At 45.4% G+C, this 1,153,433-nt stretch overlaps 3 protein-coding genes across 4 annotated transcripts; 2 read left to right on the plus strand and 1 right to left on the minus strand.

The window, feature by feature from the left end:
- Positions 1-21,735: 21,735 nt before the first annotated feature.
- LOC146858913 (52 kDa repressor of the inhibitor of the protein kinase-like) lies at positions 21,736-22,767 on the minus strand. Its single transcript, XM_085647133.1, has one exon. It carries the CDS (start codon positions 22,765-22,767, stop codon positions 21,736-21,738), a length of 1,032 nt encoding a protein of 343 aa, XP_085503259.1.
- A 223,700-nt stretch (positions 22,768-246,467) lies between these two features.
- Positions 246,468-756,743, plus strand: KSR1 (kinase suppressor of ras 1). The gene is made up of 21 exons (XM_085649554.1): positions 246,468-246,869; positions 504,023-504,163; positions 576,036-576,183; positions 585,176-585,618; positions 604,389-604,399; positions 622,329-622,339; positions 624,046-624,103; positions 627,738-627,821; positions 637,311-637,381; positions 637,474-637,580; positions 642,023-642,191; positions 650,887-650,928; positions 656,040-656,094; positions 664,914-664,962; positions 675,446-675,831; positions 693,620-693,716; positions 704,379-704,512; positions 707,325-707,456; positions 716,830-716,965; positions 721,876-722,009; positions 756,529-756,743. Exons 1-21 carry the CDS (start codon positions 246,615-246,617, stop codon positions 756,605-756,607), a joined length of 2,742 nt encoding a protein of 913 aa, XP_085505680.1. The 5' UTR covers positions 246,468-246,614; the 3' UTR covers positions 756,608-756,743.
- A 153,985-nt stretch (positions 756,744-910,728) lies between these two features.
- LOC146858915 (galectin-9-like) lies at positions 910,729-961,131 on the plus strand. Of its 2 annotated transcripts, XM_085649556.1 has the most exons (10): positions 910,764-911,062; positions 919,670-919,844; positions 920,448-920,536; positions 927,464-927,671; positions 931,274-931,393; positions 935,929-935,982; positions 950,047-950,088; positions 952,693-952,781; positions 957,581-957,737; positions 959,654-961,131. In XM_085649556.1, the coding sequence occupies exons 2-10, from the start codon at positions 919,821-919,823 to the stop codon at positions 959,798-959,800; spliced, it is 930 nt and encodes a 309-aa protein (XP_085505682.1). In that variant the 5' UTR covers positions 910,764-911,062; positions 919,670-919,820; the 3' UTR covers positions 959,801-961,131. The 2 variants fall into 2 exon arrangements, with proteins under 2 accessions (XP_085505681.1, XP_085505682.1); XM_085649555.1 differs by lacking the exon at positions 919,670-919,844 and having other exon boundaries at positions 910,729-911,062.
- Positions 961,132-1,153,433: the final 192,302 nt, after the last annotated feature.

Here is a 1,153,433-nt window from a genome sequence, read left to right on the forward strand (position 1 = left end):
TGCTTGACTTGGGACTGAACAAGGCTCTTGTTAATCTCTTAGCAGATCTACATACTGATCTAACTGCTTCAGTTAGAGTTACCACCGCGGGGCGATGCACAAGCCACTTTAATTCAGAAAGGGGAGTTAGGCAGGGGTGCATTTTGGCACCCCTCCTTTTTACTATTTACATAAATGCTTTGGAACCCACACTAAAAGATGCCACCCATGACATTCCACGTATAGGAGAACTTGGTATCCCAGTCCTCCTATACGCGGACGATGCTGTCTTGCTTTCCCGTACTGGTGTTGGCCTCCAACGATTACTGGACGCTTTTGAGGTCTTTATGACTTCCTTGGACTTAAAGATCAATGTTAAAAAGTCTCAGGTAATGATTATGGGTAAGTGTAACAAAAATAAACTCTCCAAAACTTTCATTTGTGGGAAGCAAGAATTGTGTAGAGTTGCAACGTTTCCATATCTGGGGATAACTTTTGACGAGAAAGGTTCCTGGGGTCCCCAGATAAAAAATAGAAACGTTGCCCTTGTTAAATCATCCTCTGCTCTTCAGGGTTTTATGAATAAACTAGGAGCAAGGCCTATTGTAACTCTGTTAAAAATTTATAAAGCAAAATGTCTTGCTGTTGCCACATATGGAAGTGGGATATGGGGTAATTGCTCTATGGAAAGTATACAGGTCACGGAGAACAAATTTTTAAGATCTGTCCTTTCTCTCCCTCAGTCTACTTCCACACATATTGTTCATACTGAACTTGGTGTGGGTTACATTTCAGATTTGATTAGAATGGCCCCCGTTTTAGCCTGGCTAAAGACTTGGTTGAACCAAGAAATTCCCCTCAACCATATTATTTTAAAAGACTGCCTGCAGCTGGATAAAGTAAATAAAATAGCTTGGATAGTCTACATTAAAAATTGCCTTGTTAAAATAGGGAGACTAGATCTTTTCTATTCCCCGTAATTGATAACTGTTAAAGATATTGGCCTGATTAAAGGCATGATGAGAGATTTGTTATGTCTAGAAAGAGAACAAGTAGAATATGAGAAACTATCGGTGAGGGCTAGTATCATTTTGAGTACTCATGTTGGCCCTGAATTATACTTATCTACTGTAAATCAACCATTTCACCGGTTCAATCTGATTCATTTAACCCTTGGCCATTTTCCAACTTGGTGTATTCCCGAAAAAGGAATGCCGTGTAATTGTGACAATTTTTCGACCCAGAACACAATGCATTTTTTGATGTTCTGTGACCATTACGCGGCATTAAGAAAGAAATACTTGATCCCAATCTTAAAGGAGGCTGGGTTTATACAGGTTAAACCTGCCCTCTTGTATTTACAGTTACTGCAGACCCCTAGGATCATGTTCCATGTCGCTAGTTTTTTGGTGGGTGCTGTTAGGGTTAAGAAAAGGAAGTTTTCTATTAATCCGAATATTACAATGTTATGAATGGTTGAATACTTAACTTTTTATACGAAATGCCCCAACTGTGAAACTGAGAGAATATAAACTTAATGTGTTAAATTATGTTTTAAGGATGTTTTATTTAACTGACCTCTTTTTAAACATTTTAGAAAGTATGAGTTGTTGATTGCTTGTAATATTTATTGTACTGTTTCTATGCCTTTTTATGATATTTATTTATCGAAATAAAGTACTTTGACTGAGTCTAGATATATTGTTGATTTCGAAACAATGTTTCCTAAAGGGCTAAATTCAAGTGAAGAATTGTCTGTACACTTACACAATTGAGTCAAACTGTTATGTGTTGTACACATTGTTACTGTTGTGAATTAGACTTTGCACTAAAATTAGATTTTATTTTATCTTTCAGGGATTGGTATCGAGAAAAGGATTTTTTGAAGTGGCCATTGATGAACTTGATCAGTTGAGCTATGTGTAATCATATTATTTTGTTATAATTTTGTACAGTTTTGCATTATGCCCACTGGGGCAAAATTAGGGGCTTGCGGCGTTTCACATTCACATGTTCCAAGTCATGAAGATCGGACATTATCATGTTTGCCCACTGGGGCATGATCATGACACATTGTTTGTGTATCTTTTGTGTATTTTACACAAGTTTGTGAATTTTGTTCGATTACTATGATTGTGCACAGTGAATTTTCGCTGCTATACACCGCGCATACATAGCCTCGGCGAGTGTGCACATATACCGTATGCGAATATTTAAGCAGTATGGTACAAATTGAAATCACGTTATTTTGCTTTTATTTTGCCTTTATTCTAGGTTTACTAGTTATTTGCTGTTGATTACCATTCACTGCATTATAATTAGTACAGTGCTAAGATGGCCGGCACGTTACCAATCGCTTTCTCATTCATTTACGATTGAGTTTTGATGAGTCTGTTGTTTGTTTTGTGGACAATGAATTGTATTTAACTTTAACGAAAAAACTTTGCGGTAAGCGTGAACAAGGCGAAAGCTGAAACGCGTTGTGTTTGCAGTTCAATAAACCAACTCTAAACTGCAAATCTCCTTGGTGTCCGTGAATACTTTTGGAACTGAAAGTGTGGTGTATATATATACATATATATATATATATATATATATATATATATATATATATATATATATATATATATATATATATATATATATATATATATATATATATATATATATATATATACTCTTTAAAGTTGCCCTTTGCAGGTGGCCCTATATGTTTCATCTGTGATTCACCGTACGCCACCCTAAAAATCTATACATTTCCAGTATATGCTCAAAAACGTTCATTCCAGCATTAGCCATTATATGTCAAGATAAATGCTCCCACCATATGCCCAAGTACACACCCACATGCTCGTAAGCCTGCCATAATGTGTGCAGATAGGTATTTCAGGCTTACACCTTCTATCAAGTATCACAGTCATATGCCCAGGAATGCACTTATGTATGCATGTACATACATGTACACACCAACACACACACACTCGCTTCCTTCCCTAGCTGCCCACTTTCCCCCGTACTGCAGCATTCGATATTGAGCATCCCGCAGAATAGTTAATGAGCTGGCAGATAGGTGTGGTGGCCTAGTTGGGGTGAAGAGAGTCTGCATGCCATAGTCTATTTCCACAGTACTCAGCAAGCATGCCGTGTCACTCAAAATGATGAGTAGTCAAACATTCCCAGCTCCCAATTGGGTCAGGAAATATCAGGTAACTGAATACATGATGATTGACATGGGGCCACCGATCAGATCTCCAGAAGCCAGAGATACACCATGAAAGCCTTTGAGGCAGCTGGAGACCCTGCAGTGCATGACATAGGAGCAGGGGTGCCTTTCAAGAAATATTGACTTGTTTTCTTTTGGTCACGCACGCTCCCTCAAAAGTGAGGAAGAACAGATGATGAACTGATGATTATCCTTCTTTCTATCCCAAGTTATAGCTTCTCGCATGTTGAAATTGAAAAGAAGCATTTTTTCTCCATAGTACAAAGAAACTGTGCAAGTGCTTTTGGGGCAAAAGTGAATTCCATTCCTAAACACTTGTGCAATGAGTGACAACTCACTCTCTTGTTGGATTAGAACACAAGAGCACCAACAGAGTAACATACAATGTCATTGGTGTTTGTGTGACCATTGAAATGTCTAATTCTCAGATTAATCGCTACATTTGCTCACAAGCATTCTGTACTTTCGGAGAATTCTGATAGTGATAGCGATATCATTGCCGCATTGGATTTACTGTTGTGTGGGTTCTTGCAGTTGTACAACCTTAAATGGCAGAATAGAGAACCTATCACTGCAATATTGTAAACTCAATCAATTAGCTCCGGGTAGCAGTAGTGTCATGCTTCTTATTGAATAAAACAACAAACAAATATTGCATTTTCACTGATATGGTCCCATAGTTGTTGTTTCCTTTCATAGACGCATTACATTTGGTGCCTGATAGGGATTGTACGGCCCATTCTTTCTGCCCTTTAAGTGGCCTACTCGAGTTGACCTTCAGCTTTATCACTGCTTTGTCAGTACAATTGAACACGTGTGTCCAAGCTTTTTATTGAATTACTTTACAGCTGTGGTCTTTACCACAATTTCAACTACATTTGCTAGCATTTTCAACCATCCATTTTTGGGAGTAAGAATCCAAACTAGAATTAAGCCCTCACCTGAATCATAATAGAGTTTGGAAAGATTTTCTTGCTGTATAAATCAGCAGTGTGGGCAGTCTTGAACATGTAATGATTATTAAATGTGGGAGAAAATACCACCTACCATACACTGTAAGGATATTAATGCAAGTCACAGAGAAGTTCTGTGACCAGATAGAGGAACAAGGCCGAAGGCTGAATTCCTGTGGATGATCCCGGGACTTTGACGAGACTGGCAATATCCTTTCAATATTCCAGAAGGCATTTTACTCATAATAATACATGGTCCCACAGTCACTCTTCCCACACACCTCTTATGTTCTTTATGTCTTGCTCCATTACCTCACTCAAATAGTATGGTTGCAGACATGAAGAATAAAAGCTGAATCTATAGATCAAAATTAAGCACACCAAAAAGAAGTTTGTGAAAACATACCAGAATCAATTTATTGTAAATCAGATTTAAAAAGGCACTGTAGCTCAGAATGGGTAGAAACATTTAGAAACTATTTATTTCCTGTAATAAACTGTGTTAAAAAAATAAACATGTTGCCATAAATCTCTCCTTTTCTGATCACTGTTAATTTTAGAAAATTATATGAAGAATGATAGTTGTCCTGCCCTTCACCATGGCTGCTGGCACTGGCAGGCGGTATTATGATATCACAAATCAGCTGTTATAAATAGAGTTGAGCACCTACATCATTTTCTCAGTACAGGTGACTAGAGATGTCATAACCTGACAGCAGAGAAGAAATCAGACATGTTTTTGTTCTTTTTTTATTGCAAGATTTAATGTATTATATACAGAATAAAGTACCTGGTGCTGGTCATTATATGGATATTGCCCATCATCAAAAGGTTCCGTAACCATACAGAAGAACAAGGCCAAAGGCTGAATTCCTTTATATGGCCATGGAACTCCAAGGTGACTTGCAATATCCTTTTCATTTACTGTAGAGAGTATTTTATTCCATATAAGTAAAACAGAGTCACACTATCACCCTTCCCACAAACAGTTGTGATATGTTCATTCAAATGAGTGAGATAGCATTTTACAGACTTGAAAAATAGAAGTAGAATTTGTATGGTGAAATTAAATACACCAAAAGCAGTTAGTGATTAGTTGTATTGAAAAAGTGTTGTAAGTTAGAATGTGTAGAAACATGTAAATTCTTTCCTGCCATTGCCTATAGTTTACAAAAAATATAGTATTGCCATTAATATCTCCTTTCAGCTGATCACTACTCTGTTTTTTAGAAAAAATAAGATCAGAAGAGACAGGGGTATAATTAACCGTTACCCTACTCCGCCCCCAACCCGACTTTAGCAGCTAGAGTGGGGTGTGGGTGTCACTGAGCAGTTCTGTGTAACATAAAACATTTAAGTTGGTGATGAGACGTGGGTCTTCAAGAAGCTCATTAATATAAGCTCTTACAATGGAAGTAAATAAGAGAAGGAGGAGTGGAGATAAAGATGAAAAGGAGGATGCACTGATGAATTGTGAGAAGGATGAAGAGAGGAAGGATGAAAAGATTTATAGATAAATTAATAGAAAGGAATAGATGGAAAGAAGGATGGAAGAATATAAGGATGGATGCGGATTAGATAGATAGAAAAAGGACTGGAGAGATGGGTAAATGGATGGAGAGAAAACATAAAGGCATGGATGGATGGATATAAGGATAAATGGTTGGATGGATGCAAAAGGATGAACGGAAAAAGACAAAAAAGGGTGGAAAGAAGGAACAATTGATAAAAAGAAAAGAGATGGAGACAAGAATGAATGAATGCAAAAACACAAAAAGATAGATGGATGGAACAAAGTAAAGAATGGAAAGAACGAAAGCAAGATGGAAAAAGAAAGGATAGAGTGAAGGAAGGACAAAACAGTGAAAGGTGAATGGAGAAAAGAAAAGAACGAAATTTAAGAATTCCAAAATTCCCTCTGGTAAAGTCATGTCCAGAACGACTGCCAGATCCGCTTGCTGGTCCACTCTCTCACAGCTGTAGGAACATGGCTCAAAGTGGGGTAAGGAGCATTCTTTTTTTCTGGCTACTCTCTTGAGAAGAAGTAAATCTCTGTTCTTTAAACGGCAGCTATAATTGTACCTTATATCTCAGCTACCTGCTCTGGCAGCAGGCATTATGATGTCACAACTTAACTGTAAATAATTAATACAGCTGATCAGCTGTGCCGTTTTATTATTGCAGGTGACTAGAGGCACCAACCTGCCCGTTACCAAATTACCAAGTAACAGGTCTTGAAGAAGATGGCACCCAAAGAGGATTAAGCCATCGAAACGCGCGTCGACCAGTTTGTATGACACGCCTCACCGCTCAGCACCACATCAGAGGGTTGAGTCTCTCACCTCTGCTAGCCTGTATTTGTGCATGCGGCCCAGTTCTGGGGTGTGTAGGATGTATGTGATGGATGTTAGTGAAACGAATGTGAAGTGTGTAGATGTATAAATGGTATGGGGATTTTTTGGAATTCTTTTTGATAATTCTTTTGAAATTTTTGATCACTGTTTTCTTGATTAAGGTTAGTATTTGTATGCTTATTTATTTAGAATTATCTTGACCAAAGTCTAGTTTTTCTAAATGTGTGTATATATATGTATAAATTGTCATATTGGTGCAAAATGTGGATTGTTTTGTATAAATAGAGTACCTTTGGGATGTTCTTCCTTTTATATTTAAAAAAAATTGAAATGAATTGCATTTATATGCTAAAATGATGGAAAAAACCAAATAAATTTATAAACAGACACAATGAACATGTGTATATAAGGGTGTTTTTCGCTTGGTATATGTGAGCCCACATCATCTTTGATACAAAGAAATATAGGTCAAGAGGGATATTGTGTATTGTAGACTAGAGGCATCATACATCGAATGTAATCAGTAAATTACAAACAGGCTTTTATACCGGCATTGCAGGGTTTGACATTTAATAAGGGAGACTTATATCCTTCAGAAGGTGCTGCTGGCACATTTAATCTATCTATTTGGTGCCCTTGGGCAGCTTCTGTGAAAACAACACACAGCAGACATTGTAGAACAGGTATCTGCTCCCCTTGCCCTGCAATATTACCTTGTGGGTAGGATTGTAGAAAGAAACTGAATTAGAGTCTGCAGCTTAAAACTGAATGATGTCCCTACACCCAGATGACTATTTCAAACAATAACATGTTTGTGACATGGGAGAAAGAAACTGATCATGTTCAGATCACAGAAGACACTGTTTGGTGGCCCACGCCAGGGCCAGCTATGCAAACCTATTTGATATTTTTGATGACTCAAAAAGGGTGACAATCCCAAAAACATTACCATGTAGTCACCCTACTTTTGAAGAACAGGGCTACCTAAACTAGAAAACAAATTAGTTTCCATCACAATGTTAGTGTGTTTTCAAACTTGTTTATTTATTACATGTACCAAAATGTTGTTGGTACTGCAGATCTGAAAACGTGTATGAGATGTACTTTGATAGTTTGTTACTCCTGTCACTTCTAAGACCTTCAATTACTTAGCTGGCTTAATTAATACCCGGTGATGTGCCATTTTAATCCCTACTGAGAAAAGGGTGCATGGTGGTATCTCTATCATTTATCACCGGATTTTTGTAATAAAAGAAATATAGAGAAGTGTGCAATGAGGACACGTGTTACATGGAAACAGACATAGACAGGAATTACCTTTCTGGATGACATGTAACAAAATGACAGTGAGCACATTTGTGTTGTGCGAATTATAATCAAAAGGTAACAAATGTGGCGTGGCAAAGCAACCCATAGCAGAATTTTACAAAGCTGCTGGCATCATTTAACAAGGAATCCATTTTCCTCTAACACAAAGCTAATTCATGCAACATTCTTCCCAGGCCTCACTGCTAGTTAGTGTCATAGAGGTAGGTTATGTTATAAGTTTATATACTTTACATACAAATGCCCTCATTACTAGTGGGCTGTCAAGTCAAGTCAAATGGTCTTTATTCGGATAAAATATCCATAAAAGTACAAATCATCACCACCAATAAGATATAAAATACAACATAAAACAGCAATAAAAACAAAATCATTTTCCATGATGATATTACTGATGACATGGGTAAAAAGTGCAAATGTAGCAATAAAGTGCAAATATATTCAATGTGCATAACATGTGAACATCATCAACTATATCGTTTTGTACAAACCAGCAATCAAATGCATAGGATAAGAATGTTGATGCAAATAATCACCTCTAGATTAAGATGGATGAAATTTGGCCAAACATATTATCAATGTCATAGGAGTTTGTACAAACTGGCAATAAAGTGCTAACAATTTCAATAAATACACTGTGCATATAACAGCCTGACAACGACCATATGTAGGTGAGCAGATTTTAAGCGATAGGTGAGGTAAACAATAACGTCAGATGGAGGACAATCTATATAATATCCATTGTTTTCCGTGAACGTATCGCAGAATGCAAAAATGAGCTTACTCTGATGATCGTCTCATCACTTCCTAACCGCAATATTTCATTGTATGCCATTTTGTGATCCATGATAGCATGTGACTTAAAGTAAGGGATAAAATACTGTTTAGTGTAACTAATGTAAAAATTACAAAAAAGCAGAAAGTGTAAAGTTGTTTGTTTTTGACCATTTCCACATGGGCAGAGCAAATACTCTAAATTTTTGTTAAACCAAGTGGAAAGCAGAGAGAATATTTTATGCTCCCATCTCTGAGGCGAAAGAGCATGCTCCTATTCCATCTTCCAATGTTTCTCTTGAGATATTCCTGTGGTGTGACTTTGTTATAACCAGGGCAAGACGAGATGGAAATATATCTGATTATTGATGATTTGAGAAGCACTGAATGTTCTCTTTCCCTTCGGTATGAGTCATATAGTAACTCTCTCAGTGTCTTGATGTTCATGCCCTCTGCGTTTTGATGGTGGAAAAAGATATGTTCCAATTCCACACTAGCTAAACTTTCTTTTACAGCATTAAGCCATGGTATGGAAATGCCCCTATCACATTTGATGCAATCAATGATTATTTCCTGTGTTAGAATTGCGGCCGGGTTTTGCCACAACTTCAGCCAGAACAAGGCTGGCCGGGATTTGATAAAGTCCTCAACATAGTGCAGGTTTAACTCTTTATGACATATATAAGTGGGTGATGAGATTTGTGCCCCCAAAACCTTCCTACAGAATCTGTTTTCTTCTATTTGAATACCGCTACTATTTATGTACCCCCACACCTCGGCACCATATGTTGCGGTAGGTAAGCATTGTGATTTATAGATCTGTATTAGGGGCATCAAAACCTCAGCCCTCTTTGGCTGTTGTAAGCTAATAACAGAATTAACTGCCTTGGCAAATTTGTTTCTGCCATGTGCTACATGTGCAGACCATGAGCCGGTGTCTGAAAAGATCAAACCCAGATACGGGAAAGTGCTAGTGCTTTTTAGAATATTATCACCTGAGACTATGTGGTTAATACGGTATTTGTTAGGCCCGCAAGACATAATGTATGACTTCTTAAAATTGGTGCACAAGTCCAAACCATCCATAAAGGAGACAAAGCCCATAATTACTAGTGGGCTGTAATATCGCCCATTATTTACTTCCCTCCGAATTACCATTACTTCTAGGTTCCCATGTCCCTGACCAGAGTCCTATTAATTCCAGGGGCAGGGAAATAATAGGAATTATGAGTTTCTAGGGCATAACATGCACAAATTGCAATTACGGTGTTGATTTTCAAATATTTATGGCCAGGATTGGACCCGGAGAATTTAACTGTTTACAACATCAAAATGTCTGGCTGACACCACAGAGCGCCAGTGTTCCCTGAAAAAGTATAATTACAATGGGGATGGGACTCCTCTTGCCGGTCCTGGGGCCGTAATACATAAGGTGCCCCAGGGGTGCAATGGGCGTTAGCGCTCGCTTCGCGCACTACCAGGGCACTTTGGTATTCTAGAAGGGGAAGGAGATGCTTGTGCGTTCCCTTCTATAATACCGATAGCGCTGGCGCACTGAATGAGGGAATCCCTTTGACTCTGCGCCCACACCATATTACAGACACAGGTGTGGAGTGTAAGAAGCACTCAGCAGGTGCACTGACAGTGTGCCATTTAAAAGGTGCGCCCCCTAAAAGCAGCCCTCTGCATGGGGTAAAAGGGGTCCCATGGACCCCAGACGTCCACTTGCAGGTGGGTGCAGTCACTGACTGACTGCACCCGCCTGCAAGGGGATCTCTAAACCCCTTTTAAAGTGCAGGCTGCTCCGTGTTTCCACAGGAATGTGCTGCCCCAGGGCAGCGCGAGTTTGTGGCTGCCCTGGGGGCAGCACATTCACGATAATGGGGCGCATTGGCATTGTTGACGTCCGGCGCACCTTTTCAATGGTGCGCCGGGCGCAAACAATGCCAATACGTAATATGGCCTCTGGTGTAATTATCAGTCCACTATAAACGGGGATCAAAGTGTTAGGCATTTTTCAAGAATTCTGATGGTGTTTAGGATAAGTTTAATTTTAGGAACTTTTTGTTGGAGAATTATTTTTGAAGTTTAAGGCAATGCCCAGCAATTGACCTGAAAAGGCAAGCTGCAGATTGTATAATTTCACTTAAATCTCCCAGAACGGTCGCGAAAAACCTATGATAAATCTGAGGTAAATGATTACTTCGAGTTTCCAAAGCAAGCATCCCTGGATAAGATATGTTTGAAGACCATAGTTACTTTCTGGCTCAGTCTAATCAATGTTTTTATCCACCAAAATTACGTTTGAGGAAGCCTACTTTTGAGAAAGCAAAGTCAATTTACAAAAACTCTTCTGGCATACCTTGTCTCAGCAACTCCATCCTATCCGAGGAATTCAATTGCTGACAAAAATAATTGAAAAATTAATTGTTGCCCAACTATCAAACTTGGACATGAAGAACAAACTTCTAGGTGAAAATCACTCAGGCTTCCACCCAGACTCTCGAATGAAAGCTGCCACCTTTCATGTCATAGAAAACTCCCTGAGCATTGTGGAAAAAAGTCCAGTTTGCCCACTAATCCGTCAAAACTTTTCTGTAGCATTTGATACAACCAGTGCTTAATTTGAGCCGGAGGTTGCCAATAGGTTGCACCAGCACTTATTTTTGGGCACCTACACTAATTTCGTGCATCAGATACTTACCAAGCACAAGAGGGGGAAAACACACAGATCAGCAAGATGGAGAACGATGGCAAACCGTAACAAAGAGAGAATGCAGGGTCCTGCAAGAGTGAGAGAAAGGGACAGGGAGAGTCTGGAAGTAGATTAAAGACTGCCAGCCTTGGCATTCGATGCCCCAATGTTTAATTGCACTGGCCGCAGACTTTTGAGCAGAGCTTCAGGCACCAGCGCGCTTTCTTTCCCAAATTAAGTCATGGATACAATTGATCATAAGACTCTACTCAACACCATGTAGTTGCTATAGGTATCAGTAATTAGTCTTCAACGAGTTGTCCTCATTCCTACGAAATGGTGCCCAACTACACAAAATCAATAGATCAAAGATCATCCCCATACCACAGACCTCAGGAGATTCTGAAAACTCTTATGTCTTCTGCATTCTTTATATAGTCTCCTGGGGCTTTAATCAAAAGCATTGACATAGCCTCTTTCTGACCAAAACAGCTCAAATCACTGATATTCACGCAATATTGTTGGAAAATGGCTCTCTCTGAAGGGTCAGCCCAAACTTCTTGCCTTCCTCCACATATTTTTCTGACCTTGTTTTTGTTAGCTTTAGGACTCTGAGCAATTTACCACTGCTGACCAGTGCTAAAGTGCAAGTTTTCTCTCCTCTAAACATAGTTTAATTGGTTTACACCTGTTTGGCACGTTTGATTTACTTGTAAGTCCCTTATAAAGTGGTATACCATATACTCAGGGCCTGTGCTTCAAATGCTACTAGTAGGCATGCAGCATTGATTGTGCCACCCACTGAAATAGCCTTTTAAACCTGTCTCAGGCCTGCCATAACAAGACCTGTGTGTGCTGTTTATTGCCACTCAAACTTGGCATTTAAAACTACTTGCCAAGCATTAAACTCCCCTTTTATTACATGTAAGTCACCCCTAAGGCGGGCACTGGGTAGCCCTAAGGGCAGGGTGCTATGTAAGTAAAAGGTAGGACATGTACTTTTATGTTTTGCATGTCCTGGTAGTGATAAACTGCCTATTTCGTTTTTCACTACTGTGAGGCCTACCCCTATAATAGGCTAGCATTGGGAATTCCTTAATACACTTTTAAGCTGTAATTCCTGAGCTGAGAGGAGTAGCTTTTTCTGGTTTCATCTGTTTAGAATGGTCTTGATAAATCCTCTTTACTGGTGAAGTTGGATTTAACATTACTGATTTAGAAATGCCACTTTTAGAAAGTGGACATTTCTCTGTGCTATTACTATATGTGCTTTGCAATCTGTTTCCAGTAGATGGTTCGACTGAATCTTGAACCAAACCTCTGTCAGAAGGACTGCTGTGCTGCTAAAAAAGCTCAACTACACTGCTATTCTGGAAGGACTGCTGTTCCGCTTGTTGCCCTGCTGCCTGCTGCGCCCTGACTCTGCTGGAAGGAGAGGTGGACTCTGTCTTCCCTCCAAGCGATCTCCAATGCCTCGCTGGCTTGCCTTCTGTTTTCTGAACTCTCAGGGACACAAGAGATTTCCTGTAATTCTGCTGGACTCTGCTGTCTATGAGTCCTGCCTTTGCCTGAGGTACCCCTCCAAGTTCTGGGCCTCAGAAGTGGCTTCTGCCGCTGCTTTCTTCAAAACCGACGCATCGTCACCACTGCGCCGATCAGAACTGACTCATGCCCTTCGACTCTGATGCAGAGGATGTTCGACGACAGCGGTTCTACAGCCTGCGTGGCCTGACGACAACTCATTGCCTTCTGTTCAGCGAAGTTCAATGACAGTGAAGTGACACTACTGCGAGGAAAAGAGCGGCGCATCAATCCCTCTGTCGACACTTTGCTCCATCCAAGGTACTTTCTCAACTAGCTCTGTGTGGGTCTTGTAACTGGCCTGCCCTCCTTCACTTTCGGCCTGAACTTTGGATTTGCACCGTTGCGACCTCAAGTAACCTTTTGACTGCTAGTGACGTCTAAGTACTGTTTTTGCATTTAATCTTCAAAAATTCATATTTAGACTTCTACTGATTGTATTGTTGTCATTCTGGTTATATTTTGCTCGGATAAATGTTCTCTATTTTTCCAAACCTATGTGGAGTATTTCTGTGGTGTATTCATTGTGTTACTGTGAGTGGGTGTTGCATAAATACTTTACACATTGCCTGTTTAGAAAAGCCTGACTGCTCTTTGCCAAGCTACCTGAGGGTGAGCAAAGGTTATCTTTCAGTGTGTATTGAGCTTACCCTGACTAGAGTGGTGGTTCCTGCCTGGCCTGGTTGTATATCTCAGCCAACCAGGAAACCCATTTCTAACAGTTGTGTACAGTGCTTAATTTGTTTAAAAAAAGATAAAGTATCTCTGGAGGCCACTGCAGCCTGCACCACCCATTGTCCCTGCCTGCTCTGCCAATGACAGTACCAACACAACTATTAACCATTGTATTCCTACAAGTGTGACAATTCAGACTAATCTAGGCCACCCAAAGCTATAATAATGGTGGGATCTGCAGGTATTATTCTTTTTTTTTTTTAAATATATTTTTTATTATTTGACAAACAAAAACAAACATCAGCAGCTGCATGACCATACAGGAGGAACAGACCAATGGGCATCAGCGGAACAGAAGGCAATACACAAATTACAATCGTGCATGGTGGAAGGTCTAGGGCGAAGGGGGATCATCCCATGCAGGTGTTAAGGGGGGCAGACAAATATCACCACGGTAGGAGTTCCACAAGCCCCACACACGAGACCATTTCTGGGGACATCCACGTGATACATATACAGTCTTCTCTCTGAACATTGCCCAATCCATGTCTTTTTCCCAATCCCGTGCCGTGGGTGGATCCAATTCCCCTCACCGTTTAGCAATATTCCTCTTGGCAAACATTAGCCCCAGAGTCACCCACTGCGTCAAGCAGACATTCAAGTCAGTCGGCTCCCAAATGTTCAGGAGACACCTACGGGCCTCCACTCGAAGCTGTGCTGACAGAGCAGTATTGATAATGTTGTGAATGGCATGCCAGTAGGGTTGGATCTGCGCACATTCCCAGAGTATATGGAAAAAGGTCCCCAGCTGACCACAACCGCGCCTGCATGCTCCCTCTTCCACCCTTCCCATTTGCACCAGTTGGGGCCCTGTTACATAGACACGGTGGAGGAGTTTTAATTGGACGAGACGGAGATGAGCTGATATTGCTACAACCCTGGGAGAGGAGACTGCTTCTGCCATTCCTCATCATCCATTTCTATGCCATCCCTGGTCCACTTCTCTCGAAGCGCCAGGAGGGGATCCGAGACGTTATTTACCAGTTTTTTATATATCAGAGAGATAGTGTTGTCAGGGAGATGGCCATCTAGTACCCTATCTTCCAGTGGGGAGTATTCCGGCAGCCTGGTGCCGGCCAATAAATGTGTACGAAGCGCGTGTCGAACCTGTGAGTATCGAAAGCGCTCAGATTCAGCCAGGCTATATTGCTGCTGTAACGATCCAAAAGACTTAATATCAGATTTATCCCACAGATCCCCTATGCATGCAATACCTATGAGATCCCATTTGTCAAATCCCTTACTCTTCCATAAGTCACCCAGTTGCTTGGAATCCCATAGCGGTGTTGCGAGCGACAACTTCCGTCTCCAGTCTAAGCGATTGGTGGCCGCATGCCACACGTGTACTGAATGGTTAGTGGGGCCTGTAAGAGGATAGTGCATGGGCCGAGAATAAAGGGCTCTACTAAAGGTCCCCCCCCGGGAGGAGCCACCTATCCATGTTATATCCCGGGTCCCATGGCTGAACATATGTGCAATGATTAATGGCGGACAGATGGGACGCCCAATAATACAATCGTATGTCTGGGAGGCTGATGCCACCGTCATACCAATTTAGGGAAAGTTTACCGAGAGCAATGCGCGGTTTACCGTTCCATAGCAGATCCCGTTGGAGGCTCTCGACCTCTCGGAAATATGACGGGGGTATCAGATCCATGGAATTCTTAAGGGCATACAGGAATCGGGGTAGAGACATCATCTTAAAAAGGGCAGCTTTACCTAGCATCGAGAGAGGGAGCGCCTTCCACCTGGCGATGTCCTTGCGCAGCTGAAGCAGGGGGGGCTGAAGGTTTTGAGAATAACGGAGAGAGGAATCTAAACTGAGAAAGATACCTAGATAAATAAACCCCTCGGTGCAGATTTGCAGTGGGCACCCAGGCGGTAGAGTCAGGGGCTCACCCGCCACCACGTATAGGAGGGACTTGCTCCAATTTATGGAATAGCCTGAGTACCGTCCATAGGTCGTGAAAATATCCAAGACCACTATCAGTGATTTCCTTGGGGAGGACAGGTACAAGAGGATGTCGTCCGCATAGAGAGAGATCCGGTCTTCCCAGTCTGGGGACCAACGCATACCCCGTACACTCAGGTCCTGACGTATCCACGCTGCCAGTGGTTCCAAAGCTAGGGCAAACAGCAGCGGGGGGTATTATTCTTTTTTGATGTATATTGACTTATTCAACACTGTTGTTGGGCTAATCTCCAAATTAGATAGACAGACAGCGCCACCATGTGGTGGACTGCCACTAGAGCTAGTGCTGACAATTAAGGGTCGGTGCCGAACACTGGAAACCACAGGCTTAAATTATGCACCGGATGCATGATGATTAATTAGTCTAACAATGCCACAAAAGTAGCGAAGACATATTACCCAGCTGTTGACAATTAGAATCACATGTACTAAAGAGAAGGCAACCTGCAAACACAATTTCTGCAGAGCATCTACAATGGAAGAATATTCTTTTGCTGTGACTGATGTACTAGTCACTTTTTGCATAAATATTACAGTTGTAGGACTGAGAGAAACCCTTGCCAGTAATATTGATATGGCAGGATTACCTCTACACGTTACCCAATATCTGCAAAAGCAGGTATGATGCCCTGCAATGGACAGAAGACCTCATCCCTGCATTTACCTTTGTACAGTGCTGATTTTGCAACTCTTGTCCTTCAGATAAGCAGCAGCTGCAATTTTAGAATAAGAGGGCATGATGCTAAGTAAAATCAAAGGGAAATGTGATGGTCCCTTGAACCACTGTTTGCTGCATCTGATGCCCACCGTCCAAATTCTCAAATGAGGAGCTGCCCCACACTTCATGACAGCTTCAGCCTTGCCAATAGATACCAGATTCTTTGGTCTCCTTGGTCTGAAATCAATCAATGGTTTTGAGACCGCAATATCAAATAATTGATACATATCCATGTGGTTTGCAAGTAATTGCATCTTCTTTGCAAATTGGTAGGAGGAGAAATGTGGACGTTGTGATTTTCAAACTCGTTTGCATATTATAATGACCCTATGGTATATTGTGATTTAGAGTTCAGCATTTGCAAAGTCTACCATTTTGTACACTGGAGGCTTTGCAAGGGCTAACCCAAGCTCCAATGCTCACTTTCCCGTGGATCAGTTCACAGTGAATTTTCACAATTTCAGTCCAGGTTTATGAACAATGTAATCAAATATAACATACATGCATACAATTATCAGCTACCACTGTTGTAAATGTTTAATATCAAATATCCACATTCTCACATTCAATCAGCAATCCTAGCTTTATCACAAGGCAAATGTATTAGATATCGTCTTCCAAGACTGAATGTATGTAAATTGTTTGTTATATTTCATATAGGTACCCCAATATAGGTCTAGGTATCATCATAAGACTTCACCTACATTCTCTCCTATACTACATACATAACGGATTTGAAGGACTGACCTTTTCCCCAGTTACAATACTACACATAAGTACGTAGGGTTTTTCCCTAGACACTGGCCTCATAAATTATGCATGAGGATTCTTAGTTTCTTGGAATCACAGCAGGACCATCATCTCCTGCATAATAACTGTGTATAGAGTTCATTCCCGACGTCATCCTAAGTCCGACACTGGCACAGCCAGGTAGAACCCCAGGGGATACCAGCTCGCAGTGGTCTGACATACCTCGCGGGGTGTTCAGCTCGAGACCTGAACAGGGTCCCACAGTCTCACATCAGCTAATGGGGTTGGCTTTATCCTAGAGGGGTTCTTGGCTTTACACCTATTCACATGCTAGGTACACTTAGGTACATCTAGTTAGGGTGCATCGTAGGAGTTTGCATTGTATTGCCATGTTTTTTATATACTTGCCTATATTTATGGTTTTAGCAAAATGGTAGAAACCTACCATCTGTTTACTTTCCTAGTGCACCTACTCATTCATATATGCTACTGTCTAATAGTGATTTCAGTGCATTTATTTTACGCTAGAATAACAACTGTTCGATAAATGTCCTAACCGTTTATTCTGTGCATCACTCTGAGAACGAGTGGCTAAGTGAAAAGTAAGTTACTGTTTCCACGGTCCTGAGGGATCAGGGTTGTCATGTTCGATAGTTGGCAAGAACTATTGCCCCCTGGGTAAGAGGAGGTTATAGTGGCATTGCGAGCTAGCTGGTACACAGGCCAGCATACCCTGTGGGGGTGTCTGGAATCAGTCTGGACTCCAGTGCCACAGTGTATCCTGTCTGAACGCGCAGATCCTATATAGGTCTTATAGGAACTACACAACACGTTGACTTCCTCTTAGGTCCAATATCCAATAAGAATCCAGCTATTTTTCAAAGTAAGATAGTCCAGGTTGCAGACTGTTATGACCCCATTTGTTCGCAGAGGATCTCCCTCAACATTGTACAACTTAAACTCATTTGCCAAATGCATGCTGCATATTTTCCTAAGCAGAGTAAATGCACACATATTACTAACTTAAAACTCATCTTCATTGCAATGGACGATTCCCATTTCTGTAAAAATGTGTGCTCTGTACTGTGCATGAATGCGGCAACCAACCATGTGGAACATCTACGTGTAATGATCTTGAAGTGCAGCAGGGTTTGGATCCTACTTAAGAAAGTCACAAATTAGAGAAAGAAATAAATACATAGCCATACAGTAATATACTTGATATAATACATAGGAGCCTGAAATCCCTGTACAAAAGACCGTCTCTAATTTCCTTATTAAGGGGACTTGCGGTGCACATGGTTGCACAACTGTAATAACTTGTTACGGTTGAGTTCTGACGTCACAATGCCTGCTGACAGAGCCAGCAGCCCAGTTGAAAGGTATGTCACAAAGCATAATTAAAGCTTCAGTTTAAAACAGTAGGCAGTAGGAAGGAGATATTTATAGCAACATGTTTATTTTTTCCACGCTTTAGGTAATTAAAGGAAAAACGGAATCTCTCTGCATGTTTCTACACAATCTAGGCTGCAGCCTTTTTTTTTTTAAATCTGACTTGTATTAAAATGATTCTAATTTCTTTTGGTAGCAAATAGGTATCTGCTTTTTGTGTGTTTAATTTTGTGCTACAGAGTCTAATTGTATTTTTTATTTTTACAAACATGCCATCTTTTTTATTTGAAAGAGCACCACACCAAAGATTTAATGGTTTGTGGGAAGGGTTATGGTGTGGCCATATTATAAGAAATAAAGTACCCCTGTTGTAGAATATAAGGATATTGCAAGTCAATTTGGAATTCCATGATTTTATAAAGGAATCTGACTTCGGCCACGTTCCTCTAGATTGTCACAGAACTTTTCAGTGCCTCGCAAAATCATAATAAAATATGGTAGAGCGTACTTTATCCAATATATTAATGATGTTTAAAGGTGGCATAGCCAGAGTTTACCAAAATGTCACCAACTTCATCAACTTCACAAAGCAGGAGAAGTTTAATAAAAGCAATTGGCAAAAAGTCACACTAACAATTGTTTTTGTGGGAGAATACTCACACAAAAATCCTTTTTAGAGGCGATGTGCAGTGTTTCACCTTCCCCCAGAGGAGTTATTTCATACATCCTTCTGAAAATGTTTACTGGTAGGGCTCATCCTTGAAGGGGATTGTGGATCTGGTAACGATGTTAATGAACCAGATAAACAGGATTTGACATCGCTTCTGGGCTAAAGCTCTACTCTCCAGACAGCAAATGTGGCGCCCTTTGTGAAAATATATGTATATGTAGTCAGCTTTGAATCCAAACATACAAAGATTCAACATGAGATGCAATCTAACCAGAGAGGGCTTTACTGTAAAACGCCACTCTAATGTACTCCGCTATATGGCACTGCACTCTACATCACTTCACTGTATGCCATTACACTCAACGGTATTCCACTCTACACCACTCCTCTGTACGCTATACTACTTTATGCCACTCCACTCTATGGCACTCCATTCTGCGACACAACGGTCTATGCTATACCGCTCTACGCCAGTCCTCGGCACTCCATTTTATGACACCCAAGTGTATGCCACTCCATTGTATGACCATCATCTGAAAGCTACTCCACTCTATACTATTACATTCTACGCAACTCCTCTCTGCGACACTATACTCTACGCTATTTCATTCAGATAGTGGCATCCAGCTTGCCCATTTATCAAAATCCCCTAACTTCCCAAACGCAGCAGATATAAGACACATCAGGCTATTTCGGTTATATTTTTCCAATTGAAGGAAGAGTACGAGTTTACCTCCTTTCATCCCGAAATCCTGACGGCACATAGTAGTGAGATAGGTCTCCACATAAGTATAATCAAAATATATCAACTTGGAAGAAAGCGGTGCTACGTTGTTTTAGTGATTTCCTTGTTGAAGAGGTAATGAAATCTTGGGATCACCTAAAATCTACTAATCCGGGACTTCCATCCACACAACTGTTTTCTTTTTTTCCAATTCGCAACGTTATATGGAAGTTCCAATTCCCCAAAGATGCTTTATTGAATCTGATTAGTCTTAGTTACTGTGTAAAGGAGACTAGAGGGTACGTAATTGGTACCAGATCTTACAAGAGAAGTTACATGCAAAAGTTGTACCACAAGCACTACAAAAGATTGAAATGCTACAGGTTGCAGGCTAGGCTTGCAATCATAGAGAGTGTATACTGTTTGCGCGCATAAAGTTATGAGGGGAGCCACATTCAAACGCATGGCATTTTAATATAAGTGACTGGCAACTTTATTATACTCCATCTCGCCTTCATAAAATGTACTCTGCTATATTGGGGATATGTTTTAGATGTAGTTTCTCCAATGGGGATTGGCTCCATAACTGTTTTTCATGCTCGGCTCTAACTGAATTCTGGAAGGAAATCTTTAGTTGACTTAGCGAAAAGCTTCTCATAGTTTTAATCCCTGTACCCAAAACTGTCCTTTTTGGAATCGTTGATACACTTAACTCAACTACTAGACAGCAACAGTATATTTTTATTGCATCCCTAGTTGCCAAGTCTTTAATCCTCCAAAATGTAAAGTGGCAGAGCCACCAACCCTTTCCCAGTGGCGCTTTAGGATGACTCAAATTGAAGCAAAAGAAACATTATGCGCACAAAGAATAGGGGCTATAGAGGGGGGCATGGCTAGCAGCCACGTAAAATGGCCGCTTGTTAAGCGCACTGCGCTAGCAGCCAGCGTTTGAGCCCCCACATCCGTCATAATCTGGGACCCTGCAGGCAGATAACAGGCTTCAGGGTGTATGGGAGAGTAGCAGCGATGGTGAGGAGCGAGCAGACGCCGTGGAAAGGTGCAAAACGCGGCGCAACAGTGAGTCGTGGCCGGCGGCTCGCGGGGACCAGATGGCGTCCTCCCGAGAACTGTAGGAGGAAACCCTTTGCTCCACGGATATCCTGTGGGGGACCGCACCAGTGGTAACAGACAGGCTCCCGTGGCATTATTGGTGCTGTGTCTGGGGTGCTGTGGAGAACGGACACGCACGCATCAGCGTGCGGAAGGCCGAGTCGGTGAGCGACCCAGGAAGACTCGGCAGGTCAGTGGCGCTGGGGCCAGGAAATCCAGCTGGTCCCAGGACCCCAGCTGTGCATGCTGTGAGCCCGGCAATCGCGGGCTTGAATACTTTGTTTTCTGGGTCAGGAATATGTCGGGGCATCGCGACGATTGAGTGCCCTAGCGGGAGTGCGATGGTGTGATCCCCCTGCCCCATCTGCCACACGAGTGACTCCCGGAGCTGAATGAGGGCCGGATAAGCGTCCGGCTGTATCGGAGGGGCGTCAGTGGCCTTGATTCTGCAGTGGAAATACCTGGGACCAGGGGCGCAACTAGGTCTTAATTTCGGGGGGGGCTACCATGGCAAATGAAGGGGCGTGGCGAATGTTAATCAATAGGGGCGGGGCTAAAATGGCAGATAATCAGGATCGGATAATGCTCAGGTCATGCTGAGAAAAAAATGTGGTGAATTCTGCATTTGAAACTGGACAACAATTAGAGCACGCATTTTTGTTAATTTGATGCACTTATATGCTATTGTCTTATGAAAAAGGAACAGAATGTACTGAATTAAAAGGCCAATTTAATATAGTGTACTACAAAGCACTTTAGGAACACAATATAACCAATTTTCACAATGTCATTTCAAGGCGACGACCCTTTTTCGCCAGTTCATCAACAATTGCTTCTATAGGAGGACAATGTGCTCGTGAAATGTTTATCATTGCAAGTCCAGAGAGTCGTTCTTGCCCCATTGTTGACCGAAGATAGGTTTTCAGTCTGCGAAGACTACTGAAGCACCTTTCTGGGGATGCGGTTGTCACTGGCAAAGTGGCAAATAATTTTAGCAGGCAGTATATGTTGGGATAGAAGTCAATGTGAGCATGAGTTAAGGTATCCATTATATTCCCTGGCCTTTCTTCAATAGGTATCTTCAGCCATGTCATTACCCATATATCATATTCATTTTTGAGATCCTCACGTGTACCAGGTAAATCGTCCTCATATATGTCAAGAGCATCCTTCAAATTTTCAAAAGACTCTTGGGTGACAAATCTTGGTACCAGATACTGCATTGTACAGGCCTTTTTCACATGCTGGCTGAATCTTTCTGACAATTCATACAATGAATTGTCTATAAATGGTAAAAATATTGAAATCCTATAGTAAGCTTCAGGATCACTAGTCTTGTAATTGGCCCGTTGTGTCTGCCTGCCAGTAAGGCGTGGCATTGTCAGAGGTTCCCCTGCTGTGGTTTGGGCTTTAACAAAAATCTCATTAAATGCTTCTTCAGCTTTGTCTCTGCTTTCTTGAATCACCTGCTTGACTTTTTCAATCTGTCCTATGCACTCCAACATATCTGTGTTAGGGTTTTGGAGTGCAGCTGAAACAGGAAGCAGTAGCCCAGAAAATCGTGCCAGGATGTGTAATGCAACAATGAAGTTATGTGACTGAACAGCTGCGAGAAATTGCTCAGCCTTGGAAGATGCATTGTGATCTTGCCAGTCCGAGATCTCAAGCAAAGGGTCAACCACAGCTGGGTACATATCAACAAAACGAACAACCGATGCATTCCTTTCAACCCACCGTGTCTCACATAAACCACTTAACAGTTTCTTTTTTGTATCTGGCAAAGTAGCAAATTTCGCCTTTAGGATAGCCATCCTTTTTGCAGAGCCTCCTACAAAATTAGACACTTCTTTAAGTGTTGAAAGACAATTACGGATTTGACGTATATCACATGAATGTCCAATCACAAGGTTCAGTGAATGACTTCCACAATGTACATAAAATGCCTTTGGCACACGCTCTGAAACTAGCGCCTGTGCACCTTTAACAGAGCTTTTCATTGCAGCACAACCATCTTATGTTTGCCCACGTATACGATCTACATTCAGGCCATATGTTTCTAAAGAAGTGAGAATTTTCTTTCCAATTTCAACCTCTGTTCCATCCTGAAGCTGGGCGGTGCACCATTTGGAAGCATTCCCAGGTTTACTGGCCGAAGTAACTGTGGGGTTGTGTCAAAATCCATAGACGGATGTGTGGGAATGCCCTAGCTACACCCATGGAACGACTTCCCAATGCAAGGTAACTCAAGGCAGCTCAATGCTTTGCCTCTCATTACTCTAGAGTTGCTAAACAACACAAAGTGGCTTTGTGTGGGTTAGGTAAATCCCAATTAAATGGGTAAAATGAAATCAGAATGGACAGATACAAGGGTAAAAGGATAGCAGAGTACATGTAAATGTGAGAGGATGGATGCGTTGGTGAAGGGATTGTAGAGTAAATAGAAATCTGAGATGATGGCTAAAAGGGTGGGTGTAAGGTTGGCAGAGTAAATTGAAATCCGAAAGGATAGATGGTTGGATTGATGGATGAAAGGATAGCAGATAGGATAACACACACCTACCCGATTTACCAGCAGGTTACAGAGTTCATTGCAAATGTGGATATTATGCTCTCATAATTGCGATATTAGGGAGTGGTGTACATCAGCAAGCAACGTAAATACCCTCTAAATGGCTCAGTACCACAATATGATTGCATGTTTCAAGTCAGGATAGAGGATCACTCATGGAGCCCTTAAATGCCTGAGCTCTGCGCTCTCATGTTTAAGTCCAGCCCTAGTAACATCTGAGTAACCAAGATGGTGTTTTCAAAATACCCAGCAATCTACACCCCGTCTGCTTGACATGCATTTTTGATACACTGCATTACCTGCAAGAAAATCTCACCTTCGAAGAGCCAATCAACATACTTTGGACGTACTTAAAAAAAGTGTGTGTATTGGGCCTCATCAATAATCTGAAACGTATTGAAACCGAAGAGCACCTGCTAGCTGAAACTTCTTGACACCCGAAAATAAAGTTACTGAGAGGTATTTACATCTATTAAGGGCTGAAAAATTCATAACAAACTGGGCAAGCAATTTGAATCAATTTATTTTATTTTACAGAGTTTTCTATAGCGCGAACTTGACCTGAACTGGGTATCAGAGCACTTTACAAAGCACCAGTTGCATTACATGAGGACACATTCATTTTTGTTAGGCACTGGGAGATTAAGTAATTTGCCCAGAATCACAGGATAGTCAGAGTCATCGCCGAGACTCGAGTTCCCCATATTCGAGGTCGACCGCCCTAGATGTTCGGCCGTCTCCTCTCCCCTTTATGTATATCAGACTCATACACAGAAGTTTCTTGGGGTTTAGATACTGGTATTTTGACAGATTTGGCCATCAGATTACTTGGGAAACAAAGGTTTTCAGTTGCTGCCTAAATCACACAGGATGATACAGCGTGATACCTAGTGGTACCGAATTCCACATTTTTGCAACAGCAATTGAAAAGGACCGGTTGCTAAAAGTGGAACTTCTGGATATCATCAAAAGGAATTTATCATTGGAACTCCGGTTGAGAGATGTTTTATATCAGATAAATTTGTGGCTAAAGTCAAGTGACTGATGGTAATAATCATGCACCTATTTTTTTTAGAAAGGTATTCCGGAACTAAATTTAATTTTATAATATGACGTAATGTGCAGGTCTGTAGTACTAGATAAGAAGTTGCCAGACTATGACATGTATTAGTTCTACTAACTCTTGTGGATCCATAAGATCAGATTGAACGATCTACTAGTTCCCCAATCATAGGCAGGATCCAGAACACAAGAAATAAACCACCAGCATAATAAAGGGACCTGCAGGGCTAATGAGAGCTGCCAGCATAAAATATATTATAGAAATGCACTCCTATCTTGCACACTTCCTCATCAATCATACCACTAAGCGCTGAGTACCATAGCTCAATAACTGCACCTTGGTATTCATCAAGAACTGCATGGAGATGCTTTTCACACAGGCTGAAGTAAAGACAACACTCTTCCAACCAGACACCCACTAGGTGTAACCTGCTACTTGCATGGATAAGTGCTTCAGCATCGCACAAATGTATGACAGTACAACACATGCCAACACAATGCATGCCTTTACAACGCGGTTGTAACAACTGAACAACTCAAGTGCTGCTACAACACGTTACCAGTACAATGCAAACATTTACCATGCATATGCCTTTACAACAAAGGCATATGCGTGGTAAATGTTTCGTTTTAAAATCTAACTATTTTACAGTTAAGTATAAACGATATATATATATATATATATATTATCTACAGGCGGTCGCCAGTAGATAGTTATAGTTAGGACCGTGTTTCCATAGGAAATCCGCAACATTCTATTTTGAATAACTCTGGCGCCGATTGACGAATCCTCGCGAAATTTTCAAAATAGGTGGGGCGCTCCGCTCCGATCCTTCCCTGAAAGTCTCGGGGGGATTCGTCAAGCGGGGGCTGAGAAAAAGGGGGGGTCCCAAAATGCGTTTTCCCCATGCATTTTTCCATAGGACCTTTAGTCCAAGCTGCAGCCCGAACGGCTGAACAGAATTACTTGAAATTTGGCAGAGAGGTAGTCCTCAGGTCAGGGATGTGCCTTTTGCAGGTCTGGTGTAAATCTGTTCAGTATTTCCTGAGAAAATAGCATTTAAATCAATATATATATCTATAGGCGCGCTCCGAGCGCGTACCGTAAGCTTACCGTACGCGCACGCTGCCGTGCGCGAGCGCGATTCTGATTGGTTGTTAGATCTTAGTAAACATTCGAATCGGTCAAAACCAGGAAGTGTCGGCCGCCATTTTGTTTCTCGCAGTCTGAGGGGGTGAAAAACAAAGGGGGATAACGTGAAAAGGGGGCAGGCTGTACAGTTCCTGACCCCCTAGCCTTGGTCAGGGGGTCCCAGAAGGACCCCCAAGGGCAAAAATGTATTTTAATTTTTTTACGAAAAATCGCGGAGTGCGCGTAGCGTACGTGCACGGTAGAAACGGAAAAATTCCACGAACTACGTCACGTGGGCGCGCTGATGATGGCTAAAAGGGTGGGTGTAAGGTTGGCAGAGTAAATTGAAATCCGAAAGGATAGATGGTTGGATTGATGGATGAAAGGATAGCAGATAGGATAACACACACCTACCCGATTTACCAGCAGGTTACAGAGTTCATTGCAAATGTGGATATTATGCTCTCATAATTGCGATATTAGGGAGTGGTGTACATCAGCAAGCAACGTAAATACCCTCTAAATGGCTCAGTACCACAATATGATTGCATGTTTCAAGTCAGGATAGAGGATCACTCATGGAGCCCTTAAATGCCTGAGCTCTGCGCTCTCATGTTTAAGTCCAGCCCTAGTAACATCTGAGTAACCAAGATGGTGTTTTCAAAATACCCAGCAATCTACACCCCGTCTGCTTGACATGCATTTTTGATACACTGCATTACCTGCAAGAAAATCTCACCTTCGAAGAGCCAATCAACATACTTTGGACGTACTTAAAAAAAGTGTGTGTATTGGGCCTCGTCAATAATCTGAAACGTATTGAAACCGAAGAGCACCTGCTAGCTGAAACTTCTTGACACCCGAAAATAAAGTTACTGAGAGGTATTTACATCTATTAAGGGCTGAAAAATTCATAACAAACTGGGCAAGCAATTTGAATCAATTTATTTTATTTTACAGAGTTTTCTATAGCGCGAACTTGACCTGAACTGGGTATCAGAGCACTTTACAAAGCACCAGTTGCATTACATGAGGACACATTCATTTTTGTTAGGCGCGAGTTATAGTTATCTGACCTAACTATAACGGGGGAATTTCATTAGTTTTTCACGAGTGAAATGCCCAGCTGACTATAACATGTATGAAACCTATGGTTTTTTAAGTGAATATATATATAAATACATACATATATAAATACATACATATATAAATACATACACGCACATATACACACACACACACACACACACACACACATATATATATATATATATATATAGGTTTATATTTCCCTGTAAATGGGTTACTTTTTTTTAGTAACAACCAACAACCCTTCAACCCATACCAACCCTAAAATTGCCCCCCTGGTAGCCCAAAGCCCATACCCACCCTGAACCCTACAGTTAACCCAAAACCCATACCCACACTGAACCCTAAAATTACCCCTGGCACCCTAAAACCCATTACCTCCCTGAACTCTGAAATTATCCCCCTGTAACCCCAAAACCCATACCCACACTGAACCCCAAAATGACCCCCCATGGCACCCCAAAACCCATACCCGCCCTGAACCCTAAAATTGCCCCAGCACCCCAAAACCCAGGCCGATCCCTAAAATAACCCCCCCCTGGAACTCCAAACCACATACCCGCACCGATCCCTAAAATTACACCCAATGCCCCCAAAATCCATTACCATCCTGAACCCCCAAATTACACCCCTGGCACCCTAAAACCCATACCCACCCTGAACCCCAAAATGACCCCCCTGGCACCCCAAAACCCATACCCGCCCTGAACCCTAAAATTACCCCTGGCACCCCAAAACCCATACCCGCACTGATCCCTAAAATTACACCCTTGCCCCCAAAATCCATTACCACTCTGAACCCCAAAATTACCCCCTGGCACCCCAAAACCCATACCCACCCTGAACCCCAAAATGACCCCCCTGGCACCCCAAAACCCATACCCGCCCTGAACCCTAAAATTACCCCTGGCACCCCAAAACCCATACCCGCACTGATCCCTAAAATTACACCCTTGCCCCCCAAAATCCATTACCACCCTGAACCCCAAAATTACCCCCCTGGCACCCCAAAACCCATACCCACCCTGAACCTTAAAATTAACCCAAAACCCATACCCACACTGAACCCTAAAATTACCCCTGGCACCCTAAAACCCATTACCTCCCTGAACTCTGAAATTATCCCCCTGTAACCCCAAAACCCATACCCACACTGAACCCCAAAATGACCCCCCATGGCACCCCAAAACCCATACCCGCCCTGAACCCTAAAATTGCCCCGGCACCCCAAAACCCAGGCCGATCCCTAAAATAACCCCCCCCTGGAACTCCAAACCACATACCTGCACCGATCCCTAAAATTACACCCAATGCCCCCAAAATCCATTACCATCCTGAACCCCCAAATTACACCCCTGGCACCCTAAAACCCATACCCACCCTGAACCCCAAAATGACCCCCCTGGCACCCCAAAACCCATACCCGCCCTGAACCCTAAAATTACCCCTGGCACCCCAAAACCCATACCCGCACTGATCCCTAAAATTACACCCTTGCCCCCAAAATCCATTACCACTCTGAACCCCAAAATTACCCCCTGGCACCCCAAAACCCATACCCACCCTGAACCCCAAAATGACCCCCCTGGCACCCCAAAACCCATACCCGCCCTGAACCCTAAAATTACCCCTGGCACCCCAAAACCCATACCCGCACTGATCCCTAAAATTACACCCTTGCCCCCCAAAATCCATTACCACCCTGAACCCCAAAATTACCCCCCTGGCACCCCAAAACCCATACCCACCCTGAACCTTAAAATTACCCCTGGCACCCCAAAACCCATACCCACGCTGAACCATAAATTCCCCCCTGGCACCCCATAACCCACACCCACCCTGAACCCTAAAATTGCCCCTGACGCCCCAAAACCCACACCTGCCCTGAACCCTAAAATTACCCCTACACACCAACACCCATACCCATGCTGAACCCTAAAATGACCCCCTGGCACCCCAAAACCCATACCCACCCTGAACCCTAAAATTGCCCCCCTGACACCCCAAAACCCACACCCACCCAGAACCCTAAAAATTTCCCCCTTGCACCATAAACCTATACCTGACCTGAACACTAAAATTATCCCCCTGACACCCCAAAACTCATACCCACCCTGAACCCTAAAATTACCCCTGGCACCCCAAAACCCATACCCACGCTGAACCTTAATATTACCCCTGGCACTCCAAAACCCATACCCACCCTGAACCCTAAAATTACCCCTGGTACCCCAAAACCCATACCCACCCTGAACCCTAAAATTACCCCTGACACCCCAAAACCCACACCCACCCTGCACCCCTAAATTACCTCCCTGGCCCCCCAAAACCCATACCCATCCTGAACCCTAAAATGACCCCCTGGCACACCAAAACCAATTACCACCCTGAACCCTAAAATGACCACTGGCACCCCAAAACCCATACCCACCCTGAACCCTAAAATGACCCCTGGCACGCCAAAACCCATACCCGCCCTGATCCCTAAAATTACCCCCCTTGAACCCCAAAACCCTTACCCACTCAGAACCCTAAATTTACCCCCTGGCACCCCAAACCGTAACCCACCCTGAACCCTAAAATTACTCCCTGGCACCCTAAAACCCACACCCACCCTGAACCCTAAAGTTACCCACTAGCACTCCAAAAAATGAACACTACAAACTTACACTACATTTGCATATATGGTGGGGACTGTCCCCTTTGACGTTTCCATGTATGTAAGTCAAGAACAACATTCACTTATGCAGGCAGTACGTAATGCTGTGCTGAAAAATGCATTAAAGTCACTGGAACTTACATAAAAAACTGCTGCCTGCTCTTCTGATGCTATTCTGTGCAGTCGGGCTGATCAGCAGCACTGTGCCCTGGCATCCACCCCTCCCGAAGGTCTTACACTGTAGGTAGATGTGGGTCAAATGTCTCCTGGTTTCTCCTTGCCTGGGCCTCCTCTGCTTCTTCCTTGGTGCCCTTGGATGCAAAAAGAGAAAGATCCATGGCCCTGTTCACCATTTATCTGGTGAGCAGCGCTGTGGATGTGAATTCCTTACAAGTGCACAGACAGCAGGGGCAAAGGGATGGCAGTGCAGGTGACGCTTTTCCTTTGTAAATGAATTCCTGCTGGAGTCATAGCCCAGGGCTTGCTGTCTGTGCACTTGTATGGAATACACATCCATACAAGTGCACAGACAGCACACCCTGGGCTATGACGCCAGCAGAAAGGAAAAGCGTCACCTGCACTGGCCATCCCTTTCCCCCTGCTGTGCACATCTTCCCACCCCATCAAGTGCTTAGGTGAAATCCCTGCCTTCAGGCAAGGATTTCACCTCGGTGAAGCCAGTGTAAATGAAAACAAGAGGTGGGGGTGCTGGAGCAGAGTTTTCAGTTTGAAAATTCTGGGGCTTTTGAAGCTCTGGCATGTCTATTCGTTGTATTAATTTATTAATAATTAATAATTAATTATTTGTCTTGTGCAAGTGCGTTTATATTAATTAATCCGTTTGTCCTAACAAGAGAGAGTTACACGTGAGTGTGCATAAATGTGCTGTTTTAAAAAATAACGTGCGTGTTTTCATGTTTAAACGTTGCTATGTGCTGTTTATTTTTGAGCACAAAACGCTTTCCGAATTAATGCTTTTCCATGTTGCAAGTGCTAGATAAATGCATACACATAAGGGTATTAGTGGGGTTAACACTGTTTAATCACTATGCTGTAGTAATGTTGTTTTTGTCTCTTTTAATTAAGATGGTCTATTAAGGCCTATGTTGGCCTAAGAAAAGATGGCCGAATAGTGAGCCTGGCTGTGATTTATAATATGAAAACTGTGACGAGGGAGACCCCTGCTGGAAATGGTCCTGAAGCTAACTGACCATGGTCCTTGTTGAAAAACTTTCCATGAGGACAGCAGCAGTTTTTGGGAACTCTCCAAGAGAAGTGAAAGTGTCCTTGGCAGCCTTGGGAAACAAAGGAGCCTTAGAGAGAAGCTCTGAACTGTGGCTCGATGGCCGAGGAGAAGCAGGATTATTGTGATACATGTTTTATTTTCTTGGTTCCTGTTCCGTAGTTTTCGTTATGTGTACTTTTCCTGAGCGGAAATTCTCAAATGTAGCAATGTTACATCCTTTCCTTCTCGCTCTGCTCAGCAAGTCCGGCGGACATTATAGTTTTTTTCTATGTTCCCAATGTATCTTTCTATTGTTTAGAAACTATAAGAGATGTTAGCCTAGAGAGGGTTTTTGCCACTTGCCACTTGCCATTTTGCCTTTGCCGCGTACCGAATCTGCGTTGCTTAGGATTGATGCTGAAGGGACTTCGTCTTGAGAGACATTTACCGAGAGACTTGTCCTGACCCGTTCTGACATTTAGCTAGAATAGGTAACTATGAGAAATGATTTACTCTGATTGATTTCCTTTGACTAATTTTAGATAAAGCAATATAATTTTAAACATGGTGTTGGATATTCTTTCTTGTCAATTATTGGGTTTACGTTATTGATTATTGTTGTATATATTGTATAGATTATGCTTAGGGACAGTCACAAAAACCAGGTCTTATCGACCTCGGTATAGATGCAGGGTGTTTAGGAGTGTTTCCTTCCACAGGTTTATTGGTGGTAGAGTATTTGAGCGTATGTTAGTGAAATGGGCCCTAGCGTATGATGTATGCATGTGCGTGTAACTGTGAGATTACTCTATCCGTGGTAGTGGGAATATTGTACACACCCTGATCTCTATCAATTTCCTGGTAGCAGAGGATGGTTTCGATTCATCGTCAGCTGGATTACCGACCCAGCACGCTTCCGCTACGCCACTCTGCTACAGGGGAGGGAGGAAGAAATTGAATAAAGAAAAGAAAAACAAGAGGTTGAAGAGAGAACCTCAAGAAATTGAACTAGAAGAATTGAGGGAGAGTGTTTACTTAGAGACAAAAAGGGATGATGAAAGAGTGACTGGTGTTTAATGTTGTGTAAAGGGGAAAAGACATTTCCGATTTCTCCTAAAATGGGACTAAATTTTCACTAATTTTTTTTTTGGGGTTTATTTGGTGATAAAATCACCAAAGGGGGGATTGCTGGAGCAGAGTTTTCAGTTTGAAAATTCTGGGGCTTTTGAAGCTCTGGCATGTCTATTCGTTGTATTAATTTATTAATAATTAATAATTAATTATTTGTCTTGTGCAAGGATTGTTTATATTAATCAATCCGTTTGTCCTAACAAGAGAGAGTTACACGTGAGTGTGCATAAATGTGCTGTTTTAAAAAATAACGTGCGTGTTTTCATGTTTAAACGTTGCTATGTGCTGTTTATTTTTGAGCACAAAACGCTTTCCGAATTAATGCTTTTCCATGTTGCAAGTGCTAGATAAATGCATACACATAAGGGTATTAGTGGGGTTAACACTGTTTAATCACTATGCTGTAGTAATGTTGTTTTTGTCTCTTTTAATTAAGATGGTCTATTAAGGCCTATGTTGGCCTAAGAAAAGATGGCCGAATAGTGAGCCTGGCTGTGATTTATAATATGAAAACTGTGACGAGGGAGACCCCTGCTGGAAATGGTCCTGAAGCTAACTGACCATGGTCCTTGTTGAAAAACTTTCCATGAGGACAGCAGCAGTTTTTGGGAAGTCTCCAAGAGAAGTGAAAGTGTCCTTGGCAGCCTTGGGAAACAAAGGAGCCTTAGAGAGAAGCTCTGAACTGTGGCTCGATGGCCGAGGAGAAGCAGGATTATTGTGATACATGTTTTATTTTCTTGGTTCCTGTTCCGTAGTTTTCGTTATGTGTACTTTTCCTGAGCGGAGATTCTCAAATGTAGCAATGTTACATCCTTTCCTTCTCGCTCTGCTCAGCAAGTCCGGCGGACATTATAGTTTTTTTCTATGTTCCCAATGTATCTTTCTATTGTTTAGAAACTATAAGAGATGTTAGCCTAGAGAGGGTTTTTGCCACTTGCCACTTGCCATTTTGCCTTTGCCGCGTACCGAATCTGCGTTGCTGAGGATTGATGCTGAAGGGACTTCGTCTTGAGAGACATTTACCGAGAGACTTGTCCTGACCCGTTCTGACATTTAGCTAGAATAGGTAACTATGAGAAATGATTTACTCTGATTGATTTCCTTTGACTAATTTTAGATAAAGCAATATAATTTTAAACATGGTGTTGGATATTCTTTCTTGTCAATTATTGGGTTTACGTTATTGATTATTGTTGTATATATTGTATAGATTATGCTTAGGGACAGTCACAAAAACCAGGTCTTATCGACCTCGGTATAGATGCAGGGTGTTTAGGAGTGTTTCCTTCCACAGGTTTATTGGTGGTAGAGTATTTGAGCGTATGTTAGTGAAATGGGCCCTAGCGTATGATGTATGCATGTGCGTGTAACTGTGAGATTACTCTATCCGTGGTAGTGGGAATATTGTACACACCCTGATCTCTATCAGGGGCATGGGGCTTCACTGAAACTGTTCAGAGGCTGTTCAGAGGCAGGCTGCCTGGCCTCTCAGAAAGGATCCGATGCGCAGCCTTCGTTCATCATTTCAGCGTGTGTAATCTTAGCCCGGGCTGAAGAAGACGACGGGGGGGGCTGAAGCCCGGTGAGCCCAATGGGTGTTGCGCGCCTGCCTGGGACATATATGCGCACTCCCTGCTGCGTGGGAGGCACTGCGAGAGATCAGCAAGTGGAATCGCTGCGGGTTGATGGCGCCGCGATCGGCGTGATCACGCTGCTTCAGCGATCCCCCGGCTCCGCACCCGGGAGCCTGCCACATGCGGCTGCGAACAGTGGGTTAACTGCTCAGCTACCTGCAATTGGCTGTGGGCCCCAGGAGACACCGGTGCACGCATTGACATTGGCGGAAGTGGGCCCCTTTTTCCTACGGCTGCACTCGTGGGCAATACCTCGTGGTTGGTGCAGTGGGGCCCACTAACAGGAGCTCTGGTACTCCCCAGGCTTCTCTTCTGGGTGGATGCGTGGGATTCCTGGCTCGTTGTTTGGGACAGAGCATTGCTGGTTACATTGCTGGAGAGGGCCTCACTTCTGCTGACCCTTGTGCTGGTAGTGGCCTTGAAGATCCTGTGGAGGCTGTGATACATGGTGCACAACAAAGCATTGGAAAACAGACACTGGGGCACGCTCGTAGTCTTGCGCAATAGGTGGGGGCTGCCTCGGGTCCTGGTGGCGACTGAGTCATCCTTACTCTTCTAGTACCAACCTCGACAGCTTACGAACTTCGTCATGGGCCGAAATAAAGTGATGGCGCCGGGCTAGGCTAATCAAATCGATAAATATACGATAGCCATGGGACTCAAGGGGGGGGGCGACAGGTGGGGGCCCACGTAAAGACCCTGATGACGGTGCCCCGGACCCAACACTAAAGGACATTATGAAGGCCATCAGAAAATTGAAGGGAACCCTGGAGCGGAAACTGGACTCTGATACTGAGGAGGTGAATTTTCTACATGCCGACTTCTGGAAAATATCCGAGAAGGTCTCCACGGCAGAGGCGGGTATTGGGGCGTACAGTCTAAAACTAAACGTCTGGAAGACCAGGTTGCCACCCTCATGAAACATCAAACAGGCATATATGCCCGGTTGGAGGACCAGGAAGGAAGGGCTCGGTGCAACAACATCCGCGTAGTGGGAGTGTCGGAGGGAATAGAAGGACCATCAATGGACTTGTTCTTAGAAGACCTGATTTTAAATCACCTAAAGCCCGAACGCCTATCCAACTTTTTCTCAGTGGAACGTGCCCATAGAGCTCTGGGAGGCAGGCTCCGTCCTGGGGCACCTCCGCGCACAATCATCGCCCGCATCCTGAACTTCAGGGATAGGGATGAAATCCTGCAGGCTACATGTACACATGGCAATCTTCGGCATGAAAACGCAACCATCCGCTTCTTCCCAGACTTTACGCTTCAGGTCCAGCGTCAACGGCGATCCTTTGATGGGGTCAAGAAAGCCTTCCAGGACCAAGGTCCGAAATATATGATGCTCTTCCCGCCAGACTTAAAATCCTTGATGGAGGGAAAGCATATTTCTTTGATAAGCCGGCGGATGCGAGTGACTGGCTAGAGGGCTGGTGAACTGTCTGTTGCAAGGGAGGACAGCATCGACCCGGAACGGATCAAGGCCGCAAAGAGATCGAGCTCAAGGATGGGCGGTCAACCAGTAGCCAGATGCAAGGGCAGCGGACAGATAAGTGACTTTGGGACACTCCTCACATTGCTGAACTCGCACATTGTTTTTAAGTCCACACTTTCAGGGTGTCCTTGGGTCCTGGGAGGGGGGCTACCTGAAATGGTGCTTCCAGCCATGGGGGGGCTGTGACCTCTCAACTGTCTCCGGCAATATACGGCCTGTACATCCCTCCCTTTCTCTTATACCTATGTGTCGCTAGGTCGCCTTTGCGTCTTGCTAGTAGGGGTGCCTTTTGCCTGTTGCAGTGTGGGAATGTCATTTTCGTCTGCAGATATGTACTTCTTCATGCTGGCTGCGAGTCCACTGCTCCTCATCAAAGTTTTTTTCAAAATTGTTTGGGCGATAGGCACTCTGCATGTTTGGGCGGCGGGAGGTTGGGGACTCACCTAGCAGGGCTGCAGGGAGGCGGGAGTTGGGGTTACTGTATATTTTGTTTAGGGGGGATGGGACACACGCTCAAGACCTTGATATCTAACAGTTGATGGAGGTTGATCTTGTGGGTACAGAAATGGTGAGGGACTACTTCAATACTTTAGGACCTATCCACGATCATGGGTGACCCAGCTAGCATGCAGATTTGGACTTGGAACGTGAATGGTCTTGGAAACAAGATCAAACGCACACTAGTTATGCAGCACCTGAAGAGGCACTCCCCAGACGTGGTTATGATCCAAGAATCACACTTACGGGGGAATAGATGTAAGGCCCTAGATCGTTTTGGATATAAAATGGTGGCCCACTACGGGTTTACATCCGGGGTACGGGGAGTAGGGATCCCGGTACTCAACACACTACCCCTGGTTATAACTGATGTGTGGTCAGATGATGCAGGTTGTTTTGCTGCGGTGGCAGGTAAATGGCAGGGGCATTTGTTGGTATTCTGTTCTTGCTATATACCTCCGGGTCTACACTCGGTGATCCTTCCAAAGCTAAGTTCATTCTTAACAGACCTTCTCTTAGGTGTTCTCCTCATTGGCGGGGATACAAATGCAGTCATGAACCCGGAATTGGACCGCTCTGGCTCCCAGATAGGCAGGCAGGGGGAGCGAGGCCTGGCAGACTTCACCATGGCCCTAGGACTGATTGACTTGTGGCGGGCACATAACCCCTCATACAGACAATATACTTTTTATTCGGCATTTCATGGGTCCTTTTCTAGGATAGATCACTTCTTCACCCGCAATAAGATGGGGAATTTCCTCAACTCCAGACACATGGCACAGGGAATTTCAGATCACTTTCCAGTGTGCGTCACCCTCAGAGGCCCGGTTATCAACAGAGCTGCATTCCCGAGGATAGACCCTTGGCGCCTGCGAGACCCAACCATTGGGGAAAAGCTACGTGAGGGTTCTGAGTTATATTTTAAAGAAAACAAGGGGTCAGTGGATTCACATATTACAGTGTGGGAGGCGTACACGACAGTATTGAGGGGGTTAGCTCAGGCACTGATTGGAGCACAGAAAAAGGATGAATGCCTGCAAATTAGACAGCTAGAACAGGAAATTAGCCAGCTCGAGGGGGATAGTGCAACTGCCTCGTCTATGGACTTGCGCCATGGGCTGGCACTGAAACAGCGGGACCTTAGGGCCCTGGAAGATGGTGAGGTGAGGGCATATGCGCTAGCTACACAGCATCGCATGTACGATGTGGGAGACACGACACTGAAGCTCCTGGCATGGCTGGAACGCCGCAATCAGGCTTGATCATGGGTGACAGAACTGAGAGATGTATCTGGGTCACTTCACCCGACAAGTATGGATATAGCAGAGGCCTTTGCCACGCACTTCGAGAAGGTATATGCTCCAGTATGCACTAGGTCGGAAGAGACATCGCCTGGCCCAAGTTGTCCCCGGAGGTGTGTGAACGGCTCAAAGCGGACCTGATGGAGGAACAGCTCGGCAAAACTTTGGGCTCCCTCAATTCTGGGAAAGCAGCAGGATCCAATGGGCTCCCAATAGAGATTTACAAAAGACAGGCCTCGATTGTAATAGCTCCACTTCTTGAGATGTTGACGGAGGCGCACGAAATTGGGCTGCTTCCGCCAGATCAGAGGGCAGCGACAATTGTTATGATACATAAAGTTGGAAAGCCACCCGATCAGTGCAGTTCATACCGTTCTATCTCCCTCAGCAACGTAGAAGCCAAGGTCCTCGCCAAGGTATTGGCGGATAGACTGGTGTCCGTCATAGAAGAGCTAGTGCACGTAGATCAATCAGGGTTTGTGACCCGTCACAATCTACAGAGATTATATGGGGTGCTATACATGACCAAAGGCACTGAGACTCCACAAATGGCATTGATGGAGCTGGACGCTTCAATGGCCTTCGATAGTATCGAGTGGCCCTATCTGTTTATGGTTCTTCAGAGGCTGGGTTTCGGTCCGAACCTTTGTGGCTGGGTTAGACTTTTGTATGAGATGCCCATGGCCCGAGTGCGTGTCAACAGGGCGGTATCTAGATCCTTTCAGCTGCACAGGGGCACCAGGCAGGGATGCCCCCTTTCTCCACTCCTCTTCTCTGTCAGGTGCCCCACAATGCTTACCTCTGCCTGTGAAGCAAGTCCGCAGAGACGACAGGAGCGCCCGCCCCTGTACCCACCTGACCCGTGTGGACAGTAGAACCCAGCAGGGATGAGATGGACGCAGGGAAGGGAGCCAGAACGAAAGCAGGGGGTTGAGGTGAAGGGTGTCTGAGAGCCAACTGGAAGACAAATAGACCCAGATCAGTGAAGGACCCAAACTCCTGCGTAATGCAAGATACGCCAAACACACACAGAAAAGCCCTGTTCCCAACCTGGAACTCACCAGTGGCTGCAAACCACTGAACCCTGAATACAGCTTCAAGGAAGGTTCAGCTGAGACGTGGTGACAGCGTTAGGCTCTCTATGAACTCAAAGGATAGCGCTCCTGCGCGTATGTTTCACGAGTCTGGACCTAACAAATACTGGCATCCCTGGAAAGCAAATGTTGGAAAATCAAGGAGAACGAACAAGATCAAAATAACCCTAAGCGCTCCTGCGCGGATCTAACAAAATCATCATAAAGCGCTTCAGCGCGGAAAAAGTGCAAAATGAACCATAAAGCGCTCCTGCGCGGTCAAAATCAAAAAACTCTAAGCGCTCCTGCGCGGATCTAACAAAATCATCATAAAGCGCTTCAGCGCGGATATTACTCCTGACCACCCATAACGCAGCCGCGTTACGGTGACTCCACAGGAATTAGAACGAATGTACCTTAACTGTTCCCCAGAGAGACAACGAAGACCAACAGCGGGGCTCCAGTCCGGAAGGCACAGCCCGCTTCTGAAGTCTTCCGTTACAGCAGGAACAGCGTCTTGTGTCGTTCTGCACATCTAGCGAAATCCGAAGCACGGAGCCGGCGGGAAACGCGATGTTTAAGCGTTTCCCCCGGAAGTGCTTCCGTGAACCGCTACGCCTGTCCAAAGACTAGACCGTGACTCGCCTTCCAGCCGGAAGTGAGTCTCTCGGCCGTTTCTGTGTGTGTTGGCGGGGAAGCGGGGAAAACGGCAGGCGCCGTGAACATGACATTCGCTCTTGCGTTGGAGCAAATGGCGCATTGGATCTGGAGAGACCCCATGATCTGGGGTATAGCGGCGTCGGGGAGATGGGGAGAGCGTATTTCCCTTTACACTGATGATTTCGTTTTGTACCTGGCGCGACCATACTACTCAATAGCGCGAGTACTGCATATCTTCTAACTGTTCGGTAGCTACTCCGGCTATAATATTAACTGGTCGAAGTCAGTGATTTTTCCACTGTCGGGTCCCCCCCCCCCCCCCAGGATTCCGATGCGGTGTTCGGCCCTGGTGGTGACATAGGGCTTCAAATATTTAGGCGTTTATGTCATGCAAGACAGGATGGTGTTCCTAGATAAGAATCTCGAACCCCAAATAAGACGCCTGGGAGCGGATGTGAGTCATTGGTGTACCCTCCCACTATCCCTCATAGGTAGGGCGGCACTGTTTGAAATGATGTCACTACCGAGACTCCTCTATGTTTTACAGAATACACCTTATCCTGTCCCCCTGATTGTTTTTAAACGAATTGCACAGGCAGTTAGAACTTTGCTGTGGGAGGGAGGGTCCCCGAGAATTGCACTCCACAAGCTACAAAAGGGAGTGTATGATGGTGGCCTGGCTGTTCCAGATATCCGGATATATTACTGGGCCTTGCAACTTCAGGTGATAAATCATTGGGTATACGTAGACGTTGATGAACCAGCCTACAGAGTAGACAGAATGGTTATGCCTGGAGGAAACTGTGAATCCCTCCTATATGCTCGGAGGTTATGCGCGGAGTGGCCTGAACACACTAGGGTGGCGCTGCAGTGCTGGAGAGAGGCTAATAAACTCCTAGGATGGGCGGGACAACTGACCGGCAGAACTCCACTGTGGATGGGCGATCAGTTGCGTGAAGTGGACGCTCTGACTGGTTTCAAGGGGTGGAACCTGATAGGGATCGAATGTTTAGGAGACGTATGGAAAGGGGATTCCCCCCTCACGTTCGCAGATCTTCAGAGGGAATACAACCTTCATCAGTCACAGAGTTATCATCATATTCGACTCCTGCATGCTCTGCAAGCACACTTACGTAGTGGTACATCTATTCCCGACTACTTCCCGTTAGATGATAGGTTGTTACTAGACCCCATCACTGAGAAACCGACATCCACGATCTATCGTAAATTGATAAACAATGTACCAGACCCCGTGATCACCTTTCAGGAAGCCTGAACCAAACACCTTGGCAGCATAGATGATGAGGAATGGCAGGAGGCACTACAGAGCCCTAGGGAGATCGCAATACGCGCTAGATTTAGATTAGTACAGCTGAAAATTCTACACCACACCTACTATCCCCGCAAGGATAGTATGGGGCAGGATTCCGTCAGCTCTGTGTGTTAGGGGATGTCAGCAAGAGGGTACCTTCCTGCATATCCTATGGGAGGGCCCCGAGATAGTTCGTTTCTGGAAGAAAGTTACTGATATCATGTCTAGGGTGGTGGGGGAGACGGTCCCGATGGTTCCGAAGTGGCTTCTGCTGATGATTAAAGGTGAAACTGACTGGTCTCGATATATGGGAATTTGGTTGGCCCTTGCTGCGAGTATTGCGAAACGCAACATTGCTATGGGGTGGGGGACGCCGGCACCTCCGCAGCTGGAGGAATGGAAACATGATCTTGACTGGTGCCAACGGGCCGAAGAAACTGTGTATAAAAGCAGGGGATGTCCTAAAATATGGAACAGAGTGTGGGCGCCCTGGCGAAAATACAGAGAATTTGGTGTGGATACATAGATGCGTGCTGGATGGGTACCTTTTTACTGTCTTCGCTGTTCCCTCATGAATATATTGCAATTGATTTCTGTGGTCTCTTTATGTACTTATGGACTTATGGAACTGTCTTGAACTAAATGGTCTCTTGAGCATAGTTAATAAAAAGATTTAAAAAAAAAAAAAGAATAGGGGCTATAGTTAAATTATCCACAATTTGGGGAGGGAAGCAAGGTTAAGCCCATGTCTATATTCATATTTGATCTACATCTATTTTATATATGAATGTAACAAGTATTTTGATGAATTATATGATTTGTATTTTTTCTATTTCCTCTCTTACTAACTGCAATAAAAAAAATATATATATACTGTATTTGTACAATATAGTGCAGTACAGTATATTTTTATTTTTACCATATTTAGTAAATTCTTCTAAGTACCTAGGTACTTCCTAGAGAGTACAGTGATGCTCTCTACATTTTTGTAAACTATAAAGAAACTTATAAATATTTTTCCCTGACTATTACCACTTTAAAAAAGTGGTAATAGGTAGGGGAAAATATCAAACCTAATACTTACCTGTTACCCAGAACACATCCATAGTGTGCTTAAAAACAACATGGCTGCCTTTAACTTTTGAAAAGACAGTCATTAGCCAATCACATAATGCCATGTCATCGCTATGTACAGTGGTACTTCCGCAAAATACAAGAGAATTTCTCCAAAGTACAGGGACAACAGATATCACTAAATTAAAATGCCTTATAACTTAAAAAATACTTAGCCTACTTACCTTTAGTACACACAAGGATCATCTGCACACCAAAATGTGTAATCCTGCCAAATTTCAAAGGAAATCCAACTGGGTGTTTGCTGCTACACGTGAATACAAAGTCTATATAAAAGTGCATTGAAACGAATGCGTTTTGGGACCCCCCCTTTTATTTTTGAACCTCCTGGACGAATCACTGTGAAACTTCCCATCCTACACCAATGATGAAAAAGCAATAGGCCTTAAAACTCTTGTGGAGAATCGTAAAATGGGGTCAAAGTTATGAGCTAGCAACAATCACAGAAAGTCCTATACCTGGAAATCCTAACTAACTTGTGCCCCAGCCATGCAAAGTTTTGTCATCATTTTATATGTTGCAGTAATGTTGTCAATGATTTCATGAGTGATGTAATATGGGAGGTAATTACCATTGCATAGTGAGGACACGAGTTATAGTTACTGTACGGTGAGGGCTGTCCCGAGGGGCGAGAGGGACCACAGGACTCCATAGTATCATACACGTTCTCTTTATTTCTTTTCGATTTAGGGTCTATCCCTGGGATTGGTATAGCTCACAAGAGCCCCCGTGGTCAGTTCCTTACGTCAGGTCAAAAGTAGGAAAAAAAAACCAACAAAACAATGTTTGGAGAGGGTGTCTCCCTTCTTCTCCTCAGGAATCTCCTCCAGCTTTTCAGGGTCTTGTGAAATTCCCAGGTTTTGGGCTGCTCGCTTTCTCTCTCTCTTTTTCTCAGGCGAAGATGTAGGAAAGGAAAAGAAAATAGAGCAGGGTTAGAACCAGGCTCTCTTTTACTCTCGTGCTTTTAGTGCCACCGTCACCAGACATCGCGTAGTGGGGGGAAGGGAATCATGAGGGATTGCCGAGTACTTGGGTACACCTACCCTGTGTGCTCTAGCTCCCAGTGCCGCCCCACCACCCCACCAAAACAGCCCTCTAAGCGGTACTCGCCTCAGACCACGACACGTCTCCAGGGTCGTGGCGTAGTGACCCGTGGCGGGTTTGACCGCTGTATAACAGATGCTCCTCCGCTTCTCCATCTTCCCGTCTGGATCGTCTTTGTCTTCCTTCTTCTGGTCTTGCTCTTCCGTATTCTCCCTTCGCCTCCTTCCGTCCACACACACCTTTGCTTCCTCTTGTCCACCTTTTGGGCCCGCTGACGTAAGAGGCCCCTCCCTCTATGCCTCGGTCAAGACTAGACCGCTGTTCTCTTCCGGCTGCGGAGGTGTCGGCTCGCCCGTCAGCCACTTCCCGCCTGCGTCTATGCGATCCTCCTCACAGTTAGTTTAGGGGATAAGATATAGTTACTTGAGATAACTAGCTGGTGAAGTTCAGGGTTTTGTTTGTTTAAAACAGATATTTTCACCTAACTATAACGTCCATTTAACCTTTGGTTTTGTCTGTGAATTTCTACTTTTTTATTAATGTAAAGTAACATATTATTACAATTCCCAACTATAACATTACTCTAACCTTTGTTTTTTTCATTGAATTTAATATGTTTCATTAAGGGCCCTATTACGAATACAGCGGTCAGACCACCGCCACACTGCGGGTCCGCCTGCAGTATTCTGAGTGTGGCGGTTGGACCACCAAAAGACCGTCAGCTCGGCCAGGGTCAAGGATCCAAATGGGCCGGCGGTCTGCAATCGGCCTGAATATCTTGGCGATGCCGCTGTTGGCACCACCCAGCATATTATGTATTGCCTTTTCTCCGCCCTTTTCATGGCAGTGAGTCCGCCATGGAAAGGGTGGCGAAGAGGCAACTCCTACCGGATCTGGGCCTAAGAGTGCATGTGGGTGGGTGAACATGTTGTGCCCCCTCTAATTCCATCACCTTTCCTGAATGGTGAGGCGTAAATGCCACTCCGTACAGGAACGTGCTGCAGGCACTGTCACGGTGACGGGCTGCATGTTAGGCTCATAGGAGAGCCTAACAGCCCACTGCCATGAGACTGCCGTTGCACTGCAGGCTGCCATGGATTATGCTGGTAATCGGGCGGGTGCACTACGGGCTTGGCGGTCCTCCTGTTGGCACAGTGGTGGCAGGCTTGTAGGAAGACCGCCAAACTCTTGATAAGGCCCTTAATATAAAAAGCAGGCCTATCAGCTATATCAAATGGTCAGCATATCAACATATGCGAAGCAAACTTCTTGCCTCTGTCAAATAGTCACCAAAAACCATAATCAAATTTGTATTTTATAAATTCTCACATAGAAATGTTTAATGAAAGTGATTGTTATAAACTATTCTCAACAAAGGCTTTAGAAAAAAAAATAGCATATGGAGGTCCCCACACTCCAGATAAAAAATTAAGGCTTTCAGAGACCCAGGAGACGTGCGGTGTGTTTTTTTAATGTTGCTGGGGATGCCTGCAACCCCTGCAGCCTTCCACAGGTTTTTTTAAAAAAAACTTGTGGATGTCCCTTCCCCTATTAGGGAAATCACCAGGATCCAGAAACTTTTTTCAAAAAAGTCCCACATTTAACAGCGGTAGGGTGAGAAGTGCTGTAAAATCATCGCGAATGGCACCAAGGGCCATTCGAGTTGATTTTGCTGCCGCTCGAGTAGAAAATCTGCTGGAGCGGCATCAAATCTACTCTAGAGGCAGCCTTCTGAGCACGACCATCTGCGACCGTCAGCGACCACCCACGTTAGAAATTCGCGGTTGGGGACAGTAAATCTAGCTTGCGCTTACCAACTCACATTTCAGGAGCCTCGCAGGAAAAAATTCCACCACACTGAGATTAGTGGAATTTGGCCAGAATTCTGCATTACAAGAGCAACACGGAGTCACCAAATTCTACCAATCCCTTAGGTGGAACGAAACATTCTACCCACGCGTACTAATGCGTAAAAGGCAGGAAATTGTTTCTGCAAATGAAAATGGCATGATTTTACCTTGATCACCCTTCACGTGATACTATGGACCGTGATATTCTTCAGACTCATATGGCATGCATTCCAGTGTTTCAAATAATATATTATACATTGTACCCGGGAGGCACAACTCTGGTTCTTCCCCTCACATATTTTAAATGCAGTCCATGATATGCTGTGAGGTTTCTCTCTTTTGCTGGCACTTTTCAACTTATGTTACCCCTATGTTATTATTGAGGTGGTGTTAATTTGTAATATATGCATGTTTTATCGTCTGCTGGAGCTGTAAGCAGGACCCCTTCGATTTATTTCACATGACAAATACTTAACAAAACAAGACCTATGTGATCCTTCTAAAAACATTTGTAATTGATACAATAGTGGCTATTACCTGTACACCTATGTTACCATGATGTACACTGGGATCTGAAAAAACTCCATTCAATCAGGAAATGCCTCTCTCACATGCAACAATGAACAGCTCACAAAAGAATGAATACAATATGAATAAAATATGAGAAAGTGGGGGCCCAGGAGATTTTGTAATGTTTTTGTTGGCCTGGCCTTTCACCCTGACTACTACCCTCTTTGTTTCAAGTTCATTGAGAAATCCTAATGCCATCTTTGACTCAGATTTATCATTCGCCAGTCATGGGTACAATCTCCCAAGAACATGTTCTTTCAGTTCGGTTACTTCTGTGGGTTCTTCACATTATTACAAACTCAAGAATAAACCCTTCTTGTCATTGATGAGGCTCTGTCATGCATTGACAGCTGCAATCGACTGTAAGGAATTTGGCCTTCCTGCAAAAATGGGTATGAAACGTCACTGCCTGCCTTGTTCATGTTCTCAAAAGATCTGACCACATCACACAGTCCTTGATGCCCCTTCACTTGCTGCTAGTCATACAATGGGTTAAATTGCAAATTCTGTGCCTGGCACTAAAACCGCTGAGCAGCGTGGTCTTGGGAGACGATTACTGCCTTGTCATGGCTCCTCCTTTCAGAACTCCCCTGCTTTTTATCTTCCCCTTCATTCCACCTGCGATCGAGTGCTTCCTTTTCAATGTATGAGGTATTATTTTGCATCTGAAAAATACGCTAAGGGCCTAATTACAAGTTTGGGAGTCCATCGGACAGCAAAACTTGTGATGGAGGGTCGGTGGAGCTCGGGGACCGCCATACCAGTGGTCTGACTGCCGTATTACGAGTACTGCGGTGAACCCCTTTTTCCTGCACGGCATTGAATTCATAGTATATGCCGTACAGAAACGCGCTTTGACGTTTCCATTGCGCTGCATGTTTTGAACGGCACTGCCATGGGAACGCCAAAGGACTGCCCTCCAGATTATGAAGAAACTTGTAATCTGGCGGGCGGCCAGCAGTCGAGTTTACCTTTTGGGGCGGTGGCATGCCACCCAGCTCCCGCACCGCCAAACTCGTAATCAGGACCTGAATCAACACACATTTTTTTAAAGATACATTTTATACAGAAAGTAATCCTTTTCTGTTTTCTCTTTGTCACCTCAGCAGATTTTTTTTCTTTTCTTTAAATTTATCATATAGCCACAGATAGTGGCATAGCAAGGCATGACAACACTGTTTACATCATACAGTATATGTTCACACATTATTTTGTGTGTGAGTACTTCTATAGAAGAAATGCAGTCAGATCATTTGAATAATATTTTACTATACATGTTTATTGCCATTATCTGTAATATAATATAGAAATATATTTGAAATGTACTTTTTAGAATATTCCACTTTCAAAATGTATGCCACCATATGCCTGGGGTCTTGAGCGGTTGTAGTCAAATCCACTGCTGCTCACAGCCCTTCATCTGTGTCAGCGGTTGCAGGTATTAGGCAAGAGCAACAAAGTGCAAGTATTGGCAATGACAATAGGTCTGGCCTCTGTTGGTGGAATGGTTATATTTTTTCAATTTTAAACATATGCCACAAAATAAAATGAAAAAAATCAGTCACCAAAACGTGACTGCCACAGACTTTTCATTAAAAATGTTTAACTTAAAAACATTCACTCAGGTGGCCACTTTACTTGTGAAGGTATTAATAACAATACTTTCAGTTGTGCCATGCATTTTATTATTGCTAATATTGTTATATTGGTCCCCAAGGAAACAAGAATACATCACCCCCAAATCAAGCATTCAAACAACTGGCAGCTACAATGTTACAGTGTCACTGAAATACTTTACCGTAGCAACTTGAACAAGCATTTGCCATGCAATAGGTCTCGCAATTGTCAGATTTTGAGCTATTGGCATTGTCAATGCCTTTTATTAATGTGTTTAAAAAAACCTGCAATAATAAAAGGCATTGTCATTTACAATACCAATAGGTCAAAGTTTCAAATATGCAATTAGATTAGAGGCCATGCCCCTTTCTTTAGACGAGCCGTGTCTAAAGAAAGGTCCGTGGCCGCTAATAAAGTGAAAGCGCAGTATGGGGTGCTTTTACCAAAAAAGCATTTGTTTGTCAAGTTAACAAACAAATGCTTTTTTGGTAAAAGCGCCCCATGAAAGCGTGCATGGCGCGCTGAATGTTGCAGGAAAGCATGTCATGCCTGCAGTAGGAGAAACTCATTAAACATAATAGTGCTTTCAGACTAATTAAGACATGCCGTGTAACAACCAAAGTAAAAGGGCCAGTCCTCATGAGAGGTTAAAAATTAAGATAAGGCAGTACTAAGGAGGGACTAACAACCCTTTTAATGAATGAGAAGACAGCATTTACGAAGGACAATGACATAAGCCAATTACAAATATGGACTGAAGGTTGAAGGTCTAGCTCACTCCAGTTGATCCACATGAACTAATGAAACTTAAACATTGATTGGTATAGGAACATATTTTCATTTACAAGGCCAATAGCTCTAACTCTTGCAAATGCGAGTCGTGTTGTATTACAAATGCTTGTTCTGACAGTCGATGGCTTGGAGGCATTTCTTGCATGAAATATATACAAAAAAAAGAGCTTTTCATTTTTCACATTAAAAACAAAGTTTGAAGCAAAGAACATCTTTTAACTGGGGCTGCGAGCGAAAATCATAAAAGAAACGTCTAAATTGTATGTTTTGTGTTTTTTCCTAACAATAAATACAGTACGTACAATCAGAACCACTGCATACAAGCCATCCAAAACTTACAAGTGGTTTGGGGAGAGATGAATTGGTGAAGTTTGATGTTCTTTGTAACATTTCATTGCCTCAAAGTATGATGAATCTGACTTCAGTCTCTGCTGGAATTCTTTGTTTCCGCTCTAAAAAAATTACACTAATCACTTTGTTGGAATTTGGCTCGGAGGTCAAACTACTGTTTGTCCTTGCTCATAATGTATTGTTGTGGAAACATTAAGGTATATGTAAAGCTTTCTGATACCTCTAGGCTTAAGCACACTGTATATAAAATGTTACATATGTTATCCTACACTTATAAAGCAGATAGACACGGTCTATTGCCAGTTTTGTGTTTAGAATTGCTTGACGAAGTGGAGACATCACATCTTTTAATAATAATATATACAATCGAATGTGATTTTAGCTTTGGTAGTCATCTGCATGCATGGTAAGAGCATCACCAGGTACATTTTATACAAGGCTTAGGTAGACTTAGGCTGGAGAAACCGACCATTCTGATGCTGATTTAGACGAAGGCACACGCTTTGACACCTGAATGCAGACCACTCGTCAGTTTTCCACGTTGGCAAAGATAGCAGAACGCACCTCCCATACCGATATAGGACATCAGAGGTACATAATAGAAATGGTATGGCAACAGAGGTGCATTGGAACGAAACACTGCGGGGTTTGGGATTGAGAACTAGCATGACTACTCTGGGGGGGGGGGGGGCTCGGCATACCAGCCTTAGTGTAGGTAATATATATACACAGCCTCTCACCCTTAAACACCGTATTCCCAAAGAAAGCTGCAACCCTGCATCTCTCTCCTTCATACCGTGACCGGGAGACAAGATGGCGACAGGAAACTCCCAACATGCACTGCTGCGCCTGACGTTTAACCCTTCCATAACGCTTGTTTGTGCTGCTGCATGCAAGAAACGAGTCCGTGTTATTGGCACAGCAAGGAAGCTAAATGAAGCGCGCGGTGGGAGCATGTGAAAGCTAACATCCCTAGAGAGGAGACGCCATGAAGCACGCTGTGGGAGCGTATGAAAGCTAACATCCCTAGAGAGGAGACGCCATGCACGTGCACATCGCCTGTCTGGTCACGCACATGTCCTGTCTCACTTAGCGCACCAAACCGACAACAATAGTCTCGCCAAGGCGAGCAGCACGCATGCGCTGCTTCGCTAGGCGAGACCTAAAAAAGGAGACAAAAAGCAATCATCAACTAACTTTGGCACCCAAGTACAGACAAAATAAATAGCTGGCATCTAAAGTTAATATATAAACAATTAATAACGCACACTTTGAATCAGCTAAAATAAAAGGAGCTACTTTTAGACAAAGTTGAACAAGGTGAAGAGGCTTAGCACACTCACTTAAAGTGAAGGGACCCAGGGGGGTAAAGTGAGCTGACCCATTGCCCCATTCAGTATGCTGTGAATGGGCGTAAGGAAAATGTGACTGGCACTTTAACATTTCAATGGCTGAGGCACGCTGATCAAAAGCCCCCCTCTGTATATGATTTGTTTGGTAAAAATCGATTCTCAGGAGAGACAGGTAAAGCTGTCTCAAAGACCATCCCTAAAACGCAGAAAAGGGAGAAAGAAAGAGGAAGAGAAAAGGGTGGAAACGGAGACAAAAGAAGAAAGCAGAGATGAAAAGAACCTGCAAGAGGGAGATAATAACGAGAAAGGAAGTGGGGGAAGAAATAGGCATGAGGTGGCACCATGACTAGGAAGCCTTGGTATTTGGAAGCCTGGCAGTGCCAGAGGCTGGGTCCGAAGAAAAACTTTCAGCTTACGTCTTGTTTTTCACAAACTAAGTGGTTTCCACTAGAAGTACAGTTTTTAAAACTAGGAAACTGGGTGAACATAGAAAGCGGGCACTCCGGTGCAGGGGCAGCTGGAATCCAGAAATGAAGCGGCCGGCCCTGGTTCTCGCGTTTCCCGGTGGTTTGTTGGGTTTATTTTAAGCTCTCCCCGTCTGCAGTTTCTGCTTGAAGCCGGAATGGTTTGCATAATTATTTCTGCAGCGTTAACCTTCACTGTTGACTGCTTCTCACATTCAGCCGAGCCCAGACAAGTGAACCAGCGGGGCCCGTCCCGCCCTCGCGCCTACAATAACACTGTTGTTCCATGACACAGAGGCATGTGTATGGGGGCACGTTTTGGACATGCGTTTCCCAGGTCATGAAATGAACCCAGAGGGCTAAATGCTCACTGCTCCCCCACAGGCCCACAGTCGGAATAATACAGGGGCGAAGCTGAATGGAATGGAATGCAACTTTTCTGTCTCACAGCCTCAACCTTTCCCCTTCATTAGTAGCTTTCGCGCCCCTCATAAACAGCAAATCTTCTTTGTCAATAAAGGACAATCACATTTTGAAACAGCCATTGGCAAAGCCAATGGCCTGGGCAGGCTGGGCGATGTGTTATTTGTAGTTTAAAAAAAAATATATTGGAAGTATAGTCCACAAATATAAATAAGAAAAAATATGCCTTTAAATGTGGCTTCCAAATAATTACAATAAATGTAACATTTAAAAAAGTCACTAATGCGGCCATGTTATTAGTGATGTTTTTTAAACAGCAAACGTTTAGCTGTGCCATGTATTTTAATTTTATTTGTGAAGGAGACATGAATATATCATCATCTTACCAGCACTCACTTCATACACAGCTACAATTTTACAGTCTCACTGAAACACTTTATAACAGAAACTTTAAAAAGAAGACAAAATTAATAAAAAATTTAACTGGGCACCTAAAGTGCAGTCAAAACAAATAGCTGGTGTTTAAAGATAATATTATGGTTATGTTAAGTTATCTTATGTTATGTGTATTTATACAGCGTGTCCTGGCACTCAGCAGCTGTGTGTGCTTCGCCATGACAATGGTAGGTTGGTTAAAAGACAAGCCAGGTCTTCAGCTTCTTGCGTAATTCAAGTAGAGAGGAGGAGGCTCTGATGTGGTGCGGGAGGTCGCCCAACACTTTAGGAGCGATGTAAGAGAACATCTGTCCTCCTTCTCTGGTTCTGTGTATGTGTGGGATGTGCGTGAGTAGGAGTCCTGCAGAGCACAGGTATCTGGGTGGTTTGGTGGAAGGAGATGCGACAGTCAGGTAGGTGGGGCCTGAGCTGTGTAGTGCCTTGAATGTGTGTGTGAGGAGTTCCAATTGAGCGTATTTGTGTATCGAGAGCCACGGTAGTCCTCTGAGGGGTGGTATGATGAGAGTTCTATGTGGGAAATTAAGACCAAGCATTGGAGGTGAGTTCTGGATGGTTTGTAGTCTTTTAGTGAGTTACTCAGTGTGGATGGTTTCCCATTGTCCAATTTGCCGGTGGCTAGGGCGGGTGACAGTATTTCTAGTGTTGCTTGGGGGCCATTTGAAGAGCTTCCTCAACATCTTCAGGGCGTGAAAGCAGGATGCAGGGATAGCGTTGACTTGTGCAGTCATTTCCAGTTTGCTGTTGATGATTATTATGAGGTTCCTAATTGAAAAAACAGCCCCATGGCAACTAAAGGTCTATAACAGCTGTGCGATCTAACAGCACAGCATTATAATGCTAAGGACTCAGCGTCCACAGAAAGTCACAAAAAATTCATTTATTCAATACAAAATTCTTTAAACTCATTCTAATACGTACATCATCAGTTACCTAATGCATATATGAGACCGCATCTCAACATAACTGACAGAATAAAGAATACCAAATGCAGAAGACAGACATAAACATATTAACACAAATCACAGAAACGGTGGTGCTGATGTAGTTTCAAAAGACACTTTACATCTAAAAATTAGACATGTGGATCAGGTGGCTACGAGATGGTTCTTCTACGAGCGTTTCGGCGTACACGACGCCTTCATCAGGAAAGCCACAATGATTCCTATATACAAAAATGAAATAATGTACACTGAGTCCAGGATAAAATAAAATAACTTAACAATAACATGAACTGCATCATAGAAACCTTCGTCCACCAAGTGAAGAAAAATGGTAAGAGGTGATGGGCTTGCAAAATACTCTTTAAGCAGAGCAGATATTGATTGTGCCAAAAATATACATAGCACGTGTAATAGAATAGGAGAAGTACCCAGTGAGACATAAAAACCTCAAGGTGAAAGTATGTGCTCATAGTGGACCAAACACCATTTGATGAAAAGAGCAAAATGAAGATATTGGAAATGGATACCGTAAACTTACCAAATGCTGACGTAGGCAAGATACAATGAATGAAGAATAGATAGTTATCCAAATGTGGTGAAAGGCTAAACGTTCTGGAAATGGAATAAAGGAAATGGGAGTATGTGGGGAGGCATAGGTGGGCTCGGGAGTCTACTTGTACTTGTGGATTAAGGGTCTGGAAGTCGGGCCTACACAAGACTTTCAGCAGCTACCTGCTGCTCAGAATGGCACAAAAGCAGTCTTTTAAAGGAAACTGCTTGGCTAAAAAAACGAATTCTAGAGGTGTAAGTATAGAGACGTCGCAACTTTGCACACTCTTATCTTTCATTAGGGTCTTATCTTTGCAGGGTTTTGGTTTGAAATTACATTGCCATATATTTAGTATTCAGTAGCAAAACAAATTGTTACATTTAGGCAGGAACTCTCTCCTTGAGGATTCTAGAAAGACAAGGAACACTGACAATTGAGGAGATAGCCCCATGGGCATCCATTAGAGGAAGCGAAGAGTCGCAGCGGCTATTCTTGGCTCGTCCTAGGTCCTGACAGACTAACAGCTAATAGCACCAATTACTCACAATGGGACAGGAATGCTTTGTCCTTGGCCAGGGCACTGGGTAACTGTCTAATAGAATGTCAAACCCTCACTCACCTCACATGGCTTGCTCCATCATCCTATGTAGGTAAAGCGCCAGTATCTTGAGAAGAAATCTTGTCCCTGCTGGTGTTGCGTGTATGGCCTACAGCCAAGGAAGGTCTGCTATTCTGTCCTTGGAAGCCCTATTTGGATCACAAACCCTTCCCCTTTGCTGGTGCTGACACCTATACTATTAAATGTGCACTTGCTAGTATTTGGTCACCGGAATTCAGACCAAAACTGGGTCAGGGTGAGATAGAGGGTACTCTAACAGGTCCCCTCAGCCAGGAGGATAAAAGACATGAGAGGAGTAAATATGGCATAGTTACAAAGATAGGTCCAACCCCTTCTATTTGCACACAAGGGCCCAATGCACAATCAGGTATCAGGACTGTGTTAAGTGTAACGTGATCACAGAAGTCTGCTATGTAAGCAGGCTTGAGGCGTAAAGAACCTACTGCATTTTGAAAATTATATGCGAGTGTCAAAGGTTTGCTGTGGTAGCTACATCTGGACGTTCACTGCTCAAAATGCTTGTTAAAAGACACCAGCCTTCCTAGTTTTAATATTTTTAGAAAATCCATATTCTCTCATCATACCAATATTGCAGACTTGTTTCTTATTTTGTAATTAATGTATGTACACTCTACATTTGAATGCATTTCAAAGTCTTTATGTGTAAAACAGTTTACACTATGATCTTTCAATAACTTTACCACAAAACAGGAATAGCAAGTATGTTTTTTCGTTTCAGTAGTAGGGTTAGTAAGGGCATTCTCATGGGGGTGTACTTCAATAATCTGAAGGCTTGAGAATCACTGTCAGGCCTACCACAGTCCTCTAGGATCAAACATAGTATGCAACTGTGAGGTTGGTAGTTAGGCAGGTTCTATTACCAGCCAAGGGTGCATTACCTAGATTGGAGACCAGTGTCTTTGTTGGTCTATGATCTCCTCTATTCATTTCCACAATTTGGCCAGGCACTTGGAAAACCTACCCTGATAACATTTTCCCAGGAGCCCAGGCACCATATGGGCGTAGTGCTGTACTCACTGCACGTGCAGCGAGTCACCTCTGCTTTGGGGGACCAGCAACCATTAATACTCAAAATGGTTTTGAGACTGCCTACTTCAGGGTGATCCTTATGCCCAAAAACAAATGTCCTAAAGAAAATCATCCAGAGCCCCTCATGATGCAAATATTTCGCTGCATCTTCTTGTTGCAGATCCTCTAGTTTGTCCTCCTTTTTTGGGTTAGTGCAACAATCATTTTAAGCCTGTGGCTTACGAGCTCCCAAAACATGCACTATTATATAATTTGACACGAGTATAATATTGTGTGCACCTAAAGGTGAAAGTGAAATTATCACTTGTATACAGGGTGCCCACCTACCTGGCTACAACACTTCCATACAGCCTGTCAGATACAGAAATTGCTCTTAGCTCAAGTCGCGTAGATTGAAGGAGACATCTCAAGATACTCTGGTGTTTATATTTGTCCACATTCCACCTCCTCGTTGAGGCCAGCAATATGGGTCTTCATCCTAAAACAAATGTTTGCTTCTTTACATGGAGGGAAGGGGGTCTGTATCTGTTTTCCTGTTGATACTCACCTTTTTAATCACTTTCCAATCTCATCATGCGAGAGACTGTTTCTCTGTAATGAGGCACACTTTGTGTTGTTAAACAGGTATATATGTTTCTCTTATGCTCCAAAATGTGTGGTTCACTTTCATGGTGCCATATCTATGTATTGTAGGTCGCATGGACACCAAGTTGAATAAGCAACCAAAGGGGAACTGCAGTTTGTCGTGAACTTTTGTTCCCAAGGTGTGTGCAGGGCAAGTTTCAGTTTTTGTGTCCCTGTATTCTGTATGATCCGGGTACCCTTGTGAGCCCCCAAATGGTGCATAGGCTGGCTTCTGAAGGGTTTCTTAGACTCAGGAAAGGACCAGCTGGCACCTCAAATTCTCACTCAGTTTTTAAAGTGAAAAGAGGTTGCGCGTAGGATCTATTATTGCAATCCACCAAGAACTAGCTTGTTTTCAGAGGGAGTTGGTGCTTATGGCGTACGTAGTGAAAATGCTGGTCCTCCCTTTGATACTGCGAGGGCAGGCCAGTAAGCATCTATATTGTTTGTCTTCGAAGTGGCATATCAGATGTACTCTTGTACCATGAGTCACCTTGTCCTTACTCATATCATAATTGAAGGATCTGAAGCCTTTTTCTCAAGCTTCTGTACCTGGCTCTCAGACTGTGCTTCTAGCAGCCCCAACAACCATATTATTTGTCGTTGGTGGTGCTCCTTCTTGAGGCATCACAGCAACTAGAATCTTTTAAAAGATAGCCCGGGCAGGGTATTATAAGGGGGTCCCAGAAGGGAGCATTGATGATATCTGAAATCTACGGCAGTGCAAGCTATGCTTATGTCAGATACACATAACTAGTACTTTTCTGTGTTTTTTGGTTTTAAAATTGTATGTTGTATTATTAGAAGACCTATGTATAACCCAACTTTAACCTTTGTTTCTTTCAGTGAATTTCCAAGTTTTTATTTAATGCAAGGTAAAATCTTACTACCATATACTTATGTGTAACTTTACTTTAACCTTTGTTTTTTTCAGTGACTTTATATATATGTATCCATAAGCACCAATATATGCCGGAGACGTTCGTGCAGTGAAACAGAACGGGAGGGACGCAGCGGGGAGTTCAGGAGAGAATGTATTTACACTGAAAAGCCGTTGCATGATGCGTTTCGAACAATGTCTTCCTCAGATGCCGGCTTCAACAAGACACTCCCACCAGTTCATTGATATAGTCCCAGTTGCTCCGTCATTGGTGGCCATCCAGGTGGGCTGAATCATAATAAGTCACGTAGTTCAGCTGCTTGTGTCCCATTGGGGTACTGGAAGTGTTAAAGGAACGCTGTTCTGAACTGTGGTCGAACCTTGCTAGCAAATATTCAATTTCTCTTCCGGGTCCCCAGACGCCTGCAACCACAAAACACCACGATAGTAGCGGCCTGAAAAACAAGGAAACAGTGCTCCCAGATTCCTCCGTAAAATCACAGACTGCAATGCGCAGCGGCACATCAGTTAAGCGTGAGTGTGGTGGGTTCTGAGTCGTGCCATTACCTTGGTAAAAGAAAAAGTTGCCGAAGCTGCCCTGCTGACTCAGACCTCTTGTGTAGGCGGGTCTCCTCCAACGCGCTCGGGGCTAGCGCGAAATATATGCCAGAGACGTTCGTGCAGTGAAACAACGGGAGGGATACAGCGGGGAGTTCAGGAGAGAATTTATTTACACTGAAAAGCCATGGCATGACGCATTTCGAACAATGTCTTCCTCAGATGCCGGCTTCAACAAGACATTCCCACCAGTTCATTGATATAGTCCCAGTCGCTCCGCCATTGGTGGCCATCCAGGTGGACTGAACCATAGTTCCAAACAGACTTGTAGTTGCGTAGGCAGACTGCAAGTCCCAGTATGCACCTCTCACCGCACACCAGGTAAGTCACGTAGTTCAGCTGCTTGTGACCCATTGGGGTACTGGAAGTGTTAAAGGAATGCTGTTCTGAACTGTGCACACATATATACCTATATATGAATGAATGAACAAATCAAGCGTTGAAGCTATGCTATAGTTATACAATTTGTTGGAAACCAGAAAACCACTGAAATTCACGAGTTAGAGTTTATTGAACTAACTATAACTTGCACCCTTGTCATGCACTTTAATAACTTTACATATTACATCACTCACTGATGCGCCAGGAAATGTCAAAATGGTGGGAAGCAAAATCCCTGCAGAAATATCTGGATGCAGGACGTATCCCCAGGGGCTTGAGAATTATGATTGCCCCGAGTTACGAGACACCCAATCCAGCAATGTTAGCAGAATGGGTGCAATGCAACTTGGAGTCATCGCGCAAATTAGTAACCATATTAGTTAAATACGCTGAAGTTGACAGGGAAGATATCGAAGTAAAAATTGACAAATTAAATGAGGAAATCCTGACGCACAATGACCCACAACAAAAACAAAAATTCTATGAGGAAATGTCAGACAGACTTAAGAAGGAAGAGGATAAAATTAAAGCAAAGAAAAGTGTATAAACTCCAAAGAGATAAGGACGATTACGCCAATGGACAGATCTTTACCTTTGCACGGAAATTTGATACGTATAGAAAGGCAAAGGAAGATGGGCGAACGCAGGGGGCAAAAACAGACAATAGGGGACAATCCGTGGCAGGGGCTACCTCTATATCTGATTTAAGTTCGGCGGTTGAGAGTGAATCTGACACAGAAGGACAAAGAGAAAGAAACAGGGCAACTCAAAATACAGTTAAACCAACTTTGGGAGAGGAGCTCGAATATGTCAGACGGAGCCGCAGGGAGACCCTGCGCCCAAGGAATATATCGGCAAAAAACGCAGGACCCAAAACAGAAGGGAGAGGAGAAAGGCAAGACGAAGGCGCGAAATCCAAACATCCGGCAAGGGGACGGGGGGCTTGGAAGCGCAATTGAAAAATGTAACAGAGCCAAGTACAATTCCTAATAACATCAATACTATTATCAACTTATCGGATGTTGTACTGGATGTGGCGGAGGAACAACTCCTTTCCCTGGGTCTGTCATTCTGTCCTGAGACTAATTTTAATTATACACAAACTCGAGCAGACATCTACCGGTTCATTAGAAAGTTAAAATTGCGAAAATATCATCAACTGCAAACACTCAATAAAGACTATACAGTCAAAAAGATATCAGCAGATACAACGAATGTTTTCGGCCTTACAGTGGCGGATGTAGATGCATTGAGAGAGCTACAAAGTTTAGAAAAAGAAAACGCCAGTATAGGGGATGTTGACATAGACTATGATTATTCCAATGATTTGCAGAGCAGTGGGGCATTGGACAAAGAAAAAAGTGCTAGACCTAACACCAACTTCAAAGTAAAATCGACATTTACACCCATCATGCCGAGGGACTCAATCGATATCTTCAATGACCAGATCGTGGCCCGTATAAAAAAATTTAACATTGAGATCAACAAAAATAAACGCAAAGTTTCAGACCATGAAAGGAAATATGGTCAACTGATGTAAAGGCTATGCAAGGATAAAGAGGTGGTCATTAAAAACTCGGACAAAGGTGGCAATATTGTTCTTTGGCCCCTCATGGAATATATGACTGAGGCCATGGAGCAATTAGGTAATACAGAGTGCTATAGAAAAAGTTATTTTCTGAAATATAAAACCACTCTGGTCTGTTTTATGGCAAAATTACTGGCATGGAAGAATCTAGGAATGTTAAGCCCTGATGAATACAAATATCTTAGAAAGGAACATCTGATGATACCAAAAATCTATTTCATCCCAAAGGTTCATAAAGACATGCATAGACCACCTGGTAGACCTATTATTTCGGCCTGTGATGGGCCCTTTGAAAATATGTCACAGTATATTGATTATTTCCTACAGGAACATGTCCAGGGTCTTGAATCATATGTACAGGACACAAGTGATTTCCTGAGGAAAATTAACAATATAAAATGGCACAAAGGATACCGTATGATAGCATTAGATGTGTCTTCAATATATACCTGTATAAAAAATGGGGATGGAATCAGAGCAACGGAATACTTTTTATCACACAGATTAATGCAGTTTGTACAACATAACAGAATGATTATTGATTTGCTAACATTTTGTTTGAACAACAATTTGTTCCTTTTTAAGAACCAAATGTATCAACAGGTGCAAGGCGTAGCCATGGGGGCCAGCTTCTCCCCCAGCTATGCATGTTTATTCATGGGCTGGTGGGAGGAGTTGGTCCTCAGAAAACAATTTGGTAACGCCTGCAAGGAGAATATAATATGTTGGCTGAGATTCATTGACGATTTGTTTATAATTTGGCGAGGAACAGAGGAAAGCGCAGAACAATTTTTAGCTCAACTAAATGTGAATGACGTAAATCTAAAATTCACTTCACATATCAGTGAGGAAAGTGTCACCTTCTTGGATGTTGAAATTAAAATTAAAAATAATGTTATATGCACTGCACTGTACCGCAAAGATACGGCAGGCAATACGTTATTACATGCATCCAGCGCACATCCCCGCCATCTTATAGACAGCATTCCCTACGGGGAAATGCTGCGAATAAGAAGGATTTGTAGTAGCGAAGCAGAATGCCAAAAGAAAGAAAACAAGAGTAGACTGAGATTTTTAGAAAGAGGATATAATGAAAAGACAATAGAGGGAGCCATAAAAAAATCCAAGGAAAAACCTAGAGGGGAGTTATTAATTTATCGAAATAAATTAAAGAAATCAGTGGGATCACTGAATTAACCTATACGACTCATCATATCATTTTCAAAGCAGGAGAGACAGATTAGAGAAATAATGAGACGTAACTGGCCCATAATATTGGATGATCCAGTTATAGGACAGTATCTGCCTAGGAAACCGTCAATTTCGTATAGAAGGACTGCCTCTATGGCGGATGCTCTGCTTTGTAACAATCCAGAGGATCATAACACTGGATCATGGTTATCTGCTAGGAAGGGGTTCTTTAAATGCAGCAATTGAAAGGCATGCAAATTTGGTACCAACAAAACACAGTATTGCACAGCTTTTAACCAGGTTCCCCGATTTATTTCTCAGCACCTAACGTGTAAGACCGAGTGTGCGGTCTACATTTTAGAATGCAGCTGTGGCTTAAAATATATTGGAAGTACCAAATTAGCGGTCCATAAGAGAATTTTGCAACACACAAGAGCGATTATCAATAATGACCCAAGCTATCCTGTCGCTAGACATTTTAAAGAATGTCATTAGAGTAACCTCTCTCATTTGCAATATTATGTGGTGGATGCAATTCCACTGGATAAGAGAGGAGGCAACAGGGAAGCCAAATAAAGAAGGCTAGAAACACATTATATTTTGGAGTTCGATACAAAATATCTGGGGGGCCTAAATACGTCTGAGGACCTTTATACGTTTTTGTGAGGAACTCATACACAGTATCAAAACTAGCAACACAGGGTCAGTACATTTGTTACAAGAAACACCCTTCCGTAACATTGTTTACAAACGAATGAAATCACATTGAAACATAAGTGAACTTGTGGCACATATAAATTATACCCCTTCAACAAATTTATTATAAAAAAAGTATCTTTTTAATATATGAAAATCCAATCAGATCTTAAGTTTCACTTGTTTCTTATGAACCTAGCAAAAATATGGGACAAATATTAGCTTTTTAAGTAAAATTGACATTTTCAGTATAGTTTTTATGTACATGGTTTGTATATATAGCCAATTTTATGCAATAATTTTTTGATGGAAGAGATTTTATGATTGAGTTGTATTTAAGATATTGTATGTGTGTATTTATATATTTATGTATTTATATATTTATATGATTATTTAATTACATATTTATATCTATATTTACAACCATGGGAATCAATTATGGAATTAATTTGATCGATCCTACCATTCAATATTGCTCATTTGCACAGGCGAATATTTGCACTCAATGACCATACCCACAGTGATAATTTCCTAACATATTGATGAAGACATGTTGTCAATACAAATAGATAATATGGGTATGTGTCTAAGCAAACGAATGTTATAATGATAAGACATGTATATGCACTTTATTTTCAGGTAATTTTAAGGTTTCATTCACATTTTTTTGCACAAGTATTAGGTAAATTTGGTTTTGAAATCATGGTGATGTAATTATAGAAAAGCAATGGACTGGAAATAAGTACATTTCAACAAATGAATTTTATTGCATTTATGCCGTGAATTTCCAAATGGGAGTGAAAAGGATAATTAACTTCTGGATATAAAACTTTTGGAAATTTATAAATATTTTTGAAAATGGAATTACCAAAATTTATGGGAAAATATGCATTTACGCAATATATTATGCAAATGTTGAAAGGTACAGGAGGAGAAAAAACACAAGTTTGATTATTAGTATTTCATCTATGTCCATTGTAAATTGTAACAGCACTGGCACTTTAAATGTAGCACAGGAAATCCCAAACGCTGTCATGTGATCAAGGCAGGCGACTGCCGAAACGCGTTATGGCGAGACCTAGTTGCGGTCAATAAAATAGAATTTGCATTACTTTTGGGTCCGCTCTTGATTGTCGGCAGCAGACGACGAAGGATTCGAGTTGTGGCAATATATATAAATATATATAAATATATATATATATATATATATATATATATATATATATATGAATGAATGAATGAACAAATCAAGCGTTGAAGCTATGCTATAGTTATACAATTTGTTGGAAACCAGAAAACCACTGAAATTCACGAGTTAGAGTTTATTGAACTAACTATAACTTGCACCCTTGTCATGCACTTTAATAACTTTACATATTACATCACTCATGACATTAAATAACATAAATGATGACAATGGCAATGCCACAGGGTCAGACCCTTCTTTTTTTAAATGTATTCTATACCTCTGTACTGCATTTACTGGCATAGTTCCTCACTTAAACAGGAGGTAACTAGCTGGGTATTTTGACTTAAATGAGGTGACCCTTAGGGACTCTTCACATGGCTTTGGGTATCAGGGTGTGCCCAGCCTGCTCCTTATGTGGCTTTTTTTTTTTTCTTCAAGAGTCCAGAACCGAGTCTCCAACTTGGAAAGTTTTGTGCAGATTTGACAGACGACACCAACATGCCTTTCCTATGGCCACTGTGTAATACATATATATATGTATGGCCACTGTGTAATATATATATATATATATATATATATATATATATATATATATATATATATATATATATATATATATATATATATTATCTACTGGCGGTCGCCAGTAGATAGTTATAGTTAGGATCGTGTTTCCATAGGAAATCCACAACATTCTATTTGGAATAACTTTGGCGCCGATTGACGAATCCTCGCGAAATTTTCAAAGTAGGTGGGGCGCTCCGCTCCGCTCCTTCCCTGAAAGTCTCGGGGGAATTCGTCAAGCGGGGGCTGAGAAAAAGGGGGGGTCCCAAAACACGTTTTCCCCATGCATTTTTCCATAGGACCTTTAGTCCAAGCTACAGCCCGAATGGCTGAACAGAATTACTTGAAATTTGGCAGAGAGGTAGTCCTCAGGTCAGGGATGTGCCTTTTGCAGGTCTGGTGTAAATCTGTTCAGTATTTCCTGAGAAAATAGCATTTAAAAGCATATATATATCTATAAGCGCGCACCGTGCACGTACGGTAAAACTTACCGTACGCGCACGCTGCCGTGTGCGAGCGCGATTCTGATTGGTTGTTAGATCTTAGTAAACATTCGAATGGGTCGAAACCAGGAAGTGTCGGCCGCCATTTTGTCTCTCGCAGTCTGAGGGGGTGAAAAACAAAGGTGGAGAACGTGAAAAGGGGGCAGGGTGGACAGTTCCTGACCCCCTAGCCTTAGTCAGGGGGTCCCAGAAGGACCCCCAAGGGCCAAAATTTCCTTTAATTTATTTGCGAAAAATGGCGGAGTCCGCGTAGCGTGCGCGTACGGTGGAAACGGAAAAATTCCGTGAACTGCGTAACGTGGGCGAGCGGTGCGCGAAGCGCACCGTGCGCCCACAGCGCGCGTACGGTGCGCTAAGCGCACCGTGCGCGTACGGTACGCGCACGGTGAAAAACCTTAAAAAACAAAATAAAATAAATACATAACTTAGCATTTAAAAAACCGTACAAATTCACTGAAAAAACCATAGGTTTCACACACGTTATAGTTAGGAATTAGCATTTAAAAAACCTTGCAAATTCACTTAAAAAACCATAGGTTTCACACATGTTATAGTTAGCTGGACATTTCACTCGTGAAAAACCATTGAAATTCCCCCGTTATAGTTAGTGCAGGCAACTATAACTCACGCGACCGCAATCCTCTGCTGATGACGTCAGATATTACATCACTGATGACATATGTGTCTTTCTGAAAAAAAAATATTTGTAATATATGTATAGCTAAAAATTAATGGAAGAAGACATGGGTAAATAAGTGTCTAAATACAGTGATGTAATATCTGACGTCATCAGCAGAGGATTGCGGTCGCGTGAGTTGTAGTTGCCTGCACTAACTATAACGGGGGAATTTCAATGGTTTTTCACGAGTGAAATGTCCAGCTAACTATAACATGTGTGAAACCTATGGGGCCCGATTCACAGAACTAACTTAAGACAAAATCCTAAACTTACTACCATTTTCGTATTCACAGAAGGCACTTACTCATTTTGGTATTCACAGAAGACACTTACTCATTTCGGTATTCACAGAAGTTAGGAGTCCTAAGTTTAGGACTCCTAAATGCCTTCTGTGAATACCGAAAGTCTTAAAATTAGGATTTTTCTCAGTTTAGGAGTCCTAAAGTTAGGAGTCCTAACTTTACTACTACTAAATTGAGAAAAATCCTAATTTTAAGACTTTCGGTATTCACAGAAGGCATTTAGGAGTCCTAAAGTTAGGAGTCCTAACTATACTACTACTAAACTGAGAAAAATCCTAATTTTAAGACTTTGAGTATTCACAGAAGGCATTTAGGAGTCCTAAAGTTAGGAGTCCTAACTTCTGTGAATACCAAAATGAGTAAGTGCCTTCTGTGAATACCAAAATGGTAGTAAGTTTAGGATTTTGTCTTAAGTTAGTTCTGTGAATCGGGCCCATGGTTTTTTAAGTGAATTTGCAAGGTTTTTTAAATGCTAATTCCTAACTATAACGTGTGTGAAACCTATGGTTTTTTCAGTGAATATATATATATATATATATATATATATATATATATATATATATGAATATGAAAACAAATCCAGAATGTCACCACTCCTCCACGGCGCACAAACAGGTACCAGCCACTAAGGGGACGAAAAAATGATGAAGATGTGCTTTATTCAATTTTCATGACTCCAGCAACCAGACAATCCTGGCCAGTGCCCCAGCATGACACGTTTCGACCGAAGAACTCGGTCTTGTTCACACATGACGCGCTACACACCAGTAAGTCAATAAATAGTGGGAGTGATCAAACAAATTAAGTAGAAACAAAGCACCTGTGTAAAGTTCAAACATGGCCACATGACAAATGGTCATGGAAAACATACTGCGCACGGAGTTTAAAGGATACATTGTAATCACAGTCAATGTGGAATAAATATTTTTATAAACCATTTCATTCACTATAAATAGATATTGCAAAATAAAACAATAAATATTCAGTGCCACATTTCAATGAAAAAAGAGGAGGGAGGAAACAAATAGTTCCCTACATGTCCACAATTTAAAATGTGTCGTATTAATACCATATAAAATCACATCAATGGGAAATCTCCTGAAGAACTGTGCAATGTAATGCATGTAAACATAACTGTTGGGCAAATATCCTGTAGTGCTAAAAAAATTCATCAAGTCCAAAGGTTAAATTCATGATGGTGCTAGCTGCCTATTTAAAACAAAGTGCCAACAAGTGAAAGTACAAATGTGCTTATTGTGAGGAAAACTCTTAAATACTATGTTATTCACTCAGCAGGAAAAATCCCCTGGAGCCCCGGGGGAGCCCTGAGATGTTGAAAATAAAAAGTTTGGTTGGCTAGCAGCATATAAATATATATTACACAGTATATGTGGCCATAATTCTTTGGTGACGTCTGTCAAATTTGCACAAAACTTTCCAAGTTAAAGACTCGGTGTACCTATACACACACTCACACACACATATATATATCATGGGGCTAATTCTTCACTTCAGTGACAGCATTTTGCTTGTCGGGCCACATTACAGCAAATAGTGAGCTCTCTTTTTTTGCACCGGGTGCACCTTTCACTAGGTGCACCTTGACCAAACAAGGAGAGTGCACATATTATATTGAATGCACTGCCAGGGCAGCCATGAAGTTGTATTGTCCTGATGGCAGCACATACAAGTGAAATATGGAGCAGCTTTGAAGCAGCCGCTCCATGTTTCACTGTGCAGGCAGCAACCCTCCTGCACTTTTAAGGGGGATTAGAGAACCCCTTGCAGGTGGGTGCAGTGAGTGACTGCACCGCCTGCAAGGGATGTCTGTGAGATCTATAGGACCTCATTTCTCCCCTCATGAGGGCTGCTATTAAGGGGCGCACTGTTAGTGTGCCTCTGGACGGCTTCTTTGCCTCTGTGCTTGCATCTATAATATGGAATGGGTGCAGAGGTAAAGGGATTCCTTAATTTGCATGGGGTCACGCACCTAAGCAAATGAGGAAACACCCTCTGGTGAAAGTGCTGGCGCTATATGTGTGTCAGCGCTATCTGTATTAGAGAAAGGACCGCACAAGGAATATAGGACTTGACATCGCATGTGTTTACAATGCATGCAATTAAAAGGCAGTCGTTACAACAACCGCGTTGTTACATCACAGTACCATTACAACGCAAGTTGGTACAACAACATACTGTAGGGGGCGTGCTGGACTTAGGAATAGTATAATTTGCTATTCCAACTCCAGTGTGTGCAATAGTAGGGAAGGTGTTGGAATAGTAAGTTATACTATTCCTTAGTTCAGAGCGCCCCCTACAGCAAGTCGTTGTAACAACTTGCATTTTTAATTGTACTGCGATGTAACAATGTGTTCGTTGTAATGACTGTGTTGTAATCGCATGCGTTGTAACGCATACGATGTGATGGGTGTTTCCCCCAAACAAGCATCGGCGGCCCTTTCTGTAATACCAAAGTGCCCCGGTGGCGCGCAAAGTCGATGCAAATGCTGGTTGTACCTCAAGGGCACATTCCATAATACGGCCACAGGTAGGCAAATTTCTTCTTTCTCTTCTGCTTTCATTTCATATATTTTTTTAATTATATTTGCTATGGGTTTTTTTTTTTTTTCAAACATGAGCATGCTACATTTGAACAGTTTCGTTTTGAACTTTTTTGTACTTTTAAACGTTTAATGCCTTTTATAAAAGTCTGCAAAAAATGCACAGGCATGCCAAAGCTGGAGCGATTGTCTTGCCATTGCTTGTCATATTGCTAGGACCACCAGGACAAGTATACTGTCATCATATCCCAAGTGAGGAAAGTTAGCATGGCAAATGCCTGCAAAAATACACAAAAAGCAGGTAGACTTATTGGCTTTGTCAATGCTTGATAATGCTGCTTTTTCAATAAAAAGAAGAGAGAGCGACTCACCAGGATTGATTTTGCGCAGAGGTGTTGTGTCATCATAACTAGGCCTGGGCTAAAATTTCGTTCCGTTTGCGGAAATTGCGATAATTTGACATTTTCGCGTTCCGCGGAAAGCGCGAAAATGTCAAAATTTCCGCATTCCGCAGCTTTGCGATAATTTGGTTCTTGCTCGCGCTGTAAAATAATACATTCTCGCGCGCGCGATCGCCTTACCTGAATCCCTGCGTTCGCCGACAAGTTTTCTTGATCCGGTCGCGTTCTCCATGAGATGTTGTATTGTTTTTAGCCATTTGCGCTCACTCGCGACAGTTCGCGCCCGCAGTGACGTCATGCGTCGCGCGATCACGTCTTTCTTCTCGCGATCATGCACAGCGAGACAACTGAAAACAAGATGGCCGCGCCCGCGAGCAACCGCATGGGTAAGTTGGCAAGCCGCAACCATGCAGAAAATCTCGCGAACATGCAGGAAAAAAACTTCCGCATCTTCGCGATATTTCCGCGTGTTTGCGATAATTTTTAACATTTTCGCGATAATTTGTGAAAGTGGATTTCGCAAATTCCGCACACCCCTAATCATAACCCCAACGAGGGAAGTTCTAATGGATTCTTTTTCAGCACTGACAGGCCTTCCCTTTTGCTAACATAGTTGAGGACCTGTGTGATGTGTGTGTCTTCCAGCAGGATAGAGGAAGTTAGGTTCTAGGTCATCATTGTATGACAGGCAGCTTTTTTCCGTCATCATGAATACTCCATGGGAGCAAACCTCAGGGAGAGAGGGAAGAGATGGAGTAAGGGTCTCTGTAAGGGAGGGTGAGTGGAAAAGTATCCACTCCCACCGGATGTTATATCATCAGTGAGATCAAAGAACCCAGAACTGGCGCTATAGGAATGAGACCCCACAGCTATGCTGCTGCACTGCACACTACTGGAGAAGTGAGAGGAAACAGGCAGTGATAGTACAGCCCTCCACTTCTGCTTCTGGGTACACGTCTCTGCTTTTGCTGCTATTTGTTTCAAGGGTCATGAACATATTGACAAGAGCATGAAGTAAACAGGACTCTAACAGCTATGGGCCTTACGTACTAATACTGCATTCAGTAAAAGTGATCGCAATTTGCGCACCGACTTTTACCACATGCATTGGCATTTTTCAAACCAACAATATACTAATAGATTGGTTCACAGAATGCTGACTCATAGTGGGCCGCCATTCAACCTACCTTATGAATATTCATTAGGTAGGTCACTAATTGTGACCCACTATAATTCACTGCAATCACAGGAAGGGTGTGTCTGCTGGGGTCAGCAGTCCATCCTTTCTAAAATTGCTTTTAAATAAAGCAACCAATCATTGTTTAAATGCAGTTTGTTTTCATTAAAGCCATGATACTCAAAGTACGGCCCGAGGGCTGCATGTGGCCCGCCTGACCTTTGCATGCAGCCCCCTGGTCAACAGCAGCACTGGGCTGCTGTTAACTCAACCGGCACTAAAATTAAAAAAAATTGTTAGAGAAAAAGGGAAACATGTATTTGAAGGTTTATGAAAATGAAAGAAATTAATTAACTAGAGTGTCCTGCACCACTTAACTTTAGAAAGTCCTTCATTTTTAAATACATGGCAGCATAAGTGCAAAAGTATGATGAAGTCTCTTGCAAATTCCAAACGTGTATTACATTAAAATGCAGAACTGTTTCACCATTGTACATCAGATTATCAGTGCATTGCAGTTATTTTGGAAAGCGATGGATTTCAAACAAAATTGTGGTCCATTCATACTTCCACTCCCCTTTACCCCACCACCCTACAACAATGTCAACGAAGAGGTAAATCAGTTGTAATGTGCACTCTTTGGGTAGAATGTGTTCATATTATAAATGAACAACATCATAGTTTAATATATCAAACACTGGAGAAGGTTTTGTACAGCACACATTCTGAAGTCGTGTATTTAAAGGTTCTTTTATATATGTTTTTGAAGAAAGAGGAGCGAAAGTGAAATAAAAAATAATTGCCTAGGATCACACAACTTGGTCAAGTGGAGAAGCTGGGATCAATTCCACGTTTTCTGGTTTCACATTGTGCAGTTCAGCCATCAGATGTATATGCTTCGTTTCCCATACACCCACCGTACCAGCCAACCCCCTCCCCAATCCCCAACTGCTACCCTGCTGGCGTCAGGGCAGCCCTCGACCACATCACTGAATATACATTTTGGCCCCTGGGAATATGTTTGCGAGTATCCATGCTTTAAAGGAAAATGGGGTTCATTAAAAACAATTGTAGTGTTTCACAAACTCTATTTTATTTTTAGGACAAAAATGTTTTAGTCAACATTCCTAAAGGGGTCCCTTCACAACCCCTTCCCTTTACTGAACCCCAACTTCGGAGTCAGTAACTTTTCAATGTTTTGCGACCGGAATACGGTTGGTAAACATTGATACATCAGGCTCAGAACTGCTATTTGGAACAGTCTTCCAAAACATGCTGCTTCCAAACAGCAAATCTGAAACCATTTCTAAAATCACTTTTTTATTCGGAATATCTTTTCTGACTCGTTAAATGGGTTCAGTTCATATGAAAAAAGGGAAAGCATTCGCAAATCCTCTTATCACAGGTTTTGCGAATTTATCAACATTGAAACCCTTTGTACATGAGGCCCTGTGGTACTTTTTGTAGTTTACGCTTGTTGCCTTTCTCTTAGCCTTTCAACGACAAATAAGGGTGTACTGAAAGGTAAAGAATGGGGCCAGAGGTGAACCTTGTGAAGAGACTGGCTGTCAACAACTGCATGATGTAATTTTTTCCCCTACCACTGGTAACTTTGCCGCATCAATTTCCCCATGGCCTTTGGCAGCTGGACCACCAACCATGGAGGCAGCATAGTCACAGAGGAATGTATCCATCACTTCTGCTCGCCCAAGCCAGCTACCTTCCCCATCACTCGTTGACTGTACCCTTGCCTCTGACCATATACAGTCTCCGCTGCATTATGGGTAGGTTCACGCTATGCAAGTAACACATACATACTATAAACATTGTGGAGGCCTGTGCAGTAGAACTGGTGAGGCTGTCTTCCATATTGCTGTGTCATATAAAATAGCAATCGTAAGCATGTACAGCAAGACGTGAGATCGGTCTATATATGGCTGTTACAGCCAGGCAGCAATATGTTTATTTACATAGCTTGCTCGCTATGGAGACGCATTCAGAAATGAAATAAGGAAGCTCGCGGGCGCTGTCTCCATCCCTGCTCACGTGTCTTTTTCGAATCAACCGCAGTAGGCGCAGCTGTATGCAGGCTGTTCTAGGCGGGACAGTAGACGGTCTTTCATCGCTGCAAAGAGAATCTGCTCATTTTGATGACAGCAGCGCCATGACAATGGACGTTGTTTAGGGTTCGCCGGGGGTCGCAGCTGGAACTCCTGGCTTGCCCCCTGCGACCCCTGGCACTGCTTTTGCAACCCCTGGCCACAGAGGTGGCAAATAGTGCCTGGAACATAGGGGCAGCTCTTCCTAATGGACACAGGTTGGCACTCCACTTGCCTGGTTTCTTTCACATATTTTTAGTATTAAAATACTGAATAATATCATTCACTATAAGTGTAAAAAAAATGGAGTACATTAGCTGGAATATGACCCTATCTGGAAGCTAAGTTAAGTAAAAAATGCTGTTAAACGTATGTTGTATGCATGCTTGCGGGTGAGAGTGTGTTTATGTGCGTGAGAATGTGTGAATGTGTTAGTATGTGTAAGCATGTGTGTGTGAGTCAAAGTAAAGGTCAAATGGCATGCAACATTACTTCCGCTAACTGTGGCATTTTGGTGACTTGACCTCCAAGGCCATGACCAGGAGGAGCCGCAGAGTAGTATGAACTATCCTCTAGTTGGGCGTGCAACTGACCCAATGTGTGCACTAACAAAGAGTCAGCCCTTTTGTCTTCGATTAGCGCTGGTGTTTCCCTGTTTTGTGGCAGAGAGCATTGTTTTCACAATCCATCATAAGGTCAAGGGCCTACTCCACTGGTCTCAATTCTTGCTCTCTCATAGTAGAGATAATGTAATGAGCTGCTAATTATTTAACCTATCACAAAATCCAAAGCATGAACCATTGTTTGACCGTATAAGATATAGCTTCATTGTATTCGAGAAGATAAAATTGGGTGCAAAAGCCACCAGGGGCTAACAAGGTTGCTGATCGGTAATGGGGGGATCATAGTTGCACTCGATTCCGAAATTCCCTCCCGGTAATGGAGATTAACAGGCGGTAATGTTATTTGCATCTGGTTTTACCGCTTGGTGCTCTTCTCCGCCCCTTGTTTTGGTTGCACATATTCCAATTATTTCCTGGAGGGAGTGTGTCAGGTATTTGCTAGGTAAAAAAAGTTTTGCTGAGCAATTAGCATGAAACCGCTCCAGGTCCTGAAGGGCTTTCTGGTTGATTGATTAATTAGCTACTCTTTTTGTTGTGAATGGTTGAAGAAGACTGTTGGTAGCAGACAGTGTCACCTCCGAGTGGCGTGCTTTGGTGTAGTCAGGGACACTGGAATTATGTGGCAGGAGAGGGCCAAATTATGTGGCAGAGCGGAGTAGATTATGCAGAAAGAAAATGCTAATTATGCGGAGTAATGCAGCACATTTGTTAATATAATTTCGTTACTTTTTTTTTACTTTTTACACTTGTTAACACTATCTGGGCAATGGGTGCACCTCATTAGTACCAGTTTAATATCCAAATATAGCAATAAGCAACAGAAAGGTGACCAGACAACATTTACAAAAGGCCTTCCACCATGAGGCAACTTATGCCACTGCGCTTTTAGTGACCTTTGAATCATTTGAACTAGAAACAAACTATTTTTTTGTTATAATCTGCAGATTATGCAGCAGATGATGAATTGTGTGGCAAATGTGCAAATCTATAATTATGCTAAAATCGTCGCACAATCGTATAATTCCTGTGGCCCTGGGTATAGTGCACAAGGCCTGGATTGGTATTCCAGAATAGGTGGTGCAGAATGTGAAGGGAGTGCAGGAGATGGTTTTGAAGGCTGCATATACACACCAGTCCTTTAGAGTCCGAGAGACAGCCTCTGATTCTGAGGACAGCCCGGGCTATCACCAGCCTCTCTGAGCAGTAGGCAGCTGCTGATGATCCCCACCCTTTCCAGCATGGTGCTACCTATCCTGTCCATATGTCTAAAAGGAGCAGGAGCAGCCAGCAGCATGGGCTTGTGAGAGTCCATCTCGGGGTAAACAGCCCCATCCCCTGGAGGCACAGTTAAGCCACCAGTAACACTGTATTCAGCACACCCAAGAGCGATAGAAGCCCAGCACCTGGAACTACTGTTAAGTGACCTTAAATTCAAGATGGAGTCTACTCAGGATCAACATAACCTCAAGCACTGAAAGCAATGTTAGTACACTAGTAGATAACATAATGGGCAAACCCAAAGTAACAGATGTCTAACCCCAGGAAGCACTGTTAAGACACCAGAAACTCTATATAAAGTTTACCCACCAGCGACAGAAGTCAATGTGCAAGTGCAATAGACACCATGGCAAAGGGTCTGAAGGGTCAACGCAGTCATTATTTCGGTGCAAACCAAAAAATAATGTCAATGATATATCTATGAATGGTTAGGCAAACCAAGGGAAATAAAAGTAGTTGACCATGCTTTCTTTGCTGTGGAACTAGGCTGCTACTGTGGCATGGGTGGATACTTAGAGGTGAATAGTGTTAGTTTAATCAAAGACAGTGGTCTAGACAAAAAGTCATAGGTTGTGGCTTCTAACCTTTACTTTCGAAGCCATAAGTTGCCCAAAGTGGGAAACCGCCAAAGAACGTCATTGTTTAACTTTCTTACACTTACTACTGTACTTACAGCTCTCAGCACACACAACAACCAACTCCACCCAGGTATTAAACAATTTGATAAAAGAGAGCATTGAAAACAAAAGAAGAATCGATCAAGTTGTTGCTTTGATCAATTATCTGAACAAAATGTGGCAGAACTAGAATAAATTCAATATGTTCGAACCCATGAAGTGGACCATGATGTCAGCTCAAGATATAGCATTCCAATCCACATAATATATATATTTTTTAAACATGAGACATATGGGAATTTACCAAACTGCAATAAATGCAGTCCAGTTAGGGTGAGCTAAGCTCTCATCTCTGTTATGGAGAGGAGTCTTTCAGTGATGTTTTAGACTAGTTTTAGAAAGTTTATGCTCAATTCCTGAATATCTGCAAATGTGATGCTATGTTATGTTAGCGGATTTGTAGAGCAAGGCTTATTTCCTGTCAGGGTATCTAGGCATATCCAGGCACTAGGCAGGTGAAAACTGAGTCTAGCAGTGGTCAGTGGAGGGACTAGAGTGCTAGTCAAAGAGGCAGGTCTTCAGCTTCTTTCAGAATTTCAACAGCTATGTGGAGGTCTTAATGTGGAGAGGGAGGTTGTTTCAGGACTCCGCTATGTGGTGGGAGAAGGATCGGCCTCCAGCTCAGTTTCTGCACACGTGGGATTCTTGGGTGAGATGGAGGGAGAGGCAGAGCTAAGGTGTCTTGTGGGTTTATGGAAGTGGAGGCGGTGATTGAGGGAGGGGTGTCCAGTGTTGTTCAGAACCTTGAGTGCGTGTGTGAGTAGCTTGAACTACCAACATTTATGGATTGAGGGCCTGTGCAGCTCCCTTAGGCAGGGATTGATGTGGGAGGTCCAGGATGAGACTGGTGGTGGAGTTCTGTATGGTCTGGAGTCTATGGAGGAGGTGGGTTGGTATTACTACATAGAGTGCATTGCCATAAGTGATTTTAACGAGGGCCTGGGTGATAGTGTGCCTTGAGTTTTGGGGAGCCAGTTGAAGATCTGGCGCAGTATGAAGAAGCAGTTGGATATTGTGGCCTTGATTTGTGAGGCAATGGTAAGTTTGCTGACGAGGATGATTCTGAGGTTTATGGCACTCTCAGTCATGGTTGGTGTGGGGCTGTGCTCTGTGGACCATCATGAGGAGGAGTTCTTGTTTCAAAAGATCAGCACTTCCGTCTTCTCAGTGTTAAACTTTAGGCAGTTTTCTTCATCCAGTCTGAGACTTCCTTCATCTGGTCATGGTTGCGGAGGTTGTTCCTGGTGTTGGTGGGATCTTCCGAGAGGGAGAGGAGGAGTTGCGTGTCATCGGCATAAAAGATGATGTTGAGTCCATGGGGTCTGACAATGTTGGCCAGCGGTGTCATGTAAGTGTTGAAAAGGGTGGGGCTTAGAGAGGAGCCTTGTGGGATGTCACAGATTATTCCCCTGAGTTCAAAGGTAAAGGGTGGGAGGCATACTGTGATGACCTGCATGTCATGCTTTTATGTGACGCTTTCATGTGATGCATTGTTAGTTCTAAGGGTTCCTCATTCTAGAGTGTTTACTCAGTTTGTGTTACTCTAGAACACCCATGAGTCAGTTGCTGCTGACTCTGCGTGGGTAGGACGTTTCTTACCGTAGATGCTTAGCTACAAATAAAGAACTTCTTGTCAACCTCTTCAGGCGTGCTACGATCCTACTTTATTACACATACTCATTGGGTTCTTTTTGTGAGGAAGGGGGTGATCCACTTGAGTGCTGCTCCTGGATTCCAATGTGGTAGAGTCTGGCGATGAGTGGATGATGTGAGAAGATGTCGAATGCTGCAGAGGATGAGAGCAGCTCTCTCAGCTCAGTTGAGTATAGTGCAGATGTTGTACATGGCTGAGATGAGGGTTGTTGCGTTACTGTGGTTGCTGCGGAACTCAATTTTTTAGCTTTCCAGGAGTTGATGGTGTAATTTAATTATATAGTGCTGACAAGGTGTTGAATTTCATTCATTGATTTTTCTGTATTGGAGAACAAAGTTTCCCATAGGAAAACAAGGTTTTGGGACCCTTCCCCTTTTCCTTGGCCTCCACACATGATGGATCGGCCCAATACTTTCTGAAAAGGGGCTGAGGTGGATGAACTTTTTTGGGAAAGATTTTGTCAGGCTCACCAAATGGTGCCAAAGTTATTGGCAAAACAATTGTTCTTCCCATAAAAGCTCTGACCTAACTATAACTACACAGAATATATATATTCACTGAAACCCCTCCGTCAAGCACAGTGTTGTCATCAATAATATTATTTCAGGTGTTATGGGTGATGTTATCAATGATGTTATAGAATATGTCATGAGTGCTGTAATATGTGAGTTCATAAGCAGTGCATTACGAAGGCACAAGTCATAGAAACTTGAGTTAACTATAACTGGTAAATGTCAGTGTTGTTTTGTCTAAAACGTCCCATTTTAACATATATTTTCATTGTATTCATGGGAAAAACGTGCCTTGAGGCGCCCACTTTCTCTTAGCTCCCGCTTGGCAGATCACCCCAAAACTTTCCAGGAAGGAGCTGAGTTGGCTTTATCTTTTTTTGTGGAAAGTTTCATGAAGATTAGTCAAACAGTGCCAATGTGTCTTTGTGGGGTGGGGAGAGGCTACAAATAATACTCAATAACTTTGCTTGGATATAAATGCACTCCTGGTGTAGCATGCTATCATTTACACCAGGTGTACTTACTGCAGTGTAACAACTCTCAATGTAGGAGCATGCAAAGTAATAACTGATATTCTCCCCTACACCAGTCATCAACCTTGGGGACATCAACTTAAACTACTGCAAGAAGATTAGCATGTTTGCCCAATTACTAGTGATTCTTATTCTTGAAATACTAATTCACCCCTCACCTACCATTAACAAATATTAATCGGGCAATGCATTCTATTATAGATGTCATTATATCTATGTCACAAAGTATTCCCACTTCCACTACACACTTCCTCTAGCATGAATCCATATCACAAAACAAAAAGATTTCCCCAGAATATCTACCAGCATCCCTATATGAGATTCACTGTGATCTCACACCAATCCTAAATCCACTTTATTTGATGACATTTAGAAAGGTTTCTGGTTTTCAATTCATATTACACTTTCTAAACTTTGAGTATTCAGTCATTATCAGCATTACTGGATCGCTCCTAACATCCAATACTTGAATAAAATAATACATACACTCCAGTCTAAATGGTGGAAAACCCAGAACATCAGGAAACTTACAAACATTCCTAAATGTTCACTTAACTAACGTGGCTACAAAATCTACTTAACGTTTTTCAACATGTTAGCTCCTCATTATGGTCTCATTCTCAATGATATAAGTGGCTCACTCCTCCCTCTCAGCTAGACTTTGACTATTACCACCATGCTTTACATTTGCACTGGTTTCAAATCTAATAAAATTAAAACCATTCTTATCCTTCGTCTCCTGCCAACTATGAATTAACCTCCAAAATCCCTTTCTTCGCTAAAATTCTCCAATGTCTGGTCTTCAATGGCCACATCCTCTTCCTAACCACCTACAGCCTGTCTACTTACCTTCAGTGAGGCTTTCAATTATCACACTGCAGTAAAAAGCCCCTCTCACTTGCGAAGAAGTTCCTTACCTCTGCCTACCATATTCACCTACCACCCATGCTTATACATCTTTACATCTCCAAAGTGTTTGATACTGAGGTCCATTTCACCCTTCTGTCTACCACTACCTCGCTTGGCATTACTGGAACCATATGTACTAGTTTTCTTCATCTCTCTCCAATCACTCATTCTCAGTTTTCTGAGGCCCGAGCTCTCTATCGATATCCCTTACCTGGTCCCCTTCCTGGCCATAGGTCAGAGCATCTTGCATACTACGCAGAGCATCCACTCTCCGTGGGCTTTAAGTACTAGTAGAGGGCTCAGTTATTTGGACAAAATAACTATCAACCTTTTTAGTCGCGATTTGATTTCTTCAATTTTTATACATTTATTGATGTTCTGGTGCTGGTGGAATTTTGCAAATTGTTAAAAAGTCAATGCTTTTGACTAATAACAATAATTACTTCTTTAAATCAGAAGTTCATGATTGCAAGTTTTCTGCTGCAGAATCAATCAATCAATCAAAGACATTTCTAGAGCGCGCTACATACCCGTAGGGTCTCAAGGCGCTGGGGGGGGGGGTGCCGCTACTGCTCGAACAGCCAGGTCTTCAGCTTCTTCCTGAAGGAGAGGTGGTCTTGGGTCAGGCGCAGGTCGGTCGGGAGGGAGTTCCAGGTCTTGGCGGCCAGGTAGGAGAAGGACCTTCCTCCTGTAGTCGCTCTTCGGATGCGGGGGACGGCGGCGAGGGCGTGGCTGGCAGATCGGAGGTGGCGTTTGGGAGCGTAGAAGTTGATTCGGCTGTTGAGGTAGCTCGGGCCTTGATCGTGTAGGGCTTTGTGTGCGTGGGTGAGGAGGCGGAAGGTGACTCTCTTGCTGACGGGGAGCCAGTGGAGGTCTCTCAGATGTCCGGAGATGTGGCTGGTTCGTGGGATGTCGAGGATGAGTCTGGCTGAGGCGTTTTGGATCCGCTGGAGTCTCTTCTGGAGCTTGGCGGTGGTGCCGGCGTAGAGGGCGTTGCCGTAGTCCAGTCGGCTGGTGACGAGGGCCTGGGTGACGGTCTTCCTGGTCTCTGTGGGGATCCACCAGAAGATCTTTCGTAGCATGCGTAGGATGTTGAAGCATGACGAGGAGACGGCGTTGACTTGCCTGGTCATGGAGAGGGAGGAGTCCAGGATGAAGCCCAGGTTGCGTGCATGGTCTGTCGGTTTGGGTGCGGTGCCCAGGGCGGGAGGCCACCAGGAGTCGTCCCAGGCGGAGGGTGAGGAGCCCAGGATGAGGACCTCCGTCTTGTCTGAGTTCAGCTTCAGGCGGCTGGTCGTCATCCACTCGGCTACCTCTTTCATCCCTTCTTGTAGGTTGGCTTTGGCGGCGGCGGGGTCGTTGGTCAGGGAGAGGATCAGCTGGGTGTCGTCGGCGTAGGAGATTATGCTGAGGTTGTGTTTGCGTACGATGGCCGCGAGGGGGCTCATGTAGACGTTGAAGAGGGTGGGGCTCAGAGAAGATCCTTGGGGGACGCCGCAGATGACTTCGGAGGCCTCTGACTTGTATGGTGGTAGGCGGACTCTCTGTGTTCTACCGCCGAGGAAGGAGATGATCCATTCTAGCGCCTTGTCCTGGATTCCGACGTTGCTGAGGCGCCGTACTAGGGTGCGGTGGCAGACCGTGTCGAAAGCCGCGGAGAGGTCTAGGAGGATGAGGGCCGCTGTTTCTCCATTGTCCATCAGGGCTCGGATGTCATCGGTGGCGGCGATGAGGGCGGTCTCGGTGCTGTGATTGGCTCGGAAGCCGGACTGAGAGGGGTCGAGGGATCCGTTTGTCTCGAGGAAGGCGGCCATCTGCTTGTTGACGGTCTTCTCGATGACTTTGGCTGGAAACGGGAGAAGCGAGATGGGGCGGTAATTCTTGAGGTCGGTGGGGTCCGCTGTTGGTTTCTTGAGTAGGGCGCTGAGTTCGGCGTGCTTCCAGCTCTCCGGGAAGGTGGCGGTGTTGAAGGATGTGTTGATGATGTCTCGCAGGTGGGGTGCGATGACAGCGTCGGCCTTGTTGAAGACGTGGTGAGGGCAGGGGTCAGTCGGTGATCCGGAGTGGATGGAGTTCATCGTGCGGATGGTGTCTTCGGTACTGATCGGGGTCCAGGCGTGGAGGGTGGTGGTGGGGGGTGGTTGTTCGGTCATGCTGTGCGTTGGTTGGTTGTCGAAGCTGCTGTGTATGTCTGTGATCTTGTTGTGGAAGTATGAGGCGAGGGAGTTGCAGAGGTCTTGCGATGGGGTGATGTCGTTGTTTCCTGCGCTGGGGTTGGAAAGCTCTTTCACGATGTTGAAGAGTTCCTTGCAGTTGTGTGCGTTGTTGTCCAACCGGTCCTTGAATGCTGTTTTCTTGGCGGCACGGATCAGCTGGTGGTGCTTCCGGGTAGCAAGCTTGAAGGAGGTCCTGTTGTCCGGTGTCGGTTCCCTTTTCCAGACTTTCTCGAGGGCTCGGCAGTTCTTCTTGGAGCTCTTGAGTTCGTCGGTGAACCATGGGGCCTTCTTGCTGCCGGGTCTGCTGGGCGCGGTCCTCAGTGGGACCTCAGAAGAATCCACATTGCCCTGAACTAAAAATTGCACTTTTGTTACAGGTTGTCATTGCATTATTTTTAGGTAAACCAATCTTTGTTCATGCATCAGGTTGTCTTTTGAGCTCATAACCAGTAAATTACGTTTTTGGTGCCACTCTTGTGTACATGTTCCCCCAAATAAGAGTAGAATTGGTAACTAATTTTGAACAAATCGCGAGATAACCAAAATTTTGCAAGCCCTTAAAGCAACCAAATTTCCCAAATCGTCATGAAGTCTCAATTAGACTACATGCAAGCGAAGTTCCCCAACCAGTTATGGAGACTAGAGAGATACTGCTGTGAGTGGCATGCCCATACTAAGACACACACATTCCCCTGGCCTGAAGGGAGCATTTTCTATCCCATAACCATGGAACTCAACAAAACTTTCATTCAGACCAGACACAGGGGCCAAGAAAGAGACATGCAAATGACCCTGTTAAGAATGTGGGCCGACCGAGGGGTGGCCCCAACATGCACCATACACTACTGCAGAGCTAGCAGCAGCGAAGAGGAAAGCTCCAGCTCCTCTGAGTCCGACAGCAAAGGTAAAGCCTATGGAGGGGCCTGCCAACCCAGGAAGGAGATAGGTAGCGCTCACCAGATACCACCCAGGCACATAGGAACATGCTCAACCCCCTGGCAGCTTCAAACAGCCTTGAGGAGGCTCCCATGGTCACAATGTTCATACGTAAAACACAGTACAACTTTCTGGTGGAAACAGGGGCAGCTAGGTCATGCCTATGGCAAGGAGCACACCTTGTATCAAAGACCACCACCACGATACAGGAGATCTCAGGAGCCATTACCAAAGTCCCTCTCACTGAACACTTTGAGCTGGAAATAGGAGGCAGTATGAGCAGGAGACAGTTGTTATACTATTACTCCTTCATGATCAATATATTGGGACAGGACCTATTGTCCAAAGTCAGGGTGTCCATCCAGTTCACTGAGAATGGAACTATAGCCTGCTCCTCCCCTGGACTCTCTTCCCTAGAGTGCTAATCAACAACATCCGCCCACTCCTCTGGCATGCTAGCCAGAGCAGCCTCGGACCATCGAGCACTTATCAGAGGAGTAATCCGGGGTTATATGGAAAATCTCTTAAAATCGTATGGCCTAGAACTACAGTGTACCGGCCGGGCACACCATCGCTTGGTAGAAACTGTCAAAGCAGTAGCATGTAGGGAACGCAAGGAGTCCGTAACCCCAGATCACACATGCATAGGACCATCACATCCCCCGAGGTTAGGGGGGAGGGTGGCTCAGGACTACCTAATTCAGCCTAAGCCTCCACCCTGGTGCATCCTCAAAGGAGGAAGCAGCCCAGGCAATGCAACATCCTGACAAGGGTGGCGATTCCAGCGCTAGGCGCCCCGTCCTTCTTACCTAATACTGGTCCGAGACAAATTACCGCAGCAAGAAAGGTGACATGTCCACCCATCAAGACACCGCCTCATGAAATTGTGCCTGCCAGTCACATGAGAGAAATCCCTGGGCAGAGAGTGGAGAGGCTATCTCCTACATTCCCCACCCCTTGGTTCTGCTGGAGTGACCATGAAACTGGTGAAAGCACCCCCAAAGCGGTCAGGTGACCACCAACCTACCGCTGGCACCTGTTGGGGAGAGAACTCAGCCTCAGGAACCCAGGGGAATCCAACTGAGTGCTCGCACCAGAAAGACGAAAGGCGGGCAGCCTCAAACCACCATAGAGGGCCACTACTGCCTTTGAAGAAACCACAAGACCGCCCAATGTTGCCTTAAAGTATACCACAAACTAAATAAACTGTTATCAGGGCAACCCCCACAGAATCCCAACACACACAGAGCATTCCCCTAGAACCCCCCAAACATGTAGTGAATTCAGAATCTCAGCACACTCACTTCAGGTAAGTCACCACACACGTAACATTACAACAGTAGAGATAACTCAAAACCTTTTATTTAACAGTAACAGTAGGGAGAATTCAATACCTTTAATTTAACAGCAACAGTAGAGATAACGTCAAACCTTTAACACCAAAAAGTAGGGGAAATTCAAAACCTTTAAGTTGGAAAACCTCACACGGTTGTGCTATGTGGACCGAGAATCCACACTAGAGTTTCCACCTGGGTGCCCACAGGAGGCCAGGGCCACCTCAGCTGTTGATCGCCCAAGGCGGGTTAACTTACCACCCCCCTGGGGAGAAGAAAGTCTGACGAGGGAGCAGGATGGCCCCCACCGGTGAATGAAAGTGGGCTCCCAGATCCTTGTGCCTAAATGCCCATACCACCAGGGTGCGCTGCAGTTCAAAACGACCCCACTGTCCAATGTCTTTCAGGCCTTCTCCAAATGGAGGACCGTCTATAGTTCCAAAACTGGGAAAAATGCTCTGGTGGTGGAAGCCAGACCTTTCAGGTGTTTTGGGAAGGATGTTTGAAGGTTTGAAACGAACACTAGAGCTCCACGGGTCTCACACTACTCCAGAACGAGTCAGTAGATAGATCCACAAGCAAGCAACCGTTTCAGTTTGCTTACTTACCATGCAATATGCCGCAAGCTGCACTCCTGACTCTCCGCTGGAGGCCGAGCAGTAGGCTCTATCCTCCACTCCCCCCTCACTCCCCGTAAACACTTCAGAACCTTCTAAGGTCGACCCATTGGATTACACCTCACCAAACATCCAGGGTCTGGGGGAGAGGGGAGCGGTGGGAGGAAGAGGGTCTTCACAGTTGACCTTCTCGGCCCATGTCTGGAGTTCAAGTTGGGTACGCCAGCCATGCATAGCTGCTCAGAATGACACTCAAAGAAGTGGATGGCCTGATCCCAGCCATGGCCACGTTCAAGCCACAGGGTCCACAGAACAGCATCACAGCGACAAACTCTCAAAGCCCTGGAAAAATAACTCTGCTCACGGGCCCCAATCCATTGGAAAGTCCCACCAAGTTCATGTACACCACCTCAAGCAGGCCGGGCACCAAAAATCCCAGTGAGACCCTTGACTCATGCAGAGAAAACACTGCAAGCAAACATACTCCCGGCCATTTTTTCCTCCTCAGGTCCCCAATAAGGAATCCACATACGAACTTCCAACCCACTACACTATCTTTTCTTAGAAGTGGAAATGCCCAAGCACTGGGAACAGCCCTCCGGTACCCACGCAAAAGAGCCCAAAGGTTCTCGACTTTTCCAGAAGAAGGGCAGGACTCTGCCTAATTATAGAAACCCTGGTCCATGACACGTTCAAGACTCATGCGGCATGCATGTGTCAATAGAAACGTAACCCTAAAAAGGAAACTTCCATCTCTCCTCACAATTGCACGCAGTCCAGATAGGTCAAAAAGACACCTCAGCTCCTGCTAAAACATCGCGCTCTGAATGGAATAGCCTGCAGAGAAAATACTATTCCTGCTGAAGCTAGGAGAGGGGGGAGAAACCCATATTATAAGCCACCTTAAAATTAGATTAAAAAATCCCCGGTCAGCTCCAAAATTCTAACGCTCACTGAAATAAGTCTAAAAACCTTCAAACCTCACCAATGCCATAAAAAAGTCTATCACCTCCATCCAATCCCAATAGGAAAATTCGCTCCCCACCAAAACCATAAAGCAGGATCTTTTTACAGATGAATCAGTAATGTTTTAATAAATTGCCTAACAAATGTGTTTTTCCAGTTGATCTACGACCCACAGCTCTTGCTCCACAGGCCCGCGATCGAACTGTAAGTGAACGTTGCCATAACCTGCCATTCCTCTAATCTGGACTCTCAAAAGACTTTCAAAAGACTAGTTGCTCAAGTACTTCTAAATTCTATTTACTTTTGTGACTTTGTTTTTCCGAGACATTCTTTCTGCACTGCACCGAGACGAAAACACCCCTGGGCACCCAGACAGCAAACATCAGACACCAAAGCACAGACAACAGCCACCTGACACCAGACCTCAGACAATGAACAACTAAAGACATACCCAGATGACAGACATCTCTCCTGAAGACAATTCTACATCCTACAAATGCTTTGCTATGTACCCTTATATTTTTGTACACGCTTTCCGTTACCGGGGTGCTTTCTAGCCCCTCCGGAACCAAAAATCTAAATGATTTTGTAAGCTCTACCTCTACATTCTTGCAATGCATGTGCAGTGACCTTTCTCACCTCTCCTATACCTACACTGAACCAAACACTACTATTCCTCATGCACTACACTGCGCACTCCTACACAACACCTGGAATCAGCACATAAGCAGTATAGGTACACAATCTATGAATAGGTCGTGTTTTGTCTGTTCGCTGATACCTCACAACGTGGGCATAGACAGGCTTTGTTTATTGCAGGAGATAGCCCCTGAAAAAGTACAATGCCTTGTCCATCTGTCCCTATGTAGGATCAAAGCAAAAATCTAACCCAACCGAGAAGAACCTTGTAGAACTCTAGAAAACATCACCTGGAATGAGACGAACTCCACTGCACTATGGGTTATATGCATGAACACATTTTCCCATAGACACAAAATGTGTGAAACCCTTTGATACATATGGCCCTATATCTTTTCTTCGATCATAGCGACATCCATACCAAGCTAGACAAGATGTGCAGAAGACGCACAATAGGGGAGGACACTGTTGCGCCCTGGGACTTGTAGAAAAGAGGTTCCTAGAGGTAGCAAAACCACCACACCTGTGCACAAACACATCTGCTCCTGACTCCTTCTGCGGTCCCAAGGCGGCCTTAACTAGGCCTGGGCAGGGAACTCCACTCCACTCATCTCAATCATGCTGGGGGAATGAGTCTCATGGGAGGGGTCCAATGCCAGCATAGGCACCCCATGCAAGGAAATCTAGGATAGTGAGATCGATAGGTACACATGGTTGAAGGGGAAAGGGTAACCCCTAATTCTACAGAAACTTATGTTGTACTCTTTATGTTTCAAGGCACAGGTAACATGCCATTGGGCAGCAATGAGAATTGCTGGACTATAATGCATATACCGGACCTGTAATGGAGCACCTCCACGTTGATGGATCTGTATTGGCAGTGTGGGCACTTGCCTATACCCAGCTCATCCCCGGATAGCGCATACAGACCCCAACCCTGGTTATCCCTGGAGAAGATCTGTCTGAGTTGTCTCAATATCTGTTACAGAAGAAAACAACTCTGTTGCATCAGACTAGAAGGAGAAGAACTGCTGAGTATTTTGGCTGGGCTCAGTACAAGGACATTCCAGAAGAATTTAGACTGTTCACAGAATCTCAAGTAAATGCCAGAGGATCAATACCATTTTTTACCATGCAAACTAAAGCCAACGCCCGCTGGTTACAGATGACCTGATGGAAAATGATGAAACTCATAAACTGTACTGAGCTTGGACTTCACGCTATCAAGGAGGAGCTGCGAGCCATCCGCCTTATGGTATTGTATTGTATTGTAAATGCATTTATTTAGCACTTACTGACACTTTTTCGGCGAGTAGCACATTACTCCGGAATCCATTAAGGATTAGTAATGAATTAGTATAGTGAAATATGAAAGTAATTTGAGTGGTGAATATGTTAGTCAGTTATTTGGATTGAGAAGGATAGTGGAGGGATAGAAGAGGGAAAAAGGTTTGCATTTATATAGTGTTTGCTTCTCCTGATGAGGTGTTGAAGCGCTTTTTCGGCAAGTAGCACGCTACTCCGGAACCCATAAAGGATTAGTGGTGAATTAGTATAGTGAATTATGAAAGTAATTTGAGTGGTGGATATGTTAGTCAGTTATTTAGATTGAGAAGGATAGTGGAGGGATAGAAGAGGAAAAAAGGTTTACATTTATATGGCACTTGCTATCCCTGATGAGGTGTTGAAGCGCTTTTTCAGCAAGTAGCACGCTACCCCAGAACCCATAAAGGATTAGTGGTGAATTACTATAGTGAAATATGAAAGTAATTTGAGTGGTGAGTATGTTAGTCAATTATTTGAGAAGGTTAGTGGAGGGATAGAAGAGGGAAAAGGTTTGCATTTATAGAGCTCCTGATACCCCTGATGAGGTGTTGAAGCACTTTCTGATGAGTAGCATGGTACTCCGGAACCCAAATAGGGTTATTGGTAATTAGTATAGGGAAATATCAATTAATTTGAGTGGTGGACATGTTAGTCTGTTATTTGGATTGAAAAGGAATAGTGGAGGGATAAAAGAGGAAAGGGTTTGTTTTTTTTTGTAATTTATTTTTTAGTTTATAGCCGTAGGAGGAGGTTTAGGTTGAGTAAAGGGGAGGTGGAGGGGAGCTGGTATAGGGAAATATGAAATTAATTTGAGTGATGGACATGTTATTTTGTTGTTTGGATTAAAAAGGAATAGTGAAGAGATAGAAGAGGGAAGGAGGAATAGAATAAGGAAGAGTCTAGAATGTGTTTGTATTTTTAGTTCATTTGCAGTAGGAGGGTGTTGGGATGAATAAAAGGGAGTTGGAGGGGGAAGAGTCAGAGGTAAGGGTTTAGAAAGTCTTGTTTAGGAAATCTGAAAAGTAAACGAGGTATGAGATGATGCAAGATGGGGTAGAGGAGAGAAGAGTCTAGAAAGGGTTATTTTTTGGATCATAGTAGTGGTACGCAGTTTGGGATGAATGAGAAAGTTGAGGTAGAGGATATATTGATAGAGGTATAGGATGATAAATAGGGTAGTGCATTTGTAGAATGAGGTTTGAGATGAGTCAGAGTTTAGGTAGAGTATATATTGAGAGTGGTATAGGGTGAGGATAGTGTTGTGTATATGCTGAAAAAGAAGAAAAGTAATAAATATATAGATACATAAGTTCATATATATATATATATATATACATATATATATATATATATATATATATATATATATATATATATATATATATATATATATATATATATGCATAAGGAATGTAGTATATGTAGAGTAAAGATAAAGATACATTTAATAAACTCCTGCATTCAAGTGTTGTTTTGCTTGTTTAAAAAAAGAAAATTATTGGCATTTTCGCATGGTATCAAGACATTTTACATCTGTCATATCAGCTTTGATATACATTTCTCCAAACTTCTGAGACATCCGTATTTCTATATCGCAACCTTATATACTTTTTTTGCTTCCTTTATGAACATATAATACATCTCTTGCGTGTACCATCTTAACAAGAAGGATAAAAATAAACGTTTCCCCCAGCCCCCCTTCGTCGTGCCAATTCACATGAAATAGGAGAAACGTATCTTCCTTTTGTTAGTTACACATAAATAATTCTTGCAGTCTCTGTTTACAGATTATCTGGTCATTCCCTCCGTGCCTGTTTCCACTAGTCCAACCTCTATCAGCTCCTCATCTAGAGTAAGGGTGTTTTTTTGCATCCGCTATCATGAGGGTCAAGGCCCGCGCATCCTCTTCTATCTTATCCCTTCTGACTTTTTTCATTCTAACTAGTTCTGCAGTTGCCCATTCATTCAAGTCTTTCAACGATCCCTCAATTGTGGGGGCATCTGGACTAAGCCATCTGATCGCTATCCTTCTCTTTGACAGCACTAGCCCTAATAGTACAAGCTTTCTGCTGAGCTTTTTAGATTTTGGTGTGGGGAGCTGTCCCAGTATTACAACTTTTATAGTAGTTGGTATTTTCCACCCTGCGGCTGTTTATATACAGTCAATTACATTTCCCCAATATTGTGTCAGTGATGGCCAGTCCCATATCATATGAATGAAATGTGCGTCTTGATGTCTGCATCTAGGACATTGGTTTGTACGATCCAGGTATATTCTATGTAGTACTCGCTGGGTTAGATATGCCTGGTGCATATCGTTATATTGTATACATTTAAACCTCCCTGGTTAGTTTGACTCCCTCGTGTATTATCTACCACTCTTTCTCTGTTAAAGTTTCATCTATCGTTCCGTCCCATCTTGCCTGGACTGGAAGGAGTTTATTTGGAAGATCATCTCTTAGTGCTTTCTATATATGTGAAATCAATCTACGACTTCCCGCAAGGCTAAGTATCGCCTGAAAGACCGATGTGGTGGGTGGTTCTTGCAGGAATGCAGGCCATATTTCTCTGGCCACTGGAGATATTGTCACGTATTGCAGTTATTGCCCTTTCCCCAGCCCAAATATATTCTCGGCCTCTTCCTTTGGTTAGAATTTTTTTGTTACTGTATAAATCACCCAATGTTTGGCAGCCGCCGTCCACCCATTTTATAATGTACATTGTTTCAACTATCTTTTGCAAGGGTTTCACAACCTATAGCGGCATGTCAGGGGCATAGGGTGCATGTTTAACTACTGTCTGTATTGCTGTTTCCCAGACCGCCGCCACATGCTGAATGATGTATGGATAGGATTCGGGCACTCCCCGGCTTTCAAGTGTTGTTGTACTGTAAAGTAATTAATTTGTTTTTTTATTTTTTGTAATTCAATTTTGATGCAATGGGAGAGAAATAGTTATGATGAAAGATTTACTTATTTATGCAGTCACTTATATGCATGTTAAAAAAATAGAATAATGTAACTATCAGTAATATGTACATTTGTTTAGCAGAACTAACGAATATCTATATTTTTAAAAACAAAATTATTATAGATGTTTGTTCAAAGCAATACACATATATAGGTACATATCTATAGTCCAAATAAATGCTTATATACAGAGGGATATGCTGTATATTTCTGTTTGCGTATGGTGGTTATGTAGGGAAGAGCCAATTCTTGAGTAGTTTCCTGAAGATAAGGTGGTTATCCATGGATCTTATGTTGGGGGGTAAAGCGTTTCATAGTTTGGCTGCTTGAACAGAGAAGGATATGCCACCCATGGTTTTTTCTTGTACGTTGGGGTTTTGAGGCAAGGTGCCACTCTAGAGTGGAGGTTCCTTTTTTATGTTTAAATCTTTTATTGGCATTTCAAAACATTCCATGACAAATACCGCAGTCAGAAAAATGGATATCACTCTGTGCAATCTCAGGTTGAGGCTTAAGTCTCTCAGTTCTATAGTGCAAACTGCGGCAAGCACACAACCACTATGGGAGTGCCATAGGGCTCTCCAGAAGGGTGCCGTAGTACAAAAGTAAAACAGTAAGACCCCCCCCCACCCATTCCCCCCCTCCCCTCCCTCCGTTCCGCGTCTGCCAAACCAAGGCTCTCGTAGTTCCAGTAGTGCCCTGTCGTCATTCTTCCTTCTGTGTCTCAGATAGCCTCAGTAATCGAAGGTAGCGGGGACAGGTAACTTCCCTAAACTCGGTGACCAACAGGGACAAGAAGGGCCTCCACAATTCCCCCTCCGGCAAATCGTATTCTTGCCTGAATTGCTGGAACGGACGTACCCCCTCCGCATCATACATATGATATAGGCAGCGACACCCAGCCGGCTTCCATCTATGAAAGGCTGTCGAGACCATACCAGGGGAAAAATCCGGATTGTCCAACAGAGGGGTAAGCGGGGAAGGGAAAGTGTTGAGCTCGTGGGCCACACTAGTTCGATCCCAGATCTCCATCGGGACGCGCGTAATATGGGAGGCATAGAGATTGGGGGGCCTGTGTTGTCTCCGCAGGAAGGGGATTTCCTGCAAAGGTCTAGCCGCCACCGCCTAATACTGAAACAACCAATGCTTTTCTGACTCCCAACGACTCCACTCTACCAGGTAGCGTAGTTGCGTGGCTTGAAAATACAGTTGGATATCCGGGATCCCAAGTCCCCCGTTCTCGGGGGTCAGAGTGGACAATCGCCTCTTCATGCGGGGCTTCCGTCCGCTCCAAATAAATTGGGCTAGCTCCGACTGCGTCTGTTGAATCCAGCCCGCTGGCGGGTACAGGGGTATGGTGCGGAAAAGATATAGGATCTGCGGAAGGATGGTCATTTTGACCGCCGCAATCTTGCCCAGCCACGAGAGGGGATAGTGTTTCCACTGCCCAAGCTCTCTGCGGATCTTCTGACGCAGGGCAGCATAATTAAGGATCACCGTCCGAGAGAGCGTGGAGGCCAGCTGAATCCCCAGGTAGGGGATCGAGTCCGTAGCCCACTGAAAGGGGAGCGAAGCATCCAAATACTGACGCGTGGGAGGGTTCAACGAGAGGTCCAGCGCTATTGATTTGTCCGCATTAACCCTGAACCCCGCCACCCGTGCAAAGGCGTCAAGATCCGCGATACACGCCGGCAGCGTCTCCCTAGGGTTTGATAGTGAGAGTAACACATCGTCTGCGTATAGGCTGATGGTATGAGTGTATCCCCCGAACTTGATCCCGGAAATTCCCGGGTTTTGCCTGATCTTCTGGGCCAAAGGCTTCATGTAGGCCGCGAAGAGCAGCGGCGACAGCGGGCATCCCTGCCTCGTGCCCCGCGTGATGGGGAAACTAGCGGACGTGTGGCCGTTGACCCGGACCATGGCTGACGGGAATCTATAGCAATTGAAGATATGGGTGCGGAACTTCTCCCCCAACCCCATCCGCAACAGAACCTGCTCCAGGTAGGGCCAGTGGACCCGGTCAAACGCTTTTTCGGCGTCAATCGCCAGGAACATGTATTCCCCTGACGTGCGGGAGGCTTTCTCGACCAGATGCATAACCCGTTTCGTGTTGTCCGGGGCTTGCCGTTCCGGTATGAACCCCGCCTGATCCGGATCAATAAGATTTGGCATGCAGGGTGCCAATCGACTAGCCAGGATCCCCGAGTAGAGTTTAAGATCAACATTCAACAGGGAGATGGGGCGGTACGCTCCACAGTGGGTCCGGTCCTTCCCCGGTTTGGGGATCACCGCTATGTGGGCCCTCAAGAGGTCCGGGGGAATCACTCCCATAACCGAGAAGGAATTGAAAAGCCGAGTGAGCATGGGGACCAGGAGAGCACAGAATTTTTTATAAAAAATGGCGGTGAAGCCATCGGGCCCTGGGGCCTTCGCCAGCTTTAACCGGGAGATGGTGGCAATCACCTCCTCAGGGCGGATATCCCCGTCTAGTCGGTCCGCCTGGGCCCCCGTCAAAGTGGGTAGCTCGACGGAGTCCAGAAAGGCCGCCCCATCGTCTCCCACCGACCCCAACCCGTCGTACAGGGCTGCATAATAGGCCCGGAACGAGTCAGCTATTTCCCTATCGTCTGTTACTCTCGTGCCATCCTCCCTGCAGATCTCGCGTACCCCCTGCCGCCTCCGGACCTCCCGAAGTTTGTGTGCAAGTAAGCGACCGACCGATCGCCCCCGGTATAATAGGCATGTTTTAAACGGAGGGCAGCGTATTCCGCTCTATCCTGATCGAGAGCCGTCAACTGCTGCCGGATGGCCCGCAGTTGGCGCCACGTCCTGGGGGCACCTGTCCTCTGATGCATTTGTTCCAGCTCCTTGGTTTGCTGTGTGAGCTCCTCCCACTTTCCCCGCCGCTCAGCGTTATCGGCAGCCGCTATGGCAATAAACTCCCCCCTGAGAACCGCTTTCAACGCCGCCCACTGCGTCGCAAGGGTCGTGTCAGCGTTACCGTTATGCGTAAAAAAATCCTTGATCCTCCCGGTGATCTGCTGCAGCACAGCTTCCCGGTGCAGCAGGGAGTCCCGAAGACGCCATACCCTATCCGGCTGTACCAACGGCGGCAGTGACAATTCAACATGCACCGGTGCATGGTCTGAGAGAAAGATCGCTCCCATTTCGATTGCCACGGCCATTTCTCGAACCGCGGCCGACGCTAGAAGATAGTCCAGCCGTGCCTACGTCTTATGCGCGTGTGAGTAATAGGAATACTCCCGAACCTGCGGGTGAAAGCTATGCCATATATCCTCGAGCCCCAACTCACGCACTCTAGCAAGCCCAGCCGCGGAAATTGCCCCCGTTTGGTGTGTACGTTGGCAAGACCTGTCGCGCACGTTGTCGAAAACAAGATTGAGATCGCCCCCTAAAAGAATGAGCCTATCGCTCGTCGCCGTTATCTCCGTGAGTGCGGATTGCAAAAATCGCTCTTGCCCTTCGTTGGGAGCATAGAGGGAGCCTATGGTGAAGGTCAGGGCCCCCAAGGCAAACCTGTATATCAAAAGCCGTCCTCTAACTTCGGCTTCCTTCTGCAGGACCTCCCCTCGAAAACGCTGGGCTACCAAGATCGCGACTCCCGCAGTTTTAGTAAGACTAGAGGAAAGGAGTTGGACCGGGAACTTGCGGGAACGAAGCCGGTGACAGTCCCGAGCGAGCAGGTGGGTCTCCTGAAGGAGGCAGATGTCAGCCCGCGAGCTCTCAAGGCACGATAGTACCGCCTTGCGCTTAACAGGGTTGTTGAGGCCCCGAACATTGAGTGTTAGCACCTTAAGTGTAGGAGGCGCCATGTGATCCCACCCTGATTAGTAAGCTGTGTCCTGCTGGGGATGCCGCTTGTGCCCGGAAACTGCCCACCGATCGCCGCTCCCCCCGCCCCTCTCGCTGGCTGCCCGCTGCACTCCCCTCCCTGACAGACGCGGAACCCCCATCCCCTGAGCAAACCCCCCCCAACCCCCCTCTCCCCCAAACAGCTCAACATCATAACAACAAAAGTCCAGAACCAGTGTCCTCCACTTTCCAGTGGATGGTATCGGAAGGGCGTAAGGAACAGTAGTACCACCAAGAGGCCCCTCTCCCGCAGACAACCCTTTCAAGGATCCAGCAGAGTTGCCCGCAACAGACATTATACTGCCTCCCCAGGCAGTGAGCTGCACAAGCCGCCGGAGACAGTCTCTAATGCATCCTGCTGCCCTCTGAGGATCTCCGCCGCTGGGGGCTTCTTTGTACGTTTACGACGGCCCTGTTGACGCCAGCCGGGTCCCGCCTTTGCGGCCGCCGGCAGTTCTTCGTCCGCCTCACTGCTCTCCTGTGGTAAGGTCACCCCCAACAGCTGTGCTGCTTCCGACAAGGACTTCAGCTGATATAGAGTACTGTCAATGCGGAACACCAGTCGAAACGGGTGTCCCCAGCTGTATCGGATGTTGCGTTGTTGGAGGTGTGTTGTGATGGGCTTGAACAACCTGCGTTTATGGAGCGTAAGCGCCGACAAGTCTTAATATAGGACTGGCGCGTGGTCCCGAATCCTCACGGGATGCTGCCGGCGGGCATTACGCAGGATCTCTTCTTTGGTGCGGTAGTCCTGAACACACACCAGGATATCTGCCAGGCCAGCCGCCGCGGGCCGCGGGGGGCCCACTCTATGTGCTCGGTCAAGGCGCAGCTCCGTCTCCAGTGGGCGCTCCAAAATGTGATTGAAGGGTTCCCTCGTGAAGGTAAAGAGATCCTTCGCGTCCTCCGAGGTATGCACCCCTCGGATCCGTATATTATGGCGCCGGGACCGGTTTTCGAGGTCTTCCACATGTGCCTGTAAGTCCACCTGCTGGTCGTGTATCCGGAGGATTTCCTGTTGAAGTGCCGCCAGCTCCGATTCGCGGCCGTCTCCTTTATCTTCTAGCGCAGCTACCCGTTCCCCAATACTGTTCACATCTCTGCGCACTTCCTTAAGCTCCGCAGCGAATTCCTTTTGGAGGTTCTGGATGTCTGTCCGCAGACCGGTGAACATTGATTCCAAAAACGACTTGGTGATGGGCTCTGACCCCTCCGGCTGTCCGAGCGGGCTGCCCGCCGTGTTCGACGCCATGGCGCCCGTCGTGGGCCTTGCCTGGGGCTTCACGAATAACTCCTTCAGGGTCTTGTCACGGCGGCCCTTCGGGGGGACCATAACGAGCCTCGAATCCACCTTTCTCCCATCCGGGGGTCTCCGTACCTCCCGACCCCCAACCAGGGCCGGCCTCGTGCCCTCTCTCCTGGCTCCGCTGCCTCCAACGTCCGGTCAAGGCCGGCGCGCCCCACCGGTCCGGGACACCCCGGGTCCACTACTTCTTCAATCCTCCTCTCCGCCCCTGCGGCACTGGGCGGTGTCGCACGCGCTCGAAGGGCCACGCAATTCTGTCTCTCCCCCAGCAGCTCCGAGGCGCTCGGCCGCTGGTGTCTGGAGGAGTTCAAGCGCCCAGAACAGCTCACAGGCCCGCGCCCGGGCTCTCTTCCTCACGCCCGTCTCTGCCTGCGTCTCTTCCAGGGACTCTCCGGGGTGTCCCCGGCCGGAGGCCCCGCGCCCACCACGCACCGTTCCAATTTCACCTCCAGCACCGACCAGGGCCTTGCTCCACCCCGGTCGTATCGCGCCCCAGGCCACCACTCTGTCCCCGCGCGACGGGTATCTCGCTCTCAGGGGGGGGGGGGGGCGATCCGAAGGGCCCGCCACCTGCGGGGTCTCCGGCTCCGTTAGTCCACCGGGCCTGGCCCGTACCGCCTCCGTAGGCCCGCCGGCGCGCTAGTGGGAGTTCCTTAAAGTGTGTTCCTCGCCCCCGGGGCAGCTGCCGCTTTGCTGTGGGCCTCCCGCCCGCGCTGGATCCGCCGTGCGCCCCGCTGGCTCTCGAGGCTCCCCGGGCTTCCCTCTGTTTACTGCGCCCGGAGGCAGGCCTCTCGCCTTCCCCGGGGGGATGCCACAGTTCTGCCCCGGGCCCCCACCGGCAGCGCCAGCAGCGCGCTCACTTGCCTGCTTGGCGTCCGCCCGCCGGCAGGGGCCCCCGGGCTCCGCTTCGATCTAAGGACCGCCGCACCTCCGGCCCCTTCTTTCCCGCTGCCTGGGCTGTCGTGTTGGTTGCTCCCGGGTAGGCCGCTCTGTCCCGCCGGATCTTCTCGCCCCCAATCTCGTCCTCCGACGTCGCCGCCAGGGGTTAGACGCCGGTCGCGCTCACTTCAGGGCCGCCGAGACTCGGTGACCGCGGGGCCGCAGTCCGCCCTCCGTTTCTTCTGCCCAGAGTTCCTCAGGAGCCGTCCGTCCCCCTGCTCGGCAGGCCCCGCATGCGTCGGGCCGTACTCGGCTCCGCAGCGCGGGCTCAACTGTATTCCGCCGGTTTGCACTGACACTCCCCCCGTCTCTGTTCCGGCGGGCACCTTCTGGGCTATTTGCTTAGGTGCCGGCCAACTGGAAATGGCCGTACACCGTGCTTTCTGCGAGGTGCCCGCGGGAGAGGGGAAACCACACGTCCACCTAGTCCGCCATCTTGGCCACGCCCCCGGAGGTTCCTTTTTTGAATGTTTTTGGTTATTTTATTCCTGATGAAGAGCAGTCCCATTCCATGTATCGCTTTGTGGGTGGATCTTCTGGCAACTTGTAACTAATCCAGGGTTTTCAAGGTAGGGGAGATGTGGTCTTGAGGCTTTATATGTCAGATTAGTGTGGCAGCCGAGTTCTGAATCCATTGTAGTCTTTTCATAGTCGTTAAAGGTGATTTGTGGTAGAGGCTATTGGCGCAATCAAGTTTGGATAGAACAAGAGAGATGGTAGCCTGGACCTTGTGTGGAAATCCCAGATGGAGGAAGATTTGTCACAGAGTTTTAATAGTAACAAAGCTTGACATACTAGTATGTCAACTTGGACATTCTTTGATAGCTTGGAGACCATGGTCATTCCGAATTTTTCTTACTTCCTTTGATACTTTAGGCAGTGTTCCCAGATCATAAGGCCAGGCAGCGAGTGGGTCATAATTTTTCAAATCGCCAAACTTGAGTATTTCCATTCTGGAAGCATTCAATTTGAGGTGGGACCACGTCAACCATTAAACCACGGCTCCAAGACAACAGAAAATTGGTGAGTTTCCAGTGTCTTTGGGGCATTCCAGTTGAAGGATAGTGATGCAACATCGGTATGTGTTGGACTTGATGACCACTATAGACGGTGGGGTGTGTGCCAAGATTGGTGTTTCCTGTAAGGGTGGGTGGTTAACTACGCTCTGCCAGCAGAGTTTGCGGAGTTTTAGAACTCTGTACTCTGTTTGGAGTGCAACGTTTTCATAAACTCCGCACTCACAGCAGATGGAGTTTACCGGTGCCACTTAGGAGGAGTCTAGAACTTACCTCCCAAATAGTGGCTATCAACTGCGGTGCAGCCAGGCCGCCAGTCTGTTCTAGCCACCACTGCCTTCCTTCCTGCTCCTGCTGGCTGCACTCCGCTTAGAAGCCTGAACCTCCGCTGCTCGGGCTCGGAAGGAATTAAATGCGGGAGTCACCCTCAGCCAGCTTAGTGCAGCAGCTAAACCCCAACTCAAAAGGCAGCAGCAACTGTAGTGCGCATGTCATATTGAGTAAAGGCATGCCTGACTTGATGAAATCCCATGATAGGATCAGCAGCCAACAGCCACCGCTTAAATTAAATAAGGCAATTTCTCTTGTAGGAACTAAAACACACATACAGCGAAGCGCGCTGAGATCGGAATGCCAGTGAAGTATTTTCCAGTGAGCTCACTGCACTCTACCAGCTCTATGCTGGGTTTCCAAAGCTACGGATTGCCCTCAAGAAACGCTTCTCCCTGCTCCTTAATGCTTCTATCCATAACCCCGCATAACATACATGACTTGTAGCAGGCTGGTTTATGAATAAAAATTGTAGCAGTCACTCTGACCTCACCAGATTTACATTTAAGGCATACGATACACTGAATCTGCCATCACACCAGAGGCTCCTTACGCTGGATCAGGGTTGAGATCTTCCTCATCCCAGCCTGTCGCCAGTGTAGTATCAACTATCACTAAGTACGTTAGTGTAAAGGTGTAAATAAAGTAGGTACTTTATTAGGAGAGAAGATCCCATCCGACAGTCTCCCAGCATCACCACTCAGCCTCTACCTCCCCAATCCATTCCACATCATCAGGTTCCGTATAACAACTACAACATTCCATTGTAGCTACAACATCTTTCCAGCGGTTCTTTTGCAAGAGCACCCATAGGGAACAATCTAGATTTGTTCCAGTTGGTGGATAGCCCATTGACCTGTTTGAACTCCTCTGAGAGGTGTAGTACACAGGCAACTGAGTCAATCGGGTCTCTCATGTAGACCGGGGTGTCATTGGCGTACAGGCAGACCGCATTAATTCCATGGGCAATCTGAATGCCTATTTCCACCATCTCACCACGTAGCGTATTTGCCAGTAATTCAATGGCTAGGGTGAAGAGCAGGGACGACAATGGGCAACCCTGACACATATCCTGCTCTAGGTCCCATTTGGGCAACACCAGCCTCCCAGTCGTGACTCTAGCCTCAGTGTGAGTGTATAATAATCTGATGCCCTGAAGCAACTTTCGACTAAAGTTCATTTCCCGAAGTACCCCAAATATGTACTCCCACTGTATCAAAGACCTTTTCGAGGTCCATCGAAGCCACAGCACGGTGGGCCGCAGCAGAGCACAGGTAGTGCTCAACACATGTGCCATGTATTGCAAATTAAAGACCGGACTCCTCTAGGGTATAAAATTAGTCTGGTCTTTATGAACAAGTAGAGACATAGGTCTTGTCAGTCTATGGGCCAACAATTTACAAATAATGTTGGTGTCCATGTTGATCGTAGAAGCAGGTAAGATTCCAACTCAACGGGATCACTTCCTGCCTTAGGGATCGCAACAATTAGCGCCCCGCTCATTGTGAGGGGAAACTGTTCCCCACCTGACAGGCCTCCTTGACTACCTTTCTGAGTATGTCCATAAGGAGCGTAGGGGACAATTTTATTAATTCCAGTACTAGTCCATCTGATCTAGGGGTCCTCCCATTTTGCATATCGCTTCGAATTGTGCACAGGTCCTCACTCGTTATGAGATGGTCAAGTTCCTCCCGTATATCCATCCACAGGTGAGGCAGCGTCACAGCCCTCAAATAGATAGCGAATGTTTGTAGGTCAGGCATCTCCTCTTGGAGGAAGTGACCTGATTAGGACCACCTGGTTCACTCACGACCACTAATCAGTCTTCCATACAAATGAAGAGTCGGTCAGACAGTAGAAAATGCAAACAAAAGTTATTTATTAGTCTCTCAAGCGGAGTCCAGTCTGACCAGCCTTCTTGCATTGCTGCAGAGGGACTGGCCCCCTCCAACATGGTAATACACTATATACATTTCCAGCACCCCTAAAGACCCGCCCAGTCTGGAATTTTCCAGTCTGGGAGCCGATGAACAAAGGAGGTACAGAAGGATGGGCTACAATCCTGAGACTCGGTACATGCTATATTGCTTTCAAGGTTACTCTGCCCGTGCCCGACTCTCTGACAGTGGGAGCAGGCATACCTACTGGGAAAGGCATGCAGTAACAGAACGATCTATTCATTAGTGCAGCGAAACTCAACCTTGAATAATAAAGAGAAAACAATCGAGGCTGTTTTCTGCTGAGCCAAGCAGTATGAAACAGAAGCTTAATTTCGATCATGGTACAAAGTGGCGGCTGAATACAAAATGGTGCCGCAAATGCTAATTTAACTCGCACAATGCTAGAAGGTGTCGATTAGACGCATTTTTCAGTCCATCACTCTTGGGCATTAACCTGTTGCCGATGTATTTTTATTTGTATAAATCTTTATATTGCAATAAAACATGGACACTGAATCACAACCATAGTAGCATCACAGCACAACCAAGTATCCACTGAAATACAATAAGTCCTAAACCTCTTGCCCTCCCTCCACATGACCCAGTGGCAAGACATCAGAGCCCATCATCACTAAGCTGCATGAAGTAAAGAACACCAGAGTCAGTGGGAGCAGTCAATGTACAAATACCACCGAAGTAGTCGTTCCACTTCCCAATGTTGTGGCCCATTTTTTAGGGCAGCCCCTTCCTTCATAGACATACCTTTCTACCAACATGCACCAATCTGTGTCTTTTTTCCAGGAGGTAGCCCTCCATTCACGTGTGATGTTGCACTTCACCACTATCAACCCTACAGTCATGTAAATTTAGTCCATGCGGGGGAGATCTGTGGCCTCCCAGATGTTAAGTACCATTTTGCGGAGGCCTCCTCATTGCAACCGCTCACCTCATTCAAGCATGCAATCACAGAGCTACCGTAGTGTTGAATGGCAGGGCAATCCCAGATCATATGAAAAAATGTAACCTCTTGGTTGCAACCACCGTGATACATTGGCGATGGCACCCTGCCCATCTGTGTCATGGTGATACATGGAAAATAGCTGCGATATTGGATTTTTAACTGTAAAAGGCGGACCCTGGCTGTAATAGCCACTTCACATGGAGATGCCAATGCATCCAACCATACATCATCTTCTTTCCCCTCCAGATCTCAGTCCCACTTCTCTCATAGCCTAACTTGGGTATCGGGCTGATTGTTCAGCAATTTATGACACGTGAGGGACATTGCTTTCTTAGTCATGTATTTGTCAAGGAGTTGATCCGCCAACGCGGAGGATTCAGGGAGCTCCTCCCCTCTGGCCACTGCTGCCTGAAGTGCATGATGGATGTGCAGGTATCTATATTCCTCTGTGGATGCCATTTGATATACTTGCTGGAGCTCAGCGAATGGGATAACCTACTCCTATTTCAACAGGTTGCCCACTTTGCAGAGATCAATAAGGTCCCATTTGTCAAATCCCTGTTACTTTCTCAACATCTCGAGTTGTGCGTTACCCCAGAGGGGGTAGCCGATGTAAGTTTTCCTCTCCAGCCTAAGGCCTTGAGCGCCAAGTGCCAGAGTGTAGTTGCTGTAGGGATTGGAAAGGTTTTGGGGACTGAAGTGCCATACAGTGCCCTGAGATAACCCCCTTGGTGCATGGCCAGCCCGTCCAGATGACAAGCTAGTTCCCCCTCTGGGAGTTAGGCCCACTGATTAATTGTGATAGGCTGTGCTGCTCGGTACTACTTTTGTATGTCAGAGAGGGCAATGCTGCCATCGTGCCATCCCCTTGTCAATTTTTTGAGGACAATGCGAGCAGGTCTCACGTCCCAAAGTAGCATGCAGATTTCTTTAACAATTACCTGAAAATAGGATGGAGGGACCAGGTAGGTTGTGTTATGAAGTGTGGATGGAAAGTGGGACAGTGCCATCATTTTAAACAGGGCAGCTTTCCCCAAAAGGGTGGGGTCCTCCAATGTTGTATATCTCCTCAGAGGCGTCTCAGAGGTGGCTCCAGGTTTCTAGTGAATACAATCTCTCGATCAGCTGTAATGTAAATCCCTAAATATCGGACTCTCCCAGCTGTGACTTTATCCACGCAGTCCTGGGGCAATCGTGGGGCTTCTCCGTGAAGGAGGTAAATGAGGGTTTTATCCCAGTTGATGGTGTACCCCAAATAGAGACGGAATAGAGTGAGGATGTACATTACTCTATCAAGGGCGGGGAATGGGTCGGATGTATATAATAAGATGTTGTCTGCTGAAAGGGAGATGCGGTCCACCCAGTCCTCCATCCATTTTACTTTTTGGACCAGGGGTTCTTTCCTGATCCAAGCCGCAAGTGGCTCCAGAGCTACAGCAAATATGAGTGAAGAGATTGGGCAGCCCTGTCACATTCCGTGCTGCAGCTGGAATACTGAGGACGTACCCCCATTGACCATCACCTGAGCTAGAGGAGCAGTGTATAAAAGTCTTATTGACACTAATAACAGTGCTTTAAATGGGCCGGTACTCACCGGTACTGAGTACCGGCACTTCTTTGATTTATCACTCTGAGTACCGGCACTTCCACACTGCCCTGGAGAGTACCGGTACTCATGAAAAGGTCGGCTCATTGGCTGAGAGTGCTAATAAGCAGGAGTGGAACGTGTCTGGCAGCCAAGGCGCTGCTTCTGTAGCCCCGATCTGAGCCCCAGCTGAGCTATTCAGCAGGGCTCATTTGAATAATGGCGGGTGCTCACCATCACACTGTGTTTGACAGAGCAGGGTCCGTTCAGGCCCTGTGCTGTCAACCACATTCACACTATCCTGTGCGTTCGTGTAAGCACAGGAACCATGTCAGTCCCCTGGCAGTGGCAATCAGGCTATGGCCAGTCCGACCCTGAGGGCAATTAAAAAAGCCATGGTAGGTGAAGAGAAAAGATGGCTTTTATCATACCTAAGTCTTTTGTGTGTCTGCTATGTTTGTGTGTATGCCTGTTTGTGTAAGAAAAAAGTGAAAGAAAGAGAGAGAGAATCAAGACACTCTCAGGAGGTATTTTAAAGAAAATGTGTGGCACTTTGTTTAAGATTAATAAATAACGTAAAAGGGAGGGTTGTTGGGTAGATGGGTGAGTGGATGAGTGAGTGGGTGGATGAGTGAGCAAGGGTAGATGTATAGATGGATGGATGAGTAGTTGGATGGATGAGTGAAAGCATGCATGGGTGAAAGAGGGTGGATGATTGGATGAAAGTCGCAGATGATGGGTGGATAAGTGAAAGATTGGATGGATAAATGAAAGGCAAGGAGGATGGATGAAAGGGTGGATGATGGATGAGTGAAAGGAGGGATTGAGTGAAAGGGTGGATGGAATAAAGGAGTGAAAGGGTTGATGGATGGATGAGCGAAAAGATTAATGGATGAGCGAAAGGATTGATGGATGAGGGAAAGGGTGGATAAAGAGATGGATGAGTGAAAGGATGAATGGATAGGTTTAAAGATGGATTGATGGATGATGGATAGGTTTGAATATGAAGGGTGGATACACGAAATGGTGAAAAACGGCATGATTGATGAAAGACTGAATAGACAATAGAATGTAAAGGTTAAATGGTGGACATCAGCAGGTAAATGGTAGGATGAAAGGATGCATGGATACATTGTTGGAAGAGACAAGAAATATATTCTGGGGAGGGTCATGATGAGTTGCTTCATTTGCTTGGTGCCATAAGACCTTTGGTGCGACGTGGTGGTATTTTCAGTTTCTTCCTACTTGCGTGCTCAAAAATATATAGTATTGTGCCAAACAGCAATTAACAGTATGACATTAAGATGGTGCAACTATTGCAAAAAAAGGAAATGTTAAAATATTATCGCATTTCTCTTTCATTTTGTGTAATGAGTTAACCTGCTTTGTTTATATGAACACATTTCTTATGTGTTTTGGTATGTGCTGCATCTAATATAGAAGTTGTTAAGTATCATCATGTCTTGCCCTTAGCCCTGCCCCCTAGCCCTGCCCCCTCACTACACCTCTAGCTCATTTTAATGAGTACCTGCACTTATTTTTTCCCATTTAAAGCACTGACTAAAAAGCATGGGCCGAAGCCCAGGTTGGCCAAGGCCTTGAACATGTATAGCCACTCAACGGTGTTGAAGGCCATAAGCGCGTCAAGCGACATCACAAGGGCATCCTCTCGGAGCCTTCCAGCATGTCCCAAAATGCCGAGTAGGCGGTGCAGGTTAAGGGAGTTGTTAAGCCATGGCATAAAGCCAGATTGGTCAGGGTAAATTAGTGACATAATCACTTTTAACAACATGGAGGCCAGCAATTTTGCTAATATTTTCAATTCAACATTTAGTAGAAGATAGACCTATATGAGGCACAGTATTTGGGAGGTTTTCCCTCTATGTGTATCACAACAATGTTAGCTAATCGCTGGTTTCGGGGCATAAGCGCAGAGCCCCGGCTTTCTTTAAACATATGAAGCAAATGCAGTGCTACCATAGGGACTGTGAGCTTGTAGAGTTTGACTGGCAGCCCGTTAAGGCCTAAAGCCTTACCCAGGGTTAAATTCCAAACTGCTTGGACAATTTTGTCATCAGTGGGTTCCTGCTCCATGAGCGCCCTGTCTGTTGGTGCCAGCCCTGTTAATCGAATATCCGCCAGTAGCTCATGATACTCCTCGGCAGTGAGTGCCGGAGAGTAGAGACAGCAGTAATAGGCCTCAAAGGCATCTGCCAATCCGTGTTCTTATCAACTCGATCTCCTTTGTTCTTTAGTGTACTAGGGACTCATCTATTTATCTTTTCTTCTTGTCTAACCATGCTAGGAGTTTACCTGCCCTGTCTCCCACTTCATATAGGCGTCGTTGGGTGGCACAAAAGCTTGCCTGGGCAGCCTCCTCCGCACTGTCCCTATATTCCTTTTGTTTAAAACTGAGATCATGTTGAACGTTATCACAATTTATTTATTTATTTATTTGAAGGGTTTTATATAGCACTGGCTAGACCCGGAGGTATCAGAGCGCTTTACATAAGAACAAGTTGCACAAAGTTACATCAGTTACCATAGAATAAAATGAAAAACATATACGAGTTACCTGGAGCATGATGGAGGGTGGGAGGTGAGGGTTCGAGACAGGGGTGTAGGAAAAAAACAAACAAGGTCAGGTAGGGCTGGGAAGGGGAGTCGGCCACAAGGATCACGGAGGGAGGAGGTGGGGGAGGGAAAGGAAACACAGCAGAAAGACGAGGTAAAACAATGTCCAATGTCCACCTTAGTGACGGCTAAGGGGGTGAAACCAAAGTCAATCTCCTCTATAGCTGCCAAAACAGCTCCACCGGGCATCGGTCATGTTGCTCGGGCACCGTGGTCAGTATAACATATAAGGTTTCCGCCAGAGGGCATCATCATAGTTCCATCAGCCGCACTAGTCCCAGTGTTATTGGGAAATGCCGCCCGCCTCAACCTCCAGCTTTCGGGTACTCATCTCTCCTCAACTGGTCAAAGGTTCTCCACTTTCCTTCAGGATCCCCATTACTGGTTCAGGTGCAGCAAAGTGCCACCACCGACACGAGAGCATAAACAGCAGCTGCGTTGATATTCGATGTAGGATAGATCTAGTTCTGTCCCAAGAGGCCCTCTCAATACAGTGTGGAGATAGGGGTGGTGCCATCCCTCGTAGGTGCCTGCAATGCCTGAACTCCCTTGACCGCTATTAAAGGGTTAGGCTTCCTCCTGGCTTAGACCCTCAGGCTAGCGCATATAACTCCTCCACGGGCCCCTCTGAACAGTTCTTTGTCCTGCCGCCGCTGCTGTGCCCCTCTTGCAATCCGGCACACAGCACTCATCTGGCTGGGTGGCCTGGGGCTGCCGTTTTAGGGTCAGGCACTTTTCATACCCCACAATTCGTGAGGTCCGAGTCTACTAGTTTGTTCTCTAGATTTTGAATCTCCTCTGGCGCCTCCATGTGTGCCATCTTTTCTTTTTTATGTCCCACCATTAGGGAAAGGCTCTGACCTTTTATGACTGTCTTATATGCTTCCTATAGGGTCTGCACTGAGGTCACAGAGCCCTTGTTCTCAGCAAAGTATTGCCCCGTGGCCTCACAGAAGCCCTCCCGAATGTGGAGCATGCTGACAAACCAAGGATTAAGTACTCTCCTATTGCAGACGTGGCAAGGAGGCCCTCCATACACAGTCAACACAGGGGAATAGTTAGAAATACCTCTTGCCAAGTGTCGGGCCTCCGCAAAGCACAATAGCGGCAATGCCAAAGTGAGAATGTAGTCAATGTGCGATAGGCTGCCGTGCATCCATGAATAGAAAGTAAAGTGTTTGGTTGCAGAATAGGGATGTGCCAGGTGTCTATCAGGCTCAAAGCCGATAGGAAGTCGGCAAGTGGTCTATAAGAGAGTGTCATTGTCCTTGGGGACCAATTGTACCTACAGTCATCTAGGGCCAGGTTAAAATTACCACGAATAATCAGTCCAGCCTCCGTTAAGCGGAGCAGAATAGCACCCAGGTCTATGAACAGCGCATCGTGCAATCTCAGGGGAACATTGAACGAAAGGATTTTGATCACCTCTCCCTCCCAGCGTCCAGAGAGCGCAATATATCTACCGTCTGTGTCTGCCCAAGTGCTCTGTATGGTGAGTGGTAGAGATTGCGTAAAGGAATGCCCACTCCTCTTGAGCCAGATGTGTATCCCGCATGTGTCAACATTCGGTATCCCCATCTGTCTAGGGCGCGAATAGAGTGTCCATGAAGATGAGTCTCCTGGAGTAGCACTACATCAGGGGTGCATCTTGTGAGGTATTGGAGTACCACTTACTTTTACATTTTATCCCTCAGTCCATTTACGATCCAGGAGAACACCTTAAAATGAGGAGAGGCTAGTTCGGTGCTCATGACTGGGGGGCATGGGGTACTGAGTCAGGAGGAGACAGAGCCTCCACTGGGAGAGTCGCAACTTCATTCTTGGCAGTGTGCTACTAAGAATGAAACGAGAAGAAACGATAAAAAATTAAACTAACCCACAAGCCAACCATTCCCCCTGCCTGCTTACCTGCATGGCGAGCTTGAACGCACCCACCCTACCAACTCTGCAGAGTGCCTCTTGCCATAAGTCATTGGGCGTTGGTTCATTTATCAGCAGCTAATTGCTGTGCATTATTCCAGCTATACAAATCCGGGTCTGATTTTTAAAGCAAGTTTGCTAGATTCAGGCCCATCTATTGCTCGCTGGTAGCTGGCAAGCAGAATGAAAATACAACTAGTTAAGTGAACACTCCCTCGGGTCGCACCTTCTTGCTGCCTGGATATATCCGCTCCCCCACCCCAGCCACCAGATTGTGCCCCCGGGTGGGTCCTTTCCACCATTCTCCAGCCCTCCAGCCAGTCTCATGTTTCCTCGGGGGGTTAAAAAGCACCAAACCTTGTCTTCAGCCGCAACTCGGAGTGTCGCCGTGAAGTTCATGAAGTACTTAATCTCTCAGCCTCTAAGTGCTTTTTCACTTCCAGAAAGCTGCAGCACAATTTCTGAACCTTCACAGTAAAGTCCGGCAAAAAAGTGATGGTGGCATTTTCGTACTTGACCGAAGGGGGGGCTGCACCAGTTTTTCCAGGTTTTTCTTTCACCACAGTGCTGCTATAGGGGCCACTAACACCAACCTCAAGTATTTCCACCATCAGGGTTGTAAGTCCTCAGAGTTCACCGGAGGCCACAGCAACAGATCTCTCTCTCTCTCTCTCTCTCTCTCTCTCTCTCTCTCTCTCTCTCTCTCTCTCTAGGGAGAGAGAGATGGAGAAAGTGGCAGAGGTCCACTGGCTGCAGTCTCCTGGGGAAATGACCGATGAAATGCATGGGTAGTCCGTCCCCAGGGTTATGATAGACAGAGAATACAATGCTGATTCAGTAGCCTATGTAAGTCAATGGAAAACCACGTCCTCTAAAGTTAGGAATTAATAATGGCTCAATAAATAACAGTATTTAAGGTATCCAAAAGCTATATACATTTACCACCATCATTTCTAGGGCCATCTTGGACCAGGTGGAAGCTGTAGACTGGCTCCTGCTTTTAAGGCTGCAAGAATAACTGGAGAGAGCAAGTAATTACATGACTATCCGATAGAAGGCCCAAACATAAAATAAACACACGAAGAAAGGGGACCCGGTGAGTAAACTATCCACCAAGGAACCCATCTAACTGTGGATGTTGCCAGGTACTGACTAGAAGACAATATTGGCCTACATACTATCAGAACCCCTTCTAGCCCGGTAGTGAAAGATCATCAACCTGGAAGTCAATGAAGGCCATCTTGGATTGGGAAATCAGTCATTAGGGAAACAGGTAAAAAAAACGGAGGCACCTAGTTTGAATAAGGCAAAAATCTAGCCATGCTCAAGGCAGAGAGTGAAATGGGCCAGCTATCTCTATTGTAGTCCTGATTAGTATTGCTGCCATCCCCCCAAAACTGGCAAGCTGGGACCCCTAACACCCTGCGGTGAAAATAGAAAAGCAATCTGAAACATTCTTCCAACCCTGGAGTCCCGAGCAACTTCCCCCAAGTAAGTCCTGACAAATCACTATGTACTAAGACTAGTCGAAAAAAACCTGACAATGCTCCAAACTACCTACATGAGATAGAAGAAATGAAGCCAATCACAGGAAAAAGGGCTCCTTTAATCACCTGTGCAAATATTATCTTATTGGAAGGAGGAGCCAGGGTGCTTGATTCCAGCTCATCCTTAGATTGCTCAGGGCTTCTTAGGTTTTTCATGAAGGGGTATGTTGAGTTTAAACTTTAAAATATTTATTATGTGTGGACATCTACTGCTCACTCGGGGCTTATTGAATGTGAGACATTTCTGTCCCTGGCACACCCTATTGCCATAAAGAATTTGGTAATCTACTTACATATTTAATGCTAATAGAAAGAGGGGGCTGTATAGTATATCAAGGCGCAAACTGCACTATTACACAATTAAAACAGCAAAAAAAGTCTTACGTTGTGGTGCATCAAACACTGGGAGACACCCACTTCCCCACAAAAATAGCAATATACAGATATGTTGGTGCACACACTCAATAATAAAGCATAGTAGCAACTATTTCGGATTCAACATAAGAATTCTGGAGCTCCTTCTCATTTGTGTGCATCTTCCTTTATTCTTTTATTCTTAGATCTTCCAATCCCAACGCGTTTCGTCGCTTAGGTGGTCAACCGTGCGACTTCCTCAGGGCTGGAAGCAATAGATAACTTCCATTGTAATACATTTATTACACGTATATTTTAAACAAATTACATAAGTATGTATTAATTGGAGATGAGCCCCTGTAGAGCCTTATGCCTAAGGACTTCATATCTTATAATACATTAATATTTCCGTAAAACAAACTAGATAGAAGAAGAGCATATAAGGAAACACCACTTAGGTGTGTGACTGCACCAATTAAGTCACCTCAGTGATCATAAACTTATAAAATGTCCAAATATACGGAGACAAAGTATCCATTGAATAAAGTATCCTCCCTGTTTAGTTTAACATCTCCAGGTATAGTGATTATGAATCCAGAATACCTATATATACCAGCATGCCACCATAGTGCACCAATGTAAGTCGCCTGATGATATTGGCTGTTAAGTACCTTAAGGTTTCAGTCGTCGATATTAGATCTGAAATTAACCAAAGGTAACACCAGGGTGAGTTGCGGAACGCATGAGGCAAAATATCTCAACACGCTATGATAATTTTCATTTTTTCTTCTAAGGCGGAAAAGAGCATTAGTTGTCATACCTTGTTTTGTCCTAGCAGAATTATATTTTAAATTCAGCAAGGGAGCCTCCAACTTTGCGGTAGCTATATTATTCGGACCCGCCTAAGCCAGTTCTGTCAGTTCGTCGAGTCCTATCGCCCTGCGGGTGTGAAATAAACATCGTATGTAGAAGTCTATTCTCTACGCATATATTCTGAAACTGAGTTAGCTCATGCCACTCTAGGCATCAGTTGTCACATTTACCTATTAAGCATATATCTCGCTCTTACCTCGATTAATATCGTTCGGTCGTTGTATTTTTGGCCGCAAATTATCTCAATGTATCAGTAGTAGTAACGGTAGTGATAACAAAGTAGTTCATATCCCTCGAGTGTCGGGTTCTATAGAAAAGTAATAGTAGCAGTAAGAAACTATCCCATAAAATTATAATTAAGATTTAGATATTGCCTAAAGACTCTCATTTGAAACATACCTGTCAGTGCTATGCCATATTCCGTCTCTGATACAGCGGCGGTATGGTAATGTTCCAATCAGCGTTAAATACAGGCATTAGAAATCAACGATGCCTTACTTACGTTGGCGTTTTCAGTAAGCGCCATTTTGGAATGGGAATAAATACGGGTTGCATTACAATGCCGTAAATGCTCAATTAGGATATATTACTTCTGCAGATATGCGAGATGCTCCTCCGTCAGATTAAGTATGTGATTTCCACCATACTATTCAATTATTAGTGTATGTCCCTTATTAGAAACACGAGATGACGCCTGATCCTATTATCTCAGTACCACATGAGCGCCATCTTTAGATGGGAAGAAGTCCCAAATAACCACAATGTGTCCATTCCTCATATTAGGTTAGGAAACAATTCAAATTAAACAGATATCTTAAAGTTAGATATCAAGCGTTAGACGTACAATAACCAATACTAGCGTACCATGAATTGTGTGTACACAATCCACTGTCTACATCGTCCTCAACAAGGCAATATTAGGTTCATCCTAATTTAGCTCCAATCCTAGGTACATAAAACGGTATATTCAACTATGTTTACTGCTAAATTAAAATCTCAATCTCTAGATGATTTGCCTTGCTCCACAGAGTACGTCAGCTTAGTTTGTTCCGCATTTTAACCCTGAATATTACAGTATACCAAGTGCATCATAGTTTGATTTTCTTGAAAAACAGCAGCCTAAGGGTTCGACAGATCTCAGTATCTTAATCTCCTAAGAAATATTGGAGTTCATGATCAAAATTGAGACCATTTTCTACGGCCCGCAAGCGCATGATCCACCTCGCCTCATGCCTTCGCAACTGAAGTTCCCTGTTGCCACCACGTTGGTCCAGACAGATATGCTCAATATCGAAAAACTCAAAACTTTTCGTTTGGCCTTGTGCACTGCAATTATGTACATGTTCTGCTATCGGGTATCTCACATCATTATTTTTCACAGCCCTCATATGCTCACTAATGCGATCCTTGAGAGCCCTGATTGTACTGCCTATATATATTTTACTGCATTTACAGACAATAATATAGATAACATATTTAGTACAGCAGTTAATGTTTGTTAGTATATTATATATTTTACCATTATTATCAGAGAAACACTTCGTTTTATCTCTGGCATATCTGCATACACCACAGTGTCCACATCTGAAAAAGCCTTTTGCCAGTGTCGTTAACCAGGTATCTTGTCTTCTCGCTCGGGGATAACTAGGACTTAACAGTGTGCCTAATGTTTTGCCTCGTCGATATGTGATTTGAGGTATCTCAGTTATACAATCTCTTAGTGTGTTATCTGCTCGTAAGATGTGCCAGTGCTTATTCAGACTCTTCCGAAGGGACACATTAAGTAGTGTATAATTTGTTATCATCCGTATCGGTTGTGTAGTCATTGCAGCTTTTGCCTTTGATTGCAAGGTGGTCAGACGTTCAGTCTTTAGGGCCTTGACCTTAGATATTGCTATCTCATGTCGCGAATAACCCCTCTGTATAAACCTTTTTTCCATGTCTTCTATACATCGTTTGAACTGAGTATCATCACTACAATTCCGCCTCGCCCTTGTCATCTCTCCAAAGGGAATAGACTTGATTTGATGACGAGGGTGAGCACTACTAGCATGTAGTATCGCGTTACAAGATGTTGGTTTTCTGTACATGTTACTCTGAATCTTGTTGTCCTGCACATATAGTTCTACATCTAGAAACATCACGTTAGTCTTGCTGAAACATGTGGTAAATCTAATATTCATATCATTAGCATTCAGATATACAAAAAATTCCTCAAGTGAAGCCTCTGTACCTGTCCATATCATCACGCAGTCGTCTATGTAATGCCCCCAATACAATATATGTTCGTTCCATAGACTACCATTGGGGCCCCAGATCAGCATGTCTTCTAGCCAACCCATAAAAATATTCGCATATGATGGCGAAAATCTGGAGCCCATGGCTACTCCTTGTGTTTGTTTAAACCATTCATTTTTAAATAGAAAGAAGTTGTTACATAGTATCAGCTCGATCATCGCCAATATCATTTGAGTATGTTCCCGTTGGCTTGCAGGTTTTTTAGACAGAAATTGATGTATCGCTCGCAATCCCAAATCATTCCTTATACTGGTATAGAGTGATACTACATCCAGTGTTACTAAGATCATATCTGTGTCCCAAGTCATATCACTTAAGATGTTTAAAATGTGTCGTGTGTCTTTGATGTATGATGGCAAGTTACTAACTATTGGTTGCAAGAAGATATCTACAAATTGTGATAGTCGTTCTGTCGGTCCCCCTATCCCCGAAACTATGGGCCTCCCAGGTGGAAACGGGAGGGCTTTATGTATTTTAGGTAGTGTGTACAGGCAGGGGTACCGTGGACGATGGACGGTTAGATATAAATACTCATCATCGTCCAATAGGCATTCTTCGTGCCACTTCTTCAAGAGATTATTGATCTTGGTAGTCAAAGAGAACATAGGGTTATGCGCTATCTTTTCATAACATTCAGCATTGTTCAGCTGAGAGTATATTTCTTGATCATATTCATTTTTATTCATAACAACCAAATTACCCCCTTTATCCGCTCTTCTTATGATTAGATCAGAATTATCCTGTAATGTTTTCAATGCTCTACGCTCACCAACAGTCAGATTGTCATTATGAATTCCAGGAGGTTGCCTAGAGTTACTCATGGTTTTATCTAAATCTCTGGTCACCAGGGTATGAAAAATCTCGATGTTATTTCCGCTTGCTAGATTAGGAGACCATCGAGATTTAGGTTTCAGACCGCTCGTTATTGAGAAGTCCGGTCTGATGTCCAAGTCTTCTAAGACCCTACCAATCGTAACTGGGTCTTCTTCACATTCTGTAATTGAAAGTAGTGTCATAGTGTCATAAATATCTTCAATAGTTGGTACATTAGATGCAACAATACCAGGTAAGCTCGAAACCTTTTTTTGGGTCTGGGGTTCAGAGCAAAATGTTTCCTCAGCTTAAGACTTCTGATAAATCTAAATAGATCAATTTTAGTCTCACATAAATCCCCTTTATTTTGTGGACAGAATCGTAAACCTTTTTTGAGAAGCGTGATCATCTCATCGGTAAGCTCTTGATCAGATAGGTTTATAACCTCCACATCAGTCCCTCCCTGTGACTCTATTGTTCCTTGTTCCAAGAGCGGGTTTTCATTCCTGCCCTGTCCTCTTCTGCGGCCACTCCTCTTCCCCCTCCTGGTTTTCATATTGTACTTGCTCTTGAATTCTGTTCTCTGTTCACTCTCTTTATTCGGTTTACTTCTTGTAAAAAAGAAGAGCTTCCTAATGGGAGTGGTTGTTTAGCTACAGCTCCTGTACCTCCTTCTCTGTCACTGCTGCTCGTAGATATTGTGCTCAGTGATGCGTTACTGGAGCTTATTGGGGTTGAATCAGGAAGCGATTCGTTTTTATCTGATGTAACTAAATAATCATATTTTTTAGAAAATGTAAAAACTCTTCCATTGTTGTAATCAACCTCATCCCTTTTCAGCTTTCTTGCTTTTCTTTGCCTGATCTCATTTTGGTGATTTAATAGCACTTCTTTAAGGATGTCATAGTTTTTCGCTGTCGCTTCAGGTAAATTGAGAGATACTATCTCTTCCTCTAGCTGCTGTATTTCCAATTGTAGACTTTTCACTTTTCTTTCTGCATTTTCTATTAATATTTCCATGAGCTTTATAGAGCTAGATGTTAGTTCCTTTTCCCAAATCTCCAAGAGATCTTCGTCCAAATCATCATAGGTTGGTATGATTTGGGATCGAAGTCCCACCATTTGGACATCTCTGATCTTTTGAGTTTCCCAAGTCTAATAAACTTGGTGCGTAGGCCTTCATTTTTAGATTGCGTGTTTTCTTTCACTGCTTCAGTAACTTTATGTCCTTTGCATAAGTTCTCGAATAACTCTGCTGCCAGTCTATCTCTGTCTAGGTTATCACTCATGATGCCACTGTATATAAGTGTACTGTGTATGCAGTGCAGCCTTTACTAATTTAATCCTAATAGAAATAGGGGGGTGTATAGTATATCAAGGCGCAAACTGCACTATTACACAATTAAAACAGCAAAAAAAGTCTTACGTTGTGGTGCATCAAACACTGGGAGACACCCACTTCCCCACAAAAATAGCAATATACAGATATGTTGGTGCACACACTCAATAATAAAGCATAGTAGCAACTATTTAGGATTCAACATAAGAATTCTGGAGCTCCTTCTCACTTGTGTGTATCTTCCTTTATTCTTTGATTCTTAGATCTTCCAATCCCAACGCGTTTCGTCGCTTAGGTGGTCAACCGTGCGACTTCCTCAGGGCTGGAAGCAATAGATAACTTCCATTGTAATACATTTATTACACGTATATTTTAATCAAATTACATAAGTATGTATTAATTGGAGATGAGCCCCTGTAGAGCCTTATGCCTAAGGACTTCATATCTTATAATACATTAATATTTCCGTAAAACAAACTAGATAGAAGAAGAGTATATAAGGAAACACCACTTAGGTGTGTGACTACACCAATTAAGTCACCTCAGTGATCATAAACTTATAAAATGTCCAAATATACGGAGACAAAGTATCCATTGAATAAAGTATCCTCCCTGTTTAGTTTAACATCTCCAGGTATAGTGATTACGAATCCAGATTATCTATATATACCAGCATGCCACCATAGTGCACCAATGTAAGTCGCCTGATGATATTGGCTGTTAGGTACCTTAAGGTTTCAGTCGTCGATATTAGATCTGAAATTAACCAAAGGTAACACCAGGGTGAGTTGCGGAACGCATGAGGCAAAATATCTCAACACGCTATGATAATTTTCATTTTTTCTTCTAAGGCGGAAAAGAGCATTAGTTATCATACCTTGTTTTGTCCTAGCAGAATTATATTTTAAATTCAGCAAGGGAGCCTCCAACTTTGCGGTAGCTATATTATTCGGACCCGCCTAAGCCAGTTCTGTCAGTTCGTCGAGTCCTATCGCCCTGCGGGTGTGAAATAAACATCGTATGTAGAAGTCTATTCTCTACGCATATATTCTGAAACTGAGTTAGCTCATGCCACTCTAGGCATCAGTTGTCACATTTACCTATTAAGCATATATCTCGCTCTTACCTCGATTAAGATCGTTCGGTCGTTGTATTTTTGGCCGCAAATTATCTCAATGTATCAGTAGTAGTAACGGTAGTGATAACAAAGTAGTTCATATCCCTCGAGTGTCGGGTTCTATAGAAAAGTAATAGTAGCAGTAAGAAACTATCCCATAAAATTATAGTTAAGATTTAGATATTGCCTAAAGACTCTCATTTGAAACATACCTGTCAGTGCTATGCCATATTCCGTCTCTGATACAGCGGCGGTATGGTAATGTTCCAATCAGCGTTAACTACAGGCATTAGAAATCAACGATGCCTTACTTACGTTGGCGTTCTCAGTAAGCGCCATTTTGGAATGGGAATAAATACGGGTTGCAATACAATGCCGTAAATGCTCAATTAGGATATGTTAGACCTGTCAGCCCTTTGGGTGGTCCCTCCTCATCATTATTTATTTTGTCCCACTTTTGCCTCAAACCCTGTTTGAATTTTTCCTTTTTGGGAACCACCAGACTTTTTCGTGTTGCTACAGATTCAGGGAGCCATTTTAGCTACCCCTGAAAGTTCTGTCTGAGGGCCTGGAGCACAAAATGGTGGCCACCTGTGACATCACCAGCATCCACTGGAACCTACCAGCACCTTCCAGAACATTCCAGAACTCTGTGACAGTTGGAGGCGGTTTAGAATGTTGGGAGGTTAAGACAGAGTGTTGGCAGTTGGAGCTGGTGAAGGGAGAGCAGCACAACAGTGAAGGAGGAAGGAGTGAAGCAGCAGGGGTGGAAACTTGTGCCTGGAGTGGGGTCCATAAACCCACCCTTGATACTAGTCCCTACTGATGGATCCCAGCCTGTAGCCCTGTGTGGGAAGAAGCCAGAAAAACTCATCCTAAGGACCTGGACAGCAGAAACAGGCCTTAGAAACAGAAAGCAGCAAGATCCTGACCTGGAAACTGGTTTCCCTGGAGTCCGGCGTCGAGTAGCCTGAGACCTGGAGCCCGAGGTGGAGAAGCGGCGCTGACTGAAGAAGCAGACGTCGTACCCGGAGCCGCCTGAGGTCGTAAGAGGGCGCCGACGGAGGTCATGAGGAATACCAGAGGTCGAGGAGGAAGTCAACCGAGGTCGAGTGAGCGGCGTCATCGGAGGAGTGAAGTCCGCCCTCCGGAGTCGTCGGAGACCGAGGTGAAGTGTACCGGAGGTCGGGAGTGAGGATCGCACTCCGGAGTCGCCCGGAACCTGAGAGGAGGAGCACCGGAGGTCGGGGGTGAGGATCGCACCCCGGAGTCGCCGGAAGTCGACATCGAGGCCAGGCCGGCTGACGTCATCGAAGCCGAGAGCGCCATCGGATCGGAGCCGCCCGAAGTCGACATCGAGTAGAGACTGCCCGACGCCGTCGAATCGGAGGTCGAGATCGAACCGAGGCCGCCGACATCGGACCGGAACCGCCTACCGGCGTCGTCAAAGAACTGACATTGTGCCGAGGCCGCCGAGATCGAACCGGAACCGCCTCACGGCATCGACACGACTCCAGCGGCGTCGGAGCATCAGAAAAAGGGCAGTAAGTGGAGTAGAGGGCGCCTAAGGCCCTGTGGAGACCTGAGAGACTACTCTAAGGGGCTAGGGAGGTGCTGAAACCAACCTGACTGTGCCAGGGGTGAACTGGGACTAACCTAGAGAGGTTGTGTGGAGAGAGAAAGCCAGGGCACTGGTATTCCCCCCTTGATCTACCTCAGTTTAGGCCTCAGCCTTGTCCCAGCCAGGGAGTAGCCCCCCTCAAGCCTTCCACAACCCTACAAGCTGTGCCTGGGCCAAATCAGCCCTTAGGAATTGAAAAGTGATCTGATTACATGAGTGTTGCTGTATACTTTTAATTATTTATTGGGGGCACTGTATTTATTGTGTTTTACCTATTTATTGCTTTACTATATTTATTGGTCCACAGGACTTGTTGGTGCACAATATTTATTGGTACAGTATTTATTGCCTCAGAATATTTAATTGCCTGTATTCCCTGCACTTATATTTATGTCCCTTGTATTTATGATCATCCCTATTTATTGAATCTTTAGACAGTATTTATTTGACCTGCACTATTTAAAATTTGTATATTGTGATTGACTTATTTATTTTTCCAATCAGCAACTAAGAGAAAAAGATAAAGAGAGATATTTTCATAATTTTTACGGTGTAGAGTCGTTTTTGGAACGGATGCACGCATGGTTATTGTATGGGTATATTGTATGCTTAGCACGGTGCCTGATTCCTGACCACTCGAGCCAAGCTACCACAGTGTGTCCGGAAGACCACCACCACCCCTTCTAGTGTGGGAGTGGTTTTCCAACATAAATTGGTGTTCAGTGGTGGGATAGAGCTGTGCCTACATATACTCAACAATAAGTGTGGGTAGTCCATAGGCCTACACCGGGAGTTTTCTCAAAGCGGCCTTCCTAATTGTGGGATTTTGTTTTTTCCAAATTTACTCTGGTGGTGGGAGGAGGTATTATTAAAGGTACCCCCCTGCATTGTTACTGCACAAAACCTGTCCTCTAACCTGAGTGGGCGAGATGGAGTTTGTACTAGAAAATCTAGAAACGTACACTGTGGCCCAACTCAGGGAGTTTTGCCAGCGGGAGGGGGTGTACTGTCCCCCAGGAGCAAAGAAGGGTGCACTCCAAACCAGCTTAAGGGCTTGGGGGGAGGCACGCAGGGAAAGCAAGGCTGAGGAGGAAGACAGGGAGGGAGAGCCTGACCCCGAGGGGGCTGAGATGTACCAACCTGAGGTGGGGAACCTGTCAGCAGGGCCCAGGACACTTTCTAGGAAGGGCAGCACTGTCTCTAGTGGGGGCTTATCCGAAGTGGAGTTAGCAGATCGGAGGGAGAAAAGACAGCTCACATGGGACTTAGCAAAGCTGGAGAAGGAGAAGGAGGAACAGAGGATGGCTCATGAGACGGAGAAACAGAAGATGGCTCATGAGATAAGACTGAAAGAGATAGAGCTTCAGATCCTAAGAATTGGGGCACCAACTGTTCCTAATGGTGGCAGCAAAGACCAAGAGATCACCAGGGAATCCAAACCCTACCTGCCAAAGGACATAGTAGCTAGCTATGGGTTGGGTGATGATATCGCCAAGTGGCTAGCGGCCTATGAGGTCTCGTTAAGGGCCCATGGGGTTCCAGAGAAGTACTGGGGAGGGGGATTGTATAAGTACATGCCTCCAGCTGGTAGGGATGCTTTATTGGCCCTCGAAGAGGATGAGCAGACCCACTACCCCACCATGAAACTGGCGCTCATCAGAAAGTTTGGACTAACACCTGAAAAGTACAGACAGAAGTTCAGGGGTAGTCACAAACTGGGCACACAGAATTGGGTGGACTTCCTGGACTATGCAAAGAAGGCACTGGAAGGTTGGATTCAGGGCAGTGAAGTGAGGAACTACGAGGAGTTGTTTGACCTAGTACTGAAGGAACACCTGCTCGAGAAATGTTTCCCTGAACTGCGGCAACACCTGGTGGATAGCAAGCTGACCAGTCCCCGGAAGCTTGCTGAGGAGGCGGACATTTGGGCTAGTACCCGGGTGTCCACAAGGGGGACTGGAGGGGATACTCAAAAGGCCGGACAGGGCGCCCCCCAGAAGAAAGAGGGAGGGGAAAAGAAAAAGGAGTTCTCCAAAAGCCCCCAAAATAGCTTCCAAGGAAAGGGAACAGGATTCACCCCTAGGGCTAACCCACCCAGAAACCCTAATCCTGGCCAGAGTCAGCAGCCAAGGGTTGTCCATTGCTACGAGTGCGGTGGCGTTGGACACTATAAAGGAGATCCGAAGTGTCAGAAACGATCACCCCCTCCCACTGGAGGAAAGACCCCCGGAGTAGCTAGTGTAGTGCTCGGGGAGGAGATGCCCTTAACTAAGGGAAGGGAGTGGGCGGGTGTCACTTTAGTGTCCCTGGGAGAACGGGAGATGGTTCCTAAGATCCAGGTGCCCGCAAATACCGCAAAGTATGGGCAGTGGATCACCATCAACGGCCAAAGAGGGGAGGCTCTGAGAGACACAGGAGCCAGTATGACTATGGTGCGTAGCCAGCTGGTGTCTCCAGAGCAGGTAATTCCCGATGTACTCCACCCAGCCGCGATGGCTGACGGCAGAACAGGCCACTATCCCGTGGCCGAGGTTCCCTTTGAATGGGGGGGGGTTGCAGGTTCACTTCGAGTTGCCGTAAGCCCTGCCGTGCCAGTCGATTGTCTGCTGGGGAATGACATGGAGCACAACGCTTGGAAGGAGGTGGAATACCGGACTCACACCGAGATGCTGGGTACACCTGACTGGGCCTGTGTTAGCACCAGGTCCGCGACTACCCGAAGAGGGAGTTCATTCCGGCTGGAGCCTGGAACAAAGGCCCAGCCAGCTGCCAGTCAAGGGAAGAACCGAGGACAGGAGGAGCCTGCCTCGGCGTCTCCACCCCGTAGGACGGATAGGCCACCGGAGGTGGTGGACCAGGAGTCTGCGGAGGGGGACGTTACCAACCTGGAGGACCTACCCATCCCGGCCGAGTGGCACGTGGAGGGAGGCCCGTCCAGGGAGGAATTCTGCCAGGGCCAGAGGGAGTGCCCTACCCTTGAGGGGCTGAGGCGACAGGCCGAAGCCCAGGCAGCAGGGAACGTTGAAGGGAACTACAGTGTTTACTGGGAGGATGTCCTCCTCTACAGTGAACCCAAGGCACCCCTACATGGATCGTCACGAGCCTTGGTAGTTCCTCAACGTTATCGAGCCTTCCTTTTGGAGTTGGCTCACGAGATACCATTGGCAGGACACCTGGGGCAAGACAAGACCTTCGCCCGTCTTGTCCCACACTTTTATTGGCCTCAGATGAAAGTGTCGTCCGATACCTACTGCCGGACATGTGTGTCTTGCCAAGCCAGTGGGAAAACAGGGGTGAAGCTGAAAGCTCCCCTGGAACCACTTCCTGTCGTTAGCACCCCCTTTGAAAGGGTGGGCATCGACATTGTGGGTCCATTAGATCCACCAACTACAGCTGGTCACAGGTTTATCCTGGTTCTGGTGGATCATGCCACACGGTACCCAGAGGCAATACCCCTGAGGACCATAACAGCACCTGTTGTGGCTAGGGCCCTGATGGGAATCTTTACCCGAGTGGGTTTTCCCAAGGAAGTTGTGTCCGACAGGGGGACCAACTTCATGTCAGCATATATGCGGGCAATGTGGAAGGAGTGTGGAGTGACCTACCGGTTCACAACTCCTTACCACCCCCAGACCAATGGTCTGGTGGAAAGGTTTAACAAAACCTTAAAAGGCATGATCAGAAGTCTGCCTGAAAGCCTGCGGAGGAAATGGGACGTCCTCCTACCCTGTTTACTCTTTTCATACAGGGAAGTGCCACAGAAGGGAGTGGGCTTCAGCCCCTTCGAGCTTCTGTATGGGCACCCTGTACGTGGACCTCTTAACCTGGTGAGAGACGGATGGGAAAGAACTCCCAGAAAGCTCCCCCAGGATGTGGTGAGCTACATGCTGGCCTTCCGGAGCCAAATGGCTAAGTTGTGGAAGCAAGCTTCTGACAACTTGGAAGCCAGCCAAGCAGTGATGAAGGCGTGGTATGACCACAACGCTCACCCGGTGGAGTTGGAGCCTGGCCAGAAGGTGTGGGTGATCGAACCAGGAGAGCTTAGTGCCCTCCAGGATCGCTGGTCAGGACCCTTTGAGGTGTTGGAGAAGAAGGGTAAGGCTACCTACTTGGTGGACCTGAAGACCCCTCGTCAGCCCCTGCGGGTGCTGCATGCCAACCGCCTCAAACCCCACCACGAGAGGCCCGAAGTCATCTTGATGATGGTGACTGACGGAGGAGAGGACGTGGAAAGCGAGCCTCTCCCTGATCTGTTTGCGTCTCAAGAAAAGGATGGGTCGGTGGAGGGAGTGATTCTCTCCCCATCTCTAACTCCTGAACAGCAGGAGGACTGTCGCCAGGTCCTGGGGCAGTACTCTTCGTTGTTCTCCCTTGTCCCGGGTAGGACTCACCTGTGCGTCCATGACGTGGACACAGGAGACAGCCCACCTGTGAAGTCCAAGATCTACCGGATGTCAGACAAGGTGAAGGCCAGCATTCATAGTGAGGTCACTAAGATGCTGGAGCTAGGAGTGATTGAACCTTCTAGCAGCCCCTGGTCCAGTCCGGTGGTGTTAGTACCAAAAGCTGCACCACCGGGTGCCCAACCAGAACTGAGGTTCTGTGTGGACTACCGGGGACTGAATTCAGTGACAAAAACTGATGCTCATCCGATCCCTAGGGCGGATGAATTGATTGACCGGCTGGGAGCTGCCCAATATCTAAGTACCTTTGACCTTACTTCGGGGTACTGGCAGATCTCTTTGACTGATGGAGCAAGGGAAAGGTCAGCCTTCTCCACGCCCAATGGCCACTACCAGTTCTGTGTGATGCCCTTTGGGCTCAAGAACGCACCTGCCACGTTTCAGCACCTGGTAAACCAGATCCTCACCGGAATGGAGAGTTTCTCTGCTGCTTATCTGGATGACATAGCCGTCTTCAGTAACAGCTGGGAGGATCACTTGCGTCACCTGCAAGCTGTTCTCCAGGCCCTGAGACAAGCTGGATTGACGATCAAGGCCAGAAAGTGCCAGATCGGGCAGGGGTCGGTAGTGTACCTTGGACACTTGGTGGGTAGGGGAGCGGTGCAACCCCTCCAGGCGAAGATCGAGGCCATCATGGCCTGGGAACCCCCCAAGACACAGACTGAGGTCCGAGCATTTTTGGGCCTCACGGGATATTACCGCCGCTTCGTGAAGGGGTACGGTACCATCGTAGCCCCCCTCACGGAGCTCACGTCCAAGAAACAACCTCGACGGGTAGTCTGGACGGAGGATTGTCAGCAAGCCTTTGAGAGATTGAAGAAAGCCATGTGCGAGGCCCCGGTCTTAAGGGCCCCAGACTTTTCCAGGAAGTTCATTGTCCAGACAGATGCATCAGAACATGGCATTGGGGCAGTGTTATCGCAACTCAACGAAGAGGGCCTGGATCAACCCGTGGTCTTCCTATCCAGGAGACTACTTCCCAGGGAACAGAAGTGGAGTGCAATAGAGCGTGAAGCCTTTGCAGTGGTATGGGCTCTGAAGAAGTTGCGGCCATACCTGTTTGGCTCGCACTTCCTTGTTCAGACCGACCACAGACCCCTTCGTTGGCTGATGCAGATGAAGGGGGAGAATCCCAAGTTGTTGAGGTGGTCTATTTCCCTACAGGGGATGGACTTTCAGGTGGAACATCGGCCTGGAGTGGACCACGCCAATGCAGACGGTCTCTCAAGGTATTTCCGCCTTAGTGATGAGAACTCCCAAGGGGTTGGGTAGCTCTCCCCACTTTCAGCTGGGGGGGACGCGTGTTAGACCTGTCAGCCCTTTGGGTGGTCCCTCCTCATCATTATTTATTTTGTCCCACTTTTGCCTCAAACCCTGTTTGAATTTTTCCTTTTTGGGAACCACCAGACTTTTTCGTGTTGCTACAGATTCAGGGAGCCATTTTAGCTACCCCTGAAACTTCTGTCTGAGGGCCTGGAGCACAAAATGGTGGCCACCTGTGACATCACCAGCATCCACTGGAACCTACCAGCACCTTCCAGAACATTCCAGAACTCTGTGACAGTTGGAGGCAGTTTAGAATGTTGGGAGGTTAAGACAGAGTGTTGGCAGTTGGAGCTGGCAGTTGGCACCTGACTGGTGAAGGGAGAGCAGCACAACAGTGAAGGAGGAAGGAGTGAAGCAGCAGGGGTGGAAACTTGTGCCTGGAGTGGGGTCCATAAACCCACCCTTGATACTAGTCCCTACTGATGGATCCCAGCCTGTAGCCCTGTGTGGGAAGAAGCCAGAAAAACTCATCCTAAGGACCTGGACAGCAGGAACAGGCCTTAGAAACAGAAAGCAGCAAGATCCTGACCTGGAAACTGGTTTCCCTGGAGTCCGGCGTCGAGTAGCCTGAGACCTGGAGCCCGAGGTGGAGAAGCGGCGCTGACTGAAGAAGCAGACGTCGTACCCGGAGCCGCCTGAGGTCGTAAGAGGGCGCCGACGGAGGTCGTGAGGAATACCAGAGGTCGAGGAGGAAGTCAACCGAGGTCGAGTGAGCGGCGTCATCGGAGGAGTGAAGTCCGCCCTCCGGAGTCGTCGGAGACCGAGGTGAAGTGTACCGGAGGTCGGGAGTGAGGATCGCACTCCGGAGTCGCCCGGAACCTGAGAGGAGGAGCACCGGAGGTCGGGGGTGAGGATCGCACCCCGGAGTCGCCGGAAGTCGACATCGAGGCCAGGCCGGCTGACGTCATCGAAGCCGAGAGCGCCATCGGATCGGAGCCGCCCGAAGTCGACATCGAGTAGAGACTGCCCGACGCCGTCGAATCGGAGGTCGAGATCGAACCGAGGCCGCCGACATCGGACCGGAACCGCCTACCGGCGTCGTCAAAGAACTGACATTGTGCCGAGGCCGCCGAGATCGAACCGGAACCGCCTCACGGCATCGACACGACTCCAGCGGCGTCGGAGCATCAGAAAAAGGGCAGTAAGTGGAGTAGAGGGCGCCTAAGGCCCTGTGGAGACCTGAGAGACTACTCTAAGGGGCTAGGGAGGTGCTGAAACCAACCTGACTGTGCCAGGGGTGAACTGGGACTAACCTAGAGAGGTTGTGTGGAGAGAGAAAGCCAGGGCACTGGTATTCCCCCCTTGATCTACCTCAGTTTAGGCCTCAGCCTTGTCCCAGCCAGGGAGTAGCCCCCCTCAAGCCTTCCACAACCCTACAAGCTGTGCCTGGGCCAAATCAGCCCTTAGGAATTGAAAAGTGATCTGATTACATGAGTGTTGCTGTATACTTTTAATTATTTATTGGGGGCACTGTATTTATTGTGTTTTACCTATTTATTGCTTTACTATATTTATTGGTCCACAGGACTTGTTGGTGCACAATATTTATTGGTACAGTATTTATTGCCTCAGAATATTTAATTGCCTGTATTCCCTGCACTTATATTTATGTCCCTTGTATTTATGATCATCCCTATTTATTGAATCTTTAGACAGTATTTATTTGACCTGCACTATTTAAAATTTGTATATTGTGATTGACTTATTTATTTTTCCAATCAGCAACTAAGAGAAAAAGATAAAGAGAGATATTTTCATAATTTTTACGGTGTAGAGTCGTTTTTGGAACGGATGCACGCATGGTTATTGTATGGGTATATTGTATGCTTAGCACGGTGCCTGATTCCTGACCACTCGAGCCAAGCTACCACAGTGTGTCCGGAAGACCACCACCACCCCTTCTAGTGTAGGAGTGGTTTTCCAACAGGATATATTACTTCTGCAGATATGCGAGATGCTCCTCCGTCAGATTAAGTATGTGATTTCCACCATACTATTCAATTATTAGTGTATGTCCCTTATTAGAAACACGAGATGACGCCTGATCCTATTATCTCAGTACCACATGAGCGCCATCTTTAGATGGGAAGAAGTCCCAAATAACCACAATGTGTCCATTCCTCATATTAGGTTAGGAAACAATTCAAATTAAACAGATATCTTAAAGTTAGATATCAAGTGTTAGACGTACAATAACCGATACTAGCCTACCATGAATTGTGTGTACACAATCCGCTGTCTACATCGTCCTCAACAAGGCAATATTAGGTTCATCCTAATTTAGCTCCAATCCTAGGTACATAAAACGGTATATTCAACTATGTTTACTGCAAAATTAATTGTCTGTAAATGCTGTAAAATATATATAGGCAGTACAATCAGGGCTCTCAAGGATCGCATTAGTGAGCATATGAGGGCTGTGTAAAATAATGATGTGAGATACCCGATAGCAGAACATGTACATAATTGCAGTGCACAAGGCCAAACGAAAAGTTTTGAGTTTTTCGGTATTGAGCATATCTGTCTGGACCAACGTGGTGGCAACAGGGAACTTCAGTTGCGAAGGCATGAGGCGAGGTGGATCATGCGCTTGCGGGCCGTGGAAAATGGTCTCAATTTTGATCATGAACTCCAATATTTCTTAGGAGATTAAGATACTGAGATCTGTCGAACCCTTAGGCTGCTGTTTTTCAAGAAAATCGAACTATGATGCATTTGGTATACTGTAATATTCAGGGTTAAAATGCGGAAAAAACTAAGTTGACGTACTCTGTGGAGCAAGGCAAATCATCTACAGATTGAGATTTTAATTTAGCAGTAAACATAGTTGAATATACCGTTTTATGTTCCTAGGATTGGAGCTAAATTAGGATGAACCTAATATTGCCTTGTTGAGGACGATGTAGACAGCGGATTGTGTACACACAATTCATGGTACGCTAGTATCGGTTATTGTACGTCTAACACTTGATATCTAAATTTAAGATATCTGTTTAATTTGAATTGTTTCCTAACCTAATATGAGGAATGGACACATTGTGGTTATTTGGGACTTCTTCCCATCTAAAGATGGCGCTCATGTGGTACTGAGATAATAGGATCAGGCGTCATCTCGTGTTTCTAATAAGGGACATACACTAATAATTGAATAGTATGGTGGAAATGACATACTTAATGTGACGGAGGAGCATCTCGCATATCTGCAGAAGTAATATATCCTAATTGAGCATTTACGGCATTGTATTGCAACCCGTATTTATTCCCATTCCAAAATGGCGCTTACTGAGAACGCCAACGTAAGTAAGGCATCATTGATTTCTAATGCCTGTCTTTAACGCTGATTGGAACATTACCATACCGCCGCTGTATCAGAGACGGAATATGGCATAGCACTGACAGGTATGTTTCAAATGAGAGTCTTTAGGCAATATCTAAATCTTAATTATAATTTTATGGGATAGTTTCTTACTGTTACTATTACTTTTCTATAGAACCCGACACTCGAGGGATATGAACTACTTTGTTATCACTACCGTTACTACTACTGATACATTGAGATAATTTGCGGCCAAAAATACAACGACCGAACGATCTTAATCGAGGTAAGAGCGAGATATATGCTTAATAGGTAAATGTGACAACTGATGCCTAGAGTGGCATGAGCTAACTCAGTTTCAGAATATATGCGTAGAGAATAGACTTCTACATACGATGTTTATTTCACACCCGCAGGGCGATAGGACTCGACGAACTGACAGAACTGGCTTAGGCGGGTCCGAATAATATAGCTACCGCAAAGTTGGAGGCTCCCTTGCTGAATTTAAAATATAATTCTGCTAGGACAAAACAAGGTATGATAACTAATGCTCTTTTCCGCCTTAGAAGAAAAAATGAAAATTATCATAGCGTGTTGAGATATTTTGCCTCATGCGTTCCGCAACTCACCCTGGTGTTACCTTTGGTTAATTTCAGATCTAATATCGACGACTGAAACCTTAAGGTACTTAACAGCCAATATCATCAGGCGACTTACATTGGTGCACTATGGTGGCATGCTGGTATATATATGTATTCTGGATTCGTAATCACTATACCTGGAGATGTTAAACTAAACAGGGAGGATACTTTATTCAATGGATACTTTGTCTCCGTATATTTGGACATTTTATAAGTTTATGATCACTGAGGTGACTTAATTGGTATAGTCACACACCTAAGTGGTGTTTCCTTATATGCTCTTCTTCTGTCTAGTTTGTTTTAAGGAAATATTCATGTAGTATAAGATATGAAGTCCTTAGGCATAAGGCTCTACAGGGGCTCATCTCCAATTAATACATACTTATGTAATTTGTTTAAAATATACGTGTAATAAATGTATTACAATGGAAGTTACCTATTGCTTCCAGCCCTGAGGAAGTCGCACGGTTGACCACCTAAACGACGAAACGCGTTGGGATTGGAAGATCTAAGAATAAAAGAATAAAAGAAGATACCCACAAATGAGAAGGAGCTCCAGAATTCTTATGTTGAATCCTAAATAGTTGCTACTATGCTTTATTATTGAGTGTGTGCACCAACATATCTGTATATTACATATTTAATGCTCCATAAAAAAGAAGCGACTTTACTTCCCAAACAGGTGGGCAGTTATGCCCCTGAAAATGCCAGCATGCCAATCAAATATGCAAGATATGAAAAAAATTGCACAGAAAAATGTAACAAATTATTCGGGGAAAGGATCTTGTCGTTCTTGTTCAGGCGAATAAAACCAACGTGCTCTCTGAGTTCCACCCGAAATCTCTGTTCCCTGTTAGTATACTAAGGCATTTCATGTTAAGCATTCCCAATAAATGTCTTGAACATTTAGCCAGGCCAACATATGTAGGGTTAAAATTCAGTTGCTGGACACTGATGTCTGTACGCGACTACTGCTATGCTGTGACCATCACTTATAGACCTTTACTATAAATGTGTTAAAATGTCCTCCAGGAAAGCAGCCCACCCTAAGACGGAAAGATACAATGTTTGCTTTAATTCAGAATAATCTAAAATTTACGGCTACCAGGAGCACAACGCCCATTGGGCTGAAAGGGCTTCAGCCCCCCGTTGTGTGTCTCAGCCCGGGCTGCTGCAGCTCGAGCTGCTGTGGGCACAGCTGGGAAGTGTCTGGAGTCTTATCTCTGGCACGCCCTAGGTTTTTTACAGGTCTTTAAAGACTATTTACATATTTACATACCTTTGTAAACTGGTTAACAAGGCTGTTTGTTTTCTGGTTCCTGTGCCCACACGGGCCCCCGGTCTGCCGATTCCTTACATTTGGATTTTACTTTTTACTGCCTTAGTGTGAGAATGCATTTCCTGAAAAGGAATATTAAGTGAGTTACCAAAAGAAAAATTCCAGCCACTTGTTGTTTAAAGAGCCTGCAAAGGCCTTGTCTTGACACTAAATATGGTTATAAATAAAATATTATGTATTCATTTGTAATGTGACTTTCAATTCTTTGTCCCTTTTAATTTTCAGTCATGGATCATTCAGGCAGCCCTAGAACACAATTAAACATGCTTTCTATTTAGATTTGCTGTTCCAAGTATGCAAAGATAAGTGCTGAAAATAGGCTCTAGGTGACTGCATTTTTTTTAATGTCTGGGACATCAATATAATGAGATGGCAACCCTAATCGCAAGACTGAAAGTTTGTTGCAGGATGAGTAAAATATTTATTTTCTCCACCCTCGATCCCTGGACCCTCAAAATGCCATATTAGCAATAGTTTAACTTATATCTTAAACCCTACGCCATCCTCAATAACATGCAGAGTTACATCAAGTGTTTGGGAATGCACCCTGCATTCAGACAACTCTTTTTCGCCCTTCACTTTCACACTCACCCTGCACTCACAGCGATCACAATGCACTCACACTGATCACCATGCACTCACACCATTCACCCTGCACTCACAGCGATCACAATGCACTCACACTGATCACCATGCACTTACACCATTCACCCTGCACTCACAGCGATCACAATGCACTCACATTGATCACCATGCACTCACACCATTCACCCTGCACTCACAGTGATCACAATGAACTCACACTAATCACCATGCACTCACACCATTCACCCTGCACTCACAATGATCACCATGCACTCACAATGATCACCATGCACTCACACTACCCGCTCACCCTGCACTCAAAGTGACTACACTGCACTTATGCCACTCGCCATGTACTCACACCGTTCTCCCTCCACTTACCCTGTGGTGGTCACATGAGCACAGTGCTCACTCTGCACTCACACCGCTCTCTCTGCACTCACAGTGATCACTCTGCACTCACAATGCACTTGAGCTGTTCACCCTGTACCTCAACCTACAGTCACACGAGCACAGTAGTCACCCTGCACTCACGTGACACTTAACTCAACTGTCCCCCTCACTGCTCACTCTGCAATCTCACTCAAACAAGCCCATCACTAACCATACATTCATCTGTCCCACTCTGCACTTACATCTGCACCCAAATTAATGTGGTCACCTTACTCACCCTGCAGTCACTCCTCTCACCCTACTCTCACACTGTTGCCTCGCTCACCATGTACTCACATGGGCACTCCTGTCACCCACACAGCACAGAGGGCTAATGTGCCTGCTACAAAGATCGTGTACTTTGCAGATCACAGAACTGAGGGCGAGTAAACTATGGGTAGCCCTATAAAAAAGTGAAATGTTGGTAAGAAAGGGGCTATAGAGAGGTGAGGTGCATTGTTGACAAGTGGTAGTGAGAGAATTCGGGGAGAAGGAGGAAATGGGAGAGGGGACGCCAAAAAAGACTGTGCACTAGGGCCAGCACTGGCTGGGAGTGTTAGCCCGCCACCCCACCCACGAAGTTCGGGTCTAGTTGCGCCCCTGATGGCTACCGATCACAAGTTGGAAAAGTGAACTTTCATAAGCTACAGATAACTTCATTAAATTGTTATCATAATCTTTTAGAGCAAGTTTTAAAAAGTCATGCCACTTGCCAACTCAGTAACCAAAGTCCTACCTGACCTTGAAAGCCTTGTTGAATCCTTATGACTCTGTGACATTGGACCATTCAGATAGGGGTCTAGCCAGATCCTACTGAATTACATGAGTGGCCCCACTTTAGCTTTATAAGACCCAATTTGCAAAGCCATTTGTGCTCATCACCTAGCTTTACAAATACTAAACATTTACTACAATTGACACCGCAGTCCCATCCTGTTACTCCCACGTACTACAACCCTACAACAGTGCAGTATTCTGCAGGAGTAAACCTCACAAGGGCTTAGGAGGGGGCAGTTTTAGCCGTGAAAGTTTGTGAACTTCACAAATCTGTGTTTGCTGCCGTTCACAAACTCTTCTCCGACCCAGGGTGGAAATGGGTGGAGATTTATTCCTGTCAACGGCTGGAGTAAATCAGCTCCTTGGGTGGGAGGAGGAAGGGTGCAAACTCAGAACCGGGAGAGGTGTAGGGGGACGTGAGACTAGTGCAGCTTTTCAGGAATATTCCAGGAAAGCCCCATGGACTAGGAAAAGTCTGCACCCAAGGATTTACAACTTCCTGGTGATTTGGGCGAGACATGTTAACGTTTTTTGTGACTCACAACTATTATTCGGGAGAGTATTGTCTCCGTTCTATGCCAGAAGATGTCGTCTTCGGTGGGGGGTTTGCACGATGGACCGGTTCCGAGGGAGCCTGACAGAGACCGAGGGCCTCTGAAATGGTGGAGGTGCAGTCTGACGTCCACTTTAAAAACACGCTATTTTATCATATTAATAAAGACAACACAAGGCGTGGAAGGAGGGGTTTATAGATTTCAGACTCATAAGGTTAATAATACATGACTTGTTTGTAATTATCTTTACATATTGCGATGGTCTTGTATAGATCAACACATTTTCTTCCTTGATATGGTAAAGAAAACCACCTGCGAGCGGATAACACTTACCTGTATTTCGTTTTTGAAACACAAAAAGGCCACCTCCGGGACTCACATACGAAGATCCTTCATGACGGGGGGAGGGTGTGCTGGAGCCTCCAGCAGGAGGAACCGGAAGTGAAATCCGCACTGTAGTTTTGTCATAGCAAGTGTGGTGTGTAGTACAATTAGTAGTAGACGCGTCTCATCTTTATCATTTTTAAATAGATATTTATTTACGACTTAATTTCAAAAGGGCACATGCAAGTATGAAATAAAATTCGAAATGCTATTGGAGTTTACATTTTTTCATTGTTTAATCTTAGATAATAAGACTTTGTTATTTTAATCCCGCTGCTAAATCACCTGCTCGGTTGTTCTTGGCTCGCGCGCCTCACCTGCCGGTGTGTCTGGCTGCTGTAAGGTGTTTTTTGGCCATCTGTAGAAGAGCAATTATGTCACAGGCCTTCTCGGGTTTCTGTGCAGCATGTCAAGACTGATGTAAGAACTCGGATATCAGCTGTTAACTAGTCACTGGAAGCATGCTCGTAAATGATGGATTTTTACAAGAGTAACAACGTCACGTGCACTGTTTATACTTTCTCACGGGTTCAACCACTCTCAGAAGCTGAGGAACAGGCAAGGGCGCATGTAACAGACCAGCAACACCTCCACCTTCCCTTTAAATCTGGTTTAAAATAAGCTTTAGCTGTTTGCCGGACCTGGTGTAACGAAGAAAAAAAAAACATTAAAAGAAAACTTATAAAAATAATAAAAAAATAAAATAAAAAAAGCCAAGCATTATTAACGCATATAGACTTCGCCGTTGAAAAGCGTTAGCTGACATTTTGTTGTTTCCAGAGCTTGTTGACAATGCTAAACACCATTGGTAAAAAGGAAAAAAAGCTTTTTGCTGATTGTAAACAGAATCTGCCAAAAAAAAGCTCAAAATACAGACCCAGCGTGACAAATGCGCCCGCCTCAGGACACACGTGTGCATATAAGTCATGAAATGACGATTGTTTTGACTTTTGTTTAATGAAATATTTGAAGATGGTGATCATATCTCTTGGCACTGTAAATTAAAAAAAAAAATTGTATGTGAACGGTCAGGTATAGAAAGAAGTAATCAAATAGCAAATTGCGGCTGCTAGGCCCTCCTACAAAAGGTTAAAAAAAATGATAAAAAATATTCCAGGGCGGGCTAGCAATGGAGGAGTGGGAAAGGCGCGATGGGAGGGCAAGTAACCTCTGACAACAAGCAGTGGGGGTGACCAAACTATGGAGGGGCTGGGGAGCAACCAAGGGAGAGTTCTAGCGGTGGAAGAAACCAAACAAAGTGGGGGATAGGGAAGCAATATGAAGAGTACAGGGAAGGCAGAGATATGGAGTAAGTGACTGGGGCGGGAGAGTGGAGGGAGAGAGAGAGAGAGAGAGAGAGAGAGAGAGAGAGAGAGAGAGAGAGAAGTTGTTCCCTGAATGAAAGAAGTGGAAGGATACAAGTCATTCAATCAAAAGGATTGTAAAGCAGCAATGCTCCAGTGAAGGGACAAATACAGTAAAAGGAAGGAAGGTCGTCGAATAAGTAGCAAGAAAATGAGATTGACAAGAAAGTCAACCAATTATAAGCAATGAAATGGCCCAAAGCCCACTGTAGGTGTTGATATTGTTCGCAATAGGTCTATTAACAACAAACAGCTACATTTGTCAATAAGTGTGACCTAAAAATGATGCAAAGCCAGGGGCTGTGGATCAGCTCCACTCAGCCAATGCTTGCTGCAAGGGGGCATCGCTTCGTAGGATTCTGTGGGTGTGAGCCTGAGATTTCCAAATACTCACAGTGGCTTACTCAACCAAAGTCCTGCTTGACTACTATGTAGCGGGGGATGTGCACAACAGGAAGTATGAACAACATATATAATGCCCCAAAAGCTTGATGCTAGCATAAAGAAAAATTGATTTTTGGTGCAGGATACCAGCCCCCTGTTATCTATGGTTAGGGGTGTAATGAGGTGAGAATAGCACAAACACTCATAGAGTTTTGCACAAAACCAAATGTAATTAAATAGAGTGATGGGGCAAAATAAATCCTATTCAATTCGAGGAGTAAATCGTTAAGGCAAACCTAAGCTCTATTTTGAGACGCCTCCAACACGACTCCTCCCCAGATAAGGGCATACAGGGTTTTGAACTAACCTGCATGGATGTAGCTAAAAGCTTAACAAGATCAGCATGGAGAGAGGAAGTCCAGGAGACACGATGGTTTAATGCAGAGTGTTCAAGATCCCAAAAGAGCCTCAGAAAGGCACTGCATGCAATCCCTCGCGATAAAATCCAAATTAAAAGCGCGAGACAGGCTTATAAAAATACCATCAATCAAAGGAAAGAAAAACTGAGGAGGTTAGCCTGGGAAGATCTTGAGAGAGCCAGTGCGCTTAAAGACACCAAGAGCTTTTGGGAGGTTATAAATCACCCCCTATTTTCGGCAGATGCTAGGTGTATGGATTCATTGATACTGGGGGAAGTTTAGGAATCCAATTTCTCGGCTATATTTAACCCAAAGTGTATTTCACCACAGGAGTTAAGAGAAGATGTGCCATTAGATCCAATTTTGGCTTACCAACTTAGTTCTTCCCTTAAAGTGAGTGAGTTCGAGGATGCCCAAGCAAAGGGCATCTGTTTGAAAGCCCCAGGCCCTGATGGGGGTCCCATTAGACCTGTTTAAAAGCAATCCACACCTTTCGGTAACCCTGCTGACTAGCGTATTTAAGGCAGCGATAACCGGTCCCATCCCTACATCCTGGAAGGAGGCCATGAAAAGGGTAACAAGAACGACCCCCTGTGCTACAAACCAATCTCCTTAATTGATGCCACCACAAAGGTGTTGGGGAGGGTTATTCTTGCACTGCTTGAAACCTGGGCAAGTAACTCGGGGACTATGTCTTAAACGCAATATGGCTTTAGCAGGGGGATGCGTACTAATGAACAGTGCCCCAATTTGTCTCTGATTATGGGTAAGTACATGAAGGTCAGGAGGGGGTCTATCCACTGGCCTTCATGAACTAATCCAGTGCCTTTGACACTGTCAATCGGGAAAAATTGTGGGGACAGTTGGGGAAAATGGGCATTGAAGAACCCCTTATTTCCCTCCTGCGTAGGCTGCATGCATCCACCACCATTGCCATACGATATGGCCTCAGGGGGGAGAGGATTAAGCCCATTGTTTCCACAGAAGGTGTTTGGCAGGGGTGCATTTTAGCTCCATTTCTTTTTTTATTGTACACAATTGGCCTTGAGGCATTTTTAATAGAGAAGGCACTTGACTTTACCAGAATAGGAGGCAACCCAGTCCCATTGTTGTCATACGCGGACAACACTGTTTTAATGGCCTTAACAGCTAAGAGTCTCCAAAAATCATTGAATGCTTTTACAGATTTTACGTCAGCACTGGACCTAAAAGTTAATTTTACCAATTCATATATCATGGTGTGTGGCCCCAAACTAACCACAGCAAGACAATTTTCTGTAAAGGGTAAGACCATTGATAAGGTGGCTAATTTTACATATTTGGGAAATATTTTTAACAATAAATTGAATTGGGACTCTCTCGTCATAGCAAGGGCACAGCATACTAGCCGGGTTGTGGAGAGCCTATTCCGCTTCACCTGTAAAATAGGCCACAAGCCGGTAACAGAGTTGATTACCTTATATAAAGTGACATTTTTAACTGTCGCATCTTATGAGGCAGGAGTATGGGGACATCATAAATGCAGCCAGTTACAAATCTTAGAAAATAAATTCATAAAAAGACTATTGATGACCCCAAATAGTGCCTCCACATTTTTGTGTCACTCTGAGGTAGGACTGGATTACATAGAGGACGGAATTCATATTGCCCCATTGCTTCTCTAGGCTAAAATTTGGACGTCTGAGGACCTAATGCTCTCAAGGGAAGTTATCAAGGATTGGATTAACCTTGACAATGCCTTGGTGATTCCATGGCTTCGATTTGTTAGATAAATATTCAATGTGATTGGTCTGGGGCACTACTATGACAACCCTGCTAGTATCCACACAAATATGAAAACTATTATAAAAGAAGCACATTACGCTGAGGTAAATATGCGCCGCCGGCATTTGGGAACGCAATGTCACTTAGGCCTGTCCCCCACTCAACAGCAATTTTATCTATCTTTTACTATTAATGCACAGACCCATTTTTTTATGACCAGACTTTACCTATGCACCTTGCACTTTCTAGTGGCTTTCCCCAAACAGTTAGGTTGGAGCGATAAACTCACAGTTTGTCCATGTAACAATTTGGCAGCGCAGAACACTTTGCACTTTATGCTGTTTTGCACACTTTACAACGAACCAAGGGTATGATTCTTAATCCCACTCTTAAGAGAAATCCGCTCCGTACCTACATGGATGGTTTTAATTTTTTACACTCTCTGTCTACCACTTCTATTTGTCCTGCTATTTTGAACTATATCAGAATGGCATTGTCAATAAGAAAACGCTATGAGTCACAATATATAAATTGGTGTTTTTTAATTTGTTTTTAAACTTTTATATCATAAGTACTGATATGACGGAATTTGATAATCGGTATTAAAGTCTTTAGTCCAGGGCACTGAGTATGTGGGACTAGTTTGGGGTTTCAGTGATTTCATTCAAATATTGTATAAACCGGACTTGAAATTCCTCTTAAAGTTTTATGTATGTATGTTAAACTTTTATGGTCCACTGAACTGAATACAGTTATTCTGACTGACTGAGTGATCCAGCTTTTGTGTGAAAGTGTAGTGACAAATGAAACCAGATGCAAACAAGGGGATATTGCCAGATATCCCCATGCATAACATGTAATTTCAGTAAAATTCCACATTTTGTGGAACCTCCCCTTGAGTAGTTGCCATTGCATAGAAATTTTAAATAGAATGTGTGTATCAACACAAGAAACCAATGCATCCTCTTGGTGCCAAAGCTCAATTCTTAGGACCACTGCATACTCTTGGAAAAATGAAAGTCATACATTTCATTTTTTTTTAATGCATCCCGTTTTCATTTAGGGAAAATTGGTTGCATTTAAAACAAAAGATTGCTTTATTTGAAAGCAATCACAGACATGGTGGTCTGCTGATCTCAGTAGGCCACCATCCCTGTGATGGCTGTCATTCCTAACAGGTCGCATTAATATGAGGCAGATCAATTTGATATCAAGTAGGAATAGCAAATTAATTAATAAAAGTTTCATACACTAAGAATAGCGACTATCAAATGACAATTAGGAAAAATCACTGTTTGGAAATCACTGATTACGTCTAATCCCCACCCTAGGTAATTTTGCTGCAAAATTGACACTCCAAGAATGCAAATGAATGGACAATATCAGATCAATTCAACAAGGACTTAATGAGTCTGATGGATGGGGACAGCTGGTTGCATTATGTGCTTAATAAACTATTAGAGACTAAAAGCACTACCCTTTCATGATACTATGCAGTAGGTGATTATGTTCACTATCACATTTCTCCTAATTTGTTTTAATCAATGTATGATGTTTCTCTGTATATTAACTATCATGGACTCACAGTGCTTTGTTTCTTGTGATTGAATACATTAGGACTTTGTGGCTACTTATGTGAGATCATACATTTAGTGGGTCTATGTCCAGTATTCCCGCTGCCATGATTTGCTTTTGGCTATGTAAGATCTTTTTCATACATCGTATACCATGGACACTTTTTATGGATCAGTACCTATGCTCATGGTACTGTTAATGTAAAATTCTGTGTAATCAAGCTAGCACTTCCCATTTTCATTAGTCACTTCTTCATATCTATTGTAATCCTTTTAGTCCCCCCTACGAAAGGAATGGGTTTAGACTGCAATAGTCTGTCTTTTGTGTCTATTGAAGTTTCCGTAACCCTTTGAAAAACACCTAATGTTTGAATACCTGTAAAAGCTTTACATTTGTATTTACAGGTGCATGTTATACCCCTTTTTAGGTAATGAGTAATCTTACTTTTATGTATGAATTATTCAATATTTTTTTGTTTAATATGGCGTGCACGCTACATGTGGCCAACTGGGCGTTTGATTAACTACACCCAATCTGAGCATGCTCAGCCCAAGGTCTGAACAAGGAATGGCATGCTTTGGGTATGCACCAATGTACATCCACTGGATCGCATCAAACTGTTCGTATCATTTTGAGCCCTCGTTTTGGCTCCATCTCTTGCTCTTTTCATTTCAGAGCTGCCTCTAAATATTTTTTCAGCTGACGTTGGTGAGTATGTACTCATTCATCCATCCACCGTGAGTCTTCCATGCCTTTAGACGCATGGGACGTTTTTAGGTCTCGCCTGACCCAGCGCATGCGCTGGTCTGGCGAGACTTATTGATAGGGCTCCAAAAAGTGCTACCAGGCCAGCCTAGAGCTACAGTGCACGTGCGCGGGCGCGCGCGCCGAGATTTTCCACGATTTACCTTCACTTTCGTGGCAGCAGGGCCGCTTTGATGTTTGATCGCGATCGCGATCACTTTCGCGGCCGCACGGCCGCTTGGCATAGCCAATAGGTCTCGCTTTTGAGTCCTTATAAGTATTTAGTTATGCAACTGTTGCATGGCTAAACACATAAGGTCCCAAAGGCGAGACCTATTGGCTATGCCAATGCTTGTTTCCTTTTGTCAATGAACCAATATATGGCCACAATGGATACTTTTGCAGAATGCTGCATTGTTGAGGTTTTCTCCCTCTGTAAGTAATCAATAACCACAATATTTTATTGATGTTTTTTGGTAATTAAAGTTGGTAGTGTGCTTCATTCATTTAATTTTTTGGACAGACAGCATTTACATTTCCTGCTTAAACTGGCAGGTTTTTCAGCAGATTGAACAGCCATCTTTTTTGACTGGGCAGATTGATTCCTGCTGTGATGATTTTGAGCTTGATGGGATTTTTACATTACCCATGTAGGTTATTACCTGTTCTTGTCCTGATGAACACCCTGTAGTTTATCAATGCCTTGGACTGAAACATTTGCAGTCCTATTCTATTGGTCACCTATGAACTGTGCATTGAGAAGCCTGAACTCTTTGATTAGTCATTGTCTGAATATGGATTTTTTGTAGAGCATCTGATGCAGTTCCTTTCCGTTTCATTTATCCTCCTGTGCACATTTACCATTCTGTCATTGAGCATTTGCCCTAAGCCATCTCAAGGAGCACCTACTTTGTTTTGTTTTTGCTTTAGAATAATATTAATGCACCCAATACATTATATGTTTCAGACTTAATCGTTGTGAATCGTTATTTTAAGGTGTTGTTGCACTTATATGATTCCCTGATTTAGAATTCTCTTATCATAGTGAGTCAGATGGAACCCTTTGTGATTTTAACATTGATATGCCCTGGTTTCCACGAATCCTGGAATGTTCTCTGGTTCTTATTGTTTACATCAGAGCTTGTGGTCGCCCCATATTTGTCCCTTCCCAAGGCTCAATGAGTCTTAGGGAATTCCCCCATCCTGTGCACAAGGTTGTTAGACCTGCAGCAGTCACTATGGATTCCCTGGGGGAATCACTTTTGTCACCCTAGCAGCCCAAGGCACAATAGGAGTCTTTAGGATTACCCTCAGAGGGGTGTACAAAAACCCCTGACAAAAGAGAAATCATTGGGAGTCTCCAGCCAATACAGTGTGTAATCGTGGTACCAGCAAAGCAATTCTGAGAATTTTCATTTCGGTGAGAGGGTGGCATGTGCTTGTACACACTGGGAAGTTAATCATTAGGATTAAAAATGTGTCTTGGAACCACTGCACAGAGATATCGCAGGGATTTCCCAGGGCCTAGATGGCCCAGAGGTTTATCCAAGGTGCTGTTTCCATTAAGCGGAAAAGAACATCTTACAGTGCCATTCTGCATTCCTCCACCCCAGCTTCATTCCTGTTACACTTAAAAGCCTTAAATTAGTCTTCTCCCATAGTTTTTGCCTTTTCCCCTCCAATTTGGTGAAATTCGTTTTTGTTGGCCTTAGGACTCTAAACACTTTACCTCTGCTAACCAGTGCTAAAGTGCTTGTGCTCACTCCCCTAAAGATGGTAAAATTGGCTGACACCTATTTGGCAAACTTAATTTACTTCTAAGTCCCTTGTAGAGTGCTACACCATATACTCAGAGCCCGTAAATTAAATGCTACTAATGGGCCTGCTGCACTTATTGTGCCACCCACTTAAGTATCCACTTAAAACATGTCCCATACCTTCCATTGCAGCCTGAATGCAGTTTTAAACTACCAATTCGACTTGGCAATATAACCCCCTTGCCAAGCCTTAAACCCTCATTCCATTGCATGTAAGTCACCCCTAAGATAAGTCATAGGTTGCACATAAGGCAGGGCGCATTGTATTTAAAAGGTTGGACATGTACTTTTAAGTTTTACATGTCCTAGTAGTAAAAAACTCCTAAATGTATCTTTCACTACTATGAGGCCTACCTGTCTCATAGGATCGCATTGGGTTGCGTTATTACATTTAATAAGTGCTACGTTTTGATTGGGAACCGGTTAAGCATTTCTAGTTTGGTATCTATGAAATTGTAATGAAAAATCCCCCTTAATGGTAAGGTCAGATTTTACATTACAATTTTGAAAATGCCACTTTTAGAATGTTGGCATTTTTCTGCCCTTTGCTATTTGGTGCCTGCAGTCTATCCTAGGTCACATGACTGAGTTTAGTTGGTAGTTGGACTTTGTTAAATCCTTTCAGACAGTCACACAATAAAGGGATTAGCTGTGCCTGAATGTGCCATCTGCAGGCAGGATCGGGGGAAGAGCAGAACTGGGCACAGTTCCACTAGCTGCTGCATAGGCTGTGCTCTGCCTTAACACAAAGGACTTGTCACCACGACATAGTCCCTGTGGCCTGCTTGGAGCAAGGGTACAAGCGTCAGAAAAATTCAAGTACTTCAAAGGAACTTTTGTAGAAGCATCTCCTACTTCAACATCAGATGGTAACCAGCATTGCGAGGATGGGGACTCATCCATACTAGTGCCAAACGCTAGCGCATTATCTGAAGGAGCAACAGCAGCACCGAAGAGTAACACTGCCCAATCCAGCGACTCTCTGGAAAAACGGGCACCAATCGAGGGGGCACAACTATCCGCTAAACAGCGGAGGAAACAAAGAAGGAAGGGGAGAAACCAAAATCCAATGCAGGTATCGCCACACAAAAAGGACAGAACTGATAGGACCCGGGTTGAACCAAGGGAAGCCCAACCAGTGCATATGTGCAGCGAGGGAGAAGATATGGCCCTGGGGCGGGAGGAAAAAAGAGCCTAAGACAGGAAAACGGACTAGAAACTATTGCACAAACCATTGCCATTGATTTGATTAGTGATGGACTGGGGCAGAAACCAGGAAACAACAGCGAGAGTTCTACAGGGGAATCTCCAATACTAAAAACAATGGACTGTACTCTCAATAGGGTAATGCAAGGCCCAGCTTCACCATCAACTAATGGCTCGAGGGAATTAGTAGGAGAAAAAACAGCCCCACAGAGCAGCATTGGCATGGAGGAGGTGATAACTAATACATCAGCACTGAATTTGGAGAAAGCTTCAGTAAGCGATAGCCAGTCATTAGGCTTGACTATGACAACACGTGGACTTTCACTGCCAACAGAGACCTCAACAGCGGCAGAGCCCATCATGGCTCAACAAACAGCGCGCTCAGACGCTATGACAGCAATCATGTTTCACCCTGAGTACACATCAAGGGGTCGGGTCGACATACTGAACAGGGGTAACATCCTGCGTTTACTGAGGTCCATTAACACTCTCGAGAACATAAAAACCTCTGACCTGGAGTCAGTTGAGTTTATAGAGTCACCTGACTGTCCAGGATCAGAGTTAACAAAAACAGTATGGGCCTCACCAGACTTAGCCGAGAGGGTCTTAAAGGAACAAAACAGGTTCAATGAATGGGGCATCAAACTTCAACCACTACCAAAACCAAGGTATCCCGACCCCCTATTGGCCGATTTAATGTACCAAGAAGAAAACCTCGGTCATGAACTTCTGAGCCCACGAATTTTCTCAGTTCTGCGAGGGGCACGCAGTAAAAGCATAGAACATAGGGCAAACGGAGAACACAATGTACTGAGGGTACCCGTGGACAGAAGCAGGTCGACACTGGAATGGAGCAGGGTCTCCAGGACAATAAACACCAAAACTGGAAGACCATGACACATTAAACATAATGAACCCCCACACAAGAGCTCATTGAAAATCTGTTCCTGGAATATCAACGGGCTGGGAGACAAGACCTCTGACCCAGAACTGCTAGCCTATCTACAGAAATTTGATATAATTACGCTCCAGGAAACATGGAGCGAACTACCTGCGGCTCTGCATGGCTATAATATGCTCCATTTACCGGCAACTAGAAATGCAAAATTCGGTCATAACAAGGGAGGCCTTGTCACATATACTTCCATAAACAGCATTTACGCAATAGAACCTCTATCACACAATCTGGTGCCACCAAATGAAATGCAAGTAAACCGAATTACCCTACAGGGGAAGACAAGTAAAGAATATACAATACTTGTAAATCTCTACCTACACCCACGTGACACAAATAAAGGGAGCCAACAACTAAAGGAGGAGTTGGTGAAAATTATAACAGGAGAGAAGACAAACAATTGGATAATCACCGGAGACTTCAATTTAAACATGCTGAGGAGACGAGCTAACAACATCTATCCAGAGGAGGACCCATTTGCGTGGGAGGAAATGCCCCAAGATGTAAGCACAGCTGGAAGAACCACTAACACCTCGAAAAATCTACTATCGTTTTTAGAGCAATTGGGTGTACGTGCATTAAATGGCAGATTCCCGGGAGATCGCCCGCAAACAGCAACGTTCAATAACACTGTAGCAAGGTCAACAATTGACTACACATTCTGCTCTTGCAGTATGTTCACTAAAATAAAAAACTTTTGCATTGGGAGCGAAGATTTTAGCGACCATCTACCTCAGGAAATCACGGTAGAAGAGCCAACACTATGTAAGTTGACCTCAGCAAAAACACTCTGCTCAGAATTTACCAACAATGAGAGAAGAGTAAAATGTAGTACTAAAGACCCTGAAGGTCTACTCTCTCGAGCAAAACAACTCTGGGAAGAAGGGAAGGCAGCCACCCCCGATATAATTGGATGCTGGGAGGCATTCATAAACGCCCTACGTAATAGCTATGGCGCTACAAAGGGTAATCCTTCAAACGGGAGTAAAAAACAACAGCAAAATCCCCGCCCAGGCCCTACTACACGGAAGAACATCAAATTAAAAAAGCTAAAAACACGGATAAACTCCACATTGCGGAGACTGAAGAAAGATCCTTCGGCACTGCAAGAACTGAGGCAGTTGAAAGAGACTCGGAAAAAAATCATCTGGCAAAATAAAAAGGAAGCAGAAGAAACCCTTTGGGCCAAGCTCCTGCATGATATTAAGAACAACAACAGCGCCCAATTCTGGAAGAAAATTAATGCCCTATCTAATCCTCAAGGACAGTGTATCAGTTCTAACGTCACAGAAGAAGCTTGGACTACTTTCCTTGAACCACACTTTAATAAAAATCAGATCCCCCAAACTGGCTCAAATACTCCTGTGTCCAGTATGGAACCCCAACCGTCCCAGCTGAATCTGATCACAGAAAACGTGCATAACTGTACAATCACAACAACAATCACACAAATTTACAAAAGAATCTTGAAAGGTAGACTTGAAGGAGCTCCCGGGCCTAATGGGATTCCGCCGATATTATACAAACAAGACCCTGAATTTTGGGCTACTGCCCTAAAACCGGTTTTTGATAGAATCCTGCAGACGTCGATAATACCAACATCATGGAGAGGCTCGATAATCTCTCCTATTTAAAAAAAGGCAACAGGGATGATCCAAGGAGCTACCGATTGGTAGCTCTTTTGGACAATGACGCAAAATATTATGCCGGGGTGCTCCTCCAAGAATTAATAACATGGTCTACAGAAATTAAAGCAATTCCTTACAACCAAACCGGCTTCTGTAGAGACATGGGTACTGTTACCAACATCTCTGCCCTCTCACTAATGATGGACGCTGCACTTCTAATCAAACAACCTTTATACATCTGTTTTATCGACTACAGCTCCGCATTCGACCATATCAATAGAAATATTCTGTGGCAAAAACTAAAAAAACTAGGTATTCCACCATTGCTATTAACACAATTAATCCTTCTGCACAGCAACACCTGGGTACAAGTAAAGCTGGGGGCTGGAGACCATCTATCAAAAAAGATGAATACAAGCTCTGGATTAAAACAAGGGTGTGTATTAGCCCCGACATTATTCAATTTATTTATGGCCGAGCTCTCAATCAAACTTAATGGAAGCAATGCGCATGCCCCGAAGCTGGGAGGTTGCCAGTTATCTAACCTCCTATATGCAGATGACTTAGTTCTCATCAGTCGGACACCCATAGGATTACAACGCCTGCTGGACATCACATCCCAATACTCAGAAAACAACAAATTAACTATTAACCAAGATAAGACAAAAGTCATGTGTGTAAATTACCGGAAAATAAAAACAAAATACAACTGGCATCTGGCAAAACACAAGCTTGAAGTCGTTCATGACTATAAATATCTGGGGGTTATGCTAGACAGCAGAGGCAATTACAAAGCTCAGCTCGATGCAATAAAAAAGAGGGGGTTACTAACAGCAGTAGCTTTAAGAAATTTGAAGAATATAACCGCTGGACCAAGTTATCTCCCACTGACCAAGGTGATTCAGGCAAAACTGATACCATCAATCACCTATGGAAGTGAAGCCATGAGAGGGAGGGATGCGGAAATTCTAAATGGCACCATCACAAGAGCATTGAGAATAATTTTTGGATTGCCTGGATTTACCTCTCCGGCACAAATGAGGTTGGAATTTGGGATACAAGGGCAGGAGTTAGCCAGAAAAGGAGCCTTTGTCAAAACCTGGTTTAAGATAAAAAAAGGGCAACCAGGAACGCTGAATTTTTACTTGTGGAGAGAAGTGGAAACAACAGGTTCTTGCCCAGCCAGACATTACTTGAATACTGCACTGGACCAGCTGGGGCTACGGCAACTCTGGGCATTGCCCGGGACCATGGCTAGCTTCAAGAAAATTGTAAACAAGATAGTCAAAAAAGAGTCCATTTTACAAGATAAAGCGACCTTGACAAAACGCTCACACGGCTGGCTCACGATACAAACCTATGGGAAAGCGACTCCTCAAGCCTATCTCCTTTCTAACTTCTCTAGAACCATTAAAGAAAAGTTTCTGAAATTTCGGCTAGGTTTATTACCGACAGCATACCATCTGCCTCCCTGGCTGCGCCCTCCTAAACCTGCAATGTGTCGTCTTTGTGGTAAAGGAGAGGAGGACATAGTTCATATCCTAACGATTTGCCGTGAGCTGATGCGAGAACGCCGGTTACTACTTAGGCCTATTTTTAACAAAAGACAATTACGGTCGTGCAGACAAGCGGTGCTTGCAAGCTTCTCTGGTGAAGACATTCAGCTAAGCTGTCGCCTAGTAAAGTTCTTATCTGTAGCTGACCTTCGTTTTAAAAATAAGTGTACTGCAACAGTGTTTTAAGTTTATTATCTCATGCTTTTTAGCACAAGTAAATGCCCTAAGTAAATCACCAAAAGGACATCTAAATGGCCAACTCTGATACTTGCGGCGGCACTATGCACTTTAAACATGTATGTTTAATCCTGCACGCCATGGCCTGATATCATTCTGCAGCTAAGACTCTGAATGGGGGGGAAATGTTACCCAACAAATTGCTGCTAATATTTCCAATAGAACTGAAGAATTAAGACTATGGGCCACCAATGCAGGGGGAGTGGATATTCCGTGCAATTCTAAAATGTGTGTTCTTTTTTTTTTTTTTTCCTTTTAACTGTTTATCTTTCCTTTTTTTATCATGTTAATAAGAGATGGTCAATTTTTGTAATGGTTTTAATTAACTGTACAAATAAACTTATTACTTACTTACTTACTCCTACTTCAAAGAAGGCCCCAGGTCTAAAAAAAGAATCCCTCAGACCCATTCTTCAGCACACTTTCTGGACCTGCGAAGGGACTCTTAGAGGACTGCCTTGTGCAGTGGCCTGCTGTGTACTCCAAAAGACTGCTTTATAGCACCTTGAAGGACTGCTTTGCTGCCTGGAGCCTGCCTTCATCCCTCAGAGGACTACCCTGCAGCTTGAGCCGTGCTTCATCACTTGAAGCTAGGACTACCAGAGTGACTCCAAGGGCTAGTTTGCTGACTTCCTGATCAGAGTCTCAGGGACATAAAATGCTCCCACCATCTTGAACCGTCACCTGGACCCAGCCTGAGTGAGTCCTGAACCCCCAAGTGCTACCCCTCCAGTCCTGGACCCTTGCCAGTGGCATTAAAGGTGCCCAGATAGCCAAAATCCAAAACTTGAGACATAGATTTTTTTGGGCAAAAAACTGCTCTAAGAACCAAGGGAGACCGGGATCAACTTGCTCATCTATCTGCCCAAAGTGCATCGCCGGTCGCCTTGACTTTGCAACAACTCCCGCTACGTTCTTCTCTGCAACAGCAAATCCTGTTCAGCGGTCTCTCTGCAAAGGTGTATCCTTTCTCCTGGAACTCTCACAAGTTACACCCTCAAGCTTTGTCCTGCTGGAGATTTTTGCCTTCCAAAAAAGTGACTAAGTCCAAATGTAGAAATCTTCACCGCAACTTCGTCCAGCGGCTCACCGACTGATGATCCCACCCGCAGCCTTGTCCTGATGAACGTTACCTTTACAGAACACTTTCCTTCAAAATGTCTTCTAAGTCCAAAGGGAAGTGCCACTGCCGACAGGGCGCAATTCACTTCTTGTTTCCAACTCACACTCCATCTCATCAGCCACATTTGTTTACTTTGTCCCGGTTTCGCGTGACGAGATGTCCACTGTTGCAACTTTGATCTTTTAGGTGCTAGTTTTAACCTTCAACTTTAAACATTTATCACTCCGGTTCTATGGATCGGATTATTGCTGTTTGATGTAAAAACATTTATTACAATTTGCTCTATTTTTCTAAATTGGTGTGGGATTTTTCCTGTGTTTTGCCCACAATTTATTACTGTTTGTGTGCTGCATAAAGACTTTACACATTTCCTCTAGGTTAAGCCTGACTGCTTTTTGTGTCAAGCTACCAAGGGCTAAGCTCGGTTAATTTAGTGACTTCTGTGATTTACCCTGAAAGGGATTGTGGCTGTTACTTGAGCAGGGGTCCCCAATAGATGTGTGTGTGTATGTGTGTATATGTGTATGTGTGGAAGAGAGAAAGAAAGAGAGAGAGACACTCGCATGTAAGTCAAAAAGTCAAACTTACATACTAACATAGCTTTATTTCTGTGTACCATTCTATTTTGTTTAGTTAGAGCAATTTTAGTTTTGCACAAATATATGGTTTTACTCACATAGATATTTTTGTATCAGTAAACCTACAACTAGGGTTGTTGAGGGGATGATGAGCAGGCATGTCTCTGCAATTGCCCAATTTTCTCTGGACACCCAATCCTGTTTCCCCAATGCACTCTGACAGATTCCTCCAGGGACCGTCCCCACTAGGTGCGTAGGATGGTCACTGGTGAAATTCTCCCATGGTTGAACACACAAAAATATAGCAATTTTCTCAGAGTTTCCCTCGAGGAGGTGACGGCCTCACCCACATTGGGTCAGTTATTGTACATCCTGCGGTACACCTTTTAGGGTACTCAGTGTTTGGACACTGTTTGTTTCAACCCTGTTCCCAAACACTGTGTAGACTAGTTATTATTTTTTCAGTGCAGACGAATTACCCCAGATCACAACATGATAGGTCACCAGTGATCATTGTCTCCACTGGTGACACCACATTTTTAATAAAACAGGCATACTCACGGATTAAAATTTGATTTGAGATTTGCCTAGTCTTTTTTATTCACTACTTACTGCTCACTACACTAACACCCACGTTTGTTAATCTACACAAGGGGCTATTAACTTGCACTTCACATCACAGCTTTGGAAAAAGATCTCTGAGAAATAGCCCCCTTGAGGGGGCCCGTCGGGCATTGCAGCGCCAGCCTAACGAGGAGCAAGCTCGATGATGAAGCATGACACCCACAAGGGTGTGTGAGGGCCCTATTTCCAAAAAGGAACCTCTCCCCACCTAGTGGCTCCTTGTTCCAGGACCTATTCCCCTTTCTCCCTCCCTTAGGAACAGTATACCTCATTATTTGTTGAATTACGGTGAAGCACGTATGCTGGACCTCTATGCGCTCTAGGTTTCTTATTTTTGTGTCGGCAGTTCTAGAATGCGCATTAGTGCACAGACATCTTGGGATGTTGTTGATGGGTGAAGGTGAGGATAAAGGCAGCCTGGCAGGAATCTGAGGGGAGGGCTAACCCAGAAGGTGCTTGGAACCTCTCAAGGCCTCTGAAATAGATACATTAGAAAGGATCATGGATAATTTTAAGGGTACTGAGAAGAGCTTAGAGGGACCTACCAGTTTACTACACATTTCTGTGTAACAAATAAGACGTTCAAGCAAGTACAGACCCTGTTGTATGTCTTGTGAAAAAGCATGTAAAAGCGAAAACCTAGTGATACTAATATTATAGAGTCCATGTTTGAGCTACTCGAGAGTGACTTTCTGCCCTAATACACACATCAATGTTCCTAAAACTGTGCATTTCTTGCAGTCAAGGAACCTCTCCAGCTGTCTTACTCTGCGTCTCACATGGTCATGCCCTGTCTAGGGACGCATCATGCAGCGCCATGTTTGTGTTACTACAGAAAGGCACAAGTTATTGACAATTCGATACATGAAAACGCCAGTTAGGGATTACACTCAATAATCTGCCAAAGGAAACGAATTCCGTGAGACATAGAGTTATGTGTCTGAATTTGGGGAGAGCACAATTGCACAGCATTCCGTACTTTGAGACGTGGGGTCATTTGGGGCAGTGGGGAACTGTTCCTGCGACTGCAAAGGGCCCATTCGGTAGCTGTCCACCCAATGCCCTGCCCTGAGCCTCCCACACTCAGATTCCTAGTTGGCACTGCCCACCTGCTCCTGATCCGCCCACTGCTAGGATGGCCCCGTCGCACTGTCCTCAACTACTGCCCTCTTCCGCCCCAACCTGTGATCCAGGCAGGATGCTGCCTATCTGCCCACCCAGACATCATACTGCAGGATATGGCCATGGCGCGGCAGAGCATTAGTTTATTAGTCTCAGTTGCTTAGTTGGGTAGAAGCAGGACACATTGGTTACTATCCATCCAGTGCTCAATTTGTAAAAAAACGTAAGTCCCAGGTCCCTGGCACTTGCACCACACATTTCCCCTGCCAGCGCTGCCAATGACACTACCAACACAACTACTAATCATTGCACCCCTACAAGTGTGACAATTCAGATTATTTCAGGCCACCCAAAGTTATAAGAATGGCATGGGTGGCAGGTAATATTCATTTTTTATGTAGATTGAATTATTGAACATTGATGTTCTGCTCATCCAAAAATGTGTCAGATAGAGCCACCATATGGTGGACTGTCATTATTGCCAGTGTTGAGAATTAAGTGCTGGTGCCGAGCACCGGAAAACACCTGCTCAAATTAAGCACTGCTATTGACTGTTTACAAATATATATATATATTGCCTGATTGAATGATTGAACTTAATATAAAATTGTGCACATTGCTCCGTTGATATTTCTGTGTTAACGATTGGCCTCTTATTTGTATTGATGTGAGATCAGATCACCAGGCCTGCAAGGGCCCATGAATGGGTAGCATGCACCATCTCTGTTGTTGTCCTGAGGTGGCTCATTTTAGCACCATGACCAAGAAATGCTCTGGGCAGTTGTAAGATCAACACTGAAGCTGATTTTGGTGGAGAAGGAACCATCACAGCAGATCATGTTATTGCTCAAGAAGCAGTGTTTGAACAGATGACAGCACTAACTGGTATAGAAAGCCGTCAGTCGAATTGGCAATGGACTCGATATTGACTGTGTAGAAGATGCTATGTGCAGCAATACAAATGACAATGTAAAGAAGGCATCAAACTGCTGGATACATCTTTTGCCTGATTTCGAGAAACCCTTGAAATGTAAGTTGGGTATCATTTGAATGAAACAAAATTGCAACAATGTGACAAGACCTGGAGAACTCAGGGTATTGCAGTTGTAGAGGTGGGCAAGCCACTGAAAGCTTGAGCTAAGCTCAAGCCGAAAGCCTGGCTCTGGCCCAGCTTGAGAGCCATCAGTCATTGGATGGACAGTAATTGTCTAAAGCTGAACACCGATAAGACCGAGGTAATGGTGTTTGGAGACCTAAAACCATCTTGGTCTCCGATCTGGTGGCCACCGGAAATGGGCAACCCACCCATCCCAGTCTCAAAGGTCAGAAACCTAGGAGTGTTGTTTGACAACAAACTAAGTTTCACTAATCATGCCAATGCAGTAGTCTCCTCTTCCTTTTTTACGCTACGGAAAGTGAAAAAGTTACTACCTTACCTTCCCCTGTCTGCAGGGAAAACCCTGATGTCCTCCTTGGTGCAATCCAAGGTGGACTACTGTAACGGGCTTCTGCTGAATGCTCAGGAGCAGGTCTTCAAAAAGTTACAAATGGTGCAGAACGCCGCTGCACGAATCTTGACCAAAACTCCCAAGTTCGCGCCTATTTCATCCATCGTCTACCAACTGCACTGGCTCCCAGTAAAAAAAAGAACAAAATTCAAGGCTTTGTGTATTATATACAAGGCACTGAATAGCCAAGGACCCAACTTTTTTAGGGAATCACTGCAGCTGTATGTTCCCAAGAGAGCGTTAAGATCTGCCTCATCCGCATCCCTATGCATTCAACGAGTGAGAACAGTCACTTGGGGAGACAGACGTTTCTTGGTAGCTGCCTCGAGGCTCTGGAACTCCTTGCCCCATCACATAAAAAACAGATCTTCACTGCTGCTCTTCAGAAAGCAAGTGAAGACTTGGTTATTCACTCAATAATGCACAGGAAGTGCCTCTCTGTCTGCCCAGCGCCGAGACACCATTCGTGGTATTTGTTCGCGCTCTAAAAGTTTAGAAAATAAATAAATAAATAAATAAATTGAGGTTCTGTTGGAACCTCGAGCCCATAACGAGTCGAGCTTTAATGCAACTTCTGCCTGCATTCCCTTCCTCTGAGCAGGATGTGGATTTATGGCCAGAGCTGCAGACTGTGGAACTGGGAAACCAGGTTCTGGTCTCAGCATCGAATCAAAATCCTATGATTCTGGGCAAATCACTTCATCTCCCCATGCCTATAAGCAATTAATGTGACCTTGTGTAATGTAAATGGTGTTCATGTAAAGCGCTCCAATGCTTTAGGGCCAAGTTCACACTAAGGGGCAGATTCCGATCCTGTATTTTTTTTTCCCGTCCGACTCGTATCGGTAAATTTTTCCATACAAATCGTACAAGTCCCGTCTGACCCGTGAAGTACGATTCGTACGGGAAAAATACAACTTTTCCCGATCCGATTTGTATGGATCGGCCCGATCCTTACAAATCGGATCGGGAAAAGTTGTACCAGACAGACCCGGACACTTTTTCATACAAATTGTAAAAATGCAGTCCAACCGTACTAGTACGATCCGGACCGGGTTTCCGATTTACGATTTGTACGGAAAACGTCCCGTACACGGGGAATGCCATTACCCGCTACGAAGCGAACTTTGTACGACTCGTATCCCGGGAAAAGTTGTTCCCGGAGTGCGAGTCGTACAGGGGTACGAGTCGTACAGGCATACACCCCCGTGTGTTGTGTATGTACGGTGCGCACCCCAACATCGCGTACCCCAACATTGCATACCCCAACATCGCGTATGTACTGTGCGTACCCCAACATCGCGTACCCCAACATTGCATACCCCAACATCTCGTATGTACGCACCGTACATACATGATGTTGGGATACGCAATGTTGGGGTATGCGATGTTGGGTTATGCGATGTTGGGGTACACGATGTTGGGGTACGTGATGTGGGGGTATGCGATGTTGGGGTATGCGATGTTGGGGTACGCGATGTTGGGGGTACGCACAGTACATATGCGATGTTGGGGTATGCACCGTACATACACAACGCACGGGGGTGTATGCCTGTACGACTCGTACCCCTGGGGACTCTGCTTTTACAGCTGTTTTTGGCTCCCGTAAGAAAAGAGCCGTACGGATTGCCGTAGGAACGAATCGTACTTGCTGGGCTGGAAACCGCTGCTTAAATACATACAGACGTCGCGTGCAAGCTGTTCCGGATCAGAATCGTTGGGTTATTTTAGCTGTATGGTCTTTTGTACGATTTGTATGGAAAGAGGCTTTCTGTACGAATCGTACTTCCTAGGTTGTAAGAAAAGTTTACCGGGTACGAGTTGTATGTGAAAACCGCTCCATACAACGATTTGTACAGCCTTTTTCCAGGATTGGAATCGGCCCCTATATGTCAAAAACTGAAACTAAAGGTGCTAAGAAGCAAAAACAAAGCCTTAATATAAGGAAAGACAAATAGATACCCAGGTGTACAAAATGAAACCAGAAAACATAAATAAATTGCGGCTTCCTGCTTAAATTGTGTGATCCTTCGCAAGTATTTTATTTCACCAAAACTCTTTTTCTTCATTGTCGGTTATGAAAGCACTTGTGAATATGTGAGTGCAAACTATCAGTTGTGCAAAGCTTTCACTTTTAACAAGAACTTCTCTCTGCAGTGCTATAATGGGCCCGATTGATGTCAAATATTCTACATGTGAAAGAAACAAAAAATAAAAATGGGAGAGAGTTTATCTTTTTTTATGCAATATATGTTGTATGAATTATATAGCAATTATTTTCAGGGCTCGGATCGTGCACAGGCTCAATATTTTCAGGTCTCGTCTCTGACTCGGCTCTTGTTGTTTTTAAAAAAAAATGTTTATCCTCTTTATTCGATATATGTTTCAAAACCATAAAAGCATACATAAAGAAGTCCATAAAAACAATAGAGCATTACATTCGATAGAAGTTAAAAACTCCTAGGCTTTAAAACATAATTATTCATCCTGTAACTCTGTGTGCAGACTGTAGCACTTAAAAAAACACTACATTTGTGAAAATAAGCTCATCTACTAATATCTGTAAATATAAAAGAACCAGGCAAACTTGCAAAAAACCTCTCCCCTTGAGTAGGGTAATAATAAAAGATTTACTGGGGGCATCATAAAATTTACAAAACATTATAAAGTGCAGTGCCTCCTGCTGGGACCTATTGTCTCAACCACAGGGGCCCAAGGTTTTGATATTGTGACACCCTCTGAGGGAGGATAAAATCAGGTGTAATATATTAAATCTAAATATTGCAAGCAAGACTGTATCCTTATTATTTTTCATGAGGGTTAGAAAAGGCCCCATGGCCAAAGAGGTTTTTACCATGACATAGTTCCTAACTGAGGGTTTCATTGGCTCTGTTTGTTCCCTAAGCATCATCTTCCTCTCATGAAGTGGTCCTTTACCCATTCGTAGTCCCCTCTGCATAAGCGCTCTGAATGGGTAAGTAGCTCTGCCCTCCTCATTTTAGTGGCAGCTTCCCTTATGTACCTGAGCCAAGGTATTCTTGAAGTACCATCAAGTGATAAACAATCTCTCATAATTAGATGGTTAAGATTAAGCTGTTGCTTGGACCAGATCCTGATACAACTGGGTCAGTCTGGAGCTCATAAGAGTCAAGGAAGCCCCATATGTCACTCACATACAAAGCTTTTGAGACACACTTAGCCTGATAGATCCTAATTAAGGCCTCTAGTGGTCTACTACCCAGTCTTGATGCAAAGCTAAAAACAGCACCAATAGACTTCATGAGCTCCTGCTTCTTGGTGGTGATCACTGGTTTATAGCTAAGTTTGGTGTCAAATAACACCCCCCAAATAGGGGAAACTCCTGACTTTTGCTATTATTAAGGGTGGGCGGTAAATTCCACTTCGCCGGCGGAGTTCACGTAGTCTTGCTCACTCTGCACTCCGCTTGGAGTGCGGAGTTCAGTGAAAACTAAGTTTGGCCAGCAGTCAGAGCGGAGTCAACCCAGCGCACACTCACCCTCCCCCTCACGCCATCATACCCTTTTCAAGGCCAATTTTAGGGCAGATTTCTGTAGGAGATCAGCCTTTCTGCACATTGTGCCGATAAGCTAGCTCAACTGACGTCAGAGAGCTGTGAGCGGTGTCACGCGCCCCTTTCCTTGCCATGAATGCTAGAAGCCATTTGGGGACTGATGTCGGCGGGGGACGTGGCAGCAATGGATGTGGTGTGACTGCGGTCACAGCAGTCTGGTAAAGAACAGAGTGAGGAGGTGTTGCGGGTGGGAGAGACAGGAGGGGGCGCTGCAGGGTGCTGTGGCACGGCAGGAGCCAGCCTCCCCTGTGTTCCCATGGGGGCTCTGTCTCTCACTGCAGGAAGGCAGAGTAGTGTTGTCCCCAGAAAAGGCAATGTGGAGCTGGGTGGGTGGCCATGCTCCCTGATGGAAGAGGTGAGGACTCGGATGAGGGAGAAGAAGCGGCATTGGCGGTGCAGTGAAGAAGAGCAGTAACTAAGCCGACGACGAAGAAGAGGAGGAGGAGGAGCCCAACAGTGATGCCACAGGTCCAGTACCATCTGATGTGAGTAATCAAATGTACATTTAAGGCAGCATTAAACATCAGGAGCATGTGAGAGGACTGCACAGAACACTTGGGTATATATATACCTGGGTTGTCGTTTGAACAGCTTGCGCGAGTATAAGCCGAGGTGCTCTAGTTAGCAATACTCCGAATGGTTGTGGAACTACGTGGAATCAAGCGGAGTTTTTCGGCAACTCCGCGAGCTCTGTCCAGCCTTAGCTATTATGCTGCGCTTGGTGGTAAAAGTCTTAGTTCTAGCTGTCTGGGGCCCCACCACGATTATAAATGATTTGGAGAGGTTAACAGACAGATCTAATTCCCCCACAAAGTAATTAAAGGAATTCATAAGACTTTGCAGACCATTAGCCGCCCTCGTCATCAAGAAGTAGAGGGAGGAGTTCAAGGATATAAGTGAACAATCTGCATTAGCAGCAATTAAAACGTGTTCCAACCTATTTACATAAAGGGAGAGCTGAAAAGGAGTGAGGATACACCCTTGTCGGACCCTCCGACTTGTTTTAAAGCTCCTTTGTACAGGCAGAGTCGTTTGTGTATCTAATTGTTGCGTTAGTATTTGCGTGAATGTTTCACAAAAAGTAAACTATATTACTGTCCACCACAAGCCCCAATAGAATTTTCCACAGCTTATCACGGTTAACCCGATCGAACGCGGTTGTGAGGTACATAAAGGCCAGATGGACTAATTCAGAGCAGGCAGTAGTGTATTTGTTAATCACCATATGAAGATTCATTCATTGGTCAATGGTGGATTTGCCTGGCTGAAAACCATATTGGATAGAAGTCTTAGATGGTATTATTTTCACCTGTCCAACTTCTGAATCTATCTAATATCACCCACTCCAAGATCTTAACAATCAAATCTATAAGCGATATGGACCTTAGCACTGCGGGTTATCTTTATTTCCCTTTTTAAAAATGATCACTATAATTGCTGATGACCAATAGCAGGGAGGTACCTCCCTTGCTGCAGCATTAAGAATCATGGTCAGTAACAGGGCCCAGAAGTCATTACTCCTTGTGATTGCGCAGACAAATTGCTACTTGCACATTATCTCTGGGGGATGTTTTGAGAGCGCTTTTTAAAGTGTGTAAAGCCCTTGAACATCTAGAGTCAAACCACTTCAGAGCAATAACAGTAAATGTAAAAGCTCAGAAACCTTTTCCAAAATCCCACCAAAGGCTGATAAGAGCATATGATCTGGGGAAGTGAGGTCAAGACAAGTCGTCATTTCATCTGGCCAACTGAGAAATAGGATGTTAATAAAAAGCCCAGGTTCTACCATTTTCCACTGACAATAAGGCTTAGGAGCCACAGTGGTCCTTCCAGATCTCCCAGGCAGTGTGCATCGCCCATCCAGAATTAAAATCAGCGGGTTATGCTTGAGTGGAAATGCTAAATGTTAGAGATCATGGGGTCTAACTGGGCCGATATAAAGATCTAATCGATTATGGAAACACATCCCCTTCCTATATATGTAGGAGTCACTCCGGGCCCTGGGGAAGTTTGTGGTTTATTCAATGTAAAAACAAGATTGAAATCGTTTAACAATATGGATAAATCAGACCCTTCATTTGTGTGTTCCAAATGTAGCCCTGATGAGAGTAAGCACTGGATTACCATGGGATGGACGCCCAAGGAGGGCAGCCTAGTTTGTCCTCTGGCCCTACAAATTATCTTCCTCCAGAAGTAACTCCCTATGTTATGGTCCTTGGCAACTTCCCGTCCCTTATTGATCACACTTGGGAATCATATGCTCAGCTGAAAAAGTAAGTGACTCACTGGATGACCACAAAGTACGTATATTGGTTACTGCAGACACACAGGTTCAAGGTGACTTGTCTTTCAATGTGCATCCTTAGCTTTTATCTAACCATTGAGTTCATCCTCAGGACCTCCTATTCTTCTGTTTATCAAGATTGAAAGATTGTATTCATCGCAGACCTAAAACCATGACCACCTCTGGCCCTGAAAACATGACCACTGCACCTGTATGATTTACATGTTTTGCCATTTCACATTGTATACCTGTTTAAAAAACCTCAATAAAAAGATGCATAAAAAAAGCCGCGCTGAAAAAACATGCATATCAATCCTACACTGTGAAGACCAAGCGAGCGCAGAGAGCTATGGATGATGGGAGGCTCATCCAAATAAATTTAAGGCTACAAGATGCATTTACAGCACAAGTTCTCAATTATATTAATCAGAAAACCATCGAATTTACAAACAGACCTGAAACCTTGCAGAATATATCAGAAAAGTATTGGGATGCATGCTCACAGACACATGAAACGGAGGTCCATTGTCGTTCTTTAGTGTTTTAGGGAGTCCAAACATGGCCATATCTATTTGCGACTACTTCTCGTCTCCTCGAAATCCGTAGCGGTCGCCACTTGGACAACTAGGAATTTGGAATAATTACCAGGTACTACAAGCATGTGGCGTCTGTCAGGTAGTGAGCCAAAATTGATGTTCATATCCTGCCGTGTGCTGTTGTTGGGACTTTCAACTACTCTCTATGCTGGGCAATTTGGGGTTTGGTTACTTTGGCAGCAGTGAGATCTCGCTATTGGAACATCCACGCTGGAGGCCATGGCTGGGAACCCAGCTTTAGTTCGTAGTCAAGCTTTCGGCTTCATTTCTCTTGATGACCTGCGTGAGCTAGGATCAGCATGTGGTGTCTTAGTTGGTGTGGGACGACAGGTCGGTGACCCCCTGAGAAGATTTCTTTCTCAGTGATGCTGAGCTCATTCCTCACTTGTCGAAGCTCTGTCAGCTCCCGTTAGAGAGAGTTGTTGTGGGCACTGACTTTGCAAAGGAAGTCTCTCCATTGGGAAACAGCCTTTACAACTCGGGCTGAGCCACAGGTGCTGTTTCCCCACAAGCAAAACAAGGCTTGGATGAACCACCCATCTGCCTCAACTATGCATACGCGTGGTTATGGCAGATGGCAGTCTAGTTGTCCGGATGGGTAAGGAGAGGAACAGGAAGCTTCGCGACAGAAGGCTCCAGACGGGGACAGGTAAGTGGGGCTGGGGCAGGGTTTTTGGGGGGGTAGTTTTTAGGGGTGGGCGTCAGTTTTAGGGAACAGGGTGGGAGAGTCGGGTAGTTTTTTTGGAAGGGGTCAGGGTTTTAGGGCTCAGGGTGGGGGTGTAGTTTTAAGGGCTAAGTATTAGGGCTCAGGGTAGGGGGCAGGGGTCTGGGTAGTTTTTGGCAGGGGTCAGGATTTTAGGCCTCAGAGCACGGAGAAGGGGAAAGGCTAGTTCTAAGGATGGGGGTCCATTTAGGGCTCAGGCCGAGGGGCCTGAGGTCAGGTCGTTTTTTGCCGGGTGCAGGGTTTTAGACCTCAGGGCGGGGGAAGAGGAAGGGGTACTTTTAAGGGGAGAGTGGGGTCAGTTTTAGGGCTCAGGGCGGAAGGGCTGGGGTCGGGGTAGTTTTTGATAGGGGGCAGGGTTTTAGGCCTCAGGGCGGGGGAGGTGAAGGGGTAGTTTTAAGGGCGGGCTTCGTTACAAGGCTCATGGCGGGGGCAAAGTAGGGAACAGGATTTTAGGGCTTAGGGCACAGAGGGGTATATGGGTAGTGGTAATTTACCATGCGTATCCCTTAGCAATCATGTCTTTACAACGAAATTCGTTGTAAAGGCATGCATGGTAAAGGAATGCGTGGTTAAGATGCATTAGTTGTTGTAACCGTGGTTTAGCCATTCGTGCTTCTGTCATACAACCCTCTCCATTGCTTGGATAGAGCAGTTGAGCATGCTTGTTGGAGGCAAGGGTCCAACTCTGTTGCATCTGCGATATCCATGATTTTTGTCATTTGCTGAGAGTTTATGGTTGCAATCCACTCAATGTTTCCATCTGGCACTGCAGTAGGGTCCAGTGTGATGAGCGCTTTAGACCTGGGGTGTCAAGATAGGTAATCAGCAGCGTTGGTGCATCCAGGTTTGCACATCACTGTGAGTTGATACTTTTGGAGCTGTAACACCCACTTTTCTATGCTGGTCGGGGGATGTGGTGCTGTGTCTGCAAACTGCGGCACAAGGGGTTGTTGTAGTGATATCTCTTTAATAGATTTTTATGTACTGAGTGTTCTTCGTTCTGTGTTCTCTATGTGGTGGGTGGAACACGGGGGAGTTGAGTTGGAGTGTAGCCGAGGACGCGTCTTGATCTCCTTGCCTGTGCTGTACGAGGTTGCTAATAAAGGACTTCAACTTTAAAACAACATTATATGCAGGGGCGGCTGGTGACATTTTAAAGTGGTGAGGCGTAAAATGATTGGTATACTTCACCGTTGCGAGCGAGCGTAGCGAGCGAGCCTGAACCCCTACAAGGAGGGTTCGGGGGGGTTCTCCCCCCGAGAAAATTTTGAAAAAAGAGAAGAGAAATGGTGCATTTTCAAGCAAATTTGAGAAAGCAGGAAGGTTAATAAAGCAATTGTGAAAGTGCAGTTATAACATTAATAAAGAGATGTCATATAACATAGGTAGCTGCTTATTCAGTGTATAACCACAGAGCTTCATAACAGACTTCGAGATACAATGCATTTCTGAGTACCTCACTCACAGATGTTTTTTATTTAACAAACTAAACTGGTTGCAAAGTAGCAGCATTCAACATGGTTTACTTTTTGTAAATGAAATCAGCACGTCTCTCTCTAAGAGCAGTAAACATTTCAATAACTTTAGTGTTAAAGTCCGGGATTTTCTGAACTAGCTTGCTCTCTACAGAGAGCATTGCCAAAGCATTGAGTCTTTCCTCAAGCATGGTGTTTCTCAAGAATGTCTTAATCCTCTTTAAGGCTGAAAAACATCGTTCTGCCTCGACTGTTGTCATAGGAGTGGTTATGACAATTTTAAGTAAAGCCACTGTCTCTCCAAGTGACTTTTCCATATTAAGTTTATGTATTAAAGCCAGCAAAGACAAGGCACCTGTGGCCTTCCGGTACACAGGCATTCCGTACAGTACAGTCAACTCAGTTCTCAGCTCTTCTTTATTGAGCATACGATAAGCTCCCACAGCCTCATTCAGAGCACGCTCCGGGAAGGATTCATCATATTTGGCAAACTGTTGACTTTGCAATAATGTGGCACTCACCAAATGTTTAGTGAAAGAAAAACGCTCTTGTGCCTGCACAATTACAATGTCACAGATCTCCTTTGCAATTCGGACCATAGTGGTGATGTTTTTCCTGCAGTTTTCTGTCTAAATTGTCAACCCCATCTCTCACTTTGCTTATGCTTTGTACAAACATAGTAGTATATACTTGCACTTTGACAGTATCTATCTCTCGTGCTTGTAACTGATTGTATAACAGGTCGACAGCTACCATTATATCATGAAATAAATACAGTAAGAACTGAAACTCTCTGTCTTGTAGTGTTCTACCAAAGCCATGGGCTTCAATCTGACTTTTGTAATCAAACTCATCATTGGCTTCTATGGCTTCAAAACATTTCAGAAGGTCCTCTCTATGTTCATAGATTAGGTTGACTGTACGGATGTTAAAGTTCCAACGAGTTGAGGATCCCCTTGGAACGCTTTTGTCTACCATGTCATGAAGTGCTTCTGTTCTTTTGGGGGAACGAGAGAAGAATGCTGCCATGCCTCCTATATCCTGAAAGAAAATTCGTGTCTCGGTGATCTTTGATACTGCCTGTTGCATAATAAGATTAAGTTGGTGAGCGTAACAGTACACATAATGAGCATTAGGGTACACATCTCGAATTCTCTTCTGAACTCCACTAAGGCTTCCACTCATTACGGACGCACCATCATAGCTTTGCGCAATAAGTTGTTTTTTTTGAGGCAGCTCTGGAAAAATTAAGCTCAGTTGACGCAGTATAGCTGCAGTAATGGTTTCTGCACTAGAGTCTCTTAAATGTGTGAAACCATAGAACCTCTCCACAACTTGTCTGTCATTGTCAATGTATCGAAACACTAATACGGACTGTGTTTTAGTGGCCACATCAGTGGTGTCATGAGCCTGAATAGCCACAAAGTCTGTGTTTTGCAATTCTTGCACAATATGGCTTCTCATAATTTCGAGCATACACTCAAGAAGTTCATTTTGTATTGTTTTAGAGGTGCCCTTAAAGACTGTAGCACGTGCTAAATGTGCTTCCATATCCTTGTCTATGCTTGCTATTAAAGCCACAAGGCCTTTGAATATTCCAGGATTTGGGGAACCTTCCGATTCATCATGGCCTCGCAATGCCAGTTCAAAAGCACCACAGAAACGAATGCAATCAATTATTTTGGATAGAATCTGTCTGTTCCTATCAACTGCTTCATTGTGTTTCTGTATTGCTTTGCGGTATGCATCACTTATCTGCTGCTCAATCGGAGCATCTTCCCCCAACATTCCCAGTCTAGTCAGGTTTTCCATATGCATTCTTGTGCGTGACTGCTTCTTTATTTTTTCAGACAAATGCTTCAAGTCTGTTACTCCTTGATTTGTCCAAGAAAACTCACCACCAAACAGCAAGCAGGGGAAGCAGAACAGAGAATTTCTTAAAGGGCACCCTGTAAGCCAATCAGCTTTTGTGTACCAGGCGTTTGAGAATGTACGTGTGGACATTTTTCCTCTGTCTGGGAAGTTTGCTGTAGTTTTAGGTCAGGCCGATGAGGTCCCAATTGCTTTAAATCTATTTTCTCTTGAAGTGGCCGTGCCTGGAATGACCTTGTAATCAGCTCTTGTACTGTATTCATGATGACGATGCTGGCCTTACCAATATATATTAAAGAAACCTGCCAATAATCAAAGTACAACATATAAGGTGCGGTGCAATAATACCAAATTGCAGTATAAATACATATATCTTGTGCAGTATCGCAATAAATCTCCAACAGCTCCCCTTTGCACAACATGACTGCTAAAAATACAGCCTTACTGTCTTCTGCCTCTGTGTGCCATAGTGGTTGCTGAAGGCACTGAAACAGACACTGCTTGAGGGCCTTGAACAAGGCAAGGGATAGATAGTGCTGTTAACAACCGTTATTGCCCAAATCCCAGGGCTAAGGCTGTTAGTAAATTCCATCCACTGAGGGTACAATGTTCAGAATGTGTGCCTACCCCAACCACCATGTACAGTGACCACACACATACCTCTAACTTCAATCTAAAAAAAAAATAGCATCAGTTTCCTTACCTTTAACTCTGGTGTTTGCTGGGTCGTAGCCGGGGTGAAAGAGCAGCAAAGGAGGTCTTGTTCTTCGCCGGAAATATGACCAAAAATTTGGTAAGGGTTGTCAAGCTTTAGAAGGTGCTGAAAATAAAAATAACGTGCTGTAACTAGACAAGCATTGCTTTTAAAATACAAGTAATCCCAATGAATTTTACCAGCGTCAGTTCTTCAAGTTAACATAAAATAACTACAGTGTTCTTAAAATATTTATTTTGTTTGATGTTCGGGGAAACCAGACTTTTTTTAGTCTGCTACGTTAAAATTATCCATTGGAACCTGCTTACATTTAAATGTAATAATGCTATGATTTTTAGCTTTCAGTATCTTTATGGAATATAAAAGATCAAAATTTTAAATTCAAACGCTTCTACTAAAGACAAGTTTCGAAGCGTTATCTCAGCACAACTCTTGCATCCCCCTCTTTCTCTGCCTGCCATTGCGCTCCATGCTTCTGAAAGGTGATAAAAAAACACGTGAATTTGCGTTTCAAATGTCCGATCCTGCTGCAGCACACTTACAAAGCCTACACATGACAGTAACCCGATTCAAGGCCCCATTCTCCCGATTTTTTTTTTTACAATCTCCCACTTTGCTCTTCTGAAATGTTGGCATGTACGTTTCAATCAAATGTCCGATCCTGCAGCAGGTTTTATGACAAACAACAGAGTAAAAATCTTACAGTCAGCAGAAAAGGACAAAAAAGTTTCATAAACTCAGCAAAGCACAATACAGAATAAAACTCCACCACATCCAACACCACAGCCGAGCCACCCACATCCATTGAGCACTGAAGTCTGCGCTGCTGATACTTACACTTGGGCTTCACACTGGGCCTTGGCTAAAGTTATTTCTAGATTGGACCACAGAAATGATGCGACTCTGTCGCTTTTAACAGACTTGACACACTCTCAAACACTTAATGCATCATTTTCTGCAGTTCTAAAGGCTCACGTTAATTTTATTTTTTGCATATTTATATAGCGCGAACTCGACCCGAAGGTATTGGAGCGCTTTACATAATTAGCACCTATTTACATTGCACATTCAGGCAGCCTGCAGCATGGGGAGATTAAGTGATTTGCCCAGAATCACAGGATGTGGACGCGACCCCGAGGTTTCCAGCACCAAAGTCGGCAGTCTAGTTGACGGACCACATCCTCTCCCCACTGAAGAAAGTGCCACCTTTTACAGGGGATGACTGTGGGGAGTGGATTCAGGCAATATTTGCTTGGATGAAGTCTGTGAATGACTGCAAGAAATAAATGCGCGTGGTGAAAGCAGACACCGAGGCCAAGGAGGAATAACAGCGATATGACTGTAGGGAATGAATTCATTGATGACTGCAAAGAGGGAACACAGGAAGTGATTGCGTCGAATGGATGCTTAGAGGTAATTCAGGCGACAGCTGCAGGGAACGAAGGGTGGGAATGAGTGCAAGGAATAAATACAGATGGTGACTAAAAGGGGCGAATTCGGCAGATGGCTGCAGGGAAGGACTGCAAAGAATAAATATAGTGAGTGACAGCAAAGGCAGAGGTCGAGGAATGACTAGAGGGAATGAATGCATGTGATAGCTGTAGGGAAGGTAGAGGGGTGACTGCAGGGAATAAATGAAGTGACTGCAAGGAATCATTGCCAGAAGCGGCCTTTCACGGAATACATTCGTGTGGTGGATGCCTCGTGCAGTGACTGGCTAAAGGGGCCGGCTGCGCGGGGAGGGACAGGTGTTGTGCCTGGAAAGTCGGCCCCGGCTCCTGAAAGGAACTCGGAGAGCAGGGCGCCCCCTAACGCTCAGATCCAGCCCAGGCGCGTCACTGCCGGCAGAGCTGCGCCCCTGCTCCAGGGGGCTCAGAAGTGACCACTCTGTGGAAGACGGAACTAGAAATGGAGCCTGAGGCTTTTTTGTTTTTTAACAGAGGATTACGCGCGGTTCCAACCCACAGGAGCGCTTAGAAGTGGCCTTAATGGCAGGGGATGAGCGCAGTTTAATATGTGAGTGTGTGTGTGTGGTGTGGGGGAAGGGGGTAGCCAGGCACCACCCCCGTATTTAGACATGCCTGCCCCCAGGGATTGCCAGGTTTTATTTGCATTAGAACGACAGTACTCACCAATGGACAAGTCAAGTCAGGGCAGTCAGTGTAGTACACTACACAAGAAAATTGTCACCACCACGACGAGTCAGTCGGAGTGACTGAGTCAACACACACCGACAGAGTCACACGACGGGTCCTCTCCTGTACGCACCGCCGCCACGAGGTGTGTACGCAGAGACAGACAGTGTGGCAGTGGCACCACTGCGTGCGTGATGACGCGACAGAATTGCATAGAGTGCGCAGCGCACCTCATGGCCAATCACTGTCACTGTGTTCAGACTAAGCCACAGTGATTGGCCATAGTTGCGCGGCACCCAATGCAGTTACTCCTAGGCTGCCTCAGGCTCTCTCAGCCAATCCAGAGACGCTGCATTAGCAGCGCCTGCCCTGGATTGGCGAAAGAGCACGGATAGGGCTCGCCCGGATACCGAGAGACGGGGCTGCTGCAGAGGCAATCCTCAGCCTCTCGGCCCCCTCCACTCACTTTAGTAGTACACATGTGCCATGGCTACAGTGCGGCGAATGCGCATGCTCGTGCTTGTCGTGAGACAAACTCGAGCATGCGCAGATAAATTTCGAGCCGCTGCCGCTGTCAACTCACTGTGCACAGCCTGTCACTCACTGTCAGTGCTCGCCCCCCGGCCCCACCCCCTTCATTGTCCGACGCTCGCGGCTCGCATTGCCTCGCAATATATTATTCATGATTGATTGCATTGCTGGTCTCAGTCTGCGTGCGTGCGTTCGCGGTAAGTGGGGCTCCGCCCCTGCGCCCCAATGGACGCACCGCCGCTGATTATATGTTTCATTACAAATTGGCGACGATTCTGGCAACCTCGAAAGGATCCACGCAAACAAAGGAGTTATTTTGGAGGGACCACATTCAAAGGGTCGAGGACTACATGGCTGTTCTAACGTGGCGTCCCGCTGGAGTCAACTGCGTCCTACTGATTCGTTGAGCGGACGATCGTGTACTTAAAGGTACGATTTTTGAGAAAAATAGAGACAGAAGGGTACCTGTAAAGTCTCCTTCGTCGAACGCTTAACTGACAGCAGTTCAAAGCGCTCGTGCATTGTTGTCTTTCAATACTGCGGAACCTCGAGCTGTCTTCACTACACGCTGCCATCTCATCGGAGTTCCTCGCGTCACTAGGGTACGTGTTCCAGCACGTTAACGTCATCGCATTGGTCATGACCCCGACGTGACGCTATTTTGAACACTAGTCTGCTCATTTGTGTCGTTTTGAGCCACGGAAATAAGGAACTTCGCCGGATTGAAAGCGCTTATACTTTCCTGCACTTCAAGGTGAGAGGAATCTCACCGTATAGCACAAAGCACTCCTGTTCTAAGGTAAAGAATAATTTGGAAGCGTTTTCCGTTTTATTTATTTATAAAAAAAAAGGAATAACAAACATTAAAAAAAAAAAAAAGAAGAAAAGAAGCATACTTCATTCTGACAATAAATATTCGGTTGCGCTTTTAAAAAAAAAAGAAAGAGAATCATTCCTTCCTGTGTTGCTTCTAATCCTCTTCCACATCAAGAATGACCACCCCAACAGCATCCTCTCATAGAGGTAGTCCAACACAGCGAATCTGCTCTACATCTTTCAACACCGAAGGAATTTCTGTCTTCTCCTGGAGAACCCACCGTTAAGTGGAGTGAGTGGAAAGAATATTTCTTAAATTATATCGCTAATCTCGAAGATTGTAGCGGAACTTATTCACCTGAAAGAAAAAAAAGACTTTTAATGTACTGCTTGGGTCCAGAAGGTCTACGTGTTTTTGGAGAAATACAACAAAAAGAAAGATCCGGGGATATTGATGTATTTAAAGCTGCCTTATTGGATTTAGATGAACACTACTCACTTATTGTGTGTGTTGCTGTCATGCGTCACGCCTTTTTCCAGAGGAAACAAGAAAAGCATGAGTCCGTCGAAGATTATGTATCTGCCTTACGCAAACTGTCAATTACATGTAAATTTGGTAATCTCAATGAAGACCTCATTAGAGATCAAATAGTTATGTATGCACAAAACAAGGCTATACAAGATAGATCATGGGTGGAGGGTGATGCAAGCTTAAAGGAAATTATTACTATTGTCAAAAAAGCAGAATTGTCAGAGCGTTGTGCGAAAGTCACTCTTTCTTCTGAAAAAAAAGAGAGTAGTGATTCTGTTAATAAGATTTCTGACAGTCAGAACAAAATTTCTCAGACACACAAAAAGAAGGTTGATAAAAATGATTTAAAAAAAAAAGAAAAGTCAAATAGAAGTAAGCAACATCAATATTTTTGCTATCGTTGTGGTAGCACTTCACATTCGGCACAGTACTACAAGTGTCCTGCACGTACTGCCAAATGTCTAGAGTGCGGATTAATAGGACATTTTGCTAAAGCCTGTAGGCGTAAAATGTACAAAAATAACATGAAAGTTGCTTGTGTGAAAGAGAGTGATACGGAGGAATCTTCCTCCGACGTTAGCGACAATGATGTCAAACTTAAATGTGATAAAAAGAAGAAAGTAGTACTGAAAATAGTGGATGAAACAGGAGATAGTAAACCTTTATGCTGGGTGTCCTTTGGTGGTGTTTCTTTACAGGTAGCAGCGGACTCTGGTTCTCCTTACACGATTATAGCTGAGAATGTATGGGCACACCATTTTTGTTCGGTCATTGCAAGTCATTTAGAATCACCTGATATTCACCCGGAAAGTTATACTGGTGAGAAGATTGACATTATTGGTTTCAGAGAGTTAGTGTTCAGAGTTAAAGGCAGATCTGCTCTGTGTAAATTATATGTAGCTAAGGACGGACCTTCTGTCTTAGGATGGAAGGACCAACGTAAACTAGATATAATTCTAAATCCTAACAGTCTGGAACAAGTCTTAGTGGCTTGTGATTCAGAAGACACTACAAAATGGGTACTTGGAGAATTTCCATCTGTTTTTAGCAATAAAGTAGGGAAGTTAAAAGGCTTTTCACATTACATAAAACTAAAAAAGGATGCCATTCCCAAAATTCATAAAACACGGAACATTCCATTCATTGTGCGGGATGAAGTTAAACAGGAATTAGATAAATTATTGAGTGCTCATATCATCGAACCTATAGAATCTTCCGAATGGCTTTCTCCGTCGGTTGTCGCAAGACGAGCCAACGGTAAGGTTCGATTATGTGTAGACTTAAGAGGATTGAACAACAACATTGTTGTGGATCAGTTTCCGTTACCTCGCATAGATGAAATGTTATCTCTAACCAGGGATGCCAAATGGTTTTCCACATTAGATTTGTCATCAGCTTACCATCAAATCACGTTAGATCCTAATTGCAAACATTTGACAGCTTTTTGTACCCCTTTTGGATGCTTCCAATTCCGCTGTATGCCATTTGGATTAGCATCAGCAGCAGCTGTTTTCCAAAGACTCATGACACAGTTGTTAGGTCACATTCAAAATGTAGTATTCTTTCAAGATGACATACTAATCATAGGGAAATCAAAAAAACACCATGACGAAACCTTAAGGAATGTCCTTCAAGTACTTCAGGATAAGGGTTTAACAGGTGAGATTAGTAAGTGCAAATTCACTGAATCGAGTGTAACCTATTTGGGTCATGTTATATGTCGAGATGGCATTAAGCCTAAGAGTAAACTTGTCGAGGCTATATCCAAAGCTCCGCCACCGTCTAACAAAGACGAACTCCGTTCATTTTTAGGCCTAGCGGAGTATTATTCTAAATTTGTGGAAAAATTTGCAGATAAAACACATGACATGCGTGCTTTACTTAAAAACAAGAGTAAATTTGAGTGGTCTGACAAATGTCAGTTGTCCTTTTTGAACATCAAGTCTGCTATTATTAAAGCTCCCACATTAAGAGGATTTAACCCTTCTGCTCCAACCTTCATAACTACTGATGCCAGTGGCAAAGGATTAGGTGCAGCTCTCTCCCAAAGCAGTGATAGTGGTGGTGAGCATGTCATAGCTTTTGCTTCTAGATCTTTATTACCCGTGGAGGAAAAGTATTCAGTCATAGAAAGAGAAACTTTGGCGTGTGTATGGGCTTTGGAGCATTTCAGAAAGTTTATTTGGGGAAGAGAATTAAATATATTAAAAGAGATCATAAACCTTTAACTAAGGTACTGACAACTGAAGGATTATCCAGAGCTTCAGCCAGGATCGCAAGACTTTCCATGCGATTACAAGATTTCATTTATAAAGTGCAGTATGTCCCTGGCAAAACGAATGTTACAGCTGATTTCTTAAGTAGATTATCTTCACCTCTCACTGAGATTGATTCCAGTTCGTGGAATGATGTTTGTGTTGCCGGAATTTTCACTGATGAGAAATCCCATGGTTTACAAGAAAAAGAATGGGTTGAGGCACAAGCGAATGATGTTATCGTGGAAAAAGTAAAACATTATGTAGAACATGGTTGGTTACTGTGCAACAAACATGATTTCCTTGTTGAACTCAAGGCATTCTGGGAAGTAAGAAATGAGCTTGGCATTGAGGGAATATTTTTAGTAAGTGGAGAAAAAATAAATCCACCTTCCATTATAAGAAATAAAATTCTCGCTCTTTGTCATGAAGGTCATCCTGGTATTGCACTTACCAAATGAAAGGTTAAATCTTTATATTGGTGGCCTAAAGTTGACATTGAAACAGAACGCTTTGTCAGATCTTATGTAGAATGTGTTTCAGCTGACAAATCCCAGAAGACTTTGAACCCTCCATCAAGTCCCTTAGTTTGTCCTAGTTTACCTTGGGAGGATTTAGCTTTGGATTTAATGGGACCTTTAGTATGGAATGATGGCTCACAAAGGTACATAATCGTTTTGATGGATTTATTTTCGAAATGGGTTGAACTTGAAATTGTTACAAAGATAGATACTAACTCTGTTATCAAATTTCTTGAAAATATTTTTTTAAAAGAAGGATTTCCTAAATCATTACTTACGGACAATGGTGTTCAGTTTAAGTCCCTAGAAATGAAAAGATTTCTGGAATATGCCGGAATTGAACAAAAGTTCACTGCCTTATACCATCCAAGGGGTAATGCTGTTGTAGAGAGGATGAATAGAGTTATTAAAGGTATTGTACAGCTTTCCATGAATAATAAGAAAGATTTAAATACAGAAATTATGAAAATGTTATGGAGCCATAGAATTACCATACATGATTCAATTGGCATTAGTCCCTTTGTCATCATGAGAGGCAGAATTCCCCACTCCAAAGTTAATCCTGGTTGGATGAACAAAGGAGGGAAAGTTGATTGGGACATTGATGAAATTAAAGATTGTATGAGTAAAACTCAAAAAAAGAACAAGGTATATTTTGATAACAAACATGGAGTTAAGGATGTAAATATTCATGTGGGACAATGGGTAAGAGTGAAATCTAGTAGGAAGATTGTGAAAGGTGAAAATAGATTTAGCGAACCAAAAAGAATTGCTAAAGTTAATAGAAATACAGTCCAACTAGAAGATGGATCCATCTACCACATGAGTAAACTGGCCATTGTCAAAAAACATGATGGCGCAAATGAAAATCACCCTACCAGTTCTGACTCAAGTTATGACAAGTACTGGTGGATCAATATTAGTAACACATCCAATGTAAATGTTCCAGATGAGGAAACTTTTTCCACTAGCAATGAGCCTTGTCATACTCCTGAGTTCAGTAATTTTAATACAAGTACTCATACAAACCAAAATTGCGTAGGAAAAACAAGCAGTTTTGGGAGGAAAATTTTTAAACCTGAGAAACTCAAAGATTATGTTTGTAGTACATATATATAGTTAGCCTATGTTTTTTTATTCTTTTTATTTTTGTTATTTTTTATTTATTTATATAGAGAGGATAAGGGTTTTGCATAGATAAAGAAGGGGGATGTGTAGTGATATCTCTTTAATAGATTTTTATGTACTGAGTGTTCTTCGTTCATTGTTCTCTATGTGGTGGGTGGAACACGGGGGAGTTGAGTTGGAGTGTAGCCGAGGACGCGTCTTGATCTCCTTGCCTGTGCTGTACGAGGTTGCTAATAAAGGACTTCAACTTTAAATCAACATTATATGTTTCATTACAGTTGTAGTGTGTGAATGCTTCACCATATAAGTACAAACTAAAATAGATTCACTTTCTGCATTACCACAATGCCGAACCTGAATGACTTGCTTCCATGTTCTTCGACCAGTTCTAACTCTGGCCTGATCGAAGTACCATATTAATATGTTATGGGGAAGGGCTTTATTGATGTCTTGAAATACTGTTTCTTCAACTGCCCCCCAATCACGGTGTGGACATTTTAATCAGGTGTTGCAGTGGCCTGGCAAAGGTCATCAGGTTCGGTATGATTCTCCAGCAGTAAATTGCGCGGCCGGGGCTCCTAACCTCAGAAGATGAAGTTGGGGTACGGCATCACGGATGTCTGTGTTTTTCACCAGGTCAAACTTTATACCGCTCCCTGAAAATTGCCTAGCCGTAGAACTCCATCTCATGCCTCAGGAACTAGCACTTCTGTTTGTTCAGTGTCCGTATTACCTCACTGATTCTTAGGAGGGTTCCTAAACGGTGGAAGTGTGTATCAGAATGTCACCACTGATATTAAGGACTCCATCCAGAACATACAATACCTCACGGATGGCATTCTGAAACACCTCCACTACAGAGTAGATGCCAAAATGAAGGTGGTGGAATTTCTTGTAACTGACTTGGGTTGAAAATGGTGTGATAATGCGGCAGCCTTCAGTGAGCTCCAGCCGGTGGTAGTCAGAGTTGAAGTCTAGTTTAGAACACCAGCAGGGCCCACTTAGATCTGCTCTCAAGTCATCAATGGTTGCAGTGATGTCCCGTTCTCGCTGAAAGGCCCTATTTGAGAGCCTCATACCAATGTAGATGTGCAAGGACCATGGGAGAGACCCATGGTGTGCGGCCTGATGCCTTCTCAATGACCCTAGCGTCTTCTAGTTTCTATAATTCAGTGTCCACAGCTAGGCAAGGGTAAAAAGGCTTCTGTCAATGTTGAAGGGTGATTGGTTTGATGGTGGTGTAGTGGCTCACTGGGTCTTTTCAGGTAGCGAAGACTCTTGAATAGGTGTTGAAAATCAAGAGGACCTCTTCTGTGCTTCTGTCTGTGCCGGCTGCTGAGAAGTGGACTAGGTAAAGTTCCTCAGCTGTGGAGCAGCTGAGCAGAGTTTCTATACCTCCATGTACAATAAAGAATTTGGTCACACAGTTCGTGTTTGCATGGGTGACAGTGCATCTGAACATTCCTTCTAGCTGAAGGTGCATCGTTCCTCGATAGGCTAAAATCTTGGGCTTTGGGGGCAGAAGTGTAGGGGATGGTTTCAGTAGCTAAAATGGAGCCTTGCTGATTACGTTCACTGATGCTCCTGTATCAATGTGAGAATATAATGGAGTGTCCTTTACTGTAACTTGACACATTGAGTGAGAAAGTCTGGGCTTCTCTTGGTTTTCCAGCGTGCAGAAGATGAGGATAATCCCATCTTTTTCATCGTCAATCAGAGCTGTCTGAAGTGGAACCGTTGTCCACATGGAGGCTATAGAATCGTCTTCTTCCACTGGATGTATGACGTAACAACGCGAGTCTTTACAACGCGTGCAGTTACATCGCGGTTTTTACAACGAACGCGATGTAACCACGCGATGCCATTACAACGCAAGTCTTTACATCGACTTGCGCTAGATGGCGTGCTAACATTAGAAAAGCGTAATTTACTATTCCAACTCCAGTCCACTTAACAGTAGGGACGGTGTTGGGATAGTAAACTACACTATTTGTAATGTTAGCACGCCATCTAGCGCAAGTCGATGTAAAGACTTGCGTTGTAATGGCATTGCGTGGTTAGATCGCGTTCGTTGTAAAAGTTTCGATGTAATGGTAGTGCGTTGTAAAAGTTTCGTTGTAAAGGTTGTTTACCCTTCCACTAAGGCATGTACACCTTAACGCTTTTGCGTCCACCGTCACGCATGTAGTTGTTCCTCGATTCCCCCTGCAGACTTTCGCAAAATGGTTGGAGGTTTGGCTGTTTGGGTCTCCATCTTTACGTGTTACTTTTCGCTTTCCTGATTGGTCATGAGTTTGGTGATAACTGGCTCCATCTGCTCCGCTCACTTGTTGGAGAGTTTCTGTGAGCGTGCCAGAGTGAGGATCTCATCCAGGGATATGCTAGCTTTGACTAGGATATGGCGCCTGCAGGCAGTTGATTTGCAGCCTTGGATGAGTTGCACCCTTACCTTTCATCCTTGGTACATGTGCAAGCACGTTTCCATAGTCATCATCAATGTATTCTCACGTTGGCAAGCTGGTGGACTTTACATTGCTCAAAATCTGGGTTCATTTGAGGATCACAATATGCATTGTGAGCGGCAACTGTGTTGTTGTAGTTGTCACCACCTATTTTGGGGAGATTCTTGAATAGTTTGAAGATTTCTTCCCCAGCACAGTGAAGTACAAGCAACTTTTAAACACTGCTGTTTGTTTTCTTGGTGCCCTTTAAATAGTTGTTTAGGCGCCACCTACATGTGCCAGTGAGGAGCCACTGTGGCCGGGTCACACAGCATGCTGAAGGAGGGTAAAGAATCAGTGGCTGCGCCCACAGGGTGTGATGGCCAGCCCCAGGCTGGTGTCCCTGGGCCCACACCTCCTGGGTTCAACACCTGTGGTTGTTGCAGGGCTGGCTGGAACTCAGTTGGACAAGGGTGCAGTTTACTGCCTGGTGCAATGGGGATGGGTAGAACTAAGGCCATGAGCAGGCTGGTTATGACAGAGCTGACACATTTGCTGGGAGTACTGGTAGCTCACGTCCGTGCACGCGGCTTCCATTGCTTCAAGTTATTGCAACCCTTATAGCTCTCGAACTCAACAGATGCGGGACTGAAATTGGTGGGAGACTACTTCCAGCTTGGCACTCTCGCCCCACCTAGAAGAACTGTCAGAGCAACACGCATTGCCCCGAGGTCAGTTTCTGACCTATGAAGTGCTGGTGCACTCTTTTGCAGATCCCTGGGACAAGGGACTGGATGAGCCCCACCCCATGCAGTACTCCAGCTCTTGCTCTCCATGTGGTCGACGGAGCACCTACTGACGTGGTTCTTTAGGGCTCTGAACGACATGAGGCAGAGATCATTGGTGACCATTAGGGCCAGATGGGACAGGAATTTGGGCCTCAAAGTTTAGTTTAGAGGCGGCCTTGCGGCAGTCGCGGAGTGGATGAACTCTAACTGCCTCCAGCTCAATGCTAATAAAACCGAGGTGTTGTTGGTGGGGAAGAACAGGAGCCTGTGGAATGAGCGATGGTGGCCACCCACTCTCGGCAGTATGCCTATCCCCAAGATAGTGGTTAGAAACTTGGGAGTTTGAATGGACTCCTCCCTCAGTTTTCTAGACCACACCAAGAAGGTGGCTGGGACCTGTTTCGGTCTTCTTTTGGGTCTTAGACCCATGTTGGGGTTCTTTGACCCACCCACCCGTCAGCTTATTGTCCCTGCGGCGATCCTGTCAAGACTTGACTACGCCAGCTCGCTCCTCCTCGGAGCTAACCAGGCTGAAGTGGTTCGCCTACAGCGAGTTCAAAATGCTGCTGCCAGAGTTCAGAGCCAATTTGTTGACACCTTATGTGCCTGGTAGCCATCTTCGCTCCCTGGGGCAACACTTAGTGGGGATTCCCCGTGTGAAGCGTCTCCGTATTGGGGTGCAGTCTTTTCGCTGCCTGGCAGCTAAACTATGGAACTCGCTGCCTCTTCACATTCGCAGTATAAATAGCCTGCTGACCTTTCGCAAAGCCATCAAGACCTTCTTTTTTCCTGTGGTGTAATCCTGTTTTCTCTTGTCTTTCATTTTTCTTTTTTCCCGCTTGAGCCCTTCTTTTGTTTCTGCTCCTCTACTGTTAGCGCCAGGACGCCTTATTGCTGAGGCAGCTGTGCGCTTTATAAACCCAGCTAACATAACATAACATAACATAACAAAGTCACAGATAGGGAATGGAGTAAGATATGAGCCTACCCTAGGAAGTTCTCCACAATATGAGACTGACATATACCCAATTTAACTTTGTACACACACCTATCGCAACCCCATAGACTGCAGGTCATATACCATGGGAAGCCTCATGAATGTCCCAGGTGTCAGCTACCTGATGCAGATTTTTGCCATATGACGTGGAGTTGTCCTATCCTTCCGTCATTGTATACTTCAGTTCTCCTCTGATTGCATATCGCTTTGGGCCCCTTTCTTCCATGCACAGTGGAGACCTCCCTCCTGGGGGATTCCACAGGCACAAAGCTCGGAAGGTGGGCACCAGGTCTCTGGACATGACCCTTATACTGCCCAAACGAAGCATTGCAATGGCATGGAAATCAGTGATGGGACCTGTGCTTGAGATATTGGCAAGGGATGTTACCACCTGGCCAGAGCTGAGGAGAGAATCCTCCTTAGGGAGGATGCACGAGGAGTGAGGAGATGCCCTATAGCTTGTTTGTGGACAGAGGTACTGAAGAACTGGGAACAAATCGGAGGAGACACAGAATCAGAACGGGGAGATCAGGAGGACCCGAGTGTTGCCAAATGGAAGAAAAGATGACACGAAATAGCAATATAGCAAAATAGTATAGACTTTAATATTAAAAACAACAAGCACTCATGTGGAAGGTCAGTTAGCTCAGTGGAACTGGAATCTGAGCTTCAGCTTATGGTGAAATGGACAGTTTCTTTTATACATGTCTTATCGTAAATACGTCATACGTTTGCATGATAGATAAACATCTGCTAAAGCATAGCATTATTATCAAAAGGTTATACGTTCTGCAAAACAGCCTACTCATGTGCACCTGTTATCATTAATTATGCTTCCACACCAACGCAATGTCCTTGACTTGTCTTATACTTGAAGCCTAACAGCTTTATTTCCCTACACATCTGCTGCCTGGCAAAGTCTAACCTTCCACCTATTCTGTGCCTCTGGGCTGCCTTATCTACATATTTATCTCAGATATGTATTTTTGCAAGCTTGTCTGTGACCTTCCATTTGTTCTATGCCTAATTGTATTTCCCTATTCTACTGAAGCTCAACTCTACTCCCCCCTCCCCCACCCCCCCCCCCCCCGGTCCGGTCTCCATCTGTGATCTTCTTTCTATCCTGCTACCAAACACAGCTTAGGCCTGTATTCCTCCTTTAACACTGAACACGGCTTTCTGCCGGTGCTTTCATTGAAATCCGTGGGCCTTCTTCATTTTCTACATTCATTATAACAGGAGGGAGGAGAGTCACAATGGCGACCCAGGTGATTGAGAAGAAGCAAACTCCCACTTGACTGCTGGAGTGTCATGCCACATCTCACATACCGCACTGCATGCCCTTTCCAGTGCCCCCATGCATCATGCCTCTCCCCCCATCACCGGATGTGGGAAATTCACCCATAGAGCCTCCAGGACACACACACACCACGAGCACCTACTGGCTCACTCCTCCTCCAACCTACTTTCTGCTATCTGGGAATTGAATACTCTGAGACATTCCAGTTATTCCACATTTTTTTTTCTTTCTTTTTTTGTTTTCCCAGTTGTAGTTGTGGGTGCTATTTTGCCACTTCCCCGGTTTCTCCTCTTTCCTCTTTCTTGACCCAGAGTCATTTGGGATATTTGAGACAGGAAGCCTATCGTGCAAGCCCGCAACTATGTTCAGAAGGGATTGGTGATCACATGTTTGAGACAATACAAGTTGAGACCGCTGTTTGGTAAAAATAGATACAATATTTTAGAACTAACTGAGATTGTAAGCTAAACATGCAAGGGATTGCCTGTCAACTCTATATATTTATACCAGCTTTAGATACCCTCTCAAGCACGATGATTCACCCTCACTGAGACGTGAACTTGTCTACTGTATACTTGTTTTTTGATCAACACTCACACATACATATGCACAGTTTGTTCAAGTCTCATGCCTGGGTAAACACTCAGAAATACAAAGTCTTCATGATTTTGGCAGTGTACAGTCAGGTAAACAAGGCTGTGCTAGTAATCATTCCAAGGCACACGTTCAGTGAATGTGTGGCGGGGGTGGTCTCATGGCTGTGTGCACACCAGACATTCAATGCAGTACAGTGGCAGCGTCTACTCAGGACTGTGCTTATAGACTTCCTACAGAAAAAGTTGATGTTCCATTGGGTATTTTCTCTTGTTTTACAAATATCACCGGAGTATCCTTTTCAGGGTGCATGAACCGTCACCCATCTGGGAGGCATTCTTCATCATGGGTTCGTGCTCCATGCTGGGTGGGCATTGCAATACCCAGCAGTTCCCTCAAAAAGGGGGCACTTTAGTGGAGATCTTTTCTTGCCCATGTCCCAATAGGTTTGTGGTGAATGGGTGGTGATTGTTGCTAGTGGGTGTAGTAAGACAATTTAAACAACCTATAGCCAGTATGTCCTGCTTTAAATTTCTTGAGGTAATCCCTGGCAAGGTTAAAAACGAATATGGGCAATTGAACATCAGTTGTTCTTTGGTCCTCTGTGTAGTCGACATGTTTCATGGCTTGCTGCCCAGCTGAGTCAAGTGGCATTCCTACAGGACCTTTATGTACGACCCTACTATCTTTTTATGTAGCCCTATCTCTGGTGTTAAAGGCTATTTCAAATTTTGGGGACTCATGTGTTCCTAAATCGGTGTACCCATCGCATAGTTTCACCGGGCTCCTGTGGGAAATTAGGTACTATACACCTGCAGACCGAGTGAGTGCAGGTTTTCTGGCAGTATGTATATCCAGAATGGTGGTGTATTGTATACGTAGGTACATACTAGGTTGTAAACCAGGCTAGGTTAGTACACATTCAAAGACAAATACCTCAAGTGTGTGTGCATTGAGGGATTTTCATATATATACCTGCAGACACAATCCTAGAGTGTGCAGGTCTTCTGACACTGTGTGTGTACTCAGTATGTGAATGGCTGGTGTAGTTCAAGCTTAGGTACACACCTGGTGGTGTAATCAGACATAATCCAGTTCACACAAACTTGTGCAACCAATGTGTGAAAGTTTTCTCGCCGCAGGGATAGGGGGAAGACTCGCAAGTCTCGCAAGAAATGTCTACTGAAAGAAACAACACCATAAATCACCTATACTCATTCTGTCCAAGGTAGGGATCCAAAACTGTAGACATTACTCTTTTCAAAAGAATACTGTGCTGTGCAGAAACTGTGTAACACAACAGAATAGATCGTAGACATCCGAAGCATTGCGAAGTTCAATTGCAGGCAGAGTTCCGCAGCTGGAGTGGTACTGAAGGAATAGGACAAAACATCAGTCTGCAAACTCCGAGGGACAAAGAGGATGGTCCAGACGTTCAGTGTCTATTTTGATGCAGGAAGGTAGAGCACCAGTCATAGAGAGGAAAGCAAACAGATAAATGATACACATAATGGCAATGCAGAAATAACAGCACACATTGGGCCCGATCCCAAAGATGTTGCACTTAGTAGGTGTGTCTTTCTCTTGTAGTGCACCTAGCTTATTTCTGCATTACAGGAGCAAGCAGCAGTTCGAGACATGTTATGTATACTTGTGGGCTTCAGTCCGCCCATACACTTCCCATTTGCTGGCTCCATCGTCACTCTGCTATTATTTCACCTCATTTGTCCCTGGCATGCATGCCTCATGCCTCTTCCTGTGTTTAACTCTCCACGTGAGCATGGACCAATTACTATATCAATCCACTGGCCCGATTTTAGCATCTGTTTTAGGAACTACTTTTTTCTGTGTTGAAAAGCAATTCACACAATCGGTCCTGTTTTCACTCGCTCCAAGCTCTGCTCCATTTTTGTGAACAGGCCTGTAAATCTTGTTCTCATCTTGTCACATTTGCGGAGTGTTTAATGATAGAGATCAAATGTCAGATGCTGTTTACTGAGTGCGCCTGTTCCATGCCCCTACCCCTCCTGCTTGCTGCTTGACTCGTCCCCTAACCCATTCCCACATCGCTGCTTGACCTTTCCATCCATCATTGCTTGTTTATACCGTGGAGGGCAGGCATCTCCCCCCTGTGCGCCCAGCCCCGTATCGCAGCCGTCGGTACCGTGTGTATTCATTTGCAGTGTTTATGTTCTGGATGTGCATCGGTACAAATGAATGTCAAACTCGCCCATCAGAACAGGCAATTCCAATCGAGCAGTGCCTTCTGTGATCGTTCGTAAATCTTGAAAGTCGCATTACTGGTTGTAAAGCTACGGTTTTTAAAGTAGCCGCATCGCTGTAACGCATTATAACCTGTGCCCATCTGCAACATATTATTTTAACCCGTTAGCCGCGGCGCAAATTCCGCTGCGGTGGTGGGAGTTTTAATGAGTGAGCGGGGCCGCGTCTGCCAACGGACGTGCACAGCACTAGCCAGGTAGTGCTCGCAACGGCCGTTGGCCGATGCGCGCACCAAACGGGTTAATATATTTGGAAAGCAGATGGTCTTTTTAGGGCATGGTGTGAAGATGGTCATGAAAGAGCCCCTTGAAACAATTCACACACAATTTGCAATTGAAAAATGGCTAGATTGTAGGTTTACTGTGCATAGAAATATATGTGCAGCACTTCTTTAGTGAGCAGCTTCCCATGTACTGCCTTTATAACTCTGAAGCTGCTCTTGGTGCCATGTTTATTATTCATTGTCAGATCTGGGCACTGCGTCTTTTACTTCAGCGGCTGCTGGGGCGATGTCTTTCTTGAATGCGGGCTTATTGGTGACACAATATTATCTCATCAATCCTGAGGTTTTACCAGAGACCAGAAAATGCACACAAAAAGGGAGTAATGCGATAATCAGAGTGCCACACAATTACTCCTTACCCTGTTATGTTGCAGTAGCTCTAAATTGTTTAAAATATCATATGTTTTATAGGCAGTGTTGTATCAAAACCAATAAAATCAACCACTAGGTCACTTTCTGGAGCAGTACTTAAGTACATCAAGTCTCCATAGCTTCAAATATTTTGTGAGCTGAGAATGTAGATTCTCCAAGTTTGATGATGAGAGAATCTGGATTTCATTAAGGACACGGAGGCTAGCATTATGCATTACTTTTTATTGCCCAGCTCCTTGCAGCACTTCAAAGTAATACATCACAAAACTTCAAAAAAATTCCAGAACTTAGAATGTTCGTTACACATATAAACCCCAACACAGCAGCCATCTTCCTCTTTTATGCTGCTCTTGACTCCTAACCCGAAAACTTCTTCTCTTCTCAAACCGAACAAACCAAAATCTGAATCCAACTTCAACTGGTTATCTGAAAAAACATAAAAACCAAAACAATCATTCCTTTCCTACTCTCAAAAGATTACGTTTCCAACATATTTTAATTATAATCTTTTTTTTTAAATTTTATCCCCCCCTCCTTAAACTTACCTGGGAGGGAGGGAGGGATAATGCTAGCCTCCGTGTCCTTAATGAAATCCAGATTCTCTCATCATCAAACTTGGAGAATCTACATTTCATGGCAGGACCGGAGGCTAGCATTATGCATGTTCAAAGCTGTGCACCAACCACAGACGAAACATGATCCAAAGGTTTCAAATAACATTTTGCAAAAACATCTGCATTAGACCAATCTGCTGCCCGTAAAATGTCTTCTAAACGACCACCAAACATAAAAACCTTACCATTGCACCCCTTACCGAATGCGCCCCAAATTCAGTCATATTCACACCTGCATCAAGCATACAACCTCTTACCCACCTCGCAATTGTTGCTGAAGTAACAGGTTTAAAAGGTCTCACATATTAAATCAAAAGTTGATCGTCACCATGCCTCCTTAACTCACTCATCCTGTTCTCATATTCCTTCAAACATCTAACCACACACAATTTAGGATGTTCTTCAAACTTAGGATAAAATACTGAAGAAGACATACACTTTGTTCTTCTTGTAATTTTAAATAAAACTCCACCTGGATTGAAATATCTATTGTTAACATCCAAAGTTCGAACATCCGAAACCCTCCTAAAAGAAACAAGGCACAACAAAGTCGCCAACTTACCTGACAATTGTTTTAAACTCAAAAAAGTATTCATAGGCCAACTTTCAAACAAAATAAGCAACTTATTCAGATCCCATAAACTATTATATCTAGGTTTTGGCGGTCTTTTCAATTTAATTCCTTTCATGACCCTGCAAACTAAAATGTCTCTACCAATTGAACAATTGTTCACCAAACTATGACCTGCAGCAACCGCTGACCTATAGCAATTTATTGTCCTGTAACTTAATCCTCTTTCAAATAAATCTGACAAATAATTTGACAACTCTATGGCAGATGCCTCCACGGGATCCAAACCCCGTTCCATGCACCAACAAACCCATTTCTGCCATGCTCCAACATACTTCTTCCTTGTCCCTCAAGCCCACGACTCACTGAGCAACTCCTTAGACTGTTCCGAAAGGCCTCAGAATTTGTCTCCACCCCTAAAATCTTCCAAACAAGAAGGCTCAATGCTCCTTGCAAAACCAGGGGATGCAAAACCTCTCCTTCTCCTGTAAGAACATCCTCCGAATCTGGAATTAGAAAAGGTTCCTCTAGTGTCATTTCTAACAGACCTGGCATCCAAGCTTGACCTGCCCAAAAAGGTGTCACAATTACTAATTGACACTTCTGTCTCCTCACCATCAACAAAACTCTCTGTATCATAGCAAAGGGTGGAAAAGCATAACCCTTCACCTTGCGCCAATCCTGTTGAAACGCATCCACTTCCTGTGCTAATGGATCCGGTCTCCAGCTGTAAAATCTCTCCAACTGAAACGTCAGCCTTGACGCGAATAAATCTACCTCTAACGGACCCCATACCTGAAAAATTCTTTGGAAATACTCCACCTTCAATTTCCAATCGCTGAAGTCCCTTAAATACCTTGAATTCCAATCCGCTACAACATTCTCCAAAGCTAGAAAATACTCTGCCTTCAATCCTATTTTCTGTTCCAAACAATAACTCCAAATCATTTTCGCCAGCTGCGTCAGATCCTTTGATCTGCTTCCTCCCAACTTGTTTATATATCGGACAGCAGAAACATTGTCCATCTTTAACAACACATTGAAGTTCCTCAAATTCTTCCCAAAACTCCTCAAAGCATAAAGTCCTGCTCTCATCTCCAACCCATTTATATGATCTTTCCTTTCCTCTGTTGTCCACTTTCCTCCTGTCTCCTGACGCTCCAAACATGCACCCTATCCAAACAGACTTGCGTCTGTCTCCAACCCATAATCTGCACATATTCCAAATATCGCTCTTCCATTCCAAGCATCCAAATACTCTAACCACCACATCAACTCTTCTCGAGCTTCTGAAGTCAAAGATACCAGAACTCCATACCACAAACCTTTCCTTAAATGGAATGCCTTCAACCTCTGTAATGCTCTGTAATGAAGCAGACCTGGAAACACCGCCTGAATAGACGAAGAAAAAAGACCAATCACTCTCGCCAAACACCTTAAAGACACTCTCTCTTTTCTTAACATACCCTTCACCTCTGATTTTATCTTTACAACTTTCTTTTCTGGAAGACTCAAAATCTTCTTTACTGTATCTACCATAAAACCCAAGAACTCCAAACACTGTCTCGGCTCCAAACCAGACTTTTCCTTGTTCACAATAAATCCTAAATTCTCCAAAAGATTCATTGTAAACAACAACTGTTCCCTCAAAATCTCCTGATTTTGAGACATAATTAAAAAATCGTCTAAATACATCACCATACGCACACCCCTCTCTCTCAAATACTTTGCAACTGGCTTCAAAACCTTCGTAAAGCACCATGGAGCAGACGCAAGACCAAATGGGAGCGCACAAAATTGATAAAGCTCCCCCAACCATCTGTACTGCAAAAACTTCTGACTCTCCACTGCAACTGGAATAGTTAAATACGCATCTTTTAGATCCAGCTTCACTAACCAGTCGTTCTCCTGAAGAATGTCTCTTAACAGATGGATCCCCTCCATCTTGAAATGCCTGTAGACAACATATTGATTCAAATCTCTTAAATTTATCACTGGTCTCCAAAAATAGAGTACTCACAAATCCGCGATCCTCTTCTCCAATCTTTCTTATCGCACCCTTTCGCAACATCTCTTTTATCTCTTCCGCAACTATTACTCTCAAATCTTTTTGAAAAACTAGCTCCCTTGGCTCCTTCTTTTGAAATGGATCTGATTCCAACTCTATTACATAACCTTACACTGTCTGAATAACCCAACTGTCTAAAGTTATACACTCCCAATTCGTCACAAACCATCTTAGCCTTCCCCCTACCTCGCAGGGGATAGAACCAATATTCATCTTCGCACCTACCTTGGGTCCCTTGAACTGATTGAGCACCTCCTCTTCCACGCGCTCTTCCACTCCTTCCTCTTGGTGGATAAAATCCGGTTGCTGCCTGAAACCCTCTAAAGGCAGCCCTTCCTTGAGACTGGTACTGCGCCCTATTGAATGAACGGCCAGGCAAACGGGCTGTTGCCCCGTCCCTTTCAAAAACTCCTCTTCCGAAAACTCTTCTCAGAGAATTCTGAGCCCTGTCCAAACTAGTGAAGGAATTAGCGTATTTTCCTACTCCCTTCACTAGCCCCTCACCGAACAGATAACCTTTAGTATCTTCTGTCGGTTCTTTCCTTGCGAAATCTCCGAGTTTGGCACTTATTCGCATTAAAATAGCCTTCCTTCTTTCTGAAGACAATGCTGAACTAGCATTGCCTAAAAAACACATTGCTCTTTGAGCCCATCCTCTCAAAAGTTCATTATCAATTTCGACAGATTTCATCTTAGCCTCCTCTGCCATATCTAAAATACGTGCCAATGGACCTAGCACATCTAACAACTGGTCTTGGCACTGCTTAAGTGCCCTTTCTAAACCCTTCCTCGGGTCTCTACCCATCTTGAAAAGATAACTAATCAAATCCGGGTCGAGATCTGGAGTCAAACATGCCTTTCCTTCCACCACTGGACGAGAACATTCGGCCTTCATAAAAGCTCTTTGCTCCCTTTCAAGAGGCCTTTTGATCCAATTCTTAATAAAACTCGCCAAGTGAGGCAAAGGCCACCACTCACTGCTCCTAGGATGACGAATCCTATCCGGGCTAAACATGTCCTCACCCTGAGGATCCTTTATATTTCTTTCCTCACTCCTTTCTTTATCCTCCTTTTCAAATTCTAAATCCCATTCGTCATCCATATATTCATCCAAAACAAATTCATCTGCTTCTACATCAAACTCCTGATTTAGGGTCTCCTCATTATGACTTTCCCCATCTTTTGTGCCACATAGGACACCCTCTTTTGTGCCGCGACGGACACCTTCCCCTTTTGTGGCGCTCGGCTCACCTTGTCCTATCTTCAAAAATCTCACTCCAATTTCTATATTTTTTTCTTTTCTATCCCTTTTTCCATATCTCCTCAAATCTCCTTCTTCTCCTTCCTCTGTTGACCAGTATTCATTCTGCCCCTCTTCTTTTCTTTTTTAATACACTCTCTAAAACCTCTTTCATTGATGTTCTCATTTCTTCTTGCACAATTTTTCTTAATCTCCTTCATTGCAGGACTGTGCACTCTGACTATTCTCCATTTTTTTTTTTTTAAATTAATTACATTTTTTCCCCTAAACCTTAATTATCCGTACTCTCTAATCTCAAATCGCCTTCGTTAAAATCTTTCAACAATAACTTAAAACGCCTGTTGTTCCGTTTTTCACCACATGTTCACTGACACGCTTTCCAGTAATCAGCTTTTATTTCCTCACAGCGTTACCGGCAAACTTTCAATGCGCCTCAAACCCCAAAATGGCTTCCCAGCGTCAGAGGCGTAGCTAGAGCTTTTGGCGCCCGGGGCTATCCCTCAGACTGCCGCCCCGGGGGAGGGGGGGGTTGCTGGGGAAAAAGGACGGCATGCACTTGAAAGAGGACTGAGAGACACGTAGTATCGCCGCTAATAGTTACCTCGATCATGCAAGTTAAATGCACATACATGACACGGTCCAAGGCTACACAGTTGAATACACCGGTGACTGGCAGTGACTGGCAGTACAAAAGAGAACACACAGACTGCATGATCTATCTGGGGACTCAGAAAAACCGCATGTGACATCCATCAGAGAGCTGCATGAACAATTACTTGGTAATCCCCTCAGCACAATGCAAACATGCACATACATGACACTGTTCAGGGATCCATCATCTACAGCTGACATTAAATGACCATTCATCATGGTCCCCCCATTAAAGCAGTGCACTTTGTGATCTGCATGGTACATGTTCTTTGCAGCAAGCACATTAACCCTCTGTGCTACCTTTCCAGGAGTCAACCCTTCCACTAGACAAAACTCGGATCTCTCTCTAGGAAGAACATTAATCACCGAAGTTATCATGACATTTTTATTGTTTCTGAAAATTGCTGGAGGCCAGGAAGGAGGCAGCAAGTTTTTTTAAAACCATAATATACTTGCAAACACTGCGCACCCACCCGAAATAGGTACCCAGTGCAGTCACACCGTTCGCACCGCCCTAACCTGCTCAAGGTTCATGTGACCTCAGTGACAGAGTCACAGTGACTGGATCACTGTTGCTCTAGGGTGTGCTGCTTCGTAGGCCTGCCCGCAAGACTGGAGATGAACTTCAGTACGGATTGTGGTGGACAGGCCTTCAAGGTTAACTCACAATTGACACCACTAGGGTACACCTGCTTGTGCTAAGACATCAAGCCTTCTAAGGTCTAGTGGGGCCTTGTAAGGTCTAGCATGGGAATATGCTCCCTCAGTAGAGTGGTCTGGTGGACTGGTCATGAAGGCTGAACCCAGTTCCCCAGTTCCAAATTCGACAGCTCTGGCCATAGTGCCACATCCTCTCCCCCACTGAACACCATACTGCACCACTGAGAGAAACTCTCGCTGCCTTCAGCTACAACCTAATTGTGCCCGCAATAAACACTTGGATGTGGCTCAATTCAAATTATGCACTTGATAAGAGTAATACGCTGCATAAAAAAAAAAGTAAAAGCAAACACTCATAGGGAATGCAAGATTAAGTAAAGCATGTGAAATGTAAGCAGAAACAACATGGTTACCTTAACGATCTCTCACTCACTATTCAGAAATCAGTGAGTGGTTTGACTTGGAAAGTTAGGGACATGACTACAGGGCCCTGAAGGGAACCGTTTCAATGTCCATTGCTTATATCCTTAATAAACGTAAGCAGTATGGTTTAAATAGACCACATCCATAAACACAGAGCCATGGTACGCATTTTGTTTTCCAATCCACCCATCAACCAGGTATTGCAGTACCTCCAGGAATGGTACACTTTCCCACCTGGGGACAACAATGCTGTTCAAAGAAAGACGAGAAAATAAAAGTAGCGCTTCACTGCAAAGTCTGTAAAGTGAGGCTGGTGGGTTTGGATGTGAATAAAACCAATCTGGCCACTTTGCAACCACTGTGTCTTGCTTTATTTAGTTATGTATTTATTTTTCAGATTCAAAACCTTCTATTTCTCTCCATCCCGCTGCACTTTGGAATAGAAAAATGTCAGAAAAGGGCATTTCCCGCAAGAGTATTTTTCTTTTTTGGATCCATTCCACAGGGAAGCAACTACATGAAAGAAGGAAAGAGGTTGTGAACCGTTTCTTCAAGTTACGGATTTCAGTAAGTGAGGAGCAAGACAGAAAGAGAGGGAATAATAGGAAGAGAGGGGGGACAGCTGCCAGCACAAAAAAGAAGAGGACATTGCCCGAGTCCTATTCCTTCTCTGCCCGTCCCCAAACGTCCACGAAAGCAAGCCGAGCCTTATCTGAATGCCTTTGTCCACCCCCAAAATAGTGCCGCCTGGGGCGGACCGCCCCCACCGCCCTCCCCTAGCTATGCCACTGCCCAGCGTCATCACGCACTACGCGATGACGAAATAGGGAAACTCTCCGTGCCCAATCTTACTCGCTTTGTGCTTCCCTTTACATTTCCGAACTCGTGCTCACACGCGCGCATAATTCATCTTGACTACGCCGCGAGCTCCAAATTCAAACAGCTCGCATTAGAACGGTAAAATCTTTATTTTCTTTATTTTTTAAATTACGCCACTATAATAATCTTTTCCCACTTAACCTTCTAACATCTACAAATACCCTATCTTTAAATCGACCCGTAAATTGGATCTCTAACGATAAAATAAAACATTCAACATTCTTAAAAATACATTTGTTAACTAAACAATCATTTTAAAACATATATCGACATATATTACTCTTTTAATCAATCATTTTATACTATTCTAAACATTTCTAAATTAACACAGAAAGTACTTATCTTCCAAGGAGCAGCAATAAAAAGAGGAAGATGGCTGCTGTGTTGAGGTTTATATGTGTAACGAACATTCTAAGTTCTGGAATTTTTTTGAAGTTTTGTGATGTATTACTTTGAAGTGCTGCAAGGACCTGGGCAATAAAAAGTAATGCATAATGCTAGCCTCCGGTCCTGCCATGAAATTACATGCCACAGAGAACCGTTTTGAGAAATTGATAGATAGGCGAAGATCTCTTAGGCCATCTTGTCCAGAAAGCAGCAATTACATATCTTTATGCAACTAAATAAGAGAACACATGCACTCAACAACAAGTAGAATTCTGAAATAATATGAGATTTAATGAATACGTATTGTTTGCCGTTCGGAGGACAGCTAAGTACATGTTTATTCTTTGTATGCATTTATGTGGTTTTTTTCAGCTTTCAATTGCCTATGGCGCTCTACCCGGTTTTCTGTTGCTTCGTGCTGTATGCTGTGTCTGTATATAACTCACTCAAGATACGGGAGCTCAATTTTAATGCTCAAAACCGCACTACCCTAGCGCTCAGTGATGAAAAAATGGGCTCCACCACCTACGGGACCGTTTATCTGCAGTGAACTCGTATGTCAATGTCACCAGCCCCAAAGCCATGCACAAATGCATTAACATTGACAACACCTACAGCTCTTGGATTGCTGAGACCTATTGGCTTTGCCAATGCTTGTTCACGGAGGGAATGCAGTCTTTTGCAAGACACTGTCCCTACCAAACAGAACCACTTTGGAGATGCTACTAAGGAGGAAAGTAAATTTCTGCACTGAATGGGCCTTCCACAAGTAGCGGAACAGCCCCACTTCAACAAGTTAGTGCAGGCTTGTTTGAAGTTTTTGTGGTTTGAAGGTTTTTGTGACTAATCATTAGCCACGCTCTATAAATCCTATTGGATTGGTTGACTGTTGATTGATTGGTGCCTGGGTCAACAAACTCAAAAAGGTCAGTGGCGGCTCCTCCACTAAGGCGGAGGAGCGCCACCCCACTGCTCCGGTGCAGCGGGAAAAGGAAAAATAAAATGATATAACACAACGTTGTTATCATTTCTTTTCCTGTACTGAGGTAGGTTTACAGGGCAGGGCTGCCGTCGCAGCCAGCAGGGGAGTGGTTGGGGCACTTAAGTGAGCTTGACAGCGTGCCCGGCTGTCTTGGACCGGCCAGTCATGTGCACTTTGCATGTTCTCCACCAGCTGTATGGTACAGCCTGGCTGGAGAACATGCACAGGCTGATAGTCCCCGTCTGAGCGCCGAACCATGGCCCTTAGACCAATCACGATGCTGCTGTCATGGTGATAGCAGCGCCGTGATTGGATTAGGGGAGCGTGTGCGTGCGTCCTGCTTCCGATAGGAACAGAAGAGGATGGAGGTGAGGAGGCGGCGGACGGAAAGCCAGTTAAGTCCTTTTATTGATTTTTCTACCCTCCCCTGACCCCACCCATACTTTTTGGTGTCAGCCGCCACTGAATGAGCTTCCTTCAAACTTTTTATGTTTTTAAACGCATCCTGCAGGGAAAAGGACAGATCTAGCACCTGGCACCTTCTGATGGTGCTAGCTGTAGTAGCTGCATAGTAATTAATAATAGTTAGGACATGATTGCTTTAACATTTGGAGCATAAGCCCAGGACTCTGTAAAGGTGTGGGGCCTGAGGAATAATGACCACTCTGCCACTCTAGTGTCAGCCAGGATGAATTAATAGTCCAGTCGCCACTGCTTCTCGGAGTCACACAAACCGGTCTGGGGAACTGTTAAACCTTTCAGTGTTACTGCTTTAAAGTGCTGAGAACGCTGAGCTATAATGCAGTGCACACCTGTACAATTCCATTTTTTTTGTAGTGGAGAGTAAATAAAATGGTAATAGGAATCTCTATACAAGCCAGCTGAGGCGGTGATTGGACCAGGAGGCTTTACAAGATTCATTTCTTTCATTTATTTATAGAGAGAATAAAAAAGAAGACATCAGGAACAGATAATTGTTGACTTTCTCATGCCTTAGGGTGCATATTAAATGCAAATGGTGTGCCTCTGCTTAGCAATGATATGCGCATGAAACAGATTTTTTCCCTCTGTGATGATGGCTTAAATAGTGTGTTTCGACCCTGTCTGTCGGGCGAGGGGACTCCCCCTCCTCCCATTTTATTATTCCAGCTAAATTGAGATGTCTAGCATTGATAAATATATAACCCAAAACTTCTTTGAAGAATATCACAGCTCGCGAAAGACAGTGGGAACTCCGAGTCTGTAATCAAGTAGTGGGTGTGTAAAAGAACCAACAATTTTATATGGTGTGTGGGTGGAAATGAGTTTGAGGGTAAAAGAAAGCATACTGTATATCTTTCCATGGAAGACATGACGTTTTCTTTGCATGAACAGTCACAACAGAAGGCCTACGTTGTATAGGTCGGGCTGACAGCCCCTAACCTGCCGCCATAAATGAATCAAATGCGTGAAAAGGCAAAATAACATAAAATAAATACTAGACATTGACGTGTTTTACTCGTTCTATTGACGGCACCGCCGCGTTTCCTTTCTGTGAATATTCACTCCCGGGTGCCTGCGTTGCTAGGGAGGACTGACAGTCTCAAACCAATTTAATACAATGATGTAATAATAATTAAAGTGACAGCAGGTGAAAGGTAGTTGTCACAGCTGAGTGCTCTGAAAAGTAATGCTTCGCAATAAGAACCGATCTCCCACGAATGACTGCCTTGAGGGTGTAAAATGAATGGAGAGGTCCTGCACTGAGCTGCCTGAAGGTGCTGTCTCACTGGGGCACCGGTGCAGGTGTTGGATGCAGTGAATCATGGATGTAAATCCTGCTCAGCTGTTTCTCTTCCCAAACGCTTTTCTTGCTTTTTGAGAGGTAAATCTTGGACATACACCAGTAGTTTCCGCTATGTCTGGACAAATGTTCGTAGACCTTTGTGTGTAAAGGTTTTGCATGTGTTCCCATTTCTAAGCATATTTAAGTTTGAAACTGCTTTTATTGCAAGGAAAGTATGAGTTTAATTGGCGTCCCTGACAACTTCGGCAGCTGTTTGTAAGCAATTACTGGTGCTTATGTGAATATATTCTGCTGTTTTTTTGGGGGGTTTTTTCTGAACGCCAGTGATTGGCATTAAATGATGTTGCAGAATTGTGCCAGACAGAGCTGGGTAGTGATTGATGACCCTTGGCATGACATAATTTTTCAGTTCAGAAAAGTTTCAGATTTCCTAAAATTCACACAGCCCAGTATGTCGCTGTGCGACAACCAGCAGCACTTTGTGGTGCAAAGGGTAAAAAATTGTGCAGCGTCACATTTATGAAGCTTTGATTTGCTAATGTTATGTGTTCATTTGCTTTGATATTCGCCCTATTATTTGTTCACGGCATGATTTATATGTACTGTCAGTATTTCTTTTTAAACAGAGAGACCTATTCACAAACTGCATCTTGTAGTCCATTTACTCAGTGGCGGCTCCTCCGTTATGGTAGCGGAGCATCGCCCCCCCTGCTAGCAGGCAAAAACTTGAGAAATAAAATTATAAAACAGTTTTATTATCATTTTATTTTTCTTCTCGGAGCTGAGTCTGGGGGACGGGTCCATCCTCACGCGGGCAAGCACAGAGGAAGAGTGGTGGGCACTGATACAAGTCCACATGTCGGTTTGGCAGGCTGTCTTTGGATGGCCAAACCCACATGCGCACTGATATCTCTCCAACCCAAGCTACATTGTCGGGTGGAGAACAGCAGGCACATGCTCCTAGCCTCCACCAGAGCACAACATAAGCCTGCTGAGGCCAATCCTGCTACTTCTCTAATGCTGGGTAATAGTATTGCCAGCATAAGAGCAGTGTCTGGATTGCCCATAAGGGAGTCTGGGAACCTCAGCCTGTGCACTAGCAGAGGAGCAAAAGTGTGGCGAGGCGGCCGGTGGCAGGGAAGTTCATTTTTTTGTTGTTATTGTCCCCCCACACTGCCCCTCCAGTTTTCCCTGATACTAGCCGCAACTGCATTTATTCGTGCTACAGTAGTACTACTTGCATGCTGCAGAACAACATTCACAAACTTACGGGTAGAGACTTCCGTCTTTGCTACTTCTATATTTTCTGTGCATAGGTATCGCCCCATGTGTTTGGAGTTCTCCACGCACTTACGTACATGATTTTGCAGATTCTGTGGGAGAAACAAAGGTCAGTGGCTGCAAAATGCAGAACACTTACTACTAAATTGGAGAGATTTAAAGGTAGGGCTAGGAGGGGTTTAGTGAGGGATCTGCAAATACAAAACACCTTGCCACACCAGCCCACTCCTATTCAGACGCTATACATTTAAAGTTACTACAGCTAGAAGGGGCACAAAACAGTAGTAAATGGAGGCACAAAATAACAATAGAGAAAAAACAGGAACAATATTTGAAAGTATTTATTTTACAGTTTAAAACAACAACAACATACTTACTTATTTTTTATATTAATAGGAGGCTTAATATACTACTAGCAACACACCTGATAACACCAGAAGGAATGAGTATTAAATGTGTAGCCCACCACCTACCCACAGGGGAAAATCATTACAACAATAGCCAATCAAATGTTGGCTGACTACATAAGAAGTGAACACACACACTTCTCAATTTTTTCGGAGAATGTTTTTGTTAGCTTTGCCCCACATTTTGATTATTTGAGGAGAAAAATAGAGAGAGGGTTTCCAGGCAAAGGGTCAACATCTTTGGCATGTCCAGAAAAGCAGACATTGCTACATATCACTTCTCATCTGAATTGATCCTTGACATGTTTGCAGACTTTGAGAAGGAGTTTGATTCCCCTACAGTCCACTTCCAGACAATAACTGCCTACAGCAGAATAATGGGTGCACTCCAGTTCATGGCCACTGCCTCTTTCCAGAGGGTTGATGCTCGCATCAGGCACTGAGGTGCTTCAATAGAACAGTGCATCAATTCATCACATCTCATAGTCATTGGCAGAAAGGCAAAGGGAGGCAAGGGAATACTGTGCCTTCGCTCGCTTCCTGCAGGTAGTAGGTGACATAGAAGTATCCATGTTGTCACTCAGCCACCTCAACAGAGTGCACACCATTTCCGCAACAGCCACCTCTAGCGCTCCATCAATGCACACCCGGTCTGTGATGCCAGGGTCTGTTTCACTGACGTCTATCCTGCTATTCCTGGGAGCACATGCGGCATCCACTTCTTCTGTCAGTCGCCTCTTGCATGTCAGTTGGTTGCTGAGAATGTTGCTCACATGTATCTTACACGTAAGTTACCATAGCTTACAATAGGGTTACATGCGCATCTCAGGATTGGATCACAAACTTATCAGTTAGTGCAACTCTATTGAAGCACTTTACAGTCACAGTGACTGCATTTAGATATACCTGATGCAGTACTTTTAAAATTGAACATTTAAGAATATTTCACTTGTCTTTGCTGCTGGTGATGCCATGTGGGCTCTTTCTCCGTACCTCCTATTACTCTACAGACGTCCAACCATACCACCTCAGCAGCGGTAAAAAAGTACACACACGCATACCCGAGTCATCATTGAACGCAGGGCCGGCTTTAGCGCTGGTGGTGCCCGGTGCAACAATCCTTTTCGGTGCCCCCACCCCCATGACCTCCTACTCGGATTCTATCCCTACCACTGAGCAAAAGTGCCCCTCATCTCTCCAATCATAAGTCCTTGCTAAACACAGCCACCCCCTGAGGTCAGCGCCCACTGCGGGTGCACCAGTTGCACTGCCCAAAAGTCGGCCCTGATTGAACGCACGTTTGTGGACCTTACAACACGATTTCAATGTTTCTACCATACAGGAGAGGGTGCTGGTGTATTCCCTACACATTATTTGCAAGATTGTTGTAGCCCATTGTGTGTTCCACATAATCACCATGCAGCAGGGCTTACATATAAATATTACCCGGGATCTTTGGCCTCAGTCAGGTACTCAGGGCGCGGCTCACAACAGAGGGGTTGGGCAGTATCTAGTCAATGATGCATCTATCCTGCCCATCAATACCATCCTGAGGCAACACTCTTTCAATAACGTACAGTCACAATCACACATGCTACCTTCTAGATCATGGGATATTTACAGTTTGCTTAAACGTTCACTCCTCCACATTTTAACTCAAATATATTACTTAAATGACTCCCATAGTATGATCTGTCTTTAAAGTATACGTTTTTACAGCTTGAATAGTGTTTTCAATACTGCCCCAGAACTTTCACAGTTAAAAAAAGTCGGTTTTTTGCCGAACGTTGTGAGCTTTTTCAGCTCGCAGGAGCATGAGGAGTCTCCCCTGGCAAGTGGAGCCTCCACCTTGAACACACTGTGTGGAGACCCCCATTCTCGGTGCAGACATCTGACCCTGTGGCTCCCCAGAGGATATTTCATACAAGGAGTCAGAAATGTTCCCATCATTATGAGCCATCCTCTCATGACAACACCCTCCTGCCTCCTGCTGCTCCTTTGATTCTAGACCCCCCCCCCTCCACCCGCCCCCACCCGAAATGGCAGAGGGATAGGAAGAGAGGGCCCCTGGCTTCACAGATGAGAAGCTTAGTATAATTTATGAGGGGGGTGTTCCAAAATTACCTGCAGCTTTGGGGGGGCTTGGGGCTCAGCTGAGCACAAAAGGGAAAGGGAAAACTAGGAGAGACATCAGCACATGCCGCTGTACAGTGGGTCCCCACACCTGTCAAGGAAAGGAAGTTCTCCAACGATGGGGAACCTTCATCCCTGGGCCAAGATTAAGGTCCAGGACATTTTTGGTGTGTCCTCCCAGCCACATTCCCGGTACCCTTGAATGACTCCATAAGAGAGCCCTGTGGACAGCTTGACCGATTCTCAATGCTCTGTTGGAATAGTTTGATCAGCAGAGAGGCATTAAGTGTAATATTGTTTTAAATAACATACGAGCAAATGACTTTTAAAAGTATTGTTCAGCGAAGTATCCAGTGTAAAATTAGTTTTAATATTGCTTGGTGTCTGTAACTTGTGTTATATTTCTGTATGGATTGAATTAATGCTTTTTGTATAAATAAATGTTTAATGCATGTCTGTAAAATTAATCATCTGAACTTGACATAATGAAAATGATTTCATAACTTAATATTTTTTTGTCAACATGACATTTCTGACACCAGTTTAACACTTCAACTATGTAACATTTCCATTTTGCCAAAGTATGTTTTTATAAGATTGACTTTTACTTGTTTGAGAAGCTTCAAAACAAGCATTTAAATTTTTTGAATCATATGCAATTTAAAAATCCAAGTTATTTTGAATGGGCAATTCTTTATCTTTATTTCTGTTTGACATAAACATATTATCAATGGATAGTCAGAGAAGGTTTATGCTAAACATTTGTACATTTTTATATCAATTCTTTGAAATTATAAGGTAATAATTTTGTCTTTAAGCACAAGCATTTGTTTTCAAATACAAATATACACTTCCATGCTTAAAGTTATTGAAAGTCTGCACAATGGCATTCTTTCTTGTATTTAGAGATATAATATCACTAAAAAAAGTGCTGACATAGATCTATAGTATTGGGCAAAATCACTGATCTAGTCTTACGTTCGCAATCATTCCTTTTCAATGGACAGAGCTGGCCAAGCACCATCACAGCAGGACGTAGGGCCCAAATCCTTGACTACAATGTGGTCATGAACACTATCTACCACTAGTGAGAAGAAGGAGCCTGAGACCAGCTTGAAGAATGCATGTGCCCCAGAGACAACCATGCTCATTGATGAAAAGACTCTGGGCAGAGGCTGTAAGGTTAACTGGGGGGGAGGGGCTGTGCAATACCGGTTTTGAGTCTTGCTGTGCGTGTGCTTGCTCACTGGTTGAGCTTGTGTTGGTTGATGTGATGCTGCTTGAGTTGGTGGTGGTGGAGGTGTTGAACATGACGTTGTTGGAGGTTGCTGTCGTGGAGGTGATAAAAATGATGTTGCAAGAGAATTGACAATAGGGTTAGTAAGGGTGTTGGCCTCATAGGTGTAACTAATCCTATGCCAACCTTAGACCTGAACATTGGCAGAGGCTTATTTTTAGAAGTGCCTCTACCATGATCAAGGTCAAGTCATGTTGCCATGCAATCTCTTCCAGCAAACTTGTAAGACGCACACGGAGTATCTTTGCCATGTCTTGGTAACATTTCACAATGTTATCCAGTCTGTCTGCCATTTGAAGTAGAGGGTCATTGTCTGGGATGTGTTCGGGGGGTGGGGATTATTGGGAGAGCTCTTCCTCACCAGGGTTGTTATCTCCTGTAGATGATTGTGAGAAGGCCAAAGATGCACCTGAATAGGAATGTGCAGTGGATTCTACATAGGTACCTGTATGTGTGTATGGAGGTGACTTTTGATAATGGGAACAAGCGACTATGGCTGCTTAGCTAGTGGCCAGGGACTGGCAACCCTAAGAACTGACCTTGGAAGAAGATTCCTGGGCATGAAGAGGTGTTAACTGTAGGCCTGGGCGAAAATTTCGTTCCGTTCGCGGATATTGCGATAATTTGACATTTTCGCGTTCCGCGGAGAGCGCGAAAATGTCAAAAATTCCAGTTTCCGCAGCTTGGCGATAATTTGTTAATTGCTCGCGCTGTAAAATAATACATTCTCGCGCGCGCGCGATCGCCTTACCTGAATCCCTGCATTCGCCGACAAGTTTTCTTGATCCGGTCGCGTTCTCCATGAGATGTTGTATTGTTTTTAGCCATTTGCGCTGTCTCGCGACAGTTCGCGCCCGCAGTGACGTCATGCGTCGCGCGATCACGTCTTTCTTCTCGCGATCATGCACCGCGAGACAACTCAAAACAAGCTGGCCGCGCCCGCAAGCAACCACTTGGGTAAGTTGGCGACCCGCAACCATGCAGAAAATCTCGCGAACATGCCGGAAAAAAACTTCTGCATCTTCGCGATATTTCCGCTTGTTTGCGATAATTTTAAACATTTTCGTGATAATTTGCGAAAGTTAATTTCGCAAATTCCGCCCACCCCTAGTTAACTGAGGTTTATTGTGTGGGGGAAACAATGTTGTCCTCCCCAGCTTCTTCCTCCTACTCCCCACTATCTCCTGCTCCTCCTCTTCATCTTCTTCATGAGCAGTGTATGATGCCGAGATAGCTGCTTGGAGTAAGATTTAATTTTCCCCTTGGATTACCCACCGTCCTCTGCTTGTAGATAGTTTGGCCTCATCTTCTGGATCAGTATACCCAGTGCTTCGAGGGAGAAGATGAAAAACAGTTTAAATAAACGAAATAATGTTATGTTAAAATACATCTACAGACCACTCTATTACAACTATGAAAATAAAATTACACATTAAGTTAATAACACGCTATCTAAAATAAAAATATGAAGCTAAGGGTTGATCCGTTCATGTGTATATAACTTATTTACATTGTTATCTCAGCAACTACAGCTGTGGATGTTTCATTTTTACACTACCCACTTGGCATCAGGTGCTGCATAAGTGTCCTTAAAGTTGGATTTGGTAATCAATTCCCAGATCCATCAAGTGTAGAGGAGATTAATATGAAATGTTTAATACAAAATGTATTCATCAGATTCTAAAAGTGCTCTTTACACAAATGATGCCAATATAGAGACAAATACATTGAATATAAGCAATATAACATAAATGTCATTCAATGGAAAAAATACAAACAACATACAACAAATGCTGTGAAGGTAAATATGAAGATATATAAAGTAAAGACCAGATGTTCACAGACTTAGCTGACCGACGGATGGTAGAGAGCCTGATAGCTGCGGCCAGGATGTCCCTTGATGTCATTTGTGCTGTTGGTCGCAAAGTTGACATGAGATGCTGTTGATTGATTGTAGCTGATATGAGACAGACACATTTATAAAGGAATAAGGCACCCAAATTAATACATAATAATAGTTGGTTGATAGCTTTAATAAATAGTATGTGGCACACACAGATTCCTTTACCTAAGGAAATATTACATTACTGTAATGTTGTACTGAGGACTTACAATCATTATGGGCATAGAAGGAGAAAGGGATTTTGAAAACTTGAAATATACCTACACTGTCACTTACAAATAGAGATATAGATTTTATACCACACACAAAAGAACAGACTTTATACTTACTGATGTCTACCATGCATTTTCTCTGTGTAGCAAGTCCAGGTTTTGGTGCAGAAGTAGGTGCGGAAGCAGGTGAGATAACAACAAGGCCGAGCCTTAAAATAGAAGGCAACTACAAATCCATGAGCATGATATTTTGAAACTACAATATATCTTACTTGTAGTTTAATATTTATTGGTGAGAATTAAATATTAGTTACCGCAAAAAGCAGGGTACTACAATCAATGTTACAGAAAAGCCATATATTGTGCTAATGACATTGATAGTATAAGAACATACTCTGTGTGTTGTACAGTTGCATTTAGAGACATGACCTGTGTGTTAACCTTGCGCATTAGGAAGTATTCCTGCTCCCTCTGGAGCAATCAATCTATTTGGAATACTGACTATATTAGAGGAAGAATCAGCATTTTAGAAAAAGATTTGAAACATCAATTTAGCGAAAGGTTGTGTGCTAGGGACTCAGTTTGAGTAGTAGGATTGGGAGGTTTTTTTTAAATAGTTGTTTTTTAGTGGAAAGACAAAATAGGATGAAAGGTTTTAAGATCATTTTTAAAGGCAGAGAGGGATTTGTAATCTTACGTGACATAAAGTTCGGGTTGGCAGTAGCAGGTAGCCCATACAGCAGTTGATGGTGCATTGAGGAAAGGGCAGCCTCCTCAAGGAAGGTGCGACAGCTATGAGAACCAGATGTAGCTCCAGGAAGAGCTTTAGCCTGCTGAGTTCTACAGAATGTCTCTTTCACTTATCTCTCCATTTTCTTCTTAATGTCCCCCACAGTGTGTGTGTCTCCTCTTCCAATGCATTAACAGAGTCAGTGGCACCCTGCCACAAGGCCGCCTACTCTGATCCACTAAGGGTGAATGAAAGCAACTAGTGTAGTACTTTGTAGTGTTCTACTACAAAGTTAACTACAAGGGGTGTCTTCTCATCTACAAATGTTTTTCCTCTTTAAATTTGTGAACTGTGATCTGGAGACAGGTTCCTCATGGCTGCAGAGTCATTAGGTCCTGCAGAAGAAAGACAAACCCGTGGGAGGAAGAAGGGGGCGGGGGGTTGGTTAGAGTCAGGTGCTGGTATTAGTATTTTCATTAAGGGGTATCCACCTAGGTGGGGGAAGTTCAACCCTGAACGCAGAGATGTCCGAGACTGTGGAGGGGATGTCTGCCAACATAAAATAGGGTCATAAAGTCACTAGTAGTTACTTTTGAAACCGTTACATATGAAGTAATAGGCCCCATCCCTTGACTAGAGAGGGTGAGTATATAAATCTGCACCTATGAATATTTTACACTTGGAAATGGGAATAGCAAAAAGTATAAACGTACACCTAGGTGTAGTAGTACATTTACATGTGGGTAAATGTACAAATGTATATTTACCTTTGCGAATATTCCCCAACATCTATGAAATTTTAACGGATTGATAAGAGCCATGCTTTGAAAAAGAAAAAAAACAATTTCTTGTATTTGTATTTATGAGGCTAGCATATATACGTGATTGATGTGCCATTGAATGTCTTTTCAGTGTAGTACATAAAGCCACATATCATTATGGAGACTGTATCCAGGCAGTGGAATATTTGACAAAAGCGCATTTCGCATTGTCTCTTACTACTCCTTATACGATGGCCACCAGGACATTAAGGTCTGTGAGGTACAGCATGGATATATTTGTCACTGGACGTTTCACAATTTGCCACAAACTGTAAGTCCTGTGCTAATTTCACAACACATTGACCACAGCAATACTTTTGAAAGTGAACGCGCACACATGAAGTAAAATGTGATGCAACAGACGCCATGCGATCACTGTCATGTTTAATAATGGTGCCTTCACTTTAACGTCCTCAGAATGACCTCGCAAGACCGATGAGCAGACCACCCATTGAAACTGCCCCAACTGCATGATATATAGCGTACTTTATTTATTAGGTTTGCCGCACTCCAATCCCATAAGGGCCAGTGACCATTTTCCCACATCAAAATTACTTTGTGATATGTTGTATGTTACCAGTCCTCCAGCCTTGCAAAAGCCCCAGCCGTGCAGATTGGCTTTTCCACACTTACAGTCACCAGTAGCAGTGTTCCAAGAGCTGTAAGGAAGGTCAGCTGGTAAGGGGTGCAAAGGAGCAGTGGAGTACAAATATGGATGAAGGATGTCAAACGTGAGCTTCTTTGTGTGCTTAACCATAGCCATGAGTTTCAGGACAGAGGTGTGGACAAGAATTATAATCCACTCTTTCCAAGATGGTGGTGTGTCCAAGAAAACTGATCTAAGATTCCCAATGTAAGACAGAAGAAGGGTTTTTCCTGTGATGTTATTTTCAGTTTAAATCATACACATGGAAACATCTATTAGTGATGGATGTATCACCATGCATTTATTCCCTTATTTTTGGTTGCAATATTCGGTTTTTAGGTTCTATTATCATTTTTACTAAATTGTGATTGCTTTGTAGTTGGAGATTTTGTTGGATTTCTTCTGAATTCTTCTGGTTTGGTTCTTCCACCACTGTGATGTTGGGGGGGGGGTGGAGGGGAGGAAGGGGGGGGGGCTGGTGCATTCATTCTCATCTACAATCAAGATTGCCAAGGAGGTTTCTTAATCCTTTGTGTTTTTTCCTCCTTTTCGGGACCCTCTTAGCAAGACACTTGACACCTTTCAAGTGTAGTGTTTAGTATAGTGTGGCATTGTGGCTAGGAGGATTCACCCTTTCCTGCAACAATCAGGAAGGCAATTCAACAGACCTTCTGAGCATCAGTCTTGAATAGAAACAAGTGTTGGCTATTTTTTCGCCTTTCTACACATGATGAACTAAAACTGTTGTACCCTGATAATACTACACAAGCTGTACATAGAATATTGTACCCTTAAGATTCTGTAACACGTGTAATAAACACTATTGTGTAATAAAATAACATAATTCTAATTTTATGATATATACATACTTCATAATCTATCTACATATGCTGAGATGCACAAAATGTATTTATAATTCGTTGTGCTTGATGCCATTTTTATACAACTGTCTACTAAATCTGGGGGTAACATCCCTCCCAGCAGAGGATGGGCATTATGATACACTCAAAGCTTCGCCTCTTGTGAGTCGTGCCCATCCTCGCATTCAGCAATGGTAATAAATAGCATATTACACCTTGCAGATCTGCACATATACTATTTATGCCATGGAATTAAAAGTAAATGTAGCTCAATGGCACGCCATTAAAAGCAATATTACTAACAAAAGCACATTCACACATTTATTACTACAGTGCAATTTCAAGTTCCAAGTTAGTAGAACAGGTCAGCAAATTTGACATTGTTTAAACACTATATACTGCCTCACAGCCTGCATCTTATGATACCTTTACATAGACAAACAACTCTAAATAGGTTTGAGGTATTTTCAATGTAATTGTATCTTACTGTACAAACTTAACCAGTTGCACCCTTGTTTTGGTTAATACCTTTATTTGAATATATACACATTAAAACATGCACTGGTATAAACTGTGATGCGCAGAGTGTAATATGCCATTTATTAACATTGCTGAGGGAAGGGTAGGGGCATCATAACACACTCGAGGCTTCACCTATCATTAGTTGTAGCTTGTTCCCACAATCAGCTCTCAAATATATATTATGCCTGGGTAAAATTTGTAATTTGTAATTTCACGCTACTCTTGTTACGCAAAACTCCCGAAATGACACCATTATGCCACTTCACATAATTATGCACCATTTGAGATAAAAATGTACCGCAAACTATGCTGTTTATAATAAAAGTTAACAGAGAACACGTGGGAACAACATAATAGCAGCAGCTGTTGTTTGCAGTGTTATTGTTAAATACATCTCCACAGCAACAATTGACACAAGGATGCATTCTGTGCTAAAATATAGCACAAAGTGATAGCTTTGCATTTTGCGTAATTACTCATATTTTGAAGAAATTTTGTGCAATCACGCAAAAGCAAATAAAACAAATTTTGCACACCCCTTCTACCTACTAGCGCCAGGTATAGTTAGGACCAAGTTTCCATCGGAAGAGCATTTTTTGTTTTGCTTATAACTTTGACGTCGTTTGATGAATCTTCATGAAATTTTCCAAACTAATTCTTTATTCATATCAGCTTCTATGTGGGAAGTTTGGGGGTGATTCGTCAAGGGGGGGCTGAGAAAAAAGGGGGGTCCCAAAACATGTTTTCTCCATGTTAATTTCCATTGGAAACTTTAGACAAGGCTATAAGTCGAACGGGTGAACGGAATTGCCCCAAATTTGGCAGGGAGAAGGGTCTTGGTCTAGAAAGCACGCTTTTGTTTATTTGGTGTAAATCTGTTCAGTAGTTTGGGAGAAATATCGAAATGTACAGATACCGATATTTCGGAACCCTGCCATCTGATTGGCTGAGGCGTTACAAGCACAATCTTGCTGCTTACTGGCTGTGAGCGGTGCAAGCAGTTGCAACTAGTAAGTGTTGGCCACCAATTTGTGATTCTGTTAAAATGAGTAATGGGGAAAAAGGGTGAAAAAAGTAGGAAAGGGGAGGGTAGGAGCACTGTAACGTCTGTGGGGTGTTTAGGGTGTGTTATACAGGGAGTTTGAAGCGAAGTATTTAGTGCTACCGATGTGAAAGTGCTGTTTTGCCAAGAGTGAGAGGGTGCTGAGGTGAGGTGCCGGTACACTCGGGGATGAAAGCGTGCGCCTAAAGCGTGAGCTGAGTGCTGTAAACTGATGTGCTGAAGTATTTATCCCTACCGGTGTAAAAGTGCTGTTTTGCGCAAAGTGAGATGGTCCTGAGGTGAGGTGCCGGTACACTCGTGGATGAAAGCGTGCGCCTAAACCGTGAGCTGAGTGGTGTAAACTGATGTGGTCTGGGCGCTGTAGCATACTGGCCGCTGTAGGATAGCTGTGTAGGTGGTGTTGGTATGCGTTTAGAGTATAGCGGGAGTGGGAAGCAAACTACTCACTGGTACTGGTCTGAAGACTCAGGGATGAAACCGTGAGCGTCAGCCGTGAGCTGATTGCTGTAAAGTGATGTGTGTGGGCTTTGTAGGATACTGGCCGCTTTAGCATATCTGTGTAAGTAGTGTTAGTATGCATTTATACGATACAGGGAGTGGGAAGCGAACTACTCACCTCTACTTTCTGAAGACTCGAATGCAGTGTTTTAGGAAGCAGGAATAAAGAAATAATCGTAAAGAATATAATACAGAATGTTGCAATGCCACAGAAGAGCAATGGTGAAATCAGATGTGTCTAAGAAAGTGGGTGTGTGTAATAGGAAGGAGGAATACAGAAATAATTGTGAAGAATATAATGCAGAATGTTGCAATGCCACAGAAGAGAAATGGTGAAATCAGGTGTGTCTAAGAAAGTGGCTGTGTGTAATAAAGTAATGGAGTCTAAAAGTTATATAAAGAGTGTCTTTATTTACGTGCCATAAATGGATCCACTGGTGCAAGAGGTAAGGCATTCAGTTGAGGCAAATTCCAACCGCCTCTGCTGTATTCAAACGTAAGCTCCTGCATCAGTGAATTCCACATTACATGTTAGAGTTCCATGTGACATAAACAATACCTATTACACTTGAATGACTCGAAATTCTATAATGAAAATAAAGGTAGGATATGATTAGCACATGTATCCTTTAAGAAAAGAAACAAAAAAAAATTGCAAAGTGTAATCATCAAACTTCTTCTGTACCCTGGTACTCCTTTGTTGTAACACAAAATTATCAACAGTAAAACAGTCAGCAATCTCTTGTACGGTAGATTCAATATGGTGCGTGTCAGAATTGGTAATAGTTCTAGTCACATCGGAACTTTGAGGAGGAACAGAAAATTGTGCTTCTGAGAAGCACATTAGGTACCCTTCTCGTCAAACCATACATTATTGTCTTCAGCGCTTTAAAAAAAAAGTCTTGTGCAAAGAGCCAAGTCACCGAGCTGAGGCAAACTCCAACCGATTCTGTTATATTCAAATCTGAAGCTGCTGCATGAGTGAATTCCACATTACAAGTAACAGTTCCATGTGACATAAACAATAGTTATTAGACATGAATGACTCACTTTTATAATGAAAATAAAGGTAGGATACGATTAGCACACTGTGCCAACCAGTTCCTAAACAGTGTCGTGTTTTTTGATGTTGATCGTCAGCTCGTGAGTAGAGGCTGAGGATGAGTACATTTGTGTGAAAGGGCTTCGTGGATAACAGGCAGGCAGAGAGACGTGTGCACAAAGAATAGAGATGGTTTCAAAATGGATGTCTGGTTTAGGCTAATTTAGGAAGTAAATTGCGTATTTGGATAGGCCATACATCACCCATCCCTGGTTAGACTGGAGACGTAAGGGGCAATAATGCAAACAGAGTTCAAATGCCTGAGCATACTTAGAAAGGTATTATATTAAAATAGTTCAATTGAAGTGTATTAAACAAATTGAAAGGAAAAAGTAAAAAAAGTTGGTAAAAATCAATCCAAGAAGAACGTGAATTTCTTACAAGTCTTGGAGATTGCAGTCTGGAAGTTCTTCAGCGGCTTATGATGCGTAATGTTCCAAGAGGTCATTGTTGCCATTGTGTGAGAAAAGGGAAGCAATCCAATTCATATCTTCGAAGGGACAGTAATGTTCCTCGAATATTGGTGCGGCAATTTGAATTGGCAGGCAATCTGCGATGTTGTCAAAGGTTGTATGTTGCAGTAGATCTTGCGCGGCTGCGCAGAAATCCCATTCCGCCACGATACCTTTTTGCGTTGCATCCGCCATTGCTCTACTGCCTGAACAATCGAGTTCATGGTTTTTAAAATACTCCATTACCTGCTGGATATCGGGAGCGATTGTTGGGATGTTGGCAAGGCATACATCCATTCGCCAGTCGAATGGGCAAGTTTTGCAATAGAAAGATGGTTGGACGCACATTGGATATGTGCTAATAAATGTCATGTTGTAGCTGACTCCGATAATAGATAGAGGCAGGCAGGCGAAAAGTAGTTCAATTTTTTCACGGTATTGATGTAGCTTCGCATAGAGGCGTATTCTGTCAGAGATACTTGTTACCACAAGGAGCGCAGTCATTTTTTACAAGCAAAAATAGCAGTAGGATGGCCGCAAAGAGAGCAAGAATTTTAGGCACTGTTCCTGTTATTCCAGAGATGATCGAATGAATGAAGTGTGGTATTTTACCAAAAACAGTTTGAAAGGCTGTAAGAAGGCCGGAGAAGAACGGAATTAAAAAAGTGTGCCAGACCTTGAGTGTGAGAGGTGTTGAAAATTAGGTAACAATTCACAAAGTGTAATGGGAGGTTCGAATTTAAAAGGGACTGTATTTTACTGGAAGTTTGTGCTATCTGCAGGCAATACATTTATTTTGCAGAAGTGAGGGACACTTCTGTTCTGAAGAAAAGCGCTTTCGTTTGGTTAGTTTAATGAAATCTGTTTGCAAAGTAGGGATTCAAGGCTAAGATGACGTTTGGGAGTTAGTTTGTGTGGGTGGGAATAGACATTGCTACAGGAATTTACTCGGTTTGAAACAGTGAAGACATACGGTATGCCACCTCACGTTCTGTTATTGAGAAGCAGATAACTGCCGTTCGAAAGCTGTGTGAATGTTGGTGTGATTGTGGGAGTTGGCGTGCTTTCAAGAAAGCAGGCAAGATTGGGGGATGTAAGCTTAGAAGTGTCGTGCAGTTGGAAATTCTTGCATAGTAATGAATGACTGCCATTGTGGTCACAGTTTGCACCTGTGAGAAAAACTTCTGTATGCTCCTTAAGACAGCGATATGTAAATGGGAGAAACCACTGCTCGTGAGTTAACGTGCTACCTTATATAATTGCATACAACATGACAAACAACATGTACACCTATCAGACACAATGACACTGCGTACTGTGGGAACCGTGGCTAGCCATGTACACAAAGCAAACATGGCATAGCACCTCTGTTACACAATGCAGAATGCGGGGAGAGATGGTGAGGTTCCGTGACAATCGGAACGACATTTTTTTGATATGTTCGAATATGGACGAGTTTGGTATCTATGAACCGCAAATGACGAGTTTAGTGGGTGTACGCGTTTTCGCTACACTACCATGTATGGTTCGTCTCATTTTTGGGTTTGTCCATCTGAACCCTCGGGTTCCATTTTAGATGCGGCATCCATTTTGTTCTTGCCCTCAAGTAGTCAGCGAACGGACCTTGTCCGCTCTGTGACCCTGGGATTCCCAAGCTTACACTAAGGACACGTGTTTCTTTGAGGGTGACTTTTATGATGGGGAAATGACACGGCAAAGGCAGATGGCCCCGCTCAAGGCTCATCTTACCGTGCTGGTCTATTGTTTCAGTCGTGCATGCATTGGGCACGAGGTCTTTGATCCTGTAATCAAGTTTCCGTTATTACTCCCAACACTCTTTTCCAATCTGTCGTGCATCCTTGTTCTTTCTTTGCATCTGTTTTTGTCCCCTCCTCTAATTCGTTACGGTCAGAATGGAATGTGCTTAATGTGCTTGTACAGTTGGGAACCGGCAATACTGCTGTAATTATGTTCCGGGTTTCTGAAAACATGAATGCGACCTTTTTGAACTTTACTGTGGGAACTGAGTTGTAACCTTTTGTCTGCCATGTTGTGCAATGACCAAAATGTGTATAAAAGGAGCGATCCACTTGTGCAATTTGAAGCAGTCTCCTAGAACCTACACGTTGTGTACTTCTTGCGATTTCTGTATCCCTGCAGTAAATAAATGCCGATCTTTGACGTCGCCGGAAGTGTCCCGTGTCTCTGTGTTTTGTACGCCAGAACAGGTAACCCACGAAGGTTTCAGGTGTTGTCCCCTGGCACCGCTGGGTCTTAGAATAACCCAGTCCTTCAGTTGGCGCCCAACGTGGGGCGACATCAGCGGTACCGGTCCAAAGCCCGACGATCGTGAGGAACTTCGTGTGAAATCTCCGAGGGAAGGTGCACCCCGCTTCATCGATCCAGTTGTCGAAATAAGTGGCCCGAAGACTTTTCCCACGAAGATTCCCGCCTCCTGACGGCTGCGACGGACTGATGCCCTGACTGTCGACCTGTTTTGGCACCTGGCATAGTCCTTTGTATGGCGAGACGATAGACGGGCCTTCCTGGTGACGCCATTGCTCTTTCAGTTAAGTATTTGTGGGTCGCTCCCAGAGTTACCTTGTTGTTTGCATGGTTCCATTGCATTTGCGGTTCTTAGTTGTTGGTTCTTAGTTGTTGGGTTTTATTTGACGATTGCAATTGCCAAAAACCGAGGGTCTTGCATTTTTTGTGCGAGGACATCGTAATTCGATAGCCCTCGAAGTTTGTAAACTCGGTTAGTGTGCACGATGCCTGGCCGTAGTACTTTGTTTGGTTTCCTTAAATGTTGTAACACGGATTCCCGACTGGAGGATTCATGTCCGATACCTCCGGTTGGAACTCCAATTTATGAGCTCTATAGTCGCCATGGCGTAGGTCCTATCGTGTATAATGAATATTGGGTTCGTTACACTAAAAATGATGGTGTTCTTAGTTGGCCATCACATGGTAGTTTCGAAACTGCCGTCTTAGATAATCTTGAAGCTAAACTGTTTAAAAAGAAGGCTAGGCCGGCCATGTTTGATTCCTTCCGGTTATGGCGCAAAGAGGCCAAGCAGAAAGAAATCAAACAGATTAAGAAAAATAAGAGAGAAGGTGTTATTACGGTGATGCGAAATGCAGAACAGTATCAGCGAGACAAAGATGAGAAGGAGCAGGAAGTCAGTGCTCGACTTCATCATATGGCGGTGGATAAATGTTATCCGGTGTTACCCTCTAATTCTGATAAGACGGGAGAGGAAGTGATAGAAGATTCGCTATTGTCTTATCTATTGAAATCACCACCTCCCTATGCTCCAGATACTGTGGGTCCTGTGATTCTTCCTATTCCTCAACCTGCTGTTCTGGCGGCTGCTGGTCAGCCCGTCGTTCCTCCTGCTCTCCCGAATCCTCTTGTGCCGCAAATTGTTCATCTTCCTTTACCAGCTCTTCTTCCTACCGCTCCTTTGCCAGTACCTTATCAGCCTATTGTTACCACTACTCCTGTTACCCCGTCCACTACTACTGTCTCTACTCCTACTGTTGTTGCTCCTGTACCTCCTTCTTCTTCTCCTTCTGTTCGTAGCCGTATCTTTAATGCTGTTGCTACTCTCTATTCTCCGCTTTTTGGGCCAATACTCGGGTCGACTCTTTCTGATGTTGCTCAGAGGCGCAGTCAGATTCCTGATGGTAGGGAACGTGAGTCGTTGGTAAAACTGGCGCGTAAATGGATTCGCCATCCTGTGAAGTACACTTCGCGTATAGTGTTTGAGACATTTTCTCAGTTTAATGCGCCCACACAAAGATTCGTGTTCGAGGAAATGTGTAAATCTTTGAGAGAAGAGTGGGATAATGATGCGGTTGATAATGTACCGCCCGAGGTCTCTGAGCTCCAGAATCAATTTACGACTGGTGTGATTGTAGGTGATAATGTTCGATGTGCTCTAGAGCGTCTGTTATCTTTTCGATGTACAGTGCAACCTCGAGCATTGTTTAAGGACGAGACTGAAGAGTGGATGGCAAAACCTGGTCAGTATCCTATGCGGGAAGTTCCCCCAGTATGGATGCCAGGTGATCCTAATGCTAATCCTGCTATTCCAGCACGTTTTCAGAGAGTTTGGATACACCTCCCTTGGAAGCGATCGGAAGTTTTGCAGGTAAATCAAACCTTGCCCGACCCCCGTAAAAATCCTGCGGGTTATTATAACTAGTGGATGCTACCGTTATGAACCTTGCCGATATTGACATGTTGTTTGGTAATGTAGTGCCTCAGCCGATTTGGGCGAAAATCCGTCACGAGAATCACGCGGCTGAGTTAGGCGGTGACTGGGCTGCTCTTGCGGCGGCAGACGCCCAGCAAGTTGGTGGGGCTAAACCTGAACAGCTTATCGCGAATTTGCCCCAGAGGATAATTACCCTTATGAAGACACTTATGCCAGCAATACGCGTTAATTGGGACAAGTTGTCTGCGTGCAAACAAAAGAGGGATGAGAGTGTCTCCGATTTCTTTACGAGATTTGAGGAGGCATTTATTGATCATAGTGGTCAGGACATGAGCTCTGAAGGAGGTCAGCGGTTGTTCGTTGATAAATTCGTATCAAATTTGTTGCCTGAACTCAGCAACAAGTTGAAGAATTCTGGAAGTTCGTGGGCTGTTTCTACCACTGCTCAGATATTAGCCACGGCCCAGTACTACGAAAACAGAGAGAAGGAAGAAAGCGAACGCGCAGATAAGAAAACGAAGGATCTTAAAACTAAGGTCTTATTGCAGCAAGCGTATCCTCCGCGCTCGAATCAAAATGACTCACAACAGCCAAATTGATCACAATCGCAGTTTTCTAGATCACAGTTGCGTAATGACTCTTCTGCACCTCGTTTTGTGTTGGGGTATAATCAATGCGCATATTGTCGGGGTGAGGGCCATTTGAAGTTTAATTGTCCAGTTTTACGTGACAGGAACAATGGTGTTTCGGCTCGAGGAGGTCGTAGTGGTCCTCAACAAGCTTCACGTGGTAGAGGCCGCGGTGTTACTCAGAATCAGACCGAGCGTCTTGCCACTTCCTCAGACTCACAGAATTGTTTCGATCGACGTGATCTCTCGTCTGGTAGCTCTGCACAGTATCATGTAGATGACTATTATGTCGAGCATGATGTTGATGCGGACGGTATCTACTAGGACAGCCGTAGACAGAGGAAGGGAGAAGTATCAGTTCCGGTTGATCAGAGAGGGCCTTATGTCGCAGTTGCCACATTGGGCGTAGTTGAGCCTTTTCTGTTGGACACTGGTGCAGCGAAAAGTTCCATCATGCATTCGAAACTCCCTGGCGCGCCTTTGTCTGGCTTAAAGAATGTTTCCGTTGGATTCTCTGGCGCCCCCGTTAGCAGTCCAGTTTCTAGCCCTTTGCCCCTTACAATTGGGTCTCATGAGTTAGAAGCTCCGTTGATTTTGACTACTGGTTGTGGTGAGAATCTTTTGGGCTTGGATTTGTTGAAACGGTTACATGCGACTTTGTATTGCTCTCCTGCGGGAGTGGAGCTTACATTGGGTCAGAGAGTGATCTCTCCTATGTATTTGTCGATTGATAAGCTCCCACCGGAATTGAGTTCTCTTCCGGCTTCTTTGTGGGCGACAGGTCCCAATGATGTGGGCCTGCTGGATATCCCACCTTATGTCGTTCAATTGAAATTCAACGCGCGACTGCCGCGCATTCCCCAGTATCGTATCTCCCTTGATGGTGAACGAGCACTATTAGCGATCATTTACGATTTGATTGATAAAGATGTCATTGAGGAAACACATGGTAACGTGTGTAATAGTCCTGTGTTGCTTTGAAGCGAACTGATCCCTCCAAGCCTCCTGTGTACCGTCTAGTTATTGATTTAAGGGAGGTAAATAAAATTGTTGTTCCACAGTTTCCCTTGGTACCCGATATTACAGCTTTGCTGACTCTGATTCCAGCCTCTGCATCATGGTTCTCGGTGATCGATCTGAAGAATGCGTTCTTTAGCATTCCGATTGCTGAGGAAAGCAGAGATTTATTCGGTTGCTCATTAGGTGGTCGTAGCTTCAGGTTCAAACGCGCACCTCAGGGCTACTGTGAGAGTCCATCGATCTACAGCCAAGCTCTTAAGAGTCAACTTGATGCGCTCGTGCTGCCAACTGGTGCGGCCTTGATTCAGTACGTTGACGATCTGTTGGTAGCTGCAGACACTGAACAGATTTGCAAGACTGCTACAGTATCCCTGTTACAGCATCTTTGTGACTTACATCACAAAGTGTCACCTTCTAAACTGCAATATTGTTGTCAAGAAGTAACCTATCTAGGTCACTTATTGTCAAAGGCGGGAAGAAGGTTGACCCCTGAAAGAATTGCAGCAATTGCTCGAATGACTGTGCCAACAACTCAGAGAGATGTGCGTGCCTTTCTAGGTATCACGTCATACTGCAGACAGTGCATTCAACATTTTTCACTGTTGGCGAAGCCATTGATAGCCCTCACGTGCAAGGATGTTTCGACTCCTTTGCCATGGACGGAAGAATGTCGGAAAAGTTTTGCTGAACTGCGTGATGCGTTGTGTTCGGCTCCTGTGTTAGGTACTCCTGATTACAGTAAGCCATTTACACTATACGTCCACGAGAGGGAAGGTTGTGCGTTGAGTGTTTTGACGCAACAATTTGGTGGTAAGCAGCGTCCGTGTGCATATTTTTCCTCGACCTTAGACCCGGTAGCTAGAGCGTTGCCGAGTTGCTTGAGGGCGACGGCGGCAGCTGCGGTGTCTATTCAACAATCCGCAGGTCTGGTCATGGATAATATGCTCATAGTGATGGTTCCGCATGCAGTTGACACTTTTTTGAATCGGACAAAAACTCAACATCTGACGAGTGCAAGGTTGTCTGGGTACGAGCTGACCCTTTTGGCAAGTCATATACAGATCAAGCGTTGTAATGTACTGAATCCGGCGACATTGTTGCCGACTAATATGGAATCAGATGATGTACCACCACATGATTGTTATTTACGAACTGAGGAAGAAACAAAGGGTCGTGTGGACCTGAAAAACACTCCATTGACAGATCCCGATGGTACTTTGTATGTTGATGGTTCCTGTTTTAAATTGCCGAATGGTGATGTGACGACTGCGTATGCTGTAGTGACGTTGAGCACGGTTGTGGAAACTGCGAGATTGAATCAGAATTCAGCGCAAGCGGCAGAGTTGATTGCATTGACAAGAGCATGTGTTTTGTCTAAGGGAAAGCGAGTGAATGTGTTTACCGACAGTCAGTATGCATTCGGCGTTGCGCACAGTTTTGGTCGATTGTGGAGAGAAAGAGGATTTATGACATCGCATGGTACGAAGATCCAACACGGGCAGCTCGTGAATGATCTTTTGGATGCACTTACATTGCCTAAACAGGTGGCGATCGTTAAATGTAGTGCACATCGGAAAGTGACGGATGATGTTGGTCGTGGTAATGCATTTGCGGATGAGATTGCTAAAGAGACGGCTAAGAATCTTGCGTCCCGAATGTATGTTACGAGTTCAGTGAGATGGTCGACGGAAACTGGTATGTGTGAAGACACTGTTGAAAGTGTGAAAGCAATTCAGAACGAGGCCACTGAAGCTGAAAAGACCAAGTGGAAAGAAAGCACGGGAAAGTTGGATATGCATGGATGTTGGGTTGACTTGTCGGAACGTCAGAGGTGGATGGTACCGGATGCGTATGTATTAGCTGTTGTGACGATGGCTCATGGGTTGTCACATATTAGTGCGAAAGGGATATGCAAGTTCTTGTCCCCTGTATGGAAGAATGATGGTATTGCTAAATGTGCTGAGAGAGTGGTTAAAAATTGTATGGTGGGTTTGATGCATAATCCTGGCAAGGGCAGCCCCACTCCACCTGGTCATTTTGCTCCCCCTGTTTGTCCCTTTGAGGTTATCCAACTGGATTTCATCCATATGGAGAGATGCAATAATTTGAAGTATGTTTTAGTTGTGGTTTGTGCGTTCTCCAGATGGATTGAGGCCTGTCCTCTTAAGGATAACACTGCCCTGTCCACAGCGAAAGTCCTACTGAAGGAATACTTTCCTCGGTATGGAATGCCACGGATTGTGTGGTCAGATAATGGAAGTGAGTTCGTGGGAAGTGTGATGCAGAGTGTATGTAAGGGCCTTGGAATTCGGCAGAAATTCCATAGCGCTAATCATCCTCAGGCAGCGGGTTTAGTTGAAGGGTACAATGGTACCCTGAAGCTGAAACTTGCAAAGATACAAGCTACAACTGGTCTATCATGGCCTGATGCCTTGCCTCTGGCTCTCCTATCAACCAGAGCGACTGTACACTCTCGAGTAGGGCTCAGCCCATATGAGATTGTGTTCGGCCGCCCTGCGAACATTTGGGGAGTCCCGAGACCTAAGGCCTTTGATAGTCTTGAGTATCCAATGCTAATTGATTATCTTCATGATCTGACTACTAAAATAAGGTTAATTCACCAACAGGTCTTTGAAGCTCTACCGGCACAGACAGAGGGTCCTGGACATCGGCTCCGGCCAGGTGATTGGGTCGTTACCCGAAATTTTGGCCGAAAACGTAACTTGGAGCCGAGATTTGTGGGACCCTTCCAAGTGTTATTAACAACGAGGACTGCAGTTCGGTTGGAAGGCAGAAAGAACTGGGTACACGCTGGCCACACGAAAAAAGTACCAATCCCCTCACCAATAGATGGTTGGGTGAGAACTGGGATTGCGGCAACGGAAACTGAGACCCCTTTATGCTTTGTGCCGTTTAGCGATGCTCAACCTGTAGGAGACAATTCATCGCTGCTAGACACACCTGTGGAGTCATCAGTCGTAGAGAACTTAAGGTCTGAATCGTCATCCACTCCACCGAACACTGTTTCACCAGCTGAACAATTGTTTGTAGAGCAGACTCGACCTGGAAGAAATCGATACTTTCTTCGTCCACGTAGCAAGGACTAATACAATTTTGTTTTATATTTTCCTTTACTGGTGCTACGAACATTACGAACAATTACATCCTTTCTTTTTGAGTTTCTTTTTATGTGCTTTTTTGCAGCTAAGAGATTTGTATTAAAGCTGAGCGTTTAAGAAAACCTATCATCCGGGTTAACCGTAGGGCCGTGCGGGTACTCCTTTCTGTTTAGCAGGTTTCTGACACTAGGTCGGTTACTTTTGTCCACTCCTGGGAACTCCTGGGAGTTGATAATCGCTACTCAGAACGAAGTGCGTCAAGAACGTACGGACGGTTTTTAGAGGATGGCATTCTCTAAGCTGTTGGAAGTAGAAAGGATGTCGGCGCAAAGATCAAAATTGCATAAGATTGTACGAACAAAATGTTTTCTCTTTCAGGTATTCCTACTGTTTCTGACTGTGTCTATGCTATTGGTGGGCGGAGTGTATTTTGGAATACAGTTGTTATTGCTTTCTGTTTCACCTACTCTCTCTCCTAAACTAAGCTCCATTACCACTGTGTCTCCACATTCTTTTCATCCCCTGCCTCAACATGAACAGGTTAGACGTGCGAAATTCATGAATAACTCCTTCGTTCAACTCCTACATCAGCATCAGTTGGTGATGAATACTACCAACTGTTGGGTGTGTGGGTTAATGCCACATACCATGGATAGGGGTATTCCGTATCTGGTCCTTCCTTATAGCTCCCAAGGGTCAGCTCGAGCATTCCAAACTATGTTCCGTAGTGCACTAGATTCCTACCCCAGTCGAGAGCCACGCTCTGCAAGCTTTGGTCCTGGTCCGTATCACAAGCCTTTGGCGATAGCGATTGCTGATTTAGATAGAGATGTTTTTGATGCATCGCTTATTCCAGATGAAGAGGTGCCAGCCTATAAGGATCTGAGTGATGCTGAGTATAGTACGTCAGTGGGTGATAGACAGCTCAAGAGTTCGTCCCCAATATGGATCGTACCCCACCTCGGTAATTTCTGCTTGAAAGGGTTGGGTCGAAATCCGAGAGCACAACTTGGGAACAGTGCTTGTACTGATACGTATGTTCTACCGATGCTCTCTTCCCCTGTTTTTCTGACTGCCAAGGGTACTTATTTCGTGTGTTATGAACGTACATATACATGGTTACCCCGTGATTTCTCGGGTACCTCTTATATTGCAAATCTTTTGCCACCGACGTTTACGGTTGCCTCAGACTATCACAGAACTAGAATTGTGAGAGGCGTCGTCAGCAAAGAGGACACTGCCGGTCAAGAAGCAGGAGACTTCTTTAAGGGTTTCTTGCCGTTTTGGGGACCTATGGTTAATAGTAGGAACCTAAGACAGTTGACCCGTGTAGTCGAGTCGACTGCTAACATAACTGCGATTGCTCTTGGTAATTTAACAGCCGAACTTCAGGCGGATAGACTCATGACGTTGCAGAACCGTATGGTTCTAGACGTTGTTCTTGCGGATAGAGGTGGTGTGTGTAAAGTTATCCATTCGAGCTGTTGCATTTTTATTCCTGACAATGCTCCAACTGTTTACCAAGCCATCTCGAAGTTGCACAAGATCTCCGAGTCCATACACGTGGACGAAGGTAATTGGACACTTCTAGGATGGTTTTGGGGTTTGATATCAACTTGGGGTTGGAAGATTCTGATGATCGTAGGGGTTGTTGTAACGTTTCTATTCACGTGTTGTCTTTGTGTGCAGTGCGGTCCTGCCTTATGTGGCCTTTGTGCTACAACGTGTATAAGACGGCCATCTGTTACCAAGGAGACATTGATGGATAGAATGATGTTCCAGCAACAACTGAACGATTTGATGAATATCGAAATCGATTCTGATCTCGACTAGTGCTTGCCTACATGAGGGCAAAAGGAGCGTCTGAGGTTCCGTGACAATCGGAACAACATTTTTTTGATATGTTCGAATATGGACGAGTTTGGTATCTATGAACCGCAAATGACGAGTTTAGTGGGTGTACGCGTTTTCGCTACACTACCATGTATGGCTCGTCTCATTTTTGGGTTTGTCCATCTGAACCCTCGGGTTCCATTTTAGATGCGGCATCCATTTTGTTCTTGCCCTCAAGTAGCCAGCGAACGGACCTTGTCCGCTCTGTGACCCTGGGATTCCCAAGCTTACACTAAGGACACGTGTTTCTTTGAGGGTGACTTTTATGATGGGGAAATGACACGGCAAAGGCAGATGGCCCCGCTCAAGGCTCATCTTACCGTGCTGGTCTATTGTTTCAGTCGTGCATGCATTGGGCACGAGGTCTTTGATCCTGTAATCAAGTTTCCGTTATTACTCCCAACACTCTTTTCCAATCTGTCGTGCATCCTTGTTCTTTCTTTGCATCTGTTTTTGTCCCCTGCTCTAATTCGTTACGGTCAGAATGGAATGTGCTTAATGTGCTTGTACAGTTGGGAACCGGCAATACTGCTGTAATTATGTTCCGGGTTTCTGAAAACATGAATGCGACCTTTTTGAACTTTACTGTGGGAACTGAGTTGTAACCTTTTGTCTGCCATGTTGTGCAATGACCAAAATGTGTATAAAAGGAGCGATCCACTTGTGCAATTTGAAGCAGTCTCCTAGAACCTACACGTTGTGTACTTCTTGCGATTTCTGTATCCCTGCAGTAAATAAATGCCGATCTTTGACGTCGCCGGAAGTGTCCCGTGTCTCTGTGTTTTGTACGCCAGAACAGGTAACCCACGAAGGTTTCAGGTGTTGTCCCCTGGCACCGCTTGGTCTTAGAATAACCCAGTCCTTCAATGGGAGGAAAGTATGTGCGAACGTGGCAAGTGATTCTCGATTATAAAAGTATACAATGGAAAGTGTTGAGGGGATGTTGCGGACAGACTTGAGTATGCAGAGCATACACATGCACATGTGAACATACACTGATGGTCTATTGAGTGAAGTAGATAGTGGACGGAACCATAATAGTACAGCCTGTAGGGAAGATTTTGAAAACATAGCGCATACGTGCCCTTTCCACCCCCCAAATCTTTAGCCTAGTGGGCTGGCTCGGCGTACACAAGGCTAGCGTAGGGGTATGAATAAAAGGCACGTTTCTCTTGGTGTGGTTCTCTTCCGGAATGGCGAACGTGTCTGCCAGGTCTGCACAGCTTACACCACCACGAGGTTGACCTCGTGAGTGAATGTGGCTGCGTGAATGATGCTCTCAGCCTGCTGGTACTCAGAAACTGTCGTGGCCGCACATATGCCCCACAATTCACCTTTCGCTACCGCATTATGTGAAAGAGGGCCCACCACGTGCCGGCGGAAGCTCCTGGGGCGAGGTCTGCAAGGTCGGAAGGTTCCTCAGATCAACGCTGGCTACCGTGACACACGCACACAGCGTTCAGTTTGAGGCCCAGTAGCGTGGAGTGCTCTGTATACTACTAACACAGTAGTCGAACAGGTACCAACAGTGGAACGGTGTCTTGATCCCACAATGGACGATGTTAGAACTGCATCTGAGAGTGGAGATGAAGGTACTCTCTTGGAGCAGGTGCAACCAACTCTAGGTCACAATAGTGGAATGGTGTATTGATTCCAGAATGGACAATGTCCGATATTACTTGCTAGTGGGTTTTCACAGAACTCTTTCTGTTCACGTGCATCAGACTCTGTACTTCCGTAGGTAATTGCTGCACATTATTATTAGGCTTGGCTGACTGCAGTGGCTGGAGTACACCACACTATAGCAGGTCCGAACAGTGAAACGGGGTCTTGATCCCACAATGGATAATGTTAGAACTGCATCTGAGCGTGGACATAAAGGTACTCCCTTTGAGCAGGTGCTACCAACTCTAAGTCCCAACAGTGGAACGGTGTCTTGATCCCACAATGGACTATGTTAGAACTGCATCTCAGAGTGCAGATGAAGGTCCTCCCTTCGACCAGGTGTAACCAACTCTAGGTCCCAACAGTGAAACGGTGTCTTGATCCCACAATGGACGATGTTAGAACTGGATCTGAGAGTGGAGATGAAAGATCTCCCTTCGACCAGGTGCAAGCAACTCTAGGCCCCAACAGTGGAACGGTGTCTTGATCTCAGAATGGACGATGTCCGATATTACCTGCTGCTGGGTTTTCAGAGAACTCCCTCCGTTGAGGTGCATCAGACTCTGTGCTTCCGTAGCTGATTGCTGCACATGATTATTTGGCTTGGCTGACTGTAGTGGCTGGAGTACACCGCGGAACAGCAGGTCCGAACAGTGAAACGGGGTCTTGATCCTACAACGGACAATGTAAGAACTGCATCTGAGAGTGGAGATAAAGGTACTCCCTTCGACCAGGTGCTACCAATTCTAGGTCCCAACAGTGGAACGGTGTCTTGATCCCACAATGGACTATGTTAGAACGGCATCTCAGAGTGGAGATGAAGGTACTCCCTTCCACCAGGTGCAACCAACTCTAGGTCCCAACAGTGGAACGGTGTCTTGATCCCACAATTGACGATGTTAGAACTGCATCTGAGAGTGGAGATGAAGGTACTCCCTTCAAACAGGTGCAATCAACTCTAGGTCCTAACAGTGGAACAGTGTCTTGATCCCACAATGGACGATGTCAGAACTGCATCTGAGAGTGGAGATGAAGGTACTCCCTTCGACCAGATGCTACCAACTCTAGGTCCCAACAGTGGAACGGTGTCTCGATACCACAATGGACGGTGTCCGATATTAACTGCTGCTTGTTTTTCACAGAACTGTTTCCGTTGAGGTACATCAGTGTCTGTGCTTCCGTAGTTAACTGCTGCACATGATTATTGGGCTTGGTTGACTGTAGTCGGAGGACTACACCGCGGTACAGAAGGTCCGAACAGTGAAACGGGGTCTTGATTATATGTCTGTGATGATTTGTGTGTACCCCCTCTGACCAGGTGCAACCAACTCCGTGCATCCTAATCCAACGGCACGTGGCTGTGAGGTGTTAATGACTACTGCCTCTGGCTTACACTGCGGTCAGCAGGGCTCACAATTCAGATCGAGTTGTGATTGTTTAATTACAGAATTCAGTAGGCAACTAACTACAACGTCTTGAAATATACAGAATATTCTTTTAGTATATTTGGTTGAAGATTTTTTTTTAAATGAGTTATATGTTTAGTACAATGGTGAAATTAATCTTCAAGTTCAAAGGAACACTGAATAGTCTACACTGTGAACAGTAGAAATCTCAATTCGAATTGTTTTGATTTATTTATTGCAGAGTTTTCTGTAATTTATGTTGTATTTTGGGAAGAGGAAGTGAGAAAAAGTATTAATGGATGTCTGTGTGACTAATGCCTTCAATTTACACTGCAGACAGCAGTGTTCACAATTCAGATCGAGTCGGTATTGTAGATGACGCAGTCCTGTAGGAAAAGACATTGCTGCAGTGCGCCTTGTCGCACCATGCATACGCGTCATGCTTTTTCTTGCTTCACGTACGACAAACTGTGTAGCTCAAGTCGACCTTACGTAGCTGTGGGTCTTTGCTGACCGCTCTCTCTGGCCTGCACTGCATACAGCAGTGTTCACAATTGAGATCGAGTCGCTATTGCAGATGATGTAGTGTTGATGGCAACAGACATTGCTGCTAGTACGACCCGCTCACAGCACGCTTCATCGCTGGCTGTGCACATGCTGAATGCTTTTGATGTGGCTATCTGAGTGCACTAGAACTGCTGGACCCTTCATGATACAATCTTTTTGTGTATTATTTCAGATCTATTGCCTGTGTCTGAATATAGCACAAGTTGTGGTTCTTTTACGATAGAATTTTTTCTGTATTATTTTACATCTACTGTCCCTACCTTACTGCAGCACAAACTATTTATTATTGAATCTCTGTGTGTGATCCAATGATTACTGTTGTAGTTGATGCTAGCAGCTGGTTTACACTCACCCCACACTCATCCAGCACAGACGTCACTGGATATGTGACCCTGGTAATAAAAAGGATTCGAGCGCACGTGCCCGTACCCAGTTTCACTATCTATCTGTGTTCATTATCTATGGATGATAGTGCCCCTGGGCCGTACCACATTACATTGTGCTGTGGATAGCGTATGCAAGCATGTTACCTCTGGCAGTGGGGAAAACTTTGGTTATGTAAGTTTCAGGTGTGTGCCTATCACAGGTGGAAGGCTACTTTATAGACCATGACTATTGATGAAGATGATGGTTTCATGTTGTGTGTAGTGTAAGATATGTGTATATAGCAAAACGTTTCCAAAAAAGCTCTCTAAGCAGAAGAGGTGTGTCTCATCAAATGCTGTAGAGAGAATGACTAAAATGGGTGGCATTTTCCAACTGGTAGAATGGGAAATGTTATGAACCAATTAAATGCTTTTTTTTTAGGTCACAAGGCAATCGCGCACTCAGCGCACAAGGCGACCACACCCGATGCGATTCTGAGAAAGTATATTTACTATAATATAAGTTTAGTACAGTTGGAAATATACAAATGTTTAAAATATTTTAGATTATCACTTGCTCTCATATACACTTTAAAGTTATGTAGATATAGTTTTGAGATATACAAAAAAAATGAGGGAATGGCATACCCGGCGCGGCACCATACGTCTATGACGTAACACAGGGCCTGGCAGTGTGCAGTCGTCACATACGCAATGCGCAGTGGGCGCGAACCCATACGTACATGACGTAACGCGCGGCTTGGTATTGTGTACCCATCGCATACCAAAGTAGCAGCTGGCGTGACCGCATACGTATATGTTCTTACGCGGGACGTGGTGCCACGAACTCGTCGGATACGAAATGTGCATCATTTCAATATGGCGGATGGGATTCGCGTGCTGATGGAGCTTGGTAGACTACCGGTACGGGACTCTAGTTTTCACCGAAAAAAAATAATTATATAGATTATTTTTTTGAAGATATAAAACATTACATAATTTTTAAAGTTAAAAAAGGTTTGTAGAGTTCTAAAATATTAGAAAAAAATTAGAAATAATATAGGTTTTATAAATATTAAAATATGAAATTAACATTTAAAAAACCTTTGAAATTCACTGGAAAAAACCATAGGTTTTACAGATGTTATAGTTAGGAATTAGCATTTAAAAAACCTTAGAAATTCACTGAAAAAACCATAGGTTTCAGGGACGTTATAGTTAGTTGGACATTTCACTCATAGAAAACCATAGAAATTCCCCTGTTATAGTTAGTTGAGCTAACTATAACTCGCGCCCCCGCAATGCACTGCTGATGACGTCACATATTACATCAGTTAGCTCAACTAACTATAACGGGGGAATTTCTATGGTTTTCTATGAGTGAAATGTCCAACTAACTATAACGTCGCTAAAACCTATGGTTTTTCAGTGAATTTCTAAGGTTTTTTAAATGCTAATTCCTAACTATAACGTCTGTAAAACCTATGGTTTTTTCAGTATATATATATATTCACTGAAAAAATCAAAGGTTTCAGGGGCGTTATAGTTAGGAATTGGCATTTAAAAAACCTTAGAAATTCACTAAAAAAAAACATAGGTTTCAGGGGCGTTATAGTTAGCTGGACATTTCCCTCGTACAAAACCCCGAGAAATTCCCCTGTTATAGTTAGTTCAGCTAACTATAACTTGCGCGCCCGCAATGCACTGCTGATGACGTCACATATTACATCACTCATGACATGGTCAGTGACATCACTTATGACATCACTGATGACATCTCAAATGACATCACTGATCACATCACTGATGACATCATCCTTGTGATAGAGTGGCAGACCTCCTCTCCCCCTAATATAACCTTTGATTCACACATTCAAAAATAGAAACTAAAATGTTCAAAACAATGGACATACCAATACCAGTTACAATAACCTATTCAGTAATTCTAAGATCCACATACATATCCACTCATTCACCAACAGTCCTATACAGTCACTCATACATGTACTCACTCATCATATCTACTCATACACCTATACATCCTGTTACACAACGCCACTCATCCATAGAGTTACTCACACACATAGTCACTCATGCTAATAAACAATCAAACATCCATTTACTTGCATATACAGTTATACACACACCACCACACTTACTTCTACAGAAACTTACACATACTTAGTCTTTTAAACAATCACTTATAGAAACACATACTTATTCATACTTATTCATACAGGAACTCTTTCAATCTCTCACTCTCACATATACTCACTTATATACACCAATAGTCACATATACTAGTTTACATATGTAGTTACTCTATTGAGACAGCCAACACACCCATGCCCATACTCATCCACCCATACAGTCCTGCACACATGCTGTCTTCAACACATACAAACAGTGAGTCACTCATTCATGCACCTATGCACTACGTAATACCCCCCACCGAACCATACAGACACTCAGACACTTATGCTGATACTCAAAAAACCAACTGTGAGAGACTGATACAGATATTTACATATTTAAACATTACTCACTAAGCCATGTATTCACTAAGATACACTTAATCAGTCAGTTATACAATCAATTTTTCAAAAACAAATCATCCATTTAGACACTTATATACCCATTTATTCTTCCATCGACCTTGAGATATACATATATAAAACATATGTAATTTTCAGGAAAACACACATTCACTGGATGATGTCATCAGTGATGTCATCAGTGATGTCATTTGAGATGTCATCAGTGATGTCATGAGTGATGTCACTGACCATGTCATGAGTGATGTAATATGTGACGTCATCAGCAGTGCATTGCGGGCGCGCGAGTTATAGTTAGCTGAACTAACTATAACAGGGGAATTTCTAGGGTTTTCTACGAGGGAAATGTCCAGCTAACTATAACGCCCCTGAAACCTATGTTTTTTTTAGTGAATTTCTAAGGTTTTTTAAATGCCAATTCCTAACTATAACGCCCCTGAAACCTTTGTTTTTTTCAGTGAATTTCAAAGGTTTTTTAAATGCCAATTCCTAACTCTAACGTGCATGAAACCTATGGTTTTTTCAGTGAATTTCAAAGGTTTTTTAAATGCTAATTTCTATCTATAACTTATCTCTGAAGATATCATGTTTAATGATTTTGATTGGATTTCTATATTTTTCAAATTCAGTGTGTCAATTTCATTAATTATCTTTTTTTTAAAATACTTTTTTATCACCATTTTTTAAACTTATTTTTTAAAATTAATTCTTTTAAAAATTAAAAAATATTATTTGAACTTAATGGGTTTTACAAACTTTTTTTATATTTTTCTAAATATTTTTTTAACTATATGTTCAAAACTGTATTTTATATATTTTTTTCAATGTTTTTGGATCCGCGTACCCTATGCGCACCGTTCTCGATCCCTACGTGATAGCATCCGCGCATGGTACGAGTTGGGTACATGTTTAGTGCGCCATCGCAATGCGACAGGTACGCGACTCCCAGCCTATACGCGACACGGTCGATGTACGTAATGCGATGTTTACGCGCTTCCGTGATGCGTCATCGGCGTCTATGACGCGGTCGGTGCGCGGATCCCGCGAAATATTTAACATTTAAAAAAACATATATATATGTATTTCATGTGAATATTAATTGAAGACAAACTCTAAACTAGTCTTAAAAGTAATATATTTTTACATCTAATCCTATATTTCTTTTTAATTCAATTTCGCGGGTGCGCGCTGGGTGCGTGCTGCGTACGCGCAGGGTGCGCGGATCCCATGTGACCTGCAAAAAAAGAGATTTGATTGGTTCATTACACTTCCTCTTCTAACTATTGAAAGACCCCACCCATTTCAATCATTCTTCTTTGACCTTCTTTAGACCACCATCTCTTTGGAGAGAAGAAGATTTTTTAGACTAAGTTTACACTTAGCTCTAACTTTTTTCAATCAAAAATGGCTTCACGGCAGCAGGCATCACCTGCATCACCTCATACTTCTGAGTATGAATTTTTGCCGGAGGCACCACCCAAAAAACATTTTTCTTCAGTGGTGTGGAAATTTTTTACTTTTCCCGAGGGGCAGAATAAGACCAATGCCACCTTGGTCACGTGCAAGATTTGCAAAAGAGTCCTATCGAGAGGGGATCCTAACAAGAAATACTCTTGCGGCACGGCAAGTATGATGAAGCACATGAGGACCCTTCATCCGAACAATCTTGCACAAGAAGAGTGCTGACGGATGAGAAACACTCCTGCTCCTGCGCCATCCACCTCATCGCAGCCGAGCACATCCAGAGTGCATCCATCAGCCCAAACCTTGGACATCCGTCCTCAATTTCAATTTTTAAAAGTGCTCTGCACTAAGTGCAATAAGACTTTGTGCTATGGTGAGCAGTCGATCGATCTGATCTGCTGCCGGCAAGAAAGTCACATTTGCTCGTTTTTTTTTGTTTTTTTTTATTGTTCCCTGAAGTTCATTGTTTGGTTTCTCCTGTTTTTTTTTTGTTTTTTTTTTTTGCAGAAAAACCCAAACAATTTAAAAATTGTTCAGAAAACCCCCAAAAAATTATAAAAGAAGAAGAAAAAAAAAAGTTCTTGTAAGAACTAACTTTCCTGGTTTAAAAAAAGAGCTAAATTTATTTGTTAGTGTTAGTTTAGATGAATGTATGTGTAGTATGTAATTGACTGAATGAATGCATTAGTAGCGTATGGTGAATGTTTAAGTGCAGAACTATGAGGAAGTGCTGCAGAATCACACAGTAACCTCTTTAACTGCAGTGTACTGTAGTACATGCGAAGCACAGGGATGCAACATATGTACATAAATATGTTGCAAATCTATGCTTCTCTCTGCACGGCTGCTTAAACTGCAGCCATGTGGTGACACAGGCACCCTTGCACCATAGTGCAAGGATATCTGTGTCATAGGCTGTTTGTTTTTCTGCAGGAAGACACACCTTCCTGCACAAAAACAATGGGAAAATGCATTTTTCTACTTCAATGTATGCTGAACATTTCAGCATGCATTGAAGATATAAAAATGTGGAGAAATTAAAACAATTCTCCTTGTTGTGCTTTCCTACACCAATTTTAGAATGGTGCAGCATTCACACACATATCGAGATTTATGATTTCTGAAAAATCTAGACATGTGTCTTGTTCTATGAGTATTAAGTGCAATCATGTACAACAACACTTATAGAACACCCTTTCAACACAAAGTGGTGTGCATGATGAGGTTATATTTACATGGAGTATAAAAAGTGCACAGAGTGCCTTTTCCTCTCTTTGTAAATATAAAAGAGTATCTTGCACAATAACTATGTTACAAAAAGTGACATATTTCCGTTTTTAAATTTCCTTGCGAATGGTAGAAGGTAAGCACAGAGTTTTGTCTGCAAAGATATTCAAAGAAGAATGATTGAAATGATTGCGGTCCTTCAACAGCTAAAAAGGTGAAATATTATGAACCCCTCAAATCTCTTTTTTTGCAGGTCACATGATATCTTATTATGGTCAGATTTCAAAACTACATAAACAGAGTGTTTTTAGAAACGTGTTTCAACTTTGTAGCTTCTTGCAGGCCTCTTCATTCTGCATATTGAGACTCAGTTAAACTTACCTTCACAGTAATAGGAATAAAAAATGGTATACATTTTTTTTCTGTTTTTCATTCAAATATAAATTCATATAAATTGCTTATTTTAAAATTTGGATCTGTGAAAGAAAAGGAAAAAAATATATAACATGTAATAATACATTTTATACAACACAGCATAATTTCCACAAAGTAATTCTTTTGCCTTTTTTGCTGTTCTCTGAATATATTAAATTTCACTAAAAATAGTGATTTCAATCGTACTCATCACTTAACAGCGGGCAAAAAAAAAACACAATCTCAAAGATTGTTAAAAAAAAACCAACATGCCATTCTCAAAATACAAATCACAGAAATATAAAATGCACACAGCTAACAACATTTTTTAACTTTATCTTACAAAAACTGTAAAGGATGTCGCTATAAAATATTCACCAAATCTAAAGTTGAATTTTTGGAGGATGCACCACGCCCACGTTTTCCTTCAGTCATGTGGAAATTTTCTACTTTTCTTGAGGGGCAAACAAAGACCAATACCACCTTTCTCATGCACAAGATTTTCAAAAGAGTTCTGTTACGAGGGGATCCTAACAAAAAATACTCATGCGGCACAGCAAGTATGATGAAACACCTAAGGACCCTTCATCCAAACAATCTTGCACGAGAAGAGTGCAAACAGATGAGAAACACTCTTGTTCTGTATCTGTAAAAAAGAATCACAAATAAATGTATATTAATAACTTTTGAAATTATACTATTCCATTACTGTACAAACACATTTTATATAAATACTGACTAAGAAACTATGTCCCTGAACCACAAGTGTGACGATGGTTAAAACACTACATGCATAGTGCATACTACTTTGAAGCAGTTCATGCCCTAAAGCCTACCTCACTAAAACTCTACATGCTAACTGACTAAATGATTACAGTACTATAAAGAGACACACTGGGTGAGTGACAGGGCGTTTGCTAGAAGAGTATGAATACTAACTAGGGAATTGAAGGTGTGAAATACAACTGTGTAGGTGATTAGAGGACTGCATCCATACTGCATAGGCATTTAAAGCAGTCCATGTGCTAAGGCCTGGCTCACTGCATGGCTACTTGGGTACTGACTGAATGATTAGAGTACAGCAAGGAGAGTGCCCAGGTGAATTTAATAAGTGCTAGACTTTTCGCACAGGGAATGGAGTAGTACTTGGTACTGAATGGGTCACTAGAGGAGTGCAAAGGCAGTGACAAGATGTTTGCTGGACTGTATGGATACTGACTAGGAAATTGAAAGTGTGAAAGACAAGTGTCTAGGTGGTTAGAAGACTGCATGCATAGTGGATAGGGGTTTGAAGCAGTCCATGTGCTAAGGACTGGCTCAGTGCATGAATACTTAGGCACTGACTGACTGATTAGAGTACTGCAAAGATAGTATCTTGGTGAATTTATAAGTGTTTGAGTTTTCACACTGTGAATGGATTAGTACATGATGCTGAATGGGTCACTAGAAGACTGCAAAGGGAGTGACAGGGTGTTTCCTCGAAGTGTATGGATACTGACTAGGGAATTGAAGGTGTGAAAGACAATTGTGTAGGTGGTTAGAGGACTGCATGCATAGTGGATAGGGGTTTGAAGCAGTCCATATACTAAGGCCTGGGTCACTGGATGAGTACTTGGGTACTGACTGAATGATTAGAGTACTGCAAGGAGAGTGCCTGGGTGAATTTATTAGGGTTTGACGCAGTGAATGGATTAGTACATGATGCTTAAAAAAGTCACTAGAGGAGTGCAAGGGGAGTGACAGGGTGTTTGCTGGAAGTGTATGGATACTGACTGGGGAATTGAAGGGGTGAAACACAAGTGTGTAGGTGGTTAGAGGACTGCATGCATAGTGGATAGGGGTTTGAAGAAGTCCATGTGCTAAGGCCTGGCTCAGTGCATGAATACTTAGGCAGTGACTGAATCATTAGAGTACTGGAAAGAGAGTGTTTGGGTTTTGGCACAGTGAATGGATTAGTACATGGTGTTGAATGGGTCACCAGAGGTGTGGCTCACTGGTTAGAGGCGGCAGATCCGCAAGCAGAGAATCGGTCAGGGACCAGGGTTCAATTCCCGACGCGGCAGGGTCTTGGACCAGGGTCAAAACGGACTCGATAATTCTCGCCTCGGTACCTACTCTAACCAGGAACACACTCGGCAACTCTGGGCATTAGCTTGCCTCATCTCCACAACGGCCCCCCACATTCGCCAGGGATGCCTGGTTTCACCTTGGAGATACCCAGGAGGGACCATCTCACAGGGATAGCCAGGACGGGTTCCCCAGCGGTCTACAGCGCCACGACGCCTCAGGGCAGCAGTGCGCTTTACAAGACACATACATTTACATTTACATTTACTGCAAAGGGAGTGACAGGGTGTTTCCTGGAAGTGTATGGATACTGACTAAGGAATTGAAGGTGTAAAAGACAAGTGTATAGTATGTTAGAACACTACATGCATACTGCATAGACATTTGAAGCAATCTATTTGGTACTTAGAAACTGACTAAATAATCAGACTACTTCTAGGACAGTGCTTAGGTAAAACTTTTAAATGTTCAGTTCTGCCACAGTGAACAGAATAGTACATAGTACTGCACCTTAGTGTCAAACCCTGGCTCATTTTATCAATGCATAAGCAAAGACTAGCTTCTAATGCTACGCTAAACTTGACAACATGACAGGGTTTCAAAGAGTTATCTGCTAAAAAATACACAATGTTACCAAATGCTTCTCTCACAGTGGTTCCCAAATGCACAGACTCACAGTGTGATTCTAGACAACAATCACTATACCTAGGAGTTTACCAAAAATCATTCACTACTGTGGAAGTGGTAAGGGAACTGCACACAATCTTCATATTTCAGGACTGCACTTTTGTGTCAAAGCCTGACTCATTTAATCAAAGCATAAGCAGAGACTGGCTTCTAATGCTACTAAAACTTGACAACATGACCGGTTTTAAAACAGTTATCTGTCAGCAAATACACAATGTTACCAAATGCTTCTCTCACAATCCTTACCCAAATGCACACAGACTCACAGTGTGATTTTAGACAATCAACAGTATCCTAGGAGTTTACCAAAACTCATTCACTAGTCTAGAAGAGTTAATGGAACTGAACACAATCTACATATTTAAGTACAGCACATCAGTGTCAAAGCATGACTCATTTAATCAACGCATAAGCAAAGACTGGATTCTAATGCTACTAAAACTTCACAACATGACAGGTTTTAAAGTTATCTGTCAGCAAATACACGATGTTACCAAATGCTTCTCTCACATTGGTTCCCAAATGCACACAGACTCACAGTGTGATTCTAGACAACAACCACTATCCCTAGGAGTTTACCAAAACGTATTTACTAGTATGGAAGTATAAGGGAACTGCACACAATGTGCATATTTCAAAAGTGCACTTTTGTGTCAAAGCATGACTCATTTAATCAGCGCATAAGCAAAGACTGGCTTCTAATGCTACTAAAACTTGACAACATGACAGGTTTTAAAACAGTTATCTGTCAGCAAATACACGATGTTACCAAACGCTTCTCTCACAGTGGTTCCCAAATGCACACAGACTCACAGTGTGATTCTAGACAAGCACCACTATCCCTAGGAGTTTACCAAAACTCATTCACTACAGTGCAAGTGGTAAGGGAACTGCACACAATCTACATATTTCAGGACTGCACTTTTCTGTCAAAGCCTGACTCATTTAATCAAATCATAAGCCATAACTGTCTTCTAATGCTACTAAAACTTCACAACATGACAGGTTAAAACAGTTATCTGTCAGCAAATACAAGATGTTACCAAATGCTTCTCTCACAGTGGTTCCTAAATGCACACAGACTAACTGTGGGATTCTAGACAAACAACACTATCCCTTGCACTATACCAAAACACATTTCTTCAGCTAGAAGTAGTACTACATTTTAGTATAGAAACATAACATAACTCATTTCACAAATTCATAAACAATGACTGGTTTCTAATTCTACCAAAATATAAAAACAGCACAGTTATCTGTCTGCAAACACATGAAAAACACAAATGCTTATCACAGAATGGTTTCTACATGCACACACACTGTCAATAAGATTGTAGAGAAAAAAAGTACTCCCTACACTTTAGCAGGAGAAATACATTAGTCTGATTAAAATCAAAATAGTCTACATACATCTCTTCACAATTAAATAACTCATCTTTCAAGTTCTTTTGTAGATTAAGAAGTATATCAGTCACTCACCATATTTTCTTTTACAGAATCTCTACACTGTGCACCTCTCAGCAAAAACAAAGAATGGAAAAGTTTCCCTTTCATTTTCCACACATATACATGTAAACATAAAATCACAATCCTTCACACATAAACTCAAAAGCAAACACACATTTCTATTGGTTAAACATTTTAACCCTTTCCAACTGAAAGACATTTCAACCCTTCCCCCAATCTGCCTTCTGCCTGTTACCATAGAAACAGGTCATGGAACACTGCACTAAGCACACAGGTCAGAAGTTCAGCACACAATGTTCCTACACAAGAGAGGAAGTGTGCTTCACTTTTCAACATATCAGCTAATCATATATAATGTTCCTTACAATCTGTTTTTGTTAACCAATAAGAATCATACCTTTAAAAAACAGAAATATACGCCCTACCTTTCAGTGTACAAAGTAGTCATACAACCAATGATTTCTTGTCTTTTTTTTAAAAAAATCCGTGGATGCGCGTACCCAACGCGATAGGATTTCGCCGATTTTTTATTAAAAAAAAGGGGGACCCAGGGGGTCCTTCTGGGACCCCCTAAGCACCTCTAGAGGGTCAGAGTATTTCCACTCTGCCCCCTTTATATCTTTTACACACTTATTCCCTTTGCTTCTTCAGCCTCGCTTCTACCGAGGCAGAAAATGGCCGCCAACAGTTCCTGGTTTCGAATGTAGAGAGACACTCGGCAGCCAATTAGCATCCAGCGCGCGATCGGGAGGGTGCGCGCTCAGTTCGGGGAGGTTGCGCGTACGGTGCGTGTATGGTCCGCGGATCCTCCGCGGCCATAGATATTTATTTACTTTTAACTCTAATTTTCTCAGGAACTACTGAACGGATTCACACCATTTATGCACAAGGCACGAGTCTGAACTGAGGACTACCTCTTTGCCAAATTTTGTGTCATTCCGTTCAGCGGTTCGGGCTGTAGCTGCGACAACAGATCCTATGGGAAATTGCATGGGGAAAACGCATTTTGGGACCCCCCTTTTTTCTCGGCCCCCGCTTGACGAATCACCACAAAACTTTCAGGGTAGGAGCGGAGCAGAGCTGGCCAAAAGTTTGGAAAATTTCGCGAGGATTCGTCAACCGGCGCCAGACTGATTGGGAATAGAATGTTGCGGATTTCCTCTGGAAAATAGGTCATAACTATAACTACCTAACGCCAGTAGGTAGTTATAGTTAGGACCTATTTTCCATAGGAAATCCGCAACATTCTATTCCCAATAAGTCTGGCGCCGGTTGACGAATCCTCGCGAAATTTTCCAAACTTTTGGCCAGCTCTGCTCCGCTCCTACCCTGAAAGTTTTGTGGTGATTCGTCAAGCGGGGGCCGAGAAAAAAGGGGGGTCCCAAAACGCGTTTTCCCCATGCAATTTCCCATAGGATCTGTTGTCGCAGCTACAGCCCGAACCGCTGAACGGAATGACACCAAATTTGGCAGAAAGGTAGACCTTGTTTCAGAGCTGTGCCTTTTGCTTAAATGGTGTAAATCCGTTCAGTAGTTCCTGAGAAAATCAAAAGTAAAATCACATATATATCTGGGCAGAGCCTAACCACACATCTCATCGTGAGATCTGATTGGCTGTCAGCACTTCATCCAAGAAGTGTTGGCAGCCATATTGGGACCAATATACATGATAGCACCTCATTAAAAAGCATTGCAGTTAATAGAAGGTTTTAAGAGTTTAGTTACATTATAAATCATTTGTTGATGGTACCATACTCATTTTAGGAATTGTGGTATGTTCTAAGGTGATTTTACTATGTGAAAAAGCCTTCTGCTGGGATATCATGAATCATGTTTGAGAGAAAACTATTTTCACATGCTTTTCCCACAGAGGTTTGGAAGGTGATCTATAAGCTAAACTGAGAGCGTACTTTCTGAAATTCACATTATCTTTCTTAGTCATGTGAGAATGAAGTCTGACATTCTCAGTAAAACATGTACATCCAACAAGGGCAGAGACTGTCAGTTGATTCCTTTGTGTTCTACTGCAGCTTCCCAGAGTGTTCCAAAGAACAACTAGAGCGCTAACACTCCTAATTATGATAAACGCATGGCACACCTGAAGCCATCTTGATTGGAATAAAGTGGTAACTCTTAAAACATTTAATTTAAAAAGGAACAAAATGAGGGGGTTCATTTTGCCATAGAATGTATGATTAGTGCTGCAGAAAGAAAAATTAGGGCACATTTTGAGAGACTTCTCAAATCCTCTTCTATTTCATTAAATAATTCTGACATGCAGACTGAAACATGCACTTTCAATACCAGCAGCAGACTTCCCTGGTGAGCAGTAGCTTTACTACAGTGATCTAATGAGCAACTAGAGTGCTAACATTCTGAATTTATGGCAAATGTGTGACACATCTGAATGCCTTCTTCTTTGAATCAAAGTAAAAAACTGACAGTATGCCTACTGAGGAGACTGTAGTACATGAGGAAATTAGGAAACTTCATAACAAATCTCCCAAGATGGCCACCCGAGACAAAAGAGCCCAAATGTAGCACAAATATCACCGAGTTGTAGCCCAATTATAGCCCAATGACAGAATGTCCAAGAGTGTTTTAAAGAACAACTAGAGCGCTAACAGTCTTACTTATGACAAAAGTATGGCACACCTGATGCCATCTTGATTGGAATAAAGTGGTAACACTTAAAACATTTAATTTGCAATGGAACAAAATGAGGGGGTTCATTTTGCCATAGAAATTATGATTAGTGCTGCAGAAAGAAAGATTAGGGCACATTTTGACTTCTCAAATCCTCTTCCATTTCATTAAAAAATTCTGACATGCAGACTGAAACATGCACTTTGAATACCAGCAGCAGACTTCCCTGGTGAGCAGTAGCTTTACTACAGTGATCTAATGAGCAACTAGAGTGCTACCATTCAGAATGTATGGAAAATGTGTGACACATCGGAATGCCTTCTTGTTGAAATCAAAGTAAACAAGCATTGAAAATGCAATAGGTCTCGCCCTCGTTTAAGTTAAAGCAATTCTGTTGGTAATTAGGTGGCTTTTTAGCTTTGCTTGTATTAGAGTTTTTCAAACTTTCATGTACATACCATGCATATGTATGCATATATGTATATGTATATGTTTGCATGCATTTATATTTATATAGATAAGCAGATTATATTTATATGTTTATATATGTATATATATATATATACACATAAATATATATAAATGCATATGCATATATATGCATATATATGTGCATATGTGTTCATGTACAGAGAGGTAGAGAGGTAGAGGTGTATAGGTAAAGGTGTAGAGGTAGAGAGGTAGAGGTAGAGAGATAGAGAGTAGTAGAGAGAGAGGTAGAGAGGTAGAGAGTAGAGAGCGAGTAATAGAGAGTAGAGAGTGAGTAGTAGAGAGTAGTAGAGAGTAGTAGAGAAAGTATCAGATAGTGAGTAGTAGAGAGTAGTAGAGCGAGTAGTAGAGAGTGAGTAGTAGAGAGTGGGTATTAGAGAGTGAGTAGTAGAGAGTAGTAGAGAGTGAGTAGTAGAGAGTGAGTAGTAGAGAGTGAGTAGTAGAGAGTGAGTAGTAGAGAGTAGTAGAGAGTGAGTAGCAGAGAGAGAGTATTAGAGAGTAGTAGAGAGTGAGTAGCAGAGTGAGTAGTAGAGAGTAGTAGAGAGAGAGTAGTAGAGAGTGAGTAGTAGAGAGTAGTAGAGAGTGAGTAGTAGAGAGTAGTAGAGAGAGAGTACTAGAGAGTGAGTAGTAGAGAGTAGTAGAGAGTAGTAGAGAGTGAGTAGTAGAGAGAGAGTAGTAGAGAGTAGTAGAATAGTAGAGAGTGAGTAGTAGAGAGTAGTGGAGTAGTAGAGAGTGAGTAGTAAAGAGTAGTAGAGAGCGAGTAGCAGAGAGCAAGTAGTAGAGAGTGTGTAGTAGAGAGTAGTAGAGAGTGAGTAGTAGAGAGAGAGTAGTAGAGAGTGAGAAGTAGAGAGAGTAGTAGAGTAGTAGAGAGTGAGTAGTAGAGTGAGTAGTAGAGAGTAGTTGAGAGCGAGTAGTAGAGAATGAGTAGTGGAGAGTGCGCAGTAGAGAGTAGTAGAGAGTGAGTAGTAGAGAGTGAGTAGTACAGAGTGAGTAGTAGAGAGTAGTAGAGAGTGAGTAGTAGAGAGTAGTAGAGTGAGTAGTAGAGAGTGAGTAGTAGAGAGAGAGTAGTAGAGAGTGAGTAGTAGAGTAGTAGAGAGTGAGTGGTAGAGAGTAGGAGACAGTAGTAGAGTGAGTAGTAGAGAATAGTAGAGAGTGAGTAGTAGAGCGAGTAGTAGAGAGTAGTAGAGTAGTAGAGAGTGAGTAGTAGAGAGTGAGTAGCAGAGAGAGTAGTAGAGAGTAGTAGAGAGTGAGTAGTAGAGAGTGAGTAGTAGAGAGTAGTAGAGAGCGAGTAGTAGAGAGTGAGTAGTGGAGAGTGAATAGCAGAGAGTGAGTAGCAGAGAGTGAGTAGCAGAGAGGGAGTAGTAGAGAGGGAGTAGTCGAGAGGGAGTAGTAGAGAGTGAGTATTAGAGAGTAGTAGAGAGAGAGTATTAGAGAGTAGTGTAGAGTGAGTAGTAGAGAGTAGTGTAGAGTGAGTAGTAGAGAGTAGTAGAGTGAGTAGTAAAGAGTGAGAAGTAGAGTGAGTAGTAGAGAGTGAATAGTAGAGAGTAGTAGAGAGAGAGTAGTAGAGAGTGATTAGTAGAGAGAGAGTAGTAGAGTAGTAGAGAGTGAGTGGTAGAGAGCAGCAGAGAGTAGTAGAGTGAGTAGAAGAGAGTAGTAGAGAGTGAGTAGTAGAGAGTGAATAGTAGAGAGTAGTAGTAGAGAGTAGTAGAGAGAGAGAGTAGTAGAGAGTGTAGTAGGGAGTGAGTAGTAGAGAGTAGTAGCGAGTGAGTAGTAGAGAGTAGTAGAGAGTGAGTAGTAGAGTAGTATAGAGTGAGTGGTAGAGAGTAGTAGAAAGTAGTAGAGTGAGTAGTAGAGAGTGAGTAGTAGAGAGTGAATAGTAGAGAGTAGTAGAGAGTGAGTAGTAGAGAGAGTAGTAGTAGACAGTGAGTAGTAGAGAGTAGTAGAGCATGAGTAGTAGAGAGAGAGTAGTAGAGAGTGAGTAGTAGAGAGTAGTAGCGAGTGAGTAGTAGAGAGTGAGTAGTACAGTAGTAGAGAGTGAGTAGTTGAGAGTGAGTAGTAGAGAGTAGTAGAGTAGTAGAGAGTGAGTAGTAGAGAGTAGTAGAGAGTGAGTAGTAGAGAGAGAGTAGTAGAGAGAGAGTAGTAGAGAGTAGTAGAGAGTCAGTAGTAGAGTAGTAGAGAGTAGTCAGTGTCAGTCAGTGTCAGTCAGTCAGTGTCAGTCAGTCAGTCAGTGTCGGTCAATCAGTGTCAGTCAGTGTCAGTCAATCAGTGTCAGTCAGTCAGTGTCAGTCAGTCAGTGTCAGCTAGAGCAGCTCTACTGACCTGGTTCTCTGGTTCTAAAGCAGCTCTGCTGACCTGGTTCTCTCTCTCTAAAGCAGCTCTGCTAACCTGGTTTCTCTGGCTCTACAGCAGGTTTGCTGACCCGGTTCTCTGGCTCTAGAGCAGCTCTGCTGACCTAGTTCTTATGCTACAGAGCAGCTCTGCTGATCTAGTTCTCTGGCTCTACAACAGCTCTGCTGACCTGCTTCTCTGGCTCTAAAGCAGCTCCGCTGACCCTGTTCTATGGCTCTGAAGCAGTTCTGCTGACATGGTTCTCTGGCTCTAGAGCAGCTCTGCTGACCTGGTTCTCTCCCTATAAAGCAGCTCTAATGACCTGGTTTCTCTGGCTGTGCAGCAGCTCTGCAGACCTGGTTCTCTGGCTCTAGAGCAGCTCTGTTGACCTGGTTCTTTGGCTCTAGAGCAGCTCTACTGAACTGATTCTCTGGCTCTAAAGCAGCTCTGCTGACCTGGTTCTATTGCTCTAAAGCAGCTCTGCTGATTTGGTTCTCTGGCTCTAGAGTAGCTCTGCTGACCTGGTTCTCTGGCTCTAAAGCAGCTCTGCTAACCTGGTTCTCTGGCTCTAAAGCAGCTCTGCTGGCCTGGTTCTCTGGCTCTAAAGCAGCTCTGCTGACCTGGTTCTCTCCCTCTAAAGCAGCTCTGCTGACCTGGTTTCTCTGGCTCTACAGCAGCTCTGCTGACCTGGTTCTCTGGCTCTAGAGCAGCTCTGCTGAACTAGTTCTTAGGCTCTAGAGCAGCCCTGCTGACCTGGTTCTCTGGCTCTACAGCAGCTCTGCTGACCTGGTTTTCTGCACTCACGATGCACGCACCCGACTTTGCGAAAATATATCTAAAAATAATATACGTTTATTATAAGTACAAATATATTATTTTGATGAATATCTTACATAATCTCTTGCCTTAATATGTATATTAAAGACACATACATATCATTTTGGAACATAATTTTTTTTTGCGGGAGTCGCGCACCCAGCGCGCCCCAGCACGTATATAATGTCACGCGGGACCCGCAACCACGCAAACATCTCGTACCGTAATGCGCATGTGTCGCAAATGTGCGGGAGCAGGAGTCGCAGACTGGTCGCATACCAATCGCGCATATCACGTGATATTAAATGTATATGATGTAACTGAAAAACACGCAGCCGTCGTACACCATACGCGGATCCTTCATGACTTTTCTAAAATGGCGGCTAGAATGCGCGCACCCACCGTGATGTGTACACTTTGAGTGCGCGGAATTTTTTTTTTAAAGCAAATAATATAAATATATTAAAATAAAAAATGAAAACAAGAAATGTAATCAATATCTCAGTTTTAATTAAAAAAATTTTTTTTTTTGCAATTTGCAGAAAAATATATAATGTTATTTAATGAATAAAATATTTATAAATAAACAGTTAAAAAACTGTAGAATATCAGTACAAAAAAATAGATATAACTACTATCACTTAAAACCATAGAAATTCCTCCGTTATAGTTAGTTCTGCTAACTATAACTCACGCGCCCGCAATGCACTGCTGATGATGTCCCATATTGCATCATTCATGACATGGTCAGTGACATCACTGATGACATCTCAATTGACATCACTGATGACATCATCCACTTGACAATCTGATACACCTCATCATACACTAGTATAACCTTTCATCACTCACTGTAAAATACAGAGTACCATATTTGAAACCATTGACACACCAATACCAGTTACTACATACCCACTCACTGATTCCTAAGTCTACACACACAACTACCCATTCAACAACAGAATCATCTATACATGCAGTCATTAATTAATAGAACACTATCAAATGCACTTATACACATATATAGACATTGAGACTTCAGCAGTCATCTTAGTCGGTTATGCAGTCATCCTACTCACTCATGAAAAATATGTTAAAAAAGCACCATTACAATTATACACTCATTCATATAGTTACTCTCACAATCGCTGACTCTTACACATACTTATTTATATACACCAACTCTCACATACAATGCCTTTTATTTTTTTACTTTGTTGAAGATGTACAACTAAAACATATATTCGCTCACCAACACACAAATAAATACATTCAGTCACCCAAACAACTGTTTCCACATGCACTCTTAAACCCATACACCTAGTCAATCAACCATTCACACATCTATGCATAGTTACACACACCCCATCCAACCACACACAAACTCAGTGTCCCATACAAATACTCACCCAACTAATCAATAACTAATATACACACTCATGTAGTTAGTGACCAACTGATGCAGCATGTTATACAACAACAGAGACAGTGCTGCACACATTCACATAGTTTAGTTACTAATCCATGTATTAAGTGAGACACTTTTAATTACTCACTTAAAAAGACAGTCAGACAGCTACTCAATCCTCCATCCAGACAGATATATATACACTCAATCTTCAATACAGATTGGTATATATATAATACATATTTAAATTTCAAACTAAACCACATTCGGCTGGGGCAAGATGGCGGATGCATCTGTATCCGAGTGAGCAGCAGAGACGAGCTCGCTGCTAGTCACTCTCACCTGCAGCTGTCCCTGGGCGTTCGCTTTTCCTCTTTTCATCCGGACGGAATTGCTGAGCTGCGGGGGAAGATTCTTCATGCATTCTCGATCAACGGTGTGATCTACGAGTATGCGGCAGGCTGCCCTATTCAAATATCGTTGTTTTCTTCAAGCTGCCTGGCGTGTGGCGACGGTTACAACTGGCTTGCTATCGAGGCGGTATTATCTGGCTGCTGAACCACGACTGTGCTGGATTCGGGACTCCTCGTTGAGACTAGCTGCCATCGACGGACGGATTAAAAACCAAGAAGCATTGGGGAAGCGAGTACGGAGAAGGGGACCAGCGATGGGACCCAAACCAACTACCAGGGCAGTGGCAGCGGCTGCCGCAACAGTTATTGGTAAGCCGGGCAACTATAGAACTGTTTCGAATACACAAACAAAAGTTGCTGAACCTATACAGAAGGATAGCAGCTTGAGTAGCACTCTTGCTGATTCTGGTAATCCCACTCCACATAAGCTACACGAAACCAACCCGATGCATGCTGGGAGATGTAGTGTCACTCCCCCCCCAAAAAAAACGGGTATGTTTAAAATATGGAATAAGACATTAGATAAGTATAAGGATAATTTGAAAGATAACCTGAACTTAAAGACAGTTGGTAACTCACTGGTTGATCCTGAATCCTGTTTATTACATTCAAGTGATAAACCCTCGGACAATCCTTCTGTGATTAGCGGTGATAGCTTGAATTTGGTAGTCCCGGCTCCTCTCCTCCTCTCCAGCAATGATGCACGCCTGACGGTACAGACTGTTGCCTCCAAAGTAGATGGTGGTATAAAGGATATGGTTACCGCTTTGAACCCACAGTTAAAATCGCAGGGTATGTCTTCTGATAACATTGCTGGCTCCACTACTGGTTCTATATCCCATGCTAATTCTCAGGAGCTGGTTGATAACATTGTGGACGCACATTCGATTGACTCTGCAGGGAATTTTTACTCAATGTTGGATTTATCAGCCGCGCTGGAGGTGGAAAGCTCAGATCAGGATGGGGATGAGGAATGGAGAGACGATGTTAGTATTTCTAGCTCAACTGCTGGGGTTCAAGATAATATTAATCACTCCAGTGAAAAAGGTTCAGTCAACGGTGACTCTCCGTCTGCTCGAATGGAGTGGGGGCGTGAGGAAAATACTGACCTTAGGGGGGGTCCTTATCAGCAAATCCAGACGCTGCTAATTATCAAGGATCTCTTGCTCTTATCTCTCCTTCTGAAAATACTCATCCAGATTCAAGCAATTCATTGCAGAGTTCTCGGACATCGGGGGTTACCTTAGATATGCTGTACCAAGTGATGGTTCAACAACGGGAAGAAACCAGAGCCGAGAACTTGCGAACGCAAGGGGTCTTACGTAAGCTCAAAAATAACGTAAGGCGGGTGATAAAAACATGTAACGAAAACTCTGCTAGAGTACAGGAGGCTGAGGGGAGGATCTCTGCTATTGAAGACGTGTTGACTCAGCAGAGTTCCCAGCTTTCTACTCTTGCTAATCTAAAGGAGGACTTTAATTGGAAGCTTGTGGATTTAGAGAACAGATCACGATGCAATAATCTGCGCATTCTGGGCGTTCCCGAAGGAAGTGAAGGGATTAATATCCGACAATTTATTATAGAGCTCTTTTCGGAAGCTTTTCCGGAGCTAACCCAGAGGCAGTGGGACCGCGCGATTCTCAGAGCACACAGGTTCCCTTTCCAACCCAAGAAGATTTCTGGATTGGCCTCTAACAACCAACCAAGAGCTATTTTGATTTCGTTGAATAACTTTCTGGCCCGTGAAGCCCTGTATGATCTTGCTCGGCCAGATCGTAAACGAAGGGGAAAGGGTCTGGACTTTTTTGTTCGTCCTGACTATTGTCACTTTACCGTTCAACAACGTTGGCAATTTCGCCAACTTATCCCTTCATTTCAGACGAAGGGAGCCCAAGCTTTCCTTCTTAACCCTTCGAAACTTAAGGTTATTTTTAAGGAGAGAACTCATTTTTTTACTTCGGAGAGCGTAGCAAAAGAATTTCTATCCAAGATGTGATGATCTAATCCCAGCTGGACTTGTTTTTGACTGTTGGACTAAACCCTATTTAGGGGGCCCACTTTCTTTAATCATTTATTTTCGTTCTATCTTTTCTTTGCTCTTGTCATAGGTGGGCCTATTTCTCTTAACAAGCATTTGCTGGTTTTCTGTTTAGCAGATGAGAGTGCGCAGCGAGACGCATTATGCTTCTCAGACCATCACTATCAGGGACTGTTCAGTCCCTTTGCCCCTTATGGGTGGGGATGGGGTGGGGGTTGAGGAGGGGGGTTGGGGGTTTGGGGGAGGGGGGTGGGGGGGTGTGGGGATGGGTCAAACAAGTACAGGATTATTGCAGTTAATTTGTATTCCAGTTTAGCAGAGGAAGTTATGGATGCTTTGTATTTGATAGATTTAACTTTGCTCGTTTTTTTGAATTCTGAATTATGTAAAGAGTGGGGAGAAATGATGAATATACAAAAAAAAAGAAAGAATCTTAAATGGCCAACTTAAGAGTTTGTTCTTGGAATATCTGTGGGTTGAACAATAAGCAAAAGAGGGGTATGTGTGCCCATATTATTCAAAGTATGCGAATAGATGTCCTCTGTTTGCAAGAGACACATCTGACTTGGAATAATAGAAAATGTTTAAATGATCTAGGAATGCATCTTGTGGGATGTACGAGTCAAGGAACTACTACCAGGGGGGTGGCAGTTCTCATCAGAAAGGGGCTAGGGTCAGGTAATCGTGTCAAAACTGATCAGTTTGGAAGATGGGTCATTATAGAATTGTTTCTAGATGGTAGACAAATGACTATTTGTTCTATATATGGCCCTAATTCTGATGACCCTGACCTTTTAAATTTTTTAAGTGTCGAACTAGCTGGTTGGCCCACTCCATTAATACTTTGTGGAGATTTCAATATACATATTGACAGAGATGTTAACCTCAGTTCAGAGATTCCTTATACTGGGCTTAAGAAGAAGGTTTACAAGGCACTAAGAGGTTTAGTTTCAGAGGTTGGCCTCTCTGATGTAGGGTTTGTAAAAAGAGACACGGCACCGGGATTTACATTTTTTTCAGCCCCACACTGGAAAGTTGTTCGCCTAGATTATTTTCTTGTGTCTTTGGTACTTTTAAATAATATTACCTATGAGGTATTACCTAGAATAATTTCAGATCACAATCCCATATTAATTGAGATGAAGTATGGATTGGGTTTATCCCCGAAGATAAATTCTTGGACTTTTGAACGTAAACTTCTGGTTGATCCATTGTATATTGAACACATGTCTAATTGGATTAAGCAATTCTTTTATATAAATCGTGGTTCTGCTTCCACTCAAATGGTCTGGGATTCGTTCAAGGCCGCGGTCCGGGGAGAAACTCTGTCATACTCTATTAATAAACAAAGGTCTTCCCGGGCCCAACTTATTATTTATCAGAAGTTAGTATCAGAGTGGGAGGCTAAATTAGTTTCCGCTATTACTGCAACCCAAGATATCGAACCTATCAAATCAACACTTGCCATACACAAATCTAGGTTCTATGAGGTCTTTGCCTTGAAATTAGCGGAGCAGGTCACAGCGTTTCGCTCTCAAATTTATGAAGTGGGGGAAATGACAGGGCGGATTTTGGCTAAAAGGCTTAGGCAGCAGGAAGTGTTCAATACTGTGAGTGAGATTCAAGGTGACTCGGGTCAAACCTATACTCTACCGGAAGAAATTTTGGAGGTTTTTCGTTTATTCTATAGCAAACTTTATACTGAGGAAAATTTATCATACTCATCAGAATCCTTGTTAAATTTCTGTGGAACCGATAACATTTCCAAGCTAACTGAGGCCCAATCTGTAGCATTAGATGCAGAAATTTCATGGGATGAAGTAGAGGCAGCTATTCTCTCGCTGGCTTCTGGGAAAGCCATGGGGCCAGATGGTATACCATTAGAGTTTTATAGAGTATTTAGATCCCTCCTTAAACAAGATTTTCTTCGGACCTGCATAGAGGCTCAAAATGCGGTTGCACCCCCTTTCTGGAGTCAATCGACAATCATGGCGTTTCTCAAAAAAGGCAAACCCCATCTTCTTCCTTCATTTTTTAGACCTATATCCCTTATTAATTCTGATAGTAAGGTTTTTTCAAAGATCTTAGCAAATCGTATATCCAGGGTAATCTCTACAGTAGTATCGCCTTTACAGCATGGCTTTGTTCCTCATCGAGATACCTCGGACCATGTTAGGCGAGTAATTACTTTAATGGATCGGGCCGAAACGATGCAGTGTGATTTAGGTATTACCCTGTTGGATGCCGAAAAGGCATTCGACAGGGTAGCATGGTCATATTTGTGGGAGATGTTAGCAATAAAAGGGTTTGGTCCACGCATCATTCTTGCCTTAAAATCTCTCTACGTATCCCCCACATCTTATATAAAATTGGGCTCTAAAAAATCTCTTCCCTTTCCTATTTCCAGAGGTACTCGTCAGGGCTGTCCTTCTTCCCCACTTTTGTTTGCCATTTATATAGATATATTTTTAAATAAACTGAACTTAGCATCTGAAATACCTCCAGTTTCCATTGCTAATAGTAATTACAGAGCGCTTGCCTACGCTGATGATATTATAGTACTTACAACTAACATCTTGAAGGCTCTTCCAGTAGTTGAAGACCTGGCCATTCAGTTCAGGGCCTTTTCTGGGTATAAATTGAACATAGCGAAAACACAGAATGTATTTATAGGTCAGACCCCTCCCCCATCGATTCCTTTAGTATCTGTAGCGACTTATCTGGGTATTCAAATCACATCCCCTGTATCAGATATTCCAGCTATAAACTTTAACCCGGTTTTTCAAAATGCAAACTCTACACTTGAACGGATTGATCACCTTCATTTATCTTTAGTTGGTCGAAACAATGTGTTAAAAATGATCATACTTCCAAAATTTCTTTATATGTTTCGATCTATTCCACTTGAGTTTCCCCTGACTTTTTTAAAACAATTGGAAAGATTGGTATCCAGGTTTATTTGGGGTTATAAAAAACATCGTAGGGCATATAAAAAGATGATTTTACCAAAATCTAGGAGGGGGTGGGGAATTCCGCATTTTTTGTTTTACTATGCTGCCTCTGTTCTTCAGTTTATTTCTCCTTTGATTATTGGGGAAAAAGTAAGGATTCCTCAGAGTCATTCACCCTCTATATATGAACTTTTAATGGGAGAGGAATGCCGGGGCTGTTTTCTCAAAAATGCAGAACCAAGTTACTATAAAAAAATTAAATTTAAGACGTTGAAAGCAGCCTTTGGGATATGGAAGTTAGTCAGGCATCAATTTGGAATTATGAAACTATTGATTTATACACCTCTTTCTGCCTCTAAAATATTCCCTCCAGTTTTTCAGGATGCAGTCATGTCTAGATGGCGAAATAAAGGAATTTACTGTGTGAATGATATATGGCAGGATAGCCGGTTACTTACCTTCTTGGAATTAACTGAAAGGTATAAACTTTCAATGCAGGATTATTTTAAATATTTACAGATTCATAGTTTTTTCTGTTCTCTGTCAATGTTGGAAGTAGCCGGCATTGTAAGGATCCCACTTATTGATAATCTCTTTGTTAAAAAACGAATTGGTTTTTATTATAGACTTTTTTGGGATACCTGTCTAGATGATTTAGCTGTTCATGCAGCAAGATGGGCTGAGAGGTTAGGTACGAAGGCTATTTGCTTAGAAGAATCAATTACTTTGGCTAATCTGGTTTTGGTTACTGGTAGATCACGTACTCAGCATTATATGGCTGTATTTGATCTATACTACACGCCTTTAAAATTTTTAAAATGGGGTGGGACGGCGGGAACAGTATGTAATCGTTGTGGTAGTCAGGCTGCAGATTCAATACATATGTTTTTTGCCTGCCCGCGGTTAGCACCCTTTTTTGAGGCAATACAGACTTTTTTGAACACAGTGCTTGGGTCTTCACCTACTCTAACGGGGGAACTTGTTTTGATTGGTGTGAACTCAGATACGTTATCAGAAGGAAAACAAGCCTTTTTATTTATTTCTATGGCTTTAATTGGGGCTTGCATAACTCAAGAATGGATTAGTTCATCTCCTCCCTCATTTGAAGCATGGAGAGCGCGTCTCTTAGCCTCCTTTAATATAGAAAAAGCTATTTATAGAACAAAAGGCAGAAGGAAAAGGTGTTTTGGTAGAAAAATTTGGGACCCTCTTCGGCAATGGATTCAGGGGGAGCTGGCCTGAACAATATTATTATTATTGTAATTAAATTTCTTGTATCTTTTGTTTGTCTCTTTTTTCTTCTCTTTATTCTTTTCTGTTAATTTTTCTCCTTTTTACTTTTTGTACTGTCAAGTTTGTAGTAATCCTGTATGTCTTGCAAAAAATAAAAAATATTTTTTTAAAAAAAAAATAATAATAAAACTAAACCACATTCAGTGGATGATGTCATCAGTGATGTCATCAGTGATGCCATTTGAGATGTCATCAGTGATGTCATCAGTGATGTCACTGACCATGTCATGAATGATGCAATATGTGACATCATCAGCAGTGCATTGCGGGCGTGTGAGTTATAGTTAGCAGAACTAACTATAACGGAGGAATTTCTATGGTTTTGTATGAGTGAAATGGGCAGCTAACTATAACACCCCTGAAACCTATGGTTTTTTCTGTGAATTTCTAAGGTTTTTTAAATGCTAATTTCTAACTATAACGTCTCTGAAACCTATTTTTTTTCAGTGAATATATATATATATATCCTGATCAACTATTCAGATTGGATTCATCAACCAGGATCAGCAGCGGTCACCACTGGGTAGTCATGTTTAGGTCAGAGTTTTTAATAACTTTGGCAGTGTTTGACAAACCTGCATGAAACTTTCCAAAACAAAGTTCACCATCTTTGGCTTCTTCCTGGAAAGTTTTGCACTGATCTGTCAAGCGGAGGTCAAGAAAAAAGGCAGGTTGCCAAAAGTGTAATTTCCATAGAAAATTATGCTCTCTGATACCCATAAAATGGCTGAACAAATTCACAATAAATTTGGTAGAAAGCTAAAACTTAACTCAAAAAGCATGCTTTTTGTGATTTGGTATAAATCTGATCCATCAGTTTTGATAGACTACCGTTAAAATAGGGGCTTAGGTTGGCATGGAGTGGTTAACTCTCAGAAAATGTTATAGGTATCTATGGTGGGTCCTGCCTTACTCTCACAGAACAGCACCACAGAACAGTACCACAGTACTCCTATGATACTAAATTTAAAAATACTCAAATATGATTCGTTGATGGAGCTTTTTCTGTGATTTCGGTACCATGGTACTAGTACAAATACCATAGCAGCAAAACAATCTGACTGGATGGCTAAAACATTGAAAAAAATGTTTCAGCTGTCATTACAGAACTCTGAGACCCGGTCCCAAGTCCTACATTTCAGTGAAAAGGGCCATATTGGCGGGCCTGGTAAGCACACCCTGACACTCATGTAGGGCCCATAGGTTCCCTCCCCCCTTCCCCAAGTATTTAACTTATTTTTTTTAATGCTGGTTTTGTTGCTGGTACTACCATGGGACCCAGAGAGGCCCCACGATGTACTGTGGTGCCTCGGTAATGCAGCAGTACCACAGTATCCAAAATAATAATAAATATAGAGAGACTGGCCATCTCCTGGTATGTTCGACCAAAGGACTTGCACAGTGGGTGTTGCCCACTCACAGTGGATTGGGTGTAGGGACTTCAGCCAACCACTGCTGTGCATGGCCAAAGGTAGTATGCAGCTGGGGATGGTCAACTCTCTGGGGTGACAGGCCCTGCACCCAACCCTCACTGCACACAGCTGCATGCCCCTCTGTACAGCAGGGGTTTGACCAACAATGAAGGTTGGTTGGCCGTAGGTTGCCCTAGGGGATTGCGTGTATGCTGGACTTCGGTGGTAAACTCCCCTCCTCCAGCAGAGTTTGCAGAGTTTTTCCCACTCCACGCTGCGCTTGGAGCATGGAGTTTCGGAAAAGCTCCGCAAACCACCCTGTGGTGGAGTCTCTACTCACACGTGCCTCGCCAATGTTAAGTTGATAAGCACAAGCAAGAAAATCGAGTGCTAGACCAACTCCCAGTGAGAATTCTCAAAGCGAGCGGTTGCGGCAGGTCACATCACTCACGTAGAGGAAGCTGCCACTCGCATTGAGAATGTTGCCACTTGAGTAAAAAATCTACTTGTGCAGCAGAAAGAAGCAGCGCCATCAGGACCGTGCTGAATCTCCGTGGCATTCCGTTTAGTGAAACTCCATGATTTCTGCCCACCCCTAGTGTATGCCCAATTTAGAATATGATAAAAAAGCACACAGAAGTTCAATGAAAAAAAATGAAGGTGAAAATAACATTATAGTTAGATATGGTAATAAGACCTTAGCTTAAGTTAAAGAAAAAAAATCAGAGGCAGGACAGTTGTCACATGAACTCTGTATGTTGCCCAGAGTATTATAGAGCCACATTATAGTCAATTAAATCAAGCACAATGGGTTATTGTACAGCTGGCATTTCCGAACTCAGACGTTTTAAAGTGCTTTTATACACAATTATGAAAAAAGGAGTTTTGGTGAAATAAAATATTTGCCTGAGATCACACAATTTAAACGGGGCAGCATGATTTATCCAAGTTTTCTGGTTTCACTTTGTACAAATCAGCTACTAAATCAGTATATATTTGGCTCTTCTTTTTGGGAGCTTGTTCTATGCGAAGTATTGTTTACAATTCGTTGGGCTTACAATCCACCCTCAGCATAGCACTGGTTGTTTTCATTGTGACTCATTTACAATCTTTTAATTGCTTAGCTCCCATAGGCCTCCCTTCATTTCTTGTGTTAGCTCTTCCCTGGAGCATGGACCAAGTACATGTGTTCTTCCTTTTCTTTGTTCTTCCTCGTTTTGCAACACACAATTTTGTTTTTTAATTGTATAAGCATTTCGGTACTATTCCTGGACAAGCAATGTGATTTCCTACTGTTAACAGGTAGATGACTTCTTATTTATGTTGCTTTCACCATATCTGCCGTCTCTATTGACTCTTTAGTTAGTCACACCCACAACTGTACTACTCTACCCTACGCTATTCCACTCTGCGCCGCACCACTCTAAGCCACTCTACATTACACTCTACTCTAAGCCACTCCACTATACTCTAAGCCACTCCAGCCTACTGTACACCAATCTGCACCACTCCACTCTACAACACTCTACTCTACGCATATTCACTCTATTCCGTGCCACTCTATGTCACTCCGCTCTACTCCATGCCACTCTACTCTACGCCACTCCACTTTACTCTGTGTCACTCTATGCCACATCACTCTCTGCCACTCTACTCTAGGCCACTCCACTCTACTCTACACCATTCCACACCACACAATGCAATCTATGTTATGTTATGTTATGTTGTTATCCGACATTTATAACGCGCACGGATACTAGGGAGTGTCCCGGCGCGGAAGCCAGTTTGAAGGATACAGATGGGCGTGAGCCGAGGCTGGATGTTAGTTAAAAGGCAAGGTTTTTAACTGCTTTTTAAACAGCCTAAGGTCATGGGTGTCTCGTAACTCGTAAGGCAGGGCATTCCAGGCTTTAGCCGCCTTGAACGAGAGGGAGCTGCCTCTCGTTCTAGCAAGGCGGTAGTGAGGAATAACAGCGAGGCATTGCCCTGTGGAGCCTAGATGTCGGTAAGGCACATAGAAATCAAAGCGTCTCCTGAGATACATGGGCCCCGATTTGTATAAGGCACCATGGGCAATGGTGAGAGCCTTAAACAGGACACGCTGACCCACCAGAAGCCAATGCAGGTCCCGGAGATGTTGCTTTGTACTTGATCTACCAGAGATGCTTAGTAGCGTTCTAGCTGACGCATTCTGGACGGTCTGTAGCTTTTTCAGCTGATAACCAGGAAGGCCGATGTATAAGGCATTGGTGTAGTCTAAGCGCGATAGAATAAGAGCGCGGGTCACCATTTCCTTTGCAGATCTGGGCAGCAATGGCAGGAATTTCCTAAGTAAATTGAGTGTGCCGAAGCACACTCCGGCCAGTTTTTTTTATCTGCGGTGAGAATCTGAGCTCCTCACTAAACCAGACCCCCAGATTCTTCACTGGACTCGCCGTTGACTTAGGCATGGGGTAACCCTCAGGCCAAAGGTCGTCCATAAAATGCGGAGGAAAGGACCCATAGAGGAGTACCTCAGACTTGTCCTCATTGCATTTGAGTTGGACCTGCGCTAGCCATTTAAAAACTTCAGCAAGACAGTTTTTGGCTAGAGCAGGGCACAAATCGTTTTCCTTCCATGTAAAGAGGAGCTGGGTATCATCAGCGTAAGCTATGATCTTAGCACCCAGCTCCTCCACTAGATAGATTAGCGGCGTGACGTATACGTTGAAGAGAAGGGGGCTCAAGGTTGGACCCTGGGGGACGTCCGTGGTCACATTTCTTTTTTTTTTAAACAATTTTTATTAATAACAAAAAGCATCGGTTCAGGCATTGTACAGAAATCAGTGGCAAGGCAAGAGAAAATTAATACATTGCCTCGCAACTTATGCAGGGTCAAGGATACATAGAACTTCTCTCACCGGATACCATAGCAGTTATTACAGTGATTACATCTTTACCTGGTCCAAAAACATTCAAAAACAGATATGTTGTAAAAGTACTTAGTCGCACTAGTGTTGGCTGCCCGGTGAAGGAGTCCCCACCGTCCCATCCAGCGTATTCATCAATGTTCGCCTCTCCCTCCTCAGTTCCAAAGTGGCAGAAATGCAAATATCACCCCTAAATTTATTCCACTTTCCCCATTTGTGGTCCCACTTTTTGGGGCAGCCTCGTCCCTTAAATGTGGTCACATTTCTTGGTGTTGAAGAGAATGAGGGCAGCCATCCTTGCTGCATTCTATTCACTAAGAAGGATTCGATCCAATTCCACGCCCAGCCAGATATTCCGATATTGGAAAGACGGGCCAAGAGTTGGCGATGTGGCACCGTGTCGAACGCAGCAGAGAGGTCCAATAAAACCAGGGCCGCTCTGCTGCCAGAATCTAGGCATTCTCTAATGGCCTCTGACATCTCAACCAGGGCCGTCTCTGTACTATATGAGGCCCTGAAACCCGACTGGGCTGGGTGGAGGGCGCCGGAAGTTTCAACAAACTCAGAGAGCTGTTTGTGAACTGCCTTCTCACACACCTTCGCCACAGCCGGGAGAAGTGAGATCGGTCGGTAGCTAGCTAGTGTGGCGGGGTTTAATGAACGCTTTTTTAGCAGGGGGAGAAGTTTTACCTGTTTCCACTCCTGTGGAACCGTGGCGGTTTGAAGCGAAAGATTGATGATATTTGGCTAGGCAGGAGTGTGCTGGGGAACCTGATTTAAGGGATTTGAGGATGGCCAAAGTGTCCGACAGAGGAATAGGAATAAAAGCTGTCAGGAGAGTGCGAGCTACGTCTGAGTCTAGGACAGTCCGAAGGGAGTGTTCCACCTGCACAAGAAGACCAGACCCAAAGCTATCCTGGATTGTTTGGGTTTTGTCTATTAAAAAACGGAAAGCTGCTTGCACCAAGAGTTAGAAACGGGGACGACCATACGTTCCGCGCACGGCTTCAGGAAACTCTGGACGATTGAGAAAATTTCCTTTGAGTTATTTTGAGATTGAGCGATGCGCTCTGCGTAAAAATGGCCTTTGGCCTTCTTAATGGCGGCATAATAACCATTCTGAGACTTCCTTAATGCTATTTTGGCCAGCGGACAATAAGCTTGTCTCCAGCTGCGCTCCAGCTTTTTACATGATTTTTTTAGCTCTTTAAGTTCGTCGGAAAACCACGGTTTAGACGGGGTGTTTCTTGCTCTCTTGTTAACCAGGGGAGGGGAAAAATGTTCCACAGTCCGTGAGATCCAGTTATTAAAACCCCCTACAGCTTCCGACAGATACCCAGAGGCGAGAGGGCGTGTGTCTGTCAAGACTCTGCACAGGGCTGCAGGCTCAATTCGTTGGGGAGGTCTGTCCTTGAGCGACCTCGTAGTCGGGTATGGTGGCTGGATAGTCCAAGAAAACTGGATTAAAAAATGATCGGACCAGGGAACGGGAAGAGGTTCCTGAACAACTAGAGAAAAGTTGGAGCAGACTGCATCTAAAGTATGCCCCGCTCTGTGTGATGGAGAATTAACCCATTGGGTCAGTTGGGCAAGATCCAAAGAGTCATTCAATTCTCTTGTGTCGGTGGCCTCCACACAATCAAGATGGATGTTGAGGTCCCCTAAGAGTGGGAAATTAGAATATTGCAAGGCTCTTGGCACAATAGCTTCATCTAAGGCTTTTAAGAAGGTGCTAAAGGGGCCAGGAGGGCGATATATCAGAGTGCCCCCCAATGAAAAGTGCGGGGAGATGGTAAGATAGAAGTCCAAGGCTTCCCCCTCCCCGATGTCATGTGTCTCTGCCTGAGTAAAAATCGAGGTTTCCCTAAACACTACTGCAACCCCTCCTCCGCTACCTGTTTTGTGGTCGACGATAGCTATTTTATACCCCACGGGGATGGCCAGAGCAATAGCCGGTGCCGAGAATTTGTTACACCATGTCTCTGATATGAATAATATATCTAACTGACTGTCAGACAGCAGCTCGAAGATATCTGGAGCGTGTTTCACCATGGACCGTGCATTAATAAGGGTAGCTTGAATACACAGAGGGTTCTGTGAAGCAGTAGGGTCGCGATTGGTAGGAATAATAGAACCCAAGGTGTGGCTAAAACAGTACTTGCACAACTGGCATGTGCTGGAAATGTTGTACAAAACCATCCATTCTTGGCCACATTTAGTCATATGAGAGCTAATCGTCATAATTTCTGCACGGCTCAGAGTCAGGCGGTCATTTGGCAAATCTGGCAAAAAACGGGTAGCATGACTGGCGCTGGCCGCTTCCGGGACACTGACGGCCGCAGACGGGCTTGTCCTAGGCGCGCCATTGGCGCGTCCGCGCAGCGCGCATAATTTATGCAGGAATGCCCCCCGATAACTAGAGCGCACCCTCAGCAAAATGGCGGCCTAGATTGTCCCACCAGGATTCCCCAAGTTGCATGGTGCGTGGAGGCAGTTGAGCATTCATTTTTTGTTTTAGTTTTAAAAAGATTAAAATTCTAGTTCAATAGCAGTATCAATTTTAAAAAGCACAATACCAGCACAATAAGGCTTAAAACAAATGATTCATACACTCAGAATCAAGAGAAGTGGCTTACTAACACACCAGCTCACTCCTATGGCGCTGGCGTCCGCGCAGCGCGCATAATTTATGCAGGAATGCCACCCGACAATTAGAGCGCGCCCTCAGCAAAATGGTGTCCTAGATTGTCCCACCAGGATTCCCCAAGTTGCGTGGTGCATGGAGGCAGGTGAGCGTCCGTTTTTTGTTTTAGTTTTAAAAAGATTAAAATTCTAGTTCAATAGCAGCATCAATTTTAAAAAGCACAATAGCAGCACAATAAGGCTTAAATCAAATGACTCACACACTCAGAACCAAGAGAAGCGGCGTACTAACACCACCTGACTTCTATGGCACTCCACACCACTCTACTCTACGCTACTCTACTCAACTTCACTCCACTCTACATCAATCTGCTCCACTCCACGCCACGCCACTCTACTCTACATCACTCTACTCTATGCCACTCCACTCTACGCCATTCCACTCTGCTTTATGCTACTCTACGCCACTCCACACCACTGTATGCCACTTTACTCCATGCCACTTTGCTCTATGTCACTCTATGCCCCTCCACTCTACTATGTGCCACCCCATTCCATTCTATGCCACTCTACTCCACTCTCCTCTACACCACTCCACTCCACTCTTTGCCATTCTACACCACTACACTCTACTCTGCACTCTAATCTACTCCACTTCACACAATGCTACTCTACAACACTCTACGCCAATCCACTCTTCGTCACTCCACTCTACTTCACACCACTCAACGCTGCTCTACTCTTTGCCAATCTAAACTTTGCCACTCTGGTCTACACCACTTCATGCCACTCCTCTCCATGCCAGTCACTCTATGCATTCTACTCTATGCCACTCCACTCTACGCTACTCCACACAATACCACTCTAGCACACTCTACGCAACTCCACTCAATGCCACTCTACTCTACACTACTCCACTCTACTCTATGCCACTCTACACCACTACACTCTACTCTGGACTCTACTCTATGCCACTCAACGTCACACAATGCCACTCTATGACACTCTACACCAGGCTACTCTTCGCCACTCCACTCTACACCACGCCACCCACTGCTGATTTACTCTTTGTCAATCTAAACTTCCCCACTCTTCTCTATGCCACTCCACTCCATGCCATGCCAGTCACTCAACGCACTCTACTCTATGCCATCCCACTCTATGCTACTCCACACAGCACCACTGGAGGGCACGCTACGCCACTCCACTCAATGCCTTTCCACTTAACGCCTATCTACTCTATGCCATTCCACTACACTCTACTTTTTGCCACTCTACTCCACACTACTCTATGGCATACTATTCTCCTCCACTCCACGACACTCCACTCTACTCCTTTCCACTCTAATGCACTCAACTCCTCTCTTTGCCACCCCGCTCTATGCCGCTCAACTCTACGCCACTCTGTTTTACGCCACTCCACTCTATGCCCCTCAACTCCACTCCACGCCACTCTACTCCACTCAACCCCACTCTACACCACTCCACTCCACCCTACTCCATTCAGTGCCACCATACTCTACGCCACTCCATTCCACACAATGCCACTCTACGTCAATCTATTCTATGCCACTATACACCACTCACTCTACACCACTCCACGCTACGCAACCCTACTCTGTGCCACTCTATTCCACCCCACTCTACTCTACGCGATTCTACTCCACACAACCCCACTCTATCCCACTCTACGCAACTCCATGCCACTCTACTCAATGCCACTCCACTGTATAGCAATCTACTCTATGCCACTCTATAGCACTCAAGTCCACACCACTCTACGCTACTCCATTCTAAGTCACTCCATGCCACACAATGCCAATCTATGGCACTCTACACCGCTCCAATTTACTCTATGCCACTCTATGGCACTCAAGTCCACACCACTCTACGCTACTCCATTCTAAGTCACTCCATACCACACAATGCCACTCTACGGCACTCTACACCGCACCACTCTACTCTATGCCAATATACTCTACGACACTCCACTCTTCCCTACGCCCCTCCAACATACGCCACTCCACACTACGGCACTCAATTCCACTCTATTCTACGCCATTCTACTTGTCGCCACTCTACTCCACTCTACTCTACAACACACCACTTACCTCGGTGTCACTCTACTGTACTCCATGCCACTAACTTTTAGCCTTCCTGAGCAGCAGCCACCCTGCATTACAGCATGGCTAAAAGATAGTGGCAAGGCCAATAGCTCTCACGTAGGCGAGGCCTATTGACTTTGTCAATGCTTGCTATGTTAATACTTTGTTTTACCTCTTCCTCAATTTTTCTACAGTTTTTATATAGCAGTGAACTCACCCGAAGGTATAGGGGCGCTTTAAATTAGCATCACTTACATAACACACGGTCACATTAAAATGTTTACGACACTAGAGACATTAAACAATTTACCAGAATCTAAAGTCTGCTGCTCTAGCTGTACAGCCACAACTTGGATAAAGGAAGAGTATTAGGCAGAATCCACGTGAAACTCGGCTCGTTATGGGCTCGAGGTACCAACAAGACCTCGGGCTGATCCAGGGCCAGGTTTCAGACTCGAGCCTGCCTCGAGTTTTGAGGGGCTAGTCCACCTCTATATCATAGGTCTCCGGTTTAGCTGGAATTACTAAAGCAATACAATTGTATTGGTGCATTATGGGAGTAGTAGTTCTGCCTACTAAAGTCTTAGCTAGAAGAATGCTAAGAAAAAAAAGATGTTATACACAAAATCTCGCCCAACTCTTGCTCCCATGTTTTCCATTAAGATATTTGGAAAATAATCTCCCTATCAACGCTAACATCGGTGACACTGCTAAGCGCTAGTATCTTCGGGTCTGTGTCCCTTTAAATGTGAGCATCGGCCTCAGAGAGATCAGCGTCCACTTGAAACCTTTGCGGAGCATGTGATAGGGCGGTGGGCTGTGCCCAGAGGAGCTGGTTAGAATAAGCTCTTCCTGCATGTCTGTGCTGGAGGCTGGTGCTCAGCGATGAACAGACCGACCCCTCGCAGGACTGTAACTCACTACAGAACAGCCTCTTTAAAGGGTGTCGCCAGCCACATGTCATCTAGTGGGGCTGTCTTGTTCCTGCATGACAAACTGTGCTGAGCACCACCTTATTCCTGTTTTATTAAAAGGACTGAAACTCACTACAGAGCAGGTTTTTAAAGGGAGGCTCCAGGTGAACGTCACCGAAAGGATGTATATTTTCGGAGTACCCTCGTGTGTCTCGGGGGTCGGACACTTATTCTGAAGAGGACGGAAGCTGCAGGGACAGCGTCTTTAAAGGGGGTCTCCTCCTAAGGGGCATCCACATTAGGGTCTTCTCTGTTTTTTTTCTGCCTGCCCCCCGTGCTGCAGGGCTTGGCAGCAGCAGAGTTATTTAAGCATCGCAACATGGACTTTTCAGGACACACATTGTAACCTATGATCAAGCGCAGTTGTCAGTTTCCTGCTTCTCCGTTTTTGCATTTTTGAGAAAAAGGAAGACTTTCTCGGTGTTTCCCGATGCCGAGCGATGGATAGGGCCGGAGAGATGGTGGAGCGGCGGGAGGAGGGCGCTGCCAGGGCGGCGCTGCCGGTTCCCGCGGTGGCCGAGGCTGGCTGCAGGAATGGAGGGCAGGGTTCGGCGGCGGGGGCCCCGGGGGTGGCACTGCAGCACTGCGAGGTCCTGCAGAACATGATCGACATCTCCATCTCCAACCTGCGGGGGCTCCGCACCCAGTGCGCCGCCTCCAACAACCTGACCCAGCGGGAGATCCGCACCGTGGAGGTAAGAGAGGCGCTATATCGGGGAGATTTGACTGGGCTGGGTGGAGGGCAGATCCGCACGGTGGAGGCAAGAGCAGCGCTATATCGGGGGAGGTTTGAGCGGAGGGCAGATCTGCACGGTGGAGGCAAGAGCGGCGCTATATCGGGGGAGGCTTGTGGAGCGGGGTGGGTGGAGGGGAGATCCGCACTTTGGAGGTAGATCGGGCGTTATATGGAGGGATTGAGGTTTGCACACTGTATGAGCTGCGAGAGATCCGCGCTGTGGGGGCAAGGGCAGCATTATATCAGGGGGCCTTATGGAGGGGTGAGGTCTGCACTGTGTATGACCCAGCGAGACATACGCAGTATGGGCAGCGTTATACCAGGGGCGTTATATGGAGGAGTGAAGGCTGCGCTATGTATGACCCAGCGACACATATGGATGTAAAGGCAGCGGTATACACGGGGCGTGATAGGTGGGGAGGGGAATTCCACCCACTATGGTCTAACGGGAGATCTGCGATGTGTATGTAAGGACAGCGCTATATGGGGAGTGATGGTCTATTGCATAGCCCTTCTCTGAGCCCCACTGTGGAGGTAAGGGCAGATTTATATAGTGCGTTATATGGAGGAGTAAGTTCTGCACACTGTATGGTATGACCCTGCGAGATATTTGCAGGGTGAATGTAAGGACAGCGTTATATCAAGGGACGTTATGAGAGGAGGTAGCGATGTCTGCGCACTGTATGGCCCTCCGGTAGGTCAGCACAGTGCATGGCACCGTTATAGCAGAGGGGGTGTCTGTCTGCACATTGCATCGCCCTACGGGAGACCCGCACAGTGAAAGTAAGGGCCGCGTTATATCAGGGGAGGCGGGAGTTACTATGGCCCTGCGGGATACCTGTGACGTGACTGTAAGAGCAGCGTTATATAGGGGACGGGTGGTTTGGTCACATTGTACGGCCCTGTGGAACTAGCACTGTGGAAGGGAGGGCAGCGTTATATCAGAGAGCGCTAGATGGGAAGGAAGTGAAGTCTGCACACTATGGTCCGCCGGAAGGGCACAGTGAATGCAAAGACAGTGTTGTTATACAGGGGAGTGGGGGTATGATACCCTGTAGTAGTAAGGGTGGCGATATATCGGGGCTATATGTACAGTGATAACTGTACATTATGTGGCCCTGTGGAGATCAGTACTGTGGGGGGTATGGGCCGCGTTCTATCGGGGCGAATAATGGCGGGATGGTGAGGTCTGCACACTGTGTAGGCCTGCGCGAGACTAGCACTTTGGGGGGGTAAGGGCCGCGTTATAGCAGAGGGGTGTTATATATATTTTGGGAGTGGGTCCGTAGTTGCATAGTCCAGCGGCAGACCGGCATGCAGAGGTAAACGAGCAGACAGGCTTACATCAAGGGGAGCGTAGTATGTGGGAAGGGTCCGCACATTGGGTCTCCTACGGGACATCCGCTTCTTGTCCTGTGGGGAGGGGGGGGGGGTTAACATGAGGGCATGAGGGTGTCGGATATTGAGCGGTTCAGCGATACCTACTACTGAGGTAACTTGTGGTCCGACCAGCTTTATATCAGGTGGGGCTGCTCCGTGTATTGCTTCGCCAGGTGTACACCCCCACCTCTGTGGCAAAATACAACATTATATCAAGAGTATTAGGTAGGGGGGATGAACATGGTACCGCCCAGAGGCACGTCTACTCCACGGAGGTAACTTGAGAGTGGGCCTGCGTTATTGCCTTATGTCAGTGATGTGCGGCAGGGGGTGGAAGAACACTGCACATCTCTGCCCAGAGGGAGGGGGGTTCCATATACATGGTAGCTGTCTTGACGTCATATCCTGGCGGAAGACCCTCACGTGAAAGCAAAAGATCCCTTGTGCTGGAGGTGCCCACCGTCGAAGTTCTACAAAGTGGCCCCTCTGTTGTTTTTCATGGGGGGGGGGGGGGGGCGGGGAGGAGGAGGGCATCTTTCATTGAGTCATTTTTGGGTTGGGGCACCTTTCATGTCATTGGGTGAGTATTCGAACTCCCATTCCTGGTTCAAGATAGGGACAGTCCTAAAATTTTCGCTTTGAGGCCCCATCGTTGCCTCAGTGTTGGGGTCCTCTTCACTGGTTCAATATGGAGGCCTTCTCTGGTTTTGTAAAGAGGGGAGAGGGCTTCACTGGTTCAGCACTGGGGGAGTCTCTGGTTTAGTCTAGGAATGGCCCCACATCGGTTCAATATTGACGGAGTCTTTCTTTTGCTATAGGAGACAGCCCTTCATCAGTTCAGTTTTGGGGGTTTGCTTGGATTAGAATAGGGGGTTGCCTTTCATTGGTTCTGTGTTGAGGGTTTCCTTGGATTAGTAGAGGGATGACCCTTCCCTGGTTCAGTATTGGGGTGCGCTCTTTTCATCACTTCAGTTTTTGTGTTTAACCACAGTGGATCAGGACTCGTGCACTGATGTTTGGTGTAGAGAGAGTCGTCCACCAAAGGTTTAGTTTTATGTGTTAACTTTAATAGTTTAGTATTAAAGAGCTCTCTTGACTGGTTCTATGATCGGAGTGGCCTTTGGTTCCGTATTGGGGTCTCCCTTTACCGGTTCTGTTTTGAGGCACTAACTTCATTAACAGAAATATTGGGGAGTCACTTTATTTGACCGATATTAGACGATGTCCCGTCACTTGGCCAATACTGAAGCAATCCTTCATTGATTCTATCGATCGATTGATTAAGGTTTGTTTTCAGTAGTGGAACAGAATTCATGTCCTTTACTCAGTATCCGGAGGATCCTTTCTGTGTTTCGGTGTTGGGAGTTGGTGGTATTATCCTGGGCCAGTATTCAGTCGGGAGCTACTCCGTCCTCTCGTTGCATCAGAGTGAAATTCGACCTTACACAACCTGACTTGCTTGGTGCTTACTTGAGACCTTCGTACATCCCCATGTTATCTCAAGACCGGGCTCAAGCATTTCACTGGTATCCCCAAGTCAAGCCTTTCACCCCTGAAAGCATTTCTGGACTCTTCTGCAGCTCTCATCTCGAATACAAAAAGTCTGATCATAAATCACTTCGCTGCTTTCCAGTGGATTCAAGGTGCCCCTGTAGAACTTCATGCATCACCTTTTAAAAGTCCTTTACCATAAACCTCAATGCTACCTGACATGGAAATGGAGAGCTTGAAGAACAAAAATATTCTAGAAATCCATTAACTGATAGAAACAGGAGACTCCTACGCAAGGATTTCCTTACGCTGTACAAGAATCTGGAACAGCAGCCCCAGGGCTCCACAAGGCTTCCTCCTACACAGCCCCCAGGTTAGGAATACAAGGATCCTTACTAAACGGACCAATCAAATTTCAAAGGGGCATCCTCCCGACTTAAATAGGGGCCCTTTCTCTATCTCTATACCAGAGGTTCCTCTCGGTTGCATCTGTATGGGAAGTTGTCCAGATTTTCTGCCCTCCCACCTCCACTTGCTCCCTGGATTCAGGACTTCTCTGAAGCTGGACCATACACTCTACTTGAAGACCTGTCTTTTCATCATGGGCACTGTTACAGTGGTTAGAGAGGGTGAGTGAGTGTGGGATTTAGGGGGCGGTGCCGGGGTCTTGAAAACCTTTCTTCCCTTTTATTCCGTGGTGCTAGGCTTCTGTTTGCTGCTGGGTGGCTCCAGGCCTCCCTCTGCTGGGTAACCCTCTACGCTAAGGATCTAATGTTGCTTATAAAACGTTGAAGTAATGCATTCACAAGGGAAATAGGAGCGCTGCGTTATCTCCTCAGGGCTGTGGAGCGCTATGTAAACGATACACATGGGGTAGCTACTTTATGACATCCAGAAAGCGCTTTAGGCATTCTAGACACTATTATTATTAATATGCCCATTGAATAGGGGGTGGCTCGTTGTTGGCTGCCCCCCTTTGCTCCAGATCGGCTTGTGAAGCCCAGCTCCCCTTTCCCCTGGTGTGTATTGACTGGCATCCCCCTCTTCAGTTGTGGATTTGGGCACCCTGCCTCGTCTTACTTTTCGCCGCATGCCAGTCAGCTTTCGTTTGATGGGCACAGGAGGACTGCCGAGATCCTCTTGCCCCTGATTGGGTGGTTGCTGTCTCCCTGCTCTGTGCTGTGTGGTGATTGCCTGGCTGCTCTGTGCTGCATGCCAGCTGCCTCCTTCCTTCTGTTCTGCATAGGACGGCGTCTTGACTCCATATGCACAGAATGAGATGATGCAGCTCACCTTCTGCTGCTCCTCGCTCTCACTGGCAGGGGGCCTGGGCCGCGCCCACCCCCTGCGTGGTGTCCAATGCCTTGTGGCCTTCCTGGACACCCTGCTGTGTGTTGACGTGTCGTAAATCTAAGAAGAGGGCAATGCTGGGGGGGGCTAGTTATTGAGAAATCTTGTATTTCAGTGAAACTAAGAAGTGTTTCATGGGATAATAATAGCACTCCTAAATCACAATTAGAAAGCATACATAAACAAGCATTGGCTAAGTAAAAGGGTCTCACCCATGCAAGAGCTGTTGGCTTTGACAATATGTTTTAGCCATATTGTACACCAACGTGGCTACTGTTCGGCATTGCAAAAAGTTAGTGGGGTAAAGGAGAGTGGAGTGTTGTAAAGTAGAGTGTTATGGAATGGAGTAGAGTAGAGTGGCGTGGCGTGGAGCATTGTGGAGGATCATGGAGGATGTACATGTGTCATAAAGTGGAAGGGTGTAAAGTAGAGTAAAGTGTTTTAGCGTGGCGTGGAGCAGGATAGGATTGTAGAATGGCATAGAGTGGAGTCGGGTGCCATAGACAAGTGGAGTGGCTTAGAGTGGAGTGGCATAGAGTGGAGTAGTGTGCTGTTGAATAGAGTGGAGTAAAGTCGCATGGATTTACATAGACGGAGTTGTGTAGAGTGACGTAGAGTCGAGTAGTGTAGAGTCGAGTAGTGTAGAGTGGAGCAGAGTGTCATAGAGTGTAGTGCCATGGAGTGTCATACAGAAGAGTGGCCTAGAGTGAAGTGGAGTAAAGTACAGTGGTGCAGAGTAGAATGGCATAGAGAGCAGTGGCATAGAGTGCATTGGCTTTGATTGTAATGACGTAGAGTAGAGTGGTGTAGAGTGCAGTTGCGTAGAGTGGTGCAGAGTCAATTGCATTAGCATAGAGTAGATTGTTTCAGAGTAGAGTAAAGTGGCATGGAGTAGAGTGGTTCAGGTTGCAGTAGAGTGCTGTAGAGTGCAGTGGGGTGGAGTGCAGTGGTGTAGAATTGATTAGAGTGGCATGGAGTGATATAGAGTATGGTGTAGAGTGCAGTGGAATAGAGTTGAGTGGTACAGAGTAGAGTGCAGTGACGTAGAGTGGCGCAGAGTAGAAAGGTGCAGAGAGAAGTGTCGTAGAGTGCAGTGGTGCAGAGTAGAATAGAGTGGTTCAGGGTGCAGTGTCGGAGAGTAGGACAGAGTAGAGTGGTGTAGAGTACAGTTGTACAGATTAGAACAGAGTGACAGAGCGCAATGGTGTAGAGTGGCATAGCATGCAGTGGCAGAGAGTGCAGTCTTGTGGAGAAGAGTGGCACAGGGTGGGGTAGAGTGCAGTGGTGTAGAGTGTATTGGTTTTGAGTTAAATGGGGTAGAGTGTTTTGGAATTGAGTGCCACGGCGTAGAGTAGAGTGGTGTGGATTGGTCCAGGGTAGATTGCAATGCTGTAGAGTGTAGTGGTTTTGCGTGGGATGGTACAGAGTGGAATAGAGAGGCGTAGAGTGCAGTGGCATAGAGTAGATTGGTTCAGAGTAGAGTGCAGTGTCACAGAGTTCAATGTCTTAGAGTAGATTAGAGCCGCTTAGAGTAGATTGGCGTAGAGTGTAGTGGCATGGAGTGATGTATAGTGGCAGACAGTGAATTGCCATAAAGTGGCAGAGTGTAGTGCAGAGTAGAGTGTAGTGGCATAGAGAGCAGTGGTGCAGAGAAGAGTGGCGTAGAGTTCAGTGACAGAGTTCAGTAGCATAGAGTGTAGTGGTGCAGGGTAGAGTTCAGTGGTGTAGCATTGAGTGATGCAGAGTGTAGTGGTGAAGAGTACATTGGCATATAGGGGTGCAGTGGCGTAGAGTGCAGTGTTGCAGAGTAGAGGGCAGTGGTATAGTAGAGTGGCCTAGAGTGCATTGGCGTGGATTGCAGTGGCGTAGAGTGGTGCACAGTAGATTGGCATAGAGAGCTGTGGCATAGAGTACAGTGGTGCAGAGTAGAACAGAGTGGCATAGAGTAGAGTGATGTAGACTGCAGTGGTGAAGAGTAGATTGGCGTAGAGTGCATTGGTATTGAGTAGAGTGGCACTGAGTGGATTGTTTCAGAGTAGAGTGGAGTGGTGCACAGTAAAGTGCAGAGTTTATTGGAGTGGCGTAGAGTGGATTGGCATAGTGTACTAGCGTAGAGTGAGTGATATAGAGTAGAGTGAAGTGTCGCAGAGTGCAGTGGTGCATAGTAAAGTAGTGATGGTGGTATAGAGTGCATTAGCGTAGAGTGGCGTGGTGCAGAGTAGCGTGCAGGGACACAGTGTTTAGTGGCATAGTGTAGAGTGGGACCGAGTAGAGTGAAGTGGCGTAGAGTGGAATATGCATCTTGTGGTAGCACACTGCCATTACAGACAACACACCTATTACATTTGCAAAAACATACAGTTTTATTGATAAAAGTATACATCACACAAACTATAATGTGTGGAAATGTCATCACCTAGTGTACCGATTTGTTTTCATTGTATTCTAAAATGTTGCCACCATAATTCACAATTACCTAAAAAAATTTGCTTCATGTGTGATTTTCTAGTTTTGATATATACTGAAATAGCCACACAGTTCATTTGCAGACATTTACATTTTGTTGTGTGCTAGAAAAACAAGCATTTGCAATCCAATATGTCTCGCAATTGTGAGATTTTGAGCTATTGGCATTGTAAATGACCATGCCTTTTATTTGTGTATAAAAAAAACTGCAATAATAAAAGGCATTGTCATTTACAGTACTAATAGGTCAAAGTTTCTAAAATGCAAGACCTATTGGATTGCGAATGTTTGTTGTTTGCAAGCGCCCCATGCTGCGCTTTCTTGTTAATAGAGGCCCCGACTCTTTCTTTAGACGAGCCATGTCTAAAGAAAGTTCCACGGCCTCTATTAAAGTGAAAGCGCAGTATGGGACCCTTTTACCAAAAAAAAGCATTTGTTTGTCAAGTTGACAAACAAATGCTTTTTTTTTGTGCAAAAGCGCCCCGTGAAAGGGTGCATGGTGCGCTGAATATTGCAGGAAAGAATCTAGAAACCATTAAAGACAATAGTGCTTACAGAGTAAAAAAGGCGTACTGTGTAACAACTGAAGTAAAAGGGCCAGCCCTCATGGGAGGTTACAAATGAAGACAAGGCGGTACTAAGGAGGGGCTAACCAGCCTATTAACGAATAAAAAGCCAGAATTTACGAAGTACAATGACACAAGCCAATGACAAATATGGGCAGAGAGTTGGCTGGGTTTCAAGTCCATAATCCAATACAGCATGGCTCGCAGAGCAGCGCACGAGCTGCCCAGGCTCACCCTAAAAACATAGTATAACCTTCCTTAAGCACACCCGCAGCAGCCAGCATGACTGTTACATAAATCCTCTCACTTTGAAGTCAGAGAAAAAAACAGTAAACATCAAGCTCTCTGAAAGAGAGAGCCTGACATTTGACATCTGTGTTTGAATGCGCAGCAAATGTGACAAGATGGGAACAAGATTAAAGGCCTTTTTACAGAAAAACAGTACTGGTGGAAGAATACAGTAAATAGGGTTTCGGGCAACTTAAGAGACGAACTCGAGCTGAACAGTTTCAATCAAATGAAGCCAGCAAATAGAAAGCATGCAAATGTGAGTTACAAACCACCAAGCCAATGATAACCAATGGGCAGAATGCATTCCCAGGGAAGTTTTTCGAATATCCCCAAGATGTTGTTAGCAAATGAGACAGCACTTTGACTTAAAAACAGTGAAAACAAAGCCAGCAAAGAATTCTTTGAAGTATTAAAATAGCAAATAAAAGTAAAGTGCCACAATATCATTAATGAAGCTAGAGTGACATCACTGTGCTCAGCGTATCAACCTGTTAAATAAAGTGCAGAAACAGCCATTATAAACACAAGAACTAATAGCTGTAGAGTTTTCATTTCCTGGGATTGGATGGTGGCTCGCCCCCTTCTGATTGGTGGATAGTGGCCGCCTCCTGCTGATTTGTGGATGGTGGCCGCCCCCTGCTGATTTGTGGATGGTGGCCGCCCCCTGCTGATTTGTGGATGGTGGCCGCCCCTTGCTGATTTGTGGATGGTGGCCGCCCCCTGCTGATTTGTGGATGGTGGCCCTATCCATGTGGCCTCTAGCTTGGGTGACCTGCTTCCACTGCTATGAATAGTTATGAAAGTGTGTCCCTGCTCAGCCTCGTACTGGATGAGGAGGAGGTGTCTCCTTCCCGCTGTTTTGATTGGTGGTCTTCTGACCTTTGACCTACAGTGCATAATAAACTTTGTTCCCTCTGCTTTCGGTTGGTTTGAGGTTCCCTTGGCCCACCTTGGATTGTTTTGGCTTCCTCCTGCTACGGGCAGATATTCTCCTTATAGAGGGCTTGCTTCTCTCTGCACGGTATGGATATAACACATCCTTATTGGCAAGGCCCTGCCTTGGTTGCCCTCCATTTGTATGGACCACCCATTATTGGGAAGATGGGCCGCTCCCATCACAGTAGAGACTCCACCTGCCCCCATCTTCTGGCCTCTTGGTATGGACCAGCCTCTCTGCATCTCAGCAAAGCTGAGATGCAGAGAGGCAGGTCCATACCAAGAGTTGGAGCTCGCAGGGTTGCCTAGATTACACCATTTCTTAGAAAGATTAGATCGCGCCTGGGTGACCGTGAAAATAGAGTTAAGTGTGTGAAAGGTGTGCCGGGTGCTTGTGATTTCTGTCACGGGTTCGTAGAATTGGGTTTCTTCGTAAGCTGCCTTTATGAGGGCAGAGCTTGGGTGCTGCCTGAGTGACAGCTGGGTTCAGGGCCACTGGAATCAGGGTTAGCAAATCATGCAACAAGAAAATGCATATCTTGCAAAAATTATGCAGCACATTTTCTCCTCAGAAAACTGTCCTCTGAAAAGTTATGAACATTTCCCCTTTTGTAGCCAGGTGTCTCTCTAAGAGTTTCTCCATAATTGAAGACAAGGCAGCTTTGGAAGAGACACAGCATGTTTTTTGAGTCTTCTACGCCTGATCGCCCTCTTGAAATAACTGCAGCTTTGACAGCCATGTGAACGCGACTTTGTGTTAACAGAGAAACAAAAATAGAGGAAGAAGGAATCCTTCTTTCCAACCTGTTTGAAGTACTTTATAAGTATTTTAGGTTTTTGTTTCCTTCTTCAGATAAAAGGCCTTCTGTCATTCATCAAAAGGGACGTTTAGGCTATTAGGGCAATATTGTCACCACTTTAACTATCTGATTACAGGAATCGACTGCTGAAAGAGAACAGTATACTCATTTTCATTAACTCTGCAAATTATATAGAAGACGATGTGTAGTGAGTGCTGCAAACTCGTATTTTTGCAAAAAAAAGCGATTGTGCGTTAACCTTTTCACGACCCATTCTTCCTCAAATGCAGGTGTTGCCATAGTTCAGTTTTGGAGCTGTACCTACCTTTACAAATGTCATAGCTGGTCTTGGGTGACCCTAACTAGGGTGAGTACTTCATCAAAATACTGCTCTTTGGCTGCGTGTTGGACCTGTTGATGCCCGAACTGGTATCTGTCGCGGGACTACCCTAATCCTTGTCAAAGAACGCGCTGTAGAAATTGATTTGTAGTTGAAATGGAGATCCAGAAATGACGTCTACTGAACCTGTTGACTCAAATGTTGAAAGCTTAGAAGAATGTTATTCTGAAATAACGTATAAACCATTTATTTATAGAACAAACCACATAACCCCCAGTGGTGCTCTCCAAAAGAGCTGCAAATAGTTTGAAGTTTCAGGGAGCAGAAGGGCATTATCGCCAAATCTTTCAGTTATGGAGACCAACCATCTCGAGGTCTCAACTCTGGGCTTTATTCACGGGTCCTGAGTTGGTGTTAAATCGCAGCAGCAGAGTGCTAAGTGGCACAGAGCAGGGTTACCGATATGGGTGAGGGTTACATATCAATAGAACGTCGCGGTGTGACGGACGTGGGAAATGTATCTCCTCCTTGGGGTGAGGTAGGGGTGGGCCTCTGCAAACAGTCTTGCTGAGTTTGTTTATTTTTTTTTATTATTATTAATACATTTTCTCATGGTTAAAAGAAAAAAATCTTCATTATGTGCAGTGCTGGAGAAGACTGAACGTTCTTTAGACAGTCAAACAGCCATGACTTTCATTTTCAATAAACTGCAGAGAATGGTTAAAAAGAGGTTGCAGATATACTGTGTCTGTGACACGACTGAATTGCTCAGAAGCATTTAAAATATACCACAGGCACGTGCAAAAACAACTTGCCACTGCTCTTCCACAACTCTGCAATTCCCCTTTTATATGATGTCCCCTGTCCAAAGTAGCGCACAATTTAAAGTATGAAGCATATAGAGAGGGAAAAAAAAACACCTTGTTAGATTAATATTTCCTACTTAAGTATTCATTTGCGGGAGAATTTTTTTAAACTCACCATTTTAGAACGGCTGAGTATTTTGCAAAATTGACTAAGAATTGGGAAGACCTCACAAAATAAGAAAAATGTTCAGCTATTTAATGTAGCCTTCTTCAAGGTCCCCAACTTGAGCCCTAGGTGTTGATGGTTGTGGGTTGCTGTCAGTGATTTAGCTGAGGGTGCGATGGGAATACCTAACCTCTGGCCAGCAAGTTGCACATTTTGCCAGAGGGTAGGATGGGAATACATAACCTCTGGCCAGCAAGTTGCACATTTTGCCAGAGGGTAGGATGGAAATACATAACATTTAGCCAGCAAGTTGCACATTTTGCCACCAGGATGCCTACATTAAAATGCCAGCTTCTCATTTGGTCAAATTGTGTGATTCTATCAAGTGACTTAAAGCCTGCGCCCGATCCATAGTTTGCCTGTCGTGTAAGTATGCCTCTATTGAAATATTTTTATAGAGTTCTATATAAGACCATGTATTAATTCACAGTGAGGATATGCAAAGCTTACCCGGAGATCTCAAATTGCTTCAAGCTGGGCGTGAACAGTTCATTCAGTCCTATTTTTATTTTCTTTGCATTCTGGTGCCTGTAGTTTTTTCTCCATTAAAAAATTCAGACTACTCTTACCAGAAAGCAAAGAACAATACAGGGTCTGGGTTAGGCCTGGGCAGTGAATTCCACTCTGTTCGCACAGTTTTCTGTGCTTTTCGGAGCATGTGGAGTTCCGCCGTGGAGTGGAGTTTTTTTCCTCGCTCGCCAGCATTAAGTTGGCAAGTGCAAGCAAGAAAACCCAACGCTAGATCACCTCCTAGTGAGATTTCTCAACGCGGATGGTCGCGACTGCTCGTGTTGAGAAACTTTCGGTTCACTTTGAGGAAGTTGCAGAGTAAAACATCTACTCGAGCGGCAGAGAGAAGCAGCGCCCTCTTGCACTCCGCATGGTGCCGTCCACACGGAATTTCCAGCTCGGGACAAACACCCGGCGCTAAACTCCGCAGACTCCACCCAGGCCTAGTCTGGGTGAGCCGCACCTTTTGTCCAGCCCTTTACTCTGGCACCGGTGCAGACCAGCTGCCAGACCTCCAGGGCGCAGTTGTCTTAGTCAAAACTATTCGATCATTTTACAAAATATTTTGAGGTGCATTTGACTTCAAATTGCCCATGGTGTCACTACTAAACCAAGATATGCCCCAGCCCCCCAAAAAAATCCCTCATTGTATTGCTGGCCAGATGACTCGGCAAGGGAAGAGTGTGCTGTGGACGTCATTGTGAACAGATCACAAGCCTGAATCACAGGAAGGCCAGCTCCACTGTTCCTCTTAGCACTAGACTATCATCACTTGAGGAACAGTAATACCTGGTCTATACAGGGCTTAGAAGTGGCAACAATTCTATCTATATAGACGATGACATTTTATTAACTACAGAGGAGCTCTGGCCTGCAACCAGTGGACTGTTCCTCCTGTTTGAATAACAGTAGGTTTCTGGCTCGGTGGCCGGGTATGGGGTTGTATTATAGGATTATATAGTACTTACTATCCCTAGTTGGGGTGCTGCAGCGCTTGCACACCTGAATAGCATGCTGCACGGTGTAGGTTGACTGGTTGAGAGAGCTATTATCTTATTATCGAGCCTGTGTAAAAAGTGTTTCCCTATCATGCATGATGACCACCGAGGTGTGTTTAGTGTGTTACGGGATGTGGCGCTTAGTGTGGTGAATGAAAGCCGCGTGAGGGATAAATGTGTCACTTTGGTTATGAGGTATGCTGGTAGCATTAGCGCTGCAGATCCCCTTTGCGTTGCTTGTGTTTTTCTACAGAGGGATCTCACTTCAGATAGGACTGGTCATTATCGAGCAGGATCAAGGCTGGTTTGCATATGGCTGGTCTTAGTGTCTTAAATATACACAGTGCTTAATTTGAGCCGGTGGTGTCCAGTGCTCCGCACCAGCACTTGTCAACACCGGCTCTTATGACAGGCTGCCACATGGTGGACTGTTTGTCTAATTTAGAGATGAGCACAATAACCGTTATTAATTCGTTCAATTTACATTAAATATGACTATTGACTGCCACCCAAGCCGTTCTTCTAGCTTTGGGGGCCTGGAATAGTCTAAAATGTCACACTTGTGAGGGTTAGTAGTTGTTTTGGTCCTGCCACGGGCAGCGCTGGTAAGGGCAACGGGTGGTGCAAGCAGCGGTGGACCTCTTGACCAGGGCCCTGGCACTTATTCAGTTACAAATGAAGCACTGTTTATGCAGTAAGGCAGATAAGATTTTCCTTTGCTAATGTTACGGATGTCCTTCCGCCGCATTACAGGTGCATAGGACTCGTATCCCCCAGGATGGCCCCCGGCCCTGCCCCCATCCAAACCCACAAACCAGGTGCATTCTAGCCTTTGGCACTTGTAATGCAGGGCATATGTCACGTTGTGTCAGAGCGTCCCAGCCACCAAACTCCATATAAGGCCCATAGTCTGAAGGGGTACAGTGAGTGAAAAACAATGGACCGGAATGTGGCCCGAGCGGTTGCCGGTCGGGGATGCTTTTGGCTAGAATTCTCCCTCCCCTTGGTGTTGGCCGCAGTGTCCCTGATACTGGTGCTGTGGCCTGCGGGCGCTGGGCCGGAGTGTTACTGTCTGCCGGTGTTGAGTGGGAGGGTGTCTGTGCCAGGCTTTGGTGCCCTTGCCTCTGAATACTAGCAGGGCGGAGGGCAAGGAACAATACGGATAGAGGTGGCAAGGGGAACGGACAGCCATTGATCGTAAAGAATGGGACACGCGACTTAATTGTAACATTAAAAGGCATACCAATAGAACATTTCCAAAATGTTTGAACCGCCGTTGTGCACGGCCCTTGCAGGATATGTTTTTACTTAAAAACCAAGAAATGAGCAGATGTGGAAAGAAGCGCCTCGCGGTCACCTCGACTCTGGCAGGCGCACGTGGTTCACAGTGCGGGCAGATCTGGGCAGGAGAGGAGGCCCGGTGACAGGCGCCTTCTGTTCCTGTTCTGCAAGTAACGAGGGAAGATACATTTGTACACTTGTTGTTGAAATATGGCCGTGAGCGTGAACTCTTGTGTGTTTATTACGGTTTAGTAATGATGCAAGTGGCCGTTTTTTCATGTGATTTTTCTAGCGCCTTTAAAGGGTTGAGGTGTCTTTGTTCTGTAAGCGCTTCTTCAGTGCAATGTGCAAAAGACGTCACGCTTTTAAACACTACTCAATGTAACAGGGTGACCATGCCCTTCCCGGTGAGTTGTGTTTCCCTTCCGTGGGTCCTGTTCTAACCTTTGACCCGGAGCTAATACCAAGTAGGAACATTCTGAACTTGTAAGATAGTTCAGACTTTGGGTCTCTGTTCCTTGGAGCCTGATTGAACCCAAAATTGCCACAAGGCCCACCAATCGCAGTCCTAATGTGGAACACCCCATGGGCATGCATAGGTCGACGAAGAATTGCCCTTCGAAGGTTAAACTTAGGAGGTGTATGTCCTCAGGGTGTACCGGCAGGAGCCGAAAAACCGATTCAATGTTTGATTTGGCCATCAGTGTCTCACCCCTCCCCCCCCCCCCCCAACCTCTGCAGCTTTGAAATCGTCTCATCAAAGGTGTTGCATCGCACAGCGCACAAACCCTGATCCATAACGTCATTGACAGATGACCCTGGCAGAAAAGATGCATTGTGGCTCAAACAGAATTTCCTGTGCTCTTTCTTAGGAACCAAACCAAGAGGGGAACAGACCAAAGTCTCAGATGGGGAGGTGTCGAATTGGCCCACCACCCTCCCCGCTTGTATCTGCTTAAGAATTTTTTCTCTAGCGACCCCTGGTTGCTGCAACGCAGACATTTGATTTTTCTTTTTCGTGGCGGAACCGGGTATGGGGCAGCATTGGAAGGAATGCGGAAACCATCCTTTAAACCAGAATGCAGCAGATGAGCGTCATTCCTGTTGGTGTATTTGCTGAGGAGGTGGGCGAGCACATGCAGACAAATGGGTGAGGGGAGCTTGATAAAAGACGCAAGGGGATTCATGACTTTTAGTGGTAGGCTGCTCTTTTGGCTTCCCATGCTTCTTGAAGCACTTACTTTCTGAATGCAGCTGGACGGATGACTTCTTATTGAATCACGGGTACCGAAATCCAAGCTGAACACGGCTCACACCAGCAATATTTTACGACCCCCATTTGTGGGGGAGTATGGAGTGTCATCGCATGTTCTCATGGAACCTAACTCGTATACGATGTCGCTTTAGACGTCTTCCTGACACCAATTGATTGTAGCGTGTTTCAGATCTACTACGGATCTCCTAAAAGTAGACTACACAGTTCGAGTGGGACAGTGGTTACCAAGCAACTATCTACACCATAAATAAGTACTGGTTTGTCGTGTTGTGATAGCCCTGATGAAGCCCTGTTTAGGGAGAAACGCGTTGGTTGCTTGTTTGTCTGGTTCCAGCAAATAAAGAAGAATTTGAAACTTCACTCGAAGACTCAAGATCTTGTGTTTTTGCTGGTTTAATTGAAAATGTGTGTTGACTCTGTTGTTGTATTTCTTGTACTTTCTGGATGCCCTTGGGTTCCGCAAAAGGAGCAAAGGTGTTTGAACTTACAGCCGGTGCCGCTGAGACATTCTTTTTTTTGTTGTATTGCCAGCAGGCCAATTTTTTGTCCCCAGAACTTTTCCCAGACTGAAAGGCCTGCAAGAATTTTACTGCCGGGAGGCCATTTTGAACTGTGAATGTTAAATTCTTTCTGATCCCATGCGTTTCTGGCCTGACCACTTTCATTTTCCTCAATTTAATATTGTATTACAGCTAGGCAGAACCCTGAAATTCAGAAGCTGCACTATGTATAAGTGACATGTAGCCGAACAATTAGGGCACCAAAGCAAGGAACTTTTCAGATAGGATTGTAGAGTAAACGGAAAAGCCTGTCACCCAACTCTTAAAGGACCATTCCACCCAAACCCTCTTTGGTTTCTGTACACCCTCCTTCCCTGCTCCAGACTTGCACGGAACTACACCTGCATTAATCTAGTCAAATACGTCCATGTATTCCCCTTTAAGGATCTTTTCTTTAGTCTCATCTGGAACATGGCAAACAATCGCTGACGGAGGTGCTAGGGTAGATAACATTGACCCAAAAAGCATGGGGCGGACCATAAGGGGGGACTGCCCTGAGCTGACCGTGGGAAGAAAAGCTGGGGCTACTGGCTGCACCCATACCTGCACAACTCCTTCGCCCTGCCCGCATGCTGGGATAACCGGACTGTCGAAGCCACCCCCACCTGGGCGCTGTGGCAACCGAGGGCATGACGGGTGTAGTGGCTATGACTGGGTCTGGGACCTGTGTGGGCAGAGCCACTGCTGGGGCTGCGCTGGTGCAGGGGCTGACCATGGTGGGGTGGGACCGTCACCCTGTGATGTGGGGAAGATGACCACATTGCTCTGACCCCCCCCCCCACACCCATACTTGCGCTAAACATGGGCCTAATGGGAGTCTGTCCACTGTGGCTGGACACAGAAGGCTGCCCTGATGACTTGCCATTCTCTGCGGCCATGGCCTGCGGCTGCGAACCGGCCTTACTCTCAAGGGTAGGGAGGGTGTCCCTGTAATGTGCCAGAATCTTTGTTTGGTGTTTTGGAAGAGGTGTGGACGGCTGCTGCTCTTTCTACGGTCATTCTGCCAACTTCTGGAGGACCAAGTCAAATCCATGTCTCTTCGCCGCCTTCCAGAGCTTACTGAGAGAGAGCGGAATTCCTCCAGAGTGTCCAGAGCATCCGCAGAAGAGCCCAAACGTTTTGGAGTCATGCTGTGAGTCCAACGATCAAGGGGTGTCATGAGTAGTGCAGAACTAGAAAGCATCTAGAGCACACTACATTGGGATAAAACATGTATATGTTAGTTATGGCACAGCAAGGGAGGAAGCTATAGATGTTGCTCAAGCTGTTCAAACCACATGCAGCCCCCTCAGATCTTGATGCCACCCATCCCCTCAGGGAGACTGGGCAGGCCAAAGATCACCCGGTGGCTGGGTCCCTCAACTGCCTCAGAGTAAAGGAAGCCACAAAATTGTTTCTAAGAGACTCCACAATTATACACTTCATCTTCTGGTCACTGTTTAAGCATTCATGCAGACTGCATTATGAAACGTAACTGCTCTTTATCCATTGCTGGTATGTAATAAAAGTGGAGCAAGCCAGAAAAATGGGATAGAGTGCGAGGGACACATGCACGCATTCAAAATTTACGCCGATCGGTTATCAACTCGCCCTTGCGCTTAGATCATAATTCCCTAATGGAGGGTATCTTTGCAAGCCCCCATAGCTGGGTGGATGTCCTTGCTCCTAACCAGAAGATATACTGTGTCCGTATAATTTGCACCAGTTTGAGCAAATTCTCATATGCAGTCTGGGAATTTTAAAGTACGTGGTACTCGTGGGGTGCCTGATAACGAACTGACTGCCTGCCAGGCCTCTGCTTGGTCCCTTGAAGCTCGCCACACACTGTACAAAACACAAAAAGAAGGAAAAACCCAAATGCACATGACCATGGAGACCCAAGGACTCGAACCCTTAACCTTCTGAGTGAAAGTCTAGGACCTTAAACACTTGCATAACAACATGAAATGCCCCCATGGACCACCCCGACCGCCAACCATTCCCGACTCTGCATGCAAAATAATCTACTCTAATGTTGCTCAATTACATGCCACTCATTGTTATGGCCCCAAACCATATGATGAATCTGCCTTCTGGGGACACAAACTCATAAACGCCTTATCCTCATGCACTTGTTTTCCCACCATGAGACATGCCGCAGTTCCTTGGGGCCTGATTGAACCCAAAAATGCCACTAGGCCCACTGACCGCAGTCTCGCCACACCACTTCTCTTCATAGCCTCGAGTATCCCAATCCTGCTTGTGCCCCTGACATGTATCATGCCATGATTTGCTGATTTCTGCTGCAGGTTTGGCACAGCCACAGCCCTCATTAAGCCAGATTCGCTTGCCCATCGTCATTTGTTGGCTGGGAAGGGGTGAGGAATATGAGGGCAGGCAAATGTTGCTCCTAGGGACCTGCAAGAAGCAACGTGCTGTGTGTAATGTATGTGTCCTGCTGCTTTTCAGGTGAGACAGGACAGGGACCACACAACCCCGAAGGAGGCTAGACCCCAGAGCTAAGCAGCAGAGGTTCACTGCGCCAGACACAACCTGCTGGGTCGTGGGTAGCCCAGTGCTTAATTTGAGTCAGTGTTTTCCGGTGTTCAGCACCAGCTCTTAATCAACACCTGGCACTTTTCATGAGAACCAGTTAAGGACTCATTCATTCATGAGGAGATTAAGTGATTTACCTAGAATCACAGGATGTTGAGTGGACGCCGAGACTCGAACCTGGTTCCCCAGCTCCGAAGTTGGCAGCTCTGGTCATTACACCACATCGTCTCCCCCTTTTCATGGTTAGTAGTTGGTTCTGTTTTAGGCGTCCCTAACTGGAGAAAAGGGCTGGTGCAAGCTGCCACCTGACGAGAGCCCCGGCATGTATTTTTATTACAATTTAACCACTGGGGTAGCCTCTCTCAACCTTCCTTCCTCTCGTCCCCCATGCCCTCTACCCTAGCTTTAGCTCGGGTTTGAAGGGGATGGGGCTCTTTACACTGTAGCATTCAGAGCTTCTGTGTGCTGAGTTGCTTGTGGTATTTCGTGTCTGTGATGTTGGGGATCCATGTCCCTCTGAATGTGCAGTTGATGGTGGTGGTGTACACACCATAGTTTGTATCTACATTGAGAGAAAAGCTATAGCTGCACATATCCTTGTATGCGTGCCGCTGATCGTAATGATTAGTGTCATATTCAGTTTGTGTGTCAAGCAAGGGTTCTGACAGCTTTTCAGCTGTATCAGTGTCGAGGTGTACATCTGTGCTTACATGTGTGTGTAAATCCAATTGCAGTGAATAGTGTCCATGCAGAGAATAACGCGTGGCAACAGCTGATTGCTGTCAGCGTGTGCAGCTTGTTGAGGTGATTAGGGTCTGTTCAGCGGATTTCAGGAATTAGTATGTGTCTGATTGCACTAATGATTCTTATTCCACAACCATCTGTCCACTGTCTGAGACTCAGCAGATGAACTATAACCCAGAATGATCCATCAGTGAAACCCTGTGTTCATGGACAAGCCATGCTTTGCCATGCTTTATCTATGGTCAGCCTATGTAGCCGTGGTCAGTATATGTTGTAACCATGTTTTTCTCCACACATTAGACTTGTGCAGACACATAAGTGGTGTAAAGTGTAACAGATTAATATAAGACACCATAGTAATTTTCTTCTTCTCTTCAACTCAGCGTTAACTTAGGCCTACTGCCTGTCTAGCCACACTCTGAATTTTGGTTGGTCCTCCCCCATTCACTTGTGGCTTTGTTGCCACCCTCTGCACCATTCTGTCCTCATTATCCAATTCCTTGAAAAGGTTGTCCTGCCGAGCAATCCTTAACCTTCATTCTGTCCTTCCTGTCTTGGACCTTAAGGGGCACTCTTGACACCCTGGAACTAGTGCTTCTCCTGACCTACAATAGTCTACTGGTCTCCTGCCCCTCCCCCAGTGCTCTTTTTACTGTCCCCAACTCAACTGACCAAAACTAACAATGAAACTCTCTAATCTCTACGCTCCTGAAAAAGCATTCTCACTGTAGAGCGCTTGTGTCCTCTGGAAAGAACACTCCAGTGCCTTCTAGAAACCTCCATCATAAGTTCTTCATCTCCACCCGGTAATCACTTCGTACACGCACCCCTCTCAGCGGTCCTAGGTACATAGACGCTGTACACCCTAAAAGTGCACATTTATGGACACACCTCACATTTCCCACTAGTCTTCCTTATGCGCTGTTTAATATAACTCCTAAGTGCACCCATAAAGCCTGCACTGAATTACCCTCGTTTAGATGAATCAAGTAAAGATGGGGACAACTCTCCACTTTATCTGAAATAGGACCCTAATGCACTAACACATTTCCACATGGACTCACAGTGGGAAAAAATCTTTGATACATCAGGTCTGTAAGTTTGGCTTTCGGTTTTCTTTGCGCATACCATTTACACTATTCTCTACACTTGTGTATGGCAAGCGTTCTTCTCTACTTTCTGCTCCCCCTAAACAGGAAGTTGCCACATGACTGATCATCCTCTCTCCTGCCATCTGCCGCTACTTCATCTCTTCTTCGCAATCCACTTGCCCTTAATCACTCTGAAGAATGCACCTATGTTGGGCAGCACAGAAAACCCCAAATAGCTCTACCGTGAAGAACGGGTGACCATCTCCATCACTGCAGTCTATGGACTGTACCATCTGCCCTAATTTCCCCGGGAGAGACCATGCTACCGTCTCTTGTTCCTGATAACAGGAAACATCTCTCCTCAGTTTTGAAAGCAGAATGAATGGATCTGGCATATGGCTGCCGGTGATGATCCTGTTGAAGAATGCAGTAGAGCAGTGGCGGCTGCTTCAATTTTGGGGTGGTGAGGCAATGCAAACGTGAGGGGACAAGGGTGAGGGAAAAATCATTTTCAAAAACCACTAATCTGCTGGGGGAACAGCCTTTACAACAAAGTTTTTACCTTGCTGTGCCTTTACCCCACTTTTTTTTGCACACATATTTTTACCATGTGCATGCCTTTACAACGCAGGCCTTTAACACGGATTTAAAGTGAATTGGGGGAGGGGGGTCTCCCCCCACAAATACATTGTTTTATATATAAAAACAATGCGTGGTAATGGCATGCATTGTAAAAGCATGTTCGTGGTAAAAACATGCATGGTAAAAAATGTGTGGTAAAGGCATACGATGACTTTACCTGCGTTGTATCGTCGTACAACCATCTGCTCCTGCGCCCGCCACCTCGGTGCTCGTCTCCCGACGCTGGTTACATTGCACTGGCTCCCAGCAGGTAATCACGGCTCTGCTGTCATGCTGGTATTACCAGCATGAGAGCAGCCCCATGATCAGCCTGAGCGGGTTGACTTGCTGCTCGCTCAGGCCCAGGGATCCAGAGGCTGTTCTCCAACCCGGCTGTTGCAACACAGCTGGATTGGAGTAACATGAGTGTGCTTGTCTTATTGGCCAGCCTAAGGTGGACAGCCAAACTGACATGCACACTTACAAGTTCCCAACACTCCTCCCTAAACGCTCAGCAGGATGGCCCCACCCTCGCCCTAACCTCGGCTGGCAGTAATGAAAAATTATAGTAAAATGGTTGTATTATCATTTTATTTATTTTATCAACGGAGGAGCTGCCCCTGCAGTAGAAATCTGTGATGGTCCTGCAACACCCATACTAGGCAACTATTTAGTCCTGGACTGCCTTCAAGTAACCTAGCTAACTGGATTTTGCCACTGCGGTCTGCTGGCGTCATCATCTATGATTTACTTTGCAGTCCTGCCAAGTACCACGCATCAGGCGTGAGACTAACGCATTTCAGTGTGGTGATCCGCATCATCGCACTGAAATGCATTACAGGCATAGCGCCTCGGCTGTCAAAGCCGTTAGCGCTGCCTACTAAATGCCTGCCTGCATAAATACTATGCTAAAATATAGCTGCTGATGTGGCTGCCAGCGCGCCCTGGCTTCTCCTGCAGGTTTGCCGGCTACAGTTGCTGATTCATTGTATCAATTCTTTGGCTCAAGCAAAATGGCTCTTTAGGAATTGCCCAAGTAATTTTTAGGTCTCGCTGAATCACCACGCATGCGCTGCTCAGAGAGACTTTAGTAAGGGCTTTAAAAAATGCTACAGCTTGCAGTGCATGTGCGCCATATGGCGTGATTACTGCTGCGCGCACATGCACTGCAAGCTGTAGCCGGCGGTAGAATTTTTAGCTTGCTAATCGCGGCACCGGTGCTTTACTTTTAACATTAAAAATAAAGCGCCGGTGCCACGATTATAGCAAAAGTGAAGAAATAGAAACAAACATCTATTTCTTAACTTTTGCTATAATCGAGGCACCCGCGCTTTACTTTTAATGTTAAAAGTAATGCACCGGTGCCGCGATTAGAAAGAAAACAAACATTGGCATAGCCAATAGGTCTCGCTTTTGGGACCTTATAAGTGTTTAACCATGCAACAGTTGCATAACTAAATACTTATAAGGTCCCAAAAGCGAGACCTATTGGCCATGCCAATGCTTGTTATTTAGAGAACCTTGTAGGGATTATGATGCCTATGTATGAAATTGTTCTGTGTGTAAAAATATTTACTACAAATATATATTTTTGGCTGTTTCAGCATTTGCCATAGTGTAGTCAGAAGCTTTGATGTGTATGTCCATTATTGTAAACACAAAAGAAACAATTGAATGCTGAACAATGCAAACATTCACCCCCAGTCACAAGGATCTTGGTTTAATCCATCATTCTTTTGCTCACCACGCCACCCCAGTTTGGACCCAGCCATATGCAAATCAGTCTTGACCTTGTTCCTTATGGGAACAGTCCACCCCGAACTGCCAAGCCAGGCCCTCCCTGGACCGGAAACAAGCATCCTGAGACCGGTTTCGGGGCATCACCCTTCATGAGCCAGGCTAGCTTGAATCCAGTGGTGCAGTGAGCGCGGGCATACCCAGACGTTGGTCCCTTACTCACTTTGCCACTGGATTCAAGCTAGCCTGGCTGATAAGGGCTGTTAGCCCGAAACCGGTCCCAGGATGCTTGTTTCCGGTCCAGGGAAGAAATGGCTTGGCAGTTCGGTCTGGACTGTTCCCATGAGGCACAGGGTCAAGACTGATTTGCATATAGCTGTGTCAGAACTGGGGTGGCGAAGTGAGCTAAAGAACGATGATGGATTCAACCCAGATCTGTAACTAGGGGTGAGTGTCTGAAAAGTTGCAGCGCTCCGTCCATCATCTCCTTGTGTTTGCTTTGTTCGCCCTAAGTTGGAATGGTATGCCCATACGTGGGTCCCTTGCTCACTTTGCCACTGGATTCAAGCAAGCCAGGCTGATGAGGGCTGTTAGCCCGAAACCGGTCCCAAGATGCTTGTCTCCGGTCCATGGAAGACGGGGCTTGGCAGTTTGGTCTGGACTGTTCCCATGAGGCACAGGGTCAAGACTGATTGGCATATAGCTGTGTCTGAACTGGGCAGGCGAAGTGAGCTAAAGAACGATGATGGATTCAACCCAGATCTGTGACTGGGGGTGAGTGTCTGAAAAGTTTCAGTGCTCCGTCCATCATCTCCTTGTGTTTGCATTATTGTAAACAAGCACAACCCAAAACATCAGTTTTTCCTTGAGTGGCATATGAATAGGGGCACTGTGTATCATGAAATGCTCAAATCGTGTACTGCACCACATGCAGTCCCTGGCACATAAAAGTTGAAGCAATGTCGAGATTTTGCTTCATTGCCATGGCAGGCCTTTTTTTCAGTTGAAGATCTGAGGGTTGGAGTTATGCCCATTGGTGGTTGAGAGAAGCTGCTGTTTTTAAAGCTACGTAAAGTGAATGTTCTTTTACAAAAGTTGGTTTGAAATGGTACCAGTAGTGTCATCAGGAAACTCTGGGTTAATAAACCTCGATTGAGACCTTGAGTTAAGATGTAGCAGCAGAATTTGAAGCAAACACCAGGTTTTCCTTGTATAATTGCCCACACTTCTCAATGAGGAGAAGCAGGTGCTAATTTACAATAAGGAGCTGATGTGGAAATATGGATTTTTCTGGTCAGTTATGTCCCCTATCTTGGACCCCAACGGTTCTATGTGCATGTTACAAGTACATGTATGTTTCCTCCAGTTCCAGTTATGAAGACGCAAATACATGTGCGTCCACCGTCAACATGTCCTCTGTCAGATCCGCCATGAATAGGCCGGATATTCCATTCCTAAATATGAAAGGCCACCGGCTTTATATGGCTCAGTTACTCCATTTTACAGTCTAGGCAAGTAGGCCCTGATTCTGTCATCAAACTCTTCTTGCCTTCTGCCTCTGAAAGCTCCAGTCTGAGCCTGCATCTGTGACCATGAACTTTGTCTCATTCTCTGCGCGGCTCACGAAGCCTGACATCAGCCTATTCTCTGCCAAGAACTGTATTTCACCTTCGAATTATCTGCTTCCCCCTCAGCCGATGCATTCCTGCCTAGTAGTTTAAGTAAACATTCTTCCAGTTACCGAGCAAAAGGCCCGGCTTCTCTGTCCTCATGCAAGTAATTCATAGCCCTGTTACCATGGAATATTTCTACCCCCTCGCATTTAGTGTAGACACTTAGACGCTTGTACACGCACGCACAGTCAGTATAGAATAGATTCTGTCCGAGAGTCCTTCTTTCGTGGATAACATAGTTCTTTAAACATAGGATGTTAGATATGATTTGGGATTAGGTTGACTTGACCCCCCAGACTTCTTGTCTCCACATGTAGAGCTAAATGTCAAGTCCCCTTCACCCCCTAGTTACACGTCAATTACACGTCATGTTGCTGCGCGCGCATCTATGCCAAGTATTATCTTATAGATCCACCTATATGTGACATCATAACCAATTATGTTCCTTTTTACTCCTTATTACACCCATTTTTTGGTTACGCAGATAAATCGTCATTTTCCTTATCAATTGTTACGCCTACTGCATTCGCTTCATTGTAATGTATGATCTATAAAAGTCATTTCATGTCAATAATGTATGTACTTCACTTCCTGAACCCCCGTGGTGATGGAACTTGGAGCAACCGATTATAATCGATCACTGGAATAAAGCCCATTCCGAACCTCTAATACCACGGATTCTGCCTCTCATTTTACTGAGCTATTTTATTATGTTTCTGTATCAAATTAAGTCCAGGTAAAGGAATTTTATTTACCACATGAATGGCGCCCGAACAGGGACACTTTCTCATCTCACGCGCCGGCGGTGAGTTGCAGGCCCGGTCTCCTGCCACAGCTGGACGGACAATAACGCGTACCAGCAGGATTTCCTGTATCTCCCTCCGGTCAAGCGGGGGCGACTGAGACTGCGATCAACACCCAGACGAGGCGGTGAGAAGTGCGAAGTATCCCGACCAGAGCCTAGCTGAGAGAGCAAGATCCGAGGTATACAGAGGCCCACCAGTTCGAAGTCGAGTCCAGTTTCCGACGAGTCGAGTCGAGTCCAGTCCGGTTCAAGTTCAAGTTACCGAGGCCTTCCGTTTCCGAAGCTACCCGGTGAGTACCATTACTGGGGAGGCATTTCTGACGTGCACATAGGTTGTGCCGGTCAAGACGGTTTTGGGTACACAAATCCGGTCTGCACTGTTTTAGCAGTGTATCTGTACTGTTTAGCAGTATATCAAGTATTCCGAAGTATCTAGTTATTGTCAAGAATTAAGCTTGGTGATTAGTTATGCAGACGATCATCATTGTTGTTTCAGTTAAAGGTTTAATGTTTAATGTTTAATGTGTTTAAAAACGTCCTGCATATTGTGGTATGAATGGTTGTTCATTATTGTGCTTTTGTATTAAGTGTGTTCAAGATTAAGTATCGGATCAGTTGCCAATATGCCGCTCTTTTCGAAATTAAGACAGATCACTACTAGAAAAGGGGTTCTCGAAGAAGCCGTCCCTATTCCTCCTAGGGATACTCCAGGGCACTTCATGTATCACAAACATGGCTTAGACGCTATATTATTTCTTGATTTATGGGTAGACTACACCAAGGGATTACCAGAAAGTCAGAGGTGGCCCACAGCGGGAACCTGGGATGCAGAGTGCATCATGAAAGTCGAGGAAGAGTTATGGAAAAGGAAGGTCAGACAGTCACAGAAAGACGCCGTTGAGTTATGGCGTAAAGAATCTCATAGACGCACAGAAAAAGCACGTAGACAGGAAGAAAAGAATAAAGAGAGTTCAAATAAAGTTCGAGAGAATCCATTAATTGAGGAAGGTATCCGAGTGAAATCAGAACAAGTAGATAGGCAAAGAAATGCCCTTATGAATGGTATGTATCCCCTCCTGGCCGAAGGATTACCTAAGGCTACTCCAGAAAAACCGAAAGACTTGCCACCCCCATTGTTCCCAATAAAGGTACATCCTAAGGGGCATCCTAGAACCGCAGAAGATGTTTTTCTTTCCTCATATTTAGATGACGCAGCTCCCGAGTATGCTAATTCCGCCCCGCATAGACCGCATACCAGGGAGGTTCAACGCCAAGATCCAGTGCCCGTATCCCTACAGCAACAGATCGTGTCACAAGTTCCGGCAAGCACATCTGTTTCTGCATCCGCTCCTACAGCTACTTCTATAGCTGTGTCCACACCTGTAGTTGCTGTGTCACGTTCGACGAATCCTTTCACACCCGACACCCCAGATGGGGCCACGGGAGGTGCTACCAATATTTTTTCTACGCCACCCAGAATGAATAAACTTACTTTTCAAGAGTCAGCACATTCACGTACACCCAAACTCATAAGTGCACGTACGCTGAAGGAACTTCTTATAGATTGCAGATATGACCCTGTGCCCGGTAAAGAGGACGAAATGACCCTGGCATCATTGCGTATCAGACGAGCCGCAGTGTATTTAGGGAAGTTACCAGGAATGACTGCGCATCTAGATAAAATATATCATTTTGTCCAAACAGGGCGAGATCCAGAATGTATTAACAGAGCTATGGAATACCAGAAAGTAGAGATACAGGGGGAACTGTTACGTTTCCTCATAAATTGTGTGATCAGAAATCAAGACCGACCGGGGGTAAACCCGGAAGCAATGCAAATTCTTACCAGATGGAGCCAGAATATATCAGAAGGGAGACATGATAAGCAAAATTGTATAATAGCCATGTGCCGAAAGATCCGTAAAGAAATAGAACGCCTACACGAAGAAAGATTAGCGGTAGACGAGTTCGAACAAAACGAGGAGGAAGGGTCAGGACTGCCCACAGGACAGTCGGACACCATAGCCTATGTAGGTAGAGGAAGATCTTGTAATAATAATAGACGTCTTACTGACTCGATACGTCCGATATGTCCAGATAATAACAGGAATTTCCAAATACCTATAATTAATATAAGGTCTAACGAGCATTCGTTCCAAACCGCCGACAAACTACTCCGAGAACGAAGGGGTTATCATTTTCTCGATTCTATGGATGAACAAGATTTAGCCAGGGCAGCTGTCCATTGGGTGGACAGTCCCGGAAAATATAGTGATGATACAGTAGTACGCACATTTTTGAATCTCACCCCAGATGAACAGAGGTTAGTTGGGATTTATATGATTCAACAACTCATTATACTATATCGGAGTCAGCGTTCGGACCCTGGTCCCTTACCTGACATATTGACTGAATTGCTTATGAATAAATGGAGAGGTTCAGGTACTAAATTAATTAAAGAAATTCTAGAATCAAGAAAGCAGTATATTCTTTTTGTATGCGCAGAGCGTGTCTCATTGCCCGTCAAGGAAAGAACCACGTATCACATGGATAGACAGAATCCCTTACGAGAAGTGCACCCAATAAAAGGCGAGGACAACGAGTTTAAGCGCGTATTTGTATATACGCCCATATCAAAAATAGAATTGTTACAAATGAAGAAAGTGGTACCCAGTCATGACAAAGATCCAGCGGGTTTTCACCGAGAAATTAAAGACATGTTACTCATGGGAGAGTATACCTATCCCGACATTATGACAATATTAAAGGTATTGATGCCTGCTGGTATTTATGAGAAACTCAAGGAAAAAGAGTGGGAGGTAGGAGACCAAAAGATAGAATGGTCAGTGTTAGAAGCGGAAGAAAAGGCCCGAACTGCAGGAGCAGGACTTGGGGATAAAACTAAAGCACTACCAGGTTTACTAGTACAGGTACTGCCACGTTTATTAACTACGAAAAAGGAAGATTGGGGTACAATTTCAGCCTGTAAACAGAAGCAAGATGAAGACACTAGTGATTACTATGCCCGATTTGAAAAATGTTTTGGTATAAATAGTGGCATAAAAGCAAGTAGCGAATCATACCCACATCTGTTTGTAACAAAATTAGTAGAAAATGCCCTGCCCCCAGTAAAGAATAGAGTATTAAAATTCGAGAGTACCTGGCAAGGTAACACTCCATCACAAATGTTACAAATGTTACAGTACCATCACAATAGAATTAGAGAGGAACAAGAACATGAACACAGACGCATGAAAGACACGAAAATGAAAATGCTAGTTTCCCAGACAGTTCCAGCTGAAGGACATAAAAAGGGTATGACACATTCCGATTCAACAGGACCTGTAAAAGGGACATGCAATTATTGTAAAAAGCCAGGTCATTACGTACACGACTGTCCAGTTTTAAAACATAATATCGCCATAGGTAAAACACAAGAAAGATCACGGCCACTCAGACAAGATCAGTATGAACAAGGAGCTCTGCAGCATGCCCAGGCCATGCCAGCCGCACAACAGCCAATACAGTTTGTGCCAGCTGCACCACCGTTGCCTGTTGCTGCCACACAGACAACAACACGACAAATGTATCAGACCGCACAGTATGAATATCCTGAGTATCAGCGTTACGCATGAACTAGCCTAGAGAGGGAAGTTGACTTACCCCTTATTGAAATACCTGTAGATCAAGAAGGACCTTATGTACATAGTGAATTATTAGGCCAAGATAGAAAATTTTTACTCGATACAGGGGCAAGTCGAACAACTATAAAACGTAGTGAAGTTCCAGGGGCACCCCTCTCAGGCTCACAGAATATTTCCCTTGGTTTTTCAGGAAAACCTATTGTTAATGAAGTATCACAGCCTCTTCCACTTACGATAGGACCTTTGACCCGAACTACAGATTTATTGCTTACTAAATCATGTCCAGAAAACTTGCTAGGAATAAAAACATTGAAAGCTCTAGGAGCCATAATATGTTGTTCTCCGTAAGGAGTAAGGTTGTTTTTACGTGATTTTAAAGGTCACTATGTGTCTAGAGACATGGATCCCCGACTGCAGACTTTACCTACACATCTATGGGCACAAGGCCCTACTGATGTTGGTTGCATGAATATTACACCATATCGAGTCACATTAAAGGCAGGAGTGGTGCTACCACGAATGCGACAATACAAGTTGCCACCAGATGCTGTAGTGGCTTTACTACAAATCATTGACGAGCTCATTGCCCAAGGAGTAGTTGTGGAAACAGACTCCAATGTATGTAATTCACCGATAATTCCGATTCTTAAACGAACAGATCCAAAGGCCCCGCCAGTATATCGATTGGTTATTGATCTGCGCGAATTAAACAAGTGCATTGTGCCACAATTCCCTGTGGTCCCAGATATCTCGTCATTACTGACAGCCATTGATTCCGAAGCAACATTCTTTACTGTAATTGATCTCAAGAATGCTTTTTTCAGCGTCCCAATAGATCCGGAGAGCCAATATTTGTTCGGATTTAGTTTAAATGGACGTAGCTTTAAATTCTCACGCGCACCTCAAGGATTTACAGAAAGCCCCAGCATCTATAGCCAAGCACTGAAACGAGAACTAGATAGTATCCACCTGCCAGTTAACACTGCTCTGCTCCAATACGTCGATGATCTGCTGATCACCGCAAGAAGCGAACCGGAATGTGAAAAAGCATCACTGACAGTTTTAAAATTTCTAGCCGAAAAGGGGCACAAGGTGTCCCCTTCTAAGCTGCAATTCTGTGTCCAGCGAGTTGTTTATCTTGGACACTCGCTGTCCAAGGAGGGAAGGCAGCTTACACCGGACCGCATTCAGTTAATAGCTAACATGCCAACACCCAAGACACAAAAGGAGGTGCGGGCTTTCATAGGTCTCACTTCATATTGCAGGCAGTGGATCCCTCAGTACGCATTTCTAGCAAAACCACTCATTCAGTTAACCACACAGGAGGCAGCCACATCGACTGTTCTCCCTTGGACTCAGGAACATACACAAGCTTTTGAAAGCCTAAAGAAAGCTTTATGTCAAGCACCTGTCTTAGCAACACCATGTTACAGAAAACAGTTTACACTCTTTGTTACAGAACGCGAAGGTACTGCCTTGTCAGTACTCACACAGGAACAAGCAGGAGCACACAAACCATGTGCTTATTTTTCTAGTACATTAGATCCTGTAGCTCAGGCTTTGCCTGCATGCCTGAAATCAGTAGCAGCGACAGCTTTAGCAATCAGACAAAGCGATGCCATAGTGTTAGGACATCCATTGACAGTTCAAGTACCACACGCAGTAGAGGTTCTTGTAAACAGAACGCAAACACAACACTTGACTATAGCGCGACTTACAGGGTACGAACTTACATTGTTTCAGCCACATATAGAAATCAGACGCTGTAACACATTGAATCCTGCCACACTTTTGCCAGTAACCGGAACAGACCCACTAGCTCATGACTGTATTGAAGTTATTACTACAACGACAAAACCCAGACAAGACTTAACCGATGTCCCATTGTCAGATCCAGACCTGACATTGTATGTAGATGGTTCATGTATGAGAACAAGTACAGGAGAGTTAATGGCTGCTTACGCAGTCACCACAGATATTGAAGTCATCGAAACTAATCGTATAAATACTTTGTCAGCTCAAGCCGCAGAGCTCATCGCTCTGACACAAGCCTGTATTCAAGCCACGAATAAAAAAGTCAACATATACACTGATTCACGTTATGCATTCGGAGTTGTACATGACTTCGGCGTGCTGTGGCGAGAGAGAGGTTATTTAACTTCCCACGGTGCCCACATTCAGCACGGACCCCTCATTCATGCCTTATTAGATGCAATACATCGACCCACTGCAATATCAATTATGAAATGTAAGGCTCATACGAAGGTTACTGATATCATTTCCCAAGGCAATGATCTAGCCGACAGAACAGCTAAACAGACTGCTCAAACTCAAACCCCCGACATGATAAAGACAATAGTCCCGATGCCGACACATTGCATGACAGTTAAAGATCCTACCCTTGACGTAATTGACATACAGACACATGCTACACCAGACGAAATAAAGAAATGGACTGAATTAGGAGGGATCCAAACGGATCAAGGATGGATGATGAAGGAAAAGTCTGTATGGTTCCTTCCTGATTCAATGGTCCAAGTTATAATTAACACTATACATAGTCCAGCACATCTAGGAGAAAAAGCTATGCTAGACAGCATTCAACACATTTGGTTCAATAAACATTTACGAGCAGCAGCCAAACAAAAAGTCCGTACCTGTATGATCTGTTGCCAGTTCAACCCAGGAAAAAGCGTTCCCGTAGAACAGGGTGGATTTCATCCTCCTGATCACCCTTTTGAAGTGCTCCAGATGGATTATATCCAGATGGAACGATGTCGAGGATTCAAATATGTTCTCGTAGTTGTCTGCGCTCTGTCCCGTTGGACGGAGGCATACCCGGTTTCAGATTACACTGCCCCGACTACTGCCATACAGTTGGTTCGAGAATTCTTCCCACGATACGGTTTACCACGTGTTGTCTACTCAGATAACGGCCAGCCGTTCTCATCCGAATTAATGAAACATGTTTCACTTCTGTTAGGATATCAGTGGAAATTCCACTGTGTCCGACACCCCGAGGCAGCAGGTCTCGTAGAAAGACATAACCAGATACTGAAAATCAGATTGTCCAAAATATGCAGAGAGAAAGGTGTCGACTGGATAGTAGCGTTACCAGTTGCACTCTTTTACATGAGAATGGTAGCACACTCTCGAACAGGGCTATCCCCGTATGAGGTGATCTTCGGCAGACCACCAAATATGTGGGGGACGCCTATACCTCGTAAAATAACTGATATTGACTGTAATATGCTGACAGATTACTTGGCTTCCTTGATGTCTGCACTACAATCTTGTCGTTCACAGGTAGCTGCAGCCTTTCCCGACAACACTGAGGTGAAACCCCATGACGTAGTTCCGGGTGATCTCGTATTTGTGAGAAATTTCGACCGAAAGACTCAGCTGGAGCCCAGGTGGAAGACACCCAAGTTGGTTCTGCTCACTACAAGGACAGCCGTGAAGATCGAGGGCCGCAAGGGCTGGATTCATTCAAGTCATATCAAGAAATTTCATGGACTATCCTCGGATATAGACATTGTGCCCTGCACTCCCTCACAGACTGATTCAAAACTTCCTTTGGTTGAAAAGACTAAAACCGAACTCTATAAAGTAAAATTGAGGCCTAGAACGTCAGACAATTTGATTGTTTAAGTCCTCTCCAAGGTGAAGCGGTTGAATTTGTCTCTGACATGTATCCTCTAGACCTGAATCATGGACAGTCGCGGAAAATGTTGAAACGACAGGCGTATTGTAAATCACTGCGTAGCCACTGCATAGTGACATTATTAATCTTGTTTTTCTTGAGTCTTTTAATAATTACTGCAAGTATATTGTTGCACATATATTACCCTATTTCTAGACATGTTTATAATGTTACTGCTGAACATTCTTTTAGTGACTTACCTCCGCATGAATTGTCTTATAGACTTGCGCTGCGCAATAACACTTTCATTAGTATGTTACATCATTCCCATCAGACTAGTAATGCCACCAATTGTTGGGTGTGTGGTCGGCTCCCTCCCTATCAGAATTATGAAGGAGTCCTGCCATTCTTTCCACACCCATTTACACATAATGGCTCCTGTGGAGCATGGTTTAGTTTAATCAATTCCATAGACTCAGACACAGCAGTTTACCAAGATCATTGGGTATGGGGAAACCTGAACCTAGTTTTACTCAAGGTCTGCTACCCTGACAAGGAGGGTCGCCCCAAAAGAACAGGAACTGATCTAGAAAATGAAGTATATGGACTAGGTAATTTTACACCTAATCTCATGATTCTAAATGTCGTATCCGAAGTTGAACTAGTCTTACCCACCATGTCAGTATTCCCAGCGAAAGGTGAATTGTGTGTAAGAAAAGTTGGTTCCATACATATGGGCCATAGTAAATGCACTACTATAGTAGAATTCAGTGATCAAGGCAAATCTTCATTTAGAGCTTATCGCCACTCCTACTTTATATGTGGTCAGACTGCATATATGCGTCTACCTCTAGATTGGGATGGTACCTGCTACATTGCATTCCTTTTGCCACCTGTTTTCCTAGCTCCTCCTGATTATTACAGAAATATTCATTTAGTACACAACAGAGAGCGGAGAGATCTCCCAATTGTCGATTACACTGAAACAGCATGGGAAAAATACACAGATTTCAATAAAGGCATCTTTCCTTATATAGGTACTGTTACTAATAGTAAACTGATACGTAGATTAACTAGAACCCTTGAAGCAGTAGTGAATGAAACTATTTCCGCCCTAGGCAATTTAACAGAAGAGCAGTCTGCTATGCGGATTGTTGTGCTTCAAAATCGTCTTGTCCTTGACGTCATCCTGGCTGATAGGGGCGGAGCTTGTAGGGTCATCGGATCAAGCTGCTGCGTATTCATACCAGAAAATTCGCCATCTGTATATAAAGCCATAACTCGCCTTCATAAGATTGTAAACCAGATACACCGGAACCCAGGCACTTGGACTTGGTCCAGTTGGTTTTGGAGTGTGATATCAGCCTGGGGATGGAGAGTTCTATCCTTCCTAGGTATTGGCCTTCTCATACTATTCAGTTGCTGTCTATGTCTACAATGTGGACCAGCGATCTGTGGTCTGTGTGCCACATCGTGTATTCCACCACCAAGATTTCATTCGTCACGGAAGAAGAAAGAAGAACAAATGATGTTATACGAACAGATCAATGGATTAATGAAGATTGATATCTCTTGACGGGCAAGTAGGGGACAAGGAGGGAATGTGGAAATATGGATTTTTCTGGTCAGTTATGTCCCCTATCTTGGACCCCAACGGTTCTATGTGCATGTTACAAGTACATGTATGTTTCCTCCAGTTCCAGTTATGAAGACGCAAATACATGTGCGTCCACCGTCAACATGTCCTCTGTCAGATCCGCCATGAATAGGCCGGATATTCCATTCCTAAATATGAAAGGCCACCGGCTTTATATGGCTCAGTTACTCCATTTTACAGTCTAGGCAAGTAGGCCCTGATTCTGTCATCAAACTCTTCTTGCCTTCTGCCTCTGAAAGCTCCAGTCTGAGCCTGCATCTGTGACCATGAACTTTGTCTCATTCTCTGCGCGGCTCACGAAGCCTGACATCAGCCTATTCTCTGCCAAGAACTGTATTTCACCTTCGAATTATCTGCTTCCCCCTCAGCCGATGCATTCCTGCCTAGTAGTTTAAGTAAACATTCTTCCAGTTACCGAGCAAAAGGCCCGGCTTCTCTGTCCTCATGCAAGTAATTCATAGCCCTGTTACCATGGAATATTTCTACCCCCTCGCATTTAGTGTAGACACTTAGACGCTTGTACACGCACGCACAGTCAGTATAGAATAGATTCTGTCCGAGAGTCCTTCTTTCGTGGATAACATAGTTCTTTAAACATAGGATGTTAGATATGATTTGGGATTAGGTTGACTTGACCCCCCAGACTTCTTGTCTCCACATGTAGAGCTAAATGTCAAGTCCCCTTCACCCCCTAGTTACACGTCAATTACACGTCATGTTGCTGCGCGCGCATCTATGCCAAGTATTATCTTATAGATCCACCTATATGTGACATCATAACCAATTATGTTCCTTTTTACTCCTTATTACACCCATTTTTTGGTTACGCAGATAAATCGTCATTTTCCTTATCAATTGTTACGCCTACTGCATTCGCTTCATTGTAATGTATGATCTATAAAAGTCATTTCATGTCAATAATGTATGTACTTCACTTCCTGAACCCCCGTGGTGATGGAACTTGGAGCAACCGATTATAATCGATCACTGGAATAAAGCCCATTCCGAACCTCTAATACCACGGATTCTGCCTCTCATTTTACTGAGCTATTTTATTATGTTTCTGTATCAAATTAAGTCCAGGTAAAGGAATTTTATTTACCACAATGTGTGCAATGGAAAGGGACTTCAGGCGAGGTGGAGATTTGTTGCACCGCTAAATCAACAGTGTCGTGTGAAGGTCCAGTGAGTGCGCATTCAAAGTAGATTATCAAGTTAACCATGGACTATATAAATGAGTTCCATTTAGATTAATTGTATGTAAACGCATCTTAAAAAATTGAAATTCTGAAAGCTGAGCATGGATCTTCACCTATGTTTGAAGATCCTTTTCTAAGTTTCTTTCCAGTAAAACAATTGCTTGTGTCTTTACCTTGGTCAAGTATGGAACCTCTCGGAGCCCCAATTATTTGCAGAAGTCTAGAAACTGAAAGTTGCAAACTCTAACACCATCCGATAAGTCTTTTTCTAGAAAATAAAAATAGTGTTATAGTTCTGAAGGCTGTTTGAAGAATGCTCAGTTTCACTTTTCTTTGGAGTAGCGTGTATTTTTGGGTCTGTATCGTCATACTCCCTGAGATATCCTTGTTCTCAGTGAGTTACTTCCTTTTCTCACAGATGGCTGGTTGAGGTCTAGCAAGTGATTACTACGCTGTGTGAAAGTGACCCGCTGTAGGTTGTATCAGTCGTTCTTCGTGTTAATCTGAAACTGAGGGCCATGTCTTCTTTATGGAACAACTCTGCCTTCAAGATCCAAGGGAATTGCCTACAATGGCCTTCTTGTACTGACCATGGGATTCATTTTGTTGGGCCTTTACTTCACTGTTACATATTTTCCTTTTAAAACTGCAGTCCTGTTTTAGTCTGCTGCAAGGGGAAATATGGAACTATATACCCCAGTCAAACTATTGTCGGTGCCAACCTTGGAAGCAATCTGACGAAGAAACGTCTTAAATATTGTAAGATCTCCAGGAAATTTTTGTTGATCATATAACTTTTGCTTCGCAGTTAATGCTGTCCTGACCATGCTCGGATATACGATACTCCAATACATATGGATCACTGGTAACTTGGGATCTGATGTACAAAGCTATTTTGTGGTTGCAAAGGTTGCAATTCACAAAATCAAAGGGTTGGTGACCGCAAAATCGCAGGGGGATCACTGCCAACTCACAAACTTAAAAAGAAAATTAACATTTTCTTTTTAAATGCAGCCGACAGACATGGTGGTTTGTTGATGGTCTGCTGACCTCAGCAGGCCACCATCCCTGTGATGTCATGCAATCATAGCGAGACTCAATGTCCAACTTACTCACAAATAAATACTGATGAGAAAGGTCACCTTGCAACCCACTACAAATCAAAATTTTATGAATCGACCTATTAGTATGTAGGTTGGCTCACAAAATTCTATTCCAGCCTAATTTGCAATCACTTTTTGCCAATAAAAGTTTCATATATCAGGCCCTAAGCATCAAGAATCTACCCATTTACTTCGTTGATTTTTCCATTAATTTTTCCATTTGTTCACAATTCAAATGTTTTTAGAGCCCATGTCATGTACATTAACACATTCATTCTTCTGCCTCTTGCCCAGGCATTGGACTGTATGGTTATTGGTTATAACGTTAGAAACTGTTCTATTTATAGTTTGACAGGCACAGCTGAACCCAAATGGAAGTATTTGCACAAAAAAAGAAAAAGAAAACCTTTTTGTGTTTGTAACTGTAATGCCTTTCCGAACACCTGCCACAGGTTGCTGTTGGTGAAGGTGTTTTTTGTGTGCACATCTGTTCGTCTTTCACTGAGGGTAGATGTTCTACAGTAGCCGCGATACCCATTTGTGTTTGCTTAAATGAAGGGCCCTTGTGTTCATGAGACATGACAGCTTGGCTGTAGATATGGATTATGAATACGGACCAGGGACACTAAAAGGCTGGTAGGCTTGGGGGCAGAGTCACACTCTCTCTTTCCACCATTTATGAGTAATCTTGCCCTTTTGTAGTATTTAAATATTGAAGATGTGTATTTATGAAGAAATTAACTTTTTATCTTTGTTTTTATGCATGTGATGTACTTTTATATTTTGTATTCAACTGAGTAAAGTATTTATTGATTGATTGAGTAATCTTGCTCCCTCATTTTAAGTGCCAGACAAGACGCAAACAACATTCTCATCCAATTTCAACATTAAGAATTGAGCAAATTGTGTATGTTTCCGGGATGTCGGATGTGTATAAAGTTAAATTCTCTGTTTTGCCAGTCAGAAAAAGACTAGTTACTCCTACTCCCTGCTCTGTAACTTAGACTGCAAAACTGCACTTTCCTGTACCTTAACTGTGCGGCGTTTCACGGAGTTGGGAAAAAACTCTGTAGAACTCCGCTACCCACCTCCACACTCACCCTAAAAATATTAAAACACAAATTTGAGAAGAAAAAAGGCCCTTACCATACTGTGGCATCTCCAGGCTGGCCTCCTCGCTGTGGTCTCTCTCCCACAAACCCCTACGTCCGATATATGTCTTGCGAGAACTGCACAGAGGAGGAGGGCAGCCCGGAGACGCCACAGTACAAGTAAGTGCCTTTTTTCTTTTTAAATTTATGTTTTAATATTTTTTTATTGGGGGGGTGGAGCTGGGGAGCCTTTTTTTGTCGGGGGGCTGGCTAACTCCGCTCTGCTGTGGAGTCGGAGTTTTGCCTAAATTCTGCATTCTCAGCGGAGCACGTGTAGGCCAAACTCCGCACACTCCACTGGCGGAGCGAAGTTCTCTGCCTGGCCTTAGCAGTAATGGTGTTTCTCTGGCAGAACCTGGCTGTATTTTGTTTAATTTGATTTATTCATCTATTATTTAAGATCTATGGAGGGGGATTTTTCAAGACCTGGTAAAAGGATCTTGGGAACCTGAACAAATTCAAGACAACAACCACCTGCTCATACCGATCTCTTTCATGGATGTCATCTAGTGGTCGCAGCTGCGACCCATGGCTTGCCCCTGGCGACCCCTGACTCTGCTTTTGCGACCCCGGCCCTGCTTTTGTGAGCCCTGGCCTCAGAGGTGGCAAAACCATTGCCAGGAACACAGCCAACTTAACCCTAACCCACTCAAGGATGATCATATGGGGGACTTTAATCTCTGGGATAATGGGAATTTAGGGCCCCATCTCAGAGACTTAACACAAATTTGCGAAAGTATTAATCTGCACCAACTTGTGCATCAGCCGACCCACCAGGGAGGGCACAGCCTTGACCTTCTGTTCGCAAATTGTAGTGAGACAGAGATGATTGAGGTATTAGCTAAATGCTGGACTGATCACTTTTTAATCCACTTTAGGATTACACTACCTAGTTCAGCCAATAGCAGAAATCAGTCAATAACTTACCGCAAGGGCAGAGAATGGGCCAAGTTATTAAAAAATAGATTACACCCGATTTTCCCAGCACAGAACTCCTTTGTCCCCACTAATTCTGTAGGGAAAATCCATCAAATCTACTGTGATTACATAAACGGTACCCTAGATCACATTGTCCCAATAAAAAGGCTGAAGAATAGAAAGAAACCCTCGGCCCCCTGGTACAGTGAGGAGCTAAAATTGATGCGGAAAAATCGCAAACAGGCGGAGAGGAAATGGAGAAGGTCGTATGGTGAATCGGACAAAAAAGAACTGAAACAGCTACAGGCCTCGTAAAAAGGAAGCCATTTCCAGGTCCAAAGCTGAGTACTATGCAAAAACCATCTTGCAGGCGCCCAATAGTACAAGAACGCTCTTTGGTATTATAAAGGACCTATCTAATCCTGCTTGTATGGGCAACAAGGTAAATGCGACTCAGAAACTCAGCGACGATATCCCTGCCCATTTTGAGGATTAGATCAATAAGATTGTTGGGGGCCTGAATGCTAACAACAACAGTTGTCTGGAGGAGGAAAAGGAACCATCTCAGACACTCTTCGTAGAGCGACAGACCGAGATACCTCTTGGCCGTCGGTTGCCCGCCTTAGAGTGTTTTCAAACTCTTACTGAGGATACATTTAACAGTCTGGCCTGTTGTGTATCCTCGGGCTCTCCTCTAGATCCCCTTCCACATGGGATATGGAAAGAGTTCCAGTCTGAACTATTTCCGTGGCTGCGACAGATTTGCTGTCAGTCACTGGAAAATGGAACTGTCCCTGAAGCATGGAAACAGGCAGTAGTGACCCCACTGCTTAAGAAACCATCTTTGGACCCGACACGTCCTTTGAGCTTTAGACCGATGTCCCTTCTACCCTATCCAGTAAAAATCCTGGAGAGGGCAGTTAGTAAATCCTTGTCCTCTTATCTAGAAGAAAACCATCTGCTAGATAAGGACCAATTTGGGTTCCGACCAGGGCACGGAACCGAAATGGCTCTGGTGACTGTACTGGATAATTTGAGAATGCGTTGCCGACAATGGTAATCCATCTGTCCTAGTACTACTAGACATGTCTGCTGCATTCGACACAGTGAATCATGAGATACTGCTTGAGAGACTAGAGAACATAGGAGTAAGAGGGCGGGCACTGAAGTGGCTGCAATCATATTTGATGGGCAGACAACAGGCAGTGACTATTCCACCGTTCACATCCCCTAAGACCCCTGTGTATCACGGGGTGCCACAGGGCTCATCAATAAGCCCCATTTTATTTAACATCTATCTGCACCCCCTGATTCCTATTAATAAATCCTTATGCGGACCACACACAAATGGTGTTCTCCATGGAAGGAAATCAAGCAGTGTCTATAGAAATATTTCAGGAGTGCATGCGCCAGACCTCCAACTGGCTCAGGACAAACTCTCTACAATTTAATAATGGAAAAACGGAGGTTGTATACTGCTCCACGGCTAAAGTGATGCGGCCTCTGCCATCTGAGTTTAGATTCTCCCCTACGGATGAACCACTGGTCCCAGTTAGAACAGTACGCAATCTGGGAGTTTTAATAGATGACAATCTTCAAATGGAATCACAAGCCAATAAAACAGTTGGCACCTGTTTTTTACAGCTAAGAGCACTACGCCAGATTCTCCCACTACTGCCAAGTGCCACCAGACCCTTAGTAGCGAGGAGTATAATTCTAAGCAGATTACTGCAATTCACTATTTCTGGGAGCACCACAATCAGTGCTACTGAAGCTGCAGAGGATTCAGTCTATAGCAGCCAAACTGTCATTAAATAGGCAGCGCAGGTCCTCATCAATGGAGGCATTAAAGGACCTCCACTGGATGCCCATTAAGGAGAGAATTCTATTCAAATCTCTCTGCACTGTGTTCAAGGCAGTACATGGTCTGGGCCCAATGTCCATGCAGGAGAAATTCACCTGGTACAACGCTGGAAGAAATCTTCGCTCTTCCAGCGCATGTTTGATAACTACTGCCAGATTTAAGAAATCCAGGACGGGCGGTAGAGCATTTGGAATAGCTGCTTCACGAATCTGGAACACCCTTCCCCTGCATATTAGACACACTAAACTACTGCTCCCATTTAGAAAGAGCTTAAAGACATGGCTCTTCCCTAGGGTTGAGTAATATGAGATCTCCAAATCAGCGTATAGGATATCTGTTCTGCCTAGTGACAACTTGGCAAGCTGCAGCTCCAGGATACCCGTAGGGTGACAGTTTTGCGCTATATATAAATTCACAATACAATACAGGGACAGCTCATACCTATGGAGGTCGATTGGGAATCCACTCTTCTTGTTTTCTTTCATTTTTTTTTATTACACTAATAGTGAATATTATTGCATTATTTACTATTAGTGTATTTAAAAAATGGAGCACAATTAGCTTCAATGTGACATTCACTTGCACTGGGGTAAGTAAAAAAAATGCTTTTAAATGTTTGTTGTGTGCGTGCTTACAGGTGAGAGTGCGTTTATGTGAGCGAGAATGTTTGTATGTGTCAATGTGTGTGTATAGGTGCGTATGAGTGAAAATGAAGGTCAAAGGGCGTGATGTCACTTCCCCTATCCAGGCATTTTGGTGAATGGACGTTAATGATCTCTTCCACCCTTATGCACCCTTTTCTGGTATGTTTTCAGTCCAGTCCAGCACAATGACACAACAGTACTCCTTAAATGGATCTGATCCCTGTAGAGTTTTGATAGTAGAAAACGTAGACATGTTCCTCACTGTTAGAGCACAGTGGTTCATTAGGTTGGCACCATGCCTGAATTACTAGTGAAAAAATTATTCGAGTCACACATTTGCTGTCCAAATATGTCCTTTCTATTTTATAGAACAAATTTACTGACATTTCAGGAATTTACCCTTTCTCATCACCTGCTTTTTCCTTAAACTTGGATTACACCAATTCTTCTAACGTACCTGTTTATGATTAAAATATGGCCTGGATACCGCATCTCCCAATCTAACAGTGGCAGTAACTATCCATGAACTCTGGGTTTTCAGCTGAGATTATCCAAAACATTGTAGGATAAGATAGCACAATGCGCATCTCTTTAAAGTTTGGTGGACTTCATCAGATGACAGTAAAGACGGTAATGATACCTCTTGGTGATTCCGTTTTTGGACTTGCAGAGCTTATTTATTGGCCTGTCTTCATTCTCCCTCCCTACCCCTCCCACCCCAAGCGCCTTGAGACCCTCACAGGTGAGTAACGTGCTATATAAACCCCTGATTGATTGATTCTGCATTGTTGCTTAGTCCAAAATGTCATAAAAGTTTGAGATTTAAGGATTTTTTGAAAGCGCTTGCATGACATAAAAATCTTCTTTGTAAGTATCAACACACATGGATACTTGCTTGGATACAACCATCTGTACTCTGTAGATCTCCTTTGCTTCCTACCTAGTTGTTGGTTTGTGCCCCATGCACGGTGCTTCTCTAGGTCTCCACCCACACCTGTGTACTTTTCTCAAGCAGAGGTGGGAGATTTATTAAATTTCAAATTGGCCCAGGGACTAGATGCTTCAGAAATCTACCTATCCTGTAAAAAGAAATAAGGTGTTCCATTAAGTGACAAATTATAGCAGCATTCTCATTATAACACACCTTATTGATTATGTCAGGGCTCACATGGGGTCAGGGTTTGTATTTTAGCAAGGCTCCGATCGTACATTGCGGGACTCCGAACACACCAGGCCTCTGTTTAATATTCACAGGCTCTGCATTTACAACACCTCTGTTTAGGCCAGCTTTCTTACCACAGTAGAGCTCCAGGTATGCTAGCACTTTCATAAGTCAGAGTTCTGAATATAGCAAAGATCAGGAAATAATTGTTGCTTTCTTTCTTACTTTAGTTTTTTTGAGGAAATTCATTGCACTAGAAAATTTAGTTTTAAGCATTTACTCAGTTTCACAAAATGCTCCTGTAAATAAGTTCAGATTCGACTTGCAGTCCAGTTTCTAGGTTGCCAATTGAGGATCAAGGAGATTGGCTTGAGTCTGACACTTTCAATGTGACCACATCGTGTTGTGATCCTTGGGCAAATGTCTTCATATCACTTTGCCACACTCTCTGCATGCCTTAATTGTGAGCACTGGTAAGTACTATGAGAATGACAGGAGATTTGTTTTTACAATGAAATTAACTTTGCAAAGTCTTCTCAGTTAAAATGTTATCGGTTATCTTTGCATGTAAGTTTGGCTTACGCAGACAAATGTTGGTTTTTCACTCATTAAGGGACTTACTCCGATGAAGATTTTCGTGTGAGCAAATCCACTCACAGTGGCTGAAAGTGGTCTTTCTAATGGTGGAATTCACTTTGTGTTTAAGCACACCAACAGTTTTACATGTTTAACGGCATTCACCAACTTCTTTCCAACCCCATCCTACCTGGAAAAGGTTGGAAATTTACCCCTGAACAGGGCAGGAGTTAAAAAACAAATCCATGCTGAGAGAAGAGTTTTCACTTTGGGGGTACGGGCAATGTTTTCCCCTGGAGGAAAACCAAATAAGTTTGAACATGAGAATTTGCACTTGTTCTGCAGAATTCTGCATGAGACAATATGCCCATTTATATTTACTTGTGTGAAAATGGAGTTCACAAAAATTGCTTCAATAGTTGGATGGGTCCAGGCCTATTTCCATAAATTCTTGTGAATTCCTGAAAGTCGTAAATCTGCACTAGAGCATGATCAAAAGCCTGTTGATGCACTTTTGTCACTGGACTGGCACAAATTAGTTTTACACTTCTACTTCATTTTTAAAAAGTGGGTTGCGTCAAACACGTTTAATTAAATGATGCTTTAGGGAAATATTATTTTTAATTGTCTTTGAAAAAAGCACTATAGTTTAGTAAAATTGCCTTGGACCTTCCTTTTTTTTCAAATTGCAAATATTTTTGGGTACATTTTATTGCGAAAGTAAGCAAATCGCTTGATATTGCAGCACAACTGCTTGCAACCATCCTCCATTTTTAGGTCTCACCTAGCTATTGCGTTTACGCAATCGCTATGCGAGACTCTAGTAAGAGGGGCATTTCAAAGTGCTCCCAAAAGTGGATTGCATGTCACAATCACGTGCATCGTGCCGCCATGCAATCCGTTTGGGGAAGCGCTTCAGCCCACTGGCGCCCTCGGCATCATACTTCAAAGGGTCCGCTCTCCCGTCTGGAATGCGCTCCCCCGCCAATCGCGCGCGCCACGCTACGCCGCGTCTCGCCGTGACAAATTTGCTTTCACTTTCGCGCGGCGGGCGCTCGCTCGCGTCCGGGCCACTTTAGAAGCCGGGCTTGTCTTGTTTTCTTCGTAATACGCATTTGTTCTCTACCTGGCTCCCCTCCTTTTCCTAGGCCTCTGTCTCTCTTACGACCCCATTCCCTTTCGCTTATGTCTGTATTTACTGCTCTCTCTCTCTTCGCTTATGTCTGTATTTACCGCTCTCTCTCTCTCTTCGCTTATGTCTAAATTTACTGCTTTTTGTCTCTCCCGCTCTCCCCATTCTATCCTGCTCTCTCTCACGAGCCTTCCATCATTTCCTATCTCTAACCTGTGGTCCCCGTCTACTTCGCGCCCTCTCCCCTCTTTGTGCCCGCTCCCTTTCTCGCGTCGCCACCTCTTCCATCATTGTACCCCGCTGTCCCTGTCTAACCTGCAGTCCCCGTCTACCTCGCGCCCTCTCCCCTCTTTGTGCCCGTTCCGTCGCCACCTCTTCCATCATTGTACCTCGCTGTCCCTGTCTTTCTCGCGCCCCCTCCCATCCAGATCTCTGTGTCTCCTTCCCTGTCAGGCCTCTTCTTTCCTCCCGGTGTCTGACATTTGAGGGTCGCCAATGAGCGCCTCTGCAGTCCGGCTCTCACTGATCCCTCGGAGGCTGCCGGGGTATGGGATCCTTTCCCTGCAAATAATTAATTTAGCTACATGTTGCGTAAGAGCCTAAAAGGCTTTCTGCTGCTACCGTGCTGCTCGGCGGCCATTAATATTCTATCAGGGCCGGTGCTGTTGCTGTAGTGCAGTTTCATTAAAAATTTGATCTGTAGCTTTAAACATGCAGCTTTCCATGCAGAATTATGCCAAGTAATTCTTGGTCTGCAAACTCGTAATTGCGTACAGAGATTCCCGTCGGTACTGGAAATTCAGAACACCTGGAACGGCTGCATATAGTTCCTCAATACTTTGTCCATTTCTACTAGTTGTGTTTCATCAGCTTTTAAGAGTAGCGTTCGGGCCACTCCTCCACCCCCCCCCCCCTCTTATCTAGTCTCCTTCTAGGCCACTTTTTCCATTTTGCTTGGACATTTGATCCTCGTCTTTTGGCTGCCTCTTTCTCTTCTTAATAATTATACTATAATATAATACTTGGATTTGTATAGTGCCGCTAATAACCCGTGAGGGTCTGTAGGCGCTGTCCGTAGGCAGGGGGAAGTGATTTGCCCAGAATCACAGGATGTTTAGCACACGACGAGACTTAAACCTGGATCTCTCAGCGCCCAAATCGGCTGCACTGGCCGTTAAGCCACACCCTCCCCCTTCTGAACGTAGCATTTGGACCACTTCTTTGTCATTGACTCGACTCTGGAACACGTCCAGGGCCGGACTGGTAATTTAAAACAGCCCTGTCAAAAAGTATAAACTTAGACCCCCATGTGCACCAAGTGAGTAACACCCAGCACATTGCTCAGTAGGATTTTATGCAGGATAATTTTGGAAAAGTCATGTCAAAAGGTGCATGTTAACTGCTCAATTTTTCAAATATATTTGCCACTTTTACTGACTGCTCCGAAAGGGATTCAAATAAAGATTCCAGTACATTAGTGTTAACCACAGTACCGCGAAGCGCTATTTCTACACAGCTTCTAATCATGCATGCCATGTGCCTGGTGAGAAAAAGGACCTATTTGTTGGTACAGTTATGAGAGGTTTTCTTTTAATGCTTCCATTCAAAAGTCTTTGAAGCTCATCTAACAAGCATTGAAAATGCAACAGGTCTCGCATTTACGCGAGGAAGCTATTGGCATTGTAAATGACAATGCCTTTTATTTTATGTTTTAAAAACCAAAACATAAATAAAAGGCATTGTCATTTACAATGCCAATAGCTCAAACTCCCTAAATGCAAGACCTATTGCATTGCAAATGCTTGTTTCCAACTACTGTCATTCATGCAAGCTGAGCTTACAACTCGCTGTAGTAGGAGCGCGCTCATCAGAACAGGAAAGGAGTTGCGTTTTGACCAATATACCATTTTGAGTATCTTCTACATATGGATGCCTAACCTGCCTTAGCAGCAGGCAGATCTATTTCCAAAAACACTGTGTGGCACTTGGATCTGGAAACTAAAGGGTTTGTGCTGGAGGTGTTCAGCCTACTTGTCCTGTGGACAAAATACACTTGCAGACTTGTCCTTGACCCAGGCGAAAGGAATTCCACGCCCCTGCTCAAGGTTCTTCCCTTAGCCCTTCTCCTTTAATCTCTTTCAACAGGACTGCCCTCCATGACATCCTCTCATGATTTGTTTTCTCCTACAAACTAGTTTCTGAGGACGCGCAGTTCTTTCCCATGTTGCCTTTACCTGTTCTACCCCTCGACAACTCTATCTCTAACCATGTTACCAGTTACATCACTTTAGTTGCCACTGCACTGAGCACAACTGAAAGGCATGTTCTTGTAATTCCATAAGAGACCCTCTGTGACACCTCCTTAGAGATGTTTAATAGATGCAACACTTTGCAGAACTTTTGCTTGCTCTAAAGACTTAACGTTATCTTAGCGAGTGTGATTCAAGCGGTGGCAAAGTGGGAGATACGCATGATCATGTTTGGATGGTTCACATTTGCCTGTGGGTGTATACCTTTCATAAAAAAGAATAAGGATCACCATCTATATTTGCTGTGTTTGCAGAGATAAAAATGTTCCTTACATATTTATCACATGGAAGTTGACCAGATTGACATTTGTATCCCCAAAACATAACAACCTGTTTGGATGATTGTCTGCACTGGTGACTTTTTATAATATCTACCTTTTATTAGGTATTCATCACACTAGTAAATAATTCTGACATCACATTGAAGTAATTACTCGAAATTTAGATATCCATAGGTTTCCTTTTAGCCTCAGTGCCCTGTCTATGCCCTTGTACTGATGAACATTATCTGAACTAAAAGTTTCACCCCCCCCCCACCCAAGTCTCCATATTATTTATACTTACTTGGGCATCCTCTGTTTTGTTAAATTCCCATCTCCAAGGATGCGCATTTGTCCATGTGTCGATGCCATTCTTAAAGTGGTGGGTCATGCCTGCTCAACCAATGCTTAGCAATTTTTCTTTTGGCAATTAAGCGCCCCAGTCTGCTGGCATATCCAGCATCATCCCTCTCGCCCGAAATCCCCAAGATTGCCACCCTTTGAGTGAGCTTAACAGTGCCTTCCATCTTCCTCATCAACACTGCTTCAGTAGTTCGCCAGTATCTGCAAAGGAAATGAAGGTATGGCAAGCATGAGGTTGCAGTTACCTTCCTTACCGGTAGGGAATGCGCAGACTAGATCCTGCCCAACATTCTTAATCACAAGGGAGTGTAATAATATCTCTGTAGAAGCCTAAATTGAATCCTGGGCTTCTCTGGAGATGCTGATCTTGCGCTCTCCTGAGAAGCTGTTTTTGCCTCCTTCTAGTACGGCACATCTTTTTCCCATTCGTATCTTATTGTCCTAAAAGGGTAGGTTTCATTTATTAATAGTTATCAGTAAACTCTTGAGATTCCTTGTTTACTAAGGGATGCAATGGTTATATTCACTTTAGACTGGTGACTTGAGAAGTAAACCTGTTTCGGCTCAGTCACAATGCAAAAGCTTCTCCTGGTGTGTTGGGAGTCATCTTTGAAATATGGGCTCCTAAAATTATGAGTTCTCAGGGTTTGGGTGAAGGGAACAGGGCAGTTGACAAAAAGAAGGTAGGGGGCAAGGTGGCACAGATTCCGTGTCGCTTGATGACTCCCCATGTCATGCTTCTAGGTCCTCCTCGGCCTTCACTGACCCATTTAAGATTGGACCTGTGCTCTGCTGCCAGGCCCCCAATGGAACAAGGTCCATCGCCCTTCTCAAGTGAGCATAGACAACTGAAATGCAGAAACTTCTCTGGTCTTAAATGATCTTTCACAGGAGCGGGACCTTCAATTTGGAACACTCGTTCTTCTGAGTTCTCTGAAACCATTGTTGATGTTCTTTCATAGGGACATAATATTTATTTTCTTTAGTCACATAAAAGTCTAGCAACTGTTTCCACATTATTGAAAAAAACCTCTGCTACCTTACCTGAGTGATTCTTAATATTAACTGCACTGCCCCCCCAACTCTTAACTCTCCTCTTTTCTTCATTAACATTCCTCTTCCTCCTTCTGATACCGTGCAAATAAAGGTATGCTACGTGCACCCCGTTAGCTTGGTCTGTGCAAGAGACCTCAATATCATCTAGCATGGATGTGGTGTTATATACAAATTTTATATATAGGCCAAAAGTGCAAGGAGCGCAGCCCTGTAAATCCAGTAATTACGCACAAAGACTATGGTATGTGCCATGAACACTTTTTAATATATGACTAGGCCAACTACTGCCATGCCTTAACTGGGATTGCATAAGACGAAGAATCTTCATTGGTGTGGCACACTGCCTGGCCCTGGAGAGAAGGTTGTGACCATGCTCAAGGTCATTTACAAACTGGGTGGGATTTCCTCCTGCATGTACCAGTCTTTTCGGACATGATATGCGTTGAGAGGTTCACCCCAAGGATACTGGCAAAATTGTCACTAAATCCGCTCTGGCACAGTTCGCAGGAGAGCAGGAACCTTTGTGCAAAATTGTATCTGGTTTAACACCAAAAATAGTGCTGTGTCTTTTTGCATTGACTTTGCACCAGTCACAGTTTCAACAATAAACCTCAAGTTCTACTTGTGTTCATCGCAAGTGCTCCTATTTTAGTCTCACACAACATCCCATACGTAGATGTGCTTCCAGCAACGCATCAGAATCGGTAGGCATATTTCAAAGACCTCTCATATTTAGAAAATGCGTTCAAAGTGTAAGATCAATAGTCTCTGAGGAAAAGTGCAGACCATATACACACTCTGAGTACCCAGGAAATGCAAAGGATTCAGGTGTTTGGAAAATTGTGGAGGGAAAAAAAGGTATTGCATCTAAGATTAATGAACAGAAAAAGAGCTACGAAATTGGGCATTTTCTTTCTTAAATGTTTTTTTAAATAATCCTCACATTGGGGACTTCTGCTTCCTTGTGTCATGTTATTGTCTTGGCGAATGTACTGCAATAAGATTTTTCCTTGCGTTACATGAAATGTATTCCCTTCAACACCAGTGAGTGTCTTTATTGCGTGGCGTCAAAATATTTCAATAACCTTTCAAAAATTGCAACAGAGCTTCAATTTGCATCGTTTACTTCCAAACCAGTAAAGTTACTGAGAAATCTTAAGAAATTCTCCATTGATGTGTGGCAAAGTATGCAGATTGATGAAACCTACTGTACGTCATGGCCTCCTGGGCTATCAACGCTGTTGTTGTCGGTAACAAAGAGCTCTTCGGGGAATACCCCTGAACTTCCTCAAAGCTGGGCTGGCCTTCAGTGTCCTCATGCTCATGAGGTCTGGCCGTCCCATTGCAGCAGCATCACTTCTAATCTGACTATGGCATTAATGGGTCCACCAGCTCTTTCCACGTGGTAGGTGCTCGGGCAGAATTGATATACTCAAAGACTACTGTTAGATCGACGTCTCCCTTTTTGAATTTGAATACATTCAAAATTATGACTCGCTTCCTCTTCAGCCATATCTGTTCATTAATGAAGAACGTTGCTATATGACCTGTGGGAGGTGTATGCAAACTATTGTTAAACCTTGATGGCCTACCACTTTATTACATAATTGCATCCATTTCTCAAAGGACCCCTTCATACGGCAGATCCATATCTAGTGAAGGCCCTTGTAATTATGCTGCGATGCTTGATCACAGTATGTGGCAGACTGCCTACATTTTGCGGCAAGAAAAGGCAATTTGTGCAGCAAAAGGGGCAGATATTGCCGTGTTAGTCCCTGATTGTAACACACATTCGTACCTTTAGGATAAAAGTTTCACCTTCTATTGGTACAAATTTAGCACCCAAATACAGCAATCTGCAACTGAGGGAATGCCAGCTGACCTTAGCAAAGTGTCTGCACAGCACCATTCTGTAACTTTTTATCCATTTCAAGTAGAAATCTAATTTTTGGGGTTGCAAGCAGCAAATTATGCAGCAGATGATGTATTATGTGGCAATTGTTTTAAATCCATGATCATGCAGAAAACAGCACGGCCACAACATTGCAGTTGCCCTGGTTATTACTTTACACTACTGCCCCTATACTCATTAGAGCGCATTCATAACAAAATCATGGTCGCAGCATGGCTGCAGGTCATATATCCGGCTAGGTGTTTACCACTTCAAAATCAGATTCATACCCTCATCACCCTATATATCGACAATCCAGAAGAATTTAACATACATTTACTGAACTCCTATGGACATAACACTGCATTAAAGCCACATAATCAACAAAGATGCCTTCAAACAGTCCACCCTTTGCCAAACAAACTATAACCTACACCGCAGCAGCACAAAACAAACCGCAGTGTCCTCTGGTACACATCCATGCACATCAGGATTCGCGTAGGTCAATAACCGACTGTAGGCCTGTATATCTTTTCTAATCCATTATTAAACAATACCGTTGTCATCCAATGTGACTCTGTTGTATCGCTGTCCTCGTGCCGTCGTGTCCATGTTCCTGTTCCTCGGCCCGTGTTGAATTGTGGAATCTGGCTGGAGATTCCATAATGGTCAAGGAGCAATGGACGCAAGGGAGAGGACGCTGAGAGCTGTTGGTGGTTGCCTGTTTCACTGGAGGCTTGCGTTCAATAGTCCTGCTTTCATTTCCATTGTTGTGTCATTCATTGTAAACGATTCCCTTGTAAAAAAATACAAAACACAAGTACACTGTCAACAAATAACTCTGACGCTGTTTAATTAGCGCCCAGAGCTGTAAATGGTGTCCTATTTACAAAAGGCCTTACTAATGAAAAATATAGTAGCATTATACAAATGCACATACCATAGATTCACCAGAATTATGTGGCAGGGAGGACCGAATTGTGCAACAGGGTTGACTAAATTAATCAGCCAGAAAAGTCATTACGCAGCACATTGTGGCACGTTTTGTGATATTACTTAATTACTAAGTCATTATTTACATCTTAACACTGCCTGGGCAACGGTTTCCCCTCATCGGTACCACTGTAACACAGAAATGCAGCAATATGGAACTTATAGGTGACCAGTCAACCTTTGCCAAGGCCCGTCCACCGCACGGAAATGGGCTATCTTCTTAATAACTTTTGATCTGTTTGGCCTAAAAACAATAGTTTTGTGTTAAAATCTGCAAATTATCCAGCAGATCATGGAGTATGCGGCAAATGCTGCAAATCTCTAGTTATGCCTAAAACACGGCCTTCGCAGAATCGCCTAAATGGCTCTGTCTATAGCAAGAGCAATGGCATACATTTATTGTTCTTCAGCACTCTCTATAGTTTGCGTTCTGGTCAAGAAAGGACTATTACTTCTCGTTGACTGGTGGACGCAAAGGCCTGTACTGGTAAAAATCATGATGCGGGTTTGCTTACGCAGAAAGGACATTTGTTATTAGCTTCTCTTTGTAGATTGAACCACCGGCTTCATTGAGGTGGGCCACGTGGCAGCGTAGGCCTGTTTTACTTCATTTTAGCTGCAGTGTTGGGAAGACCGATTTTCTGAACAGCCCACGGGTTTTTACTTTCCAGAAGGTATCTTCTCCGGTAAACGTTCGCGATTCTTGGCCTTCTGAAGCTTCCTCGTGCGCTTCCTGGAACATTCTGGAATCTGTTCGTGGGGCCCCCGCGCCAGCGTGGCTGCTAACGGAAACCGCTGGTAAGGGCACGTCGCGCAACTGCCTGGAATAATGCGTTTCATAAACAAGGGGTTGTCATAAAATACAAGCTCTTGTCATCGCAGTCCGTGTTATGGACTTTGGATCAAAGGAGCAGCCGAGCAGGGGTGTTTAAATAGCATAAGTACCTTGTGTCACTCTGTTTTTTTGAGCCGCCTTGGAGACCAGGACATCAACCTGCCAGTAGCGTTTGCACCGCAGTTCGGAGAGCAAAAGCTTGGTAACTGATTTTTCTACATCGACTATATAGTTGCCCCAATGCGCTGCTTCTGACTCAAAGCACATCTTTCAAGTTGCATCTGATTGTATCCCATAGTTACTCACAGTATCCTCCCTGACAACTCTACCCAACTCACTACACTACATTACCCCTGACCCAATACCTAAAGCTACTGATTGTGTCACACCTCGAGAAACCCGGGCAAACGCCTGCATCCCCCCTGTGGGAGACTGTAGCAAGGAAGCACTACAATTAGCAAGGGTGGTAAAATGTAGAGTTTATTCACAGGCAGAGACTGCGCAGCAGCCACAACGAGCAAGGCAAAATCCAACTGACCAAAAGAGAACGCAGCCAGGACTATTCTAAATTCTCTATGGAATGCACACATGCGAAGGCAATAATGAGCTGTGAGCATTCCAACAGGACCAAAGCGTAACCATACACCATTACCCTCCTCCTTTTGTTGTTGTTTTTTATTTTTGACAAACATCAAAAGCAAGGGAAAATATAAGAATCCACCAAAGGACCAAGGAAAGAAGAAAGAACAGCAAAGAGAACACTAGGGAAAGAGAAAAAAGAAACAAAGGAGAGGCAAGACAAGAAAAGAGCAAGGAACAAAAGAAGAAATCGAAGGGAAGAACAGAAAGCAGAACAGAGAGGAGCAAGAGAAGGTTTCGAAGGAACAAGCGAAACCTCACAGGAACTGAGCGTCAACGGCTGCTTCTACGCAGCTCAGTAGGTACATGCATAAGGAAATCTGAACCATTAAGATTAAGCACATCAGAACTCTTACCATTAGGCGAATCAGCCAAATGGTCACACATTTGCTTGGGGTTGGCTTGACCACTAACTTTAACAACACAGGACATGTTCCACCAATTCTTGTTGTTAACCCTAATGGCATTCCCACACACCTTGTCCACAACCATGCAGTTTTTAGGTCTCGGCTGGCGAAAGCAGCGCATGCGCTGCACATGCCATGGAGAGCACCTTTTGGAATCCGTTCTGCAAGGGCTCTCATGCACACGTCTGCAATGGACAAAGATGGCTGCTCTCGCCATTTGTCCATTGCAAACAGCATGCGCGTGTCCATAGTCCGTAGGGACTGTGGACAGCCCGACGCCATTTTGCATGTTGCATTTTGGTGTCCTAGCAACGGAAGCGTGGAAGGTGTCCTAGCAACGAAAATGCTGTTTCCGGTGGAACATGGCGCGTGCCGCTTTCCCTACACAGCTTGATGTTATTATTTATTCTTCTGGTTTTCATTATTGCGTCAGCGCATTCACTTTCACGGCCGCTCGAGTCTGTTTCTGCTGTCCAGATAGTACCGTGATTTCCATGTTTACAGCAAACTGTATGTAAAATGCTGCCAGCTCGGAGGCCAAACAAATGACAGGTGTGAGCTACACAAATGCCCATTGCCTGACGTGTTTTCAGCTGTCATATGCTCTGAGGAAATCACAACCTGTGGAGAAATATTACTGTGGAAATAAGGCTTATCGAGTCCTCGCACCTGTTGACTGACGATAATTCCTACTGCAGCATACACGATAAACAGCAACACAAACCCGCACCTAAAGCACACAGTGCGGCTGGCAACACCACCAGTGCAGCAAGAGAGCCTTGTTTGTCTACTTATTATGTAGGTTCCCACACATCCTTGATCTTGTAAATCACCGAGGACAGCCAAAGTAGTTGAAATCTTACTCCCGGGGCAATTAGTTAAACTGCTTCCTTATCAGCTCATTAAATCCAGGAAGTTCTGCCCCACTCGAGGAACAGTTGAGGATGAGCCACTGACGTGCGGTACTTGAATCCTGCTAAAGACATTTCATTGCTGATGCTTACGAAACAGATGGCGTTGTATCATGTCAAAGTGTTGATTACATTATTGGTTAGTTGACAGTAACAGAGTAGAAAAGAGCGGTGTTATCTTATTCTTAAACGCACGCATTGGTATACAACAGCCTGGAACCAACCTGTAGGTTTCAATCTCACATAAACTGACTCAGGATTTCATCATGCCAATGTTGATTAAATTTGAATGAGTGTTTTAATTTTTTTTTTGTAAAAGCACACAGATACTCAGAGGGAGTATTATACCACCTCTTTGCATGTATTATTCTTGTCAGATAGGGAAGCTTGTAATAACGCTTGCCTGTAATTTTCTTTTTACATTGCAGTTGTGACATCACTACTCTTCTGTAATAATACAACAACATCATCTACTGTATGTTGAGTTGTGAAGACTGCATTGCAAGAAGTCAGGCATCCTACCCTCTCCCTACCTTATCTTTCAAGACCCTCAGGAGATCTGTGACCTTTAACCCACTCCCTGCCTGTGTTTCTACGTATTCCTATACATGTTATGCCGTATACATGGCACAAGGGCGTGCACAGAGTTACAGGAATCCCACCTGCAGCCCTATTCATCTAAATGGTCCTGAACTCTTTGGCGACTTTCAATATCCTTATGACATAGAGTGGGGTCATTTTACCCATTTGTTATTAATGCTCTTGTTGTTACAATTGTTTGATGTTGGAGGCTCTCATGATAACAATATCATGGGGAAGGAGCACTAATGGCTGTTAAAGGCCCTCTGACCCATCACTCCATGTGTTTGTATTTCTGTTTCTTCAAGTTTAATTGACATCCTTGCCCGCTTTCACCAAGCAGCCCTGGACATTGGTCTTGCATTTACAAGAGTTTGATCTATTATCATTGTAAATGACAATGCCTTTTATTTATGTGTTAGTTATTAAAACAGATAAATAAAAGGCATTGTCATTTACAATGCCAATAGATTAAACTCTCGCAAATGCGAGACCTATTGCATTGTTAATGCTTGTTTGTGTATCTTGCAGCAAATCAACCAACCCTCCCTCCCCCTTCCCGAACCAACACCCTCCAGATCAAATTGTTCTTGGACGTGAAACGCATTGAAGCATATTTTGTGCTCTCAATGTGTTAGTGTTCCGGGAGTTTATCTGGAATATTTCCCGTCCTTGAAAGCCTGTTTCATCGAGGAACTAAGATAATTAATGTTACTCATTTGTGTGCGTCTGATGCTCAATGAGTACCGTGAAATCATTAAAAAAAATATCTATGTCGATCTGATAGGTGGTCGACCTTTCGTTGATACCCAGGAGCTGTATATTGCAAATCAAAATCCTAATGTTTGTACGTTTAGCGTCCGTATCTGTTAAAAGACAACTAATTATATATGCGTTTTTGTCTTGAATTAAGGCAGTCCCCTTTGCCTAAAATGACCCATTGGGGTGGTTTCAATGGCCCTAATGGTTTCCATGACCCTAATAACAGGAAGCGATTCCTATCGCACGCCAGCAGATGGCTGAAGGAATTAAATGCTCGCTGCTGAGCAGGGTAAAAGTCCTTTAAAAAGAAGTGGGGGCGACTGACCAAGTTAGGGAGTATGCAAGTGACATCATGACGCGTGGCGTGACAGCACATTTTGTCACAACGCATGACATAACGCGTGGCATCACAGGACGTGACCTTACTGGATGTGACATCACAAGAAGTGACATCAGATACCAACATCTCACACATATGTTTATCAGGTGAATCATGAGTACATTTAAGTGCATTATGTTATTTAACAAATGAGATTGAGTCGGGGTTGTGCCAAAAAAGTGGAGCAATCCTGACACGAAATCTGGGCCTCAACTAATAAATTTTATTCAAATCCTGCCACAAAAATATTGGCAACTAGGAAAAGCATGGTAGGCGATCTGTTCTGCTTAATTGGTTGCAAAGTCTGCATTTTAAAATATTTTATGGGGTTAAGTCATCTGCTGCAGAGGTGCCCTGTAAATCTCAGGGAATATTAATAAAGGTGAGATAACTTTGGAGGTTAATGCATTTGTTGGAGAGATCTGTGTTTTGTGTAGTCCCAAATTTGAACTAAATTAGTATAGAAGATTAAGTTGTCTCCAGCAAAACCTAATCATCCACTGTTCTTGGGGAGGTGGGGGGGTTGTTGAACCTCTATTTTGTTGCTACCTTCTTAGGGTTTGTTATTCATGATATTGCAACACACATAGTGTGCATCTTATACAATGCTGTGGGCATTAATGTACCACTTAATTATGCAATAGGGCTCTGATATGTGTATCTTATAACGTATGCCAACTGAAAATGCAATAAAATATGTTTTTTTTTAAAAAAAGTTCTATCCTGCAAAACACTTCATGTAACATGCAGATCACAGATTTTTATTATATGTGGGTAGGTAAATGGATTACTTGCAATTAATAAATAGTAATGCTTCTAGTAGACCACAGTGAGCTATGAAGGGCGCGTTTGAGTCCTACACCTTGTAACCCTGACTGTCTCATGTAACACATCTTGCACATTGAATTGCACACTTACATGATTTTTTTTGAATGACTAATGAGTGTATTTTTTTAAATATATATTTCTTGATTATTTTCTCAAATGTAAAACATAGTTCTCTTTACAGTTTTCAGCAACTTCGCCATTATATCATAAGACATATTACAGCATAACTTCTGTTTTTTCATCTATTTACAGTTAATTTTAGCATTTTAGTCTGCCTGTTGAGATCATGTTCCCAACTCCCATCCCCCTTCCCCTCCCTCCTCTCACCAGCTTCATCCAACTACAATTGAATTCGGTACTGTGGGTGTCTTCTTAATAATCTATGTTCTGCTACGGCTCAAGTTCCAACCCCATCATTCGGCCTCTATTTGGGTACTTCTAGCTCGTTCACATGGCTAATGTGTATGTTATGTAATGACTAGAGCTGTAACGTTCTGCATTGGGGTGAGTAGCGCTATAAAATAAATAAAATAGTGCCATTTAAATGATTATTTGTGTAAATACTGGGACAGACCAACCCATCTGGCATTCTTACAGTGCATGCACTCCTATACAGGGACTGAGCAAAGTAAAAAGCATGCATTTCTTAAGTGCCTGTGCCGAGATAACAAGCTGTGTGCTTTTGTTTAATCTCCATTGCGTTTACATTTAAGTGGGAGGTTCCAAGTCGGCTCAGTCCGATACTCGATCAAAAGGAGGCCTGATGGCCCCTTAACTTCTATCTTTGTCTTTGGCACAGCTGGAGGTGAAAAAAGCCCCCTTGCTACCTGCAAGTTGCTACTGGACTAGAAAGCAGACAACGTGCAGGACCTGCTTAACGTGTCCTGGTGTATGAAAATTATACTGTGTTAGATTTGGGGGTCTCTAGTTGGCAGAGGTACTTTTTGACAAATAGGGACCCTCGCCTCTAGTCAGGATAAGGGGGTACACTCCTAAAATAACCCCTGCTCACCCCTTTGGTACCTTGGCATGAGCAGACAGGTTTATCTCAGAGGCAATGTGTAAAGCATTTGTGAACACATACAGTAATCAAGTGACAACACTACAGATGGACACCACACAAGTTTTATATAAAAAATAAGTATTCTTTATATAGATTTAACACAAGACCACAAACGACAAAAATCCACAATACTGTACTTAAAATGGTAGAATAAGCTTAGTTCTCTTTAGATGTTAAAATGCGACACTTTGAGTCCATGTACCTTTAGATGCGTAACGCTATACAACAAAAGTGTTGCAAGGAAGGTAATGCGTCGGTTCCTTATATGCAGGAACGGTGATGCGTCGGTTTCGTACTGCGCTTCTGTAGCGATGCGGCCCGCAACGCCGTGATGCGATTAAGATCCGGTGCAATGAAACAAAGATGGCGTCTTCTTCTTGTTGCGACACGATGCGTGAACGCCCAACGGCTGTGCAGCTACTCAACGATTCTTCTGAGCCGCGACAGGCCCTGCGACATGCTTCTCTGATGATGCGAGATGTCTCGACTCGATGCGACAGCTGCAGCGGCGTCACCCTTATTCAGTGATGCGACGACAGCGGCTATGGCGGCACGCTTCTCCGGTGATGCGAGACGCTTCGGCTCGATCCGACAGCTGCAGCGGCGACACCCTTGTTCGGTGATGCGACGACCGCGGCGGCGGCAGCGGCTGTGTTCGCGGCACCCTTCTTCGATGTTGCAAGACGTTTCTTTGGGATGCGATGCGACAGCTACAGCGGCGACACCCTTGTTCAGTGATGTGACGACAGCGGCTGCGGCGGCGACACGCTTCTTCTTCGTAAGTCGCGCTTTCAGCTCCTTGCAATACGCAGTCCCTCAGAAGGCCCCAATACAGCTGCAGGCACTTCCAAATTATTCTGGGGAGCTGGTGGTTGAAGTCTGTTGTCCCTGAGACTTCAGCAGGAGGCAAGCTCTTTTCTTAAGCCTTTGGAGATCCTTCACAAGTTGAATAAAGTACATACAAAGTTCCTTTCTTTGGCAGTCAGGCAACCACTGCAGGCCAATCCCCCAAGCAGCACTTCAGTTTAGGGATTGTCTCTCCTCAGTCTCTCTGGTTCCTCTCCTCAGCAAAGGTTTCTTCTTGTTTCCCAAGTGATCTAAAGTTCTTGGGTTTGGGTCTCAATGTTTATACTCCGTTTCTCTTTGTTCTCTGAAGGCAGAGAGGCCTTTGCCTAGTCCAAATCAGTTCTGGTCAGTCCTGGAGCACTTTGTTGACAAGACTCCTTCTTTCCTTTCAGAGTGCAGGGCAGAGACATCAGACGCACCAAAGGAGGTGGAGCCAGCATTGTGAAGGGAAGGCACAGCCCTGTTCAGGTCCCAGGTGCAACTCCTCCCACCCATCTAGATGCAGATCTCTCTATTCAGCCCTGTGCTGACTCACCCTGTCTCGTCTCCTGTAATCCCCCAACCCCTGTCCCTCAAACTCCAGACAAGGAATACACAACCTAGCAGAGGCAAGTTTGGATGGTTAGACAAGAAAATACCTACTTTCTAAAAGTGGTATTTTCAAACACAGTATGTTAAAACCAACTTCACTAAAAGATGTATTTTATCATTCTGAGTTCAGGCATACTAAACTTGAATTTCTACCATGTTCCCTGAGTCAGTTAGGATTATAAGATGTAATAATCAAACTGCCCATTCTGGCCTATGGGGAACAGGTAGCCTTGCAATAGTGAAAAACGAAAATGGCTGTAATTCACTGTTAGGACATGCCACACACACACACCAGGGCTTATCCTACCTTATCCTTACAATGCACCCTGCCCTTGGGCCTATCATAGGGGTGTCTGATATGAAGAAAAGGGAAGGTTTAGGGACTGGCAAGTGGGTGCACTTGCCCAGTCAGCATGGCAGTACCAGACTGCACACAGGCTCTGCAATGGCAAGCCTTAGACACACTGTTACAGTCTGCCTCTGTGGGTGTCACAACCAGTGCTGCAAGCCTACCAGCAGCATTTGGATTACCAGCCCTGGGCACTCCTGGTGCACTGTACTAGGGTCTGACAGGTAAATCAAACCAGCCAATCATGGACTCACTAATCCACACATCAATTTACAATAGGGAGCACTTGCACTGTGGCACTGGACAGCAGTGGCACAGTGCCCAAAGCATCTAACACCAGAAAAAACACATGAGGCAACAGCAAAAACTGGAAGGGAGACCCACGCCAAGGTGCCAGGTTTAACACACTGGAACAAGTTCAGCATATTTCTGTGGGGCCACACTTCTTGGCAGGGTGGACGTCCACCCTGTGGAAATAGATGATGCATGCCATGTACCTGCGTGTACCCCCGACTCGTGCCCTGCTACTGAGATATGCAGTGACCTGCAAGCCACGAGTTACCATTGTGGCCTCTTCAGACACATAATTCCGAGGAGGGTAAATTGAGTGGGTAATAGTTACATCTGTGGTTTACAACACATATGAACAGCAGTATGTGGTACCTAGCGCTATATGAGAGCAAGGTGTTATTGTTATTATGGCTAGGTGCCTTCCACTACGTTATTTAACTTCTCTGCCCAGGAAATCCAGGAACGGTGGATATATTGTGGTTGTCTTCCCTCAATAGATGGTGTCAGGGCCTAGGGATAATTCCTTTCTTTTTGGCCCCTCATCCTCCTGTAGACATGTCCCCTCTCCCTCCTTCCCTTCCTCCTCACGTGGTCCCTTCACAGGTTCTCCAAAGCTCACCTCACCGGTGGGTTGTCGCTCCACCAGATCCGGGTAGCAAAGGACAGCGTGGTGGTGCGCATGCACGTTGGCCAATAAAAGCAATTGTGTGTAAAGCAGCCGGTGGTTAGGTTTGCTGTTGGGTGCTGTGATGGCCAGTCTGTTGGATACATGTTGGGAGCCGTGTCTCCCTTTCCTCTGCTGCATTAAAGTGCAGGCTGTGCCCTGACGGAGAGTTGTGTTCCCAGTTACCTATAACTTTAGGCTTATCTGCATCTGTGGACAAGATTAGGTTTTAATACAAAGTGACTAACGGTTTAGGAGACTTTTGTTTTTTTTCATTTTACCTGCATCATGTCAAATGTTATTTATTGATTTTCTTTATCGGATCTTCATGCTAAAGCTGAACCCACCCAAGTTTGGTTGTGCAGCTTCGAAGGAGTAATCGGTGGGAGCTCCTTTCACATTTTAGTTTTGTGATGAGACTCTCAGAAACAAACCCTACTGGGGTTTTTTAGCTTTAAAGTTTTTTGGTTTAATAAAGATTTATAGCACTGTGGTAGTCCTGAAGGTAGCAGTGTGGATTAAATGCTTTTCAAGAGCATAACTTGATACATAACTGATAAAAAACACTAACTTCATCAGGGTCAGACCACTAGGGCCACAGCATCGGGTGGCAGGGGGAGGATGTTTGGGGTGAGACGCCCCCAATTAAATGTAATCTTGGCTTGGGAGCTGGGTCTGGGGGCACTGAGTGGGTCTTCTGAGCCTTTGTTTGTTTTTCTCGTCGTCTTCCTTTGACCAAAAGGATTTAACTTATTTATTAATTTTGAAAAAGATCTTAGACAGGGGCCACCTAATGCAAACAAGCACTGAACCTGTCCCTCATGTGAACTGTGTATCTCAATCCTTGGTCATCTCTCCACCCTTTGGCATACTTTTTTTTTAAAAAAAAATTGTGATTAAACACGTAGGAGAGAAGGCTGGACGAAGAGATCTGAAGGGAGCGTTGGAAGCGGGGGTGGTTAAATGTTTGGGGGGTGGGAGAGTTTCTAACGCTAGGAGCATGCTTGGATGGGATCCTTTGAGGGGATTTTTTTTTTGCATAAACCATTTGCTACTTGGGATCGCCCTGGATTTCCCTACACTATGACAGCAACTCAGCCTAACCTTTGTACTGAGGGGCCGTTGGGTTCAGGGCTAGGGGTGCCAGGCAAGCAGTTGTGGTAGAACCAGTGCATGATCTGTGCCAGTGCTTGCAGGTGGTGGGCACTGGCACCCCTCTATGGGAACCGAACATTCATTTTCTTCATCAGACTTTGCCTCAGACCAAGAGTGAGAAAGGTAGAAACTGGAGAAAGAAGAGGAATGAAAAGATATGTAAACAGTCAAGAGGAAGAAAGTGGAGATGAGAGAGACCCTGCACAAGTGAGAAAAGTAGGCAGTGTAGGGCCTGGGATGAATGAGGCATGAGGTGGAACCAAGGCTTGGGCAACTGGCACTTCGCAGCAGCGAGCTCCTAAGAGAAACTTGAGGCCCCTGCACCTATTTTGTTTGTATGTATTTATTTTTATAAATGAGGCACTGCCTTGATCTGCCCTTTAAAATCTTAGTGATTGATAAAGCCACATTTTTGTTACTGTCATTATTGCAGAGAGAGGAGTGTAGCTCACTGTCGATGCAGGGAGTGGGAGGAGTGCAGCTCACTGTCGATGCAGTGAGTGGGAGGAGTGCAACTCCCTGTTGATGCAATGAGTGGGAGGAGTGCAGCTCCCTGTCGATGCAGTGAGTGGGAGGAGTGCAGCTCACTGTCGATGCAGTGAGTGGGAGGAGTGCAACTCCCTGTTGATGCAATGAGTGGGAGGAGTGCAGCTCCCTGTCGATGCAGTGAGTGGGAGGAGTGTAGCTTACTGTCTATGCAGTGAGTGGGAGGAGTGTAGCTCACTGTCGATGCAGGGAGTGGGAGGAGTGCAGCTTACTGTTGATGAAGGGAGTGGGAGGAGTGGGGCTTACTGTCGATGCAGTGAGTGGGAGGAGTGCAACTCCCTGTTGATGCAATGAGTGGGAGGAGTGCAGCTCCCTGTCGATGCAGTGAGTGGGAGGAGTGTAGCTTACTGTCGATGCAGTGAGTGGGAGGAGTGTAGCTCACTGTCTGCAGGGAGTGAGAGGAGTGCAGCTTACTGTTGATGAAGGGAGTGGGAGGAGTGGGGCTTACTGTCGATGCAGTGAGTGGGAGGAGTGCAGCTCACTGTCGATACAGGGAGTGGGAGGAGTGCAGCTCCCTGTCGATGCAGTGAGTGGGAGGAGTGCAGCTCACTGTCGATGCAGGGAGTGGGAGGAGTGCAGCTCCCTGTCTATGCAGTGAGTGGGAGGAGTGTAACTCCCTATCGATGCAGTGAGTGGGAGGAGTGCAGCTCCCTGTCGATGCAGTGAGTCGGAGGGGTGCAGCTCCCTGTCGATGCAGTGAGTCGGAGGAGTGCAGCTCCCTGTCGATGCAGTGAGTCGGAGGAGTGCAACTCCCTGTTGATGCAGTGAGTGGGAGGAGTGAAGCTCCCTGTCGATGCAGTGAGTGGGAGGAGTGCAGCTCACTGTCGATGCAGGGAGTGGGAGGAGTGCAGCTCCCTGTCTATGCAGTGAGTGGGAGGAGTGTAACTCCCTGTCGATGCAATGAGTGGGAGGAGTGCAGCTCCCTGTCGATGCAGTGAGTGGGAGGAGTGCAGCTCACTGTCCATACAGGGAGTGGGAGGAGTGCAGCTCACTGTCGATGCAGTGAGTGGGAGGAGTGTAGCTCACTGTCAATGCAGTGAGTGGGAGGAGTGTACCTCACTACCGAACAGGACAACACTGGCCTGTGCAATATTTGCCTATGGGTGATGCTTGGCACCTGTTAACTCTGGAGAGGAATCACCAGTCCCACTATACTCTCTTTGGAACAAACACGACATAAACAAGTGGGTTTCTTTTCCTCGCCTTGATGCAGGATAAATAGCGGTTCGGCATAGACCACAAGTGATGCCGCATGCCCTCAGTGCAGCGTGGGTCCAACCTCCATGTTCACGTCTCTTGATTTAAATGTGTTAGCCCTCTTAGTCAGATGGAAAGTGCTTCCCAAGTTCGGCATCCAGACAGATGTGCAGTTGAGTTGGAAAAGTTTGTAGGAGCAAAATAATGGTAAGCTCTAACAAAACAAGCATTGGCAAAGTAAATAGCTCTGGCTTTGGCTGCCAGCATTTTGACTTTGCGTTTGTTTTGTATTTTTCATTTTTGTAAACAAAACTTTATTTTTGGGTAAGCTGCAAGACTAATCAATCCTAGTTTGTTTTTTTAAAACAATGAATAAAAGCAAACATAGTTTTTGTCTCACAAACACACATTGATATAGTAGTCCCTGGCACTCAAGTGAAGTGCTCTGTGTGTGGATGTGCTTCTTGTTAAAGAGCAGAATGCTGTCACTTACAGTGAAGGTAGCCAGTGGCTTAGATAGGCTGACCCACTGCCCCATACTGCATGCTTACTGGATGGAAGAATAATGTGACTGACACAATAACAAACCAATGGATTAAGATGACTGGCTGAAAGCCCCTATAAGTATATTATACATATAATTTTAGTAAAATCAAATGGTCTTTGCTTGCTCTAGACCTAAAAATAGTGACCTAAGACTGCACACTACCAAGCAGATGTATGTCTGGGTGACCCAAACCTCTAGGTAAATGATCCCTCCTAGGCCTTCTCTATAGCAGGTAGGGATTGGAGAAATCTTAATGGAAACTATTAGCTATAGCAGCAGCCACGGAGCTGGTTCAGAGGAACCTGTGAGCTCCGTGCTTCAGTGACAATGAAGGGGCACCTTGGAAGCTACAGCCCCGGAGACGTCTCATTGCAGAGGTCTCTTCCAGTCCTCCCTAAGGTAGGTAAGTTGGTACTTGGGCAACCTGCAGTGAGCCCGTCTGGGCATAGCAGCCATGGTAGCAGCTGAGGTCTTCTGAAAGGAGCAGAATAGCCCAATGATGTCCCATTAGCATAGCAAGGAAGCCATGGCCTGCGGCAAGCAGGAAAATGAAATTACCCCTTTGACTGCTGTTGAGGTAGTAAAACACAGTAATTATCTAGGTTCAGTGGGCTCCTCAGGGCTCTGGACCCCAGTGCCACTGCTCCTGCTGCAGCAATGGTAGTTATGCCACTGAGACTGCCCCTTTCTGGTTCTTTGTGTGGACTCTGTTCTCTAATAGTGATTGGCAGCGATCCAGCCAGTCACTAGGGGTACATGCATTTCATGTCCAACGAGGGACCAAGCGCCACATCAGAGTTGCATCAACAAGCTTGGAACCTTCTCCTTCTCTAGACAGTACAGACGAGGTCAGTGGTTAACGTGAGTCTACAGGTGGACGTGAAAGGTGGACTGGCCACATTTCCATGTCCAGGCACAGCTTCTCTCTGAGGCCTTCCGATACTAGGTTGTTCCATGAGGCCAGGGCTCTGTAGAGATGTGTTCCATCCAGGGAGCGACCCTGCAGACTGGGGGGCTTCAGCGTCCATAAACCAGTTCCAGAAAGGTACTAGACCACCATCCAGCACCACAGACAGACATCAGACCCTCCCAGCCCTGCGCTGTCTTGCCTGTCCATAAGTCTTGCCTGTCCATAAGTATGATGTTCAGTGTCAGGCTGCCGTCCCAGCCCCACTGGCTACCACATAGCTGGACAAGATGAGAAGCCTAAGAGAGGCAGGTGAAGGAGTCCCATATAGGCCAGTCTGTACCTACAAGTGACCTACCTCTTACCTTCAAGGAACCTCCTCACACTTACATGGGACCCTCCTCATACCAAGAAGGAACAACCCCCACACATACACATGGCCTCCCTCACACCTACAAGGAAATCTCTGACACATACAAGTGACCTCCCTCACACCCACAACGGGCCTCCCTCACAAGCACGAGGGGCAGTGCTTAATTTTAGCTAGTGGTTTCCGGCATTGGTGCTTGTGGCAGTCTGCCACAAGGTGGCTCTGCCTGGCTAATTGAGAAATGACTACAACAGTTAATATTTGACTCAATATGCATGAACAATGACTATAACCTGCCGCCCAAGCCATTCTCATAGCTTTGGGGACCTGGAATAGTCCGAATTGTCACGCTTGTAGGAGTGTGATGGGTAGTAGTTGTGTTGGTACTGTCATTGGCAGCGCTGGCGGGGGCAACGGGTGGTGCAAGCTACAGTGGCCTCCTGGCGAGAGTCCTTTACAGGTTACATTTAATTACATTTCTTGAACAGTAGCCAAATTGCCAATTCCAACGTAGATAAAATATCAAGCAAAGCAAGAACTAAAATAAGTGAAACATAAAATCCCAACAGAAGAAACGTGGCCTCGCCAAGTACCCCGAGAAACTGGGTGCACAATCCGTCCTCTCACTCCCTCCTGTCTCTGTTCATCCCCTCTCTCCCCTTTCTCTGCCCTCCTTTCCATCGATCTCACGTCTCTCTTTACCTCTCGCTTCTGTCTCCATTCATCTTTCTCTTCCACTCTTTCTGTATTCTCACTTTCCTCTTTCTTCTTTGTTGTTCTCTGCCCTCTTTTCATCTAATCTTCCTTCTGTTCCATTCCTTTTCTCCGTCTCTTCTTTTTCACTCTCCTTTCAGTTTCTCTTCTCTCTCGCTTCAACTCTTATTGTCTGTCTTCTCACTCTTATTTCTAGTTATTGTTCTGCCTCTCTTTTCTCATTCTTTTTCACTTGTCTTTCCTTTCTCTTCACTCGTTCCCTCTATCTCTTTTCTCTTTCTATCATCTCTTTTCACTCCGCTTCATTTTTTTCTCGCCTCTTTCTCCTAAATCTTTTTGCCTCTGTTCTCCCTCATCTTTCAGGGTCTTCTTCCTCCCTCCTCCTGCGAAAGGTTGTAATCGCGAGAACTAAAAAGATCTTCACTGTGCATGTCCGTTTCTGTCTATGCGCTATGTTTCACAATGTTTAAGCAAACATTGCATAAGGGACATAATGCTCCCCTATGAGGTGAATCCATTTCCTCTCGTCTTTCCAAGTGTTTTTCATTCCAAACTTGATGTGTGTATGTACGTATGGGGTATTTGCATGGTGGGGACCAAATCTAAGGGCAGCAGAGATCTGTACAGGGTCAAAGGCCATGATACAGCCAATGAGTTCTTGTTCGGTGTAGATGGGCTGTAAAGGTGCACTGCTAGGCCGTGGTGATGTGTTCTTTAACAGGTTGGGCGATCAGCACTTCTCTAAATTGGTGATGGGGTGGTCCTACTGTTTGTGGGGATATATTTCCACAAGGTTGACCCAACCCTGAGCTCTGATTGGAGCAGATGAACGAATTATGAAGAGCTTTTCAGATAGGTCAGTGATTTGCATATTCCAACATCATTTCTGACATCAGTGTGTACCTTAAAGGTCTCCCTTTGCAGCCATCTGTCCAGCTGTCCTTTGGAGGTTGAAAACATGAGTACTGTTCCGCTGCACCCCAAGTTACCATATTCAGGTGCCATCGGGCTGTTCGGCTTCAGGTGTGCTCGGTATAAATGAGCTGTATAGTTGTTGCCCCAACATGGGCCCTGGTTCTGGCCAGCAGACAGAGGGCGGGAGTAGGACTCCTGTCTGATTGACCCCCATCTCACAGCACCCCTGCCTAAAAACATATATGTCACTGGGAAGGACTATTGCCCAGAGTCACATGATGCTGAGCTAAGCTGCCGCCAGCGATCGAACCGTGAGCCCCGTGCTCTGGGGTCTCCCGTTCTGGCCGCTGCACCGCACCTCTTCCTAGAAGGGTCAATTTGTCCTAAAACAGGGTTCTCCAAGTAGGTCCTAGAGGGCCGAATCCATGCCAGATTAACATAACTACATTTATTTAAATGCGGATATATGTAAAAAAAATCTGGCATGGATCCGGCCCTCCAGGACCGTCACAGAGAACCCTGTCCTAGAACATCAGAGACCCTTAAGTAAGATTTTCAAACCTCTTACAAAGGACACGCTGCTGATCCCTTCCTGGCCCCTGTGACCAGTGGTAGAGCGAGCAGGGCTAGCGATAACCGCAGCTACCCTTGTGTACTTCTCAGTGGCGTCCATGAAGCATCTACCGCCGGCGCCCCCATCATTTTGCGTTTCTTCGCAGACCGTCACTGGCGCGCGAGCCCGCGCGCCGGCCCCTGTTTGCTTTTGTCGTCAGCACGAGGACATTCTATTTTTTCCCTCCTGGCTGCGGTGATGCAGGGCCCGCTGTAGACGAGTGGGCTGTCTGGTGCCATGGAGAACCGCGCGTCTAAATACATGCACACTGTGACGCGCTCTTCTGAGTGGGTTCAGCTCTGTAATTTTGTGAGTTCTGCTGATTTGAGGAGCCTTAAAATTCCTCCTTTGCAGTTTGCTGCTGGTATTTTAAGCCTCGGCCTGAACTGCAGCTCCCACAGAAAGAGCTCAGGTCAGGTGGCTCTAAATTGATGTTTGCTTGTGTGTAGCTTAAAGTGATTCGAAAAATGTAAATCAATGCTTGCTGTGTTGTTGTTTAATGTATGCTGCAGTAAACTGTGCTTAGTGCCTGGGGACAGGCAGCTGTGCAGTGCGTTATAGGGACATCTTGAAAGTCCTGTAGGGCTGGGGTAAAGTCAGTTCCGTCCAACAACCCGATCGGTAAGGTTTCCAAACTCCCCCAGGGGCCATTCTATATCTTGGGGCGAGGGGCTTTTAAAAAAGCATCACTATTCACTACCATCATTGTTTTGTATCCTAATGTTTTGGGGGTGATTATTTCTAACTTGCACTCGCATGATCATTTCACTAGTGGGAAAGCGGCATTCACATCAGTAGAATCGTGCACAAGTAAGTGTTGCATGGGTAGCAGACTGCAGACCTGCCGAACTCGTACTCATTTCCATCTTGTGGTGCAGTGCGTGAAACGACGCAGGGGCGTGGTCGTGGAGGGCTCCATGGCCTGCTGCACCTACCCACCCTTGAGCACAAACAAACGCCTAGGAGTGGGTGCAAAACATGCAATGTATCACAACAGTGCAGCGCCTCCTTACGCGAGCTGGAACACCTACTCTCTGTGTAAAGGCTGGCAACCCACCCTGCTTTCACCAGGTGGCCGTGTGATTAGTGATGACACTGTGATCTACGGTAGCACTATGTGCTATACGATGGCACTGTGTGATACACGGTGACACTGAGTGATATACGGTGACACCAAGTTATGTATAGCGATACTGTGTAATACACAGTGACACTGTGTGATATACGGTGGCACCGTGTGATATACGGTGACACGTTTTATATGTGTATATATATATGTGTGTGTGTGTATATATAATGTGTGTGTGTGTGTGTGTATATATACACACACACACACACACACACACACACATCTATATATAGCAAGTTGCTTTAAAGCGAATAGTGACTGTTTTTGCAGTTGTTAGAATTTTCCCTCGTTCAAGGTCAATAGGCTCTGAAATAAGTGGTGGCTGAAGGAATTCGACCCCACCCTCACTTTGGCCACCAGGGGAGTAGGTACCATTGGTACCGTGTCCCACAGCCCTGAGGGACGCATTGGACCCTGATAATTGCTGTATTTTCCGACCCACCAGCAGTCAAGGGGCCATTTTCCTTGCTTGCACCCAGCCCCATGGCATCCTTGCTTGCTGCTGTTGGCCATAAGGGTGAGGGAAGAAGCGATGGTGTCCACTGACCCTATTGAGGTCATGCATGTCATCCCGACCTAGCCGCCTACCTGCAGAAGTCTGTGAGCCTGTTTTTCATTAACCGAAGAGCGCTTCGTGCGCAGCTGTTGCGCAAGCAGTCAGACGCAACATGTAATTTTGTCTGTTTCTCTTCTAATTTGACATTAATTATCTGGTGCCCCGGAGTGGTATTCCTTCCGTGCCATATCTCCCACCCCCACCGGTTTCTGTGTTTTTCTTTCCATGAAAAGTTTTGCTGCAAACATTGTCTGCTCGCGCGTCACGCGCTGGGCCTTTGTCTTCAGCTGTCGTTTGCTATCCTGTCAACAGTAGTGCCTGGAACTGGTCGCACAGGCGGCGGATCTGTCTGTGCTGCGCGAACAAAATGTTTCTCTGGTGTATCTGCTGCCTGGCCATCTGCAGATAGTTTATTCCATGTTCTGTAAAAAAAAAAAAGCAAAAAAAAAAACTTTTTAAATAATGTCCCCTCCGATCTTTCTTCAAAGGCCCCTGTTTACTTCCCTCCGGACCCCCATTGGTTTGTTGCGAACATTTACAGGCTACATTTCAGCTGTAAGCAGACGCTGAGCTGGAAGGATGGCCGCGCTGCTGTGAGTGATAGCTAGCAATGCGATGCTTGCCAGATTAACGAGCGCAGAAACTCTGCCTGCAGAGCCCCTCATTGAGCCCGGAGGGGGCCCCTCCACGTGCCTTGCAGGGAGGCCCCCTCGAGTTTCGTTACGCCCGTGCTTCGGGGAGGTGGCTTCTGACGTGGCCAACTCGAACCACAACAAATGCCCATACGAAATATACATCAACACAAGTCAGATGTAGGCTGGTTACAAACAGGAAGGAAGCTGTTGACAAATGGAAGACCGGTTGCCACATTTTTGTTTTAATAAGTTTTTTTTCGTTTTTTATGTAGCACTCACTACAGCATTTCCACCATATTTGAGCACTTTGAGTAACACGCGCAGTTATTACCGAATTTAATGTTATGTTATGTTAACCAGCATTTATAACGCGCGCGGCTACTCGGAAGTGTCCATGTCCCCACCTCTAACGGATGCCCAGGACCGTTAGCATTCCTGGGACTCCAACTCCTGACCCGCCGATCACTGCATGTTTCAGCAGAGAGCGCTCAAGTCACTGAGCCATAGTAGTCAGGGCATTAAGTGGGATGAAAAAACTGTAGGGGTCTCTCAAAGGGGCATGGTCAATGTAATTAAGGGCGTAGCTTAAAACCCCGTCAGCTAAAAATCTGTGTTTAGCACAGTGTGCCGCCTGACTTTGTATGTTTCTGTCATTGCATCTAGATATATGATACAACAAGTAACATCATACCTACAACAAGTCAGGACTATTGGCTTTGTCAATGGTTGTTAGTTGCATAAGATAAATAAGCAGCAACTATGGCTTGTATATAATATTGGAAAAGCTTCCACTTAAAGCCCTGGTGACGCCACGTCGATGTTGCTGCCCCTGAGTTTCAAAGAGAGAAGGGAAATCCAGAGAGAAAATGACTCTCTTTAAAGGATTTCCCTTCCTATACAAAGCTCACCACGCGCACATCATGTGCCTGCTGTCACTGCAGTCTGGGGAAAAAAAAAACGGACCGCCTCTCCCAGGGCATAAAACAGAGCCCGATAGAGACCCGTTTCGAGGACCCCTTAAAAAAAGTGCCGGTGCTCAGACCCGGTGAGACCCGGCCCATTTAAAGGCCTGATAGTAGTGATGACTCTTGAGTGTAGTCTGGTGGCTAAGCTGCCGGCTTTGGAACCTGTGGAAGTGGTTCCAATCCCTGTCTTGGCACTTGACTGAAAACGTCATAAATACGTGAAAATCCCTTAGGGGCTAAGTATGAGTTTGGCGGTCTACAAGAACGCCAAACTCACTGTTGCATGTCAGGAACCGCCACACTGGCCGTCAAACCGCCACATTATGAGTTCGGCAGTCCCACTGTCACAGGATCACTGCAACTGCTGGGGATCCGTGATCCCTCAGCGGTGGAGCGGCAGTCTGGCCGAGCAATATGCTGGCGATGCCGCTGCGGCACCTCCAAGCCTATTTTGAATTTCCTCACAGCCACAGTCTTAATGGCGGTGAGCCTGCCATCAAAACTGCCAGTGAGGAATCTAAAGGGGCCCTACAGGGCCCCCCGTCGCCTCGGGGCCATGGGGTGCACGCGGGGGGACATGTTGTGCCCCCCTGTGTGCATGCACCCCAGTTCTTGCATGGCATGGACTGCACCAGTCCATGCATCGCAGGAACGTGCTCTGGCACTCCCCTCCCACGGTGCTGCCTTGCTAAGGCTCATATGTGAGCCTTAGCAAGGCACTGCCATGGGAACGCCAAACACCGCCCGCCAGACCAGGAGGAAATTCCTAATCAGGCGGGCAGTGAGGGGATGAGGTTTTGGCAGTGTGGGGGCAGAGCGGTGGCATGATGGCCTGCTCCCACACTGCCAAAGTCATAATCAGGCCCTTAATCTCTCTTTAGTTATTTTTTTCTTTTTTCAAGTACATATGAGAAATGCAGTCTTGACAATGAGAAATTAAAATAATTTCACAATTTCTCACTTGCTATACACAATCTTGTATCGGCTCTCAACCCCCCTTCCCCCCCAGCAATGTACAGTGCGGTTGTACTTTGCATGGGGTAGTGGGTGCGCGTGAAAGTTTCAGAAGCAAAGGCCATGTTCGTACTACACCGCATTCAGAATTCCCTGAGTATCAATGGGGCAGCCAGTGACCCGGCACCGGAACTCAGGTGCAGGTGGGTCCTTACTGCACTGTCTGCTGCTGCTTTTGAAGCTGCTGGGAAGACGCCTTTGACTGGCCTGTGTAATCAAACAGGCAATCAGGATGCAAAGTTTATAAACAACTGAAATGCCTACATTCGGGGATACCCTAATGTTTCAAATGTGGAATATATGAAAAATTCATAAATATATATGCCACACCCTCACCTACCAACCAGATGGCTTGCTTCATCATTGGGTTTGCCTCATCTGTCTGAAATTTGTATGGGGACGGATGAGCTCCCTGTATTCGTAGGGCGCTTCTTTTGGGAGGTGAAAGTACCTCATATTATTAGTGGTAGGAATCCAATAAGTGAGGTTAAAATCCCTGCAGATAGTCCTAAAAACATTTTAATGTTGGAGTCTAAAGGAATATTAAGAACCAAATGTATATGAGAAGGTTAGGGGACAACACTGGTCCCCCATCCCCTTATTCGACATGTTTCGGCCATGTTATTCGTCAGTGGATGTTTTCAGGACTAGGATCTCAATTTTTGACATTATCTGCAAGGTTTCTTATATAGTGTTCAGATCAAATGTCAACACATACTTAGTGATAGCAAACCCATTCATTCATGCACCATGTGCAAAATACTCGCCTGACTGGTCGAGTCTTCCATGGGAACCCAGATTGAAATATGGGACGTACACATATAAAAAGACAGATATTTGATAGCGTTACGCTGGAAGTTGCAAGGAGGCAATATTGTTTATGTCGAAGTCACCCCCACTCAGTGTGTCCGGTGACGTAGTGACACACTTGTACTTTACTTAATGTTATCCTAGTCTAATGGTTTATATTGCCCAATGGAGGGAGGCACATAGGAAAGACTTGTAGTCACAGACTAGGGAGAAAGTAATTAAAAGTCGATCCAGCTCCAGGAGAACAGGCAGCTGCCGGTCTATAGTCTTAGTTCAACTTTCATACTCAAAGTAGTGTCTCATTGATTCACGTACAGATTGTACTGCCTCCAAATGTTGCTTTTGTGGTGTGGCATCGGTGTTTATGAAGCTGCATGTGCTTGTGCTTCGTATAAGCCATTCCCCGCGTCACGGATGCTAGGGGCAAGCTGCATCTTGGTTGCAACTGCATGCATACCGGTCTGTGAGAATCAGGATAGTGTTACAGTATTAGAGGTGAGAGAACCCCTCCAATAGTAAATATCTAGTTCCTTATAAAACAAGCATTGGCATAGCCAATAGGTCTCGCCTTTGGGACCTTATAAGTGTTTAGCCATGCAACAGTTGCATAATTAAATACTTATACGGTCCCAAAAGCGAGACCTATTGGCTATGCAAAGCGGCCGTGTGGCCGCGAAAGTGAAAGTAATTGTGGTAAAGCGCGGCGCGTGTGCCCGCGCACCTGCACTGTAGCTCTAGGCTGGCCTGGTAGCACTTTTTGGAGCCCTCTCAATAAGTCTCGCCAGACCAGCGCATGGGCTGGGTCAGGCGAGACCTAAAAAAGGGTATGTTACTAGTTCATCTAATAAGTCCCAGTGTTCCTATCGGACAGAGGGCAGAGAACAAACCCCTTGGGGAAATTCAACAAAGTTACAAGTAAAATAATATAATGTGTGTATGTGAAAGAGTGCCAAGTTAGATGATGTTAGATGATGTCCTCATGTGGCTACAAAAAAATGTTGTGGTTCTACTACATGAAGCTAATGTCATTGGGTCCCCACCTGTAGCCAGAGCATCTCATCATTCATTCCTTTTTTATGAGTTTTTAAGCAGTATATCCATCTTTGTTCTTTCATGATCAACAGTTGCTGAGTCATGTTGTTGTCCGTGCCATGCCCTATCTTCTGTACACGGACCCATTTTATGTTGTTCTCATTGGGTTTGTTTTTAGAATGTGGGCACTTATTCTGGTGGAGTTGTTGGCATCTAAAATTACTGCAGTGCTCCCCAATTCGTATACAAGGTTTTTCTGGAAGTGATGTCTTTGTAGTAAAAGTCACTAGGGCACGTGACCATGTAGATTACGTTGTCCGTATTGCAATTAGTGTGTGTTATGATTTCTCGTGGTTTGGTAAATCCCAAGTCAGTTATCTTAGCAACTGTTCTGTAGGGGCACGCAGTAAATCTCACTCTTGGGTAGCGACATTGGTGCTTAATTTGAGCCGGTGGGGGGGACCAGCACTTATTTTTCAGCATTATTTATTTACTGAGTGCAAGAGCGGGAATTTACACCCATCGGAAAGACGGAGGAAGAGAACGTTGGCAATACAGTCAGAAAAGGAGACAGCCGGAACCCCGAAGGAGTGAGATAAAGGGGGAGGGAGTGTCTGGTAGTGGATTAAAGTGGTATGAGTGGTTTCAATACTACCAGCCTTGGTATTCTGCTGCGCCGTCATCTAACTGCACCAGCTGCGGGCTTCTGAGCAGAGTTTCAGTGACCGGCATGCTTTCTTTCACAAATTAACCACTGAGAGACATATAACTGAGGGAAACCCCAAAGTGTGGTGTTTCCTAAAATGATGTCCCCTTTTGAAGTAAAAGAGAGAGGGCTTCCAGTTATTGCCATTGGTACTTAGTATCTTCCAGTGCATAGCAGCCTGGTTGGAAGCAGGTGAGAAAGTAGTTAGGCCGGTGAGTTTTCCATTCAATGGGTTTAGGATGAGGTGTAAGTAGGGTCTCTCTGCAGTGATTTTGTGGCCCTTTCTTTGCCTTCAGAACTATCTTAGTGGGATACTATCGATGGACTAATTTCTTGGACAACTCTTGGATTGTTCTTCATATTTTGAAACATTAGAACATTTGCATCTGATGCATGTTTGTGTGGGAATCTGAGGAAAGGGCTCTTTTATTTGTCTGTTTAATGCCACAGTTGAATGTGTGTGTTTTTATGGATTAGTAGTGGAGTAGATGAACGTAGAGGCATACTACACTAGGGGCAAATGTACCACCCATGGATTAAAATTGCACCTGATGGTAAATTGATCTCTCCTATTCGAAAACGTTGTCCAATAGAGTTAGCTTGGCATATTCTACCACAAAATATATTGGAGTTATGTAATTCCATTCAGCATTTGTTAGGACCGGCTCAACCACTCTTAATGTCTGTTCTTGAGGATTGCTGGTGCAGAGACCCTCAATACCGAGGCTAATCATAATGCCTCTATATGGATCAAATGTAAAGTCTTGTAGCGGTATTAGGTCATCTTTGATGTCTTAAGATAAGAGTGCATTTTGCAGACCAAGTGACCAAGGAATCGATCAAAGAACTGAGAGGTTCCAGAATGCAAATATTGCCTGATGCATTTTGTCTGCCAGGTGGTGGACTCTGTTGTTTGTGAATTTTGGGTAAGGTCTAAAAGTATGGGGTACACAGGTTTTTTTTTTTCTAGCCATCGAGAAGTCCGCTTCTTGTTTATTGATCCAGCCTGAGGTTTCGGTTTCCTCTATCATGGAGTTTATAATTCCCAGTAACATGTGTGTCGGGTCCACATCAAGGATTTCATAATTTGTCCTGTCGCTCTGTGGTCTAAGACATTCTGAATGGTACATGTCTTTAGTGAGCATCACAACAGTCCCCCCCCCCTTTATCACCTGGTTTTATCACTACATTGAGGTAATTTCATTGTTTTATTTATTTATTTATTTATGTGTTTTATAGAGCGCGAACTTGACCCGTTAGGGTGTCAGAGCGCTTTACAGGAGAGCAAAGCAATATACAGACCGATTTAGAGTCGACCAGTTACAGCTCGAGTAGCAGTATAGTGCAGGAATATATAGGGTAAAGCGTAGCATGTATTTACAGTTTACGTAACCAATTACGCAGAGCAGAAACCATATTTACAGAGTATGTTTTCAATTATTCTGACCAGGTCCCAAGTTTCTGATGTTTCGGGAGACCCGGAAGTTAGAAGGGAGGTAGTGGGCCGCCATAGGTTGTGCCATAGAAGTAGTTGAGGTAGTGTTAGACAAGAAATTTGCCCATAAGGAAGGTTTTGGCATACTTTTTTAAGCGAGTCAGTGAGGGGATTCTTCTGATGATTAGGAGAGAGTTCCATATTCTTGGAGCAGCCCCTGAGAAGGCCCGATTGTAAGTTTTTATTTTTTTATTTTTTTCCGAAAGCGTGCAGGTTGGAGGAGGAAATCTCTGGCGGATCTGGAGTTTCTGGTTCCTCCGGAGATCTGGAGTTTCTGTGTCAGATATGCAGGGGAGTGTAAAGCTTTGTGCGTGATGCATGCTAGTTTGAGCTGTATTCTTGCCTCCAGGGGAAGCCAGTTGAGAGCTTTCAGGTGTGGGGAAATATGATCGTATTTCCTTGTGCCGGTAGTAGTCTGGCGGCCACGTTGAGGCAGGCTTTAAGAGGTGCCAGGGAGATCTTGGGTAAGCCCGAGAGGGTTGAGCAGCCATATTCCAGTCTAGAGATGACGAGTGCTTGGACTGCCATTTTTAGGTCTGGAGCATCAAGGAAGGGTTTCAATTTCCTAAGGTAGCTCAGATGGAATCTGGCTGTTTTAGCCATAGAGTTTATGTGGTCCCTCATGTTAAGGTTGGTGTCAAGGGTAATTCTCAGGGATTTAGCCGAATTCACAATGGTCGGTGGGCAATTTAAGGCTGTAATAGCATTAATCCATGATTGAATCTCTAAGTTGGCAGTGGGAGGGGAGATCAGGAGAAATTCTGTTTTCTTTGCGTTGAGTTTGAATTGATTGGATGCGAGCCATTGGACGGTGAGTTTCAGGGCTTTGTTCAGGGAGAGAATCTCTCTGAGAGAAGAGGTTTTGATGTAGATCTGGGTGTCCTCGGCGTACATATGATAGGAGATATTAGCTGCGCGCAATACTTAGGTAAGCGGTTCTTGGTAGAGGTTGAAAAGGGTGGGGAACACGGTTGATCCTTGAGGGACTCCAACTGTGACTGGGGATGGTGATGAAAGGTTGCCATTAATCAGGAATCTCTGTGACCGGTTATGGAGGAAGGACCTAAACCAATCTAGAACAGTGCCATCTAATCCCATTCTGAGTTTGAGGCGTTCGAGGTCGTGTGAGTTTAGCGCTTCCTGTTCAGCCCTACAAAAGTTGTGAACAAAATGCTTACTCTGTGTAGGTACTGACTCAATCTCAAATATTACTGCCTGTTCAAAGGTAATGATGTCCACAGATAGGGAGTGTGTGGGAGGTTGGTAGGTAGATTTTTTGTGTGGTGAGAGAATTCTGTGGGTTGAGACAAATTTTGTGAACATTTCCACTCCACTAGTTCGCATCTCAAATGTCCAATCGTGGGATGGACACAAAGCCAAGACCTTTTGAGTGACCTGCTGTAAAGCGCTTAGGATGACCCCCTTTTGTGCTCTGATGTCCGTGTGCGTTCCGATTGGTTGCTTTCAACCACAAACGCTTCTACGACTTGACCCTTCTTTCCATCTGCATGCTGCTTGGTAGACCTATTTGACTGTGACCTTACCCAAAATGTGTGGAAGCCAGCTTATAAACATTCATCACAGATGCTTTGCGTTTTGTATACATCAGTTTGACTCCTTTATGACCCTCACTGGGATCACGAAGAGAGCCATTGGTTAGATAAACCAGTAGCTACTGTGGTTGGCTTAATGCAACAAATGAGAGGTTAGGCAGTATGGTGGCAACAGTCACCTGCGAGCACCTATGGGTGTCTATGGATTGACAGATGAAAGGATCACCTTCAGTTTGAGTCTCGTGTTTCATATGAAAGGGGGCTTCGAAGGGGGCTTCGAAGAGAGGTCCACAAAACTTTATAGCAAATATGACCGATATTGAGGTTTGACAAGAAGTCAGATATTGGTGCATTCTCTCCGGAAGGGGGTATTACAAATGCCCTGAACAGTTTTCACACAGAGCCCGGACCCCCCAGGATGTCCCCTGCCCCAACCTCATACTATCCCACAATCAAAACTAGCCAGTCCAAGAGTGTGGGTAAAACGGCTATGTTTAATAACCATCAAAACATTCATAAACATGACAAAAGCATTTATAAAATTCACATTTAAAATTCAATATTCACACTTTTAATTTTTACAAGTGTTATCACTGATCATAACCACCGGTTATGAAATATCTACTTACTCCAGCACCAAGGGACCTTGTGGCTCGCATCCCCTATCTGAGAACCACGCAAGGCGCAACCCACCTTTGTCCTTGAGCGGTGAGCCCCCAGCCCTCGGTCCTTGTCCGTCCTTTCTGGGGGCCCACCCCTCTACCACCAGGCTGCCAAGGAGGCTCGTGTGACCTGTCGCCCTTGCCTCCCCAGCCGGTGTCCCCATTCTCCCTGCGGAGAGCTTACCGTCTCTCCCCTCAGTGCTGGCCTCGGGAGTATGTAAGCAGGCCTCCTGTTAACCCTGAAAATCACTGTTCTGTGGCTTCTTTTCTGCCATTCCCCCTCTTAACCTACCCCAAACCACAAATCTTAGGGACGGGTGGGTGGGAGATCGGATAGTTCCACTTGTCCAGGTGCAACGAGCAGGAAAAAGAGGAAGAGTGGAAGTGCACCCAGGGCCAAAATAGCCCCCCCCCCGGCTCCACCCCTCCAGCTCCCTACTCTGACCGGACACCCGTCACGGGTGACCCGGAAGTACTTCCTCTGGCCAGTAGCCAATCAGGCTACTGGACCGGACTATGGGGGTGTGGCGCGGGTCCGGGGGCCCAGGCCCTAAGGGCACGCTCGCCGAGATCTCGTGCTCGTCACAGTTAGTGGCTGCCCTGCAGGGGTCTCAATCCTCTCTGTAATTAACTGATGCCCATTCTAAAAGTCAACTTTATTACATGCAGCCAAATTTCCTCGGAAGTGAAGGACAGTCAGATGTAGCCAATTCCCTCTTATGCCCCTGAGTCACAAGCTCAGTCTAGGGGGCAAATAATGAAGAGCTTCATATGTGTGCGCCTTGTCTTTGGTTTAAGATCTTGTCAATGGGATGAAAACTATCAATAAGAGGGACTGCTCATTGCCACCGTGTACCAGCACGAGTGGGCTGTCCATGCGGCCATCTTTGTATGGTCTGCTTGTATTCAACAGTGAACACCGCCGGGCGCCTTCAATCCGGTTGATGTTGACCTCGTTCAGCAGGGTCACAGCCACAAGACACCTAGCAAACACGCTAAGTGTAAGTTTACACTTCGACTCATTGCTTAAAAGCAGATACTGAGACAGGTCCCTATTGGACTCTCCATTTTTGCCCTCAGGGTGAAAAAAAATGTTAACCTTGCAGCCCTACCACCCTTCACTGCCTCTGATGCAACTTCAAAGAGTCTCGTTATGGTTATTTCACCATCTCATAATTTCAGAATTGATGAATTTTCAATATTCTATACAAAGAAGTCCTAGTTGTTGCTTAATTTACCTTGTACAGCTAACAACCATTGGCAAAGCATGGGTGTAATGTTACTTGTCGTACTACATGTTTGGATGCAATTTACAGAAGCAGCAAATTACCAGTCAGGTAGCAAACTATGCTTGCAGGTTTTAAGCCACGCCCTTAATTACATCGCCAACGCCCCTTTGAGAGACCACCCCCGTTTTTTCATCCCGCTTAGATACCTGGCTGGGGCAATAAGAGAGTTATTTCACTTTCAACTCTGTGTCCTCACAGTGCTTTTTTACCCACCTGAGTAGGGCTATGAAAAGGGCCATTTATTGCCCTCACTCCATGAAACAAGAAGGGAGAAGGAAAAAGTGCATGCTTTCTTAAAAAACAAAACATATATAAAATGGTATACCCACATGGCTGCTGTACATGACAGCGAAGACTGGTTTTACGAACCTCTCCGACCAGCAGGAGCGCCCTTTAAGAGTAGTAGTTGCTGGCGATATTAGTGTTCGTTAGCAGTGAGCAAATTCCAGTAAGCTCCTCTTCAAATAGCATATCACGCAACACACAATAAGAACATGATTTTTATAGCAATTGCCGTAAAAATGGACAACTTAGATTTCCCTGTACTAATCCATCAAGAATCCACTTTGGGTTCTGGAGTTGCCTGCGACTTGCCAAAAAATGCGCCAAAGCCCCCTCCCGGGTAGTAAGCTCTGTATTAATACAATGATTGTTTATTGAACTGCTGCAGCTTTGAATTTTCAACTGCCTGAATGTCCACTATAACTGGTACAAAACCTTGGCATTTAAAGTCTGACGATTAGGCTACCTAAAATGTCACCAAGGAGATAGCGCAGACCCAAGTTTTCATTTATCAGACTCATGAATTCTGGGAGTTGTAGTCCTGGTTCACTTCAATTGAGCTAAGATGCCTGAAAACAGAGATTTGTAATAGAAAAGCCAAGGACTGGAGAATTGTGTTCTGGTTGACATGGAGTCACCTGGTAAACTTACCTGCAGGGCCACCCAAGGCGGGGTGCTGGGAAAGCTGCTTCCAGTGGCCACAGGGGAGAAAGAGCCCCAAGGAGCAGCGATCGAGCCCCGTTGTTAATCACTGACCCAGACTCCCGTGTCTAAAAGCATTTGTAGAATTTCGTAGTTAGCAGACACACACTTTAACGTGGATCCCCCCAATCTTCAACCTGCGGCTCTTCCCTACTAGTCCTGCAGGTCGGCACAAGACCCGGCTGAGACCCTAACAGCAGCAGGGACTAACGCGCGAACCAGAACATCTTTGAATATTTAATCGTGTAGAGAACTGAAGTGACGACGGCTGTGAAAGCGAAGGCCTGACCTCAATTAGCTATGTGCATCTTTTTAAAAATAGATTTTGCCAACATTTGCTCTTCAAAACGCCCCTAGCTTTGAAATCGTGTGGTCGATTCATCCTTTGGTGGGTGCTGGAGTCTTGCCTTCCACCCGGCTCCCTGGCATGGGGTGGCGAAGTTACTCTGCTGCAGTGGCCCTGCACAAGCCATCACAGCATTATTGTAAGGCGGAGGGCACCCTGCAGAGGTTGTGGCAGTGCTTAATTTGTGCCAGTGGGTGAAGGTAGAGCAGGGGTCTCCAACCTTTTCTGTACTGAGAGCTACTCATTTTTAATGAAATGCATTGAGAGCTACTAGTATTATTAGTGTTGTATAATTTCTGTTGTTTTATATGTATAATAATTCAACCAAGCAAAAGCTTTCCAATACAATGGCACCGGCACTCTTTTTGGGGACTGGTGACTTTGTTTCATCATCAGACTTTTACCAAAGAGAGAGAAAAGCTACCAAGGGAGACTATAAAGGAAGCGCAAGATGGGAGAATGATGAAAACCTACATGAACAGTCTCGGCTCCTTCCACCTTGACGCCTCGGCTGGACTCCTATTCGCACACATCCCGCGCATACACCGAGCCAGACCAGGAGGACAAGCATTCAACGGCCTCCCATTCCGCATCGGAGCCCCCGCCGCTCTTCTTGGATTCTTCAAGAAGCTGAAGACCCGGCTTTTCAATCGACGAACCTACCATGGGCCGGGTTTCAAGAAGCATGAGATAAAGAGACTGGGAGTGTATGTGGGGGAAGAGGCATGAAGGGGAATCGAACCTAGGCAGCCTTGGTATTCAGAGCCAAGCTTTTGGCAGAGACCGCTGTGGGCTCCGAAGAAAAATAAAGGGCCTCTTCAATTATTTATTTATTTATTTATTTACAAATTAAGCGCGGCGTGGCTTCAAAGCTGGTGAAGCGGGCAGCCATTACACTAAGCTCTCGTGTGTTTAGCTAACGCCATGCTGAGTACCTCTTGAAATGTTTGGTTGGTAGAAATGTTAATGACTCCTTTATATTTCATTGACCTCACGTGCCTGACCTGGGGTGTCCGCATTTCACTGTTTGTCCAGAAGAACAGCTTTGGCTATAGGGTCTGCATCCATAATGAAAGCACAGGCCTCTTTAGGACTCTGCTCCTTCCACATGTACTTTCTTTCTCTCTCCTGGTGGTTACAAGTACACTGCTTGTGCCTTGCACATTTGAAGTCTTGAAATCATTTTCAGCTCCTCGCCATTTCTCTCCTCGTGGTCTATTCCAGAATTGCGGTGCAAGTAACATGAGGGTTGTGGTTTGATGAAGGGGCGTGGTTTGGACGCCGATCGGGATGGCGGCGTGAGCCTGCAGCTCCGAGCCTGATCCCGTCAATAATCCTGATTTCCCTGCCGTAGGGTGCTGCTAGAGGGGCGGACTGGCGGTGCGGAGCACCGGGGCTGCAGTGGCGGAAAGCGGAGAGACCGCAGAGGGCCGGGAGCGGTGCTGGGGCCCGGTACTGGAGCTGCGGAGTACGGAGCCTCGCAGGCAAGATGGCGGCGGACTCGACTACGGAGCCTTGAAGGCGGAGGACGGAGGATCGCGGCCGGAGTGAGAGGGGGTCTACCTCTGCCGCGCTGGGTGAAGACGGCTCTCAGGTGCCCCCGGTGTCGTGATCGGGGCCCGTCCTGCCGCGCGAGGCACGAAAGACGGAGCTGCCCCTCCCCTCCACCCCCCACGAGGAGGGTGGCGTCCTCCTGGGCTAGAGCTGCGCCTGGCTGGGGTCCGGGACGGCGGCGGTTGCCGGAACGTGGACGACATCGTGCAGGAGAGGCCACGCCTGGAGGCGCATAGCGGCGACGGGACGGTTAGGACAGTACGGGACCACGCGCCCGACATCGGGGCGAACTAACGGTCTCCGCCGGCGACTCCGGGGTGGCGCGGAGCTCAGCGCTGGGACGTGGCCGATCGGAGGGGCACTGGCGGTGCGTAGACTGAGGAGTGCTGCGGGCAGGCGCATCGGGCGCCCCCCCCCCCGGGACACAGTGCGGGCCCCTCTGGGTGGACCGCCCTGGGACGGATTCGATGAGGGCCTCATAACAAGGAGGTCCGGAGCGGCTGACGACGTTGTGTGGAGCGGAGGGCGGCCCTGAACTGCGTGGCCATCAGTGGTGCCTGGAGGGTGCGAGTGCTGCCGGAGATTGGAGGGGGAGGCATCGGCCAGTGAGCGGCCCTCTGGCTGACTGAGGGAGGTACACGGGCAGCGATTGCGGTGGCCCTCGTGGACGGCGGCCGCACCGCGCAGCGGGCATTGGCGCGGTTGAGCGGGAGAACCTCTCGCTCGAGGGGTTTGGATTGGGGCACCGCCTCATCCTTCAGCGGGGATCCTGCCCGGGGGCTCGCATCGAGCGGATGGCGACTGGGGGTCCCGCGCAGCAGCTGCCGGCTAGGCACGGCTGGGGATCGGTGCCGGCCACGGATGGCGGGACCCAGGCTGACTCTGAGGGCTCGGCACAGGAACGGCGTCTGAACAAACGGCTGGATGGCATACTGGAGGCGATCACGGCGACCAAGGAGGCCCTGCACCAAGATATAGCGCAGGTTGCCACTGGGCTGGGTCTCTTGCGGGCGGACCATATCAAACTGTCGGACCGAGTTAAAGACAATGAGTTGCAGTTACAGGAGCTCAAGCCAACGGTGGTGGCCGCGGACCACAAACTCGCTGATATCCTGGGCTGCCTGGCGACGCGGGAGAGACGGGCGGAGGACGCCGAAGGTCGCAATCGAAGGAACAACGTAAGGGTAGTGGGCCTGCCGGAAAACGCCGAAGGGGATGATGCGGTGGCATACATGGAGAACTGGTTTAAAACGGTGGTGGCCCCGGAGGGTCTCTCCCCCTTTTTCTCCCTGGAGCGAGCACATAGGGTTCCGGCCCGTTCGCCTTTGCCGGGCCGCCCACCCAGGCCGATGCTGGTCAGACTCTTGCATTATAGGGACAGAGATTTGCTGATCCAGAGGGCGCGCTCGGGAGGCCCATTCCAGGTGGCGAATAGCCCAGTAACGGTGTTTCCCGACTACACGCAGGAGGTCCAGAAAAACAGGGCTTCTTTTCTGGCGGTGAAAAAAGAACTGAGGGCCGAGGGCCTACAATATTCTTTGCTTTTCCCGGCGAAACTAAGAGTGATTGTGGACGGAACGACTCACTTCTTTCAGACTCCTGATGAGGCGTGGTCATGGCTTGAGTTGTATCGTGCTGGCACAGACCGCACGGGGAAAGGTGCGAAGGCGAGGCGCCAGCCGGTGCAGGTGCGGAAGTCTCAACGCATCCGCAAACGTGATAACCTCAGGAGAGGGGTGCGGGACGACCAGATGGCAGAAGACAAGCGAGGAGCACTCTCGGCGACGGTGATCATAACGGGCTCCCCGCAAGAAAAGACATTGGGGGGTTCAGACTCTGGTGACGATGGCGGGCGGTCCGGTGGCGAAGTCTCGGAGGCGGAGAGCTCGTGGAGGCCAGCGGTCACCCCACAGACGGCGGATGGTCTCTAACGCCTAACACTGGGAGTTGGGGGTTTTACTCGCAGCTCCGAGCCCAGCGGGGCGCCCTGGTGCTCTGCGGCTTGGCAGGTACTGTGTTGAAAGACTTGGGGGGTCATGGGCTGGGGGCGGGGGCTGGGGCTGCACCGGGTTGGCTCCAGAGCACCCCCTTGTAGCCCTTAAGGCTTTCTGTGGTGACGACCACAGAGTAGGGACTGTTTGGAGGGTTGCAGGTTTGGATGGGGGCTGATATAGTGTTATTGGGTCCTGTTCTGGGGAGAGGGGTGGGGGGAGTTTGTGGGGGTGTTTTGGTTAAGGGGCGATACTGCAGGGCTGGGGGCGATCACTGGGCACTGGTTCGTTGGTTGGGCACTGGTTGCAATGGGGACATTACCTAATTTGAAATGCCTCACGTGGAATGTCCGTGGGCTCCGGACCATGACGAGGAGGTATAAGGTGCACGCCCAGCTAGTGAGGCGAGGTATCCAAATCGCTTTCTTGCAAGAGACCCATTTAACCAAGCAGGAATGTACCGCGCTGCAGAGGAGGTGGCATGGCCAGGTGTTTGGCATCACGTACTCAGCGTTTGCCAGGGGGGTATTGGTGTGGGTGAAAGCGGGGGTTCCATTTCAGGCTACAAATCAGTTGGTGGACCCTGAGGGTAGATTTGTGGCGGTGGAGGGGCGGTTGTATGGCCAGGATGTGGTATTGTGTAGTCTCTATGCTCCTAATGTGGATCAGGCGCGCTTCTTTGCTGGCCTGACGGGGTCGCTGGCGCATTTCCTGGCGGGCCCCATTCTGATAGGAGGGGACTTCAATTCGATAACTGATGTAGCACTGGATAGGTCGCATCCGCCCTTGGCCGACTCACCGGTGCGCCGGCTGGCGGCGCACAGGGCGGACTGGCAGGAGAGGTGGGGCTTGGTTGATGTGTGGCGGGAGCTACATCCTGGCGATAGGGACTACTCTTTCTTTTCCGCTCTACATGCCCTGCATGTTAGGATAGACTCCATTCTGTGTAGTGGCTCCCTGGCTCCCAAAATGGCACACACGGAGTATTTAACTAGGACTATCTCCGATCATAATCCGCTGTTGCTGACGGTGCAGTGGCAGAGGCCGAGGTCGGCAGTTCCAACGTGGAGGCTGCGACCTGACTCATTAGAAGATCCGGTGTTTAGTGATGCAGTCCTGCAGGGCATTGAACTCTATTTTAGGGAGAATGAGGGCTCAACCACCACGAGGGCGATGGAATGGGATGCAATGAAGGTGGTGACCAGAGGTGTTTGTCTGGGCCGGTTCTCGAATGCGCGGACAACAGTCCTGGCTGACCTGGCAAAGGCGGAGGGGTTGCTGCGGGACTTGGAGCGGGGCAGGCCTGAGCGACCGGAATTACAGGATAGGCTGCTTGAGGCGAAGGAGGTGGTTGCGACTGAAACAGAGCGGCTGAGGTGCTTTGATTATAAGCTGTATAAGGCCAGAGTACATGCGGAGAGGGATAAGGTGGGAACGCTCCTGGCCCGGCTTGCTAACCCGGAACCTAGGGGTTGCCCGGTCATGAGCATTAGAACAGAGACGGGGGAGGTAGTCTACACACAAACGGCGGTATTAGAGCGCTTCCGGTCGTATTATACGGGCCTGTATAAGAGCCAACTGGGGGCGGGGGGCCGCCCAATGGCCGACTTCCTGGAGTCTGTTCATCTCCCGAGGCTGGAGGCCGAGACCGCGAAAGATTTGGGTGGACCTGTCACGCTCTCGGAAATCCGGGTGGCTATCAAGCAAATGGCTCGAAACAAAACGCCGGGGGTGGATGGCCTGCCGATTGAATTTTATGCGCAGTATGTAGATGTTTTGGTGCCCAGGCTCCTGCTGGTCTATGCCGAGGCCTTGACGCTCGGGCGACTGCCCCAGTCGATGAGGGAAGCACTAGTGGTACCGCTGCTGAAGCCGGGCAGAGACGCTTGTGATGTGACCTCGTATAGACCATTGTCTATGCTGACGGTCGACTATAAAATATTGAGCCGCATCCTGGCCACCAGATTGCTGCCACACATGACCCGGCTGGTTCACGAGGACCAAGCTGGATTTATCCCCACTAGGAGCACGGCCATGAATATTCGGCGCCATGGTCCGCATACTGGACAGTGGTTGGGACCCTACCCAGAAGCCGGCAGTATTATCTGTGGATATCGAAAAGGCCTTTGACAGCTTAGAGTGGGGCTACCTTGATGCGGTACTGGAGAGGTTGGGCCTAGGGGATGGTTTTGGGCGTTGGACGAGGGTCCTTTACTCTTCTGCTACGGCCAGAGTGCGCCTGGGATCGGTGGATTCCTTAGCGTATCCGGTGTGCAGGGGCACGAGACAAGGCTGAACGTTGTCTCCCCTGTTGTTTGCCCTGGCGATGGAGCCTTTGGCAACGCGGGCGAGGACGGGGTTGATGTACGGTGGGATCCGGTGTGGAGAGGCGACGCATTATATTTCCCTGTACGCTGATGATCTCTTGCTGTACCTCGAGAATTCAGAGGAAGCTCTGGAGGGGGCGGTGGAGTTGCTGTTGGGCTTTGGGGGGCTGTCGGGCCTCAAGGTAAATTGGACCAAAACTTGTGACTTCCCGCTGCGGGCAGATGTACCGTACCCCCCGCTCACGATGGAGGTGGTTTGGGAGGCCACGTGCTTCACCTATTTGGGGGTCCGGATTTACCGCAACGTCGGGGACTTGTTAGAAGGCAATATAGGGCGTTGTGTGCGGGCCCTGAAGGGATGTATAACCTTTTGGGCCTCTCTACCGCTGTCGGTGCTGGGCCGGGTGGCACTTTTGAAGATGGTGGCTTTGCCACGGCTGCTCTACTACTTCCGCACCCTGCCGATCTGGATCCCCCAGCGGGTCTTTGCAGAGTTGAGGACACTGATTGTTGGCTGCCTGTGGGGGGGGGGGGGGCGGCGGAGGGTGGCCTTGGCTACTCTGGTGCGACCCAAACTCGATGGTGGATTGGCGGTCCCTGATTTTGAATTATACTACCTGGCGGCACAGTTACAGGTTTTAACGCAAAATGTCGCTGAAGTATTTAGAGGCCCGGAGCATGAGAGGGAGACCGGTATCCAGAGACACATTTTGTCTTACATAGTCATGCAACAGAAACTAGACATGAGAGACCTCTACATAGAGGAGAGAACCCTCCGGCAGTGCTGGCGCAGGAGCATGAGGAGAGCGAAGACAGCACGGCCGTATGCGCCGGAGATCCCGCTGGGAATGCTGACAGCGTTGCCGCATGGCGGTGACTGGTCCCCGTTGGCGGAGTGGGAGGAGCTGGGGTTGCAGATGGTGGGAGACCTTTATGTTGACGGGGCGCTCGCCCCCTTTGGGGTGCTGCAGGAACAGTTTAGCCTCCCGGAAGGGAGTTACCTGCTGCACGCGGCGGTGAGCGCGGCGATACAAAAGCACTGGAGGGAGGGACTGGCGGAACCCGCCGTGGCCCTGACCTGCCAGTATGTGGTGATGGCGGCGGGAAGAGTCAAGGCGGTAACCTGCCTCCACTCCCGACTGCTGCGGGAAGGTCTGGAGCCGCTTACGGCACTAAAGGAGAAATGGGAGGGCAGTATAGGCAAACCAATCCCGGATACAGTGTGGAGTCATATTATGCGGAGGACGTGGAAGGGGAGTAGGAATGCCCGCTTTCAGCAGGTACACTTCTTCGTACTGCATAGGGCCTATTTGACCCCGGGAAGGATTAGACGGTATTTTAAGGTGCAGGATGCGGCGTGCCCGAGATGTCTGGTGCTTGGAGCGGAGCTCGACCACCTCCTGTGGGGGTGCCCCCGGCTGGGGACGTATTGGGCGGAGGTGGGGGAGCTTTTGAATGCAGTCACCGACCGTGAGGTGGAGTTCGACATGGCGGCCTGTTTATTGCTCTGGTTCCCTCATACAGCAAAGACGAAAGTGACGAGTAAATTTATAGGCTTAGGCCTCATGCTGGCCCAGAGAGAAATTACGTGGCACTTGAAATCCCGGGAGGGTCCGTCGTATGGGAGATGGATGGCTGAGCTGCTGAAGTGGGCTAGCTGTGAGAGTGTGATTAGGAGGCGACAGGCGACCAGGGCAGGGGATGAGAAGGGACTGGAATGGGTGAGGGCATGGGAGCTGATAGTACAGGCTCTGAAGGATTACCGGCTGGAGAGTACAGAGCGTGAAGGTCCGGAGGGCGGGGTTCCATGAGGCCTGTGAGATACATGCGAAAACAGATAGCAGTAGAACCAGTGCGCTAGACCCCACGGTCGGGGCCCACGCCAGCAGTAGTTGGGGGGGTGGGTAGGGTGGGGTTGGAGTTCCTGGGGTGTTGTAGCAGTGTGATGACGGTTTGCAGGGGATCGAGGAGGATGGGTAAAAAAGCAGATATTATATTGGGCTGTTGACCTGCTACTTTGTGAAATGATCGCCATGACACTCAGAGTCTTTGCATTAATGTGCCGCCCGGCCTCCGGGATGTGGGCTGAATGGCTGTGTACATTGTTGTGACGATGGGTGGGCTCTGAGGTATCATGTGTCCATAGGTTGACATCACGGAGTTCTCATTCTTAATTCTGCAATAAAAACACGTTTAAAAAAAAAAAATGAGGGTTATGGTTTGAGCAAGACTTGGTTTCCTATTTATCTGACCTTGGTGAACCTCATCAGAGGTTGAATGATGCTGTATATTCTCTATAGCCTGAGATACTCTTGGTTGCCTCAGTAGAGTACATTTGGGTGGACCTAGCATATTGGATGTGAGTAAATACTGCTGCCCCAGTTATTTGGGTGGATATGGCAGAGGGACTTGGTGCTCAATAACATGCTGCCCTCACATTGTTCTCCTGATTGAACCTATGCTGAAATAGGGTTATAATTAACTCACATTTCTCTTACAGTTGTCTCCTGGGTTGACCTGCGTAGGAGTATATTACTAACTAATCTAAGTTTCCCTCGCAGTTCTCTTCTGGGTGGACCTCACATTTTTGGGCAGACCTCTGTAGGGGTAGGATTCTAAGTCCTCTACATTTGCTCACAGTTCTCTTTAGGGTGGACCTGTGTAGAAATAGGGTTCTAATCGTTTAGGTTTCCCTCGCAGTTCTCTTCTGGGTGGACCTCACAGTTCTGGGCAGACCTCTGTAGGGGTAGGATTCTAAGTCCTCTACATTTGCTCACAGTTCTCTACTGAGCGGACCGCACAGTTCTCTTCTGGGTAGACCTCTGTAGGAGTAGGGTTCTAAGTACATCATACATTCGCTCACCATTCTCTTCTGCGTAGACCTGTGTAGGAATAGGGTTCTAATCATATACGTTTCCTTTGCAGTTCTCTTCTGGGTGACCAGTTGTATGTTTAGGGTTATGCATAATTATTTACTGCCTACATACTCCTAATTTGGATGTATCTGAGAAGGTGATCTCTGGTATGAATGACCCACGCTGTCCCACATATTTCTCATCTTGCTGTATTTTCTAACAAACTGTGTGGCACAACTAGGCTGCTGAAGTAGGAGTCATTCCTATGCTTCCCTCCCTCTTCTCCCCACCCCGACTTCTATTCTGGATAATCCCAGCTGCCCTTCGGATTTTCTCTTCTGTGGTGGACTTGACAACTTTGACACTTTATAAGGCCTTTAGCTGCCCTCCCTGCTCAGCTCTTCGTAGTCTTGCATGAAACCTCCACTCCACCCGGGAGCCATGATGACCTCCATGCTGTCCTCTGCAGACAGTCCCTCATCTACACTGAATTCATAGTTGTTAGAACAACTCCCCAGAATATGGATAGACCAACTACCATCTAATACAGCTTTTTGTGACCCAACCACCATGCCTGCTGCAGCATCAACCGAGCTGCAGTATTCAGAGTACATCTCTGGCCTTTAAGCATAATCCAGCTTTTTGCAGGCAGGACTTCTTCCAACAGTGTGCCTTCCAATAGATTCCAAGGCAGACCTCGTGTTTGGTTGGAACACACAACACCGCTGCTTGCAGCAGCACACCATACCTTCACGAGTGACAGTGACCATCAAATGATCGCACATGTATCCATCCAACCTCAGTTACCCTGTTAAAGCTTATAGGGCTCGGAGTAACTCAGAGAACGTTTGAGATGCTCTCTGTTTTAGAATGTGAAAGTGCTGCTGTTAGAACATTTAAAGGGCATGACAATCGGGAACATCTGGGACATGTTTTGCCTTAACCCAGCGTGTTGAAGCTCCTCTTTTTTCTGTTGTTTCATTAATGATTATTTTTGTGCAGTTTCGTGTTTTGCATCATTTTGTTGTGCGTTTTAAGGTGTTGTAGATTAGCCTTGAAGTGTTGGCCTGCTTTGTGACTGCCTGCCTTCCCAACCGTTGTTGATGTCATTTCCACCCAGGCCTGGTGTTGTGCACAGGTGGAAATGTTGCCAGTGTGGTCCTGTGTCAGTGTTGCCTCGGCTCCATTAAAACTGGGGACTGTCTGTGACTCTGAGTTCTGACGCGCCTTCGACACGCTCTCTCTATGGTGTGGAGGCGGTCCTTCTGGTTAGGCTGCAGTTTAAAGTCGAGGGCCCGCGTGTGTTGTTGCTGTACACACAGTTGTGTTTACAGTAATTTGAAAGTGAGTCAGCCGCTGGAGGTCGACTTGGGAGAGGAATACAATTATACAAGGAGCAATGTTTAGTAGCAGGCACTGCTCGAATATGTTACAAGAGGCCCAATTTTATCCGAGAGGTATTTTTAACATCTTTATTTAAAAAATAAAAAAAAACGCTTATTTTCTGTATGAATCGATTGTAGATTCACATGCTGTTTAATATCTGTCATCTACTGGTTGGGTCTGGGGAATGTGCTTTAAAATATAGACAGAGTCACAGGACTCATGATGATCTACTCTGTGAGCCCACAAACCTATAGTACAGGGCTCTCCAAAGTTGGTCTTGAAGGGCGGAGATCCATGCCGGATTTTTAAGATAACTACATTTATCTAAATGGGGAGATGCGAAAAATCTTCTGGTCCTCCAGAACCGACTTTGGAGTACCCTTCTCTAGTACATGACCTTCAGAATTTCTTTTCATTAGAAATAGGGAATTAGTGAGTTGGAGAAGAGGCAAAACAAATTCAAAGATAGCTGGTAAGGACTGAGATCTGATGTATGGGATGGGACCAACAATCCAGCCATTACTGCTCGTTAGCATGTAACCCTAAAATGTCAATGAAGAGTGTGTAGAATGAAAGCCTACACTGGCCTTTTATCTGGGCGTGATATCATTAGTGTCAAAGGGCATGATCTGTCATTTCTTATGCTTCCTATGTTTTTGATAAATTTACAGTACTTCAACACTAGAGAAAACTGCTTCTATATAGTGGACAACATTGGTGCACAGTTTAGCATTTTCAAGGAATAGTAGATTCTCGTGGTTGAGAGATTGAATTGATTTTCCAGAACATTTCATGAGAATTTGGAGGGGGGCAGCTGTGGAGTAACCGTGCCCATTTAGGTGAGAGCACAAAACAATGGTGGTACCGTGGTTCAGTATAAGAAAACACTTGGTGTGGCTATGGGTCATGGAAGCCACAATTTGCTCTCGCTTCCCTTTGCTAATGTGAGCTGAGGGACTACACAATCTTCAGAGACATGCACTTGGGCGTTATGTTTGGTAACTAATAAAAAAAGAAATAAAATTACTTAAGGTCCACACTAAGTTAAAGATAAGTAGCGCATTTTGAAAAGAACTATAAAGTGGGGATCAAAAATTAGGCACAAATGAAAGAGCAATGGTTATAGGCAGTAATCAAAAATGTAACAAGTATTCAAGCAGAGACTTGTATCAGAAGTAGAGAAAGCAACACAGTTAAAGTAGCCGACAGGAAACCTCATCCCATGGGTGTTCACAGAGAGCAGTAGAGGTGGGTGAATTAAGTTAGATGGTTGCTTCAGACCGCCTGCTTTGAGAAATTTGAAGGGGTTCCAGTATTTAGTTTGTGACTCAAGAAGTGCTTGTTCTCCTTAAGCAGTTATATTGCCGATTTCTTCAAAACATCTTTCTGTAACTTGATTAAAATTTAGGGTTGATCCCTCCACAGGAACTGATTCTGCAAGGTCCTCTTCATGCATTCTTCTCGACCGTGTCAGCGCAGCGGGCATTCAGGGCACTGCCCTTTCTTGGATCGCGTCCTTCCTTCTAGGCAGGACGCAAGCGGTTCATCTCTCCGGATTTTCCGCTTCCCCTCTCTCGGTCACCTGTGGGGTGCCGCAGGGCTCTTCTTTCTCTTTCCCTTCTTCTTTTTAATCTTTATATCCGCCCTCTTGTTTCTTCTCTTCTCGAGCTGGGGGTTTCCGTGTATAACTACGCTGATGACCTCCAGCTTGTTTTCGATCTTTCATCCCCTCTTCTTTCCCTTCCCAAATTTTGCTCTACTCTAGTTTTCATCTCGCAGTGGATGAGCTCCAATCATTTGAAGCTCAATCCGGATAAAACAGAGCTTGTCCTCACCGGTGGCCCTTCCAACCCCTGGTCCCCTGTTCATTGGCCTCTTTCTTTTGGTCTTCCCCCGGTACCTGTCTCTTCTGTCCGGACCTTGGGCATTAAGATCAGCCATGACCTGTCCATGCACTCACAAATTAGTTCTGTTGTTTCTTCATGTTTTCTTTCCCTTCGTATCATTCGCAAGATCTCTCGGTTGATGCGCTTAAAACTATAGTCATCGCTTTAATCATCTCCCGCCTTGACTATGGGAATGGCCTGTATGTTGGCATCCCGGCCTATGAAACCCGCCGTCTTCAGGCCATCCAAAATCAGGCGGCCCGACTTATTCTTCGTTTACCCAAATGTTCTCACATCACTCCTGCCCTCAGGTCTCTTCACTGGCTCCCTGTACATTTCAGATCTTTTTTTAAACTCGCCTGCCTGGCCTTCCTGGGTCACCATCGTTCCGCCCCTCAGTTCATTAATTCCCTTATCACTTCTCATGTCCCTGCTCGCACTCTTCGTTCCTCATCACTGTCTTTGCTTCACATTCCCCGCTTTCGTAAATCTCGTACCGGGGGCACCCGCTTCTCGGTTCTGGCCCCTCGGCTTTGGAACAGCCTCCCTCTTGCTATCCGCTCCATCCCCATCTACCTTCACTTCCGCAAGGCCCTTAAAACTTTTCTTTTTTCTCAGGCTTTTCCTGACTAGTCCTTCTGGGTTTTTTCTGTGAGTATGTATGAGCCCCCAGCTCCAGGAAGCCGCTTTGGCCGCAGTGCGCTTTATTAAATTCCTCTTATCATTTTTCATTTCATTTCAGGAGCTCTGGTTCCTAGGATCCTGTTATGGGATGTCAGTTTCTGAAACCTTCATCACCCCCCAACAGGCTGCTTTTGTCCCTGCAAGAAAGCATTTTCCATCACTTCTTAGATGTTGCCTGGAGGGGGCAGAGTTTCAATTCTGAAGCAGGATCTGCTCTTCTTTTTCCATTAACTGACTTTATTTGCATTTTGAAGCGGACATTGAAAACAGCTGATGGTTCACAGCACTGGCAGAGAAAACAACAGCAGCGTGGCTACATAAAACGCACATCGGACAAATCACTCAACTTTCCACCAGTTTCACATTTCCAGGTTCATCCAACATTGAACTTGTATGTATACACGTCGCCCTGGAGGCCAGACGACAACTCCTCAAGATACTAGTGGAAACATTAAAATGGTACTGCCATTGACCACCCCTCCCCCAACCACCCCACCCCAAAATCAGTTTTTTTAACTGGATGTTCATTGACATTTCAACAACACTGGATCTCAACCCCAACATATCGGGCAATTTAAAGGCTCCGTGTCCAAACGTAGGTATGCAATTCTTAGTTTACCTTAACAAAACATTTAGGTGGGAAAATATGCTAATGTGAATCGCATTAATTTACGCTGAGATCATTACTAAAGTTTAAGGATAATTGCCTATAAGCAAAGGGAAGGTTAAAGCTGTGCCTGCTGCCGCACACTATTGTGGTAAATTTAAATTACCTAGACTTAATTTGTGCGGTAAAATTCAATAAGAATAACTCAGTAAAAATAAGAGGCAGAATCCGTGGTATTTGAGGTTATAAAAGGGAATTTATTCCTTACAAAGGAATTATGGTTCGAACCAGGCAATCGGGTTCCGTCACCACGAAGGTTCAGGAAGGGATCGGCAATACATTATTGACAGGATATTATATATATAGTAAATGCATTACAGTAAGACAGATGCAGGAGGCGTAACAGCTGATAGGAAAGATAAGAATACACATACGTAATAAAAAAGGCGTTACAATAGGCGTGCATAAAGGCGTATACTAGAAACGTCATTATGATGATGACACAAGTGGGTGGATCCATAAGAGAATCCTGCAATGTCAGCAGAAATACATGGCAGAGATGCGCGCACAGCCGCGTGACGTGTGATTGACGTGTAACTAGAGGGTGAAGGGAACTTGACATTTAGCCCTACATGAGGAGACAGAAGTCTGGGATGTCAGAACAACCTAATCCCAAATCGTATCTAATATCTTGTGTTTAAGGAACTATATTATCTGGAAGGGAAGGTCTCTCGGACAGAGTCTATTCTATACTGACTGCTAGTGCGTGTACAAGCGTCTAAGTGTCTACATGAGATGCGAGGGGGCATGGGCCTACCATGGAAACAGAAACCATGAATTACTTGCACGGAGACAGTAAGACCGGGCCCTTTGCTCTGTAGCTGGAAGGATGTTTACCTAAACTACTAGACAGGAATGCATTTCTCGAGGAGCGGAGCAGATAACTTGAAGGCTGAATACAGTCTTGGCAGGCAACAGGCCGAGTCAGGCACCGTTAGCCGCGCAGGAAGTAAGACAAAGGTCATGGATACAGATGCAGGTCCAGGCTGGAGCATTCAGAGGCAGAAAGCAGGAAAAGGCTCGATGGCAGAATTCAGGGCCTACTCGCCTGAGCTGTAAAACGTGAAAAGTGCATCATATAAAGTCGGTGGCAAGGCATACTTAGGAACGGAATATTTGACCCATTCATGGTGGATCTGAAAGAGGACATGTTAACGTTGGACACAATTGTATTTGCGTCTTCATAGCTTGAAGTGGAGGGAACATACATGTACTTGTAGCATGTACATGGAGCCGTTGGGGTCTAAGACAGGGGACACAATTGACCATAAAATTCATATTTCCTCACTATAATGCTTCTCCACAAATGACTGTGTTGCAGCATGAGGTTAAATTGTAGAGTGCAGTATGTAGTGACTACTCATCAGAAGAACTAGAACAAGGCCAATTTACTGCTTGAATTCCCCAGGTCCCTCTTGTGTATGTACGAAACTGTGCTACAGAGGAAGGCTTTTTCCTCCAACTGTTCTAAGAGGCACAAACTGAATCCCAATGGAGAGCAGCAGCAAAATGCTTTTAATTGGCTTTCTAATTCCAGAGGAACGTAGAGTTGCAGTGCGGTGTCAGAAGGTGATTGACCCAGTCTTGTCTTCCATTGTTCTACCGTGCAAGGTAATAACTAATGCCGCTGGTGCATGACTTCATGTTGTGTCAGAAGGCAAATGACCTCAAAGGTTCCTGACGTCATGATGTAGATGACCTAAGGGGAGCCTTGCGTCATGGTGTGGTATTGGAAGGTACGCAGTATAAAGTCCAGTTCTACTCTGATCCCAGAGGTTGAATTGGGCTGACCAATTACCACATGCTCTATGCTGTAGTGGGAGTGAGAAAAATATGAACGACCCAATACCAGACCACTGGCTAAACAGGATTGACCGAAATCCCCTTTAAGTAAAGTATACATATAATTTTAGTAAATTCCAAGGTCTTGGTTAACACAGAGCCTAAAAATGATAAAGAAGGGAAAAACAAAACCTTGGCAAGCTAAATTATTTTTCCACAAGCGCAGGCACTTAAGTAAAAAAAATGTAGGCGGATGTGCACGTGTCCGAATAAAATGCTGCCTCTCATGAAGGAGTCAGAGGCTGAAGTGGGCTGACCCGTTGGCCCATGCTCTGTGCTATGGGGTGGAAGCAAGACGTGAATGACAGTTGAACAGCCAATGGATGAAGAGGGCTGACATGAAGCCTCTCTTTGTAGAAATGTATGTATTTTATTAAAGGACGTTTTTTTTATTACATGTCGTTGGCAACACGCTACGCTAGATCTAAAAAGAGTGAACCAATTGTAGCTTTGTTATAGCCACATGTTACTTTACTGTAATCTTGGAGTGCTTTTGTGCAGCAGAGACATTGAGGTACAAACCCAGACAATAAGATGCTGAGCCGCCTCTAGTCTGCATAACAGGAGTACTCCTTGGACAGAGGGGTGCAATAGTCTGGGAGTCCGGGCGGCTTCTAGGGGACGCCATGAGTCATATCACATTCTAAAGTTTGTGGTGTTTTGCCAGAAGATAAGAGACAGAGAGCTGCTTCAGTGAGGTTCATTTATGGATGGTCACAGACGTATTTTTTATTTACTCCATCCATAATAGCCAAGTTATACTTCAGCGAGTTTCTTTGCACTAGCAAGGTGAGGATGGTGACCATGTCAGACAATCTTCTAGTGGAAAGAGAGTCCTGTACAGGCCAGTGCTTAGCAGAAGAAACGAATACACATTTCAAAGTATTGTTGTGCTGCAACAGAGCAGTGTTGTGCATTCCTGTGGAGGCAGCGATGACTGATTGCGGTATGTAATGCTGCTCTCCTAGCGTTAGTGGCATACCTACCTCCTTGCAATGCCACATGAGGTGTGAGGGCAGTACGTTTGTCACTTGTGGTGCTTCCCTCTGTGACAGTTGTTGGTACTCCCTCCATAGTGGCTCTGACATCCTCTAGAGCACCAGCTCCAATTAGGACATAAGAGGACCACTGAGAGGAAGGTTCTACTCTGGCATAAACTGGTGGTGGATTGTGGGACCAGCAGAGAGATGGTTTGTGGCCACCTTGAGTGGGTCTCTCCTTGCCAATGGGTCATGTTGCTGGTGTGGATACCACCTACGTCAGTGTATTTGAGGAGCCCCTTGATTTTAGCTAATATGACACCACCATCTCATTATATGAACCTACAGCAGATAAAGTGCCCTCCCCACCAGTGACCCGTGACATTAGCACCTCAGTGGCTTCACGCTGTGCATCCAGTGTTATGCTTATAGAGATTTGTAAAGTGGTAAATTGCCATTGGACTGCCCTTGCAGAGCTTTAGGGTACCATGTTGCCCATGTTTAACACATGTCCTGGTTTGCAGAAAGGGGCTGCTAAACACAAAGTCCCCGGGTTTTCCTGTGTTGTACTTGAGAATGCAATTTAGTCAACACAGAAGATGGTTTGTGCAAAGTTGAATTGAATTCCCTGCAGTGCCTCAGTGTCTGTGTTTTATATATTGGTGAGTGTGGATGATAGAGTTGCTGTTCTTCGTTTATGCTTGTGGCTTGTCCTCATTTGTGGTTTTCTAAATCTGGTCGCCCCTTCCGCCATGCGTACCCTTGCTTTCTTGTTACTGTGCTCGCACACAATGTGCTGCTTTTCACGCCCTCTGCTCTGGAGCAGGAATGCAAAACACAACCTGGTCTAAACTGCCCCACACGCTTCTCTTCAGTGGGCATGCGACAGTGGCTATGGGACTGACCCTGGACCATGCCAGCATTGCTCGGAGCTAGGGAAAGGGGAGCCACTGAAAGCTCGAGACAGATGCCCGACTCAGCTCAAGGTCCTGTTAGAACCTCGAGCCACAAATGAGCCGAGCTTTCATGGGAGGTGATGTGTCCTAGTTGCTACATCTGCTGTTCATGTACCATGGTGAACCAGCTTTGAACCCTGGCTTCAGCAGCCTCCAATGAAATCTCCCTGTACTGAAAAAAACCCAGTGTAAAGTATTCTGTCTCTGTTGTGAAACACTCTTATGTCCTTGGGAAAGGTTTGTCCTATGTAAAATTTCGGGAAAAAAGGATGGATTCTCCCTGTTATCCATGTTCTAATCTCATCCTCCAAAAAGTAAAGACGACACATTAACCTTTTGATGTCAGAAAGAGATACCCGTTTAGTGGCTGAATTGAACAGCGTGAAACTGAAAATCTGGAATAAATGCCAGCTTCCCTACTTTACCAAGGCAAATAATTTATTTCAGCAAGCCTCCTTAGAGCAAGATCCAACCCTTGGCTCTGCTATGCCTGTTCATTTGTTGGCTCGGCCACCTCTACTCGAAGCTGGCTGTTGCGGGTCTACTTAACTGGACTGGTCTTCAAACACAAACTCTCTTTATTGTGTCTGAGTGTCTGCCGAGGTGCTGCATGCACCTGACACACACGTTTTGGAATTGGAAAATTGTAATCTCATTGCATTGTGAATATACCATTCGATTAACATTTTTCGAAGTAGGATTACAGACCTAACCAGAATAATTATAAGCAGTTATTAAAAATTATGATTTACTTAATACTTCTTTGTGACATGTATAGATGACCCGACGTCTCATTCCACTAAAGAAAGAGAGAGGGCCAGCAGGAGAGGGAAACAATCTAAGGCCATGGTTAAGAAGGTCTTAGATGCCAGATTTTAATGATAATAACTAATAATTTACATTTGTGCATTTAGGGTCATTGAAAGTAAATGTGTCTTATGTGGTTATCCTGATCTCTGCCATGGATTAGGCAAACTTAGATGTGCATTGGACATCCCCGCTATTTATTTATTTTGAGAGTTTTATATAGCGCTGGCTAGACCCGGAGGTATCAGAGCGCTTTACATAAGGTTCCACAGAAATTACAAATATGTGTAAAAATAGAGCATGTTTTCAAAAACGTCGGCCCCTGCTTGTGTCCCCAAATTTTTCAGGGAGTGGAGTAGTAAGCATTAATTCCCACACTGATCTACCACGCCAGTGTGGCATAAGGTAAACCCAGATGCAGCGGCGGTTTCTGCACAAGGGCAGGGAGCATCGCGAGCCGCACTGGAAAAAATAAAATGACTGGAAAAAATAAAATGGCAAATGAAACATTGCCATTTTATTTTTTACCGCTGTGAGTGCTGCAGCAGCCAGCCACCCCCGAGCCCAGAGGGGCGTGTCTTCGCAGGGGCATGTGGCTGGCTGGATGCTTCCTTGCCTTTCACTTTGGTCGGATGTCTTACGCACTTTGAAGCTCTCCACCCAGCCGTCTTAGACAGCTGGGTGGAGTACAAGCCCAAGCACAGGCCTACAGAACCTGAAGGAGCGTCCAGCCAGCCTCCTCCATCCAATCCTGGTGCTGCTCTGGTGCTGGTTGCCAGCATGAGAGCCGCACCAGGAATGGTTAGGGGAATTGAGGAGACCGAGCAGAACACTGCGTGAGGAGGACGTCCGAGTCGTGCAGCAAGCATGGTAAGTGGCTATTTTTTCTTTTTATTTACACTCCCCTTGTTTGCATGCACCCACCCACCCTCCACCCATTTAGCTCCCCATCCCCCTCCCACTCCTCCTAAATGCACCACTGCACAGATGTAGTGGGTGAAATCAGCGGCGTCACTATGGGGATGCGGGGGGTGCGGACCGCACCGGGTGACACCCTCACATGGGGGTGACACCCAGCAGGGCGCAGGGGGAGGGCGAAGGCAGTGCGGAGCGAATTTGCCTGCTTCAGATCACCGAGTTGTGGGCCCATCTTTTGAGCTGTCGGGAGGCCTGCGAAGGCGACTTTCAGGCACAGCAGTTCTGTGTGCAAGCTGAGGCCTCTCGCCTGCTAGCCTGGCAGTTCTTCTCTTACTGAAGACAGTGGCTGCAAGACGGGGTTCTCACTCTCTTTCCTCTCCTTTCTTTTATTTGCTCCGCTGTGAAATGGATCCAAAAAAGAAAATCACTTTTGCTGGAAAATCAATGTCGTATTTTTCTGACATTTAATTCCAAAGTGCAGCATCGGGAATAAAAGTTTAAAAAGATGCAAAATAAATAACTAAATAAAGTAAGACAGAGTGGTAGCAAACTGGCCAGATTGATTTTATTCACACCCAAACACATTAGCACCACTTTTACAGAGTTTGCCAGTGAAGCGCTATTTTTGTTGTCTTCGCCTTGTTTTCCCAGGGCTTGGAACTAGTGCACCAATCCTGGAGGTACTGCAATGTGAGGATTGAAAAACAAAATTTGTACTGCTGCTCTGCATCTAGGGATGTTGTCTTTTTTTTTACCATACTGCTTACATTTTGTAAGGATATAAGCAATGGTCATTGAAATGGGTCCATTCAGGGCCCTGTTGTCATGTCCTTAACTTTTCAGGCAAAAGCACTCACTGATTTCTGAACAGTGAGTGTAAAAGCGTTAAGGTAAGCATGTTGTTCCTGCTTACATTTCACATGGTTTGCAAAATTTTGCATTCCCTATGATTGTTTGCTTTTTCCAGGATGCTGTCACTTTTTACTTGTAGGCCACATATTGCTCTTGTCCAGTGCGTAATTTAAATTGAGCCGCATCCAGGTGTTTATAGCTGGCAACAATTGGGTTGTAGTTGAAGGCAGTCTGAGTTTTTCTCAGTGGGTCAGTATGCTGTTCAGTGGGGGAGAGGATGTGGCACTATGGCCAGAGCTGCTGAATTTGGAACTGGGGAACCAGGTTCAGCCTTAATAACCAGTCCACCAGACCACTCTCCTGAGAGAGCACTATCTCATGCTAGACCTTAGAAGGTTTCGCAAGACATTAGAAGCCCTGGTGTCGTAGCACCAGCAGGTGGACCCTAGCATGACAAGTGTGGGTTAACCTTCAAGGCTTGTCCACCACTATTCATACTGAAGTTCACCTCCAGTCTTGCGGGCAGGCCTATGAAGCAGCACACCCTAGAACAACAGTGACCCTGTCACTGAGATCTCAGGACCCTTGAGAAGGGCCAGCTCTAGGGCGGTGCAACCGGTGTGACCGCACCAGGTGCTGACTTTAGGTGGAGGCATCATTTTTGCAAGTCTATTATGGTTTTAAAAGCGCTTGCTGCATCCTTCCTGGCCTCCAGCAATATTCGGTAACAATAAAAATGTCATGATGACTGGTGATTAATGTTCTTCCTAGAGAGAGATCGGAATTTTGTCTAATGGAAGATTAGACTCATGGAAAGGTAGCTCAGAGGGTTAATGTACCTGCTGCAAAGAACATGTACCATGCAGATCAGAAAGTGCCCATAATGTAAATAGGCCAGTGGGCTACTGGTTTTGTCAGAGAGATCCTTTTGTTACTTGCAGTTTATAAGTTAAAATCCTAACATAGAACAGTGAGCTCTTAACTGTCATCTACTCCGCAGCAACACGTCACATTTTTTATTACCTTTTGATACGTTTAAGCTACAAACAATTTATTAGTTGAAATGGTCAGATAATGCTGCATATCTTGCATTATGAGGCAAATATGGCAGAGCCATTATTATTTAGAAAACATTTGCAAACTTGGATTTTTAGCCATTCATGTTTGAACTGCTTTTGTGGAAAAGGGAGAAGGGATGATGACAGAAATTCCATGGCTCGGAGACAAGTGGCTTGTGCTTTTTATCGTATTTGGGGACATTCTGTGATTAGAAGTATATCTAACTTTGTGAATACATTTTACTATCAATAACTCTTTATAACCTTAAATAATCATGTGTATCCATTGTTTGATAAAACTGGGCAGTGAAACCAAACAAATACAAAAAATTGGGATGTTTGCGCATTCTGGCCACACCTCTGGCTCCGCCCACTGATCCAATCCTTGGGTTATTCCCACCCTCTGATTCTCCGCCCACAGTTCCCCTACTTTTTTCCCCCCACTTCGACCACTGATATATCGTGTTGATGTATAGTGGGAACACCACACCAGTACAAAGTACCATACCTATGATATTATAAATTCCAATAAACTGTTGACTAGCAGGTAGCCCACTGTACAGCCTGATTAATGAGTCATTATCACACTATTGTTAACAGGCACATTTTGTAAATATAGGACCTGCATTTACAAACGTTACTAAGGATTCTGTATGGTCCCGTTATTTGCCAACTGTGTCCACTGGCGGACTCGGGGCGGAGGAGGTCCATGCGGTAAGTCATGAGGAGGTGACACCATGAGTTACCCGCACCGGGTGACACCAACCCTAGTGACACCGCTGGGTGAAATGCTTGTAAAAGTCTCAGCCAGTGGAAGCCACTTGGGCCCCTTTCCAATCTATTGTTTTCTACCACTGTGCCACTCAAGAATACAAATCATCTTGGTCCTGCTCTCCAGTTTTCAATGTGCAACTCATCCAGTCCAGGTAGTTTCTTTTCATACTGGAATTTGTCGTTTTTAATTCCATTATAAACGCAGGACTGCAAGCCTCTGAATATAAACGAATAAAACCTGGACTTGGTGAGCTACTCATGGTTGCACCTGAACTACCATTACCAGAATGCATTAGGTTGTTAAATGAAAACCCAAAAGTGGAATTTTAAGCCCGTGGTGACAGGGAGATGTCTGTTAAGGGCCGTTTCTAGGTGCTTTGCCGCCCTAGGCGAGAATGGAAAAATGCCACTCCCTCCCTTTTACTACCATCACTCTCTCCCCCTGTCATCCAGGCTAGAAGAATTAATGCATTAGATATTCCCAAACTCATGTTTTTTGTCGCCCTCCCCCATTTGCCACCCTAGGCGGCCTCCTAGCCTTGCCTAATGGTAGAAACGGCTCTGCTGAGTGTTAACCTTATCTAGGTACTAATATATGCGATTAGCAGCCACAGTTGGGCTTGCTTGCGTAACCGCGTGCTCACGCACAAAGGCGCGTGCGCGCCGTCAGCGGCGGTTTGCTTCTGCATGCACCCATCCCCGGCTGCCTGCTTCTGTCCCCGGCTGCCTGCTTCTGTTTAACTGATATATTTGCCCATGTATCGCACCACTACCTGTAAAGTGTCTTGCTGAAACATTTCTAGTCTCTGCTCTATTATTCTTATGTGCGTGGGAGAAATTACAATGACAAATCCTGACATGTTTGGTAATTTTGTTTAAACTACTTACCACTTAAGCAGCAGTTATCTCGTTCAGCAACTAGAAATCTTAGCACTTGAAACCGAGGCGCTCAGACAGTGAGGAGAGGAAGTCTGAGGCTCGCGAGCGAGATGGAAGTTCCCCCGTTTCCGTCTCTGGTGTCATGCGGCACGAGCCCTTTGTCACAATAGAGCCTGGGTTGGGAAACGGATGCTTGCTTCTGACCTGACTTTATATTCTCAGGGGCTGCACTGCTTAAATTGGAACAATTAATACATGCTAAGAGCAGGGACCCGAAGTTTTTTGCCTGACAGCTGATGTTTCCAAATACAAGGTTGTCTAGTCTTGATTCCATCTCATGCCCTTTTCTTCCCCCTCCCTACACTTCCTGTGTCTTTATCTCATTATTGCAGGTTCTTTTATAACCCGCTTTCTCCCTTTGATGCTGCTTGCTTATCTTTCCCTTCTTCCTTCATGCTCTAGTTTCTGCATTTCTCGGTTTCCTCCAGATCGAAGTTTATGGATGCAATAAACCACACTCCAATTAGTGCTGATGACCCCTCTTCCCCACCTGCACAAATTAAGCACTCCCAGGATGCTGGCCATTTGAACGGTTATGAAGGCCGATTGCAGATTTGTGCTCATCTCAGGCCTCGTTCAGCAAAACATTCTATAAGGGTTGGAAGTTGCCAGCGGCGGTCAATGCAGGTAAGCGGGGAAGGGCAGGCAAGTGGACAGACAATGGAATAGGGAAAAATAAATAAATTCTATTCTGTCGACACCCGCCACGCCCCACCGCGTGTACCTGCATGGACCGCTGCTGGTTGTTATGTTTGCAGTGAAATTTGCATATATAAGGTTACCAGCTGACACCATGTCAGCAGTGACCCCGTGCTCCACTCCAGTGCTGATCTTCTACAAGATGTTTTCCGGATTCTTAGCTCAATTAGATCAACTGAAGTGAATCGGGACTAGAACTTTCCGGATGCATTAGGTTGCTAAAAAGCCATGATTGGAGCGCCGCATCCTTAGTGGCATGAAGGCATGTGGTAAATTTACCAGATGATCCAGATCACAAGTGTTTTCTAGTTGCCAGTGCGCTGCATGGGCTTCAATCCACCAAGATGCAGGGTTCGCAGAAGCACCCTGCCGTCCCTTTTTAGCACCGAAGACCTGAGAGGTTTCATCGATTATTTCACCCTTGGACCCGCAACAGTCTATTTTTTGCCCCCTAGTCACTGGATAAGAGCAAGGAATGGAAGATACACATATGGCATGGGGCTTGGAGAAATCTGTTTACCTCCTGTTCCAACAATTCCTTCATGGTCCTTGACACCAGGTGTGGCCAGGGTAGTCCTGGGGCTAGCAGTGGGCAGTCAGGGTAATCAGCTAGGATGTTCATCCTGATGGGCTGCAGTAGTGTGCTTAGCTTTGTCTTGGAACATCATTTTCCTTAATTATTTTCTCTGAATCCAACACCTTTTTTCATTAAAACATTTTTACTCTCTCGTAAATGTTATTCAAATAATTCCCAGACTGTATTTTAGCATTTATATAGGGCCTTCTACCGCTATGTGAACCACAGAAGCGGTTACCTAGCGCGCTACACCGTGTAGGTTACGTGGTTGGAAGGGGGTTGTCTTTGTTTTGATTCGATATGGGGCGTGTTTTATGTCGTGCTATGGGTCGCAGCACTTAGCAGTGTGTTGGATGAAGCAATGTGAGAGGTGGCTGGGCAGTTCGTACAGATGTGCATGAATTAAAGAGCGGAACTATAGAAATCACCTGCCCTTCTCTGAGCATTTGCTTGCTTCTTTTTTTTTTTAACTTTGTTTTCTTTTGCCATCTATATGACTTCAAACCACGCCTTTCCTACATCTGGCAGCAGTGAAGCACTTATGTTTAAAAGCCGCTGGCGGGCCACGTGGTGTGTTCGTGACGAGGTGTGATCCTCGGCCGTGCTTCTTTTGTATCTGTCTTCTCAGTAGCCATAGGCCCTGTGAGTCACTTCAGAGAAACCGCGAGCGCTGAGACACGTCATCAAAAGGAGACGTGGCTCTCCCTCGGAATTTGGAATACCTCAGTGCCATAATTTAAGAGTGGGAGGACAAACAAACAGGGTTATGTAGTTGAACGAGAAAATAACTGGAACAAAACTGCACTTTCATAAATGATTGTGCTAGAAATCTTAAAGATGTTAGCTTCATTTATTTCACTGACTGCAAACCAGGAGTCTGATTTTCAGTGTCATCTCCAACTAAGATTTTTAATTTTGCTTAGGCATAGTACATACTCGTTTGAACAGTCACAATGGGCCGATAGCTTGCTAGAAATCTTCTTGAGTCCTGGTCCTACTCGTACACTGGGGTGATCTCATCTTCATGAATCCGCAATCTACAGAAAATGCTGAAAATGAAAGCCTGCCCACCAACTGGGAGCCATAAATAAGTTTCCATTCCCAGCATTTACCTATTTTACCTATCTGAGTCTGAGCTACTTCAGGACAAGCAGGAAGGTCCATCCGGGGTTGGACCTTCCTAGTTGCTTCATTGCCTGTATCCCCTGTGTTGCGGGGCTTGGGATGAGGTTAGTGCACTTTTCTATATGATTATGGTGTAAGTAAGTATGGCGGACCTGTTGTTTGTCGTTTATGATGGTGTTTAAGATCCCAGCTCTAAGAGGAGAATAAAACCACTTCAGATTTTGAATGCCTTAGAGTGGATCTTACCTCCCCATGGTGCATTCAGAGGTTTGGCGTTTTCTCTGGTACTGCGCTCACGTTCCTTCAAGGATTAGAGTAAGGAACGTTGCGATTGCTTAGTGTGGTGCATGCGTGTTGGATGGGAAAGCATATGGGTATTTGTGAAGTTTCAATTCAGAGCACGAGAAGTGAGGAGATGGTGCGGACTTACTTTATATATGCGCTGATGGGTGATAAGGTAAGCATTTTTGAGGAAAAGTTTTGATCAAACTGTTTTGATTATTGGTATATTGCTCTTAGGAGTAAAGGAAGCAGCATGGGCAAGCGTGATAGGAAGAGGAGGAATGCCTCCCTCCTCTCCAGCCACTTCTTCAAGTTCCAGCTGTCCTACTTCTTCTAAGAGCAGATTGGCATCCAAAGAGTCGGCAGATGGCAGGTTAAGAAGAAGAATTAAAGATACTTTGCACATGATCAGGGTAAACTATCTTCCTTGATTCCCAATTCAGATGTTTCTGAAGCTGGGGGGAGGGGGGTGAACTCCGGAATATCCCAGATTAGTAAAGGGGCAAAGATATTGGGAAGGATTCGCTACTCAGAGTCCTGTCTCACGTCAGGGAAAGTATGGGATTTCCTTCACCCGAGGAACCTGGTACTTCTCCAGAGACCGTTCCGCTGCAGTTTGTGTGCTCGCCTCAGTTGGATCTCCCTATTCATCCATATGGGGTGCAAAGGGAGTGAAGAGGGGGGATGGAATGATCCTTCCCTTGTTCACGCAGCTTCTGCATACTGTCAGTGAGATGGAATCTGCTCCCAGACTCCATTTCTGTGGACTCCATGGTGAGACCTCTGATTGGGAACTTTAGTGACAGAGGACACCATCTTGAAGGGTGCCGAGGATTAAAAAATAGATTCTTCTCAAAGTTTATTCAGTTTCCGACTGATCGTTAAGAGTAGGCGTTATTGAAGCCTGCACTTCTAAGTCTCCTATTTTGGATTTCAAGAAACTATATAAGCCTGTGGAGGAAGGCGTTGAAAAATATTCTCTTCTGGAAGGGATGGCGAGCAGACTGAATATCTCTCTATCTCAGAGGTCTCGTGAGCTACTGTAGCTCTCCAGCTACCTCCGAGTAGCTCACCTTTGTGCAGCCCGGCTTATTAAATTAGAAAGCTTTTGGTTGGTTGAATTATTACACATATAAAAAAATTGAAATTATGCAACACTAATATTTGTAGCTCTCAATGCATTTCATTGAACATAAGTAGCTCTCAATACAGAAAAGGTTGGAGACCCCTGCTCTATCTCATTTGAACCCACCTTAGAGCTTCTGCATGAACTGGGATGCTTCAGCGGCTGCTGGACATAATCTGTATTTAAGGGACTGGCACACAGACTTCCCTCAAAAGTCATCCGCATTACATATGCCTTTTCAAAAGAAACATTTGTTTGGCCAGTAACCTGACGATAAGATGCGGAAGCTGTTCAAGGAGAAGAAATATTCACCATTGTTTAGATCTGTCCAGCAAAACACCTCTTCATTAGTCGCTGGGATTAAATAGTTTTGGCGGCCTCCAACGCGTCATCCGCAATCCTCCTTTAAGTCAGGAAAGAAATGGTTTCAAAACAAATATCCGCAGAAGCAGAAATAAGAGGTGAAAAATCACAGAAATCCTGACTATCCAGGAAGTAGACTTGAGCGGCCGGTAGGAGGAAGAATATGATTTTGGTATTGTTGAAGGTATAGCAGAGGGGGCTTTGGTAAACCTCATAAGTAATGAGCAGGACCAGTGACGTGGAGGTAATGGCCCGACTATGTACTGTAATCTTCATTACTCCCTGTCCTATTCATACTCCTCCCAGTAACTACGACTCGCCTTCCCTCCCTCGACATTCATTGCTTTTGTCTGGGCTTAGTATGTAAGGAGGTGGCTGGGACTGTAATGCTCTTGATGGCACCTGTTTCAGTGGGCGGGCACGCGTTTTCATCATTTCTTGCTGGTTCCTGCCCATGAAGTCAAGATCACCTCCGTATACAAGTGGGACTAGGACTAATGAAGATTACCAATAAGTAATTGGGCCATCATCTGCCCATATTGTAAGCCCTCAGAGGAATCCATAGCCATTTGGCAGAACAGTGCCGATGGAGAGGCAGGGACATGAGAGGGCGTGGGATGTTTTAAAAAGACTCATCTGTTAAAGATGCACGACTGACCGACATCGCGGGGACACTCAGAATGGAGTAACCAGGCGCTTTATAACTGCTAACATAACACACATAACACACCCAAGGAGTAGCTGCTGTTCTTCTTGCCTCTTTTACGAGCTTTCACTTCGTTTCGGCGTTCACTTATTTTGCTGAGCGACCTCCACAAAGTTCCTCCAAATAGGGGATAGTAACTTAGCAGTGGGTAGGTAACCATCAGCCAGCATGCATATGTGCCAACGCCTAATGGAGGTAGCATGAGCTGCAGCTTGAGAAGTGGAATTGCTTGCTTTGTAACTGATTTAACTCCCAGTCTCATGCTGCGGGAATGGAGTATTTCCTGTTCACTACATTCTTTCTGCAGTATTTGCTGCGTTCATTGCTTTATTACGGGTACAAAAGATATCGGCTGTCTAAGGAGTCTGAGATGGGCGGTGAATTGTGTGACGACAACAGGGCTTAATAAGCCTTCTAAAGTTTGCACATACCACTGCAATAATCCGTTGCATGTCTGAAGTGTAATGCAAACTTTGTCTCTAATAGTTTTAGAGGAGCAAAATAGATACAAATATGTCAAATTGTTACATAGCCATATATTTTGTTTTGAAATCAGGAGACCGTATCAGCAGAACATCTTTAAATGAGAAATTAAAGGCATCTGTATTGCTTATTTACCATCTGGGCTCCACCATAGTTTTTCTGGGGGTGTTGCAGTGCCCCCAGCGCCCCTACTTCTGGCACCTATGCATTTAGCGCTGTGACATTGCGGCCCCCCAGGGGAAGTGAGGTCGACAGACCACTCTTCCCCTGGGGTGTTCGCGCGAGATACAGGACAGGGTTTAGGTAGTTTAGGGGTGGGCTTGGGGGTGGGGTTTGGTTAAGGTTTTTAAAGGGGGGCAGGAGAGGAAGTTCTTCCTCTTCCTGTCCCCAGCGTCGTCCGGGAAGGGTTAGGGAAAAAATTGTTGATCACCCTCCCACCCTACTTGTTTTAGGAGTGGGAAAGGGATTGGGTTTGAATAAGCGTGCCAGTTTAGGACGGGTTGAAGTGGTGTGTTAGCAGTACTTGGGAGGGGCGGGAGTCCATGACGGGCATACTCACCCTTCCGGGGAGGGGGATACAGGTGCAAGGTGGGGGTGCGTCATGCAGGAGTGCGATGGCTGGAGATTCTGGAGGAGGTTGAAAGAGAAGTGAGGAAGCGAATGGCATAAGTGAAGAGGTCGCTGGGTGATTTGGGAGTGAGTAACTGGAGTGTGGGAGTGAATGGATGGATGAAAGACATGAGCTTGTGGATTGTTAAGTGTTATTGATGTTGTGTTTATACTTGGTTGTCAACCCTGCCCTAATAAACGGCCTTTTACACTAACAGCGTGGAGTGGTTATCGCGCGATATTGCCTTGATTTCAAGGAGGTAGGTATGTTCTGGTTCTGCGGGTGCGCATTGCAAGACAAATTGATTGGAAAGCTCCAGTAACTCCAAAGGGCAATTCAAGGTGTCTTCTCAAATCTTGATGCATTAAATCTTTAAGCAAAACAATCCATTTAATATATTATTCTTCTACACGGACGACGAGTTATGTTCCGTGGTACTAACAACCACTTTCCCAACGCTCATCCTCAGACAGGATTAATTCCTTTCTTGAGCAGTATTGAACTGTGGAATCATGGTAAGAAGACTACAGAGACCAGCATGCCTCAGGAGGCCCACAGGTGTGCCTTGGAAAGAAGTGCTGGAGTGTGCGCCAAAAAATAATGTTAAAGGATTCATTTTTAGTATGTTTACTTTTATCACTATCTGTTTCTTTTTGTTATTCTATAATTGGCATTAATTTGAACAGTATCTCAATTATAGTAATCCATTTAAAGTTGAAACCGGGTAGACCGAGAAAGGAGCCGGTGAGATTGGTGGGAGCCCTTTTCTGCTCTCAAACTCTGTTTCTGCCACAAGAACCATGTCTTCGTGACCCATTTCGAGCCCTTTTCTTGCGGATTCTGGGGCCCGAGTCGTCGAACAGCAGCTCTCATCACACATCTATTCTAGGCCTCTGCCTCCGAGTGGAAATAATGAAGTTGGTGTTCGCACCAGTGCTTGTCAATGCTACTGAATTATTAAATTAATCTTTGTTCAATACCTGGAGCTAATCTCGAGATGGCATTGGCATAGAAATTCAACACCAGCTTATACTGAGGGAAAGAGCTTGACACCATGGCGTTTGTCCCATTACCTGAAACTCATCTGCCTCGCTTGTGCGCATGCGTCTGTTTCCACGTTAACTGCGGAAGATGCGCTACACGTAGGCAGTCAGTGCCGCAGAACGTGCAGCTCGTTGCGCTTTCAACCCGCCGTATTGCTGCCTGTGAGTTGCCACCAGTATTTTAGAAGCCAGAGCCACAGTAAAATTGTACCGAGGACTGTTTAGCACGTCTGGTTCTGTTCATGTGAGGAGTTCGTAGGTCAACTCAATACTGCACAAGCAGTGCTTAATTTGTCAGATACTACGTGTTTGACGCCCAAACGTTTTCTCAGAAGCACGCGGCCGACGGTACCAAATGTTCGAGTTGCTGAATGCCATTACTGTGGAAACTTGAGTCGATCTCATGCCGCTTTCATCCACCAGCATGACTCCCTGCCCCTTAAACTCACTCTTGCAAGTTCTTTTTCATTTTTGCTTTTTCCCTTTCTCGCTTCCTCTCTATTATTCCATCTTTCTCTTCTTTCTTTTCCTCGTTTCTGCCTATCTCTCTGTTTTTCTAGGGAAAAATCTAATGTTGGAAAAATGAGTTTCAGTCCCCAGAAAAGAATGCTGGTGGGCCCTACCTCAAAGCACTCGCTCAAACCTGCATACATATTGACTTTTTGTTTTCTTCTTCGCTCAATTCTGAGTCAATGTAAGGTGCTTGCTTTTTGATTGCGTGTTCAGGTCACAAGAGGTTCACTGTGTCTTTTTCACTTTCTTCATAGTTAAGGCGTGGTGACGTAGTTGTGACAGAGGTATGGTATTGTACTGCAGTATTTACATGGCGCTTGCTCTCCCTGTGTAGGGTGCTCAATCTCTTGGGGTGATGCGCAAGCTAGCAATAAAGAGGTGTCCATTGTTTTTCAGGGAGTGAATGAGGCCTTTTTGTTACACTTATGCAAGCATTGATCAGCATACATTGCTCGGGAGACACCTAAAACGACTGAGGTGTGTATGTATGTATACACACACACACGTCGTGTGTTAAAACACACACATATGCGGGTCTGGTATGTAGGGATACAAGTCTGTGTACCTACTTTAGGCGCAGGGAGTGTGCTGTGAGGGAAACTGTGATTTTACAACATTCTGCAGACAAAGTGCGTAGTCGTGGCGGATTTAGATTTAATTTCAAGACTAGAGCTACTGAATAAACACCCGGGCAGTGCATTCCAATGAAAATGCTGGCACAGCGTTTCCTTTCAAGGCTGAGAGATGGCAGATAGCTACGAGTAAAGGACTCCTGATGGGTCACACACAGTCAGGGCCCTAATGTAGACACCGGTTTTGTGGGAAGAAGACCTGACCACAGCTACCTCAACCTATTGTGACCATCCCGGATATCTTTATTGCTATCCTGGGCGTAACTGTGGCCATCCATGGCACAATATTGACCTAGGCATAATATTGCCCATCCCTGACATGAAGTGGGCATTCCTGACACAATTCTGGCTGTCTATGGTACAATGATGCCCTGGGCTTTAAGTGGGATGAAAAAAGGGGCGTGGTCAATGTAATTAAGGGTGTGGCTTAAAAAAACATAAGCTAAAAATCTGTGCTTTGCATAGTGTGCCGTCCAACTTGTATTTTGCTCTTTCTGTCATTGCATCCAGGTATAGGATACAACAAGTAACATTATACCTACAGCAAGCCAGGAATAGTAACATTATACATACAACAAGCCAGGACTATTGACTTTGTCAATGGTTGTTAGTTGCATAAGATAAATAAGCAACATCTAAGGCTTGTATATAATATTGAAAAAGCTTCCACTTAAAGCCCTGGTGACACTACGACAATGTTGCTGCTCCTGAGATTGAAAAAGAGAAGGGAAATCCAGAGAGAAAATGACTCTCTTTAAAGGATTTCTCTTCCCCTACAACGCTCACCCGGCATGACGTCATGCCATAATTTCTCCACTAGTGAGAAGTGAGCAGTGTGAGCACGCGCACATGGATGTGCCTGCTGCCACTGCAGTCGGGGGGGGGGGGGGGGAACGGACTTCCTGTGCCAGGGCAGAAAACAGAGCCCGATAGAGAACCGTTTCGAGGCCTCCTTTAAAAAACTGCCGGTGCTCAGACCGGGTAAGACCCGGCCCATTTAAAGCCCTGATGATGCCCATCCTTGTCAATCGCTGCAGGTTTTAGTGGTGAGCATTCAACTCGTTGACCTATCCTGGCATCTATATTGCATATAATGGCCAACATTAAATGTCAACGTTTCCACAATTGTGTGATTTTCATCTAGTCCTGCCATCTCCCAGTGCTCCAGTTCCCTTATTGTTTGCATTGCAAGTGCCTTATAAAAATGTACTTTCTGACTAGTGCGGCAGCAGAAGCACTTTGTAACAAAATGGTCAGTCTAGCACCGGGCCCATAGGTGTAAAATATTACAAATCTTTACTTGTTATACATTACCACCGAGGAATTGGTCCTCTGATGGATCTTTCTCCGTCATAGTAGGGGTTGGAAACTAGGATAACCCACTGTCCGTCATTCCAGTGAGGACCATTAATTGGTAGCCCACTCCCAAGCAAAGTTTCAAGAAAAGATTATTAATCTTCAATAAAAAAAACCTCAAACTGTTTAAAAAAAAAAAATTATAATTGTATAAGATTCAAAATCAATACAAGTAACATCTTAAGCAATTCTATCAGGCACACTAATGCATGCACAAAAATTCTAAACATTTAGTAAATCAAATCAAAGAATGCAAAGGATGGTTTCCAAGGTAACCGGATGGTTCAGTCTGAAATCTCTCAAAGGGACACAGGATTCAAGTTAAAGTCCAATAGGGGAAAGTCTATAAGTATAGACAAAAGGAAATGGAGCATTTATCAAAGGTTCAGGTCTGGATTCTAACCATACCGCTCCAAATAAACCAGCAGATAAGTACATTAGCATAAGGCAATAGGGAAATAAGATAGCTCGACTGGCAGAAGAGAGTCAAGAAAGTGATGGAATAATGGCAACTGCCACAGTTCTCAAGAGCATCGCCAAAGAGTCCTCCAGTAGTCAAAACCAAAGAAGAAGGGGAGCGCCACAGTTTACTCCGCTTCTATCCAATAGTCTTTATAGTGCATGTTTTTGATATCATGACGTCTACTGTGGAGTGACCCATGTGATCACTCTTCTGTCTAGCAGGTACACATTGATGCTCCAGGAACTCTTCCATTTGACTTAGGAGAAAAACCAGTACATTGCATCCTTACAGGTTTGTCAACAAATTGCTTTAACATTGTTGCTTTGTCTATGGACACAGTCAAAAGGTTAGGTTCTCATGGATCCCACGCAAAAGGAATTACAGAAAAGTGTCTGATTTGTCCCTTTAAAGAATGTGACATGATCAGAACAAATAAGCAACATTTAGAAACATGTTAAAGTTTATGTCATCAGGCCATGTGGAAAGACACAGCCTAAAGAGAAAAATTAATCCAGCATCTTTAAACTCCTATTACATTAGTGTAAAACTCCTAATTTATGTTAAAAGGCATTATAAAATCACTCACATGTATCGTATATAAGCATTCATTCATATTTTTCAGTGTTTAATTCACATAAATGCACAACTGATTATGGCCTACTACAACATTTTTAAAATAGCAATAGGTAAAATAATTTTTCAAAGCATTTGAACAAAATCGTTTCCCTAAATCTAAAATCTAGGTATTATTAGGCATTTATATAAAGCATTTCTAAGCTCTAATGTGTAACATAAAAGTTTTGCACCAATATATTTTGGCAAGTCATTCTGCAAGAAATGGTACGTTTTCATGTTTTATCTTCACAACATCTTCGTTAGAAAGATAAGTAGTTTTAAAATTCATCTCAAAATCACCGTTTATTGACTCTACCATTCTCTAACTAACCAAGCACACTTTTACTGTGCTGTATGGCTCAACTTAACGAATTTTCAGTATTTTCTTTTTTTTACACTCGTGCAAGGCGCACATTTAAATTTCGTTGTCGTTTTTGGTGGTTTTTAATCAGAAAAGTCAGTAATTTTGGTGCAACACTTGGCTGAGTGGAAAATTACAGCAGCGGTTGGGCACTGCCTTTCATTTTGTGCCAGATTGCATAGTTGAGTTTGGTGTGACTTTAACATACATTTTATATTGTCTTTGGGATTACACGGATAAACATAATACATAGGCTGTGCTTTCCACCCTTGCCTTGCTGTAATTGCACGCAGCCTTTACACCTTTTGTTCAGTCTCACGGTGGCTGTGCATGTTCCCATTATGCCGTTTCTGTCCACTACAAAATGTTATAAATGACCCCTTTCCCCTCCGCCCTTAGACGTTTGGAATCTGCGTTGTACGCATGCGTGTCAGAAGACGTGCTGTCGCGCGCCGCGTTACCGAGTGCGTCTTCCGCTTGCAGTGTTCTCGGTTCACAGACAGCAGCTGCTCTCGCGCTCCATCTGTGATTAAAAGCTTGTTGTGATGCGCCGAATGCCCAGAGGCCTCCTTGACTGACGCTGCGATATAACGGTCAACTGTAATTGTGCATCTTCTTTCGCAGCGGAGTCTCCTGTACAGTATGGATTGGGGTTTGATCACTCCGGCAAGCCGTACTCTTTATGAGCAAATGTCAGACGGTCTGTGGTAATCCCATTTTATAAGTGATTCAATCACTTCAATTAGAGAAATCTGAATAGAAAGGAAATCGCAAGCGGCCCGTTGGAACAAAACTGACACAGGTGGCTGTCGCATAAAAGAAATCCATGGACTTTGTGCTTGCTTGTATCCTGCAGTACTAGCGCTATTTTTTTATTAACATAATATCTCATTTTTATACAGTGTTCTACTACACTTCTGCCATGTCTAATCGCTGCAGATAACAAGTGCTCCTGGTACCTAATATAATAGTACCCAATTTACCACCCTCAGAAGAATGGAAGGCTGAATTTGCAATCCCAGAATTCGATCTTGTGAACTGCCAGGCATGTTACAGGAGTGAGTGGTCAACTTTACAGTAACACCAACAAAATAATATTAAGTCGTTGCCAGAATACAATTGCACTTGCTTTACTTTCCCGCTCCAACATTAGCTCCACCCTTTCAGTTGGAGAAATGGCCTTTAGTAGCTGCTTTATTCCAAACTGCCCGATGAGTATTTGCAAACTAAGCAAGACTTCATTTGTTTGTAAGGTTCCATTTTTTTGCAAACTTGACATAGGATTATGGGGGGGAAATTGCAGATTTCAACCCTCACCAATTTTGAACGTTTGCGACACGAGGCTAGGATTGGACAGCGCTGGATGCACGTATGTTCAGATTTGTTTTTAAGAGGTTGGAACCTGCGTGCCTGACTTCAGCATAGTTACTAAGGAAACGGCTTGTCTGCTCCAAATAATACTGACCACAAGTTAAAGGGGCTTCTTAGTATGTGAAAAATCAAAGATTTTAAACAAAGTCCTACAGTTTGCAAATGTCACAAAATATGAGTTCGCTCCTTTTTCATATCTAAATAGCCACATTTCATCTTGAAATTAACGCTGCGTTGATATAAGTTTACTACACTGTGTTGAACTTTCTCTTTAAGTTACATCAGCCTGGACCTCAAATCGATGTTGCCTAATTGTGGTATCGGGGGGGGGGGTGGGGGGAACTGAAAATACTCGCCCTCCTACTGAAGTCTGCACAAGTTTACTCATCAAAGCAAGTAAAAATGAATTATTGCTATGCAGTGCAAGAGTATGCCTGCCAGCGGTGAGCATCTAATGCTAATCCTCCCCAATTTGCATGGTGTTTATAGGTTTTCTACGTACCTTGCTTAGAGTGAGAACACACGTGACAGAAACCAAAACTTAGATTAGCAGGCGCACATCTTTCTCATCAGAAGATCGAAAAAGTACCTTGAAAAAGGTACAAGAAATGTAGATTTCCAGACGCTGAGCTAGTTTTTTTAATGAATTCTTGCTTAGGTTTGCAAAGCAGGAGGGTGAGGTTGAATAAGTCAGCACTAGCTTTTCACAACATGGAGAAACAAAACATTATGTGTATTTGTAAAGCGCACTATCACATGGGAGGGTGTCCTGAGGCAGAGCAGGTGTGTGTGCTTAGCCCTGGTTGGTTAATTTAAATGCCAGATCTTCAGCCTTCTTGTGAAATTAAAGAAGAGAAGAGGAGGCTCTGATGTGGAGTAGGAGGTCTTTCCACACTTTAGGGGCAATGTAAGAGTACGCCCATCTTCCTGATCTGTGTATGCGTGGGATGTACAACGTAGGAGTCCTGTAGAGTGCAGCGGTGTCTGGGTGGTTGGTGGAAATAGATACAACTGTACTGGTAGGTAGGGCCTAAATTGTGTTGTGCTTGGATTTTTGTGGGAGGAGTTTTAAATTAGCACGTTAGTGTATCGGGAGTCGTGAGATCTCTGAGGTGCTGTGTGATGTGAGTGCTCTGTGGGAAGTTGAGGGGGAGTCTGGCTGCCAGGTTCTGAATGGTTTGTAGTCTTCTGGTGAGTTGCTTGGTGATCCTGGCGTAGACGTTGTTCCGATAGTCCAACTTGCTGGTGACTAGGGTGTGAGCGACGTTTTATTTGGTGTTTCTTGGCAGCCATTGGAAGATCTCCCTCAGTATCTTTAGGGTGTGGAAGCAGGATGCAGTTCCGGCGTTCATTTGTGCAGTAATGTCCAGTTTGCTCGATGTGATGTGAGACTGTGCCACATAATGCTGCGTAGTCCAGGAAAATGAGCACTGGTGAGACTCCTCTGCCGAGGCTCATGCAAATGCTGTTTCTGGCAGTGATGAGTGCTGCTACTGTACTGTGGTTGAGCCTGAATCTGGACTGCATGGCGTCGGAGATCTGGTGGTTGGTGAGGCATCGATTGATTAGAAAAATGACAGCAATTGAATCCCCATGGTGTCAACTTTTATTAAGATTTTCAAAGCAAATTTCCTGCAATTCCTCAGTGGAACACAGCTCTGTTTTCACCAGCACCCATTTAAAAATTCAACATTCGCACTGCTAATGGGGAGCATAAAACGAATGAACAACAGGAGGTGAGACAGAGGAGGACTTAAACAAAAGAGGGCAAGTTGAAGAGAGATTAGGTGTCCGAGAAGGGCAAGTAATCTAAATATGTGAAGGGAAAAGAGGATTTGAAAGAGAGAACGGTATGTGTACTGGTTTATTTGTCAGAGAAGCATTTATTTGAGCGGTGAGGGTGTTGGGAGTGTGTATTCTTGAAAATTGAGTGGTGAGAGGAGTTGCTGAGTCAAAAAAGAGGATCTTTGAGAGGCGAGTGTGAGAAGGTGAGTCTAGAAGATATGTCAAAGGGAGATGTGATAAAGAAATGTATGAAATATGATAGTGAGATGATGGACAGAAAGAGTAGTGTGTTTTGGTGAACTACAGAAAAGTGAGAATTGGAGAGAGACAGAGATGAGTGTTTTTCAGTACTGTTTGGCCAATCTATGAAAAAGCAAATGATATATTGAATGCCTTTCATAATATGCCATGGACAAGGGACTGTTTCACCCACATCATTTTAATATAGGCCTGACATCCTGACATAAGGGACATAACCTCCTCAAACTAGGGAACCCATAACTATGGTACTGTGCTGTAGAGGGGAGTAGTACTCCTGTATGTGTCCTAGTGCTAGATTGTGAACACATTAATACAGCATTCTACACTAGGTAGATGTGGACTCGCCGTCCTATGTGAGTATATTAAAGATTTGTATTTCCATAAGAGGCTTGACTAGTTTTTCCAGGAGTGTTGTTCTTCTTGTATGTTTGTCTGGTGTGATTCAAATAGTGAACACTGACAAAATATGTGAGCAGAGTTTAGTTTTGGTTTTGTATGTGAAACAAACACATTGTTTGAAATAGACGGACAAACTTTATAAAATGTTGAAACTTAGCTGGCAACTAGCACAATCTCAGTTGTAACGCTCTTAGTCAATTCAGGCTTTTTAGCCAACATCTCTTCGCATGGTGGGCTTTTTCGGTCCTCAAGAACAGTGTTAGAAGCAAAACTACAAGCCCCAGGATGCAATATGCTGTTGACTGAAAACCCCTGAATAGGTGGTGGTATGACATGCCATAGAGCTACTTGGCAGACTTGTGAAATACAAAATGAAATTCAGTTTCTGAACTTCTGCCTATTTTTTCCTCATCATGGGCTAATCAGTCCAGTGAGAAGGTAGCTATAACCTTTGTAGTACAGTTGGTAGCATCTCACTGCTAATGGGCTAAGATTAACACTCCTGGGCAAAACAAAACAGCATGCTAAAGATACTTTATTTACCTGAACAATGAGAGCAGCAGAAACTGAATGTGAAGATCCACAAGAAAGTAAATCACTCTGCGGACTACCTCCTTCCTGAGCCCATACTAGGCCTAGATGCAGCACTACTGTGAAGGGCCCTGCCTTGAACAAGTTCAACACGTGTTGTAGGGGCTGGCAGCCAGTGCTCTAAAATATATGTACTGCTCCTCCATCGAGAAGTTGTGCTTAGAAAAGCTCGGGGAAAAACTACATTTTCAGTTAAATAAAATCTGCTTGCATTTTGCAGCATGGGATTAAGACATAAATATGCAACCATCATAACGTGTATTTGTAAAGTGCATGTTCACCCAAGGGTATCTTGGCGCTGAATAACAGATGTTTATTGTTACCCAACTCAGTGGTACTCATGGAGTCGACCTCAGAAGGATGAAAGACTGGACCCACTGGGATTTGAACCTGTGACTATGAGGTAGAACACAGGCCCCTACAGTGGACGTATTAATCCACTAAGCCACCAGACCCAGTATCATAAATCTATGAATGACAAAGGTATTCTAAAGTCATACCCCACCCTCTTTCTAACCCATTTTGGCTGCTGCCCTCGAAGGTTCAGGGTGAGAAATGCCACCAGTGGCAAGGTTCCTGCCCTGGGAAAAATCCAACCAACTGGCAGAAGGGTCAAGGCCTATGTTCACCTTCAGCTGCTTGCCAGTAGTTAGCTAAGGAAGCTCCAAATTGTTGCTCCTTCAACAAGAGAATGGCAGAGAGCAAAGTTTGATGACTGTGAGCAATACATTCACTTGCATCGTCTGTTGATCCTGTAAATGATTTACCACTTATCACAAGGTTTGCTAACCAGTGCGGAAGATGGATTTTATGGTGTACGTTATTTATAAGGTTTTAATGCACTTTTCTCCCGCGAGAGGTGCAGTCTCCCTGCAGCAGCTTGAAGGAGCTTTTCAGGACTAAAAGTGCATGTCTGCAAACTATATTTGAAGAGCAGTACTGTGTAATGCCGAATACTGCTCCACGTGCGCTTCACGTCCTTCAGGTCTCATAGGAAGACAGACGTATAATCGACTGAACATTGCCAGTGCATTGGGAAGGAGGCCTCTCGGATCCTGAAGGATGTGTTGTTGCCAAGGTAGGTACAGAGGGTTCTAGGATCACCTACCTTGTGGAGGCTGATGCCTGCGGTTTTGGCTCCTGCTTTGAATGCAAACATTTCCCAGCAAAGACTAGAAATACCCTTCACCACCTGAAATTCAGAAAGATGGTTAAAGCCTTGGCTTTCTCCAAAAGATAGCTGACTTTTTCATCCAATCAAGTGATGGAGGCAATCATGTACACAAAGATGGTCAGCAAAAGCATTTAGGAGTATCTCTCTCAGACCTCCTTGCTTTGCTTGACACCTAAGCGTGGAAACAACATTGCTGCAACATATGAGCAGCTCTGTGGTCACCATGCCGAACACATGCGGGTCCTTCAAGTGCCTCACTTAGAACCAATACCATTCCAACCATACAAATGATAAATAGACCAACAATGGCAATACACAACAATGCAATGTATGCTTGAGAAACTCTATCTCACTGCTTTTATCTCCACCTTCAAATGCAGTTACGTGACCAGATGAGAGCATTTCTTGGGTCATCGGGCATTAACTCCGAAACACTGGCAGCTTAGGCTATGCTATAAACCCAACCATGCACACCCTACGGAGCAACAAGCTGCCGGCCCATTGTAAGCCTTGCATTACATTATTTTCCACACTCCCCGCTCTCTATCTCACCTTTTTTCCTCCCTCACCCCATGTATGCATCCATCATCCTGCGTGCCTTGCTGTGGATTAATATTTGATTGCTGCACCCAAAGGTGATGGCGGCCTGGTGTGTGTTCAGTCCTGTGTGTAACTGTGTCAGCTTGGCCAATACCTGTAAAAGCTTAAGGCTCCGTGAAGAGTGCATGTGAAGTGCTAGTTCTGCAGCCTGTGAGCAGCAATAGACTATACGGTGGGTGCCTCTCAGGAGTCATATGGTGCTGTTATTCCTGACTCCGTGGTACTTCTGGCTCTAGGTAGGTTCAACCTGCCAAAGATTAACTGGGGGTGCTCTTTTTTACTGCACCCAGTATGTACCAGGTACGTTCAAAAACTGCAAAACTCATAATTCCAATGGGTGTGGTAACAGATTTACCACATATATAAGAAATTATCCGGCCACTCTTAAGAGGACCATACTTTCTAGATGTGCCTACCACCAGGTTTGCCTCAATGTGCATAATGTTATGAGCCACAGGTTAAGGGCCAGGCGTATGTTCACTGAAATGCATCAGTGGTGAGGTGGTAGTCTGTCCAGATTGAAATCTGGATTGATGAGACCGAGTCATAATGACCAAGCATGGATGGTAAAATGGTGGCACTTAATAGCTTGCAACGAACATATTCAAAGTTAGTCTGTTGTGTTGAAGGCTAAAATTTTCTTCGGGGTCTAGTTTATGCAAGGTGATACCCACTCCCAAAAAACCCACTGCATCTCTACTACGCTATGTGAGGAAATGCGCTGAAACTTCAAACTAGTACCTATGATTCATCAGACAGGAAGGCCCGCCTTTCATACTGGAAGCCCCGCCCAGGCACGGGTTTGGAGCTTTTTGAATGGTTTACTTGACCTCCAATGAGTGGGGCCTTGGTTTTTTCCAGAATTCATTCGATCATATAAAGGGGAGAGAGGATGGGAAACTTGCGTTCCATTTCCTAATAAGGCTGATTCACTTTGAAAAGAATCTATGATTTCTTTTTTTTAAACAAAAAATGTTTTTATGCCAAAGTCAAGTCAAAACGGAGGTTCTTGTGAAGTGATCCAACGCATGGTAGGTGTATTTGCTTAGCACAAACACCCATCTGTGGCACCCATGTGCCAAGCGGGTGGAGGCACCGCCGATTTGAGTTGCTTTCTGAAGACCATTGGGTGGTTTACGGAGCTCTTCGGGCTTGTGAGTTCCCTGCGCAGGAGTTGTAGGCAATGAAAATAAAGGCTTGAAGTGGAGGTTGAAGCCAGGGCATTAAGTGGGATGAAAAAACTTGGGGTGGGGGGTCTCTCAAAGGGGCATGACTGATGTAATTGCGGATGTAGCTTAAAATAATGTAAACTGAAAATCTGTGCTTAATATAGTGTGCCACCTGACTGGTATTTTTCTGCTTCTGTCAATGCATCTAGATATATAATACAAGAAGTAACCTTACACCTACAAGCCAGGGCTATTGGCTTTGTCAGTGGTTAGTCAGGGGCGTAACAAAGGCCCCCGCAGCCCCATCAGTGCGGGGAGGCTCAGGCTTATACATACGGGAGGGGACCCCCCCCTCAGTCTCTCCAGTATGAGGGGCCCCTTCAGCATATCTTACAGGGGGGCTCACTCACGTTTTGTTATGCCACTGTTTGTTGCATAAGATAAATAAGCAACAACTATGGCTTCATAGTATGTCATATTTAAAAAGCTTTAGTTCTGAAATGGTGGATCTGTGAAAGAACTATAACAAATCTCTTTGAAGTTGCATCAAAGGCAGTGAAGAGTGGCATTGCTGCGGAGTGAAGATTTTTTTTTTTTTGGTGAGGGCAAAAATGGACACTTGCTTTTTAGAACTGTTGGTGCTGAGCACCGGCAGGACCCGGCCCACTCAATGATCTGATTGAAGCTGCTGGGTCTGGGTTGCCCCTCGACATTCCTGGCACTTACTGTGCTACCCAGATCATGAAGGCAACAATGGCTGGGTCGGACTGAAACAGAAAATGGAGCCGGGCACCAAAATAAAAGTGATCCCCCCCCCCCCCCAATTAGTGAATTAAGTAGCTAAAAAAAGTGTAGCAGTGTTTGCAAATCTGGCAGTTGTGAATTTGTAAAAAGATGTGCTGTATAGGTGCTTGCAATGCACGGGAGACTTCATGCCTGGGTGCCTGCTGCAGGCAGTGTTTGTGGTAATATTGGAGAAGTCCGCCATAAAAACCGGCCCACCCGACCATAAAACAGGCCCACAAACAGCCAAATAACACACAGCCCTTCGGGCACTGCCTGAGTAGGCCCCTGATAGGCCCGTCTGACTGGAAAAGAACGTTCTGGAAAAGGCGTCTACTAATTGCAGTTTCCACTCCTTGCCCTTTCCGCTGCTACTTACAATTGAAAAGGAACCCGTGGAGGGACTAAGAATGGGACGCTGGGTCAAACTTGAGATGACGCGATGGTGGGGGGGGTCAAAGGGTGCGTGATGTCACTCCTGCTACGCCTGGCTCTTTGACCAATTGATGCTCTCTGACGTGTGTGAAGTAGAGCCCGAGTGGTTGGAATGTGGAAAAGGCAATTATCTGACTACATAAATGTTTTTCTAGGGCACTCTTTAGGATAAGGGTTACATAAACGCCCCTTGGCTAACTTGTTCGGCGCGGTGCTTCACACGATCCGCCTTGGCGGGGTCTGGCCATCTCTGTGCCATGGGCCGTGTCTGTGCAGCCCTTTTCTCGCCCCCTCTTCGGAGCGGGATCGTTTTTGATGTCTCTCGCGCTTCCCTGGCATTTGGGTACCGCGTGCCGGCGCCGATCTCCTGCCTGCCATCTGCCGCCGCACGCGCCGCGGCGGCTCATTATGCAGGCCCCCTCAGTGCCTAATTTGATGCGATGTTCTTCTTTCAATAGACTTTAATCAGGTGCAAAGAGGTCTCGGCTAAATTATTTATAATTGTGTCAGCTGATGGAACACTCCCTTCTACGGAGACTGCCTTTGAGACCAGGGTTCTGTGCGCGTGTTTGGTTTCCTAGGGTACCCACCTTCCTACCTGTTGTTTTTATGTAATACCAAAATAGCATTGTAGCGAGTTGTTCGGTGCTCGCATTTATTTTGCCTTTCGCGTAGAGTGCCTCGGTCCTTATCCCAGGTTCATGCACGCGCGCTGGGTGGCCTCGGTGAAGGCTCGCGCAGACTCCGGGGCACAGGAGTGCAGGCGGAGTTTCCATGTCTGTGACACTTTACACCTCTGTTTTAATAGAACCCGTACACAGCCGTCCATGCGAAGTGCTAGGTTTCCCACCATGCACGACTGGTAGACCCCACCAATTTTCCAAAGGGTGGGCAGTAAGGCAGCTGGCAAACCATTCCTATTCACTATACTATTATTCCGACCTTGGCCCCTCTCTGCTGAAGCTACTGTCAAGGGCAGGACTTTAAGTGGGATGAAAAACTGGGGGGGGGGGGGGGGGTGTCTCAAAGGGGCGTGGTCATGGAATTAAGGGCGTGGCTTACAAACACGTAAGCTAAAAATGTGTGTTTAGCACAGTGTGCCGCCCGACTTGTATTTTGCTGTTCCTGTCATTGCGTCCAGATATATGATACAACAAGTCACACCATACCTACATGTCAGGACTATTGGCTTTGTCAATGGTTGCTAGTTGCATAGGATAAATAAGCAGCAACTATGGCTTGTATATAATATTGAAAAAACTTCCACTTAAAGTCCTGGTGACAACAGGACAATGTTGCTGCTCCTGAGTTTCAAAAAGAGAAGGGATATCCAGAGGGAAAATGACTCTCTTTAAAGGATTTCCCTCCCTCTACAACGCTCACCACGCGCACATCAGTGTGCCAGCTATGACTGCAGTCTGGGGATAAAAACCGGACCGCCTGTGCCAGGGCACAAAACAGAGCCAGATAGAGACCCGTTTAGAGTCCCCCTTAAAAAAATTGACGGTGCTCAGACCCGGTGAGACCCGGGCCCACTTAAGCCCTGGTCACGAGTACCTTGTGAGCCTGCGATGCTCTGGCTTACCATCAGCTCCTCTGGTACGGCGTGAATAATCACGATCACCTGAGGACCAATCTCGTGTAATGTATGTACGTCTACCAAGATCAGAAACCGAGCAGTATCTGGGCTAGTGTAATAACACGTATGCAGAGTATAACGAGCGGCACTGTAGTGTAAGGACCCCTATGCCATTTAGAGAGCTGCATTTGGTCCAAGACTTCGGTATATCTGTGGGGGGCCTGACAGAGTGCTCATTGCTGGCAGATGGACTGCGACGCCACCCACAGGTGGCTCGAGCCTCAGGATTGTTTACCAAGTTTTGAATTTTGCCAGCAAGTGCACGTTACCCCAGGAACCGCACTCTATCGAATGGCCTGCACTACTCAATGCCTGCCACCGCCCTGCAAGAGTCTGTCTTTTATTTCCATCAACACTACCTTGACACAGATTCTCCCAGCGCCTATCATTCAGCAAGAATGAAAGTCCTACTACTCCCATAGGGTTTAAAGCAAATAATCTGAAGAATTACAGCAGGTGTCTCAAACGAGTAGCTCGTGAGCTACCAAGTAGCTCTCCAGCTACATGTGAGTAGCTCTCCTGTGTGTCGCCCAGCCTACGACTATTGAAGCTTTTGCTTCGTTAAATTATTATATATATATATATATATATATATATATATATATATATATATATATATATATTACCTACTGGCGGTCGCCAGTAGGTAGTTATAGTTAGGACCCCTTTTCCATAGGAAATCCGCAACATTCTATTTTGAATAACTTTGGCGCCGGTCGATGAATCCTCGCGAATTTCTCAAAATAGGTGGGGCGCTACGCTCCGCTCCTACCCTGAAAGTCTCGGGGGGATTCGTCAAGCGGGGGCTGAGATAAAAGGGGGGTCCCAAAACGCGTTTTTCCCATGCATTTTTCCATAGGACCTTTAGAACGAGCTACAGCCCGAACGGCTGAACAGAATTACTAGAAATTTGGCAGAGAGGTAGCCATAAGGTCAAGGAAGTGCCTTTTGCAGGTCTGGTGTAAATCTGTTCAGTATTTCCTGAGTAAATAGCATTTAAAAGCATATATATATGTGGGCGGAGCCTAACCACACATCTCATCCTGAGATCTGATTGGCTGTCAGCACTTCATCCAAGAAGTGTTGGCAGCCATCTTGGGACAAATATACATGATAGCACCTCATTAAAAAGCATTGCAGTTAATAGAAGGTTTTAAGACTTTAGTTACATTATAAATCATTTGTTGATGGTACCATACTCATTTTAGGAATTGTGGTATGTTCTAAGGTGATTTCACCATGTGAAAAAGCCTTCTGCTGGGATATCATGATTGAGAGAAAAATATTTTCTCATGCTTTTACCACAGAGGTTTGGAAGGTGATCTATAGGCTAAACTGAGAGCTTATTTTCTGTAAATTCACATTATCTTTCTCAGTCATGTGAGAATGAAGTCTGATATTCTCAGTAAAACATGTACATCCAACCAAGGGCAGAGACTGTCAGTTGATTCCTTTGTGTTCTACTGCAGCTTCCCAGAGTGTTCCAAAGAACTACTAGAGCGCTAACAGTCCTACTTATGATAAACGTATGGCACACCTGAAGCCATCTTGCTTGGATTAAAGTGGTAACTCTTAAAACATTTAATTTAAAAAGGAACAAAATTAGGGGGTTCATTTTTCCATAAAAAGTATGATTAGTGCTGCAGAAAGAAAAATTAGGGCACATTTTGAGTGACTTCTCAAATCCTCTTCTATTTCATTAAAAAATTCTGACATGCAGACTGAAACATGCACTTTCAATACCAGCAGCAGTTTTCCCTGGTGAGCAGTAGCTTTACTACAGTGATCTAATGAGCAAAAAGAGTGCTAACATTCTGAATTTATGGCAAATGTGTGACACATCTGAATGCCTTCTTGATGGAATCAAAGTAAAAAAACTGAAAGTATTTCCTACTGAGGAGACTGCAGTAAATGAGGAAATTAGGAAACTTCATAACAAATAAGTCTCCCAAGATGGCCACCAGAGACAAAAGAGCCCAAATGTAGCCCAAATATCACCCAGATGTAGCCCAAGTATAGCCCAATGACAGAATGTCCCAGAATGTTCTTAAAAACAACTAGAGCGCTTACTGTCTTCATTATGACAAAAGTATGGCACACCTGAAGCCATCTTGATTGGAATAAACTGGTAACACTTAAAACATTTAATTTAAAAAGGAACACAATGAGGAGGTTCATTTTGCCATAGAAATTATGATTAATACTGAAGAAAGAAAATGAGGGCACATTTTGAGTGACTTCTCAAATCCTCTTCTATTTCATTAAAAAATTCTGACATGCAGACTGAAACATGCACTTTTAATACCAGGAGCAGACTTCCATGGTGGAGTAGTTTTACTACAGTGATCTAATGAGCAACTAGAGTGCTAACATTCAGAATTTATGGCAAATGTGTGACATATCTGAATACCTTCATGATGGAATCAAAGTAAAACACTGAAAGCATTTCCTACTGAGGAGACTGCAGTACATGAGGAAATTAGGAAACTTCATAACAAATAAATCTCCCAAGATGGCCACCGGAGACAAAAGAGCCCAAATGTAGCCCAAAATCAACCAGATGTAGCCCAAATATAGCCCAATGACAGAAGTGTGCAAAACACTTATTATTTTGTGTTTTTGCAGTGTTATATAGTGCAGACTTGTCAGGTATTGGAGTGCTTTACATGAGCATTGGTTACATCACACAAGAACAAATTCATTTTGGTTGTAGACATGGGGAGACTAAGTGATTTGACCAGAATCACAGAATGTCGAGCTGAAGCAGAAACTTCAACCTGGTTCCCCAGTTGCAAAGTCTGCAGTTCTGGAAGTAACACCACATCCTCTCCCCTAAGTGCAACATTTAATCAAGTGGTCAACTGGATAAAAAAACATAAAGATAACAAATAATTTAAAAGTGCTTTGTCGCTATTTGAAAACTCAGAAAATATGTCCTTATTTTAGTCTTTTAGAGCACTAACCATAATTTTGATGCCAATAAGACCCTCTCATATATGTAATTTCTAAAGGAAATGCTCTAGGTATTACAGTTTTGATTACATCAAGATGATGTCAGGCGTTCCACACTTTTGTAATAAATATAGAATGTTAGCAATCTAGTTGTTCATTAGGATACTGTTGAGAGGCAGAGGCCAGGGGCACGGACTCTGAAAATTGAAGGCAGGTAGGAGGGTGCAAAGGCAACAATTTAACCACACTGAGCAGGCAGGAAGGGCCGTGGAAGCACAACAGACTATGGAGGGCAGTGGAAAGGGGGGCAGGGGCAACAAACCAACAATACAGGACTTGCAAGAGAGGCTGTTGGAGGGAAGATCTATTACGGGTCAAGGAAGCTAGGGGCGGTCCCCAGATCCCCGGGAGCCACCACAGAACTGAGCAGGAGAGTGAGTCAGGGACAAAAGGGGCACCTTAATTTGAGCCGGGGTGCCTAGGAACGCTTGCTCCAAAAATGAAGAAAACAGACATATGAGACATGGAATTGGAGGCAGAATACAATGGCAGTTTAATGAGAAGATGCAACTTCAAAGAAACCGCAGAATAGAGACATAAAGTACAAAAAACAGAATCCAGATAATCATACAGCTGTCATAATATTCTCTGTATCTCAATTAATGTACTGACAGAGAGAGAGAGAAAACACATCTATAAATGCATCATGAGAAACAAGTTACACCAAGGAAAATGTTACCTAGGAACACTCACGTTTACTCTTAGAGCAAGCATTCCTGCAATTACAATACAAAATCTTTTAAATGCAAAAGTAAAGAGAACAATGGTTAAACATAACATGACATTTCATATAGGTAAAATAGAATAAGATACTTCAAGCAAAGCAGAGCAAGACATTTTAAGCAAAGGAAGACAAGAGCTCCCAGCTCTTGGGGAAAACCTGCACTGCCTGTTAACCTACATACAGACGGCGAGGTAGTCCGTCGATATCTGTGGGTGCTCCCTTTTTATATCATTTTGTGGGCTCCTTTGCACGCTACATCTACCTACGTATGCTACCCAAAAGCTTCGACTGCAGATTTTACCAGACATTTCGTCATTTACCCACTTAATGCTGACAATGGACTGGGTGAAAAGGTCAGTCTCTCAGGCCAATCGCTTATCGTAAGTTCCATAGAGCAAGCAGAAAATAATGGGTATTGTACGGGAATTCAATATATTCATGTATAAAATCTCCTCAGTTCTCCTAACTTGACGCTCTGCGGTTGCCACTTCCTTAAAAGCGGGAAACCTGCCCAGGAAGCAAGTACCAGTCCAGGATGCAGCCTACTGTATGTCGACAGCTTCAGGGGGATGTTGAACTTTGATACCGAGCACGGAGCACTCGGGTAGGGTGGGGGCTACTAGTTTGGATCAGAAGGCCTCGCAGACCTGCCTTCAGACTGCTATACACTAAAATTGCAGAGCTATGGTCAATTTAACAAAGAGGCCTACATATTGAACAGAAGGGCCTACACAGGGGTTTTATGCTGGCTGAGTGGTAAGGATGTCTCAGGATAATTATATAGCAATACAGGACCCGCTGGTCAATTTAATACGGCCTACAAATGCAGCTGGCAGGGCAAGGACAAGGGTCTCATACTTCAGGTGTGGACAGAACGGGCCAGGGGCCCCCTGTGATACAAAATCTACCCTCCTTCAAGGCTGTGGCAATGTAATAGACCATTGTGGGCAGAAGGAAGAGGCAATGGTAGTACAACCATACATGCCAACAGACCCGATTCAGCCAGGAAACGTCCAATGTTTTTAAGCTCAAATGGGCTTTATTTGATCTGTCTCCTGTCTACAATATCCTCTTTTTCAATGTAACTCAAAGGGGAAAATCAATACCCCAGTTTTTTTTCAAAATCTCCCTCTTACCAAGTTCAAAATGTTCGCAAGTATGGTACATTGGATCATGGAAGGAAATGGGATAGGGACATGGACTTGGATAACAGAGGACAGGAGGGACATGGAGAGGTGCACCAAACTGACCCTGCAGGGCAGGCATCAGGGTTTGCAGCAGCACAATACACCACACAGGGCATGCAGGACGGGAGTGCAGCACAACAATCCATAGAAAGCAAGAGGGAGGGATCAGGACCATGCACATGGACAACAGAGAACAGAGGGGCAAGAGGCAATGGTAGCTAGCTGACCATAATGGACAGACAGGAGAGAAAGCTGCAGCATAACAGACCATAAAGGGCAGGAGGGACGGATCAGGGGCATTACAATGGAACAGACAAGCCAGGAGGGAGGGAGTAGGGCTGGGGGCAAGGGGGCAGGGCAGGAGCAGCAAGATAGCCATGGAGGTCAGGCAGGATGGGCACTAGAAGCAAGACACACCATGAAGAGCAACAGTGAGACTTTGATGGCATACACACAGACCATGGAGGGAAGGTGGGAGGGGGTCAGGGGCAGCTAACTGACCACACAGGGAAGGTGGGAGGGGCCATGGCAGCACAGAAGACCATGCATGGCAAGTGGGAGGGTTAGTGGCAGCACAATGGCTATGATGGGCAAGAAGGAGGGTGGAGGGGCATGCACAAAGGACAATGGAGGATAGAAGGGAGGGTCAGGACCTGTGCACAGACAAGAAAGTTCAGGGGAAGGGACCTCACAACAGACCACACAGGGCAGGCAGGAGGAGCAGTTGCAGCACAACAGACCAGGGAGGGCAGAAGGGTGTGGCAGTACAATGGACCATGTAGGACAGGAGGAAGAGGATAGGGGCATGGCATGTGGACAGGCAGGGTGGAGGTGGCAGGGACAGGTTACAGTCATCTGACAATGCTAGGCAGGTGGGAGGGGAGTGGCAGCTCAACAGAACACTCAGAGTAGATAGGAGTGGCAGGTCCATGGGACATGGTGGGCAAAAAGGATGGAGCAGGGGCATGCACAAAGACATCGGAGGGCAGGGGGAAGGAGAATAGGGGCAGCAAGCTAAGCACAGAGTTTAAGCAGGAGGTCAATGATGGGGCATAGAATTGGGCAATGGAGGGCAGGAGGACTGGACTGGTACATCATACTAAATTGAGGGCAGTGGCAGCACATCAGACCATGCATGGCAGGAGGGAGGAGGCTAGTCCATGGATTCACACAACAGAGGATAGGGAGGAAGGGGATGGGGCAGCAAGCTAACTGTTCAGAGAAGGCGGGTATTAGGAACTTTATTGTTTTTAAAACATTGTGTCTGTGCGAACTACTTAAAATATGAACAAGTATGCAGCATAATCTCACTTTTATTCAGGAAGAAGAGGACGTTTGTGACTGTGACTCCGGGCTCACTTGGCAGAAACACCCCCTGACCCTCCACCCCCTATCGCAAAATGTAATGCCCGTGAAAAGGGTAGGTGAACACAGTGTTATATAGAACATAGTCCTGAGAGCACGATTGAAAATGAAAACTAGATATAGTGTATGGTATAAACTATGCACCAAAAAGTGTGATATAAGATGAACCGGGCGTGAAATATAATTTGCAATACATTGTGCGCAATGACAGATTCATTGGAGAGCGCGAGATAGCACAGGCACTAGCGCGTGCTATGCGATATGCGCCTTGGAGTGTAATATGCACAGGGCAGTGTTGTGTAACCTAACTAGTCTCTAAAGTTGTAATATAAAATATGTGCTGGGGAGTGTAACGTTGCATATGCACTGTGACAAATATATGGATCCCAGATTGTAATATGTATGGCATAGCACTGTGCGTTATAACATAGGCATCGAGAAAGGCACGTTAGATGGGGCAATATAACCCGTGCGAAGACAAGTGTGGCATGACATATTCACGGGGTGGTGTTACAGTGCACATGGGCTAGAGAGTGTCATAGCATATGCACTAGCTAGTGGAATACAACACAGAGGTGTGTGGCACTCGGCAGGCAATGGTGGGTGTAACACAGCATTGGGCTCTGTCAGGAGCACGCTGTGACTCTCAAGTGATGTTCGTCCCCTTTCCAGAGAGTAAAATAAAAAGTATTACACATCCGGCAGTGGATGTGTGTTTTATTAACCGTGAGGGGGGTTTCTTGCATAGTTTTGGTCGAATTTTTGTCGAATCCCCTTTGAATGGCTTGGTGTGCATGTGTATTAAATGTGCCCGTCAATAGCTACCCATGTTTGTATAAATAAACGACAAGGGTGTCTACCAGGATTAGGCACGGTAGGGCATCAGACATGTCAGAGCTTCACTAGTGGTGTAAATACATTCCACGTGGATTCATTGCATGCATAGTCGCCTTTTAATGAATATCACGCAAATCGTCATGGTGATAGGTACGTACGGTTTGTCCAGCATGTCCTAGGTGTGTCTATAAATATATATTTTTTAAAAATAATAAAAAACAGTGGCCGGCCCTGGGGATTGGGGTCAAAAAAATATAATTAGGAGACTGGCCCTGGGGGATGGGGTCATCAGGGCCAATAAATTAGAATAAGAAGGGGAACCAAACAGCCCCCCTTCTTAAAAAACTAAAATAAATAAAAGACTGGCATCGTGCCGGAGGCCATGCCCCCTCCGTGCAGCACTCTGCAAACGCGCCCCCAACAGGCATCTCCAGTATGCGCCAGGGAGCTGCGCTGCAGCCAGGTGTTCTGAGGCCAAGCCCCTTTTTACACCTCTCTGCAACGCAGCTCTGTGGCGCTTACTGGAGGTACCTAGTGGTCTAGTTTGACCCTAGGGACCCTTAGGATTCAAGGGGACCCTCAACTTAGAACAGCCACAGGGCGCGTTTACACAGTGGTGAAGGGAGGGGACGGGGCCTGAGGTGACGTGTGCAAACACGCACTATGGCATGTTTTAAATTGGGGATATAATTTCCCTTCAATACTGAGGGCCCCTGGGGGCTAACTAGCCCACCAAGTGCTTCCAGTAAGCGCCACTGAGCTGCATTGCAGAGAGGTGGTCCAGGCCGTGCCACTTTTTACACCTCTCTGCAACGCAGCTCTGTGGCACTTACTGGAGGTACCTAGTGGGCTAGTTGGACCCTAGGGACCCTCAGGATTCAAATGAACTTAATCTCCCAACTAAAAATGGACACAGGGCGTGTTTACACAGTGGTGAAGGGAGGGGACGGGGCCTGAGTTAATGTGTGCAAAAACGCCCTGTGGCCTGTTTTAAGAGGTAGTTTTAATCCCCATGCCCTATTATACACTAGGGGCTTACAGAGGAGGTCATGCTAATCACAGGGGGACCCCAACGCATAATGTTCCCTAGTGTATGTAGGTGTTTTCACTGTATTCTAAGTGTCTTTTAACATAGCACTGGCTCTAGGACTGGTTAGTCAGACTCAGTTACCACCAGTATCCGTCTGAAAAAGTTGAGGGTACAGGATGATTTTGCAACAAGGCTTCTTTCTGCTCTTCTTTTTGTTCTTTCTGCACGCTATCCTTCTTCCTGCACTTATCTTCGTATTTGAGGACTTCTGTTGCTTCTTTCTGCACTTCTTTTGTTTCTTTTTGTGCATTTTTTCTTCTTTCTTCACATGTCCTATCTCTGTAGGCATAGTTAGAAATTAGCATTTAAAAAACCTTTGAAATTCACTGAAAAAACCATGGGTTTCACACACGTTATAGTTAGGAATTAGCATTTAAAAAACCTTAGAAATTCAATGAAAAAACCAAAGGTTTCACACATGTTATAGTTAGCTGGACATTTCACTCGTAAAAAACCATTGAAATTCCCCCGTTATAGTTAGTTCAGGTAACTATAACTCGCGCGCCCGCAATGCACTACTGATGACGTCACATATTACATCACTCATGACATGGTCACTGACATCACTCATGACATCACTGATGACATCTCAAATGACATCACTGATGACATCACTGATGACATCATCCAGTGATTGTGTGTTTTTATGAAAATTATATATTTTTTATATTTATGTATATCTCAAGGTCAAAGGAAGAATAAATGGGTATATAAGTGTCTAAATGGATACTTTTTTTTGGAATTTTTTTTGTGTAACTGACTGTTTAAGTGTATCATAGTGAATACATGGCTTACTGAGTAATCTTTAAATATTTAAATATCTGTATCAGTTTCTTACTTTGTGTATAAGTGGCTGCATGGGTTGGTGAGTAGCTACATGAGTGTCTATATAGGTTATTAGTTGGTTTTTTATCACTATGAGTGTCTGAGTTTCTGTATGGTTCGGTGGGGGGTATTACTTAGTGCATAGGTGCATGAATGAGTGACTCACTGTTTGTATGTGTTGAATACAGCATGTGTGCAGGACTGTATGGGTGGATGAGTGTGTGCATGGGTGTGTTAGTGAGTGAATGACTGTCTCAATAGTGTCTTTATGAGTAACTACATATGTTTTAAACTAGTATATGTGACTATTGGTGTATATAAGTGAGTATATGTGAGAGTGAGAGATTGGAAGAGTTCCTGTATGAATAAGTATGTGTTTCTATAAGTGATTGTTTAAAAGAGTAAGTATATGTAAGTTTCTGTAGAAGTAAGTGTGGTGGTGTGTGTATAACTGTATATGCAAGTAAATGGATGATTGATTCTTTATTAGCATGAGTGACTATGTGTGTGAGTTACTCTATGGATGAGTGGCATTGTGTAACGGGATGTACAGGTGTATGAGTACATATGATGAGTGAGTACATGTATGAGTGACTGTAGAGGACTGTTGGTGAATTACTGTATGTGTTTCTTAGAATTACTGAATAGGTTGTTGTAACTGATATTGATATGTTCATTATTTTGAACATTTTAGTTTCTATTTTTGAATGTGTGTTTCAATGGTTATATTAGGGGGAGAGGAGGTCTGCCACTCTATCACAAGGATGATGTCATCAGTGATGTCATCAGTGATGTCATTTGAGATGTCATCAGTGATGTCATGAGTGATGTCAGTGACCATGTCATGAGTGATGTAATATGTGACGTCATCAGTAGTGCATTGCGGGCGCGCGAGTTATAGTTAGCTGAACTAACTATAACGGGGGAATTTCAATGGTTTTTTACGAGTGAAATGTCCAGCTAACTATAACATGTGTGAAACCTTTGGTTTTTTCATTGAATATATATATGTATATATATATATATATATATATATATATATTTAATTTAAAAAGCATTTATAAAGCGCAGCGTGCACCGAACGGTTTCTTGGCGCTAGTGGAAGGGATTGGCTACAGAGACAGAAGGGAGCCCGGGATTGGGCCGGAAGAGGGGGTTTAGACTGGAAATGCCTGATTAAAAAGAAACGTTTTTAAATCCTTACGGAAGGATAGATAGTGGGTAGACGCACGTAGGTGGTCCGGAAGGGAGTTCCAGAACGTGGGGGCCAGGGTGGAAAAGTTGGACCCACCCCACTTTTTGCGTCTGAAGCGTGGGATTTGGAGAAGGGACTTGGAAGAGGAACGAAGTTGTCTAGAGGGAACGTATTCTGTTATTAGTGAGGAGATGAAAGCAGGTGCGGTGCCTTGACGAGCCTGGAAAACCATGCAGGCGGTTTTGAACAGAGAACGTTCCTTTATCGGGAGCCAATGAAGCTCCCTGAGGAGGGGTGTGGAGTGGTGGTAGCGTGGGAGACCAAAAACCAGTCGGGCGGCTTGGTTTTGGACTACCTGTAGCCTCCTGAGGCTGTATGCTGGTATGCCGTTGTATAGGGCGTTGGCGTAGTCCAGTCGTGATATGACTAGAGCGGCCATGATCATTTTGAGTGTCTGGGGGGAGAAGAAGCGGGCGACAGTGCGGATAGTTCGGAGAGTGAGGAAGCAGGAGGAGACTACGGAGCTGATTTGAGAGTGGAGGGTGAGCTGATTATTCATTTTAACCCCCAGAGTTTTGACCGTGGTAGAAGGAGTGGGGGCAGGGCCGAGGGTAGGGGGCCAGAAAAGAGAATTCCAGGGACTGGAAGAACCTCCGGTAAGAACCAACTCGGTTTTATCCGGATTCAACTTGAGATGGTTATGGTTCATCCAGTCCCTGATGAATATCATGGTGTACTGGAAGCTGGAAACAGAGAGGGGAGAAGAAGATAGATCAAAGATGAGCTGGAGGTCATCCGCGTAGTTAAACACGGTGACCTCCAGCTGTTGAAGAGCGAAAATGAGGGGGAAGATGTAGAGATTGAATAGTAGGGGGGACAAGGAAGAACCCTGGGGGACACCACACGTGACGGGGAGTGGGATGGTTGTAAAATCTCCGAGCCGGACCGCCTGAGTGCGGTCCCTCAGGAAGGAGGAAAGCCACACCAGGGCTGCTCCCTCAATTCCAGCCGCCTTGACACGGGACAGTAAGATGGTGTGGTCTACCGTGTCAAATGCGGCCGAGAGATCGAGGAGTACCAGGGCCTGGTGTTTGTTATGATCCATACCCTTCCTGAGGTTGTCCAGGACTGATACCACGACTGATTCAGTCGAGTGCCTAGGTCGAAAGCCAGCCTGGCGGGAAGCCAAACCCCCATTGGCCTCTACATGGGTGCTGAGCACCGTGGTGACATAACGTTCCAGCACCTTGCCCAAGTAGGGCAGCAGGGAGATGGGGCGGTAGTTGGCTGAGATGGATGGGTCAGCGCCAGTTTTTTTTAAGATGGGCACTATGGTGGCTGATTTGAGCGTAGGGGTCACTACTCCCTGCGCTAGGGAGCTGTTAAGAAAGGTAATGGGGGGTTCAGGACAAGAGGAGTAGATTCGTTGGAGAATTCGCGCCGGACAGATGTCTGCCGGAGAGCCTGATTTTACTTTGAGGAGTAAGTCTAGGAATACCTCTTCAGTGATGGGGGGGATGGAGGTGAGAAGGTTTTGAACAGTAGGAGGAGAGGGGTCGACATAGGCTGATGAGGGGGGAGGAATGTTGGCTTTGATGGTAGCGATTTTGTCGAGGAAGTAAGTGTTAAGTTGATTACAAAGGGACTGGGATGGGGGGATTTTAGGTGAAGCCTTGTCGGAGTAAGCCAAGTCCTGCACTATGCTGAAGATCTCTCTAGGTTTATTTTCAGCAGACATTATTTTGGTTGAGAAATAGGAGGTTTTGGCAGAAATGATTGCGATCTTATAGTCGGCGAGTGATTTCAGGTAAAGAGATTTGAGTGAGGGACAATAATTTTTCCTCCAGTGCCTTTCTGCCTGTCGAGCGGACAGCTTTAGTTCTTTTAGGTGGTCATTAAACCACCTGTTAGACTCCTTTGGTCGCCGGACGGAGATGCGGCGCAGGGGAGCCACTGAGTCACAACCTCTAACCAACCAAGTATTGATAGTGTTGGCTTGGGAGTCGGACGAGAGATCGGAGAGGGACGGGATAGAGTTCTGAAGGTGAGGCATACGAGTGGAAAAGTCAACTCTATTCCAATTCCGCGCCCAGGTGTTTTTGGCGTGGGGGACTTTGGATATCGAGTTGAGAGAGACGGAGAAGGAGATAAGGGCATGGTCGGACCAGGGACAGGGGGAGACCGTCACCGGGGAAACTGGAAGATTAAGAGACCAGACCTGGTCAAGAGTGTGACCGTGAGAGTGAGTGGGAACAGATGTGTGGTATGAAATTTAGGGATGTGAGAGTCTCTGTGAATTCTTTCGAGGCTGTACACTCAGAAGGGTCCGAGGGCCAGTAGTTGAAATCCCCTAATACCAGGACCGAAGCATAATTGACCACCATGTTGGCCAAAAGGTCTTGAAGAGCCGGCAAGAATAGAGGCAAAGACTGGGGAGGACGGTACATTAGGAGACAGGTGATAGGAGGGGAGAGGGCGAGGGAACGAACAGTGAGGAATTCAGTGGAGGAGATAGGGGGGGAGGGGATGGGTTGAAAATTTAGTTCCGACCGAACAATAATCGCCACTCCACCGCCAACCCTACCTGCTGGGCGGTCAGCGCGTAAGGCCACATAGGAGGGGGGGAGGGTAGCCAAAAGAACAGGCAGGGAGGAGTCACAGAACCAGGTTTCGGTCAAGAGCAGTAAGTCAGGCTTTTCAGAATCAAGCAAGACAAAGAGCTCATGATGGTGCTTGACCGCAGACCTGGTGTTAAGCAAGAGGATGGATAGTGACTGGGTGGGAGGGGAAGGGCCGGGTGGGAGAGGGCATTGCGGGAAACAGACGGGCGGAGAGAACGGCGGAGTGGGAGAGGGTGCGATCCCTAGGGAAGTAATATGCCTACGGACAGAGTCCGAGAGTGGCAAGTGGGCCTGGAGGGTGATAAGCTCCTCAGAGGAGTAGGAGATAGAATTGGCATGGAGTCGTGCCCCTGGCCCCGTCCGGCTGCGGACGGGCGCAGACGGGCTTGCCTTTGGCGCGCCTTCGGCGCGCAAACGTCGCGCCCGCTGCGCTCGTCCGCTGCGCTTCCTACCAAGACACATGCTTTATGCCGATGGGTCGGGGGGTTGGAGGGGGCGTGGCTAGCCGAGGGGGCGTGTCTCGCCTCGCCCTCGGGAATGGCGGCCGAAGGAAGGGAGTCGTTGCAGCGCGTAGCGCTGTTTCTGAGAAGCCAAATGTTCAGGTAGGTGGGGGTAACAGTTAAAATACACAGTATCACATCAAAAATGATTTAAAACCAGTTAGTCCCCGCTCCCGGCTTTCCGCCTCAGGAGCCAATCGTGAATGCGGCGCCTAGCGTTGGTGCGCTCTATTTGTATGGTTGTCGGGGGGCGTGGCCAGCCGAGGGGGCGTGTCTCGCCTCGCCCTCGGGAATGGCGGCCGAAGGAAGGGAGTCGTTGCAGCGCGTAGCGCTGTTTCTGAGAAGCCAAATGTTCAGGTAGGTGGGGGTAACAGTTAAAATACACAGTATCACATCAAAAATGATTTAAAACCAGTTAGTCCCCGCTCCCGGCTTTCCGCCTCAGGAGCCAATCGTGAATGCGGCGCCTAGCGTTGGCGCGCTCTATTTGTATGGTTGTCGGGGGGCGTGGCCAGCCGAGGGGGCGTGTCTCGCCTCGCCCTCGGGAATGGCGGCCGAAGGAAGGGAGTCGTTGCAGCGCGTAGCGCTGTTTCTGAGAAGCCAAATGTTCAGGTAGGTGGGGGTAACAGTTAAAATACACAGTATCACATCAAAAATGATTTAAAACCAGTTAGTCCCCGCTCCCGGCTTTCCGCCTCAGGAGCCAATCGTGAATCTATTGTATATATATATTCCACATATATATATATTCCACAAATATCGGTGCAATAAATTGGGCTGTCGTGGGCGGTCCGAGGTAGGATACCGATACTCCTTATAATGCACTCCACAACTCTCCACCAATCCAGGAAGAAACTCGGACGCTCAGAATGCTGCAAATAATTTTAATGGCAGGGTAAAAAACGACGCGTTTCAGCTGTATGCCTGGTTCACGCGTGAACAAGGCATAAAGCTGAAACGCGTCGTTTTTTACCCTGCCATTAAAATTATTTGCAGCATTCTGAGCGTCCGAGTTTCTTCCTGGATTGGTGGAGAGTTGTGGAGTGCATATATATATATATATATATATATCTATCAAAATTAAAATGCATGTATTCAAGACGCAAATGTGTGTATTTTCATAACTCATAAACTGATGTGTGTAGAAAAATAGTTGAATTTTTTAAAATGTATTTAAAGTTATTATTTGAGTTGGAAAGATTTATTACTCATATTTATACCTTGGTGCAAGGGGGATTGCAGCTATGGTTTGTATGTACCGCCCATGTAAAATTCCAGTTAAAATTGTCACAGCCTTTTTGACATTATTGCTGGAAACCCTGCCTAATGCACCGATGTGATGACTGCTGACAGTCATGGATGGGGTGTTCACTTTTACATCACTATTAGTAGCTTGGTGGTTTTCATTGAACATATCTAGCTCTTGTTACAGAAAAGGTTAGAGACCCCTAGATTACAGCTACATTTTACACAAGTTTAATAAACTCCAGCACAAAGATCCGGGTTGACCTGACATTCGCGTTAAAACAAAGGTCTTTCCTTTAAGAGTTTGTGGTCGATAGTTTAGCATTTGGGCCTCTGGTGCGTTGGTGTACCCTTGTTGGAGCATCCCTGATGAAAAGTCTGTTTTTTGTTACATGGTGCCATTTTATCTCTCGTTGCCCTGGTAGCGTGTGGGAATGCTGGCCTTCAGCTTAAGTTGGCCACAATCCAGGGTGATTGTTACTGGGCTCTCTTGGGCCAGAGTGTGAACAAAGTCCGTGCTTTGTTGAATCCTGCTTTTGGTGTAGGCAGTCAACCGTAAAAAGAGTGAATATATGCTCTGTTTTCATTCTCTGCCAAAGCCCTCTAAGGCCCAGGTTTGGGAAATGCACCTCTGTTAAGGAGGCTCATTTGCTTAATATATTTTAATGTATTCATCCCAGACTGCATCTATGAACGCCTTAAAGCTCAATCTCGCTTTCAAAATGTGTAACCATCCCAGGGAAGGGTGGCCACTTGAATGGTTAGGCGGATATGTTTGACTTGTATCCTCTCGAGGTTTAGTGTGTATTTTATTCGTTTTGCTTTGAATTTACCCTAAATATAACCACGTTTGTGGCGTTTGGGTAACTTTATCCGTTTCTGAGAGGAAGTTTTAGACTAAGTGAATCACTTTTAGTGAGGATTTGTAGTGAGTATATTCATTCCAGGGTTACTCAGCCATTTTAGCTTTTTGTTTTGTTGTGATTCCAGGGTTGGTATGTAATTGGTTCTTAATGGAGAATTGGGGTAACCTTCTCTGTTCCTAGGATACTTATTTGTTTGAATAATTTCAGTGAAACTGATAAAGATTATTAAGTACTACTTCTCTTAAATTAGTATTACCTTGCATTAGAGTAACTACGTTTGTTTGTGAGTCATAGAACGAAAGAGGCATGTTGCTGAAAAATGGGCTGAATAAAGGTTTTAGTGGTAGCTGGTTGTATTGTGCTTTCTTCAAAGAGGTTCTCATGCTCCTCAAGTTATACTTCAGCGAGGAGCGGATATAGCCCACAGGACCAGCAGTATTGGCATTGAAAAGTAACCGAATTCCCCTACTATGCTAGCTTTTTAGATGAAAGAATTTACCCTGGGGTTTTGGTACTTCAGTCTAGAAATTATGAGATGAAGTGACAAATATTTAGAATAGCTGATGTGAGGAGACTGAAAGCAAGACCACTAGTGTTGGTGGATTTTTGTAGTAAAGGGGTAGACGTGGTGGAGTGGTTTTGGCAATGATGGACAACCTACAAATGCACTTCTTTCTCCTTTGGTAGCTGTCTGAAGTTGCTTTGGTGGTGTTCAGTGTGTGAGCTGGGCTCTCTGTGATGCTTTGAGTGGTGCGAGATCTTGTGTCGCTTGGGAGTTGCAGGCGGCCCTTTGAAGCTTGCGAATGAGGCTACTGTTTGGTTTGAGTTTTTGAATTTTCCATGTTGCTGATAGTTTCGGCTTAAATTGTATGGTGTTCGAGGGCGTGATTTTTTTTTTAGAAGCATGGCACGTGGGTTGAAATTAGCAAGAAGTGACTCCGTGGATGCTGGGGTGTTTTGTTTAGTGTGTCCCCATTCCATAAAAAAAAACCACTTAAAGTCATGTGTGTGTATGTAATCATTAGTTAATGGGATTGCTTTAGAGAAATATATGTAAACTTGTGTGCACCAGGATGCGCTTTTTTGGGGTACTATATAAACTCATTAATCAACAAATCTTGATCTGAAGCCAGAGTACCGCTGTTAAAAAATCTGCTCTAAAATGTTTACAACCTTGTTTTTAGAACGACAGATATGTTTACTTTGTATATGTTCAATAATGTAAAGGTATGATATTTAAAGAAAGATTCAGATCTTCTATAAACTAATGAGATTAGACTAAAACAAAAAGTACTGATCATGAACTTGGCATGGAATTATGGAACTGATTTCCCTATTTAAAGTATTGGTAACAATAGGATAAATTTCACTTTAAAAACAAATGTTTTGATTTATCTATTTCTTTTACTTATTCTTTTTATATATCTATATTGATTTCTCCATTTCTTTTTCTTAAACATGCATTGCAGAACGGCACATGTATTACATGGATAAAAGTTTATTTCTATGGGTTTTGTTGACGTGTATTTGCTCCAGGTTAAAAACCGCAATGTGCCTGCTGCTCACGGTGATGGCATTGAATTCTTTCACCCATGAATCAGCATCTGCTGCTCTTTACCATCTATGTCACAGTGGAAAGATTACATCATAATGCCATGAAACAGATGATGTAATTGTTTGAAGTAGTACGTGAAACTCCATCTTTGAGCCTCAATTGAAAAAGGTCGACATTCAATCCCATCAGATACTGAAGGCAGTGTGCAGGGCACAAGTCCTAAAAAAAGAAGTGGGGGGACGCTGTCACCGGAAGTGACGTCACAACAGGAATCTCATGAAAAGAAGTGGGGGGACGCTGTCACCGGAAGTGACGTCACAACAGGAATCTCATGAAAAGAAGTGGGGGGACGCTGTCACCGGAAGTGACGTCACAACAGGAATCTCATGAGTATTCATATGCCTTTAGATGACGGGGCATTTCACAGCACTGCTACCCCTGGTCTGTTCCTCGATGTCCTTTGCAACCCCCCCTCCCCCCCACTCCCCCGAGGGGGTGCCCCAGTTGCACAACGAAGTGCTCAAAAGTGCACAAGATACAGAAGGACACACATTCCAAGCGTTAACCGCCAACGCCTGCTCGCTCCGCCTCCCAATCACTCCAGCCTGCACACACCACCGGTGCCTCTTAAAGTCTCCAATTACAAATATTAGCATATCTTTGGTAATTTACGGGAAACTTCCCTCCCACCCGGGCTCTCTGCTCACACAATGCTGTCCAGCTTTTGAGCAGGGGGGACGGCGTCCACCCGGAAAAACCTGGTAAAATAAGTGGGGGGACGCCGTCCACCCGCGTGGTACCCCGACTCGAGCCCTGGCAGTGTGTGAATGTATTGCCCTCCAATGAAAGACGTTTGGTAATGTAGAGGATTAATAAACTGTTTTTAAAACTAGGATACCATAAGATTAATATTGAAATGAGCTCATGACCACAAAAATAGAATGTAAATGAAAGGTCTTAATAAATTTTTTTAATTCAGTTTTGCCATCACAATATAATTCAATTCAGTAAATAGAAGCAGGCAGACATATTCATATGCCACTAGTAGTCCTTCAGATAACAGGACTGGTTGGATAGGGGTGGTAGATATGGGTCAAACCTATATAAGGAAGGAGCACGGAGAATTCGAGTATGGATAGGGGCGTAGCTCCGGGGGAGCTGTTTGGAGTGTTACACCCCCTAATGTATTCTGTAGTAAATAGTCGGGAGCAGGTGCTTTCAGTCGAATATGGTGAGGTGTCTTTCATATTTCACCTAGGATTTTTACATGCCCACACAGGACTAACACATATACACTCCCCATTTTAAAATTCTTTAAAAATGTTGCTTATTTTACAAAATAGATTTTTTTAAAATACCTCTAAATAATCCACATTGCTCCCCCTTTCCACTGCCCCTTAAGCCCCCTCATGTCTTGCTTCTCAGATAATGTGTGTTAAAGGATATGCCAGTGTGATTGTTGGGAAATGAGAAGCTCATAGATCCCTCCCCCCAATCTTCCCGACCATCGTACGCCCATTAGTATGGGAAAGTACCCTGGCGTGGGGGCTCTTTTTTATGGGTAGTAATGCCGACCTATTATATAGGGGAACAGAGGCTCAAAGAGGGAGCCAGAGGGTTCGAAAGGGGGTAGGGGAAGTGGAGGGATGAGGAGTGGAGTGGTGGGGTGAAGAGAAATGAACAGATGGTGTAGGGGTGCAAGAAGGAGATGAAGGGGTGTGTGCACAAGAGGACTCGGATTTAGTTTCCAGAATGAGACACGAGTTCTCTGGTATCGAGGCATTATCTCCTGGTTGTTCTTTATACCGATCATCAGCAAAACACAAACCTATCCATACTCTCCCCATCCTATATCCCAGACATATGACACAATTTGGAGAGGGGCGGCTCCTCCGTTAAGGCGGAGGCGCATCTCCCCACTGCCTTCAAGCAGGAAAAAAAGAAAAAAATATAATGATAATAACATAATGTTATTATCATTTTCTTTTCCCCTCCTGTTGCCGCAGCTTGCGTGAGGGGGCAGGGCTGAGGAGCAGGAGAGGAGGGTACAACCCTCCTAAGTGCGCAATGACTGTTTGGTCGGCCCTCTCAGGCAGTCCAAAATAGTCACGCGCACTTTCCCTGTTCCCCATGCAGGCTGCATTACAGCCTGCATTGAGAACATGTCCACCACTACAGCCCCTGGCTGAGCCCCGTGTCACGGCGCTCAGACACATCACAACGCTGCAAAGGGTTGTGATTGGTCAGGGGAGGGAGCCTGGCTGCCTGCTTCCTGTTCCTGGAAGAAAAGAGCAGGAGCAGAGACGCAAGGGACCCGGGGGGAAGGTTAGTGATTTAAAAAAAAAAGAAAATGTTGTGACCTGCGCACTCCCAAGCCCTTCCGCGCCCGCCTACACCGCTACCCCACCTGCCTCACCACCCTCGAGCTGTGCTGGCCACCTCTGAATTTGGATGAATATAAAATGGGGTTAAGCACATAAAGTTAGCAACACTAAGCTAACCAGAGTAGGCAGCCTTTTTATCACCTGTGCACAGAAATTAGAGCAGAGAAAAAATGTACCCTAAACTGGAGTTCACACAAACTAGAAAGTACCACTAGGTGGACATTGTGTAGTGGTCTGAAAGACCACTCTGTTGCCTTCTTCAGTCGTAATGTCCCTCCCCGCATCCAGTGATTCAGCTCTCTTCATAAAGACTTCTACTACTGGATGTGCATGCCAGTAATTAAGGGATTGAGTTAATACCGGAGGTTGGAGTGGTGGGGAGGAGTAGGAGTAAGCTTTAGGGTGATTAGAACTGCACACTGCAGCAAACAATAAGTAAGAGACATCAAGTTTTCGTCATTGTTGCAATATGCCCTAGATTTAGACCCGTGTCCCCGGTTCACACCGGAGGGCATAAGGACACGCCATGGATGTTCGGATTGTTTTATAACCAGATCCCATCAGCGATCTGCTAGGAGTGGTGTTGAAAAACCATTTCTGGGTAATCCAAGATTTTTCCTGTTGTTCCCAAAGATCCCTGTAATTGAATAACTTTTGCATTGTGTTGTGTGAAGGGGGCTGCAGGAGTCTGCCTTGCTAACCCGATGACTACACCTTCACAATACCAACACTGTTTTGAAAGACATCTGTTCAAAGGCCGACAGAGGTGAATTCACTCAGATGGAAGCGTTTTGTATATTTCTCATCACCTCTGGTTTTTTTTCTGCGAGCTCCTGGGAACTGAAAATTCGTTTTTTTAAATGGTAGCTATTTGCCAGCTAACTGCGGCGGACGAGAATTTCTTAACCCAATGTAGTTCTCTGTGTAATGTGATGTACCATAACCTCACAAATTCAGGATAACACTAATTTCAGTTTGTGGAACAGTTTTTTAAGTTCTACATGAATATGACGATTAAAAAAAAAAAAGATATTGTAAAAATAAAGAGCCATCAAATATATCTACTTGCAAAAAGTAGATGTACCTAAGTTGGCCAAACTGATTTCTCACTAGTTGTACAACAACATAGGTTTTCTGTTCGAATACTAGTCTTCACATTTTAGGTACAAACATATGAGGGTGGACTGAGTTGTATGGCAAACTTTTTGTGGCTATATATGTAACTGTAGATCGCATGCTGTGCACGCTCGTCCTGCTGTCTAGTGTTGGGCTCTGAATGTTAAAAGTTGATTTTCTTATAAGGAGTTTCTGTTTTAAGGTGACTTGTGCTATTTACCCGAACCCCACAATGCACCAGGACACAGACTCCACCTTATATTGTTTTTTTCCCCCAGTGGGCTCAGACGTTTTTCGAACGGCCCATTCCCCCTGCACATCGAAAGAAGGCATTCGTTGCTAGAGTACTGGGAAGCTGAGGACCTCCAAGACTGCATCAAACACATTTTAAGACCATCAATTGCTGCAGGATTGTGCAGCTTGCAAAGCCTGGGGCCAGGCGGTAGGAGAATCACTAGCTTTGGGGGACAGTATGGAAAATAATGCATCTAAATGTTGCCTCTATTTACGGGTGGCCTACAACAAAACCGCCTGTTTGGCTTTTATCCTTTACCAATACATAAAGGCAGTTTGGTACCGATGGGACCGAATGTAAGAGCATTACCCAGTAATGCTGCACAGGGACGCTACTGAGTCACCGTTCGGCAGAGTTGATGAGAACATTGAACAATTGGAATCTAACGGTATGGGGATTGCCCTCCAGTAGCACAGAAGCCTACTAGGAGCAAAGTCACATTTTCACTACCACAATAAACTCTGGCTGTGAAGATAAAGGAACTCCAGCAGCCCCAAATAAATCTGTACCCAGAACTACCTCGGGAATCAGGCTCAGATGTTCAGTACCAGTGACAACATCCACAAACTCGAAAAGAAACAACCATGACATAGTGTGGGAATCCTCCCCATGGGTTTGGACCTCAAAAAGAGGCTCAACTTGCATTATCAATAAACATTCTCAAGAGTGTTGTTTACTGGAATGATCATAACTTGCAGCCCTTAAGAGCTAGTGTCCAAAACATGATCTGCTATCTGATACACCTGTAAAAAATAGGGCTACCCTGCACTTCCATACCAGTACATCTAGCGGCAACAGCCACGTACCTGCAAAAGAGAAACATCAGTCAATCTTTACGCTTCGTGTCATCAGGGACCTTCATGGAAGTCTTTAAATGTGTCATTTTGTTTCATAGACTTCCCCCAGACCATTCATGGGACCATAACATTTTACTGTCTAGGTACATGGGTGCACTTCTCAAGCCACACCATTTATGTCCACTAACCTCGTGACCCTTCTTGGAAGGAAGTTTTCCTTGTGGCTATCGCCTCTCTTGGGAAAGTGTTATGTCATGCAGATTTGTAGAGTGCACTATTACTCGGGAGGGTATCCTGGTGCTGAGCAGGTGTGAGTCAAGGCACACCTAGGGCCTATTTGTAGTACCCAAAAAGTCAGGCCTTCATCTTCTTGTAAGGAGGAGGCTCTTATGTGTAGTGACAGGTTGTTCCTTGCTATAGGAGTGATGGGAAAGGCTCGACTGCCAGATCTGGTTTTCCATATGCGTCGGAGGAGCAGGAGTCCAGAAGATCAGTGGTGTGTGGAAGGTTTTTGAAAGCAGATGCGATTGTTGAGGTATCCTGGTTCAGTGTTATGAAGTGCCTTGGAAATGTGGAGGAGGAGTATGAATTGTGTTAGTTTGTGATTGGAAAGTCAATGGAGCTTATTTAAGTGTGGTGTGATGTGAGTGTGGCATGGGAGGATAAGGGCAATTCTGGCTGCCGAGTTCTGAATGGTTTGAGGCCCTCTGTTGAGTTTTTTGTTGATCCTGGCATAGAGGGTGTCACCTAGTCCAGCTTGCTTGTGACCAATGCATTTCTCAGCATCCTTTGGGCATGGGAGCATGAAGCAATGACGGCTTGACTTAAGTGGTCATGTTGAGTTTGCTGTTGATAACAATCCAGAGGTTTTTGACACTTGACGTCCTAGCTCGTTGGCCACCAGCAGACGTCCCATGGTGATGTGTTCTTCCTGAAGACCACTATTTGAGTCTTGCCAGTGTTCAGCTTTAGACAGTTGGTCTTCATCCAGTGTGTGACTTCAGTCATGCTGGCACTGAATTTGATCCGGGTACTGGGCGTTCTTGTTCGTGAGGGAGAGAATGCTTTGTGGGTCATTGGCATAGGAGAGAACATTGGTATTGTGAGAGTGGATGATGCTAGCTAGATAGGTCCTGTATGGTTAAAACGGATAAGGCCCAGGGAGGATCCTTGTGTAACTCCACAGAGGAGGTTGCAGGCGTCCAAGGTGTACAGTGCCAGGCTGAATGACTGGGTCCTTCCAGTCAGGAAGGAACAGATCCATCGGGTGGGTGTCCTTGGATTCCGATGTCGTGTAGGTGTTGGATGAGGATAAGGTAAGAGACTGTGCCAAATGTTACGAGGAGGTCCAGGAGGATGAGGACCACAATATCTCCTCTGTCCATAGTAATGCAGACTCCATCTGTGGCCACGATGAGCGTATTTTCCATGCTATGGTTGGGTCTGAAACCAGACTGAGTTGTGACATTGAAGTATATGGTAAGGTGTCTGTTGATGATTTTCTTTAAGACCATGGCAGGGAATGATAGCAAGGATTTTTGGCTAATTTCAGATTGGAATTTCATGTCAACCAGTCTATTAAGTTACCTTCCTAGTTCTCCACAGTCATTAGCAGAGAAATCACAAATCACTACACATTAGATGTGCAAAGAGCCATCATGTATTATGTGGGTCTTGTTTTGTCTATTATGAAAGCAAATAGCTTTGGGCCTGATTCACAGAGGTAAGTTACACTTTTGAGATAAGTTTACACTTTATAGTAAGCTTAATACTTTTGGTATTCACAAACTCAGAGTGTAAACTTACTGCAAAAGTTTAATTTGCATGTCTCCACCCCTAGAGAGAAGTCCCTCTCTTAACCCCTCCATGACCCTCCTTTAACCCCTCTTACACCTCCCTAATCCTATCTAGGCCTGGACTGGCCGTGGCAGGCACCGGGCATTTCCACGGTGGGCCGCTAGGGTGGGCACTGGTTTTCGGCCCCTGTGGGCCGTTTTTGTTACCGGGGGTCAGCGATATCGACCCCCTGTAACAAAATCAGCAAAACCGGCCCTAGGAAATAGCTAGGCCACACCCCCCTGCCCCCCAGGGGGGCCGGCCGAGCAGTTTGCCAGGGCAGGTTTTGGTTCCCAGTCCAGCCCTGATCCTATCTCCTTTAGTAGTAAATCTGCCTTATTTTCTTACTCACTCCCCTACGTCCCTCCCACATTTGCTACTACAATCTATATGTACATGTGCGGAGACTCCAGAGTCGCAGTGGAATTCTACCCATATAATTACAGGCAAAACTTACATTTTGTGTTACTACAAAATGCAATTTGAGAATCAGGCCCTTTGTGTTGCTTTTGCACATCCACATCTTGGCAACCCCATCTCAAAAGCAATCTAGAAAGGTAGATCGTTGGATGCATGCAGCTGTTACCCCAAAGCCAAATGTACATTACATGGCATACCTAAAGCACGTCACATGCATCCGACGTGGCGTCTTTGTCCAGATGCATTGCTGGGCTCAGTGGAGATTGCAAAAGTCACCTCAAAGTGAAACTCTTTGTTCTGAGAAAAACTACTTTTTTAATGTTACGAACCCAACACTCTGTAAGAGGAGTGTACGCAGCAAGTGATCTAAAGCACTACAAACCAGTTGCTACAGGTAAGTAACATTTTCCTTTTTGTAGATTCCATTTCCAATGTCTACATTTATAGGTCTCGGCTGTCGAAAGCAGCGCATGCGCTGCTCTCGGCATTCAAGAGCTTCTTGGAATCAATACAGATTCCGAAGCTCTCGAAAGCGGAGTTGAAGCCCCGCCTATCTTTTTTATTGGCCAGCGTCATCTTTAATGCAAAACGCTGGCGTTTGATTGTAAAGGAGGCTTCTTAGTCCCTCCTTGTTGCCGCCTTGTCTCCTTTTGGCCATGCCCACCGGGATTTGATCTTTTACCGGTGGCGTGACACTCTCCCCTTTATTACTCACAACGCACTTTTTGTTTTGCATTCCGCTTTGGCAAAGTCTGCCTCGTGTTTACTTTCGCATCGCGCTTTCACTTAAGGTGAAAGCGCGAAGCGAACATAAACACGCGGCTGCCTTTGCAGTACCGTGCTTGCCCAGGTTTCTGGTGTCCGTTCCTGAATCCAGAGAGCATCAACGCCAACAAAAAAAAACAGCACATTATATGCTTGCATACCTTGCGATCCTATTAATCACTGTGCTGACTCGCAGGGTAAGAGAAAGTCAGCCGGGTGTTTATTTTTCGCATCGCGCTTTCACTTAAAGAGAAAGCGCAATGCGGAAAATAAACACGACCCTGCCTTTGCGGGACCGCGCTTGCCCAGGTTGCTGGTGTCAGTTCCTGAAACTTCTACTGCGTTCCATTGAGGTGTATGGAGAGGAATCCAGAGCATCAACGCCAACAAAAAAAAACAGCACATTATATGCTTGCACACCTCGCAATCCTGTTAATCACTGTGCTGACTCGCAGGGTAAGAGGAATGGTGGTGAAAAATCGTATTGGAAGATAATCTATTAACCAGAAGGAAACGGTTCACATGTAAGAATCTGAAGATGGCGCGGCACTGGACGTGCTTTGAGGAGCTCTGCGGCCGACCCATCGTTAATCCTGTAGTATCCTATGCATCCTGCTGTTACTGCCCTAAAATCTGCCCCCGCTGTGCTGTATGATGCCTGGGGGCCCTGGAGGGAAACGTGATGCAATAAATGGAGCTGTGGCGCCAGCACTGCTGCGGAGCATCTGCGGCCGGGGGCAGTGTCGGCTCCTGCGGCACTGTTGGCCGTAAAGATCGTGGACCTATGTGACGGGATGGAAGACCTCCCTTTGTCCGAGGTTTAGTGTCTGCCTGTGTCTGCCCCCCAAACCCCCCCCCCCCTCCCGCTCGCTACCAGATCGAGGTGAAATCTAGGACACTGGCTGGAGAATCGGCCTACCAGCTCTCCATGTACCCCGGTATTTCACACTCTGGAGATTGCGGAATCGGAGCCGGCGTGGCTTGCAGTGTGGCCAATGAATGATGAGGCAGCTGCGCCTCTGTGACTGCGGCTGGTGCCACCTCTTGCCCTGAAGCCCCTCATTCCTGAAATGATGTCCTGTTGCTGACGCAGGACCTGGTGTGCCGCCTGTGCCCCTGCTGAGACCCATCGAGAGTTGATATCTGCTGCCTAGGGAGTGCCTGAACCCAGAATGAACTGTAAGCAATGAGACCCTACTTTCTATTTTCACATCGCCCTGAAACATGACTTGGCGCTGTTTGATCTCCAGGTTTACTGTTGCATACTGTTGAAAAGCTGACGTCGAATTAAGTTAAAGCCATTTGCTTTGCTATACAATACCATTAGCAAAGCAAATGGCTTTAACTTAATCAAAGGCGAGACCTATTGCATTTTCAATGCTTGTTATATGTTGGTTATTCCTTTAATATGTCACAAACCCTAAACCTCTGAATTAAGAATGGCACTATTTACTGTCAACTTGACTTATTTTCACAGCAACTTTGCTTCTAGTTTAGGGACACCGCCACGGAAATATCGGCTTATGGAGGCGTGGGTGCTTGGGGATTCAAATTAAGATCCGGTTTGAGCAAAGTGAAGCAAGCAGCACTCTGGACCATTGCACCAGTCTGTTGTCTACGAGTCATTTGACGGCCATAGGTCACTGTGAGGTTGTGAAGGAAATTGACTGAGCTTGTCTAATCCAGTTGACTAATAGGAGCTTCAACCAGTCCTCATTAAGCTAACAATCTCATCCCGAGTCCAGTCGCCGTCACCTACGCCTTGTCAGACCTTGTTATTGGTAGTGTTGTGTGTCTAAGCAAACCCCGAGCAAACAGGTCCTATTTGGCTGACGTCTTGTTTGTCTTGTATTACATGAGAAAAAGCTTACAAACAACTTTACTGTATAAATTCTTCTATTTACCTTAGCCAACCCTTTCATAAATTACTGTTGCAGCAAAATTACCAGCCCACCTGGCATAATTTGGAACTTTTAAATATTTATATGTTTTATCAAATATTCATTTTCATTAAAAAAAAGAATATTAATATACATATAAAATATTCCTGCAAGTAGCTTATTCTGGAGTTTCCTTGTAAAATAAAATAAAAATGTGCACCACTCACACCCACCGGGACGGAAATCTGCCTTGTTGTCACCAATTTATAATCTGTTGTGCCCATATGAGCATCACAATTTGGTGGGGAGGAGGGACACACAATTACTCTTATTTTTCACTAATTCAGTGACTCAAAAAATGATCTGTAAAGAAACGAATGTTTTATTGTTGATTAGTGTATTCGATTGGTTAGTTTAAAATCAAAGTTTCATGCATATATTTTTGATAGTTCAAAAACCTTTTTTAAAAGAACATATATATTGGTTGATAATTTTTCTTAAAGAATCTAAATCCTGTTCTAGATCCAGAGCCATTACAGTTTCTTTTAGAATCTGTCCAGCACCACAACAGCATGTATGGTGCAAAAAACAATTCTCTGTGTGTAAAGGCTCTGATGGTCTTCAGTCCTAAAAGAACCACTAACAGCGTTCCACAGCAAAGACACAGAGAGAATAAATATATCTGCTGTTGTGGTTGCTGACCAATGATCATCACAGTTATTAAAAATAACAACTATAAGGAATTACTTTGGCTCAGGAACACTACTATGGTTTGGATTATTTATGAATGATAAACTTGTATATATTATAAAAAACGTTTTTCACTGTAAAAAATATGTATGAAAGTGTTTTAAAACAAACCAATTATAATAAATTTGCTTTTTAGGGGTAATTTTGTTAAATCACTGAATTAATGAAAGATAGAGTAATTGTGTGTTACTATTCCCCGCCGAACTGTGATGCCTAAATTGGCATCACAGGATAGGAAATATTCCCACTGGTTAATTTCTGTAAACGTGTAAATACCCCACCTTACTTTGCATAAATGCATGGATTCTGTCTTGCTCGATGCTGTGGCCCCCAGATGAGGACATGTGGCTGGTGGTACTGACATGGATCATCTGCCTCGGCTTCCTCTCCGGGTTTCCTCTTGGATTTCAGTAGACTTCCGAAGAAACACACTTATTAAACAGCAAATTGTGCATTTGGTAGCTCCAATGCAACCTGTAATGAGAAAATTGCTATGAATGTGACCTCCATCAGGTTCTGTTTAGGAATCTAAAGGAACCACCACACCACCCACACTGGCTTTGTCCTATTTAAGACACAAGTGTACCTACTGCTGTGACGGGAAGCCAAATTCTGCTTACAAATGCCTGTAAATTTCGTGATTGTTTAATCTTCTAAACTTTGTGCAGCTCTTTGGTGCACCTTGTGCATGTGTTGGTCTTTTGGTAAATCGAATGTGGTAGGCTTCAGTAAAGGGCTGTATCTAATATGGTAGGCTTTGATGAAGAGCACAAACCTTCTCATATTTTAAACAAAGTAAAAAAAACTAGAGCCACTCACTCATAAATGGAGAGACAAATCTACAGAAGCCCATGCACCCCGACATCAGCAGTTAGGCACCCATAAAGGATGGATGGATGGATTCATGCATTTGGTTGGTTGGTTGTTATTGTAGGTGGGTAAGGATGGATAGGTGTTTTTGATTGGTTGATATTGTAGGTGGGGTTGGATGTTCACGTAAGTACATTAGTCTCTGCATGCTCTTTCTATCACTGTCCTCTTTGGATATTCATTTCTTATGGAGCGGTGTAATTGAGTACCTTCATGCTCTTAGTTCTAAAATGTAACCCATTTCTGTTTGTGGGATCTTAAGCCAATCACTGAACTCAGTCCTGGTCCTTGCCAGTCATCCTCTGGTGCATCGGTTCAGTTGAAACTATTGATAACCATCAGAATGCACGGATTTGTTAAATTAAAGGCCAGATTAAAAACAAGGTGCCCTGTGGATATGGCACCGTCTGATAATCCTGCTTGGGCTGCAGTCCTCCATCCAGTTGACCACAATTTATGCTTAAACCTGAAAGATTTGAACATCTTCATTAAAAGGGCCATTCAAGGTAGAGAAAAAGGTTGTCTAATTCTTTATTCTGTAAATAGTGCTCCTATAAAATTCATGTAAATAAGTATTTGACTTGAGTAAAAGGTAGTCTTGCTTTGCAAGTGGGCCAAAAATACTGTTAATAAATTCAGATTCAGTCCTGCTTCTTAAAAATTCACAAACAATAGACATTATAGAACAGTGGTTCTTAACCTGTGGTGAATATTTTACACAATTAAATAATACAAAAACGAATCAATTAAAATGAATAATGTATGTACAATTAAAGAAGCTAAATTTAAAAACTTTTTCCATATTTGATTGTGAATTAAACAAAATATATATTTGAGTATTTGTGTAGTGTATACTTGTTTTTGTATTTTTGTGTATTGTTTTGGGATTCAAATCCTAGAAATTGCTTAGGCGTGGGGTCCCGGGCTTCCAACAATGGCTCAGTGGGGTCCCGGGATTCCAGGTATGATTCAGTGGGAGTCCACAGCAGTCAAAAGCTTAGGAACCACTGTTTCAGAATGACCATTTGTTTGATGATATGAGCTCTGGTTTAAAGATCACTCTTGTGTTGAATATAAAACACGGATGGCAAATGCTGGTGTCTTTCAACACAATCCCCCGATTAGTTCAGTAAAGTTAAGGCCATTCGTGTTCAGTTTAAACCTTTGTGAAAAGATAATGTGAAAAATGTGCTTCCTACAGGTGGCAAATACTATAGGTTTATGCTACTTGTATTATCTTTCACATTGTTTTGCTGCACTAAGCTGAACTCACAAACGTTTTAGATTATTGGTGATGGGTGTGTGATACACTGTGGCTACACACGGAAAGATCTTGTCATGAACTATGTATGTCAAAAAACGTGTACTGGGCAAAAAGTGAGTTTGAGAAGGAAATATATGATTAAAGATAAGGGTAAATTGTGCACTAAAGCCACATGTGCAGGAATTAATGACCTGCACGAGGTTAGTATAGTGCAACAGCTAAACTGCATTTCTGAAGAATGGCTCTTGCATACCTCTTTTACTGAGTCTATTTCGAAGTCCTGCCTGTCCTCGTCTTTTATTTTATTGCATTGAATGCATGAGTGAATGCTGCTAAAAGCATTCAGTCAGCCAGCACCTTGAATTTAGGGAACGGCTTCTCATTTAGAGAGGGCCAATTCCTGTGTCTGCTTTAAAGCAGGAATAGGGAGAGGATGTGGCCTAATGGCTAGAGCGGCTGACCTGAAAGCTGAGGAACCGGTTCAAATCTCAGCAAAGATGCTCAAAGTCCTGTGATTCTGGGCAAATCACTTAATCTCTCCGTGACTAACAAACATAAATGTAACACAACTGCTGCTCATGTAACGTGCTCTGATCATTTCGGGCCAAGTTAGCGCTATATAAAACTTTTTTTTAAAACTAGCATTACTGGAGTCACAATAGACACCCTGTGTCCTCATTTAAGTCTAGTATAGTGCTTTAAACCAGGATCGGATTGAAGAACACGTTTTAGCGTCTGTGCTGGTAATGATTGCGATTGAGTAAAGGTTGGTTGTAGCCTGTACCCATGAATGATCGATATTGAGTCCTGAAGAGATCTCTGTTGCAGAAGGTGTAGTTGGTGAACTGGCTGTGATTGCAACAGAACAGTATAGATGTGGTTAGTTTTCCTAAGGCTGGTGGGTGAAGGATGTGTAGGTAGAGTTAGTAAGTATGGCGGATGCCTCGAGAGGTGCACAAATATTGTATGCACTGTACATCCTTACTAGAAGGTGCAAGTGCCTTCTTTGGGGCCCGTGTCACCTGGGTGGTGAGACAACACACTTGAGTATGTGGGTCATTGAAGATTGAAAAACTTTGCTGAATTTTGAATATCTGAACACATATTTAAAAAACTGGTTGATTTACCTTCTCCAGTACAACAACGGAGGAACTCCCCTTTGCTGGCCTAAACACTCCCCATCGTAAATCTCTTAATAGACGTTCGATAAAACCTGGTATATAGTGAATATAATCTGATGGCCCTATGTATAATACTTGTGATGGATTATTTTCCCCCTTCTCTTTCCCCTTTGAAGAGACTGGGCTTTCTGGGTGCTGTACTAGTCTGCTATAGAATCATTCAGCTACTAGGCCACCTCTGAATTCAGATCATTTGAACGCTAGTCTCTATGTGCAGGTGTGTCTCATAACTAATGACGTGCATTTGTTTTCATGTTGCTTGCAACATTTTGCTAAATTCCAGGATTTTGCCTTTCGTAAGGTTTCCCATTTTCTTTCCCTTTTGCTGTGCAAAGATGTTCTTCTCACTGCAAAAATATTTTCACACACAACATAATTTGGACTCTAACTGAACCCATACAAAATGGAAAACGTATCCCGACGACTTCTCTGCAGGTTTACTCTGTGACCAGCCTTCTTCTGTACATGTTAACTTTGTGTCCAGACTGCTTTGCAAGTTTACTTTGTGTCCAGATTTATGTTCTGCAAGGTTGCTACATGTCCAGACTTTTTATCTGCAAGGTTACTATGTGTCAATACTTAGTCTCTGCGAGTTTATTTTGTGTACAAACTTGTCTTCGCAAAGTTTCTGTGTATCCAGACTTCTTCTCTGCAAGGTTACTACATGTCTGTGTTTCTTCTCTACAAGTTTACTTTGTGTCCATATATCTTCCAAGCAAGGTTACTGTGTGTCCAGACTTCTTCTCTGCAGGTTTTACTTTGTGCAGAGTTTTTCTATGGGCAGTGGCAAAGGTATGTAGAATTTATTCTGCAACTGTAGGAGAGTAGGATTGCCCCCACTTTTTTTCTGATGTTCACACTGGTTTCTGGCTAAAGTCTGGCTGGGTCCCTGCTAATCAGGGCCCCAGTCTCTCGGTTCTCTCTAAACAACTTGGAGTGCATACTAGATGCACTAGTGATTAGATACTGTGGTACCTTATGAGCCCCTAGTATATGGTACCAAGGGCATAGGTACTTCACAGGCCTACCAGGGACTGAAGCATGTATTATGCCACCCCTGGTAAGCAGACTAAATCTGACACCACAGGCCTGCTACTGCAGCCTGGGTGAGGTAGTGTTAGCACTCCTCACTGAGATATAGGTTTCATATATCTCACCTTACACACACATATAAACCTATCAGTCACCCCTAAGGCAGGCCCTATCCATCCTGAGGGCAGGGTGCTTGGTTTCCATGTGAAGGGGTGCCTCTGCCTGAGCAGGGCCCCTCTGCAGCTCTCAAAGTCTATTCTCTGTAGCTGTTTGTGGATGTGGTTAAACCATATACTCTTAAGTGCATTATAACCTCGCGGTGAATGCTAACTCTGGGATGGCTGCATCAAAACATGTCGTGTTTGGTGTCCAATGCTTTGGAATCATACCCCCACACCAGTAACTGGTGTGGGAGTATAATCTCACCCTTCTAGAGGGGTAGACATGTACCTACTGTGGAAACACAGAAGAAACCTGAAAGAACCCTGGCATCACAAAATGGATGCCACCAGCACAGACACTGGGCTGCCCTCCTGCTGCTGACCGAAACTCGCAGTGGAGGAGGCCCAACAATAGGCATCCTGTCACAGGGAGGTGTAACCACCTTCCAGACAGGATTTATTGTATTGGGGCTGGATAGGTGCACTCCTAGAGTGCTTTGAAGTCCTGCACTGGGGGAGCAGTAGGCTCCTCTGTGCATATGCCAGCTCAAACTGGTTCAGGGGCTACCTGCCCCTGCTCTGGCGCGAAACTGGACAAAGGGAAGAGGTGTAGCCACCCACTCCCCTGACCCTCCCATAGGAGTGGTCATAGAGCTAGTCCCTCCCTTTCTTTTAGTATAAATTAGGGAACCCTTGCCATTGCAAACTAGATATCCCTGGACGACGCTCTGAAGAAGAATCCTGGACCTTCGACGTTCCACTACCTTTGGAAAACTGAAGAATCTCCCTTGGAGTCAAGGAGTGACTCCCCTGCTTTGCAGGCACCAAAACTTATAATCAGCGGTTGCAAACTTTCCCGCTCCCGCCAGAGTCTGAAGTCCCTGCAGCCCCAGAAGTGGATTTCCTGACGTCTCTAAGGCCATCGTGAGTCCCCAGCGATGCTGAGGCAAGTGGACCCCATGAGTGATGAGGAACAGCAATACCCGGGTACCGTGCACTATTGTCGAGTGCAATCCCTTCACGACGTTCTACTAACTTGTGCATTGGACCACGTGTGGTCCAAGCTTCCAGCAGGATTTCCACTGAAGATCAGAGGCCTACCTCGTCCCGCGTGACCGTGGGCTCCTGTGAAGTGAATCCTCCTGAGGCGTCTTCGCGACCCATTGCCGCCCGGCTTGTGGGTCCCCAGAAGACCTTTCTACAATTCCAAAGAGCTCCCCTGGTTGAACCAGGCCTGCCCTGACTTACCCTTGCTGGGTGAGTCCCTCAGACCTTGCGGGTCTGCACCGCTGACTTTTTCCACTCTTCACGAGACTTGCTGTTACCAAGGCTTGTTGGCTCCAATCCGAGTGCCGACACCGCAGTAAGCTGCAGACTTCGTGGGACACGCCGAATCCAGCTCCTGGTTGTCGTCGACACCTCCTGGACCTCGTGGCTGAAGAGTCAAGACACCCGTGATCACCTGAAATCACCCGACGACCGTGGGCATCCATCTTCCTGGGCCCGGGTCACTGGCAAGTGACTTTGAATACTGTTTCCTCTGCTTTCAGGTCTTCTTTCTTCAGAATCCAGCCTTGGATTCCACCGGACACTTCTCCTGTCTTCACAAGCAGCAAGTCTTCTTTGACTCCCATTAAAAACGACGCCGCGACCCGACGCCAAAAGACACCTATGCACCCGGCTTCCCTGGGTAAGGTAACTTGTGCACTACGGTGCTCCTGTGTGTGTTGGCTCTAGAACTACTTACCCTGTAAGTGACTTGCTTGGAGACTCTCCCGAAGTATCCTAAAACTTTAAAATTCCAACCGCGACTTACTCCATTGAAGTCTATTGGGATCCGCGGCTGTGTTCTCACACTGCATGCGTCTCCCGTGGGTCCTTAACTTACCTGCCTTGGGTGGATTAGTGAGGCCCCAGCGCTTCTGAAGGCCCTAGACCTTCTCCCTTCTCAAGTCGTTCTTCTTATACCTCTTTTTTAGTAGATGGTCTGGTATGCCCCTAGGGCCGCAGCCATATAAGTGCTTAATTTGTTGTGAACTGTTGATTTTTGCATATGTTCCTGACTTCTAATCTCATAAAGAGATTAGTAGAGTGTGTTAGAAATAAATACATATATATTTACCTGTGTGGTGTCCTTTCATTTAGTGATTCAAAAGATTATAAGGTAAAACAAGCTGCTTTACATTCCTCAGAGACTTAGCCTGACGACTGCTCTCCACAGCTACCACTAGGATAGCTTTCTTTAAAAGGTTGTCTTAAACCTATCTACCATAAGAGTCGAATTAGACTGGTGCAAGGTGGCCACTTTAACTAGTGACCAGTATATGCCAGGCCAACTTCTCACAGCAACCTTACTATTTAAGACATAAATGATAAAAGTAATGACATTGTTGCAAATGTGGCCGAGTACTGCCTGTGAACGTCCGTGAAGTTGTGCTGTTTTCTATTGAACTTCACAAAGGTGAATATATAGCACACAAACACATTTACAAGAGGCCACACAACAGAAAAAATGTTAGGATGAGGAAAGTCTTTAGCTAAGAAACTGAGAGACAGGCTAGAGCTTGTCCTTTTTAGGTCTCGCCTTGAGCGCAGCGCAAATGCGTTGCTCTAGGAGCGGGCTCTTGTAATCACTTCAGACTTCCAAGAGCCTTCTCCGTGTGGGTCTGCCTCCTTCCACACATCCCATTGGCCTTTGCGTGTGGCTTTCAATAATTGAATGCACGCAAATGGCCAAAGACGGGTGCAACTCCCGCCTCTCCTCAAAATTTGTACTCCCATGGTCTAGGGGTCTCGGGAGCGCGCAGGGTGCCATCTGTTCAGGATTAGCTTTTATTAGCTTTTACTTTCACGTGCAGCAGCGGGCACTATGGCAGCTGCATTCCTTATAGCACGTGCGCACCACTCCCGGGCTTGTTTTTATTGAACTCCACTTCAGACTTCTGCTGTTGTGTGTGGTTGTTCTGAATGTACATGTGGAAGTGCACTTCACTTGTACACTTTTGTATCTTGGCGAGTAATTATTTATATACGTAATGCGTCCTTCTCCTGAAAGGTTCTTAATATTACAATAAATGGGCCTGCAAAGAGAATTGAATAAAAGACGATCAGTGCGCAGTGCTTCCCACAGCTTGCACAGCCTTGGAAGTGGCGGCACTGCTGAGCAGGCAACCCGGTGAGGACACTTGTGATGTATTGTCCTGGAAGCCTCTACAATCGATTCTTGCCAGTGCTGGCCCGACTGAAAATGGAGGATAGAACGAGCACCTAAGATGCTCCACAGGCCAGGGATGCAGATGGTGAAACGCATGCTCCCAGCTTGTGTTCTCCTGCCTTTCAAGGATGGATTGCGGCCCTCCAGCGCTCTTCCCTGGGCGTCCTCATCGCTTCCATGGGATGAACGACTGTTGTCAGCAATGCTGATCTGTGCCTCACCTTATGACCCGGCTGACTGAGTGGAAATAACAAACGTTCATGTATTCTCATTGAACATCGGTGCAATAGAATGATTGCCCAGCTTTCACTAATGTGCAGATAAATGGTAACCAAACTTATTTGCGAGAGCCCACATCCCCCCCCTCAAGTTCCTGCTTCCCGTTAATTATGGAAGTCTTGTCACTTCGCCATGACCCATCCCTTCCTCATAAGCTGAAAAGGGAAAATGCGAGTGACGACAGACAAGACGCAGAGACCGCCTCCTGGACCACAGCAGGAAAAACATATACAAACATTGATTTTCATTTCCAACCAGTTAGAATTATTTGAGATGTGAAAAGGCAAGGTAACAATATCACAAGTCTGAAAGAGGAACATGTGCTTTCAAAACATCCCACTCCAACCAAATCAAAATTACAACCAGGTCAATAGTGTTTATATGGGATTTACTCTTCATCAACCACCAAAAGGAAAACGAAAGCAGGGTGGGCAATGCTCGACTGGAAGGCTCCTTCCTAACTAAGCAGGATGCAAAAAAATAAAATAAATTAAGTTGAGCGGCACCGCACACAAATGAGTACACAGGCAAGTAAAGGAGACATCTACAACTCGAACGTTAAAGAGTCTGGTCTCACAGTACAAGGCTATTAGCAAAGGGCGAGTGGTCTCGGCTTGTGGCACCAGGCCTACAGTTGAGTCTCAACTTGATAAATTGTGGCCACAGACACACAGGTGTCGCTCAACGGCAAAGCTACTGTCCATGGAACCAGAAAGCCTAGCAATCGAACAGCGGTAGCAGCTGCTACCCTTTCCTTTCCCTTCGGTACCACTGGCACTGCCCTTGCTACCCAGGGTCACCCGGGTCACTAAGGCAGCCGCCAGCTTACTATCGGAATTTTTCTGTCCTTGAGTTTATCATTGCCCTCGGCAGCAAATAAGTGACGGTGGAGGGCTAAAGGACACAAGTGTGTAATGTAGTCGCTATGCAAGATGTCTCTTCCACGAACCCATTCATTCTGGTAACTCAAAGTTCATGCCAGGATACTAATCCAGGTTTAAGCAAATTGTATGAACCAAGGGAAATCGTTATATATTGCCGCAGATCGGAGGATTAGAGAGGCAGATGCTATAAGAAAGCGAAATTTGGGAATGGTGGGTTAATCGTTGGGGGCAAAGAAAACTTCCACACAACCCGACCGAAAAAAAAGTCTAAACGTGCCCGACGGTTGTATCATAAATACTTGTTTTCTCATCTTTAACCCGTGGGAAATCGATACAGTGCATTGTTTTCTCTCCCCTTTACGTTATTTGTTTGTTAAATATCGATGCCTTTTACCTAAAAGCTCCAAAAAATTAGATGAGCGTCTTTTTATTCGAATCGTCCGATTTCACTTAAGAATACTCACCAATGCTTACTTCTACCACGTTTAAGTTATACTTTCTGGGTATTTTGTGGCCACAAATTACGTGCAAAGTATCGGCTGCGCAGGATTTCGTCGGGGCCAATGAACTCAGGGAGGCGGGCAACTAGAGCCAAGGGGGGGGGGGGGAGGCTGAAAAAGATTTCGGGGGGAGGGGGGGGCTAAGTCTTCACACATGAGGGGGGGAGGGGGGCCTGAAGCCCGGTGAGCCCAATGGGTGTTGCGCGCCTGACTCCGGGCCACGAGACAATGCGGCTTTCTTTGTGTGTCTGGGCTGGTGGCCTCGTGCAGTCCGCACACCTGCGTGATGACATAAGCCTGGCGTGCAGCCAGAGGGCAAAATTCACGCCAGAGCGGCTTTGCATTCTCCACCTACCAGGGACGCTCTAGGTTCTTCGGTGATGTCTGATGCCTCCGAAGATGAACATATGTTCATTTTTTTTTCCACAAGAGTTTCTAGCTCTTCGTCATTTCATACCAAGGCCGAGCCGCCGCAGGGCAGGTGCGACTTTCGCTCTTGGTCTCCCTTGGTTTAATTTTCTGCCAGTATTTGAGTGTTATGTGGGAAAGCTGCATTGTACCCTGTTTCAGAGCTGACTTGCTGACTTCCCCTTTCACACGTTCTGTTCTGCCGTGTGCATCTCCAACAGATCTTAGACAGTAATTGCATGGGTCTAGGGTCACTGCTATAATGCAGTCTGGGGCTTTCCAGCAAACCGTCCCTATTGAATATGTATGAATAAAAAATAAAACTCTCTTGGTGCCTATTCGGCACAGCTTTTAGATTGTTAAAAAAAGTCTGGCTATGCAGCAATAATCCCCACCCCCTGCTAGAAGTTTGGGAGCCGAATCAGTGCCCAACCTGGGCGATCCCCCAGCATTGAGGGGCTTATACTACTTCGATAACGCTAGAGCTGATGATGCTGCACCCATTTATGTGCTTCCTGGCTCGTGAATCGTGATGTGTGCCGACAGCACCCACAAGGAGTATCTAGTACCTATGTCCTATGCAGCATTTAAAGAAGCTGAAACTATGGCATTGTTGGTCCTTCATTACACTTGAAACTCCTAGAAAGCTGTCATTTCTGCCCCATGTACTTCATAAAAAGTGGATATCAAAATATTGGCCAAGACGAGAGTCAGCAAGACCAGGCTGCTTCTCTAGAAACCTCGTGAGAACCCTGTCTCGCCCCCCTGTGGCAGACCCGAGATTCCCCAGCAGAACCCCCGGTTGTGTCCTTAGATGGTGGGGAAGCTTTTGACTCCTTGAAAGTGGCTACCTAATGAGCACTTTAGAGAGTGCAGGTCTGGGGCTAGATTTTTATCTCCTAGGTTAATGACGGCTTAAAGAACAAGCATTTGCAATGCAAAAGGTCTCGCATTTACATGAGTTTGAGCTATTGGAATTGTAAATGACAATGTCTTTTATTTTTGTTTTGGGTTTAAAAACATAAATAAAAGGCATTGTCATTTACAGCTTGCATGTACTTCATAGCACTTTCAAACGCATCTGAATACTCGAGCACACCATTGTGACACTGAATAGGCGCGCGGTACACAACTCAACCATAAGGATTGTATTGACATTTATACTTTACGGGCACTTTATTCACTATTAGCCTTTTAAAAAGGTTTCTATTTTTTTTTTAAATAGAGAAATAAATCTCAGTGCAAGTAAGATGTTTTGTTTCACTCCATTCTTTTTGCGTGGTTTGAGTATTTGAGTGTTGTGAGGCTTGTAGCACTTCTGACCAACTGCCCCCCCACATCACCCCACACCCAGGATTACTGGAGCACCTCATGAAACACCAACACTTTGGAGATCAGTTGATATGCTTTCCAATAAATACATACACTCTCTGAAATTATTTTTTGTTAATTGTCGCGTCCAAGAGTTTCTTTCCTCTGCACAGTACCACAAGCTAAACTGTAGAGCAAGCTCTTTATACACTTCTAAAATGCTTCCACATGAAAGCATTTTGAAGAAAATATAACTTATAAGTGCCCGTTCTCGACCCATTACGGTAGATTTTTTTCACGTCCCTTTCCCGACAGAATCAAGCAGTTTAATGTGGAGCATCCCCTACCCCAGAACTTCATGGCCATGAACACAAACAGCCCAACCAACTAAACGTCGCATATTATGATTAAAAAAAGGATGTTAGATGCAGAAAGGGGCTTTTCTTTAAGCCCCAAAGGAACAAATCACTTCCTTCCATGTAAATTCCACAAGTTTCTAGGAAAAAAACATACATTCAAATTTGTTTAAAACCCCCAAAAAGTTGCCCACAAAAATAAAACCGTTTGCATTAGTTAAAAACAGACTAACAAACAGCAAGGCTGTTACAATCTTAAAGTAACGTTCGGTTCCCAAAACTATCTATTTAACAAGCAACAACAACCAAACAATATAAAAAACGTGGGGAAATCAAACGTTAATAGCGCTGCAAATGTTGTTAATAATAAATAATAATAAATCCGTATTTGTAAAGCGCAAACTACTCACCCTTAGGGGTCTCAAGGCGCTGCGGGCCGTTGTGGAAATTAAGTGAGCTATTGCCCAGAGTCACATGGTGCTGAGCTGAGCTGCCGCCGGAGCCGGGGATCAAACCGTGAACCCTGTGCTCCGAAGTCAGCTGCCATGGCCGCTGCACCACTCCTCTCCACTCCAATGTTGTCTTCAGGGTGTTTTCAGTGCTGAGGATGTCGCGTGGGCTTCCCCCTAACCTGCCTTCCCCATCCACCCCGCCTTCCCCATCCACCCCAACCTCGTAGAGATGCACGAACGCCTGTCTTTGTGTATACTGTCATGTCTTCAAGCGCTTTGAAGCTTCGCTCAACCATACGGAGTGCCATACCAGAATTTAAACTAAAAAATACAATACAGATGTGGATTCCTTAATGTTCTGGTGCCCGCTGGCCCCTTCACTCCACTAGTGAGTTAATTATCATGGGTACCACCGGCCCGCCCGTCACAGAATCTTCACACCTGTATTGGGGGTGAAAACATATTTTGCTTACAAATGTTTCACTATATTAGCTATAGAACAGAGAGCCGCGGCGAAAGTGAAAGGGCACATTCTTTGTGTAATGTTTCACACTACAATGCCTATAAAGCGGAGAGCCGCTGCGAAAGTGAAAGCGGCATTCTTGTAAGTGAAAGCGGGCATTCTTTGTGTAATGTTTCACCTTTGTCCGCATCAGTTTCCCATCCTGCCGCTCCCGTCAACACAATGTTGCAACTAGCTCGGTTTGTACAGAACTGTGTAAGTTAGTGACAAGTAAGCATATGTTCGCCGAGCAGCATTGTGCTTTTAAAGTTTTCTCTTGCACGGACACCATGAAAAACAAGCTTGACCCAGGCGGCTCGCGCTCACAATGACAAAGAGTGCGTCCCAGCTAATGAAGGAGACATGTAACGTCGCAAGTGAGAGATCCAATTCCGGTGGGCGGGGCCAAAAGTGGACAGGGCGGTAACAAGGAGGGACTAATAAGCCTCCTTTTCAATCCTGAGCCAGCGTTTAGCATGGAGGATGACGCCAGCGAATTAAAAAGATGGGCGGGGCTTCAAGTCCGCCTCTGAAAGCTTCGGAATCCGAATTGATTCCAAGAAGCACTCGCATGGCGAGGGTAGCGCATGCACGCTGCTAAAGCCAGGCGAGACCTAATAAACTGCATAAGTAAGCTATGAGCACATTCCCAGTCAGACCATGCCTGCGATCACCTTTACTTTTACTTCTGGCCCTAGAACCTTTGTCAACAGCAATGCATATGTCTGATGGCATCAAGAGTAAATCTACATAAAAGAAATCTTGTATTTATACGTAGATGTTATTTCACACTCATGAATCCTCAAGTGTCATAAAATGGCTGATGGTAATAGGCCAGTTTTCTGCCTTTTCTCAAATTCCCTGCAGCAAATGCAAGGTTTTACCCAGGTCCTATGTTGCTATTAAATTAAAGCCTCTGATGAACAAAACTCAGGACAACATTGTGCGCTGGACCCACCTCAGTCAGTCTCTACAGGGTAGGATTCAGATGGCCCAAATGACGATACCGCACAGATGAAGCTATATTGTTGGTATGCTCCCCCTGCAGTTATGCTCTTTGTATGCTCCTGCTGCTGATCCATAATCAATTATAATAGGGATTAATATCAGCATCCAGTCATTTGTGTATGGTAGTTTACGACAGAGAATTAACCCCTACATACCACATGCTCACGTCAGTGCAGGTGGTTTATGAATGCCGTAGGTGTATACATACTATTTAGCTCCCAGCTTATTACAGATAGCATATTTGCTGCTGTCTTCCGATACACCCTCATAGTGTGAGAGTCCACATTGCATAATGTACAGGGACTGGCCTCAAAGTAGATTTTGAATTCTTTTTACCTTCATCATTGTATAATCCCATAATTTCTGCTCATTACCACATCCAACAGTGTCTTCAAACTCATGCACCAGAATCTGCAATATACACCTCTCCTGGCAATGCCAACAGTACAGAAACTGGCAAATGATCCAACTGCGTCTGCTGCAAAATGGCCACTTCTGATGACCATACTCTAATGTCTTTGAACATGAGCCTGAAGTCACTACAGAATGCTGCATCATGGGCTGTTAAGTAATAGTAGTTTTCTCTACTGTCAGCATGTTGTAACTGCCAGTCACTTCATGTTGCCGAATGATTCTTGCCGGGATCTGAGCTGCCTATATTGGTGATGTTATTTTGTTGACAATCTGGCTAATAAGGGGTGATTACAGCCCCTCCCCCCCAATGCTATGGCATATGGGTTTACCCACATGCAGTTCGAGAACACGGTCTGAAAGAAATGTGGGTCATATAGCAATGTATTTTTATATATTGACTGTATTCAAGTTCATTCCGTTTAGTCTGGCGAGGATGTTTCTTCATATAATATTTTACTGATTTTCGAGATCATCGCATACCAAGGCTGACTAATCTTGATTCCACCTCTTGCCTCTTTCTTCCACCACCCTATACTTCTTGTTTTGTATCTCACTCTTGTTTTTTCATCCCTTTGTCACTGTTTTCCTTTCTCCCCCCCACCCCTTTTGCTCCCGTTTCTACCTTTCTCACTCACTATCGGTAAAAGTCTAAGTTTGAAAAATAAGTGCTGGTCCTCAAAACTGAGTGCCGGTGCCCGCCACATGCAGCCACTGACACTGATTAAGCACTGCTTCTCAAGATGGAACATGGTGCAGGAATGGGATGGATGTGACCGGTCCAACTAATCACGTGCGGTTCAGTTGTTAATCATGTAGCACGATAGCCTAATCTGATGCATTGCATACAGTTATAGAATGATTATGGAGACCATATCGCAAATTATTTCACTTAGAGAACAGGCGTTAAACATTAAGCAAGATGGGCCGAGTACATGTCTGATATTGAGATATCCAAATGGGATACATTTCAATAGAATGAACCTAAGTGGGAGTCATTTACTTAGCGGTTATGCTGACAGTCTGGCTGGGATCAGATGTCCTCAACGCTCCGCACCTATAGGAAGCATGCTGGTGGAACACAGTGGTACCGTTTGTTTGCTATGTCTAATGCTTAGTGTTGAAGCCAACTTTTAGTTATTCCCAAATTTGGCTGAGAAAACTCTTAGATTAGAATTTTTCTCCTGTATACATAGTCAGTAGTTCAGTTCTTACCTCTGGCTATGTAAGGAGTTTATTTTTATGTAGGCAGTGTTAGAAAAAAAGGGTAATCCTGCTGAATTCCGGAGGAGCTAGTCGTCCCAAATGAAAAATAAAATGATAATAACATTATTATAATTTTATTTTTATGGTACTGGGCTTGCACAGTTTTGATTAAGCGGTGTGGCTGGACTGTCAGCCAGCAGGAGGGAGAGTGGTATGTGCACCTAAGTGTATGTGACGATTTAGAAGCCGTATCAGGCCGGCCAAACTGCCATGCACACTTTGCATGGAGAACATACCCAGGCTCCCATTCTCTCTCTGAGCGGCCAGCCACAGTGCTCAGACCAATCACGCCGCTGCAATCTGCAGCATCGTTATTGGCTAGGGAGCCTGGGTGCTTCCTTCCTGTTCCTGTCTGTCTAAGTAAGAAGACTAGAGTAGATGCGGCGACGGGCAGGTAAGTCTAATTTTCTTTTTTTAAACACCCCCCTTCCCACCACCATGGCCACGTCGCAGCTGCTACTGATTATATGTTAAGACTGAAAGGTCGGGAGAAACAGAAAGTCAGGATAGAAAACTTAATGCAATGATTGTGGTTGTCTATTCTAAATAGAACGTTATCACTTCCCAAAGGAACCATTTTTTTGGTACCTTAGAATAACAATAGATTGAGAAAAAACATTAACCATCTAACCTATGAATTACAGTTTGCATACAGCTCCTTGATGCCAGTAAAGAGACCACTGTATTATTTTAGAAAGCGTGCAACTTATGAAATGGAGTTAACAAAATGAAGGTGTCAAGGGCAGTAGGCCACTTACCAATCTAAATAAAATACAAATCTGTGATCTCATTGTTACACGGCATGCTTTGACGTGGCCATATTAACCCTCTGTATTACTTTGAGTCAAAACTGATAAGATGAAATAGAGAATTCTCACAGAACTGTGTTAATCACTTAGAGTTATCTTACAGCTAGTATAATCCACTCAAAATTGCTTGGCACGCAAAGATCTCTGCAGAAGGTGTCTTAACCCTGCCAGATCATTTATAATGCAGTCACTCTGTGACCGATCGCGTAATCTAGACCAGATTGCTGGCACATGTCCTTATTGCCAATATTTATGCAGCAGTACATTTTATAAATAATTGTGTAAGTTGACCGTCAGAGAGTGATATTCAAACCATACCCTTGTGACTCCACCCCCTTTTCCTATGCCACACTTTGACCCCCAATGTATGTATTCACCGAGTAAATGGTTTCCAATTCGAGTACTGTATGTAGGACAATATTTAGTTTCTCAGCTGTGATGTGTAATTTATTATGTTGACCGAAAACCCCACCAAAACTTCGATTATTTTTCAAGTTTGGGTTTGCTAAGGTTTCAGTGCTAATGGCAAAGACGGGTCAGGTGTACCCATGTTACAGCCCCCCCCCTGCATCCCAGCTAGAAGGGGTGATATAATATGAGATTCATTATGTGAGAGCACTGGTAAAAGAACACGAGCAAAGGTTTGTGGCATGATCACTATGTCACATATTAGCAAGCATGATGGAAAGTAGAACAGCCAGAGGATGTGGTCAGAAGCCTGTAAACTATAGTGTTCTGGACTTGTGGTTGCGTCTGCACTTGCCGTTCCGTGAAGTTCATTTCTGCTCAACTGCAAGTTAACAATAGCCTCACTGCCACAATGTGAAATGAAACAGTCTAGGAAGGCCTTCCAATCTAGAGTGAAATGGCAATCAGCATTTCATTTCTCTTCATGAGTTTTCAAATCAGCCAGAAAATGCTACTACTCCCTCTCTACAAATGGGATCACTGCTGTGAATTGCATCGCGGGATTGAGCAAATGCATGACTGCAGTCCATGACTATGGCAGCTACACTCGCTCCCTATTAAGCAGAGGATCAGATTCAAGGGCCTGTGCATTGCACATAAAGCTAAGTATGGAACGGCGCCCTGCTACATTAAAGACCGTTTGATGCCTTATGTGCCTGGTCGCTGTCTCCGTTCATCAGAAGCATGCCTGTTGGCTCGACCACGTTTTAACAGAACAACCGTAGGGGGATGTGCCTTCTCGGTCGTGATTCCCCAGCTTTGGAAAAAGCTCCCAGAGAGTCCGCGTGGTGAGGTGACTCTCCTCCCATTCAGGGAGAAACTTAAGACTATTTTGTTTACTGAGGCGTTTGGATAAGCTCAGCCTAAGCTTTGTTCTGTTTGCAAGCATTATGGCACTCCTGGGTTTATGGTTTGTAGCGCTTAGAGACCGTTGGTGATTTGGCGCTTTACAAATATAAATTAACATAACACTTCTAAATTACCATTTAAAACACTGAGAAGGATCGACCAGTAGTACCTGAAAATAAATTATGTAAAGCTGTTAGATCAATCTGCCTGCCGAGGATGGAATGTTATAAATGTAAACAGAAAGACAAGCTTCGGAATTTTTAAAAAGTGGGCCATACCATCCAGGAATGGCCCTCAGCCACTCTGTCTCCAAAGAAGTTTCTGATATTCTATTATGCTGTATGTGCTCACCTACTAGTTGATTTGTCAGTACTGTGGTGTGGTCTTGATGATGATTTATAACAGTGGTACCGCAGCCTTTAATCTTCATACAACCTATTGGTGTACTTCTTTTCCGTGTTATACTGTGTCTATGTATGCTGTGAGAGTGTATTCGAAGTGTTTTTTTCTCCGGAAAGTCTCTGGGAGCATCTGCTCTACTGAATAGCAAACTTTATATAACTGCTGTCATATACAATGCCATCTGTGAAGTCAGAACCACAACTTCACTGTCTGTGTGTGTATATGAGTGCGCATGTATATATTCAGTAAAAAAACAAAAGGTCACAGGGACGTTATAGCGCCACATCAAAACCAACACCAACCCGAACCAAGGAACTCTTCACCATCGTCTGAGAATTCTCATGCCCCTCAGCCACAGAAAACGCAACCTCTCCCTCTCAAGAACTTTGACTCCTTGGCCAACCACTTACACAACAAGATAGCACTCCCTATAGCAGTCCCTACACTGTTTTATTTCACATTGTAGCAGTGAGGCTATTATTAACTTGCAGTTGTGCAGAAATGAATTTCTGGCATGGCAAGTGCAGACCCAACTACAAGTCCAGAACACTATATTGCACAGGCCTCTGACCACATCCTCTGGCTGTTCTACTTTCTGTCACGCTTTCTAATTTGTGACCTAGTGATCATGCCGTAAACCGTTGCTCATGTTCTTTTACCAGGGCTCTGAAATATTGAATCACATATTATATCAACCCTTCTAGATGAGGTGGGGCTATTACATGTTATATCATACATTTTAAATGCCCCGGGGAGGTAGCTGTCCCCGGGGCGGCGAGGGGGCCCGTGCTAACCCCCACATTTATTTATAAACATTTGCTCCGGGGATGTGGCAGTCCCTAGGGTACGGAGAGTGCCGCATGGGCACTGCACGCATATTTTTATAGCTCCTCATGCTTCAAGAACCTCACCCACCCAGGAGCTAAACGTTACAGAAGCGCTGTTTTTTTTGTTTTTTTTTTAGTTTTCGGCAGGAGCTGCGTATGCAACACGACTCATGCCGAAAATGTTTCTTTCTTAAAAAAAAAAAAGTTTTTGGGGCCTGTTGGATCTGTGTGGGACCCTCCCTCCCCCCTCACCAAGAAGCCTAGGGGGCTAGGGTATTCCTACCCTGTCTTTTTCTTTTTTTTTTATGTGAAGCCGAGTCCTAATATGCCTGCCAACACTTACTGGTTGAAGTGTTTGCAGACAATCGCATTTCAGCACAGGGACTGTCAGATCCTCGAAGGATTCACGTCTCTATATATACAAATTTGTGTTTCCTTTAATATTTCCAAAACTACTGAACAGATTTACACCAATTTACAAAATGGTCGCATTCTGGACCAACAGCTAACTTTCTGCCAAATATGGTGTAATTCCGTCCAGCAGTTGGGGCTATAGTCGGGTCTAAAATTCCTATGGGAATTATCATAGGAAATGCACATTTTTAGACCCCCCGCCCCCCTTTCTCTCGACCCCCTTCCCCAGCTTGGTGGATCACCCTAAAACTTTTCATGCACAACAAGAATCACCGGGCACTTTTTTGGGAAAACTTTGGAAAGATTAGTCAAACGGCTCCAAAGATATAGGCAAGTCAAAAAATGCTTTTCCTATTGAAACTAGGTTGTAACTATACATAGGATGTATATGTGTATATATATATATATATATATATATATATATATTACCTACTGGCGGTCGCCAGTAGGTAGTTATAGTTAGGACCCCTTTTCCATAGGAAATCCGCAACATTCTATTTTGAATAACTTTGGCGCCGGTCGACGAATCCTCGCGAATTTCTCAAAATAGGTGGGGCGCTACGCTCCGCTCCTACCCTGAAAGTCTCGGGGGGATTCGTCAAGCGGGGGCTGAGATAAAAGGGGGGTCCCAAAACGCGTTTTTCCCATGCATTTTTCCATAGGACCTTTAGACAGGGCTACAGCCCGAACGGCTGAACAGAATTACTAGAAATTCGGCAGAGAGGTAGTCCTCAGGTCAAGGAAGTGCCTTTTGTAGGTTTGGTGTAAATCTGTTCAGTAGATTCTGAGAAAATAGCCTTTAAATCAATATATATATCTGAGCCAGCTTACGATACGCTTACCGTAAGCTTACCGTACGCGTACGGTGGCGTGCGCGAGCGCGATTCTGATTGGCTCTTAGATCTTAGTAAACATTCGAAACAGCCGAAACCAGGAAGCGGCGGCCGCCATTTTCTCTCTCGCACTGAGAGCTAGGTTGTTAAATAAAACCAATAAACATGTAAAGGGGCTGTTTAGACAGCTCCCACACACATAGCCATGTTGAGGGAGTCCCCAAAGACCCCCCAAGGCCAAAAATGCAATTTTTTTTTTTTCGCTAATTTCGCCGATTACGCTTACCGTACGCGTACGGTAAAAAATGTAAAAAAAAAACACTATCCACACTCTCCCCACCCCCTGTGCTTTTGGTGGCCGAAGGCCACCTAAAGTGCAGGGCTCATTATAATTGTGAAAAACCACAATATTTTAAACAAAAATAATAAAAGAAAAAATTAACAACACTCTCTCCACCCCGTGTGCAAATGGTGCCCGAAGGGCACCATTTGTGCATGGCTTATAAAAATTACGAAAAATTAAAATATTACCTTTCAAAACGAAGTGCATCATATGTCCTCCATGTGCGCACGGTGCGCGAAGCGCATCGTGCGTACATGGCCCATCCTGCGTAAAGTGGGCGCGCGGTGCGCGAAGCGCACCGCGTGCTTACTGTGCGCGCACCGTGCGCGCACGGAACGAACTGCGTTAAGTGGGCGCGCACGCCACGAATGGCGTAAAGTAACTTAGCATTTAAAAAACCGTACAAATTCACTGAAAAAACCATAGGTTTCACACACGTTATAGTTGGGAATTAGCATTTAAAAAACCTTGCAAATTCACTGAAAAAACCATAGGTTTCACACATGTTATAGTTAGCGGAAATTTTACTGATAAAAAACCAGTGAAATTCCCCCGTTATAGTTCGTGCAGGCAACTATAACTCACGCGACCGCAATCTTCTGCTGATGACATATGTGTCTTTATGAAAAAAAAATATTTGAAATATATGTATAGCTAAAAATGTATGGAAGAAGACATGGGCAAATAAGTGTCTAAATACAGTATTAGCATCAGCAGAGGATTGCGGTCGCGTGAGTTATAGTTGCCTGCACTAACTATAACGGGGGAATTTCACTGGTTTTTTATCAGTAAAATTTCCGCTAACTATAACATGTGTGAAACCTATGGTTTTTTCAGTGATATATATATATATATATATATATATATATATATATATATCACCTTGACGTTTGACAGCAATAATCCAACAAACGGAGCCGACTTCAAATGCGCTATTCAGTTCTTCTTTATTTCCATGTTAGCCGTGACGCGTTTCAGCGACACACACACACACACACACACACATATATATACATACGCATATATATTTATTTATTTCGGTAGATAAGTAATCAGGTAGTTACCTGCCACTCTGTAAGCTATGAAACAAATCCACACACTCACTGAATGATGTCATTTGAGATATCATAGATGATGTCATACAACATGTCATGAGTGATGTAATATGTGAGGTCATAAGCAGTGCATGGCAGATGCGCAAGTTATAGTTAGCTCTGCAAACCGGTGAATTTCTGTGTTTTTGTTTTTAGTTCAAAACGTTAATGTTGTCATCGACATACACCTAGTTAGAACGTTACTTTAACCTTTGCTTTTTTCTGTACATTTCTAGTGTTTTTTAATCAAAGTAATATTTAAATACTATATGAAAATCAACCCCCCCCTACTATGCACAGACTTTGGCCAGGCCCTGCAGTAAACCCCTCACAGTCATCCGACTCCACACAGCCTTTGGCTGAGCCCAGCAGGGCCGACTCACCCGGAGCCAGCATCATTGCTTACTACTAATGTAGATGGGGTGGGGCCAAATTGGTGGAGGTTGTGAGTGATTTGGTGCCTTTGCAACTGAGCAGCAGTTAAAAGGAGAACTGTGAACTTTGTTCTCAGACCAGACGAGGACAAGAAAGAACTCAGTCGTCTTGGACAGTCAGTCACTACAGAAGGGACTTCGCTCCAATAAATCAACAATGCATTCACCTCCATCAAAGATTTCATTTAGTTTTTCAACGTGCAATTGTAGAGGAAAACACTGTCCATTAGCCTGGAAAATGGCGAGAACACCATTGCATGCTACTAACGTGGAAGAGGCGGGGCTAAATGGCCATATGGGCTTTTTTTTAACTGGCGCTCCCGTGAGAGTCTCTTGCATCTCTTGCCAACCCGGCCGTCCAGATATACATATATTTTTTACGCTTAATTTCTCAATAACTACTGAAGGAATGTTCACCAAATCACAAAAAGCACAAACTCTGGACTAAGGTTTAGCTTACTGCAGTGGCGGCTGGTGAACTTTGAAAGTGGTGAGGCGCAGAAAGTTGGCCTGTGTAAGCAAGCCTGCGTGTGGGGGAGGCTGGTGGGGGTAGTGTCTCACCCTCCGAATTAGTTTTTTAACAATAGAGTTTAATTATATATTTGCTAGCTCAAGCTCTGCACCAAAAAGTAATTGTTTGCAAGTATTTTGTTAGAGTTACTGTGAGTCTACCTGTTTGTGCTGGTTAGTGTTGGAGTATGTATTTCCGTATCTTTGTGTGTATGTGTTTGTGTGTGGCTATGTATGTGTTGGTTGTTTGTGTCGCTGTGTTTTTTTAAGCTTTGTATCGGTTTCTGCATAAAAGGGTGTTTCTATTTCTCCACATGCTGGTGTATATAACTCTGTGCAAATATATCTGTGAGTCTAGACTTGAGTTTCTTTTCGGGCACATAATCAAAATTCTTATATGTTGCAGTGAAGGTTTTTTTTATTTTTGAAAAGACACAATCAAATATTTCACGAAATGTCCAGGGCAGATGTTGGTCTTTGGTACACCGGGTCAAAAAGCATGCTGAGGACTTTCAGAACCACTATGCATGTCCATTTCAAAGCCTCTTTCAAGTAGGAAGCATTTCACAGATTAAAAAAAAGCATTTTATATTTAGTGAATCTAAATATAAAATGCATATTTTTAGTAAGATGAGTTGATTATTTTCAGTAACAACCCTGTGTGTCTGAAAGAATTCTCACATACTCACAAGTGTCCCTTCAAGCAGCTCCTTATGGCTGCACACGTGAGCATTCTGAAGAGGTGGAACTGCATGAAGATTCTATGCATACCATAAGCCCGCTCAGAGGGTTGAGGAGACTGCAGTAAAGTACACCCACCAAATCGCTACACACATGTAATAGATACTTAAAGTAAATGTTGCAGAGTGTATTTTGTACTTTAAAATGTTAGTTAGACTTTGAACTGTCTTTGCGTAGCTTGTATATTGTTCTAATGCAAATTACTTACTGAATCTGGTGCTTGATGAGACATCGTACTCATGATGTTTGTGCACAGGAGAACAAAACGCAGAAAGTGTTAGGGTAGATATTATCAGTTAGTTTTACATCATTGACTTGGTTCATCAGTGACAGACCCAGCCTAGAAGAAAAATGCTGCTCTTTGAGGCACGATCAGCGCGACGCTACTGGGTGAGGTTAGTGATTCCACGCCACACGTGATGGGAGTGGGTGGATGTGTGACCTTCCTGATTGACATGCAGCCTCGGAACTTCAGGGATGAAGCCTGAAACGCCCAAGGCTGACTTTAGAAACAACGTCATCTGGGGAGGCCCTTCACCACTGAAAGCTAGGGCTTTGCTAAGCTGATGACCTCACAGGCCCCAGGGATCAGGGAAGATCAGCACAGCAAAGTGTAGCTCAAGAGACTAGCGCAAGCGCACTGGGGAATCGAATTTGCCTACCTGACACTGACCTGTGACTGCTGCCTGACCCACACTGAGTGACGATTCCTTTAATAGATACACAGCAGGCAGTGTATCTGCATCTATTTTATAGGTAGTACAGAACCTACAATCAAAATACAGGCAGAAAACACAGAGGGCGCAGCCCCTGTGCCCCTAAGGAAAGAACCGCCGCTGGCTTACTGCCTAATTTTGTGTCATTTGTTCAGCAGTTTTTGCTGCATCTCTTTCTAAAATAGTTTATGGAAAAAGACGGGGGACTTTGTGTTTTGGGAAACGCTTGACGGATCACCCCAAACTTTTAGTGTATAAACTAGTCAAAAAGTAGCACTTATTTGGAAAGTTTTGTGTAGATTCATCAAACAAGACAAAAGTTATAAGCAATACAAGAAAAGCTTTTCCTGTGGAACAGCTGACCTAACTATAATTACACAATGGCGATTGCCACTTGGTAATACAAAACCTAGTGGCAATCACTACAGGGTAGTTATAGTTTGAAACACATTTCCATAGGAAATATATTTTTGGGTTTGCTTATAACTTTGGTGCTGTTTTACTAATCTTTAAACATCAGCACCTTCCTGGAAAGTTTTGGGTCATTCGTCAAGTGGGAGGGACGAACAAAGGGGTGTAGCCAAAACACAATCTCCCCATTCATTTTTTCATAGGTAAATGAGGCACAGCTGAAGCCCAAACGGCTAAACAAAATTACACAAATTTGGTAAAACTCAAGATATGGCCCAGAAAGAATACTTTTTAGGTCTTGCTAAGGCAGCGTGGTATTAAGTTCTATGGGCTTCGAGCATGCTCAGCACTTTCGATTGATTCTTTAGTTTGCCTTTACAAATTCCTTTGTTCTCATTGGTTAACAGTATACATTTATCCAGCCTTTTAGCTGTTTTGTTTCACCCTGCAGACTGCCCCTGCTACATGGATCCTTTTATTATTGTCCATAGGTCTTACTTCCAGTGCACTACTTTTTCTTTCAGCTCTCTCCTCGCTGACTCGCGGCGCTGCCCCCATGTCACTTAATCTCCCCAAGCTATTCCCCCAACCCGACCTCCCACCCCTCGCAACATGGTTTTTTTTGCAGTTTTCTTTGCTAGCGTTCGAATGTGTATGAATCTTTTTTTTTTTTTGTTATTATTAATCTTTGTTTACTGCTCATGTCTTTGCTGCATGTTCAGCATCGCCACACTAAATGTCCATCCCCTCCTCCTGGCGAAATCGTAACAAGGAAGCTGGAAACGTTTTTTAATCTACTCCACTCTGTTATATACGTGCTTTTAAAAATAATTTATATGCACACTCCAACTTGTTACTTTTTGTTTAAGATTAGCGCGGTGTTCACCTCACAGCCACCGTGCTTCATCCTAAATCATGGTGGCAGCTTCCAGAGGCTTCACTGCTTTCTTTTGTTCTGCCCGGTTGCACACTACCTTCTTCCCGGTTTAGTGCGGCTACAGAGCATGGACAGCGTCTGGCCTGGTGCAAGGGGTGAATTTTAGTCTGCTGAGTAGGATATTTTGATGTTTAGCCCTTCAGGAAGTCCTGTCCATGCCTGTGGCACTGAAACACTTCTTCTAAACAAAGGCGCAGCGGTGACCAGCATTTTATTTGCAGAATGCAAACATTGGTAACTTCATGTAAGGTGTTTAAAATTGAAAAATTGCTAACAACTAACTAGTATTCTTTGCTTTACTGTAATAAGTGTGGTACAAATACTTAACATATTACCTCGTAATTAAGCCTTACTGCTCTGGACAAAGTTATATATAAATAAATAAACCACATTCAGCTATCTCCCCAATAGCTTTTCAAAATCAAAATCATTCAGTGCATTCTATTGTGTTAGAAATAAAATTGCTTTGGCATATTAGGGACACAGAGATCTTGCCCCCTGCCTTTTGTTTGTTGCTGCACACTACCGCCAAAGTATATTGCCTCGTGTCTTCCAATATTGTGTTTTTTATAGGAGAAGACCGCATTTTATTTAGAAAAATAAGTTTAGCATGTTCCGGTAAGAGCAAGTTGGCTTACTAATAAAGATTAATATTTGTTTTTATCTGTAAGTTTTTATCCACATATATATATATAATTTCAGAAATGTAATCATGTTTGTACTACCTTGCATGCCACATTTGACACGCACATGGCTTTTCTTCTCTCCCCGACTGAATTTTCTAAATAAAACTTGCCCTCGTATTACACGTATTGACTGCAAGCAGTGAGTCCACTATAATTTAACTGTTCAAAGTGGTGCTTTTGCTCGCAGTATTAGAAGTGACGGAAACTTCTGCGCTTTAGTTGCTCACAAATAATTCGATTTACGGTAATACAAAAACAATTTATGTGATCACCATTGTAAACTTCTTTCTCACTCGTTAATACAACAGTCATGTCAGATTTGGCAAAAAAGTTGTGCAAAATATGCAGCAGAGCATCATCAATAGTCCCCCCCTCCCCCCCTCCTTCTTATCTGGACACTTACATGGTTTCTTTTTTGTTCGATTTTCGTAGAAACTACTGTGGAAGCTTTCTAGTGCCTTTTCTATGCTTTACTGTAATAAGTGTGGCACAGATACTTAATAGATTACCTCGTAATTAAGCCATGCTGTTCTGGGCCAAGTTATAAGTAAATAAATAAAACCAGTTCAGCTATCTCCCCAATAACATTTTTTAACGCATTCTTTTATGTTAGAAATAAAATTGCACCGGCACATGATGGACACACAGATCTTGTCTTCTCCTGAGGTAGTCTTCCCTAGTAGAAACTTTCAGCAACGTGCTGCGTTTTTTAGACCCTCCACCTCTCAATATATACCACATTTCTACAGTGAAGACCAGTGCTTAATTTGAGCCGGAGATTTCCGGGGCTGAGCACCGGCACTTAATTGGTTTCTGGTGCTCGGCACCTAATTGTCAACACCACACTTAGGGCAGTCTGCCACAAGGTGGCGCTGCTCATGTAATTTTGAGATGAGCAGTATAACAGTTGTTTGGGAAAACAATACACAATAAAAATTGACTAATACCTACCTCCCCAGCCATTCCTTTAGCTTTGGGGCCCTGGAATAACTGAACTGTCGCATTTACATGCAGGAGAGATGGTTAGTAATTGTTATGGCAGCGATGACAGGGGCGATGGGTGGTGCAAGCTGCAGTGACCTCCTGGTCAGAGCCCTGGCACTTGAAATTTTACAAATTAAGCACTGGTGAAGACATTCAGCAGTTGGTATCAAGCGAAGACCTGTCTGTGGACAAAGTGTCTTGGAGTCCAGACTGACCCATCCTTAATTATGAATACTTTTTTAGGCCATCTGCATTCGATACTAAGTGTGTGTAAAATCTAACTGGCGGCCCGTGCAATACACACGCAACTGTAAGAGTTGGCTCCCTCGAAAGAGCAGCACTCTCCTACATCATTGCTGCTTCATGGCCAGGGCCACTGGAATTATGCCATTCTGAGGTACAAGCGGTTTTTGCATAATAATGGAGTTGCCACATAAATCAAAATCCTGCCCAATTTGCAGTTTTTAGCCCATAAATGGTACTAGCTCAAACGGATCGTAAATTACTAAAATGTAGAAATGTGTTACCTATCAGTGAGTGGAAGGACCTTCTAAAAGGTTGGGTGGTAAGCTTCCAGTTGCTTATTCCTGTAATTAATTTGTATTATTCTTGTACTAAAGGCTTCCCTTGTTGCATAATTGTAGGGTCCCTGTTCATAGCTGCCCCTGTGATAAGGGGATGAATAACTGAGCAACCTCTTTAGTCATTTGAAATCATTGTGCCATGCTAGTTTGACCATTTCCACCGTTTCCCAAAGTTATTTGAGTAAATGCATATTTCAAAAAATTGAAATTATGCTTATACCATTTATTCTTAATAGGGCCCTCAGGGATTTATCATTGGCTTTCCAGCATTGTGGTGTGTGCCAGGGCAGATAATATATTTTTTTAAAAGGGCCTAGTTGTGACTGGCAAATATATAGGACAGTCCATGGGAAGGGACGTTCCATCTTAGTTAAAAAGCTGCTTTCATCAATCTAATACTGAATTTTAGAACCAATGCCACCAATCAGAATTTGGGCTTGTTTTCGCCCTAAAAATAATGCTGATTTGTGAAGTCTGTATCCAATTTTAATAGTTTATTTTGCATCCTTTATAAAACGGTGGCATTATAGGTAAACCATATAATCTGTTGTACTGTTCCTAGATATAACTTTTCCTCATGGTTCATCTTGCCTCGAAACGTCTGGGCAGAGCCATGAATACACATCCTTGAACTTTAGAACAGTGCTTGCAAAACAATTACATAACACACCACATACATGCAATCCACATCAAACAATTCCACATCATGCCATCAAATTCAACTGCACAACACATAATTAAACTCCACTACATACCACTCCACAACACAAAATACCATTCAACATAATTACACTCCATAACACACAATCCAACTCCACATAATTCCAGTGCACTGAATACCACATAACTACTATCCTCATATTTCTAGTGCACACCATGCCACATAATTCTGCTACACAAATAGACTCCACACCACACAATTCCACACCACACAATTCCAAAACTAACAATTCCAATTCAACCCACACAGTTACACCACCCAACACATACAAACAACACTCCATAACATATAGGTAAAAGACTTTGCCATTTACAACACCAATAGCTCTAACTCGAACAAATGCTATACCTATTGCATTTCCAATGCTTGTGTGATTTGGTGTAATTCCATTCAGTAGTTTTTGAGAAAGTAAGGTTAAGTAAATAGAGATATTTCACGGTGTGGAGAAACCGCAAAGCTGACAGATCTCGAGACAAGATCTGATTGGCTCCCATCCCATCAACAAAGATGTGGCAGCAGCCCTCTTAAGACTCGGAGACTCCATACCCTGTCCTGAGAAAATGCACTCAAAAAATATATAGGGGGGTCAGGGCCTCGCCATGCGCTACTTATGACCTCACATATTACATCACTCATGACCTGTTCTATGACTTCATTGATAACATGACTGCCACATCTGAAATCCACTGAGTCTTCCCAAAACCTTTTTACTGCATTAAAGCCACAGAATTATTGAAGGCTCAAAAAAACTCATTCATTACATTACATTCATTTCATATCACAAGATTTTTTTTTCTTCCAATTTCCATAATTTACGTCCTAGTTTTAACCATCAATCCATTAACTACAGGACACATAAATTGAAAATATTTCATTATAACATCAGACATGAGATAGATATATAATAATTGTTTACTTGTAACACGCCCAGCACTGTTCACCATGCCTTGGATTCTGGCAATGGTCAAGCGCCCTCTTGGGTGGGGTTGCTGTGTTTAACTAGTGCCTGCAAAGTACGTCCGTCAAGAGAGATCCTACTGAAGTTTATTTTCTGAAATGGGGCACATTTTAGCTCTGAAATGGTGTTTGTGGGTAGAATGGCACTAAATGCTTCACTGGAGAAACTTGTGAGCTTTTACATGTGACGGGCGAAACTCTCGGTTTCTAAAACTGTGTCTGAATACCACAAACCAGTCTGACCTATGTGCGCACAAGTAGTATACCAGAAACAGCTTATCTCAGCGACTGTGTAACCTGGCGACCTGGGTTCATAGCCTAGCCTTGGCACATGATAAAAAAATAATGTGATTCTGGTAAAATCGCTTAACCTCCCTGTGCCTACAAAAGGTTAGCATGTGAAAGACAATTCTGAAACTACCTGCACTAACTGATGACGGTGCAAGGTATGGTTCTTCTCTACTCTCGCCTTACCTTGCTGCACAACTGCTCACGCGTGCTCCTCCACCATTTATTTTCATGGTTTTGAGATGTGAGATGCTTAGTTTGGGTTCTAGCATATTAATATCCTTCATAATTAGTAGTAATTCGTTTTTATAACTTATTTCTATGAAGCACTCTTTATGCCATTTTGTTTTAGATATCAACTCAACGTAAATAACACATATGGAATAAAGTACTCCAGTTGCAAATTATAAAACTGTTAAAAGTCACAGAGGAGTCCTGTGCCCATAAAGGAATGAGGTCAAAGCCTGAGTTCCTTTTTAAAGTCCTTGAAACCGGAAGTGACTTGCAATATCCGTTTAGCATATGGCAGGGGGTATTTTATTCCTTATAATACATGGTCACACCATCTCCCATTCCACAAACTGCTTATAGCCTTGGCGTGTTGCTGCTTCATATGAGAGAGATAATATGGTTACATAATTTGGCAATAAAAGAAGAATCTGTACACACACCAAGAAGCAGTAATTTGTGGCATGAACGTAATCAGACTTTAATTAAAAGACTGTCGCTTAGAATCAGAAGTAGCATGCAGAAAGATTCTTTTTTTCCTGTAATGAACCATGGTGTACAAAAACATAAAGAATTGCAATAAATCTCTCCTTTGTGCTAATCACTGTTTGTTTTAGGAAGGCAGATCCTAAGAATGAAACGTGTTTAAACTGCAGCTGTAATGATAACTTCTTGACAATGTTCACCATGGCTGCTTGCTCTGGCAGCAGGCATTATTATGTAATAACTTCGGTTTAATAAGTTATTACAGTGAGCGAAGTCGTTTTTATGATACATGCGATCCTGCAATCCCAGTTTTAAAAGCCTGGGAGCCTGCAAACTTAGTATAAAAGCCTATGCCCAATTCCCATATTACAGGTGACTTGTGCACATCTAGTCACTTGCAATAAAAAAAATAACATTGCTGCTCTACTGTTAAAACTATTTACAGTTGAGTTCTGAGGAAGATTATTAGAGTAACATTTTTATTTTTTTCTACGCATATGTCATTAAAGGAAAGATAGAATCTAAGCATGTTTCTATTCATTCTGAGTTAGATTTGTTTTAATCTGGTCTATGTCTTAAATTGCCCAGTATAAATTCTGCTGCTTTTATTTTTCACGTCTGCAATGAACATCAAGGAGCACAACACGAAGGATTGAAAAAGTTTGAAGGAGAGGTAAAGGTGTGACCATGTATTATAAGAAATAAAATATCCTCTGTGTACATCAAAAGGATATTACAAGTCACCTCGGAACCCATGAGCTTTGAAAGTGACTCTACCTTCGGCTTCGTTCCGCTGTCAGGTCACAGAACTCCCCTGTGACTTGCAGTACCGGTATAAATGACTGCAGAGTGTACTTTATTCTTTTTTCTATAAGTTATAGGGGTGTAGAGATGTTAGAACTCAATTGTAATAAGAAAATTAGAGACCTTTTTTTTTATACTGGGATTGCAGGCTCTTGTGCGGTAAATGTTAAGATGTGCTTGTTTATTGATAATGTGCTATCTTCGGGAGGATGCACGCGTGAGATGGTGTGGCCAGGAATCAAACTTCTTACTTGCAGGTCACGGGTATATGTCGGGAGCGCGCATTTCCCATTGGGAGAAGTTTACATTAGAAACTCAAACGCCCAAAGTGGATTTGACAGAAAACATGGGCGTGTTTGCATATTGAGACACTGCCCAAACATGGGCGTGGCTCCAGAGGCTGCCAGAGAATGCGGCGCTTGTCACCGCTGTGGGCCATGTTTGTTTCCTGGCCTGCCCTGGAATGTGCAGAATTTCATGCTGTTCGCATCATTTCATTCCCAGGGCCGGTGCTAGGCGGTTCAGGCTGTGTGGAAACTGGTGGGGGCACGTGGCTATACCTCCCCATGACTGGAGATGAATGAGGGTGGAGTTAGCTGTCTATGAGGCAAACCCACTGTCTCTTCTGGCCCACAAAACCTTCTGCACAGGCCACAACCGAGGGGCAGGGGGGTAAAAGAGGGGCAGCGTCTGTTTCTGTCCCTAATCCAATGAATAAGAGGCCTGGCTCTACATGGATAAATACAGATAAACATGGGAGCTACTCATGGGACTTATGTCATAAAGCTATATAACATATAGTCGGACAGGCTTTTATTGTCTCCTTTCACCAGTGATGTACTGGTGTTTAGCACATTTCTAAGCACTTCTAGTTTCTGTCAGAGATGAGACGTAGGGAGATTAAGTCACTCACACTCACTCCTTCTCTTCCCCCTCATTCCCCTGTCGCTTCCTCCTGTCTCTTCTCCCCCCACTTTTTTTAGGTTTTGCCTGCACAGCACTTGTGTTGTGCTTGTGAAATCTCTTTTAATATATCTTAAAAGGAGACTCTTATCAGTTCCCCTAGCCGAATTAATGTGTTCATTCGCTTTTGTGTGGAACTTTTTTTTTTTGTTAACTACCCCAGGCTGCACGCATTTATAATACTTGTAATAAAGCTGTTCACACTGTTTAAGTCCTATTCACTGTCAAGCTATGATCTCTTCCCATGGAAAAGGCAGACCGCTTCTAACAGTATGCTGAAGGGCCTGCTTTTTATAACTTAGTTGTGCAAAGCAGATGCTTTAACCTTTGAACGTTTGTGACATTTCCTATTCATGCCTCTGTCTGTACCTTTCTTTGAATTTTATAGGCATTTTCTGATTGATTTTTTTCAACTTAATCTATTTGGTCATTATGATCAAATTCTAAAAGTTGTAATAATTATTGCACATTAAAAAAGTTAATATAAAGAACTGTGCTACATTTTATTACTAAACAGGCAGCAATAATTGCAGTTACCTTGCAGACAACAGGGTCATGATTAGAATGGTACAGCAGGTGCAGTAGCACCGGGCCCAAAAGTTGTCAGAACTCCCAAACACATAATATTGCTACATTTGACTACTAAACAGGCAGTCACAATTGCAGTTACCTTGCGGATAAAAGGGATTTGATTTGAATGGTGCAGCAGGTGCAGTAGCACCGGGGGAAAGGTTGTCATAACTCCATAAACACCCAATATTGCTATATTTTATTCTGAAACAGGTAGCCACAAGTGCAGTTACCTTGCAGGCAACAGGGTCAGGATGTGAATGGGGCAGCAGGTGCAGTAGTATCAGGCCCAAAATGTGTCAGAACTCCTCTAAACACTTAATATTGCTATATTTGACTAATAAACAGACAGTCACAATTGCAATAACCTTGCAGTTAAAAGGGACTTGCTTTGAATGGTGCAGCAGGTGCAGTGGCACTGGGGCCAAAAGCGCTAGGGAGCCCACTAAGCCGAGATTATTGCTACATTTTACTTCTAAACAAGAGTCACATGTGCATATATCTAGCAGGCAATAGGGGCATGATTTGAATCGTGCAGCAGGTGCAGTAGCACGAAGACCAAAAGCTCCAGGCACCCCACTAAACACCTGATATTGCTATACTTTACTACTCAGCAAGCTACAACTTACAACAAAAAACAGCTTATTATTAATCACATAGACGAAACCTAATGCCTTTACCAGTGCTTGTTTCTTTTGATCCCTAAATCTCTGTCCCGGAGACTCCGTGCCCATTGACCTAAAAGATGCCTAAGCAACGGGCCACTGTTCCTCATCCACAAACAATGGTCCCAACACTAAATGGCCCCTGTAAACTGCCTGCTCTTCGGCTAACTCAGTTTAAAAATGTCTGCACCTCAACAAAGAGGCTTCCTTAAACTACATGACCTCTCCCCTTTAATCTGCTGGCCACAGGATGACTGTTTCTTTCCAGTCTTCTAGGGTGCTCAACCATGACTGCCCCATTCCCTCTAGGAAATGCACCTTTCGGAGTTCAGTCCTATCACACTGTTAGCTGCATGCTTCTTACTAACGTACTGTTATGTATCTATAGAGTTAGTCTTTTATTGGACAGAATGTATACACCTGCAGTGGACTGGGGTCCTCCTTTTAAGTTTTATTTAACAGTTGTTATTCCTAAAACCGATTTAAGAAAATATACCTTACAATTGGACACTGTAAGTATGAGTATTGAGTTGTCCGATTGTACAGATAGTTTTTATGTTCTCTGAAATGCTAGTGCCTCGACAATCTTGGGAGATGGTGCACTTTATAAATAGATCTCACTCACTCATTCATTCATACAGTGTCTAGATGTCACATATGTTCTTGTGCTACAGAAAACCTCAAGTAACACCTCCCCCACTGCACACCCACCACTTTCTATTGATCTTGATTGCTTGCGGCAACTTGGTTCCGCGACCTCATTATCAAGCTTATGCCTCACTTGCATGTGATCCAGAGGTGAGGTAGGGTGGGGGCTTAAAGATGGTCCACTATCATTTAAAGAAAGCGAAGACTTGGTGCCGCCCAACACATGTTTGCAACTCAGCATTTTTCCAACCGAGCACTCCCTACTGTGTTGTGCCTCATCAGGGAGAGAAAGCGCTATATAATGCAAGCGCATTACAATTCATTCGCGCTTGCTTCCGTGTCTGTTTCTGTGCGCCACCGAACTCTAACAGGAGCCTGAATACTGGTGTTTCGAAAATGAAGACGCCAGGCCTGCTTCCTTTGTTCCTGTTGACAGTTCAGGATTAGTGTTAATTAGGCTCAGGAGCACGCGGTAGGTGTTCTGCTGTGTGTGGAAGTGCTAAGCCGCTGATGGGAGCGCAGTCTCCGCCAGCCAACTGCTGCCTCGAGGAAGGCATGCTGGGAAGATGCCGGCTGCTTCAGAATATTAGCCCGTCTGGCTTGGACGCCATTTTGAGATTCTTGAGACCAGCAGTGCAACTAATGTGTCTAAATTGAGGAGCATTTCATTCCTTCTTTATTAGACCATATCGCTTAGTCTGTTCTGTAAGTGGTAGGATCCTAGCTGATTTACTTTCAACCATTTTTGTGATAGATAGCGTGATAGATAGATAGATAGATAGATAGATAGATAGATAGATAGATAGATACCATAAAAGCACAAACGCACTGATTGTGATAGTATATTGTAACGTTTAATGTTTACTATCACTATGAGTGCTGACATGCTTGCGTACATGGGCAGCAAGGTACAGTATGTAGGTCGTCTGGCTGGAAGGGGGTTGTTTGTTTTACTGCTGGTGTGCAGTGTTATGAGGCACAGACCTTAGCCCTTGACTCATGAGGGGTGGAGCCTTGAGTGGGCCATGACTCCCCCCCCCCTCCCCCCCCCCCTTCCAGAAAAATGATTTTAGATAGATAGTAAAATAAAAAGATCTTGGGTAATGCCAGACTTAAAATTGGCAGCCTTCAGTTAACCAACATTAATTTGCATGCCTAAAGCTAGCCCTGCATCACAAAGGGGGAGTGTGGCATTACGGCCAAAGCTGCAGACATTGAAGCTAGAGAACCAGGTTAGAGTCTGGCGTCTGCTCAACATCCTGCGACTCTGGGCAAATCACTTCATCTCCCCGGGCCTACCAAAAACAAATGTGTCCTAAAGTGACCCAATACCTTTGGGTCGAGTTCACGTTGTATAAATAAATAACACCTTACCTAGGTAATTTGAGAGGAGGTGATGTTGCAAAAAGAATTGTGTTGTCAAGTGCATACTGGTTTAATTCTAAAATTTCAATACAGCATAGTTGAATTAGTATATGTCATTTTACTGTGCCCTCAGTACCCACTCCAAATATTTTCCCCAATACATTACCCATTTTTAGGTTTGGCCATCTGCAAGCACTATTCTTGCCAATTCTTAAAAAATGTATATGGTTTGCCAAGACCTTCCAGTAAATTAAGTCCCATTAAACTGTGTAATAGGGACACCTGTTATTTACAGTGCTTGGGAATGGTAGTTGCGTTATTGAAACCCTACAAGGGTGAGATAAGTTGACAGTTAGTGTAGAGTGGTCGATGAAAGAGTAATAATGTGCAATCAAAACAAAAAGTTTTGGTATTCTACAACCCTGGCACATCTCAGCACCAGCCATGAAACTACATTTCCCACATGACCTGTATTACTTCAATAATGGCTCAAAGTGCCCAATGCCCAAACCACCAGCTTCTACAGGAACAACATGAAATTGGTTTGTGTGTTTTTATTACATTTTTTATTTTTTTTTATCTAAGTGATAATCCTACCACATTACTCAACCAACGTATTAAATCCATAATTTGTAATCATATTAGCCATATACTTTTTTGATAAAAATGTTTATCAGAATATTTTTTTACATTGCATACATACCAAAACAAAATCATACATTTATATACACACATTTTTCATTGTTCGTCTCATTTTGCTCTGCACCAATGAATTAATATGCAATGCTCCATATACCAATTCACTCACTCTTTCAATTACTAAGCAAACTCCTTCTCACTCTAGCCACTCATTCATGCCCCAGGCTTTCAGGCTCCGTAGGTAGCGGGAGCCCAGCCCGACAGGTGTGAGCGATCTCCTAGAAGGACCGGCAATTGAGTTGTACTATTTGAGGTCTGCATCCCTATTTTCAAGCTTTGTGGAACAGTAGTCCCTCATAGATGGCACACATTACATAATTCAGCAAAGCTCCAGTGTTTGCATTCAGGATAATTAATATCAGGATTCGAACATCCGTTGGTGGAATGACGCCTCTCTGCATGTGAACCCCGCTATAGCACATGAGGAGGAGACTTATCCAGTAAAAGACAAAGACAGATTAGAAAGTTTGATTTACCCATATTGATTCACCATAGGATATGGTGTTGATTGTGTAGTCCTGATGAAGGTGGTTTGCTACCATCCATTTCCACCGAAACATTTGTTGACTGTATGTGTTTGAAACCCCAGTCTACAACATTAAAACAAAAGAAATTGTATATTTCTGCCAATTGCAGTCTATGATGTATGAGGCTGGAGCATGAATGAGTGGCTGGAGTGGGAATGTGTTTGCTTGGTGATTGAAGGAGTCAGTAAATTGGTATATGGGGCAGATCTGTTTTTTAAATTTACCACTGAGGCAAAAATAATGCTCTTCTTAGTGAACCCAAGGTAAACGGGCTCTCTGCTTTGTGGAATATCCCTTTTTTTTTTAGATAGTTTTTTTTATATATTGTAACTTGCAGAATTATTCAAAATACATTTGATTTTAAATCCGATACTGACACAAGAAGGCACGCATTGGTAAACCGGATGGCTAATTGCAAATCAAATGCAAACATTAATCCATATCAGTGGTTAGTAAATAATTACCTTTTGGCCCCAGGCCCTCCTTCATCTCAGTGTAATGTACATTTTTGAAACGAATGATATTAAAAATGCTTGACTAACCCGCAACTAGGACTGAATTTCTTCAGCTGCATGAGCTGATTTGACTAGTTACTTCTAGAGTTCATTTTCACCCTTGTTGGCATCTTGGCACTAATACATGTGCCCATCACATGTAAAGGAATAAGAGAACATGCCCTCTCCACAATTCACAAGAGCAGCCAAGCTTGAAGACCTTCCAGAAAGTCAAACGAGTCTGCCTTGTGCGCCTTCAGAAGCCTCCAATGCAAAAGGAACATCCTGCTGCCTCTCTCTTCTTGAAGGCAGGAGTTTTCTATGGTTTCCGGTTAAAGGAAGTGATGGTGTAGGCTGCCCTCAATGCTAAGAAAAGACACATCTTATATAAAGTGGAAGGCCTGTTAGTCCCATTTTTAGTTTTCAGAGGAATGCTGCTAATCTTGCCAAGAAAAATTAATATTCTAGCTCTATATCACTGAACCAGGGAGCATTCCCAGAACATATGTTTCCATATGGCCAGAGATTTCTTGCATCTGTCACATTGACTGGAGGTGTCGGGACTGACGGAGCCCAGCCTGGCCGGTGGCCAATAAAGCAGATACATTTCAATGATATTACCGCCTACGCGAATGGGTTTCTACTGGAGCTGTGTGTGTGAGCCCGCAGAGCCTCTTGATTCCTTTCTCTAGGCCACTCCATCTAGAGCAGATATCCTGCTTATTGGTTTATAAGACCATATATTGGTGAAATGAATCCTTTCAACGTGTACTAAGGGGTCCAGATTCCCCTCAAGTACAGGTTTCTCTCTGACCGCCTGTATCAACTCAAAGATGAAATGGAAGTGCGCCAGGATACCGTGCATTGATTTTTCCAGCACTACAAGTTCTCAAGGAATCGGATTTCAGCTAGCGTTCATACCAGGTCCAACAGTTGCACACAATCCAGTGGTCAATCGCTCCATATACAGGGCTTTAGCCTCTGTAAATAGACTACCTATGTCACAGAGGCATACAAAAAATGGCATGAAGATCCCATCCATCCTTTCTTATCCTCCTAGTCTATGGTCAATTCTTCACCATCATCATATAAACTCTTCTGGATCATACTCTAGACCCCTTCATACGGTCCGAGGCCCAAGACCGGACCTTCCACTCTGGTGTTGGTCCCTGTGGGCTACCTAGACGCTTTTCAGTCGTCTGTTGATGATGCGTAGAGTGCGTTGCACATTTGAGCAAACCAGATGTTGTGTCCTCCTTCCGACCATTGTGGACATTATTCAGTCATGTATCCATAGCTCTCTGGTGCGACTTGCAGAACTGCGGCGTGCTTTACAAACACTTTAAATACAATTATACATGTAAAAAAGAGAAAAACAAAAACGTAGCAATGCTGGGAATGTTTGTTCAACTTTTGAAAAATATTTAATTACGCCGTCCCTAAAATGCTGTCTCATCTTCGTGTTGCCAGCGGCTTCCCAGGCTCCGTTTCTTTCCCAATTTTTAGAATCAAGTCCCTCTCCGCTAAATGCCTGAGAAGATTTAGATTTAAAAAAACGACGACGATACCTCACAATCTTAAATATCTTCTTTAAATTAAATTCTGCCTTTGCCTTATTCACATTATCAATCTCGGGGGTAGCTTGAAGTTGGTGTTTGACAACCTTCTCTTCGGCTCGTCTGTCCCTTGAAACTCGTGCTGCCCTGGGCAACTGACTGCACATAAAGCTAAGTATGGAGCGTTTGATGCCTTTGGTGCCTGGTCGCGGTCTCAGTTCATCATCGGCACACCTGTTGGCTTGTCCACGTTTTAACAGAACAACCTTAGGGGGACGTGCCTTCTCGGCTGTGATTCCCCAGCTTTGGAATAAGCTCCCAGAGAGTCTGCGTGGTGAGGTGACTCTCCTCTGATTCAGGATGAAACGTAAGACTATTTTGTTTACTGAGGCGTTTGGATAAGCTCGCCCTAAGCTTTGCTCTGTTTGCAAGCATTATGGCACTCCTGGGTTTATGGTTTGTAGCGCTTAGAAATCAGAACTTGCATTTAAGTTGTCATACATCAGATCTAGGAAAAGTAGAATGTGAACATTCGAGAGGAGAAGGGACGAGGAACTGGGATTTGTCTGCAACAGATGTTTTAGGGTCAGCAAGGAAAAGGTTTCAGAGCTGTGGAAATGTATTGCAACCTTGTTATAGTGCAACATTTGTTTGCATTCTGAACATAAATGAAGTAGTCTGCAGTTGTCCGTGGGTGATCAAATAGGTGGAAGGCTGGGGTGAATCTAATGTACTTTAAGGGTAGTGTAGTTGAAGCTGCAAGAGTTATTGTTCTGCCAATATTCCCTGCTAAACGAGTGGTAAAAATGATTATGATAAACTGATTCAGCTGTAGTTATTAATAGATTAATAATGGTGACTGCATTTTGGCTACATCCATGCTGTATCCACACCACATACATGTATAGATACTGAACAACCCTGCAGTTGGGACGGCCTGACCCCAAAATGGTTCTTTCATTCAAAGTGTCGCCGGATCGTAGCTTTTCTTGTTAATCTTGCAAGACATTTGGACAGCCATCTTGAGGTCAGGATGTCCCAATCTGAAAAGAGAAAAGCCAACTATAAGGCGTCAATTTTCAGGTTAGGCTTTTGTGTCAGATACCGGATTCAATCTGTCCGAAAGTGTGAGAATGCTTTGTGTTTTGAGATGTGAAATGGTCCCTTGAATGTCTCCTGCATTGTAGTGCAAACACCCCATTAGAAGCCTGAATGCTGGACCAAGCAGCCACTATGATGGCAGTGAAAGAGGACTACACCAAAGGTCATGATGTGTGCATATTTGTTATAAGGAATCCATCGGACAGCTGAAGCAGTCGAGCTAAACCTAAAACCGATGAAGGAAGAAAACGAATCCTGTTCAACGAAGGAGGAATGTCGGCCACTGTCATCCAAGACAGAGTATTTGTTCTCCTTAATTGATGCACCCGAAAAAGGGGTGCCAAGCTCAGAGAGTTTCATCTCTTGTTTCTCTTCAGACACAATCAGTTCAGCTGCTGCTATTCACATCCGGTGGGGTTTGCGAGTAGTTCTATGTGCAGGTACCAAACCCCCTGTCGGCTATTTTGATATTGGAGAGCTGCTAATGTTGCCCCATTAGTAGTGGGATGCTCTTACCTGCACTTTAAAAGCCATTTATCCGTTTTCCAATAGGCAAAAGCATGATCTGTGGGATAAATGGAGGTCCTTGGATACATCCCATTGAAGGACATCTATGACGGGACTGCTGGCCAGAGCCCCTGCATTGTGACCCTGGAGGCTGCGGAGTGAACGCAATGCTTTCCACTGGGGTCAGTGACTCTCATGGAGTCTACCGAACTAAAGACCAGGTGGAACGTCCTGTTCTCCAAAGTTCAAGTGGGCTTGCTTGGACACCATCACCATCTTCAGAGGCATCTGAAATTGATAGAGAACAATCCTTTGACCTTTAATAAAGACCCTCAAAACAAGAGACTTAAAAGAAGTGACTGATTGACTCTTTCCATAAGAAATATCAGTAAGTTGGAGGCATTGATGGTCTCCACACATGAATGAATTTGATCTAAAACCGTGTTTTTGACAAATATACTTTGAAAATGTGTTTATGCATCTGATTCTGTGCTTCGCATGGTCTAGTTCATGGGGTGAACCTCAGACCCCTTTTGGATCTGACATGATAAAATCTGTTTTACGTTGATCAGTCACAACGGTCGGTAAGCCTGATATCACGGTTCTTGTGAGAGGATGTCACGTGGAGCCATCCTCAGGGTTGCGTGAGCTACCCCAGATCACATGCACTCATTTCATAATCCTTCTCTGATGATGGTGAGATCGCTCCAGATCAGACTTCTGAAGGATTGAATCCTGTACGCTCTGGCTCATCCATTTTATCATTGTGGGTCAGTGAAACAAGACCAAGGAAAATGATAACAAAGAATGATGGTATTTGAACATCTAGAAAGAATTGAATGTTTGCATTACACTACACAAGCCATCCACCTGAAATGTTAGTTTAGTCTCTGAAACACCGCTTGATGTAGTTGTTGATGCTACAAAGTCTGCATCAACCAACGGTTCCACTTTGTCCCAGATACTGAGTAATTCTCCAACCTGCACACAGCTTTTACAAGATATTTTGGGCTGCATTATTTAGGTTTTTGGACTTTTTTCAAAGTGTGATACACACTTCTTAGAACACTCCTTGCTGCTTGTACCACAAACCGGTTTTGCTCCCAGCGTACCCTAATAAATAGTCTATAAGTTATTTCACTACAGCAACAAAAAAGACTGCAAAAATAGGTTGAGTCTGTTCTCTGACCATGCCATAAAAGTGGGAAAACTGATTTTGTATAATTTTTTTCAAATGTAAAAAGTGAGACCAAATTTAAAACAGAAATCAGGTTGCTGTATTTTTAGGTTGGTGCAGCAAAAACTGTGCACAATACACAAACTTTACAAAGTTCAGCCCCTAGTTGGAAACTTGTTAATAGACTTCCTTTCCCACTCACAATCCAGGGTTGCTGTTTAGCTTCCTGATATGCTAGCACGGTCTTAAGTGTATACATATATTTTCCTACAGCACTAATTTGTTTTTTTTTTAAGGTTTTCTATATTGTCATATGTCGCTGTACCACGCTGCAGAGCGCTTAAGAAACCGTTGAATTCACATGCTGAAGTGAGAAATAAAGTAGGCTGCGCACAACTGAATTTGAGTTTCAGTACTCCCTGGTCATAAGGCTAGCATCCCCTCCAATATTCCCTGTTCACTAACCCTTTCGTCACAAGACTAGCACCTCCTCCAATATTTCCCATTCACTACACCATAGGTCCCAAGACCAGCACTCCCTCCAATATTTCCCATTCACTACCCCATTGGTCATGAGACTAGCCACTCCTCCAATATTCCTCATTGACTACCCTATTGGTCATGAGATTAGCCACTCCTCCAATATTCCCCATTCACTACCCTATTGGTCACAAGACCAGCACTCCCTCCAATATTCCTCATTGACTACCCCATTGGTCATGAGATTAGCCACTCCTCCAATATTCCCCATTCACTACCCTATTGGTCACAAGACCAGCACTCCCTCCAATATTCCTCATTGACTACCCCATTGGTCATGAGATTAGCCACTCCTCCAATATTCCCCATTCACTACCCTATTGGTCACAAGACCAGCACTCCCTCCAATATTCCTCATTGACTACCCCATTGGTCATGAGATTAGCCACTCCTCCAATATTCCCCATTCACTACCCTATTGGTCACAAGACTAGAGCAGGACACTTCCTTGGCGAGTTCAGTCTTCAAGAGTTTTCTGACCTGGAGGTGATTTGGTTTGGTCCTCAGGCTGGGCTTGGAAATGTTCCAGGGTCTGAAACCGGGGACACAGACTGATCTTCCTCAATGTGCCAGTCACCTGACGGGAAATGTAAACAAATGCACCACACAAACACTGGTCTTATAGGATATGGACGTGTGATGTACACAATCTGATGCGGGGTGTTGAATACTTGGCAGCGAAGGCTAGGGCAGATTTGTTTTGTGGATTATCAAGGACTGCGTAAATAATTTTCATTTGAATATATATTCATGTATATTCAAATATCTACAGATATTCTGTAACAGTGTGGATTCCTCTCTCATGGACCATAGGACACTCCAGATCCTATGGGTCTGAGTTTGAATCATTGTTTTCAGGGCAGCTGGACAAAGGCGGAGGTCATTGAAAAGGGGTCACTGCCAGGGGAATGGTCCCCATCTTTTGGGGTTTCTTTGGCACTGTCACTTGATTGACTGTCAAACCTTTCCTTGTTAAAAGAGCATTTAACGCACAGCCATCCTCACTACAATGAATATATTTTAGTTGTAATAAAGGATTTAGTGTAAACAGTTACTGAGAAGCTACTCTGTCCTTGGCTATTGTAGCTGCATTGTATGTGGTACGGATAGTGGAGTTAATGCAGAGGCCCTGGCAGATGTTCATTAAAAATACAGTGCTCAAAACTAGGTTTTAGGCTATTTTTAGCCCTCTCAACTTTGGCAGGAAAGGGAGATGAAATGTTATTCCCAGAATCACACGTGTTCGAGAGGGGAAGCCTTCACTGTGCGCTGGTTTCCTGTATCTTGTACATTAGATTGTGAAAGAAATAGGAAAACATTCAGGAATTGGCGACAGGAAAAAGTGGACCTTTAACTCTATGGCAACGTGACCATTCTCCTGCACTCACACTGCACGTTCTCGATAAGCTACTTGAATTCTCAGTGTGCTAAGCACAATCTTTCAAGTACTTAGGGTCAGTGTACGAACGCATTTTCTGGTTGCAAATCCAGTGATTCACTAAATCGCAGGGTACGCAAAAAGAAAACGCGTTTTTAAATGTACTAAACCCATTTTAGCAATAGGTTACAGAATTGCTAAATGAGTTTAGGAAACAGGAATCACTATTTGGAAGGGGCGTGTTTAGGGCATCCCTTCCAAATAGCCATTCCTTATAGAATGTATTAATCTTTTGCAACAGCAATCCGGTCGCGAAACATTCCTATTGTACCAAGTTTTTTTTCAGTAGGCAGTGGTTCCTGTGACCATTGCCTACTCTTAAATAGATCTAAAAAGGATTCCCTTTTTAGGTCTCGCCTGACCCAGCGCATGCGCTGGTCTGGCGAGACTTATTGAGAGGGCTCCAAAAAGTGCTACCAGGCCAGCCTAGAGCTAAAGTGCATGTGCGCGGGCGCACGCGCCGCGCTTTTGTCGTGATTACTTTCACGGCTGCACGGCCTCTTTGATGTCTGATCGCGATCACTTTCGCGGCCGCACGGCCGCTTGGCATAGCCAATTGGTCTCGCTTTTGGGACCTTATAAGTATTTAGTTTTGCAACTGTTGCATGGCTAAACACTTATAAGGTCCCAAAGACGAGACCTATTGGCTATGCCAATGCTTGTTTTCATTGTACACACTTTCCGTTTGTCTTTAAAAAACTGGCTCCATTAAATAAGATTGCTTTATTTAAAAGCAATCACAGACATGGTGGTCTGCTGATCCTAGCAGACCACAACAGCAGTGAATTTAGGTGGGTCGCAGTTTGCAACCCACGTCATTAGCATTAAGGTGGAATTGTGACCCACTGCGATATGTTATGTGAGTGTAGGAAGGTTTAGAAGTATAAAAGTTATTGTATAACTACAATAATCTGTCAAACTCTGAATGCCCAGAAGGGGTATATATGATTTGACATTACTCTATAATTCATGTTCAGCACGAGTAAGCCAACCCAGCCCAGCGTGTGAACCTTAAAAGACACAAATTGAAATGCATTTGATGTTCAACTCTCTATTGAAAGATTTGCAATAGCTGTGCATGGTGTTAATAATGTGGAATCGCAGCTGCTGGTAGGGTTGTGCTATCTACAAAGTGCCAGTTGCCTTGCCCCATTAAAATGTGCAGCTGCAAACCAGGTCAGGCCGTGAGTGACCCTGTAAAACCACAAATAGCCCTCGTGTGTCCATGAGCATAAACACAGGGTGAACAGCACAAACCACAAATCATGCTTCATTACAGTCACTCATGGGAACCTGAGCACGTTGAACCAGGAACCCACTCCAGCAAGCACACTGACTGACTGACTGACCGGTAATCCTCTCTGGAAGTGGTCCAAGGGAGAGCTTTAAAGCTCTTCCCCGTTGAAGCATGAAGTCTGTTATGGTTGCTTTACACCCAAGAAACGCTTTAAAAGGTGCTCGGCAGTGCCACCTTGTGGACAAAGGTGGCATTCTCTTTGCCACGGAGTGTAAACTTTGTAACTTTGTTCCTAGGCACCAGTTCCTTTACAAAACGAGTTGAAAATAAGAACATTGAGCGAGGGTGTTATTATCAGGGTGGCTTCTTTTAGCTTGTTTTGATAACCAGGTTTATACCCTGTTATTTTAGAACCTTAGACCAATAGTGTCCTGCGTGCACTGCTAGTTTATTTTTTCATGTTTCATTTGTTTTGTGTTGCGTTTCTTCTTTTTGTTTGGGTTGTTCTGATTATTGTTGTACCTACAGTGTTTCTATCTTTAGTAAACAGTTCAGGGGAGAGAGAGGCTGCTTCAGAGGGTGGCCGTGACCGGGACAGCGCGGTGGGAGACGCAGTGACCCGCAGTGTTTACAGATTACAAGTTTTCACGTCAAGGAAACATTTTTCTTTAAAATGTTCTTAATCTGCCAGGCCAGCGTATGGAGTGCGTGCTACGGGTTTCTCAAACAACAATTTGAAGGTCAGCAGGGCCTGCTCAGCATTTCACCATTTGAGGTTGATAAAAGGAGACCACTGAGCGCATTGATAATATTATTTAATGTGCCTTATCTTTGTAAAATACCAGAATTCAGTTCTGAACATCTCAGACTGGTGGATGAACCTCTATTTGGCTAATTACCAAAATCCTATAAACATTCTTTAGCAAAAATCGGACTATTTTCAACAAACATGCATACACCCTTCTAATATCTCATCCCAAATCTGGTGTGAAAAAAAAGGTCTCAACTCCATTAAAATAAAAAACATAGGTACTGCACAATAAGTCTGGTATGTCTTTTGTCATAATAAATACATTGACTGGTACCTGACGTTGGGTGCGGTGTGACAGTCTGTTGTCCATTTCTTTTGCAACTCGCACAGGAAGGAAGAAAAGTTACTGGTCTGAGGAAAATAGAAGAGCAACTGGAAGAACTGGGGAAGGAGTGCCAGAGAATATCAGGAAAAGGAGAGGGGGAACACTGGGCATAAATGGAGAAGTGGGTGGAGGAAATAAAGCTAACCGTAGGAAGGGTTCTAAGAGAATAGAAATGGGAATAGGTGGTTATGCGGCCCGTCCCTATTCCAACACAGAAAAATCAAGAGGAACAAGGGAGACATTTGGCGGAAGGAGTACCTGCAAAGTCAGCCTGTCCCCTTTGTGCGCTACCGCTCTAAAAATGAACCCGCTCACACCAAAGGCTAGGGCTCTTAGATCATGCACACACAAAGCACAAAGGTGCAGCTACCTAGCTGGCCCCTTCAGGTGACGCAAAATATCTAAATAAAATACAGCGACGATGATGTGTAAAGAATGAGTCTTATCATCACGCATGTCAACACCTCAGTGCAAGACGTCCGTTAATTCTGCCTATTATGCAGATCACTTGCAGGGTGTCTAAAAGAGATGAAAGTTCATTGGTCGCCCTAATTAGAGCCTATTACGAGAACGCTTTGGTACAAAGCCCATCGGGGGCTCAAGCTTTCCAAATGAAAAATTAATGAGTACATTGGTAAGAAGTCTGTCTATCTGAAGGGTCAGGTTCCATTCCAAGCATTATAATCGAAGCAGCTGTGCTTAATAACAAGGGGGGTGGCTGCGGTAATCTATCAAACAGGTCTTAAAACCAGAGCACACCATGTAAAGTATTAGGAGGTGCATCAGGTGATGGTCAAGGTAGGCGTAGTAATTTTTTCAAAAACCTTTGTTCATGTTCCTTATTTCTCATGTGTAATTCCTTGTTACTTCAAGACAGCTCAGCCAACGCGTTTCGTTCCCTTCATCAGGGTTTACGAAGTAAAGTAAACAATCCTAGTCCGAATATCTTTTTGGGAGATTTGTCGGTACGATGATCGACGGAGGACTACATGCTCAAGGCTTATCAAGGTATACCTTGGTCGCAATGATACTATGAGATACTTTTTCTCACTTTGATGCTTTGGATGATGAGACTGAGAGGAACTATTCCTCGGTTTACGCTCTGGATCTTGAATACCATTATTTATTCCCATTCGGACTAGGATTGTTTACTTTACTTCGTAAACCCTGATGAAGTTCCCGCGCTTGGGAATGAAACGCGTTGGCTGAGCTGTTTTGTTGTAATAAGGAATTACACATGAGAAATAAAGAACACGAATAAAGGTTTTTGAAAAAATTACTACACCTACCTTGACTTCATCACCTGACGCACCTCCTATTGCTTTATGGATTAACGATCTGGAGGACAGGGGCACCCTACAACGGCGGATGCTTGAGTGTGCGCAGGACATTACACAAAAAACGAAACTAGCGTGAGGTGCAGATTGGACAAGTCCGCCGTTGGGTTCTGTTCTTTTGCCAGAGCACACCATGTGGATGGAACCAATTTACGGATTAAAGGGGATCATTCAGACACAATGAAAACATGGGCATGGCTTAAGTAGTTTAGGCAGCAACATCCAAAGTTGGCCGAGTCCTCGGATAATCTTACTAGGCAGGCACCTACAACAGAAGGTTCAGTCAGGTGCCAGATTGCACCTGGACATTTCATAGGTGGCCTCTCTGTCAGAACCCTGCGCGTCAACATTTCTCTCCGGCTACAGGTGCCAAAAATGCTTGCACCAGTCAGAGCAACATGATGCCTAATCGACAAGAACCCAAAACCAACTATAAACTGAGCAGACAAATACAGCAAATCAAAGGAACTGCAAACTTTACACAGAAGCATACCCTGAAATATACAGTGGTTACTCATGGCTATGAGACATCCCAGTCCTCCAACAGAGTAAACTATTTAATTTGGTCACTCCACTTAAGTTACCCTGTGTTGAATTATTCTCCCTTACTTTGATACTAATTCTGCTTTCTAAAAGCGGTATGATTAGGCAAGAGAATCAGTCTTTGTTGTCCTGATGGTGGCCCCACATATTGATTGCCACACAGGACCAAAACGTCAACTACGTATTGCTGACTTTGCATAAAATCTGTTACATTAATTGCACATACATTCTCAAATCTCATATACAACATTACATTTCTGTCAAAAAAGCAGCCAGCAATGACTTTTTCTTTACTCTTCGTATCCTTTACATTTTTTCACAGTTCATAATTTGCAGCGTAGATGAATGTGAATAGCTATCTGTATGACAATTTAACTCTAAACATGACTACAACTCTGTAGAACGCTTATGTGTCATTGTATGGTTTAAATGAATTTACATTTATGTATGAGTAATACAATATGCTTTGCATAGTTTCAGTAAAGCATTCACAATGAATTTGATTTATTTTGAAGTTATGTGTTATTACCCAAGGGCATTTCTATTCTTCATATTATGTATTGCATGTTTGGGTGCTTTTAGTACTTTGTGTACTAAAAGCATCCACATTCCACATTTTTTATACCACTGCATTTTTTATATGCAGTGGCATAAAAAAATGTGGAATACGGAAAATATTTTTTGGTTGCCTGTGAAATATGGATTTAATCATCATCATGACCACAGACAAATCGGGGTAATTTTAACATTGTCAAGGCTACTAGGATTATGTGGCTTGAAGGGTCAAATTATGGAGCACAGCTACATAAATTGTGCGGCAAAATGCTAATTATGCAGCACATTCTTTGTAAGTAATATTTTTTATCTAGTTAAAATAGAAACAACAGTTTTGGTAAAATCTGAATATTTTTGAAAATGATGTGCCAATTATTAGTAAAATGCAATAAATCCATAATTTTGTGGTACAATCTGCAGCCACAAAGGCGCCTAAATCCACTGGCCCTCACCATTGCCTGCTAATTTAGTCAAAATCTACCAATAAAGGTGCACAAAGCCATTGCCCATTGTTAGCTGCACATTGAAGAAAACAGCTTTTCACTTGGGGAGACTGTTGTAAGGCCACACTTCCCTTTGACTGCTGTATACACGGCATCCTGCAAGATCTAAGATCCCTATATGGCGACTCAGGGAAGAGGCCTGAATAGACACAATATTGTGTGAAAACGTACGCTAAACCTCAACTGAGCTATTCATCAAAAACTGGACTACAACCTGGGAATGGGATGCAAGGAAAGCAACAGTAAGAAGAACTTGCATAGGCATAGGGAGGATATGTGGAAAGCTTAAGCAAATACAGGCAGAAATAGATGAGACTGAAGGAGATGTAGCAGTACTCCAACCAGAGGTGGTGAACAATAAGCCGACTGAAAGACTGGAGAACAAGAAACAGAAATATAAAGAACGATGTGCTAGATTAGGCAAATACTCCTACACTTCATTATACACAAACTGTATAGAGCAGGGGTAGCCAAGGTTGTCTATTCGCATTTCTAGTAAAATGTAAGCAAAACCAGACTATAGCAAGGCGGGGTATTATAGAAAGGGTAAATAACACCGTATCAGAATAAAGCAATATGTTTTTGAGTACCTTGGAAGCTTATACAAACCAAATGAAATGATAGATGCACAAGAATTAGCTGTCAACCTAATAACACATATTGACCCTGATTAACGATAGAGCAAAAGACAACACTCACAAAAAAAAAAGTATCTGCATCCACGCCAAAAGTGAAAAAGTGAAAACCCCCAGGACTAGATTGCCTTCCAACAGAATTTCATCAGGAACACACTGCAGTCATACTTTATAAACTGTTGGAAGTCTGTTATGAAGTGCTGGAGAGGGGAACCTTCCTGGACACAACGAGGAAAGCATCAATAGCGGTAGTCTTAAAACCAGACAAAGACCCCTAAGACTGCAGTTTGTGTAGGCCGCTCTCGATCAACTCAGTCAACACCAAGATAGTTAGCGATATGTTAGCAAAACTTATATTGCCATTATTTACAGACTAGGGGGCCGATTAAGATGTCGGTCGGAAAACATTCCACCAACACCGTCTCGGAATAGGGACCGACCGACTTCCGGTCAACCGTTACGCCCGACCGATACCCATTGTTTCCTATGGGAACTCGTGTTTTGCTCGACAACCAGCCTTAACACAGACTCCTATGGGGAAATGGGGTGTGCGGAAAACCCTGCACCCTGTCGCAGGCACCCCATGATGCATGTCACACAGTGCATGGTTTTATAGGGGGGTCCATTAGGTCCCCCCTCAGCCACCAACCGGCGGCCTCAGGATGAAGAGGACCCTGCCAGGGGCCCCCCAAAGTCACTTTCCGACAGCCTTTTCGTGTCGGACAGGCCGACTCGGAAAAGCTGTTGGAAATCGATATCGTAATCCCAAGGTCGCAAATGCTGTCCATAGGGCTGTACAATGCGGTTCCGACTACGAGAGTCAGTCGGAACCGATTCGGAAGGGCCGCACGGTTTACCTTCCGACCACGAACATCGTAATCGGTCGGTTGGAATGTAAGTCGACCAAGTCAGTCGGAAGGGTTCCAACACAGTCTAGGAGAATACGACTGTCGGTCGTAACCTTTCCGACCAACATCATAATTGGCCCCTATGTAATTCCAATAAGTTGGGATTTATACCAAAACTTGATATAATAAGCAATCTTTGTAGATTTGCACATATTGAGTGCTCTATAAGTATCAGTGTAAGTACGCACTATTTGCCTTGTGTATAAAAAAATAGTTTGATACAATTGGCTGGGAATTTCTATTCCAAGTATCAGAAAAATATTATTTTGATCCACAGATTATGAAGTGGGTAAAAATACTATATAATGACCCCTAAGCCCCAAAAAACAGGCAAATGCGTATCAGAAAGTTTTACTCTTGAACGGGGCACCAGGTAGGGCAGTCCCCTGCCGCCATTGTTATTTGCTTTGGAGATGGAACAGCTAGCCAAAGTCAGTAAGAATAGATTGTTAGACTGGGGAATGCAGATAAGTGACATTACGCACGTAACTTCATACTAAGCTGACGACAATTCTATATACAAAAAAAAAAAGGCAACGGTCTCGTTACCAAGAGTGTTTCAGGTGCTAGCTGCATTCAGCAGTCTCTGGTCTACACACAGTTGTATGATAAGACCATGCATGCCTAAACTACGTCTTTACCAAGCATACCTTTACCACTCATTTCGTTGTAAAGGCATAATTGCTAAAGGCATATGCGTGGTAAAGCACACACCCAAGCCCCCATGCCCTTGCTCCCTAACACCCGATACCCCAGCACTGCCATCCACCCCGCTCCAATCCTCAAAGCTATCATAACTCCCCACCCTCAGCCTTAAAAACCCGGCCCCTGCCCAAAAAACTACCCCGCGCCCCCTGCCCTGAGCCCTAAAACTGGCCCCCAGCCCTAAAAACTGCCCAACCACCCCCCTGCCCTGATCTGTAAAACACCCCCGGTCCTAAAAACTACCCCGCCATCCCCCTTGCCCTGAGCCCTAAAACCGGCCCCCCAGCCCTAAAAACGACCCCCACCACCCCAAACCCAGTTCCACTTACTACGCCACGTCCCGGCGCTTCATCACCCGATCCTTCCTGTTCTTGTTGCGCATATCTAGACCGCTGACTGCCTGAACCATGCAAATAGGTGGTTAAGGCATATGAGTGGTTCAGGTAAGCATTGTTCCACTTGCGTACTACTTCGCTTCACAGATCCAACACTTACCGCATTAGTGGTCAGAAGGAAATAACAGAGAAAAGGGTGTCTGAGGTCGGTAAGATGGTTGGGCAAGAGAGTGACGGTCCTGGGGGACATATGTGAGGGTGCAAACAGGATTACAATCGAAGAGGCCAGGGAAGAGCATGGAATACACAGAGATCAGTTTCTATTAAATGATATGGGAACCAGAGTAACACTTTTGATATGGGCCTTTGAGTACCTTTGCTTGAAGTACGGTTTGCCACTGAGCCATTCTCTACTCCATGGGGCAGTCATGACCCCCCTTCAAAAACATGTATCGATACATTGCATACAAAATGGGGATCCAAAGTGCGAGATGTGAATGAAGGACATACAAGAATGGTCAGTCGCAGAAAAATATATAATGAAAGCAGCTTGCATAATCAAGAATTACAAGCAGACTTAGTAGCTTGGAGGAACCTAATCGATGCTATTAGCCTGCGCTAAATATAATACTTTTTATGGTCTGGCATGAAAGTACAGCTGCCACCAGAAAAGGATGCGATTATAACTAGAGAGCGAGTTTGATTCCGCCCACATTCTGGGAGCCAGGAGTATATGTTTTGATTGTACAGAAGTTGTGTGCTTCCATAAAAAAGTGCTTGCCCTCCACACAGCTGTAATCATTTTGTTTATTTATCCAGCTGGCTCAGCTTAAGCTTTCAGGGGCACACACAATATTAAAGTGCCTTACATAACTAGATTAATGATGGTGTTTTTCTTTGGTAGCAGCACAGATGGGAGTAGGGCAGTCATTAACCTACATGGATGTTTAGGTCTGGCTTGAGTGTCACCTGCCCTTTTTACCTACACCAATATTATTCTACAGTTCTTTGCTTCCTCAAAATACATATTCTTTCCCATGCTTCTAACTGGTAATGCTTCACATTACTATACAACATTCCTTCAAAACCAGACTTATTGGCATTGCCAATGCTTGTTCTATTTCTGAGCTGTGTAAATAACAGATGTTACTGTTACTTCATTTCTGGTATTTTACTTGGCCACCTTGATGAAAGGAAAAGGCCTTGTCTGGATTTGAGCTTATGACCTCAGGTTATTGCTTTTACCAGTGGCAAGCATTCAGCTCATTGGACCATTCTCCCAGCATTATGCATCATTCACTTTTTTGTTCTATTCCAAAATGTTCAATCCTTGCCAAGGCCACTTATAGTAGGTCCATGACATTTTTTGGTAGAGGACCCAAGAATAATTCATGTACCCATGATATAGAGCCTGCTCTCCTGATGCAGGGCCCAGAAGTGTTGCAGGAGCTCTTTCATGGGAACACCAGTTTCTTCTCTTTCTTTAAAGCAGAACATCCTCTGCGTTCTGTTTTTTGCATTCTCACCTGTATCTTTCACGTGTACTCTTTAACAGGTAAAAGACTGATTTCTCTAGTCACAAATGTCATCTTTTCTCTGCTCTGTTTTTCCACTTCAGATCTCCCACAGCTATATTTTTTCATGGTCTGGCCTGACATGACAGCTCTCGCCAGCCAATTATGTGAACATTACTAGAGAAGGAGTTTAGCTCCACCCACATGTTGGGAGCCAGCAGTATATGTTTTGATTGGGCAGAAGTTGCATGCTTCCACAAAAAACATGCTTGCCGTCCAGGCAGCTGTAATCATTTTATTTCTTTGTGCAGATGCCTAAGCTTGAACTTTCAGGGGCACCCACATGGCAATTGAATGCTATTAACTTGTCCAAGATAACTAGATCATTTGTGTTTTTCCCTGGCAGCAGCACAGATGGGAGGAGGGCTGTCATTAGCCTTCATGGATTTTTAGGTCTGGCCCAGTGTTAGAAGTGGGCAGAAACGGAAGGGCACGGCGTGCCCCTACTTTTAAAAATTATTTCAGTCTGTTCCCCTACTTCTTTGTTTTAAAAAAGCGTCCCGGGACTGCAGGAATACCCTACTTTTAAAATTGCAACTTTATCTTTCAGCCTGTGTGGTGCACATCGAGGAAGGCCTCTGCAGTGCCCACGACCTCCTCCCCCTTCCCCTCTGTGTCTAGGGGCCTGCAAAACAACACCGAAAGGGCCATCAGTCTTAGGTTAGCACAAAAACTGCTACCTCTGATGGCCCTGCTGCTGCCGTGATTCACACCTCATTTGGTGGGGCCGCTACTTTCCTGCACCCGCTGTGACCAATACAATGGTCACGTCTGGATACTTTGGTGTCCCCGCCCTTGACCTCCTCTGCCCTTTATTTTCGGGCTCACGCAGACTGACGGTCGCCACCAGGAAAAAACAAGCATTTGCAATGCAACAGGTCTCGCATTTATACGAGTTTTAGCTATTGGCATTGTAAATGAAAATGCCTTTTATTTATGTTTGTTTTTGAAACATAAATAAAAAGCATTGTCATTTACAAAGCCAATAGCTTAAACTCGCGTAAATGCGAGACCTATTGCATTGCAAATGCTTAAGATTGCTGTGGGTAATTTACTTGTAATTTTTCTATTTTGGTATATATGTTTATATGGTGGTGAAGCCATTAGTATTCCAAGCCATATGTTTTCAGTTGTGTGTTGACCAGGAGGGTAGGCCGAGGAGAATTCACCAACAACCATTCCATTCTCTGACAGGACTGTCCAACGCAAATGGTGTGTACTTTATGTAAGATTTGATGGAGGAGTTATGAGGCACCAGTCTATTTTCTTTGCAGCCTGGAGCCAAGGGAAATCTATTAGGGTCCCTGAAATTTCAGCTTGCAGCAAAGCCTTCTATCACGCTGTGCAAGGGATTTCTACTATAAGAGGCCATGGATGGAATGGGCATTGATATTCTACTCATTCTACTCATTCTCCGCTTTGAATGCGAGTTCCTCAGCAAATGGGCTCAGTTGAGTATTAAATGCACCAGCTCCCCAATGCAGGAATGAAAATCTGCATTACTCCAAGTCTTCCTTGTCCCAATCTTTGGATTCCATCCCTCTTGCTCAAGGACCAGTTTCAACCTTTCCCAGATTACATATTGCCTGGTAGTGAGTCATTACTGAAACAGGATGACACGGGCAACATTTTAAAACAACTGAGTTATTTTCTTTTTCTAAAGTTCACATCACTCAGTAATCCTTTGGACACTCCGATTCGCCACACCTAACAAAGTAATCTTAAACGGAAGTTCAGATTTGCCAGTAATCACGTGGGAAGCCCTCAAGAATGAGAGAGAGTATAGAGTGAGAATCAAACAGGACCAGGTGATAGAAACACAAACTACAAGATAGCCCAAGGCTAGCACCTGCTGTTCATGGTGACTGTTTTTTCCCCCGGTTCTAAAAATAAATTCCTCCACTTTATGGCCTTTGACTACTAGATGTGAATGGATGTACCAAGGAGAGGCCAATGACTGTATGGGTTCCAGCATTCTGCTCTGTTCTCTACTTCGAATCCTATTTCCTGTGCATAAAGTGTACATGAAACCTACATCTATTCATCCATACAGCCTTCTGTCCATCTTAAAATCATCTCTCGAATACCCCTTGAGCTTTATCTGGTAGTGTACGTATACTTGAATTCTCTTCATATGAGACACTCCGGGTTGGACTGTACGAGCCTGCGCCTCTGTTCAGCTGTGTACATGGGTGACAAATGCTGGCGTTCTGCACGCAGGGTGCATGAAGGTTTTTGTGCAGAAATACATTAGGGTTTCGTGTTAGTCTGCGTAGGTCATAAGGGGGGTGTTGCTAAACGTGAGGGGACACCTAAACTATTGCTAAACATAGAGGTCGGCGCCCCCTCCACAGGTCAGCGTCCAGTGCAGTCGCACCAGTCGCACTGCCCTGCATACGAGTCATCTAAAGCAACGTCGGTGTCCTGCATCACTGTGGGAATGCACGCGCTGTAAAATGACAACCTGCTTCATGCTTTCTCTAATATTCAACAGTTTTGTTCAGTGTTACAACTTAGTTACAACGCACAGCCTCTCATCTTCCCAAGTAACGACCTATCATCACCTTCCGGCTGATTACTCCAAACCACCATGGTTAAGAAAACAAGCATCGATCTCTTGTCTTTATAGGGCCATGTGTTTCTATCTAGAAACACATGGCCCCATAAAGATAAGAAAGTGCTTTGCGACAGCAGCAAAGCAGGTGACCCAGTCCGAATCGGACGCCAAAGGGCGTCAACAAAAAACCCTCATTTCCAATGGCAGGCCACCGTTTAGCATAAACGGTGACGCCAGCCAATAAAAATGAGGGGCGGGGCTTCAAGTCCCCTTCTCAAATCTACTCTCCTACAAAATCTCACGCCCATCGACCGCGCTTTCCGCTGCAACGCCAATATCGCTCTTGTTTTTTGTGAGTAGAAGAGTTGGCCAAGCAGGACAGTTCAAAAGGTATCCTTTGCAGGACACTTGAATACATATGTACTATACTATGTTTGAGCAGCTAGCTAGCTGACATGAATATAAAGGAGCCCTTGTGGATTTCCGTGAGTCAGATCAGATTCTCTTGAAGAGGCCCTTTCTCTTCTGAGCTCTGCTCAACACATCTGTACAGGAGGAGCCCTGTATTCATGTCCTCAATGTTTGAGACAAAAAAATACTCATTGATTTCTGAACAATGAGAGTAAAAGTGTTAAGGTAACATGTCGTTCCTGATTATATTTCGCATGCTTTACATAATCCTGCATTCCCTATGAGTGTTTGCATTTTCACATCTGAGTCACACCCAGGTGTTTATAATGGGGCAGAATTGGGTTGCAGCTGAAGACAGTGTGAGTTTCACTCAGTGGGGCAGAAGGGTGTTCGGGAGGATAGGATGTGGCACTATGGCCAGAGCTACAGAATTTGGAACTGGGAAACCTCATTCAGCCTTCATGACTAGTCCATCAGGCCACTCTCCTGAGGGAGCACATTCCCCTACTAGACCTTAGAAGGCCCTACTAGAACTTAGAAACCCTTGTCTCTTAGCACCAGCAGGTGGACCTTACCGGTGGCCAGTGTTGGTTAACCTTGAAGCCCTGTCCACCACAATCCATACTGAAGGTCACCTCCAGTCTTGCGGGCAGGCCTACAAAGCAGCACACCCTAGAGCAGCAGTGACTTTGCCACTGAGCTCAGAGGACCCTTGAGGCCAGTCCGCCTCACCCATTGGTGCTTCCATTTGCCTTATTCCAGAAGTACTAATGTAACTCACCAGGGATTGGCAAGGCAGGATTTGCATGCACACCAGACTAAGGGGAAGGTTTACAAGGGCCTTGCATCATGCTTGCACTTTGCAACATGGTACATACACAACGCAAAGTTCCAGCTGGGTGACCTATCCAGAAGGCTGCTGCGGCGTGATATGACCATATATGAGGTGGATCGTTCAATACAGATGCAGATTTTAGTGCTTGAATCAATGGCTGGTTCACCTGGGCCCTTTGCTACAACCGCATTAAATGCTGCTGAACGGATGCAGTTTGCTGGTGTAGGACTGCAACAGAACAAAGGCTGTGTTAGCATCAAAAGGGCACAGTTCTTTAGGAGCTTAGCAAATAACCTGCGAAAAAGGATGACAATGACTAATGCATCAAATGTTTCTAGAAGCACAACCACAATGACGAAATGGAATACAAAGAGTTGGTAAATAGAATTACAACCAGTTTATTGGCCAGATCCAGTAGACATCTTATATGGTGAGGCAGAATTATTAAACCGTTGTAGCAGGTTGCAGGTATTTGATACTAGGCAGTACATCCTTGGTTTCAGAGACTACAAACAAAATAAAAATTGCATCCCTGGAAGCCTGAAACCATTAGTGCACATTATAGACACCTTTTGCACCTCCACTGCTGAATGTGAACGGGGCTTTAGTGTAATGAATGAGGTGCTCACACCACTGCGGAACAGAATATCAATCAATCGTCTGTCTTCTATAATGTTCAGAAAAATAGTGGGGTCTCCTGTCATAGAATTTAAACCTGAATTTTATGTTCAGAAATGGTTAGAAAAAGGGAGGAGAAGGGCCGATGAAAGAAACTGCATGGTTCGGACACAAATATCTTATGATTCTACTTATAAGCATATTTGGAACATTCTGTGATTGGAAACATGTCCCAGATTGTAAATGTATTACATGTAAACAACTTATATATTAAACCTCAAATAAACATGTTTATCCATTGTTTGAATTAAATAACATTATAAGCTGTAACTGGTCAGTGAAATGCCAAACGTACTAAAAATTGATATGTTTTGCTATTTCTAGCCACACCTCTGACTCCTCCCACTGATCCAGTCTTCGGTTTATTCCCGCCCTCTCATTCTCCGCCCACAGTTCCCCTACTTTTTTTTCCCCACTTCGACCATTGGTCTGGCCTAACAGTGCAACTATCACCTGATCTTTTAACCTACATCAATATTATTCTACAGTTCTTTGCTTCCACAAAAATCAATATCTATTCCCATGCTATCTAGTTGTAATGTTTCACATTACTGTACAACATTCCTTTTAAGCCAGACCTATTGGCATTGCCAATGCTTGTCCTTTATATCTATGAGCTGCACTCAAAGCTTGTTTCCATGCTCTCTTCTTCGTGAAGTCTGGCTTATTCTGGCACCAGATCTTCTTTATTAGTTTCCAGTTTCACACAGGTCTTTCTGTTGAGGCTTGGTATTCGAGAGCCCCGTACCTTCGGATCTATGGATTTAGGTGCCGACTTGATATTCTGTTGCCCTCTTGTAGATTTTCCTAAAAATTGATGGTTTAGTCAAAGTCCACAAACTCTTGCTTCTGTGATTAGTTCCGCGTGGTGGAGCATTGCGGATCCGGGCGGTTGTGAACTCTGGTTCCAATGTGCTTTGTTTTTTGCTTTTGTGGGGCTTTTAATTCCTGGAGAAATGATCATTAACTTTAAAATCTATTTTTTCAAAGCAGTTCCAGCGTCTGTCTCCTTCAACACAGTGTAAATCCTCCAGCAGTGTGTAGTCAGTAGTGCCTGAAGTTGTGTGCACAGACACACCGCCTGCCCAGACTATTATTCAAAAGCTTCTACACACTGAAATGATAAAATGGTAGGGAACCATTTCGATCTTTTTAATACCAAGTCGATCATCGGGCAGGAGGGGGGGCTTCGTATTCAGTGGAAGGTTCCCGCAACAGCGTCTGATGAGTGACGGCTCTAATGAAAAAGCTTGATAGGAGGATGTGTCACTCCTGGTGCACCCTGGACTACCCATGGCAAGTGGAGCATCCAACTTGGATAGCACCCTAGAGCTTCTCGCCAGTTGTGGGTTCAGGAGGTGCCTCGTGTGAGCATGCTAATGTTCAGACCCTCCCTTCTCTTGTCCTTGTTCTCTGTGGGAAAGGTTCTTTAATGCAGGGTCAGAGGGGGGTCGTGGTGTGTGCAGCTCAGCATCATTGGTATCTCAGTCCTTTTAACCTGGTAGTAATCACAAAGCCACTCCTCGGTTCAAACTAGGTTGCCTCTTCCGTTGACACTCCCACCTCGAACCATTGGTCTTCCTCTGGGAGGCCCCACCAACCCACAAGAGGAACGGTCAAGGCGGATAACACCTCCCCGTTTTCTCTCTCCTCAGAGTCACCAGGACAGCTCTACACTCCTGGCTACCTCTATGGCCAGGGAAGAAGCGAATCCAGGATTGTTCATGCAGAGCTACCAGGTGGGGAGCAGTGAGCCTCCTCCCCCTCTGATTGGTCTCTTTGAAACTAGCAAGTGTATGTATATCAAGGGATTTCCTCACTCTTATGAAAACATCTTGGTAACTCAAATTAGGATCTAGAAATGAAGCTTTGGGAGCAGGGCAATGACTTGGAACTGGTGACTTATCACTTATCATTAATATGTAAAATATTGATATTAATTTTGTAGATAAAGGTCTAGGGTTTATACAAGTTCAGCTGAAGAGCTGCCCCAAAAAAAAATAATTACAGTCAACGTAGTATTATTTCGTTTCCATCAATGCTCAGAACTTTTTATTACTGGTGTTTTTATTCAATGGTGGTTCTCATTTGGGTATTATCATAGGCATGGGCCCTATGGGTTGAATCATGCTGGTGTGGTAGGAGGTGCTGTGTGCCACAAAGACAAAGATAGTAAGTATCTGGGCTAGAACATGTGTGAAGCTCGGCAGTAGGTATCTGGACTAGAACAAGTGTGACACTCGGTAGGAAGTATTTGGGCTAGAACAATTTGTGAAGCTCGTCTGTGGGTTTCTGGGCTAGAACAAGTGTGACGCTTGGTAGGAAGTATCTGGGCTACAACATGTGTGAAGCTCGACAGTAGGTATCTGGACAAGAGCAAGTGTGAATCTCAGTAGCGGGTGTAAGAGTCACAACCATTGAGAAGCTCAGCAGTACGTTTTAGGGCTAGAACAAGTGTGAAGCTCAGTAGTAGGTATCTGGACAAGAAAAAGTGTGAAGCTCAGCAGTAAGTATCTGGGGTAGAACAAGTGGGAAGCTCGGCAGTAGGTATCTGGACAAGAACAAGTACAAATTTCAGCAGCAGGTATATGGGCCACAAGCACTGAGAAGCTCAGTGGTCCATATCAGGGCTAGAACAAGTGTTAAGCTTGGTCGTAAGTATCTGTGCTAGAACATGTGTGAAGCTCAGCAGTAGGTATCTGGGCAAGAACAAGTGTGAAGCTCGGTAGTGGGTGTAAGGGTCACAACCTTTGAGAAGCTCAGCAGTACGTATCCGGTCTGAAACAAGTGTGAAGCTCGGTAGTAAGTATCTGGGCCAGAATGTGTGAAGCTCGGCAGCGGGTACATGGGTCACAACCTTTGAGAAGCTCAGCAGTACATATCAGGGCTAGAACAATTGTGAAGCTCGGCAGTAGGTATCTGGGCTATAACACATGTGAAGCTCGGCAGTAGGTATCTGGGCTAGAACAAGTGTGAAGCTCAGCGGTATGTATCAGGGCTAGAACAAGTGTGAAGCTCTGCAGCGGGTATCTGGGACACAAGCATTGAGAAACTTGTTAATAGGTTTCTGGGCTAGAACTAGTGTTCTGGCTTGAGTGAAGGAGTGCGGCATACAGTGCAGAGCTCATGTTAACGTTTAGGCACTCAGAGGTCTTAAGATGTGGTAGGTGGCCTGACACGCCCCCGAGATTGCACCCACATAGGGGCACGCCATCAATCATGAGCAGCAAGAGTTTTCTTTGCTTCGGAATCTTATAGACTCTGCCTCTGGCATGAATAAAATATACTTGAGGTCACACTCCAGGGGGGACATTTAAAATGCACAAAGCTTGTGGCATTTAATGTCCTTTTGTTCAAGGCTTTCTAGCTGTTCAGCAGTTTTTGTTTGGTTTGTTTATGGAGCACCAGGGAGAAGAATATATGAGCGGTAAGGGGGAGTTCTAATGAAATGACTCTTGAATAGGCAAATGGTAGAAACGCTGTGAGCAGCCCTCGGTCAATTATACAGAACGTATTAACCTTTAGAAAGGTTTAAAAAAGACTTCACCTGCTATGCTTTTCCATTTTCACGTTATGAAGCCTGCAAAGCTAAAATACCAGTTAACTCTTTGTGGGATTAGAAAAGCACATCTCCATGTTAATTTCCATAGGCAATTGTTGACGCAGCTACAGCCAGAACTGCTGAACGGAATTACACCAAATGTGGCAGAAAGGTAGCTCTTGACCCAGAGTGCACTCTTTTTGTTAAATGGTGTAAATTTGTTCAGTAGCTCCTGAGAAATGTAAGCATTTCTCATATATCCAAATAGGGACTCGGAGGATCCACAAACCCTCCCGATCACGTGCCTGAGATCTGATTGGCTGCCAACACTCCAAACCATCCTGAGAAGAGGTCAGGATAGAAATACCTTGGCCCCTTATGCCTGCTCAGGGGATCCCACAGGGTCACCCAGAGCGAAAAAAAACATTTTTTTTTATTTAAACGAAGCGTGGGCTAACGCGTTTCGTCTCCTTTAGGCCCCTGGGTGGACCAGGTCACAGGGGCAATTTAAAAATAAGATGCGGAGTCCCGCGCGGGCCCCCTGCATGACCCGAGGACCGCAAACTCCCTAGGGTTTAAATTGAATACGGGGGCTACGCGGCCCCTCTGCAACCCCATGTGACCACCACCTCCCAGGCTTTAATCTTTAAAAAAAATGCATGGGGGTTCCTGCCCACCCCCCACACAGCCCTGGGGACCGCTACCTCCCCAGGGCTAAATTTAGAAAGATGCGTGGGGGCCCCAGCCCCCCATGCAGCCCCAAGGACCGCTACCTCCCCGGGACTAAAAGACTGGTGGAAGGAGGCCGCGCAGCCCCTCTTGTGGAGCCGTAAATGGCCCTGGGGACTGCCACCCCCAGGGTTGGCTCAAGCAGTGTCCGGGGAGCCCACCCCCAGAACATTACAGTTTGCTATGGCTTGGCAGGAGCACTGCTTCGGGCAAGCCATAGCAAACTCTGCTTCGCTTCATGGAAGCAAGAGCAAGAAAAATGCTCTCGCTTCCATGAAGCGAAGCAGATTTGCAGTTGGGTAGAGGGAGCTGCTAGCAAGCAATGCCGGCTCCCGCAGTAGGTGAGGGACCGCGGGGGCCTTGAGACATTCCCACGCAGCCCCCCTTCCTTAAAAAGGTGGGGGGTTTTTTTAAGCATTTAAATGCTGGCCCGTGGGGGATGGGGTCCCTGGGGCCAAAATCGGCCTGGGGAGGGGTGCCGCACGGCCCCCTCCCATTTAAAAAAAATTAAAAAATTTAAAAAAAGTAGCAAAGGCCCTGCACCTTGGGATAGTGTCCCCGGGCAGAAATTGGCCTCAGGAGGGGGGGGGCCGCTTGACTCCCCTCCCATTTTATTATAAAAATAATTAATGGGTCAGGCCCTTTAGGATTGGTTCCCCGGGGCCCAAAAACATCAAGGGAAGGGGGGCCTTCCTAGAATACTTTTTTTTTCTCTTTTTTTAAAACAAGCCGGCAACTCGCCGAGGCCCCACCCCCTATCTCCACTACTATGCAAACGCACCTCCTGGCACCCTCTTGGTTGGGGGATGAAGTCCCCTTCATTGCTGAGGGTTCTTAGGGGCCAACTAGCCCGCCTGTTACCTCCAGTAAGCCCCACACAGCTGGATTGCTGAGAGGTGGTCGGAGCCCCACACAGGACGACTCGCTTTCTTTCAGTAGGAATGTGCTGGCCCTTCTTGCTTCATTGATGAAAGGTCCACAAACTGAAGGCGACAACTTAGTAGGCAAGGAGCGTGTAGGAAAAAAAATGGTGTAAAACAGGACTCCATGTTAACTATGTCAAATAGAACAGAACTGTGATGCAATCATCTGCAGGGTTCTTAGCATTGTACGAAATTCAGAAACCTTGCATAAAAGATGTGGCAGAAGCCATGTCAAAGACCTACCCAGTAAAATGCCAACACTCTTGTGGCAGAAAAAGAGGTTTTTTGTCTAATAAGATAGTGGCCATCTTCTAATGGTATTATAAAAAAAAATAGAAAAGGCCATCGTCTATGCAAGTGCATGCTCGGTTGCCATTGGATAAAAAAAAACATTGGCAGAGCCAGTAGGTTGCCACTCTGTGTCAAAGGCGGGGCCAATACTTGTTTCTTAGCGTCGTAAGCTGCAGAGGCCAAAGAATGATCCCACCTTGGTTTTACAGTGTGGCTTGTGCAGAATGTATTTTGGTGTTGTGTGTGATGACCAGAGGAGTGCTCTGAATGAAAGAAAGAATGGGGCGTATTGGCATTTCATATTTCCTTGTAGATGACTGCATTCCGCAACGATTGCTCGGCCAGAGGGAGAGGGAACATAACCTGCTGGTGCATCATAATACCTCACAGAACAAGTGCGTATTAAGGCTGTAATGTCAAGGCAATTTTGTGGCAGCAATGGTGTGAAGAGAAGTGAGAAATGTATTTGCATATGCTGATACTTACTATTTATGCGCATATATTCCGAGTGGCCCCATATTCTGTCTGACACTTGCAACGACCTGTCATTGTCCTGCAGCACTTAGTATTCTGGGGTTTGGAGTTTTTTCATCGCTGTTATTTTTACAGCTCTACAAATCCCAGCATTCAAGGTTTGCTGGCTAGAAGTGTCACTCATGGCACAAGGTCACTTGGTAGCTATTCCTTAGTGTGTGACACCACAGAGAAGCCAAACAGTCACACATAAATGAAACTGCACATGTATTGGAATCTTGCTGTGCCAAAAAAGACCCTGAAAGGCCATGGGTCAGCCCTTTTATTAACTAAATCATAGCATAGGACACAACTAATCTCAATCAGTGAATTGAGGGGAGGTGGTGAGTGTGATGGGCTTTACCGACACCGCAGGGTCACGGGCAGCCTGGAGCTGTGAAATAGCGGGGGGGATAGAATGTAACTATCCATGTCAAAATAACTCTACCTTTTTGGAAAGGCCTCAGGTCCCCCAACGTTAATCAAAGTATGCTTTGATCAATTAAGTTCATTATTCATTAATTCCCTCCATCAGATAATGGAAGGCTCACATTAGAGTACACTGTGTAGTATATGCTGTTGTTTTCTCACCTACTCCTTTCCTCTCCAACAGTTCTTTAGCTCACTTCACCACAGTTCAGACCCAGCCGTTTGCAAATCAGTCTTGACCATGTTACTTATGGGACCAGTCCAGCCTGCACTGCCAAGCCAGGTCTTCCCTGAACCAAAAACAAGCATCCTCAGACTGGCTTCGAGGTAACTCCCCTCATCAGCCAGGCTAGCTTGAATCCAGGGACTAATGTCTGGGCATACCCTGCCAACTTAGGGCAAACCAAGCAAACACAAGGAGATGATCAACAGAGTGCTGATACTTTTCAGACACCCACCCCAAGTCACAGATCTGGGTTGGATCCATCATCGTTCTTTACCTCACTTTGCCACCCCAGTTCAGACCCAGCCATATGCAAATCAGTCTTGATCCTGTTCCTCGTGGGAACAGTCCAGCCTAAACTTCCAATCCAGATCTTCCCTGGATTGGAAACAAGCATCCTGAGACTGATTTTGGGGTAACACCCCTCATCAGCCAGGCTAGTTTGAAGCCAGTGGCAAAGTGAGCAAGGGACCTACGTCTCGGCATACCCTGCCAACTTAGGGCGAACAAAGCAAACACAAGGAGATGATGGACGGAGCGCTGAAACTTTTTAGACCCTCACCCCCAGTCACAGATCTGGGTTGAATCCATCATTGTTCTTTAGCTCATTCGCCACCGCAGTTCAGATTTTTGGTGACCAGCACTTATTTTTCACTTTGACCCAGAGCAAGATAGAAAAACACAAAAGGGGAAAAGAAAGAAGAAATGAAGGATGGAAAAACAGTGTCAAAGAAAAAGCAGGGAAGAAAAAGAAATGAAAGAGTCAAACAAAGGGCAGAGAGTGTCTGGTGGTGTATGATGTAGCATTAAGACTGCACAACCTTGGTATTCAGCAACCCTGGCCTTTGCGACAGCCAAGGGCACTGAGCAAAACTTTGGGCCCTGGCACTTATTCTTTTAAAAATTAAGCACTGCATGATCGGATCTTCAAGCTGAACAAAGCCAGCCCCAAACCTACAGGGGCCTGCAGGATCACACAGGCAGGACAGCCAGCCACTGAATTACACATTTCTGTAAAAAAAAATATGTGTTGAGGCTGTCAGGAGGTAGTTTGCCCCAGTCCATTTCTCCTATTAGTGCCGCCTAAAACCGAGCCAACGACTCCCCATGATAGTGGGGTGAGGATGTGGCAGAATGGCCAGAGCTGCCAACTTCAGAGCTGTGAAATCAGGTTCGAGTCTCAGGGTCTGCTGAACATACTTTGATTCTGGGCAAATCACTTAAACTCTGGTATTTATCATAAATTAATGTGAATGCTCGTGAAAAGTTCTGGTGCTGAGCTCTGAAGCCACCCGCTCAAATTAAGCCCTGCCAGTCGCTCATGTTGCGTATATAACCCCAAGTGAATGAAACGGCCCTCTTTAAAGCCCGGCAGAGCCACCAAAATGATGACGATCTGCAGCCCTCCACGCTGTCGCCCCGCATTGAAGAGGTTAATGTCTTCTCGGTTTCCAGCCTGCGGCCTGGGTGAGAGCTGCAGTGGGTTTCTGAAGAGTCTGCGTCACTCGGGTTTCTCAGAATTTGGGTTTTTGCAGCCGCCTCAATGGCGGGAACTCGCAGCGGTCCCCAGGAATGGCTTCCCCATTACACGTCTGCACTCTACCGAGGGGTCATCAGCGCGTGCCAAGGGCGGGAGTTCACTTTCGTTTGACCCCTAATTACGTGACGCCACTCCACCTATCCTTGTATTGTCTGTGCTGGATGACCCTGTCAGAACCCCGCGGGCCCAGGCGGCGCTCGGGTCCTGTTTATGAATCCGGCATCATTCGTTCTGTCTACGCCTCTTGGCGCGCATTGTCTTTTTGGGCACACTTCACTATCGGCGCGTGTCTGCTTTCCCAGATCTGTTATTATTGAAAATGACGGGCATTGCATTAGCATGCGCCACTGACTGGATACCTAGTTCCACTGTGTCTTTGTTTAGGTCTGGGTTTGTATCTGTATGTGTGCTTGTGTCTACAGCATGGGGCAGTGAGTCAGCCCACTTCAGCCATTGGCTACATTCATTGTAAATCACACCTGCCCTCAAAGTAGTCCCCCAAAGTGCTAGGGACCACTATGGCAGTGTGTGCTTTTTAAGACCATTTTTTTTTTACCCTTTTTTAATATTGGCGAGTGCTTGGCAACTACACCAGCTGTAAAGTTTTAGAAAAAGCATGAGCAAACAAAAGAATCATTAGCAAAGCCAAAAGGCTGACAGCTAAGATTAGACTGCTTGACTTTGCCAATGCTTCTTTAACTTGGAATTTACCAAAGTCCGAGTTGAAGCCCTACTATTATTCCGATTATTGGATTATACACGCGTCTCTACCGAGAGTACTCAACCCACTGAGTTATCTAGCCTGTTTACTCTAAATGTGGGTGATGGAAAGGGGAAACCCCCTTTCGGCGTGGCCCTACAATGGTCTTCCAGTCCCATTCCATGCGTTCACCTCTCACCCCACCCCCTTCTTTCTGTCTAGCAGTGTCACTCTCATGATGCACAGGCTCTGTTGCCCTGCATTTTGTCGGCCTGCACACAACCCTTCTCAATCGCAACTTGTGTGTTAATAATTATATATTTGACTGACAAACAGGAGTCCAGGCCCAGCGACACACGGGAGCCAAAGGAGGGGAGTGTTGAGACATCTAAGGCGAAGGTGTCGCACGCGCTGAAGTGCAACTTCACAGTCAAATGACATTTTTCTAGCACTGTGGCTTTGTGGCTGCACACTGGAGCAAGCTCCCACGCTAGGGTTCTGGGCGGGAGCCAGGAGCCAGGTCCAGCGGTTGCTTCATTGGGCGAGAAAAAAGAGACAGTTCCAATCCTAGCTTGAGCGAATTGTGTAATCTTGAGCAGATTGCTTTGTAGCCCAGTTTCCTTTTATGTTAGCATTCGGGGTGCTTCGGAACTGTTACCCCGCTTTACCAAGTGCTATTCCACTGCTTTTTGCTCCCTTGAGCTATGGACTATCTAATTATGGAATTGGTAAATTAAGAGGCAACGCGCTGCTGCTTTTTATAATAAAATACTTTAATTGGGAATCATTCGTCCATATTTACAGTAAGCATACGCGTTAAAAAAAACACGCTTTTACAAAAACTACAAGTATCGTTCCATCTGGATTTGTTCTTTGCAAATCCATATTTAAGCATAAAATGAACGAGTGAAAGGATTAGAAGGGGTGAGGGAAGCAGGGGAGGCGAGGGGGCCCTAGGTAAGGGCGCTAGGCGGCCGATGGAGGGCAGTAGTGTAGGGGAGGGCATTAAACAACTTGACTCGTATGAGGCCGCGGGTGGAATTGCAGCCTCGGGTGTCGGAAGAGTTCATTATTCCTGGCACAGGTCACCACCATTGACCCTTGCTGATGTGTTTATTTTTAACTTAGAAATGGCATCCGTTTGTTTTTAACACATGCAGTTGCGTTACTTCAAAGTTGTACTGTGTTCATTGGAGTTCAGTGCAGTGTTGCTGTCAGGTGCAGCACTTCGTTTTTTATTTGAAGAGGAAGGCTAAAAATAACTGAGTCATTTATCAACACACCCTTCACACGTTTCCAGTGGTGACACTATACAGAGGATAGCATGCTGGTCAACCCCTTAACCCACCCCCTTAGCCCTGCGCCTCAAGCCTAGCACACTTAACCATGTAACCATAACCATTTACCATTAACCATAACCGTATAACTTAACCTTTGTACCCTTAATCAAGTGTCCTAACCCATATCCCAAACACCAACCCTATACTTCTAACCATGAACTCCTTACCTGTAACACCTATATCCCAAAGTCCTACCCATGAATCTCTAACCACGCTTTGCTTACGTTACCCTGCACCCTTTAACCATGCCCCCCTAACCCTGTGCTCCCTCTTAGCCCTTCTATCCTAAACACTTAACAAGAAGCGTACTGCTGGCAGGAGCGTTACGGCGCTTGCTGTGCAATTTTTAAACTCACCTGTTTGTTTTCTTTTAGGTACCCGGATTTGCGCTTCTCTGCTCCCCTCACTTGCACTGTAATCGTGCCCCTCACCGCCGTGTGGCGGGCTGGTTCTGGGGAGGCGGACATCTTGGTTTGGGGTGGTGAGGATTGGTCCGACAGCGCTCATTGCGCATGCGCCAGCGGGGGAACGCATATTAAAAGCGAGTCCCCTCCTTTCCCTCCCCCTGACAAGGAGCGTACTGCTGGCAGGAGCGTTACGGCGCTTGCTGTGCAATTTTTAAAACTCACCTGTTTATTTTCTTTTAGGTACCGGATTCGCGCTTCTCTGCTCCCCTCACTTGCACTGTAATCGTGCCCCTCATCGCCGTTTGGCGGGCTGGTTCTGGGGAGGCGGACATCTTGGTTTGGGGTGGTGAGGATTGGGCTGACAGCGCTCATTGCGCATGCGCCAGCGGGGGAACGCATATTTAATGCTCCTCCCCTAGCGCAGCGGGATCGCGCAGCGGGCGTGTCTTCGCGTGGCCGGAGTCGTGCCAGAGTCCTGCCCGTCTGCACCCGTCCGCGTTAAGGCCGTGCGGGACGTGGCGGGCTCTGGCTCTGGTTCGTGATAGTTATAACAACTGGTTTGTTGCCATGCCGACATATTCTAGGGAGAGCCTGATGTCCATCAACCAGGTGAGCCGCTGCTGTGCACTTCCGCCTGTCCACCCTCTCTGTGGTCCGTATCGTTGTCCATGTAATGGTCTGATACTTGACCCCCCAATGCCTCTCCCTCGGAAATCTCCCTCTGTTGTCCATCATAGCAGGGTCTCTTCTCCCTCTCTGCGGATAATGAACCTGAATGTGAGGTCGATCTTGAAACATCAGCAAAATCTGTATGATCTCATTGAGGATGAAGCTCCGGATATCCTGGCTATAACTCAAACATGGCTTCAGGAAGCTGACACTGCCATTCTCAATCTGGCATGCCCCTCTGACTATTCGATGTACACCTTGAATAGAGCATCTAGAGGGGGGGGGGAATAGCGCTGATAGTTAGGTCTTGTTTTCCCTGTGTGTGGAACAGCCTTAAGATCGCTGGCTGTGAAAGCGCCTCTTTCAAAGTCTCTGTCAACCCTGAGTTTACACTGTCTGGGATGGTGGTATATCGTCCGCCGGGCAGTGATGTGTTGTTTAGAAATGCTTTCTCGGATACTGTCGGCACTTTGACCACTGACTGCGCCAATTTTTCTATACTGGGCGATTTAAATCTGCATTTCGACACACTGTCCAGTTTGACAGCTCGTGCCATCGCTTTGGACCTAGAGGCTTTTCAATTGTTCCAGCTGGTTTCCCAGCCTACGCACATTGGGGGACATATTTTGGACCCTTTCTTCACCAACTTGACTGAGGCCAAAGTCACTGCGATTACCCCAGTAGAATGGTCTGACCATTTCCTGGTGTCTATCCAGTGTCACGTATCAGTGACTATTCCCATTTCTTCAGCTAGACGGGTACTCAGGAGATCTTGGAACAAACTCAGGCTGGAAGACTTTCACCATCTTTTGTTGGTGGAGCCCTTGGGCCCATTGAACAATGTTGACGAAGGGTATGATCTCTTCTGCTCCTGGCTTACTAGGGCTCTGGACGCTCTGATACCCATTGTATCGACTAAGATCAATCCTCGCGAGTCTAGTCCCTGGTATGACGGGGCCTTACGCGCCTTGAAGGGAGCCTGTAGACGGGCCGAGAGGGCCTGGCGGAAGACATATGGGGCTGACTTAAAAGCCGCATATGCTGCTTCGGTTAATCTCTATCACCGGGCCATATGTCGTGCTCGTGCGGCCTTCTATGCTGAAGAATTTTCGGAACAGCACCAACCCGTCGAAGGCCATCTTCAAAGCGGTTAAAGATCTTATGGCCAAACGGACTATCTCTTTAGCCGAGAGCTCTGTCTCCCATTGTGAATCCCTGGCTTCTTATTTTTTGGGAAAGGTCCAAGCCATTTATCGGACTTTCCCTAGCATTGGGGTTCCGCTGGGAAGTTCCAATGAGGCACTACGTCAGATCACCCTGCCCTCATTTCCCCCTCTCACCTCGGACGGGTTTGACAAACTTGCTTTGCAAGTTAAATCAGGATCTCCATCTGATCCGGTAAGGCCTGCTCTCTTTCGAGACCAGACCTTTTTGGGGCGCCCTGTTGTGCGCTCCCTTGTCAACCTCTCTCTGGAGTCGGGGGTAGTTCCAACTAAATGGAAGCAGGCGGTAGTGTCTCCGATCATCAAAAAACCCTCCTTAGACCCGTCTAAGCCTGAAAGTTTTCGCCCCATCTCGCTGCTACCTTGGCCGGCAAAGTTGACAGAGGCCCATGTCAATCTGGCCCTGTCGGAACATCTAGCCCGGACCAACGCCCTTGATCCCACACAGAACGGTTTCCGCGCTGGTCACAGCACGGAGACCGCTCTCCTCGCAATGGTGGAATATCTGCGTGCTAGGTTGGATGCGGGTCAGACGGCGGCGCTGATATTGTGAGATCTCAGCGCCGCCTTCGACACTGTATCTCACGGCATCCTCCTGCATCGGCTTGAGGAGATCGGTGTCAGTGGTCTGGCGCTGCAGTGGTTCCGCTCCTTCCTGGACAACCGTTCCTTCTGTGTGGCCATTCCTCCCTTTTCGTCCAGTTTCCAGCCTCTGGCCATGGGGGTTCCGCAAGGGTCTTCGCTAAGTCCCACGTTGTTCAATCTTTACGTGAGACCGCTGGCTGATGTCGCGACTCGCGAGGCAGTGGGGCCTTACTCTGGTCTCATATGCCGATGACACTCAGCTGGCGGTTACCCTTAGCGGAGATGTTCATCAAGATGCCCCCAGGTTTCAGTCCGGACTGAAGGCGGTGGCTTGCTGGCTGACAGAAAACTGTCTCCAGCTTAATGCCACAAAAACAGAGGTGATGGTTGTTGGGAAGGGAGTGGAGCTCTGGGGCGATCAGTGGTGGCCTTCTGAGCTGGGCCCCACTCCGACCCCAGTGTCGGAGGTGAAAAATCTTGGGGTCTGGTTGGACGTAGGCCTTACCTTCTTAGGACATACTAAAAAAACGGCAGCCTGTTGTTTTGGTCTGTTAAGAGGACTTAGACCAGTTCTTAAAGACTTTGATGCCCCTACCAGACAGCTTGTAGTCCAGGCTACTATCATCTCTCGCCTGGACTACGCTAGCTCTCTTCTGGCTGGGGCTAATCAGGCTGAGTTAACTCGCCTACAGCGGGTTCAAAATGCTGCAGCCAGAGCCATTGTTGGCCTACCCAGATTTTGCCCGGTGGCGAATGTCCTCCGCTCCTTGCATTGGCTCCCTGTAAGGAAGCGTATTCTTTTCAAGGTCCTTTGCTTGGCTTTTAAGATATTAAGAGGTATAGGCCCTGAAATCCTGTCCAATTTTATTTCTTTCTATGTCCCCACCCGTAGCCTCCGATCTCAGGGCCAGGCCCTTGCTGTGGTCCCTAGATTTAGACTCAGTCGGATGGGGGGTCGTTCCTTCAGCGTGAAAGCTGCACTAATTTGGAACACCCTCCCAGTTGAAATACGTCAGTTAGACGATCTGCTTTCTTTCAGGAGAGCCATTAAGACTTTTTTGTTTTAGTTGTTTATCTCAGGTTTTCCCGTTTCTGTTGTGTTGTGTTCCTCCTTGTCTTTGCGCCGGGACGCTCCTTGGCTGGAGTAGCTGTGCGCATAATAAATCAATATAACATAACATAACATAACTTAACCCCGACCCTTAACCTTTTATCGCAGACGAATAACCCAATGCCCATAACCTAAAACCCCTCCATCCCAAAACCCTTAACCCTATACCACAAGTCTTTAGCTACTTGCTTTAACTCTGCATGACAAATTCGGCCCCGTACTCCTAAACCCTCGCCCCCCCCCACCCCCCCCCCAATACCCCACTTCCCCTCCATGCACTCTTTACGTCAAGGTAATTTTGGAACAAACACTTTTGGAAATGTTTTTTGTCGGAGTATTTACTTTCAGAACGAATAACTGAGAAGTGTTTGTAGAAGTGTTATTTTTGTAGGCAGTGCCTGTCACTCCAACATTGACGCTGGGTCTCGTGTGTGTAGGGCTTCTGACCGCGAGGATGTACCTCCTTCATGAAGCACATTATAGTGCACCCTCTGAAGGAATTGACAAGTGGGACCGATGGGTTTGGTCTCATATTTTGTGGGGTGTCATGCTGATAAATCACCTGGCAAAGGGGGTGCAAAAGGAATTCTTGACACTAAGCAAAACTGCTAACTCGAAAACAGCTTTGCAAACACTTGCGTCATTTCTGAGATTGTTTCCCTCTATCAACTACAGAATTGTGTACTGAACGAGGCAGTGTACATTTTGTGACACACTAGCCTATAACACTACCACGTCACAGCTCACAAACAGGCTCGTCCAAAGGCTGTAGATGCACCCCCTTGCAGGCAAGCCCTACCTAAGCCCTGGGGTTCCAGGACATACTGAGAATGTTCAGCCCTCCTTGCAAATTTGCCTTCTGGAGTGTTACCCATACACTTAAAAGTCAACATTATTTAGAGCCTGTGCAGAAATTTGGCATCGCCACTAGGTGGCAGCCTGTACTTGCTGTCTTACCTCCCCTTATGTCAGTGCTGGCCCCCTGTGCCTGTGCAGCCGGACTCCAGATGCCAGTGAGATGGTCTGTGCGGCGGTTCACAGATGGCGAGGGTCCCCTACGGGCTGCTTCTTAAGCGGTCCAGGAAGAGCTCTGGGCTTTCTGGATTTCAAGATCTGCTGCCTGTGTGAGGGGCTAGTAGTGCGGATGGCATTTACCGGGTCTGAAGACCACTGAAAATGACATTGTGTATCACTTCATGGTGCTGTTTATGCAAGGCTTGCTGGTGTATGTGGGCATGTGACAATCTAAGTGCAGGGATGTGCCCCCATGTCTGAGGCGTTTGTAGCGACGCGCTCTTTCATGTTAGCTGGATCTATGGTTTCTGGAGTGCCAGTGTGTAGAGGTGCCCAGGCCCTCCACCCAAGGGGCTTCCTGTTTGATTCTCAGGGGACACAGGGCTTCCAATGAAGTGGTTTCAAGATAGTTGTAAAATTGGCGGTTTGTGAACCGCCAAACAAACCATAATTCACAGGCTCTGTGTCCTCTGCATTGGTTTCTTTGGCAGGACCATGTGTGAGACGTGCCAGTGGAACAACCTCTGCATCAACTATTTACCTGGTGATGATCACTTTGTGGCCCGATTGCAGAAACCAGAATATGTTTGAGCCTTCTTGGGCGTGTGTTTGCTCCTATGGAGATGGTGCCTCCCTGTGGGACAAGTGAGAGTCTTGGACTGGAGTTGATGCATCACTTACAGAATAGAGCTATCTAAATAGTGAGGCATTTCATTATGTTTTGATGAGTTAAACTATTCTGAAATCAAATGATGTATATTATCTCGCCATCTAGTGTCTCGGCTCGGTATAGCATCTTCATTCCTAGAGATCAAATTCATGGGTATCTATCTATCATTTGGCTAGTGACTAATGATGATGTAGGCTCGAAACCCAAATGGCCCAGTTTATTTAAAAAAAAATAAAAAATAGGCAAAGTAAAAAAAAAACCATTACGCAGGTGTAATCTTGCATAATTTATTTCGCGTTATGCGAAATTCACGATATTGCAAGATTTAACATTCTTTTGGGTAGAAATCCTATTATGGGAGCACAATATGCAAACGAACAGAATATGAGCAGCTGTTGTTTGTAAGTTGTGTTTTTTTTTTTTGCTCCGTTTTAGTGTGAAAGGCATCTTTGCATCCAAAATGGATGCGAGGATACATTTCACTGTAAAGCATAGCGCTAAATGCCAGGCTTGTATTTCATGTAATTTTGGGTAATATTTCCAAAAATTTGCCAAAGAAAAATTTGCATATTTTCCTTACTTCTGAAAAAATGTTACTAATATACGAGTGATTCCACGTTCTACAGTAGCTGCAGTCCACCTCAGGCAAGTGTTTCTCTCTGGCCTAACTCCAGTTAGGCGCTCTTTACCTCTCTTGCACAGGCACCTTGCATTACCTACCTAATCAGATATTAATTTTTGTATCTGTCAGTAGGGTTGGATTGTGATAAAAAATAGGCGTGGGCACCCTAAAAAAAGCAGCCCACATTTGCGGACTGCGCCTTTTTGCAAAACACTGCTAAAATGTTTTAAGTATTATGAAAAAGAAGGGGAGGGGGCTCAAAGAGACTTGTTTTATTAACTTCCCTGAGATTAAATAAATGTAAATTTTGCCGGGACACTTTGTGCACGGATTAGTTCACAAAGGTCCACATATGAAAATAAGCGAGGCCACTTCTGTTCAATCTGCATATATTAATGGGCCGGCCCAGCGAGAGACCGAGAATGACACCTCCACCCTGTTGGTAAAAGGTAATAGACGCCCATTTGCCTCCAGAAAGGCAGCTTAAGCCCCCACTGTACCACTGGTGGCCATCTAAACTGCAAAGACAGCCCAAACCGGCCACCGCCAGGCGTGCAACGCCCATTGGGCTCAAAAGGCTTCCTGCACGTCTTCAGGAAGGACCTCAAGACCCTGCTCTTCGACTGAGCCGGAGCTGCTCCCCCCCCCCCCCCTCCTCTCCCCCCCCCCCCCCCTCACGGGTGAGTAGAGCGCTCTCTAAACCCCCTGATTGATTGTTTGAGCCACCCCCCTCCCCCCCCCTTGTGTGTGGCAGCCCGGGCTGAGACAGCTTCCCGGGCACCCACACAGCCGCACCCGAGTACTTCACAGGTCTTTAAAAGACCATTTACTTGCTAATGAGCCTTCTTAGATCCTCTGCATCTCCACTCTGTATATTGCTGGAAGAATCAGTCCCCCCGAAATTTTTAGTAGCCCCCCCCACCCCCGAAATTTGTCTCTAGTTACGCCCCTGGCCACCGCTGCCCAAAAAAAGCGTCTCACAGCTGCAACTCCGATTCCGGTCCATTGCCCCCCCCACCCTTACCAGTCAGACCCATTCTACCAGGAAGTTCCAACATATTTGAGGTTTACAGATACGTCCCCTCTTCCGAAGAGTCAGCCGGTTCTTGATTTCCAACTACCACCGACGCCGAGGCCCCTTTGGTGAATCTAAAATCATATGACGTCAACAAAGTACTTTCCAGATCTACTGCCTTTGACTAATCCTTCCTCCGTACGTTTCTACTATTTCCATCTAAGTTTTGTGTATGTCGACATACACCAATGTTTAAGGCAATGTTTAATCTAAAGTCCCTTTTCGTACATTTCTACTAATAGCAGAAGGCAGTTAAAAAATTCTGATAAATTACGCACGTCACTGATGCAGTTTAAGGCTGCACTGGTAACCTGTCTCTGAAAAGAGGTTGAACTGCGCCCTCTAGTGACGGCGTAATGCTCCGTCACCATATTAGACACAATGAGATCTAAAAATTCATATGCTGTTACTGCCCCAAGCAGCTGTTTTCTCTGCTGAAAAATCCATAAATAGCTTTGGCAGCTCAGAGTTGGGAACGTATGGCCTTGCTGTCAGCTTTGTGAGAAAATAGCGCGGTAGTAAATACTAATGCGGTTAACATCTTCAATTTTACATCGATATTTAAATTACTACTTTGGGGTTCGGCGTTTTAAACCATAACCGCAGCCTCCCTGCACCGTTCCATGACCGGGGTGGAGATCACCGTGCTTAACCCCACACCTTCCGCTGTTATGTTGCTTTTTTGTTTTGTTTTATCCGACAATGACATCTTGCTTTTTTTCACCCACCCTTCCGGTTTCTATTGTTTTTTAGGTCTCGCCTGACCCAGCGCATGCGCTGGTCTGGCGAGACTTATTGAGAGGGCTCCAAAAAGTGCTACCGGGCCAGCCTGGAGCTACAGTGCATGTGCGCTGGCGCGCGCGCTGCGCTTTACCGAGATTACTTTAACTTTTACGGCCGCTCTGATGTTTGATCGCGATCACTTTCGCGGCCGCATGGCCGCTTGGCATAGTCAATAGGTCTTGCTTTTGGGACCTTATAAGTATTTAGCCATGCAACTGTTGCATAACTAAACACTTATAAGGTCCCAAAGGCGAGACCTATTGGCTATGCCAATGCTTATTTTTGGTGCTCCCCACCAGTGGCGTAGCGTGGGCGGTGCCACAGGGGCAGTTGCACCAGGTGCAAAATTCTTAGGGGCATTCTTAGGGGTGCAACATTTTAAAAGAAAAGTGGAAGGATGCTTGCCTTGCCCCGGGCGCTGGCAACCCACACTACGCCGCTGCTCCCAATTCCATAATTAGTCTGCGAACCGTTGTTTTGCTTTTCCCATCTTAAATAACATGTCTTTTTATTTGCCAAAACTTCTATTACAGTTTTTGTTTTCAGTATTTATTTTATCGATCTTGTTTGTGAGTGAGTGCCATATTGTTTTTGATAGCACCTAATTACGAATACGGTTTGCCTTATATAGAACATGACAAAGGCCATTCACGCTTGGAAATCGGGACTTCTCTTTTATTTCAATTGAGTTCCATCCGTAACTCCAATCACAATTTCCACTTTCAATGTCTTGTGATTATATCACAGCCATGCGTCAATTCATGACGTCGAAGACCACATTCTGACATAGGAGTCAACCGCCCATATGTGTTTCATGGTAGAGGAGAGGAGTTGGCCTAACGGCTAGGGCGCTCGACCTCGGACCTGAGGAACTGGGTTCGAGTCTCGGTAACAACGCTGAACATCCTGTGATTCTGGGCAAATCACTTAATCTCCCCGTGCCCAGCAAAAAATGAATGTGTGTCCTCATGTAACGTAACTGGAACTGTTGCTATGTAAAGCGCTCTGATACCTGATTGGATTTGGGTCAAGTTCGCGCTATATAAAACTCTGCAAAAATAAAAAAGGTATAAAATTCTACTTTCTTGTGACTTTCCAGTTTATTGTGGACTAAATAAATAAATCTTCCTTAATAAGCCTGCACTTTTCTTTCCCTGCTGCTTGATCGTCATTCTTTTGATTAGGGTTCTTTACTGTTCTACAGAATAAATGTATCTGGCCATTTCTTGTCCTTCTCTCAGTGTTATCCCTTGAGACCCTCTGCATGCTCCGCAAGACCCTCAGGTGGCTCCCAGTCAACACCAGAAGGACTGTCACGCAGGCCCTCATCACCAGCAGGCTGGACTACGGAAACACACTCTACATAGGAATCACGGCACACCTTCTAAAGAGACTTCAGGCCATGCAGAACACAGCGGCAAGACTCATCCATGACCTCTCCAGAACGACCCACACCCCGCCTCAGGAAACTGCACTGGCTCCCGATACAGAAGCGATGCCAGTTCAAGATGCTGACCCACACTTCCAAAGCCCTACACAGCGAAGGACCAGCATACATCAACAAACTCCTGACCGTCCACCAACCGACTAGACATTTCCGATCAGCCTCTAGCTTCCTCGCAGACACCCCTGGCTCCACTGAACCAACAGCAGAGGGCATCCTTTTTCGGACCTGGCTGCCAGGACATGGAACACCCTTTCCCTGCCCCTCCGGTCCATCACATCGCTCCAGCAATTCAGGAAAGTACTCAAGCCCTGGATGTTCGAATGAAATCCACCACGCGACAGCCAACATCTTTTGCGCCTTGAGAGCCTCATGGGTGATGTGCCATGCTTTATAAATGATTGATTGTCCCTGATACAACCTAGCTTGGTCTCTGCATGTGTTCTCTCAAAATAGTGGCAGTCGAACTTGACTGCATTGTCCCTTCACTTTGGTTTCCTCATTAACTCTCGGTGAGCTCGAGGTAGTGCATAATTAAGGTCTGATGGTGAGCTTCCGAAAGTTATAAGGCACCAGATGATTCCTTTGTTCTACATACAGCTAGTTTTAGGATTCTCCTAGTCCATGGATGAATGTTATATACATAGTAGAGCATAATTATACGTAAGATTTCTTGTCACTCTTCCTTCAGACTGTGGTGCAGCCATCGGTCTTGTGTAGGGTGCTTAATTTGTAACATAATAAGTGCCAGTTCCCAAGCTATTTCACAGGAAGCCAGTGCAGTTTGCACCATCTGCGCTCAGTTCCAGTGTTGCCAAACACCGTTACCAGTGACATCTGCTTAACATTACGGTGCTACAAATGAGACATTTTGGAATAAACAAGTTGACCCAAAGCCATAAGAATGGCATGAGCACCTTAGTATTATTATTATTTGTATTTTATACTGTATTTTTAAACACTTTGCACATGTGATTTTTTTACAAATAGGCCAAGCGCAACCCCTTGTGGTGGACTGTCATAAATAGGTGCCGCAAAATATGGGCTGGTGCTGAGCACCCACAAATACCAGCACAAATTAAGCACTGAGGGGGACAGTAGCTTTTTCAAATATAAGCACGTGCAGAGGGTTCCCTACTTGCTCACTTTGTATTAACCTGTATTGCACCAAGAAATAATCAGTTGTATTTCCACTGTCCGATAAAAAACATGGTGGTGACACAACTATATTACCTGCATTGCTTGGTAAGATGTAAACACTGTGCAGTGCGCACAGGGCACAGTATGTGAAAAAAGTTGCTTGGTACCCAAGTTGGGTGATAGACGTGTAAAATCTGATTACAATCTCCACTGTGGTCCAGGTAGTTTGTTGTGATTGAACAGGGTATGGGTACAGAATGGACATTTTCAAGGTGCTTATGAAGATCAAATTTGTGAATATTTGGTGGTCTTGTGGCCTGGGGAGGATTAGGACACAATGATACTGAGACTAAAAAAAAAGACACCTGGACACAATACCAGAACAATAATGTGAGAAAGTGACACAGGGACACTGACTCAGGAGACGCAACACCAGTGTACTGACATGGGGCACTGATACAAGGACACTGGCATGGAAACACTGCCACCTGGGCAAAGACACTAGACTACTATATAGAGGCACCAACACTGGCATATGGATGTTGAAATAGGGCTAGTGGCACTGGAACGTTGACTGGGGGGAGGGGTTGGGGTCGTTTTTAGGGCTCGGGCGTGATCATTTAAGGCTGGGGGGGTTGGTGTAGTTTTTAAAATTAGGCGTTGGGGTTTTAGGCCTCAGGGCAGTGAAAGGCTTTGGGGTCGTTTTAGGGACAGCGCGGGGTGGGATGTTTGGGGTACTGTATGTTGAGGGGCAGGATTTTAGACCTCAGGGCAGTGGAAGGGAATGGGTAGTTGGGGTAGTTTTTAGGGCTTAGGGGAGGGTAGGATAGTTTTTAGGGGGGGTGCAGTAGTTGTTTTTAATTGGGGGTTAGAGTTTTAGGCCTCAGGGCAGTGGAAGGGGTTGGGGTAGGTTTTGGGACAGTGCAGGTATGGGATGGTCAAGCCAGGTCTTCCATGAACCGGAAAGAAGCATCCTGGGACCAGTTTTGGGGTAACAGCCCTCATCAGCCAGGCTGGCTTGAATCCGGTGGCAAAGAGAGCAAGGAACCCACGTCTGGGCATACCCTGCCAACTTAGGGCAAACAAAGCAATCACAAGGATTCAAGCTAGACTGGCTAATGAGGGTTGTTACCCCGAAATTGGTCCCAGAATGCTTGTTTCTGGTCAATGGAAGACCTGGCTTGGCAGTTCGGTCTGGACTGTTCCCATGAGGCACAGGGTCAAGACTGATTTGCATATATCTGGGTCTGAACTGGGGTGCTGACGTGAGCTAAAAACAATGATGGTTTAACCTCAGATCTGTGACTGAGGGTGAGTGTCTGAAAAGTTTAAGCGCTCCGTCCATCATCTCCTTGTGTTTGCTCTCTCCTGCAGGAGCCAGGCACAGTGAGTGCAGTGCTTACTGTCTCTGAAAATATGTCCCAATGTGGTTAGGACTGTCTTTTAAAGTCATTGAATTATCAATGGTTGTTAGAAAAAATGTGTCTAGAAATGCAACATATTCCACACATTTGCACAAAAGTGCCTTGAATAATTGCATTTATGTTGTAATCAGTTTTCAATACTTTTGCTGTCCGGAATTGCTTTCAAAAAGCTTTTAGACATGTGTTTTGGCAAAAATTCTCAATATTCTGGCTTGCTGTGCTTTATTTAAGGCACCTTTTCCCGCTAATATTCACAAAGTGTTGTAAATATAGAATAATACTTATACTTAAGGAAAAAGGCAAAATATGTTGCAGGATTTATAATCTCACCATATTGTGGCATTTTCTAAAATATATTATGCTAAAACCACATTGTAGTACAAACCTATAGGTGTTCCTTATGGCCATGGCTCCCTAAACCTATGGCGACGTGGCTGCTTATTTCATACCCTCTGATCTGAAAGGAATGCAGGCCTGCTGGCTTCAGCTGTTAGCAATCGAATTATGCTGTGTGCACATCTGAGGTAGTCTGTAGTCTGCGGTAGGATGTGCGAAAGGAGCCCTTCATTGTCCACTGTGCCATGATGGGCAAGTGCCTTCAGAATGAGCCACCAGCATAGACATGGAACACAGCCAACAGCATGGCCCATGAGTGTGGCTACTCTATAGCAGTTTGTATTTCTAGGCCTAGCGCTGGGGTCCTCGCTGTGGCCACTGCCTCTGCCATGTTTAAGCTCCTGGCTAACTTCCTGATCCGCAATAGAAATGTACCTCTGTTGATATTCGGTGATACTTTTTTCTCTTCGTAAATTCAGTTGTACTATCTTTGTTATATGTAAAGCGTTCCACTGCCCTGTGGCTAGCCTGCCCTCTATCATTAAAATAAATGGACAATGGGAAAGTGCCTGGATACCCTCAAGAGTGATTAGTCGCGCTTTATAAATCCAAATTGATTGATTGACACATAGGCTGGACAGCCTGATGCTCTGGTCCTCAGACTTCTGTATCTTTTTCTCTCTGCCTTCCCCTGGCCCTCCTCTGCTGCATCAGCCTGTTCCCTATGACAAGGCGCCCGGTCTGCCAGTCACAGGAGGTATTCTGTTTATAGACATAGACAGTGTTGTCTTTACAGTGCTGCAAAAAATAGTGCTTTGTATCCTTTTTGTGCGTTTGTTCTCTTTACAATTCATCTCCGTTTGTGTCTCGGTCAGTAAACCTATGAGCAAATAATTTGATACTTTTTTACTCAAATATTATTGTAATTTCAGCTTGCGCCGTAAAGCGCCTAATGGGCTGTTACGCAAACTGTGGTGAAATTCTTGAACCCGCATTATTCAACTCTACTTGCATATAGTATGCTTGGGACTGTTTGTACCTGTGAGGCCTTGGATTCCCAAGAAATTAGTTGAATGAGTAAATTAGACACCAAAACTCTATGAATGTAGAAACTTGAGCTGGATCCCATTGGCTGACATTAGGTAGGGAGCTTTGTCCATTTTCGATTTTTTTTTATTTTTAGTTTTTGACTAGTTTGTCTGGAATGAAAAATTGTGATCAGTCCTATTGCAAGTGACCGCTTAGGACCGTATTACAGAAACTTTTCACCGGTGAAAAAATAAAACTGGTAATTTTTGTTATTGTTGTACTTTTACAGTATCTCAAATTTTATTTTTAAATTATTAAAGCAACAACATGCCATCTCCTTAACGGATACATATCTCAATAATTCGACAATTCTCGTACAGGACTCGTACATTTTGAGACTTACGTGATACCCAATGAAGAAAGCAAATCAAGAAAGCACAGGATTGGGACAAGTCTAGTAGAGTTGTTCCTAGGGAAATTGTCTTGAATAGTACCTATATGAAAGTATGAGCCTCTCTGCAGTAAACCACCTTCACCCTGTGTCTGGGATCCGGGGTTGGTAGGCGGGTGGAGTATGGGTTGGGATTTACTATCCGTGATTTGGGCCATGCGAGCAAATACCCTCTCTCTTAGACTGCACTACTTGTGGGGGTTGGGGGGAGTTAAAAGATGGGAAAGAGAAGTCATTCAAAATGGATACATTATTTTAAAAAAAAGATTAGGTATAGCACCTAGCTTGTTACAGGCTCTGAATGTTTCAAGTCTGGGTAGGAGTCAGACGGGGGTTCCGAAATGTTCTAGCAGATTAGCACAAACCCTGGTTTACATGCCATTACGGTGACTCTATGTATGCAACAATTCTTCACATGATTTTAGGTCGCATGATTCCTTTAAGCCGACACTAGTAACTTGCAACATAGCAGGCATCCACAAACAACCAAGCACCAGGGAGAACCACAGGAGATTGAAGCAGATATCGGCTTCCTGCAGCAGAATTACCTTCTCTGAACAAAGCAATATTTTATAAAATCCTGTAACTTTCCTTAACAGTATCATGCCTCGCGACCCTCCTAGACATCAGGTGTGGCCATCTTACTGAGAGCCAGACATGGGTTTCCGAAGGACCGCATCAAGTCAGATAAGGCAGGGAGATAGTTGGCACCCAGTCACCTTAGTCGCACTATATGCCGCAGCCAGGGCAGGTTACATTCTTGGTACACACTGAACAGAAGATAAATGAGTGCAATTCATTATAATTGAGGAGGGACACCTAGACTTTCAGTAGAAGGGAAGACCCAGCTGCGAGACTTGGGTCTAGTTGACACTTAGCCTCACCGTCACCCGCTGTCAACCGATTACACACTTCCCAACGTTGCACCAAATCTATGCATGCATTGAGTAGCACTGCTTGACCGACTTCTGGTACAAATAGTAAAAGATTCATCCGTAGGGCTTCAAAGGCAACTTGAGCCAGCCAGATAGCAAGGGAAACGACTCGGGAATAAAAAAAACAAGCACCAGCATTTACAGAATCTCCTTTTCAATGCGTTCATCATTTCCCGTGTATATTATTACACTGCTATGATTTTGAAGTTACCGCTTCCTGGGAGTGCAGCCTAAAGCGCTTGGTGTTTCTCAACATATGCGTCTAGCCATGTTTTTTTCATTTTCAACTCTTAAGCTGATCAACTAATTTGGCTGGATCGGTGGTCTGGCCGTAGGAAGCAGCAGAGAGATGGTTTACCTGATTCTAGTACCTATCAAAAATTCCTAATCTAGCGCAATCTTTACAAGTACATAATGTTATTTCTTTCTACATTCTGGTCCCCTAAAACTGCATGCTGTCTCCAAAATGTTCTCTACATTCCTTAAATACATCATTAGAATGACCTTTCATTAACACTTATGTCACCTCTCCTTTTTTTCTTCTCACTTTCAAATGCACCTCTCCTTCCATTCCATCCTTTGCATGCCTCCTCTCCCTCATCGCAGCCTACTCTGCCTTGTGCATGTTTAGCCTATTCTCTGTTATTGTGTTTCTGCAAATTTCCCTCAGCTCATTTACAAGATCACAATGTCTCCTCCTTCCGGTGAAAGTCATGCCTCTGCAACCTAACAATACCTAATCTCCTCTAACTCAACCATGTGCATGAGCTCACACCCCCACTAATAATCTCACCCAACCACCATTAATGTAGTCCACCACAAAGAAACTTCAATGACTACATGGAATGGTTGCTTTCATCGCACAAGACAAATCACAATAACTGACAGTAACCAGTAACGCTGGACTAACCACTAACCGTGGGTTCCGGAGCAGCCTGCTGCCCGGCACAAAGCGCTTCAACGCCTCATCAGGGGTACTAAGCGCTATATAAATGCATTTACAATACAAATGTTGCCTTAGCCCGTAATGCTTAAAGACATTTGTGCCTAGGCATCAATATATTACACGCTTTTCTGCGAACAAATGATTTTACCCAAATTGTGTAGGAAAAATGGCACTAACTGATTTTGCCTCTGGTTTCGTCACTCCTTTCGCATTTGGAGAGTGGAAAAATATTATTCTTTTCATTTCTTATTGCATAGACTGCAAAAAACTGTGTTGCATCTACACTGTCTGTTTGATCTGGTGCCAGCACTTTTTGCCCTGTGCGCTCAACAAGTCCTTTTGTGGTTTTTTAGCATCAGTGCAAAGTTTCAAGTGTTACAGTACTTGATCTCAAATCTAATGTTTTCCACAAAGCTCAGTTTTTGCCAGTCCCAAGTGCTATAAATAATAGATCTTGCCATTTGAGCCAATGTAGAAATGTAAAAGTGTGTAATTGGCTATATCATTGTACCCGGTTGCTACTAAGAAGTGCTGACACTGGCCCGCTCAGATATAAGAAGTGCAGTTACACATTATCTGCGAGTACTTCACCCTTTAAAGCACTGGTCAAGACTCGTAAAGTTTGATTTAGCAGATGATGAGCAGAACCTCGGGGACTATGCGATTCTGTGGTCTGCGTTTTCCACACATTTATGGACTTGCTGCATTTGCCACATAATCTATCATGTGCTGCACAATTTGCAGATTTTTCCCCCCAAAAAAATTCTAACCGATCAAAAGCTACAAAAAAGTCAGCAGCTCTTGTTTCCCTGCAGTGAAAGGCCCTTCCCAAAAGTCGACTAATCACTTTTCAATTGCCGTGTTTGAGTGTGAAGCAGTTACTAATGAAGTGGAACCTTTGCCCAGACGCTGTTAACATGTGTAATAAAGATGAAATAACTCTGTCTCAAAATGTGTCTCATTACACCACATATTTTGCCGCATAATTTGATGAGCATTGCTGCCTAATTTGATCACCCCCTCTTGCATAATTCCATGGCCCTTTGATAGGGCAACACAATTAGTGAGTTCTCCTTTTGAAAAGTAAAGGGTTGCCAGGAGTGGCTTGGGTTTCGAGAGGGGTCTCCCTGGGAGGGGGGACATGAGTCAGGCAGAGCCCTCCATAATGCAAAATCCCACAAGGCGACCTGCATTATACCGCAGTGTTCAGACCTTGGTCGTGTTGCTCTGGCTGTAGCTCAAACCTGTACATTACTAATAAACCGATATGCACTCCAGGAGGAAGTGAAAAAAGTGTTTCTGTGCGAGGGGTGGTTTTTTTTTACCGTTTGTTTGCCCAAAATATTTTACCATGCAGTTTCCTAAGTGGTCCGGGGTGCGGCTTGGCTGTCTGTGTTTTTTGTTGCTGTTTTGGGTGTAGCGCGTGCTTCTCGGGCCAGAGCTCGGCTGACGGGTTTCAGACCTGATGAGTAGGATTCTTGGCTTTTTAAAAACACATTCACCGCTCAAAGGCCCCCCCGGCGTGTCTGTGGGCCTGGCCACTTTACCCGTGGTTGCCTAATCAGACAGGCAGAGGCCTCACCTCAGGGTTGGATTGGGATTTGTAATCGGCCCGGGCACGCAAAAAAAAAGTGGCCCACATTTGCATATGCTTTTTCGCAAAACACTGCTTCGGCGAAATTGTATTGAAAAAAGGGAGAGGTAAAAAAATGCACGGATTAGTTTATACTGGTGAAACACACCTGAAAAAAAATGAGGCCACCGGCGCAGCGAGCGAAAGGGTGTGACACCTCTGCCCGTTGGCAAAAGGGAGGTAATCTGCCCATCCGCCTCCAGAAAGGCTGCTCGGGCACCCACTGGGCCGCTGGGGGCATCCAAGAATGCAGAAACCGCCCTAAAAAAAGCAGCCCACTGCTGGAATCTGGATACCGGCCCCTCGGGCATTGCCCGAGTGCCCGCGTTACCAATCCAACGCTGCCTCACCTGCAGACTGTAGGGAGGGGGCAGAATGGGAGGGGGGTGGGGTACTATGGGGCAGAGCGTAGAGGGTGGGGGTAGTCAAACTACCGAAACTAGAAATAGAAACCAGCATTGGCAAATTCAGTAGGACTCACCTATGAGAGCTATTGGCATTGGCAATGTTTTGTAGCCATGCTGTAAAGCAGTGCTGATGCTTTACAGTGCGGTTACAACTAATTTAAAAAAAGAGCTATGATGTAGTCGGTTGGGGGGAAGGGAGAAAGGGGTGTGTATGTCTATGTTTTCTAATGCATTAGTGCTGAATGCATCACAGTCCTTTTTTATTATAATATTTTGTTCGAGGCATATGAGATGCAGATCACATGCATAGATCGCCATCTGGTGTTGGGCCTAGATGTTTGCACTTGTTTTTGTCTTGGAAAAGTCTTTGGAAGTCATGAGATAGGTGACTCCTCCTTTGGATGATATTGCGCATGGGCATCGGCTCCATCTTCAGATTGTTTTTTTCAGCCATCGGGCTCGGATGTGTTTCTCACGCTCCAGTTCGGTTCTGTGAACAATTCAACTTTCGACGCGCAATCCTTCACCTTTCTCCGGTATTGTTTTCGAACGCGATTCCTAATCGACGCGCATCTTCGACTTCAAAGTCTTCGGTTCCGATCGTCGACGAAGGCCTTCGGGCCTACCTAGGCCAGCACATGGCTCATGGAAAAGACTCTATTTAAAAAGTGTCCTCTTTGTGGATCGAAGTTTCCACACACAGATCTTCATGAGGTGTGTAACCTGTGTCTTTCACCGGAGCATGAGGCTAGAGACTGTCCAGCTTGTGCCTCCTTCTGCTCCAAAAAGACTATTCGGGACCGTCGAGCTCGACGAACCATGGCTCGCTTGTCGACATCCATTCCCGATGACATCTTCCACGAGGGCGTCTATGTACCAGAGAAGGAGCAGGCCAAACAACACCTCGGCATCGACTCCGAAGATGACTCCGACGTCGAAGACATCACTCCTGGGCAGCGGGTAGTAAGTACTGACGTCGACCCCGACCCCCTCCCTAAAACCCCCAAAAAGGCTTCGGTGACACCTCCTTCGGGCCTAGGTGCTCACCGGGACACTACTTCTCACGCCCCGCCTCCGGGCCTGGCAAGGAAGTCTACAACTAAGCCTTCAGGCCACTCGGGATCGAGTCAGCCTGCCGTCGGAGCCGACACCAAGACCCCGGCACTGAAAAAGAAACCCTCTTCCTCCACTGTGCCAACTACCACATCAACACTGAAACATACTGGTACCCAGCCATCGGCTCCAAAAAAAACATTGGAACCGAAACAACAACCGGTCCCGCAGGCCGCCTCAGAGACTAAAAAGCCTCACACTTTCAAGCCTAAAGAGCAGAGATCCACAGAATCGGTGCCGCGTAAGCCTTCGACACTGAAAAAATCGGCACCTAAAGGTCAACCTCAAACAGAAGAACTTTTTCAACCAGATACACAGCAAAAAATGCTTATTAAGGACCCTCAAACAGGGCAACTCACTATAAGCCCTAAGAAGATACCAATGGACATGCCTCTACCGGCTCCATCTCCACCAAAGAAGAGAGACATTGCAACATCTCCTCTCAGAGTCCCTTCACCACTTCCTCCTCTGCCTCCCCCTCCACATCAATCCCCTTCTCCATCTCCACCCTCCTCTCCTCCGCCAGCAGAGGATGATACCACCTCAGATGATGGGGGGGGGGGGGGTGGGTGCAGACGATGACCCAGATCCTAGTCCGCCTTCAACACCAGACCCGTGGGACGATTATAATACACCAGACGTCCCCAATATACCACAAGAGGACATCTATCCCTCTAGATCTTACCCTCCAGAGGACACCATAGGTTTCAACCAACTCATTCATAGGGCTTCACAATACCACAGGGTGGATTTACACACCAACCCTGTGGAGGAAGATTTCTTAATGGACACATTTGATACAGCCCAAAAGTCCACTTCTGTTCTTCCTATGTTAAAGGGAGTCATTAGACATGCCCCAGAAGTGTTCAAAGACCCTGTTAGGGCTAGGGTTATTAACCCCAGGATTGAGAAAAACTATAAATCTGCCCCAGCAGACCCTATATACATCAGGGGACATATACCAATAGATTCCCTAGTGGTCTCCACTGCTAGAACAAAGGCCAATTCGCAAACATCGGGGGACGCACCACCACCCGACAAAGATTCAAAGCTCTTAGACGCCTCTATAAATCTGCCCCAGCAGACCCTATATACATCAGGGGACATATACCAATAGATTCCCTAGTGGTCTCCACTGCTAGAAAAAAGGCTAATTCACAAACATCGGGGGACGCACCACCACCCGACAAAGATTCAAAGCTCTTAGACGCCTCTGGCAAGCGTACAGCGCCACAAGCAGCTAATATATGGCGCATAGCTAACACTCGAGCACTGTTGGCCAGATACAATAGGGCACACTATGATGAATTAGAAACCCTATTGCAACAGCTCCCTGACAAATATAAAACCAAGGCCAACAACCTCATTCAGGAGGGTAAGCTCATCACCAACACCTCCATTCGGTGCGCTCTAGATGTCGCAGACACCGCCTCAAGAGCCATCAACACAAGTGTCCTGTTACGTAGGCATGCATAGCTACGCATTTCAGGGTTTAAGCCAGAGGTGCAAACTTCCATCCTTAACCAGCCATTTGACCAAAAACACCTCTTTGGTTCCGCCGTGGATTCATCTCTGGAAAAGATGAAGAAAGACACTGACACAGCCAAATCAATGCGAGCTTTGCAATCGCAAGCTCCCAGACGTTTTTTTCGTAGCTACTCTTACAGAGGCTATTCCTCTGACAACCCCTCCACGTCTTATAAGGCTCCCGCCCAAACCACATTTACTAAAGAGGAGGCTATAGAGGCAACAATAACAAAGCTAGAGGCAAAACCAACAACAATCAATCCGCCTCCACCCCTACCCAATGAATTCCCTCCACTCCCCCCAGACCATCCCACTCCGGTTGGGGGAAGATTACTACAGTTCCTACCTGTCTGAAACCACATCACTACCGACAGGTGGGTGAGACAAATAGTTCAGTCAGGTTATTGTCTGGAACTCACCTCTACCCCCCCAAACATACCACCCAGACAACGTCCAATGTCAACAGAACATTTAGCACTATTAAAGCAGGAGGTAATCTCCCTCCTACCAAAACATGCAATAGAACCAGTTCCCCTGTATCAGCAAAACACAGGGGTTTACTCACTGTATTTCCTCATTCCAAAGAAGGACGGCTCTCTGAGACCTATCCTGGACCTCAGACCCCTAAATCTGTACATACAATCAGACCACTTTCACATGGTCACCCTTCAACAAGTCCTTCCTCTTCTCACACAGGGCGATTTCCTTGCCACTCTAGAGCTCAAGGACACCTACTTTCATATTCCCATTCACACCTCTCACAGGAAATATCTCCGGTTTGTAGTGGACGGTCAGCAATACCAATTCACGGTACTCCCATTCGGGGCACCACAGCACCCAGGGTTTTCACCAAGTGTCTAGCCGTAGTTGCAGCTCACCTGCAAAGACAACAGATTCATGTCTTCCCCTACCTAGACAACTGGCTAATAAAAACCAAGTCATACGACCAGTGTGTACATCACAGTCACGCCACAATCCAACTGCTTCACGACTTAGGGTTTACCATAAACCATGCAAAGTCTCACCTACAACCGTCCCACATACAACAGTACCTCTGTGCCACAATAAATGCCTCAAAAGCACTTGCATATCCCAGCCCAGCCAGGATAGCAAGCATGCAAAGCCTTATATGAAAACTTCAGCCACAACACTCTCTTCCAGCTCGAGTGTTCATGCAGTGGATAGGGATGATGGCCTCTTGCCAATTCATAGTACCTCACGCAAGACTCCAGATGCGTGCCCTGCAGGAATGTCTGGCACGTCAGTGGAACCAGGCTCAAGGTCAGCTGACAGATCTGGTGTTGGTGGACGGTCGCACACATTGCTCTCTGCAGTGGTGGAACACCAAAAACCTTTCCAAAGGGCGCCCGCTCATCGAGCCGGTTCCACAGATTGTGTTAACAGTAGACGCATCGCTCTCCGGCTGGGGAGCTCATCTATTACATCACACCACGCAGGGCAGGTGGACGCCTCAACAAAAGTTACTCCACATCAATCACCTGGAGTTACTAGCCATCTCCCTAGCCCTGAAGGCATTCCAGAAACAAATATCAGGCAAAGCTGTCCTAGTCCGCACCGACAACATGACAGCCATGTACTACATACAGAAACAAGGCGGGACACACTCCCTACAGCTCTCTCAACTAGCGCAAAGTATATGGAGATGGGCTATTCCTCAGAACATTTTTCTCCTAGCCCAACATGTCCCGGGAGTACAGAACAACATTGCCGATCTGTTAAGTCGTCTGACGCAACAGATTCACGAGTGGGAACTTCATCCGCAAGTTCTTCATCCATTTTTCCACATATGGGGGCAACCAGAGATAGATCTGGGGGCAACCAGAAATAGATCTCTTCGCCACACACGAAAACGCCAAATGCCCAAGCTTCGCCGCCAGATATCCACACCCATTGTCCAAAGGAAATGCGATATGGATGAATTGGTCAGGCAGATTTGCGTACGCTTTTCCGCCTCTCCCACTCATTCCACTGGTGGTGCGCAAACTACAGCAACACTCTCTAACTTTTATCCTAGTTGCTCCAGCATGGGCCAGACCACCGTGGTACACCACATTACTGGAACTATCCGTAGTCCTGCACCAAAAACTACACCTCTCCCCACACCTCTTAACCCAGAACCATGGAGAGATCAGACACCCGGACCCAGCACAGCTCAACCTAGCGATCTGGCTCCTGAAGTCTTAGCATTCGGTTACCTTAACCTTCCCCATGACTATATGAACATTATCAAAGAATCTAGACACCCCACCACTAGAGCCTGCTATGCAACCAAATGGAAACTATTTGTGATATATTATCACAACAACACCATCAATCCTCTAGATGTGTCTATTCAACACATCCTCTAGATGTGTCTATTCAACACATCATAGGTTATCTACTACATCTCCAAAGGTTTAACTTAGCATATACATCTATTAGATTACACCTCGCTGCCATAGCAGCCTACTTACAAAATAGACCACACTTATCGCTATTTAGAGTACCTGCCATCAAAGCATTTATGGAAGGCCTCAAAAGAATCATTCCTCCCAGGGTACCACCTTCACCTGTGTGGAATTTAAACATAGTTCTCACAAAACTGATGGGCCCTCCTTTTGAACCTCTGCACAAATGCGAGCTAAAATTTCTAACATGGAAAGTCGCTTTCCTAGAGGCCATTACTTCCCTTAGAAGAGTCAGTGAGCTACAGGCACTCACTGTTCAAGAACCCTTTTTACAACTCCATCATAACAAAGTGGTTCTCAAAACCAATCCTAAATTCCTCCCTAAGGTTATTTCTCCCTTCCACCTCAACCAGTCTGTGGAGTTGCCAGTATTCTTCTCACAACCACAAACAGTCGCAGAAAGAGCTCTTCACACTCTAGATGTCAAAAGAGCACTGCTTTATTACATTGAAAGAACAAAACCTTTTCGCAAGACAAAACAACTTTTCGTGTCCTTCTCGCCACCACATAAAGGCAACCCCATATCAAAATTTGAAATAGCAAGGTGAATTGTCAAATGCATACAGATTTGCTATCACAAAGTAAAACAAACACTATCAGTTCCCCTTAAAGCCCACTCTACCCTAAAGATAGGGGCTTCAATGGCATTTTTAGGGAACATTCCCTTAGATGACATCTGCAAAGCAGCTACATGGTCTACACCGCACACATTCACAAAGCACTATTGTGTAGCTGTGCAAACAAAACAGCAAGCTAGTGTGGGCCAGGCGGTACTCAAAACTTTATTTCAAACTACTGCAACAGATACTGGTGGTCGCCGCTAAGGAGGGGTACTGCTATACAATCTATGCATAGTGTGTGATCTGCAGCTCATATGCTTCGAACGGAAAATGCTACTTACCAGTATGCATCTGTTCTTGGCATGTAGAGCTTCAGATCCACACACGCCCACCCACCTCCCCGGCTACCTTAATCTGTTCCAGTATTATCTTATTTAGATACAGCATACATGTGTATCTTATCTGTTTCTCACAAAACTCCATCATTTCCCTGCTGGCGAAAAACAATCTGAAGATGGAGCCGATGCCCATGCGCACTTTCATCCAAAGGAGGAGTCGCCTATGTCGTGACTTCCAAAGAATTTTCCAAGACAAAAACAAGTGCAAACATCCGGGCCCAACACCAGATGGTGATCTATGCTTAGTGTGTGGATCTGCAGCTCTACATGCCAAGAACAGATGCATACTGGTAATTAGCATTTTCCTTAGCCATGCTGCACAGCAGGCACGCTGCTATATACCATGGCCGCAAATCATTGCTAAAATCGGCAATGCCCATGATGCACAGCCTGAACAACCGGCAATGGCAGAGTTGGTAGTCTCAAAGACGAGACCTATTGGCTTTGCAATCAGCAACTCGGTCCATGCTCCAGCTGAAAGAAGAGGAAGTGAATCCAGCACGTGCTGACCAATAAGAAGGCAGCAAATAAGAGTGACAATGAAGCTAACCAATGCTAAGCAAGCCCCTTGTTGTATACAATATCTCTCACATGTCGAAGTGCATGTGCTGTCACAAGCAAGAACTAAAAATACGCTTGGCCACCATAGTTTGGTGGAGCAGGGTATTAACAGAAAAGGGCTGTTGGTAAGAACAGAAAATGACTGTCATGGTTGCCAGATTGATGATTAAACACAGTTATATTAGTACAGACGTCTTCAATCTGTGGAGCGCGGCCCCCAGGGGGGCCGCGGAGTATTGGGAAGGGAGTCACGCATTCCCAGCCTAAAGTTGCCTGGATTCTAAAACATTTGCTTTGGTTTTGGAAAAGGAGAGCGGTCCTGGAACGGCTCATTTCGATTGTTTAAAATTCTTCCACTGAGTCTCCTGTTACATGAAAAGCTTTTGTGTCAGGGTGCCTGGACACCTGAATGAAATGCAAATGTGCCCCATTAGTTAATCTGAAACTGTAAAGGGTGCTTGGGACCAGTGAATCACTCCAACCTTTGTGATCACAAAGAGTTGTTTTTTTGAGTGGTAGTGCAAAGATTTAACAACTGGGCTGTGAAGTGTTTGCTTTTAATCATAACTGTACTTACACAGCCCTTAGTACCCCTAAGGAGGTGTTGAAGGGACAGTTATTTAAAAAAGAAATTGCATTACATATGCCATGGTATTCCTAAAATCTACATTTTGGAAGAACCATTTTATTGTAAAACTATTTATATATTTTGTATCAGTCTATATTTTATTGTGTGTAATGCAATGCAAGTATAACATAATGACTTACATACTCACAGTGCTTTCTGTCACAGGCTGTGACTACATAGCACTAGCAATACACTATTCTCCACTGCGCCAACCAAGATTTAATTCTGTGTCTCTCTGGTTACACACAGATCTATGCAGTGCATTAACTAATAGAGGTTTCATAATGTACTACAGTGCATTTCCCACTAAGTAACAACTTTTTACATTTATTTTTCATTTACACTGCCCATTATTTTATATGTAGGTACCTGATGGTGAAAGACCTAAAAGATACAGAATATTTTGGGTCTTATTTATGAGAGGCTTGTGCCACCAGAGCACCAGTTTTTTTTACGCTCTGGCGACGCAAGCGTTTTACGCTCTTGCGGCGCAAGCGTCTCAACCATACCTATGAGGCGGCGCAAATTCACCCTGCATGGCTTTGCATGGCCTCATAGATATGGAATGAGACAAAGCAGGGCAAGTTGCTGCCTAACTCTGCATCAAGGAGGTGTTCCATGTGCGCTGCATGGGTGTTCCTACGATACACCCATGGTTTTTGATGCTGCCCCATATTTACAAAATCACTTTAACCTGGGGCAGCACCAAAAACGTACGTCTCCCCAGTGAAAACATTTCTCCTCATTTTTTCCTCTTTCCATGTGTGCCGCATTCTGCAGCTCCCATAGAAAGGGGAAAACGTCTCTCGGGATTATTTTTGTGAGGGAAGGTGCCCTTCCTGCACAAAAGCAATCCTGCCTATGTTAGTGCTAGGCAGCAATGTATGGACAGGACTGCACTGTATTTCATAAATACGGTGCATTCCTGCCCTTCCACATTAGCATAGGGCAGCGCAGCAAGAACACTTGCAGCACTGCCCGACCTCAATTCCACAGAAATGAAGTTCTTTGTTCTTAGCTACACCTTTGACCACGCCCTCATGCTCACTGACTTTTCGTTTGCCAAATACTGTTTACTATTATTTCCCCACTGTAAAAATTATTTTGTGTGGGAATTGGGGGCGTTTACGGTTGTCAATGATGAAGAGCACCAGGTTCTAGAAATTTTTATCAGGAGGGGGTCCTTACTCCTAAAAAGGTTTGACAAGTGGGTCTCCGCATCAAAAAGTTTGAAGACCTCTGCATTAGTAGCTTCAAAGTCAGCAAAGTCGTGCTTTGCCATTATAAAGGCATTACTTTTACAAAGCTCCACCCCAAACAAATTGATAACACACAAATAACTCCCTAAAGCTGCTCTGTTTCTTTATTGACTACATGCAAAATGCAGTTTAAGACCGACGAAGGACTTGTAGAGATGTGTGTCCAGAAAGTCTTGAGGTGTAAAACTGGTATAACTATAAGAACATTTTTGATTGACCTATATAGTGGAGGCGCAGCGAGCTGGAGAGATAAGAGACCGCCTTGTAGCCCTGCAGGCTGCTGATCTGACACACACTTATTGTGTGCGGACACCACATCAAGGCTCCTGGCAGATAGCGTTTTAAGAACAGCTGCCAGAACCTGGATCTAAACAGCTCCCAGTCTATTCCAGCACTGCATCCTCGCGTTCATGGAGGGGCAGTGAAATGTCATGAAAGTTAAGTGGGTTAGAAAGATATAAACTGAGACTGTGGTAGCAGTCAAAGCAGCACAGAACGTCTCACTGGTGTGTGTCTTCAGTAAGGACCAATCAATCGCACAGTAGCAGATAAAGTCCTTGCATCTTTCATCTCCTCTTTCATTCTTCATTTAGCAATAAAATTAGTTTTGTGTGTGCAAAGATATGCATTTGACTGTCTTGCAACTTCGTGATTTCAAAAAAAATGTAAAGTGCGTAGTTCACTACGTTTTTTTAAAAAGTAAAGAAAAACATTAAGTATCCATTTGCACCCAAGTACTAGCCTCAAGGATCTCTGGCCAGTTTGTATGGACACAGCCCCGGTCTCAAAGCCTGAAATAAAAAGCTTAGGCATATGGTTCGACCAAGACCTCTCCTTTAAAACTCAAGCTAGGAGGACGGTAGCGTCATGCTATGGCCTGCTTAAAATGTTTCGCAGAGTCCTGCCCCTACTCCCCCTTCCAGGTAAAAAGCTACTGACACAGGCTCTGATTCTATCTAGGATAGACTACGGCAACGCCCTCTATCTGGGAGCCCCCACCGCAGTGGTTGCTAGGCTCCAGATTGTTCAGAACGCAGCGGCACGATTGCTCACTGGCACCAGCCATCGCTGCTCGGCGAAGCCCGCTCTGCACTCCCTGCACTGGCTTCCAGTGCAGGAGAGAATTCACTTTAAGGCCCTGTACGTAGCCCACAAGTCTCTGGGAGGAAACAGACCTCCCGTCATCAAAGATCTGATTCGCCCGTATAAAGCCTCCAGAAACCTTCGCTCCAACACGCTCAATCTGGCAGAAGTGCCCAGAACTAAGAGAGCTAGAAGGGGGGTCAGGCTTTTTTCATACAATGCCACCAAGCTTTGGACGCTCTCCCACTTCCCCTTCGTAGGGAACCCTCCCACTCCATCTTTCGGAAACATTTGAAAACCTGGCTCTTCCCGTAATTCTGGATCCTCCCTCTGGTTTCATCCGCTCAGCGCTGGGATGCTTCCGAGTAGCCATGCGCTTTATAAAAACCAATTTCATTTCACCTACCGAAAGAGGCCGTAGGTGGACTGGCGCTGCCCGGCAGCCATCGTCCATGAGTGTCTCCTCGGCACATCCCTGCCCTGTGGTCTGTCACTTTGCCACCACATCTAGCATGCGTGCGGAGCCCAGGTTGTCTCACCTTGGATGGATGGCCCTTCTGTGAGCAATGCCAAGGAACTAAGTCAAAGTAGATAGTACATAACATGCCGCCTGCTGAACACAACAAAGGTGATTATCCTGTACAGTGGAAGGTGTCATGTCAGTGGCCATACTAGATCCAGCTCTTATGACAGCCCAGCTCTAGAGGATTGAAATTAAAGGGGCTGACTATGGCAGATTGTCTGGGACCGATAGCAAGATGGTTGTAAAACTTATCTGATGGCCCTCCATTTAGAGGCCAAAACACAGACAGTAGACTGCTGTTTCTGCGCAGCAATGTCTTCCTATCTGTGATTATGCTGGTCTGAATCTGAAATGACCAGCCTGTACAGGCGAACCCTCCTGTCGGTGTACACTCATGCACAGTTAGTGCAGAAATCCTTCTGTACAGCTGTACTTCTCCTCTCTAGCAACACAGAGCCCTGAAATTGCAAATGTGGTGATTGGTAAGTAAAAGTGTGTGTGTGTGGGGGGGGGGGGGTCTGTGGGTCAGTATGTGATAGCGGTATATTATATTGCAATTAGAGGTTTGCTGTGACATTTACAAACCATGACACTGAACATCAAGTGGTTTCTAAATGTTACCTGAACTCCAAAATGGCAGTATAGGACAATATCACATATACTTGTGTCTTTTTTTTATATATTATTTGATTTTAGCGTTCTTGTGAAAGATTTAGAGCATTTCAGCATTCAATGTTTGCATGACACTGTCGATATGTCTGCCGGTGTTTTTACAAATCGGTGATTTTGTTCGGGATTAAAGTACTAATATTTAAAATGTGTTTTATCCGCCAATATGTATTATTATAAATACAATTTTAAATGCAAAGCAAATTGTGAGTAAATTAAAAACATGCATTGTAAAATGTACTTTTTCCTTTGCAGTATGTTACTACTACAGGGTCGGTTTAACAAGTCATAAATAAAGAAAGATAATAAGATGTCATTTGGAACAGCGTGAATCTTTGCTGACAGGGTTCTGCATTTGCAATCTTTATTTTGCTACTCTAGGTAGGATTCATTGATGGAGACCTACATCAAAGCAGGCCCACAAGGGTGAGCTTGTCCGGTTCGTTGATTAATGGTCTGTCAGCAGCAGTGTCTTGTGAAAGTTTTTTTTATATTTTCCAGCACAGAAAAAAATGAAATACTTAAACTTTTTTTTAGCTATTTACGGAAGCCAAATATTATGCAAATGAATTAATCAGTCTGAATCACTGGAATTCACAGTTAGATGTCTTATCTGAGAAATATGAGCTTTGGCACTACCGGAAGCATTCAATGAGAAGGCTTAACAGTGTTATATATGTGACACATGCAAGCTGGACATAGGCTTCATAGTGCCCTTCTGCCATCTTATAAATAACAGGTGTTACTGTTTACCCCACAAGTGAGCAGCCCTGGAAGTGTGGAAGGCTGGGTTGGTCATACCAGCACTGGTGTACGTGCGTCGAGTAGATGTTGAGGATAGCTTTTAACCCGCTCAGCCGTCCTGGTGGCTTAAAGGCGGTGTTTCTATCTGATAGAGTGTGGGTTGGTGACTGTTGTAACTTGTAGATCTTTACTCATAAGTGTAGGACCTTGTTGGATTTGTGGCTATTAGACTATTTGGTAACTTCTCGGTGCCAGTTTGGCAGTAGTGCTTGGAGCTCGGGAGGGACGCTTGCTTCTGATCGGCTGTAAGGTTGATGATATGGCTGTGGGTGAACCTCTGTTGACGTTCCAGTGTACCCCGCTGCTCCAGGGGCCTCGGCCGTGTTCCAGCTGTCAGTAACCCGTGGCAGTGAGACGAATGACACTGTCCTGGGCAGAGTCATGACGCAGGTCTACTCTTTGGAATTTGGACTAAGGGTACTGTACCTAGCACTTAGGATCTTCCTCATCGAGTCTGTTCATCGCAGTAGTGTCATATTGTGCTCATAGCAACCTTCCTGTCACGGAGCAGCTCATGGTCACTGCTGGTATCCCCTCAAGCTGTGGGAATAAGACTTTGTTTCTTTTAGTTGGGATTATTCTTTTGTACGGTGTGTTCTCCTGGGGGATACTACAGAGCATTCAGGGTCTTCATAGGGTGTGGGTTAGAAGACTGCGAGAGACACGCTGCTGTGCAAGGTTAGAGTTCGGTCCAGTTCTGCGGTCACGAGGTCCTAGTGGACTTTGTAAATCGCTGCTGGCGTTATCCGGGCCTCCTGTTTCGTTGCAGCATTGGTGGTTGTGCATTGAGTTGACCTGGGTGTTAGGCCCAGCCTAGCATTACTTGATCTATATATAGTGTTGAGTCCGTGGTGTAACAATAGCCCCCACAGTGTGGGGGGTCCCCGAGGCCCAGGGGGCCCCTCCACCACGGTCCATGGGTGGCGGCTGAGAGCTCCGCTCTGGGTCAGGAGCGATGGGAGGCCCTCTATGCACTTTGCAGAGAGGCCCCATCAAGTTTCGCTAGACCACTGTCCCGAGTATCAAAGGATGATGGACCAGTGTACTCTGCCTCCTTGGTGATCCCTCATGATCCCATCTGAGGTTAGCTGAAGCTGCCCCTGGATAATTGTTTGTGGGAGTTTCCTGAGCAGGGAGTGTTTGGGTGCTGTCCATAGAGTCAGACTCATGGGTGGTGGAAGTCAATAAGGTTAGTGTCCTAAACAGCCACCTCTGTGATCACTTTGTTAGTGGTCCTATAAACCACATATGTGGTTGCTCTTTTTGAAGCTGTGAGTCTGACGTCAGTTAACAGCTGGACTCTCCCGTGGGCTTAGATGGCGATGGCTGACCCAGAAGTAGGGGGCGGGAGAAATTGCTAATTTTTTCTTTTGTAAATCATCTGTATTACATGAAATGTATTTGGCAAGCATATTTGTGTGAAAACTTGACCGGACAGTATTCTTAGAGTACTAAAGGCACAAGTTAGAGTACTAAAGACACAAGGAAATTAGTTTGAGTAGAAAATCTCTCTCTGTCGAGCACACATAAGTTCCACAGTTCTTGTGCTAATTTTTCTGCTTCAACTATTATCCTGTCTGCAAAAATATTGGCAAAAGCGCTGCCAGGTGACAGAAGAAATTACATGAAATATATGAAACCCGACAAACCGGATTTATTCAAGAAGTTGGTTGCAAAATAAAACATCTGCCTGGATCTACCCAGAAGCTATAGCACCTCTCTAATCCTTCTTTAATTCTCGCTTGTGACAGCTCATGTGTTGCTGGTGCATGCGGTTTCGCTTGCAAGAGATATTGTTTACTGGAGGGAGCTTGGAGCCTGCCCATTGGTAGGATATGTGGGCTTCATTGTCACTTTCATTTGCTGCCTCTTCATTGGACAGCATGTGCCGGCTTCACTTCCTCTTCTTTCATCTGAAGAATGGACCAAGTACTGCTTGCTGCATCTTGATTCGGGTCCTTCTGCTGCAGGTGTTGTGATTGAGGTATTATTTTTCTTTCTAGCTAGTGCAGTTGTCCCACACCCAACCCCACTCTTGCCTGTGTTGCTCCTCCCCCTCACTCTCCCGTTGTCCGTATGGCTTCCATTGTCCATGCTGCCGCTTCCATCTTTTGGTCCAGGTTGCCTGTTCCCTTCCACCATTCTCTTGTCTGTCCCCCCCCCCCCCCCACCCGCTATTAGAAGAAAAGTGCTACAACGCAGCCAGCGCTGGCCGTGTCATAGTGCATTTTATTTTTAGCCCCCCACCCCAGCGTCATAGCACTTTTTGAATAGCTTCTATCCATGGTAAACACAACATGGCTAAAAGACATTGTCAAAGCCAATTGCTCTCACATAGACGAGACGAGACCTTTTGGCTTTGCCAATGCTTGTTAAGTTTGGCGCGGGGACAGGGTTACTCTTAACTTCTGTAGCAAGTAAACGCATGTATCCAGGCACTGCAGTGAGGAATACACAGGGGTACCACATCTGCGGTGCCCCAGAACAAGTCCTCTGCCAGGCGGACGTCCGCTGTCCTCGGCGTCGTCGAAGTCCTGCACACCCACCCTCAGCCACGAGCCACGACAGGGGAGAGTGCGGCAGCCGCTCAGAAAGTGAATTACCCACGCTGTGCCAGTGCCTGGGTATTTCCGAGAGCAGCCGCCTCGCCGGAATCCATGGCCATATGGCGAACCTGATCCTGCGGTTGTGTGATCTCTCCCCGAGTGAGAGCGGCGCGAGACAGCTCGGGGCCGTCGCCTCTTAAATGAGCGAAATTGCTGAAAGATGCAGTGCTTCCCTTTGTTATTAGGATTCGTGATTCTCCACGTTAATTGCTATATCATAATGTATACCGCCCCCAGCCCGCTTAGTGCACGCGGTCTGCTGTTCTAAAAGGGGCCGTGTGACTGTAGGTGGGGGGGGGGCCAACACGTGGACGGGGATTGCTGAGCCGAGGGCTGGCTCTGAGAGCCCGTGCACAGGCCGAGCCATAACAATATTTGACGTGCAAATCATGCAACAAATACCATGTTAGACTATGATCAATGCATTTACATTTTTAAAAAAAATGTATTGATTTAATACTCAGAAATGTTTCACTTTAACACATCAGACTATTTGAGAAGTATTTATTAAAAGCAAATGTTTTCAGACATGAACTGGCAAACATTCTTACCCCCTCCCAGTGCTTAATTTGTGCCGGTGTTTTCCGGTGCTTAGCACCGGTACTTAATTATCAGGGCCGGGTCTATGCATCTGCTGCACACGTCACACATTGCTGTTTTTAAAAATTTACCGTAAGGCTGTACTCGGTGCATGCAGACTCAGCAGCGTGTTCACTGTGAGCCACGGCGCGGTTAACAGTGTCTGGTTGCGCCGTTGCGGGTGTGTGAGACACTTCTTAATCACCTCGCCTGCCCTGAGGCTGAGCCCAAGTCCAATTCATAAATTATATATGTTGATCGTGGCGGCCGCGCGCTACGGCACTTCGTTCTATCACAGTGCAGTGTTGACCGTTGCAGTGTTGCCACTTGCAGTGACACTGATTTATTTGGGCGGGCCGCGGGCGCCGGTCTGGATTTTGGTTCTGATGTGGGGGAGGGGCTGTGCGCGCAGATTTTTTTCACCTGGCCACGCCCGCCCCCAGCATAACCACCGCAGCTCACACTGCCCACCACGAGTCATCACCGTTGTTCAAAACAGGCGACCTCCGACCACATTGAGAGAAGGGACGCCTGTGCAGGCATCGATCAGGCAGTAGAACAGTGCAGTACCGTATGGTAGCAAGCAGCGCCAGGCCGCGGCGGCCGCCTAATCATACAATCAGTTATTCACTGAGCAAAGGCAATGCAGCCAGTGTGTGTCCCTGCCGGCCGGCTCACCACGATTAACGAGTAAAGGTAAGAAGTTAAAACTTTACTAATCCTCTTGGAAACCAGGGTTCGAGCCTCGAGGTCGCGTCCACATCATGTGATTCTGGGCAAATCACTTACTTTCCCCGTGCCTTAATGTGTAATGTAAATACGTCGCTATGTAAAGCGCTCCAATACCTTCGGGTCGAGTTCGCGCTATAAATATTTGCAACAACAAAAAAAAAAAAACATGATAAATGCTTCACACGGAATCTGATCGGCTCACCAGCTCTGTAAATCTTCCTCATCCTCCAAAAACAAGGTCCCTTCTGTTGACATCCACGACCCACCCGCGCCAAAAGCCCCTGATTTCACCCTCCTTTGAGACTCAGTAGTGTGACGGTACGAAGAATCACTGAGCCCGGGACTCCTGCATTTTTATAATTTCGAAGGCAAATACGGGCACCGAGCATGCACCCAGCGGTCAAAGTGGGCGGGATCAGCAGGGCACGGCGTGCCCCTACTTCTTTAATTGATTAGGTTCCGTTCCCCTGCTTTTTCATTTTAAAGATGCGTCACAGGACGCCAGAAATCATCAAGGCCTATAGATAAGGCTTGGCGTTCGGGGAGGGGCGGGGTGAGCAGAGAAGGAAATGGACTCTGTCTTTTCTTTCTGGCCCAGAGAATACTATGACAGTGTCCACTTCTGCTCTGCCACTGGCAGCTGCCCCCCTTTCTTCCTCTTCTTCCCTCTGTTTCTGTCTCGCTCCACCTCACTCACTGAAAACCGTGACTTCAAGAAACTGGTATTACCCTGTCTTTCCTCCTTTCGTTTATTTGTTCCCTTTTGAAATGGGTCCAAAAAAAGAAAGAACACTTCTGTTGGAAACGTGGTCTTTTTCTGAAATTTTCAATTTCAAAGTGCAGCCTCGAGATGGAGAGAAATAAAACATTCAAAATATGAATAATAAATAACCACAGCAACACAGAGCGGTCGCAAAGTGGCCAGAGTGATTTTCTTCACACCCAAACACATTAGCGCCACTTTACAGTGTTTGCCGGTAAGCACTACTTCTATGTTATTGTCTCTCTTTGAACACCATTGTTTTCTCTGGGTGGGAAAGTGCACCATTCCTGGAGGTACTGAAATGCCTGCTTGATGGCTGGATTGGAAAACAAAACAGGGGCTGTGTGTTCACCATACTGCTTACGTATTGTAAGGATATAAGCAATGGGCATTGAAACGGGTCCCTTCTGGGCCCTGTAGTCATGTCCATAACTTGTCAGGCAAAAGCATTCACTCATTTCTGAACAATGAGCGTAAAAGCTTTAAGGTAACCATGTTGTTCCTCCTTATAGGCACCTGCTTTACTTAATCTAGCTGCCTGCCTATGAGTGTTTGCGTTTTCCATGATGATATTATTTTCTTTTTAGGCAGTATAATGCTCTTGTCTAGTACGTAATTTGAATTGAGTCACATTCAGGTGTTTATAGCGGGGCACAATTGGGTTGTAGCTGAAGGCAGTGCGAGTTTTGCTCAGTGGGGCGGTATGGTTTTCAGTGGGGGAGAGGATGTGGCACCATAGTCAGAGCTGCCGAATTTGGAACTGGGGAACCAGGTTCAGCCTTCATGACCAGTCCACCAGACCACTCTACTGAGGGATCCCATTCCCATGCTAGACCTTAGAAGGCCCCGCAAGATCTTAGAAGCCCTGGTGTCCTAGCACCAGCAGGTGGACCCTAGCGGTGGCAGGTGTGGGTTAGTCTTGAGGGCCTGTCCACCACAATCCACACTGGTATTAATGGGACTGTACATTTTCTGATATTTTATTATGACATTTTTACAGTCGAACAGCTAACAGTCTCTGCAAATATTTTTCCTTATTAGTACCAGTATAACATACAAATGCAGCAGTGAGAAAGGTGACCAATCAACCTTTGCAAAGGGCCCTCCACTTCACAGCAGCACGTCACATTTTTTAGTAACTTTTGATCCGTTTGAGTTTAAAACAATTTATTAGTTAAAATCGTCAGATTAAGCAGCAGATGATGCATTATGTGGCAAATATGGCAAAGACATAAATATGTGGAAAACATTTGCAAACTAGGATATTTTGCCATTCATGTTTGAATTGCTCTTGTGGAAAAAAGGAGGAGAAGTGCTGATGACAGAAACTCAATTGCTCAGAGACAAATGGCTTGTGATTCTACTTTTCAGTGTATTTGGGATGTTATGTGATTGGAAACATATTCTACTTTGTGAATGTATTTTAATATCAATAACTCATATTAAACCAAATAAATATGTGTATCCATTGGTTGAATTAAATAACGTAATACGCTGTAACCGGTTAGTGAAATGGGAAACAAATACAAAAAATTGGTATATTTTGCTCTTTCGGCCACATCTGATCCAATCCTGGGTTATTCCCACCCTCCCTATTCCCCGCCCACAGTTCCCCACTTTTTCCCCCCACTTCGACCACTGGCATCACCACAGCCCTGGGGTACAGTCAGCAATGGGATCAATGCACCAGCCCCTCTGTGTTAAGAAACGTTACTCTAGACCTGGGGACCCACCCAGCAATGGGAAGCAGCAACCCCTCTAGAGCATTCATAGAGGCAATGGAGGGATGGTCAGCAATGGAGTGAAGGCACTGACGTCTTACAGCAGCAACAAACATTACCATACTCCGGGGTGAATAGTCAGCAGTGGAGTACCGCAGCCCATCTATGGCAGCAGTGCTGCCAGCATTGTGAATTATTAGAATCTTGTTTAAAAAGATTTGGGGTGTGACTTTCAGATTTTTCGACAATCACGCTGGCATATCCAGTTAAAATACATCATATGACAAAGGCGTGGGGTTAAGGGCAGTGGAGGGGGAGAGTAGTATAGCTCCAGGGAGTACGTTATAATAAGTCCAATTGTTTATCATCTTTTTTAATTGTTTCTCTAATAGTAATCGCTTTAACGGAATACTAACTCTATTTATGAATCCCAAACCCCTTCGGCCACCGGAAGTGACAAAGTGACTCAATCAAGTGCATTTCATGATTTTATTCAGCTTATCTGTTTTGACTCGTGTTTTCACAAGATTTTGGTTTATTTCTTCACATAAACTATGTAAAAGTTGTATCTTTGATGTCATAGACTCAGTCACTGCATAGACTCTATTAAAATGGGCATACCCTACCCCAGTATTGTCCTTTTCCCCAAATCAGCACATAGAGCACTGGAATTGTCCCTTTTCAATGCATTAGTGATTTCCGATAATTTATTCCAAATTTGTGCTTTAAATGCACTTTTGACTGAATCTTTTTCAAAATTTTCTCAGGGCAGGGAAACCTCCTATCAAAACTTTATTATGAGGAAGGCTCCTTGCTGAAATTCATCTGACTTTTCGCAGTGCCAGTTGAGGGTGGAGCTAATACAGGAAGTGGGTGGAGCCAGTGGACGGAGTGGGTGGAGCCAGAGAAATGGGTGTGGCCTCCGACAAAGATTGGAGCACCTGCACTTCATATTTTACAAATTAAGCACTGCCCCCTCCCCGAGGGCAATGCTGATAGTGAACTAAAGGGCAAGTCAGGAGGCATGTGTACTCTATATGTGACCTATGTTATTATTATTATTATTATAGAGCGAACAACATTGTAGTATATTAAACGAAGCACAAGTCTTTTTTTAACTTCCTGGACTGTGGTTTCCGGAGTTTCAGGGGTATCAAGCGCTATAGAAATACAAATCTTTTTCCCCCCTTCTCTCCCTCCGCTATCCTTCTCACTCCAAATAACTGACTAATACCCACCCCTCAAATGACTTTCATATTTCACCATACTAATTCACCACTAATCCTTTATGGGTTTCCGGAGTAGCGTGCTACTCGCCAAAACAAAAAGCGCTTCAACACCCCATCAGGGGTAACAAGCGTTATATAAATAAAAAACCTTTTTTCCCTCTTCTATCCTACCGCGATCCTTCTGAATCGAAATAATTGACTTACCTATCCACCACTTAAATCACTTTCATATTTCACTACTAATCCTTTATGGGTTCCGGAGTAGCATGCAACTCGCCAAAAAAGCACTTCAACGCCTCGTCAGGTGTTAGTAAGCGCTATATAATTGCAATTACAATACAAAACAATTACAATGTATTTAAAGGCGCTCTCCTATGTGATAATGAACAAAAAAGGGGCTCTGTAAAATTAAGTATTTGCCTAAGATTACACAATTTGGTTAAGCGGGTAATCCAGGACTGATCCCGGTTATTCCAGTTTCATTCCGCGCACTTGATGGGTATCTCTCTCTCTGACATGAAAGGTTAATGCTTGTCCTTAATACTTGGAGGATGAGATGATAGCCTGAGTAACAGGCAGAATCCACATTATATTTTTGGCAGTTTTAAAAAGCACAAATCTTGCCCAAGAACATAAGATCACCTCACAACAGGAACACTTCAAAACCTGCTGTGCTGCGCGAAAGAGGCGAGGCAGCTCAGCGAGTGACTTTCAGAAGTCAACTTCTGTCCCTGGTGCAAGAAGAAGGCCAGTAAAAACATGACCATGTACTAAACTGCACTTAATCACCACTTCCACCCTACCGTGCTAAAAAAATTGGACTTTTTAAAAAATTTTTAGCAATATGTGTCGGGACACCAGGACAGTCCTTGAAAAAACTTAATTGTCTGGGCAAATCTGGGACTTTTGGTCACCCTCCTTAAAGCGTGGATCTTACTTTATGTTCACGTTTGTACTTCACATTACTGGGTCACTTTTCTAAAGGCAGCAAACCCAGGACGTTTATTTCCTGAAATGACATCATCCACCCTTTGGCCCCAGATGACTTCACTGGGCAGAGCCTTCTATTGGCTGCTGAAAGGCCAGGGGGAGGGCAAGGAGTGGAAGCTACAGAAAGTAAACAGGAGTCTTAGAAACTTGTTACCTTTATGTTTCTGCTGCTGTCTGCAGGACCCCTGCGACCAGGAGTAGCAAGAGTAATGCCCGCGTATCAAAGGGCAAGCTGGGGATAGAACTGCTGCATCTGGCTACCTCTCATTGATGGCCATAAAGGTTCTCAAGCGCCCTTCAGACCTGCCGGCATAGAGCTCCCTGCTCTTGAAGGCCTCTAGTCCAAGTCCTATTTAAATTACAAATGGGCTTTGTGAATTTACATTTTTGGTGACATTGAGACTTTCTTTTTCTTCCCTCCATTTGAGTTATTCCACAATTTGACTCCTGCAGTCCCTGGCCTCCTTTCCAGATTCTTTTGGCTTGTATGGAACTAACACATAGTGTGAAAGAGAGAGTATGTTGATAATTGGAGGTAACACAGTTTACCAATTGTTAATTACTTATTTGGAAGATCTACAAGGAACTACAAGTCACCAAGGCCACTTCAGAGTGATAAAACATAAGTGAGACTTCATGTATATGAGAGTGAGTCTGACTGAATAAAGAGGTTGAACCCACACCTGGCCGCTGCGGCTGCTCGCATGTGGCCTTGGGGGGAGCTTAAAGCCTGTTTGAAGAGTTCGGTTCTCAGGATGTTCCTGGCCTGAGTGTAAGTTTTTCCATTTGAAGACTGTTCCATAAATTCTGACCCTGGCCCAAAGGGTCGTGTGCCCTATTTTTAAGTCTCTCGAAGTGACATTACTCGATCAGTTGTGTTGACTAGGAGTGCAGATTTCTTTTGGGATTGTAGTGGCACGCCAGATTTTGAAGGCAGTTTGGACCTTGGCCTCAGTATCCTCCATACGTTATACACAGAGCTCTGCACATATTCCTACATTTGATTGGGCGCCAGTAGGGCTTCAGGGTTGGTCACCTGCAGCCGATGGGTGCAGTGGGTACCACAGGATGTGAAGGCTGCCACAGCATCCTCGCTAGCAAAGATCATGCATTTAAAGCTTTGCACTACAAATTCCCTCACATCAACCTTTGCAACAACATTTTATGGAGTATGCATTCTCCTTAATTTTATTTTATATTGTTACCACCACCTGATAGTTATGCTTCAGTTTATAAATTCATTTGATTAATGTGCCCACTAAGGAAGCCATACAGGTTAAATCATGAGGTGTGTCTGCTAAACCTAGCAAAGTTCACTGAACAAAAATGCAGCATGCCTTAGAAATATGTGTGTTAGTACTTTTGTGCAAGCCAGTGACAGAGATGCTTCTTGTATTTGTAAGACCCCTCCATTTATTTAGTTTGTTCCCGTATTCATGAGGTACACGTATCGTTGTAGGGCAGTCAGCAACACCCTGGTGTAAGGTGTTTACGAGACTCATGGGAAAAATACTGGGAACAGGCCAGCTCACTTCTATAGAAGGTTTTTTGGTCCAAATGGGCTAAAGTCATAGGCCATGCAAATGATGCCTCCTGTGGAAGACGATCACAGTGTTACCAATAAAGCATTGTTCCACTATGCGATACGTACCTCATTGCTTTTACTGAATCTTGACTAATCGACGCCTCTTCTTTTAAACCCCCTCAGGAAAAGCTGGTAAAATACATCAGTCGACAACTGCAATGCAAACTCCATGTGCCGGAGAATGAAAGGACGGCAGCACTCAACCGCTACCCAAGGGTCTGCGACTGGCTCTACACCATCGGGGTCGGAAAGGAGACCGTGAAGGCAAGTTATGAATAATATTAATTCTCAATGAAAACAATTATGAGCTGAGCTCGAATAATACGTTCAATGAAGGAATAGAGAGCAGCGCCAGGAACAATTGTTTATTGTAACACTGAAAGTATTTACTTGTAGGACCTTCAAGGTGATTGTTTTTGTAAAAACCCAGCAAGGTGTGAAATGCACTATGGGCAGCCTTGGTAGTTGGCAGGTCACCTCACCACTGTGGTGGTTTGGACTTCTTGTATCGCGTGTCTCTGGAGTGGAGGTGGGGCAGGGCCCTCTCATTACCCTGAGAGAGAGAGGTGGACCATCCATCCTTCACCACCCAAGGATCCATCATGAAAGAAGCCCTGGCTTCCAACAGGGAGACAGGCGACATACTGCGTGTATGACGAGTCTCACATGAGGAGTATTCATTCACTTATTTAAAAATGAATTATTGTTATTTTGAGTTTTACAAAGCACTAGCTAGACCCGAAGGTATCAGAGCGCATTACATGTTGTGTGATAAAGTTTACAAGAGATACATGAGTTAATTATGAAGTAGTGTCTGTAGGTGTCAAGGCCTATTTTCCTTTGAATCTAAACAACATTAATGAAGATTTATTTTTAATCCCCCCATTGGTTGTGAGCTGTTGAAATATGCACATGGGCAGCAAATCATTTTGAGCAGAATAGGTAGACCTATTTCAAAAGATAGATAATTCTTCTGGGGTTTCTCTATATTTTGATTTAAATTTGTATTCTGATTTCTACCTATAATGCTTTCCCCGTTGCGCATTGTGAGAGGAGTGGTGATCCCTTTTCTCATCATGGTTTTGAACTAGGAGGCCATTGATGGAGAGACTACATGTTCACATTTGGTCAATTGGTGGTTTGGGGGAAGTTGGTTTCCCGGTTATAAAATTAAAATTTGTAATTTTCTGCCATGCGCATGCTGTACGTTTGAACCTTTATGTGGTGAAACATACAAGGATGCCTTAAAAATCCAAGACTGATGTGATTAGGTGATGTCTTAACTTGACAGGTTAACCCTCCTTTTATTACAACTGGACTGGCTCTGCTGTCTTTTGGCAATGTTCGCGCTAAAAAAAGCCACATACATACCACATACAAACTAGCTGTACTACATAGTTATTGACAATATCAGGCAAACATTCTATGATAGGGCCTGTAATACACACATCCTAGCAGGACCGAGCGCTGTCAGGAACAGAGCGATTTGCCGGAGAGAGCAGACTCCTTAGCAGTCTGTCCTGTTTTTCCTTCTTTCGGTTGCATTGGTGAAGGAGCATCGGGGCTGGTAGACCAGGTGGGACCATTCAGGACACTTTACTCTGAATGATAAACTCCTTTATGAAAGGTTTTGTCCGTTTGAGCTAATTATATATAGTCTATGGTCCAGTTGAAGGCACATCGCCAAAACGCATAGACCGTTTGTATCCCCTACCTTGGAGATGGAATAAATTATAAGAGAAACCAAATCTGCTTTGAGTCCTGATTGGGGTGCTGTGGATGCCTGCTACTGCCGGACGGGTGGTTTTGGTGATTTCCTAAATATATATATATATATATATATATATATATACTGGCAGTCGCCAGTAGATAGTTATAGTTAGGAACGTGTTTCCATAGGAAATCTGCAACATTCTATTTGGAATAACTTTGGCGACGATTGGCGAATCCTCGCGAAATTTTCAAAATAGGTGGGGCGCTCCGCTCCGCTCCTTCCCTGAAAGTCTCGGGGGGATTCGTCAAGCGGGGGCTGAGAAAAAGGGGGGGTCCCAAAACGCGTTTTCCCCATGCATTTTTCCATAGGACCTTTAGTCCAAGCTACAGCCCGAACGGCTGAACAGAATTACTTGAAATTTGGCAGAGAGGTAGTCCTCAGGTCAGGGATGTGCCTTTTGCAGGTCTGGTGTAAATCTGTTCAGTATTTCCTGAGAAAATAGCATTTAAAAGCATATATATATCTATAAGCGCGCACCGGGCGCGTACGGTAAAACTTACCGTACGCGCACGCTGCCGTGCGCGAGCGCAATTCTGATTGGTTGTTAGATCTTAGTAAACATTCGAATTGGTCGAAACCAGGAAGTGTCGGCCACCATTTTATCTCTCGCAGTCTGAGGGGGTGAAAAACAAAGGTGGAGAACATGAAAAGGGGGCAGGGGGAACAGTTCCTGACCCCCTAGCCTTTGCCAGGGGGTCCCAGAAGGACCCCCAAGGACCAAAATTTCCTTTAATTTTTTTGCGAAAAATCGCGGAGTACGCGTAGCGTGCGCGTACGGTAGAAACGGAAAAATTCCGCGAACTGCGTCACGTGGGTGCGCGGTGCGCGAAGCGCACCGCGCGCCCACAGTGCGCGTACGGTACGCGAAGCGCACCGTGCGCGTACGGTACGCACACGGTGAAAAACCTTTAAAAAAAAAATACATAACTTAGCATTTAAAAAAACGTACAAATTCACTGAAAAAACCATAGGTTTCACACACGTTATAGTTAGGAATTAGCATTTAAAAAACCTTGCAAATTCACTTAAAAAACCATAGGTTTCACACATGTTATAGTTAGCTGGACATTTCACTCGTGAAAAACCATTGAAATTCCCCCGTTATAGTTAGTGCAGGCAACTATAACTCACGCGACCGCAATCCTCTGCTGATGACGTCAGATATTACATCACTGATGACATATGTGTCTTTCTGGAAAAAAAATATTTGTAATATATGTATAGCTAAAGATTAATGGAAGAAGACATGGGTAAATAAGTGTCTAAATACAGTGATGTAATATCTGACGTCATCAGCAGAGGATTGCGGTCGCGTGAGTTATAGTTGCCTGCACTAACTATAACGGGGGAATTTCAATGGTTTTTCATGAGTGAAATGTCCAGCTAACTATAACATGTGTAAAACCTATGGTTTTTTAAGTGAATATATATATATATATATATATATATATATATATATATATATATTATAATATAATATAATAATATGTTCTGTTGGCGCCACTCGGGCTTGTATAGTGCAGTGGTATGACAAGGGTGTGTGCCGATTCCCACTACTTTTAATATAAATGAGTCCTCTAGACACTGTTTTGGGGAAGTTTAATCTCCCCTCACTATACTGGGAACACACAGGTGGGTTCCCTGCATTACTACTTACTGTGGTGACCAGACATGTATTGATCTTCGATGAATGCTGGATGTTTTATTTGAATATGCTCAGATAATGCCCTCCAGGTAGCAGCATGCGCCAGGTAACAGCATTTAGGAAAAGCGCGCAAGATGTAACTTGCAGGTAGAAAATGTACAGCTGCTCTTAGTCAAAACATGAATAGCTATGAATCAATTTTGACAGTCAAATCACACGGGTTCTGTCGGCTGAGCAACAAAAAAATCCTTTTATATACAATGCTACCTAAATCAGCCAATCTAAACCTCCTAACTACCCCAAATATGAATGCGCCACATCTAGATTCTGCTCATTCCAACTGGAACCCCTCCCCCTGGACAACAGAACATTCCTCACTTCTGAAGCCCGGAAGAGCATTCTCTTTATGCCAGAAAGCATAGAATGGCGCTATGTAATCAGACAGCCATCCCATGTGAATATGTATAAATAGTTGTAACCCGTTGAGTAATGCCCGCCCTGCTGCCCAGTGGCACCTTAAATTTCCAGAATACATATACCCACACCCTGCTTTATGTCAACCTTCTGTACTGCCTTCCACACTTCCAGTGTTCTTCAGTACAGCATTTCTGATCAAAATGTTCTAAATAAATAATTAAAGATAAGAGGCCTCGGCTGGGCTGGAATTGGCTTTCCAAACGTCTTCTGTATAGCTCCTAGACAAGTTCCAAATATTTACATGAGACTCATGATGTAAACTGAATTGAAAAGTGTTTTCCTTTCTACCTTTCGCATCGGCCATTTGATAATTTTTGTGTCTGGTGTAATGTATTGTATGTAATTCTTCATTTTTTAATGTATTCGCACAAGATGCATCATAGTCCTTTTATGGTCTCGCCTGACCCAGCGCATGCGCTGGTCTGGCGAGACTTTTTGAGAGGGCTCCACAAAGTGCTACCAGGCCAGCCTAGAGCTACAGTACATGTGCGCGGGCGTGCGCGCTGCGCTTGACCGTGATTACTTTCACTTTTGCCGCTATGATGTTTGATCGCGATCACTTTCGCGGCCGCACTGCCGCTTGGCATAGCCAATAGGTCTCGCTTTTGGGACCTTATAAGTATTTAGTTATGCAACTGTTGCATTGCTAAACACTTATAAGGTCCCAAAGGCGAGACCTATTGGCTATGCCAATACATGTTCATTATTATTTTTAGCCCTGCTGCACAGCAACCACACTACTATACATCATGGCTACAAATCATTGCCAAAGTCAGCAATGCTCATGCTGTACAGCAATAACTAAATGCAGTGGCAGAGCCAATAGTCTATAAGGTGAGAACTATTGGCTTTGCCAATACTTATTAGGACATGGCACAGTATCCCTGTGATTCTGAGCAAATCAGTTAATCTCCACATGCGTGAAAAAGAAAAAATATGACATTTAGCAAAAAATCCTATCACATGATGAAAACAATTGTGCTCATATCCATGTCTTAGTGAAAATAAATTTGGAAGATTTTGTCACAATAAAAGCAGATCACATCTGTTGTCACAATAAAAACAGATAAACATCTGTCACAATATACATCCATTTCAAAGGAGAAAGGGGCTTCTTTGAAGTTTGTGTGGCATAGTAAAACATAACTACAATTGGAAAGAGGGTCAACAAGAATGACGGGGATGATGAAAAAATAAAAGTAGTGCCTCAATCACAGTGCGATTAGTGGAAGAACAGCAATAAAGCTTAAGCAATCAGTACTTGGTTCATGCTCCAACCGAAAAAAGAGGAAGTGAAGCTAGCACATGCTAGCCAATTAGAAGGCATGAAATAACATGACCATGAAGCCAACAAATGTTAAGCAATTGGCCGGCTGCAAGACCCTTATTGTATACAATATCTCTTGCAAGCAAGAGCGCATGCCGTGCATGCCCTGTCGCAGGTGTGACCTAAAACTGAGTTTCAGGAAAAAGTTAAAAGTGAGATATGCAGATAATGGTTTCCATGCTTCAAATATTTTAAATGCCAGCCAACGGTTAACATTCTTACAAACTGTTTTTAAGGCAAGTGTTCTCACAAAATCTTATATTGCATAATCTATATAGGGAGTGTTCATTGTTCAAGCCTTTTTCGTGAATGCATTTTCACATTTATTTTGACAAGACCTATTTGGCACGCGAGTAACATTTCATTTATACAAAGCATTCACGGTTCTAGCTACAAACATTAAAAACATGGCGAACATGTGCGTGCTCTGCACTAGTTGAGTATTTTCTACAAGAATGTTTTCACGCCTTTCTCCTACGCAATGCACATGTGAAATCTTCTCTTTGGCTAATGTGTGTCCTCTGCCTGCACCCTCGGGTCTAATTCCAACATACTGGAAAGTGTGCAGTGCTGATGCATGGCACACATTGTTCAAGTGTATGGATCTGACCTTTAGAAACCGCACAGCTTCAATAAAAACATTTTTTAAACTTTACCAGGGATTCAAATAATAGGGCTGATTTATTTACGTTCAACTGGTGTGAAATGGATCCATGTTTTATTTGTGTCTTTCACTCACCTTCAAAGTGTTTGTTTAAAAAATATAAATATGGCATGCAGTACAAAAAATAAAATGTAATTGTGTATTTCTTTAAAATACATAAATGTGAAATAGAATTGTGTAATTTGAAGATGTAAAACCCTACTTGATACACCGCAGTTGTTTAGTCTTCCAACAACCTTTATTACGTACAGACCTCCATTGGGCTACACTTCTCCCACATTGACGGTTCATCTTTGTGTGGCACATTAAGTGGTGCCATAGCTGATGCAATTGTAGTGTGTGGCACAGTAGCTGGTGACCAGGCATCCTGTGGCAGACTCAGTAGATTGCATGCACTCCTTGGCATTGTTACTGACAGTCACTGTGAGATCCTGTGAAGTGGTCACAGGTTAAAAGGCTTGCATTGCACATTCTTGCTCTCGCTGGGTGCCCTAGCCGATGTGTGGCGCTGGCGCCTTCTGAGAAAAACTCTGAGCCCTGGCACTGTTTTTATTTTGCAATGTAAGCACTGGTGTGCCTGTTAAAGCTTCTCTGCTCCTGTCAGTGTATCGTCATTGTGCTGATGGAAGCTTGCACTGCTGCTAATGCCTCTGCTGTGTACACTGTTGGGTGCACTTTGCTTGTAATATTTGAGGAAAACTTTAAAATAGCAGTACAGACATAATATTCAGTAGTGAATGCCTTCACTCCGAGCACCGCTATCTCTTAGCCTGCCTTTACTCCAAGCACCCTTAACTCCCAGCGTTCCTTCACTCCAAGCACCCCTAACTCCTAGCGTGCCTTTATACAAAGCACCCCTCACTCCTAGTGTGTCTTCACTCCAAGCACCCCTAACTCCTATCATGCCTTCACTCCAAGCACCCCTAACTCCTAGCATGCCTTCACTCCGAGCACCCCCTAACGTGACATCACTCCGAGCATCCCTATCTCCTAGTGTTCCTTCACTCCGAGCACCCCTAACTTCTAGCGTTCCTTCACTTCAAGCACCCCTAACTCCTATCATGCCTTCACTACAAGCACCGCTAACTCCTTGCATGCCTTCTCTCCAAGCACCCCTCACTCCTAGCTTGCCTTCACTCCGAGCACCCCTAACTCCTATCATGCCTTCACTCCAAGCACCCCTAACTCCTATCATGCCTTCACTCCAAGCACCCCTAACTCCTAGCATGCCTTCACTCCAAGCACCCCTAACTCCTAGCGTACCTTCACTCCAAGCACCTCTAACTCCTATCATGCCTTCACTACAAGCACCGCTAACTCCTTGCATGCCTTCACTCCGAGCACCCCCTAACTCCTAGCGTGACATCACTCCGAGCACCCCTAACTCCTAGTGTTCCTTCACGCCGAGCACCCCTAACTCCTAGCATTCCTTCACTTCAAGCACCCCTAACTCCCAGCGTTCCTTCACTCCAAGTACCCCTAACTCCTAGTGTGCCTTCATTCCGAGCATCCCTTAATCCTAGCGTGCCTTTATACAAGACACCCATCACTCCTAGAGTGCCTTCACTCCAAGCACCCCTAACTCCTAGCGTGCCTTCACTCCAAGCACCTCTAACTCCTATCATGCCTTCACTACAAGCACCGCTAACTCCTTGCATGCCTTCTCTCCAAGCACCCCTCACTCCTAGCCTGCCTTCACTCTGAGCACCCCTAACTCCTATCATGCCTTCACTCCAAGCACCCCTAACTCCTAGCATGGCTTCACTCCGAGTACCCCTAACTCCTAGTGTTCCTTCACTCCGAGTACCCCTAACTCCTAGCGTTCCTTCACTTCAAGCACCCCTAACTCCCAGCGTTCCTTCACTCCAAGTACCCCTAACTCCTAGCGGGCCTTCACTCCGAGCATCCCTTAATCCTAGCGTGCCTTTATACAAGTCACCCCTCACTCCTAGTGTGTCTACACTCCAAGCACCCCTAACTCCTAGCGTGCCTTCACTCCAAGCACCTCTAACTCCTATCATGCCTTCACTACAAGCACCGCTAACTCCTTGCATGCCTTCTCTCCAAGCACCCCTCACTCCTAGCTTGCCTTCACTCCGAGCACCCCTAACTCCTATCATGCCTTCACTCCAAGCACCCCTAACATGCCTGCACTCCGAGCACCCCCTAACTCCTAGCGTGCCTCACTCCAAGCACCCCTAACTCCAAGCGTGCCTGCACTCCAATCCCCCCAACTCTTAGCCTGCCTTCACTCCAAGCACCTCTAACTCCTAGCGTGCCTTTCCTCCAAGCACCCCTAACTCCTAGCATGCCTTTCCTCCAAGCACCCCAACTCTTAGCGCGCCTTCACTCCAAGCATCCTTCAATCTTAGCGTGTCTTTATACAAGGCACCCCTCACTCCTAGTGTTTCTGCACTCCAAACACCCATAACTCCTAGCGTGCCTTCACTCCGAGCACCCCTCACTCCTAACGTGCCATCACTCTAAGCACCCCAACACCTAGCGTTCCTTCACTCCGAGCACCCCTCACTCCTAGCATGCCTTCACTCCGAGCACTCCTAGTGTGCCATCACACTGAGCACCCGTAACTACTAGCGTGTCTTCACTCCAAGCACCCCTAACGCCTAGTGTGCCTTCACTCTAAGCACCCGTAACTCCTAGTATGCCATCACACCGAGCACCCCTAACTCCTAGAGTGCCTTTACACCAGGCACCCCTAACTCCTAGCGTGCCTTCACTCTGAGCACCCCTAACTCCTAGCGTGCCTTCACTCCGAGCACCCCTAACTCCTAGCGTGCCTTTACTCTGAGCACCCCTAACTCCTAGCATGCCCTCACTCCGAGCATCCCTAACTCTTTACCTGCCTTCTCTCTGAGCACACCTAACTCTTTGCGTGCCATCACTCCGAGCACACCTAAATCTTTGCGTGCCATCACTCCGAGCACCCCTAACTCCTAGCATGCCTTCACTCTGAGTATCCCTAACTCCTAGCGTGCCATCACTCTAGGCACCCCGACACCTAGCGTTCCTTCACTCCAAGCACCCCTAACTCCTTGCGTGTCTTCACTCCAAGCACCCCTGCTCCTAGCCTGCCTTGTTATGTTATTTATGTTTAATATAGTGCTCAAATCACCCGGGGGCATCTCCGCACGGTTATGGAAACAAGTGTCAGTGGAGAGGGAAAGGATTAAGATTTGGGTCGTTTTCTGAATTTACAATAGTTCGGACTAGAGAGCACATGAAGTGGGAGCTTATTCTAGTAGTAGGAAGTGGGGTAAGAAAAAGTCTTTCCTCCGCTGCAAGTTGGGCGAATGTGAGGAACATAGACACAGTAAAGCTTTATCGCGAGCTCTTAGGCTACGACCCGGTGTGTATGCTTTAATTTTTTGTTACAGATATAACGGGCCTTTCCCTTTTAGGGCATTATAGGTAAGGCAGCAGATCCTAAAACACAATCTTTTCCTCACAGGAAGCCAGTGCAATTCCTTCAGCAACTGAGCCGAAGAAGTACCAGAGGGGCAATTGAGAACAAGCCTGGCTGCAGTATTTTGAACAACCTGAAATTTGGCAACTAAGATCCCATTAGCATCCACTAAAAGGGCATTGCCGTAGCCTAGCCTGCTTATTACCAAGGCTTGGACTAGAGTCCTTCGGGCGGAGGTATGAAGATAGGGGACTATTCTGTGCAGAAGGCGCATGTTATGGTAACAAATTCTGGTGGTAGCCAAGATATGCTCTTTCATCGTTAAGGCTTGGTCTGTTTTCGTACCAAGATTCTTTACTGCTTGTTTGGACACAGGAGTAGACCCCAGTTGGTGAGTCACTAGTTGTCTGTCCAGGTGGAGGAAGCTTTTCCAAATAGCATGATCTCCGTCTTATCTGCATTCAATTGGAGAGAGTTCTTATTCATCCAATCGGAGATGGCTAACATGCCCAGGGCAAAACGCTAATTTGTCACTGTCCGATCAGGGTAAAATGTAAACGTCAACTGGGAGTCATCTGCGTATGAGATTATTTCAAAGCCAAAGCACTCTGCGATCCTGGCAAGGGGAGCCATATACATATTAAACCGAGTGGGGCTCAGGCAGGAACCCTGCCAAGCACCCTTGCCTAGGATTGCCTTGCGAGAGGCATATGGGCCCAGGATGACAGTTTGATGTCTATCTTTCTGAAAATGATGGAGCCATTTGAGTGCTGGGCCTTGTATGCCGATCTCTCGCTGCCTTTTTTCTAGCATCCTCATGTGGGAACCTGTATCAAAGGCTGCAGAGAGATCTTATAGCACGAGCATGACTGGGTTACCTGCGTCCAGCCCCAGCCGCAGGGAGTCTGTCACGAACAAAAGCGCTGCTAACCTGCTATGGCCTTGATGAAAGCCAGATTGGGAGGAATCTAGGATTTGGTTGGATTCTAGATAGGCAACTAGTTGTTTATTAATTAGGCTTTCGAGCTGTTTGCCCAGGAAAGGTAGCAAAGAAATAGGGCGGTAATTGGCCAGGGATTTTTGTTCCAAGGTAGGTTTTTTTTTTAATAGGACGTACACATCACCTTCGACTCAGGCGGGATGGTGCCTGTTTTCACCGAGCAGTCGAAGATCTCTAGGATCGCATGGGCAAGGCAGCTGGCCAACAGAGACATTGTTTTGGGGGGGCAGATGTCCACTGGGGAACCTGACTTGGCTGTCGCCAGAGAAGTACGGATTTACTCCAAGGTGAAGGGCGCAAAACTATCTACGGTGTAAGGAATATCCTTTAGCTGATCTGCATCGGAACTTGTAATCCCTGTTCCAGGAGAAGGGGGATGTTAAATTTTGCATAGATGTGGGAGATTTTCTCCCGAAAAATATTGCCCAGTAAATCGCAAAGTTTATGGGATTCAGAGGGGGGCTGAGTACATGCCTGATGGGTGGTGAAGTCATGAACTATATTGAAAAGAGCTTTTTGGGGGAAGTTGCCAGCCTTCTCTCCAAGCTCCCCTAACTCCTAGCGTCCCTTCACTCCAAGCATCCTTAACTCCTAGCGTCCCTTCACTCCAAGCACCCTTAACTCCTAGCGTCCCTTCACTCCAAGCATCCTTAACTCATAGCGTCCCTTCACTCCAAGCACCCTTAACTCCTAGCGTCCCTTCACTCCATGCATCCTTAACTCCTAGCGTCCCTTCACTCCAAGCATCCTTAACTCCTAGCATTCCTTCACTCCAAGCATCCTTAACTCCTAGCGTCCCTTCACTCCAAGCATCCTTAACTCCTAGCATTCCTTCACTCCAAGCATCCTTAACTCCTAGTGTCCCTTCACTCCAAGCACCCTTAACTCCTAGCGTCCCTTCACTCCAAGCACCCTTAACTCCTAGCGTCCCTTCTCTCCAAGCACCCTTAACTCCTAGCGTCTCTTCACTCCAAGCACCCTTAACTCCTAGCGTCCCTTCACTCCAAGCACCCTTAACTCCTAGCGTCCCTTCACTCCAAGCATCCTTAACTCTAGCGTCCCTTCACTCCAAGCATCCTTAACTCCTAGCGTCCCTTCACTCCAAGCATCCTTAACTCCTAGCGTCCCTTCACTCCAAGCACCCTTAACTCCTAGCGTGCCTTCACTCCAAGCACCCTTAACTCCTAGCGTCCCTTCTCTCCAAGCACCCTTAACTCCTAGCGTCCCTTCACTCCAAGCACCCTTAACTCCTAGCGTCCCTTCACTCCAAGCACCCTTAACTCCTAGCGTCCCTTCACTCCAAGCATCCTTAACTCCTAGCGTCCCTTCACTCCTAGCGTCCCTTCACTCCTAGCGTCCCTTCACTCCTAGCGTCCCTTCACTCCTAGCGTCCCTTCACTCCTAGCGTCCCTTCACTCCAAGCATCCTTAACTCCTAGCGTCCCTTCACTCCAAGCACCCTTAACTCCTAGCGTCCCTTCACTCCAAGCACCCTTAACTCCTAGCGTCCCTTCACTCCAAGCACCCTTAACTCCTAGCGTCCCTTCACTCCAAGCACCCTTAACTCCTAGCGTCCCTTCACTCCAAGCACCCTTAACGCCTAGCGTCCCTTCACTCCAAGCACCCTTAACTCCTAGCGTCCCTTCACTCCAAGCACCCTTAACTCCTAGCGTCCCTTCACTCCAAGCACCCTTAACTCCTAGCGTCCCTTCACTCCAAGCACCCTTAACTCCTAGCGTCCCTTCTCTCCAAGCACCCTTAACTCCTAGCGTCCTAGCGTCCCTTCACTCCAAGCACCCTTCACTCCAAGCACCCTTCACTCCTAGCGTCCCTTCACTCCTAGCGTCCCTTCACTCCTAGCGTCCCTTCACTCCTAGCGTCCCTTCACTCCAAGCATCCTTAACTCCTAGCGTCCCTTCACTCCAAGCACCCTTAACTCCTAGCGTCCCTTCACTCCTAGCGTCCCTTCACTCCTAGCGTCCCTTCACTCCTAGCGTCCCTTCACTCCAAGCATCCTTAACTCCTAGCGTCCCTTCACTCCAAGCACCCTTAACTCCTAGCGTCCCTTCACTCCAAGCACCCCTAACTGTTTGCATGCTGCGCCAGCAATATCCAACATTGACTGCTAAACATTTGGCAGGTGATGCCATTTGGAGGAGAGGGAGAAATATTATTTCATGACAGGGGCCTTGGTATAAAATGATTGCAGACCACTGTCTGAAACCGGGGTTCTGATGGAAGACTTCCACGTTAGTGATATACTGAGTGTGAATGTTGATCAGCTCCATCTGTTATGCAGTAAATATGCAAACTGCAGAAAATGGGAGACGTTCAGTAACCCACTGGGTGTTGTATTTTGCCCACAGGACTTGATGCTTCCCTTGTTCTCTGCTTCGCTGGCTCATGATAAAGAGTCCAAATTGCACTGATCGGTTTTCTGACAGGGAATCGAGGACTAGTTCGGCTCAGAATCACTTTGCATTGATCCTGGATCAATCTTGTATACAAGCCTCTCGGCAGCCTTGACGCGTCAGCTGCACAGACAGCTTCAAGCCTCCCGGCAGCCTTGACGCGCCAGCTGCACCGACCGCTTCGAGTCTCTCCTTGCAGAACATTATGGCCATCTGGCACGTGGTTAGTATCAGCCCAGGTTGTGAAGATTGGGTTGAAATAATGCATGCGTTTCATGAATGGAACACCCTGTCCCTTGGCTCCAGACCTGAAAGTAATTTCCATGCAGCCTTAAAAACTGGCTTTTCTGCAGAATTATTGTCTGTCTGAGTCTGATTACTGTTCCACAGGGCTCTGGTACCTGCATGAGGGGGAAAGCGCTAGAGGCACAAATCTGCGATTCAAAGCACTACGGGTTCAAGCAACTGGGGGTTGTGCATGACCTGTAAAACCCATCTGCCCTGGTATAAAATCCCTCTGCCCTGGTATAAAATCCCTCTGCCCTGGTACACAACCCATCTGCCCTGGTACACAACCCATCTGCCCTGGTACACAACCCCTCTGGCCTGGTACACAACCCCTCTGGCCTGGTATAAAATCCCTCTGGCCTGGTATAAAACCCATCTGCCCTGGTATAAAACCCATCTGCCCTGGTACACAACCCAAGTGCCCTGGTACACAACCCAAGTGCCCTGGTACACAATCCCATCTGCCCTGGTATACAACCCCATCTGCCCTGGTATACAACCCCATCTGCCCTGGCATAAAACCCATCTGCCCTGGTACACAACCCAAGTGCCCTGGTATACAACCCAGCTGCCCTGGTATACAACCCAGCTGCCCTGGTATACAACCCATCTGCCCTGGTATACAGCCCATCTACCCTGTTATAAAACCCATCTGCCCTGGTATAAAGCCCATCTGCCCTGGTATAAATCCCATCTGCCCTGGTATAAAGCCCATCTGCCCTGGTATGCAGCACATCTGCCCTGGGGTACAACCCATCTGCCCTGGTATACAGCCCATCTGCCCTGGTATACAGCCCATCTGCCCTGGTATAAAGCCCATCTGCCCTGGTATAAAGCCCATCTGCCCTGGTATAAAGCCCATCTGCCCTGGTATACAGCCCATCTGCCCTGGTATACAGCCCATCTGCCCTGGTATAAAGCCCATCTGCCCTGGTATAAAACCCATCTGCCCTGGTATAAAGCCCATCTGCCCTGGTATGCAGCACATCTGCCCTGGGGTACAACCCATCTGCCCTGAGATACAACCCATCTGCCCTGGTATACAGCCCATCTACCCGGTTATAAAACCCATCTGCCCTGGTATAAAGCCCATCTGCCCTGGTATGCAGCACATCTGCCCTGGGATACAACCCATCTGCCCTGGGATACAGCCCATCTGCCCTGGTATACAACCTATCTGCCCTGGGATACAGACCATCTGACGTAACATGACCAGCTTTGCCTGGTAAATAAGCAGGCCTAGCTTCTACCCCTGCTGGCAGTGTCCAGTGGGGGTTTGGGGCACTATCTGCACACTCCTCTAGCCCATTGATAAGGATGAAGTGACGTGTTGAATGTCATCCCTGTGGTCTGGGTGGAATCGCCGGCTCCCTCTAATAGTGCAGTGTGACTGGCAGCGCTCTCTCCGGCATCTGTAGATCCCGCACTAAGCGACCTGCCGTTGCACAGGTCTTTGCTAATATTTATATTTCCAGCTGTTGTTTGAGAATCATCATGGTAGTGTTTGGCTCAATCTGATTTGATATATTTAAAGAAATAATAAAGAAAGAGACTGCTAGGATCACACATTTCAGGCAGCCTTCATTGGACCAACCAAATAGAGCAATGGCGGTGTAGCGTGCCAGCTTTCGAGTCACCAATTAGAGACCTGTGGGGTCTTGACAATGCCTCTGCAGTTGCTGCACTCGTTTTGTTGGTTCAAATAAAATGTGGATGCAGAGAATTTGTAGAAGTCACTTCAGTTAAAACTATGTCTTCTAACTTTCGACAGGAGCTCTCCAGCCCCTTCTAGAAGGAGCACTGGTTCTGACCAGTGGGTATCCGCCCAGCTGCTCATGGATATTAGCCCTGGTGACCAGACCCATTAGTATTACACCTGTGATCACCCCATCAAGGACTGCCAGTAGTGGGCACCCCATTGCATCAGGGATGGCTAACAACAGTAGTGTCAGGAAAATGTTTCCTAATATGAAATGCGTCCAGGTGACTAGTGACTCAAGTCAGAGCAGCGAAGACCATCTGGCTAAGAAAATAAAGCAATAAGTCTCCATAATTCAACATGAATTGTCACTCAAATATCAGCTCTAAATATGTTTTTAGAACATAATCGTTTTGCCTTCAAACATCAGCATGTCAGTTTCTAAAAATATACCTTTTTCTCTGAATGAAACACGTTCGGCTTTGTGTAAACAAACTCAGGCTCCTAAGAAATCTCGCAATTTTCTAAAAACAATTCACCGCGGTGCGTCAGTTGCATCGAGTGCCCCTCTGTCCAATTATCTCATATGTGGAGATTCTGCCTCATGTGCCCAGGTATTACCGCTACGTGCCAGGGGTTGCCCTCCCTAATGTTCAGGATGCTTACAGTATGCCAAGAGTGCACACCATTCATTGTGCCCGGGATGGATTGCAATGCCAACAAGTCTCACAATATTTCATCCATGGCCATTGTATGCCATGGTGGCCACAGCTAGGCTCGGGGTGCACGGGCCACAGTTAAGCCAAGGATACTAACAGCATGGCCAGGATGCATGCCAAGATGCCATGTTTGGACCAAGGATGCCCAAAATATTTAAACCATGACTGCGCTTATGATCGAGGCCAGAGGCGCAACTAGAGCCAAATTTCGGGGGGGGGGGGGGAGGGGGGGGGCTGAGCAAAAATTTCGGGGGGGGCTGAACCTTAAGCAATAGGCAGAGTGGAGCTGCAGGGGGCGGGGCACTTAGAAGGGGCGAAACAACAGCGAGGCCTCATTAACATGCAAATGGTCTTTTAAAGACCTGTGAAGTGCTCAGGTGCGGCTGCTTTTTTGCCCGGGAAGGTGTCTCATCCCGGGCTGCCACACACGACGGGGGGGGGGGGGGCTGAAGCCCTGTGAGTCCAATGGGTGTTGCGCGCCTGATCGAGGCACCAAATGGACACAGATGTCCCAAAGAGGACCCCTCGTGTCAGGGGTGAGATGTGCCGAACACTGCTGGCGATCTTGTACATCAGAGATCGCTTCAAAGGCAAATGCATAGACACGGCACACGTACACAGATATACACACCTGCATGCATACCCCTTGCCAATGTCCCTAAACCAAGTGTGATTGTGATTGTCTGGGCTCTGCGTCTGCCCCCCGCAGTCCTCGGCCTCAAGGTTTGCTCCTAGCTGACATACCAAGCTCTCACTCTTCTGCTCTCGTTTCCTGGCCCAGTGTTCACACACACATTGTGTCTGATCGAGCGGGCCTGCGGAATTACCAAAGCTATGATCAGAACGGACAGCAGGGCCCACTCTTTCGTCCATCACCGTTTGTGTGTTCGAGCGGGACCCTGCCATTGGCTTGGCTGGCTGTCACTCAAACCGTTTGAAGGCGAGCAGTGCTACTTCCTTCATTGACCTACTAGGCTGGGCAGAACCTCTGTGATCTGCTTCCGGGAAGCTACCATTGGAGGCTGCAGTCGTTCATTCTCCATATGCGTCTCTCTGTGTGATCACAACATCACATCTTACTGGGGAAGGCCGAATAGAGACCCACATGTATTACAGGTCTGTTCAAATACATTTGCCTGTCCTCGGTGGTAGGCTTTGCCTTCGGATTTTGGCCCAGTTCACTTAGTTATGATTCTTGTATCACGCGCATCTTCAAATTAATTGTCTTAAGGCACATTGTGATACTTGTCTTGGTGACCCGAAAATAGTATTACTTTTTTGTGAGAAGTATGGGCTTAAAAGTCACAACATACTTAGTGCTGTTAACTGTAAAAGCCGGACTGGCTGGAGGTCCCTCTCATGCCATGGGCCCGTTGACAGCTCCTTGCTACTTGGTAACAGCTTCTCGGCGCCTGCTCTCATGCTAATCAGGGCAGACGCAGCTCATTGCCGGAGAGAGGTTCACTCAGCCTCACTAACTGGAGCATCAGAGCTTTACTACTGATTGAAAGTCATTATGTTAAAGTTGGATATGCTAAATTCATGCCCTTAAATTAAAATGTTTTTTGCTATTTAAAACCTTATCTGATCAATGGATTTCCATGCCCTCAAGGGGGAAAAACTCCAAATTTAAAGTTAATTGATCGACGTAGAAAAATAAGTTCCCACATTTTATGAGTACGCCTAGCAACAGATTTGAACCCTAGGAAGCGGTAGAGTGATTCCAAAGGCTAAGAAGTCACAGCAGAGGTCTCCCTTCGAGGCTTTGCCACTTGGCTGCTATTGAAGTTCTGGTGTCATTAGCAGTGCGCACTGCTACCTCTAGTGTGGCTTAGAAGTCTGTGTCCCCCTGCCCTTGGAGGGTGGCATGCACGTATGGACTGGAACGGTGTTGGCTGGCTGGTGTGACCTTTACCTTGAGTAGGGGGACTTGTATGGGGTCCAGAGATATGCGCAAGTCAAGTGTCACCAAGGTTGGTGCAGCCTAATGCCTCAGGAATGATTGGAAAGTGGGGTGCCGGGGCCAGTAATACGGAGCCTAACCTAAGAGATAAGAGTTGGAGGCTGGCAGAGCACTGTGTGAGACTGAGTGTTGACACAGGATAGAGGTAAGAGTAGAAGTGTGGGTGCCATCCATGCATGATGGTTTTGGCGTCAAGAAGGAGGTGTAGGTGACCTGTTAAACCGCGATATAGCGCCCAGACAGGTGGCTGACGGACGCATGCGACACTACATAAGGACAGAGAAGAGCACCCAGATGCGGAGTAGAACTGTGTACCGGTAACTACCAGATGCAAGTTACCTAGGAAAGAATAGGTAAGAACAGGGCTTTAAGTGGAGTGAAAAAACTAGGGGGTCTCTCAAAGGGGCGTGGCCAATGCAATTAAGGGCGTGGCCTAAAAACACACTATCTAAAAATCTTTGCTTAGCATAGTGTGCCGATTGACTGGTACTTTGCTGCTTATGTCATTACAACCAGATATATAATACAACAAGTAACCTCACACCTTCAACTAGTCAGAGCTATTGGCTTTGCCAATGGTTGTTAGTTGTGTAAGATAAATAAGCAAAAACGATGTCTTAGTTGTATATAATATTGAAAATGCTTCAGTTCTGAAATGATGAGACTAAAACCAGTCACTTTGAAGTTGCTTCAAAGCCAGTGAAGGGTGGCGCTGCTGCAGAGCTAAGATGTGTTTTTTCACCCTAAGGGCAAAAATGGAGAGCCTGATTGGGACCCGTCTCAGGACTTGCTTAACTGCCGGGGCTGATCACTGGCAGGACCCGGCCCACTTAAAGCCCATGGTAAGAATGTGTAAAGGTAGTAGGTGCCAGACAATATGTAAAGGTAGCACACCGATACAGATGAGGGCCATTTACAGGTGGCACCAAACTGCAAATTAAATATAGCGCCTGGATACGAGTCGGTGACACTTTACGGGTTAGCACGTGCATGCAAAATATTAGTAAACAAACGTAGCAGGATAAAAGTGACAACTAAATGGAAAGTAATCCTGTTTGGAGGTAGCACTCAGATACAGGTAGCAAAACATATATTTAGCAAGGCTGTGTACAGGTTGTACCAAATAAGAACCGCACTCCAAAACAGAGCACGTGTGTCAAGTGATGTAGAATTAAAGAGTAAGATTTCTAAGCAACATCACGTTCCATTTTCGGCTTTCTAGTTTGGATTTTTCCATCGGAGGTTTGGGTTTTGAAACTGCCAGCATGCAAAGTGCTGCCGTTGCCTAATAACTAAGGCGAAAGCTGTCACACATGACATAGGCCAGTTGTCAGTCATGTGATCAGACAGAACTGTTCTCTTTTGTAGCCGCTTGCCTTCCTTGACGTGCGTTTATTTTAAAAAATATATAATAAAAAGCCCTGGAGGGGTTGGTTTTCAATCAACACCCCCCAGTCCACCTCTCCTGCTGGGACAACCCAGGGCCGTATAGTCCAGGGGTCACTCGCGACTTCAGGGGCACCCTGCATGATCAGGTGGGAGCCATGATGGAAAGGGAACAAATACAGAGCAGGAGATGGCACAATAAACAACTGGGGGGGGGGGGGCGGGGGAGGGTTAGGGGTCACGCTAGGCAGAAAGAAGGTGAATGTAGGAACAAGTAGTTCTGAGAAAAAGGAAATAAGGGGAGGCCAGCCAGAAGGGGAGACTGCTCCTACTCAGAAAGGAAAGACCTGAGGAACCCTAAGCAATATTACAGCCAGAGGCGCAACTAGAGCCACATTTCGGGGGGCGGGAGGGGGGCTAAGAAAAAATGTCGGGGGGGGGGGGGGGCGGAGGAATCTTTAAGCAATAGGCAGAGTGGAGCTGCAGGGGCTCTTAGAAGGGGTGAAACAACAGCAAGGCCTCATTAACATGCAAATGGCCTTTTAAAGACCTGTGAATTGCTCGGGTGCGGCTGTGTGCCTGCCCGGGAAGCTGCCTCATCCCGGGCTGCCACACACGAGGGGGAGGGGGGGGGGGGCTGAAGCCCTTTGAGTCCAATGGGTGTTGCGCGCCTGATTACAGCCCACCCTTCCCCTTCGTCCTACAAAGCACTGCGTCAGGTATTCACACCCACTTGTCCGTAGCACCCGGATCTCAGCCGCAGGTGCGCAGCCCCATGAGCCATCTCATCAGCAGCGAGCCCAGAGGTAGAAGCGGCGCATTAATACCCCGGATGAATGTATGAATGTTTACTATGTTGTCAAGCCCTGCAGGCCGTGCACAGCGCTAGAACTCCAGTGTGTGTGTGTGAACCCTCGCGGCCTCCTTCCCTGGTCCTTTCGGTGCTCTGGGACGAGGGGATTATACATACCCCTGCCGGCCCCCGCTCGCTGCCGAGGGGCTGTGCTGACAGGCTGCGCGCGTCACTGTGCATGGTGCCCGCATACCCCGGGCATAAGTCACCGTGCCGGGAAAGCACCGCGCTCGTCCCCCGGCCGCGCGGCCGAATTAACCTCCGGCGGCAAATATGTGCTGACTCGGCCCTCCGCCCCAGCCTATTTTCGTCCGGTGGCCGAGCCCCAGCGCGGGCTCCGAGCTCGCCAGTCTCCCAGCTGCCGCCCGGCTGCCAGTATGTGAGAAAGGCCCTCGTCCGCCGCGTGGACGCCTCCTAACGCCATCATGCAGACTTTCCTGCGCTGGGCATCGGCGAGAGCCCAGGGGGACCTGGACACGGACCCGCCGGTGAAGCTGAAGAGAGTGCGCGGTCTGTTCTGCGTCGAGCTCGCCGCAGTTTCCGAGGTATGTGCTCTCGAATGTGCGGTTTGAGAGTAGCGCTTACTAGCCCTTACACTCTTTCGATGCACTAATACGTTTGGTAGATAATGCAAGTGATGCTCTGTGAGATTTAACGTTGTGCCCAGGACCACCCGTTTTATTGTCAAGTAGCCGAGAATCCTGGTGCCGTGGTTCCGCCGCCTGCACACCTACCACCAAATACATCTCTGAAGCGAGCGCATCCCTTCCATGGCTCATTAAGTGCTGTTTCATGGCGGGGTCGAAGGGCGCGAAATACTTCGAACACATTGACCGAGGTGACATTTCTAGAAAGCAAATCCCAAACTTAAAATAAGTCAATTTTGCAGAAAGGGAACTGGAGCACATTGAGATATCTTTGTCCGGGATCACGCTGTGGCTTTCTGAGTTGCACCACGGATGATTGAGGCCGTCTGGGAGCTCGTGCACTCCTCTGTTGACACAGGATTGCTCAATGTTGGTTTATGCGGGGAGGGGGCGGGGCAAGAGTGAGCGGTGCAGTATTATGCAACTAGCCATTGATTGCGTTTCTAGACAGCATCTGTCGAAATGTAAAGGAGATAATGTTTTTGTATTGCACTCTATCGCCGTCGCATGCATCTTCTGTATGGGGATCGTTATAGCCTAGAATTGTATATTGTCTCTTTTTTGGGCGGAGTTTTATATATCGCTAACTCGACCCGAAGGTATTGGAGCGCTTTACAAAAGTACCAGTTACATTACATAAGGACACATTAATTTTTGTGGTAGGCACGGGCAGATTAAGTGATTTGCCCAGAATCACACGATGTTACGATGTTGAGCACGCCGAGACTCGAACCTGGTTCCCCTGCTCCACTGTTGGCAGCGCCGGCCGTTAGGCCACACCCTAAAATAACAATTAAATAATGTAATCCATTACTCTACTGAATAGTACTCCTTTTATATATCAGAGGTGGTAGGGGATCGAAGGGCCACGACAAACCCAAACTTTTTTCATTTATGAAAAACAGTTCCCCTACTTTTTGTGAAAAGACAACCGTCCTGGGATGGTTAATTCCGATAGTTTAACTCGTTCCGTGCTCATGACGGAACCACGCCGTCATGAGCCACGGTTGCCGTGTGCTCATGACGGAGTGGTTCCGTCATGCTGCGGCCGTTGGCGGCCGCGCCGCCCACGCGGCGCTAATTCCCCGCCTGTGCGGGCGATTAGCGCTGTGGGCGGAGTCATGACGGAACCACTCCGTCATGAGCACAGCCCAACCGTGGCTCATGACGGAGTGGCTCCGTCATGAGCACCGCGGCACCGCGCTGCCCCCCCGCACCCCCCAGCGCTGCGGCGGAATTTCCGCCGCAGCGAAGGGGTTAAATGCTTCAGCTGAAGTGTCAGGGAGGGAGTTCTCCTGTGCTGTGAGACCAAAGGCGGGCAGACAGGTAAACCATAATCAAACCCTCTTGCTAGGGTGCCTGCTTGCCTGGAAGAAATGTAAATATACGCAACGGGTTAATCTGCAAATGTAAAGGGTGCTTGGAAGCCGATACTGACTTTTATTGATGGAATCACTTGAAGCTTCGTGATGACAAAGATTTATTGATTTTAAGTGGTATAGCAAGGGAGTTACCATCTGAGCTGTGAAGTACCTGCTTTTAAGGGACTGTTATATTTTTTGTTAAATGCCCTACGCGCAGTCTGGGTAATACTAAAACCAATATTTTGGAAGCACCATTTGATCTTAAATCTTTTATTTTTATTTTCTAGCTGTCTATCTTGTACTGTCTGTAATGCAAGTTTGAAATAATGACTTACTTATTCACACTGCTGCCTGTCACAGGCTGAGACTTCGTACCACTTAAAATACACAAGTCACGCTTCTCCACTGCACCAACCAAGACTCAGTTCTGTGGCTCACTGGTTACACATACAGAACTCTGTGGTGCATTAACGGATAGAGGTTCCATAATATACCATAATGTACTGATTAGCATAACTTTTCTTATTTTTCATTTAAACCATGCGTTATTAAAGTGTAGCTACCTGAAGGTGAAAGACCAAAAACCATATAGAAAGTTTTGTTTGCCACACTGTTTACTCCACCCCCATGCTTACGGATCCCATCCCCGTTGTATGCAGCATTGCAGTGCACCTACTATTTCTAATGTCCTTCGATTGCTGTTTCAGAAGGATGACAAGACTTTTTTGAATGCACTCCGATCACTATCACAGAGGGATCACAGACCAAGACAGGGATTTGAACTTATGACTTGCAGAATCCGCACTTAAGTTGAAGGCGAGGTGTGTGTGTGGGGGTAGGGGTTCAAACCACCACACTGCCATATAATATTTTTATTTTGTTACCCGTTGCTTTGGTGGACTTAAAATCCTTGCTGTAAATCTGTTCCCTAAATCCAACTTGTATCTACCCTTTGATAACGGCAGTCAAAAGTTTCTTGTCCAATCCAAAACCTTCCCTTTTGTCCTCAAAAACATGTGCTGGTGACTTTAATAACCTCTTTCTTTATAAACCACAAGTATGTTGAAAAATGAAATCTTTTAATTTCAAATGGATTTAGGAGTGTCCAACATATGTATTTGATTACTCTTAGGAATCTTCATATGTAAATTTACATAATGTAAATATCATGAAAATCTGGCCTATAAGTGCCCTTTGTGGGCCTTGTGGTGGATAGACCTGAGGAGATGGAAGCTAAAAAGTGGTTTCCACTGCGTTCTGTCCAGGACATTGTGAAGTTGGGTGGTTTGCAGTACTCTGGCTTGGGTGGCATTGGAGTTAGATGGTATTCACTGCTGTCCTGTGGCTGGATGACTTTAGTGCTGATTTAGCTATTCCCTCCTCCATGGCAGTTCTGTGTGGATATACACAGAAATGGGTTATTAACGTGGGACAGTAATACCCCTACCAACTCAATAAACCCAAGTTGGTTTGGTCAAGCTGTTCTAAGAGAATCCCTGCTCAACCCCGAGTAGCTATAGCACAAACCGCAGGCAATCCCCTAAGAAGAGCGTGCTAAATTAAAGTATTACCAACAATTTTAAATTGAATAACACAACACAATAAATGAAACCAACCAATCTAGAAAAAGAAATGTATGAGTAAAAAGACACAAAAATTGTCAAACTAGGCCAAACCGACAAGCGCACTTGGGAAGTGTCTACCACTCGTCCCCTTGCTCTTTGGGCAGTCCAGCCCACCCTGCCCCTACAGCGGAGTACAGAAAAAAAAAATGATAATAACATGCTGTCATTATCATTTTATTTTTACTGTGGGGCAACGCTTCGCTGCATTAGCGGAGGCACCGCCCCTGAGGACGAACATGATTTTCTTGCCCTCCTTGGGTGTGACCTCCCTGGGCACACTTCTACACTTTGTCCAGGTCCTCTGGAGATGGAAAATGCCAACTGTTTAGAAGTTCTGGGAAAATTCCTCTTGGTCAGTCCAGCAGACCCAAACTCCTGAGGGCAGGCTTCTGGCAACAGGTTTCTCGGCAGCCAGGTGTTTTGCAGAGTCCAAATCTTAGCGCTCAGCTAGACCCTCTTGGTATCTGGAGTCTTTCTGCTTTTTGTGTCCCTAAAGCAGGAAAACAGAAGTCCATCCACTTGACCCCTCAAGGAGCTGCTCCAGTTCCTGGGTGCCTGCAGAATTCCTTGTGAGTCCTCTTCCCCCTGCAGGCTTGGGGTGTCATCTTCTTGCAGGGTAATCCTCTTCAGATGGACTCCTCTCCGGTCTAGGAATTTTCTGAGGCAGTGGAGGTGGCAGATGTATCCTGTGCACTAGTCAGTGATTGGAGAAATTACCACCCAGTCCTAAGGATTTTCTCAGAGTCCTCCTCCCCCAACCTCCTTTTGCTGCACTTCCTCTTTGGCTTCCTGTGGAAATACTCATGAGCCCATGTTTCAAGATGACAGAACCCAGCTGCAATCAGAGAGGCCTTTCTTTTGCTCCAAAGCTACTCCCTTATTTAGATGAGCTCTCTTTTCACCTAATACCTCACCTGAGAATGGTTTTCTCTTGTACTGAGAATGGAGTCAGGTTGTCTGTCAGCCCTGAAAATGAATCGGAGAAGCCCTCATTGGCATCTCCAGGTCAAAAGAGATAGTGGTAAATCTGCCCTTTCTCCGCTAACTGTTCCTGTCCACGCCCAGATAGCTAATCCTTGCTAAGAGATCAGCAGTTAACATACATTCATCCGTACTGAGTTCAGAGGTAGATCACTGTCCTCTGACTTAGGGTTGTTAACTCTCCAAGCCAAGGATGTGGATTCCAACTCTAGATATGCGATCAGTGGCAAAACTAGCTTTACTCACACGAAAGGGGGGCCCCTGAGGCTGGTAACATGCAGAGAAGACAGCGGGAAGAACCAAATCGCAGTCAAGAGACAAACCCTCTGCCTGAAACACATTTGGAAGGTGCTGGAAGTCACTGATATACTAAACCAATCATAAGATACTGGTCTTCCCAATTATAATGCAGAATACATTGTATGATGCAAATTTCATGTTTATTTATATTATTTTATCAAAATGTATCCTTATCATGTCATGACTTCCAGCACCTTCTAAAAGTATTTCAGGCAGAGGGTTTGTCTCTTGACTGCTATTTGGCAAAAGTAGCTTTAAACTAGTAATGGCATTCTAAATTACATTTTTATATATATACTTTTCTCCTTATGTTCTCAAAAATATATCACCATTACATCAGATTTAAAAACTAAGCAGGAAATATCTTTAAAGTATTCTTCTAACCCTTTCCTAACTGAATATAGGAGATTACAATCTTATTCTCATCTAATCCTATTTTGGGAAACCTCCACAATGCCTGAACAGTGATATAGCTTTTGGCTTTCAAATCACTGACGGCATACTAACCCCAATATGTTGTCTGCCCTATTTTTTATACATTTTAGTACCCTGCAGGCTAAGAAGACACATTTTAGGGGTGATTTATGAATACAAAAAAACCAAGTTTTTCCTACATGGCATAGATATTTGTCCCTGCCTGTGTGCCTGCAGTGCTTTTAAACTGCAGCCAACCAGAGCAAAGCGGTCCTCCTGGCAGACCTATGTTTTAGGCATATATGTGGATGGTGCAAATACACACCGCTGCCTACATATGTCATTCATCTTTCCATGCCATAGGTTCACTTTAAAGCAAACACAAGGAGATGATGGACGGAGCGCTGAAACTTTTGAGACACTCACCCCAGTCACAGATCTGGGTTGAATCCATCATTGTTCTTTAGCTCACTTCGCCACCCCAGTTCAGACACCGCTATATGCAAATGATGGATTTAACCCAGATCCTTGTGACTGGGGGTGAATGCTTGCATTGTCCAGCATTCCATCCATCAATTGTTTCCTTTGCATATGTCGCCTTAGGTGGGAAGGGTATGCCCAGACGTGGGTCCCGTGCTCACTACACCACTGGATTCAAGCTAGCCTGGCTGATGAAGGGTGATGCCCTGAAACCAGTTCCAGGGTGCTTGTTTCCAGTCCAGGGAGGGCCTGGCTTGGCAGTTCGGGCTGGGCTGTTCCCACAAGGAACAGGGTCAAGACTGTTTTGCACATGGCTGGGTCTAAACTGGGGTGGTGTGGTGAGCAAAAGAATGATGGATTTAACCCAGATCCTTGTGACTGGAGTGAATGCTTGCATTGTCCAGCATTCCATCCATCAATTGATTCTTTTGCATAGGTTTACTTTTGGCACCATTTACAATGAACTTAAAGGACAGTTAAATCTGCCAAATAAGGAGTTCCAGTGTACAGCATGTTTTTAGAGAGGAAGCACAGGTTCTTTTTTAGTGTTTAGCAACAGTAAAATGCACAGAGGTCTAAAACCACTAAAAATAGGGTCTTGAAAAAGGCAAAAAATCCCAATTGACTTGGAAGAAAATTCTGTTTGACTACAGTACCACACTTTCTTGCGTATTGGAAGTTAAAAAGTGATTTGCGTTGCTCTATCCTAGGCTTTGTCCATAGAGATGGCTTGCAGTGCTCTCTTTTGGGTAGGACAGTTGGCTGGCTTTCGCAGCTGTGGCCGTCTCTCGGGGCTTCTTTCGCTTTCTCGTGATTCATTGAGGGAATGGGTTGAGCCTGGCAAACACACAGTTCTAGAATCCATCATTACAATTGGAATGCAGGTACTTTTCCCTTTCTTCCGTCCTTAATTACTTCAGGTGAGTCCACTTCCTTCTAGACGAATACCGCAATGCCTACCTTAATCCTTTTTCCTGAACTACCCTACTCCCTAGGGCAGGGGCTTTCACTAGGAAGGTGACCTGGCAGAGGGGCACTTATCCCACAAGCCAAAGAATGCTTTGCCCCTCTTAATCCGACAGATATCTCGTGTGTGACTCTCGCAAGGATTTCTCCAGAGGGTTCCCATTCGTATTTTTTCTAATTCCTTCCTTCAGTCTGTTACTTGGCATGGGCAGATGGCTACAGTGTGGTCAAGTTTGGTTGCCTGGCTAGGCAAGGAGTCCGTTGAGGTGAGTTATGACAGAGGCCGATTTGTGAAGGGGCAAGGCTGAGACTTGCAGAATGCTTTTCAATTCATGAATATTGAGTCCGGGAAGGAGAGTAGAGTCACATATTTCCAAATAAGGGCTCTTTTGCCGCATGTGGGACACAGCCTGGCAAGCAGGAAAAATTATGCTGGCAGTCATCTTGGTATGAACTTGATGGCGGGTTCAATGACGAGCAGAGTTGAAGTGCCAGTCCAGCATCTTGATGGCTTAAGATAAGGTATAGCTTCTCTAGCCGTAGTAGATTCACGAGTACTGTCCTTGGTCCAAGGCACATGGTGCGTCTTCTGGAGACTTGCAGAGCAGCTACATGGTCCTCACCATCTAAGTAGATGTTAATACAAGTGATTAGGGCTGTGGAGAGGAGGAAGATCTCAGATGTGGAAGTGGGATACTTTGAGTTGTTGTGATGTAATGAGCCAAGGACTGCCAGGTTACAAGGACATATAGAACTGAAGTCACGGGTGTTCAATTGACAGTCGTGGCATTTTCATTCTGAAGCAGCTTCAACTTGGTTATAGCTTCAAGCTGGTAATGACTAGGACATGGAAGATGGTTAGGAGGCCACGCCTTGATTACTTGCCACCAAACTCATTTGGATTAAATCCTCTTACTCACTCATTTCAAACTGACCCGGCTGTTATGGTGGTGCTTTGGTAGGACCGCAGGAGTCGGTTGGGAGTGACCCTCGTAGGTAGGACCATCCTTGGGGACTGGAGTGGGAACAACGGGTTTGAATAAAAACGTATGTAGGCAGCAGGGTGTCCTTAGTAGGGCGTGCATTCTCTTCAAGCCAGAAGATTGAAGACATTCAGCGTCCGTCCTGGGCGCGAATGCTCCTAAAGGCGGTTCAGCTCATACCTGTGCCTTTTCAGTGTGTTGCTTCTTGTGTCTGTTGCATTTTGCATCCATATCACAAGTCCAAACGGTGGGATAAAACGGAATGTGGGCTACCGGGTTCCGGAGTAGCGTGCTACTCGCCGAAAAAGCGCTTCGACGCCTCGTCAGGGGGTAGTAAGCGCTATATAAATGCAATTACAATACAATTACAATACTTGCATTTCTTTCTAGTTTACGTTTCATTTTTTGCACCTAAATCCAAAATGTTTTTAATTGGCCGTTGTTTGTGGCTCTCCTTTTTGTGCGCGCGAATTTATTTAAGGTTACTGGGGAATCACTGCAGAGTAGCAGCCAAAGGGACTGACCCAGTCTCCGAAAAAAGTAAACCCTCTATCTTGGGCACGTGCTGTTTAAAGGTTTATAGTGAGGGAGAACAGGAGAGTTTCCCGGTCACAAGTGGGAGTGTTTTATTTGTTTATTTACAAGCCAGAGTATGACTGAGTCTCACACGAGTCACGCGGGGTTGAAGGGTCATAGTGTGCTTTACTCGGCTCTCGTGCACACAGTATTTGCTAAATCCCTTTCCGGTGCCAGAGGAGGCCTCTGGAGATCTAAGGGCTTCTGCAGGCGGGGGGTGCTTTCCAGGAACGGACATCGGCTTACAGTCGAATCTGTCTCCGTCCTTTCAATCCTCTCTCTATCACAAGTCTGTCATCACGGTCACGGATACGTCACGAGCTGCTCTCCCTGCGCCCGATCGACTGAATAGTCAGTCACTTGGCACTCGTGAACCCACGACTCCAGTAACATCTTGTTTTATCCTTTGTACCTCTGTGGCTCGGTTTCCAACATTTCATTTGTCATATAGTACTCAAGTCTCACGTGGCTACAAGTTCATCATTTTCCGTAATCTCTCTGGCTCGAGCTGCTCGGATACCGGAAGTCGGTCGCGCTTGCATAGCTTTGTGGGTCCAGCTGTCAGCTTTGTTGGCTCTTTCTGTGCGCAAATTCTCTGAAATGAAACACTCGCGACCGAAGTAGAGCGTACAGCCTGATCAAAGACGAGAGATGTACAGCCTGATCTAAGTCTAGATATGTTCAGCCTGATCTATAACTAGAGCTGTACAGCCTGATCTAAGACTAGAGCTGTACAGCCTGATCTAAGACTAGAGCTGTACAGCCGGATCTAAAACCAAAGATGTACAGCCTGATCTAAGACTAGAGATGTACAGACGGATCCACAACTAGAGATGTACAGCCTGATGTAAAACGAGAAATGTATAGCCTGATCCAAAACTAGAGGTGTGCAGCCTGATGTAAAACGAGAGATGTAAGCCTGATCTAAACTAGAGATGTACAGCCGGTTCTAAAACTAAAGATGTACAGCCGGATCTAAGACTAGAGCTGTACAGCCGGATCTAAGACTAGAGCTATACAGCCGGATCTAAAACTAGAGCTGTACAGCCAGATCTAAAACTAGAGCTGTACAGCCGGATCTAAAACTACAGCCCAATGTAAAACGAGAGCTGTACAGCCTGGTGTAAAACGAGAGATGTACAGCCTAATCTAAGAGTAGGGATGTACAGCCAGATCCAAAACTAGATATTGTACAGCCGGATCCAAAACTAGCGATGCTCAGCCTGATCTAAAACTAGCGATGTTCAGCCTGATGTAAAACTAGAGATGTACAGCCGGATCTAAGACTAGAGATGTACAGCCGGATCTAAGACTAGAGATGTACAGCCAGAACCAAAACTAAAGGTGTACACAGCCTGATCTAAAACTAAAGGTGTACACAGCCTGATGTAAAACTATAGATGTACAGCCTGATGTAAAACTATAGATGTACAGCCTGATGTAAAACTAGAGATGTACAGCCTGATGTAAAACTAGAGATGTACAGCCTGATGTAAAACTAGAGATGTACAGCCTGATGTAAAACTAGAGATGTACAGCCTGATCTAAAACTAGAGGTGTACACAGCCTGATCTAAGACTAGAGCTGTACAGCCTGATCTAAAACTAGCGACGTACAGCCTGATCTAAGACTGGAGATGTACAGCCTGATCTAAGACTAGAGATGTACAGCCTGATCTAAGACTAGAGATGTACAGCCTGATCTAAGACTAGAGATGTACAGCCTGATCTTAGACTAGAATTGTACAGCCTGATCTAAAACTAGAGATGTACAGTCTGGTCTGAAACTAGAGATGTACATCCTGATTTAAACTATAGAGATGTACACAGCCTTATCTAAGACTAGAGATGTACAGCGGATCCAAAACTAGAGATGTACGCAGCCTGATCTAAAACCAGAGATGTACAGCCTGATGTAAAACTAGAGATGTACGGCCTGATCTAAGACTAGAGATGTACTGCCTGATCTAAGACTAGAATTGTACAGCCTGATCTAAAACTAGAGATGTACAGTCTGGTCTGAAACTAGAGATGTACATCCTGATTTAAACTATAGAGATGTACACAGCCTTATCTAAGACTAGAGATGTACAGCCAGATCCAAAACTAGAGATGTACGCAGCCTGATCTAAAACCAGAGATGTACAGCCTGATGTAAAACTAGAGATGTACGGCCTGATCTAAGACTAGAGATGTACAGCCTGATCTTAGACTAGAATTGTACAGCCTGATCTAAAACTAGAGATGTACAGTCTGGTCTGAAACTAGAGATGTACATCCTGATTTAAACTATAGAGATGTACACAGCCTTATCTAAGACTAGAGATGTACAGCCAGATCCAAAACTAGAGATGTACGCAGCCTGATCTAAAACCAGAGATGTACAGCCTGATGTAAAACTAGAGCTGTACAGCCTGATCTAAAACTAGAGGTGTACACAGCCTGATCTATAACTAGAGATGTACACAGCCTGATCTAAGACTAGAGATGTACAGCCTGATCTAAAATTGGAGATGAACAGCCTGATCTAAAACTAGAGGTGTACACAGCCTGATCTAAGACTAGAGATGTACACAGCCTGATCTAAAACTTAAGGTGTACAGCCTGATCTCAAACTAGAGATGTACAGCCTGATATAAAACTAGAGGTGTACAGACTGATATAAAACCAGACCTACACAACCTGATCTAAGACTAGAGTTGTACACAGCCTGATCTAAAACTAGAGATGTCCAGTCTGATCTAAAACTAGAGATGTCCAGTCTGATCTAAAACTAGAGATGTACAGCCTGAACTAAAACTAGAGATGTACACAGCCTGATCTAAAACTAGAGATGTACAGCCAGGTTTAAAACTAGAGATATACAGCCTGATATAAAACTAGAGGTGTACAGACTGATATAAAACCAGACATACACAGCCTGATCTAAGACTAGAGATGTATAGCGATATCTAAAACTAGTAATCTACACAGCCTGATCTAGAACTAGAGATCTACACAGCCTGATCTAAGACTAGAGATGTCCAGTCTAATCTAAAACTAGAGATGTACAGCCTGAACTAAAACTAGAGATGTATAGCGATATCTAAAACTAGAGATGTACACAGCCTGATCTAGAACTAGAGATCTACACAGCCTGATCTAAAAATTAGATCTGTACAGCCTGATCTAAAACTAGAGATGTTCAGCCTGATCTAAGACTAGAGATGTATAGCCTGATCTACAACTATTTGTTCTTTAACTTTTTTATTTTGCCCTTTTGGTTTCTTTCAATACTGCTAAAAAAAATTCGGTACGCTCTGTAGAGACATATCTTCGGATTACTTTTGGTCTTATTCAAGGAAACTGTGAATCCCTCCCCTTTTCCCCCGCCCCCCCCCCACCCCCCCCGAAACTTCACAGAAACCTAAACAAAATGTCGCTAGCAGACTTGCAATGCAGCCTGGTCTAGAAATAGACTGGTCATGTTTTTATCCCACAGACCCGAGAGTAGCGCGAGGTAAGTACAGAAGCTGCTGGTTGGCGCTAGATGTGAGCAGCAGTGTCAGAGTTTGGTCCAAAAATGTGTCAGGGCGGTGCAAAGACAAGCAGGCCTCGCCCTCCTCTCTAAGCCAGGATAATATCAAGGCCCTGCGGCGCCCCAAAATACTCGATTTTTTTTCAATTAATCAAACCTTGAAGTCAGGAAGTCAGGCAGTTTGGATAAGGCCCCTTAGTGACACTGCATGGGGCACGCGCATGCACGTCTCGCGCCAGCACTCTTTCCACCACGCCTGGCTTTGCTATAAACCGTTGTGCCCAGCTGGCACACAGTGTTTGCGCTCTGCTTCCACCTGCCATGCCCGCTGCTCGCTGATTCGTTCCTGTAAGGCGTATTTTCTTTCCCTCCGTTACGCGCTTGGAAAATGTAGATAAAACAAACCCCCCCGGGCTTGTTATTTTCGATGCTGCTGGAGAGAGAAATGGAACTTGACACTGTGCATGGGGTGCTTGTCGCCTCGCGCCCCGGCCGCCTGTGCAGAAAGCGTTCGCCACCGAAAACTGTCGGGAAAGGCCCCTTTCACAATAATAGCATATGTTATGATACTTATGGGATGTTAGAAATTTCGACCGTTTTGTAATGGGGCTTTTCATAGTTCCATGGAGTGATCGTCCATCTAGAACAACCCAGGTTTCATTTTCCAATATCTTTTAACTTTGCTTCGTCACTACAGAAGTACATCCTTTCCTAGTGCCGCGAAGAAACCTACTTCATGAATATGTAGCTATTTTTGTTGCTTTTAAAAGCGCAGATCAATAAAGAGATGATTGTTTCATTGAATCTACGGATTCTTTATTTTTTAAATTGACCGATAAAAAGCTGCTCCCATTCCACGTTGAATGGTCGAGCCTGGGCAGCGCATGCCTTGCTCTGCTGCTGTATTGGAGTTTGTACTTGAGGCTCCGCCCACTCTTCGCTCAGATTTGTCATTGGCTTGTGTCATTGTCCTTCGTAAGCTGGCTTGTGATTCGTTATTAGGCTTGTAAGTCCCGCCTTGTCTTCATTTGTAACCTCTCATGAAGACAGGCCCTTTTACTTCGGTTGTTATACGATACATCTTCTTTAGTCTGTAAGCACTATTTTCTTTGAGTTTCTCTTACTGCAGGAGGGTCTCCTGTGAGCAGTCGGTGACCACCAGCTTGTTTAGTTAACCCCTTCGCTGCGGCGGTAATTCCGCCGCAGCGCTAGGGGGTGCGGGGGGGGCAGCGCGGTGGCCCGGTGCTCATGACGGAGCCACGCCGTCATGAGCCACGGTTGGGCTGTGCTCATGACGGAGTGGTTCCGTCATGACTCCGCCCACAGCGATAATCGCCCGCACAGGCGGGGAATTAGCGCCCCGTGGGCGGCGCGGCCGCCAACGGCCGCGGCATGGCGGAACCACTCCGTCATGAGCACACGGCAACCGTGGCTCATGACGGCGTGGTTCCGTCATGAGCACGGAAGGAGTTAACTCGTAGCAAACGGGGAGTTCTTCAGGGGCCATGGGAGACTCAACGGGGCAACTCAGCGATACTGCAAGCATTTGGAATGCAATAGGTCTCGTATTTCCAAGAGTTTAAGCTATTGGCATTGTAAATGACAATGCCTTTTATTTATGTTGTAAAAACCAAAACATAAATAAAAGGCATTGTCATTTACAAAAGCAATAGCTCAAACTCGCGTGAATGCGAGCCCTAAAGCATTGCAGATGCTTGTTTATCTGTGGACGTAGCCTTGCACAGACTCGGATTGTGATGGGCAGTGCAGCTGCCAGAGACCAGGGTAACATGCATTGAAAGACTCTCGGAGGCACGAATGATGCCGTCGCTCACACCGCCCTGTCGCATTTGAGTCTTGCTATTGACCATATACATTCTTACACATTTTCCTAATTGTTTCTATGGAAACTCACTTTATTTAATGCTCTGAAAAGGCCAAGGTGGTCCCTGGGGTTTGTGTTTTAAACTAAATACTTCCTGTGAATGCCCTAAGTAAGGATATGCCGTATACAGGAGGGGGCATGCTTTCTAACAGCCCCCAGCCTCTGGCACAGAGATTCTCTTTGTAGGATCCGCTGTGTGTTCTTTATACATTGTCCGTATTGGCATAGTCTGTGAAACCGTACAGAAGACTCCGTGGAACGGAGGTTTGAGAGCTTGAGTTTGTTTTAACTTGAAAATGATTTCCAGGCCTGAGAACACGTTAAAGTGAACAGGAATATCAGGTTCATTTCACAAGGCGGCTCTCCTCGGTTTGCAGCGTGTATCTGTTGCCCTTTGGTCAAGAGATGGCCATCTTGAGGGCCTACTTATACTCTGGGTGCCAAGCTCCGATTGGGACTCTTCTATTCCTCAGTGACCTTTGTGATTGGTACAAGCTGATGAGACAATGCCTGAAGCCTGCATGGATGTCAGCTGCTCTGAGCCACATGTCTCCTCCCCCATACCTTGTTTTTTTCTTTGCAAACCCCTTTCCTGGACACGAAGTTCGGTGTCTCCTCTGGCATTCATGGAAGCGGGCCAAGATGCAGAACTGTTTCAATCTCTATGCCTCGCCCCTTTACTCTTGTGTTTTTGAGGCGGGGGACGCCCCCCTGCCTTTGCTTATTTTTTATTTCTTTTGGCGGTTGGCACCCCTGACCCGCCCCCCAAGCACATCTGTTTTTTTGTGGAAGATTTCCCACCTGTTTTCTTCGCAATGTAATGTTTTGCACTGAAGCACTAACAAGTAATTATCGGATGCACAACAAAGGGCACTGACACCATTTTCAGTTTTTGTTTCATGGTAAATACCACAGGTGGCCAGTAGCTTGAGTAGACTCTCCTCAACAAAGATGGTGTCCATAGTGTGCACCTGTAGATGCCACGTGCACTCGCTCATTATGACCAATGAACAAATGCTCATAAGTGGTGTTGAATAAGTTCAGGCTGAGGTTTTATACGGGCACCAATGCTGAGATCTTCCAACAGAAGACTTAGAGTATCCCAAGCGTAGTGTATCCCTTGAGCATTTTGGACACAACTCCGGTCATGTGTATTTGGTGTTTTTTTTTTTTACAGCAGTGTAAGCCCTCAACTATCTGACAGAATTAGGTTTTAGAATTGTTTTACCATTTTAAAATGTTCTTAATTATTTATGTTCCTTTGTTTGCTGCCTATCAGCAATGGGCGAATTTGTACAAAAAAGAGAAAATAAATAAATATAATAGCAGAGCAGGTGCCAAAACGTTTTCTTAGAAGACTGTCACCCGCTTCCACAACTGGCACTCCCCACTAACACACTGGCACTGCCCATTTGGCTATAATAATGTATAATATTCCAGGCTGTATTACAGTAAGTGAACCCACATTCCTCAACTGGGGTTTGAAGGTGGACCGTCCCCTGGAAAACCTGGTAAAAAATGGATAAATGGGGCCAAATACTGCATTAGCTAAAACGCCAAAGACTATGTGAGGCCACTTTCACATTTGTCCAGTTTTGGGGGGGGGGGGGGGGGGGGGGGGACAGCAATAGGTGTTACATTTCATCAACACCATAACATTCTCTGTAATTTAATTCGTATGAAAGCGCCTACAGTAGATGGCAGAATATTGGATTTATGAGAAGTTTATTTAGGAGAACTGATATTTCAGGTTAATTTGCACCGGTGGGCCCTTCTGCCAATTATTTCTAGTGACCAGGATTTATTTTGTGCTTTCCGTGGGCGGTGGGCCAGTCAGTCTGCAACCAAATTCAGTGATCCGCGTTGAGCAGGTCCAAACCCAGGCATCGGCTTTTGCAGATGGCACAGGATGGTGACATCACACCATTGTCTTCTATGTGCTGCCGTCACCTGACCTGCTTCTTCACAGTAGGCGGCAATTGTGCAGGGGTCAGGCCTGTCGTTACTAGTGAAGTAAACAAAAAAAAGTGATGGATGGAATGCTTGAATTAATCTTGAATACTGGTAATTACTTAGGCCGCATTTCAGCCCACTGTTATTTTCCACTCAGTGTCGCCTTTGTTTGGACCCAGCCGTATGCAGATCAGCCTTGATCATGCACAAGTCAAGCCTGAACTGCCAGGCCAAGTCAACCTAGGGCCGGTTTCCCCCTAGCCCGTGTCTTTACTTGTGGACTGTTTCCTTCCAGGAGGCAGGTGAGGAGAGGGCGGCAATGTCTACATTGACTCTTCCGCAGTCCATTGCAGTCTTTCCTTGCTCTACAGGAAGCCCAGAAGAGTCGGAAACCAGGCCTCAGCGCCCATCATTCCCCTACATGCCACTCATCCACCATGCGTGCTGCATCCCTCCAGGCACGCATGGCGGCATCTACTATAACATAACATGTGTATTTGTAAAGCGCATGTTGACCCTTAGGCCTTTTAGCGCTGAATAACAGATGTTTATTGTTACCCAAATCAGTGGTACTCATTTTATCGACCTCAGAAGAATGGAAGGCTTAGTGGACCCGCCAGAGTTTGAACCTGTGACCGAAACCAGTGACTTGAAAAAACTAGGAATTCTGTTAGATGAGGAGCTGAAGCTCAACGATCAAGTCAACAAGGTTACATCTGCCTCCTTCTGTTCTCTTTGGCTAGCTAAGAAAATTGAAACAGTTCTACTTTTGATCTCTTGAAGATTACTGCAATAGCCTTTACCGTAACTTATCAGTACGGGCCTTGAAGAAGCTTCATACCCTGCCGAATGCGGCAGCTCGCTTCCTTTTTAAAATCCCCAAATTTGAATCCGCGAAAGGGGCCATTAGGAAACTTCACTGGTTACCAGTTAAACAATGAATTAGGCTTAAAGCTCTCTGTATAGCCTATAAGTCACTGCAAGGCCAAGGACCATCACTTTTCAAGGATAAGCCGAGACGGTATATTCCGAGCGGGAGCCTGCGGTCCGGAATTGAGTAGTTCCCTCTTTCAGAAGAACAACTTGGGGTGGGAGAAGCTTTTTTTGGACCAACCGCTCTACTGTGGAATAGCCTACCCTTGGTAATTAAAACTGCTCCATCACTATCTGGTTTCAGAAAATCTCTGAAAACAGGGCTTTTTTTACAGCAATAGGAGGCGTAGGCTCTTTATGGAGTATCACTGCCCATTACGAGGACCTTAGAATCTGCACCTTTCATGTCTTTTTAGCGCCAAGACTCCTCCGGGCAGGAGTTTGCAAATCAGTCTTGACCCTGTGCCTCATGGGAACATTTGAGCCCGAAGTGCCGAACCAGGTCTTCCCTGAACCGGAAATAAGCATTCTGGGACTGGTTTTTGGGCAACACCCTTCATCAGCCTGGCTAGTTTGAATCCAGTGGCAAAGTGTGCGAGGGACCCATGTCTGGATTCAAGCTAGCCTGGCTGATGAAGGCTGTTAGCCCGAAACCGGTCCCAGGATGCTTGTTTCCAGTCCAGGGAAGAAATGGATTTGCAGTTCAGGCTGGACTGTTGCTATGAGGCACAGGGTCAAGACTGATTTGCATATAGCTGTGTCTGAACTGGGGTGGCGAAGTGAGCTAAAGAACGATGATGGATTCAACCCAGATCTGTGACTGGGGGTGAGTGTCTGAAAAGTTTCAGCGATCCGTCCATCATCTCCTTGTGTTTTCTTTGTTACTACAGCAACAAATGCAGAAAGAACAGATCATGGACGGAATGCTGAACCAATCAAACATTTACCACCGTCACAGATCTGGGTTAAATCCATTGTTATTTTGCACATCACGCCATTTCAGTTAAGACCCAGCCATATGCAAATCAGTCTTGACCCTGCTCCCCATGCTTGTGTGCGGTCCAGGGAGGACCTAGCTTGGCAGTTCGGGCTGGACTGTTCCTTTGAGGATAGTGACAGGAGTCAATTAAAAAGATGGGCGGAGAGTGGGCAAAGCTTACAGTCCAGTCCATACCTGAATACAGCATGTCTCGGAGAGACAGCGCAATGTCTCTTCGAGAGGCAAGAGCTAGAAAGGAACAGGGCATTGAAATAAAAACAGTTCTGCATCCAGGCCCGCTTCCATGAATGCCAGAGGAGACTTCACTCTTCCAGTTGTGGGAAGGGTGTTGTAAAGAAAAAAACAAAAGATATTGGGGAGAAAAGCCAAGAAGTAGGGCGCTTACCTCAGGAGCTCGCCCACATGTGGGAAGGTCCCTATAACCAAGTAGAGTACGTCAGAAGTCTGTATCCTGCTCCTTTGTAAACCTCAATCTCTTTTTACGATTTGTATGAACCTCTCAACATCTTCATTGGCTTGAGGCTGCCTGAGTTGATGCTCTAATGTTAGTTAGTTATCTAGAACCTTTTACCAGGTTCTAGGGCATCTGGACACACCCTAAAAAAAGACTGATGTCTGCAAAGGACCAGGATACGGACTTGCACTCAGTCGTGTAGCTAGCCTGTGGTGGTCCCTTCATTTGCCACCCGTGGCAGCCGAAGGTAAGAGCGGGGAGTAGGCCGTGGCCCCCAAAACTGGACACCCCACTCCCTTACTACGCCATTGCTTGCACTGCACTGTACTGGTTAATCCATGGTGGCACAGATCAAAGGGCTGCTTGTTTGCAACTTGAGCTGTGTGGCAGAGAAGAGACGACCTAGCTTTGATTCTACAGGTGAGACATGTGGCTCAGGGCAGCTGACATCCATGCAGGCGCTGGTCACTGCAACCTCCTCCCAGTTTGTCTCATTCATTGGTGGGATGGATATGGCTTGGTTGCCTGGGTAACGGACAGCTCCCAGCTCAGGTGCCACATGAAGCCCAAACTATGGAAGACCCCACTGAGAATATGCCAACCTGTCTATGGGGCAGTTGAGCGCCATCTCTTCAAGACGGGGGCAGATACGTGCCCCCGCATCACGTGAGATACCTTCAGCCTATCCAAGGGGCGTATTCAGAACCCGCCAGTAACGCAGCAGAGCAAAAAAAATGTCAAGTAACATTGTTATGAAATAGTTTTTATCTCCACCCCATTACAATTGCAGAAATTACCAGGTCTGTCAGCAGTCCCACTGCTAGCTCTGTGATGGCGTCAAATGTTTTCTGACCGAGAAAGGCTGCCGAACTGAGGCTGTGGAAAAGGCCAGCAATAAAAGTGGTTATTACCCGTATATGTAATCCGGATACTCTAGAAACTGAAGTGGCGCTATTTACACTACAATAATGAATGCATTTTTTTTTACTTGTTGTGGTTCGGTGTCAGGCCCCCACACAAGAGTGCGATTAGGTCCCTGGCTGGGTCGCCATTTCGCCAGGAGACTACACATCCTCATTGCACACAGATGACGCGTTTGCTTTCTTACTAAGTCGAAGCCACGAAAATGTTTGAAGGTTTTGCACACTGCTGATTTGGAGGGTGTGGGAAGAGGAGTCTCGGCGAAGGAGCTTTTTAAGCGCAGCTAGGGAAATATTTGTGTTTTTTTTCTGTTTCTTTAGCACCAGAAGTGCGAACAGGCGGCTGTCGCTCACGCGCTGCAGGCAGAACGCTGCCTGTGCCGGATTCTCCACGCCTATGCGTGCGTGTGCCGACTTGCCGAGGCTTGGAGAAAAACCCAGAATATCCTGGCGGGGGAGAGGGCTCGCTTCCTGCGCTCTTCTCGGGAGGTCTGCTTCGACCGTTTCCCCGGCCATGTTGCGGACCCACCAGCAGCCTGTCCGGGTGCGACCCTTGGAAGAAGGTAATCTTCGGCAGTGTAATAGCGCGGTGGGCTGGGGTTCCGCGCGCCATGTGCGCGAGGCGTGGCTGGGCGTTGGAATCTCACGTCGAAGACGCCGCCGTGTTTATCTTAATTTTGCTATTGTGGTTGGTGGCGGGTGGGCGCAGTGTTGTCCCACACCTGGCGTAGTGGTATCGTATGCCATTCTTGTAGACGTTTTGTATGGGCCAACACGTGGCCTTAAGGCGCTATAAACATGGTTACATGTCAGGCCCGGTTCTAGAGGGTGGGCCAGGCCCACCCAAATATGAGCCTGGCTCACCCAAACATGAGCCTTGGCCTTCGCAGTGAATCTGCCACCGATGTACAACAACAATAAAAACTGTTAAGATAACTGGTGATTTACGATCCTGCTGCAGAGCAACCATTTGTCTATTGGTAGTTTTTAAATGCAGATAAACTGAATTTTATGGGAATAGCTCAGTGGGTTACTACCTCTGTCACAGATATCCTTGTGTTACTTGAAATTCAGAAGTTACTATCTTAACATAGGACAGTGACCTCTGAACTGCCATCAAAGAGCTGCATAAAAGCTTCGTTTTTGTGTGTTGTGATATAGTTGGAACTTCTGCATTCTTTCATTATTCTAATGTTACCAAAAAGAGTTTGGGCAATTATACATTTTTATCAGTAAAGCCAACGCCCAACCACTGGAGTACTCTTTAAATCCTGAATTGTGCTTTTCCAGACCAAACCCCCGTGAAATATATTGCCCACCAGTATGGATGGCGTGATTTCTACGCCTTGTAATAATCCTCATTGGCTTATGTGACATTCCCCGTAGACTGATTTATTGTCTCTGTATAATGTGTGCTGTTATGTAAAGTACTATGACACCTTACACTCATATGAGTAGCGCTATACAACGAATGGAATGGATATGAGAGAGAGGCAAAGGAGAGATGAGGGGCACAAGTGGAGGGTGGCAGTGAGGGAATCCCAGGAAGAGGTCATGGGCTAGGGGGGAGCTACAGAGAGATGAAGGGCGCTGGTGCGGGTGGCAGTGAGGGAGTCAGAGGACGAGGTCACAGGCAGGGCCGGACTGGCCGTAGCGGGCACCGGGCAATCCCCCGGTGCGCCACACAGGTGGGGGCCAGTTTTGGGCCCCTGGGGGCCGGTTTTGTTACAGGGCCGTTTTTGCCGCATAGCTGCAAAATCGGCCCTGTACCAAAATCACCCTAAAACCGGCCCTGGCAAAGAGCTCGGCCGCACCCCCAACCCCTGGGGGTGGGGGGGTCGGCCGAGCACTTTGTCAGGGCTGGTTTTGATACCCAGTCCGGCCCTGGTCAACGGTGTGGGGGAACTACAGAGAGATGAGGGGCACTAGTGGAGAGTGGCAGTGAGGGAAGCCGAGGAGGAGGTCATGAGGTGAGGGAACTACAGAGAGATGAGGGGCACTAGTGGAGGGTGGCAGTGAGGGAATCGGATGAGGGGGTCATGGGGTGGGGGGGAACTACAGAGATGAGGGGCACTAGTGGAGGGTGGCATTTAGGGAATCCGAGGAGGAGGTCATGGGGTGGGGCAACTAAGGAGCGATGAGGCGCACTGGTGGAGTGTGGCAGAGAGGGAATCTGAGGAGGAGGTCATGGGGTGTGGGGGAGCTACGGAGAGATGAGTGGCACTGGTGGAGGGTGGTAGTTAGGGAGTCTGAGGAGGAGGCCATGAGGGGGACTAGCTACGGAGAAATGAAGGGCACTGTTGGAGGGTGGTTGTTAAGTCATCTACAAAAAAAGAGGTCAAAAAGACTTTTGCACGAGCACTAAAGCCGGCCCTGTCATGGCCTTTCTGTTTTTGTTTTATTTAATTAACAGTCAGGCGATTAGGACAACTGTGGAGCATACTTTAACATGCTTGCTAATTACATTTACTGCTATATTCAATGTTTCAAATTTGAAGGTGATTTTACTATTGTTTTCTACTGGGAATAATGAACGTGGAACTGAATGGTGGCTGATATGGGGCTGGGCCCAAGGTCAGCTGTGAGATAAGGTGTAGGATGGGGGTGGTAGAAAAGTGGATAATCAAGCCTGTAAGGGAGTGTGCTGTAGAGTCAGGGGTCAGGTGGAGGTAGTAAAGAAGAGGGTTTCTCCCTGAAGGCTCACACAGAGGGAGCCCGAGTAGAGTCACTTGCTAGATACTCCCACCTTAGAAACCTCCCCTTCCCATCAAAGGGACATTACATGGAAGAAAAGCACTTTTTGAGAGTGATAACATTTAGAAAGAGACTTGGGAAAAGAGTGCGTTTTACTGTACCTTGTAAGACTAAGGAGAGATAAAAGGAGGGCCCAGAAGCAGGCCTGGCTAGATATAAAAGCGATAAATCTGGCCAGCAGTGGCCCACCCGAATGTACCCTTGGCCCACCCAAACAAAAATTCCTGTAGCTGGGCCTGTTACATGTCAACATTTTAGAGGAGGAAAGTGGGAGATTTTGAAAAAATAATCGTGAGAATGTAATTTTCCCACTTCTATTTAAGGAGAGGCAGTTTCTGGCAGGAGACAGGCATAATAAAGCCATTTTGGCAGCAAAAATCGGGAGTCTCCCACATAGATCGGGTCTATTGGTATGTATTGCAGAATTAAGAGATTATCATACGAAGAGGCAACGGGTTTGTACACATTAGTTTTGTTTGACAATTTATAAAGCGCGCAAATACCCAGGGGTGTCATTCAGAAATAATGTTCTGTCCTATCCTATGTCAGTGCTCTTCAAAATTGCTGGTCAGATATCCGAGCAGGTAGAGCACCTGCTGCAGATATCTTTAAATAAAGTGATTCTTTTGAGTGCCAATAGTAGTGGGTCTTATAGGGGGGTGAGCGGGGCCTGGCTGGGAACACAAACCAGCCCTGGCTGTTGATTAAGACTGGCCGCTGGGGTGAGGGGGGAAGGGGGGGCAATAGAAAACAATGCAGCTGCTTTTGTTACAGGGGGCTGACATTCCTGCAAAACCGCCCCGGTAACAAAAATGTCCCCCCAGGGGTCCACAACCGGCCCCCACCCTGGCAACCCACCGGGGAAACGCCCAATGCCCGCTACGGCCAGTCCGGCCCTGTGGGTGAGCCAGCATGTTAACTGGGAAAGCTGAGCCAAGAGTTTGGCTTGCGTCTTCGAGCCCGTGCACGAGCCAAGCCCTGAAAATGTTTGCTATGTAAATCTTACGACAAACATCAAATAAATTATGACAAATTTTCTTCAAAATTCAAAAAAAGTTTATTTCTCTAACATGTGGAAGTGTTGAGGTTAATACGTCACATTATAGCACTGCTAGAAGTATTTATTAAAAGTAGTAGTTTTTAAGCATAAACCAATAGTAAACTATGAAGGCAAGACGGTTGTCATATAAACCCTGTACGGGGCCAAGATTGTTATAGAGCAACTTTGTAGTCAATTAAATGAAACCTAATACGGATTGTACAACTGGTATTCTGAACTCACGTATTTGAATGTTTTTTCATACACGATAATGAAGAAAAAAGAGTTTTAGTGAAATAAAATATCTACCTAAGATCATACAGTTTAAGTGGGGAAGTCTCGTTTTATCCAGGTTTGTTGTGCAAATCACACAGTAAAGTAACAGTTTTCATTATGTTTCGTCTTTGTTTTTATGTCTTTGTCTGCCGTTTTTATATAGCACAAATTCGACTTGAAGGTATTGAATCACTTTACATGAGCACCAGTTACTTTACACAGGGTCACCATTCATAGTTTGTAAGGAAGATTAAGTGATTTGCCCAAAATCACAGGATGTAGAGTCGACGCTGATACTCCCCAGTTCTAAAGTTGACAGCTCTTACATAATGCCACATCCAGACTACAGGAAAGGAGGCAGGTGAAAGGCGCATGAAAGCCCAACTTGTTATGTACTTGAGGTTCCAACAGGACCTTGAGCTGGGCCAGAATCAGGCTCCAGCCTGGCTCAAGCTTTCAGTGGCTGACCCACTTCTAAAGGGTTTGCCTAAACCATTCATTCCTGTGGGGTCAGTGACATGCCTCTCAGTGAGTTGGAGGTCATGCTAATCTTAATAGAGCGCAAGATCACGTCATGGTGTATTACATACATTTCCATTATTATTATATTCATCATGGCCGTAAAGAGCAGTTATTATTTCAAGCCATTTCCTATAGAATTGCAAACAGACAGCTAATATAGGTAAACCAACTCTCACCCTTAAATGTTTGATCACTAGGCCTCAAGTTTTAGGGAAGGTGTTGTTTTTACCACACGTTGGCATCCAATGCTGTTATGACAGCGCTGAATGTAACCAGGAGATACATTTTTGTGAGGTGTAAATGATATAAATTCTTGTGCTTCCAGACAAACTTGTTGAATCGTGATCACAGCTCATTTATGCAGCTCTCTGAGTGACGTGCGAAGTAAGGAAGGACGCCTCTGGAGATGAGACTGCTAGAGGCTGAGGATTTAGTAGAGATGAAATATCTGCGCTCTACAGACCACCAACTACTACTCCAAAGACTAAGGCTCTAACACAGATTAACTCCTACCTTACAAGCAGGATGCAGACTGTGATACTGCCTCCTTTCTTCTCTGCACCATCACCTCTCTTCTTTTCATGGTATATTTGTCTCTTGTGAACACCTTTGTGCCTACTTCTTACAACTACAACAATGATACCTAGATTATAAAATAACCTGAAATAAAATCAATCGAGGAACACCTGAACACTCCGATGACACCTCAACGCTCCAAATTCACCAACACTGCGAGCCTCATCTGCAGACTATTGGAAACCTATGACCCCACGTGGCCTGGCCTAAGGAGACGTGATCTCAGATATCATATGAAAGGAAGTAAAGGGGCAGAGAGTGATTATGGATTTCAAACTCAGGCCAAAGGTTTGTCGAGGTGCCTTCAACTCTATATGAACATTACATCATATGGTACCAGTCTTGGATTTCCCCCAGAATACAGGCCTCCATTTGGCGGCTGCTGTGTTGCATTCACTAGGGTATTGTACCCCCCATCAGTCTTTCAAACCTTTTAATCAACAAACTTCAGTGAACCCAGAATACCCCTGCTAGACTTTCTTTGTAGCCTGAATTGATACATCCATATCAGTCCTGCTCCGCGGCGCCCCATTGGTCAGATGTTGCAAGAAGAATCTCCTTCAAAGCACATTCTGTTGCCCACACGGCAATCCGTGATAATAAACCAATTATTCTGAGTCCAGATTTAGGGTCTGCTCCCAAAAGAAGACCCTTTGATCGAGAATGATGCTCCTCCTAATCATCCTCTCGTTCAGAAGATGCAGCGTCACCATCCTAAATCCTTTATTCGGTTAACAAAAACAACCATAAAAGAGTACAAGTATCACATAAATGATGCAGCTTAGGTGGAAGCTCTTTTGTGGTGTAAACCTGCAAACTAAGGAACACCCTACCTAAGGATATGGGGACAATCTACAACTGCTAAGAGTTTAGAAAAGCGATAAAAACTTGGCTTTTCTCCAAAGTTTAATTCAACACAATTTGATGCAGTAGATCCGGGTTCTCCAAAGTCAGATTATTAGCATATCCTCGTTTAGATAAATGTAGTTATCTTAAAAACCTGACATGGATTTGGCCCTCCAGGACCGACTTTGGAGAACCCTGTTGTAGATTAGCATGTTGGTATTATTACTAACTGGGTGACACACTCCCTCCAGAATAATCTCCAGGTGTCACTTCCTGGTGTAGCTATTGCATCAGAGCACAGTGGCTCCTTGCTACACTTCTTACACTGCTGTCTGTGGCCTCTGAATGTCCTTGTAGGTTAGGCACTGGCGTACCCGATGTTAATAGTGAGTTTTGTGTTTTATCACGGAGTGCCAAACATATAGTATGTCCCCTCTTAGCCACGCAAGTGCCCTCCAGGGCTACTTTTTTATTATCCATGTCCATGAAAAGATGTTTAACTACTTGGATGTGGGGCTGCACATATTCCTTACCCTCTATCTAGCCTTCATACCTCAAGCACTGACCCCAGCTGTTCACATTACGCAAACTGCAAACAACAGTCTTTAAGCAATGCACATAAAAGTCGACAGATGCATAATTATAGCGTTACTTAGCCTTATAAGTGCAATCAAGTGCTATATAAGTGATACATATAGAGTAGCTACTTACTCAAAAATCCAGAAAGGACTTTGGGCCTGGCAAATAGCAGGAAAGTGCCTCATAAATACCAGTTTCCCAGATGGCCGCAACACCCTGGTGCTGGTAGACTCTTTTTCAAAATTTCCAATTGTAGAGGGAGTCGCATCACCGGCGTTCACGCATGTGAAAAGAGCTCTAGACAAGATCTTTGCATTCATGGGCCTACCAGGCGAGATCTGGATGGACAATGGGCCCCCATTTCAAGGCCGGGATTTCCAGGAGTATCTGGAAAAGAAGGCGATCCGACATCGGAAGATCACGCCATTATGGCCGCAGGCGAACGTGAGGTAGAACGTTTTATGTGGACCCTCAACCGGACCCTGAGGATTGCCATGGATCAGGGAAAAGATGCTGACTCGGCGCTGAACCAGTTTTTGGATGCTTACAGGCATACCCCGCACAGCACAACCCGCTGCGCTCCGTCTCATCTACTGTTTAAAAGGGCCCCGCAAAACAGCATCCTGACGGATCCAAACTGGAAGCCTCCAGAGAGGGATGACGTGGCCGTGCAAGCCAGAAGGGCAGAGACGAATCAAAAAGCCAGTGCATCCAGAGGAGCTAGGACACCACAGGTGATCTTAGGGGATCATGTAGTAGTCAAGGACAGGTGCCCCGGGTTGAAGTTCCGGACACCCTACAAACCGGAGGTGTGGACTGTGGTCCGAGTGCAGGGAACAATGATATCGGCTCATAGAGGCAACCAGATGATTACCAGGAATGTTGCTTATTTCAAGAAAGTTCTAGGGCCTACCGCAAATGCTGAAGAGCACGATGAGCCTGGTGAGGACAGGAGCCATAAGGATGTTGGCTCACCGAGTCCACCAGTTTCCCCACTGGACTCACAAAGAGCGGGAGGCGAGGTGACTCCCCCTGTCCAAGAGAGGTCAAGCCAGGGCTTTGTCAATGCACCAGCACCCGGCATTCCGGCTTGAGCAGAGACTAGTTCCAACTCCCGGAGCCAGAAGTATGGTCTCCGGCCGAACCCTGTATCGAGCCAGAAGTTCAAGGACTTTGTGTGTACGTCGCCGTAAGCAGGCTGGCTATCATGGACAGATACTAAAGAAAAGGAGGGATGTAGAGAGCAGTCCGGGCTCTCCCATACAATGTTGCTACAGCATGCACTGCTCGGGCGGGCTCGTCTCGAGGAGATAAACACAGGAAGACTGCTCGGGATCTTCCTGCCACCAAGAGTAATACGTGTGGTGTGCCTTTCTTTAGCGCTGCGCCAGGCCCTGTTACCCCAGGGGGTGCCACGCTACACTATTGACTTTGCTAATGCTCGTTTTATACTTTAAATGATGACTAGAACTTCCTCAGTAGGTTTCCATTTCGATTTTAATTTGCCAGAGTTTAGTGACTGAGCAGGGGTACCTGTTTACAAATGAATGGAGTCATTTCACAATTCTGAGACTCTGTGTTTATCTCTTGTGGACGTTTTAAGGGACCTTGTTTAGAATAAAAAATGTTGTCACTTAAATGCTCTACCTCCTTTTGGCTTTCTCAAAGCTATGTTTTCCTTTTTCATCTTTGTGGCATCCTTTTCTGCATAATTTAGGGTTATGGTGTGACTCCATGTCACTGGAAATCCATGCGTCACATCCTGAGTTTTCCACTAGACAAACATAATCTGAGGACTTGGTCAAACTGGTTCTCGGAACCAAGACCAGAATACAACTCCCAGAATGCACCATGGTGTTGACTAGAAGTCCGGAAATGGAGAATGGCGTCCAGGTTTCATAGATTTTCCTGGCAACCTTAGAAACAACCCCTTTCCACTGGTGTAAATTCTGCAGAATATAGTCTCTATGGATTAGCTGTTCGCACTGGTGTAAAGCCAAATGGTGGGGGCCCCTCTGCTGAATGTTATGACGGCCCCTGAGTTTCCAATATCTCACAGATATACAATGGTCTTTGGCTGAATGGGGCCCCCCGGAACATTGGGGCGCCACTTCAAGTGTTGCTCTCCCTTGCCTCAGGGGTTCCGAGTTTTTCCTATATCAATCTGGCCATGGTCAATACCAGTCAGGTTAAGTTTTCCATAAAAAGTAAGGTTAGTAGCATAACATAACATGTATTTGTAAAGCGAACGTTCACCCGTGGGCGTCCTGGCGAGAAATAACAGACGTTTATTTTTAACCCAACTCAGTGGTGCTCATTTGATCGACCACAGGAGGATGAAAGGCTGAGTGGAACTGCTGGGATTTGAACCTGTGACCATGAGGTCAAACACAGGCCCCTACAGTGGACACATTATACTATTAAGCCACCCGACCAGATGATCCTTTGTCCCAAATGACACAATACCCCAGTACAGGACTTCATGCATTTAGGTGTGGTCACTGGTTTGTTAGAACAACTGAAGTGAACCAGGACTTCAAGTCCCAGGATGCTTGGGTTAAACGGTAACGCAGAAGTGGGAAACTGCGTCTTTGGTGACATGCAGTCAGTTATCTGGTAGAAAAAGGGGGGCACGAGGCATACTTAATGATGGAGTTTGCTGTTTTCAGCAGTCCCACCCCTTTCTGCAGTCAGGGATTGGAACCGTATGCCTCTCGAGGTCACCGAGACTGTCTGGCAAACCTATTCAGTGTTTAATCTCATGAATGTATACTTTCTACCGATGCTTTGAAGGTGTGGGTGGGTAAAATATCCCTCTTGAAATGGTTCTTTCCATCTGACATCATTAGGTTTGTGACGTCGCGCTCGTTGCATTGTGACGTGTTAGGCTCGATGCTGCTGCATCGTCTGCCCCTCAAGAACGCCACAGTCTCCGGTGACCGTCCCTGTGAAACTCCAGAGAGGCCGTTCTTCCTCGCGCGAGGCAGCGTCGACAGAGAAAGAAAGGGTAAAACATGGGACTGGGGCCATAACCAGGCCGATGCTTCGATATCATTAGTGCCACAGGTTCAGTGGCATCGGGGCCCAGGGGCGAGAGGGACCGGCTAGACACTAATTATAACCGTCTTTCACTATCCAACTGGAGGCCGGCCATTTTGCTGCTTCCATTAGGGTAGACTGTACGTTTGTTCCGCCCCTGAGTAAAAAGTATGCGGCAATATCCTGTTAATAACAACGAGAGTGCGTTGGGGTGTTCTGTGTAAGTGTAGCACGGCTGAATCGACAGATAGAGGATTTCAGTATCCATATCAACTCGAACTTTTGTTCTCGTGTTAACTTTTTTCTTTATTAGCAGCGGCGTCCAAAATAAGTGAAAGCGGTACCTTATAGGTAGGGCCACTGGAATTATGTGGCAGGAGAGGGCCAAATTATGCGTCAGGGTTCAATAAATTATGCGGCAAGAAAATGAAAATTATGCAGCATAATGCGGTACATTTCGTAATAGTATTACGTTATTATTTCAACAGCTTTAGAGTTGGTAACACTTTCTGGGCCTTGGCTGCATTACATTTCTACCAATGTAACACTCAAATATATCAATAAGCAACAGAAAGGTGACCAGTCCAGCTTTCCAAAGGTCCATCCACTGCATAGCAACCTGTCAATGCATTTTTCGTAACTTTTGAACCATTTGAGCTAGAAACAACATTTTTTTGGTAAACTCTGCAGATTATGTGGCAGATGATGGATTATGTGGCAAAATCAGCAAATCTGTAACTATGTGAAAATCGCTACGTGGCACACATCCAGTGGCCTTGATTCTAGGATTTCCATTCATGGGTTTTGATAACACATATTTAAAAGTGAAACAGCATTATTAAGTTGATGACTCCGCACTCCGCAATCTCAGCAATCCTCATAAAAGATATGTTTTGCAAATAATGAGTAATTCAGAAAGCGATCAGTACTGAGAGAAACAACCGCTCTTAACCGTTCCCGCACCACTCTCGCACGTCACTTTTTCGCCGAACCTGGGATTAGCAGGTTCTGTATTCAATCCGTGAATGAGTAAATTAGGCAGCAGAAAAGGGCAAGCATGAAACACAGCAGGCTTTTAACTGAGAAACAAGGATCGGCAAAGCCAATAGGTCTCGTCTGCAAGAGCAATTGGCTTTGGCAATGTTTTGTAGCTATGCCGTAAAGCAGCGCGGATGCTTTACAGTGTGGCTAAAACTAATTTAAAAAAGCGTTGCAACGCAGCCAGAGCTAATGCGCGTTTGTTTTTTTCAAGTGCATTAGCACTGGATGCATCTTAGTTCTTTTTATGGTCAGGGTTGACAGTGCAGCTGTCGCCAGTTATGTGAGCCTCACTAGAGAGGTCCTTTGGCCCCACCCAGATGTTGGGAGTCAGGATTACATGTTCTGATTGGGCAGTAGTTGTCTGCTGCCACAAAAAAAGTGCTTGACCGCCAGACAGCTGTGCCCATTTTGTTTATAGAACCAATTACCTAAGCTGGAAATTTCAGGGGCACACACATGACAATGGAACGCTCAACAAGATTAGTTCTGTTGGTTTTCTCTGGTAGCAGCACAGATGGGAGGAGGGCAGTCATAAGCCTACATGGATTTTTAGGTCTGAGTTGACAGCGCAACTGTCACTTGACGTTTTAACCTACACCGATCTTATTGTGTAGCTTTTGACTTGCACACAAATACTTTTCTATTCCCATGCCGTTTATTTATATAATGCTTCACATTACCATGTAACATTCCATTAAAGTCAGACCCATTGGCAGTGCCAATGCTTGTTTATTATTTTTTGTAGCTATGCTGCACAGCAGCTACGCTGCGATAAAGCATGGCTGCAAATCATTGACCAGAGTCATCAAACTCCATGCTATACAGCCTGAAAAAAATAAGCATTTACAGAGCCAATGGTGTCAAAGGCAAAACTTATTTGCTTTGCCAATGCTTGTTAAGTCTTGACACAGCAACCTCGTGAGTCTGAGCAAATCAGTTAATCTCCTCAATCAGTTGATCTCCTCATGTGAAAAAGAAAAAAATGATGATGTGGCAAAAAAAATCCTATCTCATAAATAAGGCAATTGCACCCATGTCTGCAAATACATTTGGAAGCAGATAACAGTCTGGTATCCTTCCAGGGTACATTGTTCCTGATTACCATAGCACAGCCCATTAGCCTCCTCGTTAGCTGTCTCTATTTTCCTTGGCTCCCTGCGTAGTTACATTATCACCCATCTATGTCCCAGCACAATAACTACTCATTTCACTGTAATCCCAGAACGAGATTTAGGGAACTGCTCTCAGAATGTCTGTCATAAATGCTTAGATTCTCACTCTCCCCTCCTTCCAACCCACCCCCACCCCCTACACTCTGAAGGTCAGTCCTACACAGTGAGCACAGAAAAAGAGAGATAGGAGTGGCACACAGCTCGACTCTTGTCACCATGTTGAATGCCATTCTATCAAGACAGCCATCTAGGTATGGCCTGTCTAGCCCTTTAGTGTATGCTGAGACGATAAGTTAATGCCATTCTTCACGTACTACGCTCCATGAATGATCAGACATGGTTAGCAATTCAGTAGCTCGATTCTTGAAACAGACCATTTTTTTCAAATCTATTTGATTGATGGTAAATGTGCAAAAATGTAACTGTTCAACATCTAAAGACAATATGGGAATTATATAGGATTCCTTAGCTCTTGAATAGCACAAACCATATACGGAGTAAGTTCCAAGGTGATGTGATATTTGCCTACTTTTTTCCTATCATCACCAATCATTTCTCAGTGCTAACTATTTTCTAGTCACATGCCGACATGATACTCAAGCAAGAACCACAATCCTTGTCAGGATGAAGTCCGAAGCAAAGCCTTAATTAACTTGTGTTCAACCCTCTGGTAGCTTGGCACAGAGCAGTCAGGCTTAAATCCGAGGCAATGTGTAAAGTATTTGTGTAACACTTCAAACGGTATCCGAGTGAAAACACACCACAAAAAGATCCCACACCAGATTTAGAAACATAGAGTAACATTTCATAAACAGAACAAGACCAAAATGGCAAGAATACAATCAGTGGAACCGGAGCTTTGCAGGTTTAATGATGTCAGGGATAATAGCACCTAAAAGCTTCAAGCGCCAACTGTGGGTATCTGGTCATGCTGGACAAGGACAAAGTCACACGTTCAGGCCAGCCGCAATTGAGCTTGGCCCAACTACCAGGATCCAGTTAGGACCGTTAAATAAAGTATCTTAGATCCAGGTTGTGGAGTGTTGGCGCGGTCCCATGCTGAGGATGCGTTGCGCAGAAGAGACGATGCATTGATTCCGAGGAGCTGCATCATCATTGAGTATTCCATTAATGAGGGCTTGCAATGTGAAGTCCTGTGGCGTAGACACTTTACACAGTCAAAGTGATGCGTTGGCTCCGATGAGCTGTGCGGCTACAATGCGAGAACCTCCGTTGTCTACGAGGCTGCCATCAATTAGAGATTTGTAATGCGAGGGCTTGCAACACGAAAGTTTTTGCACAAGCGGCGGTTCCGATGCGGGCTGAGAGGTCAATGGGGAGTACTTTGCGTCTGGAGAACCCTTGCAGCAGAAGCGATGCGTCGGTTTTTCTCGGGTTTGCACCACAAAGGAGAGGAGATGCTTCGGTTCTGCTGGGTCAACAGATGGGCTGGCAGAGCTTGTTTAGGCCCTCTTCCAATCGTCCAGGACAGGGGTGTCACCACTTGGGAGGGTAGGACTCGCAGATTTGCAGATTCCAGGTGCTGGGTTCAAGGTTGTTGGAGCTTTCTGCCCCTAAGGCTGTAGTCAGGAGGCCTGCCAACTAGCCTTTCAGTCACTTTGGGGTCCTGGGTTCAACAGATGCAGGTCCAGTCCTTCTCACTCAGGCAAGAGGGCAACAAGCCGGCATAGCAGGGCAGCTATCCCTTCAGAGCAGCCGACCTTTCAGCAGCTCAGCAGTCCTTCCTGGGGAGGGATCCACAGGTCTAGAAATGTTCTGAAAAGGTGGTCTCTGAGGTCCAATATTTATATCTAGTGCCCTTCCTCTGGAAGGTCGGAAACGCTTCTAGGGGTTTCCTTTTGAAGCCCCCAGGCATCCTTCCTTCCATGTCCTGGCTCCCGACTAACTTAAGGGAGTATGCACTATGCAGCCTTTTGTGTGGAGGCAGAGTGCTGCCTATTCAAGTGTAAGTAGGGCTGTGCCCAGCTCCGCCCTCCCAACCTGCCAGTGATGGTCCATCCAGGCACACTAAAACTCTGTGTGTGGCTGTCTAGGAGAATACAGAAACCCCACTGTCCGCTACATCCACTAGTGTGACCCAGGGACAGGCTACAGGCAGTAAAAAGGCTAAGGCAAGAAAATGCCAACTTTCTAAAAGGGGCATTTTCAAAATTGTAATTTAAATGTAAATTACAATACTGTGTAAACATCAATGCTTAATTTGAGCTGGTGGATGCTGGTGGGGCTCACCAGCACTTATTATTGGTCACCTGCACTTAAATGCACAAACCTGCAAAACATAGCTTACGGATTACAGAAAGGTGCCTCCAGCCGTTGTCCAACCACACTGAAATATGAGCCCTCTGTTCTGGTCAGATACTCAAAAACAGTTGTCACTGCTGTTCACACTCGATCCATGCATAACTATAAGTAGGTTGTAATGACCTCCTGCAACTCAAGGTCTGACTTTATAGAGCTAACACTGTTAACCCCTGTAAGAATCCTGTATTACCGCAATGGCCCAGTCTTTAGTTCACACTTCCTGGACCAACCTTACACTGCCTAACCATCTGTTAACTTCCCAACTAGTGACCAAATGGCTCCTTTGTGCTACATGTTGATGTCGGTTTCTGTATCACCAAGTGAGTCCTGAATCCAGCAAATCACCCTAACTGGCGCATCCCACAAAGATGAGTCAGCAACTTAATTATTGATAACTCCAGAGCCTCTTACAGGCATCACATTGGAAAATACTCTGATGGATACTTTAAACCACAGATTCCTCACCGTTTAAAATATCCCCAGGTGCTAGAATGGTTCCAAAATATTTTCAGTATAGCCCCTGTGTGACAAGGCGAGTGTGGAGTGTGCCCTGATGATTTCCGAGGTAATCCAGGGCTTCCCAGCTGTACATCGCAGAGCATCATGGGAAATTGTGTAAAGGCCACTTTAGCTCAATGTCACGAACACTGAACAGCTCTCGTTTTCTGGCCGGTCCCGCAACAGATTTTTTGTCACACTCCAAATCTTTGGTAGAGCCCAATTGAACAAATACAAAAGTTCAAGTGGGCCCCATCATAGCCTCCCTACTCTCTTACTGAGAATTTGGAAGTACATCAAGTTGCCCTGTGGTTCTGCTCCTGGTCCCGTACCACAGAGCTGATTCCATAACTGTTTCCAATGCATTCTGAGATACAGGGTTCGTCAGCGATGCTGCAATAACGCGAGGCATTTATAGAAGCCATACTTCACATCTTTCGCAGCGAACTGTTTTCCTCTGGTGTGCTTTCAGGCAGCATGGATATTTTGCCTCCATCTGGGTTACCCCACGGGGACTGCCCTGAGTGCTGGCAATGCATCCTGTACTTTTTTTCTGGTTCAGCTTGGAGTCTGAAGCGGACTCTATACTCGACACCATAATCTATGACCATTCTTGGTGCATCAGCGCCACCAACACCGAAGGAGGACTTCGAGACGATAGTTCTGTTGGATTCCGAATCCATCTTGACCGTGGCCGAAGTCATGTGGGAGTTCAGTTCCCATGCTGTCAATCCACAGTGCTTCTGACTCAGAAAAGACAATGCCTTTATCTACATGCCACCCTCCAATACTTCAGACACTGTTCAGGTTGGACTCTGATCAAAGCCAACCTGCTTTTGGTGATGCTGTACAAGAAGCCAGTGGGCTAGATGCTTCTCTTAACATTGGGCTGGTGTGCCTCCTCCATCCCCTAACTGCTGGTTCTTCTACAAAAGAATCGGTGCCCTTCACAGAGGTCCTGAAACCCAGGCAATCCTCATCAGAACCTCTGTCAACAATTTAATGAAGTATTTACTGGTTCATCTTGGGCACTTGGGAAAACCTTGTTCATTCCGAACTTTAAACAGACAAGTGACATGTCAATGTAGGTCAACACCTGGTGATGGTGCCTTTCTTACACAACATCCTACTCCAGAGAGTATGATGGTACAGGTCGCCACCAGAAGATTCAACCCTAATTCCTTCCTTTTAACCCCATCAGCTAGAGAGTTGAAGAGGATACCTTGCTTTCGGTCTGCTAATGTCAGCTGTTTACCGGGACACTACCCCCATGCCGTCTGGGATTCACATTAACCTGCTGGAATTACGGGCAAATCGCTTAGCGTTGTAAGACTTCCTGCCATCCATAAAAGGGAAGCTGATTAAGGTCCTCACAGACATCACATTGCCATGTGGTGTTGCAACAAGCAGGGCGGGGTTGGGTCCTGGACTCTGTACCAAGAGGCCCTGCACATCTGGCTACATCGTCACAGCATCACCTAGTAGGATCTTTAAACCCCAAAGTGGACAAACTCAGCATACGACGTCTTGCAGATCACAAACGGAAACTGCACCCAAAGGTAGACCAGGTGTCCTTCTACAATGGCAAGAGTAATGACTCGATATATTCTCCTCTGAGAACACGTCATGTGTCATGTCATGTGAACGCTTTGGTTGGTTGTATTTCTCAAGAAGGCTCTCTCCTAGTGACACATTCCTCTTGGAGCTGAGCTCTGGTCTCCTATATGCTTTCCTGACCCTATCTTTTCTGTCCGAGTTCTAAGGAAGATAAAGAACGACCGAATCCAAGTCATTATTGTTGCCTGCATTGGGCTAGGTGAGTGTGGTATCTGGAACTTCTGGGCATGGGCATCTGTTCTCCGATCAGGCTGCCATTTCAGGAGGATCTTCTGTCACAGCAACCTAGGCCTGCACAAACTACACCTCCATTCATGGAAATTGAGCATCAGGAGCTAACTGCATGCTGTCGCCAGTAGGTAGTTATTGTTAGGACCTTGTTTCTATAGGAAAAGCGTTTTTTCTTTCGCCAATATCTTTGACGTCGTTTGACCAATCCGCAAATTTTTCAAAACTAATGGGGCGGTCAGGTCAGGTCAGCTGCAGTTTTGAAAATTTCGGGGTGACCCGTCAAGCGGATGCCGAAAAAATTACTCCAAATTTGGCAAAAAGCTAGCTCTTGGTTCAGAATGGTGTAAATCGGTTCAGTAGTTCCTAAGTAATTTAAACATTTCTCAGGTATACAACTGTGGCCACGGAGAATCCGCGAACCCTCTTGTGATCTGATTGGCTGCCAACTCTTCAAACCAGGAAGTGTTGGCAGCCATCTTGTGACTCGGTTTAACCGAGTCACAAGAAAAAAGGTTAAAAAAACAATAAAAAACAAGATAAAGGGTAGGGTAGAAACACCCTGACCCCTTAGGCCTGCTCAGGGGGTCCTAAAGGGACCCCAGGACCCCAAAAAAAGCAAAAGCATTTAAAAAAAAAAAAAAAAGAAAAGAATTTGCCGGGAGTTGCGGTGAAAAACGAAGCGTGGGCTCTCATGCTTCGGTTAATTAGGCCCCTTGGTGGGCAAGGTCCCTGGGGTGGGAAGGGACCAATGGGTCCCTTCCCACCCCAGGGAAGGGACCCATTGGTCCCTGCCCTTTACCTACCTGTAACGCTCCCAAATTTAGTATTTAGGGGCACCCTGAACCTTCATTCCTCAGATCCCGAATCCGAAACAAGCAAGAAGAAAGAAGACCTGCCGTGCAGCTGCTAACAAGAGGACGACACCAACTGACTTGGCCCCAGCCCTACAGGCCTGTCGACCCTCGAGCCTGCTCCTGCTGAAACCCAGTGTCTCCAGTGGCCAGCAACCTCAAAATCCCCGGAAGAGCTGACTGCCTTGTGACTCTAAAAAGACTGGGAATCCCATGAGCAGTAGTTCTGCTTAAAGCAAGTAACTAGCCCCTCCTGCACACTCTGCACCCACCATGCCTGGCCTGTGCCGGAATGGACAAAGACCCCGAAGACGTCCCTTCGGCGACTGTGACCAAGAATCCAGCACCCAAGGACCCACCACAACGCTCCTGACGACGCCTTAAGCCTCAGAACCAGGGACCCCTCCAACCGCGACCAGCTGAGGGTAAGATTTCCCGACGCAAAAAGACACCCCTGCACCCGGCGCCCAGCAGCCCCCTGTGCCCAGCTCCTGGGTGCCTACCTAACCTACAGCTTCCCAACTTAGCTCTCGAATAACAGGGTTTCGGGTGACAAAAGCAGTCAATTAATTTCCTCCATTGGATCCCACTCTCCAGTGGGAGGGGGGCAGGAGCCTAGTCCTGATTGGGCAGGGCTCCCCATCTTCAAGATGGCGAGAGCCCGGAGATGTGCTTCACCTCGCCTCCCCCACCTGAGGGGTGGGGTTGGCGAGGCTGGCACACCCCCTTTCCTCCCTTGGGGTTTCCCGCCAGTCTTCCCGCCAGAGTGGGGGTCAGAACCGGTGGGGGCCAGTTGCTGAGTACAGCAAGTGGCCTGGAGAAGCTCACAAAGGCGGCATGCCTTTGAAGCTTCCCCAGCCCACCCTGGGGGAGGAGACTTAGCACCTCGCCCAGGATGTGCATTGTTGCAGGCCCAGGAGAGCGGACAGCTCTCTACCCAGGGGTCTAGCAACATGTCTGCTGTGTGGCAGCCTAGGCAGCCCCTCAGACAGGACGTGGATTGTAGGTTAGGTTCAGGGGGCAACTCTAAGTTGCCATCTGTCGTGCATCTTACATTAAATCCCACACTGGCATCAGTGTGGGTTTAATGTGCTGAGAAGTTTGATATCAAACTTCTCAGTCTTCAGTGTTGCCATCATGGTGCTGCGGAGTTCGTGATGACGACCTCCAGCACCATATACTCTTAATGGCAGCACTGCACTTACAGTGCCCAGGAATGGACCTGGGTACTGTAGGGGTACATTGCTCATGCACCTGTACCCACACGACTGGCATAGGGCACCCAGCTAGAGGGGTGACTGAGGTATGTCAGGGCAGTGTGTGTTGTGGGCATGGCACACAGGGATGCGTGCCATGTCGACGCTCTGTTTTGTTCTCCACCAGGACACTCAGCCTGCAAAGGCAGTGTGTGTGTGTCAGGATACTGGGCCTCTAAGGGTGGCACAATAAGTGCTGCAGCCCTTAGGGGCCTTCTCTGTTCACAAGGCCCTGGGTACCTAGGGTACCATTTATCAGGGGCTGACATGTGGCCAAAGATGCCAATTGGGTTTAGGCTTCATGCAGTTTTAGGGAAGGAACACAGGCCCTGGGTACCTGATTGGCAGGAGCCCAGGGCACACTCAGTCAAAGTACATCAGCAATAAGTGGGGGCATACATGCAAGAAAGATGGCCCTTTCTCACAGTATTAATGGGTGATCTGACCACATGGACTAACCTGTCCAACACATGTGCCCAAGGAGTCATTGCAAATATGGACAACCTTGAAGTCTCTTCATTAGTTCCAGGGGGTACTCAAAAAATAGCATAGTCTAGATCTTGTTGTACAGTTCAGCAAGCACCGGATCAGTAGCTACCATCCTGTCTCCTTGACAGACCACTTACTCATCACCTTCCAGTCAGTTGATGAGCCCAACGTTAGACCTAATAGTACCCCTGCTTTTCGAAAACGTGGCCCTTTGAGGTTTAGGCAAATTGTTAAGAAACCACCTGGGTTAAGGGCTTTACACTACATTGGGTTCTACCTTCACACTACTTGCCCATTAAAAACCAGTCGTTTTCTTGGATGGATCATAATCTCACCATTTGTGGTAAAAATAAAGGTCAAGTGCTCTGAAAAAGAATTTAAGAATCTTTAATCATGTGCAGCACACATCTTACTACCCTGGGGTTTAGATGCTCTTTAAAGATAGTGTACTTTTTCCATTTGAATGTTGTAGGTGCAATTTTGGCCTCATTTGTATACCTGCGGCTTCTGTTACATCTTAATGCGGTTTATCTTTGTTTAGATACATGGTATTTCGGGAGCAGTAGGACTTGGAGCCAAGCACTGTCTCTCGAATGACACCTGCTTTCCAACATGAACCAGCCTAGGGCCTACATGTCCGGTGCCATTTCTATACTTTTTTCTAGGCTATTATTAACCTGACGTTAGAGTTATTGAAGCGGTCAACCTGCTATTGACAGCTATGTACATTATGAATGTACAAATGGAATGATATGCCCTTAAATCTATTTGAGCGCCATGTCTTTCATGAACAATAACCATATCCATGAGCCAGAACTTGTGCCCTGCTTGGAGATGGTGTCCTGTCACAAAGTAGGTGGAAAGGGAGTAAAGGGACTCTCTGATAGAGGGAGTCTGTAGAAAAGAATAAGGCCAGCCTCAGCATCATGTTGATGGATTTTGGTGCTAAGCCATGATTTGTGCAGCCCATACGTGGTTGGTTGTAGAAAGCCTCTTGTTTTTCTCAGGGCTTAGTTTTCCTGTCGCGTGCCGTGGTAGTTGCCTACTAGCACAGAAAGCCTGTCTGAGCTCTCCTAACACAAGGTCATTGGGATTGAGGGGAGGTAATCTCCTTTACGGTGCAGATACATTTCTTACAGCTTGTTGTGGTGTTTTTCTGTTCAATGAATAGATTAGTGAGTTTACCAGAGTGTTAAACCGAATGAAGGAGCATGTGGAGGTGGTGCTGTGGGCGGTACAGTTTGTTCACGCCACCTTTACTGAATGTGCATTATATTGATTCGGAGTATTAAAACAAGTGGTTTAGTGGCAGTTTCCTTGCAAAGTAATATATAATTCAGTAAATGTACAAAGAGAGAGAGAGAATGAGAGAGAGAATGAGAGAGAGAATGAGAGAGAATATCTTTAATTGAAAGAGGGTTTTGTTTCGCTAATACTCATGGCCTCATTTGATAAATCTACATATACCCCCCCTCCTTCCCGCCCCCCCCAATAAATGTAATCCAGATCCAGGGTGATCTTGGAAACATTTGTGCCGATTGGTTTATTGGGGATAAGTTACAGGAGAATCCAAAAGTTGCTATTCCATTTGGGCAAATATAACTTAAATACCACTGGATAAACTCATATCAGACTTGGCATGAAGATAAAACTTATACTGATGCAATGCCGTCTCTTGGTGTACATTGATCAGTTTTTTAAAAACAATCCAATGAAAACTGGGGTAACAAATATGCAGATATTTGCAGTTGGGATTGGAGACCCAAATTTGAATAAGAGCTCCGATTATGATTGGCTGTCGAGATCTGCTCATTTTCTTTTCTCTGGCAGACATTGAGGCCCATGGAGTAGATTCGGAAAGATATTATGCAGGCCAGTATTTGAAGACACCTCAACTACTTTGAGGAATTGGTGGTACACCCTTAATGGGCGAAAAGCACAATTTTCTGTCCACTCACCAGATTTGAACATCGTGTTAGTAGACCGGTAGAAGACAATATGTACGATACTTGCCCCTTCTGTTACAATTAGTGTTGCTCCAAAATTTCTTACATAGTTCATATACTAGAGTTCAAGTCTACACATCCAACATAGTAATGGTTTGCCTAGGTAATATGCAGAGGCCATTGCAGATATTTCTGCAGAGTTTATGATACCTGCAGGAGATAGTTGTGGTCTGTAGCCAGTCAGAGGACAGTGATACTGGTCTCAGGTGTGGTCCAAAGGGTCCTGTAAACACAGATACTGCAGTTAAAGCATGGCTTAAGGACATTTCATTTGTCTGCTACATTTGTCCTCCAACGTTGCCTACTGGGTACCAATGGTGGGCATGGAAATAGATCACTGGCTGTGCCTGAAGGGTATGCCCTGTTCCAGGTCCCAAAGTGCACAGCCACACTCCGTGCCCAGTGGGTACTGTTGCTGAGGGGGACTGTGCACAGTGTGTAGCTGAAGGTCATGTGCAGGGCACAGTGGGCACAGCCACAGGCCTCGACCAATGTATAGTGTAAGCCTGTGGCCTGTCTCACTGGCCAGAGGTAATGGACTAAGGACATGGCAGTGGTTATGATGACCTGGATAGGAGGCAAAACAATCCATGCAAAGTTCAAGTAGTACCCAGAGAACAACATTGAGTTTATTCTATAAATCCAAGATCGAGTTTTAATTTATAATCCAACAAATACTTTTTCTGAAAACAGTGGTTGAGGGCACCAAATGGTTAAGAGGTAGAAACTGTGATATTGGCCTTTTACGCTGAGCAATGCAAAAATAATGCCCCCTGGTTAAGTGGCACATAACATCAGTTGATGTATGAAGTGGTATCACACATAATATTGCAAATGACATTGTCAAGACTATTCTTGAATGTTGGTGTGTTATGAAACTCTAAGTTAATATAGTGGCTCTTTTATGGACTCGCAGACCCCTTCTTTGGCATGTCGCAGCTCCTCTAAGGTATGGCTTTATATTTTCGGAATTCTGATGTATGGTGGTAATGGGGCACGTGACTTTATTAATGTGTAAATGAAGGCGCTTTTCTGCGTGTAAGCACATATTTGTCATACATATGTACCTCTTGGTGAGAGCTTCTGCTGCTGATTCTCATGGGAACTGCAACCTTTCTTGAGTTTGTGAAATTAGGTTGTTGGTGGGGCGTGGGGGAAGGGGTTAAACCCTAACCCTAATATTGGAATAATTTATTTAAACATTGTAGTGGAGTTCTTTAAAAATGCAATCAAATCAGTGGCGACTGCCACAAACAAAGGGTGGTGGAGCGAGTGGAGGGAACAAGGGAGGGGGAGCACAGGATAGGGGGTGTTAGAATATATTTAAAAAAAAAAAACTTACCTCAAGCCGCCGGCTGCCTCCCGCGTCGTGCTTCTTCTTATCTTTCCGGTCCTGCAGCCCCGGGGACACACTCCCATCCAATCACCACTAGCAGTGGGATTGGCCTGAGAAGGCTCAAAGGGCGCTTTGCTCAGGCTATGGCGACTGTGGGGGGTTTCTGCAGCCGGGCTGAAGAAAACCTAAGTGCGCATGTGTGTTTGTTAGGCCTAAGATGGACGGCCGAACACATATGCGCACTTAGGGAGTGAACATAGCACTCCTCCTCCCCCTTCCTGCACAAGCTGTCTCAGAGCTGGCAAATGAAAAATAAAACGATGCTAGAACGTCGTTTTACTTTTCATTTGCTAGCTCTGAACCAGGCAGTGGGGCAACGCCATTGCGGAGAAGCTGCCACTGAATGAAGTACACAATTGCCAAACACATTATTCTGGTCAGGCAGGCCTTACTAACATGTAAAAGTATCCACAGTGTGATTATTATAAATGGGTGGGGGGGACTTAGAAGAATATTTAGAGTCCCTTCCCTTTTGGCACTTATGACCAGGTATGATAAAAATGACAAAAGATGTTAGTGATGGCCCATTACAGAGCGGTTTACTGCTGCTCATTTTTATCCCACTTATAACGAAGCACTGTTATCAGCATAATGCTTCTTATAGCCAGAGCCTGTCGCCCCCCCCCGGGGTCACTTGAGGCCCCCATAGGGTGGTGACTGCCCTCCAGTTTGAAGACCCCTGCTCTGCTGTGATACTGTCTGGGAGGAATACACAAAGGCCAACACCCAACTATACCTCATCACTTGGCCCAGGATACATGATGCAGGCACCAAATGATTAGGACAAGAAAATGACAACTTTTTGAAAGTGGCATTTTCAGAATTTAGCTAATCAGAAGTAATAAATATTAAATGTTTTTAGGCGATCAATATTCAGTAGTATCCATGGTGTTCCTTCAGTTAAGGTTTTCAGGGAACAATGAGTATATTTTACATATTTTCAGAGAATACAGCTCATCACTGTAGTTAAAGTTGACATGCCACTGCAAAGGAAGTTTTGTTTTTGCACTAATGTCCAGTTGGAGGTAGAGGAAAAGATGTTTAAAATTCAACCTTTCAAGATTCAGATTGGTTCAAGAGCTTAAACATTATATGGGGAGTCCCAAATATCAATTACTTTCGCATATAATATGGAAATCTGCATTGGCGGCTTCCTAGAAAATGGGCTAATATACTTCAAAACGAAGGACACCAAATGTTGCAGGTGCACAGTGTACACTATATTCTTTGCCTTTTCTTGCTTCATTAAATGTCGTCCAGCCTTTCTTATTAAGCAAAAGCAACTGTACATTGAACAAGCTCCAGTGCTGTATTGGTTTGTAAATGTTCACAGACCTGATGTAATCCTTTGCCGAAAAAAGAGGGGCAGAACCATTGCACATGCGTTGACTCTGGGCGTGTCTGATTTTACTCAACCTTCAGTCTTTGCACACATTGGTGGATGCGATCATCAGAAAATAAACTTTACACAGAGTAAGAAACGCCCAACTGGGACTCCTACCACATCAACCTGCAAGCCACAAGTTATAAGTTATGGCTTATTTAATCAACACCAGCGAAAGTGCATCAACAAAGTCAGCGTGGGTAAGTCCAACTGGAACACTGACCTGCCACATGGAACTACAGCTCACAAGTCATGTTCGGTGCCAAGAACAAACATGTGGATCTTTACCAACGGCAGCTCATCAGCAGGCTCGCCGTGGCTGAAGCTTCTCAGCAGACTAGTACTTACAGTCATCACACACAGAGCACACGTTCTGATGTGTCTCAAAAACAAAACGTGCAAATATCCATGAAAACACATCACAATGGAGTATATTAGCTTCTAAACACCTAACCCTCCTTTGGTCTTAAGAATTTGATGTCATCAGAAGCCCTCATTGGCAATATATATATAGAATAAAGTATCTCCTGCTGTACAATATAGGGCTATTTCAAGTCACAGAGGAGCCCATGATAAAAGAATGGGTTCGTTTATAAGGTCATGAAACCCCAAAGTGACTTGCAATATCCTTTTAGTGAACAGAAGGGAGATTTTAAATCATCGTAGTACATGGTCAACCCATCACCCATCCCTCTAAGTGCTTAAATCCTTGGTGTCTTGCTCTTTTAAGCGGAAGAAGTAGTATGGTTGCAAGCATGAAGAGTAAAAACCGGAACAGTAGTGTAAAGTCAAGCCACCAAGAAGCAGTTAATAATATGTTGCACAAACATATTTGAAACAGTTTAATGTAAATCAAAGTTAATAGCTCGGAATGAGGAGAACATTCAGAGATTTTTTTTTCTTTTCACATAAAGAACTTTCAAGCAAAAAATAAACATGTTGCCATAAAGCTGCTCTTTCTTGTAGGGGTGTCGTTCTGTGAGCAGAAAATACACACAATCTGAGTTGAGTGTAGAAAAAGGGTTTTATTCTTCATAAGTACCAGACCCATGAACAAGCCATCCCTCTGGTCCTGGAGTCAGCTGACAACTGATAGCACCCACCAGCTCCAGAACCACCCAACTTTCTAAGAACATCTAACTCCACTCAAATGAACACAAGGACATTAGAATAAAGAAATGTGAAATAAACAGTGCTTCGCCTACAGCAACCTCATATAAAGAATTATATATAAAGCTGTTAACAAGCAGCTGTCCAGCTTCATAGAGAGCCATGACCTACTACACAGGACCCAAACTGGATTCTGCCCCTCATACAGCACAGGTCAGGCTTAATGCTGGCGACCAGAGTTGACCTGCCAGATCCGAGACGTTGGCGATTCGGCGGCACTGTTGCTGTTTGATCTCAGTGCAGAGTTCAACAATCTGCCCCACAGTATCTTGTTAAACAAGCATTTACAATGCAATGGTCTCGGCATTGGTAAAGTTAGAGCTATTGGCATTGCTCATGACATTATTTTTGTTTATGTTTTTGTTTTTAAAACATTTAAAGAAACGGCATTGTTATTTACAATGTCAATAGCTTAATCACTCTCAAATGCGAGACCTATTGCATTTGCACCCACACACAGAGCCACCTACACACACATTGATTAAGCTATTGACATTGTAAATAACAATGCCGTTTATTTACATGTTTTAAAAACAAAAACATAAACAAAAATGTCATGAGCAATGCCAATAGCTCTAACTTTAACAATGCCGAGAGCGTTGCATTGTAAATGCTTGTTCAGATAACCCCTCGATTTACTTAGCTGACTGTGTTTATACCCCTTCACTTCTGAAAGCTCTCAGTTGTCCCCTTTTTCACCCGCCAGCTGCTATGCTATCCTCTCCGTCTTTTTCGCACAGAAGAAAGGGAAAGCCAGAGCAAATTGGGATTTTTAAAGAGCTTCCCTTTCTTCCCGCGGCATAGCTTCTTGGCGGGGGGAGGTCACACCTGAGGCACAACTAGAGTCAAATTTCTTGTGGGGTGGGGGGTCTGATTCTTCAAGCAAAAGGTAGAGTGGAGGTGCAGGGGCTCTAAGGAGTGATAAACATCAAAGCCTCGTTAACGAGCAAAAGGTCTTTTAAAGACCTGTGAAGTACTCTGGTGCCGCTGTGTTTGTACCCAGGAAACTGTCTCATCCCGGGCTGCGACACACGAGGGGGGGTGGGGGTGGCGAACGCCTTCGAGTCCAATGGGCGTTGCGCGCCTGGGTCACACGTTGCTCTGCTTTGGCGCCATGGCATCACTGCTCTCCTTGTGAAATCACCAATATGTGAGCATGCGCCGCAGTGTAGAAATGCGATGCATGCTCACATGACTTGGTGTGACAGTGAGTACCGGTACTCTATTTAATAACGTAGAAGTGCCAGTACTGTTGGAGGAGGAAAACATAAGTGCCGGTACTCAGTACCGGTGAGTACCGCCCCATTTAAAGCACTGCGGGATAGGCACCGCCGCAAGTCGTCGAGTTCGCACCTTGAGGTGTCGTAGATAAGTGAAAATACATCCATGTGTGACGGCGAACCTCTTGAGCAGGGCCACTGAGCAGCTACTTGGTGGAAGGAGGAAAGACCTGGACGGAGGATGTGGTCTGACACTAGACTGCCGACTTTGGTGCTGGAAATCAGGGTTCTAGCCTCGGGGTCGCGTCCACATCCTGTGATTCTGGGTAAATCACTTCATCTCCCCGTGCCTGAATATGTAATGCAAATACGGTGCACTGCTCATGTACAGCGCTCCAATACCTTCGGGTCGAACTCGCGCTATATAAAAGATGCAAAAAAAAAAACCTTACTTTAGGCACCCCCCCATAGGTGGTAGGCGCTATACTGATATGAATAACACAAATCGCTCCGTCTCAGCACACACCGGAGGATCTGCTAGGCGCTATGCAGACGAGACCTCGCTATACCTATGTGTATAACAGAAGGCGCTCCGTCTCAGCACACACCGGATGATCTACTAGGCGCTATGCAGACGAGGAGGCGCTGTACCTATGTAATTAGATATCACACATACGCCATGCTTTGGTGGTGGCAGTGCCACGTCAGGAGAGAGGGCCCGAGTGCTGGCTCACTGCCACCGAAGCCGGTTCGCGGTACTCACACCCTTCCCCCATGGTGTCCCGTTTCCTTCCACACTCCTGTGCACACCACGTGCGTGGAAAGGCTGCTGTCCTGCTCGCCGGTCTCTGGTTTTAGGGACCCTGGTGCTGCTGTGCGCGTTGTAACCAGAGGGGGATAGAGTGAGTTAATCATCTCTGCCCCTTCGGTCCCGTCGCATCTCTTGGGGCCTCTAAGCGGTTGTGTTCTATAAGTTAAGTTAGGCTGTGCATTGCGCCTTTATTCCCAGAGTGCGCAGATGTTTCCGCGCAGTGATCCTCGTAGTCCACGTCTGCACACACACAGGCTTCTAAAGTTAAAGCCATTTTCTTTGTTGATGGTATTCTATAGCAAAGCAAATGGCTTTAACTTAATTAAAGGCGAGGCCGATTTTCAATGCTTGTTGTTTATTGCGTTGCCTTCTGGTGCTGGCTTTTCTGATGTAGTGCTAGCAGGTATCCTACACTGCAACCTATGATGTGCTTTAGTGTAGTAGCAGCAGTTTTCAGTGCAGCCCGGTCTTGCGGTCATGGTTATAGCTGTACTTCACATTACATTTGGCGGTAGCAGCAAGTAGGTATTTTGCGGTGGAGGGTGGGGTGGCCTATGGTAGTGCCCGGCTGCTGTTAGAGGTGTACACATAGCTTTTCCATATGCTCTTCATGATGAGCGGCAATACATGTCTCTCATGCCAAGACATGAGAACTCTTGCCCTGCTTCTAGGGCCTCGAGCCAACCTCTCTCCTGACTTTGCACATGGCTTTACCCAGTGGCAAATCACAACGAGTCCTGATTTTTAGGTCTCCAGTTGGACAAGAGCTCTTGATTTGACCAGAGTTCTAGATACATTATACTTCACAATGGGGATTTTCAGTCACCGCTCTATATCCATTGGTCTGTCATTCACATTTTTCTTCCGCCCTATACAGCCTTTAGGACGGAGCAGTGGGTGCCGGGGATTGTTGAAACCCTGCCCTGCAGTGCTTAATTTGAGCCAGTGGTTTACGGTGCTCTGCAGAACACTGCCACTTATGACAGCCGCCACATGGTTTACAAATTAACAGAACAAACGTTATTTATTCATTCAATATACAATAAAAATACCTGCCGCGCAGGTCATTGTTACGGTTTCAGAGGCCTCAAATAGTGTGAATTGTCAATTACACACATGTACTGCCATTGGCAGCGCTGGCTGACGTGGGCCCTAGTACTTAATTGTTTTATTATTACAAATTAAGCACTGCCCACCAGCTGCTGAGACTATGCTGCCGGGAAGGGGGGAGGGGTGGAGCAGCAGCAGGCGAGCAACTGGCAGTCCCGGGGGTTCTTCAGTCCCTGAACTCATCTGTGGGGCCTGTAGCGGTGCTTCTCGGGTGAGCTCCGATACTGTACTGGAGATGGGCAGGAGTGTGTCCCTGTGGCTGGGCAGTACCTGGCCTGGTGTTGAGGTACTGTACTGCATGCAGATGGGCCCCAGTCTCTCCCACTGGACACCAGTGCCAGTCCCGGGGTGTGCAGTACATGGCCTGCTGCTGCTCTGATGCTGTGCTGCAGTGGAGGGGGCACCAGTACTAGTCCCGGGAGCAGTTCAGTACCTGGCCAGCTTCTGATTTGGTGTGTTTTGTTAGGAGTTTAATGCAGTGCCTGTCCGGACGCAGCCCTGGCTCTGTACAAGTGGGCACTGCACCAGTGATTGGGTAGTTATTGGCCTGGTAATGTGAACAGCAGTACCTGCCCCTGCCGGCAAGCAGGCTGCTCTGCATCTAACAAGGTACACCCCAGTGTCTAATAGCGAACAATGAAAACTGCTGGTTGCTTTGTAGATAAATCGCACATTACGTGAAGAAATAAAAATTAGATTTATTTGGAACCGGGCGGTATAAATAAAGCAAGCACTAAACCAATAATGTCTGCAAATACTGAAGATGAACAGTAAAAAATGTAATATGCTAACGGAACGCTGATGTAAGGCGTTAAAACGTAATATGCGCGATGTTGTCATGATCGGTTTTCTTGAGAAAATAGTTTTATAAAAGAAAGCAAAAGGTACAACATATTAAAACAAGCGCATGCAGATGGGCCCCAGTCTCTCCCACTGGACACCAGTGCCAGTCCCGGGGTGTGCAATACATCGCCTGCTGCGGCTCTGATGCTGTGCTGCAGTGGAGGGGGCACCATTACTAGTCCCGGGAACAGTTCAGTACCTGGCCAGCTTCTGATTTGGTGCGCGATGTTGTCATGATCGGTTTTTTACAAAAAATAGTTTTATAAAAGAAAGCAAAAAGTACAATATATTAAAACAAGCTTGGCGCACGGATGCTCCTCTCTCTCTCTGCTTTGGGCGAGCGGGGTCAGCGCGGTCCTGAAAGAGGATCGCACCGGAGCTTGAAGCAGAAATGCCTCGGAGAAAGGCGGCGTCCTTTTCGGATTCGGGGGCGTGTTTTTCTGTTCTCTCCTCTTGCCATTGGCTGGAGGAGATAATTAGAAAAGTTGCAAAAAACACGCCCCCGAATCCGAAAAGGACGGGGCCTGTTCGGAGTGACGGACCTCTTCTCCAATGGCTGGCCAGCATTCAAGAGGCCAGCCAATGGAGAAGAGGAGAGAAGAGGGGCGGGTTCAAGCCCCTCTTCTCCAAAACATTAAATCTCCGGACTTCCGGTTCTGCCTTTGGCAGACCGGATGGTCCCGAGACCTAAAAAGACTCTGGCAGTGTGGGGTAGGACATAACGCACAGTTATGGGTTGCTTCTTTTTTGCAAGGTCGCACCTTTCAGGTGTTACAGAAGCCCCACAAGTGAAAGGTGCTCCCTCTGAAGCTAGGAGTGCCGAAGGGCTCCTCGTTGAGCCCAACCCTGTTTAATGTATATGTGCAACAATTAGCGGACGTAATTCAGAGCTCTGGGTTTACAATCATGTCATCTGCGGATGACACACAGATCATCATTACGTTGTCGAAAAAAGAAAAAAATATGGCCACTTCCCTAGGCCTCTGTTTGGCAGAGGTGGCTAAATTGATGGGCGCAAATTGTCTAAAGCTCAGTGCTGAAAAGGCAGAGGTCCTGCCAGACCTTGGGCAACCACTCAAACATTTGGTCAACGGCATGGTGGCCAAAGGAGCTGGGTCTGGTCCTGACCACAAACCCATGGTCAAGAATCTCGGTATTTGGGTAGATGAAACATTGTTGTTTGACATCAAAATCTCTGCATTGGCAGGGACATGTTTTGGAATCCTTAAAATGCTGAGAAAAATTCTGTGCTTCCTTCCGGATGCAGCAAGGAGGACAGTAGTTCCGGCTTTGATAAATCAAGACTGGACTACTGGAATGTCTTTCATCTTAGAGTGTCACAGGGGGGGATGCACAGACTACCAAGCGTGCAGAACGCTGCAGCCTGAGGTATAGTGAATTTGCCTAAGCGTGCGTCTATGGAGGCAGTGCTTGAGCATCTCCATTGGCTCCCTGTGAGACAGCGTCTTCATTCAAGGCCTTGTCTTACTGTTACAAGGCCTCGAATAACAAAGGTTATTGATATTTGCAACGGTTTATCAAACCTTATGTTCCACTGAGGACCCTTGGATCAGCGATCCCCAGATTTTCAAATGTCCGCATGAGTGGGGGCTAGTTTGGCTACCTGGCGCCTAAACTGTGGAATGCTCAGCCTTTAGCAGTGTGCCGGGCCCAGTCAGAAAACTTGTTTAGGAAAAAGCTCAAAACCTGTTCTTTAGTTCAGGATGCAGGGGGTATGATAGCATTGAGGGGGGGAGGGGGGCTTCTGAACCCTGCGCTGGGACACCTCAAATGAGGTAGCTGTGCGCTTTAGAAATCACATTATTATTATTTAATATATTGCCAACTCGACCCATTGGTATTGGTGCATTTGATATGAGCGCTTATTATATTACACAAGGTCAGATTCATTATTTATAGGCAGGGGGAGTGATTTGCCCAGAAACACAGGATTATGAGGCGACGCCATGACTCGAACCTGGGTGTCCGCTCTGGCCATAAGGCCGCACCCTGGGTAGAGGGAGGCAGGCAGGAGCCACATGAAAGCTAGGCTCATTATGGGCTCGAGGTTCAATAGGACCTCGAGCTGAGCCAGAGCCACACTTCCGGCTCCAGCCTGGCTCGAGCTTTCAGTGGCTCGCCTACCTCAAATTAAATTTGCAGCTTCACATAAACCCATGGCACAGCTCACGCCTCTCCCTGTGGCCAGAAAACCGTTAAGTGGAAGAGATTTTGTTGCACAGCAATGAAATCCACATGCTGCACATATCTGAAAAACACATGAGCACCTCGAGGGCACATAGATCACGTGCCCTCATCTTTGCTGGTTTCGATTGCACCCACTTATGTTACATGTTTGACTCTTCATTCTGTCAGGCCCTAAGGGTTAGAAAGGAGTGTTACCCGTAACCCTTGATTTGCAGCTTATGTTTTAGCTTCACATGTAAGGTTTGGAATATTACAGTTTGTTTTCCTTTTCAAAGTCTTTTGCTTTCAGTTTCAGGCGTGCATTGCATGACTTGTGATTCTGGAACCCACGCTGTACCAGAACACACACTCCTCTGAAACAAGTGAACATGATTCATGAGTCTTGCATTTCTGATTAGATTCTGATCCATAGATTTGTTTCTGCAGAGCTGTTTTTAGGTCTCGCCTGAGCCAGCGCTTTAGAGCTGCCCTGGCGAGAGTTTTAGTAAGCGGCATTTGGAAGTGCAAACTAGTGCTTCTTTGAAGCCTCCACCTACAGTGCATGTGCGCCGGGCGCGCGCACCATTTGTCGTCCATCGTGATCACTTTCGCAGCTGCTTTGATGTTCTCAGTGAGCCGCGCGGCCACTGAGACCATCAAAGCGGCCGCAAAAGTGCACACCATGCTACCCCCCTCCCTTATCCCACTTCCTGCTACACACACTCACGATCGCTGCGAAAGCGGCCAACGCTTGTGGTAACATGGCGCCCGCCTAGGCAATTTCTTTTATGTGCACTAATGCCCAGCGACAATTACTTATTTACTAACATGGAGCCAGCTCCGGGTGCAAATTACTTATTTACCAGCATGCTGCTTTACTCGCAGACAGGCAATATCATTTATGGCCACGGGCGCCGCGCTTTGTTTTACAGCACCCGCTTTCATGTATCTCTCTTGGTCCACGTTTAAAAAGCAGCAGCGGCGCTGCTGATCAACTTTTGCTGCTACTGATCAAACTGCATGTTTTAAGAGGTGGGTGGGGTGGGAGGGAGCCCAGCAAGACCGAGCCTCTGCCCCCCCATTGCAACTGAACATGCTGTAAGAACTCCACGCAGACGTCTCTTCCCACTTACTAAAGGAGACAATTACCTATTTGCTAACATGGCGCTAGCGCCGGGCGCCACTTACTTATTTACTAGCAACAAACCAGAGGTGCACCACACGAAACACTTAAGAACACAGAGTTCATTTCTAATTACAAAATTCCTTCAGAAATCATTCCTTGTATTCATTTTATTTTCATTTTTTAATTTTTTAAATATTTTCAAGAGACATAACATTTAGTTCCTATGACTCTACAGATAGACCAGCCGACGTGTTTCGTCCTGAACCAGGACTTCTTCAGGGCACTGAATTATAACGGAGAACAAAGATGGTATCTCCGTGAATGTTCGCCAATCTTTTATACTTTTAAACTGAAAGGCAGAGTTCCATCCAATCAGATAAGATAACGCCAACACTGGACAGTAAATGACACGTCATTTGATATTTTCAGGGAGTGCCATTTTGGCCCGTTTCTTTCGTGGAGATCAGTGCTAATGTGTGGCATCAATAGATAGGTTTCTGTTTATTTTATGATGACGAAATATGAACATTGATATATTATGCTGCAATGAACATAGATCCTTGGAAAAAGAAAAAACACTAAATAGCACAGTTTTGCAGTATGGTATAGTGCGAAAAAGCACCTCCCTACATAATCTGTCACATAGAAAGAAGGTTTCTCCAACAGCTCATAGTAGTGGTTGTTTTTCTCTCCTGGCAAGCTAGCTAACCTTTGGCTGGAGCCGCTATCGTTTGTGGTATGTAGGTGCGTCAGGGTAGGTCCCGGAATGATGTGTCAGTTCCCGACTTCAGGATATCCATTTAAGCTCAATATATGTTTAGCGAATCTCAGTGGAACACATCTGAAGATCATGGGAGGGCATTCCTTAAATTTAGCATGGATCATGCCCACCTGAATATACATTAAAATCCCAGATCTAAAGTAACTGCAGTTCGAGGATATGTAAGCATATGCAAATCACAAATCTGAAAACGTACAGGGAGGAACTTAATCAACCATGATCAACCTATAGCAAGATGGGTGAAGGCGTACCAGATTACGGCTCTAGGTGGCTGTGTGGGAGTAGGCTACACGGAGACAGTACAAAAGTACTCGCATTTGCAACCTTCATTAGTAAATATTGCGTCGCCGATTGAGCGCCACATTAATATTTGGAATCCCACCCGCCATGTGCTAAATAATTGTATGTATTTGTGCTTTTTCTTTCAGACCGTACCAGAAGCTCTAACAATAGATGCCTTACTGGACATGAATGAGTTGAAGGTGAAGGAAACTATGCGGCGGTACGGTGCCAGCACCGAAGAGTGCCTGCGGCTCAATGACGCCCTCATCAGCTTACGGAAGGTGGCGAGAGCAGGTATTTAGAACTCATTTCCATCTGATTGGACAGAAGACTTCACCCTGTATGTGGTTCCTACTTTTGCATCCCTCACCAATGCTAGTGTTTTTGGGCCTTCTTTTTAACATAACTATCATCATATTTCACTGGTAAATCCTTCATTTCAGTTGGTGGCTGTCCGTTCCAAAATAAGTTTTACAATAGTTCCATGCATAAAGTAGTGACATTTCACGCACTTACCAATGGAAATTGAGCAGTTACATGTTTAAGGTATCTTTTGAAAAGTATGGAACTCCAAGATGTCCGCTACATTCGCAAAGTCAAGTAGACTTCAACATATTGTCATATAATATCAGCCATCAAAAATATTGGCATGTAATTACACCGCTATCCAGCATTTACCCCCAGAATATAGCTATTGGTGGAGTTAGGATTGCAGTTTAACATAGTCCTGCAGTAAGTAGGAAGTGTTTTCAGCTATAATTGGGAACGGTTAACCTGTGGACATTTTTGGGGATAGAAGATATTGTTTGGTAGGTGTTTTCCCAGTTTGTGCTTTTTGTATTTTTGGGTCTCTGTTTTCACATAGAGCTTGTATTTAAAGTAAAGCAGGGTAGTTTGTTTCCATCAAGGTCTGGATATTCTAGGGATTTGAAATGTGGTTAGAATTAGACATGTCTTTTTCATAACAGTCAGTTGGAGGAGACATACATGTGTATAAATAGTGTTTGGGGATCGAACCGCGGTCTATTTGAGGGATTTCAGGTTCTTAAAGGAATCTATTTTGCATATGCTCATCACCATGGCACCTGGAATTAACGGTAGTCCTAATATTGTATTCTGGCAAGCGCAGTAAAGCCTTGCATGGCGACGGATTTAGGTGTATTTCTAGAAGTGCACAACTGTTTGAAATCTACTGATAGATGTTGATCCAGGGAGAAATCCGAGCGTCACTTAGCGGGGTCAGGCGGAATGCTGTAATCCCTGTTGGAGCACGCCGAGCCGACACTGTGCTGCAGGGGGATTTGCGAGCATTACGAAGCTCTTCATCACTGTTTTTGACTCATCTTTTAGGACCAGTCAGAAGTTTGATCCTCGTGGAAACAAACATGTTTTTAGCCGTGTAACTGTGAAGGTAAAGTAACGAACGGACCAAAAGTGCGTTTTCACTGATTACGAAATCATAGCACCAGCAATAGGCAACACTCCCCACCCCACCACAATAGCATGCATGTTCTACGCATAAATAAAACACACCACACATTTTTTTTGTTTGTGTAAATAATGCTGCAGGTTTATTACATACACCGTTATGTAATATGGTGGGTTATCTTTCGGGCGATCCAAGGGCAGGCAACCTTCTGGGCTGCCTGCCCGCCTGATGAGCCAAGCAGCACTAGGGCGAACCCCATCTGTGCTGCCCCTGCTGGTGATCCTCTTCCCGGATTACGGTCCCTTATTACTCACGTCCTTTCAGGGCAGAGTGTAGCAAAGCAAGCCCCCAGTTGTTCAGGCCCACAATCGCCCGAAGGACTAACGGGGCGCCGACACGGTTTTCCAGGAACCTCCCATGAGGCTCTTGGGGTCTGGCACCCCCTATGGTGCCACGCAGAGGTACCCTTCGTACCCATTTGCTTCCAGATCTGCCTGCAACGAAAAAGTACAACATTCTATGCCTCCCCCGCTGTTTCCACGCCGGGTAAGCGGTAGGGTGGGAGACGGTGTGTCCAGGGCGCAAAAGAGGAAGGCCAGTGGGTGAGGGAGGCCTATATTCTCTCCTCGCGCCCCGGAAATAACGCGCCCTGTGTGCCGCAGCACCCTGGCTGCCAGAGTAGGGAGACTCCTCCCCGAGGGGTCCCCACCCTGAGAAGAGGGGGGGTGGGCTGGTGCCTTGCTAGCATTAGAGGCCTGCCCTCCTTAGGGCAGTCGCAGTTCACCAGTAGGTCACATGCACTGCTCCTGACCACCCAGGCTGAAAGAGGACTTGATCGCCACATAGCTCCAGGAGGGAATGAAGTCACTAGCCACATTAATGCTGGCTACGGGGCCTGCGGGCCTGTTATAGACCCAGCTTTCCCTCGTGACTGCGTTGTGTGACCCTGGCCTAATCCCTATCTCCTTGGGCTTGCCTTTCTTTGTGTGCTCCAATATGGGTGTGATGGTAAGTGGGTGCATTACAAAAACCGACGATCTCAAATAGTTTGAAAATGCCATATGTCCTTTCAACACCGTTCCAGCAACCCCAACGCCAGCCTATTCCTGACCTTTGCTTAATTGATGTCATTGGAAACCACCTTCTGTGAATATGCTTGACTGATTTGTAGCGGAATATATCTCCAACAGGTTGTTAGACCATTAAGAGCTGTTTTTCTCCCCAAACACACTACTTTCTGGTTTTAAACTCGTCCTGGCTCCCAGTAAGATCCTCTCCCTTTTGATGTTAGGGGGAATAAGTTCAACTCAATCCGCGCATTTCGCATTGCAAGTAAAATAGCAGGCTGTGTAGCTGGCCCATGGCTCCACATCACTTGTGACATCGTCAACCACCCCAGAAAGAAGAAACATCCCAGCATGCTATGTTAAACAAGCATTTGCAATGCAATAGGTCTCGCATTTATACGAGTTTGAGCTATTGGCATTGTAAAATTACAATGCCTTTTATTTATGTTTTGGTTTTAAAACAAATAAAAGGCATTGTCATTTACAATGTCAGTAGCATAAACTCGCATAAAAGCAGTGTGCGGCGTGCAGCAGTGTGCGGCGTGCAGCAGTGTGCGGCGTGCAGCAGTGTGCGGCGTGCAGCAGTGTGCGGCGTGCAGCAGTGTGTGGTGCAGCAGTGTGCGGTGTGCAGCAGTGTGTAGCGTGCAGCAGTGTTTCGTGTAGTAGTGTGAGGCATGCAGCACTGTGTGGCATGCAGCGGCGTGCAGCAGTGTGCGGCGTGCAGCAGTGTGCGGCGTGCAGCAGTGTGTGGCGTGCAGCAGTGTTTCGTGTAGCAGTGTGAGGCATGCAGCACTGTGTGGCGTGCAGTGGCGTGCAGCAGTGTGCGGCGTGCAGCAGTGTGCGGCGTGCAGCAGTGTGCGGCGTGCAGCAGTGTTGTGCAGCATGCAGCAGTGAGTAATGCAGCAGTGTGTGGCGTGCAGCAGTGTGCAGCGTGCAGCAGTGTGTACCGTGCAGCAGTGTGGCGTGCAACAGTGTTTCGTGTAGCATTGTGCGGCGTGCAGCAGTGTGTGGCATGCAGCAGTGTGTGGCGTGCAGCAGTGTTTCGTGCAGCAGTGTGTGGCGTGCAGCAGTGTGTGGCGTGCAGCGGCATGCAGCAGTGTGTGGCATGCAGCAGTGTGCTGCGTGCAGCAGTGTCGTGCAGCATGCAGCAGTGAGTAATGCAGCAGTGTGCAGCAGTGTGCGGCGTGCAGCAGTGTGTGCCGTGCAGCAGTGTTTCGTGTAGCAGTGTGCGGCGTGCAGCAGTGTGCGGCGTGCAGCAGTGTGTGGCGTGCAGCAGTGTGTGGCGTGCAGCAGTGTGTGGCGTGCAGCAGTGTTTCGTGTAGCAGTGTGCGGCGTGCAGCAGTGTGCGGCGTGCAGCAGTGTGCGGCGTGCAGCAGTGTGTGGCGTGCAGCGGCATGCAGCAGTGTGTGGCGTGCAGCGGCATGCAGCAGTGTTCGGCGTGCAGCAGTGTGCGGCGTGCAGCAGTGTGCGGCGTGCAGCAGTGTTTCGTGTAGCAGTGTGAGGCATGCAGCACTGTGTGGCGTACAGCGGCGTGCAGCAGTGTGCGGTGTGCAGCAGTGTGAGGCGTGCATCAGTGTTTCATATAGCAGTGTGAGGCGTGCAGCAGTGTGTGGCGTGCAGCAGTGTGTAATGCAGCAGTGTGTAATGCAGCAGTGTGCTGCGTGCAGCAGTGTTGTGCAGCATGCGGCAGTGAGTGATGCAGCAGTGTGCAGCAGTGTGAGGCGTGCAGCAGTGTGAGGCGTGCAGCAGTGTGCGGCGTGCAGCAGTGTTTCATGTAGCAGTGTGAGGCGTGCAGCAGCGTGCAGCAGTGTGAGGTGTGCAGCAGTGTTTTGTGTAGCAGTGTGCGGCATGCAGCAGTGTGCGCCGTGCAGCAGCGTGCGGCAGTGTGTGGCGTGCGGCAGTGTGTGGCGTGCAGCAGTGTGTGGCGTGCAGCAGTGTGTGGCGTGCAGCAGTGTGTGGCGTGCAGCAGTGTGTGGCGTGCAGCAGTGTGTGGCGTGCAGCAGTGTGCGGCGTGCAGCAGTGTGCGGCGTGCAGCAGTGTGTGGTGTGCAGCAGTGTGTGGCGTGCAGCAGTGTGTGGCATGCAGCGGCGTGCAGCAGTGTGCGGTGTGCAGCAGTGTGCGGCGTGCAGCAGTGTGCGGCGTGCAGCAGTGTTTCGTGTAGCAGTGTGAGGCAAGCAGCACTGTGGCGTGCAGCGGCGTGCAGCAGTGTTTCGTGTAGCAGTGTGCGGCATGCAGCAGTGTGCGGCATGCAGCAGTGTGTGGCATGCAGCAGTGTGTGGCGTGCAGCAGTGTGCGGCGTGCAGCAGTGTGCGGCGTGCAGCAGTGCGGCGTGCAGCAGTGTTTCATGTAGCATCGTGAGGCATGCAGCACTGTGTGGCGTGCAGCGGCGTGCAGCAGTGTGCGGCGTGCAGCAGTGTGCGGCGTGCAGCAGTGTGTGGCGTGCGGCAGTGTGTGGCGTGCGGCAGTGTGCGGCGTGCGGCAGTGTGCGGCGTGCGGCAGTGTGAGGCGTGCAGCAGTGTGAGGCGTGCAGCAGTGTTTCGTGTAGCAGTGTGCGGCGTGCAGCAGTGTGCGGCGTGCAGCAGTGTAATGCAGCAGTGTGCTGCGTGCAGCAGTGTCGTGCAGCATGCAGCAGTGAGTAATGCAGCAGTGTGCAGCAGTGTGCGGCGTGCAGCAGTGTGCGGCATACAGCAGTGTGCGGTGTGCAGCAGTGTGAGGCATGCAGCAGTGTGAGGTGCAGCAGTGTGTGGTGTGCAGCAGTGTGCGGCGTGCAGCAGTGTGTAATGCAGCAGTGTGTAATGCAGCAGTGTGCGGCAGTGTGCAGCGTGCAGCAGTTTGTGGCTTGCAGCAGTGTGCGGCATGCAGCAGTGTGCGGCGTGCAGCAGTGTGCGGCGTGCAGCAGTGTGCAGCGTGCAGCAGTGTTTTGTGTAGCAGTGTGAGCCATGCAGCACTGTGTGGCGTGCAGCAGTGTGCAGCGTGCAGCAGTGTTTCGTGTAGCAGTGTGAGGCGTGCAGCAGTGTGCAGTGTGCGGTGTGCAGCAGTGTGTAATGCAGCAGTGTGCTGCGTGCAGCAGTGTCGTGCAGCATGCAGCAGTGAGTAATGCAGCAGTGTGCAGCAGTGTGTGGAGTGCAGCAGTGTGCGGCATGCAGCAGTGTTTCATGTAGCAGTGTGAGGCATGCAGCACTGTGGCGTGCAGCGGCGTGCAGCGTGCAGCAGTGTGAGGCATGCAGCAGTGTGAGGCATGCAGCAGTGTTTCGTGTAGCAGTGTGTGGCGTGCAGCAGTGTGCGGCGTGCAGCAGTGTGTAATGCAGCAGTGTGCGCAGCAGTGTGCGGCATGCGGCAGTGTGCAGTGTGCAGCAGTGTGCGGCGTGCAGCAGTGTGAGGCATGCAGCAGTGTTACATGCAGCAGTGTGCGGCGTGCAGCAGTGTGCGGCGTGAAGCAGTGTGTAATGCAGCAGTGTGCTGCGTGCAGCAGTGTCGTGCAGCATGCAGCAGTGAGTAATGCAGCAGTGTGCAGCAGTGTGTGGTGTGCAACGGCGTGCAGCAGTGTGCGGCGTGCAGCAGTGTTTCATGTAGCACTGTGTGGCATGCAGCACTGTGTGGCATGCAGCGGCGTGCAGCAGTGTGTGGCGTGCAGCAGTGTTTCGTGTAGCAGTGTGCGGCATGCAGCAGTGTGCGGCGTGCAGCAGTGTGTAATGCAGCATTGTGCGCAGCAGTGTGCGGCGTGCGGCAGTGTGCGGCAGTGTTCGGCGTGCAGCAGTGTTCGGCGTGCAGCAGTGTGTGGCGTGCAGCAGTGTGAGGCGTGCGGCGTGCGGCAGTGTGCGGCGTGCAGCAGTGTGCGGCGTGCAGCAGTGTGCGGCATGCGGCAGTGTTCGGCGTGCAGCAGTGTTCGGCGTGCAGCAGTGTTCGGCGTGCAGCAGTGTGAGGCGTGCAGCAGTGTGAGGCGTGCAGCAGTGTGTGGCGTGCAGCAGTGTGCGGCGTGCAGCAGTGTGCGGCGTGCAGCAGTGTGTAATGCAGCAGTGTGTAATGCAGCAGTGTGTGGCGTGCGGTAGTGTACTGCGTGCAGCAGTGTGTGGCATGCAGCAGTGTGGGGCATGCAGCAGTGTGTGCCGTGGTTTGTAAACAACAAGAAAAGCGGACATCAAAGGAAGGGTGGGAGGGAACGAGCATATGGGGTGTGAGTTATAACGAAAGTTAATTGTTGTAAGAGGGGATGCAGGAAGTGAGGCCGAGCGCGCGCTGGCGAAAGCAGTCTGCTGCTTTCAAGCCAGATGCCAGCTTCACGCTTGAATGCCTCACATGCACTGGCCATAAACCGCATTCCTAAGGTCTTGTGCCCCTTACTAAATCTCTCTGAATGCGTGAGGCGGCATGCAGCAGTGTGAGGCGTGCAGCAGTGTGCGGCATGCGGCAGTGTTCGGCGTGCAGCAGTGTGTGGCGTGCAGCAGTGTGTGGCGTGCAGCAGTGTGCGGCGTGCAGCAGTGTGCGGCGTGCAGCAGTGTTTCGTGTAGCAGTGTGAGGCATCAGCAGTGTGCGGCGTGCAGCAGTGTGCGGTGTGCAGCAGTGTGCGGTGTGCAGCAGTGTGCTGCGTGCAGCAGTGTTGTGCAGCATGCAGCAGTGAGTAATGCAGCAGTGTGTGGCGTGGAGCAGTGTTTGCCATGCAGCAGTGTGTGGCGTGCAGCAGTGTTTCGTGTAGCATTGTGCAGCGTGCAGCAGTGTGTGACGTGCAGCAGTATGTGGCGTGCAGCAGTGTGCGGCGTGCAGCAGTGTTTGGCGTGCAGCAGTGTGAGGCGTGCAGCAGTGTGCGGCGTGCAGCAGTGTGTAATGCAGCAGTGTGTAATGCAGTAGTGTGCGCAGCAGTGTGTGGCGTGCGGTAGTGTGTGGCGTGCGGTAGTGCGTGGCGTGCGGTAGTGTGCGGCGTGCAGCAGTGTGTGGTGTGCAGCAGTGTGTGGTGTGCAGCAGTGTGAGGCGTGCAGCAGTGTGAGGCGTGCAGCAGTGTGAGGCGTGCAGCAGTGTGAGGCGTGCAGCAGTGTGAGGCGTGCAGCAGTGTGAGGCATGCAGCAGTGTGAGGCGTGCAGCAGTGTGTGGCGTGCAGCAGTGAGAGGTGTGCAGCAGTGTGCGGCATGCAGCAGTGTGTAATGCAGCAGTGTGTAATGCAGCAGTGTACGCCGCAGTGTGTGGCGTGCGGTAGTGTACTGCGTGCAGCAGTGTGGGGCATGCAGCAGTGTGGGGCATGCAGCAGTGTGTGGCGTGGTTTGTAAACAACAAGAAAAGCGGACATCAAAGGAAGGGTGGGAGGGAACGAGCATATGGGGTGTGAGTTATAACGAAAGTTAATTGTTGTAAGAGGGGATGCAGGAAGTGAGGCCGAGCGCGCGCTGGCGAAAGCAGTCTGCTGCTTTCAAGCCAGATGCCAGCTTCACGCTTGAATGCCTCACATGCACTGGCCATAAACCGCATTCCTAAGGTCTTGTGCCCCTTACTAAATCTCTCTGAATGCGTGAGGCGGCGCCCGCGCAGGAAGTAGCTGGTGGCAAATGGAATGCGCGTGGTTGTGCGCGTAACCGCAAACCCGATCCGCCTGGGAAGCCTTTGGGAGCATTTTCTGAAGCCCCTACATAAGTCTCGCTGAGCGGTCGCTTACGCGATAGCCAGACGAGACCTAAAAAGGAACCCGTGAGCCCTAAAACGCAGCTTTTTTTGGACTGAAAATAGCTAAGAATGTATTGCGTGTGGTACAGAGTCACATGGCAGCTGTGAGATATGCAGTTAAACATCCCTTTGAAGCTGAAAGCACACATGTATGATTTTTAAACAGCAGAGGGAATCTGTTTCGACAGCAGCCCCTGTTATTTTTCATTCTTTGCTAAGGCTGGAGGAGGAGAGTGATTATTCCCAGAGGCCATGTTGGTTTATTTTTCAAGTTCTAGCTAATGTCCCTAATTGCTAAGTTATCGCCCTAAAAAAAGTAATAAATGTCCTGAGTGACCCAGGCTTGGCCCTAAAATCCGCTGGGAAATACGGAACGGGACTCTGCAGAGGGTACAGAACTATCTGCATTTTTACTGTGGTCAGCCTGAAGCCTGTCTATTCTATGACCCGCTCTCTCCGTAAAGGCCAGCAAACTTCTGCAATCCACCTGTTGCGTTAGTTGATTTGTGCTCCTTTTGAGGAATTTTGGCTCAGTTTTCACTCCAACACTCCCAAACTACATGTTTAAGCTAAGGGTTCGCCTACAAACCTAGGGCATGTCATGTCAAATATTTACCTGATGTTACAGTACAAAATGCAGTATGCTCAACAGCCGAGCGACCTATCATTTCATAGCTGAAATAATTTCCCATGGACCTGACCCTACATTTTGACAATCTACTTGCCACTGCCTTTATTGGCTGACTGGTCTGTAATAAGATGGCGGGTAATCCCTCTTACAGACCACATGGAGAGTAACTGGGAGGGTCTGATTTCACTATTAAGAACATTGAGTTTTAAATATACAGTAGGTCAGGGTCCAGTTGGATTACCCCTGCCTTTTATTAGTTTTGAGAATAGTACGTATGGTAGATAATTTAATTGAATTTGTAAGGGCCCCTATTTTAGCACTGTAAGTGGAGTGACAGCAAGACCTTCAAAGGAATAATACTGTCTGTAGTTTTGTGATTGCTTCTCATTCTCCACACCAGTACTTTGACTCTGGCTACTACTCTTTTAAATTCCTATATTTTGTACTTATGAGTCTTCAGTAGTCTACCACTTTGATGATCTTGAATTCTCTGTAACCCTTGGTAAACAGGTGGAGAAATCAAAGAAGATGCTCTTTGGAGTCCTTCCGATTTACGGCGGGAAAGTGGTTCTACCCCTCCAGCAGAGCTTTCTTACCATATGGGACATGCACAGACTCATGCAAAGACCAACCACCATCAGCCGCGCTCTGTCTCGGTCTCTGCAATCCCTTCTTCGGACTCTTTGGCCTCTAGCCATGGAACTTTCATTTCCACAGATAACCTCCTGGACCCTTTCTCTGCCATGTCCCACAGCAGTCGATTGACTCCTCGGACTCACCTGGGCATTGCAATCACACCGCCTACAACGCCTCAGTCAAAAAGGCGAATGAAGGTAAAACCCTCACGGACTCCTCCTCCTCCTAATCGGAAGGTGTTCCAGCTTCTGCCCAGCTTTTCCACACTGAGGAGAAGCAAGTCACATGAATCGCAGCTGGGCAACCGGATAGATGACGTATCTACTCATAAGTAAGTGCATCTTATTGCTTTATCACCGGGCAAAAAACTTGTCTATGTGTCTGTGTATTAATGAAAAGTGTCTATTTTTGTTGTGGTTATATTAACTGCACTGAAGTTTGCTGTGTCCCTGGTAGAATTCTTGTATATTTCAATAACTACTAAATCACAAGCAAGTTCCACAGGTTGCCAAGCCAGACATTTAATGCGTGAAATGTACAGTGATGTTAAAAAAGTGTTTACTCCAGTATTGGAACTTTCATAGATTACCATGCTTGTATTACTTCTTGTCATCGGAATGGGAGTCCCCGGTATACATAAAATAGCAATAGAAACCATTACCAAAACAGATACTAGGCCTAGGCCCATTCTCGTTTTGCAACCTGTCCACCTCTTTTTGCAAAAGAGACCAAATAAAGTGAACAATCCAATTAGATTAGCCTCACGCCTTAGAACCCTCCTGAGAGAAGCTCAGAACCTCAGATTTTCTACCGCATGTTGTGCAAGGGAGTCTCCACTGAGCTCTGCTCAGTTTTTTCCTGTAAACTTTCATTCTACAGTTTTTTCACCTGTTTTTCTTCAAAAACTACTTCAAGATGTCTGATAAGGAGAAGAAAGCCCTCTTTAAAGCCTGTGCAACTTGTGCTAAGAAGAGGTTATATGTGGAAGACAAGCACAAGGACTGCATTTACTGTCTGTACCCAGACCATAAGGCAGCAGACTGTAAAATATGCCGCACTTTTTCTACAAAGACTCTGCGAGACCGTGAGGGGCGTCTTTTGACCTGGCACCAGAAGCTAAAGTCAAGGAAGGAACCAGTCTCCAGTGACAGTGATGAGACATCCTCTGCTACATCTTCCAGAAGGTCTGTTAAAAGGGGTAGAGTTTCTCCTTCACCTTCTGAGGAATGTCCTGGTAAGGCCTCAAAAAAGACCTCTCATAGGTCTGATGGGCATAGTCCTGGCGAATCTCCTCACTGTGGTGCAAAGGAGAGGGAAGGAATGTAAAAATGAGTAATATCTGAGAGGAGATCCAGCTCTGTTCCTCCAGCTTCTCCTCCAGCAGCTCCAAAGACTTTCAAAAAGCCCTCCTCACTCTCTTCTGAGGTAAAATCTGTGAAAAAGGTTCACTCGTCTACGACGCCGTCAACGACTCCGTCGACAAAATCATCAAAGGTACAGTCTCAGTCTCAGTCTTCTCCTTCATCTCTGGTGATTTCATAGTCTCCGGCGCTGACGCTTTAAAGTTCCGCGTCGACGACTTCGACGCCGGTGGTGGCTGTGTCGTCGTTGATGGTGTAGACAACGTCGACGAGGATGTCGACGACGAGGGTGACGACGAAGAAGACGAGGACGGCTGGGGTGACAACGGTCTAGACGACGGCTGCGTGGACGATGTCCATTTCTTCATCGACTATTCTCACATCGTCAACGGTCCCGTCGACTACCTCGACGATGGAATAAATTGCTATTTCTCTCAGAAAGTGCCAAATTATACCTGAGATGACTTCCCCCAGGAGGGTAACTCCTATACCTCCTGCACTTCTCCTTGAAGAAGAGGGATCTGAAGAGGATGATTGATCTTTTGTCTATCCGAATAGCCTTCTCAATTACATGTCAAGTGTCAGGACACAGACTCTGAGGGGGAATACGTGGAGGAATAGCAATATGATCCTTCCTCAGATTATCAAGAGGACTACCAGCAGGAGATGGTGTCTATGCCTTCCTCCTTACTAGCGGACTTGCAAACTATGCTTTTGAACTATAGAAGGAGATATGCAACACAACCTCCAGTTCCAGTTGTGGTGCCAGTTACTGCTGCTTCTCCGGCTCGGCCTGCTACTCCTCAATTGCCACCGCCTCAGCCAATGCTTGTGGCTCAGGATGACACCTCTGATGAGGACCAGGGCACTGCCACAAAACCAGATCCCGACACAGAGTGGGATGACTGTCATTCGTGATCCGGCTTCTCCTGCACCAGCACCTGTTGCCTCCCCCCACCCCTCCCCCCGTAGACATAGGGGGTTTCCTTAATTTGATGGAAAGGGCCGCTAAAAGTTTTGAACTGCCCCTGCCCACGGTGCAGTCTGAATGCTTCCTTTATGACTTTAAGGAGCCTTACAAAAAATCTGTTTGGTCTATCCCGATTGTTGTTCACGTCTGGGAAGAGGGATTGAAAGTGATGCGGAGTCCTGCCACGGTAATTTCTGTACTGCCTCGCCTTGAGAAAAAGTATAAGGCTCCGAACGATAGCCCGGTCATCTCTCAGGCTGCCCAAAGAAAATCTAGGAATCCTTCTGCCCCCCTCACAACACCTCCAGACAAAGAAGGCAGATGCCTTGATAATGCGGGCAAGAGGTTTTCCTCCATGTCCAGCCTGTTGGTCAGACCTGCTAACGCCTTAGCGATACTTGGTCGCTATGATCGCCAGATGTGGTGTGGCCTTTCCTCCTATCTGGACCAATTGCCTGAAGATGGGAAAACAGATGCGAAGAAGATTCTTCAAGAAGGAGAGAGAACATCTGCTGAAGTGATTGACTGTGCAGTGGATATTGCTACGACTGCTTTCCGCTACCTGGCAGGTGTTGCTGTCCTTTGTCGTCAAGGCTGGGCTACATGGTTCCGTCCTGAGGTCCAAAACAAGATCTTGGATCTTCCCTTTGATGGGGAGGCGCTCTTTGGAAAACATATTGATGATGCACTCCAGGACACTAAGAAGGACACGGAAACCACAAAATCCTTAGGGACTCTGCAGTACCGCAAGGTCCCCTTTCGTGGAGCCAGAGGTAGAGGTAATGCTACCTACAGAGGAGGATACCAAAAGCAATGGTATTCCTCATATGGATCAACCTCGCAATCTTACCGGACGAATTATAACCAGCGGCAAAATCAATCCTCTTCTTTCTCTAGATCGACTAACAGAGGAAGACAAGGACGCCAGGAGAGGGACTCCTCGAAGCATCAATAGCGGCTTGCTGGCTCTTCTCTTCTCCTCCTGTAACATCAGTGAGAGGCAGAATATCAGATTACCTCCACAACTGGCAACAAATACCATCGGACCGTTGTGTGCTGAAGATCATTCAATGTGGCCATACTCTGGAATTTGTCCAAGCACCACCTTCCAAGCCCCCTCGCGCCACTGCAGCAAAACATCTCCATCTTCTACGGTTGGAAGTCAATCAAATGCTCATCAAAGGAGTGATAGAACTGGTCCCTATCACTCAGTGGGGAGAGGGTTTCTACTCACGGTTCTTCCTGGTCCGGAAGACTTTAGAAAAGTGTCGCCCTATTCTAGATCTGAGGGAGCTCAACACTTATCAAACAATCATTTAGGATGGTTTCAATGCAAGACATCCTTCGTCTTCTCAACTCAGGGGATTACATGGCCACATTGGATCTAGAGGACGCTTACTTTCACATACCCATTCATCCAGCCCACAGATGGTTCCTTCGCTTCACAGTAGCCAAGAGCCACTTTCATTTCATGGTCCTACCTTTTGGACTCCGATCTGCTCCGCGGATCTTTACAAAGGTATTAGCTCCGGTGGCAGCTTTTCTATGAAAACAACAGCACCAGGTCTTCCCTTACCTGAACGACTGGTTGCTGAAGGCTTCTACCAAACAGGCAGCAGAACAATCAGTCGTGGCATGCACACGCCTTTGCAACAATCTCAGGCTGACTCTCAACACGGAGAAGTCGACCCTCTGTCTATCCAGAACAGCCAGATTTCTGGAAGCCATTCTGGACACGTCCATTGACAAAGCTTTTCCCACCCTGGAGAGGCAAGAAAAGCTGATGGCTATGGCCAGTCTGCTGTTAAAAAGACAGTCACTTTCAGTTCGCCTCTACAAGTCCCTCCTAGGGTCCATTTCCTCCTGCATTCCTCTGAGTCCTCACTACAGGTTGCGGATGCGTCCTCTCCAGGAGGAGTTGGACTTGCAGTGGCGCCAAGTCGCCGGCTCTTTCGAAGACAAGGTCTTCGTTACCTTGTCCATGAGAGATACTGCATCATGGTGGACGAATGAGGAAAACATTTCTCAGGGTCTCTCCTTCAGGATCACTCCTGCTCCTCAGATATAATTAGTACAGACGCCTCGCTAGAGGGCTGGGGAGCCGTCTTGCAAAACCTTCATGTAAGCGGCCGTTGGCTGCCCCAACAACGTCTTCTACATATCAATCTGCTGGAGCTCAAAGCGATTCGCCTAGCCTTGCAGGCATTTCTTCTGCGAATACAGCAGTATGCAGTTCTAATATGGACAGACAACACGATGCCTATGCATTATATAAACAAGGAAGGCGGCACCAGATCTCGTCTTTGTCGCAAGAGGCCCAGACAATTTGGGAATGGGCGATCCAGCAGGGGATATCGCTCAAAGCGGAGCACCTTCCAGGCGTTCTCAACAAGACAGCAGACACGCTGAGCAGACTGAAATCGGTCAGCCGCGAATGGGAACTGGACCAGTCCACGCTGGAAGAGGTTTTTCGCCTATGGGGCAGGCCTTCCATAGACCTCTTTGCAACGCTGGAGAACAAGAAATGCCGATATTATGCAAGCAGGGTTCACCATCGGGGATCATTGGGGAATGCGCTTTCGATGGCCTGGTCAGGCGCATTTGTTTATGCTTTTCCCCCAATCCGCTGATTGACAGGCTTCTCAGGAAGCTCAAAGCGGAACCTTGCAAGATGATTTTGATAGCTCCGGCGTGGCCCAACAGTTTTGGTTCACAGAGCTGCATCTCCTCTCCTTGGACCTTCCAGTTCCTTTGCAGCCAATTCCTTCGCTGTTGACGATGTCCCAGGGCTAAGTCTGGCATCCCGATCCGCAATCTCCTCAGTTGTCGGCATGGCTCCTGAGCAGCGAGAATTTCTTGGTTTGACCCTTTCAACAGAATGTAGGGAGGTGCTCTCTCAGGCACGAGCCCCAGGCACCAACAAGACATACAAGTTGATGTGGAAGCGTTCCTGCATTTGGTGCCAGCAAAAGGGTGTCCATCCTTTTTCTTCTGAGCCGCATGAAGTTCTTCCTTATATTCTTTTATTAGCAAATCGGGGCTGGCTAACTCTTCCATCAAGGTGCATCTTGCCGCCATCTCTCGCTTCAGACACACTTCTTCAGGTCCTTCCCTCTGGTCGGCAAGGATAATTAAACAGTTTCTCAAGGGCCTTTTCAGAGTCTTCCTTCCAGTCAAGCCTCCGCCTTCTCTTTGGCACCTTAACTTGGTCCTCACCCAGCTCATGAAGCATCCCTTCGAACCTATTCACCGGGTGGATTTGAAATTCCTCTCCTGGAAAGTAGCTCTCCTACTGGCCTTGACGTCGGCTAGGAGAGTGGGTGAATTGCAGACTCTCACCATTCAGGAACCTTTTCTCCAGTTCAAAAAGGGTACAGTGATACTACGTACCAACCCAAAGTTCATACCGAAAGTGCCTTCAGACTTTCATTTTAATGAGCTGGTCGTACTCAAAGGTTTTTCCCTCAACCTACTACTCCGGCAGAAAAGGCACTCAACTCACTGGACATTCAGAGGTACTTAAATTTCTATCTCCAACATACTAAAGACTTCAGGAAGTCTCCTCAATTATTTGTGTCTTTTAGTGACCCTCGTAAGGGGTTTCACCTTTCCAAGCAGGGGATTGCCCTTTGGATTACCAGCGCTATCTAGTATGGTCACAGAGCAGCGGGCAAGCCCCTGGAAGGTCGGGTCCGTGCTCATTCCACGAGGGCGATTTCTTCTTCGACAGCCCTCTTTGCCAGAGTTCCTATCCGGGAGATCTGCATGGCAGCAACCTGGAGCAGTACTCATACATTTACAAGACATTAGTGCCCTGATTCTGCAACGCAGAGTGACACAGCAGTGGGCCAGGCAGTCCTGAGGAACCTCTTTCAGTAGTGGTGAGCTATCCCTTTCATCCCTCCTACCATGTTACTGTTTTTCAGCTTTTGCACATTTTTTAACCTCATGTGTCTATATTTTCTAAAGTTTCAAAGAATGTTGATTGACCATTGAAGTTGTCATTATGGTGCATGTGCTTGTTCTTGGTTTTATAATGATCATGGTTCCAAAAATGTGCTAATAACTGCTAGCTACTCTGTTACAAGCATGGGAATCTATGAAAGTTCCAATACTGGAGTAAGAAAACAAGTTACCTACCTGTAACTTTGGTTCTCCAGTATTGGAAACTTTCATAGATTCCCATGCAACACACCCTCCTCCCCTGTGAAAGCTCAGCCTCTAGCACCTACAGTTGTGTGGTTACACAACAGCTATTCGAACCGGACCTACAGTTGGATGGTTCAGTTAATAAGACCGCAGCGACTTGTATGGGCCTGCTCCGTGCCCTACGCAAAATTTTGCCTATTCTCCCCAAAGGTTTTAGACCTGAGGTGGTGCGGAGTATTATACTCAGTAGATTAGACTACTGCAACGCACTACTCTTAGGAGCCCCAAAAAAACTGATCCTGAAGCTGCAGAGGATCCAGAATATGGCGGCAAAACTGGCTCTATCGCGCCCGCGATCTGCTTCCTCCTCGGCAGCTTTAGCTGACCTACATTGGCTGCCGATACAGCAGAGGATCGCGTTTAAGGCGGCATGTCTTGTATTTAAGGCGCTGCATGGACTTGGACCAATCCCACTCCAGGGCCTGTTTTCTTGGTACCAAGCTGCCCGGCCTTTGAGATCCTCATCGGCGTTTCTGGTGCGGATCCCAAGGATCACTAGAGTTAGGATAGGTGGCCGAGCTTTCAGCCACACAGCCGCCTCATTATGGAATTCCCTTCCGCTAGTGCTGAGGGGTAAGCAAGATCTGACCTCCTTCAAAAGGGACCTTAAGACCTATCTGTTCCCTAGGGCAATATAAACATTCTATCGGTGGTTTAAATAGGGTCTCAGCGCCAGGATACCCTTGGGGTGACAGATGCGCTTAATAAGAGTCAAATACAATACAATACAATACAATACAATACAGCTACAAAAATCTGAGGTTCTGAGCTTCTCTCAGGAGGGTTCTAAGGAGTGAGGCTAATCTGATTGGTTGTTCACTTTATTTGGTCTCTTTTACAAAAAGAGGTGGATAGGTTGCAAAACGAGAATGGGCCTAGGCCTAGTTTCTGTTTTGGTAATGGTTTCTATTGCTATCCTAAGTATGCCGGGGACTCCCATTTCAACGACGGGGAATGATACAAGCACGGGAATCTATGAAAGTTTCCAATACTGGAGAACTATACTTACAGGTAAGTAACTTGTTTTCTTATGTTGACATATCACTCAGTTTTATTAGAGTGATGAAAATTCTTACCCACATGCTGTTGGAAGGTTTAAAAAAACGTTTTAAATCCTTCATCATTGCTTTGGAGCTCCACCAAGTTGAATGGGGTGGCTTCATTTGAGACATGGACTTGGTGCCTTAGTACTGCACGCCTTCAGCATTGTATCGGATTAAGGAGGCTGATGGTCATCCTCCTTTTCCTGGCCATGTCTACATCGTACATCAATATTTAATATCGAAATTGGTGGCGTTGGGGAGGGACTTTAGAAGGTTTTCAAAGTACACTGTAATTTTCCTCAATGGGATGTTTGGATAATCTTTGCATTTTGATTGGTGGAAAATATATAGTAGGTCATGCCCTGTTATGGGATGTATGATGGAATCCTGCATGCATTTCCCACGCATGCCTTTATGCCGCAGTCACTACCCCGACTGCGACTCATTACCATGCATTCCTTTACTACCAAGTCATTACAACGACTTGCCTTAGGGGGCGCTGGACTTTGGAGTAGTATAAATTACTATCCCAACTCCACTCAGTGTATCAGTAAGGGAGGTGTTGGACTTAAAATCCAACACCAGTCCAACAAATCGCCTCCTAAAGCAAGTCTTTGTAACAAAGTGCGTGGTAAAGGAATGCGTAGTAACATCGCAGTCGGAGTAGTGCTTGCGGAGTAAAGGCAGGTCGTGGTTCTGCTTGTGGATTAAAGAATGTTGCCCCAATTATGATACATAGGGTACAAAGCACAATCTGTTACTGTGTGGAGATATATATTTTGTTGTGTGTTAAGTAAGAAATACCAGAACAAATGATTTTGAATCAGTTCAAAATGCATTTTAAACTTCACCTTGACAGTGTACTCTTTAAAATGTGTCTCCAAGGCTCAAGCACTGAAAGTTCAGTCTTCTGTGATATGAAGATGAAGGCCGGGGCACTAAAAAGTACAAGTTATATCACAAGTGTCTGTTCTGGACATACTTATAGCTCCCTACGTCATTGGACGTGTCAAGAGAAAAATAATCTCTTTTAGGGACGGAACTGTACAATCTGGAAATGTAAATAAACATGTTTTAATTTAACTGGTTGAAAGGTGCAGGCTCAGGTTTAATATTAGTCCTGTTAATGTGTGTCCCCTCCCCTGTATTCTGAGAATGTTTACATTGTTTTGTGACTAAAACGTTGTAGCTCTTTTTAAAGATCCCTGCCCAGTAACCCAACCCTAACAAAGGATGGACCTAGTAGTAACAACCACATAGACCACGCTGGTGCACATCTTTTCTTAAAGTTGAGCAGGTGCTGTTTTCTTCTCTAGTGCAAAAATTGACTAAAAAATTACGTGCTGTCATGCCCATAGTACTTATTTTGTTAATGCTTGAAAACTCAGTAATCCGGGAAAACCCAGTACCAGGCGTGCAACTAACCTTCCTAATATCAGCATAATACAAAGATATGCCCTGTGGTCGCTGGATCTATGCCAGATATTCAGGCTCCCCACATAAGATACATTTGCATACATACCTGACATAATGGCTAGCTTGAGAGCACGTCGATTCATTAGAGCTGGAGACACCCTCTACCAGTTCCAGCTGCAGAAATATAAGCGATACTGAGAATGGTTTTATGCCATAGCACACATATATCGAATTCTAGATGGGTAGCAGTGAATTATGTGTTTGTTTTTAGCGAGGGAGTTCTGAGTGACTTCAAATAGACAACTAGAGTGAAGCTCGAGTTGTTGTTTGTGATGTCACTCAGAAGCACGAGGGCTTGAATGGTTTTGTGTATTTATTGCATGCCTTGTAATGTTGATGCTAGTTGATCCCAGTAGGTCATTGCATGCATGTTCTTGAATCTGACCTATCGGAGCCAAGTCATTTGAAGACACAAGTGAGGGCTGGTGCTGTTTAGATCCCTCAAGTCAAAGAATATACCAGCACAGCATGTTTGTTCCATTTTCTGGGTGCAGCCTACAGATAATTGTACCTGTGAGCTCCTGGACAAAGAGGAGTAGGTCTCCGTGTCGAGCAGAGATGCGGTGTAAAGCAGCACCTGAATGTTTGCCACAGGAATCACTGGGGACACCCTTGCACGTGTACACTCATGAACTCTGCTGGCATATTGGTACACTTGCTTCACTCTCCATCCCTTTTTCACTACCTCCCTCTCCTTGTCCTGACCTGGCAGCAGGACAGCATTAAGTGGTACACCAGCTCCCACCAGGGCCGGACTGGGAACGCAAAACCAGCCCTGGCAATTGAGCAGTGGCGGCTCATCCACTATGGCGGAGGAGCATCGCCTCACTGTTTTCAAGCAGTGCGAGAAGCAGAAACATAAAATGATGATAACCTTTAGTTATTATCATTTTGTTTCCTGCCTCGTTGTGGGTGGGTGGGGCTGCTCTGCTCAGCTCATGGAGCAGAGCAGGGGAGGAGTGGTTTGCCCACTCCTAAGTGCGCATTGAATGTTTGGTCGGCCCTCTCAGGCTGCCCAAACCAGTCATGCGCACTTTCCCCGTTCTCCATGCAGGCTGCATTACAGCCTGCATGGAGAACAAGCCCAGGCCCCTATTCCCTGACTGAGTGACCAATCACTGCAGCGTTGTGATTGGTCAGTTGGGCCTGCTTTCTGTTCCTCTAGTTGCAGGAGAGCAGGAGCAGGTATGCGGGACCCTGCGGCAAGGTAAGTTATTTTTTTTAAAAAAAGAAATTATATGCGCACCAATCCCCCGTATGTGTCCCACCCTGTCACCTGTGACCCTCCCCCCACCCCACACCCGCAACCCCCACGCCCGCCCACTTACCCGTACACAATACCGGACGCTATTGCAGTTGTCTCACTGGCCGAAGGGGGATGAGGGGGTGAGGGGTGTTAGCGGGTGCTTGTGGGAAACATTGCTCCCACACTAACCCAACATGCACCAGAACAGGATCGGAGAGGAACGGAGTTGTCAGGAAGCCAAGCAAGGTTTGCCGCAAGGGAGGCCATTAGTCAATATTTGTAGCAACTAAGACCATTCAATTCCCCTCTTGGTCAAACAAATATCAACACTCCTTCTCTATGCATAAAAAAAAAGAAATTTCATGCACAACACAACTTTATTCACAACACATTTTTGATTTTCTCTATTTAAAACGTGAACTCAATTGGTTTTGTTAATGCTTGTTGTTAGACGGACCGGGAGGGTCGGCCGAGGTCAGGGGGAGAGGTCTCCGGGGAGAGCCGTCTCCAGCGATCGTACAGACAAGTAACTTCCCCCCCACAGACAGACACCACACAAGGATAAGATTTAGCGTTCTTTATATGCACTTCTTAAGGTACGATGAAATAGTACAAGGAGGTCTGGACTCAGGGGTCCCCTCGATTTAGGTCTCTTAGGATAGGGAAGGGGTAGCGGGACAGTCTGTTTACCAGTCAGGTAGTTCGGATGAGATGATGGTTAGCTCACAATCCTCGAGCTTGGTGGTGTAGCTGGTACGGGCCGCGGCAGCGCCAGCAGGTCCCGGTAGAGATGGTCGATACACGGTCCGCGGCAGCGCCAGCAGGTCCCAGTGAAGATGGTCGATGTACGGTCCGCGGCAGCGCCAGCAGGTCCCGGTGAGGATGGTCGTTACAACGGGCCGCGGCAGCGCCAGCAGGTCCCGACGAGGATGGATGTTGCAGAAGGCCGCGGCAGCGCCAGCAGGCAGGACGATAGTTCGCAAGATAGGGCTACGGCAGCGCTAGTAGTCCGTCAAGGCTGAGTTCTCTCGGTGTCTCTCGACTCCAGGATACAACTGCCATCCTGCTCCGGAGCTGCCCCAGTTATAGGGCAGGCGCCCTTTGATGTCCGGGCCCTCGCACTTGGAGGTCGGAGGGTCCGGGATGAAGGTGTCCAGACACCCAGCAGGGGGTGGAGCCAGCGCCTGGGGGAGCTGGAGGCGATCGGCACCTGGCGGGGGAAGAGCTCTTGACGCTTCGTTCTCCCATTGACCTGCCAAGTGGTCCGCTCACCTCCTGGGTGGATGGTGGTGCCGGGATGTCGGGGCCGGCCAGGCCCAGGGTTAGGGTCGGGGGGAGGCCACGCGACCTCGTGGTGCAGGGCCCAAGATGGCGGCTTGACCCGGCCGGGGAAGCCGGTGGGGCTGGGGCCCGTGATGCATGGGGGTCCGAGGGCAGAAGTTCCGTCGGGAGACGGGGTGCAGGTGCTTTTCGTGGGTCACGCCTGGCGGGCCGGAGCTTGGGCCCTGTCGTGCGGGGAGGGAGCAAGCCCTTCGTGTGGCCTGTCCAACACTTGTCCATACATGTATATGTTGAATACCATTGATGCACATAGCATCATTGCCAATTGCAGTAACGGTGCCCTTTGAACACTGAGGTTTTCGGTGTAAAGTAAATAAAAAAATTCACTATATCCTTATTGTATCCTTGTGAATGGGCTACTTATTTTTGCTACTTTCAGACCGAGGTACCCTGTCTCATGTGATATCATGAAACCTTCTCCCTTTCTCCCTCTGCATGGCTGTGGTGTGATTCAACAGCCGCCATCGCTCTGAAGCATTTGTTAAGCAGCCTTGCACATGCAGAAGAGCCGCACTGTGCAGGGAGCATTTTTTAAAGATAAAGCGCAGTGTCGATGAACGGATGCCGTGCTGTCAGGAGAACAGGGTGTGTAGGGGAGAGCCTGTCGTGCCTGCAAAAGCAGCTAGATTAAAGACATTAAGAAAATAGTGCCCACAGACTGTAGCTAAAACAGACTGTGTAATAACACAAGTAAAAGTTCAGTCCTCATGGGAGGTTAAAAATGCTGACAAGGCATTACTAAGGCGGGACTAACAAGCCTATTAACAAATCAGAAGCAACCATTTAGAAAGGACAGTAGCAGGAGCTAATTGAAAAGATGGGCGGAGAGTGGGGGAAGCTTCAAGTCCATACCTGTATACAGCATGCCTCGCACAGCCGTGCATGCGCTGCCCAGGCTCGAGCTAAAAATGAGGGAATCTTTGTCCAAAGTATTCCCAGCAGCAAAAAATATTCATTTAGGAAGAAGAGTAGTGTTTTTCACCAATAGAATTGCGGTTAAGATGTTGAAAAATACCAAGACCCAGAATCTGACTAGCATAATCATCCCGCTCAAAAGGTAAGAAATATCCTTCACGCCGCAGACTCCCCAACAATGTCATCTTTGTTCAAAAAAGGCTCTCTCTGCTGTGGTAGACAACTGTCTTGCCATCTGCTAGACGGACATAAATCACTTTGTGTCATGTCTGCAGTGCCCTTACTTGCTCAAGTTTGTGAGAGACACAGTTTAAGACCTGCGTTCATACGAGCTTCCTAAAATAACTTTTTCCTGCACTTTTCACATTAATCCGACTTATTTTAGGTTCATGACTTTCTATATATTCCATTGTAATTTACAGTCCGTTCTGTCGGCTTATGTGACCCTGGAAACTGGTGCGTGTGCTAGGGTAAATTACATGAATTTTATTTAATTGCACATTATGTAATTTTGAATAGCACCGACAAGGCCTGGAGATGTCATGGCGCCCTACATTGAAACACTGTCACACAAAATGTAAGTGCAAACAGAAAACAATACATCAAGAGGTTACTTAAACAATGAGTGGGTGAAACATTAAAAGCACAATACAAGTAGTTTTTGGAGAGTTCACATGAAATAAACGGGGTTTGTAGGAATATAAACAGAGCCATACAAAAATAAGTAACAGAAGTCGAGTGGAAGGAAGGAGGGATAGGGACCGTATAGCTGCAAAAATAATATGGAAAGGTGAAAGGAAAGCAGAAGGGAAGAGAAAAGGGAAACTTAGTAGAGGGGAAGGAAAAGTAGATAGATTGTTGAAAAATAAGTTTTAAAACAGAATGTAAAGCAGCTGGATTCTTCGTTCAGTGCCCTCACTGTGTGAACGTTTCCCAACTCTCAGAAATGGTATATCAATGGAATATACTTCGTGAATCCTGTAGTTTTTTTTAGAATGGTTCATCGATAAAAGGGTAGATGCATGAGGTTACTATTCCTCAAGGATATCTGCGCCGTATGGAAGTTCATGTTGCAGTTATCAATGTGGCGTAACAGCCAGAGCTGCAGACCTTTGAGCTGGGGTTCCAGATTCGAGTCTCTGCATCGGCTCATCATCCTGTGGTTCTGGGTAAATCACTTAATCTCCCAGTGCCTGCCAAAAATGAATGTGTCCTTGTGTAATGTAACTGGTGCTCATGTAAAGCGCGCCAATACCTTCAAGTCAAGTTTGTGCTATATAAAAACTGCAAAAAAAAATACTTGAATAAAAGGCAACGTTTTCTCTCTCTAATGCTGTGACTACTGCTTATGCAACATTCCCAGATTCCGGTGGCTCTGGGTCAGAGGAAGTGCACATACACTCTGACTTGCTGCGCTGCTGCCAAACTACAAGGCCCGCCCAGTACTGGAAGCCTCAAGGTTTGTCAAGTGAACATTTTGGTCTGTGTCATCCAGCTGTGAGTCCATGTTCACAGCAGAGTCTGGCAGGAGAAGTCCATGGGGCTGAAGTGAACCCGGCCATGATGTGCACATGGCAGAACATACTGCAGGGTTTCAGAAAATCCTTAATAACCTTAAAACGTGGTTTAACATAAGCTCAGCACTAGTGATATTAAGCATATTCATGTAAAGAGCCTTAAAACACACCTGAGTACTAAAGGCGGGTGAAGCAACAAGTGTCTTGCCAAGGGCCGGACTGGCCGTAGCCGTAAACACTACATACATTAGAACACATAAGGGCCTAAAATTCAGGTTAGGTCATACATAAATCATGGCTGCTGGGCATACCATGCCAGTTCAGGAAATGTGAGAAAATCAACATACATTACAACCTCAGGGCATGGATATGAAGCAATTTGGGGAAAGTTAAAATACGTGGGTGTACTGTTCCTAAGGAAATAAGTGTTGGTCGGGTCTCTGGGATAACCTCCAAGTGGAGGAAGTGCCCTCATACACTCAGAGAGGTGTCATGCTTCATCATTGGGCGTGCGCCTCGTCGGGCTGGCGCTACAATGCCCGACGAGCACTTGCGAAGGAGCTCTTTGGCAGAGTTCTTTTGATAAAGCCATATGGTGAGTAAAGGTATGTGAGCTGGATTGTGTATTGTAGTGAGTGAACATTTAAAATAGGTTTTGGGAGACTTTTATTATTATTTTTTTTTAATGCAGCTCTCTAGCCTAAGTAAAAACAGTGTACCTCATATCGGAGACAATGATCCTATAGAGCATAGGTACTATTTAGTTTGTTTGGTCAACATGTTTCTTGCCTCATCAGCCCCTAAAGGGTGTATTGGCAATTTGTCAGGACCATATAGAGGATAGTTTCCTAATTATCTTACACTACTAGAAGGATGGTGTATACAATTGGGAGATTAATCAAGTTGCCAGCTTTGTTATGTAGCACAAGGTTAAGTGTCACCTTGTGGTGTTTCAAGACCTGAAAGAAATAAAAGTGGGATAAAGACACAGATATTGATGGCGGCGTGCTTGGTATGCATTTGTATTGTGATATGCCATTTATAAACAAGCATTGGCATAGCTAATAGGTCTCGCCTTTGGGACCTTATAAGTGTTTAGCCATGCAACAGTTGATGTTGTTGCACCAAGGATATTGTACTGCATAACTAAATACTTATAGGGTTCTAAAGCCGAGACCTATTGGCTATGCCAATGCTTGTTGTTTCTAGGTACGCCATGTTATTATTGTTGCACTGCAGAGGAACCTCGCCCTTAAACTTATGTAAGTTTAGTTAATGCCCTCTATTTTTACTGCTTTAAGTTAACAGCCTTCCATAGGCGCTGGAGGTAGAGGTGCGGGGGTGCTGCAGCACCCCCAGAAATGACTGCATTGGTGTTCAGAAGATGAATGCTTAACAGACCTGCCTTTACATTTGTTTTCTTTATCTTGTCGCGTTTTGCTGTGTGTTTAAAAAGTAGGTCAAACATCAGGCTATCAAATTGCTGCTTATTCGTTTTATGTGGAGATTGGTGTTTACTTTTCACCCTCTGACTACAAAGAGAGGATTTTGTTAATAGTTGTGTATGCGGCTATCTTGCTGGAGTGCAAGGAGTGTGACGTGAAAGGGGGTGGGATGTTTTGTTTCTAACGCCACAACCATTAAAAACATGTAAATGGACTGTACACATATTTTACAATATATCTGCAGTTAGAAAACCCAAATGAAGCATTTTTTTGTAATTCTGAAGTGTGATGGGACTTTTTTTATTATAGGATTAAAACAAATCGAGGCACTTTAGTTAAGTGATGTGCAAGCAAGAATTATTTACTGTATGTCTGCAAATGTAGTGGCCATTGCAGTGAACACATGCTCTCTGTAAACTGCACTACCAGAATATATTTGTGACCCTGTGCTCCAAAGTGCATCCCAGCTGCTTACCACATCCTTATTACTCGCCTGCTTAATGGGTGTGACACATTTGCTACCCTTATTTTTTGTGTGATGCGTGGATTTTCACAATCCCTAGGACTCTGGCGATGTAACGTCGATGGCAGCACCCCCACTTTGAACACTGCTCCTGCACCAGGGTAGCCCTCTCTCTCCCAAGGCATTACCTTCTTAAATGCGAACATACAGTTTGCCAGAGCAGAGGGCAGTTCGTATGCCAGGCAATACACATTGCACAAATACATTTTTCAGATAGCAGGTACCTGACATTGTAACAACCCAAAAAAAACTCTGCCTCCACATACCAAACACTAGCCAGTCTCAACACTTGTACAACCAAGATTGTACAGAAAAGCCACCTTTTAACCGCACCCTGCCTACTGACTGCGCCCTACTGAAACAATCGGAAACGCACCCCAGTCTGTAACGCGTCTCAAGACCATGGATGAAAATATCAGCACTCTGATAGCGCTTCGAGGCCATTGTATTGGCAGTAACGCGCTACACAGACCGTGTAGCATGAAGGGGTGGCCGGGAGTTCCTAGAGTGTTGAGAGCTCTCAGTGCGGCCCTGCAGCCACACACTGGATCATTCCAAAAGGGTGACGCCACGACCCCAGGAGAAGGAGGTCTGTCTTAATTGGACTGGGAAGCCGCGGTAGGCATGTCTGCATTGTGTGGTGCGGAAGTGCTGTGAATAGAAAGTCTTCTGTCTGACGGGCTGCGGAAAAGTCCTGTGAGGGTTTCTTTTCCTCACCTCATGTGGCGCTAAACAGACCTCTGTGAAAGGGCCCTTACTTTGGGAGTGACTGTAAATAATGTGCAGACAATATTGTGCCTCTTGTGAAAAATAAAAAAACATATTGCCGGCCGCATTCGAGTAAAACAAGCAAGAGCGGGAATAGAGCGAGAACTGCTCATTATCAAGCCATGCTGCAACACGAAAATAGATTTTGTGCCTCGCTACCTTCTGTCTGTGATCTAGGACTGCATCTTCCTTATGTCAATGCTCCCACAGCACAACCAACTAGCCAAATAAAAGAAAGTGCATCGCAATTGTAAACAAGCGGCCTTCACTGTCTTCACTTTTCAAGCACTGCACTCGTGCTTGTGGCAGCATCCACCTTGCAGGAGCGAGCAGCGGCCATTTGTTTGTAATTAACGTGGCCACGCCGCTGCTCGCTCCCGCAAGGTGGATGCCACCACAAGCACGAGTGCAGTGCTTGAAAAGTGAAGACCGATGGCTAAATGCCCTCCTAGAGCAGCGCATGCGTGCTGCCAAGGCGAGACCTAAAAAACGACAAACATATTAGCAGATGGTGACCTCTGACTAAAATCAATAAACCACACATGCATTATTACATCAGAACGAATGTTGGCATGCAAATCGCCCTTGTTCATGAATGGCGATGTTGTTTAATCCTAGTAGCTTTTTGAGTGCAACAAGGACAGAAGCGCCGTGGTTAACACATAAACTTGTTAATAAACAATTTCTATTCACAGTTGTGTCTGGATATCGTAATCCTCAACGTGCGCCTGTTTACAGTGTTGTCTTATCACATGAGAGGTACCAAATAATCAGCAAAACCCTTTACTCACCCCGTATTAAGTGGGTCAAGGTCGGACGGGTTTTCCCAGAGCACTTCGCTCACAATCGATCTAAACGTTAAGAACACACAGGCAAGTTATGAAAAGGAGTATCCGCTTACTGGTGTTGCTGCTGTCCGTATTATGGACGTTCATACTCACTAGAAGTGGCGAGGTGAGCGGCCTTTCGATTACCCTGGCTCTGTCTCCCATGCTGGGACGTGCCAGAAGTAGACTAATAAAGCGTCTTCCTGACTGGACCGGTGAACCCAGCGGCCATCTTCGGAGGGACACGTGATTTCAGGGGCATTGGTTAAAGCCTGCAGATTGTGGTGGCAGTGAAATTTACTCTAAATCCCACAAAGGAGGGGGTAGTTCCCAAAAACCTTTTTCTGTATCACACAAAAAAACACACAAGGATGGGGTGGTTCCCAAAGACTTTTGTTCCCTATTCAGCTGTAAAGCGTTTTGGGAGGTCTATGTTGATTATTTGTTAGTGGGGTCCACGTGCCCTTTGGTAACTACACTGGAGGTTCGAGGGAAGTCAACCCAATAGGGGGGCCAATCAGTAAAACAGGGCAAACCAAGGAGTACACTTTGATGTTGTTCAGGATTGGTTAGATGGGTGGAAACACTGGAAAACCGGATTGGGGGTCCATATTAACCCTCATGGAGACAACTCCATGATCCCAATACATTGTCAACCTTTTAGTTCCCCCCATGGGATATCATCATTTAATCCTGAGATGTGGGATGAAAGCTTGAAAATCCAGTTTTGCTCCTTTCTAAAAAGGGCCTCCTTTTGTAAATGAGGATAGGACTCTAGGATGGTCCAATGTCAATCATTTGCTGTGTGGCCTATGGTTGTGTAGTGTACGCACATTTTTTTTGTTAGTCTTTTTGCACCTGATGTTGCTTTGGTGTTCAGTTATTCTGATTTTGACTGCACGTGTCGTCATTCCTACATAATTTTTGTTTGAAGGCACAGGTTATCGGGTAAAAACAATTGCGTGTGTTGCAATTTGTATGTTGGAGCTGTTTCCATGTGAATGTATAGTTTTTGTTGCACTTGTCAGTGAGCCATTGGTGTATTGGCCACAGGGGCAGTGTCCTACAACTGGGGGTAGGTCCACTAGGGGCTTTTGTTGATGGGGTAATTTTATTTTTGGCAATTTGGGGACAAAACACGTAACTCACCATAGGCCCATCATGCCATAGAAATTACAAAGCCATGCCATAAACACACAAGGAGCTCCTAATAAATGGAATGTAGTGCTCCTGTTCTCTACACTTAGGCTACTGGTCCACCTGCTCACCTACAACATTAAATGCAGCAATTACAGTGTTGTCTCCGTACATGCGGCCAGCACGTAAGAGGGGCCCCCCTCAATGGTTCGCCCCACATTGGCCACAGCAGAGCAAGTGTCCCCCCACCAGATATGTGCAGGCATGGGGGCACACACACCTCCCACACCAGCGGAGAAACGTCTCTAGGTCCCCCGCTTGTGGGATGATCCAGAGCAGCTGCCCCCACGCCGGAGTTTACTATCCCCCGCCCCGCCTTTCCGCCCGCGGCACTCCCTCCACGTGCTGCTACTGCTGAAACACATATCAGGAAATTCACAATGTAAACCTTTGAGAGGAGCAGCCTCACAGCAATGAGAAACCAAATAGGCTGTTTTTCGCGTACATGCCACACAACAAGGACACATGTCCTACCTTTTACCTACACAGCACCCTGCCCATAGGGCTATCTAGGGCCTACCTTAGGGTTGACCTATATGTAGTTAAAGAGGAGTTTCAGACTTGACAAGCACTTTAAATGCCAAGTCACTGTGGCAGTAAACTACGCACACAGGCCCTGCAGTGGCAGAGGCCTGAGACATGCTTGAAAGGCTACTTCTGTGGGTGGCACAAGCAGCGCTACAGGCCCACTGGTAGCATCTCATTTGCAGGCCCTTGGTATGTAGGATACCACTGTACAAGGGACTTACAAGTAAATTTAATATGCCAAACGGTGTAGACCAATCGTACCAAGTTTAAGAGAGAGCACATTCACTTTAGCACTGCTCAGCAGTGGTAAAGTGCCTAGAGTCATAAAGCCAACAAAAACAGGTCAGAAAAAAATACAAGAGGAAGGCAAAAAGTTTTGGGATAACCCTGAAAAAAGGTTCAACAGAGACCAAGTCTGTTTATTTCATCATTGGTCTTTGATACAGAGCAAGAGTCGGAAAAGAAGAAACAAGAAGGAAGAGAATGGTATGGAAAGAGTAACGCAGTATGAAACCAAGGATTATAAATTAAACCCTCAACATTGAGTTAATCGGGAAGGCAGTGTAGGTAAGTAAAAGAAAGAGGCAGGAGGTGGAATCAAGGCTAGGCAGCTTTCATTTTCGGTAATCCAGGCATGAAGCAGTGATAGTTGCGGACTTCTAAGAAATACTTTGGGTCCAGGTACTTAATTTGTTTCTTAATAAAAATAAATAAGCATTGGATAGATGACTTTAAGCAACTGGCTGCGATGGTAGAAGAAAAAAATAATACACTAATTGAACTTGTATGTGCGGTATTCAAACAGTCTCTGATTTTAATCCAAATAGCTAATCAAAATGAAATAATTGTTTGTGTGTGCAAAAATAATGTCCTTCTTATATTTACCATCTATTTTAGTTATCCCGGTATCAATCAAAATATTACCAATTTTTAGAAGAATGTTTCCGATTCAGCTTTCTGTACGGTTTGATAAACATTGGTTTTACTTTTTCTTTTAAAAAAGGATTAGAGGAGCATATTATAGCAAATTGGATGTAAGGAGAGTTTAATTAACCCCTGTCCTAAACAAGCATTTCAAAATGGTCTTGGAGCATTCACACACAAGTGCACTGTGGCAATCTTAGATTACTTTTCCATAAACCTTAAGAAAAAGCGTTCCTAGATGCTGCTGTCTTGCACGTGCAAGGCCATCTGCAAAGCCAATGCTTCTTAACCTCAGTACCACAGACGAGACCTATTGGCTTTGCCAGTGCTTGCTTAGGACATGCGCATGCACCTGTGGCCATCTTGGATAAGGTAGAACAACATTTTAAAGATACCCTCCTGCTGGTGTATTAGAGGTGGGTGGATAGAGGTGGTAGGGGGCAAGCAGGCACTGTGGGGGGGGGTGGGTGTTATTTCTTAATTTGTTAATAAAAAGCGGTGCGAAAGAGGGGTGAACAGGGAGAGGGAGAGATTATAGTGTCTCATGTACTGCAATGGAAGCCCCTATTGTCAGCAGTAGATGGCTACAGCTTATCCTGTTAAAAGAGCAGTGAAACCAAAATGTTCCTTGGGCACGATAAACATTAGGACATGGGGAAGTCATTGAATCAGAAGCAGGTAACTGAAATATTCAAGAAAGCCATTGAATCATAAGCATGCAAGCCCACTCTAAGTTTATATTGGCTAAAATAGGTCTGCTGCCAGCAGACAGTTAAAGATGTCTGTAAGCAAGGCCTAAAAAGGTTAAACAGGCAGCTCCTAATTGTTGGGTGAACAAATGGAGAAATGGACAACAACAAAGTGGGGAGCCTTTATGTGATAAAGCTGTTTAGTCCTGCTGCTTTCACTTGGTGATTCATACAAATATTTCACAACAATTTTACATCACTGTGTTTTTCTTCTCTGAAAGAAAATGTTTTTGCAAGTTAATTTCTAAAAGTAGCCCTCTAGCTGGCGGGAGGCAGCTGTAAAATTATTACATTTATTACATTTATTACATTTCGGCCATGTTGAATTTCTGGATCTGATGTCAGATTGTCAAGCCTCTGTGAAAACAACTGAGCAGCAGTGTTTGGCTCTTGAAGACTTGTGAGGTAAACAGGGTGCAGTAGAGCATCTTAGATAAAATGAGATATTTGCAAACTCAAAGCTTTTGATATGAAGGATTCAAGCATGTGTCTGGACCGCAAAGTTTGTAAAGAGATGATGTTTAAATTAGCTGAAACTCTTGAGGAACTTGAAGTAAGGTAAATAAATACAAATCCAGAGGCAACATGATTCCGCATCGGATTCATAAATCCCAGTGAGAGGCAAATTAATGAACCACCCCAAAAAATCCTCAATAAGAATTCACACTGAGGGAGTGGTGCACCTAACAATGCAGTATACGTGATCTATATTTTATGAACATGATCCATAGTTAGTGGTTATGAGTAGTACTTAGTCTGCATGCGTGTGGCTCCTTGTATACAAAGTTTGTGTACTGAATATGGACCAAAGCATGTAATGTTTTGTCCGTATGAGATCTACTGAACTGTCCCCTCTGTGCCAAGTACAGTTACTAGGTTTGGTCTGCAAATAATGATTAGTGTCTTTCTTTGGTATATGCTAGTGGTAGACATACTGCAAACCCATAATTAGTTTTGTGTTGCCTCCTTTGTAAGCCCCTTTTCTAGACAATTTATTGAAGGAATTCCCTACCTTTCCCGAAGCATGATCTTATGGTTTCTTTTATTCTGTGTCCACTTCAGTTTCTACAACTTGGCAGTTCTGCCTATTGTGTCTTAGGTTATAGCTTGCTGATTTGAGTATATGTTTAAGAAAAAGTGAATTGATACTATATGAGCGCTTACCCAATTCTTATTAGAACAAGTCATCTATGAAAAAGGTTTAATTAAAGAAAAGCTTAGAGGTAAGATGCAAGGGCTCAGATATAACAAGACTGCATAATGTATAAAATAAATGAGAAAGTAAATGTACAGTTAAATATTTTCTGAATAAAAGTTGCTTTTTAGGATTTCTCAGGTGACTTGGGTGCTGCAAAATACATACGCTACTGAGAAGGGGTTCACTCCAATAGCAGCAGCATTTGTGCACCTTCTAATGTTGCATGTTCTCACAACTAAAAGTATCTCCAGGATAAATGATCGCATCTGTTCCCTTGTACATATGGTTAAGAGCTTCTATTTTCAAACAACTGAGGCACATCATGCTCGAGGTCAGGACAGTGAGAAAGTCATAATTTTAGCCTTGATCACCCCCATTTGTAGGTCAGGACTGGGCAGCCCATGTGCTGCTCTGCAAGGCATGCTGTATTAGATTATGCACTTGAAGCTCTGCCCACTCTCCACCCATATTTTTCATTGGCTTGTGTCTTTGTCCTTTGTAAATGCTGGCTTCTGATTCAGTAATCGGCTTGTTAGTCCCTCCTTAGTACTGCCTTGTCTTCATTTGTAACCTCCCTTGAGGACTGGCCCTTTTACTTCTGTTGTTACATCATCTGTGTTATGCAGTCTGTAATTACTATTTCTTTAGTGAGTTTTGTCCTAATACAGGCACGATGCGCTTTGCAGCAACATACAGCACGCCATGCATGCTTTCACTTTCCAAGCAGCCGGGACAATGGCAGCCGCTTCTTTGGAATGCCATACATCTCACATTTACGAGTGTTTGAGCTGTTAGCATAGTAAATGACAACAGCTTAAACTCTCGCAAATGCGACACCTATTGATTTACAAATATTTTTTGGGCGGGTTGTTTCCAACTGCCCCAAGCCACGCTTGCACTTAATGGAGGCCACGCCCCTTTCTCTAGACGCAGCTTATCTAAAAGGAGCGTGGCCTCTATTAAATACAAGCGAGGCATGGGGCGCTTCAAAACAAACAATATTTGCAATTCAGTAAGTCTTGCATTTGCAAGAATTTAAGCTATTGACCTTGACAGTGCCAATTGGTCACACTCTTGTAAATGCGAGATCTATTGTATTGCAAATGCTTGTTTGACTGATACTGGTGGTAACTGACTCTGACTGTGTCCTGGGCTCTGCTAGCCAGGCCCATGGCCAGTGCTCTGATTAAAAAAGATAGATGATAATCAGGTGTAAATACAGTTGGTACTGCCATCCTACTTGTAAGTCCCCAGTATATGGTAGGGCATGTAGGTTTAGAGGCCCACCAGCTTGGAGGCAGTTAAGCATGCACTGCTGTGTTGCCTGCTATAATTTTAAAAGTCAGCCCTGCTTTGCAACCTGCTTTTAAACTAAAATTATATGCAAATTCGGCTTTGGATTTAATGGCACTTCCAAAGTGTTAACCTACCTTATTAATACATATACGTTACCCCTATGGTCGACCCTGGGTGCCCCCTGGGTAGGGTACCATGTAAAAATAAGATTAGACATTTTAAAAGATGTTTTATATGCCCTGGTGAGGGAAAACTATGCATTTTGTGTTCCCCCTTTGTAGCCCCGTAGGTTAACATGGGTATACTGTAATACAGTGTATCTATTGACTGGAGTGAGCTAGAAAAATATTTCAAGGACTTGACTGATTGGTAATGATAAATCTAACAACGTACCACAGTTGAATTGATTATAACTAATACCTCGCCTGATTGGCCAGCCTTAACTGGCTTAGCCAAACTGCTTTGATGAGGTTATAAGTGGCCTGCATAGAGGCAAAGGCTATGTGATGGAGGGAGCTCTGCAGCTGCAGAGATCAGGCCAGGACGGGTGCGGGGTAAATCAAACTGGGCTTTCAAGAGAGCAGGTCAGTAAGGAATGCCTGCCACGCCTACCCCCTCTTCCTGTACCCCCAGCAAGATGGCAGCTCCAAGAGTGGAATTTGCAGGGGGTCTGGAAAGGGAGCGTTAAGGGAAATGAGCCACGCCAGTGGGTTTGTTTAGCCAGCTCTTACTCCCAAAGAGAGAAAATCTCCACCTTGACTTTTAAAGTGCAGTTCTTTGTGGGACAAGAAAGTGCCACACTTTAAAGGAAGCTGTCATGCTTTTGGGTGGCACCCTGTACCCCATTGGTCAGGGTGACCCCCTGCTTGTCGCACCAGAATATTGAATGTATATGTGAGAGCTCCATTGCAGCTCAGATCTGCTTCCTGAAACTACAAGGAGAAGAACTGCCCCGCTGGGACCCTGGAGGACTGCTCCTGCTGCACACTTGGAACCACAGCCCTGAGGACTTTGTCCTGCTTCAAAAAGGATTAAGGAGCGGACTCCCTGAAAGCAACAGGTTAAAAGAGCTTTCTTGCACCATCTCCCTCAAAAAGTCCCCAGCCTGGAGTGTGTCCATTGGACTTTTAAGGATTTGGCCAGGTTAATTGTAGGACTGTAGTCCTAACTTCTGAGGAGCAACTCAGAGAAGCTGGAACCTTGGATTTGTATTCTTGACACTTTGACCCCTCAAGAGGAACTTCAGGAAGAAGTTCCAGACGTTTAGTGCAACTTTTGGAAAAAGCTCCATAGGGTGACTGACCATAGTGAATCAGCCTGGATTTCAGGTTTGTCCCTCTGAAAGCTCCGGAGCTCAAGACTTTCAGGAGTTGACTGGGGGCACCCGCTGAGCCAAGCCGGCAAAGCCGCTGTGAATCCAGCCTGCTGGAGAGGCCGACTCGACGTCAAGGGAAAATTCTCCAGAAAGGTTTCTAAGTGCAAAGGTAATATATTGATTGAGGCCTCCCGCTTAGTGTATCTGATCAGGACTCCATACAGTGAGTCGACCTTACACTTTGATTTTATCCTGGTCAAGCGTGACCATATGTCCCGAAGTGGCACAATATATTTTTAAGCACTAGGAAATGATCCCTACATTAGATCTCTTTCATTATGGGGTCATTTTAATCATAGAAATTTTTCCTATTGTTAGAAATTGGTTGTGTTTTTTATTATTTGTTGTGTCATACTTATTTAATGTAAAACTTAAGTTAAGCGTGGCAGCTCATTTCGAGCTACCAAGGCTTGCGCAAGGAAATCATTTATTGAGACTTTTTCTGGGCCTTAGATTGCATTGGTGGCCTTATTGCTAGTGATAGGTGCATGCTTACCCCTACTTATGAACTATCTTCCAGCAGGAACGTTTTATGAAGACATGTTTTTCAGGAAGGCTGTGCACCTTCAGACACTTATCTCTGCCGGAGGTACTTCCCAGTGTCCATGTCATGTATGTGGGTGGACAACACCTGGTATGTGGGTGGATAACACCTGGTAGTTTAAGGTGAGAAAGTGAACTTTCTCACTTTCACATTGGAAAACTTGGAAGTATATGTGTGTGTTTGTGGGGAGGGAGGAATAGCAGGGGATTCTCTGAACTTCACTGCAGTGCTTGTAAATTATTTTTACAACCTTAGTGGAAGCTCCACGGGGTAACTTTTTTTTAGTTATGCTTTGTGTTGTTTCATATCTGACTGATGAGGAAGTACTAAACTGAAACGTTTTCTATGGTGATGTTTAGGGCCATGCAACTTCCTACATCTTACATTCAGGCCTGCCTTCTGTTGAGGCAAATATATGCTTCAGCTGGAAGAGAGGTAGTAGGGGCGTGTTATCAAAGAAGGAAGTTACCCATTTGTGCAAGTCATCTATATATCCAAGCATGCCAGTTTGCTCCTGGAACATGATGTGGTCCACTTCTGATGCTTCTATCTGAATCTCTTGCTTTGTAGTGGCATAAAGTAGTTTTGTACAATTGGTTATTTTTCTGAGGGTTTGTGTCGACTTCAAAACAATTTATCTTGCAGTTAGAGTGAACTCACCTTAGAGTCCCACAGGAGATTTCTGTGACCTCAGCCATGCAAGCTTGAGACCCTGCCTGCAGTGAGTCTGGAAATGGGACACTGCTTGATATCAGAGGAAGGTCTTTTCATGTGTTTTGATGCTGCTCTGTTTGCTATAACTACACGGTGACCCAGATTAGTGACCATTATTTGTCTATTTTGGGGATGTTTCATGACCATGGTCTTTGTTTAAAAAGAAATTCGGTAGACTTTCTCCATCTTTGTTTATGTTCTTTATTGCCTCTTTATTAGTTTTGATCCAGAAATAGCAAAACACTTTGGAACATTTGGTGTCCATTGGCTGAGCAATTGAGGAGAGGTTATGCAATCCAATAGGGTGTTTGGTGTCACATTGCACACTTGTGTGTACAGGAGTCTTACTACTGTATAATCTAGAACATTGTTATGAGTGGGTGAAAGTCATGAATAATGGAGTGTTATCAGCATATGACAGCGAAGCCAGACTGTGAATTACCTACATAACTTAAACACCTATGGATTAAAGTGCAGAGGTGAGGGTGGTGGCTTGGGGAAAGGAGGTGGGTAAAGCCCTGCCATCCTGGAGAAAATAGCAAACCAGGCAACGTATTTTACCTGAAAAAGCTACAGACGCAGCTCTTGGCAACCTTACTGAGAAAAATGAGGACAAACACTGTAATAAATCTCTTGAATATTTCTAAAACCTATGATGCCTGATCACAGATGGGTTCAGTAAGATGTTATGTGGTCACATGTTGGAGCCCTATCTGTTACTTTATGATGTTGAACAAAAATGAAGGTATGGTCATACCATATCTGAATAAAGAAAGAAAAATGCAGTCACATCAATGAAATGTTTAGGGAAGTGTGGCTAAGGGAACAAGCATGGCGAACTCCATTTGAGCAAGCTCCGGCGGAGTTTTCATGAATCTGACATCATCCAATAGCTGGGGTGGCCTCCACCTGCTAGCATAGAGTTTCCGGCCGCCAAATTGATCTGGTGGCGTACCAGAGGTGGAACAGCAATGTTGACTTCCTTGGGGGTTGTAGAGGACACTGTCAACCTTCTGTGCTTGGCTGTCAGGCTAACCCTGATAAACTAAGCGAGGTGTAGGACCACGAACAGTCACTTAGGCGAGCCCCATTCTTTTCCCTCACTGAGTCTTTCGTAAGAATTGATGGCCCGATGGCTGGCTTTGGCCTAGGGACTCTAGAGGACCCTGCTTCTAAAGCGCCATTGGAGGAGGGTTATGGAACAGTATTTTGTGAATGATGCTAGAACAGCTTCTTCCATCTCTTTGAATAGGAGGCATTTAAAGCTGTGATTAAGGGTTGTTGCATTCTTAGCTCTAGGAAGGCGATCACTCGGAATTGCTTGAAGTGAAGACTTGTTTTGATGCCCTAGAAAAGGAGGTAATAAAGGATGATTGATATTAAACAGGAGGCTATGGAGGCTGATTCTGAGAAACATGCTCCCTGGTTAAAACGCTCCGTTGTCTGGATTATTAATATCACAAGGCAGCATTCACAGCGGTTTAGGATGGCATGGCTGTTCAAATCGAGACCTAAGGCCAACCCTTAGAAGGGATCAGGGACTTTTGGGGGAAAGCTCCGCAAACACAAGTCTGCATTAATGCTGCCTTTTGTTATAAGGATGCTTCCCTATGTAAGGAGCAAGGCTATGGTATGCTGGAAGAGGTGTCACGTATCTCAAGGGAATAGGTCTGTCTTTTATAGCCTTGGAGGGTAGGGTGGAAAAGCAATAACCATCCTAGAGATTAAGTATTAGACCTGGCCACCGGGAAGGTTCTGTATACTTATGAAGCCCTCAGGAGTTCTGCTCTACTTACTTTAATAAATTAGCTCTTCGCTTGGAGGGTTTGTACAGTAGTGGTGCGTCCATTAGGGCGCTGGGGCGTTGACCCACAAGCCGTGCCCGCAGCTCCCTCGGCGGCTCTGTCTGAACTGACAATGCATGTCAGTCAGCATGATGCCTGACCGCCCACCCCCTTCAGAATCTGAAGGGGGTGGGCGGTCCTGCGTCATGCTGACTGACATGCATTGTCAGACCAGGGGGTGGCACGGAGCGCACATCAGGCAGCAGCACAAGTGCGCATGCTGGGTTTAGATCGGAGAATTTTTCCGACCAGCCCAGTCATGCGCACTAGTGTTGAGTCTGGCTGGCGGCTGCGCATTAGGAGAGCGAGGGTTGATAAACGCTGCAACTCCCGGTCTCCTAATGGGCGGGCGGGCAGCAAGTATCCCTGCTAAGCCAATCCTGGAGCAGCGCCAGGATTGGCTGAGAGTGGTTGCCAGTGACATGGCTGTTCCTGTTCAAGAAGGTGAAGAGCGGGACCCCGGCCCAGGAGCAGAAGCGGGCGCGGACAGGTATGTTTTTTATTTTCATTTTATTTGAATTTTAAACTCCCTAGGCCTCCACCCCCGCGCGAACCCCCCTCCCCCCCCCCACGCGAGTATTGCGCGCCGCGACTGGTGTACATGCAGTGTCATGTACAGGGCTGCCCCCACTAGCAATGTCCTTAAGATTTCACTCACAGGACTGGTCTCCTAGAGTGCAAGGATGTCACACGGGACTGACTCCAACGCTCTGTGTCCTCATGTCACACACCATGACCGCCCCGGTCTCCGTGTGGCTCTGATCTGCTTCTAAATGGCTACATCATGGCGTGCGGCACACTAGGTGACTATGCTCTGAGCTGCCATGGTCGCAGAGCAGTGTCTCCCCTGACGTCGCGCTCCATGCAGCAGTCTTTTGGGATCCGAGATCATGGTAGCAACAGAGTAACAGGGAAGAAATGCGCAAATATGTCTGTGTACCTGTGTACGTTTGTCTCGTGTTGGTGTTTGTGTGTGTATTTGTGTAAAACTGTATGTGCGAGTCTCCATATGTGTGCATCAGTATCATGAGAGAGAGTGCTCGTAGGAGTGCGTGTGTCTGCTAAGGCTGAGTGCGAGCGAACTAACAAATTAACAAGAAGAGTCGTGGCAATGGTCTTCTGCAGCCTCAACACCATCCAAAGTATGTAACGGTTGACATATAAATCATATAGCAAACAAGCTCTTCAAAGTTCGGAAGCATGTTCCTTTAACATGCTGAAACATTTTATCAATTTGCTTGGAGTGACATATATTTAGAAAAGGTACTTTTAAAAAAAAAATCCAGCTTTGAAGCAGTCATGCCCTCCCCTCCTGCACTCGCTTACAGCTGCCATTAGTAAAACAAGAGGCAAGTCAGTTATTCGTTCCCTCTATGTGGCCTAGGTAATTAAACATCGTGCAACACCACAGTTCATTAAATCAAACACAAGTGGTGTTTGTACAGCACACTACTAATACTGCTGTGTGTCAAGGCACTTTAATATGGAATACTGAAAAAAGGAAGAAAACGAAATAAAAACATTGCGTAGCATCACACAATTTGATTTAGCGCGGAAGCCTAGATAGCTCCTAAGTTTTCCTATTTCAAATTGTTCAATTCAGTCACTAGATGAATATTTCTTTCTATCCCACCTCAAATGACTCGGATGCGTCTTCAATTATTGGCAGATAAGGTTATAGGGCCGGGAGCGAAGCAGAAGCCACCTGAAGATGTGGCTCATTTGGGGTTCCAGCCAGTGCTTGAAATGGAAAAATACAAGTGCAGGTACTCTGTACCAGGGTACCTGCTTGTTTCCAAGAAGTGCCGGTACTCTCCAATTAAAAGTATATCTTTTCTCTTGAGAAGTGCCGGTACTCTCCTTCTCAAAATAAAAAAGTGCCGGTACTCCGTACCGGACAGTACCGGCCCATTTAAAGCACTGGTTCAAGCTGAGCTCGAGTCAGGCATCTCGCTACAGACTTCAGTAGCTCGGTTAACTCTAGGGCTGATGTGGTTTGTATAGCAATCTTTACGCCCCATCAGTTTCTAAAGCCACCAGCCGCCACTGGGTTTGTATGTCGAATTCTTCGAGGTCGGTTGTCAGTCCCCCCCACCCCCGGCCGAACAAAGCACTGATAGTCTCATTTGTGAAGCCTGGAAATGATTGATTAGCTATGTTTTCCTAATGCCTTCTTTCAGTACTAAATGTAGACAATAGAATCTCTGGGAAAATCCTGGCTATGAGATTGATACCTTACATATGGCGTTGGTCATTTATACCAATCAGAACTGGGTTATACCTGATTGCAGCATGACACAAATCTTAAGGAGTCTATTTCAGGTAATGGTAATTGCTACCATAGACTACAATTACTCTTTATTCTTGGATTTAGATCTACAGACAGTCTTCCATTATTGAAACTAGCAATACATATTCCAGGTCCTCAATAAATTGATCCTTTAGATTCCCCGTTGTATTCTAACCCCAAAACAAGGGTTAAGACGGGAGCCATGATATCGGCACCCTATCAGATGGGGAGAGGCAAGCGCCCAGGTTGCCCAATCTTTTCTCCTCTGTTCGCCCTGACAATAGAACCACTCACCAGTAAGCTGCAGAGTGGAAGGACGGAACTGAAGTATCCCACTGCAGGACTCCAGTCAGATAATCCCACTATTTGCGGGCAATCTTTAATTATATATAAAGGATGTTAGAATGGACCTCCAGACACCCTACAATAATTCTGAAATATTTTCAGCCTCCAGGGGAACTGGGCAAATCCCGTTTCTGTCCAATGCGACTTGAGCATTACGGTGGGAAATCGGGGTGAAGCGGTTAAGTGGAAGCCCATTACTTTTAGAAATCTGGGAATACAAGTACACTGTTCCGACCCCGATCTACTAGAGGAAAACTTGGAGCATGCAATGAAAGCATTGCTTTTCCAGGTGACCTTTTGAAAGCTAGATAGATGGATAGAGAGATAGATAGATAGATAGATAGATAGATAGATAGATAGATAGATAGATAGATAGATAGATAGACAGATGACCTTTTGAAAGAGATTGACCCTGTCTATTGCTGGCCGGGTGATTTTGTCTAAAATGATGATGCTTCTTGAGCTCTTCTATTATTTTGCTAATATCCCAGTTGTGGTCCAGAGGACAGTGTTTAGGGAGCCAAACTGTCTACTATGGGATCTTATTTGGATTACTGGTAGAGTGGCTTTGGAGAAACCCAAGCTCCAGACGAGCAGAGGTATTCTGGGAGCCCAGGATTTTGAATCGTGTAATAAAGCTGCCCAAACAGAATGGATTACTCTCTGACTAGATCACCGTGACCTGCTGTAAGTGGGTGAGGAATACCTCGCCAATAAAACAAATGTAACATAGCAAACTCCTGCACCCCATGAAACCCAGTATTCACTCCCAAAACTACTAAGGGTGCACTGCACAGTCATGTCATAGCTATAAGAAGGACTTGTATTCTAATGTCATACTCCACAAAGATTCACTTGCTGAGTCTGTCTGGACTTGCAGGATTTCACACTAACAGGGAGCTGCATCATTGGGAAGCAGAATGGAATGGAGGCTGTGAAGGGCTTGTTTCATGAGGGGATCCTGGCACCCGTCAAAGTAACAGAAGAGTTTAGATGATCATGGTGCACTTCGTTAAACATAGATCATTGGCTGCAGGGTTACTCAACCTTTGTAGGGATAAGTAAAACTTGGAAAGTCATAGATATGGAACCACAGTCACACACCTACCTAAAGACAATGTACTCAATGGGAGGCAGCAGGAGAGTGATAGCTTGGCTATATAGAGCCCGACTGAGAATAGCGGGGCCTCACTGACGTGCCTTAAGGACTAATGCAAGTCAGAACTTGTGAGAGGGCTACATGATGAGGTGTGGGACAAAATAGCAGAGTGCCCCCATGAGGTATCCAGAAATGCTAGACTGAAATTAACAACTTGTATTACTCCCAACATGATTAGTAAAATGAATCTGACTTGACCTGCCGTTTGCCCAAGCTGTGGTTCATGGCAAGCAGACTTCATCCATATGATATGGGACTGCCCCAGTATTACAAAGCATTGCTAAATGGTGGGGGGTTTATTGAACATTGCAACAGGTAGACCAGACTTGCCGATCTTTTACTAATATTGGCTTAAAGGACGACCACGGTAAACTTGAAGTTGATACGCAGCCCTTCTGTATTACAGTAGGTCAGCGCACCTACGTGCCAGTTGTGAAAGCCAGGCTCTGCCCTGTGGCCTCCGAATATACCACCTAGTCCATGTGTGGGATGAATTATTACTGAGTTTTATGCAGGCAGCCAGGAGTGATGAGAAACCTCCTTAAAAAGAGAATGTTAACTAACACCTCATTTTAGACTGACATCCTGAATGCATAGTTATTCTTCCTTCCCTCACTCCCTTCATTGAAAATACATGAATGGACGGCTACATATAGCTCTCCTACGCCCAGCTCTGCTGCCCCGCTCTGCTTCCTCCCTGTTTTCCTGAGTGCTTTCTACTGCTTTCCCCTAGTTTTTCACTGCTTTCTCCTTCCCTTCCCCCCCTTTTTTCTGGGTGCTTTCTCCAGCTTTTCCCTCTTTGTTTACTGCTTTCTCCTTCCTCCCCCTGTTTTCCTTAGTGCTTTCTCCTTCTTTTTCCTCGTTTTTACTGCTTTCTCCTTCCATGCCACCCGTTTTCGGAGTTCTTATTCCTGCTTTTTCCTCGTTTTTCACTACTCCCTGTTTTTTTTCCTCATTTGCCGCTCCCGCCTCTTTTCCCGTCTACTGCCTAGCCCTGCGTACCACCTGTCAGCGGCCTTCCCTCTTCTCAGGACCTACTTAACGGACACCACAACGTGACCCCATTGAGTAGGCCCCATGCTGCTGCACCGCCGTTCTTCCTCCCAGTTTTTCTGAGTGCTTTCTCCTTCTTTTCCCTTGTTTGTACTGCTTTCTCCTTCCTTTTTCCTTGTTTTTTTTATTGCTTTCGCCTTGATTTGTGCTGCTTTCTCCCTTGATTGATTGATATACCCTTAGTAGACCCCCGATAGAGAGCTGAAGCTAAGTTTTAGGAGTTACCTGTAAACAGCATGCTCGCCTCCTTAGCTCATCCCTCACCTTAGCACTGTCACCGATGCACTGCACCTCATCATCCAATATTGCTGCCTCACCCGAAAAGTTTTTGACACGCCCGCCACTAATTACATGAGAGGCTGTTTTGAGCCCCCATGTTGGGGAGTATATTTAAACTGAGTTTTTAAGTTGGTTGGGTAGATAGCCCATTAATTAATGTAGATACTTCCATGTGTTTATCAATGAAAGCAGTAAACTTTGTATGTCATGTGTAAAATAAATGTTGTAACATGAAAATGTCAATAAACATTGTTTCAAAAATTGAAATATTTGAGGATTCTATAGGAATAACAACACTTAGTTGAGCGGTGAATCACACAAATGTAGTTTAGCTCTTGCAGAGGTACTCAGTGCTCTGAGAAAGGTGGGGTACAGTGTGTCTTTCAAGTGCCTGATGGTGCTCCTTATTGCTGCTTTTAGAGGTCAGGCACCTACTCCCAATGCCGTGCACATTGTAAACAGCTTCAAGGTTGGCTGGTAGGCCTAAATCCCCACACAGTTTAGTTCTAAAGTTGCAAGTTGATTTGCCATATTGGAGGCCATCAATCCGTGTGTTTGTCAGTGCCTGCTTGTATGCGTACGTACATGTGTGGCAGAAGAGATTAAGTAAATATGAAAAATTTCAATTGCTGTGAGGACCTGTTGGTTGTGGATGTTTGTGGGCGTCTGTGACTGCCTATATCTCTGTCTTAATATTGGTGTTTATGGTGTTAATCAGTCCGGCATTGCCTATCCTAAACTTACAGTGACTGCTTCAAACCTAATGTGGTCTACCTCTGGCATAATAGAAGCCCTACCTGGCAGTTTGTGGTCATTCTTTTCATTCTGGCACCCACTTCTTGCATAATTATGGTTATTTTTGAGCTATTGTGGTTATTCTTTGCTTGAGATGTGGGACCCATGCACAATGAGTCGCTGGAAACAAGCTGTCCCGGGCTGATGAGACCACAACTAGGGTGATACAGGTCCTGGGTTGCTTGTGTTCTGGTTCTGGAAGGGCCTGGCTTGGCAGTTCGGGATAGATTTTTTCTGATTGGAGCAGGGTCAAGATTGATTTGCATATAGCTGGGTCCAAGCGGAGGTGACTTGGTGTGCAAAACAACGATGGATTGAGATTGCGAACTTAGTAACTACCAGTGGCTGATACTCCTTCAAGCATTCAATCCATCACTTGTTAATATACTTAGTGTGCCGCTGTAAGTGGGACATGTATGCCAAGACGTGGGTCGCATGGATACTGTGTCACAGGAACAAAGCTGTACCCGGTGATGAGACCACAACTAGGGTGAAACAGATCCTGGGTTGCTTGTGTTCAGGGACGACCTGGCTTGGCAGTTCTGGCTAGACTGTTGGATTGGAGCAGGGTCAATACTGATGTGCATATAGCTAGGTCCAAACTGAGGTGACATGGTATTCAAAATAATGGTGGATTGGGATGCAACCCGAGTAGTTAACAGTGTCTGAGATGAATTCAAGTATGCCATCCATCACTTTTTTGTATACTTTGCATGATGGCGGACTCCCTGGAAGTAATGGTGGTCATTCTTGGCATATTGTTGACAATGCCTATTCCTATCATAATAGTAGCCGTACTTGGCAATTTAGAGCATCTATTACATTATGTTGCCGCACCTGTAATAATAATGGTAAGCTTTGGCATATTGTGGGAATCCTTGGAATGATAGTAACAACATGGGCGCTATCTGACATAATGCTAAACCTGATATAATGGAGGTAATTCTCAGTACACTGTGAACATCCTTGGCATGATGGCGCCCACTAGTGTCATATTTACGGTGTTTGCATAATGGTGGTAATTTATTTATTGAGAGTATCCATGACTTGATGGTGCACACACCTGACATAAAGCTGGCCATCATTGGCATGTGGTGAGCATCCTTGGCATTATTGAGCACACTCCTGGTATACTGACATACACCATTGACAAACTGTAGGGATTCTTGCAAAACCTTAATGCATCCCTGGCATAGTGGTGGAAATCCATGGTATATAACAGGCATCCACTGCATCATATAGTGATTCGTGCTATATAAGGCAGTAGCTATCCAAGTTTAATAATAAGCTCAGGTGTAGCCGATGATAATGGGAAATTGGTGTGTGGAAACCAAATATGTATTTACTGAAAATAAAAAAATATATATACAGAATTTGATAATTGCAAGCTTTTGTTTGGAGAATTCATTTTTTTATCCAAAATCAAAACCCACATTGATATCAAATGTGTGTATTACCAAAAATAGCAAGCTGATGTTTATTGCAAGACACATTGCTTATATACTGCCTTGGTGACGATTAATTTTGTTTGAGCTAATAGTTGTCTCATGTTTGGAATAGTATTATTTAATACAAATGATAATTTGTTTAAAGTGGAATGGTTGTTGTACCCACAAAAATGGTCTTCACCCCTTCTATGCCCATTACAAGATAGTCTCGTCATGGAGCGCGGTTGCGCTGTGCCCATGACGAGACTATCTCGTCATGGACCCCGCCCGCTAATGAAAGGCCCGGCACAGGAGGGGGAAAGGGCGGGGCACTCAAGGGGTTAAAGTCATTTTGAATGTGGTATTGAATAGTTGTTATGGCAGTCCTGCATCTCCAACTGTCACCATCAATAGGCATTCCAGAATGTTTCTTTGTTTGATGGTGTCTGCTGGGGTTTTGAGGTGCATTGTGCAAACATTCCCTGAAAGCCCCATTTAAAATCACTACATATAATTATATTTCACTTCTTGAAATCCCTGCTTTGGCTGATGGTGGCCATAAGCATAATTTTCAAGAATCTATGCCTTACGGTCAAGTGTTTCCAGAAGTCAGTTCCAAAACATTTGAGAAAACAAATCATACTATGAACTCCAGTCAGCACATTGGGGCCAAAGAGATGGATGCTACCGGAGGTCACAAATACCAGCTTTCATTTGATAGAGAATTTTAGTTTTAGAAAATTATTAAATTCCCATTTTCTTCTTTCTTGGTTACTTCAGTTTGCAGCATGCAACCTTCTAAATAATATAAACATATTGCCAATATAAAAATATATGTATATACTTTTGGCAACACTAATAAATGCAGTTTCCTAATATACATGTTGAAGGATTGCCAGCCTCAGCCAGTTACATATACGTTCAGGGAAAGGCAGTGCCTGTAAGGGATTATGTGATCACCGGAAAAATGGTTATTAGAACCAGAACTAAGCGTCGGGTTCTGGCGCTGCCCACATATTGATCTTCAGTGCAAGCATGTGATTGAGATAAAAGGCTCTGCCCAAAGGAGTGAGTGCAGGGTGCAGCACATTAAATCCAGACCTATTGGCATTGTCAATGCATTCTCTCTTTTTTTTTTTTTACAGAGATATTGACCCACCCACCCCCAGTTTTCCAAGCAGTTCTCCCTTAGATGGCTAAGAACGGTGCCTGAAAAATAGGGATTTCTGTTTTAACTTGGAATGAATTGTTAACATTTTGCAATTTAAACATTTACCTATTAATCTTGTATCATTGTTCTGTTTTTAATTAAGCAGGATAAACCCTCCTATAACAACCTTGTCTCCTAGGTTCAGTCAGTACATTGTAGATGAGAAATTCACACCTTAAATTTTGATGCCTTTTTGTTGATGAATTTGTCACTTTAGCAAGCACAACTTACTGGCATGTTCAAAACATTCTGTGAATTTCACATCAATTTGTTTTAATACAATTACATACCATTAAGAAGATGCCTACCGTTTAAACATTTAACATTCCAGTTGATCAAAAAGGTGCCTTTTAAACAGCTTTGTTCTAACACAGAAAGATGAGTCTTTAATAAGTGGGAAAACTACGGAAAGGTTAGCTTTTTAGCACAGTGCCAGAGTTTCTACGTTATGAAAGTGAGAAAACTGGACAGTATATTAAAGAAATATGATATTGTGTAACCACCTTTTAAGTCTAAATAAAAGTACAAGTGAGGTAAATTAATGAACTGTTGTCTAGTACCATTTAACTACAAATGTACTCTTGTTATCATGATATTGCATATTGTGCCAGGTTATGTTATAATTGTACTGAACAATCCTACAGTAAATAAAATCTAATGTGCATGTTTTTTTCAGATCCGGTAAGGAAAACAGATTTGTTAAACATCTACGCTTTCTATTGCTGGCAGACGAAGAAACTTTATCCAGACCCCACAGCACAGTAGGACTTAAAGCAATCCTATGCTGTCTTTGAATTCTCACTTTTTGTAACAAAGATTGTCTTTTTTACAGTTTTGAATAAGGTCTATGGTTTGGGATTTATTTTAATTACTGATGAGATGCGAATCTTTCTAAGCTGTGTTCAAGCAATGTTGAGTCCATTGAAGTATTAATGCTCATCGGGGGACTACACACTGGATACCATTGAGTGGGATGTTAGTATCTTTTTCTAAAGAGTATAGAACAGTAGAGCTACAGTGGTGGGATGCATAAAGAAAATGTTACAGGGACTATTGCAATTAAAACTTTCTGACAGACATCAGATTTCTTGCAACTAGATGAGATAAAAGAATGTCACAAATACACAGAAAAATATAAACACAAAACGTGTTGCTTCAGTTGGGGACAATTCTCAGAGGCCCATTTTGATAGTTACAAGAAAAGTCTTATATATTTTCTTCTTAGTGTGGGGGATGCTTAGTCTTTCCATGCAAATTTCTCTCTTTGCCACAAATCGATTTGTAAACATTTGTCCCTAAAAACAGCCTCCCTGAATGGGTTGAAGGATGTCTAAGTTTTTCATAGAGAGAACAGTTTCTTAACATATAGATGGGTCAGGATCAACAGACAGGAACTTCTTTATGGAAAGTGTAGTAAATTCCTTATACCCGTTTGCACAGGAGCAACCGGGGTAACAACAACAGTAATTAAATACAGGAAAGGCCTGGTCTGAGGGACTAATAGCACGGAGCGAGCAAAATTGAACTAAGTACAATATGTATAGACTGTTACAGGGACATTGGTGGACATGTTGGGCCAGGCTTTCTCTCATGAGCTTATCCATAACTATGTAAGTGTGTTTGGCAGCACTTCTTGATCTAGCCTGGCTTTCCTTAGCAGCGAGTGTATGTTTATTTTATTTTCTCATAACAACCGATTGGCCCTGATTCCTACCATTTAATGGTGGCATTCACTTCAATCATGGTACAGAGGCAAAGTAGTCTAACTCTCAGCTTCATGGGTTTAAATAAAATATATTTTAAGGGACACATTGTTTTCAGTTGGCTTGCTCATGTCATGCCCACTGGCTGAATTCACCCTATGGCGGAGCTGGTTTGTATCCTCATGTGGTGTGTGGTGTGGTCTAGCGAGTCCCTGTTTTTGCCTAAATTGCCTGTGTCTCCCTACTTCCAAACCCCAACTGCACATGGGAGCTTGCATAGGCTACTTCTGAGTAACATATAAGGGACATTTCCATATCGGTCTGCAAGCAATAGAATAATTCCTGTATTGTAACGTACGATTAATTGTGACTTTATTTTCTTGCCATGATATAGAATTTCGGTATTTATGTTAAACCATAAATTTCTTTAAACTAAATGAACTTTTTTGCACACTTTTACCATGTTCCACTAGTTCCACATGCATCTCCACAGCTGGTACGAAGAGACTTCGAGCTATCTGTAACACACAGGTAAGCACATATCCAGACAAAACATGTTGTTTGACACATCACTAAAAGAGCGATAGATGAATGATAAAGGAGGAATGTTTTGGAAGTTCCTTAAATAAGAAACAATTGTCTAATTAAGACTTTAACGACGCTGAAAACTCAGAAAACTCATATGTTGACCATCAGTCTTTCCAATGCTAATATTGGTCCCAGATCTCGATGTTGAGAAGGTAAATAGTGATTACAATAGACTGCTGTTCTGTACGGCTCTTTACTTCCCATTTCTTTGTGCTCCTCTCAACTCCTGGATAGAAGTTATTTTGCATATTGAGTCACCTCCACTTATAATTTTGAAATAAGTAAAATTAACTGCTCCCAAATGTCTTGAGTTAAACATACATTGATCTTCTTTATGAAGCATCCTGAATACAGATGCCCTAACCTAGATCTCTGTTGAATGGAGTCCTTGTGCTTCTGGGACTCTACTACGCAGAGTTAGAATGCTGTACTGCCCACACTGATTCAGGAATGGTGGGGAAGGGGACTTTAACCACAAAGTACCTGTAGACCACATCAGCAGTGTGGGCCAGTAGATCTGCTTCTGCTGCCTTCTATGGGCACTTGCGTGGTCCATGGAACTTGCTCAGATTACCTTGAAGATCACTCACAAGCCACCATTGTGGCCCCAGAGTTGTTAACTATTAAAGGCTTTTTAGACTTTGTAGCTTTTGGAATTGTGAAAGTCAGTCGAGCACATAGTCTCTTTAAGAAAAATAAATATAGCAACAAGTAAGTATAAATATTTATCCAGTATAAAATTACATTTAAAAGATCAGCGTTTTTTCTTTCTTGAAAGTAATCCCAAGAGATGCATCACCAGAAAACAACATGTATGAACTATCTGGTGAAATTACTATTTTGACATGAGACCAACCATCATCTCTTCCCCAACCCTCTCCACTGAAGATGCAGAAGGGTTGCATATACTTTGCCTCTACGCATACCTGTGACAATTGCAGGTAGAAAGGCCTACTAGCAGAATGTGTCTCTACTTACTATGAGTTTGGGACTCGCAGCAATGCTGATGAAATGGGCCTTTGAGAACATGCCCTCTTGGTAGCCCAAGCATATGGGGACCAACAACAAAATTAAAAGTAGTACTGGAAATATCTGACCAATGGAAATGGCCATCTGTTTATGTAGCGTATACCTGCTGATGCGGCTTTTTATTTCAGATCAGTGTTCTAACCAATTCTGGACCATATATGATTCGAGGTACGCTGAGATTAAGTTATTTGTAGAGGAAGACCATTTTATCCATTGGTTGAAACTGTGATTTAACCTATGGTTTTGGATCATCAGTTGACAATTTAGCAATATAGCACTGTGTGGGACAAAGGCTAAGGCAGAAGTGTCTATCATAGGTACTGGAAGGGCCTGATCTTTGCTTGTGTTTCAGGCAATCCGCTTTGGATACTTTGACAGTCAGTTACTCTAAATGGAACTCATTTACATAGATGGTGGTTGTTTTGAAAACTTAAGTGGAGGTTGCCTTCTTGGACCTATTGTGCACTCCAAACCTTTACTAAAAATGTCCTCTTTGAGTGAGGAATCTGACATACCGAGTGATGGAGCGCACGCAGATGCCAAAGATCCACATAATTAGATCTCAGTTCAAGTCCAGCAGGGCATCTGAAGGAAGTGGCTGGAGCGTGGGCTTCTCTGAGATAGTTTCTATAAAGATACTAAACGCATTCTATGTCAAATAAAAACAACTCTTAAAATGTAAAAATTCATCCCAAGAACTCATGTTCATTTTACCAAAGCTTAATTATTTTGGGTAGATATGGCTTAAACCAAGTGAAGCAAATCCAATGACCGCTGATATGTTTGATAACATTTTTAAAGGCTTGATAACAGTGGAAAAAGTCAACGTTGAGTACTTTTTCCGTTAGCAGTACTAAAAGCTGCCAACCCCTGGAGCAAATTGTAGGCACTGCTGTTGATTTTGTTCTTCGCACTATGAATTCTAAAGATTGCACACTAAAAATGGCTTGTAGATGTTTTCCTGTCTGCATCACTGAGTTGTGGCTAAAATGTTTAAAAATTCCGTAGAGAGACTTGATTACAATAGTCTGAAAGTCTGTTTCTTCTACAATGCCTTTTAAATAAAATACTGGAGTATACAAAATAATAAAATACTCACCAAACGTTTTATCACCACAATAGAAAATTCCCTTAACCTTCTATGAACCAAAAATTGCTGTCATTTTGACATATTGAGACAAAGAGGGGATTATTGTAGATGAAAGCCTGTTTGCAATTGTTTTTTAGTTTAATGAAGTGCTATGAAATTCCTTGAACATTTTTCTCTTAAGGGCACCTTTATTATTCCTCACATAGGTTACTGCCTGGCCAATGAAATATTTATAATAAGTTCCAGATGGAGGACCTGGAATAATTTATTTCTACCTGCTTAATGGTAGCAGCATACTGGGCTAATGCTATATTTTATTAACTATCAATCATGTCCTGTCTCAAGATCTTGCATTAGTGTTTTTTTGTGGTAAATTCTTCTCAAAGATTACCTTAATTTATTCAAGCAATCATTTTTCTCAAATCTATATTACATAATTGATAATGAGTTGCAAGTGGTTCAACCAGGAATGCCTCCTGTTTGCAGATTAAGGTGAAAACCTGTGCAAAGGTTGGGAATCAGATTGCAATACATTAACATGTTGGAGCCTTCAGAAGCATTGTGTTTTCCACGCTTGTTCTAGTCTAAGCATGCATTGTACTTGACTACCCTGTTTGTCTCTCTGTTCGACTTGATAATGCTCCAATATCCCTTCAATGAGACCAGGGATGGAGACTGCCTAGCTCGTAACTATTATTAGCAGTGATTGTTGGTTGGAACAGTTCTGCTGGAGCCACCATTTCTTGTGTGTGGGGAATCCTGTTTTAAGCGTTTGAGACAATCCAAAAACACTCCTCGAGCTTAAGTCACCTATTTTCTGTCAAAGCAGTGCAATACCTATTTATCTAATGCATCAAAATCATATTCATTTGAAAAATATATTTTTTAGTGGACAGATTCGTTCATTGACCTCTCTCTGTAAGGATTATTAGTCTATTGTAGTTAAAGAATACCTGTTCTGGAAACAATTGAAGCTATGTCCCAAGTGAGCTTCACATATGGTGGGACACGACTGTGGCAGGGCTGGTAATTGGGAGCATCTCTTGCAATAACATTCGAGTGAGGTATTTAATCACACCCCTTCAAAGGCCCTACTCTCCCTAAAACAGACACTCACTCTCAAGTCAACATGGGATCAAGCTTAGAAAAATATATCAGGATATTCAAAGCTGCTGTTTAAAGACCTACAAAGCCTGCTATTTGCTGTGTTTTTTCACCCCACTGGGAGGAGGAGAATTAAATTACAAATTCCAAACAGTTTTCGAGCATTGTGTGCGACCGTACCATATAAGACCCACCAGTTCTGGTGTCTTAAATGAGACATAGAAACGAGCAGACTAGATGCACATGAATCCCTAATCCTGCATTCATATCAATGTTTCCTAGTACATGGATTTTAGATAAAAATGTTCTTAATTTTCAAAATATTAACAATGTGTTTACTCTTTCGTATCTCAGGTTTTCTACCAAATCCTGGCTGTCGAAGGTGTGTCAAGTGTGTCAGAAAAGCATGATGTTCGGAGTGAAGTGTAAGCACTGCAAGTGAGTAAAGATTAATACCTGTCTTAGGTCAGAGAGATGGTCTACCTGCCTCCTTGGGACTCTTACTGAATTCTAATCATAATCAAAAAATCTGCCACGTATTCTTTCAATACCACCTACTCCAGAAGTCTTCTTCAGTCATTGTCCAAGTACCTTTTCAGGGGTTCCCATAAGTATTTCGGTCTTGCTTCTGGGTCTTGTGATTCTTGCTTCTGGGTCTTGTGATTCAGCTTGTGTTTTAGCAGATTCATTGCAGTAAGTAGTGTCCCTAAGCCATTCTTATATGGTGGGAATTGGGCCCTTCATCCAAGAAGAAAGCATTCATCTTTTCGCCCATAATAGGAGTGCTGCAGTTATTATTCTTACCAACTTTGGGAAGGGGCTTGACATAGGATAACAGCAATAATCTAGAAGAGCAGTCTACCTGTGTCTCAGTAATATGATGTATACATTTTAACAAAATCTAACCAGTAAATTCTTACCAGTTGGCATTTCCATGTCAGATGATAAAGGCCAAATGGATGAGTGGAGAAATGAGCACAATGTGCTGGTACACTGGTATCTATATCATGTAGACATTTTGGGTTATAGTATATATTGATTTTGAATTCGAAATACAATAATTAATGTGTGCATGTAGTTTGTGGACGTGAGTTTGATTGTGTGCAACAGTAGGTCCATACAGCACTGCCCAGGTGTTCATAAATATCACGCTCCTATTTACCTGTGCCTTGAGTTTACGGGACGTAGTCTGTGTACAATTTGTACACTTGAACATTCAGCCCTGTGCATCTGTTGTTAAAAGATGTGTCAAAGGAAGGAACTCAAGTAGTTCTACTGGGTATGTGGGCCAATGCACTGTCTTGCACAACTTATCCTGTAGTAGGTGAAGATGTCTAGGACAGTAGTCTGTCTATCTCCCTTGCACTGCTTGAGGGACAGAAATGTTCCCTCTTTGAATAACTAACCGGATTGTTAGTCCGGCCTCACACATACTATTGATGACTTCCGTTTCAAACACGTGTGAGGGCTGGGTTATGTGCCACTTTTAGAGACCATTCTGTCCTCCTTTTTGGCCATAGTCCATATCGACCAGCACATTCACCTCACCGTCTGTATCAGATGGAGAGGTCTAGTTGACTTGGTCACATTCGATATGAAGATGGAGTGCTCTACTTTCATGGTTGTACCAGTAAATAGCAAAGTGGGGCTGGGCGGCGTGATAGTAATGTGCCAGAACTGGTACTGCAAAGCCTCCCTTCTCGTAAGAGTGTCCCATTTTATTCGTGTTTTGCCACCCCATAATCCCCTAATAAGCAACGTAAGTAGGGTGTCAAAGAATTTCTGACAAAGGGGAATGGGTATATTAATAACCAGATATAAAAACTTAGGGAGAACAGTCATCTGTATTGGGTGGACCCTTTCTGCCATCGACAGCTGGAGCGTTATCCATCTTTCAGCTTGGTCAGTAAGGTTGGCCACAGAAGGACCATAGTTGGCCTGGATTCAAGCCTGCCTGTCTACCGAAAAGAGCATGCCCAGTTATCTGACCGGCCTGCATTCCTTTTGAATGGATATTCTATTTCAAGTTCTTTAGTGGCATTTCCCATTTTTTCTGGGTCTTTAACAAAAAGCATTATATCGTCTGCATGTGGGAGTGTTCAGCCCTTAGCCAGGCATGAGGGGTTCAACCGAGAGGACACTCATTATGTGTTTGACATGGGCTGTTCCTCTTCTACTCGAGCATGCATATAGAGTGGGCACGTTGTCAGATGGTAGATTTAGAGTTAGACTAGAAGCTTCAAGTGCATTACATGTGGCCTGATAGCAGTTAGAGGTTTTTCCTCACTTCACATCTTCCACCATCTCCTAACTTTCAGGTCACCAGCTGCTCTTGTAATTTTTATGCAGTTGTATGGTAAATAGCTTAATACTATTATTTAGCTGGTTCTTATACCTCCAGATTTTTTATGTTATTTTAGCAGAAGAGGGAACTGATGCACTTTGTTGATCAAATGAGTGATCAGAAATACAAAGATGTGGTCTGTTACAGAGGGCAGGATTGGAACTCTACTCTTTTAGGTTCCAGTATACCACCAATAATCGTATGCGACGTGCACAAACAAAAAAGGCCTCTTCACTATTTTGGCTCACTTCTGCAAGGAAGAGACACCTAAGCTGCTTGAAATACATAACAACGAGGCATTAAAAGTCTACGCAGAATGATTCACATCTGTAAATGTTGAGGTCTGTTTCTGCAGGCAGTCACTAACTGCTGCTATGTGATTTTATTGTTGACATTGTATCACTAATCATCAGTTGTGGTTTAATAAATCCTTCATCAGCACCAGGCCCAGAATTACACAGTGGAAAACATTGTGTAGCATAGGAGTCAAGTGCCCTGTGCCCAGTAAGGATAGGGATAGCTAGTGATTGCAAAACGTCATGAGCATAGCATCTGTTATGATGCGATTCAAGTTCGTCACATTTTACAAACAATGGCTGCTTACGTATATTACCTTATTTAATGTAAACAACTGCTTTCTTGATCTTAAAGTGCACACATAAGGCAGTGAAATGTCACTCATAAATTACTGAAGACCTGTAAATGTCAAACATAAGCGAAGTGAAAACCTGTCCGATATGGTCCCCTTCCCCATACTGTATGCTGTAGCGGGCGAAAGCAAAATGTGAATTACACCAACGGCCCAATAGATGAAGAAAGTTGGCCGAGAGTCCTTTTAAATAAGCATATTGTACAGATGTATTTTCTTTTAAAACGAAAGGTCTGGCCAAAGCCTGATATAAAAAATGGTATGAAATACAGACTGTGAAAACCTAACACGTCGTGGTATGTATTTGCGGTTGTGTACCGACTGTGTCTTTGAAAAAATCACACAGAACAAACCTGAATGAAAATCAATGTAAAGGATCACTGAGGGCTGCTTACCACGTAAAGTATATCGGCCATTGTTGGAGTGACTTGTGAACGGTATTTGTTGCGTTCGTCAATTATTTAATGAAGGCAGGGTTGTGGTTATTTGGTGGCACCACTGGAAAACAAGGACCGAAAAGTTCCAGCAGCATAACACACACCAATAGCTGTCTGCTCTCCATTGCATTCTGCCAATCACAACTTTCTCAATCTTCCTGTCAGCATTAAAACGACTTCCTGCCCCGGTGCCACTAAACGATAGAGGTCTGGCAGTTACACAAGGCGCCCGGGAACGTCACAGAAACTGCAGCTCACAACCCCCTGTTGGCATGAATTTACGGATTGAAAGCAATTAGAAAACAAAGCTGGTGCAAGAAACCAGTACATTAGTTTTAAGCAAAGATGTTGGCCCTCACCCACTGAGACTCCTCGCCACCACCACCCACGCACCACTCCTGCCTCGGACAGACATACCTGAAGCCTGGCCTGCAGCTTCAGAGCAGGCAGGTGCAAGCGGGCAGCGTAAGAGGGCAGGGCTAGCCAGGCAGGGGCTAGTAATAATTTAAATAATGCCCGGCGGCCGCACCGTCCTTCCAAGTTCTCACTAATCTCTGGCTGGCCTGGGTCCTAGGATGCCTCTCACCTCACTGGTCACGCGCACTTTCAATTGCAATGCGTATGAAAATGGCATTGGTCACCAGCCCCACCCCCTATGCCCCACCCTGAAGAATGCGCAGACGCGGAGACGACTGCGCGCCGCGCACCCAACTTTAATTAATGAAGAGCCCAGTGGGCCTGCCGGCCGAGGCGGCGAGGCCCGTGCCTGTGCAGCAATAATTAATTAAGAGTCCGGACGTGCACACCTTAATTAATTAATGAATGAAGACGATGCCGTGGTGTGCCGTGCACGCACCATTTGAGGCCGTACGCACCATTTAGGCTAGCTGGCTCCCGCTGAGAATGAGGGGGCCCCTGGAGCGTGAACCCCCCCCCCCCCACACACACAACGTGGGGGCTGCGGGGGCCTGTGTTACGCCCCTGCAATGAGCACATGGTGAGCTGGAAACTGCTACAAAGACTCCAGCTCAGCTTGTGGGTGGAGGCTCTGCTTAAATCCTTTATGTATTTTTCAACCCTCTGGAAACACTGCTTCAGAAGCCTTTTGTTTATGTTTTAGAGCAGGGTAGATGTGACTGCACAAGGTTTCAGGGACCTCTCCAGACCCTACACCTCCAGTGTCCCTACATGGCTGCTCAGGTGGTGAGACCTTAAAAGCCCCCCTCCTGCCAGCCCCACCTACCTCCAAGGCCACTCTAACCCAGATCAAATATTTTCAAAGTTGGCAGGTGGAACATTTGCAAATTTCAACTGGCAGCTCATCCCATAACCTTGCCCTTTCACCTTGAAGCCTTTTTTTCACCAATGTGCTCACCTTTACCTGTGGAACCATTAGCAGGCACGTGTCTCCCGACTTTAAATTCTTTGCAGTCTCATACTCAAATATTCTTACTTTCCTATGTTCAGTACCCTCTCTCCTGAATAGTCTCTAAACTGTACGGGAGACCATAGTTCTGTACGCGTTGCAGCCTTTTTAGGTCTCGCCTGAGCTAGTGCATGTGATGCTCTGCGAGACATTTAGTTAGTGGATTTTTAAAGTGCTACCAGAGGCTTTTCCTGGCCTCAAGCTTGCGTTCATGAGCGTGTGCACACGCGCAGCCGCCATCTGTCTTTCCTACGTCTGGCCATCATGGCTCATAAAGCCTTACAGCGCTCGCCCAAGCGCCTTGCTCTGCCCCTCCCCCACCACAGAGCGCGTCCCTGCGATCACTTTCGCAGACGCGCGCCCGCTCACTTTTATTTTCTTCCCGCGGCCACGTCAGTTTCATTTTATTCCATGCCGTCATATGCTTTCAACAGGACATGAAATATTCCTTAATGTTGCTCCTGAGCTGCCACGATATACAGATTTGACGCTCTGAATCATTACCGTCCACCTTAGAGGGCTTGCATGAATACACATTTTAGAACACAGACAAATTAGGGCCTTGAATAGTTTCATGAGAGTTTAAAGTGTTTCGATTGCCGTAGACTTCATTACTCTGAGTCAAGCTTTCCCTGAAGTTGCTGATTTTAATTGTAATTTGCACAGCACACAATTTGCTAATTGTAGGTACTGCAGCGCCTTTCACTACTCTGCCATGAAGGTGTCTTTTGGAGGGACACGGGCAGGGGCATCTTCAAGGTATGGCACGAGTTGGCTCAAATTGGGTAATTAGGACTGACTCCTTTTACGTGGGACAGAAGTCTACGGGACATGTTTATGCTTTATTTAAATTAGTTCACTACAAAACACCGAAAGGTAATTGCCTTGTGCGCTTTGCTGAAACATGAAATGTGAGGGGATTGGGGAATTCACAGGCCTCTTAAATTCTTCCTCTGAACAATTTAAATACGGCAAATATTCTTTCTAAGGCTCTCACTCCCGACGCCAGCGCTTTTGACGTTGACCGTATTTTGGTATACTTTCTCACACTGACGCTAGTGCGCGCGTGTCTTCGAAATGCAAATGTTTTCTGGCCTTTCTGAGAACTTTCAGCTGAACGATGACGTCGATGCTGGCACCTTACCCAATTATCATTGGCCTTTGTCTTATCTGCCACTGAAAAACAAGCATTGGCATAGCCAATAATTCTCGCTTTTGGGAACTTATAAGTGTTTAGCCATGCAACAGTTGATGTTGTTGCACCAAGGATATTGTGCTGCATAACTAAATACTTATAAGGTCCCAAAAGCGAGACCTATTGGCTATGCCAATGCTCGATTCATTTTCTGTAGCTCCTAGAAACATGGTGCAACAGTACTCTATGTGAAGCCATCATGGCACATCGTGTCCTTTTTCACCAGAAAAGACCACAGTTAAACCCACTATTCTGATGTCATATCCACAAGCACTGGTAATTTGAATCTCAAGCTTCTCTACAGATTTACTTTCAAACAAAAACTATAGACCATGTCTTTTCCTGAACCTTACACATGCAGGCACAGCCTTCCAACCTCCAGTCATTGCACACAAATCCCTAGTTTTATGTATACACCGGTAGTAAGTTAAATGCAGCGATATAAGGTCTGAAAATTAACCAGAATCTTCAGCATATTTGATCCAGGTCTTCTAGAGTAGATGCCCTCATGCTGTACCCAATAGTCAACCGTCCAGTTTTCGCCCAGTTTACTCAAAAAGGATTGGTCTGTGCAACCTATGTTTAGTATGCTTGAGACACATACTGAGCAGCGGATAGTTTGACAGTGTCACATTTAAGGCATGGTAATTTTTGTGTAGTATGTAAAATCAATTAGTAAAAGATAGGCCTGATATCTGTAATAAATATTTCTTGGGGGATTTGCTATTCACTCCTTCATTGGGTGCGTTTGCCACCGGGACATGTTAATTTTCTGCTAGAAAGCTGATAGGAAAGGGGCTGTGAATGATGATGAAAGAAGATCTACCATAGACGACAAATGTGGCAAAGTTGGAGCTGTCCTACACCAATGGCATGGTTGATCTAAAGCCCTTGGTAAGCACTGAATTGTCAACTTGGCCTGAGCATCTAATATTATGGCACATTGTGCGGTTAGTGTGAGGTTTCTTTGCATCATCTCTGCTGTTGAACAACATGCAAAACTCATCAATGTACCTCTACAGTACAATCCTATTCCAGCAATCAAAACCGCTGGACCCAGAGAGGAGGATTTCTCTGCACACTTTTCTGAAAGGGCTGGGAATTTTGAGCGAGAGCTACAACGTGCCGCTGCTAACCTGTTGCCTATGAGCTCCTTGGGTTTGTCTGTACCTACAGCAGTGTTATGCTTTACTCCACAGAGTACACACCTAAAAACAATGCCTGCTGAAATACCTTCCGACTTCCAGATTTGGAAGAGGTGTCTCACTCCTTGGCATCTCTTAAACCATCTAACCATTTCAGCTATCCACTCCCCGCCAAGTTGCTCAAAGACCTCAAAGTGGCCATCCTACCTCTCTGGTCCAGGATCATCCAACAATATCTCTTACAGGGGAGAATTCCCGACTGCCTTAAAAGGGGGCAAGTCACACCCATCCCAAAGAAGCCCAATGCAGACCTAACAGATCCCAATAACTTCCGGCCGATCACCAACATCATGTCTTTCGAGAAATGCGTTCACACACAACTATGCAACCACATCGAGAAATGTCATCTCCTAGGCCAACATCAATCAGGCTTTAGATCAAGTCATAGTATGGAGACTGTTCTAATTCACATTGTCGATGACGCTTTGAGAGCTCTTGACCAAGATATGCCTTGTCTCCTAATTCTTCGTGACCTGTCATCTGCTTTTGACACTATCAAACATGATAACGTGGTTGGCCTTCTTCAATATAGGATGGGGTTATGTGGCCCTGTCCTAAATTGGTTCTCATCTTTCCTGCATAATCAAACACAAAGAATAAAAGTCAACCAATCTTTGGCTGCCAACACCACTGTCTCTATTGGGGTACCTCAAGGATCTGCACTTTCACCCACCCTCTTCCACCTATTCATGAAACCTCTACCTGCCATTCTGAACAATTCAAACATTCAGTACCACATGTACGCGGATGACACTCAACTATACTTGAAGATTTCTTTTCCAGATGGCATAAAAACTCTTAATGGAGCACTTAAAAAAACTGAACAATGGTTAACTCATAACCGTCTGTTACTTAATGCTCTCAAAACAGAATTTCTCCTGATTACCTCCCGCAACCACGAGGCCCCCACGCAAAACTGAATCAAAGAAATCTCCGCACTCAACTGCACCCCGCATATGGTGGACTCCGCTTGCTCTTTAGGGGTTGCCCTGGACACATTTCTAAACATGCAAGGGCGCATCAGTGCCACCATTAAGGGTGCCAATCATTTGCTCAACACTCTTAGGAAAGTCAAACCGTTCCTACCTCCCGAGGACATACAATCAACAGTCCAATCCTTAGTTTTCTCACGAGTGGAATATGGCTTGGAGACCCTAGCTGGGCTTCCTAAATCTAGGTTAGCTCCGCTGAGAGCTACTCTGAACGCCTCTGACAGACTAATCACAGGTACCAGAAAGCATGATCATATTGCACCTGACTTAATCCATCTTAGCTTGCTTCCCATTGAAGCAAAGATGCACTTCAAAATAGCCTGTCTGACTCATAAAGCTATACACTTCAATAGCTCTGTTTACCTGGCAAAAAAACTCGAGCTCTTCGGAACCAGGTGAAACTTAAAAAGCTCCTATACCCTACTTGTGAAACCACCGAAATTCAACAAAAAATAACTTACAATCACACCTTCTCAGGGCTGGCTCCAAGAATCTGGAATGCCCCTCCAACGGATATCAGAGCCAGCCCCTCGACTGCTTCATTAAAAAAACATGTCAAATGGCTACTGTTGGAAGAACGTCATCAGCAACAACCCCTATGTCACTTAATAGACTGTGCCTTTTCGTGCTTGACAATCACTTTTACTTTGTGTGTTGAAATGTATGTTCGACAATTATGTGTTTGATATATGTACTAGACAATCATTTGTACTTGGGGCTTAAAATGTATTCCATCGTTATTTGGAAACATTTCAATGCTGTTTGGAAATAGTTTGATGCTAAAACTGCTTGACCCCATCTAGTTGGGCTTTATACCGGTTTGCTCACTTGCTACCTCTTCTTCCCTTGCACCCACATTTACTTTCAAGTGTCAGGTTCCTATGATGTTGCTTGATTGTACATTGTAATTATACTATTTTCTTCATGTCAACGTTAGTTTTCCTCTTTGTACAGCGCTCTGATACCCGCCTGGGTCTTGTTCGCGCTTTATAAAACTTTTCAAATAAATAATGTAATAACTGGGAAAATGTCCAAACGCACGAGTGTGGCAAAGATGGTCATTAGAGCATGACTATTCCTGTGTTCAGCTTTGAGAACGAAAATGGCAGCAATAAATTGTGAATAGTCTGAGTACCCAGAGCAGAACTAGAACACAGGTCCTGCCACTTTGCAACGTAGGGTTTTTAATATGAAGAGACAGGAAATTAAGTGCTCTTAAGCTTGTCAGCCAGTGTTCAGATTTCTACCATCCACTATTCTGGATGACCTACATTTGTGGCCTTGGTGCTAGGTATGTAGGATATTAACATTTCTACATTACTGACTCCTTTCCTGAAGGCCACAGATTATCTGCATACACATTTTCAACACCACACGGGCAGTGCTGCTTGTGAATTAGTAACTTGAGTTGTCTGAGGCTCCTCAGTCTCTTGCCGTGGGCCCCCTCAACAAGCCATGTTGCAAAACTTGTAATCTGGGTGAATGGAAGTAAGTTTCTTTTAATGTTATTTGCTTTTATCTATCAGTTTGCTATTATCTATCTATTCGTCTATTCAACAAGTGTTCCATGCTGGCTAGTGACCATTTCGTAGCACATGCTGTAGAGTGTCTGTGCTACTCAAGTATTAACTCAATAGAACTATTTTCAACTTCTGATACAGTTATTGGTTCCTTTGCAGGTTAAAATGTCACAACAAATGTACAAAAGAAGCCCCTGCTTGTATAATAACGTTCCACCCCAGCCACCCCAGTAAGTTTTGGAATTCTAATTGAGCATCGTGAATGTCTACTCAATGCCCAGTGGCCTTAGAGTGTCCTAATAGTTTCCCTTCTCTTTTGCAGTGGCAAAAATAAGAAGAACAGAGTCGGTGCCTTCGGACATTAATAATCCGGTAGAAAGATCTGCGGAGCCACAGTTTGGGACTCTCCCAAAAGCACTTACAAAAAAGGTATCAAGTAAACTATTGTGTGGCATGTGTCTCCCTTGGAGATTAATTTAGGAGGCTATGTATAGGCTCCCACTGCCTCTGTATTGACAGCTGTTGGGTTTAGAGCATGTGTGTGTTTAGTTGCCTGCTCTCTGTTATTTACTTATTTTTAGAAGGCCTGCATTCACATCGTATTCTCGGATTGCTTAGCATGGAGGGTGTTCACTGGGGCCATATCCCACCCATCCAGCCTGTCAGCACGACAAATGAAGTAAAGGGATATGGTGTCCAATTTAATCTTATTTCCACTGCTTGCAATTGGCAGCTCATTCCATGGACTGTGAAATAAATAACCCATGAGTTTAGTTGACATCCTAAAATCAAGGAGCTCAGATGTGATGTAGCTGCCACAGTGGACCGGTATTGAAAGGAAACTAAGCGATTGGTGGTGTCGGGATGGGGCGGAACAGAATGAAAAAGAAAAAACACTTACCTGGGTACTGCCGCCATCCCTCCTCCGTCTGTCTCTCCCCACGAAGCAGGAAGCACACAGGCTCCCAGACTCCCCTAGCAAATCATGGCGCTGTGTGACATCAGCATTGTGATTGGTCTAAGCCCCATGGTTCGGTGCTCAGACAGGGACTAGGAGGCTGTGCATGTTCTCCACCCAGGCAGTGCATTGCAGGCTGGTGGAGAACATGCAAAGTGTTAATAGTGTTTGGCCGGCTAAATCACTTACAGAGTGCCCACCACTCTTCCCCCTGCTCTGGCCAGCCCCGCCCGCCCCACACATAACCCAGTACAGAACAATAAAACAATAATAATGCGTTATTATCATTTTCTTTATCCTTTTTGAACTGCTCAGAGCGTGGGGCGACGCTCCTCTGCATAGTGGAGGGGCCGCTGCTGTCTCCAACACAAGTTGTTGAGTCTTGTAGTCCACCTTTGCATAACCTCGTTCTCGGCATGCGCCACTTCTCATCTGAGTTGTTGATCTAGTTATGGTTGTGTTGGCTTAATGATAGCTGTCGTTAGCTCTCTCTCTAAAATATAAATAAAATATAATAAATGGAACCACCTAGGCCACTTTTATCCAGCCATGGACCCCCTGGAAAAGTGCAGCCTTCCTGCAATTGTTTTCATGTTTATTTCGTATATCTGGCAGGGGCGTAACACAAGTCCCTGCAGTGCAGGGGAACCCCCAATCAGCCCAAGGTCAATGGACATCTGTGAGAGATGGGAGACCCAGGGGCCCTTCTTCACATTCTGCATGGGGGCCCCATCATTTTGAGTTATGCCACTGATCCTGGAGATAAGCAGCATAAGCTTCTCTACTTAAAATCTACTTTTCAAGGGGTTAACACAATCAAGAGCTTGAACACTCCAGTCTCTTTTCAGTCAGTTCCATGTTCATGTACAGTAAAATATTTTTCCTTCCTTGGAAGTCTTCTTTAAAGCCCTCTTTATCCCGTCCCCCCCCCACCTCCGTCCAATCCATTTGCCTCATCCCCCTTGTAGCTCATTTCTCTTCGCTCCCAACGCTTCCTACTTTGGAGCTGGCTCCTGCTGCTGTCCCTCTACTCTTTCTTGACTCAGGTGCAGCACTATGTGAAGTCACTGCACTAAGTGAAGTTGTTGCACAGAAGTGTAAGAACCAACTTGTGCATGATTGATAGGTAGGTATTGAGTGCAGCAAGTGTCAGTTCTATGGCAAGGCCAAGATCAGGCAGTGGCCGCCAGCAAATTGCATCTGCATGTCCCTACAAAGGCTTGTTGCCCACACACTGTGGAGGTGCAGCAATAATTCGTTTTACGTAGCACAACATCTTTCCACAGGACCTGAGAGGAGGCAGACTCGAAACTTCAAACTTTAAAATGGATGGAAGCATTAAGAGATGGATAGATGGATGGATGCAATAAAGTCTTAAAGTATGGAGAGATAGATGGTGGGATGAAGGGACCTCATTTAGAGTGGGTTGGGCTTTCTCGATTTGCTGACCTGATCGCATTTCTGGTATGAATCAAAGTGGGAGGTATTTTCATTTTTTGGCTACACCCTTGGATGTATCGTTAGTCTTGTAGTATACAGCCAATTGCAGTTGTTGGTTGCATCCTACGTCCAACCTCTTCTGTTGAACTGGCAGCTGGTTAGATCAGCATTGTAGCACATGTGTTCCCTGTGGAGTATCGAAGATAATCCGAATAGACAGTCCTTAACAGCTTGTCCACTTCAGTGTATTCAGGTGGCCCCTCGTCACAGAGTAAGCATTCCATGGAGTAAGGACATCTCAATAGTCTGCTAGAGTGCTACAGTTCCTGAATCTTCATCATCCACCTATAAAATGCCACAGTATTGCATTTAATGTTATTTAGTCCGAATAAAGTGCAGTATCACTTCGTACAGGTCCCGGAGTATGGCCTTCAGCCAGGCCAAGCGTTTTGACCCCCAGGGACATATCCACCTTTAGCACAAGGAATGCTCTTCCCCTAGAGGGAAGCTGGTATGTTCAGCCCCGCCAGCATATTCTGTTTTATATGTGGCCATGAGTGGTACATCTATGGGGTAGTTCATGTAACTTGGGCATGTAGTCTGTGGACTCCTGAGCGCAATGCTGCCACCTATCATTTAAAATGTTTCCCTGTTGTCATAACGTTGTTTACAAAAAGCATGTTTTCTCCTGGAGGAGTGGAAAGGTCCTTTTCCACCTCTCTGAGGATCACTCTAGCCCTCCATGAGTGGTCAGTTGGCTCCTTCCACCGTGCTACCTGCCATGCCCCCAGAGAATGTTTTCCACTCCGTTGTCTGCAGGCTTGAGGCCAATCCGCTGACCGGCTGCATCACAAAATGGTGGGATGGAACTAAAATGACTGCCCTGAACAGGCAACTATATTCCACCATCATCCATGAAGGTATGGATCCCGTGGACCTGGATTTGTTCCGAGTCCGGATAAGTAACTGAAACTACAAAAAAGTATTAAACTAATTTATTTACCAATTTGAAATCGACATTGCGGAAGGTGGGCTGTGTGTGCAAAGCTTCAAGCCATCTCGTCCAGAAGATTTTTTTGTCTGTAGCTCATGAAAAAACTGCCTATGGGGATAAAAACGGGAAATTAAAGAAGATGGAACAAAAAAGAAATGCATTTATTTTTAGATTGGTGTACGTTCATTAAGTAATGTTAGTTATTTAAAAAAATGCTTTCCATTCGTAACGTAAAATCCACCCAAACCGATTCTGAGTAATTTCCGTTCACCAGAGTAAAAAATACTATGGGATTTAATAGGAACACACTTCCTTTCAGACCCTTCCTTCAAGTTGACCCTTCCCCCACCCCCTTTGATGGATCTACATGGCACTTGGTGTAAAAGAAACTAAGGTGAAAGCACTAATTACCAGATTCCAGACAGATTTGGTAAACAGCACCATAGAAATTAGTAAATTTAAAAGGCCATTTGCAATAGAAAGAGAGGTTTTAAGAACAAGTCGTTTTTGCTGAGCCTGTAAAATATGTGATATTCATTAACAGGTGACTGAATACACTCTCATCTATATATGGAGGTGGTTACAACGCCTCCAATGAGATTATAGCTCATTGGTCTTATCAATTGAATGCAACACTTATAACATTGGATGAGAAAAAGAGGGCAAAGAATATAATTCTGGTGATGCCTGTGATGAGGCTAAAATGGGGATGGCACTCCTACCAGACGGACATATGGATTATAATAGTATTGTATGTTCCAGCATAATCCTCGATTGAAAGTGTCATGTTCCTTTGTGTGTATTAAATTCTTGATAATACTTCTTTCTGACTCTGAAATATTTAATTAGCGCCTTTCAATACCAATTCAATCCTTTGTGTTAATTTCATAGTCACAGTTATCGTGCAGACATCACAGCAGCTTCAGACCTGTGCAGCAAATGTACATCTCTCGGCATTGAACCACAATGATAATGCACAGCAATGATTCACTGTGAGCTAGCTCACTAACATCAATATGTACAAATCTGTTACTTCCTGTGCAACATGGTGAAAGACATGTCTATTCTATGCCTTTGTGTCCGGTACAAATCTACACATTTCCCAGAGTGCACATGTGCTCACTGCACTTTTAAAATTCATGTCCACTCTTTTTTTAAATTACATTAGAGACCTGGTATTTGCTGTATTCTTCAGATCTTGACATCTGAAGCACGTTAGTTCTAGTTTGCCATTACATCTAATAAAATGGAACTTTTGCAGAATAATTGTTGTTTCATAGAAAACCTGAGAAACAGAGAAAGTAGACAACATTTGTTTGCAAAAGCATGGAATAAGTTGTCACATGGAAAGAATTCAAAGATGGCTGGCAGAGGAAAAATTATTTCAGCATATTGGCCTCCTGTGCAATATGTACATTTATTAGTATATTGGTTATGTGTTTGCTTATTAGACTATTGTGTTTTTTTCTTGTCTCTTAGGACCATCCACCAGTAATAAATCACCTAGATTCTAGCAGTAACCCATCGTCTACAACATCTTCAACTCCATCCTCCCCTGCCCCTTTCCAGTCTTCCAATCCCTCCAGTGCCACAACGCCACCAAACCCATCCCCCATGGGGCTGCGGGACAACCGTTTCAACTTCCCAGGTGAGCTTCAAAACGGATAACCGTAAACCTTTATGATTCAGAGAAAGCTAGATAGTTCACCACAAGGTCCTGACGATACCTGTCTTTACCTGGTTAAGGGCCTTAATGGTTTAAAGCATGCTTAGGGGGATTTGAAGTTAAATGAGCTGGGCATTTTCATGCAGGAGTAGGGCGTCAAATGGTTGGACACCAAAAAAGGACGCAGGATGATTTAATGAAGGACTGGGAAGATAACGTGTTTGTCATTAGAATTGGGTCCTAGATAGTTTAGGAAGATTGGATATTACAGAATTCACTAACCTCAATGATTTGATGTTGGGTTATGGACTGGTGCTGGCTGCATTCACGGTTGAGGCATTGGATGGTTTAAAACGTGCTTGCTATGGTATGATAAAGGATTGGGCAGATGAATGAGTTGACACATGCCATGTGATCTAGCTGGTTTGACACTGGGACGAGCAGGTGGATTGTTTGGTATGGGGTGAGGGAACTGCATTAGTTGACACCCACCATAAGAAGGTGTATCTTGGATTTAAGGTTAAGGAAATCAGTGGTGCGAATTAGAATTAGAGAGCTGAATGTGTGTCACAGTGTCTGGTGGCTTGGTGAATCATGGTATAGTTGGACGGTTTGACACTCTCCTAGTGGTTTGGCAGAGAGGTAGAGGGCCATTCCAACCCATTGATTTGAACACTGTATCACAGCTTTCACTGCCCTGCCATGAGTGAAGTGTCTATCTAAATCTCAGTGAGCAGATATTTCTTGCATCTAAGGGAATAGCCCCCAAGAATGGCTCTCATTGGTACCTCCGTCTCAGTGGCTGGGCATGCACTGAGTGACATAATATCCTATGGACCATCTTCCCTGTCTTAGAGTAGTTAGAGAAGTTGTGCCCTACAGCTTCTGTGGTCTGCTAGCTCTGTGGGCAAGGAGGACTGAGTTCCTAGGGCTGTTAGCCCATCTAGGGCTGACGACTCACTTGCGCTAACCATACATGTTATAGGAACACCTTTAGTCATAGCAGACCTGAGATCCACATTTACCAGACAGAATTTTTTACTGCTGCTGGCACTCATTGCCGGTTCGAAAGTTGAGGCAGGCGTTTGTATTCAATTTTAAACCTTAATTTCAGTTCATGATCAGAGAGCGCTCAATCAGAACAGCTCGTGCTACTTCAGGAAGACTTGGTCGACACTCCCAACATATTCTTCAGTGGTTAAACTGTTGATTGAGCTACCTTTAAATAGAAAAATGTTATTTTGGTTTTACTTGTGTTTTATCAATGAACACTTTGGCTGCACGGGTGGGGGGGGGTCGGTTCTCCTTTCATTTCATTTGTTTCAATAAGCATGCTGCATGCCCTTCTCAGCTGCAGAGTATTAATCTACTTGCTTTGTTTAATCAAGCTGCCTGATGCAAAATCAACATTTGATCAAAGAGGAGGCTGACTGTGCCATAAGGGATGCGTTGGCAGGTGTCACCTTGTGGGTTTATTGCCAGCCTGCCCTTCTGGTCAGGTAGTGTTCCACACAAGCAGTGGTGAAGAGCTCTTAGTTTGAATGGATTTGTCAAAACATGAACATTTTTTCTTATTTGTAAGTGTGGAATATGGTGTTTTGCCTAATGTCAATTCCCGGTGTATATGACTGATAGGCATTTGTATATCAAAAGAAATGTAGAAATATAGGATTTGTCAATGAGTATAATTAGCCTGGAGCATTCTTTTCTACTACTACTGTTGACACACAGACCAGGCGTAGTCTCCAGCATTATCTGTGCTAGTCCTACTTAAATTCATTTACTGTGTGTGCCCTACCACTTGCAAAGCCCTTTCCATCTGCATCTTGTATCATGACTTCTGGTTCTTTTTCTTTGATGGACAAATGTTCATCTCCTGCACTATGTGTTTTACTTTTGGGCATTGGAATGTCACTCCCTTTGTTTTCAAGTCTATACATATCTGAATTCCTGACTATTTCCTATGACCCAGGAGTTGAACAAAGGATCACCCTTCTTGACCACTGATGTCCACACCGTTAGTCCATAGGAGCCAGATAAAGGTTAGATATTCAGGCTATTCCCATGAGATATTTGTCCATACATTGCATCTAAATGGGAATCATTTATAGAGTCGGCGGTCATCCTGAAAGTCAAGCATTGCTTTGACAAGTTGTGGTCCGGTATATCTCTGTAGATGCCTGATCATGTGCGGGACACAACTCACTAGAGTAAACCTTGTTAAGAATGTGTAATGGGTGTGTCCTGATCTAACCCAGCACCTCTTTTTCTATTATTTGGAGCCCTTCATCTACACCCAGCTTTCCTCCCATATTACATTGTTATGTTTTTGTGTAGTAATTTGCCAACACAAATATCATAAAATGGCTGCTTTATGTATTGAGGACTTTCCATTTTTTCAGTGTAGCATTACTTTTGGACAATCTTTGGTTTAGCAATAATCTGTGGTGATCTGCATGAAATCAGCAAGGCCGATATATAGAATCTTTCTACTGTAGAGGGCCAATTCACAAAAGCAATTGTGAGTTGGACAATAGTACTATAGCAGTATTCTTTTCCGCACTCTTACATACCTTCGTAGATCCGCCTCAAAACGTCCAACTCCCTATTAGTAAAAGTGCAAAGAGGGTGCAGTCTTTTCTATTTGTACTAATTGTATACAAATATGACCTGTATATTCCTGTTTTAGATAGTGGAGCTGACTAACAAAGGCTTGTAAGAGTACTTTAAAGATACCCTAGTGAACTCTTTTGTGTACTCTTACATTCTTTTGTGAATTGGCCCCTATGATTTTATTTCTGTATTATAGGAGTTTGCATAAAGCCTACATAGACTTCTGTTGTCTTTCACATGCGGATTGATGGTATGAGTTTCATTTAATGAAATCACCTCAGCATTATGAGACAGGAGAAGTGATGGCATGTACGAATGTCATTTGTTATTTCACATCCCATTTCTGTGAGAGTCATTACATCCACAGCCATTACATCAGTAGTAAGTTTAAATCAGAAGTACATGTATATACGAACCCTATGACCCACCCTATGTTCCTCAGGGCCCTGACCCCTGGGGCGATTAAGATGTGGAGCCCCCAGCTTTCCCTCATGCTGTGGAAGGGTGTTCTGATCTGGACAGACAATACGAGTGCAACGTTCTACCTGCAAAAACAGGGGGAAATGCACTCACTCCTATTGTCTGCGTTAGCCCCCGGCATTTGGCGTGGGTGATACATGAAAGAGTGCAACTGTTAATTCAGTATTTTCCCAAGATTGGCAAAAACTTGGCAGACCTGCTCATCAGGATGCATCAACAAATCAATGAATTGGAACTCCAACCTCAAGTCGTACTCCCGTACTTCCACTGCTGAGGGTTCCCGCAGATAGACATGTTTGCCACTGCCAAAAACGCTAAATGCCCAAGCTACACCTCCAGACTCCTACACCCACAGTCTATGGGTAATGCAGTATGGATAAATTGGTCAGGGATATTTGCTCACACTTTTGCAACTCTCCCACTCCTCCCATTGACGGTTCGAAAGTTGAGGCAGGCATCTCTCACTGTCATCCTAGTAGCTGTAACCTGGGCACGTCCGCCCTAGTTCACTACTCTACTCGAACTCTCACGAGAGGCTCCCCAACCAGACGGATCTTCTTTCCCCGAACCAAGGCACTTTCAGTCATCCCAACTCACAGCAGCTCAATCTTGCGATTTGGCTCCTGAGGTCGTAGAATTTAGCTACCTTAACCTCCCTGCTGAATGTGCAACCATTCTAAAAGAAGCATGACGGGCCACAGCTTCGGCCTGCTACATTTCTAAGTGGAAACTGTTCGTCCATTACTGTCTCCCTAGGCACGTTGACCATCTCGCAGTCTCTCCACTGAACATTATCTGTTAACATTTTCACTTACAGAAGTTTGTGTTTGCTCATATGTGTTTCAGATTTCATTTCACTGCTGTAGCAGCTTACCTTCAAAATAGGCAGCACACTTCTCTTTTCATAGTCGCAGTCATCAAGGCTTTCTAGCAGGTTATCCCACCACAGGTGCCCCCCATTCTGCTGTGGAACCTTAACATAGTACTCACTAGATACATAGGTGCTCCTTTTGACTCACTTCCGTCTTGCCCATTGCAATTTCTTTCTTGGAAGGTGATTTTCCTTGTGGCCATTACTTCCCTCAGGCATGTCAGTGAGATACTTGCTCTCACCTTGGAAGAACCTTTCTTCCAGGTGCATCATGATACAGTGGTTCTCAGAACCAACCCTAAATTTCCTATTTCAATTTAACCAGACTTTAGTATTCCCAGTGGTCCTCCCGCATTCAGAGTCTGTAGCAGAACACGCTCTTTATACCTTGGATGTCAAAAGATCGCTCATGTACTACATTAACAGAACAAAACCCTTTTGTAAGACACAACAACTCTTTGTGTCTTTTTCCAAACCACACAAGGGGCATGCCATTTCTAAAGCAGGGGTTGCGCACTAGCTTGCTCAGTGCATACAAACATGTTACGCCAAAGCAAAAAGAACACCTACCCATCCCTCCCATGACATACTCTACTCGCAAAAAAGGAGCTTTCTTTGGTAGTACACTTCTAGCTGACTTCTGCAAAGCAGCTACATGGTCAACCCCTCACTCGCTCATTAAACATAATTATGTGAATGTATTGGCCAGCCAGCAAGCTAATTTTGGCCAGGTTGTTTTGCATAATACTTTTTCAATCTTCTGCAACATCCTCCTGCTGAGCCACCACTTTTGGGAGGACTGCTTTACTGTCTATGCAAAGTGTGTATCTACTGCTACACATGCCACAAACGGAAAATGTTAGTTACCCTGTAAGCATATGTTCGTGGCATGTAGTGCTGCAGATTCACATGTGCCCACACTCCTCCCTGATCACCTGTGGTTGTTGCAGATGATAGTCTCTTCCTTTACCTTTATTTTGCATGGTCAGCTTTCCTGTATCCGCTATGCTCCAGCTACACCTTTGTCCTCCGTGCAGAAAAAACTATCTAACAATGGAGCCATGGCTCATGTGAATTACCAGAAATAGGTGGAGTGACTATTCCTCTTGACTCGAAAAGACTTCCCTGAGTAAAAAACAGTAGTACACGCCCAAGCACCACACTAGATGGCAGGAAGATGCACACCTTGTAAATCTATAGCACTAATCCAATAAGGTAGAATGAGCCATGAGCAGCTGCTATCTAAACTGATAGGAAAATATGATAAAGCCTTAGAAAGGAGCGATATTGTTGCGAACCAAGGGTGAAAAGGGCTTGTTGGTCTTAGGTATCCGACCAGCCCGGACTACCGGAAACCGATAAGGACGAATGTCTTGAGGAAGATAGGAGTATCCTCATGCTAGGGAGATGAGAGAAGAATTTAAGAATCTTTAGAACTGACATTCATATTGCAATGTCAATTGAAGTGGTAGAGACTTCCACAGAGAGGAGCCCTAGGCATGAAGATTTCAGACACTAAATCTCTTGTATCTGGCTAATGAATGGTTAAGCACCATTTGTTGGTAGTCCCGAATGTGGAGCGAAGGAAGCTTGTCTCTGTCTCTTGGGTGAGATTAGGGGCCAAGTCCAATAGCCTTATTACATACAAGTTGCCAGGCTTTAACAGCTGTTAACTGACCTGTCCCCATACAAACATTTTAATAAAAATGTGTAAACTGGAACACAAAAATGCACAGTGATGGCATTTAGCTGTTTAAAGTACACATTCCTCTCACTGTATTTCGTTCATAGTGTTGTCTTTGAAGGCGGGCAGTAAAAGGTACACCGTATTTTGAGCCCTTCTAGTTAAAAACCTACACAAAATACTAAATATTTAAAATTGTCACGGTGACAAGAAACCATGTGGTTATTCCATGTGGAGCTCTTAGCATGTGGGCTTTGTAAACTCTTTCTCCTAATAAAAAAAAGCCTGATTAAAATGTTAGTGAACAGTGTTGTAATTGGCTCTACCATAGTATATTTACTTTATGTAGATGATGAACATTTCATAGCTAGTAGAGATATATAAGTGGTTAACTCCATTGAATGTTCTTTTTCATGATGGTAACAAATGGCTTTCAATTATTATATAATGTGGATTACAAATGCATTCCTGCCCATGTTATTTAGGGATGACTTATCGCGTAGTTCCTGTATCCTAATGTAAACCCAAGTATGCAAGCATTCTCCTACATTTGATAGACCTCTTTTGATAGAAATCCTGTTGCGTTCAAAATCCTAAATCCAGGAGCCAAAGGAAACTGTGTAATCCTAACCCACCGGAGCACCAGTGGTTCGGCTTTTCGGGATATGCTAGTCCAACTGCTAGGTTGTCTAATTAATTTCCAGGCAAATGACAAGTGAAGAAGCTGCTCCTCATCTCTGAACCTAAGCTGAATTCCTTTAAAATGAACAAAGTGCATTTCAGAATCCTAGTAGAATTTGTGTAATTTAATTAACAAGCATGAACATGTTGGGATTGTTTTACCTTCCTTTCTTTGTACTTTACCTGAACGTATAACTGCACATTTTTTGGTTTTGTTCTCCAGAACCTTATGCCTTTGGCGACTTCAGTAGAGAACTTTATGCATCTCTGGCTGATACTGTTCTCTTTCAATCCCAAATTAGCACTTGGCTAGTCAATGAGTTTTTGGGAATGCTTTCACTTTTTTGGAATAGTCCAACCAATACAGCACTGCTCGTTTATCGGTCTGTGTTGGAAGCTTTTGATTGAGGATTTGCTTTATGACCTTGGGAATGATGTTCACTCCAGATTTATAGCTGAGGGTATACTGGCTTGAGGGTAACTTGGTACCTTTGCTCTGATGGTGAGAAGACAAGCTCATGCTTAGTCCAAGAGCATTAGGTGTTCATTTTAAAATCAGCCAATGAGGACACTTTTGATTTGATGTTCCTTAGCAGGTGGTCTTCTTGCCCTACGATCGCGTTGAAAGTGTGTCTTGAGATCGTTAGCGAATCTGTGTAGAATGATTATTTCAGTGTTGAAGCTTTCACCAAGTCAAAAAAGACTCACTAGTTCCACCAAAGCTGAAGATGACTCTTAATCCAGCCTGCAAGAAATCACACATCCCAATGAGGGCAAGTCCTGCCATACCACATATGAAGCACAGATACGGTGCGTTGCCGTAGGAGCCTTAGGTCGATTTCCACTTGTTGTAGACAGAAGTACTATCAAATGTATACCGCAGAGGCTCCTGCCCCACATCTTCATGGGGAAACCAAGCACTAGTGCACTAGAATAGAGAGAGGGAAGTGAGATACCCCCTCCTGTGAAGAAGGAAGAGGAAATCAATGAATCTGCCTCCTCATTTTCTTAAGTTAGGGTGTCACGTGCTAATTGAGGCTTGTTCCCCCAAATGCACAACGTGTGACTTCAACACAGAAAGAATCATCGCCAGAACTAAGTTTAGAAACAAATGTTTTCTTTCTGCTCACAAGTGCATCTGGAGTGGCAAATGTCTGATTGAATGCCCACCCATTCATCCTGCAGTAATATTTAATAAGCTTTAATTTACACACAATTCATCGAAGCCTTTATCCAAGCATAGTTATGGTGCATCTTCTGGGACTTTTGAGCGCACACACACACAGACGTCTCTCATTCACCTGCAGTATGCCAGAAGAGGCTATGCGTTTTTTACCATCCTTCCTGAAGCAAGAGTGAAAGGTAGAAATGTTGCAAGGGAATTTGAAAAGGAGAAGAGCGAGTTGTGATGTTTTTTGGTAAACTTTTTAAAAGGCCACGTTTCTTCATCACGGGATGAAAATGCCCATTTGTACTTTTTGGGTGTTCTAGTATATTTCTCCAGAGCATTTGCTGACAAGGAGACCCATTTCTTTCCTTAATATTAATTTCCACATGAAACTTTTACTATGGCCAGCCTACTAAACCGAAGTGTAAGGATTCTTTCTAATTTTATCATGTGCCTTCCTCAAATTGTTCCGTAATCTTACAATGAACCAAATGGCTTTGCAGAAAAACCCCTCTGTTTTGCTTGAAAATGTAGAATGTCCTGATCTCGGGCATTTCCTGGCGAGTCATCCAACTCTTTCCTTCCTCCCAGAGGCTATGACTGGTCGTTGCGAAATTGGGAGCTGCCGTAACAGATATCACTGGTAGGACTGGAGTAGACCCAGACATATTTTGACATCCCCAGCCCTGTCTGCCTGCAAGGAAGGCTAGCAGTTTCTGTGTATGCCAGGTCATCTAATTATCTTCACCTAGTGATTTGCAAAATTGCCAACTGGCTGTTGGACATCAAGAGCACCTTTATTACAACCTGGTCTTGTGCCATTGTGCAGCTTTCACTTTTCCATGATGGGTTCGGGCTCGCGATCTCCTGCATAAAATGTACTAAAGCCCGACTGCATGAAGGTTCTCCTGATAACACGGTGCCAGCTGGCAACCTTGCCCATGCCCTGCCTCTGAGTTTCCTATAGATCATTTCTGTGTAAGAACGTTGGAGTCTTCATCACTGCTTGCTGTGGAAACATATATACCGAGTTCAAATCCACTGGGCTGGCAATAAACCTGTTCAAGAGAGTCCTCTGAATCACTAAGTGCAATTCTGCCATAGCTTATTGGTCGCCTGACCTGTAATTGACTGTTTTTTGCGTTCTGCCTGCGTGATTGCTCTCCTCTTTTATTTAAAGCTGCCTTCTACATTCAGCATAGACAGCAGTTTATCTTCCCAGGTAAGTTTGGTGCCTTCATTCTTCTCAACTGCAATTACCTACTCTTTCCCTAAATTAAAAAAAAAAGCTTCCGCTTGCCACTTCAAGACAAATCTGCTGCTTTCACTGCACATAATATTGCACTGCATCTGCATGCGGGCCTGTATCCCCTATCAGAAAACAAAATTGTTGTTAAAGTTGCAGCGACAGTCGTTGTGGGCTGGGAACCTTGCAGTGTCAGTGTTTGTGGGCCTTCTTCAGCGTACATATGCATGTCATGAATGAGTGTGTCTGTGCTGATAATTGATGAACATTCCTGACCACGAGGTCCAGGTCTTTAATTTATATTTGTAGCCTCATAGGATAAAATCTCCTTGCTATAAGGACACCATATTATCTGATAGTCAGTCACTTCCTTCAGTAATGAGCGTTCATGATGTATTTCTGGTCACGCAGTGCTTTAAAGGGGTGGAGCACCCACTGATGAGATTTGTGTGTAACCCCATGCTCCAGGTTGGAATCCTGCTGGGGCTGCTCCAGCCCTTCAGTTTTCTGAGGTAGTTTTAAAGAGATTGAAAAGGGTCATTCATATCACAGACTGCATGTTAAATGGTACCAGTGCTGGAGCACAGATAGAGTAAAGCTCCTCTAGCACCCTTTGACACCACCTGGACAGGGGATGCAGCCAGGAGTTGCATTATCTCAGAGCAGTTTTCAAGAGGATCATTAAGTCGAGTAATAATACGACGTATCCATGGTGGCAATAGTAACTAAACTGCAGTCACGCGCGGTCTAGCACATTTAGTGCACAATATCCCTTAAGACCAAGGCAGAGATATTGATGAATTTGCTGTCTATTTTGTGAAAGGGCTTTTCCCAGTCAGGGTTGGGGCGTGGAAGGAAATCATGGAGGTTCCATATTTTGTTGTTGTAAGATTTAGATTTTGAAAGTAGCCCAAGAATCCATTGTTCAACTGGCATCTATGGGCATATATTCTCACCTTGCCCCCATATGACATTTTCCTGCCGTTCTATGTGTTTTAGGGAATCCATAGTTTTTCCAGAGCTGGTCATTTGTGCAAAAGAGTGGTGCTTGAATGAATTGCTTGGCCATTGTGCCAAGCCCCCTTGCAGAGAACCCAGTGCACACAGCCTTCAGCAGTGTGTATCGGTGATTGCGGGCAGAGCTTGACGTTAGGCCGGGCACCTCACTGAGCCCCTTCGGGATCATACTCGCTGCACACGGCTTTGGCTGTGCACAGCACAGGGTGAGTGGAGGACCTGTCCTTTCATCAGGCCCTACGTCCAGAGTTCCTTTATTCCTGGGCCCCATCACTAATAATCAGAATAGGCTCACTTAGTTTTTTCAGTGGCTATGTGTACAGTTGCATTAATAAGTTAGAGACCATGATAGTGACTTTGAACTTTTGGTTAGTGTTTCCATTCTAAAGCTTTTTTTTGTCTTGCTAATAACTTTAGTGCCGTTTGTCGAGTCAACACAAATCTTTTTAAAAATAAAATGTTTATGTGGTGTAGGGTTGGCATGCCCAGTTTCGTCCATATCCATCCAGAGCGATGAAAAACTGAAAAATGGGATCAAAAAGCAGAGCTTCCTATGTTAACTCCCAAAGGATTTTTTTCTCTCTGCTTCAGATAAAAAGCTTAATAGAATGACACTAACCTTGGCATGAAGGTTGAACTTTACCCAGAGAGGTATGCTTGGATTGGTGTAAATCCAGTCAGTCGTTTTCGAGAAATTGGTATTACAGAAATGTAGGTGGGTTTTGAAGGGAAGGGTTAAAGTTCTATACCTAGACCCTTAGTCCACAAACTGTCAGTAGCCTATTGTTTTAGGACAATAGGTAGATTCTAAGTACGTTTTTATGGGAATCTGATTAGACAAGAGAGTTTGTTTCCCATGATCCATTTCAGTTTTGTGATCTCAAAACATGGTTTGCTGACCAGGCTCTGATAAGCTTGGCTGGCTGTGACAATAGTTTCTCTTGGGGCCGCCTTTACAAGATGCAGAAATATATTTTAAGCAACAAGGGAACCCAAAGGTTATGAACCAGGGACCTTGGGAGTTAATTATTCTAGACAACAGTGGTCCCTAGAAGGAAGAATTTTAGAGAACGAAATGAATATAGACTCAGTCGTTACTATATTAGCTTGACTTGCCCAGCTGGACAGAGGTCTAATATTTACTTCTTAGCAATTTTAAAATAATTAGTACAGACAATACATAAAGTGGGACACAAGCTTGTTTACAAGATGCAGGGCGCAGGCCCCATGTCTTGGAAAGGAAAAAAATAAAAGACCATATAAAGGATCAGTTTGGGCACACCTTAAACTCCAGGCCTATGTGGGGGTTCTCCCAAGGACACTGGCCCCCTCCACAATTTATTTTCTTTCAAATTAGTAGCGTGTGCACCACAATCTGGACCTAAAGTTTGCAAAACCCTATCACGCATTGCCCCCCATTGCCATGATCTGAAGTCCGGGAATCCGGCATTGAGTCTGCAAACTTTGTAAGTCTTGGACCCATCTTGGGTTCCTAAAATAGTTCATAGACTGTGTCCTGAGTTTACAAACTATATGACTTGTGGACCCAGACTAGGTCTCTACTCTTGTCCACAAGCTCTGAAGAGTACTATATGCACTGTTTCAGATGTGTTGAGTCTGCAAACTTGATTTTAAGTCCTCAGTCTTTTGACATGTTTTGCAGCTGTTTAAAAAACGAAAAAGGCATGAAATCAACATTACATGATTTGTTTAGTAGTGGGCCGGACCCAGCTTGTGATGTGTGGGACATGTTGATAGTGAACTCGAATGTTTTGAACTCGAACCAGATCTGTGGAATGTAACTTGAGTTTGCGTGACTTGTGCCCTTACCAACAATAGCAGGATCTTCTCAGAAGTTCACTTACTTGTACCAGAACGTGTGGAGCTTTTGACAGGATAAGACGTTTAAATGTTTCCAGGACTCTGTGATGGCAACATGTATCTTTTATATATTCTGTTTTTATTTTGGGTAGGTATCTTGAAAAATGAGGCATATGTTTACAGCTTGCTTTGCTTTAGCAGCACTTACCATTCCGTTAAGGGCTCAGACTCAAAATCGAGAGCAGATAGCTAACACTTGTGCACAAGGCAATAAATGATCTGGTCCACACCAGCCCCTTTGGTACCTTATCACACAGACTTTGATCCGAGAATCCACTTACAACAACCTGCAAGCAACATCTAAGACGCCCTGGGTTTCCTCCAGGTTCTGGTCTTCTCCCTCACAGACCCCTGCTCTGCAACTCTCCACCTCCGGAGAATCGGGTCATTTGCTCTCGTCATGACTTAAAAAGTGCACCGGGAGCGACCCTGCTGCAACTCCAAAGAGAACTCACCTAGTGTGGTGTAAATGTGTGCATCATATGCCTTTGTTTTTATTGAGCTTGTGATAGTAAAATGACGTAGGTTGGTGTTTGTCTCTCCTAACTCGATTCGTGCATTGGTACATAATCCAGGCCCCAGCTCTTGTTTCTCTAGATTATATTAGCTACCCTCCATTTATTACATATGTGCCACCGTTTTGCCTATGTAAGCCGTTGTTATTGCTGCCAAATACATTTATTTATGCAGCTATTCATTGCACGTAACAGATCCAAATGTGTATCATAGTACTTTAGATAGGTTATCCTGTGAAAGATATTTGCAAAAGGCTCATAGTTTGCGTATATAAAGCAACAAGTAACAGACGAACCGGCGAATTGACATGCAGAATAGGATTGAGGGCCAATTTGTTTTCTGATCATCTAAACAACGCGATATCTCAAACTATTTAATACGTTTAAAGTGGTAGATTTATTGAGCCAGTTTCAGCCAGTTTGGTGTTTTCTGGTATTGCCTAGAGAATCCCGGTTTCTTAAATGGGCGTTTTAAAAAACGCTTGTCTACAAAATATAACCTCATATTAAAATCAATCCACTTCTTAACTGCTTGAAATTCAAAATGTAGACACTGGAGGGCACTCCTCCCCAATGAAGAAGGTTTTATGAATGAATAAAGGCTCTAACGGAGTTTGTCAACAAAAGTGGATGTTAAGAGTAAACTATTGGTGCAGGCTCATTTAGATTTTCTGATGTCATGAACACATAGGTTCCTCTAGTAAACAATGGTGATAAAGACTTGCATTATGGCGTGGCTTTGCTCTGTTCCCTTACATTATCAAGCACCAAAGCGTGCGTTTTGGGGCAGTATTATCCAACCTGCCCCTAAGGGTCTAACATTTCTGGCATAAAACAGTTCGATGAATGGCTGCTCGAGGTCGATTGTTAGGGATATGATGTGTGATCCTCGGTGAATACCTGCAAACCGGTAACTGCTGTTTTGGGTCACGGTTGTGTGGCCTGGCGGATTGGACAATAGGGCATTTGGGGCAGTTCAAAGCCGATAAAGGAACGTTCCATATTCCGAGCAGTTGAGTATGTGACTGTTCACCATCAATCCAGGCCTTTCAGGAGCATTTCTCTGTTGAGTTTTTCCAATTCCCCCTTTGGCTAATCCTGCAAATGGACGCTTACAAGACTAAAATGTGGTTCACTAACTAACATGGAGATAATACAAGATCTCCCTTCGTAAAAAAGGATTGCAAAGAATGGACCTGGGCAGAATTTGTTTTCTTGGTCCTAAGAAAATGACTGAATTCCAGGAGTTACCACATTCCGTGATATTCCCTTCATTAAGAAATTGCTTACATGCCCTTGGCAGAAAATGTCATGGTATTTCGACAGGAGGGCATGCACAACATCTCCTCTTCTTCATCATTAAAATTCAAACAGTAGAGGAAAGGCCGAGCTGGACAGGTCCTGCACCTGGGCACCTAAGCGCACCTGTATTTTTATATATGGGTTTTAATTAAGTGTAACCCTTGCCAAAAATAAGTGTTGCGGCACTGTGTAACTGAAAACAACAAAAACCGGTATACATAAAATGCAATCAATTAAGAATCCGCAACCAATTTAGAAGCACCTCCAATAAGCTTCAATTCCCCCCCCAGAAATATACCCAGCCAATATAGGCGTCTAGTCCTGATGACTTGTCTTTTTGGTTGAAAATTTATCTTTTTCTTTACCTTTCAGATGTTCCAAGCCCTCCACTCATTATAGCGCCTCCTGAACCTGATGAGGACCCCAGGTAAGGCTCTTGTTTCAGTGCCCCTTGGACAGTGCGTGTTCAGTGCTGTGGGAGGATGTGCCTGTGTATGCCCATCAGCAGCTGGTACTGAGACAAAAACAGTCAAACAGCTTAGAAAAATATTTTTCTTTCTAAAATCTTATTATGATCCGAAACATACAGCCCTTAATTTGTGTCGGTGGCAGCAGGTGGTGGGCACCGGCACTCATTTTTGCCAACCGGGACTAATTATTGCATCAAAACGCTTTTTCCCACAGCTAGAAAGATAAAGATAGAAAAGTATGTGTGAAAAAGAACCTGCAAGAGTGAGCTAAAGAGACATGAAAGCAGTGGAAGAAAGAGGCACGAGGTGGAATCCAAACTGAGCAGCCTTGATATTTGGCAGCAGGCTCCTTACAAAACTAAGCAACTAATAACCTAGGGCCAGATTTACAAGCCTTTGTTGAGGTCTCAAACGGCCCGATTCGCAGAGCATTTTTAATGTACAATGCTCCATTTGTAACCTATTACTGAATCGCAAATTGGGTTTGCGATTCGGTATTAAGAAGGGGGGTGTTAAGGGCGTCCCTTCCTAATACTGAATCGCAGTGGTATGTGGGAGAGTTTTGCGACCGAAATGCAGTCACAAACATTCACATTTGACCACCTATTTCAAGTAGGTGGTAACCCGTTTGCAAATGGGAAGGGATATTCAGATGACCCCTTCCCCTTTGTGAATGTCCACTGCCTACTCTTAAAAATTGAAAATAAATCTTTTTCTTTTTCTTTTTGAAACACATCCAATTTTCCATTAAGGAAAACAGGCTGCATTAAAAAAACTAAAGGTTGCTATATTGAAAAGCAATCACAGACATGGTGGTCTGCTGAAACCAGGAGGTCCCATATCTGAAATTTTTGTGAGTTTCACTGGGTCGCAAACCGAGATCTACCTCATGAATATTAATTAGATAGGTCTATGTGTGGCCCACTGGGAATCCCAGAAAGTGTAAATCATGCTTTTGTACGTAGGTGTCTACAATTACCAAATAGCGTATCACAAAAATTCGCAAACCCTCGCCTACGTACATCTGGCCGCTTGTTCCTTAACATCTCTGCTTGCACTTCCTCCATCCTGCCACTGTACTTCCCATTAACCTGTAAATCTGCTTATAGGAAGTGGGAACGTTTAAGTTTACATCTTCAAGAACACCAGGAGCATCCTATCTGCTCGTATTCATTCCCTGTTGCATCAACTGTATATACTACTCTGGGTTTGCGTCCACTTTCTCTGACTTTTACTGCTATGAAACAGCGCCATCTCTTTACTTTCTACTTCAAAAGCACTCCTAAAAGCTTTGCCAACAGCAAGTAACCGTAAAAAGACTGTGATACTTCAACATACAAAGGCTGTTTTTACATTGGCATTAGTAGCAAATATATTTTTAATGAGAGAATTGTGTTTTTTAAAGCATACATTGGTTAAATCATCTACGGTTTGAAGAGTTGACCTAAAAGCTAATAATACGGACCAATTAATAATGAAGCATCATACAGCAAATAAGATAATTTGACAAGGTATTTGCAAATGGACTGATAAATATAAAAAAAAGTCCACAACAAAAAAAAGTCACAAAGCGTACCTGCTTTGATGCAGGTCACCAGAATCACTAACAGTGTTTTGACTCCTGCACAGATTGAGGGTCATCATCCAGGCAGAAAACATTTTACCCCACATAATCATGGGAAGTCACTAACTGTTACTCTGCTTCCCCAATTAAAAATGTATCTGCCCAGGATTGCTAAAAATACCCCTCACTTGCATTCAGTGCTTTTCAAAACACAGAAAATACTTTTGCATGTGTACCTTGAACACATCTTCCGACTCAGCAGACTTCCGACACTTTTTCTTTGATAAAACGTTCTGGGGTAAATAACATTATCTATGATTGCCTTCTAAATAAACTACTTCTGGATGTTTATTAAATCAGTCTCCATCCATCTTTTGGAGTTCAGTTCCTCACTCCCTAACCTAAGAGCGACCAAAATGTTTCCGTCCTGCCACATCCATTTTCTGAAAATTAGTGCTCAGGTTCATTTATTCTGCCTTGATGATGAGCGTCAATTTGTATAGGGGTCATAAGATTACAACAATTCCACTGACCTGTATTAGCAATTTAGTGTAAAGTATGGATACAATAGAGGATTGTTCTGCAATGATTTATAACAGTTGTGACATTTGGCGCCTTTTTTATGATGCAGGTTTTATAATGTAAAAGTGTTTACTCCACTATTGGAACTTTCATAAATTCACATGCTTAAATTATTCCCCGTCGTCGAGATGGGAGTCCCTGGTACCATACAAAAGAAATGCAAAGTTAAAGATAGAGCATGAAGACCTATGCCCTTCAATTTTGCGACCTATCATATTCTATTTAAAAAAGAAACCAAGCTTAGATTTCGGCCAATCAGGCTGCTTTGCCCTCTAGAAAACTCCTGAGAGAAGCTACAGTCCCTCAGATTTTCTAACGCATGTCGTGCTAGGGAGTCTCCACTGAGCTCCGCTTTGGATACTTTCCAGGAATATTTTTCAATATCTTTGTGCAGTGGAAGTATTTATCTTTGGCCCACAGTGCTTTCCTCCCAAAAATCTAACTTTGTCTTCATTTCATGTCAGACAAGGAGAAGAAAAGTCTATTCAGGGCATGCAGTACCTGCGGTAAATGGAGACTTCACTCTGAAGACCCTCACCAAGACTGCATTTATTGTCTATACCTGGATCATTCTGCCATGGACTGTAAGGTAGGTCATACCTTTTAAACCAAAATATCGAAGGATAGAGAAGGAAGGCTGCTAATTTGGCTCCAAAAGCTCAAGACCAGAGAAGAGTCAGTTTTTGACTCTGATAGCAACACCAATTTGTCCTCTAGAAGACTGTGGCGTAACATAGGCCCCTGCAACTTCCGCGGTGCGTGGGGGGGGCCCTAAGCTCCAGGATCTACTAAGAAGGAGATATCACCTCATTTCCAATCCTCCTCTGAGTAGCCTAGAAAAGCCTCAAAAAAGACTACTTCTGGGTCTTACAAGGGCCACAGTCCTTCAGAATGTCCTCAGAAATACAAGTCTTCTTCCAAAAAGGAGAAAAAAGAACCTTCTGCCTCCTCAGAAAAGGCTAAAAGGTCATACTCCTAGTCACCCACCCCACCTCCTAAAGTTAGTTACACATTCAAGAAGCCTTCCTCAACTCTGCCTGCCGACAGTTCGTCAACGAGTATCCCACCGTCGACGAGAACATTGTCTGCAATGTTTTTGATGATGAAAACGTATACGGCGGTATCATCGACACGAGCTAGTTGCCACGTTGTCCGCCACCTCTTCCTTCTCGACGATGACATCTTTGTCAACTACATCCATGATTAGACTGTCAATTCTTAAGATTTTCCTGATTTCATCATCAACAACACTGTCAACGACTCCTCTGTCAATGTCTATTCCCTTGCTGATGAAGGTGATACCGGCGATAACTACACCCTCGAGGGCTGACAAGATGTTAAACTAGTCGACGATGGAAAAAATACAAAACAATAAAAAGGCAAGTGTTGACCCCAGAACACACCTCTCCAAGCAGAGTGACACCCCTGATACCAGCTCATTTCCTGGATGAAGAAGACTCGGACGATGAGGGGCTATTTGGGATCACTCACAGTCCCTCTTAGTTGCCTGTTAATTGTCAAGAAGAAGAGGGCTATGATGAAGAATATGAACACCAGGACTATTTTACTTCCCCATGACCAGTATCCATAGCCATTCCAGGAGGAGATGGTTTGTCTGCCTGGTTCTCTGGTTTCTGATTTACAATTCATGCTTTTAGATAATAGAAAGCGGTTTCCATCTACTAAAGCTACTGCACAACAAACATAAACCACTGCTGAACCATCCACTCCAGCACAAAGAACTATATAATTCCCCACCTCAATAAGGCATACGCCACAGACAGCCCTTCTCCACGATCCATCTACCTCTGATGATGATATAGAGTAAAGTAAGCTCTCTGTCATCCATAAGGAATGGCATGACTACCTCATCCCCATGCCACCATCTCTGTCACCCACCCTAATGAACTCACCAGCAGAAGATATTGGGGGTTTTCGCAATTTGCTAGAAAGGGCAGCTAAAAGAATTGCTCTCCCCATGCCCGCTAAGCAGACAAACTGCTTTTTATAGGATTTTAAGGAGCCATTCTAGAAAAATAGAAGGCCCGTGCCCATTGTCAATTATATTTGGGAAGAGGACTTAAAAATCAGGCTACAGTAACAGCGGTTCTTCCGTGCCTTGACAAAAAAGAAAAAGTTCTGGAGGATGCACTGGCTTGTCTAATTTGCCTTCCAAAGCTGGACTGAGTAATTATGCAGGCAGCCCAATGAAGATCCAAGAACCCCTCTACTCCAATCTCTGCGCCCCTGGGCAAGCAGGGCAGGCGCTTGGATAATATCGGTAAGTGTTTTTCATCAATGTCAGTTCTTACGGTTAGGCCGGCACATTCTCTGGCTGTTTTGGGAAGATATGATCAGCAGCTATTGGCTGACACCGCCCCATATATAGATCAACTTCCAGAAGTGGCTAAAATTGAGGCAAAAAATATCTTGCAGGAGGGGGGTGCACATCAGCAGAAGTCATAGACTGTGCCATGGATATCTCCACCACTGCATTTAGGCAAATTGCACGTTCTGCTGTGCTCAGAAGGCAAGGCTGGCTCAAAGCTACCTCCTTAAAGCCTGAAGTGCAATATAACATTTTCGATCTTCCCTTTGATGGAGAAGCCCTTATTGGCAAGCAGGTTGACAAAGCCCTACAGACATTTAAAACAGACACGGATACGGCTAGATCACAGGGGACTATCCAGTTCAAAAAGTTGCCCTTTTGCAGGGCCAGAGGAAGAGGTATGCGATCATATAGGGGAGGTTATCAGCAATACCAATATCCCTCCTAAACATCTACTTCCCAGCAGTTTCATTCTCAATATTCCCAGAGACAACCACCTCAAGCAGCCTACTATAGACCTACACCTAGAGGAAGAGCAACACATCAGGGAACAGATACTGGTCGTCGCCAATGACCTGTTACTGGCTCCGACTACTCCTATTTCCTCACCATTCAGACCTGGAAGAAGAATATCCCAGTTCATCGTACGCTGGCAAGAAATAACATTGGACCAATGGGTCCTAGACCTTGTTCAATTCGGCCACACCTTAGAATTCATTCAGATCCTACCATCAAACCCACCACACACCTCCATTCTCAGACATCTACATCTACTCAAATTGGAGGTTAAGACCATGCTCCAGAAGGGAGCGATAGAGAGAGTCTCTCTTTTGCAACAAGGAAAGGGTTTCTATTCCTGTTTCGTCCCGATTCGCACAGGTTAGCTGCAAGTGGCAGAAACCTCATTAGCGCTTTCACATCAATCTGCTCCAGCTCAAGGCAGTACATCTGGCTTTGCAGACTTTCCTTCCCAAGATAAAAAACTCCACGGGTCTCATACGAATGGACAATACAACAACGATGGACTACATAAACAAACAAGGGGGTCTGAGATCACTTCTCCTCTCTGAAGAGTCACAAGACATCTGGAATTGGGCCATCTGAAATTGAGTGTATCTGTGAGCAGAGTATGTCCCAGGAAAGTAAATTGAGATAGCAGATACTCTCAGCAGACTGAGGTCATCTGGCCACAAGTGGCAACTCGATCAGGAGAAAATCAACCAAATATTCTCACAGTGGGGCAAACTGAATCTCTACCTTTTTGCAAATCCCTAGAACACCAAATGCCGATTCTTTGAAAACTGGAATCATCATCCGGTATCATGGGGAATGCCTTTTCAATGGAATGGTCCGGAATCTTTGCTTACGCTTTTCCGCCCATTCCACTGATTCCAAAGGTTCTCACAAAGATAAAGATCGAACCTTGGAGAATAATACTAATAGCTCCAATGTGGCCTTGCCAACACTGTTTTACAGAGCTTCTCCTACTGTCAGAGAAACCTCACATCTGGTTGAAAGTCTCACCTTATCTCCTGACGATGAGTGTGGGCCAAGTCCTGCACCCGGATCCAGAGTCTTTTCATTTATCGGGCTTGCTCCTGAGCACAATGAGTTTGCCCAGCTAAACATCTCTCCTGAATATTGGCAGATACTTTCCAGGGCCAGAGCAGACAGTACAAACAAAATGTATTCTCACAAGTGGAAGAGATTTTGTTTATGGTGTCAATAGGAGCGGATATATCCCCTGTCCTCCTCACCTGAAGATATATTACCATACCTATTGCAATTGGCACACTTCGGTTTAGCTCATGCATCCATCAGAGTTCACCTGGCAGCCACATCTTGATTTAGATGATCACTCAGGTCACCCTCATTATGGTTCTCCAGAATAATCAAACAGTTCCTCAAAGGCATTATATTCAGTCAGAATTCCTCTTCCATCTTGGCATCTGAAAACGTTGCTATCACAACTCATGAAGCACCCATTTGAGTTCATTCACAAAGTGGATTTAAAGTGCCTTTCCTGAAAGGTTGCTCACCTTGTGGCCCTGAGTTCTGCCAAATGGGTCAGTGGATCCGAGCCCTCACTATTCAAGAACCCTTCCTACAATTTAGAGATGGCTGGCTAATCCTTCGTACAAACCCAAAGTTTGTCCCTAAAGTCCCTTCGGAAGTTCACCTCGATGGGCCTCTGATCTTAAAGACCTTCTTTCCAGACCCTTCAACACCAGCCGAAAGGGCTCTTTCGACATCAAAAAATGCATCAAGTTCTACTTAGACAAGACCAAGAACTTTCGTAAATTTGACCATTTATTTATGGCTTACAGTGCTCTATGGAAAGGACAACCCGTTTCCAAGCATAGCACAGCTAGATGCATCTCTGCCGCAATTAACTTGTCACCAAGCAGCAGGAAAGCTATTACGGACTTCACTGCATGATCACTCTACAAGAACTATATCAACCTCAATGGCACTGTTTGCTGGTGTGCCACTCCAGAATACTTGCAGAGCAGCTACCTGGTAGAATCTGCATACTTTTTTGCAACACTGCTGTCAGGACTCTACTCCTCAAGGGAATGTAGCTGTAGGCCAAGCGGTACTAATACATCTTTTCCGTTAAAGGTGGGCTGCCTCTTTCTTCCCACCATCCTCTTCCTAGTTCCATACATTGCCTAAAATATGTATTGTCTTTCTTAACATCGTACTGAAATGGTTATCTTATGAGGTATATACATAGTTTTGTCTTTGTTTATACTATGTCTGTGTATATTTTCTAAATGTGATATCTCTATAGCATTGTATTCTTAACAACTCTCAGTACAATGTGCCTCACTACTGCTTTAAACTCTGATTCAAGCATATGAATCTATGAAAGTTCCAATACTGGAGTGAGACAATAAGTTACTTACCTGTAGCTGTAGTTCTCCAGTATTGGAATTTTTCATAGATTCACATGCAACCCACCTCCCTCCTTATAGAGGCTTGCCTTTCTCTCCTATAAATGGTTCTCCTGCACTTGTGCTATGGAAAATATGAGGGACTGGAGCGTCTCTCAGGAGAGTTCTAGAGGGCAAAGCAGCCTGACAAAGTTTGGTCTCTTTTTAAATAGACTGATAGGTTCCAAAATTGAAGGGCCTAGGGTCTTCATGCTCTATCTTTAACTTTGCATTGCTATGGTATGGTACAGGGGAATCCCATCTAGGGAAGATAGGGAATGATTCAAGCATGGGAATCTATGAAAAATTACAATATTGGAGAACTACAGTTCCAGGTAAGTAACTTTTTTTTCTTATTCTTTTGCCTTGCACCGTGTTCACTGGAGATATTAGAGGCTCTTGATTGTGAGCCACCGATACCTCAGTGACGTTGTCACACAATATCACAGTGAAATCGCACATTAATATAAAATAGTGGGTTGAGGTCACAGATTTGAACCATGGCAGGGATGACGCAACCTCTCATACTTCCAGGAAGGCTATAATGAACACTTATTATTGAAGCATCTAGAGACAAAGGACTGTGGTGTGCACTACTTAAATATTCCATATTCTTATCACATGTCTCTTTTTTTCTACAAGTTTAGACTTATTTTGTTTAATTTATTTCTTTGGTGCTATGTGCTTCACAAATTAGATTTGGGTGCCTCCAGCTATATGAAATTTTAAAAAGTAATTATTCTGGATGGACTTCTGTTGAAAATTTAATCCCCCTGCATGGCAGCTACCCCCTCTTCAAACACAACAGTGCAGAGGATATTTAGCTTTCAAAATGGGTCCTGCTAAGTCTGAAAAACGTACCTGTCCCAAAGGGTTACCTTCCTCATAATTTATAAACTGTGGCATCTGTGTTCCTTTTGAAGTTATCATGAGTCTTTTCCTCTCAACTGATTATTAGCTCATGCCTCTCCCACTATTAAGCCTCCTTGTGGTGCAGGCCTGGCAGTGAGAACAATCTTAAAAGTAGTAGAGGTATTTTTTTCAATAAGAACTTCTACAGGAAAGACTGATTTTTCTTATATGGTATTTCTCCCTGCAGATCAGAAACTGTTGGTTTCACCTTAGTAACCTTGGTAGAGAGTCAGTGTTGTGTGCTTTTTTGGTTTGAGTTGTGCTGGAATTGATCATCTTTACCTGCCATGGGGAAAGTGCAGCAATGCTGATCTGTTTTAAAGGCCTTTAGTTATTTCTGAAACTGTGCTGGCCAAGGTTAAAAATGCAGCCAGCAGCATTCAATGTTTACTGTAATGTACAGCTACTGGTATCTCTAAATTTCAATCAGTAAAATGTATTTTCTATCAACAGTGTGGACGAGCAGGTGGATGCTGATCTGGCCGAAGAACACAATGCCGAGGTATTGCTTCGAGTGAATGGTTTGGTATTGTAGTCTTGGGCTACTGACATAATGAAATGCTTTCTAACAAGGCAGCTGCATCAGTCTTTTTTTTGTTTTTGCCCTACTGATCAGTATTTACTTTTTAACATTTATTGGTATTTCACTTTTTTTAAATGTATATGTTTTTAATTTTGTAAATATTGACATCATATGAACAATTACAGCATCCCCATATGTAGAGCCCCAGCACAATTTAGCATCCAATCAACACTTCTTTTGTCCTTCTGTCCAACAGAATTGCCCCGGTACAGCAAGCACTTCTCATCATAAAGAAAGATAGCTTAGGTGTTTGGGCTATACAAAGGGAAATCCTCACCCAGAGACGGGAGTCAATGGTGTTTTCGAGGCCTTTCTCCAGTAGAGTGTCTGATATTGTATGCCAATCCTAATTGTCTTCAGGATCCTTGTCAGTTCACACCATGCTTAGCCAAATCTCCTAGGTTAACAACCATTCCCTTGAATCCCTAAACCAACGTTCTACAGAGCGAAAAAAGGCTGGGTCCAGAAAATCATTATTTACAGCAAAACCAGTGACGCAAACCAGTGCCAGATTTTTCCTTTTTTAAAGGTAGGATGTAAACCCAGTACACAATGCTTCAAGGAGCATTCCACTCTCAAGGAAGAGATCTCTGCTATATACCCCCCCCCTCCGCCTTGGTCCAAAAATCCATCCATTACATATGAAATAGGTCTGATTAATGGTGTTTGCACATAGGATATTCCCTTTTCTGCATCCGGTAAGTTGTGACTGACAAAGTCACAGGACAAGGGCTGAAAGAGGCTGGTCAAAGAAAGCCAGTGTTTGAAAGGAACAGGCTCAAAGCATACTCTGTGCATACTGTTAGCTGCACAATGAAAATCCAGACCCATAAAAAGAGGTAAGTCAGGTTAGAATAAAATAATCCACTCTTTAGCAGAACCAGAGCGCTGAACATTTCATGAATTGCTCTCATGTCGGTGTTGATAAAGATGGCAACTGTGTTTTCCAGTCCCCCCATCCCTCAAAATAATCCCCTACAAGATGCTTAGGCAGAAATAATTTTTTTAAGGACCCACACCACTTTGCTTTTTTTTAGACTAAGGTTTGCATTTTCAGGGCCTCAAAAAATATCAAATTGAGTTTCGTCATCTAAACATCCCTATAAACTGTGTATAGTCACTGTTGCAACAAAGACATTGTTGAATACTTTTCTGTCTATCCTTGAAAAGTAGGGTCACCAGTGAAAAGATTAATAAAGGAAGTAAATGCTTCATTTTTGCAATGGCATCACAATTGTTTTATGCAAATCTGATGAGACAGATGTATTGTTGCATATGTCCACATCACTGCATTGCCTACAGGACTTGCATGGGTAGAATGTGCTCTTCAGATGTAGTCTGTGGATATAGCTGTTGTCAGCATTTAAACAATGGTTAATGGTCAAGTTCAGCAGGTTTAGAGTAGGCTTTCAAAATGTTGATGTTCTTTTGGGCAAAAATGTATGCACAAATGTATACAACAGTAACCATAACCATATGTTCGAGGCATATGAGCTGCAGATCACACACTGAGGATAAGATCGCCATCTGGTGTTGGGCTCGGATGATTGCAGGTTGTTGTTGTCTTCGGAAGAAGCCTTTGGTCACGAGGTTGGTGACTCCTCCCCTGGACAACAGTGCGCATGGGTATCCACTCCATCGTCAGATTGTTTTTTTCCGCCATTGGGTTCGGATGAACTTTTTTCCGCTCCAGCAGAAAACTTCCAGCAATCGATTTAACTCTTCAATCTTCATTCCATCGACGTCGAAATCAACTCGGACTGGTTCCGGAAGCGGCTGATGGACAGGACACCCTTTAAAAAATGCCCCCAGTGTGGAGCGAAGTTCCCCCACAGTGACCACCACGAGGTTTGTAACCTCTGCCTGTCGCCGGAACACAACGAATCGACCTGTCCAGCTTGTGCCGCTTTCCGTTCAAAGAAGACCCTCCGGGACCGAAGAGCTCGACGCCATATTATGGCCAAACCAGCTCCAGAACCGGAGGACATCTTTGCTCAGGATGTTCCTGAAGATGACACCGAAGATCTCGAGATCGTGTCCTAGGCCGACGATTCCGATGACCTCATCACTCCAGGGCAGCGTGTGAGTACCACCCCCCCTGCCCCTGCCCCATCCAAAAAGACATTGGTCAAGACTCCGCCAGCTGGGCCCAGTCGCGACCGAAAATCCTCTTCAGAAGCCCCGCCCTCGGGCCCGGCTCAGAAGACATATAAGCCTGTAGGTGGCTCGGGCTCGAGCAAACCTCATGTGATTGTGCCTTTAACACCCTCGGCACCGAAAAAACCACTATCGGCACCGAAACAGGCTTCAAGACCGAAATCTCCTTCGGCACCGAAACGTTCCTCGGCACCGAAGTCTCCACCGGCGCCGAAACGTTCTTCGACATCGATGCCTAAAAGTCCCTCGGCACCGAAGCCATCGGCACCGAAACATACATCGGCACCGAAAACTCCATCGGCTCCGAAAAATCCATCGGAACCGAAACATCCTTCGGCACCGAAAACTTCATCGGCACCGAAAAATACGTCCACACCAAAAAAAGTTCATAAAGACCCGAAACGGCCATCGCCGCCACCACCTTCGGAGCCGGATGAACTTTTTCGCCCAGATCCTACTCAAAAGCGGATCTACATCAATCCCGACACTGGACATGTGACTGCCGTCCCATACAAGAAACGGAAGCTGGACATCACACCTCCTCCAGCTCCCATACGGAAAAAGGACTGTGCTACTTCACCACTTCGTCCTTCCTCTCCTGTATTACCTCCAGACCCGTCCCCCCCTCCTCCTCCTCCTTTACCTTTACCACCTCCTTATCATTCACCTCCTCCACAGGATGATAATGATGACTTAGGGGGAGGGGCGGACCCTGACTTATTTAATGATCCTGTTGATCCAAACGACCCTTTTACATTTCCAGACACAGCACCAGTAGATGACTGGTCTTATCCAATGCCTGACATGCCTGACCCCACTACCTACCCCTCCAAGCCCTCCCCTCCTGATGACCATTTGGGGTTTGGCCAACTCATAAATAGGGCAGCAACATTCCATGGCGTCGCAATGCACACGGACCCCCTTGAAGAGGACTTTCTCCTCGATACTTTTGAGCAGTCACAAAAAACTGTTCACATACTACCCATGATTAAAGGGGTTATAAAGCATGCCACTGAGGTCTTTAAAGACCCTGTTCGAGCTCGGGTTCTCAACCCACGCATCGAAAAAAAGTACCGACCAGCCCCGCAGGACCCTGCATACATTAAAGCCCAGCTCCCTTTAGACTCCTTGGTCATATCAAATGCCAGGAAGCGCGTTAACTCACAGACAACTGGAGAAACGCCTCCCCCGGACAAGGAGTCTAAGCTTTTAGAGGCCTCAGGCAAACGAGTCGCCGCACAGGCGGTGAACCACTGGCGTATTGCCAATACCCAGGCCCTGTTAGCCCGGTACGATAGGGCGCATTATGACCAACTTGAGGACCTTATGCAACATCTGCCTGAACCCTTTAAGTCCCAGGCCACTGACCTCATCCAAGAAGGCAAATTAATATCTAATGCCTCCATTAAATGCGCCATAGATGCGGCAGACACTGCTTCTAGGGCGGTCAATACTAGCGTCTTACTCAGACGACATGCCTGGCTCCGTATTTCCGGTTTTAAACCAGAGGTTCAAACCGCAATTCTGGCTCAACCTTTCAACCAAGAGCAGTTATTTGGCCCTGCAGTGGATACTGCATTAGAGAAAATGAAAAAGGATAATGAAACTGCCAAGTCTATGGGAGCACTACAGTCTCCTCAAACCCGGGGTTCCTTTCGTCGCTCCTTTTATAGAGGAGGCTCCAAAAACACGGGAACTGAGACCACATCCACCTTTAAAAATTCGGGACAAACATCCCCTAACAGAGGATATTTCCGAGGAGGTTATCGGGGAAACAATAACAAAGGTCGAGGGCGGGGCAACAACAATAACACCCGCACCTCCCCAGCCACTAAACAGTGACTTGCCACCACTCCCCCCAGACCATTCCACTCCAGTCGGGGGCGGCTCCAACAATTCCTACCTGTCTGGACTTCCATCACCACAGACAGGTGGGTCAGACAAATTATCCAGTCTGGCTACTGCCTCGAACTCATACAATCCCCCCCAAACATACCGCCCAAACAACGTCCAATGTCCTCACATCATCTCTCTCTCCTCAAACAAGAAGTTCAATCCCTGTTACAAAAACATGCGATAGAACCAGTCCCTCTTCAACATCAGGGAACAGGGGTATATTCCCTATACTTCCTCATTCCCAAAAAGGACAAAACACTAAGGCCCATACTGGATCTCAGACTACTAAACCAGTATATACATTCGGATCATTTTCATATGACCACCCTCCAACAAGTCCTCCCACTTTTACAACAGGGAGACTTCCTTGCCACATTGGACCTCAAGGACGCGTACTTTCACATCCCTATGCATCCCGCTCACAGAAAATATCTACGATTTGTGGTCGATGGGCAACACTATCAATTTACAGTTCTCCCATTCGGAGTAACAACAGCACCCAGAGTGTTCACCAAGTGCCTAGCAGTCGTGGCAGCGCACCTCAGAAGACAACAGATCCATGTCTTCCCCTATCTGGACGATTGGCTCATAAAAGCCAATACTCACCAAAAATGCGTTCTCCACACTCATCGCACAATTCAAACTCTCCACGATTTGGGATTCACTATCAACTACCCCAAATCCCATCTACAACCTTCCCACTTACATCAGTATCTAGGAGCAACCATAGATACATCCAAAGCCATTGCTTATCCCAGCACTGCCAGGATAGCCAGTATACAAAATCTCATCTCTCAATTTCAAACTCATCCATCTCTTCCAGCAAGAGTGTTCATGCAGCTCCTAGGCATGATGGCGTCATGCATCTCCATAGTCCCACACGCACGACTTCAAATGCGTCCCTTACAGGAATGTCTAGCACAACAGTGGAACCAAGCTCACGGACAACTTACCGATCTGGTGTTGGTGGACAGTCGCTCACTTCGCTCACTGAAATGGTGGAACACCATCAACCTGTCCAAAGGGCGACCGTTCTTAGAGCCTCTTCCACAAGTTGTGCTAACTACCGACGCATCTCTCACAGGGTGGGGAGCCCACCTCCTTCACCATACCACTCAGGGCAGATGGACCAGTCAACAAAAACTGCTCCACATCAACCACTTGGAACTCTTAGCAGTGTTCCTAGCACTAAAATCCTTTCAGGTACACCTAAAGAACAAAACTGTCCTCATACGCACAGACAACATGACGACAATGTATTATATACAGAAACAGGGAGGGACACATTCTCTCCAACTGTCCCAACTGGCACAGCAAATCTGGAGATGGGCAATTCCCCAAAACATCTACCTGTTAGCAGAACATCTCCCAGGGATCCACAATCAAGTGGCCGACCTCCTAAGTCTCCACACACAGCAGATCCATGAATGGGAACTACACCCCAAGGTTCTACTCCCCTTCTTCCAAAAATGGGGACAACCAGACATAGACCTGTTCGCCACTCCCGAAAACACAAAATGCCCAACCTTCGCCGCCAGGTTTCCACACCCACAGTCGAAGGGCAATGCCCTATGGATGAACTGGTCAGGCAGATTTGCGTACGCTTTTCCGCCTCTCCCACTAGTTCCATTTGTGGTACGCAAACTGAAACAACAGTCGCTAACACTAATACTAGTGGCTCCCACTTGGGCACGTCAACCGTGGTTCACCACACTTCTGGAACTATCTTTAGTTCCACATCAAAGGCTACGCCTCTCCCCGGATCTATTAACCCAGAACCATGGAGAAATCAGACACCCAGATCCTCAAACACTGAACCTAGCGATCTGGCTCCTTAGGTCTTAGAGTTCGGATACCTCAATCTCCCTCCAGACTGTATGAATATCATAAAGGAAGCCAGACGACCTACAACTAGAGCGTGTTATGCCGCTAAATGGAAACGATTTGCCATCTACTGCGCTAATAATGACATACATCCATTGGATGCTTCCATCCAAAACATCATTTGCTATCTACTACACTTGCAAAGATGCAATCTAGCGTATTCCTCTATACGTTTACACCTAGCAGCCTTTGCAGCCTACTTGCAAAATAGGCAACACCTGTCCCTTTTTAAGGTACCAGCCATCAAAGCGTTTATGGAAGGTCTCAAAAGAATTCTTCCCCCAAGATTGCCACCTGCCCCAGTGTGGAATCTCAATGTGGTTCTAACAAGACTTATGGGTCCCCCATTTGAACCTATGCACAAATGTGAATTACAATTCCTAACATGGAAGGTAGCTTTCCTTATCGCAATCACTTCCCTACGCAGAGTAAGTGAACTACAAGCCCTTACACTAGAGGAACCTTCCTTACAACTACACCGTAACAAAGTGGTTCTTAGGACAAACCCTAAATTTCTTCCAAAAGTGATTTCCCCTTTCCACCTTAACCAATCAGTAGAGCTACCAGTCTTTTTCCCAAACCCAGACTCCGTAGCTGAAAGGGCCCTACATACCTTAGATGTCAAAAGAGCCTTGCTTTATTACATCGACAGGACAAAACCTTTTCGAAAGACGAAACAACTCTTTGTTGCTTTCGCACCACCACATAAAGGCAATCCGATCTCCAAATCAGGTATAGCCCGGTGGATAGTTAAATGCATCCAAATATGCTACCAAAAGGCTAAACGTACACTTACAGTTCCCCCTAGGGCGCACTCCACGTGTAAAATAGGGGCTTCTATGGCCTTCTTAGGTAACATTCCCTTAGAAGACATTTGCAAGGCAGCCACGTGGTCTACCACGCATACCTTCACTAAACACTACTGTGTTGACGTGCAGGCCAAACAACAGGCCTCAGTGGGCCAGGCTGTCCTAAAAACTTTATTTCAAACTGCTGCAACAGATACAGGCGACCACCGCTAAGGGGAAGCACTGCTGTATAATCTATCCTCAGTGTGTGATCTGCAGCTCATATGCCTCGAACGGAATATGCTACTTACCAGTATGCATCTGTTCTTGGCATGTAGAGCTGCAGAGTCACACACGCCCGCCTGCCTCCCCGGGACCTGTATCTGTTCCAGCATCTGTCTTACTTAGACATTACACATGGACATCCTTTCTTTCATTCCTATACACTCCATATTTTCCCATCATGGCGAAAAAACAATCTGACGATGGAGTGGATGCCCATGCGCACTGTTGTCCAGGGGAGGAGTCACCAACCTCGTGACCAAAGGCTTCTTCCGAAGACAACAACAACCTGCAATCATCCGAGCCCAACACCAGATGGTGATCTTATCCTCAGTGTGTGACTCTGCAGCTCTACATGCCAAGAACAGATGCATACTGGTAAGTAGCATATTCCTTCTTCCTTATCCTTATATTATACAAACTACTAATAGAATGCTTTGGATTCAGATATTTACATGGGATTTTAAATCCTCTTCAGCAGTCTATTTACAGAAGCACCATGGCGATGCATTATCTAAGTCTTAAACCAATAACATTTGCATTGCCACTAGCAACCAACAGGATTAGCTCCTCCTTCAATATCCTTTCCCGCCCCTCAAGATAGATTGGGCAAGCCACCATTACATGAGTCCCAATGTCCTATAAACCTCTGTCACAGGCATATAATCCCTGCACCCAGAATCAAAGTATGTATATGAAATGCACCTTTCTCAGCTGAGGGGCCTGGTTGGGCCAATATATATTCTTTGGAATTATGACAATGTAAATAATTCAAGAAAATCCATTGTAATGGTGTTGTGCATTGGCATGCAATGTGCTAATACTCATTAGATATTTACGGCACAGATCTAATACTCATACTTTTGATGTATGCTCATCCAATTCCCTACAGAGTATGATGTCACAGCAGGCTAGATCATTTGCTGACTGTCATGTTATCTAGAAGCTCCGTTTAAAACAAGCATTGGCAAACCCAATAGGTTTTGCCTATGTGAGATCTATTTTCTTTGTCAATTCTTGTATACCTATTGTTTTTGATTAATCGGGGGTTGTGGGTTAACACAGCTAATGCATGGGGAAGGCACAGCAGCCAAACTTGGAACTGGGGAGACACGTTTGAATCTTGGTGTCGGCTTGACATCCTGTGCAATCATTGAATCCCCCGGGTGTAACAGAAAAAAAAAAACCTGAAAGTGTCTATGTATAATGTAAATGGTCCTAATGTAAAACACTCTGTCTTAGGAGACACAAGTGAGGGGGCGGCGGGTGGCTGAAGCAGGGGGTGGGTAAAACAAAAGAGTAGTGAGGAGGACTTGTGGGTTAAAAGCAGCGGGGGGTTTCATTAAAAATAACGGCCTGGGTAGGTGGTTTAACATACCAGAAGGAAAGAAGACAGCCCACAGATACACTGGCAAGGCTCACAGATACCTCACTAGGACTCACATTATAACAGGGCTCACAGATACACTACCAGAGCTCACAGATACCTCACTAGGCCTCACAGACATTATAACAGGGCTGAGAAATACCGCAACAGGGATCGGTGACATGAAAATAAGGCTCACAGACATTTGAATAGTACTTATAGATACCTCGATGAGCGTAACGAAAGGGCTGAAAGGCACTAGAAGAGGGCTCAGACATACCTAGCTACCTAGCCTTTGCTGATTTCACATGTGAGCTCTTTGACTTTGCACTACGATACAAACATATTCCTAGCAGGCTCACAGTCACCACTAATGTGATGACTGACCACACAATAGGGGTCGACAACATCTCAAAATGAGTAGAAGAAAAAGAAATCCTGAAGTCGCTTAGCCACTTAGTGACATCACACTCGGGTTACTGATATCCGGGCCATCACAAAAAAGTCACTGACTAAAGCCCCAACGTGAGCCACTGATTTCATAATATGGTGTGCACCCATAAAAATGGAATGACTATTGCCCTGCTTACTCCATATCAAATTAGGGTTACTGATATCACAACAGGGTGTGCACCCATAAAAATGGAATTACTATGTCCATGGCAGTTAATGGTGTGAAGAAAAGTCTCTCAGATTTCCCAACATGGCGAACGTTATCTGAGGGGTCGCCTTGGAACTGGGGAACCCGGTTTGCGTATCTGCTTTGGCTCAACATCCTTAGACACTGGGCAAATCTCTTAATTCCCCGTGTGCAATATAAATAAAAAAATGAAAGTTTTTATGTGTAATGTAAATGGTGCTTATGTAAAGCACTCCAATACCTTCAGGGGCCCGAATGACGGCGCTGGAAGTGGCTGAAGCAGGTGGGTGGGTAAAAGAACAGAGAGCAGGGAGAAGGGGTTACAAAAAGTGAGGTGGATGGTTAAAAGCAACAATGGCGGCAGGTGGTAAGTGCTAGGTTAACAAGCCAGGGAGGAGTGGAAGCGGCCTGTAGATGCACTTGAATGGAGTGCTCAAATACAATTTAAAAGTACCTTCAGAGTGCGTAGCTAATGGAAGGACACTGGCCACTAGATAGTGACCAGAAGCTGTACTTGGGCCAAGCTCCACGCCACCGCATGGACAGGAGAAGCTGAGCAGGAAGTCAGGAAGTCTGGAAAGTGAAAACAGACTGCATGCTGACTAATCTGAAGCACGTAAATTAGAGCGACGGAATCAATGAATGATAAGTAAAGGTATATATTGAGCTTGCTGTAAGCCCTGTTTAAGATAATTTTTTAATTACAAGAGATTTCACAAGTGCTGTGCAGGCAAAACCTAAAAAAGGAGACCTGGTGCAAATAACTCCTTATTTTAAATTCTGGTGCTTGTACCACAAATTTGGTGATCTATACTGTGATGGGGACTCATGTAGTTCTTCCTATGCTTTAGTCTTTGTAGTTTTGAAGCACTTTGATTGCTTGATAAACCACTTTACAAGACCGCATCAATATCTCTGCTTTGTGAAGTCTGCAACTTGAGTACATTCTTTATACTGCGAACAATGTACATACAGAGGTTTCCTAGAATGGAATGAGCAGCAGTATTCATTCCCTACCCTCATGGCCAGAATGAACTGTTCTTCTTTCTGGAGTGTAAAATGGCCTCATAGGGCAGAGAAAAAGACCAAAATTATGTGAATAGACTACTGTTTCACTGTGTTGGATTTTTTTCAAGACTATGAATCTGTGTTAAAATACCAAAGTTGAAAAATTGTAAGTAATTTCCTTTGAATGGCTTTTACCCATTGGATACTTGGTGATAAATGGTGAAAATGCAACAATTGCATGATTTAAAAAAAAAAAAAGGAATGGTATGCAAGAATTTACTTGTATGTTACTACTTTAGCATTTATTTTAAGGGTTTTAGGGCTTTAAATGCATTGTATGTGAAATAATTCATGATTAACATATAACTAATCCCAAAACAGGTGGCAGAGCAAGATGTGAACAAATCTGAAGCAGAAGAGGATGAAGAGGATGACGAGTTAGATGAGTTACCCCCCTCGAACTCTCATTATCGAAGGAAGATATCTCGCAATGCCAGCCAAACAAGCGTATACCTGCAAGAATGGGACATTCCCTTTGAACAGATTGAACTAGGGGACCTCATTGGACAAGGTCGATGGGGGAAAGTGTACCGGGGCAAGTGGCATGGCGAAGTGGCCATCCGTCTCTTGGAGATTGATGGGAATAACCAGGATCATCTCAAACTGTTTAAAAAGGAAGTTATGAACTACCGGCAGACGCGGCATGAAAACGTGGTGCTCTTTATGGGTGCCTGCATGCACCCCCCTCACTTGGCAATCATCACAAGGTTAGTATTGAACATTTAATGGGACTGATAGATATCCTTCTCTGCAGTAAGCTTTGGGTGCCTGTATGCTCTGTCCTCACAATTGAGTGAACGATTTTGCTGTTTTCCTGATATTGTTTTATTTAAAGATCTTAAATGTTGCATCCTAATGCTCAAAGAGCTGGTGCAGGTTATTAGCCAGTGAATTCCAGTGAAGGTAAGGATAAAAAATAAAAAAACCCAGGTACAAGCTAATAATTCCTACTTATAACCACATGTGAGAGCTCAATCTAGGATATTGTCCACACATGCTTCCCGTCCATATGGTACTTTTACAGTGGTGAAAAACCGAGAAGGTTATCCCTGTTCTGCCTGGATGATAATATCAGAATCTCCAGTTTTTCAGCTGTGTCCTAAACACCTGATGCGAGACAGTCCTGCACATCTCAGAAGGTTGCTGTTCCTCACGGTCGCAGCATGGTGGACAAAGCTTCTGCCTCCACACCAACAACCGTGTTTTAGCCCTTGAACACAAGAGTCGGCTTGCTTACACAGTTTCAGTCTGTTTTTAATAAGACTAAGTCTTATTGGTGAGGGCAAGAATCTTTAATTTCACCCTAGTTCCGACCAGCTCAGACTGGTACCACGTACATGTGCCACAATCTTTCTATATTTGGCTGTATCCTGTCGCGTGAGATTTGCAACCCTTGTCATTTTCAATCAGCTTTTTAGCATACCAACTTATTTCTAGTTACAATAATTCAGCCTTGCCTTGCCCCTCAATAGTTGTAGCTTAGGTGAACAAAAAAGGTGTTAAATGGAGATCAAGCCTCAGATGATATGCTATGGAGGTGATCAGTTTATTTACCTGGTATTCTGCGTCATACGGGCATCTTAGTTGGTGCCTTCGTTCTTTACTTTGGCTGTATGGAGATAACTTCTAGATCTCTATACATATTATCTCTGGTTATGTATTGCTAATGTTTTGTGTTAAACGAAATGTCACCTAAGTACTCATAACTGAGGCATATTGTAGGGTGACGTATTTTTGGTGCTCCGTAGGAAGATGTCTTCAGAGATTGAGTGGTACTACTACTTATCTGCCTCTAATAGTTTATACGGCGATATTTATGCAGCATTAATTAAGGTCAAGAGACTTGCTCTCATGCATGATTGGATTTGCCTCTAAATAGATTAAATCTAAAAGAGCCCACTAGAGAACCCCCCCCCCCCACCCCCATCAGTTGCAGATTTAGTAATTTATCATTGAGGCAGGCGTGAAAGCAGATAATACTGTGAAAACAGTATCTCAGAGGAAGGTTGAATGTGTACATTGAAGAGAGTAGGAAAGGCAAGATCCTCGAGTGGCTTCCACCTGTTACTTTTTGATGCATAGAAGAGAACTCTGCCCAATGTAACGCACCATGCTTGATCCATCAGGAATGAATTGAGCACTTGAAGATTTTTTTGAGTACTGTTATTAAACATCCAGAATGACCGCATGGCACAGGGTGGTGGACACTGCCGAGAAGTCCAGAAGAACCAAAATAGCTTGCCTGCCTCTAACCATAATCCTGAGGAGCCTACAGTTGACATCACTTTGTGCCGAAGCTTGACTGGCAGTCTGCCAGCCTAGCATGAGACTCAACCGTACTTTGAAAACCTACTTGTTACCACTCTTTCTAAGATCTTCTTGGAGAATGGAAAATTGGGCACTAACAGAATAAAATAACAGTAAGGGGTGAATGGATTATTGAACAGTGATGTCTCTTGATATTCTACATGCCCATTGTTTGACTGTTTAAATACATAGTGAAAATACAGAAATGCAACCCAAAAAAAGAAATTGCCGATTTTCCAGATTTGTAATTTCTATTACCATCAGTCAGCGGCATATGGATTACCACTGGGCAGTGAGTACATGTTCAAATTGTGTTTAGTAGCACTACCAGCCACTAGCTAAACTAGTGGCACTACTTAGTGTGCCTTTGAATCCCAGCATCCCTTAACATAAACTGCCCTCTTTATTTGCTGCTCATCACTTTTATGCAGTCTTCATTCTTGCACTCAAAACTTTTTTTTTTTTAATTGTGCTAAATTAAAGCTGATTCCAAGCAGATAATGCCTGCTTTTAGTTAGAGCACATTATTCGAAATCAACAGCTTATAGATACTTTGCCTTCTGCTCTCAACCAGGGAGACAGTCATACTTCAGAGAGAGGTGGCAGCGTGGCCCTAGTGGAGTATGTTGGTGCGCGTCACAGTCCATGATGTCTCTGAGAATTGAAGACTCCACTATCCTTATTAATGTGGCTCATGTGCAACTTGTTCCCCAGTCACACATCATTTCTCTAGATTTGCATGACATGGTTGCCCTCACTGAGGTTTGAGAGGTTTGTACGTCTCGTTTCTGCAAATCGTATACTGAGCGCTTGGGCCATTGTACTTCCTTAAAGTTGGAACATGGAAAAAAAGTATTGTGAGGCCCGTTGGAAAAGTACACCGCTTGACAAAGATCTATGGATGCAAAATATGGAGTAAGATATATGGAGGCCAAATGTGGAGTAAGCACAACATTTCCACCCACCTACATTAGTTTGTGTCAGTGGGAAACTACTAATCCACATGTCTCGTAATTGGACCAGTCAAATGTCACTTTTATGACCCAGATAATTGTGAGTTTGTCACTTCAAAGCCAATCTTTCAAAATGATGTTGAATGGACCTGCATAGAGGGTCCTGTGCACAAAGCAATCGTTATTCAAACATTACTTGGGTTTTTCTCCCGCCCTCTCTCCCCGTTCCTCCATCTGTGACTCTGCCTTTCTTTCTCCCTGTCACTACACATCCTAGCCTCTCATCTCCTGCAAGTAGCAAAAGGCAGTTCCATACATGATAATTCTATATAAACTTAATATTTAATATAAAAAAGACATTTACTTTTTCATTTTTATTATCTTGTCTAATGTATGAGCATGTGTTTAATGGTAGCACTTCACATTCTGCCCGTTAGGTGGCAGCACATATAAACCTGCTGAAGTACCCGGAAGCAGATAGAAGTTAGTGGCCACTGCCTTTTCAGAAGATGTTAAGAATATGTTTACGGGATCTTCATTTTATTTTAATGGCAAGCAGAATCCTAAAATGTAATTTAAATTATGAAGTTGGTTCGTAAATACTGTGACTGTTACGTTTCTGCCCTCAGAAGTGCAATCCGTCTTTTCTAACTTGTCTGTAGGAAGCACCGGATACAAATCAGACAAACACTGCCTGAAAATGAGAGTCTGATCTAAAGAATCGGTGGCCCACACTCTTCTGTTTGGGATAACCAGAAACTGCATGCACAACTCCCCCTCACTGAACTGGCTCAATGATGTCTATGTCAAGCAACTTAGATACAGCGAGCAAGGTATTCCTGTCGGAGCATTTCACTTGCCATGTAGGAAGAGGCACCACAGTGCTAGAGGCAATGCTTATCTGTGCTGGATCAATTAGATTGGGCTATTTAGATAATTTGAGTCGTTTATTTGCATGTTCCTTATTTCGGACTTGAAAGCAAACTCAAATCAAATCAAAACTTTCTTTATTCGGCCTTCCGAAGAAAGGTCATAAAAGATGCAGACAAAAGTACATAATAAAAACATCGCTTAAAATTTCCAGTCGATTTAAAATACAACAGACAAAAGTGATCACAGTGATTTCAATCACGTATTTAAAGTGACAGTGCATACAAAGTGCCTGGGAAAAAGAGCATCAAGTTAATTTTAACAGTCAATCTGACAATAAAAACGGATAAATAAAATCAGCCTAAGTTCGGTCTATGTCGCATGATGTACTGTAAGAAATTTGAAACAATATAAACCAGCCCCTCACCCTCCAGTGACTGTAAGAAGAGTAGAGCTGGACGACAAGTACGAAAGCCCAAACGTTGAACCATATAATATTTACAAAAGAGAATAGTATGGATTGTAGACTGGGAGGAACTCCCGTCACAGGGGCAAGGCAATAATGTTTTGGCCCACTTGTTTCCCAACGGAAAAACAACTAAACGATGGAAAAGATTCAGCCTGAACCTGACTAAAAGAAACAATTCATAGGAAGTAATGCTATAAGTCAGGTAAGGCTGAATCCCAAATACCGTCTGGACTGTCAAACTATGTCTGGCTGTTTGCTTCATGACCTCTGAGTTAATTCGTAGATCCTCGAGGTGATTAAAACAAAGTTTGTAAAAGACCTTCCTCGATATCTCCTGAATCGAGATAGGGTCATTATAGTATTTTGCTAACCCTAGGTCACTTAAAAATCTTTTGACATAGACTAATCACCTAGATCTGTGTACGTTTTCGAGGGCTGTACAGTCTTGGATAATTTTTTGAGTAAAGACTGTTCTTTCTGATGACCAAATTCGGTGCCACAATAGCAATGGCTGGATTCTTGCCAGGTCTGTCACGTAGGGAAGACCCAGTTCCAAGTGGCAGGAATAATTTGCAGCAGTGGTTGGTAATGCAAGGAGATATCTCAGGAAACAGTTCTCTACTGCCTGGATGGGGCCCACCTCAACTGCCGGTTTCCAGCTTAATTTGTGGTCAATCATGACACCTAAATAGGGATATTTATCAGTGCTTGATATTTTTTCATTATTCAAGTAAGTGGCCCTAGTTTTATTTTTCTTACCAGCCCCCGCCTTCATAACAAAAGTTTTTCCTATATTGATTTTAAGATCCAGATTGGCCATAAAAAGTGCATAATTATTTAAGGCCCTCTGGAGTTCATTTGGGGTACGGGCCAATATCACCGCGTCATCTGCGTACAGAAGAGCTGGTATAAGGCGATTGGCTGCCATAGGAAGGTCCTGGGCTCCCTTCAGCATCTCCCTCTCCAAACCGTTGGTGTAAAGGGTGAAGAGGAATGGGGCCAGGACACAACCTTGTCTAACGCCCCTCTCCACTCCAAATGACGCGGTGAGTTCTCCACTGGTCCCAAACCTCACCCTGGCAGTCGCGTCAGCATAAAGTTCCCTCACAAAAGTAACTATAGTTCGATCCATCCCTAGTTCTAATAAGATGGACCAGAGTTTGGAGTGACTAACACAATCGAACGCGGCTGACAGGTCTACATAGACCATGTAAAGTGCTCCAGCCTTGATATTTACGTATTTATCAATCAGAAGTGATAAATTTAAGGCTTGGTCTATGGTCCCCAGACCTTCGCGAAACCCATATTGCAGATCAGATAGGATGTTATTTTCCTCCGCCCACTCCTGCATACGGCCGAGAATTATCCGGCCCATCATTTTCCCCGTAGAATCCAATAGGGAGATAGGATGGTAGCAGGAGACTTAGCTTCTGTGCCTTTCTTAAAGATCGGGACCAATGTAGATTTCTTCCAGGATTCCGGTATACCAATGGTACACAATGCATTAAGGACCCTGGTCAAAAGAGGAATCCAAAGATCATCATGGGTTTTAAAAAAGTCTATTGAGACCCCATCGGGGCCAGGGGCCTTCCCTTTCTTACTTGCACTTAAGGCCCAAGTAACCTGATCGAGTGAAATGTTCAAATGAATAGGAAAAGGCGAAGACTGTTGGCGGAAAAAATCGTTATCACCAACGTTAGTTAATAGTTGGTCAATCATAAAAATTTTAGAAAAATGCTCTACCCAATCCTTCTCGTCTATGGCAACCTCTATTTTGGGAAAACCACCATTATCCGTCAGGAAAGGTGATTTTACCACTTTCCAAAAAGCAGCACTATTTTTACAAAAACAACTCTCATGCAGCTGGACCCAGAGCTGTTTTTTTTTTAACTCTGATTTTCTTTCTTTTATAGCGGAGTTATAGGCCCTCCTCGATTCAGATATCTCAGCGGGGACTCCAACTGTCTTGCGCAAAGCAGATTTTAATTTGGAGTACGCTGCTGTGCACGTGTGATTGAACCAGCCCTGTCTATTCCTTGCAGTATGATTGTTTTTTACTGTTAGGGCTTTATTTATGACCTGAATCACAATGCTAAAATTAGTGGTAACGTCGGCGTCTGTAGTGGACAGGTCCAAGCATTTCATAATGGACGAGTATGCGTCGGTTACCACAATATTAACAATTTCGGTAGAATCAGCTAGGGCCCAGTTGAGAGAATAGCCGCTAAGTCTGGCTAATACTAGGTTGTTTTCATCCAAGAGGCTTGGGATTTTACAGTTGGGCCTTTTGGAGAGGAAGAGAGTAATGCTAAGAGGGTAGTGGTCGCTCAATACAATCTGGTGTAAGTGAAAAGCAGTGTCCCTTTTTATAACACCATTTGAAATCGAGATGAAATCAATAGTGGAGTTACAGCCTCTCCCATGAAAGGTAGGGGCCATTGCCATGTTTGAATTGGCCAAATTGTTGGCAATTCCCAGATCTAACTTAAACGTAATTTCGTTTAGGGAGCTACCTAAAGTCGAATGAGTGAAATGGGGAATAGGATTGTCAGCCTCATCAATTAGGCCGCATAAAAATTGATTAGAGAGGCAACAAGGGGGCTGGTTAAAATCGCCACCCCATATAATAGTTACCTCTCTGGGTGACTTCCTAGTAATAGACAATATTAAAGAACAGATGGTATTAACTACTTCCACTGCATCTGGGTCAGAGAGATTATTGTAGAAATTAACCAGTAGAAAGGAGTCCTTCACATTGATACTAAAGCTAAGAAGCTGGAAATTGGGGTCGAGTTTTATGACCCTCATCTCATCCATCTTGATCAGATTTGAAATATAGGTAGTTAAACCACCCATAGCCCTACCAGATTTAGAAAGCAAACTCAGTTTGAAGACTTGAGCTTATCCACGAAAGATCAAAAAAAAAAAAAAAGATAGTAAATGTAGGTTTAATATGTAGAGATTTCAATGAACGTTCAAACTGATCAACAGTATGGCAATGTATGATTTCAGAATGCGAAACCTCTGCTTAGGCACAGTAGCCGCATTTTGTGAACACAAGGTTCAAAACCACATGGGCCGCAGATTTTTTAAGTTGAAGTAAAACAGACAGCGTATCCTCCTTTGGGACTGATTTTGGCAATTAATGTCTAGAGGGTTTGAAGGAAACTGTGAGATTAAGGGTAATTGCATTGGCTAGATCACACTGAATACTATTTTCGTGGTTTGACTTGTTGTCTGGCTATTCTATACAGGTGACATAAATGAAAAAATGATGCATTTCAATATTGGATGCTCAAAAAACGGTACATAACAGTGGCTCAATTAAACCAGCATCGGCAAAGCCACCAGGTCTCGCCTGTGCAAGATCTATTGGCTTTGTCAATTTTTTATAGTTACTTTGTATGGTATGGTATGGCATGTAATTGTATTGTGTTGTATAGAATGGCCTGTAATTGCGTGCTATAGGGACATTGTGTTGTATGGCTTGTCATTGTATGGCATGGTATGGCTTTCTATTCCATAGTATGGCATGGTCCGGTATGGCCTATCATTTGTTTAATTTTTTTTAAAGTTTTATAAAGCACAAACATGACCCGAGAGCGCTGTACAGAGGAGCAGAAGCGAAAAGGAGGAAAAGGCAAAAATACAACTACAAAAAGTAACTTAACAAGCACAAATATAAAACAGGAGCAGCAACCACCCTTGTGGGACAAGTAAAGTAACAGTAGAGCAACCAAACTTATGGCGCATATAGAGTCACAAAAATTTGCTACGTTGAATGAGATATCAAAGAATATCAACAGGAGATAAAAGTTAGTTATGGTGGCTTAAGGACTACGGCTGTATATGGTTTTTCAGGAGAAACCGTTTGACTTGTTTTTTGAATGAGGAGGTAGAGGGGTTAGATCTGATCTCGCAAGGAAGAGCGTTCCATATTCTTGGTGCAAGACCAGAGAAAGCACAATTGTAGGTTCTTTTGTTTTTAAATTTGGGAGGTTTCAACAGGAGCGTGTTAGAGCTTCTTAGGGCCCTATTCCAACCAGATTGGTCAAGTGTTTTTGCCAGGTACACTGGGGTTTTGTAGTGAACAGCTTTATGCGTCAGGCAAGCTATCTTGAACCAAATCCTTGCTTCGATAGTCAGCCAATTGAGTTGAATTAGGTCTGGAGTGATGTGATCATGTTTCCTAGAACCAGTGATGAGTCTGGCTGCAGAGTTCAGAGTATCTCTTAAAGGTGCAAATCTAGCTTTGGGCAACCCTGCCAGGGTCACAATTCCGTACTCTAAGTGTGAGATGACTAGGAATTGGACTCCAGACTGAATGTCCTTAGCGGGCACGAAGGGCTTGATTTTCCTTAGTGTGTTGATGATGATTGGCTCCCCTAGTTGTTGCACTTATGTGATCTTGCATATTCAGGTATTTGTCCAGAGTTATGCCTAGAGATTTAGCAGCGTCAACAACATGAGGAGTGCAGTTGAGAGCTGTAAGTTGTTTGAGCCAGTCTTGAATGGGAGCAGAATGATTGTGAGGGGCAATCAAGAGGAATTCTGTCTTGAGGGTATATAGGATAAGATGATTGTGAGTTAAACATTGTTGAGTTTTCAGCAGCGCACCATTAGGAGTTTTGATGCCATCCGTAGAAGAAATTTTCAAACACAATTGAGAATCCTCGGCATACATGTGATATTAAGTGTTAGAACAGTTCAGAATTTTAGAGAGCTGTTCCATGAAGAGGCTGAAAAGTGTGCGCGAGAGTGTGGAACCTTGAGGCACTCCAGTTGAGACCAGGGTACTGATTGCAAGGAAGTGGTTAACTTTGAGTCTTTGCGTTCTGCTTTGTGAGAATGAGGCAAACCAGTTTAAGACAGGGCCCGATAGCCCCATCTTTTGATGGGGAAGAACAGTCAGGTTATCATGGTTGACTGTGTCAAACGCCGAGGACAGATCTAGAAGGATAAGTAGGCAGGGTGCATTCTGGTCAAGAGATCTCAAGGCGTCATCAACAATGTGTGTTAGAGTGGTTTCAGTACTATGACCCGCTCTGAAACCTGACTGTATTGGTCAAGGAGCTGAAACATCTCGATGTGGTTACAGAGCTGTGTGTGAACTCAGGGTGATAAACTTATTATTAAAAAAACAAAGGCTCATGTGGACACTTAATGAAGTAATCTCATTGTATATGGGCACAATGGCAATGCAATGGGTTATAGTGATGTTGGAAAGAGAAGGAAGCGAATACACCTCAGGTTTGTATTTAAATCACAAACATTTATATAATCCTTGAAACGAAATATTCATACATAGTAATACATTTGAACATATAGTTCTGAGTGGGTGGTGTCCCAGTGAAAAACGGAACCTAGAAAATGTGTGACATATATGTGACATATATACGAGGTTTCCAATGCTTCATATAAACGACCATTAACAGATATATATACAGTGAACAGCGCTTGATACAGTGATCAGTGCTGGTATACAATGGTTCATTTATGCAAACTGTCGACGGCGTTTCGACCCTGTGTGCAGTGTAAGGTCTCTTTAGGACCTATGATTCTAGGGAAACATGTGAAAAGATGAGGGATAATATCAGTGTGTGACTCAATTACGGCATTTGGTATTGTATTGCGAAAGCTTAGATTAAAGCACGTCCTGTTTGTATAGTACCTGAAGGGTAATGGCCCAGCTCGTGTGGAGGGTGTGGCACAGTGAAAAAGATAAGGAAAAGGTACTCACATGGATCCCAGCCGGGAGCTGTACATGTGAGATAATAAAACTGGTAATTAGCATTCCAATACTGGGGGTTGGAAGCATGACATAGTAATGAGGTGAGTGGTGAGCCGGCAATTAAGTAAATGCGCACAATTATAAGAACCACATTTGCGGAAGATGGCACGGTCAATGCGCTGTCCAGACGAGTCTGTGGAGAGGGAGGAGTATGTGCATTGGTAATAGTCAATTGGACGCTGTAGTAGAGCGATATTATTAAAATGTAGCTCATGCGCTTACCCAGTTCCGATTCTTAGTGCATAAATTGAAGCAGGCTTCTTCCTTCTGTCGTCAATCACGACGAGGCCATAATGTCTCTTATGGAGAGTGAGTTTATTCTCACTACGGTGTCTAAAAGCAGAGGTCAATGCGTTAGAAAAATCAGCGCACGGTGAAAGTGTGATTAATCACCGAGCTGATAGCATGCGCCCGCAGGGCGTGTGCCCGCTTACCACTTATGTAGAATAATTCAGCTGCAGCCTGTAGTAATACTTCCATATAGCAGAACAGCGTGTGTCTGTCTGCTAAGGTACGATGACAAGGGGTCGATGCCTGCCCAGGATTTATAAAGGCTTGCCTTCCCGCCGAATATCTGTGTTCAGTCCCAGCTAAGGAGTGTTATCTATGGATGGGATCTGTATTTCTGTTCTCGGTAATGAACACAGAAAACAGACCGCTGCTTAATGCGTGTGTTTAACCCATCGTGGGTCAGTTGGACATGTGTTGTGCATGGAAATTTAAACTAAATGGAGACAATTATACAGTAATGTGATGATGAACCTATTTGAGTGTGGGTGCTGACTAGGTGTCCTAGTTCTAATGCGCGCATGCTTATAAATGATATATACAATGTTAAAATGACGGTGATATCGTACGTAGGTTGTATAGTCTATGTGCCTATGCAATTTACGGTTCAAAATCGCACTAAGCCGGTTGAGGTTCCTAGTGCCTAGAGTGTGCGCTTTTTGGTGGTATAACAGGGTAACACGACTTGCGCTCATTGTCTGGTACTTGACGTCAGGTCAGTTATATACACGTTATATACATTATGCACTTGTTAAGAACATGATGTGCAGTCTCCCATATCACATGTGTAATGATCCGCTCAAGGTCCAAGACTTTACAGGTATAAGTAGTAGTTACCTCATATACAACGCGTATGTACTTCGAATGAGCTATCAAGTTACCTCATCCTGTGTTAGCTTATTGTTTGTAACATGACCACACGCTCATATTACGTTTTTTACTCTTTACATTTTCAAGATTAATGTTCAATTAGATATGCATCGTAGTAATTGGCATACTTGATCACATGCCAAGCATTTATTAGGTTTTGTACACTTTTCACTATCAGAAAAGATGCCTACTTAAATGTGACTCGTAGGATGGCATATTAAATCACATGTCCACCGGTCTCAAATCTACACAAGTGTTGGCAGAATTAATACATATTTTGCTATATTCCAACTGCCCAGTGATGTGTTTTCTAACCAACCCCGGTGGTAAGGCTTAAGTGTTATACTACCAGTGGCAGTTGCATAGATTAACTGGAGTTCTGTTCAGTATAAACACCTGTTTTCACTAGCAAATATCAGTACTTATTCTTGCCATATATGTGTTTTACCCAGCTTATTGGTAAAATTGGCACAATGCTGTCTGAATATACAACTTAGTTGAGATCTAATGAGGTCAGTTTCTCAGTGTGGTGACGAATCCTCGCCACTCCTCCATTAATTCAACTCTTGGGTTATTGAGTCAGTACGATCTATCCAACGACATTCTAGTCGTTGGAGAATTTGTGTGAGATCTCCTCCTCTCTCTGGAATGGAGGCTCTGTCTGTGACTTGCCACCTTATGTCATCCGCTGTGAAGTTTTTTTCAGTGAAGTGGCTGACTAATGGGGCTTTGGCTACAAAGTGTCTGATGCTACTATGGTGTTGGCTTATCCTCGCTTTTATCGGTTGCTGTGTCTATCCAGTATATGGCAGTTGACAGGGGCAGATTATGCAATATACTACATTTCTTGTGTTGCAATTCGCAAAGAAATGCAGCCTGTGTTTGATGTTTTTGTGTTTGAATCTTTTGGTATTGTAAGTAAAGGTACATGATACACAGTTGCCACACTTGAAGTGACCCTTGACCTCCGGCAGGCCCCAAGTGGTCATCAATGTTCTGGCAGTCTGTGGCATACTCCCTGTAGATAACCTAACTAGATGATCTTTCACATTCTTGCCACGCTTAAATGCAAACATAGGTACATCGATTTTTGAGTCTATGCTTTTATTATGTGCCAATTTTTTGTTATCAGTTTCCATACCTGGTTGGTATGTGAACCAAATGTAGTCACACAAATGAGTCTGTGCACATTTGTTTTTTCTTTAGTGACCGGTAGTACCTCCCTGGGACAGAACCAGGCGCATTTGAGTAACCTTTTAACTAGCCTGTTCGGGTACCCTCTACTTATCAGTTTAAATTTGAGAATCTCTGCCTCTTTCATCTAGTAGGCCTTTTTCGTGCAATTTCTGCGCAAGCGCAAGAACTGCCCGAATGGAAGACCGTCTTTCAATGCACGGGGGTGGTGACTCTTATAGGAAAGCAGTGTATTTCGTTCTGTTGGTTTCCAGGGGAGAGATGTGCGTACCCCATTCTCGTATTGTATATTGAGGTCCAAGAAGGCTATACTTGATTTGTCAATGGTGGAGGTGAAAGTGAGGTGTTGTTGAATATTGTTCAGATATGTAACAAAGTCATCGAAGTCAGACTTACTCCCTGACCAGATGAGGAAGATGTCATCAATGTACCGCTTCCAACATTTAATGTTGGAGCTGTACAGGTTCATGGCACTCAAAGCAAACTTTTGTTCTACATGGTCCATGTAGATGTTTGCTAGATCCGGCGCAAAAATAGCTCCCATGCTGGTGCCAGAGCACTGTTGATAATAAACACCGTTTGACACAAAGTAATTAGATCTGAGGACGATCTTGAGTAGGGAAATGATGAATGCGGCGGGCACCAATGTAGGTCTAGGTCTGGTGTTGAGTAGGTCCTCTATTACCTGAATACTATCATTCTGTGGTATGTTGGTGTATAGAGACATAATGTCAAGTGTGGCCAGCCAATCAGTTTCAGTGTTATATGGCTTGTTTTCTATCAAATTAATCATAAACATAGTCTCTTACGAATGTTTCTTGTTCCTGGACAAACTCTTTGATAAAGTGCTTTATGCATTTCCCAATAGGTTCTAAAACAGACCCACACCCTGATAGTATTGGGCGTCTAGGTGGATTTGTGGTGCTCTTATGAATCTTGGGGATAGTGTACAAAACTGGGGTTCTCTATGTTAAGGAATTCGAACTCTTTTTTTGCTTAGAGAGCCTTCTTCTTTCCCTTCTGTAGTTATTTTCAGAATCCTTTCTCTGATGTCTAACAATGGGTTTATGTCTAGTTTCTTATAGTACTGGACTTCTCCTATTTGTTTCTTGATCTCGGTGTCATCGTCACTTCACTCTTGGATACCAATTCCACCCCCTTTGTCTGCCGGTTTTAGTGACAGTGTGGGATAGGGGTGACTTGTCCCATCTTGAGGCAATCCGGAATCCTACCCTGCCAGAGAGATTCATGGATAATTAAAGACCAGAGTGGGAGAATGGCAGATTTTAGCTCTTTGAAGAACTTGGTGTGTAGTGAATCGTTGAAGTGATTGGAGGGCTTTAATGAAGTCATAAAATTGAGAAGCTCGACAGCTGGTATTAAAAATGAGTTCCATGATGCATTGTTTTTGGAGTATAATCTATCGAGTAGGAAGTAGGGGCTCTCGCTGCAGTTAGCCAAGATGATGGAGTCGGCAGGGTCTGATGCTGCCCACTAGTTGATGCAAGTTCCAGTTCAAGTTACATTTTTCCTGACTTTTCAAAGAAGTGTGCTGAGCCATCCTCCCCATTGGGGCAAGAGATTTTGTGTGTATAGAGAGTTGGTTGGTTGATTGGTTAGCTTGTTGTTTGATGATTTCAAATAGTTTTTTAGGTCTGCTTTTGGCATTGTCTAGCTGTGCCCTAAGGTGTTCGGTTTTCGCATACAGATATGTTTGTTATATGAGGTTCTAGACATCCTCAACTGTTTGAGGTTTGTAATGGAAGGTGAGTTTCTCCATAATCTCTCCGTAAGCCTATAGTATTGTATGACTTGCTCTTGTACTATTTGGTTTGGAACGCCATTGTATAGTATGGTATGGTATGGCCTGTCATTGTATATGGTATGATAAGTTATGGTATGTATGGCCTGTCATGGTATTGTATAGTTTTGCCTGTCAATTGTATGGTATGATATAGTATGGTATGGCATGACATGATACGGTATTGTACGGCCTGTCATGATAAGGTATGGTATGGCCTGTCATTGTATTGTACAATACAGTGCAGTGCCCTTTCTGCACCTTATACTGCAGGAGATGCTAAAGAAGGGTGTTTGGGCAGGACTTTTAGGCACCCGGATTGCATTTGGAAACACCACGCTCTGCACCCAAAAGATGCCCCCATGCGCCTTATACTGAGGCATCTTATTCTGCGGAAATATGCAAAGGAGGCGTATGGTGGTTGTAGGTGCCTGGGCTGTGCTCGGAAACACCTTAATTTGCACCTTATTCTGCAGGGGATGCTAAGGAGGATTGGGGGACTTCTAGGCGCCCCGGCCATGCTCAGAAACACCTTGCTCCACCAGCAACATTAGCTGGTGCCTCTGCACGTTTTTTAGTGGGGAAATGCTAAGGAGGAATGGTGTGTGGGGGATGGCTTTTAGGAGCAAGGGCTCTGCTATAAACAACAATCTGTTACTCTGAGCCCTACTGTCAATAGAATTGTCAGTTATAAACATAAAATGAAAGACATTTGGCAAAGGGATTTCATTTATTTTTTTATTTAAAGCAATATTTCACACCTTCTCGTCCCTAGCTCCAACACCCAGGAATGGGGCATAAACGCCCCACACCCCAAAAGACGATGCCTCAGGATAGACAGGGTGATGCTAGAACACGTGGGACAGGTCCCAAAGATAAATGGTTTCTTCCTAGGTGGGGGGTCAGGAAGCTCAAGATTATTCATTAGTCAACCCATTTTTGATGTCATTAATCAAGTGATTTAGCAGCTGCAGCTGGGCTGTTTTCCATTTATCCAACATGCTCTAGTCAAGTACTAGTTTGGAGGGCTGCTGTTTGAGTTTATTTTGCTGAATAAAAAGATAAATATAAGGCGGATGTACTGGTGAAGCAATCACTCCGTTACGGGGGGAAAGAGCAGCACCTGGCACCCATCGCTCTGGTACTTGATAACTTATTCCGCCAATGCCTGTTGCTGGTCACCCCTAAAGAGAAGCACTAAAGCGAGCTCGACAGGAGCACAGTATCTATGCCCTGTTCAAAACAAGGTGCAGCGAGGCCCCCCTGATCAGTGGGTAAGTATAGCTTCGCTAATGCTATCCTGTGTCGTGCATTGCCCCAAAGGAAGTCCCTGAGTTGTTTAGTGAGTGTGGTGAAAAAGGCCGCCGGGACATACAGCGGGAGGTTAGTAAAGTAATACAGGAGACGGGGAAGGATCACAATCTTGGAAAGGGCCACCCTGCCAGAGACTGTCAGTGGGAGCGTCTTCCAGAAGTGCAGTTGTGACTTTATGGCTGTCACGGCGCGTCCAAAATTACCATCGAAGAGGTCTGTTGGCTGACGATAAATCTGGATTCCCAGGTAGCGGAAAGTATCAGCTTTCCACTGCACCTTTATCGCCCTCCAGAATATATCCCGGATCCTGAGTGTCCCCCCTAAATGCGTAAAGGCAGGATTTGTTGGCGTTTACCCGAAGTCCTGAGAGAGCGACGAGGTGTGCCAGGTGAGCTGAGATATTACATACATCCCTCACGAAGTCGAGGAGGTCGTCCACGTACAACGACGTCTAGTGTGTCGCATCCCCTAGGGGTATACCATCCTCTAGCGTCACTCGCAGAGCCGCTGCCAGGGACTCGATTGCAAGAGCGAACAGGAGGGGCGAAAGCGGACACCCCTGCCTGGTGCCCCTGCGTATGGATACGGCATAGAAGATGTAGGGTCCCAGCCGTACTCGGACTGTGAGATCCTTATAGGTTGACCATCTGGAGAAAACCCCACCCCAGCTCGTATCGCAGCAGCACTGCCGTGAGGTAGCTCCACTCCAGACAGTCGAAGGTTCTCTCGAGGTCTAGCACAATACATCCCGCCCTGGGCCACTCCTTTGCACTATCCGATGCCACCCTAAAAAACCTCCGTAGATTTAGCGATGTGCTACGCTTGGGTACAAATCCGTTTTGGTCTTTGTGGACCAGTTCGGGGACCACCGGCGCCAGACGCTCGTCCAACACCTTCGCAAATATTTTATAGTCCATATTAAGGAGCGCTAGGGGCCTTTAGGATCCCAAGTTTTCAGGGTCCCAATCTGGTTTGAGCAGGGACACAAGGTAGGCCTCCTGCATCGACGGGGGCAGTGTGCGTTCTTCTAGGGCTGTGGAGTAAAGGGTATGCAGTTGCTGCGTCAGAGATTCCCGGTGGGCCTTGTAGTATTCAGCAGGGAGGCCATCCGGCCCCGGCGTTTTCCCAGACGCCATGGACCCAATCGCATCCCCGATTTCCTCTAGGGTAAGGGGTCCATTAAGTGTCTCTTGGTGGACGTCTGAGGCTATGGGCAGCTGGAGAGGTTCTAAAAATCTCTCCAGGTCCGGGCCGAAGCAGCGCCTCTTGGACTGGTACAGTTGTGTGTAATGATCAGATAGCACTTTGTGTAATGAGAAATCAGTTTTGTGATAATATTTTCACCTTATTCGATGAATAAGTCACACAATGTAAACATAATTTCTCGTTTCAAGATTACAGTCTGCACTTTGGCCCAAAAGTATTGGTGCCAAACCACGTGTAAAAACCGTGCACATCCACCGTGTCCTTAAACAATAAAACATTAAAACCAGTTTGCACTGAGTGCATTTCAAAACAGCAGCATTAGCAACAAACACTGGCAGATTCAACACATCTCAGCTTAAGGATCTGTTGACTAGTATGAATTGAAAGCGGTTCAGGATGGGTTTAAGCAATGCACAAGATTTAGAAATACAGAGCTATGGGGGAGGGAAGAGTAGGTGACGTAGCCTTACAAACAGGACTGCTGAGTTTTGAACTGGGGAACCAGGCTTGAGTGGTGGTGTCTGCTCAACGTCATGTGAAACAGGGCACATAGTTCATAACCAATGGCAGAGTCCACACTATATACATAAAGTAAAACTGAAGAGAGAAATAGTGGCGTAGGTCACAGGGTGAGATTGCAACTTGGAGTACTGGGGGTGGAATAAAACATATACTCTATTGGAGTGCTTCAGGGAAAAGAATGAAGAACAGGTTTGTCACATAAATCCTCTCACGTTGAAGTCAGAGAAAGAAAAGTAAAGAAGTGCCAGTGGAAGACGGCAAAAGGGGCAGAGAGTTGGTGCAACTCACAGCAGGTTTGATACCGTAAAAAAAAAAAAAGTGGTATGTGGAACTACCATTGAAGTAAAGAAAAGAATCCACATAAAATGATGAATTGAAACAAAAGTGGTTTCAAATAAAAGACAAAGTTGATAATTTAAATAGAAATCATTAAGAGCAAAGCATCCATAAAATAATGATTTTGACATCCGTGTTACACAATGACAAATCCTAGTGAAAAAAATACACACGGACAATTTGCTTTTATAGCTCTATCCCTAACCATGGTGTGTAGAATGCTCAAGAATGTAAACAGGCGCATTAACTCTGGTTGTGTATTACTAATGCTTTGTATTAAATCAACTGCCCCCTTTCTAAGTACTCTTAAGTAAGGCATTTTGTAGAATAAAAATATGTTTTGTACTCAGTTGGATGATTTATTCAGAAAGTGAGTGATTCCCTTGAAAACATTTCCCCTGGCGTTCAGAAGAACACATTTTTAGAAATGGAAATTACCATAATACATCTTTAAAAGCTCTTAAACATCTCTAGAGTGTCAAAATATTTTGTTAATTCAAACTTGTTTGTTGGAAAAATCTCACTTTGTGTGTGTTTTAAAAATAAAATCTATGTGATTTGAAATACTTTCTAGTTTCTGCAAAGGGAGAACGCTTCATTCAGTCGTGAGGGATCCAAAGACATCACTGGATATTAACAAGACGAGGCAGATTGCGCAAGAGATTATTAAGGTAAGAAATTTAACAGAAAAATAATAAAATCGTTATCCATTATACAGACATGTATAGTAACCACAAAGAGTATATTTACATGGAGTGTGCTGTCTTGGAAGAGCTACCAGATGGTGTATCAGAGTTTCAGAATGGTCATCTTTAATCCCCAAGTTTGCAGATAACAATAAAAGGGGTTCCCTTGACAGAGTACCCTTGGCCGGTAAAGTGAGAATATGGCACCATTAGAACCTGTCTAACCAATAATAAATCAGCTTTTATCCTTTGGAAAATCTGGATACAGACAATTAAGAACTAATTAGATTTGCAAAAATAATCTTTTGAAACATTCAAAAGTAATTTGTAGTAGGTTATACGTACATTTAACCTTTGTGATTCTTCTTTCCTGTAGGAGAGAGAACGAGACTTGGAAATCAGAGCTACTAAGAGGTCTTAAACAAAGCTAGATAAATAATTCCGTTTACAAAACATAATTATGTATGTGGTGAGTAATGAAGAATGGTGCTGCAATTTGTAGAGAAAATACAGAGCCACTATAAATTCAAGCAAACAAAAAAAACAATATGGTTGGTTGATAAAGCTGAAACATGATGGCAAATGCTTTGCATCGCTGTCAGTTCTCAGAGGTGAGGCACATCTACAGCAACTTGAACCATGAAACTTTTAACTTTTGATAGTGATTCAAGCAATGATGAAGACCATCATCAAAAGTTTCAAAAGGTTATTTTAGGGGATTGAAGAAACCCCTTTTGTTGCCTACTGCTGCCACCACATTTATGTATTTTGCCTCCCAATTAATAATTTGTCACCAGTTTCCCTATACCTATACGGATCCTGGTATTTTGTTTTCAAAATGCAAAAGTTTTATTCTGACTGATCATTGTGCCATATTTCTCTAATATTCATTTACTCCAGTATTGGATCTTTAATAGATACTCATGCTTGAATCCTTCACCGACGAAGAAATGGGAGTTCCCGTTGCCATTAGAAAGCAGTGTAATGTTAAACATAGCCTGGAAAGACCATAAAACCTTCACCTTAGTAACACATCTTTGGCATTTCAAAAAAGAGACTAAACTTTTAAGCTTCATCCAATCAAGTTGCATCGCCCTCTAGAACACTCCTGTCAGAGGCTTCTGTCTCTTCGATTTTCTACTGCACATCATGTGAGGGAGTCTCCACTGAGCTCTGCTCAGGTCAACTGTTTCCCGTATTCAGAAAGAGTTATTTAAATCTATTTTATACTACTAACTACCAGCTGCTTCAGATCTGACTCTACAATGTCAGAGCAAACAAAGAAATGTCCTTTTAAACCATTTGGGACCTGTGGCAAGAAAAGGCTTCATTCAGAAGATGAGCACATCATACCAATCTGGGTTGAAACCGTTTTTGCCGTAGTACCAGCAGTGACAGCTCCCTCGGGCAGCTTACTCTAGGCAGGCCCAGAAAGGAAAATTAGGTCGACAGGGAAAAAACACAGGACATCGTCCGTGACGAACTACAGGCAACGGCTATCCGCCCATCCCCTGTAGCATGCCTCACAGACAAAATAACCAGTCACCTGCATGAATGGAAGAAAATAACAACAAACAATGGGTTTTAATCTCATTTAGTTCAGCCACACACTGGAATTCATTCCAAAAACACCTCCAATTCCACCCCAGAAATCCCCACAGAAACATCTTCTCAGGTTAGAAGTCCAGACCATGCTCAGCAAAGGGACCATAGAACGAGTCCCTTGAAATCAGAGGGGAAAAGGTTTCCACTCCTGTTTCTTCTTAGTCTGAAAGAAGTCTGGGGAATGGAGACCAATCCTGAATCTGAGAAAACTGAACAAATATCTCAGGAAGCAGACATTCCGCAGAGATTATATGACCACATTATGTCTTCAGAATTCATAATTTCATGTCCCCATACATCCACACTATCGAAAATATTTAAGATTCACATTTGTCTGCAGCCATTATCAGTTCAAAGTCCTCCCATTCGGCCTGAAATGTTCTCTCCAATTTTCTAAAAGTGCGGGCACCAGTAGCAGCATCCTTAAGACAAGAAAAACACAAGTCTTTGTTTTACCTCGACTGGCTAGTCCAGGCACTTTCCCACCAGTCTGTGCAGAGGTCAACCAGGGCCTGCCTACACCTTTTCAACAAATTGGGCATTGCAATGAATCTGCAAAAGTCAATCCATCAGCCATCCAAGAGGATAATATTCTTAGGGCTACACTGGATACAATGCTGAGCACAGCATACCCCACACCAGAAAGCCAGACAAGATTGCTGCTCTTGACACATCTAGTGCAAAGAAAAAAGTCACTTTCTGTTCACCTCTACAAATCCCTGCTAGGGATGATGTCATCTTGCATTCCCTTGGTCCCATTCTGCCGCCTGTGAATGTGTAGTTGCAAGAGGAGCTGGGCAGGCAGTGGATTCAAACACAAGGCTCTTTTGACAAACCATCCAAGTGACCCCGGGGATGCACACAGCTTTGTCTTGGTGAACTCGAGAATTAAATCTCTTAGTCGGCCTGACATTAATTCCCTAAGCTTCTTGGTTGGTCATCAACTTAGACACTTCCTTTGAGGTTTGGGGAGCTCATCTGCAGGACCCCAAGTTAGCGGCAATCTCAGTTGCTCCTTCACATCAACCTGCTAGAACTCAAGGCAGTGCATCTAGTCTTACAAGCCTTCCTGCCCAGGATAATAAAACCTGCAGTGCTCATCCGCACAGACAACACCACGACCATGCACTATATCCACAAACAAGGTGGCACAAGGTCTCATTCTCTGTCCCAAGAGGTACATAGAATTTGGGAGTGGTCGATCCTTCACCAGATGACTCTGAAGCCAGAACGTTTGCAGGGGAAGTAGAATGTAATAGAAGGCACTCTACACAAGATGAGAATTACTTGGGAAGTAATGGGAGATGAATCAGGATGTCCTGGGGGAAATCTTTCATCATTGGGGCAGACTGAATCTGGACTTGTTTGCAACATCCCAGACCCAGAAATGCCAGTTCTATGCAAGCTGGTATCCGAGGTCATGGGGAATGCATTTTTGATTGCATGGTCCCAGATCTTTACCTACGCTTTTCCTCCAACTCCTCTCATCGCAAGGGTTCTCATGAAGATGAAGGCAGAGCCTTGCAGGATCATTCTCATCCCTCCGAGGTGGCCACTGCAACATTGGTTCATGGAGTTTCTTCTCCTGTCAGAAAGACACCACATCCAACTGCCACCACTTCCATCTCAACTGACAATGAGCCACGGCCAAGTACTTCACCTGGATCTGAAATCCTTATACTTGTGAACCTGGCTCCTGAATTAAATGAATTTGCGCATCTGAACATCCCAGGAGAATGCAGGGATATTTTAGCCATGGCTTGTGCAGATAGTACAAACAAGACTTACAGCCTTAAATGGAAGCGGTTTTGCATCTGGTGTCAGCGGTCCAACGTGCACCCAGTATCATCTACACCGGAAGAAATCCATCCTTATTTACTACATCTGGCATAATCAGGTCTCGCTCATGCTTCCATTAAGGTTCTTCTAGCAGCCATATCCCGCTTCTGAACATTAGCAGCATCACTTTTGTGTTCATTTAGCAGACTCATCAAACAATTTCTCAAAAGTCTATTCAGGGTGTTTCCGCCAGTGAGGCATCCTCCACTACTCTGGCAACTTAACACTGTGCTTTCCCAACTAATGAAAAGCTCATTTGAGCCTATCCACATAATGGACATTAAATTTCTATTTTTGAAAGTGGCACTCAGGCTTTCATCATTCAAGAACCTTTGTTAGAATTTAGGATCAATAGGGTGATTCTGCAAACAAATCCAAAATAATTCCAAAAGTCCCATCACATTTCCACTTAAATCAACTGATAATTCCAAATATTTTTTTCCAGGATCCCAAGACGTCAGCAGACAGGACATTGCATTCCATGGATGTAAAGAAATGTCTCAAATTTTACCTTGACAAAAGGAAACACTTCCTCAAATCCAATCAATTAGTAATAGCATGCAGTGCTCCTAGAGAGGGTTATCCACTCTCAAAACAGAGCATAGCACAATGGATAACCAGTGCCATCAATGTTGCCATCAGAAAGCTGGCACGCCTTTGCAAACCAAGGTGCAACCTCATTCAACTAGAAGTGTATCGACTTGCTATTTGCCGATGTGTCTATTCCAGATACCTGCTGAGCAGCGACTTGGAAGACTAGACGCACATCGTTTCAGCACTACTGCTAGGATTCCGTAGTTCAAAGAGCTGCAGCAGTGGGCCAGGCAGTATTATGGCATATTTTCCAGTAAAGGTGAACCATCGTAGTAAGGGATACCCACTGTCCTCTAAAGTGTTTCGCATATTTTACATTGTTTATATATGTATAGATGTATAGCCAAGCATACAATTTGATTCTGATCTGGAGTAAGAAAATAAGTTACCTGTAACTGTAGTTTTCCGATATTGGTATCTTTCATAGATTCACATGTGACCCAACTCCTCCCCTGAGAGGCTCACCTTCTCTTTGATATTGTACTTATTCACACTTGTGCTCTGAAAATTTTGGAGAAGAAGCCTCCGAGAGGAGTGTTCTAAAGGATGATACAACCTGATTGGTTGGAGCTTAAACGTTTTGTCTCTTTTTAAAGTGATAAAGATTGGTTACTAAAGTGAGGGTTTTATGGCCTTTCCAGGCTATGTTTAACATTACACCGCTTTCTAATGGTACTGTGGGACTCCCACTTCGACGGCAGGAAATGATTCAAGCATGAGAATCAATGAAAGATACCAATACTGGAGAACTGCAGTTACAGGTAAGTAACTTACGGTCTTAGGATTTACAAGTACTCTACCATAAACTGATTTGAAGGTTTGGATTAATCTGAATGAAAAGATTGATTATTAGAGAACAGGCCAATCCAAATGATCATTTGCACTAGGTCAGAACAGTTGGAGGCACTTTTCAGCATCTTATTTTTCTGTATAGTGAACATGTGGTTGCTACAAATGGTGAGGCATCTGGCAAGAATTAACTTTTTGAGTATCGCAAAGAATGTGTGAAACTGACACTTTAGAGTTCGCCTTTTTCTATATTTATGCTCTCCACTTCGAAAACTCAACCTCACACACATTATAATAGCCTTATAGACCCAGACAAATGAATTAATGTTTACATAGTTTTAAATGTTTATTCTCCTGATTGCACTAAGGACTTTGGTAACCGTTGCTTGTAACATGTTATCACAAAATAGTATTTGTTTAAATGTTTTTACAATGATATATAAATAATGAAATATCTTTTAATGCACTCTATATGTTTTATGGATCTCTTCTATCGGAAATGAAAATGTGTGAATTGAATTGATTGTGGGATGAATAAGACAGTGATTTTAAAAGTTGTCAAAGGATTTTAAAGAATTATTAGGGAGAAAAATGGGCACACTAGGGAAATTGCCCTCCAAGTTCTGCACTTGACTATGTCCATGGGACCAACATTACAGTGATTTCAATTTTTAAGATAGCAGTAAAGGTAGTCCAAATATTTATCTCTAGTAACTATAACTCATGCTCTATGGTAACTGTAACTCGTGCTCATGCCATGCCCAGTCTTTTCATCAAAGATGTCATTTTAGATGTTGCAGTGATGTTATCAATGAAGTCATAGAACATGTCATGAGTTATGTAATATGGGAGGTAATAAGCAGTGCATAGCGAGGGTGCGAGTTATAGTTACCTAGTAGTCTAAAACATTTCATTGGCACCACATTTTTCACCTAATTATAACCTAATTTTAACCTTTGTTTTTTTCAGTGAATTTCTAGGGTATTTTTAGCGTAAAGTAATATTTTATGAATATACGTTAAAGCCAACAAGTGCAGCGAGGAGGTTGGCCAGGTCCTGACGCCAACCCCTCGCAGGCAAGGAACGCTGCAAACAGCCTTCGACCTTGCGTAGTGTGGGATTGGCCGCAGGGCCCAGCCATGGGCACGGCCTTGCATCCAACCCCCATGAGCAGCCAACCCCCACCATTTTCAGCTTTCTTTGTTTCGGCCCCGTGGCATGGGGTCCCCAAGGCCTTTTAAGGCTCGGGATGGGAGCCGCATGCTTCCCTCACCTGAATAATAAATAACACCAATGAGCTTTTAATTATTTATTTAATTAAAGTCATGCTTTCACAGGTGTCTCATTGGAGTCCGGCAGGATTGGGACTTTTAAAACACATATATTTTACTTTTTGGGGCCCTGATGGGGTCCCTCTTGGACCTGGTCCCCACTGAGCTGAGGGGGGCAAGGTACCCCTACCCTGCACCCTTATATATATTATTTCAATTAGACTCAGAACAAGGGACTAAGACCTGTAATGGCAGCCTGCTACATTTTTCTTCCTGTTGCAGGAAGCCATTTGAGGCTCCTGTGGGAGGAAGATGGCCCAAGGGTAAAAAACGTCCCCTAAGCCAATCAGAAGGCTCTATTTAAAAAAAATTGGGCTAGAGAGACTCTTGTGAGAGCCCCTCAAACCCAAAGTCCAGATATACAAATATTTTTTAAGATCGCCAAAACTACTGAACAGATTTACGCTAAATCGCAAACAGCATGCTTTCTGTACAAGATCTAGCTTCCTGCCAAATCTGGTGTAATTCTGTTCAGTAGTTTTTAGTGATATTACTTTCCAAAAAGTATATGGAAAATGCATGGGGATGTTCTGTTCGGGATCCCCGTTTTTTCTCTGCCCTCGCTTGACGGATCACCCTCAAACTTTCCAGGACGGTGCTTAGGTGGATTAACCTTATAAGGAAAGTTTTGCAAATATTCATCAGATGGCACCAAACCAAAAACGCTTGTTCTATGGAAAAGTAGACCTAACTACAACTAACCGGTGGCAACCACCACTGGGAGGGAGGCAAAAAGGGATGGTTGGATGGATATATATATATATCCACCCTACACACCACCCCACCCCCCATGTTGCAGTAGCCACCCTGTAGTTACGGTTAGGATTTCCAGGTATGGAAATTCCCCAAACCTGTGGCCTCTAATAACTTAGCCCCTATTTGACGAATCTCCACAAAACTTTCCGGACCTGTAACTTTTTCTATATTGGCTGAGGATGGAAAGCTACTCTGTGATTGGTCAAAGGGATGCATAGATAAAAGGTTGATCCCAAAACGTGTTTTTCCACCAATGCATTTTCCATAGACTTTTGTACCTCGTGAAGCGCGAAAACAATTGAACGGGTTTCCATGAAATTTGGCTGTATGGTGTGCCGATGATCCTTGTGGGTAACACAGATAACTATTGTCGTTTTTTTTATAAAGTTATAATGCTTTTTAACTTAGTGATATCTGTTCTTAAGGAACTTTCACAAAATGTAGTGCTATTTTGAGGAAGTACCACTGTACATAGTAATGGCAAGTCATTATATTATTTTTTACAACTTTATTAAGCATTTCATGTTTACACTGGGGAACATCATTCAATAGGAGATAACATTACCTTCTCAACATGCCTAAGGGAGTCATATATATTCATCAAAACCCAAATAACCCTAGACTCTATACATGGTAGGGAACCATAGGCTTTGCGGCCTCGAGAGTGAGCTTCCCTCCAGTCACAAATGTTTTAAACACAACTGAGCCACACAAGCATTTATTTCAACCAGTGGTACACTTCACAGCAGCCGATTTCTGGACATACACAAAAATGTGATGGGATGCCCTCACACACCACCAGGTGTCATGCTTCATCATAGGACTCCCCGCACTCTTCAAAAACCTGGTTTGATGAAGCTATTAAAAGCTAATGGGATATGCTGGACTGACCTTCATATTAACACGGAATACCACTTGGTATTAAAAACCAACTTGGGGAAAAGGGGAACTAATACCCCATCACCACTCACTCCGTCAACATGTTTGTCTGATGGCTCATTACTTTACTCTTCTCCACTATACCTCAATATATTGTACCATAGTTGACTTTATAGCGCTCTCCTCCAGTATACTATACCACACTCCACTTAATAACACTGTACTCCACAAACCTAAACTGGACAAATATTACAAATTTGTAATATACTGTGGCGAGTGAAGTGAGAAGTCTGTGTATGGAGTTACACAGGTTATATGAAAATTAAGGTAGTGTGTAAGGATAAATGTGACTTTTAAGTATGACATATTAATTTGAAATTGGTGCATAAATGATAAATTAAAAATATAACTATAACTTTAGAATGTCTAATGTTTGTGTGGTTTAAGCTGGGTTTGTATAGCAAACATAAGTAAAGTTTTCCTAACTATAACTTATCTTTAACCTTTGTTTTTTGTGTGAATGTATACGTATATATTCTTAACATTTTGGTTCTCAGCCACATAGATGTGTGGCTAGACTTTGCTTTTCAATCCAGTTAAATCCGCAACCCTGCATGGTCATTACCATGCCTGCTTGTGCATGCAGGAAGAGATGTGCCATGCACTGCAGTTCCCTTTTTCACCATTTTTTGTTGACTAGAACCTACTTATCAGCTAGGACCTGGGTTAGGTCATAGACACAGAACTTTACAAGAGTGAGTCAGTAGGCCTTCAATCCAGTGACACAGATAAAAAGGTCTGGCCACAACTACTTATTCACAAAAAATGTATGCTGTGACTACTGATGTACATGATAAACCCTTAACAAGGACGTTAGTCATCTGTCAGTTATATGAGGGGACGATTGGTGTGCCGCTCCAGGTCCAGGACCTTGCTCATGTGAAGGTACAGTCCAAGGCCGTTGCACACTCACCAGATTAGTGTAAGGGTGGGGCCAAAATAAAAAAGCATTAGCAAAACCAATTGGCCTGGCATTGGCTGACAGCCTTTTAGCTTTGTCAATTCTTGTTTTGTAATGGTTTTTATAAATCTATATTGCATGGGGAGCTGGCGGAGTCCTTGCCAGTATAAATATTTTTTTCTAAAGTGGTAAAAGCAAAAATATTTTTCCGGGTTCAAAATGCACACCTTGCCATGGCCCTAAAGACACCACTTTGAGGGTGAATGTGCTCCTTGTGAAAGAGCAGAATGGAATCTCTCACGGTGAAGATAGCCAATGGTTGAAGTGGTTTGACCCATTGCCCCATGCTGAATGCTATAGTGAGTAGAAGAAATATTTGACTGGCAGAGCTACAGAAGAATAGATGACGAGGGCTGGCTGCAAGCATCTATAAGTAAGTATATTACATATATAGTTTTGGTAAAATCAAAAAATCTTGGGTAGCGCCAGACCTAAGAATCAGGTACACCAGATACTGGCAGGGAACGCATTTGTACACCCATTCAGAAGATAGTCCCATCCCAACAGCTCTGCTGCTGTACTATGATGTATAGCTGCGGTACTTTCTTTTATGTTTTTGTGAAGACTTAGAGTAGTGGTTTTTGACCTGTGGTCCGTGAACCCATGCCCGTCTGTGACGTTCCATGGTGCCTACTTATGGAGTCTGCAACTCTAGCATATCAATTCATGTTTTAAAAGCAAAACCACATTTTTAAAAGCAGTGCTGGTTGGTGATCCACAAAAATGGTGGGTCGAAATAAATCAAATGAAACAGAATACAAATAAACATTTACATTTTTAAATGAAAAAAAAGTTTCACTTACCTTTTTAGGCTGCAGCACGTCCTCGGTATTCTCTGCCGGCTCCCGACTCCTCCAGTTCTAGCAGCTCCTAATCCAATCCAGACACTGCTCTCATGCTGCATGAGAGAAGTGTCTGGAGTGGCTCGAGCAGGCTGCATCAGCTCTCCGTAGAGCACTGAAGGGCCTATGCCTGCTCTTCAACCTAGCTGTCTATGACAGCCGGGTTGGAGAGGTTGAATTACGCATGTCTGTTTGGCCATAATAATGTAGCTGGCCAAACCAACATGCGCAATTTACATTGAAAGGGACACTCGTCATTGCTGCTAATCAGCAGCAATGACGCACTGGCCCCGCCCTGCCCTCTCCTTTCGGCAGAAAGCCGGAAAACTCTAATGGTAATAAAATCATTTTGTTACCATTTTTTCCCCAGCTTTCTGCAGCTGTGTGGGGAGGGGGGGGCGGTGCTCCTCCGCTCCATTGGATGAACCGACGCTGTTTAGAAGCTCCACCCTTCCAATAAAAATGTATTTTTTTTTTTTTTTCGTGAATTAAATGGAATGTTTATTATTTTGTGTATTTGTTCGAGCTATTCAATATACTCTTTACTCTATATTTTTGTGTGTTGTTTTGGGATTCAAATTGTAGAAATTGCTTTGGTCAAAGGTCCCCGGGTTTCAGTAGTGTTTCACTGGGGGGGTCCCCAGAAGTCAATAAGTTGAGACCCACAGACTTATAGGGACGATTTTAATATTTTGTGTACTGTTACTATAAATAAAAAGATTTTAAGTCTGTGTGTTGGCTTTGCTAGAGCTCCTTTTAGTGTAGTGATTCGTCATACAATTCCTCTGTGGAACAACTTCTTCTCCTTTCACGTGTGAGCATCAAATTTAAGAAGGTTAGTGTGGCCGACCACATGCAGACATTTGAAGCTACTAAACCAAAGGACTATTAATGTTTGCAATGTAGACAGCAACTGGAGTTCCTCTTTTGTTTGTTGATGCCTTCACGTCTAAAAGCAAGTACTCATTGTGTTTCATTGTTCACTTTGCAGGGAATGGGCTACCTTCACGCAAAGGGGATTGTTCACAAGGACCTCAAATCCAAGAATGTTTTCTACGAAAACGGCAAAGTCATCATCACAGACTTTGGGCTTTTTGGAATCTCCGGTGTGGTCCAGGAAGGGAGGTAAGACGAAGAGGAGATCAGTACAATTTATGTCTTAGAAGAAAACCCACAAAACAGTGAATGTTGTCTAATAGGGGTGAGAAGACATTGGTGGGTATATACAGCTTTCTGCCATGGCCTATCAAATGCTACAGCAAAGTCTAAGAAGCATGAAAAACCATTTATGCTTCAGGTGCAAACTAAAAACAATATAATTTTTTTAATTAATTCTCTGTCACGTGGACAGATTTACTGTATTTTTGTCTCCATAGTGCTGGGACACTCCACCTGCATAGCAATGCACTTGAGAAATAAGTACAGGAAGTGATGCATATCGGCCATTTTGTGACACGCTGAACATGAATGCTAGAAAGCTTGCAATAATGAGTTTGTACATTTAGGGCCTCATTACACTAGTGGTCGAACCGCCACCAACAGCCTTTCACTGGCGGTCCAGCAGCCAATAGTCCTTTGGTCCGACCGCTACATTACAGTGCGTGGCGTCGGCCCACAGTGGTCGGAGGCAAGACCGCCGCCTCCAACAGTATCGAAGTTCCCGATGGGGAGGTGATCGGAGCTACTTCTGACCATGACTGCGGGGCCTAGTCAGGCACCGCCATCCAGATTTGGATATCTCTTTGACAGCCTTTACATGGCAGGAACACCACCATGTAAAGGCTGTCAAAAAGCGATATTGGGGGGCACAAATGGGGGCCTAGGTTGCACATGTGGTGTCCTTATGCACCGTGTGCCATGCACCACATGACGGAAGTGCAAGGAGTGCTCATTTACATGCCCGCTTGTGCTGCAGCCCTTTTCCTGGACCTCAGCACAAATCGCCATGTAAATGAGCACTTTGCGATCGCCAGCCGGTTGGTCGCATCCTAATAGGGCGGTCGGACCACCGTCTGCTTGTCAGACCGACCGACGTGATTTCGGACGGCGGTTCAACGGCCCACTATCGAAATAAGGCCCTTAATGTTTCGGTTTTATACTCCATTCCCCATTGATAATTTGTGTGCCCTAGGAAACATTCTCTTAGTCTCTTCTACTCTGCCCCTACATCACTAATACCTTCTCCAACAGTGGGCCATGATAGCTGGATGCATACCAGATTTCATGATTAAACATGGCTAAATGGATATTATTTACATAGGGGTATTCCTGGTACGGATCCTGCCCGCCTGACTCAATATTGGATACACCTGGAATAGACCATCACTTGGCAGCCACCTATTATTCTTAAGAAGATCAACAACACTTCTCTTCTGATGCAATTCTTAATACAGTTCTCTAGTGGGTTTTGATATTTCTTGTTTGTACTTTAGTAGGTCTCAAACATTGTTTATAAAAGGACTTTTTTGCCGGACGAGAGAAGAATGCAAGTAGTGTGCTTGAAGACAAGGTCTCATAAATGGTGTGTTTGCAAAGGAACGCAGAGCACCCACAGGCCCTTTCCAGGGATCACACAGCTGGTGTTCTAGGAAGCTAGGTGGAATATTGTACCCTGTTTGCCCGCAAGTAAAGATGAGCTAGCTGTTGATGCCTGCCTCTTGGTCTGTTATTGGATATCTGGGAAGTACCTGAAGATAAATGAGTTGAGTTGAGAGTGCGCTAGAAGATTCCAGATAGAGCCTACAAACCCACTGGCAGCAGGGTAGCCATGCTTTGCTGTTACCCTGTCGAGCTCCATCGTGGTAATTATGAAAATGAATGTCTGCTTCTGGAGGGCTCCACTGGGAAAGGTATCAACAGGAGGAAGGAGAGATTAAGTGGCTGGACAGCCTTTCACAAGACTGTTATCATACCACTAGTGAGCAAGGTCGCCCGCGATCTTGGTTCCAGAATGCCTCTTGGCAGGGTGGAAATGCAGAGACAAAGGAGTAATACAGGATTCCCCAACTTAATAACTTCAGTCGCAGTAAGATGGCAATGCAGGTCACCACTTGAAAGGGCTCCCTAACACGTGGGTTTTAAAGGGCCTCAGGTGGAACACCCCTTTTGGGAGTGCACCTGGGGGACCCCATGCCTTTTTCCAAGGGGTGTGCCCTCTCTCATACTTGACCCTCCACTAATTCACTGCCATATGTATCCCAATCAGGGATCTTAGGCATGCCCAACGTTTGATGGATCCTTAGGGAGTTAAGGTGGAAAAGACCATCGAACTAGCTTACCTGTTCTCATTTGACATTACTGCCTATTCTTCGATAACTCCAGGACAAGAGGAAGACACTCTTGAGTTATCACTAGCCAAGGTACAGATTTCCCTACTCTCAAATGGGCAGTCATGAAGCCATTGACTATGGCCTTTGAACCATGTCAAGTGAGCTCTGGGTGCTTGCGGTGCACCTAAGTCCACAGGACAAAACCCATTCCACACAGCCGCTTGTTAAGCCATGACATTTCCTTCTTTCTTTGCTCCAAATACCGACCCACTGAATTGCTTTGTATTTTACTATTGCACCTTTCTACTGTTCACCATATTCCCAGGAATATTTTACGAAGCCTGCTACTTGATTTCACTATATTATTTTTGTTTACTTTTTTGCTTCCATTTTGCAACTAAGCATTCTACACCAGGCACAAATCAGTAAAATGTTAGATTAACAAAGTGGAGTTTGACTATCTAAACACACTAGACCACATTCAGATAATGGTCCCAAGCTTCTACCAATTTTGAAGTTTGTATGTAGTCCTAGTTTATGGTATTTAAGTTTCTAGTTAGCATGTTTTTAGTTTAAAAGTAAATGGAACAATTATTGTGAAATGTAACATATTTTGTTAACCATTAGAAAAATTCATATTTTATGGTTTCAAACATTTTTTTACCCAGGCGAGAGAATGAGCTAAAATTGCCACATGACTGGCTGTGCTACCTTGCTCCCGAGATAGTCCGCGAGATGTCTCCTGGGAAGGATGAAGATAAGTTACCATTCTCCAGAGCCGCCGATGTCTATGCCTTTGGGTAAGAATTTATTCTATGGCTTTCACAGTGACCAATTTGTTTTGTTATTGCCATCCTATACTCTGACATCAAAGCCATCATTCTGGTGGACAATAATTATTGATATGTGTTACTGTACATATAGGAAATATGAGGTTCGAGGCATATGAGCTGCAGATCACACACTGAGGATAAGATCGCCATCTGGTGTTGGGCTCGGATGATTGCAGGTTGTTGTAGTCTTCGGAAGAAGACTTTGGTCACGAGGTTGGTGACTCCTCCCCTGGACAACAGTGCGCATGGGCATCCACTCCATCGTCAGATTGTTTTTTTCTGCCATTGGGTTCGGATGAACTTTTTTCCGCTCCAGCAGAAAACTTTCAGCAATCGATTTAATTCTTCAATCATCTTTCCATCGACATCGAAATCATCTCGGACCGGTTCCGGAAGCGGCTGATGGACAGGACACCCTTCAAGAAATGCCCCCGGTGTGGAGCGAAGTTCCCCCACAGTGATCACCACGAGGTTTGTAACCTCTGCCTGTCACCGGAACACCACGAATCGACCTGTCCAGCTTGTTCCGCTTTCCGTTCCAAGAAGACCCTCCGGGACCGAAGAGCTCGACGCCATATTATGGCCAAACCAGCTCCAGAACCAGAGGACATCTTTGCTCAGGATGTTCCTGAAGATGACACCGAAGATCTCGAGATCGTGTCCGAGGCCGACGATTCCGATGACCTCATCACTCCAGGGCAGCGTGTGAGTACCAACCCCCCTGCCCCTGCCCCATCCAAAAAGACATTGGTCAAGACTCCGCCAGCTGGGCCCAGTCGAGACCGGAAATCATCTTCAGAAGCCCCGCCCTCGGGCCCGGCTCCGAAGACATCTAAGCCTGTAGGTGGCTCGGGCTCGAGCAAACCTCATGTGATTGTACCTATAACACCTTTGGCACCGAAAACTCCACTGTCTGCACCGAAACAGGCTTCAAGACCGAAATCTCCTTCGGCACCAAAACGTTCCTCGGCACCGAAGTCTCCACCGGCGCCGAAACGTTCTTCGACATCGATGCCTAAAAGTCCCTCGGCACCAAAATTTCCATCGGCACCGAAAAAACCATCGGCACCGAAAGATCCATCGACGCCGAAAAATCCATCCACGCCGAAACCTCTGTCGGCACCGAAAAATCCATCGGTACCGAAAACTCCGTCCATGCCAAAAAAAGTTCATAAAGACCCGAAACGGTCATCACCGCCACCGCCTTCGGAGCCAGAAGAACTTTTTCGCCCAGATCCTACTCAAAAGCGGATCTACATCAATCCCGAAACAGGACATGTGACTGCCGTCCCATACAAGAAACGAAAGCTGGACATCACACCACCTCCAGCTCCCATACGGAAGAAGGACTGTGCTACTTCACCACTTCGTCCTTCCTCTCCTTTATTACCTCCTAACCCGTCCCCCCCTCCTCCTCCTCCTCCTTTACCTTTACCTTTACCATCCCCCTATCATTCACCTCCTCCACAGGATGATAATGATGACTTGCGGGGAGGGGCGGACCCTGATTTATTTAATGATCCTGTTGATCCAAACGACCCTTTTACGTTCCCAGACACAGCACCCGTAGATGACTGGTCTTATCCAATACCTGACATGCCTGACCCCACTACCTACCCCTCCAAGCCCTCCCCTCCTGATGACCACTTAGGGTTTGGCCAACTTATAAATAGGGCAGCAACATTCCACGGCGTCACAATGCACACAGACGCCCTTGAAGAGGACTTTCTCCTCGATACTTTTGAGCAGTCACAAAAAACTGTTCACATACTGCCCATGATCAAAGGGGTTATAAAGCATGCCAATGAAGTCTTTAAAGACCCTGTTCGAGCTAGGGTTCTCAACCCCGTCGCATCGAAAAAAAGTACCGACCAGCCCCGCAGGACCCTGCATACATTAAAGCCCAGCTCCCTCTAGACTCCTTGGTCGTATCAAATGCCAGGAAGCGCGTTAACTCACAGACAACTGGAGAAACGCCTCCCCCGGACAAGGAGTCTAAGCTTTTAGAGTCCTCAGGCAAACGGGTCGCCGCGCAGGCGGCGAACCATTGGCGCATTGCGAATACCCAGGCCCTGTTAGCCCGGTATGATAGGGCACATTATGACCAACTTGAGGACCTTATGCAACATCTGCCTGAACCCTTTAAGTCCCAGGCCACTGACCTCATCGAAGAAGGCAAATTAATATCTAATGCCTCCATTAAATGCGCCTTAGATGCGGCAGACACTGCTTCTAGGGCGGTCAATACTAGCGTCTTACTCAGACGACATGCCTGGCTCCGTATTTCCGGTTTTAAACCGGAGGTTCAAACCGCAATTCTGGCTCAACCTTTCAACCAAAGCAGTTATTTGGCCCTGCAGTGGATACTGCATTGGAGAAAATGAAAAAGGATAATGAAACTGCCAAGTCTATGGGAGCACTGCAGTCTCCTCAAACCCGGGGTTCCTTTCGTCGCTCCTTTTATAGAGGAGGCTCCAAAAACACGGGAACTGAGACCACATCCACCTTTAAAAATTCGGGACAAACATCCCCTAACAGAGGATATTTCTGAGGAGGTTATCGGGGAAACAATAACAAAGGTCGAGGGCGGGGCAACAACAATAACACCCGCACCTCCCCAGCCACTAAACAGTGACTTGCCACCACTCCCCCCAGACCATTCCACTCCGGTCGGGGGGCGGCTTCAACAATTCCTACCTGTCTGGACTTCCATCACCACAGACAGGTGGGTAAGACAAATTATCCAGTCTGGCTACTGCCTCGAACTCATACAATCCCCCCCAAACATACCGCCCAAACAACGTCCAATGTCCTCACATCATCTCTCTCTCCTCAAACAAGAAGTTCAATCCCTGTTACAAAAACATTGCGATAGAACCAGTCCCTCTTCAACATCAGGGAACAGGGGTATATTCTCTATACTTCCTCATTCCCAAAATGGACAAAACACTAAGGCCCATACTGGATCTCAGACTACTAAACCAGTATATACATTCAGATCATTTTCATATGACCACCCTCCAACAAGTCCTCCCACTTTTACAACAGGGAGACTTCCTTGCCACATTGGACCTCAAGGACGCGTACTTTCACATCCCTATGCATCCCGCTCACAGAAAATATCTACGATTTGTGGTAGATGGGCAACACTATCAATTTACAGTTCTCCCATTCGGAGTAACAACAGCACCCAGAGTGTTCACCAAGTGCTTGGCAGTCGTGGCAGCGCACCTCAGAAGACAACAGATCCATGTCTTCCCCTATCTGGACGATTGGCTTATAAAAGCCAATACTCACCAAAAATGCGTTCTCCACACTCATCGCACGATTCAAACTCTCCACGATTTGGGATTCACTATCAACTACCCCAAATCCCATCTACAACCTTCCCACTTACATCAGTATCTAGGAGCAACCATAGATGCATCCAAAGCCATTGCTTATCCCAGCACTGCCAGGATAGCCAGTATACAAAATCTCATCTCTCAATTTCAAACTCATCCATCTCTTCCAGCAAGAGTGTTCATGCAGCTCCTAGGCATGATGGCGTCATGCATCTCCATAGTCCCACACGCACGACTTCAAATGCGTCCCTTACAGGAATGTCTAGCACAACAGTGGAACCAAGCTCACGGACAACTTACCGATCTGGTGTTGGTGGACAGTCGCTCACTTCGCTCACTGAAATGGTGAAACACCATCAACCTGTCCAAAGGGCGACCGTTCTTAGAGCCTCTTCCACAAGTTGTGCTGACTACCGACGCATCTCTCACAGGGTGGGGAGCCCACCTCCTTCACCATACCACTCAGGGCAGATGGACCAGTCAACAAAAACTGCTCCACATCAACCACCTGGAACTCTTAGCAGTGTTCCTAGCTCTAAAATCCATTCAGGTACACCTAAAGAACAAAACTGTCCTCATACGCACAGACAACATGACGACAATGTATTATATACAGAAACAGGGAGGGACACATTCTCTCCAACTGTCCCAACTGGCACAGCAAATCTGGAGATGGGCAATTCCCCAAAACATCTACCTGTTAGCAGAACATCTCCCAGGAATCCACAATCAGGTGGCCGACCTCCTAAGTCGCCACACACAGCAGATCCACGAATGGGAATTACACCCCAAGGTTCTACTCCCCTTCTTCCAAAAATGGGGACAACCAGACATAGACCTGTTCGCCACTCCCGAAAACACAAAATGCCCAACCTTCGCCGCCAGGTTTCCACACCCACAGTCGAAGGGCAATGCCCTATGGATGAACTGGTCAGGCAGATTTGCGTACGCTTTTCTGCCTCTCCCACTAGTTCCATTTGTGGTACGCAAACTGAAACAACAGTCGCTAACACTAATACTAGTAGCTCCCACTTGGGAACGTCAACCGTGGTTCACCACACTTCTGGAACTATCTTTAGTTCCACATCAAAGTCCACGCCTCTCCCCGGATCTCTTAACCCAGAACCATGGAGAAATCAGACACCCAGATCCTCAAACACTGAACCTAGCGATCTGGCTCCTGAGGTCTTAGAGTTCGGATACCTCAATCTCCCTCCAGACTGTATGAATATCATAAAGGAAGCCAGACGACCTACTACTAGAGCGTGTTATGCCGCGAAATGGAAACAATTTGCCATCTACTGCGCTAATAATGACATACATCCATTGGATGCTTCCATCCAAAACATTATTTGCTATCTACTACACTTGCAAAGATGCAATCTAGCGTATTCCTCTATACGATTACACCTAGCAGCCTTAGCAGCCTACTTGCAAAATAGGCAACACCTGTCCCTTTTTAAGGTACCAGCCATCAAAGCGTTTATGGAAGGTCTCAAAAGAATTCTTCCCCCAAGATTACCACCTTCCCCAGTGTGGTTCTAACAAGACTTATGGGTCCCCCATTTGAACCTATGCACAAATGTGAATTACAATTCCTAACATGGAAGGTAGGTTTCCTTATCGCAATCACTTCCCTACGAAGTATCAGTGAAATACAAGCCCTTACACTAGAGGAACCTTTCTTACAACTACACTGTAACAAAGTGGTTCTTAGGACAAACCCTAAATTTCTCCCAAAAGTGATTTCCCCTTTCCACCTTAACCAATCAGTAGAGCTACCAGTCTTTTTCCCAAACCCAGACTCCGTAGCTGAAAGGGCACTACACACCTTAGATGTCAAAAGAGCCTTGCTTTATTACATCGACAGGACGAAACCTTTTCGAAAGACAAAACAACTCTTTGTTGCTTTCGCACCACCACATAAAGGCAATCCCATCTCCAAATCCGGTATAGCCCGGTGGATAGTTAAATGCATCCAAATATGCTACCAAAAGGCTAAACGTACACTTACAGTTCCCCCTAGGGCGCACTCCACGCGTAAAATAGGGGCTTCTATGGCCTTCTTAGGTAACATTCCCTTAGAAGACATTTGCAAGGCAGACACGTGGTCTACCACGCATACCTTCACTAAACACTACTGTGTTGATGTGCAAGCCAAACAACAGGCCTCAGTGGGCCAGGCTGTCCTAAAAACTTTATTTCAAACTGCTGCAACAGATACAGGCGACCACCGCTAAGGGGAAGCACTGCTATACAATCTATCCTCAGTGTGTGATCTGCAGCTCATATGCCTCAAACGGAATATGCTACTTACCAGTATGCATCTGTTCTTGGCATGTAGAGCTGCAGAGTCACACACGCCCGCCCGCCTCCCCGGGACCTGTATCTGTTCCAGCATCTGTCTTACTTAGACATTACACATGGACATCCTTTCTTTCATTCCTATACACTCCATCTTTTCCCTTCATGGCGAAAAAACAATCTGACGATGGAGTGGATGCCCATGCGCACTGTTGTCCAGGGGAGGAGTCACCAACCTCGTGACCAAAGGCTTCTTCCGAAGACGACAACAACCTGCAATCATCCGAGCCCAACACCAGATGGCAATCTTATCCTCAGTGTGTGACTCTGCAGCTCTACATGCCAAGAACAGATGCATACTGGTAAGTAGCATATTCCTTCTGTACAGGCTAGGTAATGCACCATAACGAGCATCTGACCCTAGGTCACATGTGTTAGGGATCTAGAGATGTGGAAAACTCAAGCAGTCAGCAGCAGGTTGGATGCAGTACCTGACCTTTGGCCATGCGCAGCCGGAGTACGTTGATGGCAGGAGGATGGGAAGCACAATTTTATTGTGAATCACTATTTTTCAATACTTAAAAAAAATATATTGAATGAAATTCCTGTAAGTGTGTAAGTCATTCCGTTCTTTAGAGAGCGAATCATTTCAATGTTTACAATATTCTGTGAAAATTCCTTCTATTTTTATAGTCAAAAATATCAATTACAGGACTTCCAATCCAAGTACAGGGAGCATGGAAGCCGTTCAAGAAAACCAAGACTGCAATCAGCCAGTTTAATATGGTTTCTTGGGCTCCACTGCTCGAAGTGTGTTTTGTACACATTTGTAATATTTAGAAGTCTTTGCCATCCTGACTGAATATTTGTACTGTTCTGGCTTTTGTTGGCCTTGAACATTAGAAAAACATGAGTGAACTTTACCATTGTCTGAGGCCTAGTGTTGGCAGTAAATATTTGAAGGCGTACGCAGGCCCGTCATAAGGAGTGGCAGGCGAGGCAGTTTGCCACCGACTCCACATTTTTCATGGCCTTATGCTGCTGGTTGAAAATGAATTTATATATCACAAAAGAAGGCAATCCTTTGTGAGGTGTGTGTGTGTGTATATATATATATATATATATATATATATATATATATATATATTTTTTTTTTTTGTATATATATTGTAACATTTTAAACCTGAAAAACAACGGAATTTGCCAGTTCAGTGAGCTAACTATAACTTGTGCCCGGCCATTCACTGCTTATGACCTCACATTGTACATCACTCATGACATCATTGATGTCATCATCCAGTAAATGTGACAGTTATCTATATGCTCACCATACTCAAAGATATTCAGCGAGGTGCATGTAGACCTAGTTTTCTATAGCCTCCCTTCTGCTAATGGGCTTAAGCTTTCGCTACATGCTTGGTCTCTTAATGGGTCTTAGGTAGGTAAAGGTGATCCCTCCATGAAGAGTTGTACAAAGGATGAACCCCATATGCAGCAGGGACTTGTCGACCCATGTTTTGGTGATTGACCATGAGAGGTGGGCCATTCTCGAAAGGGTTGCTACAGGGCTACGGTTATACATAGTGCATACATAGTGCATGCTCGGCCTCCTAAGGGGGGTTGAGTGTCTGGAGGGAGTAGGAGGGAGTAGGCCCTTCACTAGAAGTTGTGCAAAGTAGTGAAGTCTGTTTTCTCTTACCAAGAGTTAAAGCTTTATTAATTGCATGTACAATAAATGCATTATGATTTTGATCATTAACCATGAACTTAGATAACTTGCCTACCCTGGTATTCAATTGTAGAAAAGAGAATCCAATGTGATATACTTTGCGAATGGATGGTGTTAGAAATTTAATTTTTGGATAGTTGAAGGGGGTGACGATCCTTCTCAAGCAACAGTCACAATGCCTGTTGAGGTGAACCACAAATGTTTCTACATTAACCTGTGCTTAACCCTTTGGTAGCTTGGAACAGAAGCAGGCTTAATTAGAAGCAATTCATTAAGTATTAAAGTACTGATCAGTAGAACCGGAGATATTCAAGTTTAGAGTTTTAGGAAAGTATAACGCCTTAAAGCACAAAGCACCACTCTCGGTCTTCTGATCGTGCTATACTCGGGCAAAGTCGCAAATTCAGGCCAGCCGCGATGGAGCATGGGCTGGATATGGGAGTAGGTTAGTCTTTCTGAAAAAGCTAAAGCACCACTCGCGGGCTTCTGATCGTGCTAGACTGGGGCAAAGTCGCAAATTCAGGCAAACTGCGATGGAGCATGGGCCGGATATGGGACTAGGTTAGTCCTGCTGAAAAAGCGATCTGCTCAAAACCTGGCATGAAGAGTCCATTTCACGGTAGAGGAGACCCCGAGAGCGTTGCAGATTGTCATCGATGTAGCACAAAGCGCATGGCTGACATTGCAGATGGTTATTGCTGTAGTGCGAAGATTCTGTCATGCATCAAAGACGGCTGTTGCTGGGGCTTTACGTTGGTGGTCACCGCGGACTGTCGTCACTGTAGCGCAAAGTGTAGATCTCACATTGCTGACAGTCGCTGTAGTGCAAAAAGTCAGGTTCACCGGAGCTTCAGAATTTCTCCCTTTCTTCACAGGAGGAGCTTTACTGATGTAAAAACAACAGTTGATGGACAGAATGCAGAACAATGTCATACATTCACCCCAGTACAGAGATCTGGCCCTAAATCCATCGTTTTTTTGCTCACCATGCCACCCCAGTTTAGACCTGGCCAAATGCAAATCAGTTTTGATCCTGTGCCTCATGTGAACAGTCCAGGCCGAACTGCCAAGCCAGGTCCTCCCTGGACCGGAAACAAGCATCCTAGGACCGGTTTCGGGGTTTCACCCCTTTTCAGCCAGGATAGCTTGATTCCAGTGGCATGGAGAGCACGTGACTCACGTCTGAGCATACCCGTCCCACTCGGGGTGACAAATGCAAAAACAACAGTTGATTGACAGAATGCAGAACAATGTCATACATTTACCCCAGTACAGAGATCTGGGTCTAAATCCATCGTTTTTTTGCTCACCATGCCACCCCAGTTTAGACCTGGCCATATGCAAATCAGTCTTGGCCATTGGGCACAGGGTCAGTGAAAAAATATCTTCCTGCAAGGGCACTACGCTTTGCCAAACGAAACCTGTTATGTGTAAGCTAACTGCGTAAAGCCAGAGCAGGAGGCAGATCTGTTTTCTTCTTAGGTCCTTGCCTCTGGAATGCCTGAGCAGAGGATCTCTGGTCTATCTCTTAGGAAAGCTTGTTTAAGGCCCATTTGAAGACTTTTGTGTTTCGGGAGGTATAATGCAGTCCACTTTCCACAGCTGGCACAGCGCCAGGATGCTTCTATTGACGCAGCAGTTGTACTTTTCAAATGCACTTTCATTCATTTACTCATTCATTTTTTTTTCTGAAACATACGTGCTTCCTGGGGTCGGCAGCCTTAGGATGGTGTAACTGTGCAGTGAATCAGTCAATGGGGTTAGTGCATACGACATAAATCCAAGTTTTACCTGTAGACCACAGGTTTAAAGCCCACCACAGGCACCGCAGCCGTGCCTTCTCCCAGGAATGATAACATAAGTTCCAAGAGTTGGGCAGTAAAAGTGATTTAAAAAGCTTCTGGAAGCAATCCTTTTTGTTGTGCCTGCTACATAAGTGTTTGTCGTTGTTATTGCCTTTCAGAACTGTCTGGTACGAGTTACAAGCCCGAGACTGGCCTTTCCAGAGCCAGGCCGCCGAGGCGCTCATCTGGCAGATCGGAAGTGGCGAGGGTGTGAAGCAAGTGCTGGCGACGATCAACCTGGGGAAAGAGGTTACAGTAAGTCCTCGCCTTTGCAATCCTCAGCAGAGTGGCCTGCCTGCTCCAGCAACCGGGGAAATTACCTCATGATGTGCAAAACCGATGTAGACCACGATGGACAGTCACGTCGGCGCGTTCCTTGCCTCCTACTCACTACCTACGATCCCCCGCTTTAAACTTGCCTAGTTATCATTATTGTGTTGCTTTGTGTCCGTCACATTTTTTATTTATTTAGGGCCAGGTTCTTGATATTTGTGTGTGCCTGCTTTAAGGGGCCAGGGAGCAGGTCGGCAGCTCGAACAATCACCAGCTATAGGCATTCGTGTTTGATGATGTCAGCTGGGGTTTGAGTTGAATAGTGACATCATTCGCCAGCTGGCCCATTTAAAATGTTGGTTTACAAAAATTCGGATCTGCAGACATTTACACCCGCTTTTGGAGCAGAGTACCACAGAAAATAAGCCACTACTGCAGACTTTCCACACCACTGGGTTTAGCACCTGGGGCTTACCAGGGGAGGGGGAGATGGACGGACATCGCACCTGCAGTCTGCATTTGCTTTGGGTATTCACAGTCATTTGCACTGCGTTTGCTACCTTTTTTTAAATTTGTAAAACTGGAACTGCACTGAAAAAGCTTCCAGGGAAAGGAATGCAGCTAAGGCGCGGAGGACGTCAGGTGGTGCTGGGGGTTGTTCTGGTGAAGCAGGCGCCCTGCTGCCCGTGGGCAGAGCGGCTGAGATTCAGGACGGCGGGGAGGCTCCTCTTGTAAGTGAGAGGGCTCCCTTCTGACTGTTTTCTGCACAGCAGTACTCTGAGCAAAATAAACAGACTTGGCTCTGCTCGCCATCTTTGAAGCAGACATCCAGGGTAGGACTGGCCTGGGCTAACGCCCAATCTAGCCGCTACTTTATACTGTTGTCCGCCGGCACGCTGCTGCCGCACTGCAAATAGCCACATTCCGCTTTCGGCAAATGAGGGCACCTTCACAGATGATCCGCTGGTGAGTGGTTCCCTTGATTAAGACCAGGTGTTGCTAAAGGTGAGTTCCACCCGCACCCTCTGTGCTGCAGCACCTCCTGCGCCAATGGGGTCTGGAGCCACATAAGGACCCAGTTGCAAGGCACATTCACTCATCCCTGAGTTTAAGGCCTAACTTTGCATGAGATGCAGTGGGCAGTACTCGCAGGGCACGCAGATAACTATGCAAAGCCCTGCAAGTGTGCAGAGCTGCACAAGGGCTCTTAAGCACAGGATTAAACTGGGAAATACTGAGTTGTAATAGCAGAAAAATACAATGATTCATTGCACAGCAACACTTCCCTTTTAGTAATGGAGATAAACGTCACAGCGAAAAGATTTCTAAGTGGACGGGAGCCACCTCCGTAATGGGCTCCTGGTGAGCTCTCAGCACACTGCTGCAGCCATTTATAGTGCATTATTGGACTCCCGCCTCGCTGTACCCCATTGGCCCTTCAGTGGTCTGCGTGCTTAAGATGGCTGAAGCTGCAGCTCCTCACCGCCAAAGCATCTTAGTGTCGCTGTACCATAGCTGTAGTTGTCGTAATGCCTCGTATTCAGTCATTCCTTCCAACAAACACCATGTTTCTTTGGAAGTATTTTGCTGTACTTTTAGTAAACAAAGGTGTGTGTGACTTTATACGTGATCTAGGGATAAACAGGACACATTTAGGATACTGTATCAATAGCGGATGTAGGTGTCCGAATATTGTTCTGCTTTTGTTGGTACGTTTCATGTCTTTACCTAGTTCTAGAATCTCTTTTCTTGGAACTTGTACTTGTTTCTTCCACCAAGACTTGCCAGGCTAGCAGTTGCTGAGTGTTGTTGATCCATAGCGCTTCGGACTCTTGGAACTCAGTATCACCTCATCCTATTGGCTGCTTGGTGCATCATTCCTCTGCCAGGACATTCTTCTAAGGACTATTGTACATCTGAAAAGTACACTGAGACCTCACTCAATACCTTATCTCCTATATGCAATTTGTACAGAAAGCAATCCTTTTTTGCTACTTTCTTCCTTGTATTGCCAAAACGAGTAAGGTTTTCTTTAATAATTAACAGTACTTGTGCATGCACACATTTGTGAATGCCTGTGTTTACATTTTGTTACCTTTAAAAAAAAAAAAAAGAAATGCCGTTAATTTCTGCTTAACCTGCTTTAGGGTGGCTCTGTAACTTTCTTGCTACAATAAACCTACAAAAAAGAGAAGGACAATAAATATCACGTGCAACACACGTAAAGCAATGAGAATGAGAGACTGACACTTGCAGCTTTAAAGTACAACAAGCATTGGCATAGCCAATAGGTCTCGCCTTTTGGACCTTATAAGTGTTTAGCCATGCATCACATTATCCTGGGCACTGTACCCCCAGGGATTGAAGAGCTATAGCAAAGCTGTACTGGTCACCTGTTTGCTTTTTATTGCTATATTTGGCTGTTAAACTGGTGCTAATGAGGTGCAACCAATGTCCATTCAGTGTTACCAAGTTTAAAAAGGACGAAATAATGAATACTATTAAAAGATGTGCCAAATTATGCTGCATAATTTGACTTTTCTTGCCACATAATTTACTCAACATTGCTACATATTTTGGCCCTCTCCTGCCACATAATTCCAGTGGCCCTACTCATACACGACTGCAAACCTGCTATTGACAGACCTATGCGTTTTTGCTTGTAGTGGAATTATGTGGCAGGACGTTCAGTAGAAAAGTATCATGGGAATAACAGATGCTGGGAGACACAGATAGTACGAGTGGCTAAACTAAAGAGCGAGAGCATCGAAGGAATTGGGATATTGATCTACCAAGTTTGGGCATTTGAGCAGTTAAGAGAACACCTGGAAGCGAGACTGGACGGAAAATAAAGGGGTTACTAGGCATGTGGCTATTGTGACATTTTGAACATTTGTGAGAGAGAGAACATAAGTGCGGGGAGATGGGTGATTTTGTGAGTGTTAGAGTGAAGAGAAAGAGATAACCATAAACACAAAATAAGGTTTGTAAAATGAGAATGGGAAAAGCATGTCATGGTGAGCTTGGAGGTCATGGCATTTGAATGTGGTGTGATGTTGCAGTGAGAGCCTAGTGAGGGTGACAAGGGGTCCCACATACCCTAATAAACTTAGAAATTACCTTTAGGTTGCGGAAAGTTATTCCTGTTATGGCTGCAACTGCACAAATAATTTGAAAGGGAGCACTCCAATAGTGCAAAGTAATTGTACCTATATTAGGAATAAAAATCCATGATGGTGGAGGAAGTGGGAGAGCATGTCTTGGTGCACTTAGACATGATTTGGGGAAGTCTGTTGCTGCCATGGCTGCACGTCCATAAATAAATCTTAATAGAGCGCATCAATGGTGCAAAGGTATTACCAATTTTAATTGTAAATGTGTTAGAGTGTGTAATGGTGCACTAACACGCGTAAAATAAATAAATCTATTATGTTTGGGCAACTAGGTTGATGTCAAACTTAACCTATAAATAAAAAACAATATGGACAGTGAGATGACAGAGCGTGCCATATTGCAATTACACACAGAGATGTATCACAAACAAAAAATATATTTTATTACAGTTGGCGAAATTTAAGAGCATTTTTTGTTGCACTAAGCCAGGCTCTGATCAAAAGTTAGCATTAACACAATAAAAAAAAATGCTCTATTTTATTATTCAAATAAGTGTCTCCTCTGTAGGCCTCGGCTGTCCAATCTTAATAGAAGATCATTTGTGGTAGACACATGTACCACCATTTTGCCCTTCCTTTCGCTATCCATCCTCCATGACTTAAGGAAGATCGTTTTAAATGTTAATTTTTGTTGTGGGTACGGCCTGTCACAGCCGTGTGGCACGGCCATGGCCTTGTCTTTGAATTTCTAAGCATCTTCACGCCCCAAAGTCATTTTTTAGGAGATGAGGCAGATGCTTCTAAAGCACCGAATAACCATTGTACATTAACACACAGCTATCCCGGCCGTTAGCCTTAAAATAGAGAAACAAAATATAAATAAATGAATTTTTGGCCTAACTATGAGTAGACGCATTGCCCATCAGTTGTCTTCTAAGTGCCCGTACCAGGGCAATCTTTTACTTGTGATCCAGTACAAAAAAAAAGAAGGCTAAATAAAAAGAGCACCTCAGCCCATGGCGCCAAGCTTCTTCCAAAGAACAAATACTAATCCTCCTCTCTCTAAACGTCAGAAGTAGAAAGGTCCCTTGGGTTAAAAATGGGGTGCAGACCAGCGGTGAGCATCTCTGAACAGTTCTCCTAACTTAGCCGGTCATTACATTTATTAAGGCAGCAATGACTGCTCCTTTATGGAACCTTTCATGTAGGGGAACTAACTATCTGCATTGTATAAAAATATTTTCCTGTGATGATCGTCACAGCTTTCACATGTAGCCTCATGCTGGGCCGGTGACTCCACTGAAGTAAGCTATGAATGGTATGAACCGGTACAGGTAAATGAAAAAAAATCACTGATTTCCATAAGATGAACTGTTTTACAGTTGTAGAAATTAAGGCTTGGAAATAAGAGACCAGGTCTGGAGGAGTTTTAAAAGGTTCTTTTAAAGTTCAATTTAAATTTAAAACATGGAAGCAAGTGTTAGATCACTGCTTGCCTCCTGTAACACGTCCTTACTGATGCCTACTTAGGGAATATGGCGCCTCCTTAAAACAGCTTGACCTCATTGGTGTTTCAAGGTGTGAGGTTGTACTTTCTTCGGTGTTGTGAGGGGTTGTATTGCATCAAGTGCCTTGGAGCAGGAAAGCACGGCAGTCAGGTTTGAATCTGCCCCCTCCGCTCTCACAAGCTTGTCCTTAGACAAACTTAAGGCTTGCTTGTTTTGTTAATTTGTTTACCGTATGTAACATTTTGCTTCTCTGTACATTTTTATTTTGCAGGAAATCCTGTCCGTGTGCTGGGCCTTTGATTTTGGAGAACGGCCGAGCTTCACGCTACTGATGGACATGCTTGAAAAACTGCCGAAACTTAACCGGCGGCTATCCCACCCGGGGCACTTCTGGAAATCTGCTGAGTGAGTAGCTACCCTCTCTATCCCTGCTGTAATGGTTAAACTGTAATCTACACCGTCAGTTGGGCTTATACCCATGAAAATCACTTGACAAACCCATTAACCAGAAGAGCTCTGTAGGGCTTATCCACGTTACCAATGAGAGAACTTTCAGGCCCAGGAAGCACACAGCTAGGAAGTAGCTAAGCATTGACAAAGCCAGCAGGACATGCAAATGCAAACTAATGCCATTGTCAATGTTTTAACAATGGCTGAAGGTTTTTAAAAAATGCTACGTTACAACCTGCGCTGGCCACAACATAGCTCATTTCTTTGTAAATTGCTGGCAGGGGGGCAGGCCAGGATGCATCTCAGAGTGGTGGAGTGCAATAGGAGGGTGTAGCTGCCCCCTGCCTCTTCTTCCCACCAGCAAAAAAAATAAAAAAAGCTCTGGATTTGGCCAGTGCACCAAAGTCCGCTATAACTCACCCATTGGTGAGTGAGACACTGTTCTTGAGCACTGGAGAATACCACCTCTTTTTAAGGACTTTGGATAGTGTATGTATCGCTTTTAACAACACCTAAATATACCCTGTATGATTCCAATGTGTTTAACCATTGTCATTAGTAAACAAATTGTCAACTTCACTTTTGTAGTAATAAGAAGCTCAATGGGTAGGAGATTCTTGGGAAACAATAGATGCCCACAATTAAGTGGCAGGGCCATGCCCTATGACACCAGGTTTGCTCCCTTCCAGAAGCCTGTGAAAAAATGGTAACATAGAGGTCCTGGCCTGAGTCTGTGTCCACCTCCATATTTGTACATAACATGGTAGCACAGTGTTCCCTGACCCCAGTCTCTGACAGCCTACCAGCTTGCGAATAAATGACAGCACTGTGTCCAATGAAGAAAAATCTCACAGCTACACCCAGACATGGGGACGCTTTGCATTGCTTGGTTAGAGACAGTTGAAACTGTAATGCTTGTGATATGTAGGTCTTGGTTTGTGTCACTGCTGCTGGTTGTAAGTGAATGGGGTTTGAAACTGTACGCATTATCACCTGCCCACTACCGAGATCATAGTTCAAGTATAATTGGCACTCTACGTTCTATGTAGAGAGTCGCTGTGAAGCAGGAACTCACCCTTGTCACAGATGCTGCAGAATGTCACCCGTCTAACCGGGGATATTAAAGTTGAAATTGAGCAATAATGTTTCAACTCATTCCACGAGCCAGCTGAGCGCTGGAGTAGCTGAGCAACATAGCTGAGAGGGTTACGGATCTGAAGAAGGGATGAGTGCAAAACTTAATTGTACAAATCCTGCAGGTGGGGTTGACTTCCATCGAACCCAAAGTTCAGCAGTTGTAACAACAGTTAGTACACTGCTTTGACTCCGAACATTTAAGCTCTATATTGACAACAGGCTCTTATTATATTTTGATATCTTGCATAACTTATAATGGACCAATCAGAGGAGACAAGCCCCACTCCGCTACCCTCACACTGATTTTTTTCTATACGAAATTGCCCCACCACCAGAGAACACACATTGAATCCAGTGTTCATCCTCAATGTATTTACACAGAATACTTTGCTTGACAGATGAAATTCCACATATGTATGTTTTTTTTGTAATCGTCAGCATCAGTGGTAGGGGTCAGTATGGACAGTTCAACTAGGATATGTCCACATTACTGTTAACTTCATCTCTTATCAAAAGGCAGGAAAATATTAAGTATTACTGTATACAACTTTATAGTGTGATAACGAGAATATAAATACTGTGGACCATATGACTGCCTCTCAGGTGGCTATGTCTACTATCACCACAAACCTTTCTCACGCAATAAGACACATGGAATAGAGCACTCCCCCTTGGTGGCTATTTTGTTTATACCAGACAGTTTTTAACAACAAACTAGAGTGGAATGTCTCAGATTTTGTTATTTCCCCATCAAAAGAATGTAATTCATTAAAGCACCAACCAGTGGTCAGCAATGGGCTGGCCCAAAACCTACTTCAAATATTGGTATCATCTACAAGACGTCTTCGATAACGGACAGCTAATAGCGCTCTGTAAGTGAGACCTAAAAAAGGTATTTAATGTAAAAGTTCACTCACTGTGATGATCTGCACACAGCATAAACCCTCACTTAGGGCACGATTACAAGTCTGGAGATCTGAGGACTGCCAGACTCATGGTGGTACGGCGGTGGCGGTCTAGCCTCCCAATGCACCATTACAAGTTGGGCGGTTGGACTGACGCCAGGGAATCACCGTTCCGTAGAGGTAGCTTGGCGGTCAGAGACCGCACAGTATGCTTGGTGGGACCGGCATAGTCCTGCCAAGCATGTTACGAGTTTCCTGTCCTCCAGGGTTTAAAACCTTGGAACAGAGTAAACCCCCCTGTGCCTCCTCCGCTTGTTCTTGCACACGGGAAGCATAACATGTGCCCCCCTGTGTGCATGCACAAAAGTTCCTGCACGGCATGGACTTTCGAGTCCATGCTGTGCAGGAACCTTGTGAGGCATTCCTATTGGGATGCCTTTTTTACAGGCACCACAGCCTTTAAAACAGGCCCCGCCCTGGTAAAGCCACGCCACCCGCCCGCCAGATTGCAAGTAACTTATATTCTGGCGGGCGGTGGTGAGTCTCGGGGGTGCGGTGGTGGAGTACCACCCGCCCCTGCAGCCCCAGAACTCATAACCGGGCCGTGAGTGTTTCTGTTCCAAAATCAAGATGCAGCTACAAGCTGTTAATATGCCCAAAAGAAGTGGGTGAGGAGGAAGGTTGAAGCATTGTTAAAAGTGAATTTGGCAAAGACTGCCCCTTTTCTCTTCCGGGAAAAAATGACTGAAAACTTATTTTTTTCAAAATGTAGGGTTACTTTGTGAATGCTCACTTCATTTAAAATGGGACATTAGCCCTTTTCTTAGGAAATCCCATGTTACCACACCTATCTCTATTCATACAACAGTGTGAAACTCATCCATACTTTCATATTTTCGCCAGTTATAGATGCGATTTAGGATTGCAAAGTCCAACAAATTTGATTCTGTTAATCAGGATTTTGGAATTCCAAACTCATATTCACATTTTAAATTTTTTTTAAGTTTAACTAACAACTGCAAATAATGGCTACACACTCATCTAAAAGTCCTTCTTTTTGCAGTAGCCTATAGTAAAATCTATACCTTACAACATTTATTTTTGAGTGTATACACGTTTTATGGTGAGCATTCAATCTGATCACTTGGAATAAAACGTGCCGTAGATGTAAAGTACAGTTCAAGTTCCAGTAATAAAGAAATCTCAATGTTTAACTTATAATGATATAGCAAAACGCAAATACATACTATAAACTTTTTGCTCATTACCTAACAACAAGTTACTTTAATCTGTATCTGATAAAAAAGGGTATTCTTCACATACATAGAAATTCTTTATATTCCTTGTGTATCAAATTAAAAGGTCAGTGGTAGAGTACATGTGGAGTTAGTCTGGTAACGGAAGTGGATGAAGGGAGTCCAGGTATATTAGAGGGCCATAAACACCTTCTTCAGGCGTCCACCTCGTCGGCTTCCCTCGTTGAGGCGGCGTCTCCTTCGGTGCGATCCTGGTCTGGCATTACCTCCCTCCGAGAGTGCATGCCGATTGAGCGGAGCGGAGTAGCAAGCAGCGAGAGGAGCGAGAGGGGAGCGGCTGGCGGCTGGTTTCCTGGCTGGTTTTCCCGAATTGCTGCAGATTTCTGCGGGTGCTTCGATCGATGCAGCTCTGCTCCCACCAAATTACCTGCCAACAACGAGATTCTGCCGATTCTACCGATGAAATAAAAACTGTGAGTGCGGGCTGAGTTGGGGTTGGAGCCGGAGCTGTGGCGATATTTCTTGCTCTGCGCTCACAGGGCAACTAGGTTGGAGGTGCGCCTGTTGCTGGGATCTGTACAACCTCCGAGTCACGCTTAATTCTCGCTGGAGTCACAACAATTACTTTCAAGGCTGGTAAAATTAGCAAAATAAAAAAAAAAAAAAAAAAAATATATAAAACATAAAAAAAATTAGCACTACTAGTACCATCAATTTGGATAATAGCCAACATAGTTAATACCCATTTTTGACAACAGCACGAAGCATATCTTATGACTGGCAGGACGAGCGCGCGCATGAACTGAGGAGCAGAGCAGTGGAGCAGGAGCCATTGCCTGAGCCAGAGTGGGGGTTAAACTGCTCTGTAACTCCCCCCAGACAAATACACCTACGCTGCCATTGATGTCATTTTCACCACAGCCATCGCCTTTATCATCATCGTCTTTACCCTCACCTTCACCTGCAGCAGAAGCAGAAGATCTTTGTGTAAAGACCTCTGGGTAACGGCAGAGAGCGATAAATACCCCTACGCTGCCACCGCTGCTATCTCCACCACCGGCATCGCTCTTACCATCATAGCCTTAATCCTACCCTTACCCTCACCTTCACTAGAAGCAAAAGACCTCCGTGCAACGGCAGGGAGCCAAGGAAACGGAGAGGTCGGAGGTTGGAGTTGGAGTTCAAATAGCTTTTGATACTCAGCTACGGATTTTTCAGAGTTATATTCTTTACTCTGACTGAGGTCTGGACTGTAGGCTCCAGTTCACAATAACAGAACGAAGAACGAGGCAACCGGCCGTTGGTCCACTGGTCAGTGGCAAAGGATGAGATCAGGCAAACAGAGATCTTTAGCCCCGCAAAAGAAAAGGAAACGGAGAGAAAACCTAGAGTTTGCGAGCCAAGAACCAATAAGGTCTCTAATTTCACTGCCAAGTACTCCTGGCGGTAACTCAGGCATGGCGGCCTTGGGCGATGAAGGATTAGATGCAGCTTTTTCAAAAAACTCACAACCGAAAATAACGTCTAAATTTGCCTTTTTGAAAGACGCTGGCTCAGCTGTTTTTTCAAGCAATATGAAACTAAAGGGGCTCCCAGCTCCGTTAAGCCCGATAGTGTCTATCATAAAGAGATCTACTGGAGGATGTAATAACGGTGGCGAAACTCTAACCCAAGGATCATGCACCAACACCCTAGCACTGCCCCCGTTAGAAGAGGGAGGCCTTATCCATCCCGAGTCGATAAATTTGGAGACACCTGTTGGACCTACCCAGGGAAAAGTCCTTTTTAAACCCACAGGTTTATTAGCAGTAGAATCAGCACAATCAGCTCAGTCAGAGCCTACGAAGAAGTATACCGATGAACTTGTCGGAAGCACAAAATGCTCCTCCTCAAGAACCAATTTACTAATTAAAACTCCTATTCACTCCAAGTCTTCTCTGGGTTGCAACTATCCTGAACTAACATCAGAATCTGTCCTAAGCCCTACATCAGGTGTTAGCTTGGAGGGGAGCAAACATACAAACATATTTACTCCAATATTACCAGCATTACAAGCATTATCTGCTTTGGAGATGGAAGGAAAAGCAGTTTCAGAAAACAGCTCTCCTCAAAATGTGAGTGGGCAAACCTTCTTGCATAGCAGCCAAGCTTTGGAGAGTGCTAGCGCGGTGGAGCGCAATCTCTCTCTTTTCAACACCAATGAATGGGACAACCTAATGTTTCCACATACAAGGGAATTCCCTATTTATTCTCAACCACCGCTACCCCCAAAAGAGGATCCAAAAGAAACTCCTGGGCTAGAGAAAGCATGGACAACAGCTTTGGAAATCTTGCAAAGATCAGCGGATGCAATGAACTTCCAAGCTGATAAAATGGATATTCAGATCAGCCTTCTGGATACACTTGCTACATATATAATCAAAATTGATGAGAGAATCCTGAACTTGAACAACTTGATTAAACGGGCACAGGAAGATGGGGAGTATCCACAAAAAGGCTGTGGCTGCTCACCAATAATAGAGAAATTAGGATCCCTTCCTGAAACGATGGGGAACTTACTGGCAGACTTAAAAGGATTTGCATACCTTAAGGTATCATCCCCGAGCTGCAAAAGACAAGACCTGACACAAGTAAATAATGATATGGAAACAAATAGCCAAGGAGGGAGCAGGGACGCGTTAAACCGTTCTCTCCCACCCAAGGTTACTTTAGCGATTGCGAGCCCAAAGAATAAACAACAACAACAACGTCTAGGGGAGGACAAAGTTTCTATAGCTTCCAATACTTCTCCCTCCTATCAACAACAGGCCACGATTGCGAGCCCAGAGAATAAACAACAACAACGTCTAGTGGAGGACAAAGTTTCTATAGTTTCTAACACATCTCCTTCCCATCAACAACAGGCCATGGCAGATCAATCTGGCAATGGGAAAAGACAAAGGAAAAGGAAGGGTCGAAACAAGATCAGCAGGGCGAGAAAGGGCCTGAGTCTTTATCCCTTGTTCAATAATTGTAGAAGGCCAGCAAGCACAGTCCTCGATAATCAACTGGGTATCGACGATCCCGGTGACAAAATAGAGGTTCAATTATTTACCTCAGGAAGAGATCAAAAAAACAAATCGGATTTATGGGATGGAGCTGAAAATAAGGAGCTAGCCACGATCGATGAGGTCAACACAGGCCCAATAGAGGGAAACAAGCAAAAGGACTTAACCATCTTGAAAGGCACGCTCTCTCTAAACTCAAAGGAAAAAAAAAGGACAATAGCCTCAAGTCCTAGTGTCCCTCAGGACTTACCCTGTTCAAAGTCTTCGGATAGCCAGGCTCCTCAATTCACTTCAAGTAAAGGCCGTACAGGCCCTTACCAGTCGGAGGGGCCATGCAAGAATGAAGAGCTGACAAAAACCAGGGGAAAAAACTCAAGTAGCCCCAGCGTACAAACCAGTCTATTTCCTCTGCCGGCCCAGAACGCAAAATTGGGCTGCCCACTACAAAAAACAATAGGAGATGCCCTGCATTACGCGGCTGTTGGTCAGGGGAGACTAGTAGAAAGTCAAGCAGGTTCGGCTTACAGTGACAACACAGCCACGCTCCTTTATCCGGAGTACAAATCAAAAGGTAGCTGGGACATACTAAATCGAGGGAATATAATTCGACTGCTGAAAGGCTTGGATCCATCAAATCCAATTACTTCGCAGGACATAATCTCTATAGAATTTATCGCTCCTAGCACGGGACAATCGAACGAAAGTACAAAGGTCATTTGGAGAACGCAAGAGTTAGCGGACAAAATCCTGCAACAAGCGGATGCCTTTAATTCATGGGGTATTCTCATTCAACCTGGTAGAGATCCAGGCTACCCACATCCTTTGTGGGAGCAACACGGCCTTGGAATCCCAAATATAGGAAAAAGTGCGGTATATTCCGTCCTGAGGGGCGCCCGAAACCAAACTCCTCCTCCTGATGCAAACAACGCAAAAAACCAAGGAGAAGAGATCAAACTCAAAGGGGATGTAAGCAATGCAGATTCATGGTCCTGGCTTGCGGGTGCTCTGAACTCCACCAGGCTACTACGCTGACAAGACCATCGCCAGCGGGGATATGACACCAGCCCGTTAAGGATCTGCTCGTGGAATATAAACGGGCTAGCAAGGAAAATGGAGGACTCAGCTATAATTGCTTACTTACAAACGTTTGATATCATACTCCTACAGGAAACATGGCTACCGGATCCACAGGAAATCGAAGGTTACAAAAGCCACCATATCCCAGCCCAGAAAACGAAATCTACTGGAAGAGGCAGCGGTGGCTTAGCAATATTCATATCAATCAAGAATGCTATTATATCATGGGACCTGGCAAATGATTCTCTTTCTCTGCAGATGGTTGGAATTACATTTAGAACAAACAAAGGGCAGCCTAGGGCATTAACTTTAATAAATGTCTATGTTAGACCAAACTCGGCGGCTAGACAAGCCTTTTCAGATGAACTAATTGAGACCTTAGTGAGAATGAAGTCAAGCCTGGAGAACACGGATTTCATCCTATCAGGCGACTTTAACATGTGGCTTATGTCAGATTCACATGCCAGTGAGGTAACCCTTGCTCAAGAAAATGGGTGGTCCATCCCAGCACAAGTCCCTCCCACATGGCAAAAAAAAGATCTAAAGGGTCGTTCCTTACAAATTAACTTGGAAAATCTTGGGCTAAGGGCTCTAAATGGGCGATTCTATCCCGACAAACCTCCAAGCCCTTCATACTTATCAAAAACCGGGGCATCTTTGATTGATTATACCTTTGTTAACCTCGGTCTTTTACAACACATTTCAATTTTTGGATTTGGTAACATCGTGGGGAGCGATCATAGACCCCAAGAAATTCTGATTAACATCAGCTCACAACAGCATGAAGAAGTAAGGGCACAAATTCACGAGAGCCACACAGTGAATTTAAAACGTATAAAGTGCACGGCTCTAAACTTACAGGAGGTCTCCACCGCAGCCAAACAAGCCTACGAACAAGGATGTAGGGACCCAAAGGATATAATAGCATACTGGACGACGTTTGTAACAGCACTGACAGCCAAGTTTGCTAAACAAACCAGGCAAAGAAAACCACATGATAAGGAAAATTTAACATTTTCAAGCACAGTACTCCGACCAGCAAAGAAAACTGTGAATCAACTATGGAGGAAACTTAAAAAAAGGCCATCGGACTCAGAAACATTAATAAAGCTGAGAACAGCACGCAACCATCTCAAGAAAATCAAAAGAGAACTTCAAAGGGAAAACTGGAATTCGTTCTGGGCCAAATTATACCAAGATATCAAAGCGAACAACTCGGCCAGGTTCTGGCGTACCATTAATGGCATTGGCGGGAAAACCACAAAAGTGGCAGCTTCAAACATCTTGGAGTCGGAGTGGAGCTCTTTTCTGCATTGCCATTTTTGTGCCCATTCAGTAGTACCCAATGAACAGGGACAAGAAAATATGGTGGACGCAATAAGAAATGAAGTTCACTCGTCCATTGGGCTGGCCAATAACAACATCACAGTCCCTCCTCTTACCGATCCAGATCCCGCTCATCCAACAAACAGGACAACACCAAGACTCTCCCATTTAATCAGCACTGAAATACTAACAATTCAGGAGGAGGACATAGTAAAACTGATCAAAAAGGGCAGGCAAGACGGTGCCCCCGGCCCAGGAGGCATTCCCCCGGCTTTGTATAAAGAGGATCCAGCTTTTTGGGCATCAAAGCTAGCTCCTTTGTTCTCTTGTATTTTACAAAAGAACATTATTCCACCCCTTTGGCATGGCTCGATTCTGGTGCCAATCTTTAAAGGAGGAAACAAGCAAGCCCCTGCGAACTACAGACTGGTCGCACTCATTGACAATGAAGCAAAGTATTTCGCTGGGATACTGTTGAATTCACTACGGGTTTGGGCGGAGGAAAATCAAGTAATTCCGCCAAACCAAACAGGCTTTATGAAAGATACAGGGACAGCAGTCAACCTCTTGTCACTGTCCTGTTTGATAGATCAGGCAGAATCTAGCAAAGGATCTCTTTATATGGGATTTATCGATTATAAAGCCGCATTCGACAATGTCAACAGGGCAAAGCTCTGGCAGAAACTCAACAGTCTGGGCATACCAAATGATCTATTAAGAGCCATACAGATGCTGCACCATGACACCTGGGTCAGGATCAAAATTGGGGACGGATCAAGACTGTCTCGTCAAATAACAACATCTAGAGGCCTAAAACAAGGATGCGTCTTGGCCCCCACCCTTTTTAATCTTTTTCTATCAGACCTTCCTGAGGCACTAAATAAAATAAACTCCCATGCTCCTAAACTTGCCAGCTTTCGCTTGTCAAGCCTCTTATATGCAGACGATTTGGTCCTTTTAAGCAACACAAAAGTAGGTCTGCAAAGATTAATGGATGCAGCTGCTGAGTATTCAATACGGAATGAGCTCCAGATAAATAACAAAAAAACAAAAATCTTGGCGGTGTGTCCTGGCAAGCCCCGGAAGACGGCTTGGTTCTTAAATATGGTGAGAATTGAAGAAGCACCTTGTCAAAAATATTTAGGTGTATTTTTTAACAACAACGGTGGCTACAAAACTCAGCTAGAAGAGCAGAAAAAAAAGGGAGTAGCACTTTCTTTTGCTCTCAGCTCCATCTTTAAGAAATTGTTTGGACCAACATTCACCCCAATTTTACAGACAGCTCAGGCAAAAGTCATCCCCACCCTATCATATGGAAGCGAGGTTTTAAAGGGGCGGGACAGTGGCAACTTGAACACAATTATTGCAAAAAATTTTTAGAACAGTGTTTAAGCTTCCAAAAAACACCTCATCAGCACAGATCAGGCTAGAATTTGGCATCAGCAATCAAACTCTGGCGAGACTAATGAGTTTTTTAATAAACTGCCATAAACTAAGGTCATCAAAAGCCGGGAGTCTGGCACAATATCTTTGGTCCAATATATATACAAACCAATGGCAGTCGGGGCATGCATACTGGGCCAAAGGCCTGGCAACTTTGAACCTAACAGAAGCATGGGATTTGCAAATCAGCCAAGGCGAATTCAAAAGATTGGCAAAAATAAGCATGAAAAAACTTTCTGTAGTAGAGGACAAATCATGCCTCGCAAAAAGGTCACATGGATGGCTAACCCTCAACACGTACTCCAAATTGTCTTCTCAGGGGTACCTAACTTTACCATTCTCGGCACATACTAAACTTCGTTTCTTAAAACTAAGACTGGGAGTACTCAACCTGCTTTGTCATCTGCCGAAGTGGAAAAGAGATCAAACACAGCAGCTATGCCGCCTTTGTGGGAAACACAGAGAAGATATAATCCATATTCTCTGTTTATGCACATGCCTGATGCAGGAAAGAAGGTCCCTCCTAAGGAAAACTTGGAACAAAATGGAAATCAGATCCTGCAGAGCCGCAGTTTTAGCAAGTTTCAACTCGCATAACCCGGAGCTAAATTACGCCTTAGTCAGGTTCATGGAGCAGGCCGACAAAAGAATAACGAAAGGGTCAAAAAATTGAAATCATCATCATGGACTTAGCTGGGTGGCTGTTCTTGAGGGGCGAGGTTAAATGAATTTGAAAGCACCCCACACCAAAACTTTGCAAAAAATGTTATTATAGAATTTTGAAAATGTTTTAGCAAGAGCGAAAGGAGAATGGACTCCGAACCTGAAAGGCTGCACTTTTAGTCACTTAATGCACTTTATTGATTGCACAGAATGTCATTTTAAGAATCAGTACAGTCTTATGGTAATATCGCAACCTCTTAAAGTAATTAATTAAATCATTTTTTTTTTTTTTACACAAAAAACGTTGCCAATCTATTTGGGCTTATGTTATTGTATAATGAAGTGGATTGCAAAGGTTATTTTAACTAAGCAATAAAGTATTATTATTATTATTATTATTATTATTATTATTATTACCTTCTTCAGGTCCAGCTTTTTCAAATCTAAAAAGTAATGCAGCTGTTGCATCTGTGATTTTGTAAACGTCATGCTCAGTTGAGTTGTATATTCCACTGGTCCCTATATAATGGACAGAAAAAAGTGGTTTACTTATGTTTCATCGGCATGGTCTTTACAAACACCTTTGGTACTCTGGCATCTGTGCCACATTTTACTACTGATTAAAGGAGATCACTCTGATCTAAATGTACCGTTCCAGCTTCTTGGGTACTGATGGTCATAGAGCTCCATTTACCTCCTTCTTTTGAAGGTTCTGTGTCCTATATATGCTATGGCCAAGTTATTGAAATTCACTGACAGACAAAGTTTCTACTCCAGTAGGTGCCATTTAATAAGGGATGTAGTCATTTCTGCCTGTGTGCTGAGCAGCACTGCACTGTATCCAGGATGTCAAAAACACTTTTAATACCAGTCAGGGAAGAGATTAGAAGCCATCCAAAGTTGGGTTTCTTAAGCATAGCTCTATAAGGGCCATATGTACGGAAGGATTTAGAATTTCTTAGCGAACCACATCGCAATTTCAGTCAGTTAGGAAATGCAAAATTGCCTTTTGATATGTACAAAGGCAGATGGGGAATTGCAAAATGTGATTTCTACTCAGTAGAAATCACATTTTGCAATTCCCTAAATAGGAAATTGCAAATAGGGATTTCCTATGTGTAATTTCCTAAGCACATGTACAAAGCATTTTCTAAATGCAAAATGGTCATTTAGGAAATGCTATTACCATCGACTCCAAGTTGATGGTAACCATGTGCAATTTGAAAAAATGCACCCAAAATGCATTTTTTTAAGTGCCATGTAGCGCAGACATGCCCCTAGGGCATGTGTGCGCTTTGCATGTGCACCACGTTTTGAGGGGTTTATCAAGGGGAGCCTTAGGCCCGTAGGCACCCTTGGTTTTTCATTTCCTAATTGAAATTGCAAATATGGAAATGCAAAACCATTTGTACTTATGAGCCTTAAGCCCATAGGAGCTAATGGTTTAGTATTTCCTGAATAGCGATTACCCAATAGGAAATCGCGATTATGAAATCTCTATTCCATTTTGCATATCCAAAATAGCGATTTCTTGGGATTTGCTGTTTAGGAAATGGAAAATGGAAAATTCGTACATATGGCCCAAGTCTCTCAAAATGAACACATTTAACCTTCTTTGGCGCCCCGTGAAATTTTTTTAAACTGAGAGGAAAAACCATAAAAAAACATTTTGAGCAGGGGTTTATCTTCAGTGCATTTCTTCACTGGAATTCCAAGTTTGTCAGAAAGAATAAACTAAATTAGTGGTTTGCTACTGAACTGTGCTTTGACAAGCAGTGCTGGTGGAGGGGTCTCCCTCTAGAATTGCAAAGCAGAGAGGAAGAGGCGTTGGGGGAACGAATGTCAAAAGTTCATTAGGGAACAAAACACAAAAAGACAACCAGTGGAGTAAATTGGATGCATGAAGCGATAAAATGAGACAACAAAAGTTCCTTTTTTTGTTAAAAGTGAATTCGGGAGCAGCTTTCCCCATGCTAAAGAAAACTAAGCCTCGTTTTCCCCATTATTATTATCACTTTTTCTGCGTTTCTGCTTGGAATCTATAAAGCCACTACTTGTGTTCTTTGTGGCGAGGGTACATCCCACCCACAAGCTTCACACAGTGACTTAGATTTCCGATCTGAAACCCTTCAATGATATATTTCAGGAGAGCCACTGTTGGTTGGTGTCCACATTATCATCAATGTGTCTTGCTAAATCTAAATTAAAGGTGTTCCAATCCTGGCCCAGGCATGCATTGTCGACTGCGGATCTGTATCCACTGCTGAGTGCCATGTAACACACAAAGTTTCTTGACAGAGGATGGGTGTTGTCTGTTTTCAACCCTGACACTGATTGCATCATCCCTCGGTCCTCTCGCAGTGTTTTACTGCTTATCAGTGCTGGTCTTTCAGATCCTCATATTCACTGCTATATTAAACATTGAGTAACTTTCGCAGGTCCTGCCATGCCAAGAGGTGACAGCCCTGCCTTTAGTTAATCAGTCTCCTTAGTAAAAATTCGATGATAACAGGACAATAGAATCGTAGAACACACAATGAAAAAGCTCAGCGTGTGGTGCATGGCTGGTGTCATCTATAACTGAACAGATTTTGAGTGTAGTAAGAGGCCGACTTCACATTGTACACACCAAAGAAGTGGGGAAGGACACATTTAAGGCATCGTATAATATTTGAGAAAATGTTGCTGAATACCTTAGTGTGCATGATACTACTGTGTCTCCCATACAGTCAGTTGTCCACAGTGGATCTTTTGGTAATGCCGATACTACTGTACCAGAACCTGGCAGACCGTCGGACTAGAAACAAAAAAAAACTGACAAGCGAATACCAGAATGCAGGCAGTCTACTTCTGCACTCTTAGGATCTCGAACATGATTTCCATCAAATGAGAACTGTCCCAACTTCACTACAGTTAAGAAAGGAGCTTAAGATCCACCTTATCAGAGAACAATATAGACTCTCATGCTGAGGCCTGTAAACTACCCTAAACCATATCTTTGGGCCCCACCTTTGTTCAGTACTCTGCTACTCCCCGCTCTTCTCTAATTAGGTTTGCACACTGAACCAACGTTTGCAACACCCATTGGAATGCCCATGTCTGAGCCACCACTTTGTACTTTTCTTTGATTTGCAAGCACTAAAGGAGGAGTTTGTGACGCTCACCTCTCCCTTCCAGAGCAGAGGTTAGACATCCTGACCATGGTCATTTTGCTTTAACATAGTTTTAGATGTGGGTATTCCTTTCGCATATCCTTTTTCATCTTCTAATAAGAAACACCCGAGGAAAAAAGTCAAAGAAACACAGTTGTACTCTCTAGTCCCTATTTTTGAAGCAAAGGTGCCACTTTCATACAGAAACAGTGTAAATCCATTCTTCTACTGAACTACATGCAGAAAGGGTGGGGGTCGTCAAGGGATAAACCTGGCAGAAGGAAAAAAGCAAATCTACCCCAAAAATAGTTTAAAGGATTTGACAAAAGTACAGTTCATTGGAATAAAACTAAAAAAGATAACCAAGCAATATTTGCAATCTAACTAGGAAACAGAATTGCACATTATTTATGTTCTCGCTATAACCGAAATCCAGTGAATTCCATGCTACAGTGTAATGTAGATTTTTCTCACCTGCTCTGGATTCTGAAGTATAGATTTTCACAGATAAAGTATCAGGCATAATTGTTTTCACATGCTTTCCAACTGGTATCAAAAATTTGCAAAGCCAATACGTCTGGTACTGGCTGCCAGCCTTTTCTCTTTGCAATGCTTGTATGGGTTTTGTTAATGTTATTGCTGTCAGGCCCTCGTCAATATAAAATGAATTGGTTAAAACAAAACATTTTTGTTTACAAAAAGCACATACTGCCATAGTCCTCTCTGTAATCAAAAATATATATTTTGTGTGCTGATGTGCCCTTTGTGAAAGAGCGGATTCCATCGCTCAGAGTGAAGTTAGCTTGCGGCTAAAGTGGGCTGGCCCGTTCCCACATGCTGTATACATGCTGAAAGAAGGAAAATGTGAATGGCACAACAGACCAATGGATGAAGAGGGCTGAATGAAAGCCCCTATAAGTACGCATATTCTGTACACAAATTTAGTGAAATCAAAAGATCGGGCCTACCACCAGACCTAAAAAAAGTATGTTTGAAAGTACAGAAGGGACATTTTGGCAAGAGTGCGACCAAGATGTGGGATGACTTGCATGTTTTGTGGTCATGTCCAGTATTAGAGACCTTCCACAGGGAAATAGTAAATCACATAATGGCCATTCTGGGCTGTCCATTGCATCCTGACGCAGCAGTGATAGATAGTTCCCTAGCTTAGTTATGAGATTGATACCAGGAGAGGGAAAGTCAGGGTGGTGAGGGTTGAGTGCCAAGTGGAAATCTGAATCAGTCACTATAATAAATGTTATTAATATTGATGGCATATTTCAGTACATTGTTAAAAATCCATAAAGAACTTTTGAAGAAAAAAAGACCTAAAAATAAGTGGCCGATAACATATATTTTAAAGGAACAATACAAGGATGTTTGTGGCATTGAGCGCATTAACTATTTAATACTGCCCCATAAAGCAGTGTGTAAGAGTCACTCTGGATGCAGCTCAGCATGCTGCTGGCTATGTTGGAGGCTGCCTCATATAACGTGGCCATAGAATTCCCCATCACGCCACCCATACATTTTTATCCTACCTTGACTGATACCTGTTTGTACTGTGAGCTCTTTTCTGGGATTTGGTGACTCAAATAAAACAAGTAAAAGTGGTTTTGCAGCGTGAATCTTTCTGGATTCACTATGCTGTGCATTATTCCGCGATCTTGTGGTTGGGTCCGGATTCGTAGTCTTTTCTTTGTTTTTTTTTTTTTTTTTTTTTGTAGCCCAGGTGGGCGTCGACGTCCACCATTTGGTGCACCTCCCGTGACGTCGTCGTGCTTCCTGCGGAAGTCCCACCTTTGGGGCGCCATCTTCAGATTCTTTTTTCCGCCGTTGGGTCTGGATCGTCATCGGGAAGCTCCAGAAATTCACTCGGAGGAAGAAGGAAGAAAAGCGAGTTTCATCGATAGAATCGAGAGAAGACATCAGGAATAGAACAGATTTCATCAGGAGCGCGAAGAAAGAGGACCAGCGAACCTTTTTTCTTCGACAACCTTGGAGAATGCACGCTCAGAGACCCTGAGCGAAATGGACAAGACGCCATTCAAGTTCTGCCCAAACTGCCACCACAAGTTCGCGCAGAAAGACCAGCATCCGGTCTGCAACCTCTGCCTACCGGTGGATCACCAGAGTATCGACTGCAACGCCTGCTCAGCCTTCGCGCCGAAGACACTCAGGGTGAGAGAGAGGCAGAGAAGAGCCAACGCCAACATGGATGGCAAAGGGAAACCCCCGACACTCTACGAGCTGGGCCTCGACACGGACGACGAGGACAACGTCGCCGAGACAGCCGAAAACTTCACGGTCGTAGAGACCGACAAGAAAAAAGAAGACGAGGTAAGAGAATCGTCGAGCGCAAATCAAAAAACACCTCGAAAACACGAGGGTGACTCGAGAAAAACTGAGTCAAGGCCCACGAAGGGAGCCCCGGCGCCGAAAACTTCGACGTCCAAAGGGGGAACTTCGGACAAAAGGCCCAGCGGATCCTTACAAAAGGACTCCCTGGTGCAGAAAGACGCCGAAAGGCAAGGGTCGTCGAAACCATCCCATGAAACTGGCCGATCGACGCAGAAAGAACGTTCGACGTCGACGCAAGTTTCATCGAAAAGACCCGCGGTCGACGCCGAAAGCATCTCCGAAATGGAGAAAAAGAAGAGGCGGCTCGAGGCCGAAATGGAGAACATCCTTCAAAGGAAGAAGGAGTTCGACGCCAGGATGAAGGAATTCAAGATTCCAACGGTTTCATCGGCGGACGTCGTCGAGGTCGAAGACGAGTTCGACGCCGAAGGGCTGACAAGGGATCTCGAGGAAGAAGAGGAGCCCTATTATGAGGAAGAAGCCGAGGAAGGAGACCAACAGTCGTTCTACGAATCGGCGGCATCTACCAGCAACGACGTCGAATGGCACGATCTCGACACCGAAAACCCGGAGGAGGCCGTGGACACGTACCCCTCGAGGCCTTCGCCACCCGACGACATCGGGGTGTACAATATGGTGGTGAAGAGCGCAGCAATGGCCTTCGGCGTCAAACTCGACGAGGAGAGGCCGAAAGCAGATTTTCTCGTCGAAACACTGCTCCCCATCCAGACCAGGAGTCAGTTCCTCCCCATGCTACAAAGCGTGATGAACCAGGGGAGAGAAGCCTTCAAGGAGCCTGCCACCTGCCGGTCGATCACGCCCAGGACAGAGAAGAAATATAAGCACTCCTCCCTGGACCCACCTTACATCAAGGGTAGCGTCACCGCAGACTCCATCATAGCCTCCACGGCCAGGAGAAGGGCCAACGTTCCAGCAACTTCGGGCCCACCTCCGGATAAAGAGAGCAGGAGGATCGACCTCACAGGCAGAAAGGTCGAGAGGAACGCCGCAATGCACTGGCGCATGGCGAATTCGAATGCACTCCTCAATAGGCACCAATACCAACACTGGGATGAGATGGGGGAGCTAGTAAAGCACCTCCCCGAAGAATACCGCCAGAGAGCCTCTCACCTGGTGGATGAAGGCAAGAACATCGCCAACTCCTGTATAAAGACGGCGTTGGATGGGGCAGAGACTTCAGCAAGACTCATGGCCATAGGGGTCACAGAGAGGAGGCATGCATGGCTAAGAATCTCGGGATTCAAACCGGAAGTACAGAACAACATCCTTGGCACCCCCTTCAACGGAGAGACACTGTTCGGAGCAACGGTGGACGAAAAGCTCACCCAGCTCAAGAAGGAAAACGAGACAGCGAGGTCCATGGGGGCCCTACAGCTGAGGGGAATGAGACGAGGAAATCCCTCGAGGAGACCCTACGGTAGGGGTGGAAGCCAACAGGGGACGTCGCACCAGGCGTTCCAACAGGGTCAGCAGGGCGAAGGTCACGGACAAAGTCAGCAGAAGCAAAGCTGGCAATATCAACCTCGGGGCCAGTCCTTTCGCGGGAGAGGGAACGGACGTGGCCAAAGGAGGAGAGGGGGCGATCAGCCCTCCTCGAAGTGACTCAGCACGCAAGAAGACGCCTACCCTCGTAAGGTCCCCAAGGGGGAGGCGCAAAAAAGTGTCATCAGGGGGAAGAGAAGATTCAAGAGCCTACGAGCATACGTCACCAGTAGGCGGAAGGCTGAGGTTCTACCTTCAGGAGTGGCGGCGTATAACCACAGACAAGTGGATACGGAACATCGTGCAGTACGGATACTGCGTAGACTTGGAGAAAAGACCTCCAAACAGGAAGCCGAAGGGAAGACAGAGATCGGCCCAAGAACTGGCAATACTCAGAGAAGAAACGCGGAAACTCCTACAAAAGGGAGCCATAGAGACAGTGCCGTTCAGGGAACGCAACAAAGGGGTCTACTCAAACTACTTCGTGGTTCCGAAAGTAGACGGAGACCTCAGACCCATACTGGACCTCCGTTACCTAAACAAGTTCATCAGAACGCAAAGGTTCAAAATGACTTCACTGCAGGAGGTACTGCCACAGATAAGAGAAGGGGACTTCATGGTCACCGTGGACCTCAAGGATGCCTACCTTCACATCCCAATAAACAGAAGGCACAAGGGCCTTCTAAGATTCAACATCGAACAGGAACACTACCAGTTCACAACCCTGGCCTTCGGATTAAAATCAGCGCCAAGGGTCTTTACAAAATGCCTGTCGGCGGTAGCAGCACACCTACGAAAGCAGGGAATACACGTATACCCCTACTTGGACGACTGGCTGGTCAAGGCAAACTCACGCGAGAAGTGCGAGAGGCACGCAAAACGCGTAACAGACACCCTCACAAATCTGGGATTTTCCATCCACTGGGGAAAATCATCGCTGGAACCGGAACAGGTAAAGATTTTCCTGGGGGCAAAGATCAACTCCCTCAACGGTACAGTAGTGCCCAGCGACAGGAGGACAGATGCTCTACTCAAGGAGACGCAGCTCTACCAGAAGGGGCGAGCTCTGACAGTGAGGGCGGTGAGCAAGATGATAGGGATGATGGCGTCCTGTATCCAGCTGGTGCCGAATGTACGCCTGCACATGAGACCATTCCAGGAATGGCTGCAACAGCAATGGTCACAAGCAAACGGAAGTTGGGAGGATCTAGTGGTTGTTACGCACGCAGTGCAGGAGGAGATAACTTGGTGGAACAGAGACAACATAACAACGGGGAGAAGCCTGACACCACCAAGCCCAACAATGACCATTACCACGGACGCATCGCAGAAGGTATGGGGAGCGCACATGGACAACCTCAGAGTGAGGGGTCTATGGGCTCCAGCAGACGCGGTCCGCCACATCAACTACCTCGAGTTGAAAACGATACTGTTAGCCCTGAAGGCATTCCAGAGACACCTGGTCGGCCAGAGGGTGTTGGTACAGACAGACAACACCACGGCGATGTTCTACATCAACAAACAAGGGGGGACACAGTCGTTTCCCCTCTCATCCCTAGCTCAGGAGATTTGGAGATGGGCCATACCTCTCAAAATAGATCTACTGGCAATTCACCTACCAGGGAAGGACAATGTGGAGGCAGACTGGCTGAGCAGACAGACCTCAGCATCACACGAGTGGGAGCTCAATGGCCAGGAAACGGAGAAAATCTTCCAGAGATGGGGGACTCCCACAATAGACCTATTTGCAACACGCCACAATGCAAAATGCCAAAGCTTCGCATCCAGGCAACCAGATCAGCAATCCAAGGGGAATGCCCTATGGATAAGCTGGTGGAGGACATTTGCCTACGCCTTTCCACCGATACCCCTGTTGCACAGAGTGCTCGACAAGTGCAGAACCAGCAACATGACTCTGATCCTGGTGGCTCCACAGTGGGCGAGGCAGACCTGGTTCTCACAGATTCAAGAAATGGCGCAAGGCAATCCGTACAGGTTCGAGAGGAGAAAAGACCTGCTCTCAATGCAAAACGGGGAGGTCCTGCACCCAGAGCCAGAGACACTCAACCTAGCAGCATGGCTCCTGAAGACCTAGAGTTCGCACACCTAAGGTTACCTCAGAGCACTATGCGAGTGCTACAAGAAAGTGCTACAGCGCAAAGTGGAAGAGATTCACGGTGTGGTGCAGGAAAAAGGGCCTGCAAAACAGAATGACAAGAGACTCAACTGTGCTGAGGTACCTCACACACCTTCTAAAGAGTAACCTCTGCTCGAGCTCCCTAAGGGTACACCTAGCAGCGATCGTTGCCTACACCAGAGGTGAGAAGGGTGGAAGCTTCTTCACCTCGCAGGTGGTGAAGAGATTCATGGAGGGAGCCAAAAGAATGGCACCCCCGAAAAGGTTGCCGCCGCCGGCATGGAACTTAAACGTGGTTCTGACGGAGCTCATGATGGCGCCGTTTGAACCCATTCACAAGGCCACTCTACAAATGTTGACGATGAAAACTGCCTTTCTAGTGGCCATAACCTCACTACGCAGGGTGAGCGAGCTTCAAGCACTAACGCTGCAGGAGCCCTACATTCAAATTCACAAAGACAGGGTAGTCCTGAGGACGGACCCACACTTCATGCCCAAGGTAGTGTCGGCGTTCCACATGAATCAGAGTATCCAGATACCGAGTTTCTTCCAAAACCCGACTACAAACGCAGAAAAGGCCCTGCACACCCTCGATGCCAGAAGAGCGGTGATGCACTACATTGAAAGAACCAAGGAACTCAGGAAGTCGAAGCAGCTGTTTGTGTCCTTTGCTACTAGCTTCATGGGTAGACCAGTGACCAAGGGCACCATCGCTAGGTGGATTGCCCTCACTATTCAATTCTGTCACAAACAGGCTGGACAGGAGCTAACGGAGGGGCCCCAAGCTCACTCCACAAGGAAGAAGGGGGCCACAGTTGCCTTCCTGGCAAACACGCCCATCCAAGACATTTGTCTCGCAGCAACTTGGGCATCTGTGCACACGTTCACAAAGCACTACTGCGTGGACATTCAAATGAATAGGTCGGACAGAAGGTGCTACAACACATTTTCAACGACCAGCGATCATCTTCCACCCAGCCACCACAAAAATAGGAAAACCGCTACAAAATCTATGCACAGCATAGTGAATCCAGAAAGATTCACGCTGCAAAACGAAAAGTTTCTTACCTGTCGGTGTAGTTTTGCAGCTTGAAGATCTTTCTGGATTCACTAGCGAACCCACCCACCTCCGCCAGGAAGATGAGGCTGGAGGAAGAGGGGGTGAAATGGATAGGATCAAAGAAGTGGAAACGTACAGAAATATGGACAAAAGGATTAATCAATCGCCTAGGGTTAAAAAAAAAAAAAAAGGGAAAAAAGAACCCGAAGATGGCGCCCCAAAGGTGGGACTTCCGCAGGAAGCACGACGACGTCACGGGAGGTGCACCAAATGGTGGACGTCGACGCCCACCTGGGCTACAAAAAAAAAAAAAAAAAGAAAGAAAAGACTACGAATCCGGACCCAACCACAAGATCGCGGAATAATGCACAGCATAGTGAATCCAGAAAGATCTTCAAGCTGCAAAACTACACCGACAGGTAAGAAACTTTTCGTTACAGCAGACCTAAGTAGACGGAGAATCAAAAATGTTCTTCATATTCAATATTATTTTGAACAGAAGACAACACCAAAGTTAACCCTTTTGATTCACCTACGATCCCACATTACCAAAACTTGTTTTTGGATCATGTTGTGAAGGTTAACACTGCCCCTGTCATTGCTTAGAATTTATAAAGATGTTGCTGATGACGAATAGCACAAACACATTTGCTTTTATATATCCCTGAGGGTTAAGGTGAATAATGGATAATGTGGTATCACTGCCCTCTTGAAACCAACATCCTGGCACAGTCATCAGCAAAGAACCTAACCCAGTAGAGCAGAAATGAACAAAATTACCTTTAAAAGCAAAGTAAGATTTTAAACAAAGCATACATACATCATGTGTATGAAAACTTTGGAACTGATTTAGAGCTTGGAGGATCGAATACTCTGTCACAAACATGATAACATGTCTGCTATATCGCAGGCGCATTATTTCCTAAGGCACTTGTTATACGGCAATTGGTATATTTGTCAATCTTGATCCGCACCCTTCAAGCATGCCTATTTACTAAGGTCAAATCAATGTCAGTCAATTAAATGTATGATGCTACAACGCATACATTTACAACACATGCCTTTACAACGCAGTTTTTTCATCGCAACATCCTTTACAACGCATTCTTTTACATCGCATGCCATTACATCACATTTTCAGAAACTACCTTTACAATGCATTCCATTACATCGCATTATACCTTTACAACGCATACCATTACAATGCATACCATTACATCGCATTTAAGGTAAGTGTTGGATAGTATAGGGGTAATAATTACTATTTTAACTCCAGTGAGTGCAACAGTAGGGTAAGTGTTGGATAGTGTAGGGGTACAAATTACTATTCTAACTCCAGGTAGTGTAACAGTAGGGTAAGTGTTGGATAGTGTAAGGGTACTATGCGTTGTAATGGTATGCATTGTAATGACTTGCGATGTAATGCCTGCGTTGTAGTAACATGCATTGTAATGACATGCGTTGTAATGACATGCGATGTAATGGCTGTTTTGTAATGACATGCGATGTAATTGCTGCGTTGTAAGGACATGCGATGTAAAGGATGTTGCGATGTAATGACTGCTATGTAAAGGTAGTGCGATGTAATGACTGCGTTGTGAAGGTTGTTTCCCCCTTCAATTATATCTACACAAGTGTGTGGCTTCTACACATGCAGCAATCTTTTAAAAAATACACTTCAATTGCAAACATACTGACCCTGCCTATATGTGAATAGGAGCTTCTGTAATGGCCTATAAATATGGCTACTGCAGGTTATGCATTACATTTTTTTTTTTACAGTTCTGGCTGGAATTCCTCAGTGCCTATACCTTTACTCCAACCAGCCATTACTGTGGAAAAATAAAATACTAGTCATTGACTAATTTTGGGCTTAGTGTAATTGGTTGTTTTCCCAGAAGCTAGGCATTTCTAAATTGGTACATCTCACAGGTTTGTGCTAACTTGAACGCTTTTTTAAAAGGTTTGTGTTTCCAACAGATCCAAAGCAATTTGTCTCTACGCTGATAAAAACGGTTCCTACGCACAGTGCATTAGTCTATATTCTGAAAGTGTCCTTGCACATTGCCAAACCTCTGTTCTTTTTATATCGCCTACATATCGTCCATATTGGGTGAGCAGGAGGAAATAACCTAGCCTTATTGTCTGACAAAACTTTACATCTTAACAGTTTTCCTGCATAAACGTTAATCAAGCAAACAAAATAATGTGTTCACCTACAAAAATGACATGTAGAAAGAAGAATGAATACGCTCTTATAATTATATCTGCACTTTAATTCGATCACAAGGTTTACTGCCGGGAAATTCTAGCGACATATAAACGTAAGATCAGCTACAGTTATGCTTAACTAACACAATGGGTAGTGCTCTTTTTTCAATAAGTGCAAACTGCAATCAAAGGTCTGTTTAGAGACCCTCCGAGCATACAGACATTTTGCATAGTATTGTGCAACTTTTACTTGAAATATTTACTTGTATTTCCAGATGTTTATTTGCAGTTCTTTTAATTTAAATACATTTAAAGTTTGCTGTGCTAGGTTCTCTGGACTAATTGTTTTAGCTGTTGAATGCATCTCTAATGCTTGCTTTTAACCAACATAAATTAACTTTCGCTGTCTTTGTCCCCTCTTGTAGGTTGTAGCTAATGGTGCAATCAGTGGGTCTGCTTTGCTTGTCTCCGTATGTCTTCTCCTAGCCATCAGCTTCTTGGACAGTCATTTTAATTAAGAGAGTTCAATTTTTTGGATGTAGCTAATGCCTTCTTCTGCCTGATTCTCACTTGCTATGAACTATCTTTTTCAATAACAATTCTATTTGCAAGATGACTAATCTCTGTCTGCAAGAAGCTGCTTCAATAACATCTTCGTCTGCAAGAAATTGCTTCAATAACAAATCTATGTCTGCAAGAAGTTGCTTCAATAACAAACCTCTATCTGCAAGAAGATGCTTCAAGGGCAATTCTGTCTGCAAAAATGTGCTTTGATAACCATTCTGTTTGCTAGAAGCTACTTTGTAACTGTACTATTTGCAAAAAGTTGCTTCGATAACAGTTGTCTGAAAGAAGTCGCTTCTGTACTTTTTCTGTCTGCCTGAGGGTGGATTCCTCTAACAAAGATTGTGTATGCATTTCTGAAGTGTTATAGACAGCTGTACTATAACGCTCTTTAAAGTTGTCTTTTGGTTCTACGTAATAAGGATTCCTACCAGCGTCTTAGTGAAATAAGCAATAGCACCATGCGCTTTACTATGTTTATGAGCCTGTGGCAGCAAGGGTTGTCCGGTTAATAACACCTGTTGCTGATGTCCTCTAGGGTTGATGCTGAGGCCAGGTTTATGGCAATGGACTCTGCAGTTTCTTGAGCCATGGATCCCCACATCATGTTTGGGAACTGGCTCATCAATATTGATCAGGGGATGTCCTGCCACAAAATATTTTGGTGACCTTCCCCTCAAAGGATCTCATAGGGGAATATGAAAATATCCCGTTCAGTGTGCTCCGCTTTGGGATGCTAAGCATTCCAACTTGTCTATTTCAGGTACAGTGTACATCCATTAGGTCTTTGACTGCACAGAAGAAAATGCTTTAAATATTTTATGGGGCAGAGGAAGTGTGGGTTTGTGCAAAATTGATAAATTGAGATCGTAGTATTTTTAACAGTTTTGGTGAGACACGCTTTAAAAACTACACACACAAGCCTGGATTATAGAACAAATTTGAGTTCTTTGCAAAGAGTATAATCTACTAACATGCACCCTCTTGAGTCTGAAAGTGGTTCTGTTGAATTAGCAATACAGGCGAGTTCTGCAATTGAGCATCAGCAATTCCTTTACATCTGTGGGTTTAAGGTGTGGCATGTGGGCTTGTTTCTCATAAATTATTGGAATATTATTCCTGTAACTTTCTCCTGCATTTCAAGTAAATGTACCTCTCTTTTGGAATTTACCAAGGATTCCCTGAGTAGTCCGGGGGTAGAAGTTGTGACAGTCACAGTTTCTCAAGAGAAGTTCCGAAACTTGTGAATTCCAAGCTTTTCCCATGCATACATATAGCTTGTGTAACTTGATTCATGTGTAAATACGCTGCACTAGTGCGGATGCACTTCCAAAAAACGTTTTCTCCTCTGGAAGACTAGTTTTAACTCCTTCCCCTCCAGTTTTAGAGTTGTTATCCAGTATTAGGGTATCTTTCATAGATGCACATGCCTGAATCATTCCCCGTCGTCGGGATGGGAGTTCCCGGTACATAAATAAAGTAATGGCTCATTAGACATATAGAGTAATAGGCCAAGGGCCTCACCTTAGTAACATATCCATCTCCTTTTGTAAAAAAGGACCAAACTTTGGAGTAGACCCAATCAGCTATCACCACCCTCTAGAACCTTCCTGGAAGGAGCTCTAGTCCCTCAGATTTTCTACTGCACATCGTGCTAAGGGAGTCTCCTCTGAGCTCTGCCCAGCTTTCCTTATTTTTGGATTTCTAGTGCTTCTTGCTTCAATTTTCCATCTTCGGGGTGAAGTTCTCCAGTTCTTCATGGCAGATACTCCAAAGAAAGGCCTTTTTAGGCCTTGTGCTTCCTGCGGAAAAAAGAGACTTCATGTGGATGACCAACACAAGGATTGTCTCTACTGCCTTTATCCGGATCACTCCTCAAAGGACTGTAAGGTATGTCATACCTTTTCTTCAACAACCCTCAAAGATCGTGAGGGACGCCTCTTAATTTGGCTGCAGAGGCTTAAAGACAAAGAACAAGTACTGTCTTCTGAGGAGAGTGAGGGCTCTTCCATTTCTTCTCAATCCTCTCAGAAAAGACCAAGGGGGGCTACTTCAGGCCCTTCATCGCAGCCACCTCAAAAGAAGGCGCATAAAAAGTCTTCAGAGGTACATCCCAAGGCTCTTTCAGCGAAGGTTTCTCCTCAGGAGGTTCTTCACACCTTCAAAAGCCTTCTTCCACCCCGTCGACGGTGGCCTCAACGACGAGGAAATCTCCATCTACAGCCTTGTGTGTGACCTCGTCGACGACTGTTTCAACTTCTGTCGCGTCTTCATTATCCACGACGACGATGACTCCATCGTCGACGGCCGGTAGGTCTGTCTCATCGGCGCTTAAGTTAAAGAAGTCATCGTCGACGTCCAAATTACCATCGACGCTACCATCGCCGACGACTGTGTCGACGACGACACCGTCGACGAAGACTATACCGTCGACGAAGACTCCGTCGACGACGGCAACGTCGATGAAACCTCCATCGACGACGACAACACCGTCGACGACGGCTCCGTCGACGGGAACTCTGTCTACCATGGTGCACCATCGACGAGCGCGTCGACGACAACGGATTCCAATCTAGAAAGTACGTACGTATATCTGAAGATCACAAAGCGTATGTTGACGCCGGCTCTGACTTCCCCTAGTAGGTTCCGGCCATTGCCTCCAGCACACCTTTTGGAGGAAGAAGATTCTGATGATGGCAGTATGTTTAGGACGGCGACAAGCCCATCTCAGCTTAACGTCAAGTATCAGGACAGTTCAGACTATGAGGATCAAGTACAGGAGGATCAGGCAGTTTATCCTGTAGAATACCATCCGCCTCCCATAGTTTGTCTGCCTGCATCTTTAGTTTCTGATCTGCAATTCCTCCTTACGGACTATAAGCAGAGATTTCCCACTTCTGCAACGTCTCCGCCTCCAGCTGTGTTTCCACCGCCAAGACCGCAGCCTCCACCTTTAAATTTGCAGTCTGGGCCCGTCACTTCGCCACCTCCGCTTTCTACAGACGATGATGAGGAGGATCCACATGAGGAAGGGGAACTAAAAGATTCCCAATCTACTCATGATGAGTGGGACGATTATGTACTCCCCTATCCAGCTTCCCCCGTGCCCGCTCAAGCTGGCTCGCCTCCTGAGGACATTGGGGGCTTTCACAACATAGTGGAAAAAGCGGCGCAGCGCTTCCAAATACCTATGCCTTCACACCAGCAGGATTGCTTCCTCTATGATTTTAAAGAGCCTTTTAAAAAATCAGTCAGATCGATCCCTATTCTAGATTTTATATGGGATCAGGGTGTTAAAATAATGCGAAACCCTTCCTCAGTGCCCCCAGTATTGCCTCGTCTGGATAAAAACTATAGAGCTCCAGATAATGGTCCAGTTTGCCTAACCGGACATCCCAAACCAGACTCCGTCATCACACAAGCTGCTCAGCGGAAATCGAAAAATCCTTCCGCTCTGCTGGCCGCTTCTCCAGACAAAGACGGTAGACGGCTTGATAATATCGGAAAACGTTTCTCGTCAATGTCCGCATTAACAGTGCATGCAACCAATTCCTTGGCACTGTTAGGACATTATAACAGGCAGATGTGGGCAGATATTGCTCCATATCTTGTGGCCTTGCCAGATGACTCCAAGGAAGAAGCAAAAAAGATCTTGCTGCAGGGCAAACGTTCTGCATCCGAGATAATAGACTGTGCGATGGACATCGCCTCTACTGGATTTCGCCAACTGGCTGGCGCAGCTGTACTACGGCGCCATGGTTGGTTGAAGGCAACTTCATTCCGACCTGAAGTGCAAACAAAAGTTTTGGACATGCCCTATGATGGTCAGCTTCTTTACGGAACACACATTGATGAAGCTCTTCAGGGTATAAAAAAGGATACCCACACAGCTAGAGCTTTGGGTACCCTCCAATTCAAGAACCCACCTTTTCGTGGCTCAAGAGGAAGAGGACACACATCTGCAAGAGGTGATTACCAACACTGATCTTCCTATTCTTTCAATCAGCAATATCGGCCACAATACCAGCAACGTCAACAGCACCAATCAACCTACCCTAAGTCCTCCTTTCATGGCAAAGGAGGTTGACAGAAAGACGCTGCTCGGCGACAATGACTTTCCACTACCGCCGGTCTCCATCTCCTCTCCGCCCTCAAAGGTTGGAGGAAGAATTTCCCACTTCCTACAAAATTGGAAACAAATAACAACGTACCGTTGGGTTCTGCAATTAGTTAAATTCGGACATTCACTAGAGTTCATTCAAATTCCTCCCCAAACCCCTCCCCGAACTGTGCTTCACAAAAATTTACATGCTCTACTCCTGGAACTTTCACTTATGCTCCAGAAGAGCGCTATAGAAAGAGTTCCTCTTCATCAAAGGGGGAAGGGATTCTACTCCCGTTTTTTCCTGGTACGCAAAAAGGAGAAGAAATGGAGACCAATTTTAGACTTGAGAAGTCTCCACAAATTCTTAAAAAAGGAGTTGTTTCGTATGGTTACCATCCAGGAAGTACTGCAACTTCTCAATGTGGACGACTACATGGTGTCTTTAGACCTTCAGGATGCCTATTTTCACTTCCCTATCCATCGTAATCACAAGAAATTTCCGAGATTCGCAGTAGCGGGCAGACCTTACCAATTCCGTTTCCTACCGTTCGGACTCAAATCGGCGCCACGCATTTTTTAAAAATGCCTTTCTTCGGTTGCCGCATATCTCAGACACCACCACCATCAGGTCTTTCCATATCTGGACGACTGGTTTGTCAAAGCACCCTCTCTAGAAGACCCGTCCAGGTCTTCCGACGCCTGTCTACGACTTTTCGATCGCTTGGGGCTCACTCTCAATCAGGACAAGTCCGTCCTCTGGCCTTCCCAGCGTATAACTTTCCTGGGTGCTACTCTCGACACGACCCAGAAGAAAGCGTTTCCCTCACAAGAAGAGACCAGCTTCTTTCCTTGGCGATTCGCATACGATCCAAAAAGTCTCTTACAGTGCGCCTTTTCAAATCTCTGCTCTGGATGATGTCTTCCTGCATTCTACTAGTTCCACACTGTCGCCTTCACATGCGCACTCTTCAAGAGGTGCTATCAGCTCAATGGGTCCAATGTACGGGATCATTCGACGATGTCATCTGAGTGACCCCTCAGATGATCAAGTCTCTACGGTGGTGGATTTGCCCTCAGAACCTTTCTCAAGGCTTGCCTTTCTTGCTTCCTGCTTCTCCACATACCATCACAACGGATGTGTCCCTGGAAGGTTGGGGATCTTTCCTCCAAGAACTCTAGATCAACGGGAAATGGTCCCTTTCCGAAAGAAGACTCCACATAAATCTCCTGGAGCTGCGAGCGGTTTATCTCGCTCTTCTGGCATTCCTACCACGGATCAGAAATTCACTAGTGCTTGTGCGAACCAACAATACCACGACAATGCACTATTTAAACAAGCAGGGAGGGACTCGCTCCCTAAAACTCTCTCACGAGTCGCAAAAAATCTGGAACTGGTTGCTCCATCACAACATTTCTCTTCGGGCAGAGTACGTTCCAGGAACACATAACGTTCTGGCCGACTCTTTAAGCAGACAACAGACAGCATGTCACGAATGGGAATTGAATCAGCGGACTCTCAACCGCATATTCTCTCAATGGGGCACCCCTCTTCTGGACCTATTTGCTACCAAGCAGAACGCCAAATGCCAACACTTCGCAAGCTGGTATCCCCAGAAGGGATCTCTAGGGAATGCATTTTCGATCGCATGGTGCAATGTCTTTGCATACACTTTTTCACCAATTCCCCTGATTCCCAGGGTTCTCAGAAAATTGAAAGCGGAACCTTGCACGCTCATCCTGATAGCTCCAGCTTGGCCACTCCAACACTGGTTCATGGAGCTTCACCGTCTCTCCCTGGAACCGCCGATCCAGTTGAAACGGTTTCCCTCTCTTCTCACAATGAACAACCAACAAGTCCAGCATCCGGATCCAGCATCTCAGATTATCAGCTTGGCTCCTGAGTTCAGAGAGTTCCAGGGTCTAGACATACCTCCGGACTGTAGAGCAGTTCTGGCTCGGGCTCGAGCAGACAGTACTAACAAAACATATTCCTTAAAATGGAAGAGGTTCTGTATCTGGTGCAAATCAAATAAAATACACCATCTTTCATCCTCTCCAGAGCAAATACTGCCTTACCATCTCCATCTGGCGAACTCTGGTCTGGCTCATGTCTCCATTAAAGTCCATCTGGCAGCAATATCCCGTTTCAGGAGATCCTTTGCAGGCCCTTCTCTGTGGTCTAATAGGTTGATTAAACAATTTCTTAAAGGCCTATTTAGGACATTCCCTCCTGTAAGGACTTTACCTCCTTCATGGCTACTCAACACAGTTCTGGCTCAGCTTATGAAACACCCTTTTGAGCCGATACTCAGAGCTGATCTTAAGTATCTCTCCTGGAAAACAGCGCTCCTTCTAGCCCTTACCTCGGCAAGGCGAGTGAGTGAACTTCTTGCTTTCTCAATTCAAGACCCTTTCCTTCAAATGAAAAACACGACAGGGTTATACTACACACAAATCTGAAATTTATACCTAAGGTCCCGTCAAACTTCCATCTCAATGAGCCTATAGTGTTACGATCCTTTTTTCCAAATCCTCAAACAGTGGCAGAAAGGACCCTGCATTCTCTGGATCTTAAACGCTGCCTAAAATTCTACATTGACAAGACAAAGACATTCCGCAAATCCAACCAACTCTTTGTGGCTTACAGTCGACCTATGAAAGGTCTCCCACACTCTAAACAAAGTATCTCTCGCTGGATCTCCGCAGCTATTACTTTTTGTCACCAGCAAGCGGGGCAGCCCCTGCATTCCAAAGTTCGAGCCCATATCACAAGGGCAATTTCTACTTCAATGGCACTTTTTGCAGGTGTGCCGATTACAGACATTTGCAGAGCGGCAACATGGAAGACGCCGCATACATTTACCAAGCATTACTGCCTGGATACAGAACTCATGGAAGACGCTGCAGTGGGACAAGCGGTGCTCCGTCACCTATTTCATTAGAGGTGAGCCCTTCCTTTCATCCCACCATCCTTTCTCCTATACGCACATTTCTCTATTGTGTTTCTTACTATGCTATTTCATTGCTTTTTGGTACTTTCTATTTTCACGTTGATATGTTGTGATCTGGTGAATTTATATATACTGTACCATTCGAAATGTGCTTATCATTGCTTACTACTCTGATTCAGGCATGTGAATCTATGAAAGATACCGTAATACTGGATAAGGAATGTGTTACTTACCTGTAACTGCAGTTATCCAGTATTGGTATCTTTCATAGATTCACATGCAACCCACCCACCTCCCCTTGAAGGACTCTCTTGGGTCTCTCAGTGATACAACTACTTAGCACTGTGCTTATGAAAATCTGAGGGACTAGAGCTCCTTCCAGGAAGGTTCTAGAGGGTGGTGATAGCTGATTGGCTCTACTCCAAAGTTTTGTCCTTTTTTACAAAAGGACATGGATATGTTACTAAGGCGAGGCCCTTGGCCTATTACTCTATATGTCTAATGAGACATTACTTTATTTATGTACCGGGGACTCCCATCCCGACGACTGGGAATGATTCAGGCATGTGAATCTATGAAAGATACCAATACTGGATAACTGCAGTTACAGTTAAGTAACGCATTCCTTCTTTCCCACTTCTACCCTTCATACATGTTTATTTCTGCACTTGACAGGAGGAAATCCCCAACCATTTCCATTGTGGTAATATGTTTAAACATATTTACCAGCACCTACACACTCACTAGTGTGTGTGTTCGGCTTCTTTCCCAAGTGTCCCCACAGTCCAAGACACATTGCCTACTGCTATTCCAGATTTTCTCATAGGCAACATTAAACCATATCACATCAGAATAAACCCCTTTCAGAGTGTAAATTCTTAAAATACAAAATATTAATATAAACCTTTGGGAGAAGCCATTTAGGCATCCAAGTTCAGCATCAGTGTGCAGATATGTGAATCGGGCTCTGGGTCATCAAAATCCCTGGACAATGAGAGGCATTCAGTACTCGGTAATTGTCTCTGCTTTACCATAATTCTAGAGGTCCTCGTAAGAGCAGGATAACGGTTTGGTATGACCAATTCTTATCTGGAAAAGGATGTAATGTATTTTTAAATACAGGTTTGGCATTTCATATTTATGTTGCTCACGATATCATTTTAAGGAACATTAAAATTTGAATATACTTGCTAGGTTGGAAAGAAAGGCTCCTATACCAGTTAAATTCTAGTTTATGTAATTCATTAAAATTAAGAGTAAACTATTCCTTACTTGCCAACATTCAGTGTCCCAAAGGGGTGGATTTCCAAGTTTCAAACAACGAATTTGTAAATTAATGAGTCACACCTCTGGCCTAGTGATGCAGTCACGAGAAACCATTTTCTGCCTCCGGTGGCATCTTGAGAAATCCACGAGTGACCTGTGTGTGCGGTGGCCTGTTTCACTCTTGCTAACACACCTCTTGTTCAGCAGTCTCCAGTGCAGTGATATCAGTAGCTCCAGTGCCTTCCGAAGCAATGATCTCAGAACACTTCAAGCTTGTTGGTAGGTTTCTTTCTGGTCTGGTAGCTGTATTTCGTCTCTTAGGAGAATTTGAATCCCATAAGGAGGAGGATGACTATTAAGAATCTGTAGGCTATTTTACCGAATAATTCGTATCCTCTGGCGTATATCAGTTCGGTTGCGAAGTACTCAGCACCATTAATATTTGAATAAAGGGGCAATTATTTTTGTTGTCATGAACATTTCAAAATGCCTATATGTTTTGAAATGTAAAAGGTATATTTATAAACCACGGCTGATCTCCTTACCGTATCCCACCCACGTCTTGTGGCTCACCTGGCATTCACTAGTTGAGTAAGAGCACAGAGGGGCGATGTGAACAAAAGTGTAAACACAAGTCAGTGTCGTGCTCGGAGAAGGTGAATGAGATGGATCAAAGAGTAGTTGAATCTTCACTGCCCTCCCAAAAGTGCTTTTGTGAGCAGTGGCAAAATCAAAATATTATTCTGCACTTGAAACTGGGGCTAAAAAACGAGTGCAGATCTTGCGGTTTGGTAATGCCGTACTACCCACAAATTATCACTTGTGCAATGCAGCTGTAGTTCTCGTGCTGTCAATCGCACTGAGAAATGCAGATTCTAACATATTATCATTAGCCGAGTCCGGCTGGGAAGTTCTGGTACTGGAACAACATTGCTATTAGAATGCGACTGAAAAGTGCAGGTACTTTGACAATGTTTACGTTGGAGCCTAGTTGAGAAGAACTAATATTGGTAGTTCATCAATAGCCTCATGCAGCTGAGAAGAGCTGGGAAAATCATATTCATATTATCAACGTTGGAAAGGTAACCAAGCACTTGAGCAGGGACAAAACGAAAAGCTTAAAGTTGAGTTTGTGACTACCAATGGAATTGGAACTAATGAACAGCCTATGTGCCACTGTACCACTATAGAAACAAAACGGATAGGCAAGCCAGTGCAGAGCAGGTAATGGAAACAAATGGACAGTCTTTGTTGGATTAGTACTGAAGAATGGAATACAGCAGAGGGGTGCCTCGTGTGCCACGGGGAGGACATGTCGGCCCTCAATGTGGCATATTCTTGTTGGTGGGGTGATCATTTTTCTACTCGTAACCATACTAGTTATATCTGATCTAAAGTACAGAGTCCAAAAATGTAAAGGGTTGGGACCTATTATTATTTATTAATTTTCGGCATGTATAATTACTCCTTTGCTTTTGGGTGCAGAATGCTTTTCAGCAAAACATTTATGATAATGCGAGTGTGTTTTAATATTGATTTTCCACTTCACTGTTAACTTGCTGAACCATACGTTTTAGTCTCCCCTATATTTAACATAAGAAGAGTTATTCTTGTTGTATGGATCTACGACCAAATGAACACAAATTATCCAGTATTTCTTGTGGTGTAAATTGTGGCCCTTCGGTCTGACCAAGCTTTATTGAGTGCGAGCCTTAACCAGCTGAACTATCTAAATGGCTTATGGTAATATGAAGTGTTCATCTCTGTTGGTTACCATACAGCAGATAAGATTTCCTAGCACATTAAACTCGGATTGTTGTTTTAGAAATACCATTCTAAGCAGTGTAAATATGAAAGACTTCTTATATGTTGATGCGCAAATATAAATATACATTAAAAAATGGTGGCTATTGTAAAGTAGGGAGGCAATTAAGGAAAGCAAGACGGGTTAAGGGAACTGCGTAGATGTTACACAAGACTTATACTTGTGGTGCATTTTTGCTCTCCGTGGAAGAGAATTCCAGATTCTAGAATGAAAGTTCAAACTCTGGATTGGTACAATTCCGAATCTTCGAATGGAATTCCTACATTAGTAAGATTGCTACTTGAAATTCCAAATCCTGGATTGGAATTCAGATGCCTGCTTCACCATTGAAAAAGCACATCCGTTCTGTTAAATGCGCTCGTGGTTGGACAGTCTAACATTGTGCTAAGCGATGACTATTAAAAGTGCCATGTTTGTTTAACTCTATCCACCTCCATGTGGCACCTGGAAGATTTATAATTTTGCTTTGTTTTTCCTCTTTTCAGCATTAGCAGTAACAAAATTATCCCACGTTTTGAAAGGATTGGCATGGGACCTCTGGAGCAAAGTAATGCAAAGATATAGCCTCACCTGTGACGCCCTAATAGTACGTTATAACTTCCTTTACCTGAATAAATCTGAAACCGAGCAAGATGTTGCAGAATGTCCAGGAGTGCCCACTGCCGCTGATTTGAACAGTCCACTAAGCCCGTTATTGGTTTTGAAGTTTTGGCTGCATGCTCAGACACCACCCGTGTATTTTAATAATGTTTACATATCAAATTATTGATGAGTTCATTGATGTGAAGCTTATTTCTTACCAGGAGAAAATAATATATGTGAATGGCATTTCCACGTGGCATAAGCTCTGATAATGAGTGTCATTCGAGGTTCTTAACTCCGGATTAATGATGCTGAATGGTTGGAAGTTGTGTTCACCCTGATCACAGCACATGTTAAGATACACAAGTAGCACCTCTACTTAATTGCCGAGCAACAGCTCATGGCATGTCGTGTATACTGTTGAATGCTGAGAATATCGTTTGAGATCGCATCTTCGCTCTTCAGCACAATGGTTGGTACCCCAGTTGGATGATGGAATGAGTTACTGGATGTCTTTGGAACCTCTGTAAATTATCTAATTAATAACTATGAAAGCAAGATATTGCAGATTGCAGTTTTTTTTAACTTGTGATATGTATCCATCTGAACATTGTAAACATTGTAATGATATGTATACATATATAATTTATGGTGTTAAGAAAATTCCTCTTGTGAGATTTCCTGCCATTTTCCTTTCCCAGGTAGGACTGAATCTAAAAGTACCACAGGCCCAACTCCTCTGCTCACTTGCCTTTACTGCCCATGCCGTGCCTCCCCCCTTGATTCAGCCCCTGCCACTTGTAGTCAGTGTCATGATCAACATCCCTGACCTCGGTCAGCAGCCAGGAGCTTTTCTGAAATGCTCAACAGTCACGTAAATACATCCCCAGTTTGTAGGTCAACACTTGAAGGAGTAATAGGAAATCTGACACTGTCCTCAGGTAGAAATAATCCAGTAGGCCTACCTGTGTAGCCAAAACCATATTCCCAAAATGAGCATAATTGCAGTGCTCCAATGTGCTGTTTGGAATCCTGGACAAGGAGAGCTCCACCATGTGCTTTAGTGTCTGGTAATAGCACTTAATGTAACATCTTGATCCATTCCCATCTTGTTATGCTAACAGCTTTAAAAACAAATTCTGCTTAGTGCTGAAAAGTTATCTCAGTTGCTTGAAACAAAAATCTAGAGTTGCTCAAAGAGTCACAGATCTAAATCTTTGCAGATCTACTCAAACTGTAATGTGAATAAGATCATCTTCATCAATCCAATTTATTTCAGGTAATCCATTAAATCCCAAAAATGCAGAAATTTTTTATTTAAAAACATAAAATATCCCATTTTAGGCGCACACATTTTTGATTAATCCATTATTGTAAAGTAATTAAAAGCAAATTATAATGGCCTCACTGATATCGTCATTCACCATTAGTACTTTACTGTCAAGTACATAAGTGCAGCAAGAGAGGGAATTCTAGTTAGAGTTGTATCACAGATATTATCATTCATGGTTAATGCAGTATTCTAATGTTCAGTGCTACAGGAAGGCATGTAGAGAGAGGAGCATGATGCATTTCATTTCAGATAGTTTGCTTCTGTGTCTCCCATTTTTTCCTGATGTAGTTCGCAGTAGGAAATTGTACTATTTTTATAGTGCAATCTTTGCATGACCTCAATACTTTACTCCTAGTCCCCCCACCTATGCCATGGTTTGAGGGATTGAATTTTCAGTCTCTTACAGTGTGTACGTGAAATTGAAAAGTGCATTTTGTCTCCACCTACTCCCGCATCACAACCACTAAATTCTGAATTGTCTTTGTTTCACTTTGATATAAAACATTGAAATAAAATTGTCCCAAGTTGAAATTTCAAAAGTACGAAAATATGAAGGCTTATCCCATTCTCAATACCCTTGTGATCCACAATCAGTTTAAATCAACAGTTGAGCTCCAATAATGTGTCCAATAATTGTCTGTTCTTCCACATCTGCCCTTTCTCAAAAGCGATCACATGCCAGTTTTACGTCCAATTCCATTATCTTCTGTGGCTCAGCCTTCATATTTTGGATGCCCAAGCATATCCTAATGTCCCACCTATGTGAAAGCCACAATTGGTCAGTTGGACTTTATAACCCTAAAATGTCAGAATTGACTTCTTTCTTTGGGTGACCTTATTTTCATGTCTAAAGTAGGTTCACTAAGCCGCAATCCTGAATTTAAAGCATAAGTCTTGGGCAGAGGACATACTTCTTCCCCTGGAGTAGAAGGTCACCCAGCCCTAACATAATTTCCTCACTGTCATTATTTTTCTCAGAGAGTACTATTATTGGTATGTTATCTAAGATGTTCTTGGAGATGCACTGAAACATTTTACCAGCCCACTGTTTATATTAAATACTTGACATGTTTACCCCTCCCCCAAAGTGGTGGCTTGTCTAGTCTGGATAGTTTTTCTTTCACTATCTATACCAGGAAAAGAACAAAAGCTGCATTGTTTTAACCAAATGGTCAGTCCTCGTGTTAGTTTACCTTTCTGGGACTGGGCTGTAGAAAGATGGAGTGTGGAAAAAACATTACTGTACAGAGTCATAAAACACCATGGGGCTGATTCACCAAAGTATTGATGAGTACGGGATGTACCACGGGTGTGCTTCCATGTACTCTTTCATGCCCTTGCCCTGAAAGATCTACTCCATATTCCTAAAAGTGCAGTGAAGACACCGGCCTTTCTATTTGTACTAATAGTATATTGATGTTGCAGGATATCCCCCTTTAATTCACATTTTAGATAACGTGTGGTCAGTTCACAAAGGCATGTAAGAGGATTCAAAAGATGCACTGCAGGAGTACTGCTTTATGAACTCCAAAAGACCTTTGTGAGTTGGCCCCCATGTCTGCTGGAAACCTACATGGTCATTGATGCAGCGAAATACACGTAGTACTTCTTTTTCTTTCAGGACCAGGAGTATTCCGTGTCAACGACTCATATCATGCCACAGCATTTCATTTAGTGGTCATTCTTCTCCACCGGTCTTGTTTTGTTACCTTTTGAGCTAGAGTAGGAATTTGAAGTAATGAAAATAATAATTGCAAAATACTGATACGCCATTTAAAGCACTGTACATTACAGTACTGCTATCCTCAGTTCCCTGGGTCTGTCAATGGAAAGATAAAAGAATGAGTAGACCTGCGAAGATTCGAACCTGTGCAGTGCAGATTGCACATTCACTGCTAGAGCAAACCCACTGCTTTGCCATTATGATTTTTTTAACCTCTGTCTCTCTGCACCTCAAAGCCCGATGGAGCTGCATGTTTGAACAAATTGAGTCAACTTTCTCGCCTGAGCCGCTGAAGCCCCCCATCCCAATTGCCCCACCCACCCAAAGATACTCCAAGAACGTGTGTATGAACCTATCTAGATATCATGTAGGCACACAACCTGATAGGTATTACATGTCAAAAAGCTCACATACATGACAATAATGTTTTAATGGGCGGGTTCCAGGAACAACATGGTTTGCACTTGCAGAATGACTAAGCAGTCCAAAAAAATAATATGACAGCAAATGTCCCCCTTTTTAGGTCTCGCCTGACCCAGCGCATGCGCTGGTCTGGCGAGACTTTTTGTGAGGGCTCAAAAAAGTGCTACCATGGCCAGCCTAGAGCTACAGTGCATGTGCGCGCGCGCCGCGCTTTATCGCGATCGCTTTCAATTTCGCTGCCCCACGGCCGCTTTGATGTTCTCCGTTTTTTTTTCCTGTTTATTACTTCTATGTAGTAATGGTGGCACCCGTGCTTTAGCTTAAACATCTTAGGCTAAAGTCGGGTGCTGAGATTGCTTCAAAAGTAAAGAAATAGACAATTCTTTACTTTTGAAGCAATCTCGGCACCGACTTTAGCTTAAGATGTTTAAGATAAAGCACGGGTGCCGCCATTACTTTAGAACAGTAATAAACAAAAACAAGCATTGGCATAGCCAATAGGTCTCGCTTTTGGGACCTTTTAAGTATTTAGTTATGCAACTGTTGCATGGCTAAACACTTACAAGGTCCCAAAAGCGAGACCTATTGGCTATGCCAATGCTTGTTAAGTTTAATGTCTAAGAATTTCTGGGCTGTTGAGCTGCTATGTTTTCTATTATACTGTTATTTAGAAATCCTTCAACTTGAAAGCCAGCACAAAATGCTTCCTATCAGTGCAGATACTAGGATAGAAAAAAAATATAGTGCTTTTCCCACAATAACAAATTGGAAGTTGGAGGAGTGTTGCATAAATCGCCTTTGCTCTGCTTCCAAGACAGGCATATTTAACCACAAGGTTTCATCACTACGAGTTCATTTCAGTCTCATCCACTCAGTATGAAGTGATTACCCTCCCACACCGAATGGGGAGTCATAATATCTGCTGCAAAGATTTCGACCCGCAAAATTAGAGTAATCATGATAGTAAAATTGTTCAACCCTCCACCTCCCCCAGTTTTAATATTCTGTTAACATAGGATAGTTGGGGGTCGAGGTTGGGGGGGGGCAATGAGTATGTTTCAAGCCATCGAAAGGTTAAGATTTGTTAAGCTATTTGATCTGAAGCTGTAGAGCTTTTTTGGCTCTAAGTTATTTAGTGCAAAAAGGTGATTTTAAACTGTATTTGGCTGGATTGGAAGATAGTCATGTAAAATAACATTCAAGCAGCAAAAAACCTCAAAGATAGCATAGGTATTGTTTGGGCACAAATGTATTTTCTGAAAGATTAAAAGTTACAGATGTGAGACCGTTGAAGAGATATTGTTTATATGAAAGCCCTTTTTGTACTGTAAAACACAGGAGTCTCCAAGCGGTGCATCACGAGCTACCAGCAGCTTGTCATTCCATTTCGGGAAATGCAGCAGTGTGGCTGGGAAAGGTGACAGCAGGAACCATATGTAGCCATCTCTCTTCTTAAGTAAAAAATTTTGTAGATAAGAAGACTTGCTAAACAATTGATACATGCCTCACATCCGAGCATACTGATTAAAAATCTTCACCCTGAAAAACTGTAGCATCCATAATGACAAGTGGCAGTAAATGAGTTGCACTGCTTTTGCATTTTCTCTCTCTTTCTCTTTCGTTCTTTCTTTTTCTCTTTAGTTCTTTCTTAGTTTCTTGTTCCTTTAATTCTTTTTCTTTCTACCCCTTTCATTTTTCCTGCATTTTTCTCTTCCAGCCTCTTTCTTTTCTTTCATTTTCATCAGCTTTTTGACTTTCTTTTATCTTTTCATTCCTCTTTGACCCATTGTTTACATTATTTTTCTTTCTTTCATCTTTCTCTTGTTTCTCTTTTCTCTCTTTCTCTTGCTCTTTTTTCTTCCTTTCTTTCTATTGTTCTCTTTTCCCTTTCCTCATCTCAACTTTGTTCTCTTCTATCTCTTCTACTCTTTCTCCATCTTTTCATTTAATTTTCTCTGCTTTGTTCCTTCTTACCTTTTTTACAATACTCATTGTGTCAATTCCTTCTCTTGTTTGCTCCTGCTGTCATTTTCTTTCCATCTATGTCCGTTTTAATTCATTCTCTCCTTGTTTCATTCGCCGTTCTTTTCACCTTTCTTTCATTCTGTTCTCTCATTTCTTCCTTTCTCTCCTTCTTTCTTCTGCTTTCTTGATTCCTTCTTCTCCTTCCATAATTTTCCCCTCTCCTTACCTCCCTCATTGCTCTATCCCTCTATTATCTGTATTCATTCTTTCCTTTCCTCTCCCTCATTGTTCTATCCCTCTATTATCTGCCTTCATTCTTTCCTTTCCTTCTTTGCATCTCCTGTTTTCACAGTTTCGTATTTATTTCTCCCCTCCTTCCTCATGATCTTTACTTCTTTCTCTTTTCTTTGCTCTTTTTCTTTCTTTCTTTCTTTAAAGATAGTTATCTTGCTTAAGCAGTTCTTTTTTAATTTGTGTTTCATAGTTGCCTCAGAGATATACTTATGGGAATGTTTTTTTTATTCGTAGAGCTCTATGGAGTGTGCATGTAGCTGTTCTTAATATTGAACCTTTAAAGCAATGCCAGTTTCTGGACATCAATAAATGGAATATAGGGCAGTTAGCTAGATAATGGAAGTCTTTTGGTTCCTATGTCTTGTAATGAGGGTAGTGTCATCCCATGTAGTACATAACTAAGAGACCACAAAACTATCGATTCACCTGTCACAGATGATACACAAAGAAGAGTAAGGGGATAATACTGTTACATGTGGACCACCAAGCTCCACAATCTTTCCCCAACAGCTCTTCTGCCATTAATGGTGTGTGCTTACTGTATCAGGACTGAGTGCCCTAGAGCCTGTGTTAAATTGGCATGACCTTTTTTTCTGCAGGTATCTAGTCCATATATTGGGCAGTAGTTCAGGAGGTTTTTCATAGCTCTCACTATAGCAAAAAGGTTGGAGACCACTGGTTTAGCATATATTTAAACAATCTGTAATTGTTTAGTGTAAAATTAAAAGTAGATATTATTGCAGTATTTTTAATATATATATTTTTGTGACTCTAACTTTTATTATGTAAGCTTCTTGGGATAGAGCCTGGCTTAGTAGTCAAAGATGACATTTTGAGTGGACTTCATAACAAGTCAGCCTGAGATGTGTATGCCTTTGTACAAGAGAATGCTGTTCTCCTTCGCTTACAAGACAATGTATATCTTCATGAAACTTGAATGCATTTTCCTCAGTGGCTTATGCAGCTTATAATATATTTTGCCAACCAAAACGATTTAAAAATAAAATGCCCTTTACATATTTTCGGGCTGATACTACATCAAAGGGTGCTTCAAGTATTTGGCAGAATTATGAACATGGAAAGAAATCGGAGCAGGACTCCAGATTGGGAACCTACTCAGTTAAGAATAGAATTCTGATACTTGACCATCCTTTGACCTGCAGGGGATATGGAAACTGTCTAGCTACAGCATTTTTGTCTGCCGAACCATGAGAGCGAAATCCCCGTTAGATGAATTTTGAGATTCTAAACAAATTTACTCTATTCTTTTGTGCCTAAATGTATTTATCCATCAATATTGACAGCATTTATAAACCATCTATTCCCTAGTACCTGGACCCATTATAAAATCACTGGAACTTCACATGCAAACAGAGGACTCATTCTCTGCCCAAACCTGACTTCATATTACTCGCCTATCTATTATAACTATTTGGTTCTACTCTCAAAATAGGAAAGTAATTACAATGGTGTCACCATGCCAAACAAAACATAGCTAATTTAGCGTCATTGTAGGGAAAAATAAAGAAGCTAAGTTCAAACAATTCTGATACATCTTCATCTTCCAATGGGTACAAAAAATGAACTGAGATGTAGTTTGCCAAAATGGAGCCAGATTCATTCGGAAAGAGCAAAATTGTAAATGTAATAGATGTTTTCATCATTAAAGCCCTGTACTCCTTTGCTTGGGAACTAACAAGTGTTTAATAGCACAATGTTAAGGGACCTCGGCGACCTTGATTTATCTTTTAATAGTGCCCAGGGAATTTTCTATGGTGTGCCACCACCGTCGCAGATTCCCTGTAGGAGACCACAATTTCACATCTTATAATTGACATGTCATAGTGATCAGGGCAAGCACAGGAAGTAACAAGGTCCCATTTTCTGTACTGTTATACATATTGGTTGAAAGATGCTGTGTAAATTAAAAACATTACAAGTAGACATGAGAGTAAGCATGTTTTCAGGAATAACACAGTGGTTAGCATGATCCAAGAGTTGCACATCAAATGTTCACCTATGTAATATACACAATAGTTGCTAGTGCAACAATAAAAAAAGATAGTTCAAAATATTTAAAGTGCGATCATAAGAATATTTTAGCTAGACTGTAAATCAAAAAGCAGGGTCCTTTTGGAAATAATTGTTGCACTTTGTGGTACCTTCATTCACCCCTCCTTTTTGCTTAGTCTTTGTCAGCCAAAGGTGTAGGCAGCAGTTTCCTTTGACCTACAATGACTTAACTGTGTACCTTTCTCCTATTTAGACTTCATTTTGTTACCAGTGTCTGCTCGTAAAAATGAATTTGACACTTGAACAACTTAGGATGTGTGTACTGAAAGGCGTTAGTGCATGTTAAAATACTTGGTTATGAAATGATTGTCTTGGAAATCATCACAGTACTGTGAATGCAGATTTACAATATAGACATAATTTGGGTAGGTATTCAGCTCCCCAATTATTGAGTGCTGAGGTCACATTTTGCATGAAATGCTTTTCTATTTGGCCCTCTATGGCTTGACAAAATTCTATAGGGATAGAAGAGAGTATGGAATATTGACTCCAAATATACCCTCTCCACTGAAGAGTAAAGGATGAGCATCCTCTTTTGCAAAAATAAAACCCTCAATTTCTTCCCATAAATAAACATGGCCATATCCCCTTCTTCCTCTCCCCCTTTTTTCTGAGTGCTTTCTCCTGCTTTTGCCTCGTTTTTGACTGCTTTCTCTGCGAAGCAGCTAGCAACTCCAGCGCCTTGCGACCCTCACAAGTGATTTGCCGCACTTTATAAATCCTTATTGAATGAACATGTGTTGCCATATTCAATACTGATTAAAACAAAATAAGCTGTGATTTTGGCTTTCACTGTATAATTTCATGTAACCAAATCTGTGTTTTGGAGATGACATTACGTGGAATATTTGAAACTGTACAAAAATGAATTAAAGTATGTGAGTAGATACTACTCTGTGTAGGTGTGGAAAAGACTCTTAAGTACTCATCCATTCAAAGCACTGGTTTCTACCAAGCCCAGTATCCTCTAAATATGGGAGGTTTGTTCAATGTTAAAACAAATCTCTCTAGTAAACTAGCAGTACCCCAGGCAGTTCCATTCCAAGCACTGGTTTCTAGCAAGTGCAGTTTCCTCTCAATCAAGGAGGTCTGTTCAGTGTTAAAACAAATCTCTCTAGTAAACTAGCAGTAACCCAGGCAGTTCCATGTGTTAGTTGTGGGTTAGGCAGGAGGCGATTCATTTCAGGGTTGTAATTTTGTTGTTTTTTCAAGCTGCCTGTTGATTTTGTGAAGAAATTCCAGGTGTGATTCCTTTTTTGTCTGGTGAGCATCCTTCCTTAACTAAGCCTAATCCCTCTAACATAGTTGTACTTTAATACTTCTCTTCCCCATACCACAGCTTACCAATAACCCCTTCCCTATTCTCTTATTACTTACATGTATCATCCCTACATGTTTGTTTTGCCACAATTTCTTTCCCTGATAATTTTCCAGCTTGATCTTTTTTTACTCAAAAAATCACCCATCACTCCTCAATGAAGGTGGAAAGTTGCTCTTTTCACTGCTTATGCTTGTAGATGCATATTATAAATAGACCAGAGACTCAACCCGTGTCAAAAGCATAGCTGTTTACTTCCTTATTCTCTTCAGATACATTAAAGCAAATGCAAAAACCAAAGGTGTTCAACACAAATGTAGAGAAGAAGGGAAAGGGAAGTACAGGACACTAAATCTCAAATATGTTATCAAATGTAAGTCCAATAGATTTTTATTGGATCCCAGACTTGAACAAAGAGAGGGATAGGGTCGGGACATCCCCTGCCCCATTCGCCATCATTTTCTCCAGAAATCGGAGTACTTTTTAATGTAGTGATCTTAGCTTAAGTCTCTTGAGTCGTTTCTTCTTTGACATGACTACACTTATTTGTGCAGTACCATTTCAGACTAGCTAATACCTTTATTTCACTGCTGTACTTTATCGATTCATGGACTGAATAGTTTGCAAAATGTGTTTTCTTATGAGGCTACATTTAGACATGTCAAATTGAGTTAGACTCCCTGGCCCTTTTTTTGCTACTGTTTGTAATATTTTTCCCAGGGGCGCAAGGGAGTGAGTGATGTCACTGTATGTTTGTACCTTTTTTGATACTTGTAAATGTGAAAACTGTTTATTTGGCTGTGCAATAACTGCAGCATTTTCCCTGACACTTCTGTGGTGTATTTAAGTGAGATCTTTATTATGGTATGAAGATGTTTCTTTTTAAATGTAATGTAAAAAATGTACAGTCAAATTTTTTTATATTTTCTATCGACTGAGTTTGTCTTCCAAAACTGCAGTTAACTTAATTGTTAGTGTTAACAAAGGTTCTGTATTAGTTTATGCAAGCAGCAGAAGTGCACTCTTTGCTAATGAAATTCTGGATATTTAGAATTCTTTTACAGTCAATAAATTAATGCGCTCGTTGAAAATAAAGTCTCTGCATTATTGGTCGTCTATTTTTTCCTGTGTTGGGTATCTTTGGTTTACGTGTTGCGTTGCATGATTTGTTTTCAGATAAGCTTCTTAATCGCAACATACTAATCTATAATCAGACTGTTATGGGGATTTTTGTATTGCTTCACGCTCACAGGTTCATTAAGTTTGAAAAAAAGTTCCTCTTCCTCATTCTCAAGCGGTTCTCACTTAATGTTTCATCTTATTAAGAGGAAGTGGGCGGTTGGTGGAGTGAGAACCAAAGGCAGACCTGGAGGAACAATTGAAACCAAACCTACTCAGGTCGGTGTAGGAATTAGAATTCCTCCCACAAGCAACTATTGAAAACAAAATTTGCATTTCGGCTTAAATAGCTGCCATAACAGCCAAAACCATTATTCATTCCCATCAGCACTATTTTCCTGTATTGAAGCAGCCAAGCTGGAAAACCCCTGCACTCCTAGACGCAGTGCTGCCCTGACTGGAGCTGCAGACTGCATGGAAGGACCAAAGATGGATCAGTATGCTTCCTTCTAAACACCCTTGACGTGATCATCTCCTCTCCATGCAGGGAGAGGGAGCAGAATGGCAGCCTGGTCAAGAAAGAGCAGGTCTCCATCACTGCATTCGGCTGGATGTAGGATGTGTCTTCTAGCGTACTTACAAGGTCCTTGTGTCATGTCCTTTACCCTTGGTACATGGATATGGCAGTTCAGGGCTTGCAAAACTTTAGCCTCCAACACCGTAAAATTGTTAAGATACACAAGTGGTAGAGGCCTAGCACTTAAAGGTGATGGCATCTCAACTCACAATGTGCAATACAGGAAAAACATACTCTACTTCTATCTATGCCAAATTGTGACCTGAATGCACTTCCTGCAATGCTGGCACATTACAAAACATTACAAAGGAACTTCTAAAATTGAGGCCTTTGCTGCCCACAATCAGGTGAAGCCAAAGGCTGTCAGTGCAAGAGTGATGAAATATATGGCCTGTGTGAGAGGTTGGCCACCCGCACACAACCAGTCACCATCAACAGGCTTCTCCACAAATATATATAAGCGGAGAGGACATGTTGTACCTAATGAAACAGGAGTTGCTATGATAGTCATTTGTGTGAGAAAACATGCAGGTACACACATTTCTTACTTTACACCATGGGTACTCACAAACATTGACCAAGGGGCCACAAAGTACGGGCTGAAGTGTGACCGAGGGCCGCACTGATGCCAGCAGGGTGGTGGTAGGGGGTCTGGGTGGGTCAGGGATTGGGTAAGGAGGTCTAAAAACATGTTACATAAACAGACGGAGTGTTGAACATTGCAAGCAGTCACCCCCAGTCAACTGATCTGGGTTTAATCCATCATCATTCTTTAGCTCACTCCGCCACCCCTGTTCAGACATGGCCATATGCAAATCCGTCTGACCCTGTGCCTCATGGGAACAGTCCATACCGAACTGCCAAGCCATGTCTTCCCTGGACCGGAAACAAGCATCCTGGGACCGGTTTCTGGCTAATCAGCCATCATCAGCCAGGCTAGCTTGAATCCAGTGGCAAAGTGAGCAAGGGACCCACGTCTGTGCATACCCTGCCAACTTAGGGCGAACAAAGCAAAACCAAGAGAGCAGCATCAGGATTCAAATCGTGCTCGGAGCCATAGACAGGACACATAGACAGGACACAGACGACACAACCCAGGTAAGTACATTTGTTATTTTTAATGTTATTGTAATGCATGCCAGTGTGTTTATTTTGCATGCATGCTGTGTTTTGGGAAGCAGTTGGGCACTTTACTCACCCCATCACTTTCATATGTTTCCAGCTGCCCCTGACTCTAATCCTCAAGTGTTTTGGGCTAATTCCCACCCAAACCAAAAGACTCTACCGTGCCTGCCACAGGAGCAGCCGTGATTGTCTTCTAAGACAATGAAAAACCAATTAGTCAACAATGTGGACATTAACTGCTGCCAAAATTGAAATTTGACAACAGAATATATGATATCCTATTTTGTTATAACTGTATTACTGCCTGTCAAATCAGATTATGAAATTTCCAAATAATTTAGCAAATTGAGTTAGGTGTACTGAGGATCGATCATTGATACTCATATTTCTAAGATAAATGCACTACAGGTCAAATTTATGGCAAGATTTCCGAGACGGTGTGAATGGAAACCTACAGTTCTTACTACGATATTATGGTGTTATAAATGCAAAGAGCAGATCTAGCTAGGAATTCATATGTATTGCTAGTTCCTTGGGCGGGGTGCTAATCCTAAAATAAAACAAAAACCTTACTCTTCCCTTGTGCTTCACTGTGACCATGACTCCTACTCTGATGATACTTGTGTGGCTGTGTTTGATGGCAGTATTTCCAAGACCCCTTTTCAGTTCAGTATGCAAAACTGCACACTGGTAGAAATAGGAGAGGAGGTTCATTATCTTGTTGACTTCAGCTTTACCGAATAACGGGGGATGAAGATATCAGTAAAGGTGTATAGGATTAAATTTGGTTATTCACCATCTACATTTAAATTGCCAGCACTAGACCACACCAAGAGAAACATAAGCATACCTATGCAGTTCAATAATCTTTCACTAATTACATTCTCAACAGATAACCCTGCAGGTCCATGGTGGAGCCAGAAAGAATGAAAGGAGAAAATTGAGACATCACCAGAATATCATAAACCAAATTAAAAAGCCTATCTTCACTGTTTATGCGTTCGTACTCCAGCGGAGGTGCCTCTCGCTCATTTTGTTATACAACCCAAAGCCATCTACTACCAGGATATCCACCAGCCGCACTAGTCTAGATCAGTTAGGAAAAATGTATTGCCCAGTGTTCGCCGGTTTGTTATCAAGGAAAGATTTTGCAGAATCAATCTGAGAGTACAATAACTACTTCTCAAATGTTACTCTCAGGTGTTCAAGAAAAACCCATTGATGCCTCTCGACTTTTAGCCATTAAATCCTTCTTGAGCTCAATAAAAGCCTCCTTCCTTGCTAACATGTTCGGATTTAAGTCAGGAAAATTCAGGAGCCAGTAATCTCCCAATTGTACCACTTTCCGTTTTTCTATTCGTGTCTTGAGTATGCTGTGTGTCTACTCTTACGATTGTAGAAAGATCATTACTATGCAGCAGACTTTAATATTGTGCCTTTGAGAAGTGGAGAGGATGTAGTACACGGACCACACCATGTGCAGCAGTGTCTGAGTCTAGGAGTTCCTACAGCATGTGACACATTTTCTTTGTTAACACTTCATCTGATATGTTTACTGGTACTCCCAGTACTCCGAGAAGGGATCCTCTCCTTAGGTTATCCAATTGTAGCATGTGGTAAGTGACTACAAATGCACATAAGAAGTTTCATTAGATTTATTGTGAACGACAGGAACTGCGCAGCAGTCACCACAAACTGTAACTTGCTCCTCCAACTGTCATCTCATTACCCCACACATATCACATTCTATTATGGAACAGGATTACACACAAAGGCTGCTAAAATTCTACCGGGTGACTGAAACGTCAACCCAGTACTTACCACTGCATAACACCACACCACTTTCAGCTTAGTAAAACTGATCTGGGGCTGTATTATAAATACAGTGCACCTTCCCTGTTTGCATCATGGCACGCCTTTTAGAAGTTCTGCCAGGGCCAGTATGCCATTACGAAGAATGTGCTGCCCCGAAGGCAGCCGAGAACTTGCGCTGCCCCCAGGGTAGCTCATTCATTCAAGTGAAATACAGAGCAGCTGTTTAAAAGCCGATTCATGTTTTACAGTGGAGGCGGCAGCCGTCCTTCACTTTCAAATGGGAGAGAGAGCCTCATGTAAATGAGGGAATACCCTCTTATGATATCGCTGGCGCAACATGTGCACCAGCGCAAGCAGTTTTACAGAAATACCATTGTGCCCCGGAGGCACACAAAGTGGGCGCACACACCCGTAGCGCCCACCAGGGCACAATGTAAAATATGGCCCTTAGTAGTTAGTGGTAGATTGTTCCTTTTGGATGAGGACCAAAGCCGATTTGCATGTGACTGATTCCTGTCTGAGGTGTCTTTGTGGGCAAATAAATGATGAAATGGCATGCTGCCTCGAGTAATTACCAGTAGCTGAAATTAATTCAGCATTCTACTTGTCATTTTTGTTTCTCTGTGCGATGCCCTAAATGCAACAGGTGGGGTGGCTTGTGTTCCCGTTCAGAGAGAAAATGGCCTGGTAGTTTGGGCGGTACAGTTCCTACTGGAGCGGGACCAATGCTGGTTTGCAAATGGCTGGTTCTTGTTTGAAGTGCATTGGTGTGAATGACAGACTGGATCGACCCAAGTAATTCAAGTAGCTAAGATTAATTCAATCATTCCACCCTTCACTTTTTTTCTGTGTTTTTCAACCAGTGCAAATATTTGCAGTAGACAATAGTTCATGGAAACAATGATGGGGAATATGTGGCCTTCAATTCTCTCCCCACTCTCAACACTCTCCTGGCACTCTTAACATATGGAGACCCGCTGACATCCTAGCCAATGGAGAGGACCTCTGTGAGCTGGTGGTAAAGTGGTCTCCTCTAGGCACTTTGATGGAAAAGGAGAGTGGTCCACTTTTAAATGCAGAGCTGCAGCCCATATACAGTGGCATTGGATTTTGCTGGATAAACCTGGAAACAAACAGTTATTTTTTGGTAATCAGTATCTTTCACAGCAAGAATTTACGGCTTTGTGATTTAGAGAAGTTGTGTTTTTTACTTTTTTGCTCTTAAAGAATTTTGTGACCTATATTTGCTGCGTTCACTGGTTAAATCTTTCACTAGTTATTATGTAAGACTGATAAAGCTGGATTCTTATCTAATTGTATCTTACCTTCGCTAAGAATCCTCAGGCTGACTGGACCTTTTTATCTGCTAAATAGTGTGAAGGGAAGAAAATCCAATTTCTCCATATCACCAATTGAATTTCAATTTATACTCCAAAGATTACTGACTCCGAATTTCAAAATTTAGTGGTTTATTACAAAGCCAAAAATAATTGCTCATACAAGCACCTCATCATGAGGTTAAGGAAATAAATGGGCACTAATACAAAAAAAATCCTACTCAGGAGTCTCATCCGACTCAAAATAAGAATAGTTAGCTCAAATCTCTATGTTAGAAGTCATTAACCTAAAAAGAAAAAAAAATAATCAATCTGTCCCTACACTATCTCTAAGATGACATCCCTACTCAGCATTATCCCCAGGCAAGAGAGAAAAGGTGTCAATAGTGAAGACTTCCTTAGAAGTACACACACTTTGCCTGAATCAATAGCCAAAGCTATAGAGCTCGTTCTGAGATGCTCCTTCTAGCTTCCCCTCTAATCCATAACTGCTCAACCCTCGGGGCACGGTCCCTAATTCAAAATCACAAAATCATAGAACACGCCCTCGTCACACCTCTTCAGCCAGGTGTTCTTCCTGTACTTTTACATCAAAACTTCTGCTTCATCCAAGACGGTTCGGACTGACCTTGAGTCCCAGGCACCTTCTCCGCTGAAAGTATCATATCTGCATTCCAGTATACTCCCATGTTGGCTTCTCCTACCATCCTAACTCCTAAAACAAAGGGTTAGTCTTCCTAACGAGCTAGGTGTCATTGCACCTGCAACAGAAACATGGGAACGAGAAACTTTCGACTCTGAGTTTTTAGTTTTGCTGACTTTCCTGAAACCCAGAGCCTTTCCAAGGGAAACAATTTCGGCCTACAATATTAAGCTAACATAAGAAACAAATAGGCCTTTCTCTTAAACATATATGCAATCAGGCCTTTACACATTTAAACTCACATTTCTAAAATCACATTATAAGCATTGACTTTATTACACTTCATATATGAATTAGCAAAATTACACGCACAGACTTTAATATGGTGCATGTTAAACCTAATGCATCGCATTATATGTGAACTAATTCATTATGCATTATCTAAAATATATTTTCGATTAAACACTACATTGAGCTTAATAAATGACATGATTACATTCCTGTTCGCACTATTATATGCTAATTTAATACTACATTTTTAAATCCACACGTTATATATAGATGCGTACTATCTGTGATTATGATGCACCCCTACAAATTTAGAATAACATGGCGCTCTATCAGTTCCCCCCTTTGATGACTAGTGTCATCACACCATTACACAACTTCCTTGGAGAAAGAACTGACCGAAACAGAACTTGTTGCCATTCTTCCCCGTCGGAGTCTCTCCATACTCTTAAGACTCTGATAGTGACTGTCGTGCAGTCTGGCCATTCTCGTATCATTCTACCCAAGAGCTCTCTCAACTCTGTTTCCTTTATACCACTAAGAGGCCCTGACAAATCCCCACAAGCAAACCACACACAAACCACAACGATGATGGGAGGTTTCAATACATAGCCAAGGAAACCCTTCCCCAGATTGGCAAACCAACTTCCCACCTGACTAAATCCTTTACCAACCATTTCCCAAACACCCTCTTCGGTCAAATCCTCTATCTCATGATGGATTGTAGTGATGTTACTTATATATTTTTCCAGATCTTTGCTATTGTCTGAAATATAAGTATAGCACTCTTGAACTTTCAATAATTTACAGACCCCGCCCTCTTTTGCCAATAAAACATCTAAAGCAAGGTGGTTCTGCAAAACAATAGTCCTTATCAACAACGTCTCTCTATCCACCAGTAACAATGACTTTGCTGTATTCATCGACCACTCGTCAACCACAGTCGCCAATCGTCTGATTTTCACGTCATTCATAATTACTCCCAAACTTGGTATTATCACTCCAAATACATCTCCAATCACCGCTCCTGCACTCTCAGCTCTTTTCACTCTCGAATGCTATCCACCTTCTAAAAGCTCCAGATCCTCCGCATGGTAGATCTTTGGGAAAATAACCCCAGATAACACGTACCATACCAATTTGCAGGCCACCTGACATAGGCATTCTTTCCACACACATAATAAACAGTTGGTATCACTTGCACAGAGCCTTGCAGAAAGTTCTTAGCAGAGTCTTCTATAGTGAAAACGTGATCACTGTACTTTGTCCCTCTGGAACCTTTTAATAATAGGTCTGATACCGTCTCACACACAACTTTCCCCTCTGCTCCTTGTCTAATGCTATAGGACCATAACTCCCTTTAGCCCTGTGAAATCTTTCCTCTTCGGTCCAATCTACTGGACTGTCTCCTGTATCTCGTGTCTGTGTTAGTTTTCTATATCTATCCTCTACTTGAGCCACAAACTTTTTCTCTACATCTGACAATGAGCATGTAAGGTAGTGTCTATGAGCATATGCTGTATCTAGTTCCAAAGACGGTATGAAATACTTCCTAAGCCTATCTTCTGATTTGTAGTAATGGTACTTGTTCAAATGCTTGTAAGCTGGAACCTCAGGAAGCACTGCATCGTAATTGGAAAAGAAAGACTCAAACTGACCTCTTTCATAAAATATACTAAGCACCAGACTTCATGAAATCCTTTACGTCAGTGAAAGGTGGTGATACCTAATACCCTCGTTCACTGAAGCAGGTAACTGCATACACACATAGCAGTCTTTCGCATCCATCGCATCGACATATTCATATAGCAGCCTGGCGTACGCATTAAGCTTAAAATCACCTCTAGACAAATCTATGTGAAACCTACGACTCTCTTCGATTAGTAAAGCTCTTTCAGCTCCTATGGTGACCTCCTTTTGGCTAGGAGTGGTAGGTGTAGGTGTTCCCTGTACCTCCGCTGCCTACTCATGTGGGACCATATACGAAACCCAACTACTATGATTATAGAAGCTATCACTCCACCTACAAGTGTACCTACTACTAATTTGGATCTACGATGGGTATCTCCAGCATCCATGATTTCGGAAAAGTTTTCAAAGTTCTTGGTTTCAGCAGAAACCACCCAAGAGTCTCTTTTCTCTTCCACACGTCGCTTGCCAACCAATTCGAACAACATTCAGAGAAGCTGGAAATTCCCTTTGCAATTTCAGTTCCTTATTTGCACAGCAAAGTTCACTCTCAGTCCAAAATAAGATCAGCTCCAAGAATCTCTAAAACATGCTGCAAAAGTTCAAGACAAAGAATTATCATTTCATGAATCGGTAGCTCAAAACCAAACATCGGAAAGGTCAATCTGTGCAATATCAGTTCATGATCTTTACTCAGAAGTGGGGGATTCGGAACCGTTAGAGTCAGCACTCCTTCGATTTCAAGTCCTGGAACCACCAATCCCACGTCGATTTTCACGTTAGGAATCTTGCTGACCACAGTCACGGACCTCCCCGAACTCACCACTCCTGGCATCAGTATCAACGTACGTCCCTCCGGGGTGGCGTATCTCTGACACGGCACTCTTGTTCTCCTAGACCTTCTCGGACCTCCTTGAGCCTGTTCCCCATTGCTTGGTTCCAATTCAGATGTTTCAGAAACCGGAGCAAGGTCTCTTTCAGGTACCAACCTCAGATTCAGTCGCCTCTGACTCGCGGGCCAAACCTTTTCTGCTCTGGTTGCACTTCTGCTCTCTCTCTGGATACCCTGTGCACTACTTCCTTCTTCTGCTGAATTTGACTCTACTCCACCCACAGCAACACCTTCTCCATCTGAGTCAAAGTCGGGGTTCTGATTGACGCAACCCCCTTCAGCTTTCTGTGGTGCACAACCAGCTGCATCAGTGACCCTTACAGCTTGACTTGCCCTCTCATGTGGCCCTGCCACATCAGCTGGATTTTCAATCACGAGAGGGGCTGTTTCTTCCAAGGGTGCTGAAACACTGCGGGTATAGGAGGTATGCACCCAGTTTGGCAATCCTCCGCACTTCACTGTTATGTTAATTACCAGTATCACCTAGTAAGGGTCTCGCCACCGAACATCCAGGCAACTCTTCCTCACGTGCTTACGAACAAGCACCCAGTCCCCTGAACACAGGTCGTGGCACAGGTCACTCGAGGCTGGAACAGTTGCTGCTTGCACCTGCTGAGACACAGAACGGACCACATCAGCTAGTCCTTTGCAGTAATCGAGAATCAAGTCATCAGTGATGGTAATTAAAGCGGTAACTGGTACTGCTGGCAATCGCATCGCCCTCCCCATCAGGATCTCATGCGGGGACAACCTGTCTGGAACACTGAATACTCATGAGAACAAGAGGCAATGCATCAGGCCACTTCAGAGACGTCTATGTGCACACTTTTGCCATCCGTGCTTTCAAAGTCCCATTAACCTGCTCCACAATCCCAGAAGCCTCTGGTCGATAGCTGCAATGTAACCTCTGGTCCACATTCAGTGCGGCACAAAGCAGCTTCATAATTTCACTGTGGAGGTGTGTCGCCCTATCTGATTCCAAAGAAATCGGAAAACCGAACCTCGGGATAAGTTCCCTCAATAACAGCTTAGCTACAGTAAGAGTGTCACACCTACGTGTTGGGTAAGCCTCCACCCATCTTGAGAAAACATACACCATGACCAGAATGTACCTCAACCCATTACACTTCGGCATCTCAATGAAATCCAACTGCATCCTATTGAAAGGTCCTCCCGACCTCCCAATGTGACTCAAAGTAACCACAGTCTTCTTTCCAGAATTCATCTGTTGGCAAGTAACACACCTCTGACACACTGCTTCAGCAACCGCACAAAATTTCGGGTTGTACCATGTCTGTCTAAATACTCTCACCATTGCATCTCTGCCAAGATGTACTGCACCATGTATCAGCCTTGCCATCTGGCTCAACAAGGTTTCTGGTAACACTGCTCGACCATCACTTGAAACCCAAACATCAACATCTCCTTTCTCACAGCCTGATCTAATCCATCCATCACGTTCCTGTTCGGTAACCTCATCCTGCAGTCGTTTTAGTTCCTGCCGAGTGTCTGCCATGTCTAACATCAAGGCAATGATCTCAGCTACCTGTGGGGAGTGTACTCCTTCTAGACAAGCAGCTTCAACAACTCCTGTGATGATACATACAGCAAATACTGCTCTCAACCGACCAACATTGTCTCTTAGGCATGAACCACCCACAAAGAAAATTTCACCAGGGTCAGAAAGTGGTTCATCAACAATGTCAGGTTTCGTCTTGGTGCATAGTTCAGTCACATTGAGACAATCATGGTCCTCACAATCTGCATCATCTGAATTCGGTATAGGCATCAACGTAGCAGGATTCAAATCAGAACACCTTTTCAAAGTCACATTCTCTGCGGCAAGTCAATCTATTATTCGTAGGGTGTTGCGTCTTGGTCCTCGTCATTAACAATTCAACAGAATGTGGTATATATACAGTCAAAGGGTGCCCCATTACAATGCTCTCACATCTTTCAATGCTGACGCCTGTTGCAGCAACGGATTTGAGCCATCCGGGCAACACAGAAGCTACTGGATCTAAAGAAGCTGAGAAGTAGGCAACTGGTCTACGGACACCTACTCTGAGTCAGAACTGACAATGCGCAACCTTCTCTCTCACAACAGAACAATGAGAAAGCCTTGTTGTAATCAGGCATTCCAAAAGCCGAGGCACGACACATGGCCTCCCTCAGCCTTAAGAATGACATCAAACAGTCGTTGTCCCATGGTACCGGATAACTCGCATCCTTGTGCGTCAGCCTCTATAAGGGCTTCGCCTCAAAAGAGAAGTTGGGAATCCATTGACGACAGTAGCCAACCATCCCCAAGAACATTCTGACCTCCCGTTGAGTGGTAGGCACAGGCATAGTCATGATTGCCTCAATTCGATCTGGTGACACCTTTTTCTTGCCTTTTTCAATTCTGTGATCCAAGTACTGCATTTCGCTCAAGCAGTACTGCAATTTGTTCGGAGACACCTTGTGTCCATTCTCTGCCAAATGATTCAGTAGGGCAATAGTATCAATCCTGCAAGCGTCTTCTGTTTCTGAGGCAATGAGCAAGTCATCGATATACTGCACGAGAACTGAGTTCTGCGGCAACACAAGACTCTCAAGATTCTTCTTCAAGATCTGAATAAAGATCGATGGACTCTCTGTATACCCTTCAGGGATACGTCACCACGTGAACACACAATTTTCCAGCCGGAAAGCAAAAATAAATTGGCTTTCCTCATGGAGTGGTATCGAGACGAATGCTTGGTATAAGTCAATCACTGTAAATCACTCGGCTTTACATGGGATTTGAAACAATATCACTGATGGATTCGGTACCACTGGGCAACATAGAACAACTATCGTGTTGACCTTTCGCAGGTCTTGCACGATCCTGAATTTCCCACCCGGTTTCTGGAGTCCCATGATAGGTGAATTACATGGGCTACCCATGATCTCCTTCAGAATCCCCTGCTTGATCATAGACTCGATTACAGGTTTAATCCCTGCAATAGTTCAAGGTGACAAATTGTACTGAGGTGTCCTAGGAAACTGCATTCGGCTTGACCTGAATCTTCACTGGTTCTACGCCTTTGATCAACCCAATCTCTTCTCCGGTGAAGTCCCACACTTTGTGTGACACAGAATCTCTCAGATCAAGTGGAAGCTCTTCCGCTGTCAGCGCTGGGTGAATCTGTATACACAAGTGCTGATTGGCGAACTTAAAGGTGGCATTGTCGCCTTTCGTCTGTACTTCAACCCCTTTAGGTGTGCAATAGATGGTACAATTCAACTTACACAATAGATCTCTTCCTAACAGGCAGACTGGACTCGAGTCACACACCACAAACTGGTGTCGGTCTCGGAAAGTTCCTATTTTCACAAGGATCGGCTCTGTCAATGGGTTAGTCATTTTCTTGTTCGCTACTCCAACAACTTGGATCGATTGGCCCGAGAGGGGTAGGTTAGGAACTACTGCTGATCTTACAGTAGAACGGGTAGCACCAGTATCAACCAAAAAGGTGGTAGGGTGACTGTCAACATCTGCTTCCACAAATGGCCCACTCTGGTCTACCTCCAAAACCGCTCCAAGTATGCAGTCCTCCTCCCCCCTCAGGCACTGTCATGCCAACGGGTCTGGGCTGTACTCATCATACCCTTTAAAAGGAGGCATCTGCTGAAAGGTCAGAGTTCCCAGTAGGACCATCGGTGGCTGGGGAACTTGTACCTGCAGACTGAATGTCCCCCCTTTCATCGATCTCGGCCTTGTCACTGTAGTGACCATTTCGGGGGCAGACACCTGAGCTACTCCTACCTCCTGCTGCACCTGGTTTGCTGGATTCAAGGGACACTCGCGTTTCCAATGCCCGATCTGGTGACAAAGATGACACGCAGTGGTCTTCTTCAATGGTGCCACATCCATCCCCATCTTAGGGTCTACAGGTTTCCCTTTTCCCTGTCCTTGTACATTCTGATTCCCTTGATTATTTTCCTGTCTACTACCCAGCGTCCCTCCACTAGGTTGGGCCTGAGCCGTTTGCATCTGGATAAGCATCAATTTGTCTTTCAACTTCCGGTGCTTCAAATCCACCTCGTCACTACAGTACCTTGCATACCGCAAAATGTCATCTACCGGCTTGTTCTGCCAACAAATCATATGTTGCTGTATCATGAGACTAACCTCTGGCCTCAACCCCAAGACAAACTTTGAAATGAACTGTCACATATCCTTGGGATCTAAGGTGTCTAACCCACTGTACTGTTTGAAGGCTTGCAAAAGACGTACGTAATACTCATGCACCGTTTTTTTTGGTTCCTGAACAGTTCAGTCTATCTTAACCCAATCAATATCTTGAGGTGAGATCTTCAACTTCAACCATGTAATCACTTGTTCGAACTTTTTCATAACTATAGGTGACAGACCAGACCATTTGTGACAGAATCCCTTTCTGGCTAAGAAGTCGGCCATTCAACAGCAACTTTACATGCGGACCACAAATCACCTGGTACTACAATGTCAAACAATGTGTTCAAGTCAATCCACAATACTTTCGAGATTTTGACAAAGCGGTCAACCTGCTTGTACCATTCTACAGGCTTTTCCCTCAACCGAGGAAAGTCGTTCGTGAAGGCAGCCAAATCACCTCTACTCCAAGGCACATGCACTCCTCCATTGTGTACCTCTCGTAAAGGGTAATTCTCTACCCCCAACATCCCTCCACCTGGAGTTGGCGTCTCTCCGACAGTGTTTTTGGAGCTCTTCTTAGACCACCTTTCCTTCCATTTATCAAGCATGATCCATGCATGCATCCCTACAATCGAATCTCTGATGTGCGTCCTCAATCCTATGACCCTCTTTTCCTCCAGTTCTTGATCACTATACTGCAACCTATGGCTCCCCTGCAGCACCTTCATTTTGGATAAATCCACCTCATACCCTTTAGCCAAATCTGTCAGTTTCTCATGTGCAGCTCATCCTGTTCATAGATTTCGATCCTGTCCAAAGGCAGATTTCCATTAATTATTTAATCTACTTCTGCTTTCAACCTCACTATATCCAACATCCTTGCCCTCATGGCACCTCTCAACATTTCTCGACAAGGTGCACCATTCCGTTCATCATACTCACAGCTCTGATCTTGAGACCTACTCTCCTCTGCTACGTTCCTGGAGACTGGTCTGTTTCCTGAACCATCTTGCTCACTATTCCCTGTCGCCCTACCGTTCTGATTCCTCGCAGGTACCGACATTCTCAGGTCTGATCTCGACTCGGTCAAAGACCTTGGTCTCACCGGTCTCATATCCACCTGTCCTCTAGAGGAGTCTGCGGTGGCTGGCAATGGCGTTCTCCATTCTATAGGTCTCGGAGCCTGTACTATTTCACTCCCTGTACCATTCCTTTCGGTAGTGATTCTCTCTCCCGCAGTTGACTGTGCTAGACTGGCAATTTTCGCTTGGTCTGGGTCATAGACTGATACTATGGGTCCAATGGTAACCGGTCCTGTTAAAGCATCTGGTAACCTCACAACTCCCGCTGCTTCTGTACCTAATGGAGACTGTATTTTCATGTCCTCTGTTCCTGTCGAGATTTTCCCTACTACTCTCACATTTGACTGAGTCTGTGATCCACTAATCCCTTCTGCTGGGGTCGACTTTCCTTCATAAGATTCTGGATTAAATGGAGGTGGTCTTTCTGACAATAATCTCTCTACTAAACTGTCATCCGTATCACTGTCATCCTCCTCTACACTCTTTGCCTGCACACCTTCCGTTTTTTCTACTAGCGGGTATAACCTATACCCCTCAATTGTTTCTACTCTCCACCTTTTCTCCAACGCATCCCATCTCGCAACTTGGAATGCCCTGATCGACTTCTTCACCGTATCCTGACTCCTATCTCTTTTCCTGTCATACGCTGCTCTAATCCATGCGTGTAGCGCCTCGAATTGTGTCGGTCTAGGCAGAGGTCGCAAGGAAGACATCACAGATTTCAACTGGTACAACACATCTAACCTGAAGGTATCATATCGTGGGAAAGTCAATTCTCCTTCTCCTTGAGTCATTTTATGCCAATTTTCAAGCCAAATGATGGTATGCAACCCCACATTCTTTGCCATGTAATGTGCTGGAGTATCCTCGAGAGGGGCTTCTTCTCCGCCCCGACTAACCACATGTCTGTCGCCTCTACAAAGTTCTCGTAAAACTTTAAAACATTTCATGCTGAACTGTTTTTAGTTCACAAGCAATATTTTCATTTACTTCCTGATGTCAATTCACCAATACCAGCACAACTCACACCAACCGACCTATCGCAGCGCGGCACCGACTGATGTCACCCTGTCTCCGCTCGCAGCAGTTCCCCTCCTTTACACTTCGCTTCTCACACTTGCATGCATCTCATTCACACTCTGAAGTAAATATCTGTCCACGAAACGACCAGACAATCACTTCTCTGACTGTCTGTCCACGAAACGACCGGACAGTCTCTCGAAACTGTTGACCTCATATCTGGCAACTGTCTGCAAAACGACCGGACAATCACCTCTAAATCAATCGATAGGATTCAAGCTCTCGATGTTCCACATACAGCAACCTATGACCAGCATCGGTTACTCACACACTCACACATATGCTCCCTGTCATTCGTGGGTTGTCAACAACGTCTCATGACTCCCACAATCTCTGGTCAACAAATTTCAACTCTAGATGTCTTCTACACCACAATCTCTTATCCCAGGATATCAAAATCAAATCTCTTGGCCCGCGCGCGTTCACGGTCCAAACCTCGATCACACGACTCTCATTCCAACTCCGCAAGACATCACACATTCAAATCAACACCGCAATCTAACAACATCACATTTTTCATACTCACGTTACCACGAACTGCTACTTCTGCTGCACCGCTACTCTCCGTTGGTCTCCATCAGCCGCGTCGTCCGCTGCTTACAATCCAAAGGATTACCATCGCTCGAACTCTATGGGACTCGGTAATGTGAATGTGTTTGTACTTATATAGCGCACAGCTACCCCATTTCGGGGTTTCCCGGCGCTTTACTCATACCGCTAGGGAACCCTTCCTGGTTTTTCCCTGTGAAATGTCCACTCCTGGGCATCCCCAGGGTGAAGCCAGGCATCCCAGCGCTGTTGGGGCCGTTGTGGAGATTAAGCAAGCTATTGCCCAGAGTTGCAGCGTGGGACCCATGATTAGAATAGGCACCGAGGCAAGAAATCAGGTCCAAGGAATTATGAGCCTAAGACCCGCCAAGACCTGCCGAGGCGGGAATTAAAACCTGGTCCCGGGCCAGACCTCTGCATCAGGGTCTGCCGCTCTAACCATTGAACCACACTTCTCTTATCTTGATCTAGATCTCCCCTTACTATCATAGATAACCATCCTACTCTGCTACCAACTGATAAAGCTGGATTCTTATCTAATTGTATCTTACCATCTCTACGAATCCTCAGGCTGACTGGACCTTTTATCTGCTAAATAGTGTGAAGGGAAGAAAATCCAATTTCTCAATATCACCAATTGAATTTCAATTTATACTCCAAAGATCACTGACTCAGAATTTCAAAATTTAGGGGTTTATTATAAAGCTAAAAATAATTGCACATACAAGCACCTCATCACAAGGTTAAGGAAATAAATGGGCACTAATACAAAACAAGCATTTGCAATGCAATAGGTCTCGCAGTTACACGAGTTAAAGCTATTGGCATTGTAAATGACAATGGCAATAGGCATTGTTATTTGCAATGTCAATAGCTCAAACTCGCGTAAATGCGAGACCTAATGCATTGCAAATGCTTGTTTGGAACATGGTCCTTCCATCCCGTCAGTGGGTGCATCGACGTAGTTCTGTAAACAAAAGTATGCAAATATTACAAATCTATTTCACTTTCTACTGAAGGTCGCACTCTCGCTCCGGCCAAGGGTTTGGATTGTTATGTGTGATTATCTATGTTTACTTGCGACCCCCAGCACGAGGGCAAGAAGCAGAGGTGAGCTTTAAAAATAAAATCTCCCTTTGTAGTGAATTTGATTTGTCTTCAACATTATTGGGTGGTGACACAAACGGTAACGACTGGAATAATAACCCTGTGTGTTATACCATAATTTGCAAAACCGACAACTCCGTGCCCCGCGCTGATGTGTAAAACAGAATAATTGATATAACATGCACGTTGTTATAAACACGCCCCTTTTCCACATAAAGGTGTGGCTTATTATAGCACGGATATTTCCAGCCAATTGTAATTGCATATGCCGGTAACATGGAAAAGGATGGGGTAATGTACGCCTGATATATGAAGAAAAAAGTATAAATATTTCAGCAATTGTTCGCACCTGATTAACAGTCGGACAGCATCATCGATATGTATCCGTTTGGGAGCAGATATATGCGCGGCCGCTACTGGTGTTACCGCCAACGTGACGCGCAATTAGAGAGGCGCTAATAAATTAATATTATATATTCATGTATGCCGGAATCTGCACGAACTTTGACCTGGGAAGGATTGCAGGAATTAGCAACAAAATCAGGTACTTTTTGATGGTCAGTTTGAATTTGCGTCTAATAACGCAGGTTCGAGTAATGAACTCTGAGACTCAAAATTAAGTTCGACGTATTATAGCAGTGGGCTTTCCATGTTGGCCCCGTTCTGGAGGCGGGGCGGCTGTTCAGTTTATAGTTGGGTGATCGCGATGATGGGATGCTGGTGACTATAATACTGGGGATGTATAGTAATGCAGTGAACCATGTTATCAGGTGGAAAAACATCTTGTATGGTCGCGTTTCGGCTGTTTCGCGGGATTAGTATTTAGTCCAGTGGTGTTTCCCGAGAGTCATGCCAAGGGTGCGGCCAGTGCGGAGGGCATGCAGAGATGGCTGTTTCACATGGGCATCGAGTGCAGCGATTCCCGAGTCAGACGTTTCAAGGGGGGAGTGGGGGCGGGCACAGTGGTGCGGCCGCAGTTGTAAAAGGCAGGGAGAGGGTGAGATTGAGAAAGGGAAAGATAGGGATCAAAGGAAACAATAACAAACAGGAAGGGGGTGGCAAATGGTGTGCACTTTGATGTCCTCAGTGGCCGCGCGGCTCACTGAGGACATCAAAGGGGCCGCGAAGTGATCAGGCAGTGCTTTTCAGGCTGCCAAATGGTGCGCGCGCCCAGCGCACATGCACTGTATTTGGAGGCCTGAAAAGCACTGTTTGCACTTCCAGATCCCCCTTTTACAAAAGCTCTCGCGAGAGCAGCGCTAAAGCGCTGTCTCAGGCGAGACCTAAACAATCGTACTCAGGAGTCTCAAATAAGAAGAATAGTTAGCTCCAGAAGCATTAGGCAACCGATAACTGCTCCAGTCTCTATGTTGGAAGTCATTAACCTAAAAAGATAAAAAAATCAATCAATCTGTCCCTACACTATCTCTAAGATGACATCCCTACTCAGCATTATCCCCAGGCAAGAGAGAAAAGGTGTCAATAGTGAAGACTTCCTTAGAAGTACACTCACTTTGCTGGAATCAATAGCCAAAGCTATAGAGCTCGTTCTGAGATGCTCCTTCTAGCTTCCCCTCTAATCCTCAACTCCTCAACCCTTGGGGCACTGTCCCTAATTCAAAATCACAAAATCATAGAAGCTAACATAAGAAACGAATAGGCCTTTCTCTTAAACATATATGCAATCAGGCCTTTACACATTTAAACACCCATTTCTAAAATCACATTATAAGCATTGACTTTATTACACTTCATATATGAATAAGCAAAACTACACGTGCAGACTTTAATATGGTGCACGTTAAACCTAATGCATCACATTATACATGAACTAATTCATTATGCATTATCTAAAATACATTTTCGATTAAACACTACATTGAGTTTCATAAATGACATGATTACATTCCTGTTCGCACGATTATATGCTATTTTAGTACTACATTTCTAAATCCACATGTTAATGATTTTCACTCTAAATATATGGGTGCGGACTATCGGTGATTATGATGCACCCCTACAAATTCAGAATAACATGGCGCTCTATCAAGACCTTTTCTTCACATTGCTTTATAGTGCCAATTTAAAGAAAGTAGTACAATAAAACATGAACGATGGGTATAAATCAACAAAGGCAGTAGAATGGCTTGTCCTTGTTCATCGATATGTTATGCACAGTATATGCAGTTGTGTACAGTAATCTATGACCATAGATACATTTCTAAATATCTATTACTAAGTAATTGCAGTCGATATCTGGACACCATAAGTCTACCACCAGATAGATTTTCTGCTGTAAAGAACACATTTATAGTTGTTTGTCAAAAGGGGTGTTTCAGTTTGAATAGAGCAGTTTCATCACATGCTATATCAGTACTGAGTCAATACCAAGCCTGCATCACATGATACCAATGTGATGCAGCAATGCACCGCTTATCTCCAAGAAGCAGAGCAAACTTTCCCCTTGGCAGCTTATTCCTCATCCTGCTTACCCATATGCCTTAGATCAAAGCAAAAGTGCTGAGAAGGGACTCTACCTAGGAAAGTGTAGTAGAAACATCCTCTAGAGTTGTCCTGCTGCCCACTAATGCCCCTCCTCACAATAACCATGAACACTCCTGTTTTGTACGTCACTCGCTAAGAGCCACTATAATGGATCCCATTGTCTAAATCTGGTTGCTCAGTGCTATGATGTAACAGCAAAGGGAAACAAAAGGTGTTTACCCTCTGGTCCTGTGTCATAAACAGTGCCTAATTTGTAAAGGAATAAGTGCCAGGGTCCTCGTCAGGAGGCCACAGCAGCTTGCACCAGCCATAGCCACTTTCAGTGGCTCCAATGACAGTATCTACAGAACTACTAACCATCACAATGCTACAAGTGCGGCAATTCAGACTGTTTGACGCCCCCAAAGCTATAAAAATAGCTTGGTCGACAGTTGTTTTTAGTGTATATTGAATTAATAAACAACTCTTGTTCTGCTCAGTCCTAAATTTTACACACCATGTGGAAGCTATCATAAATACTGGTGTTGACAATTAAGTGCCAGTGCTGAGCACCTGAAACCACCTGCTCAATCTAAGGGCTGGTAAACAAATTCCAGGCTGCTCTGACTGGACTCTTAGACAGCCTGTCAGTGCATCACTCGCTCTCTGCTTCAATGGAGAGCAGAGAGCACAGCTTTGGCATGGAATGGGGAGGAAAGGTACAGGGGATGTTGGGCGGGGATGGCAAGAGGACAGGTATTTGTTTTACATTTGGAACAAGAAGGAGAGGCCATGTTATGCATGGCTCTCCCATTACTCCCCCTGCCCCTGTATAGCAGTTGAAAGCATGGGTGGATGATTTGAGAGGGCAATACATAGCATTATATTATAGGTGGCTAAAAGTGAATAATGGATGTTTTTCACCTCAGGGTTCTGAGTGCCATCATAGACAATTTCAACTTCACTCTCGGAGTCTATTTAATGTCACTCAGAACACCCCATTGAAAGAAGTCCCTGTTACCCATGTATACATTGTATATTCTCCAGTGGCGTAGCAAGGTGAGGGCGTTCCGCCCTGGGCGGCATGAGTTTTCGGGTCAGCGGCTTCCCCCCACCCCTCATAAATGTAAGTAGATGTAATTAGCAGATCCATTTATTAAACCTATGCTATAATAAATCATAACAAAGTGTGGAATGAAAATGTGAATGCACAATTGCATGTGGCTGATCTGTATTTCAGAAGGCTAATAAATATATGCAAAAGTCTACAGCAGAAACAACAGTTGATAAAGTACATTTGTAAAAATGTGGTCAAGGACTCCCTCCCGGTAGTACAGCCCTTTTCAATAGTAACAGCATTGTAATTTTTATTGTTTTAGTTTTGCCACTGTACTGTCTGTCCGAGCTGGCAGAACTTGTCATTTCTGCTTACAGTAGAAAACAAAATACAAATCTGAATGCAAGTGTTTTTTGTTAACCGTAACCTGGCACTCAGCCTTGATGAGGTTAACATTTCATCTATTTTGGGTGGCAATTCATGGTAGTGTTGTATCAAAAAATAAGTTGGGCAGCTTTCTGTCAAGAAAATTTCAATATTAATAACATTCGGTTTCTCAAACTGGGAGAATAACTATGCACTTTTCAAAAGAAAATTAACCATTTCTGGGCACGCTTACTTTTAAAAAGTTTATTAGAAAAATGGCCCCATGAAGATATTGACTAGATAGTTTAGATTTGAGATGCAGTCACTATTTCATAATTCCTTATTATAATACATACTCTTCAACAGTCTTCAAACAGCTGTACTGTCATTAGCACAATGCAGTCATAGCAGAAATCCAAATTCAGCCCACAATTTGCACAAAAAACTTAAACTTTCAAAAAGATAATTAAAAATATTTTCACTAACATGCATACTGATCAGTAGCATCAGCTGTGTAGGGATTTAACAACTCATGGGAATATTAATACTAAAGACAATTATTAACATGAGGATCATCCCATTTTATCATACATTTTTCCTCGGTTAGTACCATACAAAATGTAAGTCACTAACTGCTACAACTAGTAAGACAGAAGACACGACTAAATTAATTGATGATATTAAACATTTAAAAGATGGAAAGATTTCAAAGCATCAGATCCCAGTCTCATTTGTCATACAAATGTCGATACATTTTATGAAAAAAAATGTTTAAATACATTACAATATCTCACAGTCAAATAAGTGTTACAACTCTCTAAATTCTATCTTCATGTTTCCACTCACAGTAACTTCCAGTGATTTTCAAGGTTGTTGCTTGGCCTTTTAATAACTGCTGTAACTTTAGGTGCACTCAATTCAGCCTTTTCAAGCTGGGTGATACAAACTGTTAAAATGCACTAATGAAGGAAAAGATACACTTCACCCTCCAACGCATTGCCTTTTCTACTCCCAAAACCTAAAACTATCCAAATAGAGGAAAAGTTTTTTGTAATGTCATAACATAAGAATATAGGAGTTTACCTTTGCCCGCACTGCAATATTTTAGCAAGGGTTAGAAATAAGACGAGCTAGGTTGTTGAGCTGTGACAGAACAATTAGTGCAATTCTAAAAGTACAACATAAATATGTTTTTGCTGTTCATTTTGTTTGTGTATCTTTTCACAGCAAGAGTTAGCACGATTATGACTGATGCCGGCTGGGTAGTTAGGAAGAATTAGATCACTGACCTCATTTAAGAGCCGCAAAACAGAATGGTACCATCCTCATTTGCATTCTTATCACAGTATGGAGCTATTTACTCCAATTTCAAACCATGATCCTTTATTCAATTTTACTCTGCTCTTCAGGTACTGAAGTGGTCTCTGGTGCGGCCTCAAGATACTCAATTCAATTTTATTATGATCTGGAGCTACTAGGAGTTCCACATAAAGAGATATACAAAAAATAAAGCTCTGGCTTTAAAAATCATCTGGAGCTATAATAACAGTTAAAAATAAATGAAAATATACATAAAATCAAAAATACATCAATTTTGTTGAGCAATAAGAGATACTAGCAGTTTGCTACAACTAAGTTTGCAAGTATGCAAATGTTAAACCAATTTCACCATTATGGTTGAATACAGATATGTCAGTTTCGGTCAAACTGTATCCTTAAATACTCTTAAAACTATAACTTTGTTAGCTTCTTAAAATTCTATATCAATACGAGGCGTATACAGAGACATGACGCAACATTTTTCGTTATACAAGCTAAATACATAAGGCCGCAAGAAGATAATTTAAAGTGCAAATGCAAAGACATCCTGCATCATTTTTTTTTATAATGAATAATAAATCGAGCTCGGATGAACCCCATGGGAAAAATGCAAGCAGTAGCCTAAAAGATGCACAACGCATTCATTATGTGATACTATTTACTTAGCAGCATACATAATGTCAAAAGTGCCGGTGTGCAAGTGCTGTGCAAATTCTATTCATCCATTGATCGTTTATAGAACCAGCTAGTTGGTAAAATATAATTCAGATTATACCATGACGTCCTCAAATGTATAGTACAAGGACCCTGCAATTCTAATTATTATATGTAGTAAATGTTGTCTACCTTGGACCCTCTTCAACATACCACAGCCTACTTCTTCCCATTAATTCTTGTCTAAAAAATATTTTAAAAATGTTTAAAAAAAATATACATTTTAAAACGCACTTGTTCAGAGGGTGGTGCCCAAAAAAGTTCCAGGCCTCCTCGGCTGTGGCGATGTTATATTTTAAATACAATGGCTTCAGTAGGTGACGTTGTAGCGGTTGTAATAGAGGACAAACAAATAAAACATGATTTAAATCCTGTACCCAGCTTCCGCAAAGATGGCAAAGTCTGTCCTGCCTGGCTAATCCCTCCCATGCTCCTGTTATAATTAGTAAGGGCAGCTGATTCATCCGTAACAGAAGGCTAGTTCAACACACTCCGTGCGAGAGATTCCATACAGCATACGGTTGAGGTTGTTTATAAATACTACTCCCAGCTATGGTGACTTTTGATGACATTAAGAAGCGGTGGTAGATTTGCAATGAATAGATTGAAAAGCAGGAGGCAAGCACGTACCCCTACTTCACTCCCCATGATGTCGAAATTTTCCTGGATAAGTGAACACCATCTCCCAATTTGATGCGGATCCATGTATCGGGATGCAGCTGGATTATGGCCTCCAAGAGCTTTGAGGGTATTCCCCATCACTGTAATTTAGCCCACAGGGCTCCACTTGGTACTCGATTGAACTCCACCTTGAAGTAGACAAAGTAACAATATATCAAATATTTTATGTCTGTTGCTTTGTCTATCAGGACTGTTATCGCTATGAGGTTGGTTAGCATGGTTTTGTAAGTAGTCTGGTGAAGAGGCTCATCCATTCTATAGTAGGAGACTCATTGGTAGCCCCATCTGCATCTAGGTGCTTCTTGCATTCGACCATAACAACACTGATGATCGAGCCTCTCCATTTGAGACACTTGAGGTTCTCTGAACATGTTCCACTGTATGTAACCCTTGCCGAGGCGTTATTGGTGAATAGGTGACAGAATGATAATCTGAGGGCCACGATCACTTTCTACACATGGAATAATGTTATCGTTGTCTACAAGGGGAATCATTTCAGCATGACAGATGGTATAGGCAAGGAAAGAACAGGTTTTCCCGTTGGTTCCTGTCCAATTTGACAGTGTGTCTTGTGGGAAGAGACCATTCAATACTTTATAGCCCACGCTACGGAGTTGCAAGACCAAATATTCGCCCAACATGCTTCATGGGCATCCCCTTGGCTTTGCCTGTTCAGTGATGTTCTGGGCGCTCTCTGAGTTAAGTTCCTCGTGGTCCTCAGGGAGATCTTGAAGGAGATTTGTGTTAAAATCCCCTGTGAGGAAGCAGGCTGTCTGGGGATGATCACTGGCTAGGTCACACAGGATTTGTATTGGACGATTCAATCTGGACCTTTTCTCCCTTGCACTTAGGCTAATATAAACATTTATTAGTAATAGCAATTGCTACGATCTTAGGTTGCTGATCTTTATTTCTGACAGCCAATGCTCCTCGAATGTTAACGAATCAATGTCCCCTTTTAGCTTGCCTAAGGTATAAATAGGAAACCCACCTTTTGGTCTACTTTAGGCTCCCTGAAGGCCGACTTCCAGTGCTCGTCGTACCCTACACGAGTGACTAGACTGAGCCCATGTTTCCTGTAGGGCTATAATTTCATGATTGTTTAAAAACATAGTTACATCTGGAGACTGAAGTTTCTGGATAAGGCTGTTCATATTCCAAGAACACAAGGATAGTGATGGCAACTTTGAGCTGGAAGATACTTAAGGTCTAATTCAATCAAAGCTTCTGCTGAATAGAGCCGCAGGCAGCCATTTGCAATCTTTCCCAGTGTGGTCTGTAGTTTGCGCTTTTTGTTCGGTCTACTTTGTGATGACACAACCCTGGGCATTTGATTAGATTGAGAACGGTTTCTTCCTGCTGGACAATGTGGGGATTGGTAAATTTGACAATACAGTGGGATAACCAGTCAATTTGAATGGGCTGATCTGGATGCCCCTTGTACTAAAAAACTCTGATTTGGATAATATTAACGGCACAAGGGTTGACGAAATAAATGTTTCTAATGTGGGTTCTAAGGTTTGAGAGCCTTTTGGGGGACAAATTCAATCACTGAAATGTCATGACTCCAATCTGCTCAATTCTGGGTCGGTCTTTAGCAACCTATTTAAAATGTTATGGGGGCCTTGTAAGAAATACTCTGGGCTGAACACTAGCCTGGAATTTGAACTTTCTGCATCCAGAGTCTTGTCGTTTAGTGGCTTTGGCCAGGGCTGCTGCGGAGTCTCTTGATTTCAGTCAGGACTGTACTAAGGAATGTCAGGATCGAAGACGAGCTTTCAATAATAGGGGAGCACCAGCACACCGACTGCATGAGGGTGATATTCGATTGTGCTCTGATAATCAACTTGTTTATGTTGTCAAGTTTGTTATTAGTCCAGCTGTAAAGACAGCCAAAGAGTTCAGAAGATCAACGTGCACATCCAATTTATCAGAATGATAATTTAAAGTGGAAACAGTGAATTGAAAACTTTGTAGGAGCTGAGGCCAGACTGTGCTAGAAAATTCAGTTGTTGTATCAAGAGCAATTCTGTCTTGCAAACCTGGGCTCCTGGTGGGCTCTGTATAAAAGAAAGACAGTTCCAGAAGGGATTGATCATCCGGTTCCATAGCACCAGGTTCATTTGTGGGGTTTCCTGAACTATCCTAATGAAATGATTCCATAGGTGAGAGTGGTATTATATTTCGTGTCAGAGCCTAGGTCCATTGAGCCTCAGGGGGGCTTATAATACAGTCTGCAGTTAGGTTCAGGATTCTCCTGTGATGGAAACCTTGTGCTCCCGTTGGGAAGGTTCTTTGGGTAAAGGAGCGACATTCAAAAAGATAAGTGGGTTGTTGCTTGAGATAACTATTGGTGAAAGGTTCCGTTCAAGTAAGTCTGTCCGAGGTGGGGACTACTAGCCAGACTGCTGATTAAAGGCTGGTGTTACCAATATTGCACGTTGTGGCAAATAATTTGCAAGTTGATCTGCCCTGCCCTCAACATTTGGGCTGCTAATTAAACCATTGCTGTCCAGAAAGGACAATAGTGGCAGGGGTGGATGTATTGTAGCATGAAATGTAAACATCAGAGGCCTTCCTGTTGGGTGCTCCGTGCTGAGATGTGTAGGGGGTGCTCTCTCTTGCTGTGGTTATGGATGTACTATCGACTGCCCTGTCAACAGTAGAGGTTTTCTTTAAGTCCCAAAGGGTTACCGCAGGAGGGCCTGAAGCGCCAGCTGCTCTGCTGTTTCCTGGGAGGTCAATCAACAGACAATTAGAGATTATGACATGTTCTGTGTTTTGGGATTTTGTAGTGATTGGGCCTGATACAGATGTCGGTAATGGGATGGTTGATGAGGAATAATGTTGATTGGACCTCAAGAATGATGGAGAGGGCTCCTCAGGCCCGCAAGGAGACTTTGTGCTGCTCTTCTTGTTCGTCCTGCACCTTTGGGCTGTCCGTGGCTCTTTCTTTGTTCTGTCCGACCTCATGGCCCTGGAGTTGTAGCCTGTCACTATAGCGGCACCTAACCTCCCACTGACAAGAGTTTTCCGGTGGGCACTGGGAGAGGGGCACGAGCACACTATCCTTTGTAGGTAGAGTGACTTATCAGGCTGCCACCATGGGACTGTGCCTCTGCAAATCTTTGGGTTGCGGCTGGCCACACCCACGTGTACAAGCCGCACCAGCCTAATACTGACCGCCTTCCCACTGCAGCAGCTAAGCCTACTTCCTAGCATATCTGTCCTCAACCATAGCAGTCACTGCCCATCTACACAATAACAAGTGTTAAAGCCGCAGAGGTCTGTGTAGCGGGGAGCGTCCTCTCTCACCCCGCTGGTTTAATTCAGTGATCTGATGATCCAACCAGGGACTATCTGGTTGTGACTTTAGAGCTGGCAAGTGGTCTCACATGCCTGGTAGGTGTCTGGTGGATGCCGCTGTTCAAGATGCCGGTAGTGGATGCCACTGGTGGGGAGTGGGCTCGCAGGACAGACGCAGTGGGCGTTCTTAGAGGCACTTCTAGCTCCATAGTCCCCAACTCATAGCCCTACCCCACCTGCAAAGTGCTCCCCGTTCCCTGTGTACCCACAGCGTATCACTCTCACCTCTTGCCACTAAACAAAGCGTCCCACGCTTCCACGGCCATCTCTGGATGTCTAGGGGCCGGGGCTTGAAATTACTTGCCATTGTCAGCAACAGCGGCAGGGCTCCGGCAGCACACAAGGCTAATGGCTGATGACTGGCAGCCACGATAGATATCAATCAATCAATCAATGGCATTTGTATAGAGCGCTACTCACCCGGAGGGTCTCAAGGCGCTTGGGGGGTGGTGGGGGAAAGTTACTGCTCGAACAGCCAGGTCTTGAGTTGCTTCCTGAAGGCGAAATGGTCCTGGGTTGTCCGGAGGTGGATGGGGAGGGAGTTCCATGTCTTGGCCGCCAAGACATGGAACTCCCTCGGTGGTGGCTCTGTGGATGCGTGGGACGGCAGCGAGGGCGAGGCTGGCAGAGCGGAGCTGGCGGGTGGGCTGGTGGAAGGTCAGGCGGTTGTTGAGGAGCTTGGGGCCCAGGTCGTGGAGGGCCTTGTGTGCGTGGGTGAGGAGTCTGAACGTGATCCTTTTGTTGACAGGGAGCCAGTGAAGGTCTCTCAGATGTCCGGAGATGTGGCTGTGACGGGGGATGTCCAGGACGAGTCGAGCTGAGGCGTTCTGGATCCGTTGGAGTTTCTTCTGGAGTTTGGTGGTGGTGCCGGCGTAGAGGGCGTTCCCGTAGTCCAGTCGGCTGGTGACGAGGGCATGGGTGACCGTCTTCCTGGTCTCGGTGGGGATCCATCGGAAGATCTTTCGAAGCATGCGCAGGGTGTTGAAGCATGAAGACGAGGTGGCGTTGACTTGTCTGGACATTGAGAGGGAGGAGTCCAGGATGAAGCCCAGGTTGCGTGCGTGGTCCGTTGGCTTGGGGGTGGCGCCCAGGGCAGGGGGCCACCAGGAGTCGTCCCAGGCGGAGGGTGATGACCCCAGGATGAGAACCTCCGTCTTGTCTGAGTTCAGTTTCAGGCGGCTATTCTTCATCCATTCTGCGACGTCTTTCATCCCTTCGTGTAGGCTGGCTCTGGCGGTGTCCGGGTCATTGGTGAGGGAGAGGATGAGCTGGGTGTCGTCGGCGTAGGTGATGATCTTGAGGTCGTGTTGGCGTGCGATGGCTGCGAGGGGGCTCATGTAGACGTTTAAGAGGGTGGGGCTGAGCGATGACCCCTGTGGAATGCCGCAGATGACTTCAGTGGCCGCTGACCGGAATGGGGGGAGGCGGACCCTCTGGTTTCTTCCGGCGAGGAATGAGGTGATCCACTCAAGGGCCTTCTCCTGGATTCCGGCATTGTTCAGGCGTTGTACCAGGGTGCGGTGGCAGACAGTGTCGAATGCTGCGGAGAGGTCCAGGAGGATGAGGGCCGCTGTTTCCCCGTTGTCCAGTAGGGATCTGATGTCGTCTGTGGCTGCGATGAGGGCGGTCTCTGTGCTGTGGTTGGCTCAGAAGCCGGACTGCGAGTGGTCGAGGGAGCCGTTGGTCTCAAGGAAGGCGGCTAGCTGTCTGTTGACGGTCTTCTCGATGACTTTGGCAGGAAACGGGAGGAGCGAGATGGGGCGGAAGTTCTTGAGGTCGGTGGGGTCAGCTGTAGGTTTCTTCAGCAGGGCGCTGATCTCGGCGTGTTTCCAGCAATCCGGGAAGGTGGCGGTGTTGAAGGAGGCGTTGATGATGTCGCGGAGGTGGGGTGCGATGATGTAGTTGGCCGAGTTGAAGATGTGGTGTGGACAGGGGTCTGTGGGGGATCCGGAGTGGATGGTGTTCATCGTGCGTGTTGTGTCTTCGGTGCTGACCGGGGTCCAGGTGCGGAGGGTGGCGGTGGGGGGGAGTCGGTTCGGTGGTGGGGGTCATGGTAGGAGGGCCGAAGCTGTTGTGTATGTTGGGGATCTTGTCGTGGAAGAAGGCGGCGAGAGAGTCGCAGAGGTCTTGCGAGGGAGTGATGTCGTTGTTTCCGGCGTCGGGGTTGGAGAGCTCTTTGACGATGGTGAAGAGTCCTTTGCTGTTGTGGGTGTTGTTGTCCAATCGTTCCTTGAAGGCTGTCTTCTTCGTAGCGCGGATCAGTTGGTGGTGTTTGCGGGTGGCGTGCTTGAGGGCAGTCATGTTGTCTGTGGTCTGGTTGGTGCGCCAGGTATTCTCCAGGGAGCGGCAGTTCTTCTTGGAGGTGATGAGTTCGTCGGTGAACCAGGGGGTTTTCTTGCTGCCGCGTCTGCTGGGGGGATTCTTCAGTGGTGCAAGGGCGTCCGCGCAGTTGGTGATCCACTGAGTGAGGTTGTTGGCGGCTTCGTTGGGGTCCATTGAGCTGGTGGGGGGGTTCTGGCTGAGGAAGGTGGTGAGTTGGACGTTTGTGATCTTGTTCCAGTTCCTTCGAGGGGCTTGTTGCGGGTTTTGGTGGGTCGTCGTTTTTCTGAAGCTGAAGTGGACGCAGCTGTGGTCGGTCCACTGGAGTTTGGTGGCGTGGCTGAAGGCGACGTGCTTGCTGGATGAGAAGACTGGGTCAAGCGTGTGGCCGGCGTAGTGGGTGGGGGTGGTTACCAGTTGCTTGAGTCCGAGGTTGGCAAGGTTGTCCAGCAGGGCGACGGTGTTGCGGTCCTTGTTGTTCTCCAGGTGGAAGTTGAGATCCCCTAGGAGGATGTAGTCGGTGGAGTTGATGGCGTGTGGGCTGACGAAATCTGTGATGACTTTGCTGAATTGTGTGCGTGGTCCCGGTGGTCTGTAGACGAGGGTGCCTCTGAGCGTGGTCTTGGGGTCGGAGTGTATCTGGAAGTGGAGGTGTTCGGCGGAGGTGAGGGTGTCATCTGAGTTGGTTGTGATGCGGATGGTGTTCTTGTGGGCGATGGCGATGCCTCCACCCGTCTGGTTGATGCGGTCCCTCCTGGTGAGCTTGTATCCGTCCGGGATGGCTATGGCGATGTCGGGCGCTGAGGAGGCGTTCGTTCAGGTTTCCGTCAGGAAGGCGATGTCTGGTGATGTCGAGTCGAGGAGGTTTCAGAGTTCGACGGCGTGTCGGTGGATGGAGCGGGTGTTGAGCAGGATGCACTTCAGATGGTTGTTGCTGGGGCTCGGTTTGGCTGGTGCGGTGCAGGCTCGGAGGCAGGAGAATCGGCAGTCAAGGCAGGAGAAGGGTCCATGGGTGCGTCTCGGGGTGGCGTGGTGCCAGGCGTTGTTTTGTCCGGCATTGAGTGCGAGGAGGGTTGTGGTGCGTAGGTGAGTCGGGTGCGCCGGCGGCGACGCGGACCAGGGGGTCTGGTGCTGGGCGCAGTCCAGGTGCGGACGGGCGCAGACGGGCTTACCTTTGGCGCACCTTCGGCGCTCACTCTGCGCGCGTCCGCTGAGCGGTCGCTCAGGGGGCGTCATAAGTAAGGAGCCGGGAGGGAGGGTCAGCTGGGTGGCGGGAGCGGGGCGGCAAATGGGATTGGAGGGGGGTGGGGCCGCAGGGAGGCAGCGGGGGGAAAACTCGGCAGGCAGCGGCGGGAAAACTCGGCGATGCAGGAATCAGGAAGCTGGAGCAGGAGAGTGGAGTGATCTGACCTGGAAGAGGCAGCGGTCACACTGCAGCAGTCCCCTAGGTCCCCTTAAGTAAGGAGCCGGGACAGAGGGTCAGCTGGGTGGCGGGAGCGGGGCGGCGAATGGGATTGGAGGGGGGCGGGCTGCAGGGAGGCAGCGGCGGGAAAAATTCGGCAGGCAGCGGCGGGAAAACTCGGCGATGCAGGAATCAGGAAGCTGGAGCGGGAGAGTGGAGTGATCTGGCCTGGAAGAGGCAGCGGTCACCATTGATGTGAGCTCAATACAGCTCGAGCCTCTCAGGCAGCCCACGCTACCTGGCTCCACCAGCCTAGACTCTGCTAGCTCCATTGAGTCCGTTGGCTGCCAAAAGCGCAGATGGCGTTGAAGAGGTAAGTCACTATACAGACATCTATACGTCCGTTACGTCAAAACTGAGTAGTAAAGAACAGCTAGAACTCTTCCTCAACACTGTAAATAGCAGGTGGTAGTATTACACAATGCAATGGTACTCAGTTTGGTCTCCTTTGGAAGACCGGCTGTCATTCATGTTTGTGTGCTGCTGATCACCACCTGTTCCAGCGGTGAACTTTCAACTCAATAAGCAAACCTGCCAGCTACAAGTAATCCTGTCCAACACCTAAAGTTAATGGAGGCGAGAATTGCACGTAAAGCTGCCTTCCTTAGTATCACAGTAGTAGGGTTACAAACTCAGCAAATATTGAACTAGGTGTGCACCTTGAGTGTGAAACATGAAAGAAGATAAACTACATCAAGACTGGAATCCAAATGAAAGATGAGGTATGGTCAAGAAAAGTTAAGAATTCGGGAAGTAATACAAATGTGTATCTATAAAAAGGCTCTAGCATGTTATCTGCCCTGCACAGGTAGATGAGGACTCAATGAAGTACTTCTAGAGTGAGATGAGGTCAAGCAGGCAGCTCCCTAATTGGGTGGTTGTCAAACTTTTTAGAACCACAACCCACTTTTTAGAACAACAAACGTTCGTGACACACCTACCTTTAATGGGCACGAGGCAGGGCGATGTTTTACTGTAACTAAAGCACCGTGTAGTAGTGCATTCTCATGGCCCCTAAATGTGCAGACATACAGTTTAACTGATAAACTGATAAAACTTTAAAGAGCACAAGTGATAACGTGTGGAAATTGGGTTTCTCTGAATATTTATTGTTAGAACCGGCGGTCTCTAGTTGGCAGAGGTATACACTTCTGACAAATAGGGACCAACCAACTCTAGTCAGGGAAAGGGGATTACACACTCAGATAACCCCTGCTACCCCCTTGGTAGCTTGGCAGAGCAGACAGGCTTATCTCAGAGGCAGTGTGTGAAGCATTTATGACCACATACAGTAATAAAGTGAATACACTACAGATGGACACGACACCGAAGTTATTATAAAAATAGGATCTTTATATAAGGTTTAGCACAAGACCAAATAACGACAAAAATATACCACAGTCTTAATAAATACTCTTTGGAAGGAAAAATAATAGTTCAAGTAAGGTTTCTTCTTGGCAAATAGTTCTTTAGCAAAGTATTCTTCTGGGCACAGTTCTTTGGCAACAATGTAACACCCACAGGAGTCACACGACGTCGAGTCTACAAGATTCCCAAGGTTCGGCGTCGACCGCGAGGAGCGCTACGTCGAGCCTGGAGTCGCAACAGACCCCACAAGTACAGTACCTTGAGAAACGAAGAAAACGATGATCCACGGCGTCGAGATGTCGGCGTCGAGGTCGGCGTCGATCGTGCCTCGGAGTCGGGTCAATCCGCAGCGGCGTCGAGGGATGTCGGGCCGGAGCAGCGCTCACGGCGTCGAGACGGGCGTCGAGTCGATGCGATCAGCAGCGGCGTCGGGACGGGGTCGCTTGGAGGCAGAGCCGATACTCACTCCTCACTGGCGTCGATACCGGCGTCGAGACGGGGTCACTTGGAGCCGGGGCCGATACCCACTGCTCACTGGCGTTGCTGCTGGCGTCGAGACTGCAGATTTTCCCTTGTGTACTGGAAACAACACTTTCCAGCAATTCAGCAATTCAGTAGATGGTGAAGTCCTTTGGCCCTGTGACTTCAACAGGAGACTGGCACTCTTCCAGTCCTTGGAGATTTTCTAGCAAGTGTTCAGAGAGTACACACCAAGTTCCTCTCTCCTTGTTCCTTGGCAAAAATAAAGAAGCAGCTTTCAGGTTCCTCCACAGCAAAACAGCACTCTGGCAGAAAGGGGAGGCAAGTCCTTAGATCAGCAGGCTTCTTGTCCTTGGTACAGGTTTCCTTGTCAGAAGTGATCTGAGTTCTTGGTTCAGGGGTCCTTCTCTTATACCCCTTTTTCCCTTTGTTCCCTTTGTCCAAGCAGGGCGATTCCCACCATCTCAGGTTTGTTGTGGGTGTTGCCAGGCAGAGGCACCTGGCCTATTCACTGGGCAGGGCAGAGCCCTCAGCCGCCCAGCAGGAGGCGGAGCCAGTATTGTCACTGGTAGGAGCAGGGCTATCAGTCGCCCAGCAGGAGGCGGGGCCAGTATTGTGTCAGGCAGGGCAGGCTACTCTTCCCTCACTCTACGTGTAAACGCCCCATTCACCCCCCACTGACTCACTCAGACCTCTGGAGCCACCCAGCCCCTGACACACACACCAAACCAGCAGAGACCGGTAGATAGTTGGACAAGAAAATAGCCACTTTCTAAAAGTGCTATTTTCAAACATAGAATTTAAAAACCATCCATCCTAAAGGGTGTGTTATTAAATTCTGAGTTCAGGGATACTAAACTCGACTTGCTACCATGCTCCCTGAGTCAGATAGATTATAATGGAGTTAATAATCAGTCTGCCCAGTCTGGCCTATTGGAGGCAGGTAGCCCTTCAATAGTGAAAAACGAAAATGGCTGTAATTCACTATTAGGTCATGCCACACACATCAGGGCATGACCTACCTTTTACCAACAATGCACCCTGCCCTAGGGCCTACCATAGAGGTGTCTGAAATGTGGCAAAGGGAAGGTTTAGAGACTGGTAAGTAGGTTTCCTTACCAAGTCGACATGGCAGTCAGGGACTGCACGCAGGCGCCGCGGTGGCAGGCCTGAGACACATTTTGCACGCTGCTTCTGTGGGTGGCACAACCAGTGCTGCAAGCCCACCAGCAGCAGTTAACTTACACGCCCTTGGCACGCGCAGTGCACTAGACTAGGGTCTGAACAGTAAGTCAACCAAGCCGATCATGGTAACACCAATCAATGTAACAATTTGACATAGGGAGCACTTGCACTGTGGCACTGATCAGCAGTGGCACAGTGCCCAAGGCAATAATCCAGCAAAAACATCGTAAACAGAGGAGGCAAACAGAAAAAATGGAGGAGAGACTCATGCCAATGATGCCAGGTCTAACACGTGTCCCCTCCAGCTGAAATGTGGGGAGAACTACCCTTCACCCAGGGAGTCCTCATCACTAAGGCGGAAAAATCTGGACAGACCATCAGCATTGGCGTGATCTGTACCAGGGCGGTGTTCCACCGTAAAGTCCATCCCCTGTAGGGAAATGGACCACCTCAACAGCTTTGGGTTCTCACCCCTCATCTGCATTAACCATCTGAGGGGCCTGTGGTCCGTCTGAACCCGGAAGTGAGTCCCAAACAAGTAGGGTCTTAGCTTCTTCAGCGCCCAGACCACAGCAAATGCCTCACGCTCTATCGCACTCCACCTTTGTTCCCTGGGAAGTAACCTCCGGCTGATGAAGGCTACAGGTAAGTCTCGGCCCTCCTCATTCATCTGTGCTAGAACAGCCCCCACACCATGCTCTGAAGCGTCCGTCTGGACAATGAATTCTTTTGAAAAGTCGGGTGCCTGGAGGACCGGTGCTGTACACATTGCAGTTTTCAGGGTGTCAAAGGCGTTCTGACAGGCGTCAGTCCAGATCACAAGTCTCGGCTGCTTCCTGGAAGTCAGCGAGGTCAAGGGGTGCACAATGTTGCCATACCCCTTGACAAACCTCCTGTAGTAACCCGTGAGACCCAAGAAGGCTCTCACCTGAGTCTGGGTTTTGGGCGGTTCCCAAGCCAGGATGGTATCTATCTTGGGTTGCAGGGGGGCCACCTTGCCGCTCCCTACTTGGTGCCCCAAGTACACCACTGAACCCTGCCCAATCTGGCACTTACTAGCCTTGATTGTGAGGCCTGCTCTGCGCAGGGCCAACAACACTTCCTGGAGGTGGCGCAAGTGTTCCTCCCAGCTGGCGCTGAACACTGCTATATCGTCCAGGTAGGCGGCGCTGAAATCTTCCAGCCCGGCCAATACCTGGTTAACCAACCTCTGGAATGTGGCAGGGGCATTCTTCATCCCAAAGGGCATCACCCGGAACTGGTAGTGCCCATCTGGTGTGGAGAATGCAGACCTCTCTTTTGCCCCATCAGTCAAGGCGATCTGCCAGTACCCAGACGTTAGATCAAACGTACTAAGGTACCGGGCAGCCCCCAACCGATCGATGAGCTCATCCGCTCTGGGGATGGGGTGCGCGTCAGTCTTGGTGACCGAATTGAGTCCTCGGTAATCCACACAGAATCGAAGTTCTGGTGAAGCACCAGGCGCTGCAGCCTTTGGGACCAAGACCACTGGGCTGGCCCAAGGACTGCTAGAGGACTCAACCACCCCTAAGGCAAACATCTTGGAGACCTCCTCCTTGATGTATGCTCTGACCTTGTCAGTCACCCTGTAGGCCTTGTGCCTCACAGGAGTGCTGTCCCCAGTGTCCACATCATGGACACACCACTGAGTGACACCAGGGATTAAGGAGAACAGATCAGGGAATTGTACCAACAGATGGCGACAATCTTGCTGCTGCTCAGGGGTCAGTGTGTCAGAGAGGGCAACACCATCCACTGACCCATCTTTTTCTTTTGCACACAGGAGGTCAGGAAGAGGCTCACTCTCCTCCTCCATCCCAGCATCTGTGGCAAGGAGCATGCCCACTTCGGACCTTTCTAAGTGGGGCTTTAACCGGTTGACATGCAGGACCCTTAAGGGGTTCCTGGGAGATTTCAAGTCCACCAAGTAGGTGACATCGCTCTTCTTCTCCACAACCTCAAACGGTCCAGTCCACCTGTCCTTGAGCGCACAAGGTTCCACAGGGGCCATGACCCAAACTTTCTGACCAGGTTGAAGCTCAACCAGAGTGGCATTCTGATCGTACCACCGCTTCATCTCTTCCTGGCTGGCCTCCAGATTTGCCTGAGCAAGATCTCTGAAGCGCCGAGTCTGGTTCCTAAAGGCCAGCATGTAACTATATACATCCTGGGGAGGTTTCCTGGGAGATTGCTCCCAGCCTTCTTTGACCAGACTCAAAGGTCCTCTTACCGGGTGACCATACAAAAGCTCAAAGGGGCTGAACCCTAGAGACTTCTGTGGCACCTCACGGTAAGCAAACAGCAGGCATGGCAAGAGGACGTCCCATTTACGCCTCATTGGTTCTTCAAGACCCATGATCATGCCTTTTAGGGTCCGGTTGAATCTCTCAACCAGCCCATTACCTTGAGGGTGGTAAGGAGTGGTAAACTTGTAGGTTACCCCACACTCCTTCCACAGAGACTTCATATAATTCGAAATGAAGTTGGTGCCCCGGTCTGACACCACCTCTCTGGGGAACCCCATGCGGGAGAAAACACCCATCAGTGCCCGTCCCACCACGGGGGCCGTCACTGTTCGGAGAGGGATGGCTTCCGGGTACCGGGTGGCATGGTCCACCAAGACCAGGATAAACCTGTTGCCCATGGCTGTCTTGGGGTCCAGTGGCCCCACAATGTCAATTCCCACTCGCTCAAAGGGGGTACTGACGACGGGAAAAGGTTGGAGGGGAGCCTTCTGCTTCCGCCCACTTTTCCCACTTGCCTGGCAAGTTTGACAGGTCCTACAATGGATATCTGAATCCCTTCTCATCTGAGGCCAATAAAAATGGGTGACAAGCCTGTCATAGGTCTTGTCCTGCCCCAGATGTCCAGCTAACGGAACGTCATGAGCCAACCCCAGTAGGAAGGCTCTGAAGCGCTGGGGTACCACCAGCACACGGGCTGACCCAGGCTCAGCAGCCTTAGGCTCGCTATACAGGAGGTCGTTCTCCCAGTAGACCCAATGTGATCCTGACTGATCACCTGTCGTTTGGGCTGAGGCCTGCTGCCTCATACCCACAAGAGAAGGGCACACTTTCTGTTCAGCACAAAATTCCTCCCTGGAGGGACCACCATCCTGCTGCCAATGGGTCAGCTCGGGCAGGTCTCCCAGTTCGGCCACTTGTTCTCCTGTCGGTTCCAGGGCATCCCCCTCAGGGTCTGCTCCCTCCTGGACCGCGGGAACGATGGGGGACGGTTTCCCGCGCCCCCTGCCTCTTCTCTTCACGGTTGGGACCTGGGCCATACTTTCAGGCTCCGGGCCCCCATCAACACCCTTACTGACTGACATGGACCGGGTGGTCGCACACACCCACTCAGGCAGACCCAACATTTCCAGATGCGCTTTTCTCTCCACCTTAGCCCAAGGGGAGTCCTCCAAATCATTGCCCAAGAGACAATCAACAGGCATGGCGGGCCTCACAGCAACCTGAAGAGTACCTGAGACCCCCCCCCACTCAAAAGGAACTTGAGCTACCTCACACTTACTCTGTGAGTTGTCAGCAGCTACAACGGGGTAGAATGCATGAGGGACCACCTGCTCTCTGGACACCAAGTGACACTTGACAGCTGTCACACTCGCTCCGGTGTCTCTGAGAGCTTCCACCCTATGGCCATTAATGGTCACCCACTGCCTATATTTCTTAGTGTTACTAGGCAGAGGGGTTGGAGGGACCATTTCCACGTCTCCTAAAGAGACCAGGGACATTTCTGCGGGACCCCACCCACCGGGGGCACCCATCTCCTCCCCTCCCAGGGCTACACTCGCTACCTGACGAGGGGGTGCACGCGGCGGTGCATTCGAATCCTTCATGGGACACTGGGGATCATAATAACGGTGTCCCACCTGCTTACAGGCATAGCAGGTCATGGGGCCCCTGTGAACAGGTTTACCTGTCGGGGCCTCTGGCTTCTTTACAGGGGGAGGCTGGGAACCCTTCCCTTGGTTCCCTTGGGGACTACTTTGGGGCCCTTTCTGAAACTCCCTCTGTTTACCCCTGTCCCCCCCACTCTTCTGCTGGGGACCCTGCCCACCTTTGGCTGAGTCTCCCACTGGACCCTTGTGGACCCTGGTACTGACCCAGCGGTCCGCCTCCTCAGCAAGTTTTCTAGGGTTAGATAGCTTGCTGTCAACAAGGTGCTGGCGTAGCTCTGGAAAACAGTTATTAGACAAGTGCTCCCAAGCAAACAAATCATAAAGAGCATCATAACTATCAACCTTGCTACCCTTTATCCAACCATCCATGGTTCTGCAGAAAAAAGACACATATTCAACCCACGTAGTACCAGGCAACTTCTTACATTCTCTAAAGGTTTGTCTGTATTTTTCTGGAGTTAAGCCATATCTCAGCATTAAAGCATCTTTCATATGAGTATAAGACATCCTATCCTCAGCAGGAAGGCTCAACAAGGTATCTCTCCCCTCGTTTGTAAAGCGGCTCCACAACCCCGTTCCCCAATCCTTCTCAGGGACCCGGTGGGCCAACAATGCTAACTCATACGCTTTAAACCATTGGCTAATATCTTCATTCTTACTGTAATCCTTGATCACATCTTTAGGAAAATAAAACCTACTTTCTGCAGGCACAGATGGAGCGCTGCCACCAGAGGGATTCAACTCTAAACTCTTAGTTTTAAGCTCCATCTCCCTCACCATCTTCTCACGTTCAAACGCTAATTTCTCTCTCTCAAAATCTAATCTTTTGCTCTCCATTTCAGCTTCTCTCTTGCTTCTCGCATTCTCTAATTCCAACTGCCCTCCTAATTTAAGTTTTGCCATTTCTAACTTGTACCCCCTCTCCTTCTCCCTGTCTTCTAATTCTTCGGGGGAAAGGCTCCTAGAGGACGCACTACTGCCTGGAGATGACACTGGCCCACCTGTGGGCTCTTCCTCTTCCTCTTCTTCTTCCTCTTCCGGTACCACCACCGGATCAGAGGGATTTCTGGCCTCTAACCAGGCCTTCAGCGCTTTGAGGAAGCCCTCTTTCTTTGAGACACCTGTGGTAGGAACTTTAAACTGCTTGCAAAATCCTTTTAGATCTTTTAGCGTGTAGGAATCTATCTTCTCCTTATCGAATTCCCCCACAACATTCTCCACAGGTGTAGCAGCTCCGGCATTCTCCATGGTCAAAACTGGCAGTGTTTAAGAAAATAAGCTCCAGGAAAGCGGAGAACAAAAATAGGCAATCCTACCAAACAGACTGTGGCTGCGCTATGGTCTGCTTTCACTATGTAGCGTACACTAATCACTGCACATGAGTCATAAATGCAAAGTTCAAATCCTCACCGCTGACCACCAATGTTAGAACCGGCGGTCTCTAGTTGGCAGAGGTATACACTTCTGACAAATAGGGACCAACCAACTCTAGTCAGGGAAAGGGGATTACACACTCAGATAACCCCTGCTACCCCCTTGGTAGCTTGGCAGAGCAGACAGGCTTATCTCAGAGGCAGTGTGTGAAGCATTTATGACCACATACAGTAATAAAGTGAATACACTACAGATGGACACGACACCGAAGTTATTATAAAAATAGGATCTTTATATAAGGTTTAGCACAAGACCAAATAACGACAAAAATATACCACAGTCTTAATAAATACTCTTTGGAAGGAAAAATAATAGTTCAAGTAAGGTTTCTTCTTGGCAAATAGTTCTTTAGCAAAGTATTCTTCTGGGCACAGTTCTTTGGCAACAATGTAACCCCCACAGGAGTCACACGACGTCGAGTCTACAAGATTCCCAAGGTTCGGCGTCGACCGCGAGGAGCGCTACGTCGAGCCTGGAGTCGCAACAGACCCCACAAGTACAGTACCTTGAGAAACGAAGAAAACGATGATCCACGGCGTCGAGATGTCGGCGTCGAGGTCGGCGTCGATCGTGCCTCGGAGTCGGGTCAATCCGCAGCGGCGTCGAGGGATGTCGGGCCGGAGCAGCGCTCACGGCGTCGAGACGGGCGTCGAGTCGATGCGATCAGCAGCGGCGTCGGGACGGGGTCGCTTGGAGGCAGAGCCGATACTCACTCCTCACTGGCGTCGATACCGGCGTCGAGACGGGGTCACTTGGAGCCGGGGCCGATACCCACTGCTCACTGGCGTTGCTGCTGGCGTCGAGACTGCAGATTTTCCCTTGTGTACTGGAAACAACACTTTCCAGCAATTCAGCAATTCAGTAGATGGTGAAGTCCTTTGGCCCTGTGACTTCAACAGGAGACTGGCACTCTTCCAGTCCTTGGAGATTTTCTAGCAAGTGTTCAGAGAGTACACACCAAGTTCCTCTCTCCTTGTTCCTTGGCAAAAATAAAGAAGCAGCTTTCAGGTTCCTCCACAGCAAAACAGCACTCTGGCAGAAAGGGGAGGCAAGTCCTTAGATCAGCAGGCTTCTTGTCCTTGGTACAGGTTTCCTTGTCAGAAGTGATCTGAGTTCTTGGTTCAGGGGTCCTTCTCTTATACCCCTTTTTCCCTTTGTTCCCTTTGTCCAAGCAGGGCGATTCCCACCATCTCAGGTTTGTTGTGGGTGTTGCCAGGCAGAGGCACCTGGCCTATTCACTGGGCAGGGCAGAGCCCTCAGCCGCCCAGCAGGAGGCGGAGCCAGTATTGTCACTGGTAGGAGCAGGGCTATCAGTCGCCCAGCAGGAGGCGGGGCCAGTATTGTGTCAGGCAGGGCAGGCTACTCTTCCCTCACTCTACGTGTAAACGCCCCATTCACCCCCCACTGACTCACTCAGACCTCTGGAGCCACCCAGCCCCTGACACACACACCAAACCAGCAGAGACCGGTAGATAGTTGGACAAGAAAATAGCCACTTTCTAAAAGTGCTATTTTCAAACATAGAATTTAAAAACCATCCATCCTAAAGGGTGTGTTATTAAATTCTGAGTTCAGGGATACTAAACTCGACTTGCTACCATGCTCCCTGAGTCAGATAGATTATAATGGAGTTAATAATCAGTCTGCCCAGTCTGGCCTATTGGAGGCAGGTAGCCCTTCAATAGTGAAAAACGAAAATGGCTGTAATTCACTATTAGGTCATGCCACACACATCAGGGCATGACCTACCTTTTACCAACAATGCACCCTGCCCTAGGGCCTACCATAGAGGTGTCTGAAATGTGGCAAAGGGAAGGTTTAGAGACTGGTAAGTAGGTTTCCTTACCAAGTCGACATGGCAGTCAGGGACTGCACGCAGGCGCCGCGGTGGCAGGCCTGAGACACATTTTGCACGCTGCTTCTGTGGGTGGCACAACCAGTGCTGCAAGCCCACCAGCAGCAGTTAACTTACACGCCCTTGGCACGCGCAGTGCACTAGACTAGGGTCTGAACAGTAAGTCAACCAAGCCGATCATGGTAACACCAATCAATGTAACAATTTGACATAGGGAGCACTTGCACTGTGGCACTGATCAGCAGTGGCACAGTGCCCAAAGCAATAATCCAGCAAAAACATCGTAAACAGAGGAGGCAAACAGAAAAAATGGAGGAGAGACTCATGCCAATGATGCCAGGTCTAACATTTATCATTTGTGCATCTCCAAGAAAGCATCTTGATTTGTTTTTATCTCATTAAAATCTCGGTTTCCAGTACACTTCAGAGTTACTAAAAAGTGCTACATTTTTGCTTTCCTAACTGCTGACTGCCTACAGTTCATTTACAGGTATTTACATTTTGTTGTGTATTGCAAAAACACAACATCCGTCTAAGTCACATAATTCACTTTAAAAACGCTCACTTTCCAGTCCGAGAAAGAAAAGTAAACACCAATCACCATGTTAACAGAATGAAAAAGCCTGACAATTGTCTTTAAATCACTGGCCAATGTGCAAGTGAAGCACAGAATTTACAGGAATCTTTATTTATTGCGCTGACTTTGGCTGACCCACCAGAAATCAGCTAGGGTCGCGAGCCACAGGTTGGGAAACGCTGCCCTGAGTGATAACAAACACATTATTAGCTGTTGCCAAGTGGCAGAGGGTTAGCAATGAGGTTCAACGAGTGCAACCCAAATGGGCCTTTAGTGCAAACTCACAGTAATGTAACTGTTGCAATGTATCACTGATATGCAAAGTCAAGTTTCTTAAACTATGGAACAGGACCAGTTCTACTTCAGTTCTATTTAGGTCTGAGCGGGTTTTATCCATGTCAGAATTTCAAGATGTCCACGTTAGGTAAATTTACAAACTCTGAGTAGCATTACCCTAGATGTTCGGTAGTTATACTTAAAATCTGGAACGAATAACTCCTTCCTGAACCTACGCTGGACACCGCTGCTCTAGGGTATTGCTCAGTTGAAAACATTGATAAAATGGTTGTGGTGGCCTCCCTGTGTGTAGCATTTCGCTTGCTATAATTCTGGTTCATGTGTGCTCAGGGTGACTGTCCTCTACTCTTACAGATGCTGCACCTTGCCTTGCACATTCTTTTTAAAAACATTCCTCTGCTTGGTTGTTCGGACTCTCGTTTCTGTCCGTAAAGCAGATGGTGCATTTATGCTTTTTGCGGCTCTGGAATAGATTTGTTCTTTGTGGTAAAGCAGTGCCACATTGGCTATATTTCCCATCGGGTGTTTCCCAGCGGGCCTGGAGCCACGGGGGGGGGCAGATTTTGAAGTTTACTGCTGCCGCCTCCAGCTCCCCAGGGTTTATAACAGGGGCAAATGGAGAGATAAAGAGATCACGATGAACAGGATGAGAGAAACGATAAATAGAATGTGAGACAATCAATATGGATAAAAAGAGAGAAGAGGGCAGAGTTAAACATTTTTGCTAGGGCTGCTTTTGGTTCCAGTCTGGCCTCGAGGCAGAGCGCCTTGAACCTTCAAAACAAAGCGCCTGATTTAGATCTCGGTGGGTGGGTTCCTCCATCACAACGATGATGGATATCCCATCCGCAGGAATATAAATCCAATTATATCCTATGGGATTTACATTTCGGTGGACGGAATATCCAACACTGTTGTGACGGAGTAACCCGTCCCCGAGATCTAAATCAGGCCCAAGGAGTCATGGCTAAGTGGCCCAGTACATTGCCGCACCCCCCTTGCACCACTCCAGTTTATTGAGTTAGTAATAAGAGTCTTTTATTCTTTTAGATTTAATTACTAAAAGCCCGCACCTTGGATAGGCACAGTCTAAACATGTACATACTAATTTAACCTCAAATGTGTTCTGGCACAGAGTTACCTCTTTTAACAGAACTTAAAGGGTGATATTTATATTGTCTACCACTATCCATACGCAAGCATTGGTGATCCTCAGGGGCAGCACCTGCAGCATGTGCTGCTCTTGTTCACGCCAGGGCGCATTACTGCTGGGTTGCAGATACTCCACTATATCATCGCCGAGGATGGAAACGGGTAAAAGGGTGCCAGCATATTATTTTCCTTTCTGTGTCTCTTGAAGCATGTCTAACTAAAGCTGCTCACATTCAACTGGTAACCGGCTAGGTTAGCAGGCCGGTTATCCAAGGAGTGTTATTTAATGTTCTCTTCCAGGTGATACTCATCAATAGTCATAAGCACTGAATAATCCCCGCCCACGTGCGGGATTTTCGGGATCCCGCACGTGGGCGGGGATTATTCAGTGCTTATGACTATGATGAGTATACCCCTGGAAGAGAACTAGGATTACAGGTAAGTAACTAATCCTTAGTCCACCAGCAGTGAGATGTGGGCATTGCATTTGACTCCGCTCTCTCATCCACTGGGATAGTCAGGAACCAAACCAGTCAGGAACCAAACTTTACTTTGCATTTCACAAGTCTGGCAAGTGGCCCTACAACATACAATACCATCAGCCAGGCACTGTCAGGCTCGCAGGTCTGCGTTTATATGTTTCATTAAGGGTTCAAACCCCAGCATACAAAGAGTTGGCTGAAATGGCAGCATTGGAATGACATGCAACCACTTGTCAGTTATGTTTTCGAAATTTTACGAAGTTGTCTTGACCGTTATAAAACAATTGCTTGTTTCGCATGGAAAAGTAAACTGTTCACATGTTTTGCGAGGGTTTACTCTTTCTTTCACATCATGCATTAAAACTAGCAGAAGAAAACAGGGAGATAGAATATGAGTCAAACATCATCGCACAGAACACAATGTCATTCCAAAACATAGATTTCTGTTTGTAGTAATGCTGTACATCCATTATTTTCATACATTAGTTGCTCCAAAAAGCCATAGCAATGTGCTCAAGAGAAAGTGCTTGTACATACAAAGTATAAAAGGAAGGGAAGGACCAATAACATCTATAAACTTATTTTATCACAGCCTGTCTATCAAACATTTCATACATTCAAGGTATTCTGTGGCAAAATTAAGACAATCCAGGAAATTCAAAATAGGTTGACGTTTCGACCTGGCTTTGGGGGAATGGGGTTAGTCCGTGCCTCACTAGCAGGTCTTCTTCAGGACAAGTAAGCAATTAAGGGCAGGAGTAACCCAAGGGCAAACATCAACAAGCATTTACAATGCAGTAGGTCTCGCATTTCTTTTAGAGTTAGAGCTATTGGCTGTGTAATGGAAATGTTTTTTATTTGTGTTTTGGAGCGGAGTGGATGTATGTGATGGCAATGGTATGTTTTACAGCAAATCTAAAAAGAAGCGTGTTGATGGTTGGACGTGGTGTATGGGCCAAAGAGGTAAACAGAGCAGGGGGTCTGACTCTCAGGTTCAGATGGTCGGAGTACCAGACCCTAGAAAATGTAAAATACCGGAGCACAGTAAAGAAAGTCCTTAAATCGTTGTCCCATGGAGTTAATGTAGTATTCAAAGAGTCCAACAGTGCATTGCTCAATTTTTATTTTTCATATTCATAGCGTGTATTGAACAAGTGTACAGCATCAGAATACACAGGCAGACAACACGCGTTTCAGCTTCGCAACTTTTTCAAGGCTTCAGAAAACGTATGTACGTTCTATTATCAACCCTACGTATACTAATCTAGGTAAGAATAGAACATCCAAGTGTGAAAGCTTCATGTCAACTATTTTGTGTTTTCCAAAAATCCCAAACGCACAAGCTAATGGATCATACCAAGAAAAGGGTATAGAGCTAAACCTAGTGCAGTGTCTGGTAGTAGAAATATTCTAAGGCGTGATCGTGCTACATGCTCATACCCTTATAAAGGTGAGTATACACAATGAAATGTTTCCTAGAGAGATCCCACAAACAAACAGTGGGGAGAGGTCAATACCAGGCACTTCTCAAAGTAGTTGGTAATGACGTACAATCGTACCTGTAAAAACGCATGTAGAGCTAATTCTTACGGAGTAGCGCAAGGACATGAGATAGTTCAATCCGATTCTACAAGAATAGAACAATAAGGGAGCGATGAAGATGGGGTGGGAAGTGAGTGAGAAAACAAAAACAGGGTGAGTACAATGGTAATGAGACCAATCCATATTGAAAAAAAAAACATGGGGTCTCACCTGCAGTAAGATGGTGGATTGTAAGACTATGGCTCTACAATGAGGAATTCGAGCTGCGATGCCTCGCTATATTAGAAGAAGGCGCACTTTCCCCTAGTAAGTACTGAGATAGGTGAGATCATGAAGTCAAGGGAATCTACAATAAATCGTGGGAAGGTCCACATCACTATGGACAATGGAATGTAATATGATCTGTTGACATTTCTTGTCAACAGATCATATTACAGAGGGTGGTTTTCCTAATCATGGATTTGGGCTGTAGACCACGCCCTGCCACCAACCAGATGCTGCACATGGCTGAATGTCATGTGCATAGTAGGTTGGCATTGGTAGGAATGCTAATAAACGTACTTTTCATTAACCCCTAGAAATTCACTCAAAAACTAAAGGTTAAAGTTAAGTTATAAATTAGGTGAAAATGCCAGTTGAAACATAATATTTTAAAGAAACCTACTGTAATTCACCAGTTATTGTTTACTGATCTAACTATAACCTGTGCCCCCCAATGCACTACTGTTCATTCCCTACTATTTTCATCTGTGCTCGAAACAGTTTTAGTGAAATCTTTGAATTTGGAAAATTATGTGACATATTATGTAATAAAATTAGTAAACTCATAATTATCCGGTGGACACTACATCAGTTTAGCACCATTGCTCATTGTTTTATCATAATTTTACTTGAGAAAGGTAAGCAAAACCTAAATATTCTAATTATAATCCATGCCCTTTGAAATAAACAGCTTCTTCCAGCTAACTATCCCAAAATTTATATTTAATATAAAAATGCATAGTGTGCACCATGTTTAATATGGTGTTATCTTCCAATCCCCTGGTTCTGGTGACATTAAGAAACCACTCGCCTTTTGGCCTTGTCATTTATGATTTCCCCAGAGTCCCTCAATGACAGAATTGGACCAGCTTTCACAGGCACCTGTTAAGTATTATATAAAATATGAGGCTGGCAACTTTCAGTAAATATATTGATACTATTGATTGGTTGTGATGATATTCTAGTGTACATACATATGAGCAGTCACTGGTAAGTTCAAATGCCTTCAACCTTATTATTAGCAAACTGATTTTTGAGAGCCATTATATGTGCATGCAAATAATAGCAATTCTTTTTATATAATAAAGCCCACCGGCCTATGCTGTGTGCTGTTGAAAAAGCAAAATATCAGTGGAGCGAAGCAATACATAAAGATATTTGCTGAAAGGTTCTTGGTTCTTTCTGATATATATATATATATATATACACACACAAATATAGATAGAGAGATATATCTCTTACGTTCACCTGTTTTTCAAGAGCCAGGAACTCAGCGGCACTGCAGAGCAGATGCAGAGACTCAGGTTTGTTCAATCATTTAAAAAAGATTTTGTTTTTCTTGACAAAATGAATAACAAAAGGTATTCCTTCAAGAAGAAAAGAAAAGAGGGGGGGGGGGGGGGGGGGAGTTCTTTTTGAGATGACACAACACCAAGAGTTTCTACGCCAGTCTTTAGCTGACCCACTATCGTGGGTGGGAAGGGAAAGAGACCCTTTTCTTAATATAGCCCTCACTCAATTTAATAGTGACATGTTTCATCATCGGGCTCACCCCAATTCCTAAAGGTTGGTGTGGGCTCAACCATATTTCAGGGAGCACTTGTGAAGATTGTGAAGATTTTGTGTATGGGGCGTAACGTTAAAGATAAAATTCCTCCCCACTCCTAAAGTATCCTTTACTAGTAGAGTGTGAGGGAAGGTTAAAAACACTATATAAGGGCTAGAGGATGTAATGGTCCTATGACCCTAAGCTAGAGACCAACATGTTTCAGCCCTTTCTAATGGCCTAAAAATGGTCCTGGGCTTTTTGTCACGGTGGGATGCAATGAAGTCACCTCCCCCGAAGACGTGAGTGCAAAGGGGGCATGCAACTTGCACGTTACAGAATATCATTGGAACAAGTCAAATACTTGCTGCTGATTTTTAAGAGGAATTACTTGTAGAACAAAAAAGACATAAACAAACACAAAATACAAATTGTAATAGATGTGCTGTAAAGCCAAAGGAGGCATACTGCTGCCGTGAAACTTCACAGTGCTGTCCCCCTGGAGAGAAACCGTGGAGGTGCCTGGTATTGTGTAGGGTACACCAGAAATGGACAGTGCTCTGATCTGGTGGCCACAAGAGATTCATACCAGTGACACTCAAACACGCTTATTCCAAACACCATAAGTGTTATGGGATGAATATACATACATTATTTCATTCACACTTATCATTCACAATTAGTGTTGCTACAAAGTGTCACACATATACACACAGTCCTAGTATTACAAAAAAAGTCAATAATAGGCGGTGGATGGCACTCAGCCCACATTAACAGGGCATCATCTCCCAAGAGGGGCATGAGGGGGAGGCCTTGTAGTCACACACTGTAGGCAAGAAAGACATAATGCTAGGGTTTTGTAAGACAAAAAAATGCCATTGGAGTCAGTCAGAGAGAAACTTACATGAGGTATTTTTATATGCCAGATGCCTTAATGTAAGCGGATCAGTCACTTATGTCTTAAAAGGTCCATCCCTGCTTACGACCTACTGTGTGCTCTACTCCCCTGCTTGTCCTGTTTGCGAGTGCGACTGCATTGAATAAGTACCCATACATCGCATGTGCGCGAAGCCCCAGAAGCTGCTAGATCAGCCACGACTCTTCCCAGGTGCTGTGCCGGTATTGGATACGAATCGGAGTCTCGGCTCAAGTGTCAGAGGGAGATGTGACTTTCCTCACGCATCCTTGAAAATTCTAGATTTCTGTCAGAATTACAGATGTGCTAGGAGACATTTGGTCCGGGGGCCCGACCTCCCGCATCGCACAGTCGACCGCGTGCCCCGGTGCGAGGCCGTGTGCTGGTCCCCACCAGCAGAGCAACTAACAGACAGCATACCCTCTGGGATTTACCATCGGTCATGGGCCATTTCCCATGTGAAAATTGTTCCGTATGCCCTTTGATGACACACACCAGAACCATCGATCTGGGACTCAAGACCCCATGGGAACAGAGAACTCACACGAGTTGTAACAGCACGAACATTGTGTATATATAATCACCTGCCCGTGTGGCCTGAAATACGTTGGTATGACCACCAGGATAATAGAAATCTGCATCAGTGAGCACAGGAGCACAATTCGATGCAAGAGGGCACGACTAAACTCACCGGCCATTTTTAAGAAACCCACCATACAGACACTGATATGAAGTGGACGATCATAGAAAAAGCAACACAAAAAAACGGGGCCCACAGGACACTCCTTTTACAAGAACAAAGATGGGTGTACCTATTACAGACACACACCAAAGGTCTAAACAATGACATTCCCTGGAACCAGCTGTATAATCTCAACAGATAATAATCAGGGCTCAACATTTGGGCTGGAGCAAAGAAACCCCGCCTGGACCAGCCTTTCCAGATCTCAAATGTAGTACCATTATTATTATACATTTTTCACAATGTTAGTAGAACTATTTTTTACAAACTCCTCCTCTTTCTTCCTGCCACCCCACAGAGAAACCGCAGCCCTGAACCAGACTGCTCAGGAGACCGCCTATATGGCGGTTGTCTTGTGTACACAGTCCAGACATAGATGCCATGTACTATGACGCGATATTCACCAGTGGTATTACCTACTCACTCCTCGGATGCCCACTTTGCACTCATGTCTTTGGGGGAAGTGACTTCATCGCATCCCACACTGACAAAAGCTCAGGACCATTTTAGGCCATTAGAAAGGGCTAAAACATGTTGGTGTCTAGCTTAGGGTCATAGGACCATTACATCCTCTAGCCCTACTATAGTGTTTTTAACCTTCCCCCTCACTCCACTAATAAAGGATCCTTTAGGAGTGGGGGAGGAATTTTATCTTTAATGTTACGCCCCCATACACCAAGTCTTCACAAGTGCTCCCTGAAATATGGTTGAGCACACCCCGACCTTTAGGAGTTGGGGTGAGCCACATGATGAAGGCATGTGTCAGTTGCCTGCTGTTCCTTGAGCCTGCTGGTGGCCCTGCGGTTGTGTGTCCTATCATTTAGTAAAAGGACTTTATAAAAACTTCAAAGAAGTAGCCAGCTTATTTCTGGTTTGCGGCTGTGGCTGTTCCTTCATTTCCCTTAGCTCAGCGCTACACACAGTTCTCTTTTTACAGTCCTTTATCACTTTTCAAGAAAACAACTAGACTGCAACATTTTTGTTTCCAAATGGCAAAAACTGACCCCATTTTAAACATCAAATTGACGGTATATACTGTTAAGCTTCCTCTTTTTCTCTCCATATCAACAGAGATGTAATGAAAGACAATTAAAATGGCACATACTTCCTATCATTGATAAGGTGACCTGTGCATAAAGTTGCAAACTTGCTTTAAAGTTACAATCACACTATCGCTTTGAACAAAATGTCGATTCTATTTTCGGGTTTGATGTGATATCAATAAGAAAAGCATCATAGTTTATAGCCAACTAAGATGTAAACAAAAGTTAATTTTCACAACTAAAATGTTATGTGCAAAATGCCATCTGTAATGGAAAAGATGCCAATCCAAGATACTGACACATGCCTTCAAATCCCTCCACGACCTTGGACCTGCATACATCAACCACCAACTGAACTTCCACCAACCATCCACAAACATTCGATCGGCTGCCCTCACCAGTGCACAGACATCACATCTGCCGAAGTCACAGCAGAGGCCGTTCCTTCTCCTAACTTGCAGCCAAGTCCTGGAATGGACTTCCCCTCCACCTCCTTACATCAGCATCGCTGGTGGATTTCAGGAAAAGACTCAAGACCTGGCTTTTCGACTGAACCCTGCAACCCAGAGCCTGGATACCCTCATGGGTAATGAGTAGTATTTTACAAATACTAATTGATTGATTGAGGTGCCCTATGCAAAGCGATGTGATTAAGATGATTAACATGGCACATACATCGAATGAATATTAAAGTGACTTGCTCAAGTGATGAATTTACACTTAAATAATAGTTGCAACGCTGCTCATATGCGACACTGTAGTTAAATATAGTGTAGATCAGAAAGACATCATGATTCATCACTGACATACATGTAAGAAGGGAATCATTTTCATAGCTAAAGTGTCATGCAAATGGGTAAGCGGTGATGATGCTATGGTTATTTGCCATTATACATGTGAGGTGAAGAGATATAATGTATATTGTAAAACAATTTGAAAAATGTCACATTTTCTAACCAAAAAGAAGAGAACCAATTCTTGCAGGTAAAGTGTCACATGCATAAGAATATCGTTATGGTCATTAGTTACGAGACAACACCCTGTCCCCAAGTGCAAAGTAGAAAATATTGTGCAGATGATGTGATGATGCTCTTCTCCACAAAAGTGCCATAGGTATAAGGATAAGGTCAGAATTCATGTTGAGATTGTATGTCTGAGTTAAGCAAAAAGACGTTTCATGACTTCACTTATTGAAGTGCCAGAAATGCACATGTAGTTTGGCATCAATATTGTGCCCCTATGAGATTTCAGTACCAAGAAGTAAAATCATCCTAGATTCACTCCTCCTTAGCTCCAATCCCCTTTTGATCTTATAGGTTTGATAATATAGTACTTGACCCCACTGAGTTCGCTATTTTCTAGGTCCCAAAAATGTTTTGCCATGAGGTAACTCTTGTCTCCATTTTTGATTGCTCTCAGGTGCTGCTGATTTCTTAATATAACTTTTATGTGTTCTGACAATATATTTCTTATAACAAGCACATTTAAAAACATATACCACTTATTCCGTATTGCATGTAATCCTCTCTTTGGTAATCTGTGTTTTCCCTTTGAATGTTATAAATTCCTTTTTGTTCTTTCTGTAAAAACAAACCTTAAATGTTCCACATTTCCAAAAAGACCCTGTTTCGGTTAGTTTCCAATTAGTGATAAACTCCTTTTGGTATACTAGTTAGTAAATCTCCCAATGATTCTGTTTTTTGGTACGTGACCTTAGGGGGGAGTGACCCACCCATCCTTTTAGATACTCTTCGTGTTGCACAATCCTCCAATTTTTTCTTAGAACTTTCTGCTGAACATGATGTTCATCATTTAATTCCAGGAATAACTTACATTGATTCTTCCTTACCATGTTGCGTATTTCTTTTTTACATCTTTTGCTTTCCCATCTCAGTTTTATAAAGTAGATGTTCCCTTTGTTTTGCTTTTACTCTTTCATTTGAATATTACAATACTTTTTTCGGATAACCTCTCATAGCAAATCTAGTAATCAGTGATGTTGCTTCACATTCAAATTCCTTTTCAAATGAGCAAATCCTTCAATCTCTTAATTGGCTGTATGGAATACTTTATTTTAATGCCTTAGGATGACCACTATTTGCAAGTAGGATCAAATTATTGGCTGTGGCTTTTCTATAAATCTGTATAATCTGTTCTCCTTCTCTAACGTGTAAAGTTATATCTAGGAAGACCATTCATATTTTGCTTTAGCTGCGGGTGAATCTTATGTTGTACATGTGATTGTTTAGTTTGTTGATATATTCTTCCATTGCAGATTCCTCCCCATCCCATATTAGAAATAGATCATCGATAAAACATGTCCACAGCACCACAAGGTTCAACAACTCATCGTTATTGTCTGCCCAGATTACCTCATTTTCCCACTAACCTATAAAGAGGTTTCCGTATGTTGGGGTGAAGGAGGTCCCCATTGCTGTTTCTTGCTTTTGTAGCTAAATCTTAGAAACACATTATGAGCTAAACAGTATTACAACACTTCTAGAATTGTTTGTGTATGCTGGATGTAATTAATTGGCCTTGCTTTAAGAAAGTATCAACAGGCTTCTACCCCTTGGTCATAGTTCATTGATGTATGTAGGGATACATACATCAACAAAAAGACATCTTCCATGGGATATTGTTGATCTTTGATAAGATATTTGCTATGTGTCTAACGTAGGAGGAGAGAGTTGTAACATGCTTGAAAATGAACATTTCCAGATCCCCGGAGGTGTGTTTCCAAGAATGCTCTTATAGATGGTAATGTTGGTCTTCCTTTTGCATTGCACTCATCTTTGTGGTTTTTACAGGTGAAAAAAATAATTATTGATATTGCTGCATGTGTGACTGTCAAATACATAAAGAAAGATATACATTTGTGGCATACACCTTTGGATGTCTATGCAGTTTGACTTATGTAGGAAGTACAACCTGTGAATAAAGAAAAAAGAGGATTTTGAAGCATACTTAAGCCATCAAAAATAAAGATAGAACCTATCCAATGGCAAGACAGTTTAAGAAAAATCATAAAAGTGACTTGCTAATACTGAACTTTTGTGCAAATCATATAGAGGAGAAAACCAAAAGAGGAATAGAAAAAAGTATTAAGACAATTGGAAACATTCTACATATGGTAAACGTGGGCCGGAAGGGTTAAACCAAGACGAAGAACTATTTGTGCATCTAGGAACATGAGGAACATGAGAGCTATTGGAAAATGAACTTACGATTGCATACTACACAATCAAACAAGACCACATGTGAAATTGATTTAAGGATAAAGTGAATCAACTAAAACTAATTGAATTGCCACTAACTTTACCTTACCATAAGGAGAAGGCATAGAAATAAGAATGGATGATAGATAAACCCACTAGGGGTTCATACTTCAACCAATGAGGATGAAATATAAATATAAAACTCACTAGATGGTATCCAGTTCATTAGGGAGCAAAGCAACAAACACAATTTGTGAATAAGAAACACTGGATTAACATATGTACTTGTTAAAGAAAAAGATAAACAAATTCCATACTACAAGGACATCATCTAGTGGCATACACTATGACAGCTTATCAAACCACTGAATTTCCAATGTAATCTAATTGAAATCCCAGCAATTGATACTGGCACGATTGTGAATCAAAAAATATGATCTCTCTTAAAGCCTCAGTAAATGCCTCAAGGAATTTGTTAAGCACAGACCACACAGCACACATTATATAAGAGATTGTAATTAAATATCAAGACTACAACTCGCAGAAAGACAGCGTGCACAGGGGAAAAGGCAATTACATGGAATGGACAGCAAAAACAGACTAGAAGCAGTTGTGTCCAAGACCTTTTGCAGGTCAAAATGTATTGGTTTATTTTGTGCAGAGTAATGTTATGGGGGCCACCTGACATGATAACTATCATGTCGGCAATGTGGGTCAGCAGCGGCAAACAGGATTGAGGATATGGAGCTTCGAAACGCGTCAGGCAAATCCACTACGGAGCGGCTCCTACAAGCGGATCCCCGTCCCTACCTACACATAAATCAAGCTGCTGGTCGAGTGCTACTTGCAGGTGGACAAACTTGGAGCAGAATATAACACGCGGCCATCCAGCCGCGGAGTATGCACCACCCCGGAAGCCTTGGGGGCCACGACAATGGAACAGCAGCCGTACATAGGATCGAGGACGGTCCCACTTGCAGGGTCCATACAGGACAAGATTTGTGTGCTATCCGGACCATATTTCCCACAATGCACAGTCTCAATCGAGCTTCCCATTGGTGGGTGTGCAATATGAAAATGGCGAAGTGGGTTCAGCGTTTGCACACACCGTCTCCGTTAAAGCCTCTGAAGAGAAGCATATGGAGCTTCAAAACGCGTCAGGCAATTCCATTACGGAGCGGCTTCTACAAGCAGATCCTCGTCCCTGCCTATCGTGAACAAATCTGCTGATCAAGTGCTACTCACCTGGTGGACAACCTTTGGAGCAGAATATATATATATATATATATATATATATATATATATATATATATATATATATATATAACTTTGGATTTTTCTTGAGGCTGAAATAACATTACCGAAACTGCAGTACCTAGAACCATCATTAGAAATTCCCCTAATGTTGGACACAAAATCATCCAAAGCTACAGTACTTGTAATAGTTACTAGGTATCCCTCTTGCGTAAGATCCAACTGAAGTGTCCACAAACATGCAGTACCTAGAGTCACTTTTAGAGGTCCCTCTCAAGTCGGATGACAAAGCCCAGAAATTCTTTCATGAAACTATCTCAAGTTGTTACTAGTTGTGCCTCTCCCGTCATATGAAAATGCTTCACATGACACTCCTAGAGCTGAGGGGACGAAACTTCCCCTACAATACATAGATTCTAGCAGTCACTGGTAAATACAAATGCCTTCAAATATCTAATATTAGGGCACATATTTTAGGTACACCAGTGCACAAGCAAAATGCATTTACTCAAAATGAAGGTATCCAGTGGCTCACACGGGCTGACCCAGTGTCCTATGTTGTGTGCTGTGGTGGGCGGGAACATAATGTGAGTGACATTTGAGTAGCCCAGTAGATAAATAAGATTGATGTACTTTTATCATCATTGTTTTTAAAAACATGGGACTTGTAATGAAGTTAAGTTGTCTTTAGGCCAGACCTCAAAAGCAACGGGCTTGCAATTACTAAGGGAAAGTATATACCTGAGCCATCGAAATCCATACCTTTGTGGGACTCTGGGTTTCATGGCCTAGGAAGGTGGGGTGTTTTCAATGCTGCACTGAAAACAACACGATTGATATAACAACAGGGATATTTTATGAATAATAAGGTAATGGAGTTTGAACTAGCTGTCTGAAGATGGGACTGTTGACCTTTCCTGGCTGAAATATAATCAGCTATACAGGATTGTAATATGATCTGCCCGAAAAAAGACTGGGGCAACAGAGGAGTATAGCTCAAGGAGGTGCTTAATTAACAGGAGAGAAAACCAACATCATCAATCATCCATGTACAAGATATTCTAAGAGCTGAAGGAGGAGGAGCCGATTAATCATGCAAATTAAAATTGGGCCTCTACACGAAAAACGAGTACTGGTTAAAATCATATAGGTTCTTGCATAAAGGTCTGAAACTAGGAAAGTACAATATCCCCACTTTGTCCTTTCCCACTTCAGTTTCTCCCTGAAAGGTTCTCAGTGATTGCTGGCCAAGTCATGCTATTCCCAAGATGTAAGGCCCCCTACAACTCGTTTCAACACATGCTTGCACCCTGTGATGTCCTTAATGCTTTGTTGGAGAAGGTGTTTCACACTCGGATCTCTTCTTAGACTGAGGAGTAGAGGTAAACTTTCCTTGGAATATCTTCTCTGCTGTTAATCATGGCAAAGGATTCTCATCTCGCCCGGTACTCTATGCTGTTGTAGTAAAAAAGCGATATGTTTCCTGCCTGTGGTGTTTCTTGGGCTAGAAATGGGCCATGACTAACTTTGACTCACAATCTTGAGATGTTTGTGGATATACAATATGAATGTTTAAGCTGTATCTTATGCATTCACTAAGAAAGTCCAATAATAAGAACATACCAAAGGAGGCAAATGTGTGACTTTATAATGCACTCACCACTCAGGGGGCCCGATTCACAGAACTAACTTAAGACAAAATCCTAAACTTACTACCATTTTGGTATTCACAGAAGGCACTTACTCATTTTGGTATTCACAGAAGTTAGGAGTCCTAACTTTAGGACTTCTAAATGCCTTCTATGAATACCGAAAGTCTTAAAATTAGGATTTTTCTCAGTTTAGGAGTCCTAAAGTTAGGACTCCCAACTTTACTACTCCTAAACTGAGAAAAATCCTAATTTTAAGGCTTTCGGTATTCACAGAAGGCATTTAGGAGTCCTAAAGTTAGGAGCCCTAACTTTACTACTACTAAACTGAGAAAAATCCTAATTTTAAGGCTTTCTGTATTCACAGGAGGCATTTAGGAGTCCTAAAGTTAGGAGTCCTAACTTTACTACTACTAAATTGAGAAAAATCCTAATTTTAAGACTTTTGGTATTCACAGAAGGCATTTAGGAGTCCTAAAGTTAGGAGTCCTAACTATACTACTACTAAACTGAGAAAAATCCTAATTTTAAGACTTTCGGTATTCACAGAAGGCATTTAGGAGTCCTAAAGTTAGGACTCCTAACTTCTGTGAATACCGAAATGAGTAAGTGCCTTCTGTGAATACCAAAATGAGTAAGTGCCTTCTGTGAATACCAAAATGGTAGTAAGTGTAGGATTTTGTCTTAAGTTAGTTCTGTGAATCGGGCCCAGGGTAATTATATGCAAGTTAGGTATATATATGATGTTTTTAAATAACTTGATTCATATTTCATTGGGAGGTGGGCGGACCTCCCATGTTTCTAGTTAACCTAACCTTCCTTTGCCTCTACCCACCCCAAAACATTAAAATGACTCATGCCTCCCTTTACCACACGCTTTTACAGGTTTCCATAATGTATTATTTTTTCTGTTCATCAGCAATTGTTACGCCCAAAAACAGTAAATGTGTGAAGTTATGCTTCGTAAAAGAAGTTCAGATTTTAATGCACACATGCCCAAACGTAAAAAGGTTTCTGTTTGACAATGTGGGTGAGGCATCAGCAGCAAAATGCTGAAGCTAGAGTCATCTGACTATCACTGAGAACTTATCATTCTGAGAGAGGAAGTTGCTCTTTATAATGCCCAAACATTGACCAAAATGAAAGTGTTCCCACTGACTTCCCTGTTTCTTTAAAGTTCAATTGTTTGTTTGCTCTCCTAATACTGAACTCTTATCTGCGAAGGGAAACAATGTCAGTGCTTACTTTGTAAATGAATAAGTGCAGGTTTTCAAAGTTTTGCTCAGAATTCTACAGCCCACATTATTGAATGTCAGTCTGGCAAATACCAAGGCTGCATTGTCCTGATTCCACTTCCACCCTCTTTAATTCACCCCAAGACACTCTATGCCCCTTTATCTCGCTCAAGCAGGTTCTTTTTCATCCATGCTTTTGCCTTTGTCACTTTTTTTCCGTTCTTTGTCTCCTTCTTCTTTCCACCTTGTGTGTTTTCCCCTCTCTTGCTTTGGGTCAAAGTCTGAGCGCAAGTGGGTCCCACCCGCATCTACTGGCTCAAATTAAATACTGAGCAATATGCTTTTAGTAGCTTTTAACTAGGACCGGGCAAAATTCACGCTTTGGAGGGTGTTAAGTGACCTAGGGATTCCTCCATACCTCCTGAATGTTATTAAGAGGTTGCACCTTGACAATTTTGCACAAGTACGCTCTGGAAGGCATGAGGAAATCACTTCCTGTTTTCCTGTTCAAAAGGAAGTACGGCAGGGATGTGATTTAGCCCCTACTTTATTTTGTCTTTTTATTAATGGTCTTATCGACTATCTTAAAACAATCAAGGACAACGATGCTCCAAAGTTAGCTTCAGGGAAGGTCCCTGCGCTGATGTTCGCAGACGATACTCTGTTACTTTCAAAATCGCCTATGGGCATCCAGCGTATTTTAGATGGTTTTGAAATTTTTTGTAATTCAAGAGGGCTGGAGATCAATATAGCTAAAACAAAATATATGGTCTTCAACCCTCCTCGCACAACTCGCTCAAACCCCTCCCTACATGGTATTCCCCTAGAAAGAGTCAATATATTTGATTACCTGGGAGTTACCTTGGCAGAGAACTTTGAATGGGATCCACAGTTGGATAAAGCAAGGCTTAGATTAACACAGACAGTGGGTGGTATAATGAAATTATATAGATCCTCAACTTTCAAACCAGCCGCCCCTGTGGTGGAAATCTATAAAGCCCAAGCGAGGGGTGCTACACTTTATGGGGTAGAGCTGTGGGGGCATTGCCCTACCGGCAATTTGATAAAGGTGGAGAACAACTTCATGCGCCAGCTACTAGACTTACCCGCAGCACCCCCTAACCTCCCTTCGTATGGACCTCGGAATGAGGCTCCTTGATGAAGAAATTGCCTTGAGACCCTTAACAGAGTTGTCTGATTTTAGGGCTGAGCTATCTGAGTTTTTATCTACTTGCACTATAAAGAAAATTCCATGGCTCTGCCATATAAAGGACCTCGCCTCCAAGTTGGGCAGGCCGGATCTTTGGAGCACGCCCGAGACATCGTGTGCCAAGCTTTGCAGGCTAGACTTAGTTAATTCCTACAGAGTAGCTAAGCTAACCTCCATCCGAGGAAGAACCTCAAGTGGTCGCTTAACTGTAGAATTTTTAATGGTAAAGGATGTATACAGTAGGAAAACCTTTTTAGATTTTGTTCAACCCCCACTGGCCAGGAAACTGTATATGCAATTGAGACTGGGGACACTTCCATTGGCTGCACATACCAGCAAATGGGTGAGAGACCAAACGGGTGAATGTCCTGCATGTAAATACAAGGCGGAGTCTGAATTACATGTTTTGCTCCTCTGCCCAGCCTATCGGTGGTCGTGCAAGCGTTGGTTAATCCAACTATGTAAAAATTTAGGTTTTGTGCGCTCTACAGAGGCTTACAGAGTCCTAAAGTATGACACTCACCCACCAATTGTTTTTGCCGTAACGCGTTTCTTAAATTGTATGTGGCACACTCGTCGGGCCTATTTAAAGTAGGTTCAAGGGGGTTTAAGAGTTGTATGAACCGGCGATGGGCGAGTATGTTTGTAACCAGGCCCTATGCCCTGCATGGCTGTTCTATAGTTCTATTTTACCATACATTTTATAACTTGTTTATTTTTATATGGACGTTTTTTAAAATAATTTTACCTATGAATGGTTGTATTTTAATTGGCTTATGTCATTGTATATGTTTCCACATCCCTGCTGTACCTATGTAGTGTGTGCTGTATGCCTTTCATCTGTGGGCAGATTATTGTACAGAAGATTTTTGCCAGCATTTACTGTTTTTAATCAGATGTATATATCATTTGTTTTATTGATGCACTTTAATGGCCCTAGAGGCCGAAATAAAGTATAAATGAATGAATGAATGAAATTCACGCTACACTGGCGTAACCTTGCTTGATTTTGTGAATTGCATGTTACGGTGGTTATGCGAAATTCCCCAAATGTTGCCCTTTTGCTACACAATGGCATTTTATCGTGGGTGTACCCTAACAACACGAATAACCAGAACACAAGTAGCTTTTGTTCTGCCACTGGTTCATTTCATGTTCGTTTCATGCTAAAATGTAGCTCTAATTGCCGGTTTTGCTGTTTGCGTATTTACTATTTTTCGCAATGTTTGTGGAATGTCTCCTAATTATGCAAAAGCAAATTATGAAATTGTCACACGTCTCTACTTTGACCAGTACCAGAAAAATAAGATTGACATGCGCACTGTGCTTTTCTGTATCTGATACTGTGTGTTTTTATCTGAGAGCATAAATGTAGAAAAACGAATGAGTTACCTATTGAATTATGACCATTGTTTTAAATTGTAGCAAACATTGCCTTGCAATCATTTAAGAATAAATTAATAAATACATGTACTTGTTCACAATTTCACATTTGACTGATGAATTCTTATAGGTGAGATAAAGGTATACTGTCAGGGCATAGTTATCGTTGGTGCAGCAGGTGCAGTGGCACCGTCGCCTGGGAGTGTGAGAGACCAACAACACCCGTATTACAGTTGTTTTTTCACAACCAATCTAAGTGATGGTGGCCCATTCCCCTTACTTGCTTTAGGGTCCATGGCACCCGAGTTACACCACTGGATACTGGGTAGATTTTGTGCCATGTTTGACACTGATGGGGCTCAAACACACCTTTGTTTGTGCTGTAGTTGTAGTTCAGATTTTGCATCCTATGGGAAGTCTAGGATGGGAAGATGATAGCACAGCCAGTTAGTTTAGGTGTGTTTCAGCAATTCAGGTTTCAACATTTGCTGGTGAGCAGCAACTTAGGTTGCAATCTTGGATATGAATTTAACTCATAGCAGATCTTTGTACTTGGACCAACCTGCATGGTTTGCAGATTGATTTACTATTGCCGGATTGTCTTATAATGAAATGCTCTTGGAAGGCTCAACTCCCACAACATCCTTGCCTAAGGGATGTGCCAAAGGAAAACAAACACTCCTTAAAAGGATCCTTGCCTCACCCTTTGTAGGGTGGCCAAACGTAAGCGTACACAGAAGGATTCCTGAAGATAAGTCAACAAAATTGTACCATAGATAGATTAAGAACGGATATAAGGTCAAAACCAAGGTAAAAATGAAATATTAATAACGAATTTGAAGAAAATCGATAAGAGAAAAATGGAGAAAAACAAAATAAAACATTTTCTTCAACTTTTTAGTCAATTGAAATGCGACATGCCAGGACATCCGATGCAGCGCGTGGCTGTTCTAACTTCTGCTTTTGTAGTTTTTACAAAGATTCTCCTATTCACATGCAGGGCTAGACAAGGGTAAACAGAGGTCACTGGCATCAGAATCAGGATCTCATAGTGGATTGTTGGAAAAACATTAAGAGGTCGATTAGGATGTAGGGTGGTGGCGATCCGCTCTACAAAACTCCCCGCCCGCCACCCATTTCCCCCCGCCATATTAGTATGGCGGGGGGGACCCCGGCAGACGGAACGACCATCCGACAGTTTTCCACCGGTCACACAGGTGACCGGGCGGAAAAGGTGCCTGATATGATGGCGGTGTCTGCTAGACACCGCCATCCATATTAGGAAGGCAGCGGGAAGCAGCCTTTCCGTGACTGCAGCGTGATTTCGGGGGCCTGTTGCAGGCCCCCAGGGTATTGGAGAGTGGGGGTGCGAATTTTAGAGGCTGAAACATGTTGATACTGGCAGTGGGGTTAATGGAGACATAATTTCTCTGATATACCCATTCTTATTTAATCCTGTCAATTGTGGCCCAGAATAAATAAGGTTAGGGCAATCCACTAAGTTTTAAATATTCTTTCTTTCTCTGCATTTCAGATCCCTCTCATGAAAAATTCTTTCAAAAACAAAATAAATGTGCTCCACCCTGGGCGTTGGTCTGCGCCAGGGTGTATTAGCGACCCTATGCCACTACTTAGTGGGGGAGGGCAATTTTAACAACCCTATGGGCTTTCCTGTCGGTTCTTCCTTCCAATCTGTAAAGTCATTTTATCAGCTTCTTTGATTCTGAACACCCAAACAGAGTGTTTAGATCTCTGAATCTGTTTTTAGTCCTTCCCATTTGGTGAGTTTTTTAGAGTAGCATTTGGAGAACAAGGGAATGTTTGATCTCTAAACCCCTCTAATTTGTATTTGGTATAAATATAGGACCCTCAGAATAACTATTCTGTACACTCCTGGACTTGTGAACATTACAGAAGAACGACTGCCTTATCCCCAGGAGGACTGCCCTCCTGCTACCAGAGGACTGACCTGCTGCGTGAGGACTGCCTTGCTTTTTTAGAAAGAAAACTGGACCTGCTCCCTTCCTCTCAGGCTAACCTGAGTGACTCTAAGTTGGCAGACATTCTGTCTGAGCTACAGGGACCCAACAGCTCCAGAGGCCTCCCTCCAACTGATCAACTGACCTACTTGCTGGGACCTGCCTCGATCTGCAACTGGACTTGTCTGAGGCCTTCTGATCTCTGCTGAGGTGATTTCCTGATCCCCAAGAGGTGCCTACTCAGGTCCTGGACCCTTTGTTGGCATCAGTTGAGCTCCTCCTGTGAAGAAAGGTGAAATCCTGAAGTTACATGCCATTTTGCACCGAAACTCTGCCACATGCGAAGACCACCAACGCAATGCTCTGGTAAACCCGTTTCTTCATGCTACAGCAACCGCCAGTGTCGACTGGCAATGTAAAACCTGCACTTCAAACTACAGCAACAACAGCCTGCAGTGACCGTCAATGAGAGGCACCAGCAATGACCTGTGACACCAAACCGGATTTTCGTGCTTCAGCGACAACCATCCTTCTCATCAAGCTACAGTGACAACTATCCACAAAGCTCTCCCTGCTCCTCACGGCCTGCTCCATCACACACAATCAGAACACTTTGGCCCGGACTTACGCACACTAACTTTTTCAGTGAGACTAACCTGGTCCTTCTATCCAGTCTGTGCACCCTTGTGGTCAGCCTGAACTTGTGACTTCCCCCAATCCATCACGACCAGATGACCGTGAGTGGTGCTTTGTGCTTTAATGTGCTATATCTACCTAAAACCTGGAAATTGCATTTCTCTGGTTCCACTAATTGGATGTTTGTTGTTCTGGTATCATTCTATTTATCAAAATGTACTCTATTTTTCTGAATTGTTTTGGGATTTCTCTTGTGTTGTATTTTCACTTTATTATTGTGTGTGTGCAGCTTCAATATTTTACACATTGCCTCTAAGTTAAGCCTGACTTCTTTGTGCCAAGCCGATTGTGCCAAGCCGAGGGGTTAAGTACAGGTTAATTTAGTGACTTTTGAGGTTCACCGTGACAAGGATTGTGGTTGTTGCCTGAGTGGGGCTTCAACCCCCGCCCATCCAATACCTCCAATTTCTCATACATACTAACTGAAGGGATGATGCATTCAGATGATTTTGAGACTTACACAAGCATCCTCCACATTCTTTGGTTCCCTCTGTTCCCCTTTGGCTTAAAGAGCTACCAGGTCAGACAGACTTGCAGGCGTTTTAGCATCCACAGCAGGCAGACAAGCAAAGCAGCGTACAGAGAGCCACACTGATTCTAATGGTAGATTGGCTTTCCCAAGCCTGGCTATGGATGTAGCTATCAATAGTGCATCAGCTGTAGTGGCACTGAAGCCCTGAGGGTGAGGCGTTCTCTGCACCTCAACTATGGTTCTGTTACAAACCCTGGAAGAATGGGCCCATGTTCTTGATCATATGAGGGCCCTTGATATGTTTGCTATGCTACTCACCATGGCAGTCACATTAAGTCTAACAAGAACCATAGAAGAATGTAGCTTCTCTTTTTGAGGCTACAGGTAAGAACCAGGAAAGCCTTCAACACCAAGAATTGATACAAAGTCAGTGGGCCCTACCAATGTACTAAATTAGGGAAAGCTATGTCTCTGTTGGTGCATTTTCTAAGTATAAAGCGCAGCGATGGTGAGCTATATCTGAAATAATCTATGCCCTTGTATACTGCAATGTAACCTCACCACACCGTGAGAGTTGTTTTCATGCACATACAATAACAGGCTACTTCCCTATAACTAAGATGCCAGAAGCATTTTCTTGAGAGTAAATTACCCCCAGGTTATGTGGTGACTCCTTTTAAGACTAAGGGCCCGATTACAGGTACAGCTGTCCACAGGACTGCCGTACTTGCAGTGGCTGTCCGACCACTGCCACCACTGTGGGCCCGCCATCAGAAATCTGAGTGTGGTGGTCGGACCAACACAGGACCCCCACATCTAGCAGGATCCAGGATCCCACAGCTGTGGCACAGTGGTCAGGAGCAGTAATATGCTGGCAGTGGCGCTGCGGCACCGCCAAGCATATTATGAGTTGCCTGTCCTCCGCCTACTTCATGACGGTGAGCCCACCCTGAAAGGTGTGGTGGAGAGGCAACTAAGGGGCCCCTAACAGGGCACCCTGCCGCTTCTGGGGCTGGGGGTGAATGCAGGGGGGCACATGTTGTGCCCCCTTGGAATTGCATCAGCATTCCTGCACAGTGTGGCAAGCACGGCATGGTGCATGCCACACCGTGCAGGACAGTGCCGTTGGCACTCTCACTGTGGCGGTTTGCATGTTAGGCTCTCCTATGAGCCTAACATACCACCACCATGATACTGGCACTGCACTGCCTGCACTGGATTCAGCTCTGAATCCGGTGGGTGGGTGCTTTATGGCCTTGGCGGTCCAATGTAGGCGCGGCAGTGGCAGTCCTACAGGAGGACTGCCAAAGTCGTAATAAGACCTTTCCTCTATAAACAGTATTATTGTCATGTTTTTGGAACATATGTAAGTCTATTAGAGCTTTCCATCCATTATAATGGTGTAATGGACTATTCCACACTGGGCAGTGAGATCTAGTCCATGTTTTAATCCCCTGCCGTCTCGGTAATGGTTGAAAAGTCAGACACACCTTTACATTATTGAATTAACGACCTCCCTCAACACATCAGAGACTCCTCCTTACTTCTTATGTTCTGCAAGAAACTGAAGACCTGGCTCTCCGTTTAAGCACATTGGAGACTACACACCTACCCAAGCACTTACATACCATCTAAGGTGATTAATGTGCTATACAAATCAACATAACATGCTATAACAATTAAAAGGTTTGATTTAATTCGCATTATTAAATTTCATGTTTTGTGGCAAGAAACGAAACTAGAGCAGCACAAAACATTGCATTGTGCAACATGTGAATATATTCAATTAAAATAACCATGCACAGAGATTTACCTACAGAATTCCATTGTGAAGCATCATGCTGTAGTGTCAATGGTATAGGCCTAGTGTACTGATTGTCTTGTATACAAAACAAGTGTTTTCATGTCACTGAAATGAAATAAAAATCCCCTTATAAAGTGCAGAGTTACCCTAAAAAGTGTGCACTGCTGCCGCAATCAATGGCTGGTTTATTACTGTGAATTAAGGAGCCATCTCGAACAATGACTTTCAAGAGAGTCTGGAACAGCAGAAGTTTGCATACAGTGAAATAGCAATGTTTGGTTAAAATGACAGAAAATCTAGTTGTTTTTCAGTATTTGTATGAGTAATCACAAGTATTAGGAAACTAATAATTGTGATTGCCATAAAAGATTGCTTGATTGTTTTCCAATAAAACTGTAAAGCTGTGGTGAAAATATACAATTACCTTAAGGTGAAAAGAACCCCCTAAGTGTTATTACGTCCTTGCCAGTGCTTACACTGTAGTGGGGCATGTGAAGGGCTTAATTTTCAAAATAATAAGGGCATATTTACAATGTCAGGTGGACCGCCACGGACAGGCCATCTGTGGCGGTCTGCCCGACCGTCAGTACTTCGGGCTAACCGCCGCTTTAAGATGCAAGCTGTTGGACCTGGACAGACCGCCGCCTCTGACAGGGTCTACTGATCCCAACGGGGCAGTGGTCGAAATCGCAATACCTAATTTAGGTTGTTCCAAAGCAGGCACCGCCTTCGGGATTACGATGTCCCTTTCCAACAGCTTTTTCATGGCGGTCCCACTGCAATGAAAATTTGGTCAGATAGGGATTATGGGGGTCCCAAACAGGGCCCTTGTCCCTTGTGGGCCATTGCAAAGTGGCCCTGGGGCACATGTAGTGCCCCCACTCACACCCATGCACGTGTGCCATGCACCACATGGTGCATGGCACACAGTGCATGGATGTGCACTGTGGCTTGTGCTGCGGCCCTTTTCCTGGGCTGTAATACAAGCTGCAGTGTTAAAGAGCACTTTTCGACTGCCAGCATGGCGGTCCTATCATAGTTGAGCGGTCTGACCACCGACTGCTTGTTGGTCAGTCTCCTGACTGAAGCGATAGCGGTCGGCGGTCTGTAATCAGGGCCTAAGTGCCGGTGCCCAATGTTTTGCTCAGAAGCCCATGGTAAGCGCTATTGAAGATCGGGGTTCCGAATACCAAGACTGCGCAGTCTTGATTCCACCTCATGCCGCCACCAGACACTCTTGTCCTTTATGCCACTCTTGCAGGTTATTTTCACCCCTCGCTTCTCCTTTTGTCACTGTTACCCCTCGTTCTCTTCTCTTTCTTCCCCCTTTTGTGTGTTTCTCTCGTCTGCTCTGGAGCAAAGTCTGTTAAGGAAATAAGGAAAAATAAGTACAGCTCCCCAAAAATGAGTGCCTGTTGGGTCCCACCTGTAACCACTGGCTCATATTAAGCAATGAACGTGTGCTTTATTCAGGTCATTAACTACAGGGGTGCTGATAAGTTTTTCTGCATTCAGCATTGTTAAACTGAAAAGTCTGCCAGGCTGATGAATATAAAGGGCCAAATTCACACAAAAAGTCAGGAAATTACAGGCGTAGAGCTCTACCTCCGCCTTGACTCAATTTTTGTTACTTCCTGAAATTCATATTTACAGAAGCACGCCTGTGTCCGTAAAGCTACAGTCCCAGGTTTCCAGGAGTGCTTCTGGAGAGGACATGTGACATTCTCAGTGCAATAGTTTTCCTGCTCTGCAAGAGAGATACCCTGTGCAAACATGCACTCTTCGTTTTCTCGCCCATCAAATCTGGGGTGATCCCACTCAAAGAAGGTGTTTATGCCAGATTATTCTTTTAGCATAAATTGTACCTGCTACTGCCTGTACTGTGCCTGTCCCACTTATAGCGGATGTTTGCACTGCTACTTTTTACACTGTACTTGCTCAATGTGATAGAGGCTTGTACTGTTACCCCTATCCAGCATCGCCCCTCTACTTTTCAGCCGTGCAAAAAAGGAAAACTAAAATGATAATAACAAAATGGTATTATAATTTTATTCTTCAGTGCAAGCCAGGTTAGGGTAGGTAGGGGCTTGGCTGTGAGAGCAGGGGGGTTAGGGTGGGGAGGGGCTGGGTTGTCAGAGCAGCGGGAGGAGGAAATCTGTGCACTTAAGTGTGCATGACGGTTTAGCTGGCCGTCTTGGGCCACCCAAACAGCCATGCTCACATAGCATGTTCTCCACCTGGCTGTATTGCACAGCCCTGGTAAAGAACATGGACAGGCTTCCACAACCTGTCTGAGCGCTGAACCAGGCTGCTCAGACCAATCAGGACGCTTCTGTCTTGCTGGTGACAGCAGCATCGTGATTCCCTTAGGGAAGCCTGTGTGCTTATAGGAGTCAGGAAGAAGAGCGGAGGAGACACAACGGAGGAGACAAGACGGAGGAGAAATGGCAGCCATGCAGAGGTCAGTGCTATATATTTTCTTTTGCCGCCCTCCCGCCTGCCACCCCCGTTCCATAGCATCCGTGACTGCCCCTTGCATGTACCTACCCTACCTGGGAGAGATGCTTGCACTTATTATGCCTGCATACTTTGTGATCTCTTTGTGATGAATGCTTGCTCTGTTACTGCAGTGCCGTACTTTGGTCGAGGATTGTGTGTAAATGTAAATGTAAATGTCAAAGTACTTATAGAGCGCACTGTCACCAGACGGGCACCTTGGGTTGTCGCCTTTGCGGTTTCGTGGCGCTGATACTCATACCGCTGTGGAACCCCTCCAGGCTTTCCCTGTGAAGTGTCCACTACTGGGCACCCCCAGGGTGAAGCCAGGCATCCTTAGCGCTGTTGGGGCCGGTGTGGAGGCTAAGCAAGCTATTGCCCAGAGTTGCAGCGTGGGGCCCGTGATTAGAATAGGCAGCGAGGTGAGAATAGACAGGTCCGAGGAAATTGAGCCCGAGCCCCGCCGAGGCGGGAATCGAACCCTGGTCCCTGGCCAGAACTCTGCTTCAGGGTCTGCCGCTCTAACCATTGAGCCACACTCCTCCTTGTGTGTGCTGGGGTTGTAAGTGGAAGAGTAAAACTTGGGCTATGGGCTGTCCATGCGGTATCTATACTGCCAAACTTTATATCATATTAATTATACAACGCCAAATCTAAGGCCTTTGACAGTTCCACGCACTGCTTGTGTACCCTCACATATGACATATATTCAATGACTGCGTTGCTGACATTCCTAATGAATTCCGAAATGATGGATCACTGACATATCAATCACAACAATATTGCAACACAGAAATATTGTGTCAAAAATATAGATTCTAAAAAGATAATTTCCTTATACTTATAAAGGAAAGTAAAAAAATATTGGGGAGGTGGGGAATATTGTTTCACACTTATATCATTAAAAGAATACAAAAATATTGTTAATACTTAAATAAAAATAAATATATGTGTGTATATGATTATATATACATATATATCATATAACACAATTATTAAAAAATATATATTTTACATTAATGGAGCTTTTTAAATTTACTCCTATAAAAAACATGTATATTTATAAATATAAATATATAAAGCATAAAAAACAAATCAAATACAAAACATCAAATAAGTTACCAAATTAATTAAATATAGATAAATAAGACATTTACTAAACATATTAACTATATATATATATATATATATATATATATATCAAAACAATACCCTTTCAGGCGTAGAGTGACGAATACATTATGCAAAAAAAGAAGCAGAGAACTCTGGGTAGTTGTCAAGTTTACGTGGAAAGCAGCTCCTGTTAGAGCACTCTCAACACCAGTGACACTCTAGATCTACTCACCTCAATTGTCTGCTTCTCTATCAAAGTATTTAAGCATGGGATTAGCACAGTGCCATCCACGCCGAGATAGAAAAGGACAAAGTCTTTTGCCATTTCTACAGCAAAGTCTTTAAGCATAGGACTAGCAAGTGCTGTCCATGCTGAGCTGTAAAATGACAAAAGCCATTTACCACACCAGGCACAGTATTACAGCTTTGAATTGGTAAAATACCAACCAAGCCAACCTGAAATGAGTAAAAGCAACCCCTGACACAGTGTTTCTCTCTAATTAGAGCTCTTCAGAGAGGTATAGCTTTGTCCAGACACACGGGAGCACCCAGTATAAGTCAAAATAATACCCTTTCAGGCATAGAGTGACAAATAAATTATGCAAAGAAAGAAGCAGAGAACTCTGGGTAGTTCTCAAGTTTAGGTGGAAAGCAACTCCTGTTAGAGCACTCTCAACACCAGCGACACTCTAGATCTAATCACCTCTTTAAAATTATTTAAAAATATATATTTTACATTAATGGAGCTTTTTAAAATTACTACTATAAAAAACATTTATATTTATAAATATAAATATATAAAGCATAAAAAACAAATAATATACAAAATATCAAATAAGTTACCAAATTAATTAAATATAGAAAAATAAGATATTTACTAAACATATTAACTATATATATATATATATATATAGTTGATAATAGTACATCTTAAATATTTTAACATATGTAAATTGAATAAATGTAAGTAAAATGTAATACCATACATAGCTCTATACTTATATAAATATATGTGTGTATATGATGACATATGCATATACATCATATAACACAATTGTTAAAGAATATATCTTGTATTAATTGAGCTTTTTAAATGTACTACTATAAAATGCATATATATGCATATATATTTATAAATATAAATATGTAAAGCATAAAAAACTAATTGGATACAAAACATTAAATAAGTTACCAAATTAATTAAATATAGAAAAAATAAGACATTTACTAAACATATTAAATTACCTACTGGCGGTCGCCAGTAGGTAGTTATAGTTAGGACCACGTTTCCATAGGAAAACCTCAACATTCTATTTTGAATAACTTTGGCGCCGGTCGACGAATCCTCGCGAATTTCTCAAAATAGGTGGGGCGCTACGCTCCGCTCCTACCCTGAAAGTCTCGGGGGGATTCGTCAAGCGGGGGCTGAGATAAAAGGGGGGTCCCAAAACGCGTTTTTCCCATGCATTTTTCCATAGGACCTTTAGAACGAGCTACAGCCCGAACGGCTGAACAGAATTACTAGAAATTTGGCAGAGAGGTAGTCCCTAGGTCAAGGAAGTGCCTTTTGTAGGTTTGGTGTAAATCTGTTCAGTAGATTCTGAGAAAATAGCCTTTAAATCAATATATATATCTGAGACCGCTTACGGTACGCTTACCGTACGCTTACCGTACGCTTACCGTAAGCTTACGGTGGCGTGCGCGAGCGCGATTCTGATTGGCTCTTAGATCTTAGTAAACATTCGAATCGGCCGAAACCAGGAAGCGGCGTCCGCCATTTTGTCTCTCGCACTGAGTGTTGTTTATCAAACATGATGGCCAAAAACATGTTACGGGGCTGTTTTGACAACTCCCTCCCACATAGTCATGTTGAGGGAGTCCCCAAACATCCCCCAAGAGCAAAAACGGTTTTATTTTTTTTTCGGCAATTTCGCGGGGTACGCTTACCGTACGCTTACCGTACGCTTACCGTAAGCTTACCGTACGCTTACGGTAAAAAAATAAAAATAAAAAAAACACTATCCACACTTACCCCACCCCCTGTGCTTTTGGTGGCCGCAGGCCACCAAATGTGCAGGGCTTATTAATAGAGAAAAAAAACGTAATTTTGGCAACATGAAATTATAAAATCGAAATAAAAAAAACACTATCCACATTGACCTCACCCCCTGTGCTTTTGGTGGCCGAAGGCCACCAAATGTACAGGGCTTATTAAAGTTGATAAAAACCGTGCACGGAACGAACTGCGTTAAGTGGGCGCGCACGCCACAAATGGCGTAAAGTAACTTAGCATTTAAAAAACCGTACAAATTCACTGAAAAAACCATAGGTTTCACACACGTTATAGTTAGGAAATAGCATTTAAAAAACCTTGCTAATTCACTGAAAAAACCATAGGTTTCACACATGTTATAGTTAGCTGGACATTTTACTGATAAAAAACCAATGAAATTCCCCCGTTATAGTTACTGTAGGCAACTATAACTCACGCGACCGTAATCCTCTGCTGATGACATATGTGTCTTTATGAAAAAAAAATATTTGTAATATATGTATAGCTAAAATTTAATGGAAGAAGATATGGGCAAATAAGTGTCTAAATACAGTATTAGCATCAGCAGAGGATTGCGGTCGCGTGAGTTATAGTTGCCTACAGTAACTATAACGGGGGAATTTCATTGGTTTTTTATCAGTAAAATGTCCAGCTAACTATAACATGTGTGAAACCTATGGTTTTTTCAGTGAATTATATATATATATATATATATATTCCGCAACAAGCCCTCAAGCTCTGAGAGGTCACTCGGCGCTCTCCCCACCTCCGGTGTGTATGCCTTTCTGTCACTCGCATTGCTGGCTTTCATAACATCGCTTCCATTGTCCGACGCGTTTCAAGGCTGGTACGCCCCTTCATCATGGACTCAGCATAGGGAGAAATGAAAACTCACCACTCACTCCATTCGGCCATTTATTGAATGAAGTACCGCCCTCAGTGGGCGGGGCACAATCTTGACGTCCAGCGGCATGCTGGTGTATGCAGTCCCAAGAGAGGTGAGTATAGTACAACCTTAAGTAGGCTCAATTCCCCTGTATTATCAGCTATCATATTTCCTTGAGTAGGAGAGAAAGTCAGATTGCGAGCAAAATCACCCTCGGGAAAGCACGCTCACCAGAAAGGAAGGTTCCCTTCACAAGCCTTTCCGCTCTCAGATGCACTTCTTATCTGAGCCGGAAATGGTGCTCCTCTCCACGGCCAAGGGTAGCCGTGTAATTTAAGTGTTCCGCAACAAGCCCTCAAGCTCCGAGAGGTCACTCGGCGCTCTCCCCACCTCCGGTGTGTATGCCTTGCTGTCACTCGCATTGCTGACTTTCATAACGCGTCGGACAATGGAAGCGATGTTATGAAAGCCAGCAATGCGAGTGACAGCAAGGCATACACACCGGAGGTGGGGAGAGCGCCCAGTGACCTCTCAGAGCTTGAGGGCTTGTTGCGGAACATATATATACATATATATATATATATACATACATATACATATACATACATACATACACACACACACACATACACACATATCTCGCTCTCTCTCTCTCTCTCTCTCTCTCTCTCTCTCTCTCTCTCTCTCACGGAAGCCGGTCTCTTAATATTATCTTTGAAGTCTTCCCCAGTATTGTTGGAAGAAAAACAAAGCCTTGTGTGGTTTTGAGCAAATTCCTTTATTCCTCAATCAGCCGCTCGCCAAACGCGTTTCGAGTGCGTAGCACCCTTGTTCACTGACGTAGAGATACATTATTAGCGGCCATTTAAATTACTACACACGTGATTTATTTAAACTACAAATGGAGTGTATGTGAAGACAAACTCGTAGTTTTCACATAGTGTAAAAATCATATGCTATTGGCAGGCAATAAAAAACGCTTATAATCAAGGTCAATTATTATAGTTTAAAGTTTACAAATTAAAGACCTGAATGATTGCGCGAGTGTTTCGATTAGTTACTCACTTTTATGTCTTCATGAAAGATATTCTAAAAGAATATGGCGACAGTGAGACCCGAGTGGGCCTCCTTAAATGACACAGAACAATTGAGCCCTAGTGGGCAAATGCCAATACAATACTAGATCATTTGCAACTTGCAAATGATGGGAGCACTTGTAATCATGGTCATATATTGTTACATTAGGTTCCAAAATTAAGACCTCAATTATTGAGCGTTATCATTACCTTCATTGAATATTATTAATGTTATTAAAAACAGTGGAGCGAATTTTGTGGCAGGACTTGAATCCACTTGGTGAAAGAACGTCGGAATCTGCGTTTGGCTGCTATTATTGGACTACCATAACCATCAGGCCATTCTCTTCAACGCCCACTGGGGCGGGATTCCTTATTTAAATAAAGCAGCTGTTCTTAATTTTCGTTTCCTGCCTCATTTCTGCCAGTGAACAAGAGCTTGAGGGAGCTCGAAACGCGTTTGGCCACAGAGAGACCGGCTTTCTGCTGAACTGCAGGCTGCCTGTGATGGTTTGTGCTGTAACCCCTACTCGAGAGGCATCTTCTTAGGGGCAACCTTGTGCGGAATACAATAGCGGCCGGCCCAGTCGCGAAGATGCCCTGCTGCTCGTCGGGGCAGATCCTGAGTGCCGTGAATCATAGGCGCTCGTTGGAAAGGAGGGGGCCTCAGTCTCCGGAAAATATTGGCGTGCCTTTCAGCGTGAGGTGCAGTTCTCTTACCCAAATGGGGATACAGATTATTTAGTGAATTTTGTGGCAGGACTTGAATCCACTTGGTGAAAGAACGTTGGAATCTGTGTTTGGCTGCTATTATTGGACTACCATAACCATCAGGCCATTCTCTTCAACGCCCACTGGGGCGGGATTCCTTATTTAAATAAAGCAGCTGTTCTTAATTTTCGTTTCCTGCCTCATTTCTGCCAGTGAACAAGAGCTCGAAACGCGTTTGGCCACAGAGAGACCGGCTTTCTGCTGAACTGCATGCTGCCTGTGATGGTTTGTGCTGTAACCCCTACTCGAGAGGCATCTTCTTAGGGGCAACCTTGTGCAGAATATATATATATATATTCACTGAAAAAACCATAGGTTTCACACATGTTATAGTTAGCTGGACATTTTACTGATAAAAAACCAATGAAATTCCCCCGTTATAGTTACTGCAGGCAACTATAACTCACGCGACCGCAATCCTCTGCTAATGCTAATACTGTATTTAGACACTTATTTGCCCATGTCTTCTTCCATTAAATTTTAGCTTTACATATATTACAAATTTTTTTTTTCATAAAGACACATATGTCATCAGCAGAAGATTGCGGTCGCGTGAGTTATAGTTGCCTGCAGTAACTATAACGGGGGAATTTCATTGGTTTTTTATCAGTAAAATGTCCAGCTAACTATAACATGTGTGAAACCTATGGTTTTTTCAGTGAATATATATATATATATATATATATATATATATATATATATATATGTAATGCTCCAAGGTTCCAGAAAAAGAACAGAGGACCAGCACTCCGGTTAGATTTAATCCTCAATTCGGATTTATTGGTGCAAAGTAAACAAACAGACGCGTTTCGGCCGTAGCTTTCATCAGTCTCGACTCTCATCAGGAAACGGAAATTGATTTATACATCTGTATATAAACACAAATAAAGGACCACTTTAACATGATTTTGGCCGCCATATTAGAACATGCAAATTACATCACAGTTAAATTAATTTAAACTCTTAATCCATTCAACTTTTGACTATTCTTGTAATTTCAAGTTGCGAGTTCAACGATTCATCAATTCATTTTAAGTAAATTGCTCATTAAGCCCTGGATATATATATGTATATATATATATTTCTCCAAACGCTCTGTAACACAAAGGTGTGGTGCACACTCGAGTTGTACAAATCCAACTTTACTTTATTTTCATCCCTGGCTTATATAAAACAAATCTATATATATCTAACGATATAAAGTTAAAAAAATAATATTAAAAATGTTTTAGAAAAGTGTTGAAGTCAGGGAGTAATACATTAACTATTCCCACTCCAGTCTGTTTAACAGTAGGGAAGGTGTTATACTTTGGAGGAGTAAGATTTACTATTGCCACTCCAAGCTGTGTAAAAGTAAGGAAAGCGTTAGACTTTGGAGTGGCAAAATTAATTATTTCCACTCCAGTCTATGCAACAGTAGCAAAAGCGTTGGACTTCGGAGAGGAACATTTACTATTTCCACTTTAGTTTGTGCAACAGTAAGGAAAGCGTTGGACTTCAGATGAGTTTGATTTACCATTTCCACTCCAGTCTGTGCAACAGTAGGGAAAGTGTTGGCAGCCGCGGTCCGTGCAGGTAACAGTGGTGGGACGGAGGGGCCGTGTGGGGGGGATTTCAAGGGACGATGCCGAGGGAAAATTAATTATTTATTTAATTTTCCATCTGCATCGTTCCTTGAAATCCTCCCACACCCGACCCCACCTCTGTTACCTGCACAGAACGTGGCTGAGAGTTGGTTTTCAGAGGGGTTACATTTACTATTCCCACTCCAGTCCGTACAGCAGTAGGGGAAGTACTTCACTTCGAACACATAAAATATTTGTTTAACCCTATTTGTTTACAAGAAATATAATACTGTTAAATTATATATATACAACTAAAAAACAATTAATCAAATTACATGATTATTAAAAACCTAATAATTAATTACCAATTAAATTTGTTTAGTAATTTATTATTTAACTTCCCGCACTATACCCCCACAAACCTTGCAGCCCACACTTAAAATATAACTAAAATAAATAATTATAACACAATTAACATAATTATTAATACAAAAAATAATATGTTAATGATTACATAATTAAATATAAATTAATCATTGTTAATTCCTTTACTCACCCTATACCCTTATAAACCCAGCAGCCCACACCTAATATATAACTATAATCATTGCACAATTAACATAATTAATAATCAATTACATTACTTAATGAACTTCCCACCCTATACCCTTACAAACCCAGCAGCCTAATAAAACACATAAATATAATTAAAAAACGATATTCTTTACAACTATAATTTTGAAAATGACATTAAGAACATAGATATTCTTGACAAAGATTTTTCTGCAAGACAATATATTTGTATCACTATAATTCTTTTTATATATTTCTGACCTTGATATTTAAACTCGATATTTTGTCCACATACCAAGATGGCATAATTGTCAAGTCACATTTATTTGCATAGGCAATAAAAACCATTGCATTACAGTTTAAAAGAACTCTGGGGCTGATTACGATGGCCGAGGGACCGTCAACGACAGGCTATCGGTGGCGGTCCCTCTGCCATCATAACAGGGATCTCCGTCCGCCATATTACAAAGGATTCTGGATGGGTGATGGTCGGAAACACCAACTGCCACAGCACCGATGGGCAGGCATCAACCGCCTGACAGACCTCCCTGTAGTCCCAGAATGGTGGCGGTGCCGGTCAGGCACTGCCGTAGGAATTACAATATCCCTTTCTGCCAGTTGTTCTGCGGCAGTCAAACATCAGCAAAACGCCAGGCAGAAACAGATTTGGGGGCCCGCAGTAGGCCCTCGTAACCTCCTGGGCAAGGGACATAGGCCCTAGGGGGCATATACCCACCCCATGTGGTAGGCACAGCGTGGTGCCTGCCATGTAGTGCCGGGATATGTGTGCGGTGTCTCACCCGGCGCAATACAAATCATGGGCAATGTGACCGCCGTGGTGGCGATCGCCTCCTAATTTGTCCTGTGGGACTGCCAGCTAGTAGGCGAGCAGTCCCAAATACGATTGCATGGCAGACGGACGAATGTCTGTCCGCTATACTGATGACCCCCAATGTTTGCACATACAAATTCATTTAGACAAAAAGACGTCAATTTAAAAATCCCCATTTTTTTGTCTGTTATTAAAAACGTTTCTAACAAACTCATCAAGAGTATGAGACAAACATGTTGACAAGAAGTAAATGCACTGACTGATCAATCCTGAAATCTGGTGTTATTGTTTCTAAGATGGTCTACAAGCCCAAATGACTCTTTTTGCGTTTTTCCTGTGCTTTTACTGGGGCAAGTTTATCTTTTTGTGAGCTCCCTGGTCCCAAACCGTGAAGTGCTTATTGTTAGTACAAATGCGGCCCACTTAACTTGGTTATAGAGTGCAAGTATTATGTGTAAAAGAGCTGAATTAAGTTACGCTGACCCTACGCCATCACATTCTCCCAAAAGATCCAGACAAAAGAGTCAACCTCTTGAAGCAGGATAATAATGGGTAGGTATACGCCTTAAGCCTAGATCATGTTTCTAAAACCAGCCTCTTAAAACTGGATAATAGAGAGAAGGTGTACCACTTTAACTAATGATAAAGTGCAAATATCATGTGCAAAAGAGCAAGGTTAAAATTAACCTGTCCTTGTCCCTTCATCATCATTAGAGAGCAGTAGTGGCCCGTCGCCTGCCAAAGTGGTGGGTGGGCCGGTGGAGGGAGGTGGGGAAGGGTGGGTGTTTCAGGGACAAATAAATCAAAATTAAATAAATTACCTGAACACCGCCACCACCCACCGCATTCAGCTCTTCCAGTCATCTTCTGGCCACAGGCTCCCAGACTGCACTGCAGCCAATCCTGACGCGGCGTGAAGGCAGCGTCAGGATTGGCCTGAGTACTGTCGACTTGCGCTCCCAGGCAGACTTGGGGCCTGTGCCTGCTCTCTCCAGCCCCAGCATCGCAGCTGGGAATGGAGAGAGCTTCAGTGCGCATGACGGTTTGGCCGGTCTGAGCCAGTTGGCCAAACCGTCATGCGCATTGTAACAGTGCCCACCACTCCCCAAAAGCAGTGTTATCCCCCTGGACCCTCCCCTAAGATTCGTCAGATTGTCCTGGGGGCAGATCCAGGGGGATTAAAATAAAATAATAATAAAACGGGTTTAAATCCATTTTTTACATCATTTTATTGGAGGGTGATGGCGGGGGGCAGCGCTCCTCCGTCCTAATGGAGGGGCCACCGCTGCATGAAGGGTTATGGACAATTTCCAAAGGCCACCTCCTAGAGCTGGAGAGTAAGATTCCATCTTGCATGATATACATTCTTGGAGCGGGTATACACCCTGAGCCCGGATGTATGTACTATTTCTAAGTGAGCCCTTTAGAAAGGGAAAATAAGAACAGGTGTGACCCATGGACACATTTTAAAGTGCAAGTCTCATGTGCAAAGGGGCTGTGTTAAAAATGAATTGTCCTTGCACCAAGAGAAGTTTTTGAAAAATTTCAAAAGGCCACCTTCCTAGAGCACGAGAGTAAAATACAATCTTGTATATTTTGCATTCTTATAGATAACCTAGCTTTATACCCTCCCTGGTCCACTTCTTTTAGGAGCAGTTTTAGAAATGTTACTTCCCTGTAAACTAGGGGAATGGAGCTGCTGCTTACCCAAGTGGTTACTGCTTGCCGGCCAGAACAAATTAACAGCAATATATGAAGACTTTTTCAACATCCTTTTCCTTTGGGCCAGGGGCATAAACAGAAGATGTGCACTAGTGTCTCTTGGTTATTTCCACATAGTTGGCAGCTTGGCTTTGTGGCTTGTAGAAAAGTGCCTCTTTTGACATGGTTAGCCCCCATTTTTTGCCTGGTGTATGATGTGATTTAGAATTGAAAATGCACTGGGTCCCTGCCAACCAGGTGCCCAGTGCCAGATCTCTCTCCTAAAACTGTACCATGATTGCCACTACTTCAGCCACCCTTATAAGTCCCTAATAAATGGTACCCCTGGTACATTGGGCATTGGGACTGAAGAGGGTCCACTGGAGCTGCAGCACCAATTGTGCCAACCCAGGGGCCCCTCACCAAGACCATGCAAACTGTCATTGCAGGCTGTGTGCCTTGGTGCAGAGAAATGTAAACATGGCACACAGCCCTGTGTGCCATGCCCCATACATTGCATGAGGTATAGGTAAGTCACCCCTACTGCAGGCCTTACAGCAGTATGGCAGAGTGCACTATATCCCATGTGTGGACATATCTGCAAGAGCAGATATGACCCTACAATATCAAGTTCATTCTTGGATCTTGTAAGTGCAAAGGGAAGCCATAGAGAGCACATGGGATGGATCCCTGTCATTACGAGTTTCCGAGCTCCATGATGGCTACACGGTACCCTAAGATGTTTGGAACCAAACATCTTGTCTTAATAAATCCTTACTGATGCCAATGTTAGATTTATTGATAAATGCACAAAGGAGACCCTTTAGAGGGTCCCCTGAAAAACCTACCAAGCACTGGTGTGGTCTTTAACTAGTCTTAGCCAGCCCACCACCCATTACCAGCCATGTGTCTGACCTCATGGGGTGAGTGCCCGCACTCTCAGAAATCCAGGAGCAAAGCCTGCTGGGGTGGAGATGCTTCACACCTCTCCAGGACAGGATGTCCTTCCAAGGCGGGAAGCTTCAAAGGTGATGGCACCTTTGAAAGGTCACCCAGGCAGCTCCAGCAAGTGGAGAATAACACCCCTCCTTCCTGCTCCACATTTGGCAGGGGGACAGGTGGGAAAATGTGGTAAATCAGGAGGTGTGTCCCCATTCAGCCAGCACCACTTCTAAGGTGGGGCAGGCAAAGTGGACCCCACTTTTCATTTCGTTTCATCTTGGTTTGAGGGAAAATTTGCCAATTAGTGTCAGGCTAGTGCCCCTTCCCACAGGGAGTGGTCACTTTGAGGCTGTACACACACTAAAGGTAGGCCACCCATTGTAGCATCCCTGCACTACAAACTGCTATATCTTCCTGCAACTGAGGGGCCTCTAAGAACCCTAGAGCACCTCCAGCCTCTGACAAATTACAAGAACATTCCTTGGAGTAAAGGAGCTACTTCCCTGCAGCCTGCAGGCACTGAACCGGGAAGTCCGATTTACCAATCTGCTACTCCCCGGCGACTCCGACACAGCACCCAAGCAAGAAGTGGTACATCAGTTCCGAAGGGTAAGATCTGTCCACCCACCAAGTGAGAGAACACCAGGACCTCCCGCAGCCGTGCCGTGCCAATACCGGGATACCGGACCCCCTACACCGAAGACCAAGAAGAAAGAGTCCAGCCGGACTCCAACAACACCAATCGAGGGACTTCAAGAGCCCTGAGACCCGCTTCATGAGTGGCCTAGCTGTCCCAGAATCACCTCTACAACCTGCCTGCCCCTGACTGCGAAGACCGTCTCGACTCACGACACTTGGCTGCCATATCTGCTCTGCACCCAGCCTGCCCGACCTGGGTAACTACAAACCAGCTATGCTCCCATGGTCCTGAGGCCCTTGAGACCTGCTCCCTCAAGTGGAACCCTGTAGTGAAAGAAGCACTCTTGTGGTTTGGCACCCTATGATGACCTTCGACTGCCATAATTCTTAACTGACTTTAGAGTGTTATTTTACCCCAGCCTGGATATATGAGATGGTCCTGCATATGCCTGCTTCTCTTCAGTCTTGTTATCTTGCTGTCTTTTAGTGGGAGGTGTCACAGAGTAGAACAGTACTATTGGCTTTGACGTGGCCTCATGTCATCTTGTTTTCTGACTTTGCCTTGCTTCAGCTTTTGTGCGTGCACAGCAGTGCTTGCAAGTTGTTTGGGTTAATTATGAGTTCTTACTATTGTCTTTGACATGGCCTCATGTCATCTTGTTTTCTGACTTTGCCTTGCTTCAGCTTTTGTGCGTGCACAGCAGTGCTTGCAAGTTGTTTGGGTTAATTATGAGTTCTTACTATTGGCTTTGACATGGCCTCATGTCATCTTGTTTTCTGGCTTTGCCTTGCTGGACGCACGTAGCGGCAAAGTGAAGAGGGCATGTTTCTACTCCTCATTTGTTTTTCGCTCTTCACTGACCAGAGTGAACTGGACATTATCTGTAGAATGTGCAACTCTGCCTCGAAGTCAAAATACGGGAGCTTAGCCAGCCTCCGTCTTGGCCTTGACGCAGACTGGTACAGCCAGCTCGGTTCTTTCTCATGAGAAGGGGGCGAGGTTTTCTGGAAGCTTCGTCTTACGATTAGTATAGGTATTTAAGCTGGGAACCTTCGAGGGCCAGGTGGAAGTTCACCACAGAATAGACGTATTGCTGTGAAGGTGTCGGAACTTGAGTCCTGATTGAACTCCTTCCTGGGCTGTTGAAGGGCTTCCCCAGCTTGAGTTGACAAAGATGATGCAAATTCAATCGGTGAGGTATTCCTAACCATTTTGTATATATTTTCTACTCTTTGCTACTTCTATATACTGCAGTTTATTTCAATTGTTCATTTAATTGTTCACTTGATATTAGGGAGTCTGCAATTACTGATATATTCAGCCTACCTTTCCAAAAATATTGCATTAATAAACTTATGGGTATATTATTTTAAATGCGCCTGGATTTGTTTTCTTGCCTCGCCTAAAGGGAGTGTTGTGTCTTTTACTTGTCTTTAGGGAGTGCTGCTCAAAGTGTATTAAATGCACCTGGATTTGTTTTCTTGCCTCGCCTAAAGGGAGTGCTGTGTCTTTTCCTCGTCTTTAGGGAGTGCTGCTTAAAGTGTATTATTTAAAGGTGCAGTGGTATATTTGCCTCCAAAGTGGGAGTGCAGGATTTTGGTGTGTCCTTTTAGAGAAAAGCACATTCATTACAATGAGCAAAACAGGAGGAGAAATAAAAGTATTTCTCCTCGTTGCGCCACTCTAATGCCTCCACTGGAAAGGTTACAAGGATTTCTGAATCCTTGTAAATCTGAGGCAGTGTCAAAAATCCAGGGTGTTGCGTGGGAACACCCACAGCAACATCCATGACACACCCCTTTGACGCAGAGTACTGTGTGAAAGTGGCTTTGCATGGCCTTGTTAATATGGGCAAGCACACAGCACCACTAGAGCATCAAACAAAGTGACGCTCTGGCAGCTCTAGGGACTTGTAAATATGCCCCTATGTATGGTGAGGGAGCCAGTTATAGTTACTTTAAGTCATGAGTTACAGTTACTTGAGCAAACTATAGAATTTAAGTGTTTTTTGTTTATAATGCAATGTTTTCGCATATATTTTCATGTAACTACAATGTTCCTTTAACCTTTGGTTTGCTCGATGAATATACATACATATATTTAAAAAGTAATACCCTTTCAGGCACAAAGTGGCGCATAAATTATGCAAAAAAAGCTGAGAACTCTGGGATATAGAAAGGGACAAAGTTTTGCCTTTTCTGCAGCAAAGCGTTTAAGCATAGGATAACCACTTTGCTATCCACACCGAGCTGTAAAATGACAAAAGCCTTTTACCACTCCAGGCACAGTATTACAGCATTGGATAGAGCACAGTACAACACAAGCGACACTCTGGATCTTCTCTCCTCAAATGTCCGCTTTTCTATCAAAGTTTTTAAGCATAGGATTAGCACATTGCCTTTCACATCAAGATAGAAAGGGTCAGTCGTTTGCCATTTGTACACTAAAGCCTTTAAGCATAGGATTAGCACAGTGCCATCCACACCAAGCTTTAATATAGCAAAAGTCTTTCACCACTCCAGGCACAGTATTATAGCTTGAGATTGATAAAATACCATCCAAGCCAACCTGGAACGAATAAAAGCAACCTATGGCACGTGTTTTGCTATAATTCTAGCTCTTCGGAGAGGTACAGCTTTGTCCAGACACATGGAGCGCCTAATATAAGTCAATTCAATACACTTTCACGCATAGAGTCATGCATAAATAAAGCCCAAAAGAAGCAGGGAACTGTGGGTAGTTCCGAAGTTTAGGTGGCGAGCAGCTCTTGTATATAGCACCCTACAACACCAGTGAAACCCTGAATTTGCGTGAATGGCAATGTGCTAATACGATGCTTAAAAACGTTGATAGAAAAGCAGACATTTGAGGTGAGCCATTTCAGAGTGTCACTGGTGTTGTAGGGTGTTCTATACAGGATCTGCTCTCCACCTAAACTCCCTGCTTCTTTTTTGCATATAATATACACACACACACACACACACACACACATATACTTTGGGGGCTTTCAGTCATCCCTCTTCATTGACTGGTCTGTTCAAGAGCCATTCGCAGTTGGGACTTGCGCCCATTGCAGCATTCAGTGTGTGGCAAGGGCTCTACCCGCTTAATCCATTAGTTAATTTGTACTGTGAGGGATGACATTTCCCTGATCACCCAGCCACCTGAGAAGGAGTGCTCTTCATTGCCAGAGCTCGTAAACCTGGGCTAAAGGGCCATTTCTTTACTTTTATTTTGTATATATTAGCCATATTTTTTTGCATATTCGATCTGTTTACAAAAAAGCACCTTTGCCAAAGTCAGATTTATGAGCTTTGTCATTGCTTTTGATTATGTTATTGCAGACTTTGAAAACTGGTACATCCATTATCTGGAAATTCTGATAAGTCAAGTACAATTGCCACATGCCCCGGGCTGTCAGAGACACATTGGCAAGCTGGACTTTGTCATGATAAGACGGATGTGAACTCTGCACACAGTGCGTGTGCATAGAACGTGGCTAAAAAGACAAATGACCAAGTGTCATGAGGCTGTCAAATGGACTACGCCCCCGCCAAGAAAAGATAGCGCAATGAAACACACCCTGCCCACCTCCTCTTAGGACGTGCTTGTGAGTGACCCGCCCACACTAGACTAAGGAAGTCAGTCACAGGACAGTGACATCACAGGTCTGTCTCCTACTGCCTGTTGTGCATGCTTAGGCAAGAAACACGCAGTTTCACAACGAGCACACCACAATGGTCTGATCTCTCATTACTTCTCACCTTTTGGGAGCTAGACATCTCGTGCCTTAAATTATATATTTACAGTGATGAGTTGTGTTATAAATTGATCAAACGATAATGCCTATGTTTTATGCAGCCTTTATACTTTATATTTCGAGCACACACATAACCTGAAAGTGAGGCATTTTATGAACTGGGATTATTTTTTATAAATTATTATTTTGGCAAACTAGTTGAACTGATATCTAGCTAGCAAGCACGTTTTTAGGTTAAACCCCCTCAACCTTGTAATCTGCAGGTGACAGGTGAGAATCCTGTCAGGTCTGTTCAGCCCTTCACCATTTCAAGCTTAATAAAGTGCACACCATTGAGTTGGGGAATAAACATCTTTTATATTTACTTTGCCACAAAATCGTAAGACTGTGAATGCAAATCTCCAGTGGAATAAATAAGACCTTCTAACCAGGATTCTGACTATACCAACCAACTCCTAATTAGGGCCTGGAGCTCTGTTTCTAACAGGTAGGTTGTATACTGTGTTAAGCAACAGATGCATACATATTTAAACATATCTTCACTAATGTATTGTTTTGTTATCATTAAATGTAAGAGGCTTTCATATATTATATGGTTATAGTATATTATCTCTCTCCAGTTCTACAACAATTTGTGAAACATCATTACATGAGCCACATAAGAATTATTCCTCGGCAAATTTAAATGTTTGTACGACTTAGGGTATGTTTATTTTTAGAGAACACGTGCATATCGCCCAAATATCACCTAAGCAACTTGATTAAAGAACTATGCAGACTTGTTTCAAAATGTTTGCCAACTTAAGCATTATTTATTAGCACCAAACGAATCTCCATCTGCACTGATTACATTTCCTTCGTTCTGCTAACTGGGTGCTTCAAATATTATGCAGGGCATTAATACTAAAAAAACAAGCACCATCTGAAAACAGTGGATGTTACAAGCCTCAGAATTCTTACACTTTTTTGAGCATGTAGTTCCGTAAGCTAGCTCTCAAGCACACACCTCAAGTGTCAGCTATCGAAGGTCAAATGCCACTCAAACAGATGCTGCCTTCTTCAGTGCTGAAGGTCAAATGGTACTCAAGGACAGTCCTCATCTCTGTTAATGCAGGTCATAGGGTACCTTATCAGCCCTGCTTACTCAGTATCACACTATTTTTCTGGATCTAGAATTGAGGATGATGAAATGGTGAAATTCCTGTATGCAGAGTTGTGCTGATTAAACTAATGGTTTGGTGCCCTATGTTTGAGCTATAGTGGTGGTGATGAATAAGTGAACTATGACCCAAATGCGTAACAGTTGTGAGACACCACTGTTCCCTAATGCGCCCATCATAGCTTTGCCTCATCTGCGCCGAATGCCGGGAGTGTAGTGGTCTGGGAGAGGGGCATGTGCAGTGCACCGTAACTGCAAATATTTATGAAACTGTGCCTTGGACAAAGCATATTCCACTTGCCGCTCTAAAAAAGAGCGCATATGTGTACCCAACCAAACATCTACCAATTGCATTATGTCAATGGTTTCCCAGCGATTAAAGCCTTCCATTGCTACTACCTCCCTCACTCACGTGCCCGGCCACAAGTGAGTCTGCTGGGTGAGCGTTGAGCTCCATCCCATATGGTGAAGCACAACTCTCCACCCAAGAAAGATCAGGCGGGTCACTTACGGAAGGGCGTTTGGTATGGTGATGCCATAAAGAATTGGCATGATCCGTTGGCAGCCTAACAAGATGAGCTCCACTCTATAGGCCGTGTCTGCTGGGTGAGCTTTGAGCTCCATCCTATATGGTGAATCACAACTCTCCACCCAAGAAAGATCAGGTGGGTCACCTACAGAAGGGCGTTTGGTATGGTGGTACCATAAAAAATTGGCATGATCCGTGGGCAGCCTAACGAGACGAGCTCCACTCTATAGGACGTTTCAGACCAACCGCCGATAAGCCAGTCATTAATTTTCAGGAGCTGTGATGCCAGATACTATAGATATAGGTTAGCAATACAAAGGCCCTCCATCGTATGGGACTCGCTGACACTTGACAAAGGCCAGGTGTGGTCTAGAGTTGCGCCAGAGGAAGGAGATAGCCATTGAGTCATCTTACGAAACCTGTGGTGGGGCAGCATCTGTGTGATGTTTTGAAAAAGATAAAGATATCGAGGCAGCACCATCATTTTGTATTGGGCTCTCCTACCCATTACATTCAACTGGTTATTTTGCCACTTCTTAAGGTCTGCCTTATTTCGGCGAGTCAGGGGAGTAAAGTTAAGGGACCACGTCAATTTAGGGTGGAGTGCCACTTGTATACTTAGGCAGCGAAAACTCAGACAGCGCACTGGAATTGTAGCCTGCCATTCCATTCAGCTCCTGGATGATGACAATGGTTGCAAAATAGAATTCGCTGGGTATATATCTAATCCAGGCTGGTGATAGAGGTGGCAAACATTCGACACCTCAAACGGGAGACACCAGGGTCCACTGCTATCTGGATTCGAGATGTACAAGAGACCGTCATCCGCGTATAACTAGATACGGCCCTTGTGACCTGTGTCCTAGTCCCAACCACTGAACTGTGCATCACACCATATGAGTTAAGCAAGGAGCTTGATCACTAATGCAAAAAGGAGGGGGGACAGGGGGCACCCTTGCCTAGTCCCATGCCCGATGGGCACCCTTGCACAGGACCTACACAATCAGCCTCATCCACGTGCAGCCTTTCAGTGTCACGTTTAGCACAGCAGTAGGTGCAGTGCCCTCTCCTACTGGCTCCTCTCTGAACACTCTCACAGATGATTACTGCAGGCCGCCATTTTGGGTTAGGACGGGGGCCCGCAGCAGCTCTTATCCCTTGGAGCTGACTTCAGTGCACCCTGGCAGCACTAACTCGGGTGAGACACCATTCTGCAGTCTTGATTCGCCACGCAGGGTACAGTGGCAGGAGCAAGCACTCACCTCTCGGCTCCTCTCCCACACTGCCAACAGTAGAGTCAGGATGTCTTCAGCTGAGCCCCAATGTGGATCATTCACCAGTATGGCAGATCAGGGTACACCCAAGTGTCCTCTGTCAGGCCTCAATATTGGGCGGCTGGTCAGTAATCACAGCAAGGCTACTATCTTAAAGCAAGGCTGGATCCCAGAGGTATCACCCAGCCTCTGGGGTCAATGTCAGCGCTCCCGGCTGCAATCCGTGCACACAGGGATGGACCGCTGCATAGATGTGGCAAAACTGCCCCATAAAAATGTGGCTGTTGAGGGTAGATGGTGTCAGATGATGGAGGGGTTTGGAGTACTCGTAGAGTGTGACCGCCATCTTGTTGTCCTAAGCCATTCCCCCACAGTCCGGTTCTAATAAGTGAGTTGCGGGAGGCGATCTGCTTTCTCTATGTAGGAGCCAGGCCAACAGTTTACCCAACTTTTCTCTCTCATTATGTCGGCGGTTCCTGTATTGTGTAGGCATTCAAGCCTATCCCATTTTGAAACATTTTTTTTTTTTACGGAGTTTTTTATAGCGCAAACTTGAACCAAAGGTATCGGGTATCAGATCGCTTTACACGAGCACCAGTTGCGTAACATGAGGACACATTAATTTTTTGTTAGGCACGGGGAGATTAGGTGATTTGCCCAGAATCACAGAATATTGCACATCCTTGCCGAGACTCAAACACGGTTCCCCATATTTGAGGTTGACCACCATAGCCGTTATGCCAGCTCCTCTCCCCGTCATATTGCACGATGTACCCATAGTTGCTCCTGCTGGTGATCAGGCCTAGTCAAGTCTAGTCTCTTCAGCTCAGGCGGTGTCCCTTCCTCTACTTGCAGCTCCCTCTGCAACTGTCTATGTACTCCAAAGGTCAAACCCATAAAGTGCCGTCATGCTAGATGGTCAAGGCCCGTGACAGCGTATCCATTCTCACTATGTCTGTCAGTATATCAACTGGGAAGCAACACTAGATGCAATAAACTGAAAGAACCCAAGAATACTTTTTGTTATTAAAAATACAAAAACATTTATTATATTAATGCAAAAAGATACATATCTCTAACAGTACTCATTCATGCTAGCTCATTCATATCTGCATACACCCCTCACTTTCAACCTTTCATATTAAAACACAATGTACAATAAACCATCCATAGATGGTACACATATTTTGTAACACGGATCAGTATATTATGTTCCAACAAGGATTAGGTAATCTGATGTATCATTCATTCATTTATCCGTACCTTAAGGAACGTGCTTTCTATCAGCACGGGGCCTCTTTCTTTACACTGTATCAACCGGGAAGCACCAGTTATGCGTTGGTGCACCAGTCTATTGGCGAGTGATCAGAGATGCAATGAGCTAAGTGGGTTACTGCCGGTAAATTATCAAGTGACAAACCTGCAGCTAACACCCTTTCGAGTCTACTGAACAATCCGTGCACAGGCGAATGGCAGGTGAATGCTCTGTCCAATGCTTTATGAACCCTACATTTGTCCAGCGGCCCCAAACTGAACATCACCTCACGCAGTGCCAAAGTCATTCACGGTTTCATGCCAGACCAAAGGGGGTTCCATCCTTCTCCATCCACACCACAATTAAAATCCCCCAGCCAAAGCAGCAGATTATCTACATCCAATCCAACCACCTCCTGCAGATTAAAGAAGAATCAGTGATCATACACATTGAAAGCAGATAGTTTAAGCAAGGAGACAGCCCTCACATCAAGTTTGCCCTGCAGGAAGACACATTTCCCTTCCAAGTCTGCTTCTACATAACTGGGCACAAATGGGGTCCCTGGGGCCACCTGTACCAGAACTCCTCTAGCATAGGTTGAATAGGAGGTGTGAAACAGCTGTTATCTCCATTTCTAGGCTACCTTATCAACTTCTTCTTCACTAAGATACATCTTTCACTTTATGGTCTTCAAAAAGGGTAAGATACTATATCCCAAGACCTATGTACCCAGTCCCTGGACATTTCAAGTGAGAATTCTGAATCTTCCCCCTATGTGTATAGTGTGTCAGTGCAGGCTAAGGATCCTCCCCCTGTGCTACTACAACTTCTCGACATTGATGCATATAAAAGTGAATAAATAACTTAGAAACATTAAAATAAGAACAACTCACCCCTTCACACCAGGATGACCATAGTGTAACTATCAATATACATATGCCCACCCTAACCGCATGCCAGAAGAACACAGTAGCTCCTTTCTACCCAATTCCGTTCCCCCTCCCGTAACCCCATCCTACCCGCAACCGACTCCGTGACCAACAGCAGCACAATCGTCAGCGCATAGCACTAATCACTAATCACTAGGGATGCAATCTGGAGCCCTGAAAAGAAAAAGTAGCCTCAATCTATGCAGTACATAAGGAGGCTTTGCCAGAATTAGGACCACGTAGGGCTACCTGCCCCCCAGCAAGCTCTCCAGTCCTAAGGGAAGTCAATTTGAGAATTTACAATCATCTCAGGGCAGTCCGGTAGCAGAAACACAAGCCCCTCCTGCAGCAGGCCCAGCAGTAACTAAATGAAAACACAGCAGCCTTAATCAACCCTCCACAGAAAGATTATTCTCCGATATCACATCCTCAGGAAGGAACTGAATGTCCTGCACAAGGAAGCCCAAGGCCACTGCAGGCGACCCATGTCCCTCTGAGCGCACTGCGCCCGTGTCTGCGATCTGCATGGTGCCATCATCTTGAATCATGACCCTATAGAAGGACCAGTGCTCCCTGTCTGGCAGGCCCCTCCACTCCCAGAGCGGCCCCTCCAACCTCCACGGACCCACCACACCCCGGTGTAGCCCTGGACCCTGAACCCCAAGTTAGTGTTTTTACTCATTCACAAAAAGAATGGGGACCCCTTTGAGTAAACTTAAAAAAAGATGACCTTTGTTTAAGGAGCCCTGTTTTCTTTAAGGAAATCAGGCTTCTTAAAAGTTTCTTTATTTAAATGCAATCACAGACATGTTGCTCTGTTGACCCTTCAATGCCATCATCCCTGTGAATGTATTCAATCAGCGTGAGTTGCAATTTGTGCCCAACCTTTTAGTACGTGCGTCAGTTCCCAAAATGCAATACTGGACACAAATATGTTGGTTCACAAATTGGGACCAGTGTTTGTGACCACTATAATGATAGATCTGGCCCATAATTCTCTGAAAAACCTTGGAGCATTTAATGTGCCCTCAAAAGAAAGCAGTGATTTATTACAAGAAATTAACTAATACAAAAAGTGAAAATTGGAAATTCATTAAAAAATGTGTAAACATAATTCAAAGTGAGGTTTTTTTGTTTAAAAAAAAAGATAAATAACCTCTAAGACGGGTACAACTACAGAATACTCTGAGGGGAACAGGTTGAGTTCCCTCTCAGGTTTGGACTGCGAGTACCATCCAAGACGTAGGCCCTGCCCTGGATGCAATAATTATCACACCTGAATGGAATTTAAAAGGTGTAACAATTCTAACCTATTTCAAGTTCATCCCAACAAAATGGAGCATAAATTGGATTTTGGTGCTTTTTTGTGCTTACCTCACCAAAAACTTCATATGCCTGTATTTACTGGAAAATGTTCCCACCAGTATATTTTGGCAATGTAAATTGTGCAAATCTCTGAATTTGGGTTGTGTGTTAACAGGAGTTCTCACACATGCCACAATTTCACAGGCCAATCATAATAAGGACTCTAGTGTTTTCCTAAACACCTAAGAAACATTATATGGGAGTCTATTGGTATATACCACTGTCACCCAGTCTTGTTTCTCCAGACTAAAAAGACCATTAATCCAAGAAATGAATCCTTTAGGCCAGAAATTGTATCATCAGATATGGAAAGTTGAGCAAAATTACAGCACTCCACAAAGTCAAGCTCTTTTCAGTTTTCAGTTAAAACTGGTAAAAGAAACACCAAATGGAACATTTCCTTTTTAGTAGGAACTGGAAAATACCCGATTTTCCTGCACTTTTTTTTCCCTTGAATCTTTTTATCAAGGTTTTTGTTAACTTCCTTGCAAGTTATCAGGTGAATACAAAGGTTTACATCCCAAAATTGTCTTGTATCTAGCCCACTCATTCTCCCAATGTAGACAGCGCGTAGAATACATATAATCCCACTAGAACAGCCCGGTGTCACAGAATTCTGAGGCATCTTGAAAGATCGCTTACACATTTGATTGACCCAAGATAAGGATTAAAAAATCAAGAGACCCCCATATTGAATCTACTCTACTCACATCCGGCAATGTTTTTGGGGGCGCTCACGAACCAAAAGAACATTTGTCCATACTTGCCTTCCATCAATGGATTGATGGAGGCTTCGATGCAGGCCAATGTTACGCAATGTCTCTTTTGCACGTGACATCACCAGGCTGAGACGTAGCAATTTGTTTTCACCCGTTGTAAATCCCTCGACATCCAGCATATGCAGTAATGCCATTGTGGGTGTGAGCTCCAGGGGGTAATATAGTATAGTTGGTAGGTCATGGTGAATGATTTGATATATCTACATGACCACACCGAGTGTATGAAGTCAACAATTTTTTTCCGGCACGTAAGGCACAACTGAGAAGGACCTCTTTCCATAGGTCACAACCGTTGGGGTGTTCATACAATGAAGATAAATAAACTAAATCATACAATATCTTGGATATTTGGATGGAAACTTCCATCCTCATTGAGTGTGTTTAGCGACTCGTGAAGGGTACAAAGTGCCCTATAAATGCTACTAAAAAACTGGACTATTCATATGCTGCGTCCTTTATGAAAAAAAACATTCCACTTATACAAAAATCCCAGGAATGCGTTCCCATGGCCTACAACAATCTGTACATGCAGCCATCTGAAAAGTGATTTGCAAGACCACTTGCAGCTAGCCCTTTCCTGTTCAGTCCTGCCAGAAAACTGACCACAATTGGCTGCTCTTTGGCCAAACAGCTCACCCTCTGGCCTTAGAGATGAATTATGTATACAGATCTGTGCACACCACCCCAAGCGTGCACAGCTATTGACAAAAGTCTTTATCCTGTTAGGTCGCACCACCCAAATAAATGACCTATAGATCTTAGCGAGACCTCTGTCAAGATCCCCAGCTGCCTGGCATGGAACACAATAGCTGTTCTCAGTACCAGTGGTTGCAGGAGGTGGGTTCTCACACTCTTTTCTGGGGAATAGAGCTTATTTTTCAAGAGTGGTGAGGGGGATGGGGTCGAAGTGGACAAAATAAAAATAAAAACTTTTTTTTTTAATCGTGCCTGCAGCTGACTGCTTTGTGCTCTTCTGCTCCTCTTCTCACAGACACAGGCTCTCAGACTCCACTGCGGCCAATCCTGACACTGCTCTCATGTCGTGTAAGCAGTGTTAGGATTGGCATGAGCGCCGAGGATTTGCGCTCCCATGGAGACTGGGAGCCTGTGCCTGCTGTCTCCAACCCATCAATGCAGCTGCGTTGGAGACAGCTTTAGTACGCATGACGGTTTGGCCGGCCTGGGATGGCCGGCCAAACTGTTATCCACACTGACAACGGTGCACTACCACTCCTCCTGCGCCTGTCGTCCCCCATGGCCTCGCCCCCCCATAGACTCGGCAGGAAAGGAAAAATTAAAACAATAATAAATCATGTTTATTATCATTTTATTTGTAGGTCTCGGCTAGGCAGCGCATGCGCTGTCTCTCCGAGACTTTAAGTAATCTGTATATCTAGGTAAACTCCACCTACTTTACCTCCTTGCTTTTAACCCTTTCGCCGCGGCGGGAATTCCGCCGCGGCGCTGAGGGGTGCGGGGGGGCAGCGCGGTGGCCCGGTGCTCATGACGGAGCCGCTCCGTCATGAGCCACAGTTGAGCTGTGCTCATGACGGAACGGTTCCGTCATGACTCCGCCCATTTGCGTTGTCCCCCCGCACAGGCGGGGAAACAGCGACGCGTAGGCGGAGCGGCCGCCAACGGTCGTGTCATGACGGAACCGTTCCGTCATGAGCACACGGCAACCGTGGCTCATGACGGAGCGGTTCCGTCATGAGCGGGGAAGGGGTTAATTGGTTTATTACCTTGTCTGTTTGCCTTTTTTCGTTGTAACAGGCTAATGTGCTTTGTAGATTAGCCTCTTTTTGGGGGCAACACCTATGCAGCACCGACTAAGTACAGTAAACATGCTGCACATGGAGTGAAGTGTTTCCCTTGGAACTTCTTTTTTTTTCGTGGCTTGTATACTTTGGATTGCCGTGTTTGATGCATCCAGTTTTGCTGTAATTTTTGTTCTTTGCTCTTGTTACCAGCTTTTTTATTATAGTGGTAATTGTACTTTTTTTTTGATGCAACCGTGAGTTTTAAGATTACATTTTTATCACGCGATCATTGAAGTTTGACAAAAGGTGGTTTTATCGCGTGATAATTGAACTTTACTAAAAGCTGTTTTTATCGCGCAATAAGTGGTAGGTGCAAATGTTGCTGTTCTTTGCATTATGGACACTTAGCCGCAGCGGATTCTGCTTATTAAGCTTATTGTCTCCCGGAGTGTTTACTCGTCCTGGACAGTTGCTGGCATTGCATCCTCGTCTCTGACCGGCTCACGGACACTTTACTGCAGAGGCTACCGCTTACTACTGCTATTGTTTCGTGGAGCGTGTACTCATCTATGCCACTTGCCAGAATTGCATTCTTCTCACTGACCGCCTCACTACTACTCCGTGCTAACGTATTTATTGTTGGCCGCTATGTATCTCTATTTTTTAAGCACTTCACAAACAGTTTGCTGCAGTGGCTCCTGGTTACTACTGTTATTGTTTTGTAGAGCGTGTATTTATGTATGCTAGTTGGCAGCTTTTTATCTTTCAGTGTAACCGCCTAATCAGTTCCTTTTGCTAACAGATGTATTTGTGGCCGGTGGGTGTTTACCGCTGCCATGTTTTTTATCCTCAACATAGACAACGGAATTAAGCTGCTGCAAATATTATATTGTGGCTTCTGAAAAACTGGAAAGTGGCAAGCGCTGTTTAAAACTTGTTTGTATAAACCACTACGTGACTGTACTTCTAAGTTATGCCTGCTTGTTTTATATATATATACTGGTGTCAAAGGATATAGACAACAGCGCTACCACTACACGCATAGTTATGTGCGAGCACAAAAACAGCAGCGCGCAGTGCTGGCATGGGTAATGGTTCTGCTTGCACGTTCTATTTACTTGTGCTACTTTTATTGTTGATTGACTGAGACAGCAGTGTATCACTAGTACCTGTTTTTCTGTGGTTTTTAAGATGACATTTCTCTTTTTTTTTTATTTACGTTTAACATAAGCTGGTTTCATAGCACGATTATTATTAAAGTTTGACAAAATCTGGTATAACCGGCACTTCCGCATTTTCTAGCCATCAGTACCTGAAATTCGCTTTAGCTAGGGAGAGTACTGGTACTCTGATTGACGGCATGGCAGCCTCACGTTGGGTGTCTCTACCAGAGCAGGACAGGCGCCGCTCTGCTTCCGATGAGCTTGTAAGCACACCGAGCCTCTGAAGCAGCCTTTTGCAAAGTCACTGCTAAAGACTCTAGCAGCTCCCATTTGAATTTCCATAAACTGTCGAGGTTTGAGAGTGTTTGCGTCATGCTGTGATTAATTGGACAGGGTCTACATAGGATCTGCACAGTTGATCACACTATGCGTCTCGTGCCACGCAGTGTATTCTGATGTAGTGATCAGTGCCTCTTTCTGTGACCCGGCCGATTTGAAAATTATGTGACGAAGATGGTAGTTGCAGGTGTGGCTCGAAGAGGCACAAGGTAGCATTCTCCACCAGCCAAAATTTATTTGTTCCTAAAATATAAAGGTATCAAATGGATTTAATGAGGTGCGCAAGTGTTTGAGTGTACCAGGACGGTGTGTACTTGCAAGCATGATGTGAGTTTGTGCGGAAAAGGTAATGAAGTGGAGGGGCAGATCAGGTAGGCCAGTGGAGATGGTTGGTGGTCTTTAACTCCTGGGGGCCTTGTCATCATTATCATGGGGAATGCCTGTCACAGTACAATTCAGGATTCAGTGGTGTGGGAGATGCCTTTAAACATTTTAATTAACATTAAACTTTTAAAAGACAGAAGCAAAGCGTCGAGAAAGAAAATGGCAGGACCAGAGGAAAGTGAGTAGATGCTTGGGACTTGGAGGGTACGGGTGCATGCAACCTTATAGCCAGATGAAAGTTGCCCCACGGAATAAAACTTGCCAATATGCCCTTTTTTACTACAAGCCTGGCTTTTCTTGCCTGCAGCTAGTATTGCGCTATTTGAAATAAAGGTCTGCACATCGCTCTGGACATGGTTAGCACTAATCATATGCTGCATTTAAAAGTATGCAAATGGAGAGTTGTGTTTTTAGCCCTTACTTCAGCAGTGACTTCCATTTTTTTTCGGACCTTAGCATCCTGTTAGTTGATTTGCATCTCACAGATGCTGCCAGGCAACAGATTGCAATCTTTACTACATGGCTTAAAGCACTTAATTATCCTGGTCTGGTTTCCAACTAGTGAAAACATGTGATGCTTTACACTATAGCAGACTTTTGGTCTGTGTTTTTCGTTTGAACTAAATGGCAATGCATTACAATAGCTTTGCCCAGTTACAAAATAAACATACGCAAATTGTTTTGTTTACATTGTTTAAAGCGTATTGCCTAAAACATATTGTTTTTTGTAAACACGAAACTGCTTATATTTTTCTACACGTTGAAAAGTGTAGTTGCAAATTTTCTTTTTATTAGTTATTTCTTCAAGAAAAATAAAGTGCCTGGGTTCACATTATTTGGCAGCTTTACACAATGTTTTCAGCTTCCTGGATTATATTCATTTTGTTAGTTAATGTTACCGAGAGCACATAAAGTACACATAATGTGGCTTTAATTAAAATATTGTTACAATATCGGCTGATACGACAGCTAAATAATGGCTTTGTTACATTTGCTTTTATAGTGCTTAATTTGTAGCTATAGTGGTGCAGGGGCTATTATAAAAAGTCAGTCCTTTACAGTGTATTTTGGCCAGTTAATTTATTGAACAGTGTGCATACAAACTGTGCAAATGTGTTGGTGAAGTTGTTTTGGAGCTCAAACTGCAAATGCTTATGTTGCAGTGCCCATGGGCCAGCGCTTTTTGTATTGTGATTGCTTAGTTTTAATTTCTGGCATTTTACAAAGTCTCTGGACTCCTTGCTCAATCTATAAACTCTTTAAAGTTTGCAGAAACGGTGTTATTGGCTGCGCGCACCCTGTACGGATTAGGGAAGGGTACACTGGTGCACATTTTAAAAGCAGTCAACCTAAACCTTGCTTTTATATATAGCCACGAGTGTTTCTGTAATGCTGGTTTTAGTATAGTGCTTGGTTGTTTCTATTTCTTATGACGTGGTTAAAGGCTTAAAATGTGTACTAGAATGTTAGCAAATATCTTATTAAGAGCATGGGCATGGTTGAGAGTTCACTTTTATGCGTATGGATTAGTGGTGCAGCAGGTGCACTGACACCAAGACACAAAGGGCAAAGGAGCCTGCCAAACAGTGGTTATATTTCTTTTAAGCACCAGCACAACAGCTAGACACAAATTTAATTACTGCACTTCTTGAAACGTCTTTTTAACAGATTATTTCCTAGGGCTTAATTTATGACACATCTAATTCTAGTGCGCTTATTAATTTTCCGGTTTAAATAGCATACTTTATTTAGGGGTAGCTTGCTTAACATTTAGCGCAGAAACTGTACGAATGGGCAAAAGCTGTGCTTTAAAGGCTAAAACATAGCTATTTATTGAACTATCTACAATGTATTACTATCTTTCTTACAGCTGCGTTTACTGGACTGAATTTGAATTTTTATTGTTGCCGGGGCTTTTATTAATTTGTCCTTTGTAATGTTAGCAGAGATCCTATTAACAGCATGGGCATGGTTCACACTTCTGATTTAGGCGTATACATCAATGGTGCAGCAGGTGCAGTGACACCAATACCTTAAGATTCTGAACTACAAATAAAGAATAATTAAATGGATACTGGTTGCTACCCATTTTTGCATAGCAGTGTTTTATGAACGTTTGTTGTGACCCGACTGTTATCATCATTATAATGCCTAGTTACACAACCTCGGTGTCCGCAACTGTTCACTGTTTTTCCTTTTTTTTTTAAAAAAAAAACTATAATTAATGCTTCAAAGTTGCTGCGACTCCTATTTAAGTGTGCACCGGAATGTTACCAAAGATCCTATTAAGAACATGGGCATGCTTCAGTGTTCACATTTATGCATATGCGTTATTGGTGCAGCAGGTGCAGTGACACCAAGACACATAAAACAGAGGTGCAGGACAAACAGTGGTCATATGCATTGTAAGCATCAGCACAACAGATACAGATGAGCTAAATTGCTGCACTCCCTGAAACGTCTCATTAACAGATCATTTCCTAGGGCTTAATTTGTAACACGCAGTGAACAGAAACAATTCTTATATTTATAGCCACGATTTTTTCCTTAATGCTTTGTTTTAGCACAGTGCTTTTTTTTCTAGATGTTATAATTGGGTTGAAGGCTAGAAAATGTGCACTAGAATGTTAGCAGAGATTCTATTAAGAACATGGGCATGCTTCAGTGTTCAGATTTATGCGCATGCATTATTGGTGCAGCAGGTGCAGTGACACCAAGACACAAAGGACAGAGGGGCCAGCCAAACAGTGGTTATATGCATTCTAAGCATCAGCACAACAGCTAGAGATCAATTAAATTACTGCACTCCTTGAAACGTCTTTTTAATAGATTATTTCCTAGGGCTTAATTTGTGACACATCTAATACTAGTGCGCTTATTAATTCTCCGGTTTAAATAGCATACTTTATTTAGGGGTAGCTTGCTTAATATGTAGCACTGCAAATACAGTTGTTAAATCACAAAAAATGTTAATATATTTAACAACTGTTTTTGCAGTGATAGTGATTTTATACTTATATTTGCAATGTTACTATTATTACATTTATTTCTTAAGTAATGGTAATCTTATACTTATATATGTATAGTGATAGTTTTTGCACACTTCTATTTGCAGTTATGGTGATGTTACACCTATATCTCCATTACTGGAGAGGTGTGGCTCACTGGTTAGAGGCGGCCGATCCGTAAGCAGAGAATCGGCCAGGGACCAGGGTTCAATTCCCGACGCGGCAGGGTCGTGGACCAGGGTCAAAACGGACTCGATAATTCTCGCCTCGGTACCTACTCTGACCAGGAACACACTCGGCAACTCTGGGCATTAGCTTGCCTCATCTCCACAACAGCCCCCCACATTCGCCGGGGATGCCTGGTTTCACCTTGGAGATACCCTGGAGGGACCATCTCACAGGGATAGCCAGGACGGGTTCCCCAGCGGTCTACAGCGCCAGGACGCCTCAGGGCAGCAGTGCGCTTTACAAGACACATACATACATACATACTAGTAATCCTATATGTTTGTTTGCAGTGTTAGTGATGTCACATCTATGTGCATTAATAGTGTTTTTATACCTATATATGCTGTAATAGTGTTCTTATCCCTATATCTGCAGTGATAGTGATGTTACATCAATATGTGCAGTGATACTGCTGCACACCGATATTAGCAGTGATACATCACTGCATATGTAGGTATAAAACAATATCAATGCAAATGTAAATCTAAAATCAACATCACTACAACTATTAGTACAACTTCACAATCAATTCAGATCACGTTTCCATGCTACACAACTACACAACTAACAATTACAACACACATATTTCCACTTACTACTTATACATACACTCCATAAAACTAAACACATTATCACTTACAATGCCATTAGCTGTAAATCAAGCAAAGGCGAGACCTAGTGCATTTTCAATGCTTGTTTCCTTTCCTGCCATTTTGAGGCAGTTGTCAGAGCAGAGGAGCTGAGGCTGTTTATCATCATCAGGCTATAACCCACAGCAAGAGAAAGAAAGGTAGGAAAGGGGGTACGAATGAGGAAAAGAAAAGGAGAAAAACTGTGAAAAAGTGATCAAAACAAACCCTCAAAAGTGAGATAAAGAAATAGGAAATGCAGGCTGGTGGAAAAAGCTATCATTATGCGGAATCAAGACTGGGCAGCCTCGGTATTCAGCAACCCTGCACGCTCTTAAAAAAGCTTTGGTTCCATGGACTTATTTTTTGTTTTTCACAATTTAAGCTCTGCATGTTCTGTAGCTTGTTCCCACCGAAAAGAGATACACCTGGTTCCATCCACTTCCTATGAACTCCAAATACAGGTGTCTGCAAAGTTTTAAGGTCAGTCTTGACAGCGCAGATGCTCGAAGGACATATTGTTACCAATGCTTTAAAATATACAAGGAGGGGGCTTTAAGCAGCATTACTCTCTCACTTCATACTGTTGGCTGTTTGGTGCATCCATCCACCTTCCAGAAGGTTTTTCCATTAGAGTGCATGAGGGACATCCACCATTCTGTTTCTTACATTAAAAATGTATTTCCTATGTGCGCTCTATACAGGAAGCAATGTGTTGCTGTTTTAGCCAACAGAGCAGGCTTTGACGTGATAATTAGCATGTGCGATCTGTGTTTACATGCGTTGGCAGGTTAAAACCAGCCCTCCCAGATTGAAATACTTGTTGAAAGTCTGTAACCGGAGTTGGGCCACATGTTTGCCCGCTTACCCATCTATGCAACCAAGCGTTTCTCCTGGAATCTTCCCAGAAATTGATCACTTGCCTAATAGTCAAATTTGCAAGTGTAACTTGTAATCTGAAGGCGCATTGTTAGGTCGAGCATAGGCAGCGCATGCGCTGCCTCTTCGAGACACTCTGTAACCTCTTCTGTAGGCTTACATACCGCCCATGCATTGTCATTCCTTTTTTTGGCTGTCCTTCAAAAATGCTTCATTGCGTCTGGTCAATAATTCTTTTTTCTTCCGCCATCTTGGCATTTGTATCATCCCACAGAGCAGCGCCTAACTTCCCACATATGTATGGTTTAGACTTTATGGGTTATTTTTCAGGGACTCCTTATTTTCTTTCAGTCACTCTGTTTAGAGCTCGTTGCGTGCCGTATGTTGTTTCTGTCCCAGTGCGCACCTTCACCCATCCCTGCAACCCCCTCCCACAACACTGCTTGCCTGCCCCCAGCACCCCTTCCTGATTGTCACTTGCGTCCAAAATCGCCCGTCGCTGCTTGTTGTTCTGTTTTGTTCTTTAGTTTCACCCACCTGCTGTTCCCCACTGCCATGTTTCGTGTCCGGTGCCATTCTTTTGCACTCGGTTCTTTGTCTTCCAGCTCTCCCGTCGCCCCTTCCTCCTTCAGCTGAAAGTGCCTTCCCCAGTGTATGTCCCAGCTGTTGCTGTTACATGAGTTGGTCTGGGGCCACAGTAGATAGGTAAACATGGCACAAAAGTACCCGAATCCACTTATTCGAGCCTCCACCAGGCGTCGATGAGAGCACTGTTGGGGTGGGGAGGGAGGGCGAGAGCACTCGGGGTTAGGATTAGGGGATGGGTTTTGTTGGGGAGGAGGGGGGGGAGAAAACACTTCAAAGCGGAAAGTAGATGTCCTATGAGTAAGCCAACGACATTAGCCGCTGAGGTCGATCGGGGACGCTGTCCCACCTGTTGACGCTGCCCGGCCTCCGGGATGTGGGCTAATAAGCTGTGTATGGAGGCATCCTAGCCTGCCAAAGATCTGGCACAGGTGATTGAGGCGCAGACCCGTAATGTATGTACAGTGATAATCCTGTGATTCTGCAATAAAAACGGTTTTAAAAAAAAAAATGAGTTGGTCTGGGGCGCTAAGGCATCCTTTGGAAAGAGACAGACAACCGAATTCACGACAACATGGAGGATTTCCTTCACATTTGCATGTACTATTGTTTAAGACTTGTGTCTACTTTTTTTTAAGTGAGTTCTCCAGCGGAAGCACCAATAGTGGCAAAATGTCAATAAGGCAGGTATAATAATATTTGGGTGAGTCTGTCATGGTACTGAAAACAGCACTGCATTATTCTGGGGTGCGTCTGCCACGCTATGGGTAGCACTGTATTATTCCTGGGGTGTGTTTATCATGATACCGGAAAGCACCGCATTATTCCAGGAATGTCTCTGCCACTTCACTTGTAGAGTACCGCATTATTCCAGGAGTGTATCTGCCATGGTATTAGAATGCACCGCATTATTCCAGGAGTGTCCCTGCCACTTCACCGTATAGCACCGCATATTTACAGGAGTGTTTCTGCCACAGTACCAGAAAGCACCGCATTATTCGAGAGGTGCGCCTGCCACAGTACCAGAAAGCACTGATCCAGCGGTTCAACAACAACATATACTCCACTACCGTATACTCACCTGGGCCCATAAACACACAATTTGAGTAAACCGCTGGGTGTCAAGTTTATATGTTTTCAAAAGTGCTCAGGATTAGTCTAAATCACCTTTACTAACCCTTCACAGATCAAAAAGTTTTTTCCTCTGGTCGATGGACCATTAGTTGAACTAATTGATGGTGATAATGACTCAAACTCAACTTAACTTACCTATACTTTAATTAAATGAAATAACCAAAGACTCTTTTAGAGTTTTTAAAACTTTATCTGAAATTTTAGAGCATGTGAACCACTTCAAAAATACAGTACAGTCGCCTTCACTCATTAGGAGAGAAAATTCAATTGATCATCAAACACATACTTCAAACATTTGCGATGACTTATGCTCAGAAAGGGAGAGGACAGAGAGATAGAACATCTACAAATATACACAATTATATTTGCCAAGAATGGTGTGAAGACCAACCCCCTGGCCAAAGGGCTGATGAGGGTCCCCGGGATAGTTCAGGAGACAAAGACTTCAGGACAGGATTCAGGACAGGATAGTTGACCTCTCTAGAACTGACGATTGCGCCGCCCTCCTCTCTGACACTCACTTCCTCCTCGAGATTCTTCCGCAAGTCTTCTTCTAACCCCAATTAAATTAGGATAGAAAGTTCTGCATTCGGCTTCTTCATCAGCATCTCACAGAGTCCCTCTCAGCATCAGCATCACCCGCTACACCGCCAGCATCTCCCCTCGGTAGCATTCAGCAACTCTTCATCTGACTTACTATCTAAAACTATATCAATTATACCTTTGGTTCTTTATGTACCACCCACTAAAGTTTCAATATCGTAAAAATGCGAAATCTAATTCGTCTGGCAAGGGGGAAGATCATCACACCATGCTTGCATGACATCAATATCTATCGACCATTGTTTGCAAAACCCATCACCTTAATTTTTAGTCCAAACTTTATTTCCCACCCGTATTCACATTACATTTGCAAAATGTATAATAACTTCCACATATTCTATCATTCAAGTGAACTTTTCACTGCTCAGTTCTCAGGCCAGGGCACTCTGTGGCCTTGGCTGGTATTCAAGTTTGTACTCATCGTTCCGGGTTCACACTCAATAGGCATGCGCAGATGAACGATTCAATCACATGGCTCTGCTTACCTCTGTCATACACGAGAGGCCCAAATGCGTACTAGTAATAAAGTCAGAAAGACAGATGTTACTTTAAAAAATAAATGGTTTCACTGTATATCACCCATCTCTACTCTATTCCCCTTTATTTATTAATACTTTCCCCGCATTAGCATTTGTATAATATCTTGTTTTCTTTTCAGCAAAGCAAATGTCATGCACATGAGCCTTTAACCGCCATGTTAGTGCCTTCTGCTCATGTGCAAGAATTTCCCTGCAAGCTTTAGAACGTCATACTACGTAAATGCAGTTGACGCATGCGCAGTAAAGATTTCCCTGTTAAAGGAATTTTAGGCCTTCGTTCATATTGTTAACATTAGTAAACAAATAGGCAAGCTTCTCTAACCCACGTGTTTATGTGGTGCGCATTAGTTTAACACAAAACAAAATTAATAAAGTTTTAGTAGGTAAAAGGAGCGGATTGCGTCCGAGCAAGTCTCTTTTCTACGAGACCTTGCTCCATCAGCACCATATTATTCCAGAGGTGCATCTGCCACGGTACCATGGTGAAGTATGCCCCCTGGAGTGGGGAATGTCCTGGCGTACTAATGCCCCAACCGGGCCCTGATTCTAAAAGCCCGGGGTGTGGGTGCCGCACATCCATTCCACGGCGCTCTCTGCTGGGAAGCGGCCCTACCTTGGAGTTCTTCGCTCTACTTTCTCTCTTTCTGAGTTGGAATGAAAGGCACACTCTTCGCACACAGCTGAGAGGGTTACTCGCATAGATGTTGCATTTTTACTGAACCATGTCCACACTCTTTTGAAGAAGGCTCTTTGCCACTTGCTTGGGCATCATGGGGCTGGTACTGGTGCCCACTGTAGTCCTGTCAGAGGAGCCCCTGAGACTGGAAGTGGAGGGGTCAAGTGCAGCCTCCCAGGCCATGCGGCACTGGCTAACAGGTCGAAGAAAAGCCTCCAGCCTAGACTCATGGGCTGACGTCCTTTTACCTGATTCCATCTGTTTACAAACATGACGGCTCCAACACACAGAACAACCAAATGGACATATGTGGTGATAGCCAAGGTCTGAAGGTAGCCGGACACAGTAGCGTCTGCGTTTCAAAGTGCAGAACGTGTCTCTTATTACAAGTATTTGTATGTGGCACAGGTCTAGTCTGAAGCTGTTGAATGCCCACAGTGACAGGATGGTGTCAGTTCACTGAGTTCAGCGGCTGCACGGATACAGATAAGCCTGTTGTATAGCAGAGATCAAGGAAGATAAAAGGAGTGCCAACTCTGAAGAAAGCGCCGGGGTCACTTTTTAGGTCTCGCCTGACCCAGCGCATGTGCTGGTCTGGCGAGACTTATTGAGAGGGCTCCAAAAAGTGCTACCAGGCCAGCCTAGAGGTACAGTGCATGTGCGCGGGCGCGCGCGCTGCACTTTACCACGATTACTCTCACTTTCGCGGCCGCACGGCCGCTTTGATGTTTGATCGTGATCGCGATCACTTTCACTTTCGCGGCCGCAGGGCCGCTGTGCATAGCCAATAGGTCTCGCTTTTGGGACCTTATAAGTATTTAGTTATGCAACTGTTGCATGTCTAAACACTTATAAGGTCCCAAAGGCGAGACCTATTGGCTATGCCAATGCTTGTTCTTGGCGCCTTGCTGCACAGATGATGATGATGCCGATAACAACAACAGACTCACCGGGAGCGCCGGTGCCGGGACTCGAACCCGTCCCCTGTTCCAAAGGCGGTTAAGTTAAATAAAATGAATTCCTTTCCCCGTTCCTTCGGTAGTTCCTTTCAGTATTTTTGTGATATTGGGACTGGGAGGCGCAAACACGTGCTAAACATAACAGTAAATACCTCTGTTGTGGGCATTGCTTGAAATGGAAAAATAGAAGTTCAGGTACTCTGTGCCAGAGTACCTGCTTGTTTTCAAGAAGTGCCGGTACTCTCCTATTAAAGGTATTGCATTTCTCTTGAGAAGTGCTGGTACTCTCGTCCTCAAAATAAAAAAGTGCCGGTACTCCGTACTGGACAGTACCGGCCCATTTAAAGCACTGGTTGTGGGGGTATGAAAGCCTCTTGCAGGGTAAATGTAGTCGAGCGCTGTGCAAAACCCTTCAATAATGAATGAAATATTAAAACACTCCGATGTTTTGTCAGCTTTGATAGCAGCATCCTTTCACACCGGCGCTTCGTGAAAGGCGATGATATGTAAAAACATCTCTGTTGTCTTCTGTCAGCCGCTCTTAGAATGCCCCGCACACAGGGGTTTAACCCACAGACTGCACTGTTTACTAAGATTGATAACAAGCGGACCTGACAATCTCTGATGACTGAAGTCATTCAAGAAAGAGGAGTGCCTGCATGCCCCCAGACAAACAGCTTCTTTTCTTGTGACCCACAACCGATCACCAGAGGGCTGTGGGCAAGGCTGGGGGGGCAGGGAGTCCTTTGCAAAAGGTTTAAAACTGTGCACTTTGATTGATACACTTTCCATTCCGTGTATCACGCGAGCATGCATTCCTAAATCACACTGCGTGACCCAGTGTGGAGTAATGGCATAGCCAGTCAATCCCTGGTTTCATTTCTTTCCTCTTTTTATTTTCAAGTTGTGCCCCTTAACTTCAAGGTGACTAAAATATAGATAAGAAGGGAAAGACACACTCCTTCCACAGGCCGCTAGTAGAAAAGGAAGTGACCCAAGGATGGTACTTCACACAGGGGTGGAAAGCCTCAGTCGTGTGTTGTGCACATCAAAGACACAATGTGGAAAGAAGGCGGGCGGCAGAGATCTTATCATGTGCTAGAACAGTAAATGGGCCCTAAAACACTTTGTGTGTCTCTCTCTTGCCCAAAATGACCATATGTGAAAGTGACGCTGGCACTTTAATGGCTGTTTTCCACTTTGAATTCTCCCAGCTCTGCCCAGGAGAGATTTTTTGTTTCAAACTGATTTGCCCAATGCTGTTCTATGCACCTTAATTCTAAATGTGAAATCGTGCTTACGTACAATAATATTGTATCTGTGCAACCAAACGAAATAGATATGTGCCTAAAAAGCAGGGCATACATAAATGTAATTTTAAGTCTTTCATTCAGGATAAAAGCAAATTTGGGAATTCATTTGCAAGAGTGCCTGTGTCAACCAGGGAGGCCTTGATGGACAAAGGGCAGTACTTTCAGAAACGTCGTCCAGAACATGAGTTGCTAATTATATGAATGTATTCTTGATGAGTGCCTGAGTTCATGTTTTGTGGCTTGGAGATAATACAGAAAAATCTAGTTGGGCGCAAATGCTATTTCAAAGCGATAGTACATTAAAGTCAGATGGTTTGCCTTCAACAATACTTGTTATGAGTGTCACCTGTCCTTGAGACAGTTTGTGGCTCATGAATGCCAGCAAACAGCTGTGTTAAGAGATATATTGTTGGCATTAGGATATATATTATGTGCAACTGCTGATTACAAATAATGCAGCCCTCATTATGTGTGGTCTGAATGCAGCCCCGAATTTATAGCATATATAGTTTTAAAAACCACAATATATTTGGTCTTTTACACTGACAGTGAGCTACACTTTAAGCAGGACTTCCCGTGCCACTGCCACTGTCCCAGCCCTTCCAGTATATCTGATGGGGTAACATGGAATTTTTTACTTTTACTAAAAGGCACCATAGTTTCCACCTCGTACAGTGGCAGTGAGTTGCACGCCAAGCAGGGGTTGCCATTTCACTAACACTGCCCCAGCCCTTCCAGTTTTTCCAACACACAATCCCACTCCATATAATTCCAGTACACTCAAAACCACATAATTACTATCCACATAATTCCACTGCACACCATGCCACATAATTCCACTACACTTCCACACCACACATTTCCGAGCCACACAATTCCACAACTAACAATTCCAATCCAAACCACAAAATTCCACTCTACACCACGTACATCCACTCCATAACATATGGGTAAAAGACATTGTCATTTACAATTCCAATAGCACTAACTCTCGCAAATGTGAGACCTATTGGCTTTGCACAAAATAAATTCAACTTCTGACCATGCCACATACCACTCGAAACCATCCCACATAATTCCACAAAACACCACAAAATTCAATACCACACAATTCTACACAACACACATAATTACTCTTCATATAATACCACTCAGAGCCTCATAGTTACACTCAACAGCAGTTGTTTATTAATCAATATACTTTAAGGATGACTAATATATGTCGGCCAAACATTCTTACAGCTTTGGGGACCTGGAATAGAAAGAATTCTCACACTAGTAGGAGTGTGATGGAGAGCAGTTGTGTTGGCGCTAGCATTGGCAGCACTGGCGGGGGTAATGGGTGGTGCAGGCGGCTGTGGCCTCCTTACACGGAGCCTGCCACTTATTTTTTTTATAAATTAAGCACTTGCAGGAAGCTACTAATTTTCTGGCAGCCCTATGATCGTCGGAATTTATATTTATTTATTTTATTTCACATTTTTATAATGCACACTACCACTGGGGAGGTGTCAGCATGCTGTACGTTTGAATAACAGAAGGTCTCAACGCAACCTCTCACAAAGAAACATCATGAAACCTTTGTCTGCAGATAACATAAAACATCATTACGTCTCTGCAGACGCCAAGATGGGACAGAAATCAGAGAATAATTAGAATAATTTGCAAAGAGAAAGTTTTGGGTGGCAAGAAGAGTAGGGAGAGAGGTAGGAGGGTTACTGACAGGACACAGATGGAAGAGGTAAAGCTTGCAGAGGTTCCAACCTTTTGATTTCTGGAGACCACTATTTAATCATTTATGGAACCCAGTGACCCCCACTAAATCATTATTTAAATCCGGGGACCCCCCCACCACTGACTCATTACTGGAAGCCGGGAACCTCGGCCTAAGCATTGTCGATGATTTGAACCGCCGAACAATGCACAAAAAGGATGAAAGAATCATTCCTCAAACAAATACACAAATGATGACAAATTTTATTTAATTTGCAAACACATTAAAAAATCAACATTTTAATTTTAATAGAAAGGTTGGAGCTTTTCTAAATTCAATTGAGGCCACTCATCATCTATACTATATTCTGTTTGATGCACCTGCACTGCTCCCACGCATCAATCAGACCTGTGGTCCTCACACCACAGGTTAGGCACCACTGGACTAGTAAATAGAGGGTAGCCTACAGCCCTAGACATTTTGAACCTATCTGCTCCATTCAGCACCATTTAGCACTCTATTCTCACTACCCGATTACAAGAAGTATGAGGTTCCGATGTTGCCCTCACCTGGCTCTCCTCCTATCTTACAGACCAGGTTCAGATCATTGCAATTTCCCCTTATGCATGCAAACTTGATGTTCCCAACTGTGGTGTTCCACAGGACTCTATTCTCTCACTGCTTCTTTTTAAGATTTATTTGCCTCCTTTAGACTTATTGTCTAAAATGAAAAGTAAATGCCTTCTGTATGCAGATGGCATGCAGCTGACCTTCAGTTTTGAACAAGGTTCATCTTCCTCTCCAGTGCTGCCTCATGTTCTCCATGTGATTCGTTGGTGGATGGCCAAGATTTTGTTTTTTTATGAAATCCCTCTATGACAGAACAATTAGTTGTTTCAGAATTAGCATTATTTTATAATTTACTGAATCGGTCATCAATTATGGAGCCACCACTGAAAATGTCATCTTCATACGCATTCTAGGAATTATTCTAGACCAGAGGTTCTTAACATTCTGACTTCTATGGACCCCCCACTCAATCATTACTAGAATACGGGGCCCCCCCACTAAATCATTATTGGAATCTCAGGACCCCCCATAAGCCATTAATAAAAGCTGGTCGCCCCAGGCTAAGCAATTTAGAGACTTTGTACCACAAAAACATACACAAAATTCAGAAACAAGAATTCATCAAACAAATACACACATTATGAAATATTTTATTTAATTCACAAAACAATTTAAAAAACAAATTTTAGTGGGGTTTGATTATTTTCTACGTTCAATTGAGGCTACCCATAGTCCATATTATATTTTGTTTCATGCACTTGTACTGCTCCTATTTAAGATTCCTTTACATTTACAGAATGTGTTACATTATTAAATTTTAAATATTGTTTTTTTATGTATATACACGTTATTAATCTGTATTATTTAATTTTCTAAGCATTCGCGGACCCCCTTAAGTAGGCATCGTGGACCCCCAGTGGTCCTTGGAACACAGGCTAAATGCTGCTTTATCTAAATTCTTAGCCCACATGTAGCCAATATCAGTTTCTTTTATCTAAAAAACATGCTTTTAAGGCCATGACTACTGCTCATCGAGTCCTCTAACTCTAGTTTCCTGATTTCCTACACCTCAGGCAAAGTATCGCCCCCAGGATGGGCTCAACCGTATAATGAGCACAAATCTAGAGGGAAACAATGCTTTTAAAAAATGGGATCCCTACTAGATACAAAAATGTAAATTATCTAATGGTTCTTCCAGTCCATTTAATATTAGGACAACTGATAAGGTTAACAACAACTGGTGATGTTAAACTAATACTCACGTAGAGCCTGGAATGTCTCTGATTACTTAGAAATGCAGCCAATTACGAGATTCTGCCAAATGACCCAACTGATGACTTACTTACTAGCATCAGAACAAATGTGGAAGAGGCCCCATCAGAGGATTGTATCACTCAAAACGAAGCTGAGATTTTGGTAGCTGAATAGCCCAAGGCACAGTATTGCGATATGCTACCTAAAATTCATAAACCTACATGTCCACCTTCAGGATGACCCAAGTGTCGGGCACAGGGCCTGTATTAGGACCCTTATTGAGGTTCTATGATTGGTTTCCAGATCCCTTGTTAACAGAGATGCCTTCCTATGTGAAGGACACAAAAATATGCGTAATTTGCTTCAAATTTTGCCCTTTGACACTGAGAATGAACTTTTAACAAGTCTTGACATTGAGTCTCTATATATTACTATTGCCAAGGAAGAGACCTTACAGGTGGTAGAAGACATATTAAACAATTCTCAATGGATTTACACAACATCGATAACCTTTGCACTTGAGTGCCCAATTGGCAATGACAAAAAAAATTGTGAATCTGAAGAGACAATATATCAACAGATCCATGGTACCTCGATGGGCAGCACGTTTGCCCCTAGCCTAGCCTGTTTATAGGTTCATCATTTTGAAATTGAGTTTATTTTAACAAACACAACCCCTTTTAGAGTACATTTACAGACATGGTGCAGATATATCGCTGATCAGTTTATCGCATGAGAGACTTAAACAGGTCTACCAGTTTATTGAATGTTTTTTTTTTAAATCGTCTTTATTGGTTTTCCATAAATTATGCATAGAACATTTTTTGCCAGCTTTATTATACAATAGTTTATTGAATGGCTTAACGCTAATAAACAGTGTTTTTGTATTTACACATACTATAAGTTATACTGATCTTGCATTGTTTGACCTTTCAATCAGACCACAAAATGGTCACTTCACTACTAAGGTATACCAGAAGCTGAAAGTTAAGAATAATATTTTAGACTTTGAGAGCTATTATAATCAGGCTCTCAGAGAAAGTTTTCTTTCTCAACAATTCTTATGATTTAGGTGCAACTGCTCAGCAAGTGCAGATTTTGATACACAGGCTGCCCAACTATTTGAGAACAGACAATATTTAAAAAAAAGATAGTCCAGAGGGCTCGCAAGAATGCCCGTGACAATAAAGAAGTCCTTCTTATGACTTTCCCATGCACTTTACATGAAAGACTGGCCTGGGTTCTGATCTATAAGCCCATCTGTAATGAGGTAAAAAAAAAAAATCAATTGATGTGCAGTCCAGAATAATCTCGGAACCGAAATATCTCATGTCAAATCGGTACCAGATAGTCCGCGGGTGAAGCACAGGATGTCATCGGCGTATAGTGAAGTTAATAGTGGACCAGGGTTAAACTGCAATCCCCTGTGCATGTGGCTCTCCTGCAGGTGGCGGGAAGGGGTTCATTGCTTTAATGAAGAGTAGCAGTGACAAAGGGCACCCTTGTCTTGTCTCCCTGGTGAAAGTGAAGGAAGGGGCAGTGTGTTTTTGCTCATATCCAAGCGGTCGGTTGTGAGTATAAGAGCATAATCTGTGATGTGAAGCCACACGGGAGACCTAGTTTGTGGAGTGTAGCTTGTAGAAAGGGGCAGTCTAAAGAGTCAAATACTTTTTCCACATCCAGAAGGGCCACTGCAGCGGATGTAGAAGAGGAGATCCAATTAAGTACCGCAAAAAACGTGTGGAGGTTTAAGGATGTAGAGCGGTGGGGAACGAACCGCGATTGGGCAGGAAAGTTGATTTGGTCCATCAGAAGTGAGAGATACATAGCTAATGAGTAAGGATAGTGGAGTGTAGGAACCACACAGTTGTGGGTCATTTCCGGGCTTTAGAAAAAGGGTAATCACTGCTTCCTGTAATGTCATCCGGAGTGTACCAACCTCGAGTGCCTCTGTATGCATAGCGAGGAGGTGTGATGCCAGTATGTGTTTATAAGTTTTGTAGAAAGCTCCGGTGAAACCATCAAGGCTAGGTGCCTTGGAGCCATCTGGGGAATCTATTGCAATATAATCTCTTCCTTAGTGAATGGTTCACAGAGAAATTGTTGTTAGGTGGAGGTTAACCACACCATAGCTACCTCATCAAGGTATTGCGTCAACTCAGAGGATTCTCCATTGTGGCGCGCGGAGTAAAATTGAGTATAATAGCTGACTAGCTCAGCCTGTATATCTACAGTGTTCGTAGCGCGGATGCCATCTGCTGGTTGTAGCTCCTGTATGTATGATGGTACTAGCAACCTGGCTAATGTGCGGCCTGGCCTCTCACCCTCCCCATACTCACTAGCCCGCGCATATTTCCCAAGGAGGTTTGCCTCATGATCCACTAACTTGTGAAATGTATCTAATAAAGTAACATGTTTGTACAGTTGAGATCCAGTGGTTTCAGCCTCTAGGTCTGTGGAACGTTGTGTGGTTTGACGTACGTCCCGCAGCACCCTAGAGTGTTTTGCTATACAGATGCCCCTGACTTATGCCTTATAGGCCTCCCATAGTGCGGCCTACGAATCGACTGAGTCTTTATAGAATTGAAAATATTCTGTGAGTGCAGAGTCAAGTTCAGTACACAAAAGCTCATCATGTAATGCCATGTTTGGGAAGCACCGGGGGGGGGGCGCTAGAGAGTACGGAGCAAGATGGTCGCACTCTAGCGAGGCTCTGCTGGCTGGACCCACAATCTTTTAAATATCTGCGGATCCATAGCCCATCGGACCCCAAACTGACAGTGTTTAACTAACTACGCGGAGAGGGACCCACTTATGTGCAGCAATGGGGTGCACAGGCATTGCTAGCCTTGCATTCCGCCTTGTGATTTCCCGGAGACTACCGCATCGAGGGTGCCTAAGATAGCGGCGTAACAACTCCGCAACTCAGCGAAGACCAAGATGCACCGGGTTGTCACCGGTGCGGCAGACAACGTTGTCTGGAACCAGTGATGCGGTGAATAAGGTGCACTGACTGCGGGCGCGGATCGGCACCGCTGTGAAGCGCCGGGTACACCGGAGTGTGACCGGCCTGAACAGCAAGTCACGCCCGGTGCGGACCGTGATGCGCCTTGACCACCAGTAACCTAAATCAAGTGGCTGGCTATCTCGGCTGGGCGGTCCGCACTGGTAGCCATGGAGCCTCGTGCTGCTGCTGAGGTGTAGTTGGGGATGACACTGTGATCTCAGAGTGCTGCCAGCTTGCTAAGAGTGAGGCCTGAAGGTGTGTCGGTCCCGGTGCCGCGTGAGAGGGCTGGGTGCGGAGGAACGAGGGACTGAGCTACAAGGGACTCCTCGCAACGACAACAAGTGAGTACCACATGGACCACTAGACTTGGCCGAGTGTGCGGCGGTGCTCAGAGCTGGGAAAGTTCTGCCAGCGGACATAACAGATGTACGGGATCCAGCTGGGAAGCGCTGGTGCGCAGCATGGAGCTCGTGGGGGCCCGTCTGACAACGCTGTGCTAAGGAGCCTTTCTACCCTCAACATAGAGTGAAAAGGAGCAGGGCGCTCGTAGATCCTGGCTGCGGTGCAAAATTAGCGTGCTATAGCTGTGTGGGGTGCATACTTTGCAAGGTTTACGAGACAGAGTGGCCCTGAAACAGACGCCGGCAAAGACAAAAGCAAACCCAAAAAAGAATTTAAAAAAATTTAAAAATATAGCGGCAGCCTTGCTGGCAAGAGCAGATCAGGCACTGGTTTCTAATCACAGCGTGAAAGGAATAGCGGACGGCCAGCTTGCAGTGCTTTGCGTTGTTGTTGCTGCCTCCACACAGAGACCTTGGGCCTGCAACCGTTCTCTTGGCTCTGTGTGCGACCCCTGTGGGCACAAGAGTGAGCATAGTGCGGCGCGCAGGAAGCGGAGAGCCCACAGATGGTGTGAGGCGTGTGCACGCTGGTTCGTCTTGCGTGTTGGAACCTGACTGCATAGGACTGCGGAGGTGTAGGGGGTATCAAGTGGCCGGGAAAAACGATTGTAGCACTTGGGACTGCGACGTAGGAGCTACACACACCCATCTGCCATCACCATGGTCAAGACGGACTAGCAACAGACGACACTGTCCTTCTTATCCTGCCGGTCGAGTCGCCCTGTGGGGGCGCACGCAGACGCGGAGCTGGATCAGCAACAGGCACAGCTCTCCAGAATAGAGGCAGTGCTGCTTGCAATGCAACAGAGCCTACAAGCCATTGATGACAAAATCGACAATTTGTCCCTTAGAATGGACAAAATGCAAGCAACACTGGATAAACAGGGCGAGAGACTCATAACGGCAGAACGCCTGATCTCAGATGTGGAGGATGAAGTGCATTCCATGACAGATAAGTGTCAGGAAATGGAAAGCCTACTGGTGGTTATCAGGGCCAAAAAAAAGCGCGTTCTCGGTGAGGGTGGGCGGACAACTCCGTTCCGCCCACGGAATGTGCGGAGATTTGACCCTTCCACCTTCCGCGATGTAGGCAGAGAAACAAGGCAAATCTCTGCACACTCGGGCAGAATGGCGTTGGCCTCCCGCCCGCCTCCCGCCCGCAGTATTAACACTTTAAAAAACATGCGCTGTTCCCAGAAGAAGACACGATGGAGACGGAGGGAAGCCCGGGGACGCCGCCGATAAGGTAAGGTTATTTAAAATGTTTTTTAAAGTTTTTTAATACTGCGGGCGGGAGGCGGGCGGCGCGTAACGGAGCTATGCTGAGAGTGCAGAGATTGGTTCCATCTCTGTGCCTCTCCGCGTAGACCCCTTGTGCAAATTACACCCACCCTTAGTTCTCGGCACTGTAACCTACGAATAGCGGGAGTGCCTGAAAGTACCAACGAAGGTCGACTGGAGGGCCACGTCGAAACTATGTAGAAAGATCTATTTGGAGCCGACAACCTTTCCCAGGTTTTAATCGTGGAACGGGCGCATCGATCCCTGGTGCCCAGGCCGCAGCCGGGTGCACCGCCTCACCCCATTGTGGCAAAGATCTTAAATTACAGAGACCGAGACACGATACTCCGGTTGGCGAGGGAATAACAAAATACGTCCTATCAGGGCAACATCGTGTCCTTCTTCCTGGACTTCACCGTCGCAGTGCAATCGGCTCGTAGGGAATACGACGTAAAAACAGAAACTACGCACCTTGGAGATTCCCTGTGCTATGTTATACCCAGCCAGGTTAAAGATCACACTGGATGGCAAGGTGAAGGTTCTCCAATAGCAGCGCAGGACTTCCTCCGGCAACTGCAGGTGCAACGAAAGGCTGCAAAGCGCAATATATCTCCCACGCCCTCTGACCGCTCGGATACTGATGAATAGCACGGCGCTAGGCCCCATGGCATTGAGTGGACAGGCCAACTATTGAAGGACTGAGTGGTTCTCTACATAGTGCAGCTCCTGATGGTGAACTGTGGTTTACGAAGAGTATCCGTCATATGGGCAGGGGGGTTGCTGCCTGAAACTGTGTTCACTTTCCTTCTAATTGTCATTTGATGGATAGTTGGCCATGGTTTTGGGATCCAGTCTTCACGGATCTGACCTCCAAACTCCATCTCAATTAGACTGCTATGCATTCTACTCCGGGACATACTTGAAATTGCCCATTCTAGTATGCATCTGGGTGGTGGTCCCTGGGGCACTACTCTTTTGAAATTGACCATAAAAATGTACTGTGTTTATGGACTAATGTGCAGGCGGCCTCCTGGTAGGCAACCAGTGGAGTTTCCTCTGTGCGGGAGGAGGTGGGGGGGTTCAATGACTATCTGCCAGGTTATGTTGGGTCCAGGACGCTGCGGCCCGGCCACACCTGCTATACGGGTGGCACAAGGGTGCTTGGTTGTTCCCCATGTGGGTATTCCCCAAGTTGTTTGCCATGTTTTCTCTATTGCTTCTTGGGGACTGTCTTTGGTATGATTGGGATGCTGAAGTGGGTGGGGGGTTGGGGATGTTGTATTTATTCTTTGCAAAGAGTGACAACATTGGCACATCAGGTACACTTGGTTCAGGTGGTTGGTGTGTACTGGGCACTCCCAGCACTACTATACTTCTAAACTCACACAACAATGATAGAGGGTGACATTCGCCTATTGACATAGAATGTGCGGGGATTGAATAATCCACAAAAGATCCGGCAGGTTTTTGCCTACCTTGACAGGCACCATATATACCTCGCACTTTTGCAGGAGACTCATCTGATGGGGAGGTGAGAATAGGATAGGAACCCGCTGGGCGATGGCACGGGCAGCCTCCTCCTACTCTAGTTATGCGAGAGGGGTAACGATATTGGTCAAAACGGAACACCCTTCAAATTACTTTCCACGGACTCGGATCAACTAGGACGCTTTACATTGGTGCAGGGTAATTTGGCGGGAACAGTACTCACCATCATTAACACCTATGGTTCAAACATTGATTACCCCGATTTTTACCAGCGCCTTAAAACCAAACTATTCCAGTTGCATTCCGACTTGGTGATTTGGGGGGGTGACATGAACACTTACTTAAACCCAGACATGGACAAAAGTGCTAATACAGCGTGGCAGGGGAAGCGCTCCTCAAAAGTGATTCAAGACATTATGCACACTTTTCATATGCGGGACATCTGGAGAGATAGACATCCAAATACCAGGGAGGGCACCTTTACCTCAGCAGTAAACAAATCATGGTCCCGACTGTATTACTGGCTTCTTTCAGAGTCAATGGCTTCCTGGGTCACTGGGGTCCGACATTTGACATGAACACTTTCCGATCATGCCCCTGTTGCACTAGACATAAACATCCCGACTAGGCATCATCAACCATTCCAGTGGCGCCTACAACCGACGTCCCTGCTAGACCCAGTATTCAAAGAAGGTATTCACCAAGCGATCAAACTGTTCTTTGAAGAGAACGAGGGTAGTGTTGAGGACGCGGGCAAACGATGGGAAGCCTTTAAGGCTACCGTCAGAGGGACTTGTATGGGGTTACAGGCTGGGGTACTGAGGTCCTTACAATCTCGTATGCAACATATTGAGGCAGAGATCTGGTGACATGAGAGGGAATACACTAATACCCTGAATCCCAGTACATTGGCAGAGATCAGGACTCTTGTGACCGAATATAATGAGACCTCAGACCAAGAATTTAACCATATGTCCAGATGCTGGAGGGCTCGCGCGTATGGGGAGGGGGTCGCCCTGGCTGCACCATAACCTCCTAATTAAGGGGGGGGAACACAGGCATATGTCACGCAGTTGGAGAGTGAGGATGGTGCGACATATCATAATACCCCAGAGTTCGTAGAGTGTTTCCGAGACTATTATGCATCCCTCTATGGCTCGGGTACAGAAGCTGACAGTGAGGACATCTGTGAATTTTTTGAGGTGATAGCTTTGGCATGGCTCTCGGACAGCCAAAGTGAGTACCTTATGCAGCCCTTTATGGTAGACGGTGTCAAAGCAGCCATAAGGTCTCTGCCCTCTGGTAAAGCAGCAGGTATGGATGGTCTGCCGGGGGAATTTTATAAGGAATACGTAGCAATCCTGGCCCCACATCTGGTGAATATGTATAGTGAGGCATACGAAAAAGGCTCGCTTCCTCCAACTCTCTGAGAGGCACTGATCGTCACTTTGTTGAAACCGGCGAAACGGGCAGATATCTGTGAGTCATATCGACCGCTGTCCTTGTTGAATATAGATGCAAAAATCATCACTAAAGTAATCGCCACAAAATTGCAACCCCTACTTCCCACCCTGGTCCTTCCAGATCAATCAGGCTTCGTGCCCTCCCGCTCAACATCGCATAACTTGCACACACTGTTTGCAGTCCTACACCACTTAGATCCAGACTACCATGCAGTGGCGTTACTACTTGATGCCGCTAAGGTCTGTGATTCGGTCAGATGGGGATATATGATTGCTACGCTGCGACGGATGGGCCTACCGTTTCCATTCTTACGGTGGATGGAATCCTCTATACAGCTCCTACGGCAAGAGTGCGTATTAACAACTGTCACTCTCAGCCATTTAATATCTGCAAAGGCACCAGACAGGGGTGCCCACTCTCCCCCATCCTGTTTGCGATTATTATGGAGTCCCTGGCATGCGTGGTGCGCCAACGATATGCAAGGGCCGCTCTGCAATTTAGTCAGCGCCCCCTGAAAATCTCCATGTATGCAGATGACATGGTTTTGTATATACACAACCCAGAGGAAAATCTGCATGAGCTTATCTGTGAATATATTAAATACGAGCATCTTTCGGGCTGCAAATTAACTGGGGCAAGTCGTCTGTCTTTCCACTCACACCGAGTAACTTACAGTTTCAGATGGAATACCCATTAGAATGGACAACAGAACCAGTTAGGTACTTAGGGGTCTGGGTACACTCTGATCCGGAAGTAGTACTGAGGGAGAATTTTGGCAAGGCCTTATCCACTACAAAAGACCAAGTGAATAGATGGATAGGTCTGCCTCTTTCTCCCGCAGATAGAAATTACTGTCCTCCCCCGATGCCTATACTTCTTCACAAAAGTCCCTATCAAGTTAACTAAGACCTTCTTTATACAGCTTCACTCGATTTTGATACGGCTGATCTGGGCGAACAAGAAATCCAGATGTAGCTGGATCACTTTGACTAGACCTTACTCCCAGGGGGTATTTGCAGCCCCTTTATTGTATCTGTATTATTTATGTGCTCAGGCGCACTTTGCCCACTATTGGTTCTTCCCTCCCCTTTCATTCCACATGTGGCGGTGGAGGCAGATGATATCACACCAGACCACTTAGTGACACTGATCTCTAAAGGCAAGTCCACTTATCCATTACGGGACATGTGCCTGGCCGATTGTACAGCTCAGGCATGGCACGCGAAGGGAAGACGCACGGGCAGACAACTAGATACGCCCCAGCTTTGCCACTAGCATACCACCCCAAACTCTCGGTGACTCAGGAAAAAAGGATGCTGGATGCATTGGCGGATCTGGGCTTGAGCACAAGGGAGATGTGTACCCGGAAGGCACCTTCATCCTAATGGAGGAGCTGCAGGAACGACATACTTATGACTTAATGTCAGTCTTTGCGTATTACAGATTACGTGAGGCACTTAAGGTTTTTAACCCCAGTCAATCTCTCAAGCTAGTCACCTTGCGGCCCCTACAAACACTACTGCCCGGCCCTTCTCCGGACAAGTTGGTCACGCGACTTTACAACACTTTACAATCAGACATGGCACCCACCTCCAGCTCTGCGCGTGCACGCTGTGAACAGGTGCTTTGGGACACTCTTAGTGAAGAGGATTGGGAGTTTGTTTCTCCATGACTGGGAGACTAACAGCTACCTGTAATTTACACCTAATACACTTCAAATTTCTCCAACATCTATAGTACACACCGTTGCAATTACACAAATATAGATTGAGAGAGACATCTAGTTGTAAAAGATGCAGGGCGATGGAGGTTGACTTCCGGCACCTTGCTTGGGACTGCTCCAAAGTTCATGAGTTTTTGACGATGGTTACACAAGCATTATCAACCATGGTGCTGGAGCAGGTAGACTGCTCACTTCGGTGCTGCCTGCTAGGATTGGTGAGGTCCTTACGGCCACAAAGTAGGAAGCTGGTTTCATTGCACTGTTATTAGCTAAGAGAAAAGTTGCCCAAACTTGGGACAATACACGATCACCGAAATTGGATCATTGGATTAAGGACTTGGTGTTCTGCAGAGACCAATGGTCTTGTTATGCTAGAGAACTTCCCCCACAGTCCAGGCCAGAGATGTTTGGGCGCCCTTAACTACATATTTATTGTCTAATAGCTCTGCGGTGGCAAGGGATATGTCTTTGCCCGCGAATGTCAATATTGTAGGATAAGCTGATATGGTTTACCGACCGGACTGTAGTATGTTCGTATATTGGACGTTACTATGCCTATTGTCACTTGAAGGGGAGGTGAGGGGTAATGTTGCGTACTCCACGCATGAGTTGTATGTGTTTTTTTTTCTTTGAAAATGAAAATAAAAATGTTTGGGACGCGCCATTGGCGCTCAAGTAATCCTGCAATTGGTGCTTGGAGTGTCATCTTGATCGGGGAGTGGTGTGAGACGTTGCATGGTAGGTGAATGATAGAGGCGAGCCAAGGTGTAGCCATGACGTAAATTAGCCAATAATTAATGTGTGGCCATGTGTTGTGAAGTGCAGAGTGGAATGTGTATGCCTCAGCATTAAGAATGATATGTGGAGAACGGTCGCACTCCTGTGTCTGAATATTACTTCGGGTAATTCAAATTTCAAACAGTTTGGGTGCTGTGGGGTATCACCTCCTGATCATTGAGGCGTAGCGATAATATGTAAAAGAAAAAATCCTTCACCACTGGAAGGATCACCCATGTAAGCACTCCGACGCGAAAAGGATTCGCTTTCAAAAGTCAATTGCCCGTTGGTTGTATTTAACTCTGGCTTATTTGCATGCTATTTCAATAGTACAGAAATTCATTCCTTGATTCAAAATGTATGTATATCCATTCTTCTTTAGAATCCAATATAATAAAAATTTAAAGATTCACAGGAAAATAAATCCCCGATGCCTGAGCATTAACATGACACAAGCGCAAGGTATCAGTAAGTGTTGCAAATATGATGGAGTATGCGCAGGGAGTGGGGTCCAGCAGCAGGTGTTGTGGCAGTGGTATCTAGAGTGAGGTCCAATAGCATCTTGAAATCACCACCCAGTATGACATGATCCGCGTCTATGCGGTCAATATGGAACTGTAGTGTCTGGAAGAACTCTGGAGCATCTGTGTTTGTGGAATAGATATAGGCAATAGATATAGGCAAGCAGTATTCGTTGTCCTGCAAGTGTGCCCACAACTAGAAAGTATCTGCCCCCCTCGTCTGTATAGCTTGTGTAGGGATAAAAGAGAAGATGTTTATGAATTAATGTGCAGACCCCTCGGGACTATGTGCTATAGCTCGAAAAATACTGGTGTGGACACCATGTGGCTGAAAAAGTGTGTGCAGATCTTAGTGTTAAGTGCGTTTCTTGTAAGAAGGCCACCTGAGTGCCATGCCTGTTCAAATATTGCAGTACTTCTTTGTCCTTACGGCGATTAATAGGGCCTTGGACGTTGCAGGATAGAAAGACAATATCAGCAAATTACTTCCTATTGTTGCTTGTTTTTGTCATCTATAAACATATAGCAATGGCTATGACAATGACAGTATTCATGAAGAGAGATTGTTGCAAATAAGTGAAGTGAAGTAACTTAAACAAACCTCCCACCAGGTATCAGTCCCCCTACCCACACCCACACATGGCGTCAACATGCCTGGTGAATCCTAAAAATACAAAAAACACAATAACAGAACCCCAGAGAACATCAGTGCGGTATCAACCTCAGGGGTGTGGCAACACTGCGGCAGGTAGCCCTTCTTGCAGTCATTGCTAGCGACGTTCTGAATGAAGATTAGACTCGTGTTAAAGTCATGGTACAGGCGTTGTGTACACCGCGGGCATTAGCCTGGGGACCAAGAGGCATCTCAGTCCAGTGAGAACAGGTCCCTGCTGGTAGTGGCCAGGATGTCTGGGGGGGGCAGTCCAGCATGTTGTGTCTAGGGGAGACATGTCCTTGGGTGTGTTGCTTGCAGAACACCAGGGTGTCTGACTGGTTATCAAAGAAGTAAGACCCACCATGTATTCCCACTTGCAGCTTGGCCGGATAGAGCATGCCATAAGGGAGGCCCAATTTAGTGCAGCTTTCGCGTCCGTTAACTTGCGTCTAGCCTCCTGGACCACCATGGTGAAGTCTGGGAAAAGGGAGACTGCTGCTCCCTGGTACTGCAGTTGGTCCAGCTCTCTCGTCAGTCACAACGCCATATCACAGTTCCTGAAATTGAGGTTCTGAGCGATGAACGTGCGGTGGAGGTGCCCGGTGCGGAGAGGGGGCCAAGAGGTCTGTGTGTGCATTCTACTATAAAAGTAGATGTGAAGTTCTAATGCCCCAACAGCTCAGAGAGCAGTCTTTCCACAAACAGGTCCAGGAAGCCAGTATTGGTAGTCTCTGCATTACCAAGGATGTGTATATTATTACTGCATCCCTCTCTTTGAGATCTTCATTTTTTATTGCAATTGTTTTGAGTCTGGATTCCAGTTTCTCCAAGTGTTTCTCTGTCTTCTCGGCACCGTTCTCCAGTCTGGAAATTCACCTCTCTACTCCCTCCAGTCATTTGTTCTGCCATGAGGTCCAGTCAACTTGTGAGGAGATTAAAACGTGCATCTATTGCTCAGAAGCCAGCCCACAGTACCATGTCAGCGGCAGGGGAAGGGGGTTGTCCGGCTTGGGTATAAAAGCTGTATAGTCTGGTTGGATTTAATGATGAGGCCTTCCAGTTCGTTAGCTGTTTAGTGCATATAGAAGAAGAGCTTGGGCATAAGACCCAGGCCTAGGCAGCGACAGACAGTTGTGGTCTTAAGATGAGAAGTGCGTCAACTTGGGTAAGGGGTTCCCTATATCTATTTATAGAGTATTAGGAGCAGATGCCCCCCCCATCCGCCCGCTTCTAGCTGTGGTGGCAGTTGGGAGAGTCTTTGATGGGCAAGCGAAGTGGCGAGGCAGCAACTTCTTTTTTTGTGGCACTACATGGACAGCGAGTGAGCAAAGAATCAGGCTGATATTGCCGGGCCTGCCGGCGAAGCCTCTGTATTTCATATAAGGTTTTCATGATCCCAGTGTCTGGTTCACAATATACATGCTATACATGCCATCCTACCAGTTTGTAGCCTTGGGAGCGCTGCACCTTCAGTTCACCACCTCAGGCAGGATCAGAAGCAGTAGACATCTTAGTCAGCAGTAAGGCCCCAAGCGCCGTGCGTGCAGACCTCATCAGGACGTCGGCAGAATCTCCCCATCAGCAGTGTCTCCCCTTTGTGTAGCGGAATGGGTCCCAGAGGGTGTGGGAGAAGAGTAGGCCTATCGGGCAGCACTTCTCAGGCTCACCTCCGAGGCGTGCTGCTGGTGCTGAAGACGCAGATGTCCCACACAATGAGGAAACACCCCGGACCACAGAAAAAACACCGCTCCCACATTCCCAGGTTTTAGGAGCTGTCAGGCGGTAATCCACATACTACGCTCACTGGTTAGAGACCCATCTAGTATGTATTTGAGGGCCTGGTCAGCCGGAGCTTCAGCGTCGAGTGGCCATGTCGGTTGTCAGTGTGGCAACACCCCCATAATTGTGATTTGTAAAATTGCCACATGCTTTTTAGCTTTATCAGTGGTCTAAATAATAAATGAACAGGATGTACCATTAGATCATTTTAGTTTTGTATCTACTAGGGGTCCTATTTAAAAAAAGAAAATATATATATATATTTTATTTTTATTCTTTACCTTTCTATTTGTGCTCCCGATATTCTTGAGCCCACCCAGGGGAATACTCTGCCTGGGGTGTAGGAGGGAACCTGAGCCTGAGACCCTTGCTGAGTGAGGGTTCCACATCCTAAACTGAATATAGTTTACCACATAGCAGCCAGTCTCGTAAAATAAGCAATCTGTTGGGTTATTTCAACTCCAATGGGAGGGGGAGTGTGAACCATAATCTCCTCACACCCACTTCAACTAGAATGAAATTTGAACAAACCAAAAGCCTCTATGTGTATATAAACAAGTCTGTATTTTTATAGTTAATCGTTTGGAAAACATGAACTTATCGACAGAGCTAAAAATACACATCATTGTTCTACAATCACCGAATACACCAGACCTCTCCATAGCTGCCAAGGTTTCATATTGCTGATGTGTGACATTTTCATAGATCCGTGCAGTTTGGAGTGACATTCAGGGACCAAATGTGTGACATTTAGAAAATCTATAAGCATTCAATTAACTCTTTCCCTGCTCGCAGATGCCCAAAAACACAATATACAGTAGCTTTATCCAATGGCCTCTACTCGCTGGAACACCCAAGGTGTGGTACTTATCCCAATTCATCACGCAATTGCATTCATTAGGTAGGAGAGAGTTTTTAAAAATGTAAACAACTTACTCCTATAGTGGGTTCGACATCGCTTTTTAAATAAAGTTCTACCAGAGAAAAAGGGGGCTTAAACAGAGGCAGGAGGGGGTCACATCTTCTGCTAATCATGCAATAACCACACTCCATGTTGTTAAATTAGCGCAAAGGCCATTTATTAGGACAGGGTTGCAAACATTCCATTAACTTTATTAACATTAACAATATCTCAAACTTATGAATCTGACCATAAACATGACAGTTCCATTCCTCCCCGCACGATTCGCAGCTCACCCACTTTCAATCCCAAAGTCCATATCCTTTGCTTCATTTTTCCCCCTTTCACTCACTGACCTCGTTTCATATAACCAGTCACTCCCTCACTTGCCCTACAAACATCCTCCATTAAAGATCCTTCCCCTGCTCGTCGCAACCTACGCACCACCTTCAGTCACCTGTGCTGCCTTCCTCCCCCCCGAGGGGTGTCTATGCCCACATGTGACTTGCCATCCCCCAAAATATCGCCAACCAGGAATACCCCTTAGGGCGGTTTCCTGCCCCCCCCCCCCCCCAGAAAGTGTGCACCTCCTCATATCAGCGATATGACCGTTTGCACCAAATCGACTCATTCCACAAAGTGCTTACCACATCCCGCAATTCCATAATTTAATATGCATTTCCTAGGTGCAAAAGGTGCACCCCCTCCCCCCTGATCAGACTCAGCTCCTCCGTAAGCCCCCCATGAGCAATCACCTTAATGCCATTTGCCATGAAGAAAACCATCACAGCTTCCTCTGGGCTTTATCAATCGCAGCATGTTTCAAAGCCCCCTGAAAACCATGCCATTACCGCAACGAACAAACCTTGCAACTACCTCCCTTGCACAGCCATACCCATTTACTTCTGCCTGTCTGATCCGTCTTGGATTGACGCAGCCAGATGCCCATACATCCCTGTTCCAAACGCACCTCCCCATACACCACCTCCCGAGCTCGAGCGGTACCCAAAAGCTCTGATACCCTAAATGCCCCAAAAATCATAAAATTCATACATAGGCAAAACACCACAACCTTGAAACGATCATAACAACAAAGAGGCAAAACAGACAACAAATCCTGAAATAGCTCAAATGTAAAAGCTTCCCGCATCGCCACCCTCCCTGCACGCCGTTTCCTGACCCACCCTTTCAACACTCGGCCCAGTATCTCACCCTTGGCAGGGTCAAACCCCAACAGAGCTTGCCATAGTACGAAATACCTGTCAACTTGTCCTCAAATGTCATGGACGACACGCCTCTGTCAATACAAGTTAAAACAAAATGCAACACTCGCTGTTCAGTTTCATGTTGCTCCAGCATCATCACCTCCAGTGAACAGCCCGTAAACTCCCCAAACTTGCTCCATGCCAGTCGGTAATTTCTCCTGGTGGACTCGGTCAGCAATCTCTCAACCAGCCCCACAACTCTCACTCACCTCAGGCACAGATATCAGCAGGCAACTGCGTCTTGATCTCCTCCAATGCTGGCGCCAATCGGCAAAAGTGCTGCAACTGCGAACAATACAATGAATCAGCTATATCATTGCTGGCACCCGGAACATGTTTAGACCTGAACACACAATTAGGTCGCAGGCACACCAGCATGAATCTCCTCAACAGGAGTAACACCCTCAAATCCCTCACTCTCTGCCTGTTCACCAGATCCACCACTGTCATGTTATCCACATGGAACAGTACCATATTGTTCATCAATTCGGCACTCCAAACTGCCAGAGTCACCAACAATGGGAAAAACTCGAGGAAAGCAATGGTCCGACCTTAAATCGACCGGTGCACTGGCCACGACTCTGCACACCACCTCCCGTCCCAGAAAAGAACAAAAGCCCAAGGCCCCGGCCGTATCTGAGAATAGCTGGACCTGCCACACCATGTTTTCTTCCACAAAACTCAAGGATACACCCCTGAAATCATCCAGGAATGTTTGCCAAATAGAAAGGTCAGCCCTGTGGTGAGGCAACATCACACCAGACATAGCCATATCCAAACGTCTGTAGAACGCTGCCCCGCTCTCACCACCTGGAACGCAAGGTTCAAGAAACTCAGCAACCTCTGCACCACCCTCCACTCAATCTTCCTCTCCCCAATCACTTGAACCAGAAAACCTTGTATCTCCACCACTTGCGCTGGGGCAACCGTGCCACCCACTGCACCGAGTCCAGCTCAATATCCAAGAATATCAAAACCTCACTAGGACCCTCAGTTCTCTCGGGGCCAAAGACACCCGAACACCAGTGCTAAGAACTCAAATGGCTGAAGCGCCCTACGAAAGTTCCCTGATGCTTGCTCACCCACAAACAATAAGTCATCCAAATAGTGAGACACTTCACATTGGACACTCATCTTGGTGAAATCCCACTGCAAAAAGGTGCTAAGCAGTCCAAACAATGCACAGGAAATGGCACACCCCATAGGCAAAATATTGACCACATAGATAGCACTCCCAAATTGCATGCCTAGCATAGAAAAGTCAGAAGGATGCATGGGCAGCAACCAAAAGGCAGACTTGATATCGCACTTTGCCAGTTCCGCCCCCCCCGCCCACTCTTCCTCAACCAGGCGGATAGCATCATCCACAGAGGAGTCTAGCACCCTGATATCTACTTCCCCAATGAAGTAATTGACTGATCCACGCTCCGGCCAAGATAAATAGTGAATCAGCCTGAGTTCCCCAACTCCTTTTTTGGGCACCATCCCCAGTGGAGAAATGAACAGATCCGTCAGGGTTCAACCAAAGGAAGGCCCCGTCACTCTGCCCTCGGCTACTTCGTTTTCCCGTTTTGCCGCTACCACCTGAGGGAGTTCACTGGCTGATTTCAAATTGTCTCCCCACCTGCACCCCCTAGGGCCCTGTTACCCCTGCTACTGCAGCTAATGTAAATATGCATAACTGCTATTCTTGTTATTCCTGACCGCTGAGACCTGAGCAACATGGATGATGCCCGGTGGAGCTGCTAGACAACTATAGAAGAGACTGGCCCTGGTTCACCCCCTCGGCCGTCACCTACCCAGCCGGACATTGGGCACAGTTCCCCTCCCCACTGTGGCTCCTTCCTCCCCTACCTCCTACGTATTACCGTAACATTGATTTTTGTTCCTGTGGTTTACTATGCTCTTGTAATGGATGTAACTTTTAGCTTGTAACTCAATGATCCTCATGTAAAGTGCTCTGATAGCTCCGGGTCTAGCCAGTGCTATATAAAATGTGTCAAATAAAATAAGCCACCCGAAACCTCTCCCTGAATCCCCATTCCAAACGCAGAGCTGTCTCCTTGTCCAGGTACATGGAGAGCCAAGGTATCATGGCCTCCACCTTAATTGGGATAAGGACCCTTATGTCCAGACTGTCCAGATTGCCCCCGGCCTGTAGAGTCCTTCCACTGTTCTGCAGGGCTGGCCAGTGTGAAACACTGCACGAGGGGGTGCGTCCCCTGCACTTGGAACATTCATGCTTAAACTCTCAGGGGTGCCGGGTGCAGAATCCCTTATTGAAATTCCAACATGCCCCAGTGCTGGTTCCAGTTGACTTCAGCGCATAACCCGCTACCTAAGGAGCGGGGGGGGGCTGAAAGAACTGATAAGTAATCGGCAGGCCACTTGCCATATGCGTCGAGGCAGTGGATTGAGTGGACGACACCCGCTGTATCCAAAGTTCATAATCTACCTTCCCCGACGGCTTATCACGGTAAAAGCTCAACCTAGCCCTGAATTCTTTATCGTAGCTAAGCTAGGAATAACCCCTGGAATACATTAGCACCTTGCAAATAATGTCTGTGTACTTAAGCAGCGCAATCGCCCTATCAGAGTGGCGTTCACAGTAAATGCATGCATAAATCGAAAATACTTAAGTCCAGTTTTACAAATTTATGGGGCCCATCAGCATCCTAGTCTATTCCCACTCCTCTTCCTTGGACCCTACTTTTGCCTGAATTTCCCTATGTAGGAGCTTGAAAACGTCGACCTATTCATGTTTCCAAATTCTATTCTTAGTTTTGTCTGACAGATGGGACCCTTGGGGCATCGCCAATCCCAAGTATGGTAATCACTTTTTGTGTTTATCATCCTCAGTCTCATCCACCCCACCGACATCACTTTTCCCAACCGTGCTGTCCTTCTTGACCCCGGTACCCACAACTGTTCGGCTGACAGGAGCCCATTTATGCATCACCATTGCAGCTGAAGCATCTGCCAGTGCGACCCATGATTCATGCACAACCCCATTCCCATCACCCACTGACCTGCCAGGCTTATCCCCAGCTCGAGAGTCTCGGTATCCCACACTGCCCATCAGTCACCTTTAGCTGTCGACAAAGCTCCACCAGTCATCTTCTCCTTGTGACGTCCACCGCTGCTCCGAACCCCTCTGTTCATGGCACTCCCCTTGTCCACACTTGACATCTGTAAAGCACCAATCTCACCTGTTGCCTGCTCTTGGGCCACCTCATGGGCATCCCCACATCCTCATCGTCACGTAACTCACCCTCTTCTCATTCATCACTGGCTTCATCATAATTAAGGATAAGCTCTTGATCACGTGCTGCAGTCCCACACTCGGGCTTATGCCCTGCTCCCTTCTGCGACTGCACCGACACATCACACTGAGACAAACGGGGTTCTGGCTAGCCTCTCTGTGCGCGAGCCCTCGTTGGAGGGCAGGCTGCCGCGGATCCCCTGCTGCTTCAGGTCAACGTCCAAGTGCTGTGTTGTGCCCCTGGCATCCCCAACTGTCTACCAGCCTCAATTGCCGGTCTTGCGCTCCCTTACCCCACCGGGCTGCACCAAATTGGGTGGTCCCTCGCACAACTGGGCACCGGAGCCGCACCGGCTGCCAGCCGACCTATCTCTAGCTCCTGGTCCTCAGGACTTGCTGCATGCACCCTCAACCTGGGGCACCCTGTCCGCAGGGGCAGGGCCGGGTGCCTTCTCCCTGGCCTCACACATCCTATCCTAATTCTCCTCTGACTCCTAAATGAGCAGGTGCTGCTTGGGTATGCGCGCCTCGATATCCACCCCTTGCTATTTACTGGACTGGGTGTTTCTGGGCCCCTGTCCCTCGGTGGAGGCCTCAGGAACTAAGGATACGCCCACCCCACCCCCCCCCCCCAGTCCCCTTTAAATGGAGGACAAGCCCCAACAAATTTGCACCTTTTAAATACCCATTGTGGCCCATACAACCCCAAACCAACACACTCAAGGAGGGGCGTGGCAGAAAGATCTTTATTTTATTTGCAGAGTTTTATATAGCGCGAACTTGACCCGAATCCAATCAGGTATCAGAGCGCTTTACATAGCACCAGTAAGGTTACACGAGGACACACATTCATTAGGTCTCGCCTGACCCAGCGCATGCGCTAGTCTGGCGAGACTTATTGAGAGGGCTCCAAAAAGTGCTACCAGACCAGCCTAGAGCTACAGTGCATGTGCGCGGGCGCGCGCGCCGCGCTTTACCGCGATTACTTTCACTTTTGCGGCAGCACGGCCGCTTTGATGTTTGATCGCGATCACTTTCACATTCGCAGCCGCATTGCATAGCCAATAGGTCTCGCTTTTGGGACCTTATAAGCATTTAGTTATGCAACTGTTGCATGGCTAAACACTTATAAGGTCCCAAAGGCGAGACCTATTGGCTATGCCAATGCTTATTTTTTGTTAGGCACGGGGAGATTAAGTGATTTGCCCAGAATCACAGGATGTTCCGCGTCATTGCCAGACTCGAACCCAGTTCCCCAGGTTCGAGGTCGAGCGCCCTAACCGTTAGGCCAACTCCTCTCTTAGGAGAGAGGATGTGGTCCGTCGGCTGCGCTGCCACCTCTGGTACAGGAAACCAGGGTTCGAGCCTCGGGGTCGCGTCCACATCCTGTGATTCTGGGCAAATCACTTAATCTCCCCGTGCCTGAATGTGTAATGTAAATACGGTGCTATGTAAAGCGCTCCAATACTTTCTGGTCGAGTTCGCGCTATATAAATATACAACAAAAAAAAAAACACAGCAGCGCTCGCGGTAACTACCTATACAGCTTTTAGTTCACTCAAGCTCAGCGCGTGCGGCTGGTCAAGGTGCTAAAAATCGTGATAATGCATTTTAATGCGCTGATTCGGACCACATTAAAATGTGTTAGTCTAACATCTGATACGTAGTACTTGGCAAGACTGCCTCTCCATCGTACCTATCATAAAAACTACATGTCCTAGGAAAAAACAAAAGTTCCAAAACAAAAGAAATATTTAACCCCTTCGATGCTCATGACGGAGCGGTTCCGTCATGAGCATCGGTTGGGCTGTGCTCATGACGGAACCGCTCCGTCATGAGCACAGCCCCTGGGGGAAGCGCTGGCAGAGGGGGATGGCAGTGGAAGAGTTTCCGCTGCCACCCCCGAGCCCCCCCACGCTTCCTGATGACCTCAGCACGCACAGCGCGCGCCGACGTCATCAGGAAGCGTTGGACGCGCTGGAATTCATTTCTTCCAGCGCGTCCAACGGGGAGGGTAAGTGTTTTGCTGCGGTGTGGTGGGGGGGGCGGAATTCGCAGGCCTTGAGGCATCGGGGGAGAGGAAAGAGTATTTCCTCTCCCCTGATGTCTCAATGCTGGGCATTCCTGTCCCACGATCGCGCACAGCATCGCGATCGTGGAGCAGGGATGCCCCACTAGACACCAGGGATGTCCATTTTGTCAGTTGGGAAGCGACCCCTTGGGCAAGGGTCGCTTCCCTGGGGGAATCATTATTGCTCAGACTTTTCTGCCCCCCCCTGGGGGCAGATCGGTCCACTTTCGGTCCGTTTCTGCCCCCAGGTGGGGCAGAAAAGCCCACTAGACACCAGGGATGTCATGTTATTGATTTGGGAAGCGACCCCTTGGGCAAGGGTCGCTTCCCAGGGGGAATAATTATTGCTCAGACTTTTCTGCCCCCCCTGGGGGCAGATCGGTCCACTTTCGGTCCGTTTCTGCCCCCAGGGGGGGGCTGAAAAGCCCACTAGACACCAGGGATGTTGTGTTATTGATTTGGGAAGCGGCCCTTGGGCAAGGGTCGCTTCCCAGGGGGAATAATTAGTGCTCAGACTTTTCTGCCCTCCCTGGCGTCAGATCGGTCCACTTTCGGTCCGGGGGCAGAAAAGCCCACTAGACACCAGGGATGTCGTGTTATTGATTTGGGAAGCGACCCCTTGGGCAAGGGTCGCTTCCCAGGGGGAATCATTAGTGCTCAGACTTTTCTGGGGCAGATCGGTCCACTTTCGGTCCGTTTCTGCCCCTGGGGGGGGCAGAAAAGCCCACTAGACACCAGGGATGTCGTTTTATTGATTTGGGAAGCGACCCCTTGGGCAAGGGTCGCTTCCCAGGGGGAATCATTTATGCTCAGACTTTTCTGCCCCCCCCCCTGGGAGCAGACCGGTCCACTTTCGGTCCGTTTCTGCCCCCAGGGGGGGCAGAAAAGCCCACTAGACACCAGGGATGTCATGTTATTGATTTGGGAAGCGACCCCTTGGGCAAGGGTCGCTTCCCAGGGGGAATAATTATTGCTCAGACTTTTCTGCCCCCCCCCCCCGGGGGCAGATCGGTCCACTTTCGGTCCGTTTCTGCCCCCAGGGGGGGCAGAAAAGCCCACTAGACACCAGGGATGTCGTGTTATTGATTTGGGAAGCGACCCCTTGGGCAAGGGTCGCTTCCCAGGGGGAATAATTAGTGCTCAGACTTTTCTGCCCCCCCCTGGGGGCAGATCAGTCCACTTTCGGTCCGTTTCTGGCCCCAGGGGGGGGCAGAAAAGCCCACTAGACACCAGGGAATTAGTGTAAATAAAAATGGAAGTGACCCCTTTGGCAAGTGTCGCTTCCAGGGGGCAATTTTTATAATATGTATTTGGCCCACCCGCCCCGGGACAGAGTAGCCTTTTTTTTCCTGCTGTTTTCTGCCCCACCTGGCACACAACCCGATTGACCATTTGGGTAGTAACATAGCATGTTATAATGTTTGTTATATTTTTTGTGAATTGCAATAGTAATGTTTTTTTTTTACTTTTTTGTTCTAGGGGAAGGCTTTTGCTCTTTTCAGTTTGCCGTGTTGTTACTGGTGGTTCTGCTGTTTGTGTAGTTTGGTAAGAGACTTTTTTTTGTACAATGTAAATGTGTTTGATTTCTCTGCATGAATTTGTTTTGCAAATGGTGTAATAATAGCAGTATGTTTGTTTTTTGAGTGTCAAAAACTTTTTGCATTGGTGCTCGATTTGTATTTTGTTGTCTTGTGAGTAATTTTTTTTTTTTTCTTCTTTCTAGTTTGATATCGTTGGTTTTTGCTGTGTCACTGCAGAGTTGGTTTCTGGTGAGTGCAGCTGTCTCTTGTAATTGAATTGTATAGTTTTTGAGTACATTGATCTTTGTGATAAAGGTACACATTTCTTTACTTACTTGGTTTGCACATTGTTGGTTGTTGTTGACTTGTTTGTGCAGTCTTCTATCTTAGTAAGTATAATGGCTAGCCGCAGGATTACTGCTCAGCAGGTTGTTGGTTTGCTGTTTGAGTCTTCCTCTGACCATGGTTCAGAGACTGACTCTGCATCTGAGGGAGAGGAGGCAGGGGACGATTCTGGCAGTGAGTTTTCTCTCCGTATGGAGTCATCGGATGATGAAGATACTCTTAATGCGGATGAAGTGCCTGTGTTAGAGGAGGAGACTGATGTGCCGATAGTGCGGCAAGAAATAAAATAAAATAAACAACAGATTTGCTAGTACTGCCACTTTTTACACCTCAGATCAACTTGTGAGGACACATTTTGAAAAACAACAAAATGCGTGAAAGACTTTTCTTTTTTCGACTTAATCGATCAATTTAATTGTATCAAAAAAACTTTATCGTCCTTCCATAATACAAAATACAAGAAAAAAGTTACAACTCACATAAATGGGACATAGTGCATACAATAACCATCACACCTTTCAATCACACATTTCAACCATTCTGAGCAACACACTCTTCTTTGCTCCATACATACTGGTACCAATAAACCATTCACACGACTCAGTCAATCTTGTGGGAAAACATAAACATTTAATATTCTATTTTCACAGACCACAGAGAGTATCGTTGAAATAGTAACTCTCAATATTATTTGTTTTTTAACCAATTCCAAATTCTTGTGGTCACACAAAAAGGTCTACGCGTTTCGAGACCCCTTGGTTTAGAGGGTCTCTCATCAGGACCTGCAAATTAAAATGACAAAAACCTTTTTGAGTAACACTAGAACGTACAATTTCCTCTCAAAGCACAACAAATTTCAGTATTGACTTGATTACCTCTGACATATGAAGAGAAGATCAGCCGATCTAATCCGAAATGACTCTGAAAAAAGAGAACATGGCACTAAGCTAAGGGAATAGAATACGAATTCTGGTGGTATTAACAGAAGAAAAATAGTGTTAAGAACAAACGCTCATTCATCATGCACTTACATAAGTTATGGCGCGTCGTAGCTATCTTAGTGTGCGAGATCAAATTTTCGTAGTGTCAAATAGCTGCGGTTGTGGAAGAATCCCTCGTATGCTGTGGAGTAAATGTGGAGTGAATTCAATATAGGTCAATAATAGCCATAGAAAAATCATTCGTTGTCAGATTACAATTAGAATACCTGAAGTGTCTAAAAAGACATGTTACGCTGCTCAACGGTGGTCACTTGTGGCACTTCACCGAAGGAAGAAAGAGTAAGACGTGTCCAGCAAGCAGGGAAGGACGCTATTTTTCACTAGCGTAAGGGGCCGGTGTGCTTAGTCACACTTTGTTGTAGAATCTGTAAAAACATATATCGGGGGCAGCTTTAGAGTGCGAAGCGGTCAGTGGCAACTCGGGCGGTTTTTTAGAGGCAAACTATAAACAATAAAATGGTGGCTCAGTTTTTAGGCAGTAGATTTCTGTTCTATTGTCTCGAGGGCCGAGTTTAGAGGGTTGTTGTTAAATAATTACAGCCTTAGAAACAGGCTTACCTGAGTAAATCTCCATTCGTCTCTCCAGCCGATAGTGAACGCCAGTGCCGATCACGTGGGAGGGCACGTGATCGCTGAGTTTTTATCTCTTGTGGGAGACACAAATAAAGGACTGATTCCGTTTTAGAGCGGACCCAATTCAAAATGCTGGAAGCTCATACTCCAGCTTTGGAAGCAAAAGCTTAAAAAACGCTTATAGTTCCGGCCACAAAAGGGAAACGTGAGGAAATAAATTGCCACAATCAATATTCACAAAATAAATTTATGGTATAAACGGGAAATGAGTGCTTAGCAATAAAAAATGTGGTAAATTGAATACGTGGGATCATAATCAACTGTATGAAACCCTGCCCGCGATATTGGTTCGGGTTGGCAGTGAAGTCCAGGAAAGTCTTGGCAGCTAATGGGAACATAGAGCCAGTTTGGTAGACAACATGAAAACTATATTAATATTAGAATGCTCCACAGATAACACGGAGGAATTCTTTCCACATGTTGGGCGTGATTCCAGGTGGTATGGTATTAACTCAATTTGTATAGCTCGGAGAGCTCATTCAATCCGTTGGAAGCTGTATTAAACTTTAATATGCAAGAGGCATCTGGGCTGCAGCCTGGGGCTGCAAGGCTTCCCGTTGGTGTAGTGCGGCAAGAGGCATCTGGGCTGCAGGCTGGGGCTGCAAGGCTTCCCTTTGAAAGTAATGACCTCTGGGTTGCCCTTGGCATGGTGCAGCCGGCATTGCCAGAGTTTACTGGTGTTCCAGGGTCTAGAGTGAATACTGAAAACTTTTTGCCGGTACATTTTTTTCAGTTGTTTATGGACGATGTGTTTTTGGCAGGGATTGTTGAGCAGACTAATTTGTATGCCGAACAGTTTTTGAGGGACAACAGTGCCAGTTTTAAGCCACACTCTAGAGCTACCCGGTGGACTCCCACAAATGTTGAAGAGATGAAGAAGTTCTTGGGTTTAACTTTTTTGATGGGCTTGCTAAGGAAGCCATCAATGTCTTCATATTGGTCTAGCAGTCCCTTGATGGCAACGTCTATTTTTCCGGCAGTCATGAGTCGTGACAGGTATTTGCTTCTGCTTCGGATGATGCATTTTGTTGACAATGGTTTCGCGTTGCCACGAGATCACCCTGATTGTGACCGTCTTTTTAAGATTAGGCCTGTCCTTGATCACTTTGTTGATCGATTTTCTGAGATTTATGTCCCTGGGAAAGAAATTGCAGTGGATGACTTGGTTTTTAGGCAATACATTTCTAGTAAGAGAACAGGCTATGGAATAAAGCTGTATATGCTGTGTGACAGTAGGACTGGATATGTCTCTAATTTCAGGGTGTACACCGGTAAGGAATCTAGGATTAACCTCCCTGGTTGTCCGTCCACTTTTGGAGTGACTGAGAAAATTGTTTGGGAACTTGGTAGAGGATTTTTTAACAAAGGTCACCATTTGTATGTAGATAACTTCTACACTGGTGTGCGGTTGTTCAGTGAATTGGCCAAAGTGGACACTGTTGCTTGTGGCACAATCCGCTCTAACCATAAAGGTTTCCCGAAAGAACTTGTTTGTCAAAAGCTTGTGCGGGGACAGTGCAGTGCGTTGCGTTGCCAGGAGCTTCTTGCTGTGAAGTTTTCAGACAGGAGAGATGTCTACATGCTGACTTCCATCCATGATGAAAGCACTGCACCTGTGACTGTTTGGGGTCAGGTCGCTGAAGCGCGCAAACCTGTGTGCATTTTAGACTATAATAGGCACATGGGTGGTGTTGACAGAGTAGATCAAAGGTTGGAACCTTACACTGCTCTTCGTAAGGCTTACATTTGGTACAAGAAGTTGGCTATCCATCTTTTCCACTTGGCAATGTTTAATGCTTTTGTTGTGTTCCAGGATTCTTGCCCTGAGTCAAAGATGACTTTTGGTAAGTTTCAGGAGTCTGTAATAGGCAGCCTTGTTGTAGTGGAACAGGCAAGTGTTCCTAGAGTTGGAGTGGTGGAGGATGTTGCTAGATTGAAAGATCGCCACTTTCCAGATCACATTCCTCCCACACCCTCAAAATATTTTCCCAGTAGGAGATGTAGAGTCTGTTGGCGAAGAGGTACGCGGAAGGAGAGTCGTATGTACTGCCCCGACTGTCCTTCTCATCCTGCACTGTGTCTCCCTGCTTGTTTTAGAGCGTACCACACGCGAAAGAATTATTGGGAGCATTCATGAGTGGTAAAGTGAACTGCCTGGTCTGTATTCTTTGGATAATTTGATTCTTTTTCAAGGTTGGTGTTAGTGCAATGTATTTAGTTGCTGATTTTCTGTTAGAAGATTTGTATCTATTTGCGATTTGTTTGTGTTTTTATTTTTTTCTAAAAAAATCCTAAATGTGATGGCGGTGTGTGTAGGCTTGTGCTTGGCTGTTGGTGTGTGTGGACTGGCACTTGGTTGGTGGTGTGCGTGGAATGGTGCTTGGCTGGCGGTGTGCGTGGACTGGCGGTGTGCATGGACTGGCGGTGTGCGTGGACTGGTGCATGGCTGCTGGTGTGCGTGGACTGGAGCTTGGCTGGCGGTGTGCGTGGAATGGTGCTTGGCTGGCGGTGTGCGTGGACTGGTACTTGGCTGGCGGTGTGCGTGGAATGGTGGTGTGTGCGGACTGGTGCTTGGCTGGTGGTGTCCGTGGACTGGAGCTTGGCTGGTGGTGTGCGTGGACTGGAGCTTGGCAGGCGGTGTGCGTGGAATGGTGCTTGGCTGGCGGTGTGCGTGGACTGGTACTTGGCTGGCGTTGTGCGTGGACTGGTGGTGTGTGCGGACTGGTGCTTGGCTGGCGGTGTGCGTGAACTGGAGCTTGGCTGGCGGTGTGCGTGGATTGGCGATTGGCTGCCGGTGTGCCTGGACTGGCGATTGGCTGGCGGTGTGCCTGGACTGGCGATTGGCTGGCGGTGTGCCTGGACTGGCGCTTGGCTAGCGGTGTGTGTGGACTGGCGCTCTGCTAGCGGTGTGTGTGGACTGGTGCTCTGCTAGCGGTGTGTGTGGACTGGAGCTCGGCTGGCTGTGTGTGAGTAGTGACTTTCTGCTGGTCACTACACACACTGCTAGCTGAGTGCCACTCCACGCAATCCATCAGCATGTGTAGTTGCTGTGTCTGGATTGTGGGCGTGTGAAAGTGATGGGCCCTTGAATGGCGCTGTGTGCTGGTGTGAGTTTTGTTATGTGATGGGCCCGCGGCTGGTGGTGTGAATGGTTTTGTATGTCTCACACGTATGAAAGGTGTATGAATGGCCTGTAAAGAGGTTGGTGCCTTGTCGTGGCTTTACAGCTCACGAGCTGTGAGTCAATGGTTCAGTTTCTCGCCCTTTCAATTATTACCAGTGCATTTCATGTTTTGTGAAATCACTTGCTAATACAATTGTATCTACTGAACCATCACTCACCCTCGTGCCAAATCCAACCAGTATGTGTGTGTGCTTGCGGATTAGATGGCTGTGCAGTAATATTTGTCTTTCTGAAGCAGGGTGTCATTTGTCCCTTTTTGGTGAATTTTGTAATGTGTTGCTTTTGTACCTGGTGGTGCGAATGGTCTTCTTTGTATCACGTATGAAAGGTGTGTGAATGGCCTGTAAAGTGGTTGGTGCCTTGACGTGGCTTTACAGCTCACGAGCTGCGAGTCATTGGTTTGGTTTTTTAAGAATGTAATTATTGACAGTGCATTTCATTTTTGTGAAATCTCTAGTTAATAAAATGTAATACACTGAACCATGACTCGCCCTCGTGCCAAATCCAACCAGTATGTGTGTGTGTTTGAGGAATAGATGCTTGTGCAGCAATCTTTGTCTTTAGTTTCTCTGCCAAGGTACACTTTCCATGTAAGAATAACCCACCCACTGTAGATATTGTCAAAAACCCATGGGAGTTCATGGTGATGTCTCTCTTGTGAATTCAAAAAGTTTTTTTTATCCCCAATGTCCTGCAAACCTCAAAAAGTCTGCCACATTTTCTTTGCAATTTTATTCCAAAATTCTCACGCTGTAGGAACAATAGTTAATCTGGTTTTGCAAGGGGGGTCACTTTGGTTTTTGGTCCGGTGCTCAGCGGCCATCTAGGGAAACCTACCAAACCCATGCATTTCTGAAAACTAGACACCCGGCGGCTTCCAGGGAGGTATGGCTTGCGTGGATCCCCCAACGTTTCCTTACCCAGATTTCCCTGCAAACCTCAATTTTTGCTGAAAAAATCACTTTTTTCACACATTTTGGGGTGGGAAAGTTGTGGCATCACCGGGCTCACACAAATTTACCACCACCCAGCGTTCCCCCAGGTCTCCCGGTAAAAATGGTGCCTCACTTGTGTGGGAGGCCCAAGTACCCGCGGCAGGCAAGGGCCCAAAACGTAGTGAGGCGACATCAAAATGGCCTATCGCAAAACCACCAGGTTTTGCAAGGGGGGTCACTTGGGTTTTTGGCCCGGTGCTCGGCGGCCATCTAGGGAAACCTACCAAACCCATGCATTTCTGAAAACTAGACACCCGGCGGCTTCCAGGGAGGTATGGCTTGCGTGGATCCCCCAACGTTTCCTTACCCAGAATCCCCTGCAAACCTCAGTTTTTGCTGAAAAAATCTCTTTTTTCACACATTTTGGGGTGGGAAAGTTGTGGCATCACCGGGCTCACACAAATTTACCACCACCCAGAGTTCCCCCAGGCATCCCGGTAAAAATGGTGCCTCACTTGTGTGGGAGGCCCTAGTTTTCAGAAATGCGTGGGTTTGGTAGGTTTCCCTAGATGGCCGCCGAGCGCCGGGCCAAAAACCCAACTGACCCCCTTGCAAAACCTGGTGGTTTTGCGATAGGCCATTTTGATGTCGCCTCACTACGTTTTGGGCCCTTGCCTGCCGCGGGTACTTGGGCCTCCCACACAAGTGAGGCACCATTTTTACCGGGAGACCTGGGGGAACGCTGGGTGGTGGTAAATTTGTGTGAGCCCGGTGATGCCACAACTTTCCCACCCCAAAATGTGTGAAAAGAGTAATTTTTTTCAGCAAAAATTGAGGTTTGCAGGGGATTCTGTGTAAGGAAACGTTGGGGGATCCACGCAAGCCATACCTCCCTGGAAGCCGCCGGGTGTCTAGTTTTCAGAAATGCGTGGCTTTGGTAGGTTTCCCTAGATGGCCGCCGAGCACCGGGCCAAAAACCCAAGTGACCCCCCTTGCAAAACCTGGTGGTTTTGCGATAGGCCATTTTGATGTCGCCTCACTACGTTTTGGGCCCTTGCCTGCCGCGGGTACTTGGGCCTCCCACACAAGTGAGGCACCATTTTTACCGGGAGACCTGGGGGAATGCTGGGGGGGTGGTAAATTTGTGTGAGCCCGGTGATGCCACAACTTTCTCACCCCAAAATGTGTGAAAAAGATGATTTTTTCAGCAAAAATTGAGGTTTGCAGGGGATTCTGGGTAAGGAAACGTTGGGGGATCCACGCAAGCCATACCTCCCTGGAAGCCGCCGGGTGTCTAGTTTTCAGAAATGTGTGGGTTTGGTAGGTTTCCCTAGATGGCCGCCGAGCACCGGGCCAAAAACCCAAGTGACCCCCTTGCAAAACCAGATGGTTTTGCGATAGGCCATTTTGATGTCGCCTCACTACGTTTTGGGCCCTTGCCTGCCGCGGGTACTTGGGCCTCCCACACAAGTGAGGTACCATTTTTACCGGGAGACCTGGGGGAACGCTGGGTGGTGGTAAATTTGTGTGAGCCCAGTGATGCCACAACTTTCCCACCCCAAAATGTGTGAAAAAAGTGAATTTTTCAGCAAAAATTGAGGTTTGCAGGGGATTCTGGGGAAGGAAACGTTGGGGGATCCACGCAAGCCATACCTCCCTCGAAGCCGCCGGGTGTCTAGTTTTCAGAAATGCGTGGGTTTGGTAGGTTTCCCTAGGTGCCGGCAGAGCTAGGGTTCAAAAACTACAGCTCGTTACTTTGCCAAAAAAAGGTCATTTTTCACTGCAAAATTGAGGTGTGACCACGTTGCGTTTTGCGCCGTTTCCTGCCGCGGGCACTATGCCGACCCGCACAAGTGAGGTACCATTTTTCTCGTAGGACTTTGGGGAACGCGGGGTGGGTGGAAATTTTTGGATCCACGCAGATTCCAGAACTTTCCATCACAGAAATGTGGGGAAAATGTGTTTTTTTTGTCAATCTTTTACGTTTGCAAGGGATTCTGGGTAACAGACCATGGTGGGAGGCAGTCAAGTCACCCCATCCTGGATTCCCCTGGTTGTCTAGTTTTCAAAAATTTATAGGTTTGCTAGGATTCCCTAGGTGCCGGCAGGGCTAGGGTTAAAAAACTACAGCTAGTCACTTTGCCAAAAAGGGGTCATTTTCCACTGCAAAATTGAGGTGTGACCACGTTGCGTTTTGCGCCGTTTCCTGTTGCGGGCTCTATGCCGACCCGCAAAAGTGAGGTACCATTTTTCTCGTAGGACTTTGGGGAACGCGGTGTGGTTGGAAATTTGTGGATCCACGCAGATTCCAGAACTTTCCATCACAGAAATGTGGGGAAAATGTGTTTTTTTTGTCAATTTTTTACGTTTGCAAGGGATTCTGGGTAACAGACCATGGTGGGAGGCAGTCAAGTCACCCCATCCTGGATTCCCCTGGGTGTCTAGTTTTCAAAAATGTATAGGTTTGCTAGGTTTCCCTAGGTGCCGGCAGGGCTAGGGTTCAAAAACTACAGCTAGTCACTTTGCCAAAAAAGGGTCATTTTCCACTGCAAAATTGAGTTGTGACCACGTTGTGTTTTGCGCCGTTTCCTGTCGCGGGCACTATGCCGACCCACACAAGTGAGGTACCATTTTTCTCGTAGGACTTTGGGGGACGCGGGGTGGGTGGAAATTTGTGGATCCACGCAGATTCCAGAACTTTCCATCACAGAAATGTGGGGAAAATGTGTTTTTTGTCAATTTTTTACGTTTGCAAGGGATTCTGGGTAACAGACCATGGTGGGAGGCAGTCAAGTCACCCCATCCTGGATTCCCCTGGGTGTCTAGATTTCAAAAATGTATAGGTTTGCTAGGTTTCCCTAGGTGCCGGCAGGGCTAGGGTTCAAAAACTACAGCTAGTCACTTTGCCAAAAAAGGGTCATTTTTCACTGCAAAATTGATGTGTGACCACGTTGCGTTTTGCGCCGTTTCCTGTTGCAGGCACTAGGCCGACCCGCACAAGTGAGGTACCATTTTTCTCATAGGACTTTGGGGAACGCGGGGTGGGTGGAAAATTGTGGATCCACGCAGATTCCAGAACTTTCCATCACAGAAATGTGGGGAAAATGTGTTTTTTTTGTCGATTTTTTACGTTTGCAAGGGATTCTGGGTAACAGACCATGGTGGGTGGCAGTCAAGTCACCCCATCTTGGATTCCCCTGGGTGTCTAGTTTTCAAAAATGTATAGGTTTGCTAGGTTTCCCTAGGTGCCGGCAGGGCTAGGGTTCAAAAACTACAGCTAGTCACTTTGCCAACAAGCATTTGCAATGCAATAGGTCTCGCATTACTGAAAGTTGAAGCTATTGGCGTTGCAAATAATAATGCGATGCCAATAGCTCAAACTTTCAGTAATGCGAGACGTATTGCATTGCAAATGCTTGTTTGATGTGTGCTGAGGTTGTCAATTCTGTATCTCAACCCTGTCTTAAGGAGAATGGATGACTACAGTTCTTAAATTGGTACTGGACTGGATTCTGTCCTTGTTTGTAAGCCTAGACTAAGGGAAGGTTGAAAGAATGATTTTACTTGTTTCACGTTTTAGGTTTGGCTGTATGTTTCTCTCCGACTTTATGCCAGATATTTCAAAGATGTAAGAAGAAATTACTTGAGTGGGCTAAGCGTCACTGCCGGCTCTGTGACTGGCAGAGCACAGGTCACACATGTCTGGGTTCTAGGTATTGCACCATGTTGACCTGGCACATGATTTGTTAATTGGTGGCAATGGTAAAACAAGGCATATCTTTACCAAAGACATTTTGGATTTTTTTCTAGGCCTTAGCTTTTATGTTTTTAACAGTGCGCTCGGGGAGTTGTAATCTTTATTTTATTAGCCCAGGTGGACTAAAACACCTACCATGATTGGTAAAAGGAAATCTCAGTACCAGATGCATAATGTTTGTTCTACAGGAGCAATCTGTTAATCCTAAATAAAACCTATGTTAGTTCCCGAGAGTCGCAGTCATTGAATTTCAATACCACATGTAGCAAAGAGGCCAAAAAAGGAATTGTGCACCCAGTCCATACTGTATTCTAAGAGGCACAGGATGGAAGACATGTATGTCTTTCCTTTGTTCAGAAGCACTAACTGCAAAAAAGAACTTCCGCCTGAATGCATAGAAATGCCTCACACCAGAAACGCTACCCTTTTCTGAAAGGGGTACAGGGTGGTGCTGTATTAATTTGGAATGAACAAAGTGAGATGTTACTTTTTGTAAGAGGCAGTTCCGCGTTACAAAAAAAACACAATTTTATGTACTCATTTTGTGTAATTCCCAGTTGCTGCCAGTCTTTGTGAATCTTATCTTGTGGACGAATTGAGGCATTGTGTCAGCTCCATCTTAAGAAAAGCGATCATTTTTAGATGCAACTGCCTGTGTTTATTTTGTCTGCACAACTCTTGCTAAATGCAAGCGTATTGTTTTACCAAGAGCCCTGTTTATTTACATTAATAATGTATGCTGCTCAGTCATACAGTGCAGTAAGATTCTGAGGTCCCAGGACTGTACATGCACAAAAAAACTAGCGATGGCGAGGCTCGTGGTTCTACGCAATTGATTGGGAAAACTTGAAAGACAATGATCTGTGGAACGCCCTGCACACAATGCAAACCTCATGGCCATCTTGGCACCATTTACTTATCAAAACAATGGGAGTGATGATCTAAGCTGTAATTAAAAAGCAAAATGCAATTGTTTTTAAGTTTTGTTGTTTTATTGAGCACGTTGACGGTCTTTTAGGCTTAAAAATGTGGCTTACAAAAGGTTTCATGAAGCGGAACCCCTGCCTCATTTCCTTAAACGGCAGGCGCGGTTTGGAGACGCTGCCTGTAGAGTTAATTCCTCGTTTCTTTATAGTTTTGCCACAATTTAGGAATTGAGCTGCAGGGGTTTGGCTGGCTCATAGCAAGAACTTTTCACCATGCAGTTAGAATGTTTCTAAACATTTTTCCAGGTGCGGTTGGCAGCAGAGTGTTTCAAAGTGAAAGATGAGGCAAGTTCACAATTCCCATGTGTAAACAAATCCTGCCATGAATAGCAAGTCACTGTCCTGTGTTTCGGTCCGATCTCTTTCCTCACTAAAACAAGAAGCAGCCACCATTGCTGAAGCCGGTGTGTGACGCTGCAAAATGTGCCTGCTCGGTGCTCACACGCGAGAGAAATGGCTTACCGCATGAGGTGCTTCCTTAATACTCCGGTACTGGTGCCTAATTAAAAAGTCTGTGTCTTCTTATATCAGTACGGCTCCCGCTGAGCTTCATGAAGCATGGGCCGTGAAACGGGCACCGTGCTGATAAATAGCTCTTGGCCACACACTCAGGCACAGATGTGCCCCATGTAAATAATAAAATAAAACTAAATGAGTTTAAAAAAATAGCACTGATGAGCGGCGGCAGTGGCGGAAAGGAAACATTTAAACAAGACGGAAGAGCTGGTGTGTCAAGGCAGACACTGAACTATTCGGCAGAAACGGGTATTTTAATTTCCGTGCAAATGATCAATGGACAGAAACTCATCTCTTCTTTCTATTTACACAGACATTAGGCAGCGCCAAGTCTCGCTTTCGTAATCTGATTCCACATGGGCTACGCTGGCAAAACGTAATTTAAAGGTGCGAGAGTCCGAGCTGCCAGAGCGCAGCCAACAAGACGTTTACATTCTAGAAATGCTGACGTTTGAGCCCAAAGAACCCTGAGTCACGGTAGAGGGAAATCAAAATATAACATGTTTACTACGGGAACACATGGGAATGCAAAGCCATTAATCAAGCAGGATGGCTCTGTCTCCCTTCAGGCCCAGGGAGGAGGGAGATGCGAACAGAGCATCAAAGGGCTGGGTGAGAAGGGAGGGGGTAATGCAAGGGTCAAAGCGGCGAAAGTGAAAGTAATCGAGCAGAGCATCAAAGGGCTGGGTGAGAAGGGAGGGGGGAACGCAATGAGCAGAGGAGCAGCTGTGCACGTGCATGTGATCGCGCACTCAAGGTTTAGGCCAGCCAAAAGACTGCGGGTAGCACTTTGAAAATCCCACATATAAAATGTCTCTTCGAGCCTTTGGCTCGCGAGACCTAAAAAGGGGTAATTTTCCACTGCAAAATTGAGGTGTGACCACGTTGCGTTTTGCGCCGTTTCCTGTCGCGGGCACTATGCCGGCCCGCACAAGTGAGGTACCATTTTTCTCGTAGGACTTTGGGGAACGCGGGGTGTGTGGAAATTTGTGGATCCACGCAGATTCCAGAACTTTCCATCACAGAACTGTGGGGAAAATGTGTTTTTTTTGTCAATTTTTTACGTTTGCAAGGGATTCTGGGTAACAGACCATGGTGGGAGGCAGTCAAGTCACCCCATCCTGGATTCCCCTGGGTGTCTAGTTTTCAAAAATGTATAGGTTTGCTAGGTTTCCCTAGGTGCCGGCAGGGCTAGGGTTCACAAACTACAGCTAGACTCTTTGCAAAAACAGTGTACATTTTCAGTGTGAAAATGTGGTGTGTTCACCTTAGGTTTTGAGCCACTTCCTGTCGTGGGCACTATGCCTACCCACACAAGTGAGGTACCATTTTTATCAGGAGACTTAGGGTAGTTCAGATTTGTAAAGCAACTGTTATTACCTATTGATTTTTGATGCGTTTCTCCCTTCCAAATGTGTAAAAAAAAAGTCATTTTGAAAAATGACCAATAATTGTCATGCAAGTATGAGTATTCCCAATTTCGAAAATGTCCAAATATGCACTGTTTCTAAACTCTGTAATTTGTTCCCATTTCAGAAATACATAGGTGTCTTTGATACCGATTTTTCCATGTACACATTTTCCCACAATAATTGCTATATACCCGGAACAAAAAAAAACCATTACAAAATGCTGCTCAGTTTTTTAATCTGAGTTCGTTGGGCTCTTGGTGAACCTACAAGTCCTATATATCCCCACAACCAGGAAGGTCCACCGGATGTAACGGTACATTGCTTTCAAAGAGATGTCATAATTCGAAGAAGTTACAGGTGAAAACGTTGACTCAAAAGGCTGCTTTTTTCAACAAATTTTTAATTTTTCCCATATTTACCTGTTAGTTTCTATAAAGAAACCTTGATGGATCTACACAAATGACCCCTTGCTGAATTCAGAATTTTGTCTACTTTTCAAAAATGTATAGCTTTCCAGGATCCATTATTGCTTTTCTACCCATTTCTACCATTATCTGGAAGGAGGTTGAAAGCACAAAAAATAGCAAAAATAGGGTATGTCCCAGAAAAATATCAAAACTGTGTAAAACATGTTGGATTTCTGACAAAAATCTGTCATTCCCTAAAAGCTGGAGAAATTGTGATTTCAGCCCCACAAACCCTTTTTTGATATCATTTGCAGAGAAAAACCCAGACGCTTTCATTTGCAGCCACTTTTCCTCATTTTTCACAAAAAAACCAACATTTTGCTGTATTTTGACTAATTTCTGGGAACCCTCTAGGACAATCCACAAACCCTGGGTACCTTTAGAATCCCCATGATGTTGGAAGAAAAGGACGCAAATTTGGCGTGGATACCTAATGTGGTCAAAAAGTTACAGGGGCCTAAGCGCGCACTACCCCAAATAGCCCAAAAAAAGGCTTAGCACAGGAGGGGAAAAGGCCTAGCAGCGAAGGGGTTAAACTAGGGATCCCAAAATGAAATAAGCAAAAAAAAATCTTTCAGCCAGTTCTTGGTGTTGGACCAAGACTCTGGCACAGCTTTCCCTCATCCCTCCACCAGCCACATCATACATACCTTCCATGAGGGCTCTAAAGAATTCCTGTTAAAAGTCTGCGTTATTCACCGAGAAGCAATGAAACCATGAACTAATACAATAAGAAAGAACGATTAACTCAAACACCCTTTGATCTTGCTTTAATCGAGAAATTGTCTCCAATGTGAAGAAACTGGGCGAAGAAAAGAGCTATTCAAATGTCACTGGGGATTATTTCCTGTTTATTAGATGTACAGACCTCTAATTACAAATTGTAATAGTTTGTACTGTCTGTGCACTATTAAAATATTTACAGATGTGTAAAGCGCCTTGACGTCGATCTCTTGCGCAAAAGACTTGGTACTCACTCTATTACCCTCCAAGTGATGAAATGCGGAGTCCTCAAATCGAGATTGTATCCTGTGAGCTTCAGCATGAGCGCAGAGGCAAGGCAGCAGGCGCATTATCCAACCAGGCTACGTTGCTGGTTTAACATGTTGATCATGAAATGCATAAAGTGGGCTGTTTTGCAATCAAACCAGTTTCCTGGCTCTGTCTTGGGAACTTTCTTGTAATTGTGTGTGTCACAACATGGGCTTGTGACCCTGCTGTCATTTGGTGTTGTGACCCAAAGGCCGGCCCACTTGGCCTGCTGACAGCCCCGGCAGTGACCCTGTGAGCAGGAGCCCGAGCCCCTCCACCCTCGTGGTGCTGAATCAGCACGGGGTGAGATCAGCCTCTCCTGCCAGGCCAGGCCCCCCTTCCCTTTCACCTCTTCACTCTCGGACTCTCCTTAGAGGTGGAGCAGAAAGGGAGGAGCGGAAAATAGCAGAAGTGACAGCGCCGTGTACAAAAGGCAAGCAGGTCTGCGCCCGGGCACCACATCCTCCTCCGCACCTCGGGAAGCATCCAGGAAGTCACTCAAGATGCAGGTCGGCCATCCCCACAACCAGTTCCACAGACCGGTGAGTGCCAGGTGACTTCCGGGTCCCCCGGGAGGTACCATCACCTGGAAATGGGGGCTGTAAGAATTGAAAAATGCTGCCCTGTTAGTTCTTTCTTAAACTTACCTGATCGCCCGTGTCTCGAGGACACGATTTCCAGTCGTCAGGCCTTAATTTACCTCATCACTGCATTCTGGGGCTTCTACAGTTATGTTGAATATTTATGCAGTGCGGTTTGTTATTATAAAGTTGACTCAAAGTGCTGAAGGGCGGTGGGGGCGAGGAAGAGGGAAGCGTTGGAAGTGAATTGAGTTTCCACACCTGGACCAATTATTTCCAAAAGGAAAGTCCCGTATTTGAAACGTCTTGTAATTGGGGGATTTATTTTTTATTTTTGGGAGTTTTATTTAGCTTGACCCGAAGGTATCAGAGCGCTTTACATAAGCACCAGTTGCGTTACACAATGACAAATTCATTTTTGTTTGGCATATGGAGAATAAGTGATTTGCCCAGAATCACAGGATGTTGAGCGTCATTGCCGAGACTAGAAGCCGGTTCCCCAGATTAGAGGTTGACCCCCTAGCCCTTAGGCCACATCCTCTCCCCATTGAGTCACAGGCAGGACTGATGGATTTATGCGATTCTGCGGCTACTGCTTTTTCCGCATATTTACGGATATGCCGCATTTGACACATAATCCATCATCTGCTGCATAATCAGACCACTTAAAAGTACAGAAAATGCGGTTATGTGTTGTTGCGCAGTGAAAGTCCCTTTGGGAAAGTCTGCTGGTTGCCTTTCAAATGCCTGTTTGAGTGATAGACTTTTTCCTAATGAGGCGGAACCTTTGCCCAGATAGTGTTAATATATGTAAAGACGTAATAATGCAATAATACTGTTAATTTGTACCGCATTACGCCGCATAATTTGCTTTTTCTGACCACATAATTTAGTCACCCCTGCTGGATAATTTAGTCTTAATATTTCTGAGTCCTGGAATATTTGGGGAAAGTGCAACTTTCCCCAAAATGACCACGGAGGCTTATTACCCTTCTTATTCCAATACTGCAATATATTAAGTAAGTGGTCTTTTTGCATTGACCAAAGTGCTGCTCTGAGGGCACCGCAGAAAAACTAAGAATATGACGGGTGGAGGGGAAATGCTAAAATCCAGCCCCCAACATTAGGGACTCAGAGAGAAACGTGGGTTAGCAAGGGAGTCATTTTCCACTTTCATTTTGACTTTGTGAATATGTACCAAACAGTGTTTTCCCCCTATTAATTCAGACTATACCACTGCCGGCTGCTGAGAGGGCTGTGCTATTTCGAAAGCCCGTTCTTTGCTGGGCACTGGCATTTCGTTTCCGATTGTTTTAACAAACGGGTTAAAAGGCAGTGAGACGTGTCTTTATTGCGACAGAAACCGGTCAGGAGGAAGTAAAACAAACTGTTCGGATTTTGAGATACTGGGTTTCTGCTGGAAGTCCATTGACGTCCCCTGGGGTGGAACAGTCCGTTACCATGGTGAAGGCTTTTGCAACCTGTATATCTTATTGCACCTCGCTGTAAAGTTCAGTTTTAGTTGAACTTAATAAGGACAGCCGAGAGGAAGGCAGTCGGTTAGATGTAAGTAAAAAAACAGGAGTACAGTCCCCCCACTAATGTAATATACTTAGGCTATAAATCCATAAATACAAATGTGTCCACGAACCGAAATAGAGGTTAATTTCATATAGAGATTATTTATCTTTCATTTTTCGACGCGCGTTTCGGAGATCTCGAAATCTGTTTTAAATATGAACTCCTTCATCAGGGCGCAATTGACATAAGCATCTTAGTCACGATATCCAGACGCGCGTTTCGGAGATCTCGAAATCTGTTTTAAATATGAACTCCTTCATCAGGGCGCAATTGACATAAGCATCTTAGTCACGATATCCAGACGCGCGTTTCGGAGATCTCGAAATCTGTTTTAAATATGAACTCCTTCATCAAGGCGCAATTGACATAAGCATCTTAGTCACGATATCCAGACGCGCGTTTCGGAGATCTCGAAATCTGTTTTAAATATGAACTCCTTCATCAAGGCGCAATTGACATAAGCATCTTAGTCACGATATCCAGACGCGCGTTTCGGAGATCTCGAAATCTGTTTTAAATATGAACTCCTTCATCAGGGCGCAATTGACATAAGCATCTTAGTCACGATATCCAGACGCGCGTTTCGGAGATCTCGAAATCTGTTTTAAATATGAACTCCTTCATCAAGGCGCAATTGACATAAGCATCTTAGTCACGATATCCAGACGCGCGTTTCGGAGATCTCGAAATCTGTTTTAAATATGAACTCCTTCATCAAGGCGCAATTGACATAAGCATCTTAGTCACGATATCCAAGAGATTAATTTAATAATCCAATTTGTCGGGCTTCAAGCATGTACGCTCATAATCGGTCTGTGGAACACAACAGGACATATCTTAATAGAAAATAATTTCATAAACACAACAACATTAATTATGAGTTGTGACTACAGAAACAATCCCCAATGGAGCAAGAAAAGGGAAAAGAAGAACAGCCGTCACCAGAAATTGCCTGTGATGAAAAAACAAGAACATTCTGTGTGAGAAAGATGAAAACTGTGTGTCGTAGGGAGAAAGAACCTACTTAAAGGCGTAAATAAGAGAAATTATTAAGTAGTAAATGTCTAAAAGAGTCAAACTCAGAGGGAGACATATGAAGCAGCAAGTATTTTAAGCCAACACAAAAGTATAATTAGGAAACATACTTCACAGGAGAGGAATATCTCCACAGCACTAATATTTCCTAGATGTAGGCAAGGTAGAATCGAAGTACTTCCAGTAGTGGCTGAGGGTTCAAAATCACGGCCCCTAATGAACTGGAATTACACGATGCATAACAGCATTAAGTGTACATGTCAAATGCTGGCTGAATACAATAATTTATCAAGACTCTAATGAATACTGATAATCTAATGAGTGCAAACGAAACTTCATAGTCTCCACATAAAGTTTTACTATGGAAAGTAAACTGAAGTAAATAATACACTGATGATACAGTCCCATGGGAGAGGAAATGAGGGTACTACCCTCAGTGAGCAAGCAGCCTTACGTAAAGCGTGTCTTACTAGAAGTGCTAAGAGACCAAAGTAAAAACTCATCACTCGTTCTGGTCTTTAAAGTGTGAAGAGTTAATCCATATTAAGATGAGAAATGACAATAAGGGTAGTAAACGATATGGGGTCCATCGGACATCGCAAATGGGTACTAACTACAGATCTGTTAAATGAAACAGAGGTCAGCATTGTCTTTAAAGAAACAATGAAAATATAGCCAGAATAGATGACGGCAGCATCCAAATAAAGTAAAGGTTCTTACCCAATGTATCGCCATATCGGTATCAGGCGGCGGACGTAATTGAAAACGCTAGCAGTGGATTCCTACTGCCCCAGGAAAGCAAGTGCTAAGCCAGTCAAAAAGGGGGTGCGAGTTAATAGCACAAGCGCCGAGTCGCCAAGATAACGTTAACTGTTTCTAAAATAGAGACCACAATAAAGGGCCCGTTAGTTAAAGAGCCTATTGGGAAAACGGCACCAGCATAGGTCACCAAAGTAAAAACTTTTACCGATATTATCCTCGTGTGACAAGTCCGTCTGCGTCCATCAGAGAAGTCTTCTGAAGAAAATACGAAGTACTGCGTAGCCTCGCCGTAGATTTCAAAATGCAATGTTGAAGGTGTCGGATTCAAATACCCGGCAACGGGAAGTCATGTGCTTCGCTCCAGAAATAGAAAACGGGTCAGAAGAATATAGAGCCACGATGAGTTACTATGAAGAGAAAATCGGCCATATTGGAATGGCTAAACTATATTAAGGGAAAATCACAAAAAATTCACAAAAAATTCTCAAATGGAGATAAAAAGTATAATAATCCGGCAAGATAAGCCTAATGGGGAACAAACAATATAAAGGGAAGATAAACGGTAAGCAATGTGAAATGTACCAAAAATTATAATTAAAGTGATAACATGTGCGTGCAGAGAACTGCAGCGAGGTAAACTAATAGACGGTGACAAAAGAAAATACTACAAGGCAACTACAGGTATGGACTAGTGAGAATGATAGTCCAATATATAAAACTTACATAGGGGGAGTAAAATCAAAAGTAAAAATACAAACAATTAATCCTGAAAGGGGGTACATGGACTGACAGAAATTAGGGATCAGATGATAGCATTCTCCCAAGGTAACGACTCATTAAGTCCATCTGCAAATGTATCTAAGGTGTAAACCCAGAATACCTCTCTTTTGCGCCTCAAGCAATCAATATTCCCATCTTTTGGAGGGAGGATGCGTTCCAAAATTGTCCACCGCAAATCACTTACTGTGTGTCCACATTCCAGCCAGTGGGTTACCATTGGGGCTCCAGGTCGGTGATTGGATATAGCCGACTTGTGTTCGCTAAACCTCACCCTGAACTCCCTGCCTGTTTCACCTACATATCCTTTATGGCAGGGGCACAGGATAAGGTAAATAACATTGCTGGTACGGCAATTACTCATCGACTTCATAGTGAAGGTACGTTTGCCCCAGGTAAGGACATGTCCTATGATGGCAAAATCACACGCATGGCAATTGCCACATTTGTGTGTTCCCATCACAGGAGTACTTCCAACGATGGATCTCTGAACAAATCTGTCTTTTAAGGGCTCTCTAGTTTTGACCAAAACGTTTCGTAGATTTTTATTTCGGCGAAACGCGAAGATGGGTTTAGGGAGTACCTGTTTTTGTGAGTCGGAATTGAGAATATGCCACTGAGTGTTTATGATCTGGCGTACTTTATGGTCAATATTGGAGTGGGTAGTAACACAAACGATGTTATTTTCAGTCTTAGTCCGTTTACTCTGGAATAGGGCCACTCTATCATAATATTTGGCTCTTTTGTATGAGTCCCTAACCAATCTGTTGGGATAACCTCTTTCCAGCAACTTGATTTTAAGTTGTTCTGAATGATAGTCAAAATCTTTCAAGGAGGTACAATTCCTACGATATCTCAAAAATTGACTGAACGGGATACTATCTTTTTGGCTGCGCGGCTGGTAACTGGTGTACAGCAAAAGGGTGTTGCGGGCAGTAGGCTTAGTATAAAGGGAAACCTCTATTCTTTGATCTTTAACTAGTATCCAGATGTCTAGGAACTCAATTCTGTCTTTACTGATATTAGGGGTAAATCTGAGGTGAGAATTACATAGATTAACCCAAAGTAAGAATTCTTCAAGTAGATGTAAGCCGTACACAGACAACGGATGTTACTGTCAACCGACTGGATGTGCACTCGTCATACCGACATCAGAAGGATGATGGGCACTCCGCCTCCATTCTATATACTGTTAACTGATAGTTGTGTCGTTGTTGAACAAAAGATTGACGGTATTAAATGTTTACCAGGCCCAGCTAGTATAGCCCCCCTTGCCCTGCATATTTGCGAAACCATATGCTGTAAAAAGCACCCGGTTATATTGTCTTTACTATTGTCGAGAGGATGGGGCCTAACGGCTAGAGCTGCCGACTTTAGAGCTGGGGATTCGGGTTTCGGCGTGGGCTCAACATCCTGTGATTTTGGGCAAATCACGTACATTCCCCGTGCCTACCAAAAACGAATGTGTCCTTGTGTAACGTTACTGTTGCTCACGTAAAGCGCGCCAGTACCTTCGGGTCGAGTTCGCGCTATACAAATCCAGAAGGAAAAAATACGTTGCTGTGTAATTCCCACTGCAGAAAAAGAGTATTTACAATTTCCCGGGGTTCCCGTCTCTGTCAACCCCGAGGGATACTGATGGGAACACGCAGCCGTTGGAAGGCGCCTGAAACGTCAGCCTTTGACTCTTGTGAACACTGACGGGCAAATTTACAAGCCCCTTGCGCCACTTGTGCGTCACTTTTCCCATGTTAAAAGAGACGCGCAAGGGGCTTGAAAATCTGCCCCTGAGTACTCACTGGGAACGCACGAGACGCGCGTCCAGCTGACCCGGAAGGATTCCCACAATGCATATTCATTATCGGATGTTTGTACATTAACCAGATGGCCACAATTCAACAGAATAGTCATTTGTTTTAATTAAACATTAAGACGCCTTAAGTTTCCATCCCCTTTCATAGGTTTAAGACCCCTAAATCAAAAGGTGACGCAGAGCGGGTTCCGGAGGGAGCATCCGAAGGCACCATGAATATTAGTGGGGGAACTAGACAGGGGAGCCCCTTTTCCCGTCGATGTTTGTTTTATTTATTAAACCGTTGTCTCGTTTTATTAGCACTGCGGAGATTATGATAGACCGCACAAAGATAATGTCAGCGATTAAAATGTGATTATATGTTGCCTCATATTTGGATTATGAATCTGAAAGCATAGCTAAAACATTTGAAGTTACAGATGAATTTTCAAAACATTCGAGCGACAAAATTAATAAAACTATTATAGAGTAAGACAAGTAGAGCAATGTCAGTCAGTGGTGATGTCTAATTCCATGTGATACTTAAGAATAGATGTAAAACGATACGTTACTCCGATCTATACGTTAAACTATGCAACACTATTACTTATATTATATTAGATCCAACTTCGATGCTCGTTAACTAAAAAGAAAGAAAAAGCAGATGCGGAAGTTTGTAGGTGTGCGCATGCGTGGATTACACATCTTGACTATGATGCAGCTTAACCCACATGGATGCTGTGAGGTTTGGCTAAAGTCAGTGGTTTTGCCACGCTTATTTAGTTCAATGTCTTTCTTTGTAACCAGAAAAGTGTATTTTTCGGAATTAAATAAAACGACAACTTAATTCATGTGGGTAAAGAAATTCCCCAGAGTGGTTAGAAGAGAGCTTTATGCCGCCCTAAGCATTTGAGGGAGGGCTTTACCCCACGTTCAGTTATCTTTTTTTTAGCCTGCATTTATTTTACAAAACATACAAAAATGTGTATTCTTAAACGTGCAAAAGAAATATTTTATGAGTATTCTCAATCGAATGTTTAAGGAGCGTGTCGCTTGGGGTTATGCACCTTAATGCAACAGTCCAAAGCATTGTAAAAAGATCAGTTTCAAGCGATGCGAGCTGAGTGTCAGCAGAGAGATCCCCAGTGAGGGCAGACGTCTGAGTTCCCGCTAGGGGCTGCATTCCGCCCTGGGCTAACGCTAACCCCTTCCTCCCAACAGAGTTAACTAGATCATACAACCCTTCAGATGAGAAGGGAATTCTGGGAGCAGATCAGATTATTAAAAATGATTAATGCATTCCTTACATTTCAAGAAATGCAGGGAAGATTTGGATTCGAGAGGAGGGAGGGTTTTTTAAATATCTGCAGATTGAGTTATTTTAATAGTCAACAGTAGGCTAACACCAGCTTGCTTGATGCTGTATTTCTCCAGTCACCCAGCAGATGGGTGTATCAATATCTAAGATGGATGGTAGTCAAGATCCTAGATTATGCCAAGCTTTGTGGACAGTGGTTGCAGGATGTAGGAACATCAGTGACCCCATACATTTGGGAAGAGATAAATAAAGTTGTGCATTGCCTTCCATTTCGCTCAAATCTTAGATTCAGTGATTAATTTGAGCCGGTGGTTGCCGGTGGAGACCACCAGCATCATTTGTGGGGACAGGCACTTATTTCTCCTCTTCAGACATTTACCAAGAGCAAAAGAGGGAAAAATACACAGAGGGGAAAGAAGGAGGAAGAGAAAGATGGAAAAGGAAGAGAAAGACGGTGAAACTGTTATAAAGGAAGAAAGTAGAAACCTGCCAGAGTGGTATAAAGGGGCAGGGAGGCCCTAGTGCGTGGATTACAGAGGCATGAGGGGGATTCCAGGCTACGTAGCATTACTATTCATCGTGCGGAGATGTATTAGAACATTGGAATGTTGAGCGCACCATTGACGACAGTGGAGTGCTCTGGGCTTCTAATGGCTGGGAGAAGCCCGGAGCATCAACATTCAAGTGTTTGTTCACAGCTGTTTCTGTGAACAAAGGCCTCACAGAGCCCAAGGGGATCTCAATCTCCTCCGGCTCTGTGAGGCCTTTGTTCACAGAATAGAGGAGCAGAATGTTCTAATAGCCTTAGAGCCCTCCGTAGTGGCTCTACCGGCCATTAAAGGTCCGCTCCCTTCTTAAAGGTCTCACCTTCGGCTTGGGCCTTTAGCACTGAGCAGGCCTTTAATGGCCGGTAGAGCCCGCTACATCTCTAAGGGTATAATAGTGCCAGCCGTGAGCTTCTGAGAAGAGAATACGATACCTTTATATGTATGGTGTATATTACACACCATCTAGGCTCAATAAAATTATACCTAAGGTTAGCAATTTTTTTTCACTCCTTGGAAGCGAGATCTATTATTGTGTAAAAATGGAGAACGAACACTAACAGAGATGCAGAATAGGTATGAAATAGACATTGAAAACTGGATATTTCCAGGAGTAACCCACATTAAGGGATGAACATTCCTTTCTGATAATAGGAATTATGGAACAAAAGGGTGGTTCAAGGGAGTCAGGAAGGACTTAGTACGTCATTTAATTTGCTGTAGCAGCCACAGTCTTTCTTCTCTTTCCTTTCTCACAGTAAAGAGCAAAAAAAGACACCAAGACACTGAATAGACAAATCAGGGGACCACAATCACCTAGATCTGGGCTGTTGGTCAACGCTGAATCCTTATTGACTACAGACAACCCAGGGCCTGAGCAGTTTGTTACAGCATTACTGAGCCCCCAGCATGGGAAACAGTCACTGCTCGATGGTAAGTTATGAGTAACTATGCACTAACTTGTAGTGGTAGCGCTGCAACAATTGTACTTACAGTGACATACTCCTGCGATCTCAGGCTGTCCCATTTCAGGAGTAAGTAACTCCCTAGTGGTCACATTTGTTGCACTTGGGGCACTAGGGGGCATATTATCAAGAATGGCGTTAAAATTATCGCCGCTTTATCGGCAGGAAATTGCCGCTAAATCAGTGATAATGGGCTTGATAATATGCCGCAGAGAATTCCAATAGAAGCCCAGGTTCACACCAGAACATGGGTTTCTATTGGAATTCTCAAGGACATATTATCAAGCCCATTATCGCCGCTTTTAGCGGCACTTTCCTGCCGATAAAGCGGCGATAATTTTAACGCCATTTTTGATACTATGCCCCTAGGTCATTTAGGCATACAGTGAAAAACAACATTGAGAACTCACACCTGACGCGGGACAGCATTATGTTTTTGTTTGGAAGTGTGGAAGGACACACCATATTATTTGAGTACAGTAGCGTATCATGGTACAAAATGAACAAAATACAACAGACCAGCCTGATTTTTTTTTTTGCTGAAGCATTAAGACTCTCCTTTGGTTTGCAGTCGGTGCCCTTCACCCAAGGTATCTCCGGCAGCCTCAGCGATGGGACCGTGTTGGTGATCAGTGGCACAGTCAGTCATCATGGTGACACGTGAGTATTCTACATGGTGATAGAGTGCAATTGAGGGCCAGAGCGGTTGTCAGTGGCAAAAATGGCATGAGAGTATATACTCATTGTGTGCAACCAGGCATACATTGTGGCCTGAGGTGTGTGTCATTCACATACTGTGAAACCAGAAGCCGACGGGTGCAAGGAAATAGGAGAGACCCCACAGCAGAGCAGTGCCTCTCACATATCAACAAGGCTGAGGCCTCACCAGTGACTTGACACTTGGCTGGCTCTGTCAAAGGCCTTTTTGATCCGCTAGCTTGGCATTAAGGTCTCGACCACCTCCCACGTGCCCTTCTTCCTATCATATTGCCCATCACTGTTGGTGAGAACATAATATCACATAGTTCACCCAGTGCCCTCAGCTGAGTCTGGTCCACCACTTTCCTTCTGCACAGCAGTAAAAGCAAGGGACACGTCTTATGGGCAATACGGTGGCCAGGAACTTGGCGTGGGGTGAAGGGAAGGGAGCAGGGATTTCCTTTAGATGTGATACTATACAAGAGAGCACATACTGCTTTCTGAAATGAATAGCACTTTGCAATGTTGCACTCCAAGAGAACTTAGCACTTTGTCATGAAGATGCTGATAGTTTGTAACTCCGTCTGATATCACTTAGAAACTTTAGCTAGCCATTGAACTAGCTGATGGCGTGATGAACTTGGGAAACGCCACACAGACTGTGTGAGAAACATGGGGCAAAATGACAGAATGAGTGAGGAGCTTGAGATACGCAACCCGTGTCATAAGCTTAGGGTGAGCCTGAGTAACACCTTTGACTCTATGAGTTTGGGGCACTCCACTGACTTTAAAGAGTTTGAGGCGCAGACACAGACTGTGCGAAGAGCTTGGTAAACACCACCGACTGCGTGAGGATCTTGGAACACATAAACCGTGTGAGAAACTTGGGGTACATGGACATAGTGCGTGAGGAGATTGTGGCACGCGGACAGACAGGCTGGGGAAGATGGAGGGGCAGAGTGTAACATCAGCTTGGAATCACTGGCAGCGGCTTTAATACCTTGACGCAAGCTCGCAAAAGGGCAAATTCCTCTCTCCAAGACTCTGCAGTGTTCTATTGACTGCACCTGGTCAAACTGTAACTTTTACAGGGCACCTTAGTGCCTTAAGCAATCCATCAGCCATTGCAACCCAAGGTTGCATCCCTTTACTGCCTGTTAGTGATAGTGATCTCCGAGTGATTGACAGACAGAAGGGCTACAGGTACACTTTGGGAACCGAAAGGCTCTGGAGTCCCTAAAATACACAAATGTATACAAGAGGGATCCCTATGTGATTACGTAACCCCTGGGATTGGACACTAGACTGGCACAAACAGCTACATAATATAAACTGAGCGGTCCCTAGGATTGCACTTTGGTTGGCCGCATCACAGATATTAACCTGTGCAGTAGTGTCTCTTTGACCTATGTTACGCCTCTGGACACAGATAACACAGTATGGAGGTCACTCATTCAGAGAGGCCCAATAGGACATGACGTACCAGACTTGTCCTGAAAGTGGATGTGTTGTGTCTGTATAGTGTATTCTAGATACATATTACTGCAAAATAATGGGCCCAGGGGGTATTTTACAATGTTAAACGATACATATCTTCAACCTAGATTTCCATTCCAGTCATTTACACCCAGTACAGGTCACAGCTAACTCTCTGGAATCCATATTGCAGACTCTCTTAACTTGCTGACTATGGGCCTGTACTAACGTCAGTCCCTCAGATGACTTTCTCAGTCCCTTCTTAGATTCCGGTCCAATGTCCATTAAAAATGCATTTGTCCTCCTAAAAAGCCAGACCTTGACTTAACCTTCCTTGAAGCGCACTATCTTACATAGCAAATATTTCACGTATTTCCAATATATTAGAAGAAATCGTGGTCTTCTAACTTCAGGAACATGTCGAAAAATGAAAATTGTCCAGCCCCCTACAATCAAACACCCCCCGCCCCAAAAAACACAACACAATATTTAAATGACTCTCGTTCACAGAGAAATAATGTCCTAGAAAACGCAGATTGAGACCTCTTGTGATGTTCCTGTCCATTGTCCCACTGGAAACGTTCAGTACTAGGCCAATTTGATTCAAGATGAATGTTCGGCTCATTGTCCTACAGCATGCGTAGCAGCAGCGTCCGTGGAGGGAGTTCCGTGGGGCGGAAAGGCGGGGCGGGGGAGGGGCAAGGTGGGGGGTACTAAACACCGGAACATGGATAATTGGAGGTAAGTAAACAATTACATTAATAAAACGAATTTCGTAGCGCGCGCTGCACCGCATTTTGTGATGCAGGGCGCGCTACGAAATTTGTTTTATTTATTTAATTGTTTACTTACCTCCAATTATCCATGTTTCGGTGTTTAGTATCCCCACCCTGCCCCTCCCCCGCCCCGCCTTTCCGCCCCACGGAACTCCCTCCACGGACCGCTGCTGATGCGTAGTCTTCCAGAGATAGCCAGAGACAATGAATACATCCCAGTCCATATGGCTAAGGATCAGTCTCATGCCCCGCCCCTTTGGTGTGACCACAGCTTCTTCTTTCTTCCATTTTTAATATTCACATTAGACCCCCTTCCATGGTTCTATAGAATCCTTAAGGCTGTCATAAGAGTGACTCGGCAGGAGTTAAGAACAGTCAATATTTGTCGTAAGGGGCTCGCAGATATATCTCAATGTTGGAACAATATCAGACAAGCTGAGCTCAGGCTCTGCTGTAGGCCATGTTTGAACTCAAATCCAGGAGTACTGAACATAATTGTACTTCTTGGGTATTCAGGAGTCCGACTTGTGTGCCCTACATGCCAAACTCCGCTTTAAAAGTTGGCTACGACTGACTATAGCAAAGTGTTTTTAGTCAGACTGTTCACACTGTTTACACACAAAACATCTGCTTCCTGTTTGTCAGATAGTCACTAGGACATACATGCATTTCTATATGCGTGCCAATGCAGAACCTAATGTAAGACATTTTAAAAACTTTGTCACGCGGCCTTCAAGTTGCGAATTATGTAAGGCCTTCTGATGATGCCATAATATCTAAATGCTTTACCTTAAATTCTTACAAAGTACAAGATCAAGTTAATGCCATTTGCTTTGGTCCAGAACTGTTTTGATCGGCCAATACGTATCTGCGCCCGATCTTCCCGAGGATAACATTGGTCTGTCATTGCTGCCGTGGATATTTTAATTCCAATTTGACACAGTTAATCAACCTTTAAAAAATGCAAGTGCCCTTTTATATGTATAAATGTAATGTATGATTTGGAGTATACTACTAGAATTGAATTCAGCAGGCTGTCATCCTCCACTTCTACGTGGATGATCTCGAAATATTTCTGAATCAGCACATGCGTTGAACATATCGAAACCTGGATGGCACAGATTGACTTAAGACAGGATGGACACCAAACTTGAGTAATTCTACCTAGTTACTTACGTTTCAGGTACCTGCAGAAGGTGTTTGGTGACTCAGGACCTCAGCTATTTTTCTAAACTCTGAAAGACTTCAAAGTAATCTTTTACTATCATCATCACTAGGTTATTGTGTTTAATTAGCGAAATTCTTCCATTGCCACTATACTTATATATTGTGTCGCATCTCTCACTACCTTTGCATAACTTTATTTTATGTAGCTCCTAGCATAAGTTTTAGGTGTGTTTCGAAGCACATCCACTTGTGGAGGAGAAGGAACTTCAGGAGGAGCTACGTGTACAACTCGCGTCTTCTGTTGTTCAGAATGTAGAGTAGACTCTCTGGAAAGAGAAACATGAGCAACACCTTGTGAATTTTAGGTTTTGAGAGCAGGATTTAATATAGTTCATCAGTAAATTAAAACCATAAACATGATCAAACATACAATTCAACAGGGTTAAAAAGATGCATACAAGAAAAACGAAAAAAATGGTCATAACTCTACTCCAGCCATTGGGCATCATATCGCCTGTCCTTCATTTCTTGTTTTTTCTTTCCTTCCTAAATATATAAAAAAGGATGCCAAATACAGATGTAAAGTGGATCAAAATGGCTGATAAGGGGTTGGTCTTTTCCCTAATGTAGAAAGTGCAAAATGGCCATGCGGGCCGCTGGATTACATAAATAGATGCTATAGATAATGAAAGTGCTTATATGCTGAACTGAGGCGGGTATATGCACGGTGCGAGATGGACCATGGTTTCCCCCTGTTAAAGTGCAAGGGTGCAAAACTACGCGTCATCATTAAAACGCCAAGTTAAACTGATCGTTACCTCAGCACACGTGTCTTCTGTCGTACAGAATGTAGATTAGACTCTCTGGAAAGAGAAACATGAGCAACACCTTGTGAATTTTAGGTTTTGAGAGCAAGCAATGGATTTCACATGTCTCTGAAGTACAAACAAGTCTGCATTCCCCTGTAGCGCCTCGACAGCAGCCCCGCTGATCTCTGAGACCGCGCACTGCAGTTAATTGCGGGGGTTTTATATGAAACTGATACAATCTTTCCCCTACAAAGTTGCATTGGAACAGTCCGCCCTGTAGGAAAGTCATGCACAGAAAAGGCCCTCCTGCACAATAAGGAAGTGCTTGAAATAGACGATGCCAGCAAGTTCATTTTGAGGTCATTCTTCGGGTTCATGGGAAGGACATCATTTAGTTCTGTGAATTATACGTACATTATACGTGCCTGATATGAAACCAGAAAACTCAATTAAACTAGGAACTGGATCGTACTAGTTGAAACTACCCGCCTGCTGTAAAACGCACAACAGAAGGTGGTAAACCCCTTGAGAACGAAGCCAACACTTTTTACTGCTTCCTGGCACTCCCCTCCTGGTTTTGATCAGGTTTTTGCAGGTATTTTATCTGTCCATTGTGCACTCCCTGCTAAATTATCCCTTTTATATGAAAAGAACACACTGTGGAAAAGACTCGCCATAAAACTCACACACAAACATCTGCTGACTGCCCACCCTAAAACCCATCACTGCTCCACTATAGAGGAAAGTGCAAGTCGGTGCCCAAAGTAGCACACACATGTATTCGGCGGAGAGGGGATTCGACACTCAGAGGCCTGACCACTGCCAGCACCCACCAGGAATGGTTGCATATCACTACCAAACTGTCCAGCTGCACAACGCAATACATACACATACAACGCATCCGCTACAACGAATACACTTACCCTGTGTTCACACCCACTTCCCTTGTGGTGAAACGCATCGGTGGTAGTTGTGGTGGTGAATAAAAAAAACCCTTAAACAGTATCTCTGGACTGCGACATCCCTTTGTTCCAATAATTGAAGTTTGGGCTGGATTCTGCCCGTCTGATGCCTGCAACGGGAGAGAGAGAGAGAGAGAGAGAGAGAGAGAGGGAGGGCGGGAGGGGGAGAGAGAAAGAGAGAGAGAGAGAGAGAGAGAGAGAGAGAGAGAGAGAGAATGCGTACCTATATTGAAACCCATGGGTTCTGGAAACATTTGCAAACCACGAGGCCGAAGGTCGAATGGTTTATAAATGTCACCTGAGCTCCTCGATTTCAGTATAGAGCCATACTACAGTTGTCACTTGTTATGCATTTTTAATATTACATGATTTAATAATTCACTTTAATACTCTTAAGAATGATTTAGAACATTTGTGCTTCGTACGTTTACTGTTCCTTGTTTATCTGAGACTGCTGATATGTTTGGCAATTTTTGGAGAACTGTGTGTTTTTGTTAGAGGATTGTGCTATTATTTAAAGTGTGTTTTACGCAACAATGTGTATTATTTTAAATCTAATTTTAAATGCGAAGTGCACTGTAAGGAAATTAAAATTATTCCAGGATGTCCTTTCCTTTTGTAGTACTTTGAAACCATAGAGCAGTTTAAAAAGACACACATAAAGGAAAAAATACAGTGCAATGCATTCTCGTTTGCAGTCTTTTTCCCCACATTGAGATGGGTTCAATGGTGGATGTCTGTATTAATGCCAGACCTGCAAGCAGTTACAGCACCATCACTGGGAAAGCATTTTTCTACCAGCACTGAAAGAAAGATAAAATGCAGTGTGTAACTTTTGTATTTGTCTAGGTAAGCTACATATTCTGCAAATGAATTCAGCACTGCGAATTAATGAAGTAATAGTTTTTATATTGTATTTTAACCCCTCCCCCAGAGCCACCACTAAACCCCAAATGCCCCTGGACCCATTACTACTACCCTTCCTTAAACCCTATACACCCCTTACTATCCCTTACCACTACCCATCCCTAATGACTAAAACCTTTTACTACTCTTACCACTACCCATCCATGATTCCTATAAATCCCTAACTACCCATTACCACCCCTCAACCCTGAATCCTAAAAATCCCCTCTAAACACCACCATCCACCCACCATTAAATCCTTAATTGCTGCATAAATGTAATACATTGCAACTTACGTTATTGGAACTTACTGTGTTGTAGAGGTAAATGTGTTGTAGTGTTCGTAATGTAGTGGTCTCTTGTTGTACTAGATGCGTTGTAAAGATGGGCTGACCCAGAACATATTAGGGCAGACATATGCAACCTGCTCATTAAAACGCAAACTGAGTAGGCTTCCAGTAAAGGGGCCACAACTCATCAGCAGCTAAGAGCACACCTGTTCCTAAAACAACTAAAACACACTTTTCCAAACAAGCGTAAAACCCATAAACCAGCACCATCAGCCAGGTTACTACAATCTAACCACACATATTTTTTCCTGTTGGAAGTGTCGTAAATGGCTTAATTCATGATGTTTTTGTTCTTCCTGAGGCTCCCGTATATGGCCTACAGGTTGCAAATCGACTCCGCGTGAAGGAAGTCTGCTCTCGACTAGGGCGTCATGCAGGGCAGTGATGGCTGTTTCTAGCTGGGTGTAATCTTGGGATTTGTCCTCTTTGTTGTCCTCAATAGGTTTGCTGTGAACTTGCAGTGTGATCATTGCGCGACGTCTGAGAACATCGCCTTCCATTTCAACCCGCGCTTTTCGGAGGGTGGTGTCGTTGTTTGCAACACCAAGGAGAGGAACCAATGGGGAAAAGAGGAGAGAAAGCACGAGATGCCGTTTCACAAGGGCCACCGGTTTGAAATCCGGGTCCTTGTGAACCATCACTGTTATATGGTAAGTCTTGTCGCGTTTCACAGTTCAAGGTCTGGCCTGGAGCAAAGTCCTCTGTGTTTTTATGGTACACATTGATTCAACTGTTTTGTTCATCCTACGAACAAGCTCCTTTTAAAAAGGCCTCACTTTTGAGAATAAAAATGAAGCATTGAGAGTGAATATTGGGGCTCTTCCACTTCCGCCATGTTTTTTCCTTCTGTTCTCATCCCTCCATATGTCTTTCTCCTCATCTCCACGTCCACTTTTTCTGCCCTCCTCTCTGATTCCTCTCTTCAAGCCCTGATTTTTGATTTGCAAAGGGCGCCTCAGCTGTGCAGGTTTATATCTAATGTCACTTTAAGATAAATGTTAATTAGGAAAGAGAAGAATAAACAGAATAGGATTGTGCATACCTCCCTTTCCTGGTGTATGAAATACACCAGGTGTGTTTTCCCTTATACGTTTAGAATTAGGCAACACGCGCAATCAGAGTCATTGTGATATTTTGGATCATGCGCTGAAAACATCTGCTTTTTCAGTGAATGTTCTATATTTCTGTCACTAAAGAGAAAAGCTGATTTTTTTCGATAACATTAAGTCGCTGTTGACAAAGGCTCCAGTTATCCAGCATGATTCTGGGAGCAACCGCCCCATGTCCAACCTCCCCTGTACGTCTAAGTTGTTAGACAAGGCTGTCGGAGATCATGTACTTATTTAGCTAGAAAGTCTGCAACCTATAGTAGACCCCTGTAAGGAGTATTTCAGTCTGGTAGAAGCACCAAGCAAGTCCTGCCAATGATCCCTGTTTTAGATGAGCATCTCAGACCTTTGGATAGAGCTGTTGCCGCTTTACAGGCCTGTTTTTCAACTGGATCGGATAAAACCCAATGCGTGCCCATTTCACTATTTACAATCGCACCAAAGGCGATCATGTGCAATCATTTCTCATTCATGCAAAAGACAATGAAATCTCAATCCAGCCAAAATCTCAATTCCTCAGCTAACTGTCTGCATTCTGTGGGGAGATGGGTGGTTGAGTACCTCCTAATGTGAACCATCCAACACAGATCTTTCCGTCCTTGTCGCACCAGCAAAGAACTTGCAGGATCATCTGGTATTGGACTTTTTCCAATCCGGGTCACTGTTGTTAAAAAGAATGGAACTTGATTACCACTTTAAATCTTTTTAAAGATTATTTCCTTCCTTAGACCAGCACTTGTGGTTACAATCCATTAATCCTTGCTTGCTGCCTAGAAAGAGTGCAGTACTTAGAGAACATACCTACCTACTGCCTGGAGCCCCCAATAAGTACACATCACACCAGTCACAACAGAAGTTGCTTTCCATGTACAGACGTGTGAAGTTCAAAGTGTTGTGCATTGCACACACATTGAGCCATCTACCCGGCTAGCCCACCTCCTCTGCTGGCATACTCTTTCTTAACAAACCTTCTCATTGCTTTGATCTTCAAATGCCAAGCTTGTTTGAGAATCCACTTACCACTGCCCCCGCTTGGACACAGTTTCATTTTCCCACCAGGCAATTCACCTTTCAAATTGCCCACCCATGGGAATCAGATTTATTGAGGATAGACCACTTTTCCACAATGAACTGAAATCCTAGTCCTACACTCTGTAACATTTGATTATACTTAGCACCTCCTTCAGCCGAACTATTAATACCAGGAAAACAGTAGCGCTGTAAGCAACAAAACATAGTATTGAATACACATTGAAATGCTGGCAGCCGAATTGCTTTTTGGGAATCAACCCATAAATCTAAACTCCAATTCACATTCGCCCTAGCCCACGGAGCTGCTACACAGTCAACAAATATGTATTTGACATCTGCTGCAAATGCAGATGGGAGTGAAAAGTGAGGACCTGAGCTGTATGGGAATGCAGTATCTATTATTTTTGCTAAAAGTAGGCTCATCTCTGGGACTTTGTCTCATGAGCTGCCAGTTGAAAGGGAACCCCATCCAGATGCCAGCAACCACAACAATCATTTGTGCTCACTGTGCCCGAGCCCTCCATGTAAATCGGCTAGCAGTATTCCATTCAGGGATGAAGAATCATTTTCTTCTCTTTTTGGAGAGAAATGATAAGCTTAGGTCCTGGTGCCAAGAAGGACTCTTGGCTACTGGTGCCAAGAAAGAGTTAGTCAAAAACATGTATGTGTTGGGTGGTATCCTTTTAAAAAAAAACACAATTTTGTCTCTCTATCGCAAGGTCAGAGACCTCTGACCTTGAGATAGAGAGTCTTGAGGTCTGAGTCAGAGAGATTCCCTTAAAGGCTTCTAATCTTCATCAACACCAAAGCTCCATTTTGTATATAGATGTGGCATTCTGCGGGCTCACAAACTAAATACTCTTGGATAATTGACCAAACTTTGGTATGTAGGGGCTGGCAGATTTCAGAAAAAAGTCTAGCTTTTCTCCAGATCAGGTTGGCTGAGCTAGTTCAACTGAGAAGCAGCACTGGGGAATGAGTGTCCATTTATCTAGATGGAGTGAGCTAAAGTCATTGGTAAACACTCTCAAAGACAACGGGAAGCCACAAGCTCGATGGGTGGATATTGAAGACTGTTCCTAATGAAATTGAACTTATTGTGCCTATAGTTGTTTCCTCTAGTTGTCCTCTAGTTCAAAAGGAGGCACAAATTCAAAACAATTATGAATCTATATAGCCCCAAATATAAATTTTTTCATTCTGTATCTTGCACCTCATTCTACGCCCTGCAGCTTTTATGCTTTGAGCTCAAGCAGGCTACCAAAGGGTGAGCCGTTGATTATTTTAAGGAGAGGGATTGCTGTCCAATGGTGTAACAGAAAATGATGGGACTTCCCTTCTGAATGTGATGCGGGACCCCTAAGACTCCCACATCTCACTGATTTTCATAGGCCTTGTGCTAAATGGTAGACCCCAGAAGGGTTGGGGCCCCTGAAGTACTAGAGACCCACTGCACCGCAGGGGCTGCTGGGACCTGTGTTACGCTCCCGTCGATGCCTGTGAATAGGTTGTGTCCTTGTCGTTTAATAACTTTTCCAAACTTTGCCACCTTGGACTTTATACATCTTTCCTCTTTTTTCCTTCTACATGATACAGATGTTTAGGAATGTAAAGTCAACACCAAGGATGGGTGTACACAGCACCAAGTGGGATGAGAGCTTCCATTGAGAAAACTTGTTGTGGTGGACCACGGTTAGCACAAGGCTGGGAATAATGAATTGCTGAGATCTCAAGGCGTCATGCTAGATGTCTAACTTTGCTCCTTCTTCTGCTCTCTTAAAATACAGCCTGCCCACTCACAAATGTCTCCAACGCTCTCTAACCATCTTTTTTTCTAGTCCCCAATGGCATTTCAATTTCCTTTCATTTACTCTTCCCCCTGGAAAAATCTGAGGTTATACTTTACTTCCACCCTCTTTCCCTAGTTTTACCGACCTCTTGCGTTTACATGCTAACACCATTATTTCTGCCCCGGATGTTGTTTTTAGACATTAATATGTGATATTTCCCCTATTCTTTGCAGTCATGATTGTTCGATTTTGTCACACACAAAAACGGATGGTGCAGGTGACTCCCGTCCCAGTAACGCTGTACGTATCTTTGCCTTCTAGGTGTCAGTCAACGGAAAACATTTCGTGGAGTACAATCACCGGATTCCACTCCATAGAGTAAACGCCCTGCACATAACTGGAAGTGTGGAATTGGAAAATGTGTCTTTTCAGGGTCCTGGGGTAAGTGGGGTACATTGTTGCTAACTCTAATGCTTCTACATGAGAAGCTTATTCACCTGCTGGTGTTCTTTTGGATGTAGAAGGAAATCCCATTCAAATATTTTAATAAATGTTTTGTGTGTGGTATTTCTATAGTGCAAAAATAGCCTAAAGGCAACTGAGCCCTGTAGAGGGTCAAAGGCAAAGAGACAGTCAATAAGCGATTGGAGGGGTAGCCGGGTTCTGAGGGTTTGATTCCACATGTCACATCCTCGACTTTTCTGTTGGTCCTGATGCAGGGATTCTGACCATTGAGCTGCTACCTGCCAGGTTCACTGATGCAGATAATTGCCATGTCCACATCATATCCTGTCTAAGAACATGCATTACAATTGCTCGCTTGATCGCCAACCTCCCAAAAACATCTCTCAGAAGGCCTCACTGCTCTGTAGGTAGCACATTTTCCTACGTCTCTTTACCTTTTGAACAAAGAGCAGATTTCCTTAGAGCGAAATTCTATTATCTGCTGGAGCAGTAACAGCCATCTTTTTTGCAGAAACTCCACACGTCCCTTTAAAAAATATGCCCCCCCTCCTTGCCATCCAAGCGAGATGGACAGGTGCTGATTTGTCACACACATAGGGCAGGCTCTACTCTCTGTCTTAGGACTGGCAGGTGACTAAGGAATTGTCGACCTGCCTGCACCCCAAGTGCTCCACCATGTAGAAGAAAAATACAGGGTGATATAATTTAGTATAGTTGTAGATAAGGTCTGTAAAACCTACAGAGTAAGTTCATTTTTCTGCTGAAAAATAAGGCTATTAGTATTCCCCAACATATCCTGACATTGACAAATAAAATGTCCCTACAGAGCACAAGTTAATAATGAATCTGTAAATGGCAGCTCTGCGAACCTAACCAAAGGGAAGGGCTCCTGCTAAATGTGCGAAACAGCACCCCAAATCTAAGAAGAGAAAATTATTTTCTTGAGTCCCCTCACTCAGCAAGAGTTGCCCCTAGGTGACATCTTCATCATTAGGGCCATCCCAGACAGCTACTGTCTGGAGCGTGCTGCAACTTGCGGAACTACGTAGGAGCACTTCGAAACATGTCGACCAAATGCTAGGGATAGTATACACATAACAGTTACGCTTCCTACCTACTATTAACCCCCTTTTTATCCATACCAACTAGGAGCAGGAATAAATGAATCGCTCACTAGCTAGGTATTTTTAGCATCACCATCACCACTCCCCCCAACACTGCACTACACATTTTTTCACAAAAAGTGCTCCTACGTAGTTCCGCAAGTTGCAGCACGCCCCGGACAGTAGCTGTCTGGGATGGCCCCAATGATGAAGCAGGTCACCTAGGGGCAACCCTTGGTGAGTGAGGGGACTTAGTAAAATATTTTTCTCTTCTTAGATTCGAGACGTTGTTTCGCACATTTAGCGGAAGCTCTTCCCTTTGGTTAGGTTCTCAGATCTGTCATTTACAGATTCATGAATAACTATACACAGCCTGGAGGATGAACCTAACATCTACCTCCATCTCCCCCCATTTTTGTTTATAATATTTCCTACACAGCACAAAACATGATGGATTTAATCCTTGAATTAATTTCAGCTGCTGGTAATTACTCTGGGCCGCATACCATTCCATCGTCTTTTAGCTCTTCTGTGTCATTACAGGCAGGGACCAATCACAAGCAAGTAGGTCTTGGCTCTGCTGCACAAGTGACATCTATACCAAAGTGCAAGGCCAGGTCCTCTCTAAATCGGAGCCGTAGCACGGCCAAGCAGAGTTGATGTGTTGGGGCCCTAAACCTAGAATACAGGCAACCGGTTGTTACGTCCAGTATACTGAATGACTGCACACAGTTCACTTTCGATAGAGGTTTCAAAATGTGTTTGCATTTTGTGTGCAGAACAGTTAGGGTCATATAACCTGTTTGACCCAAAAGTATGCATCTAATTGGATTTTCTACCCGTTTCTATTCACTAGAATGGTGCACAGAATATAATGTGTCCAAAAAGCATCAACACATTTTGTGCACTGAAATCTTCTTTGAAGCCATTTGTAGCCAATATCTGACTAGTTTATTGTAAAATTTGTAAAACAATCTTACTCTGGTACTAAATGCAGACCCATTTTTCTGACCAGCAGCCAATATATTCAGTACAGCCCACTACTGAGGTATTTTGTCCCACTAATAACCTGAGCAGCGGCCAGTTTTCGGGGGCGCACAGCCAATAATAATGGGACCACTTTTGCTTTTAAGCCCTTCCATCATTTGAGAAAATTCCACTCATGAGTAATGTATAAGAGATTGATCTATACAACCTATGGACCACCACGGTGAAAACACCCGTCCCAATCGGTAATATAGTATTGGCAAATCTTGCTGAACTTGCTATATAGCAAGGCAGACCATTGTGTCCGGTATAGTTAAAGCTGATCTAATGACACCGAAATAACAATGCCCAAACAGGATAAGTGGCAGGCCTAGCTCTGCGCAATTGTGGATTAGCAGTGGTGAGCAAGGTCAGGTGGTACCCGGTGCAGAAACTTTCTGTAACCTCCCTCCCCCCGCCCACATTGAAATTATTAAAATAAGGAAAAAGAGATAGTTACACATATTTTTGCCATTTTGTCACCCCCCTCAGTCATGACACCCGGGGCAATCTGCATCCACCACACCCCCTTCCTACGTCACTGTGGATTAGTCTTGCAGAATTTCATTGATTGGTTTGTTCGGCACCCTGGACATTGCTAGAAAGGTTGTCGATGTTTGGAGCAGAGGCCAGCCCTGAATTGAGATAGTTCTACTAGTTTCACATCACAGACTAAGGTGAGGGCTCTTCAATAAGAAATCTCAATCAATGGAAATTATCAGAAATTGTTGCAGGAGCCTTATCGGGCCACTAAGCCTATATACCTCTCCCGCAGATAGACAGATGACATTGCCGTGCCTTATATGCAGATGCTCATGGCCAAGGGCAGTCCAAACAGCCAACAGGAGGGGGGGATGACTTGTCACTCGTTCTCTGTTTGGGGGCCCCAGGAAGGAATAAGGAGAAGTTTCATGAAGTATGCCATAGCTGAGATTGCTCCTAGTGGCCTAGAATTGAGGAAAAGTGGAGATACCTGGCAATCTGGACAATGTGAAATTAGGGAAATGACTGACCTGTCATAAACATAACAAATCCCAACGTATGCATCCAACCCATTGACATTACTCTCCCCATAGAAACTGAGGGCTGTTTGGGATCCACTGCTGCACTAAATTGAGATGTTTAAATTCAGTCGGATAGAAATGTTTGCCAATGACTCCATGGCATCGCTTTTTATAAGTGCTGCTCATAAGTATCATCTGGCATGTGTTGGCCGACCTTTATCCCTATCTGCCCCCTCAGATTCCACACGGCTCAGCAGAACCGCCACAGCACTTATGATGTTGTCTGTCGGATCCATCACCGCCCTCTGCAACCCCCTGCACACAATCTGTGCTCCATTAGAATCAAGACCTCTCATCATTGTGAGACTCTTATGATGCAGGATATTTAATCTAACTTGGTCCAAATAGATAGATCTGTTTTTGGTGGTCTCTTCCTTTGCCGTCAGGTCATCCCAGATACAAGATTTTTTCATTTGTATGATAAACCGAAACGTCAATTAAAAAAAGTAAAAAAAGAGTCAATCATTCTCCATTGTTGGAGTAGCAGTGCTTAATTTGTAAAAGAATGAGTGTTGCGGCCCAAACCGCTGCTCAGAAGCCCAGGGCCTCTGCTATTAAATAGTGGCCAACTACAAACCTAGGCTGCTTAGTCTTGTATCCACCTCATGCCTCTTTAATCAGCTACCAGACACTCCCTGCCCATTAATCTCACTTTTGCAGGTCGCTGCATTACCCGTTTGCGATGGTTGTTCCATCTATCTCTTCCTCATTCTGTCCCCTTTCTATCAACAATAAGTCACGTCACCAAAAATGAAGGCCGATGGACAGCACTGGCAGCCACCGGCTTAAATTAGGCACCTGGTTTTGGGAATAGGGGGCAGTTTGAACTGGTTCTGCAAGCCAGCCAAGCGATCCAGCACTGATGGAAGCTGAAGGTCATGTGAATAGGATCAGTTGCAAAGTAAATTAGTTCTTATCACTGAGAGGCTGTCACTGCAAAGTGGACCTCCCCTTTATCACTGGCCTGAGTGTGCTGGGCTGTAGTCCTCTACTGCTGCAGTAATTGCTCTACAGACATGGAAGGGACATTCTTGTAGTATTCTTTCTGTCCTTCCGCATCAGTAAGTTGTGTCCATAGATTTCCAGCTTGAGGGCATCTGGGCTTACATCTACCTTCCAACGCTCCTCCACACTGTGCATGGAATGTTCTTTCATGCCCAGGTATAGACACCCTTGTCTCTGTGACTATAGAATGGGAGCTTTGGGAAGCAGTACCTGGCCCTTCCTCACCCAGCTAGATCTGGAAGATCCCCAGAAACAACCAATACCAACGACTTGGAGTATATTAAACTGATAATCCTTTTTGTTTCCTTCTCAGGGGTTCCCTCCATCCTTCCCACCTTCTACGTGCCCTCCGGGAGGATCGTTCAATGTAAGTTACAGTTCTAAATTAATATTTTAGTATTCTAGGATTTGTTGAAATGCTAAAAACGTACTTCCACGAATTCCTTCCTTAAAGAGCACACTTCAGCTCTCACAGAATGCTGCCATGTTGGAGAAATATATGTGTAGCAGCATCACCAACCCTCACCTGCTTACTTAGAGTTAGCATATTATTTAGGTTTCATTACTAGCATATGTTTACGTTTTGTGTTGTATAAGTTTAGTAGTGTTTTTGCTCAAGTTTGCAAAGTCAGCTTGAGCAATATAGTTTGTGCATTAACGCTGCCCTCAGAGATAAATTCATCCAATTGTTCATGCACAAAGTGTATTGCTGAGCGTAGGGTGTTATTTGGATATTCCAGGCACATGTGTACCATAATTTTAACCTTTTGTACAATCATAGTGAAGAGAGAAATGACACACAACTATATTGTATCCTACTCTTAGAGTTTAAGAAAAGTGACAGGTGCGTGGTTTGTTGCATAATAGAGCTACAGCACAAAATCTTCAGCGCCTCATTTATGGGTTTTTGCCTTAGGGCAGCGCAGCAGGCCTTGCTGCTGCGCTGCCCTATGGCAAAATAATTATTAGATACGGTGCATATTCCTGTCCTTTTCCCCTGCGCCCGTGCACAATGGGCTGCCGTGCACCAACGCAGGCACCTTTTCACAATGGTGCAAGGGTGCCTGCGTCTGGTTATTATTGATAAGGCCAACTTCTCCAAAGACTTCATTTCCCTCCTGGTTTGGACTAGCAGAGGGACATGGTTGAGGTCCTAGCATTGTTTTGGGTCTCTGGATATGTGTGCATCAAATATGTATATATAGTGTTCGCTAGAACAGGCAAGCGCCACCTACGCCGGGAAGTCTGGACCCTGCAGCTAGTTTAACTACCGCTTTCACTTTGCTCTGCTGCCCTCACCACCCCTAGCTCATCATCTTGGTATTTAGTATACCTCTTTCTCAAAAAACATCCCTGAGCTCCTACCTCTCAGAGTGGAGGTTGTAGCCTGTACCGTGACTAGGCATCAAGGTACGAGGAGGTTCCCAATGATGAAGCATGCCACCTATGCTGGGTGAGGGAAATCATCCTTTAAAAGGGAAACTCATTGCTGCTAGGTTTCCAGTTTAATAGTAGCTTTTTTACACCCAAGGGTTTCTTTTTGTGCCTTATGTTTTGATAGGGATCAACCCTTGCAGGTGTTTAAATCTCCTATGGCCCTCTTGTGTGATATAGTTGCTTTTTTCCTCCACCCAGTTCCAGGCCACCTCAGCTTTTCAAAAGAGTTGTGTCTTCCGATATGTAGAGCCTGATTTAGATATATATATTTTTTTATTGGAGTCTAAAAGCAGATTACCTTTACACATCTGATACATGAAAAAATAAAAGATATCAACCCGAAATTCAAAACACATTGCATATACAAGAAGTAAAATACATCCAGATTTAGAAAAGGATTGCTAAAACCAGGGCTCAACTGCCGATAAAATCCCCCAAGGATATATGTCCATGTACATAAAATTAGACCCAATCCTGCCTCCAAACTCACTGGTTCTTGCTACACCAATTTATATCAGGACGATAATAATGATAATAGATCCCAGGACTTTTTAATCAAAATAGGAAGACCTTATTTTCGCGAATTTTTTGAGACCCCCTATTCTCATAGCGTATATGCGTTCGCTTCGCTTAACCGCCCGCATCTTATTGACCCATTCCATTAGTAAGGGGACTAAATCTGTTCGCCATTTCTGTAATAAAAGCGATCTAGCTACTGCCATTGCGATATATACAAGTTTGACCATCTGGTCTGGGAGTGGAAGATCTGGGTCAGAACCAATAAGGATCAGTTTATCATATCTTAAACATTGTAAATCACATTCAATTGCAAGAAAACCAAAAACATCTTCCCAAAATGTTTGAATTTTTGAGCACTGTAACCTAGTATGAGTCCAATTAGCTGCCGGGTGACTGATACATCTAAAACAATGAGCTGAAGAATTAGGGTACATTTTCTGCAAAACAGAAGGTGAGCGATATTCTAGCCATTTACTGAAAAAAAGCATCCTACGCCAATTTGCACCTCTAAGTGTGTTAAAATGTAATCTATTAATCGTCATCCAAACATTCATAGAAATTTCAACATCCTCCTGATCAGACCATTTTTTTTATTGCTTTCTGTGCAAGATCCAAACTCTTAATCGAGGTTAAGCATTGTTTCCACTCACCAGGTTTCCTGTCAGATGCTACTAATAGTAGATCATTGACTAACTGGCTTGACCTATTCAATTGGGAAATATCTAAATCTGAGAAAAATTTAGATCTTGACAGAAATTCAAAAGGATGTAATGGGATTTATATTTCGGCGTACGGGATATCCGTCACCGTTGTGAGGAGTAACCCGTCCACCAAGATCTAAATCAGACCCATAGTCTTAATTTGAGCTGTAAAGAGTGGCATATATTTAGTCTGCATTGCCCGGAGTTAAGTCTTGACATTAGTAAATGTTTTCCTCTACTGCTACACAAGTGTGGTGTAATCCGGTCACACCATGATTTTTGCATAGTGCAGGGGAACCGTTTGCCAGATGCGAGACACCCGGATGATAGCGTGCCTGTCCAAATAATTAAATAGTTTTAGGAATATGTGGGCAGGAGGAAAACACATTGGGACATTCTTGATGTCCTCATTCTATCATGAAGCAGGATGAGAGTTCTTGTTCTGAGACCCAGGTATTAAACCACTGGCAAACAATTGTTCAGAATATGCACCTTCTGCGTCCTCGGGGACATCCTCCAAGCATAGATAATTGTGCCTAGATCTGCCTTCAGCATCTTCTGCTCACCTTTCCAGTTGCACCGTTTTCTCCTGAAGTCTTGTGATGTCCAATTTGAGGGATCACGGGTCGTCCTCTACCAACAGGACATGGGTCTCAATCTCTGACCTGTCCTCTTGTACATTACATAGATCCTGGCGCACAAGGGAAAGCTCTATGCCTACTCTGTTGATTCTTCCTTCTAGGGCCTCATGGAAGTCTCAAATTGCTTGTAGGATTGCAGCTGAGGTTTCCAGTTCCTCATCTTGCGTTTGTGGATCTGTTCCAGGTATGCAGGGCTGGTTTGCTTGTGCTCCAGTCACTTGTTTTGCAAAGCAATCGATATTACCATCTATGGGGGCCACCACCCCTCTGCCCTTTACCATACTGTCAGGGTAAGCAGAGATGCTGTGTCGCCAGAACCCCCGAGCACAACCTGCTCTGCGTGCAGCTGGGAGGGAGTTTCTTCGCATGGCTCATGTCACCCTTCCCGCTTGAGTAGGCCGAACAAAGATTCAGTGGAGCACCATTGTGAGGCCCTCTTACCAGCATGTCACTCCACCAGGGGATAAGGAGGGGGTGGGCAATGATTGGGAACAGAGACGGAGGCTCAGTAGGAACCAGTCAAGTCTTCTGTACCCATTTCAGGCCAGGCCCAATGCTCTCTTTCAATGTGTGGAGAAGCATTTAGGGCTTGGAGAAATAAATCCGCAGGCAGTGTGAGGAGGGCAAAGCTCCCCTAAGGCCAAGCGCCATGCTTTTCTGTGTACCATTATATAATATGCTGGTAGGTGTAAGTCCTATCCCAGACAAGGATTTTTGTGCTTTCCTAATGTATGAAACTCTTTTGAGTTTTATTAGCGATTCCTAGTGGATCACAAATAGGCCTACCTCATGAATATTAATGAGGTAGGTCGCTATGTGCAGCCTATTAGGAATCGCAGTCATCACAGGGATGGTGGCCTGGTGAGGTAAGCAGACACCATGTCCGGGATTGCTTTGTAAGAAAGCAATCTTTTTTTTAAACAATGCAGCCCCTTTTCCTTAAAGGAAAACGGGATGTGTTTAAAAAGAAAAAATGAAACTTTGCTGTTTCATTTTTAGGTCTCGCTGGCTATCGCGTAAGCGATCGCTCAGCGAGACTTTAGTAAGGGGCTCCCAAAAGTGCTCCCAAAAGTGGATTGCATGGCGAGCACGCGCACAATCACGTGCATCGTGCCGCCATGCAATCCGTTTGGCAATCTAACTTCAAAGGGTCCGCTCCCCCGCCTGGAATGCGCTCCCCGGCCCCCGCCAAACGCGCGCGCCACGCTCTGCCGGGCTTGTCTTGTTTTTTTTGTTGCATATTTATATAGCGCCAACTTGACCCGAAGGTATTGGAGCGCTTTACATAGCACCGTATTTACATTACACATTCAGGAGGCAGCAGCGCAGCCGACGGACCACATCCTCTCCCATTCTCTCCCTCCTGCCACGTATTCCATTAGATGCATTGTCCTCTTCTTCCTCTCGTTCCACTTTCTGTTTGTTTGTACCATTCGCTCTCCCCTGCCTCGTTCTCTGGCCTCTCTATCTCTCACAGCTTTTTTTTCATATTTCCCTCCATTTCTTTCTCTTCTCAATCTTTCTGTCTCCATCTCTCTGTTTCTTCCAACCACTGTCTATTAATTCTACTTCTTTTTTTCTTTTACTCATTCTTTCCATTTCCTCTCCAGCTGTCTGTCTGCACATATTTCTTCTTCTGTGTATATTGTTCTTTTTGCAGCGTGAATCTTTCTGGATTCACTATGCTGTGCATTATTCCGCGATCTTGTGGTTGGGTCCGGATTCGTAGTCTTTTCTTTGGTTTTTTTTTTTTTTTTTCGTAGCCCAGGTGGGCGTCGACGTCCACCATTTGGTGCACCTCCCGTGACGTCGTCGTGCTTCCTGCGGAAGTCCCACCTTTGGGGCGCCATCTTCAGATTCTTTTTTCCGCCGTTGGGTCTGGATCGTCATCGGGAAGCTCCAGAATTACACTCGAAGGAAGAAGGAAGAAAAGCGAGTTTCGTCGATAGAATCACTAGAAGATATCAGGAAAGGAAGAGATTTCATCAGGAGCGAGAAGAAAAGAGGACCAGCGCCCCTTTTCTTCGACGGCCTTGGAGAATGCACGCTCAGAGACCCTGAGCGCAATGGACAAGACGCCATTCAAGTTCTGCCCAAACTGCCACCACAAGTTCGCGCAGAAAGACCAGCATCCGGTCTGCAACCTCTGCCTACCGGTCGATCACCAGAGTATCGACTGCAACGCCTGCTCAGCCTTCGCGCCGAAGACACTCAGGGTGAGAGAGCGGCAGAGAAGAGCCAACGCCAACATGGATGGCAAGGGGAAGCCCCCGACGCTCTACGATCTGGGCCTCTCCACGGACGACGAGGACAACGTCGCCGAGACAGCCGAAAACTTCACGGTCGTAGAGACCGACAAGAAAAAAGAAGACGAGGTAAGAGAATCGTCGAGCGCAAAACAGAAAGTACCTCGACAACACGAGGGTGACTCGAGAAAAACTGAGTCAAAGTCCACGAAGGGAGCCCCGGCGCCGAAAACTTCGACGTCCAAAGGGGGAACCACGGACAAGAGGCCGAGCGGATCCTTAGAAAAGGACTCCCTGGTGCCGAAAGACGCCGAAAGGCAAGGGTCATCGAAAACATCCCATGAAACGGGCCGATCGACGCAGAAAGAACGTTCGACGTCGACGCAAGTTTCATCAAAAAGACCCGCGGTCGACGCCGAAAGCATCTCCGAGATGGAGAAAAAGAAGAGGCGGCTCGAGGCCGAAATGGAGAACATCCTTCAAAGGAAGAAGGAGTTCGACGCCAGGATGAAGGAATTCAAGATTCCAACAGTTTCATCGGCGGACGTCGGTGAGGTCGAAGACGAGTTCGACGCCGAAGGGCTGACAAGGGATCTCGAAGAGGAAGAAGAGCCCTATTATGAGGGAGAAGCCGAGGAAGAAGACCAACGGTCGTTCTACGAATCGGCGGCATCTACCAGCAACGACGTCGAATGGCACGATCTCGACACCGAAAACCCGGAGGAGCCCGTGGACACGTACCCTTCGAGGCCTTCGCCACCCGACGACATCGGGGTCTACAATATGGTGGTCAGGAGCGCAGCAATGGCCTTCGGCGTCAAACTCGACGAGGAGAAACCGAAAGCCGATTTTCTCGTCGAGACACTGCTCCCCATCCAGACAAGGAGCCAGTTCCTCCCCATGCTACAAAGCGTGATGAATCAGGGGAGAGAAGCCTTCAAGGAACCTGCGACCTGCCGGTCGATCACGCCCAGGACAGAGAAGAAATATAAGCACTCCTCCCTGGACCCCCCTTACATCAAGGGTAGCGTGACCGCAGACTCCATCATAGCCTCCACGGCCAGGAGAAGGGCCAACGTACCAGCAACTTCGGGCCCACCTCCGGATAAGGAGAGCAGGAGGATTGACCTCACAGGAAGAAAGGTCGAGAGGAACGCCGCAATGCACTGGCGCATGGCGAATTCAAATGCACTCCTCAATAGACACCAATACCAGCACTGGGATGAGATGGGGGAGCTAGTAAAGCACCTCCCCGAAGAATACCGCCAGAGAGCCTCTCACCTGATAGACGAAGGCAAGAACATCGCCAACTCCTGTATAAAGACGGCGTTGGATGGGGCAGAGACTTCAGCAAGACTCATGGCCATAGGGGTCACAGAGAGGAGGCATGCATGGCTAAGAATCTCGGGATTCAAACCGGAAGTGCAGAACAACATCCTTGGCACCCCCTTCAACGGAGAGACACTGTTCGGAGCAACAGTGGACGAGAAGCTCACCCAGCTGAAAAAAGAAAACGAGACGGCGAGGTCCATGGGGGCCCTACAGCTGAGGGGAATGAGGCGAGGAAATCCCTCGAGGAGACCCTACGGTAGGGGAGGAAGCCAGCAGGGGACGTCGCACCAGGCGTTCCAACAAAGTCAGCAGGGTGAAGGTCACGGACAAGGTCAGCAGAAGCAAAACTGGCAATATCAACCTCGGGGCCAGTCCTTTCGCGGGAGAGGGAACGGACGTGGCCAAAGGAGGAGAGGGGGCGAACAGCCCTCGTCGAAGTGACTCAGCACGCAAGAGGACGCCTACCCTCGTCAGGACCCCAAGGGTGAGGCGCAAAAAAGTGTCATCAGGGGGAAGAGAAGATTCAAGAGCCTACGAGCATACGACACCAGTAGGCGGAAGACTGAGGTTCTACCTTCAGGAGTGGCGGCGTATAACCACAGACAAGTGGATACGGAACATGGTGCAGTACGGATACTGCGTAGATTTGGAGAAAAGACCTCCAAACAGGAAACCAAAGGGAAGACTGAGATCGGCCCAAGAACTGGCAATACTCAGAGAAGAAACGCGGAAACTCCTACAAAAGGGAGCCATAGAGACAGTGCCGTTCAGAGAACGCAACAAAGGGGTCTACTCAAACTACTTCGTGGTTCCGAAGGTAGACGGAGACCTCAGACCCATACTAGACCTCCGTTACCTAAACAAGTTCATCAGAACGCAAAGGTTCAAAATGACTTCACTGCAGGAGGTTCTGCCACAGATAAGAGAAGGGGACTTCATGGTCACCGTGGACCTCAAGGATGCCTACCTTCACATCCCAATAAACAGAAGGCACAAGGGCCTTCTAAGATTCAACATCGAACAGGAACACTACCAGTTCACAACCCTGGCCTTCGGATTAAAATCAGCACCAAGGGTCTTTACAAAATGCCTGTCGGCGGTAGCGGCACACCTACGAAGGCAGGGAATACATGTCTACCCCTACTTGGACGACTGGCTGGTCAAGGCAAACTCACGCGAAAAGTGCGAGAGGCACGCAAAACGCGTAACAGACACCCTCACAAATCTGGGATTCTCGATCCACTGGGGAAAATCATCGATGGAACCGGAACAGGTGAAGATTTTCCTGGGGGCAAAGATCAACTCCCGCAACAGTACAGTAGTGCCCAGCGACAGGAGGACAGAGGCTCTACTGAAGGAGGCGAAGCTCTACCAGAAGGGGCGAGCTCTGACAGTGAGGGCTGTGAGCAAGATGATGGGGATGATGGTGTCCTGTATCCAGCTGGTGCCGAATGTACGCCTGCACATGAGACCATTCCAGGAATGGCTACAACAGCAATGGTCACAAGCAAACGGAAGTTGGGAGGATCTAGTGGTTGTTACGCACGCAGTGCAGGAGGAGATAACTTGGTGGAACAGAGACAACATAACAACAGGGAGAAGCCTGACACCACCAATCCCAACAGTGACCATTACCACGGACGCATCGCAGAAGGGATGGGGAGCGCACATGGACAACCTCAGAGTGAGGGGTCTATGGGCCCCAGCAGATGCGGTCCGCCATATCAACTACCTCGAGTTGAAAACAATCCTGCTAGCCCTGAAGGCATTCCAGAGACACCTGTTCAACAAGAGGGTGTTGGTCCAAACAGACAACACCACGGCGATGTTCTACATCAACAAACAAGGGGGGACACAGTCGTTCCCACTCTCATCCCTAGCTCAGGAGATTTGGAGATGGGCCATACCTCTCAGGATAGATCTACTGGCAATTCACCTACCGGGGAAGGACAATGTGGAGGCAGACTGGCTAAGCAGGCAGACCTCAGCATCACACGAGTGGGAGCTCAATGGCCAGGAAACGGAGAAACTCTTCCGGAGATGGGGGACTCCCACAATAGACCTATTTGCAACACGCCACAATGCAAAATGCCAAAGCTTCGCGTCCAGGCAACCAGATCAGCAATCCAAGGGAAATGCCCTATGGATAAGCTGGTCGAGGACATTTGCCTACGCCTTTCCACCGATACCCCTGTTGCACAGAGTGCTCGACAAGTGCAGAACCAGCAACATGACTCTGATCCTGGTGGCTCCGCAGTGGGCGAGGCAGACATGGTTCTCACAAATTCAAGAAATGGCACAAGGCAACCCATACAGGTTCGAGAGGAGGAAGGACCTGCTCTCAATGCAAAACGGAGAGGTCCTGCACCCAGAGCCAGAGACCCTCAACCTGGCGGCATGGCTCCTGAAGACCTAGAGTTCGCACACCTAAGATTGCCGCCGAGCACGATGCGAGTGCTACGGGAGGTGAGGAAACCAACTACACGAAAATGCTACAGCGCAAAATGGAAGAGGTTCACTGTGTGGTGCCGGAAAAAGGGCCTGCAAAACAGAATGACAAGAGACTCAACAGTACTGAGGTACCTCACACACCTTCTAAAGAGTAACCTCTGCTCGAGCTCACTAAGGGTACACCTAGCGGCAATCGTGGCCTACACCAGAGGTGAAAAAGGTGGAAGTTTCTTCAGCTCGCAGGTGGTGAGGAGATTCATGGAAGGAGCCAAAAGGGTGGCCCCCCCGAAAAGGTTGCCGCCGCCGGCATGGAATCTGAATGTGGTCCTGACGGAGCTCATGAAGGCACCGTTTGAACCCATTCACAAGGCCACACTGCAGATGTTGACTATGAAAACGGCCTTTCTGGTGGCCATAACCTCACTACGCAGGGTGAGCGAGCTTCAAGCACTAACGCTGCAGGAACCCTACATTCAGATTCACAAGGATAGAATAGTCCTGAGAACGGACCCACACTTCATGCCCAAGGTAGTGTCGGCGTTCCACATGAATCAGAGTATCCAGATACCAAGTTTCTTCCAAAACCCGACTACAAACGCAGAAAAGGCACTGCACACCCTCGATGCCAGAAGAGCGGTGATGCACTACATTGAGAGAACCAAGGAACTCAGGAAGTCGAAACAGCTGTTTGTGTCATTTGCTACTAGCTTCATGGGTAGGCCAGTGACTAAGGGCACCATCGCAAGGTGGATTGCCCTCACTATTCAATTCTGCCACAAACAGGCTGGACAGGAGCTAGCGGAGGGGCCGCAGGCTCACTCCACAAGGAAGAAAGGGGCCACCGTGGCCTTCCTGGCGAACACGCCCATCCAGGACATATGCCTCGCGGCAACTTGGGCATCTGTGCACACGTTCACGAAACACTACTGCGTGGACATTCAGATGAACAAGGAAGCACAGGTTGGACAGAAGGTGCTTCAGCACATTTTCAACGACCAACGCTCATCTACCACCCAGCCGCCACAGAATTAGGAAAACCGCTACAAAGTCTATGCACAGCATAGTGAATCCAGAAAGATTCACGCTGCAAAACGAATAGTTTCTTACCTGTCGGTGTAGTTTTGCAGCTTGAAGATCTTTCTGGATTCACTAGCGAACCCACCCACCTCCGCCAGGAAGATGAGGCTGGAGGAAGAGGGGGTAAAATGGAAAAGATCAAAGAAATGAAAACATACAGAAAAATGGACAAGAAGGATTAATCAATCGCCTAGGGTTAAAAAAAAAAAAAAAAAAAAAAGGAAAGGAAAAAAGAACCCGAAGATGGCGCCCCAAAGGTGGGACTTCCGCAGGAAGCACGACGACGTCATGGGAGGTGCACCAAATGGTGGACGTCGACGCCCACCTGGGCTACGAAAAAAAAAAAAAAAAACAAAGAAAAGACTACGAATCCGGACCCAACCACAAGATCGCGGAATAATGCACAGCATAGTGAATCCAGAAAGATCTTCAAGCTGCAAAACTACACCGACAGGTAAGAAACTATTCGTTCTTCTATGTGCTGTCTCTGTCTCGCTGTACACCTCTCTCTCTCCGTCATATTTAGCCCCCTCTTCTCCACTGTGTGTTTCCGCTTTCCCCGCACCCCCTGCTCCACCGGCCTCCCTCCCTCCATCTGTACAAGGGGGTAGGGGATCAGATAAGCCCCTACAGACACTAAGGACGTGATAGGTCACCAGGGTCAAAGGGGAGCCAGCCTTTCCAGGGAAGAGAACAAGCGACTAAAATACAGATTCCAGGTTGCCTTCGAGATAGATAGAGCCTTGTTGCATGTTGCATCCTCACCAGGATATTTTCGATATCAGAAAGTATCGGAGCATCAGCAAGGCCCTGCAAGCCTCTTCATCACTCAATATCACTTTCATATTTAGCCCCAAAGACAACATATAACTTAGTAACGAACAATGTTTAACTCTGCAAAACAACGTTGGCATAGATGTAAACACAACAGCACAACATCTTGCAAACTCTTGAAAAGATAACTTTTTAGTACTTTTATATAGCGCAAACTTGACCCGGTATCTGGTATCAGAGCGCTTTACATAGCACCAGTTGCGTTACATGAGGACACATTCATTTTTGTTAGGCACAGAGAGATTAAGTGATTTGCCCAAAATCACAGGATGTTCAGCGTCATTGGCGAGACTCGAACTCGGTTCCCCGATTCGAGGTCGACCGCCCTAGCCGTTAGGCCAACTCCTCTCCCGTTTTAGAAAGATAAAGCAAGAGTGATACGCTACAATAAAAAACTACTTTGGAAAATGAGGACATATGGTTGGACTATTTCACATAGAAGCAATATCTGCTTACAGACGAGCTGGTCCGGGTTTTAGACTCACCAGGATGTCTTCTGTTAGGGATAAGGGGGTAAATCCATCAGCATCTTTCAGCCCAAAAACACTCCTAGATGAGGCTTGAGTTAGTTGTGAAATACGAAATCTACTTAAAACTCAGAGAAAGCTTAAAGAGTTTGCCTTCATCTTACCACACCTGTCACCCTGGGACCAAATTGTTGCTCTTTTAAAAATACAGAATATTTCTTATTTGATGGCTGTCTGAGAAAAAAGCAAAAACTGTATTTTGTTTTTCATAGAATGGCAAAACACACTGTGCAATGAAGTGAGTGTTTTTTTTTCTAGAAATGTCATCAACGAAAGTACAATTGCAGGCTAAAAGAGAAAATAACTGTTCACTCTTATGATTGCTTTTTTATATCTGGCCTAAAGATAGCTTTAGCTGTCTTGCTGGTCTTTGCTTTTCCCCAAAAATAATGATGCTCCCTCCACACAGTACAAGATATTGGGTCGTCCAGCTCCAGACATTGGATACCTTCAATTTGAGAGACTGCATTTAGCTTTTCACAACACAGCCGCTGAAAAAGAAATCCCCCTTTGTTAAACAACTGCAGGGACTTGTATTCCCCAGTGGCTACTAGTATCTATGTATAGTAGGGTGTCATCACTTTAATAAAATATTTGTTTCTTAAATTGAAGCCTATGATATCGACTCACTATCTTAAACCAGCTTTGGCATATTTATATTGGATGGAAAACAAGTATAAATTAAGATTTAAAAAAACAAAAACACGTATTGAGCCATGACATGCAGTCTTTTAATTTTGAGACATCATCAAACTTATCCCCGATCCTTTCTGCCGAACTTGAGTAAGTCTCTTCGCGCCCAACTTGCTCTTCTTTCTGTGGTTTTTATTTACTATTTTTTTTTTTTGCATAGGCGAGGAGATGTGAGCCGCTTGTTGAGCCTGGGGTTCTGCATTCTTTCTAGTTTTGCCGTGAACGGCATATGGGCATTCTCTTTGTGGCGGGGCGCATGCCTTTGGTTTCAGCTTTACATAGTACCAGAGTGTTTGCGATTTTGTCTGTGTCGCTCTTCGGCAGTGTATATGTTTGTTTCCATCTGCATTCATTTTTGAGTGGCACATCCCTCCGCTTCAAATTACGGACTGCAGCAGAACCGCGCACGCTAAAATATATGGCTCTGATAAACCACACTGTATTCAGCTAGGCTTGGGTTGGGTTGCATATCACACAAACCACATGTCTTTGTCTCTGCAGACAGCATACGTTATATCCCGGGCATCCTGCAGCGTCATTTGGTGGAGGCAGAATGTTTAAAATGTGTGCAGTAAACGTCACATTTTGTAACACGCATTTGCAATGCAATAGGTCTCGCAATTGCGAGATTTAGAGCTATTGGCATTGTAAATGACAAGGCCTTTTATTTATGTTTTAAAAATCAAAACATAAATAAAAGTAATTGTCAATTACAATGCCAATAGCTCAAACTCGCGTGAATGCGAGACCTATTGCATTGCAAATGCTTGTTAAGAGTAGACAGTGGTCCGTGGGACTATTTGCCTGCTCTTAAAAAATATTTGTTTTCCATTCTCAAAAGAGAAGGGCTCCTCTGAGGAACCCTAACCATTTGAGAAAGGGTTGCCACCTCCTTCAAGGAGGTAGTAAAAAATGAATGTTTTGTGACCCTAATTTGGTCTAAAAAAAATTCATGCATCCCATTCAGATCCGGTACTTGGAAGGGACACCCTAAAGATGCCCCTTTCAAAAACCGAGTTACAAACACAAATTGCAATTCTGTAACGTGTTACCGAATCGCAATTTGTGTATTGTACACATGTAAAAGCAATTTTGTGGTCGAAAAAGTCCAGATTGGCCGTTTCTGACCGCAGAAATGCTTCGTACATGGGGCCCATGATGCCTTCCTGGCGAGAGAAAGTTAACAAATCTCTGTTTAAAAAAAAAAAAAATGTATTCTGTTAAGGGAAAGCGGTTAGAAATTAATTCTATAAAAATAATTTAGAGTCATTGGGTAATATCATGGCTAAAGCATGGTCTTCTTTTTGTGGTCATAAGGTTTGGAGCTGGGATGAATTCGTAGCCCTTCCACTACAAAGCATCTTAAAACCAGATGTAAATGTATCCTGCTTTAATCACAGAAATGTTTATGATTAGGGGGAATGGTGTGCTTGTAAGTAAGCTTGGCAAATACAAATTGTTTGGGCGGAGCGTGGGGGGACTCGATAGTGTTACATAGATGTGTTAAGGTAGGTGGCTGAAAACATCTAGAGAACTGTTGGTGGGAGCGGGAAGGTTGTCGGTATAATCGTGCAGTATATATTTTCTCTATGGATCCCCATTAAGTTGTCTCCCCCTTTAGTCTCTTGATTATGAGTTATTTGTCCCACCATTAAAACAAAGACTCTTACATTTACACCCCATGCTGAACCTGGCTGTAAAGCACATAACCTTCTCAACAAAGTATAAAAAATCTGTATCACTGGAATGATTGCTTATATGTGGGAGAAAGGAGTGTCAGCAAGTTGTAAACAGCTCTGGAGTATTCTTTCCAGTATATATGTGAATTCTTACTGTCACTGTAACATAATGTGTTCCAATCACAACATTCTGATTTTGAAAAGTGTATGTAGATTTCATACAGTAACCTTGATGCAGTACGCTGTCATACATTAAAACTAACATTTGTTTCTTTTATTTTTCACCTCTTATAGCCATATCCAACTCCACAGTTCCCGCCGCATTGCCAACAATGTGTAAGAACCTTATTTGGATTTGAAAGGTCGTTTTCAAGTGGGCTAGCCATCATGTTTTTGCTTCTATCTTTTTGGACGAGATCAGATTTCACACTACTTTTCTAGTCATGTCAATAATTATTTGTCTAATTTTCATCAAGCTTATTTGAAGGTTGTCAGTGTTGGTTTTTGTATATAATAACCAAAAACGCCGGTGTGACAAACAAATTAGTGTAAAAATATGACCTCCCCATTGTTACCTGAAGTGGTCCATCGTAAAAATAGAAATTGCAGTGGTCAATATATTTTTATAAGATTTCAGGTTTGCCATGTCCTTAGTAACAAAACTGCTCCCAAGCACAAGCTCATCCTTAAAGTAGTTGCCCACATCCAAGCGACATTCAAATGAAACTTTTGATCTAAAACTAACACTTTGGGGGCCATTTACGATGTTGTCGGAAAAGGCTCCGACCGCTGGTCAGAGCATTTCTGAATGCATTGTAATAGGCCGGTTGGATTCCTTTCCGACCGCCTCATTACAATGGAGGCCGTCAGAAAGGAATCTGAACAGTCATTACGGCTGGCTTCCGGCGGGCTCGGAGAGCCCGTCGGCCAGTTGGAATGCGGCCATAATCCCAAGGGCGGCTCTTTCTGGCCATTGGATTACGATGTCGGGTTTCAGCAGCCTTTCTGTATCAGCCTTTCCGACAGAAAGGCTGTCGGAACTTGACTTTGGGGGCCCCCAGAAGGGTCCCATATGGTGCCCCCTGTTGATCCCTGCACCCCGTGGCAGGCACGGGGTGCAGGGATCAACTGCACCTCCCATTTTAAAATGGGAGCATGAATTCTGGCGGGTTTAAGGCCGGAATACATGCTGCCATTGTAAAATATAAGAATGCGACCAAACAGGGTTTGGTCGCATTCTAATGGCCCGGTCGGGACCACCGACCGAGTGTTGGTCAGTCCCATGACCGAGACGATGTCGGGTGGAGGCAATTCCGCCCTACATCATAATAATCAGCCACTTAGTAGACATTTTCCTTTCATTTAAAGTTTCCCAGTACTTTTAGTATTAGTCGTGAAGAGGATGTACTTTTAATAAATTGAAAACAAAATTAAATGAGCAATGGAAAAGCCAATGGGCCTGGGTTTAACGTGCTAACCCATGCTTTGTTAGCACATTAGAGTCAACCACACTGGTGGGAGGGAGCCATCAGGCAGGGACAGAGAGGGCTATTGTTGTAAAGTAGTTCCTCTTGAGGTTTAATGCAAGCACTAGAGTAGAGTTGGAAGGGTACACGCAAATAGCCAGCAGCATTAGATGAGAGATGAACACTCTAATCCTGTGATTGACAATGTCTCAAACCAGTGACCGAAAGAGGCAGGTCCAACAGAGCCAATGGACCCAAAGACCACTCTCTACATATGGTTAGCCATAGGTCTGTTTGACCACTTTACTGTCACAACCAATATAAGTCATGTACCACAGAGCAGTCTCCTGTCATTTGGAAGACAGAACTTCTAGAAAGGAGGCAAGATGTCAAGGAAGGAGCACCTGAAGTAGTCTGTCTGTATGCAGTTAATACTTTTGCAACTGTTAACTAAAAAAGTAGCATTTTTACATACTGCTCTGCCTGTGTTTATATAGTTGAGTATCCATTTAAAACATTGACAATAAAAATTATGGATGAGTCTTAACAGGAGACTCGACAACACGTGAAGCACACAAACTTTAGCCTTTCAACAGTTTGCCTCCGTACTTTATTGACTGTAGCGGTCGTGTATATATGTCAGCAGCGTACATTTTTCAATTCTCTATGAACAATGCAATTGAAATCATCAACTTTGACTTCAGTCTGTTCAGAAGATTGACTATTCATATAAAGAGACCTGCTGAGCAGTAGATCTAGAGTGATAGTTTAGTTGTTGTTACAGTCCCTAATTTAATACCCAAAGCATGAATTTTACAAATAATCATGAGACTGCAGAACTTCCAATATCAATTATTGCTTGGCCTAAAAAGAATCAGACTCCATACCTTTCATTCTAAACATTAATTCCAAATTTCAAGGCCACGGTGCAAGTGCATAACATCAATTGTTGCAACTCATGAGATCAGAGATTCACTGTTTGCCCTTTGGGCATCAAGTCTCTGCAAACAACTACCAGTTAAAGGAAGGAAACTGCAGGAGACTGAGGACCGGGATGACTGGCACACAGTGGTGCACACACTGCTCTAGCTACTCCAACAGGAAACAACCTCCCCAAAATTTAGAAAAAAAATATTGCTTGGTTACAAGGCATCACCGTGTATGCAAATCCTCATTTTCTACTGCCCTGTGGAGCAAGGTTTCTGTTACAGACATACTCCTATTAAAATAAATGGCTAACCAGGTAATAGTTGGACAGCCACGCTAAGCTTTAGAGCCATACCATTTACCGGATTAAATCATATTGAACAATTATTTAATATTCGCTATATTTGTATTTATTTTTGTGATTAATAAATATTTGATTGGTTGCCAGCAAAATGAGCATCTTACATGGTTTAACTATTAGTTCTTCTGGATCTGCAGATTATATCAGTCTTCTCTCTGTTTCATTTTTTCCTTCTGTTTTTTGCAGCCCGTGCCGTACCACTCACAGCTCCATGGGGGTTGCTACCCTTCTAAAGTAATCACAATTTCCGGGACCGTTCCGCACCATGCTAACAGGTAAACCAGCCTTGAGGATCCTTACACAGAGAGTGATGCACACTGTCACTTGGAAACATGTTATTATATTTCAGATGCTCCAGCATTATCTGAATATATGTGAACAAGGATGAACTTTTTGTTTCATTGAAATATGATTTATGGATTTTCAAAACATCAAAGTAAATGTGCTTTTCTGGGATACTTCAGTGCTGGCCCATCGATGATGATGTCATAGATGATGTCTTATGGGAGTCAATGTCTGATGTCAACTACATTGCATTAGAGGTGGCGGAGCTCAGGTCGAGCTGCTACTTTAACAGCATTTTTGGGATTGCATTCTAACAATATCGTGTTAGCTGTGGTCTATATATTTGGCATTTCGTGTTGCACATATAGCATTAGTGCTGAAGTCTTAATAAAACAAGCATTTGCAATGCAATAGGTCTCGCATTTGCAAAAGTTTAAGCTATTGGCATTGTTCATGACAATGCCTTTTTTAATCTATTTTATAAAACAAACACATAATGGCATTTATTTATCATTTACAAAGCCAATAGCTAGTGTTGCATTATTATTAGCAATGCCAGCTGCTCACACTTTTATAATGCGAGACCTATTGCATTGCAAATGCTTGTTTACATCTGCCTTTCTTTCTTGATTTAACTCCCTCTACGCTGTATCGTGGCTTAGACTTGTACACAGGGTCTCCAGGTTCACAGATAGCTTAGATGCCACCAGGAATTGTAGTTGTCAAGGTGGCCTTGGAGGACCTGTTTGACCTTCTGATGTAGTTTAAAGGTGTGGTTAAAAAAGGTGTGCTATCTTAACAGACCCAGGTTGCATCATCTGTTTCAAATACCCTGGTTGTCCTAAATATATCCAAGCAACCGCTACTGCTTTTAGCTTCCCTGGAACATTCATATGATAGCGTATATGTGTAGGCATTATTACAGGTCACTGTTATTTGGGCACGGTCCCGATGGTGGTGATAAATTTGTCTGCAGCTTTCCATCTACTCGTGGAATCTGAGTGTAAAATGTGCAGAAACCAAATGATAAGGGGGGTCAAACCCTACTTTTCTTCAGCTAGAGTTCTTCAATCACTTTGACAGATGCAGCTTACCATTCTAGCATCGATGATATTCTGATTGTCCTTTCCCTGTTGGTTGGCAAAGCACAATGCTTTCACCACCTTTGGACCTTGATACATAAAGACTCTTCGGTGTTGGCATTTGTAAAATAAGGCTAGAAACGTAAAGTACCAGAATGCTGCTTGGCAATGGCATTTGAGCGATCTATGTTAACAGTGGCTCTGATGTGCTCCAGAATGCGTTTCTTGATTTCACAAATAGTACTTCCAATATATTTTAGATTGCAGGGGCATTCAACAACATACACCACATATTTGGTTTTGCAAGAAATATGTTGCTGAATTTTCCAGTTTCCTCCACTTCTGCCTTCCACCTCTTTTTTGGGGATGACAATTTTGCAAGCTTTGCAGTTCTTACATGGCCAGAAACCCTCAATGTTGGTCCATGGGTTCTGTGGCTTGATTTTGAAATGGCTGCGTGTGAGTTTGTCACCTAGATTCGGTGCTCTTCTGTAGGTGACCTCCGGATGATCTCCAATCAGGTCTGCAATGGTGGTGTCTAGTTTTAGGATACCCCAATGTTTTTTCAAGATATTGATTATATCACTGGTTTCAGTTGAAAAAGTTGTGATGAGGCGTATTTTTGTGAAATCATTCTGAGTAGCCTTAGGTTTATTTTTCAAAATCTCCATACGATTCCTTTCCTTTGCTTTTTTGAGACTTGTTTGGATTATCCTGTCTGGATATTTTCTTCTTTGGAATCTTGCTGCCATTGCTTTGCTCTGGTGTTCAAAATCATTGTCTGCGGAGCAGTTTCTACGTAGACGTAAAAATTCCCCATACGGTATGTTCCATTTTTGATTAGTGGGGTGGAAACTGTCCGCGTGCAGAACTGAGTTGGTGGCTGTTTGTTTTCTGAAAAGGGTGGTTTGTATTGTGTTATTTTGTACATAAATTTCGATGTCAAGAAATGAGATTTTGGTTGAACTGATTTCGTAGGTGAATTGTAGCTTGGTTTCATTGTTGTTCAAAACTTGATAATATGTTGCGAATTCTTCACTAGTACCATCCCATATTATGAATAAATCATCGATGAAGCGCCACCATGCAATGATTTTTTGTACATGATGGTCATTTTCACTGTTCCACGCGATTTTCTGTTCGAACCACCCCATTACAAGATTGGCAAAATTCGGTGAAAATGAAAAGCCCATGGCTGTACCTTTCATTTGTTGGTAATGTTTTCTGTTGAAAGTAAAGATGTTATTTTGCAAGCATAGATTAATCATTTGTAACAACATGGAGTTGTGTTGTTTGAATTGAATATTGCGTTTGCCTAGAAAGAAGCTGCAGGCTTTTAGGCCTATTTCGTGTTCTATGTTTGTATACAAAGAAACTACGTCCATTGACACAAGTTGTATACAAACATAGAACACGAAATAGGCCTAAAAGCCTGCAGCTTCTTTCTAGGCAAACGCAATAGCGTTGCCTTTAGCGTTCCACTTGAGGATTGTAATTATGCTTAATTTTTGCATTCGCTTTCTCTCTGCCAGTTACCTGAGTTTAATTTTGGTAAATTTTGCTTTTGTGAACTCACCAGCACAAATCGAAAATACACGTACTACAATGACCAGCATGCTTTGCAAATGCTTAAACAGGAAGTAGTAGTAATAATTGACATAAATAATGTCTGGCCATTTTGTTTGGTAACCCGTGATCAAGGTTCGAGTGAGAACCGAAACGCGTTGGGCCAGTGTTGTTGTTGACTGGCTGTGTTGTGCTGAAGAACTTTCTTTTGGATTAAAACGAATTGAAAATCAAAATCTTGGATTCCGTGTGAGTGCGTGTACTCCTGACCTCTGGGCTCAGAGGTCTCCTGCTTCTTGTTCATACCGGTTGTCCTACCGGCTGTTTCACGCACCCCCCCGACCGAAGAGCGCCGTCCCCCAACCCAGGACATCACATGCTTTCATATATATATATATATATATATACACACACACACACACACACACACACACACACACGCACACGCACACCCCCCCCCACACACACACACACACACACACACACAATCCTTTGGTGAATATGTAGTGTTGGAAGGGGTCCACAGGGGGCACAGCGGTGGGGAAACGAGTGGGACAGAGGGCAAAAGGGAAAAAAAACGAGTGGCGCAGAAGGGCACAGAAAAACGAAAGGAACAGAGGGCAGAAAGGCACAAAAAACGAGGAAAAACGAGTGGCACAGAGGGCAGAAGGGCTCAAAAAAACGAGTGGAAGAGAGGGCAGAAAGGCACAAAAAAAAAAAGAGGGAAACGAGTGGAACAGAGGACAGAAAGCAGGCGCGCAACACCCATTGGACTCACAGGGCTTCAGCCTCCCCCCCCCCCCCCCCCCCCGTCGTGTGTGGCAGCCCAGGCTGAGACACCTTCCAGGGCAAAAAAGCAGCCGCACCCGAGCACTTCACAGGTCTTTAAAAGACCATTTGCATGTTAATGAGGCCTTGCTGTTGTTTCACCCCATCTAAGAGCCCCTGCAGCTCCACTCTGCCTATTCCTTAAAGTTCAGCCCCCCCGAAATTTTTGCTCAGCCCCCCCCCCGAAAGTTTTGCTCAGCCCCCCCCGAAATTTGGCTCTAGTTGCGCCTCTGACAGAAAGGCACAAAAAAAGAGTGGAAAACGAGTGGCACAGAGGGCAGAAAGGCACAAAAAAGAGTGGCGCAGAAGGGCACAAAAGACGAGAGGAGCAGAGGGCAGAAAGGCACACAAAAAACGAGTGGAACAGAGGGCAGAAGGGCACAAAAACGAGAGGAGCAGAGGGCAGAAAGGAACAAAAAAAGAGGGAAAACGAGTGTAACAGAGGACAGAAAGGCACAAAAAGAGGGAAAACGAGTGGAACAGAGGGCAGAAAGGCACAAAAAACGAGGAAAAACGAGTGGCACAGAACAAGAGCGCACTGAAGCTGACGAGGAGGGAGTGGGAGGGGGGAGTGGGGGCGGGCGCAGTGGTGCGGGCCGCAGTTGTAAAAGGCAGGGAGAGGGTGAGATTGAGGAAGGGAAAGATAGGGATCAAAGGAAAAAACAAGGGGGTGGCAAATGGTGTGCACTTTGATGTCCTCAGTGGCCGCGTGGCTCACTGAGGACATCAAAGCAAGTGATCAGGCAGTGCTTTTCAGGCTGCCAAATGGTGCGCGCGCCCAGGGCACATGCACTGTATTTGGAGGCCTGAAAAGCCATTGTTTGCACTTCCAAAACTCGCTTACTATAAGTCTCGCCAGAGCAGCGCTAAAGCGCTGTCTCAGACGAGACCTAAAAACTGCAGTTAGAGTGGCTTCATTCCAGTGAATCTCCCTATTTTGCTTTTCTGAATTGTGCTTTTACGAAACGTTCCTTTTTTAGTCAGCCCAACAATACCAGATGAATATGTTGTAAATTTTTCCCTTCAATAAGCACGCAGTGTATTCTGCTGTATAAAGAATATTTATATATTTCGGTTTGCTAGGGGATAATGTTTATAAAGTTGTTACACCATAAGGTTACGCAGCATTTGCTTTGGAGAAGACCAGTCAAATGGACTATGCTCATTATGCACAACTATCTGCAGTCAAGGCGCTGTGATACGAGGGAAGTTTGGCATCCAGGGTAGTGGGACTCACTGTGGGGTGTTCACTGCACAGTAGGAAACGTCCCACAGTAAAACGATGCTGAACCAATGGTCTGATTGTATTGTAGGTTTCATGTCAACCTGAAGTTCCACGGCGGCACTGCCTTCCACCTGAACCCGCGCTTCGACGAGAACACCATTGTTCGAAACAGTTACCTGAACAACCACTGGGGATCGGAGGAGCGAGGAGGGGCCATGCCCTTTTGTAAAGGGCAGGGCTTTATGGTGAGATAAATGTGGAAGAAAGACAATATCGTAAGGTCCTAGGGCAATAGACATGTATTAAATAACAATCAGCACACCTAATGTGGCTAAATGAGGAAGTGGACGGACAAGAAACTATAGGCTGTTGGTTAGCAGGATCCAAGCACACCCTCTAGTAATGCAGTAGCTATGCTCTCAGAGGATTGTCCAGCACACTCCCCACTAGCCCTAATGGCAGCTTAATACAACTCACATTTCTCTGGCTTTTGAGGCCCTCGTGTTTTTTGTTGAGCAGCTACTTCCCCTGTACACTTCCTCCCTTACTTCCATCTATCCCTTTTCCATCTTCAGATCTTTGCTTCCATTCCACCAGAGGTAACGTGATTGTGGGAGATTGATGGAAGTCAAATAGTTGTGTGTTCTGAGATGAGATACACTGATGCTGGGTCTGGAGTGGTCAATCATTTGAGCTCAATGCTAAAGAGCCCCACCACTGAGACCTAACATCATTGCCACTCACTGTTGTTTGCAGGGCTCTGCAAACCTCGCTGGGTGATACAAGTTTGTTTCTACAAGGCATATTCTTAAACACTTGAGCCAGTGGCGTACCAATAGCCTGCGGTGCAGGGGATCCAGAGCTCCAGTGGCCCCCTCGGCACCGTGCGCGAGCGGGCCTAAGAGCCCGTGACTGGGTCCGGAGCTTACGGGTCCCCTGCATGAACTTTGCAGAGGGCCCCCTCTAGTATCATTACGCCACTGACTTGAGCAAGTGAGCGCAGGGTAAATGAAATTCATTTGCCTCTTTCTGTGATACCTCAAAGATGAAGCCCTTAAAATACACAATCCTTTCCCTGTGCACTTCTCTCAACTATGTCCATCTTCTCTTCTTTTTTTTATATCTTTATTTATATTTTCATAACAATCTATCTGCGGGCAGTGTAGCGTATGCCCAATAAACATTAGCAACTTCACAATATTCACAATCTACAAAATAGCCCCATCCCGAAGAGTCCCGGAATTATGGTCAAACATGGAGGCATAACATCAAACCATATTGCAGAACTTTCGTACAGCAGTGCAGCATGGGCAACTAAAAGCACAACAGTGCATACGTTGATCTAAATCCTTTTCCTTTGCTCTTCCTACACCTTTTCCAGTCTATTCTTGAATCTCTACTTCCCTCTGCCTATCTTTGCTTCGATGTGCGCCTCTGTTCCTGCTCTCAATTGCTAACTTTTTTTTCAACCCTGTATTTACTTTGATTATTCTCCCCTTAACACATCTTCTTCTTTCTCATCTTTACTTAATGTGTCCCCATCTTTACTTAATGTGTCCTTCTTGGCTCTCTTTCTTGCCCCATCTTTGCTTTAATCTACCTCTTTCTACTGTATTTAATGTATTTAATGTATTTATTCCTTTTACTCTATACAGAACACCAAAGATAAATGTTGGAATACTTACACAATATAGCTTTAGAGCCTGCGATAGTGAGCTCTACCAGAAATTAAAGACCCGCTCCAGCTGTAAAGGCCCAAGCTGCATGCTCATTTCATTGTCTTCAATGGAGCGCTCAGCATTCCAATGTTCTAATAGCAGATAGGCACAGGAATTGAGCCTGCTATTCCATTTTGCAGCCTGCACCTATGGCACATTCACATGTTGAACATTAGTTTACCACTAGTGGTTGCGTCTAAAAATCACATATTGTGGGAAAAAAACATTTTTGTTTTGAACATCAAACATAGGTGGAGTCTGTAAGACTTAAACATGATGAAGTTGACCAATAGGCCACAGTCCCCATCTGCCACCTCCAGTGTCTGTTTTCCACCGTCTCAATTGAATAACTTTCTTCTTCTTACCTTTAGGGCATTCTGAACATGAGGGAGTCATGGTCTTGATTATGAGTACACCCTCATAGATTTTTCTTTCTGTTGCAGATTGTAATTTTATGCGAACACCATTGCTTCTCCGTGACTGTCAATGGCCAGCACCTCTTCAACTACAACCACCGAGTGCCCCACTTCCAGCAGATCGACCAACTGGAGGTGGACGGCGATGTGGTACTGCAATACGTGCAAGCGTAAAGGAAGCGCCTTTATTGTACCTGGGTAATAAGGAAAGCATGCAGCAATCATGACAGCTAGTTACTGGTTGATAAATATTTGAAGGAGACCTGAACTGGGAGTTTGAATGGTTGAATTAATAATGAAACAACATATTAAAATGTGAAAACTTTGGGTATAACTGAATCATGGTCTGTTGTCTGTACAACATTCCAAATGATCTCTGTTTCTAAATCCTTATTACTAGTGATGTGTGAGTGAGTTATGTGGCTTAGAAAAGGGTGTGGATGGGTATCTCTGTAATTTTCTCTTTTTTCGCATTCTGTGAACTAAACTGATTTTTACTCTAATTGGGTAAAATGAAAAGGAAAATACAAATTTATTTTAAATTTATTTACAAACCCGGACCTTAGTAACTATAAGGGAGTAGGCACACGGGAAGAAATGTTGAGGTATCAGAATGTGTTTAGTGTGCATCTGACATTAATATGCTCCTGTGGCATTGTGTGCTATCTATAGAGTATTTCCAAACAGTGGCATTCAATATATGAATATGTTTTATAGCTGGCCTTGCTAATTAACTCCTTCACCCCATGTACCTATTCCCTGCATTTCACCCAGTCGCAAATGTGTGCAATTCATCTTACCAACATGCCACCCCATGTATGTACACTGACCCATTTGGTTTATATGTGTTAGGTCAGTTCAGGACTTGGGCACACATTCTCGCTGCCTCAGGTAATGCCTTCCTAGGGGGCATCACGTATGGCAGACTTTTGCTGCTGGTTGTTGGAGCTATCTGGTGCCGCCTTGTAGAGCTGGCCCTGGTGGCATGACATAAACAAGGCGCATTGAATATACATGGAAATCATTTACAAAGTCAGTGGTTATCCTGGAAATCCAGCATATTTTTAGCTTTGTGAACCATTTGTCACGTCGGCTCTAGCTATTGCCTACATAATAAATCAAAGCAAACCTGCAATCATCACCCAACAGCCTGGTGACTCCATGACCAGAATAGCACACGCATGCATGTTCTGTCTCCCCTAAGATTTGCTCTGTGTTTTTGAAGCCCTACCTTGTGTGCAGTTTATTTTTCATGTATTCTATTATTATTGAAGTTAAAATTATATTGGAACTTAATCTTAAAAACAGTTCTTTTTCCATTTTGTACACCACCTCGTTTTTAAGACTGTTCAGTTCATCTTTACTGCACAAATGTCATTTCAACGTGAACTGATTCGATGCATATTTAAAAAGAGGTTTTTAGTGAACACTGAAGTTACCTATACACCACAAAGTTGCTTATGTTTTGTAATCCTGCTTTTAAAAATAAAGTATAGTTTTCAAGATTTCTGATCCCTGCTGTCTTCATTTTTTTAATTCAAACATGAACTTCTAACGTTGGGTTTCTAATGCAAATTTGATACATTTAGTAAGAGTGGAACGCTCCTTTGCCCCGAGTCCCTTAGCCTTCCCCGGCCCGACACCCTCTGGACATCACAGCAACCCACTTTGCCCCTCTCCCCTCCCGGGAGCCCTTCAAGACCTGTTTTGAGCAGGTGGTAAGTGGGACCAGAAAAGCTCCTGGAATCAGAGATAACCATGCAGGAAAGGAGCAGGTAATAGTTTGTTACTGCGTGACTGCATCATTTATTGGGAGGAAGCGCCATACCGCGCCAGCTCTTCATACCCCAGTAATTCCTTGACCCCATTCACTGGGATAATCTGAATCAGGCCCTATGAGGTGGGGGGTCCCTCACACAACCGTTCACACAATGTAGTATTGATGAAAGAGTGCACTGTGTCCGTGGCTGCCTCTTGTTCAGGCTGAGTCTGTGTTCAGTGCAGGCTGAGTCTGTGTTCAGTGCAGTGGTACCCTCACACTAGCCAGATGGATCCGAGGTGGGAGATATGCCGATCGGCACGTGGGGGGGGGGGTGGATGTCTTCAAGGAGATGAGACGCACTGACCCTCAGTGGTCTGCACAGCTCGGAATATAAACTCAATCTCTAGAAGCTTCTTGGGAGAGGCTGGGTGCAGTCTGACTGGTGGTAAACAGACCTCTAACTAGGAAATAACCTTTGTTGGGGGAATAGCTCTGAATTGGGGGTGGTGGGATGTTTCTATAGCAAAAATACCTCTGCCATGTAGTGGCAGATTGGTGCGGAAAGTAACTGATGACGTGAAGACTGATAAATAAATATTGTTCTTCTCGCAGGAAGTAATCTGCCTGTCAGACGGACCATCTGGCAGACATTTATGGATGTCCAAACAAATGGTCAGAATAACCTTATTCCTGCTTACTGTGGCGACACCCGGTGCATCCTGAACATCCTGAACTATCCAAGGCAGTGGTCTTTAAACTTTGTGATAAAATGGGTACCCCCCCCTCCCCCAACGGAGCATAATGTTTTGGAGGCAGGCCCCATCAAAGCTTTGAAGAGGTAGATCGAGACAAGGGTAAGGACGATGCGAAACAGGGGTGAATTAATAGTTTGTGAAGCCTTTAAACAGAGGTAAAAGAGGGGAGAAGCCTCCATCACTGGTCTGGCCCCTGCCTGTGCATGCAACTGGCCGGCACACTGTTTGCTGTTGAGATGGTGGTTTTATTATGTTAGAACATTAAGGGCATAAGTGCTAAGAGTGTAGCATCTTGGCATGAAAGTCTGTCAGAAATCGACCATAGGAAGCAGCAATTGTAAATTGTAGTATGGCTTTAAAATGGATAGAGCTGTTTTCAAATCCTTTCTACATCTAAAATGATCTTCAATTATTTAAATAAATATGGGCTTTGGATTGCCCCCACCCTATTTTGCTCAAGCACACAAAGCAACTAGCATTAAAGCATCGGAGCTGATGTCTCTATCCCTTTATAAATTCACAGATCAAGAAGCAGATAGGGAGGAAAGAGAACGACACTGAAGATTGGTTTGGTGCACAATGCATAGCGCCTTCAGATGAGCAATCCTTGGCAACAGGAGCCAAAGAAGGGATCTAAGTTTTAGTGAAAACTCGGCTGTAGCATTCTGGATGCACGGCCTCAGTGGAGATGCAGATAGGCCTAAATAAAGGCTACAGCTGGCCCCAGAACAGGTTATCGCTTCACATTGATGATAGACATGTTTTAATAAGCGATCATGCCACACGCTAGGCTTATACTTGTGGTAGTCTCTTCCTATGAATTCTCCACCACAAGGTGGACTCTAAAACGTATGCCAAATATCTCGAAACACACTTTCTATAGACTAACCCATTCTCAATTGATACCTTCTCAGTACCTGCTGAACCTACTTTAACCCTACTCTCAATCCCAATCCCTAGCTAGTGCCCTGAAGCAGTCCTGAGGCTGCTGGAGCACTAAACAGAAACTACAGATATAGATCATGTAAGTGGTCAAGGTTGCACAAAACAAGATCAGACACTTCTGAGGTCAAATTCAAGAAAGAAGTGTTCCGGTGTTCTTATGAAACTATGCCTTGTTGTCGATGTTTCTTTAATAAAAAGAGTTATAAAAAAAAAAAAAAAAAAAAAAAAAAGAAAGAAGTGTTCCAGAGTCTTATATGATAAAAAAAAATATAACACCTCAGAAACCAGAGGACCGTGTAATTACTGGAATTCGAAAATGCAAGCAGGCTATTTTTTACATACAATTGGGAGTTTGAGTAGACTCCTGTAGAAACAATGGCCATAAACCTGAGATCAAGATAAAATCTAATGACCTCAGTTTTGATTGAATAAAGATCTGACCAGTGATTATGTGGCACTTTTACAGAGCATAATTGGCCATTAACCATGCATGGCTCATCCATCAGTGTACAAAGAAAATTACACAGAACGGTGACCTGTGAACGACAGACACATTCATGAGAACTGACTGGAACGTTACACATTTACTTATTTTTAGATCGGCTTTGCTCCTGCCTGCTGCTTCCGATCGGTTCAGTTCACTGACGCTCTTCTTTGCTGCTACCCAACTGGTTCACGCAGCAATAGGTCAATTCAGTTTTTCTCAGAGGACCACCGGCCAAGTACAGTTTCCTTATGCTTTGATTCTTTATCAGTTGTTTCGGAGCTCCTTTTTAGGTCTCGCCTGGCGAAAGCAGCGCATGCGCTGCTCTCGTCAGAGAGGACCTTTTGGAATCGATTCTCCCCGTGGTCTCATCCACGCGCCTGCATGGACAAAGATGGCTGCTCTTGCCATCTGTCCATAGCAGACAGCATGCGCGGGTCCGTGGGACAGTGGACAGTCCGCCGCCATTTTGTTCACGCCGGCTTCCTTCAACTCTGGCTCCGGCGTGCTTTCACTTTAAACAGTGCACGCGCGCGACGGACCCAGAGTTGAAGGAAGCCGGCGCTGGGACAGTGGACAGTCTGCCGCCATCTTCGGCATTGCCACCTTTTATTACCGTAACACACTAAGAATGTATTATAAAGGGTTAGGTGGTTATCATATATTATCATGGTTAGTTCAATACCACCACAGTACACTACATATGTATGGCGAAAAGTTAAGTTGTCAGCAGAAGGAATTTCACCGCTCTGGACTCAAATTCCCAGAAATCTAAGGGTCAATACCTTTTCCACCAATAGTTTGCATTTATTTCTTGCTCTGTAACGTTTAAATAAAAACATTGGATGGGGCAATCAAAATAAACCTTGGAAAAAGCAAGACATCAGACCCGAAAGTGACCGCTTAAACAACAACCAGGTCAAATACCGGCAAGCCATGCGTTTACAAAAGCTCAGTGATTAGACGCCCCGCTCGGCGTCCACGCAATGGTGAGGTATGTGTCGAATAAATGCAGTACAGGCTATTACCGACTATGGACATATTTGGCCGTAGGTTGTGCACGGCATGTTTTATATTGGAGAAGCTTAGAGGCAAAAGTCAACCGGACCGTTTGGAGCGACCGCTAACAATGTGTTTTGTTGATTTTTTTTTTAAAGTGTCAATCACCAAATGGCATTCACTGTAACGAGGGAGTGGATGTTTACCACGCGGTGAAATATTCGCAAGTCCTCTTCCTATGTGGAATCCAGTTTGGTAATCTGAGGGTAAAGAATTTCCTTCTATGAATTTTGAGCTCTATTGAAAAGCTGCTCTTTCCATTCGCTTGTCAAGGCAAGTCCATTAGAGTTTGGGTCTTGCAGATCGAGGATGTTACTTGTGTTCTTTTTGCCCACCCCTGTGCCCGCTGGGTTCTTTACCACCCCTGTACCCTTCAAATCCACCTCTGAGCTCCTGTTGTTATCCCATCCCTGAAACTACAGGCTGTTCCTCCCCGCTGAACTTGTCACCGTTCCATTCCTGACTATACATGCCACTTCCCAACTTCTCAGCACATTCAGTCCACCATTGAGTGATTGTACTGCTGACTCATCCCTGTGCTTCTCGCTCGTATTGTCTCCCTAAATCCGTTGATGAGCAGTAATAGTGCAAGTGTAAAAAGGTATGAATTTAAATTAAGCTGCTTAATTTCATTGAAGCTCGTCCGAAACAGGAGCCCGCACACTTTGCATACCTTTTTGAGGTAAATTTTTCTAAACGCATGGAAAAGCTTCAGAAGATTAATGTATTAGTCTAAAAAAAATAAGCAGAGAACGAGCCAACAACATATTCAAAGATGTAACAATGTTGCTTTAATTTTGTAAGCGGAGTGTAGTGCATACAACAGATATTGGAGAAGAGGTTGTGGTCCGTCGGCTAGACTGCTGACTTTGGTGCTGGAAACCAGGGTTCAAGCCTCGGGGTCGCGTCCACATCCTGTTATTCTGGGCAAATCACTTAGGTGCCAATTCCGATCCGGTAAAAACCGGGTACGAACCGTCGGACGGAGCCTTTTCTCCGTCCGACTCGTACCCGGTGCGAAATCCATCCGAAAATGCAAGTACGATTCATACGGAAACACCATTTCCGTACGATTCGAACAAAACACCGACCGAACAGAAACTAAACACAATTCCGATCCTGAAAGGAGCCGACGTGACGTCGGTACGCATCCAGCCTACGTTTCACGAACCAGGAAGTACGATTCGAACCGACGTCATCCCGCACGGAAAATATTTACCGGCTGCCAAAAACTGCCGGGAAATCAGGACGACACACGCAAGGAGCAGCTGGACGCGACGAACAGACATGGACCCGAACCTACGTGCCATCCCTGCCCTCCTAGCAGTCCACCTGGCGTACAGGAACCGACGCAGACGCCGCAGAAGGTCAGCACAACAACCAGGGGCAAAGGGGGGGGCAGGGGCAGGACACACAACACCAACACATGGTACCAAATCACACATGGCCTGGACATACCTGACCATCAGGGCCTGGTCACTTCCAGGGGGTGGGGGCAAGGCCAGCAACGCAAGCGTCCGCCACAACGGAAGTGGATGGTCACGCGAACCGGTACGTACCCTACCCAGGCCGCAAGAGCGTGGGTACGGAACGTACCACGCGTCCCCCTACGTCACTCCAACAATAGCGGTACGGCCCGTACCCACGTCAGAAAGGCCTTGGTACAGCTCGTACCAGCATTGCTGGGGTCATGTAGGGGTACGCGTGGTACGACCCGTAGCCACGCCCCCAAGGCCTGTGTACGGTGCGGACCCCACGGCCCGCAACAATGGTGGGACGCACCGTACCCACACACCAAAGGCATGGGTACGGCCCGTACCCAGGCACGCAGAGCGTGGGCAGGGGTATGTACGGACCGTACCCCCACCCGTGGAAGTACGGCCCGTACCCCCACCCGTGCATGTACGCCCCGAACCCCCACTCGTGTATGTACGCCCCGAACCCCCACCCGTGTATGTACGCCCCGAACCGCCACCCGTGTATGTACGCACCCAAGCGCCACCCGTGTATGTACGCCCCGAACCCCCACCCCACCCTGGTATGTACGCCCCGAACCCCCACCCGTGTATGTACGCACCCAAGCGCCACCCGTGCATGTACGCCCCGAACCCCCACCCCACCCTGGTATGTACGCCCCGAACCCCCAGCCGTGTATGTACGCACCAAACCCCCACCCGTGTATGTACGCACCAAACCACCACACCAGCCGTGTATGTACGCACCAAACCCCCACCCCAGCCGTGTATGTACGCACCGAACCACCACCCGTGTATGTACGCACCGAACCACCACCCGTGTATGTACGCCCCCGAACCCCCACCCCAGCAGAGTATGTACGCCCCGAACCCCCACCCGTGTATGTACGGACCGAACCCCCACCCCAGCCGTGTATGTACGCACCAAACCACCACCCGTGTATGTACGCCCCCTAACCCCCCCCAGCCGTGTATGTACGCACCGAACCACCAGCCGTGTATGTACGCACCAAACCCCCACCCGTGTATGTACGCACCTAACACACACCCCAGCAGAGTATGTACGCCCCGAACCCCCACCCGTGTATGTACGGACCGAACCCCCACCCCAGCAGAGTATGTACGCCCCGAACCCCCACCCGTGTATGTACGGACCGAACCCCCACCCCAGCCGTGTATGTACGCACCAAACCACCACCCGTGTATGTACGCCCCCGAACCCCCCCCCAGCCGTGTATGTACGCACCGAACCACCAGCCGTGTATGTACGCACCAAACCCCCACCCCAGCCGTGTATGTACGCACCGAACCACCAGCCGTGTATGTACGCACCAAACCCCCACCCCAGCCGTGTATGTACGCACCGAACCACCACCCGTGTATGTACGGACCGAACCCCCACCCCAGCAGAGTATGTACGCCCCGAACCCCCACCCGTGTATGTACGGACCGAAACCCCACCCCACTCGTGTATGTACGCCCCGAACCCCCACCCGTGTATGTACGCCCCGAACCGCCACCCGTGTATGTACGCACCCAAGCGCCACCCGTGTATGTACGCCCCGAACCCCCACCCCACCCTGGTATGTACGCCCCGAACCCCCACCCGTGTATGTACGCCCCGAACCGCCACCCGTGTATGTACGCACCCAAGCGCCACCCGTGTATGTACGCCCCGAACCCCCACCCCACCCTGGTATGTACGCCCCGAACCCCCACCCGTGTATGTACGCACCCAAGCGCCACCCGTGCATGTACGCCCCGAACCCCCACCCCACCCTGGTATGTACGCCCCGAACCCCCAGCCGTGTATGTACGCACCAAACCCCCACCCGTGTATGTACGCACCAAACCACCACACCAGCCGTGTATGTACGCACCAAACCCCCACCCCAGCCGTGTATGTACGCACCGAACCACCACCCGTGTATGTACGCACCGAACCCCCACCCCAGCAGAGTATGTACGCCCCGAACCCCCACCCGTGTATGTACGGACCGAACCCCCACCCGTGTATGTACGCACCAAACCCCCACCCGTGCATGTACGCACCGAACCTGCTATAAGAATGGGGTGTGCAAAACACCCCCAGCAGTGCCCAGACACAGGAGGGGTGGGTGCAGGGTCCTCCCAGCAGTGCCCAGACACAGGAGGGGTGGGTGCAGGGTCCTCCCAGCAGTGCCCAGACACAGGAGGGGTGTGTACCTATCACTCCCAGCAGTGCCCAGACACAGGAGGGGTGGGTGCAGGGTCCTCCCAGCAGTGCCCAGACACAGGAGGGGTGTGTGCCTATCACTCCCAGCAGTGCCCAGACACAGGAGGGGTGTGTACCTATCACTCCCAGCAGTGCCCAGACATCGGACAATATACCCCATCAACAAGTTCAGTGACCTACAAGGGTGATACCCCAGATGCAGGCGGAGCCATCGCTGAGCCAGCATGGCTATATTGAAAGGCAACCCTCACACATCCAGGAAATGTAGACACAGCACAGCACAGCATTTGGGAGACACCCTGCAGGAAAAATGGCCTGGGCCACAGAGGACGGAACACACCTTGGGACAATGTCACCATACAGTGAGAGCAAACATGACCAAATACCATTTGCAGAGACCTTTGTGATGGCACGCAGATGGCAGGGTACACCCCATGAGCAGCACACTCCAACATTTCACAGACCCCTAACACATTATCACCACCCCAACGCAGGGAGCACCAGCACCAACAGCAAGTCCAGGAAAGCATCAGTGTGCAAAACAAAAAGAAAAGGCTTTATTCAGCAGGAAAATATATCAGAGAAAATGTCCACTATGTACAAGGGCCATGGGCCAGCCCAGCAGCAATGTCCGGGGGGGGGGTACACATCGGGACGTGTGTCCCCTAGCTTGCCTGCACAGTTCACAAGTCCATTTCATCCACAGAAGAGGGGGCATCAGGGGGGAGGGTGGAAACAGGCACCGCAGGGACAGGAGGGGAAAGGGTAGGTGTTGTGGGTGCAGGGAGGGATGAATCTGCCACAGGGGGGGTGCCAGCGCCAAAGGTGGAGGACAGAATGGCGCTGCACACGTCGGCAAGTTCCCCCAGCGACTCCCCCGTACCCAATCCAACCACAGGCCCCAAGGAGGGGGGGGGGGCAAAGGGATGGGTCGCAGCGCCACTGGGGGAGGGTGTGGACAGGGTGGGGGACTCAACTCCCCTGGCCGGGTCCCGCCTCCACCGCTTGCGGGGTGGTGTCATCCTGGGGCTGGGGGGCACACTCGCAGTGGATGATGCTGTCACTGACTGTTGGCCAGGAGAGCTAAGGGGAGTGGATTTGGAGGGAGTGGGTTGTGTGGAATGCGGACTCCCACTGTGGCTGCGTGTTCTACGTTTCCCCCCCGACCCAGTGGGTGTGCCTTCCTCACCCTGTGTGTGCGTGACAGGAGGTGTGCGCTTCGACTTCCCTGGTGGTGTGGTGCCTGTGTCTGTTGGGGTGCGTGCACGCTGACGTCTGGATGTGCGTGGGACAGGCACGGGAGTGGGAATTGTGGATGGGGCAGGGGTAGGGGGTGTTACGCAGCGCTGCAGGAGATCCAGTGCTGCAGTCAGTGTGGAGTCTATGGACCTCAGCAACTGCCGTTGGTCAGACTGCGCAGCCGACATGCCCTCCATGTATGCCTCCATCTGGGTCAGCACCTGGGTGTGGGCATGGAGGACATTTAGCATCGCAGTCTGACCAACCTGCAACTGCCTCAGGATGTCCACAGACTCCGCACTCACCGCAGCAGTGGTGACAGGGGCAGGGGGTGCGGTGCCTGGCAGGAAGGAGACATGTGGGGACCGAGCACGGAGGGAAGGGCCACGAGCATGTGGGAGGCCGGTGATGGAACCTGAGGTGGCGGGGGGATGTGGAGGGCTGCCATCAGCTGGGGGGGCAGACTCCGCCACCTCTGGGAGCTCAGCCTCGGACCCGTCTGCGTCATAGTCTGTGTTGGCAGTCAACAGGTCCTCCGCCTCACTCCCTTCGGCCTCCGTGCCACTCCATGTGCCAGACAGGACAGCACTGCTGGTACTGGTGCTCAATCTCTCCTCCCGGTCCGTGCTAGTGTCTCCTTCCGTGTCCCCCGGCGATGCTGTGGGCAAGGTGAAGAGACAGGAGAAAATCAGACACCTGTACACTTATGTCACATGAGTCAAATATACATAGGTCACATTGCATAGCCTGAAAAGCAACAGGAGTAACACCTACAAAACAATGTACACATGTAGGCCATGGAACACACAGTTTTTCTACCCACCATGCCACTGAGACACAATGGAGATCATGACACAACAGCAAATCACTGCACCTGAAATTTTAGAGAGGAGTCAGCCTCTGGGGACAAATGTGCACAGCACCTGCACCACACTGCGTCGTCAAAAAGGGATGAGCATGAATCATATCCATTTACTCTTGCCGCATGCTGCAAAGGCAATACATGAAACCAGGCCACACATGACAGGGTCACTGCACCTTGAGCGTATGTCCAGTCAAACATCACACACAGGCTAAACCCAGCAAGGAGGATGAAGCTTCTGACATGTAGGCCTTGTACGCACAAACCACCCACACCTGAGACAATCTCATTGAGACGGAGAAAGTATGTACACCTCTTACTCTGGGATGGAAACACATGGCCTCCACTAATTCATGACTGTAAACACACAGCCCCTGGTGGCCATGTCCACACATCATTGACAGGCAAACATCATCAGATTGTCTCAACAACACACACAGGTAATGCCCACTGTGAGTATGCACAAGCAAAATGGGTCCCCCTGTACAGTGGACACATGTAGCAACCTGTAGGTCCTAACAGTTGAGCCCAGGGTACAATGCCACCCTACGCAACCCATGGCAAAGACACAGTGAATGGCCATATTGTTGGATGACGCACATGATACCTAGGAAGAGGTGCCCCAGGGCACAGTAGTGCCCACACTCCTCCATGGTCCAGGATGGACATGACTGCAAATTAAGCAACCGTCCCTGCACTTAGCAGGCCTCCCACTCAGGCACATCATGTCAGAGGGCACACAATTGGACATGCATGCTGGAAGGCTGTACATTTTGGAGACACACCCCTATGTCGTGATTCACAATCAGTGCCAAGTGACATGGACACCACAATGACTGAAATTGGCCATGGCACACGCAAGGTCCCCATACCTGTGGCACATCACCCCCACACATGATGCTGATAGCATAGGGCACCTGCATGAACTGCCTGCATAAATAACCTTGTGCAAGAGTGGCGACAGACCAGGGAACACATTGCAAGGAGGGGAAGGGAGGGAGTGAGAACAGCACTGTGCTACTTTGTGGAGAAGTTGACGCACTGCACAATCAAACCCTGGCAGTGTATCCATGCAACTGCACACTTACATTGGCTGGGGACACACAACTGACACACATGTACCTACCCCCTTCCTGCTGCTGCCTCTCCTGTAGGCGCCTGTCCATATCGGGGAAGACCACCGCCAGCACACGCTTCTGGATGTGGGTCAGACGACGGCGGCCACGGTTCTTACGGCTCTCAGGTGAGTCCCCCAGCAGGAGCCGTGCAATCCTCCTCGTCCAGCACCGGATGTCCTGCCAGCGTTTCCTCACCTGAGACAGGCTCCGCCTCCGACCCTCTGTACCCCTCACGGCACTGACGGCTTCCCTCCAGATCTCCCCCTTGGCAATGGCGCCTACCTGTGAGGATGCAAAAGAGAGAATACATTAATCCACATGAGCAAAGACACAGAGACACACATATAGAACAATCCTCATTATGAACAGGCCATGGTATGCATGCAACTAATTGCACCTTTGTCATAGGGACATTATCCACTGTGGAAGGCCAAATGCACTACGTGCCAGTGGAAGCACACGGGTGGCATGAGGGGTACCACACACTCACTGACCAGGGATCACACTGTGCCTCACAGGCTACACCAGGATTATGTACAGCACCTCACAGCAGTCACCTGCCCCAGCACACTGATGCTACCTCAGCAGAGTACACAGACACACACAGGTACAGGACAATCACATGGCATTGCCAACTGCGGGTACACACCTCACTCTGCCCATGTGCCAGTAGACGGGGGTGTCACAGGTGTGGGGCTGGCTCAGCACGGCATGCACACAGCACTGCTCCCTGCTCACATCCGATGGCCAGGCCATATCCATCCCTCATGCTGCTTGTGTGCAACACTCCCCATATGCACTCACCCACATGACAGGGGACTAACACACACACCAATGTGCAGGGGACGAACACGGCCTTTGGACACTCACAGCACAGGTACACTGAACAAACACACATCCATGGGTACTGACACCTGTCACACTGGGGGGAACACAGGATCACATCAGGACTGTGGAAACAACATCCCCAGGAGGAGTATGCAGGCAGAATGTGGCATGCACCTTGCATTCATTGTCACAGTAGGCACTATGCAAGTGAGGAGTGCACACAGGAAACACAGCATGCTCTGCATGGGTGACATGAGGCCTTCCACACCCTGGGACCCACTCCAAACAACAGTGCATGTCTGTCACACATGGACACAATGCCAGAAGTCACTGTCACACAAAAGGGGCACAGTCTAAGCTAGTGGAGTCTGCACTCACCTGAACCCCTGGTCGACCATACAGGCTCTGGAACTGTGGGAGGATCACATCTATCAGGGCAAGGTTCTCCTCCTGGGTGAATGGCTGTGACCTCTCCACAGTCCTGGACATGGTGCCAGAGGAATCACTATCAGCAGCAGTGGTCAGGGATGAATGGATGTGCAGGCAAGTGCTCTCTCATGGGACCTGGCTGCCTTATATATGCCTGGCTGGCCTGTTCATGTATAGGAGTACAGATTGATTGGTCAGTCACATTAGCATCCTACGTTTCATCCAATCCCTTCAAACCTACCCCAGTGTGTGGCTTCGCATGGTTTCAGTTTTGATAATGATGTCAAGTCAACATCCACATTGCAACAATGTAGATTCTTTCAAACTGACTTCTGCTGTGCACCTGGTGCTCAAATTCAAAAATTTAACTCAGTCTCCATGGCAACCATCAGGCATTTAGGCCCTTATACTTGTCCCTCATGTGTCCCCTATGTGTTTTCATACATTTACACACAGGTACGGTGCGTTCCACGCCCTAGGGCACCCCACAAGCAGTGATACCGACCGTACATGCGCTTGTACGGTCCGGATCACAATATGGGCGCTGGCGTATGCGTACGCCACAGTAGTACGGACTGTACACGCGCTTGTACGGTCCGGATCACAATATGGGCGCTGGCGTATGCGTACGCCACAGTAGTACGGACTGTACACGCGCTTGTACGGTCCGGATCACAATATGGGCGCTGGCGTATGCGTACGCCACAGTAGTACGGACTGTACACGCGCTTGTACGGTCCGGATCACAATATGGGCGCTGGCGTATGCGTACGCCACAGTAGTACGGACTGTACACGCGCTTGTACGGTCCGGATCACAATATGGGCGCTGGCGTATGCGTACGCCACAGTAGTACGGACTGTACACGCGCTTGTACGGTCCGGATCACAATATGGGCGCTGGCGTATGCGTACGCCACAGTAGTACGGACTGTACACGCGCTTGTACGGTCCGGATCACAATATGGGCGCTGGCGTATGCGTACGCCACAGTAGTACGGACCGTACAAGCGCGTGTACAGTCCGTACTACTGTGGCGTACGCATACGCCAGCGCCCATATTGTGATCCGGACCGTACAAGCGCGTGTACAGTCCGTACTACTGTGGCGTACGCATACGCCAGCGCCCATATTGTGATCCGGACCGTACAAGCGCGTGTACAGTCCGTACTACTGTGGCGTACGCATACGCCAGCGCCCATATTGTGATCCGGACCGTACAAGCGCGTGTACAGTCCGTACTACTGTGGCGTACGCATACGCCAGCGCACATATTGTGATCCGGACCGTACAAGCGCGTGTACAGTCCGTACTACTGTGGCGTACGCATACGCCAGCGCACATATTGTGATCCGGACCGTACAAGCGCGTGTACAGTCCGTACTACTGTGGCGTACGCATACGCCAGCGGCAATATTGGCCCAGGGACCCTATACACGCGCTCCGAGCGTATGTACGGTGCGTATAACAACTGTCAGTGGTGACAGGCGGCACACAGACAGGAATGGAGCGGACAGGTATTGCCAAGGGTGGACACCAATGCATTGTCTGTGCAATACCACCTGTGTGTGACACAGGTGTGTCAGGATGTGATGTGGCACTTTACCCCTGAGGTGTGGGCAAAGCACATGTACGATGAGCTGTGTACACATGTCGTGTGTGATGGTGCGCATTGTACCACACATCCCCTGCACTCCTTTGACATGTGTGCATGTCGTACACACTAGTGGAGCCATGAGTCACTTGCATGTCCCAGTCACGGACACCCGCACCTGTCCCCTGATGCCAGGTACACGGAATATTACATATGACACGTGTATGGCTGCGTTGCATGCTGCAACCATGTCATGTGTGTGGCATGTCTTTCCATGATTTTGCTGTAGGTGTGTGATTCAATGTGTCAGCAGTTGCTGCTGCCAACATGTGTCTGTGTGTCGATGGGCATGGCACACTGTTCCGCACACCAGCCCACATATGTGATTTGCCATGAGGTGTGTATGTATCCAACTACACGGAGTATCAACACAAGTACATATCCACATGCTCCCTATGTATGTTCTGTCTCGACATGTACTCCTCAAAGGCAATGTGTGTGGCCTGTCCTATTCCTATGACATGTGACCAGTGCATATCGCATCCAACTACCTGTCTGTACCATACGCATACTACCTCTGCACATGTGTGGATGTCTGTGAATCCTGTGATGCGTGTGCATGTTCACTTACACTGGCCCACAGCTAGTCTCATGCCATGTCATCGTGATCTTGCCCCCCTCCGTTAGTGGCTGTCCCTTGGTAGGAGTGTAACCTGACTGGCGTTCGTGTCCAGGAACTGTGGCACAGACCTGACTCACAACGTGGCATATGTGTATTGGCTGTGTAACATGTGCTCAGTGCATTGACGATGTTGTTGTACAGTGCTCACTCTTAGGTGTTCCTTCCATTTCACTGCAGGGCTCCGCCTCTCCCTCGACGTATGCCAGACATTGCTGCCCTGCATGAACGGGACTGTATACGCCGCTACAGATTCAGCCAACGGTTGATTGATGAGTTGACTGGCCGGCTGGAAGCACAACTCCTCCCGCGCCACAGGTATCCAAGTGCACTGACACCCAAGTTGAAGGTGATGGCAGCCCTACATTTCCTTGCCACGGGTACGTTCCAACATACCATTGCTGATGTCGGGGGCATGTCCCAGACGATGTTCAGCCGTGTTCTGCATGATTTCTTAGAGGCCATGTTGGTTCACCTGGATGAGTACATTAAATTCCCAAATCGTGAGCAGTTGACAGATGTCAAGCGTGAGTTCTATGCCCTGGGAGGGATGCCCCATGTCATTGGGTCCATAGATGGGACACATGTTGCGTTGGTACCACCACAGGCACAGGAGGTGGTGTATAGGAATCGCAAACATTATCACTCCATTAATGCCCTTGTGGTGTGTCTGTCCAACATGGTGATTTCACATGTCTGTGTTCGCTTTCCAGGATCAGCACACGATGCCTTCATCATGAGGCGTAGCAGGGTGCCAGAAATGATGCTGCAGCTGCGGAACGAGCGAGCATGTATTGTTGGTGGGTAGACTCTGGCAGTTCTGTGTTTGGCGTCATCTTCCAATCTCACTGCCTGTGCTGACACACTTCTGTCCATGATGTTTCCTTGTAGGGGACGCTGGCTATCCCAACATGCCATGGCTGATGACGCCTGTCCGCAACCCCAGCACGGCTGCCGAGCACCTCTACAACAACGCACATGGGCGGACCAGGAGAGTCATTGAGAGGACGTTTGGACTTCTGAAGAGCCGATTCCGGTGCCTCCACAAGACCGGCGGAGCACTCCCATATGCCCCGGTGAAGGTGTGCAAGATCATCATCGTCTGCTGCATGCTGCACAACATGGCAGTGGAGGAAGCTGTTCCACTCATACTGGATCAAGATGACCAGGACCATCCACCCGTGGAGGATGAAGGGCTTGGTGACGGGGCAAGTGATGTGGAGGAGGAGGAGGCTGTGGAGGACATGCGGAGTCGGCTCATACGCAACTTCTTTGCTTAGTGGTGAGTTCCAGTGTCTGAGTGTGCACGCATTGGGCCGTGTGTGGCATGTGTTGCAATGTGTGTGTCCATCTGCATGTCTGCCAAGTGAGTCAGTGGTGTGTATTGAAGTGTCACTCAAGTGATGGCGCAATGGAAGGATGTTGTCTGAGGGTCATCATTGTCACCTGTCATGTTAACAACATGATACGTGTTAAGTACATGCTTGCGGATGTGCTCCTTTGTGCTGAATCCTTGTGTGTCTCTCTTCCACAGGTCCATGTGCATGCTGTCTGCTGGTGGCATTGTTGTGCTCCTGCTACTCCTCATGAACACAGCGACATGTGCTGATTCAGCGTCACATGCACGGGCAAGTGTTGAAATCTCCTCAGGGTAAGGGATGCCTCACGTCGTTTTGGGTGTGTGAATTGTTTGTAGTCTGTGTGCACTTCTCCGGTTCATGTGTGTTCCATTTGCATACATGGTGATCCTACATGGGGAACATGACATGGGGCAGGCTTCACCTGGAGCCATGCTCAGACTTGGTGACTGTCATGTGGCAGGGGATTGGGGATTGTGATGAGGCCATCATTGTGTGTAACACTGGCCTCGGAAACATACAGGTTGCACCGGGTTGACATGGTGTGTGATTGCCCCATCAGGGCCTCAATGGTGTATAGCGGCCTCTCCGTGGCAGCAGGGGGTGTTTAGCTGTTATCCGTCACTTGTGTGCCAGGTCAATGGGATGCCAGCATCTGTGTTGCAATGGGGGGTGCCAGTGTTGCTCCCACATGTACATCCACATGACCTGTGTATGTGTTGACAGAGTATCATTGTCATTCCAACACACATGACTAATAAATTTGTCCCTCTGTCTCCAAGGTGCCTCTTCCCTGTCAATGGTGCCCTGTTGCCACTGTGCGTGCCGCAGGTCTGGCATAGTTTTCATAGGTGGTGCATATGTGTCTATGTGTAGAGTGACAAGATGCTAGGGGTTTGTCAGGGAGTGGGAACTGTATTATGCACAAGATGCACAGTTCCATCCACCTCAAGGCAAGAGAGACCATCCCCCAGGGAAACTACAACATCTGTGTAGAATCCTACCCTGCAGTCTACGGACATGTGCCTCACGACTCCCATGGTACTTGTCCATATCCGGAGTGCATCTGCACAGCTCTGCTACTGCGTCGGGCAACCAGGCCACATCAACGTCCTAACGGGATGGGGGGAATGTTTCACAGCCAGCTGCAGGATGACCTTCTAGATCCACGCCCACACTCATGATGCAGCCCACAACCCCAACACAACCATGTGGCACAGTGATCCTAAACTGCATTCTGGCATCTCCATGCATCCAACCTTGGCCTAGCCACCATTCTCAACATCCGCCTGACGCAAGCATGCTGCACATTGTAGGGACACATGTCTAGACATACCTGGGAGCGGCAAGCCAGGTCACTCCACATGATCCCTGACCTCTGCGCATGACTGTTGCTCCCCTGAATGTGTCTGTAGCCACAGTTGTGCGGGAACCACTCAGCTGGTTGGGCCCAGCACAGGTGAGTTTGGTACTCCATGTCTGTATCAGATGAGACATTGGGACCCATGTGTGTCCTGGGCAAGACTGCGACCCCACGGTTTGGATGGTTGGAGTTAATTCTGAGTTCAGGCATGCTTTGACTGTACGACACACACATGTATTGTAATAATGTAGAATCACGGCATCATCTTGTAAGTGTGATTAATTTATTTGTGGTGGGGTACGGGTTTGTGGGGATGACAAGAGGTGCACAGCGGGAGTGTAGAATCCAAAGTTCACTGGGGGAGTTGGTATCCTTGTCGTAGCAAAATGTCAGAGTCCATGCCACAGTCTTCGTCAACATAGGTCAGACAGTGACCAGCAAGTCCATGTGGCAGACAATGTCATGTGCTGCTATTGGGCCAGAGGGCCAGGTGCCAGGCCAGGTGACCTGGGAGATGGTGATGTTCTGCTGACTCTCACAGTCTTTTTCGTGGACGACCCACCTTCCTGCGGGGACCCTCGGAAGCAGTCCGTGACGATGTCTGTGACGCTCCGTCGGATGAATCCTCCTCCTCCTGATCCCTCCCTGTGTCTGGTAATGGCCTTCGCCTGGTGCCACAGGGAGGGTTGCCCATGTTGTCGGCAATCCGACGGAGTACACCGGTCATTTGGGTTTGCACCGCCACGAGCTCAGCCTGTCTATCCTCCATCCTTCCTTGGTGTTGCAGTTGACAGGCATGTTGCTGGGACTGCAGGGTCTTCATCTCCTGGAGGGTCCCCTTGATGTCATTGAGGGTGGACGCAATCTGGTCCATGCCCCTGGTGTCACGCCGGTATGTATCCAGGATGTTGCTGACCTGGGACACTACCGGGTCCTGAGCTGCCTGGTCAGGTTCGCGCCTCCGCCGTCCTCCACTCCCGCCACCCCTGCCCACGTGCACCTGGCCTGCCGTTGTGGGTGCATCGGGTCTCCGGGACCCCTGAGGGATGGCATCTGCGTTGCCGCCTGCCTCCTCCTGGGTGCCCGGAGGACCGTGTCCCTCCTGGGCAGACTGGCTGGGTGGTCGTGTGCGGGCAGGGCTCCTGGACGTCTCCTGGGATGTGGCAGGAATGGGGGTGGTGGTTGGCACAGTTGTACCTGACGCAGGTGCTGCAGGTGGTTGGACACCAGAGGGGCCAGGTTGGTCTGGGTCATCCACGGAGTGGTGAGAGTCATCGCTGGCGGTGGGGTCATCATCCCGCGGAGCCTGGTCCTGTGTGACTTCCCCCCCAGTGTTGGGGGGTGTTCGTCGACGTTGACCTGTGTGTGAGAGAGACAATGTTGACAGTGTCACATGTGGCATCCATGTTGCATGCATTTCTGATTTGGCACTCTTCCTCTGGGTAGTTGGATCTGTCCTGCATTCCTCTCACAGTGCACTTGTGCATGGCTATGTCCCTTGGCCACAGCTGTCAGGGCTTTACGCATGTGTGAGACACAATCTTAGTTGATGCATCTATTTGGGTACACAGTCAGCAGTGTGGTGTGCGGGCGTAGCGAGCCATGCAGAGGCGCCTTACGTGTTGCACTGTACGTGGCCAAATGGTGTTTTGGCAAGGCAATTTGATGTTGCAGGTAGGGGACTGAAGCATTTGTGACAGGGTTCTTACCGACACGGTGGGTGGGTATACTGGGTGTGTGGTTAGGTCTGTGCCTGCAGCACGGATGGACTCGTGCACAGATTGACACATGGACCGGTCTTCATCTACGGAAGGGGGGGTTGAGGCACTGCCAGACCTGGTCTGCATGCACACAGTCCACCGGCTGACGAGTGGACATGGCCACACCACCCAAGGGTGATTTAGTCTCCCTGTGTCTCCCTTCCTCCCTCCCTCTGTCACCCTCCTCCCTCCCTCTGTCGGTCTCCCTCTGTCACCCTACTCCCTCCCTCTGTCTGTCTCCCTGTGTCCCCCCTCTGTCTCCTTCCCTCTCATTCCCCCTCTCCCTCCCTCTCTTTGTCACTCTCTGTCACCTCAGGCCAGCTTCCTGGGCACACACAGTTAGCCGGTCTTTGAATGGCCATTGGCTTGTTCATGTGAGTTAGTCCCTGTTCTCCGGGCACCCATTGGGCAGTGTGTCTGAGTGTAGGCTGCTGCTGTGGCGGTGTGTGCTGAGACTCTATCAGAGCGATGCATCTTCATTGTCTGCTGTTATGTGCAAATTGTGCCTTCAGACCCATGGCATCCTGCATGGCAGCCATCATTTGCAGGCAAGACAGTACTGTGTGGGTACACACAGTTTGTATGGCTGTGCCCTGGGCCATATGGGCTGAGGGCATTGTTGTGTGCTTGTGAGTTGCTCAATGTTAGTTTTGCTGCCCCCACTCCCAGCATCGACCACATCCTGTGTTGTGTTGGTGTATTGTGTGGCCTGTGACTTGGCATGGCCCTGATTGATGCATGGGGCATGGAGGTGCCAGTGGCATGTGTGTGTTTGTGGAGTGTTGTTGTGTCCGGTGGTGGCTTGGGGGGGGTGGCATGCATGATTGATTGTGTATGGCATCCCCCCCATGTGAGGTGAGTTGTTTGTGTACTCACCAGGGTCTGGGAGTCCTGGCAGTCCGTGTAGTCCCTCCACCGCCAGCGTGGACATCACCTTCTCCTCCCAGGGATGGTATTGTACCGGTCTGGGGGGCGGCCCTCCTCCAGTGATGTTCCCCTGGTTGTGATTGTCAGTCATCTTCCTCTTGACCGTCCTCCGCAGATCGTACCACCTGGATTGGCACTCGTGCCTGGTCCTTCTGGTTGTCCCAACAGCATTCACAGAATCGACGATCCTCTGCCACATGGCGGTTTTTTCGGATATGCTGGTCTGTCTGACCAATGTCCCAAAGAGCTGTGGCTCGACTCTGAGGATTTCGTCGACAAGGATCTCCAGCTCCTCCTTTGTGAACTTTGGATTCTTGGTGGTGGACATGGCGTGGGGTGTGGTTGTGGGGGTGTGGGTGTGGATGGCTGTGGGTGTGTGGGTGTGGTAGTGGAGGTGTGTGTGTGAATGTGATGAGGGGGTGTTTGTGTAGGTGGTTGTGTGAAGGTATGCAAGTGTGAGGTTCAAGTATGGTGGTGTGGGTCGTCTGTGGGCTCTGGCAGCAGTGGGTCTGTTGCAAAGGCTCATGGTTTGTGTGTGTGGTCCATTTTTATTGGTCCATTTGTGGGTGTGGCTGTGTTTGAAATTTGTGTGGGTGTGTTATGAGGAGTGATTGAGTTTTGGGCCTCTGTTTGGCAGTTTGGCAGTTGCAGGTGAGTGTATGTGATGTTTGTGGGGTTGTTGGGCCTGTTTGGTGGTGTGGGGAAACTCTACTTGACTCTCCTTGTGTAAATATGGTTTGTCCGGGTTCAGTACGTGTTTTTTTGGCGTCAGTACGGTCCGTACATGCACTGGTGGGGGTGCGGTCCGTACATTCCCTGGTGGGGTGGTGGTTCGGTGCGTACATACACGGCTGGGGTGGGGGTTTGGTGCGTACATACACGGCTGGTGGTTCGGTGCGTACATACACGGCTGGGGGGGGTTCGGGGGCGTACATACACGGCTGGTGGTTCGGTGCGTACATACACGGCTGGGGGGGGTTCGGGGGCGTACATACACGGCTGGTGGTTCGGTGCGTACATACACGGCTGGTGGTTCGGTGCGTACATACACGGCTGGGGGGGGGTTCGGGGGCGTACATACACGGGTGGGTGTTTGGTGCGTACATACACGGCTGGTGGTTCGGTGCGTACATACACGGCTGGGGGGGGGTTCGGGGGCGTACATACACGGGTGGGTGTTTGGTGCGTACATACACGGCTGGTGGTTCGGTGCGTACATACACGGCTGGGGGGGGGTTCGGGGGCGTACATACACGGCTGGTGGTTCGGTGCGTACATACACGGCTGGGGGGGGGGTTCGGGGGCGTACATACATGGGTGGGTGTTTGGTGCGTACATACACGGCTGGTGGTTCGGTGCGTACATACACGGCTGGGGTGGGGGTTTGGTGCGTACATACACGGCTGGTGGTTCGGTGCGTACATACACGGCTGGGGGGGGTTCGGGGGCGTACATACACGGCTGGTGGTTCGGTGCGTACATACACGGCTGGTGGTTCGGTGCGTACATACACGGCTGGGGGGGGGTTCGGGGGCGTACATACACGGGTGGGTGTTTGGTGCGTACATACACGGCTGGTGGTTCGGTGCGTACATACACGGCTGGGGGGGGGTTCGGGGGCGTACATACACGGGTGGGTGTTTGGTGCGTACATACACGGCTGGTGGTTCGGTGCGTACATACACGGCTGGGGGGGGGTTCGGGGGCGTACATACACGGCTGGTGGTTCGGTGCGTACATACACGGCTGGGGGGGGGGTTCGGGGGCGTACATACATGGGTGGGTGTTTGGTGCGTACATACACGGCTGGTGGTTCGGTGCGTACATACACGGCTGGGGTGGGGGTTTGGTGCGTACATACACGGCTGGTGGTTCGGTGCGTACATACACGGCTGGGGGGGGGTTCGGGGGCGTACATACACGGCTGGTGGTTCGGTGCGTACATACACGGCTGGGGGGGGGTTCGGGGGCGTACATACACGGGTGGGTGTTTGGTGCGTACATACACGGCTGGTGGTTCGGTGCGTACATACACGGCTGGGGGGGGTTCGGGGGCGTACATACACGGGTGGGTGTTTGGTGCGTACATACACGGCTGGTGGTTCGGTCCGTACATACACGGCTGGGGGGGGTTCGGGGGCGTACATACACGGCTGGTGGTTCGGTGCGTACATACAGGGCTGGGGGGGGGGTTTGGTGCGTACATACACGGCTGGTGGTTCGGTGCGTACATACACGGGTGGGGGTTCGGGGCGTACATACGCGGGCGGGGGGTGGTGGGGTGTTCGGCGCGTATGCGGGCACATGTCTCCATGGTTGCTATGGGAGTTCGGTTCGGACGGTGTTTTTTGCGTACGGTTGTGAAATGGGGAGGACGGGAGGGATCGTACTTGCGCAGTCGGACTTTATTTTTCCGCACGGTGGGTTTCTCGCCCGGGGACGTGTCGGTGACTTTTCCCGACCCGAGGACGTGTGGGGAAATCTTCCCAATGCGATTCGTATGGACTTTTTTCCGTTCGAATCGTACTTGGCAGTTTGTACGCTACTTTGACGATTCGGACGGAAAAAAATCCGGATACGAGTCGGACGGGGAATTTTTTTACCGGATCGGAATTGGCACCTTAGTCTCCCCGTGCCTGAATGTGTAATGTAAATACGGTGCTATGTAAAGCGCTCCAATACCTTCGGGTCGCATTTGCGCTATATATATATATATATATATATATATATATATATATATATACCAAGAAAAAGAGACACATTTCTCATGGGACTGCTCATAAAACAAGCATTAAAAATGCAATAGGTCTCGCCCTTTATTAAGTTAAAACCATTTGCTTTGCTATACAATACCATTAGCAAAGCAAATTGCTCTAACTTAGTTAAAGGCAAGACCTATTGCATTTTCAATGCTTGTTTTTTTGGTTATGGTTCCTGTGAGCGCGACACTTCGCTCGGTGCCCCTTCTCTCCCTTGTGATTGTAGGGCTGACAAAGCAGGCCAAGAGCTCGTTATTTGGTTATCGCTCGCGCATCTGATTGGTAGACAACAAACTGATTGAGAAAACATTCTTTATTTCAAGGAGCATTCTGATGCATTCCCCACCCCTTCTTTCCAAAGCAGGGGTGGCCAGTAGATGTATCTAATAATTATCATTACACTTGTGTAGGCGCGTAGGTGCTCTTGCAGCCTACATTTCCCTGCAAAAGATTTCGTGGTCTGTGCCTAAAAAAAGTAAAATGGTGTCTTCGTTTCGCTTCTCGCAGCAGCCAATTACAGTGCCATACACAGAGAAGAAAGCAGCACCTGAGGCCAGGCGCGGTGCGTCCATTGGGGCGTTGGGGCGTTGCCCCCCCGGCCCCGCACCCGCCCGCGCCCGCAGCTTCCTCCTCGGTGTCTCTGAACTTAGTTTACTTAAGTTCAGAGACGCCGAGGGTGGGGAGAACTGACAATGCATGTCAGTCAGCATGACGTCGGACCGTGGGCGGTCCGGCGTCATGTTGACTGACATGCATTGTCAGACAAGCCAGGGAAAGTCAGCACAAGTGCGCATGAGTGGGCATGGAGAGTAATTTTTAGCCCGTGCCCAGTCATGCGTACTTGTGTTTTTACTGCCTTGCGCATGCCCATTAGGAGCCCCTCGGCCTCCTAATGGGCAGGTGGCGGGCGTAGCGTAAGCAGTGCCCTCAGCCAATCCTGGCGCTGCTGCAGCGCCAGGATAGCCTGAGGGGTTGCCACTCCAGTGCTGACGTGGTGTTCCGGTTTGAAGGGGGCAGAGGCTCCAACGCGGACCAGGAGCAGAGGCGGTCAGGTAAGTTTTTGTTTTTATTTTAATTCAGTTCTCCCGCTGCTGGTGGTAGGGTTGGGGTGGTGTTTAGGGTTGGGTGGTAGAGTTGGGGTGGTGTTTAGGGTTTAGGGTTGAAATTTGCTAGGGTTCCCGGAGTCTAGGGCTCAGGGCCCGATTCAGGTTCGTGCATAATGGTGTTGGGAAGGTTTTAGGGTGGTTTTGCAAAACTCCATCCAGATTTGGCAGATTTTGGGGTTTTTTTGTGGGTTTGCGGGGGGCTTGTGTTAGGGTGAAAAGTCGTACCCCTTCCAGTGGATGGATTTGTGTAATTCTTGCTGAGATTCTTGGGAATGGCTGGAACTAGTGTCCCAGTGAGTTTGAAGATGATCGAAGTAGTGGAAGTGCGAAAAAAGAGCATTTTTTGTGAAGGCCCGGATTGCAATGTTATCCAATGGGCGGTGTTGGGGTACGTGGAGAAGTGTTTTTTAGGGGGTTCCAGTGGATCGACAGGAACGGAGCTGCTGTGAGTGGCAGCGAGGTGGAATTGATGGGTGTGCAGGAAGGTTGGGAGGAATCGATCGATGGGAAGGGTGTTTTTTGGCAAAGTCGAGGAAGGGAAAGAGCTGCCATAGGAGCCCATGTTAAACGTGAGTTTTGCATGTTTCCTCCAGCACTTTTACGCCCCGCCATTTTCAAATGCCTGAGGCGCTTTCCCTCGACCTTATGCCTCTGCCAGTACATAATGTCATGCACAGTTCACACAAATGCTCTGGAATTGTGCATACTTTGCAATGTTGCCTGGCCGTCACTGGTCCAAGTGACTCCCCCACATAAACATTTTGGGGCATATTTACAAGCCCCATCACCACTAGAAAGTCACTCTTTTGACGCTGTCATGGCGATACCGGCTTCGCCTTATTTACAAGGCAGCATTAAGCCACTTTATGTGGCTTAATGCTGTCTTGTAAATAAGGCACCCTTTCACTCTATACTTAGTGTGAATGGGGTGGGCAATGGATGTTGCGGTGGGCGTTCCGCCACAAAGCCCATTGATTTTGATGCTGCCCCATATTTACAAAAGTGGCATAAATATGGGGCAGCTCCAAAATTGAGACCAGGGAAAACCTGGTCTTAACAGGGAGCAACTAGGAGAAATGCTTTAATTCTCCTTGTTTTTGCTGTTTTTATGTGTGCTGCATTGTGCAGCACACGTAAAAACAGTGAAATGCCATGCATGATTGTTTATGTGCAGGAAGGAGTCCCTTCCTGCACATAAACAATCATTTTAAAAATGACGAGTTGCAACTTCAATGTGTGCTGCACAAAGCAGCACACATATGGTGCAGCCCTGCGTTTCAGAAGTAGCTGAGCTTGGCGTTAAGCCAAGAAGGCCAACGCACCGCTCCGTCACTTCTTTGTAATTATTTCCCTTCATTTTTTTTCGTTAGTACAGCATGCAAAACATGCTTCTACCGAGTCTATAGTTTTTTTTTAAAGTTCTCTATTTGTGTCTCATTTGTGCTATTTGTAAAATCACAGCAAAACCAAAGGGAATGGGCACAGGGTCAAGACTGATTTGCATATGGCTGGGTCCAAACTGGAATGTCATGGTGAGCAAAAAAACGATGGATTTAGGCCCAGATCTCTGTACTGGGGTGAATGTATGACATTGTTCTGCATTCTGTTCATCAATAGTTCTTTTTGCATTTGTCACCCGAGTGGGACGGGTATGCTCAGACGTGAGTCCCGTGCTCTCCATGCCACTGGAATCAAGCTATCCTGGCTGAAGAGGGGTGAAACCCCGAAACCGGTCCTAGGATGCTTTTTTCCAGACCAAGGAGGACCTGGCCTGGCAGTTCGGGCTGGACTGTTCCTATTGGGCACAGAGTCAAGACTGATTTGCATATGGCTGGGTCCAAACTGGAATGGCATGGTGAGCAAAAAAACGATGGATTTAGGCCCAGATCTCTGTACTGGGGTGAATGTATGACACTGTTCTGCATTCTGTCCATCAATAGTTCTTTTTGCATTTGTCACCCCGAGTGGGACGGGTATGCTCAGACGTGAGTCCCGTGCTCTCCATGCCACTGGAATCAAGCTATCCTGGCTGAAGAGGGGTGAAACCCCGAAACCGGTCCTAGGATGCTTTTTTCCAGTCCAAGGAGGACCTGGCCTGGCAGTTCGGGCTGGACTGTTCCTATTGGGCACAGGGTCAAGACTGATTTGCATATGGCTGGGTCCAAACTGGAACGGCATGGTGAGCAAAAAAACGATGGATTTAGGCCCAGATCTCTGTACTGGGGTGAATGTATGACATTGTTCTGCATTCTGTCCATCAATAGTTCTTTTTGCATTTGTAAAATCACAGCAGGTTGTGGAGGCGGCAGCAGCTCCAGATGTGCATCACTCCCCCTTTGCCTCGGCTGGGAAATGGCTATCCCAGCTTTTCTTTCACTGTCCTTCTTCATCCCATACTCTTGTGAGCTTGAATAGACAAACTACACATTTATTTTTAGGTCTCGGCTGTCGAAAGCTGCGCATGCCTTGCTCTCGGCATTCGAGAGCGTCTTGGATCAATACAGATTCCGAAGCTCTCGGGTACAGAGTTAAAGCCCCGCCCATTTTTTAATTGTCCAGCGTCATCTTCAATGCAAAACGCTGGCTTGTGATTGTAAAAGACGCTTCTTAGTCCTTCCTTGTTGCCGCCTTGTCTCCTTTTGGCCACGCCCACGGGGATTTGATCCCACGTGACACTCTCTTCCTCATTAGGCGGTACACACCTTTTTATTCACATTCGGCTTTGGCAAAGTCAGCCGCGTGTTTATTTTCACATCGCGCTTTCACTTAAAGTGAAAGCGCAATGAGAAAGTAAACACGCGGCTGACTTTGCGATACCGCGCTTATTTTACTTGTGCAGGCTGGGGCACTTCAAGTAACGGCCGTATCTTGTTTGTTTGTGTTCTCCCCGTCTCCCACAGCTGAGATCCAGGGATCCCGCCAGCGGAGGAGACAGGTACATGCTGGTCACTTTCGAAGAGCCGCCGCTAGGGATTAAGGTAAACCCGTCGCCGCCTAGCCCAGCTGGCTGTGTCAGTGGCCGCCCGTCGCTCCTCTGCCCCATCCACCAGGGAAGCCGGGGATAGAGAGCAGCTAGTCTCGCACGCAAACAGGGTGAGAAGGCAAGAGCCGGGAATGAAGCGCCTCGTGAGACCTGCAGCAGCCCCAGCATGTGGCACACAGGGCCCTTTTCAAATCAAGCCCAGCTCCCTCGGAGTGGCCGACGGCTAACCCTGCGCACACCGCGTGCAGTCCTGTAATCTAACACAATGTAGCCCTTAGCATGTCACACACAGGCTTGTAATAAACACCAACAGCTGGGCCTCGCACACAGACCTAGCTGTGGTACACACACCCAGATGCCGAGAATTAAAGGCATGTGGGCAAACCATACTTGGCGGCACAGCCTTCATTCACACATGCCTGTATTTGTAATGCACAAATTACCCCATCTGTCAGGTCTGAAATACTCAACAAGGGAGAGGATGTGGCGTAACGGGCTGAGCTGCCGACCTAGGCGCTGGGAACCAGGTTCGAGTTCGGCGTCCGCTCAACATCCTCTGATTCTGGGCAAATCCCTTGATTTCCCCGTGCCTAACAAAAATGGATGCGTCCTCGTGTCATGTACCTGGTGCTCATGAAACGCACTCCAATACCTTCGGGTCGAGTTCGCGCTATTTAAAACTGCAGGAAATGAATAACTTCTCAGCTGTACTGCCTCCACACAGAGGCATCAACAAATGTTACATAACATAACAAGTCTGCAATAGTTAGCAATAGATTTCAGTACAGTGGTTGAAGTGGGCGGGGGCTACTGGGAGCGACGTTCAGTTTTACATTAACAGTTTAAGCAAGACCGTTCCAGAACGGATAATGCTGTTAATCTTCCAGCATTGCACCCCGGAACCCAGTCCCCATTGGGTGCTTCGCTCGGCTCTATTTTGGCTTGCACGTCCTCTTGGGACAAGAGCCGAGCCAGAGCCAGACATTTGGCTCGAGTATACGAGTCTTGCTTAGCCTGGCCACCTCTATTCCAGGGCCAGCGTAGGAGAGCGGATATTGAGGGGACAGAGATGAGGAATATGGAGGCGGAGCACGGAAATGAGGAGGAAGAGACCGAAAATGTAGAGGAAGCGGAAACGCCAGGGAAACCAAACCTGAGGCAGGAGGCAATGGATTAGAAACGCTTAAAGGTAGCAAGGAAAGAATACAACAAATGACGCATGAAAATTGAGCCAGATATCACACTGAAAATTATTTTACCCTGTGCACACCGCGTGCAGTCCTGTAATCTACCGCAATGTAGCCCTTAGCACGTTACACACAGGCCTGTAATAAACACCAACAGCTGGGCCTCGCACACAGACCTAGCTGTGGCACACACACCCAGACGCCGAGAATTAAAGGCATGTCGGCAATCCATACTCAGCGGCACAGCCTTCATTCACACACATGCCTGTATTTGTTTTGTTGTTATTTTTTTATTTTTTTTTATTTTTATATACAGTATACAATCACAAGTACTGTTGCAGGGTTAGCCACGAATGGCAGTAGTCTTTCGTACAATGATGCATATGTAGCTACCCCTTACTGCTTGTATTTTGACAGTGAAAGAGATGTAAGGAGGAAAGTACAGAAAAATTAGAGGTGAAACAAAAGAGGGATAGGACAGGCATGTAGGGAGGTACAATCGCTTGGCATTACATTGGTAACAGCTGTACAAACTGCATTACGTTTTTCAGACATTCAGGGTGCTTGAGTCCGCCTGCGAGTCCACCCGGGCTCTGTTGTGCTCCGCACTTTTGGTTCGAGGGTCGGTGCACTAAATGTGCAGGCCAATTGTTTATGGAGGTTCATAAGGGTCTAGGTACTTGTCCAGAGCTTCTTACAACCCCCTCGAGGACGCTTTCCAGGGTGAGTACTGTAGCGCAATGCTGTCCGCTCCTCTGAGATGTGTGACCCAGTTGATCCATCCTTTGTGGCTAGTTTTGCCTGTGTCTTTCCAGTTGGTTAGTATCAATTTAACAGCTGCTGTCAGTAAGAGGTCTATTAGGTCCTTATTCTGCTCAAAGCTCAAATTCGTGCGTATAAACGCTGCGGTGATGGAGAAGAATTCCATCGCTAGTTTGCAGTTAAACACATTATTGATTAAATCAAATATCTTCCTCCAGAATACCTTGAGTGTTGGATATTGGAAGATAAGGTGTGCTAGGTCCCCCCCCCCTCTTTGTTACAATTCCAGCAGAGGAAGTCCTCTCTGAATCCTAGTGTGTGTAGTCTGGCTGGGGTCCAGAATGCTTTGTGGAGCAGCCAGAATTTAGTTTGTGCTAGAACTGGTGTGATCTTATTACGTGAGGCCGAGGCCCACAGAGTTTCCCATTCCTGTTCATTGAGTGGGGTGTTGGACTGTTTATCCCAGTATGCTATTGTTTTTTCATTAAGTTTGTTGGCTTTGGGACATAATAGCTTGTGGATCTGCGAGACTTGGTGTCCTAGTTTGTTAATGTTTGATACATATTGGAAGATTGAGGGTTGGGCGCTAGTTAGTTTCCTCTTTGATAAGGCTGTTCCTATTTTCAGGAATCTGTATAGTTCGATGTCTTTTAGGTGGTGACTTGATTTGAGGTCGGACAAGGTCCTGGGGTATTCCCCATTCTCGAGTTGGTGCCGGTAGCATATATCTTTTTCTATCCATGTGTCGAAGGTAAGGCGTTTCCCTTTGTACTTAAGCTTGCTATTCGCCCACAGTGATTCTGACTTAGACCCTTTGATGCAAAATTCTATCTTCTTGTCAACTTTTAGGAGTGCGATTTTTGTGTTTTTAAAGATAGGTTTGGATGAGTGGGGGTATGTATCTGCCGTTAGTAGGGCCAGTGGGCTCCGGTTGTTCAGAATGGCTTTCTCTACCTGAAGCCATACTGGTATGTAGTCAGCCACCGGGGCAACCCAGTAAGCTCCCTGTTTTGCTAGAAAGGCTAGCTGGAACACCCTAAAGTCTTCTAGGTTTACCCCTCCTTGGGTTTTCTCTAATCTCAGTTTCCTAAAGCTAATCCTTGCCTTCTTACCACGCCAGAGGAATTTGGTGAGCATGATATCGATTTTCCGGTGGAAATCGTCTGTGAGTAGGAGTGGGTGCATGCTTATCAGGTAGTTGATCATTGGGGTGATCATCATTTTTATAGTTTCGATTCTTCCCCATCAATTTATGAATTATGGGCACCAGGAGTCCAAAAGTTTCTTAATTTTTTCTAGTAGCGTCTTCTCATTGTAGTGTAGAGTGTTGATGAGGTCTGTACCGAAATATATTCCTAAGTATTTGATGTGTCTCGTCTGCCAGGTCAAACCCGAGTCCCCTGAAATGTCTCTCGTGCAGTGGATGTTTAGTGGTTTACATTCAGATTTATCATTGTTCAGTTAATATACCCTGATATCCTGGAGTATTCTGCTATTGTGGCCATCAGAGCCCTTATTGAGGACTTTGGTTGTTCTGTTACTATCAGTATGTCGTCCGCGTAGGCGGCTAGTTTTACTACGGCTCCATTAATATCTACCCCTTTTATGCTAGTGTTTAGCTTTATGTCCTGGATGAGGGGTTCAAGGGCCAGTAAGAAAAGTGCCGGTGACAGTGGGCATCCCTGTCTGGTTCCTTGTTGCAGTGTGAAAGGGTCAGAGAGTGTGCCATTAACTGAGATGCGGACTGATGGGGCCTGATATAGGGCCATAGTCATCCATATATATGACCCCTCCAGGTTGAAGGCCTGCATACATCGCTCTAGGAAGGCCCAGGAGACCTTATCAAAGGCCTTCTCCGCATCTAGTGCTATAGCTACTACTGGCACCGGTTTGGCGGACACTTGTTCCAATAAATGGCAAAGAAGCCGGGTATTGTCGCTAGATATACGGTTGCGCATGAATGCGACTTGTGAGTTGCTTATTAATTTGGTGAGGACCGTGTTTAGTCTGACCACCATGATTTTGGTGTAGATTTTACAGTCCACATTGATGAGGAATATGGGTCTGTAATTTTTGGGTAATTCGTGGTCTTTACCCTCCTTTGGGATGACTATTATATTAGCCTCTGTCATGGATTGAGGTACTTTCCATATAGTTGCAGCCTGATTAATGACCCTTTTCATGGTTGAGTTTAGCTGGATTAAAAACGCCTTATAGAAATCTGCTGTGTACCCGTCTGGCCAGGGGGCCTTATGTTTTTTTCAGTGACTTGACTGCCATTTCGATTTCCGTGCAGTTGATTTCCTGACCGAGCCTTTTTGTGTCTGCAGTGTTTAACTTCGGGAGCCCTATTCTGTCAAGGTATTTTGTGCACTCTTCTTGGTTGAGGGTCTGGTCATTCCTGTAGAGCTCTGAGTAGAACTCTTGGAATGTCTTGAGGATATCCTTGTGTTTTGTATGTGTTTTGTTGTTTGAGTCTGTGATAGATGAGACCGCAAACTGGTTGCGTTTGTGTTTCAGGTAGGATGCAAGGAGCTTACCCGCTCTGTTGGCTTCGCAAAGGTTAAGGGCTTTGCACTTGTTGAATCACAGCCCTGCTCTCTCACTCAGGATTTTGTTATACTCCTATTTGTTCTGTGTTAGTCTCGCTAGGAGTTTGTTGCCTTTTGTGGCTTTTACGTGCTCTAGTTCTATCCTTTTTATCTCTTCCTCGAGTTGGTTTAGTCTCAAGTTCGTATTATTGTTTATTTTTTACTTAATTCCAATTATTTCACCCCTGACCGTTGCTTTTAGGGCCTCTCATAGTGTGCTAACACTAGTCTCTGGGGTATCATTGTGCCTTAGGTAGTCTGTTATGGCGTCCTCGATTTCCTTTTTGTTTCCTGGGTCTGATAGAATTTCACTGTTAAAGAGCTATCTCCGGAGGAAAATAGCGCGCAACCAAGATGGCCGCGTAGGTGCGAGGCTCCCGAGGACCTCCGCGACCTCCTGAATTAATCCTGGCGATATCCTGTCCTTGTTGAGGGGACTGTGTCGGGGAACCCGAGCTGAGGCGCCACCCGTTTTTCGGGCTCGAATTGGACCCCGGACACCGGTGGGAGCACCGATCGAAGGTTGCGGCCTTCTCCTCGCCGGCCCCCCGGATTGGAGTAGTGGGGCGATCCGGGGACAAAGTGAACAACAGCGGCGGGCAAGGCTGGGCGACTCGCGTACCCCGCACTTTCACTTTCGCTTTTGCGCCCTCCTTGCCCTCAAGCGAGGTAGGGTTGCGGAGTGGGGTGCGGTGGTGTGGTCTTGTCTAAGTGCCCGGCTGACCCGCCGGCTGTGGGTTGGCCTGCGGTTCGGTGGTCGCCCCCGCCTCCCCCCGGCGCCCGTGAATTGGTATAGCAGCCCGTTCGAGGAGATTGGCACGACGGTGGGAGAGCAAGCATGTCCACCAAACAAGATGGCGACCGGGCGAAGGTGAAGACGACCCGCCGTGGCACGGCGCACCAAGCTAACAGTATGGACCGCTACACTCTCCAGAAGGGTTCTCCGGAGACATCGCGCACATCCCCGGCGGGCCCGACGGAGGCATCTGCTCAGCCTGTGGATCTGACCCTCCGGGACGTCATGGGCGCCATCGCAGAGATGAAGGCCTCGGTGGACCAGCGTTTCGACACCCTAGCGCAAAAAATAGACTCGGTCTTGGTGGATGTGAGCCTTGTGAGGGCAGACTTGTCCAAAACGAACGACCGGGTTGATTCCCTGGCCCACACCGCAACGAGCCTCACGACGGATGTGGTGGCCCTCCAAAAGGAGGTGCGCCGGCTTGGCCAGGCGAGCGCCCTGATGGACCGGCGACTGGAGGATTCCGAGGGTCGGGCCCGGAGGAATAATGTCCGTATTGTGGGGGTGCCGGAGGGACGAGAGGCGGAGGCGGCGGATCTTTTTGTGGAAGAATTGATCCTTACCCATCTCCAGCCCCGGGGGCTGAGTAAGCTTTTTGCGGTGGAGCGTGCTCACCGGGTCCCTGGGGGCAGACCTAAGACCGGTGCCCCGCCGCGGCCTCTCATTGCCCGGATTTTTAACTTTCGGGACAGAGATGCTATCCTCCAGACCTCCAGGCAACAGGGACCGGTCAAGCTTGACAACATGGATGTGCATTTCTACCCAGACTTTACTCCGGCGGTTCAGAAGCAGAGACAGAGCTTTCTTGGTGTTAAACGTCGCCTACGGGACCTGAACCTTAAGTACTCAATGCTTTTTCCAGCTAAGCTGAGGGTGGAGGTGGATGGTCGCACGCACTTCTTTGACCGGCCCGAGGCGGCTGGGGACTGGTTGGACACTCTGCCTGGAGATCGGGGCCGGGGGGGGCGGGGGGGCGCGGCTGGCGAGGAGGGCCCGCCGGATCAGAATTGAGGGGTGACTGAATAGGCCTTGCTCTGGACGATGTTCCTTCCCCATTTATTGATTGCATATGTTCCCCTCCTATGGAGGTCGTGCGGGGTCTGTTGGGGGCTTCCCTCCTCCTCTGGGGGACTAGTTAGTTTTTAGCTATGGGGCGACAGGCACACTGCACTTTGGGGGGGCTGTCTGGGCTCATGCAGGGGTGCAGGGAGGGGGGAGTTCTGTTGGGATGGGGGGGTGGGGGGGGTGTGTTGTTTGTTTGCACCGCAAGGCAAACCCGCTACTATATTGTTGTTTTTAAGATGCTCTGTGGGGGACGACCGATTGTTTCGACGTATGATGGGGGGTAGGGATTTGACTGTGTTGTCATGGAATGTTAACGGCCTGGGGGATAGGATTAAGCGTGGTGTGGTCCTGCAGTACTTGAAACGTATTTCACCAGATGTTGTCTTCCTGCAGGAGACACACCTTATAGGTAACTCCTTTCAGGCAATGAATCGGCGGGGCTATCGTTTGGCGGCCCATTCTGGCTTCACTTCGGGCTCGCGGGGGGTGGGTATTATGATCAAGAACTCGCTCCCGTTGGAGATCGATGAGGTGCGCCATGATGAGAGGGGACGCTACACTGTCCTGGTGGGAAGAATGGAGGGTAGAGTGTTTATTTTGATATCAGTGTACGTCCCGCCTGGGTTACAAGCCACCACATTTGCGGACCTGGGGCACCTCCTCTTGGACCTTCCGAGTGGCCTGCTGGTGGTTGGAGGGGACTTTAATGCGGTAGCTTCTGGGTCTATGGATCGCCATCCCCCCAGGGACCTCCCCCGGGCACAGGCGTGGCTGCCCGGCCTTTTAGACACGTTGGGCCTGGTGGATTGCTGGCGACTAAAGCATCCCGCACAGCGGCAATACACCTTCCACTCGGGTGCCCATGGTAGCCTCTCGCGGCTTGATTACATCCTTGTCCCGGCGGCCCATGCAGGGAGGGTGGGGGAGGTGCGCCATCTGGCGCGGGGTATCTCAGACCACTCCCCATTGCTGTTACATTTCGATGTCTTCCCGAGGGGGGATGGCAGGGTGGCTCCAATCAATGCATGGTATTTGCGCGACCCCACCATTCGTGCCGATTTGATCAAATCCTTACAGCGTTATTTCGACGAGAATGTGGGGTCGGTCCCTTCGGCCATCTCCCTGTGGGAGGCTTTTAAGGTAGTTCTTAGAGGGGAGGCCCTCTCCTTTATCTCCCATGCCCGGCGGCGCGAGCGGGAGGAGGTGACCCGGGTAGAGGCCGAGATTGCAGAACTGGAGGGTGACCTGGGGAGCGGGGTAACAGATGCCAAGCTGCATGTTCTACACCTAAAGCAGGCGGCCTATCGGGCCCTCGTCACGGAGGCGGCCAGGGGCCTCAGTCGAGAGCAGCAGGGGCGATTGTATGATGTGGGTGATAAGGCTGGCAAATTGATTGCGTGGTTGGACAAGAGGGAGAGAGCGAGTCGCGTGGTTCCTTTGATTGAGAGTGCGGATGGTGCGTGTGTCACCGAGCCGGAAGCCATTGTCTCCTGCTTTGCGGATTATTTCCGCGAAGTCTACTCCCCGGTTTCCCCCTGCTCGGAGGAAGATTCCCATGCCCTGCTTCGGGACATCGCACTGCCCTCCCTTACGGTGGAGGACAGGGATTCGCTGGACGCTCCTCCCACCTCGGACGAAATTGCCTTGGCTATTCGCTCGGTTGCATCCGGCAAGGCCATGGGCCCCAATGGTATCCCCATCGAACTATACAAGCTACGCCCGGATGTGTTGGCGCCCCACCTGCGTGCGATGTTCCTGGCGGCACGCTCGCAGGGTTCCCTCCCGCCGGACCAGCGTCTGGCTACAATCGTGGTGATCCACAAGGAGGGGAAGCCCCGTGAACGGGTCGCATCCTATAGGCCGATCTCGCTCTTGAACGCGGAGCCCAAAATCCTCGCCAAGGTGTTGGCCAACCGGTTGGTTGGCGTGGTGGGCGACTTGGTCCACCAAGACCAATCTGGCTTTATACCACACCGCAACACGGCGCTCAATCTACGGCGCTTGCACGGTGTGCTCGCGCGTGTCCCATTTGTGCGGGAGCCGGCCATCTTGGCGTCCTTGGACGCCACCATGGCGTTTGACACGCTTGAGTGGCCATACATCTGGGCGATGCTGGCGAAATTTGGATTTGGACCGGGCTTTATTAGCTGGGTCAAATTGTTGTACTCGGGCCCCTTGGCGCAGGTGGTGGTGAATGGGCGAGTCTCGGCCCCGTTCGCGCTGGGGCGGGGCACGCGACAGGGTTGCCCCTTGTCACCTCTCCTGTTTGCACTGGCCCTGGAGCCCCTGGCGGAGTGGCTGCGGTGGCATCCCTCCATCCGTGGTCTCCGCTGGACCCCCGAGCATGAGGACCGTGTGTCCCTCTATGCTGATGATATCCTCCTCTATCTCGCCTCCCCGCGTAAATCACTGATCGTCCTGGTTGATGTTTTGCGCTCATTCGGTCGCAACTCAGGCCTTGTCATCAACTGGGCGAAATCCTGTGTATATGTGCTTTCCGGGGAGGCTCCGGTCCTACCACGGGACTGTCCGATCCAGATTGCCTCCCAGGGGTTTCGGTACCTGGGGATATATATCACTCTTGACCCGGAGGCCCGTTATGAGCGGAATTTGCTGCCCCCCCTCCAGCGCTTGAAGGAGGACGTGGTGCGCTGGCGGCGTCTGCCGCTTTCGCCGCTCGGCCGAGCGGCCTTGTTTAAAATGATGTCCTTGCCGCGCTTCCTCTACGCCCTCCAGAATACTATGGACTTGGTTCCGGCACGCTACTTCCGTGAGGTGGAGGGCCTCCAGCGGCGCCTGTTCTGGGACGGGAGGCCGCGCATTGCTCTGGCTAAATTGACGCTCCCGTGGTACGATGGGGGGGTCGCCCTCCCGGACATTAAACGGTATTACTGGGCCACCCAACTGGCTGCAATTAATCATGGCCTTTACGGGCCCGCCTTGAACCCGGCGTTTGAGATGGACAAGATGCTCCTGCCCGGTGGCGACTACAATCGAGCGCTTTACTCTGCCGCGCCCAGCCCCCGTCTGACGGGACCGACGCGTGTCATGGTGCGTGTCTGGCACGCGGCTAATGCAGCTATAGGGTGGAAGGACCGGTTGACCCGGGCGTCACCGCTGTATGCGTCAGAGAGGTTGGGCTCCCTGTGGACATCGAAGGGCTTTGAGAAGTGGGACACGATCGGAATCAGCACTGTGGGAGATCTCTGGACGAGGGGGGGATTCAAGACTTTTGCGACGCTGCAGACGGAGTTTCAGCTGCAGGGCAGTGAGTACTTTCGGTACCTACAAGTCCGCCATGCGCTGGGCTCCGTCTTCCCGGATGTCGCGTCCATTCCGGAGTCTTCCCCCCTGGAGGACAGAGTGCTGGATGGCCATGTCCCAGACAGCACGATCTCCCTCATATATAAAAAACTGATCAACGACAGATCGTGCCTGCTGACTAGTCTCCGCGAGGCCTGGGTTGCCGACGGGCTAGAGCTGGACGACGAGGATTGGATTTCCGCGGTGGCCTCTCCAAAAGAGGTGGCCATCCCGGCTCGCCTTCGTTTCGTCCAGCTTAAGATCCTTCACCGGGTTTACGTGACGGGGCCAAGGCTTCTACGTATGGGCTTTGCTGGTGACGGAATGTGTAAGCGTGGCTGTGGCGCGTTGGCAACTTTCATGCATATACTGTGGGAGTGCCCAAAGGTGGAGCGATTCTGGCGTGGTGTGCATGAGGTCCTGCGTGTGGTTACGCGTGTCGCGCTGTTGCCTGAAGCGAGGAGATGCTTGCTGAATGTGTGGGAACCAAATGACTATTCGGTCCCGCAGACGCGGTGGGTGACTCTGGGATACATGATAGCTAAGCGTGACATTGCTCAATTGTGGGGATCCCAGAGGCCCCCTGCGGTGTTGGCCTGGAAAGAACATATGGATTGGTGTATGTTTCGTGAAAAGGTGGTGTATGTGGCGAGGGGTAAGCCTGGGGCGTGGGTGAAAATTTGGGGCCCCTGGAACGCCTACCGCGGGGGTATTTGTGAGCCGCCACAGCTACCGGCTGCCTCGCCTGCTCCGTCTCCCTAGATGGCCCCCCTCCCTTGGCCTTGGGCACGCGGTCCCCCAGTCCCTGATCTATTCCCATTCCCCTCTCCAGAGTTCTGCTGCTGGTTGGGATCCCCCACTTATGGAGCACGTGCTGTCACTTTGGATCGCGGGTTGCCTTGCGGGTGTGGTTTTTTGTGTTGTTTTGTTTTGATAAAAGGGAACCGTACTGTGGGCATGGAGCTATGCGGCCTGCAACATTGATTTCTCCTGTTTTGCTAATCTGCACTGCCAAGAGACTCTTACTGTATGTATGCAATATGCTTTTGTCACTCTAGCGGCCGGCCGAGTGGTTGTAGGCCCATACCTGTAACTTTTTCAAACTGCAATAAACGGTTTCAAAAAAAAAAAAAAAAAAAAAAAAAAAAAAAAAATAAAGAGCTATCTCCTTGGGACAGCTTCGTTGTGGCACCCGCTTATTTTTAGGCTGATGCATGAGTGGTCTGGAACAAGTCTTGGCGCTATTTCGGATTGTTCGATTAGATGTGCGTGCGTACCCGAGATTAGTATGTAGTCTATCCTAGTGTTTGAGTTGTGTGGATTGGAGTAGAAAGTGTAGTCTCTAGTATCTGGGTGTTGCAGCCGCCATGCATCTTTGAGGTTGAACTTGGAGCAAACGTTTTGGAGTGAGGCGTGGGAGTTGGTGGGGTGGTATTGGCAAGAGGATTGCCTGTCTATTATGTGATGTAGTGGGATGTGAAAATCCCCCGCCACAATCATGAGTTCGTCTTGGGGGAAGTTGTCTAGCGTGTTTGATACCTCTGCCCAGAAGATAGGGTTGTCTGTATTGGGGCCGTATATGTTTGCTACGTGGAACCGCTCCTCCCCCCTCCTCAAGTGTGTTATTAGAAGTCCACCCTCCTTGTCGTGGGAGTGTGAGTCTATTGTTATTTTTGCTCTTTTGGATATTAGGGTCAGGACCCCTCGCTACTTTTTGTCGGCTGGTGAGCAAGCCGTTTGCACAATCCAGTTGGCTCTGACTAGTTTGGCATCTTCCTTGGATAGTTTGGTTTCCTGTAGGAGTATTATATCTCCTTTGGTTTTCGCTAGGTAGTCCACTATCTTTCTGCATTTAATGGGGTGATTTAGACCCTTGACATTGAGGGAAACTATACTGAGGTCAGTTGTCAGGGTGAGTGTTTTGTTAAGAGCCATCAGCTATAGTGTGGTGTGGCGATTATGTATGCCCAACACTCGAATGTGTCATGCCCCATCCGTTTTTCACTCTCCAGGGGTCGTCACCCTCCTTTGTGCTTGTCTGGGTGGGTCGCCCTGTGCGTTGTTTTGCAGGATTTGTCAGGTATCGTATGCAGTGAAAACGAAGGTGTGAAAAAAAGAACAGACTGGAAAATACAGAGGACAGAAAACTGAGAGATCCTAGTGCGGATTTCCCCCCCCTTCTACCTTCCCCCCCACCTGCCCCTTCCCCCCCCGGAGTTACTCTTATGTTGGAGGTGTGACGACAGGATCGCCGTTCTGCCTCCCGGAGATATGTTGTCGGGTAAGTGGCTTGCATACTCCATTGCCCGCATTGTTCCTTACGGTGCGCATGTACATATATGGCATTGTGATAAAAAAGGATACAATGCTGTGCCTTGAATGTTCACTTTAATAGTTTGGTCTTCCTCATTGCGAACTTGTTGAGGCAGATAGCGAGCTAGTTGGTGCTTGTAATCGACTGCTGGCATGAGGTAGTTGTTGCGTCTTTATGAGGTAGGTAGTGTTTTGAGGTAGTTTCCTGGTAGCTATGATGTAGATATGTACGCAGACTCTGTTGAGGTCGCTCTTTTTGGGCTACTGCTCACTCGGTGTTCGGTTCCGGCGAAGGCCCTCTCTTTGCAGAGCCGGGTTGTGAGGTGTCCATGTTCAGAGCTGCTGGTCCGTCTAGGAAGTTTGCCAGATCTCTTGAGTCGGTGAAAAAGTGGTTTTTGCCTTTATCTATTATCTTGAATTTTGTGGGGGCCACAAACGAGAATTGAATATTTTTACTCCTAAGTCTGTGACGTAGGGCAAGAAACCCTTTCCTGGTGTCGACCGTGGGTTTAGAGTAATCCTGCGTGAGGATGATATTGTGGCCTTTCCAGTTGATCTGGTGATTTTTACGGGCATAGTTAAAAATGTCTTCAGTATGCTGCGATCTCAAGGGCTTACATATGATAGGCCGACCTGTTTGGGATGTTGGGGATTTGAAAGCGGGAATTTTGTAGGCCTTATCCAGCTCAAACTGGCGAGTGAATTTTAGATTGGTGAGCCTGGGGATCAGGTCTTCGAGGAATGCTGAACAGGACCCCGCCGTGTCCTCTGCCCCTTCCGGGATCCCGAGTATGCGGATGTTCCCTCTGCGGTTCCTGTCTTCCTTCTCCGCTGTCTGCTGTTGGAGTGTTTCTGCGATCTTCAATATAGTCTTCACCTCCTTGCTCGCGTTGTTGGTAGAGTCCTCTACGTCGCTGATCCTTTGTTCAGCCACTGCGAGTCTAATGTTCACTGAGTTCAGGTCTGCTCTGACTGCTGCGATCTCTAGTTGGATTGTGTCTGTGTTGAGCTTTTTAGTTTTCGCCAGGTCATGCACTTCCGCTAATTTTTTTAGGATCATTTCAAGGGTGCTATTAATGTCTGGTTTTTGTTTGATCGGTGAGTCTGATGTTGCTGGTTCGCCTTTGCTCTTCTTTAGTTGTTGTTGCTGTAGTCTCATTTCTCTGTCTGTCATGTTGCTTTTCCTGCTTTGCTTGCCTTGTTTAACTTACTTGCTCTCTTGGTGTTTCTCTGTGTGTCACTTTCACAACCCCTTTTCCTGTGGCTCTTTTCTGTCTTTGATCTTCTCACTGTAGCACCGCTCTCTATGTGAGCTTTCCTCTCCCTTTAATTGTCTGCTGGTTTCTTCAGGTTATTTGTGGGGACCTCCTCACTGAAGAGCTGCCTGGGTGCTATGTCTGGGGTCATCCGCCTACCCTTGTCTCCTTTGCTCCTGCAAAACCTATTCCGTGCTTCGTGGGGTGTAGGTGTTAAGTACTCAGGTCAACTGTAGCCTCTCTGTTGGTCCCAAAGTTCCTGCACCTCTTGTCAGCCCATAGCGCTGTCGATCATTTTCTGTCCTCCCTATTGGGGGGGCTAGGGCAGTTCTCGCTGGGTTCTCTCACTGCCGTATCTGTTATTCCGCCTTATTGTGCTGCTTTAGCTCAGTATAGGGCAAAAAAACTGCATTGTGTATACAGCAATGCCTGGAGGCGCGATGCCGTGGACGCGAGCTCCCCTAATAGGCTTCCTTTGATTTGTCTGTGATCTTGGGCTGGAGCCTCTTGTAGTTCGTTTTGGTGGGGGTTTTGATTATTGTTCGTTATGCGCCTCTGTCCTATGGCTGTAGCGCTACTTGCTCCCTCAGTCTCATACCGCTTTGGGGCAGCACGTGATGCTCCTGTCTCTCGCACGGTTCGTTGCTGCTCATGCTGCCCTATTCTTTTGTTTTTTGCAATGAGTCAAGACACTTTGCGGCTGACCAAGCTGTTTGGAACCGCATCGGTTTTTCAGGTGACTCTTAGCAGGTGAGTGTTTGTTAGGAAGTTCCTGTACCCCAGCCGTCACTATCTGCTGAACTGTGAAGCCTACCCTCTCTGTCCCTATCTTTAACTATCTCTGTTATTTCGATTATGCAACCAACGTTCCTTCACCCGCTCCACTACCCATGCATACCTATCCCTGCCCCTGTCTTCCTATCACTCTCTCCACTCCCATTACTTTCCTCCCTTCTCCGTCCCTCTGTCACCCCGTCACTCTACATAATTTCTTCACAATATTACCCTTTTCATTTCCACCCATCAACTCTTTCTTGCTTTCCATGTCTTCCTCTAACCACTCTCTCTATTAGCGCAACAATCTCTCCCTCTTTCCTCCATTGCTCCTTCCTCTTCCACCTGTCCCATCTTTTTCTGTTCATCCTTTGCTGTTCTCTCTATCCCTCCTCCCAACTCACCCTTCCTACTCTCGTCCATCCCTAGCCTGCTTATGCCTGCCTGCCTCACCCGTATCTCCCCTCACAATTTCTTAGAGCCATACCATGTCTCTGCATTACCTCTATACCCTTCATCCCTTATCTGGTCAGCCTTCACTGTCTCTCCATTCCTCCATCCTCTGCCCCTCACCCTCACCTGGTATCCCCCGGTCCCTCTTGGTCCCTCCTACAGCTGCACAATTAATGAAGCGGGCGGGCGGCGTCTTTAAGCGAGACAGCGCCCGCTTGGGCTGGCCTTGGACGAGGAACGCCCACTGCACACAGGGAGGCAGGGCTAACACAAGGAGGCGGGGTTTACCGAGAGCGACCCCTTTCAATAGGCTCGCATCATTCTGAGCAAGGCAAGAGAACAGGTGCACGGGCAGATGGATAGAGACAGAAAAGGCGCAAGCCCAGCTTCGGTATCCCCCGATAGAAGTCTGGACAAGCTAGGAATAGGGCCAGTCACAGGGCTCTTTATTCCTAACTGGAACATAAGCAATTGGTGGGCCATTGAGGGAACCGTGGATGGGCCGAGGGCTCAAGGCGCAATCTTAGATTCTGTCAAGGACTGGAACATAGCACCGGTGACACGAGAAGAGACACAAGAAGAACAAGCATTGGCATAGCCAATAGGTCTCGCTTTTGGGACGTTATACGTTTTTAGCCATGCAGCACATTATCCTGGGTGCTGTGCCAACTTAACGAAAGACAAATGTAGTTAAAATGTAAATCAACTGCGGACATTTTATTGCTTTACCACACAGTTAGCATGTATTCCGCATGCTTAAGAAGGGAAGCTTTAGAATATAATTCCAATACATCATGAATCCACATAAACCACGCTTAGCCCATTGCAACTGCAACAAGCATTGGCATAGCCGATAGGTCTCGCCTTTGGGACCTTATAGGTGTTTGGCCATGCAACAGTTGATGTGGTTGCACCAAGGATATTGTGCTGGATAACTAAACACTTATAAGGTCCCAAAGGCGAGACCTTTTGGCTATGCCAATGCTTGTTTCTTTTACGGTGTAGTGCTGTCACACAATTTGAGATCACTAGATTAACAAGTGTTAATAGAAACCTGTTTTATGTTGCTGCAAAAACTGAAGTTTCTTGATCAAAACTTTTAACATAGGCGGTAGGTGTACATTATATTCACTATGAAAATGGAGAGTTTTAATAGATATACACCAACTTTGTCAAACATACCAGGGTCTCCTATGAGAGTATTGTTTGTTAATTTTGGGATGTAGCCAGATGACATTATAATTATATGTTTTATGCTGCAGCTTTGTCAATTATTGTTACCCACTCTTTCAGTTAATTTTTCACATTATGTTTCCATCGTCAGTTATTCCCTTAAAAAATGTAAGCAAAAACAGCATTTCCTACAAATCACAGGTGCTGTTTAAGTGACATAGTATGCTGTTTGAGCAACACACAGCCTCTGACAGGAAACTGTAACTTTTAACAAATCACTGCTTGTTGAAATAATAGTCAAAAGCATGTTTAAAAAGTGTTTCATAACAGGCACAACGAACCAGCTACTAACACTGTTAAAATATACATGTTTTCTTTAAACAAATTGGGTCTTAATCATAAAGGTATTTTAGAGTATGGAAAGCAGTATGCATGAAGTACTCTAAACTGCACTTGAATATATTTGTGAATTGGCCCCAAAACATCTAAAATGGGACTATTCATAGAATGTTCACATACAGTTAGTACAATTAGAAAGGACAGAACCCTATTTTAAATGTTACTAATAGAGAGTTGGACATTTTGGGGCTGATTCAGAAAGATAGCTAAGGGTAAGTAAAGGAGTACGTCTATAATCCTACCTCCTGTAATCATAATGTTTTTGTGAATTGCCAGGTTATTAAGTTTGTAGATTTATATATTGTGGCTTATCACCCGTGAGGGTATCCAGGTGCTTTCCTTGGGCACGGGCAGATTAAGTGATTTACCCAGAATTATTGGATGTTGTGCCGATGCGGAGACTTGAACGCAGGTCTCCAGCTACCGAGTTGGCAGCTCTGGCCGCTGTGCTACATCCTCCTCCAGTACAATGTGGTGCTCAATAAAGCAAATATGCATTGTGCAAAAGTAGCCCTTTCTCCTTGTCATCCATCACTCCAAAATCTAAGCAAAATATTGAATTTCTGCGATCTTCCTTCTCTACTTTCTCTGGATGGCACATACTTGGTATCAATGCACATGTAGCCTCCAGAAAGGGACAACTGCAGGTCATATGGCCACAAACTGAATGACCCCCTTTAATTTTTAGAAAAACACTAAGGACGAGTAACCCAGAACATGAACACTAAGATGAGGTTGAAGAAAAATGAGGGAGAAAAAAAAGTTTTTATCCAAACTATTATTGAAATGAAATGTCCCTTATAGTGTCCGAAAAGGCATGTAATACCTTCCGAAAGTCTCAGTGCCACAAAAATGTAACTTTGATGGGCTCATTATCTTGTCAATTCTAAACGTTGCACATGAGGAAAAAAATGATTCTGCAGATAATTAATGAGCTTTCTTGATTATGTACACATGTCTGAGGTAAAACAAAAGTGACTTAATATCATATTGATGTTGCCAATATTAAATCTATCAGGCAACAACCTTATCGACAGCTACTGTCTCTGAATTCTAATAACAACGACAACAGTTAACATGAGCACCGCAGAATAAACAGACACAGGCTTGCAGAGAACGGAAGACCCGATGAAATTAATCTGTTCACGAAAATTAAAGGATGTCCACGCAATAAACAGCACTCGGCTGCCAGCTGAAGGGCCATACATCAAAACATCTTCAACCACGACAGCAAGTGCGCAGCTGACCAGATAATTAAAACAGTAGGTGGGGGTGTTTAAGCTGCGATCTGATTACAAAATACGGTGAAGAGTCAGGGCGCTGGTCGAGCACAGAAGGATCTTATCACGGACTAGTGGCGGGGTGCCACTCGCACCAGGAATAACAGGAGGAGAGGCACAGATAACACGAGGAGAAGTCGCACAGAATTTTCAAAGAGATTCCAAGAGAGAGGCACGCAATGCTTAATGAGCCTTGACAGAAACCCACATGGCGGCTGCGCGCGTGCACGCACGCGTGAATGCAAGCTTGAGGCCAGCAAAAGCCTCTGGTAGCACTTTCAAAAAGCCACTCACTACATTTCTCACAGAGCAGCGCATACGCTGGCTCAGAAAGACCTAAAAACCACTTCAATCTGCCCAGCACATTACCATTCCATTTGTGTGGCACGAGTGCTTTATGAGCATGTATAAAGGTATGCAGTTCTTGTCGCCGCTTTACACAACCAATGCTCACACAATTACAACAAGGATTTGCAATGCAGTAGGTCTCGCATTTAAGCGAGTTTGAGCTATTGGCATTGTAAATGACAATGCATTTTATTTATGTTTTGGTTTTTAATACATAAATAAAAGGCATTGTCATTTATAATGCCAATAGCTTAAATTCGTGTAAATGCAAGACCGGGACAAGGACAGGTGGAAGATATCCAGTGTGTGTGCAGTGCAGCCCTTGCCTGTGTGGACTCCCTGATAACTTAGAGAGGGTGAGCTCTGGGCCTGCTGGGTGGAAACCTCAACCTTCTTTCTCATGGCAGCGAATGCCGTGAGGCTTTCTATTGCAGTGTTCTAGTCAGTGCCCTAGTGAGTTAGCGTTCTAAGTCTGTCTCATGATGATGCTGCAGGCATCCCTCTAAGCTGGTGCCCACCAAGTGTTTATTTTTTATTTTATTGGTATATCAAAGCCACATGGTAATACACATGATTACAGAGCCACTTTTGACAGCATAGCTTAAGCAACTGAAGAAGCAAAAAACAACAGAAAGTTTGCGGAACTGGTTGACATCTTTTGCAGGCCCGAGCTGCCATCACATTGTTTACAAATTATTGAGCACATGGCAAAACACAATATCATGGGTACAATGTCAAACCGATAGTACGGTCAGTAATGGTGATTAGGGCGGCTACCGCAGCCTGCTGCTTGTGGTGCTCAAGGTAGTTACACATTATGGATCAGGCAGCGCTTCAAAGTCTCTTACACAGAGCGGCCATACTGGATGCCGGTGTTGGACGTTGAGAAACGTCCGCGCACAAAAGTGCGATAACGAGCTACTGGATGCTCACAAATTCTCTCACAAGACACGACGCGACGAGATTCAACGTGGATGTCGGATCCCATTGATGGCTAATAAATTGGAGCATCTTTACCTTTCCCTGCCTCCGACGGTCGGGACGGAATCATAACCGGCACAGAGGTTTATCGACTAAATTTTGCATCAATACAGCCCTGAGGAAGTCGTGGGTTATTCCCGGACGACGAAACACGTGTTGGCTGGATCAAAGAATGAAAATTAAAACACAAGAAATTATTTTAGACTAATATTGTGCAATGTCTTTATCTTAATATAGCAAATGATGATTACTGTATGTGTGCTCGGGCATGTGTGACACTATAAATTAATTCAGCCCTTGTTCAAGGGACAGTTCCAAAACAGTGTAAACTATTATCCCAAAAGTGAAGGAGTAAAAGCAGACAGTTTGAGCAGTCACTTTTACAAGACACGTTTTAACTACATTGGCACCCAAACAAATCCCTACTTCCCCCAATTGTTCAGTAAATTCCAATATCAAAACATCTATCTACTTGTGTCTGCAAGAGTGACAGTCCATACGGTTAACAAAAACCAAGGGAGGTGGCCCTGCCTCATCCTGTCTCTGTCGTGCGCAGATGGGCCAGCCCTTGGCCTGGGCTTTGTCCGGGAGCGGCCAGTGCATGTCCTGTGCCGCAGGGGGAGAGGCAGCGCTTTAAGCGCGTTGGACACGCCTCCCCGTGACGTCAGCGGCGGTTGCACCCTGGGAGAGGGAGTCCCATCAGGGTGAGGAGAATGGGGGCTGGTGAGTAGATTTGCCCCCCCCCCCAGGAACAACAAAGCAGCAGCAACAGGTCCTGCGCTGCAGGGGGAGAGGCAGCGCTTTAAGCGCGTTGGTCACGCCTCACCCATGGTGGCAGCGGCAGCGGCGGTTGCACCCTGGGACAGGGAGTCTCACCAGGGTGAGGAAAATGGGTGCTGGCGAGTAGATTTGCCTCCCAGGAACAAGAAATCAGCAGCAACAGGTCCCGCACCGCGGGGGGAGAGGCAGCGCTTTAAGCGCGTTGGTCACGCCTCCCCCGTGACGTCAGCGGCAGTTGCACCCTGGGACAGGTTATACTACCAATAGTGATTCGGAATGGGATGTATTAATATTTTGAGATCAAAATCCGGCCCCTTTGGGGATGAGTTGCGCACTTTATAAACACCCAATACTTTATAAATACCCAATACAAATTCAAAATACAGTACACCTGGATGTTTTTACTTCTTGGATCACCTTGTTTTGGACTTTTTACTGTGGGTGAGCCTCACTACATGTGTCTCGCCCACGGCAATCACATGATAAATGGACTGTATGTGTTTACAGCCAGTATCAACCTTTTAAGATAAGCCGCTGCGATGCAGCAAGGGTAAGGGGCACTTTGCTGGGTAAATGTGCACACATGTTACCAGGCTGCATGTGTGAGATAACTGATTTGTGCAGCCTGGTAACTGCTCACAGGTACCCTGGAGCAGAGGGAACTCTGCAGGATTGGATATTGACCTGGGGTAGGCCTTGTAATGTTGGTGTACACAAATAGGGAAAGTCAGGGTGATTTACTGTTTTGTTTGGTGGGGAAACTGCCATAGAGCCAGTTTCGCTTTACTTTGACCTACAGAGACCAGTGAAGCATCGAAATGGGGTGTCACCTGTGCAAGAAAATCAAATATGAAAATTCCATTAACGATATCTGTACAACTCATGAGTCATCCAGAATTGTCGTATTTCTCTAGCTCAGCTCAGGATCAAAGCCCAGGCCTTTTGTCAACTCACTCCGCCAGGTTAATTACATTTTTCTCCAGCAGCGGGAACAAAGGCCTCCCTACTCAAAGGGAGCAATTAACAATACTTTACTTGGCTCCTGAGGAGGAAAGGGCTGGGGCTGAAGGATCTGCATCAATCAATCAGCTGACACACTGTACCAGGGATAGGCCTGCCCAAGGCAACTGAAAAAATGAAAGAGCACAGACCTCTGGAACCAACACAGGAGAGGGTCCCCTTTGACGATTTGATGAGGAAGGCTCTTGCATTGATGTCTACAAGAGGGTGAGCTTGGGCCCCAGAGGAGCTGTGACTAGTGGCTTCTGGATGTTGCCATTTTGAGCTGTGCCAACATGCTGTACGGGAGGGTTGGGACAAGGGGGGAGAGGCTATGCAACAGTCTAGTATTGAAGTAAAAGCAGCGTCTCATGGGAAAGACGACCTCACGTCAGCACTCAAATGGCGGAGACTCCGCTTAAGGAAAAGGTATAAACTTGGTATAGTTCCTCATGGTAACTTTAATTCATCTGTAGTCACGTATGATACATCTCATACTCAAAATATGGTTTCCATACTGGTAGCTGTTAGAAGATCAACAGTTATGAGAATGGTCTTTTCAGATATCCCCGATGCATTTCGGGACTCGCCCTTCGTCAGGGGGGTGTGATTCTACGAGAAAAAAAGGGAAATTGAGCAAAGGTCCAGGACATGAAGAGTGTGGTTTAGTTAAGTGAAGAGCCGGAGCGTCAAGTGGTCGGTGGTGAATTAAGAATTGTAAAGTCTTCGCTTGGTGAATGTTAATCGGAAAGGAAGGACGTGAATCAGTGGACCGTAGGCTAACGGAAAGGGGCTGGTGTGAAAGGGCTGGTGAAACGAGGTACTCAAAATAATAAAGTCAAGAGGTACCGCAACAAGGTGTTTTAACAAGAAACAAGGAGGTAAGCCATGTACTACGAAACCCAGTAAATACAGTACGAGCGAAGGTAAAAAGTATAGAGAAAAAGGAACATGCGGGTGAGTCTGTAATGAAATACCTGAAAGAACCGCCGGAGCTTCTTAGGTGAAGTCACGTAGAGAGGTGATACGAGTGCGGAGTAGAGCAGCGGAAAATAAAGTCTATTCACCCGGAAGTGACTGGGACGTGTCTAGCGTAGAGTGCCATGTGATTGAAAGAAAGTGAAAAAAGACTTAGTTTGTGTACAGTAGTCTAGGAAACCCCAAGTAAAGTGCGTGTATGACTGAAGGTGACGAGAAAAAGAAAATAAAGTGTATCTAATGCGTATGTGTAGCAAAGAGGAATATAAACCAGATAAATACAATTGCACAAGATGTAACATGTGGGGACGTATGTACATGATGATCGCTCACTCAAACAGGAAAAATAAATATAAACAAATGAATATAATGAGTCTGGTTGCAGAACCCATACAGTGAAAGAGTCCTTTAAAGATAACAGCTATATTCAACACGTTCGTTCATTCCGGAGGGATGAACTGAATTGAGTCTATTTATCCAAAACAATTCGCGTTGTAATAAAAAAGCGCTATTGTCTCTTCCTCGTAGTAGTGGGACTTGTTCCAAAATGAGAAATCTCAATTGGCTGCAATTGTGTCTGTTTTCGAGAAAGTGTTTCGCAACAGTAGACTCGGTGTTGAGGGTTCGTATATTGCTTTTGTGTTCAATCAGTCTGGTTTTCATTTTCCTTTCAGTTTTGCCTACGTATGGTAGTCCACATGGACATTTAAGAAGGTAAATGATGTTGCTGGAGTCACAAGTGGCTGTGACTTTGAGGTTGATTGGAATTCCTTTCGAGGGATGCATGACACTGGTTCCCTTGATGATGTTATTGCAGCCACCACAATTGTAACATGGGATAGTTCCTTTGTATGTTTTGTTGGGTTCGGAGGAGGTCTTGTTCAAAAGTTGTTGTAAGTTGGGTGTTCGTTGGTAAGCAAAGATCGGCAACTGGTCAAAAATGCCTTTAAAGTCAGGCTCGGACTGCAATAGTGGCCAATATTTCCGAATTGAGTTCTTGATTTTTTGACTTTGTCTGGAGAATTTAGATACAAATACTAATCTTTCATTGGAAGCCTTGTGGGTTGATTTTTGTAAAAGATCAGATCTGTCTTTGATTTCAGCTCGATTTATGGCATCTTGTAAAATTGGAGCAGGGTACGCTCTCTTTCTGAATTTGTCAATGAGAATATCACTTTGTTTCTGGAAAATCTCTTCAGTAGAAGATATGCGTTTTATTCTTAAAAGTTGTGAGTACGGGAGGTGTTTCTTCAGAGATTTTTGGTGAAAACTTGAAAAATGTAAAAGATTATTACGGTCAGTAGTTTTGGTGAATACTGAGGTAATGATCTCATTGTTTTGTATTGTGATGTCTACGTCCAAAAATGTGATGTGCTTCTGATCAAATTCATGGGTGAATTGGATGCGGTCGTTGATGGTATTGAGGTAGGTAATCTCCGTCAATAGATCTCTTTGTGTACCTTTCCAAATAAGAAAAATGTCGTCAATGTATCTGTAAAACATAAGTAAATTCTTTGACCATGTTTCTCGTGACAAGATGTGATCTGTCTCAAAGCGATGCATAAAGAGGTTGGCATAGGCAGGTGCGGCACAGTTGCCCATCGATGTACCCGACAATTGAATGTAGTAGTTATCATTCCAAATAAAGTAACTATGGTATAAAGAAAAGTGTATAAGTTCAAGTAAAAAAACTTTCAGGTCTTCATCCATGTTATCGTTTACAAGAAATGATTCAATTGCTTGCATGCCCAAATCATGTGGGATGGAGGTGTATAGAGATTTGACGTCTATTGTACACAAAAGAATTTGATCATGGTGTGGCACTTGAATTTGACTGAGTTTGACGAGGAAGTCTGTAGTGTCTTTGAGGTATGTGGACATAGCTTGAACAATAGGTTGTAAGTGTTTGTCAATATATTTGCCAATAGGCTCATGAATAGAGTTTCTGGTACTCACAATTGGTCTAAATGGAGGTGAGACAGATCACATCTTGTCACGAGAAACATGGTCAAAGAATTTACTTTTAAGAATAAAACGCATATCTTCTACTGAAGAGATTTTCCAGAAACAAAGTGATATTTTCATTGACAAATTCAGAAAGAGAGCGTACCCTGCTCCAATTTTACAAGATGCCATAAATCGAGCTGAAATCAAAGACAGATCTGATCTTTTACAAAAATCAACCCACAAGGCTTCCAATGAAAGATTAGTATTTGTATCTAAATTCTCCAGACAAAGTCAAAAAATCAAGAACTCAATTCGGAAATATTGGCCACTATTGCAGTCCGAGCCTGACTTTAAAGGCATTTTTGACCAGTTGCCGATCTTTGTTTACCAACGAACACCCAACTTACAACAACTTTTGAACAAGACCTCCTCCGAACCCAACAAAACATACAAAGGAACTATCCCATGTTACAATTGTGGTGGCTGCAATAACATCATCAAGGGAACCAGTGTCATGCATCCCTCGAAAGGAATTCCAATCAACCTCAAAGTCACAGCCACTTGTGACTCCAGCAACATCATTTACCTTCTTAAATGTCCATGTGGACTACCATACGTAGGCAAAACTGAAAGGAAAATGAAAACCAGACTGATTGAACACAAAAGCAATATACGAACCCTCAACACCGAGTCTACTGTTGCGAAACACTTTCTCGAAAACAGACACAATTGCAGCCAATTGAGATTTCTCATTTTGGAACAAGTCCCACTACTACGAGGAAGAGACAATAGCGCTTTTTTATTACAACGCGAATTGTTTTGGATAAATAGACTCAATTCAGTTCATCCCTCCGGAATGAACGAACGTGTTGAATATAGCTGTTATCTTTAAAGGACTCTTTCACTGTATGGGTTCTGCAACCAGACTCATTATATTCATTTGTTTATATTTATTTTTCCTGTTTGAGTGAGCGATCATCATGTACATACTTCCCCACATGTTACATCTTGTGCAATTGTATTTATCTGGTTTATATTCCTCTTTGCTACACATACGCATTAGATACACTTTATTTTCTTTTTCTCGTCACCTTCAGTCATACACGCACTTTACTTGGGGTTTCCTAGACTACTGTACACAAACTAAGTCTTTTTTCACTTTCTTTCAATCACATGGCACTCTACGCTAGACACGTCCCAGTCACTTCCGGGTGAATAGACTTTATTTTCCGCTGCTCTACTCCGCACTCGTATCACCTCTCTATGTGACTTCACCTAAGAAGCTCCGGCGGTTCTTTCAGGTATTTCATTACAGACTCACCCGCATGTTCCTTTTTCTCTAGACTTTTTACCTTCGCTCGTACTGTATTTACTGGGTTTCGTAGTACATGGCTTACCTCCTTGTTTCTTGTTAAAACACCTTGTTGCGGTACCTCTTGACTTTATTATTTTGAGTACCTCGTTTCACCAGCCCTTTCACACCAGCCACTTTCCGTTAGCCTACGGTCCACTGATTCCCGTCCTCCCTTTCCGATTAACATTCACCAAGCGAAGACTTTACAATTCTTAATTCACCACCGACCACTTGACGCTCCGGCTCTTCACTTAACTAAACCACACTCTTCATGTCCTGGACCTTTGCTCAATTTCCCTTTTTTTCTCGTAGAAACACACCCCCCTGACGAAGGGCGAGTCCCGAAATGCATCGGGGATATCTGAAAAGACCATTCTCATAACTGTTGATCTTCTAACAGCTACCAGTATGGAAACCATATTTTGAGTATGAGATGTATCATACGTGACTACAGATGAATTAAAGTTACCATAAGGAACTATACCAAGTTTATACCTTTTCCTTAAGCGGAGTCTCCGCCATTTGAGTGCTGACGTGAGGTCGTCTTTCCCATGAGACGCTGCTTTTACTTCAATACGTACACCTCTGAGGTTAGGAGGTGGTCTCACTAGCACCAGAGTTGTTTACCAAGATTAACTCTCATTGTTCTACTCTACACCCGAGTGCAACCGCATTCTTCATTTTTCACAGTCTAGTATTGGCCAGGGCTGCCTGGCTTCTGGAACCTTCTGCTCCCTTTTAACAACTCTTCTACAAGGGGAGACCCTCTCTTGCTTGGTGATTTCTCTGCGCTTCACTGCTGCACCCTGGGGCCGCCATGGACATCTGGAAGGAAGAACCTCCTGATGCTCACATAATACTAAGGACTCTGCCCAGTTGATCCCAGAACCAGTTGGGTCTTCCCAAGGGCCAGTGAGATTGGCCTCCTTACACCGCCTGAGGACATGTTGGGAGAAAGCCCTGGACTTCTGCTCCCAGAGACAGAGACCAGGAGGAAGGCTGACACAGGGAGCCAGAAGAACCACCCCTCTCTGTGGATTACATGGTTTTGGAGGTGAGGAGGTTTGCTGCAACTGTCCCTGATGGCTTAAGCTTGCCACCAGTAAAACGAGAATAAGATCATCAGAATCGGCCCAATGAAGCCCCATTTATGGAATCTTAATGATTGGTGATCTTTGACCTTTTTACAGACGGAGCGAGTGAGGCTCTACCGCCATTTCTTAATTTACCCCCAGGGTGAGCCGGGAGTCTGGGAACATTGTTTTTGTTTTGTTTTTCTAGGGGTAGGGCATGCACGGAGTCTCCTCTCCAGACCCTTCCTTTGGGCCGGGGACCCCATCCCCGGGCTCTAATATGTTAAGGAGGGGGCCAGGACCCCACCCTCGACCCCTGACGAGCATAAGACAGTTGCAGCACCTGTGTCCCCCCCAAATGATGAGGTGCCTGCCCCTGTGGCCACACGTGGAGTTACAAGCGGTGTGGGAGCTAGCAGGGCAGCCATGGGTGGGCTCCCTGGGCCACATCCAATGGATCACGGAGGGGTACTCAGTTAGGACGGAGCACCTCCCCCCAAAAAATAATGGAAAATTAAAGTGCACACCACGGGGTTTGAGACCTCGCAGGTTCATCAAGGGAAGCGGCAAAGCCACTAATAAAATATACACATGCTCCCAGAGGAGCTTCCCATAATGCCCTGCGAGGTTTCGACATCTACCTAATTTTCTTTAGACGTGGTGGCCACAGTATGACAGGGGCACCACCAATGAACCAAAGGAAGTTGGGAGAGGGGTTGCATGAGTGCAGCAGCTTACCCCTAAGGAGTTTTTTCAAGGAACTGACACTATGTTTGCAGGGTCACAGAATCCAGGACCCCTCTGGAACACTGCCTAATGTTTTCACAGCACTGACTAGGCTGTAGCTTCTACTCTACAGCTGAGACTGAAGTGCCTTCTAGGGGCTTGTTTTATGTTGCATTTATTTAGATTTCTAAAAGAGGTACAAGGGGGGCAGCGCTCTCTAGGGGCTAAGTGTATGGTTAAATATTATGTAGTCAAAATGTGATTCCCTCTAGGGGCTGTTTATATGATTGCATTTTCATGGTTGGAACGTTTATAAAAAGCACACAGAAACATGTTTTGCTCATTTTAAAATGCTTTATTAAAAAATATATATATATTGGCAGTGATTATAAGCTACATGTTCGAAGCATTTTTTGGAGTCGGAAATGACCAATGCTTTTACAAATGTACAATATCCAAATTGCGATTTGGTATTTGGAAGGGGCTTGTTTAGGGCGTCCCTTCCAAACACCGAAACTGAATGGGATTGCTGAATGTTTTGCAACTAAATTACGGTCACAAGGCATTCATATTTGACAGACTCTTTGAAGGAGGAGGTAACCCATTCACAAATGGGCCGGGGTCCCCAGGGGTATTTTCACTTTGAGAATGGAGAACAAATATTTTTTTAAGCAGGCAGTGGTCTCATGGACCACTGCCGACTCTTAAAAGATGAAACTGCAAAGTTTAATTTTTTCTTTTTAAACACATTCCGTATTCCTTTAAGGAAAATGAGCTGCATTTAAAAAATAAGATTGTTTTATTAAAAAGCGATCACAGACATGGTGGTCTGCTAACCTCAGCAGGCCACCATCCCTGTGATGGCTGTGATTCCTAATGGGTCACAAATTGTGATCTACCTCATTAATATGCATGAGGTAGGTCTATTTGTGACCCACTAGGATTCGCTAATGAAGCTCAAAAGAGTTTCATACATTAGGAATACTGATTTCCTAATTGTGATTCAGAGAGAATCGTAATTAAGAAATTGGTATTTCTAAAATCAGTACATATGCCCCTATGGATCTGTGACTATGTTTCATTGTTTATTTTATTAACAGTAATAGGTGCATTCCTACAGGATTATTATTATTGATGATAGCATTTACGTACAAATGGATGTCTTTAAGATGTGGTTTGCTGCTCCTGAACCTTTGACCAAGCCAGTAGACTTACCTCATATGTTTACATGAACCCTTTACGGGGTCAAAGGTGATTACGTTATGTCATCTATGGTATTTTCCATCTGCCTATGTACATATTTCAAAATTGATGTGTGGTATTTAGTAGTATGTATAATAATCGTACTTTTCCTTTTTGTAAAGAAAAAGCACTGACTATTGAGTGCTATTATTGCGTGCCAGAGAATGGTGTAAACTACTCCACACCACCTCCCCTGTGTAGGCTTTGACAGCTCTGCTTCGTGCCCCTGAGAGAGTCAAACGCTAAAATGGGATGCTTGACTTCCAGTAAGGAACATTGTGGACCTATTCCTTGTGCAGACCATCCAACTAATGACCCAATTTCCTGCAGTACATAGTTCAGTTCGCACTTGCTGCAAGAATATTGGAAGCAAATTGCAACCGTAGTTTGCGACCACTGTTTAGTGCATCTGGCCCGAAGTTCGAAAATGCGTGATTCCCTCTGTTGGTAATGCATTTTGAAAGGCCAAGGTGAGGTAGAGCTCAGCATTTTATTCCAAAAACTTGCTTAGTTTGAGGGTCACTTGAAGTATGGCAGCCAAATGGTCTGGAGGATCCCAAATGCAGTGCTGCAACACAAAATGCCCCCTGAACGGTATGATGAGGGGCCACTAGGTCTCTTATGTCTTAGAGATATTCATTGACCGTTGGCTGAATAGAGGGCCCCCTTAAGGAGCTCAAATGCTGTGTAGGACCATGCCCATGCTCATAAATTCTACTAACCTAGAATTGTTTATGCCACACTCTTTTTAAGGATGACACGTTTCATCCAATGAAAATAGTGGGAGTGCCTGATTTTCACTACGATTCGAAGAACCAATCAGAGGCCATGGAGCTCTGAGAGCGATCTGAACACTTACAGGTCTGTAGGTAAGGAATCAAGCCTCTATAAAGGTCCTTTACCTGGCATTTCCTTTTCTTTGTAGATCTGGTAGATTCAGGGGTCACAGGACTGAAGTACAGATGATTTACACCTTTCATCTAAATATTTATTGGTCTGTGTGTGGACATGGGTTCTCGTTGCTTTTGTAAATATCAAAAATTGGGGACAGGAAAAGGGTGGTTTTAGCAAGTAGGCCAGTGTGGAGATTGCCACCAGTAATTTTGCAGTCCTGTGACATACCAAGATCTGCTCTGATAGTGAGGAAACAGGATTGGCAGGCTAGTGGTAAGTGGGGGTTTGGCGAGCCTCCTTCAGGACTTGTGCTTTGTGTCTGACATTTCATTACTCAGCACCTTCCACAGTCCAAGCAAATGCTTCCTTGAAGAGCTCAGTTTTCAGCATCTTTCTGAAGGTGAGGCAGTTTGGGTTGGATACACCTCCCCACACCAGAATCCCTCCAAAATCAACAGTTATTATTCAGGGAAATTGGAACAGATTAATCTAGAAAGTAATTTGGTTCATTATTTTGAAAAAACATTATAGGGATGAAAAGTGGATCACCACATTGGTCTGTAAATGTTGCTGATAACCATTTGCCACATAAATGGTATTTCTAATTCCCATACATTTGCACTCTCACGAGCTGTAGAACCCACATTTAACACAAAGCGAATGATGTGACCCCTCTACAGAACGGAATGAGGGGCCCCTGAGTCTCCCATATCTCACAAATGTTCATAGACCTTGGGCTAAATGGGGCCTCCTTGAATGTTTGGGGGCCCCTTTTAGGGGTTTGGTGTCACCCTGCACCACAGGAACTGCAAGGGCTTGGGTTACACCATTGGTGCCCACACTTTTTGGAGCAGAGGAGGGTTTGTGAGATAAGAGGATGGTTTGTGGAAGGAAGATCAGAAATCTCTGTTGATTTGGATTTTTTTCTAAATTCCAAGAGTCGAAATTGCATTATTTGCTGAATCCCCATGCTCCAGTGCTGTTCCAGAGGTAAAGGATTTTGAGTAACAATAGGGCGAAAGATTGTGGAGCTTGAGCGTGTGTTGGTGTGTCAATGATTCATAGTGAGATTGGTAGTTGAGTGTACAGTTTTACAATCGGTTTTGATGTTTTTGTCATACTTGTGAAGTGTGTTTCATTTTTTTTTTACCATGTTAATTGTTGGTTAAGGTAATCAGATTTGTTGTAATTTAAGTTCTTGAAATACTGTTACTTGTCTGCAAAGTTGTGGTGTGATTTGCGACGTGCCGCATTCACACTGATTAGGGATTTTCCAGAAGTAACTAAAAGTTTCCTTTCAGGGTTTGTGTGTCTAATTTTGATTGGTATAATTTGCTCTCCTGTGCTCTACAGTAAATTTGAAAATGAAGGGTGGCCTCACAATGGCAGGAATCTGCTTTATTGTGATTTGTGAATCAGTACCTCCATACTACTATTCTTTTGCCTATTCTATCAATTGCATGATTGTGTTCATCTGCATTTGTTTTCTCTCTTTGTTTAGGTTGAGCAGAGAAGATTTTTCTTTTGTATTTAGTGGTTTAGAGTATCTGTGTTGATTTCCATTCATGAAGAGGTTGCACTGTAATTGGTTAATTAACACTGGGAGAAGCACTGGGATGGGTGAGATGTCAATAAAAGTCGTGCTGTCATTGGTTGGTTGCTGCTGTGGCTGTAGTGTGATTGGTTGACCTTTGCCTTAGTCACGCTAGGATTGGTTGTTGCTCGTATGTTTAGTTTGTGAGTTTTTTAGTTTATTTTGAGTGAGATTAACGGGTGCTGTACTGAGAAAACCTAAAGTTCCTAGTGTATCTTTTATGGAGGCCTAGGAGATTCCTCCCGAAGGTTCTCCTGCATTTGATAACAGACGCCAAACTTTACTCTTGTATGTGGTTGACAGACTGCCATGAGTATGCTTCTGGTGGGTGGGTAGAGTGTACATTTATTGCTAGAAAGCTTAATTTCCTTAAACATGCAATGTGTGAGAGAAAGCCACAACTTAGACCTATGCAATTTGAGGCATTAAATGAATGGTATTGAAGGGCCATAGAAAACGAGAGAAGGTGAAGGGGCAGTCCAAGAAGTCAAAGAGGCATTGTATAGAATCCAAATGGAGCATACAAAAAAAGGCACGGAGAGGAGGTACAATGTAGGGTATGCGGATTTCTCCTGCAATAGCTGACAAATCAGACAAAAAAGAAAATTGATAAACCTAAAGCTGAAAATCGAAGATGAAATGAGAATGTTGATTCACATTAGGAGGATAGTTTTTTTAATGAGCTACTGAACTGTCATCTCCTCCTTATACAGAAGGTGCACAGGCACAGGCCCAGAGATCCCAGTACCTGATATGGATGCAGGCGAAGCAGGCCTAAGAACTGAAGAAATCACAACTCTTGGCATTGTAAGTGCAAGTGCTCTGCCTGACAGTGCATTGACAGCTATACGTGGTCTGAGTGGGATTACAGATGCTGGGCCCGATTCACAGAACTAACTTAAGACAAAATCCTAAACTTACTACCATTTTGGTATTCACAGCAGGCACTTACTCATTTTGGTATTCACAGAAGGCACTTACTCATTTCGGTATTCACAGAAGTTAGGAGTCCTAACTTTAGGACTCCTAAATGCCTTCTGTGAATACCGAAAGTCTTAAAATTTGTATTTTTCTCAATTTAGTAGTAGTAAAGTTTGGACTAAAGAGAAAATGAATATGTAGTATTACAACATAGGGCAAGTATACAATATGTTAGAATAGCATCTGCACAATCTCAGTTTTTTAACACAATGCAGTTTGCAATCAACAATCAATACATCATCACATACCTAATACAGTTCAATAATAGTTGACAGAAAAAATTACTTTGTCAAAAAATGAGTACGCTCTCAGCACATGCTAGCCTGTAAAAAGAGAAGGCTTGCGTGGAACACGTTCTTAAGTGAGCTGGATAGTCTGTCAATATCTGCTCCTAAACAAAGGTGGTAATCATAGAAACCATATCGTAATAACTCGGAAATCACCAGCCCCTCCTGGCCACACACAAGTTATGCACGGTTTCCTGTGTACAATTTTTCCCTATGTCTAAATTCCACCCTGTTAAATGCCTGGGGTCCAAACTAGATGTATCGCCTACACTCCTTACAGATACTAAGGATGTTAAGAAACCTATTAGCACTGATAAATCATTGAACTAAAAAACAATGAGACTGAGGTATCAACTCTGCCCAATCAGAATAAGCTGTATTCCAAAAATCAACGTCCTGGGAGTTATCAAGGGCTATCTTTATCTTATCTAGCATACTCAGCTATAGATAAAAGGTGACTTCCGTGGTAACATCTCCAATGCTTCCTTGCAACTGATTCAATTAGGAAACGCAATATAGGTAATATGCCGGGCCCTATCAGTGACACAAGTGCTTAGGTTATCTTTTACACTTCTCCCTAGTTTACAATACTTCAAATGCTTTCGCCTATGTTTGAATTCTGATGTTGTCTCTTATCCTCTGTAATTGCTGCTTGAGGGCGGACTTCCTCCTCAGGGATTCAGCAGAACTTCCAATCAGTCACGGTGTCTGCCCACCACTCTTGATGTGGAATCGTGAATCTGTCTGGGCGGCGTCTCCTTCCTTCGGCTACAGTCAGGTTTGAGATCCCAGTCAGCTCCTATCTGGCTCACCAAAATGTTACTTGAGTTTGAAATCCTTTAAATAACAGAAGACAAGAGGCATTTGGCAAAACAGGAACAGTTTGTTTAATGTAATAGTGTCTTATAAAGCGCACTGCAACTCAACGAGCATCCTGGCGCTAAAGAGGGAAAAGCAAGGAATTAAAAAGCAGATAGAAGGGCATTACGTTTTAGGAAAGAGCCAGGTTTTAAGTTGTTTACGAAAGACCATAAGGTCTTTCACCTGCCGCAGCTCCAGGAGCAGTGTATTCCAGAGTCTCGCAGCTGCGATACTAAAAGCTTGACCCCCAAGCCTAGCTCTGTTAATTCGAGGTACTCCCACCCAGCAGGCTGTGGAGGATCGAAGGCATCGAGAAGGTGTATACCAGCGAAATTTACTCTGCAATGGTATGGGACCCAGACCATGCAGTGCCTTAAACACGACACAGAGGGACTTAAAATAAATCCTCTGTGCTATGGGGAGCCAATGCAGCTCCGCAAGGGCCTGAGTGGAGGAAGAATGACGGGGGCGCATCAGTGCCAACTTGGCTGCCATATTCTCAACTCTCTGCAATTTCCCGATCACAAATCAAGGGGATTCCAGCAATAGTGAGTTACAATAATCCAATCTGCTCAGGATCACACTCCTAACTACCAAGGGGCGCACATGAGCTGGAAGCTGGGGGAGAATCTTCCTCAAGATTCTTACAAGAGAGAAACAAGTCCCCAGAGTCTTATTGACATGTGATTCCAAAGACAGCTTTTCATTAAATATGACTCCCAAATTGCGGACTGCCCCAGCAGGTTGTAATGGGGGGGACTGCAGGACATTAAACATTACGGCCGCGAGAACAGTTACAGGCACAAAAGTCTGAGGACAAATTCTACAGGGAACAACAGATATAAATAGGATAGTTGTATATAATTCGGATGAATTGAAATATTTCAATAAAGAAGGAGTGAGGTGTGCAAATGAGGCTCAAAATAATCTTGAAGATTTAGCAGAAGAATTTGGAGTAGATTTACATAAAAATAGAAGCTTGTGTGAAATTTACAAAATGGATTTGAGTGAAGTAGAAATAGTGACCATGGGTCTAATAACTAGGTGAGCACATATTAGAGACTTAGTCAAGAATATAAAGGACTGGAGAGACTTGAGAAAATATAGAGACAAATGGAGGAAGAAAGCTGATTCTAAAAAGAATATTGACACAGGAAAAAGTGAATGTGGTCATGAGTGAAGCTGAAGCAGAATTAGAGACAGAGTTTCCTTTTCAAGAAGTACATGGAGAAAATTATGTACATGTTCCTTGGACCAGGGGAGAGCGCTATGCTTTTATGACAATTTTTCCAAAGTTGAGAGAGGAACCTGATAAATGGTATAAAGAGATTCACAGATTAGTGAAAATCTCAAAGGTTTTCTGGCCTGATTTGAATACTTTGTTTGAAACTGTTGTCCCCAAAGATGTGTAGTGCAGAATGAAATACAGCTGTTGATTTGCTGACACAAGAATCAGAGTTCCATCTAATAATGCTCCAGCTGATATAGTGACAGAAAAATACAGAGAAGTGATAAAGCATTTGAAAATAAAGATACTGAAAAGGAGGAACATTAGGCAAAGATAATGAAAGACACTTAAGAACTGGAGGAGTCTGCAGATGTTTATTTTGAGAGACTTACGCAGATCTATAGTAAGTATGCTGCATCAAAGAGCTGGGAAAAGAAAGCATTAGCGGATTTGTATGAGCTTTTGTTTATGGTTGCATCCTTAGCTTAGTTCTCATATTCAGCGCGGTGTAATGTGTTGGTAATGTAAGAGTATTGATGAAATACTCAAGTAAGCCAAGTAGTGTAGCAATTGGTTTTTTTGAGAATCAAGGTCAAGGAAAATTGATGAATACGCTGACAAAGCAGATTCAGAGAAATACTGAAAATTGTGAATTCAGATACAAATTTCATGCCCCCTGCAGTTTCTGGTGTTGAATAAGAAAATTCAAATTGTGGAGGCAAGTGATGCAAGGCGCTGGAACGAGGAGTGATATGGTGCAGATGCACGCCCAAGAGACGGGTAGACAGTTTGTGAATAATTCTGGAATGAATGTGAATGTCTGTTTGTTGAAGAAGAGCACTGAAAGTGCAAGTGTAGACAAAACCCAGATCAAATCCAAAATTACTTTAGTCCTCCAATGCAGCAGGCTGCACATCAGAAGCTGACACAGTTTGCTACCCAGACCAAAAAACTCCAGTGCAGTGTGCAAAATCAGGGGTAGTTCCATACAAATATTCCGTAGCTAAAGAGCTACAACAAACCATGAGAAACAAAATGGCATACAATTCAGGGTACCAGCAGAATCCATTGATTCTGAGCAGTGATTTTCCTCAGTTTTCACCAGATGCAACAAATTCCCAATGAAGGTGCCTAATGGGGGTGAGAGGAGGATTGCATGCTTGGTGCAGTCCTAGAGATAGACCAGAGTGGCACATATGTAGATTTTGAGGTGAATGGCCATCCTGTATCATTTATAATCGCTACTGGAGGTACTAAGTCTTCAGTTCGTTCCATCTGAGTTCCAAACCTACCCGTCTCAGGAGGGGGGCAGTACAAGTCGTAGGAATAAAAAATAAACAGATTGCTAACCAAGTTACAGCCAATGTACCAGTTACAATTGAGTCCATGGAGAACAATCAAAAATTCATATTTTGTAATTAAAGCCTTGTTAGTTTACTCAACAGAGACTTGTTTTGCAAGATGAATTGTGTGATTTATTGCACTCTGGATGGTGAGAGTTCAGCTATTCCCAGTAATTACGAAAGAGGACTTGCCTATTGATTTAAGAAACGTTCATGAAGAGGTTAATTAACACAGGGAGCAGCACTGGGATGGGTGAGATTTCATTAAAAGTTACGCTGTCATTGGTTGGTTGCTGCTGTGGCTGTAGTGTGATTGGTTGACCTTTGCCTTAGTCACGCTGGGATTGGTTGTTGCTCGTATGTTTAGTTTGTGAGGTTTTTGGTTTATTTTGAGTGAGAATAATGGGTGCTGCTGTTGTGTGTCGATTTAGATACAATTTATAGGTTTCCCGATGTATGTCCTTATATAGGCACAATTTGCATTGCCCATATTTAGGCATAGAAATCCTGCCCTTATTTAGGCATTATCCATGCTAACCAAACACAGGCATGGCCACCTACATCCGTTCATCGACGTCACAACGAGTTCTTGGAAAACAAGACTCTTAAACCTTTAGGACTTCCCTTCGCTTGGATATTGATTTCTCCAAGAACTCATTGATTATGCATGAACATCTATTCCTTAGGGGTCATTCATTACGTTCTTCTGCCTGACTTTTACTTCAATATTGGCATTCCTAAACACCTTCAAGGTATAAATATACCTTCACTTACCATGGCAAACCACGGTTCGGCTGCCTACTTGCACGACGCGGCTCGCCACGGCAAGTTCGGAAGTTAGTCAAGTCCCCGCCTGACGCACTGACTAGATGCTGTCATCCTCCTCGCAGAGAATCCAGTTCCCTTTTTGCTCCCAATTTTCATTAAACAATGTCCCAAAACGAGGATAATAACACCGGAACCGGTGGAGCTGTACCCGACGAAATTGCAGCAGCTTTTGATTATACAGGTTTTAATGAAACCGATGAAAATGCGAAAATCATCGCTCCAAATTTAAGGAGAGCCATCACTCTAAGACTTATAAAACATGGCCTAACACCAAGAGGTGGTAGAGCAGTTTTTGTGATAGAGGCACATGAATCTCACCAGACAGAGGTATTCTATTCATGGATAGTATTCCCAGAATCAAATCCAGTAACTAAAATGTTTCACTTCTACAAAGAAGATGAACCACCTGAGGAATATATTCCTTTCGAGGATATTGAAATTCCACTCACATACCATGAGCATGATCTCTGGTTTAAAGGCGCCCTAAAACATTACAATCCCATTACCAGGCTCAGTCCACTAGGTAGACCAGGAGCAACATGGCCGATTTTAGCCGGCTACACACCTCATCCGGACATTGAATCAATGTCAGACGTAGAATTACTTAATCAGATACAAAATTTAATAGAATTACACAGTTAAACCACAACTGTCTGAAAGTCCTGAAAAGGCCTTGACTAAAACAATCCTACCTCTTCTAAAAAGAAGTGGGAAAATAACAAACAACATTCAAAAGAGAAAGATTCTCAATCCCGAGGTAGGTCTCCTCAAAAGGAGCCCTCTGAAAGGAGGTATAACCTCAGGAATAGGGATAATTTGAGAAAACCTGACAGGTATCAAGATACTGGTAAACGTTCCTCTCATACCTTTCAGATATCGTCACAGACATCCGAAAGAAGAGGACGGTCAGATCAAAAAGAAGAACGCGTGAAGTCCAAAGACGATCAACACGTTCAGATAAACAAACCAAAACCTCAACTCTCCAAGAAGAAAGTAGCAGGTCTGAAGATCAGACATGCCGAGGATTCTGAGAACACAACTCAAGAACGGAGAATGGGCTCAGATAATGTTGGACAGCGCAGCAGAAGTAACAATAGTTTGCCAGAACCTGAAGGGACTTCTGGAGACAGAGGACTCGAATGAGGACATTCAGGTTGAAACTGTAGATACCAGGGTTAGTTCTCCACGCAGGTTATATGAAATAACACTCCGGATGGAGGGAGACATACCAAGAAAAGTGAAAGCACTCTTTTGGGAGCGACTTTCAAAAGGTTATGATATACTTCTAGCAGAACGGGACTGGCCATCAGAATTTGTCAGAGAGTGCCCACATGGCGAAGACATCATTATGCCATCCTTCTCTAACCATGTTCCAGTACATTTAAAATATACTTATGCCAGGAAATGGGCAGTGGCCCAAGCCCCAGCATTATACAAAAATCATGTAGGATGGGATGAGGACCCACCTCACCATATGATCCAGTTAAAAAATCAACTAACTGCTCAAAGGCAGTATCCAATTAAGCAAGAAGCTAAGAAAAACAGGTCAGGGAGATCTTAGAGCAACTTGAATACCAAGGGGTGATTGAAACATGCACCTCAACAATGAACAATCCTTTGTTTCCTGTTTCCAAATCAGACAATACATATCGTCTAGTTTTGGATTACAGACACCTAAACTCTTGTTGTAAAACATTTGCAGTGCAAAATGCACATAGTACAGCATTAATGAATAACATTGTGCGTAAAAAATATAAAACCACATAAGATATTTCTAAAGGTTTCTTTTGTCAAAACATAGCACCTGAAAGTAGGTATTTGACAGCTTTCTCAATAATGGGGACCCAGCGTCATTTCTATTGTCTCCCTCTGGGATTCAAGAATAGTCCAGGGTTATTCTCAGAAAGGGTAACAGAGTTACTACAAATTTATGATGACAAGGCATTGTCATATGTCGATGATATCTATCTGACAGACGATGACCTGAACAGACACTTGAACAGGGTGAATACCATTATACTGGGCTTCACCTCTGAAGGTTATAATTTCAATTTTAAAAAATCGAGAATTGCCCATCTTAACGTCCTTTTCCTAGGATATGAACTATCAAGTGAAGGCAAAAGCCTGGCAACCAACTTTTTAGAAAAGTGTGCGCTGCTCCAAACCCCAAAAACAATGAAAAACTTACAGTCGATTCTAGGTTTCCTAAATTTTGGAAAAACATACATTCTAAACTACACAGAAAGGGTTAAACCTCTCTACAAATTAATTAAACCTTAAAATCACACATTGGACACAGGTACACACAGATATCCTGCGTTCACTTCAAGCTGACATGTTAGCAACAAAACACTTGCAAACACGCGTAAACGTACACAACTTAGTGATCCGAATCATTCTGGGTCAATGCGGATTCACCTACTTAACTTTTAACGAAGGTGAAAAAGTACCAATTGCATACAAATCACAATTGTATACGCAAGCAGAAATGAAATTTACATCGACAGAAAAAATTCTGACAGCAGTTCAAACCGCTGTAGCAAAAGAAAGAGCCCTAGCACAGGGGAAACGCATTATGGTCGTAACCCCTGTACCAGCCTTAGAGGCAGTTACAAAACCGAGTATTCCGAATGCAAAAGCTTTATATCCAAGATGGATAGAGTGGGTTCATTCTCTTGCTGCAACTGATGTTGAATATGTTTGTGATCCTTATTTAAAAACACAAGCATTCCTGCAATACGAACACAAATTTTCTCTGCCTACTGAAATTCTCCCTCTTGACCAATACGAATTTATATTTTATACTGACGGATCTGCACAACCCGCTACGGGGGATAAGCAAGCTTATACTGCAGCATGCGCAATCGTTAAAGGTCGTATGCTCGATGGCAAATTTAGACCAATGGTCACAAAAACGCAATCTCTAGGAGATTGTACAGCTCAGCGACCTGAACTACAAGCATTTAAAATGGCACTTGAAAATACGGATCGCGAATTCCCCACACTCATAGTGTGCGATTCTTTTTATTGTGTTCAATCATACAATGAAAATTTACAGAATTGGCTTCAAAATGGTTTCAAAGATGCAAAAGGTGGCACAATCAAGCATAAAACTCTTTGGGAACAAGTAGTTCAGTTGCCAAACGGACTTCAAAACACTCACATGATACACACGCTGAGTCATCAACGTGATGGCATTGACATTGAAGGGAATTCATTGGCTGATAAAGCCACGAAAGGGGCTGTGCAAACGGCTTCTCTAGCTGCAATCACTCGTTCAAAAACAAAAATAGACAGTGAAATAATACTGGCTGTCAATGCGTCAAGCAAAGGCAGCGGTGCAGCGTTAACTAAAAGGTTTCCAATCAAATACTCATATATAATTGATGCGAACAGCGTTCCATTTGCTCGAATCCCTGGAGTTGGGGATAGGGTAATACCAAACATGGAACGAAGTGCAGCTTTGATTTACGAAGCACATCTGGGAGAGGGTCTGGCACATCAGGGGATCTCTAAAACAATTTTAAAACTTAAAGAGATGTACTGGTGGCCAGGAATGAATACACTGATTCACACTTTTATCAATGAATGCATAGACTGCAATAGAGATCGCAGTACAGAACACCACCAGGCACCTGTCTAAAACGTAGCCAGCCCAGTACAGAAACCATTGTTAGACAGCATTAGACTATCTACATGCAGCCATTCCTGTGGACAAATGCAGTCCCACAAACACTAAATCAAGGTTCCTATGGATGTGGCCTCAGCGCTCGGCTGATGCTTGAACTGCTATGAAAGATTTGCGAGTCTTTATCGGCACATACGCAATTGGCACAATACATTCTGACCAGGGTCCTGCGTTTAGCTCTCGAGCTTACAAAGAAGTCATGGCCAGTTTGGGCGTAGCATTGCGGTATTCTTCTCCATTCCATCCTGAGGGAAATTCTGTTGTGGAAAGAAAAAACTGGGACATAAAGCAGTCTATAAGAGCTAGGGTATTAGGTTCGGGTGATGGGTGGGTCAAACATCTTTATGGGGTCCAACGCTCATTAAACAATTTGCCAAGAAGTTCTCTAGGGGGTGTCACTCCATATGAAGTCCTATTTGGAACTAGAATGTTGATTCCGGACCTTGACATGAAAGGCAAAGTGGTGGAAAATAAAAAGTTTGATATCAAAGATCGTTTGGCTGTTTTACAGGACTTAAATGAACTAAGATTGAAACAAAGCAACGTGTTCCTGAAGCCAACCACCACTGGGGAAAAACCAACCGTCCCAACAAAGCCTGTCTGTATCCCAAAGCTTGATGATCTAGTCAGAGAAAAGATCGCGGACAAGAATGAATTTGGGCCTTCTTACAAACAACCAGTACCTGTCCTAGCAATCCACGGATTGAGAACAGTACTACTGCCGCCCCTTACTGGTAAAAAGGAGAAAAGATTTGTGTCCATCGACCTGATCAAACCACAGTATGTGGCCGATACTAAGCAGTAGGCCAAGTGGACTCCAACAATGTAGTAGGCGCACTCCACTAGCTAAAATCCAAGAGGTTCAAACTGAGAGACTCATCACCTTTGAAGATTCTACAGTGAGAAATAAAGGACTAAGCAACAAAGCTATGGAGCTCGTCCCTCTTGAGACCCAAATAACAGTTCGCCCTGATACACCTGTCTACAACGAAGTAACAAGTGATCAACTGGTTCCAGCGAATTCAACGAATCCTGATGCAATTCCAACCATTGACAGAACTGCCTCTGGCTATTTCATTAACTTTGATACGTTTTCTGATGATCCCAGCGAACCTGAAATGACGCCATCACAAAGAACTTTCAAAGAACAAGCAACAGACTTTTTTCATCTCCTGAAAAAGACTTATCTGGTTTCACCATGGATTGAACTATGGATTGTTTTGGGAATATTCTTCTTTCTACTTTGGTTAGCTCTGGTAATAACTCTGGGTATGCAGATAAATGGAAGATATATTCAAATGGACACAGCAAGTAAAAGAGTGAACTTACTTCTCCAGCCACACAAATCATCCCATCGTGAAGCAAGAGACTTGTCAGCAGTGAACATCACAGCCGTTCCTATACCAGATGGTATAGTTTGGGACAGAACTGAATATGACATTTTTGGCCCGACGGAACATTTGGAGATTCCACACTTATTTAAAATTTCATAAAGTGACTTTATTACCTCTAGTACCTTTTCTGATGATTGGGACTTGGAGACTGTTAATAACATGATGTCTTGATGTCTGATGTCTTGAAATGTCTGCAGTATTCACAAATCAGGAATATTTAGAGGGTTCATCAGACTATGAACAAATGTATTGTTATAACCACTATGGTCATCGTTTCTTGCATAAAACTGCATCACCTAGAATTGTATTTAGGTATAACCAATGGGAACATTGTCCAACACCTCCAAAGGGTAGCTCAAAAACGTTTGCAATGAAATTTCCATATTTTTCTGGGATCAACTTATCAAATCCAGAATCGTTTTATTTTAAGAATATGAACAAGACAGGAACGAAAAATATGTTAACCAATACGAAACATATTTATTCTGCAGCCTTTATTGCCCGACTGTCTAGACAGGGTTTCGACTTTTGAAAAGACAACATTGAGACAAAATCTGTCTGGGGTACAAAAGATTGGCAAGTGCAGGGGGTAGAAGCTTTGTTTAGAGCCTGTATCATCCCTGAGCAAATTATGTTTTTGAATGACACTGTCCAGCAAACGTCTTGCCTTGGATTAGCCAAGATCAAGGACATGAACACACCGACCATACCTATACCTGCGAGTAATAGCACTACACGGGGGGAGGTTGACGTACATAATATTTTGCATCACAACAGATCAGATCCAGAATGGAAAAAATAGTTGCTCTGGCTCACAGACAGAAACAACTGTCAAGATCGATTCCCGAACAAAACACAGGGTTTCGCTATCAACAGGCCCGACCCACGCTATGTTTAAAGACAGCATCCAGGGGTAGTGACAACATACAGTGTAGGGAAATTCTGCCTTGATTGGCTAAAGAAAGCTACACTGCAGGATGTAAAACATTACTTATCTTTACTTAAAGAAGTTGCAGACCTTAGGGAATTCTTGCTAGGACCAAGATAACCGTGTCAAAAACATTTCATATATGCCGGTATCTCCCTGCTTCTAATGAAATATGGAAGATTACCCAAGCAGAGACTGCAAAACGAATATGAGAAATTGATCGTATTAATTTAGAGAAATCTCTCTCTGTAGTAGACAATGGGTTAACGACTCTGTCATCCAGGATATATTCATTGGACAGCATTGTGTCTTCTGCAATAGACATCATGGAACAGGACTTGGTCATGCTGCAACATGGTCAGTCTCAATTATGTTCTATAATGCTATTAGGCTGGACGCTCCAAAACTTGCGTTCAGGCTATGTGCCTTGGCGTTTTATCAACTCTACGTCACTGTTTTCAGAATTTAATCTCACTGAAAAACAGATTAGACTGGTACAAAGGGGAGCAGACTATACGGTGCTGAGCATTGAAAAACTGGAAAAATTACCATTCACGTTGGCAGAAAAACCAGCTACTGAGTGGATCATAAATGGTAAAATTACTCTGCCTGTTACAACTTTCCATTTTCAGTATTGCCTAAAACATATACCAGCAGGCAAATATGAAAGGTTGGGTAAAGAATACATCAAGACATCTTGGGATTTACCTTAAACACATAGATGTTGGAGTGGGGGGCGTGAAGTGTTTCTTAGCGGTACAAACTGTGAAAACGCACTAAGCGGTTCTCTCCTTTGTCAGGGTATTAATCTACACGGGGCCTGCGATGGTTCCACAACAAACTTATCCTGTCACCTGCAAGGCTCACCAGCTGCAGTGATTAATCCAATTTTTGGACTACTTTCAAATGGAAGCTACCTCATGTTGAAAGATTACAGCTCCTGTGGCATGTTGCCAGGTATCCCATATCTAGTAACGGTTACATCCAGGGTCACTTGCTGTATGTAAGTCTTGTTTCCACAAATACAGACAGTCAGGGAGTCGCCTCTATGGCCTTCACTGAACAAAACCCATGGTTTAATGGGACACTGAATGAAGATAGGCGGAAACTGAGACTTGCAGAAAGAAAATGGAGACAGCACCCATCATCCCCCCAGTTGAAATCTCTCAGAAAAATCAGAAACAAATACAACAAAAGGGTCCTCAATTGCAAAAAAGAATTCTTTAGATCAGAACTGGACAATGCCAAAAACAGACCACGGAAACTATTCGAGATGTTAAAGCAACAATCCGATAAGTTGGCCAAATCTGGCCAAGAAACTCCTAAAACTCAACTGAGCTGCGAAGAATTCTCAACATTCTTCACCGACAAAGCCAACACGCTAGAAAGAGAGCTCAGAATGGCAGCCGACAACCTTCCCAGACAACCACCCACACTGAACAATGCTACTACGACAAACGATCATGATAGGGCGAAATGCAAGGCACAATGGGCAACCTTCAAGCTATTTGACCAGAATACCATTGCCAAAACTCTCGCGGATATCAAACCTAATAACCACTACAATGACCCACTCCCCTCTAAATGCCTGAAAAGAATCAACCATATTGTCGTCCCAATATGGACAAAAATAAAAAAATGCCTCACTATCTCAAGGGATCCTTCCAGAATGCCTAAAAACAGGTCAAGTCCTCCCCATCATCAAAAAACCTACAGTGGACCCGGCAGAGCCAAATAATTTTCGCCCAGTAACCAATATTTCATCACTTGCCAAACTAATTGAGAAATGTGTGCAAAATCAACTGAGCCATCACATCACTAATTTCAAGCTGCTGGACGACTGCCAATCAAGATTCAGAACAGGCCACAGTAGGGATACAGCGATCCTACACATAGTGGATGATGTGCTACAGGCCCTAGATCGTAATCAAACATGTCTGCGAGTCCTTCTTGACCTGTCATCTGCATTTGACACGGTAAATCATGAAAAATTACTAGCCAGGCTTCATGACAGGATGGGTCTATCTGGAAATGTTCTGAAATGGTTTGAATCCTTCCTTCAGAATAGAACACAGAGATTCCTGGTCAATTAGACGCTATCCCCATCATGCCCGAATTCAATTGGAGTCCCTCAAGGATCTACACTATCTCCGTCACTATTCAACCTGCATTTCAAACCCCTTACAGAAATCCTCAGAGACGCAAACATATCCTATCACATGTATGTGGATGACACGCAGATCTACATCAAGATTGCATCACTGGAAGACATCAAGTTAATTAATGAGGCCTTAAAAGTATCATTACACTAGTTAACTAGCAATCATCTGAAACTAAATGCACAAAAAACGGAATTCCTATTAATTTCACCACCAAAGAACCCCACAGAAGTGAAGGAATGGATCAGGCTGATCACAGCACTAAACTGCACCCCTATTCTAATTGACTCAGCGAAATCGCTAGGAATCACGCTGGTTAAGAACCTAGACATGAAAACCCACATCAAATCAATGGCAAAAAGTGCCCGGTTTCACTTGAACTATATTAGAAAAGTGAAAACACTCATTTCTACGGCGGACCTCAAATTGGCAGTCCAGTCCTTAGTTATTTCAAGTATTGAATATGGATGTACAACTTTAGCAGGTCTATCAAAATTGTCCACAGTACCACTAAAAGCATATCTAAATGCGGCCGCAAGACTTATTACTGAATGCGACCATATCTCCCCACACCTGAAAGCTTTAAACTGGTTACCATACGAAGCCAGAATACAACTTAAACTGGCATGTATTACCCACAAAGCGTTCCACTACAAAACACCAAGGTACTTAGCCCAGAAAATTGAGATATCAGGAAGAAGCAGACCAGCCAGGAGTGCCAGAGAGCTGTTGCTGAAACCACCCATCTTTCGGAAGAAGAAAACGTATGACAGAGCTTTCTCCGGAGCAGCCCCCAGAATCTGGAACTCACTTCCGCCAAACATTAGAAAAATTCCAAACATGGCAATATTCAAGAGGGAAGCAAAGATCTTCCTAATGAGCAAGTTCCTTCCTTAGGCAAGACAGTTCATCACCAGCATCGTGATATAGGTGTTAGGAACACAGAACAACAACGTATGTAAAGATAAAATCACCAGTTAAGCTGAAAATAGTCTTAACGGTATTGTACGACTCGGGACTCATTTTGATGTAGAAATCATGGGGAAAAAAAAAAGACACATCGAAACCATTTGTATTGGAATACAGTTACACCTTGTACACTAATCAGTTCCAAAAATTGTTATTTGAAACCGAGAAGTTAGACATGTATATGTTAATGCTGCTATACAAGCTTTATCTCAAACCTACCTCATTTAACTGTGAAGTGCTCTGATACCCAAGGGTCACGTTCGCGCTATATAAAACCCTATAAATAAAATAAAATAAATAAATCTCTTCTATACGAATTGATACTCTAAGCAGAATGAAAGCCATTCTTTTACAACAAACTGTGCCACTGACCTCGGCCAAAGAAACCTATGATCTACAAGTCACAAGGACTTCTGCCGAGATACATGCCCTTTTGAATACAAACTGCCCTATACATTTCTCAGAAATGTTAGAACGTATCTTAAACATGTCTGATACGAGCGGTATTGTACATGTATTTAGGACCTTGTGTTCAGGACTGTTAGCACCTTTTCAAGCAGTCCTCGGAATAATTCCCAAGTTCGTGCACTCTGTGTTTGGCGGACTGCCACTACTTTTTGGACTCGTTGCAGGGATCCTATTTATGCTCCTACTGCTCCGATATGGCAAGTTAAATCACCAGCGTCACTCCCAGTACCATAGAGAGAGAGCTCTATTGGAGATGAAGTGTCATGAGCGCATCGTCCAAATTTTAGGTTTACCTCGTCTACGAGTTTTAAATACCACATGGTTTCTGTCATTCACAGCAATCTGCCAAGATTGCATCTTACCTGTTCTACGCTGCCTGCTTTGCGGTGAAGAATGTGTGCTAGACATCTGTCTAACACACCCATCAGTCATGCCTACGGATATCGATACTCTGCTGGACCCGGTAACGGCACATGCTGTGTGTTGTCCCGGCTACCAATCCTGATGATGGCATTTATTGAGATCTCACAGACGCAAATTGCTACTGCTGAGGTACGAGAGGAAACAACAGACACGCAGGTAACATCCGATGCGAACATTGCTGATGCGACCAATGCTGATGGCGATGCTTCTGATCTATGTGCTGTTAGTCATCTAAACAAGGTAATCCAACTTTCACCTACAACGGTAGACGACCTTTTGTCTACAGGGTTAGAAGATTTCATGTTTTCTCCATTCCCATACACGGCCTTTTGATTCAGCACACAGTGTACCGGGAAGTCTCTGAATTTGGCCTTCATTTTTCAAAACAAAGACTATACTTGGAACTTTTTCCTCTGATTAATTGTTTTTTCTCCAAATTTGATTTTTTTTTTTATGGCACAGTAATCTGTTTATAGTAGAACTATTCATAGAGAACAGATTTCTATGATTCACTTTCAGAGACAATATGTCATCTTGTCAATACCAATTGATTTATGTAACTTGACATGAAATGGTTTCGGCCTTTTTTCTTCTGTATTTAAGAGCCATTTCATACGTGTATATATATGTATGTTCATTCATTTAGCATTCTATGTAAATATATGCTCAGAATTAAACATTGCTTTAATATGTACAGCACCAATGCGTTTTTATGCATGGCAACAGTTTTTATGCATTTTACAATGTAATTTTTGGACATGTTCTTAGCCGTCCATATGTAGCTATTTTTTACATATGTTTAGCATGTTTAGAATTTAGTAATGTCGTTCATAAGAAAGTGGAGTGGGTGTTGTGTGTCGATTTAGATACCGTATATAGGTTTCCCGATTTATATCCTTATATAGGCACAATTCGCATTGCCCATATTTAGGCATAGAAATCCTACCCTTACTTGGGCATTATCCATGCTAACCAAATACAGGCATGGTCACCTACATCCGTTCATCTACGTCACAACGAGTTCTTTGAAAACCAGACTCTTAAGCCTTTAGGACTTCCCCTTGCTTGGATATTGATTTCTCCAAGAACTCATTTATTATGCATGAACATCTATTCCTTAGGGGTTCATTCATGACGTTGTTCTGCCCGACTTTTACGTTAATACTGGCATTCCTAAACACCTTCAAGGTATAAATATACCCTCACTTACCATGGCAAACCACGGTTTGGCTGCCTACTTGCATGACGCAGCTCGCCACGGCAAGTTCGGAAGGAAGTCAAGTCCCCGCCTGACGCACTGACCAGACGCTGTCCTCCTCCTCGCAGAGAATCCAGCTCCAGTGTTTCTGACTCCCCTTGCGGGGTGTTAGAGATCGAGACTCGGAAAGAGATTCCAACCTCACTCATTCTAAGGTATGGAGCAGACTGGAACCTAGAGGGACTTTTGGCAAATCTTGGCAACTATAGCTAAACTAGAATAAAGACAAACAGCGCCTACTTCTTACCTCGTACTACACTTAGGTTAGGTACACTGGGGTAGAACTAGCTAGAAGCATCAGATGAGTATTAACATTTTAGCCTGTGTTATTTATGTATGTATTTTTATGAATATCTGTCATAGCTATAAACCATGCTATTGCAGTATTATTTTATCTTACTGCTAACGCTGTACGTATTATACTTCGCATTCTGTCTTACAATTGTAGCAGTTCATATCTCTTGCACGAGAAATAAGACTGTTCAATAAACCCTATTTATTGAAACGCCCGTCTATCTATTTCTGTGTAACTCTGTAGAAACTAAGCATGCACGATTGACTAAGTGAAACTGTTATCTATTGTTTTCACGATTCTGAGATTGTTCCGATTCTAAGGGAAACAAAGTTATCATGTTTATGCGTTTGTCGGAAACTAATCCCTTCCTGTTTATTCGAGAAGTTTCTAGTGACCTCTATGTTAGCTGGCACACACAAGTAATTAAGTTTAATGTACTCGATAGAGACATACTGACCTCAGTCCTATGTCAAAACTATAGAGTAAATTATTTCAATGCTCAGAGCCTATCAGGGATATAGGAACTACACTACACTGTATTGAGAAAACCTAAAGTTCCTAGTGTATCTTTTATGGAGGCCTAGAAGATTCCTCCCGAAGGTTCTCCTGCATTTGATAACAGACACCAAACTTTACTCTTGTGTGTGGTTGACAGACTGCCATGAGTATGCTTCTGGTGACAGGGATGTGCAGTTTTTTTTAGAGGTTACATTTAATGCTAGAAAGCTTGATTTCCTTAAACATGCACTGTGTGAGAGAAAGCCACAACTTAGACCGACACAATTTGAGGCATTAAATGAATGGTATTGGAGGGCCATAGAAAAAGAGAGAAGGTGGAGGAGCAGTCCAGAAAGTCCAAGAGGCATTGGTTAGAATCCAAATGGAGCATACAAAAAAAGGCAAGGAGAGGAGGTACAATGTAGGGTATGCGGATTTTTCCCGCAATAGACAAAAAAGAAAATTGATAAATCTAAAGCTGAAAATCGAAGATGAAATGAGAATGTTGATTCACATTAGGAGAATAGTTTTTTTAATGAGCTACTGAATTGTCACCTCCTCATTATACAGAAGCTGCACAGGCCCAGAGATCCCAGTACCTGATATGAATGCGGGCGAAGCAGGCATAAGCACTGAAGAAATAACAACACTTGTCATTGTAAGTGCAAGTGCTCTGCCTGACAGTGCATTGACAGCTATACGTGGTCTGAGTGGGGCTACAGATGCTGTGGATAGTGATTACCATGTTAAAGCTGTCTGAATAGAGAGAAATTAATATTGCTAACTGAAAAATTGATTTGAGGAAATTATGTGGGGAACAAAAGATATAAGTAGGATACTTGTATATAATTCGGATGAACTGAACTATTTGATCAAAGAAGTAGTGCGGGTGCAAATGAGGCTCATAATAATCTTGAAGATTTAGCAGAACAATTTGGAATAGATTTACATAAAAATAGATTACTAACCAAGTTATAGCCAATGTACCAGTTACAATTGAGTCCATGAAGAACAATCAACAATTCATATTGTGTGATTAAAACCTTGTTAGTTTACTCAACAGAGACTTGTTTTGCAAGATTAATTGTGTGATTTATTGCTCTCTGGATGGTGTTGCTATTGAAACCCAAGATGACGATTCAGTGTTTACAATAAAATAGCAAGAGTCCAGAGTTCAGCTATTCCCAGAAATTATGAAAGAGGACTTGCCTATTGATTTAAGAAACACTGTGAAGAAAACATATGGGATTTTATGGGGGAAGGGAATGGGATTAATGAGAAGTGCAAATCCAAAAACAAATTAAATGCATGCAGTTTACCATAAAACTTAGCAATACAAACTCTCACAAGAAACAGAAGAAAGAATAAAGCCCATCATTCAGAAAATGTGAGGATAGAGTATTGTATAAGAAGTGTTTGATAGTCCTTGCAACTCTCTGGTGATGGACATCCAAAAGATGATTGGCAAACAGAGGGTAGTTCAAGATCAGAGAAAAATTAATAAAGCTGTCCGGTGGTACCACATCTTGCTGTGATTTTGTTTCAGATTCCTGCCAATGCAGAATGGTACACAGTCATTGACTTATGCCAAGTGTTCTTTTACATTCTTCTCCATAATAGTCAATATATTTTCGCATTCTGAATCCACATTTCGATTCCTTAATAATTTCTCATTTGGTGCTAAATCCCACAAGGGTGTACAGAAGGTGCCTCAATTTTTAGTCAGATTCTAATGAAAGATTCAGAGAGTTTTCAGCCGCCCTGTTATTCAGTGCTGTTGTAATTTATGGATGATTTACTAGTGGCATCAAACACAAAGGAGGATTGCAAGTTGGATGCAATTGGGCTCTTAAACCATCTTGCTAATAATGGTCATAAGGGTTCACCAACGAAGATGCAGTGCGGCAAAAGAGAAGTGGTTTACCTTGGTCATCATATTGGGAAGGAGGCAAGTAAAGTTTCCAAAGAACGTGTTTCTGCAATCCTGACGATGAATCCTCCAACCAACCAGAGGGAAGTGAGGATGGTTTTTGGAATACTTGGCTACTGTCGTCAGTGGATTTCAAACTTTTCCCTCATTGCGAAGCCTTAACTGAGGCTCACTTGCATTGCCATTAAAGATTCGGTGCCATTTGACAGCGAATGCATGAAAGACTTCCGAGAGCTCAGAGAAAATCTTTGTAGCTCATCCGCTCTCAGAATGCCTGATTATGACAAAGAGTTTTCCCTCTTTTGTCAGGAAAAAGAAGGGTGTGTCCTCTCAGAATTCATATTGTAGCATGGTGAGGTAAAGCGGTCTGTTGCTTACTTCTCTGCTACATTACATCCTATAGCCATAGTATTTCCTGGTTGGTTAAAATCATTGCAGTGATTTGCCTTCCAATTCAAAATAGTGAGAGACTTGTTATGGGTCATACCCTCATGGTGTTAGTACCTCATTCAGTTGAGATTTTCGTGATTCGTACTCAAACTCAGCATTCGAAAAACTGCTGCCTTACAAAGAATGAGCAAACAATACTGGCAGCAGAGAATATTTTAGCGAAGAGATGCAACACTTTGAATTTGTTGCATCTGATTCCAAACAGCGATGAAGATAATGATGAAGATCCTGACCATGATGGCATTTATGTAACAGAACTGTGCACCAAACCAAGGCAAGATATCAAATACGCTCCCCTTGAAATGACTGATCCCACTCTGTGGATGTTTTTTGTCTGAGAGACCATCAAGGAATACTGAGGGCAACACATGCTGTCTGCTCTATTTCTGAAAACATTGAAGCATCATACTGGTCTGATGTAATTTCATCACAAGTAGCACAGTTTATCACCCTGACTACAGCCTGTTTGGCCCTAGAATTAGGTGTGACAATTTATACAGACAGTCAATATTGACTGCGGGCCTCAAAATTAACCAGGGGATGTCAATGGGGCTGGTGGTGTCTGGGGGAGGAGCCCTCTGGGGGAAGCTCCACCTAGAGACTCCCTTCCGATGGTTACTAGACTTGCTGCCATACTTGGCAGTGACCCTGACCCCAGACCTGCACATCTGTGCTAGGATGATTTTTAAACATGTAGCCCACTCCCTCAATGGTCTAACTACCTCCTGGGGTCTTCAAGCTCTTTTCTGGGTTGGAAAAATTGTCTCTTTCAAAATGACCACCCGTCCTCAGATTTTGCATATGTTTCAGGTGCTTCCCCTACCCCTACATAAGATGGAACTTGACCAGCTGACCGACATTTGGAAATGTTTATCTGAGTCGATAGGCAACCCAAGACTTGGGTACCACACAAGCACGTCATCCAAAGCAGGGAGGGTTAGGGATCCCCAATATTCATCTTTACTACTTGGCGACGCAAGTGAGATATGTTGGGGAGTGGCTCCAGGGGGAAACGGACAAACCCTGGTGCTTTATAGACCAGAATAAGACCGCGGTTATTAGCCAGGGGGCTCTAGCTACCCAGATCGCAACACTGTCACAATCTTTACACATCCCTGATTACGAGGGTCACCTCTGAGTAATGAGACTACCTTTCTAGATAGAAAGGGGTCACTGGGTACCCTTCCTCGCATGGGAAAAGAGATTTCACCCCGGGCATTGAACGATGAAAATTCCAAGAATGGATTGATCCTGACTGTTACCAGCTCTGAGATATGTTCCATAAAGGCAGTATTCGATCCTTCGAAGATCTCAAACTGACATATTAAGTCCCAAAACTAGAGAGCTTTTACCACTGGCGTATTAGCCACTGGGAGCCGGGAAGATTTACTTAGATTTTATGCCATGATTGTGTCACAAAAGCGATGCAAATCAGCACAAAATCTTTTTTTCAGATTTACTTTCCAGCGTTCAACTAGTTTAGCGCTGGAAATAACTTGAAAGTAACGCCAAGAAGCACATATCGCTGCTTTGCATTACTTAGTGCCAAGGGGGGGCGTACCATGGGTGAAGCATGGGAGTTCCCATACAACCACCCAAGGTTTCTGATGCTAAACCCAATTTACTTAATAAAGTAGACAGGGTTTAGCGTCAAAAACCGAACCCTTTTGAAGTAGGTGCAAGGACGAGAAATGCTTTCATTTCTCCTTCCTTTTCCGGCTTTGTACACGTGCTGCACATTACAGCACACATACAAGAGAGAAAAGGGTTAAAGTTAGTCTAAGCATGGTATTTTGAACTTGAAGAATCCGCCAACCAGTACAAAACCTTTACTAGACTGAGGGAGATAACCTAGCACTATGGCACAAAGGTGTCTCTGTGGTGCACGGCAGCAGAGTTTAGTGCCGGCGCTAGGGAAAGGGGAGGAGAGTGCCATATTTCTGTTAATATGGTGATCTCCTCCTCACTCTTTTTCACGCAGCGTAGTGCAACATTCATGGCTGCTGCAATGTGCTGCCTGAATAAGTGGTAAATCTGGCCCTGGGTTCTATATCCCCAAATATGTGTGGCAGCTACAAGACCTCTCGCAAACTTCAAGATGTTCTTACAGAAACTCTCCACACTGTGACACTTATGTACCCAATATATATTCTGTTTTGCTCCTCAACAACCCTCAATACCACCCTGCTTACAAGAATAGATGGGAGGAGGACCTGGGTGTTACACTGGATTATGTGACACTCAAGTTCACTGCATGGATCCAGAGGGGAGAGAAACATATCCTGGTGAAGGTACAAGTAGCCAGTTCAAAAATCAGTAACTTGAAAACCAAGGAGAAGCATTGCAATGTTACAAGCAGAAAGAAAAATGTGTTGGCCAAAGTCAGTCAAGTTGCTGGCCAAAGCACAAGTTCGGTAGTGAGTGGTAGCACAAGTTTGGTAGTAAGTGGAGAAGATTCAGTAGTGATCACAAGTGAAGATACAGACTTTGAGAATGAGCATAAACGAGATGAGAAGCTAGAGTGAGTGTAAAGAAGTAGTAAAAGACTACACTGGAAGGCTCAAAGACTAGAATCTGTCAGAGAGAAACAGAGACAATTCAAATTCATTCTAACAATAGTGAATCTGAATCGTCTGTTGGAAATGACAAACAGTTCCATGAACTGAATCCTTAAAAAAGAAGAATCTTGAAGTCTGATTCTTGAAGCTTAATTCCTGATTTTTGTATTTTTCTTTTTCCTCATTAGAAGAGGGCAAACAGAGAGCTGTTGTAAAATGTTTGCTATAATTTCTATGATAAAAATACTAATAGTTTTAATTTGTAGTCACTAGCCTTCCAACATCCTTCATCAAGAATATACAGTGATCACAATATGATTTCGCAAACTCAGAGTGGCAGAGGGTACTCTTCACTCGTCGACCGGCATTTCGGAATTTATACACTCCAGTACATGAAACACAGCCCTCAACGAAAGAGCTGCCACTCTCCCTGCCCCCCCCCCCCAGAGGATAACTGCCGGCGCTCATAGGAACTGTTCCTCGTGAAAGAACTGCCCATTGCACATGGTCCGTGACTGGCTACCCTCCCCTCCCAGCTTCCCATACCACACCTTGAAAGATTGTCAACAGCAGGTTGTCTTTGGAAGGCGGGGGGTCTGGGACCCCCCGGCCGTATTTATTATACAAAAACAATAAAGGATGAAATATCAACATTACATCAATAAGTTAAGAAACGCAAAATTCATCACATTAGATTTACAGTATTGAAGACAAATATCAAAGGCTAACCTTAACAAAAGTCTAATACAACGTGTTACCTATCCGAATCTAACATCCTGTCTGAATTTTGCATTCTAACATTTCTGGCCCGACGGCAAGGTGGCTAACCGGTGTCAAGTCCTACTAACCACGCCCCTTACCTACAGGTGCGCATGCGTGACAGGGGACCGCCTACCCCGCCGGCATCGTGAACTCCATTTAACCAACAAGGAGGGCCCTTACACTCTGCGTCATTTGCTGACGTCACGGTGTATGTGCGGGGTGGCTACCCGCCTGAGGAAAGCGTGACTCCCTCCCCCGCATCTTTAGCAGCTAGCGGATTTTCCTGCCCCTGAAGTTCTAGGAGGGACCAGTGGCCCCTCCCCCTGGGCCGCCCCCTCCGTGGATGGTGACGCCCCCCTAGGACCTTAAATTGCTGCTCACCGATCATGACCTTACCGCCACAGGCCAGCATTGTTTCCCGACGATCTGGCCCCCCCCACAACTCCTGCCTGAAGGTCATCCCTACCTCACAAAGCCCTTCAACGAAGCTAGGATATTATCACACCATATTGTATTCCCTGCCTCAGTCAGATGGACCCCATCCTGTAAGGACAATTCATCCCCCCAAATAGTCCCGTGCGGGATGGTCTGTAAGTGTGTGGTTCGGAAAAGTTTTTCTAACTTGGTATTGATCCTCTTTACCGAGTGATTCAATGCCCTGACGGAGTCACCCCCACGCCACTGCAGCCGCGGTATCAGCTGGGACCAGACTACAGTGCAGTCAGGGCACACCCTCCTTACCCACCCCGCTGCTGAGATGATCTCTTCTAAGAGGACCCTCCTACCCAGTCTAGCAAGGTCATTCCCCCCCAGATGCAGAATCACCACCGCCGGTGGTGCAGCATGTTGGGCGACCAACTCCGCAAAGAATCCGCAAAACTGACTGAGGCAGAGACCCCCCCTCCCAAAGAGGGAGATGGACCAACCTTTATGCTCTAGCTCCCTTCTACCCTTGCCTGTAAAAAAGACATTTTTTGCACGATTAACATACGAATGACCAACAATCCAAACCCTGCCTGACCGCGTCCTGTGTTCCTGACTGTTCACGCCACGATGAGTCGCCGATGAATCCTGATGATGACCCGAAGCAAGCTCTCCGCCTGCGTCACAGAGCGAAGGAACTGCAAAACCAGAAAAAACAACCCAATGTCAGCAAAACTCTAGGTACTTTACAACATGTGTACCCGCACATACCGTTTGTAGCAATTGGAATTGGGTGACCATCTCCCAATTCTTCTAACACTGTTCACATGCAGACCCCTTGTGATTGCCTCAGTGGCTGCGCCTATCCTAAAGGAGTGTGTGCCAAATTCCTTCGGCTCAACGCCCACCCTGGCAATAGTCAACTCCATGACTCTTCTGAACTGGTATTTGATTAAAGGGGTGCCGTCAGCGTGTAGTAGGAGCGACCCACCCAACAGTCCACCTCACTGCCTAATGAAAGTCTCCACATGGTGTACCGGGCAGCAAGGATTAGCCCTCGCCCTGTTCAGTACCACAGTCTCCCCCCGCGACTCCTGATCAGTTTTTGATCTCAAAATTGTCACCCACAATGTGTCTCCCTGTATTGTTGTGTTCAGGAATTGGATACCCCCCTGCCTATCTGCCTTGGAGGCTGCCACCAACTCGCTCAGCCTCAACGCTCCATAAAAGGCTAATGAAAAAGCTGCTTTAAACAATTGTATCTCCCAGCCTGAGCTACAGACGTCATGCAATGCAGGCAGTAATGCCGTCAGCCTCCCCAAGCCTATTGGTTTCCTAGTGTCAGCCGTGCTGCCCTGTAAGCGGCGCCAACACCTCAGACCTTCCGCACCGCAAAGCTGTTAGTTGGATCTTTTACTCCCTTTGCCTGTGCGTAGAAGGAGACAGCTGCCCTATGCCTGTTAGCTGTGGCAACTGAGCGACCCTCCTGATGCAATCTACTCAGATAATCTGTAAAGCTATTCTCTAGAGCCCATTTGGATTCCCAGTCACGCCCCAAGAAAGTGCAATATGAACCAAACGCCCCTTCATACGCTGTCCTTGTCTTGGGGGCTAAGCTAGCAGCCTCGAGGTCCTGTAATTTGGGGCACCAATCTGCCAGAGTGCTGACGGGAAGTGAGTCGGTGTAGGCTCTGCTGATGGAAGATGTTCCCTGAATACCTGCATTTTTGGCGAGAGAGTGCATCAGCTGCATTATTAAGGACACCTGGTACATGTTTTGCCCTGAATACAACATTCAATTGCAAGCATCTCAACACAATCTCCTTCAAGAGGCGGAGTATGAACCTACAGCGTGCCGCTTGCTGATTGATGCACTCCACCACCGTCATGTTGTCTGACCAGAATATCACTGATTTGTTTTGCAGAAGTTCTGGCCAGACCATTAATGCAACCCAAATGGGGAACAGCTCTAGAAAACCAATGTTGGTTGTCAACTCACTGTACACCCATTCGTCCGGCCACCTGTGGGTGACCCACTTGTTTCCAAGGATGGCACCAAACCCAACACTCCCAGCAGCTTCAGTCCATAAACCCAACTCTGCTGAAGTAGTGGGGGGGCCGGACCACACAACCCTGCCGTTGAAGTCCTCCAGGAATGCCATCCATATCTGCATGTCCTGGCGTACCTCAAGCGACAGTCTAGTGCGGTGGTGTTTTTCTCGCAGGCCCTTCATAGCCTGCGCAATTGAGCGAGAAAAGGGGCGAGCCAGTGGTATAACCCTCAATGCGAAATTCAACTGGCCCACTGTTTCCTGAAGCTGTTGTAACGAGACCTTCCTTTTGGCCAGGCACGCGTGTAATGCCGCCTTGAATTTAGACACCTTCTCCTTTGGGAGCCTGAAACAACCCTCAACCGAATCTATTTCAATGCCCAGAAATTCTAAGCAAGTAGCTGGCCCCACTGTCTTCCCCGGCGCCAGCGGGACCCCAAAAGCCTGCATGAGCGCGCAAAAATCCTGCAATGCCCGAGCACACTTCTGGGACCCAGCCACGCCCAGGAGGAGAAAGTCGTCCAGGTAGTGCATGACCTGCTGATGCCCGGTTGCCTGCCTCATTACTCATTCCAAGAAGGAACTGAACGCCTCGAAATAGGCACACGAGATCGAACAACCCATGGGCATGTATTTGTCCATGTAATACTTCCCATCAAACTTGAACCCCAAGAGGTGGTGATCCCCCTGATGCACGGGGAGAAGGCGAAATGCAGACTCTATGTCAGACTTGGCCATCAATGCCCCTGGACCCAGGTGCCTAAGCAACACCACCGCTTGGTCAAAAGAGGCATATTTTACACTGCAGACATTCTCATCTATAGCATCATTCAAGGATGCCCCCCTTGGGGCTGAGAGATTATGAATGAGTCTATATTCGCCCTTCTCTTTTTTAGGGACAACACCAAGTGGGGAACAAACAAAGTTGGGCACTGGCACTTCTTCAAAAGGTCCTGCCAACCTACCCAGGCGTAATTCTTTTTCAATTTTTGCAGCCACTACCCCTGGGTTATGCTTTACAGACAGTTGGTTCCTGTACTCAGTCTCACCTGTGTACCCTCCTGCCGGTATCCTGAAACCCCAAGAGAATCCCTCCTGAAGTAATTTAGCCGCTGCGTGATCTGGGTATCTGTTCAGCCAGGGAATCATTGCCATGACATCAATGGGAGTGTGCGATACTAAACCCTCCCCTAGTCTATTCAGGTTTCCTTCTTCCCCTGGAGCCCTGATTGCCACCCTTAAATCTGCAGGTGGTCTCGGGGTGTGAGGGGTGCCCACACGAGGAACAGGCATGTTTGAACTTACATGTGCCCGCTGCCCTGGTGCAGGACCGTTTGTTGAAATCCCAACATACGCCCTTTTTATCCCCCCAACCTTTACCCTTTCCTGGGACCTCACTTCCTTGCGCATGCCGAAAGGGCTGTTGCGGCTTGGCCGGGTATAGTTTCTGTGAACCGGTTGCCCCCATCGCTGCTGCCCCCCCAGATATCTGATTGTACCATGACAAGGAATCCACCACATCCCATGCTAGAGAGGGATTGAATTCCTTAGCTTTCCTGAAAGAAATGTCATATTCCTTCCACCCATTCCCCACTTGTGTCTCGCTCCACATGGCAATCCTGCTCTGGTAGCAGGCCATTTCAGCTTGTAAATTGGGTGACCTTTCAGCTATAATGGCACTAAACACGGAGAAGGCCCTCATCCAGTTAACAAATGTCTCCTCAACTCTGAACTTGACCAACTCCGTTCTCCATTCACTGGGCAACATCCATTCCTTTTGTGACTTAGCGTATTCAAGTTCCCTATTATCGATCAGCAGGGAGAAAATGTTGATATATTTGCCTGCCCAAATCATCTCTTTCACAGCCTGAGACACATGTTGCCTCAAATTCTCCTTCCTTGAGGGCATAGCACCATCTTTAAGTAACGGCAAAGCCACCTCCTTACCACTTTCACTGCCTTGGGACGTAGCACCATCCTTCTTTGTCGTCTGCTCGCTGGCGGAACCTGTTAGGGGAGTAATTGGTGCCAATGGTGCCCCTTCCCCCGCCCTGGCCAGCTTAATCATCTCCACCAGTTTCAAGGCTTCTGCTGAATGATCCTGAGAGGGTGGCAATACCCCCCCCAACTGTAGCAAAAGGGTAAGACGGCGGCTATCTGGGATGCCAATTCCACCGGGACAGCATTATTTGGGGGGGTTGGGACCCCGACGGGGGCAATGTTCACGGGGGGGGCAGAGGGACTGACCCCGAGTGGGTCAACCGGCAATGCTGGTATAAGAGGAGCTGGACCCGCTGGTGGCATTGGGGGCATCACGGGAGCATCCTTAGGCATTCCCCCTGGCATACCCTCCCCCTCAGCTGTATTCTTGGACGCTGTGCGTGCAGTTTTCTTGGATTTGCCCCTCTTAGGAGGGGTGACAAATTCACCTCTGGGCTGTGGTGGGTTGACGATCCTTTTTGGCCTGCCTTGTGGACCAGGGGGCCCATCCAACCTCTGATTAATCTCTGCCACATTCCTACCCAACTCATCAACCCTACCCAAGCGCCTATCAATCGCCGTCATCCTGCGCATCGTAGCCTGCATCATTTGCTCCATGCGGGAACTCTTATTAATTCGTGCCCCCGGAATATTCCCCAATCGTAATGCAAACTAATCCTAGCCAAGCACCGGCGATTGTACCTTCTTTCAGATGGAGGATGTGAAGATGGCCGTAAGCACCATGCAACTGTGACCGCAAAACACACCAAGCTAGTCTTAGCGTGTGGGCGAGCGCCAACCCCTTGTAGGAAGGTCTCAAGCCCCGCGGCCCCCCAGAAGCAATGAAATGCAGGCCCGCCTCACTCCTCTTACCACCGATGAGTCCGCAGCTCGTTGTTGTACTCTGTGCCCGTGGTTTGATTCTGCGACTGGAAAAAAACCCCACAGTCAAGTTTCCTAGAAAAAACAAAATATTGATAGCTTGCAATAGACTTTGTGTGATCAACCAACCCTGCTTGGTACCTGGAAACGCTTTTCTTGGACAGAATCTGTGACCCCAGAGCCACAAGACCTACTATTCAATTAGGGCTCCTTCAACAGTATGGATATAATCACAGTAATTTTAATGCACCATTTCCCCCGCATACAAACACCAAGCAAACGTGAAACCAGAAAAACCCCTTAAAAATCAGCCCAGCCTCTAGCACTATCACATTGATCTCCCCTCCAGTGGCTGCCCTGCTGAGTCCTGCTTCGCCCCCACCCTAGGAAAAATGAACTGAGCAACGATCGGGAGAAATCAATTGAAAAAACCGGCTTCAAACAATTTAAAATCAAGCATTAGACTATGTGGTCTCCCTTCCAGTGGCTGCCCTGCTGAATCCTGCTTCGCCCCCCCACCAGGGAAAAGCAACCTGGCCCAAACGCGTGAAACGGACAAAACCCCTGCAGCTGATCTTGCCGCTTCGACCGACACCAGCTCCCACACCTTACCGATCGCTCGTACGCACTCAACGCTCTCCCCGGACCTGAATGGCAGGGACACACGCTGCCTCAAGCGCTCCGTTGAAAACCGGCTACGTTTAGCAGCTAGCGGTCACCGAATGCCTGTAGCCTGCTCCTTCACCTCCAACCTCTGCCTCCTGATCAGGCCGCAATCCGTCGACCTCCAAACGATCCTCGAGCTGGAAAACAAAAGATGAAAGAAAATTAAACCCCCGAGCGTGGGGGCACCCGAAATAAGCGAGGAGCGAGCCAGGGGCAAGAGGGCGCCCAGCTCGCTCCCGGGCCTCTTTTGGGACTGTTCCCCAGGGGGTCGCCGGCCCAGCCGGCCCGATCCTCGGCCGACCCACCCCTCTGCCCCGGAAGCAGCACAGCCGCTTCCGGGTCCCAGGGGAGGCATCAGCCAATCGGTGGTGGGGGCGCGCCGCGTGCGTCATACACCCGCGATGTACCCCCACCACCGAGAGGCCGAGGGAGGGGGGGCGCCCCACCGCCATGTGGGCGGGAGGGCTGAGCGGCCCCCCCTTTACATTCGCGAAGTATCTATATCCCAAAAGAGCTTCCCCAGTGCCGTGTGGGAGCCGTCCATATAAGAACTGACAGTGCCATATAAAAAACTGATCCTGCAAAAAATGAACAATCCAGAGCACGTGAGCAGTAACGCTAAAAATCAAAGATGTCACTATTGCCCGAGGGAAATGAATTACCGACTCAAGAAAGATGGGCGGCTGAGTCTACCGTGTCGTTATTCTAACCGGTGAAATTGAGATCATTGTAAGGCCGAGGGTTCAACTTTCGGAGCCCTCTTACTCGCATGCATCATGTATGATCACCCCTGATCATATAAGAACTGAATATGTGATATGTGAACTGCCCGCAGCATATCGAACAAACGTGCCGCATATAAACTGTTCACATCCTATAAGACCTGACCATGCCACTTACGAATTATTCACATTATAAGAAACCTGACCATGAGTCACGGCCGGCATGACGGGCGGGTGGTGGGGGGTTGAAATGGGGTCGTAACGGGGGGAGGATGGGGGAGAGGCTGGAGGGGAGGCTGGAGGGGTTTAATTTAAAAAATATATAAAATAAAACTTACCGTCCTGCGCCACCTCAGCTTCTTGACGGTCCCGACTTCCGCCGTCCTGCGTTTTCGAATTCCTGCAGGCAGCTCTCATGTCATTAATACATAATACAAGACCTGGAGATATCAAGCACTATTGCAGAATAAATGGGATTGTGAATAGGGTAATATCAACAATTATTATACCCTCAACAGTAGTTCATATCATGTACTATCAGTACCATCCCTAGTGCCTCAAAATTTAATATTTAGAACAACACAACCCAACATGTGCAGAACATTCCACCTAAAACATAAACCAGAGAAAAAGTGTAGAGAATGAGAAAGCATCTCACGTGCGCAACACCAGAGGAGCTGCTGGCTGATTCTCGCCAGTGTGCTCACGAATTTCTCATCATCGATGTCTTTCTCATGAAAATGATAATGTAAAAAAATGATGTGTAAAAGATTATGTGAAAAAAGTAAACCAGGGAAGATTTATTTAGGCAGCCCAAAACCAACAAAAAGGAAAGAATTTATGAAGGAAAGACCCGTGTGGTCTTACAGATAAGATTAGGTATGACCCACGTCTATATTTCGACCTGTTTTATTCCACTATGTGAGTCATCCCAAGGTTAAAAACATGGTCATGTTCAATAACCACATTTATGAATGGCCAACATGTTTCATTGCCTACTTATCTTTGCGGCAAATTCATCAGGGCGTCACAGAACTGCAATCTCTTCCCTGGGTTTGAATCTGTTTTGAGACAGAAATCACTGCATGTGTGCAGAGAACATAAAAACACATGTGAGGTTGACAAAAACATGAAGGAACCACACTGTACCCCACTTAAAAGCCTAAAGACACACCCTTCCACAAGGGACATTACCTAGTGAAAGCCAAGGGCCCATGTACCAGCTCTCACGGTGTTAATGTTTTAAAAGAGCACTGTCAGTTGCTCTAATAGTCCTAATGCACAAACACATCCGTTGTTTTGTGGTGTTTAGACCGTCATCTGTCGAGACAAATCGGATATTTTAGAAACTAGTACAAGCTCACTCCTATCAATCAGAGGCTACCAAGAGGGGATATTATCTCAGATTAAAACCTGTCATTGCCCAAAGACATGCTCACACAGGGTAACTGGCATGAAACTATTTCAATAAGTTTCCCCAGATTCTCCCATGTAGTGACAGGCAACTCTTGATAATCATGCTATCTCGCCGTATTTAAAACAAACGTTTTAACTATCTCGCATAATCTAGATCCCACTATTTCCCCGTGGCGCCTCTACTGTTTAAAGCGGGTCAGCCCGGACTCACCGTGCGGTTGAGGAGCTCACGCCGTAACTCATTCCCGGAACAACCCTGCGGGATGCGGGGCCGGGATTTAAGCCGGCTGCGCATCCCGAGCACTTCCGGGTCGGGACTGCTGGGACACAACTGATAGTCCGGGTCATTCTATGAGTCGCAATAGCGAGCCCTCCATGGCGGCCATCTTATAGTGGCCAAGTTAAAAATGACACCCAATCTGAAGTATATTTGTAGGGACCGATATCTAAAGGGAAATTAGGAATTATTCTCAAATGAATAAAACTGATAACCCGGGTCACTCATGAGACGCACTAGCGAGCCCTCCATGGCGGCCATCTTATAGTGGCCAGGTTAAAACTGACAAGCAGTCCAAAGTGTATTTATGGAGACCAGTATTCAAAGCGAAATTTAGAATTATTCTCAAATGAATACAACAAGTACTAATACGACGAGTCAAATGTGGAGACTAGAAATTTTTCTTTCCAACGTTATTCGCTAGTGAACAACATAGTCCAGAAAGACCGTATCAAACCACACAGGGGCGAGTGTTTAAGGGGATCGGGCAATGAGTTCATGTACTGTGCGTGTCCTCCAAACACCAGGACCTACAGGGATAACTAACCAATGCTTTCATCGTCTGGAGATCTTATTCCACTCAATTTGATCATTCAGGCCAATCTGATCGACCTTTTCGGAATAGATCCAGCGAGCTTCCTTCACTGCAAGTGTATTCTCGATCTGATTCGCATTGCCCATCACTTTTTCCAACACCAACCATTTTACAGCTTTGTAGTTGTGCTGGTGGTCCTTATAGTGTTGAACCAGCTTCGTGGTTAACTTGCCATTCTTGATGGTACTGAGATGCTCTTGTATCCTCACCTTGATTTTTCTTGTGGTGAGGCCAATGTAGTGAAGCCCACATGGGCAGGTAAGCCTGTAAATCGTGTTGGATGAGTTGCAATTGCTGAACTTGTTTAAGTACCAAGTTCGTCCATCCTGCAGCTGTACACTAGTTGTCTTTTCAGTTAGTTCACACACAGAGCAGCCGCCACACGGGTAATGCCCAGGGGGAATGGATGTGTTGGTCACTTGTGATTGAGGCCTTGTATGGACGAGTCTGTCTTTGAGGTTCTGAGCTCTTCTGAACGCAAACCGGGGTGCGGGCATTTTGTACTCGCTGGTGGATAGCAACGACCAATGCTTTCTAATGGCCTGGCGAATTTTCGTCGCAAGGGGGTCAAAAGTAAGCACTATAGGTAGACAATCAGAAGTCTCCCTCGAATTCCTTTCCAACAGTGCTTCACGTGGGGTGTTATGCGCCCTCTTGCGAGCTCTGTTGACAATTTTTCTTGGATAGGCCCTTTGCACCAGTTTCTCAGTGAGAGCCTCAGACTGTTTCAGAAAGTCAGCAGTCGAGGAACAGTTTCTGCGATAACGCAGAAACTGTCCCACTGGGAGATTATCCCTCAGCGCTCTCGGATGAAAAGATTGGTAATGTAGGAGGGAATTTTTGTTTGTAGGTTTCTGATGAACAGTCGAAGTTAACTTATCACCAGTCACAGTGATATCCAGGTCCAGGTATGTTACTTTCTCAGTGCTCATGCTCCATGTGAACTTCATGTCATCACAGGAAAGGCAGCCTCCCTCCCCTCCGCCAATCACAACACTGCAATGGCAGCATTGTGATTGGTGTTGTGATTGGTGTGGCGCAGCAGAGAGCACCCCAGACGGCCCATTTTCTCTATGTAGGCTGCTGCATGCAGCAGCCTACATAGAGAACAAGCATTGGCATAGCCAATAGGTCTCGCCTTTGGGACCTTATAAGTGTTTAGTTATCCAGCACAATATCCTTGGTGCAACAACATCAAGTGTTGCATGGCTAAACACTTATAAGGTCCCAAAGGCGATACCAATTGGCTATGCCAATGCTTGTTTTGAGTGAGTGGCTCGTGCAAGTATGCCACTGTGAGGTAGAGATGCTGCGAGTGCTTTTACAGGAGCCCCTGTGACATTGCGCCACTTCAAAATATATCTTGGGTCTGGTGTAATGCTTCTAGCCCCTATTCCCGTCTTCTCGCACCCAATGCATCCTCAAATGTCCCAAATGCCGGGGGTTGACACTCCTATTACCCCTGCCCTCCAGTGACACTTTACCTGTCACGGGTGGTGGTGGACGTGGTGGTGGTGGTGGATGTGGTGGTGGACGTTTAAAAGATGTGTTATATCAAACCTAAGGTTGTGCTTGGAATTTAATTTCTTAATAGATTTTTAAATATCAACATAAGCCGACAGGTTAAAAATCCACCTCATACTAATATAATACAAGTAAAAACACTGAACACAAAAAGCCAGAGAAACATGCCATTGGAAGCCACAACCAGCATTTTACTATCAACAATGTGCACACATATGCATACAATAACAACATAAATGAATCAGTGAAGGGAAAAGGGCACTAGAGACACGATGGGTGGAAAGTCAGTGGACCAAAAAGCAAACATCTAACATTATCCCACAATGAACACCCACGATGTTCTAAACCATAGATCCCATGCATTTCTTCATTTTTAAATCATGGCTACCGAAAACTTACATCTATCAGTTGTTTAAAGACTTCTTGTGGACCATATACATGGGGATATATATGTTCCCAAAGCTCACACCCAATTCGACTAGACCCGTACCGGCGGTCAATTGGTCGTTTCAGCTGTCTACTCTGTCATTCACTCCATTAGCTTATACTGTTCTAATGTCCTTATATTGTAACTGCCTTGACTACCTAACTATTTATTGTCTTTGTATATATATATACACTTTAATCAAAAGATCTTGCATTATATGTAAAGCACTCTGATACCTTCGGGTCTAGCTAGCGCTATATAAAACCTATAGATAAAATAAATAAATAAATAATATCGAAGGTAAAGTTTTACTGAAGCAGACACACAATCTGGTTCTCATTAAATTTTTTCATGTTTTTAATGTGAGTTTTTCACATAATTTCACACACTTTTCTCCTCTACACAACATATGCAGTATCCAAAATAAATGTATAGTTACAAAAGTAAATAGACACTTCATTAAAGTCACCGGCCAGTTCAAATTACAAATGTTCTTCCCTATTCTTGGATTTCAGGTGCAAGCTGTGATACACTGGTTAGGAGAAAAACCAAAGGAAGACAACCTGAGAGCGGAGTAAATCTCTGTTTCATATCCCCCTGTGTGCTTATGAAAGAATAATTCAATGTGTATTTCCTTGAAAGTAGCAATACAGCAGGAATAGATATTCTTTAATAGTATTGGGCATCTGTTCTTAAAAGGGTGTTCGCAACACCTGCTTAGGGAGCCTGCAACTGTTTGGAAAATGAAATAACATAATCAGATTAATAAAGTACATATACACATAAAAGCAAAATGTAAAATTCTAAATCAAAAGAATTTGAAATTAGAGGCTAAAAATTAGATTGGTAAATTAAGCTTGATTTGTGGGTACAGAGCAAGTGAAGCAGACCGAATCTAGTATGGATGATCATTGGCCCTAATTCAAGTATCGGTATGTGCCAGCAAAAAGACAGCATGCATTAAGAGACAAAAGACAAAGGGATAAACTAGAGTCTAGCATATCACGTCTTTTATAAATTAAACCAAAATTTGAAAAGCTCTAACCTTCCCTTTAAAATTAATCATTAGATTTTTGGGTTTGTGAATTAAATACATTTTTCCTAATGCTTCTGTTTTTTTGTGCATTGTTTTGATGTCCGAATCATAGAAACTGTTTCGACCGGGGTCCCCCTTACAGTAGTGATTCAGCGAAGTCCAAAAGTTAAGAACCGCTGTTATTAGGCTGAGGCCACCAAAAGGCCTTTTCGAAGCACTGACAGACACTGTTAAAAGTGGTAATAAGTGAATGAGAGCCTTGTGATGGAGTGTAAAGCAGAGTCCAGTGATTAGAGTGTTGCCCTGTGAGACAGTGAACTGCAGAGAATTCACAGTGATAATATGCGCCAGTGTGGGGCCCAATGTTGCAGCAAGCCTGTACCGTTCAACTGTTATAACATGCAAGAGCTATGGAGGGAGAGTGTAGCTATAACCATGGCTTTAGGAAGATGCCTTAAGAGCCTTCTGATTATGGTTGGGCCACTGGATGTGTATTTATTTATTTTAATTTTATTTTGAAGTTTTTATATAGCGCGAACATGACCCTTGCGGGCATCAGAGCGCTTTACAAGGGAAGAAAGATGAACAAAAGAACACTGTATTCCATAATTATGTCTTTAGTGTTGTAGGGCAGTTTGATGAAAGCTCTTAATTAGAAGACTGTGACACCTTTTCATGATCTGGAGTAAACACTAAGGTCTAACGGTCCGATTTAATTCTTGGGGGAGAGGGAATATTGTTGTAGCTGCGACTGAGTCCACTCCCTGCTAAGACTATGGTGTGTCTGCCTGTCTGATTTTTATTTGGGCGGACCATAGTTTGATGACACTGGATGTATGTTGTCATTATGTGTCATCAGGAAAAATTGCGAAAGCAGTGGGATTGAGGTCTGTAACTACATTCATAGAGTGTCTGGGAAGGTATAGGGAGACAGCAGCGCAAGTGATGGACCAGGAGTTAAGTCCATAAGATGGAGGTATAGTTACTAAGTGCCAAGGAAAGTCCACAGTGAGCTGTGGGAATGGTGCTGGGTGGGTTGGATAGAGCTGCAGTCATTTAGTGCCTAGGGAAGCAAATCCAGTTTGGTTGGATTGTGCTTAGGTCACAAATAGACATGAAGTCATGAAGTATCACAAGAAACGCTTGCAGTGGCTGTGTGAATGTGGATGAGTCGTTACAATGCATACATTCACAGCGCAGTATTTTACATTGCGTTTGTTACAATGCAAGTCGTTACAACGACTTGCGCTGGAGGGCGCTGGACTCAGGAATAGTATGAGTTACTATTCCAACTCCAGCCTATGTAACAGTGGGGAAGTTGTTGGATTAGTAAATCACACTATTCCTTAGTTTAGAGCGCCATCCAGCGCAAGTCGTTGTAACGACTTGCGTTGTAATGCCCGCGATGGAAACATACCGCGGTGTAACGATCGCTTTGTAAAGGTCGTTCTCCTAAATCCACTGGGTAGAGGTGCAGTCATAGGGAGTCAGGGGGAAGCCACAGAGACAGCTCAGAGATACTGGATGGCTCTCTCGGATGGTGTCATAGAGTGTCTGTGGCCTGCTCGACAAGCACTGTCAGATAATATTCAGGGATCACTGGATGTAACCACAGTCATGGAGTATCTGAGTGAAACCAACCGCAAACTTTGTGGTTGTAAAGATTATCCCTTCTCAAGGGATTGAAGTGATTGCTATAGAGTTCTGATTCTGTCCATAGGTAGCTATGTTAGACATTTTTGCGGGCTGTGGTCAGCAAAATGAAGTAGAACCCTGATACAAGAAGGACCTGTTCCTGAGTTTAAATTAAATTTCTTGTAGGGAAAGTTGAAACAGTGCAGAGGCACAATCTGGCGTAATCTAGTGAAAATAGCCTCACAATTAATAAAGAACGCAGTTTTGTTGTAAAATCTATACATAAATGTTTGTCACTGAAGAACAGGACCCTCAAAAAGCACAGGCCTGGGATGCAGCTGTAGTTGAAGACTGCCTATCGGAAGAGGCAGCAAGAGCTGTGGAACTGTGGATAGGTCTCTGGGATGGTGCTGTAGCTATGGAGTGTCAAGAAAAGCTTGCCCAGAGCTGCGATACTGTGGTTAGGTCCGTTGAAGGGTGATGCAGTCATGGAGTGTCTGTGGAAGCCGATCTAGAGTGGGTGCATTGTGGTTGGGTACACTGCAGTCATGAAGTGTCAGATGGGAACACCACCACTTTATGAAGTATCTGAGAGAGACCCACAGAGAGCTGTGGGGCCAATTGGTGGGGTGAATGGACGAAGACAAAGTCATAGAGTGTCTGGCAGAATTGAACCTTGGGAGGGCTGTATGACTGGGATCGGGTTCACTGGGTGGAAACGTAGCACCCTTGGGCAACTGAAGTAAATGTCGTGGAGTCTGGCTGTGTCCATGAGGTGGAGCAACATATGCAGATGGGGTTGCCATCTGGCTGTTTTCTTAACCAGCATGACCAGAATTGAATGCCCCAGACAGTACAAACATTTACAAATCACTCAAAGCCTGTATATTTCCCCTTTTTAGTACATACTTTAAACAGTAAATGTAAGAACATATGTCAAAATGTGTTCTAGAGCTACCTTAATGATCAATGACTGATAATAAAATGACCCAAAGACAGAAAAGCCATGATAAAAAATCACAACGATTTTATACAAAATTATATTAAAGTATCTTGTCCTGGCGTATGCAAAGTCTTAAAATGTAAACAAATACCCAGCATTTTTCTGTGGGAAAAGTGGCAACCCTATCTGAAGGGCATTTTACTGTGTTGCTGTGGGCCTAATGTTGTGAAGTAGTAAGTACAGGGAAAACACCATGCTCATTGGTCACGTCGCACCTGCCAGCCTGTATGCCAAGCAGTTGTATTTATTAGCTGTGGTTACCACACGGTCACCAGAGTGCGAGTGTTAGCGTGATCCTGATGTAGTCAGGCAACATCCCTTTTCTCTCAACACTACAGGCTTCCCCAGGACGGCGAGCGAGGCATGAGGATTATGTTGGGAGTCCAGACAAGAGTTGCCATCTGGCTGGGCTTGTTTTTACTAGAATGACTAGTATTTTAATGTCTCGGATGGTACATAAAGTAGAAGAATCACCTAAAGATGTACCATTTATTAGTACATACTTAAAATAGCAAATACAAGCAGAAAAGGTGTTCTAGTACTACCTTCCTGGCTCGTAATCAATGTAAGAACGATGTGTTAAAAAATTTATCACAGCGGTTTTATACAAAATGGTATTCAAGTACCATGTCCAGGCTTATGCACAATCTTAAAATGTAAACAAATGATCAGTTTTTTTGTGGGAAACGTGGCAACGCTCGTTGCGATGCATTTTAGGTTGTTGGCGCGGGGCTGAACGGTGGGTGTGAAGCGGAATGTCACAGGGAACACACTATGCTGGATGGCGGGGTCAATACTGCTAGCCTGTGTGCCAAGCAGTCCTCTGTAATGTCTTGATCAGTACAAAACAAATAGTAACATCACCTAAAGCTGTTTCTCTTATCAGTACAAACTTAAAATTGCAAAAATAAGCAGAGGTACTTTAAAAGTGTTCTGGAGCTGCAAGGAATCATAACTTTTGAAGTGATCGCGATCGCGATGCACTTAATTACCCGTGATAGGGAGAAAAGACAGATGGCGGCTGCGCGCGTTCACGCGCACATGCACTCAAACTTGAGGCCAGCAAAAAGCCTCTGGTAGCACTTTGAAAACCCCCTTACTAAAAGTCGAGCAAGCAGTGCATGCGCTGCTCTTAGCTCGACCTAACAAGGGAGAGTGGGCGGTCCTGCTCGAGGGCAGGGGGGAGTGGCTTGCCCACTATTGTGGGTATTGACTGTTTGGTCGGCCCCAGGATCGACTTAAGCTGTTGTAGGAATCGAGATGCACCTTCTTTCACATATATTTACTGACACAGAGCTTGCGCACTTGAAACAAAATCATTATGATGTGTTAAAGCGTATTCTTATGGCTTAGGCTAACTAGACCTCAGTCAGGCCAAAATGGATACAGGATCTTGACATTCATTCTGTGTTTATATCTCTCACCAGACACTATGTGCAGCGAGATGTGGATTGTCTAGTTCTGAATGGCACTGGTCTTGAAGAGCCTGCTGGAGGTCTTTCCTGCCTGCGCACCGAATTACATTCATTCACAATGATTTACTGTTGTTTATGTAAGTAATGTGTCCTAACACATGTATGGGTGCACTTTTGAAATGCAGATTTCCTAAGGCCCTAAGCTCCCACGGTACCACATCTGTCTATTGTTTGTTAATATGTGAACTAGGGTTCCTCAGCATCCTCATGAGCTATATGTGATCATCGAATGGTCCATCCATTGTACTAGCATGATCAATGTTCAGTGCTGTAACGTTCTTCATGAATTCTGGATTCAGCTTGCTTTAAGGGGTGCCCATGCAGAGACTGAAGTCTCCCAGTGAAAGAACTTTTTTGTTTTTGCACTAGCTGCAGATACAAGTCAAGTCAAGCATCTCCTCAAAGAAGTTTCTATAATATTCTTGCATTCAGTGATTCGCTTCTGTCACAGTTAATACATTGTATTTGCAAATTGTATTGAACAATTGCACTTTTAAACAGTTTGTGTGAAGGGGCAGGGTCTACTATTCAACAGATTCTTCATGAATACAAGAAGGTTTTTACTTCCTCTACTCACTGGTTGTGGGAGATGATTTCATATTCAGAAAAAACTGTTATCCAACATCAGGGTAAAGTAAAAACTGATGGCCCCAACACCATGGCAGTATTCTACCACGGCATGGGGGAAATGTTTTTCTTTTTACTGTCCCTCACCGCTAGGATAGTCCAGCTGACGTAAATGTCTACCCATGATATGATTGTCAAGACTTGATGCCAGCCTCCAGTGTTATCTCCAGCGGCAGAAACACTGGAGGTTGGTATCTAGCCTTGACAACAATAACATCAATCAATCAACCAATTAAGCGTAACTACTCACCCGTGAGGGTCTCAAGGCGCTGTGGTGTAGATTTACATCAGCAGGAATATCCATCATTTTTTCATTTTCAAAAACAATCTCCTGCTTTGGGAGTTTGTTTTTGGAAAGGTCAAAACTTTGGGGCATATCAACAACAACCGGCGATAATTATCGCAAAGCGCACTTAGCGCTAGGATAATTATCGCCGGCTAGCGTGGATTTTTATCGCTGAGATAGCGTGCTATTAGCAACTCTTATCTCAACAGCGATAAAAATCCTCACGCTAACTGGCTAACGTGAGATTATCGCTGGAAACCCAGCGATAATCTCACGTTAGCTTGTTGATAGGGACTCACAAACTTAGCCATGATATCCTCCTTCCATAGGATATCATGGCTAAGTCAGTCCTGAAGCAGGTGTTAGGAAAGTAGCGATAACAGGTGTTATCGCTACTTTTCCTGACGCTATGCTTCGTAGCGTGGGGCTTGATGATAGGAGAAATGTCGCTTAGCGACATTTCTCCTATCATGTCAGGTCAGGAACGCCCACTTTGCATCTCATTAGAGATGCAAAGCTGGATGTTAGAAATCCCCACGCTAAAGCAAGGTTTCACGCGTTAGCGTGACCTTGCTAATATAGCGATAAAATTATCACTGCTTTTCGGCCGAAAACGGCTGCTAAAGCGGCGATAATTTTTTAGCGCCTCGTTGTAAATATGCCCCTTTCTTTTTTAAAGTAGAGTAAGTGTCCATCAGCACTGATAGATGCACACCAAACAGTTAAAAGGCTTTGTATGAACTACCATTACGACGGCTCATACAAACTGATAGAGTTCAATGTAGGACCGGCAGTGAGTTCTAAATTTGTCGCGCACAGTAAAGGTAGGGTCGTGGATGTAAAGTCCTCCACCACCCTGACTGCCTTTACTCAGTCCTCTAAACTCAAATCTGTCCAGGAGTTATGTTGTGAAACACTCCTTGACTTTGGATGTACGTTTCCTCCCTATGGTTATGGTGATTTTTAGGGTGAATTTACTAAGAGAGGGTCACTGATCGGTTTCCTGCCCTTTGTTCCTCACACTCATGCAGCATCATTTTTCAGCGGTAACTGACTCTTTGTAACTGCCACCCCAGACAAATCAGGGAAATCTTCTGTGCCCTCAATGATGCTGTGTGGAATAACGGCTAACGTGTCCACCTGGAAGCTGGGGAACCAGGATCAGTCTCCGCAGGGACGCTCAACATCCTGTGATTCTGGGCAAATCGCTTAATCTCCCCGTGCCTAACAAAGTGAATATGTCCGCCTGTGACGCAACTAACTGGTGCTCATGTAAAGCGCTCTGATACCCTGGGGTCGAGTTCGTGCTATATATATAAAAAAAATACTTCAATTCCACCTATGAACCCATCTCTTATCTGCCACAGTCCTGCTCAGAAAGTGAGATTGTTTCAGTGAAAATATCTGAAGCATCATAAATCGGGAGCCTTAGGGAGGCCCCGGGTGACTAAATTGTAGGCTAATATTAAACCAGCTGCTAATAAGCCAGGCTTGAGCTAAACGAAGGACTCTATCAAGGTTACCTCCATGTATCTGTCGCCCCTTCTCTGCTTCACTCATGACTCCTGTATCCTCTTTCCACCTGCCTCACATTCTCCCTCCCTCAGCGCCAACATTCTATTGATGACGTCATATGCGCTTCAGCTCTGGCTAGCTCTAGAACATTCTGCATAACAGCACTTACCAGACATATATCATACAGAGCACATAAATGGCAAAATACTACTACCCTGAAACACGCAGCTCTCAAACACTACACAAATCAATGTTGCTATAAGGGCTGCCCTCTCAAACGGATGTACGTCGTTACAACGCACACTTTTACAACGCATGCACTTACAATGCATTTTTTACAACGCAACATCCACTACAACGCATTCCATTACATCGCAGGACACTACAATGCATTTTTAAAAACTACCTTTACAACGCATTCCATTACATCGCATACTACCTTTACAACGCATACCATTACAACGCATAATATTACATTGCATTTAAGGTAAGTATTGGATAGTATAGGGGTAACAATTACTAATCTTACTCCAGGGGGTGCAACAGTAGGGTAATTGTTGGATAGTATAGGGGTAAAAATTACTATTCTTACTCCAGGGGGTGCAACAGTAGGGTAAGTGTTGGATAGTATAGGGGTAAAAATTACTAATCTTACTCCAGGGGGTGCAACAGTAGGGTAAATGTTGGATAGTATAGGTGTAAAAATTACTATTCTTACTCCAGGGGGTGCAACAGTAGGGTAAGTGTTGGATAGTATAGGGGTAAAAATTACTATTCTTACTCCAGGGGGTGCAACAGTAGGGTAAGTGTTGGATAGTATAGGGGTAAAAAATACTATTCTAACTCCAGGGGGTGCAACAGTAGGGCAAGTGTTGGATAGTATAGGGGTAAAAATTACTATTCTAACTCCAGGGGGTGCAACAGTAGGGCAAGTGTTGGATAGTATAGGGGTAAAAATTACTATTCTAACTCCAGGGGGTGCAGGGGTGCAACAGTAGGGCAAGTGTTGGATAGTATAGGGGTAAAAATTACTATTCTAACTCCAGGGGGTGCAACAGTAGGGCAAGTGTTGGATAGTATAGGGGTAAAAATTACTATTCTAACTCCAGGGGGTGCAACAGTAGGGCAAGTGTTGGATAGTATAGGGGTAACAATTACTATTCTAACTCCAGGGGGTGCAACAGTAGGGTAAGTGTTGGATAGTATAGGGGTAAAAATTACTATTCTAACTCCAGGGGGTGCAACAGTAGGGTAAGTGTTGGATAGTATAGGGGTAAAAATTACTATTCTAACTCCAGGGGGTGCAACAGTAGGGTAAGTGTTGGATAGTGTAGGGGTTTTAATATAATATTATGCGTTGTAATGGTATGCGTTGTAAAGGTAGTATGCGATGTAATGGAATGCGTTGTAAAGGTAGTTTTTAAAAATGCATTGTAGTGTCCTGCGATGTTATGGAATGCGTTGTAGTGGATGTTGCGTTGTAAAAAATGCGTTGTAAGTGTAGTGCGTTGTAAAAGTTGCGTTGTAAACGTTGTTCCCCCTCTCAAACTAACACTGAAGCACCAACAACAAGCATTACTCCTCCAATGCCAGATACTCCTCTGTTGCCACTAGAACTGTAATCCTTGTAGGTCCTACACATTTTCAGGAATATAAGGAGCTGACAACCTTGTCCAAAGCTTTCTCATAGCAGAAAAAAACCATACATATTTAAATGTTATTAAAAAATGGTAGAAAGAATGATTTCTTCCTTATCAAGTGAATGTTTTGTTTTCACTATTCAGGCAAATTCAAATTTGCATCATTTTTACTTTTCAGCTGTTTCAAGAGGAAGAATCCCAAGCATGGCGCTTGGATTTATAAGGTCTAAGATCGTCAATACTGAAACACTTCCCAGTGAAACACATGCAAATTAAATAATACATTTTACATGTTTTCCTTTAAAGCTGTTTAAAAAAAAGTGATGCTTCCTGAGGTCCTGTTCTGTAAACACAAGGTAAATACCCAAAACTCAAGACATCCTGTAGAATAAAACTGCAAAGTGCTAAATCAATGAGCCGCACGTTTGATTACAAAATCGTGTACATGTAGGGTTGTTTCCTGCTGAGCAGAACGTTTTTATGTTTTCTATTTACTATGATATTCTGGGATGTACACTTTGGGGGCCATGTGACTTATACATCACCAAGAGTGCCAATCAGCTGAGATCCCTGAACGATGGAGGCACTGCCTGAGCTACGAACACATTTCAACGCTGGGGTTGAGGGGATGAAGCCCTTGCTAATAGGGATGGTTGGGGTTCACCACAATGGATCCATGTCGTTACGGGACACCCTTCAGAGACTTTCTGAACCCCATGATTGACCAGAGGGAGCTCCAGAGACTGCTCTGGAGATTATAACACGAGTGTCTTACCAGGTTTTCTCCTGGGAGTAGCCTAAGCTACCTTTTTTAATCATTGTTGAAGGGTACTAGTAGTGCCCAATGTATCTCATTTGTTTCTGGAACCATCATGCACAATATCACATTATGATTTAAATAAACTAGACTTCTTTTTCAAAGACCAAACGCTGGCTGGACATTGTATTATTCGCTTGGTATGTAGAGCTTCGAGTGTCTAACCCCACACCACCTCAGTGGATAAGCCATGGACTGCTTGACTCAGTTACCCGGAGCGCTAATTGTTCAAGGAGTTACATGGTGCTCAGTTTTCAGCTCAATAGTAAAGTTAAACCCCAGGACACGAGTGGTTCACAGCTCTGATTGACACAATCTGAGCTCAGTAACCCTGGATTGCCCTGGGATTTCTGAAGAAGCTCCCATATGGTCAGTAGGCAGTGATGAGCTGATGCAGTGGAATTCTAACTTACGCCATCCCATAATTTCTTACTGATAGGAGCATTGGCCAAGTAGCGTGCATCCCTTTACGACATACTCCATCTACATCATTCAGTTCGCCTGATGAGGAACTGGTGGTAGTACAGAGCTAAGTGGATGTATGACTGTGTGTATTCGAACTTGTTAACTGAGATCCTAGCGGGCAAGTAAGAAGGTCCTGTACAATGTTGAGGACAATTCAGGACCGTGAAGATTGTAGAGGGATCTCCTCCAGTTGGGCTCCAAGAACTGGTGAGGTTCCGTGTGAGACGGGACGGCACTTTCTGAGTGGTGACGAATATGGATGAGTTTGGTATCTATGAACCGCAAATGACGAGTATAGTGGGTGTACGAAGTTTCGCTATGCAGCCACGTATGGTTCATCTCATTTTTGGGTTCGTTCATCCGAACCCTCGGGTTCCATTTTAGATACAGCGTCCATTTTGTTTCTTGCCCTCAGGTAGCCAGCGAACGGGTTTTTTGTCCGCTTCGTGACCCTGGAACTTTCAAGCTAGTACGAAGGACACGTGTTTCTTTGAGGTGACTTTTACGATGAGGGAAATGACACGAGTGAGGCAGATGGCCCCGCTCAAGGCCCATCTTGCCGCTCCGGTCTATTGTTTCAGTCACGCATACATTAGACACGAGGTCTTTGACCCCTCTATCGAGTTTCCTTTATTGCCCCTAACACTCTTTTCTAACCTGTTGTGCATCCTCGTTCTTTCCCCGCATTCTGTTTTTTGTCCTTCCTTAATGCTTTTATGGCGGAGGGAATATGTTTTTACAGTTGGGAACTGGCAGGACTGTTGTAATTATGTTCCGGCCTCCTGAAACATGAATGCGACCCTTTTGAAGTTTATTGTGGGAACCGAGTTGTAACCTTTGTTCGCCATACTGTGCTATGGCAAAAACGTGTATAAAAGGAGCGACCCACTTCTACGAATTTGAAGCAGTCTCCGAGAACCTACACGTTGTGTACTTCTTGTGACCTCTGTATCCCTGCAGTAATAAACGCTGATCTCTGACGTCGCTGGAAGTGTCCCGTGTCTCTGTGTTTGGTACGCCAGAACAGGTAACCCACGAAGGTTTCAGGTGTTGTTCCCTGGCACCGCTGGGTCTTAAGAATAACCCAGTCCTTCAGTTGGCGCCCAACGTGGGGCGACATCAACGGTACCGGTCCAAAGCCCGACGATCGTGAGGAACTTCGTGTGAAATCTCCGAGGGAAGGTGCACCCCGCTTCATCGATCCAGTTGTCGAAACAAGTGGCCCGACGTCTTTTCCCGCGAAGATCCCCGCCTCCTGACGGCTGCGACGGACCGATGCCCTGACTGTCGACCTGTTTTGGCGCCTGGCGTAGTCCTTTGTACGGCGAGACGATTGACGGGCCTTCCTGGTGACGCCATTGTTCTCTCAGTTAAGTATTTGTGGGTCGCTCCCAGTGTTGCTTTGTTGTTTGCATGGTTCCATAGCATTCGTGGTTCTTAGTTGTTGGGTTTTATTTGACGATTGCAATTGCCAAAAACCGAGGGTCTTGCATCTTTGCGAGGACATCGTAATTCGATAGCCCTTGAAGTTTGTATACTTGGTTAGTGTGCACGATGCCTGGCCGTAGTACTTTGTTTGGGTTTCTCAAATGTTGCAGCATGGATTCCCGGCTGGAGGATTCATGTCCGATACCTCCGGCTGGAACTCCGCTTTATGAGCTCTATAGTCGCCATGGCGTGGGTCCTATCGTATATAATGAATATTGGGTTCGTTACACTAAAAAGGATGGCGTCCTTAGTTGGCCACCTCATGGTAGTTTCGAGACTGCCATTTTAGATAACTTGGAAGCTAAATTATTTAAAAGGAAAGCTAGGCCGGCCATGTTTGATTCCTTCCGGTTATGGCGGAAAGAGGCCAAACAGAAAGAAATCAAACAGAATAAGAAAAATAAGCGAGAAGGTGTTATTACGGTGATGCGAAATGCTGAACAATATCAGTTAGACAAAGATGAGAAAGAGCAGGAAGTTAGTGCTCGGCTTCATTATATGGCAGTGGACAAATGTTATCCGGCGCTACCTTCTACGATCGATAAGACAGGAGAAGAATCGGTGGAAGATTCGCTTTTGTCTTATCTGATGAAATCGCCACCTCCCTATGCTCCTGATGTTATGGGTCCCGTTCGTCCACCTCTTCCTCAACCCGCGGTTTTGGCGGCTGCTGGTCAGCCCGCCGTTCCTCCCGTACTCCCGAATCCCCTGGGGCCACAGATCGTACATCCTCTTGTCCCGGCTTCTCTCCCTACTGCGCCTTTCCAAGTCCCTCCTCAGCCTGTCGTTCCCGCTACTCCTGCTGCTGCGTCTACTTCTACTGTTTCCACCCCTATGGCTGCTACGCCTGTATCTTCTTCCTCTTCTCCTTCTGTTCGTAGTCGTCTCATGACTGCTGTTGCTTCTCTTTATTCTCCGCTCTTTGGGCCGATACTTGGTTCAACTCTTTCAGACGTTGCTCAAAGACGCAGCCAGCTTCCTGATGGTAGGGAACGTGAATCGTTGGTGAAAACGGCACGTAGATGGATTCGTAACCCTGTTAAATACACCCCACGTGTAGTGTTCGAAACGTTTTCTCAGTTTAATGTGCCCACGCAGCGATTCGTGTTCGAAGAATTGTGTAAGTCATTGAAAGAGGAGTGGGACGATGATATAGTGGATGATATACCACCTGAGGTTTCCGAGCTACAGCTTCGGTTTGCCACGGGTGTAATTGTAGGTGACAAAGTTCGAGAGGCTCTGGAACGCTTGTTATCCTTTCGATGTACAGTGCAACCACGTGCGCTGTTTAAGAACGCGACCGCGGAATGGATGGCACAACCTGGTCAATATCCTATGCGGGAAGTTCCCCCGGTATGGATGCCAGGTGATCAGGCTGCTATCCCTCCTGTCCCAGGCCATTTCCAGAGAGTGTGGATACACCTCCCTTGGAAACGATCGGAAGTGTTACAAGTAAAGCAATCCTTACCTGATCCCCGTAAGAATCCTGCGGGTTACTATAAGGAGCTGTCCCAATTGGTGGATGCTACTGTTATGAACCTAGCCGATATTGATATGTTGTTCGGCAATGTGGTGCCTCAGCCGATTTGGGCGAAAATTCGGCACGAGAATCACGTAGCCGAGTTAGGCGGTGACTGGGCCGCCCTTACAGCGGCAGATGCCCGGCAGGTTGGTGGGGCTAAACCCGAACAGATTATTGTGGCTTTGCCCCAGAGGATAATTACCCTCATGAAAACACTTATGCCAGCGATGCGCGTCAACTGGGACAAATTATCAGCGTGCAGGCAAAAGAGGGATGAAAGTGTTTCTGATTTCTTTACAAGATTTGAGGAAGCGTTCATTGATCATAGTGGTCAGGACATGGGTTCCGAGGGTGGTCAGCGGTTGTTCGTTGATAAATTTGTATCAAATTTGTCACCCGACCTTGGCAACAAGTTGAAGAATTCTGAGAGTGCGTGGGCTGTCTCTACCACTGCCCAAATATTGGCTACGGCCCAATATTACGAAAATAGAGAAAAAGAGGAAAGTGAGCGTGCAGAAAAGAAAACTAAGGATCTCAAAACTAAGGTTTTGTTGCAGCAAGCCTATCCACCGCGTTCGAATTTCAGTGATACACAGCAGCCAAACAGATCGCAATCACAGTTCTCTAGACCACAGCCGCGCAATGCTTCGCCCGCACCTCGTTTTGTGCTGGGATACAATCAGTGCGCGTATTGTCGTGGGGAAGGCCATCTGAAGTTTGATTGTCCGGTTCTCCGTGATAGGACCAATGGCGTATCGGCTCGGGGAGGACGTAGCGGTCCTCAACAGGTCTCTCGTGGTAGAGGTCGCGGAGTTACCCAGAATCAGGCCGAACGCTTTGCGGCGTCTTCGGATTCGCAAAATTGTTTCGATCGGCGCGAACAATCGTCCAGTCGGTCTGCACAGTATCATGTGGATGACTGTTATGTTGAATGTGATGTTGATACGGATGGTATCTACTAGGACAGCCATAGACAAAGGAAGGGAGAAGTATCAGTTCCGGTAGATCAGAGAGGGCCTTATGTTGCAGTAGCCACTATGGGCGTTGTTGAGCCTTTTCTGTTGGACACTGGTGCAGCAAAAAGTTCCATCATGCATTCAAAACTCCCTGGCGCGCCTTTGTCTGGCTTAACGAATGTTTCCGTTGGATTTTCTGGCGCCCCCGTTAGCAATCCAGTTTCTAGCCCTTTGCCCCTTACAATTGGGTCTCATGAGCTGGAAGCTCCTTTGATTTTGACTACTGGTTGTGGTGAGAATCTTTTGGGTTTAGATTTGTTGAAAAGGTTACATGCGACTTTGTACTGTTCTCCTACGGGTGTGGAGCTTACGTTGGGTAAGAGCGTGATTTCCCCTATGTATTTATCGATGGATAAGTTCCCATCGGAATTGAGATCTCTCCCAGACTCCTTGTGGGCGACAGGTCCCAATGACGTGGGCCTGTTGGATATACCACCTTATGTTGTCCAACTAAAAGTTGGTGCGCGTTTGCCACGTATACCTCAGTATCGTATTTCCCTCGATGGTGAAAGGGCACTGTTAGCGATCATTTATGATCTGATCGGCAAAGATGTTATTGAGGAGACACGAGGTAATGTGTGCAATAGTCCCGTGTTGCCGATTCTGAAACGAACGGATCCCTCCAAGCCTCCCGTGTATCGTCTAGTTATCGACTTACGGGAGGTAAATAAAGTCGTTGTTCCACAGTTTCCTGTGGTGCCAGACATTACAACTTTACTGACTCTGATTCCAGCCACTGCATCATGGTTCTCGGTGATCGATCTGAAGAATGCGTTCTTTAGCATTCCGATTGCTGAGGAAAGCAGAGACTTGTTTGGTTTCTCATTAGGTGGTCGTAGCTTCAGATTCAAACGCGCTCCACAGGGCTACTGTGAGAGTCCATCAATCTACAGCCAAGCTCTTAAAAGTCAGCTTGATGCATTTGTGTTACCGGCTGGTGCAGCCTTGATTCAGTACGTTGATGATCTGTTGGTTGCTGCTGACACTGAACAGCTCTGTAGAGCCGCTACAGTGTCTTTGTTACAGCATCTCTGTGCTTTACATCATAAAGTGTCACCTTCTAAACTACAATATTGTTGTCAAGAAGTTACCTATCTCGGTCACTTATTGTCAAAGGCGGGAAGAAGGTTGACCCCTGAACGAATTGCAGCAATTGCTCGAATGCCTGTGCCAGCAACTCAGAGAGATGTGCGTGCCTTTTTAGGTATCACGTCATACTGCAGACAGTGGATCCCGAACTTTTCACTGTTAGCGAAGCCATTGGTAGCTCTCACGTGCAAGGACGTTTCAACTCCTTTGCCTTGGACGGAGGAATGCCAGAAAAGTTTTTCTGAACTACGTGATGCGCTGTGTTCGGCTCCTGTGTTAGGTACTCCTGATTACAGCAAGCCTTTCACATTATACGTCCATGAGAGGGACGGTTGTGCGTTGAGTGTTCTAACGCAACAATTTGGTGATAAGCAGCGTCCGTGTGCATATTTTTCCTCGACCTTAGACCCGGTGGCTAGAGCGTTGCCAAGTTGCTTGAGAGCGACAGCGGCAGCTGCGGCGTCTATTCGGCAGTCCGCAGGTCTGGTCATGGACAATATGCTCATAGTAATGGTTCCACATGCAGTTGATACGCTCTTGAATCGGACAAAGACTCAACATCTGACGAGTGCAAGGTTGTCCGGGTACGAGCTGACCCTTTTGGCAAGTCATATACAGATTAAGCGTTGTAATGTACTGAATCCGGCGACATTTTTGCCGATTAATATGGAATCAGATGATGTCCTGCCCCATGATTGTTATTTACGGACTGAGGAAGAAACAAAAGGTCGTGTGGACCTGAAAAACACCCCCTTGTCAGATCCTGATGGTACTTTGTATGTGGATGGCTCTTGCTTCAAATTGCCGAATGGCGATGTGACGACTGCGTATGCTGTGGTGACGTTGAGCACGATTGTGGAAACCGCGAGATTGAACCAGAATTCAGCACAGGCAGCAGAATTAATTGCATTGACAAGAGCGTGCGTTCTGTCGAAGGGAAAGCGAGTGAATGTGTTTACCGACAGTCAGTATGCATTTGGTGTTGCGCATAACTTTGGAAGATTGTGGAGAGAAAGAGGATTTATGACATCGCATGGTACAAAGATCCAGCACGGCCATCTCGTGAATGATCTTTTGGATGCACTTACGTTGCCTAAACAAGTGGCGATCGTCAAATGTAGTGCACATCGGAAAGTGACGGATGATGTTGGTCGTGGTAATGCATTTGCGGATGAGATTGCTAAGGAAACGGCTAAGAATCTTGCGACTCGAATGTATGTCACGAGTTCAGTAAGGTGGCCGACGGAGACTGGTATGTGTGAGAATACTGTTGAAAGTGTGAAAGAAATTCAGAACGAAGCTACTGAAGCTGAAAAGACTAAGTGGAAAGAAAGTACAGGGAAATTGGATATGCATGGATGTTGGGTTGACCTGACGGAATGTCAGAGGTGGATGTTACCGGATGCGTATGTATTAGCTGTTGTGACGATGGCCCATGGGTTGTCACATATTAGTGCGAAAGGAATATGCAAGTTCTTGTCTCCTGTATGGAGGAATGATGGTATCGCTAAGTGTGCCGAAAGAGTGGTTAAAAATTGTATGGTGTGCTTGATGCACAATCCCGGAAAAGGTACCCCCACTCCACCTGGTCATTTCGCTCCTCCTGCCTGTCCCTTTGAGGTTATCCAGTTGGACTTTATCCATATGGAGAGATGCAATAACCTGAAGTATGTTTTAGTTGTGGTTTGCGCGTTCTCCAGATGGATTGAGGCCTATCCTCTTAAGGATAATACTGCCCTGTCCACAGCAAAAATCCTGCTGAAGGAGTATTTTCCTAGGTATGGAATGCCGCGGATTGTGTGGTCGGATAATGGAAGTGAGTTTGTGGGAAGTGTAATGCAGAGTGTGTGTAAAGGCCTTGGGATACGACAGAAATTCCACAGTGCCAACCATCCTCAGGCAGCGGGTTTGGTCGAAGGGTACAATGGTACCCTGAAGCTGAAACTCGCTAAGATTCAAGCTACGACTGGTCTGTCATGGCCTGATGCCTTGCCTCTGGCTCTCCTATCGACCAGAGCGACCGTACACTCTCGAGTAGGGCTCAGCCCATATGAGATTGTGTTCGGTCGCCCTGCAAATATTTGGGGAGTCCCGAGACCTAGGGCTTTTGATAGTCTTGAATATCCAATGTTGATTGATTACTTGTATGATTTGACCACTAAACTACGATTAATTCATCAACAGGTCTTTGAAGCTCTACCAGCGCAGACAGAGGGTCCTGGACACCAGCTCCGGCCAGGAGATTGGGTGGTTACCCGAAACTTCGGTCGGAAGCGTAACTTGGAGCCCAGATTCGTCGGACCCCACCTAGTCTTGTTGACGACGAGGACAGCGGTTCGACTGGAGGGCCGGAAAAATTGGGTCCATGCCAGTCACACAAAGAAGGTACCGATCCCCTTACCAACCGACGGTTGGGTGAGAACCGGGATTTCGGCCGGAGAAACTGAGACTCCTCCGCGTTTTGTGCCATTTAGCGACGCTCAACTTGTGGAAGAGGATTCGTCTTTGCCGGATCCACAGGTGGAGTCATTAGTAGCAGAGAACCCAAGGTCCGACTCGTCATCCACTTCATTGAACACTGTTGCGCCAGCTGAACAATTGTTCGTAGAGCAAACTCGACCTGGAAGAAGTCGATACTTTCTTCGTTCAAGGACTTTAAGGACTAATAAAAATTAACAGTATAGTGGTTTTTAACGTTACGAATATTATGAACAATTACATCCTTTCTTTCTGAGTTTTTGTGCTTTCCACTGCTAAGAGACTTGTAATAAATCTGAACGTTTCAAGGAAACCTCGCCATCCGGGTTACCGTAGGGCCGTGCGGGTACTTCTTTCTGTTTAGCAGGTTTCTGACGTTAGGTTGGTTACTTTTGTCGATTCCTGGGAACTCCTGGGGATTGATAATCGCTACTCAGAACGAAGTGCGTCAAGTACGTCACGGACGGTTTGTAGAGGATGGCATTCTCTAAGCTGGTGGAAGAAGAAAGGGTGTTGGCACAGAGATCAGAGTTATGGAGGGTTGTACGAACAAAATGTTTTCTGTTTCAGGTGTTTCTATTGTTCCTAACTGTATCTATGTTATTGGTGGGTGGAGTGTATTTCGGAGTATCGTTGTTCTTGCCTTCTGTTTCACCTACCTCTTCTCTTAACCTAAGTTCCCTCACCACTGTCTCCCCACATTCCTTTCATCCTTTGCCTCAACATGAGCAGGTTAGACGTGCGGAATTTATGAATAATTCCTTTGTTCAACTCCTATATCAGCATCAGTTGGTGGTGAATACTACCAATTGTTGGGTATGTGGGTTAATGCCACACACCATGGATAGGGGTATTCCGTATCTGGTCCTTCCATACAGCTCCCAGGGTTCAGCTCGAGCATTCCAAACTATGTTCCGCAGTGCACTAGATTCCTACCCCAGTCGAGAGCCACGGTCTGTCAACTTTGGTCCTGGACCGTACCACAAGCCTTTGGCGATAGCCATAGCAGATCTGGACAGAGATGTTTTCGATGCATCACTCATTCCAGATGAAGAAGTGCAGGCTTATAAGGATCTGAGTGAGACTGAGTATAGTACATCAGTGGGTGATAGACAGCTTAAGAGCTCGTCCCCAATATGGATTGTACCGCACCTTGGAAATTTCTGCCTGCAGGGTTTGGGTCGAAATCCGAGAGCACAACTTGGGAACAGTGCCTGCACTGAAACGTATGTTCTACCGACGCTCTCCTCCCCTGTTTTTCTGACTGCTCAGGGCACCTATTTTGTGTGTTATGAACGCGCATATACATGGTTACCCCGCGATTTTTCGGGTACCTGTTATATTGCGAATCTTTTACCTCCGACCTTCACAGTTGCTTCGGACTACCACAAAACTAGAGTTGTGAGAGGCGTCATTAGCAAAGAGGACACTGCTGGTCAAGAAGCAGGAGACTTCTTTAAGGGTTTCTTGCCGTTTTGGGGACCTATGGTTAATAGTAGGAACCTGCGACAGTTGACCCGTGTGGTAGAATCGACTGCTAATATTACTGCAAATGCCCTTGGTAATCTAACAGCTGAACTACAGGCGGATAGACTCATGACGTTGCAGAACCGTATGGTTCTAGACGTTGTTCTTGCAGATAGAGGGGGTGTGTGTAAAATTATCCATTCGAGTTGTTGCATTTTTATTCCTGACAATGCTCCAACTGTTTATCAAGCCATCTCGAAGTTGCACAAGATTTCCGAGTCCATACACGTGGACGAAGGTAATTGGACGCTCCTAGGATGGTTTTGGGGCCTGATGTCAACCTGGGGTTGGAAGATTCTGATGATCGTAGGGGCTGTTGTAGCGTTTCTGTTTACGTGTTGTCTTTGTGTACAGTGTGGTCCTGCCTTATGTGGCCTATGAGCTGCGACGTGTATAAGGCGGCCATCTGTTACCAAGGAGACATTGATGAATAGAATGATGTTCCAGCAGCAGCTGAACGATCTGATGAATATTGATATAGATTCCGATCTTGACTAGTGCTTGCCTACATGAGGGCAAAAGGAGCGTCTGAGGTTCCGTGTGAGACGGGACGGCACTTTCTGAGTGGTGACGAATATGGATGAGTTTGGTATCTATGAACCGCAAATGACGAGTATAGTGGGTGTACGAAGTTTCGCTATGCAGCCACGTATGGTTCATCTCATTTTTGGGTTCGTTCATCCGAACCCTCGGGTTCCATTTTAGATACAGCGTCCATTTTGTTTCTTGCCCTCAGGTAGCCAGCGAACGGGTTTTTTGTCCGCTTCGTGACCCTGGAACTTTCAAGCTAGTACGAAGGACACGTGTTTCTTTGAGGTGACTTTTACGATGAGGGAAATGACACGAGTGAGGCAGATGGCCCCGCTCAAGGCCCATCTTGCCGCTCCGGTCTATTGTTTCAGTCACGCATACATTAGACACGAGGTCTTTGACCCCTCTATCGAGTTTCCTTTATTGCCCCTAACACTCTTTTCTAACCTGTTGTGCATCCTCGTTCTTTCCCCGCATTCTGTTTTTTGGCCTTCCTTAATGCTTTTATGGCGGAGGGAATATGTTTTTACAGTTGGGAACTGGCAGGACTGTTGTAATTATGTTCCGGCCTCCTGAAACATGAATGCGACCCTTTTGAAGTTTATTGTGGGAACCGAGTTGTAACCTTTGTTCGCCATACTGTGCTATGGCAAAAACGTGTATAAAAGGAGCGACCCACTTCTACGAATTTGAAGCAGTCTCCGAGAACCTACACGTTGTGTACTTCTTGTGACCTCTGTATCCCTGCAGTAATAAACGCTGATCTCTGACGTCGCTGGAAGTGTCCCGTGTCTCTGTGTTTGGTACGCCAGAACAGGTAACCCACAAAGGTTTCAGGTGTTGTTCCCTGGCACCGCTGGGTCTTAAGAATAACCCAGTCCTTCACTGGGAAGACACAAAGGTGCCAATTCCGATCCGGTAAAAACCTGGTACGAACCGTCGGACGGAGCCTTTTCTCCGTCCGACTCGTACCCGGTGCGAAATCCATCGGAAAATGCAAGTACGATTCATACGGAAACACCATTTCCGTACGAATCGAACAAAACACCGACCGAACAGAAACTAAACACAATTCCGATCCTGAAAGGCGCCGACGTGACGTCGGTACGCATCCAGCCTACGTTTCACGAACCAGGAAGTACGATTCGAACCGACGTCATCCCGCACGGAAAATATTTACCGGCTGCCAAAAACTGCCGGGAAATCAGGACGACACACGCAAGGAGCAGCTGGACGCGACGAACAGACATGGACCCGAACCTACGTGCCATCCCTGCCCTCCTAGCAGTCCACCTGGCGTACAGGAACCGACGCAGACGCCGCAGAAGGTCAGCACAACAACCAGGGGCAAAGGGGGGGGCAGGGGCAGGACACACAACACCAACACATGGTACCAAATCACACATGGCCTGGACATACCTGACCATCTGGGCCTGGTCACTTCCAGGGGGTGGGGGCGAGGCCAGCAACGCAAGCGTCCGCCACAACGGAAGTGGATGGTCACGCGAACCGGTACGTACCCTACCCAGGCCGCAAGAGCGTGGGTACGGAACGTACCACGCGTCCCCCTACGTCACTCCAACAATGGCGGTACGGCCCGTACCCACGTCAGAAATGCCTTGGTTCTGCTCGTACCAGCATTGCTGGGGTCATGTAGGGGTACGCGTGGTACGACCCGTAGCCACGCCCCCAAGGCCTGTGTACGGTGCGGACCCCACGGCACCGCAACAATGGGGGGACGCACCGTACCCACCCACCAAAGGCATGGGTACGGCCCGTACCCAGGCACGCAGAGCGTGGGTAGGGGTATGTACGGACCGTACCCCCACCCGTGGAAGTACGGCCCGTACCCCCACCCGTGCATGTATGCCCCGAACCCCCAACCGTGTATGTACGCACCCAAGCACCACCCGTGTATGTACGCCCCGAACCCCCACCCGTGTATGTACGCCCCGAACCCCCACCCGTGTATGTACGCACCAAACCCCCACCCGTGTATGTACGCACCAAACCCCCACCCCACCCTGGTATGTACGCCCCGAACCCCCACCCGTGTATGTACGCACCGAACCCCCAGCCATGTATGTACGCACCGAACCCCCCCAGTCGTGTATGTACGCACCGAACCACCACCCGTGTATGTACGCACCAAACCACCACCCGTGTATGTACGCCCCCGAACCCCCACCCGTGTATGTACGCCCCGAACCACCACCCGTGTATGTACGCACCAAACCCCCGCCCGTGTATGTACGCACCAAACCCCCACCCGTGTATGAACGGACCGAACCCCCCCCCAGCCATGTATGTACGCACCGAACCCCCCCCAGCCGTGTATGTACGCACCGAACCACCACCCGTGTATGTACGCACCAAACCACCACCCGTGTATGTACGCCCCCGAACCCCCACCCGTGTATGTACGCCCCGAACCATCACCCGTGTATGTACGCACCAAACCACCACCCGTGTATGTACGCCCCCGAACCCCCACCCGTGTATGTACGCCCCGAACCCCCACCCGTGTATGTACGTACCAAACCCCCACCCGTGTATGTACGCACCAAACCCCCACCCCACCCTGGTATGTACGCCCCGAACCCCCACCCGTGTATGTACGCACCGAACCCCCAGCCGTGTATGTACGCACCGAACCCCCCCCAGTCGTGTATGTACGCACCGAACCTGCAATAAGAATGGTGTGTGCCAAACACCCCCAGCAGTGCCCAGACACAGGAGGGGTGGGTGCAGAGTCCTCCCAGCAGTGCCCAGACACAGGAGGGGTGGGTGCAGAGTCCTCCCAGCAGTGCCCAGACACAGGAGGGGTGGGTGCAGAGTCCTCCCAGCAGTGCCCAGACACAGGAGGGGTGGGTGCAGAGTCCTCCCAGCAGTGCCCAGACACAGGAGGGGTGGCTGCTGAGTCCTCCCAGCAGTGCCCAGACACAGGAGGGGTGGGTGCTGAGTCCTCCCAGCAGTGCCCAGACATAGTACAAGATACCCCATCAACAAGTTCAGTGACCAACAAGGGTGATACCCCAGATGCAGGCGGAGCCATCGCTGAGCCAGCATGGCTATATTGAACGGCAACCCTCACACATCCAGGAAATGTAGACACAGCACAGCACAGCATTTGGGAGACACCCTGCAGGGAAAATGGCCTGCTCCACAGAGGATGGAACACACCTTGGGACAATGTCACCATACAGTGAGAGCAAACATGACCAAATACCATTGGCAGAGACCTTTGTGATGGCACGCAGATGGCAGGGTACACCCCATGAGCAGCACACTCCAACATTTCACAGACCCCTAACACATTATCACCACCCCAACTCAGGGAGCACCAGCACCAACAGCAAGTCCATGAAAGCATCAGTGTGCAAAACAAAAAGAAAATGCTTTATTCAGCAGGAAAATATCTCTGAGAAAATGTCCACTATGTACAAGGGCCATGGGCCAGCCCAGCAGCAAAGTCCGGGGGGGGGGACACATCGGGACGTGTGTCCCCGAGCTTGCCTGCACAGTTCACAAGTCCATTTCATCCACAGAAGAGGGGGCATCAGGGGGGAGGGTGGAAACAGGCACCGCAGGGACAGGAGGGGAAAGGGTAGGTGTTGTGGGTGCAGGGAGGGATGATTCTGCCACAGGGGGGGTGCCAGCGCCAAAGGTGGAGGACAGAATGGCGCTGCACACGTCGGCAAGTTCCCCCAGCGACTCCCCCGCACCCAATCCAACCACAGGCCCCAAGGAGGGGGGGGGGGGCAAAGGGATGGGTCGCAGCGCCACTGGGGGAGGGTGTGGACAGGGTGGGGGACTCAACTCCCCTGGCCGGGTCCCGCCTCCACCGCTTGCGGGGTGGTGTCATCCTGGGGCTGGGGGGCACACTCGCAGTGGATGATGCTGTCACCGACTGTTGGCCAGGAGAGCTAAGGGGAGTGGATTTGGAGGGAGTGGGTTGTGTGGAATGCGGACTCCCACTGTGGCTGCGTGTTCTACGTTTCCCCCCGACCCAGTGGGTGTGCCTTCCTCACCCTGTGTGTGCGTGACAGGAGGTGTGCGCTTCGACTTCCCTGGTGGTGTGGTGCCTGTGTCTGTTGGGGTGCGTGCACGCTGACGTCTGGATGTGCGTGTGACAGGCACGGGAGTGGGAATTGTGGATGGGGCAGGGGTAGGGGGGGTAGGCAGCGCTGCAGGAGATCCAGTGCTGCAGTCAGTGTGGAGTCTATGGACCTCAGCAACTGCCGTTGGTCAGACTGCGCAGCCGACATGCCCTCCATGTATGCCTCCATCTGGGTCAGCACCTGGGTGTGGGCATGGAGGACACTTAGCATCGCAGTCTGACCAACCTGCAACTGCCTCAGGATGTCCACAGACTCCGCACTCACCGCAGCAGTGGTGACAGGGGCAGGGGGTGCGGTGCCTGGCTGGAAGGAGACATGTGGGGACCGAGCACGGAGGGAAGGGCCACGAGCAGGTGGGAGGCCGGTGATGGAAACTGAGGTGGCGGGGGGATGTGGAGGGCTGCCATCAGCTGGGGGGGCAGACTCCGCCACCTCTGGGAGCTCAGCCTCGGACCCGTCTGCGTCATAGTCTGTGTTGGCAGTCGACAGGTCCTCTGCCTCACTCCCTTCGGCCTCCGTGCCACTCCATGTGCCAGACAGGACAGCACTGCTGGCACTGGTGCTCAATCCCTCCTCTCGGTCCGTGCTAGTGTCTCCTTCCGTGTCCCCCGGCGATGCTGTGGGCAAGGTGAAGAGACAGGAGATAATCAGACACCTGTACACATATGTCACATGAGTCAAATATACATAGGTCACATTGCATAGCCTGAAAAGCAACAGGAGTAACACCTACAAAACAATGTACACATGTAGGCCATGGAACACACAGTTTTTCGACCCACCATGCCTCTGAGACACAATGGAGAGCATGACACAATAGCAAATCACTGCACCTGAAATTTTACAGAGGAGCCAGCCTCTGGGGACAAATGTGCACAGCACCTGCACCACACTGCGTCTTCAAAAAGGGATGAGCATGAATGATATACCTTTACTCTTGCCGCATGCTGCAAAGGCAATACATGAAACCAGGCCAAACATGACTGGGTCACTGCACCTTGAGCGTATGTCCAGTCAAACATCACACACAGGCCACACCCAGCAAGGAGGATGAAGCTTCTGACATGTAGGGCCTTGTACGCACAAACCACCCACACCTGAGACAATCTCATTGAGACGGAGAAAGTATGTACACCTCTTACTCTGGGATGAAAACACATGGCCTCCACTAATTAATGACTGTACACACACAGCCCCTGGTGGGCATGTCCACACATCATTGACAGGCAAACATCATCAGATTGTCTCAACAACACACACAGGTAATGCCCACTGTGAGTATGCACAGGCAAAATGGGTCCCCCTGTACAGTGGACACATGTAGCAACCTGTAGGTCCTAACAGTTGAGCCCAGGGTACAATGCCACCCTACCCAACCCATGGCGAAGACACAGTGAATGTCCATATTGTTGGATGACGCACATGATACCTAGGAAGAGGTGCCCCAGGGCACAGTAGTGCCCACACTCCTCCATGGTCCAGGATGGACATGACTGCAAATTAAGCAACCGTCCCTGCACTTAGCAGGCCTCCCACTCAGGCACATCATGTCAGAGGGCACACAATTGGACATGCATGCTGGAAGGCTGTACAGTTTGGAGACACACCCCTATGTCGTGATTCACAATCAGTGCCAAGTGACATGGACACCACAATGACTGAAATTGGCCATGGCACACGCAAGGTCCCCATACCTGTGGCACATCACCCCCACACATGATGCTGATGGCATAGGTCACCTGCATGAACTGCCTGCCTAAATAACCTTGTGCAAGAGTGGCTACAGACAGACCAGGGAACACATGGCAAGGAGGGGAAGGGAGGGAGTGAGAACAGCACTGTGCTAAATTGTTGAGAAGTTGACGCACTGCACAATCAAACCCTGGCAGTGTATCCATGCAACTGCACACTTACATTGGCTGGGGACACACAACTGACACACATGTACCTCCCCCTTCCTGCTGCTGCTTCTCCTGTAGGCGCCTGTCCATATCGGGGAAGACCACCGCCAGCACACGCTTCTGGATGTGGGTCAGACGACGGCGCCCACGGTTCTTACGGCTCACAGGTGAGTCCCCCAGCAGGACCCGTGCAATCCTCCTCGTCCAGCACCGGATGTCCTGCCAGCGTTTCCTCACCTGAGACAGGCTCCGCCTCCGACCCTCTGTACCCCTCACGGCACTGACGGCTTCACTCCAGATCTCCCCCTTGGCAATGGCGCCTACCTGTGAGGATGCAAAAGTGAGAATACATTAATCCACATGAGCAGAGACACAGAGACACACATATAGAACAATCCTCTTTATGAACAGGCCATGGTATGCATGCAACTAATTGCACCTTTGTCATAGGGACATTATCCACTGTGGAAGGCCAAATGCACTACGTGCCATTGAAAGTACACGGGTGGCATGAGGGGTACCACACACTCACTGACCAGGGATCACACTGTGCCTCACAGGCTACAACAGGATTATGTACAGCACCTCACAGCAGACACCTGCCCCAGCACACTGATGCTACCTCATCAGAGTACACAGACACACACAGGTACAGGACAATCACATGGCATTGCCAACTGGGGGTACACACCTCACTCTGCCCATGTGCCAGTAGACGGGGGTGTCACAGGTGTGGGGCTGGCTCAGCACGGCATGCACACAGCACTGCTCCCTGCTCACATTGGATGGCCAGGCTACATCCATCCCTCATGCTGCTTGTGTGCAACACTCCCCATATGCACTCACCCACATGACAGGGGACTTACACACACACCAATGTGCAGGGGACGAACACCGCCTTTGGACACTCACAGCACAGGTACACTGAACAAACACACATCCATGGGTACTGACACCTGTCACACTGGGGGGAACACAGGATCACATCAGGACTGTGGAAACAACATCCCCGGGAGGAGTATGCATGCAGAATGTGGCATGCACCGTGCATTCATTGTCACAGTAGGCACTATGCAAGTGAGGAGTGCACACAGGAAACACAGCATGCTCTGCATGGGTGACATCAGGCCTTCCACACCCTGGGACCCACTCCAAACAACAGTGCATGTCTGTCACACATGGATACAATGGCAGAAGTCACTGGCACACAAAAGGGGCACAGTCTAAGCTAGTGGAGTCAGCACTCACCTGAACCCCTGGTCGACCATACAGGCTCTGGAACTGTGGGAGGATCACATCTATCAGGGCAAGGTTCTCCTTCTGGGTGAATGGCTGTGACCTCTCCACAGTCCTGGACATGGTGCCAGAGGAATCACTATCAGCAGCAGTGGTCATGGATGAATGGATGTGCAGGCAAGTGCTCTCTCATGGGACCTGGCTGCCTTATATATGCCTGGCTGGCCTGTTCATGTACAGGAGTACTGATTGATTGGTCAGTCACATTTGCATCCTACGTTTCATCCAATCCCTTCAAACCTACCCCAGTGTGTGCCTTTGCATGGTTTCAGTTTTGATGATGATGTCAAGTCATCATCCACATTGCAACAATGTAGATTCTTTCAAACTGACTTCTGCTGGGCACCTGGTGCTCAAATTCAAAAATCTCACTCAGTCTCCATGGCAACCATCATGCATATAGGCCCTTATACTTGTCCCTCATGTGTCCCCTATGTGTTTTCATACATATACACACAGGTACGGTGCGTTCCACGCCCTAGGGCACCCCCCAAGCAGTGATACGGACCGTACACGCGCTTGTACGGTCCGGATCACAATATGGGCGCTGGCGTATGCGTACGCCACAGTAGTACGAACTGTACACGCGCTTGTACGGTCCGGATCACAATATGGGCGCTGGCGTATGCGTACGCCTCAGTAGTACGAACTGTACACGCGCTTGTACGGTCCGGATCACAATATGGGCGCTGGCGTATGCGTACACCACAGTAGTACGGACCGTACACGCGCTTGTACGGTCCGGATCACAATATGGGCGCTGGCGTATGCGTACGCCACAGTAGTACGGACCGTACACGCGCTTGTACGGTCCGGATCACAATATGGGCGCTGGCGTATGCGTACGCCACAGTAGTACGAACTGTACACGCGCTTGTACGGTCCGTACTACTGTGGCGTACGCATACGCCAGCGCCCATATTGTGATCTGGACCGTACAAGCGCGTGTACGGTCCGTACTACTGTGGCGTACGCATACGCCAGCGCCCATATTGTGATCCGGACCGTACAAGCGCGTGTACAGTTCGTACTACTGTGGCGTACGCATACGCCAGCGCCCATATTGTGATCCGGACCGTACAAGCGCGTGTACAGTTCGTACTACTGTGGCGTACGCATACGCCAGCGCCCATATTGTGATCCGGACCGTACAAGCGCGTGTACAGTTCGTACTACTGTGGCGTACGCATACGCCAGCGCCCATATTGTGATCCGGACCGTACAAGCGCGTGTACAGTTCGTACTACTGTGGCGTACGCATACGCCAGCGGCAATATTGGCCCAGGGACCCTATACACGCACTCCGAGCGTATGTACGGTGCGTTTCACAACTGTCAGTGGTGACAGGCGGCACACAGACAGGAATGGAGCGGTCAGATATTGCCAAGGGTGGACACCAATGCATTGTCTGTGCAATACCACATGTGTGTGACACAGGTGTGTCAGGATGTGATGTGGCACTTAACCCCTGAGGTGTGGGCAATGCACATGTACGATGAGCTGTGTACACATGTCGTGTGTGATGGTGCGCATTGTACCACACATCCCCTGCACTCCTTTGACATGTGTGCATGTCGTACACACTAGTGGAGCCATGAGTCACTTGCATGTCCCAGTCACGGACACCCGCACCTGTCCCCTGATGCCAGGTACACGGAATATTACACATGACATGTGTATGGCTGCGTTGCACGCTGCAACCATGTCATGTGTGTGGCATGTGTTTCCATGATTTTGCTGTAGGTGTGTGGTCCAATGCATCAGCAGTAGCTGCTGCCAACATGTGTCTGTGTGCAGATGGCCATGGCACACTGTTCCGCACACCAGCCCACATATGTGATTTGCCATGAGGTGTGTATGTATGCAACTACACGGATTATCAACACAAGTACATATCCACATGCTCTCTATGTATGTTCTGTCTCGACATGTACTCCTCCAAGGCAATGTGTGTGGCCTGTCCTATTCCTATGACATGTGACCAGTGCATATCGCATCCAACAACCTGTCTGTACCATACGCATACTACTTCTGCACATGTGTGGATGTCTGTGAATCCTGTGATGCGTGTGCATGTTCACTTACACTGGCCCACAGCTAGTCTCATGCCATGTCATCGTGATCTTGCCCCCCTCCGTTAGTGGCTGTCCCTTGGTAGTAGTGTCTCCTGACTGGCGTACGTGTCCAGGAAATGTTGCACAGACCTGACTCAGAATGTGGCAAATGTGTATTGGCTGTGTAACATGTGCTCAGTGCATTGACAATGTCGTTGTACAGTGCTCACTCTTCGGTGTTCCTTCCATTTCACTGCAGGGCTCCGCCTCTCCCTCGACGTATGCCAGACATGGCTGCCCTGCATGAACGGGACTGTATACGCCGCTACAGATTCAGCCAACGGTTGATTGATGAGTTGACTGGCCGGCTGGAAGCACAACTCCTCCCGCGCCACAGGTATCCCAGTGCACTGACACCCAAGTTGAAGGTGATGGCAGCCCTACATTTCCTTGCCACGGGTACGTTCCAACATACCATTGCTGATGTCGGGGGCATGTCCCAGACGATGTTCAGCCGTGTTCTGCATGATTTCTTAGAGGCCATGTTGGTTCACCTGGATGAGTACATTAAATTCCCAATTCGTGAGCAGTTGACAGATGTCAAGCGTGAGTTCTATGCCCTGGGAGGGATGCCCCATGTCATTGGGTCCATAGATGGGACACGTGTTGCGTTGGTACCACCACAGGCACAGGAGGTGGTGTATAGGAATCGCAAACATTATCACTCCATTAATGCCCTTGTGGTGTGTCTGTCCAACATGGTGATTTCACATGTCTGTGTTCGCTTTCCAGGATCAGCACACGATGCCTTCATCATGAGGCGTAGCAGGCTGCCTGAAATGATGCTGCAGCTGCGGAACGAGCGAGCATGTATTGTTGGTGGGTAGACTCTGGCAGTTCAGTGTTTGGCGTCATCTTCCAATCTCACTGCCTGTGCTGACACACTTCTGTCCATGATGTTTCCTTGTAGGGGATGCTGGCTATCCCAACATGCCATGGCTGATGACGCCTGTCCGCAACCCCAGCACGGCTGCCGAGCACCGCTACAACAACGCACATGGGCGGACCAGGAGAGTCATTGAGAGGACGTTTGGACTTCTGAAGAGCCGATTCAGGTGCCTCCACAAGACCGGCGGAGCACTCCCATATGCCCCGGTGAAGGTGTGCAAGATCATCATCGTCTGCTGCATGCTGCACAACATGGCAGTGGAGGAAGCTGTTCCACTCATACTGGATCAAGATGACCAGGACCATCCACCCGTGGAGGATGAAGGCCTTGGTGACGGGGCAAGTGATGTGGAGGAGGAGGAGGCTGTGGAGGACATGCGGAGTCGGCTCATACGCAACTTTTTTGCTTAGTGGTGAGTTCCAGTGTCTGAGTGTGCACGCATTGGGCCGTGTGTGGCATGTGTTGCAATGTGTGTGTCCATCTGCATGTCTGCCAAGTGAGTCAGTGGTGTGTATTGAAGTGTCACTCGAGTGATGGCGCAATGGAAGGATGTTGTCTGAGGGTCATCATTGTCACCTGTCATGTTGACAACATGATACGTGTTGAGTACATGCTTGCGGATGTGCTCCTTTGGGCTGACTCCTTGTGTGTCTCTCTTCCACAGGTCCATGGGCATGCTGTCTGCTGGTGGCATTGTTGTGCTCCTGCTACTCCTCATGAACACAGCAACATGTGCTGATTCTGCGTCACATGCACGGGCAAGTTTTGAAATCTCCTTAGGGTAAGGGATGCCTCACGGCGTTTTGGGTGTGTGAATTGTTTGTAGTCTGTGTGCACTTCTCCGGTTCATGTGTGTTCCATTTACATACATGTGGATCCTACATGGGGAACATGACATGGGGCAGGCTTCACCTGGAGCCATGGTCAGACTTGGTGACTGTCATGTGGCAGGGGATTGGGGATTGTGATGAGGCCATCATTGTGTGTAACACTGACCTCGGAAACATACAGGTTGCACCGGGTTGACATGGTGTGTGATTGCCCCATCAGGGCCTCAATGGTGTATAGCGGCCTCTCCGTGGCAGCAGGGGGTGTTTAGCTGTTATCCGTCACTTGTGTGCCAGTTCAATGGAATACCAGCATCTGTGTTGCAATGGGGGGTGCCAGTGTTGCTCCCACATGTTCATCCACATGACCTGTGTATGTGTTGACAGAGTATCATTGTCATTCCAACACACATGACTAATAAATTTGTCCCTCTGTCTCCAAGGTGCCTCTTCCCTGTCAATGGTGGCCTGTTGCCACTGTGCGTGCGGCATGTCTGGCATAGTTTTCTGAGGTGGTGCATATGTGTCTATGTGTAGAGTGACAAGATGCTAGGGGTTTGTCAGGGAGTGGGAACTGTATTATGCACAAGATGCACAGTTCCATCCACCTCAAGGCAAGAGAGACCATCCCCCAGGGCAACCACAACATCCGTGTCGAATCCTACCATGCAGTATACGGACATGTGCCTTACGACTCCCATGATACTTGTCCATATCCGGAGTGCATCTGCACAGCTCTGCTACTGCATCGGGCAACCAGGCCACATCAACGTCCAAACGGGATGGGGGGAATGTTTCACAGCCAGCTGCAGGTTGACCTTCTCGATCCACGGCCACACTCATGATGCAGCCCACAACCCCAACACAACCATGTGGCACTGTGATCCAAAACTCCATTCTGGCATCTCCATGCATCCAACCTCGGGCTAGCCACCATATCAACATCCGCCTGACGCAAGCATGCAGGACATTGTAGGGACACATGTCTAGACATGCCTGGGAGCGGCAAGCCAGGGCACTCCACATGATCCCTGACCTCTGCGCATGACTGTTGCTCCCCTGAATGTGTCTGTAGCCACAGTTGTGCGGGAACCACTCAGCTGGTTGGGCCCAGCACAGGTGAGTATGGTACTCCATGTCTGTATCAGATGATACATTGGGACCCATGTGTGTCCTGGGCAAGACTGCGACCCCACGGTTTGGATGGTTGGAGTTAATTCTGAGATCAGGCATGCTTTGACTTTACGACACACACATGTATTGTAATAATGCAGAATCACGGCATCAGCTTGTAAGTGTGATTAATTTATTTGTGGTGGGGTACGGGTTTGTGGGGATGACAAGAGGTGCACAGCGGGAGTGTAGAATCCAAAGTTCACTGGGGGAGTTGGTATCCTTGCCGTAGCAAAATGTCAGAGTCCATGCCACAGTCTTCGTCAACATAGGTCAGACAGTGACCAGCAAGTCCATGTGGCAGAGAATGTCATGTGCTGCTATTGGGCCAGAGGGCCAGGTGCCAGGCCAGGTGACCTGGGAGATGGTGATGTTCTGCTGACTCTCACAGTCTTTTTCGTGGACGACCCACCTTCCTGCGGGGACCCTCGGAAGCAGTCCGTGACGATGTCTGTGACGCTCCGTCGGATGAATCCTCCTCCTCCTGATCCCTCCCTGTGTCTGGTAATGGCCTTCGCCTGGTGCCACAGGGAGGGTTGCCCATGTTGTCGGCAATCCGACGGAGTACACCGGTCATTTGGGTTTGCACTGCCACGAGCTCAGCCTGTCTATCCTCCATCCTTCCTTGGTGTTGCAGTTGACAGGCATGTTGCTGGGACTGCAGGGTCTTCATCTCCTGGAGGGTCCCCTTGATGTCATTGAGGGTGGACGCAATCTGGTCCATGCCCCTGGTGTCACGCCGGTATGTATCCAGGATGTTGCTGACCTGGGACACTACCGGGTCCTGAGCTGCCTGGTCAGGTTCGCGCCTCCGCCGTCCTCCACTCCCGCCACCCCTGCCCACGTGCACCTGGCCTGCCGTTGTGGGTGCATCGGGTCTCCGGGACCCCTGAGGGATGGCATCTGCGTTGCCGCCTGCCTCCTCCTGGGTGCCCGGAGGACCGTGTCCCTCCTGGGCAGACTGGCTGGGTGGTCGTGTGCAGGCAGGGCTCCTGGACGTCTCCTGGGATGTGGCAGGAATGGGGGTGGTGGTTGGCACAGTTGTACCTGACGCAGGTGCTGCAGGTGGTTGGACACCAGAGGGGCCAGGTTGGTCTGGGTCATCCACGGAGTGGTGAGAGTCATCGCTGGCGGTGGGGTCCTCATCCCGCGGAGCCTGGTCCTGTGAGACTTCCCCCCCAGTGTTGGGGGGTGTTCGTCGACGTTGACCTGTGTGTGAGAGAGACAATGTTAACAGTGTCACATGTGGCATCCATGTTTCATGCATTTCTGATTTGGCACTCTTCCTCTGGGTAGTTGGATCTGTCTTGCATTCCTCTCACAGTGCACTTGTGCATGGGTATGTCCCTTGGCCACAGCTGTCAGGGCTTTACGCATGTGTGAGACACAATCTTAGTTGATGCATCTATTTGGGTACACAGTCAGCAGTGTGGTGTGCGGGCGTAGCGAGCCATGCAGAGGCGCCTTACGTGTTGCACTGTACGTGGCCAAATGGTGTTTTGCCAAGGCAATTTGATGTTGCAGGTAGGGGACTGAAGCATTTGTGACAGGGTTCTTACCGACACAGTGGGTGGGTATACTGGGTGTGTGGTTAGGTCTGTGCCAGCAGCACGGATGGACTCGTGCACAGATTGACACATGGACCGGTCTTCATCTACGGAAGGGGGGGTTTGAGGCACTGCCAGACCTGGTCTGCATGCACACAGTCCACCGGCTGACGAGTGGACATGGCCACACCACCCAAGGGTTTATTTAGTCTCCCTGTGTCTCCCTTCCTCCCTCCCTCTGTCACCCTCCTCCCTCCCTCTGTCGGTCTCCCTCTGTCACCCTACTCCCTCCCTCTGTCTGTCTCCCTGTGTCCCCCTCTGTCTCCTTCCCTCTCATTCCCCCTCTCCCTCCCTCTCTTTGTCACTCTCTGTCACCTCAGGCCAGCTTCCTGGGCACACACAGTTAGCCGGTCTTTGAATGGCCATTGGCTTGTTCATGTGAGTTAGTCCCTGTTCTCCGGGCACCCATTGGGCAGTGTGTCTGAGTGTAGGCTGCTGCTGTGGCGGTGTGTGCTGAGACTCTATCAGAGCGATGCTTCTTCATTGTCTGCTGTAATGTGCAAATTGTGCCTTCAGACCCATGTCATCCTGCATGGCAGCCACCATTTGCAGGCAAGACAGTACTGTGTGGGTACACACAGTTTGTATGGCTGTGCCCTGGGCCATATGGGCTGAGGGCATTGTTTTGTGCTTGTGAGTTGCTCAATGTTAGTTTTGATGCCCCCACTCCCAGGATCGACCACATCCTGTGTTGTGTTGGTGTTTTGTGTGGCCTGTGACTTGGCATGGCCCTGATTGATGCATGGGGCATGGAGGCGCTAGTGGCATGTGTGTGTTTGTGGAGTGTTGTTGTGTGCGGTGGTGGCTTGGGGGGGGTGGCATGCATGATTGATTGTGTATGGCATCCCCCCCATGTGAGGTGAGTTGTTTGTGTACTCACCAGGGTCTGGGAGTCCAGGCAGTCCGTGTAGTCCCTCCACCGCCAGCGTGGACATCACCTTCTCCTCCCAGGGATGGTATTGTACCGGTCTGGGGGGCGGCCCTCCTCCAGTGATGTTCCCCTGGTTGTGATTGTCAGTCATCTTCCTCTTGACCGTCCTCCGCAGATCGTACCACCTGGATTGGCACTCGTGCCTGGTCCTTCTGGTGGTCCCAACAGCATTCACAGAATCGACAATCCTCTGCCACATGGCCGTTTTTTCGGATATGCTGGTCTGTCTGACCAATGTCCCAAAGAGCTGTGGCTCGACTCTGAGGATTTCGTCGACAAGGATCTCCAGCTCCTCCTTCGTGAACTTTGGATTCTTGGTGGTGGACATGGCGTGGGGTGTGGGTGTGGATGGTTGTGGGGGTGTGGGTGTGGATGGTTGTGGGGGTGTGGGGGTGGTGTGGGTGTGTGGGTGTGGTAGTGGAGGTGTGTGTGTGAATGTGATGAGGGGGTGTTTGTGTAGGTGGTTGTGTGAAGGTATGCAAGTGTGAGGTTCAAGTATGGTGGTGTGGGTCGTCTGTGGGCTCTGGCAGCAGTGGGTCTGTTGCAAAGGCTCATGGTTTGTGTGTGTGGTCCATTTTTATTGGTCCATTTGTGGGTGTGGCTGTGTTTGAAATTTGTGTGGGTGTGTTATGAGGAGTGATTGAGTTTTGGGCCTCTGTTTGGCAGTTTGGCAGTTGCAGGTGAGTGTATGTGATGTTTGTGGGGTTGTTGGGCATGTTTGGTGGTGTGGGGAAACTCTAATTGCCTCTCCTTGTGTAAATATGGTTTGTCCTGGTTCAGTACGTGTGTTTTTGGCGTCAGTACGGTCCGTACATGCACTGGTGGGGGTACGGTCCGTACATTCCCTGGTGGGGTGTGGGTACGGCCCTACATACACGGGTGGTGGTTCGGTGCGTACATACACGGCTGGGGGGGGTTTGGTGCGTACATACACGGCTGGGGGGGTTCGGTGCGTACATACACGGGTGGTGGTTCGGTGCGTACATACACGGCTGGGGGGGTTTGGTGCGTACATACACGGGTGGTGGTTCGGTGCGTACATACACGGCTGGGGGGGGTTTGGTGCGTACATACACGGGTGGTGGTTCGGTGCGTACATACACGGCTGGGGGGGGTTCGGTGCGTACATACACGGCTGGGGGGGGTTCGGTGCGTACATACACGGCTGGGGGGGGGTTCGGTCCGTTCATACACGGGTGGGGGTTTGGTGCGTACATACACGGCTGGGGGGGGTTCGGTGCGTACATACACGGCTGTGGGGGGGTTTGGTCCGTTCATACACGGGTGGGAGTTTGGTGCGTACATACACGGCTGGGGGGGGTTTGGTGCGTACATACACGGGTGGTGGTTCGGTGCGTACATACACGGCTGGGGGGGGTTTGGTGCGTACATACACGGGTGGGGGTTGGGTGCATACATACACGGCTGGGGGGGGTTTGGTGCGTGCATACACGGGTGGGGGTTCGGTGCGTACATACACGGCTGGGGGGGGGGTTTGGTGCGTACATACACGGGTGGGGGTTGGGTGCGTACATACGCGGGTGGGGGTTGGGTGCGTACATACGCGGGCGGGGGGGTGGTGGGGTGTTCGGCGCGTATGCGGGCACATGTCTCCATGGTTGCTATGGGAGTTCGGTTCGGACGGTGTTTTTTGCGTACGGTTGTGGAATGGGGAGGACGGGAGGGATCGTACTTGCGCTGTCGGACTTTATTTTTCCGCACGGTGGGTTTTTCGACCGGGGACGTGTCGGTGACTTTTCCCGACCCGAGGACGTGTGGGGAAATCTTCCCAATGCGATTCGTATGGACTTTTTTCCGTTCGAATCGTACTTGGCAGTTTGTACGCTACTTTGAAGATTCGGACGGAAAAAAATCCGGATACGAGTCGGACGGGGAATTTTTTTACCGGATCGGAATTGGCACCAAAGTGCCTTATTCACAAAGTTAAACTGAGACAAAAGTGTAACTTTTCAGTATTCACAAAGGGCATTTACGAGGCGCAAAGTTGGACTTTTGTCTCAGTTAAACTTAAGCTTTGGTCTTAAGTTTAACACTTTTGGTCTCAGTTAAACTTAGGATCAAAAGTTAACTGAGACAAAAGTCTAACTTTACTTTACGACTTTCAGTCTTCACAAAGGGCATTTACGAGTAGTAAAGTTAGACTTTTGTCTCAGTTAAACTTAAGTTTTGGTCTTAAGTTTAACTGAAACCAAAAGTCCTTAGACTTTTGATCCCAGCTAAACTTAAGAAAATATACATGGAAAAAGCAAGTAACAAGGAGAATAAAAAATAATGATATTTCTCCTTGTTATAAAAGATGTAAGATTTTGGCGCTTTCTCAGGTTCATGAGTTCTTGTAAATCTGGGAAAGCGTCAAAATCCATGAGAGTTGCATGGGAACACCCAGCTCAACGCCCATGGAACGCCTATCCAGGGCAGAAGAGAGCAAAACAGCGATTTGCGCTGAGTTATGCTACTCCAGATGTATAAAGCCACTCAGAGCCAGGCAGATTGGATTGCCTGGCTTCATAAATCTGTCATAGAGGTTTGCGTTGTGCATGTACCACTGTGTGTGGTGTAAACGCGACACAAGCCTCTCGTAAATATACTCTCAGATGCTTATAAACAACCGCAATGGACCGCACTCCGCTAGCTCCTCCTCCGGGTCGCCCCAAGGGAAGCTGGTACATGAAGTTCTTGAGTGGTTCACCCCAGTGGGTGCAAGTAAGTACTTGTTGAACTGATGATCTCTGATGGAGTTCTTGAGTGGTTCACCTCAGTGGGTGCAAGTAAGTACTTGTTGAACTGATGATCTCTAGACCCGATACATGTCCCGGGTTTTAAAATATCGCCCGAGACATGGCTCGGGTTTCGGGATAACTTCCCTCCTCAGTAGAGAAAATAGTTAGGGGTGGAAGAGAGGGCCGCCAAGCAACCGTCAAGGGCCTCAGTGCCCGCACAGGCACGCAGGTGCGTCGTCCAGGAGCTCGTCAGCTCAAAGCTCGAGGGAGCCATCTTTATAAACAACCGCAATGGACCGCACTCCGCTAGCTCCTCCTCCGGGTCGCCCCAAGGGAAACTGGTACATGAAGTTCTTGAGTGGTTTACCCCAGTGGGTGCAAGTAAGTACTTGTTGAACTGATGATCTCTGATGGAGTTCTGGAGTGGTTCACCCCAGTGGGTGCAAGTAAGTTCTTGTTGAACTGATGATCTCTAGACCCGATATATGTCCCGGGTTTTAAAATATCGCCCGAGACATAGCTCGGGTTTCGGGATAACTTCCCTCCTTAGTAGAGAAAATAGTTAGGGGTGGAAGAGAGGGCCGCCAAGCAACCGAACTCCATCAGAGATCATCAGTTCAACAAGTACTTACTTGCACCCACTGGGGTGAACCACTCAAGAACTTCATGTACCAGCTTTCCTTGGGGCGACCCGGAGGAGGAGCTAGCGGAGTGCGGTCCATTGCGGTTGTTTATAAAAATGGCTCCCTCAAGCTTTGAGCTGACGAGCTCCTGGATGACGCACCTGCGTGCCTGTGCGGGCACTGAGGCCCTTGACGGTTGCTTGGCGGCCCTCTCTTCCACCCCTAATTATTTTCTCTACTGAGGAGGGAAGTTATCCCGAAACCCGAGCCATGTCTCGGGCGATATTTTAAAACCCGGGACATGTATTGGGTCTAGAGATCATCAGTTCAACAAGTACTTACTTGCACCCACTGGGGTGAACCACTCAAGAACTCCATCAGAGATCATCAGTTCAACAAGTACTTACTTGCACCCACTGGGGTGAACCACTCAAGAACTTCATGTACCAGCTTCCCTTGGGGCGACCCGGAGGAGGAGCTAGCGGAGTGCGGTCCATTGCGGTTGTTTATAAAAATGGCTCCCTCAAGCTTTGAGCTGACGAGCTCCTGGACGACGCACCTGCGTGCCTGTGCGGGCACTGAGGCCCTTGACGGTTGCTTGGCGGCCCTCTCTTCCACCCCTAACTATTTTCTCTACTGAGGCGGGAAGTTATCCCGAAACCCGAGGCATGTCTCGGGCGATATTTTTAAACCCGGGACATGTATCGGGTCTAGAGATCATCAGTTCAACAAGTACTTACTTGCACCCACTGGGGTGAACCACTCAAGAACTCCATCAGAGATCATCAATTCAACAAGTACTTACTTGCACCCACTGGGGTGAACCACTCAAGAACTTCATGTACCAGCTTCCCTTGGGACGACCTGGAGGAGGAGCTAGCGGAGTGCGGTCCATTGCGGTTGTTTATAATACTCTCAGATGCTCTCAAACCCAAGTGCCACGGATGTATGACGTTACAACGCATACAATTACAACGCATACCATGACAACGCATTTTTTACAACGCAAACACTGTTACAACGCATTATTTTACAACGAATACTGTTACAACGCAAAACTGAGTAAATTACTTAAAAGTGCATTTACAACGAAAACAATTACAACGCATACCATTACAACGCCAAAATATATATATATTTTTTTTAAAGTACAATAAAATCTGGCACGGGATGCAGGGAAATTAGGGGTTTTTGGGTGGGGAAGTGTATTAAAATGTGGAGAAAAACTGTACGTTAATTAACTGAAATGCATTACAAAATGAATACTCGAGTATTAAAATTAATACTCGAGTATTAAAATTAATACTCCTATTTCCCAAAAAAATCAGTTTTAACAAATTTAAAGGTTTTACACAAATAACGAATAATTAATCAACAGTTCATATACTTGCAAATCATGATTATATCAGAAAATAAGTAAACGGATTACAACACAAAACACATACACATAGTCGCCATTTTAACCATCCCACTTCTAAAACTGGTCCTACAACACTTTCTATGAAAGCAATAGCAAAATACATGTTCCAAAATGGATGCCAAAACGGAGCATATAAGTGAAAGCAACACATCTTTTAATGTTTTTTTTAATTATCATTTTCCACAGCAAATAAAAGTATACTAAAAAACACAACGAACGCTGTTTTAAAAAAAATTAATAATGACACTGACTAAAACTTATAAATACCAGCAAGACACCATTTTACAATCAGTTGATTATCAACTACCAGAGAGACCAGACGCAAAAACCTGACCCTCTGACTCCTAGACTGAGAGAACACTGCAATCCATTTGAGAAGCATTCTTTCTTTCCTACTACAAGTAAGTTATTATTATATTTTAACACCATGTTTTCTCATAAATCATGTTTCATTTCCATCCAAACAGTGCAGCAAATATAATTTTAAAATTTTTAAAAATGTACTCTAACCATTTTTTTTCTTTAAAGTAACTTTAATATATACAAACTTATAATATCTTTTTTTTTAACCTAAAACAGGAATTTGTTTTTCGATCAAAACCAACATATCGTTAGCAAAAAAAATTTTCAACACAACCTACACGACTCACCTTTCTAAATGTGAAGGTAAATTAATTATACTTCTTCTAATTTTAATTTTGTAAATAAAGACATTAACTTTACCATTAGCAAAAATGTTGGATGGTATAGGGGTAACAATTAATTTTTGTAGTCCTTGAAGGTGCATCATTAAAGAAAGTTTGGGATGGTGCAGGGGTAACAATTACTAATTAACTCCAGGAAGGTGCAGCAGTTGGGAAAGTGTGGGATGGTGTATGTTTAACAATTAGTATTCTTACTACCGGTAAGTGCAGCAGTAGGGAAATTGTAGGATGGTGTAGGGGTAACAATTACTATTGTAACTCCATTTAGGTGCATCAGTAGGGAAAGTGTGGGATGGTGTTGGGGTAACAATTACTATTCTAACTCCATGAAGATGGAGCTGTAGGGAAAGTGAGGGATGGTGTAGGGGTATCCATTAGTATTCTAACTCCAGGAAGGTGCAGCATTATGGAAAGTGTAGGATGTTTAGGGGTACAAATTATTTTTCCAACTCAAGATAGGTGCAGCACCAGGGAATATGTGATATGTGATGTAGTAAGACTTAAATAAAATGTCACCTTTACAAACAAGTTTTTAAGTTTTGCAATTTTCTCCAACGTTGTCAAAATTGTTCATTTCTTAATTTTTTTTCTTTCTTTTTCTCACATAATTCTTTGCAACTTTGTCGAAAAAGTCAAAAAAGAGAAGACCAAACAACCAAAAACTCCAGCCAGCAGGCCAAAACCGTAGCAGAATCAAAACCAAGAAAGAAACACCAATAACCAAAGGTATTTTAAATAAACACTGTTATAAATCCAGCAATATAATAGTCAAACCTTTAATTTAATAATTAAAATAAAATCCCACAATACAGTAAATATGGGTTGTAGTTGGAATAACTATTACTATTCTAACTCAAGGAAGGTGCAGCAGTCGGGAAAGTGTGGGATGGTGTAGGGGTAACAATTACTATTCTAACTCCAGGAAGGTGCAGCAGTAGGGAAAGTGTGGCATGGTGTAGGGGTAACAATTACTATTCATTCACCTGGTAGGTGCAGCATTTTGGAAAGTGTGGGATGCTGTAGGGGTAACAATTACTATTCTAACTCCAGGTAGGTGCATCAGTAGGGAAAGTGTAGGATGGTGTAGGGACACCAATTACTATTCTAACTCCAGTTATGTGCAGCAGCAGACTGGGGTGCCAATTACGATCCGGCAAAAACCGGGTACGAACCGTCGGACGGAGGCTTTTTTCCATCCGACTCGTACCCGGTCGCAAAACTTTACAAACATGCAAGTACGATTCGCACGGAAACACCATTTCCGTACGAGTCGTACAAAACACCGACCGACGAAAAGATACATACAAATGGGATCCGGGGAATGCGCTGACGTGACGTCGGGACGCTCTCAGTGGAGAAGTGTGGCTCAATGGTTAGAGCGGCAGACCCTGATGCAGAGGTCTGGCCCGGGACCAGGGTTCAATTCCCCGCCTCGGCGGGTCTTGGGCTCAAAATCCCATGGACCTGATAATTCTCGCCTCGGTGCCTATTCCAATCATGGAGTCCCACTCTGCAACTCTGGGCAATAGCTTGCTTAATCTCCACAACGGCCCCCACAACGCTAAGGATGCCTGGCCTCCACCTTGGGGGTGCCCAGGAGTGGACACCTCACAGGGAAAGCCAGGATGGGTTCCACAGCGGTATTCGTACAAGCGCCTTGAGACCCTTGCGGGTGAGTAGTGCGCTATACAAGTATCAATTTACATTTACAGGCCGCTTTTCACGACCCAGGAAGTACGATTCGAACCGACAGCAGTCCGGACGGCAATATTTTTACGGCACCCAAAAAGTGCCGGAAAAGCGAAGTACGGCGCGAAACGACCAGAGTAGGTGGCCCGGTAAGTGCCGTACCCCCCCCAGCCCCCGCATGTATGCGCCGTACCCCCCCCCAGCCCCCGTATGTACGCGCCGTACCCCCCCAGCCCCCACATGTATGCGCCGTACCCCCCCCAGCCCCCGCATGTACGCGCCATACCCCTCCCAGCCCCCGCATGTACGCGCCATACCCCCCCCAGCCCCCGCATGTACGCGCCATACCCCCCCCAGCCCCCGCATGTACGCGCCGTACCCCCCGTGTATGCACACCCGAGTACGTGTCGAACCCCCCGTGTATGTACACCCGAGTACGTGTCGAACCCCCCGTGTATGTACACCCGAGTACGTGTCGAACCCCCCCGTGTATGTACACCGGAGTACGTGTCGAACTGTACGTGTCGAACCCCCCCGTGTATGTACACCCGTGTACGTTCGAGTCGTACCCCCACCCGTGTATGTACGGCGACCGTACATACACGGGTGGGGGTACGACTCGAACGTACACGGGTATACATACTCGGGGGGGTTCGACACGTACAGTTCGACACGTACTCGGGTGTACATACACGGGGGGTTCGACACGTACTCGGGTGTACATACACGGGGGGGTTCGACACGTACTCAGGTGTACATACACGGGGGGTTCGACACGTACTCGGGTGTACATACACGGGGGGTACGGCGCGTACATGCGGGGGCTGGGGGGGGTACGGCACGTACATGCGGGAGCTGGGGGGGTACGGCGCGTACATGCGGGGGCTGGGGGGGTACGGCGCGTACCGGGCACCTGTTTGGACGTCTCCATGGTTGCTATTGGAGTTCGGTGCGGACGGTCTTTTAACCATACGGTTGTACATTCGGACGCCCGGGACGGATCGTGATTCCCCGGTCGGACTTCGCTTTTCACGTTTGTACGGTAAATCGTCCGAGGACGTGTCGGACACTTTTTCCGACCCGAGGACGTGTGGGGAATTATTCCCAATGCGACTCGTATGGGCTTTTTACCATGCGAATCGTGATTGCCAGTTTGTATGGCACTTGTACGATTCGTACGGTAAAAAGACCGGATACGAGTCGTACGGGAATTTTTTTACCAGATCGTGATCGGCACCAAAGTGTATGAGTGTGGTGGGGTTAACAAATAGTAATGTAACTCAAGATAGGTGCAGAATCAGGGAATATGTGATATGTAATGTAGTTAGACTTAAATAAAATGTCAAATATACACAGATGTTTTCACTTTTTGCAATTTTTCCAAACATTGACAATGTTTCCCATTTGTAAATTGATTTTTCTTTCTGTTTCTCAGATAAATCTTTGCTACTGTATATGAAAAGTTGAAAAAAACAAGACCAGACAACCAAAAACTCCAGCCAGCAGGCAAAATCCATACCAGAAGCAAAACCAAGAAAAAAACTCTAAAAGCAAAAGGTATTTAAAATAAACACTCTTATAAATCCAACAATCTTTTGGACTAAACTTTTTTTTTATTATTAAAATAAGCTGCGACAATACATAAACTATGGGTTGTAGTAGGAATATCAATTACTATTCTAACTCCAAGTAGGTACAGCAGTAGGGAAACTGTGGGAGGGTGTAGGGGTAAAAATTACTAATCTAACTCCAGGAAGGTGCAGCAGTAGGGAAAGTGTGGGATGGTGTAGGGGTAACAATTACTATTCTAACTCCAGGAAGGTGCAGCAGTAGGGAAAGTGTGGGATGGTCTAGGGGTAACAATTACTATTCTAACTCCAGGAAGGTGCAGCAGTAGGGAAAGTGTGGGATGGTGTAGGGGTAACAATTACTATTCTAACTCCAAGTAGGTACAGCAGTAGGGAAACTGAGGGATGGTGTAGGGGTAACAATTACTATTCTATCTCCAGGAAGGTGCAGCAGTAGGGAAAGTGTGGGATGGTGTAGGGGTAACAATTACTATTCTAACTCCAGGAAGGTGCAGCAGTAGGGAAAGTGTGGGATGGTGTAGGGGTAACAATTACTATTCTAACTCCAGGAAGGTGGAGCAGTAGGGAAAGTGAGGGATGGTGTAGGGGTAAAAATTACTAATCTAACTCCAGGTTGGTGCAGCAGTAGGGAAAGTGTTGGATGGTGTAAGGGTAACAATTACTATTCTAAGTCCAGGAAAGTGTAGCAGTAGGGAAAGTGTGGGATGCTGTTGGGGTCACAATTACTATTCTAACTCCAGGAAGGTGCAGCAGTAGGGAAAGTGTGGGATGGTGTAGGGGTAAAAATTACTATTCTAACTCCATGTAGGTACAGCAGTAGGGAAAGTGTGGGATGGTGTAGGGGTATCAATTACTATTCTAACTCCAGGAAGCAGCAGCAGTAGGGAAAGTGTGGGATGGTGTAGGGGTAACAATTACTATTCTAACTCCAGGAAGTTGCAGCAGTAGGGAAAGTGTGGGATGGTGTAGGGGTAACAATTACTATTCTAACTCCATGAAGGTGCAGCAGTAGGGAAAGTGTGGGATGGTGTAGGGGTAACAATTACTATTCTAACTCCAAGTAGGTACAGCAGTAGGGAAACTGAGGGATGGTGTAGGGGTAACAATTACTATTCTATCTCCAGGAAGGTGCAGCAGTAGGGAAAGTGTGGGATGGTGTAGGGGTAACAATTACTATTCTAACTCCAGGAAGGTGCAGCAGTAGGGAAAGTGTGGGATGGTGTAGGGGTAACAATTACTATTCTAACTCCAGGAAGGTGGAGCAGTAGGGAAAGTGAGGGATGGTGTAGGGGTAAAAATTACTAATCTAACTCCAGGTTGGTGCAGCAGTAGGGAAAGTGTTGGATGGTGTAAGGGTAACAATTACTATTCTAAGTCCAGGAAAGTGTAGCAGTAGGGAAAGTGTGGGATGCTGTTGGGGTCACAATTACTATTCTAACTCCAGGAAGGTGCAGCAGTAGGGAAAGTGTGGGATGGTGTAGGGGTAAAAATTACTATTCTAACTCCATGTAGGTACAGCAGTAGGGAAAGTGTGGGATGGTGTAGGGGTATCAATTACTATTCTAACTCCAGGAAGCAGCAGCAGTAGGGAAAGTGTGGGATGGTGTAGGGGTAACAATTACTATTCTAACTCCAGGAAGTTGCAGCAGTAGGGAAAGTGTGGGATGGTGTAGGGGTAACAATTACTATTCTAACTCCATGAAGGTGCAGCAGTAGGGAAAGTGAGAGATGGTGTAGGGGTAACAATTACTATTCTAACTCCAGGAAGGTGCAGCAGTAGGGAAAGTGTGGGATGGTGTAGGGGTAAAAATTACTATTCTTACTCCAGGAAGGTGCAGCAGTAGGGAAAGTGTGGCATGGTGTAGGGGTAACAATTACTATTCATTCACCCGGTAGGTGCAGCATTTTGGAAAGTGTGGGATGCTGTAGGGGTAACAATTACTATTCTAACTCCAGGTAGGTGCATCAGTAGGGAAAGTGTAGGATGGTGTAGGGGCACCAATTACTATTCTAACTCCAGTTATGTGCAGCAGCAGACAAAGTGTATGAGTGTGGTGGGGTTAACAAATAGTAATGTAACTCAAGATAGGTGCAGAATCAGGGAATATGTGATATGTAATGTAGTTAGACTTAAATAAAATGTCAAATATACACAGATGTTTTCACTTTTTGCAATTTTTCCAAACATTGACAATGTTTCCCATTTGTAAATTGATTTTTCTTTCTGTTTCTCAGATAAATCTTTGCTACTGTATATGAAAAGTTGAAAAAAACAAGACCAGACAACCAAAAACTCCAGCCAGCAGGCAAAAACCATACCAGAAGCAAAACCAAGAAAAAAACTCTAAAAGCAAAAGGTATTTAAAGTAAACACTCTTATAAATCCAACAATCTTTTGGACTAAACTTTTTTTTTATTATTAAAATAAGCTGCCACAATACATAAACTATGGATTGTAGTAGGAATATCAATTACTATTCTAACTCCAAGTAGGTACAGCAGTAGGGAAACTGTGGGATGGTGTAGAGATAAAAATTACTAATCTAACTCCAGGAAGGTGCAGCAGTAGGGAAAGTGTGGGATGGTGTAGGGGTAACAATTACTATTCTAACTCCAGGAAGGTGCAGCAGTAGGGAAAGTGTGGGATGGTGTAGGGGTAACAATTACTATTCTAACTCCAGGAAGGTGCAGCAGTAGGGAAAGTGTGGGATGGTGTAGGGGTAACAATTACTATTCTAACTCCAAGTAGGTACAGCAGTAGGGAAACTGTGGGATGGTGTAGGGGTAAAAATTACTATTCTAACTCCAGGAAGGTGCAGCAGTAGGGAAAGTGTGGGATGGTGTAGGGGTAAAAATTACTATTCTAACTCCAGGAAGGTGCAGCAGTAGGGAAAGTGTGGGATGGTGTAGGGGTAACAATTACTATTCTAACTCCAGGAAGGTGCAGCAGTAGGGAAAGTGAGGGATGGTGTAGGGGTAAAAATTACTAATCTAACTCCAGGTTGGTGCAGCAGTAGGGAAAGTGTTGGATGGTGTAAGGGTAACAATTACTATTCTAAGTCCAGGAAAGTGTAGCAGTAGGGAAAGTGTGGGATGCTGTTGGGTAGGGGTGGGCGGAATTTGCGTAGTCGCGTTACGCATATCTCCGCGAAATGGTTGAAAATCTCCGCGAACACGCAGAAATTCCGCGAACACGCGGAATTGCTTGTTCGCGATGCTTTTTTCTTGTTCGCGACCGCTTTTTGCGTGCTCGGGGGGAAATATCTCGCGAACACGCATTCTGAGATCGCGAACAAGCAAAAAATTCCGCAAAGCCGCGGAAAGCAGAATTTTTGGCAATTCCGCGTTCTCTGCGGAACGCGAAATTACCTACATTTCGCAAATTCCGCGAACGGAACGGAATTTACTGCCCAGGCCTACTGTTGGGGTAACAATTACTATTCTAACTCCAGGAAGGTGCAGCAGTAAGGAAAGTGTGGGATGGTGTAGGGGTAAAAATTACTATTCTAACTCCATGTAGGTGCAGCAGTAGGGAAAGTGTGGGATGGTGTAGGGGTATCAATTACTATTCTAACTCCAGGAAGGTGCAGCAGTAGGGAAAGTGTGGGATGGTGTAGGGGTAACAATTACTATTCTAACTCCAGGAAGGTGCAGCAGTAGGGAAAGTGTGGGATGGTGTAGGGGTAACAATTACTATTCTAACTCCATGAAGGTGCAGCAGTAGGGAAAGTGAGGGATGGTGTAGGGGTAAAAATTACTATTCTAACTCCAGGAAGGTGCAGCAGTAGGGAAAGTGTGGGATGGTGTAGGGGTAAAAATTACTATTCTTACTCCATGTAGGTGCAGCAGTAGGGAAAGTGTTGGATGGTGTAGGGGTAACAATTACTATTCTAACTCCAGGAAGGTGCAGCAGTAGGGAAATTATGGGATGGTGTAGGGGTAACATTAGAGATATTGTATTTACTTTTACAGACTAATTTATTTTTCTTCTCTTCTCTTCACAGATAATGTCTACTCTTGAAGCTGCTAAATATATTAAATCTAGGAAAGGGAAAAATGTACTAAACCATGCAGGATACATATATAGTAAGGAAAGAATAAGTTTTCCTAGAAATCATTGGAGGTGTGTGCAATACTACTCTTCCCATTGCAGTGGCAGAGTGGTTACACTTGATAATTTAGTTGTAAAAACAACAGAACATAACCACTCTGCCTCTGCAATGGAGGTAGAAATAAGAGAAGCAGTAAATGAAATGAAAGCAATTGCAAGCACCTCCAATGATTCTACAGGATCCATTTTAAGAGAGGTTGCACAGCATGTCCCCAGTCATGTTGCTAGTAATATACCTATAATTCCTAATTTGAGACGAATTATTCAAAGACAAAAGCAGGCAAGTAACATCCAATTATCTACACCACATACATTTTCTGATATTAGAATTCCACATGATCTTTCTATTTCTTTTGCTGATGAACCTTTCCTTTTGCATGATAACGAAAACCCTCAAAAACGAATTCTTATTTTTAGTACCCCACGTAACCTTGCTAAGTTAGAAAATAGTGAAATTTGGATGATGGATGGGACGTTTAAAAGTACACCCCATCCTTTCACTCAAATTTACACTATACATGAAAAAATTAACAATAATGTAATACCCTTAGTATATAGTTTGCTACCTGATAAGACTTCTGCAACATACTCTGAACTTTTATCAGTTATTAAAAATAAAACTTCCCAAAGTCCTAGGAAAATAATAGTAGATTTTGAATTGAGCATGATCAATGTGATCACTAAAACGTACATGGATACCCAAATTCAGGGATGTTTTTTCCATTTTTCCCAGGCATTCTGGCGTAAATTACAAAAAACATCCCTAGTTGCAGAATACTGTCGAGATAGCAAACTACAGTTTGAATTAAAAAAATTAACAGCACTTTGTTTTGTTCCTCCCGATAGTGTGGACGAGTACTACACTGCTATTACAGAATCTGAATATTTTACAAGTAATGAAGAAAAATTGGCACCCATCCTAAATTATTTCGAAGACGCATGGATTGGGCACCTAAGCAGATCGGGTCGCAGGAGGAAGCCACGATTCCATGTGGAGTGGTGGAACTGTTACACGAGCTGTTTAGAGGGAGAAGCGAAAACAAATAATGCCATTGAGGGATGGCATAACTCCTTCAACCATACAATTGGCAAACCTCATCCTAATTTCTACTCTTTCTTGGAAACTTTGAAGAAGGAGCAAAGTTTTCAAGAAATGAGACTTTCCCAAACACTTGCTGGTAGTCTTAACCCACGAGTAACTCTAAAAACAAAGGAAATGTCTGAGAGACTATTGGGTATTTTACAACAAATTACGTTGTGTGTGGCTCTAGACTACCTAGAAAATCTTGCTAACATTCTTTCTTTTTAAAAATAAATCTCTACTTACTTTCCTGCTTTGCTTAAAATTAAAATAACCATTAATTACAATTGGCATACAAATCTTACACAAACATTTTTTCCAAATTACGAGTCTGGTCTACTTATTTTTCACTTTTTCTTTTTCAATCTACTTTTTTTCAAAACAACCAAAGTATCAAAAACGACTTCCCTACAATATGTTTCCAATTTTCCAATTATCAAAAGCAAGATATTAATTTCTTGTAAACATCCTTAATTACTACCACCAAAAAAAAACAAAAATCCCTATGTCAATCCATGAAACGAAATGCACATTGCTGCTTAAACAACAGTAAAAATACAATAATTTTTTCACTAATTCTGAAAACGCAAAAGGTATTTTTTTATTAAACAAAGTTTTAAATCATTTATATTTCTAGCAAAGTGATTTAATGAACATTTTTGTACAAACTTTAATTAATGTTACACTAAAACAAGTTTTTTTTTGTTACAATTAACTTTCCTCGACCCGACATAGGCATACACTAATGACATGAACGTGGACATGCTTTTTTACATTTAAAACATCAATTAGTTATTCCGCAACCTCTCCTTATTCTTTATTTACTATATATGTATCTATTTTTAACTTTATATCTATAAATAAATGTGAAAAAGTTTCCTACCTGGACGCAGATCAGCTTCCTGCTGCTTCCTCCTCCGATGCTCTCCAAAATGGCGCCTTACGTTTACGTTCACGTCATGACGTCATCGCGTGCATCAATGTTAAAAAAGGACTATTTTATTTATTGTTTATTAAATATATGTTTTAAATTATTATTAAATAATGTATAATTTTTTTTAAAATATGTACATTATGTTAAAAAAAAGAATAAATCCAAAATGTTTATCCTATGCTTTTTTCAATAAAGAATTATTTTTAACACCTTATTTGTTTATGGTTATTTATTATTAATTTGTTATTTAAACATGTTAAATATATATTATAATATCTAAATTTACTAAATTTCTTCCTTACCTCGACTCTACTTTCTTTTTTCTTTCCAACTTTAGTTTTAGTCTTTTTTCAATCCTTCCTTTCTTGTTCCGCGGGTTGTATCTTCTTAAGCTTCAAAAATAAATGAAGGACAATTTTTCTCATAGACTTCAATACAAAAGCGTGGGAATTTTTTCAAAGTATGTTCTATTTTTGTGTATCTTTTTTGTTTTTTTAATATTAAAAGTAATATTATTTATTTAAAACACAAATAATAATATTAAATTATTTCTTATTTTTAATCATTTTTTTTAAATATATTGTTAATTTTAATATTTAAAAATATGTTTTTTTACATAATCTTTTTTTTATTAATATCTTGTATCAATACAACTTGTTTTTTTTTTTATTAGTTATTTATCCTAAATATATAAATTATAATTATTTTTATTTTTAGTACATTAATATTAAAAAATAATACATATAATAAATATGTATTTATTATAAATGGTTTTTTTATTAATTTCCTATAATTTATTTTTTAGAAGGTAATACTCCAGTTTTTTACATTTTTTTTTTCTTTAATTTTTTATTAATTTTTTAAATACTCAATCTAATTTTTAAATTATTAATATTATTACTTACATTTTAATTAAATACTCTATAAATACTCAAGTATTAATCATTATTTATAATTCTCATGTTTTTAACAATATCTTTATTATTTATTTTTAAATACTCATAAATTACTCAAACATATTTTTAAATTATTAATATTATTTCTTAGATTTTAAATTAAAAATCTTTAAATACTCAAGTATTAATCATTATTTATAATACTCAAGTATTTTACAATTTCTTTATTATTCATTTTTTACTACTCAAAAAGTACTCAATCTTTTTATTAAATTATTAATATTATTACTTACATTTTAAATTAAAAATCTATAAATACTCAAGTATTAATCATTATTTATAATACTCATATATTTTAATTATTCTTTATTTTTTAATTTTTAATACTCAAAAATTACTCAATCATATTTGTCATATATTAATATTTTTACTAAATACTCAAATATTATTTCATTATTTTTTTAAATAAATCTTTTTTTTTTAAATTAATAAACATGTGTTGTAAAGGTCTATGCGTTGTAAAAGTACTTACCATATAAAAGCATGCGTTGTAAATGCATGCGTTGTAAAAGCTTTTGCGTTGTAAAAAATGCGTTGTAATAGCATTGCGTTGTAAAAGTTGCGTTGTAAAGGTTGTTTACCAGTGCCACTGGCCTGCTTTGTGAAAACAAGGAAAGTGAAAACTGTGATGGAACGATTTCCACAAACACTCATTATCAATGACTCAAGTGTCACCTTGCCCTCCTCGTGGAAGAATGTTTTGGTCCTCGGACATAGTAAGCAGATATTGCCTCCTCTCATTGGTCTATGGTTCTCGTGGAATGGACTTATTTATTGTTTAGACTCTGATTACATTTTACAATTCTTTTATTATTTCAAGAGTCTAGGGTGCTGGCACAAAGTAAAGCTCTGTCCCAAAGCACAACATGCCCAAGATGGCTGCCAGCTATTGACATCAAGAAGCAATGTGCTAATGTAGCGACTGAGGGAACATAGCATGTTTCATCACTATGCATTCCAGTATCCCCTTAAACTTATATATATGTCAGCACTAGTCTTTGAGTGTGTGACAGAGATCAAGCGAGATATGGAAGGTGAGCGACAGAGGAAGAACACTTAAGATAAAAGCAGCAGCAAGAGAGGAATACAAAGCGGAGTGACTATGACAAGCCAATTCAGAGCCAACAACCGAGGAAAAAGGACAATGAGAAGCAAAGGTTAGGAACTGAACTTATTTGCAAGTTTTTGCCCTCCCCCTGTTTTTGCTACCTCTAGACCTCCATTTGAGAGGCCCTCTGCACCTGTTCTTTGGACTCTTTACTGTGGGCCCCGAAAGGTGTCCCTAAATGGTTCCGTGTATATCTCTCGCCCTCGCCAGGCAACAATAATGATGTCTTGCAAATTGAAAACCTCCATACTTTGTGACATTTAACTATGTTCCTCTCCTTTTTGCCAGGAAGCACCTCTGCCAACCTTCATGGCTGCTTTAATGGCATGTTTACATCTCATAGAGTATCCTTTCCCAGTTGGCCAGGGTTCAGGCTACCTCCTGTAACCTCCTTCTTACCTTCTTTGCTGTCATTAGCCACTCCAAATTTCTGTTGTTATCTCTCACTCCCTTCAGCGTTGTAATTCCTATGTCCCTTTATCCGTTCCTCGCTGCTTTGTTCCCCAGTCCGGACTCTGTGCCTGTAGACCTCTTGCTAACAGTAACAGGGGGCTCTAGGCCCACCTGCTGAGTAATGAATAACATGGCCACCAGATATGTGTTGAGGTAACTGGCCCTTTGATTCTGCACCCAAGCTTTTGTATTAGCAGGGTTACCAGATTGGTGATGACTGTGATGGATGGCTGTAAAGTGGGTGAATGTCCAGCCTCCAGGAAGGACCTTGCTCTTCATGTGTCCAGCAGGACACCACGCTACTCCCAAAATACAAAAGAGAGGAAAATAAGTCCAAACGGTGGAGACAAAACAAAAGACACTATATACCACAAGTCCAATAATCTCCAGAGTTACTTGGCAGGGCAGCAGTGCACACATAGACAAACGAGGCTGGCTGCAACAGGACATCATCGCTCACCTTCACGAGTTGACCTGGTGTGATTTAGGGTAAAAACACTGGTGCATTGAACTCCAAGACCTACTGACAGCGCACCTGCTGGTGTCACGTCGAAAGAGTGTTGCGTTTGTCCATCCTGCTGATGAACAGGATAGTTTGTGGCTAGTCTCAAACGTTCAAAGCAGGTGCACCAGCAACGTTGATGGAGTCTGTTGCAAAGCTTACTCTTGGTGTATGGCTTGATTTTCTGAAGCTGGTCTTGTCAAGACTACAAAGTCATTTATGAACTTCTGAGGTCTTCCTCTGAGGGAGCTTCACCACCAGGTATTTGTTGATGAAGCAGCATCCAGTCCATTTCTCGCTTGGGGAGGATCCTCTAGGCGAGTCACAAACGGGACAGCATGTGGTCTGCGCTGAGGCTGTGGGTGTGCCACACCTGGGCTGCTGCAAGACGGCTGAAGAGCCACTGCTTAGTCACTCATGCAATTGGAGGGGTAGATGGTTCATTGTCAATGTGTAATACAGACAACAAGATCAGGCATGCAGAATGGGGTGAGCAGATCTTTGTTAGTTTATAGGTGATTCGAAGTGTCAGGAGCACTTCTTCACTTACAGTGTGATGGCGGTGTCAGGCTCAATTCTGGTTGTAAGATGCTCCATAGACAACAGCTGTGATGCATGTTACAGGTACGGGCAGAATGGGGCTGCCAGAAGGTGAACCTGTACAACAGATGTTAACAACTTTGCTTGATTGTCACAGGAATTGTTCTTTGGTTCATCGACAGCTTAGACTAATGGTAACCAGATGGCCTTCAAAGCCTCATGACTCTGCAAGTTGCTTGTGTTCAAGGTCTTCTACTTGTGCAAGGCATCTGTATCTCCTGGTGGTGTTGCCATGGGTTGCTAGTCAGCCTTTGACTGTGTCTGAACGGCTGTGCTGGGAAGCTTGGGTTAGAGATGCAGTTTGCACATGAGTGTGGCTTACTCTTAGTTCTTCTGCTGTCCTTCAACAGGTTGTCATTGCCCCACATTAGAGGCTTACTTGAATCAGTAGATGCACTCACAGACATTGGTACAAGTCCGTTATGGGGATGACTTCCAGTCCTACTCCCACCTAATCTTCTCTCTTCCAGGCTTGTTTGGTCACAAGGTTTCCCAGTGTGATCCTGCTGGTCCCATTCCTTTCCTTTCTTTTTTTCAGCGCTCCAGCATGGACTTTCTCCTTGACTATGCTGGTGAGACAACTGGTTTCTCTGGTCTCTTCTCTTTCTTCTGAGCGCTCAGTGTGCACTGTCTTCGGGAGCCAGCCTAATAGGGTGTTTCTGTGATCGACTGTCTCAGCAACAGGCCTTGGGGTACTGGCTCAGTCTTCTGGTGATCAGGGCAGTCGCTGATCCAGTCTTCTCTTCTCCTCTAGTTCTGTGTGGCATCAAGCTGCATGTCACAGGTTTGCTCATCGGGGACCTTCTTGCATCTCCCGCTCCGTGGACAGTGGGGAGCTTTGCTTCTGTCTCACCTTCTTTTGATGTCTCAGTGCTTGCACCTCGAGGCCTTGAGGTCATCGACATGGTTTGTGTGGGTGGGCACCACGGCTTTGAAGATGCTGACGATGAGGCCATTTTCTCTGGCGCACCGTCTTAAGTGCAGTGCGCCCTCATCCTCCCTACTGTGGGAAGACAGATTGAACTAGAAAAGAGGCAATACCCTTGGGATGCCACTTGTTGGCACAAGACCTTTGATGGACTTGCTTACTGAGATCCCAGAGTAATGTGCTCATTTACTGGCTGGTGTATGGACACACAGAAAGCCTGCGTCAGGATAGGTCTAGTGGTAGTAAGGAAGCTGGAAATCATATGCAAATTCGATAGACAAGGTTCCTGCCACCATTGTACTCTCTCGCTCGTTATGTAATCTTTTGACCATTGTCATTAGGACATAAGGACTGTCTGATATTATACACATTAGTGAAAAACATAAAGACAGTGGAATAGTAACTGCAAGACACTTAGAACTGGAAGCTTCAGAGGCAGTAATAAACACATCCATGGTGTGTTCAACGGTATTGGCAATACTCAGGTATTTAAATGACATTAAGCAAGTTGTGTCTTACATTTAGCTTCAATAATCAGGTAATCTAAGTGTTAGACTTTCTCTTAAAATTCGTAAGATGGAAATAAAGAAAGGACGATTGTGGCAGAATTAAACCCAGCTGCCTTTTCCTTAACATCGTAGGGGTACAGTAATTCAGGTACAAGTTCTGTGGGTGCATAATGTTTGTGATGTAGGTCTCGTGGCTTTGAGAAGGCAGAAGGTAACACAGTGATAGTTTGGCCCTTCCTGGCACAATGACTCATATGGCACAACAAATCCAATCATTAATTGGGTGATGTGCTAAGTAGAATACTCTGTCTTCCATACGTGAAGAAGATTAAGCAATCCAATCTGTAAGTGTCTCAAAAATATTAGAGGGAATAAGGGCACACCAGCCCATTTAAGAATACTTCCAAGGATTCACATCAGATTCAGATGTTTTAAACTCATCTTTGACCCTCTTTGACTTCCGAACCCTTAATTGTAAAAGATTGTTTGGCTTTCTGTGGCTCTTTACATCACAGAAGGTCTTAACTAAAGCATTGATTGTACTAAAGTGAGCAAAAACTGGGATCAGTCATCAGATCCGTGGGTGAGTGTGAAATCTGCGGTGTGGGTTGTGGGTATTTTGATATTTGATATTTGATATTTGAGGGGGTATTTCTAAAGCGCAGCGTTCGCTCCGGAGGGAGCATCATGGCGCTGGAATTCCTGAAGGCCCAGTCGTGGTAGTGATAAGAGGTTAGATGGCAGCTTTGGTGAAATCGTCGGGAAGGTTAAAAATCCAGGTCTTTAGAAGTTTTCTGAAAGGTTTTTCAAGAGTTTGTTGTCTAAGATTTTTGGGCATGTTGTTCCAGGCTTTAATGGCCAGGAAGCTTAAAGTTTTTCCACCTTTCGTCTTCAGGTTGTACCTAGCGGGGAGCATGAGGTTGTCCTGGGCAGATCGGAGAGATCGGCTCGGATTGTAGTGGGGGAAGCGTCTGGTGAGACATTTTGGACCAGTATTGTTAAATGCCCGAAAGGCGATAATCAGTATTTTAAAAAGTAGTCTTTTGTGGAGGGGGAGCCAATGCAGGGATCTTAAAGCTGCGGAGATAGATGATTTTCGGGGCAGTTTTAGGACCAGTCGGACAGCCGTGTGAAGAACACTTTGAAGTTTGGTCAGTGTGGACTTTTTTGTCCCCGCCAAGAGGCCGTTACAGTAATCTAGGCGTGAGATTATGAGGGCTACTGTTACTGTTTTCCTGGCGTCAAGTGGAAGAAAGTCAAAGAACTTTCTTAGCGATTTTATTATTCCAAAGCATCTGCCTGCAACATTCCTGGCGTGCTGGTCGAATGATAAATCAGAGTCAAATAGGACACCAAGGTTCCTAGCTGTTGTTACGGTCTGGGGAGGGGCAACTGAGTCATCCGGCCACCAGAGGCCTGGGCAGAAGGAGGTGTTCTTTCCGATAGGGAGTATCTCTGTTTTGCTCGAGTTGCATCTGAGATGGTTAGTGTCCATCCAGTGGAAGACCGCTGTCAAACAGTTTTTGAGGTTGAACTCGGCTTTGGTTGAGTTATCCTCTAGAGGTACGATGAGCTGCGTATCATCGGCATACGATGTTACCGGTATGCCGAATGATTCAATCAGGGATAGGAGTGGGATGAGGTAAATATTAAAAAGAAGGGGACTCAGAATGGACCCCTGAGGTACTCCAGAGGAGACCTTCTTCTCATTGGAGTGGAAAAGGCCAAGAGCGACAGTTTGGGACCTGTCGGTAAGGAATGATTTTATCCAGGATAGGGCTATGTCCGAAATCCCTATGTCTGTCAATCTGCTGATCAAGATGGGGTGGGATATGGTATCGAACGCCGCAGTGAGGTCGAGAAGAATGAGAATAGCTTTCTTCCTCTGGTCTTGCAGCGTCTTTATTGTATCTGACAATTCAATCAGAGCTGTTTCGGTCGAGTGTTTGGGACGGAAACCAGATTGTTGTGGGTGGAGTATATTATGAGCTTCCAGATAACGTTTGAGTTCTCTGTAAACCATCTGTTCGGTTATTTTTCCCAGAGACGGGAGGAGTGTGATCGGGCGGAGATTGGTCAGGTCCGACGGGGATTTGTTCGCCTTCTTCATGAGAGGTTTGACTATACCCTTTTTCCATAGGCGAGGGACCGATCCGGAACGAAGCAACGAATTAACTATGTCGTTGATGATTGGGTTCACCACATCTATGAGTTGGTGGAGGATTTTGGGAGGACAGGGGTCGGAGGGAGAGCCAGACTTGCACGCTAGAATAACTTCTCTGGTTTGAGCCAAGGTGACAGGGGTGAACTTCTTAAGGCTACCAGCTAGGGATTCTAGTTGATCGAAAATAGGAACCCCTTGAGACGTTTGTGAAGGGGGGAAATTACTTTGGATGGAGGCGATCTTTTCGTCAAAGTAGTCTGATATTTTGTCACAGAAGTCTTGGGATGGGGGGATTTCGGGTTGAAGTGCTTTAGGCTGGGTAAACGATTTTACTATTGAGAATAATGTTTTTTGTTTCTGACTAGCTTCCTTAATGGCGTTGACGTAGAAGATTTTTTTAGCGGATTTAATGTTGGAGAGGTAAATTTTCCTTGTGTTGTGTATTTGAAATACGTTGTTTGATGTTCAATTACGTGGTGTGTATTAATAATGTGTGGAGTTGAATTGTGCAGCCCGGAACTGTGTGGGGTTGAGTGAAATTATGCTTATTAGAATTCTGTGTCATGGTGTGAAAAGCATTTATGTGGATTCGTGGTATGTGGCATAGAGTGCATTTATGTGGGGTGTATTTATATTGTATTGAGTAGAGTGTAATTATGTGAAATGTAATTATGCAGCGCTGAGTGGTATTATGTGGAGTGTAATTATGTTGTGTAGTGTTGAATTGTGTGGCATATAATTGTCTGGTGTTTTGTCAAATGGAAACACCATATTGGGGGATGGTTTGGACTGGTAATATGTGTCATGGTGTGGAATGGAATTCTATGGTGTGGAATTTTGTGGCATGCTGAGAAGTTGAATTTATTTTGTGCAATGCCAATAGGTCTTGCATTGAAAGAGTTAGAGCTATTGCTGGCGTTGTAAATTACCCATGGGTTATGAAGTGGAGTGGATGTATGTGGTGTGGAGTGGAATTATGTGGGCTGGATTGGAATTGTTAGTTGTGGAATTGTCTGGCGCGGAACTATCTTTTATTCTTCCAGCACTTCTACCCTTCTATAGCATATTTTGGCCTCCCTCTCACTAGCACTGCTGTCATTTACCTTTGTCATTCTTATTTCTATCATTCTCAGCTTCCTTGCTCCCTTCCTTTTCTCTTCTCTCTCCCAGTTCTCCTAATTCCGCTTCTTTCCTGCAGTTTAATCAATTTCTGTGAGGTTCCTCTTCAAACACAAGCATATGTCCCTCATTCTCATGCTGCTGTCATGATCCCTCACGCTTCCCCTACATGTTCTGACAATTTCTCCCTCTGGTCTGTTCCTCCTGGTTTTCTTTGCACCTCAGTCTCTCATTAGTTCACTCTATCACTTCCAATTTGCTGCTTACCTCCAACTTTGATTTTCTCATTCTCTAATCTATAACTCTAACTTCTCGCACTCACCTTTATTTCTCCCGGTTTTACTGCCACCCTAACGCTCATTTTCCACTCCCTTCACATATTTACCTTCAACTTGCACACACCACATTCTCTAATATCTATACCATCCCTCCCACTAACATTTAATTTTACCTTTGAAGACTAATTATCTCTCTTCATTTCATCTCTTAATTTCCACTTTATTCTTCTCATTCTCTCACTATCATCTCTCAATCCTACTCTCAGCACTGTCTCTGATCTTCTTGCTTCTGCATCCCCATTTTCCTAACTACCTCCATCTTTACCCCTCTTGCTTATTTCCAAACTCCCATCACACTTGTTTCCTTCACAGATACCTATCTCATTCCCATGCACCTACTTGCTTCTTGTTTCTGTCTTACTTTTGTTACTCCACAGTTTCCTTTCAGCTCACTAAACTTCAGCTTCCCTTACGCCTTAACCTTTTTAATTCCATATTTTACACTTGTGTCATCTTTCCTTCACATTCCATAACTTCACTCATCCTGAAACATCCATGCACATCCAGTCTAAAATCCTTACCACTTCGCAATGTATATCTCTCTCCCTTTCGTGTTTATCACCCACTCTTGCACAATCTTTCTCTCATGGGCTCAGGCTCCCGTTCATGCTCTGTGCCATTGTTCAGCCTTTGGTTTTACTCTTTCTATTCTTTCTGCCCTTACTCTCTTTTTTTCAACTTTTGTTCCTTTCCAGTCAGTTCCTTTCTTTATGTGTATTTTTGTTACTTTCATGTTCCTATCAGATTTCTTACTCATCTTGTATTCCTTAGTTATTAACCCCTTTCTTATATTCCTTTTGCCTTTCCTTTATCACATGCTTTCTTTTTCATTTATCACCCTTCCTTTCATTCTCTTCCATAGAGGTGTTTTCATTCTTTTTCTTTTTTCTACCCCTCACTTTTCATTTCCCCGATCGTTGTCTTTCCCTTTGCCTCCACTTCATTGTTCCTTTTCCTTCACTATTCCTTTTCTTCTCGCTTCCTGCTTTTAACTCTTATTTTCTTAGCATTTCAATGTCACCATGCGTGAGTCCTTACTCCTACACCCTCAATTTTGTGACATATTTCTCACTTGGTTATGACACTATGCCTAAGTTTATAGGATTATTTTAAAAACTTGCCATGGAAAGCAATGGCCAAAGCTGCAATAGAGCAAACCTCTCACTCAAACAACAGGTATAGCATCAACAGGAGCAGTTCAAGTTTCTCACATTCACAAAAAGCTGTTCATAGATAGCAGCCGCGCAACCTTCATTTACACACCCTTCAGCAGGTACTTAGCAGGTAGCAGCATTTGAAAGGAGAGGAAAATGTCTTCATTCAGGTTAATGACAAGCAGCACCGCTGTAAGTTTTCTTCACACAAAAGAGAATTAGCACACATATCTGTAATGCAAGCTGTCCTGATGCAAAATAGGCATAGCAGAGGCAACTTCTGTGCAAGCTTCCTCATACAAAGAACAGGCACACTATGAGCAGCAGCACTGCAAACTTTCCTCGCACAGAAAAGGTACAGCATGAATATCAGCATTCAAATCGCTATCACACCAGTGCGTTACTTTGAGCATCAGTGTAAGCTTCCCTAGCAGAACAGGTCCAGCATGGGCAGGAGATGTGCAAGCTTCACTCACACTAAATATGAAAAATGGGAGCAGCAGCTGTAAAGGTCTCCTTCAAGAAACAGATACAGCACAGAAAACACGAGTACTGCAAACATCCCTCACAAGAGCGATACACCATGGGAAACTCGAAGCAATGGCAGCTACGCTCATTAGCGAGGTACTGTAGTGGCAGCAGCTGTGCAAGCATCTCTCGCCAAAACACGTAGAACACCACGGAAGCAGAGCAAGCCTATGTGACAAAACATGTGATGAAGTATGAAGGGATAGGTGTGCACAGGTGCCAACTGGCAACATATCACATGTGACACCGTCAGTCATTCCTGGCGTTTTATCCACGGTTCAAACAAGGATTTCTGGTCCCATGTTCAAAAGCTATGTGATGTTGTATAAAAAGCTAGAACCAGCAGAAGTTTGTCATATGTTGGTAGGAAAGTGTGGGTGTAAGTGAAAATGTACCCACCACTATGTCGATTTTGTCAGGCACGAATCGTAAAATATGATGAAATGTACAACCTCAGTGTGCCATTAGGTGCATGTAGTTTATGCATTTCAGAAGCATTTTTTTTTAAAAATCTTGTAGCTTTCAGAGTTCTAATATATATGTTTTAGCGATACCTGCAGTATCAGATATGCTTTTTAAAGATTGTTTCTATTTATTTTACCAGTGGTTCCAATTCACCTTATGGGGCATGCCTGGATTCCATTTCACTATGGTGCCGATCACGATCCGGCAAAAACCGGGTACGAACCGTCGGACGGAGCATAATCTCCGCCCGACGCGTACCCGGTCGTCAAATTTTACAAACAAGGAATTACGATTCGCACGGGTACACCATTACCGTACGATTCGTAAAAAAGCCCGACCGAACAAAAAACACCTACCAATGCGATCCGGGAAAGCGCCGACCTGACGTCGGGACGCACGCAGCCAGCCATTCACGACCCAGGAATCACGATTCGCACCGACGTCACCCCGCACGGTGAATATTTTGCGGCAGCCAAAAACTGCCGGGAAATCAGGACGACGCGAACAAGGACCACCAGTACGCGACGGACAGACGACGCCGCGAACAAGGAGGACCAGTACGCGACGGACAGACATGGACCCGAACCTACGAGTCATCCCTGCCCTCATAGCAGTCCACCTCCTCTACAGGTTACGACGCAGACGCCGCAGAAGGTCAGAATAACTAAGGGAGGGGGGAAAGTGGGGTGGGGTGGGGGTGGCACGACCAGGGCAGGCCACAAAACAACCACATGAGTCACACACCACACATGGCCTGGACATACCTGACTCCCATGCCCTGGTCACCACGAGGGGGTGGGGGCGTGTCCTGATAAGCCAGCGACCGCCACAACGGAAGTCCGTCACCACGCGAACCGGCAACACAACCAGACAGGTACGTCCCGTACCCACGCCTGAAGAGCGTGGGTACGAGTCGGACCACGCCCACACACGTCACCCCAACAATGGCGGGACGGATCGCACCCACGTGGCAAAGGCCTGGGTACGGGCCGCACAAACATCACATAGCGTGGGGACGGATATGTATGGACCCTACCCCCACCCCGTATGCAAGGAGCGTACCCCCCACCCCAACAGTGCAAGTACGACCCGTACCCCCACCCGCGTATGCAAGGAGCGTACCCCCCATGCCAACAGTGTAAGAACGACCCGTACCCCCACCCGCGGACGTACGGAGCGTACCCCCCATGCCAACAGTGTAAGTACGACTCGAACCCCCACCCACGAATGCAAGGAGCGTACCCCCCAGCCCAACAGTGCAAGTACGACCCGTACCCCCACCCGCGTATGCAAGGAGCGTACCCCCCATGCCAACAGTGTAAGAACGACCCGTACCCCCACCCGCGGACGTACGGAGCGTACCCCCCATGCCAACAGTGTAAGTACGACTCGAACCCCCACCCACGAATGCAAGGAGCGTACCCCCCAGCCCAACAGTGCAAGTACGACCCGTACCCCCACCCGCGTATGCAAGGAGCGTACCCCCCATGCCAACAGTGTAAGAATGACCCGTACCCCCACCCGCGGACGTACGGAGCGTACCCCCCATGCCAACAGTGTAAGTACGACTCGAACCCCCACCCACGAATGCAAGGAGCGTACCCCCCAGCCCAACAGTGTAAGTACGACCCGTACCCCCACCCGCGTATGCATGGAGCGTACCCCCCATGCCAACAGTGTAAGTACGACCCGTACCCCCACCCGCGTATGCATGGAGCGTACCCCCATGCCAACAGTGTAAGAACGACCCGTACCCCCACCCGCGGACGTACGGAGCGTACCCCCCATGCCAACAGTGTAAGAACGACCCGTACCCCCACCCGCGGATGTACGGAGCGTACCCCCAGCCCAACAGTGGAAGTACGACCCGTACCCCCACCCGCGAATGCAAGGAGCGTACCCCCCTGCCCAACAGTGTAAGTACGACCCGTACCCACACCCGCGGACGTACGGAGCGTACCCCCACCACACCAGTGTCAGTAGACTCGTACCCTCACCTCGAATGCATTGTGCGTACCCCCACCGTGTATGTGCCAAGCGCACATATCCAGAAATCGGAGGTGTGTGTGCAGAGTCCACCCAGCAGTGCCCTGAGACAGGAGTGGTGGGTGTGGTGTCCTCCCAGCAGTGCCCTGAGACAGGAGGGGTGGGTGCAGAGTCCTCCCAGCAGTGCCCTGACACAGGAGGGGTGGGTGCCTATCACTCCCAGCAGTGCCCTGAGACAGGAGGGGTGGGTGTGGAGTCCCCCCAGCAGTGCCCTGACACAGGAGGGGTGGGTGCAGAGTCCTCCCAGCAGTGCCCTGAGACAGGAGGGGTGGGTGCCTATCACTCCCAGCAGTGCCCAGACACAGGAGGGGTGGGTGTGGAGTCCTCCCAGCAGTGCCCTGACACAGGAGGGGTGGGTGCAGAGTCCTCCCAGCAGTGCCCTGAGACAGGAGGGGTGGGTGTGGAGTCCTCCCAGCAGTGCCCAGACACAGGAGGGGTGGGTGTGGAGTCCTCCCAGCAGTGCCCTGACACAGGAGGGGTGGGTGCGGAGTCCTCCCAGCAGTGCCCTGAGACAGGAGGGGTGGGTGCCTATCACTCCCAGCAGTGCCCAGACACAGGAGGGGTGGGTGTGGAGTCCTCCCAGCAGTGCCCTGACACAGGAGGGGTGGGTGCAGAGTCCTCCCAGCAGTGCCCTGAGACAGGAGGGGTGGGTGTGGAGTCCTCCCAGCAGTGCCCAGACACAGGAGGGGTGGGTGTGGAGTCCTCCCAGCAGTGCCCTGACACAGGAGGGGTGGGTGCAGAGTCCTCCCAGCAGTGCCCTGAGACAGGAGGGGTGGGTGTGGAGTCCTCCCAGCAGTGCCCTGAGACAGGAGGGGTGGGTGTGGAGTCCTCCCAGCAGTGCCCAGACACAGGAGGGGTGGGTGTGGAGTCCTCCCAGCAGTGCCCTGAGACAGGAGGGGTGGGTGCCTATCACTCCCAGCAGTGCCCTGAGACAGGAGGGGTGGGTGTGGAGTCCCCCCAGCAGTGCCCTGACACAGGAGGGGTGGGTGCAGAGTCCTCCCAGCAGTGCCCTGAGACAGGAGGGGTGGGTGCCTATCACTCCCAGCAGTGCCCTGAGACAGGAGGGGTGGGTGTGGAGTCCCCCCAGCAGTGCCCTGACACAGGAGGGGTGGGTGCAGAGTCCTCCCAGCAGTGCCCTGAGACAGGAGGGGTGGGTGCCTATCACTCCCAGCAGTGCCCAGACACAGGAGGGGTGGGTGTGGAGTCCTCCCAGCAGTGCCCTGACACAGGAGGGGTGGGTGCAGAGTCCTCCCAGCAGTGCCCTGAGACAGGAGGGGTGGGTGTGGAGTCCTCCCAGCAGTGCCCAGACACAGGAGGGGTGGGTGTGGAGTCCTCCCAGCAGTGCCCTGACACAGGAGGGGTGGGTGCAGAGTCCTCCCAGCAGTGCCCTGAGACAGGAGGGGTGGGTGCCTATCACTCCCAGCAGTGCCCAGACACAGGAGGGGTGGGTGTGGAGTCCTCCCAGCAGTGCCCTGACACAGGAGGGGTGGGTGCAGAGTCCTCCCAGCAGTGCCCTGAGACAGGAGGGGTGGGTGTGGAGTCCTCCCAGCAGTGCCCAGACACAGGAGGGGTGGGTGTGGAGTCCTCCCAGCAGTGCCCTGACACAGGAGGGGTGGGTGCAGAGTCCTCCCAGCAGTGCCCTGAGACAGGAGGGGTGGGTGTGGAGTCCTCCCAGCAGTGCCCAGACACAGGAGGGGTGGGTGTGGAGTCCTCCCAGCAGTGCCCTGAGACAGGAGGGGTGGGTGCCTATCACTCCCAGCAGTGCCCAGAGACAGGAGGGGTGTGTGCAGAGTCCTCCCAGCAGTGCCCTGAGACAGGAGGGGTGGGTGCCTATCACTCCCAGCAGTGCCCAGAGACAGGAGGGGTGTGTGCAGAGTCCTCCCAGCAGTGCCCTGAGACAGGAGGGGTGGGTGCCCATCACTCCCAGCAGTGCCCTGAGACTGGAGGGGTGTAACACATGTGTGTGAGGCCAGAATTATCCACATGCATACTGGCTACAAGGGAACATGTCCCCATGAACTCATGTCAACAGACTCCACACACAAGTACAGTGATCACCAAGGATGCCACGATTGTCGCAGGTGGAGACATGGCCCTGCATGCATGGCCAAAGTAGAAGGGCTCTGTCACACACACAGCTCATGTAGACACAGCTCTGCGCTAAACATTGGGAACACCCTGCAGGGAAGAAAGCTGGGTACACAGAGGAAGGAATACACCCTTGGACAAGTGCACCATGCAGTAACTGCCTACATGAACAAAGAAAGTTAGCCAACACCTTGTGATGGCACACAGATCACAGGGTCCCACCAATGAGCAGTACACTACTACATATCCCACACACCCAAACCCTTACACACCACCCAAAACCATGTAGCAGCCCCACCAACACCAATACCAGCATAGCAGTAGTGTGATAATGAAAACAAAATTAAGCTTTATTCAGCAGGAGCACAATGTCCGTGGATCGCAGGCAGTTCAATCTTCACAAAGCCCATAGGGCAGTCAATGATTCTCAGCTGGATGGGGGACACAGTGGGATGCGTGTCCCCTACCTTGCCTGCACAGTCAAATGGCATCGTCTTCCACACTGGTGAGGGCATCAGGGGGGGGGGAGCAACAGGCACCGCAGGGACATCAGGGCAAAGGGGCGGCGTTGTGGGTGCAGGGATGGAGGAGTCCACCACAGGGGGTGGGTCAGTGCCAAAGGCGGAGGCCAGGATGGCACTACACACCTTTGCAAGGTCCTCCAGGGAGTCCCCTGCACCCGAAGGGACCTCAGGCCCCAAGGAGGGGGGGGGGTCAGAGGGATGGGTCGCAGCGCCACCGGGGGAGGGTGGAGACAGGGGGGGAGACTCAACCACCCTGACCGGGGACCTCCTTGACCGCTTGCGTGGTGGTGTAACTGTGGGGCTCAGGGACAGAGCGGCCATGAAGGAGTCCTTGGGGGAGATGTGGCCAGGAGAGCTGAGGGGAGGGGATTTGGAGGGAGTGGACTGGGTGGAATGCGGACTCCCACTATGGCTGCGTGTCACACGTTTGCCCCCCGACCCAGTGGGTGTGCCTACCTCACCCTGTGTGTGCGTGTCAGGAGGAGTGCGGTGGACCTTCCCTGCTGGTGTGGTGCCCGTGTCCGTTGATGTGGGTGCATGCCGACGTCTGGGTGTACGTGTGACAGGCATGGGAGTGGGAAGTGTGGATGGGGCAGGGGTAGGTGGGGGGAGGTCGCGCTGCAGGAGACCCACTGCTGCAGTCAGTGTGGAGTCGATGGACCTCAGCAAGTTGCGTTGGTCAGCCTGCGATGAATGAATGCCCTCCAAGAAAGCCTCGATGTTGGTGAGGGTTTTGCCGTGGGCATGGAGGACATTAAGGATCGCAGCCTGACCAACCTGCAGTTGCCGCTGGATGTCCACAGACTCAGCATTGGCGGCAGCAGTGGAGACAGGGGCAGGGGGTGCGGTGCCTGGCAGGAAGGAGACATGCTGTGACCGGGCACGCTGGGAAGGGACACGAGCAAGTGGGAGGCGGCTGGTGGAAACTGAGGGGGCGGTGCGAGGTGTTGTTCCGCTGTCAGCTGCTGGTGCAGCCTCCGCCCACTCGGAGACATCGTCCCCGGACCTGTCAGCTTCGTAGTCTGATGTGCCAGTCGACAGGTCCTCGGCCACACTCTCCTCCGCCTCTGTCCCACTCGATGTGCCAGACCCGATGTCACGGCTGGCACTGGTGCTCGGTCCCTCCGCCTGGTCTGTGTCCATGTCTCCCTCTGTGTCCCCCGACGATGCTGTGGGCAGGGTGGAGAGACAGAAATTATTCAGACACCTGTACACATCTGTCACATGAGTCCAATCTACATAGGTAACATTGCATGGCCTGAAAAGGAAGATCCCTAACATCTACTGAACAGGGTACCGATGTAGGGCATGAAACACACAGTTGGTTGAGCCACCATGCCACTGAAATACCATGGAGAGCATGAGACAATAGCTAAACACAGGAAAAGGAGTCTGACATAGCACCCAGGCCCTGGGGACAATCCAGCACTGCATCTGCACCACACAGCGTTGGCGAAAATACCGATGACCAGGGACCATATCCATGAACTTGAGACACATGCTGCATAGGTAATGCTGAAAACATGCACAACATGACTCGGTCACTGCACATTGCGTGTGTGTCCAGGCACATCACACACTGCCCAGACCCAGCAAGTGGTAATCAGGATTTAACACATAGGCATTGCCCGCCCCAACAAGACCCTACACGAGGCAAATTGTGGAGACACAGGTGGCACCAACATCTCATGGTCTGGGTGATACACACAGGGGCAGGCAAAAAGCAAGATTGGACGCCAAACAGCCAAGGTGCGCCTGTACAAATAATGAGGTACCAGTGCCCATCCTCAGATGAGTATAACAAGACACACAGGCACTGGCAACTGTGAGTATGAAGAAGGACAATCAGGTCAGGCTGCACAGTGGACACCTGTACAAATTAGCACGTCTATATACATGGTGACAGGGGACAATGGCACAGAGCACAACTTACGCTGTAGACACTGACAGTGGCCACGTTTATGATGACACATACACCACTGAGGAAAAGGTGCCCCAGGGGACAGTAGTGGGCACGCAACTACATGCTACTGAATGGTAATGACTGCAACACACGTCACCATCCCTGCACTATGTGTATCGCACACTCATGCACATCATGTCACAGGCCACTACATAGGACATGCGCGCTGTAAGGCATGACACATGAGAGACCAACTCCCATGTCTGGAGTCAGCATCAGTGCCAACTGACATGGAACCCACATGCAGTGAACTTGACAGTGCACAGGCAAGGTCCCACAACCTGTTACACACCACCCCCACACATGATGCTACAGACATTGTTCCCGTGGACAAAGCGCCAGCCTACATTACCCTGTGAAGGAGTGACTACACACAGACCAGGGAACACATTGCAAGGAGGGGAAGGGTGGCAGGGGCACAGCGCTATACTGGGGCAAACAGGATCTGCACAGCACCTTTAAACCCTGCCAGTGGATTCATGCTACTGTGCCCTTACAAATGCCGGTGACACACAACAAACACACATGTACCTACCCCCTTCCGGCTGCTGCATCGCCTGTAAGCGCCTCTCAAGGTCTGGAAAGACCACCGGCAGCACACGCCTGTGGAGGTGGCTCAGACGGCGGCGGCCGCGGTTCTTGTGGCTCTCAGGTGAGTCCCCCAGCAGGAGCCGTGCAATCCTCCGCGTCCAGCACCGGATATCCTGCCAGCGTTTCCTCACCTGGGCCAGGCGCCGCCTCCGACCATCCACACCCCTCACAGCACTGACGGCGGTCAGCCAGATCTGCTCCTTGGCAGTGGCGCCTACCTGTGAGGAGGAACAAGTGACACCACATCAATACACCAGCCACATGTCACAGAGAGACATATGGGTACAAATTAGCTGGTAACAACATGGCATGTCATGCAGCCAACGCATTGCACCTTTGTCATAGGGACATCATCCCCTGGTGAGGGGTAAAGCACTACGTGCCACAGTGGGTACACAGGTGGAATGATGGCAATGTCACAATCAATGATCTAGGCTCACACTGTGCATCACACCCACCCCTCCTGGCTCAGGGCACTGCTGGGAGGACTCCACACCCACCCCTCCTGTCTCAGGGCACTGCTGGGAGGACTCTGCACCCACCCCTCCTGTCTCAGGGCACTGCTGGGAGGACTCTGCACCCACCCCTCCTGTCTCAGGGCAATGCTGAGAGGACTCCACACACACCCCTCCTGTCTCAGGGCAATGCTGGGAGGACTCTGCACCCACCCCTCCTGTCTCAGGGCACTGCTGGGAGGACTCTGCACCCACCCCTCCTGTCTCAGGGCACTGCTGGGAGGACTCTGCACCCACCCCTCCTGTGTCAGGGCACTGCTGGGAGGACTCCACACCCACCCCTCCTGTCTCAGGGCACTGCTGGGAGTGATGGGCACCCACCCCTCCTGTCTCAGGGCACTGCTGGGAGTGATGGGCACCCACCCCACCTGTCTCAGGGCACTGCTGGGAGGACTCCACACCCACCCCTCCTGTCTCAGGGCAATGCTGGGAGGACTCTGCACCCACCCCTCCTGTCTCAGGGCACTGCTGGGAGGACTCTGCACCCACCCCTCCTGTCTCAGGGCACTGCTGGGAGGACTCTGCACCCACCCCTCCTGTCTCAGGGCAATGCTGGGAGGACTCCACACACACCCCTCCTGTCTCAGGGCAATGCTGGGAGGACTCTGCACCCACCCCTCCTGTCTCAGGGCACTGCTGGGAGGACTCTGCACCCACCCCTCCTGTCTCAGGGCACTGCTGGGAGACATCAGGCACCCCCCCCCTGGGACCCCCCCGACAGTACATGGCATGTGTGTTACACCTGGACGCAATGGCAGAAGTCACATTCACCACATAGGGACAGTCTGTGGCAGTGGCCTATGCACTCACCTGATAACCTGGTCGCCCATACAGCATGGAGTACTGTGGGAGGATCACATCCAGCAGAGCCATGTTCTCCTCCAGGGTGAATGGCTGTGTCCTCTCCACAGCCCTTGACATGGTTCCAGGGAATCAGTAGCAGCAGCTGGGTCGACGAATGCAAAGATGTGCAGGCAAGTGCTCCCTCATGGGACCTGGCTGCCTAATATGTGCCCTTCTGCCCAGTCTCATGCACAGGAGTACAGAGAGATTGGTCACTCACATTTGCATCCTATGTTTCCACCAATCCCTTCAAACCTAGCAGTCTGTGGGTTCTCGATCGGTTTCATTCTCCTGCATGATGTCAGCCCCACAAACACATTGCAACAAAGTAGACAAATCCCAACTGACTTCTGCTGTGCACCTTCCAGAACAATTTCGAATTTTGAACTTGGTCTCCATGACAACCAGCATGCATGTAGGCCTTAATACTTGTCCCCTATGTAATTTGGAGCATCACACACAGGTACGGTGCGTGTGGGGGCCCTAGGGCACCCCAAATGCATGGCAACGGCCCGTACATGCATGCCTACGCTCTCCATCACTTTTGGTCTGCACGCGTATGCGTACCCGTAGTGGTACGGACCGTACACTCGCATCTACGCTCTCCATCACTATGGGTCTGCACGCGTATGCGTACTCGTAGTGATAGTGAGCGTAGATGTGAGTGTACGGTCCGTACCACTACGGGTACGCATACGCGTGCAGACCCATAGTGATGGTGAGCGTAGATGCGAGTGTTCGGTCCGTACCACTACGGGTACGCATACGCGTGCAGACCCATAGTGATGGTGAGCGTAGATTCGAGTGTTCGGTCCGTACCACTACGGGTACGCATACGCGTGCAGACCCATAGTGATGGTGAGCGTAGATGCGAGTGTTCGGTCCGTACCACTACGGGTACGCATACGCGTGCAGACCCATAGTGATGGTGAGCGTAGATGCGAGTGTTCGGTCCGTACCACTACGGGTACGCATACGCGTGCAGACCCATAGTGATAGAGAGCGTAGATGCGAGTGTACGGCCCTATCACTATGGGTCTGCACGCGTATGCGTACCCGTAGTGGTACGGACCGAACACTCGCATCTACGCTCACCATCACTATGGGTCTGCACGCGTATGCGTACCCGTAGTGGTACGGACCGAACACTCGCATCTACGCTCACCATCACTATGGGTCTGCACGCGTATGCGTACTCGTAGTGATAGTGAGCGTAGATGCGAGTGTTCGGTCCGTACCACTACGGGTACGCATACGCGTGCAGACCCATAGTGATGGTGAGCGTAGATTCGAGTGTTCGGTCCGTACCACTATGGGTACGCATACGCGTGCAGACCCATAGTGATGGTGAGCGTAGATGCGAGTGTTCGGTCCGTACCACTACGGGTACGCATACGCGTGCAGACCCATAGTGATGGTGAGCGTAGATGCGAGTGTTCGGTCCGTACCACTACGGGTACGCATACGCGTGCAGACCCATAGTGATAGTGAGCGTAGATGCGAGTGTACGGTCCGTACCACTACGGGTACGCATACGCGTGCAGACCCATAGTGATGGTGAGCGTAGATGCGAGTGTTCGGTCCGTACCACTACGGGTACGCATACGCGTGCAGACCCATAGTGATAGGGCCGTACACTCGCATCTACGCTCTCTATCACTATGGGTCTGCACGCGTATGCGTACTCGTAGTGGTACGGACCGTACACTCGCATCTACGCTCGCCATCACGATGGGTACACATACGGCAGCACTCCCACAGTGATTTGGGAACATGCACAGGCCCTCTCAGCAGCAGTACGGCGGATTTTACACATCACTGTGGTGATAGGCGACACACATGTCGGAATAGGGCGGACATACTTGTCCATGGATGGACATACTTGTCCAGGAATGGACATCAAGGCATCGTCTGTGCATTACCACATGTGTGGGGCACAGGTGTCACAGGCTGTGATGTGGAACATGCCTCCTGAGTGGAGAAGGCACCAGATGTATGATGAGATGTGTACATGTGTACTGTGTGAGGGTGCAATGTGTGCCAGGCATGCCCTTGACTCCTTTGACATGTGTGCATGTGGGACTGCGCACTTGGGGTGAGCGTCACTGGCATGGCACGGACACCAACACACGGAAGTGTCCCATGATGCCCGGTACAGGGGTCATGACACATGACTCATCACTACCCACAGTGCACAATGTGACTATGCCATATATGTGTCCGGGATTTACATCGGGTTGATGTTGTAGCACCCTCAAAAGCTGCAGCCGTTGCAGCAACCAACATGTGGCTGTGTGTAGATTGTCATTGCACACTGTTCCCAACACCATGCCACATCTGTTATCGGATGTGAGGTGCACATGTATGCAAGGGACACGGAGTAGCGTGACAAGGCCATGTCAGCAAACTCACAAGGAATGTGTGGGGAGTCATGACATGTGCACCTTCATGGCAAGGTGTGTGGGCTGGACTAGTGTAATGTCATGTGACCTGTGGCTCAAGTGTTCCGCTGCCAGTCTCTGCAATCGGCATCACACTTCTGCTGATGTGTGGGTGTATGTCACTCCTGTCTTGCGTCGGGCAGTGCACTTGCACTGGGACACAGCTATTTTCATGGCGTGGCATGGGGAGGTTCTCAATCACCGTGTGTAGCTGGGTCTTGGAAGGAGTGTCACCTTGCATCCATACGTGTCCTGGGCATGTAGCACATGCCTGACTCCCTATGTGGCATGTGTGTATTGCCAGATTTACATGTGCTCAGTAGACATGAGTTGTTCTCGTAGTGCACTCACTCTTCCTTGTCACTTCCAAATTACTGCAGAGCGCCTCCTGTTGCCCGAAGAATTCCAGACTTGGCCACCATGCAGGAGAATGACAGGATCCGGCTCTACCGCTTCACCCAACCGTTGATTCTGGAGCTGACGGCGAGACTGGCACCACACCTGCAACCGCAGCACAGGTATCCTACGGCACTGACACCCCAGCTGAAGGTAATGGCTGCCCTACATTTCCTTGCCACGGGTACCTTCCAATATACCATAGCTCATGTTGGTGGCATGTCCCAGAGCATGTTCAGCGGTGTGCTGCATGATTTCTTGGAGGCCATGTTGATTCACCTGGATGACTTCATCAAGTTCCCAACCCCTGAACAGATGACTGAGGTCAAGCGTGGTTTCTATGCCCTGGGAGGGATGCCCCATGTCATTGGGTCCATAGATGGGACACATGTAGGTTTGGTACCACCACACGCACGGGAGGTGGCGTACCGCAATCGGAAGCACTACCACTCCATCAATGCCCTTGTGGTGTGTCTGTCCAACATGGTGATTTCACATGTCTGTGCTCGTTTTCCAGGATCAGCACACGATGCCTACATCATGAGGCGTAGCGGGATGCCTGATATGATGATGCAGCTGCACAACGAACGGGCATGTGTTGTTGGTGGGTACAGTCTGTCTGTCCTGTAATCTGTTTGGCCGAGCAGCACTACCGCTTCGCCAGTTCTAACGATATCCATGTGCTTTCCATTTAGGGGACGCTGGCTATCCCAACATGCCTTGGCTGCTGACACCTCTCCGCAACCCCATCACGCCGGCCCAGCTCCGCTACAACACCGCCCATGGCCGGACAAGGCGAGTGATAGAGAGGACGTTTGGCATGCTGAAGAGCCGATTCAGGTGCCTCCACAAGACCGGCGGCGCACTCCCATATGCCCCGGCGAAGGTCTGCAAGATCTTCATGGTCTGCTGCATGCTGCACAACATGGCAGTTGAAAGAGCTGTGCCACTCATCCTGAATCAACATGACGAGGACCATCCACCCGTGGAGGACGAAGGGCTTGGCAATGGGGCTAGTGATGTGGAGGATGTGGAGCCGCAAGAGGACATCCGGACTCGGCTCATACGCGACTTCTTTGCTTAGTGGTGAGTACCAGTGTCTGAGTGTGCACGCCTTGGTCCCCGTGTGGCATGTGTTGTGATGCGTGTCTCCACCTGCATGTATGGCACGTGAGTCAGAGGTGTGTGTGGGTGTGTCACTGGAGTGATGGTGGCAGTGATGGTAGTATTTCCCCACTCATAATTGTGACCTAGCATGTTGTCATCCATACATGTGTCGAGTCAATGCACATGCAAGTGGCTGTGCTTTTTGTGGCTGACTTCTTGTGTGTCTCTCTTCCCCAGGTACCTGCGCATGCCGTCTTCTGGTTGCATTGTTGTGGCACTGCTATTCCTCATGGACATGGCATCGTGGGCTGACTCAGCGTTACAGGCACGGACACGTTTGGAAGTCTCCATGGGGTAAGGGATGCATCTGGGGTGTATTGGGTGTGGCAGTTGTTCACGATGTGTGCACACTGCCCCGGTCGGGGTTTGGTTCCTCTGCAGACATGTGGCATCCCCATGGGACACGACATGCAGCTGGGTACACCTGAATAGATGGGCTGCCTGGTTGTCAGTCATCAGTGATGGGATAGTGGATTGTGATGAAGGCATCAATGTGTGTGACACTGCCCTCGGACACATACGGTTAACATTGTCTTGACATGGCGTGGGACTTCCACATCAGCGGATGTATGGTGTATGGCAGTCTCTCCGTGAGCAGCTGTGGGTATTTAGCTGTTATCCGACACTTGTGTGCCAGTTCCATGGCTATCACGCATTTGTGCTGCAGAAGGGGGGTGCCAGTGTTGGAGCCACATGTTACTCCACATGATGTGTTCATGTGTACTTCAAGTTGCCTCTGCAATCCCAAACACATGACTATTAAAGGTGTCCCTATGCCTCCAAGGTGCCTCTTCTCAGTCAATGCTGGTGTGTTGGCACGGTGCATCCTGCATGTCTGGCATGGTATTCCCTGATTGTGGCTATGTGTCAATGTGTCGAGTGGCAAGATGCAAGCTGTGTGTGTGTGCTGAGACTGTGTAATGGGCATGATGTCCATGACTGTGTGGGTATTGTGACATGTGCCATCCCCATGCATCCAACGTTGTCCATGACCCCATTCTCTGCATCCACCGGACTCAAGCTTGCAGGACATGGTTCTGCCACCTGTCTACACGTACCTGGGTGCCCCCCAGGACACGGGCCAGGATCCCTGACCTCTGCGCATGACTGTTGCTGTACTCAATGTGTCTGTCAGCACGGTTGTTCGGCCACCCCCTCAGCTGGTTCTGACCATCACGGGTGTGTATGGTGCTCCATGTCTGTCTTGCCTAGAAAACTGTGACCCATGTGTCCTGTGCCAGACTCAGGCCCCAGGGTGTGGATGGTTGAAGTGAACAGATGACTCAGGCATGTTTAGACTGTACAAGACACATGTTAGGTAATAATGCTACCAGCAGGCATCTACTCTTAATAGTGTGATTTATTATTGGGGGGGGGGGGGGGCAAAGTGAGGGCCTTTCCGGGATTAGGGAATCCAAAGTTCAGTAGGGGAGTTGGTGTCCTTGCCATTGGAAATCCTCAGAGTCCATGCCACAGTCTTTGTCAACATTGGTCAGCCAGTGACCAGCAGGGCCATGTGGCAGAGAATGTCTCTTGATGCTGTGATGCTGTTGCTCCAGTGGGCCAGGTGCCAGGCCAGGTGTCCTGGGAGATGGTGATGTAGCAGCCACCCTCACGGTCCTTTCCGTGGACGACCCGGCTTCCTGCGGGGAACCTCAGCAGCAGGCCGTGACGACGTCTGGGATGCTCCGTCGGATGTTTCCTCCTCCTCCTCATGATCCCTCCCTGTGGGTGGTAATGTTCTCCGCCTTCTGGCACAGGGAGGGTCGGCCATGGTGTCGGCCATCCGACGGAGTTCAGCGTGAATCCCCTGGGACGCCGTCACTTGCTGAGCCTGTCTGTCCTCCATCCTCCGTTGGTGTAGCTGTAGACAGGCTATTAGCTCCGCATGTTGCTGGGCCTGCTGGACCTTGATCCCCTCGAGGACGGACACAACCTGGGCCATGCCCGTGGTGTCCTGCCGGTATGAGTCCAGGATGTTACGGACATGGGAAAATACCGGATCCCCAGCCAACTGGTCAGGCTCGCGCCTCCGCCGTCCTCCACTCCCACCACCCCTGCCCACTTGCGTCTGGCCTGCACTTGTGGGCACATCGGGTCTCCGGGACCCCTGAGGGGTGGCATTGGCGTTGTCGCCTGCCTCCTCCTGGGTGCCCGGGACACCGTGTCCCTCCTGGCGAGCCTGGCTGCATTGTGGTGTTGGGGCAGGGATCCTGGGTGTCTCCTGGGATGTGGCAGGAGTGGGGGTGGTGGTTGGCACGGTTGTACCTGACGCAGGTGCTGCAGGTGGTTGGACACCAGAGGGGCCAGGTCGGTCGGGGTCGTCCGCAGAGTGGTGAGAGTGGTCGCTGCCGGTGGGATCGGTCTCCTGCAGATCCGGGTCCTGTGAGTGTTCCCCCCCAGTGTTGGGGGGTGCAGCACGACGTTGACCTGTGTGTGAGAGAGACAATGTTAATTTTGATCCATGCAACATCCATGTTTCATCCGTTACAAAGTTGGCACATTTCCTCTTGGAATTAGGATCTGTCTTGCATTCCACTCACAGTGCACTTGTGCATGTGTGTGTCCCTTGGGCACCAATTTGGCCCCTTTAACTATGTGTGGCACAGTCTTACTTGCTGCGTCAAGTGTGACTGCAGTCAGCAGTGGAGTGTGCATGTGTGCCGAGCTATGCATTTGCGCCTTCCTTGTAGCACTGTACATGTGCACATGGAGTGGATCCACACACTTATATGATGCAGGTGGCTGTCCTTGTGCTCGTGTACAGGTTGTAACATGGCCCTGCGTTTTGCCATGATGAAGAGGGGGGGTTCTGGCACTGGCCACCCTTGTCTACATGCACGCAGTCCACCTGCTGACGAGCAGACATTCCCACACACCAAAGGACTGATTTGCTCTCCCTGTGTCTCCCTCCTTCTCTGTCCCCCTCTCCCTCCCTCTCTGTCCCCCTCTCCCTCCCTCTGTGTGTCAGCCTCCTCCCTGTGTCCATCTTCCTGTGTCTCCCTCTCTCTCTGTCCCCCTCTCCCTCCCTCTCTGTCCCCCTCTCCCTCCCTCTGTGTGTCAGCCTCCTCCCTCTGTCCGTCTCCCTCCCTCTCAGTCCCCCTCTCCCTCCCTCTCTGTCCCCCTCTCCCACCCTCTGTGTCCCCCTCTCCCTCCCTCCGTGTGTCAGCCTCCTCCCTCTGTCCGTCTCCCTCCCTCTCAGTCCCCCTCTCCCTCCCTCCCTGTCCCCCTCTCCCACCCTCTGTGTCCCCCTCTCCCTCCCTCCGTGTGTCAGCCTCCTCCCTCTGTCCGTCTCCCTCCCTCTCAGTCCCCCTCTCCCTCCCTCTCTGTCCCCCTCTCCCTCCCTCTCTGTCCCCCTCTCCCTCCCTCCGTGTGTCACCCTCTGTCACCTTGGCCCAGCTTCCTGGGCACACACTGTTAGCAGATCTTTGAGTGGCCTTGTGAGTTTGTTTCTGATCTCCAGGCACCCATTTTGTCTGCTGTGTGTCTGTGCGCTGCTGCTGTGGTGGTGTGTGCTGCCACTCTTTCACACTGTTGGCTGTTCATTAGCTGCTGGCATGTGCAAAACAGTGCCTTCACCCCCATGTGTTGATGCAAGGCGTCCGCCATTTGCTGGCAAGTTATTCCTGTGTTGGGACACAGTGTTTGTCTGGCTGTGACCTAGGCCATATGGGCAGAGGGCATTGTTGTCTGCTTTGGAGTCGCGCTATGTGATTCTTGGTGCCCAGCCTCCCGCCATCCGGGTTACCGTGTCATGTGTTGTTGTCTTCTGTGGCCTGTGACTTGACATTGTCCAGCTGGGTGCATGGGGCATGGTGGCAGCAGTGGCATGTGCCTGCTCATGGAGTGTGGTTGAGTAATGCGATGGCTTGTGGTGGTTGCGTGCCTGTTATTAATTTTGGTTGTGGTTGCAGTTCCCCCCATGTGAGGTGCGTTGTTTGTGTACTCACCCGGGTCTCGGAGTCCTTCTACTCCTTCAACTGCCTCCACCGGCAGTATGGCCATCACCCTCTCCTCCCAGGGATGGTACTGTACGGCTCTGCGGGAGGGCCCTCCTCCGGTGGCGTTGGCCTGGTCGTGTTCCTCCTGCCTCTTGGCTCTGACCCTCCTCCGCAGATCATACCACCTGTTCTGGCAATCCTGCTTGGTCCTCCTGGTGTCCGCAACAGCATTCACAGCATCGACGATGGTCTGCCACATGGCTGTTTTGGCTGCCTGGCTGGTGCTTCTGACCAATGTTCCAAAGATCTGTGGCTCGACTCTGAGGATTTGATCAACAAGGACCTCCAACTCTCGGTGACTGAACTTTGGATTCTTGGTAGTGGGCATGGTGAGGGGTGTGGGTGGGGATGGTGTGGGTGTGGGGGGGTGTGGATGTTGGGGGGGGGGGGTGTGGATGGTTGTGTGTGTGTGTGAATGTGATGAGAGGGTGTTTGTGAGGGTGGTCGTGTGAAGGTGTGCAAGTGTAAGGTGTGGTGTAGCTTGTAGTCTGGTTCTGTGGTGTCTGGCAGCAGTGAGTCTGTTGCAAAGGCTCATGGTTTGTGTGTGTGGGCCCTTTTTATTGGTCCATGGGTGGGTGTGGCAGTTTTAGAATTTTGGGTGGGTGTGTTATAAGGAGTGGTGGTGTATTGGGCCTCTGTTTGTTTTTGGCAGTTGCAGGTCAGTGATTGTGTTATTTTAGTGGTTGTTGGCCATGTTTAGTGGCTGTGTGCCTTTCGAATGGTGTATTCTTGTGTTGTTTTATTTTGTCCTGGTTGTGTACGTGCGTTTTGAGCGTGTGTACGGTGTGTACATGGGCCATTTGGTTGTACGATTTTGTCCTTGTGTGTGGCTTTGTAAGACTCGTACATGCGGTTGTGATGTTGGGGCATGGGGTGCGCTCCGTACTTAGGAGGTTGTGTTGGGGGTGCGCCAGGAACGTACTGGGGTGGGGGTACGACTGGAACGTACTGGGGTGTGGGTAGACGGGGCTATGACAAGTCCTGGGGTGGGGGTACGACTCGAACGTACTGGGGTGTAGGTACAGGGGGGTACGACACGTCCAGGGGTGGGGGTACGACTGGAACGTACTGGGGTGTAGGTACAGGGGGGTACGACACGTCCAGGGGTGGGGGGTGTACATTGACGGTGGTACGACACGTACTGGGGTGGGGGGGTGTACATTGACAGTGGTACGACACGTACTGGGGTGGGGGTACGACTGGAACGTACTGGGGTGTAGGTACAGGGGGGTACGACACGTCCAGGGGTGGGGGGTGTACATTGACGGTGGTACGACACGTACTGGGGTGGGGGGGTGTACATTGACGGTGGTACGACACGTACTGGGGTGGGGGTACGACTCGAACGTACTGGGGTGTAGGTTCACGGTGGTACGACACGTCCAGGGGTGGGGGTACGACTGGAACGTACTGGGGTGTAGGTACAGGGGGGTACGACACGTCCAGGGGTGGGGGGTGTACATTGACGGTGGTACGACACGTACTGGGGTGGGGGGGTGTACATTGACGGTGGTACGACACGTACTGGGGTGGGGGTACGACTGGAACGTACTGGGGTGTAGGTACAGGGGGGTACGACACGTCCAGGGGTGGGGGGTGTACATTGACGGTGGTACGACACGTACTGGGGTGGGGGGGTGTACATTGACGGTGGTACGACACGTACTGGGGTGGGGGTACGACTCGAACGTACTGGGGTGTAGGTTCACGGTGGTACGACACGTCCAGGGGTGGGGGTACGACTGGAACGTACTGGGGTGTAGGTACACGGGGGGTACGACACGTACTGGGGTGGGGGGGTGTACATTGACGGTGGTACGACACGTACTGGGGTGGGGGGGGTGTACATTGACGGTGGTACGACACGTACTGGGGTGGGGGTACGACTGGAACGTACTGGGGTGTACATGGACGGTGGTACGACACGTCCAGGGGTGGGGGGTGTACATTGACGGTGGTACGACACGTACTGGAGTGGGGGTACGACTGGAACGTACTGGGGTGTACATGGACGGTGGTACGACACGTCCAGGGGTGGGGGGTGTACATTGACGGTGGTACGACACGTACTGGGGTGGGGGGGTGTACATTGACGGTGGTACGACACGTACTGGGGTGGGGGGGTGTACATTGACGGTGGTACGACACGTACTGGGGTGGGGGTACGACTGGAACGTACTGGGGTGTGGGTAGACGGGGCTATGACACGTCCAGGGGTGGGGGTACGACTGGAACGTACTGGGGTGTAGGTACACGGGGGGTACGACACGTACTGGGGTGGGGGGGTGTACATTGAAGGTGGTACGACACGTACTGGGGTGGGGGGGGTGTACATTGACGGTGGTACGACACGTACTGGGGTGGGGGTACGACTGGAACGTACTGGGGTGTACATGGACGGTGGTACGACACGTACAGGGGTGGGGGGTGTACATTGACGGTGGTACGACACGTACTGGGGTGGGGGTACGACTGGGACGTACTGGGGTGTAGGTAGACGGGGCTATGACACGTACTGGGGTGGGGGTTCGACTGGAACGTACTGGGGTGTACCTAGACGGGTGGGGGTATACATATACGGGGGGTACGTGTCGGACGTACGGGGGCTGGGGGGAGTGTTGGGCGCGTATGCGGGCACATGTCTCCATGGTTGCTGTAGGAGTTCGGTGCGGACGGTGTTTTTTCCATACGGTTGTAACCTCGGACGCACGGGATGGATCGTGATTCCTCGGTCGGACTTGGATTTTCACGTTTGTACGGTAAATCGTCCGAGGACGTGTCGGACACATTTTCCGACACGAGGACGTGTGGGGAATGATTCCCAGTGCGGTTCGTATGGACTTTTTACCATGCGAATCGTGATTGCCAGTTCGTACGCCACTTGTACGATTCGTACGGTAAAAAGACCCGATACGAGTCGCACGGGGGAATTTTTTACCGGATCGTGATCGGCACCTATGTGTTTTTTGGTGTCTGTATATTATTTTCGTCCGTTCAGGCCATTTAAATGAACAATAAAAAACGTAGTTTGGAGAGATCATAGTGAAGTAAAGAGGTAAGTCTGAAGACTCTGCACCATGGAAAATTAAATGTGAATTGGTGATTGGCACTGTGTTTTACTTTCTACATACAGGGTAGATCAAACGAACACAGATCTCGGGAGCCAGATCTACCTACATCCTGAATAGGTTGCTTTCTTGCCCCTTCCTGAAGAAGACCCACAGGCTGAGGCTACAATTACCCTCTATGCCCACAAGTCGAGTTGAAACGTCTACACTTACCCTCAGCAGGCCTGAACCACATGTCCCTTCCCTTAGCTTATTACAGATGATATATCTCTCCATTGTTTGTGAATCATGTTGAACTAACTAATTGTATAATAAACCATTATTGGCCAGGCCGTTTTTGATTGATTTTTGTTATCAGTCACAACCACAATTTTATCAATTCTCATTTTCTGATCACATTTAGGATTCCTTTCCCCTTTTTCTTATCTTCACTCACCTCACACCAGAGCACCCCTTTTCTTGCACTTTCCCTTGGAGTAACCTCCTTCTTTCTTTTTTAAGCTAAAGGAAAAGTAGGATGTCTACAGTGTGTTGAATTAATTCTGTGATTAATAAATACATGCTTTTTCAAAACTGATGGTTGTTGCACATCAAAGTACTTTCTCTATTTTGGATCTATGTAACCATGTGCTAACTTTATGCATGCACCAAGTCCTAACTGAATGACAACTATTCTCAGAAATAATTTGTGTGAAAAGATAGGTCCAGGACCAGGGTTTCGCATGAAGGTCACCCAGCATGGCAATCTTTGTTGGCTCTCTGCTCCACTGCCCATGACCTCCTTCTCCACGGATTCCCTCGCTTCCTCCCTCCATCCATTCACCTCATCTCTCCATGACCCCAATGTATTGTGTCAGAGCACGCTTTTCACGCACGCATAGTACACAGAGACAATAAATCATACACATGTGTAATTCAATGTAAATAAATGTTACATAAGACAATGTGAGCTGAAAGGTCTAGGAATCATGTCATCCACACTGATCGGCATTATGGGCCACACGCATCATGCATTTTACTGGTCACAAGCGGCTGATTCGCTAAATCATGCCGTTTGAGACCAGTAAAATGCTTTTTGGTATGTATGAATTCCAATTTGCGATTCGGTCACATGTTGCCGAATCGTGATTTGGAATTGCTAATACATACCGATTCGGTATTAGAAAGGGGCTTGTTTAGGACGTCCCTTCCTAGTATTGAATCGCAGCGGTATGTTGGAATGTTTTGCGACCGAAATGCAGTCACAAAACATTCACATTTTACCATCTTCTTTTCATAGTAGGTGGTAACTCATTCGCACTCGGGAAGGGGTTCCCTTTGTGAATGTTCGTACAAATGTTTTTTAAGAGCAGGCAGTGGTCCTATGGACCACTGCCTGCTCTTAAAATGAAAAGAAAACTTTAAATGTTTCTTTTTTAAACACAACCCGTTTTCCTTTAAGGTAAACGTCCTGCATTTCAAAAAAATGTATGCTTTATTTAAAAGAAATCCCAGACATGGTGGTCTGCTGACCCCAGCAGGCCATCGTCCCTGTTATTTTTTAGATTCCTAATGGGTCGCAAATTGTGACCTGCCTCATTAATATTAATGAGGTAGGTCAATTTGCGACCCATTAGGAAACACTAAATGAAACTCATGGAGTTTCATATATTGAAATAGCGATTACCTAATTGCAATTCGTAGAGAATCGCAATTAGGTCATCGCTTTTGAAATTGGTACATGTGGCCCTATATGTTAAGAGTGATTTCTCTGGAGAAACACAAACTCAAAATTAAAAAAGTAACAGTGGTTGGGGTTGTATATATGAATGAGAAGTTTTTTTACTACTGAAATGAACCCTTTTTAGCAACCTTACAATAACAAAAGTTTGAGGAAAAAATAAGGTTCTAAGCATATGCTTTGCAGTTTGCATGCAGCTCTTTGATTATGGTACATAGCTCACTGTGCTATATTAGGAGGAGCTTACGAACTGCAAGTACCTACACATTCTCTGTGAGAAAAGCAGTATCCTACTGAGCCATCACCATAAAATGCAAATCTGTGATCTGCTGGTTACACATTTGCAGGAAGCTCATTACCCCTTGCTCTGTGCAAGTACATTATTCACCAGAGCTGTCTTGCTGTTATTATTGTGCCTTGAAAAAGTTTGGGCACACACAGATCTCTGCAGGCTGCTGTTGCCTCTCCTCTCCTGGCGTCTGACTTGCCTTAAAGCCGGTGCTGCGCTGCCTTCCAGTTTCCTCTTCGGCGCTCATCTCTGTGGCCCTTGTATGCATAAACCGGAAGTGCAGCAGAAGAGTGACACACTTTGTAACCCTCCAGGGGCCCCTTGCTCTCGAATCAAAGGCACTCTTCATTGTTTTTTTTTTCATTCTCCTCTGCCACTAATAAAGGCCTCTGAAACTTTTTTTTTTATGGTTGAATTGTTTTCAATGATATAGATTCTCGGCAGGTGGGCTCCTGGATCTATAGGGCGCCCCCTCTGACTTCTAAGCTGCTGGCCCCCTCCTCACCAAGGGGGCTGCGGGGGCTTCTGTTATGCCCCTGGCTGTGCCCTGTGGAGAATGCTGTCTCTGAGGGCTCCCACCCCCATCCTTTTTCCGGGCCTGGCTCGTGACTCTGACTGAAGAGAAACAATGTAACTTGTTACTTTGTTTCTCTTCAGTCCTCGGTCAGCGCAAGGAGCTCAGAGCAGGCTGCGGATTGCGGCTGCTTTAGAGAAGGCCTCTCTCTCACAGCTGTTTACCGAAGAGCTGAGGGGGCCCCCTTCACCTACCGAAGACTGGGCCCCCCGCACCGCAGGGGCTGCGGGGGTGTTTGTTACGCCCCCTGGTCCGGCTACCTTCACGCCTTGGCCATCACCACATATGTCCATGTGGTTATTCTGTGTGTTGGAGCCGTCATGTTTGTAAACAGATGGAATCAGGTAAAAGGACGTCAGCCCATGAGTCTAGGCTGGAGGCCTTTCTTCGACCTGTTAGCCAGTGCCGCATGGCCTGGGAGGCTGCACTTGACCCCTCCACTTCCAGTCTCAGGGGCTCCTCTGACAGGACTTCAGTGGGCACCAGTACCAGCCCCATGATGCCCAAGCAAGTGGCAAAGAGCCTTCTTCAAAAGAGTGTGGACATGGTGCAGTAAAACATGCAACATCTATGCGAGTAAGCCTTTCATTCCAAGTCAGAAAGAAAGAAAATAGAGTGAAGAACTCTAAGACCGGGCCGCTTCCCGACTGAGAGCACCGCAGAATGGATGGGCGAGCCCCTTCACTCACACCCCGGGCTTTCAGAATCAGGGCCCCGCTGGGGCACCAATAATCGAGGACTTTCCCCACTGTGCTCCCCCCTGGGGCATACTTCACCATGGTACCATGGCAGGTGCACCCCTGGAATAATGCAATTCTTTCCGGTACCGTGGCAGGCGCACCCCTCGAATAAAGCAGTGCTTTCTGGTAATGTGGCAGAGACACTCTTGAAATAATGCGGTGCTATACAGTGAAGTGGATAAGAACTAGTCCTGGAAAAATGCGGCACATTCTAGTCTGTGGCAGAGACACTCCTGGAATAATGCAGTGCTATAGGGTGAAGTGGCAGAGACATTCCTGAAATAATACAGGGCTTTCCAGTATCATGAGAAACACTGCAGCAATAATGAGGTGCTACTCATAGTGTGGCAGACGCACACATGGAATAATGCAGTGCTTTCAGTACCATGGCAGACACCCATATATTATTATTCCTGCCTTAACTGAAATGTTGTCATGGAAAAATGGGCACACATTTGGTGTTTCCGCTGAAGAACTTAGTTTCAAAAAGTAGAAACAAAACAAGTCTTAAACAATCGTACATTTGAACGTGAAGGAAAGCCACCATGTTGTCGTAAATTCCGTTGTCTGTCTCTTTCCAAAAGATGCCTCAGCGCCCAAGACCGACTCATGTAACAACAACAGCTGAGACATGCAACGGGTAAGGCACTTTCAGCTGAAGGAGCAAGGGGAGAAGGGACAGCTGAAAGACAAAGAACTAAGTGCTAGAAGAACGGGAACAGACACAAAACAGGGCAGTGGGGAGCAGAAAGTGGGCAAAACTAAAACACAAAACAGAACGACAAGCAGTAATGGGGGATTTGGGATGAAAGTGGCGATCTGGCGGGGGTGGTGGGGGCGGGCAAGCAGAGGGAGGGGGTTGTGGAGATGAGTGAAGGTGCTGCGCTGGGGCAAGAACAACTTGCCACACGCAACGGAGTTCGAAGCAGCGCAACTAAAAGAAAAAAATAGAGTCCCTGAAGAACTTAGTTTCAAAAAGTAGAAACAAAACAAGTCTTAAACAATCGTACATTTGAACGTGAAGGAAAGCCACCATGTTGTCGTAAATTCCGTTGTCTGTCTCTTTCCAAAAGATGCCTCAGCGCCCAAGACCGACTCATGTAACAACAACAGCTGAGACATGCAACGGGTAAGGCACTTTCAGCTGAAGGAGCAAGGGGAGAAGGGACAGCTGAAAGACAAAGAACTAAGTGCTAGAAGAACGGGAACAGACACAAAACAGGGCAGTGGGGAGCAGAAAGTGGGCAAAACTAAAACACAAAACAGAACGACAAGCAGTAATGGGGGATTTGGGATGAAAGTGGCGATCTGGCGGGAGTGGTGGGGGCGGGCAAGCAGAGGGAGGGGGTTGTGGAGATGAGTGGAGGTGCTGCGCTGGGGCAAGAACAACTTGCCACACGCAACGGAGTTCGAAGCAGCGCAACTAAAAGAAAAAATAGAGTCCCTGTAAAGCAACCCATAAAGACAAAAGCAGACATATACAGGAAGTTAGGCATTGATGCGTTGGCTGATATAAATGCCAAGAAGGTGGGAGAAAAAAGAAAAGTTGACGAGTAGCTACAGAGCATTTTTGAAGGACAGACAAAAGAAGAAATGAAAGTGCATGGGCGGTATGTAAGCCCACAGAAGAGATTACAGCATGTCTCAGAGAGGCAGTGCATTCAGTGCCTAGGCTCGACCTAAAAATGATGAAGTAATACTATCCCAAACTGCCCAGTTACACAACATGATTTACCTTTTCTTGCTGCATAATTCAGTCAACCCTGCTGCATAATTTGGTTCCTTGTCTGCCGCATAATTCCAGTGGCTCTGCTGATAGGTTGAAGGACCAGTGAATGAGCTACAGAGGTAACTTTGTTCATAGCTCTGTATAGCAACGCCCATGCCTAAGCAATAAAAGCATTGTGCGGCTCAAGCGTTTGGGAGCAGCCAGGTCTTCAGTGCTTTGCAAAAGGTGAGGTAAATATGAAGTTCTTTATCTGAGAAAATAATTAATTTTAAGGTTTTCTCTCTGGGTAGAGAATGTAAAGCCTCTAACTTATGGCTTGTTCAGGTAAGTACGTTTTCAAATATAAATTCTTTTCACTTTAAAAAGTGGACAAAGTGTAATTTCAGAGTTCTGCAATGTTATCCTATGAAAGAAAGAACAAGTTCTGCAAACAGGTACAGTACATCGACTTACAGGACCAATCTCCAGGGGTTAAGGTGAGTGGTGGCAAGGTTCAAGGCAGCACCAGCAGTACACCACCAGCAGCCCAAGGGTGGCCTGGTGCAGGGTACAAATCAGCATCGGGAGCCCAAAAGGTTTTAATGGGTATCAGTCTCAGGAAGAAGATGTTGCAGGCAGTGGCGTCACTAGGGGGGTGCGGGGGGTGCGGACCGCACCGGGTGACACCCTCACGGGGGGTGACACCAAAGGGCCGGACCGGTCGGTGTGTCACTGTCTGTGGTGCACTGCAACCGTCCGCCGTGCACAATGTTATTGAAACCACTCAAACCAGCAGCCCAGAATGAAACAGAAACGCAACGACGACGCGCGCAACCTAACCTTGTTCTATTCAGGAGGTGCCTGTGCGCAGCGCGCACTGTCTCCTCCTCCGCCGCGTCTGCGCACCTCGGCAGTGACGTCACGTCGTCACTAGAGGGGTGCAGTCAGCGATGTTGTTACGGGTGGAATCCGAATCCCGCATGCGCATTGGCCCCCCCAAGTGCGCGTGGCTTGCATCACGAGGGACGAGGAGGTGAGGACTGAGGAGGTCTCAGGTTGCCATCGCCACAGCGCCACTATAATTTATTTTATTCCAAGGCAGCAAGGCCGACCGTCACCGAGGTAGTCCCCCGTCCCCCCCACCCCCCTGTCTGCAACTCAGCAGGTGAGTGGCCTACTATTGCCTATCATGTACAGCGCTCCAATACCTTCAGGTCGAGTTCGCGCTGTATAAAAGATGCAAAAAAATCTAAAACCTGTCTTAGTTTCACTCTTATGTTTGAAGCTGTACTCCATCTGACCCCTGGAGTCAGTAGCACACACACACCTCTCAGTTCAACACCTGATGGTGTGCCCGGCCCTTTCCTTGTTCACTCTCACATCCTCTCCGGGTGCGCCTGGCCCATTCTTTCTGTGGCACAGCTTTTACTTATGGCGGTGGGGCCGGGTGGGGGCATTGATTGGAGGCTGCTGCAGCCGAGGCGTGGCTGTTGTCAATGCTTGAAATCGAAAAATAGCAGTGCCCACTTGTTTCGGAGAAGTGCCGGGTAGTCTCCAATTAAAAGTGCACATTTAAAGCAATGGCTGTTGTTCGAACCCGAGCAAGATTACAGCTGGGCTGCCACCCCACCCCCTCCCACCTCTCCACTCCCTGACGAAGTGCTTTGAGGAGGAGATCCCCAGCCGCGCCCTTTTCGTTTGTAGTGCACAGGGCTGTTTCACTTATATGCTGTCCACAATGAAATATAGTAGCACAAGTCAATTCTTTATGCTTCCTGCCGAGTGATTTATTTTTCTGTTTACGACCAGGTGACACCATCACATGGGGGGACACCGTAGGGGAGTGCGGAGGTATGGGGCACAGGGAGGGCGGAACTATGGGGCACAGGGTGTCCATAGTTTTGAGACACGAGGTTGTGTAGATATGACACATGGGGGTGCAGACAGGCGCGCAACACCCATTGGACGGAATGCTGAGAGAGTACTAGGTTCTGGGGTGAGTTTCATGGAAGGAAGTCTACGGAGGGGTGACTGGGAAAGTAAAAAAAAGGGGGGGCGAAAGTCAATGCAAGTGGAAGCCGCGCGCGGCAGACCCCTCCCATGAGCGCTGGTGTGCCACATAAATCCTTCGTGGCGAGGATATGAATGGCTTGTCATTGTCCCCTGGCCCTCGCGGTTCCCAGAGGGGAGAAGCACCGGTGAAACATTGCTGCGTTGTTGGCTGGTGAAGGGAGGGCAGCCCTCCGCAAATTAAGCATCTCACTGCTCCACGCGGGTTCACGGAGGGCTTCAGGTGCAACTCTCCTGTGCATAATATGATTGCTGACGTCGAGCATGGGAAATGATGTGCGGCTAGAGGCAGCCCGCAGAGCGCACCGGGCTTTCGCATTACACGCAGGTGGGGGGCACCTCTCCCCATTCATAGATCCGTAAACGCGTATTGATTATTGACTCGACTACAACTGAGGCAGATGCGCAGCTCCAACCCTCTTATCACAATTACGCATTATGTTTTACGTGCTGTAACTATTATATTTTTGCGGATACCAAGGATCCATATACCCAGGTGTATTTTTATCGTAAAATATACCTTTTAGAAGGAAAGGGAGCACTTTCTTTTTGTCTCCCCTTGTGTTTGGGATGCCTGCAGAAGATCGGTTCATCACAGTATGCACAGTGCCAGCATCTGCACTGTGTGCTCTCGGAGTATGCGGAGTAACCGGGGGCCATGGGGGTAGGGGGGGAGCTGAGAAAATACTGGTGGAGAGAGATAAAAGGGCGGCACCACTAGTACAATAAATGGGGTCCCCAAGGAGGGAAGGTGTAAGGTCTGTGCCACGAATTCATGGTAGGACACGAGGCACCCCGCAGACACAGTACAGAGTGACAGCAGATCTGATGAACATGCCCCCTCCCCGCCCCACAGACGCCCCCCCCCCTTGTCCTTGGGAGCGTGGCACCCTGTCCTGGGGTGACACCATGAGTTACCGCACTGGGTGACACCAACCCTAGTGACGCCGCTGGTTGCAGGCTCTGGCTTGGAAGGTGGTGAGGCTGAACCAATGAGTGAGCTCAGCCCTTGCGAGGGTCGGGGATGTGGGGACACCTTTGGCCCTCTTCTCCAAAGCCCAGGGGTGAGAGGTTCAGGGGGATCTTTAAGCTTCAGGTTTTTCTTACCAGAGCAGTTGTGGTTGAGGGGTGGTGTCATGGAGAGGATGCAGGTGATGTCGGGGAGTACAGGAGGGATGAAACACGATGGACTCGGGCTCTGGAGGGCTGGGGAACCTTGTTGGTACCATTGGCCCACTTCAGCTTTGGCTGGAGGCGACGGGTGCAGTGGTGGCTTCAGGGGTCGGTTTTGGCAGTTCTGGAGGCCTCACAGACTTTTCTTTGGAGTTTTTGCTTGAACAGGTCCTCTGCTCTCGGGAGTCTTGAGTATTTCTCGAAGGCAGTTTGTCCTCCCAGGGTTCTGGAGTCACAGCTGCAGGGTGAGCCGATTTTGGCACAGTTTTAGATGAGAGCTGCAGACAGGCAGGTGGGGCTGGGGCCAAGTCCGGTGCTCTCTTTGGTCTTCTTCTGCTTTTGCCGCTCTTCTGTGTTCTATTTCTTCATAGGTCATCAAGATCTGCTTCTCTGGTGCCAGGGACTCCCCTAAATACTGAATTTTGGAGTGTTAGGGTAGTGTATGACAGTGGCCAACGGACTACTGACCCTTCGGGTCACTACACCTTCCTGTGGGAAGTGGGCAAAACCCTGTCATTCAATTCATAGATATGCCAATAGAAAGATGGCTATCTTTCAATTTTCGTGGCCACCTTGCAGTTAGCCCACCTTAGGGGTGGCACTAGCCTGGAGGTGGTACACCGACCATACTAACTAATTTTCCCACTTATCCAGGTGCCAAGGGGATCAGGATAGGGGAGGTGGCTTCCTATCCTGTGAGGAGAGCTAGATGTGCATTCCAAAGGTGGCAGTTCCTTTGAAGCTTGCCATCCCAAGGATTCCAATCAGCAGGTCATTCTGTGGGAGGGGGTGTTGCACCCTCTTCCTGGACAGGCTTTTGTTCCTGACCTCCTGAGTGCAGAAAACTCTCACCCTAAAAGGTCAAAAACTTGTCTGGGGTGGCAGGCTGCAGAAACCAGTCAGCGAGCACACTAGAGGCTGATAGTTTTTCAAGGGGCATCTCTAAGATGCCCTCTGAGTGCAAGTTTTGATAACTCCCACAGTGGCATCAGTGGGGGTTTATCAAGACGAGATGTTTGGTACCAAACATCCTTTTTTTCAGTGAAGCCTTCAGGTAGCTGGGCAACCCATTTTCACAAGTGTCCAGTGCATGGTTTAAGATGGCTTCCCGGATCACCTGAACTGGTAGCAATAGGGCTGACCAGCACTGGGGAATATCTGCTCAGACAGATATCTCCTCACATATAATATTAAGCACCCTGCCTTAGGGCTATCAGGCCTGCTGTAGGGGTAATTTACAAATATCATATGCAGTGGTAGGGGGCATGGCTCACAGGGATGTGTGGCATGTCGTGTTTTCACTTTTGTCTGCACCAAGACACGCAGCCAGCAATAGCAGCCCTGCATGTGCTTGGCGAGGGGTCCCTTAGGGTGACACAATTCAAGCTAAAGCCCTTATGAACGCGCTTTAGTACCTTGGGCCCTAGATACCAGGGTACCATTTACTAGAGGCTTACAGGAGGTAATAAAGGTTTTGCCATTTGGGGAAACAATTGCACAATTTTTGGGAAAGAGCTCTGGCACTGGGGACCTGGTTAGTAGGAACGTAGTGCATTTTCAGTCGAAATCACATCATGTACCAAGCAAAAAGTGGGCCAACCATGTCAAAAGGGGCACTTTCCAATATGAAGGATGGGCCTCTTCCATGTAGATCATAATGATCAAGACACTCCACTCGACTGGTAGCCAATGCAGAGCACGTAGGACTGATGTGTTCTTCTATTTGTATATACAGGAGAACGCTTGCTCCAGTGTTTTAATCTCTGCAAATAGTAGTTCCACACACCAGTGGACACAGTGACCACACTTCCCTGTGAAGTTCCCTTGTTGTTTCTGAAAAAGTAGTCAATCTGATTGAGTGTGCACAAACACTACCCCAGCACTCGCCGTCGTTGAGTGCCAACTGCTATGCATATAAATGAGAAAGTCAGATTTGTGGAGTGGTGCACCACTCGATATCGAGACAAGTGGTAGTTAATTAGTCAATGAGTCTTGTGATGTTAAAAGTCTTGAATAATTCTTTATTTTCAAAAAATGCCAGCCAACACGTTTTGTTCATGAGAATGAACTTCTTCAGGGCATGCGTGTACAATCCTGGTTGAGGAAACCGATAGTGTAGGGTGGTAGTCCGGGCTGCATGGGCCGCCTTTATAAGTGCCGATGTGCGCTAAGTCTCATATGAGGGCTGAGAGTAGAGCTGTCCGCTTCTGTGTAAAGTGTTTTAATCTCTTGTAGCCTGTGAAGCACCAAGGGAGAGAGCGTTGGTTTATTCGAGACCTCAGCGCACAAGAGTCATGTTTGCCTGGATCTCTGAGGAAAGCCCAGGAAAATGAAGGTTCTTCTCGGGTTTCTCAGTTGATGGAAGCATCTCTTGATGACAATGCCCATCTGAGATAAAGTTCAGAGATTTTCCTGTGTCTGCGTTGAGGGCAGGGTGCCACGTTCTGTGGCTCATCAGTATGCAAACATTGTTATCTCAGAGAATGGCATGTGAATATTTGTAAATATTTTTCTTTCTTGCATTCAGCTTCAAGTTGTTTGTAGGGTTGGGTGGATTTTGCAGAGTTTCACTCAGCAGAGTTCCACCGAGTTACAGAAAAACTTAGCGAGATTCCGCGGAATGCTGTCAATGGGCGGAAAATATGCAGCTCGCTCCTCATGCTACAATTTAGCGCCGGTAGCGTGAGCAGCGCTGAAAATTAGTGTGAATGGCACCATGCTTTCCGCAAGAGTGCGCGCCCATTCAAGTTGATTTTGCTGTCACTCAAGTAGAAAGTCTACACAAGTGCCAGCAATTCTACTCGAACTGCGGCCCTCTGACCACGACCCACCCGCATTAGAAAATCGGGCTAGTAGATGCCAAATATCGCTTACACTCGGTAGCTCACATATTCTGGAGCCTCGCAGGAGTAAGATAAAGAGTAATGTAGAGTGGCCAAAATTGTGTCAGTTCCGCAGGCAGAATGTAACTTTCTGCCCACCCTTAGTTGTTTCTCTCACCCATTCGTGAGTGGTGGAGAGACAGGAACTTAGTGTAGCGTGGTCTGTGTCAGCATGATTTGAGCTTTGTATAGACATAGTTAAATGATTCAATGGGATAGGCAGATCTTTGCCGCAAATATTAAGCAACATAGCAATCACAGAGTCCCATTGATTACATGATGGGATGAGTTAAACAATGGAGTTGAGATGATCTGTGTGTGGTTTGAGAGAGGGGAGGCGATTTAGTCGAAAGCCTTTCCCTGGATTTCTATGTCTTAGAATCATCTGGAAAGTGGGAAGAAAATTATATCAAAGGCAGCATAGATGTTAAAAAGTGAGAAGGCGGCAGCCGCGTTCTGTCCATTGGAGTTTTGAGGTCATCTCTTGTGGCAACAAAGGAAGATGCTGGGTTGCCAGAGGGAAGTAGCACTACTGGGTGCTCCGTAGAGGATCCTGGCTTTTAATGTAGTTGTTAAGGGAATGGATATCTTTACTTCACTTGGCCCCGGAATAGAGGTCTGGTGGACATTGGTCTGTAGCCGGCTGGATTGTTTGGGTAGAGCATGGACGTTTTTATGAAAGGTTTCATGTATGAGTGTTGCAAAGGAAAGTAACACTTACAGGATAATGTTAACTTTTATCCGAAACAAAGAGCACATCTGCAATGACACAGCACCCTGTCCAAACTGCTCCTGCCAACCTGCCTCATCAGAACCTTCAGGTTCCAACATTTTAAGCAGAAGAAACTAAGGGAAGATAGGAAACCAATGGGGAGGCAGAAAAAAAGAAAGTGAAAGAATATAACTCACCCTTCCCCTGAAAATGTACAGAAAAATAAGAGAACAAAACAGGATGTTAAAACAGGGGCCACAGTCATTCTTAGAGGATTCTACACAAGGGTTCCTAACTCTGGCAGATCATTTAATACGTTTAAAAATAGAAGCAGCTGAAGAATTGTCTAAAGGAGCATCAGTGGTAGTTAGAGGAACATCAGCAGAGACATTACCCTCTCCATTCCTTTGAGACATTTCATGCTCACATCGCAGGATACAAACATCATTACATTGAGTGCCATGTGAACAAACAGCTCATGACGTTTTTGAATGATCACTCAATTTTGGATACCTCCCAGTCTGGATTCCGAGCAGCACATAGTACCGCCACTCGGTACAATCTTTTTTTTTTTGGATGTTCGTGCCCTTGCCATGCAGGTACTATTGGACCTCTCGGTAGCTTTCAAGACCATTTCTAAACCAGTTCTGCATGAGTTCTGCATGAGTCTAACCCAGTAGACCGCATGAGATCTGAGTCAGTGGGATCGCACTGCAGTAATTAGCTGACGTTCTAAAAGATCGAACCCAAATTACTACCCTGGGTTCCTTTAAATCCCGGCAGGTTCCCCTCACCAAGGAAGTACCTCAAGCCTCATCACTGAGCCCAAGGGTATTTAATATTTATGTTGCTCCCATGGCACAGCTGGTGAGGTAGCATGGCTTTGAAGTAATCTCGTATGTCAATGATGCGCAGCTGATCATCACTATAGGACAGGACATTGAGGACTCAAGACATTGCTTCCAAAACTGTATGAAAGATCTGCTGCCTGGATGGCTGGAAGCTGTCTTCAGCTCAACAGTGAGAAGACAGAGGTCTTGCTATTCAGCAAGGTCCGACAACTCTGGTCACCGGACTGCTGGCCAGCAGAGCTGGGCACACCCCAACCCCCAGTCACTTAGTGAAAAATTTAGGTATTAAAATCAACCAGGAACTGACAATGAAAAATCACGGTGCTGCGGTAAGAGCGACTTGTTTCGCTACCATGCACACCCTGAAGAAGGTTTTTCCCTTGGCTTCCTTCCTCGACTAGGAAAACACTGATCCAGGTGCTGGATATCAGTCACCTGGATTACCAAAATGTCCTGTTGATGGCAGCCAATTATTCTAATAAAATGATAATAACAATATGTAATTATCATTTTATTTTATTTTGAGCAGTAAGGCGTTGCTCTTCCTTAGCGGAGGAGCCGCCACTGATTAGATTTTTGAAAAGATGGAACATTGCTTGCTGGATTACGGATCCTGCTGATGCGAGGCCGAACAAGGCATTATGAAAGCAGGTAGGGGCCTAGATTCCACTGTCTATTCTAACTGATAGTATGTACGGCAAAGATCATGGGTTGGAAACATTGGAGCCCCTTCTAAAAGTGAGATCACCTCATTGATTCTGGGCAAAGGATGTTTGTCTGGGAAGTTTGCATGTAAACTTCCATTGCTCTTCATTGCTAGGACATTGGCGGATGCCCATTCAAAGTTTCCTCTATGACGCCATTTTGTTGCAAAGACTCTAAAAGATCTTTCAATTCTTTACGAATACAGGTAGACCCGGCCTCAATTTTTGTTTTACTAGAGCTGCCATTCCGATAAGTTTGATGCAGAGGATGAAACCCTAGAGCTTCCCTAATCCACATTTGAAATCTTTTGAGAATAAATTGTAAATTGTAAATCTGGTTGTCATTGTTGCTGTCATTTACAGCTAGCACAGGATCAGGAGCAAAGGGATTTAGAATTATGCTTAAAAAACAATGTCCCGTCTAGCTCATTACTCATACCCCTTCAGAAGTTATATAAATGTAGATTTCTGCAGTCATTCCTTTGAGCTGGTGCTGGTAAGTCAGTTAGTCTCCCATCAAAAGATGCTCCTTTGATATTAGGTTCTTTCATCACTTGCACCCTGGAAGCACATATAAGTTCAAACTTCTCTTTGGTGATGATGGCATATCCACAGCCCACAATGACAAATAGCTGCTTCCCCACCACTTTCAATGCACACATTGGAGGTTTATCCGCATAGGGTGTTTCAATGTTATTCACACAATTGATGACTAGTACCGTGTTGTTTGCTTTCAACCCATGGTCATCCTTAAGCTTGTTAATCATCGAGCCTTTCTCAGATACTTTGCAATACTGGGTTTAGCCATGCATCTGCTCTCCATGCAGACTTCAGCAATATGCCCTGTCCGGCCGCACGTTACAATGCTTGTTCATTGCCAGACACCCTCCGCATGATGCCAGGTGAAAGGAACCATGGGGCATATTATCAAGAAACGGCCTTAAAATTATCGCCGCTTTGGCGGCAGAAAACTGCCGCTAATGCGTCGATAATGGGCTTGATAATATACCCTCGAGAATTCCAATAGAAGCCCATGTTCTGGTGTGAACATGGGCTTCTATGGGAATTCTCCAGGACATATTATCAAGCCCATTATCGCCGCTTTAGCGGCAGTTTTCTGCTGCTAAACCGGCGATAATTTTAAAGCCGTTTCATGATAATATGCCCCTAACATATTTATAACAAGCAGTCGTATTCTCCCATCTTCTACCTTTCTGGGTATCATTTTTCATTTGTTTGTTGTGTACATTGCAAATCTCGCTATTTTTTCTGTCATTACTGTCCTCATTTGATTCTTTCTACTATGATACCAATTGCTCTGTATCTTTGCTGACTTAACTCCTTCTTCCCGACCCAGAGCCCCCATGGCTCGGGTCTTTATTGTGAGCCCTTGTTATTAGTGTTGACTATCAGCTGATCTCGCAGCGTTCCAATGGTGGCTGCACCAAAGTTGCAGGTTAGAGTAAGGCTTCTCAAAGCTGCCAGGGATTCATAAATGGCACACCATCCTTTTGTCGACGTGTATAACATTGATATATTTTAAGTGTAGTACAAACGGTGGGTTTAAAACAATTCTCTAATCTTATCAAAGCTTTTTCATACTCATCAGAGCCATCATTCCTTTATAGAAGTTCGATCTTAGGGAATGTTATGAAAATATCCTGCCCCACTGACTGTAAGAAATGAAGGGGATGCTTGCAATGAAGGGGGATGCATTTCTTGTGTCCAATATGCATTTTATTTACATCTATGGCAATTAGCTAAGTCAAAAACCCCCCCGCCACCTTTCCATAGGATTGGTGGTTCACCCTTGCTTTGCAAGAATTTCTGAAGTGGGTCTAACTGCATTGTAGCAAGCCGGCCCCGACGACACCGGAACTGACATTGAATCGGCATTCCGCCTTCTACCGGTGCACCCAGAGGACTCTCACTTGCTTGGTTTCAAGTTCCAAGACAAATTCTACATGGATAAGTGTATGCCCATGGGTTGCTCAATCTCCTGTGCCATTTTTGAGAAGTTCAGCTCTTTCTTAGAATGGGTTCTTAGACGGGTGACAGGGCACTATCTAGACGACTTTCTTCTCCTAGGGTCAGCGGGCTCCGGGAAGTGCGCGTGGGTATTGCAGGAATTCTGTACACTCATGCGGGTTTTTGGGGTCCCGCTGGCGCCGGGAAAGACGGTTGGGCCAACAACCAGGATAGAATTCTTGGGGATCAGGGGTGTTTCCGGTTGCCGGCAGATAAGATTGAGAAATTCAAAGAAACCTTACAACAGTGCTTGGCTAAGGAGAAGGTGACACTACACCAATTGCAGCAAACTGTGGGGCAGTTGAACTTTGCCCTCAGGGTGATTTCTATGACACGTCCATTATTTCGCTCTATCGCCCAAGCTATGACGGGACTGCAGGATAATCATCATCATACTAGACTGTCAGCTGAGGTCAAGCAGGACATGCGGATTTGGATTGCATTCCTGCAAGACTTCAATGGCAGGGTGGTCTGCCCAGTCCGCCCACTACTTCTGCGGAGCTGGGTTTATGGACTGACTCTGCGGGAAGTGTGGGGTTTGGCGCCATACTTGGCAATGAGAGGGTGGCACACAGGTGGCCAGACGCATGGGTACAGTCTGGTTTAACGTCTAACATTGGTTTCTTGGAATTGTTCCCTATTTGGGTCGCTTTAACGGTATGGCCGGACAGGTTGCGTAACCATTCGGTAATATTTTGGTCTGACAACATGACTGTGGTAGAATGCATCAACCAGCAGGCTGCCGGATGCAAAATGATCCTCCGCCTGTTAAAAGAGATTGTCCTTTTGTGTATGAAGGAGAATATACTGGTTAGGGCTAAACATGTCCCAGGTGTGTTGAATAATGCTGCTGATGCACTCTCTCGCTCCAAGATGCAGGTTTTCAGGACACACCTCCCTTCTGCAGACGCGAACCCAACACCCTTCCCAGAAGTACTTCGGCGGATTGGTGCCCCCAACTACCGAACCTCGTGGCAGCTAGCCTAGCCCTCAGGACCAAGAAAGCCTATGAGGGGGCGTTTTGGGCATATTGCACCTTTTTGGGGAAGGATAGGGCGGAGGAGTGGCACACCACTAGGGCATTGCATCGCTATTTAGGCACATTGCACGAAGAGGGGCGCACAGTGGCGGCAGCCAGGCGACACGTGGCGGCGATATCTTTCTTTGCCCAAGCCAAGGATAGAGGGGACCCCACAGATAGTTTCATAGTCAGAAAGGCCTTGAAAGGTTGGCAGCGCATTCAGAGGACTACACCCGATTCAAGGCACCGATTGGGATGGAGGTACTAGCCGCCCTGCTAGGGGCATTGGACGCTATCTGCACAACAAGAGGGGAAGCTGTATTATTCAGGGCGGCCTTTTCCTTAGTTTTTTATGGCGCATTTCGCGTAAGCGAATTGGTCGCGCAGAATAAGCAGGATACTCATGGGGGTTTCCAGGTGGACCATGTAAAAATCCAGGGCGATGCTATATTGATCTGCATAAAAAAGTCCAAGACGGATCAGGAGGCCCTGGGTGAAGGGGTGGTTCTACACCGAGCACAGGGCAACCCATGCTGCCCAGTAACACAAGTGGAAACATTTTTGAGTCAGAGATCTGCGATGGTAGGCAGGAATCTATTAATTCATGCAGATGGTACACCTCTCACCCGGTTTCAGTTTAGGAGGGTCATGGACATGGCAATTCTGCGGATAGGTTTGGATCCTACGCACTTTGGAACGCATTCCTTTAGGATAGGGGCTGCGACCGAGGCTACAGCAAGAGGGCTACACAGCAGCACTGTCAAGAGAATTGGGAGGTGGTCCTCCAATAGTTACAAATGGTATGTGCGGCTGCACATGTAGGTAGCCCGGATCTGTTCTCTGATGCAAGTCTTTTCTGTTTGAATCTTTACAGTTTCTCAAGCCTGTTACGCAGGAGGGAAACTCGCGTTGGATCATCCAAGAACAAGCAAGAGACATGCAACGATGCAGGCAACAGGAATTCGGGTGGTTTGGATTATTGGTCATTCCTATGTGACACGTTTAAAGGCATTTTTCTGTTCAGGAAACTACAGGCACAGGGCAGAGCAGGCTGGTCTAGAAATTGTATGCCATGGGAAGGGGGGCCTATGTTTGAGTCATTCAAGGGTATTTATAAGGGATTTGCTGAAGAAAGAGGGTCCTCATCCTGATATCATTATCCTGCATCTGGGGTGGGAATGATCTGGTGAAGATAGGGAGAAGGGGTTTGGTGGAATCCTTAATCACAGAAATTGGCTGGTTAGCAAGAACATGCCCAGGATGCACCATCGCATGGTCACAAATGGTACCTAGATGTCAATGGAGGGGGGGGGGAATCTGTGAAAGCACTCAATCACTCAGTAAGACGTATCAACAACAAGATAGAGAGATTGTTTAGGTCTCCTCATTTGCAGACCATTGCCCATGGGTGTATGAGGGGGTACCCGTGCTTCCTAAAAGACTGTGTCCACTTTTCAACAGTGGGGAATGCAATCCTATCAGAGAATCTACTGGCATGGTTGTTGGGCTTGTGAAGGGGGCATGACTTCCTAGTGTTAGGTGGGGGCCAGATAGTCAGGCAACTATGCTGGCCTGTGGCGGTAAGGTCATGATTGGTGAGCAGTAAATTTAAGGTCCCTAGGGGGCGGCGCCATTCCTTGAATGGGGTTGCCCAAGGGAGTCCACTCCTAGAACTCTCCAGGGGCAGTTACAGCCGTCGTGGCTGTATGGGTGCGGGGGAGGGGGGAGTTACGCTTTTCCTAGGCCGTTGGCCATCCCGCACGTGCACAATGGCGCCAGTAAAGGGCGCAGAACTGCAAGGGCCCCCGATGGAGAGAGTATACAGGGCATACGGGGGTAACTGGGGGGGGAACGGTGAACGGGCCCTCTGCGCATGCGCCCTCATGCTGGAGGGCGGGGTTTAAGGGATAAGGATCTGACACCAGTTATTGACCTTGCCGTAGGCTCAAACATGGATACGCAGAAAATGATTGCCATTATGATTATGATGATGTATGCTTAGATTCGGATAGGAAATAACTTGTATTAGAGTGATGTTAAGGTTAGCCATCTGATATCTGTACATATCAATGTAATCGAATGTCAATAATATGATTGTCTGTGTAAAGATGAAAATTAATATTTCATGTTTGATGAATTTTGTGAATAAAATATGGCCGGGGGTTATCTACGACCCCCTTTTCCAACTAAACCACCCGTTTCCTTGATATTTTGTGGGGTGGAACAATGGAAGAGGGGGTATAGGTAGTACCAGGCCATATAGCAAGGCGGGGCCGGCATCGGACCTGCCGATGATATGGCGGTCCTGCCGGCCCCGACGACACCGGAGGCGGGCTTGTCGCGTCCCTGGTGACGCGACGGGCTCGACCTCCAATACGCCCCCCGTGAGACATGGCCCGGAAGTGGAAGTTCCACTTTCGGGTCATGGAAGTGGCCAGCGTCAAGATACCCTTCTGGGGGAACGTCCACTCTACAAATACAGGTTATATTAGCTCCTGATATCTGATCTTTATTACTTTCGCATGTAGCTTAATAGTTTTTATAATTTCTAAGTTAATTGGAACAATTGAGCTGTTTATTTATTTACCCATATTATTGTTTCACGTCATTTTTTTTTGCATGCAGTACATCCTGAAACTTGCTGCACCCAGTGTGTTATTTTAACACCGAATGTCGGTGTTTAACTCGGCGTGCAGCCTTTTACGTTAGCTTGTTATTTCTGGTCTGTTTGCTGTCCTTAACTGTTTACTATAGAATTACGTTTAGAGCGAAGCCTTACATCCTTGGTGACTTTGGAGAAAACCCTGCTTTGCTTGTTTAATTTGTTAATGTCTGCTTTATTTGTTGCTGAGAGGGCACGCTGTTTTCTATTATCCAAATTCTGAATGTGTCTTCTACCTCTACCGGCTGACTGCAGAACCTGTTTTTTCATCGTTTGTTCTGATAAAAAATAGCAGTATCTTAAACCAGTAAGGAACAACTGATTGCCCAAATGCAAATGTGTGCCGACTATAGCTCATAGTAAGACACAGATCACCAGCCTCTGGCGGTGCTCGGTTGAATCATTTCAAAACAGTCTTCGACATTATCAAGTAGTTTCCTAGTCGGCCAATTCAGAGCTATTAACGCACCAATCTTAGAATGAGCCGCCACCATTGTCCCGGCTGCGCACGTCGTCCTGCCTGCTGTAGTAAAAAATTGAAAAATGTAGATGATTGCTTCTAGGATGCTGACCCGGAGCTTGTGTTACGTGCCTCGTTCCACGTGTCACATGTGGGAGGGTTGAAACTCTCATGTTTATGTGGGGTGCGTGGTCGTGAGTTTCGCAGCTCCCTCTTTCTTAATTACACTCGGTGAGTTTTACTACTCCTACCGGTGACCTACAAAACATGATGACTGGGCATTATTGGCCTTTAGAAACACGTATGTTCTCGGCCTTTGAGCACAAAAACGCACTGGGCTGTGGCAATAAATTAATTTGTATTTGTTAACACATTCAGGCCATGTGACATGAATAAACAGACTACGTGTAGATTATCTGAAAAGTGTCGCACATAACCGTTCAGAAACGTGTGATATGTGGATACCGGTACTTTAGACCCAGTGCACAGCATCGTGAGGAGTACTGACAGCCTCAGCAAGCTGTTCTCGTGCAATAAAAACAGGAGGAAAAAAAACGAGCAGATGGGGGGAGAAGAAAACGGTGCGAGAACGAGTGGAGAGAGATGAGATGGGGGCGGGGAATAAGACGAGGGGAGAGATGTAGGGAACGGGCAGGAAAAGAAACAACACAAGCAGAGTGCACAAGAAAACGGTGCGAGAGCGGGTGGAGAGAGATGGGATGGGGCGGGGAATAAGATGAGGGGAGAGATGTAGGGAACGGGCAGGAAAACAAACACAAGCAGAGTGCACGGCCCAACTTCACAAACAAACGCGACTCCCGTCTTGCCACGCCCCTCGTGCTTCTTGATACTGCCAAGTTCTAAAGGTTGTAAATCAAGGTAATTAATTCTTGTTGTCCTATGTAGGAAACTAGTTGTTTGCACACGTCCACTACTACCATGGACGGTGATTGAACACCTTCTACATTGGCTGCAGATGTAGTTAGGACCGGCGTGCCTTCAGAAGTGTTGAAGACTTTGTCATCAGCAACACAGTGCTGAACTGTAGAAATTGTGTATTTGTCCACAACATCTATTGGGGTAGATAGAGATGTGTCCGAAGCACGAGCAGAATGTATGTCATCCACACATTGCATTGAATTAGTTGAAGTAGCAAATAGCTCTTATGATGCTGTAGTTGTTTCTTTGCCTGTAGAAGTTGCCTGCGGTACTGCCTCCTTCGTTTTGTTACGGAACTTCATGGTCCATTTGGTAATAGACATGAATAAACCAAACGGACACTGTAACACGCCATGCGAATACACACCAAGAAATGGGAGATTTGCGGCAAGATACAAAGGCCAAGGACTGAAACAAATGGTCAAAGGGAAAATACTAAACCGCAAAAAAAAGACGATTGGTGTCATGCCCCAGGAGAAACAACCTGGCAGAAAGAAGCTAAATAAAGGGGAGGGAAGACCCCGTTAGTGAAAACCTTTGGCTACAGGACGAGTAAAGTTTAGGACAGAAAGATAAACAAGACAAGCAGGAAGTGGGATAAGGGAGGGGGTGGCAAATGGCGTGTACATTTTGCGGGCGTTTGATGTTCGCAGTGGCCGCGCTGC

The sequence above is a fragment of the Triturus cristatus genome, chromosome 3_2 (assembly GCF_964204655.1).
Source record: "Triturus cristatus chromosome 3_2, aTriCri1.1, whole genome shotgun sequence".
Lineage (NCBI taxonomy): Eukaryota > Metazoa > Chordata > Amphibia > Caudata > Salamandridae > Triturus > Triturus cristatus.

Coding starts and splice junctions, on each gene's coding strand:
- LOC146858913 (XM_085647133.1), bottom strand. CDS start 22,767: ATGGCTATCCTAAAGGCGAAATTTGCTACTTTGCCAGATACAAAAAAG.
- KSR1 (XM_085649554.1), top strand. CDS start 246,615: ATGGATAGGGCCGGAGAGATGGTGGAGCGGCGGGAGGAGGGCGCTGCC. Junction 637,581..642,022: donor CAAAAGCACTTACAAAAAAG/GTATCAAGTAAA, acceptor CTTGTCTCTTAG/GACCATCCACCAGTAATAAA. Junction 704,513..707,324: donor GGTGTGGTCCAGGAAGGGAG/GTAAGACGAAGA, acceptor TTTTTTACCCAG/GCGAGAGAATGAGCTAAAAT.
- LOC146858915 (XM_085649555.1), top strand. CDS start 911,024: ATGCAGGTCGGCCATCCCCACAACCAGTTCCACAGACCG. Junction 935,983..950,046: donor CTCCGGGAGGATCGTTCAAT/GTAAGTTACAGT, acceptor CACCTCTTATAG/CCATATCCAACTCCACAGTT. Junction 950,089..952,692: donor CGCCGCATTGCCAACAATGT/GTAAGAACCTTA, acceptor TGTTTTTTGCAG/CCCGTGCCGTACCACTCACA.